Source organism: Somniosus microcephalus, chromosome 22 (genome assembly GCF_052327205.1).
Source record: "Somniosus microcephalus isolate GS21.2 chromosome 22, FLI_Smic_1.0, whole genome shotgun sequence".
In the NCBI taxonomy this organism is placed as follows: Eukaryota; Metazoa; Chordata; class Chondrichthyes; order Squaliformes; family Somniosidae; genus Somniosus; species Somniosus microcephalus.
The window spans coordinates 21,537,618-22,591,276 of NC_141008.1; the positions used below are offsets into that span (position 1 = coordinate 21,537,618).

The following is a 1,053,659-nucleotide window of genomic DNA, read 5'->3' on the forward strand; positions in this document are numbered from 1 at the left end:
CATTCAGCCCTTCGAGCCTGCTCCGCCATTCAATGAGATCATGGCTGATCATCCAAATTCAGTACCCTATCCCTGCCTTCTCCCCATATCCCTTGATCCCTTTAGCCTCAAGAAATATATCCAACTCTTTCTTGAATATATTTAATGAACTGGCCTCCACCGCCCTCTGTGGCAGAGAATTCCACAGGTTCACCACTCTCTGGGTGACGAAATTCCTCCTCATTTCAGTCCTAAATGGCTTACCCCTTATCCTTAGACTATGACCGCTGGTTCTGGACTCCCCGGCCATCAGAAACATCCTTCCTGCATCTAGTCTGTCCAGACCTGACAGAATTTTATAGGTTTCGATGAGATCCCCTCTCAATCTTCTAAACTCCAGTGAGTATAAGCCCAATCAACACAATCTCTCCTCATACGTCATTCCTGCCATCCCAGGTAGCAGCCTGGTGAATCTTCACTGCACTCCCTCCATGGCAAGAACGTTCTTCCTCAGGTAAGGTGACCAAAACTGCACACAATACTCAAGGTGCGGTCTCACCAAGGCCCTGTACAACTGTAGCAAGACATCCTTGCTCCTGTACTCGAACCCTCTTGCTACGAAGGCCAACATACCATTTGCCTTCTTAACCGCCTGCTGCACCTGCATGCTTACCTTCAGCGACTGGTGCACAAGAACACCTAGGTCTCTTTGCACTTCCCCTTCTCCCAATCTATTGCCATTCAAATAATAATCTGCCTTCCTGTTTTTGCCACCAAAGTGGATAACCTCACATTTATCCACATTATAGTGCATTTGCCATGTTTCTGCCCAATCACCCAACCTGTCCAAATTGTACTGGAGTTTCACGACATCCTCCTCACAGCTTACCCTCCCACCCAGCTTTGTGTCGTCTGCAAATTTGGAGATATTACATCCAATTCCCTCGTCCAGATCATTAATATATATTGTGAACAGCTGGGGTCCTAGGACCGATCCTTGCGGTACCCCACTAGTCACTGCCTGCCGCTCGGAAAACGACCCATTTATTCCAACTCTTTGCTTTCTGTCCGCCAACCAGTTCTCTATCCAAGTCAATACCTTGCCCCCAATCCCATGTGCCTTAATTTTGCACGCTAATCTCTTATGTTGGACCTTATCGAAAGCCTTCTGAAAGTCCAAATACACCACATCCACTGGTTCTCCCTTATCTATTTTACCAGTTACATCCTCAAAAAATGAACCTACAAAGTGCTGCTCAGTACCCAAAGCTCCTTCACACAGCGTTGAATCTCTCCAGAAGTCTCTCTCTCTCTCTCAGAATGGGTGGTGCAAAAATGTCACCAACAAAAAAGGCAGGAAGTTGTCGCCTTTACATAGCGCTCCCCCAGTCCCTTCCCGACTGCAAAACGCTCCCCTCAACCTGTCGTTGCTAGCGGCAGGCGGTAAGGCAGGGAGCGCCACTCAATATCCGGTCCGGGGCGCTACCGGGGCGTTGCACACTCGACTGACTTCACAATCTGCCGGCGCAGGAGATCGTGGTGGTAGTGTTTAGCGCCGCCGCAAAATGTCTAGTTAATTTCGTGAGCGGCGCAAACGCCGCCGCACCCGAGCGCTAGTTGCTTTGCGCCCCATTAGCGCCCTCTTAAGGCAGTAGCGGGAGGCGCAAACCAACTGAATTTTTCCCTCTATGACTCTATGGGCTGGATTTTGTCAGTGTGGGCGGGCTGGGGTGGGTCAGGTGGAAATCGTGTCAGGTGGAAATCGTGTCAGGACCCCGACTCCTAAGTGATGTGTTGATAAAGTGCGATTTTCCTCTAATTGGCCAATTGATTTCCTGCATGTGGGAACTGTGGTGTATGTAACCTGTTCCACCTTAAGAGAACTTAAGCCTGTTCCACCTTAAGAGATGTACTACTTTCTCTGGCTGCTGTATACGTAATACCGGTGGTGACCACCGGTATATAAGCACTGTGTAGTAATATTGTATAGTATAGTCCTGACCTCCAACTAGTAAAGACCTGTTGAACTTTATTCTTGTAGTCTGTGTCAGTAATTAATCTTAATACAACTGGAACACACAGACTTAACAGGAACCACTGGCACAATGAGTCTTTTCATACAGAATGTCTCCTCCGATGACGTCATCAATGCTGTTGGATTTAAGGCCTGCAAGCAGCCTTTATTCTGCTGGAGACTGCAAAGGCTCTGCAATTTATATGAAGGAGTTGAATTGTGGAAAATGTCAACGATTAAGCAAAAGTTTGCTCCTCGGTTTGATGAGCCCTCCCTCCAAGCTCTGGTGCACGGAGCCAGCTGTAATAAGGAGGTGCTGTTCCCTTCCTCAGGGAGAAAAAAGCCACCCCAGCAGACCAAAACTGTGTGGTTACAAGTGACACAGGAGGTCAACTCCATTTTGCTGAGCCACAGAACCTGGCTGCAATGCAGGAAGAGGTTTCATGATCTTCTCCGCACCGGAAAAGTGAGTATGACTTTCCCATTACCCTCAATCCGATCCCCATCGCCTCTCCTCACCAGCACTCTGCTATGCCAACCTCTTCCACCACATCCCACTTGACACTTACATCCCTGCACTCTTACCCATTCCCTCTCTCTCTATGGTCACATTCACTTACTTATTCGACCATGCAGCCCTCACACTCCCTATAACTGTGCTGCCATGACAACAACAATTTTCAACACACAGGGAGGGCCCTTTGTATCCTTCTAAGCATCTACGCTATGGATTCTCTACACTCACTCATTCATTCTCACTCAAACTCCACTTGTGTCCCTCATTGCATAAAAAGAGAGCCCACAATAAGAGGGAAAGAACGAGGACAGGATGAGGGCCACCCTCAGTAGCCCAGCTCACTCCCTGGGAGGAGGCGACCCTGGAAATTGCTGGAATCGAGGAGGATACCCAAGTGGGGGATGGACAGATGGGCGCATCACAGCAAGCTGGTGACAGAATAGTTTGGAATCTCTCTCATTGACATAGCATGAGTCACTGATAATGATTCTGATGCTCTAACAGATTGACTTATGATCATCTGCAATATTCAATGTGCATGTAACCTTGGCCTCACATCTCTGACTCTTTCCTTTACTCCCCCAACAGGACCATCGAAAGCCCCTGTCCCCACTATCCAGGAGGAACAGCCTGAGCCTCCAGACTCCTCAGAGGAAGCTGCAACCTCTGAGGGCACAGCGTCAGCAGAATTCAGCACACACAGCACCAGCGGAGAGGATGGCTACGTCCATGGAGGAGCTTAGTCGCCAGGGTATTGAAAATATGGTCATTGTTCAGAATAGAATGACATCTCTTGAGGAGCGATGGTCAGCTATTGAGCAAACAAACCAGACCTTCATGCAAGTCCTCTGGAGTAGGACTTCCAGTGCAGAAACGTGTCCTCATGGCCCTCCTGCAGTGCAGCAAGGTGCTGTCAAGCCACTTGCTAGCTCTGAAGTGGGGCTGACCCATGAGAGGGATGTTGGTGGCAGACAACAAGGAAGTGAGGGCTCCTCTCCAAGCGCTCACATGATCATGCCACATCAAAGCCCTCGGTCAGAGCCCCACCAGAGTCCTCACCCAACTGAGATGGGCGTCTCAGCCCCTGCACAGCCGCAGGAGCAGCAGACTGTTGGTGAGCCCACACAGGTTCGCCACCCCAGAGGACGCCTGCCAAAGGCGTCAAGATAGGAGCAGCAAGCGAGTGAGCAAGGGGCCTCCACATCTGCTGAAGCCACAGGGGAAGCACCATGTAGGAGCATGTGTAAGAGGAAGATAAAGCACAAGTAGTCACAAGGGTAGTCACTTGGGTGCTGTGTTGTTTTGTTTTTGGACCAGCCATCATTGTGATTGTATTATAAAGCGTTTTGATGGCAAACTGTTGAAGTTGTGGCCTGTGTCATTTCGCAAATGGGACTTTCACATAGAGGGCTATGGGTGCCTTGCGATTATCAGAATGGTGGTCAGAGTGATAGGATTCCACAGATTCTTGTCCATTGTCGATGCACTGGTAAGAAGGAGCGAGACTAAAGTGTTTGATTGTGCAGGCTAAGCAAATCTGGCCAGGATGAGTGCGTCCCTTGCATCCCGGGCAGCAATGTTGTCGTGCGCTGGTGCCTTCTGGCCTGTGCATCTTCAGGTGGGTTGCCGCTCCTGTTGATGTTCCTGCTGTTGGTGCTGCTGTTGCTCATGGTTCTGCTGCTGCCATGGCTGGCCTGCATCCGAATCTGATGTCCAGGAGGAAAGGAATTAAATGTTTGCCATGCTTGTGCAATATGCCTTAGTTGAAGAAGCGCTTAGTCAAGGTGTAAATCCTTTGTGAAGAACAGAACCAAAGTAGGTATTTAATTGGTCTGCCATTTCTTTGTTCCCCATTATAACTTCCCCTGATTCTGACTGCAAGGGACCTACGCTTGACTTCACCAATCTTTTTCTCTTCACATATCTATAGAAGCTTTTACAGTCAGTCAATTTTTATGTTCCCTGCGAGCTTACTCTCAAAATCTATTTTACCCCTCTTAATTAATCCCTTTGTCCTCCTTTGCTGAATCCTAAACTGCTCCCAATCCTCAGGTTTGCTGCTTTTTCTGGCCAAATTATATGTCCTCTCCTTGGCTCTTATGATATCCCTAATTTCCCTTGTTAGCCACAGTTGAGTCACCTTTTTTGTTTTATTTTTATGCCAAACAGGGATGAACAAATTTTGTAGTTCATCCATGCGATCTTTAAATGTTTGCCATGGCCTATCCACCGTTAACCTTTTAAGTAACATTCCTCAATCCATCCTAGCCAACTCGTGCCTCATACCATCGTAGTTTCCTTTATTTAAATTCAGGACCCTAGTCTCTGAGTCAACTACTTCACTCTCCATTTTAATGAAGAATTCTATCATATTATGATTGCTCTGACCCAAAGGGCCTCGCACAACAAGATTGCTAATTAATCCTTTCTCATTACATAATACCCAGTCTAAGATGGCCTGATCTCTAGTTGGTTCCTCAACATATTGGTCCAGGAAACCATCCCGTATACACTCCAGGAATTCCTCCTCCACAGTATTGTTACTAATTTGGTTAGCCCAATCTATATGTAGATTAAAGTCACCCATGATAACTGCTGTGCCCTTATTGCACGTGTCTCTAATTTCCCATTTAATGCCATCCCCAACCTCCGCATTACTGTTTGGGGGTCTGTATACAACTCCCACTAATGTTTTCTGCCCCTTGGTATTTCTCAGCTCTGCCCATACAGATTCCACATCATCAGAGCTAATATCCTTCCTTACTATTGTGTTAATCTCCTCTTTAACCAGCAATGCTACCCCACCTCCTTTTCCTTTTTTCCTGTCCTTCCTGAATATTGAATACCCCTGAATGTTGAATTCCCAGTCTTGGTCACCCTGGAGCCATGTCTCCTTAATCCCAATTATATCATATCCGTCTGTTTGCGCAGCTAATTCATCCACCTTATTACGAATGCTCCTCACATTATGACACAAAGCCCTCAGGCTTGATTTTTTAACACTCTTAGTCCTTTTAGAATTCTTATTTACTGTGGCCCTGTTTGATTTACACCCTTGATTTCGCTGCCTTCCACTTTTGCTTTTCTCCTTCCTGTCTTTTGTTTCTCTCCTTGCTTCCCTTTCCTCTGTCTCCCTGCACAGGTTCCCAACCCCCTGCCATTTTAGTTTAAACCCTCCCCAACAGCACTAGTAAACACTCCTCCTAGGACATCGGTTCCAGCCCTGCCCAGGTGCAAACCGTCCAGTTTGTACTGGTCCCACCTCTCCCAGAACCGGTTCCAATGTCCCAGGAATTTGAATCCCTCCCCCTTGCACCATTCCTCTAGCCACGTATTCATCTGAAATATCCTTCTATTTCTACTCTGACTAGCACGTGGCACTGGTAGCAATCCTGAGATTACTACCTTTGAGGTCCTATTTTTTAATTTACCTCCTAACTCCCTATATTCAGCTTTTAGGACCTCATCCCATTTTTTACCTATATCGTTGGCACCTATATGCACCACGACAACTGGCTGTTCACCCTCCCCCTCCAGAATGCCCTGCAGCCGCCCCTCCAAGGCCAATATATCCTTCCTGAGGTGTGGTGCCTGGAACTGAACACAGTGCTCCAGATGGGGTCTAACCAGAGCTTTATACAATTATAACATAACATCTACCTCTTTGTATTTCAGCACCCGAGAGATGAAGGCTTTTAAATTATTTTTTGTACCTGTCCACTAGTTTTTAGTGATTTCTGTATATGGACCGCTAAATCTTTCTGCTCCTCCACAGTTCCCAACTTCTCATCATTTATAAAATACACTGATCTATTTTTATTACAAAGTGGATGACCACCCACTTCCCCACGTTGAACTTCACCTGTCAAAGTTTTGCCCACTCACTTAATGTATCAATGTCCTTTTGAAACTTTCTGCTCCCATCTACACTACTTACTGTGCTACCTAACTTAGTGTCATCAGCAAACTTGGATATATGGCTCTCATCTAAGTCATTGATAAATGGCTTCATCTAAGTCATTGATAAATATAGTGAAAAGCTGAGGCCCAGTATAGATCCCTGGGGGACACCACTCACCACATCCTGCCAATTGGAATACCTACTCATTGGAATACCTACCTATTATCCCTACTCTCTGTCTCATACCTCCTAACCAATTCCCTACCCATGTCCAATTCAACGCGCTTTCTTTTTTGCTAACAGTCTCTTGTGTGGAGCCTTATCGAATGCCTTCTGGAAGTCCATATAAATAACATCCATAGACACTCCCTTATCTACCACGTTAGTGACCACCTCAAAAAATTCAACTAGATTAATTAATTAGCCATGACTTACCCTTTACAAATCCACGCTGGCTCTCTCTGATCCACCTGCCCTTGCTCCTGTGATAATTGTGCTTGGTGAATTTCCCAGTGCAGAATTCTCTAGTCTCAAAACTATGTGGGGTGCCAGTCTCTGAGCTGGTGCTTGCTTGGGTAAGATTGAGTGATGCTGGATGTACAGAGGAGATTTACGAGGATGTTGCCAGGACTTTAACTATGAGGAAAGTTTGGAAATGCTGGCTTTGTTTTCTTTGGAACAGCGGAGGCTGAGGGGAGACCTTATTGAGGTGTATAAAATTATGAGGGGCCTAGATAGAGTGGATAGGAAGGATCGATTTCCCTTAGCAGAGAGTTCAATAACCAGGGGGCATAGATTTAAAGTAATTAGTAGAAGGATTAGGGGGGAGTTAAGAACTTTTTTCACCTAGAGGGTGGTGGGTGTCTGGAACTCACTGCCTGATAGGGTGGTAGAGGCAGAAACCCTCATCACATTTAAAAAGTACTTGGATATGCACTTGAAGTGTTATAACCTACAAGGCTGGAAAGTAGGACTAGGCTGGATAGCTCTTTTTCGGCTGGCACAGACACAATGGGCCAAATGGCCTTCTTCTGTGCCGTAAATTTCTATGATCTTCTGGAGAGAGGTCCTTTTCTTCCTCCGGTCCTGCTGTGCCTTCTAGAGTTTCAGGATCTGAAAAGGAAGAGAGGGGCAAGAGTTAGCAGTTAGTGGCAAGTGAAAACAGAGACAGATAAGTGACTGCTGAAAGCAGCAGCCCTTTGTCATGCATGGTGTGTGAGGGTGAGATCTCAGTGAGAAGGGAAAGGAGGGTGAGATTGTTCAAAACCCTGCGGGACTTCCCCTCCAGCCTCTCCAGTATTTACACTCCTGCCCACAATGTCCATGATGGTCTCTGCCAGAGGGGACGGAAAAAGTCTAGATGCCTGGTCTCCTCCTATGGCAGCCTGCTCCCTGTTATTGTGTGCCAACTTCTCCTGCAAGAAAGAAGGGACTGTGTTAGTGTTAGCCTAGTGAAATGTTACCCAAGGTAGGCTCAAAGAGCTGGACCTCTACACTTTAGAGAAGCATAGACTTAGGGGTGATTTGATCGCGGTTTATAAGGTGATGAAGGGTTTAGACTGTGTTTGTGTAGACAGTTTGCTTCAACTAAATAGGTTAGGGAGGACCAGGGGTCACCATCTCAAGCTATGTAAGGCTAGAAGTAGGTTAGATGTTATGAAGCAGTTCTTTTCCCGGAGAATAGTGGACCTCTGGAACAGGTTGCTGGCTCACGTGGGGAATGCTGAATTCTATCAAGTGAGAGCTGGACCTGTTTCTAGCTGGGGCAGAGATCACCTCGTACGAAAGGTAGGTACCGTATACCATTAATCGGGGCCAGGGTGGTGTCCTGGACTAGTTTTGATTGCTTAAGGAGATCAGAAAGGAATTTTCCAGATTGTTTTCCTCTAATTAGCCTGGGTTTTTATCGCCACTCCCAGAAGATTTTGTGCTTGTTGCTACAGGTACCTTGTGGCGAAGGGTTGGGAATGTATGTACTGTGACACACAAGACAGCAAAATGATATGGGACAGGCTGGATGGACCAGTAGGCTTTTCCTGTCTGCCATTTCTCGTATGTTCGTATTCACGTCAGGATAGAATAGTGTGCTGGTATGTGAAAGATGGCACAGCTGTGAGAAGGTGAGGGAAGTGATAATAAGGAACGTAGCAGGTGCAGAGTGCTACAGTAGCAGCAGAAGGAGGTGGAGTGGTGCACTGCAGTGTTTGGAGAAGCGTGGTAGAAGGCGTGGAGGGAAGGGTTGTGTGTGCTGAGGCTACAGGTAATGCAGGGCAAAGAAAAGAGTAACAAGAGTTGCACCTTAGTAGCCTTCTAAGGTCATTCAAATCTTTTCTGCATTGCTCCTTGCAGCAATGCTTCTGACCCTGACCTGCTCTGTCACCTCCGCCCACTGTTGCCGCGAAGCTAACCAGGGTGCTGGGTGGAAAGATGAGGACCCTCTTCCTAATGACCTCCTCCACCAACATCTCCAAAGCTGCATCTGAAAAGTGGGCGCCCTTCTAGCATCTCTTCTGCCAGCCATGCCACTGGTGCACAGAATGAAGCTGATTGCAGCCCAGTGTGCCTCCTCTGGGTGCTGGCTGCCTTTAACTGGCACCATTGATGCCTGATCCTTTCCCTGCCCACCCCCGCTAGGCGAACTGCCAATGAAGAGCGTGAGTAGTGCTGGCAGCTCACTTATTTCATGCTAAGCAGGCACAGGTGACCAATTTAGCGCAGTCTCTGACCCCATGGTCGCCGACCATTTCACCCAATTACGAACTTAGACCCTTATTGACCCTTGTTGGTGACAGTCATTTCTGTCCTAATATGACTGTTCCACTGATAATGTCTGTGGCTGAACCGCATTCAATATGCTTCAGCTTCTTTATTATCCTTTAGTGAGGAAGCACACTTCTTGGTGAGAATGTTTAGGGCGAGAATTCTATATTTTGAAATAAGGAACTCATCATGTAGGAATTGGTTAAAGGGTTTATAAAATTTATCTGTGTTTTATTTACTGCTGCCCCTTTCCTTACTCTTCGGGATCACCTACTGCTTTCACATTTGCCCCTTACCCAGGAGGATTGAACAGTCTGGCCAGTAGACATCTCCTGGTCCCATGAACCACTTGACATACTGTATGTTGAACAGGAGATGACCCTCTGCAGGGCGTGACCAGTTTGGGCTGTTTCTCTTCCCCTATGCAATGACACACTTGCCACACCCAGCCACCCAAAATGGTGAAACCTCACCCAGTGAGAGCAGGCAAGCTTTAAATATCAGTCAAGGCTGGGATTTGAACTTGTGACCTCTTGAGTTGGGAGCCAAGTGCATTTATCTAAGGTAGAAATGATAATATACAACTGATTCTGCTGTGTAAAATCATAAATGCTCGGGATCAATTGAAAAGAAAGAAATTGGAATTGGAAAAAATTGGGGGGGAAAATCTTGTTCGTATTGCACGTATTCTGTAACTGAGGTGGCTTTTATCAGCCTGAGAACATCTGTGGACATTTGAGCTACTTGGTTGAGCTGCCAGTAACAGTGAGACCTTTTCTTGCCCCATCCCAGCTGTGTTTTTCTTTTCTTACCAAGGTGACACTGATAGGTTTGCACCCTTGCTTGAGGCCTGGGTGTTGGCTAGGATTCGTACGTCCTAGTTGAGAGTCTAACGTACTAGCAGGTCTCTGTACCTTTGGCCATTTCCAAAAGTTGCATCTTGTTTTGATTATCAAGGTTGATATGCAAAATATTCAATACAATGACCATTATTACCTCAGCACAAAGGGTTGAACCCAATGATGTCAATTGAGGAAAAATGTGACAGTCTCCAACAGCCAAATGAACAGAACAGTTGGTTACAAATGTAAAATACTGCAGATGCTGGAAATCTGAAATAAAAACATAAACTGCTGGGAATACTCAGCGGGTCAGGCAGCATCTGTGGAGAGAGAAACAGAGCTAATGTTTCAGGCCGATGACCTTTCGTCAGAACTGGAAAAAAATTGAGATGTAACAGGTTTTAAGCAAGTACAAAGGCAAGGTAAGGGGGAGGGCAGGAAAGAACAAAAGGGAAGGTCTGTGATAGGGTGGAAGGCAGGAGAGATTAAATGACAAAAGAGATGATGGTGCGAGGCAAAATGAGATGGTAATGGGACAAGTAAAGAAATAAAAGATGGGTCTAGAGGAGGTGTAAATGGGAATATCAGAATCATCAGCAACAGCTGCCGTCCGAAAAAATTGGGGGCAGAGGTTATGATCTGAAATTGTTGAACTCAACATTGAGTCCGAAAGGCTGTAAAGTGCCTAATCAAAAGATGAGGTGCCGTTCCTTGAGCTTACATTAAGCTTCATTGGAACAGTGTAGGAGGCCGAGGACAGAGAGTTTAGAACATAAGAACATAAGAACATAAGAAATAGCTGCAGGAGTAGGCCAATCGGCCCCTCGAGCCTGCTCCACCATTCAATAAGATCATGGCTGATCTGATCCTAACCTCAAATCTTCTATCACTCTGCATCCACCCGAACCCATGTGATCTCCCGGGAGAGGCGAAAAACCAGATAAAGACCCAATGGCCAATTTGGGAGAAAAAAATCTGGGAAATTCTTCTCCGACCCATCTAGGCGATCGAAATTCTTCCAGGAGATCACTCTGTCCCTATATTTTCTACAGTACTTACCTTCTGTAAAGGCGATCTCCACCCCAGCCAGGAACAGGAATAAAACCATCTCCTGAAATCTAACACAGAATTAGAACACAGTAGGAGCAGAACCAGGCTACACGGCCCCTGGGCCCACTCCACTACCCACAGGGCCATGACCATTCCGAACCTAGACTCATGTCCAATTTCCTGCCCGCTCCCCGTAACCCTTAATTCCCTTTACTTCTAGGAAACTATCTATTTCTGTTTTAAATTTATTTAATGATGTAGCTTCCACAGCTTTCTGGGGCAGCAAATTCCACAAACCTACCACCCTCTGAGTGAAGAAGTTTCTCCTCATCTCAGTTTTGAAAGAGCAGCCCCTTATTTTAAGATTATGCCCCCTAGTTCTAGTTTCACCCATCATTGGGAACATCCTCACCGCATCCACCCGATCAAGCCCCTTCACAATCTTATATGTTTCAATAAGATCGCCTCTCATTCTTCTGAACTCCAATGAGTAGAGTCCCAATCTACTCAACCTCTCCTCATATGACCACCCCCTCATCCCCGGGATTAACCGAGTGAACCTTCTTTGTACTGACTCGAGAGCAAGTATGTCTTTTCTTAAGTATGGACACCAAAACTGTATGCAGTATTCCAGGTGCGGTCTCACCAATACCTTGTACAACTGCAGCAATACCTCCCTGTTTTTATATTCCATCCCCCTAGCAATAAAAGCCAACATTCCATTGGCCTTCTTGATCACTTGCTGCACCTGCATACTAACTTTTTGAGTTTCGTGCACCAGGACCCCCAGATCCCTTTGTACTACAGTACTTTCCAGTTTCTTGCCATTAAGATAATAACTTGCTCTATGATTTTTCCTGCCAAAGTGCATAACCTCACACTTTCCAGTATTGTATTCCATCTGCCAAATCTCTGCCCACTTACTTAGCCTGTCTATGTCCCTTTGCAGGTTTTTTATGTCCTCCTCACTCACCACTTTCCGTCCCATCTTTGTATCATCTGCAAACTTTGATATGTTACACTCGGTCCCCTCCTCCAAATCGTTAATATAGATTGTAAAGAGTTGGGGACCCAGCACTGACCCCTGCGGAACACCACTAGTTACTGGTTGCCAATCTGAGAACGAACCATTTATCCCAACTCTCTGCTTTCTGTTAGAGAGCCAATCCTCCACCCACGCCAGAATATTACCCCCAATCCCGTGATTTTTTATCTTGAGCAATAATCTTTTGTGTGGCACCTTGTCAAATGCCTTTTGGAAGTCTAAATACACTACGTCCACTGGTTCCCCTTTATCCACCCTGTATGTTACTTCCTCAAAAAACTCCAGCAAATTTCTCAAACATGACTTCCCCTTCATGAAACCATGCTGAGTTTGTCCTATTAAATTATGTTTATCCAAATGTCCCGTTACTGTCTCCTTAATAATGGACTCTAACATTTTACCAACCACAGATGTTAGGCTAACAGGTCTATAGTTTCCAGCCTTCTGCCTACTACCCTTTATAAATAAGGGTGTTACATTAGCAGTTTTCCAATCTGCCGGGACCTTTGCTGAGTCCAGTGAGTTTTGGAAAATTATTACCAATGCATCCACAATCCCTACCGCTACTTCCCTCAAGACCCTAGGATGCAAGCCATCGGGTCCAGGGGATTTATCCGCCTTGAGTCCCATTATTTTACCAAGTACCACTTCCTTAGTGATTTTAATCGTATTTAGTTCCTCCCCCGCTAGAGCCCCCTGTTTGTCCAGTGTTGGGATATTCTTAGTGTCCTCTACTGTAAAGACTGATACAAAATAATTGTTCAGTGTTTTTGCCATCTCCATGTTTCCCACCATTAATTTCCCGGTCTCATCCTCTAAGGGACCAACATTTACTTTAGCCACCCTTTTTCTTTTTATATAACTATAGAAACTTTTGCTGTCTGTTTTTATATTTTTTGCTAATTTACTTTCATAATCTATCTTCCCTTTCTTAATCAATCTTTTAGTTATTTTTTGCTGTCTTTTAAAGACTTCCCAATCATCCATCCTCCCACTAGATTTGGCTACCTTATATGCCCTTGTTTTTAGTTGGATACTATCCTTAATTACTTTATTTAGCCACGGATGGCTATCTTTTCTTTTACACCCTTTTTTCCTCAGTGGAATATATATTTTTTGGAAGTTGTAAGATAACTCCTTAAATGTACACCACTGATCATATACCGTCTTACCCTTTAATCTATTTTCCCAGTCCACTCTAATTAATTCCGCTCTCATACCTTCATAGTCTCCTTTATTCAAGCTCAGCACGCTTGTTTGAGATCCAACCTTCTCACCCTCTAATTGAATATGGAACTCAACCATGTTATGGTCACTCATTCCAAGGGGATCCTTTACTAGGACATTTTTAATTAATCCTGTCTCATTACACAGGACCAAATCTAAGGTTGCTTGCCCCCTGGTCGGTTCAGTTACATACTGCTCAAGAAACCTATCCCTAATACACTCAATGAACTCATCCTCAAGGCTGCTCTGCCCAATTTGATTTATCCAGTTAATATGATAATTGAAATCCCCCATAATTATAGCTGTTCCCTTATTACAAGCCTCAACTATTTCCTGATTAATACTCCGTCCAACAGAGTTGCAACTGTTCGGAGGCCTATAGACTACACCCACTAGTGTTTTTTTCCCCTTATTATTCCTTATCTCCACCCAAACTGTTTCACTATCCTGCTCCTTTGACCCAATATCATTTCTCTGTATTATAGTGATTCCTTCCTTTATTAACATAGCCACCCCACCTCCTCTCCCTTCCTGCCTGTCCTTCCTGATTGTTAAATAACCTGGTATGTTTAATTCCCAGTCATGGTCACCCTGCAGCCATGTTTCTGTAATGGCCACAAGATCATACCCATATGTCGTTATTTGTGCCGTTAACTCATTCATTTTGTTACGAATGCTACGTGCATTCAGATAAAGAACTTTCAAATATGTTTTGTAACACTTAGTTCCTGTTTTTTCCCTTTTTAGTACTTTACTTTTTGCTCCATACCTTCTGTCCCTTCCTGACACATTCTGTTTTTTAATTCCCCCACTGCTACCTAAGTCTATGACCTTCTCTGTTGTCATTTCTATTATTTGCTCTCTAGAAACCTCCCCCCCACTAATTAGTTTAAAGCCCTCTCTACAGCCCTAGTTATATGATTCGCCAGGACTCTAGTCCCAGCACTGGCCAAGTGGAGTCCGTCCCAACGGAACAGCTCCCTCCTGTCCCAGTATTGGTGCCAGTGTCCCAAGAAGCAAAACCCATTTCTCCCACACCAGTCTTTGAGCCACGCATTTAACTCTTTAATTTTATTTATCCTAGCCATATTCGCTTGTGGCTCAGGTAATAACCCACAGATTATTACCCTTGAGGTTCTGTTTTTTAATTTGACCCCTAGCTGCTCATACTCCTTTAACAGAACCGTCTTCCTTGTCCTATCTACGTCGTTTGTACCAACATGGACCACGACAACTGGATCCTCCCCCTCCCACTCCAAGTTTCTTTCCAGCCCAGAAGAGATGTCCTTAACCCTCGCACCGGGCAGGCAACACAGCCTTCGGGACTCCCGCTCTTGACTGCAGAGAACCCTATCTATCTCCCTAATGATACTATCCCCTACCACTACAACATTTCTTTTTACTCCCTCCAGTTGAATGGCCCCCTGTACCACAGTGCTGTGGCCAGGTTGCTCATCCTCCCTGCAGTCCCCGCTCCCGCCCTCACAGGGAGTAAGAACCTTGATCCTGCTGGACAAGAACAAGGGCTGCATCTCCTTCAACACTACATCCTGGATCCCTGTACCTTCCTCACTCGTAGTCACACCGTCCTGTCCCTGACCACGGACTACATCTGCAGTAATTAACTTCATAGGTGTGACCATCTCCTGAAACATAGGGCTAGATTTTCAGTTGCTTGCGCCAGCAGTTAGCGCCTTAAGAGAAGTGATTTCCGGGCGCTATGCGTGTAGCGCCCGGGCGCAGCGCAGTTTGCGCCCCGCCCCAAATTAAGTTGCCCGTTAGCGCCGGCGCAAAGTTTAGCGCCCGCCCGGATGCGCGCGCAGAAAATGACGTCACATCCTCGTGCAACGCCCTTTGGCCGCCCCGATTGCAAACTTCAGTCGGACCGCCCCATTGTGCGGCGGGCGGCCGGAGCGTTTGGAAAAAGGAACGCAACACAACCAGCGCGGGCCCCGGGGGGCGCTAATTAAAGGGAACGTCCTCTCCAGTATAAAGGCCATCCATTATTTCAGAAAACAGTCTTGTGCAACGCATTTCTGGAGACACAACAAGGAGGATAGCTAACTGGTTTCAAGCAGCAAGAGCCAGGTATTTTTGGACTCAGGCAACAGCGCTGCAAGTGGCCATTTGGAAATTAGAGTGTTTGCCAGGATTTGATGGGGGTTGCATGGGGTGCCAACGCGGAGCTGCAGCTCCATGTCCGTAGGGCTCGCAGACGTATTGTGAGAGGGGCAGCCCTGGCTAGAGGCAGAGGGGGCTACAGGCGTCGGCCACGTAGGCCTTACCCAGTCAGGCTATACCGCCAGCAGCGCTCCTACCTAAACATGAGTGCCGCGCGATGTGTTAAAAGGCTCCGATTCCGGAAGGGGGTGATTGCAGAGATCTGCCACCTGCTTCGCCGAGATCTGCGGCCAAAGCTCAGGTGCAGGACGTCTCTGTCGGTGGAAGTGAAGGTGACAGTGGCATTGAACTTCTATGCCACCGGCTCCTTCCAATACGCTGCTGGGGACATAGCAAACATCTCCCAGTACGGCGTGCATCGCTGCATCCGCCAGGTGACCGAAGCACTGTTCAGAAGGAGAAGCCAATTCATCTCCTTCCCCATGGCCCTGGAGAGCCAGCATCAGCGCGCATTGGGATTTTCCAGACTCGGGGAATTCCCCTTGGTGCAGGGCGCCATTGACTGTACGCATGTGGCTTTGCGGGCCCCTCTGGAGCATGGCGAGCAGTATCGCAACAGGAAGGGCTACCATTCTCTGAATGTGCAGCTGGTCTGTGACCACAAGCAGCGCATCATGGCAGTCAATGCCAGCTTCCCAGGCAGCAGCCACGATGCCTTTATCCTGCGGCAGAGTACTGTGCATGACATGTTCCAGGCACAGCCTCCCCCAAGAGGATGGCTACTCGGGGACAAAGGCTATCCTTTGTGCACCTGGCTCATGACCCCGCTCCGCGCGCCCAGGACCGCTGCTGAAGAGGCCTACAACGAGAGCCATCAAACCACCCGCAACATCATCGAGCTAACTATTGGGGTCCTCAAGCAGCGGTTCCGCTGCCTTGATCGCTCCGGAGGAGCTCTCCAGTATTCGCCGGACCGGGTCTCCCAATTTGTGGTGGTTTGCTGCATGCTACACAACCTGGCTATCCGCAGGACTCAGGCACTGCCACCTGACGTTGGACCAGCACCTCAGGAGGAGGAGCAGGAGGAGCATGAGGAGGAGGAGGAGGAGGAGGAGGAGGAGCAGGAGTACGTTCCCAGGAGGGAGCGACCAGGGCCAAGGGCCGCACGACGCCACCTTATTACACGGTACTTCTAAGCCCCCTGTCAGGGAATGGCCAGGGGCCATGAGGGAAGATGAATGCAGCCGCTCCGCAAGCCCTCAGCCGGCGAAGCCAACAAACACTAAGAAGAACAACCATGGAGACTGCATGAATAAAGATAATTTTTTATTAAACAAAAATGAAAAGCCCTTCCCACATGAATCCCCAAAAACAATAAACGGGCCCCACAAAAAGCCCAACAAACGACTCACTCCCACAAACTGGGGAGGAGCCACTCCACCTTTATTGAAACCGGGCCTCAACGTCGGCCTAACGCAAAAAAAAAGCGCTCCAAAAGCACAACCATGGGCAAAATAAAGATGGCCACCGCCATATTAAAGGAAAGCTGGCCACACCCTCTACTGAGTGGCCCGCGAGGGCGAGACCTTGCCCAGCATTTTGCCTCCCCTGCCCTGCCTGCTGCTCCTTCGCAAGCTCTGCCCAGTGGCTGCTGCGAGGCTGGGGGAAGGCGCCTGAGGCTCAGATGCCCTTCCGCCAGATGCCACTGGGGGGCGGCCTACACGGCGTTTGGGCCTCGAGGGGCCGTCTCCTGAGTGGCGCGCCTGAGCCTGGCCACCATCAGCTGCAGCCGCTTGCCCTTGACGCCCCAGAGGGGGAATGGCGGCGACGGATGGTGCAATGTGGGCCAGCTGGCGTCTGGGATGCGCTGGCTGGTGCTGTGGCGCGGTGGCACTCGGCCGGGCCCGCACTGCAGGATCCGCAGCAATCAGCCGACGGCCGGCTTGCTGGGATGGTCCAGCGCGGCGCCTGCCCTGGCGATGCCTGCCTGAGACAGCGCGTGTGGCAGCAGTGAGTGGCCCTCTGGTCCTGGTGTGCGCGCGCATCACATCCGCCAGGGTCTTGACGGCATCAGTTAGCATGCGGCCAGTCGCGGCAGTTGCTGCCCCGAACTCGCGCACACTGGTCGCCAGCGACTCGATGGCCTCAGGCATGCGCCCCACCACGCTCATGAGCTCCGTGTGGCGCCGGTCCGAGTCGTCGGCCATCTGATCGAGCTTCCGCACCTCCTCCGAAGTGAAGGTGTCCGGACTGGAGTCGCGACTCTCCCGCTGGGGAGGAGGGGGCCGAACTAGGGGACCCTTGCCGCGTTGGTGACGGCGAGTTTGCCGAGCAGCAGCACTCCCCTCTGATCCTTCCCCCCTTTGGGGGGAAGGCCGCGGGCCACGCGCACGGCTGCTGGGTGGCTGGACGCCACTGGTCCCAGAAGCTGCATTGCCCTGCGACAGTTCCTCCAGGCACTCGTCCAGTGAGGAGGTGTCGAGCATTTCCTCCTCTCCTGCGGGACGTGACTGTTCCCCCGAAGGTCCGGCTTGCTCCTCCTCCTCCTCCTGGTTGGAGGTGCTGTCACTGGCAGCCTCAGGGTCCTGGTCGTCACCAGCTGAAAGCAGGAATGCACAAGAGTAGCTTCAGAGTGAGGAGACGGCGTCAGCGAGGGAGTTAGGACTGGTGGGATTCAGCGCATTGGTGGGACAGTGGCAAAGGAGATAGCTCGGATGGGCCAGTGCGACGCGAGAGGGCCAAAAGGCGAGGTCCTTACCATTGCCGGGCAGTGGAGGGTCGGATACACCGCACGCTGTGGGGACAATCACACGTGCTCCCATGAGCACACACACGCGCTCCTCCAGCCGAGTGAGCTCCTGCAGCTTGGCGCGGCCACCCCTGGCACGGGCCTGGCGATTAAACGCTACTTTAGCCTGCAAGAGAAAGGACGGGCTGTAAGGGCGCAGTGAAGCCCTGATGTAGTGTGCACTGCCTCCCATGGTGGAATAGCTTGGACAGAGTGAAGCCCTGATGTAGTGTGCACTGCCTCCCATGGTGGAATAGCTTGGACAGAGTGAAGCCCTGATGTAGTGTGCACTGCCTCCCATGGTGGAATAGCTTGGACAGAGTGAAGCCCTGATGTAGTGTGCACTGCCTCCCATGGTGGAATAGCTTGGACAGAGTGAAGCCCTGATGTAGTGTGCACTGCCTCCCATGGTGGAATAGCTTGGACAGAGTGAAGCCCTGATGTAGTGTGCACTGCCTCCCATGGTGGAATAGCTTGGCCAAAGTGTAGAGTGCCGAATGGCCATTTGATGCTCATGACTGTCCCAATGCTGCTGGCTGAGGGCTGGCCAAAAGGACTTTCAGGTCCCTTTGCCCATCATGTCAGGTGTACATGCAAGAATGAGGAGGAGACTGGAAAGGCTACTCACCCTCACAATCCTGGTCAGATCGTTGTACTTCTTACGGCATTGTGTGTGGGTCCTGGGGGCCTCGCCGGTGAATGTCACCCTCTGGGCGATCTGCTTCCAGGCTTTGGTGTAGTCGTGGTGGGTTGGATTCCTCCCACTGTCTGGAAACAAGATCTTGCGCCTCACCTCCAGAGCTGTGAGCATGATGTCCAGATCACCCTCTGAGAAGCGCAGGGCACGCTGACGGGCCTTCTCTGGCGTTGCCATGACTCCCTGGGGCTGAGCAGTAGTGTTGAGGCCTCTTTGCAAGGCTGCAGTGTGCAGGGCGTGGCAGCAGACTAATTCGTCCCTTCCCCCTTTAAGAGCTGGTCGGCACCACGGGGTCTGCTGTCAGTGCAAAAATGACCGCACCCGTGCTGCGCCCCGCCTGGGCGCTATCCCTCTGGACCGCCGGCTTAGCGCCTAAAGAGAGTAGTGGAACGCCTCTTTTAGCGCTCCACCAACCTCTTAGGGCGAAGCCACTGAATTCCCGGCAACGGGGCGCTACTTTGGGGCGGGCGCTAACTTCGGGCGGGCGCTAAAGCTAGCGCCCCAAAACTGCCTAAACTGAAAATCTAGCCCATAGAGTCCAGGAACTTCTCCCCCTCCCTGATGTGTCGCAGTGTCTGAAGCTCGGTCTCAAGCTCCATAACATGGAACTTGAGTTCCTCTAGCAGCAAACACTTGTCGCAGATGTAATCACCGTGAGCCTCAATGGGGACCACCGGCTCCCACATCTCGCAACAGTAACACATCACCTGCTCCATTCTATATAATTAATTAAATTTCTTATTATTAGTTATAAAGACCCTGCCTGGATATAGATGATAATGTCACACCACTATTCAAAGGACTTACCAACTTAAAGGTATAAAAGAGTAGAGAAGGAAGAAAACCAACCAACCAGCTGATCACCAACCTCCTCCTTGAATACTGTCTGTGGGGCCTGTTTGGTTGACTCGTCTCGCTGCTCCGCCTCCGCAGTGTTGTCCAAGCCTGGGAGTGGGGAACAAAACAGAGCAAACAACACACTAACCTCCCACTTATCCGAACTCTCCCACTTAGCAAAACTCCAGCACCACTCAATGCACAAGGCACTCCGTGCACTGCACTAGCCCCTCCCCTTTTATACCCAGATTCTACTTCCGGTTTAAACTGCCCAAGAGTTAAAAAAACCCTTAAAAAATTAAACTTACTTCAAATAATTGACTTCTTAACACACTAAAATTCACAAAATACACTTAAATGATTTTTCTCCCACTTAGCAAAACTCCAGCACCACTCAATGCACAAGGAGTTAAGGGTTAAGTCATGGCAGTAGAGCTCGGACCTGTGTCATGCTCCTCCTGTAACATGTGGGAAATCAGGGACGCTTCCTGTGTCCCTGACGACTATGTGTGCGGGAAGTGTGTCCAGCTGCAGCTCATGTGGGACCGCATGACGGCCCTTGAGCTGCAGGTGGACTCACTTTGGAGCATCCACGATTCTGAGAGGGGTGTGGATAGCACATTTAGTGAGTTGGTCACACCGCAGGTTAAGGCCAGCGTAGACAGTACATGGGTGACCAAAAGGCAGAGCAAGGGCAGGAAGGTAGTGCAGAAATCCCCTGGGGTTGTCTCCCTTAGCAACAGGTTCACCGTCTTAGGTACTGTTGTCGGGGGGGGTGACGCATCGGGGGAAGGCACCAGCAGCCAGGCTCATGGCACCATGACTGGCTCTGTTGCAAAGAAGGGAGGGAAAAAGAGTGGCAGGGCTATAGTAATAGGGGATTCGATTGTAAGGGGAATAGATAGGGGTTTCTGTGGTCGCGACCGAGACTCCAGGATGGTATGTTGCCTCCCTGGTGCAAGGGTCAAGGATGTCTCGGCGCGGGTGCAGAACATTCTGGAGGGGGAGGGGGAACAGCCAGTTGTCGTGATACATGTTGGTACCAACGACGTAGCTAAAAAAAGGGAAGAGGTCCTACAAGTAGAATTTAGGGAGTTAGGAGCCAAGCTAAAAAGTAGGACCTCGAAGGTAGTAATCTCTGGATTACTACCAGTGCCACGTGCTAGTAAGAGTACAGAGAACAGGATAGTTAGGCTAAATACGTGGCTTGAGCAGTGGTGTAAGAGGGAGGGTTTTAAATTTTTGAGGCATTGGAACCAGTTTTGTGGTAGGTGTGACCTATACAAAAGGGACGGTCTACACCTGTGCAGAGATGGAACTGATGTTCTCGGGGTAATTTTTGATAAAGCAGTTCGGGAGCATTTAAACTAGTATGGCAGGGGGCTAGAAACCTATGTAGTGAAATAGAGGAAAGTGAAAGGCAGACAGAAATAAATGGTAAAAGGGTGAGGAACAAAAAACAAAGGGCCAAACTAATTCATAAAAAATGTGAGCATAAAAAAAGCCTGAGGGTTTTATACCTTAATGCGAGAAGCATCAGGAACAAGGTAGATGAATTAGCTGTGGAAATAGAGGTTAATAATTATGATCTAATTGGGATTACGGAAACATGGTTGCAGGGTGAGCAGGGCTGGGAGCTTAACATACAGGGGTATTCAGTATTTAGGAAGGATCGACAAAAAAGAAAGGGAGGAGGGGTAGCATTGCTAGTAAAAGAGGGGATAAATGCAATTGAAAGGAAGGATATTAACTCAGTTAATACAGAATCTATATGGGTGGAGCTAAGAAATAGCGAGGGGCGAAAAACATTAATAGGAGTGGTATATAGGCCTCCAAATAGTAAAATAGAGGTTAGGGAGGGCATCACGAGGGAAATTAGAGAAGCGTGCAATAAGAGCACAGCTGTCATCATAGGTGACTTTAACTTACATATAGATTGGACTAGCCTAATCAGTAAAAATAATGAGGAGGAGGAATTCCTTGAGTGTTTAAGGGATGGTTATCTGGATCAATATGTCGAGGAACCAACTCGGGAACAGGCTATATTGGACTGGGTACTGTGCAATGAGAAGGGACTAATCAGTAATCTTGTTGTACGGGGACCCTTGGGTCAGAGCGATCATAACATGATCGATTTCTCACTCGAAATGGAGAGCGAAGAAATTGACTCGGAGACTAAGGTCCTGAATTTAAACAAGGGGAATTATGATGCCATGAGACGGGAACTGAGTAGGTCTGATTGGACAACGTTCCTGAGAGGACTGGAGGTAGATAAACAATGGCAAACATTTAAAGATAGAATGACAAAATTGCAAAAATTGTTTATACCAATCTGGCATAAAAGGAAATCTAAAAAGGTGACTCAACCGTGGATAACAGGGGAAATTAGAGACAGCATAAAATCCAAAGATAGGGCGTATAAAATAGCCAAAAAAAGCGCCAGAGCGGAAGATTGGGAACAGTTTAAGATAGAGCAAAGGAGGGCAAAGGGCATGATCAAGAGGGGCAAAATAGCTTACGAAAACAAGCTGGCGGAAAATATAAAAACTAACTCCAAAAGCTTTTATAAATATATCAAAAGGAAAAGACTGGTGAAAACCAAAGTTGGTCCATTGCAGTTAGATACGGGGGAATATATAATGGGAAATAAGGAAATGGCAGATCAACTAAATGCATACTTTGGGTCAGTCTTTACGAAGGAAGACACAAAAAACCTCCCTGGGATATCGGGAAAAATAGGGACATTGGCAAAGGAGGAACTGACGCAAATCAATATCTCTAAGGATATGGTGTTAAGGAAGCTAAAGGGATTGAAGGTGGACAAATCCCCAGGGCCTGATAACATGCATCCTAGGGTACTGAAGGAGGTGGCCCTAGAGATAGCGGATGCACTAAGGATGATTTTTCAGAATTCATTAGACTCGGGAACAGTGCCGATGGATTGGAGGGTAGCTAACGTTACCCCACTATTCAAAAAGGGGGGTAGGGAAAAAGCAGGTAATTACAGACCTGTAAGCCTTACATCAGTTGTGGGCAAAATGCTGGAGTCCATCATTAAGGATGAAATAGCGGAGCACTTAGCAAATGGGGACAGGATAGGACAGAGTCAACATGGATTTACAAAGGGTAAATCGTGCTTGACTAATCTATTGGAATTTTTTGAGGGAGTAACTGGTAGAATAGATGGGGGAGAGCCAGTAGATGTGGTGTACCTGGACTTCCAAAAGGCCTTCGATAAGGTCCCACATAAAAGATTAGCATGGAAAATTGAGGCTCATGGGATAAAGGGGAAAGTTTTGGCGTGGATAGGGAACTGGCTGTCAGATAGAAAACAGAGAGTTGGAATAAACGGCTCATTTTCTGAATGGCAGGCAGTAACAAGTGGGGTACCACAGGGATCTGTCCTGGGCCCCCAGCTGTTCACAATTTACATTAATGACCTGGATCAGGGAGTCGGATGCAGCATTTCCAAATTTGCAGACGACACTAAACTAGGAGGTGGGGTGGGCTCAGAGGAAGAGACCAGGAAGCTCCAGAGCGATTTGGACAGACTGGGCGATTGGGCGGATAAATGGCAGATGCACTATAATGTGGACAAGTGCGAAGTTATCCACCTTGGGTGCAGGAACGGGAGGGCAAATTATTATTTAAATGGCAATAGATTGGGAGAGGGGGAAGTACAGAGAGACCTGGGTGTTCTTGTACACCAGTCACTGAAGGCGAGCATGCAGGTGCAACAGGCGGTCAAGAAGGCAAACGGTATGCTGGCCTTCATAGCAAAAGGGTTAGAATACAGGAACAGGGATACCTTGCTGCAGCTGTACAGGGCACTGGTGAGACCACACCTCGAGTACTGTGTACAGTTTTGGTCGCCTCATCTGAGGAAGGATGTTCTTGCCATGGAGGGGGTGCAGCGGCGATTCACCAGGCTGATACCAGGAATGGCGGGAATGACCTATGAGGAGAGACTATGTAGTTTAGGGATGTACACACTGGAGTTTAGAAGATTGAGAGGGGACCTCATAGAAGTGTATAAAATTCTGACAGGTCTAGACAGACTGGATGCAGAAGGAATGTTTCCCTTGGCGGGTGAGAACAGAACTAGAGGACATAATTTAAGGATAAGGGCTAAACCATTTAGGACAGAGATGAGGGGGAATTTCTTCACTCAGAGAGTGGTGAACCTGTGGAACTCATTGCCACAGAGGGCAGTGTACGCCAGCTCATTAAATATATTTAAGAGGGAATTAGATATATTTCTACGGGCAAAAGGGGTTAAGGGTTACGGAGAGAAGGCGGGGACGGGATACTGAATTAAAGGATCAGCCATGATCTCATTAAATGGCGGAGCAGGCACGAAGGGCCGAATGGCCTACTCCTGCTCCTATCTTCTATGTATCTATGTATCTATGAGTGGGAGTGGAGCTGAGAATTAAAGTGACAGGCGACCGGAAGCTCGGGGTCACGCTTGCGAACTGAACGGAGGTGTTCTCCAAAGCAGTCACCCAATCTGCGTTTGGGCTCCCCAATATAGAGGAGGCCGCATCGTGAGCAGGATGATCCGTTGAATGTGGAGGCTGGTGGGGTGAAAGGTGAGGACAAGGGGAACCCTATCGTGGTTCTGGGAGCCAGGGGAAGGGGCGAGAGCAGAAGTGCGGGCAATGGAACGGACATGGCCGAGGGCCCTGTAAACCATGGTGGTGGGGAATCCTCGGTTGAGGAAAAAGGAAGGCATATAGGAAGCACAGATATGAGAGGTGGCATCATCAGAACAGATGCGACGGACACTGAGAAACTAGGAGATGGAATAGAGTCCTTACAGGAAGTGGGGTGGGAGAAAGTATATTCAAAGTATCTGTGGGAGTCAGTGGGCTTGTAGTGGCTATTGGTTGATAGCCTATCCCTAGAAATGGAGACAGAGAAGTCGAGGAAGGGAAGGGAAGAGTCGGAGATGGACTATGTAAAGATGAGGGAAGGGTGGAAATTGGAAGCAAAGTTGATGAAATTTTCTAGTTCAGGGCGAGAGTAGGAAACGGCACCGATACAGTCATCAACGTACTGGAAAAAGATGAGGGAGGGAACATGAATAGGATTAGAACAATGAATGATCCACATATCCCACAAAAAGGCAGGCATAGCTAGGATTCCCATAGCAACACCTTTTATTTGGAGGAAGTGATTGGAGTCAAAGGAGAAATAGTTATCTCCATCAGCTCCATTCTAATAAATCCATTTCATTCCAACCACGGTCAGTGCCTCTCCAACCAGCCATCAACTCCTACATCGCACCCTACTGCTGCAGTCCACCCACACTATTAGCTCCATTCGCCTTGACCTCTGCACTCGCAGTTCCATTCTGACCTCCAATCAATTCCAATCAGCCTGCTCCACCAGCTCTATCCTTCACACCAGTTGCATTTTGCCTACCATAGGGAATAACTACATGTTTAGCAATAAAAATGGATACACGATTACATGTGACAACGCACAAAAACGCTAGTTTGTAGCAGCAGGATTTTCATCCGACAGTTTCCGAAGATAACCGGAAGTTTTTTAATCCATTTATGTTTGCCAGAAACTGCGATTTACATGTTGCTGGTCTTCACGTTTAATTAAAGGTGCAGACCCCTGTAAATGTGTTGGTGCTGCTGTGCCATGGCTGGGCTGGCACCAGCACCCCAACCAACAGTCTGGGCTCCCCTGCAGTCCGACCCTAGAGCAAGTTGGTAAAGGCACAAGCAGTAGCTGGTGGAATGGTGCGGGTATGAAGAATGATGGCGCACGCCTAGGAGGAGAGTACTGGTTGGGCTGTGAGCTGAGGTGATGGAACAAAGCGCACCATCAGTACCATCAGATGGCACATTCAGGGTGAGGGGCAATTTTTGTTTTGTCCTATGGAAATATTTGTTAGTGGCTCTGGAGAATTTCTTCAGTTGCTGTCCAAGGGGTTTGTGGTTGTTTCCCCTTTTCTGGCCCCAAATAATCCATGTCTCGAAAGGTAGGGGATGGGGGTGCACAGTACAGAATATGCCTCCATCACTAAGCAGAAAAGACTGACTGCGTTCTTGAACAAGTACTTGAACAAGCAGCTTACTCTTGTTGACAATACCAGCATGTCCCTTAAGACATAAAGGGGGTAATTTTGACTTTGGGTAATATTGATTCAACCATCAAATCTGTTAGACATCTCTTCCAATATTTTATCCATTGACTTCATCCAAAGTCAAAATTACCCCCATAGCGCTTGAACAGCACGCTCTGAAAACAACAGTGCCAAGTTTTAATGGGGGTAGTTCGTCCCTGATCTATGCCTTTCATTATTAGAGGATATTTATGTATGGTGCAATAGCCGAGGGGTTATGGTACCAGACTAGCAACTAGGGGTTGTGAGTTCAACATTCCACCAGGAGCAACTTGTGAAGGTGAATTCTGTAATGTATATACCTTTAAGGGGGGAACTATCTTTTACAGCTCATGTATACTGCAGTACCGGCAGTGACCACACCTGTATATAGCACTGAGTAGTAACCTGTACAGATCAGTTCCCGTGTGAGCCACGTTGAGTAAACACCTGTTGTACCGTTCTCCTGCAGGCTGTGTCTTATTATACACAGACACAACATATTCTATAAATCCGATCATGTGTGGGTTGGTACCAGAATGACCATGAAACCTGCTGGATTGTTGTAAAGAAACCCGACTGGTTCACTAATATTATTTCATGAAAGGAACCTGCCATCCCTACCTGCTCCGGGCCTGTATGTGACTCCAGTCCCACAGTATGTAGTTGACTCTTACTGCCCTCGGGGTATTAGTACTGCCTCGCCAGTGTTGCCCATGTTCCAAGAATGAATGAAAAAAATGAATGTGCTAAACCATCTGACATTCAGTTCCATGTAATTTACATTGCTATGCCCGCTTCAGATGCAGTCAGGTACAGCCACCAGAAATGTCATACAGGAAGCTTGGGCGCAATGCTGTTCAGGTACAGAATGGGGGAAAAAAGGAATTAACACCCAATTTTGCTGTTTTTGAGATACTATTGGGTGCTAAATCCATAATAATCCACCGTTATAAACACAAATCGAACTGAGTTACCTGAGCTAGGCGAGCCAGACATGGCCCACGGATGGTGTTGGGATACCGCTGCTCTGAACTCAAGTCAACATGATTCCGAACCCAGAAGAGTTTATTATTCTGCAGGTGTCGATTTGAAGTAAGCAGCCTGGCAGGGTTTCAATTCCAAGTGCATTGGCCATGTTTTATTCACGGCAGATTCACTGCAGCACAAACCTGGGAGTACAGTGGATTTGGGCTGCTCCCTAAATGATCACTATAACGGAATGATCACTAAATCAGCATTTCCTATTCCAACAGAAGCACTCAGCAGGCCAGTCAGCATCCGTGGAGAGAGAAACAGAGTTAGCGTTTCAGGTCTGGGACCCTTCATCAGAACTGGAAAAAGCTGGAGATGTAACAGATATTAAACAGGTGCAGAGACGGTGGCGGGGGGGTGGGGGGGCGGCGGGGGGTGGGGGGCGTTGGGTGGAAGGAATTGAAGGAACAGTTTGTGCTAAGGTAAGGGGCAGGAAAGATAAAATGTTGCAAATGGGGATAGCAAAATCATACAGCTTGAAAAGGGAGCAGGGGTTAATAGTCTGAAATTGTTGAATTCAATGTTGAGTCCAGAAGGCTGTAAAGTGCCTAATCAAAAGATGAGGTGCTGTTCCTCGAGCTTCATTGGAACAATGTAAGAGGCCGAGGACAGAGAGATCAGAGTGGGAGTGAAGCGGAGAATTAAAGTGACAGGCGACCGGAAGCTCAGGGTCACCCTTACGGACTGAACAGAGGTGTTCTGCAAAGCGGTCGCCCAATCTGCGTTTGGTCTCCCCAATGTAGAGGAGACCGCATCGTGAGCAGTGAATACAGTATACTAGATTGCAAGAAGTACAAGTAAATCGCTGTTTCACCTGGAAGGGGTGTTTGGGGCCCTGGACAGTGGGAAGGGGGGAGGTAAAAGGGCAGGTGTTGCATCTCCGCTTGCACGGGAAGGTGCTGGGCAAAGGGGAAGGGGTGTTAGGGATGACTGAGGAGTGGACCAGGGTGTCGCAGAGGGAGCAGTCCCTTCGGAATGCTGAAAGGGGAGGTGAGGGGAAGATGCATTTGCTGGTGGAATCACGTTGGAGGTGGCGGAAATGGCGGAGGATGATCCGTTGAATGTGGAGGCTGGTGGGGTGAAAGGTGAGGACAAGGGGAACCCTATCGTGGTTCTGGGAGGGAGGGGAAGGGGTGAGAGTTGAAGTGCGGGAAATGGAACGGACACGGTCAAGGGCCGTGTCAACCACAGTAGACAAATGTAAGAAGTCACACAACACCAGGTTATAGTCCAACAGTTTTATTTGAAATCACAAGCTTTCGGAGCGCTGCTCCTTCGTCAGGTGAAGTGGAGAGATGCATAAAGACATGGCGAAGAATCACTGAAAAGACTACACGATAACATCAACAAGTTCCATCCCACCATCAAACTCACCATGGACTACTCCTCAGAATCGGTTTCATTCTTGGACACACGAATCTCCATCAAAGACGGACACCTCAGCACTTCACTCTACCGCAAGCCCACGGACAACCTCAGGATGCTCCACTTCTCCAGCTTCCACCCTAACCACGTTAAAGAAGCCATCCCCTATGGACAAGCCCTGCGAATACACAGGATCTGCTCAGACGAGGAGGAACGCGATGGACACCTACAGACGCTGAAAGACGCCCTCGTAAGAACGGGATATGACGCTCGACTCGTCGATCGACAGTTCCGACGGGTCACAGCAAAACATCGCATAGACCTCCTCAGAAGACAAACACGGGACACAACCAACAGAGTACCCTTCGTCATCCAGTACTTCCCCGGAGCGGAGAAACTACGCCATGTTCTTCGCAGCCTTCAACATGTCATCGATGACGACGAACACCTCGCTAAGGCCATCCCCACGCCTCCACTACTCGCCTTCAAACAGCCGCCTAACCTCAAACAGACCATCGTTCGCAGCAAATTACCCAGCTTTCAGGAGAACAGCGACCACGACACCACACAACCCTGCCACGACAACGTCTGCAAGACATGCCAGATCATCAACACAGATACCATCATCACACATGAGGACACCACCCACCAGGTACATGGTACATACTCATGTGACTCAGCCAACGTTGTCTACCTCATACGTTGCAGGAAAGGAAGCCCCGGAGCATGGTACATCGGCGAGACCATGCAGACACTGCGACAACGGATGAACGGACACTGCGCAACAATCGCCAGGCAGGAGTGTTCCCTCCCAGTCAGGGAACACTTCAGCAGTCAAGGACATTCAGCCTCCGATCTTCGGGTAAGCATTCTCCAAGGCGACCTTCGAGACACACGACAACGCAAAATCGTAGAGCAGAAACTGATAGCCAAGTTCTGTACTCATGAGGACGGCCTCAACCGGGATCTTGGGTTCATGTCACGCTACATGTAACCCCACCTGAGATAGGGTCATCCAGACTCGAGTCGTTGTTGGCTTGTTCTCTCTATACAGATGCGGCCGGACCTGCTGTGATTTCCAGCAAAAAAAAATGTTTTTTTGTGTTTTTTGTTTTTCATACAGACCCCAGCATCTGCAACATTTGACCCCTTGTGACCCCACCTCATTGTTCTTTGATGTAATGTTTTCCTGACTAACCTATTTGGACACCATTCACACCTTTGATTGCTGTGATTATCTCTCTGCCGAGGTGTGATAAATGGCAGTTAGAAAGATTACCTGTAATCATCTGGCATTATTCTCTGACTATATAAGCTGTGTCTTTATGCATCTCTCCACTTCACCTGACGAAGGAGCAGCGCTCCGAAAGCTTGTGATTTCAAATAAAACTGTTGGACTATAACCTGGTGTTGTGTGACTTCTTACATTTGTCCACCCCAGTCCAACACTGGCATCTCCACACCATAACCACAGTAGAGGGGAATCCTCGGTTGAGGGAAAAGGAAGACATGTCGGAAGCACTGGTATGGAAGGTGGCATCGTCAGAACAGATGCGGCAGAGACGGAGAAACTGGGAGAATGGAATAGAGTCCTTACAGGAAGCAGGGTGGGAGACAGTGTAGTCCAGGTAGCTGTGGGAGTCAGTGGGCTTAGCACAGACTGTTCCTTCAATTCCTTCCTCCCCTCCCCCCCACCCCCCCCCCGTCTCTGCACCTGCTTAATATCCGTTACATCTCCAGCTTTTTCCAGTTCTGATGAAGTATCCCAGACCTGAAACGTTAACTCTGTTTTTCTCTCCACGGATGCTGCCTGGCCTGCTGAGTGTTTCCAAAATTTTCTGTTGTTATTTCCGATTTCCAGCATCCGCAGTATTTTGCTATTGTATCCTATTCCAAAGATGCCCTGATGGCCCAAAGGATTTCTATTCTCTGATATATTTTCGGACTGTCCGTCGATAACAGCCTTGTTGAACAGCTCAGCATCACTCACCAGCAACAACAACAACAACTTGAATGTATATTACATCATTAACATAGTAAAAACATCCCAAGGCACTTCACAGGAGTGATTATCAAAGAAAATCTGGCACCGAGCCACATAAAGAGATATTAGGACAGGTGACCAAAAGCTTGGCCAAAGAGGTAGGTTTTAAGGAGCACCTTAAAGGGAGGCAGAGAGGTTTAGGCAGGGAATTCCAGACCTTAGAGCCCAGGCAGCTGAAGGCACGGCCACCAATGGTGGAACGATTAAACATAGAAACATAGAAGATAGGAGCAGGAGCAGGAGTAGGCCATTCGGTCCCTCGAGCCTGCTCCGCCATTTAATGAGATCATGGCTGATCATCCAAATTAAGTACCCGGTCCCTGCTTTCTCCCCATATCCCTTGATCCCTTTAGCCTTAAGAAATATATCTAACTCCTTCTTGAATATATTTAATGATTGGCCTCAACTGCCTTCTGTGGTAGAGAATTCCACAGGTTCACCACTCTCTGGGTGAAGAAATTCCTCCTCATCTCTGTCCTAAATGGCTTACCCCTTATCTTTAGACTGTGACCCCTGGTTCTGGACTCCCCCGCCATCGGGAACATCCTTCCTTCATCTAGTCTGTCTAGTCCTGTTAGAATTTGGGGATGTGCAAGAGGGCAGAATTATCTGGGATTTGTAGGGCTGGAGGAGGTTAGAGATAGAGAGGGGCGAGGCCATGGAGGGATTTGAACAAAAGGTTAACAATTTTTAAATCGAGGCGTTGCCAGACCAGGAACTAATGTAGGTCATCAGTGTGGGAGTGGGGGAAAAAAAGCATTTGCAGGAGATTCTCTGGCTATGACTGGATAGATAGGAATGGGACTAGGCGAGGCCAGTCTCACTCAGCTTGACAACGGAGGAGAGGCATTGGAGGAAGATGGTGTGGTGAATGAACTGTGTCAATGGCTGCAGATGGTCTCAGTCACATGAAATGTCATTTGTGACTTTGATAAGGGCTGTTTCAGTGCTGTAGCAGGGGTGGAAACCTGATTGGAGAGGTTCAAACATGAATTTGCTACAAAGTTGGGCATGGATTTGGGAGGTGACAATACGTTCTAGAACTTTGGAGAGAAAGGGAGGTGGGAGATGGGTGGTAGTTTGCAAGGACAGAGGAGCAATGCTCCCTTTAATTTATTTTTGGGTGCGCGGCCACTTTAAGGGGCCATTCTAAATAACGCACATGCGCGGTTTTTACTATTTAAGAGCCAGTGAGCCGGCTGTGCAGGAGCTTAAAGGGAACATTGCAGAAGAGTCCTTTAAAAGAAAGAGAGAAAAACTTGCATTTATATAGCGCTTTTCACAACCACCAGTTGGCCCAAAGAGCTTTACAGGGAGGGATGAATATCAGCCAGGTATAACTCCCCTGCTCCTCTTCGAAATAGTGCCATGGGATCTTTTACATCCACCTGAGAGCAGATGGGACCTCGGTTTAACATCTCATCCAAAAGACAGCACCTCCAACAGTGCCGCACACCCTCAGTACTGCACTGGAGTGTCAGGCTAGATTTTTGTGCTCAAGTGTCTGGAGTGAGACTTGAACCCACAACCTTCTGACTCAGAGGGAAGAGTGCTACCCACTGAGCCACGGCTGACACTTAATCAGCACTTTAAATAACTCAGGACCCATCACCGACACTTAATATGTATCATGATTATTATGCTTAACAGTAATAGGATTATTTATGTGATTCCTCTGCAGTTTCTCTTGTAATGAAGATTTTGAGTCTTCAATCACAATTACTTTGCGATGCGTATGGAGGAACATTGGATTTATTAGTGACTATCTTATATTTAAGATAAATATCTTACGTATACGCCCTCTAGTTTTGGACTCCCCACAAGTGGAAACATTTTATTTACATCTACCCTATCAAACTCTTTCATAATCTTAAAGACCTTTATCAGGTCACCCCTTGGCCTTCTCTTTTCCAGAGAAAAGAGCCCCAACCTGATTAGTATATCCCCTCATTTCTGGTATTATCCTTGTGAATCTGTTTTGCACCCTCCCCAGTGCCTCTATATCCTTTTTATAATATGGAGACCAGAACTGTGCACAGTACTCCAAGTGAGGTCTAACCATGGTTCTGTGCAAGTTTAATATAACTTCTCTACTTTTCAATTCTATCCCTCTAGAAATGAATGGCAGTGCTTGGTTTGCTTTTTTTTAATGATCTTATTAACCTGCTTTGCTACTTTTTAGTGATTTGTGCATCTGTACCCCAGACCCCTTTGCTCCTCCCCATTTAGACTCTTATTATCCAAGCAGTATGAGGCCTTCTTATACTTCCTACCAAAATGCACCACCTCACGCCTATCTATATTGAAATTAATTTACCAATTACATGCCCAATCTGCAAGTTTATTAATGTCTTCTTGATTTTGTTGCAGTTGGCCTCAGTATTAACTATACCCCTAATTTGGTGTCATCCACAAATTTTGAAATTGTACTTCGGATTCCTGAGTCCAAATCGTTAATATCAATTGTGAACAACAGTCGTCCCAGCACCGATCCTTGTGGAACACCACTTCCCACCTTTTGCCAGTCTGAGTAGCTACCCTTAACCCCTACTCTCTCTGTTGTGTTTTGTAGCCAGCTTGCTATCCATTCTGCTACATGTCCTCTGATTCCACATGGTGTGACCTTAGTTATGAGTCTACTATGCAGTACCTTATTGAAGTCCTTTTGAATATCAAAATATATTACATCTACTGCATTACCCTTGTCTACTCTTTCTGTTACTTCTTAAAAGAATTCAATAAGGTTGGTCAAGCATGACTTTTTCTTTTGAAATCCATGCTGACCATTCTTTATGATATTTTCAGTTTCAAGATGTTTTTCTGTAAGTCTTCGAAACATAGAAACATAGAAAAATAGGAGCAGGAGTAGGCCATTCGGCCCTTCGAGCCTGCTCCGCCATTCAATATGATCATGGCTGATCCTCTATCTCAATACCATATTCCCACTCTCTCCCCATACCCCTTGATGCCTTTTATGTCTAGAAATCTATCTATCTCCTTCTTAAATATATTCAGTGACTTGGCATCCACAGCCTTCTGTGGTAAAGAATTCCACAGGTTCACCACCCTCTGAGTGAAGAAATTTCTCCTCATCTCAGTCCTAAATGTCCTACCCCGTATCCTGAGACTGTGACCCCTCGTTCTAGACCCCCCAGCCAGGGGAAACATCCTCCCTGCATCCAGTCTGTCTAGCCCTGTCAGAATTTTATGTGTTTCAATGAGATCCCCTCTCATTCTTCTAAACTCTATACAGGCCTAGTTGACCCAATCTCTCCTCATACGACAGTCCTGCCATCCCAGGAATCAGTCTGGTGAACCTTCGCTGCACTCCCTCTATGGCAAGTATATCCTTTCTTAGGTAAGGAGACCAAAACTGCACACAGTACTCCAGGTGTGGTCTCACCAAGGCCCTGTATAACTGTAGTAAGACATCCTTGCTTCTGTACTCAAATCCTCTTGCAACGAAGGCAAACATACCTTTTACCTTCCTAACTGCTTGCTGCACCTGCATGTTTGCTTTCAGTGACTGGTGTACAAGGACACCCAGGTCCTTCTGTACATCAACATTTCCCAATCTATCACCATTTAAAAAATAGTCTGCCTTTCTGTTTTTCCTACCGAAGTGGATAACTTCACATTTATCCACGTTATACTGCATCTGCCATGTATTTGCCCACTCACTCAACTTGTCTAAATCGCCTTGAAGCCTCTTTACATCCTCCTCACAACTCCCAAACCACCTAGTTTTGTATCGTCAGCAAACTTGGAAATATTATATTTGGTTCCCTCATCCAAATCATTGATATATATTGTGAATAGCTGGGGCCCAAGCACTGATCCCTGCGGTACCCCACTAGTCACCACCTGCCACCCCAAAAAAGATCCATTTATTCCTACTCTCTGTTTCCTGTCTGTTAACCAATTTTCAATCCATGCCAGTATATTACCCCCAATCCCATGTGCTTTAATTTTGCACACTAACTTCTTATGTGGGATTTTATCAAAGGACTTCTGAAAATCCAAATACACCAAATCCACTGGTTCTCCCTTATCTATTCTACCAGTTACATCCTCAAAAAACTCCAGTAGGTTTGTCAAACACAATTTCCCTTTCATAAATCCATGCTGACTTTGGCTAATCCCGTTGATATTTTCTAAGTGTCCTGTTATCACATCCTTTATAATAGACTCTAGCATTTTCCCTACTACTGATGTTAGGCTAGCCGGTCTGTAGTTCCCTGTTTTCTCTCTCCCTCCTTTTTTAAATAGTGGGGTTACATTTGCTACCCTCCAATCTGCAGGAACTGTTCCATAATCTATAGAATTTTGGAAGATGACAACCAATGCATCCACTATTTCCATGGCTACCTCTTTTAGTACTCTGGGATGCAGAGGTAACAACAGCATGTTTCAGTAGGAATGAGGATGAAGTAGGGGCATAATATTGTGGAAGTGGAAGCAAATGATCTTGGTGATAGATGGGATATTGGGTTTAAAATTCTGCTCTGGCTCGAACGGGACAACTTCTGGTTCAGTCTGAGTGAGCAGCGGGAGAGGAGATGAAGTTGAGGGCAGGGGTACAAAGTGTTTTTGGTGGGTGCAGGATAAGATGGTGAAAGATTTGACTCTTCCATGGCAATGCTGGCTAGGTAATGGCAGAAGGACAAAGCCACCTGTCAACAGCAAACATGTGGAAACTGACCCCATGCCTGCTCTAAGGGGCAGCATGTAAATGAGCAAAAGGTGGGGCCAGAGATGGAACCTTTGTGCACTCCAGACCTGCAGGAGAAGGAGGAGAAGCCATTGCAGGACTTTTGCTGGCTATGTTGGGACAGGTAACATAGAAACATAGAAGATAGGAGCAGGGGTAGGCCATTCGGCCCCTCGAGCCTACTCCGCCATTCAATGCGATCATGGCTGATCATCCAAATTAAGTACCCTGTCCCTGCTTTCTCCCCATATCCCTTGATCCATTTAGCCTTAAGAAATATATCCAACTCCTTCTTGAATATATTTAATGAATTGGCCTCTACTGCCTTCTGTGGTAGAGAATTCCACAGGTTCACCACTCTCTGGGTGAAGAAATTCCTCCTCATTTCTGTCCTAAATGGCTTACCCCTTATCCTTAGACTGTGACCCCTGGTTCTGGACTCCCCGACCCTCGGGAACATCCTTCCTGCATCTAGTCTGTCCAGTCCTGTCAGAATTTTATAAGTTTCAATGAGATCCCCTCTCATTCTTCTAAACTCCAGCGAGTATAAGCCCAATCGACCCAATCTCTCCTCATACGTCATTCCTGCCATCGCAGGTATCAGCCTGGTGAATCTCCGCTGAACTCCTTCCATGGCAAGAACATCCTTCCTCAGATAAGGCGACCAAAACTGCACACAATACTCAAGATGTGGACTCACCAAGGCCCTGTACAACTGCAGCAAGACATCCTTGTTCCTGTACTCAAACCCTCTTGCTACGAAGGCCAACATACCATTTGCCTTCTTAACCACCTGGTGCACCTGCATGCTTACCTGCAGCGACTGGTGCACAAGGACACCCAGGTCTCATTGCACTTCCCCTTCTCCCAATCTATTGCCATTCAGATAATAATCTGCCTCCCTGTTTTTGACACCAAAGTGGATAACCTCGCATTTATCCACGTTATATTGCATCTGCCATGCTTCTGCCCAATCACCCAACCTGTCCAAATCATCCTGGAGTTTCTCGGCATCCTCCTCACAGGTAGGAGTGGAAACCAGTGAGGGTGGTCCCCTAGGAGTTGGGCTATGGCGGAGAGATGGTAGAGGGCAGCTGGCCCTTTGCTAACTTGAAGATGCAAAATGATGTATAAAAGTTTTCCACGGGATCTGTGGTAAGCCACTTGGGAACCTTTTGAATGTTACCTTGCACTTCACCTGCACTCAGCCCAATACCACGTGCGATTAGCTCCTGGGGCCTAAATTCCATTTGACTGATTTACATAATTCCCAGCCAAATGTGGGTATTGCTGAGGGACTGGTTAATGATTAAAATGCATCGAAAGAAATGTAGGAGGAAAGGATAGAGAATGGTGGAATCTAAATGTAGATTCCATGTCGAGTAATCTAATTGTAAATGCCCTTTTCAATTTTAATGAGGAACTGTTTTGGTTGTGAGATGGTTTAAAATTAATACAAAATAACAACAGAGAATGCTGGAAAAACTCAGCAGGTCAGGCAACATCCGTGGAGAGAAATTTGAGTTGACGTTTCGGGTTGAAACCCTTCTTCAAAACTGGAAAGAAAATAAAAAGATCGAAGGCAAAGCTGCGATCGAACAAAAGAAGAAAAGGAGACAATAAAAGGTATTAGAAGCCAGATGAGATGGTTATGGGCCCATGGAGACAAAAGGCAGCTGAGATTAGGTGTGAAGTGTACTGGCAGGATAAGGACAGCTGCCAGGTGAGAGAGAGAAACAAAAGGAAAGGAGGGGGGGTGGGGGGGGGGGGGGAAGGAGGACCCAAAACAAAGGGGTGGAAAAAATTAAAAGGAAAAAAGTAATAGAGGCCGAGGTTATGCTCTGAAATTATTGAACTCGATATTGAGTCCGGAAGGCTGCAAAGTGCCTAATCGGAAGATGAGGTGCTGTTCCTCGAGTTTACGTTGAGCTTCCGTGGAACAATACAAGAGGCCAAGGACGGTGAGGTCCAAGTGGGAATGGAGCGGTGAATTAAAATGACAGGCGACCGGAAGCTCTGGGTCACCCTTACGGATTAAACGGAGGTGTTCCGCAAAGCGGTCACCCAATCTGCGTTTGGTCTCCCCAATGTAGAGGAGACCGCATCGTGAGCAGCGAATACAGTATACTAGATTGCAAGAAGTACAAGTGAATCGCTGTTTCACCTGGAAGGGGTGTTTGGGGCCCTGGACAGTGGGAAGGGGGGAGGTATAGGGGCAGGTGTTACATCTCCTGCGCTTGCACGGGAAGGTGCCAGGCGAAGGGGAAGGGCTGTTGGGGGTGATAGAGGAGTGGACTAGGGTATCTCGGAGGGAGCGGTCCCTACGGAATGCTGAAAGGGGAGGGGAGGGGAAGATGTGTTTGGTGGTGGGATCACTTTGGAGGTAGTGGAAATGGCGGAGGATGATCCGTTGAATGTGGAGGCTGGTGGGGTGAAAGGTGAGGACAAGGGGAACCCTATCGTGGTTCCGGGAGGGAGGGGCAGGGGTGAGGGCAGAAGTGCGTGAGATAGAACGGACACGGTCGAGGGCCGTGTCGACCACGGTAGAGGGGAATCCTCGGTTGCGGAAAAAGGAAGACATGTCGGAAGCACTGGTGTGGAAGGTGGCATCGTTGGAGCAGATACGGCGGAGGCGGAGAAACTGGGAGAATGGAATAGAGTCCTTACAGGAGGCGGGGTGGGAGGAAGTGTAGTCCAGGTAGCTGTGGGAAGTCAGTGGGCTTGTAGTGAATATTGGTCGATAACCGATCCCCAGAGATGGAGACGGAGAAGTCGAGGAAGGGAAGGGAGGAGTCAGAGATGGACCATGTGAAGGTGAGGGAAGGGTGGAAATTGGAGGCAAAGTGAATGAAATTGTCTAGTTCGGGGCGAGAGCAGGAAACGGCACCGATACAGTCATCAATGTATCGGAAAAAGAGGTGAGGGAGGGGACCTGAGTAGGACTGGAACAAAGATTGTTCCACATAGCCCATGAAAAGACAGGCATAGCTAGGACCCATGCGGTACCCATAGCAATACCTTTAATTTGGAGGAAATGAGTGGAGTTAAAGGAGAAGTTGTTCAATGTGAGAACAAGCTCAGCCAGGCGGAGGAGGGTGGTGGTGGATGGGGACTGGTTGGGCCTCTGTTCAAGGAAGAAGCGGAGCGCCCTCAGGCCATCCTGGTGGGGGATGGAGGTGTAGAGGGATTGTACGTCCATGGTGAAAAGGAAGCGGTTGGGGCCAGGAAACTGGAAACTGTTAAAGTGGCGGAGGGCGTCCAAAGAGTCGCGGATGTAGGTGGGAAGAGACTGGACAAGGGGAGAAAAGATAGAGTCGAGATAGGAAGAGATGAGTTCCTTGGGGCAAGAACAGGCTCATAACATGTAACGCAGAGGTCTAAATAAATGGATAAACGAGGGAAGAACGTGAAGCTCGAGTGTCACAGGTAACACGATAGCAAAATACTGCAGATGCTGGAAATCCGAAATAACAACAGAATACATGTCTAAACTGGACTTTCCGTTGGGGGAGGGGCGTAACTTGCTGTCATTGAAGAAAGACTGGCGTTATTGGCAGCAAGATTGCATTTTTTCGGTCAGCTTCAACAGGTTGGAAAACAATCGATAAATAACTTACAACAGCATTCAAACGAAAAGTTGGTTGACTTTGAATTCCTGAAATTGCCAAATACAGTCTAACACTGGGACAGGAAGACTGGAATTGGGTTTTAAACGCGCCTTCAAGTCCCGAGAAGAGGTTGGTTTCGTGTGTGTGTGACCTTTGTTTTGGTTGATAATCCACACCTTTGGGAAGAGACACACAAGCTCACACACAAAAAAAAACAGGTCCAACCCGTTTGGCCACTATCTGCCGGGGGGTGGGGAGGACTGTCAAGTCAAAAGAACCTGACCGAGCCACGCTGGGGCAGAAGGAGTCACTCGGTCTCAGCGAGAGTCGAGTCAGTTCGCCAGATGCAGGAGATGAAATCGCTTGTCCAGGTGCTGCTCCTGTGCGCTTTGTGCGGCGCTGGTTATGCAGGTAAGAGGAACCCAATTTTCTCGACCAATTTTAGGGCATGTTTCTCTGAAGTATAACCGGGCTCGGCCACCTGGTTTCAGCCAGTCTGTTGTTAGATAGAAAATAACTTCTGTCTGAGATTCTCCCCGTGAGAAATTGAGTCTTGGGTTTTTTGGCGGGTGGGTGATGTTTGTCTTTCGAGTCATTTTTTTCTGATGCGGTTGGGTGATTTATCGAACAATAGGATGACTGTTTTCTTGAAAGTTTCTGAGACCTGATAAAATTGTTTTCAAGTTTTTCCGTTTTATTTCTAAACACAGCCATGCGTTTCTCGAATGTCTGTGGAGGGGTCAGGGAGGGGTGGTGGAAAGTAAAGCTGCCAGCTCCATAACCTCCAAACTGTTACCTACCTACCTCTTCTACCTGTGGGTCTTGACAAAGGGCTTTGACCCGAAACGTTGACTCTATTTCTCTCTCCACGGATGTTGCCTGGCCTGCTGAGTTTTTCCAGCATTTTCTGTTGTTATTTCAGATTTCCAGCATCTGCAGTATTTTGCTATCGTGTTACCTGTGACACTCGAGCTTCACGTTCTTCCCTCGTTTATCCATTTATTTAGACCTCTGCGTTACATGTTATATTTTTACGTGTTTTCCCCCTGATTTATTGTTGGCTTTAGTTATGTTGCTGTTTAAGGGCGCATTTACATTTAACAATTTAATATAATTGGAAAGCAGTTTCCATTTTTCAGTACAAATTGGACCAAATTGCCTCCGGAGTGAATTGGGAGCAAGCCACCCTCCTCCAGAATGCCTCACTGCGGCAAAGTCAGGAGTGTGCTAAGATTTTTTTTTACATTTGCCGTTCATTCACTTTTAGATTCCACCGAACAGTGTCCATGGAGCCAGCTGCCAGGATTTGCACCACTAAATCCGCCTCCCTCTCCCAGCGGCACCATCGTTCTCCATGGGGCTGTGAGTCGTTGCTGGGATAAGGAAGGCCGGTTTAGCGATATTAAAAAACAGGGGAGCTGGCGGCCATCATACGTTGCGAGGAACCAGACATAGTAGGGATTACTGAGACATGGCTACAGAAAAATCAGGACTGGGAATTAAACATTGTAGGGTATAACATATTTAGAAAAGATAGGGAGGGAAAAAGGGGACTTGGAGTAGCTGTACTTGTTAGGGATAACATAATGGTAGTAGAAAAAAGTGACACAGATATGAGCAAGACAAAAATTGAATCCATATGGATGGAGCTCAATCACACTAATATGAGTAGTCTACAGACTACCAGTGGAAGGGAGGCAAAGGAAGAAATATGCAGACAAATTAGGGAAATGAGTAAAAAAAAGAATAATAATCATGGGAGATTTCAACTACCCCAATATTAATTGGACAGAAGAGGTAGGTAAAGGGGATAAGGGAATGGAGTTCCTACAATGTGTACAGGACTAATTTCTAACCCAATATGTAAAAAGCCCAACAAGGGAGGATTCGATATTGGATCTAGTAATGGGGAATGAACCAGGGCAGATAAGAGAAGTAAAGGTAGGGGAACATATAGGCAATAGTGACCATAATATACGCTTTAAGATGATAATTGAGAAGGACATAAGTATGACGAAAACCAGGTTAATAGATTGGAGAAAAGCTGATTTTGAGGGGCTGAGAATAGAACTTGGGAAACAAAAATGGGCAACAATATTGGCAAATAATGATGTAGAACAGCAATGGGAAACATTTAAAATGGTGTTCAACAGAGTGCAGGAAAAATATATTCCACTAAAAGGAAAGAACAAACTAAACAATAATGAGACTCTATGGATGAATAAAGCCATAACGGCACAATTGAGGGTAAGGAAAGAGGCAGACATTAAGTACACAGGCAGCAGGGGAGTGCATGAGAAGAGAGAATATGAAAAGATTAGGAGAGAAGTCAAAAAAACAATTAGAGAGGCAAAGAGGAATTATGAAATTAAATTATCAAGGAACATAAAACAAAATAGTAAAATATGTTATAGGTTGGGATGGGAATAGGGCCATTAAGGAACAGTCAGGACAATACCACAGGTAACGATAGAGAGTTGGCAGAAATATTAAATCATTATTTTGCTTCAGCATTTATCAGGGAGATAGAACAGGTGGACATGACATTGGATGATGAGATTAGTAATGAGATAAGTGCATTTAAAATAAAAAAGGGCATATATTAAATAAATTAATCAATCTCAAAGAGGATAAAACCCTGGTCCGAATGTATTGCATCCATGCATTTTGAAAGAATCTAGGGAAGATAGCAGAGGCATTACTAGGCATATTTAATAATTCATTAGAAAAAGGTGTAGTGCCAGAGGACTGGCGGATAGCTAACGTAATACCGATATTTAAGAAGGGGGATAGAACATGTCCAGGGAATTATAGACCAGTCAGCTTAACATCGGTGGTAGGAAAAATAATGGAATTTCTACTAAAGGAGAAAATAGAAGAACATCTAGAAACCAAAAATATAATAATGAATAGTCAACATGGATTTCAAAAGGGAAAGTCTTGCTTGACCAACCTTATTGAATTTTTTGAAGAGGTAACAGAGAGAGTAGACAATGGTAATGCAGTAGCTGTAATTTATCTGGATTTTCAAAAGTCCTTCGATAAGGTACCCCATAATAGACTGATGAACAAGATCAGAGAATGCGGAGTCAGGGGACATAGCAGAATGGATTGCTGGCTGGTTTCAGGACAGAAAGCAGAGAGTAGGGGTAAAGGGTACCTATTCACAGTGGCAGAAGGTGGGTAGTGGTGTTCCACAAGGATCAGTGCTGGGACCACTGTTGTTCACAATTCACATTAACGATTTAGACTTAGGAATCAATAACACAATTTCTAAATTTGCGGATAACACCAATTTGGGGGGGGATAGTCAACACTGAGGAGGACTGCAACAAGTTACAGGAGGACATTAATAAACTTGCAGAATGGGCATATAATTGGCAAATGAAGTTCAGCACAGATCAATGTGAGGTATTGGCCCAGAAATTCGGGTCGGAGGCTTCCCCCGGGTGCAAGCCTCCGACCTGCACTTACCTAGCGTGCCGGCCATTGTGCTGTGGGCCCGCGTGGGATTCCGATCCTGGGCCTGCTCCAACTGCCGGCGCGCAGTGCTTGCGTATCCCAGGGGCGCAGTTAGTTCGAAGCGTCCCCTGGGATCATGTGGGCCATGGAGAGCCAATGGTAGCAGGGAATCTGTATTCATAGATTTGACAGGAAGACCTGGAGGATGCGAGTCTAGGTGGGGTAGAGGAACAAAGGGATCTAGGAATACAAATACACAAATCACAAAAAGTTGTGACGCAGGTTAGCAAGGCCATAAAAAAAGCAAACCAAACACTAGGGTTTATATCTAGTGGGATAGAATTGAAAAGTAGGGAAGTTATGCTAAACCTGTATCGAACCTTGGTTAGACCACGCTTAGAGTACTGCGTACAGTACTGGTCGCCATATAAAAAGGATATAGAGGGTGCGGAGAAGATTTACAAGGATGATACCAGAAATGCGAGGGTATACATATCAGGAAAGGATGAACAGGAAAGGTATCTTTTCTCTTGAAAAGAGAAGGCTGAGGGGTGACTTAATAGAGGTCTTTCAAATTATGAAAAATTTTGATAGAGTGGATACAGAGAGAATGTTTCCACTTATGGGGAGAGCATAACTAGAGGCTATCAATATAAGATAGTCACCAAGAAATCCAATAGGGAATTCAGAAGAAACTTCTTTACCCAGAGAGTGTTGAGAGAATGTGGAACTCACTACCACAGGGAGTGGTTGAAGCGAATAGTATAGATGCATTTAAGGGGAGACTAGACAAGCATATGAGGGAGAAGGGAATAGAGGGTTATGCTGATAGAGTTAGATGAGGAAAGACGATGGAGGCTCATGTGGAGCATAAATGCTGGCATGGACTGGTTGGACCGAATGGCCTGTTTCTGTGCCGTATATCCTATGTAATCCTATGTAAAACGCATACTTGCTTATACTCCCTTAATCAAATGAAACAAACACCAATATAAATCTAGCTTAAAATGCCATTAATTTCTATTGGGCCCACAACTTGTTTTCTCTAGTGGGACCCACTTGTATTTCATTTGTACAGGGACTAGACTCATGGAATCTCATACAGAAGAAGGCCATTCGGCCCATCATGCCCGTACCAGCTCTTTGAAAGAGCTGTCCACGTTCTCCCACTCCCAGTAGCCCTGCATGTTTTCCCCTTTTCGAGTATTTATCCAATTCCCTTTTGAAAGTTACTATTGAATCTGCTTCCACCGCCCTGTCAGGCAGTGCATTCCAGATCACAACAAATCACTGCGTAAAAAACATTCTCCTCATCTCCCCTCTGGTTCTTTTGCCAATTATCTTCAATCTGTGTCCTCTGGTTACCGACCCTCCTGCCAGTGGAAAGTTTCTCCTTATTTACTCTATCAAAACCCCTCATAATTTTGAATCCATCTATTAAATTTCCTTTTGGTTGCCTAGGTCCTAAGCTCTGGAATTCCCTGCCTAAACCACGCCACCTCTCTTTCCTCCTTGAAGACGCTCCTTAAAACCTACCTCTTTGACCAAGCTTTTGGCCACTTGCCCTAATTTCTCCTTATGCGGCTCGGTGTCAAATTTTTTGTCTTATAATTATCCTGTGAAGCGCCTTGGGACGTTTTACTACATTGATGGCACTATATAAATACAAGGGGCTAGAAATTTGGTCTTACCCCGTTTGGGGGCGGTAACTTTTGAAAGCTGATTCCCAGCTTTTTAAAAATTAGGTTTTGCGCTCCAGGAAGGAAGTGGAGTGCTAAATCAAGAACTCCACTTCCTTCCTGGAGCGCAGCAGGCAGGCAGTAGGTGTGCAGCGCTGCACAATGGGCCGTGCAGCGCTGCCACGTTAGAAGGCTCCTTCCCTCCCTTAAAGGGAAGGGCCATCGCTGCAGGTTCTGCAAGAGGAAAACTCACTTGGTCCCCGACGGCAGCCGCGATCCGGCCCGATCAGCCTGATGCACTGCAGCAGAGTGCCGGGCTGATCGATCACTGGCGAAGACAAAGGAAAAAAAGAGAATTTTTTTTACTTACCTCAGCCACCTTTAAGTATCGCCCCCAAAGCGTCCGGCCTCCCGATGAACGCCTCCTGCAGCTGCCGGTGTTTTCGCTCGGCGATGCTGCAGGGGGTGGAACCGAAGTTCGGGTCTGGGGCACTACTGGAGAGATATGCACGCCAATGACGTCACGATCTCCGGGCGCAGGAAATCGTGGCACTAAGAGTTACTGCTGCCGCAAACCGGTAACATTGTCGCGCCTGGGTGTTAAGTCGTTAGTGCCCCGTTATCGCCCCCCGGAGGTGATAACAGGAGGTGCTAAGGAGGCCAATTTCTCGCCTTGTTGTTGTTGTTCCCCTTAACCTTCTCTGCTCTAAGGAGAACAATCCCAGCTTCCCTAATCTCTCCACATAACTAAAGTCCCTCATCCCTGGTATCATTCTGGCAAAACTCCTCTGCACCCTCTCCAAGACTAATTGGCATTAATTGTTGAATTTGGAAATATGCTGTTAAAAATTAATGAAAAGTAAGTAAGTGGCAGACCCTTTTGCTTCTCCAGGGTGTCACATAGGAATATTGTGTGTGTGGTGACTCAGTTCATAGATCAGTGCCTGTGCTTGGGTCCGTGTGGTATGTGGACATTTTAGGGGCTGTTAGTTTGTTATTTCTGTGTTACTTTTATCTGAAATTTCCACCTTATTGAAGTGTGACTGGGTCAGTACAGTTGGGGTTGTAACTTTATAAATAGGTCTAAGGCCGGGAATGTCCTCGGGGCCGCTCCAAGTGTACTGAAACGACCGAGTGTACTGTTACCAAATTTGCTCACGGTACAAAGCTAGGTGGGTAAGCAAGTTGTGAGGAGGACACAGAGTCTGCAAAGGGATATAGACAGGTTCAGTGAGTGGGCAAAAAATTGGCAGATGGAGTATAATGTGGGAAAATGTGAGGTTATTCACTTTGTTAGGAAGAATAGAAAAGCAAAATATTATTTAAATGGAGAGAGACTACAGAATGCTGTGGCACAGAGGGATCTGGGTGTCCTCGTACATGAAACACAAAAAGTTAGCATGAGGTACAGCAAGTAATTAGGAAGGCAGATGGCCTTTATTGCTAGGGGGATGGAGTATAAAAATAGGGAAGTCTGGCTCCAACTGTACAGGGTGTTGGTGAGACCACAGCTGGAGTACTGCGTACAGTTTTGCTCACCTTATTTAAGGAGGGATATACTTGCATTGGAGGCAGTTCAGCGAAGGTTCACTAGGTTGATTCCTGGGATGAAGGGGTTGTCTTATGGGGAAAGGTTGAGCAGGTTGGGCCTATACTCATTAGAGTTTAGAAGAACGAGAGGTGATCTTATTGAAACATATAACATTCTGAGGGGGGCTTGACAAGGTAGAGGCAGGGAGGATGTTTCCCCTCGTGGGGGAATCTAGAACTAGGGGGCATAGTTTCAGAATAAGGAGTCGCCCATTTAAAACAGAGATGAGGAGGAATTTCTTCTCTGAGGGTCGTAAATCTTTGGGAGGCTGAGTCAGTGAATATATTCAAGGCCGAGATAGACAGATATTTGAGCTACAGGGGAGTCAAGGGTTATGGGGAAGTGGAGTTGAGGCCAAGATCAGATCAGCCATGATCTTATTGAATGGCGGAGTAGGCTCGAGGGGCCGAAAGGCCTATTCCTGCTCCTATTTCTTATGTTCTTATGTCCTGCTCCACTGCCGTAACTTCACCGTTAGTGCGGCACAAAGCTTGTTTCCGCCGCACTTCCGGTGAAGTTAACAACAACAGAGTGGAAGCAGCTCTGAAGAAATTCCTAGCCTAAACATTCTCCCCATCTCTCCTGGGTTACCCGGGTACAGCTGCAAGGGTCGACTCGCCACCCTCCATAACTTCGCCCATGTGCCATGTGGCCATTCTTTGTGTGTGAACTTAGACAGTTAGCGGCAGAATACTATTCAACTCTAAAGGGCATCACGGCTATGTCTGGTCGTCACACACATGCACATTCCAGGAATCCTGGCTGATTTTTTCCTTGCTCACTAACCAGTGTTTCCACGCTTGTTGAGGTTTGTTAGCTCTGCACCGAATGAGGATCGAACCTTGTTATTACAGACTGGTGAGGACCAACAAGGCTGTTATTCCAGTCGGAGAAGCATTCTGTTGAGGTGTGAGTTTATTTACCAGAATTAATGGCAATTTACCTCAGACCAGAGAAAATGATATATACGGGGAAGGGGAGGGTGGGTAGTTTGTTATATAGAGATTTGGAACAATAGAAGAGTTTGTTGTACAGGAGGCATGTAACAGTTGGAGTTTGATATAAAGAGATTTGTAACAGTGAGGGGTGTCAGTGTTGGGGAATCACCGTTTGGTACTCAATATCAGGACATTAGCCTCAAAAGAACATTCCCTATCACCACAAAGCAACAGTTGGGCTTCCCAAGTTAGGCGTACCCCACTAGTTTTCATGGTTCCAGCTTCCCATAGTCACATTATCCTAGAGTACTACTAGGTTAGAGAAACTTGGACTCTTCAACCTTGAAAGGAGGCGAATGAGAGGACATCTTGTAGGGTTATGTAAAATATTGGAACAGAAAAGGTTCGCTCAGAGCACCATTTCAAGTTAAACTATGACCACAGGACAAGGAGGTATAGGTACAAACTGGTAATAGGCAAGTTCAAGGAGTCACTTTCCAGCATGGGTCACCAGATAGTGCTCAGGGGCAGGAATCCTGAGCTCACAGACCAAATAGTGCTCAGGCCAAGTTTCAGGTATGTCTTCCCTCAAAGACTGATTGCTACCTGGAATGGACTCTGGGCGTGGTAACAGAGGCAAAAACTCTTGGAATCATTCAAGAAACAGTTAGATGCTATGATGGTGGACTGTAGAGTCCCATGGATAAATGAAGCTTGATGTGCTGAATGGCCTCCCTCACTGGTAGTCACCTTTGTGACCATATCTCTTTGATACTAGATCTTACCTGAGTTTGGTAGGAAAAGTGTAAAATAATCAGGACCAGGGATCATGGCAATGTGGGCAGATACTTGTAATAGATTAGCAAATTGGGTGAGCTGACTGGTGGGGTGAGATACAAAAAGGTTGTGGGGACTGGTGAATCAAACTCCAGGGTTAATTGCCACCTTTCCTAACATTATTTGCAGCCACAGACATTAAGAATGTGATTGAAATTTAAATTCTGCCAAAATTCAGAGATATTTTGCCTTAACCAACCGGAAGTTTAAATCTAGAGCTCGTAAAAGTGCCTTGTGTTGTTAGCAGCCTGTTGAAGGTCAAATAAAACCAGACAGATCACATACTTTCCCTTTCTCTATCCTGTTACTAAGCTCTGAACTAACCTGTCATAGAAACATAGAAGATAGGAGCAGGAGTAGGCCATTCGGCCCTTCGAGCCTGCTCCGCCATTCAATGAGATCATGGCTGATCATCCAAAGTCAGTACCCTGTCCCTGCCTTCTCCCCATATCCCTTGATCCCTTTAGCCTCAAGAAATATATCCAACTCTTTCTTGAATATATTTAATGAACTGGCCTCCACCGCCCTCTGTGGCAGAGAATTCCACAGGTTCACCACTCTCTGGGTGAAGAAATTCCTCCTCATTTCAGTCCTAAATGGCTTACCCCTTATCCTTAGACTATGACCCCTGGTTCTGGACTCCCCGGCCATCAGAAACATCCTTTCTGCATCTAGTCTGTCCAGACCTGACAGAATTTTATAGGTTTCGATGAGATCCCCTCTCAATCTTCTGAACTCCAGTGAGTATAAGCCCAATTGACACAATCTCTCCTCGTACGTCATTCCTGCCATCCCAGGTATCAGCCTGGTGAATCTTCGCTGCACTCCCTCCATGGCAAGAACGTCCTTCCTCAGGTAAGGTGACCAAAACTGCACACAATACTCAAGGTGCGGTCTCACCAAGGCCCTGTACAACTGCAGCAAGACATCCTTGTTCTTGTACTCGAACCCTCTTGCTACGAAGGCCAACATAGCATTTGCCTTCTTAACTGCCTGCTGCACCTGCATGCTTACCTTCAGCGACTGGTGCACAAGAACACCTAGGTCTCTTTGCACTTCCCCTTCTCCCAATCTATTGCCATTCAAATAATAATCTGCCTTCCTGTTTTTGCCACCAAAGTGGATAACCTCACATTTATCCACATTATAGTGCATTTGCCATGTTTCTGCCCAATCACCCAATCTGTCCAAATCGTACTGGAGTTTCATGACATCCTCCTCACAGCATACCCTCCCACCCAGCTTTGTGTCGTCTGCAAATTTGGAGATATTACATCCAATTCCCTCGTCCAGATCATTAATATATATTGTGAACAGCTGGGGTCCTAGGACCGATCCTTGCGGTACCCCACTAGTCACTGCCTGCCACTCGGAAAACGACCCGTTTATTACAACTCTTTGCTTTCTGTCCGCCAACCAGTTCTCTATCCAAGTCAATACCTTGCCCCCAATCGCATGTGCCTTAATTTTGCACGCTAATCTGTTATGCGGGACCTTATCGAAAGCCTTCTGAAAGTCCAAATACACCACATCCACTGGTCCTCCCTTATCTATTTTACCAGTTACATCCTCAAAAAATTCCAGTAGATTAGTCAAGCATGATTTACCTTTTGTAAATCCATGTTGACTTTGTCCGATCCTGTCACTGCTTTCCAAGTGCTCTGCTATTACATCTTTTATAATGGACTCTAGCATTTTCCCCACTACCGATGTTAGGCTTACCGGTCTATAATTCCCTGCTTTTTCTCTGCCACCTTTTTTGAATAGTGGGGTAACATTAGCTACCCTCCAATCCATGGGTACTGTTCCAGAGTCTATTGAGTTCTGGAAGATGACCAGCAATGCATCTACTATTTCTAGGGCCACTTCCTTAAGTACCCTGGGATGTAGATTATCAGGCCCTGGGGATTTATCGGCCTTCAGTCCCATCAATTTTCCTAACACCATTTCCCTACAAATACTGATATCTTTCAGTTCCACCCTTTCATCAGACCCTATGTTCCGCGGTATTTCTGGGAGGTTATTTATGTCCTCCTTTGTGAAGACAGAACCAAAATATGTATTTAGTTGGTCTGCCATTTCTTTGCTCCCCATTATAAATTACCCCGATTCTGACTGCAAGGGACCTACGCTTGACTTCACCAATCTTTTCCTCTTTACATATCTATAAAAGCTTTTACAGTCAGTTTTTATGTTCCCTGCAAGCTTACTCTCATATTCTATTTTCCTTTTCTTAATTAATCCCTTTGTCCTCCTTTGTTGAATCCTAAACTGCTCCCAATCCTCAGGATTATTGCTTTTTCTGGCCAATTTGTATGTCCTCTCCTTGGATCTTATGCTATCCCTAATTTCCCTTGTTAGCCATGGTTGAGTCACCTTTTTTGTTTTATTTTTATGCCAAACTGGGATGAACAAATTCTGTAGTTCATCCATTCGGTCTTTGAATGTTTGCCATTGCCTATCCACCGTCAACCCTTTGAGTGCCATTCCCCAATCAATCCTACCCAACTCGCTCCCCAGACCATCGTAATTTCCTTTATTTAAATTGAGGACCCTAGTTTCTGAGTCAACTACTTCATTCTCCATCTTAATGAAGAATTCGATCATATTATGACCGCTCCGACCCAAGGGGCCTCATACAACAAGATTGCTAATTAATCCTTTCTCGTTACATAATACCCAGTCTAAGATGGCCTGATCTCTGGTTGGTTCCTCGACATATTGGTCCAGGAAACCATCCCGTAAACACTCCAGGAATTCCTCCTCCACAGTATTGTTACTAATTTGGTTAGCCGAATCTATATGTAGATTAAAGTCACCCATGATGACTGCTGTGCCCTTATTGCACGCTTCTTTAATTTCCCTTTTAATGCCATCCCCAACCTCCGCCTTACTGTTTGGAGGTCTATATACCACTCCCACTAATGTTTTTTTCCCCTTAGTATTTCTCAATTCTACCCATACAGATTCCACCTCATCAGAGCTAATATCCTTCCTTACAATTGTGTTAATCCCTTCTTTAACCAGCAATGCTACCCCTCCTCCCTTTCCTTTTTGCCTATCTTTCCTGAATATCGAATACCCCTGGATGTTGAGTTCCCAGTCTTGGCCGTCCTTGAGCCACGTTTCCGTAATCCCAACCAAATCATATTCGTTTACCTCTATTTGCGCAGCCAATTCATCCACCTTATTACAAATGCTCCTCGCATTAAGACACAAAGCCTTCAGGCTTGTTTTTTTAACGCTCTTAGACCTATTAGAATTATTATTTACTGTGGCCACGTTTGATTTAAACCGTTGATTTCTCTGACTGCCACTTTTGTTTATCTCCTTCCTATCTTTTGCTTTTATCCTTGTTTTCCTTTCCTCTGTCTCCCTGCTCAGGTTCCCAACCCCCTTCCATTTTAGTTTAAACCCTCCCCCACAGCACTAGCAAACACTCCCCCTAGGACATCGGTTCCAGCCCTGCCCAGGTGCAGACCGTCCGGTTTGAACTGGTCCCACCTCCCCCAGAACCGGTTCCAATGTCCCAGGAATTTGAATCCCTCCCCCTTGCACCATTCCTCTAGCCATGTATTCATCTGAAGTATCCTTCTATTTCTACTCTGACTAGCACGTGGCACTGGTAGCAATCCTGAGATTACTACCTTTGAGGTCCTGTTTTTTAATTTACCTCCTAACTCCCTATATTCCGCTTTTAGGACCTCATCCCGCTTTTTACCTATATCGTTGGTGCCTATATGCACCACGACAACTGGCTGTTCACCCTCCCCTTCCAAGATGTTCTGCAGCTGCTCGGAGACATCCTTGACCCTTGCACCAGAGAGGCAACATACCATCCTGGAGTCTCGTTTGCGGCCGCAGAAACGCCTATCTATTCCCCTTACAATTGAATCCCCTATTACTATAGCTCTACCACACTTTTTCCTTCCATTCTGTGCAGCAGAGCCACCCCTGGTGCCAGGAAGTTGGCTGCTGCTGCCTTCCTCTGATAAGCCATCCCCCCCAACAGTACTCAAAGTGGTATATCTGTTGGAGAGGGGGATGGCCACAGGGGACCCCTGCACTACCTGCCTGCGCCTAGTACTCTGCCTGTTGGTCACCCGTTCCCTTTCTTCCTGTCCAACCTCTACCTGCGGTGTGTCCAACTCCATAAACGTGCTGTTCATGATGTCCTGAGCATCGTGAACGCTCCAGTATGCATCCAATCGCAGTTCCAGCGCCGCAATGCGGTCTGTCAGTAGCTGCAGCTGGGTGCACTTCCTGCACATGTAGTTGTCAGGGACACAGGAAGTGTCCCTGAGTTCCCACATCTCGCAGGAGGAGCAGACCACGGGGCCCGGCTTTCCTGCCATGACTTACCCTTTAATTAATTGAGTTTAAATTAAATCAATCAATCCCACTAATTACACTACAGTTAAATAGTTTACCAACAGTCCCCGCTACACCAGAGAGACCTTAGAAACTATAAAACAGAGTTAAAGTTTAAAGTTTAAAAAAGAGAGAAATACTCACCAATAACGTATGGAAATATGCTACAGCTGCCTATCAGGCCAAATGTCATTTTTAGAACTTGTTGAGCAAGGAGAATTTGCTCCCCAATTAGCCATATAATGGGCTACAAAGGCCTGGAAAAAGTAGGGAAACACGGCAGCCAATGTGCACACAGGAAGGCCCCACAAATAGCAGTGAGATTAATGACCAGATAATTTGTTTTAGTGATTTTGATTGAGAGGTGAATGTTAGCCAGGACCAATATTCCTGTTAATTTTTTTGGGTCCGCGTCCCCTTTAACGGGCTGTGCGGCCCATTCAATTTCTCACGCATGCGCGGTTATTTCAATTGTACATCCGTTGATCAGCATGTGCAGGACCTCCAGATTTCTGCACCGATGTGCAGCCACGCAGCTTAATGGGAACATTGGCCGGGACGCCAAGAGAACTCCCCTGCTCTTCTTCAAAATAGTGCATTTGGAACTTTTATGCTCATCTGAGAGGGCAGACAGGCAATGTTCCCTCTCGTTTTTTTTTGCAGCGCGGTCCCTTTAAATTTGCTGCGCGGTCCCTTTAAATTTGCTGCGCGGTACCTTTTCCAGCGGCTGCAGCTGATGAGCGGCCTCTGCAGGATGTCGAAGTCTCAACTCCCGAGTAAGACTCTTAAACACAAAGTATCGTTAAAGACAGGCTTTATTTGCTTGCAAGGGAAGAGTTGTGTAGTCAAGGGCTACATCAGACCTCTTCAAAGTAATACAGAATTTGTAACATATTTATACAGTACAGAAACAAAACAGGCTTTCTATGCCACATGACATAGTATTGAATCATACCTGATTACAAAGGCACAGACCTTGCGAATTATTGGAACAACGTATTCCAGGCTTCGTTAGAATAACGAACAGAAATACCTTGAGATAAGATTAATTAATCCTTTATTATGGGATCCTTCTGTTCTCCCACTGTACCAACTGAGCCTGTGGGCCGATGTTTACCTTATCCTGTCCTTGGCTATTTGTTTGGTAAACGAGACTCCTTGTTAAGCTTGTCACAGATAAGGAGTATGTATGTAGCATTCCTTTTATTGTCTCATCCCCTTGAAACTGATTAGTGAATCATGCTGTCAGCCATTTGAGTTTTTATTCTATGCCTAGGAAGCCATTTTATGTCTAAGTGAAAAACTGTACTTGCACAGGGACCTCGGGCGACCGCGCACCTTCGGGGGAACTTTGCAGACGGGGCCTCGGTTTAACGTCTCATCTGAAAGTCGGCACCTCCAACAGTGCAGCACTCCCTCAGCACTGCATTTTTTGACGGTGAGCGTTGGCTGGATATTGATCATAGCCAAGCCTGATTCTGCTCTCGCCCAATGTCCACACAGGAGTGGTCACTGGTCATTTCTAGACCACAGTGCTGAGGTCAGTTGCTGCGCCCAAATGATTGTCTAACAGTCGGGTCTGGGAATCAGTCTCAGTATTACACCAATGTGGTAAACCACTGTTATACCTGTCTGTAAGTGTATGTGTATTCCACTAGGTACAGGTCTGGACATGCCTCGGCTGACTCCTCCCACTATTCCAGGTATATAAGTGACTACCTCCCAGTCCCTTAGTATTCTGGACGGGCCGACCACTCGAGACAAGACCTTCATTCTTTAGTTAATAAAAGCCTGGTTGTTACTCGCTTAACCTCAGTCTTTTGAGTAATTGATGGCGCATCAATTTTATTAACTAAATTTTTTATAATGGAGAAGATCCTCACACCAGCATGCCTGGACCTGGACAGTCGGGAAGCGGACGCTTCCACCAAGTTTGCTCACTGGCTCATGTGCTTCGAGACATTCCTGACTGCCTCCACTGCGGTCGTAACGGATGCGAACAAACTGTCTGTCCTGATCTCCAAGGTGAACCACCAAGTGTACTCAGTCATCTGGGATGCGACCTCGTACACAGCCGCCCTCCAGCTCCTCAAGACCAAGTACACGCGCCCTGTGAACGAAGTATACGCCAGGCACCTACTGGGGAGTCGCAAGCAACAACCTGGGGAATCGACTGAGGAATACCTCCAAGCTCTGTCCGTGCTTGGCCGGGCCTGTGGGTGTAAGGCGGTAACGCCCACTACGTACACGGAGGAACTGATCCGGGATGCCTTCGTAGCGGGCCACAGGTCCAACTACACCCGACAGTGACTGCTGGAGCAGAGTGACCTCACCCTCGACAAAGCCTCCGAAATTGCACTAACGCTGGACGCAGCCTACCGGGGCATGGATGCCTACTCCTCTGCACCGTGGACGCTGCGGGGAACGACAACCTGGGACACGGTAGGACAGCCCCATAGCACCGTGCCACCCCAGCCACAGCCCAACGACGGCCCAACTACCGCAGCAGTGTCCCAAAGCCAGACAGCAGTATCCCAAGGCCAGAAATGCTACTTCTGTGGCCAGGCCAAACACCCCAGAGCGCGCTGCCCGGCGAAGAATGCGACCTGCTCGGGCTGCGGGAAAAAGGGACACTACGCCAGCGTCTACAAGGCCAAAGCCACCCCGGACGCCAGCAGCGCCGCGTGTGGGCCGCGCGAGCCGCCATCTTGGGCCCCCAACAGCGCCGCGTGTGGGCCGTGAGGGCCGCCATCTTGGGCCTCCCCAGCCATGTGCGAACCACCGCAGCAGCAGCCATCTTGGACGACTCCAGCCACATGGGAATCATGGACGCCGCCATCTTGGACACCAGCCGGGACGCAGCAGGCCGCCAACCCCCCCCCCCCCCATCTGATACCCGCAGCGACACACCGACCCCTACGCTGGCCTCTGTTACGCTGGACCAAATGAGACCGCACCAACTAGCTCGGTCCAAAATGGACGTTAAGGTAAACGGCCATGCAATAAACTGCCTTTTTGACTCCGGGAGCACAGAGAGCTTCATCCACCCCGACACGGTGCGGCGTTGCTCTCTCCCAGTCCTGCCTGCGCACCAGCGGATTTCTATGGCCTCCGAGTCCCAGTCAGCGGACATTGGCGGCTACTGCGTGGTGACACTAGTAGTAGACGGGACTGTGTTCAATAATTTTAAACTCCTGGTCCTGCCCGACCTCTGCGCTGCCGTTCTACTGGGGTTGGATTTCCAGTGCCACCTCAAAAGCGTTACGATGGCGTATGGTGGCCCCCTCCCCCCACTCACAGTCCGCAGCCAGCAGCCTCCAAATTGCCCGCCGTGCACCAGATGCAACCTCTCCACACTCATAGTCCCACCCCCCCCCCCCCCCACTGTTTGCTAACCTCACCCCCGACTGTAAGTCCATCGGCACAAAGAGCAGGCGATACAGTGCCGGGGACAGGGTTTTCATCAAAACCGAAGTGGAGCGGCTTCTGAAGGAGGGGATTATTGAGGGCAGCTCCAGCCCCTGGCGAGCCCAGGTTGTGGTCGTTAAGACCGGCGAAAAACAACGCCTAGTCATCGACTACAGCCAAACAATAAACCGCTACACCCTGCTGGACGCCTACCCACTCCCCCGCATAGCTGACATGGTCAACCTGATCGCGCAGTACCGCGTCTTTTCGACCATTGACCTGAAATCAGCGTACCACCAGCTCCCCATCCGCCCTGAAGACCGCCAGTATACTGCTTTTGAGGCAAACGGCTGCCTCTATCACTTCCTTAGGGTTCCCTTTGGCGTTACCAACGGGGTCTCCGTCTTCCAAAGAGAGATGGACCGGATGGTCGATCAAAACGCGCTGCAGGCCACTTTCCCTTACCTAGACAATGTGACCATCTGCGGCCATGACCTGCAGGACCATGACGCAAACCTCGAGAAATTCCTCCACACCGCCCAACTCCTGAACCTGACATATAACAAGGAGAAGTGCATAATCCGCACAGACCGCCTCGCCATCCTTGGCTGTGTTGTGGAACACGGGGTCATCGGTCCCGACCCGGACCGGATGCGTCCCCTTATGGAACTCCCACTGCCTAAAAGCTCTGAAGAGGTGCCTAGGGTTTTTTTCCTACTACGCTCAGTGGGTCCCCTACTATGCAGACAAAGCCCGTCCGCTGATCAAGTCCACCTCTTTTCCCCTGACGGCAGAGGCCCGCTTGGCCTTCCACCGTATCAAGGAGGACATTGCCAAAGCCACCATGCACGCAGTGGACGAATCCATCCCCTTCCAGGTGGAAAGCGACGCGTCCGACTTTGCCCTGGCCGCCACCCTTAATCAGGCGGGGAGACCTGTGGCCTTCTTCTCACGAACCCTCCAGGGCCCGGAGACCAGACACTCCGCGGTCGAGAAGGAGGCCCAGGCCATTGTGGAGGCTGTGCACCATTGGAGGCACTACCTGGCCGGAAAACGATTTACCCTGCTCACTGACCAGCGTTCAGTTGCTTTTATGTTCAACAACAAGCAGAGGGGCAAAATCAAAAATGACAAGATCTTGAGGTGGAGAATCGAACTTTCCACCTACAATTACGAGACCTTGTACCGGCCTGGGAAGCTCAATGAACCCCCAGATGCCCTATTGCGTGGCACCTGCGCCAGCGCGCAGATCGATAGGCTGAGGGCCCTCCACAATGACCTCTGCCACCCGGGGGTCACCAGGTTCTTCCACTTCATCAAGGCCCGCAACCTGCCTTACTCCATCGAGGAGGTCAGGACCATGACCAAGAACTGCCAAGTCTGCGCTGAGTGCAAACCGCACTTTTATAGACCAGACAGAGACCACCTGATAAAAGCCACTCGCCCTTTCGAACGCCTGAGCGTCGATTTTAAAGGGCCTCTCCCCTCCTCCGACCGCAATGTGTACTTCCTCAACATCATTGACGAGTACTCCTGTTTCCCGTTCGCTATCCCCTGCCCTGCCCTTCGCTATGACCAGTGCCACGGTCATTAAATGTCTGAACAGCCTCTTCACCCTGTTCGGTTTCCCCAGCTATATCCATAGCGACCGGGGCTCATCGTTTATGAGCGACGAACTCCGCCAGTACCTGCTCGCTAGGGGTATAGCCACAAGCAGGACCACCAGTTAACCCCCGGGGGAACGGACAGGTGGAAAGAGAGAATGCAACAGTTTGGAAGGCCGCCCTACTAGCCTTAAAGTCTAGGGGCCTTCCGACCTCCCGCTGGCAGGAGGTGCTCCCCGATGCGCTCCACTCGATTCGGTCACTGCTCTGTACTGCCACCAATGCCACCCCTCACGAGAAAATGTTTGTCTTCCCAAGGAAGTCCACATCGGGGACATCGTTACCGCCATGGCTGACGTCCCCAGGGCCGGTACTACTGAGAAGACACGTGAGGACCAATAAAACGGACCCCCTGGTCGAGAGGGTCGACCTCCTCCACGCCAACCCCCAGTACGCTTACATTGCGTACCCGGACGGGCGGGAGGACACAGTCTCCATACGAGACCTCGCACCCTCGGGGACCGCTGTAACCCACTACCCATTACCACCCCCCCCCACGACCCGATATCCAACCCCAGCAGCCGGCACGCCTGAGCCCGTCACCCACGAGGACTACACTCCAGTGCACCAGCCTACACGGGACGCGACGCCGGAAGCTCCACCACCCCTGCCGTCGCCACGTCGATCACAGCGGCAGATAAGACCTCCGGAGAGACTCCAATACACGAACTTTTAAATTCACTTCACCCCGCCGGACTCATTTTTAAACAAGGGGTGAATGTGGTAAACCACTGTTATACCTGTCTGTATGTGTATGTGTATTCCACTAGGTACAGGTCTGGACATGCCTCGGCTGACTCCTCCCACTATTCCAGGTATATAAGTGACTACCTCCCAGTCCCTTAGTATTCTGGACGGGTCGACCACTCGAGACAAGACCTTCATTCTTTAGTTAATAAAAGCCTGGTTGTTACTCGCTTAACCTCAGTCTTTTGAGTAATTGATGGCGCATCAATCATGCAGTGCATTTATCCAATAAACCACTAGGGGGAGCTGGTCACATGTTCCCCTCACTCTCCTTACATCTCTTCTCTGGCCCTAACCCCTGATGTTCTATCATTTACATCTCCAATTAAAATCCCCAGACTGACCCTGGTCATTTTGTTCATTTCATTCCTTTTTAAGTTGGTGATGCCACTCTGCAGTAAATGAGGAAGGGCTGGTGGTCCTGCAAACATATGGGGCCTGGGCTAGGTCCTAGGATTGCCAGCCGAGGCTAGGCCCTGGGATCTGAGTCAGGAGGTCGACTTTAGTTTCTTTTATATTGAGTTCTGTGGTGCGCTAGTGCGGCCAGCTTCTGATGTTCGGGCCTTGTGCAGCCAGCAGCAACCCTAGAGCAAACACTCTGTGGATTTGTTAGGGCCGATGGTGTCCTTGGAGCCACACTCCGGGATGAGTCAGTGTCTTTGGGTAAAGAGAGGACCAAAGGAGAGAAATTGGAGAAGTTGAGGTCCAGATGCCAAAACACCGTCTTTAAAATCAGATCATTTCTATTTTTTCAATCTGAAGGCATGTTCCCATTTGAATTAGTGGTCCTGGAAGAATGGTATTCACACAGGCATCCATGCATCCCTCTCCCATTGGAGACCAGAAACCTGTGATTCATGGCTTGGAGCCAATAACTTAAGTGAAGACCACATGGCTCTCCAATGCAGTTGGATCTCTGGAGATCTCTGGTTTAGTAGAGAGCGCAGTCGATGGCAGGTGTATGACGTCTTGCTGTTGATGGCACACCGTTAACATGGTCAACCAGCTTCTCTCTTACACCTATATCTCAAAGTTTACTTGTTGGGGCAACGAAAGAGTCTATTTATTTAATTAAATAATGTCCGCTCATCCTTTTCCAGACATCTGATTGGTTAGTGGGAACCACACGACTGCTAAATCTTACATTTGATTTGTTTGTGCTAATCATGTGACCATCAATATAGCAGTCACTTGAGTACCAGGAATTAATCACCGTGCTACTGACCTGACTCTCATTTTGCAATCTACTCCTGGAATGCACTGCTCCCTCCTGAGCCAACTTGGACCCTCACTCTTTCCTGGTCACTGGTGTGCCTTGCCTACTCCATCACCTCCTCCAGGTCCTGGTCTCTTCACACAAGCACTTCCTCCTGGCCCCATCTAGGTCATGACCTCCCTGCTTAACCCTTGTGGCCTACCTGCTTGCTGGGATGGACCATGGGTTGGGTTGGATAGGTGAAATGCTCTGGCCTGCAGATCCTGGGAGATATTGGCCCTGAAATTAGGACCGGGAGCTTGCCGCGCGTGCAAGCCCCCGATCTGCACTCACTCTGCGCTCCGACATCTGAAGCCCGGGCCTACTCGCATTTCCTGTCACTGGCCCGGTTCAGATGTCGGCGCGATGTTCTAACCTGATCCAGCGGCGTAGTTAGTGCGATGTGCCGGCTGGGATCAGGTGAGCACTGTGCAGCCAATCAGGGGAGGGGAAACTCATTCATGAGTTTGACAGTAAGAGCTGTCAAACTCATGAAAAGTATGGGCTGCCAAAACACTACTTTAACTTTAAATAAAATTTTAAAAAACATCCCACTGATTATATTAACTATAAATAAGTTTTAAAAAATGTTTTAAACAATTCATCAATTTTTTGTAAAAAATAAATTTTTTAAAAATAGGGTCTAAAACTAAACTTGCCTTACTGTAAATTCTTTAAAAATAACAAACCTGTGGAAAAAAAAATTCTACATTGTACTAAAAGCCCACTTACCTGTAAAACTAAATACTTACGTCTGGTTTTTCCACGCGTAAAGACCGGAGGTCTTTACACGCGCGCAACTCTGAAAAAAAAAAGGAATTTCACTGCGCACGCGCTGCCTGTGCAGTCGCGCGCGCTCTGCCTCTTAACCCCTTGGGTCAGAGGACAGGAAATGCCGGTTTTCAGCGCATGCGCTGTGCATGCTGAAAACCGGCAATTCCTCCGGGCACACGCGTGAGTACCCCGTCCTTACTCACGCGTTGGGCCCGGAATTACTGGGCCAATAGATAATTTCTCCTCTTCCTATGCATTACAGGCCAGGTGCCCTGTTTGGCTCCAGGTCTCCATGGCAGACGAGGAAAAGGAAAGAGTGAGTGATATAGAGAAAGAAAAAGAGGGGAGACATATAGCTAGAAAGGAAGAGGTGTATGAGAGGTGTAATTAAACTGAGAGGTATTGATAAGAGAAAGAAGTTAGAGGGAAGGGGACACTTATAGAAAGGGAGTGTGACAGAGACAAAACAGAGATAGAGATGATGATGAAAATGTATGAGAAGCATAGAGACATACAGACAGAAGAGAGATGTTCATCGAAAGAATTGGAGAGCAAGAGAAATAGAGAGGCAAAAACAGGAATAGAAGACTTGTGGGAGGAGTCAGCCGAGGCATGTCCAGGCATGTACACAGTGGAATACAAACAGTGGTTTACCACAAAAAGTCAATTAAAAAAATAATTTGTCCATGACACAGGAGACCAACTTCTGTTTTATGGGGGAAAATTCTGCATTGGAGAATTAACTTGAAATTACATCGGTTGCTACTTTGATATAAGTTGTGTGGTTTTGCCAAGGTGAGGCAACAGGGCCAATGTCCAAGTATATGCTGGTGAAGAGCCTCCTGCCAGCTGTTCATATCACAAAATCAGGCTGGAGTACAGGGCTGCCTGCTGGAGTACAGGGCTGCCTGCTGGAGTACAAGGCTGCCTGCTGGATTAGGAGGCTGCCTGCTGGATTAGGAGGCTGCCTGCTGGATTAGGAGGCTGCCTGCTGGATTAGGGGGCTGCCTGCTGGAGTAGGGGGCTGCCTGCTGGAGTAGGGGGCTGCCTGCTGGAGTAGGGGGCTGCCTGCTGGAGTAGGGGGCTGCCTGCTGGAGTAGGAGGCTGCCTGCTGGATTAGGAGGCTGCCTGCTGGATTAGGAGGCTGCCTGCTGGAGTACGGGGCTGCCTGCTGGAGTACGGGGCTGCCTGCTGGAGTACGGGGCTGCCTGCTGGAGTAGGAGGCTGCCTGCTGGAGTAGGAGGCTGCCTGCTGGAGTACGGGGCTGCCTGCTGGAGTACGGGGCTGCCTGCTGGATTAGGAAGCTGCCTGCTGGAGTACAGGGCTGCCTGCTGGATTAGGAGGCTGCCTGCTGGAGTACAGGGCTGCCTGCTGGAGTACAGGGCTGCCTGCTGGATTAGGAGGCTGCCTGCTGGAGTACAGGGCTGCCTGCTGCCTAGCACAAATATCGCATTGAAATGTCCACTAGTTGTTTGCTCCCCTCCTCTACTGAAGGTGTTGACTCGTGCTTGGCTACATTCACTTTGAGGGTTCCTGCCCTCTTGTACCTCAGCCAGGTGCCCATTCTTCATGGGTGAGCTCAAGCAGTGAGTGTCTTCATTCCAGAGCCTTGAACTACGCGTATCTCAGAAGAATTAGCATAATTCCAAGAGTTATGCAAATTACTAAATGTATGAAGCCTTGAAGATACTGAGATCTTAGCTACTGGCACTGTGGTTTCAGCCGGCATTCTCTTGATGGCATTTTGATTTCAAGTGGCATTGACCTGGCATTGGGCATGCTGCTTTCAACTGAGATTGGTCTGTCGACCTTGGCAATGTGACATTTCGGTCTCAACTGGGATTGGCTTAATGACTTGGTTGAACTTTACTCCCAGTATCAATCATTACCATCAGGAGAGGAAGGGAAAAAAGCAGAGAAAACAGGGCAAAATAGGAAATAAAGATAACACATCTTGTTTAATAATGGGAATATTTAGGTGTTTAATTTGGGAAAAGGGACAGGCAGAACCTGTTTTGTTGGTGAGATGCATAAGCTATAGAGAAGCCTCATAATTGCACCTTCACCAATGACAATGGGAGTGCCAGTGTACATTTGAATACAGTATAGCCCTGGCCAGAGAGTGAGTTACTTTTCCAGCAAGTGTGGGAGGCGTGTGTCTTAATGAACTTTAATTTGGTTCCGATGGAGTGAGTTACTGAGCATCTTCGACCTGCTGGTTCCGACTGGAACGCTCCTGAACACTCAGTATTCATTTGGGGTTTTCTCTTTTTTTTCAGTTCCAGCCGAAGTCAGTTATGTTCCTGAAATTGTGCCGGGCAGAATACTGGGGAGAATCACTCAAACAACGGTTGCACTTCAACAGCCCCTCTGCGTGTTCGACATCGAGTCGAACTGCGCCAGCTGTGATGTTTGGTTGGTCGTGGCTAATGCAACTGGTGAGTATCTTGCTATTAAGTCTTGCGTGGCTTTTCCTCGGAAATGACCATACACAGTAGCTGGCTTCGCCACCTCCTGCCAAGTTGGGGTGGGTGGTGAGATCACAGCCTGGTTTCTGGAATTAGCTTTATTTATGGCTGGTGAAAACTGACTGTAAACTTTAATAACTAACGAATGTCTCCGCCTCACAAGGCACCCGGGTAAGGGGATACGTGGAATTTCTGTTTTAAAAAAGGCAGAGGGGCACATTTCAATCTTCCGTGTCACAGCCTCCGATGCACAGTTCTGTGTGCCGGGAGCGTGTATCAGAAATTTGGGAGACTGCCCGAGATCCCAGTCCTGCTGTGCAGTGTTTCACTCCTGGAGCGCTGGAGGCTGAAATTTCTAGGGCCGTTTTTCCGAGTGCATTCTGCTGGCAGCACTTGGTACTGGCGGCTGCACACGTCGGGAACTCGCAGCATCCCAATAAGTCCAGTGGGCGGACCCGGCCAATTACCGTCCCATCAGTCTACTCTCAATCATCAGCAAAGTGATGGAAGGTGTCGTCGACAGTGCTATCAAGCGGCACTTACTCAGCAATAACCTGCTAACTGACGCCCAGTTTGGGTTCCGCCAGGGCCACTCAGCTCCTGAGCTCATTACAGCCTTGGTCCAAACATGGACAAAAGAGCTGAACTCAAGAGGTGAGGTGAGAGTGACTGCCCTTGACATCAAGGCAGCATTTGATCGAGTGTGGCATCAAGGAGCCCTAGCAAAACTGAAGTCAATGGGAATCAAGGGGAAAACTCTCCATTGGTTGGAATCATACCTAGCACAAAGGAAGTTGGCTGTGGTTGTTGGAGGTCACTCATCTCAATCACATGACATCACTGCAGGAGTTCCTCAGGGCAGTGTCCTAGGCCCAACCATCTTCAGCTGTTTCATCAATGACCTTCCCTCCATCATAAGGTCAGAAGTGGGGATGTTCGCTGATGATTGCACACTGTTCAGCACCATTCGAGACTCGTCAGATACTGACGCAGTCCGTGTCCATATGCAGCAAGACCTGGACAACATTCAGACTTGGGCTGACAAGTGGCAAGTAACATTCGCACCACACAAGTGCCAGGCAATGACCATCTCCAACAAGCGAGACTCTAACCATCTCCCCTTGAGATTCAATGGCATTACCATCGCTGAATCCCCCACTATCAACATCCTGGGGGTTACCATTGATCAGAAACTGAACTGGACCAGCCATATAAATACTGTGGCTACAAGAGCAGGCCAGAGGCTGGGAATTCTGCGGCGAGTGTCTCACCTCCTGACTCCCCAAAGCCTTTCCACCATCTACAAGGCACAAGTCAGGAGTGTGATGGAATACTCTCCACTTGCCTGGATGAGTGCAGCTCCAACAACACTCAAGAAGCTCGACACCATTCAGGATAAAGCAGCCCGCTTGATTGGCACTCCATCCACCTTCAACATTCACTCCCTCCACCACTGGCGCACTGTGGCTGCAGTGTGTACCATCTACAAGATGCACTGCAGCAACTCGCCAAAGCTCCTTCAACAGCACCTTCCAAACCCGCGACCTCTACCACTTAGAAGGACAAGGGCAGCAGACGCATGGGAACATCACCACCTACAAGTTCCCCTCCAAGCCACACACCATCCTGACTTGGACCTGTATTGCCGTTCCTTCACTGTCACTGGGCCAAAATCCTGGAACTCCCTTCCTAACAGCATTGTGGGTGTACCTACACCATATGGACTGCAGCGGTTCAAGAAGGCGGCTCACCACCATCTTCTCAAGGGCAATTAGGGATGGGCACTAACTGCAGGCCTAGCCAGCCAGCGATGCCCACATCCCATCAATGAATAAAAAAAAAGGTTCCCTGTCAGTAGTGTGAGCTCGGAGAATCACCACAATGGCATCCGCTTTTCATTAAGAAATTTCCACACAGCTCGCATGGGAAAAACAGAGTCGGATGCACAACTAGTTAGGTGGCAAATTAAACGTTGGCAGGCTTTAAGCACTGCTTGGCCACATATCAGAATGTGGGAGGGAGGGCATATTTTATTCTGGGGGGGGCGTAGGGGCTATTAATACAGCCATTATTTATCTAATTTATAAGTGTTCCGACAATCTTACACAACGATAGCACAGTATAATGATAGAAGCCAGGCTCTGTGCGATATGGAAAGGTTAAGAAATACAAGGGATGATTTTCCTCCCCAGGCCCCTGCTGGGTGCCAGAGACATGCAACATCACAGAGGTGCGCTGTGCCTGTATAGTGGGAGGGGGGGGGGGGCAGGGGAGAGTGGACTCTATTCTCCTGGGTGCATGCCCTCTTGGTTGCATAGGCCTACCCCCCCTGGACAGGCCTTGCACTGGGAACGGGTACCCAGGGTGTGGGGGGAATGAGGAGCTGGATGAGACCTGCAGCTGTGCTTCTGGCTGCTGGCATTAGGGCCTTCTGGCCTCTGCTGGGGAGAAAGCCTTTAGGCCCAGAGTTTGTTCTGGGAGGGGTTACAAATTCAATATTGCTGGTATCTTTGGGATGCCATTCTCCCCACGCCCCCAAGAACAACACAGAGCCGCCAGTCTGAAGAGGGTTCCCACACACGGCTTTTTCAAGCGGGTACAGCAGAATGCGAGCCGGGTGAGGCTGGGAACCCTCCCTCCCACCTGATTTCCATCCTTGTCTTGGGCCTGTGTCTACTACCGGTGATGGCTCAGTTTGGGGAAGTAGGGCTGTGGGGATCTGATACCTGAAGCAACGGGTCTCTGCCCTCAAATTCTTCCTCACTACACCTGAGCACTGCCAGAATAGGATATTCTTCCCAATCGTGTGTCTCTGTCCATACAATGTGACATCGTCTTTTGTTCCCAATTGCAGAAGGGACCAGGATGAGAAGCTTCATGAGCAACTCAGTGTTGACGATGCGAAATACAAGCCATTATCTCTTGTCAACAGTACTCTGCAATGTTGTCACTAGGTGTATTCACTATGGTGATACCAATATGTTATAGGAAAAATCACACTTAAATCAATACACTTGTGTGACACTTTTAATTCATCATCTCAAATTGCTCCTACCACTACCAAGGCTATAACTGGTATTTCCCTGTAGTGTTAGCAGAGCTGAAGATGCTATCTCTAGACTCACACATGTTTGGAAGGACAGAATCTAATTGTGCTGCTGGCTGCTTGCACAGTTGAAACGGACAAGGCACAGAGATTCTACATGCCCAGCAGCATGTTCCACTGAAACCCTAATTACAACACTGCGCTGTTTTGATAGCTACTTCCAGTTGTGCAAAAATTACATAGAATTTACAGCACAGAAACAGGCCATTCAGCCCAACTAGTCCATGCCGGTATTTATGCTCCACACAAGCCTCTGCCCACTCTACTTCATCGAACCCTATCTGCATATCCTTCTATTATTCCTCCCTCATGTACTTATCTAGCTTGCCCTTAAAGGCATCTAAACCATTCGCCTCAACTACTCCTTGTGATAGCGAGTTCCACATTCTAACCACTCTTTGGGTAAAGAAGTTGCTCCTGGATTCTTTATAGGATTTATTAGTGACAATCTTATATTTATGGCCCCTAGTTTTTGATCCCCCCACAAGTGGAGACACCTTCTCTACGTCTACCCTATCAAACCCCTTCATAATTTTAAAGACCTCTATTAGTTCACCCTCAGTCTTCTCTTTTCTACAGAAAAGAGCCCCAGCCTGTTCAGTCTTTACTGATAGCTATAACCTCTTAGTTATGGTATAATTCTTGTAAAACATTTTTGCAACATCTCCAGTACCTCTATATCCTTTTTGTAGTGAGACCAGAACTGTAGACAGTACTCTAAGTGCGGTCTTAACCAAGGTTCGATACAGGTTTAACATAACCTCGTTGCTTTTCAATTTTATTCCTCTAGAAATGAACCCCAGTGCTTTGTCTGCACTTTTTGGGGCCTCGTTAACTTGTGTTGCTACTTTTAATGTTTTGTGAATGTGTACCCCTAGATACCTTTGCTCCTCTATCCCATTTAGACTCTTGAATGAACTGCGAATGATTGAAGTGAACGGAAGCATGAAATGGATGGTGAACATAACCTGTTTTCTGAAGTGTTTTATACCATGGCACATATTTGATTCAACTCAATCTCATGGATCCTGCATTTACAAAGGGATGAATTGACTGATTGACAGTTTTATTCCTTCTCAAACCTAGGAGTTTCGAACTTTGACAGCAGGAAAAACAAATTTGTGGATCCTAAGCCACTCTCCTTCCAAAACGCTTCCATGAAAACAAATGGTTTTTACCTCACTGTTAAAACAGAAAGAGGCAATTACAGTTGTCCACCAATCATTGCCCCTGGTCAGATCTCCACACTGCGAGTCGGGTCAGAAGTGCCCTGTAGAACTCCAAATTGCAATGGACCGTTAGCTACTGGTGGGACATTCAGGTAAGAAGAGCCACAAGTGATGTTCATCGGTCAGGTTTCTTTTTATAGACAGTAGTGAATGCTAAGGTGTATGTTTTATTCAAGTTGCAATAGATATGAACACACAGTGTGGTTAAGAGAGAATAGTGCCGTGGGATCTTTTACGTCCATCCGAGAGGGCAGACGGGGCCTCGGTTTTAACATCCCATCCAAGAGATTCCCTCAGTACTGCACTGAAGTGTCAGCCTGGATTATGTGCTTAATTCTCTGGAGTGGGACTTGAACCCACGACCTTCAGAGGTGAGCGTGCTACCAATGAAACACGGCTGACGGTTACGAGCCATTCACGTGCAATAAAAATGTGGGCCTCGAGGGATAGCAGAAATGCAAACATGGATTATTTTTCTCCTTCTCTTTTTTCTTTCTCTTTCTCGCCTCACGTTCTGCCTTGTGTTGCAGAGTGAAAGAAAACAGAAAAAGCACTATGGAGGTGAGGCTATCCCAGCACCCCTAGCGAGTGAACAGTCCCCCATTAAAAGTTATGGGGCCTGCAGGTTTTAATAGAGGGCATTGACTGATGCAGCGGATTCCGGGATGGTCTCAACTCCACTGTCTTCCTTTCCCCTTGTTCTGTAGCATGAGAAACTAAGAGAAATCTCATGATTTTTCAACATACGCACTCAAAAGACTGCGATCCAGAGGCAGATCTTAATCTCACACGTGAGTCTCCTGCTGGATGTGAAAGGGTTAGTAGACCCATTGAAGCAAATACTTCAAGCTGTGGGGCAAGTCGATGGGTATGCTGCCAGGTCACTGATGTCCAGTTAAAGCACTCTATGGTTGGGGCCCATTTTCTTTCCCCATCAGTTTTCTCTCAGGAAGGTGCTGACCAGGATTGTCATTTTTGATGGACCCAAAAACCAAAAAAAGCGGTGGGGCTTGGGACAGATGGTCCTTGACCGTGATCTGCCTTGAGATGATCTTCCACAACCACAACGAGGGGTGAAGTGACGCTGCAGTGACAGGAAATGGGCAGGGTGGTGGCGGGGGCCAGTTGCTGCTGCCGGCTGTGCTGAGCTTTGAGCCCAGCAGCACAGTATTCAGCCCTTTGCCCCCAAGTCACGGCTGGCGTGAGAGGGGCGCCCGGCAGAACGAAGCTCTGACCAAGATCAGCTAAATCCGCACAGGCCAGCGATCGAGCCTGGGGCCCCTGTGTGCTCGGTGTGGGTCTGCACAGCCACCCACTGAGCCTTCACATCCCTCTATTTGATGGGCCCAATCATTTGGCCAAATTGGACATCCCCATCTAGGGGCGGTGCGCACGGGAAATGGCGGCCGGAAGCTCCGGCCCTGCGGTTTCCCTGCGAGCACTGTTCCGTGCCAGGCCATCTGCTCCACTAAAGTAACTTGTGATGGTGGGGGGGATATCTCAGTATTAACCTTTTATTTTTGTTTTTATTTTTAGAATGAAGTATATTTTGCTTAATCCTGATATAACTCTTCCCAATATTGTCAGGGAAACAGAATGGTCAAAGGAGATCAAGCTGTTAAACGGTAAGTGTTGATGGTGTTATAGAGGCCGATGATCCTTATTCTACAGTAAATAGAAAGTGGAGCCGTGACTGTGTTGGGAGGGGCGGGGAGGGTGAAATGAAATGAGCTAATTAGGTAGAGCTCACTCATGTTGCTACAAGCACCAGGGTTGGCAGCTCTGGTTGGAGACATTCCTGGGGCTTTGACCACGTGCTGCCTGACCGCTTGACATCTGTATACGTTACTTCATGTACCTTTTATAAAGGTTGGGCCTCCTGCAGTTGAGTATCTTTGCTCGTGGCATCATGCCAGCAGCTGTTGTGGAGAGGAGGAGAAACCGAGGGCGGAGAGGAGGGGAAACCGAGGGCGGGGAGGAGGGGATGCCGAGGGCGGAGAGGAGGGGATGCCGAGGGCGGAGAGGAGGGGATGCCGAGGGCGGAGGGGAGGGGAAGCCGAGGGCGGAGAGGAGGGGATGCCGAGGGCGGAGAGGAGGGATACCGAGGGCGGAGAGGAGGGGAGACAGAGGGTGGAGAGGAGGGGAGACCGAGGGCGGAGAGGAGGGATACCGATGTCGGAGAGGAGGGGATAGCGAGGGCGGAGAGGAGGGGATAGCGAGGGCGGAGAGGAGGGGATAGCGAGGGCGGAGAGGAGGGGATGCCGAGGGTGGAGAGGAGGGGATGCCGAGGGTGGAGAGGAGGGGATAGCAAGGGCGGAGAGGAGGGGATAGCGAGGGCGGAGAGGAGGGGATAGCGAGGGCGGAGAGGAGGGGATAGCGAGGGCGGAGAGGAGGGGATAGCGAGGGCGGAGAGGAGGGGATAGCGAGGGCGGAGAGGAGGGGATAGCGAGGGCGGAGAGGAGGGGATAGCGAGGGCGGAGAGGAGGGGATAGCGAGGGCGGAGAGGAGGGGATAGCGAGGGCGGAGAGGAGGGGATAGCGAGGGCGGAGAGGAGGGGATAGCGAGGGCGGAGAGGAGGGGATGCCGAGGGCGGAGAGGAGGGGATGCCGAGGGCGGAGAGGAGGGGATGCCGAGGGCGGAGAGGAGGGGATGCCGAGGGCGGAGAGGAGGGGATGCCGAGGGCGGAGAGGAGGGGAGGCCGAGGGCGGAGAGGAGGGGATGCCGAGGGCAGAGAGGAGGGGATGCCGAGGGCGGAGAGGAGGGGATGCCGAGGGCGGAGAGGAGGGGATAGCGAGGGCGGAGAGGAGGGGATGCCGAGGGCGGAGAGGAGGGGAGGCCGAGGGCGGAGAGGAGGGGATGCCGAGGGCGGAGAGGAGGGGATGCCGAGGGCGGAGAGGAGGGGATAGCGAGGGCGGAGAGGAGGGGATGCCGAGGGCGGAGAGGAGGGGATGCCGAGGGCGGAGAGGAGGGGATGCCGAGGGCGGAGAGGAGGGGATGCCGAGGGCGGAGAGGAGGGGAGGCCGAGGGCGGAGAGGAGGGGAGACCGAGGGCGGAGAGGAGGGGAGACCGAGGGCGGAGAGGAGGGGAGACCGAGGGCGGAGAGGAGGGGATACCGAGGGCGGAGAGGAGGGGATACCGAGGGCGGAGAGGAGGGGATACCGAGGGCGGAGGAGCAATTCGCAGGGGGGGATCCAGCGGTGGGACGAAACTTGATTCCATCAGTAACTAATAGTAACTCACTAAAATTGCACCATTAACTAATGGTAATACTGGAAACACTCAGATTCCCCTCATAATCAACAGTAATACAATAACTCAGTGATAGTCTGGTTATATGTAACTGGTGATAGGCAAAAGTCCCCAACATCCCACCTGTAACTAGTAGTAATCCTTTAATGCACAGACATTCACCCTGAAACTACAACCTGAATCCCCCTGCACTTCATAAAGTGCAGTCGGGCTCCACAGTCGGCCACTTTTAACAGGCCCGCTCTCTCTCCCTATCTCCTTGGACTCCGGTTCTGTGTGAAGGTGACAGCTCCGACCTGGGAGCCTCAGTCAGAACCAGTCTGTACTTGGACGTCACAGGTCAAAACAGGCCAGCACAGACCAACCAGAGCCAAACTGAGAGATCGCACAAAGGGACAGTTGGGCCTCGTGTTTTGAGCATTTCTCACAGGGCACATCACCCTAAACTCAGCTCAGCACCAACATTTCTCAACCACTCGATAAAGGAGACATTTTGTAGAATGATAAGAAATTACAGCACAGGAGGAGGCCATTCGGGCCCCGGTGCTGATGTTCTCCCCTGTAACCCCATTACCCCCCAAAGATCTTTTTATATTTCTCCTTTCCAAATATTTATCCTGTTCCCTTTTAAATGATGTTTTAGTCTCTAGCTCAAGAGCCACTTGTGTTGAAACCAATTTAAAAGTGGCCGAAGTGATAGCTTAATTTTCTGTAAAGGATATGAAAGGAACAAGCTGGGAACGTTGGCAATCTGGAATAAAAACAGAAAAGATCCATCAGCATCTGGAAAAGAGAACCGATGGCTTCTCGCTTTCGGATCTAACTACTTTGTCAGTTTGGTTGGGTATTTCCAGAATCTTCTGCGGGGGGCGGGGGGTTGCGGGAGTGGATCTCTGTGGTATGTTTTAAAACATTATCACTGCTGCTTTTATCTCCAGCTGTGGATCCCAGTGGCCTTGACACCTCACCTGGACGTCGCACCGGGGGGATGGTTGTCATAACGACAATACTCGCCGTTCTGCTCTTCCTGCTGTTGGCACTGTTTGCGGCCATGCTCGCCCTGGTTTGGTAAGTTAAACACTGTGAAGCTCCCATCCCGTTCTGTCCACGGGAGGCGGTGTCAGCTGTCAGATGCTGAATAATGTCAAGTTATCCGGGGTAATTTCCCAATGGCAGATCGTGGTTTTCCCCCCTTCCCGAATCCTGTGTCCTTTTCTTTTCCCAGGACGAACTCAGTTTCTTTCATCTCGCGAATGTTGCATGGGGTGTCTCACTCCTCCAGGAGATTGAATAAACAGAGGGGAGTCGGCGTAGGTTAGCTAACCCTGGCGGTTTCATTACATGAAGTCCCACCTCCCACTGCCCGACCGCCACACTCCCACCATTGGCTGCCTAACACGCCCATCCTCATGGTGCACCATCTTCCCACGCCAAACGGAAAGCAAACAGACCCTTTGACATGAATCAGTCATTCATGAAAGAAAGACTTATGAAATAATACTGAGCGGCCTACGGGTGGCGCAGTCCAGGGAGAGTATAAATACTCGGGCACGGGCCCAGCTCGCGCAGGACATTCTTAACAAAAACTAGTGAAGGACACAACTAGACATCCATGTTGTAAAACAGTTGATTAAAGCTTTGTTTAACGCTTAGACCAAGTGCCTAGTAGTTTTCTTATGTCACTCTTCATGACTCAATGGATGATTCTTGACTGTCAAACAGCCTTTTCTCCCCAACTCTTATATTTTTATAACTAATAAACAAAACCCACACAATTTGTTTAATGCTCCTATGATTTACTCCTGGGTTGCTCTCCGCAGTGTCCAGGAGATTAATCTTCAATTCCAGGTGACTCCAGGCCAATCCAGGAGGGTTGGCAACCCTAAGTCAGTGAGAGTGAAAAACATACATGGCCCACTAGAAGCAGTGACTTCAAGGAGATTGTGTCCCATTTCCTGGTCCCATACAGGGCTGAGCTGCTCATTGAACAGAATAGTTTTCTTGCAAATGCCCCCATGGGTTGGTCAGCAAGTGCAGTGCCAAGTGTGGAACTGAACCACAGCAACCAGAAGAGCTCCAGGCTCCATCCTGCTGCTCTCAGTTGGGGTGGCGATGGAGCCCCCTATGAAATCCCTCACTGCTGCTAAGCGAGAGAGAGGAAAAAGAAACAGCCAAGGGTCCTGCTTTTGGCTGCTATCTTGGTGATCAGTGTATGGATGTCAAGATAGGTCATAGGTGAGCATGGCTGTGATGAACTTCAAAATAGCTCGCCAATACTCACTGTCTAGACTCCCACACAAAGAGTGGTCGTTTGGCTAAGATACATGAGTGTAACTGAGATCTGTAACACTGGTGTGAGTTAGCATCTTTAGGAAAAAATTAGAAAGTATAAACATTAAAAAAACAATGTTTTTCTCAGATGCCAGACTTTTTCAGATTTGATGTTCTGTTATTCATTGATTCAGTGAAATGGATCCATTCCACACAATGTATAAACAGAAACTGACTCTCACGTATGTTTCTTTTCATTACAGTTGCAAAAAGTCTGGCATGTCCAATTTCCCAGAACCTCTAACTATATCTGGCTCCCTCCGCAAATACTACACTCACACCATGCGGAACAAACAGGACGTCGTCACTCAGAGAAAGTTCTAAGGCAATCCGCACGGTGCAGCCATGGACTGTACAGGAATCCAACAGCCTCCTTCCTCCCTGTGAACCTCACCTACTATCTGGTTTCACATTGACAGTGAACCAGCCGTGTAACTTCGATGTGTTAGTGTTTGGAAAGATGAAGTGTCCTTATGCTGATGATCCAGACATTGAGTGGAACCCCTAGGATTAACTTAGCCACCTTTAAAATAGTGCTGGTGTTCTTTCTGAACATAAATACAATGCAAAGTGACAGAAAATCTTCATTTGCAGTGGAGGAGCAATTGTTTTAAGCCTCTCTCCCCCACTCCAGCACTCGCTGCCATTGTGGCTTCAGGCCCCATTTTAACTCTTACTCCAAGAGGAAACCAACGTCCTGATTAACGGATTGTTTCTTCCTCCCATTGGTTTAGATTCCAAATGAAACAATGATTAATGTAACCGAGAGGTTAGAAGAATTTGATTTATTCTCACTTTCTTTTCTTCCCGTGTCCTTGACTGGACTAATGTTTTGCACTGCCTAACCAAGTATAAAGGGGTTGTTTTACGAGACACGAAAGCTGCTGCCCAATTCTTGCCGTTTCTGCGTATCTGAGACGCTGCCTTAGCAGTAGGGCAGGTAAATGGGCCAATACATTGCTTGCTGATCTAGAGCAAGTCTTTCACTTCCTCCAGTGCCTGGAGCCCAGATGAAGTCCCTTTTGTATCTGGGCCGTTGTGCCAAGGTAAGGGTTCAGTTCAGTTTTCCTTGAAGCCTTGTGAACTAAAGACACACGGTACTGCATGTATAAAACATTTAAATGCTTCTCCGCCCCATTGACACCCCGTTCCCTCCCAGCTTTACTTACTTTGTGATTTTTGGTTTTATTTCTTCCGCTTGAAATATTTTCTGGACAGTTAAAGTGATCTTTAGCTGTTAGAATTTTTTAAACATTATGCTGCTGGGTCAGAGGTTAATCTCAAACGTTGCTGGCACAGAGCTTCATGTGACCAGAGAACACATTGGGAGTTTGGGACGGAAATCCCAGCAGGCTGTGAATCAGGCCTGGTGACCTCCACGATGTACTCCGATTATATATACAGGAAACTTTTTTTTATCCGGCACCGACGGGACCGACGTGGTGCCGGTTCATCAAAAATTCCGGATAACTGAAAGCTATAGTAAAAGATACGGAGAGATGAGAGCTCCGTATAAAGCAACAAACCCTGTCGCTTAGCAACAGGTTCAGAACAATGGCCACAAGTTCCAAGCGTCTCTGTAGCTTAGCAACAGCTGCAGCCACACCCTTGCACAGCAACAGATCGAGGAAGGCAAGGACAATATGAAGTAAAACTTACCTGAACCTACTCCTGAATTTTGCCGGTTAACCGAGATTTCCGGTTATTTAGGTGCCGGTAAATCAAAAGTTTCCTGTAGCTCTGTGCTGGGGAATGCTAGATTGTAAAATTGACCATTACTTTAAATTCAGATCAAATGGCTCTAGATGCTGAGGCTGTTCTCCAGTTTTCCAATGCCTTGGAGAAAGCTGCAAATTGGGGAGTTTTGAACGTATATGTCTTTGCATCTCAAGCAAGGCAATAGGTCAAGGATGAATAAAGAAGGATCTAAGACCAAATGGATATTGTGGAGATTTGGTTGAGACTCAGTGGGTTGGGCAGAGACTATGATAGAGTGGATTGTGTATGGTCTGTGGAAGGCAAGAACTATTTCTCATTTCATGTTTCCATTTTGTTTTTCAACCTTTTGCAAGTGATCTCAGATAAACCCTTGCTTAATGCTGTAAAGTGAAAATACATTTGAACGTCCAACTACATTTTGATCGAAGTTTTCAAGATATTAAGGGGAACTGATAGGGTAGCTGGAGAGAAACTATTTCCGCTGGTTGGGGAGTCTCGGACTGGGGCAGAGTCTAAAAATTAGAGCCAGGCCTTTCAGGAGTGAAGTTCGGAAACACTTCTACACGCAAAAGGTGGTAGAAGTTTGGAGCTCTCTTCCACAAATGGCAATTGATCAATTGTTAATTTTAAATCTGAGATTGATAGCTTTTTGTTAAACAAAGGTATTAAGTGATATGGGGGAAACGAGGGTATATGGAGTTAGGTCACAGATCAGCCATGATCTCATTGAAAGGCGGAACAGTGTCGAGGGGCTAAATGAACAACTCCTGTTCCTGTGTTCCTATATATGTTTTGGCATTAGCACAATATTAGCATGGCAGCATCTCTATCTGAGCTTTTATAGTTAGACATTGGAAGCTCTTGAATTCAGGAGTCCACATTATCGTAATTTCATGTGTAAATTCTGATTGAATTTCCAAAGAGTTCTGTATCTAACACGCCCAGCTTTATATTCATGCTATTCTTAAGAATTTCTGTGTCATTGATAAGGAGGGGCCTTGGTATTCTAACACACTGTCTGACAGTGGTAGAACGTGAGTTAGCACCCACACCTTTCCCACAAGGTAAATTTAGTCAGCTGTGTCAGCCAAAGCAGATAGCTCGCCCAGGCCAGCCTCCAGCCCCACAGCGAAGGAGGAAATATCTGAGGTAGAGTCACCCTGGGCTGTTCCTTGATTTGGCACTAGGAGAGGTCAAGGAGCAGGCAGCTGGCCTGACTTGTCCAGGGAATGTATGCATAGTCAACTGTTGGGAACCTAGAGAGGGAGAAAATAGATTATAAATGTACAGGAAACTCTCGATTTACCGGCACCCAAACAACTGGAAATCTCGGTTAACCGGCAAAATTCAGGAGTAGGTTCAGTTAAGTTTTTCTTCATATTAGTGGCCGTTTCTTGATTCTTGGCTGTGTAATCGGGGGCTCCTGCACTTGTTGCTAAGCAACAGGGATGCTTGGTCTGTGGCCGGGCTTCTTGCACCTGTTAAGGGAAGCAACAGGGAAGCCTGGATTTGTTGCTGTGTACGGAGCTCTCGTACCTTTTAACTATAACTCTCTGTAATCCTGACTTTTTGATAAACCGGCACCACACCGGTCCCGTCGGTGCCGGATAAAAAAGAGTTTCCTGTAGCAAAAACTGAAGAGGTGTACCCAGGAATCACAGAATCACAGAAACCCCACAGTGCAGATAGAGGCCATTTCGGCCCATCGAGCCTGCACCGACACATATCCCACCCGATCCCCGTAACCCCTACACCAACACCAACACATATCCCACCCTATCCCTGGAACCCCACGTATTTAATCCCCCTAACACTAAGGGTCAATTTATCATAGCCAATCAACCTAACCCGCACATCTTTGGACTGTGGGAGGAAACCGGAGCACCCGGAGAAAACCCACGCAAACACGGGGAGAATGTGCAAACTCCACACAGACAGTCGCCCGAGGCCGGATTCGAACCCGGGTCTCTGATGCTGTGAGGCAACAGTGCTAACCACTATGCCACCGTGCTGATAAAATGAATAAAACCAGAAAATATCAGAAAAGCTCAACCGGTTGATCTGCATCAAGAGAAGGACAGGTCAACGTGTCGGGTGTATTGGGGACTCCAGGGGGTGTCGGGTGTATTGCGGACTCCAGGGGGTGTCGGGTGTATTGCGGACTCCAGGGGGTGTCGGGTGTATTGCGGACTCCAGGGGGTGTCGGGTGTATTGCGGACTCCAGGGGGTGTCGGGTGTATTGCGGACTCCACGGGGTGTCGGGTGTATTGCGGACTCCAGGGGGTGTCGGGTGTATTGCGGACTCCAGGGGGTGTCGGGTGTATTGCGGACTCTAGGGGGTGTCGGGTGTATTGCGGACTCCAGGGGGTGTCGGGTGTATTGGGGACTCCAGGGGGTGTCGGGTGTATTGCGGACTCCAGGGGGTGTCGGGTGTATTGCGGACTCCAGGGGATTATCCAACATGTCTTTCAAGGAAGCCCACCCTCAAGAAGCTTTGTGAATAGTATTACCATCCAAACACCATCCTTTCGTAAAGAGCAAAAAAAATCCAAAACACCACAGATGCTAGAAAGCCAGCTGTCAACGATTCAAACTGTTTGCCCCTTCAAGACAGGGAAATATTACAGATGAGCAGCATTTAAAACAGAACAGGAGACGGGGAAGTGGGGTGTGGGGGGAACAAAATACAGACGCAGGAAATGGAATGACCTGTGAAGTGCTAGGCCGGAGGACAGGAGGTGATTTGAATGACAGACATGATGTTAGCAGCAGATAAAAGGAGGACTAATGAGAGAAATCAAAGGCATTTACGAGTCACCAGAGCGCGCGTGAATAGCGAAGGGGAGCTACAGGAAACTTTGGTTTATCCGGAGGTTAAAAGTCCGGAAAGCTCTATCCACCGGCAAAATTCAGGAGCCGTTTCCTATAAGTATTTTTACTTCTCGTTGCTTTTTTTTCACCAGTCAGGCTCTGCAAGGTCTGTAGCTAAGCAACAGTTTCAGCTAGAGACGCTTTTAAGCTGCAGCCGACTGTTTTGAAGCTGACAGGGTTTGTTGATTCTCACGGAGCTGAAAATCTCTGTATGTTTCAACATGTCCGGCAGTTTTGATCTAACGGCAACAGCTCAGTCCCGTCGGTGCCGGATATCACAAAGTTTCCTGTAGTTTGAAAGGGAAATAGGAAAAATAGGAAAAGCAGAGCAAGCTGCAGTGGCCCAGGAGTCTGGCGGAGGAGCGTGTTGTCACGTGACATTGTTCGAGAAAGCCCTTTACACCATATGTATATTGTGCTTTGAGAGCTCATTGAACACAGAAGTGCTGCAGTTCTCATGTGAGAGTGCTCAGTGCTTCCCGGTGGCATTAACCCATTTAAAATAAACATGTTAAACCAACCTGTATAATACATCGCCAGTGGAAAATACTAGCTTCGGGTGTGTGGCAGATTGAGGTGCCAGTAGAACTGCCCTGTTCTAACAGATCTTACTTCTTCAGAATAATATTTTATCTATTAATTTTGTATATTATTGTTCTATTATCATGACTTTTGGCCAATATGAATGCTGTGGGGATTATAGCATGTGAAGAATGTAAGTTTATTCCTAAAATAAAATATGAAAAAGCAGTTCAAACTGGTTTGTCAATTTATCTTTTAACTATGAACAGGTGGATGAGTGGAAAACAGTCGCTCACACTTGCCTTGACGGTTATAATCCTTCCCATTCTCCTGCAGGCTTTTATGTAACAAGCTGTGCACATTCCGCGGAGGGGAGTGGAGGAAACCTGCTTTCCATCAGAACATTCTAGTTCGCATTGGCCCTTTCCCAGTTTTCTTCCTCATCTGAATCTTCATAAGAACTTAAGGCGTAGGAGCAGGAGTAGGCCATTTGGCCCCTCGAGCCTGCTCCACCATTCAATAAGATCATGGCTGATCTGATCTTGACCTCAACTCCACTTTCCCGCCCACTCCCCATAACCCTTGACTCCCTTATCGTTCAAAAATCTGTCTATCTCCGCCTTGAATATATTCAATGATTCCGCCTCCACAGCTCTCTGGGGAAGAGAATTCCAAAGATTCACGACCCTCTGAGAGAAATTCCTCCTCATTTCCTTTTTAAATGGGCGACCCCTTATTCTGAAACTATGTCCCCTAGTTCTAGATTCCCCCACGAGGGGAAACATCCTCTCTGCATCCACCCTGTCAGTCCCCCTCAGAATCTTATATGTTTCAATAAGATCCCCTCTCATTCTTCTAAACTCCAATGAGTATAGGCCCAACCTGCTCAACCTTTCCTCATAAGACAACACCTTTCGTCTCAGGAATCAACTGCGTGAACCTTCTCTGAACTGCCTCTAATGCAAGTATATCCTTCCTTAAATAAGGAGACCAAACTCTACGCAGTACTCCAGATGTGGTCTCACCAGCGACTTGGATGGCGCTGGACGGTCAGTCTATCAGCCTTCTTTCCAGCATAACTCATAAACAAAAGTGTTCAAAGACTTTTTTTTTTTTAAACACCATTTTTTTTTATTGCCCCAATGATTTTTCTCCCGGTTTGCTCGAAGCGGTGTCCTGGAGATTGCTCTTCCAATTCCTGGAGACTCCAGGACAGTCCTGGAGGGTTGTCAACTCTGGGGTGGGAGGTAGATGTTTACCTTGCTGCCGGGCGTACAACTGGGATTGCAGATTGCTCACCCGTTCTAGAAACTGCCCGATTGTTCATGTCCTTTCAATGGAAATAAAAATCAGTCGGCTCCATTTCCTCAAGATCAGCAGTGCAATCAGGAAAGGAAAAAAATGACCTTGAGGAACGTAACAATACAGAAGCAAAAGAATATGATCATTGTGAGGTGTTTAAAATGTTCAAAGATTCGATAGGGTAGATACGGAGAAGCTATTTCCTCTGGTGGGGGAATCAAGAACCAGAGGTCATAATAAAATTAGAGTCAGACCATTTAGGAGGGAAATCAGGAAGCAGTTTTTCGCACAATATTTGATAGGTAATGGTGTCAAGGGATATGGAGCTAGAGTGGATAAATGGAGTTGTGATACAGATCAACCATGATCTAATTAGGAACAGGAGGAGGCCATTCAGCATTTCAAACCTGTTCTGCCATTCAGTGAGATCTTGGCTGATCTGTATCTTCGCTCCATCTACCCGCCTTGATTCCGTAACCCTTAATACGACCTTAGTTTTTAAATTTTCAATTGATAGCTTTTTTGGCGGGGAAGGGGGGGGAAGGGTTCCAGTTTTCCACTACCCTAAACAGCCTAGCACTAATTTTAAGGTTATGCCCCTAGTTCTGGACTCCCCCCACCAGAGAAAATAGTTTCTCTCTACCCTATCAAATCGTTTAATCATCTTAAACAACAACAGAGGCTGGGTATTCTCTGGCGAGTATCTCGCCTCCTGACTCCCCAAACCCTTTCCACCATCTACAAGGCACAAGCCAGGAGTGTGACGGAATACTCTCCACTTGCCTGGATGAGTGCAGCTCCAACAACACTCAAGAAGCTCGACACCATCCAGGACGAAGCAGCCCGAGTGATTGGCACCCCATCCACCACCTTAAACATTCATTCCTTCCATCACCGGCGTACCGTGGCTGCAGTGTGTACCATCTACAAGATGCACTGCAGCAACTCGCCAAGGCTTCTTCAGCAGCACCTCCCAAACCCATGACCTCTTCCAGTTAGAAGGACAAGGGCAGCAGGCACATGGGAACACCACCACCACTACAACAACTTGTATTTATATAGCACCTTTAACGTAAAATGTCTCAAGACGCTTCACAAGAGTGTTGGAAAACAAAATTTCATGCTGAGCCAAATAAGGAGATATTAGGGCAGATGACCAAAAGCTTGGTCAAAGAGGTAGGTTTTAAGGAGCATCTTAAAGGAGGAAAGAGAGGGAGCGAGGCGGAGAGGTTTAGGCAGGGTATTCCAGAGTTTAGGGCCTAGGCAACAGAAGGGTGAGCGATTATAATCAGGGATGCTCAAGAGGGCAGAATTAGAGGAGCGCAGATATCTCGGGGGTGGGGGGGGGTTGTGGAGCTGGAGGAGATTATAGAAATAGGGAGGGGCGAGCCCATGGAGGGATTTGAAAACCAGGATGAGAATTTTAAAATCGAAGCGTTACTTAACCGGGAGCCAATGTAGGTCAGCGAGCACAGGGGTGCTGGGTGAACAGGACTTGGTGTGAGTTAGGACATGGGCAGCCGAGTTTTGGATGACCTCATAGGGTAGAATGTGGGAGGCCAGCCAGGAGTGTGTTGGAATAGTCAAGTCTAGAGGTAACAAAGGCATGGATGAGGGTTTCTGCAGCAGATGAGCTGAGGCAGGGGTGGAGACGGGCGATGTTACGTCGGCGGGTGTTTCAGCGGCAGCAGCGGGGCTATAAAAGCCCCAGAGACCAGGTAAGGCCTCTGCGTCGGCGGGTGTTTCAGCGGCAGCAGCGGGGATATAAAAGTCCCAGTGACCAGGTAAGGCCTCACAGCATCGGCGGGAACTCAGCAGCAGCAGCGGGGCTATAAAAGTCCCAGAGACCAGGTAAGGCCTCAGTGCGTTGGCGGGTGTTTCAGCGGCAGCAGCGGGGCTATAAAAGTCCCAGAGACCAGGTAAGGTCTCAGTGCGTCGGCGGGTGTTTCAGCGGCAGCAGCGGGGCTATAAAAGTCCCAGAGACCAGGTAAGGCCTCAGTGCGTCGGCGGGTGTTTCAGCGGCAGCAGCGGGGCTATAAAAGTCCCAGAGACCAGGTAAGGCCTCAGTGCGTCGGCGGGTGTTTCAGCGGCAGCAGCGGGGCTATAAAAGTCCCAGAGACCAGGTAAGGTCTCAGTGCGTCGGCGGGTGTTTCAGCGGCAGCAGCGGGGCTATAAAAGTCCCAGAGACCAGGTAAGGTGTACCAATCTCCAGTCTGGGAACTCGGAGGGAAGGAGAGAGGTAAAAAGTAATCCAAGTGTGACGTCACCAGAAAGCGGGTAAGTGATTGGTTGGTAAGTATTTCTCCCTTTTTAAGCTTAAATCTGTTTGGTTTATAGTTTCTAAGGTGTGATATTCACCATCTAGAATCGGATAAGAGGGTATTTAAGAATAATATTAATAAATTTAATTAATTACATAGAATGGGAGATCAGGTGATGTGTTACTGCTGCAATATGTGGGAGCTGGTGGACACCATTGATGCTCACGGTGATCACATTTGCAGTAAGTGTTGGCTGCTCGAGGAACTCCGGCTCCGTGTTGAAGAGCTGGAGTCCGAGCTTCAAACACTGAGACACATCAGGGAGGGGGAGATTTACCTGGACTCTGTGTATCATGAGGTATTCACACCAATTAGATTAATTAATTCAGATGTAGTCTGTGGCCAGGGTCAGGATGGTGTGACTAGAAGTGAGGCAGGTACAGGGATCCAGGAGGTAGTGTTGGAGGAGCCGCAGCCCTTGCACTTGTCCAACAGGTTCGAGGCTCTTACTCCCTGTGAGGATGGGAACAGGGACAGCGGGGAGGATGAGCAACCTGGCCACAGCACCGTGGAGCGGGGGGCCATTCAAGTGGGGGGAGTTAAAAGAAATGTTGTAGTGGTAGGGGATAGTATCGTTAGGGGGATAGATAGAGTTCTTTGCAGCCGAGAGCGAGAGTCCCGAAGGCTGTGTTGCCTGCCCGGTGCCAGGGTTAAGGACATCTCCTCTGGACTGGAGAGAAACTTGGAGTGGGAGGGGGAGGATCCAGTTGTCGTGGTCCATGTTGGTACCAACGACATAGATAGGACAAGGAAGGAGGTTCTGCTGAGGGAGTTTGAGCAGCTAGGGGTCAAATTAAAAAGCAGAGCCACAAGGGTAATAATCTATGGATTATTACCTGAGCCACGAGCGAATTTGGCTAGGACAAATAAAATTAGAGAGTTAAATGCGTGGCTCAAAGACTGGTGTGGGAGAAATTAGTTTTGCTTCCTGGGACACTGGCACCAGTACTGGGGCAGGAGGGAGCTGTTCCGTTGGGACGGGCTTCACTTGGCCAGTGCTGGGACTAGAGTCCTGGCGGATCATATAACTAGGGCTGTAGAGAGGGCTTTAAACTAACTAGTGGGGGGGAGGTTCCTAGAGAGCAAATAATAAAAATGACAACAGAGAAGGTCATAGACTTAGGTAGCAGTGGGGAAATTAAAAACCAGAGCGTGTCAGGAAGGGGCAGAAGGTATGGAGTAAAAGGTAAAGTAATAAAAAGGGCAAAAGCAGGAACTAAGTGTCACAAAACATCTTTGAAAGTTCTCTAGCTGAATGCATGTAGCATTCGTAACAAAATAGACGAGTTAATGGCACAAATAACTACATATGGGTATGATCTTGTGGCCATTACAGAAACATGGCTGCAAGGTGACAATGCCTGGGAATTAAACATACCAGGTTATTTAACGATCAGGAAGGACAGGCAGGAAGGAAGGGGAGGTGGGGTGGCTATGTTAATAAAGGAAGGAATCACTGTAATACAGAGAAATGATATTGGGTCAAAAGATCAGGATAATGAAACAGTTTGGGTGGAGGTAAGGAATAATAAGGGGAAAAAAACACTAGTGGGCGTAGTCTATAGGCCTCCGAACAGTGGCAACTCTGTTGGACGGAGTATCAATCAGGAAATAGTTGAGGCTTGTAATAAGGGAACATCTATAATTATGGGGGATTTTAACTATCATATTAATTGGACAAATCAAATTGGGCAGGGCTGCCTTGAGGATGAGTTCATTGAGTGTATTAGGGATGGGTTTCTTGAGCAGTATGTAACTGAACCGACCAGGGGGCAAGCAACCTTTGATCTGGTCCTGTGTAACGAGACAGGATTAATTAAAAATGTCCTAGTAAAGGATCCCCTTGGAATGAGTGACCATAACCTGGTTGAATTCCATATTCAATTGGAGGGTGAGAAGGTTGGATCTCAAACAAGCGTGCTAAGCTTGAATAAAGGAGACTATGAAGGTATGAGAGCGGAATTGAGTAGAGTGGATTGGGAAAATAGATTAAAGGGTAAGACGATACATGATCAGTGGTGTACATTTAAGGAGTTATTTTACAACTTCCAAAAGAAATATATTCCACTGAGAAGAAAAGGGTGTAAAAGAAAAGACAGCCATCCGTGGCTAAGTAAAGAAATTAAGGATAGTATTCGACTAAAAACAAGGGCATATAAGGTAGCCAAATCTAGTGGGAGGATAGAGGATTGGGAAAACTTTAAAAGACAGCAAAAAATAACAAAAAGATTGATTAAGAAAGGGAAGATAGATTATGAAAGTAAATTAGCAAAAAATATAAAAACAGATAGTAAGAGTTTTTATAGTTATATAAAAAGAAAAAGGGTGGCTAAAGTAAATGTTGGTCCCTTAGAGGATGAGACTGGGAAATTAATGGTGGGAAATATGGAGATGGCAAAAACACTGAATGAATATTTTATATCAGTCTTTACAGTAGAAGACACTAAGAATATCCCAACACTGGACAAACAGGGGGCTAGAGGGGGGGAGGAGCTAAACACGATCAAAATCACTAAGGAAGTGGTACTCGGTAAAATAATGGGACTCAAGGCGGATAAATCACCTGGACCTGATGACTTACATCCTAGGGTCTTGAGGGAAGTGGCGCTAGGGATTGTGGATGCATTGGTAATAATTTTCCAAAACTCCCTGGACTTGGCAAAGGTCCCGGCAAACTGGAAAACTGCTAATGTAACACCCTTATTTAAAAAGGGCAGTAGACAGAAGGCTGGAAACTATAGACCGGCTAGCCTAACATCTGTGGTAGGTAAAATTTTGGAGTCCATTATTAAGGAGACAGTAACAGGACATTTGGATAATCATGATTTAATAGGACAAAGTCAGCATGGTTTTATGAAGGGGAAGTCATGTTTGACAAATTTGCTGGAGTTCTTTGAGGAAGTAACATATAGGGTGGATAAAGGGGAACCAGTGGACATAGTGTATTTAGACTTCCAAAAGGCATTTGACAAGGTGCCACACAAAAGATTATTGCTTAAGATAAAAAATCACGGGATTGGGGGTAATATTCTGGCATGGATAGAGGATTGGCTATCTAACAGAAGGCAGAGAGTTGGGATAAATGGTTCATTCTCAGACTGGCAATCAGTAACTAGTGGTGTTCCGCAGGGGTCAGTGCTGGGTCCCCAACTCTTTACAATCTATATTAACGATTTGGAGGAGGGGACCGAGTGTAACATATCAAAGTTTGCAGATGATACTAAGATGGGGGGGAAAGTAGTGAGTGAGGAGGACATAAAAAACCTGCAAGGGGACATAGACAGGCTAAGTGGGCAGAGATTTGGCAGATGGAATACAATACTGGAAAGTGTGAGGTTATGCACTTTGGCAGGAAAAATCGTAGAGCAAGTTATTGGCCTAGAAATTCAGTTGGCGCCGCGCCAGGGCTTTAGCGCCGGAAAGTTAGCGCCGGCGCTAAGTCCCCCTGCGCGCGCCAAAAATTCAGTAGCGCCGCGCCCAAACGGCTGCCGGCGCTACTGAAGGGTGTTTGCGCCTGAAAATGGGCGCTACCTGCCGCATTGCGGCGCTATTCCGGCGCTGCGGCGCCCGATGCGGTGTGGCAGGCTCGGGAAGTGCAGGCCTCCTCCTTCAGTTAAGGAGGAGCTGCCTGCACCCGCCCGCTGGCCGGTAAAATCTTCACAAAAATGAGCCCGGCACCTCGGGGAAGTGCCGGGCTCGCAGCCCAGAAGCTTCTGTTCCGCGGTGGGGGGGGTGGAGGAGTCCGGGGAGGGAGGTGCGGGCAGGCGGCCGGCGGGAAAGCGGCCGGCCGCCGCGCGACCTTAATGCGCCGGCGCAAACTCCTGTAAGACTCGGTTGCCAGAGTCTTAGTTGCGGCTGCCACGGGCGAGGCGGCCGCAACTCAATTTCGGCGCTGGGGCCCGTCACCACGGCAACCGGGACGCTGCGCACACCGATGACGTCATCGGTGCCGGCGCAGCGCAACCGGTCTACCGCCGATGGTAGGGCCCCAGGGAATTTCTGAACCGGCTGTAAGTCCAGCGCAATGACCTCTAGTGCCGCAAAATGGGCGCAAAGCCCACTCAATTTCTAGGCCATTATCTTAATGGCAAGAAACTGGAAAGTACTGAAGTACAAAGGGATCAAAAGGTTAGTATGCAGGTGCAGCAAGTGATTAAGAAGGCCAATGGAATGTTGGCTTTCATTGCTAGGGGCATAGAATATAAAAATAGGGAGGTATTGCTTCAGTTGTACAAGGTATTTGTGAGACCGCACCTGGAATACTGCGTACAGTTTTGGTGTCCATACTTAAGAAAGGACATACTTGCTCTCGAGTCAGCACAAAGAAGGTTCACTCGGTTAATCCCGGGGATGAGGGGATGGACATATGAGGAGAGGTTGAGTAGATTGGGACTCTACTCATTGGAGTTCAGAAGAATGAGAGGCGATCTTATTGAAACACATAAGATTGTGAAGGGGTTGGATTGGGTGGATGCGGGGAAGATGTTCCCAATGATGGGTGAAACTAGAACTAGGGGGCATAGTCTTAGAATAAGGGGCTGCTCTTTCAAAACTGAGATGAGGAGGAACTACTTCATTCAGAGGGTGGTAGGTCCATGGAATATGCTGCCCCAAAAAGCTGTAGAAGCTACATCATTACATAAATTTAAAACAGAAATAGACAGTTTCCTAGAAGTAAAGGGGATTAAGGGTTACGGGGAGCGGGCAGGAATTTGGACATGAGTCTAGGTTCGGATCGGTCATGGCCCTGTGGGTAGCGGAGCGGGCCCAGGGGCCGTGTAGCCTGATCCTGCTCCTATTTTGTGTGTCTAATTCTGTTAGATTCAGGAGCTGGTTCTGTGATAGTGGATTGGCGGTTAGGATCAGATCAGCCATGATCTTATTGAATGGCGGAGCAGGCTCGAGGGGCCGATTGGCCTACTCCTGCTCCTATTTCTTATGTTCTTATGTAGGTGGAAATAGGCGGTCTTAGTTATAGCGTGGATATGTAGTCAGAAGCTCATTTCAGAGTCAAATATGACACCAAGGTTGCAAACAGTCTGGTTCAGCCTCAGACAGATACTGGGGAGAGGGATGGAGTCGATGGATAGGGAACGGAGATTGTGGAGGGGACCGAAGACAATGGCAATATTTAATTGGAGAAAATTTCTGTAAGTTCCCCTCCAAGTCACACACCATCCTGACTTGGAAATATATCGGCCGTTCCTTTGTCGTCGCTGCATCAAAATCCTGGAACTCCCTCCCTAACAGCTCTGTGGGAGTATCTTCACCACACGGACTGCAGCGGTTCAAGAAGGCGGCTCACCACCACCTTCTCAAGCAATTAGAGATGGGCTATAAATGCTGGCCTTGCCAGCGACGCCCACATCCCGAGAATGAGTAAATAAAAAAAGACCGAAGGAGATCACTAAAAACCAGTGCACAGGTACAAAAAATAATTTTAGAAGGCCAATGGAATGTTGGCCTTTATCTCAAGCAGGCTGGACTATAAAGATGTGGAAGTTATGTTACAGCTGTACAGAGCTCCGGTTAGACCCATCTGGAGCACTGCGTTCAGTTCTGGGCCCCACACCTCAGGAAGGATATATTGGCCTTGCAGGGGGTGCAGCGCAGATTCACCAGAATTATACCGGGGCTAAAAGGGTTAAGTTTTGAGGAAAGGTTATATAGACTAGGCTTGTATTCCCTTGAATATAGAAGATTAATGGGTGATCTAATTGAGGTGTTTGTCACCTCGCTTGTCTGACATCCAGTACCGGATGAGTAGAAATTTCCTCCAGATAAATCTTGGGAAGACCAAAGCCATTGTCTTCAGTCCCCACCACAAACTCCGTTCCCTAGCCGCCAGCTGCATCCCTCACTCTGGGTACTGAGGCTGAACCAGACTGTTCGAAACCATGGCCTGCTATTTGACCCTGAGATGAGCTTCCGACCCCACATCTGCTCCATCACCAAGACCGCTTACTTCCACCTCCGTAACATCGCTCGTCTCCGCCCCTGCCTCAGCTCATCTGCTGCTGAATCCACCTTTGTTACCTCTAGACTCAACTATGTTAAAGCTCTCCTGGCCGACATCCCATCTTGCACCCTCCGTACTGCCTGCATCCTAACTCGCACCAAGTCACGTTCACCCATCACCCCATGCTCGCTGACCTACACTGGCTACTGGTCCGGCAATGCCTTGATTTTAAAAATTCTCATCCATGTTTGCAAATCCCTCTATGGCCTCACCGCACCCCCCTCCCCCCACCCACCATCTCTGTAACCTCCTCCAGCCCCACAACCCTCTGAAATCTCTGCGCTCCTCTAATTCTGGCCTCTTGCGTTTCCATGATTTTCATCGCTCCACCATTGGCGGCCGTGCCTTCAGCTGCCTAGGCCCTAAGCTCTAGAAGTCCCTCCCTAAATCTTTCCCCCTCCTTTAAGACACTCCTTAAAACCTACCTCTTTGACCAAGTATCTCCTTATATGGCTCTATGTCAAATTTTGTTTGATAACACTCGTGTGAATCACCTTGGGACATTTTAGTATGTTAAAGGTGCTATATAATTTTTTTTTTAATTCATTCTGGGGACGTGGGTGTTGCTGGCAAGGCCAACATTTATTGCACATCCCTAATTGCCCTTGAGAAGGTGGTGGTGAGCCGCCTTCTTGAACCGCTGCAACCTGTGTGGTGAAGGTACTCCCACAGTGCTGTTAGGGAGGAAGCTCCAGGATTTCGCCCACTGCTGATGAAGGAATGGCGATATATTTCCAAGTCAGGATGGTGTGTGACTTGGAGGGGAACTTGGAGGTGATGGTGTTCCCATGCACCTGCTGCCCTTGTCCTTCTAGGTGGTAGAGGTTGCGGGTTTGGGAGGTGCTGCCGAAGAAGCCTTGGCGAGTTGCTGCAGTGCATCTTGTAGATGGTACACACTGCAGCCACGGTACACCGGTGGTGGAGGGAGTGAATGTTTAAGGTGCTGGATGGGGTGCCAATCAGGCGGGTGGCTTTGTCCTGGATGGTGTTGAGCTTCCTGAGTGTTGTTGGAGCTGCACTCATCCAGGCAAGTGGAGAGTATTCCATCACACTCCTTATTTGTGCCTTGTAGATGATGGAAAGGCTTTGTGGAGCTAGGAGGTGAGACACTCGCCGCAGAATACCCAGCCTCTGCTTGTCACAATATTTATGTTTCTGGTCCAGTTAATTTTCTGGTCAATGGTGACCCCCAGGATTTTGATGGTGGGGGATTTAACGATGGTAATGTCGTTGAATGTCAAGGAAAGTGGTTACACTCTATTTGGATATGGTTATTGCTTGACACTTGTGTTGCATGAATGTTACCTGCCACTTATCAGCTCAAACCTGGATGTTGTCCAGGTTTTGCTGCATGTGGGCACGGACTGCTTCATTATCTGAGGAATTACGAATGGGACTGAACCCTGTGCAATCATCAGCAAACATCCCGACTTCTGACCTTATGATGGAGGGAAGGTCATTGATGAAGCAGCTGAAGATGGTTGGGCCTAGGACACTGTCCTGAGGAACTCCTGCAGCGATGTCCTGGGGCTGTGATGATTGACCTTCAACAATCACAACCATCTTCCTTTGTGCTAGGTATGACTCCAGCCAGTGGAGAGTTTTCCCCCGATTCCCATTGGCTTCATTTTTACTAGGGCTCCTTGCTGCCACACTTGATCAAATGCTGTCTTGACATCAAGGGCAGTTACTCTCTCCTCATCTCTGGAATTAAGCTCTGTTGTCTATGTTTGGACCAAGGCTGTATTTGGGTCTGGAGCCGAGTGATCCTGACGGAACCCAAACTGAGCATTGGTGAGCAGGTTATTGGTGAGTAAGTGCCGCTTGATAGCACTGTGGATGAAACCTTCCATCACTTTGCTGATGATTGAGAGTAAGCTGATGGGATGGTAATTGGATGGATTGAGTTTGTTCTGCTTTTTGTGGACAGGACGTACCTGGGCAGTTTTCCACTTTGTCAGGTAGATGCCAGTGTTGTAGCTGTACTGGAACAGCTTGGCTAGAGGCACGACTAGTTCTAGAGCACAAGCCTTCAGCACTACAGCCGGGATGTTGTCGGGGTTCATAGCCTTTGCTGTATCCAGTGCACTCAGCTGTTTCTTGATATCACGAGAATTGGCTGAAGACTGGCACCTGTGATGGTGGTGACCTCAGGAGGAGGCCGATATGGATCATCCACTCGGCACTTCTGGCTGAAGATGCGACTGCTTCAGCCTTGTCTTTTTCACTCACGTGCTGGGCACCGCCATTGTTGAGGATTGGGATGTTCATGGAGCCTCCTCCTCCCGTTAGTTGTTTAATTGTCCACCACCATTCACGACTGGATGTGGCAGGACTGCAGAGCTTTGATCTGATCCGTTGGATGTGGGATCGCTTAGCTCTGTCTATAGCATGCTGCTTCCACTGTTTAGCATGCATGTAGTCCTGTGTTGCAGCTTCCCCAGGTTGGCACTGCATTTTTAGGTACACCTGGTGCTGCTCCTGGCATGGTCTTTTACACTCCTCATTGAACCAGAGTTGGTCCCCTGGCTTGATGGTAATGGTGGAGTGAGGGATATGCTGGGCCATGAGGTTAGAATTGTAGGAGAATACAGTTTGCTGCTGTTGATGGCCCACAGCACCTCATCAAAGCCCACTTTTGAGTTGCTAGATCTGTTCTGCCACACAGCACGTCTCGGTGTGAAGATGGTACCTCATCTCCACAAAGGTTGTGCAGTGGTCATTCCTACCAGTACGGCCATGGACAGATGCATCTGCAACAGGTAGGTTGGTGAGGATGAGGTCAAGTATGTTTTTCCCTCATGTTGGTTCTCTCCCCACCTACCGTAGGCCCAATCTGTCAGCTATGCCCTTCAGGACTTGTTTAGTGGCGGTGTTGCTGAGCCACTCTTGGTGATGGACACTGAAGTCCTCTATCCAGAGTAGATTCTGTCCTGTGCTACCCTCAGTGCTTCTTCCAAGTGGTATTCAAACATGGAGGAGTACTGATTCATCAGCTGAGGGAGGGTGGTAGGTGGTAATCAGCAGGAGGGTTCCTTGCCCATGTTTGACCTGATGCCATGAGACTTCATAGGATCTGGCATCAATGTTGAGGACTCCAAGGGCCACTCCCTCCCGACTGTGCCGCCACCTCTGGTGGGTCTGTCCTGCTGGTGAGAAAGGACATACCCAGGGATGGTGATGGAGGAGTCTGGGACGTTAGCTGAAAGGTACGATTCTGTGAGTATGACTATGTCAGGCTATTGCTTGACTAGTCTGAGGGACAGCTCTCCCAATTTTAGCACAAGTCCCAAGGGCCGACTGGGCTTGGCGTCCCTTTGTCGTGTCCGAATCCGATGCCTAGGTCGGTCAGTCCGGTTATTCGTATTATACCTTTTTCTAGCAGTTTGATGCAACTTGTCTTGCTGGGCCATTTCAGAGGACAGTTAAGAGTCAATTACATTGCCGTGGCTCTGGAGTCGCATATAGGCCATGCCGGGTAAGGACAGCAGATTTCCTTCCATAAAGGACATTAATGAACTAGTTGGGTTTTTACAATAACCCGATATTATCATAGTCACCATTACTGATACTAGCTTTTTATATTGGGTGGAAGAGACCATCTGGTTGAAGTCAAATTCCAAGAGAAAACTGACCCGTGAACTTACCCGCCCATCACTGATGCTGGCTACTATTGATCGTGGTGAAGCCAGTTCATGGATGATGCTGCATTTCAGGAGAACACCAGATATAAGGCACTAAACATTTTATTTTAAATGAATGAATGTCTCCATTAACATGGCAATGAGTAGATTTTGATAAAAACACATAAAGTTAACAGTAAATTCTCAAGCTGCAGAAAATGAAATGTTCCTGCTTCTGACTCCTACGCCTGGTAACAGGCATACTTTATCCTGTGAATTTTCTCAGGCTGTTGTCCCTCTGCTAGTTGGGTAACGCACTGGCTGTTGTCCCTCTGCTAGTTGGGTAACGCACTGGCTGTTGTTCCTCTGCTAGTTGGGTAACACACTGGCTGTTGTTCCTCTGCTAGTTGGGTAATGCACTGGCTGTTGTCCCTCTGCTAGTTGGGTAACGCACTGGCTGTTGTTCCTCTGCTAGTTGGGTAACACACTGGCTGTTGTTCCTCTGCTAGTTGGGTAATGCACTGGCTGTTGTCCCTCTGCTAGTTGGGTAATGCACTGGCTGTTGTCCCTCTGCGAGTTGGGTAATGCACTGGCTGTTGTCCCTCTGCTAGTTGGGTAATGCACTGGCTGTTGTCCCTCTGCGAGTTGGGTAACGCACTGGCTGTTGTCCCTCTGTGAGTTGGGTAACACACTGGCTGTTGTCCCTCTGCTAGTTGGGTAACGCACTGGCTGTTGTCCCTCTGCTAGTTGGGTAACGCACTGGCTGTTGTCCCTCTGCTAGTTGGGTAATGCACTGGCTGTTGTCCCTCTGCTAGTTGGGCAATGCACTGGCTGTTGTCCCTCTGCTAGTTGGGTAATGCGCTGGCTGTTGTCCCTCTGCTAGTTGGGCAATGCACTGGCTGTTGTCCCTCTGCTAGTTGTGTAACGCACTGGCTGTTGTCCCTCTGCTAGTTGGGTAATGCACTGGCTGTTGTCCCTCTGCTAGTTGGGCAATGCACTGGCTGTTGTCCCTCTGCTAGTTGGGTAATGCACTGGCTGTTGTCCCTCTGCTAGTTGGGTAACACACTGGCTGTTGTCCCTCTGCTGGTTGGGCAATGCACTGGCTGTTGTCCCTCTGCTAGTTGGGCAATGCACTGGCTGTTGTCCCTCTGCTAGTTGGGTAATGCACTGGCTGTTGTCCCTCTGCTAGTTGGGCAATGCGCTGGCTGTTGTCCCTCTGCTAGTTGGGTAATGCACTGGCTGTTGTCCCTCTGCTAGTTGGGCAATGCGCTGGCTGTTGTCCCTCTGCTAGTTGGGTAATGCACTGGCTGTTGTCCCTCTGCTAGTTGGGTAATGCACTGGCTGTTGTTCCTCTGCTAGTTGGGTAATGCACTGGCTGTTGTTCCTCTGCTAGTTGGGCAATGCACTGGCTGTTGTCCCTCTGCCAGTTGGGCAATGCATTGGCTGTTGTCCCTCTGCTAGTTGGGCAATGCACTGGTTGTTGCCCCTCTGCTAGTTGGGCAATGCACTGGCTGTTGTCCCTCTGCTAGTTGGGCAATGCACTGGTTGTTGTCCCTCTGCTAGTTGGGTAATGCACTGGCTGTTGTTCCTCTGCTAGTTGGGTAATGCACTGGCTGTTGTCCCTCTGCTAGTTGGGTAATGCACTGGCTGTTGTTCCTCTGCTAGTTGGGTAATGCACTGGCTGTTGTCCCTCTGCTAGTTGGGCAATGCACTGGCTGTTGTCCCTCTGCTAGTTGGGCAATGCACTGGCTGTTGTCCCTCTGCTAGTTGGGCAATGCACTGGCTGTTGTCCCTCTGCTAGTTGGGCAATGCACTGGTTGTTGTCCCTCTGCTAGTTGGGTAATGCACTGGCTGTTGTCCCTCTGCTAGTTGGGTAATGCACTGGCTGTTGTCCCTCTGCGAGTTGGGTAACGCACTGGCTGTTGTCCCTCTGCTAGTTGGGTAATGCACTGGCTGTTGTCCCTCTGCTAGTTGGGTAACACACTGGCTGTTGTTCCTCTGCTAGTTGGGCAATGCACTGGCTGTTGTTCCTCTGCTAGTTGGGTAATGCACTGGCTGTTGTCCCTCTGCTAGTTGGGTAATGCGCTGGCTGTTGTCCCTCTGCTAGTTGGGTAATGCACTGGCTGTTGTTCCTCTGCTAGTTGGGTAACGCACTGGCTGTTGTCACTCTGCTAGTTGGGTAATGCACTGGCTGTTGTCCCTCTGCTAGTTGGGTAATGCACTGGCTGTTGTCCCTCTGCTAGTTGGGTAATGCACTGGCTGTTGTCCCTCTGCTAGTTGGGCAATGCACTGGCTGTTGTTCCTCTGCTAGTTGGGCAATGCACTGGCTGTTGTCCCTCTGCTAGTTGGGCAATGCACTGGCTGTTGTTCCTCTGCTAGTTGGGTAATGCACTGGCTGTTGTGGTAGATTCTGGCTGGGTGATTACTGATTATCCTGGAACGTGTGATTAGATTGAAAAACAGAATCGTGAGCAAACCAATAGAAATCAAGAGAATGCATTTAAATTCTGAACCAGCAAATGAGTGTTGACTTTAATTGGGGATCATGGATAATGGAAAGATTGTTTGACATCTAGTAAATAGCAATTGTAAGTTTTATATGTATGTGTTTTAAATGACAAGCTGTCACACCTGATGTCACCTACCTCTCGGCTTTGGTGGAGCTGCAGAAAGGTTGGGAGGTTCTTCTTGTTGTTCCTCGGGCTGTTGAAATGCACCTGATGATTATCTCAGACTTAATTTGTCCTGATTCCTCGGGCTGTTAAAATGCATCTGATGATTATCTCAGACCTAATTTGTCCTGATTCCTCGGGCTGTTGAAATGCATTTGATGGTTACCTAATTGGTCCTGATAATGACAATAATCCCTTCCTGTGAGGGCCATAGGGTTCATAGAATCTTGCAGCACAGAAGGAAGGATCGTCGGCCCATTGTGCTTGTGCCGGTTTCTAGAAAGAGCTATCCAATTAGTCTCACTCGCCTGTTTTCCCCCCATCATTCTGCAAATTTCTCCTTTTATTCAATCCCCTTTTGAAAGTTACTATTGAATCTGCTTCCACTGCCCTTTCAGGCAGTGCATTCCAGATCACAACATCTCGCTGTGCAAAAAAAATTCTCCTCATCTTCCCACTGGTTCTTTGGTCAATTATCTTAAATCTGTGTCTCCTGGTTGTCAACCTTTCTGCCAGTGGAAATAGTTTCTCTCTATAAACTCTATCGGGTTGGATGGATTCTCGATTTTATGCCAAATCTTTAGTGACTTCCATTTTACAGCACTCACCATCAGCATTAATACTTCAACTTCCACAAAGGTCAGCTCGTAAAGGTCATGGGCAACTTAGCTGTACAGAGCAGTAGGTCCCAAATTTGATTCCCATTTTTCTATCATTGGCCTCAGTGCCACTAGGACAATCAGGCCGGCTTCCCACTCCTGTTTACAATTCAGTGACACTCTGGTGGTGAGGTTTATCGGTAACATGTCTTCAGTTTCAAACCAGCACTAAAGTGATACGCTCACTCTGAGAGGCTATAAAGATGTTGGTTGTAGAAAAGTAAAATGTCACATTAGTGCAGGAGGAGATACTGAGGCTTTGGAGGCAGTGTAAAAGGAGCTTTACCTTGCATCTGAGAATGCAAAACTTAGAAAAGGACATCCAGGGTTTAGCCCATCCAAGAGCCCATCTGATCTGTCTTGTATCGGAGAGACTCAATGACACCGTGGGCAGCACGGTGGCATAGTGGTTAGCACTGTTGCCTCACAGCGCCAGGGACCCGGGTTCGAATCCGGCCTCGGGTGACTGTCTGTGTGGAGTTTGCACATTCTCCCCGTGTTTGCGTGGGTTTCCTCCGGGTGCTCCGGTTTCCTCCCACAGTCCAAAGATGTGCGGGTTAGGTTGATTGGCTATGATAAAAATTGACCCTTAGTGTTAGGGGGATTAAATACGTGGGGTTACAGGGATAGGGTGGGATATGTGTCGGTGCAGGCTCGATGGGCCGAAATGGCCTCTATCTGCACTGTGAGGTTTCTGTGATCTTTCTGTGATCTGTGAAATCTGGGCTAGGGGAGAAAAAGTCAGTCAGGGTTTCTACTCCTTATCTAGTGTCAGCTTGGCTCAGTAGATCGTACCCTTGCTTCTGAGTCCAAAGGTTCATGGTTCAAGGCCCACTCCTAGAACTTGAGAATATAATCCAAGCTGCCACTTCAGTGCACTGCTGAGGGAGTGCTGTATTGTCAGAAAGGTTGTCTTTTGGATGAGATGTGAAACCAAGGTCCCCTCTGCTTGCTCAGGTGTCCATAACGGATTCTACACCCTCTTCAAAAAATGAACTTGCATTAATATAGCATCTTTCACGTACTTGGGACTTCCCAAAGTACTTCACAGCCAATTACGTACTTTTGAAGTGTAGTCACAGTTGTAATGTAGGAAATGCAGCAGCCAATTTGCACACAGCAAGCTCCCACAAACAGCAATGAGAGAATGACAATTTAAATTGTTTTAGTAATATTAGTTGAGGAATAAATGTTGGCCAGGGCATTGGGAGAATGCCCCTGCTCATCTTTAATAATGCCATGGATTTTTTAAACGTTCAACTGAGAGGGTAGATAGTCTTTGGGTTTAACATCTCATCTGAGAGATAGCCCTCAACAGTGAACAGTCCATCAATGCTGCATTGAAATGTCAGCCTACATTATGTGCTTAAGTCTCTGGAATGAGGCTTGAACCCACAACCTTCTGCTTCAGAGAGCAGAGTGCCAACACTGACAGCTTTAAACCAGAGCAGGGAACTCTCCTGGTCTTGTGGCCAACATTTCTCCCTCAGTCACTACCACCAAAATCAGATCATCTCATCTGCTGTTCGTGGGACCTTGCAGTGTGCTACATAACAACAGCACATTGCGGGAGCACCATCACCGCAAGGACTGGAGTGATCCTAGAAGATGCCCGTCACCACCCTCACAGTGTAACTAGGGATGGACAATAAAAGCACCTAACAGCATTGCCCACATCCCGTGAACAAATTAAAAAAAAGACGGTGATTACATCGAAATACTGAGAGTATCTCTTTAAATGTTCAGTAGAGGTGCCTGGGGCTGTTGATTGATGAAAGACAGTGAGGCACCACCAATCCTGTTTTTCAAAGGTTGTTGCAAATTCCATTCGCCCTCGGCAGAAAACATTTCAATATCGTCAGGGAGTGGCACAACAAATCACATAACATTCACCACACCTTAGAAACTCAGGTATTTCCTCAGTGACTTTGCAGTTCTGATGTAGAAAAGCGTTAGTATGTTCAGAATTTTCCAAGTGCCTCAGAAGACGCGCCCCGCCCCTTCCAGCCTTCTGTTGCCAAGGCCCTAAGCTCTGGAACTCCCTCCCTAAACCTCTCCGCCTCTCTTCCCTCCTTGAAGACGCTCCTTAAAACCTACCTCTTTGACCAAGCTTTTGGTCACCTGCCTTAATTTCTCCTTATGCGGCTCGGTGTCAAATTTTTTTTGTGTCTTATAATTCTCCTGTGCAGCGCCTTGGGATGTTTTACCACATTAAAGGCGCTATATAAATACAAGTTGTTGTTGTTCTTTCAGGGGGACCTCAGGCAGTAGATCTGCTATTTGTTTTGTAACTTGTTTATATTTTAAGTCTGGCCGGCCATACGTCATACTCTGGACCAAAGGTTACCCAGGCAACTTGCCCTCAAGTCCTCACCAGTCATGGTCTATTACCAACTGCTGGTCAATAGGCAAGTGGCGCACTCCATATGGCCTCCTCTGACGGCACAGCACCAGAGAGTAGTAAGTGCATCAATGGGCAACATTGATTAAAATAAAACTGCAAATGCGAGATTCTTGAGACAAACAGAAAATGTTGGAAATACAGAGCAGGTCCATTGGCATCCATAAAAAGAGGTTAACATTATCGGCTATAACCTTACCTCAGGACTGAAAACTGAAAGGTGAGCAAGCTCCTTAGCGGGGTTTAAGAATGAGGGGAGAGAATTGTCCAATCGCAGAAGAAGCTGCAAACTGCGCAATAGAAAAGCAGGGAGCTGTTAGCCGCTGGAAAAGATCGTGCGAATGAGACAATAACCAACAGATCATGTAGTTATGGGGAGGCAGTGGCGTAGTGGTTATGTCACTGGACTAGTAAGCCAGAGGCTCAGTCAAATGCTTTGAGGATATGGGTTCAAATCCCACCACAGCAGCTGGTGGAATTTAAATTCAATTCAATTTAATTCTGGAATTAAATGTTAGTCTTAGTAATGGCGACCATGATACCATTGTCGATTGTTGCAAAAACCCATCTGGTTCACTAATGTCTTTTAGGGAAGGAAATCTGCCGTCCTTACCTGGTCTGGCCTCCATGTGACTCCAGACCCACAGCAATGTAGTTGACTCTTAATGGCCTAGCAAGCCACTCAGTTGTAAACAACTGCTACGAAAAACAATACGAATAAAACTGGAACGACAACGGCAAACCCAGCCCTGTCGACCCTGCAAAGTCCTCCTTACCAACATCTGGGGGCTTGTGCCAAAATTGGGAGAGCTGTCCCACAGACTAGTCAAGCAACAGCCTGACATAGTCATAATTACCGAATCATACCTTACAACCAATGTCCCAGACACCACCATCACCATCCCTGGGTATGTCCTGTCCCACCGGCAGGACAGACCCACCAGAGGTGGTGGCACCGTGGTATACAGTCTGGAGGGAGTAGCCCTGGGAGTCCTCAACATTGACTCAGGACCCCATGAGGTCTCATGGCATCAAATCAAACATGGGCAAGGAAACCTCCTGCTAATGTACCACCTACCGCCCTCCCTCAGCTGATGAATCAGTACTCCTTCATGTTGAACACCAATTGGAAGAAGCACTGAGAGTAGCAAGGGCACAAAATGTCCTCTGGGTGGGGGACTTCAATGTCCATCACTAAGAGTGGCTCGGTAGCACCACAACTGGCCGAGTCCTAAAGGACATAGCTGCCAGACTGGGTCTGCGACAGGTGGTGAGGGAAAAACCTACTTGATCTCGTCCTCACCAATCTACCTGTTGCAGATGCATCTGTCCATGACAGCATTAGTGGAAGTGACCACAGTCCTTGTGGAGACGAAGTCCCGTCCTCATGTTGAGGATACCCTCCACCGTGTTGTGTGGCACTACCACCGTGCTAAATGGGACAGATTTCGAACAGATCTGGCAACTCAAAACTGGGCATCCATGAGGCGCTGTGGGGCAGCAGCAACAGAATTGTATTCAACCACAATCTGTAACCTCATGGCCCGGCATATCCCTCACTCTACCATTACCATCAAGCCGGGAGATCAACCCTGGTTTAACGAAGAGTGCAGGAGAGCATGCCGGGAACAGCACCAGGCATACCGAAAAATGAGGTGTCAACCTGGTGAGGCTACAACACAGGACTACTTGCATGCCAAGCAACGGAAGCAACATGCGATAGACAGAGCTAAGCGACTCACAACCATCGGATCAAATCAAAGCTCTGCAGTCCTGCCACACCCAGTCATGAGTGGTGGTGGACAATTAAACAGTTAACAGGAGGAGGAGGCTCCAAAAATTATCCCCATCCTCAATGATGGTGGAGCCCAGCACGTGAGTGCAAAAGACAAGGCTGAAGAATTTGCAACTATCTTCAGCCAGAAGTGCCGAGTGGATGATCCATCTCGGCCTCCTCCTGAGGTCCCCAGCATCACAGATTCCAGTCTTCAGCCCATTCAATTCACTCCACGTGATGTCAAGAAACGGCTGAAGACACTGGATACTGCAAAGGCTATGGGCCCTGACAACATTCCGGCAATAGTACTGAAGACTTGTGCTCCAGAACTAGCTGTGCCCCTAGCCAAGCTGTTCCAGTACAGCTACAACACTGGCATCTACCCGGCAATGTGGAAAATTGCCCAAGTATGTCCTGTCTACAAAAAGCAGGACAAATCCGACCCGGCCAATTACCGTCCCATCAGTCTACTCTCAATCATCAGCAAAGTGATGGAAGGTGTCGTCGACAGTGCTATCAAGTGGCACTTACTCAGCAATAACCTGCTAACTGACGCCCAGTTTGGGTTCCGCCAGGGCCACTCAGCTCCTGACCTCATTACAGCCTTGGTCCAAACATGGACAAAAGAGCTGAACTCAAGAGGTGAGGTGAGAGTGACTGCCCTTGACATCAAGGCAGCATTTGATCGAATGTGGCATCAAGGAGCCCTAGCAAAACTGAAGTCAATGGGAATCAAGGGGAAAACTCTCCATTGGTTGGAATCATACCTAGCACAAAGGAAGTTGGCTGTGGTTGTTGGAGGTCATTCATCTCAATCACGTGACATTACTGCAGGAGTTCCTCAGGGCAGTGTCCTAGGCCCAACCATCTTCAGCTGTTTCATCAATGACCTTCCCTCCATCATAAGGTCAGAAGTGGGGATGTTCGCTGATGATTGCACACTGTTCTGCACCATTCGAGACTCATCAGATACTGACGCAGTCTGTGTCCATATGCAGCAAGACCTGGACAACATTCAGACTTGGGCTGACAAGTGGCAAGTAACATTCGCACCACACAAGTGCCAGGCAATGACCATCTCCAACAAGCGAGACTCTAACCATCTCCCCTTGAGATTCAATGGCATTACCATCGCTGAATCCCCCACTATCAACATCCTGGGGGTTACCATTGATCAGAAACTGAACTGGACCAGCCATATAAATACTGTGGCTACAAGAGCATGCCAGAGGCTGGGAATTCTGCGGCGAGTGTCTCACCTCCTGACTCCCCAAAGCCTTTCCACCGTCTACAAGGCACAAGTCAGGAGTGTGATGGAATACTCTCCACTTGCCTGGATGAGTGCAGCTCCAACAACACTCAAGAAGCTCGACACCATTCAGGATAAAGCAGCCCGCTTGATTGGCACTCCATCCACCACCTTCAACATTCACTCCCTCCACCACCAGCGCACTGTGGCTGCAGTGAGTACCATCTACAAGATGCACTGCAGCAACTCGCCAAAGCTCCTTCAACAGCACCTTCCAAACCCGCGACCTCTACCACTTAGAAGGACAAGGGCAGCAGACGCATGGGAACATCACCACCTACAAGTTCCCCTCCAAGCCACACACCATCCTGACTTGGACCTGTATCGCCGTTCCTTCACTGTCGCTGGGCCAAAATCCTGGAACTCTCTTCCTAACAGCATTGTGGGTGTACCTACACCATACGGACTGCAGCGGTTCAAGAAGGCGGCTCACCACCATCTTCTCAAGGGCAATTAGGGATGGGCACTAAATGCAGGCCTAGCCAGCCAGCGACGCCCACATCCCATCAATGAATTAAAAAAAACAGCAAAGATGGTGCAAAGACATAGGGGAAGGATACACAAGCAAAATGTGAAGGAAATGGGGGAGAAAATGGAAAACAAAAAAAACCTGCAGATGCAGGAGAGCTGAAATATGAACAGAAAATGCTGGCAACACACAAAGGTAAAGAACAGGGCAACACCTGGCACATCGACCCACCTCCCCGTCTCTCGTACACTCTTCCGAAGCTGTTGAAGTCCTGCTTGAGAGAGTTTTTAGGGTAAATTCCACAAATTCTCCCTTTGCTTCACTAATGGAAAGTCTTACACCCGAGCTCCTGATATGTGCTCAGAGTGGCCAAGACCCACACCAGCAGCTCAAATTCATACAATTTACCCCTTTACTCCTTCCCCGAATGTTGACTATCTGACCAGTCTCCACGAGGAAAGGGTCATTGGCATCACCTAGTGGCTGCTGTGAGGATGGCAAGGCAGTGATTTTAGATGGGTTGCTTCAGAAACTGATCAGTAAGATGCAACTATATTAAAGGTATCGGATAGATTAGAGCAGATCGAGCAGCTCCGAACTGGGCATCTGTGAAGGGCAGTGAGCCACCAGCAAAGATAGAAAGACTTGCATTTCTATAGCACCTTTCACAATCACCGGACGTCCCAAAGCGCTTTACAGCCAATGAAGTACTTTTGAAGTGTAGTCACTGTTGTAATGTGGGAAACACGGCAGCCAATTTGCGCACAGCAAGCTCCCACAAACAGCAATGTGGTAATGACCGGATAATCTGTTTTTGTTATGTTGGTTGAGGGAGAAATATTGGCCCCAGGACACCAGGGAGAACTCCCCTGCTCTTCTTCGAAATAGTACCTTGGAATCTTTTACATCCACCTGAGAGAGCAGACGGGGCCTCAGTTTAATGTCTCATCCGAAAGACGGCACCTCCGACAGTGCAGCACTCCCTCAGTACTAGATTTTTTGTGCTCAAGTCTCTGGAGTGGGGCTTGAACCCACAACCTTCTGACTCAATGGCGAGGGTGCTACCAACATGAGCCGCAGAATTGCATACCACCCACAATCTAACTGAAATATAAACAGAAAATGCTCAAAATACTCAACAGCCTCTGTGCAGAGAGAATCCGAGTTAATGCTTCAGATCTGTGGCCTTTCAGGGCTTATAGGTGTAACAGGTTTTAAGCCAGTACAGAGGGAGGAAAAGGGGGGGGGGGGCGGTAGTGGAGCAAAGAACAAAGGGGAAGGTCTGCGATAGGGTAGAAGGCAGGGGTGATGGGGAGCATGCAAGCGCAGGAGATGCAACACCTGTGCTGTTACCTCCTCCCTTCCCACCGTCCAGGACCCCAAACACTCCTTCCAGATAAAACAGCGATTTACTTGTACTTCTTTCAATTTGTATTAGCTGCTCACGATGCGGTCTCCTCTACAACGGGGAGACCAAACGCAGATTAAATGATCGCTTTGCTGAACACCTCCGTTCAATCCGCAGGCGCGACCCCGAGCTTCCGGTCGCTTGCCATTTTAATTCTCCGTCCAACTCCCAACTCTGACCTCGGCCTCCTACACAGTTCCAAGATCAACGGAAGCTCGAGGAACAGCACCTCATCTTTCGATTCGGCACTTTACAGCCTTCTGGGCTCAACATCGAGTTCAACAATTTCAGATCCGAACCTTTGCCCCCATTTTTTCGGACAGCAGGTGCTGGTAATGATTCTGCTGTTCATTTAATCTCTCCTGCCTTCCGCCCTGTCACAGACCTTCCCTTCTGTTCTTTCCTCCCTTCCCCCCTTTCCCTGCCCCTGCACCTGGTTAAAACCTGTTATAGCTCAAACTTTTTCCAGTTCTGACGAAGGGTCATTGACCTGAAACATTAACTCTGTTTCTCTCTCCACAGATGCTGCCTGACCTGCTGAGTATTTCTGGCATTTTCTGTTTATATTTCAGATTTCCAGCATCCGCAGTATTTTGCCTTTTACAATCTGAAACTATACAGTGCAGCACTTGCGTCACTGCTCGAGTACCATTTGGACCAAGGCTGTAATGAGGTTAGGAGCCGAGTGATCTTGGCAGAACCCAAACTGGGCATCAGTGAGCAGGTTATTGGTGAATAAGTGCCGCTTGATAGCACTGTTGATGACACCTTCCATCACTTTGCTGACGATTGAGAGTAGACTGATGGGGCAGTAATTGGCCGGATTGGATTTGTCCTGCTTTTTGTGGACATGACTTACCTGGGCAGTTTTCCACATTGTCGGACAGATGCCAGTGTTGTAGCTGTACTGGAACAGCTTGACTAGAGGTGCAGCTACTTCTGGAGCACAAGTCTTCAGCACGATAGCCGGGATGTTGTCAGGGACCATCCAGTGCGCTCAGCTGTTTCTTGATATCATGTGGAGTGAATCGAATTGGCTGAAGACTGGCTTCTGTGATGATGGGGACCTCAGGAGTGGGCCGATATGGATCATCCATTCGGCACATTTGGCTGAAGATGGTTGCAAACGCTTCAGCCTTGTCTTTTGTACTCACGTGCTGAGCTCCACCATCATTGAAGATGGGGATATTCATGGAGCCTCCTCCTTCCATTAGTTGTTTAATGCTCCACCACCTATCATGACTGGATGTGGCAGAGCTTTGATCTGATCCATTGATTGTGGGATCACTTAGCCCTGTCTATAGCATGCTGCTTTTGCTTTTTAGCATGTATGTAGTCCTATGTTGCAGTTTCCCCAGGTTGACACCTCATTTTTAGGTACGCCTGGTGCTGCTCCTGGCATGCTCTTCTACACTCCTTATTGAACCAGGGTTGGTCCTCTGGCTTGATGGTAATGGTAGAGTGAGGGATATGCCTGGCCATGAGGTTACAGATTGTGGTGGAATACAATTCTGCTGCTGCTGATGGCTCACAGCACCTCATGGATGCCCAGTTTTGAGCTGCTAGATCTGTTCTGAAGCTATCCCATTTAGCACGGCGGTAGTGCCACACAACACGATGGAGGCTGTCCTCAGTGTGAAGACGGGACTTCGTCTCCACAATGACTGTGCGGTGGTCACTGCTACCAATACTGTCATGGACAGATGCATTTGCGACAGGTAGATTGGTGAGGACGAGGTCAAGTATTTTCCCCTCGTGTTGGTTCTCTCACCACCTGTCGCAGGCCCAGACTGGCAGCTATGTACTTCAGGACTCGGCCAGCTCGGTTAGTAGTGGTGCTACTGAGCCACTCTTGGTGATGGACATTGAAGTCCCCCACCCAGAGTGCATTCTGTGCCCTTGCTACTCTCAGTGCTTCTTCCAAGTGGTGTTCAACATGAAGGAGTACTGATTCATCAGCTGAGGGAGGTCGGTAGGTGGTAATCAGCAGGAGGTTTCCATGCCCATGCTTGAGCTGAAGCCACGAGACTTCATGGGGTCCAGAGTCAATGTTGAGGACTCCCAGGGCCACTCCTTCCTGACTGTATACCACTGTGCCACCACCCCTGGTGGGTCTGTCCTGCCGGTGGGACAGGACATACCCAGGGATGGTGATGGAGGAATCTGGGACATTGGCTGAAAGATCCGATTCTGTGAGTATGACTATGTCAGGCTGTTGCTTTACTAGTCTGTGGGACAGCTCTCCCAAATTTGGCACAAGTCCCCAGATGCTGGTGAGGAGGACTTTGCAGGGTCGACTGGCTGGGTGTGCCATTTTCGTGTCCGTAGCTGGTGCTGAGGTCGATGCCGGGTGGTCCGTCTGGTTTCATTCTTATTATTGTGTTTCGTAGTGATTTGTTAGAACTCCTGGATGAGTCGCAATTTGCTCCAATTAAACATTGGGAAAACCAAACTCATTATCTTCAGTCCCTATTCCCTTGCGACTGATTCTATCCCTCTCCCTGGCCACTGTCTCAGGCTGAACCAGACTGTTTGCAACCTTGAGCTGAGTTCCGACTCCATATCCTCTCTCCCCGCCTCAGCTTATCTGCTACTGAGCCTCATCTATTGTTACCTCCAGACTCGACTATTCCAATACACTCCTGGCCGGCCTCCTAACTTCCACCCTCATAAACTTCCATGACCTTGTCCCTCCCTATCTCCGTAGCCTCCTCCAGCTCTACAACCCTCCAGGAACTCTGTGTTCCTCCAACTCTGGACTCTTGTGCGTCCTCCACTCTCTTAGTCCCACTATTGGTGGCGGCTGTGCTTTTAGCTACCTAGGCCCTATGCTGGGAAACTCCCTCCCGAAAGCTCTTTGTCTCACCATCTCTCCCTTCTCCTTTAAGTCGCTCCTTAAAATTTACCTCTATGACCAAGCATTTACATGTCACATGTTCCAACATCTCCTTCTTTGCTTCGGAGTCAATTTTTGTCTTATTACGATCCTGTGAAGCGCCTTGTGACGTTTTCCTACGTTAGAGGTGCTGTATAAATGCAAGTGGTTGTTGTTGTAACGGCTCCTCTGTTATACTTTTAACCAACCTTCGAAGGGTTCAGCAACGTTTATGCTGCAATATGACTGGTATATAACATGATGCTCGTCCATAAATCCTGAGCGGTGGTTGGATCTCAAGTCATTTTCCCTCATAACTGAAGCAATAATAGCTGTTTGGCTCTGATCCCAGAGAAGCTAGAAGTCACACGCCTCTTATCTCACTCGAGGATGTAGCAGGTTGCCTCTATTCAAACCTGTTGATGGAATGAGTTTATTGTGTCTGTCACCAGGATAGCTAGATTTATGCTGCAGGATTATCATTAAACACAAGCCCTAGCACCAATGCCCATTTCCTGTTGATGAGGATGATGATACCATTGTCCATTTGATGGATTGTTGCGTTGGAACACAGTGCTGATTACATTTGCTGAAAAGGTAAGAATTACAATGTGATTTAGGGCAGCACAAAACTTTATTTATCTGTCTTAGTGAATGGGCTAATGACCCACTAGGCTGCAGAGTGTGTGATGTAAAGGGCACATGGTAGCTGGGCAACCAACGATAAGGAGACACATGAAGCTGGAGACAGACTTGTATGAGTTCATATCCATGTCAGACAGTCTGACACGTGAAGGCTTGTCAGATGGCAATAATAGCCTGTAACTGGCCACTCAACTCACTGAAAGTTCAAAGAGCCCCCTCCCCAATATTAAAAGAAGCTCTCCAAAGTATAAGTAAAGTCAAAAAAGTTTTAGATACCAAAACAGCACTTCCCCGTGTTGGCGACGAGTGATTAAATATTGGACATGCTCCTTGAATGAAAGATGAAACAAGAGTCTATAGACAGTTCTTCACAAGATGTTTTTACCGAACTCAGTGAGGCAGATGATCACCTGAAGGCCTCGACTCACCCTGAGATACTGATCCACAGGCACCAGCGGCCTCTTAGGGGCTTGTTCAAATGGCCATTCTCCTTGGGTGATTGCAGACAGGGAGTGTCAGAGGGTTTGTCATCATGGGAAAGGCGGTGGGGGGGTGGGGGGGGAGTGGGTCGTCACAGATGAGCTAGATCCTGTACCTTGCTGACTTCCAGCCAAGTGCATTTCTATCAGGATTGACTGGACAGCAATCGGGAGTGGGAACTCTTGCTGGTTTTCTTTCCCTCCTCACCCCTGGTGTCCTGAGGAATCTGCAGTGGTCCTGCTCGGTGGAGGTCAGCTATCTCACCACAGACCCGCGCTGGAACAGGATCTCTCGATGTTTGGGTTAATTCCACACTGGGCAGGGTCTTTACCAACTGAACCTGAGAACTTAGTTTACAGGAGGTAGATTCAAATCCAAAAGAAGGTAAAGCAGCAACCAGGACTTGTAATTTATTTACACTTTATAATTTCACTTCAAACCATCTGTTTCAATAAATTCTGTCACTGTACCAGACAATCATTGTAAGTCTGTAGCAATGGACCCCACTCCCTCATTTATTGTACTTTAGTGCATAATACTGTTAATTGGAGGGAGTATGATCCAGTGTCACAGAGTAGAACAGGTTACTGCTCCTGGCTCATGCGATGAACTGGTGATCTAGCCCATCCTTCCACAGAAACCTATAATCCCCCATCGCAGCACCTAACTACTTTTTGAATGACTCCAGAGTTTTTAACCATTACCCTAACAAGATAAGTGCTTCCTGACATCAGTCCTGAACTTGCCTTTTATTAACTTGTACAGGTGGCTCAGTGGGCAGCACCCTCGCCTCTGAGTCACGAAGGTTGTGGGTTCAAGTCCCACTCCATAGACTTGAGCACAAAATCTAGGCTGACACTCCAGTGTAGTGCTGAGGGAGTGCTGCACTGTCGGAGGTGCCATCTTTCGGATGAGATGTTAAACTGAGGCACCATTTGCCCTTTCAGGTAAAAGATCCCATGGCATTCTTTGAAGAAGAGCAGGGGTGTTCTCCCCAGTGTACTAGCCAACATTAATCCCTCAACCAACATTATCTGGCCATTATCACATTGCTATTTGTGGGACCTTGCTGTGTGCAAAATGGCTGCCGCATTTCCTACATTACAGCAGTGAGTACACTTAAAAATTACTTCATTGGCTATAAAGTGCTTTTGGACATCCTGACTTTGTGAAAGGCTCTACATAAATACAAGTCTTTCTTTCTTTATCCACGCCCCCTTGTCTTGCAGTCTTCAATTAGCTTGAAATAGTGCTCAAGAGTAACCTTTTCTATTCCACTTAGTATATAATATATCTCTATAGCATCCCTTCTCATTCACCTCCATTCACGGCTGAAAAGCCTGCCTTTTTCTAAGCTCTCCCCATAACCCAGTCCCTTGACACTGGGATCAGCCGCCTGGCCTCCTCTGCCCATGTCAATAGCTGGAATGTTTCCCTGGTGCCATGGCCTTCCCTGCCCATGTCAATAGCTGGAATGTTCCCCTGGTGCCATAGCCTTCCCTGTCCATGTCCATAGCGGGAATGTTTCCCTGGTGCCATGGCCTTCCCTGTCCATGTCCATAGCGGGAATGTTTCCCTGGTGCCATGGCCTTCCCTGTCCATGTCCATAGCGGGAATGTTCCCCTGGTGCCATGGCCTTCCCTGTCCATGTCCGTAGCGGGAATGTTCCCCTGGTGCCATGGCCTTCCCTGTCCATGTCCGTAGCGGGAATGTTCCCCTGGTGCCATGGCCTTCCCTGCCTGATGCACTATCAATTGCTACAAAAGACTGGAAGTTGAGAAAGTAATAAACAGGCTTTTATTACCAAAGAACAGAGCATGCCTCTTGTGGTTGCCTGGTATCCAAAAGGGCCGGGGGCTGCCGAGCAGCGACCTTTATACCCAGCCATGAGGGTGGAGCCAGGGGCAGAGTCAGCTGAGGCATGCACAGACAAGTACAACAATATGCAAGAGTGAACAACAGTACTAACAGTGAACAACAATACTAACAACAGTGGTGAACAACAATACTAACAACAGTGGTTTACCACATTCACCCCTTGTTTAGAATTGAGTCCGGCGGGGTGAAGTGCACTAAAGATTCGTGTACTGAAGTCTATCAGGAGGCCTTGTAAGCCGTCCTGAGCGTCGCAGCAGCGGCGGTGATGGTGCAGCATCCAACGTTGAACCCGGTGTCTCGTTCAGAGGAGGTGTAGCAGGTGGCGGACCCTGGGGCTGCTGCATGCCGTCTACAGGGGTCAGAGCATGGGTAATGGGAGGTAGCGATGGTGGTCTCTCAGAGGCACCCGAAGGTGCGAGGTCTCGTGCGGGGACTGTGTCCTGGGGGTAGGCAGGAGTAGCGGTGGGTGGCGAAGAGGGTGTTTCAGGAGCACCCGCAGGTGCGAGGTCTCGAATGGAGACTGTGTCCTCCCGCCCGTCCGGGTACACCACGTAAGCATACTGCGGGTTGGCGTGGAGGAGGCTCACCCTCTCGACCAGGGGGTCCGCCTTATGGGTCCTCACGTGCTTCCGCAGTAGGACGGGTCCTGGAGAAGTCAGCCATGTTGGTAGCGAAATCCCCGACGTGGACTTCCTGGGGAAGGAGAACATTCTCTCGTGAGGAGTGGCATTGGTGGGTGTACAGAGCAGCGACCAAATGGAATGGAGCGCCGCAGGGAGGACCTCCTGCCAGCGGGAGGTCGGAAGGCCCTTAGATTTTAAGTTTAAAAGGACTGCCTTCCAGACTGTCGCATTCTCCCTTTCCACCTGGCCGTTACCCCGGGGGTTGTAGCTGGTGGTCCTGCTTGTAACAATGCCTCTCGCGAGCAGGTACTGCCGAAGTTCGTCGCTCATAAAAGATGAGCCCCTGCCGCTATGGATATAGCTAGGGAAACCGAACAATGCGAAGAGGTCATTCAGACATTTAATGACCGTGGTACTGGTCATGTCCGAGCAAGGGATGGCAAACGGGAAACGGGAGTACTCATCAATTATATTGAGGAAGTACACATTGCGGTCAGAGGAGGGGAGGGGCCCTTTAAAATCGATGCTCAGCCGCTCGAAGGGGTGCGTGGCTTTGATCAGGCTCGCTCTGTCTGGCCTATAAAAATGCGGCTTGCACTCGGCACAGATCTGGCAGTTCCTGGTCATGGTCCTGACCTCCTCGATGGAGTAGGGCAGGTTACGGGATTTGATAAAATGGAAGAACCTGGTGACCCCCGGGTGGCAGAGGTCATTGTGGAGGGTCTGTAATCTATCAACCTGCGCGTTGGCGCACGTACCACGTGATAGGGCATCTGGGGGCTCATTGAGTTTCCCGGGCCGGTACAAGATATCGTAATTGTAGGTGGAGAGTTCGATTCTCCACCTTAATATCTTGTCATTCTTGATTTTGCCCCACTGCTTATTATGAAACATAAAAGCTACTGAACGCTGGTCAGTGAGCAGGGTAAATCGTTTTCCGGCCAGGTAATGCCGCCAATGTCGCACGGCTTCCACAATGGCCTGGGCCTCCTTTTCGACAGAGGAGTGTCGAATCTCGGGGCCCTGGAGGGTCCTTGAGAAAAAGGCCACGGGTCTCCCCGCCTGGTTAAGGGTTGCAGCTAGGGCAAAGTCGGATGCGTCGCTCTCCACTTGAAAAGGGAGGGACTCATCCACAGCGTGCATTGTGGCCTTCGCAATATCGCTTTTTATGAGAGTGAAGGCTGCACAGGCCTCTGCTGTCAGGGGGAAGGAGGCGGACTTGATGAGGGGTCGGGCTTTATCCGCATAGTTGGGCACCCACTGAGCATAGTAAGAGAAAAACCCCAGGCATCTCTTCAGTGCTTTCTGGCAGTGGGGGAGGGGGAGCTCCATAAGAGGGCGCATTCTATCGGGGTCTGGGCCGATGACTCCGTTCTCCACTACGCAGCCAAGAATAGCAAGGCGCTTAGTACGAAACATACATTTGTCTTTGTTGTATGTGAGATTCAGCCGCTGGGCCGTCCAGAGGAATTTCTCTAGATTAACGTCGTGGTCCTGCTGGTCGTGGCCGCAGATGGTGACGTTGTCTAGATATGGGAAAGTGGCCTGGAGCGCGTTCTGGTCAACCATCCGGTCCATCTCCCGTTGGAAGACAGAAACTCCGTTGGTGATGCCGAAGGGAACTCTGAGAAAGTGGTAGAGCCGACCGTCAGCTTCAAAAGCTGTGTACTGACGGTCCTCAGCCCTGATGGGGAGCTGGTGGTATGCCGACTTCAGATCAATCGTCGAGAACACCTGGTATTGTGCTATCTGATTGACCATGTCAGATATGCGGGGGAGTGGGTATGCATCCAACTGGGTGTAGCGATTGATCGTCTGGCTGTAGTCAATAACTAGGCGCTGTTTTCCGCCAGTCTTCACCACCACCACTTGTGCTCGCCATGGGCTATTGCTGCTCTCGATAATCCCTTCCTTCAGGAGTCTCGCTACCTCGGATTTAATGAAACTCCTATCCCCGGCACTGTAACGCCTACTTTTGGTAGCGATGGGCTTACAGTCGCGGGTGAGGTTAGCGAACAAGGAGGGGGGGGAGACTTTAAGGGTGGAGAGGCTGCAAATGGCGCGCGGTGGGCGATTTAAAAACTGCTGGCTGCAGACCGTGAGAGGGGGGAGGGGTCCACCGTACGCTAAAGTGACACTCTTAAGGTGGCACTGAAAATCCAACCCCAGTAGGACGGCAGCGCAGAGATCGGGCAGGACCAGAAGTTTAAAATTTTTGTATTCAGTACCCCGCACTGAAAGCGTCACCATACAGTAGCCACCGACTTCCGCTGACTGGGCTTTGGAAGCCATAGAGATGCGATGACGCGTCGGCAGGACCGGGAGAGAGTAACTGCGCACCGTGTCGGGGTGTATAAAACTCTCCGTGCTCCCGCTGTCAAAAAGGCAGGTAGTGGCGCGGCCATTTACCGTAATGTCCATCATGGACCTGGACAGCTGATGCGGGAGAGATTGATCCAGCGTCACGGAAGCCAGCGTATGTTCAAGCGCGTCGATGCGGTCGTCCGATGAGGCGCTGGTGGAGTCCGGGTCCCCCGTAACCGAAGTCGGAGGCGTCCAAGATGGCGGACAAAATGGCGGCGCCCACGGTCCCGATCCCCACGTGGCTGGGGGAGCCCAAGATGGCGGGCAAGATGGCTGCGCCCACGGTTCGCACGCGGCGCTGCTGGCGTTAGCAGTCTTCCCTTTGCAGGCGCTAACGTAGTGACCTTTCTTCCCGCAGCCGGAGCAGGTAGCATTCTTCACGGGGCAGCGTGCTCTAGGGTGTTTAGCTTGGCCACAAAAATAGCATTTTTGTGCCTTGGACATCGCTGCAGCAGTCGGAGGTGGCAGTCCCATGGCCCAAGATTGCGGCGTCCACGGCGCGGGGCGATTAGGGGAGAAAGCGTCCATATTTCTGTGGGCCGCGTCGAGCGAGAGCGCGAGGGACACTGCCTTTGTCAGGTCTATTTCACCCTTCTCCAGCAGCCTCTGCCGGGAGTAGTCGGACCTTAGACCCGCAACGAAAGCGTCTCGTATCAGTCCCTCCGCATGTGCCGCGGCCGATACTTCCTTGCAGTCGCAGCCGCGTCCGAGTACCCGCAGTGCCCGTAGGAAGGCCTCCACCGATTCCCCGGGCTGCTGTCTGCGAGATCTTAAAAGGTGCCTGGCATAGACCGTGTTAACCGGGCGTGCATACTGCCCTTTCAGTAGGTCGATAGCCGCCGCGTAGGTCGTCGCATCTTGGATTAAAGTATAGACTTGGTGGCTCACCTTCGAGGCCAGGATTTTCAGTTTATTTTCATCAAGAGTCACGGTCGAGGCTTCCAGATACGCCTCAAAGCAACGCAGCCATTGTGCGAATTTAGTCGACGAACCCGCTTCTTGGGGGTCTAGGTCCAGGCATGTTGGTCTGAGGGCTCGCAGCAGTGCCTGCTGCTCAGCGTTTTGCGCCATCGGTTGATCAGCATCCGCAGCCAACATTTAACTTTGGTAATAAAATTGATGCACTATCAATTGCTACAAAAGACTGGAAGTTGAGAAAGTAATAAACAGGCTTTTATTACCAAAGAACAGAGCATGCCTCTTGTGGTTGCCTGGTATCCAAAAGGGCCGGGGGCTGCCGAGCAGCGACCTTTATACCCAGCCATGAGGGTGGAGCCAGGGGCGGAGTCAGCTGAGGCATGCACAGACAAGTACAACAATATGCAAGAGTGAACAACAGTACTAACAGTGAACAACAGTACTAACAACAGTGGTGAACAACAATACTAACAACAGAGGTTTACCACACGGCCCATGTCCATAGTGGGAATGTTTCCCTGGTGCCATGGCCTCCTCTGCCCATGTCCATAGCGGGAATGTTTCCCTGGTGCCATGGCCTTCCCTGCCCATGTCCATAGCGGGAATGTTTCCCTGGTGCCATGGCCTTCCCTGTCCATGTCCGTAGCGGGAATGTTCCCCTGGTGCCATGGCCTTCCCTGCCCATGTCTGTAGCTGGAATGTTCCCCTGGTGCCATGGCCTTCCCTGCCCATGTCCATAGCGGGAATGTTTCCCTGGTGCCATGGCCTCCTCTGCCCATGTCCGTAGCTGGAATGTTTCCCTGGTGCCATGGCCTCCTCTGCCCATGTCAATAGCGGGAATGTTCCCCTGGTGCCATGGCCTTCCCTGTCCATGTCCATAGCGGGAATGTTTCCCTGGTGCCATGGCCTTCCCTGCCCATGTCAATAGCTGGAATGTTCCCCTGGTGCCATGGCCTTCCCTGTCCATGTCCATAGCGGGAATGTTTCCCTGGTGCCATGGCCTTCCCTGTCCATGTCCGTAGCTGGAATGTTTCCCTGGTGCCGTGGCCTTCCCTGTCCATGTCCATAGCGGGAATGTTTCCCTGGTGCCATGGCCTTCCCTGCCCATGTCCATAGCGGGAATGTTTCCCTGGTGCCATGGCCTTCCCTGCCCATGTCGGTAGCTGGAATGTTCCCCTGGTGCCATGGCCTTCCCTGCCCATGTCCGTAGCTGGAATGTTCCCCTGGTGCCATGGCCTTCTCTGCCCATGTCCGTAGCTGGAATGTTTCCCTGGTGCCATGGCCTTCCCTGCCCATGTCCGTAGCTGGAATGTTTCCCTGGTGCCATGGCCTCCTCTGCCCATGTCCGTAGCTGGAATGTTTCCCTGGTGCCATGGCCTCCTCTGCCCATGTCCGTAGCGGGAATGTTTCCCTGGTGCCATGGCCTCCTCTGCCCATGTCCGTAGCGGGAATGTTTCCCTGGTGCCATGGCCTCCTCTGTCCATGTCCGTAGCGGGAATGTTTCCCTGGTGCCATGGCCTCCTCTGCCCATGTCCGTAGCGGGAATGTTTCCCTGGTGCCATGGCCTTCTCTGCCCATGTCCGTAGCGGGAATGTTTCCCTGGTGCCATGGCCTTCTCTGCCCATGTCCATAGCGGGAATGTTTCCCTGGTGCCATGGCCTTCTCTGCCCATGTCCATAGCGGGAATGTTTCCCTGGTGCCATGGCCTTCTCTGCCCATGTCCGTAGCGGGAATGTTTCCCTGGTGCCATGGCCTTCTCTGCCCATGTCCGTAGCGGGAATGTTTCCCTGGTGCCATGGCCTTCCCTGCCCATGTCCATAGCGGGAATGTTTCCCTGGTGCCATGGCCTTCTCTGCCCATGTCCGTAGCGGGAATGTTTCCCTGGTGCCATGGCCTTCCCTGCCCATGTCCATAGCGGGAATGTTTCCCTGGTGCCATGGCCTTCCCTGCCCATGTCCATAGCGGGAATGTTTCCCTGGTGCCATGGCATTCCCTGCCCATGTCCATAGCGGGAATGTTCCCCTGGTGCCTCAGTGAACAGACTGAATGCTGCAGTCAAGGTGCGGATTGACCAGAGCGCTGTACAGCTTCAGCATGGTGGCCTCAGACTTATGCTCTACTGACTTGACAATATAGCCCAGCGTCCATGTTTGCTTTGCTAATTGCTGCACCACCGTGATTGGACCTGGTCACTGTTGAGTCAACTATCACACTCAGATCTCTCTCACTGGAGGTCATTTTAAGTTATGGCGATAGCGTAAATGGGGCAATATCAGATCGGTCACCCTCTAAGAGGTTTATTACTCCACTGTCTCCTTAGTTAGTCCAACATTGCCCCTCCCGATCTTCCCAATGTATAACACCTGGATTACATTTCCAGGTGTGCTGACAACACTAAGTTAGGTGGCACAATAAGTTATGTAGATGGGAGCAGAAAGTTGAGAGGAGTCATTGCTAGGTTAAAGCGAGTGGGCAAAACTGTGGTAGATGGAGTTTATTGTGGGAATGTGTGACCTAAGAAAGATGGATCAGAGAATTCTCTAAATGGTGAGCAGCTGGGAACTGTGGAGGAGCAGAGAGAATTAGGGGTCCATGTACATAAATCACTAAAAGCTAGTGGACAGGTTCAAAAATAATTAAAAAGGCTAATGGAATGTTAGCCTTTATTTCAAGGGGGCTGGAAGACAAAGGGGAGGAAGTGATGCTACAGTTGTATAAAGCTCTAGTTAGACTGCACCTGGAGCACTGTGTTCAGTTCTGGGCACCACACCTCAGGGAGGATATATTGCCCTTGGAGGGGGTGCAGCCAGCGCAGGTTCACCAGAATGATGCCAGGGTTAAAAGGGTTAAATTATGAGGACAGGTTGTATAGACTAGGCTTGTAGTCCCTTGAGTATAGAAGATTACGGAGTGATCCAATTGAGGTGTTTAAGAGGATTAAAAGATTTGCAAGAGCAGATAGAGAGAAATTATTTCCTCTGGTGGGAGAGTCCAGAACAAAGGGGACAGAACCTGAACATTAGAGCTGGGCCGTTCAGGAGTGATGTCAGGAAGCACTCCTTTACATAAAGGGTAGGGGAAACCTGGAACTCTCGCCCTCAAATAAGTTGAGGCTGGGTCAACTGAAAATGTTAAAACTGAGTGATAGATTTTTGTTAGGTAAGGGTATTAAGGGATGTGGTGGATAAGGTGGGTAGATGAAGTTAAGATACAGTTCAGCCAAGCTCTAATTGAATTGGTTGAACAGGCTCGAGAGGCTGAATGGCCCACTCCTGTTCCTACATTCCTAATTCCATCTGCAGTATTTCTGCCCCTTTGTAATTATTAGCCAGATATTTGGCTGTTTCATCAGACTCTGCTGCCTTAGGCCCGTTTAGTATTATCTGCAAATCTGACCGTCGTGAGTTGAGTTTCCCAATCCGGATCATTTACATTGATTGGAAACAGCAGCGGCCCCAGCACACCCCAGCCTGGCATCACGTCCCTAACCAGTTCCTGCTACTTCCTCTCTTTCAGCCAAATCTTTATCCAGTTTTTCTTGGGGGTTGGATAGATTAACAAGTGCTTCAGCAGCCTTATCGCAGGTTTTTTCCCCCCTGATTGTACTCATTTTTGAGTTGTACTTCCAAGAATGTGAATGAGTAAATCTGTGTGTCCCCTGTGAGTCTATTGTGTGGAGCGATTCGCAGAGGGGGAACCAGAGGTAGGAGAAACTTTGATTCCACCAGTAACCAATGGTAACTCACTATAATTGCACTGATAACTAATAGTTATACTGGTAACACTCAGATTCCCCGCATAACCAACAGCAATAATAACTCACTGATTGTCTATAGTAACTGGTAGTAATAGGTGTAACAGCGGTAATCCTATCTGAAATCAGTAGTAATCTGATAGGGAGATAGAGCAGGTGGCCATGGCATTGGCTCATGACATGAGTAATGAAATAAATGCATTTAAAATAAAAAGAGGAGATATATTAAATAAACTAATCAAACTCAAAGAGGAAAAAAAAACCTGGTCCGGATGGATTACATCTGCGCATTTGAAAAGAATCTAGGGAAGAGATAGCAGAGGCATTACTACACATATTTAATAATTCGTTAAAAAGGTGTAGTGCCAGAAGACTGGTGGATAGCTAACGTAATACCGATATTTAAGAAGGGGGATAGAACATGTTCAGGGAATTATAGACCAGTCAGCTTAACATCGGTGGTAGGAAAAATAATAGAATCCCTACTAAAGGAGAAAATAGAAGAACATCTAGAAGCCAAAAATATAATAATGAATAGTCAGCATGGATTTCAAAAGGGAAAGTCTTGCTTGACCAACCTCACTGAATTTTTTGAAACGGTAACAGAGAGAGTAGACAAGGGTAATGCAGTAGATGTAATTTATCTAGATTTTCAAAAGGCCTTTGATAAGGTACCACATAATAGACTAATGAATAAGGTCAGAGAATGTGGAATCAGGAGGCAAGTAGCAGAATGGATAGCTAGCTGGCTTCAAGACAGAAAGCAGAGAGTAGGGGTAAAGGGTAGCTATTCACAGTGGCAGAAGGTGGGTAGTGGTGCTCCACAAGGATCAGTGCTGGGACCACTGGTGTTCACAATTTATATGAACGATTTAGACTTTGGAATCAAAAACACAATTTCTAAATTTGCAGTCAATACTGAGGAGGACTGCAACAAATTACAAGAGAACATTAATAAACTTGTAGAATGGGCATATAATTGACAAATGAATTTCAACACAGATAAATGTGAGGTATTACATTTTGGTAGGAAGAATAGGGAGGTCACTTATTACTTGGAGGGGGTGAGTCTGGGTGGGGTAGAGGGGCAAAAGAATCTCGGAGTACAAATACACAAATCACTAAAAGTAGCAACACAGGTTAACAAGGCCATAAAAAAGGCAAGCCAAGCACTCGGGTTATTTCTAGATGGATAGAATTAAAAAGTAGGGAAGTTATGCTAAACCTGTATTGAACCTTGGTTAGACCACGCTTAGAGTACTGTGTGCAATTCTGTTCGCCATATTATAAAAAGGATATAGAGGCACTGGAGAGGGTGCAGAGAAGGTTTATAAGGATGATACCAGAAATGCGAGGGTACACCTATCAGGAAAGGATGAACAGGCTGGGTCTCTTTTCGCTTGAAAAAAGAAGGCTGAGGGGTGACCTAATAGAGGTCTTTAAAATTATGAAAGGTTTTGATAGAGTGGATACAGAGAGAATGTTTCCACTTGTGGGGAAGAGAATAACTAGAGGCCATCAATATAAAATAGTCAACAAGAAATCCAATAGGGAATTCAGAAGGAACTTTTTTACCCAGAGGGTGGTAAGAATGTGGAACTCGCTACCACAGGGAGGGGTTGAAGCAAATAGTATAGATGCATTTAAGGGGAGGCTAGACAAGCATATGAGGGAGAAGGGAATAGAGGGTTATGCTGATAGATTTAGATGAGGAAAGATGGGAGGAGGCTCGAGTGGAGCATAAACGCCGGCATGGACTGGTTGGGCCGAATGGCCTGTTACTGTGTTGTGTATCCTATGTTATCCTATGTTATCCAATGTTAATCCTATAACCTGCTGATATTCACCCTAAAACAACAACCATAATCCCCTGCACTGTACAATGTGCGGTGAGGCTCCACAGTCGATGCCACTTATAACGAGCCTGATTCCCCCTCCCCATTTTGTTGGACTCTGGTTTGGACTCCGGTTCTGTTTGAAAATGACAACTCTGCACTGGGAGCCTCAGTCAGAGATGATCTGTACTTGGACTTCACACATCAAAACCGGGCGGCATAGACCAACCTGAACCAAACCGAGAGATCGCACAAAGGGCTCAGTGTTTGGGGCATTTCTCACAAGGCACGTTGCCCTAAATACAGCTCAGCAGCAACATTTCTAAATCACTCAATAAAATAGAAAGATAAAAATTACAGAACCCCAACCCTGGTCTCCCTCTCTCCCCGACCCCCCCTCTCTCCCCGAGCCCATTCCCCCTCTCTCCTTGGTCCCATTCCCAGTCTCCCTCTCTCCCCGACCCCCATTCCCAGTCTCCCTCTCCCCCGACCCCCATTCCCAGTCTCCCTCTCTCCCCGACCCCCATTCCCAGTCTCCCTCTCCCCCGACCCCCATTCCCAGTCTCCCTCTCTCCCCGACCCCCATTCCCAGTCTCCCTCTCCCCCGACCCCCATTCCCAGTCTCCCTCTCTCCCCGACCCCCATTCCCAGTCTCCCTCTCCCCCGACCCCCATTCCCAGTCTCCCTCTCCCCCGACCCCCATTTCCCAGTCTCCCTCTCTCCCTGACCCCCATGCGCCTGTGCCCGGGAGGAGTGACAACCCTACCTGAGACCGGTGGTTATCAGAGACACGCTCCCTGGGGGTGGAGTTGCCCCTGAAACAGAGGAGGGCAGGTTGGAGGGGCTTTACTCTTCATCTAACTCAGAGTGCTCGGTGCCCATATAGAGAGACAATGTGACAAGATGTTACCCAGTACTGACACCCTCAAACATTGATCTAAAGCTAATCCTTTCATTAGTTATGTTTATGTCAGCTCTTGATGGGAAAGGAGGCTGAGACGCAAATCTGCAATGTTTGCAATGATGTCAAAGCGACGGTGAACGATGCAAAACTCATTTATTAAACTCATAAAAGGAATGGGTGACTTTATTTATGAGATGGATATAAATCAGAGGAAGGCAGCTGCGCTCTGGGCAGGGATTGGTGGCTCCACAATACGCACCAGACTCAAAGAGGACAGACTGAGAGAGGCACCGGGATAGAGCCCGGGACTGAGAGAGGCACCGGGATAGAGCCCGGGACAGAGTCTGGGACAGACAGAGGTTCCGGAATAGAGTCTGGGACTGAGAGAGGCACTGGGACAGAGCCCAGGACAGACAGAGGCACCGGGATAGAGCCTGGGACAGGCAGAGGCACCGGGACAGAGCCTCACAGCCGCTTGCAAACTGGCCCCGCAGAACATGTAAGATGTTTTATTTAAATACTTCTTGTTAATCAGAAAATGCACAATGGCTCAATTTCAATTAAGTAAGTTGTAACCATACTGAGAAACATTCAAATAATGTTTGACTTTCTAAAAATGTTACCTGACCCGATTGTTGTAGTTAATGTTTCACAGGCGGGGTTGGATTATTGAAACTGCTCTTGCCATTTCTCGAGTGTTTAAACTGGGAGGGGTGACTCCGGGATCCGCTGCTCTAGGCACCTCCCGGGAAATTGTGGGCTCACAGCGCCTGATTGCCCATCTATTAAGGTTCAGGGATTTCTCAAGAGGTGCTGCTCACCGGGAGATGCGGTTCTCCCCTGGCACTATAGATTATAGAAGTCATTTTTTTGACTCTACAATTCACAGTGGATTGAAGGTATTTCAAAAAGGTAACTGGAAGTTTGATTGAACATGTTTTGAGGGATTTGTAACCGAGGTAAGCATCGCATGTCACCCCCATCTCTCGGGAATAAACTCCCCAAAATAGCTGCAAAAAATTATTCAATTTTCTGCCCACGCCACGATGATGATGACAATTGGCTTGGAGAAGTTCCTGGTGCAGAGGAGCTGAGGTAACCTCAGCTCAACACCCATTAAACATGGAATTCTTTACATATTTTAGAACCGTTATTTTTCCCTCTGCTGGTTTTCTGCTCTGTCTTGAAGGCACTGACTTGGGATCGGGCACAGTAACGTGGGTGCCAGTTGTTCTCTGGGACCTTAACCCAAAGTTCCCCAGTGAGCCTGGACAGTAAAGTGTCGACAGACTATCGGACATGGAGGGCACCATAACCAGACTCAATCCTGTCCCCGTCTGATGTCCACGACTCATCAGGTTGTGATCAAGATCAGGAGCCTTGTCTGTGTTTCCTCTTCTTGGTCTTTAGAGCTCAGTTCCACACTGGGCAGCACAGTGTTAATGGAATCAAAGGCGGGGGGTCAAACAATGCCTGGGGGGATGGGGGGGTCATTTTTAACTTTGGGGTAAATTTAGGTCTTCAGTTCCTGGGCGACAATCTGTCTGAGCGGTTTGCATGACCTTTGTGTAGTAGGGGTCGCCAACCCTCCAGGATTTTCCTGGAGTCTCCAGGAATTGTAGATTAATCTCCAGGGCACCCCCAGGAGATAAACCGTATTCAACAAAATTGTGTTTTTTTTTTTCATTTTCTCTGAACACTTTTCATTTCTTAGTTATAAAAGTATTGGAGACGGGGTGGGGGAGAGGCTGTTTCACTAACAGTCAATATTAATCCAATTGGGCAACAAAGAGTCTGTTCCCTTTCCAATTGGCATGGGAAGGCTGTGCGTCCGGAGGATGGAGCAATGGCGGGAGTGTGGGGGGACGGGAGTGCGGGGGTCGGGAGTGCGGGGGGCGGGAGTGCGGGGGGCGGGAGTGTGGGGGGGCGGGAGTGTGGGGGGCGGGAGTGTGGGGACGGGAGTGTGGGGGGCGGGAGTGTGGGTGGCGGGAGTGTGGGGGGCGGGAGTTTGGGGGGCGGGAGTGTGGGGGCGGGAGTGTGGGGGGCGGGAGTGTGGGGGCGGGAGTGTGTGGGGGGCGGGAGTGTGGGTGGCGGGAGTGTGGGGGGCGTGAGTGTGGGGGCGCGAGTGTGGGGGGCGGGAGTGTGGGGGCGGGAGGCCATGTGAAGAAACCTCCAGCAATTTGCACCAGAGGGGGTACAGAGGAGATTTACGAGGATGTCGCCTGGGCTGGGGAATTTTAGCTGTGAGGAAAGATCGGATCGGCTGGGATTGTTTTCTTTGGAACAGAGGAGGCTGAGGGGAGATTTAATTGTGGTGTATAAAATTATGAGGGGCCTGGATAGAGTGGATAGGAAGGACCTATTTCCCTTAGCAGAGGGGTCAATAGCCAGGGGGGGGCATAGATTTAAAGTAATTGGTAGAAGGATTAGAGAGGGGTTGAGGAGAACTTATTTCACCCAGAGGGTGGTGGGGGTCTGGAACTCACTGCCTGAAAGGGTGGTAGAGGCAGAAACGCTCACCGCATTTAAAAAGTACTTGGATATGCACTTGAAGTGCTGTAACCTACGAAGCTACGGACCAAGAGCTGGAAAGTGGGATTAGACGGGATAGCTCGTTTTCGGCTGGCACAGACACAATGGGCTGAATGGCTTCTTTCTGTGCTGTAAATTTCTATGATTCTATGAATATAACCAACCAGAGTTGGCAACCCTATTGTAAAACCTGCTCTATTTTCATCCCATTGAATGAAAATCAGGAGGGTTCTACAACGGGCCGGCGATCCGCACCGCCAGGTCATCGCCCATGAAGTGAAGATCAAGGTTTATCTGTCCATGTCTTCATTCTCCTCTCCCATCATTGATTCCCATTCCTACAATTACGTCACTATTTAAAAAAAGATTAGAAGGAACCTGAAGATCAGGTAGAAATATCTTAAAAGATACAAGGAATCAAAAAATAGGGTAGATTGGAACTGACACAAAAGGCAACTGACAACAGCAAAGGAAAGTATTAAAATAAAGAATGTGCATTTCTATAGCGCCCTTCACGGCCTCAGGATGCCCAAAAGCACTTAACAAGCAATGAAGTACTTTTGAAGTGGAGTCACTGTTGTAGCGTAGGAAACAGGTCAGCCAATTTGCGCACAGCAAGCTCCCACAAACAGCAATGTGATAATGACCAGATAATCTGTTTTAGTGATCTTGGTTGAGGGATAACTATTGGCCAGGACACCGGGGATAACTCCCCCTGCTTTTCTTCGAATAGTGCCATGGGATCCTCTACGTCCACCTGAGAGGGCAGACGGGGCCTCGGTTGAATGTCTCCTCTGAAAGACAGCAACTCTGACGGTGCAGCACCCCCTCAGCACTGCACGGGAGTGTCAGCCTAGATTATGTGCTCAAGTCTGTGGAGTGGGACTTTGAACCCACGAACCTGTGATTCAGAGGCGAGTGTGCTGCCCATTGAACCACGACTGACACTTGAGAGTGACCAGGATTGTTGTGTCTGTGTATAATAAGACACAGACTGCAGGAGAACAGTACAACAGGGCCTAGAAATTCATTATGGGGCGCCCAGCTCGCCTGGGCACCGGAATTACCGCTGCGCGTGGAGCCACTTGCGCAAGCGGGATATTCAGTGTCAGCACACCAAGTGGAAGGCGGCCGCTAAACAGGGGTTTCGGCGCCCTGCTTGGGCGCTGAAACTGATTATCGGCGCGCTAGTGGCCGCAGCGCCACCCGCAGCGGAGCGGCAGGCTGTGGTACTGCAGGCCTTCCTCCCTCTCTTAAGGGGGAGGTGCCTGCAGCAGCCGGAGCCCCGATCGCGAGTGCCGGCAAAAGAGCCCGGCAGAACGGAGAAGTGCCGGGCTCCCGGAAACCAGCCGGCAATGCCGCGGGGGGGGGGGGGGTGGAGGAGGCCGGGGAAGGAGGTGCGGGCAGGCAGCCGCCAAAAAAGCGGCCGGCCGCACCTCCACTTTAATTACCGCCACTACCGCCACAGGTAGGCCCTGTGTACCGGTCGCTGTTTGCGGCCGGCGCTGAAGAGGCGGGCGCGACTTAATATGGCATTCTTCGCGGAAACGGGGCGCTGCACACACCGATGACGTCATCGGTGGCGGCGCAGCGCTACAGCCTAACGCCGCCATTAGCGCCCCGCTGAATTTCGCCTGAAGTTTGCAGACTGGCGCAAAAGCCCTCTTTGGGCGCAAACTGGTGGCGCAGGCCACTGAATTTCTAGGCCCAGGTGTTTACTCAACGTGGCTCACACTGGAACTGATCTGTACAGATTACTACTCAGTGCTATATACAGGTGTGGTCACTGCCGGTACTGCAGTATACATGAGCTGTAAAAGATAGTTCCCCCCTTAAAGGTATATACATTACAATTCCTCCCCTTTTAGATTAACAGTACCATAACATTCATTTAACAATTAAATATCAAACTAATTACAATTAACACTTTTAACATGCAACATTAGCTGAAAATAGTCTATTTATATATTCAGTCTTTGGGGAGGCTTCCTGATCCTTTCTGGATAGCGCCTTTCCCGAGTGTCTTGCTCTTGGTGCGGAGGCGATTCTGGCGCCCTGTCGTCAGTTGGTTCATCAGCTTCCGATGCTACTGTTTCTGGGGTAGATGCGACCTGTACGTCGGGTTCATCACCAGGTACGTATGGGCGAGGCATGGGGTTGACTTGTTCCTGTGACTCTAGGATCTGGTCAGCATGGCGTCTCACGATGCTCTCCCCAACGTCCACTGTGTACATTAGTGGGCCCTGCCGTGTGCATATCGTTCCTGGCTGCCATCTTTCTGTTCGGTAGTCGCGGGCCAAGACTGGTTGCCCTACATTGAAGCTCCTTGTTGGCTTCTCATGGATGTGCTGGAATTGCTTACTCTCAACATCTTTTCGTACGTTTGGTCTGAGCAAATCCAGGCGAGATCTTAACCTTCGGTTAAAGAACATCATGGCTGGGGCCTGGTTGGTGACTGCATGTGTCGCATTCCGGTAGGCGAACAGGAAATTGTCCACCTTGTGCTGCAGTGGAATGTTGTCATTGTACATAGCCTTTATTGCCTTCTTAAAGGTTTGTACGAACCTCTCAGCCAATCCATTTGTGGCTGGATGATACGGGGCGGATGTATAATGCCTTACCCCATTCTTTTTCAAGAACCTCCGGAACTCTTCGGACACAAACTGTGGTCCGTTGTCGGAGCAAATCTGTTCTGGCAAGCCATTCCTGGCAAAAATGGTCTGTAGGACTGCAATAGTTTTCTCCGTGGTGGTGGAGGACATTTTGATGACCTCAGGCCATTTCGAGTGCGCATCCACGGCTATTAAAAACATTGAGTCCATGAATGGACCAGCAAAATCAATATGCACCCGTTGCCATGGAGATGAGGGCCACTCCCATGGGTGTAGAGGGGCATGTGGTGGTGCATTTTGGACCTCCTGGCATCCTGAGCAGCTCTTGGTCAGGTCCTCGATTTGTTTATCGATTCCCGGCCACCACAGATAAGCCCTGGCTAGGCTTTTCATTTTTACCCCTCCCAGATGACCCTCATGAAGCTTATTGAGCACTCTATCCCTTAACTTGGGTGGAATTACCACTCGGGATCCACACATCAAGGTCCCCCGGCACACTGACAGCTGTTCTCTCCTTGTCGAGAATGCTGGCAACAGTGAGTCGCCATGTGCTGGCCATCCCTTCACCGTCAAATCATATACCCGAGACAGTGTCGGGTCATTTCGGGTTTTCTTTTCGATACAAGCGTTAGTTACCAGTAGGTATTCAACTATAGTCGAATGGAATATTTCGACAGGATCCACTGCTGGTGCTTCCTCCGCAGTAGGCAGTGGCAGGCGTGATAGCCCATCAGCATTGCCATGCTGTTTCGTGCCCTTATATTCAATCCCATAGTGGTGCGCCCCTAGAAAAAGTGACCATCTTTGTAGTCGTTGCGCAGTCATCACTGGAACGCCCGTCTTCGGATTAAAAATGGAGACAAGAGGCTGGTGGTCAGTCAGCAAGGTGAATTTCTGCCCGTGCAGATAGTGATTGAACTTTTTCACTCCCCACACTAGGCTGAGGGCCTCCCTGTCAATCTGGGCGTGGTTACACTCGGCTGAGGTTAGTGATCGTGACGCAAAGGCTATTGGCCTCTCTGAGCCGTCCGAGAATTTGTGCGACAGCACCGCTCCAATGCCGCAGGGTGACGCATCACATGCCAACCGAATTGGTAATGCCGGGTTGTAATGGGCCAATACCTCTTTTGATGTGATAAGTGTTTTGCTCTTCTGGAAAGCTCGTCACTCCACTTCCATGGCACCCCAGTTTGCAGTAGGGTGTTCAGTGGGTGTAGTATTGTAGACAAATTTGGCAAGAACTTATGGTAGTAGTTTACCAGCCCGAGGAACGACCTCAGTTGTGACACATTTTCCAGTGCTGGAGCCTTGACTACTGTCTCAATCTTCTCTGGGGACTTATGTAATCCCTCTTTATCGATCACGTGGCCACAATACGAGATCTGTTTTCTAAAAAACTCGCATTTGGGGTGGTTAGCTCGGAGCCCATATTCCTGCAATCTAGTGAGCACCTGCTCCAGGTTGGCAAGGTGATCACTGTCATTTTCGCCCGTGACCAGGATGTCGTCCAAATAACACTGGGTCCCTGGGATCCCTTGCAGGACTTGTTCCATTGCCCTCTGCCAAATAGCCGGAGCTGATGCTACCCCGAATACCAGCCGGTTGTATTGGTAGAGACCTTTATGGGTGTTGATTGTGAGGTATTTTTTTGATGCTTCTTCTACCTCCATTTACAGATACGCCTGGGCCAGATCAATCTTAGTGAAGCGTTTCCCTCCAGATAGCGAGGCGAAAATATCTTCAATCTGCGGAAGTGGATATTGTACGGTGTGAAGGACCGGGTTCACTGTTACCTTAAAGTCCCCACAGATGCGAACCTTCCTTGGTTCCCCAGGCGTGCTGCTCAACGACTTTTTCATCACAGGGACGATGGGTGTAGCCCACTCGCTCCAGTCTACCTTGGACAGTACACCTGAACATTCCAGACTCTCCAGCTCTGCTTCGATGGCTGGGCGGATCGCATAAGGTACCGGTCTGGCCTTAAAAAATTTTGGGCTTGCGTTTTCTTCAATTTTAATCATCGCTGTCATGCCTTTTAGTGTTCCAAGTCCTTGCTGGAACACTTCTTTCGCATCAGTTAGGATCTTTGACAGTCGCCCAGGTGTGACGTCGTCATCCTTTTTGTCAGCCACAGTCAGTGCCTGTATGGAATGCCAATCCAGTTGTATTTTCCGGATCCATTCACGTCCCAGTAATGGTGGTCCTCCATCTTGCAATACATACAGGTCTAGTTTTGGTGTTTCCTTACCGTTATATATAACGGTCACCCTTATTTTTCCTTTGGGGTAGACTTTTTGCCCCGTGTACGTCTTCAAAATAATTTTTGTGTCTCTCAAGGGTATGTGTGAGAATAGCCGCTCGTAGTCCCGTCGGTTTATGACTGTTAGGGCTGATCCTGTGTCCAATTCCATCTTTACCTGGACTCCTGCTATCTTGAGAGTGACCCAAATGGTTCGGTGATCCTCCATTGTGATCACATTATGTAGTTTCAGACAACTCAGTTCCCTGCTTTCGGAGTCGTTATCACTCTTTTGTTCATCTGAACTATTCTCCGTCATCTTATGTACCTTCTTGTACTTTTCTTTGGTAGGTTTCTTATTGCTGGTTTTCTTTCCCGACCTGCAGACTCGTGCTATGTGTCCTACTTTTCCACACTGCACACTTTGTCTTTGAACCAGCAATCATTCTGGTCGTGTGTTGTTCTGCCGCAGCGATAGCACTTCTCTGTTCCATATGACATTTTGCTTGTGCCATATTCTTGCGGTCTCTGTTGTATCTCTGCAGCGCCCCGTGCTGCTGCTTCATATGATACCGCAATGCTGAAAGCCTTTTCCAGCGTAAGGTCCTTTTCAGATAAAAGCCGTTTCTGGGTTCCTTCACTTTGAAGCCCACACACAAACTTGTCCCTTAAGGTATCTGCCAGTCCCGCTCCAAACTGGCAGTGTTTCGATAGTTTGCGCAGTTCTGTTAAATAATCAGCATTGCTTTCATCCTTATGCTGGTTCCGTTTGTGAAACTTGAATCTTTCTGCTATCAGCAGCGGTGTGGGGTTTAAATGTTCCTGTAGTATCGTTACTATGTCTTCAACACTCTTTTCCATTGGCTTCGTTGGGTTACTAGATTTCGTAATAAACCATACGTCTTTGCACCCATTAAATTTAACAATGCCGACGCTTTCTTGTCATCTGACACCTCATTTGCCTTGCAGTATACCTCTATTCGTTCGACATATGTCGTTCAATCTTCGACTTCATTGTCAAACGCGGTAATACTGCCACTCTTCGGCATTTTGGGTGTGGTTTAAAATGGCGTCTCCCAATGGCTTAAAATGGCGTCTCCCGCGCTTTCCTTCCTCCCCCGCTGCTGCCAACGCCGCTCCCGGCGGTTCTCGTGGCAATGGCGGCGCCCTGTAGGTTTCGCACGCTTCTCCTGCGCTGCTGCCAACACCGCTCTCAGCGGTCCTCATGGCAATGGCGGCGCCTCGCGGGTTTCTGCGCATCTCTCTCTCCCTCTCTTGGACGCTGCTCGGCCCCTGAACACCGGCTGCGCCCTGTGCGCTCTGCCCTCGCTCTCTCTCCCCCGTCGACGCTGCTCGGCCCTTTGCTGTGCCGCTCGGTCGGGCTCTAGCCCGCCGCTGTCCGGGAAGGGTCTGCGTACTACCTGTTGCCAGCCCGTTTCGCTGGACCACCTCGACTGGAAAGCCAAGCCTGGCTCTCGACAGCCTCCCCCGCAATTCTCGAGTCTCTGCTGGATGACTGGGTGGTTGCCCGTGGTCGACACCCGAATCTCTGGCCTTGACCTCCAATCCACTGATCTCCAGGAACGAATCCCCGGGAGGTGATGCAGAGTTGCAGGTAGGTTCGAACTTGCCTTGTCGCCAATGTTGTGTCTGTGTATAATAAGACACAGACTGCAGGAGAACGGTACAACAGGTGTTTACTCAATGTGGCTCACACTGGAACTGATCTGTACAGATTACTACAGGCGTGGTCACTGCCGGTACTGCAGTATACATGAGCTGTAAAAGATAGTTCCCCCCTTAAAGGTATATACATTACAAGGATGATTTCAGGTCTTGGGGTGGGATGTGAGCCTACCTGCTCTAGCTCAGGGATCGATCTCGTAGCCAGTTCACGCCAGCAGGCCGGTACGAACCAATTTCTAGGCCACCTGGTGCAGCAGCACAAAAGATCTGCTGCATCTTAAAGGACCGAGAGAGAACGGTTCCCTTTTACATAGGATTCCATAGGATATACGGCACAGAAACAGGCCATTCGGCCCAACCAGTCCATGCCGGCGTTTATGCTCCACTCAAGCCTCCTCCCACCTTTCTTCATCTAAATCTATCAGCATAACCCTCTATTCCCTTCTCCCTCATTTGCTTGTCTAGCCCCCCCTTAAATGCATCTATACTATTCGCCTCAACCACTCCCTGTGGTAGCGAGTTCTACATTCTCACCACTCTTTGGATAAAGAAATTTTTTCTGAATTCCCAATTGGATTTCTTGGTGACTATCTTATATTGATGGCCTCTAGTTATGCTCTTCCCCACAAGTGGAAACATTCTCTCTGTATCCACTCTATCAAAATTTTTCATAATTTTAAAGACATCTATCAAGAGAAAAGAGACCCAGCCTATTCATCCTTTCCTGATATGTATACCCTCGCATTTCTGGTATCATCCTTGTAAATCTTCTCTGCACCCTCTCCAGTGCCTCTATATCATTTGTATAATATGGGGACCAGAACTGTACGCAGTACTCTAAGTGTGGTCTAACCAAGGTTCGATACAGGTTTAGCATAACTTCCCTTCTTTTCAATTCTATCCCTCTAAAAATAAACCCTAGTGCTTGGTTTGCTTTTAGTGATTTGTGTATTTGTACTCCTAGATCCCTTTGTTCCTCTACCCCACCTAGACTCGCACCCTCCAAGTGATAAGTGACTTCCCTATTCTTCCTACCAAAATGTAATACAACAACAACAATTTGTATTTATATAGTGCCTTTAACGTAGTAAAATGTCCCAAGGCGCTACATAGGTGTATTGTAAGACAAAAAAATTTGACACCGAGCCACATAAGGAGAAATTAGGGCAGGTGACCAAAAGCTTGATCAGAGAGGTAGGTTTTAAGGAGCATCTTAAAGGAGGAAAGAGAGGTAGCGAGGTGGAGAGGTTTAGGCAGGGAATTTCAGAGCTTAGGGCCCAGGCAACAGAAGGCAGGGCCACCAAAGGTTGAGTGATTATAATCAGGGATACTCAAGAGGACTGAATTAGAGGAGCGCAGATATCTCGAAGGGTTGTGGGGCTGAAGGAGATTACAGAGATAGGAAGGGGCGAGGACATGGAGGGATTTGAAAACAAGGATGAAAATTTTGAAATCGAGGTGCTGCTTAACCGGGAGCCAATGTAGGTCAGCAAGCACAGGGGAGATGGGTGAATGGGACTTGGTGCAAGTTAGGACACGGGCAGCTGAGTTTTGGGTGACCTCAAGTGTACGTAGGGTGGAATGTGGGAGGACAGCCAGGAGTGCATTAGAATAGTCAAGTCTAGAGGTAACAAAGGTATGGATGAGGGTTTCAGAGCAAGGGTGGAGACGGGCGATGTTACGGAGGTGGAAGTAGGAGGTCTTTGTTGTGCAGCGGCTATGTGGTCGGAAGCTCATTTCAGGGTCAAATATGACACCAAAGGTTGCGAACAGTGTGGTTCAGCCTCAGACAGATGTTAGGGAGAGGGATGGAGTCAGTGGCTAGGGAACGGAGTTTGTGGCGGGGACCGAAGACAATGGCTTCGGTCTTCCCAATATTTAATTGGAGAAAATATTTGCTCATCCAGAACTGTATGTCGGACAAGCAGTCTGACAATTTAGAGACCATGGAGGGGTCGAGAGAAGTGGTGGTGAGGTAGAGCTGGGTGTTGTCAGCATACATGTGGAAACTGATGCTGTGTTTTCGGATGATGTCGCCAAGGGGCAACATGTAGATGAGAAAAAGGAGGGGCCAAGGATAGATCCTTGGGGGACACCAGAGTACCTCACATTTATCTGTGTTGAACTTCATTTGTCAATTATATGCCCATTCTGCAAGTTTATTAATGTCCTCATGTAACTTGTTGCAGTCCTCCTCAGTATTAACTATCCCCCCAATTTGGTGCCATCCGCAAATTTAGAAATTGTATTTTTGATTCCTAAGTCTAAATCGTTAATGTAAATTGTGAACAGCAGTGGTCCCAGCACTGATCCTTGTGGAACACCACTACCCACCTTCTGCCACTGTGAATAGGTACCCGTTACTCCCACTCTCTGCTTTTTGTCCTGAAGCCAGCTAGCTATCCATTCTGCTACTTGTCTCCTGACTCCACATTCTCTGATCTTGTTCATCAGTCTGTTATGGGATACCTTATCGAAAGACTTTTGAAAATCCAGATAAATTACATCTACTACATTACCATTGTCTACTCTCTCTGTTACCTCTTCAAAAAATTCAGTAAGGTTGGTCAAGCAAGACTTTCCCTTTTGAAATTCATGTTCACTATTCATTATTATATTTTTGGTTTCTGGATGTTCTATTTTCTCCTTTAGTAGGGATTCCATTATTTTTCCTACTACCGATGTTAAGCTGACTGGTCTATAATTCCCTGGACATGTTCTATCCCCCTTCTTAAATATCGGTATTACGTTAGCTATCCACCAGTCCTCTGGCACTATACCTTTTTCTAATTAATTATTAAATTTGCGTAGTAACGCTATCTCTTTCCTGGATTATTTTAAAATGCATGGATGCAATCCATCCGGCCTAGGGGTTTTATCCTCTTTGAGTTTGATTAATTTATTTAATATATCCCCTTTTTTTATTTTAATTGCACTTATCTCATTACTAATCTCATCATCCAATGTCATGTCCACCTGTTCTATCTCCCTGGTAAATGCTGAAGCAAAATAATTATTTAATATTTCTGCCATCTCTCTATCGTTACCTGTGGTATTGTCTTGGCTATCCCTTAATGGCCCTATTCCCTCCCAACCTTCCTTTTTTTTATTGATGTGCCTATAAAATATTTTACAATTTTGTTTTATGTTCCTTGATAATTTAATTTCATAGTTCCTCTTTGCCTCCCTAATTGATTTTTTGACTTCTCTCCTAATCTTTTCGTATTCTCTCTTATCACGTACTCCCCTGCTGCCTGTGTACTTAATGTCTGCCTCTTTCCTAACCCTCAATTGTTCCCTATGACTTTATTCATCCATGGAGTCTCATTATTGTTTAGTTTGTTCTTTCCTTTTAGTGGAATATATTTTTCCTGCACTCTGTTGAACGTCGTTTTAAATGTTTCCCAATGCTGTTCTACATCGTTGTTTGCCAATATTGTTGCCCATTTTTGTTTCCCAAGTTCTATTCTCAGCCCTCAAAATAAACTTTTCTCCAATCTATTAACCTGGTTTTCGTCATACTTATGTCCTTCTCAATTATCATCTTAAAGCGTATTATATTATGGTCACTATTGCCTATATGTCCCCCTACCTTTACTTCTCTTATCAGCTCTGGTTCATTCCCCATTATTAGATCCAGTATCGAATCCTCCCTTGTTGGGCTTTTTACATATTGGGTTAGAAAGGAGTCCTGTACACATTTTAGGAACGCCATTCCCTTATCCCCTTTACCTACCTCTTCTGTCCAATTAATATCGGGGTAGTTGAAGTCCCCCATGTTTATTATTCTGTGTTCTTTACTCATTTCCCTAATTTGTCTGCATATTTCTTCCTCCACCTCCCTTCCACTATTTGGTGGTCTGTAGACTACGCCTATTAGTGTGATTGATCCTTTATTATCTTTTATCTCTATCCATATGAATTCTATTTTTGCATCATTTTTTTCTACTGCCATTATGTTACCCCTAATAATTACCCCTCCACCTCCCCCTTTTCCCTCCCTATCTTTTCTAAATATGATGTGGAGATGCCGGCGTTGGACTGGGGTGGACAAATGTAAGAAGTCACACAACACCAGGTTATAGTCCAACAGCTTTATTTGAAATCACAAGCTTTCGGAGCGCTGCTCCTTCGTCAGGTGATTATCGTCAATTATTAGGGGTAACATAATGGCAGTAGAAAAAAATGACGCAAAAATAGAATTCATATGGATAGAGATAAAAGATAATAAAGGATCAATCACACTAATAGGCGTAGTCTACAGACCACCTAATAGTGGAAGGGAGGTGCAGGAAGAAATATGCAGACAAATTAGGGACGAAGGAGCAGCGCTCCGAAAGCTTGTGATTTCAAATAAAGCTGTTGGACTATAACCTGGTGTTGTGTGACTTACATAAGAACATAAGAAATAGGAGCAGGAGTAGGCCAATCGGCTCCTCGAGCCTGCTCTGCCATTCAATAAGATCATGGCTGATCTGATCCTAACCGCCAATCTACTATCACAGAATCATCTCCTGAATCTAACAGAATTAGACACACGAAATAGGAGCAGGATCAGGCTACACGGCCCCTGGGCCCGCTCCGCTACCCACAGGGCCATGACCGATCCAAACCTAGGCTCATGTCCAAATTCCTGCCCGCTCCCCATAACCCTTTATTCCCTTTACTTCTAGGAAACTGTCTATTTCTGTTTTAAATTTATGTAATGATGTAGCTTCTACAGCTTTTTGGGGCAGCATATTCCATGGACCTACCACTCTCTGAATGAAGTAGTTCCTCCTCATCTCAGTTTTGAAAGAGCAGCCCCTTATTCTAAGACTATGCTCCCTAGTTCTAGTTTCACCCATCATCGGGAACATCCTCCCCGCATCCACCCGATCCAACCCCTTCACAATCTTATATATTTCAATAAGATCGCCTCTCATTCTTCTGAACTCCAATGAGTAGAGTCCCAATCTACTCAACCTCTCCTCATATGTCCATCCCCTCATCCCCGGGATTAACCGAGTGAACCTTCTTTGTACTGACTCGAGAGCAAGTATGTCTTTTCTTAAGTATGGACACCAAAACTGTATGCAGTATTCCAGGTGCGGTCTCACCAATACCTTGTACAACTGAAGCAATACCTCCCTATTTTTATATTCTATCCCCCTAGCAATGAAAGCCAACATTCCATTGGCCTTCTTAATCACTTGCTGCACCTGCATACTAACCTTTTGAGTTTCGTGCACCAGGACCCCCAGATCCCTTTGTACTTCAGTACTTTCCAGTTTCTTGCCATTAAGATAATAACTTGCTCTACGATTTTTCCTGCCAAAGTGCATAACCTCACACTTTCCAGTATTGTATTCCATCTGCCAAATCTCTGCCCACTTACTTAGCCTGTCTATGTCCCCTTGCAGGTTTTTTATGTCCTCCTCACTCATTACTTTCCCCCCCATCTTAGTATCATCTGCAAACTTTGATATGTTACACTTGGTCCCCTCCTCCAAATCGTTAATATAGATTGTAAAGAGTTGGGGACCCAGCACTGACCCCTGTGGAACACCACTAGTTACTGATTGCCAGTCCGAGAATGAACCATTTATCCCAACTCTCTGCCTTCTGTTAGATAGCCAATCCTCTATCCATGCCAGAATATTACCCCCAATCCTGTGATTTTTTATCTTAAGCAATAATCTTTTGTGTGGCACCTTGTCAAATGCCTTTTGGAAGTCTAAATACACTACGTCCACTGGTTCCCCTTTATCCACCCTATATGTTACTTCCTCAAAGAACTCCAGCAAATTTGTCAAACATGACTTCCCCTTCATAAAACCATGCTGACTTTGTCCTATTAAATTATGATTATCCAAATGTCCTGTTACTGTCTCCTTAATAATGGACTCCAATATTTTACCTACCACAGATGTTAGGCTATAGTTTCCAGCCTTCTGTCTACTGCCCTTTTTAAATAAGGGCGTTACATTAGCAGTTTTCCAGTCTGCCGGGACCTTTGCTGAGTCCAGGGAGTTTTGGAAAATGATTACCAATGCATCCACAATCCCTACCGCCACTTCCCTCAAGACCCTAGGATGTAAGCCATCAGGTCCAGGTGATTTATCCGCCTTGAGTCCCATTATTTTACCGAGTACCACTTCCTTAGTGATTTTGATCGTGTTTAGCTCCTCCCCCCCCTATAGCCCCCTGTTTGTCCAGTGTTGGGATATTTTTAGTGTCTTCTACTGTAAAGACTGATACAAAATATTCAGTGTTTTTGCCATCTCCATATTTCCCACCATTAATTTCCCGGTCTCATCCTCTAAGGGACCAACATTTACTTTAGCCACCCTTTTTCTTTTTATATAACTATAAAAACTCTTACTATCTGTTTTTATATTTTTTGCTAATTTACTTTCATAATCTATCTTCCCTTTCTTAATCAATCTTTTTGTTATTTTTTGCTGTCTTTTAAAGTTTTCCCAATCCTCTATCCTCCCACTAGATTTGGCTACCTTATATGCCCTTGTTTTTAGTCGAATACTATCCTTAATTTCTTTACTTAGCCACGGATGGCTGTCTTTTCTTTTACACCCTTTTCTTCTCAGTGGAATATATTTTTTTTGGAAGTTGTAAAATAACTCCTAAAATAACTTCTTACATTTTTCTAAATATGTTATACCCTGGAATGTTTAATTCCCAGTCCTGATTTTTCTGTAGCCATATCTCAGTAATCCCTACTATGTCTGGTTCCTCACAATGTATGATTGCCTCCAGCTCCCCTGTTTTATTATGGACACTGTGTGCATTGCTGTACAGACAGTTTAACTCATTTTTAATAGGATTTCCTCTCACTTTATGAAGTGAAGGATCCTCTTGGGAAGAGTGATCATAGCATGGTAGAATTTCAAATTTAGTTTGAGGGTGAGAAAGCTAGGTCTCAAACTAGTGTCCTGAACTTAAATAAAGGTAATTGCAAAGGTATGAAGGCAGACTTGATTAAAGTGGACTGGGAAAATATATTACAGGGTAAGGCTGTAGAAAAGCAGTGGCAAACATTTAAGGAGATATTTCATAACTTTCAGCAAATATATATTCCAGTGAGAAAGAAAGACTCTAAGAGAAGGATGAACCATCCGTGGCTAACTAAGGAAGTAAAGGATGGTATCAAATTTTTGCAAGATAAGGGAGTGAAGGGTTATGGGGAGCGGGCGGGGAAGTGGCTTTGGGCCCAAGATCAGCCATGATCTTATTGAATGGCAGAGCAGGCTCGAGGGGCCAAGTGGCCTATTCCTGCTCCTATTTCTTATGTTCTTAAATTGAAAACAAAGACATACAATGTTGTGAAGAATAGTGAAAGGCCAGAGGATTGGGAAATGTTTAAAAACCAGCAAAGGGTGACTAAAAAAATGATAAAGAGAAGATAGCTTATGAAAGTAAGCTGGCAAGAAATATAAAAATAGACAGTAAGAGCTTCTACAGGTGTATAAAAAGAAAGAGAGTAGCTAAAGTAAACGTTGGTCCCCTAGAGGAAGAGTCTGGGGAATTAATAATGGGAAACAGGGAAATGGCAGAGACTTTGAACAAATATTTTGTATCAGTCTTCACGGTAGAAGACACTAAAAGCATCCCAATAATGGATAATCAAGGGGCCATTGGGGTGGGAGGGAACTTAAAACAATCACTATCACTAGAGAGAAAGTACTAGGCAAACTAACGGGACTAAAGGTGGACAAATCCCCTGGACCCGATGGCGTGCATCCTAGAGTCTTAAAAGAGATGGCTGCACAGATAGTGGATGCGTTGGTTGTAATCTACCAAAATTCCCTGGATTCTGGAGAGGCCCCAGTGGACTGGAAAACCACAAATGTAATGCTCCTATTTAAGAAAGGAGGGAGACAGAAAGCAGGCAACTATTGACCAGTTAGCCTAACATCTGTCATTGTGAAAATGCTGGAGTCCATTATTAAGGAAGTGGGAGCAGGACATTTAGAAAATCATAATATAGTCAAGCAGAGTTAGCATGGTTTTATGAAAGGGAAATCATGTTTGACAAATTTGCCGGAGTTCTTTGAGGATGTAACAAGCAGGGTGGATAAAGGGGAACCAGTAGATGTGGTGTATTTGGATATCCAGAAGGCATTCAATAAGGTGCCACATAAAAGGTTACTGCACAAGATAAGAGCTCACAGTGTTGGGGGTAATATATTAGCATAGATAGAGGATTGGCTAACTAACAGAAAACAGAGAGTCGGGATAAATGGGTCATTTTCAGGTTGGCCAACACTAACTAGTGGGGTGCCACAGGGATCAGTGCTGGGGTCTCAACTATTTACAATCTATATTAATGGCTTGGATGAAGGGACCGAGTGTAATGTAGCCAAATTTGCTGATGATACAAAGATAGGTGGGAAAGCAAATTGTGTGGAGGACGCAAAGAATCTCCAAATGGATATAGATAGGCTAAGTGAGTGGGCAAAAATCTGGCAGATGGAGTTTAATGTCAGAAAATGCGAGGTTTTCCACTTTGGTAGGAAAAATAAAAAAGCAAATTATTATTTAAATAAGGAGAGATTACAAAATGCTGAGGTACAGAGGGATCTGGGGGTCCTAGTACATGAATCACAAAAAGCATGCAGGTACAGCAAGTAATTAGGAAGGCAAATTAAATGTTGGCCTTTATTGCAAAGGGAATGGAGTATAAAAGTAGGGAAGTCCTGTTACAACTGTACAGGACGTTGATGAGACCACACCTGGAGTACTGCATACAGTTTGGTCTCCTTATTTAAGGAAGGATATACTTGCATTGGAGGCAGTTCAGAGAAGGTTCACGAGGTTGTTTCCGGAGATGAAGGGGTTGTCTTATGAGGAAAGGTTGAGCAGGTTGGGCCTATACTCATTGGAGTTTAGAAGAATGAGAGGGGATCTTATTGAAACATATAAGATTCTGAAGGGGCTTGACAGGGTAGATGCAGAGAGGATGTTCCCCCTCGTGGGGGAATCTAGAACTAGGGGGCATAATTTCAGTATAAGGGGGCACCCATTTAAAACAGAAATGAGGAGGAATTTCTTCTCTCAGAGGGTCGTGAATCTTTGGAATTCTCTTCCCCAGAGAGCTGTGGAGGCTGGGTCATTGAATATATTTAAGGTGGAGATAGACAGATTTATGAAAGGTAAGGGAGTCGAGGGTTATGGGGAGCGGGCAGGGAAGTGGAGCTGAGGCCAAGATCAGATCAGCCATGATCTTATTGAATGGTGGAGCAGGCTCGAGGGGCCGAATGGCCGACTCCTGCTCCTATGTTCTTTATGTTTAACCATCCTTTTAGATTTCTGTTCTATAACTCTATTTATTCCCTTGCCATGAAAGTTCTCATTTACTTTATACTTTCTTGTGCTCTCTTTTTCTGTTTTGTTTATATTTAGGCCGGTTATGTTTCTTGTAGATCCCTCCCCCCACCTTACTAGTTTAAAGCCTTTGCCACTTCCCTATTTATCCTTTCCGCTAGGACGCGGGTCCCATCCCGGTTCAGGTGGAGCCCGTCCCATCGGTACAGCTCCTTCCTGTCCCAGTATTGGTGCCAGTGTCCCATGAAAAGGACCCCCTCTTTCCCACACCAGCCCTTTAGCCACGTGTTAATTCTTCTGATCTGTCGGCTTCTGTGCCAGTTTGCATGTGGCTCGGGCAACAATCCAGAGATTATTACCCTTGAGGTCCTGCTTTTTAATTTAGATCCTAACCCCTGATACCCTTTCAGCAGGACCTCCACCCTGTTCCTACCTATGTCATTTGTTCCAACATGGACCATGACAACTGGATTTACCTCCTCCCTTTCCAAGTTCCTCTCCAGCCACCTCGAGATATCCTTTACCCTGGCACCAGGTAGGCAACACACCCTTCAGGATTATCATTCGTGGCTGCAGAGGATGCAATCTATCCAGCTAATTATAGAGTCCCCTATCACTACCACATTTCTATTCTGCTCTTCCCCCTTTGAACAGCCTTCTGAGCCACGGTACCTCGGTCTGCATTGTGGCTGTCCTCCCTGCAGTCTTTCTCCTTGTCCTCACAGGTAGCGAGTACATCGTACCTGTTGGACAGGACCAGTGTCTGCGGGGCCTCCATCTCAACCTCTCCTAAATCGCCACTACCTGTCTCCCTAACAGTCACACCCTCCCTTTCCTGAACTGTGCTATCCTCTGGGGTGTGAATGTATTCTGGATAAAACTATCCAGCAATTCCTCCCCCTCCAACTTGTCTCCAACTTGCACTGCATCTCAATGACTCTGAGCCGGAGAGATTCGAGATGGAGACATCTCCTGCAGACGTGTTCGCTCGGGACAGATTCACTGTCCACAAACTCCCACATACTGCATTCCAGACACACAACCTGCTCTGCCATATCTTCGTCTAACCTTATTTTATTTCTTTAATTAGTTAAAGTCTTTAATCAATGATTATTTATAGTTATATTCATTAGTTTTAACTAGTTAAGCTATAAGCGTAACACAGTTTGTTATAGTTTCCCGGTCCTAGTTTAAACCACTGTCCCAGGTTAGAGAGAAAAAAAACCTTAATACTCACCAACCAATCATCTGCTGTCCTGTGATGTCACACCTTGTTTTTTTTGGAAATCGTGGATGGTTCTGCCGCCGCTGCCACCGATTAGCTCCGCGCTGTTCCTCCGCTCTCTCCTTTATGACCCACCAGACCGCTGCCACCGATTAGGTCAGAGAAGTCATGCACAGGGAGATGAAGCAAAGAGTTGCTCTCTTTGTGTTGAAATCAATGGAATTGAAAATCGTGCGGTTCCTGTAACGGGCGGCCGATCTACAATGTCGGTCTTCGGCCCGGGCGGAAAGTTGAAAATCGACCCCAATGGTGTAGAAACTCAGCAGGGGTTCTTCCGATTGCCCACTGTGACTCCGGAGCAAACCTCGGAGAAACGGAGCACACGGCTGCTTACTCCAGGGTTTCCATTGATCTTTCACCGGAGTTAAGGCTGGAAATTGGTAGAACCTCTTGCAGACTCTCCACCCAATGAGATCAAACCACAAGAGTCATAGGGGGAGAAATTCGGTATCGCCCCATTTGGGGCGCAATTATGGGCCAGGCGCAAAGTTTAGCACCTGGCGCTAACTCCGACTGCAAACTTGGCTTCTATCGCCCCTGGATGTGATTGGAGTGCTAAATCAGGCGCTACACACCTCTCTTAAGGCGCTAACACTGAGCAGCGAGATGCTACCTCAGAGCGCTGGCGAAGCTCATGTGATGTCAGCCAGCAATGGAACACAGACACACTGGCGCCGGCCAGTTCTTAAAGGGGATTGGGTCTCCATCCACACCCTGCTCATTGCAGCCTTGAATCTCGGCCTGGAGAGACCTGTACATCAAATCTGCTGGAAAGAACAATGGAGAGGCCCAGGGAAAGAGCTCAGAGTGCAGCCCCCACAGTCTCTTCTAAATCGATACAAGGAAGGTCAAATCAAAATGAACCGGCAAAGTGCTGCACAGTACCCAAAACTCCCTTCACACAGTGTTGAATCTCTCCAGAAGTCTCTCTCTCTCAGAATGCGTGCTGCAAAAATGTTGCCGACAGAAAAAGGCAGGAAGCGGTCGCCTTTAATTAGCGCTCCCCCAGTCCCTTCCCGACTGCAAAACGTTCCCCTCAACCTGTCGTTGCTAGCGGCAGGCGGTAAGGCAGGGGGTGCAGGAGATCGTGGCGGTAGTGTTTAGTGCCGCCGCAAAATGTCTAGTCAATTTCGCGAGCGGTGCAAACATCGCCACGCCCGGGCGCTAGTTGCTTTGCACCCCGTTAGGCGCTAACGGGAGGCGCCAATCAACCAAATTTTCCCCCTTATAATCTCACCTGTGGTGCAGCACCACCCTGTAGAGAGTTGAGGTTTAGCGCCTTTTCAATGGAAAATGATTGGATTTGTAGCACTCAGACTGTAACACAAGATTTAGGCCTAGAAATTCAGTTGGGCGCGCCAGCCGTTAGCGCCTTAGGAGGAGTAGATCTCGAGCGCTAGGCGCTTAGCGCCCGGGCGCAGCGCGATCTGTGCCTCGCCCGAACTTCAGTACACATTTAGCGCCGGCGCAAAGTCTTAACGTGCGCCCTGCTGCGCGCGCAGATCATGACGTCATTTGCTAGTGCAACGCCCTTTGTGCGCCCCGAACCGGAACTTCACTCGCGCCGGCCCATTGTGCGCCGGGCGGCCCTAACGACTGTGAAGTGGAACGGTACACAGCCGAGGCGGGCCGCGGGGAGCGCTAATTAAAGGGCACTTACCCTGCACTATAAAGGCCAGCCATTTTGCAGCATTCACTCTTGTGCAACGGTTTTTTGGAGAGAGACCAAGGAGGAGAGCTTACTGGTTTGGACCAACACTAAGACAGGTATTTTTGGCTCAGGCCAGAGCTTAGCAATTATCTTTGCCTTCATTGAGAGCTCAGTGTTTGCCAGCATATAATGGGGGCTGCATTGGGTGCCAACGCTGACTTTCAGCCTTATGCCAGAAGGGCTTACAGACGCCGTGAGAGAGTGGCAGCCCTGGCTAGACGCAGAGGGGGCAACAGGCGTCGCCAACTGAGGCCTTACCCACCCAGGGTATACCGCCAGCAGTCCTCCTATCTGACCATGTCTGCCGCGAAGTGTGTTAGGAGGCTGCAATTCAGAAGGGAGGTGGTTGCAGACATCTGCCAGCTGCTTCACAGAGATCTGCAGCCACAGCTGATGCGCAGGACGTCTCTGTCGGTGGCAGTGAAGGTGACGGTGGCTCTCAACTTCTATGCCACCAGCTCCTTCCAATCCGCTGCTGGGGACATCGCTAACATCTCCCAGTTCGCCGTGCATTGCTGCATCCGCCAGGTGACCGATGCCCTTTTCAGAAGGAGACATCAATTCATCTCCTTCCCCATGACCCTGGACAAGCAGCAGCAGCGTGCAGTGGGATTTGCAAGAATAGCGGGCTTCCCCATGGTGCAGGGCGCCATTGACTGCACGCATGTGGCTTTGCGGGCACCTCTGGAGCATGCCGAGGATTACCGCAACCGGAAGGGCTACCATTCCCTCAACGTACAGCTGGTGTGTGACCACAGGCAGCGCATCCTAGCTGTCAATGCCCACTTTCCAGGCAGCAGCCACGATGCCTTTATCCTGCGACAGACAACTGTGGCTGACATGTTCCAGGCACAGCCTCACCCAAGAGGATGGCTTATCGGAGACAAAGGCTATCCTTTGTGTACCTGGCTCATGACCCTGCTCCGCACGCCCACGACCCCTGCTGAAGAGGCATACAACGAGAGCCATCAAGCGACTAGGAACATCATAGAACAAACAAGCGGCGTCCTCAAGCAATGGTTCCGCTGTCTTGATCGCTCCGGGGGAGCCCTCCAGTATTCGCAGGAGCGAGTCTCCCAATTCGTCGTCGTTTGCTGCATGCTGCACAACCTGGCTATCCGCAGGACTCAGGCACTGCCACCTCACGTTGGACCACCACCTCAGGAGGAGGAGCATGAGGAGGAGGAGGACGAGGAGTACCAGCCCAGGAGGGAGGCAGAAGGTCCAAGGGCCGCCCGTCGGCGGCTTATTGAACGTCACTTCTAGGCCCCCTGTCAGGGAATGGCTTGTGCCAATGAAAGAACATGATTGCAGCCGCTCCGCAAGCCCTCAGCCGGTTGAGGCAACAAACACTTCAAAGATCAAACATGGACAATGTTAATAAATAAAATGCTTTATTGTACAAACTCAGGGCCCTTCCCACATGAAAACCAAAAACAGACGAAACCCCCAAAAAACACTCAAACACATTACTCGCTCCCACAACCTGGAGAGGATTAACAAAACAGTGCAACTAAAATGGCTGTCATCCTCGGCCTTCGTAAAAAACAAACATCACATCCTCGGCCTTCAAAATACAAACATCCAATTCTCAGCCTTCAAAAAACAAACATCCAATTCTCGGCCTCAAAAAACAAACATCCAATTCTCGGCCTCAAAAAACAAACACAACTGGCCACACATTCGACTTTTTGGCCCGCTAGGGCGATGCCTTGGCCATCTTTGTGTGGCCCCTGCCCGCCCTGCTGCTCCTCCTCAAAGTAAGGCCATTGGCTGCTGCAAGGCTGGGGGCAGGCTCCTGAGGGGCACATGTCGTGACGGCAGATGCCCTTGGGGGTCGGCCTAGTCGAGGTCTGGCCGTCGAGCGGGCGGCTGTTGAATGCTGCAGCTGTGGCTGGCCAGCATCAGTCGCTGCAGCAGCTCCTGGCAGCTCCACTGGGGGAGTGGCAGTGGCGGCTGGAGGAATGGGGGCAAGCTGGCGGATGGCAGGCGCTCGCTGGTCACCTGAGACACTGGCACTCGCCCGGGCCAGCACTGCAGCATGCGCACCAATCTGCCGAGGGACAGACCGCTGTGCTGCTGCAGCGCGCCAGGTGCCCTGGCGATGCCTGGCTGACACAGCGAGTGTGGCAGCAGTGAGTGCCCGTGTTGCCCTGTTCAGTGACCTCATCAGAGCACCCAGTGACTGCACGGCACCACTGATCAGCTGCCCACTCGCTGCCTGAGCTGCCCCGAATGCCGCCCGACTCGCTGCCTGATCTGCCCCGAATGCCGCCAAACTGATGGCCTGTGAGGCCCCGACGTCGGTCACACTCCGAGAGAGGGACTCGATGGCCTCAGGCAACCGTGCCACTACCCCCATGAGCTCCGTGTGCCGGCGCTCCAAGTCCGTGGACAAGTCCTCGAGGTGTTCCATCTCCTCGGCGAAGACCATCTCCGGACTGGAGGCCGGATTCTCCCTCTGGGGAGAAGGCCGCCGAGCTGGCCGACCCTTCCTGCGTTGCTGGACACCGCTGGGCCCAGCAATTGGACTCCCCTCCGACCCTTCCCCCCTCTGGGGAGAAGGCCGCCGAGCTGGCCGGCCCTTCCTGCGTTACTGGACGCCGCTGGGCCCAGCAATTGGACTCCCCTCTGACCCTTCCCCCCTCTGGGGAGAAGGCCGCCGAGCTGGCCGACCCTTCCTGCGTTGCTGGACGCCGCTGGGCCCAGCAATTGGACTCCCCTCCGACCCTTCCCCCCTCTGGGCAGAAGGCCGCTGAGCTTCCACCCCCCTCCCGCGTTTCTGCAGGCCGCAGGTCCCATGAGCTCCCCTCCCCTCCGACACTTCCGCCACACTCCCCTCCAGGGAAGACGTGTCCCCTACATTCGCATGGGTTGCCGCGGCTGAGGGTTCCCCTGATGGGCCGCCTTCCTCTTGCTCCTCCCTCTCCTCCTCTTCTGAGGGGCTGTCACTGGCAAGTTCAGGGACCTCCTCCTCACCATCTGAAAGCAGGAAGGCACAAGAGTAGCTTTAGAGTGAGGAGAGGGCGTCAGCGAGGGATGCATGAGTGGTGGCATTCAGCGCATTGGTCGGACAGTGGCAAAGGATGTAGATCTGATGCGCAAGTGGGGCGAGAGAGGTCCAAAAGCTGATGTCCTTACCATTGGTGCCCAGAACAGGGTCGGCATCTCCACATGCAACGGGCCCAATCACCCGGCCACCCATGATGCGCTCCACGTGATGTTGCAGCTCGGTGAGCGGCTGGATCTGGGGTCGGCCTCCCCCGGTCGCAGTCCGGCTCTTCTTCTTATTGGCCAGCTTGGCCTGCAAGAGAAAGGACGGCCTCTAAGTACAGTGTGTAGCCCTGATCTTGTGTGCACTGCCTCCCATGGTGGAATAGCCTGGCCAGTGTGTTAAGTGCAGAATGTGCAATTGATGTTCATGCCTGTCCCATAGCTGCTGCATGAGGGCTGGCCATTAGGGCTTTCAGGTCCCTTTGCCCATAATTTGAGGTGCACATGCAAGGATGAGGAGGACACTGGAAAGGGTACTCACCCTGACAATCCGAGTGAGGTCATTAAACTTTTTGCGGCATTGGACACCACTCCTGGGGACCTCGCTGTTGGCTGACACCTTGCTGGCGACATGCCTCCAGGCTCTCCGGTAGACGCGGCCCGGCGCCTTCCTGCCATTGTCCGGGTACAAAATATGGCGCCTCTTCTCCACAGCACCAACCAGCACACTCAGATCAAGCTCTGAGAAGCGCTGCGCTCGTTCACGGGCCTTCTGCATGGCTTCAGGCGCTATTTGGGTCCAGCAGCAGTGTTCAGGCCTAGCTGGAGGGCTCCACTATCCAGGGCGTGGCAGCAGACCAAGTCGACCCTTCCCCCTTAAGAGCTGGCCGGCGCCAGGGTGTCTGCTGTCAATCACGAGATGGCCGCACCTGCGCTGCGCCCGGCCTCGGCGCTCTCGCTCAGCACCTCCGGCTTAGCGCCTAAAGAGAGGCGTGCAGCGCCAGTTTTAGTGCTCGAGCAAACTCTTAGGGCGAAGCTAATGAATATCGGAGAAGTGGCCTCGATTTTGCGCCGGGCGCAAACTTTAGCGGCCGCCCAACTTTACCGCCCCAAAAGTGGCTACAATGAATTTCTAGGCCTTAGGATGTTAGGACTGCAGATGATATTATATGATACTCCTGTCTGTATTCTCCAATAGAGGTACAGGCATGTGAGGGAATACATTAGAAGACCAGAAGAGGACTCGAACAACAGAGTGAGCTGAATAATTGCAAAGCTTTCAATTCATAATCCTCATCCTTTGTCTTAGTTTTTAATTCTCCCCTCCCCATTGTTCTCCAGCTTCTGGTATCTATGGGCAAAGCGTAACCTGTGGGCAATAGGTCGTGGGTGTCCTGTCCCCAAAGCCACTGCCCAGTTGCTGGGAGGTCAGAGGTGACTTTCCTTCAGAGGCTTCCGGCCCTCTGAATGTGGAGGCCTGTGAGTGGCTGAGATTGGTGACTGAGAAGAGTGGGGACGGTTGAGCCAGTGCCCCGACACTCTCTACAGCTCTGAGCTACTGTTCCAATGCTCGACAGCGCCATCAGCCTTGTTCCTACAACCATCTGTTCCTAAGACAGTGAGTCAGATCGGGTTTTCAAGTTATGGACAATGATTAAGGAGTTTTCATGAGTGTAGCGATTCCTCAGCGAGTGGTTATGATCTGGAATACGCTGCCTGAAAGGGTGGTGGAAGCAGATTCAATAGTAACTTTCATATACTTGAAAAGGAAAAATCTGCGGGGTTATGGAGAGAGAGCGGTGGTGGAGTGGGCAATGTTTCCGTTAAGCTGCACGGTTGGAGGCCCCGCGCAGGCCCCCAACGGCTTTACTATTGAAATAACCGCGCGTGCATGAGAAACTGAATGGCCGCGCCCCCAAAGAAAATTAGCGGGAACATTGGGAGTGGGAATGATTGGAGAGCTCTCTCAAAGAGCCGGCACAGGCACCATGGGCCGAATGGCCTCCCTTCTGTGATTCATTGAGCTGCTGGATATCGAACAGAGTCATACTGGCCAGGTAGGTCCCAGGCTTGATCCCTAAACTGTGCATTATTAATGTAGGGTTTTCCGGGGACAGTCCCGGGATGAGGTACTGTGTCCCGTGGTAAACAATGTCCTTGGAAGAGTCCCTGGTTCACAAAACTCGTCCCCGAATAGACTAGGGCCATATTCATTGGAATATATGCATATCACACCATTAGACATACTCACAGCTTCAGCTCAATGGACTGAGCAGTATTGTTGTATTATTTATAAATGATGTCTGAACGGGCTTCAATAGTGTGATGTAATTGTATGCACGTTTCTTTTGCACTTTTACGGTATATGCGCTGCTAAAAATTTTTGCCTCACTACGCTGCGCAACCTACATGTTCCGTCCTGGCTACTTTGCTGTGCTCTGACCCTGTGTGTCCTCGGATTTGGTTTAGAAAAGATGGTCACCCCATATTAATGGCTCTAGACCAGGGCATGGGAGAGGGAATGCTGCAATTAGCTACAGCAACCCTGGGCAAGAGGGGGAGTCCGATGGGATTCCTGCTCCTGTTTGCTATCCACTGGTCCCTGGATGTTAACGATCGCCGGCACAGGCAGGCCGGGTGCCTGATACCTGTGGCGGGAGGCTCGGTCCCGTTTGAGGCCTGGGCCTCATTAACATACATCCGGCGAGCTGCCATCATTGAGCGGGCTCCGGGCCGGCGCAATATCGGGGGCCAAGGAGCCGACCCAGTCGCAGAAAGGTCGGTTGGGGGGCGGGATATGATCGCAGAGGTGGGGTATGGGGTGGGGGGAATCCCAGCCCACATTATTCTCGTGAAGCCTGGAGGATCACCCTGCCCTCCTGACCCCACACAAATATTTTAACGCTTACCCCATTTAAGCCTCTTCCTCTTGCCCGACAGATATAATGAGCGTCCATGGCGCACGCTCCACCCAATAGGATGTTAAAGTTGCACAAGGCTGCTATGTATTTTATCAGTTCCCGATTGGCATGGATCCATGAGGCTCCTGCCTGATTTCGGTGGACACTCAGCAGAAGGCCCCGAGTTAAAATGGTGGCGGAGCGGGAACGAGGCAGTTGGTTAACTACCTCCATTTTAACTCCGATCCCAAACCTGCGTCTTTGTAGCGAAGGGTTAAAACTGAAGGTGACCGTTAGGACCCCCCAAATGTTCTCCTTTCTCTTTCCGCCTCTCCTGAAGGCGCTGGATTCTGTTTGATGGGCACCGCCATTCTTCTGGTACCTCAGCGCCACAGCTAGTCATCATTTATTGCTCAGAGAGTTGGCAGGATATTCAACCATAGAGGGCATTAGACCAGAGCTCAGTCCTGTCCTCACCCAATGTCTACACGCACACACTTTCCAATAGTCACTAGGTAGCAGTCACAGACAGAAACCCTGGGTGATATACGTTCCCTCCCTAAATCAAGGGCACTGAGTCCAATTGTATTGTCCCAACTATTGTCAGCTACAGAGTGAGGGATTGAACCTGCCACCTCCTAGTCTGTGCACTGTCGCCCGTCAAAGCCTGGTCTGCCGATGATGGTCCACAGGGCACACGGTCTGGGTCCGAGATTATTGGAGTTCTTCCCCACACCATCCAGAGCGCATGTAGCACGCAGAAAACAAATAAGGAAAGTGAGAAAGAGCCAATACATTCCCCTGCTGTTGGAGCAGGAGAGAATGATCTAAGTGTGAGGAGATTGGAAAACACGCACTGTCAGATGTCACAGGAAGCAGAGATTTCTTGTGGGTGTACATCGTATATGGTTATTATATCCATGTGTGTTTATGTAGAGATAATGGCCCAGAATTTGCGGTGAGTAATAACAGCAAACGAACAGGATTCGCCGTTATTACCCCTTTGAAACTGACCGCAACTTCAGGATGCAGCGCCTGCGCATCCTAACACGTAAATCCTGAAGTTGTGGTCAGTCATTCACTGCTCCATCACTGGCTGCACTGTGCTTCGCCGCTGATCGCATTTAACGGGCCATTATGTTTATGTAACTCAGGGCTTGTTTTATATATAGGGTTAGTACAGCTATGTAACTTAGGGTGTGTTATATTTAAGAAACTCCTGCTGAGTGAAGCTCTGCTCTAGGAGGGCAGCCTCCCAGGATTTACCTTGTGGTACATGATATAATTACAAACTATAACAGGTTCTCCTCACTTCCCACCAATCTAGTCTGCTTTCCTTAATTCGCCAACCCGTGCTGGCTTATAGCTCCATTGCCGGGCTCAGTCCTCTGTTACCTCTCGACTGGCCATTGTTGATTTCGGAGGCTGTGGAGTGAGTGTCAGCTGCCTGTTGGAGAATGGGGGACACACAGAGGGCTGGATTTTACTCACCGAGACGAGTTGGGGGCGGGACTGCTGTCTTCTGGGTTCTAGTCCCGCCCCCAGCGACGTCCGATGCACAGACGCTATTTTCCCCGGATTGTCCTTGTTAAGCCCGCCCTGCGGGCTTGCTGCCAATTAAGGGAAAACCAGTGTCAGATGACGTCAGTTGATGACGCTTCATCTGCCGGTTTTCTTAAAGGGACATGTACCATTTCTTCTTGACAGATGGGTTGACAGTGTTTGACAGCATTGAGGTGCTGTCAAACACTGACAATCACTGTACAAAAGTGAGCCCTTGAACCTAGGCTCTCCAATGACTCTCTCCTTAGGATAAAACAGATGGCAGCTGCAGGTGAGGGTACAGAAGCAATCTGTCACTTCTCCCAATGAGGTGAGGCCACACAAACACTTCAAAGTTTGTCACCTACAGAAACATTTCCTTACCTCTGATACTCACCAGTGTCCCATTGCATCATTCACACCACTTCTGCAGCTGTCATCTATGCACAAACATTACAACAGACCCACAGTACGCCTCACTTACCCTGGCGGGGTTCCCTGACGTCGGGAAGCTCGCATCAGAAGTCTCAAAATGGGAAAAAGCCTCTTAAATGCCTGTTAACTACCTGTTAACAGGCAGTTAAGTGGCTATAATCCTCTTCCCGCCGTTAGGAGTCGGGTCCATGCTCCCATTCTTTTTGATTTTCCCAGCAGTCCCGCCTCCAAACCCGCCTCCTCAGGGCTGGTAAAATCCAGCCCAGTGTGTCTGTAACCTTCAATTTTTCTGTCTGTTTAATACATTGTCACTTACAGCATTTTTAAATTCATTCATGGGATGTGGGCATCACTGGCAACGCCAGCGTTTATTGCCCATCCCTAATTGCTCTTGAGAAGGTGGCGGTGAGCCGCCTTCTTGAACCGCTGCAGTCCGTGTGATGAAGGTACTCCCACAGTGCTGTTAGGGAGGGAGTTCCAGGATTTTGACCCAGTGACGATGAAGGATCGGCGATATACTTCCAAGTCAGGATGGTGTGTAACTTGGAGGGGAACTTGGAGGTGGTGGTGTTCCCATGAGCCTGCTGCCCTTGTCCTTCTAGCTGGTAGAGGTCGCGAGTCCATCAATTTCCAACTTTAATCCTTCCAAACCGGATTTTCAAATCCTATGGGAGAGGGGAAAACATTAGTCAAAGCCATGGAGAATTTCCAACTTAAAATAGACTAAATTAAAACTGATATAAAAGGCAACATACTGCGGATGCTGGAAATCAGAAATATAAACAGAAAATGCTGGAAATACTCAGTAGGTCAGATGCTGCTTGACCCGCTGAATATTTTCTATTTATAAATTAAAAAACAGATATCGGGAATCAATAGAATTGTGATTTATATTACACTTGTCCTCCAAAAAATATGCATTTATTGAGTTTTGGAAATCTTGCGCAATTTAAAAAAAAATGTCAACGGGGGCCAGTCGGTTTTTGAAATGTTAAATAAAACAAAGTAAAAATCTGAGTAAGCGCCATGTGGAACAATGGTGCTATGAATATAGATCTCTGTCCATAGTGAAGTTATATCACGGGTTTTCAGGATATTGGTGGGGGAGAGCAAGGAACGAGTGCCTAAGTGGTGTTATCACCAGGCTGGCTCGGTGCTTTTGTGGCTAAGAATCTTTCAGTGTAAGAGCCGGACAGAGGCACAGCCTCAGACAAGAAGGAGAGCTTCTCTGCTGTCGAGCCGAGTGAAACCCAGCCTGGAAAGGAATTTGCTGGGAATTGTAATGTTGCACTTGTACAGTAGAGGGTGCTGTTGAGATATGTGGGTCCCCATCACTGGCCATTACATCTCCTCTGGGCCACACTGCCCCTGACTAATGCAAAACAAAACAAACTACCTATTCGGAGCATGTCTGTACTTACTTTGATGAGCAGTATACAAGAGTCAGCATAAGTTACAGGCCAAGCACCAATCCCTTCTGCAAACCCAAATTGTGTTGCAATAGCTGATTATTTTGTGTAAATGAAAGAAAGAACAAACAAACTTACATTTATATAACTTACATTTCTACAGCACCTTTCATGACCTCAGGACGTCCTAAAGCGCTTCACAGCCAATGAAGTACTTTTTGAAGTGGAGTCACTGTTGTAATGTAGGAAACGCGGCAGCCAATTTGCGCACAGCAAGGTCCCACAAACAGCAATGTGATGATGACCAGATAATCTGTTTTAGTGATGTTGGTTGAGGGACAAATATTGGGCAGGACGCCAGGGATAACTCCCCTGCTCTTCTTTAAAATAGTGCCATGGGATCTTTCACGTTCACCTGAGAGAGCAGACAGGGCCTCGGTTTAACGTCTCATCGAAAGACGACACCTCTGACAGTGCAGCGCTCCCTCGGTGCTGCACTGGAGTGTCAGCCTAGAATTTTGTGCTCAAGTCTCTGGAGTGGGACTTCAACCCACAACCTTCTGACTCAGAGGCAAGTGTGCTGCCCACTGAGCCACAGCTGACAGTGCAGGTAACTTGAAATATTTTTGAAACTTTTAAAAGTTCATTTGTCAGGATAAATGCATTCACGCATATATTTTATGAAGCCATTGTACATCTTAATTACACGGTGCTGGTAGGAGGGGGTTGTTGATCCATCCAGGTTTCTTGCTGTGACTTGGCTTGCACTGGGGACAACAACAACAACAACAACAACAACTTGTATTTATATAACGCCTTTAACATAGTAAAATGTCCCAATGGGGCCAAGGGGTCGGGGCAGCTGGTTGGCTGCTTGGTCTTGGTTTGGGAGGTAGGCTTGAAATTCTCAAAATCCACCCTGGTTTGGGCAGCAAACTTTCATTTCAAAATGATCAGCCATGATCTCATTAAATGGCGGAACAGGCTCGAGGGGCCGAATGGCCTACTCCTGCTCCTATCTTCTATGTTTCCAAGCCAACATTGTGAGGAAATTAAATGTTCTTGTATATTAGAACAAAATACTGCAGGAGCTGGAAATCCGAACTAAAAGTCGCAAATGCTGGAAAACACATCAGCTTCTGCGGAGAGAGGAAGGTGGGATTAACCGTTCAGGTCGTGGCAACCCGGGATTTCTCCACAGATTCTGCCTGACCTGCTGAATGTGGCCAGCAGTTTCTGTTTTCATTCGAAAATATTCTTGCGTTGCTTCTATTCCAAGCTGTGTGCTGGTTTGGGAGCTTTGGTTTGGATAAGTTAAAAATTAAATATGATGATGCGTTGGCCGCAAGCTCCCAATCTAGATCAGGCCGTTGGGACAGTGCATTAACCAGAAAGAAAGACTTGCATTTATATAGCGCCTTTCACGACCACTGGAAGTCTACAAAGCGCTTTACAGCCAATGAAGTATTAAGAACATAAGAACATAAGAAGTAGGAGCAGGAGTAGGCCATACGGCCCCTCGGGCCTGCTCCGCCATTCAATAGGATCATGGCTGATCCGAATCTAGACTCACGTCCACTTCCCTGCCCTCTCCCCGTAACCCCTAATTCCCTTATCAGCTAGGAAGCTGTCTATCTCCAGTTTAAATTTATTCAATGTTGCAGCTTCCACAGCTCTCTGGGGTAGCAAATTCCATAGATTTACTACCCTCTGAGTGAGGAAGTTTCTCCTCATCTCAGTTTTGAAAGGGCAGCCCCTTATTCTAAGATTATGCCCCCTAGTTCTAGTCTCACCCATCAGTGGAAACATCCTCACCGCATCCACCCGATCAAGCCCCCTCACAATCTTATATGTTTCGATAAGATCGCCTCTCATTCTTCTGAACTCCAATGAGTAGAGGCCCAACCTACTCAACCTTTCCTCATACGTCAACCCCCTCATCTCCGGAATCAACCAAGTGAACCTTCTCTGAACCGCCTCGAGAGCAAGTATATCTTTTCTTAAATATGGAAACCAAAACTGCGCGCAGTATTCCAGGTGTGGCCTCACCAATACCCTGTATAACTGCAGCAAGACTTCCCTGTTTTTATACTCCATCCCCCTTGCAATAAAAGCCAAGATTCCATTGGCCTTCCTGATCACCTGCTGCACCTGCATACTAACTTTTTGTGTTTCATGCACCAGGACCCCCAGATCCCTTTGTACTGTAGCACTTTGCAGTTTCTCTCCATTTAGATAATAACTTGCTCTTTGATTTTTTCTGCCAAAATGCATAACCTCACACTTTCCAATATTATATTTCATCTGCCAAATCTCTGCCCACTCACTTAGCCTGCCTATGTCCTTTTGCAGGTTTTTTATGTCCTCCTCACTCACTGCTTTCCCTCCCATCTTTGTATCGTCGGCAAACTTGGATATGTTGCACTCGGTCCCTTCCTCCATATCGTTAATATAGATTGTAAAGAGTTGGGGTCCCAGCACTGACCCCTGTGGAACACCACTAGTTACTGATTGCCAGCCCGAGAACGAACCATTTATCCCAACTCTTTGTTTTCTGTTAGATAGCCAATCTTCCACCCATGCCAGTATATTACCCCCAATCCCGTGATTTTTTATCTTGATCAGTAATCTTTTGTGCGGAACCTTGTCAAATGCCTTTTGGAAGTCCAAATACACTACATCCACTGGTTCCCCTTTATCCACCCTGTATGTTACGTCCTCAAAGAATTCGAACAAATTTGTCAAACATGACTTCCCCTTCATAAAACCATGCTGACTCTGTCCTATTAAATTATGTTTATCCAAATGCTCTGTTACTGTTTCCTTAATAATGGGCTCCAACATTTTGCCAACCACAGATGTTAGGCTAACTGGTCTATAGTTTCCAGCTTTTTGTCTACTTCCCTTCTTAAATAAGGGTGTTACATTAGCAGTTTTCCAATCTGCCGGGACCTTTCCTGAGTCCAGGGGGTTTTGGAAAATAATCACCAATGCATCCACAATCCCAACCGCCACTTCTCTCAAGACCCTAGGATGTAGGCCATCAGGTCCGGGGGATTTATCCGCCTTAAGTCCCATTATTTTACCGAGAACCATCTCCTTAGTGATTTTAATCGTGTTTAGCTCCTCCCCCCCCCCCATAGCCCCCTGTTTGTCCAGTGTTGGGATATTTTTAGTGTCCTCTACTGTAAAGACTGATACAAAATATTTGTTCAGCGTCTTTGCCATCTCCATGTTCCCCACCGCTAATTTCCCAGTCTCATCCTCTAAGGGACCAACATTCACTTTAGCCACCCTTTTTCTTTTTATATAGCTGTAGAAACTCTTGCTATCTGTTTTTATATTTTTTGCTAGTTTACTTTCATAATCTATCTTCCCTTTCTTAATTAATCTTTTAGTTATTGTTTGCTGGCTTTTAAATGCTTCCCAATCTTCTATCCTCCCACTAGATTTGGCTACTTTATATGCCCTTGTTTTCAGTCGGATACTATCCTTAATTTCTTTACTAAGCCACGGATGGCTGTCCTTTCTTTTACGCCCCTTTTTCCTCAGTGGAATATATTTATCTTGAAAGATGTGAAATATCTCCTTGAATGTAGACCACTGCTCTTGTACCGTCTTACACTTTAATCTTTTTTCCCAGTCCACTTTAGTCAATTCTACTCTCATACCTTCATAGTCTCCTTTATTTAAGCTCAGTATGCTGGTTTGAGATCCAACTCTCTCACCCTCCAACTGAATTTGGAATTCAACCATGTTATGGTCACTCATTCCAAGGGGATCCTTTACTAGGACATTTTTTATTAATCCTGTCTCATTACACAGGACCAGATCTAAGATTGCCTGCCCCCTGGTTGGTTCAGTTACATACTGCTCAAGGAACCCGTCCCTAATACACTCTATAAACTCTTCCTCGAGGCTGCCATGCCCAATTTGATTAGTCCAGTCAATATGAAAGTTAAAATCCCCCATGATTATAGCTGTTCCCTTATTACAAGCCCCAACTATTTCCTGATTTATACTCCGACCAACAGAGTTGCAACTGTTAGGAGGCCTATAGACTATGCCCACTAGTGACTTTTTCCCCTTATTATTCCTTATCTCCACCCAAATTGTTTCACTATCCTGATCCTTTGACCCAGTATCATTTCTGACTATTGCAGTGATTCCATCCTTGATTAACATAGCAACCCCACCTCCCTTTCCTTCCTGTCTGTCCTTCCTAATTGTCAAATACCCTTGTATGTTTAGTTCCCAGTCATGATCATCTTGCAGCCATGTTTCCATAATGGCCACCAGATCATACCCATGTGTAGTTATTTGTACCGTCAACTCGTCTATTTTGTTACGAATGCTGCGTGCATTCAGATAAAGAACATTCAAATATGTTTTCTGACAATTTATTCCTGCTTTTACCCCTTTTACTACTTTACCTTTATCATTATACATTCTGTCCCTTCCTGACACACTCTAGTTTTTAATTTCCCCACTGCTACCTTGCTCTATTGCCTTCTCCGCTGTCATTTTTATTTTTCGCTCTCTTAAAACCTCCCCCCCACTAATTAGTTTAAAGCCCTCTCTAAAGCCCTAGTTATTCGATTCACCAGGATTCTAGTCCCAGCACTGGCCAAGTGAAGTCCGTCCCAACGGAACAGCTCCCTCTTGTCCCAGTACTGATGCCAGTGTCCCAAGAAGCAAAACCCATTTCTCCCACACCAGTCTTTCAGCCATGCATTTAACTCTCTAATTTTATTTACCCTAGCCAAATTTGCATGTGGCTCAGGTAGTAATCCAGAGATTATTACCCTTGAGGTTCTGCTTTTTAATTTGGCCCCTAGCTGCTCAAACTCCCTCAGCAGAACCTCTTTCCTTGTCTTATCTATGTCGTTGGTACCAACACGGATCACGATAACTGGATCCTTCCCCTCCCACTCCAAGTTTCTCTCCAGCCCAGAGGAGATGTCCTGAACCCTGGCACCGGGCAGGCAACACAGCCTTCGGGACTTTCGCTCTCGGCTGCAAATAACCCTATCTATCCCCCTAACGATACTATCCCCTACCACTACAACATTTCTTTTAACTCCCCCCACTTGAATGGCCCCCCGCTCCACGGTGCTGTGGCCAGGTTGCTCATCCTCCCCGCAGTCCCCGCTCCCATCCTCACAGGGAGTAAGAGCCTCAAACCTGTGGGACAAGAGCAAGGGCTGTGGCTCCTCCAACACTACCTCCTGGATCCCCGTACCTGCCTCACTTCTAATCACACCATCCTGTCCCTGGCCACGGACTACATCTGAATTAATTAATCTAATTGGTGTGACTACCTCCTGAAACACAGAGTCCAGGTAACTCTCCCCCTCCCTGATGTGTCGCAGTGTTTGAAGCTCGGACTCCAGCTCATCAACACGGAGCCGGAGTTCCTCGAGCAGCCAACACTTACTGCAAATGTGATCACCGTTTACATCAATGGTGTCCACCAGCTCCCACATATTGCAGCAGAAACACATCACCTGCTCTCCCATTCTATGTAATTAATTAAATTTATTATTATTATTTTTAAATGATATATTTAAGGGCCCTGGTTTACAAACTGTCCCGCTACACCATAGAGACCTTATAAAAACTATAAACCACAGAGTTAAAGTTTTTTAAAAAGAGAGAAATACTCCCAACCAATCACTTACCTGCTTTGTGGTGACGTCACAACTCAATTACTTTTTACTTCTCTCCCTCTGAGATTGGAGATTGGTGAGGCCTACCCACGCCTCGGGCTTACCTTTTGTCGGTCGCTGCCGCTTGGACTCCTCCCACCGCCGCTCTGAGGCCTACCCGCGCCTCGGGCTTACCTTTTGTCGGTCGCTGCCGCTCGAACTCCTCCCGCCGCCGCTCTGAGGCCTACCCGCGCCTCGGGCTTACCTTTTGTAGGTCGCTGCCGCTCGGACTACTCCCGCTGCCGCTCTGAGGCCTACCTGCGCCTCGGGCTTACCTTTTGTAGGTCGCTGCCGCTTGGACTCCTCCCACCGCCGCTCTGAGGCCTACCCGCGCCTCGGGCTTACCTTTTGTCGGTCGCTGCTGCTCGAACTCCTCCCGCCGCCGCTCTGAGGCCTACCCGCGCCTCGGGCTTACCTTTTGTAGGTCGCTGCCGCTCGGACTACTCCCGCTGCCGCTCTGAGGCCTACCTGCGCCTCGGGCTTACCTTTTGTAGGTCGCTGCCGCTTGGACTCCTCCCACCGCCGCTCTGAGGCCTACCCGCGCCTCGGGCTTACCTTTTGTCGGTCGCTGCCGCTCGAACTCCTCCCGCCGCCGCTCTGAGGCCTACCCGCGCCTCGGGCTTACCTTTTGTAGGTCGCTGCCGCTCTGACTCCTCCCGCCTGTGGAGTCACTGTTGTAATGTGGGAAACGCGGCAGCCAACTTGCGCACAGCAAGCTCCCACAAACAGCAATGTGATAATGACCAGATAATCTGTTTTTTGTTATGTTGGTTGAGGAATAAATATTGGCCAGGACACTAGGAATATCTCCCCTGCTCCTCTTCGAAATAGTGCCTTGGGATCTTTTACGTCTACCTGAGAGAGCAGACAGGGCCTCGGTGTAACGTTACATCTGAAAGGCAGCATCTCCGACAGTGCAGCACTCCCTCAGCACTGCACTGGAGTGTCAGCCTAGCTTTTTGTGCTCAAAGTCCCTGGAGTGGGACTATGAACCCACAACCTGCCGACTCAGAGGCGAGTGTGCTACCCACTGAGCCACAGCTGACACCTGAACCCAAGGCACCTTCCCCTCAAGGAGCCAGCCATCTGCTGACCGTGTCATTGAGAAACTGGGAGCAGCCCCACTGCCTGACCTCTTGGTTGAGGAATGATGCAAGGTGAGGAGGAGGAAAGTATGACAATGGAGAGAAGGAAATTAGGACAATTGAATAACTGAAATCAAAACTTTTCACAATGTTTACTGTACAGTCTTTTGAGTGAATTAACCTATAGGCTGAGACAAGGCACGTTGTTTTGTTAATTGATAAAGCAGCCCATTTGTTTACAGACTCACAAAGGCCTTTCACCAATTAATCCCCGTTACAGTTAATATGCATACAGATAATTGCTTAACGATCCCATCTGTGTCTGAGAGTCATTGAATTAGGAAAGCACATTTCCTGTAATTATATTTGTACCGCATTTTCAGCCGAGCAATTATGGAGCAGTAGGAGAAGTCACTTGGAGAGCGACGAGACAGCTGAGTGCTTCGGGCAATGAGTTTCCCTGTCTGATACTCACACAAAGTATGTTTTATACTGCTTGACATCCATAAAAATTACCCTTACCCGTTTAGCTGCAGCACTCGAACGGTAGATTGGACCATGTTTCGAGATCTGCGCTGGCACAATTAGGCTTCACGTGGGCGTACTGTACAATGAAGCTCTCAGAGGCAGGTTTCCATAACACACTTTGATGGGGGAGGTGGTTTGTTGTTCACCCTGAACACCTACACAATTTGAAGAGGCGTTGTCTTGATAAAAGTGTCATTTTGACGCATGCTTTGCGGGTGATAAGATCATCAAGGATCTTAAAAGTCGCTTTCACAGCCATATCTCTTTCCTCAGCAACTGTCTCCGGCTTTGACTTATTCCACATGGTTTCCAACTGCAATTCCACCCTTCACGGTTCGGATCCACCCAGGATTACAGATATCTCCATGAAATTCAGCGTTCCTCGAACCACTGCTCTCACTGCTTCCTGAGATCCACGCTCAACGCCATGCGCTGCCACATGCACACTCTCGACCTCTCCCTTCAGCAGCACCGACTCACTCTATCTCAGAGCTGTCCGGGTCCGCAGTTCCATTCTTCATCCTTCGACTCATCTGGCACTTTAACAAAACCTTTTTTCTTCCTTTCAGGTGTCAAGGATCGCAAGCGTCAACAACTCTTGGATACCAACATCCCTCTGGATCCTTCTTCCCCATCACTTTCCTCTGACCCTATCCCTTCTTCCAATCTCACCCCTTGCCATGCTTTCATTATCCCCTCTGACCGTCGCCCTCTGACCCCGAATAATCAGTCTGCAGCAAAGGAGCTTGACACGATGCTGGGTTCTTCTCCTGTCGCCTTGGTCTCCAAGCCCACTTCTTTGGCCAGGAGTCTTCCCACTGCATAGCGACCCTTTCTTCCGTCTTCAGAATTCTCATTCCACTGGGACTTTTCCCTCTGCCCTCTTATTCTCTCTTGATCTTTTCATTAGGAACTGCCGGAGTGACACCAGCTGTCTCAATTTCTCACTCACTCTAACCTACCTCATTCTGAACTTGCAGCACTCCGTTCTCTCAGATCCATAACATTGTCATTAAACCAGCTGACAAGGGCGGCACAGTTGTTGTTTGGCGAACAGACCTCTACGTTGTGGAGGCTGAATGCCACCTCCTCCTACCACCCCCTTGACCATGAACCAACCACCGAACATCAAGCCATTGTTTCCCAGACTGTCAGTGACCTCATCTCCTCTGGAGATCTTTTTCCCCCACAACCTCCAACCTCATAGTCCCCTAACCCCACACAGCCCGCTTCTACCTCCTTCCCAAGACCCATAAACAGGACTGCCCTGGAAGACCCATTGTTTCAGCCTGTTCTTCCGCACGGTACTTATTTCTTCCTATCTCGACTCCTTTTTTCTCCTCTTGTCCAGTCTCTTCCACCCTACATCTGCCACTTTAACAGTTTCCAGTTTCCTAGCCCCAACTGTCTCCTTTTCACTATGGACGTCCAATCCCTCTACACCTCCATCCCCCACCAGGACGGCCTGAGGGCGCTCTGCTTCTTCCTTGAACAGAGGCCCAACCAGTCCCCATCCACCACCACCTTCCTCCGCCTGGCTGAACTTGTTCTCACATTGAACACCTTCTCCTTTGACTCTACTCACTTCCTCCAAATTAAAGGTGTTGCTATGGGAATCCACATGGGTCCTAACTATGCCTGCCTTTTCGTGGGATAGGTGGAACATTCTTTGTTGCAGTCCTACTCAGGTCCCCTCCCTCACCTCTTTTTCCAGTACATTAATGACTGTATCAGTGCCGCTTCCTGCTCTCACCCCGAGCTGGAAGATTTCATTAACTTTGATTCCAATTTCCACCCCTCCCTCACCTTCACATGGCCCATCTCCGACTCTTCCCTTCCCTTCCCCGACTTCTCTTCTAGGGATTGGCTGTCTACCAATAAGCCCACTTAATCCCACATCCACCTTGACTACACTTCCTCCCACCCTGCTTCATGTAAGCACTCTATTCCATTCTCCCAGTCGCATCTGCTCTGACGATGCCACCTTCCAGATCAGTGCTTCCGACATGCCTTCCTTTTTCCTCATTCAAGGATTTGCCTCCACTGTGGTTGACATGGCCCTCGACCGTGTCCTTCCCATTTCCTGCACTTCTGCCCTCACCCCTTCAATCCTCTGCCAGAACCACAATAGAGGCCCCTTGTCCTCACCTTCCACCCCACCAGCCTTCACATTCAATGGCTCATCCTCCGCCATTTCTGCCACCTCCAGTGCGAAGCCACCGCCAAACACACCATTCCCTCCGCGACACTCTGGTCCATTCTTCCATCGCCCCCAACACCCACTCCCCTTACCATGGCACCTTCCCATTAAAGTGTACGAGATACAACACCTGACCTTTCACCTCCTCCCTTCCCATTGTCCAGAGCCCCAAACACTCCTTCCAGGTGAAACAGCGATTTACATGTACGTCTTTAAATTTAGTATATTGTATTCGCTGCTCACAATGCGGTCTCCTCTACATTGGTGAGACCTAACGCAGATTGGGTGGTCACTTTGCTGAACAGCCCAGTCTGCAAGCATGACCCTGAGCTTCCAGCCGCTTGCCATTTTAATTTTAAGTCCCACTCTCATTCGCTGTCCTCAGCCTCCTACACAGTTCTAATAAAGCCCAACGTAAGCTCGAGGAACAGCACCTCATCTTCCGATTAGACACTTTACAACGTTCCGGACTCAAAATTGAGTTCAACAATTTCAGATCATAACCACTGCGCCCAATTTTCCAGACAGCAGGTGCTTGTAATGATCCTGCTTTTGCCATTTCCAGTTCTGACAAAAGGTCATTGACCTGAAACGTTAACTCTGTTTCCCTCTTCACAGATGTTGCCTGGCCTGCTGAGTGTTTCCAGCATTTTCTGTTTTTAGATCATCAAGGATACAGCGGTGTAATCAGGACAGCTGAAGTGGTCTAGACTGCAGCTTATGTTTACATATTAAAAAAATCTCGTGTCCCTAAACAGGATATAAGAACATTCTTGGCCCCTACAGGCAATTGGTATACAATTGTACAGGGCCTTGGTGAGACCACGCCTGGCCCCTACAGGCAATTGGTATACAATTGTACAGGGCCTTGGTGAGACCACGCCTGGCCCCTACAGGCAATTGGTATACAACTGTACAGGGCCTTGGTGAGATCACGCCTGGCCCCTACAGGCAATCGGTATACAATTGTACAGGGCCTTGGTGAGATCACACCTGGCCCCTACAGGCAATCGGTATACAATTGTACAGGGCCTTGGTGAGACCACACCTGGCCCCTACAGGCAATTGGTATACAACTGTACAGGGCCTTGGTGAGACCACGCCTGGCCCCTACAGGCAATTGGTATACAACTGTACAGGGCCTTGGTGAGATCACGCCTGGCCCCTACAGGCAATCGGTATACAACTGTACAGGGCCTTGGTGAGACCACGCCTGGCCCCTACAGGCAATCGGTATACAATTGTACAGGGCCTTGGTGAGATCACGCCTGGCCCCTACAGGCAATCGGTATACAATTGTACAGGGCCTTGGTGAGACCACGCCTGGCCCCTACAGGCAATCGGTATACAATTGTACAGGGCCTTGGTGAGATCACGCCTGGCCCCTACAGGCAATCGGTATACAATTGTACAGGGCCTTGGTGAGATCACGCCTGGCCCCTACAGGCAATCGGTATACAATTGTACAGGGCCTTGGTGAGACCACGCCTGGCCCCTACAGGCAATTGGTATACAATTGTACAGGGCCTTGGTGAGATCACGCCTGGCCCCTACAGGCAATCGGTATACAATTGTACAGGGCCTTGGTGAGACCACGCCTGGCCCCTACAGGCAATTGGTATACAATTGTACAGGGCCTCGGTGAGATCACGCCTGGCCCCTACAGGCAATCGGTATACAATTGTACAGGGCCTCGGTGAGATCACGCCTGGCCCCTACAGGCAATCGGTATACAATTGTACAGGGCCTTGGTGAGATCACGCCTGGCCCCTACAGGCAATCAGTATACAATTGTACAGGGCCTTGGTGAGACCACGCCTGGCCCCTACAGGCAATTGGTATACAATTGTACAGGGCCTTGGTGAGACCACGCCTGGCCCCTACAGGCAATCAGTATACAACTGTACAGGGCCTTGGTGAGACCACGCCTGGCCCCTACAGGCAATTGGTATACAATTGTACAGGGCCTTGGTGAGATCACGCCTGGCCCCTACAGGCAATCGGTATACAATTGTACAGGGCCTTGGTGAGATCACGCCTGGCCCCTACAGGCAATTGGTATACAACTGTACAGGGCCTTGGTGAGATCACGCCTGGCCCCTACAGGCAATCGGTATACAATTGTACAGGGCCTTGGTGAGATCACGCCTGGCCCCTACAGGCAATCGGTATACAATTGTACAGGACCTTGGTGAGACCACGCCTGGCCCCTATAGGCAATCGGTATACAATTGTACAGGGCCTTGGTGAGATCACGCCTGGCCCCTACAGGCAATCGGTATACAATTGTACAGGACCTTGGTGAGACCACGCCTGGCCCCTATAGGCAATCGGTATACAATTGTACAGGGCCTTGGTGAGACCACGCCTGGCCCCTATAGGCAATCGGTATACAATTGTACAGGGCCTTGGTGAGACCACACCTGGCCCCTACAGGCAATCGGTATACAATTGTACAGGGCCTTGGTGAGATCACGCCTGGCCCCTACAGGCAATCGGTATACAACTGTACAGGGCCTTGGTGAGACCACGCCTGGCCCCTATAGGCAATCGGTATACAATTGTACAGGGCCTTGGTGAGACCACGCCTGGCCCCTATAGGCAATCGGTATACAATTGTACAGGGCCTTGGTGAGACCACGCCTGGCCCCTACAGGCAATTGGTATACAATTGTACAGGGCCTTGGTGAGACCACGCCTGGCCCCTACAGGCAATTGGTATACAATTGTACAGGGCCTTGGTGAGATCACGCCTGGCCCCTACAGGCAATCGGTATACAATTGTACAGGGCCTTGGTGAGATCACACCTGGCCCCTACAGGCAATTGGTATACAATTGTACAGGGCCTTGGTGAGACCACGCCTGGCCCCTACAGGCAATTGGTATACAATTGTACAGGGCCTTGGTGAGATCACGCCTGGAGTACTGCGCACAGTTTTGGTCTCCTTACCTAAAGGAAGGATATACTTGCCTTGGAGTGGGTGCGACAAAAGTTCACTAGATTCCTGGGATGAGAGGGCTGTCCTATTATGAGCGATTGAGTAGAATGGGCCGATACTCTCTGCAGTTTAGAAGAATGAGAGGTGATCTCATTGAGACATATAAAATTCTTTAGCGGCTTGACAGGGTAGATGCTGAGAGGCTGTTTCCCCTGGCTGTGGAGTCTAGAACTAGGGGTCATAGTCTCGGGATAAGAGGTCGGCCATTTAGGACTGAGATGAGGAGAAATGTCTTCACTCAGAGGGTGGTGAATCTTTGGAATTTCCTACCCCAGAGGGCTGTGGAGGCTCAGGCCTAGAAATTCAGTGGGCTTTGCGCCCAGTTACCGCCCAAATAGGGTTTCTGCGCCAGTGTAAGAGGGTGCGCTGATATTCAGCGCTGCGTTAATGGCGGCGGTAGCCGGTAGCGCTGCGCCGACACCGATGACGTCATCGGTGTGCGCAGTGCCCCGGTTCCGCCCCGCTTCCGGCCCAAACCCCATATTTAGTTGCGGCCACCTCTTCTGCAGCGGCCGCAAACAGCGCTGGAAAAACGGGGCCGTACTGCTGCGCTACTGGGGCGCTTTAAAGGGGAAGGTGCGGCCGGCCGCTTTTTCGGCGGCCGCCTGCCCGTACCTCCTTCCCCGGCCTCCTCCACCACCCCCCCGCGGCATTGCCGGCTGCTTTCCGCGAGCCCGGCACTTCTCCGTGGTGCCGGGCTCATTTGCCGGCACAATCCAGCGGCGATCTCGCTGTTGCAGGCACCTCCCCCTTAAGAGAAGGAGGAGGCCTGCAGTACCGCAGCCTGCCGCTCCGCAGCGGGTGGCGCTGCGGCACCTAGCGCGCCGATATTCAGTTTCAGCGCCCCAAGCGGGGGCGCCGAAACCCTTGAATAGCGGCCGCCTTCGAGTTGGGGCGCTGAAACTGAATTTCCGGCGGGCGCAAGTGGCTCCGCACGCAGCACTAACTTTTGGGCGTTAGCCTGCTGGCGGGCCTTAACTGAATTTCTAGGCCTCAGTCTTTGAGTATATTCAAGACAGAGATCGATAGATTATTGGACACTAAGGGAATCGAGGGTTATGTGGATAGGGCGGGAAAGTGGAGTTGAGGTCGAAGTTTATCTATGATCTTATTGAATGGCGGAGCAGGCTCGAGGAGCCGTATGGCCTACTCCTGCTCCTAGTTCATATGTTCTTACTTCCATGGGCTATGTTTGGGAGTCAGTGCTGCCTGTCGGGAGCCTTGTCTGCCAGCAGTACCTATTGGAACATAGGAACAGGAGTTTAGGAACAGGAGTAGACCATTTAGCCTCTTGAGCCTGTTCTGCCATTCGGTGAGATCATGGCTGACCTGTGACCTAACTCCACTTAACCGCCTTTGCTCCATATCTCTTAATACTATTGGTTAACAAAAATCTATCAATCTCAGATTTAAAATTAATAATTGATCTAGCAGCAACTACCATTTGCAGAAGAGAGTTTCAAACTTCTACCACCCTTTTGCGTGTAGAAGTGATTCCGAACTTCACCCCTGAAAGGCCTGGCTCTAATTTTTGACTACACCCCCAGTCCGAGACTCCCCAACCAGCGGAAATAGTTTCTCTCCAGCTACCCGATCAGTTTCCCCCTAATATCTTGAAAACTGCCATCAAATCACCCCTTAACCGTCTAAATTCCAGGGAATACAACCCTAGTTTGTGTAATAGTTTGAAATGGCAAGGCTCACGATTTTCTGAATAGTTGGGAATCACAGGCAGTGGAGCTCGCATTTATGGTACGCTGCAAAGCTGAGTCATCAGTGTGAGCGCGTCGAACTACCCCCATAGTCTCCAACCAGCTCTCCAACTACCCATGTCTCTCTCTTCCTCTTTTTTGTCTCCCTTTCTTTTCTCTATCTCTGTTTCTATCCCTCTCTTTGTCATTCTTTCTCTGTCTATTTTTCTCTGTGTCTCTGTCCCTCCATCTCCCTCTCTGGCTCTCTCCTTCTCTCTCTCTCTGTCTCTCTCGTTCCCTTTTCTCTCTCTCTGTTAGAACCCAATTATCTTTTCCCTATTTCCTGAATTTTTTTAATGTTCAGAGTGGCTCTGCGCTTTCCTCTCTTCTCCCTCCTAAGCTGTTCTTCCTGCACACTCGCAATGTTGGTTAAGACTTGCCACACCATCTCCTCCTCCTTGAGGTTAATGTTTCCCAGGAGCTTAGAACTGGTATAACTCCTTGGGGCGATTTCTCTCTGCACTGGAACCCCGGGTGTGCCTGTCACTGGGGCGCAATGCAGGGCAAAAAGGCCTGGAGAAGTGTTACACCGGCTCGCTCTCCCTTTGCAGAGCACACATACTTCCGGTCAGAGTTTGGGCGGGGACCACTCCATTGCTTTAAAAAACAGGCGTTTCTAAATAAATGAGATTTAACAGTTCTTAAGTAGCGTCATGGTGAGCTATGAGCCGGTTTCTGCTGGTCACAGTTATGTGCAGGCTGCCCCTGTATCAACTGGCTGTTCAGTTTCTTAACGCTGTGCTCGAAATGCCGACAGACAACAGCTGCAATAGAAAGTGAGGAACTGATCTGCGTCCATTGGGTTGAGAAAACTTTTAAGGTCTGCCGCTTCGGCCGGGCTGCTCTGTTGGCAGAAACTTCCAAGGCCGGCTGGGGATTCCCGAGCTCCCACCATCCCCCAGGGATGTCCCATTTGCAGTCCCAATGTGTCAGCCGTGGCTCAGTGGGTAGCACTCTTGCCTCAGGGTCAGAAGGTTGTGGGTTCATAGTCCCGCTCCAGAGACTTGAGCAAAAGAATCAAGACTGACAGTGCAGTACTGAGGGAGCCTATTTTAAAATGGTGCCCCCCCTCCCCTCCCCCCACCCCACCCAGCTCTGGATTCATAAACATGCCTTTTGGTGAATTTTTGTCCAGGACTTCAGACAACGTATCTGGCATTAATCTCTGTTGCACAGTCTTACACACCATATGGCCAACTCCAGGAAATATGTCGGCCCTTCCGAGCTGCACTTCCTGAAGCTTCAGCAACTTCCTCAAGGCAGGATACCCCTGCTTAGAAATATAGAATCATACAGCATAGGAGGAGGCCATTCGGCCCATTGTGCCTGTGCCGGCTCTTTGGTAGAGCTACCAGTTAGTCCCACTCTGCTGGTCCTTTGCCATAACCCTGCAAATTTTTCCCTTTCAAATATTTATCCAATTCCCTTTTGAATGTTGCTATTGAATCTGCTTCCGCCGCCCTTTCAGGCAGCGCATTCCACAACTCGCGGTGTAAAAAAATGTTGCCTCTGGTTCTTTTGCCAATCACTGTAAATCTGTGTCCTCTGGTTACCGACTCTTCTGCCACTGGAAACAGTTCCTCCTTATTTACTCTTATCAAAACTCTTCATTATTTGAACACCTCTATCAAATCTCCTCTTAACCTTCTCTGCTCTAAGGAGAACAACCCCAGCTTCTTCAGTCTCTCCATGTAACTGAAGTCTCGCATCTCTGGTACCATTCTAGTAAATCTCTTCTGCACCCTCTCTAAGGCCTTCACATCTTTCCTAAAGTGTGGGACCCAAACTTGGCCACAATACTCCAGCTGAGCCCTAATCAGGTTTAGTATATCTTCCTTGTTTTTGTACTCTATGCCTCTATTAATAAAGTCAATGATCCCATATGCTTTTTTAACAGTCTTTTCAACTTGTCCTGCCACCTTCAAAAATGTGTGTACGTACACCCCCAGGTCCCTCTGTTCCTCCCCCACCTTTAAAATTGTACCATTTAGTTTATATTATCTCTCCTTATTCTTCCTACCAAAATGCTTCTTCCAACACTGCAGCCAGGCACTTTCCCAAGGACCAATGCTACCTTAAAACAGAAGCAGTCAACCTCCCAAAAGGGTGGTTTGAAACAAGGCAGCGAGACGCGTGGAAGAAACAATGTGCCTTGAGATCCGTCGGATTTTAATCCAATTGTGAGGCTTTGATTCAGAATTCCATTTCGCTGGGCGAGGGGGTCTAAAGGCAATCTTTGGATTCTTGCACCTTCTTTCTACAGAACACCTTCAATTAGTTTACAATCACAGAATGTTACAGCACAGAAATAAGCCTGTCCCAGTTTTTCTCTACGAATCGCAGTCTTATCCTAGTCTCCTGCTCACTTCCCATACCTTTTAATATTCCTGTTTTTCAAGAAAATATCTAATCTTAAGGAATTTATGGACTCTATGTCACAATGTTTTGTAGCAGAGAATTTCACATTCTAACCACCCTCTGTGTAAAGATTTTTATTTCTTACCTCCTCTTTAATTCTTTGGCGTCATCCAATCTTCATTCATGGAAGCTGAGTTTAAGATTCGTTCCACTGTTTTGGTGAGAAAAATTCTCATTTTGGAACTGGCTCTGAAACTCATCCACGAGGATGAATGCTCAGATCCACTTCCAGGCACTGTTCAGATCCAGACTTCTACTTTGCCTTTAAATTAATACAGTCCAATCGAGAACATCTAGTCAGAGAAGTGATGAAAGTAGATGAGGCACCCTTATGTCCAAACCTAGGTACGGCAGATTAAAGAGTGTGTGAATAAAAGGAATGGGCAATGCACCACTGAGGGACAATTTTGTCCATATTCAATTACAGAGAAGAATATTAATGCTGAATGCTGCCAAAACACACCAACAAAATAATGCCTATTTGTCACGGCATTGGCATCTCCACAAGTTGACTAAACTTCTTTAGTTACCATTTTATTTTCCTGGGATAGGGTTGTTGGGTTTGGTGCTTCCAACTTGACTCTCTCTGACACTGTTCCACATATCTTCATTGCCCTGTGTGAGCTACTAGCCAAAGTTATATGAAACCCTTATACACTAGAGTGTACATTTCTGGAACAATCAACACAAATTAGGACAGCTGGTGGGCAATTTCTCAGACCACCCTATTAGAGAGACTGTATTGGACGTGTACTGAGAGAAGGTGGCCTCCTCATTGCTGCAAACTGAACACTTTTGTCACTGGCTTCTGCCGCAATGGCGTAACTGAAGTGCTATTTCTATACTGTGTTCATTACTCGGCACTACATTCCTGGCTCTTAGTCGTGAAGCTGAATTTAACACCTTTTTTTGCTCTCTCTCCTTAGAAAGCCAATTACTTTTCTCTTCCAGCCACAACTGGTGCGGCAGATCTTCTGATTCGTCCCAACATGGTCAAGGCGACCTCTGAAGTGACGATGGCTATGTTTCTCAGCGTGGTCCAGGAGCTCCTTGGCTTCCTGTTGGTGGCCTACACATTACTTCTGTTTGGGTTGTTGTCTGCAGGCTGGATCATGCAATATCTGACTATGGACTGACCAACTCTGATAGCGTTCCATCTACACTTCCCTCCTCCTACCCGCTTCCTGTTGTGACTATATGTAAAAACAGTTGTATCCATAAATCTGTGTGTTGAGCAATGATTGGCCTGCGAGGCTTGGTGTCTAATCTTTCCCTGTTAGATCCAAACTGCTACTAATTTCCATTCGCAAAAGGACCAAATGTGATTGTATAGATGACCCGGTTGTTACAAATATGCTGCCAATTGATCAATATTGTTATTGAAAGACAACGCTTAAAGCTGTACTTCTGTCTTATGAAATGTCAGTTCTAGCCCAGTTTACTCAGAAAACACCTCCTACTGGCAAAGCATTTGTCCGTAGGGGCAGGGCGGGGCAGGGCAGGGCGGGGGAAACCCATCACCTTGTCCAAAGGAAACTGCACTCACTGCAGACTGATCCATAATCCATTGGCTGGAGCCCAACTGGACTGTCATAAATGGATTGAAAATTCAATACATTTACTTTTGGAGCTAATCATGATTTGGTCGGACCTTCCAGGGGTACGTTCCTGGAGGTTTTCCACCCTTTCTCGGCAGTGATTAGAGATGAGAATTTTATTGACACCTCACCATGAGTCAGTGTAAACTTAAGAAAAAGTGTTTTCAGGTTAGGGCTGGTGGGCTCATCTTTTACTGACTCAAGGCCACTTTAGCAAACCCAACTGCCTCTTAACAAGGTAAATGGCGATTGGAGTTGTCACCAGCTCTTTGGCCTCAGGTTGTCCAACTGAGAACATTGGTTGAATCTGTAAACAAGTTTAAGTTTCCCCGTCATCCCTGCTAACAAAGACTGTGTGAGAACGTGAAGAAAGGTGGATTAAAGAGTGTGCGAATAAAAGGAATGGCCATTGAATCCCTAAGGGAAACATTTCTCCATAATCAATTATAGAGAAGAATGTTAATGCTGAATGCTGGCAAAATGCACCTCTCAACAAAACAATATCTATTCGTCATGGAATTGGCCTTTGCATAACAATATTAGCAGGCTGTGCTGCACAATCGTTAGGTGCACTAGGGGAAGACTCAAATGTTCAGTGACAGAAGGTAACAGGACAAATCCAGGTGTACCTGGAACTACTGCCATTAAGGACAGCCATTCTCCCTTCTTGTCCCTGTTTATAGAACCATAGAAATTAGAGCGCAGGCTGAGACCATTTGGCCTATTATATGTGTGTCAGTATCAGCTCTCCAACTGGAGCTATCCACTTGAATACTGTTTCCCTGACTTTTCCCTGTATCCTTATTATTCCAAATATTTATCCAATTCCATTTTAAATAGTGTTATAGTCTCTGCCTCTCTAGCCAATTGTGGTCAAGCTTTCCGTATTCTAATATAATAACAATTGTGGGAGAACCTTCACCACACGGACTGCAGCGGTCAAAGAAGAAGGCCTACCACCCTCTCAAGGACAGCTCGAATGGACAATAAATGCTGGCCTTGCCAACAATGCCCATTTCCCAAGAATGAATAAATAAAACGTTCTGTGGGAAAACATTTCTTCTAATTTACCCCATACGATGTGCTGTAGGGTTGATATAAGAAATAGTTTTCAAACTCGCCTGAGGCAGTGTAAGAAATGGAATAGTCTCAGAGATGGTGCATTGATGTATTTCTGTGTTCACCGACAATGCTGTAATAACTGTCGGTTCACATCTGTATAACTCAGTGGGGTTATTTTAAAAGTAATCAGAAATCAATGTTTGCAACAAGATCAAATTAATGGATTGATTGCATTGTGGCGATGATGATGCTGGGAAGCTATTTTGCTGCCCACTTATATTGTGAAGGATCCATGATGATTGTGGCTATAGGGAGATATTTTCCCCCTTTCGTAAATAAATCCCTGACTGTCTTTATTTCATTGGTTATAACAGACGGAAGTCAAACTAACGGGCTGTTACTTATTCAGACTTTTTCTGTGCATGAATTCACGGCACAGGAATCTGTCAGTGGGAACGGCAGAAAACTGGCCAATCACAGTGCTCCTGCAATAATACTCCTTCACACTTCTCAAGTAGCTAAATAGCCAGTGACAGAACTGACAACTGCTCAAAGACATGAACTCATGAGATAGATTACAGCCATAAGATTAAACTTTGCAAGGCAATCAGAATCTTTTTAATTAAACCATGATATTCATGAAAAGCTAAGAATCACAAATTCTGCTTTTAGTGTTTAACAGTATTTAATGTTAGTTCATTACTAGTGCCAGCCTGTCATGTTAGCTTATCACAATAACTTGCATTTATATCGCACTTTTAACAAAGTAAAACATCCCAAGGCGCTTCACAGGAGCAATTGTCAAACAAAATTTGACACCGAGCCACATAAGGAGATATTAGGGCAGATGACCAAAAATTTGATCAAAGAGGTAGGTTTTAAGAAGCATCTTAAAGGAGGAAAGAGAGGTAGCGAATCGGAGAGGTTTAGGGAGGGAGTTCCAGAGCTTAGGGCCTAGGCGGCTGAAGGCACGGCCGCCAATGGTGGAGTGATTAAAATCGGGGACGCACAAGAGGCTAGAATTGGAGGAGCGCAAAGATTTCGGAGGGTTGTAGGGCTGGAGGAGGTTACAAAGATGTGGAGGGGCGAGGCCATGGAGGGATTTGAAAACAAGGATGAGAATTTTAAAATCGAGGCGTTACCAGACCAGTAGCCAATGAAGGTCAGCGAGCACAGGAGTGCTGGGTGAACGGGACCTTGTGCGAGTTAGAATATGGGCAGCAGATTTCTGGATGAGCTGAAGTTTATGGCCTAGGAGATGGGAGGCCGGCCAGGAGAGCATTGGAATAGTTCATTCTAGAGGTAACAAAGGCATGGATGAGGGTTTCAGCAGCAGATGAGCTGAGGCAGGGGCGGAGTCGGGCGATGTTACGGAGGTAGAAGTCGGTCTTAGTGATGATGCAGATATGTGGTCGGAAGCTCATCCCTGGGTCAAATACAACACCAAGGTTGCGAACAGTCTGGTTGAGCCTCAGACAGTTGCCAGAGAGAGGGATGGAGTCAGTGGCTAGGGAACGGAGTTTGTGGCAGGGACCGAAAACAATCGCCCATATTTTCCAAGCACCACGGGTGCGTATGAGGTGTGTATGCGCCCGTAGGGGCTGCACAAGTTCCGGGTTTAGGCAGGCGAAGTGCACGCGCTGAAACCCGGAACTTGCGATCTGTCAAGAATTCTCTTGACCAATCCAACGCATGCCTGGGAGAAGGGCCTCTGCAGGTGGAGAGTTGTGCTTTTTGTTCAACCTCTGCCCTCTGAAAGATCATGGAATTCTTATGCCTGGTAAAAGGCATAAGGCCTGCTTTTACCAGTATAAGAGTTAAAAAAATAGAAAAATAAGATTTTCTCACTCACTTATAAATTAAAAACCCTGTTCAATAAGATAAGTTTATATTAAGGCCTGTTAAAACATGTTAAAACTGTTTTCAAAAAATTAAATTTTTGATAAAACATATTTAATTAAATGCCATTTCAATTAATTTTTTCAATGTAATGGGTTTTCTTTATTTATTTCAGTGTGTTGGTGCATTTTTGTAGTCATTCCCATTCATACTTTTGACAGTTCTGTGCGAACGGAACTGTCAAAAGTATGAAGGGGGATTCCCTTCTTCCATTGGTTGAGCTGGTCCACGTGATCCCAGGGGTGCTTGTGAACCGCCTGCGCCCCTGGGATACCCGGGCCTCTGCGCATTTCCAAGAGGAGAGGCCCAGGATCGGAAGCTACCCTATCTCCGGGACCAGCAGGCAGGTTCGTAGATTTTTTTGCTGATCAGAGGCATCCACCCGCAGGAAGCCTCCAATTGAAAATTCAGGGCCTATGGCTTCAGTCTCCCCAATATTCAGTTGGAGGAAATTCTTGCTCATCCAGTTCTGGATGTTGGACAAACAGTCTGACAAATCAGAGACAGTGGAGGGGTCGACTAGTGCCAGCCTGTCCTATGGCACGGGCACTCATTAAATAACTGAGAATCAGGCAGAGCACAAGTTTGAGCAGCTGAACTGAAGCAATGCAACACTCTTCAACTGCGAGGAACCTGTCAGTTTGGTATTTTACTAAATACCTGGGTAGATTTAATATATTAGCCCTGCCCTAGTGCAGATCTTTACACAACTGCAGCACATATTGGAAATTTGGGTGAGGTCTTTGGATTTCCACTCCGTTCACTTTAAAGGAAGAAAATCCTTGCAACATTAAAATAGTAAACAATGAGCACCAATCCCCCGAGTTAGAACAGGCCAGTGAGTGAGGATACTGACCAACAATCCCTGAGTTAGAACAGCTCAGGGAAGACCGAATCCACAGCGGCAAGAATCCAAACCACAGCATACAGCACAAAAATGTGTTGAACGGTAAAGCCATCAAAAGAATCAACCAGGTACAAAGAATGCAGCATATATAGCAGGCAGCCAACAAAGAGCCTACACTACAAAGAGCTAGCCAACAACCAACCAACTGCTGCTATCCTTCCCTGGAAGCAGTGGCGCCCTGATACTCACTGATGATTTCTCTATCACAACCCCTTCGACGGTGAATGATTGCATCAGGATGTTGAGGTGCCTTTAACGATGCCAGATTTGACAACCAAATCCCTTCAGTTTTCACCAGGGAGACAGGGCTTCTTTAACAGTGGTGCGTTACACCTGGATGACAAGGACCCTTTACCTGTGGTGAACCAGGATCAGTGGGTTTAACGTGTGTTGAGATATTTCTAACTGAGTAACAGCATGCTGTTTCTGAGGTGCCTGGGTACTTGTGTAAACATATTCCACGTTTGTGCTCCAGCATTATACATCATCTGCTCTCCACACAAACCACCCTTATTAGGATAATCTTCCATGTCAGGACATCGCAAAACAACTTACAAGTGCATTCATTGTTGTGAAGTAGGCGAATGCGGCAGCCAAATTGCACACAGCAGGACCGACAAACAGCAAATGAATTAATTAATGACTAGATAATCTTCTTGGTGGGGCCGGTTGAGGAGTGAATGTTGGCTCGGACACTGGGAGAACTCCCTGCTCTTCAAAAGTGTCCTGGGATCTATTATGTGCACCTGAAAAAGGAAGACTGGGCCTTGGTTTAACATCTCATTGGAAAAAGTACATCTCCACCAATGCGTCACTCCCTCAGTGCTGCTTTGAAGTGTCAGCCCCTAGACTAAGGAGTTTAAGCGCTGAAGTCAGACTTGAAAAGCCCATTTTTTGTTGTAGAGGTGAGAGTGCTACCACTGAGTCATAGAAACATAGAAACATAGAAGATAGGAGCAGGAGTAGGCCATTCGGCCCTTCGAGCCTGCTCCGCCATTCAACGAGATCATGGCTGATCATCCAAACCCTAGCACCCGGTCCCTACACCGACAGTCATCCCACCCAAGCCCTATCCCCGTAACCCCGTAACCCCACGTATTTAATCCCCCCTAACACTTGAGGGTCAATTTTTTATCATGGCCAATCAACCTAACCCGCACATCTTTGGAGTCAAGCTGATATGGATATGACAGGGAATGACCAACATAGGGGTACGGTAGCATAGTGGTTATGTTACTGGACTAGTAATCCAGAGTCCTAGACTGATAATAGAGACGTGAGTTCAAATAATGTCCTTAAGGGAAACTAATGACCTTTAATGAAGGAAATCTGCCGTCCTTACCTAGTCTGGCCTATATGTGATTCCAGACCCACAGCAATGTGGTTGACTCTTAACTGCCCTCTGAAATGGCCAAGCAAGCCTCTCAGTTGTACCAAACCACTACGACAAAGTCAGCACTGTGGGAGAACCTTCACCACACGGACTGCAGCAGTTCAAGAAGGCGGCTCACCACCACCTTCTCAAGGGCAATTAGGGATGGGCAAGAAATGCTGGGCTTGTCAGCGACGCCCACATCCCAGGAACGAATAAATTAAAGAAACATTAATTAGTGACTTTTCTACCTCACTCACCTCTCTCTATCACCCGGCCTCGCTCCTTGTCTGCCTGTCTCTGTCAGTCTGCGGTTCTGTGCAGACATCAGCTTCTCCAGCCCCACTCATACTCTTTCAGCTGATTTGGAGCCGACTGAAGTCCAGTTGGTCGTCCTGTGAAACAGACACGTTTATGCCCTAGGAGTGAAAGCTGGAGAGTGATCGAGCTGCAGTGGAAAGAGCTGAGAAACACAGTGGCCAATGAGGAGTCACACGTTTCAGAAGAGCAGATAAGCGCTTGGGGTCAGCATGTGTTGCAAGAACAAGGGGAGGGGGTGGGGGAGGGAAGGTGTTTCAGTGTAGGATCTACACAGGAGGTGCCCAGTGGGAGAGCTGGAACCTTTCTGGGTGTGTGGGAGACTCCTGGGTCCTGCAGACTCGGTGGGGTGGACTGAGTGGCTCTTTATATGAAGTTTAAAGAAAAAACATTTGCTGGAGACTGAGGTATACTGTTCTCTACACAGTGTTTAGTTTAAATTAGTGGTGCATGCCTAGATTATACAAGCACATTTCATGATAACCTGACATCTGAACTCCCAGCTGTGAGCTGAAGTTTGACACGTTAACACACAGACTTAGTGTACAGTGTCCCTTTATGGAGCAGGCATTATAAATAACAAAAGAATCTTTCTACTGGAGTATGGTATGTTGCAGTGGTGGTGATGTAAGTACATGCGCTGCAAAATTCAGCACCTTAGCGCTGGCTGTTATGGCCGGTTTGAAGGAAAAAATGGCGCTCGCCATGCTGCCGCCGACTTTTTTAAAAATTTGTTCCTGGGATGTGGGTGTCGCTGGCAAGGCCGGCATTCATTGCCCATCACTAGTTGCCCTTGAGAAGGTGGTGGTGAGCTGCCTTCTTGAACCGCTGCAGTCCGTGTGGTGAAGGTACTCCCACAGTGCTGTTAGGGAGGGAGTGTGATGAAATATTCCATTCATCACTCATCAGTATTTCTCTGCCTGTGACTGTGGTTGGTTTCAGTTTCATTTCCATTGTATTGTACTGTGTGTAGGGCTCCGCCCATACCTGTAAGCTGGCCCAGCCTGCAGCACATCCAGTACGGCAGACCTCTGGATGGAAGATACATTCTCCTCTGTGTGTTACCTTCTAAGTCAATAAAAGCCTTGTTTTGTTTTGCTAACATCGAGTCTCGGATTTATTGAGGCACATCAGGGAGTTCCAGGATTTTGACTCAGTAACGATGAAGAAACGGCGATATACTTCCAAGTCAGGATGGTGTGTAACTGTAATGAAATCTGTTTGCCTTGATCCTGTATTCGTTTTGCACTCATGTATATTACCCTCCCCCACTGTGTATAGTTTCACTTCCTCTTTCCCGACTAACCTGGGAAGTTCCAGGTCTTGGCTCTTGGCTCCGCCCCTGACTTCTCTTACATAAAGATCCCAGGATCTGTATGACTCATTCCTGTGAACCAGTCGGCGTGTTGAGATGTTAGCTCTGATCTTAGTGATTAAAAGCCAACTTGTTTAAGTCTATAACTTCTAGTTTTGTGGTTATTGAAGGCCCATCAATTTTAATCACTAAAGAATACTAGGATGGATCGACTCCTAAAACCAGAGCGTCTGGACTTGGATCCACATTCTGCTGAAGCGTCAAATCAATTTGGACACTGGCTCAAATGCTTCGAACTCTTCGCGGGGGCCTCATCCGCTAGCGAGGTAGATAAACTGAGTCTACTGACTACTCGCATAAGTCATCGGATTTATTCGTTCATCCGGGACGCCACCTCTTACACGGAGGCCATCACTATCCTGAAGGCCCAATACCAGAGGCCGGTAAACGAAGTGTACGCCAGACATCTGCTGGCTACACGCAGGCAGTGACCAGAGGAATCAATGGACGATTTCTTACAGGGCCTAAAGGACCTGGTCCGGGACTGTAACTGCAAGGCCGTGACAGCCAATGCGTACTCTGACGAATTGGTCCACGATTCCTTCATCACGGGCCTCAAATCGAATTATATCCGGCAGAGACTGCTGGAGAAGGAGGTCCTGGACTTAAAAAAGGCAGTGGTCACTGCGCGATCGCTGGACGTGGCCCAGAGAAACTCTGACTCTTATTCTTCCGGCCATGCGGCCCTCACCGCCTCGTGCGCGCCGAGGGGGCCGCCATCTTGGAATCAGCCATCTTCCCCATCCAGGTCTCAGACCAGCTCTACGCCGCTGGAGTCCCCACACAGAAGTTCACCCAGGAGTCCTACTACAGCGGCAATGTCTCGAGGCCCGAAATGCTACTTCTGCGGCCAGGCCAAGCACCCCAGACAACGATGCCCAGCGAAGGACGCTACCTGCTTCAAATGTAAGAAAAAGGGGCATTTTAGCAAAGTCTGCAGGGGGAATCCGATTTCCAACTCCGTCACCGCCTCGTGCGTGCTGTGCGGGCCGCCATCTTGGGATCCGCCATCTTTTCCCGACTCAACGGCCGCCCAGGGCCCAACAGTGGCTTCGATCACGGTGGATCAATCCAGGCCACACCCGTTGACAAAATCCATGATGGACATACAGGTAAACGGGAATTTAACGAAATGTTTAATTGACTGTGGGAGTACCGAGAGTTTTATCCACCCTAGCCTGGTACGGCGGCACTCATTAACGGTAACCCCTACACGGAGCAGAATTGCTATGGCTGCTAAGCCCCACACTTCGGACATTTTGGGCTACTGTGTGGTAACACTGACTGTAGAAGGCACGGACTACAAGGATTTAAAACTCCTCGTGATGCCAGAACTCTGTGTTAATGTAATCTTGGGCCTGGACTTCCAGTGCCACCACGAAAGTGTCACGCTAGCATATGGCGGGTCCCAGCCGCCACTCACAGTCTGTGGCCTATCAACCTTAAAAATCAGCCCGCCCTCTTTATTCGCTAATCTCGCTCCGAACTGTAGGCCCATAGCGACCAAAAGTAGACGGTACAGTCTGGAAGACAGGCACTTTATCAAGGCGGAAGTGGACAGACTCCTGTGGGAAGGCATTATTGAATGCAGTACCAGCCCGTGGCGTGCCCAAGTAGTCATAGTTAAAAATAGCGAAAAGAAATGGATGGTAATTGACTACAGCCAGACTGTTAATATTTATACCCAGCTGGACGCCTACCCTTTACCCCGCATATCAGAAATGGTCAACCAGATTGCGCAATACCGAGTCTTCTCGACTATCGACCTCAAATCTGCGTATCACCAGCTCCCCATTAGAACAGAGGACCGCCCATACACCGCCTTCGAGGCGAACGGGCACCTCTACCATTTTCTCAGAGTGCCCTTCGGGGTAACAAATGGGGTCTCGGTCTTCCAACGTGAGATGGACTGCATGGTTGACGAGAATAAACTACAAGCTACCTACCCCTGTCTGGACAATGTCACTATCTGCAGGCACAACCAGCAAGACCACGATCTAAATCTTGCGAGATTTTTAAAAACTGCCCTAAAGCTGAATCTAACCTGCAACGAAGACAAATGTGTCTTCAACACAACCCGTCTCTGTATCCTTGGCTGTGTGGTGGAAGATGGGGTAATTGGACCGGACCCTGACCGATTACGCCCCCTAAAGGAACTGCCCCTGCCACACAATCCCAAAGCTTTAAAAAGGTGCCTGGGATTTTTTTCGTATTATGCCCAATGGGTGCCCAATTACTCTGATAAGGCCCGACCCCTCATTAAATCGACGTCCTTCCCACTACCAGCTGAAGCTCGGGAGGCTTTCACCAGTATTAAACAGGACATTGAAAGGGCTGCAGTGTGTGCAGTGGACGAATGCATTCCCTTTCAAGTCGAAAGCGATGCGTCAGACTTTGCCTTAGCTGCGACCCTCAATCAGGCTGGGAGACCTGTGGCCTTCTTCTCCTGAACCCTTCAGGGACCTGAAATCAGGCACTCTTCTGTCGAGAAGGAGGCACAGGCTATAGTGGAGGCAGTGCAGCACTGGAGACACTACCTAGCCGGCAAACGTTTCACCCTGCTCACCGACCAGCGGTCGGTGGCTTTCATGTTTAATAACAAAGGGGGAAAATCAAGAATGACAAAATACTCAGGTGGAGGATCGAACTATCCACGTTCGACTATGATATTATGTACAGGCCGGGAGCCCTTAATGAACCCCCAGATGCCCTATTGCGGGGAATGTGTGCCAGCATTCATACGGACAAATTACAGGGTCTCCACAACGACCTCTGTCACCCAGGGGTCACCCGACTATACCATTTTATAAAGTCCCGCAATCTGCCCCACTCCATCGAGGAGGTCAGGGCAATGACCAGAGCCTGCCGCATCTGTGCGGAATGCAAGCCTCGTTTCTACAGGCCTGACCGTGCACACCTTATCAAAGCCACACGGCCATTCGAGCGCCTAAGTCTGGACTTCAAGGGACCCCTTCCCTCTGCCGACTGTAACGTATACTTCCTCAATATCATTGATGAATATTCCCGCTTCCCCTTCGCCATTCCCTGCCCAGACATGACCAGTGCCACGGTCATCAAGTGTCTCTGTAATCTATTCTGCATGTTTGGCATGCCGAACTACATACACAGCGATAGGGGGACGTCATTCATGAGTGACGAGCTGCGCCAGTTCTTGCTCTCGAAGGGGATAGCCACTAGCAGAACCACTAGCTACAACCCCCGGGGTAATGGGCAAGTGGAAAGGGAGAATGCTACTGTTTGGAAGGCTGTCACATTAGCCTTAAAGTCAAAAGGCCTTCCGACCTCCCACTGGCAGGAAGTCCTCCCAGACGTGCTCCACTGCATAAGGTCTCTGTTATGTACTGCCACTAACGCTACCCCTCATGAAAAGATGTTCGTTTTCCCCCGGAAATCCACCTCGGGCATATCTCGACCCGCGTGGCTGATGTCTCCGGGGACAGTACTATTGCGGAAGCACGTGAGAGGCCGTAAAACGGACCCCCTTGTGGAAAAGGTACAGCTCCTCCATGCAAAACCTCCTGACAGTCTCACTTATACCAACTTTTAAGAAACATCACCCTGATGGACTAAATCTATAGAAGGGGTGAATGTAATGAAATCTGTTTGTCTTGATCCTGTATTCGTTTTGCACTCATGTATATTACCCTCCCCCACTGTGTATAGTTTCACTTCCTCTTTCCCGACTAACCTGGGAGGTTCCAGGTCTTGGCTCTTGGCTCCGCCCCTGACTTCTCTTACATAAAGATCCCAGGATCTGTATGACTCATTCCTGTGAACCAGTCGGCGTGTTGAGATGTTAGCTCTGATCTTAGTGATTAAAAGCCAACTTCTTTAAGTCTATAACTTCTAGTTTTGTGGTTATTGAAGGCCCATCAGTAACTTAGAGGGGAACTTAGATGGTTGCGTTCCCATGCACCTGCTGCCCTTGTCCTTCTAGGTGGTAGAGGTTGCGGGTTTGGGAGGTGCTGCCGAAGAAGCCTTGGCGAGTTGCTGCAGTGCCATCTTGTAGATGATACACACTGCAGCCACGGTACGCCGGTGGGGAAGGAGTGAATGTTTAAGGTGGTGGATGGGGTGCCAATCAAGCGGGCTGCTTTGTTCTGGATGGTGTCGAGCTTCTTGAGTGTTGTTGGAGCTGCACTCATCCAGGCAAGTGGAGAGTATTCCATCACACTCCTTACTTGTGCCTTGTAGATAGTGGAAAGGCTTTGGGGAGTCAGGAAGTGAGACACTCACCGCAGAATACCCAGCCTCTGACCTGCCCTTGTAGCCAGTGGTTGGTCCAGTTAAGTTTCTGGTCAATGGTGACCCCAGGATATTGATGGTGGGGGATTCAGCGATGGTAATGCCGTTGAATGTCAAGGGGCAGTGGTTAGACTCTCGCTTGTTGGAGATAGTCATTGCCTGGCACTTCTGTGGCGCAAATGTTACCTGCCACTTATCAGCCCAGGCCTGAACATCATCCAGGTCTTATTGCATACCTTATGTTGGAGGGAAGGTCATTGATGAAGCAGCTGAAGATGGTTGGGCCTAGGACACTGCCCTGAGGAACTCCTGCAGCGATGTCCTGGGGCTGTGATGATTGACCTTCAACCACCACAACCATCTTCCTTTGCGCTAGGTATGACTCCAGCCAGTGGAGAGTTTTCCCCTCGATTCCCATTGACGTCAGTTTTACTAGGGCTCCTTGATGCCACACTCAGTCAAATGCTGCCTTGATGTCAAGGGCAGTCACTCTCACCTCACCTCTGGAATTCAGCTCCTTTGTCCATGTTTGGACCAAGGCTGTAATGAGGTCGGAATCCGAGTGGCCTTGGCGGAACCCAAACTGAGCTTCAGTGAGCAGGTTGTTGGTGAGTAAGTGCCGCTTGATAGCATTGTTGGTGACACCTTCCATCACTTTGCTGATGATTGAGAGTAGACTGATGGGGCGGTAATTGGCTGGATTGGATTTGTCCTGCTTTTTGTGGACAGGGCATACCTGGGCAGTTTTCCACATTGTTGGATAGGTGCCTGTGCTGTAGCTGTACTGGAACAGCTTGGCTAGAGGCGTGGCTAGTTCTGGAGCGCAAGTCTTCAGCATGATAGCCGGGATGTTGTCAGGGCCCATCCAGTGCGTTCAGCTGCTTCTTGATATCATGTGGAGTGAATCGAATTGGCTGAAGACTGGCTTCTGTGATGGTGGGGACCTCACGAGTAGGCCGTCATGGATCATCCACTCGTCACTTCTGGCTGAAGATGGTTGCAAACGCTTCAGCCTTGTCTTTTGCACTCACGTGCTGGGCTCCACCATCATTGAGCATGGGGATATTCATGGAGCCTCCTCCTCCTCCTGTTAGTTGTTTAATGGTCTACCACCATTCACGACTGGATGTGGCAGGACTTTGATCGGATCCGTTGATTGTGGGATCGCTTAGCCCTGTCTATAGCATGCTGATTCCGCTTTTTAGCATGCATGTAGTCCTGTGTTGCAGCTTCCCCAGGTTGGCACCTCATTTTTAGGTACACCTGGTGCTGCTCCTGGCATGCTCTTCTACACTCCTTATTGAACCAGGGTTGGTCCCCTGGCTTGATAGTAATGGTAGAGTGAGGGATATGCCGGGCCATGAGTTTACAGATTGTGGTGGAATACAATTCTGCTGCTGGTGATGGTTCACAGCGCCACATGGATGCCCAGTTTTGAGTTGCTAGATCTGTTCTGAATCTATCCCATAGATACAGACGCATGGCACACAACACGATAGAGGGTGTCCTCAGTTTGAAGATGGGACTTCGTCTCCACAAGGTCTGTGCGGTGGTCACTGCTACCAATGCTGTCATGGACAGATGCATCTGCACCAGGTAGATTGGTGAGGACAAGGTGAAGTAGGTTTTTCCCCTCGTGTTGGTTCTCTCACCACCTGGCCCAGTCAAGCAGCTATGTCCTTCAGGACTCAGCCAGCTCGATCAATAATGGTGCTACCGAGCCACTCTTGGTGATGGACATTGAAATACATAGAGTACATTCTGTGCCCTTGCTACCCTCAGTGCTTCTTCCAAGTGGTGTTCAACATGGAGGAGTACTGATTCATCAGCTGAGGGAGGGTGGTAGGTGGCAATCAGCAGGAGGTTTCCTTGCCCATTTTGACCTGAAGCCATGAGACTTCATGGGACCCAGAGTCAAAGTTGAGGACTACCAGGGCCGCTCCCTCCCTCCAAACTGTATACCACTGTGCTGCCACCTCTGGTGGGTTTGTCCTGCCGGTGGGACAGGACATACCCAGGGATGGTGATGGAGGAATCTGGGACATTGGCTGAAAGGTATGATTCTGTGAGTATGACTATGTCAGGCTGTTGCTTGACTAGTCTGTGGGACAGCTCTCCCAATTTTGGCACAAGCCCCCAGATGTTAGTGAGGAGGACTTTGCAGGGTTGACTGAGCTGGGTGTGCCGTTGTTGTATCCGAAGCCGATGCCTAGGTCGATGCCGGGTGGTCCGACCAGTTTTGTTTCTCGTAGCTGTTTGTTACAACTGAGTGGCTTGCTAGGCTAGACTATCTCAGAGGGAAGTTAAGAGTCAACCACATTGCTGTGGGTCTGGAGTCACATTACAGGTAAGAACGGCAGATTTCCTTCCCTAAAAGGGACATTAGTGAACTACAGTAGATGGGTTTTTACGACAATCCGATAATTTCATGGTCACCATTACTGAAACGAACTTTTTATTCCAGATTTAGCACAGTGGCATAGTGGTTAGCACTGTTGCCTCACAGCGCCAGGGACCCGGGGTCGAATCTGGCCTCGGGTGACTGTCTGTGTGGAGTTTGCACATTCTCCCCGTGTTTGCGTGGGTTTCCTCCGGGTGCTCCGGTTTCCTCCCACAGTCCAAAGATGTGCGGGTTAGGTTGATTGGCTATGATAAATTGACCCTTAGTGTTAGGGGGGATTAAATACGTGGGGTGAGTGGGATATGTGTTGGTGTAGGGGTTACGGGGATCGGGTGGGATATGTGTCGGTGCAGGCTCGATGGGCCGAAATGGCCTCTATCTGCATTGTGGGGTTTCTGAGATCTGTGATTTATTTAATTAACTGAATTTAAATTCCCCAGCTGCCGTGGTGGGATTTTGAACTTATGTTTATCTGGATCATTAGTCCAGGCCTCTGGATTACTAGTGCAGTAACATAACCACTATGCTACCGTTGCTATAATGCTATAATACCACTTCCCATCAATTTAAACCAATCTGACTTGCTCTATCCTGCAGTGCCTTACTGCTCTGTCAAAATATTGAACAAAACTTTGATCTGATGGTGATTTCCCCATCTTGTGTAATATTTGGACAGTTTTATTTCAAATATTGGAACAGCTTATAAAAGGCCTCATTGCCCATGTTGTAAAGTACTTCCCTACTGACAGTAATGTATGGTAATGATTGTTTTGCACACTGTTGATAATGTGAAGCTTGGATTACTGTCCCTGTCAGTAATGTACAATACTGCCCCTGTCAGCAATGCACAGTAAAGGCTATTAACTGCGTCCTTGTGCTAAGATTTCTGAGTGTTGTTATCAGTATTTCTAACTGATTAATTTATATGCTTTTCCCACTTTTCTCATTTTACTGACACAGGGAATTCCACAGTGAATGATCCACTCTTGATTGCAGCAGTTGATCGCTGGAGAGTCCGTCAATTGCCGATGTCTCCAGATCTGATTCATACACTGATCAGTGGGGAGTAGGAATTGCCTGGAAACCGCGGAAGCCTGTCTATTTTCTACATAATAATGGAGAGCTGAGAGTGCATATAAAAGGCTATAAATCTCATGGAGGAGTTCGGACCACATCATACATTCCCACAATGAGATTACTGACCTCAAATCACTCCAAATGGACATAGGAATCCTGGTCCATTTTTCCTCTACTTAGCCCAGGTTGCTGAGGCGAGTTAGAATATATTCCAACTACTGCTCCAGTTGTGATCTCAGAGCGCAGACTGGAACCTGAACCTAGTGCTGATGGTTTACCGCAGTGGTTCTCAAACATACTTGGGCTGGTCACCCACCCAAAAACAAAATTCTCACATCTCACCCCAACTCACTACAGATACGGTAGCATAGTGGTTAGCACTGTTGCCTCACAGCGCCAGGGACCTGGGTTCAAATCCGGCCTTGGGTGACTGTCTGTGTGGAGTTTGCACATTCTCCCCGTGTTTGCGTGGGTTTCCTCCGGGTGCTCCGGTTTCCTCCCACAGTCCAAAGATGTGCGGGTTAGGTTGATTGGCCATGATAAAAAAAAATTGGCCCTTAGTGTTAGGGGGGATTAAATATGTGGGGTTAGGGCTTGGGTGGGATGGCTGTCGGTGTAGGGACTGGGTGCTAGGGTTTGGATGATCAGCCATGATCTTGTTGAATGGCGGAGCAGGGCCGAATGGCCTACTCCTGCTCTATGTTTCTATACTGGCACTAGTAAAACATATCTGCAAAGCTTTCATTATTGTCAATCTTGCTCTTCTCTATTTCTGTTTCTCCTTCTCTCACTTTCGTCACAGCTGTGCTGTCTTTCTCCTCCTTCACATCTGTTTCTCTCTCTTCCTCCATTTCGGGTTCTCCCTCATCATTTATTTCCATTTCACTTTCCCTTTTTCTCCTTTGCTTTCTTACTCTTTTGTTTTTTTTTACCTCCGTCTCCTGGCATCAATTGTTCCCGTTAGTTCGAATCCGGCCTCGGGCGACTGTCTGTGTGGGGTTTGTACATTCTCCCCGTGTTTGCGTGGGTTTTCTCCGGGTGCTCCGGTTTCCTCCCACAGTCCAAAGATGTGCAGGTTAGGTTGATTGGCCATGATAAAAAAATTGGCCCTTAGTGTTAGGGGGGGATTAAATACGTGGGGTTACGGGGTTAGGGCTTGGGAGGGATGGCTGTCGGTGTAGGGACCGGGTGCTAGGGTTTGGATGATCAGCCATGATCTCGTTGAATGGTGGGATTTTACTAAACAACAGAATCTTAACAAGATAATTTTCTCATACACCCATGTGCATATACCCTTGTGCAACCACAAAGCTTTAATCTTCCTTTTCGTACCGCTCCTGCATGGTGCAACCCCTGTGGCTAGAGCAGAGGTAGAGGCAGGCTGCTCAGGTCCCTGCTCTGACTGCTGAGATGCTCTTGGCCGACGACCTCTGGCTATTGGTGCACGTGAGGGTTCCGCCAAAGACTGCTCCACCTGCACCTGTGCAGGGGTAGACTTGGCCATCGGGAGAGGAAGCAGAATGTCGGGAACTGGCTGAGGGGAGGAGGGGGGAGTGCAATGGGTGAGAAGTGGAAACCCTTTGAGTGGAGTCCCCACTTCCATGTCCCCTTTTACCATCATCCTTCTCATGGGCCAAATGCATTTCCCTGCTACCACTCTGCTGGACAGCAGCTTGCTGCAGATCAGTGACAAATTGTAAGGCCAAGGCTAAGGTATCTGTCCTTCTGTTTAAGGCGCCAAACATGTTGGCATCCAGAGTCTGCATGCCCGTGGTCAAGGCCTGCATGGACTCATTTGACTGCTGTGATTGATGTTCCACGGAATTGGCCACTCTATCCATGGAAGAAGACATCCTTACAATGCCCTGCAACATTAGCTCACTCATGCTCGAGGTGGACTTCTCCTTTCTCTCCTGCAATCGTGGACGGTGTGCGTGGAAGGCCTGTCAGTACATCTCAGATTTTCTGCTGCCCCTCAATGATTATCTTTTCATCGATGGCTCCCGGGGTACAGCATCTGTGTCCAGGTTGAGCAGAGCTTGGAGAGGGCTGTGCCCTCCGATGCAGACTCCCCACTCCTGTCACCTGCCACTATCTGCTCTTGCTCACTTGTGAAATGTGAGTCACCAGGTGAAAACCCAACTATCTATCTAACTGGTCCCACCATAGTGCGAGTATCTGAGCTGGTGCATGGTGTGCATGAGTCCTGTGATGGTGCAACTTCAGAACGAATCAGCTCCTCTGATGATTCGTCGTCCGTGAGGTCCATGGACTCCTGCTGCATGCGCGAAGGCCTTGGCAGAGAGAAAAGATATGAATTAGTACTGGCAAAGTAAGAATGTTGCAACTTATCATTATGAAGATGATCAAATTTCACTCGCTGTTGAAATCAAGTCACCATGACTGAATGTTGTACGACATGGGGGGTCACTGATATTTAATTCTGTCACCAGGTAGCTGGAAGGTTCCAATCTCCCTATCTCCGACAGCCAGGATGCCGAAACACCACTGATCTCCAGCACCTTCTCCTCTGCAGCTGTCAACTGTGGAGGACCACCTCCGGTTCTCTCCCTCTCCCTCGTGTTCGGTGCTCTCTTCTCCAAGAACAGACCTATGAGTGGCTGTAATGGCATGTGTTCGCCCGATGGATGCGGTGCATTTGGTGAGGGTGACAATCAGGGAGAGGCATCAAGTTGCACAAGGATCAGGATGAGTGGCAGTGCTGGATGGATCAATAGGGGTGTGAGGAAGTGCTGGGTGTGCGTGCAAGGTAAGTGGGTGTGAGGAGTGATGTGATGGAGTAGTCTTGACAAGGCAGCGTGAGGGGGGGGGTGGGGTGATGTGCACAGGATGTAGGTGAATGTGCAACTGTACTCAACCTTTCCTGACCCAGTTAGGTCATTAAAGCGCTTCCTGCACTGAACCCAGGAGCGTGGTACTACGCTCCTGCTGATGACCTCCCGGGCCACCTCCAGCCACGCCTTCCTTGTGACGGCAGCAGCTTTCTTCCTTCCGTTGCTAGGGAAGAGTATCTGTCTCTGGCTCCTCACTGCCCCCAGCAGTACATCAAGTGAGGCGTTGTTGAAGCAGGATGCAGCTTTTCAGCGTCCGGAGTCCATCTTCTGCAATTGCTGTCGCTGTGCCAAACCTCACAACTCCTCCAATTTCCATCTTTGGATTGGCCCTTTAAATACGGGAGTTGAGATCGTGTCATGCAGGTCCGCAACACACCCGCTGCTGCGCATTCATTGCCAAACCCAGAGGTAAAATTATAATGAGGTGGTTGTGTTAAAATGCCACAGGCGGACATGTTGAAAGTTCTTCCAGGTTTCCCACCCGATATCACACCAAACTGCCCCCCTCTCCTCCCTCGCCTGCCCCCGCCACCTCCGTCCCAAACCGGCTTCTGAGTTATTATCGGGGGCCAATAGATCTTTATCAGTTCCAACTTAGACTTAGACTTCCTATAGCTAATTATATTCAGAATTTACCGCATGGTTTGCTCAAAAAAACACTTGCATTTTTTTATCTTGTGCAACCAGTTTGTGTTTTCTCCTGTTTGATGTTTGCAGTATTAAATTTCATTGACTGACATTTCCGTATCATGTTAAAAGCAGAACAAACAGCTAGTGAAAGGTCAACAGGATTTACAGCTTGCCAACCCAGGCTTCCTTGATGGTTCAACTGATGTGCTGCCCAATGTCGAACTATGCTCCACCAACTAGGAAGGTCCCTCCTTGCGCTGTGCTGAGTTACCTGAGCTTAGCCAGTTGGCAGTAGGGCTGCTACACCTGGTGAAGACAAGATTGAAGAAGACCAACAACTTGCATTTATATAGCACCTTTAACATAGTTAAATATCCCAAGGCGGGTCACAGGAGCGTAATCAGACACAATTTTACACCGAGCCACATAAGGAGATATTAGGACAGGTGACCAAAAGCTTGGTCAAAGAAGAAGGTTTTAAGGAGTGTCTTAAGGGACGATAGACAGGTAGAGAGGTGGAGAGGTTTAGGGGTGGAATTCCAGAGCTTAGGGCCTAGACAGCTGAAAGCACGACCGCCAATGGTGGAGCGATTAAAATCGGGGACGCTCAAGAGGCCAGAATTGTAGGAGCGCAGAGATCTCGGAGGGCAGTAGGGCTCGAGGAGGCTACAGAGATAGGGAGGGGGGGGTGGGTGGGGGGCGAGGCCATGGAGGGACCCGAAAATAAGGATGACCATTTTAAAATCATAGCGTTGCTGGACTGGGAGCCGTTGTAGGTCAGCGAGTACAGGGCTGACGGGTGAATGGAACTTGGTGCGAGTTAGGATACGGGCAGCAGAGTTTTGGATAAGCTCAAGTTTACGAGGGTGCGCGGTAGGCGGCCAGCCAGGAAATCATTGGTATAGTCGAGTCTGGAGGTAACAAAGACAAGGATGAGGGATTCAGCAGCAGGTGGGCTGAGGCAGGGGCGGAGATTGGTGAAAGTAGGCTGCCTTGGTGATGGAGAGGATATGGAAAGAATATGGGGCTGGAAGATCATCTCAGGGTCAAATAGGATGCCAATGCTGCAAACGGTCTGGTTCAGCATCAGATAGTGGCCAGGGGGAGCGATGCAGTTGGTGTTGGGGACCAAAGACAATGGCTTTGGTCTTCCCAATATTTAATTGGAGGAAATTTCTGCTCATCCGATACTGGATGTTAGACAAGCAGTCTGACAATTTTGAGACAGTGGAGGGGTCGCGAGAGGTGGTGGTGAGGCAGAGCTGGGTGTTGTCAGCGTACATGTGGAAACTGATTTGTTTTCCGAGGAGGAGGCCAACGATAGGTCCTTAGGGGGCTCCAGAGGTAACGGTGCGGGAGCGGGAAGAGAAGCCATTGCCGGTGATTCTCTGGCTACAACTGGATAGATAGGAATGGAACCAGGCGAGGGCAGTCTTAACCAGCTGAATGACGGAGGAGAGGCGTTGGAGGAGGATGGTGTGGTCAACCGTGTCAAAGACTGCCAGCACGTCGAGAAGGATGAGGAGGGATAGTTTACCATAGTCACAGTTGCATAGAATGTCATTTGTGACGTTGATAAAGGGCCATTTCAGTGCTGTGGCAGGGCTGGAAACCTGTTTGGTGGGGTTCAAAGATGGAGTTGCGGGAAAGCTGGGCATGGATTTGGGCGGCGACAACACATTCTAGGACTTGGGAGAGGAAAGGGAGGTTGAAGATGGGGCGGTAGTTTGCAAGGACAGAAGGGTCAAGGGTGGGTTTTTTGAGGCGGTGGGGTGAGGGCGACAGTACCTAAGGAGAGGGAACCGTTAACAATATCAGCTAACATGGGTGCCAGGAAGGGAAGTTGGGTGGTTATCAGTTTGGTGGGAATAGGGTCGAGGGAGCAGGAGGTGGGTCTCATGGACAAGATGAGCTCAGAGAGGCCATGAGGAGAGATTGGAGAAAAACTAGGGAAAGATGCAACTTCAGGGCTAGGGCAGGGGGGAACCTTAGGTGAAGCTTGGCTAGGGCATGCTGCACACCACAGTTGAATAGTTTGCCAACATCCATTTTTTATTCTCGCTAATGATGGATGGTTACTTGAAGCCCTAGTCACATGTGGGAGCATTATCTCAGCTTGAATCAGTCCCTTCAAGGAGAGGGATGGAAAAAATAATGGAGCCTACTATCGCTGAAACCATCACTTTGAACAATTTTCAGGTCAGATTGGTATCCTAGAGTTGGAATGTTTGGACAGGCAAATATAATACTGCTACGCACACCGCAGTGTTTAACCAAATTCTAACACAGGGATCTGTCAAACTAGAACCGTTTTTCTGACTCACTCCCACTCCACCTTGCTATTAGATGGTGAGTCAGAAGTCAGCCCACCTGCACATCCTTGCTGTATAAAAGGGCAGTCGGCTGATATGTGGGCAGCCACTCGCATCCTGATTAGTGAGATGCAAATTTACTGTCCGGACTTCCGCAATCAGTGAAAGGAAAACTGGGATGGGGGTGGAAAATATCGAGGCCAATTTTCATGTAGTGGAATCGGGGCGAGCGAGTCGGGGGCTCGGAGTGACCTCACTACCCGTCCAATGGGCTTGGAGTGACCTCACTGCCGTCCAATGGGCTCGGCGTGATCGCACTGCCGTCCAATGGGCTCGGAGTGACCACACTGCCCGTCCAATGGGCTCGGAGTGATCTCACTGCCGTCCAATGGGCTCAGAGTGACCTCACTGTCTGTCCAATGGGCTCGGAGTGACCTCACTGCCTGTCCATTGCGCTCAGAGTGACCTCACTGCCTGTCCAATGGGCTCGGAGTGACCTCACTGTCCGTCCAATGGGCTCGGAGTGATCTCACTGCCGTCCAATGGGCTCAGAGTGACCACACTGCCCGTCCAATGGGCTCGGAGTGATCTCACTGCCATCCAATGGGCTCAGAGTGACCTCACTGTCTGTCCAATGGGCTCGGAGTGACCTCACTGCCCGTCCGATGGGCTCGGAGTGACCTCACTGCCCATCCAATGGGCTCGGAGTGACCTCACTGCCTGTCCAATGGGCTCAGAGTGACCTCACTGCCCGTCCAATGTGCTCGGAGTGACCTCATACCCGTCCAATGGGCTCGGAGTGACCACACTGCCCCTCCAATGGGCTCAGAGTGATCTCACTGCCTGTCCAATGGGCTCGGAGTGACCTCACTGCCTGTCCAATGGGCTCAGAGTGACCTCCCCACCCATCCAATAGGCTCAGAGTGACCTCACCGCCTGGCCAATGGGCTCGGAGTGACCTCACTGCCCGTCCACTGGGCTCGGAGTGACCTCACTGCCTGGCCAATGGGCTCAGAGTGACCTCATCACCTGGCCAATGGGCTCGGAGTGACTCACTGCCTGGCCAATGGGCTCAGAGTGACCTCACTGCCTGGCCAATGGGCTCGGAGTGACCTCACTGCCTGGCCAATGGGCTCAGAGTGACCTCACTGCCTGTCTAATGGGCTCGGAGTGACCTCACTGCCTGGCCAATGGGCTCGGAGTGACCTCACTGCCCATCCACTGGGCTCGGAGTGACCTCACTGCCCGTCCAATGGGCTCGGAGTGACCTCACTGCCCGTCCAATGGGCTCAGAGTGACCTCACTGCCTGTCCAATGGGCTCGGAGTGACCTCACTGCCTGTCCAATGGGCTCGGAGTGACCTCACTGCCTGTCCAATGGGCTCAGAGTGACCTCACTGCCTGTCCAATGGGCTCGGAGCGACCTCATTGCCCATCCAATAGAACTAGCGAGACACCCAGACTTGAACCCACAACTTTCTGGCTCAGAGGCAAGAGTGCTACCAACTGAGCCCTGGCTTATATAGCAACAGATGGCCAGATAATCTGTTTTTGTTATGTTGATTGAGGGATAAATATTGGCCAGGAAACCGGGGATAACTCTCCTGCTCTTCAAAATAGTGCCATGGGATCGTTTACGTCCACCTGAGAGAGCAGACGAGGCCTCGGTTTAATGTCTCATCCGAAAGACGGCAGGGTTTAAAGTGTAAAGTCCACAGCATTCACGCTGTGGTCTCCCTCTGCGTGCCTCTTGGTCTTGTTCTCTCTTCGCCATATTAAACTTCACCTGATCGGCAGCTTCATCATGGCAATGGGAAGCAGCATGAAAAACACATGAACGAACAAGAAAAGCTTGATACTATGCACATTCCTTCTTTCCCCTATCATGAATTATTATGGTGCAATGTTCTACAAGGGCAGCATGGTGGCATAGTGGTTAGCACTGTTGCCTCACAGCGCCAGGGACCCGGGTTCGAATCCGGCCTCGGGTGACTGTCTGCGTGGAGTTTGTGTGGGTTTCCTCCGGGTGCTCCGGTTTCCTCCCACAGTCCAAAGATGTGCAGGTTAGGTTGATTGGCTATGATAAATTGACCCTTAGTGTTAGGGGGATTAAATACGTGGGGTTACGGGGATAGGGTGGGATATGTGTTGGTGTAGGGGTTACGGGGATCGGGTGGGATATGTGTCGGTGCAGGCTCGATGGGCCGAAATGGCCTCTATCTGCACTGTGGGGTTTCTGTGATTTCTGTGAGATATGGGAAGCGATTGAAAGTAGAGTCAATAGTGAAGGCTTCCATATCAGTATTATTTATGCCTTCAGTCTTTCCAGGCTGACGACGTCCCTCCTTCACTATCTGAAAGTTATAGACTGTTTCTATAGTCTGCTAATTCTTCTTGGTGCTGGAGAATATGTTCAGCCATCTTGCAACCTGCTCCCAGCCCTCCCATCCCCCTTGGAGGGTGATGAATTCATACCAGGTCTGAACAATAAAGACCTTGAATTCCTCCATGATCAGGACAACCTCAAGTTCTGTGAATCTGGCCTTCTCACTTCTTTGTGAGATGGTTGTCATTTTCCACCAGCTTTGGTAGCATTTTTCCTGCCTGGTAACTTACAGGGATCGGGAACCTCATCTTGTGCTTCTTTAAGGGTTAACTGCGATTATTGCAGTTGTGTCATGTTTCAGTGTGCGTGCTGACCTGGAAAATGGAACATTGAAATTGCTTTCCTGCTTGTTCTATATGATAGGAGAGTTTTATGGGCTCCCACAATCCATATGCTGAAGGTGGGTGGGGCGCGGGGAGGGTGGACACTCACACCCACCAGAGGCCAGTATCTGTGGTGGTTAGAGACTGTCATCCATTTAACTACAAGTGGTTATGGAGGACTTTAGGGCTGATGGCCAGGAAATGAGCAGGGCAACATTAGCTAGATTGTGAGGGGGTGGGAGAGAGCTTCACTTGCAGTGCTTAGCACTAGTGTAGAAAAATTAAATTGCACGTACCCTACAAGACAATGGCACTTCCGGTGGCATCAATGCATCCCCTCATCGCCTGTCCTTTCCTATTGTATCTTTCTTTTCAATTATTTTCATTCCCCTGTCAGGGTTCCCAGGGTCATGCCAGCCACTGGAGACCAATCTGCTCCCAATCTGTGCACAACACAGCCAGCAATCACCAATGTTTTCTCCCTTTGGTCTCTACTCTGCGTGGCTGGGATTGGCACCTGAGATGAGTCAAATCCTTTTGGAATTGGGCATCATCGTAGATCAATCAAGGCAAATATATATTATATTATATTATATATGTCATATATTTGTAATGGCTGCATAACCCCTTTGGCCTCTGGTATTATAACTGACGGACTCCAAATTTGATGTTGGCTTCAGAGTCCCCTGTTGAAGTCTCTGCTTGACAACAATTCCTACTGTGCACCTTTCAAATCATTTACGCCTCACTGATTTTCAAAATATCTTTATTCCCTCCAGAGGAAACTTTTACAGAGGTTAGCCCATTGTTTCAGCTAATTTCACAGCTGAAACCATCTCAATCTAATCAGGTATATAGAAACATAGAAGATAGGAGCAGGAGTAGGCCATTCGGCCCCTCGAGCCTGCTCCCCCATTCAATGAGATCATGGCTGATCATCCAAATTCAGTACCCTGTCCCTGCCTTCTCCCCATATCCCTTGATCCCTTTAGCCTTAAGAAATATATCTAACTCCTTCTTGAATATATTTAATGAATTGGCCTCAACTGCCATCTGTGGTAGAGAATTCCACAGGTTCACCACTCTCTGGGTGGAGAAATTCCTCCTCATCTCTGTCCTAAATGGTTTACCCCTTATCCTTAGACTGTGACCCCTGGTTCTGGACTCCCCGGCCATCGGGAACATCCTTCCTGCATCTAGTCTGTCTACTCCTGTTAGAATTTTATAAGTTTCAATGAGATCCCCTCTCATTCTTCTAAACTCCAGCGAGTATAAGCCCAATCGACCCAATCTCTCCTCATATGTCATTCCTGCCATCCCAGGTATCAGCCTGGTGAATCGTCACTGCACTCCCTCCATGGTAAGAACTCTCTGCTTGACAACAATTCCTACTGTGCACCTTTCAAATCATTTACGCCTCACTGATTTTCAAAATATCTTTATTCCCTCCAGAGGAAACTTTTAGAGGTTAGCCCATTGTTTCAGCTAATTTCACAGCTGAAACCATCTCAATCTAATCAGGTATATCAATGAGCTTAAAGCCAAATGGGATTTTACAATAGGTTTATGAACATGGAATGCTCTTATATACAATGATGGAACACTCTTATATTCATATTTGTTTCCTCCACTCCCATTGTAAACTATTCCAATGGGCCACATCATTACTGGAAATACATTAAATGCTGTAAATCTGAATTGAACATTGTAAGAAAAGTACCCTAAAATTGCAGGAGGTGTCCTTACAATGGAGCCTCCAGCAATCCTGCTGAATTCTGGGAAAACTGAAGAGTTGATGGGAAGAACCACGGGCACTTCCCGATGGCGGACAAAATGGGGGCGATTTTCCTGGCCGTGGCCCAGCGGGAATGCACTGGTCGCGGGTGGAACGTGACAGTGCAGCACTTGCCACCCCGTTCCCGCTCCCAGTATGGCCGTCGACATTTTCATTTGGGGGCTCTCACATGGGCGACCCAGGTAGGGTTACCATTACCAACCCACCAGGATTGTCCAGGAATTAAAGATTGATCTCCAGGGCACTGCTGCCAGCAATCCTGGAGAAAAATCATCGGGACATTAAAATAAAAAATTGTGCGCTTTTAAAAAAAAATGTTCCTTGCACACTTTTGCTTATTAGTTATAAAAAAAAATATTGGAGATGGGGAACAAGGCAGTTTGACTGAAGTTGAGAATCATCCAGTCTGTTCACCTCTCAATAGGTGTGGGAAGGCGGTGCGCTGTATTAATGGTGGAGGTGCGGCAGTGGGAGGTGGGAGGTCAAGTAATGAAGCCTCCAGGAATAGGCCCAACCAGAGTTGGGAACTCTAGACCCAGGCAATCTCCTGTTTTAAGCGGATATCTACTTTGCACATTGTAATTGGAGTCCTAACGACAGACGTAGGATCCCGCTGCAATTTTAAGGTACCAATGTGCGGAGTGAGAGACGCACACTCTGCCCGTTGGTACCAGGCGTAGAGCCGCCTAACCAGAGCTCCTTAAAGGTTCTGCTTCTGGCTGCTTAGAAAATGGTAAGTATGTTTGGTGCAGAGATTTTTGTGGGGCCAGGAGGAGGATGAATGCATGATTGTCTCCCCCCCCCCGACACTTTCATTTATTACTTCCAGCTAGGCTCCACGGAGAGGTTGCCGGATTTCCTGCCATTTTTCTTTGCACGTCATTCTTTTATTCTCACCAATGTTGTCCTTTCGTCCACTTATAAAATCAGGAGTAGATTTTTAATTTGCCACCCAGGGGTAAAACTGGTGTTGCGGATCGGTCGCCCGTTATAGAAACCGCCCGATTATCATCTCAATTGAAATCAACAGGAATTAAAATCGGGCGATACTCCAGTTTTACACCTGGACAGCAAGTTGCCAATCTATCCCCATTCACTCATTGTTGGGATTCGGTCGCACAGGAACCAGTTAGACCCTTGACAGTCAGTGTGTTATTCAACCGAGGGGGGAAATGAGGTTTGATAAGCAGACTTGATTTAGTCCTAACCTTGCATCCACACAAGTGTGCTTTCAGCAGTGGTCACTGAAAGAAAGACTTGCCTTTCTATAGCGGCTTTCACTACCTCAGGACATCCCAAAGTGCGTTACAGACAATGAGGTACTTTTCAAGCGTAATCACTGTTGTAATGTAAGAAACACGGCAGCCAATTTGCACAAAAATCCAAACAGTCCCACAAACCACAATGTGATAATGACCAAGTAATCTGTTTTTAGTGATGTTGGCCATGACAACAGGGAGAACTCCCCTACTCTTCTTCAAAATAGAGCCATGGGATCTCTTATAGCCACCTGAGAGAACAGTCAGAGCCTTGCTTTAATGTCTCATCTGAGAGACGTCAGCTCCGTCAGCCTAGATTTTGTGCTCAAGTCTCTGGAGTGGGAACTTGAACCCACAACATTCTCATTCAGAAGTGACAGTGCTACCACTGAGCTACACTGGACAGCAATAGGCAGTGTTAACTCTGGCTCATTTCCTCTCCCAAGCCCGAGGCCACCAGCTCACCTTGTCCCAGTACTCCATCTGAGGTCAGATAACTGAGAACAAAAAGGGTGGTGGGGGTGAGGAGCTAAAACTTGGAACCTGTTTTGCTCAGCTCCTAACTGAGTCATGAGTCACAGGGGAACCTAGGTGCCTGATGTATAAGAACATAAGAAATAGGAACAGGAATAGGCCTACTCCGCCATTCAATAAGATCATGCTGAACTTCTACATCAACTCCATCTACCCGCCCTATCTCCATATCCCTTGATTCCCTTAGTATCTAAAAATCTATCGATCTCAGTCTTAAAGATACTCAATGACTGAGCATCCACAGCCCTCTGGGGTAGAGAATTCCAAAGATTCACCACCTGTATCTTTGTTGAGACAATTTCATAGGCAAATATTCCCATTAGGAAGCCCTCCATATGATTTTCACATTACTGTGGGCCAGTAATTTAATGCTGCACCCTTTTTATTTTCTACAATTGGATTTGTTTAGTTCCAAAGTTCCTTTTGAATAAAAAAAAGTAAAAGGAGGAACCTAGGCTGTTTAAAAAAAAAACTGACCCTATAAACCATCTGGCCTGTGAAGTCATAGAATCATAAGATATAGGAGCAGGTGTAGGCCATTCGGCCCTTCGAGCCCACTCCGCCATTCAGTAAGATCATGGCTGATCTTCCACCTCAACTCCACATAAGAACATAAGAAATAAAATCATAGCATGGTTACAGCATGGAAGAAGGCCATTCGGCCCATCGAGCCCGTGCCGGCTCTCTGTAAGAACACTTCAGCTAGTCCCACTCCCCCGCCCTTTCCCCACAGCCCTGCAAATTTCTTTCCTTCAGGTACTTTTCCAATTCCCTTTTGAAAGCTGATTGAATCTGCCTCCCCCACCCTTTCAGGCAGTGCATTCCAGATCCTAACCACTCGCTGCATAAAAAAGTTTTTTCTTACGTCGCCTTTGGTTCTTTTGCCAATCACCTTAAATCTGTGTCCTCTGGTTCTCGACCCTTCTGCCAATGGGAACAGTTTCTCTCTATCTACTCTGTCCAGACCCCTCATGATTTGAACACCTCTATCAAATCTCTTCTTAATCTGCTCTGCTCCAAGGAGAACAACCCCCGCTTCTCCAGTCTATCAACGTAACTGAAGTCCCTCGTTCCTGGAATCATTCTCGTAAATCTTTTCTGCACCCTCTCTAAGGGCTTCACATCCTTCCTAAAGTGCGGTGCCCAGAATTGGACACAATACTCCAGTTGGGGCCGAACCAGTGTTTTATACAGGTTTATCATAATTTCCACAATTTTGTACTCTATACCTCTATTTATGAAGCCCAGGATCCTGTAAGCCATTTTAACTGCTTTCTCAACCTGCCCTGCCACCTTCAACGATTTGTGCACACATAACCCCAGGTCTCTCTGTTCATTCACCCCCTTCAGGATTGTACCCTTTAGTTTAATATGTCCTCGCCTTATTCTTTCTACCAAAATGTATCACTTCGCACGTTATCCAACTAACTTGGGACTGGTCTCCATTATTGACATAAAGGTTATTATTTTCTTTAAAAAGACGTCACTTGTTCCTGTTATAATTCCCAGAGACGTTCTGTGACCAATCACAGTTCCTTCACCTACCCCGTGGCGCCGCCCAAGCCTCGATGAAAGCAGCGGGCTTGAGCTGCACATGGTGACTCCCAGTGAGAGTTTGACAAGGCAGGAGGGGTCCCGGCCACAGCTCGGGGCCAGCCAGGGCTGTGACAGAGACGGAGGGAGCTGTCCATTCCGCGGGATCAGAGCCTCTCCCCGGCCACGCAGCGCTCGGAGCCGGCCAGCGTCTCACCAGTAACTTTTAGTTTGTTCGGAACTCGACATGGCAAAGCGCAGCTCCTTATTCCTTCGGATCATCGAAGGGAAAAAATTACCAGCCAAAGATCTGTGAGTATGAGGCAGCCTGTGGATTTCCTTCACTCATTGTCTCCCATCAGTTTGAGCCGCTGTGCAGAGGTTAGTCCGTAACGTGAGGTTCAGAGCGGGGTGGCGGGATTTGATTTCAGAATTGTTCCACAAGAAGGTAAAAACTGCTGTTTCCCTTTCACAGACCCCATGTAGCTGAAAAAAACCCAGAGTACAGGTGGAGGGAAATACTAAAGTTTATTGGACAGAATTTGGGATTTATTCCAGGATGAATTTGGTTCAGTTCGGTATATCACTGGCATTTAGTTCGGTTCTGTACATTACTGTCAAGATTGAGTTCGGGTTGGTTCGGTGCATTACTATTCGATTTAGTTCGGGTTGGTCCATCACTCGGGATGAGCCCGGTTGGACTCGGTCCATCACTGGGGATGAGCCCGGTTAGACTCGGTCCATCGCTCGGGATTAGCCCGGTTAGACTCGGTCCATCACTCGGGATTAGCCTGGTTGGGCTCGGTCCATCACTGGGGATTAGCCCGGTTAGACTCGGTCCATCACTCGGGATTAGCCCGGTTAGACTCGGTCCATCACTCGGGATTAGCCTGGTTGGGCTCGGTCCATCACTCGGGATTAGCCCGGTTAGACTCGGTCCATCACTCGGGATTAGCCTGGTTGGGCTCGGTCCATCACTCGGGATTAGCCTGGTTGGGCTCGGTCCATCACTCGGGATTAGCCTGGTTGGGCTCGCTCCATCACTCGGGATTAGCCCGGTTAGACTTCGTCCATCATTGAGGATTAGCCCGGTTAGACTAGGTCCATCACTCAGGATTAGCCCGGTTAGACTCGGTCCATCACTCGGGATTAGCCTGGTTGGGCTCGGTCCATCACTCGGGATTAGCCTGGTTGGGCTCGGTCCATCACTCGGGATTAGCCCGGTTAGCCTTGGTCCATCACTCGGGATGAGCCTGGTTAGACTCGGTCCATCAATCGGGATTAGCCTGGTTGGGCTCGCTCCATCACTCGGGATTAGCCCGGTTAGACTCGGTCCATCACTCGGGATGAGCCCGGTTAGACTTCGTCCATCATTGAGGATTAGCCCGGTTAGACTCAGTGCATCACTCGGGATTAGCCCGGTTAGACTCAGTGCATCACTCGGGATTAGCCCGGTTAGACTCAGTGCATCACTCGGGATTAGCCCGGTTAGACTCGGTCCATCACTCGGGATGAGCCCGGTTAGACTCGGTCCATGCCCATGGAATTTCTCCCCGAGGGATTGCACATTTCAAGGGGACGCTGTGTGCTTTCCTGCAATAATCTGTAACATTCGGTACATTCCCATTAAACCAGCGAAGAGGAGCCCGGAGCCCAGGGCAGCGGCTGCTGCCTGTGGTGATGTGACATGTACCTGGTGCTCCATCAGTAATGGGCTGGTTGAGAGACCCTGTCCATCCACCCTGACCGCCCTCTCTTGTAGTACCTTTGATCCGGATCTTGGTTAATTGTCCCAGTATTAGACCAGGACGCCAGCGATGTGCAGGGGCTTTGTGCCGCGCTCATGTTCAGTGCGACGCTGCTCCTGCACAGGGCTGTGTCCCCGGTACAGTTCTGCCATAAAACTCATTCCTGATCGCACTCACCGGGGTCCTGTGCTCACTGTCTTCCCCAGCCCTATACACAGCAAACATGGGACCTTTCACAGTTATCCATTCAAAACTTAGATTCTGATGCCTACACTTTGAGGTTTGCCGGGACCATTCTCCTACTTTCTGTCTTTTTCTCCCTCCCACTCTTTTTTATTTTTCTAATTATTTATTTCACTCCCTTTTGCTCTGTCTCTCTCTTTTATCTCTCCCTTTTTCTTTCTGCCCCATTTCTCTCCCTCCTCCCTCTCCCCTCTCTTTCCCCATTCCCTCTCTCCCCCTTTTTTCTTTGCCCCTTTTCTCTGCCTCTCCCAAATTCTCTCTTTCTCTCTCCTCTCTCTGCCCCTTTCCATTTTCTCCGCCTGTCCCTTTTCTCTCTCTGTCCATTTTCTCTGCGCTTCACAGGAGCGTTATCAAAAAAAAATTGACACCGAGCCACATAGATAGGTGACCAAAAACTTCGTCAAAGGGGTAGGTTTTCAGGAGGGTTTAAAGGAGGCGAGAGAGCTGGTATAATATAATAAACAATCATGCGGTCCATTCAAACTAAAAGATGCCAAAATAAGCAACAAAGTCCCAACAAAACCAAATGGAATCTTACCAACTAAATCATGATGCTGTCATCAGTGTCAATAAGACACTATTCCCTGCAGATTGGGTGACCGCTTTGCGGAACACCTCCGTTCAGTCCGTAAGGGTGCCCCTGAGCTTCTGGTCGCCTGTCATTTTTCACCGCTCCATTCCCACTCGGACCTCACCATCCTTGGCCTCTTGTATTGTTCTACGGAAGCTCAACGTAAACTCGAGGAACAGCACCTCATCTTCCGATTAGGCACTCTGCAGCCTTCCGGACTCAATATCGAGTTCAACAATTTCAGATCATAGCCTCGGCCCCATTACACATTTTTTCTCGTAATTTTTCCACTCCTTTCCCCCCCCACCGCCTTTCCTTTTGTTTCTCTCTCTCACCTGGCAGCTATCTCTTGCCCTGCCAGTACACTTCACACCTAATCTCAGCCTATTACCATCTCGTCTAGCTTCGAATACCTTTTATTGTCTCTTTTACTTCTTTTGTTTCTTTTAATTCTTTTGTCCGATCGCAGCCCTGCCTTCGACCTATTTTCTTTTCTTTCCAGTTTTGAAGAAGGGTTTCGACCCGAAACGTCAACTCAAATTTCTCTCCACGGATGTTGATTGACCTGCTGAGTTTTTCCAGCATTTTCTGTTACTATTCCCTGCGGTGCCCACTGGGTTTGGATGCAAAGGGCTAGACTTATTTTTCTTCTTAGTGTCTGATTTTTCAGTTGGTGCTGGAGCACTTAAAGCAGTGGAGTTGAGATTCCATGTGGGTTCCACCAGGCTCTGTCACTATTCGAAGAAGAGCAGGGGAGTTCGCCCCGGTGTCCTGGCCAATATTAATCCCTCAGCCAACATCACTAAAACAGATTATCTGGTCATTATCACATTGCTGATTGTGGGAGCTTGCTGTGCGCAAATTGGCTTCTGTGTTTCTTACATTCCAACAGTGACTACACTTCAAAAGTACTTTATTGGCTGTAAAGCACTTTGGGACAGCCTGAGGCAGTGAAAGGCGCTATATAAATGCAAGTCTTTCTTTTACTTCATATTCACTCCTGTGTTTAGTAATCATACCCCAACTAAATTTAAATTAAATAATAAATAGCACTAGTAGGAGAGCATTTCTGTTTTTATTTGCTGTGTCTTTGGAGGGAGTACGAAGAAGGACAACTAAACTGATAAATAGGATTGGGCACCTGTACCATGAGGAAAAACATCTCATCCATGAGAGATGTTTACATTGGAAATGGTGGCTGAAAGGCGAACTTCTTGAGCTATTTAAGATCTTAAAAGGGAATCGATACACTGGATCCCAGTATGATAAAATGTTCAATATTAATACAAGCTTTGGGACAGGGGTGCATGGGTTCAAGCTTAGTTGAGAGAAGATAACTACACCGTTAACAACTTGCATTGCTATAGCCCCTTTAACATGGAATATGGTTCAAGGTGCTTTGTAGCAGGAGGGTAGGAAAAGACATAAAAGAAAGAAAGACTTGCATTTATATAGCGCTTTTCACGACCGCAGGACGTCCCAAAGTGCTTTACAGCCAATGAAGTACTTTTGAAGTGTAGTCACTTTTGTAATGTAGGAAACGCGGCAGCCAATTTGTGCACAGCAAGCTCCCACAAGCAGCAATGTGATAATGACCAGATAATCTGTTTTAGTGATGTTGATTGAGGGATAAATATTGGCCAGGGCACTGGGGATAATCCGGGGATAATTTCCCTGCTCTTTTTTGAAATAGTGCCATAGGATCTTTTACGTCCACCTGAGAAGGCAGACAGGGCCTCGGTTTAATGTCTCATCTGAAAGACGGCACCTCCGACAGTGCAGCACCCCCTCAGCACTGCACTGGGAGTGTCAGCCTAGATTGTTGTGCTCAAGTCCCTGGAGTGGGACATAGATAAAAAGAATAGAGGAATGGGAAATGAGCCAAGGGTTGGAGAGTTAATGAGAGGTGACTGAAAGCTTGGCCCAAAAAAATGGGAATTGAAAAGGTTTTAAAGGAAGAGAGAAAATGCAGAAGAGGAACGGTTTAGGGAAGAGTTCTAGAGAGCAGGGCCTGGCCAGCTGAAGGCTCTGCCACTGATGGTATAACTCTTTCATGCTGAAGATGGTGAATATGTGGAATAGCTTACCCAGGAGGTCAAGGAAGCAGATGGTTTTAGGAATTTGAAGGGAGTGATGGGTGCATTATTGATGGACTGGGCTCTTGGAGGGTACAAGAGATGCCTGATGGATGTAAATGGTCCCGTACAATCCCATGAATATTTTGGACTTACAAGGGGAGGGTGAAAAGGAGTTAGTTAAGGCTGTCTAGTGATGCATCGTGGGTAACCATGGTCCCCGAGAGCTTGCTGAGGGATTCGGGGAAGAATTTTCCAGTATTTTTGCTGAAATTGGCCAATTTCTTTTCTATGTAATTTTGTCTCCCCGGGAGTTTGCATGACCAATGGTTGAGGAAGGGCAGTGTATGAGCCTGTAGTATCTTACAGAGAGGCTGAGCATTAATGAAGCTAATGGTCTTTTTTCCTCACCATTTTAATATGCTTATGTTTCATGCATGTAGTTATTTTATATGCTTCAAAAGGATTGTGTAAAGAGCAGGAAAAAAAACCCTCCTAATGTAAAATAGACGGAGCGTTGACTTTGTAAGGCAGCAGTTCCTGAAAATGATGTGACCAGGGCATGTACTTCTGCTAGTTGTGGTTTGCTCTCACCACCAAACTGCGTGCAGTAGTTGACATTTTAACATACATGAGATATTTTCACTTGGTCCTTACGTGCACGAGAAAGCTGTAAAAGATTGTTCCTGCTGCACTGCTTCCCACAGGTCACACGTCAGGTGAAGCAGTCAGACCCTGTGCTCATTCACCTTGGTGAGGGAGGGGAACAGACACCTTTTACAACCACAACAACAACTTGCATTTATATAGTGCCTTTAACATTGCAAAACATCCCAAGGCACTGGTTATCAGGCAGAATTGGACACCGAGTCACAGCAGGAGATATCAGGACAGGTGACTAAAAGCTTGGTCAAAGAAACAGGTTTTAAGCAGCCTCTTAAAGGATGCATAAACTTTTTGAAGAACCACATTGCTGTGGGTCTGGAGTCACATATAGGCCAGACCAGGTAAGGATGTCAGATTTCCTTCCCTAAAGGACATTAGTGAACCAGATGGGTTTTTACAACAATCCTTTAATTTCATGATCACTATTACTGACACTAGCTTTTGATTCCAGATTTATTTAATTAGTTGAATTTAAATTCCTCAGCAGCTGTGGTAGGATTTGAACTCACACCTTGGGATCATTAATCCTGCTGGATTATCTAGTCCAGCAACATAACCACTATGCTACCGTACCCCTACTTCCTGAGGTGAGGCTGTGAATAATATGTGAAGGCCCACAGCTTCTCCTTTCACAGGCACGTGACTGTGTTTCTGCTACATTTGTTTTCTTAGAACTGCCTCAGCCCTATTCTCTAGAATTCCTTCCCGAAGGCTCTCAGCCTCCACTCTCTCTCTCTCTCTCTCTCTCGCTCTCTCTCTCTCTCTCTCTCTCTCTCTCTCTCTCTCTCTCCCTTTGCGCTCTCTTTAAAATTCCTTCTCAAAGCCCATCTTTCCAACCAAACCATTGGTCACTTCTCCTAACTCTTGCACCAGGGCTCATTGTTGGTTGCTTTATGCCTTTTATCTGTTTTTATTTTTTTCTCTCTATGTAAATCATAGAAGAAGAAGGAGGCCATTCGGCCCATCGTGTCTGTGCTGGCTGAAAACGAGCTCTCCAGCCTAATCCCTCTTTCCAGCTCTTGGTCCGTAGCCTTGTAGGTTACGGCTCTTCAAGTGCATATATCCAAGTACTGTTTAAATGCGATGAGGGTTTCTTCCTCTACCACCCCTTCAGGCAGTGAGTTCCAGACCCCACTTTTCTACTTTCTTTCTAATCCTTTTACCAATTACTTTAAATCTATGCCCCCTGGTTATTGACCTCTCTGCGAAGGGAAACAGTTCCTTACCCTCCACTCTGTCTCGGCCCCTCATAATTTTATACATAGCGCCTTGGGATGTTTTCATAGATTCATAGAATAGTACAGCACAGTAGGAGGCCATTCGGCCCCTTGAGTCTGAGCCGGCTCTTTCGAAGAGCAATCCAGTTAGTCCCACTCTCCCGCTCTTTCCTCATATCCCTTACATATTTTCTACATTAAAGTCGCTACTTAAATATAAGTTGTTGTAAAGCAAATGACTGTACTCCCCAGTCCCTCCCCACCACTAAATCATCAACTCTCTCTACATGGGTCAATAAAACTGCTGCATGCATTCAGCATGTATGTTTTAATTAACAGCATAAACTCCATTAAGTACATCTGCATCTGAGCAGCAGAATAATACAGTGCATTATACGGCTGTAAACTCTTGCCCTTATATAAATCATCTGATTCACTGCAGACAATGCCCAGGAGCTGTGGTCGTTCTTTAAATAGTTTCAGTAGGCTGAATGTAAAGCAGAAATTTAAGTGCCTTTAAATAAGGAAAGCTTCACTACAAACCTGGGCACCGTCATGAGTAACTTCCACCCAAACAATGGATCGAGCAAATTACTGCTCGTTTTCACAAGAATCATGTGGAGAGGTCTTCAAATTAAATGTGGATTTTATTATATTTCAAAGTATCTGCCCCAGGCCGGTGATTGTGCTGTTGGGCCCTCACACTGAGCATCCTCTGCTGCACCACACTTCCTATATTACAAAGCTGTTCGATTGCTGACACTTCTCAGCTTGGCTTGGTGGAAGCACTCTTGCCTCTGAGCCAGAAGGTTGTGGTTTTACGCTCAACTCCAGTGCTTGAGCACATAATCCAGCTGACACTCCAACGCAGTATTGTCGAGGGTGCCGACTTCTAGATGAGATGGCAAACTGAGACCCTGGGCTGGATTTTGGGACTGCTGGGAAAATGGGAAAAATTGGGAGTGGGTCCCAACCCGCCTCCAAACCATCTTCCTGGGAGGCGGGTCCCTGACTCGCACAGGGACCCGTCTCCTCGAGGCGGAAAGGGGATTAGAGCCAATTAACTGCCTGTTAACAGGTAGTTAACAGGCAGCTAAGAGGCTTTTCACTATTTTACGCCTGCTAATGCAGGCTTCCCGACAGGGTCAGCGAGGTGAGCAGTGGGTCTGCGGGAGTGAGGGGGTCAAAATGTCAGCTGTAGAGGTGAGTGATGGGTGCAAGTGTGGACAGGTAAGTATGAGAGGTGAGTGTAAAGTGTTGGAAAAAGTTTCCTTACCTTTGCTTCTTTCTACAAGCTTCAACCTTTGAGGATCCGGAGGTGCCTTACCTCAACGGCAGAGATGACAGAATGGCTGCTGCATTCTCAGATGCAGCAGCCATCTGCTTTCTGCTGAGGAGAGAGGTCTTGGTGAGCCTGTGTGCAAGGGCTCACCTTAGAACAGAGATTGTCAGTGTTTGGCAGCACGGTGGCATAGTGGTTAGCACTGTTGCCTCACAGCGCCAGGGACCCGGGTTCAAATCCGGCCTCGGGTGACTGTGTGGAGTTTGCACATTCTCCCCGTGTTTGCGTGGGTTTCCTCCGGGTGCTCCGGTTTCCTCCCACATTCCAAAGATGTGTTGATTGACCATGATAAAAATTGACCCTTAGTGTTAGGGGGGATTAAATACGTGGGGTTACGGGGATAGGGCTTGGGTTGGATGGCTGTCAGTGTAGGGACCGGGTGCTAGGGTTTGGATGATCAGCCATGATCTCGTTGAATGGCGGAGCAGGCTCGAAGGGCCGAATGGCCTACTCCTGCTCCTATCTTCTATGTTTCTCAAAGCTATCAAACGCTGACAATTCATCTGTCAAAAATTGTTTGACAGATGAAGCTTCATACGCTGACATCACCTGTCACCGGCTTTCCCTTAATTGGCCGCAGGGCGGGCTTAACAAGGCCAATCAAGGGAAAATAGCGTGGGTTGGTCAGACGTCGCAAGGGGCGGGACTGAAACCCGGAAACCAGAAGTCCTGCCTCGAGCACCGCTCCATTGAGAAAATCCAGCCATCTGTCTTTGGGTGGATGCTAAAGATCACATGGCCCTATTGGAAGAAGAGTAAGGAGTTCACTTGGTGTCTTGATTTAAATTCTTCCTTCAGCCGACACCAGCAAAAATGATTTAACTGGTCATTCGCCCAATTGCAGTTTGTGGGATCTTACTGTGTGCAAAACGACTCCCACTTTGACCCACATAATAATGGCATGGTATAATTCAATCTCTGAAATTCTTCTGAAATGTTTGAGGTGCAATGAGGTGCTATATGAATACAAGTCATTTTTTCTACTAGCAACTTGTGATAAAAAGAACATACTTATTTCACCTGTTAGCATCGTACTAAATAGCCAGCCTCCTTGTAGATAGAGAAGGTGCTGCAGACAAGAAATATTCAGATCTGTTCTCCCTTTGTTTTCAGAACGGGAAGCAGCGATCCATACTGCATCGTAAGAATCGACAACGAGACAATTATCAGGTAAGGGACTCATTTTTGTTTTACAGAATGGCTAAATAGAGAGATACATCCATTTTATTGTCCTGCTGCCTCCTTTGTTCTGGCAGTTCCCTTCTCCTCCTCTCTGACCAGTATTGGCGCCACGGTGGGGTATGGTTCTATGGGCAGCGCATGTGCGTGAGGTACTCTGTGTGTTAGCCCAGATAGCACTACTGGGTTATCGGGTCAAGGGGAGTAGTCATCATGTCTGAGCCCAATACTGTCTCAACAAAAACAACAACTTGTATTTATATAGCGCCTTTAATGTGGTAAAACGTCCCAAGGTACTTCACAGGAGAATTAGAAGAGAAAAAAAATTGACACTGAGCCATATAAGGAGAAATTGGGCAGATGACCAAAAGCTTGGTCAAAGATGTAGGTTTTAAGGAGTGTCTTAAAGGAGGAAAGAGAGGTGGAGAGGTTTAGGCAGGGAATTTCAGAGCTTAGGGACTAGGCAGCTGAAGGCACGGCCACCAATGGTTGAGCGATTATAATCGGGGATGCTCAAGAGGGCAGAATTAGGGGAGTGCAGATATCTTGGGGGGTTGTGGGGCTGGAGGAGTTTATAGAGATGGGGGGGGGGGCGAGACAAGGATGAGGATTTTGAAATTGAGGCATTGTTTACCTGGGAGCCAACGTAGGTCAGTGAGCACAGCAGTGATGGGCGAACGGGACTTGGTGCGAGTTAGGACACGAGCAGCCAAGTTTTGGATGACCTCAAGTTTACGTAGGGTAGAAAGTGGGAGGCCAGCCAGGAGTGTGTTTGAATAGTCAAGTCTAGAGGTAACAAAGGCATGGATGAGGGTTTCAGCAGCGGATGAGCTGAGGCAAGGGCAGAGATGGGCGATGTTACGGTGGTAGAAATAGGCGGTCTTAGTTATGCTGCGGATATGTGGGCGGAAGCTCATTTCAGGGTCAAATATGACACCAAAGTTGCGAACAGTGTGGTTCAGCCTCAGACAGATGTTAGGGAGAGGGATGGAGTCAGTGGCTAGGGAACAGAGTTTGTGGCGGGGACTGAAAACAATGGCTTCAGTCTCCTCAATATTTAATTGGAGAAAATTTCTGCTCATCCAGAACTGGATGTCGGACAAGCAGTCTGACAATTTGGAGACCTTGGAGGGGTCGAGAGAAGTGGTAGTGAGGTAGAGCCGGGTGTCGTCAGCGTACATGTGGAAACTGACGCTGTGTTTTTGGATGATGTCGCCGAGGGGCAGCATGTAGATGAGAAATAGGGGGGGGCCAAGGATAGGTCCTTGGGGGACACCAGCGGTAATGGTGCGGGAGCAGGAAGTGAAGCCATTGCAGGTGATTCTTTGGCTACGATTAGATAGATAAGAATGGAACCAGGCGAGTGCAGTCCCACCCAGCTGGACGACGGTGGAGAGACGTTGGAGGAAGATGGAGTGGTCAACCATGTCAAAGGCTGCAGACAAGTCCAGAAGGACGAGGAGGGATAGTTTACCTTTGTCACAGTCACAAAGGATGCAATTTCTCTCCACCCAACGTCCATACACAGGCACTTCCAGCAGGAGTCCCCGGGCAGGAATCAGCGGTGGGACCCCTGGCTGATTTTCTCTCTTCGCCACCCTTCCCTACACCAGCAGCACTGATGGTCAGTGTAATACCCCTGTCACTGCCCCTGCTTCACGCAGACTAGACATGGAACCTGGGATCGGCTGCTCACTGTCTTAAACAGCTGATCGATCCTCACGTTTTCTTTATTAAATCTGGAGTCTTTTGCAACAACATGAGGTAGAAACTCAAATAAACACAGAAGAAAGAACCAAAGGCGACAGAAGAAAAAACTTTTTAATGCAGCGAGTGGTTAGGATCTGGAATACACTTCCTGAAAGGGTGGTGGAGGCAGGCGCAATCTTATCTTTCAAAAGGGAGTTGGATAAGTATCTGAAGGAAAAAAAATTGCAGGGCTACGGGGAAAGGGTGGGGGAGTGGGACTAGCTGAGGTGCTTTTGCAGAGAGCCGGCATGGGCTCGATGGGCTGAATGGTCTTCCATGTTGTAACCATTCTATGATCCTAAGGCTCAAGTAATTTGTAACCATCTCTGAAGCTTCGAGTTCAGCCTTGAAACTGTTCCTGGCCTGCGATATTTTTTATGATATTTGATTCCAATCTGATTTATGTAAAAGAAAAACTCACAGCTGCCTTGGGTTGTGTGTTTACACAGTGCTAGCACAATCTGCCCATTATACAATCTGGAGGTCACGATGTCTCTTGGTGAATTTAATAGTTCCCCCTTTGAAGCTCACTGGCATCAGCTGACCTTTTCAAAATGGTCATTGTATCTGCTGTAAAAATGTTTCAACAAACTTGAAAAACCAGCTGAGATTATGATCTGCACCTAATCAGCTGCAACAATGCTACGAATTTAAGTTTGGAAGCAGATATAACATCAAAACTGATGTTGCAAGTACAGAACCTGTACAATGGAACCTGTTCCTAGCGACATTCTCAGATGACGGCCAACCGTACCACGTGGGGCCTGGTGTTTGCGCATCTTCTGGGTTCGCGTGGATTCAGGATTGTGTGCATCTTCGGGGTCCACGTAGGGGCCTGGTGTTTGTGCATCTTCTGGGTTCGCGTGGATTCAGGATTGTGTGCATTTTTGGGGTCCACGTGGGGCCTGGTGTTTGCGCATCTTCTGGGTTTGTGTGGATTCAGGATTGTGTGCATCTTCGGGGTCCACGTTGGGCCTGGTGTGCGCATCTTCTGGGTTCGCGTGGGGTCGGGTGCATGCGCATCTTCTGGCGTGCATTGTCAACAAGGTTGCTTTTGGAAGCAGGGACAGCAGCTGCAGGATTGATTCAAACCCTGATACCGGCAGGGACTTAAAAGGAATCCAGTAACAATGCATCGGTCATCACGTTCTTCAGAGTCAGATACAGCACGTATTTGAGCATTTTAAAGTGTGACGTGTCCCGTGTTTTAAAGTGTAAAAGGGCTTGGTGCATTGAAGGCTGTTGTGTATGTACCTTTAAGGGAATAACTGGTCTCGGACTGCAGTACCGGCAGTGACCACCCCTGTATAAAAGGCCCTAGCAGGCTTCTGTAGTTTCAGTTTCCAGGTTGTCTCCATTCAGTAAAGACTTGTTATAATCAACTCCTGCAGTCCGTGTCTCAATTATACACGGACATAATACTGGCGACGAGTAAGAAACGAACTTACCTGCAACTCGGCAGCACCTCAGACGACGTTATTGAAGGTCGAAGCCAGAAGAAAGAAAAAAAATAATCCAAAGAAACTTGAGAAACGGGCGTCGACCGTGGGCAACCGCCCTCCAAATCATCGAATTGAAAAGTGCAGGAGAGACTGTCGAGAGCCAGGCTTGGTTCTCCAGTCTGTGGTTTCCCAGCTAATCGGGCTGGTGGCAGGTAGTGCACTGATCCTTCCTGGGCTGCGGCGGGCTAGAGCTCGATCGGGTGGCTCTGCAACGGGGCCGGGCAGCGAGTCGGGAAGCAAAGAGAGAGAGAGGGTGGAGCACACAGGGCGCGGCCGGTGCTTCGAAGCCGGGCAGCGTTCGGACCTAAGAAGAGGGAGGGAAGTGTCCCAGAGGGTCCGCTCCACGACTGGAACGGTTCTTCAATTAACGGAGCAAATATTGAAGCGCGATAGAAAAATAAAAATACCGCGGAGAGCGGCGTTGGCAGCAGCGATCGGGGAGGCGCGAAGACCATAGGGCGTCGCCATTACAGGATAGTAAAATAAATATAATCGCCAGCAACAGCGTTGGCAGCAGCGGCAGCGGCGGGAAAGCGCGGGAGGCGCCATCTTAACTCGGCGGGGAAGAAGGAAAAGCGCGGGAGGCGCCATTTTGATCCATCGGGGACGAAGGCAAAGCGCGGGAGGCGCCATCTTAGATTTTCAAGATGCCAAAGACTGGCGATATCACTGCCTTCGATAATGCAATAGAAGACTGGACCACGTATGTGGAAAGAGTCGAGGTATATTGCGAGGCAAACGAAATAGCCGATGAGAAAAAGGCATCGGTATTGCTAAATTTAATGGGCGCAAGAACGTACGGCCTATTGCGGGACCTGATTACTCCAGCCAAACCGAAGGCGAAGAGTTTTAACGAAATTGTTGCTATCCTACAGGAACACCTAAATCCTACACCGCTGCTGATAGCAGAAAGATTTAAATTCCACAGGAGAAATCAGCATAAAAATGAGAGCAATGCTGATTACCTTACGGAACTACGCAAGCTATCAAAGCACTGCCAGTTTGGAGCAGGACTGGCAGATACCTTACGGGACAAATTTGTCTGTGGACTCCTGAGTGAAGGAACCCAGAAGAGGTTACTCTCAGAGAAAGAGCTGACACGAGATAAGGCTTTCAGCGTGGCAGTATCGTACGAAGCAGCAGCAAGGCGAGCTGCGGAAATACAACAAAAGCCACAGGAATACGGCACCCACGAAATGACACGGGGATTTGCAAAATGTTATCGCTGCGACAGAACAAACCATGACCAGAAGGACTGCTGGTCCAAGGACAAAATATGCAGGCAATGCGGAAAGATGGGACACATTGCACGAGTTTGCAGGTCTGGGAAGAAGACCAACGACAACAAAAAGGCTACTAAGGAACCGTACCGGAAAGTACAAAAGATGACGGACAGCAGTTCCGAAGACCAGATGAGCGATAGTGAATCCGGGAACAAGAGACTAAGCTGTCTCAAACTTCACAACGTAATCGCAAAAGAGGATCACCGAAGCATTTGCGTCACCCTCACGATAGCAGGGTCCCAAGTCAAAATGGAATTGGATACAGGATCAGCTCTAACCGTCATGAATCGACGAGACTACGAGCGGCTATTTTCACACATACCCTTGAGAGAGACATCCATTGTCTTGAGGACGTATACGGGGCTAAAAGTATACCCCAGAGGAAAAATAAGGGTGCCTGTCGAATACAACGGCAAGAAAATACGGAAATTGTATCTCTACATTCTGCAAGATGGTGGACCACCGTTATTGGGACGTGAATGGATCAGAAAGATAAGTTTAGACTGGCACTCCATTCAGGCACTGACGGTGGCTGGTAAAAAGGATGACGACATCACTCCTGGACGATTGTCAACAATCTTAGCTGACGCCAAAGAGGTATTTCAACAAGAACTGGGCACTCTTAAAGGCGTAACCGCCTCGATAAAAATAGAGGAGAATGCAATTCCCAAGTTTTTCAAAGCAAGACCGGTACCATATGCAATTCGCCCAGCCATCAAGGCAGAGCTGGAGAATCTGGAGAATGCAGGCATGTTATCTAAGGTAGACTGGAGCGAGTGGGCGACACCCATCGTTCCTGTCATGAAGAAAACGTTAAACAAAAGTCTGAGGAGCCAAGGAAGGTTCGCATCTGTGGGGACTTCAAGGTGACGGTGAACCCAGTCCTTCACACAGTACAATATCCTCTTCCAAGGATAGAAGATATCTTCGCCTCACTATCTGGAGGGAAGCGTTTTACAAAAATTGACCTAGCACAAGCATATTTGCAGATGGAGGTTGAAGAATCCTCTAGGAAGTATCTCACGATAAACACTCACAAAGGTCTTTACCAGTATAATCGACTGGTATTCGGAGTAGCATCAGCTCTGGCGATATGGCAAAGAGCGATGGAACAAGTCCTGCAAGGGATTCCGGGGACTCAGTGTTACTTGGACGACATCCTAGTGACAGGTGAAGATGACAGTGAACACCTTGCCAACCTAGAGCAGGTGCTCACTAGACTACGTGAACATGGGCTACGAGCCAATCGCCCCAAGTGCGAGTTTTTTAAGAAACAGATATCGTATTGTGGCCACGTGATTGATGAAGAGGGGTTGCATAAGTCCCCTGACAAAATTGAAGCGGTAGTTAAGGCTCCAGCGCCTGAAAATGTGGCGCAACTGAGGTCATTCCTCGGATTGGTGAATTACTATCATAAGTTTTTGCCGAATTTGTCCACTATTCTGCATCCACTGAATGCCCTACTACGAACGGGAGTAGCATGGAAATGGAGCGATGAATGTAAGCGGGCCTTTCAGAAGAGTAAGGACCTAATCACTTCAAGAGAAGTATTGGCTCACTACAACCCATCACTACCGATAAAACTGGCGTGTGATGCGTCTTCCTACGGCATTGGGGCGGTACTGTCACATAAATTCCTTGATGGTTCAGAGAGGCCAATAGCTTTTGCGTCATGCTTGTTAACTTCAGCCGAGCGTAACTACGCCCAGATTGACAGAGAGGCCCTCAGCCTGGTGTGGGGGGTGAAGAAGTTCAATCACTACCTGCACGGTCAGAAATTTACTCTACTAATTGATCATCAACCTCTCGTCTCCATTTTCAACCCTCAGAAGGGCGTACCGATAATGACGGCACAACGGCTACAGAGGTGGTCCCTTTTCCTAGGGGCACACCAATATGACATCGAGTACAAAGGAACTAAACAGCATGGGAATGCTGATGGATTGTCGCGCCTACTGTTGCCGACGGTGGAAGAAGCACCTGCAGTGGATCCAGTGGAGTTATTCCACTCGACTATAGTCGAATGTCTCCCTGTGACGAATGCAAACATAGAAAAGGAAACACGAAATGACCCGACACTCTCCTGGGTCTATGATTTAACGGTGAAGGGGTGGCCAGCACATGGCGAACCACTGCTGCCAGCATTCTCGCCGAGAAGAGAACAGCTGTCAGTGTGCAGAGGAACCTTGATGCGTGGATCCAGAGTAGTAATTCCACCCAAATTGAAGGATAGAGTGCTCCAATGAGCTTCATGAGGGTCATCTGGGAGGGGTAAAAATGAAGAACTTAGCCAGAGCGTTTGTGCCGGGAATCGATAGAGAAATCGAAGAGATGACCAAGAGCTGTACAGGATGCCAGTAGGTCCAAAACGCCCCACCACAAGCCCCTCTACATCCATGGGAGTGGCCCTCATCTCCATGGCAAAGGGTGCACATTGATATTGCTGGTCCCTTTATGGACTCAATGTTTTTAATTGCGGTGGATGCACATTCAAAGTGGCCAGAGGTAATAAAAATGTCCTCAACCACCACAGAAAAAACTATCACAGTCTTACGAACCATATTCGTCAGGAATGGGCTGCCTGAACAGATTTGCTCTGACAATGGACCACAGTTTGTGTCTGAAGAGTTCCGGAGGTTCTTAAAGAACAATGGTGTTAAGCATTACACATCCGCCCCATATCATCCAGCCACTAATGGATTGGCCGAGAGGTTTGTTCAAACATTCAAGAAGGCTATCAAGGCAATGTGTAATGAAGATATACCCCTACAACACAAGGTGGATAACTTCTTGTTTGCCTACCGGAATGCGACACATGCGGTTACCAACCAAACTCCAGCCATGATGTTCTTCAATCGAAGACTACGATGCCGCTTGGATTTGGTTAAGCCAAACGTCAGAAGAGATGTGGAGAACAGGCAGTTTCAGAATATGAATGAAAGGCCGACCAGGAGTTTTAAGATAGGTCAACCAGTTTTGGCCCGGGACTACCGCACAGAGAAATGGCAGCCAGGAACGATCTGTACACGGCAAGGACCTCTAATGTATACCATGGACGTTGGAGAGAGCATTGTAAGACGCCATGCTGACCAGATTCTAGAGTCACTGGTAAACGCCAACTCCACACCACGATCTGATACACCTGGCGATGAAACCGAAGTACCAATTGCATCTACTGCAGAATCGGTGATATTGGAAGCAGACGAACCAAACAACGACATTGATCCTGACTCCACCTTGCCAGATGAACCTGACATCCCAAAGAGGCGTTATCCAGACAGAATCAGGAAGCCTCCTCAAAGACTGAACTTATAATTGCTTAACTTCAACCAATGTATCTAGCAACCGTAATTGTAATTGTAATTAGTTATTATTTAGTTGTTAAATGAATGTTATGTACTGTTTATCTAAAAGGGGAGGAATTGTTGTGTATGTACCTTAAAGGGAATAACTGGTCTCAGACTGCAGTACCGGCAGTGACCACCCCTGTATAAAAGGCCCTAGCAGGCTTCTGTAGTTTCAGTTTCCAGGTTGTCTCCATTCAGTAAAGACTTGTTATAATCAACTCCTGCAGTCCGTGTCTCAATTATACACGGACATAATAAAGGCTGTCCTAGTTTGTAAGTTGAGAGTGTCAGTGGTTTCAGAGCGCCTCTTGTATATGTTACAATGTAAGTGCTTTGGGTCTGTCAATCATTTTTTTGCAGGTGTCTGTTTTTTGGGAGTGTCCATTTAGATCGGTTTCACTGCACTCATGATAATTCTGTTCGGGAGAAATAATATAGAATAAAGAGTAAATCAAGAGCATGTAGAATACAGCGCCTGGTGGAGAATTGATGTACACTGCCCTGCAGCGGCGGGTTGCAACTTTGACAGATGCATCTGTGACAGGTAGATTTGCAAGGACCAGGTCAAGTAGGCTTCTCCCTCGTGTTCGTTCTTTCACCACCTGTTGCAGGCCCAGTCTGCCAGCTATGTCCTTCAGAACTCGGCCAGTTCGGTCAGTAATGGAGCTACCAAGCTACTCTTGGCGATGGACATTGAAGTGCCCCACTCAGAGTAGGAGAATAGGAACAGAAGTAGGCCATTTAGCCCCTTGAGCCTGTTCCGCCATTCAATGAGATCATGGCTGATCTACGACCTAACTCCATATACCCGCCTTTGCCCCATATCCCTTAATACCTTTGGTTAACAAAAATCTATCAATCTCAGATTTAAAATTAACAATTGATCTAGCATCAATTGCCGTTTGCGGAAGAGTTCTAAACTTCTACCACCCTTTGTGTGTAGAAGTGTTTCCTAATTTCACTTCTGAAAGATCTGGCTCTAATTTTTAGACTATGCCCCCTAGTCTTAGACTCCCCAATCAGTGGAAATAGTTTCTCTCTATCTACCCTATCTGTTCCCCTTAATATCCTGAAAACGTCAATCAAATAACCCCTTAATCTTCTAAATTCTAGGGAATACAACCCTAATTTGTGTAATCGCTCCTTGTAATTTAATCCCTGGAGTCTGGGTATCATCCTGGTAAACCTACACTGCACTCCCTCCAAGGCCAATATATCCTTCCTAAAGTGTGGTGCCCAGAACTGCTCACAGTACTCCAGGTGTGGTGCCCAGAACTGCCCACAGTACTCCAGGTGTGGTGCCCAGAACTGCTCACAGTGCTCCAGGTGTGGTGCCCAGAACTGCTCACAGTACTCCAGGTGTGGTGCCCAGAACTGCTCACAGTGCTCCAGGTGTGGTGCCCAGATCTGCTCACAGTACTCCAGGTGTGGTGCCCAGAACTGCCCACAGTACTCCAGGTGTGGTGCCCAGATCTGCTCACAGTACTCCAGGTGTGGTGCCCAGAACTGCTCACAGTACTCCAGGTGTGGTGCCCAGATCTGCTCACAGTGCTCCAGGTGTGGTGCCCAGAACTGCTCACAGTGCTCCAGGTGTGGTGCCCAGATCTGCTCACAGTACTCCAGGTGTGGTGCCCAGATCTGCTCACAGTACTCCAGGTGTGGTGCCCAGAACTGCCCACAGTACTCCAGGTGTGGTGCCCAGATCTGCTCACAGTACTCCAGGTGTGGTGCCCAGATCTGCTCACAGTACTCCAGGTGTGGTGCCCAGAACTGCTCACAGTACTCCAGGTGTGGTGCCCAGAACTGCCCACAGTACTCCAGGTGTGGTGCCCAGATCTGCTCACAGTTCTCCAGGTGTGGTGCCCAGAACTGCTCACAGTGCTCCAGGTGTGGTGCCCAGATCTGCTCACAGTACTCCAGGTGTGGTGCCCAGATCTGCTCACAGTACTCCAGGTGTGGTGCCCAGATCTGCTCACAGTACTCCAGGTGTGGTGCCCAGAACTGCTCACAGTACTCCAGGTGTGGTGCCCAGATCTGCTCACAGTACTCCAGGTGTGGTGCCCAGATCTGCTCACAGTACTCCAGGTGTGGTGCCCAGAACTGCTCACAGTGCTCCAGGTGTGGTGCCCAGAACTGCTCACAGTGCTCCAGGTGTGGTGCCCAGAACTGCCTACAGTACTCCAGATGTGGTGCCCAGAACTGCCCACAGTACTCCAGGTGTGGTGCCCAGAACTGCTCACAGTACTCCAGGTGTGGTGCCCAGATCTGCTCACAGTACTCCAGGTGTGGTGCCCAGAACTGCTCACAGTGCTCCAGGTGTGGTGCCCAGAACTGCTCACAGTGCTCCAGGTGTGGTGCCCAGAACTGCCTACAGTACTCCAGATGTGGTGCCCAGAACTGCCCACAGTACTCCAGGTGTGGTGCCCAGAACTGCTCACAGTACTCCGGGTGTGGTGCCCAGATCTGCTCACAGTACTCCAGGTGTGGTGCCCAGAACTGCCCACAGTACTCCAGGTGTGGTGCCCAGATCTGCTCACAGTACTCCAGGTGTGGTGCCCAGATCTGCTCACAGTACTCCAGGTGTGGTCTATCACAGAATCCCCACAGTGCAGATAGAGGCCATTTTGGCCCATCGAGCCTGCACCGACACATATCCCACCCTATCCCCGTAACCCCACGTATTTAATCCCCTAACACTAAGGGTCAATTTATCATAGCCAAATCAACCTAACCTGCACATCTTTGGACTGTGGGAGGAAACCGGAGCACCTGGAGGAAACCCACGCAGACACAGGGAGAATGTGCAAACTCCACACAGACAGTCTCCCGAGACCAGATTTGAACCCGGGTCCCTGGTGCTGTGAGGCAACAGTGCTAACCACTATGCCACCGTGCCCCCCAAAACAGGGTTTTGTATAGCTGTAGCATAACTTCTACCCCCTTGTATTCTAGTCCTCTAGATATAAAGACCAGCATTCCATTAGCCTTTTTGATTATTTTCTGTACCTGTTCATGATATTTTAATGATCTATATACTTGGACCCCCAAGTCTCTTTGGACCTCCACTGTTTTTAGCTTTTCACCATTTAGAAAGTACCCTGTTCTATCCTTTTTAGATCCAAAGTGGATGACCTCACATTTGCCTACATTGAAATCCATTTGCCACAGTTTTTCCCACTCACTTAATCTATCAGTATCTCTTTGTAATTTTATGCTTTCATCTACACTGCCCACAATGCTGCCTATCTTTGCGTCATCGAAAAATTTGGATATATGGCTTTCTATCCCATCATCCAAGTCGTTAATAAATACAGTGAATAGTTGAGACACAGATCCTTGCGGGATGCCACTAGTCACATCTTGCCAATGAGTGTACCTGCCCATTATCTCTACTCTCTGTCTCCTGCCGCTCAGCCAATTTCCTAACCAGGTCAATAATTTTCCTTCAATTCCATGGGCTTCAACCTTAGTTAACAGTCTCTTATGCAGGACTTTATCAAATGATTTCTGGAAATCCTTATAAATAACATTCGTAGCCATTCCCCTGGTCACTACTTTAGCCACCTCTTCAAAAAATTCAATCAGGTTTGTCAGACATGACCTACCTTTCACAAATCCATGCTGGCTCTCTCTGATCAGCTGAAACTTTTCAAGGTGTTTAGTCACTCTACCCTTAATTATAGACTCTAGCAATTTCCCAATAACAGACTGTTGTGTCTCCTTGTGTTCTTATTACTATGTAATACAGACACTTTTAACTCATTTTAGTTTACGACTTTCACTCAGCTGTATTCTTGCTTTTATGATGTTGCTGCCGCATGGTGCGGAGTGATACAAGATGTCTGACCTTGCACTGCGCACTCGCTTTCACAGTGTGCCACATAGCAATATAAATACACTAACCAAAGTAGTTCCATATAACGATGTAACAAGTAGTTCCATTTAATGATATAATATAATGATGTAACACAGACGTTAGGCTAACTGGTCTATAATTCCCTGGTTTCCCTCTCTCACCATTCTTAAATAGCGGAGTGACATGCGCAATTTTCCAATCTAAAGGAACAGTTCCTGAATCAAGAGAACTTTGGAAGATTATATTTAAGGCATCTGCAATGTGCTCACCTACTTCCTTTAAAACCCTGGGATGGAAACCATCTGGTCCTGGGAATTTATCACTATTTAGTGCCATTATTTTCTTCATTACTATTATTCTTCATTACTGTACATTCTGTGCCCTTGCTAACATCAGTGCTTCTTCCAAATGACTGACACATTCTGCAGAGATGTGGAGCTGAGACCTGATGCCACACTCCAGTGAGAGAGCAATGGGAGATTGGGTGGATAATTCCTCTTGCAGTGGATAGCCCACTGGCTATCAGCTGAGGCCTAGAAGCAGGCTGCCACCCAGTCTTTCACCCATTGGGTGCATAGCCTGACGAATCTGTAACCAGGGAGACAAACAGGAAGACCTATCCTAAAAAAACCGAGGCTACTGAGTGAGCTAAGGATCAGTAAAATAGATCAGGTGCACAAATATGGAAGAAAGAAAGAACTTGCATTTATATAGCACCTTTCACAATCTCCAGATATCCAAAAGCACTTTACAACCAATGAAGTATTTCTGAAGTGTAATCAGTGTTGTAGGAAATGGAGCAGCCAATTTGTGCACAACAAGGTCCCTTAAACAGCAATGTGATAACGATCAGATCATCTGTTTTAGTGATGCTGGCTGAGGGATAAATATTGACGAGAATTGGGGAGAACTCCCCATCTCTACTTCAAATAGAGATCATGGGATCTTTTACATCCACCTGAGAAGGCAGACATGGTTTAACGTCTCATCTGAAAGACGGCACCTCCGACAGTACAGCACTACCTCAGCACTGCACTGGAGTGTCAGCCTAGATTTTGTGCTCAAGTGGGACTATGAACCCAGGACCTTCTGACTCAGAGACAAGAGTGCTACCAACTGAGCCACAGTTGACACTGTTTTTGATTTATTTAATTGACCATGAAAAAGAGGGGTAGAGCTATAGTAATAGGGGATTCTATTGTAAGGGGAATAGATAGGTGTTTCTGCGGCCGCAAACGAGACTCCAGGATGGTGTGTTGCCTCCCTGGTGCAAGGCTCAAGGATGTCTCAGAGCGGCTGCAGAACATCTTGGAAGGGGAGGGTGAACAGCCAGTTGTCGTGGTGCATATAGGTACCAACGATATAGGTAAAAACCAGGATGAGGTCCTAAAAGCTGAATATAGGGAGTTAGGAGGTAAATTAAAAAATAGGACCTCAAAGGTAGTAATCTCAGGATTGCTGCCAGTGCCACGTGCTAGTCAGAGTAGAAATAGAAGGATATTTCAGATGAATACGTGGCTAGAGGAATGGTGCAACGGGGAGGGATTCAAGTTCCTGGGACATTGGAACCGATTCTGGGGGAGGTGGGACCAGTTCAAACCGGACGGTTTGCACCTGGGCAGAGCTGGAACCGATGTCCTAGGGGGAGTGTTTCCTAGTGCTCTGGGGAAGGGTTTAAACTAAAATGGCAGGAGGTTGGGAACCTGTGCAGGGAGACAGAGGAAAGGGAATCAAGGATAAAAGCAAAAGATAGGAAGGAGAAAAACAAAAGTGGCAGTCAGAGAAATCAACGGTTTAAATCAAACGTGGCCACAGTAAATAATAATTCTAATAGGTCTAAGAGCGTTAAAAAAACAAGCCTGAATGCTTTGGCCTAGAAATTCACTGGCGCCCCATTTGGGGCGCCAGCCTCGCCAGGGTGCCGGAAGTAGCGCCCCGGAAGAAGTCGCGGCCGCCCGCCGCAAATTCAGTTTGCGCGCCCGAGGGAAGCGCGGTGCTACTCGAGGCGCCCTGCATCCCTCTTGGGGCGCTGCAACTGAAGTTCGCAGCGCAACGTGCCGCAGCGCTACATGCTACGGCACGGCGCGCTGCGGTACTGCAGGCCTTCTTCCCCTTCTTAAAGGGGAGGGGCCTGCCGCAGCGCGCTCAAAGAGCGCGAGTGCTGGCAAAAGAGCCCGGCATCAAGGAGAAGTGCTGGGCTCTTGGGACACAGCCAGCACTCGGGGGGGGGGGGGGGGGGGGGTGGAGTTGCTCAGGAGGCCGGGGACGGCGGCGCGGAGAGGTGCTGGCAGGCGGCCAGCAAAAAAAATGGTCGCCCCACACCTCAGCGCCTCTACCGCTGCAGGTAGGCCCCCCTGAACCGGTCGCAAATTGCGACCGGCGTTAAAGCAGGGGGCGCTACCAAATTTGGCGATCAGGGCGGTAGCGAGGCACTGCGCACACCGATGACGTCATCGGTGGCGGTGCAGCGCTAACAGCTAGCGTCGCCATTAGCGTCCCGCTAAATTTAGTGGGCGGCGTGGCCAGTGGCGCAAAACCCACTAAGTGCCCTCTTTGGGCGCTAACAGGTGGTGCAGCCCACTGAATTTCTAGGCCTTGTGTCTTAATGCGAGGAGCATTCGTAATAAGGTGGATGAATTGGCTGCGCAAATAGAGGTGAACGAATATGATTTGGTTGGGATTACGGAAACGTGGCTCAAGGATGGCCAAGGCTGGGAACTCAACATCCAGGGGTATTCGATATTCAGGAAAGATAGGCAAAAAGGAAAGGGAGGTGGGGTAGCATTACTGGTTAAAGAAGGAATTAAAACAATTGTAAGGAAGGATATTAGCTCTGATGATGTGGAATCTGTATGGGTAGAATTGAGAAATACCAAGGGGCAGAAAACGTTAGTGGGAGTGGTATATAGACCTCCAAACAGTAAGGCGGAGGTTGGGGATGGCATTAAAAGGGAAATTAAAGAAGCGTGCAATAAGGGCACAGCAGTCATCATGGGTGACTTTAATCTACATATAGATTGGGCTAACCAAATTAGTAATAATACTGTGGAGGAGGAATTCCTGGAGTGTTTACAGGATGGTTTTCTGGACCAATATGTCGAGGAACCAACCAGAGATCAGGCCATCTTAGACTGGGTATTATGTAACGAGAAAGGATTAATTAGCAATCTTGTTGTACGAGGCCCCTTGGGTCGGAGCGATCATAATATAATCGAATTCTTCATTAAGATGGAGAATGAAGTAGGTGACTCAGAGACTAGGGTCCTAAATTTAAATAAAGGAAACTACGATGGTCTGAGGCGCGAGTTGGGTAGGATTGATTGGGGAATGTCACTCAAAGGGTTGACGGTGGATAGGCAATGGCAATCATTCAAAGACCGCATGGATGAACTACAGAATTTGTTCATCCCAGTTTGGCATAAAAATAAAACAAAAAAGGTGACTCAACCATGGCTAACAAGGGAAATTAGGGATAGCATAAGATCCAAGGAGAGGACATATAAATTGGCCAGAAAAAGCAATAATCCTGAGGATTGGGAGCAGTTTAGGATTCAATAAAGGAGGACAAAGGGATTAATTAAGAAGGGGAAAATAGAATATGAGAGTAAGCTTGCAGGGAACATAAAAACTGACTGTAAAAGCTTTTATAGATAAGTGAAGAGAAAAAGATTGGTGAAGTCAAGCGTAGGTCCCTTGCAGACAGAATCAGTGGAATTTATAATGGGGAACAAAGAAATGGCAGACCAACTAAATACATATTTTGGTTCTGTCTTCACAAAGGAGGACACAAATAACCCCCCAGAGATGCCGGGGAACATAGGGTCTGATGAAAGGGTGGAACTGAAAGAAATCAGTATTTGTAGGGAAATGGTGTTAGGGAAATTTATGGGACTGAAGGCCGATAAATCCCCAGGGCCTGATAATCTACATCCTAGGGTACTTAAGGAAGTGGCCCTAGAAATAGTAGATGCATTGCTGATCATCTTCCAACATTCGATGGAATCTGGAACACTACCCATGGATTGAAGGGTAGCTAATGTTACCCCACTATTCAAAAAAGGTGGTAGAGAGAAAACGGGGAATTACAGACCGGTAAGCCTGACATCGGTAGTGGGGAAAATGCTAGAGTCCATTATAAAAGATGTAATAGCAGAGCATTTGGAAATCAGTGACAGGATCGGACAAAGTCAACCTGGATTCACAAAAGGTAAATCGTGCTTGACTAATCTACTGTAATTTTTTGAGGATGTAACTGGTAAAATAGATAAGGGAGAACCAGTGGATGTGGTGTATCTGGACTTTCAGAAGGCCTTCGATAAGGTCCCGCATAAGAGATTAGCGTGTAAAGTTGAGGCACATGGGATTGGGGGCATGGTATTGACTTGGATAGAGAACTGGTTGGCAGACAGAAAGCAAAGAGTTGGAATAAACGGGTCTTTTTCCGAATGGCAGGCAGTGACTAGTGGGGTACCGCAGGGATCGGTCCTTGGACCCCAGCTATTCACAAAATATATGTAAATGATCTGGACAAGGGAACTAGATGTAATATCTCCAAATTTGCAGATGACACAAAGCTGGGTGGACGTGTGTGCTGTGAGGAGGATATCGAGAAACTCCAGGATGATTTGGACATGTTGGGTGATTGGGCAGAAAAATGGCAGATGCAATATAACGTGGATAAATGTGAGGTTATCCACTTTGGTGGCAAAAACAGGAAGGCAGATTATAGACATAGACATAGAAGATAGGAGCAGGAGTAGGCCATTCGGCCCTTCGAGCCTGCTCCGCCATTCAACGAGATCATGGCTGATCATCCAAACCCTAGCACCCGGTCCCTACACCGACAGCCATCCCACCCAAGCCCTATCCCCGTAACCCCGTAACCCCACGTATTTAATCACCCCTAACACTAAGGGCCAATTTTTATCATGGCCAATCAACCTAACCCGCACATCTTTGGACTGTGGGAGGAAACCGGAGCACCCGGAGGAAACCCACGCAAACACGGGGAGAATGTGCAAACTCCACACAGACAGTCACCCGGGGCCGGATTTGAACCCGGGTCCCTGGCGCTGTGAGGCAACAGTGCTAACCACTATGCCACCGTGCTGCCCGGCAATAGATTGGGAGAAGGGGAAGTGCAACGAGACCTGGGTGTCCTTGTGCACCAGTCGCTGAAGGTAAGCATGCAGGTGCAGCAGGCGGTTAAGAAGGCAAATGGTATGTTGGCCTTCGTAGCGAGAGGGTTTGAGTACAGGAACAAGGATGTCTTGCTGCAGTTGTGCAGGGCCTTGGTGAGACCACATCTTGAGTATTGTGTGCAGCTTTGGTCGCCTTATCTGAGGAAGGATGTTCTTGCCATGGAAGGAGTTCAGCGAATATTCACCAGACTGATACCTGGGATGGCAGGAATGACGTATGAGGAGAGATTGGGTCGATTGGACTCATTGAAACAGACTAGATGCAGGAAGGATGTTCCCGATGGTCGGGGAGTCCAGAACCAGGGGACACAGTCTACGGATAAAGGGTAGGCCATTTAGGACAGAGATGAGGAGGAATTTCTTCACCCAGAGAGTGGTGAACCTGTGGAACTCTCTACCACAGAAGGCGGTGGAGGCCAGTTCATTAAATATATTCAAGAAGGAGTTGGATATATTTCTGAAGTCTAAAGGGATCAAGGGGTATGGGGAGAAGGCAGGAACAAGGTACTGAATTTGGATGATCAGCCAAGATCGCATTGAACGGCGGAGCAGGCTCGAGGGGCCGAATGGCCTACTCCTGCTCCTATCTTCTATGTTTCTATGTTTTTCCTGCACCACTTAGTTCATCTATCACAATTCTAGTGGATCTGAGGTAGAATGTGCATATTCTTGGGAAATTGAAATTAAGCAAAACGGTTTGAGTTGATTCCACTGGGCCCCAGTGAGGATGAAGATTAAGGTACTGCAATCACGTCCACTAGGACTGGTTCTGCAAAGGAAATAAGATCAAACTGCATCTCACAACCTTTTGGAATTGATACCTTGAAGCAATATCTGACGTGCCAGTGACTCATCTCTGGGCACCCAACTAACCTAAGTCAGCTCAGGAACTGCATCCAATGAATTCTTGTTCCGCTCAGCCGATACTGGGGGCAAATATCGTCTGTCATCACAGAAAGCATGATGCCTCTAACATTTTAAAAATGTGCGTCACTGGTGGTGCAGCCAGAGGCGTTGCGTGCATGACATGCACCATGAAAATGTGCCCCTGGCCTGTGAGTGATGTGGATGGCGTCAGTTGGTTTACAGAGTCACTTGTGGAATACAGGTATGCCACAGGGTTGGTATGTCTATCTAACTGATTGGACTCAGTTGGGTAGCTTTTCATCTTTGGTGGAGGTAGGTACCCACAGAAACGTGATGCCGAAAAATCAAAATTAATACAGGCTGGATATTGCTGTTGATATAAGTGACTGAGCATTTAACATCTCCTCGGTCTGCTATTTAACACAGGCGTTCACTCGTTTCAAATCAGATTTAATGCCTTTTCCAAAAAAAATAGAGGAATGTCCTGCAAATTCACTTTACTAGAGAATGGTTACACTCCCCAGATACACACCTGTATTCTACTAGAGAATGGCATCATTCTCCAAACACACACCTGTACTCTACGAAAGAATGGTTACCACTCCCTAGACGCACACAGCCACAGGCGCTCTTAGGCGGAGTTCACGCACTCACTCAGTCTGATTTCATGCACACACTCATTGGGCTGGATTTTGCCAGGCCCGAGGAGGCGAGATTGGAGGCGTGTGAGTTGTTAAAATTGTACAAAATGGCGGTCGGGCCTGATCCCGCCTCCATCCCGCCTCCGAGCAATTTTCCCACATGCGAGTTTTCTGACCCCGTTTCCATCCCGCCTCCAAGAGGCGGGATAGGCCCTTAAGGCCCTTAACAACCACTTAATTGGCTCTATAATCCCATTTTGAGAGGCCTTTCCGATTTTAACCCTTTTCCCACGTTCTGCATGCCTCCTCTGGAACACGCCAGTGAATCCTGGCGGCTTCACAAGTGGACTGCTTACTAACAGTTGCAGCTCCTTCATTGTAAAGGAGGTTTCACCAATCATCATTTGCAGGTGGCAGAACTTTGTTGTCTCATGTTTGGGGGAACTTTTAGCAGGCATACTTATTGTTCTGGAAGTTTGGAGCCTGACACCCATCTCCAGTGTAACCTCCTGGGAAACCCATCTCCCCACCTTGACTGAGCGCTTCCTCAACTGAAGTATTTACCAGAAGAATGGGAATTATTTATTTCCTTTCCCCCTGGACATCAGATTCGGACGAAGACCAGCCGCGGCGGCTGCAGAACCACGAACAACAGCAGCACCAACTGCAGGAGCTCCAAGCTGCTGCTCACCCACCTGAAGCTGCACAGGCCAGAAGGGGCCAGCGCATGGAAGCACGTTGGCACAGGAGATACCCCCAAAACAGGGTTTACAGACAGAGGATCAGCTACCTCAACATGACTGAGCAGCAGTGCCAAAGGAGGCTCAGACTTTCGCGAGAGGTAGTGGGTGACATCTGCACAATGCTGCAGCAAAACCTGGAGCCCAGAGAAGCAGGTGGACACCCCTTACCAGTGGCCATCAAAGTCACCACCGCACTCAAACTTTTAGCTTCGGGCTCATTCCAGGGATCAGCAGCAGACATCAGCGGCGTCTCCCAGACGGCCGCACACACTTGCATCACGCAGGTAACCGATGCCCTTTTTGCCATCGCGCACAATCACATCAATTTCTCCAAGGATCAAGCCAGTGTAACTGCGCGTGCGGTTGGGTTTGACAATTTGGCAGGCTTTCCAAGGGTGCAGGGTGTCATTGACTGCACACATGTGGCCCTAAAGGTACCCCATCACAATCCAGGCATTTTTGTCAACCGCAAGGGATTCCACTCCCTCAACGTTCAGCTGGTGTGTGACCACAAGAAGGAAACTTTGAATGTTTGTGCCAAGTACCCTGGCAGTTGCCATGACACCTTCATCCTGCGCCAGTCTAGTGTGCCTCCGCTCTTCAGTCCGCCAGACCAACTTTGCGGATGGCTACTTGGAGACGAGGGCTATCCCCTGAAGACGTGGCTAATGACGCCGTTGAGGAGCCCTTCCAACGAAGCAGAGGAGCGCTACAACTCCAGCCACATTTCCACCAGATCCATAATCAAGCAAACCATCGGCTTGCTGAAGATGCGCTTCAGATGCCTGGATAGATCAGGTGGAGCCCTGCAGTACTCAGCAGCCAGGGTCTCCAGAATGGTCGTGGTTTGCTATGCACTTCACAACATGGCACAGCATCGTGGCTTGCAGATGCCTGAGGAACAAGTGGCTCATCACATAGCCTCCTCAGATGAGGAGGAGGAGGAGGAGAGCGACAATGAACGGCTTGCAGAGGCGCATCAACCAGTGCCAGCAGCATGCGAACATATTGCAAGGCACGCACTCATCTTGGCCAGATTTGCTTAGCCTGCACAATCAAACACTTTTGCCTCGCACCTTCTTATCAGACCCTCGACAATGGCCAGGAACCTGCGGATTCCTATCACTCTGACCACCATACTGACAATTGCAAGTAATCCTAAGTCCTCAGTGTGGAAGTTCCATTAGCGACATGACACACGCCACAACTGCAAGTTTGCCATCAGAATTTTTAATGGCAATAAGCATCTGATGGCTTTTCAACATTAAATATAACATTACACCCAAGTGACTACCCTTGTGACTACTTGTGCATTATCTTCCTCTTACGCGTGCTCCTACGTGGTGCTTCCCCCTGTGGCTTCAGCAGATGTGGAGGCCCCTTGCTCACTTTCCTGCTGCTCATGTCTCGACACCTTTGGCGGGTGTCCTCTGGGGTTGCGAACCTGTGAGGGCTTGGCAACAGTCTGCTGCTCCTGTGGCTCCAGGTAGCCATCCTTTCCACGGAGGTTGCCATCCTTTCCGTGGTGATGCGTTCATGCGCCAACGCCTCCACAAAGGCTCTGCTCATGTTAGCGATGCCAGAGACTCCTGCACCTGTTCCTGGAGTTCCAACACCGCTGTCCTTCTGGATGGACCCGGAGGCACAGGGTCGACATGCAGCGGAACCGAGCTGGGAGCACCCTGCGCCCTCCGACGAGGACTCTCCACTGCTGTCCCTATCTCCACCATCTGCTGATGCTCACTTGTGAGCTGTGATACACCAGGTGACAACTCTACTCTATGTCCCGAAGGTCCCACGCTGGTGATGTGTGCGCTTAATTCTGCTGACGCAGCGCCCTCAGAGTTTGCAGCTTCCTCTGAGGAGTCTGGAAGCTCAGGCTCTTCCTCCTGGACAGTGGGGATGGGGGCTGTTAATGGTCCTGTGGGGGAGTAAAGGAAAGAGTTAGAGATGTGAGGTCAAGGTTACATGCACATTGAATAGTGCAGATGATCATAAGTCAATCTGTTAGAGCATCAGATTCATTATCAGTGACTCATGCAATGTCAATGAGAGAGATGCCAAACTATTCTGTCACCAGCTTGCTGTGATGCGCCTGCCTGTCCGTTCCCCACTTGGGAATCCTCCTCGATTCCGGCAATTTCCAGGGCCGCCTCCTCCGAGGTGGTGAGCTGGGCTACTGAGGGTGGCCCTCCTCCTGTCCTTGCTCTTTCCCTCTTATTGTGGGCTCTCTTTTCCTGCAATGAGGGACACAAGTGGAATTTGAGTGAGAATGAAGGAGTGAGTGTAGAGATTCCATAGCATAGATGCTTAGAAGGAGACAAAGGGCCCTCCCTGTGTGTTGTATGATGTTGTTGTTGTTGCATCACAGTGATAGAGAGTTTGAGGGCTGCATGGTTGAATAGTAAAATTAATGTGACCATAGAGTGAGAGGGAATGGGTAAGGGTGCAGGAATGTAAGTGTCAAGTGGAGGAAGAGGTTGGCCAAGCAGAGTGCTGGTGAGGAGAGGCGATGGGGATCAGATTGAGGGTGAAGGGAAAGTCATACTCACTTTTCCAGTGCGCAGAAGGTCATGAAACCTCTTCCTGCACTGCAGCCAGGTTCTGCGGAACATAGAGATGGCATTGACCTCCTGGGCCATTTGCAGCCACACAGTTTTAGTTTGTTGTGGTGGCTTTTTTCTCCCTGAGGAAGGGAAGAGCACCTCCTTATTAGATCTTGCTCCCTCCACCAGAGCTTGGAGGGCGGGCTCATCAAATTGAGTTGCACACTTTTGCTTGCTGGTGGACATGGTCGGTAAATGAAGTCCTTCATACAATGTCCAAAGCCTTTCCAGTCTCCAGAAGAAGCAAGGCTGCTTGCAGGCTGATACGCTTATCAATTACTTCATAAAAGGTGATGAGTCGAAGAAGAGATGATGAGTCGAAAGAAGAGATGAATAAGGCTTTTATTAGCTAAGAAGAGACCATGCTTCTTCGTGAGTGACTGAACAAGTCTGAACGAAACCCACAGTGGTGGGTGGAGTCAGCTGAGGCATGCCTCCATACACAGCGCCACCCAGAGGTGGCAATATACAATACAGTGGTTTACCACATTCACCCCTTGTTTAATGTGAAGTCCGGCGGGGTGAAGGGTACTACAAGTTAAGTCTATCAGGAGGCCTTGTCTGACGTCCTGATCGTCGTGGTGGCGGCGGTGGTGTTACAGCATCCGACGTCGGGTCTGGTGTCTGGGTGGTTGGCGAAGATTCCTGGGGCTTTGGCATGCCGTCTGCAAGGGTTGGGTTGGGAGGGGTGGTGGGGGATAACAGTGGTAAGGGGGATAACGGTGGTAAGGGGGATAACGGTGGTAATTCAGGGGTACCCGAGGGTGCGAGATCTCGTATGGAGACCGTGTCCTCCCGCCCGTCTGGGTATGTCACCCAGGCATACTGGGGGTTGGCGTGTAGGAGGTGCACCCGCTCGACCAGGGGGTCCGTTTTATGCGTCCTCACGTGCCTCCGCAGTAGGACGGGCCCAGGAGAAGTCAACCATGCCGGTAGCGAGGTTCCCGATGTAGACTTCCGGGGGAAAACGAACATTTTCTCATGAGGGGTCGCATTAGTGGCAGTACAAAGCAGTGACCGAATGGAGTGGAGCGCTGCAGGGAGGACCTCCTGCCAGCGGGAGGTCGGAAGGCCCTTAGATTTTAGTGCTAAGAGGACTGCCTTCCAAACCGTCGCGTTCTCCCTTTCCACCTGGCCGTTCCCCCGGGGGTTGTAACTGGTGGTCCTGCTCGTGGCGATACCTCTTGTTAGCAGGTACTGCCGAAGTTCGTCGCTCATGAACGATGAGCCCCTGTCGCTATGTATATAGCTGGGGAACCCGAACAGAGCGAAGATGTCATTCAGACACTTGATGACCGTGGTACTGGTCATGTCTGGGCAAGGGATGGCAAAGGGGAAACGGGAGTACTCATCAACTATGTTGAGGAAGTACACATTGCGGTCAGCGGAGGGGAGGGGCCCTTTAAAATCGACGCTCAGGCGTTCGAAGGGGCGGGTGGCCTTGATCAGGCTTGCTCTGTCCGGCCTATAGAAGTGCGGTTTGCACTCGGCGCAGATTTGGCAGCTCTTGGTCATGGTCCTGACCTCCTCGATGGAGTAGGGCAGGTTACGGGATTTGATAAAATGGAAAAACCTGGTGACCCCCGGGTGGCAGAGGTCATTGTGGAGGGACTGCAGCCTATCACTCTGCGCGTTGGCGCATGTACCACGTGATAGGGCATCTGGGGGCTCATTGAGTTTCCCTGGCCGATACAAGATATCATAATTGTAGGTGGAGAGTTCGATTCTCCACCTCAAGATCTTGTCGTTCTTGATTTTACCCCTCTGCTTATTATTAAACATAAAAGCTACTGAACGCTGGTCAGTGAGCAGGGTAAATCGTTTCCCGGCCAGGTAATGCCTCCAGTGACGCACCGCTTCTACAATAGCCTGGGCCTCCTTTTCGACGGAGGAGTGTCTCGTCTCGGGGCCCTGGAGGGTCCTTGAGAAAAAGGCCACGGGTCTGCCCGCCTGGTTAAGGGTCGCGGCTAGGGCGAAGTCGGAGGCATCGCTCTCCACTTGGAAGGGGATGGACTCATCCACCGCGTGCATTGCGGCCTTCGCGATATCGTTCTTGATAAGAGTGAAGGCTGCACACGCCTCTGGTGTCAGGGGGAAGGAGGTGGCTTTGATGAGGGGCCTGGCTTTGTCTGCATAGAGGGGCACCCACTGGGCGTAGTAGGAGAAAAACCCCAGGCATCTCTTCAGTGCTTTTTGGCAGTGGGGAAGGGGTAGCTCCATTAGGGGGCGCATTCTGTCGGGGTCGGGCCCGATGACTCCGTTCTCCACCACGCAGCCGAGGATGGCCAGGCGCTTGGTGTGAAACATACATTTTTCCTTATTGTACGTTAGGTTCAGCCGTTGGGCCGTACGGAGGAAATTTGCTAGATTAACGTCGTGGTCCTGCTGGTCGTGGCCGCAGATGGTGACGTTATCCAAATAGGGGAAGGTTGCCCGCAGCGCGTTCTGGTCAACCATTCGGTCCATCTCCCTTTGGAAGACCGAAACCCCGTTGGTGACGCCGAAGGGGACCCTAAGGAAGTGGTAGAGGCGGCCGTTTGCCTCGAAGGCAGTATACTGGCGGTCCTCATGGCGGATGGGCAGCTGGTGGTACGCTGACTTAAGGTCGATGGTGGAGAATACTTTGTATTGCGCAATCTGATTGACCATATCAGATATGCGAGGGAGGGGGTACGCGTCCAGCTGGGTGTACCGGTTTATGGTTTGGCTGTAGTCGATTACCATGCGGCGTTTTGCAGTGGTTTTAACGACTACAACCTGGGCTCGCCAGGGGCTAGTGCTACCTTCGATAATGCCCTCCTTCAAGAGCCGCTCCACCTCAGAGCTGATAAAAGCTCTGTCCCCGGCACTGTACCGCCTGCTTTTGGTAGCGATGGGTTTACAGTCGCGGGTGAGGTTAGCGAACAGGGGAGGGGGGGGGACTTTTAATGTGGAAAGGCTGCAGGTGGTTTGCAGCGGGCGATTTAAAAGTTGTTGGTTGCAGACTGTGAGTGGGGGGAGGGGTCCACCGTATGCTAGTGTGACACTCTTAAGGTGGCACTGAAAATCCAACCCTAGCAGGACGGCAGCGCAAAGACGGGGCAGGACTAGCAGTTTAAATTTTTTATATTCAGTGCCCCCTACTGACAGGGTCACCACACAGTAGCCGCTGATGTCCATTGACTGGGACTTGGACGCCATAGAAATGCGATGGTGCGTTGGCAGAATCGTGAGGGAGTGGCTACGTACCGTGTCGGGGTGGACGAAACTCTCTGTGCTCCCGCTGTCGATCAGGCAACTGGTGGCGCGGCCGTTTACCGCGATATCCATCATGGAGCTGGATAGATGGTGAGGGAGGGCTTGATCCAGCGTCACGGAGGCCAGTATGTGGCTTAGTGAGTCACTATAGTCATCCGCCGAGACGGTGGTCGGTTCCGGTGACGAAATGGCGGTTGAGTGCGTTGGATACGATGGCGGCGGATGCCATGCGGCCGGGGGTACACAAAATGGCGGATAAGATGGCTGCTCCCACGGCCCGCACGCTGCGCTGCTGGCTGGCTTCCCCTTGCAGGCGTTAGCGTAATGGCCTTTCTTCCCGCAGCCCGAGCAGGTAGCTGTCTTAGCTGGGCAGTGCGCTCTGGGATGTTTTAACTGGCCACAGAAATAGCATTTTTGGGCCTGGTTACTGGGCATCGAAGCAGTTCTTACCGGAGGCTGCTGTCTCGGTTGGGTCGCTGCAGCGGTTGGTGCCGGGGGCGGCGGTCCCGTGTCCCACGGTTTCGATTGCCATGTCTCGGCGCCATTACGGGGGTATGCCTCGAGGTTTCGGTGGGCCTCCTCTAACGAGAGCGCAAGGGCAATGGCCGTCTTCAGGTCGGGTTCCTTGCTTTCTAGCAGTCTCTGCCGGGTGTGGTCTGACTGGAGGCCCCTGACGAAGGCATCACAGGCGAGTCCCTGCGCGTGCTCCACAGCCGTTACCGCTTTACAATCGCAGTCTCTGCAGAGTGCCAGTAGCGCCCGTGCAAATGCCCCTACCGATTCTCCCGGTTGCTGCCTGCGGGATCCCAAGAGGTGTCGGGCGTAAATTGTGTTCACTGGGCGCGTATATTGCCCTTTTAGTAGCTCGAGGGCCGCCACGTACGTATTAGAGTCCCGGATTAGCATATATACTTGATGGCTCACCTGGGCGGTCAAAATTTTCAGTTTGTGATCCTCCTCTGTAACCTGTGAGATTGCGAGGAAGGATTCAAAGCAGCTCAGCCAGTGTTCAAACTTGGCTGATGCACCCACATCTTGAGGGTCGAGGTCCAGGCGTGGTGGTCTGAGGGCTCTCAGCAATGTCTGCTGTATCCGTTGCTGTTGTTGCTCCTCAGGTGTCGCCATTTAACTTTTAGCTAATAAAATTGATACGCTTATCAATTACTTCATAAAAGGTGATGAGTCGAAGAAGAGATGATGAGTCGAAAGAAGAGATGAATAAGGCTTTTATTAGCTAAGAAGAGACCATGCTTCTTCGTGAGTGACTGAACAAGTCTGAACGAAACCCACAGTGGTGGGTGGAGTCAGCTGAGGCATGCCTCCATACACAGCGCCACCCAGAGGTGGCAATATACAATACAGTGGTTTACCACACAGGCCTTAAATCCAGCAGCACCGATGACATCATCGGAGGCGAGTTTCAGGATGGAAAGACTAATTGGGCCAGGGGTTCCCACACGCTGGAAATCAATTGCCCAATTAGGGGGAAATCGCTCTTTTTCCCCACATCACACTGGAGTCGGGTTCAGGACTCTAAAAACACCTGACACGCCCCAGCCCGTCCACACTGGCAAAATCGAGCCCTTTAAGCCTGATCATGTAATACTCCCACCACTAGATCTTCTGCTTTCTAGAGACCTGATAATATGGGGGAATTTTTCGGGGGTCAGGGGGCGCGTTTGGTGGCGGGTGGAGTGGGAATTGTTTTTTGACAGCGGCTAGGGAACCCGCTGTCAACCCGCCTCCACGCTAGTCTCCCAGATGTTGGGTCTGTCATCGCTGAACAGGCCCGACACCCAGCGGTGGGGGAGGCAGTTTACATCATTAAGAGATTGTTAAGAGGCACTGAAATAGTATTTTAAGCTCACCTTTAGATTTTATGAGTTCGCCAACGGCTTCCCCGCTGCTCGGGGATCACGTCAGGTAAGGAGGGCGGGTGTTGTGTCAGCATGGGATGGTTTCTTAACAGCTGCAAATGATCCATAAAACCTCCCATTTCATAGGTGTTCACTTTCCAAGGTTAAAGGCTGTTGCTTACTGCATTTGGAAGACAGATTGAGCTTTATGCAGCTTGCAAGTGTTTGGAGCAAACTCTCTATCCAGTGTCACCTCATTGGAACAACCTCTCTCACCATTGACAGATCGCTTCTGTCATCTCAACCTCGCCTGTCATCTATTTCATCAGCATCTGTGCCATTGAAAAAATCTCACCTTGGTCCTCAGAATCCCACCACGATCAGCCCCAACACCAGCACCACCAGGCACATCAGCAGCACCAACAACAACATCAACTTTCTCTGCAAGCACCTGATGATGCTGCACAGGACAGAGGGCATCAGCACCTGACCACATTGCGACCCACGACACCAGGAATGGCCTCACCATAGCCAGATTGACTTCACTTGACGCATGATGCGCCAGGTTGGCACCACCCCACACCAACACCATAAAGCATCCCTACAATGCCCAAGCCATTCCTTTCACACTCATCGCCATTGCGGGGGTTACTGTTATGTCTCACCATTCACTGCAACTCACTAAGCCACTTCCAAAGGTACACACAAATCTGTCCAATAATGCAAAGTGTTGAAAATAAAGATTTCAGTGTTTGACAGCACGTTAACAGAAACTTCCCATGAACATTGTTAAAAACACCCAAGTGCCTACCCTTGTGTGTTGTTAGTTGGTATGATTGGACTAGGATGAGGGTGAGTGTGAGGGGTGGCTAGTGAGATGGGGATGTGATAATGTAGATAGAGTGGGATGGGTGGAGGTGCAAGGTACGTTGGTGTGAGTAAGGATGTGTAGGAGTAGGGTAGGGAAGGCAGAGTGATGGGGATGTGATGAGTGGCACAGCAGGATGAGGTTGAATGTGGTTTTGCAGTAACGTTTCGTGATCTACTGGGATCATTGAAAGGTTTGCACCACTGCAGCCTGGTCCTCCTGATGACATCCCTGCTTGTGTCCTCCTGTGCAATGTGTAACCAGGCTGCGTTGATCTCCTGGGGAGGTCTCTTCCGCCCATGGGAAGAGAAGAGAACCTCCCTGCGTGCTGTGACTCCCTCCATAAGCATATGGAGGGAGTTATGGGAGAGCCTGGGTGCAGCTATGCACCTCTGTGCAGTGCTTGTCAGTGTTTACTGCACCTCAATGCTGTAGAACACTGACAGCAGAACTGTCAAAAAATTAATTTGCGCATGGTCCCTCTAAGGAAACCGGCTGATGACGCGTCATCGAATGATATCATCAGACCCGCTTCCTTCAATTGGCTGGCAAATGCGCTGGACAGGCTTAACAAGCCCAATCATTGTAAAATTCATTTCACAGAGCGAGCTGGAGCCAGCAGCGGAGTCGGGACCCGCCACCGACCCCAGCCGCACTGGACCTGCCTCGGTAGGCGAAATTACGGCCTATGAGTGGAACTAAATTCCTAAATCAAACAAGATGGGGCTTTATCATTTTAAAATCACCTACCACATCTTCAAAACATTTGAGGGGCGAGCCAAACCTGAAGTGTTGGCAGAACTTCAAGCTCTTTCATAACATTCAGCTTCTAATATGTACAACATTTCAAAACATTTACTGATCCAAATAGATCGGAATCTGTACTTCTAAAGACCTTTCTGTTGAAATGGAAAATAGGAGTCATAAACTAACATGACCTAAGCTTTAACAATTGTGTTTATGTTTTGAATATGACAGTCTGACTATTAGCTGTACATGACCCAAACTTTGCTTCTGAAAAACTTTCTTTGCGCAACAAGCCTCCCTAAAATAGTGTCACCGCTCTGTCCAGCTCAAAATAGCAAGGGTTGTTGCTGTGCACCCAAGTCGGTATTTCCCCCTCTGTGGTTAGCTGCTGCAGCTGATTTACATTTCAGTGATAACACCTTCAGGGAGAGTCCCTCAGGACCAGACAGGCTACACAGCAATGACCCCTCAAGCTGACGGTCCCATCAAATGATATTTCTGATTGGGCTTGAAAACAGCTGGATTCAGTTTACTGCCAGGTAGTGGAGGCAACCCTGGGCTTTTCACTGAACAGGCTGTCTTCTGGGCTGTACAGAGGAAGTCTTTATGTACGGATTTATTAATCACACTTAAAAGGGAACAAATGTCTCAGAGGGGGAGAGTACTTTGGGGCTGGGAGGGAGTGGGGTTAGGGCAAGGTTTGAGAGTGAAGTGAATGGTCTGGTGCCTGACAACACAAAGAGGCACTTGGGAGAAGCACAGCCTCAGCATTTCTAGGAGGAACTGGGGCCTAGGACCACTTGGGGAAGAGGGTGCTTGTCAGTGCTTGGAGATGTGGCAGTATATGGAGATGGCAAAAACGCTGAACAAATATTTTGTATCAGTCTTTACAGTAGAGGACACTAAAAATATCCCAACACTGGACAAACAGGGGGCTATAGGGGGGGAGGAGCTAAACACGATTAAAATCACTAAGGAGGTGGTACTCAGTAAGATAATGGGACTAGAGGCGGATAAATCCCCTGGACCTGATGGCTTACATCCTAGGGTCTTGAGAGAAGTAGCGGTAGGGATTGTGGATGCATTGATGGTAATTTTCCAAAACTCCCTGGATTCAGGAAAGGTCCCAGCAGATTGGAAAAATGCTAATGTAACGCCCTTATTTAAAAAGGGAGGCAGACAAAAGGCTGGAAACTATAGACCAGTTAGCCTAGCATCTGTGGTTGGTAAAATGTTGGAGTCCATTATTAAGGAAGCAGTAACAGGACATTTGGATAAGCATAATTTAATCGGACAGAGTCAGCATGGTTTTACGAAGGGGAAGTCATGTTTGACAAATTTGCTTGAATTATTTGAGGACGTAACAAATAGGGTGGATAAAGGGGAGCCAGTGGATGTGGTGTATTTGGACTTCTAAAAGGCATTTGATAAGGTGCCACACAAAAGATTACTGCACAAGATAAAAAATCACAGGATTGGGGGCAATATACTGGCATGGGTGGAAGATTGGCTATCTAACAGAAAACAGAGAGTTGGGATAAATGGTTTATTCTCGGGTTGGCAATCAGTAACTAGTGGTGTTCCGCAGGGGTCAGTGCTGGGACCCCAACTCTTTACAATCTATATTAACGATTTGGAGGAAGGGACTGAGTGCAATGTATCCATGTTTGCCGACGATACAAAGATGGGAGGGAAAGCAGTGAGTGAGGAGGACATAAAAAACCTGCAAAAGGACATAGGCTAAGTGAGTGGGCAAAAATTTGGCAGATGGAGTATAATGTTGGAAAGTGTGAGGTTATGCACTTTGGCAGAAAAAATCAAAGAGCAAGTTATTATCTAAATGGAGAGAAACTGCAAAGTGTTACAGTACAAAGGGATTTGGGGGTCCTGGTGCATGAAACACAGAAGGTTAGTATGCAGGTACAGCAGGTGATCAGGAAGGCCAATGGAATCTTGGCTTTTATTGCAAGGGGGATGGAGTATAAAAGCAGGGAAGTCTTGCTGCAGTTATACAGGGTACTGGTGAGGCCACACCTGGAATACTGCGTACAGTTTTGGTTTCCATATTTAAGAAAAGATATACTTGCTCTCGAGGCAGTTCAGAGAAGGTTCACTCGGTTGATTCCGGAGATGAGGGGGTTGACTTATGAGGAAAGGTTGAGTAGGTTGGGCCTCTACTCATTGGAATTCAGAAGAATGAGAGGCGATCTTATCAAAACATATAAGATTGTGAGGGGGCTTGATCGGGTGGATGCGGTGAGGATGTTTCCACTGATGGGTGAGACTAGAACTAGGGGGCATAATCTTAGAATAAGGGGCTGCCCTTTCAAAACTGAGATGAGGAGAAACTTCTTCACTCAGAGGGTAGTAAATCTATGGAATTTGCTACCTCAGAGTTGTGGAAGCTGCGACATTAAATAAACTTAAAACGGAGATAGACAGTTTCCTAGCTGATAAGGGAATAAGGGGTTACGGGGAGAGGGCAGGGAAGTGGATGTGAGTCTAAGTTCGGATCAGCCATGATCCTATTGAATGGCGGAGCAGGCCCGAGGGGCCGTATGGCCTACTCCTGCTCCTACTTCTTATGTTCTTATTGGGAGGGCTGGATCCTTGGAGCAATCGAAAAAGGCTCAGAGATGATCACAAGATCGGTTCAGCCCATTTTGTCCCCATTACAGCATCATGTTGTTAAATGCTTTGGGTCCTGCCCTTCACCACTTTTCCTAATAACCTGTTGATCACCCTTTGTGTAAAGAAATATTTCTTGCTAAATTTGCCCTGACCCTGTGCCCTCTTGTCCACATGTCCTGGTGTATCTGAATGTATTGTATCCTGTTTACTTCTTCAATCTCATGAAGTACCTCATATCTCTATAAAGCCCCCTCTGAGTTGCCTTTTTGTCTGAGACTGAAGTGACCTTGTTCCTCAATTTGCTCCTCATAGCTCTTCCCACTGACATTGGGGATCAGCCTCACGGCACTGCCTTTAGAGCCTAGATGGTTCCATTGTCACGGCGATGAGTACGGCCTGGATCAGGATACTGCCCAGCTTCGGCACGGTCTCTGAGGATTTCAACTCAGCTGATTTGGCACCGGAACCCAGCATCCTGCTTGTTTTTTGGCCATTGCTATCTGAGTGACACAGCCAATTGAATACTAAATTATGGGCCATTTCTATGCTGTGGCACTGGCTAATTTTGATTCTACTATCAGACGACTAGACTCAGTGAGGACATCATTTTGTCCCCCCTTCCACCATCAATCGCACCCCCCCACCCCCATACCCCACTCCAATCCTGTCACCAGCACAAAATAAAATAGCTTAAAAAAATAATTAGAGAGAGAGAGAGAAAAGCTGCTCTCCCTGGATGGCTCAGCAGGTAAAGCCAGTGATTGGCTGAGCCTCATAGACCAGATTGGCCTTGTGTTCAATTGCCAGTCTGAGCCTAGTTAGCTGATCTGCTGCCAACACTCAGGGTCCAGACTGGCATGCAAGTGGGTGAGGTACTGGAGGGCATCAGGTGAATAGGGAATCATACCCCAGCAGGGAGGGGAAAAGAGCAGCGACGGCTTTACCCTAATTGTCAGTAGGGACTTGCTTTTTTATTTATGAGGCTGAGTCGTACACCAGGGAGTGAGCAAAGCCGTAAGGTTTGCAATGGCAGCATTCTGTAAACGGTATTCATATAATATTTCTTTCCACAGAACTGCAACAATATGGAAGACACTGTCTCCGTTCTGGGGCGAGGAATACAATGTCAACCTTCCCAGCACCTTTCACTCCATTTCCTTTTATGTGATGGATGAGGATGCGATCAGGTAATTTTAACAGCAATTTCCAACTTAATGCTGATTCTTGCAGTCTCAATAAATATCAAAACCCACGCTTGAACCTGCAGCGGCCTCGCTAACTATGAATCTTTATCGTTTACATTTAGCCGCGATGATGTCATTGGAAAAGTTTCTGTAGCTAAGGACATTCTTACTGCCAACCCAAAAGGTAAGCACATTTCAGATATATCTGCATGCCCATGGACATCAGGGAGAAACAGAAAAAAGTCAAAGCTAAAGGCACTACATCTGAGTGCGCAAAGCATTCGCAACAAAATAGACGAATTAATAATGCAGATAGAAATTAACAGGTTTGATCTAATAGCCATTACAGAGACATGGTTGCAAAGTGACCACGGTTAGGAAATAAATATTCCAGGATGCTTAACTGTTAGAAGAGATAGGCAAAATGGAAAAGGAGGAGGGGTAGCCCTGATAATAAAGGATGGGACATAGACAGTAGAGAGAAAGGATCTTAGCTCTGAAAATCAAGAAATAGAATCAGTTTGGGTGGAGCTAAGAAACAGCAAGGGGCAGAAGACATTGGTGGGAGTTGTTTATAGGCTCCCAAACAGTGGTTGTAATGCATGGCAGAGTATAAATCAGGAAATTAGAAGTGCATGTAACAGGGGTAGATACAGTAATCATGGGGGACTTTAATCTACATATAGACTGGGCAAACCAAATTTGCAGTACTAGTGTGGAGGATGAATTCATGGAAGATAGTTTTCTAGATCAGTATGTTGAGGAACCAACTAGGGAACAGGCTATTTTAGATCTAGTATTGTGCAACAAGAAAGGGTTAATTAATAACCTTGTAGCAAAGAGGCCCTTAGGGAAGAGTGACCGTAATATGATAGAATTTTATATTAATTTTGAAAGTTAAATCCGAAACTAGGGTCTTAAATCTAAACAAAGCAAACTATGTAGGTATGAGGGGCGAGTTGGCTAAGGCAGATTGGGAAACTACATTAAAAGGTATGACGGTAGACAAGTAATGGCTAGCATTTAAAGAATTAATGCATAATTTACAACAAATATACATTCTTTAAAGGCACTAAACCCCACAGTAAAAGTGGTCCAACCGTGGCTAACAAGAGAAGTTAAAGATAGTATTAGATCAAAGCAAGAGGCTTCTAGTGTTGCAAAAAATAGTAGTAAGCTGGAGGATTGGGAGGATTTTAGAATTCAGCAAAGGAAGACCAAGAAATTGATAAAGAAAAGGAAAATAGAATATGAGAGTAAACTAGCAAGAGACATAAAAAACAGATTGTAAAAGCTCTATAGGTATGTAAAAAGGAAAAGATTAGCGAAAGTAAATGTGGGTCCCTTACAGGCTGAGACAGGAGAAATTATAATGGGGAATAAGGAAATGGCAGAGAAATTAAACAAATACTTTGGGCAGGATTTTCATTGGGCCATGGAGGCGGGATTGGAGGCGTGTGTGGGGTTAAAATCCCGAAATCGGGGGGGCACGAACCCATCCCGCCCCCAACTCGCCTCCATGCCAGTTTCAAAGGAGGCGGGTACCCGACCCGCACTGGGACCCGCCTCCCTGAGGCGGGAAGGGGATTAGTGCCAATTAATTGCGTGTTAACAGGTAGTTAACATGCAGTTTTTAGCCGAATCCCTATTTTCATTCTTGAAGTGTGGGACTCCCGACGGCTCCAAACCACGCCAAGTTAGCTAGGCGGGCCGTCGGGCTGAAGGGCTTGGAGGGGTCGAGATGTCCGGTGTTCAGGTGAGTGATGGGTGCATGAGTGCAGAGGTAAGCGTGTTTGGTGTGTTTAAAGTGTTTAAAGAAGTTTTACTTACCTTTACAGCCTTCCTTCTGTAGAAGTGCCTTTTTTCTTAGCTCTGGGTAATGACTCAATACACTCTTGGATTCGTCAGACGGACAGGCCTTTTATTTCTCTTGCAAGGGGAATCAGCACCTCTACTCAAGGGGTGAGGCTACTATTCCAATGGTACAGCGTAAGCGTTCCATATTTATACAGTGTAACAAACAAGTTTGATTGACATTCCTTTGTTCCTCTATCAGGATACATTTTAGATTAATCATCAGGTCTTATGACATATTGACAGAAGGATCCTGGACACATAAGTCAACCGTTAATCTATAACAGGGCATGAATCGTGTAACCGGATGTCCTCTTTAATCTTAATCATGTATTGGGAGGCTAGGTTTGCTTACGGTCGCAAGTTATCAGGTCACTGGGTAAATCAAACGGAACCCATTGTTTCACTTCTACATTCTTATTAGGTGGGCAGACATCTGTTCTTGGCTGTAATCCAGGTTCGTGCAATAGCTCTAGTTACACATCGACTCTTTACCTGTGTCAAGTCTGAAAACTTTTACCCAGCAAGCACTTGAAATTAACCCCTTATATCATGTCGATTTCCTCACTTCCTTCAGGTCTCGGGAGTCCCTCATCTCACCGACACAGAAAGCAGAATGGCTGCAATCTGTCAAAAATTGCAGCATTCAGCTTTCTGTTCCGGAGAGATCTCTAAATCATCCTGAAAGGAAGGAATTAACTTGGAGTACAGATTGTCAGTGTTTGACAGCTTCAAACAGCTGTCAAACGCTGATATTACATCTGTCAAGAGGTCTTGACAGACGAAATATCAATCTGTGACGTCACCTGTTGCCGGTTGGCCCTTAATTGGCCTGCTGAGCCCGTCGGGCGGGCTCAACAAGGTCAATCAAGTCAAAATCGCGTGGGTTGGCTACAACTAGATGGAGATGGGACTACAACCCCGAAAGTTGTAGTCCCGCCTCCTCAATGAAAATCCAGCCCTTTGTATCTGTCTTCACAGTAGAAGACGCAAAAACCTCCCGGAAATAGTGGAGAACCAAGGGTCTAGTGAGAATGAGGAACTGAAAGAAATTAGTATTAGTAAAAAAATAGTACTGGAGAAATTAATGGGACTGAAAGCCGATAAATCCCCTGGACTTGATGGCCTATATCCTGGGGTTTTGAAAGAGGTGGCTACAGAGATAGATGCATTGGTTGTTATCTTCAAAAGTTCCATTGATTCTAGAACGGTTCACGTAGATTGGTTGGTAGCAAGTGTAACCCCACTATTTAAGAAAGGAGGGAGAGAGAATACGGTGAACTACAGACCAGTTAGTCTGACATCAGTAGTAGGGAAAATGCTAGAATCTACTCTTAAGGACGTGGTACCAGGGCACTTAGAAAATAATAATAGGATTGGGCAGAGTCAACACGGATTTATGAAAGGGAAATCATGTTTGAGGAATCTGTTAGAGTTTTTTGAGGTTGTAACTAGCAGAATAGATAAGGGGGAACCAGTGGATGTGGTGTATTTGGATTTTCAGAAGGCATTCGATAAGGTGCCACACAAGAGGTTGTTAAACAAAATTAGGGCTCATGGAATTGGGGGTAATATACTAGCATGGATTGAGGATTGGTTAACGGACAGAAAACAGAGAGTAGGAATAAACTGGTCATTTTCGGGATGGCAGGCTGTAACTAGTGGGGTACCGCAAGGATCAGTGCTTGGGCCTCAGCTATTCACAATCTATGATGTGGAGATGCCGGTGTTGGACTGGAGTGGACAAATGTGAGAAGTCACACAACACCAGGTTATAGTCCAACAGCTTTAGTTGAAATCACAATCTATATCAATGATTTGGATGAGGGGACCAAATGCAATATATCCAGGTTTGTTGCTGATACAAAGCTAGGTGGGACTGTAAGTTGTGAGGAGGATGCAAAGAGGCTTCAAGGGGATATAGACAGGTTAAGTGAGTGGGCAAGAACATGGCAAATGGAATATAATGTGGAGAAATGTGAAGTTATCCACTTTGGTGGGAAAAATAGAAAAGCAGAGTATTTTTTAAATGGTGAGAGATTGGGAAATGTTGGTGTTCAGAGGGACCTGGGTGTCCTTGTACCTGAATCACTGAAAGTTAACATGCAGGTACAGCAAGCAATTAGGAAAGCAAATGGTATGTTGGCCTTTATTACAAGAGGATTTGAGTATAAGACTAAAGGGCCTAGAAATTCGGTGGAGGCCCAAACGGGGCGCCAAGCTCGCCTGGGCGCCGGAATTACCGCTGCAATCGGAGCAGTTGCGCACGCCGGAAATTCAGCTTGTGCGCCCCAAGAGGGACTCGGGGCGCTGCTCGAGGTGCCCCGTGTCCCTCTTAGGGCGCTGAAACTGAATATCGCAGCGCAAAGTGCCGTAGCGCCACACGCTGCGGCACGACGCGCTGCGGCACTGCAGGCCTTCCTCCGCTTCTTAAGGGGGAGGGGCCTGCACCAGCGCGATGAGCGATCGCGAGTGCCGGCAAAAGAGCCCGGCACCGAGGAGAAGTGCCGGGCTCTCGGGACACAGCCGGCACTGCCCGGAGGGGGGGGGGGGATCAGGAGGCCGGGGACGAAGGTGCTGGCAGGCGGCCAGCAGAAAAAATGGCCGCCTTGCGCCACTGCCGCCACAGGTAGGCCCCATGAACCAGGCGCAATTTGCGAACGGCGCTGCAGAGGCGGGCGGTACCAAATATCGCGATCGGGGCGGTAGCGGGGCGCTGCGCACACCGATGACGTCATCGGTGGCGGCACAGCGCAACAGGCTAACGCCGCCATTAGCGCCCCGCTAAATATCGCGGGAGGCGTGGCCAGTGGTGCTAAAGCCACTGAGTGCCCTCTTTAGGTGCTAACTGGTGGCGCAGCCCACCAAATTTCTAGGCCAAGATGTCTTGCTGCAATTATATAGGGCCATGGTGAGACCACACCTGGAGTATTGTGTACAGTTTTGGTCTCCTTACCTAAGAAAGGATATACTTGCCATAGAGGGAGTGCAATGAACGTTCACCAGACTGGTTCCTGGGATGGGGGGATTGAGTAGGCTAGACCTATATTCTCTAGAGTTTAGAAGAATGAGAGGTGATCTCATTGAAACATACAAAATTCTTACAGGGCTTGACAGGGTAGATGCGGGGAGGATGTTTCCCCTGGCTGGGGAGTCTAGAACCAGGGGTCACAGTCTCAGAATAAGGGGTCGGCCATTTAGGACTGAGATTAGGAGAAATTTCTTCACTCAGAGGGTGGTGAACCTTTGGAATTCTCCACCCCAGAGGGCTGTGGAGGCTCAGTCATTGAGTATATTCAAGACAGAGATCGATAGATTTTTGAATATTAAGGGAATCGAGGGATATGAGGATAGTGCAGGAAAGTGGAGTTGAGGTCGATGATCAGCCATGATCTTATTGAATGGCGGAGCAGGCTCTGGGGGCCAAATGGCCGACTCCTGCTCCTATTTCTTATGTTCTTATGACTGCTGTTTTATCTAAATGTAGAAGCATTTGTCACCGAATAAGGAGTATTAACCCAACCAGAGGCAGCTCAGTAAAGAGGTTTGCAGTATGTACTGGAATTAAAACCCACAACATCGATGATGAAGAATTGGGCCCCATTTCCTGAAATTAACCACGATCTATACCTCTGCTGTTCTGTTTTCTGCATTGTACCGTATTTCCTCTCTCTCGCTTCTGTGTGCATATCTCTCTCTTGTGTGTGTCTCTCTTTCTTTGTCTGTGTGTCTCTCTCTGTTTGTCCCTCTCTCTCTCTGTCGCTGTGTGTGTGTGTCCCTCTCCCTCGCTCTGTTTGTGTGTGTGTCCCTCTCCCTCGCTCTGTTTGTGTGTGTGTCCCTCTCCCTCGCTCTGTTTGTGTGTGTGTCCCTCTCCCTCGCTCTGTTTGTGTGTGTGTCCCTCTCCTTCACTGTGTTTGTGTGTGTCTCTCTCTCGCTGTGTGTGTCTCTCTCTGTGTGTCTCTCTCTGTCGCTCTGTTTGTGTGTGTGTCCCTCTCTCCCTCGCTGTGTTTGTGTGTGTGTGTGTCCCTCTCCCTCGCTCTGTTTGTGTGTGTGTCCCTCTCTCGCTGTGTGTCTCTCTCTGTTTATCTCTCCATCTGTTGCTGTGTTTGTGTGTGTGTCCCTCTCCCTTGCTATGTTTGTCTCTCTCTCTTAGTATTGCTGCTAGTGCAGGAATGCTTAAAGCGTTTGCATGACATTCATCCATGCACGATTCAATGGAGGTGATAGCCCATTTAAAATCAATGGGACACTGCTTGTGCTAAAATAGCAGACAGCAGAATGTCATATAAACACATTAAACATTGGTCTCTATTATCACCAACATTCATTTCAGGGCCACTGGCTCTTCCCCATTCCTTTTCCTACCTTTTCTTTATTTTTCTTCTTTTCATTGTGTTTTTTCCTTTACCTTCCATTCTTTATTGCTAGCTTTTTCCCATTATGTAGCTCCATTCTTCAGCTTTGTGATTTGTTTTCTGCAGTGTAACCCCTATGGGAGCAGATAAGATGCAAGTAAAATGACAGGACAGATGTTTCTCTGGCCCAGACACTGGTCTTCCATGGGTTTGAATCTAGCTCAGGGGGATGAGATAAAAGTCATCTATCTATTGACTGTGAGGGTACTATTTGGAATGAGATTTAGCAGTCCCAACACATGCCTAGTGGCTCTGGGGCAATGGGCCAAAACTGGCACTCTCGCTCAGAGAGTCCAAAAGATGGTTGTTGTGGCAAATGGAAAAGTGATAGTGGTGCAGTAGTGGGTGTTTCATTGAGGTTGGGGTTGAGTAGAGGGAGCTTTGCTCTGCATTTAACTGTGCTGTGCTGGACTCAAAAGGGCTGGATTTTGATTGAGGAGGCGTGTAGGAGGCAGGACTATAACTTTCGAGTTGTAGTTCCGCCTCCATCGAGTTGTGGCCAACCCACACGATTTTCACTTGATTGACCTTGTTGAACCCGCCCAGCAGGCTCAGCAGGCCAATTAAGGGCCACCCGGCAACAGGTGATGTCACAGATTGACATTTCATCTGTCAAAAGCTTTTGACAGATGAAATATCAGCGTTTGACAGCTGTTTGAAGCTGTCAAACACTGACAATCTGTACTCCAAGTTAATTCCTTCCTCTCAGGCTGATTTAGAGATCTCTCCAGAACAGAAAGCTGAATGCTGCAACTTTTGACAGCTCGCGGCCATTCTGCTTTCTGTGCCGGTGAGATGAGGGACTCCTGAGACCTGAAGGAAGGAAGGCTGTAAAAGTAAGTAAATGTAAGTAAAACTTCTTTAAACACTTTACACACACCAAACACACTTACCTCTGAACTCATGCACCCATCACTCACCTGAACACCGGACATCTCGAACCCTCCAAGCGCTTCAGCCCGACGGCCCACCTCGCTAACTTGGCGTGGTTTGGAGCTGTCGGGAATCCCACACTTCAGCAATAAAAATAGGGATTAGGCTAAAAACTGCCTGTTACCTACCTGTTAATTGGCACTAATCCCCTTCCCACCTCGGGGAGGCGGGTCCCAGTGTGGGGCGGGTACCCGCCTCCTTTGAAACTGGCACGGAGGCAGGTTGGGGGTGGGATGGGTTTGTGCCCCCCGATTTCGAGATTTTAACCCCCCACACGCCTCCAATCCCGCCTCCACGGCCCAATGAAAATCCTGCCCAAAGTGCCTGATGCTGACAATGGGGGCTAGCAGCGTTAACTCACCATGATGAACACCATCTTTCCCAAATGTAGAAATGCTAAAGGAAGATCAGACATTACTCTAATTTTCATTGTTAAATGTTATTGTTTTGTGTTGAACGTTGTGCTGGTTTCACCTCAAACTGGGAATGGTGCAGCCCAAGTATCCTCACTTTCATCAACATCCTGAACTAAGCATGATTAGATGGCCAGGAGCTTATCGTTGTCAAGTCAAAATATATAATATATTACTAATCTGATACTGATGTAATGATGCAGGTCTTAGAAGGATCAAGCCAGCTCCAGGTTAATGGGACTGGGATCAGGCTGATTAAAAGTCTGTGTGCTCCTATCTTAGTATTCCAGTGTAACACAGGCATTCAACTCTAGTTCATGTATACCTGGGGCTTGGGTTCAAGTGAATGTGGTTGACAGAAATTAAGTACAGGAAGTAACATTCAAATGAGAGTTCAGAACATCTGTTGCTGATTTTGAACAGAGATTCACCCATGGCTGGAAAACCAAGCCCTTCTTTTTTTATTTGTTCATGGGATGTGGGCGAAGCTGGCAGGGCCACATTTTATTGTTCATACCCAGTTGCCCTGAGATGGTGGTAGCGGGCATTCTTGAACCTCTGTAGTCCTTCTGCTGATGGGGTTCCCACGATGGTGTTGGATAGGGAATTCCAGGATACTGACCCCAGTGACAATGAAGGGACATCATTATATGTGCAAGTCAGGCTGCTGTGTGACCTGGAGGGGAACTTGGAGGTGATGGTGCTCCCATGTTCTTGCTGCCTCTTGCTCTTCGCGGCATAGAAACATAGAAGATAGGAGCAGGAGTCGGCCATTCGGCCCCTCGAGCCTGCTCCGCCATTCAATGCGATCATGGCTGATCATCCAAATTCAGTACACTGTCCCTGCTTTCTCCCCATATCCCTTGATCCCTTTAGCCTTAAGAAATATATCCAACTCCTTCTTGAATATATTTAATGAATTGGCCTCTACTGCCTTGTGTGGTAGAGAATTCCACAGGTTCACCACTCTCTGGGTGAAGAAATTCCTCCTCATCTCTGTCCTAAATGGCCTACCCCTTATCCTTAGATAAGGGTAGAGATAGTGGGGCTGGGAGAATTCAGGCATCTAGTATCCACATTAAACACTTCTAGGACAGACCTATCACTGTTAGAGGCAGAATAAAACTCTCTACTCTGCTGCAACAACATGTTTTAATACTAACCTCAGAGGAACACCACTTACCAATTTCCACACCTCCTGTGGCCTGACTAAAATTGCCAGTTAATCTTAGTTTTGTATTATGGGCGCCAACCGACTGAACTGAGGTTATCTAAACTCCTTTCACATAGCATCTTAACCCAACAGACTGGGGAAACATTCATCCCATCAGTCTGACTGGGATTCAAATCCACGTCGTAGAGGTGAAAGTGTATTGGTCAACCCCCTGAGCCATCAACTTCCCCACACTACTTTAGGATCTGAAGTAGCAGTAGGGTTTGAGGAGTTGTGTGGATTTTTTTTTAAGGGGGTCGATAGGGCTAAGAAAGATATATGACGCTTCAGATAGTTACATAGAGATTTAAATATTAAGCCAATCAAATGGACAGCATGTACCAGGAGGCCACGATGGAGGATGGGGAGTGGAGGAGGCAGAGGTAGACCTCAAACAAGCAGTTATGGCTCAAAACCATTGATTTCTCCCGTGGTCCCAATTAGGTGTAAAAATGACTTACAGCCTCATTATGACATGGTTATGATACATGTATGGTTCAGGTCACGGTGTAAGATTTACACAGTGCATGCTGCACAATAGAAAGAAAAGTGTTCAATAAGTACAATGCCGGTTATATTTGTGAATACTGCCCGTTCAGTAAGTGTAATGTTCTGCATTCTATGCTCATACTGTCACTGAAAACCCTGGGTGATAAATTAGTTACAAAAGAGACTCAAGCATTTGCTGATCCCGAAATGCCTGAAATTCTAGCCTTCAGATTTTCTTTGGACGCTTTTGTTTCCCAGAAGAACAGTGATTAGTTGTTGACAGCAGTTTCTTCCTGTCTTACTGTAAGACGAGCTGACATATACTTAGAAACAGCACTGGACTAACCGGAAAAATAACACTGTCCCATGCCTGGGGTTGAAGTTGCAAAACAGGATGTGAGTTATATGCTTTGGCTCAAAATGATGCACTGTCTCCACAAAGTAAAGTTACTCGACAGATACACTTGATTGCAGTAGCGACACTATCTCAGCTTGGCTCCGTTGGTGGCACTCCCACCTCCTGAGTCAGAAGGCTGCGGTGCGTTCCAATTCCATTCCAGGAGCTGTGCACACAATCTAGGCTGACGCTTTAGTGCCACACGGAGGGAGGGCTGCATTGTTGAAGGTGCTGTCCCTTCAGATGAGGCGTTAAACTGAGGATTTGTCTGTTACACTGGATGTCAAAAGATCCCTTTGCACTGAACAACATTCCTCCCTCAACCAAACCCACTGCAGGTATTATTTGTTCATCCATCTCGTTGCTGTTTGTGGGATCTTGCTATGTGCAAAGCGGCAGTCCATCCTACCTAGATAACCAGTTGCTGCACTTCAAATGAATCCATTGCATGTGAGCCACTTTAAGAAGTTGCAAGCTGCGATTAGGTGCTATATAAATGGGTCATCCAAAAATAATAATAAAATTAACAAAATAACAATAGAATATGTTAAATATCCTACATGTTAGTCATACATGAAAACAGTCAGAGACAAGAAAAAACCTTCAGTTCATTGAAGTCCATTCCTCTAGTACCTGAACTCTCCCATCACAGCATTTACTGTATTTTGAAACACCCCAGTGTTTTTCACCGATGAGCCTGTCAGATTATTCCAAGTATTTCACACTCTGAGTATAGACATTCTTCCCAACAAATCTGCTTCATATTTACTTTTCTCTAATCTCTACTTTTGTTCTCTGCTCCTACTGTCCTGGTTTTAAAGTAATTATACAGGTTTACTCTATCTATGCTATTTAACATCTCATATACTTCAATAAGATCTTCCATTAACCACCTAATTTCTAGACTGTAAAATTTAAGCTTATCGAATCTTTCATCATAATTCTTCCCTTTATACTTGGATTGGTCTTGTTCTTCTCTGTGCCCTGCACAGTGGAGCCTTGAATCTCAATTTATCCGTGTTTTGTGTGGTCTTAGTCACGTTGAATGAGATTTAATGGAATAATGTGGAATTCTCTACCAAAGAAGGCAGTAGAGGCCAATTCATTAAATATATTCACGAAGGAGTTAGATATATTTCTTAAGGCTAAAGGGATCAAGGGATATGGGGAGAAGGCAGGGACAGGGTACTGAATTTGGATGATCAGCCATGATCTCATTGAATGGCGGAGCAGGCTCGAGGGGCCGAATGGCCTACTCCTGCTCCTATCTTCTATGTTTCAATGTTTCTATGTTTAATTGCAACATATTTAGGTACTTTAGTGGCTCTCCTCTCTCTTGTCTTTTGTGCTCTCGGTCTTTCTTGAGTTTGCTATACGTAGTATCTGTTTTCCTAAACTTGGTCCGACTTGACCAGTTATCAGTGCTGAGGTTCTTCCCCCGGAACTTCCAATCACTCTCCTTGGCTCCAACTCCCAATGGCGTGACACCAGCAGCCAGGACAGCCGATCATTTGGGTCATCCAGCAGCATAGGAAAAGGCTATTCACAACTCCACTCCCTCATTTTTGGATAAAGGCCACGCAACCAGGAAAAGCAATGGCAAAGTTAACTAGCAGATAGTTCGTGCTATGGGTTGGCTGAAATACAAACATCCGAGCCATGACAGACAGGAAAAGACCCTCTGGACCATCCAGCCTGTCCCACACAGCTGCGATGTCTTGTGCATCACGATATTATACGCTCCCCACCGGACCTCGCCCCACCCCACCCGAAAGCCATGTGATCTCCTGGGAGAGGCGAAAAACCAGATTGGAACCCAGGCCAATTTGGGGGGGAAAAAAAATCGTGAAACTTCCTCTCCGACCCCTTAGCCGATCAAAATGAGTCCAAACCTAAATTTCAAATCTAGGTGAACTGGCATTTGCATGTCCCCGTGCGACTCCATTATTTCAAAAGGAGATGAGGTTGCTGGGATGACTGGGAAAAAATCTCCAGTAGTGACAGATTTTGGGGGCTGTGCAAGAGGGGCATGGCACTGCTCAGATTAGCAATCTGCCAGCCACTGGTGTTGGCCGAAATTGCCTGAGTGCTGCCAGGTCCTCACTAAAGCTGCTCTCGTCCAGCTGCTGCTTTAACTCGTATACTCAGAGACTGGTGCCTCGTGTTGACCCTGCTAAATCTGGCTCTCTTATCCTCGTGGCAGGCTCATAGAGCCATGAAAAACTGGGTCTGGGAGTTAGCTTCTGGGATCAGGGCACCGGTTTTAGCAGTGAAAACATCAGGAGTTGTCTCACGGACAGTCTTCGGAATCCAAATTAAAAGGAGCTTATTGCTCTATAGAGGGGCAATATTACACTCTATGACTTAACACCTGCCTTTTTCTATACAGTATGACATTCTTTTTCCCTTCTGTTCATTTCATTTGCTGCATCATATTGTGATCACATTTTTGATAGAAGAAGGCCTACCACAGTCTTCTCAAGGGCGACTAGAGATGGACAATAAATGCCGCCCATGCCAGCAACGCCCACATCCCAAGAAATAATTTAAAAATCTCATCAATTTTTGCTCTACTCCATCACCAGCAGTTACATCCATCACTGAGAATTCATATTTACTGTTGCCGACACCTAGATACATAACTTTACAATTATCAATACTGAAAATCATTTTCTACTTATGTTGTAGTTGATGGTTCGGGTATTCAGGGGTTCCCTGGGGCTCTGTTCTATCTTGGACACTGTTCCTGCTCTATAATAGAAATCCGCCTCCACTCATCATCCAACTCTATTCCCGGTGATTGCACTTAATATTCAGCGTTCCTTCAGATTACACTCCCTTTGTGCACCAAGTCTTCATTCCTCTTCATCTGCATCTCCATGGATAATTCAAATCCTGGTCCTTTCAATCCTAGGCTCAGTGGGCCGCACTCTTACCTCTGAGTCAGTAGGTTGTGGGTTCAAGCCACACCTTAGCGACTTTAGACTGATGCTTCAGTGCTGTACTGAAGTAGAGCTCCAATGATGCCGTATTTCAGTTGAGACATTAAACTGAGCACCATCTGCCCTCTCAGGTGAATGTGAAAGATTCTATGGCACTATTTGAAGAAGATCAGGGAGGTGTCCTGGTTAACATTTATCCCTGACTGTTCCAACGCACTCCTGGCTGGCCTCTCACATTCTACCTTACATAAACTTGAGGTCATACAAAACTCTGCTGCCCATGTCCTAACTCACACCAAGTCCCGTTCACCCATCACCCCTGTGCTCGCTGACCTCCATTGGCTGACCTCCCGGTTAAACAATGCCTCGATTTCAAAATTCTCATCCTTGTTTTCAAATCCCTCCATGGCCTCGCCCCTGTCTAACTCTGTAATCTCCTTCAGCCCCACAACCCCCCCAAGATATCTGCGCTCCTCAAATTCTGCCCTCCTGAGCATCCCTGATTATAATCGCTCAACCATCGGTGGCCATGCCTTCAGCTGCCTAGGCCCTAAGCTCTGGAACTCCTTCCCTAAATCTCTCTGCCTCTCCACCTCGCCTTACCCCTTTAAGACGCTCCTTAAAACCTACTTCTTTGACCAAGCTTTTGGCCATCTGCCCTAATTTCTTCTTATGTGGCTCAGTGTCAAATTTTTGTCTCAAATACTCCTGTGACGCGCCTTGGATTGTTTTATTACGTTAAAGGCGCTATATAAATACAGGTTGTTGTTGTTGTTGTTGAAACAACGGGCTGGCTTTCCCCTACCTCGGCGGGTCCATGGCGGGCGATGTCGGTGGGGGGTCTTGACCTCGCTGCTAGCTCCAGCCTGCTGTCCAAAATGATTTTCCCCTGATTGGGCTTGTTAAGCCCGCCCAGCACGTTTGCCGGCCAATTGAAGGAAGCGGGTATGATGACGTCATTAGATGACGCGTCATCAGCCAGTTTCCTTAAAGGGCGCATGCGCAAATTAATTTTGATATTTGTGTTGTCAGTGTTCTACAGCACTGCACAGGAGGACCAGGCTGCAGTGTTGCAAACCTTTCAATGATCTCAGTAGATAACAAAATGTTACTGCAAAGCCACACTCAACTTCATCCTGCTGTGTCACTCATCACATCCCCATCACTCTGCCTTCCCTACCCTGCGCATCCTTACTCACACCAACTTACCTTGCACCTCCACCCATCCCTCTCTATCTACATTATCACTTTCCCATCTCACTAGCCACTCCTCACATCACCCTCATCCTAGTGCAATCATACCAACTAACAACACACAAGGGTAGGCACTTGTGTATCTTAGCCAATGTTCATGTAAAGTTTCTGTTAATGTGCTGTCAAACATTGAAATCTTTATTTTCAACACTTTGCATTCTTGAACAGATTGGTGTGCATCTTTGGAAGTGGCTTAGTGAGTTGCAGTGAATGGTGAGACATAACGTTACTCCCCGCAATCGTCATGAGTGTGAAATGAATGGCTTGGGCATTGTAGGGATGCTGGCAGTCAGGATGTACAGCGTCAAGTGAAGTAAATCTGGCCATGGTGAGGCCATCCCTGGCGTCCCGGGCAGCAATATGGTCGGGTGCTGATGCCCTCTGTCCTGTGCAGCATCAGGTGATTGCGGAGAAATTTGGTGGTGTTGTTGGTGCTGCTGGTGTGCCTGGTGCTGCTGGTGTTGGGGCTGATCGTGGTGGGATTCTGAGGACCAAGGTGAGATAAATTCAAGGGCTGATGTAATAGATGACAGGTGAAGTTGAGATAACAGAAGCGATCTGTCAATGGCGAGAGAGGTTGTTCCAATGAGGTGACACTGGATAGAGAGTTTACTCCAAACACTTGCAACCTGCATAAAGCTCAATCTGTCTTCCAAATGCAGTAAGCAACAGCTTCTGAGCTTGGAAAGTGAACAGATGTGAGGTGGGAGCTTTTATAGCACATTTGCAGCTGTCAATGAGATGATCCCATGGTCATACAACTCCCGACCTGCTTACCTGATGTGATCCCCGAGCAGTGTGGACCCCATGGGTGACTTCGTAAAATGGTACGGTGAGCTCAAAATACTTCTTAATGGGCTGTTAAAAAGGTCATAATGACCTGAATTGCCTCCCCCGCCGCTGCGTGTCGGGTCTGTTCAGCCCTGACAGACCTGACATCTGGGAAAGTCGTGTGGCGGTGGGTTGACAGCGGGGCCCTGACCCGCTGTCAAAAAAAAATTGTTCCCACCCGACCCGCCACCAAACACGTCTGCTGACCCCCCGAGAAATTCCCCCCAACATCACTAAAACAAATTATCCGGTAATTTATTTTCATTACTGTTTATTTCCTGATTCATTTTGAAACTAAGGAAACTAAGGAGATTTTCAATAGTGAAGGACGAGCTAGAGGCTAGACGTGAAAGAGTAGGATATTCAGCTATGTTAGAGGGGGTGTAACAGCCCGTCAATCATGTCTACACACACGTGATTTTCCCAATGGAAACGAGTTGGAGGCGGGTCTGCTGCTTGTCGGGTCAATGTCCAGCCTCCATCATCTTCTGGCCAACCAGAGGGATTTTCCCCTGATTGACCTTGTTAAGCCCGCCCTGCGGGCTCAGCAGGCCAATTAGGGGGGAAGTCACTGACAGAGTACATCAACGTCAGATGTGCTATCTGTCAAGATTTCTTGAAAGAAGAAATGTCAGCATTTGACAGCTCTGTGAAGCTGTCAAACACTGACATTCTCTGTAGTTTGATGAGCCCTTGCGTTCAGGACTCATCAAACCTTTCAACTTTGTAGATTTCAGATGGCTGTTGGGTCGGAGGATCCAACAGCCAGTCTGTGAAATCGACAAGGAAGATGTCGGGTCTCCCGGTCCAGGGTGGATGAAGGCTGTAGGCAGAAAACAAAGCAAGTGAACATTTTTTAACAGCACTCACCTTCCATACTTACCACTCCACACTGGCACCCATCACGCACCTAAACATCTTTCATCTGACCCCCGTGATGTGCCTCAATAAATCCGAGACTCGATGTTAGCGAAACAAAACAAGGCTTTTATTGACTTAGAAGGTAACACACAGAGGAGAATGTATCTTCCATCCAGAGGTCTGCCGTACTGGATGTGCTGCAGGCTGGGCCAGCTTACATAGGAGCCAGGTATGGGCGGAGCCCTACACACAGTACAATACAATGGAAATGAAACTGAAACCAACCACAGTCACAGGCAGAGAAATACTGATGAGTGATGAATGGAATATTTCATCACACCCCGCAGACCTCCTTCACATCTCTGCCAACCCGGTGGGGTTCTCCGAGGTCAGGAAGCCTTCACCTGTGAAGGTAAAATGGCACTAATCCTTTTTTCTGCCTGTTAACAGGCAGTTAAAAGGACTTAATCCCTTTCCCGCCTCCAGCAGACGGGACCCGAAGCAGCACATCTTCCCGCCTCCTGGCAAAAGGGCACGGAGGCGGGATGGGGGCGGGTTTGCCATCCGCCCCCACTTTCTGCTACTTTACCGGCAATCCCACCTCCATGCCCACCTCCTCGGGGCTGAGAAAATCCAGCCCATTGAGTTTACCAGGGAAGCTCTGATAACTGCCTGGTGTTGGTATCACTGGAAAATCCTAGTCTGTATGTTTAGGGATGGATGACAACTTCTGAGATGTTCCCTTAAAGATTCTGCTTTCATTACCATTGTAGTGAAATTCCAAGCAGTGAAAGTCACAGAACTTACCCTGCTCCCATCAACTGAGCCTGAAGAGCACTTATTTGTGATTCCTATCTGCTTATTGTTGTTAATTTTTTGTCCAATTTGTCAGTTCAGTCTTGATGCCACAAGCTATAAGTCTCCTGTGAGGGATTACGTCACGTGTCTTCTGAGAGTTGAGATACACAATCTTCACCGCGTTTCATTTATCCATTAGCTCAGTCATATCCCTATAAAACCCCAACAGATTTGTTCAGCACGACCTCCATTTCACCAGTCCAATCTGCTTCTGGTTTATTACCTCCAATCCCCTCCCAAGATAACCACAAATTTCTTCTTTTCCAGCAGACTCCAGTATCTTGCCCAAAATCTATGTCAAGCTAATGGGCCTCTAATTCTGTAAGCATGGCAGCTGGGGAATTTAAATTCAGTTAATTAACTAAATCTGGAATAAAAAGCTAGCATTAGTAATGGTGACCATGAAACTATCAGATTGTCGTAAAAACTCCTCTGGTTCACTAATGTCCTTTAGGGAAGGAAATCTGCCGTCCTTACCTGGTCTGGCCTATATGTGACTCCAGACCCACAGCAATGTGGTTGACTCTTAACTGCCCTCTGAAATGGCCTAGCAAGTCACTCAGTTGTAACAAACGGCTAAGAAAAACGTTGGGCCAGAAATTAGGATCGAGGGCTTGCCGCGCGTGCAAGCCCCCGATGTGCACTCACCCGGCGCGCCGACATCTGAAGCCTGGGCCAGCTTGGAATTCCTGTCACTGGCCCAGTTCAGATGTCGGCGCAATGTGCTTGCCTGATCCAGCGGCGTAGTTAGTGCAATCTGCTGGCTGGGATCAGGTGAACACTGTGCAGCCAATCAGGGGAGGGGAAACTTCATTCATGAGTTTGATAGTAAGAACTGTCAAACTCATGAAAAGTACGGGCGCCCAAAAGACTAGTTTAACTTTAAATAAAATTTTTAAAATCATCCCAATAATTAAATAAACTATAAATAACTTTAAAAAACTATTTTAAACAATTAATCAAATTTTTGAAAAAAATAATTTTTTAAGAAATCGGGTCTAAAAATAAACTTACCTTACTGTAAAGTCCTTAAAAACAATAAAGCTGTGGAAAAAATGTTATTTTAAATAATAGACCACTTACCTTCAAGAATCAAGTCCTTACGCCACCTTTTTATATGTCTAAAAAGTTCAGGCCCTTACACACGGGCAAACCTGTCAAAAAGAAGGAAGTTCAATGCGTGCGTGCAGAGTCCTGCGCGCACGTGTTGGACCTCTGAACCCCTTGGAGGAAATGACGGTTTCCCACACATGTGCTGTGCATGCTGAAATCCGGCACTTCCAACGGGCCCACGCGTGAGTACACCGTCCGTACTCACGCGTTGGGACCGGAATTACTGGCCCAATAAGAATAAAACTGGAGGGACTACCCGGCATCGACCTCGACACCGGCTACGGACATGACAGCGGCACACCCAGCCCAGTCGACCCTGCAAAATCCTCCTCACCAACATCACAGAACTGGGGACTTGTGCCAAAATTGGGAGAGCTGTCCCACAGACTAGTCAAGCAACAGCCTGACATAGTCATACTCTCAGAATCATACCTTTCAGCCAATGTCCCAAACCCCTCCATCACCATCCCTGGGTATGTCCTGTCTCCAGGGCAGGACAGATCCATCAGAGGTGGTGGCACAGTGGTATACAGTCGGGAAGGAGTGGCCCTGGGAGTCCTCAACATTGACTCCGGACCCCATGAAGTCTCATGGCTTCAGGTCAAGCATGGGCATGGAAACCTCCTGCTGATTACCACCTACTGCCCTCCTTCAGCTGATGAATCAGTACCCCTCCTTGTTGAACACCACTTGGAAGAAGCACTGAGAGTAGCAAGGGCACAGAATGTACTCTGGATGGGGGACTTCAATGTCTAACACCAAGAGTGGCTCAGTAGCACCACTATTCACCGAACTGGCCGAGTCCTGAAGGACCTAACTGCCAGTCTGGGCCTGGTGAGAGAACCAACACGAGGGAAAATCCTACCTGACCTCATCCTCGCCAATCTACCTGTCGCGATAGGTGGTGAGAGAACCAACACGAGGGAAAGCCTACTTGACCTCATCCTCACCAATCTACCTGTCGCAGATGCATCTGTCCATGACAGCATTGGTAGCAGTGACCACCGCACAGTCATTGTGGAGACGAAGTCCCGTCTTTACACTGAGGGAACCCTCCATCGTGTTGTGTGGCACGACCACTGTGCTAAATGGGATAGATTCAGAACAGATCTAGCAGCTCAAAACTGGGCATCCGTGAGGCGCTGTGGGCCATCGGCAGCAGCAGAATTGTAATCCACCACAATCTGTAACCTCATGGCCCGATATATCCCTCAGTCTACCATTACCATCAAGCCAGGGGACCAACCCTGGTTCAATAAGGAGTGTAGAAGAGCATGCCAGGAGCAGCACCAGGCGTACCTAAAAATGCAGTGCCAACCTGGGGAAGCTGCAACACAGGACTACATGCATGCTAAAAAGCGGAAGCAGCATGCTATAGACAGAGCTAAGCGATCCCACAATCAACGGATAAGACCAAAGCCCTGCAGTCCTGCCGCATCCAGTCATGAATGGTGGTGGACCATTAAACAACTAACAGGAGGAGGAGGCTCCATGAATATCCCCATCCTCAATGATGGTGGAGCCCAGCACATGAGTGCAAAAGACAAAGCTGAAGCCTTTACAAGCATCTTCAGCCAGAAGTGCCGAATAGATGATTCATATCCTCCTGAGGTCCCCACCACCACTGAAGCTAGTCTTCAGCCAATTCAATTCACTCCACGTGATATCAAGAAACGGCTGAGCGCACTGAATACAGCAAAGGCTGTAGGCACCGACAACCTCCCGGCGGTCGTGCTGAAGACTTGTGCTCCAGAACTAGCCATGCCTCTAGTCAAGCTGTTCCAGTACAGCTATAATACTGACAATGTGGAAAAAACAGGACAAATCCAATCCGGCCAATTACCGCCCCATCAGTCTACTCTCAATCATCAGCAAAATGATGGAAGGTGTCATCGACAGTGCTATCAAGCAGCACTTACTCACCAATAACCTGCTCACCAACGCCCAGTTTGGGTTCCGCCAGGACCACTTGGCTCCAGACCTTCAGCCTTGGTCCAAACATGGACAAAAGAGCTGAATTCCAGAGGTGTGGTGAGAATGATTGTCCTTGACATCAAGGCAGCATTTGACCGAGTGTGACATCAAGGAGCCCTAGTAAAACTGAAGTCAATGGGAATCGGGGGGGGAAAACCCTCCACTGGCTGGAGTCATACCTAGCACAAAGGAAGATGGTTGTGGTGGTTGGAGGTCAATCATCACAGCCCCAGGACATCGCTGCAGGAGTTCCTCAGGACAGCTGCTTCATCAATGACCTTCCCTCCATCATAAGGTCAGAAGTGGGGATGTTCGCTGATGACTGCACAGTGTTCAGCGCCATTCGCAACTCCTCAGATAATGAAGCAGTCCATGCCCGCATACAGCAAGACCTGGATGACATTCAGGCTTGGGCTGATACGTGGCAGGTAACATTCGCGCCACACAAGTGCCAGGGAATGATTATCTCCAACAAACGAGCATCTAACCACCGCCCCTTGACATTCAACGGCATTACCTTTGCCGAATCCCTCACCATCAACATCCTGAGGGTCACCATTGACCAGAAATTTAACTGGACCAGCCACATAAATACTGTGGCTACAAGAGCAGGTCAGAGGCTGGGTATTCTGTGGCGAGTGTCTCACCCCCTGTCTCCCCAAAGCCTTTCCACCATCTACAAGGCACAAGTCAGGAGTGGGATGGATTACTCTCCACTTGCTGGGATGAGTGCAGCTCAAACAACACTCAAGAAGCTCGACACCATCCAGGACAAAGCAGCCCGCTTGATTGGCATCCCATCCACCACCTTAAACATTCACTCCCTCCACCACCGGCGTACCGTGGCTGCAGTGTGTACCATCTACAAGATGCACTGCAGCAACTCGCCAAGGCTTCTTCGGCAGCACCTCCCAAATGCGCGACCTCTACCACCTAGAAGGACAAGGGCAGCAGGTGCATGGGAACACCACCACCTCCAAGTTGCCCTCCAAGCCACACACCATCCTGACTTAGAAGTATATCGCCGTTCCTTCATCGTCGCTGGGTCAAAATCCTGGAACTCCCTCCCTAACAGCACTGTGGGAGTATCTTCACCACACGGACTGCAGCGGTTCAAGAAGGCGTCTCACCACCACCTTCTCAAGGGCAATTAGGGATGGGCAATAAATGCTGGCCTTGCCAGCGACGTCCACATCCCATCAACAAATTTTTAAAAACTTGAGCACTCCTTCAGGCTTCTGGTTTTACTCTATCCCGGTCAGATGGCCCAGTATTTAATTAAAAGTAAAGACAAAGGACATTTCTCCATAGTGTTCCACATTATAGCGGCATTGGTAGTCAACAAGTGTCAGCTTTGCGCAGTGGTACCTCTCTCGCCTCTGAGTCAGGAGATTGTGGGTTCAAGTCAGCTTGAGCACACAATCCAGGCTGACACTTCGGTGCAGTACTGAGGGAGTGCTGCACTTTCAGAGGTGCCGTCTTTTGGATGAGACGTTACCTCTCAGGTGGATGCAAAATAACCCATGGCACTATTTCGAAGAAGATCGGGGGAGTCCTCCCTGGTGTCCTGGCCAACATTTATCCCTAAATCAACAATATTAAAACAGATTGGCCTAGAAATTAGGTTTGCCTCCGCCAGGGCTTTTGCGCCCGAAATTTTGCGCCCGCGATAATTGCCGCTGCGCCCGCCAAAAATTCAGCTGCCCCGCGCCCAGACGGCTGCGGGCGCTAATGGAGGGTTTCAGCGCCTCGCTATGGGCGCTGAATGCAGGTTTGCGGCGCTAATCCCCCGCTGCGGCACCCGATGCGGTGCGGCAGGCTGGGGTACTGCAGGCCTCCTCCTTCTGTTAAGGAGGAGCTGCCTGCAGCCGACCGCTGACCGGTCGATTCGCCCGACAAATGAGCCCGGCACCTCGGAGAAGTGCCGGGCTCACGGGCCACACACATCAGTGCCGCGGGGGGGTGGTGGAGGAGTCCGGGGAGGGAGCTGCGGGCAGGCGGCCGCCGGGAAAGCGGCCGGCCGCCGCTCCACCTTAATGCGCCGGCGCTACGTGCTGCAACATCCCGTTGAACAATCGTTGGTTGCGGCTGCCACGGGCGAGGCGGCCGCAACTGAATTTGGGCGTCCGGCCGCGTTACCACGGCAACCGGGACGCTGCGCACACCGATGACGTCATCGGTGCCGGCGCAGCGCTACCGGCTAACGCCGATGGTAGGGCCCAACGCAATTTCGATCGCGGCTATAATTCCGGCGCAAGGCCCTCTAACGCCTCTAATTGGGCGCTAACCCCACCGAATTTCTAGGCCATTATCTAGTCATTATCACATTTCTGTTTGTGGGATCTTGTTGTGTACAAATTGGCTGGCGCATATCCCTACATTACAACAGTATTTTATTGGCCGTGAAACGCTTTGGGCCGTGATACGCTTTGGGCTGTGATACGCTTTGGGATGTCCTGAGGTTGTGAAAGGTCTTTCTTCTATAAATGCTTTCTTCTTTTGTAGCAATAGAAAGGGGATTCCTCATAAGTTATGGAGAATTGCAAATGTTACACGCTTGTTCAAAACAGGGTGTAAGGATAAACCCAGCAACTACAGGCCAGTCACTTTAACCTCGGTAGTGGGAAAGCTTTTAGAAACGATAATCCGGGACAAAATTAACAGTCATTTGGACAAGTGTGGATTAATTAAGGAAAGTCAGCACGGATTTGTGAAAGGCAAATCATGTTTAACTAACTTGATTGAGCTTTTTGCCGAGGTAACAGAGAGGGTTGATGAAGGCAATGCGGTTGACGTGGTGGACATGGACTTCCAAAAGGTGTTTGACAAAGTGCCACATAATAGGCTTGCCAGCAAAATTGAAGCCCATGGAATAAAAGGGACAGTGGCAGCATGGATATGAAATTGGCTAAGTGACAGGAAACAGAGAGTAGTGGTGAACGGTTGTTTTTCGGACTGGAGGAAGGTATACAGTGGTGTTCCCCAGGGGTCAGCACTAGGACCATTGCTTTTTTGATATATATTAATGACTTGGACTCGAGAGTACAGGGCACAATTTCAAAATTTGCAGATGGCACAAAACTTGGAAGTATAGTGAACAGTGAGGAGGATAGTGATAGACTTCAACAGGACATAGACAGGCTGGTGAAATGGGCGGACACGTGGCAGATGAAATTTAACGCAGAAAAGTGCGAAGTGATACATTTTGGTAGGAAGAATGAGGAGAGGCAATATAAACTAAAGGGTACAATTCTAAAGGGGGTGCATGAACAGAGACCTGGGGGTATATGTGCACAAATCGTTGAAGGCGGCAGGGCAGGTTGAGAAAGCGGTTAAAAAAGCTTACGGGATCCTGGGCTTCATGAATAGAGGTATAGAGTACAAAAGCGTGGAAATTATGATGAACGTGTATAAAACACAGGCTTGGCCTCAACTGGATTATTGTGTCCAATTCTGGGCACTGCACTTTAGGAAGGATATGAAGCCCTTAGAGAGGGTGCAAAAATTTTTTACGAAAATGATCCCAGGGATGAGGGACTTCAGTTACGTGGATAGACTAGAGAAGCTGGGGTTGTTCTCCTTAGAGCAGAGAAGATTGAGAGAAGATTTGATAGAGGTGTTCAAACTGATGAGCGGTCTGGACAGAGTAAATAGAGGGAAACTGTTCCCATTGGCGGAAGGGTCAAGAACCAGAGGACACAGATTTAAGGTGATTGGCAAAAGAACCAAAGATGACATGAGGAAAAACTTTTTTACGCAGCGAGTGGTTATGATCTGGAATGCACTGCCTGAAAGGGTGGTGGAGGCAGACTCAATCACGGCTTTCAAAAGGGAGTTGGATAAGTACCTGAAGGAAAGAAATTTGCAGGGCTATGGGGAAAGGGCGGGGGAGTGGGACTGGCTGAAGTGCTCTTGCAGAGAGCCGGCACGGGCTCGACGGGCCGAATGGCCTCCTTCTGTGCTGTAACCATTCTATGATTCTATGAATCTATGATTCTATGATTTTAATCAAAACATGTTTTTGGTATAAGAAATAAATCTAATATATATGAGCAAACATATAATTTCACAGAGTAATGTCAATGCAGATGTAACTCTTTATGCTTTAAGCAGTGATTCTAAAGGCCTATAAGACAATGCATAAAATATAGCGAGGCTCTTACCAGTCCTCAGTCAGTCAGGATGGAAGACTCCTTATTTTCAATTTTTTTTTTAATTGGACTCTCAAGAAAGTACATTTGCACTTATATTATTTTATAAAGCCATTGTACATTGTACACGGTGTACATCCACACATCTGCATGCAAATTGGTTTCATAAGATGGAGATTCTCACACATGTATATTATGAGGTCATTGTACAATAACTGTAAATTCATATATATTTTATGAAATATGCATTTTATGAAGTAGTTGTACCTATTGATTGTATAGGATATTTTTAATAAGTTTTCTCAAACATATATTTAATAGGTAAAAAGAGATGACTGTCAGTTTCTTGCTATTTCTGTGTTTGAAAGAGAGTGCTGTTTCAAAATACAGATTTGGCAAACAGAAAATGTAATGTGTTACATATTAAAAGTCTTGTGTATGCGCACACTTCCTGTAAGTGTCGTACTTATTGCCCTTTCCTGTCACGCCTATTCCAGAACATCACCCAACTCCGCCCCTGCCTCAGCTCATCCGCTGCTGAAACCCTCATCCATGCCTTTGTTACCTTTAGACTTGACTATTCCAATGCGCCCCTGGCCGGCCTCCCACGTTCTACCCTCCATAAACTTGAGCTCATCCAAAACTCTGCTGCCCGTGTCCTAACTCGCACCAAGTCCCGTTCACCCATCACCCCTGAGCTCGCTGACCCGTGTCCTAACTCGCACCAAGTCCCATTCACCCATCACCCCTGTGCTCGCTGACCTACATTAGCTCCCAGTCTGACAACGATTCAACTTTAAAATTCTCATCCTTGTTTTCAAATCACTCTATGGTCTCGCCCCTCCCTATCTCTGTAACCTCCTCCAGCCCTAAAACTCTCCGAGATCTTTGCACTCCTCCAATTCTGGCCTCTTGTGCATCCCCTATTTTAATAGCTCAACCGTTGACGGTTGTGCTTTCATCTGCCTAGGCCCTAAGCTCTGGAATTCCCTCCCTGAACCTCTCCGCCTCTCTACCTCCCTCTCCTCATAACCAACATAACAAAAGCAGATTATCTGGTCATTTATCACATTGCTGTTTGTGGGAGCTTGCTGTGCGCAAATTGGCTGCCGCGTTTCCTACATTACAACAGTGACTCCACTTCAAAAGTACTTCATTGGCTGTAAAAGCGCTTTGAGACGTCCGGTGGTCATGAAAGGTGCTATATAAATGCAAGTCTTTCTTCTTTCTTTTCCTCCTTTGATGCTCCTTAAAACCAACCTCTTTGACCAAGCTTTTGGTCATCTGCCCTAATATCTCCTTATGTGACTAGGTGTCAAATTTTGTTTGATAACGCTCCTGTTAAGTGCTTTGGGATGTTTTACTACATTAAAGGCGCTATATAGATGCAAATTGTTGCTGTGGTTATCTTGCTTTTCTGTCTAGTTTAAATTTACCTGTTGATTTTACTTACCGTTCTTGCTCTCCAAGGTAGGGGGCACTGTTGCGTACTTATCTCTAGGAGCTCCCAGCTCCGTCTCCGCTGTTGTCCACAGCCCCACCTGTCTTGCAGTTGCTGTGATCAGATCTATTGCCCGGTGAAACCTGTCCCCTGCCCGCTGCTGCCTTTCACGGCTGCAGTTTCTCTTCCCGCTCCCCCCCACCCAACCATGACCGACCCTGACCATGAGTCCCAAGGCTCTCATCAACTACCCTGTGTCGTGAACCCCAGCCATTACTACAAACGGCCATATAAACTAATAGAAGCATTGAAAAGGTTTAACGGTTCCCAGCAACACAGCTCTTGGGACTGGACGCGAAGGCCTCGAGGCTTCAGATCAGGGCTTGGGGTCCAGTTTGTGGCAGGAGGGTAACTTGTCGAAAAGATTCCCCCAGCAGTGGCCTGGATAAACTTGTATTATTTGAAGTATATACTCAGAAGTCTCTATTTACATAATGCAGGATTTTCCAGGTTACCACTGTAAAACTCCTTTAAAGAAATCTTCCCTAGACATTCCCGTCCTACGCACTTTTACATTTCCCCCTCCCAACCCCATCCCATAATTTTCTGCCAACCTGCCTCCAAGAAAGCCACTAGCACCAAGCTTTCGACAGTGACACCCAACAATCTCCTGCCCAGTGATCTCTCACGCTAAGACCCCTCTCCTGTTCTACCAAACCCCAGTATCCTTCTCGGTAATCCCAAACATCATAACCACCCATCCCTGTGCCCTCACAACCTTGACCCCTGCTTCCAAACCCAAGGGCCACCCACTATGGAATTTGAAAGTGAGGAAGTGCTGCTTCAGTTGAGCAGAGACTTGTCTAGACCCCACCTGGAGTACTGCGTTCAGTTTTGAGCACCAAGCCTCAGGGAGGATACCAGAGCTTTAAAGGGTTAAATTATGATGATAGATTGTATTAACTATTCTTGTATTCCTTTGAGTTGGTTGAGGGGTGATCTAATCGAGGCGTTTAAAATGATAAAGGGATTCAATAGGATAGGCACAGCGAAACTATTTCTTCTGGTGGGGAACCCAGAACAAGAGGGCATAGCCTTAAAATCAGAGCTGGGCCAGTCAGGAGTGAAATCAGGAAGCACTTCTTTCCACAAAGGGTAGTAGAACTCTGGAACTTGCTTCCCCAAAGGGCTGTGGATGCTGGGACAATTGAAATTTGCAAGAATTATATTGATAGATTTTTATTGGTTGTGGGCATCAAGGGATATGAAACAAAGGCGGGCAAAATGGATTTAAGATATACAGTAGATCAGCCATGATCTAATTGAGTGGTAAAACAGCCTTGAGGGGCTGAATGGCCAACACCTGTTCCTATGGGGGTGATTTTGTGACTGGGGGCGCGTTGGAAGCGGGACTGCTGCTTGTCGGGTCGATGTCCCGCCTCCATCGATTTGCGGCCAACCCACGCTATTTTCCCTTGATTGACCTGGTTAAGCCCGCCCGGCGGGTTTAGCAGGCCAATTAAGGGAAAGCCGGTTGCAGAGCACGTCAACGTATGACGTTTCATCTGTCAAACATTTTTGATAGATGAATTGTCATCGTTTGACAGATGAATTGTCATCGTTTGACAGATGAATTGTCATCGTTTGACAGCTCTGTGAAGCTGTCAAACAGTGACATTCTCTGCAGTTTGATGAGGTCTTGCATACAAGACCGCATCAACCTTCTTTCTTTTACAGAATTGAGATGGTTGTTGCATATGAGAATGCAAAGGCCATCTCTCATCTGCAACACGGAGGTGCGAGACTCTCCGCATACAAACCGACTGAAGCCTGCGGGAAGAAACAAAGGTAAGTACACTTTTAAAAACACTTTGCACTTACCTCAGATACTCACCTCTCCACTCTTGCACCCATCACTTACCTTCACACCACACTTCTGCAACCCCCCGACCCCCGCAGACCCAGTACTTGCCTCGCTGACCTGGCGGGTTTTGGAGCCTTCGGGAAGCCCGCACTTGTGAGGGCAAAAAGGGGATCATCCTATTTTCTGCCTGTTAACTACCTGTTAACAGGCAGTTAATAGGCTTTAACCCCTTCCCGCCTCCAAGGAGACGGGACCCGGCGCAGGACGGCTACCCGCCTCCTGGGAAGATGGCATGGAGGCGGGTTCGCCCCCAGATTCTGCCATTTTCCCGCCAGTCCCGCCTCCATACCCACCTCCCCAGGGCTGGCAAAATCGCCCCCGATGATTTCAATCCACGCGGCCCTCTCCACTCCTCACTGTTGCTACATGCAATTCATACAACTTACCTCCTATCTAGCCATCTCCACAGGCATTTTCTTTTATACCTTGAGTTTTTAAAAGGTAAGAGATTATATTAACTACATGGTGAAATGAATATTTAACAGTAATCGAGGCTACTGATTTACAGTTTCCAAGGAAATATGCACGTAACCATAGAATTCGAGCCAGAAAATATATCACTCCTACAATACTCTGAATAATTGTGTTTCATTATGGTCATCAAAAATCAATGGCTCTGACACTGCTGTGTTATGTAGCAGGAAGTAGCACTCCCTCTAACTCACCACAAGCAATGGCCTAGGAGATTCACTAGTGTCTGACGCATGTGCGTGTTTGCTTTAGATCTCAACCTGACCTACTTGTCTTCCTATCATATCCTAGTTCAGAACTCTGCAGTCCTGACCCTGACTCTGGCCCTGACCCTGACCCCGGCCCTAACCCTGACCCTCGCCCTGACCCTGGGCCTGATCCTGACCCTGGGCCTGGCCCTGATCTTGACCCTGACCTCGTCCTCTCCTGGCGTGCCCATTGCCGTCGCTCATCGCCACGTCTCCCCACTTCGCCCCACTTCTTGCCCATCGTCATTGGCTCCCTGTACCACAGAGAAATTACTTCAGGATCCTCATCCTCATTTTCAAATCCACCCCCCTCCCTCACCCACTGTACACGGGAATCTTTTTTAATTGTACATCCCAGCCTCCACCAACTGCTCCTTTGCCTCCAGATTGCTATTTCTCTCTCCCCAATTCATCATCAGACGCTGATCTTTCAACTATTTCCGTCTCTCTCTCTCGTTATTGCGTGCGTGCTCTCTCATGTCTCTGTCTCAAACTTAGTTTGCCTTTTAAAAGCTGATCTCCTTGCCTTTGGTCTCTCCCTTAAATTCCTTTATTTCATGCTGACGGTTTGTATCTTGCCTTGTAAAGTACTCTGAGGTGTTCTTTTATGTGAGGTGTTCTGTATAAATGGTGGTGATTTATCGTGTCCCTCAATCTCTCAGAAACTTTATCGTTTTGTCTGGAGCCTGTTTTGCTGTCCAGGTAAAAATCCTCCCTTATTGCACAAGTTTATTGCCCCTTGAAAATAACAACAATTGGCATTTATATAGCGCCTTTAACTTGGAAAAAAAAGTCCCAAGGCGCTTCACGGAGGTGTATTTGGGGAAACAAAGTGAATGTCAAGCCAAATATTAGGAGGGGGTGACCAAAGGCTTGGTCAAAGATGGGAGGGCCTTAAAGGAGGAGGAGGAGATGGGGAGGTCGAGGCACGGAGGGGTTTAGGGAGGGAATTCCAGAGCATGGGGCCTAAATGGCAGAAAGCACGGCCAGCAGTGGTGGGGCGAAGGGAGGGGGCAATGCATGAGGCCAAAGTCAGTAACAAGAGAGTTCTCAAGGTGGGATTGTAAAGCTTGTAGAGGTTATAGAGATAGTGAGTGGTAAAGCTATGAAAAAGTTCAGCCTTGCTTCCCTTCTTACTCCTAATTTCCTAATTCTTGTGTCCCGTGATAGACAACAAATATTACAGTACATTCTCTATTCCCCTCTGTCAGCTAGCCTTTGCTGGGGTAGAGTCCAACAGGTGTCAGTCTACCCTCTGTTAGCCAGCCTGTTGCTGGGTACAGTTCCACATGGGCCAGTCTCCGACCGTTGCCTCACTCAAGTGGCCACATTTGATGTGTGAGTTTTAAGAGTGAATGTTGGCACGCTATTTAGTGGAGGGCTTTATAGACAGGTTGCATCCTCTCCATTTCTCCAACTCCATACTGGCACCTGTTCCAACAGGGGTCAGGAATAGAAACATAGAAACATAGAAGATAGGATCAGGAGTAGGCCATTCGGCCCCTCGAACCTGCTCCGCCGTTCAATGCGATCATGGCTGATCATCCAAATTCAGTACCCTGTCCCTGCTTTCTCCCCTTATCCCTTGATCCCCTTAGCCTTAAGAAATATATCTAACTCCTTCTTGAATATATTTAATGAATTGGCCTCAACTGTCTTCTGGGGTAGAGAATTCCACAGGTTCACCACTCTCTGGGTGAAGAAATTCCTCCTCATCTCTGTCCTAAATGGCTTAACCCTTATCCTTAGACTGTGACCCCTGGTTCTGGACTCCCCTGCCATTGGGAACATCCTTCCAGCATCTAGTCTGTCTAGTCCTGTTAGAATTTTATAAGTTTCAATGAGATCCCCTCTCATTCTTCCAAACTCTAGTGAACTTAATCGACCCAATCTCTCTTCATACGTAATTCCTGCCATCCCAGGTATCAGTCTGGTGAATCTTCGCTGCAATCTCTCCATGGCAAGAACATCCTTCCTCAGATAAGGCGACCAAAACTGCATACAATACTCAAGGTGTGGTCTCACCAAGGCCCTGTACAACTGCAGCAAGACATCCTTGCTCCTGTACTCGAATCCTCTCGCTATGAAGGCCAACATACCATTTGCCTTCTTAACCGCCTGCTGCACCTGCATGTTTACCTTCAGCGACTGGTGCATAAGGACACCCAGGTCTCGTTGCACTTCCCCTTTTCCCAATCTATTGCCGTTCAGATAATAATCTGCCTTCCTGTTTTTGCCACCGAAGTGGATAACCTCACATTTATTCACATTATACTGCATCTGCCATGCATCTGCCCAATCGCCCAACCTGTCCAAATCATACTGGAGTTTCTCTGCATCCTCCTCACAGCACACACGCCCACCCAGCTTTGTGTCGTCTGCAAACTTTGAGATATTACATCTAGTTCCCTCGTCTAGATCATTAATATATATTGTGAATAACTGGGGTCCTAGCACCGATCCCTGCGGTACCACACTAGTCACTGCCTTCCACTTGGAAAAAGACCCGTTTATTCCAACTCTTTGCTTCCTGTCTGCCAACCAGTTTTCTATCCAAGTCAGTACCTTACCCCCAATCCCATGTGCTTTAACTTTGCACGCTAATCTCTTATGTGGGACCTTATCGAAAGCCTTCTGAAAGTCCAAATACACCACATCCACTGGTTCTCCCTTATCTATTCTACCAGTTACATCCTCAAAAAATTCCGATAGATTAGTCAAGCATGATTTACCTTTTGTAAATCCATGTTGACTTTGTCTGATCCTGTCACTGTTTTCCAAGTGCTCTGCTATTACTTCTTTTATAATGGACTCTAGCATTTTCCCCACTACCGATGTCAGCCTTATTATTCCCCGTTTTTTCTCTACCACCTTTTTTAAATAGTGGGGTTACATTAGCTACCCTCCAATCCATGGGAACTGTTCCAGAGTCTATAGAATTTTGGAAGACGACCAGCAATGCATCTACTATTTCTAGGGCCACTTCCTTAAGTACCCTAGGATGTAGGTTATCAGGCCCTGGGGATTTATTGGCCTTCAATGCCGTCAATTTCCCTAACACCATTTCCCTTTCATTCAGTTCCTCCCTCTCATTAGACCCTATGTTCCCCGACATCTCTGGGAGTTTATTTGTGTCCTCCTTTGTGAAGGCAGAACCAACCAAAGTATGTATTTAATTGGTCTGCCATGCCTTTGTTCCCCTTTATAAATTCCCCTGATTCTGACTGCAAGGGACCTACACTTGACTTCACCAATCTTTTTCTCTTCACATATCTATAGAAGCTTTTACAGTCACTTTTTATGTCCCTTGCAAGCTTACTCTCATACTCTATTTTCCCCATCTTAATTAATCCCTTTGTCCTCCTTTGCTGAATCCTAAACTGCTCCCAATCCTCAGGTTTGCTGCTTTTTCTGGCCAATTTATATGTCCTCTCCTTGGATCTTATGCTATCCCTAATTTCCCTTGTTAGCCAATGTTGAGTCACCTTTTTTGTTTTATTTTTATCCCAAACAGGGATGAGCAAATTCTGTAGTTCATCCATGCAATCTTTAAATGTTTGCCATTGCCTATTCACCGTCAACCCTTTAAGTAACATTCCCCAATCCATCCTAGCCAACTCGCGCCTCATACCATCGTAGTTTCCTTTATTTAAATTCAGTACCCAAGTCTCTGAATCAGCTACTTCACTCTCCATCTTAATGAAGAATTCTCTCATATTATGATCGCTCCTCCCCAAGGGGCCTCGCACAACAAGATTGCTAATTAATCCTTTCTCGGGGAGCCTTGGCTAATGTTCATTTTTATCATCCTCTCTTAGCTGGGGGCGTTGACTGTAGCTCCCTAATCTGGAATCAGCTAACTCAACACAGGCTGGAGATCAAAGCTGCATCCATCTTGTTGTGTAGCTTAGTATTATGGGGGGCAGCACCCTTACCCACTAGGTCATCGAGGACCTACTTCCAGGATACTTAATTTGTTACTGAGTTAATGAAAATGCCAGCGTTTAGAGTGAGTACACCAGCACTCTTGAGTTGTCATTGTTCAAATGAATAATTCCCGGCCTTTGCAATGTATTACACCGGTGATAAATATGCCCATGTGAACTATTATTCTTGGACACATTCAATGGAAAACAGGCTTGTTTTGGTAGAGATTCATGGAAAAAGTGCTGAGCTGCTATTTAAACATGCACAGGATAGAGACAGAGCTGGGTTTGTGATTTATGGGCAGGAATAACAGTGCAACATGCACTCAGCATAGAGTGAGAGAGAATCTCAGGGGAGTGAATTACTATTAAACATGGAGATGGCCACAGAATGAGTCTGACACCCTCACATAAACAGTTCCTGAGCACTCAAGCAGCTGTCAAACATAATGTCGATTTATTCGGATACATGTGCCATCTGGGACTTTTCCCCAAACGCAACCAATATTTCACAGGGCTTCTTTTCCCATACCTTTGGATACCGGCCATGTCCTTTACTCGCCTGTGAAACACTGGGTCAAAAAGATGCAGTGTGAGAAGAAGTTAGACACATAAGTATTTTCCCATTACAGTCACGAGGCTTTTGTTGGAATCATCGTCCGATTATTGGCTCTGCCCGTTATTCAGCGCTGATTTTAGGCAATGTTGCTAAGGAGGGGCAGTGCAGCTCTGACACTGGCCGATTCCCACATTCCCAGCCACCCTTCCAGAACTGGCTTCCCACACCGACATTGGTTGTTCTCCATACACAAGAACCTACAAAACATCGGAAAAGCTGACAACTCATAAAAGAAGATAGAGTGGAAAACCAGCCCCTGAATAAAGGCTTACGACCACGGCCACAGCTTCAAAGCGATTGACTTGAGTTACATTCCACCTTTTATTACATTGTACTTCAGGATTTATTTCTCAATATCTTTGTGCCTGACGTGCAGTTGACTCTTGGCCTTGGTGACTCACTTGGCAGGCTGAGGAACAGATGCTCAAGAAGTATGGGGCGGGGGTGGGAGGTATTCACCAGCCCCGACTAGCGGAACTATGCTGGTGCAGCACCCCTAAAACCGCGGGGAAAACTTAGCACTCTGTGTCTGCTCCCGATTAACATGTTAACACACCACACCTATTTCAGGCGGTAGGCCCTTTTATAATGCAAATAGGGGTCCCATGAAGTACACAGGATCCCGATTGCCAGCTGAGCAGAGCGTTGGCCGTACTGCGCTGTCGGAGGTGCCGTCCTTCGAATGAGACGTTAAACCGAGGCCCCGCCTGCCCTCTCGGATGGATGTAAAAGATCCCACTATTCAAAGAAGAGCAGGGGAGTTCTCCTCGGTGTCCTGGCCAATATTAATCCCTCAACCAACATCACTAAAACAGATGATCTGGTCATCATCACATTGCTGTTTGTGGGAGCTTGCTGTGCGCAAATTGGCTGCCGCCTTTCCTACATTACAACAGAGACTGCACCTCAAAAGTACTTCACTGGCTGTAAAGCGCTTTGGGACGTCCTGAGGTTGTGGAAGGCGCTATAGAAATGCAAACTCTTTGTTTCTTTTTTTCATGAAAAATGATTAGCAATTATAACCATTATGTAGCAAAAAAATGAACATCATTTCTATCAGAGGGACTGAAAGGACAGTCTTTGTTAACAAAATATAAACGATAAAGTGATGAGTTATTAAAAGAAATATGAAAGCAAACAAAAGCACTTTTATAACTGAAACTGGGGTAAGTATTTTTAAATGATGCTCAATTGAAATGTAGAGGGAAATGCAGTATTATCCTTTAGTGACATTTTAGTGTGTATTAATAGGTCTAAAAAACAGATAGGCCTTTAAGTTTCTCTAGACAGGCTAGTCGATGTCAAGATGAGTCAGTGTGGGACCCGCAACTGTGGCAAGCAATGCTCCAAAAAGCACACACGTGAAAAAGTCAGTGCCTGCTCGCAAACAGCTTTCACAGCGTTCTGGGATGGGTTTTAGCGAGGGAAGCTGGGGGGGCGGGGGGGGCATGAAAAAAAAAAAACAGACTTTAAGGGAGAAACACTGGCACCTGACCAGCACTTGAAAATCACTGGTCATGTAGCCCTATCAGATCTGGCTTCCCATGTTCCAGCAGCCCTAATGGAGCTGGGTTCCTATGCTCCCGACAGCCCACCCAGAACTGGACTCACACAATTCCAGCAGTCCTGATGGAGCTGGGTTCTCACACTCCTGACAGTCCTATCAGAACTGGGTTCCCACATTCCCAGCAGCCCAAGCAGAACTGGGCTCCCACATTCCCAGCAGCCCAAGCAGAACTGGGTTCCCACATTCCCAGCAGCCCAAGCAGAACTGGGTTCCCACATTCCCAGCAGCCCAAGCAGAACTGGGTTCCCACATCTCTTAGTAGTTGTTTAGGAACCAGGTTCTCGCATTCCCACCAGCTCCATCCGTAACAGTTGTCCCAGCCCTAGGTAGCAAGAAATATTTTTAGCACTGCCTGTCTCTGGAGCAAATATTTTAGGAACTTAGGAATAGGAGTAGGCCATTCAGCCCCTCGAGCCTGCTCCAACATTCAGTTAGACCATTGCTGATCTGTATCTCAACTCTATTTACCCACCTTAGCTCCATATCCCTAGATACCCTTAACCAACAAAAATCTATTGATCTCAGTCGTAAAGGTTCCAATTGTCCCCCAACATCCATAGCCTTTTGAGGGAAAGAATTCCAGATTTCTACTACTACTACTTTTGTCCTGTTTTCCAGTGGGCATTTTCATTCACTAAATGGGTCATACTGGCCGGCAGGTGGGTGGAAGCAGGTCACTGGTTGTAGTTTGGTTTTTGGCAGCTTGTGATGGTGTTGCCGTTAGCACTGGTGCGGGTCGTCATTCCATCATAACTTTCCCAATAACACTACGGCACACTTTAAACAGTGCAGGGCTCACATCCAGCATGAACATGACACTATTTAAACAAACTGGGAGAAATTGCCAGGTGTTTGGATACTACCAAACAAAGAGACGGATTGTTTATATCAGGAATTTCTGCCGTGCCAGCCAGAAATTCTTGAGGTTGTGCTTCAATAAATGTTCTTCCTGGTATTTACCCATAATACGTATCAACCAGATAATCACTCATCTCATCCAACAGCACCAAGACATTCTGGAATACCCACTCTAAGACGATAGTTAAACTATGTCCTGAAATTTGTGTCAGCTATGGCAAGTGGGTAGCACTCTCGCCTCTCAGTCAGAAGGTTGTGAGTTGAAGTCCCACTCCACAAAAATCTAGGCTGACACTCCAGTGCAGTCGTGAGGGTGTGCGGCACTATCGGAGGTGTCGCATTTTGGATGAGATATTGAACCTAGTCTTCCCTCTCAGGTGGACATAAAAGATGCCACGGCACTATTCGAAGAAGAGCAGGGGAGTTCTCTCCGGTGTCCTGGCCAATATTTATCCCTCAACCAACATCACTAAAAAAACAGATGATCTAGCCATTAATCGCATTGCTGTTTGTGGGAGCTTGCTGTGTGCAAATTGGCTGTCGTGTTTCCTACATTACAGCAATGACTACACTTCAAAAAGTACTTCATTGGCGGCAAAGCGATTTGGGACGTCCTGATGTTGTGTAAGACGCTATATAAATGCAAGTCTTTCTTCTTGATGCCATTGTGCAGCAATGTATTTTAATCTGTTTGCTGAACACTCAATGGATTGTATCTGCAAGCCGGAACAGGGAGATTCCCAACACCTGTGACCTCCGTCACACTGCAGGAATTTTTCCCACAGAATTAAACTGGTCATGTGCAATTGGACTCCCAAGCGTGATGTGTTCCAGGTCATGATAATGGTGTGGTAGGGACTGTACTAACCACAGACGTCTCCCGGCTCGGGGTTTGAACATTGGCATAGGCTGGCGTACCAGCTGCTCAGCCAGGTGGGTGCGTTTCACCAGCTGGCTAGCTGGTGTGACTCCACAGTCCGCTGGTCGCAGGGGAGGAACGTTTCGGGAAATCACATGCGTGCAGCCCACCATTTTCAAGCTGGATAATCGGCGTTGGCTCACCTGACGCTTCCTGAGACGTGCTCCCTCCTGGCTGTGCCGGATTATGGAATCGCCCCATTATGTCCGATGGCGCGGGAAATTGATTTGAAACGTGAAACTGAACGGATCTAATGAAACTGCTTTGACGTTGCAGCCTAGATCCTGGGAGACAGACCTAACTGAGGTGCTCCTAAAAAAAAGAAAGAATTTCCTTTGATTAATTCAAATTATTAGGTAATTTCTTGTGACTTTACATTTACAGGAGTTTGTTTCCCCATTTTTGCCCATCTCCACTCCCTGCCCCCCTCCTCCCCCAACATGCTCTGCTGACTTATGTTTTCCAAAAGTGTGTTTGGTTTGGGTGGGTTCCAATGGGGAATGTCTCCACAGGGCCTGGTAAAATCCAGCATCTTAGTGCCTCAGTTCATAATCACAATTGAAGACAACTCACATGATCAGACCAGTGCCTGTCAGCTCCCAGTACTCTTTCACTGCACTCACTCTCCTCAATGGGAGTGCCTGAAGAGACAGGTTAAACCCAGGATAGATCAGAAAAAAGAGCTTGCTTTTATATAGTGCCTTTCACAGCCTTCGGATGTCCCAAAGTGCTTTACAGCCACCAAAGTACTTTCGAAGTGTAGTCACTGTTGTAATGTAGGAAACGTGGCCGCCAATTGCACACTGCAAGGTCCCACAAACAGCTAAGAGATAATGGCCTAGAAATTGACTATAGCCCCGTTTGGGGCGCCAGCCTCGCCAGGGCGTCCGGAAGCATTCGCGGCCGCCCACCGGAAATTCAGTTGGAGTGCCCCAAAGGGAAGTGCGACGCTACTGGAGGCGCCCCGCATCCCTCTTGGGGCGCTGCGACTGAATATCATTGCGCAACGTGCTCTATGACTCCCTTGAGGAGGCCAAGCAATGAGGCCGAGGAGCGTTATAATGATAGCCACATGTCCACCAGATGTGTCATAGAGCAAGCAAACGGCATGATGAAGATGCGCTTCAGATACCTTGACAGATCTGGAGGAGCCCTTCAGTAAACACCAGCCAGGGTTTCCAGAATCATCGTCGTATGCTGCACGCTGCACAACATAGTGCAGCAGAGAGGATTGGAGCTGTAGGAGGAGCAAGGCGCAGAGCGCACAGCCTCTTCTGAGGAGGAGGAGGAATAGATGGAACATGAGGAGGAGGTGGAACAGCTGGTACACGAGGAGGAAGAGTTGGAACCTGAGGTGGAGATGGCACCAGCAGCGGCGTACATTACTGCCCGAGAGGCCCGGGGTGGTCTTATAATGGCCGGATTTACTTAACTTGCATCAGTGCACCCATATGGCTGCCAGATGCTATACTAACTTCCTCCCTCAACAACACTACAGAGCAGTCCAACAATGATCAAGCCATTCTTTTCACCCAAACCCTCATTGCTTGAGGTTAAGTAATGCCTCACCATTCACTGCAAGTGAAAAAGCCACTTCCCAGGCAGCAGGCAAAAATGGACAAGACAAGAAAGTTGCGCAAAGAAATATCATAAATATAACTGAAACTTAACATTAACATTTTTTCACACACCCATGAGCATATCCTTGTGTATCTAAGACTGTGTCTTTTTCGTTTACGCATGCTTCTACGAGGTGCTACCCCTGTAACTTCAGCAGAGGTAGAGGCAGGCTGCTCACGTCCCTACTGCGAGTGCTTAGACACTTTTGGCGAATGTCCTCTGAGTTTTGGAGCCTGTGAGGGCCCTGACAAAGACGACAGCTCCTGCAACTGTGCAAGGGCAGCCTCGGCCATCGTGATCTGAGGCAGTGTTTGGGGCTCTGACTGAGGGGGAGGCAAGGGCGGGGAGAAAAGGGAGGAACTGAAAGAAATCAGTATTTGTAGGGAAATGGTGTTAGGGAAATTGATGGGATTGAAGGCCGATAAATCCCCAGGGCCTGATAATCTACATCCTAGGGTACTTAAGGAAGTGGCCCCAGAAATAGTAGATGCATTGCTGATCATCTTCCAACATTCGATGGAATCTGGAACAGTACCCATGGATTGGAGGGTAGCTAATGTAACCCCACTATTTAAAAAAGGTGGTAGAGTGAAAACGGGGAATTATAGACCGATAAGCCTGACATTGGTAGTGGGGAAAATGCTAGAGTCCATTATAAAAGATGTAATAGCAGAGCACTTGGAAAACAGTGACAGGATCGGACAAAGTCAACATGGATTTACAAAAGGTAAATCGTGCTTGACTAATCTACTGGAATTTTTTGAGGATGTAACTGGTAAAATAGATAAGGGAGAACCAGTGGATATGGTGTATTTGGACTTTCAGAAGGCTTTCGATAAGGTCCCGCATAAGAGATTAGCGTGTAAAGTTAAAGCACATGGGATTGGGGGCAAGGTATTGACTTGGATAGAGAACTGGCTGGCAGACAGAAAGTAAAGAGTTGGAATAAACGGGTCTTTTTCTGAGTGGCTGGCAGTGAGGTACCGCAGGGATCGGTCCTTGGACCCCAGCTATTCACAATATATATTAATAATCTAGACGAGGGAACTAGATGTAATAGCTCCAAGTTTGCAGATGACACAAAGCTGGGTGGGCGTGTGTGCTGTGAGGAGGATGCTGAGAAACTCCAGGATGATTTGGACAGGTTGGGTGATTGGGCAGAAGCATGGCAGATGCTATATAATGTGGATAAATGCGAGGTCATCCACTTTGGTGGCAAAAACAGGAAGGCAGATTATTATCTGAATGGCAATAGATTGGCAGAAGGGGAAGTGCAACGAGACCTGGGTGTCCTTTTGCACCAGTCGCTGAAGGTAAGCATGCAGGTGCAGCAGGCGGTTAAGAAGGCAAATGGTATGTTGGCCTTTGTAGTGAGAGGGTTTGAGTACAGGAACAAGGATGTCTTGCTGCAGTTGTACAGGGCCTTGGTGAGACCACATCTTGAGTATTGTGTGCAGTTTTGGTCGCCTTATCTGAGGAAGGGTGTTCTTGCCATGGAAAGAGTTCAGCGAAGATTCACCAGGCTGACACCTGGGATGGCAGGAATGACGTATGAGGAGAGATTGGGTCGATTAGGCTTATACTCGCTGGAGTTTAGAAGAATGAGAGGGTATCTCATTGAAACTTATAAAATTCTGACAGGACTGGACAGACTAGATGCAGGAAGGATGTTCCCGATGGTCGGGGAGTCCAGAACCAGGGGCCACAGTCTAAGGATAAGGGGTAGGCCATTTAGGACAGAAATGAGGAGGAATTTCTTCACCCAGAGAGTGGTGAACCTGTGGAATTCTCTACCACAGAAGGCAGTAGAGGCCAATTCATTAAATATATTCAAGAAGGAGTTGGATATATTTCTTAAGGCTAAAGGGATCAAGGGGTATGGGGAGAAAGCAGGGACAGGGTACTGAATTTGGATGATCAGCCATGATTGCATTGAATGGCGGAGCAGGCTCGAGGGGCCGAATGGCCTACTCCTGCTCCTATCTTCTATGTTTCTATGTAAGTGGGAGCACTTTGGGAAGAGCCCCCACTTCCATGTCCCCACTCACCAGCATTTCTTTCATGGGCCACCCATCTTCCCTGCTAGCAAGGAGCTGGAGAGCACCTTGCTGCACATCAGTGGGGCGATGAAGGCCCAAGTCTATGTTGGTATCCCTCCTTGAGATGAGGTCAATGAGTGTCTGCAATCTGTTGTTCACAGCTAGAATGTTCTCGTTGGACTGGCGCATTTGCTGCTCCATGCAGGTGGCCATCCTTTCCATGGAGCAGCACATTGTCGCCATCGCCTGCGAGATGGTGGCGCTCATGTCGGAGATGGATTCCTCCATTCTCTGTACAGTTGCACCCATCGAGGTTGCAAAAGCTGCCAGGGCCTCGCGCAATTGCTGCTGCACAGTAGAGAGAAAGGATCTTCGCTGCAAAAATAAAGAAGTAGAATCAGTTTGGGTGGAGCTAAGAAACAGCAAGGCGCAGAAAACATTGGTGGGAGTTGTTTATAGGCTTCCAAACAGTGGTTGTAATGTAGAGCAGTGTATAAATCAGGAAATTAGTGGTGCATGTAACAAGGGTAGATACAGTAACCATAGGGGACTTTAATCTACATATAGATTGGGCAAAGCAAATTTGCAGTAATAGTGTGGAGGACGAATTCATGGAATGTATGCAAGATAGTTTTCTAGATCAGTATGTTGAGGAATCAACTAGGGAGCAGGCTATTTTAGATCTAATATTGTGCAACGAGAAAGGGTTAATTAATAACCTTGTAGTAAAGGGGTCTTTAGGGAAGAGTGAGTATAATATGATAGAATTTTATATTAATTTTGAAAGTTAAATCAGAAACTAGGGTCTTAAATCTAAACAAAGCAAACTATGTTGGTATGAGGGGCGAGTTGGCTAAGGTAGATTGGGAAACTACATTAAAAGGTATGACGGTAGACAAGCAATGGCTAGCATTTGAAGAATTAATACATAATTTAAAACAAACATACATTCCTTGAAGGCACAAAACCCCACAGGAAAAGTGGTCCAACCGTGGCTAACAAGAGAAGTTAAAGATAGTATTAGATCAAAGCAAGAGGCTTATAGTATTACCAAAAATAGTAGTAAGCTAGAGGATTGGGAGGATTTTAGAATTCAGCAAAGGAGGACCAAGAAATTGATGAAAAAAAAGGGAAAATAGAATATGAGAGTAAACTAGCGAGAGACATAAAAACAGATTGTAAAAGCTTCTATAGGTATGTAAAAAGGAAAAGATTAGCGAAAGTAAATGTGGGTCCCTTACAGGCTGAGACAGGAGAAATTATAATGGGGAATAAGGAAATGGCAGAGAAATTAAACAAATACTTTGTGTCTCTCTTCACGGAAGAAGACGCAAGAAACTTCCTGGAAATAGTGGAGAACCAAGGGTCTAGCGAGAATGAGGAACTGAAAGGAATTAGTATTAGTAAAAAAATAGTACTGGAGAAATTAATGGGACTGAAAGCCGATAAATCCCCTGGACCTGATGGCTTACATCCGAGGGTTTTGAAAGCGGTGGCTACAGAGATAGTGGATGCATTGGTTGTCATTTTCCAAAATTCCATAGATTCTAGAATGGTTCCCGCAGATTGTAAGGTAGCAAATGTAACCCCACTATTTAAGAAAGGAGGGAGAGAGAAAACGGGGAACTACAGACCAGTTAGCCTGACATCAGTAGTAGGGAAAATGCTAGAATTTATTATTAAGGACGTGGTAACAGGGCACTTAGAAAATAATAATAGGATTGGGCAGAGTCAACACAGATTTATGAAAGGGAAATCATGTTTGAGGAATCTGTTAGAGTTTTTGAGGTTGTAACTAGCAGAATAGATAAGGGGGAACCAGTGGATGTGGTGTATTTGGATTTTCAGAAGGCATTCGATAAGATGCCACAAAAGAGGTTATTAAATAAAATTAGGGCTCATGGGATTGGGGTAATATACTAGCATGGATTGAGGGTTGGTTAACGGACAGAAAACAGAGAGTAGGAATAAACGGGTCATTTTCAGGTTGACAGGATGCAACTAGTGGGGTACCGCAAGGATCAGTGCTGGGGCCTCAGCTATTCACAATCTATATCAATGATTTGGATGAGGGGACCAAATGCAATATATCCAAGTTTGCTGATGATACAAAGCTGGGTGGGAATGTAAGTTGTGAGGAGGATGCAAAGAGGCTTTAAGTGGATATAGAACAAGTTAAGAGAGTGGGCAAGAACATGGCAAATGGAATATAATGTGGAGAAATGTGAAGTTATCCACTTTGGTAAGAAAAATAGAAAAGCAGAGTATTTTTTAAATGGTGAGAGACTGGGAAATGTTGGTGTTCAGAGGGACCTGGGTGACCTTGTACCTGAATCACTGACAGTTAACATGCAGGTACAGCAAGCAATTAGGAAAGCAAATGGTATGTTGGCCTTTATTACAAGAGTATTTGAGTATAAGAGTAAAGATGTCTTACTGCAATTATATAGAGCCCTGGTGAGACCGCACTTGGAGTATTGTGTACAGTTTTGGTCTCCTTACCTAGGGAAGGATATACTTGCCATAATGGGAGTGCAACGAAGGTTCGCCAGACTGGTTCTTGGGATGGGGGGATTGTCCTATGAGGAGAGATTGAGTAGACTAGGCCTATATTCTCTAGAGTTTAGAAGAAAGAGTGGTGATCTCATTGAAACATACAAAATTTCTACAGGGCTTGACAGGGTAGATGCGGGGAGGATGTTTCCCCTGGCTGGGGAGTCTAGAACCAGGGGTCACAGTCTCAGAATAAGGGTTCAGCCATTTAGGACTGAGATGAGGAGAAATTTCTTCACTCGGATGGTGGTGAATCTTTGGAATTCTCTACCCCAGAGGGCTGTGGAGGCTCAGTCGTCGAGTATCTTCAAGACAGAGATTGATAGATTTTTGGATATTAAGGAAATCAAGGGATATGGGGATAGTGCAGGAAAGTGGAGTTGAGGTAGAAGATCAGCCATTATCTTATTGAATGGCAGAGCAGGCTCGAGGGGCCGAATGGCCGACTCCTGCTCCTATTTCTTATGTTCTTATGTATGTCCTCCTCCAAAGTCACCCACTTTCAGGATGGCCCTCGAGGATCAGCATCTGCATGCAGCTCAGCACAGCTTGGGGCGTCCTGCGCCCTCCACAGAGGACTCTCCACTGTTGTCCCTGTCTCCACCATCTAGTCTTGCTCACTTGTGATGTGTGAGACAGTAGGTGACAACACTACTCTATCTCACACAGGACCCACCGAGGTGTGCATATCTGCACTGCGGCTGGGTGCGCAAGGGTCTGCTGACAGTGCACCCTCAGAGACTGGAGCTTTCTCTGAGGAATCGTCTTCCTCCTTCGGCTGGACAGTGGAGTGGGTGGCACTTGATGCACCTGTGGGAGAGTAAAGAGATGAATTAGAAGTCTTATGATAAGAATGGGTAACATTACCATTATGCACATGATGACATTCCACTGGCTGCTGACATCAGTCACCATGAGTGACTGCTGTATGCCATGTGGCTGTATGAGATTTAATTCTGTCACCAGGTTGCTGGGAGGTCCCCCTCTCTCCGTCTCCCACCGCCAGCAGCTCCACAACTCCAGAGATTTCTAGGGGCTCCTGCTATGCTGGAGTCAAGTTTGCGAATATTGGAGGGCTACCCCTGGTTCTCTGCCTCTCCCTGTTGTTGTGGGCTCTCTTCTCCTGCAAGGAAGGAAAGAAGAGAAATTTGAGTGAGAGTGATGGAATGAGTGTAAGGAATGGATGGGCTAATTCTGTAGAGGGTGACTATGAGGGAGTGGCGTGACATTGCCAAATGGCCTCCTTCTGTGGTTTTACTTGCTATGATTGCATTAGGATGAGGGTGAGTGTCAGTGGTGGTTAGTCAGATGGGGATGTGAGTAGATGCATAGACAGAGAGGGATAGGTGCACCTGCAGGGTATGTTGGTGTGAGGAGTGATGTGCAGGAGTAGGCTTGGGACAGTAGAGTGATGGGGTTGGGGTGACACACACATCAGGATTGGGTGAATGAGATCATTGAATCTTTTAAACCACTGGATCCACGTCCTCCTCACTATCCCGGCTGCTGACCTCCTCTGCGATCTCTATCCATGCCCTCTTAGTGTCTCTGGCTAGTCTATTTCGGCCATCTGCAGGGAAGAGGACCTCCCTGTGTGCTGTGACTCCCTGGACCAGCACTTCCAGGGCGGCATCAGGGAATCTTGGCGCAGCCTTCTGTCTGTGTATCTCCATGACCCACAGAAATCTCAACATAGTGCAGCAATTTGTAGCTCTCCCAAACACCTTGATCTCTCCTACAGCAACCTTCAAATGAGATGTGTGCAAGGCTGCTTTAAATATCCGCGCTGAAAACGAGCCATCGTGATGTCATCAGACCCGCTCCATTTAATTGGCCTGGGAAAGCCACATGACTCATTCCATTGATGCGATTGAGTTAATGCGCAGTGCAGAACGCACTGTTGAAAAGTTCGGGATGGCGACCCACTACGCGGCCCGCTTGCACCCGCTCTGGCGCTCAGGTAAAGATTCCAGTATGTGAAGGTGAAACAGAAAAAGGCAGCCAGGACGAACAGAGGGTATGGGAGACGTACAGAGAAGAGGAGATGGAACAAAAGAGAAATTGCAAAGCAAAAAGGAATTGAGAAGATACCGGGTACAATGGGAGAAAATGTATGAGAGCCATAGATAGAGAGAAGCTTGTAAATAATTAAAGCAAAGGTTAAAAGCCAGAAGAAGAAGCTGTGTACTGACAGAGCCACAAGTTTCAAGTATAGCCCACTGGCACCTCACTGGCACCCCCATTGGCACCCTCACTGGCACCCCCACTGGTCCCTCACAGGCACTCCCACTGGCACTCCCACTGGCACTCCAGCTGGCACCCCCACTGCCACTCCCACTGCCACTCCCATTGACACCTCACTGGCACCCCCACTGCCACTCCCACTGGCAACCCCACTGGCACCTCCACTGGTACTTCCACTGCCACTCCCACTGCCACTCCCACTGGCACTCCCAATGCCACCCCCACTGCCACTCCCACTGGTACTCCCACTGGTGCTCCCACTGGCACTTCCACTGGCACCCCCACTGGCACCCCACTGGCACTCCCACTGTCACTGGCACTCCCCCTGGCACCCCACTGGCACTCCCACTGCCACTGGCACTCCCACTGGCACCCCCACTGGCACTCACACTGCCACCCCCACTGCCACCCCCACTGGCACTCACTGCCACCCCCACTGGCACCCCACTGCCACTCCCACTGCCACTCCCATTGGCATTCCCACTGGAACTCCCACTGGCACCCCCACTGGCATTCCCACTGCCACTCCCACTGGCACTCCCACTGGCACCCCCAGTCGCACTCCCACTGCCACTCACACTGCCACTCCCACTGGCACTCCCATTAGCACTCCCACTGGCAACCCCACTGGCACCCCCAGTCACACTCCCACTGCCACTCCCACTGCCACTCCCACTGGCACTCCCATTAGCACGCCCACTGGCAACCCCACTGGCACTGCCACTGGCACTCTCACTGGCACCCTGACTGGTACCCCCCCACCCCGCTGCAACCACAACCAGTACAAGCACAGGAAACTCCAAGACCCAACCCACTGATGTAAGCCTTGACGTATTTTGTTGCCAACCCCATCCCTGACACCATAACACTTCTTATACAGCCCTCTTGTGAGGAATACAATGCTGGAGAACAGGACATCTTTCATATTTTGCACCTGAGGTACTTTTATGGCTCTGATTTTCCTCCCCGCCCCCTCCCCCACCTCCGCCAGGACAGGTGGAACCAGGCGGAAGTGCACTCTGTCTGTCCAGCCTGCTATGCCCCCGATATTGTTTTCTTGGCCTGAGTGCACTGGGAATCAGAAGTGGAATCGTCGGCACAACCATGGGCCTGGAGAACAGCAGCCAGGAGGGCTCCAGGGCCCAAAGAGCCACTGGCTCACTGTTTTTAAAATTAATATTGGATGTGATTTACAATGTGGTTACACGCAGTGAACATGGAGCCGGAACACGTCGATTAATCCAGTAGGTCCATCATCATCCCTCTGGCATGAGCCCATCCCTAAATAGACTTGCCTTTACTTGGTAGAATAGTGTTAAATTGAAGCTTTGAAACAGGAATTGTTTGGAGAAGGGTTTGGATGCCGTCCGTGGGATCTGAGGCCCGTGGGCAAGTGTGACTTTGAACCCAAGAAACAAAAATTGGATTATTTTTTAAATGGTGAGAAACTGGGAACTGTAGAGGAGCAAAGAGATTTGGGATTCCAGGTACACACATCATTAAAAGCTAGTAGGCAGGTACAAAAAGCAATCAAAAGCTAAAGGGATCAAGGGGTATGGGGAGAAAGCAGGGACCAGGTACTGAATTTGGATGATCAGCCATGATCGCATTCAATTCAATTCAATTCCGTTCAATTTTATTAGTCATATATGCAGCAGACATATTTACTGCATAATGAAATGTTGATTTTTACGAGTCCTCCCAACATTGGAATAAATATGGCATAGCAATGATAAAAATACTAATAGAAATACAGTAATAATAAATAAGACAACAGTAATAAATAATAATAAATTATTTGTTCATGAGTCTTATGGCCTGGGGGTAGAAGCTGTTTCGAAACTGTAATGTATATACCTTTAAGGGGGGGAACTATGTTTTACAGCTCAGGTACACTGCAGTACCGGCAGTGACCACACCTGTATATAACACTGAGTAGTAATCTGTACAGATCAGTTGCAGTGTGAGCCACGTTGAGTAAACACCTGTTGTACCGTTCTCCGCAGTCTGTGTCTTATTATACACAGACGTAACATTGGTGAGGAGGCAGGTTCGAACCTACCTGCAACTCTGCATCACCTCCCAGGGATTCGTTCCTGGAGATCAGTGGATTGGAGGTCAAGGCCAGAGACTCGGGCATCGACCACGGGCAACCGCCCAGTCATCCAGCAGAGACTCGAGAATTGCGGGGGAGGCTGTCGAGAGCCAGGCTTGGCTTTCCAGTCGAGGTGGTCCAGCGAAACGGGCTGGCAACAGGTAGTGCGCAGACCCTTCCCGGACAGCGGCGGGCTAGAGCCCGACCGAGCGGCACAGCAAAGGGCCGAGCAGCGTCGACGGGGGAGAGAGAGAGGGCAGAGTGCACAGGGCACAGCCGGTGTTTAGGGGCCGAGCAGCGTCGGAGAGAGGGAGAGAGAAACGCGCAGAAACCCGCGAGGCGCCGCCATTGCCACGAGGACCGCCGAGAGCGGCGTTGGCAGCAGTGCAGGAGAAGCGCGCGAAACCTACAGGGCGCCGCCATTGCCACGAGAACTGCCGGGAGCGGCGTCGGCAGCAGCGGGGGAGGAAGGAAAGCGCGGGAGACGCCATTTTAAGCCATTGGGAGACGCCATTTTAAACCACACCCAAAATGCCGAAGAGTGGCAGTATCACCGCATTTGACAATGAAGTCGAAGATTGGACTACATATGTCGAACGAATAGAGGTGTACTGCAAGGCAAATGGGGTGTCAGATGACAAGAAAGCGTCAGTACTGTTAAATTTAATGGGTGCAAAGACGTATGGTTTATTATGAAATCTAGTAACCCCAACGAAGCCAATGGAAAAGAGTTTTGAAGATATAGTAACGATACTAAAGGAACATTTAAACTCCACACCGCTGCTGATAGCAGAAAGATTCAAGTTTCACAAACGGAACCAGGATAAGGGTGAAAGCAATGCTGATTATTTAACAGAACTGCGCAATCTATTGAAACACTGCCAGTTTGGAGCAGGACTGGCAGATACCTTAAGGGACAAGTTTGTGTGTGGGCTTCAAAGTGAAGGAACCCAGAAACGGCTTTTATCTGAAAAGGACCTTACGCTGGAAAAGGCTTTCAGCATTGCGGTATCATATGAAGCAGCAGCACGGGGCGCTGCAGAGATACAACAGAGACCACAACAATATGGCACAAACGAAATGTCATATGGAACAGAGAAGTGCTATCGCTGCGGCAGAACAACACACGACCAGAATGATTGCTGGTTCAAAGACAAAGTGTGCAGACAGTGTGGAAAAGTAGGACACATAGCACGAGTCTGCAGGTCGGGAAAGAAAACCAGCAATAAGAAACCGACCAAAGGAAAGTACAAGAAGGTACATAAGATAACGGAGAATAGTTCAGACGAACAAAAGAGTGATAACGACTCCGAAAGCAGGGAACTGAGTTGTCTGAAACTACATAATGTGATCACAACGGAGGATCACCGAACCATTTGGGTCACTCTCAAGATAGCAGGAGTCCAGGTAAAGATGGAATTGGACACAGGATCAGCCCTAACAGTCATAAACCGACAGGACTACGAGCGGCTATTCTCACGCATACCCTTGAGAGACACAAAAATTATTTTGAAGACGTACGCGGGGCAAAAAGTCTACCCCAAAGGAAAAATAAGGGTGACCGTTATATATAACGGTAAGGAAACACCAAAACTAGACCTGTATGTATTGCAAGATGGAGGACCACCATTACTGGGATGTGAATGGATCTGGAAAATACAACTGGATTGGCATTCCATACAGGCACTGACTGTGGCTGACAAAAAGGATGACAACGTCACACCTGGGCGACTGTCAAAGATCCTAACTGACGCGAAAGAAGTGTTCCAGCAAGGACTCGGAACACTAAAAGGCATGACAGCGACGATTAAAATTGAAGAAAACGCAAGCCCAAAATTTTTTAAGGCCAGACCGGTACCTTATGCGATCCGCCCAGCCGTCGAAGCAGAGCTGGAGAGTCTGGAACGTTCAGGTGTACTGTCCAAGGTAGACTGGAGCGAGTGGGCTACACCCATCGTCCCTGTGATGAAAAAGTCGTTGAGCAGCACACCTGGGGAACGAAGGAAGGTTCGCATCTGTGGGGACTTTAAGGTAACAGTGAACCCGGCCCTTCACACCGTACAATATCCACTTCCGCGGATTGAAGATATTTTCGCCTCGCTATCTGGAGGGAAACGCTTCACTAAGATTGATCTGGCCCAGGCGCATCTGCAAATGGAGGTAGAAGAAGCATCAAAAAAATACCTCACAATCAACACCCATAAAGGTCTCTACCAATACAACCGGCTGGTATTCGGGGTAGCATCAGCTCCGGCTATTTGGCAGAGGGCAAGGGAACAAGTCCTGCAAGGGATCCCAGGGACCCAGTGTTATTTGGACGACATCCTGGTCACGGGCGAAAATGACAGTGATCACCTTGCCAACCTGGAGCAGGTGCTCACTAGATTGCAGGAATATGGGCTCCGAGCTAACCGCCCCAAATGCGAGTTTTTTAGAAAACAGATCTCGTATTGTGGCCACGTTATCGATAAAGAGGGGTTACATAAGTCCCCAGAGAAGATTGAGGCAGTAGTCAAGGCTCCAGCACTGGAAAATGTGTCATAACTGAGGTCGTTCCTCGGGCTGGTAAACTACTACCATAAGTTCTTGCCAAATTTGTCTACAATACTACACCCACTGAACACCTTACTGCAAACTGGGGTGCCATGGAAGTGGAGTGATGAATGTAGATGAGCTTTCCAGAAGAGCAAAACACTAATCACATCGAAAGAGGTATTGGCCCATTACAACCCAGCATTACCAATTCGGTTGGCATGTGATGCGTCACCCTACGGCATTGGAGCGGTGCTGTCGCATAAATTCTTGGACGGCTCAGAGAGGCCAATAGCCTTTGCGTCACGATCACTAACCTCAGCCGAGCGTAACTACCCCCAGATTGACAGGGAGGCCCTCAGCCTAGTGTGGGGAGTGAAAAAGTTCAATCACTATCTGCACGGGCAGAAATTCACCTTGCTGACTGACCACCAGCCTCTTGTCTCCATTTTTAATCCGAAGAAGGGCGTTCCGGTGATGACTGTGCAACGACTACAAAGATGGTCACTTTTTCTAGGGGCGCACCACTATGAGATTGAATATAAGGGCACGAAACAGCATGGAAATGCTGATGGGCTATCACGCCTGCCACTGCCTACTGCGGAGGAAGCACCAGCAGTGGATCCTGTCGAAATATTCCATTCGACTATAGTTGAATACCTACCGGTAACTAACGCTTGTATCGAAAAGGAAACCCGAAATGACCTGACACTGTCTCGGGTATATGATTTGACGGTGAAGGGATGGCCAGCACATGGCGACTCACTGTTGCCAGCATTCTCGACAAGGAGAGAACAGCTGTCAGTGTGCCGGGGGACCTTGATGTGTGGATCCCGAGTGGTAATTCCACCCAAGTTAAGGGATAGAGTGCTCAATAAGCTTCATGAGGGTCTTCTGGGAAGGGTAAAAATGAAAAGCCTAGCCAGGGCTTATGTGTGGTGGCCGGGAATCGATAAACAAATTGAGGACCTGACCAAGAGCTGCTCAGGATGCCAGAAAGTCCAAAATGCACCACCACAGGCCCCTCTACACCCATGGGAGTGGCCCTCATCTCCATGGCAACGGGTGCATATTGATTTTGCTGGTCCATTCATGGACTCAATGTTTTTAATAGCCGTGGATGCGCAGTCGAAATGGCCTGAGGTCATCAAAATGTCCTCCACCATCACGGAGAAAACTATTGCAGTCCTACGGACCATTTTTGCCAGGAATGGCTTGCCAGAACAGATTTGCTCCGACAGTGGACCACAGTTTGTGTCCGAAGAGTTCCGGAGGTTCTTGAAAAAGAATGGGGTAAGGCATTACACATCCGCCCCGTATCATCCAGCCACAAATGGATTGGCTGAGAGGTTCGTACAAACCTTTAAGAAGGCAATAAAGGCTATGTACAATGACAACATTCCGCTGCAGCACAAGGTGGACAAATTCCTGTTCGCCTACCGGAATGCGACACATGCAGTCACCAACCAGGCCCCAGCCATGATGTTCTTTAACCAAAGGTTAAGATCTCGCCTGGATTTGCTCAGACCAAACATACAAAGAGATGTTGAGAGTAAGCAATTCCAGCACATCCATGAGAAGCCAACAAGGAGCTTCAATGTAGGGCAACCAGTCTTGGCCTGCGACTACCGAACAGAAAAATGGCAGCCAGGAACGATATGCACACGGCAGGGGCCACTAATGTACACAGTGGACGTTGGGGAGAACATTGTGAGACGCCATGTCGACCAGATCGTAGCGTCACAGGAACAAGTCAACCCCATGCCTCGCCCATACGTACCTGGTGATGAACCCGACGTACAGGTCGCATCTACCCCAGAAACAGTAGCATCGGAAACTGATGAACCAACCGACGACAGGGGGCCAGAATCGCCTCCGCACCAAGAGCAAGACACTCGGGATAGGCGCTATCCAGAAAGGATCAGGAAGCCTCCCCAAAGACTGAATATATAAATAGACTATTTTCAGCTAATGTTGCATGTTAAAAGTGTTAATTGTAATTAGTTTGATGTTTAATTGTTAAATGAGTGTTATGGTACTGTTAATCTAAAAGGGGAGGAATTGTAATGTATACACCTTTAAGGGGGGAACTATGTTTTACAGCTCATGTATACTGCAGTACCGGCAGTGACCACACTTGTATATAACACTGAGTAGTAATCTGTACAGATCAGTTGCAGTGTGAGCCACGTTGAGTAAACACCTGTTGTACCGTTCTCCGCAGTCTGTGTCTTATTATACACGGACGTAACAGAAACCTGCTGGTACGAGACCGTATACTTCGGTATCTCTTACCGGACGGGAGCTGGGCGAAGAGGTTGTGGCTGGGGTGGCTCGCGTCCTTGAATGGCGGAGCAGGCTCGAGGGGCCGAATGGCCTACTGCTGCTCCTATCTTCTATGTTTCTATGTTTCAGTTAACAAGGCGAATGGAATGTTGGCCTTTATCTCAAGGTAGCTGGAATACAAAGGAGAGGAGGTGATGCTCCAGTTGTGTAGTTGTATAGAGCCATGGTCAGGCCTCATCCAGAGTACTGCGTTCAGTTCTGGGCACCACACATCAGGATGGATATATTGGCCTTGAAGGGGGTGCAGCAAAGATTCACAAGAATGACACTGAGGCTTAGAAGGTTAAATGATGTGGACAGGTTACATAGACTTGGTTAGTATTCCCTTGAGTATAGAAGATTGGGGTGATCTGATTGAGGTGTTAAAAGGATTCGATAAGGTAGATACAGAGAAACGATTTCCTTTAGTTTGGTAATCAAAGACGAGGGTGTGGCGGTACCACCGGTTGTACCTTACATAAAGACACATAATTCCCTTTAACTTACCTTTTGGGGCCATTGCCCTTTTAACTTATCTGTTGGGGCCATTGCCCCTTTAATACGCGCCCTAGCGCGCTGACGTCGCGTCACGTACGATGTGATGTGCGTGCGCCGGCACAGCCCGGCCTAGCGTCTTCGGCCTCAACGGACAGCCGACGGGAGCGATGCGATCTTCCGCTCCCGTGGCAAGCACCGGCACAGCCCGGCCTCCCGACTTCGGCCTCAACGGCCAGCGACGCAACGACGCTCATCACGCGATGCCCTAAGCACGGGAAATGCGAACAACGTGATGACGTCACAACACAAACGCGATGACGTCATCACGCTCCGCACAGGACTGCGAACTCAGTCCTCGTGGAGTCCCCGCTGGGACAAGACCTACACCACGGTGCTCCTACAGTCAGCCATCTTACCTGCCATCTTACCTGATGTAATTAGTCTGTTCCTGTAAATAAACAACTTGTTAATAGTTCGTCGAAGTCAAACTCTCTTATTTAGTGGCGATCTACACGAACCGCTACAAGGGGACATAATCTTGAAATTAGAGCTAGGCCAATTTAGGAGGGAAATCAGGCAGCACTTTTCCACACAAAGGGTAGTAGAAATCTGGAACTCTCTCCCTAAAAGGCTGTGGATGCTGGGACATTTGTAACATTCAAGACTGAGATCGATAGTTTTTTGTTAGGTTAGTGTATCAAGGGATATGGCGTTAAGGCGGATAAATGGAGTTGAGGTACAGATCAGCCATGATCGAATTGAGGGGCTGACAGGCCTGCTCCTGTTTCTTTGAGCTGTGCACCTTATTTTTCCTAACTTGTGAGCCCTCTGAAGTACTTCTCTTTGTTGTCTAGGTGTGGACAGCTGGATGTGCCTGAGTGAAATTGACCCAGATGAGGAAGTCCAAGGGGAGATCCATCTTCAGATCGAGATCTGCGGCGATAGCTCGGCGCGAAAGCTGCGTTGCCACGTCTTTGAGGCAAGGTAAGGAGCGTGAATTAAAGGAAGTGCCTGTGGGCTGACCCGTCAAACTCTTGTGCAGTTGGAATACACATTTGAGAGTGCCTCCTGTAAACACTGTCCATGAGTAGGACTTCCTATGGGCCAGCTGACTTTGAAGTACTGATGCATAAAAACTTTGAAGTGCAGGAGGCGGTGGGGGTGGTGCGGCATCAGCTTTGTGTCAAATAAGGGCTGAAGACAACTTGTGCTTGCAATCAAAAAAATTGGAGTGTGTGTGTGTGTGTTGTGTGTGTGTCTGTGTGTTGTGTGTGTGTTGTGTGGTGTGTGTCTGTGTGTTGTGTGTGTGTTGTGTGTGTGGTGTTTGTGTGTTGTGTGTGGTGTTTGTGTGTTGTGCTTTGTATGTGTGTGTTGTGTGGGTTGTGTGTGTGTGTGTTGTGTGTGGTGTGTGTTTGTGTGTGTGTTTGTGGTGTGTGTGTTGTGTGTGGTGTGTGTGGTGTTTGTGTGTTGTGCTTTGTATGTGTGTGTTGTGTGTTGTGTGTTGTGTGGGTTGTGTGTGTGTGTGTTTTGTGTGTGTTGTGGGTTGTGTGTTGTGTGTTGTGTGTGTGGTGTGTGTTGTGTGTGTTGTGTGTGGTGTGTGTGTGTGTTTGTGTGTGTGGTGTTTGTGTGTTGTGCTTTGTATGTGTGTGTTGTGTGTGTGTGTGTGGTGTGTGTTTGTGTGTGTGTGTGGTGTGTGTGTGTGTGTTGTGTGTGGTGTGTGTGTGGTGTTTGTGTGTTGTGCTTTGTATGTGTGTGTGGTGTGTGTGTGTGTGTGTGTGTGGTGTGTGGTGTGTGTGTGTGTGTTGTGTGTGTGTTGTGTGTGTGTGTTGTGTGTGTTTTGTGTGTGTGTGTGTGTGTGTGTGTTTTGTGTGTTGTGTGTGTGTGGGTTGTGTGTGTGTTGTGGGTTGTGTGTTGTGTGTGCGGTGTGTGTGTGTTGTATGAGTGTACAAATGAGTTTCCTGAATTAAAGGCAGAAAGCTTTTATTTTGCTTGTAACCAGGAAACTGCTACTTATTCATATGGGAAGCAGCGGTGTATTTATTTTGGACAAGTGTTATAAAGTGCCACCTTCATTGTAGAGACTTGGATATGAAAATTCTGTTTTTCAACTCTTCCAAAATCCCGTAATGTTCACCACACTTTGGCCACTCTAAGGCCGCGATTTTGCGCCTGGAGGCGGGCTGGTGGCAGGTCCGCTGTTCGGCGGGTTCCGGATCCGCTCTCGGCTCCCGCCGCCCTGCGGTTGAAATTTTCCGTTGATTGGCCTCGTTAAGGCCGACGTGCGGGTTCTCCAAGGCAATTGGAGCTGCTTGCGTCCGATGAAGCGATGTTGGACTGATTATTTAAAGGGGCCATGTCCCCTCTGCAGATTCATTTTCATTGTGTTCCCTGAAGTGCTGGATGCTGCAGGTATGGCAGCGCACAAACCGAAGGCTGCTCCCTGCTTCGATGAGGTTACAGTGGATCTATCGTGCACAACACATACTTGCAGCCTAAACACACAATATGCCCCCCAGATTATTCAATCAGCAACATAACAGATTTCTAAATGACAAGATTTGAGAGTGTAGCTTTTACACTGCCGTTGCAGCTGTGAAGTCTCCAGCTCGCTGGTATTCACGCCTCACTTACCTGGCGTGTTGTCGGAACATCGTGAAACCTGACCCAGAAGCTGGAAAATCCAAAAACCCTGTGAAAATAGCTGTAAACTACCACTTAATAGGCAGTTAAGTGCCTTTAATCCCTTTCCTGCCGCTTGGTGTCGGGTCCGTTTGCAAATCGGAGACCCGACACTCGGGAAAGATGCGCGGAGGCGGGATCACGGCGGGCTCAGAACCCGCCGTCAATCATTGCAAATTTAACCTCTGACCCCTCTCCAGTCCCGCCCTCTGAGCCCCGGCAAAATTCCGGCCTCAATTCTTACAGTAATTATTTAACCCTATTGTGAGCTGTTACCCCAGCTTCCCCCCCGCCACACCGCTCCCCACCCATTAAGTAGCAACGTCCTCCCTTTGTAACAAATCTTACTTGATTTTAATCCTTTTCTATGCAGATGTTTTAGGACTTTCAATTGTATCACTGGCAATTTAAGGGTGAATTTTCCGATTACCAGTTTCTGATGCGGAGTCTTGCCTGGCAGGAAGCAACAATTGGAAAATTTGCCATAAAATTATTTTTGAAAGCTTTGGCTTATTAATGTTTGATCCAGGATCACCGCAGTAGAAAAGTAAGTGCCCCGCGCCAAGTGAGGTGCAGGGTGTTTATTACTAGCTCTGTGTTGCTGTCTTTCTGTGGATTTATCCAGAATTTGTATTTTAATTTTAAATAGTGTTTTAAACTGCATTAGAAAGTAGTCAGGCCAGTTGTTTCTTGACCTGGACAAGATAAAAGGGTAGAAATTCTGATCTAAATGTATGTGGGGACAGTTGCATTCCTGTATGTGCTGTCTTTACATAGACATTAACCTGCTTAAGCATAAAGGCCTGTATATAGAAGTAGCACGCACAAGAAGGCAACACAAGTGCACTTTAGCTTTGCCAATTGGAATTTTTACTCTGAAATACACACCATCCTGACTTGGACATATATCTCCCATTCCTTCCTCATTGCTGGGGCAATATCCTGGAATTCCCTACCTAATTCCATTGTGAGAGCAGCACATGGACTGCAGCGGTTCAAAGAGAAGGCCCAGCACCACCTTCCCAGGGCAGCTAGGGATGGGCAATAAATGCCGGCCTTGCCAGCATCACCCACCACCCGAGAATGAATATATAAAGAGAACGGAGTGATTACCTGCACCGCGTTTTTGACTCCCTTCGCATGCTCGCCCATTTGGTGTTGCACATGCGCACTCGATCTGGCCGCACATGCGCAGTACTCAACGGTGCGGCGGCTGTGGCCTGCACCGCCACGCTTCACTCGGGTCCGTGCAGAGAAGGTCAAGGATTCTGTGGTGGCTGGGGTCGGGGGGGGGTGGGGTGGCGGAGGGAAGAGAAGATCGAAGGGGGGAAGAGAGGATCGGGGGGGGTGGCGGAGGGGAGAGAGGATCGAAGGGGGGGGAGAGAGGATCGGGGGGGAGAGAGGATCGGGGGGGATGGGGATCGAAAGGAGAAGAGAGAGGATCGAAGGGGGGAGAGAGGATCGAAGGGGGGAGAGAGGATCAAGGGTGGAAGATAGGGATCGAAGGGGGAAGAGAGAGGATCGAGGGTGGAAGAGAGGGATCAAAGGGGGGAAGAGAGGATCGAAGGGGGGGAGAGAGGATCAAGGGTGGAAGAGTGAGGATCGAAGGGCGGAGAGAGGATCGGGGGGAGGGGTATCGAAAGGGGGAAGAGTGAGGATCGAAGGGCGGAGAGAGGAGAGTGGATCAAATGGGGGGAAGAGAGGAGAGCGGAATGAAGAGGGGGAGAGGAGGTCAAGAGCTCGGGAGAGAGAAGATCAGGAACTTACGAGGGGTGTGGGGGAAGAGCACGGAGAGAACAGTGGGAATGGGGGGAGGACGTGTTCCAGGTCTAAAGGGGGGGTGGGGATGAGAGCGAGAGGGTGATCCAGATGGGAAGACGGATCACATTCTCCACCCTCTGTTAGAAGTGGATCATGTTCTTCCAACCCCACCCCCACCCCCTTAACACCTGCACCACATTCTCCCTCTCCTCCCCCTAGACCTGGCTGATTTCTCGGAACGCCAGGCGCGCGTGTGGCAAGTGACATCATTGGACTGGACGAAATCCTGAAGTCATGACACTGTCACTATTCACTTCATACCCACTAAACATGTTAACAATCCGTAACCCACAAACAATTCCCCATCTATGGGGGGAGGGGGAAGGTCAGGAACTTGTTGGGGGAGAGAAGGTCAGGAACTTGGGCAGGGGGAGAAGGTCAGGAACTTGTTGGGAGGGGGTCAGGAACTTGGGAGAGGAGGGGGAGGAGGTCAGGAACCCAGGGTGGGATTTGGGAGGGCGTTGGGGGGAGAAGGTCAGGAACTTGTTGGAGAGGGTAACGGTCAGGAACTTGTTGCGGGGGTGGGAGAAGGTCCTAACCCGCGAGGGTGAGCCCTGTCTGTTCTCTGAAACCAGTACTGTGAGTTCTGTCTGGAACCTGGCAGCCATAATGAATAGATCAAATTACACATTGCAAAGTACTTGATTACTCAGGCATGCAGGATCTAATTACACATTCCAGACAAACTGTTGGGTGTGTCTTGTCCTCTAAGGGGACCAATCAGAAATCTGGTCTTGTCATCCAAGAGGACCAATCAGAACCTTGGTGTTGCAAATACACACTGCCTAAAGAAAATCCTTCTGGGCCTGAGTTCAAGATGGAGACTAATGGATACACGATAAAATACAATTCAAATCCTATTCGTTTGTGAGTCTAGGGATTCAATACTCTGGGTCATTACAGTCTGTTCTGACCTTTCACACCAGGCTTCCCCTAGATGGTAAGCTTCAGCTACCTTAGTTGAGTCACTGCAGTGGGAGACAGTTGAAAGGGCAGATCTAGTCCAGTATATTTCTCGCTATTTTAGAAGAACTACTTTAGGCTTAACAAATCTTGTAGTGATGACCTGTTAATTGTAATTCACCACTGATGGCACAAGACACTTAACTTACCGTGAAATGAAATAGAGATTCGATTCTACAAATCATGCATGAGTGATGCCCATTCTGATAGGCATCAGGCTGACTGGGAAAAAATCCAGAGATTAATCAGCACGACTTTATTCAGTTAAAATTCAAAAGTCAAGTGGTTGGTTCCTTAATTACAATAAAGTTCAGCATCGTTCATATTTTCTGTAAGGTTTGAAGGTATAAAAGGGGAGATTGAAAACTAAGACAATTTGATATTTAGTGGCAGTGATGTTTCCCCAATTAGAAGTATTAAAGCACATTTTGAAAAATAAAGCCTGCTTAAATGATTTGCATCAGGTATTTTTGCTTATAAATCAGCCTCGAGTGGGCTGATTTTCACAAAGCAGGTTTGGATTTGATGTTCCGATTGTTAGACCTTTGGATTGTGATTTCTTAGTAGAACTGTCAGCTTAAAAAATAATTTCATGTGTGATCTGTCAAAGTACAGCTACTGCCAAATTTCAGGCTATATTTTGCTCTTTTTCATGAATCAAGTGTTAGTTACCCATCTATCTATATATTCAAAATTTTACATATGGAGCATACTCGCACTGCACACACCTTACTTCCTGCATCATGCTTTTATAAGAGAATGTTTTGCAATCGAAAATCCTAGATAAAGATTAATAATGGGTAAAACCCTATCTAAATATGTTGACATTTTGCCATAGCAAGTTGTTGTCACACTGTTTTGATCAACTGAATGCTTTTTGAAAAAAAAAGAGCATTTGTCATTTTTTATTCAGTAACAAATGTCGAATGTCCAAAATAAGGTTTTAAACAAAATTTAAAACATTCAAAAAAATTACATATTTCTCAATAACATGATGAAGTTTACCCATTAAACCGTCTTTCTGTGCCTTTTAATATATCTATTAAAGTTTAACTTCAAGGCTTCAGCCTCTCTGAAAAGCTGAGGCTTTGACTGGATGTCTGTACATCCATTAGACAGCGCTTTCAACCACTTCTGAGCAGGTGCAGTTTGCTGAATTTTCCAGCGTGCAATCTGTGAAGCAGATTGAGTTGAAGGGGAGAAGGGTCCTTTCATACTCTGAATATTTTGAGCATTTTTTTCCTTTGTTTCCAAAAGACTTTCAAGCAAACTGGAGACTGAATTCTGCAAGCTTTTCTACAGTCCGTCGCCTCTTTATTGCTGTTGAAAATTCAGTTCAGAATCTCTCTCTCATCTGAACCATTTTTTGAGGAACTTCTTTATATTAAGAACTTGACAACTGCATAAACAATAAACTTTTGAGAATTTTATGAGGTAATGTTTCTTTGTTTATAGAAATTTATGTTAATTAAATCAGTAAACTTACAGCAAGTGCACTAAAGGGTAAGATTTGCCCCTCTGCTCTCCTGGAGCAGTCCAGAATAGACATTCAGCAAGATACGAACCCTCAGCCTGTGATTTTTCATCAATTCATTTTAAGAAGCCAAAAATTTACCTTTAAATGCTTTAAAACAGGAACTTAAAGACAGGCACTGATTGACAACGGGGAATGTGAACCTAAGAGCACAAAAGGATCTGCGGACAGGCGGGAGGCTGGTGGGTGGGAACGCAATGGGGGTTTGGAGCCTAATGGTTTGAAAGAGGCCGAGGGCAGTTTGGGCCTCCTCTCACCACAAGGTTGCTGGATACTGCTCTTCCCCAACATTGCCAGATCCTCACACCTCTTACTATAGAGCCATGTCATTCCTATCGAGCCTTCATCTTCATCACCATCTACCCATTTCATGGCAGGCCTTTACCTCTGACACCAACCACCCGAACCCAACTGGTGACCCACATCTGCTGCTTTTGATCACCTCCACCACCTTCGTATTGGGCCTTGCGCTTCTGGCCTCTATCCCATTCCCATCCTTCCCCCATCCCAGTGCTTGCCTCATTCATTGCTAGGAAACTGCAGTTTCTTTTGCTAATAGCGTTATATTTCCCTTCCATCCCCATTTGGTCTATAGTTAAGTCTTGAAGACATCGTCCCCATCCTGTTCTGCACTATCCCCTTCGTGTTCCCCTTTCCAATCCCAGTGCCTTCCTCATTTTTCACAGGAAAACTGGTCATTTGAGTTTTTAAAGCACTTGTACCCGAGTCTCAGGATTTTATAATTTCATGTTCCAGCTGCTTTAATTTATTCTCAATTCTGATATTAAATATATTATCTAGTGTCCCTGATAAAATTTCATTTACACATTATGATTGAAGCCGATATTGCCACACAATGCAATTGTTCAGCTGTGAACCGAGATTATTTCTGTGCCTTGCTACTTCACAATATATCAACAATAGTCAGTGCTCTCGGGTAAAGGTGACATCGCCTGATTTCTGTCAGCAGCACGATGGGTGAAACATTCGTATAGTGTAGAAATTAATTAAAATCAAGATGACGGGTTTGATTGGTTTTTCTCAAGGTTTTGTACAATCCAAATCTTTTAGTTTTAATGAATGCAGATCGGCCCAACAGGACCCACCTGCAGTGACACTGCGTTCACCATTCCGAAACACTTACGTTGCCACATCAGTAGGCAAACTGTGGGAAATTTCTTTTCGTCCTGGAGTGCTCAAAGCTTAGTTGAAATGGCCCAACCAAAATTTCAGAGACCCCCCAATCCAACCTTTTAAAGAATTAATTCTCGGGATGTGGGCAATGCTGGCAAGGCTGACATTTATTGCCCATTCCTAGTTGCCCCGAGAAAGTGGCCCTTCATCTTGAATCGTTGCATTGTAGCGGTTTAACACAACTGAGTGGCTCACTAGACTACTTCAGAGAGCAGCTAAGAGTCAACCACGCTGGTGTGGGACTGGACTCACATATAGGCCAGACCGTATGGCCTACTCCTGCTCCTAATTCTTATGTTCTTATGCTTCCTTCCCTAAAGGATATTAGTGAACTGGTTGGGTTTTTATGACAATCCGACAGCTTCATGGTCGCTTTTACTGATCCCAGGTTTTTATTTCCAGACTTTTGAAAAACTGAATTCAAATTCTCAAACTACCGTGGTGGGATTTGAACTCGTGGGGGGTCATTTTAAACTAACTCACTGGGCGGGGAACCCACGGGGTTGGGTGGAACACTGCATTTACACCCCGACAAGTATTACTGTTCACTGACTTCAATGGGCAAGATGTAAAACCAGGGTTGCACCCAACCCGCCAGTGTCCCAATGGGCGGGTTTGGTTAAAATTGTCCCCACGTTCTCTCGATGATTTAATTATTTTACCCTTTTCCATGCTGTCTTCTTTTACCGTTTTATTCATTTAAGTGTGTATTTTGTTTATTTAATTCATATCTTAAAAAGTACTGACACTTATAACTTCAACTTGCACATATATTGATCCTCATCATGTTAAGAGTGACAGACTTGCCATATGTAAGTCAGTTCGTTTGAGTGTTAACGTTGCCACTGGGAATTGGGTCAAGTGAGGGCTGCCAATGGAAAGCAGGTCAGGGCAGGGCAGAGCAGTTTTGGTCAAGTTATTAAGGGAGATGTGACTGCATCTCGTTCCCCCACCCACCCCCCCTCCCCCAAAAAACCCTCAGTGCTTCTGTTAAACTTTGACATCTTCACCCTTCTTTGCGAAACTAAGCCCCAGTATGACTGAGTAACAACCTCAGTCCTTCCTACTATTCCAGCCTGAGCAAAACTGCACAACTTCCTTTTGATTGCTCATTGAGGCCCATTACATTCTTGTTAAAGGGCAATTTTTTTTTCTGGTGGGCTAACACATTTCAGCAAGGGAGCAAAGTGCCGATAGAGAAAATAACTTTCTACTATGCACGGTGGCATAGTGGTTAGCACTGTTGCCTCACAGCGCCAGGGACCCGGGTTCGAATCCGGCCTCGGGTGACTGTCTGTGTGGAGTTTGCACATTCTCCCCGTGTTTGCGTGGGTTTCCTCCGGGTGCTCCGGTTTCCTCCCACAGTCCAAAGATGTGCGGGTTAGGTTGATTGGCCATGATAAAAATTGGCCCTTAGTGTTAGGGGGGATTAAATACGTGGGGTTACGGGGTTACGGGGATAGGGCTTGGGTGGGATGGCTGTCGGTGTAGGGACCGGGTGCTAGGGTTTGGATGATCGAAGGGCCGAATGGCCTACTCCTGCTCCTATCTTCTATGTTTCTATGTCTTCATCGCCCATTTATTCATATCTATATTTTTTTATACTTTACCCACAAAGGAGGATATAGTGATTAGAAGTAGATGGAGCCTGTTGTCTAATTCGGATGGATCCAAATTGGATTAAAATAAATACTTGAAAGGCTTTCACGTCCTCAGGATATCCCAAAGTACGTCACAGCCAGTGAACTGCAGAGAAATCTGAATAGGTCTGAAATGGATGAATTCAGATATGGGAAGTGCATCCCCATTCACCTCTACAAGGGAAATTCCACTTACGTGCTCAATTTCGCAGTGCGTGCGGGCAAGGCTCTGTGACAGAAGTGGAAAATATTAAGTGACATTTTGTAACAATGCTTGGTGGCAGTGAGTAAAGCAAATGAGATGTTGGGATGTATTAAAAGGTCAATATTGAGCCGAAATCGTGAGGTAATCTTGCCGCTTTAAAAATCATTGGTGCTACTGTACTTAGAATGCTGTGTACAGTTCAGGTTGCCGCAGTACAGAGAGGATATAGTGGTTAGCACTGTTGCCTCACAGCGCCAGGGACCCGGGTTCGAATCCGGCCTCGGGTGACTGTCTGTGTGGAGTTTGCACATTCTCCCCGTGTTTGCGTGGGTTTTCTCCGGGTGCTCCGGTTTCCTCCCACAGTCCAAAGATGTGCGGGTTAGGTTGATTGGCTATGATAAATTGACCTTAGTGTTAGGGGGATTAAATACGTGGGGTTACAGGGATAGGGTGGGATATGTGTTGGTGTAGGGGTTACGGGGATTGGGTGGGATATGTGTCGGTGCAGGCTCGATGGGCCGAAATGGCCTCTATCTGCACTGTGGGGTTTCTGTGATTCTGTGATATTGCAGCTATTGAGAGGATACAGAAGAGACCAACCAGAATGATTGAGGAGGTGGTAGGATTGGTTTATGAGGAGTAATTATGTAAATTGGGCAGGTTCTCGCTGGAAAAGAGATGGTTGAGAGGTGATATGATTGCTGTTTTTTTTAGGATTCTAACGGGACTAGATAATGTAGACCATGACAAGCTATTTCACCGTGTTCAGAACAGTAGAACCAGGGGACATGGCCTGTGCGCGAGGGCGGGTAAATTCAAAACCAATCTGCGGAAACAATATTTCAGTGAGCGAGTGTTCAATCTATGGAACAGGGTCCTGAGGGAGATGGTGGAAGTAAAATAGTATTGATTAATTCATGCAAATTTAATAGATTTCTTTCAGAAAATATTTTGGGATACAGTATATGAGTAATTTGAGACATGACCTATGGTAAGTGTGGCGTACTTGAGAGCAACAGGTGACTTTGGACCTATGATTCCCAAAGTTTTCCGCCACTGGGGGTTTCTTCGCCTCATGTCTGAGTCTGCTGTGCACTAATTGGGGTAGGTCTTGACTTTGTGTGTTAGTGTAAAATGGGCGTTAGTGAATTGGCAGCTCCTCTGGGAGAGATGGAGAACTGGCTGCCGACTCACTGTCACCCGTTTTACACTAATGCACAAAGTGAAGATCCACCCCATCGATAGACATTGATTGCCAAGATTAGTCAGCAACTCCATTATCGTTTTATCATGTGTCTACCAGGCTGGTAGAAGGTGAACGAGATGGACCTTAGTCTTTTTCAGTCTATGGAATTCCTATGTTCCTATTCCTGGGAAAACTTGGAATTCAGATACTCCTCTACAGGACTCAGAAATCCAAGTCCCAATTGCTTGAGGATGCATTCAGCTTTATCAACATCTTGTGGCGTTTATCTGCCACAGCCGCCGCTACCCTTGGACAAGTGATGGTGGCTTTCAAATGCCCGATTGAAGTGAGTTAATTCAGGAAAAAGATATTTGAGGAGCAAGAAGGAGGCAGATGAAACAGGAGAGAGAGAGAAGGGAGGCAGGTTGGGTGGGAAAGGACATTTTTTTTTCTATTCATTTTTTTCTGGGATGTGGGGGTTGCTGGCAAGGCCAGCATTTATTGCCCATCCCTAATTGCCCTTGAGAAGGTGGTGGTGAGCCGCCTTCTTGAACCGCTGCAGTCCATGTGGTGAAGGTACTCCCACAGTGCTGTTAGGGAGGGAGTTCCAGGATTTTGACCCAGCGACGATAAAGGATCGGCGATATACTTCTAAGTCAGGATGGTGTGTGACTTGGAGGGGAACTTGGAGGTGGTGGTGTTCCCATGCGCCTGCTGCCCTTGTCCTTCTAGGTGGAAGAGGTCGTGGGTTTGGGAGTTGCTGCCGAAGAAGCCTTGGCGAGTTGCTGCAGTGCATCTTGTAGATGGTACACACTGCAGCCACGGTGCACTGGTGGTGGAGGGAGTGAATGTTTAAGGTGGTGGATGGGTTGCCAATCAAGCGGGCTGCTTTGTCCTGGATGGTGTTGAGCTTCTTCAGTGTTGTTGGAGCTGCACTCATCCAGGCAAGTGGAGAGTATTCCATCACACTCCTTATTTGTGCCTTGTAAATGGTGGAAAGGCTTTGGGGAGTTAGAAGGTGAGACACTCGCCGCAGAATACCTAGCCTCTGACCTGCTCTTGTTGCCACAGTATTTATGTGGCTGGTCCAGTTAAGTTTCATGAAGAGATAAATGAGGCAGGAGAGGGAAAGAAGGGAGGTAGGTTGGATGGGACAAGGACAAGAAGAGGCAGTTTGAAGCAATAACATTTGGTGCAACAACAGCAGTTGTTTAGAACAGTAAAAACTGAAGCTCTGTCGCCTGCATCGCCCTACCCTAAATTTGCTGTATTGAGTAAGAACGTCCCGTACAAAGTTTCCTTTTTTCCCCCTAATGTAACATACATTTACTTGTACGATAGCAAAATACTGCAGATGCTGGAAATCTGAAATAACAACAGAAAATGCTGGAAAAACTCAGCAGGCCAGGCAAAATCCGTGGAGAGAAAATAGAGTCAACGTTTCGGGTCGAAACCCTTTGTCAAAGTGTTTCGACCTGAAACGTTGACTCTCTTTTCTCTGTCCACGGATGTTGCCTGGCCTGGTGAGTTTTTCCAGCATTTTCTGTTGTTATTATCCATTTACTTGTGTCTTTTTAAAATGGGAAACATACAGTAGGAGGGTTGCGAACTGGAGAGTATGTCTCCCAGAGCATCATCCTCCTTTAAGTGACTTGTCACCCTGAACATACACTGACATTATTGAGTGTGTGATGCTGTCATTTTGCCCTGGGCCTGGATTGTAAATTTTGTAAAGAGAGTATCAGGAGAAATTGAGCAATAATTTGCAAAACTGCAAGGGAAAGGTTCTCCTGGTGGCAGATTGCAAAACAGATGTTTCTCAGCAGTTGTCATGGTAGCTGCAGAGGCCATAATGTGTGTGTTCATAATTCTGTTCGAGAAAGTAAACCCTTTTGTCTTTTGTTCGATTTGATTTTTTTTTTTCTTTTCAGCTTTTAAACTGCCGGGCTTTGCATTGTGGAGAATTTGTGAATTAATGAGTTGCCTCTTTTTTTCAGTTAACTATTTTTCTCGTCCGAATGTAGCGAGACTTCTGTGGTGAGAGGGAAAGGGATTAATTTATCCCTATGCCCATGACTTAATAGGTCAGCATCTGCTGCACTGGTGAACTCTGTATTGAGACGGAGTGTTCAACCTGCTAGACTCTTCGGTGTGCCGATCCCTGCTGTTCAGCTTGCCGCACTTCATCTATTCATATTTATATGAGTCACACAAGAAGCTCCCCAAACAATGATAGGTGCCACTGTTGCATCAGTCATTAACACTGATTGTGTCCTTATGTGATTTCACTTGATCTTATTGTAGAGGTTAAAAGGGTGAACCATCTGGAGATAAAGTCATTTACTGGTTGCTCATCAGAAATGTCAGCAGTTACATGAGGCAAAAATGGCTAGTCTTTATTGATGGTTCTTTTTTGCTCTGCTGCAGCACCGCAGGTGGCTTTTTAGTTCAGCCTTGCGTGAGGAGATCATTAGTTACACTCCTGCCTGGACGGAGAGATGTAAGAGGGAATGGACGCTAATCCAGGGACACGTATAATCTCTTGAGGGCAAGTTACACATAAATCCTCCCTGATTCCCCAAGGTAATTGAAGGAAAACAGCAGGATGTTCACCGAGTCTGCACCTTGTACCTTGCAAAGGTGACTCTCCCCCTGCCTCCCCCCCCCCTCCCCACTCCACAATCTCCAGCAGCGTAGAGAGATGAACTGATAGATATCACTTCATGGGAAGGCAAGCCCTTCAAATATTACACCGCAAATATTTGCTTTTTGCGCAACTTTTAAATATTTCACTGGAGGAGTCGGAAATCAGAGAATATGGAATAGATTTTCTGTGGGTTGGAAAACTCCCTGCATTAAAAATGCCGCATTATACGGACATAAACAGAAGGGATCTGGATCCATGGCTGTACATTATAGTCATTTATGTGTGATAACTGCATTATGGCTTCATCTGCCTGTAGTGTTAGCTTAAGTGGAAAAAGGATGGGATTTCTGCACCCCCCCCACCCCGCCTCCGCCCTTCTTCTTCCCTCCCCCCATCCCTGATATTCATCTGAAGGGCTTGTTCTGTACCCAGCCTTTGTGTGATAATAAGCAAGGTTTATCATTGGAAGAAGACGCTCAGCTTCTATTTGGAGGTGCAAGCCAATTTCCTTGTGGCACAGCCCTGATCCAAGAGTGACGTGCCAACCTATGGTGAATGGGTAGAATTGGCTGCTGAATCTATGGTGCACATGTTCCTGAATGCATTACTGAAAATCCTCTCTGATCTGCAGCAGCTTGTGAGCTGTCTGGGAGCTAATTAAAAAAACATGTACTGGGAGAGACTATTTCTGATATGACCACAGGCTCATTTATTGACAGTGCAGATTCTCAAATCTTGATGAGAGAAATTATTTCATAAGCCTCCAGTTGGCAAACCAGTGTGCTACAGGCAATCAATTTAAATTAATCGGAAAAGGAATTTATTGAAGTAAAGCACCAGTAGAGTACAATGGCCCTACTCTTTCTGCAGCAGCAAAGCAGGGCTTACTAAAAACATAACAAAAATATACATCTCAGGAGTGCACCACATGACAAGAATGGCTCCAACTCTATGTTTTTCAAGCACTGTCCAATTATACTCACAAATGATTCTGCATTGAGTGAAGGGATAAGAAGGCCAAGGAGCAAAAGGGAAAGATGTGAAGGTCATTATACATTCCTTAAAATTCATTCTTGAGATGTGGGTATTGCTGGCAAGGCTGGCATTTATTGTCCATCCCTGGTAGCCTCGAAAAAGTGGTGGTGGGCCTTCTGGAGGTCACGGATTTGAGAGTTTTTCCAATCATTCATTTCAATTATCACTTTACAAACCCGCCTTATTTTTTTAATTTAATTCAGCAAATCAGTAAATCAGATGAAGGATGTTGCAACTTTACCAGATTCCTCACAGCCTGTACTTTGTTAATACTTCATGAACTTTGTGATTGACTCCTCTAAAACCATGTCTCTTGTTATCTGTTGGCAGTTGCAAGAGCTGATGACTGATTTATTGTCCCATAGAGAACAACAACAACTTGTATTTATATAGCACCTTTAACGTAGTAAAACGCCCCAAGGCCCTTCACAGGAATATTATAAGACAAAAATTTGACACTGAGCCAGATAAGAAGAAATTAGGGCAGATGGCCCAAAGCTTTGTCAAAGAGGCAGGTTTTAAGGAGCGTCTTAAAGGAGGAAAGAGCGATAGCGAGGCGGAGAGGTTTAGGGCCCAGGCAACAGTAGGCACGGCCACCAATGGTTGAGCGACTATAATCAGGGATGCTCAAGAGGGCAGAATTTGAGGAGCGCAGATATCTCGGTGGGTGGGGTGGGGGTGGGGCTGAAGGAGATTACAGAGATAGGGAGGGGCGAGGCCATGGAGGGATTTGAAAACAAGGATGAGAATTTTGATAGCGAGACGTTGCTTAACCAGGAGACAATGGCCCAGAAATTCGGGTCTCCACGGGTGAGTACGCATGGGGTACTCACCCGTAGGCCCAATGGAAGTGCCGGTTTCCTGCATGCGCTGCGCATGCGCGGGAAACCAGCACTTCCGTTCCTCTGAACGAAGGGGTTCAGATGTCGAACGCATGCGCATCGAGCTTCGTTTTTTTTTTACAGGTTTTCCCGCGAGGGTAAGCCTGCAGAAGTTAGAAATGTAAAAAGCAGGTGTAAGGCCTGCTTTTTACAAGGTAAGTGGTGAATTAATTAAAATTAAAACATTTTTTCCACAGGTTTATTATTTTTAAATACTTTAAAGCAAGGTAAGTTTATTTTTAGCCCTGTTAGAAAATAAAATTATTTTTTTCAAAAATTTAAATTATTGTTTAAAATAGTTATTTCATGTAATTTATAGTTTATTTTAAAAATGTGATTTAAAAAAAAATGTATTTGAAGATTTAGTGTTATTTTGGGGCCGTAGTATTTATAAGTCTTGACAGCACTTCCTGTCAGACTTATGAATGGAGCATTCCCTGCTCCGATTGGCTCCCCATGGCCCACATGATCCCAGGGGACGCATCGAACTAACTGCGCCCCTGGGATACGCAAGCACTGCGCGCCGGCAGCTGGACCAGGCCCCGGATCGGAATTCCACGCAGGCCCAGAGCTCAACGGCCGGCGCGCAAGGTAAGTGCAGGTCAGGGGCTTACACCCGCGGGAAGCCCCCGACCCGAATTTCTGGGCCAATGTAGGTCAGGGAGCACAGGGGTGATGGGTGAACGGGACTTGGTGCGAGTTAGGACACGGGGCAGCAGAGTTTTGGATAGAGAAGGACCAACAGTGAGGTGTTTGGGTTTTTCTGAGAGACTCATCAATGACTTTCAACTTTTGTAGCAAAAGATAGTTTAGTCACATTTATTGTCAAGGCTACTATGTTGCAACAAACGAGCAATGAACAATGACGAGCTTAAAACATTAAAACAGTTTGCTCTAGGGCCTATGGTTGCGCCACTCCTCTTGGGAGGTTTGGAAAGGGCTGTTTTTAGCTGTATTGCCTCATTGGTGGAGAAATGCTAAATCAGGACTCCAAGGTTTGTTTGTATCAACAACTTAAAGATGTATGCAAATTAATGGGAACAGGGATTTAAACATTAAGGCCTATAAATTCGGTGACGCCCCGCCAGCACGTTTGCGCCGGAAATTTCGCGCCCGCCGCCGAGCCAGTTGTGCCCGCCCCAAATTCACTTTCAGCGCCCCAAAGCGGAAGCGGGCGCTGGTACAGGGTGTGCCCGCCCCGCTTGGGGCGCTGAAAGTGAATTTCAGCGCTGCCGGTCCCGCTGCGCCACCCGATGCGGAGCGGCAGGCTGCTGTACTGCAGGCCTCCCCCTTCTCTTAAGGGGGAGGTGCCTGCAACGGCCGGAGTCCCGTTGAAAGTGCCGGCAAAAGAGCCCGGCACAACGGCGAAGTGCCGGGCTCCACGGAAACCAGCCGGCAATGCCGCAGGGGGGGGGGTGGAGGAGGCCGGGGAAGGAGGTGCGGGCAGGCGGCCGCCGAAAAAGCGGCCGGCCGCACCTCCGCTTTAAATAGCGCCTCTAAGGCTGCAGCACGGCCAGGTTTTCAAAACGTTGTTAGCGGCCGCCAGGGAAGAGGCGGCCGCTACTGAAGATGGGGATCGGCGTGGTTTCGGGCGGTACCGGGGCGCTGCGCACACCGATGACGTCATCGGTGCCGGCGCAGCGCTACCGGCTTACGCCGATTTAAAGGCCCACCTAATTTCAGCGGCGACGCAACTTCCGGCGCAACCCACTCTTGCGCCCCTAAATGGGCGCAAACCCAAGGGAATTTCTAGGCCCTAATGTGGCCCATACTAAGCCTTTATGCAGGCCACAAAGACAAAGGCTTGGACACCTAGAGAACCAAATTAATTTGGCTTTTGTCTGTTTGAATTATCCCATTAGGGAAGTAAATCTGCCGTCCTTACCCAGTCTGGGTTAAATGTGACTCCAGTCCCACACCATTGCCCTCTGAAGTGGCCTAGCAAGCCGCTCAGGTTTATCAAAGCGCTTTGGACAACTAGGGATCGGCAACAAACGCCAGCAATGCCAACATTCCTAGAATGAATTTTTAAAAATTGCCTGAGTTTTGCTATAGTGAAATAAAATCTGGAAGGAAATGAAGGATAGAGAAATCTGGGAAATGCAAGGATTGTATTTGGATTGGGAATGCCGAGGTGGCTGTGAGGAAAACTCCTGCACACCTACCACCCACTCTGGTCTCAGACCTCCATCTGAGTAAATAATTTGTGTATCCTGTCCCCTTGCTCAGTCACAGGCTCTCAATGGCTGTGTGTGAAGCCTGTTAATTATGAAGGGTTGTTCACTGCAAAAATCTCACTCTTCATAACTCTGAGACCATCACCGAGAGGAACTATTAGATCTTTGTCAGCACACTTGAAATTTCTCCGCTTCAACTTGCAGCAGGGGCTGCCTGAAACTTCTTTGAAGTGCTGGGCTTTGTTCCAGACCTGTGAATCAGTAGATAATATGGACAGCTAGTGGTCTCATTAAAATGCTCATGTAAATCATCCACGTATAATACTAGTGGGTGCATATCATAAATGGCACTCATGGAACTAACAGCTTGGTTACTGCAGCAACTGAGGATCTCAGTGTTTGCCTAGTCCAACAACATAACCACTGTGCTACCATAGCACTGGATATGTTACTGGAGAGAAGCTTGGACTAATAATCCAGAGTTCAAATACCATTATGGCAGTTTGAGAATTTTGAATTCAGTTTAAAAACAAACCTGGAAATAAAAAGCTGGTATCAGCAAAAGTGAGCACAAAACTGTCGGCTTGTTGTAAAAACCCAACTGGTTCACTAATGTCCTTTAGGGAAGGACACCTGCCGTCCTTACCCGGTCTGGCCTATATGTGACTCCAGTCCCACACGTATGAGGAGAGATTGGGTCGATTAGGCTTATATTCGCTAGAGTTTAGAAGAATGAGAGGGGATCTCATTGAAACTTATAAAATTCTAACAGGACTAGACAGACTAGATGCAGGAAGGATGTTCCCGATGGTCGGGGAGTCCAGAACCAGGGGCCACAGTCTAAGGATAAGGGGTAAGCCATTTAGGACAGAGATGAGGAGGAATTTCTTCACCCAGAGAGTGGTGAACCTGTGGAATTCTCTACCACACAAGGCAATTGAGGCCAATTCATTAAATATATTCAAGAAGGAGTTAGATATATTTCTTAAGGCTAAAGGGATCAAGGGATATGGGGAGAAAGCAGGGACAGGGTAATGAATTTGGATGATCAGCCGTGATCTCATTAAATGGCGGAACAGGCTCGAGGGGCCGAATGGCCTACTCCTGCTCCTATCTTCTATGTCTATGTCACACCAAAGTGGTTAACTATTAACTGCCCTCTGAAGTGACCTAGCAACTCAGTTATATTAAACTTTCTCAGAGCAACTAGGAATGGGCAATAAATGCCAGCCTTGCCAGCGTCACCCAATAAACAAACAATCTACCTTTCGATTGCCTGTGTGAAGAGGTTGGTACTTGGTATCAGTGAAGTTTGTCAATGTACCTGTGGAGTAGGTTTAATGCTAGCACCATTTGAAAGCCAGCACAGTATAAACAGTCACTGGATTTCGTAGTGCTTTCTCTCCACTTCTGCCCACCAGATGGAATGAACGAGTGAAGAGAAATTGTCCGAGAATTCAGAGTCTAGATTCCGATTCGGATCTGGTATCTGACAGCACGGTCTTGGGTACACTCAGCTGCTCCTCCAGTGCTTATCAAACAAAAAATACATATCAGTGCGCCATTTAATTTGTGTAGAATACCAATTAACATTCAATTCCTTTCTCTTGAGGTTTTTGAATATTGTTGTTCAAACAGTGAGTGCTGATGATCTCACTGAGGGCAAATGGCTGGCAGGAGCTCCTGGTGCTGGCAGCATGAGGGAGCTTAAATTCACATACACACAGGGACACTGAAGCACTGCTAGGCTAATGACTCTATCGCAGATCATAATGCAGCTTCCTCATTATGTGGCTGTGTACCTAATCCAAGGCAGCGCCTCTAGACTTAATTTAGAAAATAACCTGTCTTGCGACACATGATAAAGAAGCGTAGCTGTGAAAAATATCTGTCCCTTTTTAAGTTTTCAGGGTGACTGATGTCAGCGTTAGGGAGTGCCCACATCAAACCGCCCAGGTCTGGACCAGCTGAGAGTGAAGCTCTTTACTCTGCACCCCCTTGCATAGAATTACAGCACAGAAACAGGCCATTCGGTCCAATGCCGGTCTATGCCGGTGTTTATGCTCCACGCGAGCCTCCTTTCACCCTACTTAGAACATAAGAACATAAGAAATAGGAGCAGGAGTAGGCCAATCGGCCCCTCGAGCCTGCTCCGCCATTCAATAAGATCATGGCTGACCTGATCCTAACTGCCAATCCACTATCACAGAACCATCTCCTGCATCTAACAGAATTAGACACACGAAATAGGAGCAGGATCAGGCTACACGGCCCCTGGGCCCGCTCCGCTACCCACAGGGCCATGACCGATCCGAACCTAGACTCATGTCCAAATTCCTGCCCGCTCCCCGTAACCCTTAATTCCCTTTACTTCTAGGAAACTGTCTATTTCTGTTTTAAATTTATGTAATGATGTAGCTTCTACAGTTTTTTGGGGCAGCATATTCCATGGACCTACCACCCTCTGAGTGAAGTAGTTCCTCCTCATCTCAGTTTTGAAAGAGCAGCCCCTTATTCTAAGACTATGCCCCCTAGTTCTAGTTTCACCCATCATCGGGAACATCTTCCCTGCATTCACCCGATCCAACCCCTTCACAATCTTATATGTTTCAATAAGATCGCCTCTCATTCTTCTGAACTCCAATGAGTAGAGTCCCAATCTACTCAACCTCTCCTCATATGTCCATCCCCTCATCCCCGGGATTAACCGAGTGAACCTTCTTTGTACTGACTCGAGAGCAAGTATGTCCTTTCTTAAGTATGGACACCAAAACTGTACGCAGTATTCCAGGTGCGGTCTCACCAATACCTTGTACAACTGAAGCAATACCTCCCTATTTTTATATTCTATCCCCCTAGCAATGAAAGCCAACATTCCATTGGCCTTCTTAATCACTTGCTGCACCTGCATACTAACCTTTTGAGTTTCGTGCACCAGGACCCCCAGATCCCTTTGTACTTCAGTACTTTCCAGTTTCTTGCCATTAAGATAATAACTTGCTCTACGATTTTTCCTGCCAAAGTGCATAACCTCACACTTTCCAGTATTGTATTCCATCTGCCAAATCTCTGCCCACTTACTTAGCCTGTCTATGTCCCCTTGAAGGTTTTTTATGTCCTCCTCACTCACTACTTTCCCCCCCATCTTAGTATCATCTGCAAACTTTGATATGTTACACTCGGTCCCCTCCTCCAAATCGTTAATATAGATTGTAAAGAGTTGGGGACCCAGCACTGACCCCTGCGGAACACCACTAGTTACTGATTGCCAGTCTGAGAATGAACCATTTATCCCAACTCTCTGCCTTCTGTTAGATAGCCAATCCTCTATCCATGCCAGAATATTACCCCCAATCCCGTGATTTTTTATCTTAAGCAATAATCTTTTGTGTGGCACCTTGTCAAATGCCTTTTGGAAGTCTAAATACACTACGTCCACTGGTTCCCCTTTATCCACCCTATGTGTTACTTCCTCAAAGAACTCCAGCAAATGTGTCAAACATGACTTCCCCTTCATAAAACCATGCTGACTTTGTCCTATTAAATTATGATTATCCAAATGTCCTGTTACTGTCTCCTTAATAATGGACTCCAAAATTTTACCTACCACAGATGTTAGGCTAACCGGTCTATAGTTTCCAGCCTTCTGTCTACTGCCCTTTTTAAATAAGGGTGTTACATTAGCAGTTTTCCAGTCTGCCGGGACCATTGCCGAGTTCAGGGAGTTTTGGAAAATTATTACCAATGCATCCACAATCCCTACCGCCACTTCCCTCAAGACCCTAGGATGTAAGCCATCAGGTCCAGGTGATTTATCCGCCTTGAGTCCCATTATTTTACCGAGTACCACTTCCTTAGTGATTTTGATCGTGTTTAGCTCCTCCCCCCCTTTAGCCCCCTGTTTGTCCAGTGTTGGGATATTCTTAGTGTCTTCTACTGTAAAGACTGATGTAAAATATTCATTCAGTGTTTTTGCCATCTCCATATTTCCCACCATTAATTTCCCGGTCTCATCCGCTAAGGGACCAACATTTACTTTAGCCAGCCTTTTCCTTTTTATATAACTATAAAAACTCTTACTATCTGTTTTTATATTTTTTGCTAATTTACTTTCATAATCTATCTTCCCTTTCTTAATCAATCTTTTTGTTATTTTTTGCTGTCTTTTAAAGTTTTCCCAATCCTCTATCCTCCCACTAGATTTGGCTACCTTATATGCCCTTGTTTTTAGTCGAATACTATCCTTAATTTCTTTACTTAGCCACGGATGGCTGTCTTTTCTTTTACACCCTTTTCTTCTCAGTGGAATATATATTTTTTGGAAGTTGTAAAATAACTTCTTAAATGTACACCACTGATCATGTATCGTCTTACCCTTTAATCTATTTTCCCAATCCACTCTACTCAATTCCGCTCTCATACCTTCATAGTCTCCTTTATTCAAGCTTAGCACGCTTGTTTGAGATCCAACCTTCTCACCCTCTAATTGAATATGGAATTCAACCATGTTATGGTCACTCATTCCAAGGGGATCCTTTACTAGGACATTTTTAATTAATCCTGTCTCGTTACACAGGACCAGATCTAAGGTTGCCTGCCCCCTGGTCGGTTCAGTTACATACTGCTCAAGAAACCCATCCCTAATACACTCAATGAACTCATCCTCAAGGCAGCCCTGCCCAATTTGATTTGTCCAATTAATATGATAGTTAAAATCCCCCATAATTATAGATGTTCCCTTATTACAAGCCTCAACTATTTCCTGACTGATACTCCGTCCAACAGAGTTGCCACAGTTCGGAGGCCTATAGACTACGCCCACTAGTGTTTTTTCCCCCTTAATCTAACCCTAACCACATATCCTTCTATTTCTTTCTCCCTCTTGTGTTTATCTAGCTTCCTCTTAAATGCCTCTCTGCTATTTACCTCAACCACTCCTTGTGGTAGCGAGTTCCACATTTTAACCACTCGCTAGGTAAAGTAGTTTCTCCTGAATTCCTCATTGGATTTAGTAATGACTATCTTATATTTATGACCTCTAATTTTGGAAATACATAGAATTACAGCATCAACTGGCGATAGCACCCACCTCAGAAGAGCAGCACCACTGCACCAGTGTGTCTGATGTTTTCCCCCCGTGAGGCATCCTTATCGCCTCTCTGAGGGAGACCGCCAACTAGGGGCACTGCTTTACCGCGGGTTTGTACCTATAACTGGGTCACAACTGTCATGTAGGACCCTAAGTGGCAATGGGTAAATGAGACTTCCGTCTTATGAGTGTGAGCTGAGAGGTGGGAAGGTAGTGGGTCAAATCATGGTCCACATCTACATGTCCCAACCATTGTGTGAGCTGCATATGATTTTAAAAAAGGAAAATCCCACCCCTCAAGCTAAAATTCTTAACCCCTTCCACATACTAAAAATCCCAGCCCATTCATGCTAAAAATCCCAGCCCATTTATTCTAAAAATCCCAGCCCATTCATACTAAAAATCCCAGCCCATTCATACTAAAAACCCCAGTCCATTCATACTAAAAACCCCAGCCCATTCATACTAAAAATCCCAGTCCATTCATACTAAAAATCCCAGCCCATTCATACTAAAATTCCCAGTCCATTCATACTAAAAAATCCCAGTCCATTCATACTAAAAATCCCAGTCCATTCATACTAAAAATCCCAGCCCATTCATACTAAAAATCCCAGCCCATTCATACTAAAAATCCCAGCCCATTCATACTAAAAATCCCAGCCCATTCATACTAAAAATCCCAGTCCATTCATACTAAAAATCCCAGTCCATTCATACTAAAAATCCCAGTCCATTCATACTAAAAATCCCAGTCCATTCATACGAAAAATCCCAGTCCATTCATACTAAAAATCCCAGCCCATTCATACTAAAAATCCCAGTCCATTCATACTAAAAATCCCAGTCCATTCATACTAAAAATCCCAGTCCATTCATACTAAAAATCCCAGTCCATTCATACTAAAAATCCCAGCCCATTCTTACTAAAAATCCCAGTCCATTCATACTAAAAATCCCAGTCCATTCATACTAAAAATCCCAGTCCATTCATACTAAAAATCCCAGTCCATTCCTACTAAAAATCCCAGTCCATTCATACTAAAAATCCCAGCCCATTCATACTAAAAATCCCAGCCCATTCATACTAAAAATCCCAGCCCATTCATACTAAAAATCCCAGCCCATTCATGCTAAAAATCCCAGTCCATTCATACTAAAAATCCCAGTCCATTCATACTAAAAATCCCAGCCCATTCACACTAAAAATCCCAGTCCATTCATACTAAAAATCCCAGTCCATTCCTACTAAAAATCCCAGTCCATTCATACTAAAAATCCCAGCCCATTCATGCTAAAAATCCCAGCCCATTCATACTAAAAATCCCAGTCCATTCATACTAAAAATCCTAGCCCATTCATACTAAAAATCCCAGTCCATTCATACTAAAAATCCCAGTCCATTCATACTAAAAATCCCAGCCCATTCATGCTAAAAATCCCAGTCCATTCATACTAAAAATCCTAGCCCTTGCAAACAAAAGCTAAACCCTCCCATGATAAATTTGACACCCCAATGAAAATAACCTATGCCTTGCCCCCAATTACAGGTTTGCTCTTCTACAGCCTGGCCTTCTCCCTCAGGTCCTCGTCTACAGCTTGGCCTGGGCCTCCACTGTCTCCTCCCCACTGAGCGATCCTGCTGCCCCTCAGTTCAACAGATGGAGACTCTTTCAGCCTCTTTCAGCTCCCCAGGTCTTGAAGCTGCCTCTTGATTGATGCAAAAATACTAAGCGCACCAGTTAGGCAGGGTCATGGGGAATATGACTTTTTCAGTGGGAAACCAGAAGAAAAGTACTGCAGGCCGGTTTGAAGGTGATTGCGGGTCGTGCCTTGGGAACTGTCAGGCTAATGCAATGCACCTACAAGGGGTTGCTATGATTAACATTGGGTTTCTGTATTGACACCATTGACTGTGTCTCTGCCCCCTGCCCATCTTGTGTTCATAGAATTACATAGAATAAACAGCACAGAAACAGGCCTTTTGGTCCAATTAGTCTGTGCTGGTGTTTATACGCCACAGGAGACTCCTTCCACTCCATCTACCTCATCTCAGCCTTTCAGCATATCTTTCTATTCCATTTTCTCTCATGTACTCATCTAACTTACTTTTGAAAGCATCTAAGCTATTTGCCTCAACCACTTCCTGTGATAATGACTTCCACATTCTAACCACTCTCTGAGTAAAGAAATTTCTCCTGATTTCCCTATTGGATTTATTAGTAGCTATCTTGTAATTGACCTGCGATGCTGCTTTTAATGATTTGTTCGCCTGTATCCTAGATTCCTTCGCTCTTCTACCCCATTCAGTTTCTTATTTTCTAAGGTGTAGGTGGTGTTTCTATGTTTCCTATCAAAGTGCATCACCTCGCTTTAAGCTATGTTAAAGTTCATTTGTCACTTAACTGTCTTCTTATGTTATGTTGCAATCTTCCTCAGTGTTAGCTATACCCCCCATTCTGGTATCATCTGCAAATTTTGATATTGAGTGACTTGTTCCTAAATCCAAATCATTAATGTAAATGATCAATAATAGTGGTCCCACCACTTTCTACCTTCCTCCAATCTGAATAACTACCCTTTACCCCTACTTTCTGCTTTCTATTTTTTAGCCAATTTGCTATCCAATCAGCTATTTGACCCCTGACTCCACATGCCTTCACCTTTATCATGAGCCCACCGTGTGGTACCTTATCAAAGGCCTTTTGAAAATATGTTCCTGCACGTGATGGAAATATAGTCCAGGGGTGAAGAGCAGAAAGCAATGGCAGAAATACTTGGGGCTAGATTTTCAGTTGCTTGCGCCAGCAGTTAGCGCCTTAAGAGAAGTGATTTCCGGGCGCTATGCGTGTAGCGCCCGGGCGCAGCGCAGTTTGCGCCCCGCCCCAAATTAAGTTGCCCGTTAGCGCCGGCGCAAAGTTTAGCGCCCGCCCGGCTGCGCGCGCAGAAAATGACGTCACATCCTCGTGCAACGCCCTTTGGCCGCCCCGATTGCAAACTTCAGTCGGACTGCCCCATTGTGCGGCGGGCGGCCGGAGCGTTTGGAAAAAGGAACGCAACACAACCAGCGCGGGCCCCGGGGGGCGCTAATTAAAGGGAACGTCCTCTCCAGTATAAAGGCCATCCATTATTTCAGAAAACAGTCTTGTGCAACGCATTTCTGGAGACACAACAAGGAGGATAGCTAACTGGTTTCAAGCAGCAAGAGCCAGGTATTTTTGGACTCAGGCAACAGCGCTGCAAGTGGCCATTTGGAAATTAGAGTGTTTGCCAGGATTTGATGGGGGTTGCATGGGGTGCCAACGCGGAGCTGCAGCTCCATGTCCGTAGGGCTCGCAGACGCATTGTGAGAGGGGCAGCCCTGGCTAGAGGCAGAGGGGGCTACAGGCGTCGGCCACGTAGGCCTTACCCAGTCAGGCTATACCGCCAGCAGCGCTCCTACCTAAACATGAGTGCCGCGCGATGTGTTAAAAGGCTCCGATTCCGAAAGGAGGTGATTGCAGAGGTCTGCCACCTGCTTCGCCGAGATCTGCGGCCAAAGCTCAGGTGCAGGACGTCTCTGTCGGTGGAAGTGAAGGTGACAGTGGCATTGAACTTCTATGCCACCGGCTCCTTCCAATACGCTGCTGGGGACATAGCAAACATCTCCCAGTACGGCGCGCATCGCTGCATCCGCCAGGTGACAGAAGCACTGTTCAGAAGGAGAAGCCAATTCATCTCCTTCCCCATGGCCCTGGAGAGCCAGCATCAGCGCGCATTGGGATTTTCCAGACTCGGGGAATTCCCCTTGGTGCAGGGCGCCATTGACTGTACGCATGTGGCTTTGCGGGCCCCTCTGGAGCATGGCGAGCAGTATCGCAACAGGAAGGGCTACCATTCTCTGAATGTGCAGCTGGTCTGTGACCACAAGCAGCGCATCATGGCAGTCAATGCCAGCTTCCCAGGCAGCAGCCACGATGCCTTTATCCTGCGGCAGAGTACTGTGCATGACATGTTCCAGGCACAGCCTCCCCCAAGAGGATGGCTACTCGGGGACAAAGGCTATCCTTTGTGCACCTGGCTCATGACCCCGCTCCGCGCGCCCAGGACCGCTGCTGAAGAGGCCTACAACGAGAGCCATCAAACCACCCGCAACATCATCGAGCTAACTATTGGGGTCCTCAAGCAGCGGTTCCGCTGCCTTGATCGCTCCGGAGGAGCTCTCCAGTATTCGCCGGACCGGGTCTCCCAATTTGTGGTGGTTTGCTGCATGCTACACAACCTGGCTATCCGCAGGACTCAGGCACTGCCACCTGACGTTGGACCAGCACCTCAGGAGGAGGAGCAGGAGGAGCATGAGGAGGAGGAGGAGGAGGAGGAGGAGGAGCAGGAGTACGTTCCCAGGAGGGAGCGACCAGGGCCAAGGGCCGCACGACGCCACCTTATTACACGGTACTTCTAAGCCCCCTGTCAGGGAATGGCCAGGGGCCATGAGGGAAGATGAATGCAGCCGCTCCGCAAGCCCTCAGCCGGCGAAGCCAACAAACACTAAGAAGAACAACCATGGAGACTGCATGAATAAAGATAATTTTTTATTAAACAAAAATGGAAAGCCCTTCCCACATGAATCCCCAAAAACAATAAACGGGCCCCACAAAAAGCCCAACAAACGACTCACTCCCACAAACTGGGGAGGAGCCACTCCACCTTTATTGAAACCGGGCCTCAACGTCGGCCTAACGCAAAAAAAAAGCCCTCCAAAAGCACAACCATGGGCAAAATAAAGATGGCCACCGCCATATTAAAGGAAAGCTGGCCACACCCTCTACTGAGTGGCCCGCGAGGGCGAGACCTTGGCCAGCATTTTGCCTCCCCTGCCCTGCCTGCTGCTCCTTCGCAAGCTCTGCCCAGTGGCTGCTGCGAGGCTGGGGGAAGGCGCCTGAGGCTCAGATGCCCTTCCGCCAGATGCCGCTGGGGGGCGGCCTACACGGCGTTTGGGCCTCGAGGGGCCGTCTCCTGAGTGGCGCGCCTGAGCCTGGCCACCATCAGCTGCAGCCGCTTGCCCTTGACGCCCCAGAGGGGGAATGGCGGCGACGGATGGTGCAATGTGGGCCAGCTGGCGTCTGGGATGCGCTGGCTGGTGCTGTGGCGCGGTGGCACTCGGCCGGGCCCGCACTGCAGGATCCGCAGCAATCAGCCGACGGCCGGCTTGCTGGGATGGTCCAGCGCGGCGCCTGCCCTGGCGATGCCTGCCTGAGACAGCGCGTGTGGCAGCAGTGAGTGGCCCTGTGGTCCTGGTGTGCGCGCGCATCACATCCGCCAGGGTCTTGACGGCATCAGTTAGCATGCGGCCAGTCGCGGCAGTTGCTGCCCCGAACTCGCGCACACTGGTCGCCAGCGACTCGATGGCCTCAGGCATGCGCCCCACCACGCTCATGAGCTCCGTGTGGCGCCGGTCCGAGTCGTCGGCCATCTGATCGAGCTTCCGCACCTCCTCCGAAGTGAAGGTGTCCGGACTGGAGTCGCGACTCTCCCGCTGGGGAGGAGGGGGCCGAACTAGGGGACCCTTGCCGCGTTGGTGACGGCGAGTGTGCCGAGCAGCAGCACTCCCCTCTGATCCTTCCCCCCTTTGGGGGGAAGGCCGCGGGCCACGCGCACGGCTGCTGGGTGGCTGGACGCCACTGGTCCCAGAAGCTGCATTGCCCTGCGACAGTTCCTCCAGGCACTCGTCCAGTGAGGAGGTGTCGAGCATTTCCTCCTCTCCTGCGGGACGTGACTGTTCCCCCGAAGGTCCGGCTTGCTCCTCCTCCTCCTCCTGGTTGGAGGTGCTGTCACTGGCAGCCTCAGGGTCCTGGTCGTCACCAGCTGAAAGCAGGAATGCACAAGAGTAGCTTCAGAGTGAGGAGACGGCGTCAGCGAGGGAGTTAGGACTGGTGGGATTCAGCGCATTGGTGGGACAGTGGCAAAGGAGGTAGCTCGGATGGGCCAGTGCGACGCGAGAGGGCCAAAAGGCGAGGTCCTTACCATTGCCGGGCAGTGGAGGGTCGGATACACCGCACGCTGTGGGGACAATCACACGTGCTCCCATGAGCACACACACGCGCTCCTCCAGCCGAGTGAGCTTCTGCAGCTTGGCGCGGCCACCCCTGGCACGGGCCTGGCGATTAAACGCTACTTTAGCCTGCAAGAGAAAGGACGGGCTGTAAGTGCGCAGTGAAGCCCTGATGTAGTGTGCACTGCCTCCCATGGTGGAATAGCTTGGACAGAGTGAAGCCCTGATGTAGTGTGCACTGCCTCCCATGGTGGAATAGCTTGGACAGAGTGAAGCCCTGATGTAGTGTGCACTGCCTCCCATGGTGGAATAGCTTGGACAGAGTGAAGCCCTGATGTAGTGTGCACTGCCTCCCATGGTGGAATAGCTTGGACAGAGTGAAGCCCTGATGTAGTGTGCACTGCCTCCCATGGTGGAATAGCTTGGCCAAAGTGTAGAGTGCCGAATGGCCATTTGATGCTCATGACTGTCCCAATGCTGCTGGCTGAGGGCTGGCCAAAAGGACTTTCAGGTCCCTTTGCCCATCATGTCAGGTGTACATGCAAGAATGAGGAGGAGACTGGAAAGGCTACTCACCCTCACAATCCTGGTCAGATCGTTGTACTTCTTACGACATTGTGTGTGGGTCCTGGGGGCCTCGCCGGTGAACGTCACCCTCTGGGCGATCTGCTTCCAGGCTTTGGTGTAGTCGTGGTGGGTTGGATTCCTCCCACTGTCTGGAAACAAGATCTTGCGCCTCACCTCCAGAGCTGTGAGCATGATGTCCAGATCACCCTCTGAGAAGCGCAGGGCACGCTGACGGGCCTTCTCTGGCGTTGCCATGACTCCCTGGGGCTGAGCAGTAGTGTTGAGGCCTCTTTGCAAGGCTGCAGTGTGCAGGGCGTGGCAGCAGACCAATTCGTCCCTTCCCCCTTTAAGAGCTGGTCGGCACCACGGGGTCTGCTGTCAGTGCAAAAATGACCGCACCCGTGCTGCGCCCCGCCTGGGCGCTATCCCTCTGGACCGCCGGCTTAGCGCCTAAAGAGAGTAGTGGAACGCCTCTTTTAGCGCTCCACCAACCTCTTAGGGCGAAGCCACTGAATTCCCGGCAACGGGGCGCTACTTTGGGGCGGGCGCTAACTTCGGGCGGGCGCTAAAGCTAGCGCCCCAAAACTGCCTAAACTGAAAATCTAGCCCTTAAAGTTGGAGTCACCGATCCTCTATCTCTGTTGTAAAAAGTTAATGAGGAATACAGGGGTATGCCCAAGGATATGTGTACTCACCCCACATGTGCATTTAATCTAGGGGTAGATATGAGGAATAATGTGTATTTATCCTTACTATAATCCTTTAGTATAGAAATTGATACAACCTCAGGAAGTCCAAAACACTTCACAACCAATGAATTACTTTTGAAGTACCGGCACCGTTATTTTGTAGACAAATGCAGCAGCCATTTTGTGCACAGCAATGTCCCACAAACAGCAAAGGATGAATGACCAGCGCACCTGTTTTCTTTTTTTGGTGATGTTAGTTGTGGGTTGTAACCTTCTCCAGCCCCACAACCCTCTGAGTATTTTACATTCCTCCAACTCTGTCCTCTTGTGCATTCCCCACTTCCTTCGCCCCACCATTGGAGGCCGTGCCTTCAGCTGTCTAGTCACTAAGCTCTGGAATTCCCTCCCCAAACCCCTTCGCCTCTCCACCTCCTTCTCCTCCTTTAAAGACTCTGCTTAAAACCTACCTCTTTGACCAAGCGTTTGGTCTCCTTCTTTAGTCGTGTCAATTTTTGTCTGAATACGCTCCTGTGAAGCGCATTGGGATGTTTTACTCCGTTAAAAGTGCTATATAAATGCAAGTTGTTGTTGTTGAATGTTGGCCAGGGGAACCCTTTCTTCCATTTCTGGGACTTACCCGGATAGGTAGAAGGAGCCAAATCTTCAACACGTATCATTCTCTCAGTTACTGCACTGATGGCTGCCAAAATTGCGTGCTCAAGTCCTTTAGTAGATTGAACCCACAACTTTTCTGACTGAGCAGCAAGAATGCCATCACTGAGACAAGCAGGCAGTATGAGGTGTTTAGCCCTAAGTGGAATACCAGAAATTATGGGTATTTATTTGGATTATCCTTTGGTGTAGTCGTAACTATGGAAATGATGTATTTATCATTATACTGAAGAATAGACGTGGGGTAAATGCATATAATCTGAGGTACTTACTCCCTAAAGTCTCCACTTGGCACAGTGGTAATGCTCTCACCTCTGAGTCAGAAGATTGTCTGCCTTAGTCCTCCTAAAGGACGTGTGTAGCAGTAAATACATGCGCATGGGGTGTCTCTCTCCTGTCACAATCCTTAAGTGCTAGAGTAACTACAGGATTTACCAATGTCCACCACATGTCAGTAGATTTTTTTCATGAACATATTCCTAGGCTCCACAGGTGGTTATCCACTTAAATAGTACAAATGTACTGCAATTAGGTTGGATCTGGGGATTCTGTGGCTGTGTGTCTGCTGTGCAGCACTGAGTATAGTGTGACTAGTATGTTTGTAGTCTCTTTTACAGACCATTCTTCGCAGGCCTGGCTGCCAGGACATGCTGAGTATTTACTGTTCCATTTTTATTTTGCCTGATGCTCCACTGATTTCATAATGAACCTCAAAAGTTGTTCATTTTTCTTTGCCACAGTGTAAGGACAAAGATCAACTGCATGCAATTTAATTGTGTGCCCCCTTAACTGATAACTTAAGCTTTGACTTGTCCTTTCATATTTCCCCCCTCGTCCCTGATTGATCTGTGTACAGTCTTAGTAGAAATTACTCCTTGAGGATGGGATGGATCAGCCTAGTAAGGAAACCCAGGAAAGATCAGAAGAAAGGACTTGCATTTATATAGCACCTTTCACAATCTCAGGACATCCCCAAGTGAGGTACTTTTCGTAGTGTAGTCACTGTTGTAATATAGGAAGCATGATAGCCAATTTGCACAGAGCAAGATCCCACAAACAGCAGTGAGATAACTGACCAGAAAACCTGTTTTGATGGTGTTGGTTGAGGGATAAATATTGACCAGGACACTGGGATAACTCCATGGTGCCATGGGATTTTTTACATCCATCTGAGAGCAGATGGGGCCTCGGTTTAACGTCTCATCCATGCAGCACTCCCTCAATATGTATACAGTATTTGCCAATGCTCGAGTGCTTTCAGCAGGAAGTATTCATGCCACCCCTCCTCTCGCCAAGCTTTGTTTTCCATTGAATAATGGGGTCCTGTACTGCAGCTTTAGTTCGATAGACACAACTTGTAGGAATTCTCAATGTGCTTCTGCTGATGGCTGACCCTCACTGGAAATGTGAAATTGCAGCTGAATAATGCAGTTTGATGACAGATTAAACCACACAGGTCAACAAAATGTCACAATGCAGCATTGAAGATCTAAATGTAAAGTTAAGGTTTGCATAAACATGTAATGAGTGATAGTTAATGGCCCAGTGCAACAGGTGAACAGTTCCTAGGCAACCTGCTGTAAATGTCACTAAATATTGCTAATCGCTGTCAAGTCCAGGACTTGCGTTGACACTTTCTCTCTCAAATGTTCCCTTGTGATTAAGTTCATCCACCCAGTGAGTTGACGAAGGGCATTGAGTCACTTGACCCTCTTTCTACCATGGTGCAAGCACAAAGTCCATGGATATGGACCGCATCCCAACCTTGGGCACCAGCCGCAATCAGGAAAGCAAATCATTCTCGTCTGTAAACACTTGAAGGAAGATGGAGGGCTGGATATCCCTCCGTATTTCCACCCCTTTTGGAAAGCTTTCCCGGTGACTGTGAGTGGGAATTGTGACGGGAAGCCATTCCGCACTGGGCAACACGCGAGATGTAAAATTAATGGTGCAAGGAAATGATTTTTGACTGGCCGGTATTGCCAGCCATGCTATGGGGCCATAGGGCCCACAGCTGTTTTCCTCTCTCTTCTCTCTCTGCCCCTTCCTCAGCCCAAAGTGATATAAATGTTGGGAGCCCGCCATGAATATTTTAATCTGCCTGACCCCAGTAAATGTACTGGGGTCAGTGTGGGGTCATGCTGCCAGGTGGGTCCACATGAACTTCCAGCAGTAACTCCTCCACAGAGGAAAACCCAGCCCTCAATGTCTAAAAGAGTGATTCTCACATTTCCACAGCACAAAGAATTCTCCTAGCTTCCTGTTCAAATTGCATGTTGCAAGAGATAGAATTTAGAGTGAGGGACACACTATCCAAAAACAAAACAAGTGATTTAAATCAGGGGTCTCCAAACTATATCCTGGCAATCCAGCCCTCGACGCCAAAGCAACTTAGGTCAATTTATTTCTCTTTCCTACTTGCTGGCTTCTCTAGCTCGAATTTTGTGCGATTTGGAAGTTTGGAAGGGCTGTTTCTAATTCTACTACCTCGCTGGTGGATAAATCCTAAATCAGAATACCAAGATCCATCAGTGTCAGCAATTGAAGTTATCTTCAAATCAGTGGGACTAGATATGTGGCCAGCGATGCTCCACAATCTGCTTCTAAGTGGCCCACGAAGACTTCTGATTTAAGCTGCTGGAGGTCGGAGAGGAATTTCACAGTTTTGGTTTCCTAAATTGGCCTACGGATATTTTTTCTTTTCTTGCCTAGCCCAGGAGATTGCATGGTTGGTGCGTGGAGGCTGATGATGGGTGGGGTGGGGTGATTGTGTGTAGAGGTCACAGTATGATAGGTTTGATGGACCAGCTGGTCTCTTTTTGTCGTTCATTTTCATACCGCTTGTGTTTACCAGAGTCGTTCTGAAAGCTGAACCTTCTGCTGCCCGTATCTCAAGTCGAAGCGTGTCTACCGACCCACAAGAGAGCCTCTGATCTCCCCAGCTGAACATCAGCTCCCTCTCGCCGAACAAACTTCTCTTTTAAAGCTAGTCGAGGCAATGCTGAACTCCTCCACTTTCCTTCAATACCACAAGATGATCAACACATATTAATCCTCTGGTGATTTTTTAAGTTAAAATTTTAACAAACACAAGACAGAAAGGAAACACAAAGCATTAATTCCCATAGAAGAAAAAAAAATGGAGAAATTTGCATGCTGACGCCTACCTACTTTTAAAAATTATTTCTCTGGATGTGGGTGTCGCTGGCAAGGCCGGCGTTTATTGCCCATCCCTGGTTGCCTTTGAGAAGGTGGTGGTGAGCCGCCGCCTTGAACCACTGAGTGGCTTGCTACACCACTTCATTGGGAAGTTAAGTGTCAACCACTTTGGTGTGGGACTGGAGTCACATATAGGCCAGACCGGGTAAGGACGACAGGTTTCCTTCTCTGAAGGACATTGGTGAACCAGTTGGGTTTTTACAACGTTCCAACAGCTTCTTGGTCACTTTTTACTGATACCAGCTTTTTATTTCCAGGATTTTAAAAAAATGTAATGTTTTAAACACTATTTAAAAAATTAGCATAAATCTGATTTTTTTTTTCCGCTTGCTTCCCACATGGTGACACATCAGCCTGCCAGGTCTCTCCCACACAAAGAACACATTTACATATCTACAGAGTGATTTTTCAATCTAAACAAACACTAGGGTTGTCAACTCTGGTTAGAAGTATTCCTGGCAGTTTGATCATGTGACATTTGATCATGTGACATTTGATCGCGTGACATATGATCGCATGACATTTGATCATGTGACATATGATCGCCTGACATTTGATCATGTGATATATGATCGCGTGACATTTGATCACGTGACATTTGATCACGTGACATTTGATCGCCAGACATTTGATTGTGTGACATATGATCGTGTGACATTTGATCGCCTGACATTTGTCCACAGTTTGCAGATGTTTTTGCATTTACGTTATAACAGTTATGTCCCCTGTAGTTGAGTATATTTGCTTGTGCATAACTGTTTTTAGGAAAAATTACAAGAATAGCTACATATTTTGCGTGGAATTCAACTGTCGTGTAATCTGTCTTTTTTTTGTAGCCATCCTATCTACTGCAATGTCAGGATTTGTAAGACGCATCTACATTGTTGGGATTGTTCTTAAAAGTTGCATCAGTCCAAGTCATTTCCTTAAATGTAGAAGATATAAGTTATGTACTAGGTTTTATAGCAGTTTATTTAGCAAAGAAAATCATTAAGTGGCCCAGATTTATCTCCCATGTCCTTTAATTCACTTTTGTACATGTTGTTATTTGTACAGTTATTGAAATACAAAGGAGTCATGTCGACTGAATTTTATTTCATATGGAGCCTTTTTAATTGCTCCACCATTGGTGGCTGTGCCTTCAGCTGCCAAGGCACTAAGCTCCCTCCCTAAACATCTCCGCCTCTCTACCTCTCTCTCCTCCTTTAAGACCCTTCTTAAAACCTACCTCTTTCATCTGCCCTAATATCTCCTTATGTGGCTCAGTGCCAAATTTTGTTTGATAACGCTCTTGTGAAGTGCCTTGGAATATTTTACTACATTAAAGGCACTATATAAATACAAGTTGTTTTTAAGATACTTGTTGAAGATGCCTAGTTTTATCAAGTGCTTTAAATGGAAAACAAAATAGAACAGTGCAGTCCAGTGGTTATGCATGTGTTTTTTTGTGTTCTATTTGTACAACATATCTTTGTTAAGAAATATAGTTTGAAGTTAATTCTGTTTTTAAAATTTGTTTAAACCTTTATTTGTGGCTTTGTGGCAGAGCCACTGAGGGACTCTGAACAACTGTACATAATTCCCTTTAACGATGTGTTAGCTACAGACTATCTGTACCATTGTATATACTGTTTGCATGTACAGTGCGTGGCCCCTTTAAGAGCGCGGGCAAACGCGATGACGTCATGCCGCTAATCACGTGATCACCCAAACGCGGGAAAAACGTGATGACATCATAACGCCATCCACAGGACCGCCCTGGCAGTCCTCGTGGAGCCTCCGACCTGTTAAGACCTGTATTCATAGTTCTCTTGCATCAATCTGTTTAAACTCGTTAGTTTGACATTAAAAACCTTTTTGATTGATTGCCTGCGTCGAACTCAATCTCTAGATAGGAATTTGACCATTCCTACATTGGTGACCTCGACTTTTGTGAACAGATTTCGCAAAAGGAACACAGCATGGAGGCAAACGCTGTTTCGTTGAAGCTGCCGCAGTTCTGGGAGCAACAAGCGACCTCGTGGTTCATCCAAGTTGAAGCCCAGTTCGCCCTGAGCGGCATCGTTGAGGATCAGACCCGATACTTATACATGGTCTCCGCACTCGATGGCTCTACCGCCTCACGGATCGTCAGTCTTCTCGGGAACCCCCCCAGCGGACCGCAAGTATGAGACCCTCAAGGCGCGGTTGCTACAGGTTTTCAGGCTCACGAAATCAGAGCGCACCCGTCGGCTGCTCGCTATGCCCGGGATCGGGGACTCCAAACCTTCCGAGATGATGAGCCAAATGCTCACACTCCTCGGCTCCGAACCGGAATGCTTTCTCTTCAGAGAGTTATTCCTCAGCCAATTACCGGAGCAAGTGCAAGCGACCTTGGCGAGATCCGAGGTCGAAGACTGCGCGGCGCTCACTGCCGAGGCAGACAAAATATTCGCTGCTACGCAACAGTACTGCGCTGCCACGAGGCGCCCATCCCCCACAGACGTCGCCCCAGCTCCTCAGCTCGCGGGGCTGTGCTTCTACCACGCCCAGTTTGGCGTGAAGGCGAGATGTTGCCGCCCTCCCTGCAGCTTCTCTCATAAAAAAACGACAACTCCGTCCAATGAAGAACGGGTCTAACGGGTGCCCCACAGCCACGATGGCATTCGGCAATGCAGGCAAACTGCTCTTCATCACAGATACCCTCCCCGATCGTCGGTTCCTGTGCGACACCGGAGCGCAGTGCAGCATTCTACCCGCATCAGCTCTTGATGTACAGGCTGGGAGGCACGGCCTCCCCCTCGAAGCGGCTAATGGCGGAGCTGTTCGGACCTTCGACAGACGGCGGGTCCAGGTGTGCTTCGGCGGCCAGCGGTTTTTCTGGGAATTCGTTACGGCCAAGGTTTCGCAACCCATTCTCGGTGCAGATTTCCTGTGCGCCAATGGCCTCCTGGCCGATGTAAGGAACCGACGGCTGATCAACGAGGCCACGTTTCACTCTATCCCTTGCCATCGTAGTAACACCATGTCGCGCACCGTCTCCTGCGCTTTCCCGACTCCGAATGAGTTCGCTCGCCTGCTAGGTGACTTTCCAGACCTGACCAGGCCCACGTTCTCCTCCACGGCCACGAAACATGGTGTGGAACACCACATCACCACCACCGGCCCCCCAGTCCACGCGCGGGCCCGGCGCCTCGAACCTGGCAAGCTAGCGGTCGCGAAGGCGGAGTTCGCAACAATGGAACGCTTAGGGATTATTCGCAGGTCGAATAGTCCCTGGTCTTCGCCTCGTCACATCGTACCGAAACCTGGCGGCGGATGGCAGCCCTGCGGCGACTATCGGCGCCTAAACAACGCCACCACTCCTGATCGATACCCGATCCCCCACATTCAGGATTTCTCTGCCCATTTGGCAGGAAACACCGTTTTTTCCAAGGTTGACCTTGTCCGAGGCTACCACCAGGTCCCGGTGCACCCGCAAGATGTCCAGAAGACCGCAGTCATCACCCCTTTCGGTCTTTTCGAATTTTTAAGGATGCCGTTTGGGTTGAAGAACGCCGCCCAGGCTTTCCAGCGCCTCATGGACTCCGTGCTGCGGGACCTCAAGTTCCTTTTCGTCTACTTAGACGATATTCTCATCGCCAGTCCTAATAAGGAGGAACATATCTCTCATTTACGCACCCTCTTTTGACGCCTCAGCCAACACGGCCTGATTATCAACCCAGCCAAGTGTCAGTTTGGCCTGCATCAAATTGATTTCCTGGGACATCGCATTACCGCAGAGGGAGCGGTTCCTTTGCAAGCGAAGGTGGAGGCGGTGACATCCTTTCCACGCCCGCAGAACATAAAGGCCCTGCAGGAATTCCTCGGCATGGTAAACTTTTACCACCGTTTCGTGCCTAAGACAGCACTGCTCATGCAGCCCCTGTACGAGACCCTCAAGGGCAAGTCTGGCAAGGATCCGGTAGGCTGGACGGGTGACATGAACCGGGCATTCACCGACACCAAGAGCGCCTTAGCCAACGCGACCATGCTGGCGCACCCACTACCAGGAGCCACCATCGCCCTCACCACCGACGCGTCAGATTACGCAATCGGCGCCATTCAGGAGCAGTGGGTGAACGGGACGTGGCAGCCATTGGCATTCTTCAGCCGTCAACTGCGGCGTAATGAGCGGGCGTACAGTACTTTCGATAGGGAGTTACTAGCCCTTTTTCTGGCCATCTGCCATTTCCGGTTCTTGTTGGAAGGACGTCCTTTCACCGCCTTCGTCGACCATAAGCCACTGACCTTTGCCATGGCCAAGACCGCCGAACCGTGGTCATCTCGACAACAACGTCAGCTGACATACATCTCCGAATTTACCACAGATATTCAGCACGTGGCTGGTAAAGACAACCTGGTGGCAGATTGCCTCGACCGTGCATGTGGTCCAGCTGGGCATCGACTACGCCCTCATGGCATCAGACCAAGTCTCAGACCCAGAAGTGCAGACTTACCGCATCAACACCACTAGCCTCCAGTTGGTCGACGTCAGGTTTCATTTGGCCGGTACCACGTTGCTGTGTGACGTCTCCGTTCGGGACCCTCGCCCTATTGTGCCGGTCGCTTGGCGCCGCAAGGTGTTTGACGCCATACCTGGGTTGTCACACCCAGGAATGAGGGCTTCTCAGAAGCTAATGTTATCTAAGTTCGTTTGGCGGGGCATGCATAAAGATGTCCGCGACTGGGCCAACACTTGCGTGGTCTGCCAAAAGGCCAAGGTACAGCGCCACGTCAAGGCTCCATTGGCCACCTTTGCAGTTCCTGAGCGACGATTTGACCACGTTAATGTGGACCTGGTAGGACCACTTCCACCTTCCCATGGTTTTACGCACATCCTGACCATCGTAGGTCGCACCACCAGATGGCCGGAGGCGGTTTCCCTGTCATCTACTGCTTCGGCGGACGTGGCCAGGGCATTCAACTCTTCATGGGTTGCCCGTTTTGGAGTGCCTGCTGACATCTCTTCGGACCGGGCACCGCAGTTTTCCTCCGAACTCTGGAATGCGGTGGCTCAACGACTCGGTGTCAAATTACACCGCACCACAGCCTATCACCCACAAGTGAACGGTCTGTGCAAACGTTTTCACAGATCGCTTAAGGCCGCACTGAGGGCCAGCCTCCAAGACGCTGGATGGGCAGACAAGCTGCCATGGGTCATGTTGGGCCTTCGCACGGCCCCCAAGGAAGATCTTCACTCTTCCGCGGCAGAGCTCGTTTATGGTCAGCCGCTGCAAGTGCCAGGGGATTTCCTGCCAACACCTCACGCCAGCTTATCAGCCACCAGGAAGCAGCCAGATGTTTCGCGCCGGTTCCCACATCGCATCACGGGTTTCAGGGCTCTCACGTTCCAGCGGAGCTGAAACAAGCCGACTACGTGTTCATCTGCCGCGATGCTCACCGGGATCCGCTCAAGGCCCCATACAGTGGTCCTTTCCGCGTGTTAGAGGCAGGAGACAAAACCTTCAAGGTGGATGTCAGTGGTAAAGTGGACCACATTTCGGTTGACCGTTTGAAGCCAGCACACCTGGACCTTGACCGTCCTGTCGAGACCGCACAGCCACGGAGACGAGGTCAGCCGACCACCGTCGTCACGCCAGAACAAGTGCAACCGCCCGCCGTCCAACAGCTTCCGCTTCGGGAATACAGGAGTCGTTCTGACAGGCTTGTCAGACCCCCTCACCGTTTGACTTTTTCCGTTAATGACAATTCTGGGGGGGCGCATGTGGCAGAGCCACTGAGGGACTCTGAACAACTGTACATAATTCCCTTTAACGATGTGTTAGCTACAGACTAAATCTGTACCATTGTATATACTGTTTGCATGTACAGTGCGCGGTCCCTTTAAGAGCGCGGGCAAACGCGATGACGTCATGCCGCTAATCACGTGATCACCCAAACGCGGGAAAAACGTGATGACGTCATGACGCCATCCACGGGACCGCCCTGGCAGTCCTCGTGGAGCCTCCGACCTGTTAAGACCTGTATTCATAGTTCTCTTGCATCAATCTGTTTAAACTTGTTAGTTTGACATTAAAAACCTTTTTGATTGATTGCCTGCGTCAAACTCAATCTCTAGATAGGAATTTGACCATTCCTACAGCTTAATATATTTTGTGAATCCATCTCGCCTCTTGTCCTGTTTTGGACTTGATCCAAACTTGGCGACCCCACTCGTGCCAGTCGACTGTGATAACTCCGCTACACCGCGGACCGTAGACTTTCGTGATTTCCCCTTTGCGGCACTAGGGGCAGGAAGGGTTTGGCGCCAGAACTTGAAACTGTCGCTTTTTCTCCCAAGAGATCAGTAGTTAATTCCAGGAGACTCCCGGACAGTAAAGGATGATTGGTCATGCTAACAAAAATTCCTCTGATCTTCTGAAGGAGAAAAAAATTGCAGAAGTAGAAAAAAATTGCAGAACTGAAAAGGACTTTATTTTATTATTAATAGTATTGCTATCCTAGCCTATTCATTTTAGATCTAAAATCATGCCCCTTGTCCCTCAAATTTTCAGAACCACTGGACTAGAGATCAAGGAGAGGTAATTAATAGTTGAGAAGAAAAAGAAAGAATATTTGCAACACCAAAGTACTGATTGGTTCCCTTGGAGGGCAAGTCCAGATTTATGATTGGTCCCCTTGGAGGATAAGACTCACCCAGCAGTTTGTCTGGAATGTGTAATTAGATCCTGCCTGCCTGAGTAATCAAGTACTTTGCAATGTGTAATTTGATCCATTCATTATGACTGCCAGGCTCCAGAGCTCACAGTACTGCTTTCAGCGAACAGACAGGGCTCACCTTTGTGGGTTAGGACCTTCTCCCCCCACATCAAGTTACTGACCTTCCCCCCCACCACCCGAGTTCCTGACCTTCTCCCCCACCCCAAACAGGTGCCTGACCTTTTCCCTCCCCAAAGAGTTGCTGCCCTTCTCACCCCGGGCTCCTGCCCTTCCCCCGCCCGGGTTCCTGACCTTCCCCCCACCCCCCAAGTTCCTGACCTTCTGCCCCCCACAACAAGTTCCTGACCTTTTCCCTCCCCAACAAGTTCCTGACTTTCTCAACCCCCCCCCCACCCCCCCCGCCCGAGTTCCTGATCTTTCCCCCCACCAGGTTCCTGACCTCCCCCTCAACAAGTTCCTGACCGCCTCCCTCCCTCCCCCCCGGATTCCTGACCTTTTCCCCCAGCCCCCCAACAAGTTCCTGATCTTCTCCCCCACCCCCCCCAGAGTTCCTGACCTTTCCCCCCACCGGGTTCCTGACGTTCTCCCCCCAAACAAGTTATTGACCATCACCCCCACTCCCCACGGATGGGGCATTGTTTGTGGGTCACAGATTGTTAACAGGTTTATTGGATATGAAGTGAATAGTGACAGTGTCATGACTTCCGGATTTCGTCCAGTCCAATGATATCACTTGCCATACATGCGCCGTGCTTTCCAATAAATCAACCAGGTCTAGGGGGAGGAGAGGGAGAACGTGATCCACGTCTAACAGAGGGGGAAGAACGTGATCTGTCTTCACATCTGGATCACGTTCTCACTCTCAATACCCCCCCTTTAGACTTGGATCACGTTCTTCCCCATCCTCACTGTGCTCTCCATGCCCTTCACCACCCACCCCACCCACCCCGAGCTCCTGACCTCTTCTCCCCCTCCGAGCTCCTCTCACCCTTCTTCGATCCTCTCTCCTCCCTCTTCAATCCTCTCGCCTCCCTCTTCAATCCTCTCTCCCCCCTTCGATCCTCTCTGCCCCCTTCGATCCTCTCTCCCCCCTTCGATCCCCTCTCCCCTTCGATCCTCTCCCCCCTTCGATTCTCTCTCCCACTTCGATCCTCTCTCTCCCCTTCGATCCTCTCCCCCCTTCGATCCTCTCCCCCCTTCGATCCTCTCTCCCCCCTTCGATCCTCTCCCCCCTTCGATCCTCTCTCCCCCTTCGATCCTCTCTCCCCCCATCGATCCTGTCTCCCCTTCACTCCTCTCTCCCCCCTTCGATCCTCTCTCCTCCCCTTCGATCCTCTCCCCCCTTCGATCCTCACTCCCCCTTCGATCCTCTCTCCCTCTTCGATCCTCTCCTCCCCTTCGATCCTCTCCTGCCCTTCGATCCTCCCCCCCTTCGATCCTCTCTCCCCCCTTCGATCCTCTCCTGCCCTTCGATCCTCCCCCCCTTCGATCCTCTCTCCCCCCTTCGATCCTCTCCCCCTTCGATCCTCTCCCCCCTTCGATCCTCTCTCTCCCCTTCGATCCTCTCCCCCCTTCGATCCTCTCTCCCCCTTCGATCCTCTCTCCCCCCATCGATCCTGTCTCCCCTTCGATCCTCTCTCCCCCCATCGATCCTCTCTCCCCTTCGATCCTCTCTCCCCTTCACTCCACTTCCCCCTTCGATCCTCTCCCCTTCGATCCTCTCTCTCCCCTTCGATCCTCTCTCCCCTTCGATCCTCTCTCCACCTTCGATCCTCTCCTCCCCTTCGAACCTCTCCTCCCCCTTCGATCCTCTCTCCCCTTCGATCCTCTCTCCCCTTCGATCCTCTCCTCCCCTTCGAACCTCTCTCTCCCCTTCGATCCTCTCTCCCCTTCGATCCTCTCTCTGCCCTTCGAACCTCTCCTCCCCCTTCGATCCTCTCTCCCCTTCGATCCTCTCTCCCCCTTCGATCCTCTCCCCCCTTCGATCCTCTCTCCCCCCTTCGATCCTCTCTCCCCCCTTCGATCCTCTCTCCACCTTCGATCCTCTCCTCCCCTTCGAACCTCTCCTCCCCCTTCGATCCTCTCTCTCCCCTTCGATCCTCTCTCCCCTTCGATCCTCTCTCCCCCCTTCGATTCTCTCTCCACCTTCGATCCTCTCCTCCCCTTCGAACCTCTCCTCCCCCTTCGATCCTCTCTCTCCCCTTCGATCCTCTCTCCACCTTCGATCCTCTCCTCCCCCTTCAATCCTCTCTACCCCCTTTGATCCTCTATCCCCCATTTGATCCTCTTCCCCACTTCGATCCTCTCTGCCCCCTTCGATCCCCTTCCCTCCACCCCCCAGCCACCAACAGATCCCTTGACCTTCTCCACACGGAGCCGAGTGAAGCGTGGCGGTGCAGGCCGCAGTGCGGCACTGTTGGGTACTGCGCATGTGCGGCCAGATCATGTGCGCATGCTCAGCACCAAATGGGCGTGCATGCGAAGAGAGTCAAAATCGCGGTGCAAATAATCACTCCAAGAAAGAAAGGCTTGCATTTCTATAGCGCCTTTCATGACCTCAGGACGTCCCAAAGTGTTTTACAACTAATTAAATACTTTTGAAATGTAGTCACGGTTGTAATGTAGGTGCCCATTCAAGTAAATAAAATATCAGTGCACAAATCCTTCTTAATGCCCACGTTACCCAGATTGCTAACTGAGTTCCAGAGCCCATTTAAGTGAATTAAAAGGAGTTTAGCTGCAGTTATGATTAGCCTATTCAAAATGACTAAGGTGTACTTTAGTAACTGCACATGGGTCATTAAACCTGATTGCATGCAATTCATATGCAAATAAGGCCCTTTAACAAGCCTAGATTTTTGGATTAGAGTTACGTAAAATAAAATGGACCACTGCCATTGTTATAAAAATGTTGATCAGAAAATCAAAGCTGTACAGTCTGCTCATAATTCAGATCATCTGATAATTCAATTTAGAGTACAAAAATCCCACTTTGCTGCATCATCTACATTGCTTAATTCAATTTTTTAAATTCATTTTTGGGATGTGGGCGTCTCTGATAAAGCCAGCATTTATTTCCCATTCCTAGTTGCCCTTGAAAAGGTGGTGGTGAACCGCCTTCTTGAACCGCTGCATTTTATGTGGTGAAGGTACTCCCACAGTGCTGTTAGATAGTTTCAGGATTTTGACCCAGCGACGAAGATGGACGGCGATCTAGTTCCAAGTCAGGATGGTGTGTGACTTGGAGGGGAACTTGGAGGTGGTGGTGTTCCCATGCGCCTGCTGCCCTTGTCCTTCTAGGTGGTGGAGGTCACAGGTTTGGGAGGTGCTGCCGATGAAGCCTTGGCGAGTTGCTGCAGTGCATCCTATAGATAGTATACACTGCAGCCATAGTGCACTGGTGTTGGAGGGAGTGAATGTTTAAGGTATAAAAATTATTGGATAATCCATTTTTAATGCAAAAATGACTTGTATTACCAGGAGTAGACTGCAGTCTAAAGCCTCAAATCCTTCTGTTCTGTCAGCCCTCGGATGAAAACTAAGCATGGCCAATCAATCAGAGAACCAAGGCTGCAACTTCATTGCTTACTAAGCACCTGCTCTGAAGTTCCATCCACAGCCATTAGTTCTGCCTTGACAGCTTGTGTCAGTTTAGAGAACTTGTCTCTTAGTTTGTATTTCTGATTGAACAACGGGTTTGATCCGCTGCGATACTGTCATCTGGAATTCAGTGTCACTACGTAAACTTAGTGCTCTGGATAGAACCATGAAGAAAGAATAAACTTGCATTTTCGAAGTGTAGCCACTGTTGTCTGTAGGTACATGAATCGAGGTCTCACAAGAAGCAATGAGATGAATGACCAGTTAATCTGTTTTACTGCTGTTAGTTGCGGGATGAATGTTGGCCAGAACTCCCTGCTCTTCTTTGAATAGTGCCATGGGATCTTTTACATCCATCTGAACATGCAAACAGGGCCAATTTAAAGTCTTAAACAAAAGACAGCGCCTCCTTAGTACGGCACTGAAATGTCAGCCTAGCTTATGTGCTCAATTCTGTTGTGGGGCTTGAACCTACAATCTTCTGTCCCGGAGGCAAGTGATACCACTGAGCAAAGCCAACATGTAGTGAGCAAGTTCTTTAAGCAGAAACAATGGGTGCGGGATAGAGTATCGCATTTGGCTGGCCAGCTGTTGATTCATCTAGAGTGGCGCGATCTTCAAGCTCTTGCACTGGTCATAGACTCATAGAATGGTTACAGCACGGAAGGAGGCCATTTGGCCCGTCGAGCCTGTGCCGGCTCTCTGCAAGAGCACTTCAGCTAGTCCCACTCCCCCGCCCTTTCCCCGTAGCCCTGCAAATTTATTTCCTTCAGGTACTTATCCAACTCCCTTTTGAAAGCTGTGATTGAGTCTGCCTCCACCACTCTTTCAACAACAACTACTACAACAACAACCTGTATTTATATAGCACCTTTAACATAGTAAAACATCCCATTTTGCCAATTTTTTGCTTAAATCTATGTCCTCTGGTTCTCGACCCTTCTGCCAATGGGAACAGTTTCCCTCTATCTACTCTGTCCAGACTCCTCATGATTTTGAACACCTCTATCAAATCTCCTCTCAATCTTCTCTGCTCTAAGGAGAACAACCCCAGCTTCTCCAGTCTTACCACGTAACTGAAGTCCCTGATCCCTGGAATCATTCTCGTAAATCTTTTCTGCACCCTCTCTAAGGCCTTCACATCCTTCCTAAAGTGTGGTGCCCAGAATTGGACACAATACTCCAGCTGAGGCCGAACCAGTGATTTATGCAGGTTCATAAATTCCTCGCTTTTGTACTCTATACCTCTATGCATGAAGCCCAGGATCCTGTAAGCTTTTTTAACTGCTTTCTCAACCTGCCCTGCCACCTTCAACAATTTGTGCACATATACCCCCAGGTCTCTCTGTTCATGCACCCCATTTAGGATTATAACCTTTAGTTTACATTTCCTCTCCTCAATCTTTCTACCAAAATGTATCACTTCGCTCTTTTCTGCGTTAATTTTCATCTGCCACGTGTCCGCCCATTCCACCAACCTGTCTATGTCCTCTTGAAATCTATCACTATCCTCCTCACTGTTCACTATACTTCCAAGTTTTATGTCATCTGCAAATTTTCAAATTGTGCCCTATACACCCACATCCAAGTCATTAATATATATCAAGAAAAGCAGTAGTCCTCGAACCTACCCTTGGGGAACCCCACTGTATATCTTCACCCAGTCTGAAAAACAACTGTTCACCACTACTCTCTGTTTCCTGTCACTTAGCCAATTCCATATCCATGCTGCCACTGTCCCTTTTATTTCATGGGCTTCAACTTTGCTGGCGAGCCTATTATGTGGCATTTTATCAAACGCCTTTTGGAAATCCATGTACAGCACGTCAACCGCATTGCCCTCATCAACCCTCTCTGTTACCTCATCAAAGAACTCGATCAAATTGGTTAAACGCGATTTGCCTTTAACAAATCAGTGCTGGCTTTCCTTAATTAATCCACACTTGTCCAAGTGACTGTTAATTTTGTCCCTGATTATTGTTTCTAAAAGCATCCCCACTACCGAGGTTAAACTGACTGGCCTGTAGTTGCTGGGTTTATCTTTACACCCTTTCTTGAACAAGGGTGTAACATTTTCAATTCTCCAGTCCTCTGGCACCACCCCCATTTCTAAGGAGGATTGGAAGATTATGGCCAGCACCTCCGCAATTTCTTCCTTCACTTCATTCAGCGTCCTAGGATGCATCCCATCTGGTCCTGGTGACATCTACTTTAAGTACAGCTAGCCAGCCTCCTCTGGAGATCTTACCCCCGCTGCCACCAACCTCATAGTTCCCCAACCCCGCACAGCCCGCTTCTACCTCCTTCCCAAGATCCACAAACAGGACTGCCCTGGTAGACCCATCGTTTCAGCCTGTTCTTGCCCCACGGAACTTATCTCTTCCTATCTTGACTCCATCTTTTCTCCCCTTGTCCAGTCTCTTCCCACCTACATCCGCGACTCTTCGGACGCCCTCCGCCACTTTAACAGTTTCCAGTTTCCTGGCCCCAACCGCTTCCTTTTCACCATGGACGTACAATCCCTCTACACCTCCATCCCCCACCCGGATGGCCTGAGGGCGCTCCGCTTCTTCCTTGAACAGAGGCCCGACCAGTCCCCATCCACCACCACCCTCCTCCGCCTGGCTGAACTTGTTCTCACATTGAACAACTTCTCCTTTAACTCCACTCATTTCCTCCAAATCAAAGGTGTTGCCATGGGTACCCGCATGGGTCCTAGCTATGCCTGCCTTTTCGTGGGCTATGTGGAACAACCTTTGTTCCAGTCCTACTTGGGTCCCCTCCCTCACCTCTTTTTCCGATACATTGATGACTGTATCGGTGCCGTTTCCTGCTCTCGTCCCGAACTTGACAATTTCATTCACTTTGCCTCCAATTTCCACCCTTCCCTCACCTTCACATGGTCCATCTCTGACTCTTCCCTTCCCTTCCTCGACTTCTCTGTCTCCATCTCTGGGGATAGGTTATCGACCAATATTCACTACAAGCCCACTGACTCCCACAGCTAGCTGGACTACACTTCCTCCCACCCCGCTTCCTGTAAGGACTCTATTCCATTCTCCCAGTTTCTCCGTCTCCGCCGTATCTGCTCCGACGATGCCACCTTCCACACTAGTGCTTCAGCCATGTCTTCCTTTTTCCGCAACTGAGGATTCCCCTCTACCGTGGTCGACACGGCCCTCGACCGTGTCCGTTCTGTCTCCCGCACTTCTGCCCTCACCCCTGCCCCTCCCTCCCGGAACCACGATAGGGTTCCCCTTGTCCTCACCTTTCACCCCACCAGCCTCCACATTCAACGGATCATCCTCCGGCATTTCCGCTACCTCCAAAGTGATCCCACCACCAAACGTATCTTCCCCTCCCCTCCCCTTTCAGCATTCCGCAGGGACCGCTCCCTCCGAGACACCCTAGTCCACTCCTCTATCACCCCAAACAGCCCTTCCCCTTCGCCTGGCACCTTCCCGTGCAAGCGGAGGAGATGTAACACCTGCCCCTATACCTCCCCCCTTCCCACTGTCCAGGGCCCCAAACACCCCTTCCAGGTGAAACAGCGATTTACTTGTACTTCTCGCAATCTAGTATACTGTATTCACTGCTCACGATGCGGTCTCCTCTACATTGGGGAGACCAAACGCAGATTGGGTGACCGCTTTGCGGAACACCTCCGTTCAGTCCGTAAGGGTGACCCCGAGCTTCCGGTCGCCTGTCATTTTAATTCAACGCTCCATTCCCACTCGGACCTCACCGTCCTTGGCCTCTTGTATTGTTCCACGGAAGCTCAACGTAAACTCGAGGAACAGCACCTCATCTTCCGATTAGGCACTCTGCAGTCTTCCGGACTCAATATCGAGTTCAACAATTTCAGATCATAACCTCGGCCCCAATTTCATTTTTTCTTGTAATTTTTCCACTCCTTCCCCCCCCCCCCTTTCCTTTTGTTTTGCTCTCACACCTGGCAGCTATCCCTTGCCCTGCCAGTACACTTTACACACAATCTCAGCCTATTACCATCTCGTCTAGCTTCTAACACCTTTTATTGTCTCTTTTTTACTTCTTTTGTTTCTTTTATTCTTTTGTCCGATCGCAGCCCTGCCTCTGATCTATCTTTTCTTTCCAGTTTTGAAGAAGGGTTCGACCCGAAACGTCAACTCAAATCTCTGTCCACGGATGTTGCCTGACCTGCTGAGTTTTTCCAGCATTTTCTGTTGTTATTTCGGATTTCCAACATCCGCAGTATTTTGCTATCAGCCTTTCTAGTACCTCCTCTATCAATTTTTATCCCATCCAGTATCTCCTCTACTTCCTCCTTCACTATGTCTATGGCAGCATCTTCTTCCTTGGTGAAGACAGATGCAAAGTACTCATTTAGCACGTCGGGCTTTTTGGTGCCTAATCGGCCCCACAACTCCTCTTACTACCCGTTTACTATTTATATGCCTGTAGAAGACTTTTGGATTACTTTTTACGTTAGCTACCATTCTATTCTCATACCCTCTCTTTGCCCTCTTATTTTCTTTTTCATTTTTCCTCTGAAGTTTTTATATTTAGCCTGATTCTCAGATGTATTCTCGACCTGACATGTGTCAGACATGCTCTTTTTCTGCTTCATCTTACTCTCTATCTCTTTTGTCACCCAGAGAGCTATGGCTTTAGTTGCCCTGCCTTTCCCCCTAGTGGGAATGTACCTCGACTGTACCCGAACTTTTTCCTCTTTAAAGGCAGCCCATTGTTCCATTACAGTTTTGCCTGCCAATCTTTGATTCCAATTTACCCAGGCCAGATCCATTCTCATCCCACTGAAATTTGCCTCCTTCCAATTAAGTATTTTTACTCTAGATTGCTCCCTGTCCTTTTCCATAGCTAATCTAAACCTTATGATACTATGATCACTGTTCCCTAAATGTTCCCCTACTGACACTTGCTCCACTTGACCCACCTCATTCCCCAGAACCAGATCCAGCAATGCCTCCTCCCTCGTTGGGCCAGAAACATACTGATCAAGAAAGTTTTCTTGAACACACTTCATAAATTCTTCCCCCTCTCTGCCCTTTACACTATTACTATCCCAGTCTACATTAGGATAGTTGAAGTCCCCCATTATCACTACTCTATGGTTCTTACATCTCTCTGCAATTTCTCTGCAAATTTGCTCCTCCATATTTTTCCCACTAGTTGGTGGCCTATAAATACACCTAGTAGTGTAATGGCATCTCTATTATTTCTTAGCTCTATCCATATAGATTCTGTCCTTGACCCCTCCAGGAGATCCTCTCTCTCTAGCACTGTAACATTCTCCTTAACCAATACTACCACCCCACCTGGTCTGTTTGCTGTGGAGATTTGAAGCAACCTCATTTTATGAAAATATTTATTTCAAGCAATGAAAAAATGGAAAGATCATTTAGGAGATAGTCTGGATAAGTGAATACATTTTGCTGACAAATGGGCTATTTAATTAAGTGGGCTGCATTATTCAATATTTCATCAATTAACACCAATGAAAATTTCTTTTGTATTTTAGTCTGTTCATTTAGAAATGGGAATTATTATGGATGAGGTATATTGGAGTAGAAAAGTGTGCCAAGACTAGTAAATAATGTTTTGGTGATTTGAAAGACAAGAGAGAAATTTTCATCTTATTTTTCTTTTAACTGAGTACTGCAAAGCTTTGCATCATATATTACTTTCTTAAAGGTGGGCGTATATATACTGCACTCTCATTACAACGTAATCCTCAGGAGGCCAGCGTTTTGCATATTATAATGAGATGTAGGCTGTAATGACTTTCTCAGAATCCAACATAAAATGTAACATGAAAAGATTAGTAAGCTGGATCACGTTTCTTTATAACAGAGATAGTGTGGTACCTCTAATTTGTGAATCATCAATCAAGCAATCAGAGGACAGAGTAACGCTCCATAGTCGGGCTAGAGATTTGCTCACACCTCGTCAGCACGGCACCATGAAAACTACCGGACCCCCACACCAGCCCGCCATTTTCAATTGTGCTCCAGTTGGGCAAGATCCAATGATGCAGCTGAAACATCGACAAGAGACTAAGCTTCGACGCTGCTGACGATGAGAAGGATGCTGAGATGGTGGGAAATCCTGAGAAATCAAATCTTCCTTATCGTGTCTGGGCTCGGTAAAAGTTACCATGAAGCGGTTGGATTGTTATAAAAACCCAAATGTCCTTTAGGTAAGGAAACCTGCCATCCTTACCCAGTGTGGCCTATATGCGACTCTTAACTGTCACTTAGTTTTACTAGGGATGGGCGATGGGCCTTGTCAGTGACGCCCAGCTCCTGAGAATGAATTTTTATAAAATACATAGGCCTAGAAATTCGGTAGGCTTAGCGCCGCTTTTGAGGCGCTAGAGGGCCTAGCGCTGGAGTTATGGCCAGTTTGGAAATTGAGTGGGTCCCTAAATCGGCGTTAGGCCGTTAGCGCTGCGCCGGCACCGATGACGTCATCGGTGTGCGCAGCGTCCCGGTTGCCATGGTAACCCGCCCGAACTCCGAAATTGACTTGTGGCCGCCTCGCCCGTGGCAGCCGCAAGCAACGTTCTGGCAGAGGTGCCTTACTGGACTTTGCGCCGGCGCATTAAAGGCCCCGCGGCGGCCGGCCGCTTTCCCGCCGGCCGCCTGGCCACAGCTCCCTCCCCGGACTTCTCCCCCCCCCCCCCCCCCCCGGGACAGATGCAAGCCCGGCACTTGTCCGAGGTGCCGGGCTCATTTTTACAATGATTTTCGCGGGCCGCGGCCGGGTGCAGGCAGCTCCTCCTTAAGGGAAGGAGGAGGCCTGCACTTCCCGAACCTGCTGCACCGCAGCGGGCGCCGCAGCGCTGGAATAGCGCCGCAATTCAGCGCGTAGCGCCAGTTTTCAGGCGCAAACAGCTTTCAGCAGCGCCGGCAGCCGTTTGGGCGCAGAACTAGTGAATTTTTGGCCCGCCCAGCACGACTTAGCTCCGGCACTAACTTCCGGCGCTAAAGCTGTCGCTGCGCCAAAACCCAATTTCTAGGCCACAATATTTCACCATTATACAGGCAAAAAGACCAGAAAAGACTCTACGGCGCATCTGGCCAGGCCCAAAAATGAATCTCTCCCACACACAAACTTCCTCAACTATCCATCCAATTCACCCTCAGATTCTCCACATCACCTGCCTCACTGCCTCCCAGGCATTACTTCACACGTTTACCATCCTTCTGCGCAAAGTAGTTATATCTAATCTGTCTGTGCGTCTTCTGTCTTCTAAGCTTGAGCCTGTGTCTCGTGGAGTTTATTGCAATCTCAAACATATAGGTGTCATGTGTGGCTCAATGGTAGTATTTGCGTCTCTGAGTCAGACAGTTGTGGGTTCAGGTCCCACGCCAGAGTCTTGAACACAAAGTCTAGGCTGACACCCCAGTGCAGTACTGAGGGAGTGCTGCACTGTCGGAGGTGCCGTCTTTTGGATGAGACATTAAACAGAGGCCTCTTAGGCAGATGTTAAAGATACCGTGGCAGTATTTTAAAGAAGAACAGGGGAGTTCTCCCCAGTGTCCTGGCCATTAACCAGCATCACTAAAACAGATTATCTGGTCATTATAACATTGCTGTTTGTGGGATCTTGCTATGCACAAATTGGCTGTCGCTTTTTCTACATTCAACAATTCAGAAGTACTTAATTCACTTCAAAACTACTAAATTGCCTGTAAAGCACTTCAGGACATCCTGAGGTCACGAAAGGCATTATATTAATGCAACTAACTAACTTATCTATCTATCTATCTTGCTTTCAGCCCCACAACCCCCCAAGATATCTGCGCTGCTCTAATTCTGCCCTCTTGAGCATCCCTGATTATAATCGCTCAATCTTTGGTGGCCGTACCTTCTGTTGCCTGGGCCCTAAGCTCTGGAATTCCCTGCCTAAATCTGTCCGCCTCGCTACCTCTCTTTCCTCCTTTAAGACGCTTCTTAAAACCTACCTCTTTGACCAAGCTTTTGGTCACCTGCCCTAATTTATCCTTATGTGGATCGGTGTCAATTTTTTTTTGTCTTCCAATACTCCTTGGGACGTTTTACTACGTTAAAGGCACTATATAAATACAAGTTGTTGTTGTTGTTCTTTCTCACTTTCTCACATCTTTCTTCAAATGTAAATTGGAGACATCAGAGAAGAAAATAAACCCACATTACATGATGTGAATATTCAGACTCAGAGGGGCTTCTGTCAAACAAGTTTGTTAAATGAGCAGTGCCCGGAGCCGACAGCACTCTACGGCACTGTAAGAGTTAATTGTCTTTAATAAGATTTTAATAGCTGCTTGCATTTCGATTAACAAATTGCAAAGAGAATGATTTATTCTGACAGTGACCTTGCCACTTGATAAGACAGATTGCATTGATTCAACGCCACAGCAAGCAGACTAATGTCGTGCACAAAGGAAAGCCAAAGAATAGCCCCAGCAATTGAAGATTACTTAACAAAACACGATGAAGATTCCTTCTGATGTGGCAATACTGTACCATCCAAAAATATCTCCATGTATCTCACTAATAAAAACCTGCAGAATGACACTGCATCAGGAAGTTGAGGTTAAGGCGACGTGAGGAACAAAATTTACGCAGCGGGTGGTTATGATCTGGAATGCACTGCCTGAAAGGGTGGTGGAGGCAGATTCAATCGTGTCCTTCAAAAGGGAGTTGGATAAATACATGAAGGAAAAAAATTTGCAGGGCTACGGGGAAAGGGCGGGGGAGTGGGACTAGCTGAAGTGCTCTTGCAGAGAGCCTGCATGGAAGGGAAGTTAAGGAGAAAAGGTACTGGCCATAATCTTCCAATCCTCATTAGATATGGGAGTGGTGCCAGAGAACTGGAGAATTGCAAATGTTACACCCTTGTTCAAAAAAGGGTGCAAGGATAAACCCAGCAACTACAGGCCAGTCAGTTTAAACTCGGTAGTGGGGAAGATTTTAGAAACGATAATCAGGGACAAAGTTAACAGTCACTTGGACAAGTGTGGATTAATTAAGGAAAGCCAGCACTGATTTGTTAAAGGCAAATTGTGTTTAACTAACTTAATCGAGTTTTTTGATAAGGTAACAGAGAGGGTTGATGAGGGCAATGCGGTTGATGTGGTGTACATGGACTTCCAAAAGGCGTTTGACAAAGTGCCACATAATAGGCTTGCCAGCAAAGTTGAAGCCCATGGAATAAAAGGGACAGTGGCAGCATGGATATGAAATTGGCTGAGTGACAGGAAACAGAGAGTAGTGATGAAAGGTTGTTTTTTGGACTGGAGGAAGGTATACAGTGGTGTTCCCCAGGGGTCGGTACTAGGACCGCTGCTTTTCTTGATATATATTAATGACTTGGACTTGGGTGTAAAGGGTACAATTTAAAAATTTGCAGATGAAACAAAACTTGGAAGTATAGTGAACAGTGAGGAGGATGGTGATAGACTTCAAGAGGACATAGACAGGCTGGTGGAATGGGCGGACACATGGCAGATGAAATTTTAAAGTGATACATTTTGGTAGGAAGAATGAGGGGAGGCAATATAAACTAAAGGGTACAGTCCTAAAGGGGGTGCATGAACAGAGAGACCATGGGGTAAAAGTGCACAAATTGGTGAAGGTGGCAGGGCAGGTCGAGAAAGAGGTTAAAAAAGCTTACGGAATCCTGGGCTTCGTAAATAGAGGCATAGAGTATAAAAGCAACAAAATTATGATGAACCTTTATAAAACACTGGTTTGGCCTCAACTGGAGTATTGTGTCCAATTCTGGGCACTGCACTTTAGGAAGGATGTGAAGGCCTTAGAGAGGGTGCAGAAAAGATTTATGAGAATGATTCCAGGAATGAGGGACTTCAGTTACGTGGATAGACTGGGGAAGCTGGGGTTGTTCTCCTTAGAGCAGAGAAGATTGAGGAGATTTGATAGAGGGGTTCAAAATCATGAGGAGTCTGGACAGAGTAGATGGAGAGAAACTGTTCCCATTGGCGGAAGGGTCGAGAACCAGAGGACACAGATTATAGGTGATTGGCAAAAGAACCAAAGGTGACATGAGGAAAAACTTTTTTACTCCATGAGTGGTTAGGATCTGGAATGCACTGCCCGTGTCCTAACTCGCAACATGTCCCGTTCACCCATCACCCCTGTGCTCGCTGACCTACATTGGCTCCCAGTTAAGCAATGCCTCAATTTCAAAACTCTCATCCTTGTTTTCAAATCTCTCCATGGCCTCACCCCTCCTTATCTCTGTAATCTCCTCCAGCCCCACAACCTCCCGAGATATCTGCACTCCTCTAATTCTGCCTTCTTGAGCATCCCCGATTATAATCGCTCAACCATTGGTGGCTGTGCCTTCTGTTGCCTAGGTCCTAAGCTCTGGAATTCCCTGCCTAAACCTCTCCGCCTCGCTACCTCTCTTTCCTCCTTTAAGATGCTCCTTAAAACCTACCTCTTTGACCAAGCTTTTGGTCACCTGCCCTAATTTCTCCTTATGTGTCTCGGTATCAAATTATTTGTCTTTTAACACTCCTGTAAAGCACCTTGGGATGTTTTATTGTGTTAAAGGTGTTCTATAAATACAAGTTGTTGTTGTTGTAGTTGTTGTTGAAAGGTGGTGGAGGCAGACTCAATAGTGGCTTTCTAAAGGGAATTGGATAAATACCTGAAGGAAAATTTTTTGCAGGGCTACGGGGAAAGGGCGGGGGAGTGGGACTAGCTGAAGTGCTCTTGCAGAGAGCCGGCACGGGCTCGACAGGCTGAATTGCCTCCTTCTGTGCTGTAACCATTCTATGATTCTATGTGAGACTAAAGGGCCTTGATGCCATAACGAAGCTGTGTGTGACAGTGACGTTCTTAAACTTAAGCTCATCCAAAACTCCACTACCCATATCCTAACTCGCACCAAGCCCCGTTCACCCATCACCCCTGTGCTCACTGACCTACATTGGCTCCTGGATGTTTTACTCTGTTAAAGGCACTATATAAATGCAAATTGTTGATAAAGCAATTATTGCTGTGTCAATTAATATTTTAACAACCACCAGAGCCTTTGGCTCCTTGGTCGAGGATATGTAAAGTATGATGTAACTTTAGATGGCTATTTCCCAGTTTACTTGATTAATCTTTGGAGAAACTTTGCAGCGTTTCCTCAGGAGGCTGAAATGTTTGGGTGAAGTCCATGGTAATAGTGAATTGTATATGATCAGTGGAAGGAATAGGTTTGATGGGCTGATTGGCCTTTTCTCGGTCCTTGCTTTATACATGTTTTTGTTGACCATCACATGATAAGTAGGGGGTAATTGCGGGTTTACCCGCTGAGCAAGAGGAAGGAGGGCCACCTCATATAATTAGCATTGAGGCAGAGGATGAAATTTCAGACTGAAACATACGCGGTCCAATATCTCCCTTAACACAATGATGCAAAAGCTGTTCTAACATAGGAGCATAGGAACTGGAGTAGGCCAATCAGCCCCTCGAGCCTGCTCCACCATTCAGTTAGATCATGCCGGGTCTGTACCTCAACTCCATTTACCTGCCTTAGCGCCATATCCCTTGACATCCTTACTGAACAAAAATAACACTATTAGGCCCATTGCATCAAAATCTTTACTCCACAAGTCAGACTGGCAGAATTTCACATGGGTGCCATTTTGTTTACAAGGGATGCATCACGGGACGCATTCCTGTGTGTCCGCTACGTCACACATGGTCCTGCTGCAGATTCCAATGTGTCACATGAGCTAGAGGCTCAAAATGGAGGCATTTTGTAATGTGAAGCCCCCAGCTCCACTCATAGGGGGCTTCAGCTATCGCCCACCCTGATTAAAGTGCGCCGTGCCGAGATGAGTCACAAAGCGGGGGAGTGAGCGAGCGCGACCAAAATTGTAAATAGAGTGCTGATATTTATGGTACTCATAAGTTTGAAATACTGTATTATTATTTAATATGTGTCCTTTGTGGGTGAAGATTGTTTTCTTGTGATTCATATAGCAAATGCTTCTCCATTGCAGACTGACTAACAATCTATTGCAAAGGGTGACCTTTAAATGGCTAGCTATTTCTGATGGATTATCTGATTTTAGAAATTCAGAAACATTTAATCAGAAAACTGGTGGTCTGGGTAATACAATTATAATGCATTAGTTTGTCCTCTAACTATAAATCATATTTTTAATAATAACTGGTACAAATATTTCTCTCAGAACTTCATTTCTCTGGATCCCATTAATTCGTTTGTGCTCATCAAGGTCCAGGCTGGGGAACGAAATGCCTCAGAGCCAATTTAGCGGCAAATTCTCGGTAGCTCCATGCCAGGAAACCCTGGTGTTGGTGATGAGCACTTCTGGGCTTGATGTAGCACTGCCAGCCACTGAGCCAAGCTCCCGGCACTCTGCTCCTACTTACCCCACGTGCGAGACCAGCACCTCCTACTGAACTCGGGTGGCTTTTCCGTTTCTCGCCCCATCTGAGTGCAATTGCTGATTTAATGCCGGTTTTCCCTGACAGGCCAATGTCCATCAGAAGCTGGGTTCTAAACTTTTCACCATATACATTAATCATTTTTATGAAGTAATAGAGAGTTATACATCCAAGTTTGCAGATAATACAGGAGGCACAGTAAGTTGTGTGGATGGGAGCAGGAAATTATAAAGGGACTAAGAAAGTTACAAAGGGACTAAGACAGATTAAGTGAGCGGGCAAAACTATGAGTTCAATGTGGGGAAGTGCGAGGTCATCCACTCTGGATCTCAGAAAGATAAATCGGAATACTTTCTTAATGGGGAGAGACGAGGAGCGAGGAGCAAAGGGATTTAGGTGTCCATGTACACGAATCAATAAAAGCTAGTGCACAGGAACAAAAAGCAATCAAAAAGGCTAATGGAATATTGGCTTTTATCTCGAACGGGCTGGAATTCAAAAGTGAGGATGCTTCAGTTGTACAGAGCCTTGGTCAGACTCCATCTGGAGTATAGTATTCAGATTTGGCACAGAACCTCAGGAGGATTATATTGGCCTTGGAGGGGGTGCAGCGCAGATTCACCAGAACGAAACCAGGACTTAAAGGCTTAAATTACGAGAACAGGTTCCATAAACTTGTCTTGTATTCCCTCGAGTTTAGAAGGTGGAGGAATGACCTAATGGAGGTGTTTAAAATGAAAAACGGATTTAATAAGGTAGATATGGAGAAACTATTCCCTCTGGTGGGGGAATCCAGAACAAGAGGGCATTACCAGAACATTAGCGTTAGGCCATTCGGGAGAGAAATCGGAAGCTTATTTCTCACAAATGGTAGCGGAAATCTGGAACTGTCTCCCCCAAAAGGCTGTGGATGCCGGGGGACAAGTGAGGCTTTCAAGACTGAGATTGATAGGGCCTACTCCTGTTTCGATGCTTCTTTCAGTCTCCTTTTAAACTGCCTCCTTCCCAATTTCTCTGATTCTCTGGCACTTGGCTGAGTTTAGTTTCGATGTATTGAGACTGAAATCATTGGGAAAGAAAATCAGGTGGAGTGCAGAATGGGTTACCGATTAGCTACCACCCAGGGCGAATTTATACCTCACTGCATTCCAGCCACTGTTTCGGTATCACAACACCTACCACTTCCTTCACTGTTACGGGAGTATTTACCCCATTCATGTTTTTTTGGGGGGGGAGGGATGTGGACAAGGTATTTTTTCGTGCTCAACAATACAAGTGATATCAGTGAGGGAAAATGGAATGTTCTAGTGTGATCTTGTGCAAAATGATGGGTAATTTTGTGTTGCGGACATATGGCTTGCAGGCTCATTTCATCTAGGGATCTCTTTCTTCATCAATTATTCGCTTTTTCCTTCATGTACCTTTGATTCCCTGATAGGGTACAGTTCCACGGACTCTAGTCTCCCTCTGGCCCCTCACCCAAGTGGTCATTATTCATGAGAGCATCAACAGGCTATTTGTTGATGGAGCCCAATACTGTCCATGCAGGAGCAGTTGAAGCAGAGAAGCAAAGTGATCAGAGAGACCTGAACCCTGGCTAATTTCCTCCACTCCAATACAGGGCACAGAGACCAATCGTAGCTTTTTCACCACACTGACTGAGATCAGCATAGGCCAGGAATCGAACCTGCCGTCTTCCTGGTCTGTATGGCTTAGCTATTTACCCAATAAATTTACTGGGCTGTGGTGGAGCAGCAAGACTCAGAAATGAGAACTCCCCCAACGGCCCAGCTCTCCGAGTCCGACTCATGGCTACTTGGGTCCAGAGATCCAGCCTAACAGCTTTACATGTGTGTCTCAGGACCACTTTGGCCCAGAGATGTTCCTTGGCAATCCTGCATTTCTGGCCCCTAACAGCTAGACTTTTATTTCGCGACCTCAGGAAATCCCAAAGCGCTTTACAGCCAATGAAGAACTTTTGAAGTTTAGTTACTGTTGTAATGTAGGAAACGCGGCAGCCAATTTGTGCACAGCAAGGTCCCACAAATAGCAATGACCAGATAATCTGTTTTAGTGATGTTGATTGAGGGATAAATATTGGCCAGGACATCGGGGAGAACTCCCCTGCTCGTCTTCAAAATAGTGCCATGGAATCTTTTATGTCCACCTCAGGGGGCAGACGGGGCCTCAGTTTAACGTTTCATCTGAAAGACGGCACCTTTTCCAACCTATCATTCTGGGCAGGATTGAAAATCTGATTCCAGAGTTGAAAGTTTCCTCTTTACAAAATATTCTTTAAACTGTGACTGCGATACACAAATGGGAGCTATTTAATAATGGGTTCTAAAAATATAAATATTTCTGAGTCACTTTGAAAAAGGTATTCGATTTCCTTGTTGTGGAGCAGTAGGAACAGCAGTACTTTAACTCCACATTAGGAGTGCTTCGTTCTAAGACGGATTGCCAAATTATTTTTCTAAGTTTAAAAATCAGGAAATGAAACAGCTTTGTTGGCGAAAACCAGCCTTGGCAGCTTATGGTTTTACTCAAAGCTAGATTAATTCTGTTGCTTCCTGAATAGAAGATGGGATTTTCAGTTTTACAGCCCGGCCCTGATTAAAGTGGTCATCCTCTGTTCACCTAATCAGTTACTAAGCTTGTTCGATGTATAAATGTTGTTACTCCAGTCACTTCCTGGATGTCCTTGCGATGGATTGCTGTTGGATGATTCAGTGCTGATGCACCCTATTCATGGTGTCAGCAAAGTCATTAAGGGATTTTGCAAGCGGACTTTAATTTTATTCTCCTAGGTTAAGGGGGGGCGGGGTCACACTACTACTATGTCAGCCAAAAATTAGTAGTCCCAATGGGGTGTGGGGGGAATTCCACTTTAAATGGGGGTCCTGATGCATGAAACACAGAAGGTTAGTATGCAGGTACAGCAGGTGATCAGGAAGGCCAATGGAATCTTGGCTTTTATTGCAAGGGGGATGGAGTATAAAAGCAGGGAAGTCTTGCTGCAGTTATACAGGGTACTGGTGAGGCCACACCTGGAATACTGCATACAGTTTTGGTTTCCATATTTAAGAAAAGATATACAGGAAACTTTCGTTTAACCGGAGGTTAAATGTCTGGAAAGCTCTATCTACCAGCAAAATTCAGGAGCCGTTTCCTATAAGTTTTTTTTACTTCTCGTTGCTTTTTTTTCCCAGTCAGGCTCTGCAAGGTCTAGCTGAAGCTGTTGCTTAGCTACAGAGACGCTTTTTAGCTGCGGCCGACTGTTTTGAAGCTGTTGCTAAGCAACAGGGTTTGTTGATTCACACGGAGCTCAAAAGCTCCATATGTTTTAACATTAGCGCTGGTTTCTACGGCAGTTTTGATGGTACGGCACCAGCTCGGTCCCGTCAGTGCCGGATACCAGAAAGTTTCCTGTACTTGCTCTCGAGGCAGTTCAGAGAAGGTTCACTCAGTTGATTCCGGAGATGAGGGGGTTGACTTATGAGGAAAGGTTGAGTAGGTTGGGACTCTACTCATTGGAATTCAGAAGAATGAGAGGCGTTCTTATCGAAACATATAAGATTGTGAGGGGGCTTGATCGGGTGGATGCGGTGAGGATGTTTCCACTGATGGGTGAGACTAGAACTAGGGGGCATAATCTTAGAATAAGGGGCTGCCCTTTCAAAACTGAGATGAGGAGAAACTTCTTCACTCAGAGGGTAGTAAATCTATGGAATTTGCTACCTCAGAGAGCTGTGGAAGCTGCGACATTAAATACATTTAAAACGGAAATAGACAGTTTCCTAGCTGATAAGGGAATAAGGGGTTACGGGGAGCGGGCAGGGAAGTGGACGTGAGTCTAGGTTCGGATCAGCCATGATCCTATTGAATGGCGGAGCAGGCCCGAGGGGCCGTATGGCCGACTCCTGCTCCTACTTCTTATGTTCTTATGTTCTTATGTTCTTAAATCCCGTGGCTCAGTTGGTAGCACCCTCGCCTCTGAGTCAGGAGGTTGTGGGTTCAAGCTCCCACTAGAGAGACTTGAGCACAAACCTAGGCTGACACTCCAGTGCTGCACTGTCGGAGGTGCCATCTTTCAGTTTAGATGTTAAACCGAGGCCCTGCCCGCCCTCGCAAGTGGTTGTAAAAGATCCCGTGGCACTAGTCGAAGAAGAGCAGGGGAATTTTCCCAGTGTCCTGGCCAACATCTGACTCAGAGGATCTGTTGATTTATCTCATTGCTGTTTGCAGGACCCTGCTGTGCGCAAATTGGCTGCATTACAACAGTGACTACGCTTCATTGGCTGTGAAGCATTTTGGGATGTCCTGAGGGAATGAAAGGTGTTCTACAAATGAAAGTCCTTTCCGCTCTTCTTAGTCTTGGAGTGTTTTATTGCCACACCACTGGTAATCATATGGCTGTGGGTTACTGTGAAATCTGAGCTCACAGCACCCAGAGGAGGTGCAGAATTGGCACTACACACCGTAGGGGTAACTTCCAGCATCACGCTCCTGCCAGGAATATCGCCTGCCGAGAACACATACAATTTTGGGGATGTGTGCACCCAGAGAGGCGCTATAGCAGCTCTCCGTGTCCAACTCAGGACCGCTCGGGCCCAGAGATCCAGCATAGCAGCTTTACACGATAGCAAAATACTGCGGATGCTGGAAATCCGAAATAACAACAGAAAACGCTGGAAAAACTCAGCAGGCCCGGCAACATCCATGGAGAGAGAAACAGAGTCAACGTTTCAGGTCGAAACCCTTCGTCAGAACTGAGAAAAAAGCAGGAAATGAAACGGATGAAAAAGCAAGTTTGGGGGCTGGGAAATGGGGGAGGGGATGAAAGAACAAAAGGGAAGGTCTGTGAGAGGTGAAGAGACATTAAGAGATATTCAAGGCGAGACGAGATGGTAATAGGGCAGGTTAAGAAACAAAGGATGGCTCTAGATGAAGTGTGAAATGCGCTGGCAGAGTGAGAGACAGCTGCCATGTGGGAAAGAGAAAAAAAAGAGAAAAGGCTCAAACCAAAAGTGTGGATAAAAAATATATGAAAATATAATAGGGGCCGAGGTTATGATCTGAAATTGTTGAACTCGATATTGAGTCCAGACCTCAACCTCAGATCACAACCTCGGCCCCTGTCATATTTTTATATATTTTTTATCCACACTTTTGGTTTGTGCCTTTTCCTTTTTTTCTCTCTCCCACATGGCAGCTGTCTCTCATTCTGCCAGCGTATTTCACACTTCATCTAGAGCCATCTTTTGTCTCTTTACCTGCCCTATTACCATCTCGTCTCGCCTTGAATATCTCTTAATGTCTCTTCACCTCTCACAGACCTTCCCTTTTGATCTTTCATCCCCTCCCCCATTTCCCAGCCCCCAAACTTGCTTTTTCATCCGTTACATTTCCTGCTTTTTTCCAGTTCTGACGACGGGTCTTCGACCTGAAACGTTAACTCTGTTTCTCTCTCCACGGACGTTGCCTGGCCTGCTGAGTTTTCCCAGCATTTTCTGTTGTTATTAGCAGCTTTACACGCCTGGTTCAGGGTCACTTTTGCCCAGAAATGTTCCACAGCAATTCTGCATTTCTGACCCCTGACCAAAAACAGCTGTCTGAAAGAGGCAGGAAACGCCTTCGAGAAGAAAATGGGGATGAATTGCAATAATGAACCTGAAAAAATTAAACTGACCGTGGAGATTTGCAAATTAAACAATAAACCCAATAACCAAGGATCCTGCATGCTTTTTTCAACAGCCTTCTCAACTTCTCCTCCCACCATCAAAGATTTGTGTGCATAGACCCGCAGTTCTCTCTGTTCCTGCACCACCTTTAAAATTATAGCATTTAGTTCATATTGCCTCTCCTCATTCTTCCTACCAAGATGTATCACTTCACACTTATCTACATTAAATTTCATCTGCCATGTGTCTGCTCACTTCGCCAGTCTGTCTATGTTCTCCTGAAGTCTGTTACTATCCTCCTCACGGTTTATTACATTTCCAAGTTTTGTGTCATCTGCAGACTTTGAAATTATGGCCTGTACCCAAGTCCAGGTCATCAATATATATCGAAAAGAGCAGTGGTCCCAACACTGACTCCTGGGGAACAGCACTGTACACTTCCCTCCAGTCTTAAAATCAACCGCTCACCGCTACTCTCTGCTTTCTGTCTATTCGCCAATTTCGTAGTCATGCAACCATTGCCCCTTTAATCCCATGGACTTCAGTTTTACTAACAAGTTTATTCTGTGGTACTTTATAACATGCCTTTTGAAAGTCCCAACATCAACTGCACTACCCTCATCAACCCTCTCTGTTACTTCATCAAAAAACTCAATCAAGTTAGTCAAACACAATTTGCCTTTAACAAATCCATGCTGGCTATCATTTATTAACCCATATTTTTCCAAGTGCCAATTAATTTTGTTCTGGATTATTGGGTGCGAAATTTGGTAGTGCCCCATTTCGAGGCAGTAACACTGGCGAGGCGGGACATCCTGCGCCCGGCGAGGAAGTCCCGCGCCGGCCGTGAAATTCGCCTTACCGCCCTGCCCAGGAAGTGGAGCATAATGTCAGGCACTTCACTTCCTGGTGGGGCAGTAACTGAGGCGATGTTGGGGTGCGATCGGTAGCGCTCCGCAACACCCCTCCCCTTCAGTTAAAGGGGAGGTCCGCTACGCACTCTGCAGGGCCTCTGATGGCTCCAACTAAGCCATCGGGGCAGCGTGGTGCCGCGACCGCAGCCCGGTGCCAAGACCCGATGCCGAGCTGCGTGATGGCGGCCAGGATCACACCATGGCACACCACGGAGGGCCGAACTGGAGGTCGGCCAAAAAAAGAAAATGGCGGCGCGGGTCATGGCCGCACCTCCCCTTTAACTACCGCTCCGCGAGCGGAGGTCAGCCCGGCTTGCGACCCGCGAGGCTGGTACTGACACTGCCCGCAGCAGCCTCGCGGGGCGCTGCTGAATTTCTGCCGCGGGAGGGTAAGGGGACGCGACGGGGTGCTAAGGGGTCGGCGCGCATGGTGATGACGTCATCGCCGGAGGCGCAGGGAACTACCGGCGGGGACATGGTGCTATCGGGTAGCGCCTCAGCAACTTCCACCCTTACTTCCCTCAGCAACCTAGATTGCATTCCATCCAGACCGGGTGACTTTTCTACTTTGAGAGCTGCCAATTTTTGAAACATAGAAACATAGAAGATAGGAGCAGGAGTAGGCCATTCGGCCCGTCGAGCCTGCTCCGCCATTCAATGAGATCATGGCTGATCATCCAAATTCAGTACCCTGTCCCTGCATTCTCCCCATATCCCTTGATCCCTTTAGCCTCAAGAAATATATCCAACTCTTTCTTGAATATATTTAATGAACTGGCCTCCACCGCCCTCTGTGGTAGAGAATTCCACAGGTTCACCACTCTCTGGGTGAAGAAATTCCTCCTCATTTCAGTCCTAAATGGCTTACCCCTTATCCTTAGACTATGACCCCTAGTTCTGGACTCCCCGGCCATCAGAAACATCCTTTCTGCATCTAGTCTGTCCAGACCTGACAGAATTTTATAGGTTTCGATGAGATCCCCTCTCAATCTTCTAAACTCCAGTGAGTATAAGCCCAATCGACACAATCTCTCCTCATACGTCATTCCTGCCATCCCAGGTATCAGCCTGGTGAATCTTCGCTGCACTCCCTCCATGACAAGAACGTCCTTCCTCAGGTAAGGTGACCAAAACTGTACACAATACTCAAGGCGCGGTCTCACCAAGGCCCTGTACAACTGCAGCAAGACATCCTTGTTCTTGTACTCGAACCCTCTTGCTACGAAGGCCAACATACCATTTGCCTTCTTAACCGCCTGCTGCACCTGCATGCTTACCTTCAGCGACTGGTGCACAAGAACACCCAGGTCTCTTTGCACTTCCCCTTCTCCCAATCTATTGCCATTCAAATAATAATCTGCCTTCCTGTTTTTGCCACAAAAGTGGATAACCTCGCATTTATCCACATTATAGTGCATTTGCCATGTTTCTGCCCAATCACCCAATCTGTCCAAATCGTACTGGAGTTTCATGACATCCTCCTCACAGCATACCCTCCCACCCAGCTTTGTGTCGTCTGCAAATTTGGAGATATTACATCCAATTCCCTCGTCCAGATCATTAATATATATTGTGAACAGCTGGGGTCCTAGGACCGATCCTTGCGGTACCCCACTAGTCACTGCCTGCCACTCGGAAAACGACCCGTTTATTCCAACTCTTTGCTTTCTGTCCGCCAACCAGTTCTCTATCCAAGTCAATACCTTGCCCCCAATCCCATTGAAATAAAAAATAGATTGGCCTTCCAAAACTAGGCTTTATTAACTTTAAAATCAGCAGCATATCTTTCCATATCCAGTCCCAACTAAGGCTAGAAAAGGACTGAATTTAAGGTAGCCACAACACATCATGTGATCATCAACTACCAATGAGATTACAACACATATCCCAAGGCAGTTAACAAACAACGAATCACAATACTTTTACTAATCAAGGAATAATCACCACATTCACCCCTCCTTTTAAAATATACTCCAACCTAATAACTTTTAAAATTTACGACTAAACTATGCACGAGAATAAAACTATTTACATAACACAATACTAAATGAACAACAACAACTAATAACATTACGCATAAGTATTAAGTATCTCTCAACTAAAACAATATACTATAATATTTCAACAATTTTTAAAACATTACTATCAATTTAAAAGTCCATTTTCAATCGGTCGACCGGATATCTTGCTCGTGTCGACCTTCTTAACCTTGGTGAAATTCCTTGCCCTCCCACGCCAGAAGGCACAGAAGTATCTTCAACAGGAAGGCTATCCATATCCCGATTCTCAACGGTTTCCGGATTAGAAATCCCATCAGAAGATGAACTGGGACGGTCATAAACATCTATCAAAGGCTGACTAATAGAAGTATGATTATCTGCAATCGGATTGGAAATATTCGTAGTATCTGTAACAGCATCCACATTATCCGAATCATGACCATTATTAATATCCTCAGAAGAGGGCTGGCCCCCACAAGGAGCCAAGTCTTTAATTGAAACAGTACTTTCTTTCCCATCTTGGAATCGAATATGAGCATATTGGGAATTTGCCTCCAACAGCTCCACCTCCTCCACCAAGGGGTCATATTTTGACAATCTAACATGGCGTCGAAGCAACACAGGTCCCTGCATAGTAAGCCATGAAGGTACCGAATATCCCGTAGTAGATCTCCGCGGATAGTTAAAGAGCCTTTCATGGGGGGTCACATTAGTAGCCGTTGAAAGCAATGATCTAATGGAATGCAGGGCATCAGGCAGCACCATTTCCCACTGTGTATTCTTAAGGTTCCGGGATGTCAACGCCAACATAACTGCCTTCCAGATCACCCCATTGTATCGTTCACACTGTCCATTACCCTGGGGATTATACGGGGTAGTTCTACTAGTAGAAATTCCCCGACTCTGAAGGTATTCCTTCAACTGGGAAGACATAAAAGAACTTCCCTGATCCGAATGGATATACGCAGGCATCCCAAAGATGACAAAAAGTTGAGTCAAACATTTAATAACTGTAGCAGCTGATACATCTGCACAAGGAAAAGCAAAGGGGAACCTTGAAAACTCGTCCACAACAGTAAATATATATCGGTTTTGAGTAGTTGAAGGAAGAGGTCCCTTAAAATCAACACTCAAACGTTCAAAAGGAGAAGTAGCCTTTATAAGATGAGCTCGTTGAGGCTTAAAGAAATTCGGTTTACACCGAGCACAGATAGAACATGATGAAGTCATCCGCTTGACGTCTTCAACTGAAAAAGGCAAGTTCTTACTGCGTACAAAGTGTATCATCCTCGTAACCCCAGGATGACATAAGGCATTGTGAAGATTAATAAGCGTATCTCCGTGAATCACAGAACAATAAGCCCTCGACAGTGCATCAGCAGCAACATTATCCTTCCCCGGACGATAAACTATGTCAAAATGGTAACATGCCAACTCAATCCTCCATCTCATTATTTTATCATTTTTAATCTTTCCAAAATGTTTAACATCAAACATAAAGGACACAGATTTTTGATCAGTTACCAACGTGAAATGTCGCCCCGATAAATAATGTCTCCATTTACGCAATGCTTCTACTATTGCGTATGCCTCTTTTTCTATTGAGGAATGTCTTTTTTCACTATTATTCAAAGTACGTGAGAAAAAGGCCACAGGTCTTCCATTTTGGTTCAAAGTAGCCCCAATTGCAAAATCCGAAGCATCCGTCTCAATCACAAAGGGAACCTGCTCATCAATGGAATGCACAACTGCTCCTAAAATATCCTTTTTAAAATTCTCAAAACATGTCCTGGCCTCCCATGATAGAGGATATGTCGTAACCCGAATAAGAGGCCGGATCTTCCGTGAAAAATTTGCAATCCAATTAGAATAATAAGAAAACAGTCCAACAACTCGTTGCAAAGCCTTAGAATTAGTAGGACAAGGTAAATCGATCAATGGTCGCAGACGTTCTGGATCTGGTTTAATCTTATTTCCCAAAATAATATACCCCAATAGATTTACCTCAGTAGTCGAAAAGATACATTTCTCTTTGTTAAAAGTTAAACCAACTTTTTCCGCAGCTTGAAGGAATCTTTTAAAATTAGAATCATGCTCCACCCTTGATTTGCCACACACTGTGATGTCATCTAAGTATGAAAAGGTGTCAGAGAGGGAGTTATCACTTATAAAAGCATCCATTGCCCGTTGAAAACAAGCAACACCATTAGTAACACCAAATGGTATTCGGCAAAACTGATACAGTTTTCCACCAGCCTCAAAGGCCGTATATGGTTGATCCTTCTTAACAATAGGAATCTGATGATAAGCACTCTTTAAATCAATAGTGCTAAAAACTTTATACTGAGATACTTTATTGATAAGCTCATCAATCTTAGGCAAAGGGTACGCGTCTAATTGAGTAGGCGCGGAGAGATTAGGCAAAACAGATAGGCGTATATCAGTATACGTATTACCCAGAAGAACCATTTTCACAAAGCAACAACCAGCTATTTGTGAAGTAAGGGTCGTCTGAGCCATACACACCTGACACGTAACAGGCGAAATTTTCAAATGCTTCTCCTTCGCAAACTGAAGACTTATAAAACTCTCAGTACTGCCCGTATCTATAAGGGCCTTCACTTCCAACCCATTAACTTGAGCCGTAACTATAGCTTTGTTTAGGCCATGAGCAAATGCAGCAGAAATTGATGCAATAAACGCCCTATCTAAAGGCTGAATAGTCACAGAAGAGGTAGTGGAGGAAGACCCTCCCACACCAGGAGAAGGGAAGGTAATTGAACCTGATGATTTGCACACACGTGCATAATGACCTCTCTTGCCGCATTTACTACACACAGCCTCCCGAGCAGAACACTTCAGACGAGGGTGCCGGATATTCCCACAAAAATAACACTTCTGAATCCTAGAGGCAACGGCCGCCGAAGTAGAAACTGTTTCAAAATCTAGTAAACCACTCCCATTAAGTCCACATAATTCCTTTTCATCCGAAACTGCCGAAACCATAGTCGCAGGCCGATTAAAAAGAGCATAAGAATCCGAACTTCTCTGAGCCACATCCAATGTAGAAGCTTGCTCAAAAGCACTTTTAAGATCCAGAGTCTTATTTTCTAACAACCGCTGACGAATTGATCTAAACAGTAATCCATTAATAAAAGCATCCCGTACCGATTCGTTCTTATATTCTTCAGCCGTCACAGCCTTATAATTACAGTCAACACTAAGGCACCGAAGTGCTTGTAAATAAGTATCCAAAGATTCTCCCACCTGCTGCCTACGGGCAGATAGAAGATGACGTGCAAATACCTCATTCTTTGGTTTAACAAAAATCTTTTCCAATGTAGAAATAGCCTCTTCATAAGTTTTACAGTGCAAAATATATTTATATACATCCGGGTCAATGTAGTTGATCAGCATATTCAGCTTATTTAGAGCCTCTTGATCCAACACGCCCAAAAAGTTTTTAAATGTACAATACCAATGTTTCCATTTATCATCCACTCAAGCAGAATTGGGGTCAGCCTTGAATCGTTCTGGTTGAAGATATCGCTCCATTCTAACATAAAGTTAATAAATTGAAATAAAAAATAGATTGGCCTTCCAAAACTAGGCTTTATTAACTTTAAAATCAGCAGCATATCTTTCCATACCCAGTCCCAACTAAGGCTAGAAAAGGACTGAATTTAAGGTAGCCACAACACATCATGTGATCATCAACTACCAATGAGATTACAACACATATGCCAAGGCAGTTAACAAACAACGAATCACAATACTTTTACTAATCAAGGAATAATCACCACACCCATGTGCCTTAATTTTGCACGCTAACCTCTTATGCGGGACCTTATCGAAAGCCTTCTGAAAGTCCAAATACACCACATCCACTGGTTCTCCCTTATCTATTTTACCAGTTACATCCTCAAAAAATTCCAGTAGATTAGTCAAGCATGATTTACCTTTTGTAAATCCATGTTGACTTTGTCCGATCCTGTCACTGCTTTCCAAGTGCTCTGCTATTACATCTTTTATAATGGACTCTAGCATTTTCCCCACTACCGATGTCAGGCTTACCGGTCTATAGTACCTCCTCTTTATCTATTGTTATCCTATCCAATTTCTCTACTACCTCCTCCTTTGCTGTGACATTGGCAGCATCTTCTTCTTTAGTGAAGATGGATGCAATGTTCTGATTTAGTACCTAAGCCATGCCCTCTGCCTCCACAAGAAGATCTCTTTTTTAGTCCCTAATCATCCCCACCCTTCCTTTGATTGCCCTTTTACTATTTACGTATATGTTTATAAAGGGCTTTTAGGTTCTTTTTTATGTTAACCGCTAATATCTCTAAGGGGGTGATTTTCATTCAGAAGTCGGGAAGGAGGCGGGACTACAACTTTCGGGTTTTAGCCCCGCCTCCATCGACGTCCGGCCAATGCACGCGATTTTAACTTGATTGACCTTGTTGAGCCCACCCAGCGGGCTCAGCAGGCCAATTAAGGGCCACCCGGCAACAGGGGACGTGTCTAATCTGTACCCGAGCTGTCTCCTCTTTGAAGGCCTCCCATTGCTCATTCACTGTTTTACCTGCCAATCTTTGATTCCAACCCAGCTGGGCCAGATCCCCTTTCAACTCACTGAAATTATCCCTCCTGCAGTTGAATATTTTCACATTTAATTTTTCCTCGTCCTTTTCCATAACTACTTTAAGCCTGCTTGTGGGATTTTGCGGTGTGCAAATTGGCTGCTGCATTTGCCCACATAACACCAGTGACTGCGCTTCAAAAGTAATCCATTGGTTGTCAAGCGCTTTGGGAGGCCCTGAAAATGTGATAAGGCGCTACATGAATTTTTTTTTTGCGGGGCTACAGGGAAAGGGCGGGGGAACGGGACTAGCTGAGGTCCTCTTGCAGAGAGCCGGCACGGGCTCGACAGGCCGAATGGCCTCCTTCCGTGCTGTAACGATTCTAGGATTGTATGAATTCAAATTGTTCTGTCTAATATCATTTTAAATTAAACTAGCAGGTGTCCCATGGTGTTGCTCGTGGATAGCCTGTGGAGCACAGTTGTGATGTTTAGTTGCTAAGATGGAGCTGTGTTGAAGTTGGACTGTCCCTTTAAGGCATCTGTTCCGGTTCTCCCTTGAAACCGATTCCAAAGAACTATAAGAAAGGGCTTGTCCTAGATGCAGGCCACAATTACATTTTCACACAAATTATCTTAATAACATTGTTATTTTCTAAATGCTATTGTGGATATTTAGTGTTGTTATAGTGTTACAGCACTGGCTTTATTCAAACAGTGCCAGTGTTAATAATTTAGAGAAAATTGCTGTAGCCGAAACTGAGGAGCTTTTTGAAAGCTGTGTGGTAATTGGGTATCATGTGGAGAGGTTTGATGGTGCTACTGCTAGGAGGAATGCTGCTGGTATAATAGCACCCTGCTCCTTCAGAGGCGTGACCTTCAACTGCCTACAACTCATTACCGGGAGCAAACTGTAACCTCTCGCCTCCGTTCCCTCCAGCCTCGCTGTGTCTCCTTTGCAAGGCCATTTGTCAGTTCCAAACACTTTCTGTTTGAGATAGGACCTTTCTCTCAAAAGCCGCTGGCATTATTTTAGAAATATACTAGACTGGCATTTCTGGTGATGGCACAGCCCTCAGACACAGATGGATAAGGACATCCTACCCCCGGTACTCAGCCAGCATAGATATGAGCTGCAACACCGCAAACCTCCAGGTCCCGCATTAATTATGAGGAGCCTGCTGTTGTTGCACCTATGTCCCTGTAACATGGCAGCAGTGGCTCAGAGGTAGCATCTGTGCCTCGGAGTCAGAAGATTGTAAGTTCCAAGCCCCACTCCAGAGAGCTGAACACATAATGAAGGCTGATACTCCAGTGCATTACTGAGGGAGTGCTGCACTGTCGGAGGTGCTGTCTTTCGGATGAGACGTTAAACCGAGGCCCCGTCTGCTCTCTCAGGTGGATGTAAAAGATCCCATGGCACTATTTCGAAGAAGAGCAGGGGGAGTTATCCCCGGTGTCCTGGCCAATATTTATCCCTCAAACAACATGACTAAAACAGATTATCTGGTGATTGCCTCATTGCTGTTGTGGGAGCTTGCTGTGCGCAAATTGGCTGCCGCGTTTCCTATATTACAACAGTGACCACACTTCAAACAGTACTTCATTGGCTGTAAAGCGCTTTGAGACGTCCTGAGGATGTGAAAGGCGCTATAGAAATGCAAATCTGTCTTTTTTCCCTTTCTTTATTTTTCTATCTCTCTTGGGTCGATTTTAACCCGATCAGTCCAGATCGGTCGACAGTTAGAATTGACCGAGTGACTTACCCGCCAATGTCCTGCCTGGATCCAACGTCTTCAATTTTCAACTGTCCTTCTAAGCAGGCAGCACAGGCACCCGCCTGAAGCCCGCGAGGTCTTTTTTAAATATGCAGGTTGGGCCCGATCACACTTTAACTCCGACCTGAGCGTTTCGGTTTTACTTTCCTTTGTGGGGCCAGGAGGAGCAGGAGTGCTCTTCCGACCCTCACAAGGAAAGTTTAGAACTCCCTTGCCCTGGACTGCCCCCCCACTTCCATCCAGCGAGATTCAATCCCCCATCCCCCCATCAGAACCCCGGCCTGAGTGCCGGCAGATGGCCCTTAGCTTCCTGGATTTTCACAGCGCCTTCCTGCCAGTTCCGAGTGGGAAGTTGGCCGGGAGCAGGTTAATGAGGCCCGACGGTTAAAATTGACCATTTCCCCATTCTGCCACAGGCAGGCGGGAATCTGACCCGCTGGCAGTTAAAATCCCCCCTCTCTTTCTGCCTCTCTTTCTGTCTCTCTCTCTTCCTGCCTCTCTCTTGTTCCCTCTTTATTTAGAAACATAGAAAAATAGGAGCAGGAGTCGGCCATTCGGCCCTTCGAGCCTGCTCCGCCATTCAATATGATCATGGCTGATCCTCTATCTCAATACCATATTCCCGCTCTCTCCTCATACCCCTTGATGCCTTTTGTGTCTAGAAATCTATCTATCTCCTTCTTAAACATATTCAGCGACTTGGCCTCCACAGCCTTCTGTGGTAGAGAATTCCACAGGTTCACCCCACTCTGAGTGAAGAAATTTCACCTCATCTCAGGACTAAATGTCCTACCCCGTATCCTGAGACTGTGACCCCTCGTTCTAGACCCCCCATTTCTCTCCCTGTCACATCAGACTAACTAATGGACTTCCTCTGGAAGCAAAGTGCTGCCTTTGAATTTACATTTGAGAAAAACTAACATGTTTACACAAAAGTTATTTAACACAACAAAAGAGGAAGTATTTTCCCCTGCAATAATGGTGAACAGTTGCTGCTGGTGCATCTGTATTCTGTATAACCCGTGGAGCCAGCCCTGTATGGCAGACATGTTATGCACCGAGTCACGTTCCTTATATAAGTGATGTATCAGGCTGTTAATGGAGGGGTATCCTCTGTTTCTGAATTCACAGCACAGTGATGAGAAGTTATAACTTTCAAAATTTCCCACCTGCCCATGACAGAGTTTTCTGTCAGGATAGCCTGTGGGAGAATTGGAGAATCTATAGAATCATCAAACTTTCATTTTTCATTTGAAGACTATGCACTCAAAACTAAGTATCTTCTTCTCTTGGGGCCTCCTGCGTTACGCCCGATCTCAGGGAGCGCGCCGACCGATTTCTAAAAACCTTGCTCCTGAGCCGGCTGCTGGGAGGTGACTCATTCTCTGAGCTTTCATCTGTTGCTGTGGAAATCTATCCGGCATGTTAATGAGGCCTGGCGGTTAAAATTGCCCGTGACCCGTTCTGCCACGGCCAGACGGGAATCTAACTGAAGTCAGCGGTTCCTCTCCAGTCACCCGCCGGCAGATAAACCCCCCTCCCCTCCCCTCCCTCCACAATTCTTTCTGTACGTTTGATGATTCTATATGTTCTGCAATTCTCCCTCAGGCCGTCCTGACAGAAACCTCATCTCCAAATTGGACCGATCAGTAAGATTGGAAATTTTGAAAGCTGTAACAAATACAAGGAGGTTCAGAGTGCTGCTGTCATCACTTCTCATCACCAGGCAGAAACAGAGCACACCCCTCCGTTAACACTCTGATGCAGCATTTATGCAATGAATGTTACATAACATGTCTGCCATACAAGGTTGGCTCCACGAGTTATACAGAATCGGACTGTTCACCACTTATTCCTCTTCCTGCCCCCTAACCCGAGGGCATGACCAGTAGTGGGATATCACCGATCACCAATGCAAGAGTTGACATAATGGGTCAAATGGTCTCCTTCTGTGTTGAATGTTCTTTGATTCTACCATGCCCTACAGCAAAGCACAGTGGAACCCTGGACAACTAAGCCACCCAGAAAAGGCCTAGTAATTCACAGCAGAGATGAGGGTTGCACTTCAAAGCTGGCTTCAGATCAATTGAATTTCACTGCTGAATAGCTGAAGAGTCAAATACTGAGCTTTAGTTCACAGTATTGTGGTCCAGAATTCCCTGGAGACTTGCGCCGTTGTATCGCCGCATCTACGGCGTTGGGATCGTTTTCCAGCGCAAAAAAATCCCAGGCAGGAAATTATGGTGTAAGTGAGTTACACCATTATTCATGCCACACCATCATTTCCTGGGAGGTTTGCACCGCTCCATCAATAACCTCACTGAAACCATGCAGAACTGATTATCGTAGTTCTGCCACCCAGGTCAACTCAACGATGATTGTGAATTCCCTGGATTAACCCTATTTCCTCACCGCAGCCATTTAGACTGAAAAGTAACGGCGTAGGTAAATTTAATCAAATTCCTGAGTTCAAAATAATTGATGAATTCCCTGCTCTTTCTTGATATAGTTAATTCTTAGCTAAAAGCCATCAAAACACATCTTCTTCATCACTGCGTGTGAGGTTTAGTATATACTGTGTGCACGGTGTGGGGCATTGAGATGCTAGTAGGTGCCGCTGATGCAAGTGAGAGTGGTCCCGTTTGGGCGGCCAAAATGCTTGCCGCGTGCCAGAAGGCCCGAGGTACATAGAAAACTAGGCCTCGGACCTCATCTGATTAATTCTGTCTGTCAGGCCTACTGAGATAGCTTCGCACCAATTTGGGCCGGCAGCAGGCCCTCAGGTGGGTTTTGGGTGGGGGGGGAGGTGAACGGGAAGGAACCCGCTGTAGTGCTATGGAGCCAGAGGGGGCACTCTTGCTCCTCCTGGCTCCACGTCAAGGTAAGTTAAAAAGAAAATAACTTACTTTACTGTTGGCGACCTGCAGCGGTCCCTTTACGTACAGCTGGTTAGGCCGCAGAAGGAACCGGAAAAACTGAGTGGAGCAGGCCCAGACCAGGCTCCCCTCAGTTGCTCGCCAATTTCAGAGAGGGGTCCTTAAACAGGTGACAGGCTGCTCATTAGCATATGCAAAGGGCCTAACGCCTGTGTAAGGTGGCTGTTTGAGATGCCTGAATATTGCCTGAGCCAACATGGCGTCAGACGTATCTGAGGTGTCCTCGGGGCACGGGACATGGCCTGGAGAAATTGGAATTTTTTTCCCTCCATTTCACACCCGACTAAATGGGTGAAGCATGGGCCAATTTTGCTCCCGCCCCCCGCCGCCCATTTGTTTAATCTGAGACTTTTTTGGTATCTTCTAAATAAAAGGTCAAAAAAAATCTGTAACTTAGATTGTTCCTGAAAACTGAATACGGCAGCTGAGTGAGCCCATAACTCAAACAATGTTCTGCAAGTGATCAAGTTCCGTATTGTGAAAGGATTTGAGATTCAGTATTCTATGACTTGGGCCATGGCAATATTGACCTGGTCATTGATACAGACGGGCTGAGCCATTGGCTGTGCTGTTTCGGAGGTCCCTGATTCGCCATTATACTTGCTGCAGCGTATTCAAATGACTTTGCCGGGAAATCTTGGAGTAAGTACGCAACGGGAAGATCAGGGCACGAAACGGCGTAATTAATGGCTATTCCAGGAAATTCCGGGCCAATGTGCCCCTGTGATTGCTGCTACTCTCAGTCTTCCAGATTTCACCCAGCAGGAAAATAAGGACAACAGAGCTTAAAACACTGCGTTTTCTCTCACAGAAACGTTCAAGAGGGAGGATTTTGCTTGAAATGCGATTGTCATTTTTTGGCGGTGAGTGCAGCTGCAGATTCATGGAGGTTGTGGGCGTCCTCACCATTTAGAAGAGGCCCTGTCAATGCTGCAATCAGGCTGCCACCTCTGTGATAGGAAAATGGAAGAAAAACACAGAGCGCAACTTCTTAAGATTCAACAAAAAGTCACCTCGGGCTTTGTTTGTGTGAGCCAGAGCTCACAGGTGGGGGGGGTGAGGAGTTGGGGAGGGCGCCCCCTTGGCTGTTGAAAGGATTTGGGAAAGAAGTTTGTGATCAATGGGCTCAGAGACAGTGAAGAAACTGTTGCCCAGAAAGTAAGCAGTGTCTTTTTGCATGATGGACATTGATAATGGAACAGCGTTAAATGCAAGATATATATGCTAGCAACATAGGAACAGGAGGAGGCCATTCAGCCCCTCGCGCCTGCTCTGCCATTCAATTAGACCATGGCAGATCTGTACCTCAATCCCGTTTACCTGCCTTCGCTCCATATCCCTTGATATCCTTACATAACAAATATAGGTAAAGGTAGTCAATCTTCTATGGTGTTGATATATGGCGGTGGTGGGGGGCGGGGCAGGGGAGGGGGATCAAAATCAAGTCTAATCTTTAGACAAAGTAGATTAGTTTGGGGATAATTGGACCAGAGCACACAGATATACTGGAATTTGTTCCCTGTTTTGAGGTCATACGTTTCGCACCTATTTTTTACATAAAACTTTGACAAAATCTGTAGACTTTTAGAAATCAGAAGCTGTGTTGGTTGGAGCAGAGCAGTTTATTTGCAGTCCAGGCCCTGTCTTCCCTCTCAGGTGGACATAAAAGATCCATGGCACTACTTGAAGAAGAGCAGGGGAGTTCTTCCAGTGTCCTGGCCAACATTATCTGCTCCTTTATCCCGTTGATGATTGTGAAACCTGTTGTACACAAATATTGCTGCTGCATTTCATGATATTAAAACAGTGACTGCACTTCAAAAGTGGCGGTGAAGCACTTTGGAGTATCCTGAGGAATGAAAGGTACACTATAAATATAAGTTGATTTGTTTATCACAGGATTGTGCACAGGAGACCACATGGGATGCCAACAATGTGCTCCTGTCTACCCTGAAGAAAAGCTCCTCCCCTCCCCCTCTCCCCTTTTCCCCTCCCCTCCGCCCTTACCCCTTCCACACTCCCTCCTCCCCCCTCCCCTCCCCCTCCATACTTCCCCTCCTCCTCCACACTCCCTCCTCCTTCTCCCCCTCCCCTCCATACTCCCTCCTCCTCCTCCCCTCCCCTTACCCCCTCCACACCCCCTCCTCCTCCTCCCCTCCCCTTCCACACTCCCTCCTCCCCTCCCCTCACCTTCCACACTCCCTCCTCCCCTCCCCTCCCCTTACACACTCCCTCCTCCCCTCCCCTCCCCTCCACACTCCCTCCTCCCCTCCCCTCCCCCTCCACACTCCCTCCTCCCCTCCCCTCCCCCTCCCCCTCCACACTCCCTCCTCCCCTCCCCTCCCCTCCACACTCCCTCCTCCGCTCCCCTCCCCTTCCACACTCCCTCCTCCCCTCCCCTCCCCTCCCCTCCACACTCCCTCCTCCGCTCCCCTCCCCTTCCAAACTCCCTCCTCCACACTCGTCCCTCCCCCACACCTCCCCCTCCACACTCGCTCCTCCCCTCCTCCCCTCCCTCCCCCTCCACACTCCCTCCTCCACACTCCCTCCATCCTCCCCTCCCCTTCCACACTCCCTCCTTCACACTCCCTCCTCCCCCTCCCCTCCCCTTACACACTCCCTCCTCCGCTCCCCTCCCCTTCCACACTCCCTCCTCCACACTCCCTCCATCCTCCCCTCCCCTTCCACACTCCCCCTCCACACTCCCTCCTCCCCTCCCCTCCCCCTCCCCTCCCCTCCACACTTCCTCCTCCACAGTCCCCCACCCCCCTCCACACTCCCTCCTCCACACTCCACCCCTCCACACTCCCTCCTCCCCTTCCCCTCCCCCTCCACACTACCTCCTCCCCCTCCCCCATCGTGCCAAGCTGCAGCCCTGAATTGAAAATAGAATTTATGCAGCACAGACAAATGTTAAATTTAAGAATGGAACCAGCCAGGAACTGGAAGATCTTGTAAAGATTTCATGAACAAAACATGTAGCAAGTATTATTCACTAAAAAGAGAAATATTTAGATATCTGTCTCCTTTCACACAAATCTGCTAAAACCAGCACTCCATCATTTCAGACTAGCACCAGTCCCCAGGCTCATCTCAGCAGGTCTCACTTACACTCCTGGCTATTGTTTATTCTCTCTATGTACACAACGGGCTACGAGATTAATACCTAATTTATACAACTTGCACACTTGGCCCCATTTCCCATGTGTTGTAGGGTTGGCTCCAATTGTATAAATGCGATATAGCGGCACATTTGATGTACCACTGCATCTTCAGGTCCCATCTTGCTGGTTTTTTGCTTGAAGGCTCTGTTGGACTGTCACAATTCACAATTCACAATTCAAATCGCTTTATTGGCATGATAAGTTACATCTTATGTTGCCAAAGCATCAAAATACATTTATGGTTTAGCACATAAACGCAGTTCTATTCATACAGTGTATAAACAGGTATTTCCCTGAGTGTATAAATATACATTCGCATTGTTTATATATATTATTTTCTTAGTTTACTGGTTGTCCCTCTGTTCATGGCAAGCTGTAACATAGTGTGCCGCCATTGTTATACAGCTTCTCTCCTCCCAGTAGGAATGGGAGTTTTTGGTTGTCATTCAGATTTCTGAAATCAGGGCATATTTGTGAGAATTTTTGGTAGAAATTCTCCCTGATGCCCTGATATTTTCCGCAGGCTGTGAGGAAGTGCATCTCTGTCTCCACTACTCCCTGACTGCAGTGAGAGCATATCCTGTCTTCTCTTGGTAGCCTGGTCTGCCTGTGTCTGCCTTTTTCGATCGCTAGGCTGTGTTCGCTAAGTCTGTACCTTGTCAAGGTTCTTCTCAGTTTGTTATCCTTTACCATGGTCAGGTAATCAGCTATGTTGTATTGTCTGTTTAGGCCAAGTAGCAATTGAGTTTGCTTTGGGTTTTTGTTGTTTCTGCCCAATATGTCAGATATTTTTCCTTTTGCTTAGCGACGATTGTGTTGGGTCGAATTCTTTGTGTTACCCTGTCACTGTCCTGGGGCTGGTTATTGTTAGTATTGTTTGTAGTTACTTCACTGAGTCCCAGGACTAGTTGACTGAGGGTATTCTTCTTTATGGTCAGCTCTTGGCATTTCAGGGCGTCATAGTGATAGCATTGGGGATTGCTCATTTGTAGGTGATTCCAAAATTTGGTGGCTCTTTTTTGGATAGTGATTATTAATGGATATTGGCCTAGTTCCGCCCTGCATGCATTGTTTACTGTTTTCCTTTGAGTCCGGAGGATACTTTTACAGAATTCTGCATGTAGGATCTCAATTGGGTGTTTGTCCCATTTTGCAAATTCTTGTTGAGTTAGCGGTCCCCATACCTCACTGCCATAGAGTGCGATTGGTTCAATTATTGATTTGAAAATTTTGAGCCAAATGCTAATTGGGATTTCTATTTGGATTGATTTTTTGATGGCATAGAAAGCCCTTCTTGCTTTCTCTTTCAGTTCATTCACAGCCAGTTTGAAGTTTCCCGTAGAACTGATTTTTAAGCCCAAGTATGTGTAGTTAGTGGTTTGTTCAAGTTTGGTTGTTCCTACTGTGAAATTTATTTTGGGTCCCTGATGTTTGGATCTTTGCTGGAACACAAGGACTTTGGTTTTTTGGGGATTTATTGTCAGGGCCAAGTCTGGCAGTACGACTCCAGCAGGTCCAGGTTCTGCTGTAGACCCTCTTTAGTTGGTGACAGCAGAACCAGGTCGTCTGCATAGAGGAGGAATTTAACCTTGGATTCATATAGGGTGAGGCCGGGTGCTGTAGATTGTTCAAGTAGTTTTGCCAATCCATTTATGTAAATATTAAAGAGTGTCGGTGAGATTGGCGAGCCCTGCGTCACCCCCCGCCCCTGTGGGAAGTATTTTGTTTGTTTGTCTCCAATTTTAACTGCACATTTGTTGTTTGTATACATTGATTTAATTACATCATATGTTTTCCCTCCTACCCCGCTTTCGATAAGTTTCAGGAATAAACCGTCATGCCAGATGGAGTCGAAAGCCTGTCACTGGTGACACCATGCACTGTCCCCCTTCATGATGTCAAGGCAGGGAAAATTCTATACAAAATGTGCACTGCCTGCCACTGACCGGCTGACTAATAAAGGTCAAACCTAGCAACCAGAGGCGACTGAGAGACAGCAATAATTGTACAGGCATCTCCCATTCTAAGGTTCAGGATAAGGGAGCTCTTTATAATGAAAAGAGAGACTTGCATTTATATAGCACCTTTCACAATCTCAGGATGTCGCAATGCGCTTTATAACCTACTAGCTGGGGGTGCCCGGCGGTGCCGAGGCTTTTTTGAGGGCATGTTGTTGTTGGAAGAGAGAGAGAGAGCGAGAGACTGGGGGGAAGAGAGAGAGCGAGAGACTGGGGGTAAGAGAGAGAGCGAGAGACTGGGGGTAAGAGAGAGAGCGAGAGACTGCGGGGAAGAGAGAGAGCGAGAGACTGGGGGGAAGAGAGAGAGCGAGAGACTGGGGGGAAGAGAGAGAGCGAGAGACTGGGGGGAAGAGAGAGAGCGAGAGACTGGGCGGAAGAGAGAGAGCGAGAGACTGGGGTTAAGAGAGAGAGCGACGGGGGGGAAGGGGGAGGAAGGGGAAGGGGGAGGAAGGGGGCAGGAGGGGGGAGGGGGAAGGGAGGGGAAGGGGGAGGAAGGGGGCAGGAGTGGGGGGGAGGGAAGGGGGGAAGCCCGGCGTTGCCAAGGCTTTTTTGTAAAACGGCAGTTTACAGGGCCGCGCGGTTTACGGCCGGCCGCTGCCGCTCCCCCGCTCTGTGTCTCGGGCCGAGCAGTTGTGAGGCCCAGCCCGAGTGACCCCAACTCACCTCCCGCTCCGGCGGGCCGGGAGCGGGATACTTTGCAAACCTATGACGAAGTACTTTTGAAGTGTAGGAAATGTGACAGCCAATTTCCACACAGCAAGCTCCCACAAACAGCAATGAAATAAATGACATAGAATTACATAGAATGTACAGTACAGAAACAGGCCATTCAGCCCTACTGACCCAGGCTGGTGTTTATGCTCCACACGAGCTTCCTCCCACCCTACTTCATCTCACTCCATCAGCATAACTGTCTATTCCTCTCTCCCTCATGTGTTTACCTAGCTTCCCCTTAAATGCATCTATGCTATTCACCTCAACTACTCCCTGTGGTAGCGAGATCCACACTCTAACCACTCTCTGGGTAAAGAACTTTCTCCTGAATTCCCTATTGAATTTATTAGTGACTATCTTATATTTAGGGTCCCTAGCTTTGATCTCCCCCACAAGTGGAAATATCTTCTTTACGTCTGCCCTATCAAACCCTTTCATAATCTTAAAGATCTCTATCAGGTCACCCCTCAGTCTTCTCTTTTCTAGAGAAAAGAGCCCCAGCCTGTTCAGTCTTTCCAGATCATCTGTTTTAGGTGTTGGTTGAGGGTAGATGTTGGCCAATACACTGGGGAGAACTCCTTTGCTCTTTGTCGAATAATGTCCTTACATCCACCTGAGAGAGCAGACCAGGCTTCGGTGCAGCACTCCCTCACTACTGCACTGGGGTGTCAGCCTAGACGATGTTCTCAGGTCTCTGGTGTGGGAATGTGAACCCACAAGTCCAGAACATTTTGATTCAGAGGTGAGAGTGCTACCAACTGAGCCAAGGTTGACACGTCCTCTTTGAAGCGTTTCCATATTGGGAAGTTTTTGGGTAAAGTTAGTCACCAGATTGAACAAATCCAAACTCTCTAAAAAATAACTTGGCTATGATGCCAGAATGTTGGATATTCTGGGAGCTTTCCACTGCATCAGATGTTGCAAGTCAGAATGTTTAAAATGCATTTTCGTCACTTTTATCAAAACTGATTTATGAAAATAATTTTTCCTGTGATTCCTTAGTACTTTTCCTATGGTTTCTTTTAATGTCTAGGAAAGAGTGGAAGCAATGACAATGGCCCAGAAATTCGGGTCGGGGGCTTCCCGCGGGTGTAAGCTTCCGACCTGCACTTACCTAGCGCGCCGGCCGTTGAGCTGTGGGCCCCCGTGGAATTCCAATCCTGGGCCTCCTCCAGCTGCCGGCGTGCAGTGCTTGCGTATCCCAGGGGCGCAGTTAGTTCGATGCGTCCCCTGGGATCACGTGGGCCATGGGGAGCCAATCAGAGCAGGGAATGCTTCATTCATAAGTTTGACAGGAAGGGCTGTCAAACTTATAAATACTATAAGCCCCAAAACATCACTAAATATTCAAATACATTTTTTTTAAATCACATTTTTAAAATCTATATATATAAACGGATCGATCTGTCTGTCTGTCTGTCTGTCCTTCTGTCCTCGGGTGTGCGTCTGTCCGGCTATGCGCTCGAAAGTTATAGAGCGTACCTACGCGCGCGTTACCTCCGAAGAAAGCTTACGCTTCCGGGACGGTTGTAAGCGTATTTACTTTTCGGTCGGACGAAAATTGTTCGCACCTTATGCAAAAAACCTTCAAAATTAAACTCATTATCTGCTACTTAGCATTGATTGACTGACGTCAAGGTTCCACCAATCCTGTGCCGTCACGATTGACCAATCCTACAGTACGGTCCCCTGATGGTTGGCCAATCGGTGTGTGTGTGTGTGGGCGGGACTAATCGTTTTCATCTCAGGGATCTGGCAGCCATTGTTTCACCGCCATTACTTCAGCTTCCAGCTCAAACTACTTTGATCATCCAGCTTTGAAAAAGTTAGTATCTCTTTTAAAAATAACATAAGATTTACCAAAAACGTTTTATAAGTACTTTCACTTTCATCTTTCAAGGTATTAAAAGGTAGAAATGTTGCCCGGCAGCAGATTCACAAAGGGACACAGACAGGGCCCAAAAGCCTGGGACTCGATTTAAAATGTTGCCCGGCACCAGATTCACAGAGGGACACAGAGAGGCCCCAAAGTCTGGCACTCCATTTAAACCGCCCGGCCCAAAACAGCCCTGGCAACGCCGGACTCCCCCCAGCTAGTATCTATATATATAAACGGATACTTCTTTCTGTCTGTCTATCTGTCTGTCCTTCTGTCTGTCCTCACGTGTGCGTCTGTCCGGCTATGCGCTCGAAAGTTATAGAGCGTACCTACGCGCGCGTTACCTCCGAAGAAAGCTTACGCTTCCGGGACGCTCGTAAGCATATTTACTTTTCGGTCGGACGAAAATTGTTCGCGCCTTATGCAGAAAACCTTCAAAATTAAACTCATTATCTGCTACTTAGCATTGATTGACTGACGTCAAGGTTCGACCAATCCTGTGCCGTCACGATTGACCAATCCTACAGTACAGTCCCCTGATGGTTGGCCAAACGGTGTGTGTGTGTGTGGGCGGGACTAATTGTTTTCATCTCCGGGATGTGGCAGCCATTGTTTCACTGCCATGCCTTCAGCTTCCAGCTCAAACTACTTTGAAAGTTAGTATCTCTTTTAAAAATAACATAAGATTTACCAAAAACGTTTTATAAGTACTTTCACTTTCATCTTTCAAGATATTAAGTGTGTGTGTGGGCGGGACTAATTGTTTTCATCTCAGGGCTCTGCCAGCCATTGTTTCACTGCTTGCAGCTCAAACTACTCTCCTTATCCAGCTTTGAAAAAGTTAGTATCTCTTAAAAAATAACATAAGATTTACCAAAAACGTTTTATAAGTACTTTCACTTTCATCTTTCAAGGTATTAAACGGTAGAAATGTTGCCCGGCACCAGATTCACACAGGGAGAGAGAGACAGGGCCTGAAAGCCTGGGACTCGATTTAAAAGGTTGCCCGGCACCAGATTCACAGAGGGACACAGAGATGCCCCAAAGCCTGGCACTCGATTTAAACCGCCCGGCCCAAAACAGCCCTGGCAAAGCCGGGCTCCCCCCAGCTAGTAAACTATAAATTACACGAAATAACTATTTTAAACAATAATTTAAATTTTGAAAAAATAATTTTATTTTCTAACAGGGCTAAAAATAAACTTACCTTTCTTTAAAGTATTTAAAAATAATAAACCTGTGGGAAAAATGTTTTAATTTTAATTAATTCACCACTTACCTTGTAAAAAGCAGGCCTTGCGACTGCTTTTTACATGTCTAACTTCTGGAGACTTACATTCCCGGAAAAACCTGCAAAAAAAACGTAAGTTCGATGCCTCTCCTGCACACGCATTCGACCTCTGAACCCCTTCTTTCAGGGGAATGGAAATGCCGGTTTCCCGCGCATGCGCAGTGCATGCAGGAAACCGGCACTTCCATTGGGCTTACGGGTGAGTACCCAGTGCGTACTCACCCGTGGAGACCCGAATTTCTGGGCCATTATTTCACTTGTTCCACTCCTGCCCTCTTCCAGCTCACTCCCACTACCCTGAGTTTGCAGTTTCTCCTCTACTTCCCCCTCTGAACTCTCAAGCTCATTTCCTCTTTAGACCCCACTACCTCTTTCCTTTAAACCTTTCATATCACCTCTGAAAACCCAATGCCAGTGTCTTGCTCTTTCTATACTTTGGCACTGTCAAAACTATTGCCGTCAGCTCCCCTTCTAAGCATGGAATGGAAGTCTACCCTTGATCCCTCCACCCTATCCAACTACCACCCTATCTGCAATCTGCCCTTTATCTTCAAGGTCCTTGAATACATCGTACCATTGAGCTCTGTGGTCTCCTCTACCAGCAGCACTGTTCTTGAATTCCTCCAGCCTGTTTCCTGACATGCCCACAACACAGGTTATCTTGACCAGGCCACCCTGGTCAAGATAACCTGTGACACACTGTGTGACTATAACCGTGGCTCATTTTGCTGCTTGCCACCCTGAATCTCTCCACCACAGTCACTACTGTTGACCAATGTTCCCTGTAAGCTGCATGGCCGTGCTCCAGGGATCCCGCGCAGCCAGCTTTCAAATAGAAAAACCACGCCTGCACGGTATTTTGTATGGGCCGCCTGGCCCGAAAAAAAATGACAGGGAACATTGCTGTTGACCACTCTATTTACTCTCCTCTATCGATCTTCGCAGTGCCACTTTCTCCTGTTTGATTTCCTATTCAACACACTACCTTTCCTTGAATGATTTCTCATGCAGAGCCTCTATGTCTTCTCTGGTATACCTCAGGGCTCCATTCTTAGTCCCCCCTCCCCCAACCGTCACAAACGCTACAGCTTAAGTCCTCTCACGCATCCTTGTCAAGCTCCATTGGTTCCATATCCCACAGTGTACCACATTCAAGATCTTCATCCTCATTTGCCGCAGCACGGTGGCATAGTGGTTAGCACTGTTGCCTCACAGCGCCAGAGACCCGGGTTCGAATCCGGCCTGGGGCGACTGTCTGTGTGGAGTTTGCACATTCTCCCCGTGTTTGCGTGGGTTTTCTCCGGGTGCTCCGGTTTCCTCCCACAGTCCAAAGATGTGCGGGTTAGGTTGATTGGCTATGATAAATTGACCCTTAGTGTTAGGGGGATTAAATACGTGGGGTTACAGGGATAGGGTGGGATATGTGTTGGTGTAGGGGTTACGGGGATCGGGTGGGATATGTGTCGGTGCAGGCTCGATGGGCCGAAATGGCCTCTATCTGCACTGTGGGGTTTCTGTGATTCTGTGATTCTGTGATTTTCAAATCCTTCACGCTTTCTCCCATCTTCACTGGATGATCCTTTCCAGCTGCATCGCTCAGGCCAAGTCCTATGCTCCTCTGTCTCTCAATCATTGTGCATTCCTCATTCCTTGTGCTCCACCATCAGCATCTAGTCTTCCAGTCATTACACCCCAGCTCATTGCAACTCTGCTAAAACCGCTTTGCCCTGCTACCTCAAAAGCAAAGTACTGGAGATGCTGGAAATCTTGGAATAAAAACGGGAATGCTGGAGACACTCAGCAGGATAGGCAGCATCTGTAGACCCCAGCCTGACCTGCTGAGTGTTTCCAGCATTTTGGGATTACCTTTGCCTTGCTACCTCTCTTGCTTCCTTGAAAAGCCTCTTAGAACCCGCTCGCTTTGACTGTGCTTTCAGTCACCGCCCTTCTCCTTTCCCAACTCTTAACTCGATGCCCTTCTGTCCCACTTGTAAAGCACTCAGAGATGTATTCTGTGTGAGGGGCTCTTTGTAAATGTGTGTGTTTTGGTGTTTATGCTACAGAAGTATTGCAGCAGCACATGAAACAGTGTCTTGTTTAGCCGCCCAGAGCCTGTTACTGGATAATTCGGCACCTTGCATAATCCCACTGGGCTAAACAGAAAGAGATGTTGTCTTTCTTTGATGGTGACAGTGGACTGTTTCCCTGATGGTGTTTGCTCGCGTTCCTTCTGTTCAAGGTCGCTAGATAACGGCATTCAGGGCAACGATTTGCACGCATTTTCCTGAAAATTGCTTTTTGCCGTGAAAGAACAAAATAAATGCAGATCTGAACAGCTCTCTACCCACTCTCCTGTCGCCTCGCATCCGAATGACTCATCCCATTCAATCAGGCAAAGTACTTTGAATAGCTCTGAATAGAACACAGAGCAGTTAAATGGTGAATGCATTACTTTCAAGGGCATTAATGTTATTTTGTTTTAACAAGGCTTAGCTAAATTGCCAGCTCCTGGGTTTCTTTTTTCCGTTGTAAATGAATCGCCCAGCTTTATCCCCGAGCAAGAGCATGCGATCGATAGATCTGAGGATATCTTCACTTTTTGTGTTCAAATTAAAACAGCTGTTCTCAAGCCAAACAGCAACAGTTGCAAACAGGGAAGAATTGGGGGGGAATTTTAACCTCCAAGGATGGGTGGGTTAGGAGGCGGGTGGGAAGTAAAAAATGTTAAAAATCGTAACCCCCCGACCCCAAACCCCCATGCACTTCCAGTTTTAACGGAGGCGGGTTGGGGGGCGGGCGACCAATCCGCTGTCAGGAGGCGGGTCGGGGGGCGGGCGACCAATCCGCTGTCAGGAGGCGAGTCGGGGTCGGGCGACCAATCTGTTGTCAGGAGGCGGGTCGGGGGGCGGGCGACCAATCCGCTGTCAGGAGGCGGGTCGGTCAGTATAAGCTTTTAAGGAGGTTGCGTGCCTCCATTTTAACAGAATTGTAATTTTTCTCCCGGGGCTCGGGAATCACGACAGGTAAAAGGAGATGAGAAGGGTTGCTCCATAAGGTACAATAGCAAAATACTGCGGATGCTGGAAATCCGAAATAACAACAGAAAACGCTGGAAAAACTCAGCAGGCCAGGCAACATCCGTGGAGAGAGAAACGGAGTTAACGTTTCAGGTCAAAGTCCCTTTGTCAGAACTGAGAAAAAAGCAGGAAATGAAACGGATGAAAAAGCAAGTTTGGGGGCTGGGAAATGGGGGAGGGGATGAAAGAACAAAAGGGAAGGTCTGTGAGAGGTGAAGAGACATTAAGAGATATTCAAGGCGAGACGAGATGGTAATAGGACAGGTTAAGAAACAAAGGATGGCTCTAGATGAAGTGTGAAATGCGCTGGCAGAATGAAAGACAGCTGCCATGTGGGAGAGAAAAAAACAGCTGTCCGGGTCCACAGTTCCATTTCATCCTTTGACTCATCCGACGCTTCAACACAAAACTTTTTTTCTTCCTTTCCGATGTCAAGGATCGCAAGCTTCATCAACTCTTGAACACCAATGCCCCTCCGGAACCTTCTTCCCCTTCACTTTCCTCTTCCCCGCCTTCTCCCAATCACACCCCCTGCCGCGTTTTCACTATCCCCTCTGACCTTCCACTCTCTGACCCTGAATGATCAGTCCTCAGCAAAGGCCTGAGCTTCATCCCCTTACGGCCCCACCTCAATGAATTTCGAGCTCGGCACAATGCTGAGCTCTTTTTACGCCGCCTTCGTCTCCATGCCCACTTCTTTGGCCAGGAGTCTTCCCCCCGCACGGCTGACACTTTCTCCCACTTTCAGAATTCTCGTGCTACCTGGACCCCTCCCTCTGGCCTCTTACGCTCTCTAGATCTTTTCATTGCTAACTGCCGCTGTGACCTGGGCCGTCTCCATTTCTCTGCTCCCCTCACTCACTCCAACCTACCTCCCTCTGAACTAGCAGCACTCCATTCTCTCAGATCCAACCCCGACATTGTTATTAAACCTGCTGACAAGGGTGGCGCTGTTGTTGTTTGGCGAACCGACCTCTACCTAGCGGAAGCTGAACGCAAACTCTCCGACACCTCCTCCTACCTCCACCTGGACCATGACCCCACTACTGAAAATCAAGCCATCGTTTCCAAGACTGTCACTGACCTCATCTCCTCTGGAGATCTTCCCCCCGCGGCCAACCTCATAGTTCCCCAACCCTGCACAGCCCGCTTTTACCTCCTTCCCAAAATCCACAAACAGGACTGCCCTGGTAGACCCATCGTTTCAGCCTGTTCTTGCCCCACCGAACTTATCTCTTTCTATCTCGACTCTATTTTTTCTCCCCTTGTCCAGTCTCGCCCCACCTACATCTGCGACTCTTCTGACGCTCTCCGCCACTTTAACAGTTTCCAGTTTCCTGGCCCAAACCGCCTCCTTTTCACCATGGACGTACAATCCCTCTACAGCTCCATCCCCCACCAGGATGGCCTGAGGTCGCTCCGCTTCTTCCTTGAACAGAGGCCCAACCAGTCCCCATCCACCACCACCCTCCTCCGCCTGGCTGAACTTGTTCTCACATTGAACAACTGCTCCTTTGACTCCACTCATTTCCTCCAAATAAAAGGTGTTGCTATGGGTACCTGCATGGGTCCTAGCTATGCCTGCCTTTTCGTGGGATACGTGGAACACTATTTGTTCCAGTCCTACTCGGGACCCCTCCCTCACCTCTTTTTCCGGTACATTGATGACTGTATCGGTGCCGTTTCCTGCTCTCGCCCTGAACTAGATAATTTCATTCACTTTGCCTCCAATTTCCACCCTTCCCTCACCTTCACATGGTCCATCTCCGACTCTTCCCTTCCCTTCCTCGACTTCTCCGTCTCCATCTCTGGGATAGGTTGTTGACCAACATTCACTACAAGCCCACATAGAAACATAGAAGATAGGAGCAGGAGTAGGCCAATCGAGCCCTCAAACCTGCTCTGCCATTCAATGCGATCATGGCTGATCATCCAAATTCAGCACCCTGTCCCTGCTTTCTCCCCATATCCCTTGATCCCCTTAGCCTTAAGAAATATAACTAACTCCTTCTTGAATATATTTAATGAATTGGCCTCAACTGTCTTCTGTGGTAGAGAATTCCACAGGTTCACCGCTCTCTGGGTGAAGAAATTCCTCCTCATCGCTGTCCTAAATGGCTTGACTGTGACCCTGGTTCTGGACTCCCCTGCCATCGGGAACAGACTTCCTGCATCTAGTCTGTCTAGCCCTGTTAAAATTTTATAAGTTTCAATGAGATCTCCTCTCATTCTTCTAAACTCTAGCGAATATAAGCCTAATCGACCCAATCTCTCTTCATACGTCATTCCTGCCATCCCAGGTATCAGTCTGGTGAATCTTCGCTGCACTCCCTCCATGGCAAGAACATCCTTCCTCAGATAAGGCGACCAAAACTGCACACAATACTCAAGGTGTGGTCTCACCAAGGCCCTGTACAACTGCAGCAAGACATCCTTGCTCCTGTACTCGAATCCTCTCGCTATGAAGGCCAGCATACCATTTGCCTTCTTAACTGCCTGCTGCACCTGCATGCTTACCTTCATCGACTGGTGCACAAGGACACCCAGGTCTCGTTGCACTTCCCTTTTCCCAATCTATTGTCGTTCAGATAATAATCTGCCTTCCTGTTTTTGCCACCAAAGTGGATAACCTCGCATTTATCCACATTATACTGCATCTGCCATGCATCTGCCCAATCGCCCAATCTGTCCAAATCGTACTGGAGTTTCTCTGCATCCTCCTCACAGCACACACGCCCACCCAGCTTTGTGTCATCTGCAAACTTGGAGATATTACATCTAGTTCCCTCGTCTAGATCATTAATATATATTGTGAATAACTGGGGTCCTAGCACCGATCCCTACGATACCCCACTAGTCACTGCCTTCCACTCAGAAAAAGACCCGTTGATTCCAACTCTTTGCTTCCTGTCTGCCAACCAGTTTTCTATCCAAGTCAGTATCTTACCCCCAATCCCATGTGCTTTAACTTTACATGCTAGTCTCTTATGTGGGACCTTATCGAAAGCCTTCTGAAAGTCCAAATACACCACATCCACTGGTTCTCCCTTATCTATTCTACCAGTTACATCCTCAAAAAATTCCAGTAGATTAGTCAAGCATGATTTACCTTTTGTAAATCCATGTTGACTTTGTCCGATCCTGTCACTGTTTTCCAAGTGCTCTGCTATTACATCTTTTATAATGGACTCTAGCATTTTCCCCACTACCAATGTTAGGCTTACCGGTCTATAATTCCCCGTTTTTTCTCTACCACCTTTTTTAAATAGTGGGGTTACATTAGCTACCCTCCAATCCATGGGAACTGTTCCAGAGTCTATAGAATTTTGGAAGATGACCAGCAATGCATCTACCATTTCTAGGGCCACTCCCTTAAGTACCCTAGGATGTAGATTATTAAGCCCTGGGGATTTATCGGCCTTCAATCCCGTCAATTTCCCTAACACCATTTCCCTACAAATACTGATTTCATTCATTTCCTCCCTCTCATTAGAACCTATGTTCCCTGACATCTCTGGGAGTTTATTTGTGTCCTCCTTTGTGAAGACAGAACAAAAGTATGTATTTAATTGGTCTTCCATGTCTTTGTTCCCCATTATAAATTCCCCTGATTCTGACTGCAAGGGACCTACACTTGACTTCACCAATCTTTTTCTCTTCACATATCTATAGAAGCTTTTACAGTCAGTTTTTATGTTCCCTGCAAGCTTACTCTCATACTCTATTTTCCCCATCTTAATTAATCCCTTTGTCCTCCTTTGCTGAATCTTAAACTGTTCCCAATCCTCAGGTTTGCTGCTTTTTCTGGCCAATTTATATGTCCTCTCCTTGGATCTTATGCTATCAGTAATTTCCCTTGTTAGCCAATGTTGAGTCACCTTTTTTGTTTTATTTTTATGCCAAACAGGGATGAACAAATTCTGTAGTTCATCCTTGTGATCTTTAAATGTTTGCCATTGCCAATCCACCGTCAACCCTTTAAGTAACATTCCCCAATCCATCCTAGCCAACTCGCGCCTCATACCATTGTAGTTTCCTTTATTTAAATCCAGTACCCAAGTCTCTGAATCAACTACTTCGCTCTCCATCTTAAAGAAGAATTCTATCATATTATGATCGCTCCTCCCCAAGGGGCCTCGCACAAGATTGCTAATTAATCCTTTCTCATTACATAATACCCAGTCTAAGATGGCCTGATCTCTAGTTGGTTCCTCGACATATTGATCCAGGAAACCATCCCGTATACACTCTAGGAATTCCTCTTCCACAGTATTGTTACTAATTTGGTTAGCCCAATCTATATGTAGATTAAAGTCACCCATGATAACTGCTGTGCCCTTATTGCACGCATCTCTAGTTTCCCATTTAATGCCATCCCCAACCTCAGCATTACTGTTTGGGGGTCTGTATACAACTCCCACTAACGTTTTCTGCCCCTTGGTATTTCTCAGCTCTACCCATACAGATTCTACATCATCAGAGCTAATACCCTTCCTTACTATTGTGTTAATCTCCTCTTTAAGCAGCAATGCTACCCCACCGCCTTCTCCTTTTTGCCTGTCCTTCCTGAATATTGAATACCCCTGGATGTTGAATTCCCAGCCTTGGTCACCCTGGAGCCATGTCTCTGTAATCCCAATTATATCATATCCGTTTACATCTATTTGCGCAGCTAATTCATCCACCTTATTACGAATGCTCCTCGCATTAAGACACAAAGCCTTCAGGCTTGTTTTTTTAACACTCTTAGACCTTTTAGAATTATTGTTTACTGCGGCCATGTTTGATTTACACCCTTGATTTCTCTGACTTCCATTTTTGCTTTTCTCCTTCCTGTCTTTTGCTTCTATCCTTGCCTCCCTTTCTTCTGTCTCCCTGCACAGGTTCCCAAACCCCTGCCATTTTAGTTTAAACCCTCCCCAACAGCACTAGCAAGCACTCCCCCTAGGACATCGGTCCCAGTCCTGCCCAGGTGCAAACCGTCCAGTTTGTACTGGTCCCACCTCCCCCAGAATCAGTTCCAGTGTCCCAGGAATTTGAATCCCTCCCCCTTGCACCATTCCTCTAGCCACGTATTCATCTGAAATATCCTTCTATTTCTACTCTGACTAGCACGTGGCACTGGTAGCAATCCTGAGATTACTACCTTTGAGGTCCTATTTTTAAATTTACCTCCTAACTCCCTATATTCCGCTTTTAGGACCTCATCCCGTTTTTTACCTATATGCACCACTGACTCCCACAGCTACCTGGACTACACTTCCTCCCAACCCGCCTCCTGTGAGGACTCTATTCCATTCTCCCAGTTTCTCCATCTCCGCCGCATCTGCTCCGACGATGCCACCTTCCACACCAGTGCTTCCGACATGTCTTCCTTTTTTCTCAACCGACAATTCCCCTCTACTGTGGTTGACACGGCCCTCGACCGTGTCTGTTCTGTCGCCCGCACTTCTGCCCTCATCCCTACCCCTCCCTCCCAGAACCACGATAGGGCTCCCCTTGTCCTCACCTTTCACCCCACCAGCCTCCACATTCAACGGATCATCCTCCGCCATTTCCGGCACCGCCAACGTGATCCCACCACCAAACGCATCTTCCCCTCCCCTCCCCTCCCCTTTCAGCATTCCGTAGGGACCGCTCCCTCTGAGACTCCCTAGTCCACTCCTCTATCACCCCCAGCACCCCTTCCCCTTCGCCCGGCACCTTCCCGTGCAAGTGCAGGAGTTGCAACACCTGCCATTATACCTCCCCCCTTCCCAATGTCCAGGGCCCCAAACACCCCTTCCAGGTGAAACAGCGATTTACTTGTACTTCTTGCAATCTAGTATACTGTATTCACTGCTCACAGACGCAGATTGGGTGACTGCTTTGCGGAACACTTCCATTCAGTCCGTAAGGGTGACCCTGAGCTTCCGGTCGCCTGTCATTTCAATTCACCGCTCCATTCCCACTCAGACCTCACTGTCCTCGGCCTCTTGCATTGTTCCACGGAAGCTTAGCGTAAGCTCGAGGAACAGCACCTCATCTTCTGATTAGGCACTTTACAGCCTTCCGGACTCAATATCGAGTTCAACAATTTCAGATCATAACCTCGGCCCCTGTCATATTTTAATATATTTTTTATCCACTTTTGGTTTGTGCCTTTTCTCTTTTTTTTCTCTCCCACATGGCAGCTGTTTCTCACTCTGCCAGCGCATTTCACACTTCATCTAGAGCCATTGTTTATTTCTTTACCTGTCCTATTACCATCTCGTCTCGCCTTGAATATCTCTTAATGTCTCTTCACCTCTCACTGACCTTCCCTTTTGTTCTTTCATCCCCTCCCCCATTTCCCAGCCCCCAAACTTGCTTTTTCATCCGTTTCATTTCCTGCTTTTTTCCAGTTCTGACGAAGGGTTTCGACCTGAAACGTTGACTCTATTTCTCTCTCCACAGATGTTGCCTGGCCTGCTGAGTTTTTCAAGTGTTTTCTGTTGCTCCATAAGAGAAGTGCCTTCACAGCATTGGTTGTGGACCAGGACGAGTAGGAGTGTTTCCCTAAGGCCCACCAAGAAAAGATCCTTACATACCGCCCGATTGGCCAACTCCCCTCCCCCACTCCGATCTCCAACTCCCCTCCCCACCTCGATCTCCAACTCCCCTCCCCCACGCCGATCTCCAACTCCCTCCCCACCCCGATCTCCAACTCCCCTCCCCCACTCCGATCTCAAACTCCCTCCCCACCTCGATCTCCAACTCCCCTCCCCCACGCCGATCTCCAACTCCCCTCCCCCACGCCGATCTCCAACTCCCTCCCCACCCCGATCTCCAACTCCCCTCCCCCACTCCGATCTCCAACTCCCCTCCCCCACCTCGATCTCCAACTCCCTCCCCCACCCCGATCTCCAACTCCCCTCCCCCACCCCGATCTCCAACTCCCCTCCCCCACTCCGATCTCCAACTCCCCTCCCCACCTCGATCTCCAACTCCCCTTCCCCACGCCGATCTCCAACTCCCTCCCCACCCCGATCTCCAACTCCCCTCCCCCTCCCCGATCTCCAACTCCCCTCCCCCACCTCGATCTCCAACTCCCTCCCCCACCCCGATCGACCAACTCCCCTCCCCCACCCCGATCTCCAACTCCCCTCCCCCTCCCCGATCTCCAACTCCCCTCCCCCACCTCGATCTCCAACTCCCTCCCCCACCCCGATCTCCAACTCCCCTCCCCACCCCGATCTCCAACTCCCCTCCCCACCTCGATCTCCAACTCCCCTCCCCCTCCCCGATCTCCAACTCCCCTCCCCCACCTCGATCTCCAACTCACTCCCCCACCCCGATCTCCAACTCCCCTCCCCACCTCGATCTCCAACTCCCCTCCCCCTCCCCGATCTCCAACTCCCCTCCCCCACCTCGATCTCCAACTCCCTCCCCCACCCCGATCTCCAACTCCCCTCCCCACCTCGATCTCCAACTCCCCTCCCCCTCCCCGATCTCCAACTCCCCTCCCCCACCTCGATCTCCAACTCCCTCCCCCACCCCGATCTCCAACTCCCTCCCCCACCCCGATCTCCAACTCCCTCCCCCACCCCGATCTCCAACTCCCTCCCCCACCCCGATCGACCAACTCCCCTCCCCCACTCCGATCTCCAACCCCCTCCCCCACCCCGATCTCCAACTCCCTCCCCCACCCCGATCTCCAACTCCCTCCCCCACCCCGATCTCCAACTCCCTCCCCCACCCCGATCTCCAACTCCCCTCCCCACCCCGATCTCCAACTCCCCTCCCCCACCCCGATCTCCAACTCCAACTCCCCTCCCCCACCCCGATCTCCAACTCCCCTCCCCACCCCGATCGACCAACTCCCCTCCCCCACTCCAATCTCCAACTCCCCTCCCCACCCCGATCTCCATCCCCCCCCACCTCAATCTCCAACTCCCCTCCCCCACCCCGATCTCCAACCCCCTCCCCCACCCCGATCTCCAACTCCCCTCCCCCACCCCGATCGATCACCTCCCCTCCCCACCCCGATCTCCAACTCCCCTCCCCCACCCCGATCGATCAACTCCCCCCCACCCCGATCTCCAACCCCCCTCCCCCACCCCGATCTCCAGCCCCCTCCCCCACTCCGATCTCCAACCTCCCTCCCCACCCCGATCTCCAACTCCCCTCCCCCACCCCGACCCCCACAATCCCCCAACCCCCGACCTCCACAATCCCCCCGACCCCCGACCTCCACAATCTCCCCCGACCTCCACAATCCCCCCGACACCCGACCTCCACAATTCCCCCTTGACCTCCACAATTCCCCCTTGACCTCCACAATCGACCCCCGACCTCCACAATTTCCTCCCGACCTCCACAATCCCCCTGACCTCCAAAATCCCCCCCGACCTCCACAATCCCACCGATACCCGACCTCCACAATCCCCCCCAACCCCCGACCTCCACAATCTCCCCCGACCTCCACAATCCCCCCGACCTCCACAATCCCCCCGACCTCCAAAATCCCCCCCGACCGCCGACCTCCACAATCTCCTCCTGACCTCCACAATCCCCCCGACCTCCAAAATCCCCCCCGACCCCCGACCTCCACAATCCCACCGACACCCGACCTCCACAATCCACCCCAACCCCCGACCTCCACAATCTCCCCCAACCTCCACAATCCCCCCGACCTCCAAAATCCCCCCCGACCGCCGACCTCCACAATCCCCCCGACCCCCAACCTCCACAATCTCCCCCCGACCTCCACAATCCCCCCCCTGACTCCCGACCTCCACAATCTACCGCTGACCTCCACAATCCCCCCGACCCCCGACCTCCACAATCCCCCCGACCCCCGACCTCCACAATCCCCCCCGGCCTCCACAATCCCCCCAACCCCCGACCTCCACAATCCCCCCGACCTCCACAATCCCCCCCGGCCTCCACAATCCCCCCGAGCCCCGACCTCCACAATCCCCCCGACCCCTGACCTCCACAACCCCCCCCGACCTCCACAATCCCCCCAACCCCCGACCTCCATAATTCCCCCGACCTCCATAATCCCCCCGACCGCCACAATCCCTCCGACCCCCGACCTCCACAATTCCCCCTTGACCTCCACAATTGACCCCCGACCTCCACAATTTTCCCCGACCTCCACAATGCCCCTGACCTCCACAGTCCCCCCGACCTCCACAATCCCCACGACCCCCGACCTCCAGAATCCCCCCTGACCCCCGACCTCCACAATTCCGCCTTGACCTCCACAATCGACCCCCGACATCCACAATTCCCCCCCGACCTCCACAATCGACCCCCGACCTCCACAACCGACCCCCGACCTCCACAACCGACCCCCGACGTCCACAATCCCCCCGACTTCCACATTCTCCCCCCAACCTCCACAATCCCCCCGACCTTCACAATCCCCCCCGACCCCCAACCTCCACAATCCCCCCTGACCCCCGACCTCCACAATCCCCCCCGACCCCCAACCTCCACAATCCCCCCGACCCCCAACCTCCACAATCCCCCCTGACCCCCGACCTCCACAGTCTTCCCCTGACCTCCACAATTCCCCCCCCGCCCTCCACAATCCCCCCGACCCCCAACCTCCACAATCCCCCCTGACCCCCGACCTCCACAGTCTTCCCCCGACCTCCACAATTCCCCCCCGCCCTCCACAATCCCCCCAACCCCCGACCTCCACAATCCCCCCCAACCTGCACAATTCCCCCCCGACCCCGACCTCCACAATTCCCCCCCGCCCTCCACAATCCCCCCGACCCCCGACCTCCACAAACCTCCCCTCCCACAACTCGCGATCTCTCCCTCCCTCCTCGCCGCTCCCCGGCTGCGGCCTTGTGCCACAGGTATTCTAGCCCGTCAGGCAGGCAGGAAACCTGCTGGAAAAATTTAAACGATGTCCTGCTGTTAATTTCCGGGGAATTGCGTGCGTGATACCTAGAAGAAAAGTTAGTGGGTTGGGATGTCCGATTTCAAGTTGATTGCCCAATTAAACTTTTCCTTCCGGGTTTCGCGTCTCTGAGCTGTGCAGTGGGCGGGATGCGCACTCACATGATATGGCTTCAAGTCAACTATTTAAAGGGCCAATGCAGCAATGGAATTTGGAGGAGCTAGGAGGCTCTGGAAGGAGACGGTGGGCGTTAGTGAACATGGATTCAGGTTGAGCAAGGCCAGCACCCAGAGTTAACGATGCTTCCCTTGATTTACTGCTGGGTGCACTCAGGAGCAAAAGCAATACTTTCCCCCAGCAATGGAAGGAAGCAGTCTGCTGTTGTCACCAAGACGGCTTGGTTGGAGGTGGCTAAGGGGCTGAACAGCAGGAGCGTTGTACCCTGGTCTTGGATGCAGTGCAGGAAGCAGTTTAATGACCTAACCAGGTCAGGAAAAGTGAGTACATTTGCTGATTCACCTACATCCTATGGTGTACAAACCACCACCCCAACCTCCACCCCAATCGCTCTGTCTTGCCAAGCGTACTCCATCACATCATATCTCACACCCACTCAACTTTCAGCAAAACCCAGCCTTCACTTTCTATGCACCGCCTCACCTCCCCATTTATCCATCCACCGCTGCCACTCACCACAATCCGTATGCAATGTTGCGTCTGTCTTCATAGTCACCCTCACCGAATGCACTGCATCCATCAGGTGAAGACCTCCCCTTCACTCACTCATAGGTCTGTTCTTTCGCCCCTTGTAGGAGAAGAGGGCGCAAAACACAAGGGAGAGGGACAGGACTGGAGGTGGACTGCCTCAAATAGTCCAGCTCACAGATGCAGAGGAGGACGCCCTGGAAATAAGTGGCACATCCATGTCCCTTTCAATTGAAGATGGAGGGACAAGGAACTCGTAAATAGCTGGTGACAGAATTCCAAATATCTCTCACACACATATGCTGACTTTATTTCATCAATGACTGAACTATGAGAAACCTGAGTATGGTGATTGTTACTTTGCCAGGTCTAACTAAAATCCTATTTCTTTTGTCTTCCAGGGCCTTCATGTGTACAACAACAATCTGTGGACACACCTGACGATGATTCCTCAGAGAATCTCATTCCTTTCTGAGGGTGCACCGTCACAGGACGTACAGCCATGCACCAGCGCAGATACTCACATTTCGGTGGGTCCAGTTAGTCAGTTAGTCGGGTTTTCACCTGGTGATTCGTACCTCACAACTGCGTACGAGCTGACACTGGTGGCAGGGACAGCTGTGGAGAGTCCGCGTCGGAGGGGACTCTTCTCAGCTGGCCATAGATACTGAACCTTGGGGGCAATCATTGAGAAAGAGATGCTAGAGGTGCTTCAGCAACTTAGCCAGGTACTGACAGATAAGCCACGCACAGTCTCCACAGTAGCGGAGAGAATGGAGGAGTCCAACTCGATTGCTAGTGGATTGGTGGCACAGGGAATAGCGAGAATGTCTGCCATGGAGAGAGTGGCTGCCTCCATGGAGCTTCAAGCATGGCTCTGAAATGAGACCCTGTAGACCATGACCACGAACGTGCAGGAGATGTCTGCTGCTCCAACAGGATGACAGATACCGTATCCGTGGCCTTACAAGGTGTCACTAATCTTCACCAAACTGGTCTGCAGCAGAGTGTAAGAATGATGTGGCGCTGGCCCAGGAGAGGGAAGATGGCAAAAGGGTGCATGGAAGTGGGAACTCCACTCAAAGTGCCTCCACTTCTCACCCGTTGCCCTCCACCCCACCCCCCTTGCCCCCAGTCAGTACCTGACATGCTGCCTCCTTTCCTGATGGCTGTCTTGCCCTGGAGGTACAGGTAGCGCAGTTTTTGGCGGGGCCCCTTGGGGCTCCAAGACCCAGAGGTCACCAGCCAAAAGCATCTCAGCAGTCAGGGCAGGGATTGAAAACCTCCAAACTTCTGAGACATGTTTATTATCACAAGAACTCTCTCCAAAACATTTGCCAGAGGGAACTGAGATAGCAGCATTGAGCCTTTATTCAGATCGGCCAATCACCCCACGGTGACGCTCGGTGTCGCCTCCTTTTCACTGGCCAGTTTCCCGAGCCCTAGGAAACCAGTGTTGGAGGTGTTAAATTCAAATCCCTGCTGAATGCACCTCATTAGCTGGTGATAATGATCCACCCACTGTGACCCATCCTTGTGATAATGATCCACCCACTGTGACCCACCCTTGTGATAATGATCCACCCACTGTGACCCACCCTTGTGATAATTATCCACCCTGTGACCCACCCTTGTGATAATGATCGACCCTGTAACCCACCCTTGTGATAATGATTGACCCTGTGACCCACCCTTGTGATAATGATTCACCCACTGTGACCCACCCTTGTGATAATGATCGACCCTGTAACCCACCCTTGTGATAATTATCCACCCTGTGACCCACCCTTGTGATAATGATCGACCCTGTGACCCACCCTTGTGATGATTCACCCACTGTGACCCACCCTTGTGATAATGATCCACCCTGTGACCCACCCTTGTGATAACGAGCCACCCTGTGACCCACCCTTGTGATAATGATCCACCCACTGTGACCCACCCTTGTGATAATGATCCACCCACTGTGACCCACCCTTGTGATAATGATCGACCCTGTGACCCACCCTTGTGATAATGATTCACCCACTGTGACCCACCCTTGTGATAATGATCCACCCTGTGACCCACCCTTGTGATAATGATCCACCCTGTGACCCACCCTTGTGATAATGATCCACCCTGTGACCCACCCTTGTGATAATGATCGACCCTGTAACCCACCCTTGTGATAATGATCCACCCTGTGACACACCCTTGTGATAATGATCCACCCTGTAACCCACCCTTGTGATAATGATCCACCCTGTGACACACCCTTGTGATATTGATCCACCCTGTGACACACCCTTGTGATAATGATTCACCCACTGTGACCCACCCTTGTGATAATTATCCACCGTGACCCACCCTTGTGATAATGATCGACCCTGTGACCCACCCTTGTGATAATTATCCACCCTGTGACCCACCCTTGTGATAATGGTCGACCCTGTGACCCACCCTTGTGATAATTATCCACCGTGACCCACCCTTGTGATAGTGATCAACCCTGTGACACACCCTTGTGATAATTATCCACCCTGTAACCCACCCTTGTGATAATGATCAACCCTGTGACACACCCTTGTGATAATGATCCACCCACTGTGACCCACCCTTGTGATAATTATCCACCCTGTGACCCACCCTTGTGATAATTATCCACCCTGTAACCCACCCTTGTGATAATGATCCACCCTGTGACCCACCCTTGTGATAATGATCGACCCTGTGACACACCCTTGTGATAATGATTCACCCACTGTGACCCACCCTTGTGATAATTATCCACCCTGTGACCCACCCTTGTGATAATTATCCACCCTGTAACCCACCCTTGTGATAATGATCCACCCTGTGACACACCCTTGTGATAATGATCATCCCTGTGACCCACCCTTGTGATAATGATCGACCCTGTAACCCACCCTTGTGATAATGATCGACCCTGTGACCCACCCTTGTGATAATGATTCATCCTGTGACACACCCTTGTGATAATGATTCACCCTGTGACACACCCTTGTGATAATGATTCACCCTGTGACACACCCTTGTGATAATGATCGACCTGCCTCCGGCGAGCAGATTACTGGCACGGAGCCTAACGTGCCTCTGTTATACTCAGAAGTGGGGTCAGGTTATAGAATTTTACAATCTTTACCTTCCCCCGCCCCCATCCCACCTGTCCTTGGGGGTCACAGAAGGAGGTCATTCGGCCCAGCGTGCCTGTGCCGGCTCTTTGAACGAGCTGTCCAATTTGTCCCACTCCCTTCCTCTTTCCCCATCGCCCACTCACTCACGAGTCTGGAGCTATCGGGATTTCCTGAATGAGAAAGAGGGAAGTGCTACCATGGTGGTTATGTGATAATTGCTCGGCACGTTGCTCCACCATGTAACTGCACCAGGCGATCTCGTTGATGTCTGAGCAGGGCCAAGACCGGTTGAAGCAAGAGACATGGGACGTGAGGTCGCCGTAGGAACATCCAGCTGCATGACCATGCCAACCCTGACTTCTCCACTGTGCGAAACAATTTCTGACTGCCGGAGAGCGGTAACGCTCGCGAGAGGGTCCTGTATATGCTGGAGAGGCATTGGGTCTGAATGAAACATAGAAAATTAGGAGCAGGAGTAGGCCATTCGGCCCTTTGCGCCTGCTCCGCCATTCAATATGATCATGGCTGAACGTCTATCTCAATATCATATTCTTGCTCTCTCCCCATAAGCCTTTTATGTCTAGAAATCCATCTATCTCCTTCTTAAATATATTCAGTGACTTGGCCTCCACAGCCTTCTGTGCTAGAGAATTCCACAGGTTCACCTGAGTGAAGAAATTTCTCCTCATCTCAGTCCTAAATGTCCTACCCCGTATCCTGAGACTGTGACCCCTCGTTCTAGACCCCCCAGCCAGGGGAAACATCCTCCCTGTATCCAGTCTGTCTAGCCCTGTCAGAATTTTATACGTTTGAATGAGATCCCCTCATTTTTCTAAACTCTAGTGAATACAGGCCTAGTCGACCCAATCTCTCCTCATACGACAGTCCTGCCATCCCAGGAATCAGTCTGGTGAACCTTCGCTGGCAAGTATATCCTTTCTTAGGTAAGGAGACCAAAACTGCACACAGTACTCCAGGTGTGGTCTCACCAAGGCCCTGTACAACTGTAGTAAGACATCCTTGCTCCTGTTCTCAAATCCTCTTGCAATGAAGGCCAACATACCATTCGCTTTCCTAACTGCTTGCTGCACCTGCATGTTTGCTTTCAGTGACTGGTGTACAAGGACACCCAGGTCCCTTTGTACATCAATATTTCCCAATCTAGCACCATTTAAATAACACTCTGCCTTTCTGTTTTTCTTACCAAAGTGGATAACTTCACATTTATCCACGTTATACTGCATCTGCCGTGTATTTGCCCACTCACTCAACTTGCCTAAATTGCCTTGAAGCCTCTTTGCATCCTCCTCACAGCTCACAATCCCACCTAGTTTCATGCCGTCAGCAAACTTGGAAATAGTACGTTTGGTTCCCTCATCCAAATCGTTGATATATATTGTGGATAGCTGGGGCCCAAGCACGGATCCCTGCGGTACCCCACTAGTCACCGCCTGCCACCCCGAATGATGGCTCCCTCACAATCCTGAAGGTCTATTACGCGACCTCACCTCAACTCCTCCAGAAGCCCCATGCTTCGCCACGCCTAGTTCCACTTTTCTCCGAAAGAAATTACAGAAACTTTTTAACTCACTGATAAAAAACACTTACCCATAGGCATTGCTAAGTGGATGTAAGATTAACTTATCAAATATCTTTGCCAGCCTTATTACATCATAACCTACCCAGAATAGAATTCCAAGGAATGCAGTGAACGCAGCTAACACATTCATAATAAGAACTGAAACATTTCAAAAACAAAATTGAATGGTTTCATATTTTCAAACATGGTAAAGTACCCTCTTGGTTTATTAAAGGTCATAGGCAATGTCAGTTCCTGTTAGCTTGCACTGGCTTCGTACTGTAATTATTATTCAAAAGGTGCTCTGTAGGAAAGCTCGTGACTTGCTGAGCAAAGAGTGGGGATCTGAGCTGCAAATGTTAGTTTTAGAAAATACTGGAAGAGGCCAGTGCCTGATAAAGTGATCTGCAGCTGTAATTGTTGGGAGAGGGAGGAGGAAGAGGAGATGGCTCCCTATTGATTGATTGTCCAGAGCCATTGACAGTAAGTGGCACAGACAGACTCATTGTCCCAGCTCTGACAGAGCAAAAGAATGGCAGGGCGGGGGGGGGTGATCAATAAAGAAAATTGAAACACAATAATTATTGGCAAATACTCATAATTCCTTTATTATTCCTGGAAATGTAATCAACTTATTCCAGTGTTTATCTATCTATCAGAACCCTTGCGCATAATGAGCATCACACAACAAACATTTGGGTTGGCAAATTAACTATGTCTGTAGTCTGGAGATGTTCTCTGAAAAGTCAGTCTTGCTGTCAACCATTTAAAAAATAATTCTGATGTGTTCCCCACCCCCCCTCTGCACCACTCCTCCCCCCTCCTCCACTCTGCTCCACCCCTCCCCCCTCCCCCACTCTGCTCCCCTCCTCCCCCTCCCCCACTCTGCTACACTCCTCCCCCCTCCTCCACTCTGCTCCACTCCTCCCCCCTCTTCCACTCTGCTCCCCTCCTCCCCCTCTGCTCCCCTCCTCCCCCTCCCCCACTCTGCTCCACTCCTCCCCCTCCTCCACTCTGCTCCACCCCTTCCCCCTCCCCCACTCTGCTCCCCTCCTCCACTCTGCTCCACTCCTCCCCCCTCCTCCACTCTGCTCCCCTCCTCCCCCTCTGCTCCCCTCCTCCCCCTCCCCCACTCTGCTCCACTCCTCCCCCCTCCTCCACTCTGCTCTCCTCCTCCCCCTCTGCTCCCCTCCTCCCCCTCCCCCACTCTGCTCCACTCCTCCCCCCTCCTCCACTCTGCTCCCCTCCTCCCCCTCTGCTCCCCTCCTCCCACTCCTCCCCCCTCCTCCACTCTGCTCTCCTCCCCCCCACTCTGCTCCTCCCCTCCCCCACTCTGCTCCCCTCCTCCCCCTCCCCCACTCTGCCCTCCTCCTCCCCCTCCCCCATGCTGCTCCTCTCCTCCCCCTCCTCCACTCTACTCCTCTCCTCCCCCTCCCCCACTCTGCTCCCCTCCTCCCCCTCCCCCCCTCTGCTCTCCTCCTCCCCCTCCCCCACTCTGCTCTCCTCCTCACCCCTCCCCCACTCTACTCCCCTCCTCCCCCTCCCCCACTCTGCTCCCCTCCTCCCCCTCCCCCACTCTGCTCCCCTCCACCCCTCCCCCACTTTGCTCCCCTCCTCCCCCTCCCCCACTCTGCTCCTCTCCTCCCCCTCCCCCACTCTGCTCCTCTCCTCCCCCTCCCCACTCTGCTCCCCTCCTCCCCCTCCCCCACTCTACTCCCCCTCCCCCACGCTGCTCCTCTCCTCCCCTCTCCCACTCTGCTCCCCTCCTCCCCCTCCCCCACTCTGCTCCCCTCCTCCCCCTCCCCCACTCTGCTCCCCTCCTCCCCCTCCCCCACTCTGCTCCTCTCCTCCCCCTCCCCCACTCTGCTCCCCTCCTCCCCCTCCCCCACTCTGCTCCTCTCCTCCCCCTCCCCCACTCTGCTCCTCTCCTCCCCCTCCCCCACTCTGCTCCTCTCCTCCCCCTCCCCCACTCTGCTCCCCTCCTCCCCCTCCCCCACTCTGCTCCCCTCCTCCCCCTCCCCCACTCTGCTCCCCTCCTCCCCTCCCCCACTCTGCTCCCCTCCTCCCCCTCCCCCACTCTGCTCCTCTCCTCCCCCTCCCCCACTCTGCTCCCCTCCCCCACTCTGCTCCTCTCCTCCCCCCTCCCCCACGCTGCTCCTCTCCTCCCCCTCCCCCACGCTGCTCCTCTCCTCCCCCTCCCCCACACTGCTCCTCTCCTCCCCCCTCCCCCACGCTGCTCCTCTCCTCCCCCTCCCCCACTCTGCTCCCCTCCCCCACTCTGCTCCCCTCCCCCACTCTGCTCCCCTCCCCACTCTGCTCCTCTCCTCCCCCTCCCCCACACTGCTCCTCTCCTCCCCCTCCCCCACTCTGCTCCCCTCCCCCACGCTGCTCCTCTCCTCCCCCTCCCCCACGCTGCTCCTCTCCTCCCCCTCCCCCACTCTGCTCCTCTCCTCCCCCTCCCCCACTCTTCTCCCCTCCTCCCCCCTCCCCCACTCTGCTCCTCTCCTCCCCCTCCCCCACTCTGCTCCCCTCCACCCCTCCCCCACTCTGCTCCCCTCCTCCCCCCTCCCCCACTCTGCTCCCCCTCCCCCACTCTGCTCCTCTCCTCCCCCTCCCCCACCCTGCTCCCCTCCTCCCCCACTCTGCTCCACCCCTCCCCCTCCCCCACTCTGCTCCACCCCTCCCCCCTCCCCCACTCTGCTCCACCCCACCCCACCCCCTCAATGTGCTCCTGATTCCCCCAATCCCCTAAATTTGTTTCCCTATATTTTCCACAAGCTACAAGAGTAACAATTCATACTTGTATCAAAAGTATTTTAAACAGTATGGGGAATGGGAAGAAGCTCATAGCCCTTGCAGAGAGTGATAGGCTGAATGCCCTCCTCCTGTAAAACGCTGTGAGAGCTACACAATTTGTCGTATCCTAGAAAGGTAACAACAACAACAACTTGTATTTATATAGCGCCTTTAATGTAGTAAAAGTCCCACGGCGCTGCACAGGAGTATTATATGACAACAAATTTGACACCGAGCCACATAAGGAGAAATTAGGGCAGATGACAAAAAGCTTGGTCAAAGAGGTAGGTTTTAAGGAGCGTCTTAAAGGAGGAAAGAGAGGTAGCGAGGCGGAGAGGTTTAGGCAGGGAATTCCAGAGCTTAGGGCCGAGGCAACAGAAGGCACGGCCACCAATGATTGAGCGATTATACTCAGGGATGCTCAAGAGGGCAGAATTGGAGGAGCGCAGATATCTCGGGGGGGGGGGTGGCGGGGTTGTGGGGCTGAAGGAGATTACAGAGATAGGGAGGGGCGAGGACATGGCGGGATCTGAAAACAAGGATGAGAATTTTGAAATCGAGGCGCTGCTTAACCAGGAGCCAATGTAGGTCAGCGAGCAAAGGGGTGATGGGTGAACGGGACGTGGTGCGAGTTAGGACACGGGCAGCCGAGTTTTGGATGACCTCAAGTTTACGTAGGGTGGAATGTGGGAGGCCAGCCAGGAGTGCGTTGGAATAGTCAAGTCTAGAGGTAACAAAGGCATGGATGAGGGTTTCAGCAGCGGATGAGCTGAGGCAAGGGCAGAGACGGGCGATGTTACGGAGGTGGAAATAGGCGGTCTTAGTTATGCTGCAGATATGTGGTCGGAAGCTCATTTCAGGGTCAAATAAGACACCAAGGTTGCGAACACTGTTGTTCAGCCTCAGACAGATGTTCGGGAGAGGGATGGAGTCAGTGGCTGGGGAACGGAGTTTGTGGCGGGGACTGAAAACAATGGCTTCGGTCTTCCCAATATTTAATTGGAGAAAATTTCTGCTCATCCAGAACTGGATGTCGGTCATGCAGTCTAACAATTTAGAGATCGTGGCGGGGTTGAGAGAAGTGGTGGTGAGGTAGAGCTGGGTGTCATTAGTGTACATGTGCAAACTGACGCTGTGTTTTCGGATTATGTTGCAAGGGGTAACATGTTGATGAAAAGGGGCAAGGATAGATCCTTGGGGGACACCAGAGGTAATGATGTGGGAGTTGAAAGAGAAGCCGTTGCAGGTGATTCACTGTCTACGATTAGGTAGATAAGAATGGAACCAGTAAGTCAGCATTAATTGGAGTTTTGTTCCATGGAATTAGTTATCGAATCCTCCTTTTGAAATTCGTAGACAATTTATCCTTGTGCTTTGCTAAATGTAGATCTGCTTATATTCTTCCCACTTAGCCCTCTCCTATCAACGTTATCTGCAGCAAAGATATTTTTGTGCCTCTGGTCCGGTCCTCCCGCAAGAAAAAAATAGAAATATTTTAATTGCCAATATAAACAGTTGTACGGTACCTCACACTGAGTTGCGGAAAAGACAGAGAAAATATGTGGATGGGAACTAATTGGATGTTTAGCTCCTCAAATGCGGCACATGGGCTGACAGACTGTGCATGCAAAGGCTGTGCTGTTAATTAAGGACACCTGATGGTGCATGATAAATCTTGGGCTTCCTGACACATTGCACAAAGAATGGATCACAAAGACACAGCCACAACACACAGCTTAATAGGTCAGGGATGTCTGCTTTCCCCGACATCATTCACACAGGTTTCGTTAATCGTGAACCAGTCAAAAACAATTAACGAACATCTACAAACCATTCTAGCCCCACATATTCTGCCAAGGAGACGGGACATGTCGGAAACTACACAGGGAAAACCCCCAGACATTTACCCAGAGAGAGATGAATTAACCCCGTGGATGAGTGTATTGGTCAGTATTAACTCTGTGAACATAAGAAATAGGAGCAGGAATAGGCTATACAGCTCTCCCAGCCTGCTCCGTCATTCAATAAGATCATGGCCAATCTTCTACATCGAAGCCACTTTCCTGCACTATCCCTCGATTCCCTTCGTGCCCAAAGTTCTGTCAATCTCTGTCTTGAATATACTCAATGACTGAGCATCCGCAGCTCTCTGGGGTAGAGAATTCTAAAGATTCACCACACTCTGAGTGAAGAAATTTATCCTCATCTTAGTCCTAGATGACCAAGCCCTTAACCTGAGGCTATGACCCCTAGTTCTAGACACTCCAGCCAGGGGAAACAGCATCTACCCTGTCAAGCCCTTTAAGAATTTTATGCATTTCAATGAGATCACCTCTCATTCTTCTAACTCCAGAGAATATAGGCCCATTCTACTCAATCTCTCCTCATAGGACAACCCTCTCATCCCAGGAATCAATCGAGTGAACCTTCATTGCACCCCCTCTAAGGCAAGTGTATCCTTCCTTAGGTAAGGAGACCAAAACTGTACACAGTACTCCAGGTCTCACCAAGGCCCTATATAATTGCAGCAAGACTTCCTGACTCATACTCCAACCCCCTTGCAATAAAGGTTAACATACTATTTGCCTTCCTAATTGCTTGCTGTACCTGCATGTTAACTTTCCGTGATTTGTGTACAAAGACACCCAGGTCCCTTTGAATACCAACATTTACTAGTCTCTCAGCTTTGAAAAAATATTCAGCTTTTCTATTCTTCTATTAACCAAAGTGGATAATTTCACATTTCCCCACGTTATACTCCATCTGCCACTTTCTTGCCCAATCACTTAACCGGTCTCTATCCCTTTGCAGCCTCTTTGCATCCTCCTCACAACTTACTTTCCCACCTAGCTTTGCATCGTTAGCAAACTTGGATACAATACACTCGGTCCCCTCATCTAAATCATTGTGGGTGAGTGGGTGAATTGGTCAGTATTAACCCTGTGAGTGATTTGGTCAGTATTAACCCTGTGAGTGAATTGGTCAGTATTAACCCTGTGAGTGAATTGGTCAGTATTAACCCTGTGAGTGAATTGGTCAGTATTAACCCTGTGAGTGAGTGATTTGGTCAGTAGTAACCCTGTGAGTGAGTGATTTGGTCAGTATTAACCCTGTGAGTGAGTGAATTGGTCAGTATTAACCCTGTGAGTGAGTGATTTGGTCAGTATTAACCCTGTGAGTGAGTGATATGGTCAGTATTAACCCTGTGAGTGAGTGATTTGGTCAGTATTAACCCTGTGAGTGAGTGATTTGGTCAGTATTAACCCTGTGAGTGAGTGAATTGGTCAGTATTAACCCTGTGAGTGAGTGATATGGTCAGTATTAACCCTGTGAGTGAGTGATTTAGTCAGTATTAACCCTGTGAGTGAGTGATTTAGTCAGTATTAACCCTGTGAGTGAGTGATATGGTCAGTATTAACCCTGTGAGTGAGTGATATGGTCAGTATTAACCCTGTGAGTGAGTGATTTGGTCAGTATTAACCCTGTGAGTGAGTGATTTGGTCAGTATTAACCCTGTGAGTGAGTGAATTGGTCAGTATTAACCCTGTGAGTGAGTGATATGGTCAGTATTAACCCTGTGAGTGAGTGATTTAGTCAGTAATAACCCTGTGAGTGAGTGATTTAGTCAGCATTAACTGATGAATACATTAACTGGGTAATTAGGCGACCTGGTAAGTATTACTCCAGTGAATGGCTATTATCCCTCAGCCTGAGGTTTATGTCTGTATTCTCCATTATTGGAACCTATCCTAATCTGATAACAGGAGATATTTTATAGTAACAGATGGCACTCAGATGCCCCTTCTGTGTTTTACAGCGAAAGTCTTCAAACTGAGATGCACAGACTCTAGGAGGTCCACAGCTGTATCCCAGGGGTTGACCTTTTCTCTCTGCCCAGGCTCTGATGAGCTCAGCATTCTTCTGTATTTGTTGACTCTAGCAAATTATACCTGTTGCTGTGTGGGCCAGAACTTGCTGGAGCGGGACATCTCGCAGCGTGTGCCGTTAGTTAAACTTTTTCCAGCACCCTTCAGCGCAAATACTTTTTGCACCGTAACTTGTTGGAAGTGCGAGCTGATAACCGTGCGGCGAGAACAGGGCAACTGGGACCTTAGTGAACAGTGGGAGCAACAATCTCTCACCTTAACTAATGATGTTTAAGGATGGAAAAGGAAACAGAGGAACAGCAGAGAAGGAATTTGGGTGAATTAGAGTCAAGTCAGGTACAGAAAGAGAAATAAAGAGAGGGAAAGAAAGATTGGATTAAGAGCGAGAGAGATAAAAAAGACAGAAAAGAAAAGTATTTTGACATTTTTAAAATCTCCCAACAACAATTCACTACTTGAAAGAATGAGACTCCACAGTTTAAATTGTTTGCTTTCTGGGCCAGAGAGGTTGATTGGCAGTCATTAACAATTATCACATTGTTAAAAGGGTACTTACACTATTAGTTACTAGACTTAACTTTATGTGGTGAGTTTAACGGGCAATTAATGTGCAAATCCAGCAAGTTCTTAAAAAATAACAGGGAGGCTAAGGACGAGATGCCGTTTGTGCAAAGCAAACAGCGGAGCGACGTAAATCGACCAACAAGTTCTGGAGCTTCACAACTCACAGCCCCTGAACTTTCTGGCCTATTTACAGATGAATAACAGTGTGCATTGTTCACACTCCTTTATTTTTTCAGCAAGTTGCGGCCATTGTTTCAGAACAGACTCTGCTCACTTTTCTAAACTCTTAACGGTCACGTCAAGAGTTAATCAGCTATTCAAATAGCTATTCAAGAGCCTTGAACCCTACAAGTTAATACATTTCAGCAGCAGCTTTCACTCTAGCAGCCAAGTCTTCAGCTCCATATTGCTTCATTAGTTGCCTCAGAGAAGAAACCTATTAAAGAGACAGTCCAGAGAACCGAATGCACAGGTAAATATGGGCTGCATTGTCCCAGGTGTGGTCTGTGTGACTGCCACAATTTCAGCTGCTTGATCGAATGGGAAAAAATGCATCAGCCCACCTCTACTGAGTTTGGATCAGGTGCTGATTATGAGTCAGTTTGTAAAAGGTCTCCTATAACAAATCATTCAGAAAAGTCCCTGTGGAAATTCCCTCACTGTTACAGCAACAAATTACATAGAGCTATTTTTAAATCAGGAGGAGGTGGAATACTCAGAGAAGTTGTGTTGCTCACCTTTCTTTTTTTTTCCAGCCTAGTCCTCTGTCACCCTCTGAACAAACCCCTTTCACTTCTCCATGTCACAGTTGCAAAGGACATGTTCCACACAAGGGGCAAATTAGGAAAGAGAATAACAGAAATGTACACTCGGGCCTCACGCTCTCAGTGTGTTGTGAGGAATTCTGATCTTGTCATTGTGTTTGTCTTGCTACTGAAATACCCCAGTAATCCTCTCTGAGTCAGGTACATGTTTTAAACCCGAGAGAGCCACAGTTGACATTTCATTTTGTGTCTTGTACAAAGTAAGACATTTCTAGATGGTGCTCTTGTAGTCGATGAAGTTTTTAAAGCATCATGGGGTTTTAAAAAAGTTTTTAAACCATTTAAATAAAGGAATTTTTATTAGCTTCGCTTCCATTTATTGGACACCAGCCCTTGCCAAAAAAACACTGGTCCTGTCACCTTCCCCCAGGCTTCCAGCAATGGCACTCTGTTCACTGTAACTTGTAAACATAAGTGTTAGATCCGTGTACTTTTGATGTTGTGTGTCCTTCAATAACTAGACACGAGACTGCAGGAACAATCAACAGGTATTTACTGGATGAGGGTTACTCTAAAACTAAATGTACAGATCCCTACTCAGGGTTTATATACAGGTGTGGTCACTGCCGGTACTACAGTATACAGGAGCTGTAAAAAGTAGTTCTCCCCTTAAAGGTACATACACTACAATTCCTCCCCTTTTAGATTGACAGTACCATAACATTCATTTAACAATTAACACTTTTAACATGCACATTAACTGAAAATAGTCCATTTATAATTCAGTCTTTGGGGCGGCTTCCTGATCCTTTCTGGATAGCACCTTTCCTGAGTGTCTTGTTCTTGGTGCGGAGGCCCCCTGTCGTCAGTTGGTTCATCAGCTTCCGATGCTACTGTTTCTGGGGTAGATGCTACCTGTATGTCGGGTTCATCACCAGGTGCGCGAGACATGGGGTTGACTCGTTCCTGTGACTCTAGGATCTGGTCAACATGGCGTCTCACAATGTTCTCCCCAACATCCACTGTGTACATTAGTGGCCCCTGCTGTGTGCATATCGTTCCTGGTTGCCATTTCTCTGTTCGGTAGTCGCAGGCCAAGACTGGTTGCCCTACATTGAAGCTCCTTGTCGGCTTCTCATTGATGTGCCGGAATTGCTTATTCTCAACATCTCTTCGTACATTTGGTCTGAGCAAATCCAGACGAGATCTCAACCTTCGGTTAAAGAACATCATGGCCAGGGTCTGGTTGGTGACTGCATGTGTCGCATTTCTGTAGGCTAACAGGAAATTGTCCACCTTATGCTGCAGTGGAATGTCGTCATCGCACATGGCCCTTACTGCTTTTTTAAAGGTTTGTACGAACCTCTCAGCCAATCCATTTGTGGCTGGATGATATGGGGCGGATGTGTTATGCCTTACCCCATTCTTTTTCATGAATCTTCGAAACTCTTCGGACACAAACTGTGGTCCGTTATCAGAGCAAATCTGCTCTGGCAAGCCGTTCCTGGCAAATATGGTCCGTAGGACTGCAATAGTTTTCTCCGTGGTGGTGGACGACATTTTGATCACCTCAGGCCATTTCGATTGCGCATCCACGGCTATTAGAAACATTGAGTCCATGAATGGACCAGCAAAATCAATATGCACCCGTTGCCATGGAGATGAGGGCCACTCCCATGGGTGTAGAGGGGCATGTGGTGGTGCATTTTGGACCTTCTGGCATCCTGAGCAACCTCTTTGTCAGGTCCTCGATTTGCTGATTGATCCCCGGCCACCACACATAAGCCCTAGCAAGGCTTTTCATTTTCACCCCTCCCAGATGGCCTTCGTGAAGCTCATTGAGCACTCTCTCCCTTAACTTGGGTGGAATTACCACTTGGGATCCACACATCAAGGTCCCCTGGCATACTGACAGCTGTTCTCTTCTGGATGAGAATGCTGGCAACGGTGAGTTGCCATGTGTTGGCCATCCCTTCACCGTCAAGTCATATACCCGAGACAGTGTCGGGTCATTTCGGGTCTCCTTCTCTATATCCGCGTTCGTTACTGGCAAGCGTTCAATTGTAGTCGAATGAAATATTTTGACAGGGTCCACTGCTGGTGCTTCCTCCGCAGTAGGCAGTGACAGGCGTGATAGCCCATCAGCGTTTCCATGCTGTTTCGTGCCCTTATACTCGATTTCATATTGGTTCGCCTCTAGAAAAAGCGACTATCTTTGTAGCCGTTGCGCAGTCATCACCGGCACGCCCTTCTTTGGATTAAAGATGGAGACAAGTGGTTGGTGGTCAGTCAGCAAGGTGAACTTCTGCCCGTGCAGATAGTGGTTGAACTTTTTCACTCCCCACACTAGGCTGAGTGCCTCCCTGTCAATCTGGGCGTAGTTACGCTCAGCTGAGGTTAGTGACCGAGACGCAAAGGCTACCGGCCTCTCCGAGCCGTCCGGGAACTTGTGCGACAGCACCGCTCCAATGCCATAGGGTGATGCATCACACGCCAACCGAATTGGTAGTGCTGGGTTGAAATGAGCCAACACCTCTTTTGATGTGATCAATTCTTTGCGCTTCTGGAAAGCTCGTTTACATTCGTCATTCCACTTCCATGGTACCCCCGTTTGCAGTAGGGTGTTCAGTGGGTGTAGTACTGTAGACAAATTCGGCAAGAACTTATGGTAGTAGTTCACCAGCCCGAGGAACGACCTCAGTTGTGACACATTTTCCGGTGCTGGAGCCTTGACTACTGCCTCAATCTTTTCAGGGGACTTATGTAACCCCTCTTCATCAATAACGTGGCCACAATACGAGATCTGCTTCTGGAAAAACTCGCATTTGTGGCGATTTGCTCGGAGCCCATATTCCTTCAATCTAGTGAGCACCTGCTCCAGGTTGGCAAGGTGAGCACTGTCATTTTCGCCCGTGACCAGGATGTCGTCCAAATAACACTGGGTCCCTGGAATCCCTTGCAGGACTTGATCCATTGCCCTTTGCCAAATAGCCGGAGCTGATGCTACCCCGAACACCAGCCGGTTGTATTGAGCTGATGCTACCCCGAACACCAGCCGGTTGTATTGGTAGAGACCTTTATGAGTGTTGATCGTGAGGTACTGTTTCGAGGCTTCTTCTACCTCCATTTGCAGGTACGCCTGGGCCAGATCAATCTTAGTGAAGCGTTTCCCTCCAGATAGCGAGGCGAAAATATCTTCAATCCGCGGAAGCGGATATTGTACCATGTGAAGGACTGGGTTCACTGTCACCTTAAAGTCCCCACAGATGCGAACTTTCTTTGGTTCCCCAGGCATATTACTCAATGACCTCTTCATTACAGGAATGATGGGTGTGGCCCACTCGCTCCAGTCCACTTTGGACAGTACTCCTGAACGTTCCAAACCTTCCAGCTCTGCTTCGACGGCTGGGCGGATCACATAAGGCACCGGTCTGGCCTTAAAAAACTTTGGGCTTGCATTTTCCTCTATTTTGATCGTCGCTGTTATGCCTTTTAGTGTTCCAAGTCCCTCCTGGAACACTTCTTGTGCATCAGTTAGCATTTTTGACAGTTGTCCAGGTGTGGCGTCGTCATCCTTTTTGGCATCTACAGTCAGTGCTTGTATGGAATGCCAATCTAGCTGTATCTTCCGGATCCATTCACGTCCTAGTAGTGGTGGTCCTCCATCTGGCAATACATATATGTCAATTTTTGGTGTTTCTTTACCGTTATATACAACGTTCACCCTTATTTTTCCTTTGGGGTAGACTTTTTGCCCCGTGTACGTCTTCAAGACAATCTCTGTATCTCTCAAGGGTATATGTGAGAATAGCCGCTTGTAGTCCCTTCGGTTTATGACTGTTAGGGCTGATCCTGTGTCCAATTCCATTTTCACTTGGACTCCAGCTATCTTGAGTGTGACCCAGATAGTTTGATGATCCTCCGTTTGGATCACCTTATGTAGTTTCAGACAACCCAGCTCCTTGCTTCCGGAGTCTGTATCACTTTTCTGTTCGTCTGAACTACTCTCCGTCACCTTCTGTACCTTCTTGTACTTCTCCTGTGGAGATTTCTTGCTGCTGGTTTTCTTTCCCGACCTGCAGACTCTTGCTATGTGTCCTACTTTTCCACACTGTCTGCACACTTTGTCCTTAAACCAGCAATCATTATGGTCGTGTGTTGTTCTGCTGCAGCGATAGCACTTCACTGTTCCGTATGACATTTCATTTGTGCCATATTCTTGCGGTCTCCGTTGTATCTCTGCAGCGCCCCGTGTGGCTGCTTCGTGTGATACTGCCATGCTGAAAGCCTTGTCCAGCGTAAGATCCTTTTCTGATAGAAGCCGTTTCTGGGTTCCTTCACTTTGAAGCCCACACACAAACTTGTCCCTTAAAGTATCTGCTAGTCCCGTTCCAAACTGGCAGTGTTTCGATAGCTTGCGCAGTTCCGTTAAATACTCAGCATTACTTTCATCTTTATGCTGGTTCCTTTTGTGAAACTTAAATCTTTCTGCTATCAGCAGCGGTGTGGGGTTTAAGTGGTTCTGTAGGATTGACACTATGTTTCCAAAATCCTTGTCCACTGGCTTCTCTGGGGTTACTAGGTTTTGCAGTAAGCCATAGTTTTTGCACCCATGGAATTCAACAATACCAGCGCTTTCCTCTCATCTGGCACTTCATTTGCCTTGCAGTACACTTCTATGCGTTCGACATATGTCGTCCAATCTTCGACTTCATTGTCGAACGCTGTGATCTGTGATACTGCCACTCTTTGGCATCCCTGGGTGTGGTTAGACTGGCTCAAAATGGCGTTTTCCCGTGCTTTCCCTTCTTCTTGCAGCTCAAAATGGCATTTTCCCGCGCTCTCCCTTCTTCTCTGCTGCGGCTCAAAATGGCATTTTCCTGCGCTCTCCCTTCTTCTCTGCTGCGGCTCAAAATGGCGTTTCCCGCGCTCTCCCTTCTTCTCCGCTGCGGCTGCTCGGCCCTTGAACACCGGCTGCGCTCTGCGCGTTTCCCCTTCTTCCCCGCTGACGCTGCTCATCCCTTGAACACCGGCTGCGCTCTGCGCGTTTTCCTTCGCGACTCTCTCTCTTCTCCCGTCGACGCCGTTCGGTCCTGAACACCGGCTGCGCCCTGTGCGCTCTACCCTCTCTCTTCTCCCGTCGATGCTGCTCGGCCTTTTCTGTGCCGTCGGTCGGCTCTAGCCGCCGCTGTCCGGGAAGGGTCTGCGCCGTACCTGTTGCCAGCCCGTTTCGCTGGACCACCGTGACTGGAGAACCAAGCCCAGCCCTCAACAGCCTCCCCTGCGATGCTCAAATCTCTGCTGGATGACTGGGCGGTTGCTCGTGGTCGACGCCCGTGCTTCTGGCCTCAACTTTCTTCCACTGTTCTCCAGGAGCGAATCCCTGGGAGGTAATGCAGAGTTGCAGGTAGGTTCGAATCTGCCTCATCGCCACTGTTAGATCCGTGTACTTTTGATGTTGTGTGTCCTTCAATAACTAGACACGAGACTGCAGGAACAATCAACAGGTATTTACTGGATGAGGGTTACTCTAAAACTAAACGTACAGATCCCTACTCAGGGTTTATATACCGGTGTGGTCACTGCCGGTACTACAGTATACAGGAGCTGTAAAAAGTAGTTCTCCCCTTAAAGGTACATACACTACAATAAGAACATAATAAGACGTAGGAGTAGGCATAGATCATTTGGCCCCTCGAGCCTGCTCCACCATTCAATAGGATCATGGCTGATCTGATCTTGGCCTCAGCTCCACTTCCCTGCCCGCTCCCCGTAACCCTTGACTCCCTTACCTTTAAAAAATCTGTCTATCTGCACCTTAAATATATTCAATGACCCAGCCTCCACAACTCTCTGGGAAAGAGAATTCCAAAGATTCACGACCCTCTGAGAGAAGAAATTCCTCCTAATTTCCGATTTAAGAGGGTGCCCCCTTATTCTGAAATTATGCCCCCTAATTCTAGATTCCCCCATGAGAGGAAACATCCTCTCTGCATCTACCCTATCAACCCCCTTCAGAATCAATGGCCTAGAAATTGAGTGGGGTTAGCGCCCAATTAGCGGCGCTGGAGGGCATTGCGCTGGAATTATAGCCGTTTCTGAAATTGACTTGGGCCTTACCATCGGCGTTAGCCGGTAGCGCTGCGCCGGCACCGATGACGTCATCGGTGTGCGCAGCATCCCGGTTGCCGTGGTAACCCGGCCCCAAGCCCAAATTCAGTTGCGCCCGCCTCGCCCGTGGCAGGCGCAACCAACGATTGTGGAAAGGGTTCTTACACGCCTTTGCGCCGGCGCATAAAGGTGGAGCGGCGGCCGGCCGCGTTCCCGGCGGCCGCCTGCCCGCACCTCCCTTCCCGGACTCCTGCATCACCCCCCCCCCGCGGCCCTGATGTGTGTGTGCTGCGAGCCCGGCACTTCCCCGAGGTGCCGGGCTCAGATGTCGGGGGAATCCGCCGGTCAGTTGTCGGCTGCAGGCAGCTCCTCCTTAACAGAAGGAGGAGGCCTGCAGTTCCCCAGCCTGCCGCACCACATCGGGTGCCGCAGCGGGGGATTAGCGCCGGAAAACCCAATTGAACGCCCATTTTGAGGCACTAAAACCCTCCTTTAGCGCCCGCCGCCGTCTGGGCCCGGCGCAACCGAATTTTCGTCTGGCGCTGCCGCATTAACGCTGGCGCAAAATTTCTGGCGCTACAGCCCTGGCGAACCCACAACCCAATTTCTAGGCCAATATGTTTCAATAATTCTCATTCTTCTAAACTCCAATGAGTATAGGCCCAACCTGCCCACCTTTTTTCATAAGACAACCCCTTCATCTCCGGAATCAACCTCGTGAACCTTCTCTGAACTGCCTCCAATGCAAGTATATCCTTCTTTAAATAAGGAGACCAAAACTGTACGCAGTACTCCAGGTGTGGTCTCACCAGCGCCCTGTACAGTTGTAACAATGCTTCCCTACTTTTATTCTCCATTCCCTTTGCAATAAAGGCCAACATTCCATTTGCTTTCCTAATTACTTGCTGTACCTGCATGCTAACTTTTTGTGATTCATGTACAAGAACCCCCAGATCCCTCTGTACCTCAGCATTTTGTAATCTCTTCCCACTTAAATAATAATTTGCTTTTTTATTTTTCCTACCAAAGTGGATAACCTCACATTTTACCAATTAAACTCCATCTGCCAGATTTTTGCCCACTCACTTAGCCTATCTATATCCCTTTGGAAATTATTTGCGTCCTCCACACAATTTGCTTTCCCACCTATCTTTGTATCATCAGCAAATTTGGCTACATTACACTCAGTCTCTTCATCCAAGTCATTAATATAGATTGTAAATAGTTGAGACCCCAGCACTGATCCCTGTGGCACCCCACTAGTTAGTGTTGGCCAACCTGAAAATGACCCATTTATCCTGACTCTCTGTTCTCTGTTAGTTAGCCAATCCTCTATCCATGCTAATATATTACCCCCAACACTGTGAGCTCTTATCTTGTGTAGTAACCTTTTGCGTGGCACCTTATCGAATGCCTTCTGGAAATCCAAATACACGACATCTACTGGTTCCCCTTTATTCACCCTGCTCGTTACATCCTCAAAGAATTCCAGCAAATTTGTCAAACATGATTTCCCTTTCATAAAACCATGCTGACTCTGGTTGACTATATTATGATTTTCTAAAAGTCCTGCTCCCACTTCCTTAATGATGGACTCCAGCATTTTCCCAATGACAGATGATAGGCTAACTGGTCAATAGTTGCCTGCTTTCTGTCTCCCTCCTTTCTTAAATAGGGGCATTACATTTCTGGTTTTCCAGTCCACTGGGACCTCTCCAGAATCCAGGGAATTTTGGTAGATTACAACCAATGCATCCACTATCTCTGCAGCCACCTATTTTAAGACTCTGGGATGCAGGCCATCGGGTCCAGGGGACTTGTCCACCTTTAGTCCCATTAGCTTGCCTAGTACTTTCTCTCTAGTGATAGTGATTGTTTTAAGTTCCCCCCCCACCCCAATAGCCCCTTGATTATCCATTATTGGGATGCTTTTAGTGTCTTCAACCGTGAAGACCGATACAAAATGTTTGTTCAGCGCATAGGAAAGGTCCTGAGGTCACGAAAGGTGCTATATAAATGCAAGTCTTTTTTTCTTTTCAGAGACCTGGCTCGGAAAGATCTAAATGGAGCTTCGGATCCCTTTGTGAGAGTGCAATACAACGGGAAGACCCAAGAAAGCTCTGTGAGTCCAGCCATTTCTTTCTGCGCCAGTGGTGCAATAATGGTGATGAGAGAGCTATTCAGAATTGACCAGCTCCTGTTGAAGGTGTTAATAACTTGCAGTTTAATGTCCTCATTCTGGATATTGGGTGTGAGGTCGTGAGTTGTTCTGCTGCGAATCTAATCACTGCTACATAACCAGCAGGCTAATTTAAACACACTGCACTAAAGGATACTATATTCCATTAACTTATTAAAAAAAAACATATCTTCACCAATTTTCACTTCCACTGGTTTCCCCTTTCTCGGCAGCGATGGCTTGTCCTTCTGCTCCACTCCTAGAGCACCCGTTGTCCTCGGTCTTCCCTCTCGCCCCAGCTCTGCGCCCCTTCACGTTGCCTCTAGCAACGTAGCACATGACCCTCAGTGCCTTTTGGGGACTCTCCAAGCATGCACAACCTTTCAGCCCTCTGCTATGTCCTGTCCTGCCCTCTGCCTGGCTTCACAGGAACCGCAGTGTGCCATTCGGATCCAGACGTCTGCCATTGCAACTTCATCTCGAGCAGCAAGATACCAGATGCACAGGAATCTCTTGGGGATTAATAGTAATTAAACTGAAGTACAAGAACGAAACCTCATATTTTTATTCTTCTGTTCGAGGATTTTTAAAAAAATGATAAAATGTTCTCTCTCTTCCTCAAAATCAATAAGGTTCTTGAAACGTTGAGGTCAAGCATTCATAGATTTATTAAATATATATTACATGCAATAGTACTTAAGCATACACTTAGAATAGTACTTACCACACACCGGGCGATGTAGGTTCTGGAAAGTTTATCATTTATTCCAAGGTTACGGGGCCCCTTCCCACTTCTGATCTCCCAATTTCTTTCCATAATATATCCTGAAGTTAGTAGCCCCAATTTTAACCTATCCTGCTTCGTGGGAACAGGACAGGTTCGGATGGGACCCCGGTTTTACACCTCGCCCATATTTATGCTGCATTGACATCAATGAGTAAATATTCGGGCGGGGTATAAAACGGGCATCTGGTCTGAAGCGGTGGGTTAGGTTAAAGTGGGGTCTAGTGTATCCTCTGACTCGTTGGGGCGATTTTCCCACTGGAGACGAGATAGAGGCGGGTTTCGGTTTGCGTGGGTTTGAAACCTGCCTCCACTGATAGTTTTAAAAAAATTGAGATTTTCCCCTGATTGGCCACTTGATTTCAGAGGTGTGGGATGCCCTTGGTCAATTAGTGTTTTGGGACTGAAACCCGCCTCTGTTGACAGCACTTTTCCAGTCTGATTTTATGGCTTCTTGCTCCCTTGGCTCATTCCACAAGATTTCTGCCTATGCTGCACCACCTGCAACATTTTTGAGAAACCACTATGTCCAATTCCAAGGCAAGGGCCTCCCTGAGGTTCTCGGATGAGGCGCTGAAAATGTTGTTTGAGGGGATGACAGTTAGCAGCGAGGTGCTCTTCCACTCATCTTGGAGGAAGAGGCCTGCCAAAGAAATCTCTGTGGGTACAGCTGGCAAGGGATATAACCTCCAGATCTGTGTGGAGATTGGGAGAATGTTTGTGTATTGATGAAATGCCATCCCTGTTGGAAAGCATTAAAATGATTTGAAGGCAAAATGTTGGCATTATGGCATCTGTTCTTTCGCCTTAGGCAGCTCCACATTGCAGGCACCACCACACTTGCGTTGTCAGGTTGGTGGCCTGAGTGAAAGGAGACCAGAGAGTCATGTCCATTGTCAATGATGTCCTAGGATGGAGCCAAGGACATGTGCCAACTTGGCCAACCTATGCAAATCTGGCCAGGATAAGTTCATCCCGGGCAGCCATGTGCTTGCGTGCTGCCGCTGCTGCTGGTCCTCTGAGCTCCTCCTGCTCCTTCTCCTCCTCCTCCTGCTGCTCCTCCTCCTCCTGCTCCAGCTCCTCCTCCTCCAGATCCCCCTCCTCCTCAGCCTCCTCCTCCTCATCCGAGGAGGGCTAGAACTGAGCCACTTGCTCATCAGGAAGCTGCAAGCCAAGAAGCTGTGCGATGTTGTGCAGTGCGCAGCAGACCACGACCACCCTGGAGACCCTGTATGGTGTGTACTGCAGGGCTCCACCTGATCGGTCAAGGCAACGGAAGCGCATCTTCAACAACCCAATGGTTTGCTCGATGATGGACCTGGTTGAAGTGTGGCTAGCGTTGTAGCGTTCTTCAGCCTCGTTAGCTGGCCTCCTGATTGGCATCATTGGCCACTTCTTCAGGGGGGTAGCCTTTGTCACCAAGGAGCCATCTGTTAAGTTGGTTTGGCGGATTGAAAAGTGGAGGAACACTAGAGTGCTGCAGAATGAGAGTCATGGCAACTACCACAAAATTTGGCGCAAACATGCAAGAACTCCTTCTTGTGGTTACACACCAGCTGTACGTTGAGGGAGTGGAAGCCCTTTCGGTTGACAAAGATAGCTGGGTTGTAAGGGCCACATATGTGCAGTCTATGATGCCCTGCACCATTGGCGTGCCTGCCATATTTGCAAAGCCAACCAAACGGGCGGTTATACTTGCTTGATCCCATGAGAACTGGATGTAATTGTGGGCCTTAGCAAAAAGGACATCGGTAACCTGCGTGATGCAACTGTGGGCGGCCGACTGGGAGATGCCACTGATGTCTGCTGATGATCCCTGGAAGGAGCCTGAGGCAAAAAAGTTGAGTGCGGTGGTGACTTTGACAGCCACTGGTAAGGAGTGTCCACCCGTTCCTCTGGGCACCAGGTCTTGCTGCAACAGGCCGCAGATCTCTCGGACAACCTCTCGCGAAAGTCTCAGCCTCCTTTGGCACTGCTGCTCACTCATGTTGAGGTAGCTCATCCTTTGTCTGTAAACCCTCTGTGGGGGGTATCTCCTGCGGCGAGGTGCCTCGATGCGCTGGTGCCTTCTGCCCTGTGCAGTATCAGGTGACTGAGCAGGAGGTTAGGGCTCCTGCTGCTGTTGCTCCTGAGCTGCCTGGTTCTGCTGCTGCCCTGGATGGTCCTCATCCTCATCTGAGTTCCATGCAGAAAGAAAACGAATGGTTCCGAAGCTGCTTGCAGATGCCTCCTTTAGGGAAGCTCTCAGTCCTAGCGGGGAGAAAGTCTTCCAAGGAGGTCCCACAGTTGATTGATTCACAGTTGCAGCACCTCCGAATTTGGAAGGCCTTCTAAAAGTGTTCAGAGACCTTTTAAAGCAAAGGTCTGGCACCTGCAAGTAATCCTTGATGCAATAAACGATGTCTTGTTAGACCTGCAGCAGTGAGGAGGCTACCCACGAGTCAACCTGCCAGGTTTACCTGGCGTGGTTTAGGAGGTGCGTGGAGCATGCTGAAATGCTCAAAAAATCACGAGGGCCTCTCAAACTAGGCTTAGAAAGGCCCTTAACGAGCACTTAGTGATCACAAGCATCAATGGCCAGCTGGAGGCGGTAGCATTTCCCGACCTCCAAAACCGGCACCGGCAAAATCCGGCGGAGGCGGGTTGGAAGCAGGTTCTGAACCCGACCTCATTGAATCTGATTTTCCCGCCTTTTCCGCCTCCAAGCCTGCCTCCTCCGATGGCAGAAAATTGACCCCACTGTGACCAATGCCAGGGGAGATTCAACATTTATACAGCACCTTTAATGTAGAAAAGTATCAGAAGGCACTTCACAGAAGTGTATTCAGATAAAAATGGATGCCGATTACCCCTCAATCTTCTATAATCAAGGGAATACAAGCCAATTTTATGCAAACTGTCCTCATAACTTAACCCTTTTAGCCTCGGTATCATTCTGGTGAATCTGTGCTGAACGCCCCCCCCACCCCCCAAGGCCAATATAGCCTTCCTGAGGTGTAGTGGCCAAAACTAAAGGTAGTTCTCCAGATGGGGTCTGACCAAGACTCTGTACAACAGAAGCATAACTTCCTCAGTTTTCTATCCCAGCCTCCTTGAGATAAAGGCCAACATCCCATTAGCCTTGAGACTTTTTTTCTACATCCCATAACTCTGCGCTGCAGCCTACGTTCAAGAATGTGCCCCCAAGTTTCAGGCCGCAGCTGACCGTTACTGTCCCTGCCCATGTGCCAGCTCTGTGCTGCATGGCAGCTGCAGGTGACCCTCGCAGAGCTTGGCATCTGCCCTGCTGCTGATTCAGACCCTGAGAAGGCAGCTTCCCACGGTCCTGCTGTGATTGGGGTGCTTCTGAAGAACCTTCCAGCATAAGCAGATGTGGGTGCTGGCAGGAGGGCGGGCACACCGCACCGCAAGGGCAGTTTGACCTGCTTGGCATCTCTCTGCTGGACCTCACCCTTCCCTTCCTCTAAACACGGAGTCACCTTGGTGCCAGTAAAGGGAGCTCAGGGCAAATAAATAAATAACAGCACCTCATCTTTCGATTAGGCACTTTACAGCCTTCTGGACTCAACATAGAGTTCAACAATTTCAGATCATAACCTCGGCCCCGATCATATATATATTTTTCATCCACACTTTTTGTCTGTGTCTTTTTTTCTTCTCTCCCACATGGCAGCTGTCTTCCATTCTGCCAGTGCAATTCACACTTCATCTCGAGCCATCCTTTGTTTCTTAACCTGTCCCATTACCATCTCCTCTTGCCTTGAATATCTCTCAATGTCTCTTAATCTCTCCTGCCTTCTATCCTATCACAGGCCTTCCCTTTTGTTCTTTCATCACTTCCCCCCCTTTCCCACTTGCTTAAAAATCTGTTCCATTTCCTGCTTTTTCCAGTTCTGATGAAAGGTCATCGACCTGAAACGTTAACTCTGTTTCTCTCTTCACAGACGCTGCCTGACCTGCTGAGTATCTCCAGCATTTTCTGTTTTTATTTCAGATTTCCAGCATCTGCAGTATTTTCTTTTTGAAATAAATAACAGCAATTGGCACAAAGGCGCATGCGAGCTGGAATAAAAAAAGTGACAAGGGCCTGTGAAAGGCCTAACATTTAAAATCTGCCTGCAGGACTGCCCCAGGACTCCTTCCCACTGGGTTTAGGTTGCCATGGTCCTACTGGGGACTCAGCATCTAGTATGCTCGGAGGCCGGAAAATGGCACTCCCCTTCCCCCGCCCCTCTTACACACACAACGGACGCTCCCGCCTGCTTCAGATACTTGGACCAGGCCCAACCGAAGGATTTAGCGGATCCAAATCTAGCAGGAATTAGGGATGCCAACTCTGGCTGGACATATTCCTGGAGGTGACCTCCCGCCTCCGACCGCCCCGCCCAGTCACGCACACTTTTGTCCCCATCGCCAATGTTTTTATAACTAATAAACTAAAATGTTCAGAGAAAATGAAAAAACCCACGATTTTTTCAGTGCCCCAATGATTTAACTTCAGGGGGTTGCTCGCAGCTGCATCGATGAGACGAATCTTTAATTCCTGGAGACTCCAGGCCAATCCTGGGGGGTTGGCAACCCCAGCAGGAATCTGCCAGAACTGACTCCCGCTGAATATCCAAACTTCTACTGCCCTTTAGTGCACCAAATCAGGGTGCTAAGAAGACATAATGGGGCCCCAAGATTTGTAACACAAGAAAAATGAAAGGTTAAATATTTCACAATAATATTATGAAGCTTACCGAGACGGCAGATTTTTGTGTGTTTGAAATTTCCTGATGAACATTGTTATTTGGAGCTCTGAGCCTGTGTTACAAGTGTGTGCCGTGAGGTTTGTTGCATCCTCCCAGGTTTCTGAGTGAAGACGTTTAACCAAGTAGCCCACTCCCGCAATGTACCAGAATCCCTCTGTGCACCAGTTCCCAAAATGCACTGTGCTAATAGAGTACAACTCCCAGAATGCAGTTAGAGGCTGCCACCTTCTCCCCATTCCAACATAGGACTAGGCAGGGAACGTGGCGCTTAACAAAAAGGAAGCTGTATTCTGCTCTCTGACTGGCCAGTCCTGCTGTCAATCATAAAATGACATTTGATGCTTTTAGAGACACACCCCAATTTTGCAGATGTGTTCCAACTTTTCTGATTGTAAATCAGATCAGAAAAGAAATATTCCCAAAACAGCCACCATGACAGTTCACCATGTTCCCAGTGATATTAAACAGGTAAGACCATGCTTTGCTTGAGGTACAGTGGTTTTAATGATAAAACGCTGTACATTGCTCGAATCCCACTGCCCCCCCTCCCTCCCATTCCCCACCTCCTCCCAACTCCTGGGACTGTGCTCTGCACCCTGAACCACTGCCATACCCTATACTCCAGCTCAGAATAAACAAATCATAGACTGATTACAGCACAGAAGGAGGCCATTCGGCCTGTCGAGCCTGTGCCGGATCTCTGCAAGAGCACTTCAGCTAGTCCCACTCCTCCGCCCTTTCCCTGTAGCCCTGCAATTTTTTTCCCTTTAGGTACTTATCAAAAATGCCAAAGATCTATAAACTGCACCTCAGGCCCCAGACTACCAGCATCACAATTTGATGCATGTAAATTTCAGTGTCGCACTTGGGGAAGGGTTGGGGGAAGTATAGAAGAGAAAGCCATTCAGTTCTTACTGGTTTCTATTGATCTTGGGAACGAGCTTCCGATTAATATGCACCTACCAATCCACAGAGAAACTTCCTCAGCAACAGAATATACCCTCCAATTGATCTCAGGATTTACCTAAGAGCAATTGGCCTCCATTTGAACCTAAGGATGTGTCTATACCACAATTGGACCTTGTTGCCTCAAAGGGACATACTAATTGCACAGTTTCACCTTAGCAGCAGAATAATACTTTATGCGTTACGCAGTAATCCAACATCATCCAACTTACCATGAGCATCACCTCGCTAACTTTCTGCAATGATAACACTTGTTTTTCTTTTTGGATTGCTGTCCCTCAGAAGTTGCGACAGGAAGCCCCAGGAGTGTGTCAATATTGTGGGTCCCCAGGGTTGTGTCAACAATTCCAGGCGCCCCCTACCCAACCAATGGGGAAAGGTTTGAAATCCACTGCTGCAGTGTATTTTAGTCGAGTATGCATGTTACTCACGAGATGGCTGCTGCAGAACTACTTTCAAGCTGTTCATTGCACAATGAGACTTATATTCATGTGTGTTGCAATTTAGCACTGAATGTAATATAATTCAAGGACTGAGTGAGGATTCTTGGGCCATCACAGTGAGCTCCTTTTGTGATCCATGTGAGCCTGCATATGGACTGTTGGGGGGAAAAATTCAGTTGTTTGCGCCTCCCGTTAGCGCCTTAAGAGGGCGCTAATGCGGCGCAAAGCAACTAGTGCCCAGGTGCGGTGATGTTTGCGCCGCTCGCGAAATTACCTAGACATTTTGTGGTGGCGCTAAACACTACCTCCACGATCTCCTGCGCTGGCAGATCGTAACGTCAGTCGAGTGCGCAACGCCCCGGTAGCGCCGCGGACCAGACATTGAGTGGCGCCCCCTGCCTTACTGCCTGCTGCTAGCAACGACAGGTTGAGTGGAGCGTTCTGCAGTCAGGAAGGGACTGGGTGAGTGCTATTTAAAGGCGACCACTTCCTGCCTTTTTTTGTTGGTGACATTTTTGCACCACGCATTCTGAGAGAGAGAGAGAGACTTCTGGAGAGGTTCAACGCTGTGTGAAGGAGTTTTGCATACTGAGCAGCACTTTGCAGGTTCATTTTGATTTGACCTTCCTTGTATCTATTTAGAAGAGACTGTGGGGGCTGCACTCTGAGCTCTTTCCCTGGGCCTCTCCATTGTTCTTTCCAGCAGATTTGATGTACAGGTCTCTCCAGGCCAAGATTCAAGGCTGCAATGAGCAGGATGTGGATGGAATGCAAAATCAACCCTCCCCTTTAAGATAAAAACAAAAAAATGCTGGAGAAACTCAGCAGGTCAAGCAGCATCTGTGAAGAGAGAAACAGAGTTAACGTTTCAGGTCGCTGACCTTTCATCAGACCTCCCCTTTAAGAATTGGCCGGTGCCAGTGTGTCTGTGTTCCATTGCTGACTGACATCACATGAGCTTCGCCAGCGCTCTGAGGTAGTGCCTCGCTCCTCGGCCTTTGCACCTTAAGACAGGTGTGAAGCATCTGATTTAGCGCTCCAATCACCTCCAGGGGTGATAAAAGCCAAGTTTGCTGTCGGAGGCGATAATTAGCGCCAGGCGCTAAACTTTGCACACAGCCGCTAATGGCGCTCCAAACAGGGCGATACTGAATTTTTCCCCCTATGATTCTATGTCATTATTGTTGTGTATGTACCTTTAAGGGAAGAACTGGTTTTAGACTGCAGTACCGGCAGTGACCACCCCTGTATAAAAGGCCCTAGCAGGCTTCTGTATTTCAGTCTGACGTTACCCTCCTGTTCAGTAAAGTACCTGTTAAACTGTTCTCCCGAAGTCCATGTATTATTGAGACGCGGACTTTACAGTGGCGACGAGTAAGTTCGAACTCACCTGCAGTGTTGCATCATCTCACGGGGATCTCACCCTGAGAGGAGGTTTCTTGGAGGTCGTAGTCTGAGCAACGGGCGTCGACCGCGGGCAACCGCCCAAAGGATTCATTGGTGTTCGGAGAATTGTGGGAGAGGCTGTGGAGAGCTGAGCTTGGCTCCCCAGTTAAGGTGTTCCAGCAAATCATGCTGGTAGCAGGTAGTGCGCTGACCCTTCCGGACTGCGGCGGGCTCAAGCTCGATCGAGCGGCTCTACAAAACGGGCCGCGCAGCGTCGCCGGGAAAAGAAAACAAAAGAGAGAGAGAGGGTGGAGCGCACAGGGCGCGGTCGGTGCTCAAGAACTGGGCAGCGGAGAGAAAATAAACGGGGGGAAGGAAAGTGAGACGCGCCGAAGCCGCGGGTCGCCGCCATTACCCTGTAGAACGCTAGGAGCAGCGTGGCAGCAAGGGGAAGAAGGAAAAGCACGGGAGGCGCCATTTTATTCCATTGGGGAAGAAGAAAAAGCGCGGGAGGCGCCATTTTAAATCACCCAAAATGCCGAAAAGTGGCAGTATCACTGCTATCGACAACGAGGTAGAAGACTGGACCACGTATGTGGAAAGAATTGAAGTGTACTGCAAGGCAAATGAGGTGGCCGATGGAAAGAGGGCATCGGTATTATTGAATTTGATGGGCGCGAGTACGTACGGCCTATTGCGGAATTTAATTACCCCAGCTAAACCAATGGAGAAAAGTTTTGAGGAGATTGTTAATATCTTACAGGAACACCTAAACCCTACATCGCTGCTGATAGCAGAAAGATTCAAGTTCCATAAAAGAAACCAGCACAAAGATGAGAGCAATGCTGACTATCTTACGGAACTACGCAAGTTATCGAAGCACTGCCAGTTCGGAGCAGGACTGGCAGACACCTTACGGGATAAGTTTGTCTGCGGGCTCCAGAGTGAAGGAACCCAGAAACAACTACTTTCGAAAAAGGACCTGACGCTAGAACAGGCTTTCAGCGTGGCAGTATCCTACGAAGCAGCAGCACGGGGAGCTGCGGAAATACAACAGAAACCACAAGAATACAGCGCTAATGAAATGGCGTGTGGAGCAGAAAAGTGCTATCGCTGCGGCAGAACAACCCATGAGCAAAAGGACTGCTGGTTTAAGGACAAAGTATCAGGCAATGCGGAAAAATGGGACATATAGCAAGAGTCTACAGGTCGGGAAAGAAAACCAACAGGACAAGAACTACTAAGGAACAGTACAAGAAAGTAAAGAAACTGACAGTAGTTCGGAAGATCAGGAGAGTGATAAGGACTCTGGGTGCAGGAGACTAAGTTGTCTAAAGTTACACAACGTGATCGCAAAGGAGGATCACCGATCCATTTGGGTCACCCTCATGATAGCAGGGTCCCCAGTAAAGATGGAATTGGACACAGGATCAGCCCTAACTGTTATGAATCGACGAGACTATGAGCGGCTATTCTCACATATACCCTTAAAGGACACGTCCATTGTATTGAAGACATACACGGGGCAAAAGGTCTACCCCAGAGGAAAAATAAGGGTGCCAGTTAAATATAACGGCAAGGAAACACAGAAACTATATATGTATATACTACGAGATGGAGGACCACCATTATTGGGACGTGAATGGATCCGAAAAATACAATTGGATTGGCATTCCATTCAGGCGCTAACTGTGACTGACAAAAAGGATGATGACGTCGCACCTGGACGTCTGTCACAAATTCTATCTGACGCGGAAGAGGTGTTCCAACAAGGACTTGGGACTCTAAAAGGAGTAAAGGCAACCATAAAGATTGAAGATAACGCAAAGCCAAATTTTTTTTAAGGCCAGACCGGTGCCATACGCGATCCGCCCAGCCGTTGAAGCTGAACTGGAGAGTCTGGAGCGTTCGGGTGTGCTGTCCAAGGTGGACTGGAGCGAGTGGGCCACACCCATCGTTCCTGTAATGAAGAAAGCATTGAGCAGCACGCCTGGGGAGCCGAAGAAGGTTCGCATCTGTGGGGACTTCAAGGTGACTGTGAACCCAGTCCTGCACACAGTACAATATCCACTTCCGCGGATAGAAGATATTTTCGCCTCACTATCTGGAGGGAAACGTTTTACAAAGATTGATCTGGCCCAAGCGTATCTACAAATGGAGGTGGAAGAAGCATCTAGAAAATACCTCACGATAAACACTCACAAAGGCCTTTACCAGTACAATCGACTGGCATTCGGGGTAGCATCAGCCCCGGTTATTTGGCAGAGGGCGATGGAACAAGTCCTGCAAGGGATCCCGGGGACCCAGTGTTATTTGGACGACATCCTGGTTACGGGCGAAAATGACAGTGAACACCTTGCCAACCTGGAGCAGGTGCTCACGAGATTACAGGAATATGGGCTACGAGCCAACCGCCCCAAATGCGAGTTCTTCAGGAGACAAATCTCGTATTGTGGCCACATGATTGATGAGGAAGGGCTGCATAAGACGCCGGACAAGATTGAGGCTGTAGTCAAGGCTCCAGCACCGGAAAATGTGTCGCAACTGAGGTCGTTCCTCGGGTTGGTGAACTACTACCATAAGTTCTTGCCGAATTTATCTACAATTCTGCACCCACTGAACGCCCTGCTGCAAACTGGAGTAACATGGAAATGGAGTGATGAGTGTAAGCATGCCTTTCAGGAATGTAAATGCCTAATCACTTCAAAAGAAGTATTGGCCCACTACAACCCAACACTACCAATTCGGTTGGCATGTGATGCGTCACCCTACGGCATTGGAGCGGTGCTGTCACACAAATTCCTTGACGGTTCAGAGAGGCCAATAGCCTTTGCGTCGCGCTCGCTAACCGCAGCCGAGCGTAACTACGCCCAGATTGACAGGGCGGCCCTCAGCCTGGTGTGGGGGTTGAAGAAGTTCAATCACTATCTGCACGGGCAGAAATTCACCCTACTGACTGATCATCAGCCCCTGGTCTCCATTTTTAACCCAAAGAAGGGCGTTCCGGTGATGACGGCGCAACGGCTGCAAAGATGGTCACTTTTTCTAGGGGCGCATCAGTACGACAGAGCACAAGGGTACGAAACAGCATGGAAACGCTGATGGGCTGTCGCGCCTACCGTTGCCTACGGTAGAAGAAGCGCCTGCAGTGGACCCTGTTGAGATATTCCATGCGACCATAGTCGAATGTTTGCCTGTTACAAACTGAAGTATAGAGAAGGAAACCCAAAATGACCCGACACTCTCTCGGGTCTATGATTTGACGGTGAAGGGATGGCCAGCATATGGCGACTCACTGTTGCCAGCATTCTCGCCAAGGAGAGAACAGCTGTCAGTGTGCCGGGGGACCTTGATGTGTGGATCCCGAGTGGTAATTCCACCTAAGTTGAGAGATAGAGTGCTCAATGAGCTTCATGAGGGTCATCTGGGAGGGGTAAAAATGAAGAGCCTAGCCAGGGCGTTTGTGTGGTGGCCGGGAATCGATAAAGAAATCGAGGATATGACCAAGAGATGCACAGGATGCCAGAAGGTCCAAAACGCTCCACCACAGGCCCTGCTACATCCATGGGAGTGGCCCTCATCTCCATGGCAATGGGTACACATTGATTTTGCTGGTCCATTTATGGACTCAATGTTTCTAATCGCTGTGGACGCCCATTCGAAATGGCCAGAGGTCATTAAAATGTCCTCCACCACCACGGAGAAAACTATTGCAGTCTTAAGGACCATCTTTGCCAGGAATGGGTTGCCAGAACAGATTTGCTCCGACAATGGGCCACAGTTTGTGTCTGAGGATTTCCGGAGGTTTCTGAGGAATAATGGGGTGAAACATTACACATCTGCCCCATATCATCCAGCCACAAATGGATTGGCTGAGAGGTTTGTTCAGACCTTTAAAAAGGCCATAAAGGCAATGTATAATGACGACATACCACTACAACACAAGGTGGATAATTTCTTGTTTGCTTACCGGAATGCGACACATGCAGTCACCAACCAAGCTCCAGCCGTACTGTTTTTCAACCGAAGGCTAAGATGTCGCCTGGATTTGCTCAAACCAAACATAAGATGAGATGTTGAGGATAAGCAATTCCAGCACATAAATGAGAAGCCAACCAGGAGCTTCAAGATAGGGCAACCAGTCTTGGCCCGCGGCTACCGAACAGAAAAATGGCAGCCAGGAACAATATGCACACAGCAGGGACCACTAATGTACACAGTGGACATTGGAGAGAGCATCGTGAGACGCCATGCTGACCAGAATCTAGAGTCACAGGAACAAGCCAAACCCATACCATGAGCAGGTGCACCTGGTAATCAACCCGAAGTACAGGTTGCGTCTACCTCAGAAGCAGTGGTATTGGAAGCTGACGAACCAACCAATGACAATGAACCAGAATCAACTCCGCCGCAAGAACAGGATACTCGAGAAAGGCGCTATCCAGTCAGGATCAGGAAGCCTCCTCAAAGACTGAACTTATAAATGATTATTTCAGTTGATGTATATAGTACCCAGAAAATTGTAATTCGTTATTATTTAGTTGTTAAATGAATGTTACGTACTGTTTATCTAAAAGGGGAGGAATTGTTGTGTATGTACCTTTAAGGGAAGAACTGGTTTTAGACTGCAGTACCAGCAGTGACCACCCCTGTGTAAAAGGCCCTAGCAGGCTTCTGTATTTCAGTCTGACGTTACCCTCCTGTTCAGTAAAGTACCTGTTAAACTGTTCTCCCGAAGTCCGTGTATTATTGAAGCGCGGACTTTACAATTATTGCTTGTGTACTTTGCTGCCATTCAGCACCTTTAATACTTGGATTAACTGCAGTGGATGGTCCACATTTTATGGCTGTTGTTAAAATCTAATGGAAGCTCCTCATACTGAGTTTTCTTGATGTAGGTTGTGAAAAAGTCCCGTTACCCCCGGTGGAATGAGGTATTTGAGTTTGTCCTGGATGACACCGTGACGGAGAATACGTTGCACGTGGAGGTGTGGGACTGGGACCTGGTCAGCAAAAATGACTTCCTGGGAAAGGTAGGTAGCACCTCAAGTGATACCTGGCATGCAGCTTTCGGTTGTTTTTACTGATGCTGCAGCTAATGCAATACCTTTTCACACTTAAGAAAAGATTTACATTTATATAACATCTTTCACATTCTCAGGATGTCCCAAAGCTCTTCACAGTCAGTGGATTACTGTTGTTTTTTCAGCCAATTTGCGCACCGCAATGTCCTGCAAATAGCAATGAGATAATGACCAGATAATCAGTTAAGAACATAAGAAACATATGAACATAAGAAATAGGAGCAGGAGTAGGCCATTCGATCTTGGCCTCAACTCCACTTTCCTTCCTGTTCCCCATAACCCTTGACTCCCCTGTAGCTCAAATATCTGTCAATCTCCGCCTTGAATATATTCACTGACTCCGCCTCCACAGCTCTCTAGGGGAGAGAATTCCAAAGATTCACGCCCCTCTGAGAGAAGAAATTCCTCCTCGTCTTCGTCTTAAATGGGCGACCCCTTATCCTGAAACTGTACCCCCTAGTTCTAGATTCCCCCGTGATGTTGGTTGAGGGATAAATGTTGGCCGGGATGCCGGGGAGAACTCCCCTGCTCTCCTTCAAAATAGTGCCATGGGATCTTTTATGTCCACCTGAGTTTAACGTCTCATCCGAAAGTGCAGCACTCTCTCAGTGCTGCACTGGAGTGTCGGCCTGGATTATGTGCTCAAATCTTTGGACTAGGGCTTGAATCCATGACCTCCTGACTCCGAGGTGAGAGTGCTACCACTGAGCCAAGGCTGACGTTTGAATATTAATTGACCTCAAGATATAAGTAATGAGTGCAGCTTGAGTGAAGACACAAATAACAATGAAGATGCTTTGGCCTAAACATTCGGTTGCTTTGCGCCTCCCGTTAGCGCCCGGCGAAGTTAGCGCCCCAAAGGGGGCGCGACCCAATTTTTCCCCCTTTTACTCTTGAACTTTTAAATCGACTTCTGACTCCCTGTTTTAGGGAGAATAACTTCCATCGGTGTCAGGAGATGGTCTCTATAGGCCTCCTGGGCTGTGCTGTGGAACGCAGCGTCCCAGAGATCGGCACTCCACCTTGACTTCACACAGCCACCGCCTTTAACCCAGTGGTGCGTTCCTCTAGGTCTAGGATCCTGTTGGTTCCCCAAACCTCAGTTCATTTATATTTCGAGAGGTCAACCAAGTATCTCCATGTCTGGCTGTACTCCCTATGGTGAAAATGCGCCTTAAGGAACTGCAAAAACCTATTCAGCCCATCAAGAATGTTCCTTCCGCAAATGAGTTGTAATTTCCATATCATGGGTTTAATCTGCTGAGGGAAAGTTGTGTTTAAATCCCCAAAATAAATAAAACTCCAGGACATTCAGTCGTTTTCACATCTCCCTCCTTCCAAATTTTATTGCCTCCCCAACAATTGCCTCAGACCTTCCCCGGGCCCCAACATCAGCGGACCATCATGTTCCATTGAGTATTTGACCTTTTTTGGTCTGTATTAACAGTCAAGATATAAAGTTACAAAGACAAAGTAAGGGTGAGGCGGGGGAAGCACAAGGAAACAATAAGAGTGAAAGGAATATAAGGCTGCACTTAGGACTCTCGTGCTCTCAGTGAGGAGCTGGGCTCTGAGGGAATACAGGTCGGAGAATCCGGACTGCAACCTGACCTCTGAACCATGCACTCTGAATGTGGCTCCCCCATTGGGACTGTAGCAACCCTGAAGCTACCCAAAGGGAGGAAAAAGGAGACGACGATAGAATAAAGAAACAAAATGAATGGAAGGAGAGAGAAATAAATGAAATAGGATTTGTAATAAAATGTTTTTTGGTTGTTTAAAGGCAGCTGCTTCGGGTGAATTCAGTGATGTTGCACTCCTGGAGCGGAGCCTCATTGGTCGGGAGCGTGGGCCGCAGAATTGACCCTCTAACTGTGAGGGGCCTATCTGCAACCCACGGTCCTGGTGTTCGAGACTCCGTACCGGGACTTTAATTTGGGAACAGAAGCTTCGTTTTCAACCCCTTTGACCCAGGAGAGCATGTAAAAGAAAAAAATGGAAAGGCCTGCATTTATACAGCACCTTTCACAACCTCGGGATGCCCCAAAGCGCTTTACATTCAATGAAGCACTTTTGAAGTGTAGTCACTGTTGTAATGCAATTATCCAGATAGCATCTGAATTTAAATTTAGAGCAATAGTTACGTAGTACAAATAAAATGCAAAGATTAACAAAAAAAACCCCACAAATTCTGGAAATCTGAAACAAAATGATAGAAATGCACAACGGACCCATCAGCATCTGAAGGAGATAAATAGATTAATGGTTTGGATGTGACCCGTCATCAGCATTTATCTGACGCAGATAATTGAATGCTATCAATCGCTCATAAACTTAGCATCTGGTGACTCATAATGGTGTGATTGGCAGAACTTATAATGTTTATGGTTTATCGAGAGAATAGTGCGTACCTGGGTGTGACTACAGGCTGTACTGTAATCGAGAGGGTCAGACAAAGTTCATAAATATTATGGTAACCCAATCCCATGATTAGATTACTGAATCGTTTGGTGCTATTCTTAAAATAATATTTTCCAATATATTTTTCATATTAAATTTTTTTTCCAATTTGTTCTAATTTACAGTAGGCAGAAATTGGTTTATGATCCTGTCCGAGTCTGTGAAGTAAAACAAATGCAGAAAATAGTCACGTTTGTATTGAGTATATCTTTAAAGTGACCGAGAGATGAGAGTCTCTACTCCACAGAGACATCAGCAGTAAAAAAAAAACATGTATTTCTCTTCATTCTTGGGATGCGGGCATCGCTGGCAAGGCCGGCATTTCTTCCCCATTCCGAATTTACCTTATATCCCAGTGGCTTGCTAGGGCAGTTAAGGGTCAACCACGTTGATGTGTCACATATAGGCTAAACTGGGTAAGGATGGCCAGTCTTCTTCCCTAAAGGACATTCGTGAACCAATTGGGTTTTTACGACAATCTGACAACTTTTTTTTATTCATTTATGGAATGTGGGTGTCGCTGTCAAGTCCAGCATTTATGTCCATCCCTAATTGCCTTTGAGAAGGTGGTGGTGAGCCGCCTTCTTGAATCGCTGCAGTCCGTATGGTGAAGGTACTCCCACAGTGCTGTTAGGGAGGGAGTTCCAGGATTTTGACCCAGCGATGATGAGGGATCGTCGATATACTTCTAAGTCAGGATGGTGTGTGACTTGGAGGCGAACTTGGAGGAGGTGGTGTTCCCATGCGCCTGCTGCCCTTGTCCTTCTAGGTGGTAGAGGTCGCAGGTTTGGGTGGTGCTGCCGAAGAAGTCTTGGCGAGTTGCTGCAGTGCATCTTGTAGATGGTACACACTGCAGCCACGGTACGCCAGTGGTGGAGGGACTGAATGTTTAAGGTGGTGGATGGGGTGCAAATCAAGCGGGCTGCTTTGTCCCGGATGGTGTCGAGCTTCTTGAGTGTTGTTGGAGCTGCACTCATCCAGGCAAGTGGAGAGTATTCCATCACACTCCTTACTTGTACCTTGTAGATGGTAGAAAGGCTTTGGGGAGTCAGGAGGTGAGACACTCGCCGCAGAATACCCAGCCTCTGACTTGCTCCTTGTAGTGTATGTGCTTTAAGTCAGAACCACTTTTTACAGCTCCTGTATACTGTAGTACCGGCAGTAACCACACCGGTATATAAGCTGTGCGCATGCCTCTGTACTCCAGTCTAGAGATGACCCTCCTCCAGTAAAGACCTGTTGTTTGTTTATGTACAGCATCCGTGTAATTCTTTATCCACTGAACCACGGATCTAACAGTGGCGACGAGTGTTGATGCGAATCTACCTGCAACATTAAACAAAGAAAAAAAAATAAGAAAAAAAATAGTCGAGTCCAGGAACACGGGCGTCTACCGCGAGCAACCGCCCAGCAGTCAGGCAGAGATCCAACTTCGCTGGGGAGGCTGTGGAGAGCCGGGCTTGGTTCCCCAGCCACAACGAGCAGTAAGAGACCGACGACAGGTCCAGAGCAGACCCTTCCCGAGCAGCGGCGGCTGGAGCCGACCGATGGCAGAGAGAGAGAGAGCCGGGCAGCGTCAACGGGGTAAGAAAGAGGGTGAAGAGAGCAGGGCGCAGCCGGGGATTGATCACCGAGCGGCGTCGAGGAAAAATACTGCAAACCAGAGAGAGAGAGGGTAAGAAACAGCCGGGTTCTAGACTGAGGGCGTCGACAAATATCAAGAGAAGAACGCGCAGAGCACAGCCAGGGATCACGGGCTGATCAGGGTCCGCGGGGCGAAGCAAGGGGAGACGCCATTGAGCTGCGGAGAAGCAGGGAGAGCGCGGGAGGCGCCATTGAGCCGCGGAGAAGAAGGAAGAGCGCGGGAGACGCCATTTTGCGAAGCCGCAGCGGAGAAGACGGGCGAGCGCGGGAAGGAAGGAAAGCGCGGGCGACGCCATTTTGTGCCAGCGGAGAAGAAGGGGAAGCGCGGGAGGCGCCATTGGGGACAGTTAACGCACAACCAAGGATGCCGAAGAGTGTCAGTATCTCTACATTCGACAATGAAGTCGAAGATTGGGCGACATATGTGGAACGTATTGAGGTGTACTGCAGGGCAAATGAAGTGCCAGATGCTAATAAAGCACTGGTTCTGTTAAATTCCATGGGTGCAAAAACTTATGGGTTACTGCGAAATCTAATAACCCCAGAGAAGCCGGTAAACAAGGATTTTGGAAGCATAGTAGAAATCCTACAGGACCACTTAAGCCCCACACCGCTGCTGATAGCAGAACGATTTAAGTTCCATAAAAGGAACCAACACAAAGGCGAAAGCAATGCTGAGTACCTAACGGAACTGCGCAAGCTATCGAAATACTGCCAGTTTGGAGCGGGACTAGCAGACACGTTAAGGGACAAGTTTGTGTGTGGGCTACAAAGTGAAGGAACCCAGAAACGGCTTCTATCAGAAAAGGACCTTACGCTGGACAAAGCTTTCAATATGGCAGTATCACACGAAGCAGCCGCAAGGGGCGCTGCAGAGATACAACGGAGACCGCAAGAATACGGCACCAACGAAATGACCTATGGAACAGGGAAGTGCTATCGCTGCGGCAGAACAACACATGACCAGAAAGATTGTTGGTTCAAGGACCAAGTGTGCAGACAGTGTGGGAAAGCAGAACACATAGCAAGAGTCTGCAGGTCTGGGAAGAAAACCAACAGTAAGAAATCTCCACAGGAGAAGTACAAAAAGGTACACCAGGTGATGGACAGTGGTTCAGACGAACAGAAAAGTGACACAGACTCCGGAAGCAAGGAGCTGGGTTGTCTGAAACTACATAATGTAACCGAAATAGAGGATCACCAAACTATCTGGGTTACACTCAAGATAGACGGAGTCCAAGTGGAAATGGAATTGGACACAGGGTCAGCTCTAACAATCATAAATCAAAGAGACTACAAGCGGCTATTTTCACACATACCCTTGAAAGCTACAGAGATTGTCTTGAAGACGCATACGGGGCAAAAAGTCTACCCCAAAGGAAAAATAAGGGTGAAAGTGACATATAAAGGTCAGGAAATACCTAAAATGGATATATATGTATTGCCAAATGGAGGACCACCACTGCTAGGACGTGAGTGGATCCAGAAGATACATTTAGATTGGCATTCCATACAGGCACTGAAGGTTGAGGCCAAAAAGGATGACGACGTCACACCTGGACGACTGTCAAAAATGCTAACTGACGCAAAAGAAGTGTTCCAGGAGGGACTAGGAACACTAAAAGGAATAACAGCAACAATTAAAATAGAGGATAATGCAAGCCCAAAGTTTCTTAAGGCCAGACCAGTGCTTTATGCGATCAGACCAGCGGTTGAAGCAGAGCTGGAAGGGTTGGAACGTTCAGGAGTACTGTCCAAAGTGGACTGGAGCGAGTGGGCTACACCCATCGTCCCTGTAATGAAGAGGTCGTTGAGTAATACGCCTGGGGAACCAAAGAAGGTCCGCATCTGTGGGGATTTTAAGGTGACAGTGAACCCAGTCCTTCACACGGTGCAATATCCACTTCCACGAATTGAGGATATTTTCGCCTCGTTATCTGGTGGTAAACGCTTCACCAAAATTGATCTAGCCCAGGCGTACTTGCAAATGGAGGTAGAAGAAGCTTCGAAACATTACCTTACGATCAACACCCATAAAGGTCTCTATCAATACAACCGGCTGGTGTTTGGAGTAGCCTCGGCTCCGGCTATCTGGCAAAGGGCGATGGATCAGGTCCTGCAAGGGATTCCAGGGACCCAGTGTTATTTGGACGACATCTTGGTCACGGGCAAAAATGACGGTGATCACCTCGCTAACTTGGAGAAGGTGCTCGCCAGATTAAAGGAATATGGGCTACAAGCCAATCGCCACAAGTGCGAGTTTTTCCAGAAACAGATCTCGTTTTGCGGCCACGTCATCGATGAAGAGGGGTTACATAAGTCCCCTGACAAGATTGAAGCAGTAGTCAAGGCTCCAGCACCGGAAAATGTGTCACAACTGAGGTCGTTCCTCGGGCTGGTAAACTATTACCACAAGTTCTTACCAAATTTGTCTACGGTACTACACCCGCTGAACACCCTACTGCAAACAGGGGTACCATGGGAGTGGGATGACGAACGTAGATGAGATTTCCAGAAGTGTAAAGAATTGATCACATCAAAAGAGGTGTTGGCCCATTTCAACCCAGCACTACCAATTCGTTTGGCATGTGATGCATCACCCTACGGCATTGGAGCGGTGCTGTCGCACAAATTCCCAGACGGGTTGGAGAGGCCAGTGGCCTTTGCATCTCAGTCACTAACCTCAGCCGAGTGCAACTACGCCCAGATTGACAGGGAGGCCCTCAGCCTAGTATGGGGAGTAAAAAAATTCAACCATTATCTGCATGGGCAGAAGTTCACCTTGCTGACTGACCACCAACCACTTGTCTCCATCTTTAATCCTAAGAAGGGCGTGCCAGTAATGACTGCACAGCGGTTACAAAGATGGTCCCTGTTTCTAGGGGTGAATCAGTATGAAATAGAATATAAAGGCACGAAACAGCATGGGAACGCTGATGGGCTATTGCGCCTGCCACTGCCTACGGTGGAGGAAGCACCAGCAGTGGACCCTATCGAGATATTTTATTCGTCGATAATTGAACGATTGCCAGTAACAAACGCGGATATAGAGAAGGAGACCCGCAATGATCCGATGCTTTCACGGGTATATGAATTGACGGTGAGGGGATGGCCAACATATGGCGACTCACTGTTGCCAGCATTCTCATCCAGAAGAGAACAGCTGTCAGTATGCCAGGGGACAGTGATGTGTGGATCCAGAGTGGTGATTCCACCCAAGTTAAGGGAGAGAGTGCTAAAGGAGCTACATGAAGGCCATCTGGGGGGAGTGAAAATGAAAAGCCTTGCTAGGGCTTATGTGTGGTGGCCGGGAATCGATCAACAAATCAAAGACCTAACTAAGAGCTGCTTAGGATGCCAGAAGGTCCAAAATGCACCACCACATGCCCCTCTACACCCATGGGAGTGGCCCTCCTCTCCATGGCAACGGGTGCACATTGATTTCGCTGGTCCATTCATGGACTCAATGTTCTTAATAGCAGTGGATGCTCATTCAAAGTGGCCTGAGGTGATAAAGATGTCTTCAACCACTACAGAGAAAACGATTGCAGTCCTACGGACCATATTTGTCAGAAATGGTTTGCCAGAGCAGATCTGCTCTGATAATGGACCACAGTTTGTGTCCGACGAGTTCCAAAAATTCGTGAAAAGGAATGGGGTAAGGCATTACACATCCGCCCCGTATCATCCAGCCACCAATGGATTGGCTGAGAGGTTCGTACAAACCTTTAAGAAGGCGATAAAGGCCATGTGCGACGAGGAAATTCCACTACAGCATAAGATGGACAATTTCTTATTAGCCTACCGAAACGCGACACATGCAGTTACCAACTAGACCCCGGCCATGATGTTCTTTAACCGAAGGTTGAGATCTCGTCCGGACTTGCTCAGACCAAATGTGCGAAGAAATGTTGAGGACAAACAATTCCAGCACATCAACGAGAAGCCGACAAGGAGCTTCAATGTAGGGCAACCAGTCTTGGCCCGTGACTATCGAACAGAGAAGTGGCAACCCGGAACGATATGTACAAGGCAGGGGCCATTAATGTACACAGTGGATGTCGGGGAGAACATTGTGAGACGCCACGTCGATCAGATCTTAGCGTCACAGGAAGGCGTCAACCCCATGTCTCGAGTACCTGGGGATGAACCCGACATACCGGTAGCATCTACTTCAGACCCAGTAGCAGTGGAACCCGATGAAAAGGGGTCAGAATCGCCTCTGCACCAAGAACAAGAACCTCCGGGAAGGCACTATCCCGAAAGGGTCAGGAAGCCGCCCCAAAAACTGAATCTATAAATGGACTTTTTGTTATTGAATGTACATGTAAAAATGTAATTGTTATTTGAATATTAAGGGGTTATTATTAATCTAAAAAGGGAGGAATTGTAGTGTATGTGCTTTAAGTCAGAACTACTTTTTACAGCTCCTGTATACTGTAGTACCGGCAGTAACCACACCGGTGTATAAGCTGTGCGCATGCCTCTGTACTCCAGTCTAGAGATGACCCTCCTCCAGTAAAGACCTGTTGTTTGTTTATGTACAGCATCCGTGTAATTCTTTATCCACTGAACCACGGATCTAACACTCCTGTTGCTACAGTATTTATGTGGCTGGTCAGGTTAAGTTTCTGGTTAATGGTGACCCCCCAGGATGTTAATAGCGGGCGATTCGGCGATGGTAATGCCATTGAATGTCAAGGGGAGGTGGTTAGACTCTCGCTTGTTGGAGATAGTCATTGCCCGGCACTTCCGAGGCGTGAATGTTACCTGCCACTTCAGGGTCAGTTCCAGATGTTTTAAGCTGAATTGAAATTGTCAAGCTGCCATGGTGGGATCTGCCCTGTCACTTAGGGACATAGGCAGGTGCAGGCCACCACAGTCCTTCTGGCTGGTCGAAATGGAAGAGCTGTAGCTTAAGGATCACTGAGGACTACGACTGGGGTTTCATCGCCTGTTGTTTCTTCTTCTCTCCAGGTAGCATTCAACATTAACAAGCTCCTGGCGATTCAGCAGAAAGAAGGCTGGTTCTTCCTGCTCCCTGATAAGGCACGAAGAAGTGAGACTGAGTAAGTTATCTTTTCTGAACAACTTGCCTCCTTTACTGCAAGATAGAAAGAAAGAACTTGCATTTCTATAGCGCCTTTCACAACCTCAGGACGTCCCAAAGCGCTTTACAGCCAATTAAGTACTTTTGAAGAGTAGCCGCTGTTGTAATTTAGGAAACGCGACAGCAAATTTGCGCACAGCAAGCTCCCACAAACAGCAATGTGCCATTGACCAGATAATCTGTTTTAGTGATGTTGGTTGAGGGATAAATTTTGGTCAGGACACCGGGGAGAACTCCCCTGCTCTTCTTTGAATAGTGTCATGGGATCTTTTACGTTCACCTGAGAAGTTTAACGTCTCATCCGAAAGACGGTACCTCTGACAGTGCAGCACCCCCTCAGTACTGCACTGGAGTGTCAACCTAGATTTTGTGCCCAAGTCTCTGGTGCAGGACCTGAACCCACAACCTTCTGACTCAGAGACGAGAGTGCAGCCCACTGAGATTTAGCAGTTCCTTGCTGTAAGGCACTCTGATATAACATGATAAACCGTACAAATCTGGGAAACACGTAGTGACACATAAATGCAATCATATATAGCCAGGCACACCACACAGAGAGACTCTCACAGACACACGTGCACACAGTGATTTATCTAGGCTGCCAAATTAATGCTGATGGTGCGGATTTAAGACCATACCCAAGAGACTGCAGCAAAGCTCCAAATAGCTGCCGGAATCAGGCCGTTGTGAATAGTGAGACTGAAAGAGGAAGAAAACAGCAGGATTGCTGGAAAACCCAGTGATGGGAACAGAGTGGAGCTTCTCTTTCCTTTCACTCGGTGAGTCACACCAAAATTGGTGATTTTTATTTTGAAAGCCTCTCGAGACATGGGCGTAGATTTTAACTATCGTGTGTCCGATCAGCGGGTCGCGCAGGCTGGCCGCCCGATAGCACGAGCGGGAGGCCCGGTCCATATGGAGGGCTGGGTCTCATTAACATACGGGCATCTCACTGGAGCCAGGTCGGTGCAATATCGGGTGGCTTGGAGGCCGAGCGAGCCTGGGAAAAGCAGGTCGGGGAGGGGGGGGGACCCGGGAGGGGGGGTGGAGGTCGGGGAGGGGGGGGGGACCTGGGGGAGGTCGGGGAGGGGTGGAGGGACCAGGGAGGGGGGGGACCTGGGAGGAGGGGGGGGAACCTGGAGATTGGGGGGGGACCTGGGAAGAGGCGGGGGAGACCCAGGGATTGGGGGGGTGAGGACCCGGGAGGAGTGGGGAGGACCCGGGGATTGGGGGGGGACCTGGGGAGGGGGGGAGGTTGGGGGGGGACCCGGGGAGGGGGGGGGGGAAGGTTGGGGAGGGGGGTGACCCGGGGGGGGGGGGGGGAAGGTTGGGGAGGGGGGTGACCCGGGGAGGGGGGGAAGGTTGGGGAGGGGGGTGACCCGGGGAGGGGGGGGGAGGTTGGGGAGGGGGGTGAGGTTGGGGAGGGGGGGGGTGAGGTTGGGGAGGGGGGTGACCTGGGGAGGGGGGGGAGGTTGGGGAGGGGGTTGAGCCGGGGGGGGGGGGAAGGTTGGGGAGGGGGGTGACCCGGGGAGGGGGGGGGAAGGTTGGGGAGGGGGGTGACTCAGGGAGGGGGTGGGAGGTTGGGGAGGGGGGTGACCTGGGGACGGGGGGGGGGGAGGTTGGGGAGGGGGTTGACCCGGGGGGGTGGGGGGGGGAAGGTTGGGGAGGGGGTTGACCTGGGGGGTGGGGGGGGAAGGTTGGGGAGGTTGGGGAGGGGGTTGACCCGGGGGGGGTGGTGGGGGGGAAGGTTGGGGAGGGGTGACCCGGGGGGGGGGAAGGTTGGGGAGGGGGTGACCCGGGGGGAAGGTTGGGGAGGGGGTGACCCGGGGAGGGGGGACCCGGGGTGCCTGCGACTCTCATTATTCTTGCGGAATCTGGAGGAACATTCCTGCTTCTCCTGGCCTCACACTGGTAATTTTAGCTCTTACCTTCTGCTGTACTGCCAGGTTTTACTGAGTGTCGTGTCCACGGCTCATGTTCTGCCCAGTAGGCAGTTAAAATGACAGGTACAGGATCCTGATTTGCCACATAAATGAGTCTCCCACCTGATTCAGGCAGGCGCCTCGGTCACCCCACGGAAGGCCCCAGGGAAAATGACGGTAAGTTCAACACCTCCATTTTAACTCCACTTCAGCCCTATTTCCAACGGGCGGATGGTGTTAAAATCTCTCCCCTTGATGTAGTAACTATAGGTACAAGCACATACACAGGGAGAAGGGAATAGAGGGATCTGGGGACAGGGTGGGAGGAGGTAATCAGAGTGAGAGGAGGCTCGTGTGGAGCATAGATTCCAGCAGAGACCAATTGAGCAAATAGCCTGTCTCTGTGCTGTAGATTCTATATACAGTGCTTTAAGAAGGGAGGAGACAGTTAAGTTTGCCTGGTCACAGGTAATACGGTCTCCTGGAACTTGCTTGATTGCCTTTTGTGGGGAATTTTTTAAATGGACAACCATAAAATCCAATGACAGGAAGTCTTCAGTGACAGATTCTTGTAGAGATCCTAATACCAGAATTTGGTATAAGGGACTGTCCTCAGTACACAGGAGCAGGAGTGGGCCATTCAGCCCCTCGAGCTTGTTCCACCATTCAATTAGATCATAGCTGATCTGTATCTCAACTCTATTTACCTGCCTTGGTTCCGTATCCTTTAATGCCCTTAGCTAACAAAAATCTATCAAATCCTTTAATCATCTTAAACACCTCAATTTGATCACCCCTTAATCTTCTAAATTCAAGGGAATACAAGTCTAGTCTGTGCAAACTGTTCTCAGAATTTAATCCTTTTAGCCCCGGTATCATTCTGGTGAATCTGCGCTGCCCTCCCTGCAAGGCCAATGTATCCTTCCTGAGGTACGGGGCCCAGAACTGAACACAATTCAATTCAATTTTATTTGTCATATATGCAGCAGACGTGTGTACTGCACAATGAAATGTTGATTTTTATGAGTCCTCCCAACATTGGAATAAATATGGCATAACAATGATAAAAATACTAATAGAAATACAGTAATAATAAATAAAACAACAGTAATAAATAATAATAAATTATACGTTCATGAGTCTTATGGCCTGGGGGTAGAAGCTGTTTCGAAACCTGCTGGTACGAGACCGTATGCTTCGGTATCTCTTACCGGACGGGAGCAGGGCGAAGAGGTTGTGGCTGGGGTGGCTCGCGTCTTTAATGATTCTCAGGGCCTTCCCCCGGCACCTCTCGGGGTAGATATCCTGCACAGCAGGTAGTTTAATTCCTATAGTGTGTTGTGCAGCTTTCACCACCATCTGTAGAGTCTTGCGGTCTGTGGCGGTGCAGTTGCCATACCAGGTAGTGATGCAGTCGGACAGGATACTCTCGATGGTGCACCGGTAGAAGTTGGTGAGAATTTGGGGGGCCATTCCAAATTTCTTCAGTCTCCTGAGGAAGAACAGGCGTTGGCATGCCTTCTTCGTTACGATGTCGATGTGACGTGACCACGTTAAGTCCTCCGTAATGAATACACCCAGGAATTTGAAGCTGCTGACCCTCTCCACCTCAGCCCCTTCGATGTAGATTGGGGTGTGTCCCTCCCCCTGCCACTTCCTGTAGTCCACGATCATCTCCTTTGTTTTGCTGATGTTGAGGGAGAGGTTGTTGTACTTGCACCATTCTGCTAGAGCTCTTACCTCCTCCCTGTAGCCTGTCTTGTCGCCATCTGTGATCAGGCCTACAACGGTAGTGTCATCAGCAAACTTGATGATGGAGTTGGAGTTGTGCGTGGCCACGCAATCGTGAGTAAACAGGGAGTACAGAAGGGGGCTGAGCACACAACCCTGGGGAGCTCCCGTGTTCAGGATCAGTGTTGAGGAGGTGTTACTGCCTATTTTCACCACCTGGGGTCTGCCCGTCAGGAAGCCCAGGATCCAGTCGCATAGGGAGGTGTTAAGTCCTAGCTCACACTGCTCCAGATGTGGTTTAACCAGAGCTTTATCTAACTGTACAGTAACAGAGGTTGCTCAAACAAGAGGTTTTCAATTACAGATTATAACAGAATGTGTTAGGAGATTTAAATGCTGTTGTTGAGTGTATATCAGAGTCAAATCTCTGTGCCATCAACGGTTTTTTTAAATGTGTGTTTTTTTTTTATATTCCCACCGTTAACATGGCTGCATATGTGTTGTGCATTTTAATTTAATTTAGTACAATGATAATAGTGAAATGGAAGCTTACAGAAGATAGTGAGAGAAAGAAGTTGTAGAATTTCAGCCTGTAATGGTGCGATTACGCCTGTTAAATGACTGCTTCACGATAAACGAAATATTTAATTTTTACTCTGACCAAATCAAATCCAGCCTTCGCACAGCACTGACGTGTTCAAGTCTTTGATTATCAGCCATTGCCTCACACGGTTGTTGCGTGGGTCATATAGATGACACATATTATACAAAGCTTCAGTGACAGTCATCAAATGGTGAGTCATCTCACTTCAGCTACCAGAGCCATCTACCCAAATTACACTACAGAGCAGGCTTCAAAGTGTGGCTCTGATGGACCATCTGTGGGATTTGCCCGCAATACAAAAGAAAGAGCACATTTAATCTCTTAGTCATACCTGCATGTTGACTGGTGTCATTTTAAGGTTTTCTATGTTTAAATTTAATATGATATTTTTCGCAGTTATAAAGGCCTGCTTGCTTTCTTGTCTGGTGACTGTGTACTAGGAAAGATGTAAGAGAGCAGACTGGCTGTCCCTTCCCGTAGGAAGGGAAGCATCATCAATACTTCGCAAATGTGTGCTCATCGAGGTGAGCGACTGCACTTGGAAACAGAACATTTCAACCACCCAGTCTCCGCACCAAGTTTGGGTATAGATGGTTAGATGCAAAGTAAAGCGTCTTCTACTCAGTCCCAATTTAAAAAAAATCATATCAAAAGACCTCTTGCAGCCTTGGTCCAAATATGGAGACAACAGCTGAATTCCAGAGGGACTGACATCGGGGCAACATTCAACCGAATGTGACCAAGGAGCCCTAAAAAGAAAAAGAAAAGACCTGCATTTATATAGCGCCTTTCACAGCCACCGGACATCCCAAAGTGTTTTACACTGTTGTAATGTAGGAAACGTGGCACACAACAAGCTCCCACAAACAGCAATGTGATAATGATCAGATAATCTGTTTTAGTGATGTTGATTGAGGGATAAATATTGGCCCCAGGACACCAGGGATAACTCCCCTGCTCTTCTTTGAAATAGTGCCATAGGATTTTTTACATTCACCTGTGAGAGCAGACGGTGCCTCGGTTTTACGTCTCATCAGAAAGACAGCACCTCCAATAGTGCAGCACTCATTGGAGTGTTAGACTAGATTTTTGTGCTCAAGTTCCATGGAGTGAGACTTGAACCCACAACCTTTTGACTCAGAGGCAAGGGTGCTACCCACTGAGGCATGGCTGACACTGACACTGCAGTAGTAAAACTGAAGTCAATGGGAATCGGGGGGAAAACTCTCCAATGGCTGGAGTCATACCTAGCACAAAGGAAGATGGTTGTGGTTGTTGGAGGCCAATCATCTCAGCCCCAGGACATTGCTGCAGGAGTTCCTCAGGGCAGTGTCCTAGGCCCAACTTTCTTCACGCTGATCCACAACTCCATCCAGGACAAAGCAGTCTGCTTGAACGGTACCCCATCCACTGGATTAAACATTCACTCCCTCCACCACCAGTGCACCATAGCTGCATGCAGTCTATACTCTCTGCAGGATCTACAACTCGCCAAGGCTTCTTCGACAGCACCTCCCAAACCCACGACCTTTACCACCCAGAAGGACAAGGGCAGCAGGTGCATGGGAACACCACCACCTCCAAGTTCCCCTCCAAGTCACACACCATCCTGACTTACATATAGCACCGTTCTTTCATCATCGCTGGGTCAAAGTCCTGGAACTCCTTCCCTAACAGCACCGTGGGAGTGCCTTCACCACACGGACTGCAGCGGTTCAAGGCGGCGGCTCACCACCACCTTCTCAAGGGCAATTAGGGATGGGCAATAAATGCTGGCCTTGCCAACGATGCCTAAATCCAGCCATCCCGAGGCCTACAAGTGAGCTGCCAGTTAGTGCTAAAGTTAGGAGCAGTTTTTTAGGGCCATGCCCATTAGGCACTGAGTGGACACTGTCCTAACCTCATTCACATAGAACCCTTGCTGTCAATACAGAGTAGGCTTCCATACTTTCATTTTGGCCTTAATTTGAACCTAGGTGCCAGAGATGAAAGGTTTGTGTGCTTCTTGATGTTGCTGCAGCAGGTTCCCAAGGCTTACAGTATCAAGGCTCCACCTAGCCTGGCGCAACATCCTTGACAGAGACCTGGGAGCTCGGCTCCCCGCATACAGGTAATCCGGGACCAGAAATATTGCTGGGGTCATGAGGGCACTTCCCGGACCAGTGGGTACCTCAACCTCCCAATGCACCCTATCGGAAAATCCATGCCCCTGATTCTAAAGTGAATGGTGGGACTCTGCAGGCAGTCAAACGGATAAATAAAAGTATTTTAAAAGGAAGAAAAGTTATAGAGGAGTATATATTAGATAAGAAGCAAATAAAAGTAGAGTTAAACAAACACAAAAAGGACAGAGAGAGAATGGGGATGGAAAGACTGGTTGAACAGGGTTAAAGTTAATAAAATCAAGTATTTATTTCAGTTGTGTAGTGTTAATATTAAAGCCGTCGCTCAGTGGCAGCACTCTCACCTCTGAGTTAAAAGGTCGTAGGTTCAACTCCCACTCTAGAGACTTGAGCACATAATTCTGGCTGGCACGTCAATACAGTACTGAGGGAGTGCTGCACTGTTGGAGGTGCCATCTTTTGGATGAGATATTGAATCGAGGCCCCTTCTGCCCTCTCAGGTGGACATAAAGTATCCCAAGGCACTTCTTCAAGGAAGAGCAGGGGAGTTATCCCAGGTGTCCTGGCCAACATTTATGCCTCAACCAACATCACTAAAGCAGATTATCCGGTCATTATCTCATTGCTGTTTGTGGGAGCTTGCTGTGCACAAATTGGCTGCTGTGTTTCCTACATTACAACAGTGACTACACTCCAAAAGTATTTCATTGGCTGTAATGCGCTTTGGGACGTCCTGAGGTTGTGAAAGGCGCTATAGAAATGCAAATGGTTTCTTCTTTCTTTTTTTAAATAAAATTACTCCTGACATCTGGATAACGTTCTTACTGTAATAATAATGTAGAAATTACTGTTGATTTTAGCGGACCAACGCAAAGCATTTGAAAGACAATTCTCTGTCATCCTCTAAAAATCTTTTCAAAGCCTACCCTTTGACCTCTGGGTCTTCAGCCACCTCTCTTAACTCTCCATCACTGCTCGGTGACTGGTCGTTTTCACCTCTTGAGAAGCACTTTGGAATGCTTAATTATGTTTATTATCATGTTAAAAGGCACCTAACAAGTACAAGTGACTGTTGCCATTTTAATCGAGGCACTTCCATTAAAATAGTAAACAATGGCAAGCCGCACGAATGTGTTAAACATTTGTTCACCAATATCGCCAACAGGAATTATTAGACGGTGCTATCATGGTGTGCAAGCTGACAACTGACGGCCAGAAATTTCTTGAATGCGCCAGTGCTCATTGTTGACTAGGTTGCTCTTGGGTAAATATTTTGAATTTGTCACTGGAATATCTAGTTCACATGTATCTGATATTTTGATCAGGCATTTTTTGTCCCTGTTAGATTTGTCCCTGAATTCATAGTATTTCAGTTTTCTAAACCATCAATGCAATCTCCTGGTATGCAAGTCCTAAACCTAAAGGCTGATTACTTCAATCACTGTAATTTTTTACCTGCACCTCCTGGGCAGTAATCTGATTGAGCAGATCACCCACCCGTTGTGGAATCCGTCTAGTTTTCATCCCATTGATTTCACTGGGATGAGGATCGGGTGGATTCTACAATAGGTGGATAATGCTCTCCGCCAGGTTACCATGCAGGTGGTGCAGATAGATACCAATCCCAATATTTTTAGCACCGTCTCACTGGGCGCATGCTCCTATTAACCACTCAGCCTGAATTGATCTTTTTGCCTGTAAATAAAGTCTCAAAAGCAAATATTTCTATTTTCAGATTGGAGTGCAGTTGGCTCTTTTCATATCATTTCGAAATCTCTGGTGCTGAAATAATAAGCCGTACTGCCTTCAGGTGTTCGAAGCTATCAGAGATGACGATCAGGTCTCAGCGCCTGTTCTAATCGAGAAAGAGCAGCCATTTCTGCAGCTAACCCACAAGATGATTTTATTTTAGTTGTAACAGTGACGCATTGAAATGTGTAGTCAATTGAGTCACTTCCTCAATTTCTAAATGTAGCTATTTTCTGCCGCGCCAGATTCCAGGGATTCCCTCTGACCTCCCAAACCGCCAGCCCTTGGCTTTATTTGTGTGAAAATGTCCTGCAAACATTTCCTGGCAGCAGGAGAAACAAGAGGCCAGTGTTCGTCCCCCTGGAGTTGCAGGCGTTTTTCAGTTGGTGCTTGCCTGGTTCGGATCTCCGGAGACCCAGGGCAGTGCGCCAGTTCTTGGCATTTACACTGCTACACGGTCTCTGGTGCACCTTTCACAGGAACAGGAGGTGGCCATTCAGCCCCTCTATTCGAATAGATCATGGCTGATCTGTATCTTAAGTCCACTTACCTGCCTTGGTTCCATATCCCGTAATACCCTTGCCTCACAAAAATCTAGCGATCTCAGCCTTGAAGTTTTCAATTGGCCCAGTTTTTTGTGGAATCTTGCTGTGCGCCACGTTTCCCTACACTACAGCAGTGAGTACAATTCACAAGTACTTCATTGGCTGTGAAGCACTTTTGGAACACACCGAGGACATGAAAGGAGTGATATAAATGCAAGTTCTTTATTTTCTGTTGCCTGTTGCCAGAAAAGGCCCATCTACTCTGATTAATGTTGAGACGTGATTCCCTTTGAAAAGTCGATGGGGGCGATTTTCCCCGGATACTTTAGGCACTAAGGAGCATCTGAGGTGGCCAAAATGGGGTCTCAAGCTGAAACGCTGGTTTAGCCTGTGTTTAGTGCAAGACGCCATCTTGGTAAAGGAGTTGAAGTGTGCAAGGAACGACCACCCCGAGGATCGTTAAGCAGCTGATTGCCACTTACATTGCCTGCTAGCGCTCATTAACGAGGCTGCACGGGATTTTGCCGGCTAGCGCTTGACCTAACGCCCTCTCCTAACAGCGACCAGCTGACTGGGAGTAAACTAGTCGTCGCTGAGGATTTTGAGAGCTACTTAAAGGTAGATCACCTTTCACTGTTAACTTGCTGCTGGAGGTTTGAAGAGGGCTTTTGAAACACATCGGGAGACTTTCTGGGACAGTTTGTCAAGACTTCACCAACGCTCTATCAAAGTTTATTTTGGAAATTCTCTGAGGACTTCACCTAAAAGAGTGCATGCTGTGATACTCCACCCTTATTGGACACCTTATAGGAGTCACCAGGAGAAAGGGAGTGCTGGGTCATCGGTATCTTGCTAGGGGTCCCCCTTTGTCTGCAGGAGGAATGGGAGGAGGAGATGAGGCCGGGCAGAGCAACACCAGCTGCTGCAGGAGAGAGGGACAGGAGGGCGAGGTGGACTCCTTCCTCCCTGAGGTTACAGGACATCTCTCCTTCTCTGGACCTCCTCCACAGGACCTCCAGTGCCTCGTCCGAGAACCTGTGCGCGCTCTCCCTCGGTCCCTGAGCCATCCTGAAACCTGCCCTTGTGTGTCAGCCGGAGCAGCCAGCACCTTCAGTGGAAGTGGCTGCATGAAAATTGCATCTAATCAGCGCTGGAGTGATAAACCTACAGGCGTCTGCTTTAGCGCCTCCGGGCAATTTCAACTTATGGTCATCAGCAATTAGGCCCAAAATTGCGTGTTTAAAACCAGACTTTCAAACAGGCGTGTCTTATTAGCACAGCACCCATTTAGCGCCTGCTTTCACCCTTTCACCAAAATAACCCCCTATTACCTATTCCCTTCTATTCCTCTCCGAGCCTCCTCCCCACAACTAGTGGGACATCTGCTGTTGACAGTGCTCCCCCTGCTGGTCTGGTTAAGAAAGCACAGCACTCAGTCAAATAACATCAACGAGTAACACAGGAATTGGTTGAGTTCTTCATGGCTGTTTATTGACGGAGCAATTGAGACTGGCATTCTCGTTCAGCTAGTGTTATGGGTCTCACCTTTTAATCTGGTGCCGACCACACTTTATCATAGCGGCCAGTGAAGGAAAAATAGAAAAGACACTGACTGATCCTTGCCTGCTCGGTAAAGCATAAAAATGAGTATAGAACCTCTTGTGGAGTTTGCTAGAAAAATAAAGCACTTGAATTGATCAGTTTGTCAATTTTATGTACATTGTTAAAGGAGAACATTACTGTAGGAGAAATACTCTTTTTCCTCGCATCATCATCCCTTTTGTCTTTTGTCATTTAACCACTTCTGCCTTCTACCCTATCACAGACCTTCCCTTTTGTTCTTTCCTCCCCTCCCCCCTTTCCCTGCCTCTGCACCTGCTTAAAATCTGTCACAACTCTAACTTTTTCCAGTTCTGACGAAAGGTCATCGACCTGAAACGTTAACTCTGTTTCCCGCTCCACAGATGCTGCCTGACCTGCTGAGTATTTCCAGCATTTTGTGTTTTTATTTCAAAAAGTCCTTCTTTGTCTGTAAAGCGCTTTGGGATGTCGCCAATGTTGTGTCCGTCAGTAGTAAGACACAGACTGCAGGAGAACGGTACAACAGGTGTTTACTCAACGTGGCTCACTCTGGAACTGACTGTACAGATTACTACTCAGTGCTATATACAGGTGTGGTCACTGCCGGTACTACAGTATACATGAGCTGTAAAAAGTAGTTCCCCCCTTAAAGGTATATACATTACACTAAGGACATGAAGGGCGCTATAGAAATGCAAGTCCTTTCTTCATTCATTCTCCCCTGCTCCCTACTGTATGTACTCTAAAGCTCCTAGCTCTACTCTGCGTAGCGCACTGAAGACTGACCTTTCTTAAAATGGGTGATTCTCGTTTGGCACCAGGCAGTGGGGGATTCGTGGAGAACATTTTCTCGGTGTCACCCGGTGCCACGTTAGGTGCTCAGCAACGAACGCAAGGGTTTCTGTAAAAAGAAAAAGATGGTGTCCAATCAATCTCTGAGAAGACCTGAGCATGGCAGCGGTCTCTCAGCTAATGAGTGCTGTTAAAAAAGAGGAGTCAGCTCAATACTTACCCTGTGGGAGAATGAGAGGTAGGGCAGCAGAGAGGTAGGGCAGTAGAGAGGTAGGGCAGCAGCGAGGTAGGGCAGTAGAGAGGTAGGGCAGTAGAGAGGTAGGGCAGCAGAGAGGTAGGGCAGCAGAGAGGTAGGGCAGTAGAGAGGTAGGGCAGCAGAGAGGTAGGGCAGTAGAGAGGTAGGGCAGTAGAGAGGTAGGGCAGTAGAGAGGTAGGGCAGCAGCGAGGTAGGGCAGCAGAGAGGTAGGGCAGCAGAGAGGTAGGGCAGCAGAGAGGTAGGGCAGTAGAGAGGTAGGGCAGTAGAGAGGTAGGGCAGCAGAGAGGCAGGGCAGCAGCGAGGTAGGGCAGCAGAGAGGCAGGGCAGCAGAGAGGTAGGGCAGTAGAGAAGTAGGGCAGTAGAGAGGTAGGGCAGCAGAGCGGTAGGGCAGCAGAGAGGTGGGGAGCAGAGAGGCAGGGCAGTAGAGAGGTAGGGCAGCAGAGAGGTAGGGCAGCAGAGAGGCAGGGCAGCAGCGAGGTAGGGCAGCAGAGAGGCAGGGCAGCAGAGAGGTAGGGCAGTAGAGAAGTAGGGCAGTAGAGAGGTAGGGCAGCAGAGCGGTAGGGCAGCAGAGAGGTGGGGAGCAGAGAGGCAGGGCAGCAGCGAGGCAGGGCAGCAGAGAGGCAGGGCAGCAGCGAGGCAGGGCAGCAGCGAGGCAGGGCAGTAGAGAAGTAGGGCAGCAGAGAGGTAGGGCAGCAGAGAGGCAGGGCAGTAGAGAGGTAGGGCAGCAGAGAGGTAGGGCAGCAGAGAGGTAGGGCAGCAGAGAGGTAGGGCAGCAGAGAGGTAGGGCAGTAGAGAGGTAGGGCAGCAGAGAGGTAGGGCAGCAGAGAGGTAGGGCAGCAGAGAGGTAGGGCAGTAGAGAGGTAGGGCAGTAGAGAGGTAGGGCAGCAGCGAGGTAGGGCAGCAGCGAGGTAGGGCAGCAGAGAAGTAGGGCAGTAGAGAGGTAGGGCAGCAGAGAGGTAGGGCAGCAGAGAGGTAGGGCAGCAGAGAGGTAGGGCAGCAGAGAGGTAGGGCAGCAGAGAGGCAGGGCAGTAGAGAGGTAGGGCAGCAGAGAGGTAGGGCAGCAGAGAGGTAGGGCAGCAGAGAGGTAGGGCAGCAGAGAGGTAGGGCAGCAGAGAGGTAGGGCAGCAGAGAGGCAGGGCAGTAGAGAGGTAGGGCAGCAGAGAGGTAGGGCAGCAGAGAGGTAGGGCAGCAGAGAGGTAGGGCAGCAGAGAGGTAGGGCAGCAGAGAGGTAGGGCAGTAGAGAGGTAGGGCAGTAGAGAGGTAGGGCAGTAGAGAGGTAGGGCAGTAGAGAGGTAGGGCAGTAGAGAGGTAGGGCAGTAGAGAGGTAGGGCAGTAGAGAGGTAGGGCAGCAGAGAGGCAGGGCAGCAGAGAGGTAGGGCAGTAGAGAAGTAGGGCAGTAGAGAGGTAGGGCAGCAGAGCGGTAGGGCAGCAGAGAGGTGGGGAGCAGAGAGGCAGGGCAGCAGCGAGGCAGGGCAGCAGCGAGGCAGGGCAGCAGAGAGGCAGGGCAGTAGAGAGGCAGGGCAGCAGAGAGGCAGGGCAGTAGAGAAGTAGGGCAGCAGAGAGGTAGGGCAGCAGAGAGGCAGGGCAGTAGAGAGGTAGGGCAGCAGAGAGGTAGGGCAGTAGAGAGGTAGGGCAGCAGAGAGGTAGGGCAGCAGAGAGGTAGGGCAGCAGAGAGGTAGGGCAGTAGAGAGGTAGGGCAGCAGAGAGGTAGGGCAGCAGAGAGGTAGGGCAGCAGAGAGGTAGGGCAGTAGAGAGGTAGGGCAGCAGAGAGGTAGGGCAGTAGAGAGGTAGGGCAGCAGAGAGGTAGGGCAGTAGAGAGGTAGGGCAGTAGAGAGGTAGGGCAGCAGCGAGGTAGGGCAGCAGCGAGGTAGGGCAGCAGAGAAGTAGGGCAGTAGAGAGGTAGGGCAGCAGAGAGGTAGGGCAGCAGAGAGGTAGGGCAGCAGGCAGCCTCGTCGCGGATGACCAATCATATGTGAAATATGGAAATGAAGGAGAATTCAGATAACAAAAAACCACCGGAGATTGCTTGTTGCAACAACAACATCTTGCACTTATATAGCGCCTTTAACATAGTGTAACGTCCCAAGACGCTTCACAGAAATGTTATCAAACAAAATTTTGACACCTAGCCACATGAGATATTAGGACAGGTGACCAAAAGCTTGGTCAAAGAGGTAGGTTTTAAGGAGCGTCTTAAAGAAGGAGAGAGGGGTAGAGAGGTGGAGAGGATTAGGGAGGAAATTCCAGAGTTTAGGGCCCAGACAGCTGAAGGCACAGCCGCCAATGGTGGAGCAATGAAAATCGGGGATGCACAAGAGGCCAGAATTGGAGTAGCATAGAGATCTTGGAGAGCTATTGGGCTGGAGGAGGTTACAGAGATAGGGAGTGTGATGAAATATTCCATTCATCACTCATCAGTATTTCTCTGCCTGTGACTGTGGTTGGTTTCAGTTTCATTTCCATTGTATTGTACTGTGTGTAGGGCTCTGCCCATACCTGGCTCCTATGTAAGCTGGCCCAGCCTGCAGCACATCCAGTACGGCAGACCTCTGGATGGAAGATACATTCTCCTCTGTGTGTTACCTTCTAAGTCAATAAAAGCCTTGTTTTGTTTCGCTAACATCGAGTCTCGGATTTATTGAGGCACATCAGGGAGTGGGTGAGGCCATGGAGGGATTTGAAAACAAGGATGAGAATTTAAAAATTGAGCCATAGCTGGACCGGGAGCCAATGTAGGTCAGCGAGCACAGGGATAATGGGGTAATGGGACATGCAGCTGCCCTCTGCCTCAGCATCCTTCAACGTTAGTTTAGTCCTGAGTAGAAAGTGATTTTTTTATTGTGAAGTGTTACTGACAGATGGTGAGTGCCAGATAATCAGTCCAACAGAACGCTGAAAATCAGGGGTCGCTGAAGGGTTAGGATTACGTGAAAGAGGATTAACTAGAAAAATCATATTCTGCACTGATAATCTTGTGGCACATTCAGACAACCCACTGAGGTAAGATACACTGTGTGCACTCAGGAGCTGGAGTATCGAGAGTTCAATTATTGAAAAGCTCAAGGTGTTTACAGCAATTCTTCTGTAGGAATCCAGCTAGTTCCCCCAGCCCTCCTCCCCCCCCCCCCACCCCTCCCACACACCTGACAGCAGCATCAAACATCATTGGGCAATGGGAGCCAATACTGACATACAAGGGAGGATCTGTGGGCATCTTCATGGTATCAGTCTGCTCACAGGTGGTATTGGCAGACTGGGGCAGCGCATTGGGCGCATTCAGGAACTGTGCCATGGCAACTGGGGTTCAATCTACTTCCGAATTTCAGCTGTGATGTTGTGGGGAGGGGCAACGCGATGGACAAGGGAAAGCTGGAAGGAGAGTCATTGCCAGGTAGTTATTGCCCACCTTCTGCGGGGCAGCTCAATTGTGGCATAGTTGAAGGGCTGGGAGCAGCTCGCCCACGTATTATCTGTACTGCAGGAGATAAGGGGGCTGAATGAGAGCACAGCAGGGGAGAAAACAAGGGGAAACGCCTAGAGGGTAACAAAGCTTTTAAAAAATATATATGTATGAACCTGCTGGGATGCTCAAAGAATTTGTGAGATTCTCGGGTTATAATGGCCAATCTCTGATAAGATTACTGTTCTCATGCCCTGTAGTAAGGTGACATTTTACAGGAAATATACTAAATGTATTTAACACATCCAATTTGTAGTTAAACCCAAACTAAAAGGGGGAAAAGTTCGGTACCTTAGCGCCTCCTGTTAGCGGTAGCAGATGGCACTAACAGGGCGCTACAGCATTATCGCCAGGGCGAGGCAAATTCAGCGCTGCGCACAAAATACTGCGATTCCCCCCCACCGCCCCCCCCCCCCCACCGCAGTGCCACCACTAACAGCTATCGCCAGGAGCCTCAACGACAGGTGGATCGTGACGTCGATGAGTGTGCAACGCTCACGGACCGCCCGATCTGCAAAATTGATTGTCGCTACCTACCTTAGCGCCTGGAGGAAACAGCGACAGGAAGAGCTGGCGTGAAGCACCAGGAAGCCGGCTCCAGGGACATTATTTAAAGGGATCATCAGTAATGAGTCGCATCTGGACGTTAGTGGAGTTTCAGTGCTTTCTTGTCAGTTTCACATAGTGCAACAGTCTCATTCTGTGATTTCAAGGTTATTTAGTATCAGGAGTGTTGTGGCAACTAAACTAGCTACATTTATTCTTTAAAAAATCAAAATGCTACACTTGGTTACATTAATGGGGGCTGTACTGGCAGTCGACCTCGCCCTCCAGGATCTACAGCGGAGGGAGCAGGGGCGGCAAGAAAGACTGGAACATGTGGCCAGAGGGAGGAGGAGGGCCATCAGGGCACTCAACAGGAGAACCTAACCCTAAGCCTAACCCTAACCCTCCGAGGGTATTCCAAGAGCACTTCTCCGACCTCCAATTAAGCGAGGAGCAGTGTATTAGAAGGGACCGCTTCACCAAGGAGGTGGTCACAGAACTCTGCCGCCTCCTGCAACCAGACCTCCAGCCTCAGATCAGGGTGACCACAGCTCTCTCAGTGGCAGTCAAGGTCACCGTCGCCCTCAATTTCTTCACCAGCGGATCGTCCCAGTCAGCAACAGGAGACATATCTAACATCTCTCAGTTCGCCGTCCATCGCTGCATCCGGGAAGTCACAGAGACTCTCTACAGTAGGAGAAGGGATTACATTTCCTTCACCATCACCAGAGAGAAGCAGGACAAGCGTGCATGTGGCTTTGCCAGGATAGCCGGATTTCCCCATGGCGTAGGGCGCCATTGACAGCACCCACATGAGCACCGCATAACAATCCTGAGATCTTCCGCAAAGGCTACCAATCACTTAATGTGCAGTTGGTGTGCGACCACAGACAACTAATCCTCAATGTCAATGCCCGCTATCCTGGCAGCAGGCACGATGCCTTCATCCTGAGCCAGACCGGTGTGCCAGCACTCTTCCAGCCACCATGTCAAGCTCGCGGATGGCTGGTCGGAGACAAGGGCTATCGCTCTCCACCTGGCTCATGACTCCCCTCCGCAACCCCAACACTCTTGCCTAGCACTCATATAATGAGAGCCATGCTGCCACCAGCAACATCATTGAGCAAACCATCGGCCGGCTAAAGCAATGATTCCACTGCCTTGACCGCTTGGGAGGAGCCCTCCAGTACTCGGCTGAGTGGGTGTCCCATTTCGTGGTGGTCTGCTGCATGCTCCACAACTTGGCCATCATGACAGCCCAGCCCTTGCCACCAGGGATTGTGGGACCACCTCAGGAGGAGGAAGAGAGAGAGGAGGACGAGGAGGAGGAGGAAGACGAGGAGGAGGAGGAACAGGAGCGAGGGAGGAGGCAACCACTCAATCGGCCTTCTGGAAGGACGGTCCGTGGTCGCCTCATCAGACTGTGGTTCAAATGAATTAAACCCCAGATCCCCGTTGCTCGCCACATTCCCATCATTCCATCAAAGTCGCAGGCCCTATCAAAGTGCAAAGCTGAAATGAGACACACCACAAAAGAACCCAAACTGAATTAATAAATTTATCAATAATCAGTGAACACATAATTGCAACAAAAATATTAACTATTCACCCTTGTGCAGTCCCTTAGTGCCTGTCGTTACTGTGCCTTTGCCTACTCTAGTGCTCCTATGAAGTATTGGCCCAGTGGCTGCAGCAGGGCTGGTGGAAGGCTGCTGAGTGTCCATGCGGGAGACTTCAGATGGCCTTGCAGGACGCCCTCGACCAACTCTGGGCCTGAAAGGCCTGGCTGTAGACTGCATCACCTCAGCATGGGCGGCAGCAGTCTGGGCTGGCTGGATGACAGGCAGCGACAAGGGCAATGGCGGAATGGCAGTGGTGGGAACAGGAATACTGTCATCCTGAGAGAGGACAGCAGGTTCCAACTCCACTGATCCACTGCCACTCCCCCGGGGCAGCACCCCAGCATCACTACCAATCACCTGCAGCACACATTGCTGGCCTGATGCAACACCGTGAAAGCCCTGGTGGATGGTGGTCGACCCAGCCACAATGGTAGTAGTCAGAGCTTGCGTGGCATCAAGCTGAGACTGCATGAGAGCAGTCTGAGATTGGATGCCACCAAGCATAGACTGCATTACAGCACTAAGACGTTGCGTCGCTTCCACCTGTGCTGCAATGGAAGCTGCCAGATTGCCGATCACACGCGGCATCAGATCTGGGTCGCCACGGTCTCTCTGGGAATATACCATCCTTTGCAGACTGGAAATGATGGGCTCCATGGTGTGCGCAGAGCCTTGTGCAATGTTGGAGGCGGACTCCTCCAAGCTCCTTACCATTGCTGAGCTGTTCTTGGGCACCCTTGCCATTGCACCTATCATCTCTGTGCGCATGCCCATCACTCTTCTTCTAAACGCCTCCCCATCGAGGTCCTCATCTGAGTCCTTTGCAGCAGAACCCACGTGTGAACTCGCCCTCTGGCGAGCTGGCCCCAGAGCTACCCTTTCCCCCCGGCCTTGCTGCAGCCCGCATGTTCCCGGTGCATCACCCTGTGTAGATCCCGCTACTACACTAGCCTCTAAACAACGCGTCGTGCCAGTATCTGAGCTGGTGCCTGCGGGTGAGACATGCAGTGACACGGTGTGTTCTTCCTCCTCCTCTTCTCCCGCCTCGCTCTCTACGGTGTCCTCCGGGACAGACTGCTCAGGTGCTTCCTCATTATCTGAAAGAATAAAGGCACAAGAGTCGGGTTAAGGTGAGTGGAGGGGGGCAGGAAGGGGGAAATGCATGCATACAGCATGATTAGCTGGAAAGTGGGAAAGGCTTGTGGGGTGAGGGGAAGTGGCATGAGAACAAGGAGTAGGGAACAACATACCGTTGTTGTCCCCAAGGGGGTCAATGTCACCGGTGGCCACAGCGCCCACCACCTGGCGCCCAATAATCTGCAGCGTTCTATTCACCAGCACAGACAGTGGTTGGGTGTCGGCCTGTGCAATCCTGCTCCCTCCTGTTGTATGCCACCTTGACCTGCAAGAAAGGAAAGTGTGTGAGTGAGTGTGGAGCAATGTGTTTGGGTGATGTGCCTGCCATAATTGAATAGCTGTCATTGTGTGCAAGGTGTGAGATGTGGGTGTTGGTAGGTAGAGATTGTTGGTGGGTGACTGCTGGGAGTGTGGTGCATTGAGCAGTGTGTGAAGCTTGTGGTTCAGATGGTGGTATGTAGTATTTGTTGAAGCATTGACTCACCCTGACCACCCAAGTGAGGTCGTTAAATTTCTTCCTGCACTGTGTGTGGATCCTGGGGACCAGAGCGCTGCCCGAGACATGCTGCATTACCTCCCTCCACATGGTGTGGAAGACTTATGGCGAGGGCCTCCTGCCACTTGCCGGGTAGAGCACCGCTCTCCGTCTCTCCACGGCGAACACCAATGTCTCCAATGTCTGATTGCAGAACCTGCGGGCTTTCTCCCTGGAGCGTGGATCAGCCGTGAGTACAGCTGCTTCAGTCCGCTGGCTCCTTCTCCTTGACCTGCTGCTGCTTGCTGAGGCAGATGCACAGCCAGCAATGCTGAGAACGAGGTTCTGCAGCATCAATGAACCTCCCCTTTAAGAACTGGAAAAAGCCTGTGGCAATCATGACTTGCGATTAAACTACACCTGTTATTGCTCCACCCTTTGAGTGTAACGCCAATGAGCTTGGGCTTCAAGACTTGAATTAGCACTCCAATCATTTCTTTGTGCAGTGAGCACGAATTTTGCGTGCAGTCTAAAGCATTAGCGCCTGGCGCTAATTCTCCAACTTTTCTAATTATACCGCCCATTCCTGGGCTATAATGAATTTCTAGCCCATAGAGTTGCAGTTAACCCCAACACTGCACCAAAGCTTATGGATCAATACATTATATTTCAGGCGGTTACAATCAATCTGATTTTGGACATTTCAGTGAGATTACTAGAACAGCCCAAAACTGGAAGACACACAAAAACCAGTACGACTTGGGACATCCGTTAAAAAACAAATCCATCTTATTTATAGACCAACTATCCCAACTTGCTCATAACTAACCTGATGTTAAAATCTGGGACATTTTGACACTTTAGGCAGGGAAAGAAGCTACCAATGGTTATAGGCCACGTTTAAGGTGGGGGTTTCAGGGAAAAACTGACCTTCAATGGCTGGCCCTCTCACTCCCATTGCATTCTCTACCCCTTCACCATTGAACTCCCTGCTCAACCCCTTTATCCTCCCCTTCCTCTTGCCCTGCTGTCATTCAGGTCACCCTAACCCTCAATCTGCTCCCCCCCATCCTACTCAGTTCCTTCAAAGTCAGGCAGCAAGAGATCAAACTGGACCCCAACCCGCCTCCAAATTCCGGTTTTAATGGAGGCAGGTTGGGGGGCGACTTGCCTGCTCTCCAGAGGCGGGTCATTAATTAATAAGTTAATGAGGCTGCGTGCCTCAAACTTTAACAGCCTTTTAGATTTAACATCTGCAAGTTGGGTTTCCCAGTGCAAAACCCGGCAGATGAATGGAGGCGAGAATGGCCGGATCCACCATGTCAGTGCCTTTCCAGCAATGCTTGTGGGCCAGAAGGAGCAGGAGTGCTCCCCCCGACCACCCAAACTTACCTGCTTCCCGACCCACGATCCCCCCCAACGACCCGCACTCCGATCCCCCCCTGGCCCACGCTCCGATCTACCCCCGACCCGCACTACGATCACCCCCACCCTGACCCACGCTCTGATCTCCCCCTGCCCCATGCTCCGATCTCCCCCCGACCCACGCTCCAATCTCCCCCCGACCCACGCTCCGATCTCCCCCCGACCCACGCTCCAATCTCCCCCCGACCCACGCTCCGATCTCCCCCCGACCCACGCTCCAATCTCCCCCCGACCCACGCTCCAATCTCCCCCCGACCCACGCTCCGATCTCCCCCCGACCCACGCTCCAATCTCCCCCCGACCCACACTCCGATCTCCCCCCGACCCACGCTCCGATCTCCCCCCGACCCACACTCCGATCTCCCCCCGACCCACACTCCGATCTCCCCCCGACCCACGCTCCGATCTCCCCCCGACCCGCACTACGATCTCCCCCACCCTGACCCACGCTCTGATCTCCCCCTGCCCCATGCTCCGATCTCCCCCCGACCCACGCTCCAATCTCCCCCCGACCCGCACTCCGATCTCCCCCCGACCCACACTCCGATCTCCCCCCGACCCACGTCCGATCTCCCCCCGACCCGCACTACGATCTCCCCCACCCTGACCCACGCTCTGATCTCCCCCTGCCCCATGCTCCGATCTCCCCCCGACCCACGCTCCAATCTCCCCCCGACCCACACTCCGATCTCCCCCCGACCCACACTCCGATCTCCCCCCGACCCACGCTCCGATCTCCCCCTGACCCGCACTACGATCTCCCCCACCCTGACCCACGCTCTGATCTCCCCCTGCCCCATGCTCCGATCTCCCCCCGACCCACGCTCCAATCTCCCCCCGACCCGCACTCCGATCTCCCCCCGACCCGCACTCCGATCTCACCCCGACCTGCAATCCGATCTCACCCCCACCGGCCCACACTCCGATCTCCCCCCCCACCGACCCACACTCCGATCTCCCCCCGACCCACACTCCGATCTCCCCCCCCACCGACCCACACTCCGATCTCCCCCCGACCCACAATCCGATCTCCCCCCCACCGACCCACACTCCGATCTCCCACCGACCCACACTCCGATCTCCACCTGACCCACACTCCGATCTCCTCCTGACCCACACTCCGATCTCCCCCGCACCGACCCACACTCCGATCTCCCCCACGACCCACACTCCGATCTCCCACCGACCCGCACTCCGATCTCCCCCGACCTGCAATCCGATCTCCCCCCGACCTGCAATCCTGTCCCCCCCACCCTGACCCACGCGCTGATCTCCCCCTGACCCATGCTCCGATCTCCCCCCCGACCCAGGCTCCAATCTCCCCCCGACCCACGCTCTGATCTCCCCCCGACCCACGCTCTGATCTCCCCCCGACCCGCACTCTGATCTCCCCCCGACCCACGCTCCGATCTCCCCCCGACCCACACTCCGATCTCCCCCCGACCCACGCTCCGATCTCCCCCCGACCCCGACCCACACTCCGATCTCCCCCCGACCCACGCTCCGATCTCCCCCTGACCCACGCTCCGATCTCCCCCCGACCCCGACCCACACTCCGATCTCCCCCCGACCCACGCTCCGATCTCCCCCGACCCCGACCCACACTCCGATCTCCCCCGACCCACGCTCCGATTCCCCCGACCCACGCTCCGATCTCCCCCTGACCCACGCTCCGATCTCCCCCCAACCCACGCTCCGATCTCCCCCAACCCGCACTCCGATTTCCCCCCGACCCACGCTCCGATCTCCCCCCGACCTGCAATCCGATCTCCCCCCGACCCATGCTCCGATCACCCCCCGACCCCGACCCACACTCCGATCTCCCCCCGACCCGCGCTCCGATCTCCCCCCGACCCACGCTCCGATCTCCCCCCGACCCCGACCCACACTCCGATCTCCCCCCAACCCGCGCTCCGATCTCCCCCCGACCCACGCTCCGATCTCCCCCCGACCCGCGCTCTGATCTCCCCCCGACCCACGCTCCGATCTCCCCCCGAGCCGCACTCCAATTTCCCCCCGACCTGCAGTCCGATCTCCTCCCGGACCTACACTCCGATCTCCCCTCCACCGACCTGCACTCTGATCTCCCCCCGACCTGCAATCCGATCCCCCCCACCCTGACCCACGCTCTGATCTCCCCCCGACCCACACTCCGTTCTCCCCCCGACCCACGCTCCAAAATCCCCCCGACCCACGCTCCGATCTCCCCCCGACTCGTACTCTGATCTCCCCCACCCTGACCCACGCTCTGATCTCCCCCCGACCCGTGCTCCGATCTCCCCCCGACCCGCGCACCGATCTCCCCCCGACCCACGCACCAATCTCCCCCCGACCCACGCTCCGATCTCCGCCCGACCCGCACTCCGATCTCCGCCCGACCCGCACTCCGATCTCCCCCCGACCTGCAATCCGATCCCTCCCACCCTGACCCACGCGCTGATCTCCCCCCGACCCATTCTCCGATCTACCCCCCGACCCACGCACCAATCTCCCCTCGACCCACGCTCTGATCTCCCCCCGACCCACGCTCTGATCTCACCCCGACCCGCACTCCGATCTCCCCCCGACCCCGACCCACACTCCGATCTCCCCCCGACCCACGCTCCGATCTCCCCCCGACCCACGCTCCGATCTCCCCCCGACCCCGACCCACACTCCGATCTCCCCCCAACCCGCGCTCCGATCTCCCCCCGACCCCGACCCACGCTCCGATCTCCCCCCGACCCCGACCCACACTCCGATCTCCCCCCGACCCACGCTCCGATCTCCCCCCGACCCCGACCCACGCTCCGATCTCCCCCCGACCCACGCTCCGATCTCCCCCCGACCCCGACCCACGCTCCGATCTCCCCCCGACCCACGCTCCGATCTCCCCCCGACCCCGACCCGCACTCCGATCTCCCCCTGACCCGCGCTCCGATCTCCCCCCGACCCCGACCCACGCTCCGATCTCCCCCCGACCCCGACCCACACTCCGATCTCCCCCCGACCCACACTCCGATCTCCCCCCGACCCCGACCCACGCTCCGATCTCCCCCTGACCCGCACTCCGATTTCCCCCCGACCCACGCTCCGATCTCCCCCGACCCACGCTCCGATCACCCCCCGACCCCGACCCACACTCCGATCTCCCCCCGACCCCGACCCACACTCCGATCTCCCCCCGACCCGCGCTCCGATCTCCCCCCGACCCACGCTCCGATCTCCCCCCGACCCCGACCCGCACTCCGATCTCCCCCCGACCCCGACCCACACTCCGATCTCCCCCTGACCCGCACTCCGATTTCCCCCCGACCCACGCTCCGATCTCCCCCTGACCCACGCTCCGATCTCCCCCCGACCCACGCTCCGATCTCCCCCCGACCTGCAATCCGATCTCCACCCGACCCGCACTCCGATCTCCCCCCGACCCACGCTCCGATCTCCCCCCGACCCTAACCCACACTCCGATCTCCCCCCGACCCACGCTCCGATCTCCCCCCAACCCGCACTCCGATTTCCCCCCGACCCACGCTCCGATCTCCCCCGACCCACGCTCCGATCTCCCCACAACCCAAGCTCCGATCTCCCCCGACCCACGCTCCGATTTCCCCCCGACCCACGCTCCGATCTCCCCCAACCCACGCTCCGATCTCCCCACAACCCACGCTCCGATCTCCCCCCGACCTGCAATCCGATCTCCCCCCGACCCACGCTCCGATCTCCCCCCGACCCACGCTCCGATCTCCCCCCGACCCACGCTCCGATCTCCCCCCGACCCACGCTCCGATCTCCCCCTGACCCGCACTCCGATCTCCCCCCGACCCACGCTCCGATCACACCCCGACCCACGCTCCGATCTCCCCCGACCCACGCTCCGATCTCCCCCCGACCCACGCTCCGATCTCCCCCCGACCCACGCTCCGATCACCCCCCGACCCCGACCCACACTCCGATCTCCCCCCGACCCACGCTCCGATCTCCCCCCGACCCACGCTCCGATCTCCCCCCGACCCCGACCCACACTCCGATCTCCCCCCGACCCGCGCTCTGATCTCCCCCCGACCCACGCTCCGATCTCCCCCCGAGCCGCACTCCAATTTCCCCCCGACCTGCAGTCCGATCTCCTCCCCGACCTACACTCCGATCTCCCCCCCACCGACCTGCACTCTGATCTCCCCCCGACCTGCAATCCGATCCCCCCCACCCTGACCCACGCTCTGATCTCCCCCCGACCCACACTCCGATCTCCCCCCGACCCATGCTCCAAAATCCCCCCGACCCACGCTCCGATCTCCCCCCGACCCGTACTCCGATCTCCCCCACCCTGAGCCATGCTCTGATCTCCCCCCGACCCATGCTCCGATCTCCCCCCGACCCACGCTCCGATCTCCCCCCGACCCACGCTCCGATCTCCCCCCGACCCGTACTCCGATCTCCCCCACCCTGAGCCATGCTCTGATCTCCCCCCGACCCATGCTCCGATCTCCCCCCGACCCACGCTCCAATCTCCCCCCGACCCACGCTCCGATCTCCACCCGACCCGCACTCCGATCTCCCCCCGACCCACACTCTGATCTCCCCCCGACCCGCAGTCCGATCTCCCCCCGACCTGCAATCCGATCCCCCCCACCCTGACCCACGCACTGATCTCCCCCCGACCCATGCTCCGATCTCCCCCCCGACCCACGCTCCAATCTCCCCCCGACCCACGCTCTCATCTCCCCCCGACCCACGCTCTGATCTCCCCCCGACCCGCACTCCGATCTCCCCCCGACCTACGCTCCGATCTCCCCCCGACCCCGACCCACACTCCGATCTCCCCCCGACCCACGCTCCGACCTCCCCCCGACCCACGCTCCGATCTCCCTCCGACCCCGACCCACACTCCGATCTCCCCCCGACCCACGCTCCGACCTCCCCCCGACCCACGCTCCGATCTCCCTCCGACCCCGACCCACGCTCCGATCTCCCCCTGACCCACGCTCCGATCTCCCCCCAACCCACGCTCCGATCTCCCCCTGACCCGCACTCCGATCTCCCCCTGACCCACGCTCCGATCTCCCCCTGACCCGCACTCCGATCTCCCCCCGACCCACGCTCCGATCACCCCCCGACCCCAACCCACACTCCGATCTCCCCCCGACCTGCAATCCGATCTCCACCCGACCCGCACTCCGATCTCCCCCCGACCCACGCTCCGATCACCCCCCGACCCCAACCCACACTCCGATCTCCCCCCGACCCGCGCTCCGATCTCCCCCCGCCCCACGCTCCGATCTCCCCCCGACCCCGACCCACACTCCGATCTCCCCCCGACCCACGCTCCGATCTCCCCCCGAGCCGCACTCCAATTTCCCCCCGACCTGCAGTCCGATCTCCTCCCCGACCTACACTCCGATCTCCCCCCCACCGACCTGCACTCTGATCTCCCCCCGACCTGCAATCTGATCCCCCCCACCCTGACCCACGCTCTGATCTCCCCCTGACCCACACTCCGATCTCCCCCCGACCCACGCTTCAAAATCCCCCCGACCCACGCTCCGATCTCCCCCCGACCCGTACTCCGATCTCCCCCACCCTGACCCACGCTCTGATCTCCCCCCGACCCATGCTCCAATCTCCCCCCGACCCACGCTCCAATCTCCCCCCGACCCACGCTCCAATCTCCCCCCGACCCACGCTCCGATCTCCACCCGATCTGCACTCCGATCTCCCCCCGACCCGCACTCCGATCTCCCCCCAACCTGCAATCCGATCTTCCCCCACCGACCCACACTCCGATCTCCCCCCGACCTGCAATCCGATCTCCCCCCACCGACCCACAGTCCGATCTCCCCCCGACCTGCAATCCGATCTCCCCCCCACCGACCCGCACTCCAATCTCCCCCCGACCCGCACTCCAATCTCCCCCCGACCCACGCTCCGATCTCCCCCCGACCCACGCTCCGATCTCCCCCTGACCCACGCTCCGATCTCCCTCTCCAACCCACGATCTCTCCCTCCCTCTCCCTCTCTGCTCCCCAGCTGCGGCCTTCTAGCGCAGGCCTTCCTGCCCGACAACCAGCCTTTTAAATTTAGCAGGACCTCACCTCCACGTTACCCGCATTTCCTCATTTCCCAGCCGCCACAACACCCCACACCCCATCCCTCCAGCATCCCAGTAAATATGAGGGCCAGCGTCACAGCTCTGAACAAAAATATCAAATCCAAGCCTAGGCTTTTCGGATAAGCTGAGGCCTCCAAGTAAAATCTTTCCAATTCCGTTGCTAAATTTAATTGTGTTATTGTGCAAGATTTTTTAAATGTTTATTGAGTTTAAATCCTTATTTTGGGCAGTAGAAATTTCAGTTACTGGGGAAAAAGTTCCGGATTAAAGAATTTTCAGAAAGCATCTTGCGTGATTTGCAGGGAAACAATATGGTGGCCATATGTGCAGCTACAGGGTGATAGGCTTAAATAAGTGATTTCCGTTGTAAATGTGAAAGTTGGAATTTATAATGGAAAAAGTCGTCACAAAAGTGTGACGAGAAGAGTGACAATATGAAATACAGTTTCATAGACATGAAGTGAGCACGGACGTAAGATTTTTAGTCAGGCTATGGATACATGTTGAGAGAGTGGCTAGCAAAGCATATGGGATCTTGGGCTTCATAAATAGAGGTATTGAGTATAAAAGTAGAGAAGTTATGCTGAACCTTTATAAAGCGCTGGTTAGGCTACAACTGGAGTATTGCGTCCAGTTCTGGTCACCACACTTTAGGAAGGATGTGAAGGCCCTTGAGAGGGTGCAGAGGAGATTTACCAGAGTGGTTCCGGGAATGGGAGATCTTAGCTACAAGTAGTAGGGGACACAGATTTAAGGTTTTGGGCAAAAGATACAGGGGGGAAGTGAGGAAAAACCTTTTTTTACATCGAGTGGTGAGGACCTGGAATTCGCTGCTGACGGAAGTGGTGGAAGCGGAGACACTCAGGCCCCGATTTTCCCCCTGCCGTCGGGCAGGGTTTCAGGCGTGTGGGGGCTGAAAATCCCGAATTTGGGGGTCCCGACACCATCCCGCCCAAAACCCCGCCCCACTTAAGTTTCAGGGGCGGCGGGTACCCGCCCCGCACTGGGACCCGCCGAAACCAGGCGGGAAGGGATTAGTGCCAATTAACTGCCTGTTAACAGGTAGTTAACAGGCAGTTTTTAGCCTAATCCCTATTTTGAGGGGTTTCGTGTGGGTTTCCCGACGGCTCCAAATCATGCCAGGTTGGAGCAGGCGGGTCGTCGGGTTGAAGGAGTTGGAGGGGTCGCGATGTCGGTGCTCAGGTGAGTGATGGGTGCATGAGTGTAAAGGTAAGTGTGTTTGGTGTGTCTAAAGTGTGTAAAGAACTTTTACTTACCTGTACTTACCTTCACAGCCTTTCTCCCTGTAGCCGTCGGGAGTCCATCACTCAGCCGGAACTGAAAGCTGAACGCTGCGATCTGTCAAAAGTGACAGCCTTCAGCTTTGAGTGCCGGTAAGAGTTCTAACTGAGTCTGTGCAGAATGACTCATGTCAGAACTCAGACTGTCAGTGTTTGACAGCCTCAAACAGCTGTGAAACACTGATATTTCATCTGTCAAAAACTCTTGACAGATGAAATTTCAGTCTGTGACGTCACCTGTTGCCGGGTGGCCCTTAATTGACCTGCTGAGCCCGCTGGGCAGGCTCAACAAGGTTAATCAAGGGAAAATCGCGCGGATTGGCCGGACGTCGAAGTAGGCGGGCCAAAAACCCGAAAGGGGAAGTCCCGCCTTCTTCCCGATAGGTTTGGCAAAATCTACCCCTCAATGTTTTCAAGGGGAGACTGGATAGGCACTTGAGGGAAATAAACTTGCAGGGCTATGGGGATAGAGCGGGGGAATGGGACTGACTGGATCGCTCCACAGAGAGCCGGCACGGACTCGATGGGCCGAAAGGCCTTCTTCTGTGCCGTTATGTCTCTATAACTCTATGAGTCTATGACAGCTAAAGAGCAGCTAATAAATAGGCTGTGGTATATTATGATTGTATCCAAATGGGATCAGTATATGACAAGAATATTACATGTCCAGGTATTCTTAAAGAAAAATTGACAAAGATGAAATATTGATCCAACAGAACCCCAGGGACCAAGATCAAGTGAATCGCTTCGACTCTTTAAAATGTATTGCTGCTATGGCAGGTAACCTAATGTACTACTGGTGTACCGTCCGTCCCGCGCACACCATGCAGAACGCACAATGGTTTGTATCATGTTACGCGATCTAACAAATGTGCTGTCTTTCAGGGGAAACCTAGGGTCACTGAGGCTGCAGCTGCGACTACGGGATGAGAGTGTTCTTCCATCCAGTTACTACCAGCCCCTCACTGAGTTACTGCTCGAGTCAGTCAAAACAACCAGCAATGTGAGTAACGTAATTTGTTCCCTACTTGTGAAGAAACTTTTCCCCTTTGCTTATCGTCCCTCATATGATGCACTCAGCGACCCCCAGGCCTTTGTTGATGCTGCGCTGTGACCATCTCCTAGGACGTGTGGGACAGCAGCCCAGTGTGTACTGGTGTAGTGTCTGCCCTTCCTGTCAAGGGGTGCCTTTGGACCTCCTCCTAATGCCCCAGCTAGACCCAGCAACCCACCGCGTAGGAAGTTCCAGGCACAAGCCCGTGTCCTGCATTTCATGACGCACTGCGTAACTACAGCAACACTGCTGTGCTGCACCACTCAAATCCACAAACTTGCTATGACTGTTTTGAGTAAAACATTCATTTCCTCTCTTAAGGTAAAAAGGGCTGTGGCTTTTCCTATTCGGCGTGCATGGATGCAGTGTGAATATGAACACTGATACCCGGTATCACACTGGCCATAACTCTAGCATCTTTAAACTACTCTGCAACAGATCAAATTGTGACTAATTGTGCATGCGACCACTAAATACACATCATACCACGTAAGCATTGAACAGACATCAGTGACCTCCCACATCCACATCGTCCGCATGCCCGATATGAGACTCCCAAAACAAGCGCTCTACTCGGAGCTCCGACACGGCAAGAGAGCCCCAGGTGGGCAGAGGAAACGCTTCAAGGACACCCTTAAAGCCTCCTTGAAAAAGTGCAACATCCCCACCGACACCTGGGAATCCCTGGCCCAAGACCGCACAAAGTGGAGGAGAAGCATCCTGGAAGGCGTCGAACACCTCGAGTCTCTTCGCCGGGAGCAAGCGGAAGCCAAGCGCAAGCAGCGCAAGGGGCACACGTCAACCCAAGCACGCCACCCACCCGCCCCTTCAACCACCGTCTGCCCCACCTGTGACAGAGACTGTGGCCTAGAAATTGAGTGCCCTTAGCGCCGATTTTGCGGCGCTAGAGGGCCTAGCGCTGCAATTGGCGCCGGCGCCGAAATTGCCTGGGGCCCTTCCGCCGCGGTAGACCGGTAGCGCTGCGCCGGCACCGATGACGTCATCGGTGTGCGCAGCGTCCCGGTTGCCATGCCGACGGGCCCCAGCGCCGAAATTCAGTTGCAGCCGCCTCGCCCGTGGCAGCCGCAACTAAGACTCTGGCAACAGAGTCTTACAAGTCTTTGCGCCGGCGCATTAAAGGCCCCGCGGCGGCCGGCCGCTTTCCCGCCGGCCGCCTGGCCGCAGCTCCCTCCCCGGACTTCACCCCCCCCCCCCGGAACAGAAGCAAGCCCGGCACTTGTCCGAGGTGCCGGGCTCATTTTTAAAAAGATTTTCGCGGGCCGCGGCCGGGTGCAGGCAGCTCCTCCTTAAGGGAAGGAGGAGGCCTGCACTTCCCGAGCCTGCCGCACCGCATCGGGTGCCGCAGCGCCGGAATTGCGGCGCGAAACGGCAGTTAGCGCCGATTTACCGCCGCAAAGACCCTTCAGTAGCGCCGGCAGCCGTTTGGGCGCGGCCCTGCTGAATTTTTGGCGCGCGCAGGGGGACTTAGCGCCGGCACTAACTTCCGGCGCTAAAGCCCTGGCTAAGCCAAAACTCAATTTCTAGGCCTGTAGGTCCTGCATTGGACTCATCAGTCACCTGAGAATTCATTTTTAATGTGGAAGCAAGTCATCCTCGGTTCCGAGGGACTGCCTGAGAAGAAGAAGACATCCACAAGGGCTGGTGGGATTGGTTCCACAGTAGCCGAGTGACTAGACGAGCACTGGCAATATCAACAGCCAGCAACTGTGTGCTTCCTTCACGGTTTCATTATCCCAGAAGGAATTATGAACTTTTGATCAAAGAGGCTGGAATTTCCGCCTGGGAGGGGAGGGCGGGGCAGCCTGCGGTGGAAGGCTGCAGCTGGGGACCGTTGGGCAATCGGGCAAGATCGCCGGTTGATGGGGGGTCAGCAAAGATCGCGGGGCATAAAGTGGCGGGGGGTGGGGGGGGAGGTCAGACCGGCAATCGGGAGGGAAGGATCACAGGGAAGAAGGCTCGGGATCGTGTGTTTGTTGGGAGGGGTGGTCAGCCGATCACACCAGAAGATTTCTTTGAGAGGTCTCGTGTTCAGTGCCTCAGACCACTCTTGTAGATAAGCCCTCGCTCCCTAGAGCTGGAGTATGACTTTCCTTGCCCAATATTTAGATAACTTGTAGAGAGCCTCGAACAGAACACCTTCATTACTGTCATTTGGTTTGCAGGTTATATCGTATGATTTGCCTCGCTGTAGGAAGCAGGTAGAATAAGCATTTCACTAGACTGTAGTTTAGGCTGCACCTGCCAAACAGATTTATTACACAGTAAATGTATAAGTGAACAGGATCAATGAGACAGTGTAAATTATACGGTGATTGTAAGCTTATCTTTCCTTCAGTTTCTAGAAAATAACAATTGCATCTCCTGTTGCTAAATTGCAATATAAATATTAAACCTCATGTGGTTTTTTTGCAAATGTTCCACATAGATTTTGTATCCTGTATAAAACAGGCTGAATTTTTTTTTTAAACAACCAGGACAAACCAAATTTAAATACATGTCTGTTATGGAGCCACTAATCATTTTATCAGACAAAAACCGCAGGAATTTTTAAAATATATTCGTTCATGGGATGTGGGCATCACTGGCAAGGCCAGCATTTATTGCCCATCCCTAGTTGCCCTTGAGAAGGTGGTGGTGAGCCGCCTTCTTGAACCACTGCAGTCCGTGTGGTGAAGGTACTCCCACAGTGCTGTTAGGGAGGGAGTTCCAGGATTTTGACCCAGCGACGATGAAAGATCGGGAATATACTTTAAGTCAGGATGGTGTGTGACTTGGAGGGGAACTTGGAGGTGGTGGGGTTCCCATGTGCCTGCTGCCCTTGTCCTTCTAGGTGGTAGAGGTCGCGGGTTTGAGAGGTGCTGCTGAAGAAGCCTTGGCGAGTTGCTGCAGTGCATCTTGTAGATGGTACTCACTGCAGCCATGGTGTGCCGGTGGTGGAGCGACTGAGGCCTAGAAATTCGGTGGTGCCCCGTTTGGGGCACCAAGCTCGCCTGGGCGCCGGAATTTCTGCTCCGGACAGAGCCGCTTGCGCCAGCGCGATTTTCAGTTTCAGCGCCCCAAACGGAAGCGGGGCGCTGCTCAAGGCGCCCCGTGTCCCTCTTGAGGCACTGAAACTGAATATCGCAGCGCAATGTGCCGCGGTACTGCAGGCCTTCCTCCCCTTCTTAAAGGGGAGGGGCCTGCACCAGCGCGATCTCTGATCGCGAGTGCCGGCAAAAGAGCCTGGCACTGAGGAGAAGTGCCGGGCTCTTGGGACACAGCCGGCACTGCCCGGGGGGGGGGGATCAGGAGGCCGGGGACGGCGGCACGAGGAGGTGCTGGCAGGTGGCCAGCGAAAAAAATGGCTGCCCCGCACCTCCCCTTTAATTAGCGCCACTACCGCCACAGGTAGGCCCCCCTGAACTGGTCGCGAATTGCGACCGGTGCTACGGGGGGGGGGGGGGGGGGTGGCGCGACCCAATATTGCGTTCGGGGTGCTGCGCACACCGATGACGTCATCGGTGGCGGCGCAGCGCTACAGACTAACGCCGCCATTAGCGCCCTGCTAAATTTCACGGGAGGCGTGGCCAGTGGCGCTAAAACCACTAAGTGCCCTCTTTAGGCGCTAACTGGTGGCGCAGCCCACCGAATTTCTAGGCCTGAATGTTTAAGGTGGTGGATGGGGTGCCAATCAAGCGAGCTGTTTTGTCTTGTATGGTGTTGAGCTTCTTGAGTGTTGTTGGAGCTGCACTCATCCAGGCAAGTGGAGAGTATTCCATCAAACTCCTGACTTGTGTCTTGTAGATGGTGGAAAGGCTTTGGGGAGTCAGGAGGTGAGACACTTGCCGCAGAATACCCAGCCTCTGACCTGTTCTTGCGGCCACATTATTTATGTGGCTGGTCCAGTTAAGTTTCTGGTCAATGGTGACCCCCAGGATATTGATGGTGGGGGATTCGGCGATGGTAATGCCGTTGAATGTCAAGGGGAGGTGGTTAGACGCTCGCTTGTTGGAGATAATCATTGCCTGGCACTTGTGAGGCGCGAATGTTACCCGCCACTTATCAACCCAAGCCTGAATGTCGTCCAGGTCTTGCTGCATGCGGGCATGGACTGCTTCATTATCTGAGGAGTTCCGAATGGTGCTGAACACTATGCAGTCATCAGCGAACATCCCCACTTCTGACTTTATGATGGAGGGAAGGTCATTGATGAAGCAGCTGAAGCGATGTCCTAGGGCTGTGATGATTGACCTCCAAACATCACAACCATTTTCCTTTGTGTTAACTATGACCCCAGCCAGTGGAGGGTTTTCCCCACGCTTCTCATTGACTTCAGTTTTACTCAGGCTCCTTGATGCCAGACTCGGTCAAATGCTGCCTTGATATCAAGGGCAGTGACTTTCACTTCACCTCTGGAATTCAGTTCTTTTGTCCATATTTGGACCAAGGCTGTAATGAGGTCTGGAACCAAGTGGTCCTGGTGGAACCCAAACTGGGCATCAGTGAGCAGGTTTTTGGAGAGAGTAAGTGCTGCTTGATAGCACTGTCGACGACACCTTCCATCACTTTGCTAATGATTGAGAGTAGACTGATGGGGTGGTAATTGGCTGGATTGGATTTGTCCTGTTTTTTGTGGACAGGGCATACCTGGGCAGTTTTCCACATTGTCGGATAGATGCCAGCGCTGTAGCTGTACTGGAACAGCTTAGCTAGAGGCGCGGCTAGTTCAGGAGCACAAGTCTTCAGCACAACTGCCGGGATGTTGTCGGAGCCCATAGCCTTTGCTGTATCCAGTGCACTCAGCCGTTTCTTGATATCACATGGAGTGAATCAAATTGGCTGAAGACTGGCTTCTGTGATGATGGGGACCTCAGAAGGAGACCGATATGGAACATCCACTCGGCACTTCTGGCTGAAGATGGTTGCAAACGCTTCTGCTTTGCCTTTTGCACTCATGTGCTGGGCTCCACCATCATTGAGCATGGGGATATTCATGGAGCCTACTCCTCACGTTAGTTGTTTAATGGTCCACCACCATTCACGACTGGATGTGGCAGGACTTCAGATCTTTGATCTGATCCATTGATTGTGGGATTGCTTAGCCCTGTCTATGGCATGCTGCTTCCACTTTTAAGCATGCATGTAGTCCTGTGTTGCAGCTTCCCCAGGTTGGCACCTCATTTTAAGGTACGCCTGGTGCTGCTCCTGGCATGCTCTTCTGCACTCCTTATTTGGCTTGATGTTAATGGTAGAGTGAGGGATATACCCGGCCATGAGGTTACAGATTGTGGTGGAATACAATTCTGCTGCTGATGGCCCATAGTGCCTCATCGATGCCCTGTTTTGAGCTACTAGATCTGTTCTGAATCTATCCCATTTAGCACAGTGGTAGTGCCACACAGCACAATAGAGGGTGTCCTCTGTGTGAAGATGGGACTTCGTCTCCACAATGACTGTGTGGTGGTCATGGACAGATGCATTTGCGACCGGTAGATTGGTGAGGACAAGGCATTTCCCTCGTGTTGGTTCTCTCACCACCTGTCGCAGGCCCAGACTGGCAGTATGTCCTTGAGGACTCGGCCAGCTCAGTCAGTAGTGGTGCTTGGAGATGGGCATTGAAGTTCCCCACCCAGAGTACATTCTGTGCTCTTGCTACTCTCAGTGCTTCTTCCAAGTGGTGTTCAACATGGAGGAGTACTGATTCATCAGCTGAGGGAGGGCGGTAGGTGGTAATCAGCAGGAGGTTTCCTTGCCCATGCTTGACCTGAAGCCGTGAGATTTCATGGGGTCCATAGTCAATGTTGAGATTGTATACCACTGTGCCGCCACCCCTGGGATGGTGATGGAAGAGTTTGGGACATTGGCTGAAAGGCATGATTGTGTGAGTATGACTATGTCAAGCTGTTGCTCTTCCCAGGAGGACTTTGCAGGGTCGACTGGGCTGGGTCGACAGGGTTGGGTCGACTGGGCTGGGTCGACAGGGCCAGGTCGACTGGGCTGGGTGTGCCGTGTCCATAGCCAGTACCGGGTGGTCTTCGTAGCTGTTTTTTACAACTGAGTGGCTTGCTGGGCCATTTCAGAGTCAACCACATTGCTGTGGGTCTGGAGCCACATATAGGCCAGACCAGGTAAGGACGGCAGATTTCCTTCCCTAAAGGGCATTAGTGAACCAGTTCTGATAGTTTCATGGTCACCATTACTGATACTAGCTTTTTATTCCAGATTTATTTAATTAACTGAATTTAAATTCCCCAGCTGCCGTGGTGGGATTTGAACTCACGTCTCCGGATCATTAGTCCCGGCCTCTGGATCACTAGTCCAGTAACATAACCATTATGGTACTGTTCCCGTATGTTTGTATTTGAATTGAATGACTTGGCCTCTTTGTCTGGCTATGTATCAAAATAAGCTGGGCTCTTTCTGTGGAGGAACCTGGTTTTTAACCCTATATGCACTGTAACAGAAAGAAAGAAGCAATACCGTGATACATCACAGACAAAATGCCTAATGTTTCTTACCGGGGCCTTGGTTTAACATTTCATCCGAAATACAGCTCCTACGACATTGCTGCCGTCCCCCAGCCCTGCGCTGCGCTGAAGTCCTGAGTGGACGTTGAATCTTCTGAATCAGAAGTGAGTGATGTCAACTGAGCCAAGCTATTAATTGTGTACCACACCACCCTCTCTTAAAAAGAAAAATGCCTGTAGAGAATGTTAAGCATTGGCTGAATATTTAGACCCATATTTTAATATACGTTCATTTTTCTGTAGCAGCAATAAATTCCTCTGCGGTGCTGGGAAACGAAGCCAACTAAGCTCACTGCTTATGAGTGGAAATGACTCGTACAATTAACTGTTTGCCATCCGCTGTAGGCCCTCATCACCCAGCTACAGGAGACCCCAGGCCACACTGGAGGTCTTCATGAATCGTGCCATGTTGACTATGTGCATTAATTGAATTTCCTCTCATTGTTAGGCTTTAGTAACTCCTTTGCATCTTCTACAAAGATCCTTTCATTTCATGAACGGTCTTTCCCCAGCACTGCTTGGGACATTATTACTGCTACAGAAACGTGAAAGAGTGTTTTTGTGACCGGAAAGCTGTTTCCAGTGCGGTTCCGCAGGACTCAGTATTAGGTCCCTTGATTTTTGTGGTATACATCAATGATTTAGATTTCAATGTAGGGGGCATGATTAAGAAGTTTGCAGATGATACAAAAATTGGCCGTGTGGTTGATAGTGAGGAAGAAAGCCGTAGACTGCAGGAAGATATCAATGGACTGGTCAGGTAGGCAGAACAGTGGCAAATGGAATTTAATCCAGAGAAGTGTGAGGTAATGCATTTGGGGAGGGCTAACAAGGCAAGGGAATACACAATAAATGGTAGGATACCAAGAAGTGTAGAGGAACAGAGGAATCTTGGAGTGCATGTCCACAGATCCCTGAAGGCAGCAGGACAGGTAGATAAGGTGGTTAAGAAGGCATACGGGATACTTGCCTTTATTAGCCGAGGCGTAGAATATAAGAGCAGGAAGGTTATGCTTGAACTGTATAAAACACTAGTTAGGCCACAGCTAGAGTACTGCGTACTGCTCTGGTCACCACATTACAGGAAGGATGTGATTGCACATGAGAGGATGCAAAGGAGATTTACGAGGATATTGCCAGGACTGGAGAATATTAGCTATGAGGAAAGATTGGATAGGCTGGGGTTGTTTTCTTTGGAACAGAGGAGGCTGAGGGGAGTCTTAATTGAGGTGTATAAAATTATGAGGGGCCTCGATGGAGTGGATAGGAAGGACCTATTTCCCCTAGCAGAGATGTCAATAATGAGGGGGCATAGATTTAAAGTAATTGGTAGGAGGTTTAGCGGGGAGTTGAGAAGAAATGTTTTCACCCAGAGGGTGGTGGGAGTCTGGAACTCACTGCCTGAAAGGGTGGTAGAGGCAGAAATGCTCATCACATTTAAAAAGTACTTAGATATCCATTTGAAGTGCCGTAACCTACAAGGCTACGGACCAAGAGCTGGAAAGTGAGATTAGGCTGGATAGCTCTTTTTTGGCTAGCACAGACAAGATGGGTCAAATGGCCTCCTTCTGTGCCGTAAATTTCTATGATTTTATGGCCGCAATTTTGCCGGCGCTCAGCGGACGGGATGGGTGGCAGGTCAGCTGTGAAGTTTAAAATGATTGACAGCGAGCCTGGAACCCGCTGTCAAAACACGCACACCTGCATTTCCCGATGTCGAGTCTGCCAGCGCTGAGCAGACCTGACAGGCAGCGGCGGGGGACCCAATTCAAATCATTAGTGGCTTGTTTACAGCCACTTAACAATGCTTTTTTTCCCCAGCTTTTTGAATTTGACAGGTCACCCACCGGTTTCCTGCTGTGTCTAGATCTTGTCTGTGAAGCTGAGGCGGGAGGTCAGTGGCCATTGAATCAGCTGATGAGTTGACAGCTTCAGATGTCAAATCAAAGCTCCCAGCTGATTGAGAAATGTTCCCTTAACCAGTAGCTTCTCTAAACTGACCTCATTACCTCTCCCAGGTCGCTTCTCTCATCACTACTTCACCTGCCATCTATTCCATCAGCATGGGTGCCTTTTATACTCTCACACATTGGTCCTCAAAATCCCACCACGATCAGCCCTAACACCAGCATCACCAGGCACACCAGCAGCAGAAACAACCATACCAACCTTCTCCGCAATCACCTGATGCTGCACAGGACAGAGGGCATCAGCACCCGACCACATTGCTGCCTGGGAGGTCAGGGATGGCCTCACCATGGCCAGATTTACTTCACTTGATGCTGCACACCCTGGCTGCTACATGATGCGCAGGTTGGCACCACCCCACACCAACACCATAAAGCATTCCTACAATGCCCAAGCCATTCCCTTCACACTCATCAACATTGCGGGGGGTTACCGTTATGTCTCACCATTCACTGCAACTCACTAAGCCACTTCTAAAGGTGCACACAAATCTGTCCAAGAATGCAAAGTGTTGAAAATAAAGATTTCAATGTTTGACAGCACATTAACAGAAACATCACATGAACATTGGCTAAAACACCCAAGTGCCTAACCTTGTGTGTTGTTAGTTGGTATGATTGGGTTAGGACGAGGGGGAGTGAGGGGTGGATAGTGAGATGGGGAAGTGATAATGTAGAGAGAGAGGGATGGGTGCAGGTGCAAGGTAAGTTGGTGTGAGTAAGGATGTGCAGGAGTAGGGTAGGGAAGGCAGAGTGATGGGGATGTGATGAGTGGCACAGCAGGATGAGGTTGAATGTGGTTTTGCAGTAATGTTTCGTGATCTACTGGGATCATTGAAAGGTTTGCACCACTGCAGCCTGGTCCTCCTGACAACATCCCTGCTTGTGTCCTCCTGTGCAATGTGCAACCAGGCTGCGTTGATCTCCTGGGGAGGTGTCTTCCACCCATGGGACGGGAAGAGAACCTCCCTGCATGCTGTGACTCCCTCCATAAGCAGATGGAGGGAGTCATGGGAGAGCCTGGGTGCAGCCGTGCACCTCCGTGCAGTGCTTGTCAGTGTTTGCAGCACCTCAATGCTGCAGAACACTGACAGCACAAATGTCAAAGTAAATTTGCACATGGTCCCTTTAAGGAAATCAGCTGATGACGCGTCATCAAATGATGTCATCAGACCCGCTTCCTTCAACTGGCCGGGAAACTCACGGGGCAGGCTTAACAAGCCCAATCAGGGGAAAGTCATGTCAGAGGCAGGGATGAAGGCAGCAACAAGGCCACGACCCGCCACTGACATCGCCCGCCACAGACCTGCTGAGGTAGGGAATTATATTTAAATATGGGTCTAAATATTCAGCCACTGCTTAACATTCTTTAAAGACATTTTTCTTTTTTAGCGGGGGGTGGGCGGAAGGGGGGTTGTGGTGTGGCATACAATTAATAGCAATATTAGCCCAAACTTTGCAGCATATTTTGAGAATCCATGACAGGCTGTAACAGAATGCCAGAATTGAGATGGCTGTACAATTTGAATGAGCTTCCGTATATAAGAGCCCCTCAATTGTGTTGCTGCCCTGTGGAATATTCTCCAGTGAGCTGTTGTTAGAATCATAGAAATTTATGCCACAAAAGGAGGCCATTCGGCCCATCATGTCTGTGCCAGCCAAAAAAGTGCTTTCCAGCCTAATCCCACTTTCCAGCTCTTGGTCCGTGGCCTTGTAGGCACTTTGTACATATCCAAGTACTTTTTAAATGCGATGAGGGTTTCTGCCTCTACCACCCTTTCCAGACCCCCACCACTCTCTGGGTGAAAAAAGTTCTCCTCACCTCCCCTCTACCCCTTCTACCAGTAAGTGAGTTGTGAGTCCCTGTCTCCATCCCCTTAGAGTCATGGTCATAGAGACATAACGGCACAGGAGTCCATTCGGCCCATTGAGTCCGTGCCGGCTCTCTGTGGAGCGATCCAGTCAGTCCCATTCCCCCACTCTATCCCCGTAGCCCTGCAAGTTTATTCCCCTCAAGTGTCTATCCAGTTTCCTCTTGAAAACTTTGAGTGTCTCCGCTTCCACCACTTCCGTCAGCAGCGAGTTCCAGGTCCTCACCACTCACTGCGTAAAAAAGTTTTTCCTCACGTTCCCCCTGTATCTCTTGCCCAAAACCTTCAATCTGTGTCCCCTAGTCCTTGTACCATGAACTAGTGGGAACAGCCTTTCCCCGTCTAGCCTATCCAAACCCGTCACAATCTTGTACACCTCTATCAAATCACCCCGCAACCTCCTTTGCTCTAATGAAAACAAATCCAGCTTCTCCAACCTGTCCTTGTAACTAAGATCCCCCATCCCCGGAACCATTCTGGTAAATCTCCTCTGCACCCTCTCAAGGGCCTTCACATCCTTTCTAAAGTGTGGTGACCAGAACTGGATGCAAAACTCCAGTTGTGGCCTAACCAGCACTTTATAAAGGTTCAGCATAACTTCTCTACTTTTGTACTCAATACCTCTATTTATGAAGCCCGAGATCCCATATGCTTTGTTAACCACTCTCTCAATATGTCCTGCCACCTTCAGGGACCTATGCACATTAACTCCCAGGTCCCTCTGTTCCTGCACACTCTTTAAAACAGTGCCGTTAAGTGTATATTGTCTCTCCCTGTTCCTTCTGCCAAAATGCATCACTTTTAGACTTTTGAAGGAAGCTCTTACCCTGCTAAATGGTAATATATTCTGTGTAAAAGGGAAGTCCCTTTAAAGCATGCAGGCTCCCGGTGTCTCATTGATGAGCGGAGTTTGTGTCTGCATGGGGTGCTTCAGTAATAAGTTGATATCTGACTGCAAAGCTTCTCCACAGAGTTAAGGATGCTGGGGGAGTGAGCAATGAGGCTGTAATTTATTCTAGGAAAATGAGATGACACCATAAGCTGTGAGAACAAAACTTGAGTGCTTTGTGGATATCATCCAGATCCTGAGATTGAATTACAACCTTTTACTCACTCGAGCAGACATAATTTGTTTTGTTTGTAAAACTAAAATGAGAACAATTCTTGGGATAAGTTCAGAGTGGTGCTGAAATGACTCTGATTAAAGATCGAGCAGTAATGCTGTGATCGCTGCAGAATGATATTGTCAGATGATTGATGGTGGGGCACAAGAAGGAAATTAGAAAGGAGCAAGCAAGACGTGCAGTGTATCCGAGTGGACAGAAAGGGAAAAGATCTGGGTGGCATTGGCAGCAGTCTGGGATCAGGTCCGGGATCAGGTCTTGTACCTCCCGCTCTGGGCTACAGAAGCAACAGACTAGGTGGACAAAGAAAGGGATGAAAGGAACAGAAAATACAAAGGGAGAATTGACATAAAAATAAAGAGAATGGGGGAAAAATTCAGTATCGCCCCGTTTGGGGTGCCATTATCGGCCGTGCGCAAAGTTTAGCGCCTGGCGCTAATTATCGCCTCCGACGGCAAACTTGGCTTTTATTGCCCCTGGAGGTGATTGGAGCGCTAAATCAGGCGCTTCACACCTGTCTTAAGGCACAAAGTCCGAGGAGCGAGGTGGTACCTCAGAGCGCTGGCGAAGCAAGGAAGGGCAAATCAAAATGAACCTGCAAAGTGCTGCTCAGTACCCAAAACTCCTTCACACAGCGTTGAATCTCTCCAGAAGTCTCTCTCTCTCTCTCTCTCTCAGAATGCGTGGTGCACAAATGTCACCAACAAAAAAAGGCAGGAAGCGGTCGCCTTTAAATAGCGCTCCCCCAGTCCCTTCCCGACTGCAAAACGCTCCCCTCAACCTGTCGCTGCTAGCGGCAGGCGTTAAGGCAGGGGGCGCCACTCAATATTCTGTCCGGGGCGTTGCGCACTTGACTGACGTCACGATCTGCCGGCGCAGAAGATCGTGGCGGTAGAGTTTAGCGCCGCCGCAAAATGTCTAGTTAATGTTGCGAGCGGCGCAAACATCGCCGCGCCCGGGCGCTAGTTGCTTTACGCCCCATTATCGCCCTCTTAAGGCGCTAGCGGGAGGCACAAACCAACTGAATTTTTCTCCCAATATACCATATAAATAATAATGGGCGCTATGTGTAAGATACAATGCTGTAATTTAGATTATGGCATAGACTATGACAATGAAATTTGAACAGTTTACACAGTCTTCCAAACCCCAAGGGGGAAAAATTCAGTTGATTTGCGCCTCCTGTTAGCGCCCTAAGAGGGTGCTAAGGGGGCGCAAAGCAACTAGCGCCCGGGCGCTGCGCCACTAACGCCTCCCGCGAAATTCAGCAGGAGGTTAGCGCCGGCGGTAACCGTTAGCGCCCCGCGGCACTGCGCCTCCGTCGATGGCATCATCACCGTGCGTAGCGCCCTGCTCGCGCCCTGGCCGTGATCTTCGGTAGCGCCCCCTGACTTACTATCGTACAATATGTACGACAGGGTCAGGGGGGTCTACCTGCGGCCGGGGCGGCGCAAATTAAAGGGGAGGTGCCGGGCACCCATTTTTGTTGCTGGCCGCCTGCCAGCACCTGCCCCCATTGCCGTCCCCGGCCTCCTGTGAAGTCCCCCCGCAGAGTGCCGGCTGCGCTCCGTGAGCCCGGCACTTCTCTTGAGAGCCGGGCTCCTTTGCCAGCACTCCGATCCCTGGTGGTCCAGTTGTGCCCCGGGTTGCGCTGCACTAGGCCCCTCCCTTTTAATAAGGGGTGGAAGGCCTGTAGTACCGCAGTACGGTACGCCACCATATTCACTTGCAGCGCCCCAAGAGGGAGGCGGGACGCTTCCTGTAGTGCCCCGCCTCCCTCTGGGGTTGCTACCAGTGGATTTTGGGCGCGGGAGTGGCAACTTTTTCAGGGCACTAAAAGTAGATCCTTGGCGAAGTTAGCGCCCCAAAGGGGGCGCGACCCAATTTTGCCCCCCAAGGGTTTAAAGGAGAAAGAAAGCCTAGGCTTTTGAATAAATCTGATTTTTTTAATGTCAATTTTCTAACCCAGGTAAATGCCACTAGGTTGGGTCCCCCTCATTGCCAGGCCACCGTAGTTGCAGTGCCGATAGGGAGTGAGCCAAGGGTTGCAGTGATGGCCGGTTTGACCACAACTTCAGCCCACCCAACTACAGGAATGCATGCTACTGGCTGGGTGTACCAATCTGCATTATATCAGAGGCTGTGGCATATCAGAAACCTTATCAGGGCAGGTGTAGCGTATCTTCAATTCTTTTGCTTCACTGTAGCAAATAATGGCATAGTAACCGACTTGGAAACCAACGGAGCCCAAGCAGTTTAAAAGGAGCTGTGACTATGCCCATTCCAAGGAGCCCACGCCAATAGATTTGATTGTGTTACTATCTTCTTACAACAAACTTTGAGACCTTTTAGTTTTCTCTTAAGGATGAGGACTTTCCAGTCAGGAGGAAGGACGCTAATGGAGTCAGCGTCAGAGAAAGGGGATTCCGAGGAGAGGAGCCGCTCTGATCACACTGTGTCATGATGATGTAAACCGTGCGTGCTTTCTCCAAGCAGAGTGATCACAACAATTCTCGACCTTGAATGAACAAAGTCACGAGAATACTATTCAGCTTTTCAGCAACATTATCTGTTTGCACCAACATAATTGCATGGAATCTTTTTGACTCGATATATTTATCCTCAGGATATGGGCGTCGCTGGCAAGGCCAGCATTTATTGCCCATCCCTAGTTGCCCTTGAGAAGGTGGTGGTGAGCTGCCTTCTTGAACCGCTGCAGTCCGTGAGGAGAAGGTACTCCCATAGTGCTGTGAGGTAGGGAGTTCCAGGATTTTGACCCAGTGACGACGAAGGAACAGCGATATACTTCCAAGTCAGGTTGGTGTGTGACTTGGAGGGGAAATTGGAGGTTTCCATGCGCCTTCTGCCCTTGTCCATCTAGGTGGTAGAGGTCACGAGTTTGGGAGGTGCTGCCGAAGAAGCCTTGGCGAGTTTCTGCTGTGCATCCTGTAGATGGTACGCACTGCAGACACGGTGTGCCGGTGGTGGATGGAGTGAATGTGCCGATCAAGCAGATAACATGTAAAAGGCGTATATACAGAAAATTATTACAAAGTTTATCTTAAAGACGTGGTTACCTCCATGGTCGGAGTGCCTCACTAAGCTTCTCTGGTGATTGAGATCTTAAAAAACACAGGAAAATTGAATGAGAATGGACCATTCCCTCCATCAAGCCCATTTATCCACTTGTTATTCAACCTGTTTAATCTCCTGAGTAAAGGTTCTGCTAACATTTTCCCTGCCAGCCAGAGGCAAATTGAGCCTGTCTAGCGTATCAATCCAACTCTTTATCCCACATTCTTCACCATTGACTAGTTGCCTGCCTCCTCATGTCAAGGGGCCTTAGACCCCCCACCCATCTTAACCATGGACAAGTATTTAGAAATTGTGAATGATTAATTGCGCTCATTAACCGAGCTGTAGGAACTCTGCACTCACTCTACAAGCTGGGATAGGTAATGACCGTACCCTCTTTCCATATAGGGTGAAAAGGGGAACCTGCTGGCACTGATCGACGAGGTCACCACCGCTGAAAGCAGACAAGAGGTCGCAACCAATCTGGTTAAGCTATTCCTGGGGCAAGGGCTGGCGAAAGAGTTCTTAGACGTTGTCATTAAATTGGAACTGGACAGAACAAGTAAGAAATGTCATTATTGAACGTATATGCACAAAACAGAAGGTTTAAAGGCTCTCTGGCCAGGGGGGTTTGCGGAATGGGTTCAGTTCCTGGAGTTGTGGAATGGGTTCAGTTCCTACAAGATCCGGCACTAAAACATGTTTATAATGAATGGCTGCTCGTGTACAAGGTCAATACAACATCATGTGTGTTTTGTCAGACCTGGTAAAATGGCTTGTAAGGCACTTTACAACATTGTGCCTTTAAATGCCCATCAATATTAGAATGCTGTTCCAGTGTTTGAATATTCAGAGCAGTTGCTACTGTACAAAAAGAAAATACTGCAGATGCTGGAAATCTGAAATAAAAACAGAAAATGCTGGAGATACTCAGCAGGTCAGGCAGCGTCTGTGAAGAGAGAAACAGAGTTAACGTTTCAGGTCGATGACCTTTTGTCAGAACTGGGAAAAAGCAGGAAATGGAACAGATTTTTAAGTAAGTGGGAAAGGGGGGGAAGTGATGAAAGAACAAAAGGGAAGGTCTGTGATAGGATAGAAGGCAGGAGAGATTAAGAGACATTAAGAGATATTCAAGGCAAAAGGAGATGGTAATGGGACAGGTTAAGAAACAAAGGATGGCTCGAGATGAAGTGTGAATTGCGCTGGCAGAATGAAAGACAGCTGCCATGTGGGGGAGAAGAAAAAAAGACACAAACAAAAAGTGTGGATAAAAAATATATATATGATAGGGGCTGAGGTTATGGTCTGAAATTGTTGAACTCTATGTTGAGTCCAGAAGGCTGTAAAGTGCCTAATCGAAAGATGAGGTGCTGTTCCTCGAGCAGCACCTGTTACTGTACATCCTGATATTTTTGGATACACCATATATTTATGTCACTTCCACTTGAATTCCGTAAGAGAATTGGAACCAGGACGAGATAGCACAGGAGTAAGAGCGCTCATTACACAATCCTCGCTCTGAAGATTTGGACATCAGTACAGCTCGACACTTCAATCTGCCTCCGGTCTCCACTAATAGTCAGTGTTAGCAGTTGTCAGCCAGTGGAGTGACTGGTGATCGCTGAATTCCTGTGCGAGTGCGGGAGTTTATCTAGTCCTTTATCACATCCTCATGACATCCCAAAACAGTTTGCATCCAAAGAACGTTGTTTGAGGCGCAGTCGCTGCTGTTGTGTCGGTGAATGCAGCGCCAGCTTTCCAGGTCTAACCAATAGCAAACACGCTGGGCTGGATTTTGCCATTGGGGCGGGCTGGGGGCATGTCAGGTGGTTTTCGTGTCAGGAACCCGACTCCGATGTGAAGTGGGAAAAAAGTGCGATTTTCCCCTAATTGGGCACTTGATTCCCAGCGTGTGGAAACCCCTGGCCCAATGAGTCTTTTCATACGAAAGTCGCCTCCGATGACGTCATCAATGCTACTGGATTTAAGGCCTGCAAGCAGCCTTGCTTCTTCTGGAGACTGGAAACTTTATGCCCATTGTTGTGATCGCTTCATTCAGCAACTATGTCCAGCAGTAGGCCAAAGTGTGCTCCAAGATTCGATGACGCCGCCCTGCAAGCTCTGGTGGAGGGAGCAAGATCAAATAAGGAGGTGCTCTTCCCTTCCTCAGGGAGGAAAAAGCCTCCCCAGCAGACTAAAGCTGTGTGGATGCAAGTGGCCCAGGAGGTCAACTCAATGTCTATGTGCCGCAAAACCTGGCTACAGTGCAGAAAGAGGTTTCATGACCTTCTGCGCACACGAAAAGTGAGTATGACTTTTCCATCACCCTCAATCTGATCCCCATCGCCTCTCCTCACCAGCACTCGGCTTTGCCAACCTCTTCCTCCACATCCCACTTGACACTGACATCCATGCACCCTTACCCATTCCCTCTCTCTGTATGTTCACATTCACTTAACTATTCGACTATGCAGCCCTCACACTGTGATGCTATGAAAACAACTTAAAACACACAGGGAGGGCCCTTGGTCTTGTCACCTCACTCCATCTGTGTGTCCTTCTAAGCATCTATGCTATGGATTCTCTACACTCACTCCTTCATTCTCACTCAAACTCCACTTGTGTCCCTCATTGCAGGAAAAGAGAGTCCACAATAAGAGGGAAAGAGCGAGGACAGGAGGAGGGCCACCCTCAGTAGCCCAGCTCACCACCTCGGAGGAGGCGGCCCTGGAAATTGCCGGTGTCGAGGAAGATTCGCAAGTGGGGGACGGACAGGCGGGTGCATCACAGCAAGCTGGTGACAGAATAGTTTGGCATCTCTCTCATTGACATTGGATGAGTAACTGATAATGATTCTGATGTTCTAACAGATTGACTTATGATCACCTGCACAATTCAATGTGCATGCAAACTTTACCTCACATCTCCAACTCTTTCCTTTACTCCCCACAGGACCATCAACAGCCCCCATCCCCACTGTCCAGGAGGAACAGCCTGAGCTTCAAGACTCCTCCGAGGAAGCTGCAACCTTTGAAGGCGTAGCGTCAGCAGAATTCAGCGCACCCAACACCAGCGCGGACACTCACACCTCGGTGGGAACTTCGCAAGATAGTGTAGTGTTGTCACCTGGTGTATCACAGCTCACAAGTGAGCATCAGCAGATGGTGGAGACAGGGACAGCAGTGGAGAGTCCTCATTGGAGGGCGCAGGACTCTGCCAGCTCGGCTCAGCTGCATGTCGGCCCTGTGCCTCCGGGTCCATCCAGAAGAAGAGCGGTGCTGGAACTCCAGGAACAGGTGCAGGAGTCTCTGGCAGATTTTGTCTCCAGGATCGCTGTGAGTGTGGAGCGAATGGAGGAGTCCATCACTAACATGAGCAGAGCCTTTGTGGAGGTGTTGGCGCATGAGCGCATCACCACGGAAAGGATGGCAACCTCCATAGAAAGGATGGCTACCATAGAGGAGAGGATGGCTATTGCCATGAGGAGCTTAATCGTCAGGGTCGTGAAAACATGGTCATTGTTCAGAATAGACTGACATCTCTTGAGGAGCGATGGTCAGCTATTGAGCAAACAAACCAGACCTTCATGCAGGTCCTCTGGAGTAGGACTTCCAGCGCAGAAACGGGTCCTCATGGCCCCCCTGAAGAGCAGCAAGGTGCTGTCCAGTCACTTGCTAGCTCTGAAGTGGGGCTGACCCATGAGAGGGATGTTGGTGGCAGACAACAAGGAAGTGGGGGCTCCTCTCCAAGCGCTCACACGACCATGCCACTGCAGAGCCCTCGGTCAGAGCCCCACCAGAGTCCCCACCCAACTGAGATCGGCGTCTCAACCCCTGCACAGCCGCAGGAGCAGCAGACTGTTGCCGAGCCCTCACAGGCCCACAACCCCAGAGGACATCCGCCAAAGGTGTCGAGGCAGGAGCAGCAAGAAAGCGAGCAAGGGGCCTCCACATCTGCTGAAGCCACAGGGGAAGCACCACGTAGGAGCACGCGTAAGAGGAAGATAATGCACAAGTAGTCACAAGGGTAGTCACTTGGGTGTAATGTGTTTATTTTTGAAATGCCATCAGTTGCTTGTGATAAAAAATTCTGCTGGCAAACTGTTGAAGTTGTGACGTGTGTCATTTCACAAATGGGACTTCCACATTGAGGGCTTAGGGCGACTTGCAATTGTCAGTATGGTGGTCAGAGTGATAGGAATCCGCAGGTTCTTGGCCATTGTCGATGTTCTAGTAAGAAGCTGCAAGGCAAAAGTGCTTGATTGGCTAGGCTAAGCAAATCTGGCCAAAATGAGTGCGTCCCTTGCATCCCGGGCAGCAATGTACTCGCATGCTGCTGCCGCTGGTTGATGTGATTCTGCAAGCTGTTCGTTGTTGCTCTCCTCCTCCTCCTCCTCCTCATCTGAGGAGGCTATGTGATAAGCCACTTGTCCCTCAGGCATCTGCAAGCCACGAGGCTGAGCCATGTTGTGAAGTGCACAGCAGACCACGACCATTCTGGAGACCCTGGCTGCTGAGCGAGCTGACCTCTCTTGAGGAGCGATGGTCAGCTATTGAGCAAACAAACCAGACCTTCATGCAAGTCCTCTGGAGTAGGACCTCCAGCGCAGAAATGGGTCCTCATGGCCCCCCTGAAGTGCAGCAAGGTGCTGTCCAGTCACTTGCTAGCTCTGAAGTGGGGCTGACCCATGAGAGGTCACAACCGGAGTGAAGTGTTTGGCGAGTCGGGTGGAGGCAGCGCAGCGCAACGAGCAGCAGCAGCAGCCACGACGACCCGCTAGAGCATGTCGGCCGGCAGCTCCTCGGCGGGAAGGCATTCCGACTGGGAGGAGGGGAGCTGAGCATGGCGGCCAGAGGCCGGACCGTGAGCGGGAGAAGCAGGCCCTTGGCCGTCGGACCGTGGAGCCGGCGACCAGAGCATTTACATCCAGACGATGTGTTCGGCGAGTCGGGCGGAGGCAGCGCAGCGCAACGAGCAGCAGCAGCAGCCACGACGACCCGTTACAGCACGTCGGCCGGCAGCTCCTTGGCGGGAAGCTCGCAGTCCGACTGGGAGGAGGGGAGCCGGGCATGGCGGCCAGAGGTCGGATCGTGAGCGGGAGAAGCAGACCACCACATGTGGAGCTGGCAACAGTGAGGAGGAGGCCGCGGTGATGAGGAGGACGGAGCGGCTGAGGGACATCGTGCTCCCACTGCCACTGGTTGCCATCGAATTGACTTTCTGAACACGGCGCTGTAAGAATAGCTGACGTGTCCCTACGGGGAGTAAGCATTCCATTGTACTTGTACTAGTACTAGTTACATATGGCAAATAAAATTGAATTGAATTGAATTGAGTACTGCAGGGCTCCACCTGATCTATCAAGGCATCTGAAGCACATCTTCAGCAAGCCGATGGTTTGCTCGATTATGGATCTGGTGGAAATGTGGCTGGAGTTGTAGTGCTCCTCAGCTTCGTTGGATGGCCTCCTCAACGGCGTCATTAGCCACGCCTTCAGGGGATAGCCCTTGTCTCCAAGTAGCCATCTGAAAAGTTGGTCTGGTGGACTGAAGAGCGGAGGCACACTAGACTGGCGCATGATGAAGGAGTCATGGCAACTACCAGAGTACTTGGTGCAAACATGCAAAATTTCCTTCTTGTGGTCACACACCAGCTGTACGTTGAGGGAGTGGAAGCCCTCGCGGTTGACAAAAATACCTGGATTGCGATGGGGTGCCTTATGGGCCACATGTGTGCAGTCAACGACGCTCTGCACCCTTGGAAAGCCTGCCAGATTGTCAAACCCAACCGCACGCGCAGTTACACTGGCTTGATCTTTGGAGAAATTGATGTAATTGTGCACGATGGCAAAGAGGGCATCGGTTACCTGCGTGATGCAAGTGTGTGCGGCCGCCTAGGAGACACCGCTGATGTCTGCTGCTGATCCCTGGAATGAGCCTGAAGCAAAAAAGTTGAGTGTGGTGGTGACTTTGACGGCCACTGGTAAGGGGTGTCCACCTGCTCCTCTGGGCTCCAGGTCTTGCTGCAGCATTGCGCAGATGTCACCCACTACCTCTCGCGAAAGTCGGAGCCTCCTTTGGCACTGCTGCTCAGTCATGTTGAGGTATCTGATCCTCTGTCTGTAGACCCTGTTTTGGGGGTATCTCCTGCGCCGACGTGCTTCCATGCGCTGGCGCCTTCTGGCCTGTGCAGCTTCAGGTGGCTGAGCAGCAGCTTGGAGCTCCTGTTGTTGCTCCTGCAGTTGGTGCTGCTGTTGTTCAGGGTTCTGCTGCTGCCGCGGCTGGTCTTCGTCCGAATCTGATGTCCAGGGGGAAAGGAAATAAATGGTTCCCATTGTTCTGGTATATACCTCAGTTGAGGAAGTGCTCAGTCAAGGTGGGGAGAGGGGTTTCCCAGGAGGTCACACTGGAGATGGGTGTCAGGCTCCAAACTTCCAGAACAATGAGTAGGCCTGCTAAAAGATCCCCCAGACCTGAGACAACAAAGTTGTGCCACCTGCAAATGAAGATTGCTGAAAACTCCTTTTTAATGGTGGAGCTGCAGCTGTTAGTAAGCAATCCACTTGTGATGCCGCCAGGATTCACTGGCGTGTTCCAGAGGAGACATACAGCACGTGGGAAAAGTGTTAAAATCAGAAAGGCCTCTCAAAATGGGATTATAGAGGCAATTAAGTGGTTGTTAAGGGCCTATCCCGCCTCCTGGAGGTGGGATGGAAATGGGGTCAAAAAACACGCATGTGGGAAAATTGCTCGGAGGCGGGATGGAGGCGGGATCGGGCCCACCCGCCATTTTTGGCAATTTTACCACCTCACACGCCTCCAATCACGCCTCCTCAAACCTGGCAAAATCGAGCCCAGCTGTATCCAAAAAAGCAGTTGAGATTTAACAAGTTGGGAAGAACATATCTTGTCAACATTTAGATGTAGATTTTAATACAGTTTGGGAAAGGCCAGAATTTTCCACTCATTCTGAAATTCTGCTTTTCTATTTTTTGTGTCTTTTTCAGCTGAACCAAATACTTTGTTCCGAAATAATTCCTTAGCTTCCAAATCCATGGAATGCTTCTTAAAGGTAAGAAGCAAACTGGGAAGAAATCTCTTTGATTGTAGAGCAGTGTTGTAGTTTATAGGGTATCCCATAGTGGCAGATTAGACAGTTCACAATACCTGCTCGAACCTCTATGATTAGATAGCTGCATGCATCAGGGTACAGGTATAGCCGGGTACAGGTATAGCCGGGTACAGGTACAGTGGGTACAGGTACAGCCTGGTACAAGTATAGCCGGGCACAAGTTTAGCCGGGTACAGATACAGCCTGGTAAAGGATTAGCTGGGCACAGATACAGTGGGTACAGAAACAGTGGGTACAGGTATAACTGGGCACAGATACAGTGGGTACAGGTATAGCCGAATGCAGGTATAACCGGGTACAGATACAGTGGGTACAGGTATAGCCGGATGCAGGTATAGCCGGGTACAGATACAGTGGGTACAGGTATAGCCAGGTACAGAAACAGTGGGTAGTTATAGATGGGTACAGGTAAAGTCGGGCACAGATACAGCCTGGTACAGGTATAGCCAGGTACAGAAACAGTGGGTACAAGTATAGCTGGGTACAGGTAGAGCTGGGCACAGATACAGTGGGTACAGGTATAGCTGGGTACAGGTGTAGCCAGGTACAGAAACAGTGGGTACAGGTATAGCCGGGTACAGGTGTAGCCAGGCACAGATACAGTGGGTACAGGTATAGCTGGGTACAAGTGTAGCTGGGTACAGATATAGCCGGGCACAAGAGCAGTGGGTACAGGTATAGCCAGGTACAGGTGTAGCCGGGCACAGATACAGTGGGTGCAGGTATAGCTGGGTACAGAAACAGTGGGTACAGGTATAGACGGGTACAGAAACAGTGGGTACAGGTATAGACGGGTACAGAAACAGTGGGTACAGGTACAGCCTGGTACAGAAACAGTGGGTACAGGTATAGCTGGGTACAAAAACAGTGGGTACAGGTATAGCTTGGTACAGGTATAGCCGGGCACAAGAACAGAGCATACAGGAATAGCCGGGTACAGGTATAGCCGGGTACAGAAACAGTGGGTACAGGTATAGCCAGGTACAGGTATAGCCGGGTACAGAAACAGTGGGTACAGGTATAGCCAGGCTCAGATACAGTGGGTACAGGTATAGCTGGGTACAGGTATAGCCGGGTACAGAAACAGTGGGTACAGGTACAGCCTGGTACAGAAACAGTGGGTACAGGTATAGCCTGGTACAGAAACAGTGGGTACAGGTATAGCCTGGTACAGAAACAGTGGGTACAGGTATAGCCAGGCAGAGATACAGTGGGTACAGGTATAGCTGCGTACAGGTATAGCCGGGCACAAGAACAGTGGGTACAGGTATAGCCGGGTTCAGGTATAGCCGGGTACAGATACAATGGGTACAGGTACAGCCTGGTACAAGTATAGCTGGGTACAGGTAGAGCCGGGCACAGAAACAGTGGGTACAGGTGTAGCCGAAAGCAGGTATAGCTGTGTACAGATACAGCCTGGTACAAGTATAGCCAGGTGTGCCATTGATCGGTGTGTCAATGATCGGTGTGATCACCTCCCCCCCTCCCCTGTCTTTGATTGCCAACCAGTTTAGCATGGGAGCCGACCGAGTTCCCTCCCTCCCACAACTGCCGAGCTGCAGGGATGGGGGTGGGGTGGGGGTGGCGAGGGAGGGCCACCTGGTGCCCATAGTTCACTGCCAGCACGTAACTGAAGCCCGGCCTTCAAAATGGCTCAAGCCTCACGGCGGCAACAACGAGCGGGCAGCGGGCAAGATTCACCCGCCTGAAGTTAGAATCGGCCCTAATCTGTTTCTGGTGATGTTAGTTGGGGCATGAATATTGGCCAGGATGCTGGGAGGTCTCCCCTGATCTTCTTTGAATAGTGCCATGGGATCTTTTACACCCAGAGAGATAACTTCCATTCCATCCGACTGGGTCAGGTTCAAATGCAAGTGGCAGAGGTGAAGGAATGATTTTGTATCTGCACATAATCCCATGCCTATGCATTCTTAATTGGATACATGGCAGCATTTAGAAAACCTTTGGATACCCAGTACTGGTAACGGCAACAGAGCTGTTGATGATGGGTATATCTGTACCTATTCACATTAATTAGGCAGTGTTCTCCAAAGTTCCATACGAAGGCCAGATACAGTTCAGGGGCTCTTCACTATAACGCAATAAGGAAGGCAAATGGCGTGTTGGCATTTATTGCAAGGGGGTTGGAGTTTCACAGTAAGGAAGTCTTGCTACAATTGTGCAGGGCCTTGGTGAGACCACGCCTGGAGTACTGGGCACAGTTTTGGTCTCCTTATCTAAGGAAGGATATACTTGCCTTGGAGGCAGTGCAACAAAGGTTCACTAGATTGATTCCTGGGATGAGAGGGCTGTCCTATGATGAGAGATTGTGTAGAATGGGCCTATACTCTCTGGAGTTTAGAAGAATGAGGGGTGATCTCATTGAAACATACAAGATTCTGAAGGGGATTGACAGGGTAGATGCTGAGAGTTTGTATCCCCTGGCTGGAGTGTCTAGAACTAGGGGGCATAGTCTCAGGATAAGGGGTCGGCCATTTAAGACCGAGATGAGGAGGAATTTCTTCACTCGGAGGGTTGTGAATCTTTGGAATTCTCTGCCCCAGAGGGCTGTGGATGCTGAAGGCTGAAAATTCAGTAGCCTTAGCGCCTCATTTGAGGCGCTAGAGGGCCTTGCGCCGGAGTTATGGCCAGTAGTGAAATTCCCTGGGGCCCTAAATCGGCGTTGCTCCGGTAGCGCTGCGCCGGCACCGATGACGTCATCGGTGTGCGCAGCGTCCCGGTTGCCGTGGTAACCCGCCCGAACTCCGAAATTGAGTTGCGGCCGCCTCGCCCGTGGCAGCCGCAACCAGCGTTTTGTCAGAGGTGCCTTACTGCAGTTAGCGCCGGCGCATTAAAGGCCCCGCGGCGGCCGGCCGCTTTCCCGCCGGCCGCCTGCCCGCAGCTCCCTCCCCAGACATCTCTCTCCCCCCCCCCGGAACAGATGCAAGCCCGGCACTTGTCCGAGGTGCCGGGCTCATTTTTAAGCAGATTTGCGCGGGCCGCGGCTGGGTGCAGGCAGCTCCTCCTTAACGGAAGGAGGAGGCCTGCACTTCCCCAGCCTGCCGCACCGCATCGGGTGCCGCAGCGCCGGAATTGTGGCGCGAAACGGCAGTTAGCGCCCTTTTCCAGGCGCTAAGACCCTTCAGTAGCGCCGGCAGCCGTTTGGGCGCGGCGCCACTGAATTTTTGGCGCGCGCAGGGGACTTAGCGCCGGCACTAATTTCCGGCGCTAAAGCCCTGGCTAAGCCAAAACCCAATTTCTAGGCCTGAGTCTTTGAGTGTATTAAGGGCTGAGATAGATTTTTGGATTCTCAGGGAATCAAGCGATATGGAGATTGGGCGGAAAAGTGGAGTTGAGGTTGATGGTCAGCCATGAATTGCGGAGCAGGCTCGAGGGGCCGTAGGGCCTATTCCTGCTCCTATTTCTTATGTTCTTATGTACTCCCTGACGTAAGAAAACTACTAGGCACTTGGTCTAAGTATTAAACAAGGCTTTAATCAACTGTTTTTCAACATGGAGATCTAGTTGTGTCCTTCACTAGATCCTGTTAAAGAATGTCCTGAGCAAGCTGGGCCCATGGCCGAGTATTTATACTCTCCCTGGACAGCGCCACCAGCAGGCCGCCCAGTATCATTTCATAAGCCATTTCCACATGAATGACAAGATTCATGTCACTCCCTAACACACTCACTACAATCTCAGATTCTGTGGTTCCATCATTAACAGAGAAACCTGCCACGCCTGGAATTCCCGCTGGGTTCTTGAGTGGAAGATCAGTGGAACCCCCAGAGAATTGACATTAAATTGCTAAAAATGGCAGTTTACACTGTTTCCCCGGGGCTTCCACCAAAGTTACAGTGGGGGATTAAGAGAACCCAGTGTAAATTCTACAAAAATCTCTCCAGTACAACATGCCTTTTGCACAGCAGTCAGATTATGTCGGCTATAGAATGACATAGAGAGCGGGGGATATTCGAAGGGGCAAATCCATCGCAAAGTTCCTGCAAAAAGGAACATTTCAATTAAAGGAAATAATTATACAAATTCACAGGAAGACAATATCAATTTTTATCGTTTTCAAAATTGATCCATCGAAGGAAAGAGATGCCACAGTGAGCCACACCAGCGCCATTTTAACTCTAGGTTCATGGGTTTGAATCTGACTGAGAGCAGGGATGACAATATCCCCTCTGGACCCTGCAAGTCAATATTGATCCCTCAACTTAGTCAGTTTACCTCAATAATATCATCAGTGTGGTGTATGTAACCTGTTCCACCTTAAGAGAACTTAAGCCTGTTCCACCTTAAGAGATGTACTACTTTCTCTGGCTGCTGTATACGTAATACCGGTGGTGACCACCGGTATATAAGCACTGTGTAGTAATATTGTATAGTATAGTCCTGACCTCCAACCAGTAAAGACCTGTTGAACTTTAATCTTGTAGTCTGTGTTAGTAATTACAACTAGAACACACAGACTTAACAGTGGCGACGAGTCCGATTCTTACCCTGCGGCAGTTTATATCCACGGCGGCTTCGTCCATAGAACAGACGTCGAAGAGAGGCTTCCACCCTCATCACCCTGCTGGAAGACACATCGCGTGGCAGACATCGAGAAACCAGAGTGCAGAAGACATCCTGAACTCGAAGCCTCCATCAGCAGCTGTCAGCTATCTTCTTTCTACCTCGGTGGTGGGTAAGCCGGGCAGTGACGCGACCAGAAAGTCGGCCGCGTTGGCTGTACAGACGGGGAGGGAAGATGGAGGAATAAGGGCGGTGAGATCGATCGCGACCGGAGATAAGGGCCGGGCCGCATTCGGGCCAAAAGGCGCAGCGCGGGGACATCGATCGCGGCTGGTGATAAGGGCCGGGCCTCATTCGGGCTAAAAAGGCGCAGCGTCTGGGGCAACTGAAGGCGCGAGAGCCGCGGTGAAGCGGAGACAGCGTCGGGGGACGGGTGAAGACCGCCAAGCGTGGGAAAACCGCCATTTTGTAGGCGGAGGACGAAGACAAGAGCGGGAAGCCGCCATCTTGGATAAAAATTAAAATAAATTAAATTGCAACGATGCCTAAACATGGGAACATTAATACCTTTGATAGCGACATCGAAGATTGGGCCATGTATGTAGAACGCATACAAAATTATTGTAAAGCAAATAAAATCCCAGATGAAGAGAAAGCACTAACATTATTAAACTTAATGGGTGCGAAGACATACGGGCAATTGAAACACCTTTTATCACCAGATGAACCGGCGGATAAGACGTTCGAGGAGATTGTTACTGTCCTGAAAAATCATCTAAACCCCACGCCGCTGATGCTAGCGGAACGATTTAAATTTTACAGCAGAAGGCAGCTGAAGGATGAAAGCAATGCTGAATATTTAATGGAATTGCGTAAGCTAGCAAAGTACTGTCAGTTTGGAACGAGACTGACAGAGGCGCTACAAGATAAATTTGTGTGTGGTTTATTAAAAGAAGATACACAAAAGCGACTGCTCGAGGAGAATGAGCTGACGCTTGAGAAAGCGGTCACTATGGCAGCAGCACACGAAGCCGCAGCGAGAGGCACGGCAGTAATGCAGCTACGGTCACCGGAACTCAGTACAAATAAATTGGGTTTGAGTACTGTAAAATGTTATCGTTGTGGAAAGACAACGCACGATCAGAACCAGTGTTGGTTTAAAAACCAAGAATGCAGAACGTGTGGCAGGCTTGGCCACATAGCTAAAGTATGCCGGTCAGGAAAGAAGACCAGCAACAAAAAGTCACCGCAAGGAAAATACATAAAGGTACACAAGGTGACAAAGAACAGTTCGACCGAACAGAAGTCAGATTCAGACGCTAGCAGTAATGAACTGGGTAGCTTAAAAGTACACAACGTTGGTAAGGATGCAGATCTCCAGACAATTTGGGTCACCCTTCAGATAGCAGGAGTCCAAGTAAAGATGGAATTGGACACTGGATCGGCATTGACGGTCATGAATAAGAAAGATTACAAAAGGTTATTCCAACATATTCCCCTACGGGATACGGAGATTATATTGAAAACATACACGGGGCAAAGAGTGTACCCCATCGGAAAGATAGAGGTAAAAGCGGTCCACAAGGGCGAAGAAAGCCAAGTAATGGACTTATATGTGCTACCTGAAGGAGGTCCACCACTACTGGGACGGGAGTGGATTAGGAAAATGAATATGGACTGGCACTCCTTGAAGGCACTAACGGTAGATTCCGGGGAAACAGATGTCAAACCTAAACGATTGTCCAAAATATTGGATGATGCTAAAGAGGTGTTCCAGCAGGGACTGGGAACACTGAGAGGAATTACGGCAAACATCAAGATTGATGAACATGCACACCCAAAATTTTTTAAAGCCAGACCGGTACCCTATGCAATACGACCTACTGTAGAAGCGGAACTGGAAGCGCTAGAACGTTCAGGTGTACTGTCTAAGGTAGATTGGAGTGAGTGGGCTACGCCCATTGTTCCCGTTATGAAACGTCCTTCGAGCAACAAGCCAGGAGAACCAGGGAAGGTTCGCATCTGTGGAGATTTCAAAATCACCGTTAATCCGGTGCTTCACACGGTGCAGTATCCGCTTCCGCGGATTGAGGATATTTTTGCTTCGTTGTCTGGTGGGAAACACTTCACCAAGATAGACCTGGCGCAGGCGTACTTGCAGATGGAGGTTGAAGAAGAGTCACGCCAATACCTCACGATCAACACGCATAGAGGTTTGTACCGGTACAATAGGCTGGTTTTTGGAGTGGCATCGGCTCCAGCAATTTGGCAGAGGGCCATGGAGCAGGTATTACAGGGAATTCCAGGCACACAATGTTACCTGGACGATATTCTGATTACAGGTGATGGTGATGAAGAACACCTCGCAAACTTGGAACTGGTGCTCAACAGACTGAAAGAGTATGGACTTAGAGTTAATCGGCAGAAATGTGAGTTCTTCCAGAAGCGGATCTCGTACTGTGGTCATGTCATTGACCGGGAGGGGCTTCATAAGTCTCCTGACAAGATAGAGGCAGTTGTAAAGGCTCCCGCTCCGGATAATGTCTCTCAGTTGAGGTCGTTTCTTGGATTGATTAACTATTACCATAAATTTCTACCAAATCTATCCACGGTACTGCACCCGCTAAACGCTCTTTTACAGAAGAGGGTACCATGGGAATGGAGCGAAAACTGTAAGAAGGCATTTCGCAAAAGCAAAGAATTGATCACCTCAGAGGAAGTGTTGGCTCACTTCAACCTGACACTGCCTATTCGGTTGGCTTGTGATGCTTCTCCATATGGTATTGGGGCAGTACTCTCACACAAGTTGCCAAATGGCACGGAAAGGCCAGTCGCGTTTGCATCCAGATCATTGACCTCCGCTGAGCGTAACTATGCGCAGATCGATAGGGAGGCTCTCAGCCTTGTATGGGGAGTGCAGAAGTTTAATCATTACCTGCAGGGCCAAAAATTCACACTTCTGACAGACCATCAGCTGTTGGTATCCATTTTTAACCCTAAAAAGGGTGTTTCAGTGATGACAGCACAGCGTCTCCAGAGATGGTCCCTTTTCCTAGGGGCACATCAATATCAAATAGAATTGAAAGGTACGAAGCAGCATGGCAATGCTGATGGGCTGTCGCGCCTGCCACTACCTGAAGAAGAAGAAACGACGAAAGTTGACCCTGTTGAGTTATTTCATTCGACCATCATCGAGTGTTTACCAGTCACCAATGCAAGTATTGAAAGAGAAACCAGGAACAACCCGACACTGTCCAGAGTCTACGAGGTGACAGTGAAAGGATGGCCAACAAGTGGTGAACCTCTGTTACTGGCATTCTCGGCAAGGCAAGACCAGCTGTCCGTCTGCCATGGTACTTTGATGTACGGGACAAGAGTGATTATTCCTCCCAAGTTAAGGGAAAGAGTTCTAAAAGAACTGCATGAAGGTCATCTGGGGGGAGTTAAGATGAAAAGTCTTGCTAGGGCTTATGTATGGTGGCCGGGTATTGACCAACAGATAGAGGAGTTGACGAAAAGCTGCGCTGGGTGCCAAAAAGTGCAAAATGCACCTCCAATCGCACCACTACACCCATGGGAATGGCCTTCAGCCCCATGGCAACGCGTACATATTGACTTTGCTGGTCCATTCATGGACTCCATGTTCCTAATTGCGGTGGACGCACATTCCAAATGGCCAGAAGTGATCAAGATGAATACCACTACTTCAGAAAAGACAATTGCGGTGTTAAGAACAATATTCGCAAGGAACGGATTGCCAGAACAGATCTGTTCGGACAACGGACCACAGTTCGTGTCGGAAGAATTCCAAAAATTCTTAAAGAAGAATGGGGTGAAACACTATATCTCTGCCCCATATCATCCGGCGACAAACGGGTTGGCCGAGAGATTTGTCCAAACATTCAAAAAGGCAATAAAGGCCATGAACGATGATCAGATTCCGCTACAGCACAAGGTGGACAATTTCCTAATGGCATATCGAAACGCCGCTCATGCAGTGACTAACCAAAGTCCTGCCATGATGTTTTATAACAGGAGGTTGCGGTCCAGGTTGGACTTGTTAAAACCAAATGTGCGGAGGGAAGTGGAAAACAAACAGTTCCGGCATATTAATAACAAGACCACTCGAAGTTTCGACGTAGGACAACCAGTGTTGGCAAGGGGCTATGGAAACGAAAAATGGCAGTCCGGAACAATTCAGGCCAGACAAGGACCTCTGATGTACACAGTAGATATTGGTAACAATGTGATAAGGCGTCATGCGGATCAACTGGTAGAATCGAGAGCAAGGGTCGAACCCATGGTTGCGACAGAGACAACTGTGGAAGACGTTAATGAACCTGAAGCATCTACCTCGGCAGGGAATGTACCTGATGATGATAACACCCAATGCATGGGAGACCAACTAGAGGAGTCACCTCAGCAACAGGAATCAGAGACCACTGAAAGGCGTTATCCAAACCGAATCAGAAGGCCTCCTGAGAGACTGAACCTTTGAACTGTTTATACCTGAAGTTATATATGTTATTATGTTATGTTAAATGGGGATATGACTGTTAAGCTAAAAAGGGAGGATTGTGGTGTATGTAACCTGTTCCACCTTAAGAGAACTTAAGCCTGTTCCACCTTAAGAGATGTACTACTTTCTCTGGCTGCTGTATACGTAATACCGGTGGTGACCACCGGTATATAAGCACTGTGTAGTAATATTGTGTTTAGTATAGTCCTGACCTCCAACCAGTAAAGACCTGTTGAACTTTAATCTTGTAGTCTGTGTTAGTAATTACAACTAGAACACACAGACTTAACAACCAGCACTCATTGTTTAAACAAAAATATTCCAATTAATTAACAAAAAGATGGAAAAGAGCAAAATGGGGACCACAAGACTTTGTGACTGATTTTTAAAGTGAGGTACAATCTCTGAATGATACCTTTAAGTAATTCAGCCACACTTAATGTGCTCGGACCAGTGCTTTCAGTCGTAGCACTCTCAGGGTCTCTACAATTTGCAAACAAGAAATGTTAGAACATAAGAAATAGGAGCAGGAGTAGGCCATTTGGCCCCTCGAGCCTGCTCTGCCATTCAATAAGATCATGGCTGATCTTCAACCTCAACTCCACTTTCCTGCCCTATCCCAAAATCCCTTGATTCCCTTACTGTCCAAAAAATTCCCTTAGTGTCCAAGGATACTAAGGCAGAGACTAGGAATACCAACTACTGGTTGCAGGTAGAGTAACCTTTCAAATAATCCAGGCTTCAACTTGAACTTACTCTGTGAGTAAGGAGCCCAGTAATATACCACCAAGGGCTACTGAGTCACCCTCAGAATTGTATTTGAACCCATTGGCTCTTCTGTATCTGACACTATTCATCTCACCCCATGGAGGTGGTCCTCAGGACACAGTGTTCACTAGCAGTCAGGCAGAGTTCTGTAACTGATCTGCTTGTTCTCTCACCTAATGGATGATTCCATGGGAATGGGTAAACTAATGGTAACCCCCACCCACTCCTTTACATTTTATTAGGTGAGAGCCTAGATAGCTGCAAGGTACGTTATTACAATTTGGAGATTGTTCCTTTGGTAGGAGTGCCTGTTATGTAACTTACATGCAAAAACTTGCTACCTCCTATGTATTTTTTTTAACCATATGCAGGTAAGAGAACCTTCTAATGCACAGTATTGTCATGTAAAAGTACTCCATACATAGCAGCAGTCAGAGAAGCCACAGCTATTAACCGTTGTTGTGAACTTAGGCTACAAACAAGTTTCAGTGGCCACTTTGATGTGGTATAAAAACAGAAACCTTTGGAAATACACAGGTCCACCCGCATCTGAAAAGAAGAAAGATGGGTTGACGTACCCTGGAATCAGGAGGGAGAGGCTATCCGGGGAAGGAGTGGTTGGGGGGTTGGGTGTGTGGTGTGGGGGGGGGGTGGGGGGGAGGACCAAAAGCTTGGTCAGAGAGATGAATTTTGAGGAGAATTTTAAAGGAGGAGAGAGCGGTGGAGAGGTTTTGGGAGAGGATTCCAGAGAGTAGGACTCAGTTGGCTGAAGGCCGCTACTAAAGGCGAGACAAAGGGAGGGGCCAGAATCAAAGGAATCGAGAATCCTTGAAAAATATAGGGCTGGTGGAGATTGCAGAGATCGGCTAGGGAGATGCCGTGGTGGAACTTAGATATTAGCTTGAGAATTTTAGACTTGAGGCATTGGGGGGAGGCGAGGCAATGCAGGTCAGGCTAGGGTAGGATGAGGGGTATGCAGGACTTAATATGGGATCGGTTATGTGCAGCAGAGCTGTCACCAGAAAGGGAAATTATTTTGTACTGAGGGTCTCAACCAGTATAAATCATTGGTTAGGCCTCAGCTGGAGTGTTGTGTCCTATTCTAGGTACCTCAATTTAGGAAGGATGGAGAAGGTGCGAGGAGATTTACTAGAATGATACCAGGGATGAGGGACTTCAGTCATGTGGCGAGACTAGAGAAGCTGGGGTTGTTCTCCTTAGAGCAGAGAAGAGGTGTTCAAATATATGAACAATTTTGATAGAGTAAGTAAGGAGAAAATGTTTCCACTGGCAGGAGGGTTGGTAACCAGTGGATATAGATTTAAGATAATTGACAAAAGAACCATTGGGGAGATGAGGAGAATTTCTTTTACGCAGCGAGTTGTTATGATCTGGAATGCACTGCCTGAAAGGGCGGTGGAAGCAGATTCAATAATAATTTTCAAAAGGGAATTGGATAAATACTTGAAAAGGAAAATTTGCAGGGCTATGGGGAAAGAGCAGGGGGGAGTGGGACTAATTGGATAGCTCGTTCAAAGAGCCGGCACAGGCACGATGGGCCGAATGACCTCCTTCTGTGCTGGGTGATTCTATGAATGGGGAGATGGGAAATCTGGGAAAACGAGGAGCTAAATAATCATTATTACTAGTATTTTGTTGACTTTGTCATGCAATCATTTGTTTGTGTGTTAAATGCCGCAGGTGGCTGGAATGCAATATCTGCACAATATCCTCGGACCGACCATAAACCGGGTTTTCGAAGAGAGAAAGTACGTGGAGCTGGACCCAAATAAAGTGGAATTCAAGGAAGCAGGGTAATGGTCAACCACTTGTCTTCACACCCCGTCAGCCTACTCAGACCCCACCATAAATATATGAAAGATTTGCCAAGACTGTATTTGTCTGAGGAGAACAATGGGACTCTGCAGGCAAGATGGATTTGGATTTGGTGCTTGGATCCGGTATGGGTTCACTGAGAGCTGACAGCAGTGTTTCAAAAACTTCTACTGCTCTTTGTAAAGCCAATCCTTGCTCAAAGGTGCTGTTTTTGATATTTTACTCCTGGGTGCCGTCTCAGATTCCAAACTAAGCTGAATTCCTTTTAAAAAAAAGTAACAAGTCCTAAATTTGGGACAATCCATTACTGCAGGATATGAGTCTTTTTTCCCCATTACCTGTACCAGCTATCATTATTATGACCTCTCTAAAGAAGGATGTTAAATTGATACCAATTTGTGCCAAACTATAGATAGTTACTCCTGGGAATGGCAATGATGCCACCCAATTCATTTCTTGTAGTACCCTTATTAACTGGCAGAGGGAGACTCATTCTATCACTCATGGATGTCCAAACCCAGGTCATGCGATGAAAGCACAGCAGGCTAGCCCACTATGCCACACATTCTCATTTTATACTCCTTCTAATTAATTAGCCTTCTGCACCCTGTCTGATGAGTCAGCGTTCGATGTGCTTTTAAATGAATCACCTCCCTTTGGCAGAAAGATGTGTGCACCATTTTGGATGCAACTCACTGATGTAATCTTCTCTTCTTCTTAGGCAGTCCCTCGGAAGCGAGGATGACTTGCTTCCACGTTAAAAATGAGTTCGCAGGTGACTGATGAGTCCAATGCTGGACCTACAGTCTCTGTCACAGGTGGGGCAGACGGTGGTTGAAGGGACAGGTAGGTGGGGTGCTTGGGTTGACGTGCGCTCCTTCCGCTGTTTGCGCTTGGCTTCCGCTTGCTCCCGGCGAAGAGACTCGAGGTGTTTGGCGCCTTCCCGGATGCTTCTCCTCCACTTTGTGCGGTCTTGGGCCAGGGATTCCCAGGTGTCGGTGGGGATGTTACACTTTTTCAAGGAGGCTTTGAGGGTGTCCTTGAAGCGTTTCCTCTGCCCACCTGGGGCTCTCTTGCCGTGCCGGAGCTCCGAGTAGAGCGCTTGTTTTGGGAGTCTCGTATCAGGCATGCGGACGATGTGACCCGTCCATCTTACTGATGTAATATAACAGGTATGACTATATCTTCCATTCTCTGGGAAATGCCTACAGAACAATAGGTGTTAAAACCAAATCAAAGCAGGGATAGTTTCCAATTTAAGAACGTGTTAGTGCCATCAGGTCCCAAATGAGAAGCAATTTATGGAAACCAAGCCTATAAATAACACTGAGGTATTTGTAACTCTGACTATGTTTATTTCCTGTGTGTAATATTTTTCACTTGTCTGCATTAATATTTATTCTGCTGCCCACTTGCATATTTTATCCAACATACTTTGTAACTAATTTTCTCTCGTTCTCTCTCTCCCTTGTGTTCTTTATTTCATGTTTTCTCTCTGTTTTTCACTTTCTATCTCTCTGTGCCATGTATGACCGTAGTGTATAATAACACACTGCAAGGGAGCAAAAGATATATATGAATCACATCTTTCTTTCAGTTGTTCAGGGCTCCATCGGTGCCAGACAGACGTGGATATAATTCAGCAGAGCGCACAGTGTCTGCAGTCCTATCTGACAGAGCTGATTGAAGCCATTGTGAACTCGGTGGAACAGTGCCCTTCCCTGATCAGAGCCACCTTCAGAGAGCTCTTTAAAAGTGTGGAGGAGAGATTCCCTCAAGATCACTACAAGGTGTGTACTGCAGCAGCTGCCTTGAGTTTAGCAGCTTTCTCAAGAGTCTTGTCTCTCAGCAGGTCTCTCGCTCTCTAGATCTCCTTGTGCACTGATGTGAAGAAGACTGGAATCTGAAATAAATACAAAAAATGCAGTTTCCCAACAGTATCGGACAGAGAAAAGCAGCTCAGTGGTTCAGATGTGACCATTCATCTAAACTAGTTAATGCTGATTGACCTACTGTGTGTTTGAATTCTTTTCTGTTTATATCATATGCACCAATGTATTTGAATGAATTCCAGTCTCTTTCACCTCTTCTCTTACTCAATTCTGTGCCTCTATAGTGTCAGCTGTGGCTCAGTCGGTAGCACACTTGCCTCTGAATTAGAAGGTTGTGGGTTCAAGTCCCACTCCAGGGACTTGAGCCCATAAAGCTATGCTGACACTCTAGTGCAGTGGAGTGCTGCACTGTCAGAGGTGCCGTCTTTCGGATGAGATGTTAAACCGAGGCCCCGTCTGCTCTCGCGGGTGGATTTAAAAGATTCCATGGCACTATTTCGACAGAAGAGCAGGGGAGTTATCCCTGGTGTCCTGGCCAATATTCAACCAACATAACAAAAACAGATGATCTGGTCATTATCACATTGCTGTTTGTGGGAGCTTGCTGTGCGCAAATTGGCTGCTGCGTTTCCCACATTACAACATTGGCTGTAAAGTGCTTTGAGCCTATTCTCATTCATACACCACAGCCTCATTGGAGAAGGTGATCTTTGACTTATTCATCATAGTGGACAGACACGGGATACATACATATACCATTTCGCTCCAATCCCACAGCCATCAGTACTAACAAAGTCTGTTTAACATCTAGTTTCTCATATAAAAACAGGTGCAGGCTATAAATTAACATCAATTATGTGCTGGTACAGGAATTTCAACATGTGAGATTCAGATTTAAGTCCCCTCCTCTGAGTTCCCTATCTCCACTGTGCTGCCCTCAGAAAGCATTAGGCATGGCCATGCACAGCCCTACAGTAAGGAAAGAAAAATCAGAGGGACAGTCCATCACCAGGCAGATAGTTTCAGAGTGGAATTGGTAAACAGTTGGGGATGGCTCATTTACCCACATTAGGACCAACAATGAAAAACAGAATGAGGGGATGAACTAGAGGATAACACATCTTTAAAACAAAATGGCCATCAATTCACCTTCTTGTTTATATTTTTGAATAATAATGTATTCTGTATTTGAATAATGTAATTGGCTGAGTTCCCACTCCTCCCGCCAATGACTGAGTTCATCATGAAACCAGACATTGTCCCTGCTCATCCATCCATTGCTCCTTGTGATGAACTCAAAACAGAGCAGAAGAAGGCTGGATGACAAATATATCACAATATGTTTCACATGCCTGAAGGACATTCCTTACTATTTAAAAAAAAATTAAAAATACCTCAGTCAAGCTGGTTGAAATATCAGCATTCAAGTGATCTCTTGGAACTGTCAAGGCCCACACTGTGAGTGAAAGGGCAGGAAGAACACATCATCAATCAGGTTGGGGTTTTTTGCTCCAGAACACAGTTAAATAGTGAAATATACACAGCATTTTTGAATCTTTACGGTGGGTTATGTGTGTGTTAAAAGAACTACAAAGCTCTGAGTTTAATTTTAAATGGAAAAAGAAATCCAGACCATGGGGCTTTAGAAAAATGACTCATTGCTCAAGTGACCGTGGAGCTCGGTGGATCTGTTAGTCTCGAGTCTGGACTGGTCTTGCACGCCCGCCCGACAGGTTCCAGACAGCTCACGGCAGAGGCTTCCAATTCTTGGGGCTCGAGTTTTCACCCATTGGCTACGAATGGGTGGAATTCTAGTCCATATCACGTGTACACAAACATGAGTATTACACCAGCAGTTCTACTCAAAAAACCCTCATTCAGCCATTCGCTGTCACACATGGTTATGCTTAGGAAGTCCTTCGCCAAACCAGTAGCTGGTTAGAACATAAGAACATAAGAAATAGGAGCAGGAGTAGGCCATTCGGCCCTTCGAACCTGCTCCGCCATTCAATGAGATCATGGCTGATCTTCTGCCTCAATTCCATTCACCGGCCTTATCGCCATATCCCTTGATGCCCTCACTAGTCAGAAATCTATCGACTTCTGTTTTGAATATACCCAATGACTGAGCCTCCACAGCCCTCTGGGGTAGAGAATTCCAAAGATTCACCACCCTCTGTGTGAAGAAATTTCTTCTCATCTCAGTCCTGAATGGTCTACCCTTTATCCTGAGGCTGTGGCCCCTGGTTCTAGACTCCCCAGCCAAGGGAAACATTCTCCCAGCATCCACCCTATCAAGCCCTGTAATAATTTTGTATGCTTCAATGAGATCCCCTCTCATTCTTCTGAATTCAAGAGAATACAGGCCTAGTTCACTCAATTATTTGGTTATTTGGACTGCCAGGGTGACGATAGCTGGAACATTCTTTTGCCTCCTTTCTCTATTTCTTTCCCCAGTGTAACTAAAATGCTTGATTCTGATGAAGCATGTATACCCGAAAAAATAATTGCCTGCTTTTTATTCTCCTTTCAGATGTTTACTGGCCTGCTCTGTGTATTTCCAGCTGGTTTTATTTCAGAACTTTAGCATTTACGGGGTTTCTTTTAAACGCTGTGTTACTGACTCTTCCAGTGGTTAAACACAGTGCCGTGCTTTATGCAGCGAGCTATGATCTGGAATGCGCTGCCTGAAAGGGCGGTGGAAGCAGATTCAATAGTAACTTTCGAAAGGGAGTTGGATATAGACTTGAAAAGAAGAGATTCCCAGGACTATGGAGAAAGAGCAGGGGTGTGGGACGAATTGGAAAGTTCGACCGTAGTGCCAGTGGGCCCAAAGATGTTGCGCTCCTATTAATCCTCCTGTTGCTTTCCGTACAGAACATCAAGTACGTCGCAGTCACCAGCTTTCTGTGCTTACGTTTCTTCTCACCGGCCATCATGTCTCCCAAGCTCTTCTACCTACGCCCTAAACATGCAGACGCACGGACCAGCAGGACGTTGCTGCTTCTGGCCAAGGTGAGGTGTCCTGGGACTCGGTGACTTGACGAAATCTAGTATGAATTAGCCACTTTCAGTTTTTTTTATTCCAATTATTACCGCGTCCTTGCCTGAGTTCATTCTCCTTTTCTTTTCTTCCATTTCCCTGCGCGCCCTCGAGATGATGTAGGTATACGTGTATGAGAATAATTTAGTGGATGGAAAATCGCAATGCGTTCCCGGTGAATGTCACTCCCCGCCAGGAGCAGGGGTCCCGCCCCTGAAAGTCCTGTGTAAGGCCTGGAGTTTCCGCATGATTTCTGTCCAGATAACAGCTTAATCTGGGCAGATCCAAGTCAAATAGCACAAAGGATCGAATTTAGGCATAAATGAGTTAGGCCCATAACTACATTATGCCCAAATGGCTGCGATCTTTTAAGTCAATGAATGATTCATGGAAGACTTCACATTTGGGCTTATGATAATGAGTTTGTTCGGAAAGGTGGGCGCAGTTTCATCTTGGCCAAACGGGCACAGTGTCGGGCACATTTTGGGCGCAATGTGTTAATTGCAGCCCTAATGGAAACTCAAGGCCTTGATCTTGAAACCTGTAGCGTTTGTCAACATTCAAGCACTCTCTGATTTCCCAGGAAATTTCCTTATGCCTGGCACCACATGCAATAAGTCAATCAAAAAGAAATGGCGTAAGTATTAGCTGTCAGGCAGCCATTGCAGGTTACTCATTACAGACCTGAGCTCAGCAAATGGTTGGCATAAAAGACCAGCAAGAACCATAGTGCATGCACTGGAGCTGCATTCGTTTTTATCAGTTTAAAGATGGAAATGTAAATTCGCTTATTCTATCAGGAAGGATTGTGAATCAGAGATAGGCCCACAAAAACAACAACTTGCATTTATATAGCGCCTTTCACATAGTAAAACGTCCCAAGGTGCTTCACACGAGTGTAATCAGACAAAAAAAATTGACAACGAGCCAAAGAACATAAGAAATAGGAGCAGGAGTAGGCCAATCGGCCACTCGAGCCTGCTCCGCCATTCAATAAGATCATGGCTGATCTGATCCTAACCGCCAATCTACTATCACAGAACCATCTCCTGAATCTAACAGAATTAGACACACAAAATAGGAGCAGGATCAGGCTACACGGCCCCTGGGCCCGCTCCGCTACCCACAGGGCCATGACCGATCCGAACCTAGACTCATGTCCAAATTCCTGCCCGCTCCCCATAACCCTTTATTCCCTTTACTTCTAGGAAACTGTCTATTTCTGTTTTAAATTTATGTAATGATGTAGCTTCCACAGCTTTTTGTGGCAGCATATTCCATGGACCTACCACCCTCTGAGTGAAGTAGTTCCTCCTCATCTCAGTTTTGAAAGAGCAGCCCCTAGTTCTAGTTTCACCCATCATCGGGAACATCCTCCCCGCATCCACCCGATCCAACCCCTTCACAATCTTATATGTTTCAATAAGATCGCCTCTCATTCTTCTGAACTCCGATGAGTAGAGTCCCAATCTACTCAACCTCTCCTCATATGTCCATCCCCTCATCCCCGGGATTAACCGAGTGAACCTTCTTTGTACTGACTCGAGAGCAAGTATGTCTTTTCTTAAGTATGGACACCAAAACTGTATGCAGTATTCCAGGTGCGGTCTCACCAATACCTTGTACAACTGAAGCAATACCTCCCTATTTTTATATTCTATCCCCCTAGCAATGAAAGCCAATATTCCATTGGCCTTCTTAATCACTTGCTGCACCTGCATACTAACCTTTTGAGTTTCGTGCACCAGGACCCCCAGATCCCTTTGTACTTCAGTACTTTCCAGTTTCTTGCCATTAAGATAATAACTTGCTCTACGATTTTTCCTGCCAAAGTGCATAACCTCACACTTTCCAGTATTGTATTCCATCTGCCAAATCTCTGCCCACTTACTTAGCCTGTCTATGTCCCCTTGCAGGTTTTTTATGTCCTTCTCACTCACTACTTTCCCTCCCATCTTAGTATCATCTGCAAACTTTGATATGTTACACTCGGTCCCCTCCTCCAAATCGTTAATATAGATTGTAAAGAGTTGGGGACCCAGCACTGACCCCTGTGGAACACCACTAGTTACTGATTGCCAGTCCGAGAATGAACCATTTATCCCAACTCTCTGCCTTCCGTTAGATAGCCAATCCTCTATCCATGCCAGAATATTACCCCCAATCCCGTGATTTTTTATCTTAAGCAATAATCTTTTGTGTGGCACCTTGTCAAATGCCTTTTGGAAGTCTAAATACACTACGTCCACTGGTTCCCCTTTATCCACCCTATATGTTACTTCCTCAAAGAACTCCAGCAAATTTGTCAAACATGACTTCCCCTTCATAAAACCATGCTGACTTTGTCCTATTAAATTATGATTATCCAAATGTCCTGTTACTGTCTCCTTAATAATGGACTCCAATATTTTACCTACCACAGATGTTAGGCTAACCGGTCTATAGTTTCCAGCCTTCTGTCTACTGCCCTTTTTAAATAAGGGCGTTACATTAGCAGTTTTCCAGTCTGCCGGGACCTTTGCTGAGTCCAGGGAGTTTTGGAAAATTATTACCAATGCATCCACAATCCCTACCGCCACTTCCCTCAAGACCCTAGGATGTAAGCCATCAGGTCCAGGTGATTTATCCGCCTTGAGTCCCATTATTTTACCGAGTACCACTTCCTTAGTGATTTTGATCGTGTTTAGCTCCTCCCCCCCTATAACCCCCTGTTTGTCCAGTGTTGGGATATTCTTAGTGTCTTCTACTGTAAAGACTGATACAAAATATTCATTCAGTGTTTTTGCCATCTCCATATTTCCCACCATTAATTTCCCGGTCTCATCCTCTAAGGGACCAACATTTACTTTAGCCACCCTTTTTCTTTTTATATAACTATAAAAACTCTTACTATCTGTTTTTATATTTTTTGCTAATTTACTTTCATAATCTATCTTCCCTTTCTTAATCAATCTTTTTGTTATTTTTTGCTGTCTTTTAAAGTTTCCCCAATCCTCTATCCTCCCACTAGATTTGGCTACCTTATATGCCCTTGTTTTTAGTCGAATACTATCCTTAATTTCTTTACTTAGCCACGGATGGCTGTCTTTTCTTTTACACCCTTTTCTTCTCAGTGGAATATATATTTTTTGGAAGTTGTAAAATAACTCCTTAAATGTATCGTCTTACCCTTTAATCTATTTTCCCAATCCGCTCTACTCAATTCCGCTCTCATACCTTCATAGTCTCCTTTATTCAAGCTTAGCACGCTTGTTTGAGATCCAACCTTCTCACCCTCTAATTGAATATGGAATTCAACCATGTTATGGTCACTCATTCCAAGGGGATCCTTTACTAGGACATTTTTAATTAATCCTGTCTCGTTACACAGGACCAGATCTAAGGTTGCTTGCCCCCTGGTCAGTTCAGTTACATACTGCTCAAGAAACCCATCCCTAATACACTCAATGAACTCATCCTCAAGGCAGCCCTGCCCAATTTGATTTGTCCAATTAATATGATAGTTAAAATTCCCCATAATTATAGATGCTCCCTTATTACAAGCCTCAACTATTTCCTGATTGATACTCCGTCCAACAGAGTTGCAACTGTTCAGAAGCCTATAGACTACGCCCACTAGTGTTTTTTTCCCCTTATTATTCCTTACCTCCACCCAAACTGTTTCATTATCCTGATCTTTTGACCCAATATCATTTCTCTGTATTACAGTGATTCCTTCCTTTATTAACATAGCCACCCCACCTCCCCTTCCTTCCTGCCTGTCCTTCCTGATCGTTAAACAACCTGGTATGTTTAATTCCCAGGCATTGTCACCCTGCAGCCATGTTTCTGTAATGGCCACAAGATCATACCCATATGTAGTTATTTGTGCCATTAACTCGTCTATTTTCTTACAAATGCTACGTGCATTCAGATAGACAACTTTCAAATATGTTTTGTGACACTTAGTTCCTGCTTTTGCCCTTTTTATTACTTTACCTTTTACTCCATACCTTCTGCCCCTTCCTGACATGCTCTGGTATTTAATTTCCCCACTGCTACCTAAGTCTATGACCTTCTCTGTTGTCATTTTTATTATTTGCTCTCGAGGAACCTCCCCCCCACTAGTTAGTTTAAAGCCCTCTCTACAGCCCTAGCTATATGATCCGCCAGGACTCTAGTCCCAGCACTGGCCAAGTGAAGCCCGTCCCAACGGAACAGCTCCCTCCTGCCCCAGTACTGGTGCCAGTGTCCCAGGAAGCAAAACCCATTTCTCCCACACCAGTCTTTGAGCCACGCATTTAACTCTCTAATTTTATTTGTCCTAGCCAAATTCGCTCGTGGCTCAGTACCCTTGAGGTTCTGTTTTTTAATTTGACCCCGAGCTGCTCATACTCCTTTAACAGAACCGGCTTCCTAGTCCTATCTACGTCGTTTGTACCAACATGGACCACGACAACTGGATCCACCCCGTCCCACTGCAAGTTTCTTTCCAGCCCAGAGGAGATGTCCTTAACCCTGGCACCGGGTAGGCAACACAGCCTTCGGGACTCTCGCTCTCGGCTGCAGAGAACTCTATCTATCCCCCTAATAATACTATCCCCTACCACTACAACATTTCTATTTACTCCCCCCTCTTGAATGGCCCCCCGTTCCACGGTGCTGTGGCCAGGTTGCTCATCCTCCCTGCAGTCCCTGCTCCTGTCCCCACAGTGAGTAAGAACCTCGAACCTGTTGGTCAAGAGCAAGGGCTGCGGCTCCTCCAGCTCTACCTCCTGGATCCCCGTACCTGCCTCACTCGTAGTCACACCGTCCTGTCCCTGACCATGGGCTACATCTGAATTACTTAACTTCATAGGTGTGACCACCTCCTGATACAGAGAGTCCAGGTACTTCTCCCCCTCCCTGATGTGTCGCAGTGTCTGAAGCTCAGACTCCAGCTCATCAACACGGAGCTGGAGTTCCTGTAGCAGCAGACACTTGTCACAGACGTAATCACCGTGAGCCTCAATGGGGTTCACCGGCTCCCACATCTCGCAACAGTAACACATCACCTGCTCCATTCTATGTAATTAATTAAATTTTTTATTGTTAGTTATGGACACCCTCTGCCCGATTTTAGATGCTAGTATCCCCTTTAATTAATTGGATTTAAATTAAATCAACCTCTCTAGTTACACCAGTTAAATGGTTTACCAACAGTCACTCTGCACCAGAAAGGCCTTGGTACACCACAGCAACCTGAAAAACTATAAACCACAGACTTAAAGTTTTAAAACAAGAGAAATACTCCAACCAATCACCTACCTGTTTTGTGGTGACGTCACACCTTGAATACTTTTTACCTCTCTCCTTGCCTGAGATTGGAGATTGGTACGCCTACCTGAGCCTCTGGGGCCTCTTGTAGTCGCTCTGCCGCGCTGCTCCGCCTCCACCCGCTGCCGATGCCGCAGAGGCCTACCTGAGCCTCTTGGGGCCTCTTGTAGTCGCTCTGCCGCGCTGCTCCACCCCCACCCGCTGCCGATGCCACACTGAGGCCTACCTGAGCCTCTGGGGCCTCTTGTAGTCGCTCTGCCGCACTGCTCCGCCTCCACTCGCTGCCGATGCCGCACTGAGGCCTACTTGAGCCTCTGGGGCCTCTTGTAGTCGCTCTGCCACGCTGCTCTGCCTCCATCCGCTGCCGATGCCGCACTGAGGCCTACCTGAGCCTCTGGGGCCTCTTGTAGTCGCTCTGCCGCGCTGCTCCGCCTCCAAGGAGACATTAGGACAGATGACCAAAAACTTGGTCAAAGAGGTAGGTTTTAAGGAGGGTCAAAGGAGGAGGGCGAGGCGGAGAGGCTTATGGAGGGAATTCCAGAGTTTAAGGCCTAGGCAACTGAAGGCACGGCCGCCAAATGGTGAAGCGATGAAAATCGGGGATGTGCAAGAGGCCAGAATTGGAGGAGCACAGAGATCGCGGAGGGTTGTAGGGCTGGAGGAGGTTACAGAGATAGGGAGGGGCGAGACCGTGGAGAGATTTGAACAGAAGGATGCCAATTTTTAAATCGAGGCAGTTGAGTACCAGGAGCCAATGAAGGTCAGCGAGCACAGGGGTGATGGGTGAACGGGACTTGGTGCGAGTTAGGATATGTCAATACAAAAGGAGAGAAATGTGGAACAGACTACCAGCTTGGAACAAGAACCTGTGATGGGACTGAAAAAAAGGTTGCGCTAAAGTTCCTTTCAGTAAAGAGGATTCAGGGTTATTGTCAGAAATGCGTCACGATAATCTTGTGCGAAGTTGGAGGGTTGGGCCGATGAACCAATGATCTTCTGCCTAAATGTGTAACTAGGTAACACTGTAGCCCTGTCTCTAACCCAGGATCAATGGATTGACCCTGCAAGCTTGCCACCAGGACACACTTAACAAGGAGAGGCATTTTTTCCATTAGAGTTTGTTTCATCACTCTGGTCAGATCCAGACCCTGCTCGCCCTCTTTATAATTATGGGAGGAATCAACATATCGAGAGCCAGTTCAACGTCATGCTGCAGGAGCCATGAAAGATGGTTGACTCTCTTCAATTAAATGGGCCAAAATTACTGGGTATTTTCTAGGAGTGAGAGGCCTGGTACCCCGGTTTTTGTGTTGTAGTCTCAGTCCTGGCACATAAGCATAAAGCTCTGCACTGCACAGCAACTGAAGGAGTTGCAGGTAAATTGGAATGTGGGGAGGTTGGAGAAGCTGGGGTTGTTCTCCTTAGAGCAGAGAAGGTTAAGGGGAGATTTAATAGAGGTGTTCAGAATTATGAGGGGTTTTGATAGAGTAAATAAGGAGAAACTGTTTCTACTGGTGGTTGGGTTGTGTTATGTATTGTGTGTTCTATTGTGTGTTCTCCTCCCACCTGTGGTGGCGCTGTCACAGGAGATAAATGGTTAGGTGTTCTGTTAAGTTTAGCTCTCTTTGTTCGGAACTTTCCAGAACTTTCTTTCCTTCCAATAAAGCACTTCATGTTTGAATCTCTGAGTTCTGAGTCCTAAATTGTGTCTAGGTAGAAAGGTACTGACACAACAAGTGGCAACGAGGAGCGGATGAATCTGCGTACGTTACGGGTGCAGTGAGTAAACAGAAAATTTAATTTGAAACATGAGATGGCTACTATATTAGGAAACATCGGTGATTTTGATGAAAATGTGGAGCAATGGAGCGCTTATACAGAACGTTTTGACTATTTTGTATTGGCGAATACGGTGGCAAATGAAAAGGTCGTGCCTACCTTTTTGAGTGTAATCGGGCCGAAGACATTCAATTTACTTCGCAGCCTCGTGCAACCAGATAAGCCAGGAACTAAAACATATAAGCAACTAGTAGAAATTCTTGGAGCACATTTTTCACCAAAACCTCTGGTTATTGCTGAGAGATTTAGATTTCATAAACGGAATCAAGAGGAGGGGGAATCAGTGACGATGTTTATTGCTGCTTTAAAAAGGTTGTCGGAACACTGCCAGTTCAAGGAGGTGCTGAATGACACCATTAGAGACAGACTTGTGTGTGGTCTGCAAAATGCAGCCACACAGAAGCGCCTTCTTACTGAGGACAACCTTACTCTTGAAAAGGCCATTGAAGTTAGTGTCTCCATGGAGATGGCAGAAAAGGAGGCTCACCAGTTGAGTTCAACAGGGAGAGTTCACAAGGTGTCGTCTGAGCCTAAAGGTGCGCGGAACGGCACATGTTACCGTTGTGGGAAAACGGGCCATCACGCTAATGACTGCTGGTGTACGGAGCTGGAATGCCGAAATTGTGGCAAAAAGGGTCACATTGAACGCGCCTGTAGAGGTAAAAAAAGAACAGACAGAGCTGGGAAGCATGGAAGCAAAATGTCTGTATTTGGACAAGAGAGGAAAAAGAGTGTTCATTCAGTGCAGTATGATGGAACAAGCAAAACAGAGGGGAGCGACACCTCTGAGGAGGAAGAGGTGCACATACTGACGGTTGCAGGTGATTTAAATGGCTACTGGGTGTCACCACTGGTGGAGGGACAATCAGTGCGGATGGAGGTGGACACAGGCGCGGCTGTGTCCCTTGTTTCAGACACTGTCTACAACAAAATGCTAAAGCATCTTACCCTTCAGCCAAAAAACATTGTGCTAAAGACGTATACCGGCGAACCTGTGGCCATGAGAGGCGTCATTGAAGTGACAGTTAAATTGAACGGACAGACTGCAAAACTGCCACTATATGTGGTAAAGGGAAATTACCCATCACTACTGGGACGTGCGTGGCTAGAGAAAATCACGCTGGACTGGCCTGCAGTCCGCATGATGTCAAAAGGGGAGTCAGGTCTGACTGCAGTGTTAAACAAACATGCAGAACTCTTCAATGGGGAACTTGGGAGCATGAAAAAGATCAGCGTGAGACTGGACATTAAACCTGACAGCAAGCCAAAGTTTCACAAAGCCCGACCTGTACCCTATGCAATTAGGCCAAAAGTTGAGGCTAACTTGGAGGCCTTAATCGAGAATGGAGTCCTGGAGCCTGTGAGCGTGAGCAAATGGGCCACACCCATTGTTCCTGTCCTGAAAAAGGATGGATCTGTTCGAATCTGCGGGGATTTTAAAGTGACTATTAACCCGGTGCTGCCTGCGGAACAGTACCCAATTCCCCTCATTGATGATGTTTTTACGGGCCTGGCCGGAGGGCAAAAGTTCAGCAAAATAGACTTATGCCAGGCTTATCTACAAATGCATGTCGATGACAAATCAAAGGAGCTGCTGACAATTGTGACACACAAGGGGCTATACAGGTACTGCCGCCTTCCGTTTGGAATGACGTCGGCCCCTGCTCTATTCCAAAGGGCAATGGATCAGATTTTGAGTGGACTGCCAGGAGTCCAGTGCTACCTGGACGACATCCTTGTCACTGGGACAAATGAGGAGGATCATCTTCTGAACGTGGATGCGACACTACAACGACTGAAAGAGTACGGACTCAGAGTTCGTAAAGACAAATGTGAATTCTTTCAGTCTTCAGTTGAGTACCTGGGGCATGTGATTGACGCTACTGGCCTGCATAAGGCGCCGTCAAAGGTCAAGGCGATCGTGGAGGCCCCAGCACCCCAGAATGTGAGCCAGTTACGTTCATTTCTGGGGCTACCTAACTACTATGGGAAGTTTATTCCAGATTTAGCAACATTGCTGAAGCCGTTACATCAGTTGCTATGTCAAGGCAAAACATGGAAATGGACTGAACTGTGCAACGAAGCTTTCGCCCAAGCAAAGAAAGCATTGCTGAAATCGGAGGTCCTGACACACTTCGACCCAAAGCTACCCGTGCAGCTAGCATGTGATGCATCACCATATGGTGTGGGAGCAGTCATATCCCACATCATGCCTTCGGGTGAAGAGAAACCTATCGCCTTCGCATCACGCACCTTGAACAAGGCCGAGAGTAACTATGCGCAGATCGAGCGCGAGGCCTTGGGAATCGTTTTTGGAATTCGAAAATTTCATCAGTACCTGTTTGGGAGAAGGTTCACACTCCTGACGGACCACCGTCCATTGACTTCAATCTTCGGGCCCCACACCGGAATTCCGTCTCTCGCTGCAAGCAGGGTGCAAAGGTGGGCTTTACTATTGTCAGGACACACATACGACATCAAATATCGCAAATCAGACTTGCACGGCAACGCAGACGGTCTCTCGAGGCTACCCTTGCCTGTTACTCCCCCAGAGCCTCGTCAGATAGACATCTTCTACTTTAGACAAGTGGAGGGAGCACCTGTCACTGCAGTTCAGGTGCGAAGGTACACCCGCAACGATCCAGTCCTGTCTGAGGTGATGGACGATGTCATTCGAGGGAGAGCTATAGGAGATTCTCCTAGTTTGAAACCTTACGTTTCAAAAAGAAATGAGCTCTCCGTCCAGGCAGGTTGTCTTCTTTGGGGACGCCGTGTCATCATTATGCCACCTCTGAGGGAACCTATACTGCAACAACTTCATACAGGCCACAGTGGGATGGTTCGGATGAAGGAAATGGCAAGAAGCTACTTCTGGTGGCCAGGTCTCGATGGGAATATTGAGGAGAAAGCCAAAACATGTTCCCCATGTCAAAGGGTCCGGAATGTTCCACAGCTGGCAACCCTACACCCCTGGGATTGGCCTGCAGAAGTGTGGCAACGAGTACATGTGGACTTCGCCGGTCCTTTCGAAGAGAAGATGTTTATGGTGGTTGTGGACGCTCGTAGCAAGTGGCCAGAGGTCGCTGTGATGAGGTCTACCACGGCAGAGAAAACAATTGAGAAACTTGGTGAGATGTTCAGCCGTTATGGCTCACCGGAACAACTCATAAGTGACAACGGTCCACAATTTGTATCACAGGAGTTTGCAACCTTCCTGCATGTGAATGGTGTCCAACACATCAGGTCTGCGCCCTATCATCCCTCTACTAACGGCCAGGCAGAAAGGTTTGTGCAAACTTTGAAGCACGCCTTGAAGGCATCGCAAGGTCAGGGCTTAATCCACCAACGTCTGAACAGCTTCCTGTTGTCCTACAGGAACGAGCCGTATGCCACAACCAAAACTTCCCCCGCTTCGCTCATGATGAAGAGGCAGTTGCGGACAAGTTTTGACTTACTCAAACCTCCAAGGGCAGAACAGGTTGTCCATTGTCAACAACAAGCTCAAGTTGAAAAGAGAGGGAAAAGAGCCAAGGAGAGATGGTTTCACCCTGGAGAGCACGTCCTAGCTCGAAACTACAACACTGGACCGAAATGGGTTCCTGCTACGGTGATCGCGCAGACGGGCCCTGTGTCTTACACGGTTGAGACTGCTGAGGACATCGTCTGGAGAAGACACACAGATCAACTGTTGCTAGGAGCAGAGACAGCCACAGAGGCTCCAACGGCTGGTTAGCCTGAACTGTTTCCGGATGATACCACAAACCAGCATCCTTTGCCACAGTGCTCTTCTCCAACACAGGAAGTCAAAGAGACTGTTCCACCTGTGCAAACTCCTGACTTTCAACTGACACAGGCACCTTCTCCATCCAGGCCTGTGTCAATGCCTACTGCTGTGGAAGCCAGCGATGACCGCCGGTATCCTGTCAGAGAGCGGCGGCCTCCAAGACGCTTGGATCTGTAGGCTTAGCAACTTACCCACAAGACTGGGGCAGAATAAACCCCAGGGTAAAGTCTACCTCTACCCTAGGTTCGTTGAGTGCATTGAAAGTAACTTACCTGTTGAGGAATAATGTGGACCTTCCATTTAAGAGGGGAGGAAATGTTATGTATTGTGCGTTCTATTGTGTGTTCTCCTCCCACCTGTGGTGGCGCTGTCACAGGAGATAAATGGTTGGGTGTTCTCTGTTAAGTTTAGCTCTCTTTGTTCGGAACTTTCCAGAACTTCCTTTCTTTCCAATAAAGCACTTCATGTTTGAATCTCTGAGTTTTGAGTCCTAAATTGTGTCTAGGTAGAAAGGTACCGACACAACAGGTTGGTAAATAGAGGACACAGATTTAAGATAAGTGGCAAGTGAACCAGAGGGGTGGTGAGGAGATGTTATTTACGCAGCAAGTTGTTGTGATCTGGAATGCACTGCCTGAAAGTGTAGTGGAAGCAGATTCCATAGTAACTTTCAAAGGGAGTTGGATATATACTTGAAAAAGAAAAGTATGTAGGGCTATAGGGAAAGAGAGGGGGAGTGGGACTAATTGGGTAACTCTTTCAAAGAGCCGGCACAGGCATGATGGGCTGAATGGCCTCCTTCTGTGCTGCATCATTTTATGATTCTATAGGCAGCCCACAATCAGAACATGTGCCACACTCCAAAGAAAAAACAAGGCTGAGACAGACAACATAAATGCACCAAACATCCCATGATAACATCAAAAACACACACATCATTTGACATTTACAGAATTGACTGGCTCAGTAAGTATTTATAGAATGAAGATGATTCTATAACATTGTGTTTATGTTTAAATAGAAAATGATGTGCAACATGACCGTGCACACATTAAACTGACTTAAAGAGTAATGAACTATTAAAAGGTCAGACATTTTAGGTGAATCAGTCAAAGACGAGCATAATTAGTGCCTCTTGTGCCAAGAGTACAGAGCACAAAAGCACAACAAGCACAAACATGGTGAGAAGAATCAAACAGTGGGAGAAGCTTGTATAGTAATGAACAGGAACATCAGAACCAGATCATCAGGAAGCACAGACCACGTAACAGCACCAACAAAATGTGGCTTTGTTGAAAGGGAATATTTGACCCTTTACCAACATCACTAAAAACAGATGGGCCCAGAAATTCGGGTCGGGGGCTTCCCGCGGGTGCAAGCCTCCGACCTGCACTTACCTAGCGCGCCGGCCGTTGTGCTGTGGGCCCCCGTGGGATTCCGATCCTGGGCCGCCTCCAACTGCCGGCGCGCAGTGCTTGCGTATCCCAGGGGCGCAGTTAGTTCGAAGCGTCCCCTGGGATCACATGGGCCAAGGAGAGCCAATGGTAGCAGGGAATGCCTATTCATAAATTTGACAGGAAGAGCTGTCAAAACTATAAATACAATTCAGCCCCAAAACATAACTAAAACTTCAAATACATTTTTTTTTAAAATCACATTTTTAAAATAACTATAAATTACATAAAATAACTATTTTAAACAATAATTTAAATTTTTGAAAAAATTAATTACAGTTTCTAACGGGGCTAAAAATAAACTTACCTTGCTTTAAAGTATTTAAAAATAATAAACCTGTGGAAAAAATGTTTTAATTTTACTTAATTCACCACTTACCTTGTTAAAAGCAGGCCTTGCGACTGCTTTTTAAAAGCGTAACTGCTGGAGACTTACCCTCCCGGAGAAACCTGCAAAAACAACGTAAGTTCCAGGCGCACGCGCTGCCTCTCCGGCGCACGCGTTCCACCTGTGAACCCCTTCCTTTAAGGGAACGGAAGTTCTGGTTTCCCGCGCATGCGCAGTGCATGCACGAAACCGGCACTTTCGTTGGGCCTATGCGTGAGTACCCAGCACGTACTCACCCGTGGGGACCCGAATTTCTGGGCCATGATCTGGTCCTCATCACATTGCTGTTTGTGGGAGCTTGCTGTGTGCAAATTGGCTGCCACGTTTCCTACATTACAACAGTGACTACACTTCAAAAGTACTTCATTGGCTGTAAAGCGTTTTGGGATGTCCTGAGGTCATGAAAGGTGCTACAGAAAGGCAGGTTCTTTTTTTCCTTTTTACATCATTCTTTGACAACGAATGGCATAAAGAGCAGACTGTACAACCTTCTGTCTTGTAGGCAATCCAAAGTATTGGCAACATGGATGCCAACGTAGCCCGGGGGAAGGAAATCTGGATGGCACCACTGCAGCCCCATATTCTCCAAGGAGCCACGCTCTTTAAAGACTTCATCATCAAGCTAATTGACATTGAGGAGGATGAAGGTGAATACATTCAGAACTCTGTAAAGATGCATTTCACTGAAACAATGCATTAATCAATCTTCAGGTACTGGCGTTGACTAATCAACTACCTATTGTCTTCATTGATAGATCCATTGGATAATGTGGGATGTATGGATATAGGCCCATTCTTTTGATCTTCCTGCCTATTCAACAAGAAACGGCGTCTGATTAATTTTCCATTCAGAGCAAGAATTATAACTAATCACAACTTAAGCAATCAAACAGTATAACAGTGTGATTGGTAGGGTCGCTCAGAATCTTAGCAACTTACCATGGCAACAGTGCGCATCATACTTCCCCTTCCCCCCCACATTGAAAATTGCCATCTTAAGGGAAAAAAAAAATTCGCTAAGAGAGGAAAACTGTGCAAACCACGAATCAGGCTTCAGCGCCCAAATTCCCGATATATCCTCCTGCTTGGTGAAGCTCTGTGTTGGGAGTGCTAAATAATTTTTTTTTTAAATTGACCCCATAGTCTGTTAGCAATCCTAGCCTGATGGGCAGGTGACGATGCAGGGTATGGAGGATGCCACATGGTCCCTTGTGGGATCTCATGTTGAAACAGATCGTGGGATCTAACCAGACGATGGCTGATTAATCTTGTCAACATTTCGCAGTGTTTGAAGCAGATGATGACGAACGGGCCGTACGTTATATTTACACCCGGCTCTGTGCTGTGATTCTGCTGGAACCCTGGCAGTCGTGGCTGAATCCTTGCAGTAGATGAGGTCGAACAGGATTTAAATTCAAGTTTTCATTTTTTTAAATCAAAATGGGAGAGAGAGAAAACAGGTAAAAGGGGCGATTGAGCAAGCAGAATTAAATTATTCATAATTTTGAACTGAAGTTGTGGTTTCAAGTGTTGCAGTTCTGCAATTTTGTAGTTCTGGTTTGTCACGCTGCTTGTCCGACATCCAGTATTGGATAAGCAGAAATTTCTTCCAACTAAATTTTGGGAAGTCTTCGCCACAAACTCCTTTCCCTGGCCATTGACTGAGGCTGAACCAGACTGTTCCCAACCGTGGAGTCCTATTTGACCCCGAGATGAGCTTCTAACCACATATCCACTCTATCACCAAGCCTGCCTACCTCTACCTCCATAACATCGCCCGACTCTGCCCCTGCCTCAGCTCATCTGCTGCTGAAACCCTCATCCATACCTTTGTTACCTCCAGACTCGACTATTCCAGCACTCCCCTGGCCGATCTCCCACCTTGCACCCTCCGTAAACTTGAGCTCATTCAAAACTCGGCTGCCTGTGTCCTAACTCGCACCAAGTCCCGCTCACCCATCACACCTGTGCTCGCTGACCTACACTGGCTCCCGGTCCTCAAGTGCCTCGATTTTTAAATTATCATCCTGGTGTTCAAATCCTTCTGTGGCCTCGCCCCTCCCTATCTCTGTAACCTCCTCCAGCCCCACAACCCTACAAGATTTCTGCACTCCTCCAAATCTGGCCTCTTGCACAGCTCTGATTTTCATCGCTCCAGCATTGGTGGCCGTGTCTTCAGCTGCCTAGGCCCCAAGTTCTGAATTCCCTCCCGAAACCTCTCCACCTCTCTATCCTCCGTTAAAACCCTCCTTAAAACCTACCTCTTTGACCAAGTTTTTGGTCATCTGTCCTAATATCTTCTTATGTGGCTCGGTGTCAACTTTTGTTTGATAACGCTCCTGCGAAGCCTCTTAGGAAATTTTACTACATTAAGGCGCTATATAAATGCAAGTTGTTATTGTTATTGGAATGCTGCAGTGATAGGAGGAATTGCAAAATTATTCATCCCAGTGTGACAAGCAGGGACCTGGGTCTGTTGGGGGTCACTGACACTTCCCCCCGCCCTCCCCCCCCCCCCCCCGTCCCCTCTCCCCTTTAATCTGCTAATTTCTCCTGAAGGCATTGAGTCGTGATGTCACAGTTCCACAGGCGCTGATCCTTCTCTGGTAACTCCTTGAGTGGTCATTCTTCATGTTTGAGCCTAGGCAGCGTTCGTTGCCTGGCTATTCAAGCGTGGGAAGCATCACAACCTGATACAAACATGGTTCCAGTAAAGGCCTCTATAGCGATCAATAAGATGGACCCCGGGTGGACTTTGCCCTCCCTCATCGAAGGCAGCTGAGGCCAGTTGCAGTGTCACTACTGGCAGGTGTTTGGGCCATAGTATTTTGCTGGAGGGGGAAGCCAGTAGGAGAGGCTCTCTGGCACGCCCCCTGCTGAAGGGTTAATACAACAGCGCTGGCAAAGGCTGGGAGAAGGTCACCCATCTGGCCTCTCAGTTTGGGAGGGTCCACAATGCAGAAGGGTAAAGAGTGGAAAGGGGCTTCTCTGCAGTTGGTGAATCAAAATCCACCAGTCAGTCCTTTTGGTGCCTGCTTCTTTTCAGAACTGGAATCCCAGAAACGAGTGACGCTGCAAACAACATCCACCATTAAAGAAGGATATTTATTAATGCACAGAGCCAAGGAGAGGGGAATCTTAACATCGTCTCACTTCAAAAAGCATTATTTTTGCTTAAATTATGATGTACTCTCTTATGCCAAAATGTCTAATGCAAAGGTATGTGATTTTTTCCAAGAGTTTTAATATTGTATTGAAGCTAATGTAGGAGCCACTGTCTGACTTAAGACCTCACCCTCTGTCTAACACAACCCTTGGTTATAAGTTCTTCAATAAACCAGGCTACACATAATACACGGCTTACCACAATATTCACCTCCGGGTATCAGGTCATACCCTCTCCATAACACTAACATTCTCCAATACCCCACTGAACATCCAATACTATTGACTTCCTCACTACTGGAGAACCCTGAAAAGATGTCCTCTTCCTAACATGCCCCTCCGCATGGTTCCTCTCTGAGATGAAGGCATATCCTTGAGACTGTCCAAAACAGGCTCCCAAACCTACGACCCCCACCACCTAGAAGGACGCGGGCAGCAGGCACAGGGAACACCACCAATGTTCCCTTTAAGCCGTGCGGACACGCAGCGCTGCAGGGGTCCCGTACAGCCGGCTTGCAGGCTCTTAAATAGAAAAAAACCGCGCATGCACGGTATTCTGAAAGGGTCGTGCGGTCCCCCCAAACATTACAGGGAGCATTGAGCACCACCACCTCCAAGTTCCCCTTCAAATCACACACCATCTTGACTAGAAAATATATCGCCGTCCCTTCATCGCCAGCGGGTCAAAATCCTAGAATTCACTGCCTAACAACCTTCACCACACGGACTGCAGCGGTTCAAAATGGCTCACCGCCACCTTCTCAAGGGCAACTAGGGCTGGGCAATAAATGCCGGCCAACGCCCATATTCAGAGAATTAGGGGGAAAAATTCGGTATCGTCCCGTGCGGTGTGCAAAGTTTAACGCCAGGCGCAAATTATCACCACCTCCAGCGATATTGGGTACCTGCGCCCCTGAAGGCGATTGCGGCGCTAAATCAGGCGCTGCACAACAGTCTTAAGGCGCTAACCCGGCGGCGCGACGCAATATCTCCGCGGGCGGGCGCAGCGCAGGTGCTGTCAATAATCGAGTGCAGCCAGACACGCTGGCCCCGGACAGCTCTTAAAGGGACAGATCGATCATCATCTCCAGCCACACCCTGCACATCGGAGGCCTCAAACTCGGCGGTAACCTACCTGTGGCGTCAACAACTGCCTGAACATGGAGAGGGCCAGGGAGAGAGCGCAGCGCTTCAGCGAGGGGGCATTGGATGCTCTGGTTGGCGCGGTGGCGCGCAGGCGATCTGTACTCTACCCAGAGAATGGCAGGAGGCCTCAGCACAGCGACTATCGCAGAGCTTGGAGGGAGGTTTCCAACAGAGTCACCTCCAGCAGCATGGTTCCCAGGACTCCTGTGCAATGCAGGAAGAAGTTCAACGACCTCACTCGGGTCGTCAGGGTGAGTGCCTTTTTCAGAATCATCTCCATCCCTCCATCTGGACCTCACTTTATGGCCAGAGGGTGTGCAAAGCCCCAATGGCCAGCTGTCATCCAGCACCCATGGCCCTTTCTGGAAACACACACGCACATTCAGCTCTGTGCATAATGTAAGGGCTCCTGGACCATGGGAGGCATGTCATCCCAGATCAGGGCAGCATAATGTAAGGGCTAATCGACCATGGGAGGCATGTCATCCCAGATCAGGGCTGCAGGTTTCCTCACACCCCGTCCTTTCTCTTGCAGGCCAAGCTAGCCCATAATAGAAGGCAACAGCATCGGACCGGAGGAGGCCGGCCTCACCTGCAGACCCTCACAGACCTGGAGGAGCGAGTCCATCAGATTGTGGCAAGCCGGATGATTGGCCCCGTCGCCTCTGGAGATGCCGACCCCATTGTGGACAGCAATGGTAAGGTCATCACCTTTTTGACCTCTCTCCTTCCACTTGTTCCCCACACCAACATGCTTTTTCACTCTCGAGCCAACTCAGAGCATTGCAGCACTCATGCATCCCTTGCTGCCACCCTGTCCTTTCGCTAAAGCCACTCTTGAACCTCCCTGCTTTCAGATGCTGCATCACCAGCTCGGGAGGCGGGCCCTCAAGCTGCCAGTGCGAGTGACTCTGGAGGCGACGAGGAGGAGGAAGCCAGACCATCCGTGCCACCCTCAGGCGAGCCAGCCCATGTCCAGACTGGGGAGACGCTTTCCCTGGAGGGGAGCGGGGGGGAATGGTCTGAGGAGGATGCAGCTCCAGGACCCAGCGGCCTGCAGAAACGCAAGGGGTGTAAGGAATCTCGTGGGCACCATCTCCCCGGAGGGCGAGTCGGGCCGCGAGTGCTGCTGCACAGAACGCAGAAGAGGTGCGTGCCCTCGCAGAAATGAGCGCCCAGGCTGGGCAGAGGCACACTGAGCTCATGGCTGCAGTGGCAAGGATGCCCGATTCCATTGAGACACTGGCAAGTAGTGTCCAAGACTTCGGCGCAGCACAGGCAAGGAGTGTGCAGGACTTCGGCGCAGCACAGGCAAGGAGTGTGCAGGACTTCGGCGCAGCACTGGCATGGATTGTCCAGGACTTCGGCGAAGCACTGGCACCTGCCACGCAAATGCTGAGTGCTGCCACGCAGTCAGTGGCTGGTCTCATGCAGACGCAGATTGAGGCCACGCGAGCACTGACTGCTGCCACCCTCGCTGGATCGGGCAGGATTCCCCGGGGCCCTCACCGCGCCACAGCAGGCCAGCAATCTGTGCACCAGCCGATTGCTGCGCATGCTGCAGTGCTGCCCCGTCAGAGTGCCAGTGTGTCGGCCGACCAGGGAGCTGCTGTCCGCTCTCAGGATGACAGCATTCCTGATGCCACCATGGCACTTCTCCACTGCAGCTGCCACCACCTGTAGGACAGACTGCTGCCGCCCATGCAGAGTTGGAGCAGTCAGCAGCCGGGCCCTCCAGGCCCAGAGCTGGTCCAGGCTGTCCCTCAAGGGCATCTGCGGTCTCAGTTTCTGACAGTCAGCAGGCCTCCCCCAACCTTGCTGCAGCCACTGGGATCCCATTACGGAGGAGCTGCAGGGCGGGAAGGGGGCAATTCTGCAAGGGAAGCAGCTCACCATCGAGGGGCAAAAAGTAGGAGGTGTTGCTAAATTATGTTATTTCTTTCATTCAAGGCCGAGGATGCTGGTCTGAATGTTAGTTATGTTTTGGACATTGTCTCCCGGGTGTGAGAGCCAGTTATGTTTTGGACATTGTCTCCAGGGTGTGAGAGTCAGTTATGTTTTGGACATTGTCTCCAGGGTGTGAGAGCCAGTTATGTGGCAGTCTGTTTGTTTTGGTGTTTGTTTCCATTGCTTTGTCATGCAGGAAGGATACACAGTTTGTTAAATAAAGAAGTTTATTTATTCACAATGTCCATGTCTGTTCTTTGCACAAATTGTTGTCTTGACCGGCTTAGGGGTAGCAGAACGGTTCCATTCATGTTCTTGGAATGGCAGAAAGCATTTCCTCAGAGGGGCCTAGAAGCGACTTGCTATAAGCCTCTGATGGACAGCCCTTGCAGTTTGTGCCTCCCTCCCGTCTTGGTGCTGCTCCTCCTCCTCCTCCTCTGCTGGTGCTTCAATGTCTGGTGGCATTGGCTGGGTCCTGAGGATTGCCAGGTTATGCAGCATGCAACACACAACCACGAAGTGGGAGACTCGCTCAGGTGAGTACTGAAGGGCTCCTCCGGAATGGTCCAGACAGCGGAACCATTGCTTCAGCACGCCGATTGTGTGCTCCACGATGTTCCTGGTCGCTTGATGGCTCTCGTTGTATCGTTCTTCAGCAGGGGTGCTGGGTGAACGGAGCAGGGTCAGCAGCCAGGGGCACAGAGGATAGCCCTTGTCCCCAAGAAGCCAGCCTCCTGGGTGAACCGGGGCCTCGAAAAGGTCTGCCACAGAAGTCTGGCGCAGGATGAAGGCATCGTGGCTGCTGCCTGGAAAGTGGGCACTGACAGCGAGTATCAGCTGTCGGTGGTCACAGACCAGCTGCACATTCAAAGAATGGAACCCCTTTCGGTTGTGGAAATCCTCCACATTCTCTAGAGGCGCCTGCAAAGCCACATGCGTGCAGTCAATGGCGCCCTGCACCATGGGGAAGCCCGCTATCCTTGCGAAGCCCTCTGCGCGCTCTCACTGCTTGTCCGGGGTCATTGGGAAGGAGATGTACTGCCGTCTCCTTTTAAAGAGGGCATTAGTCACTTGACGGATGCAGCAATGCACCGCGAACTGTGAGATGTTGGCAATGTCCCCAGCAACGGCCTGAAAGAAGCCGCTGACATAGAAGTTTAGAGCCACAGTGATCTTCACAGCCACCGACAGAGATGTCCTGCACCTTAGTTGAGGCTGCAGATCTGGCTGAAGCAGGTGGCAGAGTTCAGTGACCACCTCCTTACTGAAGCGCAGCCTTCGGAAACACTGCTCCTCCAACATGTTGGCCCTGAAATTAGGATCGGGAGCTTGCCGCGCGTGCAAGCCCCCGATGTGCACTCACCCTGCACGCCGACCTCTGAAGCCCGGGCCTGCTTGCATTTCCTGTCACAGGCCCGGTTCAGATGTCGGCGCGATGTGCTTACCTGATCCAGCGGCGTAGTTAGTGCGATGTGCCGGCTGGGATCAGGTGAGCACTGTGCAGCCAATCAGGGGAGGGGAAGCTTCATTCATGAGTTTGAGCGTAAGAACTGTCAAACTCATGAAAAGTATGGGCTGCCAAAACATTACTTAAAGTTTAAATAAAATTTTAAAAAACATCCCACTGATTATATTAACTATAAATAAGTTAAAAAAAATATTTTAAACAATTAATCAAATTTTTGAAAAAAATAAAAATTTTTAAAATAGGGTCTAAAACTAAACTTACCTTACTGTAAATTCTTTAAAAATAATAAACCTGTGGAAAAAAAATTCTAAATTGTACTAAAAGACCACTTACCTGTAAAACTAAATACTTACGTCTGGTTTTTCCACGCGTAAAAACCGGAGGCCTTTACACTCGGGCAACCCTGGAAAAAAAAGGAATTTCAGCGCGCACGCGCTGCATCACAAGTTGCACGCGTTCTGCCTCTTAACCCCTTGGGTCAGAGGACAGGAAATGCCGGTTTTCAGCGCATGCGCTGTGCATGCTGAAAACCGGCAATTCCTCCGGGCACACGCGTGAGTACCCCGTCCGTACTCACGCGTTGTGACAGGAATTACTGGGCCCTTGATATATGAAAACTGTTGGCGGAAAACCCTGGCAGCGTAAGGTCTTGTGTGCCGACGTCTGTTGGCCCTCCTCCGTCTGGCCATGCCTGCCACTCTATCCCTGCATCTCTGTGCCCTGTCAATATGATTGAGAAGCACGACGTTCCCATCCAATGCAGCCCCCATAGTAAGTGCGCACTGAAAGTTATGCCGGTTGAGAAGCTTACCAACTGCAAAGTTATGTTCAGAAGGCTAAAGTTCCTCAGGCAGCGCTGGTCACTGCAGAAATGGCTCTCCGTTTGTCTCTGAGCAACTCTCTCTCTCTCTCTCACAGAAGGTGTGGTCCAAAAATGGCTACCACTAATAATCCAGGAAGAGTCCCCTTTAAATAGCGCCCCCCCAGCCCGACAGCGACTGGGAAACGTTCCAGGTAACCTGTCGTTGGTAGCGACAGGCGGAACGGAGGGGGGCGCCACTGAATTTCCGGTCCGGGACGCCCCAAGGACGTTGCACACTGAAATTACGTCATGATCTGCGTGCGCCGGTGAGCGGGCGCTACGGTTTAGCGCCGGCGCTAAATGTCCGCTCAATTTGGGAAGAGGCGCAGGGTTTGCTGCGCCCAGGCGCAAGTTGGTTAGCGTCCCACTTCTCGACCTCTTTAGGCGCTAATGGGTGGCGCAACCAACCGAATTTTTCCCCCTTAATATTTTTTAAAAGGCCAAGGGTAAATGAGTGCTGAATGGCAACAGGTTCTATGGCCCACTCTCTATTGGATGCCCCCCGCGCCCCCCACTCTAGCTGACCCTGCGCAGATTCTCTATTGAAGGGCTTTTCCCAATTAAATGCAGCAAACCTCAGCCTCATAGCTCAAACAAGGTGACTTGTTTTGAACGGACTGTTTGATCCATGTTACAGAAGAGTGCGTTCATTCCACTGTCCAAGATCAGAGCAATAGAGAAAGTCGACGAGAAGTGTTTTGGCAGCTCGTACGTCATGCAGATCATTTCAACCGATGGCAGAGGGCAATTTGAGATAATGTACTTACAGAGCAAGGTATGTGGAACTCCGCCTGTCCCTTTAAGGAACACTTCCTGCACGTGGAACTGACTGTCCCAAGCCTACCTCCTGCATATGAAACTCCCATCTGGTCAGTAAAATCTGTTTTCTAATGATACGTAATGTTTATCTGGCCAAGTATCACAAAAAATCATGGGTACAACCGAATCAGATTTTTTAAATATTTGGTGATACACTGTCAGCCATTTAATAAGACAGCTCAAGTGTGTAAACAGCAACCTGCATTTATATAGCGCCTTTAACATAGTAAAGTGTCCCAAGGTGCTTCACAGGAGCGTAATCAGACAAAAGAATTTGACAGCGAACCAAAGAGGAGACATTAAGACAGGTGACCAAAAGCTTGGTCAAAGGGGTAGGTATTAAAGAGAGAGGTGGAGAGGTTTAGGGAGGGAATACTGGAGCGTAGGGCCGAGACAGCTGAAGACACGTCTGCCAAATGGTGAGGTGAAGTCCCGTGTGCCCTTTAAGGAAAGCCTACACAGAATGTCAAACACTCCCTAATCCTTAAGCAAACTCATATCGGAACTAGTACGATAGCAAAATACTGCAGATGTTAGAAATCCGAAATAACAACAGAAAATGCTGGAAAAACTCAGGAGGTCAGGCAACATCCGTGGAGAGAAATTTGAGTTGACGTTTCGGGTCGAACCCTTCTTCAAAAAGGGTTCGACCCGAAACGTCAACTCAAATTTCTCTCCACGGATGTTGCCTGACCTGCTGAGTTTTTCCAGCATTTTCTGTTGTTATTTCATATCGGAACTGTTTGCTGATTAGTCAGTCTATCTCTCTGTTATTGTCTTTCATGTAACTTATACCAGTAAAAGCTGACCAACAGTTGCAGAAAGGCAGACCTCACCCAGAGAGCAGGCACTTCAAAACTAGCCCCGACATGTGAAAACAAGTATTACACAGGCTTCGGAACTTAAAGGATAAGATATACACAACACTCCTTCACTTGTATTAGAGGGGAAAAAAACGCACAGGGGCCATTTTAACCCTGCCCGCCTGGCAGAAACTGGGCAGGGTTACAAAGGGCCGACAGACGTATCCTCCGACCTCCCGCTCCCTTCCCGCAGTCTTCAGTTTTAACCTGCTCTTCTAAGCAGGCGGGAAGGACACCTGCTGGGATCTGCCAGAGTCCTTCTATGAATATGTCGATCGGGCTGCGCTGATGTCACCGGGGCCCGAGTGCGATTTTAACCGGATGCCTGAGCGGGGAAGATTAACGTGGTGAAGCCGGTGGGAAAAAGAGTCAGGGCCAGAAGAGACCTAAAGAGACAAGTTTTTGTAGTCATTTTTTTTTTAAATTTCCATGTGGGGCAAGGTGGAAAAGGAGTTCTCCTCCAGGCTCCACAAAGAAGGTTTAGGCCTCCCCTGCTTCGGGCTCCCCACTACCCGAACTCGATACTCACCCAACTGCCACCCCCCCCACCCTGCAGATGAGACATTAAACCGAGGCCCCGTCTGCCCTCTCAGGTGGATGTAAAAGATCCCACGGTACTTTATCGAAGGAGGACAGGGGAGTTCTCCCAGTATCCTGGCCAATATAGATCCCTCAATCAACATCACTAAAACAGATTATCTGGTCATTATCACATTGCTGTTTGTGGGAGCTTGCTGTGCGCAAATTGGCTGCCGCATTTCCTACATCACAACAGTGACTACACTCCAAAAATACTTCATTGGCTGTAAAGCGCTCTGGGGCGTTCTGAGGTGGCGAAAGATGCTATAGAAATGCAAGTCTTTCTTACCCAAGATCTGGTCGGCTGCCTTCTGCTGCTACCTGTCAGTTTGAGTGGGCAGCAGAGCGGGGACATGCAGATGGGACCCTGGACTCAAAATCACCCAGGCCTCAAGCGACCGAGGTCAGCGGGGTTTCGTGCTCACCCCATCCCACGCCCGTTCAATTCCAGCTCCCAGTTAAAATCAGGCCTATAAAGGCATGAAAGCCTGAAGGGGAAATGTAAACGCTGAAAATACATTTTTTTTCTGGGGGATGTGGGGGCAAGCTCCCCTGGGGAATTTAGAATTTTTGCAACTAAATATGGTGCATTCTGGTTCATTTTAAGCTTTCACACTTCACAATTAATAGAATTTCAGTCTTATAAAAGGGAAAAACAAAGTGACATTTGGATTTTCAACAGATCTGCCAGACCATCACTTCCCTAAAAGCTACCTGAACAATCACTCTCCTACATCCAGTCCCGCACCGGCCCAGTTCACACAGGCACTCTACCCCCGCCAGAGCCAGGTCACAGAGATGCTGTACCCTATCCAAATTCCCACCTGTTCACAGAGACACTCTCCTCTCCTCTCCTCTCCTCCAACACTTCCAGTTTGTACTGACACTCCTTCCTCTCCTAATAATTTAACCTGGTGCACTTAACACCCTCCAATTCACTCAGCAAGGGTCCTACTCCCCCTCCAATCCAATGAAAAGGCACTGTGCCCCTCCCCCGATTGATAATATCACTCTGCCCTCCCCAATTGACGCCGCGGGGACTGGAGTGCATAATTGGTTTAAACGACCAAATTTTAATTTGATTTGTTAAGTTTTATTTAAAGATTTATTAGAGTTTTAGTTACAGTTTATTTGTTTAATTTATTTTGGTCTTACAAAAAGAGGGCCCTCCCCAATTGATGATGACACTTCTCCTCCCCTAATTGATGCTGTCATTCTTCCCTCCCCATATTGATGATGTCACTCTCCCCTTCCCATATTGATGATGTCACTCTCCCCTTCCCAATAGATGCTGTCACTTCCCCTCCCCTAATTGAGGATGTCACTCTCCCCTCCCCGATTGATGCTGTCACTCTCCCCTCCCCCAATTGATGATGTCACTCTCCCCTCCCTATTTGATGATGTCACTCTTCCTCCCCGATTGATGGTGTTATGCTCCCTCCCCGATTGATGATGTCACTCTCCTTCCCCGATTGATGATGTCACTCTCCCATCCTGATTGATGATGTCACTCTCCCCTCCCCAATTGATGATGTCACTCTCCCCTCCCCCAGATGTGTCAGCTGTGGCTCAGGTCGTAGCACTCTCGCCTCTGAGGCAGGAGGTCATGGGTTCAAGTCCCACTTCAGAGACTTGAGCACAAAAATCTAGACTGACAATCCAGCGCAGTACTGAGGCAGTGCTGCACAGTTGGAGGTGCTATCTTTCGGATGAAACATTAAACCGAGGCCCCATCTGCTCTCTCAGGTGGACGTAAAAGATCCCATGACACTATTTCGAAGAAGAGCAGGGGAGTTTCCCCCGGTGTCCTGCCCAATATTTATCCCTCAACCAACATAACAAAAGCAGATTATCTGGTCATTATCACATTGCTGTTTGTGGGAGCTTGCTGTGCGCAAATTGGCTGCCGCGTTTCGTACATTACAACAGTGACTACACTTCAAAAGTACTTCATTGGCTGTAAAGTGCTTTGGGACGACCGGTGGTCGTAAAAGACGTTATATAAATGCAAGAATTTCTTTCTTTCAATTGATGATGTCACTCTCCCCATCCCAATTGATGATGTCACTCTCCCCCCCAATTAATGATGTCACTCTCCCCATCCTAATTGATGACGTCACTATTTCCCCCTCCCCAACTGATGATGCCACTCTTCCCTCTTCCCAATTGGTAATGTCACTATTTCCCCCTCCCCAATTGATGATGTCACTCTCCCCAACTGATGCTGTCACTCTCCACTCCCAATTTAATGATGTCACTCTCCCCTTCCCATTGATGATGTCACTCTCCCCTCCCCAACTGACGCTGTCACACTCCCCTCCCCAATTTATGATGTCACTCTCCTCTCCCCAATTTATGATGTCACTCTCCTCTCCCCAATTGATGCTGTCACACTCCCCTTCCCAATTTATGATGTCACTCTCCTCTCCCCAATTGATGATGTCACTCTTCCTCCTCCCCAACTGATGCTGTCACTCTCCCCTCCCCATTTGATGATGTCACTTTCCCCTCCCCAATTGATGCTGTCACTCTTCCCCCTCCCTGATTGATGATGTCACTCTCCCCATCCCAATTTATGATGTCACTTCCCCCTCCCTGATTGATGATGTCACTCTCCCCATCCCAATTAATGATGTCACTCTCCCCATCCCAATTAATGATGTCACTCTCCCCTCCCCAATTGATGATGTCACTCTCCCCTCCCCAATTGATAATGTCACTCTCCCCTCCCCATTGATGATGTCACTCTCCCCTCCCCATTGATGATGTCACTCTCCCCTCCCCATTGATGATGCCACTATTTCCCCTCCCAATTTATGATGTCACTCTTCCCCCTCCCTGATTGATGATGTCACTCTCCCCATCCCAATTAATGATGTCACTCTCCCCATCCCAATTAATGATGTCACTCTCCCCTCCCCAATTGATGATGTCACTCTCCCCTCCCCAATTGATAATGTCACTCTCCCCTCCCCATTGATGATGCCACTCTCCCCTCCCCATTGATGATGCCACTCTCCCCTCCCCATTGATGATGTCACTCTCCCCTCCCCATTGATGATGCCACTATTTCCCCTCCCAATTGATGATGTCACTCTTCCCCCTCTCCAATTGGTGATGCCACTCTCCCCTCCCCCATTGATGATGTCACTCTCCCCATCCCAAATTGATGCTGTCACTCTCCCCTCCCCCATTGATGATGTCACTCTTCCCTTCCCCATTGATGATGTCACTCTCCCCTTCCCCATTGATGCGGTCACTCTTTCCCACCACTCCCTCGCTAGGGCAGAAACCCTCTAATCCCCATCCTCGGGGACGTGCTATTGTTTACTCTTATCCTGGTGTGTTTGAAGGGGAGAAGTGGAGCTGCTGCCACCTAAAGGAAAAGCCAAGCACTGCAGTTACTTGTGAAAGGTTTGTCCTGGGTTCCCATCCACTGCAGAGAGTTTCATGAGCAATTAGAGTCATTCTAAATAAATGAGATGCCCATTTCCTAAGTCTGTTCACAATGAATGTACATGATTTGGAAGTGTGGAGAAAAACAGCCAAGATTGCTGATATAGAATTGAGAGGGAAAGCTGCAAGTACAGAGAGATTGGGGGGGTTGGGTTAACATTGAACCAATGCAAGGTCTGAGATTGGGGAAGATGAATAAGGAGATTATGGGACACAACACAGGAAGGGGAAATCTAGAGATAGGTTATTGAAGCCATCGCTGCAATCAGCAACATCAGTAAAGAAGGCAAAGAAGATCTTGGGGTGTACAGCCAGAGTGATGAAACACTCTGTTCCAGGGGTACTAGTGAGCTTGTATAGAGCACTGCCTCAGCCCCAGTTGGAGCACTGTATATAACTCTGGTCAGTGTGCTACAGTGGGGACATCCTGTGTTAGAGGGGGTACAGAGGAGGCAACTAAACTGATAACAGTGATTCGGCCCCTGAGGTATGAAGGGAGACTAAGGAAGCTGGGAATGTTTATACCAGGGAAAGAAAGGTTCAGCGAGACCTTTCAAGATTCTCAGAGCTAAGAAATCTCATTCCTCGTGTTGGCCCAATGTTGACAGGTCTGTAGCAGGCAGATTATTATACAAATGAATATGGTAATTGTTATTATAGAACTCTTATTGGAGATTATAAGATAAACCGAACCCTGATGAGAATCCAGTTTAACTACTTCACACCGAGGGCGGTGAAGGTGGAACAGGCTGCCCAGAGAGACAGTGGAGACGCAAGGAATTAGATTGTTTTTGGTGAAAGGAACACATTAGAGTCAGAATATGGTATTTTGCTGAACTCTAGGACTAGCAGATAGCCTGCTTGAGTTGTGTAAATTCTTACATTCCTGATCGTGATCAAAGGCCAAGTATTATTACTCAGACCAACCAAGTCTCACTCCTGGCCAATATTTATCCCTCAATCAACATAACAAAAACAGATGATCACATTGCTGTTTGTGGGAGCTTGCTGTGCGCAAATTGGCTGCTGCGTTTCCCACATTACAAAAGTACTTTATTGGCTGTAAAGCTCTTTGAGACGTCCGGTGGTCGTGAAAGGCACTATATAAATGCAAGTCTTTCTTTCATTTAGAGTGAAAATCACTCATTTTGGTTTTAAAATGTAACCTGATTTAATGTCTCACTCTGTGTGGGACCTGTCTCTGCCTCAGTCATCGATCATAAATCTCACTCTGTGGAACATAGGAATTGCTAGACGAGAAAAGACCCGGGTCCGTCTAGCTCATCTTCTACCATCCCGGTAGTCGCATGATACGGTGATAATGAAGTTGTTGACTAATCGCAGCAATCAACCTCTGTCAATGAGTCTACACCAGACCCAGACATGAGGCGAGGAAAACCTGTGGCGGAGAGCTTAGAGAACCAAGCTCATGTGTTCTACCTGAATATGCTACACTTACCACATGTCACGTCCCTAATTACTCATATACTGCATCCCAAAATGTTATTTTCTGAAAGTAACCTATCTAATTCTTGGTGTCTCCCCATCATTGGCAGGTCTGTAATAAGTGTATGATGATGTAAAGGAATATGGTAATTGTTATTGTGGCACCCTTATTGGGGGATTATGAGATAAACCTTTGTAATAATTGGTGGGTTTTATATTAACCTGTACAATAAGAGGCTTATGTGATACAAACAACTGGGCTTCATTGCATCTCCTTCCCTTGAAAATTAAAATAGATGCTGACAGATTATTTTACTTCATTCTTAGAATGTGAACGAACTAAATCAGTGGCTGTCATCGTTAAGGAAATACTGTGTCAGCAATGAGCAAATGCTGAACTCCTACCATCCTGGCGTCTTTAAAGGGGAGAAGTGGAGCTGCTGCCACCAAAAGGAGAAAGCGGGTACTGCCGTTACTTACACCGTTTTTCCAGGGTCCCCCTTCCGCTGCACTGATTGCTTCCTGAGCAAAGAGACTCATTCAAAATGAATGAGCTGCCCATCTGACATGTTTCTAAATAACATAAAAGTTTTTTTGTGATGCAAATTGATTAAATTCCCCCATTTCAGTGTATGCAGTCTCCGACTACCATGTAAACTGTTCACATAAATCACTCCTGTTGCAGGCCTTTTAGTGATGTGTTAAAAATGTCAGGCACACAAGAGAATGACTCAAACCTATTTTATTCAGACAGGAACTCCGTGCGATTAGTTTTTTTTTCTAAATTAAGCATGTGTTTTGATAGTGCAGTGCTCTGTCAGTGTGCTGATCCATTTGACGCCTTGTCCTTTTTCAGCTGTACTTGCCATAATACACATGTTGTGACTGAGACTAGGAAAGAGCAACTTAGGAGAAAGAAAGAATGAGAGTGAGACAGTAGTGAGATAGAAACATAGAAACATAGAAGATAGGAGCAGGAGTAGGCCATTCGGCCCTTCGAGCCTGCTCCGCCATTCAACTAGATCATGGCTGATCAACCAAATTCAGTACCCTGTCCCTGCCTTCTCCCCATATCCCTTGATCCCTTTAGCCTCAAGAAATATATCCAACTCTTTCTTGAATATATTTAATGAACTGGCCTCCACCACCCTCTGTGGTAGAGAATTCCACAGGTTCACCACTCTCTGGGTGAAGAAATTCCTCCTCATTTCAGTCCTAAATGGCTTACCCCTTATCCTTAGACTATGACCCCTAGTTCTGGACTCCCCGGCCATCAGAAACATCCTTCCTGCATCTAGTCTGTCCAGACCTGACAGAATTTTATAGGTTTCGATGAGATCCCCTCTCAATCTTCTAAACTCCAGTGAGTACAAGCCCAATCGACACAATCTCTCCTCGTACATCATTCCTGCCATCCCAGGTATCAGCCTGGTGAATCTTCGCTGCACTCCCTCCATGGCAAGAACGTCCTTCCTCAGGTAAGGTGACCAAAACTGCACACAATACTCAAGGTGTGGTCTCACCAAGGCCCTGTACAACTGTAGCAAGACATCCTTGTTCCTGTACTCGAACCCTCTCACTACGAAGGCCAACATACCATTTGCCTTCTTAACCGCCTGCTGCACCTGCATGCTTACCTTCAGCGACTGGTGCACCAGGACACCCAGGTCTCTTTGCACTTCCCCTTCTCCCAATCTATTGCCATTCAAATAATAATCTGCCTTCCTGTTTATATAGGAGAGGAATGAGTTGGGGAGAGAGGCAGGAGTGGGGCCTTGGAGAGAAGGAAATGGGAATGGGCAGTAGCTGCCTGGGCTGGGCCTAGGCTTGGAGGTCACTCACTGGCTGATGTTCCCTCTCCTCCTGCGAAGAAGCGCCGAGCCTCTACCCAACAACAATTGGCAGGATTGGGAAACTGGCATGTGGGGACTGACTGGCACATGTCCATGTCCCACTGCTTGATGGTAAATGGGCTGGATCACCAGTACTGCAGAAATACTGAGGTTACATAGTGTGGTGCAACTGAGACAAGAGGGAGCAAATCCCCAAAGTGTCGTTCTCTTCCGTACACAATTGCTGATTCTCTCTATCCCACAATCAGTCTCTTCCTACTCACTTGCTCTCATACCACCTTCACTAAACCAGATTATCTGGTCATTATCACATTGCTGTTTGTGGGAGCTTGCTGTGCACAAATTGGCTGCTGCGTTTCCCACATTACAACAGTGACTCCGCTTCAAAAAGTACTTCATTGGCTGTAAAGCGCTTTGGGACGTCCAGTGATCGTGAAAGGTGCTATATAAATGCAAGTCTTTCTTTCTTCATTCTTCTTTCATAAACTCTCATTCATTCACACACTCATTCCCTCACTCTCACGTGCTCTTACTCATTTGCGCACACTCTCTCACACACATTCCTTCACTCACTCAGTCACTCTGTCTCATTCTCCCATCTGCTCACTGATGAACTCACTCTATTTTCCAAACACTCACTGTAAAAAGAGATTAAATATTCCACACCAAAGCAGCGGCCTCACCATTGCATTCCCTCCCGTTAATGGAATTATCTTAGCTATACACTACGGTTGGTGACTACCCCAGCTCACAGCACTAAGCTGTATCAGTTGCTGCATCACCTCTCTGGTCTTAACATCTACCAGTAACTGATTTTTAAAAATGACCCCCCAGAAAGCCTTCCATTATTATCAGAAGTATAATGATAATGTAGAGCAGAAAATTCTCACCATAATTTCACTGAATTTCTGTAAGTGAAATGATTCAGAGTCGGAGCAGTTGCTGAGCAGGAGGTGACTCTGCCCATGTGTTTACTGTTTGACAGCTCCGGGATGTGACAAAACCCACTTTGGTGTGACACTCCAGGAGTGGAACGATCCACTTAATCCCGATCTGGAATGCCATCTGATTTACCGGCAGCTGCTTGCAGCCAGGGATTCATTAACGTGAGTATCTGATGAAAGAGGGAATGTGATGGATTCGCACCTTTTAGTGCACCTGAATCGACGGCCTTCTGTTGCGCCTTCCGGTGCCACGTGGCATCCTTCACCCAAGGGAGTGATTGGACAACTTCTTGCCAGGCCTACGCCAAGGTCGCTCGAGCCAGCCACTTGGAAATAGGCGGTAGCTGCCCGGGCTGGGCCTGGGGTTGGAGGTCACTCACTGGCTGATGCGCCCTCTCCTGCTGTACCCAACAACAATTGGCAGGATCACCAGTCAGTGTGGACCACACTGCAGAAACACTGAGGTTACAATACTGACTGGCTCGCCCCAATCTGTACATTATGTGACTGTGGTGAGCGGATCGTGGGTAGCAGGAGTTCCTCTATGTTACATGGATTGCCCAAAGAGCATTATTAAGCCCATTTAGTTTCAGCAAGAGCAACGTACCTGCACCGTCAAGTTGCTCTGAGAAGGTGGTAGTTGGCCATCTTCATGGACCGCTGGGAGTGGCTCGCGCCTCGCTTCACAGGGCTGTTAAGAGTCAACCACATTGGTGTGGGACTGGATTCACATATAGGCCAGACCGGGTAAGGACGGAAGGATTCCCTCCCTAAAGGGCTCCAGTGAACCAGTTGGGCTTTTATAACAACCTGACAGCTTCATGGTCACTGTTACTGATCCCAGGTTTTTATTTCCAGATTTTTAACCTGAATCCGAATTCGCAAACTGCCATGGTGGGATTTGAACTCAAATTATTATTAAATATTATTATGGATTATCAGTTCAGTAACACAACCGCAACACTACCATTCCCGGTAGCGAATTGTAGTACATAATATTTTATATAAAAATGTAATGAATGTGTCTGTCTGTTGAATGGTCTAATGTGACAGTCTGTTTATTATTTAATGTAGCACTTTGTTTAATGTAATGCTTTATTTAATATAACACTTTATTTAATGTAAAAGTTTTCTTATTTGTTCATAGAGAAAAATACTTGGAATGCAAAGGGAAGAGTGATGTCACCACCAGTGCACGTGAAGGTAATATGTCAGACTGAGAACCCATTCCCCCATTGGAGCAGCGTGTGAGGTGAAGAACCTACAAAGGGATAACCAAAATAAATGACAAGCATTTAACGGGATGGTGTTGTGCTACTTGTGCAGTGTAGAATGTGGATGCTAAGTTTGGTTTCTTACGCTTCTATTTTAAACATTTATTTATTAATAATTGGCCTTTTACACGTTCCCCATTTCCTTCATCCATTGGCAACTGCGCCTTCAGCCGTCTAGATCCTAAGCTCTGGAATTCCCTCCCTAAACCTCTCTGCCTCCCTTCGTCCCTGCCGTCCTTTGAGACTCTCCTTAAAACCCACCTCTTTGACCCTGGATTTAGTCACCCTGCTAATATCTCCTTTGGCTCCGTGTCACTTTTTTACCAAATTAAACTTTTGTAAATGCCTTGGGATGGTTTCCTATGTTAAAAGCGCTGTATAAATGCAAGTTGTTGTTATTATACCTTGTAACCCTTTGGATATTAGTTCATCTGGTTAGCTAGTTCAGACTGGGACAAATAGGGAGAGCCAGAATATTGGAGATAGAGACCGGGATTTTACTAACCTCGGCGGGTCCGTGGCGGGCGATGTCGGTGGTGGTTCCCGACCCCACTGCTGGCTCCAGCCCGCTCTGTGAAATGAATTTCCCCTGATTGGGCTTGTTAAGCTCACCCAGTGCGTTTCCCAGCCAATTAGAGGAAGCGGGTCTGGTGACATCATTTTTTTTAAATTTCATTCACGGGATGTGGGCGTTGCTGGCAAGGCCAGCATTTATTGCCCATCCCTAGTTGCCCTTGAGAAGGTGGTGGTGAGCCGCCTTCTTGAACTGCTGCAGTCTGTGTGGTGAAGGTACTCCCACAGTGCTGTTAGGGAGGGAGTTCCAGGAGTTTGACCCAGCGACGATGAAGGATCGGCGATATATTTCCAAGTCGGGATGGTGTGTGACTTGGAGGGGAACTTGGAGGAGGTGGTGTTCCCATGCACCTGCTGTCCTTGCCCTTCTAGGTAGTAGAGGTCGCGGGTTTGGGAGGTGCTGCCGAAGAAGCCTTGGCGAGTTGCTGCAGTGCATCTTGTAGATGGTACACACTGCAAACACGGTACACCGGTGGTGGAGGGAGTGAATGTTTAAGGTGGTGGATGGGGTGCCAATAAAGTGGGCTGCTTTGATCTGGATGGTGTCGAGCTTCTTGAGTGTTGCTAGAGCTGCACTCATCCAGGCAAGTGGAGAGTTTTCCATTACACTCCTTACTTGATGATGCATCATCAGCCGGTTTCCTTAAATGGACCATAGCCAACTTTATTTTGACATTTGTGCTGTTAGTGTTCTACAACATTGAGGTGCAGCAGACACTGACAATGACAGCACAAAGGCACAGGGCTGCACCCAGGCCCTCCCATGACTCCCTCCATATGCTTATGGAGGGAGTCACAGCACGCAGGGAGGTCCTCTTCCCTTCCCATGGGTGGGAGAGACCTCCCGAGGAGATCAACACAGCCTAGTTGCACATTGCAGAGGAGGACACAAGCAGGGATGTGGTCAGGAGAACCTGGGTGCAGTGTCGGAAACGTTTCAATGATCTCAGTAGATCACGAAACGTTAGTACAAAGCCACACTCATAGAATCATAGAATGGTTACAGCACAGAAGAAGGCCATTCGGCCCATCAAGCCCATGCCGGCTCTCTGCAAGAGCACCTCAGCATTCTGTTAATGTGGTGTCAAACATTGAAACCTTTATTTTCAACACTTTACGTTCGTGGACAGATTTTGTGCACCTTTGGAAGTGGCTTAGTGAGTTGCAGTGAATGGTGAGACATAACGGTACTCCCCGCAATGGTCATAAGTGTGAAAGGAATGGCTTGGACATTGTAGGAATGCTTTATGGTGTTGGTGTGGGGTGGTGCCAACCTGGTGCATCATGTGGCAGCCAGGGTGTACAGCATCAAGTGAAGTAAATCTGGCCATGGTGAGGCCATCCCTGGCCTCCCGGGCAGCAATATGGTTGGGTGCTGATGCCCTCTGTCCTGTGCAGCATCAGTTGATTGCGGAGAAGGTCGGAGTTGTTGTTAGTGCTGCTGGTGTGGCTGGTGCTGCTGGTATTGGGGCTGATTGTGGTGGGATTCTGAGGACCAACTGAGAGAATATAAAGGGCACCCATGCTGATGGAATAGATGGCAGGTGAAGTAGAGATGACAGAAGCGATCTGTCAATGGTGAGAGAGGTAATGAGGTCAGACTGGATGGAGACTTGTATAAAGACTTGCAGCATGGTGAATCTGTAGTGGAAATGCAGTGAGGAAGAGCTTGTGGCTGAGGGAAGATATCTCTGTAAGGTGGGAGCTTTTACTTTACATTTGAAGCTGTCAACTCAACAGCTGATTCAATGGCCACTGAACTCCCGCCTCAGCTTGATAGACGTGGTCCATGACCAGCGTGGACACCATGGGCGAGCTGTCAAATGCAAAAGGTAAGTTGAAAATCATTCTTAAGTGGCTCTAAACAAGCCACAAAGTACCTGAATTGGGTCCCCCGCCGCTGCATGTCGGGCCTGCTCAGCGCTGACAGACCCGTCATTGGGAAAGGCATGTGGCGGCGGGTTCACAGCGGTGTCCTGGCCCACTGTGTAAAACAAAACACTTTGCCACCCGACCCGCCACCGATCATGCCCCGCTGACCTCGGCCTCCCCCCCCCTGCAAAATTCTGGCCAGAATTATTCACTGGCTAGCTTAGATTTGGATATACAATGAAATATGGAAACTTTTGTATCACAAACCCTGGTCATTGGTCAAAGGAAATCATGGTTTTTAAAAGCCTGTAGAGTATAGAAAGGAAGGATGGAGGGACACAAGGACTTTCACAGTTTTGAAGTCTTAGGAAAGGATGAGGTACAGACAAAATGACGGGGTATAAATTGGCATGTGTTGCGCGCATTTTTCGGTTGCAACGATGACAAATTTAGCAATGGGACGGCCTGCTCCTAATCTTCACGTGCGTTCGGACCACTGCTAAATTCATCGGGCCCATTTCTTTTAGGCGTCCCAGGTGGAAGCCTAAAACGGGCGTCAGGCCCCTTGCATACGTTAATGATGGGCCTAATGCCTGTGTAAGGACCCCTCTGGGAACTGATGGTTTACGATGAGCGGAACAGGTGCCAGGCCTCTCCCGTTCAGGGTGAGCATGACTCCCTCGCTGGGCACACCCCATCGCAGAGTTGGCCTTCCTAAGCCGTCTTTCCTTTGCAGGGATCGATAAGACGGACGTCCCAAACAAACTGTTCCAAATCATCCAGGATCTGGAGAGGGCTCACCGGAACTTTGAACGTTGGGAAACATCAAAGGACAGAAACTTCTCTCTGGAACTGCTGACATAACTTCATCAGAAAGAGCGAATGTGTTTGAGGTGGATATAACGAATGGTTCAATTTCAAAAGCTAATTTTTATTATTAAATGCCAGTAGTAATTATATCTCCTGCATCCACATTTGGCCCAGCCATTCTTATCTGTTTTGAATTATGCAAAACATAGTCCTTGGCAAAAAAAAAATGTAAATGTGTATTTTCTGTAATTATCTGGTTGAATTGTTTGTAAATGTATTTGCATCTCATTGCATGGTGACAGATTGACTGATGCTAGTGCTTCCCATCTAGCTGCAGTCTACAGAGACTGGCTGCTCCTAATTCCAGCCTCTCCCAGCCTGCAGCTCATCAATGTGGGATGTTCCAGGTCCTGCAATAGGCAGTAAGAGTTACAGGACCATACAACTCGCATCAAGCTGATACTAGGTGCCTCATCCTGAGGGAGAAATATCATCCCATTGAGAGGACACAGAGTGTGATTGGCCATATCAAAGGATCCTAGACCAAACTTTACACTTGAATTTGGATATCTTTATTTACGTTTTTAAACAAATATAGATTTTTTTTAGGTCTTCTTGATGCAACAAACCAAAGGGTAAAAAGAGGGACCTCCTGATCCCAGGACAGAGGGACCTCCTGCTCTCGGGGACAGAGGGACCTCCTGCTCTCGGGGACAGAGGGACCTCCTGCTCTCGGGGACAGAGGGACCTCCTGATCCCGGGGACAGAGGGACCTCCTACTCTCGGGGACAGAGGGACCTCCTGCTCTCGGGGACAGAGGGACCTCCTGATCCCGGGGACAGAGGGATCTCCTGCTCTCGGGACAGAGGGACCTCCTGCTCTCGGGGACAGAGGGACCTCCTACTCTCGGGGACAGAGGGACCTCCTGATCCCGGGACAGAGGGACCTCCTACTCTCGGGGACAGAGGGACCTCCTGCTCTCGGGGACAGAGGGACCTCCTGCTCTCGGGGACAGAGGGACCTCCTGATCCCGGGGACAGAGGGATCTCCTGCTCTCGGGACAGAGGGACCTCCTGCTCTCGGGGACAGAGGGACCTCCTACTCTCGGGGACAGAGGGACCTCCTGATCCCGGGACAGAGGGACCTCCTACTCTCGGGGACAGAGGGACCTCCTGCTCTCGGGGACAGAGGGACCTCCTGCTCTCGGGACAGAGGGACCTCCTGCTCTCGGGGACAGAGGGACCTCCTGCTCTCGGGACAGAGGGACCTCCTACTCTCGGGACAGAGGGACCTCCTGATCTCGGGGACAGAGGGACCTCCTGCTCTCGGGGACAGAGGGACCTCCTGCTCTCGGGGACAGAGGGACCGCCTGATCCCAGGACAGAGGGACCTCCTGCTCTCGGGGACAGAGGGACCTCCTGCTCTCGGGGACAGAGGGACCTCCTGCTCTCGGGGACAGAGGGACCTCCTGCTCTCGGGGACAGAGGGACCTCCTGCTCTTGGGGACCGAGGGACCTCCTGCTCTCGGGACAGAGGGACCTCCTGCTCTCGGGGACAGAGGGACCTCCTACTCTCGGGGACAGAGGGAGCTCCTACTCTCGGGACAGAGGGACCTCCTGCTCTCGGGGACAGAGGGACCTCCTGCTCTCGGGACAGAGGGACCTCCGGCTCTCGGGACAGAGGGACCTCCTGCTCTCGGGGACAGAGGGACCGCCTGCTCTCGGGGACAGAGGGACCTCCTGCTCTCGGGGACAGAGGGACCTCCTGCTCTCGGGACAGAGGGACCTCCTGCTCTCGGGACAGAGGGACCTCCTGCTCTCGGGGACAGAGGGACCTCCTGATACCAGGACAGAGGGACCTCCTGATCCCGGGACAGAGGGACCTCCTGCTCTCGGGGACAGAGGGACCTCCTGCTCTCGGGGACAGAGGGACCTCCTGCTCTCGGGGACAGAGGGACCTCCTGATACCAGGACAGAGGGACCTCCTGCTCTCGGGGACAGAGGGACCTCCTGCTCTCGGGACAGAGGGACCTCCGGCTCTCGGGACAGAGGGACCTCCTGCTCTCGGGGACAGAGGGACCTCCTGCTCTCGGGGACAGAGGGACCTCCTGCTCTCGGGGACAGAGGGACCTCCTGCTCTCGGGACAGAGGGACCTCCTGCTCTCAGGGACAGAGGGACCTCCTGCTCTCGGGGACAGAGGGACCTCCTGCTCTCGGGGACAGAGGGACCTCCTGCTCTCGGGGACAGAGGGACCTCCTGATACCAGGACAGAGGGACCTCCTGATCCCGGGACAGAGGGACCTCCTGCTCTCGGGGACAGAGGGTCCTCCTACTCTCAGGCCCTGGCAATTCTGGTCTTAATGATCCCACTAGGAGATGTGCTAAAAGTGACTAGGGCTTGGTTTGTTGCTTTTTTTCCCGTTTTCCCAGTTCTCTAAGGGATGCTCCTCATTCCCTCATTGCCTTCCTTGTAGTTTTGGAACTTGCCCCAGGAGGATTCACAGGTGTAAATCACCACGCTGACAGCTTTGGCCATTCTCTGCTTAAACAACTGTATCTATGGCTTCCCTGACCACTGAGATGCTAAAGGCAGTGCGTAACCAGTAGGTTCAATTCCTGGTTCGCACTGAGTTAAATTAGCTCCTTTGAGGTGAAGTTAGAAGTGCTAGAAGTGGTCTCAGTGCCCTGGGCTAGGGAAAGGACAGGATAATTAGCTCGGGTTTCTCTCCTGATTGCGATTCAATGACCCTGTGATGGAAATTGCCCATGGACGCTGTGAGGACACATTGAGCCGGATATTCCGATCCCTACGGGTGTGTACGCGCTGTGTACCCACCCGTAGGGACATCAGAAATGCTGGTTTCAGGCATGCAAAGTGCATGCGCTGAAAACTGGCATTTCTGATCTGTCAAGAATGCTCTTGACAGATCGGACACCTGCCCTAGAGAAGGGCCTCTGCGGGGGGGAGTGTTCCGCTTTCTGGAGAACCTCCGCCCGCAAAAAACCCCTAGAAATCTTACGACTGGTAAAAGCAGACGTAAAGAGTTGAAAAAAGTAAAAAATAAATAAATTTCACTCATCATTTAAAAATACTTTTAAAAAAGATAAGTTTATTTTGAGCCCCGTAAAATATTTGCCATTTGTTTAAAATATTTAATTTATTGTAATTTGAAGTCATTTTTAAAAAGTGTTTTTTTTAAATTTATTTAATGTTTTACAGTGTTTTTGGGGTGATCTCCATTGATATATTTGACAGGTCTATCTGTCAAGTGTATGAAGGGAGATTCCCTTCTTTGATTGGCTCCCCATGGCCCACGTGATCCCAGGGACGCTTGCGAACCGCATGCGCCTCTGGGATACGTGGGCCCTGCACATTTCCAGTTGGAGAGGCCCAGGATCGGAAGTGTCCGGACCTCGGGAGCCCTCAGGTGAGTCCGTAGATTTTCCAAGATCGGAAGCCTCCGCACGCGGGAAGCCTCCGATCGGAAAATACGGGCCCATGTGACTTGGCAGCAACGTCCTCTGGTGGAGTAGCCGAATGCCACTCACTGCTGAGGATCATGGATGGAGAGTGACCATTTGGGTGAAGTACCAGAGTGGGCTGAGCACCCATCGAACCAGGTTACAGCGAGGAATGGAGAAATAGAGGGGAGGGCGGGGGGGGAGCTGATTGTCTAAGGCTATTATACCGACATTATACATCGCCACTATAATTATGTGGATTATAATACCCCACTGTATCCTTCAGTATCCCACCATTCTATATCCAGTTTACTCTTCAGTACAATACAAAAAACCTACAGTGCAGCTTTCACTACCCATCAGTACAAGCTACTAGGTATTATATTAAGATCATACAATCACCAGGTATTATATGTGAATGCATATATTATGTTGCATATTATATAGCATTCTCACAGCCGCAATATATAGTGCAGAAGTTACTCACTCCCTTAAAATATTAGATTTATATATACACATATACCATATCTCATACAATTACACATGCCGTTTGTATTCATGTAAAAGAGTATATTATAGTATTCTCTTAGTCCCTACAGTACCCTAGAATAGGTACCTTAACCTATAATACCCTACCATATCCTTGAGGATCCATGGCGACCTTACTGTTACCTACTGAAGCGCTCTACCATGACATTTAGTACTTTATTGCACCCGGGTTTGCTGTCCAGCACCCTACAGAGCGTTTCATTATCTGCTGTACTCAACAGTGCTATCTGGTGCCCCTACAATAATCTTCAGGACCAAGCAATACTCCGCTAAAATGCACCACACTTCTGTTTTAATTTTCTACCATAGCCTTCAATATCCTGCAGTAGACTACAATACCCAACGGTGGCCTCAGGGACCCAAACCGTCCCCCAGTATCTGATCACACACTGCTCTACCCAAACATCTAGACCAGTATCCTTTGATACCTATAAAACCCTTCCAGTGCCCTACCATGCACTTCGGGGTTGTACTGTACCCTTTGGCACCCACAGTATCTGATTATATCCTACAATACGCAGCAGTGTCGACTGTGTTTTTCAGGACCCAACACTCCCTGACCTTACCCTTCATTACCCAACACTCCCTGACCCTACCCTTCATTACCCAACATTCCCTGACCTTACCCTCCATTACCCAACAATCCCTGACCTTATCCTTCATTACCCAACAATCTCTGATCTCACCCTCCATTACCCAACAATCTCTGACCTTACCGAGGGAACTAGATGTAATATCTCCAAATTTGCAGATGACACAAAGCTGGGTGGGCATGTGTGCTGTGAGGAGGATGCCGAGAAACTCCAGAATGATTTGGACAGGTTGGGTGATTGGGCAGAAGCATGGCAGATGCAATATAACGTGGATAAATGTGAGGTTATCCACTTTGGTGGCAAAAACAGGAAGGCAGATTATTATCTGAATGGCAATAGATTGGGAGAAGGGGAAGTGCAACGAGACCTGGGTGTCCTTGTGCACCAGTTGCTGAAGGTAAGCATGCAGGTGCAGCAGGCGGTTAAGAAGGCAAATGGTATGTTGGCCTTCGTAGCGAGAGGGTTTGAGTACAGGAACAAGGATATCTTGCTGCAGTTGTACAGGGCCTAGGTGAGACCACATCTTGAGTATTATGTGCAGTTTTGGTCGCCTTATCTGAGGAAGGATGTTCTTGCCATGGAAGGAGTTCAGCGAAGATTCACCAGGCTGATACCTGGGATGGCAGGAATGGCGTATGAGGAGAGATTGGGTCGATTGGGCTTGTACTCGCTGGAGTTTAGAAGAATGAGAGGGGATCTCATTGAAACTTATAAAATTCTGACAGGACTATACAGACTAGATGCAGGAAGGATGTTCCCGATGGTCGGGGAGTCCAGAACCAGGGGTCACAGTCTAAGGATAAGGGGTAGGCCATTTAGGACAGAAATGAGGAGGAATTTCTTCACCCAGAGAGTGGTGAACCTGTGGAATTCTCTGCCACAGAAGGCAGTTGAGGCCAATTCATTAAATATATTCAAGAAAGAGTTGGATATATTTCTTAAGGCTAAAGGGATCAAGGGGTATGGGGAGAAAGCAGGGACCGGGTACTGAATTTGGGTGATCAGCCATTATCGCATTGAATGGTGGAGCAGGCTCGAGGGGCCGAATGGCCTACTCCTGCTCCTATCTTCTATGTTTCTATGTTTCTACCCTTCACTACCCAACAACCCCTGACCTTACCCTTCATTACCCAACAACCTCTGATCTTACCCTTCACTACCCAACAATCTCTGACCTTACCCTTCATTACCCAACAACCCCTGACCTTCCCCTTCACTACCCAACAATCTCTGACCTTACCCTTCACTACCCAACAATCTCTGACCTTACCCTTCACTACCCAACAATCTCTGACCTTACCCTTCACTACCCAACAATCTCTGACCTTACCCTTCACTACCCAACAATCTCTGACCTTACCCTTCACTACCCAACAACCCCTGACCTTACCCTTCACTACCCAACAACCCCTGACCTTACCCTTCACTACCCAACAACCCCTGACCTTACCCTTCACTACCCAACAATCTCTGACCTCACCCTTCACTACCCAACAATCTCTGACCTTACCCTTCATTACCCAACAACCCCTGACCTTACCCTTCACTACCCAACCGCCCCTGACCTTACCCTTCACTACCAAACAATCTCTGACCTTACCCTTCACTACCCAACAACCCCTGACCTTACCCTTCACTACCCAACAACCCCTGACCTTACCCTTCACTACCCAACAACCCCTGACCTTACCCTTCACTACCCAACAATCTCTGACCTTACCCTTCACTACCCAACAACCCCTGACCTTACCCTTCACTACCCAACAATCTCCGATCTTACCCTTCACTACCCAACAATCTCTGACCTTACCCTTCACTGCCCAACAACCCCTGACCTTACCCTTCACTACCCAACAATCTCTGACCTTACCCTTCATTACCCAACAATCTCTGACCTTACCCTTCACTACCCAACAATCTCTGATCTTACCCTTCACTACCCAACAATCTCTGACCTTACCCTTCACTACCCAACAACCCCTGACCTTTCCCTTCACTACCCAACAACCCCTGACCTTACCCTTCACTACCCAACAACCCCTGACCTTAGCCTTCACTACCCAACAACCCCTGACCTTACCCTTCACTACCCAACAACCCCTGACCTTACCCTTCACTACCCAACAATCTCTGACCTTACCCTTCACTACCCAACAACCCCTGACCTTATCCTTCACTACCCAACAATCTCTGATCTTACCCTTCACTACCCAACAATCTCTGACCTTACCCTTCACTACCCAACAACCCCTGACCTTACCCTTCATTACCCAACAATCTCTGACCTTACCCTTCACTACCCAACAATCTCTGACCTTACCCTTCACTACCCAACAATCTCTGACCTTACCCTTCACTACCCAACAATCTCTGACATTACCCTTCATTACCCAACAACCCCTGACCTTACCCTGCACTACCCAACCGCCCCTGACCTTACCCTTCACTACCCAACAATCTCTGACCTTACCCTTCATTACCCAACAACCCTTGACCTTACTCTTCATTACCCAACAATCTCTGACCTTACCCTTCACTACCCAACAATCTCTGACCTTACCCTTCATTACCCAACAACCCCTGACCTTACCCTTCACTACCCAACAATCTCTGACCTTACCCTTCACTACCCAACAATCTCTGACCTTACCCTTCATTATCCAACAACCCCTGACCTTACCCTTCATTATCCAACACTCTCTGACCTTACCCTTCATTATCCAACAATCTCTGGCCTTACCCTTCATTATCCAACAATCTCTGACCTTACCCTTCATTACCCAACAATCTCTGATCTTACCCTTCACTACCCAACAATCTCTGACCTTACGCTTCATTACCCAACAATCTCTGACCTTACCCTTCATTACCCAACAATCTCTGACCTTACCCTTCATTACCCAACAACCCCTGACCTTACCCTTCACTACCCAACAAACTCTGACCTTACCCTTCACTACCCAACAATCTCTGACCTTACCCTTCAGTACCCAACAATCTCTGACCTTACCCTTCACTACCCAACAACCCCTGACCTTACCCTTCATTACCCAACACTCTCTGACCTTACCCTTCAGTACCCAACAATCTCTGACCTTACCCTTCACTACCCAACAATCTCTGACCTTACCCTTCACTACCCAACAACCCCTGACATTACCCTTCACAACCCAACAATCTCTGACCTTACCCTTCATTACCCAACAACCCCTGACCTTACTCTTCACTACCCAACAATCTCTGTCCTTACCCTTCACTACCCAAAATCTCTGACCTTACCCTTCACAACCCAACAATCTCTGACCTTACTCTTCACTACCCAACAATCTCTGACCTTACCCTTCATTACCCAACAATCTCTGACCTTACCCTTCACTACCCAACAATCTCTGACCTTACCCTTCATTACCCAACAACCCCTGACCTTACCCTTCATTACCCAACAATCTCTGATCTTACCCTTCATTACCCAACAGTCTCTGATCTTACCCTTCATTACCCAACAATCTCTGACCTTACCCTTCACAACTCAACAATCTCTGACCTTACTCTTCATTACCCAACAATCTCTGACCTTACCCTTCACAACCCAACAATCTCTGACCTTACTCTTCATTACCCAACAATTTCTGACCTTACCCTTCACTACCCAACAATCTCTGACGTTACTCTTCATTACCCAACAATCTCTGATCTTACCCTTCATTACCCAACAATCTCTGACCTTACCCTTCATTACCCCACAACCCCGACCTTACCCTTCATTACCCAACAATCTCTGACCTTACTCTTCATTACCCAACAATCTCTGATCTTACCCTTCATTACCCAACAATCTCTGACCTTACCCTTCTTTACCCAACAATCTCTGACCTTACCCTTCATTTCCCAACAACCCCTGACCTTACCCTTCATTACCCAACAATCTCTGACCTTACCCTTCACTACCCAACAATCTCTGACCTTACCCTTCACTACCCAACAATCTCTGACCTTACCCTTCATTACCCAACAATCTCTGACCTTACCCTTCACTACCCAACAATCTCTGACCTTACCCTTCATTACCCAACAATCTCTGACCTTACCCCTCATTACCCAACAATCTCTGACCTTACCCTTCATTACCCAACAATCTCTGACCTTACCCTTCATTACCCAACAATCTCTGACCTTACCCTTCATTACCCAACAATCTCTGACCTTACCCTTCACTACCCAACAATCTCTGACCTTACCCTTCATTACCCAACAACCCCTGACCTTACACTTCATTACCCAACAATCTCTGACCTTACCCTTCATTACCCAACAATCTCTGACCTTACCCTTCATTACCCAACAATCTCTGACCTTACCCTTCATTACCCAACAATCTCTGACCTTACCCTTCACTACCCAACAATCTCTGACCTTACCCTTCATTACCCAACAACCGCTGACCTTACACTTCATTACCCAACAATCTCTGACCTTACCCTTCATTACCCAACAACCCCTGACCTTACACTTCACTACCCAACAATCTCTGACCTTACCCTTCACTACCCAACACTCTCTGACCTTACCCTTCATTACCCAACACTCTCTGACCTTACCCTTCACTACCCAACAATCTCTGATCTTACCCTTCATTACCCAACAACCCCTGACCTTACCCTTCACTACCCAACAATCTCTGACCTTACCCTTCATTACCCAACAACCCCTGACCTTACCCTTCACTACCCAACAATCTCTGATCTTACCCTTCATTACCCAACAATCTCTGACCTTACCCTTCATTACCCCACAACCCCGACCTTACCCTTCACGACCCAACAACCTCTGACCTTACCCTTCATTACCCAACAATCTCTGACCTTACCCTTCACTACCCAACAATCTCTGACCTTACCCTTTTGTACCCAATAATAAGTGAAGATACCTTTTGGTACCCAACAAACCTGACCATACCTTTTCATTAGCGAACAATTTGCTTCGGATAGAGACAAAAGAGAATGAATACACCTGCTGGTTGTGCATGGCCAGTGGACGCTGATATGTTATCCCAAACATTCACATTACAAAGACCATCACTCAACAGGTAAATGTAACTGGATAACAGCAGACTGGAACTTTCGTGTCTGACATTACTGAATGTTCTAATGAGATGCTTGAGCACTGGGGGCATTACTTGTGGAATTACCGTGATACCTGTATAAACAAACACTCCCAAAAAACAGACAGCTGCAAATAGTGGACACTTATTGAGAGACCCAAACAACTTGCATGGTTAAATATGCAAGAGGTGCTCTGCAACCACGGGCACTTGCAAATTACGAACTGCCGACAGTCTTCAATGCGCCACGCCTCTTTACAACTTAAAACACGGGACACAGCCTGTTACAAAGCTGCTTTATCTGGAACTTTCACTGAGTTGGGATCACTGGCGCATCCCCTTGCAGCCTAGTTCCTTTCTGCCCACAAATCCTCATGAGGTCAGTGTATACCGGTCACCACGATGCGGCAGCAGATTTTGTGAAAGAAATGGCTTTTGTGGAATAGAGAGCTTTTTACCCAGCATCCATAGCGGCAGAGAACCCGCTCTATCTCTGGGACTGAATACTCGCACGGTTCTATCCCGGGGATAGAGCGGTTTCTCTGCCGCTATGGATGCTGGGTAAAGAATTTGTACAATGACCATTTTGCAAATAAGAACACCTGCTAAAAAGGGCAGCTGATGCCAGTCGCTAAGGTGCCCGACATTTACAGGTTTCACTGAACAATAGGCTCGTTATCCAATCTGGGAAATTTGCTGTATAATGCTCATCTGGGCATTTCATTTTTTGAATGAGAACTTTTTCCTGCCTTCTCTCCCACACACTGGGTGCAGAGCAAGTGGTCAACCTCCTTGGTCTGAGCAGCTTTGAGACTTCAACAACTTTTTTTTAAAGATTGTACATTATTACACCCTTAGATGTCAAGATGTAGGTTACAGACCATCTTCAGAGATGCAGAAATCTCCCACATATGTTTTTGACATGGAAGTGGAGGGAGGGCTGGAACATTGAGGGAAAAAAACATTTTTAAACGAGATGTATTAATTCCAGGTTAGGTGGATTTGGAGTGGAATTATTCTTTGTTTCTTCTTCAGAGTTGTGCCAGGAATCTTTTTTACTTAATTTCTTTATGCCAATCCAATACTGCTAAAAGATCTTTAACTTTCTGTTCTCTTGAGTGGTACTTTTATTAATCAGGTACCATATCAGCTCATTCCATGATATTGATTGACGACAATGTAATTGATATGTATGAGTCTCTGTCTTAGACTTGCGTCTATTAAATGTAAGATAGTGTTCTAGATGCATGTAAATTTCTCTTTTATAATCTATTGAAGACAATAAAGTAATTTGTTGATTGTGTTATTGGTCTTTTTTTAATTTATGTGTGTCTGTCTATTCTGGCTTCCCACCTGGTTCTGTGTAAGTTCTTTTTTCACTCAAGAAAGAGCCATTTATTGGAAATTCAAAAATAAAGGCTGGATAACTCCAGGGACATATTTACTGCCTGGTTTTGAATGGTTTTGCCTGCTGCTCACTGTGTCTTTGTCTTCCGTCCTATGTTCTTTGCTCGGGTGGGAAGTGATTGGTGGCAGGGAAAGGAGCCACCGAGGGCTGCAGGCTGCAATTTCTGTCTCCTTTTCCATCCCTCCGCAACACTAATTCGGTCCTCCACCCCCTTACTCCCATTGCGTCCCTGCCCCCTTCGCCTTCCCACTACCTCTCCCCTTCCCACTATCCCCTCTCCCACTGATACCCCTATTCCTGACCCCATCATCTTCCCCTTCCAACTACCCACTCAGCCCATGTATCTTCTCCATCCCCTCTCACTGCTGTCACTCTGCTGTTACTCATGCACATTATCCAAGCTAAAGAGCCTCCTTAGTTCAATATTTGATCATATATTCCTTTCATTATTTCGAAGACCTGTGACATGTCTCACTTCAGTCTTCTTTACTCCATCAAAAATTTAGTTTACTCTCTTGAGGCTTTCTGCATCTGACTTAGTCTCATCCTGGACACACTTTTCTGACCAAGTGAGGGAATTAAGGGAAACAGAAGTGGAGGCGGGACAGGAGGAATGAAGAGTCAAGGCACTGTTATCCTTATTTCCAGCGGGCGGCGCTGTACTCGGAGTATCCAGGGGCAGCGCTGTTCCCGGAGTATCCAGGGGCGGCGCTGTTCCCGGAGTATCCAGGGGCGGTGCTGTGTTCGGACTATCCGGGGCGACGCTGTTCTCGGAGCATCAGGGACAGCGCTGTGCTCGGAGTAGCCAGGGGCGGCGCTGTTCCCGGAGTATCAGGGACGGCGCTGTGCTCGGAGTATCCAGGGGCGGCACTGTTCGGAGTATCCAGGCAACAGCGCTGTTCCCGGAGTATAGAAACATAGAAGATAGGAGCAGGGGTAGGCCATTCGGCCCCTCGAGCCTGCTCTGCCATTCAATGAGATCATGGCTGATCATCCAAATTCAGTACCCTGTCCCTGCCTTCTCCCCATATCCCTTTAGCCTTAAGAAATATATCTAACTACTTCTTGAATATATTTAATGAATTGGCCTCAACTGCCTTCTGTGGTAGAGAATTCCACAGGTTCACCACTCTCTGGGTGAAGAAATTCCTCCTCATCTCTGTCCTAAATGGCTTACCCCTTTATCCTTAGACTGTGACCCCTGGTTCTGGACTCCCCGGTCATCGGGAACATCCTTCCTGCATCTAGTCTGTCCAGTCCTGTTAGACTTTTATAAGTTTTAATGAGATCCCCTCGCATTCTTCTAAACTCCAGCGAGTATAAGCCCAATCGACCCAATCTCTCCTCATACGTCATTCCTGCCATCCCAGGTATCAGCCTGGTGAATCTTCGCTGCACTCCCTCCATGGCAAGAACATCCTTCCTCAGATAAGGCGACCAAAACTGCACACAATACTCAAGGTGTGGTCTCACCAAGGCCCTGTACAACTGCAGCAAGACATCCTTGTTCCTGTACTCGAAACCTCTCGCTATGAAGGCCAACATACCATTTGCCTTCTTAACTGCCTGCTGCACCTGCATACTTACCTTCAGCGACTGGTGCACAAGGACGCCCAGGTCTCGTTGCACTTCCCCTTCTCCCAATCTATTGCCGTTCAGATAATAATCTGCCTTCCTGTTTTTGCCACCAAAGTGGATAACCTCGCATTTATCCACATTATACTGCATCTGCCATGCTTCTGCCCAATCACCCAACCTGTCCAAATCATCCTGGAGTTTCTTGGCATCCTCCTCACAGCACACACGCCCATCCAGGCGGCGGCGCAGTGCTCAGAGTATCCAGGCGGCGGCGCAGTACTCGGAGTATCCAGGCAGCGGCGCAGGACCCGGAGTATCCAGGAGCTGTGCAGTACCCGGAATATCCAGGCAGCGGCGCAGTGCTCGGAGTATCCAGGAGCTGCGCAGTGCTCAGTATCCAGGAGCTGCGCAGTACTCGGAGTATTCAGGCGGCGTTGCAGTACTCGGAGTATCCAGGGGTGGCGCAGTACTCGGAGTATCCAGGGGCGGCGCAGTACTCGGAGTATCCAGGGGGCGGCGCAGTACTCGGAGTATCCAGGTGGCGGCGCTGTGCTCGGAGTATCCGGGGTGGCGCAGTACTCGGAGTATCCGGGGGCGGCCCAGTAATCGGAGTATCCAGGGGGCGGCGCAGTAATCGGAGTATCCAGGGGGCGGCGCAGTAGGAGTATCCAGGCGGCGGCGCAGTACTCGGAGTATCCAGGGGCGGCGCAGTACTCGGAGTATCCAGGGGGCGGCGCAGTAGGAGTATCCAGGCGGCGGCGCTGTACATGGAGTATCCAGGGGCGGCGCAGTACTCGGAGTATCGAGGCGGCGCAGTACTCGGAGTATCCAGGCGGTGGCGCAGTACTCAGAGTATCGGGGCGGCGCAGTGCTCGGAGTATCCAGGCGGTGGCGCAGTACTCGGAGTATCCAGGCGGCGGCGTTATGCTCGGAGTATCCAGGGGGCGGCGCAGTACTCGGAGTATCCAGGCGGCGGCGCAGTGCTCGGAGTATCCAGGGGTGGCGCAGTACTCGGAGTATCCAGGGGGGTGACGCAGTGCTCGGAGTATCCAGGCGGTGGCGCAGTACTCGGAGTATCCAGGCGGCGGCGTTATGCTCGGAGTATCCAGGGGGCGGCGCAGTACTCGGAGTATCCAGGCGGCGGCGCAGTGCTCGGAGTATCCAGGGGTGGCGCAGTACTCGGAGTATCCAGGGGGGTGACGCAGTGCTCGGAGTATCCAGGCGGCGACGATGTTCTCGGAGTATTCAGGCGGTGACGCAGTACTCGGAGTATCCAGGGGCGGTGCTGTGACCACTTCTGATGAGGTTGCCGGGGTCTTAGGGGCTCCTCTTGCCCCTGCTGCGGTTGGCACGTCTGTTGTGAAGAGATGAACGCGCCGCCGGCCTTCGAGAGTTTCCTGCTGTTCGAGGGAGAGAAAAAGTGAGCGAGGCCGGGGGTGAGCGAGGCCCGTGGGGAGCGGGAAGCCGGGGTCTGTGGTTGTCCGCAGGCTGTGCCGGGCTCCTCCCGCCGCCCGAGCCCCACTGACGGCGGCAGCTCACTGGCGTCGGGACCCCGGGGGTTTGGCAGCGGCTCCAGGCTCCTGGCCCGGGGGCCGGCAATGGGTAAACGAGGAGGCCCCGGGCCACAGTGAGACAGCGCTCGGGGGGGACGGCCGGCGGGAGCTCCCCGTCACTCCGGCCGCTTTCCCTCTCATTGATCTCATTTTTTTCTTTTCTATTCTTTCACTTATTCATGTTTTCTCGAAGCTCCTGTGCTGTCTGCCCCCCCTCTCTGTATTCTTGCTGGCGGACCGCTGGGTCATTGTGTGATGGTGTGTGTGTGTGCAAGCTGGGAAACGTCACTTGTCCAGGTAACGGAGCTGGGAAAGTAAATCTGCAATGTTCTCACTTTTTGAGGGACACCGAAGCAGCAGGGGGGGACATTGAGCTTTCAGATCGTACATGCCCAGAAATGCAATTCCGATTCCAGCCCAAGCAAGACTTTGGGAATGGAGCAGAGGGCGAGCCCAAGACACCTGAGAGAGGAGGAATTGTTAAGTCACAAATGTCATCCTGTGTGACCATGACAAAGGTAAACTAGCCCTCCTCGTCCTTCTCTACCTGTCCGCAGCCTTTGGCACAGTTGACCTCTCCACCGTCGTCCAGCTGGGTGGGACTGCACTCGCCTGGTTCCATTCTTATCTAATTATTATAGCCAGAGAATCACCTGCAACGGCTTCGCTTCTTGCTCCCACATCGTTACCTCGAGACCCCCAAGGATCTATCCTTGGCCCCCTCCTATTTCTCATCTACATGCTGCCCCTTGGCGACAATATACAAAAACATAGCATCAGTTTCCACATGTACACTGACGACACCCAGCTCTACCTCCGCACCACTTCTCTCGACCTCTCCACGGTCTCTAAATTGTCAGATTGCTTGTCCGACATCCAGTACTGGATGAACAGCAATTTCCTCCAACTAAATATTGGGAAGACCGAAGCCATTGTCTTCAGTCCCTGCCACAAATTCCGCTCCCTAGCCACTGACTCCTCCCTCTCCCTGGCCACTGTCTGAGGCTGAACTACACTGTTCGCAACCTTGGTGTCATATTTGACCCCGAGATGAATTTCCGACCACATATCCACACCATCACTAAGACCGCCTATTTCCACCTCCGTAACATCACCAGACTCCGCTCCTGCCTCAGCTGATGATCTGCTGAAACCCTCATCCATGCCTTTGTTACCTCTAGACTTCACTATTCCAGTGCACTCCTGTCCAGCCTCCCACGTTCTACCCTCCATAAACTTGAGGTCATCTAAAACTCTGCTGCCCGTGTCCTAACTCGCACCAAGTTCCATTCACCTATCGCCCCTGTGGTTGCTGACCTACATTGGCTCCCAGTTAAGCAATGCCTTGATTTTAAAAATTCTATCATTGTTTTCAAATCTCTCCATGGTCTCTCCCCCTCCCTATCTCTCAAATCTCCTCCAGCCCCACAACCCTCTGGGATATCTGCGCTCCTCTATTTCTGGCCTCTTGAGCATCTCGATTTTAATCGTTCAACTATTGGTGGCCGTGCCTTCCGCTGCCAAGGTTCTAAGCTCTGGAATTCCCTCCCTAAACCCCTCCACCTCTCTACCTCTCGCTCCTCCTTTAAGACGCTCTTTAAAGCCTACCTCTTTATCTGCGCTAACATCTCCTTATGTGGCTCGGTGACAAATTTTGTTTGATTACTCTCCTGTGAAGCACCTTGGGACGTTTTACTATGTTAAAGGTGCTATATAAATACAAGTTGTTGTTTTATTTAAAACTTAGATGACTGCTCAAAGGACTTCAGAAAATACATTTTTGTGAAAGGGAATTTTTCAAGATAGTATTTGTCTGTTTTTTGATTGAATAGACATGTGGCTGATGAGGTGGTTTCGTACTATCACCATTTCTCTTTCTCTTTAGGATAACAATAACAAAAGACACGAAAGTGCCAAATGCCTGCCTGTTCACCATTAACAAGGAGGACCACACCTTGGGTAACACCATCAGATCGTAAGTGTACAGCTTCCGTACTCAAGGCTGTTCCATTCTAACTCAGTTTAGTGATGGTGGGTTCCTGACGATGCGCTGGCCTTTTTCCCATCCACCCACTTACCTAAATTCCTCCCCCCAAGGGCAGTGACTCTTGCTCCGATATGGTTGATCTTCCTGGCTTGGTTATTACACTGTGACGGGCCTTTCCATCTTCCCAGAAACCATCCGTGCCTACTTTCAGCCGCTCTTCTTGCTCAGTTATTACTGCTCACGGTGCAAACTTGTATCTTGTTGATATGGTGAAACCGCCCCCTTCAAACGTGAACAGGTAACTGTGAGGTACTGGCTGGTGATGCTGCAGCTGTGCTTGGTTGGGACATATACCATGAGATGTGGGCTCATCCTCACCCACCCCCCCACCCCCCCCCCCCCCCACCACCAGCACCACACCAACCAAAAAGGGACATCGATCTAGACAGCAAACCCCACTCATCGAATTCACAGACAACCCCTGACCCACCACCTCCCCTGCCGCAGGGCTGCCTCAGTCAAGGAAAGAGCTTGATCCTGTCGACTCTGAACAAAATGTACTAAACTCTTAGGACCCTCAGTGTACCATGCATTGTAAGATGTAATGTGTTATAACCCAAGAAAGCCCACAAGTCTACTGAATATTGCAAAACAAAATGTCTTCAGGTTCTAAAATATCTACTGTGCAGAACAAGTCTGTGACATGGGCAGTTTATTCACAAATGTTTGCTGCTCAGTATACATGTAGTAGCTAGTGAATGTTCTAATACACTGATCACATTTAGTTGTAATCTAGAATACCAAAGCTGCAATACCTGAAGTTACTTCATGTAAGGATTTAAATTTTTCATACAAGGGTTATAATTTATTGTTAGGTAGATATACCACTACTGAGGTTTGAAGCCTCTGACATCTTTTGTCCTGTATCCCTGACCAAAACTGGATAGTGACTCCTTTGCTAGACTGTATGGAGCTGCTTGCTGACTGAGCTGAAAACTGATGCACAGCAATCTCCCACTGGAATGCTCCGTAGAACAAATGAAAAATATGGTACATGAGTGTATGAGATACCTATCTGTAGAGACCTTCCGGTGTCGGAGAGTGACTTATACCAGTGTGGTTTGTGTAATGCACTAAAGTCATATCATTAACTTGGGTAGCATGTTTGATTCTCTAAATGAGCAGCCTGAAAAATGTACGTTTTTCTCTCGCCCGTTTACAGGCCAGCAGTGCTGCACTCATGGTCAACAGAAAGTGTTGAAATTTGTAAGGAAGGGTGCAGAAAAGATTTACAAGAATGGTTCCAGGGACAAGGGACTTGTTACATGGATAGACTGGAGAAGCTGGGGTTGTTCTCCTTAAAGCAGAGAAGGTTGGGAGGAGATTTGATGGAGGTGTTTTTTTTAAATTTGTTCATGGGATGTGGGCGTCGCTGGCCAGGCCAGCATTTATTGCCCATCCCTAATTGCCCTTGAGAAGATGGTGGTGAGCCACCTTCTTGAACCGCTGCAGTCCGTGTGGTGAAGGTACTCCCACAGTGCTGTCAGTGAGGGAGTTCCAGGATTTTGACCCAGCGACGATGAAGGAACAGCGATATACTTCCAAGTCAGGATGGTGTGAGACTTGGAGGGGAACTTGGAGGTGGTGGTGTTCCCATGCGCCTGCTGCCCTTGTCCTTCTAGGTGGAAGAGGTTGTGGGTTTGGGAGGTGCTGCCGAAGAAGCCTTGGAGAGTTGCTGCAATGCATCTTGTAGATTGTACACACTGCAGCCACAGTACGCCGGGGTGGAGGGAGTGAATGTTTAAGGTGGTGGATGGGGTGCCAATCAAGCGGGCTGCTTTGTCCTGTATGGTGTCGAGCTTCTTGAGTGTTGTTGGAGCTGCACTCATCCAGGCAAGTGGAGAATATTCAATCACATTCCTGACTTCTGCCTTGTACATGGTGGAAAGGCTTTGGGAAGTCAGGAGGTGAGATACTCGCCTCAGAATACCCAACCTCTGACCTGATCTTGTTGCCACAGTATTTATGTGGCTGGTCCAGTTAGGTTTCTGGTTAATGGTGACCCCCCAGGATATTGATGGTGGGGGATTTGGCAATGGTAATGCCATTGAATGTCAAGGGACGGTGGTTAGACTCTCGCTTGTTAGAGATAGTCATTGCCTGGCACTTGTGTGGCGCGAATGTTACCTGCCACTTATCAGTCCAAGCCTGAACATCGTCCAGGTCTTGTGACATGGACTGCTTCATTATCTGAGGAGTTGTGAATAGCACTGAACACTGTGCAGTCATTAGCAAACATCCCCATTTCTGATCTTATGTTGGAGGGAAAGTCATTGATGAAGCAGCTGAAGATGGTTGGGCCTAGGACACTGCCCTGAGGAACTCCTGCATCGATGTCCTGGGGCTGTGATGATTGACCTCCAACCACCACAACCATCTTCCTTTGTGCTAGCTCTGACTCCAGCCAGTGGAGAGTTTCCCCCTGATTCCCATTGACTTCAGTTTTACTAGGCTCCTTGATGCCACACTCGATCAAATGCTACCTTGATGTCAAGGGCAGTCACTCTCACCTCACCTCTGGAATTCAGCTCTTTTGTCCATGTGAGTAAGTGCTGCTTGATAGCACTGTCGAAGACACCTTCCATCACTTTGCTGATGATTGAGAGTAGACTGATGGGGTGGTAATTGGCCAGATTGGATTTGTCCTGCTTTTTGTGGACAGGACATACCTGGGCAGTTTTCCACATTGTCAGATAGATGCCAGTGTTGTAGCTGTACTGGAACAGCTTGGCTAGAGGCGCGGCTAGTTCTGGAGCACATAGCCGGGATGTTGTCGGGGCCCACAACCTTTGCTGTATCCAGTCGTTTCATGGTATCACGTGGAGTGAATCGAATTGGCTGAATTCTGTGGTGTTGAGGACCTTGGGAGGAGGCCGATATGGATCATCCACTCGGCACTTCTGGATGTTCAAACTCATGAGGGGTCTGGACAGAGTAGATAGAGAGAAACTGTTCCCATTGGCGAAAGGGTCGAGAACCAGAGGACACAGATTTAAGGTGATTGGCAGAAGAACCAAAGCTGACATGAGGAAAAGCATTATTACGCAGCGAGTGGTTAGGATCTGGAATACACTGCCTGAAAGGGTGGTGGATGCAGATTCAATCATGGCTTTCAATAGGGAATTGGATAAGTACCTGAAGGAAAAAACAAGGAAATGGCGGGGGAGTGGGACTAGCTGAAGTGCGCTTGCAAAGAGCCGGCACGGACTCGATGGGCCGAATGGCCTCCTTCTGTGCTGTAACCATTCTATGAAAGTTACCTTTGATTACGAGACAACATGTGTTTGACATCGTGTTTTGTTTTACAGGCAGTTGCTGAAAGACCCTCAGGTGTTATTTGCAGGTTACAAGGTCCCCCATCCTCTGGAACATAAAATTGTTATCCGTGTGCAGACCACCCCCGACTACAGTCCGCAGGAAGCCTTTACAAACGCCATCACTGATCTGATCAGTGAGCTATCGCTGCTGGAGGAACGGTTCCGGGTAAGTTCCTGTATGGAGATTTTGAGGCACTGGTGCTGGAAAAAAAAACTATTAATCTCGGTGGAAATTAAAGCAAGCTGTTTTGGATGTGTTTCAGTAAATTGGAAATCTATCATTATGCAGCTGAGGCAATGCATTAGTTTAGAGCACTGTCCTTTCATCCCAGCCTGTCCTGTCTGGGTGAGTTTGAAGTGTCGTGTGAATGTGCTTTTTTTTTTTACAAGGGCAAAAATCTATACAGATTGATAGTCAGTCTCACTTGGACACCACAGGACTGGCTGTTGTGAGAATTGAAATGTCACACAGATGTTGTACTAGATGTGCTCTTCAAAGTTTAGGGATAATGCATATTATTGGAACAGTATAAAGGGAGTTTACTGTTTAACCAACTCATGTACGGGCCTGAGAGTGCCATGGCCACCCCCTTGAACATGCCATCTCCTGTGGCCTCGACCTCTGAAGAGGTTATCCCTTACCGCTCACATCCCCCCTACTCCTCCGAACCTCACTTCCTTCTGCATCGGCCATGGAAATAACTCCCAACTCACTTAACAACTACACTTTTAAACTCCTAACTTTAGTCTTCAATTTGTCACAATGCATAAGAACAGGAGTGGGCCAGTCAACCCCTCGAGCCTGTCTGGCATTCAATTAGATCATGACTGATCTGTACCTCAACTTCATTCAACTGCATTTGCTCCATACCTTACCTAACAAAAATCAATCTCTGTCTTAAAAATGTCACTGACCCAGAATCCAGTCATCTTCCAGATTTCTACTACCCATTGTGTGAAACATGCTGCCTGATTTCACTCCTAAATGGCAAGCTTTAATTTTAAGGTTATACCCTCTTGTTATCTGAGGAAATTTTTTATTTGTATCTACCCTATCAAATCCCTTTATCATTTTACAGACCTCGATTAGATCTCCCTGTAATCTTCTAAACTTAAGCAAATACAAGCTAAGTTTATCTAACCTGCCCTCATAATTTAATCCTTTATCATTCTGGTAAATCTGTGCTGTAGCCACTCCCAGGCCAATATATCCTTCCTTGGATGCGATGTGCAGAACTGAACGCAGCACTTCAGAGAGGGCCCGACCATGGCTCTGTACAACTTTTTTTTAAATTTGTTTATGGAATGTGGGTGTTGCTGGCAAAGCCAGCATTTATTGCCCATCCCTAGTTGCCCTCGAGAAGGTGGTGGTGAGCCGCCTTCTTGAACCACTGCAGTCCGCGTGGTGAAGGTACTTCCACAGTGTTGTTAGGGAGGGAGCTCCAGGATTTTGACCCAGTGGCGATGAAGGATCGGCGATATTCTTCTAAGCCAGGATGATGTGTGACTTGGAGGGGAACTTGGAGGTGGTGGTGTTCCCATGCGCCTGCTGCCTTTGTCCTTATAGGTGGTAGAGGCCACGGGTTTGGGAGGTGCTGCCATAGAAGCCTTGGCGAGTTGCTGCAGTGCATCTTGTAGATGGTACACACTGCAGCCACGGTACGCCGGTGGTGGAGGGAGTGAATGTTTAAGGTGGTGGATGGGGTGCCAATCAAGCAGGCTGCTTTGTCCTGGATGGTGTCGAGCTTCTCGAGTGTTGTTGGAGCTGCACTCATCCAGGCAAGTGGAGAGTATTCCATCATACTCCTTACTTGTGCCTTGTCGATGGTGGAAAGGCTTTGGATAGACACTCGCCGCAGAATACCCAGCCTCTGGCCTGCTCTTGTTGCCGCAGTACTTATGTGAAGCGTAACTTCGTCCCCCTTGTATTCCAGCTCCCGTGACATAAAAGCCACCATTTCATTAGCCTTTTTGTTTGCTTTTTGTACCTGTGCACTAGCTTTTTAGTGATTTATGTGCATGGACACCCAAATCTCTTTGTTCCTCCACAGTTCATAGTCTCTCACCATTTTAGAAAATATTTTGATTTGTCTTGCTCAGATCCAAAGTGGATCACCTCATATTCCCCCACATTAAACTGCATCTGCCACAGTTTTGCCCAGTCTATGTCCCTTTGAAACATCCTACTCCCATCTGCACAAAGTGTCATCTGAAAATGTGGATATACAACTCTCTACCTTCATCCAAGTATTTAATATATATGGTGAAAAGCTAAGGCTCCAGTACAGATCCTTGGGTAACACAACTTGTCACTTCCTGCCAATCAGAGTATGTTCCCATTATCCCTACTCTCTGTCTCCTACCTCTCAACCAATTGCCAATCCATGTAACAAGAATACTTCTGCAGTTGTCAATTTGCTCAAGCACTCTCACCACCTTTGATGCCCTTGTACCCAGAGAAACCGTTACACTCCCATTCTCGTTGTTTCCCTGGTGTGACCCCTATCTTCACGCAGACTTGGGTGTATCTGGAGCACAATTGGTTTAGCCATATGTCATCAGATCTGGCTGGCCCACCGCCAGTCTTACTGGGCCTCGCTCTCCTCTGCTAAAACCGCCCCACAATTCCAAGATCACCCTGGAGAGCGTAGATAACCCCTGGTTTCTTTTCTCCACTACCAATCGTCTCTTTAAACCCCTCCCGCTTCCAGAAACAAATGTGAATTTCGTGGACATTGTCACTAAGATGGAGACCATTTGTTCAGGTGCCTTATTGTCTGTCCACCAAGCCAAATCTCCCCGCAGGCTTCCTAGCCTTAACCCTAGCCCTGAACCCGTGTCTCCAGTTTCTCTTCCATCTCCCCTCTCAAAGCTCACTCGTCCATGAGATGTAACTCCTACTCCCATGACCCCATTCCCATTAAACTGTTGACCACCCAAATTCTCTTCCTGGCCCCCATACTAACGTAAATGGTTCTGTCTCCTTTGGTTCCATCCCTCTCCATTACAAAATTGCTATTATCAACTCCTTCCTCAAATAACCCACCCTCGACCCTCTGTCTTTGCAAACTACAGCTCCATCTCCAACCTCCCTTCCCTTTCCAATGTGTTGTCATCTCTGAAATCTACGCCTGTTTCCTGCAACTCCTTGTCTTAATTTCATCAATCAGGTTTCCACCCCTACCACAGCTCTGAAATGGCCGCAGTCACAAATGACTGTGATGGCGCATTATCTCTCCTTGTCCTCAACCTCTTTGCAGCCTTTGACAAGGTCCCACACCAATTCCTCTGCTTCGTTGCCCAGCTCAGGACTGCCCTCGTTTGGTTCCGCTCTTATTTATCCAATCGTAGCCTAGAACATTTCCAGCAATGGCTTCTCTTCCTGTTGCCTTCTCTTTCAGTACCCCACTCAGGCGAGTTCTTGAAGTAGCCATGTTGCTGAGATGTCAGGCAGAAGATATGTACCTCCCCTCGGAGGTAGAGGGTGTGTCAGTCCTTGCTATCTCCTGCTGATTGGCTATGAGTGGCATTGTCAGAGGGCTTGGGGCAAGTTGTGATGTTGGCTCAGAATCAATGTTCCCTGCAAAAAAAAATTGTACTGAGCGGGCCACGAACTCCTTTGAGCGCGACCTTTTTGTCCGTGAGCAAATTTTAAAAACAACAACAACTACTATTAATTAATAAGTAGTAGGAGCTTGCAAAAAAGATAATGCAATAATCGTGGGGGATTTTAATCTTCAGATAGACTGGACAAATCAAATTGGCAAAGGTATTCAAGGAATGCATTCGGGACAGTTTCCCAGAACAATACATCATGGAACCAACCAGGGAGACCTTGTATTGTGTAATGAGACAGGGTTTATTAGCAGTCTCATAGTAAAGGATCCTCTGGGGCAGAGTGATCATAATATGATAGGCAAGTCACTCTCAAACTTAATGTGAAATTCTAAGTCCAAAACTAGAGTCTTAAACTTAAAGCCAATTACATAGGTATGAGGGGCGAGTTGGCTAAGGTAGATTGGAAAAATAGATTAAAAGGTATGGCGGTAGATAAGCAGTAGCTAGCATTTAAAGAAATATTTCTTAATTCTCAACAAAAATACATTCCATTGAGAAACAAAAATTCCACAGGAAAAGTGATCCAACTGTGGCTAACTAAAGAAGTTAAGGATAGCATTAGATTGAAAGAAGAAGCTTATAATGTTGCAAAGAATAATAGTAAGCCTGAGGATTGGGAGAGTTTCAGAAACCAGCAAAGGTTGACCAAAAAATTGATGATAAGGGAAAAATAGAAGAGAGAAAACTAGCAAGAAATATAAAAGCAGATTGTAAGAGTTTCTACAAGTATGTAAAAAGGAAGAGAGTAGCAAAAGTAAACGTTGGTCCCTTAGAGGCTGAGACAGGAGAAATTATTATGGGGAATAAGGAAATGGCAGAAACGTTAAACAAATATTTTGTATCTGTCTTCACAGTAGAAGACACAAAAAGCATACCAAAAATAGTGGGGAACCAAGGGTCTAATGAGGATGAGGAACTTAACATAATTAATATAAGTAGAGAAAAAGTACTAGAGAAACTAATGGGACTAAAAGCCAACAAATCCCCTGGACCTGACGGCCTACATCCTAGGGTTCTAAAAGAGGTGGCTGAAGAGATAGTGGATGCATTGGTTTTGATCTTCCAAAATGTCCTAGATTCTAGAACGGTCCCAGTGGATTGAAAGGTCCCAAAATGTAACACCGCTATTCAAGAAAGGAGGGAGAGAAAATACAGGGAACTACAGGCCAGTTAGCCTGACATCCGTCGTCGGGAAAATGCTGGAATCCATTGTTAAGGAAGTGGTATCAGTGCACTTAGAAAATCATAACATGATTAGGCAGAGTCAACATGGTGTTATAAAAGGGAAATCGTGTTTGATTTATTAAGAGTTTTTTGAGGATGTAACTAGCAGGGTAGATAAAGGGGAACCAGTGGATGTAGTATATTTGGATTTCCAAAAGGCATTCGATAAGGTGCCAGATAAAAGATTATTACACAAGATTAGGGCTCATGGGGTTGGGGGTAATGTAGTACCATTGATAGAGGATTGCTTAACAGACAAAAAAGAGAGGGATAAACGGATCTTTTTCAGGTTGGGGTGCCGCAAGGATCAGTGTTGGGGCCTCAGCTATTTACAATCTATATTAATGACCTAGATGAAGGGACCGAGTGTATTGTATCCAAGTTTGCTGACGATACAAAGCTAGGTGGGACAGTAAGCGGTGAGGAGAACACAGAGTCTGCAAAGAGATATCGATAGACTGAGTGAGTGGGCAGTAAGGTGGCAGATGGAGTATAATGTAGGGAAATGTGAGGTTATTCACTTTGGTAGGAAGAGTAGAAAAACAATATTTTTTAAATGGTGAAAAGCTTTTAAATGTTGGTGTTGAGAGAGATTTGGGTGTCCTCGTGCAAGAAACACAGAAAGCTAGCATGCAGGTACAGCAAGCAATAAGGAAGGCAAATGGCATGTTGGCCTTTATTGCAAGGGGGTTGGAGTATAAGAGTAAGGGAGTCTTGCTACAATTGTACAGGGCCTTGGTGAGACCACACCTGGAGTACTGTGCACAGTTCTGGTCTCCTTATCTAAGGAAGGATATACTTGCCTTGGAGGCGGTGCAACGAAGGTTCACTAGATTGATTTCTGGGATGAGAGGGCTGGTTTATGATGAGAGATTGTGTAGAATGGGCCTATACTCTCTGGAGTTTAGAAGAATGAGAGGTGATCTCATTGAAACATACAAGATTCTGAAGGGGATTGACAGGGTAGATGCCGAGAGGCTGTTTCCCCTCGTGGGGGAATCTAGAACTAGGGGGCATAGTCTCAGGATAAGGGGTAGGCCATTTAAGACCGAGATGAGGAGGAATTTCTTCACTCGGAGGGTTGTGAATCTTTGGAATTCTCTGCCCCAGAGGGCTGTAGATGCTGAGTCGTTGAGTATATTCAAGGCTGAGACAGATAGATTTTTGGACTCTAGGGGAATCAAGGGATATGGAGATTGGGCGGGAAAGTGAAGTTGAGGTCAATGATCAGCCATGATCTTATTGAATGGCAGAGCAGGCTCGAGGGGCCATATGGCCTACTCCTGCTCCTATTTCTTATGTTCTTTTACAACAACAGCAGCAACCACGAGACAATCAGACAAGGTTCTATACAAGTTTACAATCCCTGCTTTTGAATTCTATTCCTCTAGAAATGAGCCCCAGTGCTTTATTTGCACTTTTATGGCTTTTTTAACCTGCGTTACTACTTTTAATGATTTGTGAATCTCTACCCCTAGATCCCTGTGCACCTCTACTCCATTTAGCCTCTTATTTTCCAAGGAGTAGGTAGCCTCCTTATTCCTTCTACCAAAATGCACCACCTCACACACATCTATATTGAAATTCATGTCATTTACCTGCCCATTCTGCAAGTTTGTTTATGGTAGAATTAATTAAAAGCTTTTAGTTCATCATATACAAACTCTATTTAATAAAAAATTACTTGTCACAAATGACTGGGATATAAAAGAACTGCATAATAATGCATTAACACTTCAGAAACCTCACTGTTACATGGTTATGCATCGACAAACAATCCAAAAGCCCACAGTGAGCTGAAAGAGGCATATCTATTCATGCAATTTGTATTCATTTTAAAGTTTTCAACATATTAGCCCATCCCTCATGTCACTATAGCAGTGGCTGCACAAGCAGCGTCTTTCCTATGGCGCTGACATGCTGTACGTCCACATAAGTGATTAGAATATTAATTACAATGCAACCAGACAACCAACAAATATAAAGTGCTTTAGTTTGCTGTAGTTCTTTAGTTCACAGTATTAAAAAGAATTGAACAAAAACAGGTATCTGTATTTCCAACTTCAATCACTTCCATTAATAAACGTTGCCTTCTTGAACCAGCAGCCACCCCCACCCACCTAATGTTACATGTCAGAAATGTAGCACGTAATCACTAGTGCAGAAAAACACATACACAATTTGTGTTACTGAATTAAAATCAAAGAGCAGGAAAGCTATGATTTAACAGAAATAAACATTCATCTTTCTTCCTGGACAGGAGACCCAACCAGACTAACTTGGAAATATTTACCAATATGTTGACATAAAATGTTAATTTACGAATTTCGCTTCTAATGTTTTTCTCAAACATTTTCCACAATATTAATCCCGGCTCGTATCGTGAAAAGTGTTGAATTATTTTAGGTACTTCCCAATTAAATAGTGGGAAACAAACTTCATTGTACTCTCAATTTTTAATCTCCTATTTCAAACATTTATACCAAAGCAAAATTGTACATTATCAGTTTAATTGAAATATTTTCTGTCTTTCTTAATAAATAAATAGTAGTTTCTTCTAAAGTAGCTTCCTGCAATATTTATACATCATTACATAACTCATGTTTCTATGAATACTCTACTAAACGTTTGAGGAAATCTATATTTACATTATTCCTGGGACTTAGGACTATGGAACGACAGACAAAATAAAATGGTTTGTGTTTTTCCCCTTTTTTTTGGTTCTCTTCCTAGACGTCTTAATGAATTTTATAAAAAGTCATATATAACTCTTACAAATCCTCCTCAGCCTCCCCCTCCTCAACAGCATGGTTGCATGTTTGTGTAAAGCTACTCACTTCAGTCGATCATTCAAAATCAAATATTGAGAAATTTAAATTTTAAAATGTTTTAAGCATTTCAGAACCTCTTTAAAAGTGTTAGAACTTCAAGACCTGGTTGATACTTGTTTAGATGAGGGGAAAATTGATTTTTGTTTCGGTTTCTTCCAAAATCATATTCGAAACTTAGCCCCCCTATCCCCAGTACCCCACTTGCTCTGCCCTCTCCCCCCAGTCAGTCTCTTTCCGCCCCCTCCGCTTTCCTCCCTCTCACCTATCAATCCTCAATCTTCCCCCCACTGGCCACCAATGGATCCCCTGACCTCCTGCATAGAGCTGACGAAAGCGTGGGCCAACTGGATACTGCACATGCGCGGCCCCTGTATACCGCGCGCAGACACAGAAGGCTGAAAGGCAAGTAATCAGAGCGTGGGGGAATTCTCCCGCTGTCCAGCTGAAAGGGCAAAGGTCAAGGGAGAAAACCAAACCCCTCCCGGCGTTACACAGCAACCCATCGACCATCGGGGGACACACTTCAAGAACTGCAATTGGGATCGGCTCTGAGGTCGCAAGATTCATTGTGTATTCGGTCCCTCCCCAGCTACTGTCCAGCTCTCTGTGTGGCATTTAATGTGAAGTGTGCGCGAACTCTGGAACATGTGCGCGGCCACGCACCTTAGAGGGAACAGTGCTCAGAATATAAAGGGATTCATACCCTCTTGCTACTGGGATTCTATCATTTTTAGTGGCTTCAACAAAGTGAATGTGGAGTCTTTTGATAGCAATTTGACATGACTTATACGGCCGGTGACCAAACAAGAGTCTTGTGACTGATTTATTAAGTCTAATAATCTGGACAGAATGTCTGGGAATAACTCATTTGTGACTAGCTGAATTTTTTTTTGTTCTGTCTAGACTCCATTTACTGTAACTTGCATTAAGTGTTGTGGACTGTGCCAGAGTCTATTGAGCTGTACGGTCCTCTTTGAGTTGAATTTTTTTTAAGTTTATTATTCTCACCAGTTTGTTTCTAAAACTCATCCATTTTCCATGTACATTGGATATTTTTAGCTACACTCTCAATGGTTGAGTGGGTCATTGTACCATGTGATGAAAATTAATTTGGTCCCAGGCTAAATCTCTGGTCTGTTGTGAGGTCATGATCTCGTGGCAGTAGAGGGGGCTAGTTGTCCTCAACCTCCAAAGAAGGGAGCAAAAAAATCAGCCCGTGTACCTGTGGTTGACCCTGGCTGGAAGAATGTGGGAGTGGTGCCCACATCAACAGTCTAGGGTGACTCCAGAGCCTGATGTTGCACACCACCTTCAGAAGAAACTAGAATGTTTTTGCCTTTGATCTGGTTCTATATGGACCTCTTACTCTTGTTCAGAACGAGAGGAGGATTATTGAAACTTTGGGAAGTGTTATTTCCCTCCTCCCCAGCCTGCTGCTGTTGCATTGAGCAAAATGGCTTGAGCAAAAAACACTTGATGAACCATTATATTTAATATTCTATTCCAGGTTGCCATTAAAGATAAACAAGAAGGAATTGAATGAGAAGTTGCCATCTCATGAATGCCACGGTAGAAGGTTTCTATTTATAGGTCAGGGACCTCCTGTATGTATTTGAATTATTTAAAAAAAAATGTAGAATCATTGTTTCACTGTCTTGCTGTATACAGTATTGATGACAAAATAAAGCTGTGTCTCAAAACTTGTTAGTGATTTATTTGGAAGCAGTTCTCAAAGTGACTGTTCTGGGGGTTTTGTGCACAGGGATATTGAAAGAAAGACTTGTATTATATAGCACCTTTCATGGCCGCAGGACATTCTAGCATGCTTTACAACCATACTTTAAGTGTAATCACTGGTAATGTATGGAAATACAACAGCCAATTTGCACACACAGCAATTAAATAAATGACCAGATACTGTTTTAGGGGTAAAAGTTGACCAGGACACCAGTACAACTCTCTTGCTTATTCCCTGGACCACATAAAGCATTATCTGGTCCTGCTCTCTTTCATCTGCCAAAATTGCTCACCATTCCAGAATCATTCTGGAATGGAAAGATAAAAACCCCAGCTTCTTCTTAAACCCCTCTCCCATCTCCTCCACCCTCACCTCCGACAACAAGGATGAGGAGCTCTTGGACTTCTTTGTCTCTAAGATCGAGACCATCCGATCAGCTGCCTCTGCCACTTCCTTTCCTTCCCCTAGCGCACCAGGCCAAACTTCCTCTAAGGTTCCCCCCTGCCCTAGCCTTGAACTCGCATCTTTCTCCAGTTTATCTCCAATCTCCCCATATGACCACTCGACGCTCATCTTGTCCATGAGACCCACTTCCTGCTCCCTCGACCCTATTCCCACCAAACTTCCTTTCTGGCAACCATGTTAGCTGACATTGTTAACGGTTCTCCCTCCCTCAAATCTGCTGCCATCACCCCTCTCCTCAAAAAACCAACCCTTGACCCCTCCATCCTTGCAAACTACCACCCCATCTCCAACCTCCCTTACCTCTCAAATCCTTGAATATGTTGTTGCCTCCCAAATCTGCCCATCTTTCCCACAACTCCATGTTTAAATCCCTCCAATCAGGTTTCCACCCTTGCCACAGTACCAAAACAGCTCTGTAAACTATCCCTCCTTGTTCTTGACTTGTCTGCAGCCTTTGACACGGTTGACCACTCCATCCTTCTCCAACGCCTCTCCACCGTCATCCAGCTCGGTGGGACTGCACGCGCCTGGTTCCATTCTTTATCTAATCGTAACCAGAGAATCTCTTGCAACGGCTTCTCTTCCCACTCCTGCAGTTACCTCTGGTGTCCCCCAAGGATCTATCCTTGGCCCCTCGTGACATCATCTGAAAACACCGTCAGTTTCTAAATGTACACTGACGACACCCAGCTCTACCTCATCACATCTTTCGACCCCTCCATGGTCTCTAAATTGGAAGACTGCTTGTCAGACATCCAGTTCTGGATGAGCAGAAATTTTCTCCAAATAAATATTAGGAAGACCGAAGCCATTGTTTTTGGTCTCCGCCACAAACTCTGTTCCCTAGCCACTGACTCTATCCCTCTCCTAACATCTGTCTGAGGCTGAACCAGTGTTTGCAACCTTGGTGTTATAGGACACTGAAATGAGCTTCCAACCACATATCTGCAGCATAACTAAGACCGCCTATTTCCACCTCTAACATCGCCCGTCTCCGCCATTACCTCAGCTCATCCACTGCTGAAACCCTCATCCACGCTTTTGTTACCTCTAGACTTGACTATTCCAACGCACTCCTGGCTGGCCTCCCACATTCCACCCTAAGTAAACTTGTGATCAAAAACTCAGCTGCCCGTGTCCTAACTTGCACCAAGTCCCATTCGCCCATCACCCCTGTGCTCGCTGATCTACATTGACTCCCGGTTAAGCAACGCCTCGATTTCAAAATTCTCATCCTTGTTTTCAAATCCATCTGTGGCCTCGCCCCCTCCCTATCTCTCTAATCTCCTCTCTAATTCTGCCCTCGAGCATCCCTGATTATAATCGCTCAACCATTTGTGGCCTTGCCTAGGCCCTAAGCTCTGGAATTCCTTGTCTAAACCTCCACTTTTTTTTTTTTTTAACTCTTAAGATGCTCCTTAAAACCTACCTCTGACCAAGCTTTTGGTCACCTGCCCTACATTCTCCTTGTGGCTCGGTGTCATGTTTTTGTCTTATAACACCTGTGAGGCGCCTTGGGACGTTTTACTACGTTAAAGGTGCTATATAAATAAATGTTGTATTCTAATAACCAAGAGGATAGGATTTTCAATTTTTTTTAATTTTTTTTTAAAAACAACCTGCATGAGAGACTGTACCTTGATACACTGCAATAGTCTTTACTCCCTCGGGTCCAAGGGACACAGACTTGAGTGTAGCTGGTGCAAAACTGGTTTAGCCATTCAGCACCAGATCTGGCTGAACCACCTCATCTGCCGAAAGTGTTGTAGTTGAGGGTGATTCTGGTGAGCAAAGCTAACAGGAACCAGAGTAAATTATTTGCAGATAACTATACAAATGAGCTTCTGTGCTTACTAAAGGCAGAACATTAATATTTTAATTGAGAAGGGGAGAGATTTGAAGAGAATAAATAAATGTGACTATGTACAGGAGCTAGCCCTGGGGAAATAAGGCAGCAACTCTACATGCAAACATTTTGCCCTATTATGGGTGAAAAAGAAAGCAAGAAATTTGCTAGTGTTTGATTGGTTTCTGGCAAATGTAGGATGTGCAACAGATACATGGTAGATCACCCTTGTGAAATTCCAAGCTACACCTTTACCCCAAAACACCTCCCACTAGTACGGTGTTCTGACCTTTAACCAAATTTGTATCCAGGATAAATGTAGACCATGACCAACCTTTAAGTGCTTTGAATGCTATGTCATACATACTACTATTCTATAACCTAACCACTTTTTTTCCCCAATCTTTGGCAGAGACATCAAACACAAAGTGAAGAACTTTTAGCCAGTGCAGAATATATACATTCTAGTTTAACTTCCCAGTACGTTTGTTCCTCAGAACACAAAAGTAGGCTATGATTTGTGGAGAATCCAGAATGAAAAAGTCAAATTATTTCATCATCGGACAAGAGCATGCTCCCTCACCAAATGAAATGAAACGTTCAGTATATAGTCTCAAAATTCCAACTCGCCTCCAATGGATGACCACAATTTCAGCTAAAACTGGTATCTGAAGTAACTCCATTTAAAAATCTGGGCATCATTTGAATATAAATGGATGGGGTTTTGAATATATTATCAGCATTGATATATGTCAGTAACCCTTTCTGTATTTTATCCCTTCCTTGGCAATCAGCACCAAGCCTCAAACTGTTACACCAATTCAGAATGGACTCCATTAGAATGGATAGCACAAGCGCCCTTCCAGTTGCATTGAATAACCTGACTCCTCACTTCCTCCAAATAAAAGTTGTTGCTATGGGAATCCATATGGGTCCTAGCTATACCTGCCTTTTCAAGGGATACATAGAACATGCTTTGTTCTAGTTCTACAGGGGTCCCTTTCTGCACCTCTTTTTTCAGTACATTGATGACCATCGGCACAGCTTCCGGCTCTTGCCCCGAATTGGAAATATGAACTTTGCTTCCACTTTCTACCTCTCCTTCACGTGGTCTATCTCCGACTCTTGCCTTCCTCAACTTCTCTATCTCTGGGGATAGGCTGTCGACCAATATACACTAAGCTGACCAACTCCCACAGCTACCTTGCTTACACTTCCTCCCACCTTGCTTCTGTAATGACTTTATTCCATTCTCCCAGTTTTTCTGTTGCATCTTTTCTGACAATGCCACCCTCCACACCAGTGCTTCAGATATGTCTCCCTTTTCTTCAACTGACGATTCCCCTCCAGTGTGGCTGATAGTGCCCTCGAATGCATCTGTCCCGTTGCCCTCACTCCTTCCTCCCAGAACCACGATAGGGTTCCCCTTGTCCTCTCCTTCCACCTCACCAACCTTCACATTCAACGGATCATCCTGCACCATCTCCAGGGTCATGCCGCCGCCAAACACATCTTCCCCTATCTTAACTTTCAGCATTCTGAAGGGACGGTTTCCTCTGTGACACCCCCAACACCTGCTCCCCTTCCCATACAAGCGCAGGAGATGCAACACCTGTCCTTGCACCTCCTCCCCACTGTCCAGGCCCCCAAGCACTTCTTCCAGCGACTTACTTGTACTTTCAGTTTGGTATAATGTATTCTCTACTCACGATGCAGTCTTCTCTACAGACCAAACCCAGATTGGGTGATCACTTTGCTGAACACCTCCATTCAGTCTGCAAGTGTGAGCTTCCTCGCACTTGCCATTTTAATTCTCTGTCCCACTAAACCGGTCTTTGATCTTTCAATGAAGCTCGAGGAACAGCATCTCATCTTTCGATTAGGCACAACCTTATAGACTCAGCACCAAGTTCAACAATTTCAGATCATAATCGCTGTTCCCATTTTATTCCAGATAGCAGGTGCTGGTAATGGTTCTGCTGTTGCTATCTGCAGCTCCTCTAGACCCAGCTTTTGTTTCTTTACTTGTCCCATGACCACCTTCTTTAGCCTTGCACCATCGTCCCTTTTGTCATTTAAAGACTCCTGCCTTCCACCCCAACACAGGCCTTCCAATTTGTTCCTCCCTCCCCTCCCACCCTTTCTCGGCCTCTGTACTTGCTTAAAAACAGTTCAAAAAAAGTCATTGACCTGAAGCACTAACTCGGTTTCCCTTTCCACAGATGCTGCCTGACCTGTTGAGTATTTCCAACATTTTGTTTTTAATCCCTTCAAGTGGTGTTTGAACATTTATTTAATTGGAGTAACAGTTTGAAGACCAAGTGACACGTGACATCATTTTGTATTATATATCTAATTTTTATGTATTTAATTTTAATGTCATCCAAACAGGAGAAAAACATTGGGACACAATCCCTTTCAGAGTTTGTGACACTAAATTGGGGCCACAATTAATGTGATCAATATAAAGTGCACAATCTCTCTCTCTCTCTCTCTCTCTCTCTAGGGGCAGATCCCATTTACCCAAGTCCAGAAGCTTAGATGCAAGTTGTTTAGAGAGCCCCATGTATCAGACATACAGCTGGTGTTTAACCAGCTAAGTCCAATACTTACAGCACAAAATGGCTACCCACTCAAGACCAAGTTACATATTAGGGCATTAGCTTACAGGGTTATCTGGAGTCGAGCAAAGAATCCTAGCTCTCATTGATGCGCTACCCTTCCAGATTTCATTAATGAGCCAGGCTGACTGTCTCATTAGTCAGTACTTTATAATGATGTCATTTATTTTGGGAGATGGAATAAACATCATTCTCACCATGCACTGGGAAACATGTATTCAAACCCAAGTCTCATCTTCCAAATTTCCCCCGACAGTGAGTTACTTAACTGGAGAGAGGATCATCCCTCTTCATCTACTGAGTACAACAGGACATGTAGAGACTAATCTAAGAATAAGGGGCTGCCCTTTCAAAACTGAGATGAGGAGAAACTTCTTCACTCAGAGGGTAGTAAATCTATGGAATTTGCTACCCCAGAGAGCTGCGGAAGCTGCAACATTAAATAAATTTAAAATGAAGATAGATAGTTTCCTAGCAGATAAGGGAATTAGGGGTTACGGGGAGAGGGCAGGGAAGTGGACTCAGCCATGATCCTATTGAATGGCGGAGCAGGCCTGAGGGGCCATATGGCCTACTCCTGCTCTTACTTCTTATGTTCTTATTGCTACAATTAGATTTTCGACATCTTCCTCCCACTATCTCCCAAAGAATTACACAGTTCACAGAACCCTGGAAATAACAAGGGGAGAAAATATTGAAACTGTCCATAAGTTGGGTTAAGTTCTCATTTTCATTGTTTCTAGGTTCACCATTTCTAGCTCTTGGGGGCAACAATTCAATATAATCAGTTACAATAATCGAGTATTGCCTGTAGCATTGAAGAGTGTCCTAAGAGACAGATCGTCCGTATTACTGAACCAAACATTCAATACAAATGGTGCCACCAATACAAACAGAGTATTTTTTTCTTCACTTTAATAAAGGTATGCTGGTTGACAAGTCAGATGTACAGAACACTCCCTCAACCAACAAAGAGACAAAATTTGCTGAATTTCACAGAAGCAATTTATCTTGTGCTGATAAAAAAGAAAAAATTCTTTCCAATGGTACAAAAAGGTCTGGATATAAGCAAACATTTTTCCTATGTTGTACAGTTATAATACACAGCTGATGTCCAAGCTTTCTGAAGCTCACACCTCCACACTGGATGATTCTGGAGGCTGGGATTTCTCATGCAGACTGACATCACATCCTGCAATTTTGAGAGAAAAAAATAATTAGTAATGCTGTACTCAAGACAGGGGTGAGGAAACTTCCACATCGGTACAGTTCATATCAAGGCTTACATTTTAGAAATTTAAACAAAATAAAGATGGACTCCAAACCACCAAAATTGCCAAGATCAGTGAAGTAGTAATAGTAGAAGCAGAGCAAAAGGGAAGGCGAGAAGCAAGCGGTCACCGAGGGGGAAATAATCACCATCTCCTACTGCCCCATCAGTCATGTGCATAATCAATATTCTCTTTCACTCAGAAATTGTATCTCACTGAAGGAAGCAAGCAAGCTTAAAATTTAAATTCTCCAATTATATAATTCAAGAATGGTAACCTGAAAGCTTTGGAACGGGTAAGTAGTTTTAATTCTTAAATTGAATTTTGTCTCATTTAAAAAAAAATCAAGATGATGATGGGGCCTTCAATTTCAACTAGCTAATTTGGGGCCTCAAATAATTTCTTAGCCAATTCCCACCAGTAAGTTCTCAGGTTTTTTTCCAGGTGGCGAGTCAGTAAAAATAGATTCCCTCTCGAATTTGAGGGAAAAAAATCCCCACAACATTTCCCATTTTTTTCTTACAAAAGTCACCTTTGAAGTTAGCACCATGGTGCATGCTGTAGATGGCTCTGCTGAGGTCTCTGATATGCATGCCATATACATCCAATTTTTGTCAGGGAGAGAAACAAATGCTGTGTAATTTAGGTTTTTTTTAAAAATAAAGAGGGCCTGGATAATCTTTAGGTACTGTTGTGAGGACTATTCTTCATACTACAGCAAACGTCAGTCTTTCCCTTTTCATTAAGTATGGAGTAAGGACAGTAGTGCACTGACAGTTACCATACTCACATACAGGAAACTTTGTGCTATCCGGAGGTGAGCTATCCGGCAATCTGGAGCCACCGGCAAAAATCAGCAGCCGTTTTTTATTCTTTTTGTTTTTTTTTGCTTTGAACAGTCAAGCTGTGCAAGGTCTGTAGCTATAGCAACAGCTTCAGCTACAGAGCTTCAGGGCCACACCCGAGTGTTTAGAAGCTGTTGCTAAGCAACAGTGTTTGTTGTCAAATACGGAGATAAGAATCTCCATATCTCTCAACATTAACTCTGGAGAGTAGGGCAGTTTTGAGGCAATGGCAGCAGCTCGGTCCCGTGGGTGCCGGATAGCACAAAGTTTCCTGTACTAACCCTTTAAGACTGAGGACATCAAATTCTGACTCAGGTCACACATTTATTAAAAGCAAGATCACAATGTTCCCCTGTGCATAATCTCCACTTTTAATGTCAATGTTTAATATCCCATCATCATAGTGACAGGTAAGCAGGTGGAGCCACAAGCAAAAGTTCTTCAATCTTTTAAAACACTCTCCACAGGTGTTTGATGGTGAGCCCCATAAAAGTGATATTTGCGAACTGTGTAAATAATTGTGTGTTGTCATTTAGTTTGACTATACTTTAAGTTCATCATTTTTGAGTTTTAACAATGTTCAAAATAAAAAGCATTTTTAAAATAACTTATTTTCTCTGAATTTACCCGGGATTTTTGGCGCCTAATTTTTCCCCGACTGATTTTCTCCTGTTTTTCTTCCCTATTGGGAAAAATAATTGAGAAAAAAACTGGGGAAAAAAACACAGGATTTTTAAATTGGGGGGGGGGGGGGGGGGGGGGGAACGACTGACTAATAGCCCTTCAAGATAACGAAGGGAGCAGGTTATACGAGTACTGCTATTGGACACTTTGCAATTCAAGTTTATTGAAACCTACACATTATTTTTCATATGTGATTAGTTTTACACTTTACTGCTAAAATGCAAACTGCAACTTTTTTAGTTCTGCTGTACATGTTGTAATAAAAATAGTTAATTTAGTATAATGAAAATCAGAGCATGCAGAGTTTAAGTGGAATAAATTAAGTGCACCTTAAGAAAAGAACAGGCCATTTTACACAGAGGTGACAGTGATAAATATATCACACAGGGTAATCCTAGCAAAGACATTGATGGCAGAGAGGAACCACTAGGTGTTTAATGAGCTGGCTGCAGAAGCCCACAAAGCTAAACTTACTGCACTCTTATGAGTTCCTACTACCATGTTGAGTTTGGTTCTTCTTTTATATTAGGCAGTTCTTGTGTTTGAGGTGTATCTGGTAGAACAGAAACCAAACAAATTCAATGAATCACAGTAATAAAATCAGGTTGGTTTGATCAGAAAAGATAGTGTGATGCAGGAGCTAGTGATTTCTGCCTGCATCGACTTCCTAGTGGAGACCTGGTTCTTTAATAAACACTGTAGATCAGATCTTACCCCAATCACATCAATCTCGAACACAACTGACCAACTGAGCCATTTATATAAACATATACATGTGTCCAAGCACATGTGCTGTGATATACCGAGAAGAAAGCAAATGGAATTTGAACTGGGCCTTTAAAAAAATTAACAGGATATGATTTCACTTCAGAGCCCGTTTGAAACCAGGGCCAGGAGATAAAATGAGTCACTCCTCCGTTCACTAAACTTAGCAAAGCAAAGTCAGTACAAGTGTAAAACAATTTTCTTGCTTTACATTCAAAACAATTTTTTTTGCTAAAATGGCAAAAAGGAAAATACAAAGTTTGTATTTCACTGACAGCTGCGGAAGTTAATAAGCACAATTTACGCCCAGTTTTGCTTAGATTCGAAACCAGGCAACAGACAGATAATGACTACAAACAGCCAGTGGAACCATCCATTCTCTGGCTTCTCACAAACAGCTGCATTTTGGATTTAATCAGCTTCAAATCAATGTGATGTAAATAGGACATCAGGACTTCTGGTAGAGCTGTGTCACCACAGTTCATTTAAGTTACTTCCAAGCCCACAGACATTTGCAAAAAAGGACTCTGTATTACTGATTGTGAAGCAAGCCTCAAGTACTGTATTATGACACTTTCGGATACTGCTGCCCTTCACTTTATGTGTGAAGCCAAGTGGAGTGGCTCCAGAAAGTGATTTCTGATTCAAAACAATGTGCTGAACGGTATACTCACCTCGTGCTGCTGGTGCAAGTGGTATCTGTGATGCAGCTGGTAGCACTGGTGTTGGTACCACTGCCGCAGGTGGTACCAATGGGGCAGTCGGTACCACCAATGCAGGTGTTGTTGCTGGTGCTGCAGATGGCGCTGCTGGTTCAGCCGGGGCTTCTGTTCCACTTTGTTCAGCTAGCTCTGCAAAGTTAAGAAAATGAGAATGATTCAGTTAAGCACTGGTTTTTGAGGCGCTAATGATTAAGCATTAAAATCTACTTATACACATACACACATGTACTGTATTATTATACACATTGAAATCTCATTCCAGTGGTACTTTTCCACTTACGGTTATTAATCAGGAGTCCTGGAAAAGGTCTGTGGGAGGGGAAAAAAAGCAATGTAAATTTTTTTTAATTACACACAAAAAAACTTGAAACATCTCCCCATCTCATTTTAAGTTATTTTCTCCTCTAAATTACTACCTCCAAGCTACATTCTTGGCCTGCTCCCAAATTGCTGTCAAAACTACTCAGAGTAACCTAGTTTCCTGCTGGACAAAAGCTTTGCTTCTATATTCCCCGCAGCCCCCCACTATAAACCTGAACCAAGATCACAAATTCATATCAAGACTATAGAACAGAACTCATGTCCTACTGCTTTATGGTACAGTGCATCAGTGTACTATTGTTCAGCACCATCCAGTTCTCCAGTTCTCCTTACACTGTAGTGTTAACCATCAGTGCTGGCCGCTCTTTATAAGCTTTATACATAGCATAAGCATTTAACATTCCATAATGCTGGGCAGCACGGTGGCATAGTGGTTAGCACTGTTGCCTCACAGCGCCAGGGACCCGGGTTCGAATCCGGCCTCAGGCGACTGTCTGTGTGGAGTTTGCACATTCTCCCCGTGTTTGCGTGGGTTTTCTCCGGGTGCTCCGGTTTCCTCCCACAGTCCAAAGATGTGCGGGTTAGGTTGATTGGCTATGATAAAAAATTGACCCTTAGTGTTAGGGGGATTAAATACGTGGGGTTACGGGGATAGGGTGGGATATGTGTTGGTGTAGGGGTTACGGGGATCGGGTGGGATATGTGTTGGTGCAGGCTCGATGGGCCGAAATGGCCTCTATCTGCACTGTGGGGTTTCTGTGATTCTGAATGCTCTACAATGTCAGATTTCAGATTAGACATTCCACTGAAAAGCCTTCGACACCTTACCTTATGACTGTAAATTTGATAAAGTTTGCAGATTCCAGGATTTTTTTCATGGCACTTATTTCAAGGTAACTGGGTGCTTTAAATGGAACTCCTGGGGGCATACCATCAACTATAACACATCCAGGGTTGGTGGTTATCTTTCTGTAAGGAACCTTCACTGGGAAATTCATTCCAATTGCTTCGCCTGCAATAAAGGTTACATTTAAACGTCTGCTTCCATCTCTTGTGTAAATAGAAGCATCTAATCCAAATTTAACAAAAACAATCACATAATACTAACTTTTAAACATTTATATCAAAACATTACCAAATTTCTTGCTGAACAGGTCATTTACTTGTTCTCTCAGTTGTCTGGCTTTTTCCACCTTGGACAATTTTTCACTTTCACCTTCTGAAAGAGAACAAGCATTCTCACTCAGATATAAAGTATACATTTTTCAAATTACAGGGGCAGAATAACTAGTTGCCCACCATTGGTATGAACTTCATTCTTCACCTGAAGTACAACCTTTACCCAGCAAGATATTTTGCCCATATCTATCAGGAACACATGCTTAATTCCCTCCTTTACAGTCAGGGGGCCATTTTCCTCCTTCTACATAGAATCTCGCAGTGAAATTTTCTTTTAATTCTGGTATCAGAACCAAGAACGAGATCCACTATCCCACTCACCTGGTCACCGCCCCAAGTGGAGAGACTATATTCTGTTGTGCGTGGAGTATTTAGCATTTCGTACAAATGGAAAGTTATCAACATTTCAATTAAAAACGAAAAAGGGTAGAAATTCTGATTAGCAAAGTTTGCGCTTGAATATTTAATGCGGCAGTACTGCATTCTTTGGTGTTATTTTTACACAGGCATTAACCAATTTATTTTAAACGAGTTAATGCCTGCGTAAGATTTGGACATTCAGGAACATAGTACGAATGCGTAAAACATTCATATTTAATCTTTGCTGATTGGAGGTTCTCTCTTAAAACCAGGTTTTAGAATAAACAGAAATTGGGAGAAAAATCTTTAATAATGCGGCAGGTATAATGAGACAGCTCAAGTCCCACAGAGTACCACAGATCTAATAAACATAAAATTGCACCCTACCTGGGACTGTAACTTGAATGATGTTAAGGTCTTCAACACCCTCTGCAGTGGGTAACACAGCAGCTCGATTTCCTAAACCTGCATTATGAGAAATTTGAAGAGACTGTCTCACCACCAGAGCCCCCATTTAAACAGAAAGATCAAATGAAATAGATACAACGAAATGATATATAAAAAGAGTAATCCCCTTGTGGTAGTAGAAAGCAAAATAAATCTTGTGTGGTGTCATGCAGTGCACAAGCAGGAGCCAAAATGTCCATCACCATTTACCATAGCACCTCATCCACACCTAAAAGAAGCCAAAATGTAGAAGAAAACACACTCGAGTGTGTTCCAAGAAAGAACATATTCCAGGGTTCAAATGTCAATTAACTATTCAAGTTTTATTCTTATAGTATGTCAACTCTGCAATAATAACTTGTAACACACTCTACTTGATTAAATACAGGGCAATACAGTCTAATGTGTTCTCTAAGAGAATTGATTATTAATAGTCTAGTCATTAACCCAGGGTGGAGTGAGTCATTTCAGCCATATGTCAGTGTTAGCCACCATATGCTACTGGGCTTTAACTTCTCCCAGCTCCTTCACCAGTGCCATCTACACCATTTAAATCATACTCCACCTGAAGAAAGGTAAATGTTAATGGTTGCTATTTGTGACAGTTTGACTTTTAAAAAGAGGTACTGATGGTGGTATATTCTTTAAAAGGAATTGTATACATAAACTTGGCATTGCTAATGGTACATCAATAACAGAAATTCTTCCATTTCCCAATTTCTTTTTTGTTTTACAAGTTGAAGATCTGATTTCAGTGCAATAACTTAATAATCTAACTCTTGAATCCATCAATCCAGATGGCCCAGAAACAGGTAGAGTGACTAATATAAAGAACACTCATTGTTTAACTTTAGCCAAATATGCTTTTAAATCAATTCTAGCATATTGATAAGTTGTTACTCTGCTATTCCACTCGGACCTCACCGTCCTTGGCCTCTTGCATTGTTCCACGGAAGCTCAACGTAAACTCGAGGAACAGCACCTCATCTTCCGATTAGGCACTTTGCAGCCTTCCGGACTCAATATCGAGTTCAACAATTTCAGATCATAACCTCGGCCCCTATTACTTTTTTACTTATATTTTTTTTCCACCCCTTTGTTTTCGGTTTTACCGCCCCCCCCCCCCCCCCACCACTTTCCTTTTTTTTCTCTCTCCCACATGGCAGCTGTCTCTCATCCTGCCAGTACACTTCACACCTAATCTGAGCCGTCTTTTGTCTCCACTGTCCTATTACCATCTCGTCTGGTTTTGAATACCTCTTAATGTCTCTTTACTTCTTTTGTTCTATCGCAGCCTGCCTTCGATCTATTTCATTTCCTTTCCAGTTTTGAAAAAGGGTTTCGACCCGAAACGTCGACTCAAATTTCTCTCCACAGAAGTTGCCTGGCCTGCTGAGTTTTTCCAGCATTTTCTGTTGCTATTTCGGATTTCCAGCATCTGCAGTATTTTGCTATCATTCCACTTATGTATCCTCACTGGGCAGATACTCCCTTTCCATGTTTGTATTTTACCTGTTGCTTTACCCTGTGAACAAGACTTTCACTCTATGATGCTATATAATGAAAGTATATTTATATTTACAGGAATGGCTGTATACGGGAAAGATTGCACGTACACAATGTTAAAAAAAGTTTAGAAGCTCATCAAAAGGCAGACTGCATATTCAGAGGTTAGATGCTGAAATATGTGCTTTAGTTATCACTGTCAGCACGTTCAATTTGACCCCCTAACCCCCAGTGAGGGAGTAAGTTAAGCAAAGATGTATTATTCAGACCTAGTCTCTCAAATGCAGCAATAATACCATTTTGAGAGGCCAGCCCAAAATTGGCTACTGGGTGAACAGCATAAAAGCACATGCAAGAATTAGCAAACCTCCAATTATTTCAGGCCACTCCTTCTACATAGGATTCTTCAGCAGTAAACTTAGCTATGTGCCCTTAATAGGTGGAAATGATATACCAAAAAAACAGCTGGAAATGTTAATGGCAAGAGGAAATGGGACAGCTTCTTTCACCATTAATGTTCAGAGTACTAATGCCAACTGAAATAAACAATTAAAAATCTCAAGCGTCTCAAAGACCAAACTGGTCAGCAAATTCAGAGGTTCTATACTATAAACTAATTTCCACTTGAGTAAATGTCATGTTTACTTTAAGAATTTAAGAAAAGTCAAGGGATGATTACCTTGTTCCCCCCCAGCAACTTGTATTTATATAGCGCCTTTAATGTAGTAAAATGTTCCAAGGCACTTACCAAGAGTATTATCAGGAAATAGTTTTGACACCAAGCCACAGGAGGAGACATCAGGACAGCTAACTAAAAGCTTGGTCAAAGAGGGAGGTTTTAAAGGAGCATCTTAAAAGGAGGAAAGAGAGGCAGAGGGGGGTTTAGGGAGGGAATTCCAGAGTTTAGGGCCTAGGCAGCCGAAAGCACACCTGCCAATGGTGTAAATTTGCCGATGACACCAAACTTGGGGGTGTGGCAGTGAGGATGATACCAATCGACTGCAGCAGGACATAGAAAGGCTAGCAGAATGAGCAGATGGATTTTAATACAGAGAAGTGAGAGGTGGTGCATTTTGGCAGAAGGAACAGGGAGAGGCAATATACACTTAATGGCACAGTGGGACCTGGGAGTTAATGTGCATTGGTCCCTGAAGGTGGCAGGACATATTGAAAGAATGGTTATCTTGGGGTTCATAACAGAGGTATTGAGTACAAAAGTAGAGAAGTTATGCTGAACCTTTATAAAGCGCTGGTTGGGCCACAACTTGAGTATTGCGTCCAGTTCTGGTCACCACACTTTAGGAAGGATGTGAAGGCCCTTGAGAGGGTGCAGAGGAGATTTACCAGAATGGTTCCGGGGATGGGAGAATCTTAGCTACAAGGACAGGTTGGAGAAGCTGGATTTGTTTTCATTAGAGAAAAGGAGGTTGAGGGGTGATTTGATAGCAGTGTACAAGATTATGGTGGGTTTGGATAGGCTAGACGGGGAAAGGCTGTTCCCACTAGTTGATGGTACAAGGACTAGGGGACACAGATTGAAGGTTTTGGGCAAGAGATACCGGGGGGGGGGGGGGGGGGGGGAAAGTGAGGAAAAACATTTTTACGCAGCGAGTGGTGAGGACCTGGAATTCGCTGCTAACGGAAGTGGTGGAAGCGGAGACACTCAATGTTTTAAAGGGGAGACTGGATAGGCACTTGAGAGAAATAAACTTGCAGGGCTACGGGGATGGAGTGGGGGAATGGGACTGACTGGATCCCTCCACAGAGAGCCGGCACGGACTCGGTGGGCCGAATGGCCTCCTTCTGTGCCGTTATGACTCTATGACTGGTGGAGTGGTTAAAATCAGGGATGCGCAAGACGCCAGAATTGGAGGAGCGCTGGGTCATGGGCAATGTTTCCTCTCATTTTTATTTTAGGTGTGCAGCCCCTTTGAATTTGCTGCATAGCAGCCGTGCATGTGCGGCATCTTTTCCAGCAGAACAGCTGGTGAGCGGCCTGCGCGGGACCTCCCAATTGCTGCGTGCCCGCACAGCTTAGGGGAACATTGGTCATGAGGCTGGAGGAGGTTACAGAGATAGGGAGGGGCAAGGTCAAGGATGAGAATTTTAAAATTGAGGCATTGCTTAACCGGGAGCCAAGGGAGCCAATGTAGGTCAGCAGCTCAGGGCTCATGGGTGAACTGGACTTGGTGCGAGTTAGGAAACAAGTCCGGCAACGGGCAGCAGAGTTTTGGATGACCTTAAGTATACGGAGGATGGAAGATGGGAGGTCAGCCAGGAGTGCGTTGGAATAGTCAAGTCTCGAGGTAACAAAGGCATGGATGAGGGTATCAGCAGCAGATGAGCTGAGGCAGGGGTGGAGATGGGTAAAGTTATGGAGGTGAAAATAGGTGGGTCTTAGTGATGATGCAGATGTGTGGTCGGAAGGTCATCTCAGGGTCAAATACGACACCAAGGTTTCTAACCGTCTGGTTCAGCTTTAAACAGTTACTAGGGAGAGGGATAGAGTTAGTGGCTAGGGAACAGAGTTTATAGCAGGGACCGAAGACAATGGCTTCAGTCTTCCCAATATTTAGTTGGAGGGAATTTTTGCTCATCCAGTACTGGATGTCGAACAAGCAGTCAGACAATTTAGAGAGAGTGGAGGGTCGAAAGAGTTGTTGATGAGGTAGAGCTGGGTGTCCAGTGTACATGTGGAACCTGGCACTGTGTTTTCAGATGAGGTCACCAAGGGGCCAAGGATAGATCCTTGGAGGACACCAGAGGGAACGGTGCGGGAGCGGGAAGAGAAGCCATTGCAGGTTCTCTGGCTACGACTGGATAAATTAGAATGGAACCAAGCAAGTGCAGTCCCACCCAGCTGGACAACAGTGGAGAGGCATTGGAGGAAATGTGGTCAACCATGTCAAAGGCTGCAGACAGGTCGGGTTGGACGAGGAGAGATAGTTTACCATGGTCAGTCACATAGGATGTTATTTGTGACTTTGATAAGAGCCGTTTCGATACTGTGGCCGGGGTGGAATCCTGATTGGCGGGATTCAAACATGGAGCTCCTGGAAAGATGAGCACGGATTTGGGAGGAGATAGCACATTCAAGGACTTGAGAGGAAAGGAAGGTTGGAGATGGGCGGTAGTTTGCAAGGACAGAGGGGTCGAAGGTTGGATTTTTGAGGAGAGGGGTGATGACGGCAGATTTAAAGGAGAGGGGAACAGTACCTGGAGGAGAGAGAACCATTGATATCAGCTTACATGGGGGCCAGGAAGGGAAATGAGATGGTCAGCAATTTAGTGGGAATAGAGTCGATAGAGCAGAAGGTGGGTCTCATGGACAAGCTCAGAGAGGGCATGAGGGAGACAGGAGATAAACTAGAGAAGATGCGAGTCAGGGCTAGGGCAGGAGGGAACCGTAGAGGAAGTTTGGCCCAGTGGGCATGGGGAAGAGAGAGAAGCGGCAGAGGCAGCTGAATGGATGGTCTCAATCTTAATGACAAAGAAGTCCATGAGATCCAGTTGGCACCCTAATAGCATCAAGCTGTATTTTGAATGTACCTCTACTATCTACCCCACATTTCATTCCATCACTGAAAAAGGTATCCCATAGGGTGTTCTGCTATCTACTTCATCTGTAATCTCAAAAAAGTCAACCATGTTTGCCAGGCAGATATTTCCCATCTAAATTTGTACTGGGCATTTATTAAATTGTTATACATGTAATCCTTGAGCCTACACCTTAGAACGGTTTCTATTATTGTATCCAATAGTGGGCCTATAGTTGCTTGGCTCAAATATGAAACCCCCTTGAATATAAGCACTATGTTTGCATCTTACCAGCCCTGTGGAAGCTCACTACTGTACAATTATTTTATGAAACTAGCCAGTGCCAATGTTCCCTTTAATCTCTTGGGGGGGCTGCACGACCCATTCAAAATGTCACGCACGCGTGATTTTTCTATTTAGAAGCCGGCAGTAACATTGGCCAGTGCTCTGCAAATTTCTTAAGTGTTCACAAACCTAGTGTTAAACTAACAAATCCCTAGAGCAGAATATGCCATCTGTTCCAGGGGATTAGTAAGTCTTAATGCTGACTTAAAAATCCTGTTCTATTGGGTTTTCTACAAAATATATGGATTATTTTGCTAGCATACCACATCATCACCACAAATACTTTGGGGAGACTTATACTCTCAGGACTGCACACTTTCTCCCAGATTTCTGCCGTACAGGCAATATACATAGTAAAATTTATAATTTCATGTTTCTGGTAAATAAATGTTATCCAGCAGAAACTCAGCCTAGCTAGTTACAACCAACTGGTTTCACTTACCAGACACCATCAACTACTGATTTGTATTGAAAAACCCTTTTAGGTACATGCCTTAGCCTCTTGCCTATATTCAGAAGCATGTGCTAATGACAACATTCATTGTAAATTGTTTAGACAATTCTGGAAATGCAAATACAATACTATAAATGAATGTTAAGATAATCAATGGTGAAAATAAGTATTTAATGCAAGTGAAGAGACAATCTAACTGCATTTTAGATTCAATATACAGGATGGAGTAGGGAGGGTACTTCTGTTTACCTGCAGCAGCAGCAGTAGCAGTAGTAGTAGTAATAGTTGTTGTCTTTTTTACCTCTTGGGTTTTCTCTTCTGAGGACGTTTGCGACCTTGCTGTTTTAAAAAAGAAACATAACTGAAGACTTATAAACAAAATTAACTGCATTTGTACTGATTATGTCCCAGTGATCCTACACTCAACTGCAACTATTCCAGAAAATCCAATATTTGCCAATCAAAAAGCACATCATGACCAAAAGGGAGATCAAAAATACTTTTCTTGTCATGGCAATGTTTATCAACAGTGTTGTTGCTCTCTTTCCAGCAGCACTGCCAGCCATTCATCGGGGTGGTTTGAATCCTCATTCCATCTAATGGAAAGACTGGAAATCCAGTACTCTTCAACAAAACTCAAGGCAACCGCAGGGTCTGGACAGAACATGATACTGCATAGTCATTTGACCTAACAGGCCATGGTATGAGCTACGTGCCCTGGAAATCGCCAGGAGTGTGCTGTTCAGATAGAAAAGCCTTAATGAACCAGTTTGCTAAGACAAAATAGACTCTACGCCACATTATCCCAAGCTAATGGAAGGTATTGAAGGTATTCCTACCAAATTCCTGAAAGTTACTCTGGGCGAAAGAGGGAAGAATGGCAATGGTCTTGGGAGATCTGACCAAGAACCACTTTGGAGCCACCTTTGAGTCTGGGGACAGAAGTCTGTTTTGAGGCATGCTAACTGGGTTTGCAGCAATTGTGGTTTCTATACAAAAACAGTTACTGTAGTTAGACAAAAACTACTGAAGAACTGCACTGATATCCGTAACTATTCAGGTGACTCCAGTTTATAGCAGCATGTCTTTTTGAAGCCGGAAGAGTATTCGGAATACAACAGGCTGGATTTAGCTCACGAGGAATATGTAGGGAGGTTGTGGTTTATCAGAGAACGGATCACCATAAGACTCGGGAAAACCACTTACATTGCTTTCATTGGCTTTGGCAACTCTTTAAACCTAGTGCTTCACTCAGCCCTCAAAGAAGCTGGCACCATTGGCAGTATGTGGTCGAATCACATTTTATCCCAGACGTGTACTCCAGCTCCAAGATCCATGCAATGGTAGATGGAAAACTCACCTCTCTAACGAAAGCAAGGATTCCCACTTTCATCCATTTTATTCAATATCTTCACTAATGGCATTCTCAGAGACAGTCTCATGGAGTTTTTGTTCTGCTCGGGGCATTTCTGAAATGATTGTGGTGCTCTTTTCTATAGATACGCAGCTGTTGGTGGACTTACCTAGGGTTCTAGTGCACTCTTCTCACTATATTAAACAATGGGCTAACTAATGGAATATGGTAATAGGTATCCCCAGTTCAGTATTATAGCTTTGCACTAATGCTGAAGGTACTGACTGGAAGCCAGAAGGGGCATGTGTCCCAATTGTTGCTTCAAATTGACACCTGGTGGAGGTTATCTTTAGCCAGAATACTATCCTTCGGAATTGCAGAAAAGGGGTGAAGGACTCTGGTCTTTCTCATTCTTCTTCAATGACTAACATTCCAATGCAGGCTAAACTTGTGGGATATAAGGTACGTGTCCAAATAGGTCTCACTTATGCTTCATAACGCCTAGGCATACAACGCAAGAATTTCACAAACCCAGTTGCAAGATCCAGAATCAAAATACGAGGTGGATATGCGGCAAACAGGGAAAATATTTGCAGGAAGTTTCCAGCTCACACTGACTTACTACGGAGCATCCTGGAGGTGGTAAGTCAGCTTTACAGCAGCCATGTCTCTTTGCCAAAACCCTTCACATGGACCTGGATAATGCAGTGAGTGATGAATAAATCTGCTACATGGCATTCGATTTGGACATCGGGACATTGACATCAAGATATCAAGGTGGCCAGTACATCACAAGCTGCCCACTGTATCCTGTATGCCCTTCTACAATGCTGAAAACAGGCTGCTGTTGTATAGTTCTGGAGGAAACAGACATGGACTGACAGCTGCAGGAAGTTGGGTTGGAGAACACGCACTCACATCCAGGATTTGACCTACATCATTGGGTTGCAAAGCAAGCAGCCGCTGCTGAGACACCGCAGCTCCAAGTGACAGAACCATAGTTCAATAGGTAATAACATCTGTCTATCTTGTGGTCAACAGGATGGTGGTAATGCACTCTCACATTTTATCAAGTTATTGATGGGGCAGGTGGGGAGGACTTAAGTCGTGATGGCTCCAAGATGGCACACTGGGTGATTGGGACCAAGATGTCCGAGCCAAGCAAATCTACAGTACTCCACAACACTATTTGCAGCTATCTGAGCAAAGCAATACTACAGATTACTCTAGGGCATGGTTGACGACTGACCAGCCAGCCTAGCTTATTAATAGTAACTAGAGAATTAGATCAGTAACTGGGGCTGGGATTCTTCCCATCCAGCTCTAGATAACCCTGCAATCCAATGATTTAATCAGGTTGGGTAGTACTTGGTAGACATGCAGCAAGAAGCTTACTAGTGCTTTATTCCATGAAGCCGCATGGTATTAGCTGGTTAAATGCCAGCAGTACTGCCCAAAGCCTTGGCTCTTGCTGACTTGTACCTATACTCTGGAATAAAACCAGAAAATGCTGCAAATACACAGGTCAGTCAACATCTGTAAACAGAAGGTCAGTCAACATCTGTAAACAGAAGATAGTCTGGTGTAGACCCTTGGTCAGAATTGAAAATTGAAAGATAAGCTAGCGTTTTAGCAAGATTTAGTGTGTGTGGGGGGGGGGGGGGCGGGCAATAGAAAAAGCAAAAATGGAGAAACTCCCTCCAATCATAGAGGGAGTTAATGGACTGAATGACCTGCAAACTGCTCAATAGAAAACTGCAGGATAATAGAAAAGATCAGTGAGGAAATGAAAAGCAATTTGAAGAACAAAGGAATGTGCAAATAGTTAAAAGGGTGAAAAGATGTGGGAGATGCCGACAAAAATGAAAGAGATAAGGAAATGGGGGAAACTGGGAAAAATTTCTGAGAAAGGAAAGAAACCTACAAACACAGGCCTTAAATGCTAAAACACATGGATCGACAAAAGAAAACAGTTCGACACCATGGACAAAGATTCTCCCCTCCACAACCAACACTGTGTTCTGAAGTAGTGTTTACACTCGAAACAAGTAAAACCGTCTCTTCTCCCCTGGACAGACAGATCGAACCCACATTTCCTGATGTAAAGAAAATGGAGGATATAGCAAAAGTCTCTGGACTTAGACGAGTGGGGCGTGCCCCTATAGGAACAGAATTTCTACCCGCATGGATTTCTCAGTAGCTGGGTTTGGAGACTGAAGCCAGGCTTTCGGGACATTTTATGAATGCAGCTGACCAAAAAGAAAATTCCACCTGAAAGCTGCTATACTTTCTGAAGTAGAAATTGGGCTTCTGATGGGGCATCTACAGGGAACCACCTGAGCAGAGATAATTTGAGTCTAGTCATTCCAGCTTTTTTCCCTCTTGCAGTCCTGGTTATGACTCAGCTTGTACTCTTCTGCTTGGGCCCGAAATTCCTGAAGCCCTACTCCATCACTGGAAGTGAGGCAGGCCAGGATTTCTGCCCGCCAGTCTGTCCCAGCCCTGAGATTGGGTCATTCGCACAAAGGGGGCAGAATACACCACTTCTGGCATTCCTTAGGTGTCTGCCGTGCAAGCCGCCAGGAATTTTAGAGCAGAGGAGAAAGCTGGCTGTTGTGGCCAAATATTTCCAACTTTATTCTTAAAAGAAATGATCCATTTTGGCCCACTTCCCCCAGGAGGTTATCCTTACGTGCAAATACCCCTACATCAAGCAAACTCAGCCAAAACTGGCGGGATTTCTGTTGAGTGATGACATCCCACCAGTCCCACCTCCTTTTCCTGGTGTCAGCACAGGACGGACATGCATGCACACACAAAAAGCAAGCAGCCTCCGCTCCTATAACTATTGGAATTTTTGTGTCATGAAAAAAAGCGGTAGCGCCCCGGTGGAACTGGACCGCTCCCCAAATTTCAGCCCGTTGTTCATCTTACACAAAAAGCTCACCTAGGCCCTGGAATTTTGGACCTTTTATCTTTTTTTAAATCTAAAGTAAGTGAGACCGTGGACACTGTTTTTTGAATCTTTAAGAGTGCTTCACTGCAAGCTAGTTCAGCCTTCAAATAACCATAACCTTCTGCCTCCGAATCAAGGCAACTTTCTCCATAGCAAGCAATTCAGCACAGTACAGCAGAGAGCCATAAAGCAGAATGAGGAGTGTGCCTTACACAGCATTTTCATTCTTTAAAAAAGGATGTCGTATTTGTGCTCAGGGTCAGCATGTCAGGTGGGCACATCTGCAGCAATCAACTCTGATTGCCTCCTGTTGAAAGATGGTAAGTATTTTGTCCACTCAGGTAAGTCACCAATGAAATGAGAATTTGTGCACTTAGGTGAGTGGTGAAAATCTATGCACCTAAGTAGGATGTGCTTTAATCTAGTGTCTAACCAAAATATTTAACATTAAGTTAATGGCAAAAGAATCATCATTCTGAATAAAAGTACTTATTTAACTAACATGCACCTAAAAGAGCTTAATTTAAGTGTAAATTGGTTAACTAAACCAGTTTGTATAGTGCAATTATTTCTTCAGATTATTTTTAATGTAATACTAGGTCATAAATTAAGCATTTAATGTCATTTCCCCCATTTATTAATAGCAAGCTTTAAATTAAGCAGTGATAAATTATTAAAGAGGTCATTGATCAACAAGCATCAGTTCTGGATGCTTTAATTACAGGTCCTGAAACTTCACAACAGTTACTTTGAATGCCTGTTTCAACAGAGTTTGGTGAATTCCTTTGTAATTCACCATTCAAAAGAATCTGATATTCCATGGAGTGCCATCCCATTTTCTGTCACCACCCTACAGCAGTGGTGCAGCTAGCTGAGGCTAAAAGAATTCCATTTATTAAAAACGCTGGATTAATATCAAAGCAACAATGTTAGTACTCATACAGAAAACAGCAAACCCCTTAAACTTTGTTCTTGTGATCATATGAACCCCTCAACTAGATTACTGTGTGGTGAGCCTCTCCCATCCACCAGTGGTACTACCCTGTATATATAATTTAACTAATATTTTAGCACTCACTCTGGGGGCGTTTTGCAGCTTCCTGTAAAGCAGTCTGAAAAACATCTGGTCTGTTGAGAAAACAAATTAAAAGTTTAACTTTTACGGTAAAATAGTATAGTACAGTTTCAGCCAAGCATCTGTCTTAAGAATTGTCAACTGTTATGCGTTGTCATTGAGGTTGCATAATCTGGCGTGGAGACTAGAACATAAAATCTAGAGCAAGACAAGATCATATCAGCCATTAACCCTGCTCCAACCAGAGTCCATGTAATTCCATCATCCTTCCCCTCACCACCCACCAATCTTATACTCCATGGACAAGTTCCTTCTACTACCTGCCCAGAAAAAATGTCAAACAATGCTATTAATATCTCTACAATCCTCTTTTCAGATATCAACTCTCCATTTTAAAGCAGTCAAATAAACTATAGGTAACTTTTGATTTACCGGCACCTAAATAACCGGAAATCTCGGTTAACTGGCAAAATTCAGGAGTAGGTTCAGGTAACTTTTATTACTTGCCTTCCTCCATCTGTTGCTGTGCAAGGGTGTGGCTGCAGCTGTTGCTAAGCTACAGAGACGCTTGCAACTTGTGGCCATTGTTTTGAACCTGTTGCTAAGCAACAGGGTTTGTTGCTTTATACGGAGCTCTGAGCTCCGTCTCTTTTACTATAGCGTTCGGTTATCCGGAATTTTTGATGAACCGGCACCACGTCGGTCCCATCCGTGCCGGATAAAAAAAAGTTTCCTGTAGTCAATTATCCCCAAATAAACTATCTTTTCTGCTCTACATGATCACAATTCTGTAAGGTGAAAAACATTTTTATTCTAATCTCTAACTTTATAAATGTTATACTTGCGTCCTCTAGTCTCACACTCATTGGCCAAGTTAGATAGTCTGCTTATTTTAAATACCTATGTCATACATATCCAGTCTTTTCTCCAGCAAAAATCAACTTTTCTTCATAACTTAGTCTCTTAAGACCTACAATCAGTCTGATCTCACTTCTCCGAATTCTTTCTTTCTAATACTCTATAGCCTTTTGAGATAGGCTGATCAAAATTACAAGCCATACACCAGAATTGTTTGCCTTCAGCATCGAGTTGTGCAATGTAGGTATAACTTGTTCCAACTTGTAATCCTAGGCTCGCCACATAAAATTCATTTGCTATATCTCAAACCGTTACATAACTGGTTCAAATCTCTCTGAAGATAATCAATCTCCTTTCGTTTCTACCCCACGATATCAGTAAATTTCATGTTACAACAAAAGGCATATGTTTCACATCATTCACAAACGGTAGAAAAGCCTTCAGCAAGAGTAAAATCTCAGTATAAATTATGAAAAAAATGGGCTGATTGAATTTTTCCTATAGGCACAACCAACAGTAGGAACTTTTGCTAATGACAAGAAGCAGCAATGAGGAAAATCACCTGACCAAAATGGCACCTGCGTGTTATCACTGAACTCTTATGGCATTCTTACTCTAACGACCAGTACAACAGAGGTGCATTACTGAACCGTATGTTAATCAGGTTAAATTGTTCTTCTCTTTCCTACAAATCAAGAGTGCAGGCATATAGGTGTTGTATCATCATACACATTCTGACACCTGTGAGCTTAAGAGAAATCCAGACCACTCAAGCGGTGTCAATGTCCATGATACTGTATTATCACAGTGCACGCTCTCTGGCACAACATTATTCCAGCTGTTAAATGAGGAGCAACAATAGTACTCTCCAACACCAAGCTATTTTGTGGCAGTGGCCTGATTATATATCAGGAAATAACGCCATATCTTACTTTTTAACCCAATTATTTTGAGTTACATTGTAAAATAAAAACAGGGCTGCCATAATTATAATATTGCTCTTCTAATGTAATACACCAGACTGATCCACATGTGAAAATCTACATTATGAAATACTCTTCATTTCAATTCATCTTGGATAATAGTAAAAGCAGATTTACTTTTTAATTATAAATTTGATCTTGGATTTTGCTCGGAGAATCTTTTCCAATCTAGGAATTCCAAAGGTTGATGGCCTCCTGAAAGGCACACCATCAGGCAAACCTTCAATGTAGAAATCATCCGGATGTGATTCAAACAGTGCGTAAGGTACTCTCACTGGCTCTGAAACGCCTAAAGCTTCACCTGCAACAAATGAGCAAGCTTATAAACCCTAAAATAGCAATACTGTACATGCAAGCAGAAACAAAAGGCTTAATAATTAGACCAACTATGAAGTTTTCAATAAGCACCATCAATATTAATATAGGTTGTTGTGGACCATGGTAGGGTTATCAGGAACACTGACTAAAGCTACAAAATAGCTGTTGGCCCTGCTGTGGCCTGCAGACAGGATTATTTGACTCACATTGAACATTAACTTTGGGTTTCATACCTAAAACACTAGGAGCCTTGGTAATTGAAGCCCTCCAGCAGTTCCTTGGCCAACTTGCTGAAGAGGTCCTTTCTATCAAAGGGCATCTGCAGACATGTGGCTTCGAGCTCCTGTGGGAAGCCCGACACAGATGGCAAAATTGTATTCACTGGGTCCCAGATTATGCATCTAGGTCTAGGATATCAACTGCAGTCTGTTGTTTTAATGAAGAAATTTGAAGGAGGTCACCTATTAATAGTAGCAAAGCTCTTCAACCAAACCATGTGAGCTTATAACTACAGCAAAGAGTTGCGTATGCTCACTGCCGGGTGACATCAGACAAGTGAATTTGATACCAGGTTATATAGATGAGAACACTAGTGTACAGATCTAGACAAAGATTTCAACCAATTTAATTCATGGTCTAGAGTAACGAACAAGATTCAGTTTTTGGGTGGAAGACTTGTCATATCTGTACAGCATAATACACTACTGCCAAATGAGCAGCACAAGTGATTATAGGGTTTCAGCCGAGACATGCTGGACTCAATGCATGCAGTCTATCCTGGCTGGAATTGGGGAGATGCTGTCACTAAAGGAAGAAAGGGAACCTGCAATGGCCAAAACTACATTCATGTGCTGGATCACCCTGGCATTGAGCATACCAAATAACATGGCAAAAGTAATTGAAATGGATTTCTGTAAGCTGAAACAGAAAGCAAGAGCAAGAGATGCTTGATCTAACCCCAAAACCTGATTGCTTTCCAGCATTTGAAAAGTGGACCAATCAGGCTTCGCCATCATAAAGGCTGGAAGGCATAAGGGCAGCAAGACTTGAAGCAAGCGCATAAATCAGAACACTGGGGCATCATACCCTTGGAGCAGTTAGTCTTGCCAATTAGTAAATGGGACCAAAGTAGCACCACCATCCTCCCTGCTGCTGGCTGCTCACAACACACAGCTAATTCTTCTAAATGTCAGCGTGCAGCTGCAGGGGACTCCAGTATAGCTATGGAAGAAAGGAACCTTAACTAATACACAGCCAAGGATCCTCTACGCCCCTGGTCACCAGAGGTTCACTCTCAGATGCTGAGTAGTGCTTGGTAGTGTAGTATACCCTGCACAATGCAGAATGAGAATTATATTCCACGCCCAGATTTCACAAAATTACAGATTTCAATTAACAAAAAATATTTCCAGCTGCAATAATCTGCAACTGAAATGCATCAAGTAGAAGTTGTACAATTTTTACCAAGATTAAATCATCTTGAAATATTACTGTAACATAGGGGTACTATGTTTTCTAAACCAAACCCGGGGGAGACACAGGATGGAAAATGTAGGTTGCACAGCACGGCGTAGCGAGGCAAATTTTTTTAGCAGCCTATTTTGTAACCGTTGCATATATACATTATAAATGCAGAACAAATGTGCATGTAATTACCGCGGATGTGACGTCACACTATTGAAGCGCAGTCACCTGACCCCGCCCCCGCCCCGCCACTGAGGACACACCTGACCCTGACCTCGCCGCCCTCCCCCTCTCCTGGTGACTGACCAGGCCCCCCCCCCGCGGACTCTCCCTCACCCCTCCGCGCTCCCAGTGCTGACAATCCAGCAGCACGAGCCCAGCCGGAAACTCAAAGAACAACCGTCACATGCGCAGAAAGACCGCCCAGTCTCGCATGCGCAGTGAGTCACTCTGGCCATTGTAAAAGTTGTTGTTTAATTTAACCTTCGAGCCACAAAGTTACAGCTCAGGGGGGGGTTACACTTTGGGGACACGGTACCTCATTCGGGGACTGTCCCTGGAAAACGGGGACATATGGTCACCCTACTGTAACACTGATAGCTATACATTCGCTTTCAAAAGTGTACAGTTTCTTTCCAGTAAAACACTTACTGCATTTTTCATTGAATAATGTCTCCACCTCCTGTTTCAGCTCAGTAATTTTGGCATTCCACTGTTCTGTGATGACAAATAACATTATGTTCTTATGTTCTTATCAAGCTCACTATACATTAGATTTTATACATACACCTCTATACATACATATACACCAAAGATAATTGAATTTTATAGAATTCCACTTCCACACATTAAAAAACATAATTGGAAAATATTAAGAAAGTCTGTAGGGTGTAATTTTAGATCAAATAAATCCAAGACGAGGCTCTTTCCCCTCCCCCCTCAGAAATACTATTTGATAACCAATATGGAGGGTTGAGTGGCTCCAAACTGACTTGACGTTGCAGCCTATGCAGTAAACAACGGATCTATTTGGGACACATGGGGATGTTCCCCATAATTGTAACCACAGCGGCCTACTCTATTTTTGGCAAGAAATTTGATGTTTTTCAGAACAAAGACATACAAGCTAGAACTATATATATATATTTTTTTTTTTTATATAAACACAAGGGGAGTACTTTAAACAAAAGGGACTCAACAACAACTTACACTTGTATAGCAATATGCTTCACAAAGGGTCTGAGAACAGGGAGCTGGAAATTGGGGGGTGGGGAGGGGGAGTTAATGGAAGTAACTGAAGGCGAACCTCCAGACTTCCCTTTCCTTTCAAGGAAGAATCCTCAGCAGTCAACTAGAAGCAGCAGCACACGAAAAAATCTCTGAACAATGAAACTCAAATACATCAGTTGGACAGACAGCTGGCTTGGAGGGGGGTACATAACTGTTAATACACTAACAGCAGGTTGAAAGACACCGAGCTAGCGCTACTCCTGTATCACAAAATCTGAAACATGTTGAACAGTCAACTAGAAACAGCAGTACACAAAATTACATGGAGCAAATAAGCTGTGGCACTAAGATTTGTACATTTGTACATGAGATAGGAAAAATAAACATTGGAGCAAATTTTAGGCAAACTGGAGCTATTCTTAATTTAAAGTTCAGAGAAGACGTGGCGTAACAAGAGTGTCTCTCATTTGAATCAGGTGGGTTGTTTTCAAGCAACTATTAACCAAAGCAACACATCATACAATTGCAACAGTGGAACAACTCCACAAAAGTAAATGTCAGAGTAAATCAAATGCACTATACAGACAGTTGGCTTGGAGTGTGTTGCATCAGAATTCTGAACTATGCATTAATGACTCGAGTTTCACGTGCAATTATTGGTTTCAGAATTACTCATCGTTACAAACTAGTTATATGTGCAATATACTATATACACTCAGTCTCCAATCAGCTAATCTGATCAAGGCGGCGTTGCCTGCACACAACGCGAAGCAACGCCACTCACCAAAATGGAAGTTTAGTATTTTGTACTCGACAAGGACACTGTGCGACGGCACTTGAACTAGGGAATGTTAACTTTGATTTTGGTACTGCTCTGTATTCTACTAGTACTACCTTTTCTTGCCCAGGCACGTGCAGATCAGCAGTCAGGTTGGTTTAAAGGGATGCCTCCATCCCAGTGATTGGAACCCCTCCAGGATGCACCGATAGCAAAATTCTTCAGAGCAGTTCCAAGAATTAGCAAACAATTGTAAAAGGCAGATATGGGAGATGTGTGCTCCTTTATAGTAAAATTCTAAGTGTTTTTGTTTTCCTTTAACAACAGAATGTTAGAACCCATTATATACAGCTTGATGATCTTAAACATATGGTTTGCAAGATTTTGAGTACAATAAAAAGAGAACAGGTGACACTATATTTTTCATACAGACTTTCAAGGCAAATTTTGAGATGTAAAAGTATTTAGAAGAGATCAAGATGGTTCCAGGGATGAGGGATTACAGTTACGTGGATAGACTAGGGAAGCTGGGGTTGTTATCCTTAGAGCAGAGAAGGCCAAGAAAAGATTTGATAGAGGTGTTTATAATCATGAAAGGTTTAAATAGAGTAAATAAAGAGAAACTGTTTCTAATGGCTGAAGGGTCGATAACCAGAGGGCACAGGTTTAAGGTGATTGGCAAAAGAACCAGAGGCGACATGAGGAAAACCTTTTTAATGCAACAAGTGGTTAGGATTTGGAATGCACTGTAGCTTTCAAAAGGGAATTGGATAAATACTTGGAGAAAAAATTGTATGGATATGGGGAATGAGCAGGGGAGTGGGATTAACTGGATTGCTCTTCGAAAGAGCCGGTGCAGACTCGATGGGCCGAATGGCCTCCTTTTGTGCTGTACTATTCTATGATTCTATGAACAAGCGATATCCAGTAGGGACAGGTTTGATGCCACACTTGTCCAATGACTGGATTGATTGCATTCATGTAGGAGTAAAGTCACAAGAGTTCACAACATGGGATAGAACAGGTTACAGTTGTATTTTACAGACAATATAATGTTTTTTGAATATTAAAAGTTGCCTCTTGGTGACATTATCCAAAAACACAATGTCAGGTTCCATATGTACACTGACAACACCCAGCTTTACCTCACTTCTCTCAACCTCCTCTACTGTCTGATTTGTCACACTGCTTGTCCGACATCCAGTGCTGGATGAGCAGCAATTTCCTCCAACTAAATATTGGGAAGACTGAAGCCATTGTCTTTGGTTCCTGCCACAAACTCCGTTCCCTATCCACTGACTCCAGCCCTCTCCCTGGCAACTGTCTGAGTTTGAATCAGGCCATTCGCAGCCTTGGTGTTGTATTTGACCCCGAGGTGAGCTTCCAATCAAGTATCTGCTCCATCACCAAGACTACCCATTTCCACCTCCGTAACACTGCCCGACTCCGCCCATGCCTCAGCTCATCTGCTGCTGATCCATGCCTTTGTTACCTCGAGACTTGACTATTCCAACACTCTCCTGGCTAGCCTCCCACCCTCCATAAACCTGAACATCAAAGCTCGGATCCTAACTCACACCAAGTCCCTTTCACCCATCGTCCCTGTGCTCGCTGATCTACACTGCCTCCCTGTCCAGCAACACCTCAAGTTTAAAATTCTCATCCTTGTTTTCAAATCACTCCATGGCCTTGCCCCTCCCTATCTGTAACCTCCTCCAGCCCTACAACCCTCTCTACGCTCCTCCAATTCAGGCCCTCTTGCACATCCCTGATTTTAACTGCTCCACCATTGGTGGTCGTGCCTTCAGCTGCCTAGGCCCCAAGCTCTGGAATTCCCTCCCTATACCTCTGTGTCTCTCTTTCCTCCTTTAAGGCACGCCTTAAAACTTATCTCTTCTGTCATAATCTCTCATGTGGCTAGGTGTTAACTTTTGTTTGTTCACATTCCTGTGAAGTGCTTTGAGACGTTTTTCTATGTTAAAGGCACTATATAAATGCAAGTTGTTGTTTAGATACGAATTTAGCTTCTCAGCTGCGCAGCGCTCCAGGGTTACCGCGCAGTCGACTTTTCAATACAAAAACCATGCATGTGCGGAATTATGAATGGCCCACACAACAGCATAAAAGATTAGAGGGAACATTGCTTGCAACCAATTTCGGTGATGTGCCATGTAATATGAGCAGGGCCTGTGATTTATGGCGACTGAATAAGACAAATTCTATTATGTTGGATTCTGGGAATTCTACCCACTTACAATTAGGGCCACTGTTCATCATTATCGAATAAGTGAAATTGAGTTTTTATTACTCGGGACTTCACAATTTTGAATTGGTTTTGTGGATCAAATTCCATGATTTTATCCATTTTCCATGAGAACCACTAATCAGTGGCGTTGACTTTGACATTCTCCATGCAGCAAAAATAAACATTAGTTGTGTTACAATTGTAATTACACAGACTTCTGCTCGCACAGGTTTTACACTAGTTTACTTATTGGTGTAGTTGTACCTTAGTGGGAGTTTGGCAAAGTCAGATATGCTGGCATACTAATGTTACATGCTTCAAGATCAGGACTGTTTGCAAGCAGGACAGGTGGTACAGGGTACCTTGTCTGTCAGAGTTTGCATTGGGTCATGTTTTAATTAGTTAACTCTGTTCACTGGTGCACTGTGGTTGCTACAGCATCATATTTAGCACAGAACTTTCCATAGGACATAGGAGAAAAGGTGGCATCTGGTAAGAGTTCAACAAGAAGCACCCGCGGTTAGGATTCAACCAAGTATATTTTGCTAATATATGGAAGATAATTCTGTGGTGGTCATAACTTATGGGTTGAAAACAAAATCCAATAAAAGACAATATCTAACTTTCACTGGGATGGCAACTAGGCTTGTAAAGTTTAATTAAAGCTCTTTAAATGGATACAGTGACAATGACTTCAAATTACAGTCTTATACCAAATATTATGATACATCAAGTATAACCACAGGATGCGAGTTCCAGAATACAATATTTTTATACAAATATTTTCAGCACAAAGACGGAAATGTATTTAGATATGCACAACAAAAAAAGCCCCAAAATTTCAATACTCCCCATCATGCTAGATGGGGTTTTAAATAAAAAATAATATTTTGTGGGATCTTGGTTATGTGAGGACAGAGTGGTGCAGCTGACACACCTGGTTGCCCAAATTTTTTTTGATGTGCCCAACTAGGCAGATCACAGGATCACTTTCACGGTCAGATTGTTTTTATGTTTTGTTCCCTTCCACTACCCCAAATCCACTATTCAAAACTTTAACAAGGTTCGCAATATTCCATAACTACAACTGCTATCATATATCCACATGATGATTCCAAAGTACGTGAATTGCATTCCATCTGCTTAACTGCTTTTCTTACCAAAAGAGAATTCCCTGCCTCTTGGTTTGAATGTAGCATTTGCGGCAACATTTGAACCATTTGCTTGTGTGTTATTTCCAACAGGTGGCATTTCATCAGAAGCTGTCAATAAAAACATAGAATAATTCAGTTTTGTCCGTGTAGTTGCTATGCAATGGTCATCAGCTTGCATGTTTTCTAACAAACGGTCTTCAAAAATCTGCAGAACATCAAGTCTGTCGCTTTCTTAAAGCTGAACTGTGAATCAGCAACCTGTTCATTTTTTTTTTTAATGCTAGATTGCCGACTGTACATTGGCCAGCCAGGTGTCTGACACATGCAGAAACCATTCAGCAAGCTGAAGAGTTTCTAATCCTTATACACACACCACTTACCCAAAGCCAAAGAATTTAGAGGCAGATTTGCAAGATATATCTTTTGGAAACCCCAAGTATGCACAATTCTACTGCTACAGCTTAACCAGCTAAAACACTGCAGCATACCAACAAAAACCACCAGTAAGATTCCAGCTGTTTGCCAGTAGGGTAATAGCTTCCAAGCTTATCAGGAACAGACTGAAGAATTCCACCCCAAAATAACAGGTCTACACTTCCAGGACTCATTAATAAGCCACTCAATAATCAAAACTGCCCTGAAGTACAGCAAACTTGCCTTGTCCAGGTATTGGATTACCAAGTTTGTCACGTACACTTAACTCTGGTAGAATCTTTCATCAGCAAGTATGCCATCTTGTAGCCAACTCTGCCCCAAAGAGACCCCCCCCTATACTGCTTCTCAGGGAGGACAGGTTAATTAATTGATCCGTGGACAACTGACAAGCATGGATTGTAGGCATCAGGATCATATCATGAGTAGCACGGTGAGCAGAAAATCTGCAGTAAAAGGCAATCCTCCTGTTCACAGCACAGACACACATCAATATCAGGTGGCTGCAGCACTAGTTGGTGGTGGAGAAATTCAAGCAGCAATTGCTTACCCTTCTGCAACCCAAAACACTGAATATACGATGGGCTCAGATCTGCCCTTCAGGTAATGCTTTCCAGAAAATATCACAAGTCTCAGAGACCCTCATTAGACTAACATCCGCCTTCAGTGTGGCGGAAGGACCTATGCACGAGAGCTTGCAATGTGCCAGTCGCTTTTCTGTTCTAAACATCCAATGTCAATGCTATGCAACATGCTTACTCATCACTAACTGCTTAATCAAGGAAATGACGTGCCTACTGTCAGACTGACTCCCCTTCCCGGATGCCGATGCAACAAGCTGGTGTCAGGTTGGGTCCTCGCTCCCTGCAACTGTAAGTGACTTTCTCATCCTTTGAAAGTAATTCAACTGCCATATGCAAATGAATGGTTTCTAAATCAACATTTTTACCTCCCTTCTTTCCAGTGGCTCAGTTGGTAGCGCTCTCGCCTGAGTCAGAAGGTTGTGGGTTCAAGTCTCACCCCAGAGACTCGAGCACAAAAATCTAGGCTGACACTCCAGTGCAGTGCTGAACGAGTGCTGCACTGTCGGAGGTGCTGTCTTTCGGATGAGACATTAAACGTCCGCTCTCTCAGGTGGACGTAAAAGATCCCATGGCACTATTTCGAAGAGCGGGGAGTTATCCCTGGTGTCCTGGCCAATATTTATCCCTCAATCAACATACCAAAACAGAGTAGCCAGTTCTAACGAAGGGTCATCGACCTGAAACGTTAACTCTGTTTCTCTCTCCACAGATGCTGCCTGACCTGCTGAGTATTTCCAGCATTTTCTGTTTTTATTTCAGATTTCCAGCATCTGCAGTATTTTGCTTTTGTACCAAAACAGAGTATCTGGTCATTATCACATTGCTGTTTGTGGGAGCTTGCTGTGAGCAAATTGGCTGCCGCGTTTCCTACAACAGTGATGACACCTCAAAAAAATAGCACTTCATTGGCTGTAAAGTGTTTTGGGTTGTCCGGTCGTGAAAGGCGCTGTATAAATGCAAGTCTTTCTTCCTTTCATGACTGGGTGCATATTTCAGTTCTAAGCCCAAGCTCCTAGCATCTGCTATCATTTCATTAAATGTAGCAAGCATCTGTGAATGCTGGTCACATTGGCTGAATACTGAAAAATCATCTCTCTCAGTAGCCAGCTTTGGAAAGGGAGCAAAGATGGTGATCCCAACGTTGGGAGGAGGGGGTGGGGGGGAGAAATTAGAGCAACAGCCATATGAAGGCAACATCCTTAAAACTCTTCCAAATAAAAAAAAAAATTAAGATAGAGTTGTATTTTCTACCGCACTTGAAGGCCAAAGCCGGAAAATCCTTTCAATCCATAAAGCCAGAAGGAATAAAAGTTCCACGCTGTACAAACAGAAAAATACCTTCTATGATAACTTCTATCTCTGGGCTGCTTGGAGTCGTCAATACTTGTGGAGTCGGCAATACTTGTGGAGTCTTCTCTGGTGCAGAACTGCTGGAGTCTAACAAACGACAGAAACAGGCACATTAGAAAATCAATTATTATGGGAAATTAAATATTTCAGGAGCGATATTTTAACATATATATTCCCCAGTATTAGTGTTTCCTTTTAGCTCTAAATGCTGTACATCTCATAATTACCTCAGTATATATTTAGTGAATTACAACAGTTTGTGTGTGGTAAAGAATTAAGAGGGTGAATTTTAAAAAAACCCATTAGGAATGCACCTTGAGCACAAATTACAAATGGTCTAATCCCAAAAACAAAAATTCCACATGCAACTAATTAAAGTACAGATTAGATAATGTAATATGTTCGGAATATGATCCCTTCACCTTTGACAGTTCGGGTCAAATGCGGCTCAGCTGGACGGATTGTACGTCTCCTCCCTCTGTTGGTGGCCGGGGTTCCTAAGTGAATTAAGTTGGACAGTCTAATTCCAATTTCAAGCACATAAAATGCCTTTAAAATTTTAAATTAATGCAACACTTCAGAACGTAAGGAAATATATTACAGTACAAAACAATTTTTCAGTTAGAGTTCTCTCTGAACGTATGACAATACCACACCCTGCCTTGTAAAATTGACTCTTTTCATTATAATATGGATTAACTCCAATACTACTAGTTTGCTATAGCAATGGCAGAAAAAAAAACTAGTGGCCAACAATGAATAGGATGAGAAAAAGAATCTAGTGTAGATTTGTATTAACAAAAATTCTATACCGAGCAGAGATGATTATAAAATAGCAACAGAAAACGCTGGAAACACTCAACAGGCCAGGCAGCATCCATGGAGAGAGAAAGAGTTAACGTTTCAGGTCTGGGACCCTTCATCAGAACTGGAAAAGGCTGGAGATGTAACAGATATTAAGCAAGTGCAGAGACAGGGTTGGGGGGGGGGGGGGGGGGGGAGGGAGGAATTGAAAGAACATACTGTGCTTATGTAAGAGGCAGGAAAGAGAAAATGTTGCAAATGGGAATGTCAAAATCATACAGCATGAAAAATGGGGGCAGGGGTTAACATTTTATCTTTCCTGCCTCTTACATAAGCACAGTATATTCCTTCAACTCCTTTCTCCCCCCCACCTGCTTATTATCTGTTACATCTCCAGCTTTTTCCAGTTCTGATGAATGGTCCCAGACCTGAAACGTTGACTGTTTCTCTCCACGGATGCTGCCTGGCCTGCTGAGTGTTTCCAGCATTTTCTGTTGTTATTTCAGATTTCCAGCATCCACAGTATTTTGCTATTGTAGAGATGATTATAAATTGCTCTTAATGTCATCGTGTAAAATGGGATATAAATTCCTCACTTCTTTGCTATAAGCATTTATGAAAATTAAGTAACAACTTCCCTGTAGCCCTGGAAGTCATGTTTGTACAAAGATATCCAGATCCTTACCATCAGTGCTTTTCCCTTTTTTCAATCCATCAGGGAGGTGAGGGTCCACTAGTTCTGGCCTAGTTGATAAGCATTAAAATCAGTATTACCAGTAGTTACAATAATTCCCGATTACAAAAATGATTTGCATTTACATAGTGCCTTTAAAGTAGCTGAAGGAGATATTAGGAGGGGCGAATAAAAGCTTAAAATTCAAGTCTTACTTTTTCACAATAAATTTAACTTTTGCACTCCCTCGAATGATCCTTTCCAGTCTAGGTATTCCAAACCATGTCGGGCTTCTGAAAGGAATTCCATCTGGTAACCCTTCTACATAGAGATGCTGTGGATTGGACTCAAATAATGGATATGGCACCTTCACTGGTTGCGGAAGGTCCAGAGCTTCAGCTGCAGGCAATAGTATTTTGTTAGACTTGAGTAAACTATTGTGCCAAACAAAGTTTTGCAATCTTAATTTCAAAAGCCAACACTACAAAGTGAGAAAGCAACTTACCAAATTTTGTGTTAAATATCTCCTCAACCTGTTTTCTTAGTTTGGTAATTCTGATATTCCAATCTTCTTTCCCTGAAACAATTTAACATGGCACATAAACTTTTTTTGCCCCCTCTTAAATGCTTTCAGCTACCTATAAAATTATTGGAAAGGTCACTAATTTAAAAACTACAAAGACACAAGTGCATTTAATGTTAACACATCAACCTCTACAAAGTCAAACATCTTTGGATTGGTATTCAATACAGCAAATAACACGTAACAACAGACATTGTTCTTTTACAGAATATACAAAGTGTAACAATTATAGCTGTGTTAATGCGTGCAAAGGGGCCAAATAATGTTGGGCTTTATCAGTGTTAGAGCACAGGGTGCACTTTAGTAATCAACTGTCGCCAGAGTTAATACTACAAGACTTGGAGCTGATTAAACACACTTGAAGATTAACTGTTAGTATTAGAAATAATTTTTTTTTTTTTTATAAAGTGGCAAACGTCTACTTTATTAACGCAAGCTGTCTTTGACAATTTGTGGACTCTGTCGATACTTTAAGAACATTTCTGTAAAGTGCTTAATGTGACAGACATCAACAAGTAGTACAGCACCACATGCCTCATAAGTTTTACCATTCACAACAGAAACAAACTATATCTAAACATTTTCTGCATCGAACAAAGCCTCAAAAGGCATCATTCTCATGGTAAATGCTCACTTTATGGTGCGTAATCCAAATGTTCAGTTAAAATGAGTACCATCAGTCTGTCTCAATACTTTATGAATGTTCAACACAACCCAGTGTAGTTATGCTTTGTGATTGTGCTCACAAATTTCCTGTATAGTCAATTATATTTAAGTGTATGTGTATTTGAAAGATCATGAGCTCCCCAATATTGGCAACAGCTATTCGTAGTGCCCGACAGCTTCTTCAATGAGAAGACTGAACTTTAGATGCTGGATTAAATGTTATGGAGGATAGGAATTCAATGTATTTAAACTTCTCAGTGGATGCATTCACTTGGGAAATTTGACATGCGGATAACATTGGTCCCACTATATTCAAGTTGCTCTCTTCCTCCCCAAATTTTGTGGCTTTTCTCAACCAAAATAGATCAGAAAAGTCCATGCATCTCATTTATTGCTTTCCAGCTCAACGTGTACCACCTGCTTCTGTTGCCATGCACCTGTTATGACAACACTATCATGACCAACTACAAATTTAAAAAAATGTCATATTCCAATTTTAGGCTGCTAACTATTATACAATGGGCCTGAATCTCCGTGCGGGCAGATGCCTCCGATTGGGAAAAATCTACGAACTTACCTGCTGGCTCCGTCGGCCCGAGGCTTGCGATCCTGGGCCTCTGCTCGACGAAATACGCAGAGGCCCAGGTATCCCAAGGGCGCATGCGGTTTGCAAGCGCCCCTGGGATCACGTGGGCCATGGGGAACCAATCAAAGAAAGGAATCCCCCTTCAGACTTTTGACAGGTCTCTAAACACAGATCTGTCAAAAGTATGAATGGGGATCACTTAAAAAACACATTAAATTAAAAAAATGTAAATCACATTTAAAATTAATTAAAATTACATTAAATGAAAAAAATTAAATGGGGCTAAAAATAAATTTACCTTTTTTAAAAAGTATTTTAAAATTATAAATTAGTGAAAATGTGTTATTTTTTTAAACTCTTATGCCAGGCATAAGATACTGAAAGGTTTTCAGCGGGCAGAAGTTGTGCAGAAAGCAGAACTCTCTGCCCGCGGAGGCCCATCTCCCGGACATGCCTGCGATCTGTCAAGCAAGTGCCGGGTTTTAGCGCACATGCTTTGCATGCCTAAACTCGGCACTTGCGCTCCTTTGGGTACGTACACACCCTTGGGGGTCGGAAAATCCGGCCCGATAGCTTCTTGATACACAGGAGTGTCATTTTTGAGTTACAGTTATACTTTTTTCAAAAACTTAAAAACTAAGACTAGCAAAGGCTTGCTTCTTTCAAATAAGCAGCTGATGTATTTATACTTCATTTCAGAAATGAAGTGATTTTTAAAAAAATGTAAACTTTCTCTTCGGTTTCTGGGGACTAGCAGTCATCAATGTCATCTGAACCAGCTTCAAGACAATTTGCTCGAGCCAAATTGGAATCAAACTGAATCCATCGCAGTTACAAAATGGCTCGATTGAGGTTCAAGTATTTTCGAATGCTAAAGACAGACCTAACACAGTTGAGCAGGATGCACTGAAGGCAGCCTTTCAATTACTATGGTAGTGGGGGAGCGAGGGGGGAGAAAGATAGTTAGTTTCTATTCCAATAATTCTTTTTTTTTTTTTATAAATTGAGAGAAAATATATAGAACTTGCAAAAATGCAGACCAGTTTGATCGCTGCATAAATGTCAATAGTAAAGAGGGGTCAATCATTTCTCAGGTATTGTTGCTCATTATTTTCCCCCTTTAAATGTCATGTTAATTTTAACGGCATTCGTTTTTGACGCTCAGGTTGCTCCATGTGACCGAAATCCAAAACTGATCAGTGAATTCACATTTGACAGAGCCTTCTGTAAACCGCAAGTTTTCTTTCCAGCAAGGATTCATTCCACCTACAGCAGAGCTAAGCTATGACACAAAAACTATGCAGATGAGCTGTATTGTTGTCCTTGGCTGGTACCAAACTTACTACAAGCTACTTAAAACAAAATTATCATTTTTAAAGCACATATTTTCATCTAAAATTTAAGAGTCACGTTTGATCATACATTTCTTTACAATTAAAAAAAAACTTCGTTCCTTCAAACTTTTCCACTTCAGCTACTTTGGCTCATGTATTTATATAACTTTTATTTAAAAGTTTCTTAGCTGCAGGTCCAGGGAAAGCATCATATGAAGAACATATCCTGAGCCAATCAAGTTTGACTCCTTAAATGAAGTTTAGCGATTATGGTCTAGAGACTGAGCAAGAGAGGAAAGAAAGTGTTCGTTAACAAATGAACCAAATTGTTTTGTAAATTAGAAAATAGCGACCAGGGATAGCCTTTGCTTCTCACCAAATTTCTTGCTCCAAAGCTCAGAATAAAATATGATCTTTACTGATTGTTCATATAATTCAGTAAGAACACATGGGTTGGTTCTAACCAGGATTGTTGCAATGGGTGTTCTGGTAACAAGAACAGAAGACAGATTTTACCCAGCCAGTCTACTGCAGGTACTCTTTTTCTTCACATACTCTTGGGAGCAAAGGAATTTATGAAACTTACTCATTTCAGAATAAGTTTGTCTCACACTGGTATAACCAATACTGGATGACTTGTGATCAGAGCTATGGTCATCAATTGGCAATGGTCGACTCGCCGTGTTTTTCTCCCGTTATTGTTTTAATTTGGTCTCAAATTTACTTTATGCATTTTCCATCAAGCAAGGGATAACTCATTCCTACACGGTGTAGGAAAAATGTTGTTGCCAACCCAAAAAATATTTCTGATGTAAGGCCATCGACCTGACACGTTAACTTTGTTTCTCTCCACAGATGCTGCCCGACCTGCTGAGTATTTTCAGCATTTTCTGTTTTTATTTCAGATTTCCAGCATCTGCAGTATTTTGCTTCCCCCTCCCCCCCCACACAAATATTTTGCTGATAAGGCCTGTCCGCCTAGAAAGACCTTGATAAGCAAGAGCTCATCAAGTAAGAATCCTATAAAAAGGGTTTTTTGTTTTTTTAATACAGAGTTCTTGACTAGAAGATGCTAGATTATAACAAGTAGAAGCTCCATTACCAGTGAAACTTCAATGGGTCAGATTTCTGATGTAATATTTTGAATCTTGATGAGTAAAGACATTCTTGCGCAGATGTTAGATTTCAGTTTTAATTCATAAGTCAGAAAAGAAGTGAGGAAATCCAGAAGAATCCAGTTCAGTTAAGGAAGAGGTTCAATGTTTATAATAAATTGAAAGTATAGCATAACATTACAAAGTTAGAGGAGGACTGCTGATGAATCCAGAGGAAAGACTACAGATGGTTTGCTGAAGGCGTATCCAGAGAGCAGATTCTGTGCATTGCGGAGAATGATAGAACTGTTTTTATATAATGTTGAACTGTTACCAATTCAAAGAAGTGGTACACTTTATTATAGTTATAATAACAAAGTAGGACGAGCACGACTGCTATCTGCTGCTTCTCAATATAAACTGAAAGTTGAACACTTTGCCAAGCACATACTCCTCTTCAAAGCAGTGGCTGTGTTATAGAAGTTAAGCCCAATAAAGGCTACGTAGGATAGTTTCTGCCAAATCAGATCATAGGATTCGTTTCCTTACATAATTTTGGTACTTAAATTGAACAACAAATCCCGCACAGGAAAAAGCAGGTGTATCCATAAGAAAGGAAAATTCTACAAAAGTCAAACATTGAGACAACCCAGATACGATGAGATTTTCTCTTCTTTGGTCTGATGGCCAATAGCATGGTGTCTCAAGACAAAATCATCAGTAAAAACAAAGCCATCCACTAATAGTCCCTCATACTGAAGGTGCAAGGAACACAGTAAAGAGAAGTTAACCTGACGATTACAATTTCCAAGGAAACATTAGGTTCAGGGCCCTTCAATCAGGACCATATCAGGTACTTTGTATTTGTGGTGAATGTTTTCATTAGAATTCTAGTTCCAGCAAAACTGATTGATGGTCAGACTGCTGCTGATGTTTTTATTCAAGAAAGAAAGAATATTTAAGCTTGAATGTCATTTATATATTAAGTTTTGCAAAGTTGAGTGAAGGTTTTGGAGTATTATGAAGTTTCAGAAAGGTTAAATTGAAGCATAGGAAATACAGTGTATATTCAAGGTGCCATCTATAAACCAAGAAATGAAAAATAAGACGACGACTATGGACAATAACCTGCTGCAGGCATACCCCAGAGAAGGAACAAGCACTGCAGTGGTAAACAGATTTATCCGATACATCAATTAACCTGGTACCTGAGGAAAGATGTCATAATTTTGACCCTTGGGTAAAAAAATACTGGGAGCTTACTACTGATAACTTGAACTATAGACTACAAAAGGTTTACGTGTCAAGCGTCTATGTAATTTTGGCATTGAGCGTTATTCTGCTATTCTGTGTAACCCAACCAACAACTGTCACAAAACAGAAATTAAGTTTGTTATACTTGTATTCAATTTGATTCTGCTGATCTATGATAAATATTAGTTAGCTTTTTAGAACTACATCACTAATTATTGATACTGAACATTACAATGGTACTAACTGTAGTGTGGTAAATGTAGTTAAATAATATAGCTGTTAGCAACACACTTCTAGGACCTATTTAGTCTTTGATACCTCTGACAAGTTAAAAGTTCAGTAGTAATACAGCCTTCCTGGGGAGAGAATGGGAATGAAATTAAAAAATAAATAAATTAGACAATATTAAACCCTAGTTACAAACATAAATCCCAAACAATTTTCCCATGTATATTGTTGGATAGCAGGGGCATCCCCGAGGCCTTCCAGCTAACTTATGTAACATATTGGGACTGTGCCATTGAACTTTCCTACAACTGTCATGCCCTAACATGAACTCAGCGGTCATATTAAATTATTTTGTAACTCCCAAGTTATTGTATTCTTGGCAAATAGTATAATAGCGTGGTTATTGTCTGTTCAGCGAACTATATTATGTTTTATTGTATGAAGTAGTTTGTAACTTTGGAATGCCCAAGTTGAATGATTTCTTGTAATTGAGGCGAGTTATGCAGGACAACTGAAGAGCAAACCAGGTATCACTAAAACCTTGGACACAAACATAAATTCCTACAAGTGCATTCCACATGGAATGATAAAAACATGGTTGTCCCTTACTTTGCAACAGCGCTAAGTTTCCAGAGTTTCAGCTTACACGGACAGATAGAAGTCAAAATTATATGGAAATACAAAGTACAAGCTTACTATAGTGATACAATACAATTCACTAACAAAACATAATTGAGTTTATGCTGCCCCTCCAAATTGTGCATCTGGATTTTTCACAACAGCAGCAGAGTATAAATAAATCCATATATAGTAAAATAATGTGGGAATGAGTACAAGCTGCTCATTTGAGAGGTGAAGGATATGAGAAGTTATAACACAACGAGTGAAGGAAAACAAGACTTTGAATGCTGCCTTGTGCCACTTAGAAATACATACACTATGGCCTAGGTAATGCTGAAGCAGACCAGGTTTGAATCCTGAAACTTAACTGGGGAAAATGTTAAATATTTGGACAGATGAGTTAAGTCTTTGGCTGTCAAACCTACTGAATGTTTTAAATATAATAAATACATATAGAACTGTCGGGTAAAATGAAAAGGTTTTCCAAGTGCCATTATAAATTATTTAAATAAATCCTTTAATGCAACAACTGCTCCTAAAAGATGTATAAAAGAACAAACATTTTCCCTTCAGCTCAAAGATAATGAGCTTTTGCAAAAAGAAAACTGATCTACAGTGGCAGATTAGTTGAATTGGACCAATGTAATTTAGTTATGCTTTAATATCAGCATAATTAATGGGCTCCTTATTACAACTCAGTTTTGAAATGCCAACAATGATATGCTTTAACATGGGATCTTTTAGTTACTGGAATAAAAAATAAGCATCTTAGATGAGATTTACTTTAAACTAAATTCTGAAACAAACCTACTCTGCTGTACTGAAAGCCACAGCTGAGTGATTATTTTACCAGAGTCAATCGGTCACGTGAATCTGTACGAAAAGTTTACAAGAGATTTTAAGCTGAGAAGTTATGAAAATATCAAGAACTAAAAGGGACAGTGAACTTGCATGTAGAGTTTAGCTTTAGTTCTGCTGGATCACTTAGTTCAGCTACATTTTATTCCAGGGCATATAGGCTTAGATTCCAGCCTATGTTAACTTTAGATATGTTTTTCTTCTTCCTGAGGAGGAATGAATAATCATCATCATGGTGCTATCAAAAATTGTGTAGCTTATAAAAATATATGCACGCAGTCCATTTCACATATATGTGTTTAGTATATTAGAGACAGACTGATACCACATGCTGTTGAGTTCTTCATCTCATTATTCTAAACACTCCTTTGTGCGCGATGGTCATTAGTTGCACACAATTAAAGCATTTTTATATTGCACTGCCTTTCCAGTTGCACTAGAAAAAAAGTATGACAAGGTTCAGGTAATTACATTTCTGTACTGAAACATGAAAGTGCCGTCGATAAAAACAGTGTGTGGTACCTGAGGCATCAGCAAAAGGTGGCATCAGTCTATCCCTAAAATGATCACTGTTATGGACTGAACCTGCATAAATCAGAAAGTAAAATGCAGTAAGGAAAATACAAGAATAAAAAGTGACACACATTTAGCCTGCAAATATAAACATGAACCAGCATGGAATATAAAGCTGATACAGACACAATAGTATGTTTTTCTGGGCCATATCAAATGTCAACCTGAAAGATTTTTCAATTGTAAGTGCAAATAATGAGTACCTGAAGCAGTTAACAGAACCATTGACCTGTTTTCAAAACTCAACTTCTAGACTCGTCAGTGTTGCTATGGTAGAGACATGGCACCATAATAATACAGTAATAATTACCATCCAAAAATAATTTCAAGAAAGCCTGAAATATAACAGCATTATTTTTATTACTTTTCATCAACTAGGATGAAGCAAATGATGACAATGTTGAGTGATTCAAGTTTTTAAATCATTGTAAGCACAACTCCATTGATCTGTTGAGAAAGATATGGGCCATTAAAGTTAAGTTTCTTTTATCAACATGAAATAGAACATTTGGTAAAGAGCAAACTAGAATCAGTTTTCCCATAGGAGGGAGGGTAGGGATGGGGAAGAGTTAAATAAACTTTAATTTCCCCTACACTACTCCAAGTGTATAGTCCATCATTTCCTTAAACCTACATTTAGATGAATAAATTAAACATGTTGGGATATGCAACCTTTTGTAGTTCTATCTTACCAATATATACATCCACTTATCCAGCATGTTCAAGATCTGAACAAGTTTTACTAAAATGCAATATGTACGTGATAATTTAAGCAATTTTTGCAGCATTGTACTTTAACAATTGTACATCGTTTCCTTATATTTGACATGTAAGAAGAATGTTTCTTTAAATTCTCAAGTTCAAAATTAAGTCTGCAATACAGAATCTCAGAATGTATAACACAAGCAATTAAGTTAGCAAGTTTACAATGAGAGCTAGATTGAGTATCTATGTTGAAATGGGAAGCCTAGCTGGAGAAGCAAAACTGAGCTGTGTTATAGTGAGAGGGAATAATGGAAAAACAGGTTATATTCAGAGTTTGCCTTTATAAATTTCCAGCACTCGTGCATGACAGCCAATGACTGTCAAAAATTTTAAATAGTCCAAAGTAAACAGTAAGAAAAGTAACTCACCATGTCCCCCCAACACACAAAAAAAAATCTTCCATACACTTGACCTATTCAATCACAATTCCAGGTAAAGTACAAGGCCATGGCTTTCTAAAGTCTTTTATTTTTCAAAGTTATTCCACTGAATGTCCCTCTGTTGACGCAGACTTTGCATAATCCAACAGCAATATAATAAAAGGTCGTCACCATGGTTGTTCATTCTGTTCAACTTTCTTTCCACTGACTAACAATGGACTTTGTAGAGTAAAATGGCACATGATTCACTAAAATTCTCACGCAAAGTCTCTGCCCAACAAGGATGATCTTAGCCACCTCAATTTTCAAAAATATTACTAAATTACACCTTATTGATCATCCATGACCTAGTTAAGCACTGTGGAACCTCAATAATAAAACGATCAGGGGACTGCCGCATAGCTACAGCTGCATCTGGATTTGCTCAACAGTCCAAGTTCAGACAGCAAACAAATGACGCATCACCCCTGCTGAGAAAATAATACGGATGAGGGAGAAAATATTACGGATGAGGGAGAAAATATCAGTGCAACAACATAAATAGTTAATCAATAGCAACAAAAATTAACAAGTTACGAAAGTCAAAGGACACTGCACATGTTTCTAAGAGGGACTAAAGAAACCCACTGCTGGAAAACAATGTCGGTGTGCTTCATCATGTAATTAATGTAGTGAGAGATCAGGTGGACTTAGTACCACATGGTTCATACCAGTGTTATTTATACCGACGTCAGGTAATCAGGGAACTAAAGCATTGATACCTTAAGCCACTGCTCTGATTTAGTCACAAAATAACAGAAGGAAAAACAGACAGAGTGAAGGGACTTGCATTAATATAGTGCTTTTCACATCCTCAGCATATCCCAATGTACTTCACAGCGAAATGAATTATTGTTGAAGTGTGGTCACTGTTATGTAGACAAACGTGGCAGCCAATTTGCATACAAGGTGCAAAACAGCAGCCGGTCATTTACCACTCAATAAAATTCATGTGTCAGTATAAATACAACTATGATACAGGGGTGCAAAAATTATAATGAATTACTATAATAGTTATTTTGGTTTTACCAACCCTGCTGGCCTACTGCTGTCTCCCATCTGACATAAAAAACATTTTAAATTTAGCAATATGCATCGACAAACTTGTAAGAATTTGAACAAATTAAATCTTTAAGATATCTATAAGGCAATGGCAAAACCAGTGTAGAATGTGCTAAAACTTTTGATCCATAGCAGGCTACTGCTAAAGCAGATGATAGATGACAAAAAGGTGAGCATAAGCCCCAAGGAAAGATTTACAAATGATACAGAAAGGACATATTTCTGACACAGTATGTAAATACAACTGAAAAACCTTTTTTTTCCTCCGCCATTCCCCATTAGGAAAGCTGGTTTTCACCCATTTATGATGGATAACAAAATGAGGAAATGCGATTGGGGTCCACTGATTTAATAGGACCCCGATATACATAAATTCATGAGGCTCCAGTCTGCAGGGGCTCAGTCACCTAAGTGTAGTGAACAGTTAAAATGGTGGCCAGCATGATAAACAGGAAGAGGGCAAAAATGCTTAATTTTAAAGGCCTCCCTGCTGGTGGAATGGGTGTAACTATGTTCAACTCTCTGGAATGGGACTTGAATCCACAACCTTCTGACTTAGAAGCAAGAGTGCTACCATTGAGCTATGGCTGATGAGTAATGTCACAAATGTAGCAGATATATTGCATATCACTTAATACAAAGTGGTGATTAACCTCTCCCACAAACATCTGCATTTATTAATTTATACCAAGAGAGTATGGAGGGGGAAATGGCTCTTACCTGGTGGGTCTGATCTCTGTATACTGGATTCACTTTGCTCATTAACCAGTAGTTCTGATCTAGGAGAATAAAAATTGATTACATCAGACAGACAAAAAAAATGAACGTTGAATCATATTTTATTGAATAAAAAGGAAATTAATTTTCCATCAGTCTTAACTAAGAGTAAATTTTAGGTTTAAATTTACTATCAACTGACTAAAACCTTCAATTTGCATCAACTTCAAAAGGGTTTACTTTGTTTAGCTCAATTGTGTACAGTATACAAAGTCAACTCCCCCAAACACGAGTTTATTGATCAAGACTTACTACTGCTAACATTAACAATGCAATGGAAATTCTAATCAGTCAACTCGTCGGCAACAGCAAGTTGGGATGTACATCCAAGACTGCTCTAACAATCTAAACATTTTTAAGACTCTCTTGAAGCATAAATCTGCTGCTTGATAGATACCATCTTTCACATTTAGTATGGAGTAGTAGCTACTCTAAAACTAACCAATTAAGAATGCCCACCCACTCTGAAGCACAAAATTTAGTGGTATGTAGCTCTTGCCCAAAGCTCACCCTGATCGATTACACCACACTCTATTTTGATGGTACGTAGCTTAAAGTAGGTTTGATCTGAAATGCTCCATGTTTTCATCTCCCCCACCAATTCTCAGTCAGACAGAAACTTAAAAAATGAAGTTCAACTTAAACTCGCAACTAACTCAAAGTCTGAACTTAATTGGTTGCATCTTAAAAGTGCTGCAATAAAAAATAAAATATAAACCAAACCAACCTTTTAATAATAAACTTAACCCGATTACTTGCTTGTAGGATCTTCTCTAGCCTAGGAATTCCATACCAAGAAGGGCTTCTGAATGGAATGTTGTCAGGTAAACCCTCCACATAGAGGTCTTTAGGGTGAGATTCAAATTTACGATAGGGCACAATCATTGCTTGTGTCTGTCCCATGGCTTCAGCTGTAAACAACGGCAACATCAGAATTAATATAAGTGAACAACTCAATGTTAAAGACCTTTGTTGCAGAAAGTGTTAACCCTGCACAGCAAATATTACGGTAAATTTGCCGAAACTGCACTTCCAGTGAGGCGACTCACTCAACTGGAGCATAGAATAGGCTCTACAATGCTAAGAGACCTGTGATTTATGCTCTGTTCAAGCAAGGCTCCATGCCAGGAGCATGGGGTTGCTGAACTTACCTTATTGCACTGTATGGACTCCAAAATTTCCCATCTCCAAAATGTTAATTCACCTAAACTGCAGGTGTTACATTTGTACAACTATAAACCATAATCACACTAGGTGCTGTTTTCGCACTAGCACCAATTCAGACTCATTGTTATAACCTTACAGCTGACTCAAAAACATACTACCTTGCTCTGATGTTGCATACATTGACTACAGAAAGTATCAAGTACCTTAAACTTTCACTCCCTCCACTACCGGCGTACCGTGGCTGCAGTGTATACCATCTACAAGGTGCACTGCAGCAACTAGTCAAGGCTTCTTTGACAGCACCTCCCAACCTTGCGACCTCTACCACCTAGAAGGACAAGGGCAGCAGGCGCATGGGAACATCACCACCTCCAAGTTCCCCTCCAAGTCACTCACCATCCTGACTTGGAAATATATCACCATTCCTTCATCGTCGCTGGGTCAAAATCCTGGAACTCCCGCCTTAACAACACTGTGGGAGTACCTTCACCACAATGATTGCAGCGGTTCAAGGCGGCAGCTCACCACCACCTTCTCAAGGGCAATTAGAGATGGGCAATAAATGCTGGTCTTGCCAGCAACATCCACATCCCATGAACGAATAAAAAAAAAAAGTACAACCATGAGTGAACTGAAGAGTCTACGCCTTTATAATCTTTTGTTCGGGTTATGTAAATGCCATAAAATGCAAAACACCCAGTTTCTTTTTCTATTTTATACAAAATAGTGTCTCTCCTGTGGCACTGCACATAGTATCGCTCTTCCATGTCTGCCATTGTGTTGCTATTTCCTTGTCTCCCTTCTGTCCTACTTCTTTTCCCTTCAGACTGGAAGATGATAGGTGGCATGGTGCTGCAGGCAAGGGAGTTGCCAAGGTTCACAGGCCACATTTTCTTGTGGGAGGTGCAGGTAAAATGCAGCCTGCAACCCTTAGCGCCTCCTTGCATATACCCTCCCCAAACTTCTTGCTTCACCTCCCCACCTCACTGCCCTGCCAAACTGGTCTCCATTTCCCCTACCCTTACCACCACTGCTTCATTAGTGTCACCCCTAACTTTTTTGAAATATCTCTTATCCCCTGTATCTGCCCCTTCCTATAACCACTCTATCCACTCCCTCCTCACCACTCCATCCTCCCAAGAGTAGGTAACCAGAGCCCCGTTACCCAGCATGAAGCTGGGAAACCAGTAATTTAAAAAAAACTGCTTATAACACTATGGCCTAGAAATTGGGTATAGCCCCGCTTGAGGAGTTAGAACTGGCGATGCGCTAAGTTTATAGCCAGACGAGAGCTATCCGCGCCTGGGGCGATATTGGGTTGCATCGCCCCCAAAGGGGATTCAGGCGCTAAATCAGCCGTTGCACGGTGCTCTGAAGGCGCAAAAGGTCAGGCGCTACTCAATTTCGACGCGGACGGGCGCAGCGCAGGTGAACTCAATTACGGCAAAGCATGAGACCTACAGGCGCCGGCCGGCTCTTAAAGGGGTGGGTCAGTCAGACGGAGCTTCAACACCCAACGCCCTGTAGGCCTCAGATTCGGCGCTCGCCCTTGTCTGGCGGTACAAAGTTAATCATTATGGAGAAGGTTAGTCAGAGAGCAGAGCGCTTCAGCACTGAGGCTCTGGACCAATTGGTGGCTGCAGTTGAACACCGTCGACAGGTGCTGTACCCGGATAATGGCAAGAGGCCAAATCAGAAGGCTTACCGACGATCTTGGAGGGAGGTTGCTGTGAGGGTCAACTTCAGCAGCATGGCGACCAGGACCCCTGTTCAGTGCAGGAAGAAATTCAACGACCTGACACGGATCGTTAGGGTGAGTGATGGTTTACCAAACTTGTGCTTCCCTCCATCTGCAGCTGACTTCGGGCACCCTGCTGCAATGATGCGCCAATGGCCATCTGTCAGTATGCACCCATGGCCCTTTCTGGGCAGACACATGGACAGATGTCTCAAGGCCTCATGTAAGGGCTCTTGCACCATGGGGGGCATGCGATGATGTCTCAAGGCCTCATGTAACAGAACCTCCCCTTCTTGCCCCTGCAGTCGAAGATGGCGCAGATTAGAAAAGAACAGCGTCGAACCGGTGGCGGACCTGCACAAGTGGTCACTCTCACGGATCTGGAGGAGAGAGTGCACCAGATACTTGGAGGACGTCTGTCTGGTCCAGTGACCACTGCATCTGCCGACCCCATTACCGACAGCGAGGGTAAGACTCTCACCTTTTCCACCTGTTGCCTTCCACTTGGTCCCCCCGCCAGCATGCATCCTCAGTGTGCAGCCATGTCAGAGCCATGCCGCAATCTGGCATGCCTTTCAGCAAACCTGTCCTTTTGCTAAAGCCACTCTTCCACCTCCCACTTTCAGATGAAGCAGCACCAACTCGGGCTCAACGCGCTGAAGCTGCCAGTGCCAGTGCCACTGGAGGAGAGGACCAGGAGGAATCCGGACCAGCCGTTGCAGAATCCGGGGAGCTGAGACATCTGCAGACTGGGGATAGTAGTCCCCTGGAGGGGAGGGGGGGGTGGCTCTGAGGATGAACCAGTTGCCGGACCAAGCGGCATGGAGCAACGCAGTGGGGATAGGCAAGTTCGGCCACCGTCTCCCCGCAGGGCAAGGCAGGTCGTCATGACTGCTGCACAGAGTGCAGATGAGGTCCGGCGCCTGGCAGAGATGAGCAAACAGGCCCGGGTCAGACACACGGAGCTGATGGCTGCAGTGGAGAAGATGCCTGAGTCAATAGATTCATTGGCTAGGAGTATGTTGGACTTCGGGGCAATGGAGAGGTCTCTCCAGGGCTTCAGGGCCACAATGGACAGGACTATCCAGGGCTTCGGCCCAACAATGGAGAGGACTGTCCACGGCTTTGAGTCGGCAATGGAAAGGACTGTTCAGGGCTTCGGACAATCCCTGGAAAGGTCTGTGCAGGGCTTGTCCGAGGCAGTGGAGCAGTCGGCTCCTGCCTTGTCCGAAGCCATGGGAAGAACTGTCCAGGCCTTCTCCGAAGCGCTGGCACCTGGCACACAGGTCCTCACTGTTGCCACGCATTCACTTGCTGGGCTCCTCCACAGCCAGATTGACGCAACGCGATGTCTCACTGCAGCCACCCTCTCTGCATCAGATAGGATCACCCCGGGCTTCCACTCCCGTACAAGGTCAGGAATCCGTGGAGCCTGCGATTGTGGCGGATGAGCCGAGCCGCTCCCCTCAGATAGCCAGTGTGTCGTCCGACCATGGTGCAGGTGTCCTCTCTCGGCAGGAGACCATTGCACATGCCAGCGCTGGGCCGCCTGCATTGCAGCTGCCACCACCTGCAGGCCACACTGCTCCCAGCCATGCTCAAAGCAAGCATCCCGCGTCCGCACCCTCCAAGCCCAGAGGTCGGCCAGGCCGTACCTCAGGGGCTTCTGCGCTTCCAGACAGTCGGCAAGCGTCCCCCAGCTTTGAGGCCGCCACTGGGGTGCAATTACGTAGGAGCAGCAGGGAGGGAAGGGGCCGGGCGCGAACGAGAAGTCGTTCTCCCTCAAGGGGCCAGTTGTAGAGGGAGGTGCTGAGACGTTTGTTTGTCCAAATTCACAGACACCCTCACCTGCTGTTATAGGTGCAGATTTTTGTTGGGTTTTGCTGCTTTGCCAAACAGGTCACTTTTATTTTGGCAGTGATGGTTTCTGCTCACTTTACGTTGTTTAGCTATAATGAAAGACTTTTGTGTCAATAAACAGAAGTTTAAATGTTGCTTGGTGCATGTGACTACTTTCAGTGATGCTGGCATGCAGAGGCCCTCAAACATCCAAAGTGCCCATGAGGTAAGACTCTCATCATTCCGCCACAGGGGTGTCGAGACGAGTCCAGAGGAGCCTCTGACGAATGGACCTTCCACTTTCAGCAGCCCTTCCATCTACCTCCTCTTCCTCTTCCTCCTCCTCCTCCTCCTCCACCTGCTCTTCCTCCTCCTCCGCCTGCTTGTGCAGGGTCCGAGGGAAGGTAATGAATGGACTCGTTCGCCTATAAAAGGGCATCTGTCACTTGCCGGATGCAACAGCGGACTGCAGCCTGAGCGACAGTCGCATTGTCCCCAATGGCTGACTGAAAGGAGCCGTTGGCATAAAAATGGAGGCCTTCAGTCAGTGTAGCCATCACGGACAGAGAGGTTCTGCACCGTTCACGCGGCTGCAGATCCTGACCAAGCAGGTGGCACAGATCAGTAACAATGTCCCTCCAGAGTCGGAGCCTTCGCAAACACTGCTCCTCGGACATGTCAAGGCTTGTCACCTGCTGCCTAAAGACCCTCGCAGCCTCCTGTCGGATTGGCCGACCTCCATTGCCCCTCCTCCTTCTGGCCAATCCCGGCCCTCTCTCCCGCCGTCTCTCTGCCCCTTCAGTGTTGGGCAATGAGGCCGTCGCCCTCCAAACAAACTCCCATTCCAATGCCAGTTGGTCAAAAGGCTTTTAGGTGTAGTGCTGCAAGTGCTTCGGACAGGGTTTAAGGTCCCAAGTACTGTAAAGCTAAATTCCCAGAACTCCACTCCACATTAGCTCGCCCACTCTCTCCAGCAGCGGTCGCAATGAGCAGGCCAAGTGGCAGAAGATTCTGCACTAGAGCTGTCCCCTTTAAATAGCGCCGCCCTACTCCGAGAAGGGCCTGTTAGCCCTCCTTCGAACTGTCACTAATAGCGCTGGGCGCTAAGGCTCCGGGCGCCACCCAATATGCGCTCAGGCGCTCCTAAAAGGCGTTGCACACTGAAATGACGTCATGAGCTGCTTGCGCTCGCGCGCAAACACTTAGCGCAGGAGCTAAATGTGTAGTCAATTTCTGAGTTGGCGCTATCCTCATAGCACTCGCCCCAACATAGGGCTTCGCCCCAATTCTAGGTCTCTTTAGGCGCGCAGCGCCGGCGCTACCAACCCAATTTCTAGGCCTATAAATAGAATATAGCACTCAATATCGTACAACTTGTGTCTACTATTTTTCTAGCTTGCTGCTGGGAATTCAGCCAAGCATGACAAGCCAGGCAGCAAGGCCCCAGTGCAAGGTGGCACACGAGGGAGGAGACAGGCCCGAGCCTGGGGTCAAGCAGGTAGGCAAACAGTCAGAGGTACAGCGGGAGGTGGCTGAGGCAGTCAGTCAGAGGGAAGGCCAGCATCGGTTACAGGTAAGGAAGACAGAAAGCGATCCAAACTGAGAGGCCACGCAACAGGCAGGTCTGGGGAGGTCTGGGAAAAAGAAGTAGGACGGGAAAGGAGAAGTCTTGAGGCCTTTGGAGGCAGCAGACAAGTAAATTTAAAATTAAATTAAAATTACACTGAAATAAAACTTATCTAGCAACAGTGGGAAATTAATGTTAAATAAATTAAAAATAAAAAACAAACAAACATTCAGAAGGAAACTAGTGTCAGAAGTTAAAGGTAAAGAAAAACACTTAGCTGCTGTGGTACCTAGAGGAATGGACCTGGGAGACGAAGCTTGGAGGAGCGGCAGCACCACCTAGCGTTGGGAGCATTGAAAGGTAAGTATACATACCTTAGAGATAAACCTTACTACCCAGGCACTGCACCCATGCATGACAGAAGCATGACACAGAAAGCAAGTCTGACAAAGAGGAAGTGCAGACTAGACTTTTGATATATTAGTGTACCTTCAATATTGTGCCTAAAGAACTTATGCTCAAATAGATTGGTTGTATCCATTGCAAGAAATTGTTGCAATCCAACCTATCAAAACTGGACAAAGATAGATTACCTACCTTGTAAAGTTATCTTCATTCTTAAATGAAATTAATTCACCAAATACCATAGGAGTTAAATTAGGTCATATTCGTTCTGAGGAAAACACGTGCTATGAACTCTCAAATATATAGCAACATCAGACTTTTTAGGTAGTGTTACATATGGCATTCTGCTCCAGAATCCTAGTCTTAGTCACGCACTAGAATGCTGGTTCAATTTGTCCTACAGCTAGTCTCTAAGGATTCAAAATCCTAAAACACAAAATTATTACCTAAAAGGTGCGAGTGAATGGTCACAAAAGAACATGGAGTGTGGAACATGCATATCAAAGAATTAAATTCATTTGACAAGGTGGATCATTCATTTTCTTCATTCTGCAAGCCCTATATGACTTGGGAAATGGAGGCACTTCCATGGGCCATTAACCTCCATCACAGGACATAACTGTCAAATGCACCATCATTGACAGTTGTCAATCGCAGACAACATAGTGGTTTCCTCCAAGTAGCAGCTTTTGAGAGATGATCAATTGGGGTCCTATTTAGTAATTGGTCGGGAGGTAGGAGACAGAGAGTAGGGATAAAGGGATTGTTCTGATTGGCGGGATGTGACAAGTGGTGTGCCCCAGGGATCTGTACGAGAGCTCCAGTTTTTTCATATATTAATGACTTGGATGAAGGAAGCGAGCAGGGGTACCAAACTCATTTTATATATTCAAAAGCAAAATACTGCAGATGCTGGAAATCTGAAATAAAAACAGAAAATGCTGGTAATACTCAGCAGGTCAGGCAGCATCTGTGGAGAGAGAAACAGAGTTAACGTTTCAGGTCGATGACCTGTTAGAACTGGAAAAAGCTGGAGACGGAGCAGGTTTTTACACACTGTTCTAACACTTCCAATGAAGCTCAACGTAAGCTCGAGAAACAGCACCTCATCTTTCGATTAGGCACTTTACAGCCTTCTGGACTCAACTTAAGAGTTCAACAATTTCAGACCATAACCTCCACCCCATCCTTTTTTTTCCTCCATTTTTTTTTCTCTCCCACGTGGCAGTTGTCTTTCATTCTGCCAGTGCCATTTACACTTCATCTAGAGTCATCTTTTGTTTCTTAACTTGTCTCATTACCATCTCCTTTTGCCTTGCACCATCTCTTAATCTCTCCTGCCTTCCATCCTATCACAGACCTTCCCTTTTGTTCTTTCCTCCCCTCCCCCCTTTCCCTGCCCCTGCACTTGCTTAAAAACCTGTTCCATCTCCAGCTTTTTCCAGTTCTGACTCTCCACAGATGCTGCCTGACCTGCTGAGTATTTTCAGCATTTTCTGTTTTTATTTCATTTTATATATTAATTAGCTGTGTTTCCACCATGCATCATCGCCCTTCTGTTCTAGGACTTCTGATCTGCATCCATTAGTTCAACCTGCTGCTGCTATTCCACATTAACTATTGCTGGCTTCTCTCCAGCAACTACAGCTCTACTCTGACTGATGAACTCTAAATGCTCTGCTTTTTACATCTGCTCGTCTACCCCACTGGTAAAGTTACCAATTCTTTTCTCCAATTGAGTGCACCGGCTCAAAAGTCAGCCTCATCTTTCCAGGGGATTTTCCCTGGGCACATGCAACGCGAACATTCATGGGAAGTCTGCAGGCCGGATGAAACAACTTTAGGGAGAACCCAGAGCAGCACTCAGTGCCAGATCAACTAGAGTTAAATCTGACAAAGAGCTTGTAACTCACTACCCCTGAAACCAAAGTCACATTAAAAAGGCACAATGGGAAGACAACACTGTTTGTATTCTGAAAGGATGAGATCAAACAGTTGCTTTAAGATTGCAGCACCCTGGAAATCAGGCATGAAAATGCAATCCAAGTGCATCCAGTGGGACTCATCCTAATCCTCGAGTAGAAACAATGGCGCTAGTGATTTCCCAGTGAAGGAAGTCAGTCAGTCTCTGGGTATCCTCACATCCCGAATATATCCTAGACAATCCAGGTGTGGTTCTTCAACCAGTGATCAACAGTCAAATGATCACGAGCGCCTGCTACCATATTGTCTACCCTGGTCAAAAATATTCAACCAAGAGCTGGTTCACGCACCAACAACCAAGCTGGACTGCTTCTTGACAGGTGGTCAGGCAATGGGTCCTGCCTTGTTTATTCACAGATCAAACTACTGTCATAGATTGGGAGCAGCAGAGAGCGGACCGACCTGTGAAGGAACAGGCAAAGGAGGAGCGAGGAAATAAAGCCCGAGGCTCGAGGCCCAGACCGAGCTATTGGGAGCAGCAGCGAGAACGGACCTCAACAGGCAACATTCGAAAGTGACGTCAGAGATTTAAAGTGACGTCGACACAAGGGAAGCAGCTGATTGGTAAGTAGGACCTGGTGAGTATTTCTACAGTCCAGTCGTTAAAGTAAAAGTAAGGTCTCTAGTTTAGAGTAAGTAGTGTTTAAAGTGAAGTAAGGTCCCTAGTGTATTTAATATTCTTTAATTTAAAGGAAGTAAAGGGAGTAAATTAAGGGTAGGACATGGCAGGGCAGCTCGGCGACGTGAAGTGCTCCTCCTGTGCTACGTGGGAAGTCAGGGGCACTTTCGGTGTCCAGGGCGAACACGTGTGCAGGAAGTGTCTCCAGCAGCAGCTACTCAAAATCCACGTTTCGGAGCTGGAGCTGCGGCTGGAGTCACTGTGGAGCATCCGCGAGGGGGAGATCTTCGTGGATAGCACGTTTAACGAGGTGGTCACACCGCAGGTAAAGAGTGCACAGGCATGGGTGACCGCCAGACAGAGTAAAAGAACTAAGAAGGTAATGCAGGAGTCCCCTGGGTCCATCTCCCTCTCCAACAGATTTTCCGTTTTGGATACTGCTGGGGGAGATGGTTTCTCAAGGGAATGTAGCAAGAGCCAAGTCAGTGGCACTATGAGTGGCTCAGCTGCACAGGAGGGGAGGAAAAAGAGTGGGAGAGCAATAGTGATAGAGGATTCTATCGTAAGGGGAACAGATAGACGTTTCTGTGGCCACAACGTGACTCCAGGATGGTATGTTGCCTCCCTGGTGCCAGGGTCAAGATGTCACTGAGCGGCTGCAAGACATTCTGAAGGGGGAGGGTGAACAGCCAGAGGTCGTGGTCCATATCGGTACCAACGACATAGGTAGAAAGAGGGACGAGGTTCTGCAAGTAGAATATAGGGAGCTAGGAAATAAATTAAAAAGCAGGACCTCAAAAGGTAGTAATCTCAGGATTACTCCCAGTGCCACATGCTAGCGAGAGCAGAAATAGGAGAATAGACCAGATGAATACGTGGCTGGAGAAATGGTGTAGGAGGGAGGGATTTAAATTCCTGAGGCATTGGAACCCATTCTGGGGAAGGTGAGATCTGTACAAGCTGGTTACACCTCGGCAGAAACAGGACCAACATCCTCACAGGGGGGTTTGCTGGTGCTGTTGGGAAGGATTTAAACTAGTTTGTCAGGGGGCTGGGAACCTAAGTGTGGGCCCAGAACGGAGAGAAACAAAGCTGGAAGTGCAAATTAGAAAAGTAGTCAGCAAAACTAGTAGGGAGCAGAAACAAAGGCCAACAGTAAAAAGGGTCAAAGTGCAGAAAAATATTAAACAAGCAAAGTTGAAGGCACTTTATCTAAATACACGCAGCATTCGCAACAAGGTGGATGAATGAATGGCACTAATAGAAGTAAATGGGTATGATGTAATTGCCATTAGAGAGACATGGTTGCAGGGTAACCAAAGCTGCGAACTGAATGTTCCAGGGTACTCAACATTTAGGAAGGACAGACAAAAAAGGTGGCGTAGCACTGTTAATAAGAGATGAGATCGGTACGGTAGAGATAAAAAATCTTGGCTTGGCAGATCGTGATGTAGAACTGGAATCAGTTCGGGTGGAGCTAAGAAACAGCAAGGGCGGAAAACATTGGTGGGAGATATGTATAGGCCAAACAGTAATGGTAATGTAGGGCACAGTATCAATCAAGAGATTAGAAGTGCATGTAACAAGGGCAAAACGGTAATCATGGGGGACTTTAATCTACATATTGACTGGGCAAATCAAATTACCACTAATGGTGTGGAGGACAAATTCTTGGAATGCATGCGAGATGGTTTCCTGGATCAGTATGTGGAGGAACCAACCAGGGGACAGGCTATTCTGGATCTGGTACTGTGTAATGAGAAAGGGCTAATCAATCTCTCTTCCTCCTTCTTCTTAGGCAGTCCCTTAGAACTGAGGATGACTTGCTCCCACATTAAAAATGAGCTCGCAGGTGGCCGATTAGTCCAATGCGGGACCTACAGTCTCCATCACAGGTGGGGCAGACGGTGGTTGAAGGGGCGGGTGGGTGGGGTGCTTGGGTTGACGTGCACTCCTTGCGCTCGCTCCCGGTGAAGAGACTCGAGGTGTTCGGCGCCTTCCTGGATGCTTCTCCTCCACTTTGTGCGGTCTTGGGCCAGGGATTCCCAGGGGTCGGTGGGGATGTTGCACTTTTTCAAGGAGGCTTTGAGGGTGTCCTTGAAGCGTTTCCTCTGCCCACCTGGGGCTCTCTTGCCGTGCCGGAGCTCCGAGTAGAGCGCTTGTTTTTGGAGTCTTGTATCGGGCATGCGGACAATGTGACCCGTCCATCGGAGCTGATTGAGCGTGGTCAAAGCTTCGATGCTGGAGATGTTGGCCTGAGCAAGAACACGGACGTTCGTGCGCCTATCCTTCCAATGGATTTGCAGGATCTTGCGGAGGCAGCGTTGGTGGTACCTCTCCAGTGCTTTGAGGTGCCTGCTGTACATGGTCCATGTCTCTGAGGCATACGGCAGGGCAGGTATCACTGCTGCCCTGTAGACCATGAGCTTAGTGCCGGGTTTGAGGTCCTGGTCTTCAAACACTCTATTCCTCAGGCGACCGAAGGCTGCACTGGCACACTGAAGGCGGTGTTGGACTTTGTCGTCGACATCTGCCCTTGTTGACAGTAGGCTCCCGAGGTATGGAAAGTGGTCCAAGTTGTCCAAGGCCTTGTCGTGGATTTTGATAATCGGGGGGCAGCACTGTGTGACGGGGGTAGGTTGGTAGAGGACCTTTGTCTTACGGATGTTTAGTGTAAGGCCTATGCTCTTGTATGCTTCAGTGAAGGTGTTTACGGTGGTTTGGAGTTCGACCTCCGAGTGAGCGCAGACTCAAGCATCGTCTGCATACTGTTAATTCGACAACAGAGGATGGGACGACGTTGGATCGGGACTGGAGGCGACGGAGGTTGAACAGTTTCTCGTTTGTTCTGTAAATTAGCTCCACTCCAGTGGGGCGCTCACTGAGGGCGAGATGGAGCATTGCAGCAAGGAAAATTGAGAAGAGCGTTGGTGCGATGACACAGCCTTGCTTGACCCCGGTTTGTACGTGAATTGGGTCTGTGGTGGAACCGTTGGTCAGGATCACGGCTTGCATGTCATCGTGAAGCAGGCAGAGGATAGTGACAAACTTTTGAGGGCAGCCGAATTTGAGGAGGACACTCCATAATCCCTCACCGTTGACAGTGTCAAAGGCCTTTGAGATCAAAGGCGGCCATGTACAGTGGTTGGTGCTGTTCCCTGCATTTCTCTTGTAATTGACGTGCGGTGAAGATCATGTCCATTATGCCCCTTAGTGGGCAGAATCCACATTGCGACTCTGGGAGGAGCTCTTCGGCCACTGGGAGAAGGCGATTGAGGAGGATTCTTACGATGACTTTCCCTGTGGCAGGTAGTAGGGAAACTCCTCTGTAATTACCGTAATCGGACTTGTCACCTTTCTTGAAGATGGTCACAATTACGGCGTCTGAGATCCCCTGGCATGCTCTCTTCCTTCCAGATAAGAGAAATGAGTTCATGAATTCGCGCCAGTAGTGCTTCTCCGCCATGCTTTAGTGCCTCGGCGGGGATTCCATCTGCTCCTGAGGCCTTGTTGTTCTTCAGTTGTCGGATGGCCTTTTCAACCTCATGCCGGGCTGGGGTTGTGCCGAGATGGTGGCGGGTAGCATGCTGTGGGATGGAGTTGAGGACACTCACGTCGAAGACAGAGTCGTGGTTAAGGAGATCTTCAAAGTGCTCCTTCCAGCGGGCACTGACTGCTTCCCTGTCCTTGATGAGTACCTCTCCGCTCCTGGCTCGCAGTGGGGAAGGGCCTTGGGTGCTTGGGCCGTAGATGGTCTTGACTGCACTAAAGAATCCACGCACGTCGTGGTTGTCGGCTAGCTGCTGGATCTCCTGCGCGTTCTCCACCCACCATCTGTTCTTTAGGTCGTGAGTTTTTTGTTGGACCTCGGCCTTCAGGCTTCTGTAGAGCTGCTTTCTTGCTCTCGCGTTCTGTTGCTGTTTCCAGATCAGAAATGCCTTGCGCTTGCGGCTTATTAGCTCCTGGATCTCCTGGTCATTCTTGTCGAACCAGTCTTGGCGTTTCCTGGTTGAGTGACCGAGCGTCTCTTCACAGGTGCTGATTATGGAGGCCTTGAGTGCAGACCAGATGCTGTGGGCACTCTGTGTCTCTGCATCTTGTGGTAAAGGGGCCTTTAGGGACAAGTGACCATAATATGATTGAATTTTACATTAAGTTTGAGAGTGATGTAGTCCAATCTGAAACTAAGGCCTTCAATCTAAACAGAGGAAACTACAAGGGTATGAGGGACAAGTTGGCCATGGTAGATTGGGAGACTAAAAAGGTATGAAGGTGGACATGCAATGGCTAACATTCAAGGAAATAATGCATAATTTGCAACAAACATATATTGCTCTAATAAGGCATAAAAACCCAAAAGGAAAAGTGATCCAACCATGGCTAACAAAAGAAACTAAAGCTAGTATTAAGTCAAAGGAGGAAGCTTAAAGTTGCCAGAAAAAGCGGTCAGCCTGAGGATTGGGATCTTTTTAGAAATCAGCAAAGGGGGACCAAGAAAGGGAAAATGGAATATGAGCACAAACTAGCAAAAAATATAAAAACAGATTGTAAAAGCTTCTATAGCTATGTAAAAAGGAAAAGACTGGCGAAGGTAAATGTAGGTCCTTTACAGTCAGATGGGAGAATTTATAATGGGGAATGAGGAAATGGCAGAGAAATTAAATAAATACTTTGTTTGTGTCTTCACGGGGGAAGACATAAAAAGCCTCCCAGAAATACGAGAAAACCAAGGGTGTGACGAAAATGAGGAACTTCAAGAAATTATTAGTAAAAATAACAGTACTGGCAAAATTAATAGGACTAAAAAGTCGATAAATCCCAAGGACCAGATGACCTACATCCTAGGGTTTTGAAAGAGGTGGCCATTGGGATAGTGGATGCATTGGTTGTCATCTTCCAAAATTCTTTAGATTCTGGAACAGTTCCTGCAGATTGGAGGATAGCAAATGTAACCCTGCTATTTAAGAAAGGAGGGAGAGAGAAAACAGGGAACTACAGACCTGTTAGCCTCACATCAGTAGTTGGGAAAATGCTGGAATCGATTATAAAGGATGCAAAACTGGGCACTTAGAAACTAATAGTAAGATTGCTGGGCAAAGTCAACATGGATTTATGAAAGGGAAATCCTGTTTGACAAACCTATTTGAGTTCTTTGAGAATGTAACTAGTGGAGTAGACAAAGGGGAACCAGAAGATGTGGTGTATCTGGATTTTCAGAACTTCGATAAGGTCCCACACAAGAGGTTGGTGAACAAAATTAGGGCACATGGAATTGGGGGTAATATACTAGCATGGATTGAGAATTGGTTAACAGACAGAAAACAAAGTGTAGGGATAAATGGGTCTTTTTCAGGATGGCAGGCTGTGACTAGTGGGGTACCGCAAGGATCGGAGCTTCGGCCCCAGCTATTCACAATCTATATCAATGATTTGGATGAGGGGACTAAATGTAACATTTCCAAATTTGCTGAAGACACAAAGCTAGGTGGCAGTGTCAGTTGCGAAGAGACCATTGCTAGTGCGAGCAAGCACTGAGTGCGAGGTCAGCAGAGAGTGCTGAGAGTTTGGGTAAGTGTGAGAGTTCTTTAATTGTTATTTCTCTTTAAATCATTCTTGATAAGATTACTTAAGCAGTTTAAGTAAAGGGGAAAAGTTAAGTATTTGGGATTCTGTTGGTTTGAGAAGAGTAAAACAAGGTTATACTGCAGTAGGAGTAAATTGGCACAGCAGGCGGTGAAAACCAGTTTTCTAACCAATCAGCAGGGGTGACTCATTTGGCTGTAAACAAACAAACAGTATAAAAAGACCATTGCTAGTGCGAGCAAGCACTGAGTGAGAGGTCAGCAGAGAGTGTTGTGAGTTTGGGTAAGTGTGAGTTAGGGTAAGTGGGGTGTTAGGTGCTCTTTTCAAACTTTAACTCTGTGGGTTGTAGTTAATAAGGCCTTTCTGGTGCAGAGTGACTGTTGGTAAACCATTTAACTGGTGTAACTAGAGGGATTGATTTAATTTAAATCCAATTAATTAAAGGGGATACTAGCATCTAAAATCGGGCTGAGGGTGTCCATAACTAACAGTAAAAAAAATTAATTAATTACATAGAATGGAGCAGGTGATGTGCTACTGTTGCGAGATGTGGGAGCCGGTGAACCCCATTGAGGCTCACGGTGATTACGTCTGTGACAAGTGTCTGCTGCTACAGGAACTCCAGCTCCGTGTTGATGAGCTGGAGTCTGAGCTTCAGACACTGCGACACATCAGGGAGGGGGAGAAGTACCTGGACTTTCTGTATCAGGAGGTGGTCACACCTATGAAGTTAAGTAATTCAGATGTAGCCCATGGTCAGGGACAGGACGGTGTGACTACGAGTGAGGCAGGTACGGGGATCCAGGAGGTAGAGCTGGAGGAGCCGCAGCCCTTGCTCTTGACCAACAGGTTCGAGGTTCTTACTCCCTGTGGGGACAGGAGCAGGGACTGCAGGGAGGATGAGCAACCTGGCCACAGCACCGTAGAACGGGGGGCCATTCAAGAGGGGGGAGTAAATAGAAATGTTGTAGTGGTAGGGGATAGTATTACTAGGGGGATAGATAGAGTTCTCTGCAGCCGAGAGAGAGTCCCGAAGGCTGTGTTGCAGGGTTAAGGACATCGCCTCTGGGCTGGAAAGAAACTTGCAGTGGGAGGGGGTGGATCCAGTTGTCGTGGTCCATGTTGGTACAAACGAAGTAGATAGGACTAGGAAGCCGGTTCTGTTAAAGGAGTATGAGCAGCTAGGGGTCAAATTAAAAAACAGAACCTCAAGGGTAATAATCTCTGGATTATTACCTGAGCCACGAGCGAATTTGGCTAGGACAAATAAAATTAGAGAACTAAATGCGTGGCTCAAAGACTGGTGTGGGAGAAATGGGTTTTGCTTCCTGGGACACTGGCACCAGTACTGGGGCAGGAGGGAGCTGTTCCGTTGGGACGGGCTTCACTTGGCCAGTGCTGGGACTAGAGTCCTGGCAGATCATATAACTAGGGCTGTAGAGAGGGCTTTAAATTAACTAGTGGGGGGGAGGTTCCTAGAGAGCAAATAATAAAAATGACAACAGAGAAGGTCATAGACTTAGGTAGCAGTGGGGAAATTAAAAACCAGAGCATGTCAGGAAGGGGCAGAAGGTATGGAGTAAAAGGTAAAGTAATAAAAAGGGCAAAAGCAGGAACTAAGTGTCACAAAACATATTTGAAAGTTGTCTATCTGAATGCACGTAGCATTCGTAACAAAATAGATGAGTTAATGTCACAAAACTACATATGGGTATGATCTTGTGGCCATTACAGAAACATGGCTGCAGGGTGACAATGCCTGGGAATTAAACATACCAGGTTATTTAACGATCAGGAAGGACAGGCAGGAAGGAAGGGGAGGTGGGGTGGCTATGTTAATAAAGGAAGGAATCACTAATACAGAGAAATGATATTGGGTCAAAAGATCAGGATAATGAAACAGTTTGGGTGGAGATAAGGAATAATAAGGGGAAAAAAACACTAGTGGGCGTAGTCTATAGGCCTCCGAACAGTTGCAACTCTGTTGGACGGAGTATCAATCAGGAAATAGTTGAGGCTTGTAATAAGGGAACATCTATAATTATGGGGGATTTTAACTATCATATTAATTGGACAAATCAAATTGGGCAGGGCTGCCTTGAGGATGAGTTCATTGAGTGTATTAGGGATGGGTTTCTTGAGCAGTATGTAACTGAACCGACCAGGGGGCAAGCAACCTTAGATCTGGTCCTGTGTAACGAGACAGGATTAATTAAAAATGTCCCAGTAAAGGATCCCCTTGGAATGAGTGACCATAACATGGTTGAATTCCATATTCAATTAGAGGGTGAGAAGGTTGGATCTCAAACAAGCGTGCTAAGCTTGAATAAAGGAGACTATGAAGGTATGAGAGCGGAATTGAGTAGAGTGGATTGGGAAAATAGATTAAAGGGTAAGACGATACATGATCAGTGGTGTACATTTAAGGAGTTATTTTACAACTTCCAAAAAATATATATTCCACTGAGAAGAAAAGGGTGTAAAAGAAAAGACAGCCATCCGTGGCTAAGTAAAGAAATTAAGGATAGTATTCGACTAAAAACAAGGGCATATAAGGTAGCCAAATCTAGTGGGAGGATAGAGGATTGGGAAAACTTTAAAAGACAGCAAAAAATAACAAAAAGATTGATTAAGAAAGGGAAGATAGATTATGAAAGTAAATTAGCAAAAAATATAAAAACAGATAGTAAGAGTTTTTATAGTTATATAAAAAGAAAAAGGGTGGCTAAAGTAAATGTTGGTCCCTTAGAGGATGAGACTGGGAAATTAATGGTGGGAAATATGGAGATGGCAAAAACACTGAATGAATATTTTGTATCAGTCTTTACAGTAGAAGACACTAAGAATATCCCAACACTTGACAAACAGGGGGCTATGGGGGGGGGGGGGGGGGGAGAGGAGAGGAGCTAAACACGATCAAAATCACTAAGGAAGTGGTACTCGGTAAAATAATGGGACTCAAGGCGGATAAATCACCTGGCTTACATCCTAGGGTCTTGAGGGAAGTGGCGGTAGGGATTGTGGATGCATTGGTAATAATTTTCCAAAACTCCCTGGACTCGGCAAAGGTCCCGGCAGACTGGAAAACTGCTAATGTAACACCCTTATTTAAAAAGGGCAGTAGACAGAAGGCTGGAAACTATAGCCTAACATCTGTGGTAGGTAAAATTTTGGAGTCTATTATTAAGGAGACAGTAACAGGACATTTGGATAATCATAATTTAATAGGACAATGTCAGCATGGTTTTATGAAGGGGAAGTCATGTTTGACAAATTTGCTGGAGTTCTTTGAGGAAGTAACATATAGGGTGGATAAAGGGGAACCAGTGGACGTAGTGTATTTAGACTTCCAAAAGGCATTTGACAAGGTGCCACACAAAAGATTATTGCTTAAGATAAAAAATCACAGGATTGGGGGTAATATTCTGGCATGGATAGAGGATTGGCTATCTAACAGAAGGCAGAGAGTTGGGATAAATGGTTCATTCTCAGACTGGCAATCAGTAACTAGTGGTGTTCCGCAGGGGTCAGTGCTGGGTCCCCAACTCTTTACAATCTATATTAACGATTTGGAGGAGGGGACCGAGTGTAACATATCAAAGTTTGCAGATGATACTAAGATGGGGGGGAAAGTAGTGAGTGAGGAGGACATAAAAAACCTGCAAGGGGACATAGACAGGCTAAGTAAGTGGGCAGAGATTTGGCAGATGGAATACAATACTGGAAAGTGTGAGGTTATGCACTTTGGCAGGAAAAATCGTAGAGCAAGTTATTATCTTAATGGCAAGAAACTGGAAAGTACTGAAGTACAAAGGGATCTGGGGGTCCTGGTGCACAAAACTCAAAAAGGTTAGTATGCAGGTGCAGCAAGTGATTAAGAAGGCCAATGGAATGTTGGCTTTCATTGCTAGGGGGATAGAATATAAAAATAAGGAGGTATTGGTTCAGTTGTGCAAGGTATTGGTGAGACCGCACCTGGAATACTGCATACAGTTTTGGTGTCCATACTTAAGAAAAGACATACTTGCTCTCGAGTCAGTGCAAAGAAGGTTCACTCGGTTAATCCCGGGGATGAGGGGATGGACGTATGAGGAGAGGTTGAGTAGATTGGGACTCTACTCATTGGAGTTCAGAAGAATGAGAGGCGATCTTATTGAAACATATAAGATTGTGAAGGGGTTGGATCGGGTGGATGCGGGGAGGATGTTCCCGATGATGGGTGAAACTAGAACTAGGGGGGCATAGTCTTAGAATAAGGGGCTGCTCTTTCAAAACTGAGATGAGGAGGAGCTACTTCACTCAGAGGGTGGTAGGTCCATGGAATATGCTGCCCCAAAAAGCTGTAGAAGCTACATCATTACATAAATTTAAAACAGAAATAGACAGTTTCCTAGAAGTAAAGGGAATTAAGGGTTACGGGGAGCTGGCAGGAATTTGGACACGAGTCTAGGTTCGGATCGGTCATGGCCCTGTGGGTAGCGGAGCGGGCCCAGGGGCCGTGTAGCCTGATCCTGCTCCTAGTTCGTGTGTCTAATTCTGTTAGATTCAGGAGATGGTTCTGTGATAGTAGATTGGCGGTTAGGATCAGATCAGCCATGATCTTATTGAATGGCAGAGCAGGCTCGAGGGGCCGATTGGCCTACTCCTGCTCCTATTTCTTATCTCGACAGGCTCAGTCAGTGGGCGAGAACATGGCAGATGGAATATAATGTGGATAAATGTGAAGTTATCCACTTTGGTAGAAAAAACAGAAAGGCAGAGTATTTTCTAAATGGTGAAAGATTGGGGAATGCAGATGCTCAAAGGGAACTGGGTGTCCTTGTACATGAGTCACTGAAAGCAAATGTGCAGGTGCAACAAGCCATTAGGAAGGCAAATGGTATGCTGGCCTTCATTACAAGAGGATTTGAGTGTAGGAGTAAAGAAGTCTTACTCCAATTATATAGGGCCTTGGTGAGACCACGCCTGGGAGTACTGTGTACAATTTTGGTCTCCTTACCTAAGGAAGGATAAACTTGCCATAGAGGGAGTGCAATGAAGGTTCACGAGATTGATTCCTGGGATGGTGGGACTGTCGTATGAGAAGAGATTGAGTAAACTAGGCCTGTATTCTCTTGAATTCAGAAGAATGAGAGGGGATCTCATTGAAACATACAAAATTATTACAGGGCTTGATAGGATGGATGCTCGGAGAATGTTTCCCTTGGCTGGGGAGTCTAGAACCAGGGGCCACAGCCTCAGGATAAAGGGTAGGACATTCAGGATTGAGATGAGAAGCAATTTCTTCACACAGAGGGTGGTGAATATTTGGAATTCTCTACCCCAGAGGGCTCAGTCATTGGGTATATTCAAAACAGAAGTCGATAGATTTCTGACTAGTAAGGGCATCAAGGGATATGGCGATAAGGCCGGTGAATGGAATTGAGGCAGAAGATCAGCCATGATGTCATTGAATGGTGGAGCAGGCTCGAAGGGCTGAATGGCCTACTCCTGCTCCTATTTCTTATGTTCTATATCAGCTGTCCAGTCATGTATTGATTTGCCCTACACCCATTAATGGAAATGTCAACTTAACCATTAAAAACTCCTGGTGATTGATGTGCTAAAACAATTCAGTTACAGTCTAATTGCGTTGAGCCAAATATTCTAAAGAAGCATTCATTAACCAGCCAGATTATGCTGCTATTACCACTCAGCTGGAGACTAGATAGATTCTGACTGTAGGCAGACCCCTTGACAGACAATTCCTTCCAGAGGCCGGCACTCAAGATCCAGAGCGGATTCCTACAGAGCAAATGCTAGATTTTAAAAAGGACTTCAAATTGTGCTTTATTGTAGCAATTGCTGACACTATGTTGCTAGGTAATTGCTTTGTCATCAATAGTTATGTGAAGCAAGTTGGTTTTCTTTTGAACCACAAAGATGTTAAGGAGCATAGAATATTATCCCTGGCTGCAAGGGAAAAAAAGAACTGGTATTCTAGCACGTGACCATAGGTGACACATAATGAGGGAGAGAATGCCACAAATTGCTTCTTTTCCAAACCTTTAACATCAAACGCCCAGGATCAATGCATGCATCAAATCAGTAGAAGCTGGAGATTTCAATTGTATGATGGTCAGTAAATCTAAGAAAGAGGTGAATGCAACTAGAATAAACTTGGGATGTTAAGAAAAAGTACCGTATCTCTTGCTGAAAAGTTCTTCGACCATCCTCCTTAGTTTAGTAATTCTGGTATTCCACTCTTCTTTTGCTGGAAAATAAAAATGAGAATGTTTACAATTCTCTATAAATATCTGAACTCCTTATCCAACAAATAATTTCCAAGTTAATCACTTAAATATACACAAAATAAAAATCAATCACACAGTAACCCTTTCTTTATACAGAGTTGAAGGATGTATGGAAACTGTTTTAGTGAAGCATTTAGCACATTAATCAGGAAGCTGCAAACATAAATGAGTTTACTAATGTTTTCCAATAACTGGATACATCTGTCAGATGATAATAGGGTACAAAATAATTTATTCATTACACTTCTACAAAATATTGTCAATAGGACAGTGGAGTCCAAAACTTTTCTCTACTGGACCACTCAGCTGTATAGCAGGGCACCTGGTGGCCAAATAGAACAAATCACAACACAAAATGCCAAATTAATAGAATACTTTAGCTTTGAAGATAAATCTTCCAACTATTAGAAATTTTTTTTTTTTTTTTTTTTTTAAACTCTACATGAGCATTTTCTTTATTCAATGTCTTTTGCCTTCTTTCACCATCTTGTTAGAAAAATGTCTCAGTAATTTAGATTAACTTGTTTATTTTTGGCATTAAGGATTGCTATTTCAAAAGGTTTATATAAGCAATTTCCATTTTATGAAAATAAGGAATTGATAATGGTTCAATAAGGAGTGAAGAGCATGCCAGGAGTAGCACCAGGTGTACCTAAAAATGCAGTGCCAACCTAGGGAAGCTGCAACACAGGACTACATGCATGCTAAAAAGCAGAAGCAGCATGCTATAGACAGAGCTAAGCGAACCCACAATCAACGGATCAGATCAAAGCTCTGCAGTCCTGCCACATCCAGTCGTTAATGGTGGTGGACCATTAAACAACTAACGGGAGGAATATCCCCATCCTCAATGATGGTGGAGCCCAGCACGCTAATGCAAAAGACAAAGCTGAAGCGTTTGCAACCATCTTCAGCCAAAAGTGCCAAGTGGATGATCCATATCAACCTCCTCCTGAGGTCCCCACCACCACAGAAGTCAGTCTTCAGCCAATTCGATTCACTTCACATGATATCAAGAAACAGCTGAGCGCACTGGATACAGCAAAGGCTGTGGGCCCCGACAACATCCCGGCTGTCGTGCTGAAGACTTGCGTTCCAGAATGAGCCGCGCCTCTAGCCAAGCTGTTCCAGTACAGCTATAACACTGGCATCTATCCAACAATGTGGAAAACTGCCCAGGTATGGCTCACCACCACCTTCTCAAGGGCAACTAAGGATGGGCAATAAAAGCTGGCCTTGCCAGCGACGCCCACATCCCATGAACGAATTTTAAAAAGGCTAACGGAAACATCGCTGTAGACAAGACAGGATTGGCAGTTAAATATTGCAGGGTATAATGGATTTAGAAATGACAAGGTGATCTGTCATAAGACATAAGAACAAGGAGGCTGGTGGTGTGGAAGCTAAGAATGGGGGATCCTGTCACAGTTCCGAGCAAGGAAAGAAAAGGGGCGAGAGTATAAGCACGGGAAATGGGATGAACCCAGGCAAAGGTCCAGTCAATCACCGTTGAAGGGAATCCATCACTAAGGGAAAATGAGGACATTTTGGAAGCTCTGGTGTGGAAGGTGGAATCGGAGCAGATAGGTGGAGACAGAGAAATTGAATGGGGAATGCAGTCTTTACAGCAACTGGGGTCAGTGGGTTTGTAATTGATGTCAGTGGATAGCTTATTCCCAGGAACAAGGGAAAAGTCAGAAATGGACCATGCAAAAGGTAAGGGAGGTGTGGAAATCGGATATAAAGTTAATAAAATTCTCTAGAGCAAGAGCAGAAAACCGCACAGAATCCTCTAGATAATGGAGAGATCAGGGAGGGGACCTCGGTGGGACTGTAACAGTGTTCAACAGATCCTACAAACAGAGACATACGGCAGATGACAAAACTCGGAAACATTGCACACAGTGAGGAGAATAGGAACAGTTTTCAGGAGGACATAGACAGACTGGTGAAATGGGCAGACACATGGCAGATGGAATTTAATGCATAGAAGTATGAAGTGCTGCATTTTGGTAGGAAGAAAGTAGAAAGGCAATATAAACTAAATGGTACAATTTTAAAGGGGGTGCAGGAAGAGAGATACCTGGGGGTGTACATACACAAATCTTTAATAAAGATGGCAGGACAAGTTGAGATGGCTGTTTAAAAAAAAAAAAAATACAGGATCCTTGGCTTTATAAACAGAGGCAGAGTGCAAAAGCAAGTTATCCTAAACCTTGATAAAACACTGGTTAGGCCGCAGTTGAGCTCCACACTTTAGGAAGGATGTCAAAGTCTTAGCGAGGGTGCAGAGAAGATTACTAGAATGGTACCAGAGATGCAAGACTTCAGTTACATGGAGAGACTAGAGAAGCTGGGGGTGTTCTCCTTAGAGCACAGAAGGTTAAGGGTTTTTGATAGAGTAAATAAGGAGAAACTGATTCCAGTGGCAGAAGGGTTGTTAACCAGAGGACACAGATGTAAGGCAATTAACAACAGAACCAGTTGCGAGATGAGATTTTTATTTAAACAGCGAATGCACTACCTGAAAGAATGCTGGAGCAGATTCAAAAATAACTTTCAAAAGGAAATTGGATAAATACTTGAAGGGTTCAAATTTGCAGGGCTATGGGAATAATTAGTTAGCTCTTTCAAAGAGCCGGTACGGGCACGATGGGCCGAATGCTTTCTGTGCTGCATCATTCTATAGGGCTTATCTTTTATCTGGAGGAAATCAGTGGAGTTGAAGGAAAACTTCTTAATTGTGAGAATAAGTTCAACGAGGCAGAAGAGGCTAGTGGTAGATAGGACTGGTTGGAACGCTGTTCAAGGAAGCATCAGAGGGCCCACAGGCCATCGTGGTACGGGATGAAGGTGCATAGCGACTGTACGTCCAGTGAAAAGGAGATGGCTAGGAACAGAAAACTGGAATTTGTTCAAGTGAGACAGCATCAAAAGAGTCGCAGATATAAGTGGGTAGAAAATGGACAAAGGGGATAAAAGTCAAGTTAAAATGAAATACATTTGGTGGGACAGGAGCAGGCTAAAAAGGTAAATCTATCTGGATAATACCACTTGTCGATTTTGGGGAGGAGGTAGAAGCAGAGTGTGCAAGGAAGGAGAATTATAAGTTTGGGAGGAGGGAGTTGGGGTGGAGGAAAATCTCCAGAGGTGATGCGGTAATGGTCTGAGAAATCATGGCTTGCTGTTCAGTAGTGGGGTCGTGGTCCAGGTGGAGGTAGGAGGAGTCGGCATTCAGCCTCAGCATTGTAAACAGAGGTCCTACCGTCATTCAACTGCAGCGCCTTTGTTGGTTTTGTACTAGATGAAGTACATAAAAGCAGTTTGAATTCATACCTCCTGGCACAGTTTTGTCTGGAGTTGTTTCTTCACGTTCAATAGATAACAATTCTGGTCTGGTACAAGAACAAAAACAGTAACAATTATTTCCAATACACCTGTAAAAGGATCAATTGTTAATTGCACCATTACCTGCAGCAACTGGTCATAAAATAACTGAGGACTTTGCAAGTATTTCGTTTTACAGCAAAAAAGTTCAGTCTGGTGATTATCAGTAAGTACCAAACTAAATAAATTGTTAAAAAAAACACTATTACAATTTCTTCGATTTAAATCAGAACTTCTTTGAAAACAGTTTCATTAGGTTAGAATATTTGTTAGCTTAATTATATATTGCATGCATACGTTTGTTTCTAAACAAATCATTTAGTTTAACAGGTCACTGTAAAGGGACAACAAACTGAACTGGAGCAGTAACGTGAGAGGGAAGACAAAGGTCAAGACTACAATTCCCCACATCTGGAGTTTCCAGTCCCAATTAGTCTAGTCTACTGTTGAGGAAGAAAGAAATGGGGCACCAAAACATTTGATCATTTATTGCCTCTTCCCACACAAAAACTGTTTTCCCCCAGCTTACAGTACTAATTCTTGAACATAGAAGGCAAATGGATATATGCATAGTGATAGATCGTGTTCTCTGCAGCCAAGAACAAGAATCCCGAAGGGTGTGTTGCCAGGGTAAGCGATATCGCGAGGCAGCTGGAGAAGAACTTGGAAGGGGAGGGGGTAAATCCAGTTGTTGTGGACATGTCGGAACAAACGACATAGGTAGGAACAGGGAGGAGGTCCTGCTGAAGGAGCATCAGGAGTTAGAAGCTAAATTAAAAAGCAGGACCGAGAGTAATAATCTCTGGCTTATTGCCTGAGCAACATGCAAATTGGTATAGAAGCAGTCAGATCAGGAGAATTAACACGTGGCTAAAGGGCTGGTGTGGGAAAAAGGGGTTTCTTTTTCATGGGACACTGGCACCAGTCCTGGGACAGGAAGGAGCTCTACCGATGGGATGGGCTCCACCTGAACCAGGATGGGACCTGTGTCCTAGCGGAAAGGATAAAAAGGAAAGTGGCAAAAGCTTTAAACTACAGTAAACTCTTTCGTATCCTGCGCCTATGGGACGGGGATGCTGCTGGTTGATGAAAAATTCCGGATAATGGAGAGATAGGCAATTTTTAAACAAAAAAAATAAAAACCACGACTAACTTGGCCACCGCGGGAAACTCGGAAAAACGAAAAATGGATGGATTCGGCAAGATTACCCGTTATCTATTTTGCCGGTTATTAAAGAATTCCAGATGATTAAGTGCCCTTTAAACAAAAGTTTACTGTGGGGGGGGGGGGGGGGGGATTTACAAGAAATGAAACTAGCCTAAAGATAATCAAAACAGGAAAGGAGAGCATAAGAAAGAGTAAAGTAAGGGAGGACATTGATGGCCAGGGAATAAGTAGAGTAACAGAACAGGAGAGTAAAAAGATGGTTAAAAATAAATTGAAAGGAACTGCTATTAAAAATGAGTTAAACTGTCTGTGCAGCAATGCACAGTGTCCGTAATAAAACAGGAGAGCTGGAGGAAATCCGCATTGCGAGGAACCAGACATAGTAGGGATTACTGAGACATGGCTACAGAAAACTCAGGACTGGGAATTAAACATTGCAGGATATAACATAATTAGAAAGGATAGAGGGGGGAAAAGGGGAGGGGGAGTAGCTGTACTTATTAGTGATAACATAATGGCAGTAGAAAAAACTGACGCAGCTATCAGCAAGACAGAAATAGAATCCATGTGGATAGAGATAAAAGATAATAAAGGATCAATCACACCAATAGGAGTAGTCTATAGACCACCGAATAGTGGAAGGGAGGTGGAGGAAGAAATATGAAAACAAAGTAGAGAAATGAGAAAAAACAGAATAATCATCATGGGAGGATTTCAACTAGAGTTATAGCGTCATAATGGCACAGAAGGAGGCCATTTGGCCCATCGAGTCCATGACGGCTTTCTGTGGAGCGATCCAGTCAGTCCCATTCCCCCGCTCTATCCCCGTAGCCCTGCAAGTTTATTTCCCTCAAGTGCCTATCCAGTCTCCCCTTTAAAACATTGAGGGGGGGAAATTCAGTATTGTCCCGTTTGGGATGCAATTATCGGCCGGGCGCAAAGTTTAGCGCCTGGTGCTAATTATCACCTCCGACTGCAAACTTGACTTCTTTCGCCCCTGGAGGTGATTGGAGCGCTAAATCAGGCGCTAACGCCGAGGAGCAAGGCGCTACCTCAGAGCGCTGGCGAAGCTCATGTGATGTCAGTCAGCAATGGAACACAGACACACTGGCGTCGGCCAGTTCTTAAAGGGGAGGGTCGATCTTGCTCTCCATCCACACCCTGCTCATTGCAGCCTTGAATCTCGGCCTGGAGAGACCTGTACATCAAATCTGCTGGAAAGAACAATGGAGACCCCCAGGAAAAGAGCTCAGAGTGCAGCCCCCATAGTCTCTTCTAAATCGATGCAAGGTCAAATCAAAATGAACCTGCAAAGTGCTGCTCAGTACCCAAAACTCCTTCACGCAGCATTGAATCTCTCCAGAAGTCAGTCTGTCTCTCTCTCTCTCTCTCTCTCTCTGTGAATGCGTGGTGCAAAAATGTCACCTACAAAAAAAGGCAGGAAGCGGTCGCCTTTAAATGGCGCTCCCCCAGTCCCTTCCTGACTGCAAAACGTTCCCCTCAACTTGTCGTTGCTAGCGACAGGTGGAAAGGCAAGGGGCGCCACTCAATATCCGGTCCGGGGTGCTACAAACTCGACTGACGTCATGATCTGCGGGCGCAGGAGGTCGTGGCGGTAGTGTTTAGCACCACCGCAAAATGTCTGGTCAATTTCGCGAGCGACGCAAACATCGCTGCACCCCGGCGCTAGTTGCTTTGCACCCCATTAGCACCCTCTTTGAGCGCTAACGGGGAGGCACAAAGCAACCAAATTCTTCCCACAGTATCTCCACTTCCATCGGCAGCGAGTTCCAGGTCCTCACCACTCGCTGCATAAAAAAGTTTTTCCTCACATCCCCCTGTATCTCATGCCCAAAACCTTAAATCTGTGTCCCCTTGTACCATCAACTAGTGTGAATAGCCTTTCCCAGTCTAGCCTATCCAAACCAGTCATAATCTTGTACACCTCTATCAAATCACCCCTCAACCTCCTTTGCTCTAATGAAAACAAATCCAGCTTCTCCAACCTGTCCTTGTAGCTAAGATCCCCCATCCCTGGAACCATTCTGGTAAATCTCCTCTGCACCCTCTCAAGAGCCTTCACATCCTTCCTAAAGTGTGGTGACCAGAGCTGGACGCAATACTCCATTTGTGACCTAACCAGCGCTTTATAAAGGCTCAGCATAACTTCTCTACTGTTGTACTCAATACCTCTATTTATGAAGCCCAAGATCCCATATGCTTTGCTAATCACACTCTCTATGTCCTGCCACTTTCAGGGACCTATACACATTAACTCCCAGGTCCCTCTATCCCTACACACTCTTTAAAACTACGCCATTAAGTGTATATTGTCTCTCCCTGTTCCTTCTGCCAAAATGCATCACCTCACACATCTCGGAATTTCATCTGCCACTTGTCTGCCCATTATGCTAGCCTTTCTATGTCTTGCTGCAGTCGATTGCTATCATCCTCACAGTTTGCCACACCCCAAAGTTTGGAGTCATCGGCAAATTTAGAAATTCTACTCTGTATTCCAATATCCAGGGCATTCACAAAAAGCAGTGGACCCAGCACTGACCCTTGGGGAACACCACTGTCTACCATCCTCTAGTCTGAAAATCTGCCATTTACCACAACTCGCTGTTTTCTATCCTTAAGCCAATTCCTTATCGAAGCTGCCACTGACCCACCTATTCCATGAGCCTCAATTTTGTTAACCAGCCTTCTAGTGGTACTTTGTCAAACGCCTTCCTAAAATTCATGTAGACAACGTCCACTGCATTCCCTTCATCGATCCCCCGTTACTTCGTCAAAAAATTCAATTAGTCAAACACGATCTGCCTTTTACAAATCCGTGTTGGCTCTCCTGAATTAGCTTAAACCTCTCCAAGTGCCCGTTAATTTTTTCCTTGATTATTGTTTCTAAAACTTTACCCACCACTGATGTTAAACTGACCAGCCTGTAGTTACTAGGATTGCCCTTACACCCTTTCTTGAACAATGGTATCACATTTGCCACTTTCCAATCCAAAGGCACCTCCCCCTCATCTAGGGAAGATTGGAAAATTATGGCAAGTGCTTCCGCTATCTCCTCTCCCAATTCCCTTAGCAACGTGGGATGCAAGCCATCTGGACCAGGCGACTTATCCACTCTAAGCATACCCAGCCTTTCTAGTACATCCTGTCTATCAATTTTCACCCCTTCCATTGCTTCTACCTTTTCCACTTCTACCGATATTTTGTCAGCATCTACTATCCCGATATTAATTGGGCAGAAGAGGTAGGTAAAAGGGATAAGGGAATGGAGTTCCTACAATATGTACAGGACTCCTTTCTAACATAGAAACATAGAAGATAGGAGCAGGAGTAGGCCATTCAGCCCCTCGAGCCTGCTCTGCCATTCAATGAGATCATGGCTGATCATCCAAGTTCAGTACCCGGTCCCTGCTTTCTCCCCATACACCTTGATCCCTTTAGCCTTAAGAAATATATCCAACTCCTTCTTGAATATATTTAATGAATTGGCCTCTACTGCCTTCTGTGGTAGAGAATTCCACAGGTTCACCACTCTCTGGGTGAAGAAATTCCTCCTCATTTCTGTCCTAAAAGGCCTATCCCTTATCCTTAGACTGTGACCCCTGGTTCTGGATTCCCCGACCATCGGGAACATCCTCCCTGCATCTAGTCTGTCCAGTCCTGCCAGAATTTTATAAGTTTCAATGAGATCCCCTCTCATTCTTCTAAACTCCAGCGAGTACAAGCCCAATTGACCCAATCTCTCCTCATACGTCATTCCTTCCATCCCAGGTAACAGCCTGGTGAATCTTCGCTGAACTCCTTCCATATCAAGAATATCCTTCCTCAGATAAGGTGACCAAAACTGCACACAATACTCAAGATGTGGTCTCACCAAGGCCCTGTACAACTGCAGCAAGACATCCTTGTTCCTGTACTCAAACCCTCTCGCTATGAAGGCCAACATACCATTTGCCTTCTTAACCGCCTGCTGCACCTGCATGCTTACCTTCAGCGACTGGTGCACAAGGACACCCAGGTCTCGTTGCACTTCCCCTTCTCCCAATCTATTGCCATTCAGATAATAATCTGCCTTCCTGTTTCTAACACCAAAGTGGATAACCCAATATGTAAAAAGCCCAACATGGGAGGATTCGATATTGGATCTAGTGATGGGGAATGAACCAGAGCAGATAAGAGAGGTAAAAGTAGGAGAACAGCTAGGCAATAGTGGCCATAATATAATACGCTTTAAGATAATAATTGAGAAGGACATTAAGTATGAAGACAACCAGGGTGATAGATTGGAGAAAAGTTGATTTTGTGTGGCTGAGATAAGAACTTGGGAAAATAATATTGGCAAACAATGACATAGAACAGCAATGGGAAACATTTAAAATAGTGTTCAACAGAGTGCAGGAAAAATATATTCCGCTAAAAAAAAGCTAAACACTAATGGGACACCATGGATGAATAAAGCCATAAGGGAAAAATTGAGGGTAAGGAAAGAGGCATACATTAAGTACATGGACAGCAAGGGAGAGCATGATAAGAGAGAATACAAAGAGATTAGGAGAGAAGTCAAAAAAATAATTAGGAAGGAAAAAAGAGGAACTATTAAATTAAATTATCAAAGCACATAAGACAATATAGTAAAATATTTTGCAGACACAAAAAAAAGGTCGGGATGGGAATAGGGCCACTAAGGGATGGATAGGATAATACCACAGGCGGCGATAGAGAAAATGGCAAAAATATTAAATAATTACTTTGCTTCAGTATTTAACAGGGAGATAGAACAGGTGGACGTGACACTGGAAGGTGAGATTAGAAATGAAATAAATACATTTAATATAAAAAGGGGAGAAATATTAAATAAACTAATCAAACTCGGAGTAAAAAAACCCTGGTCCGGATGGATTGCATCCACGCATTTAAAAGAATCTAGGGAAGAGACAGAGGCATTACTACACATAATTAATAATTTGTTAAAAAAAAGGTGTAGTGCCAGAGAACTGTTGTATAGCTAACATAATACCTATATTTAAAAAGGGAGATAGAACATGTCCAGGGAACTATAGACCAGTCAGCTTAACATCGGTGGTAGGAAAAATAATGGAATCCCTACTAAAGGAGAAAATAGAAGAACCTCTAGAAGCCAAAAATATAATAATGAATAGTTAACATGGATTTCAAAAGGGAAAGTCTTGCTTGAATTCTTCATTGAATTTTTAGAAGAGGTAACAGAGAGAGTAGACAAGGGTAATGCAGTAGATGTAATTTATCTAGATTTTCAAAAGGCCTTCGATAAGGTACCATATAATAGACTAATGAATAAGGTCAGAGAATGCGGAGTCAGGGGACAAATAGCAGAAATTGATAGCTAGCTGGCTTCAAGACAGAAAGCAGAGAGCAAGGGTAGCTATTCAGAATGGCAGAAGGTGGGAAGTGGTGTCCAACAAGGATTGGTGCTGGGACTATTGCTGTTCACAATTTATATTAACGATTTAGACTTTGGAATCAAAAAGCACAATTTTAAAATTTGCAGATGACACCAAATTTTGGGGGGTGGGGGGGGGGGGAAGAAACAGTCAATACTGAGGAGGACTGCAACAAATTACAGGAGGACATTAATAAACTTGCAGAATTGGCATATAATTGGCAAATGAATTTCAACACAGATAAATGTGAGGTATTACATTTTGGTAGGAAGAACAGGGGGGTCACTTATTACTTGGAGGGTGCGAGTCTGGGTCGGGTAGAGGAGCAAAGGGACCTCGGAGTACAAATAGACAAATCGCTAAAAGTAGCGACACAGGTTAACAAGGCCATTAAAAAAAAGCAAACCAATCACTAGAGTTTATTTCTAGAGGATAGAATTAAATGTTATGCTAAACTTGTATCGAACCTTGGTTAGACCACACTTGGAGTACTGCGTACAATTCTGGTCATATTATAAAAAGGATATAGATGCACTGGAGAGGGTGCAGAGCAGATTTACAAGGATGATACCAGAAATGCGCGGGTATAGCTATCAGGAAAAGGATGAACAGGCTGGGTCTCTTTTCGCTTGAAAAAAGGCGGCTGAGGGGTGACCTAATAAAGGTCTTTAAAATTATGAAAGGTTTTGGTAGAAACAGTGTGTTTCCAGTTGTGGGGAAGAGCATAACTAGAGGCCATCAATATAAGATAGTCACCAAGAAATGAAATAAGGAATTCAGAAGGAACTTCTTTACCCAGAGGGTGGTAAGAATGTGGAACTCACTGCCACAGGGAGTAGTTGAGGCAAATAGTATGGGGAGGCTAGATAAGCATATGAGGGAGAAAGAAATAGGTTATGCTGATAGAGTTAGAGAAGGGGAAGAGGCTCGAGTGGAGCTTAAACATTGGCATGGACTAGTTGGGCCAAATGGCCTGCTTCTGTGCCGTATATCCTATGTAGTCCTACTCGTGCAGTACCTATATTCTTAAAATGGCCTGAATTCAATATCGTTACAGTCCACTACTTGGACTCCAGCAACACACTCCTGGTGTAGAATTCTATCCACCAATGAACCACCAGTGCATTCGGCCCACTAATTTCAAACAGACAAACCTAGCAGCAGAGCAATGGCACTCATCGACTCTTGGTGCACAAAACAGAGAGGAAAGTAGCGGTCCGCACAATGACTTGGAGTGAGAGAACAGCGAGCATGAAACTGTGCACTGGCCAGGAGTCAGAAACGGTAGAGAAGACAACAAGCAGTCGGAGTGCCAATAGGGCGTTAAAGGTGAAAGCAGGAGATTATTACAAAATAGAAGCTAAACTAGGTTTAAGAATGGCGTGTACCTGCAGTAAATGCAGATAGCCTGATAAGAGCAGAAAACTGGCACTGGAAAATCCAGGATAATGAAACTAAGTCAAAATTACATTGATTCTCTATACTGATGTACAATGTAATGCAACTGAACTTTAGGAACCAGGATCTTGCCAATATGTCAACATTATCAGATCTTCAATAGATCAAAATTCAAGATACAAAGATGCTACTGCATGAAAATCATTTTTACATTAAAAAAAACCCCAAAGATGGATGAAAGACAGAAGGATTTTTGATACATGATAGAAAGAGAAAAAAAGGCAAGGACATGCATTTATATAGCATCGTTCACAATCTTGTGTTGTCCCAAAGCACTTTACAGCCAATGAAGTCGTTTTGAAGTGTAGTCACTGCTGTAATGTAGGTAAACGCGGCAGCATATTTGCGCAAAGCAAGACTCCACAAACAGCAATGAGATACATGACCACATATAGGCCTAGAAATTCAGTTGGGCGCTGCAAGCTTTGCGCCCAGTTGGCGCCTAAAGAGGGTTTCTGCGCCAGTATAAGAGGTTGCGCTGATATTCAGCGCTGCGGTAATGGCGGCGGTAGCCGGTAGCGCTGCGCCGACACCGATGACGTCATCAGTGTGCGCAGTGCCCCGGTACCGCCCCGCTTCCGGCCCAAACCCCATATTTAGTTGCGGCCGCCTCTTCTGCAGCGGCCGCAAACAACGTTCGTGAAACGGGGCCGTACTGCTGCGCTACTGGGGCGCTTTAAGGTGGAGGTGCGGCCGGCCGCTTTTTCGGCGGCCGCCTGCCCGCACCTCCCTCCCCGGCCTCCTCCACCACCCCCCCCGCGGCATTGGTGGCTGATTCCCGTGAGTCCGGCACTTCTCCGTGGTGCCGGGCTCATTTGCTGGCAGAATCCAGCGGCGATCTCGCGGCTGCAGGCAGCTCTTCCTTAAGAGAAGGAGGAGGCCTGCAGTACCCCAGCCTGCCGCACCGCATCGGGTGGCGCAGCGGCAGCTGGAGCGCTGAAATTCACTTTCAGCGCCCCAAGCGGAGGCGGGCACACCCTGGAACAGCGCCCGGTTCCGAATTGGGGCGCTAAAAGTGAATTTCTGGCGGTCGCAACGGGCTCCCCGCGCAGCGCTAACTTTTGGGCGTTAGCCTGCTGGCGGGCCTTAACTGAATTTCTAGGCCCATCTGTTTTAGTGGTTGAGGGATAAATACTGGCTAGGACACAGAGAACTCACATGCTCACCTTCAAATAGTCCCATGGGATCTTTTAATTCCACCCAGAGGGCAGTCGGGGCCACAGTTTAACTTCTCATCTGAAAGATGCACCTCAGACCATGCAGCACCCTCTCAGTACTGCACTGGGGGGTCAGCCTAGATTATGCACTCAAGTCTCTGGAGTGGGACTTGAACCCACAACCTTCTAACTCAGAAGCAAGAGCATCAGAACTGAGCCAAATGACACCCAATGAATGCTTTCCTCGAAAGAAAGAAAATGACCGTACACATTAGATGTTATTTCTCCTGCATTTCACATACTGGAGAGCAATCGAACAGTGGTAAGGAGGAGAAATCACTTTTGGTCAAGACAACCTTGTATCCAACATAGACGCATAAAATCTCACAGCTGAGTATCACAATATTTTCGGTTGACCAGAGCACTGTCTTATTTCAAATCACAAAAGACTTTAATAAATGTTGTTCTGGGGATTTTATAGCTTGACATCATTGAAAATTGGAGGTCACTGATGGGACCTTTAACTCTGATTAATGGTGACACTGGCTGCAAGAAGTGGGAAAGTGTTTCTTTCATCATCTACATACCTTGAGTAAAGTTACCAAAATTTTGAAAGTTACAAGCTAAGTACCAAGATTAATCTCTCTACATAGGTTAAAAAATTTACTGCTTTTCATTTGTAGATTTGGAGTTCATTATACTGTAGATAGATGTCACATGACAGATGTACGACTGTAAAACAAAACAGAGCTAGATCTAACATACCACACTTTGTGACCTGATTTAACTATCCAAAATTCCTGTACTAAAAGGACAAGACCATCTAAATGGATGATAAATTCTCAATAAATCCATACCTTTTTATAATAAATTTTATCCTGTCTTTTGCTAGTAGGATCCTCTCCAATCTTGGAATGCCATAGGTAGATGGCCGCCTGAATGGAATGCCTTCAGGTAAACCATCAACACAAAGATCTTCGGAGTTGGACTGGAAGAGTGGGTATGGGATCACAACTGGTCTGGCAGCACGGGTGGCTTCAGCTAAAGGTTTACATGATAATGTTAAACTTCTTGTGATACCTTCAATGACTTACAACAGCTTCACACAATACTCATTCTTCTAATTCCTTAGACTCTACTTTGCAACATACATGTTTAAATAAAGAACATACCGGTTTTGAATGCTGAACAGAAAGATTACCTAAATTATAGAATCTTAATTCTCTGTATGCTACTGGTGCGATGCCACTCTAGAGAACGCTCTGTTGGAGAGACCTCCTTTGATATATGTCTGTCACATCATGAGGCATCCTCACAGAACCCTCCCAATTATCAAGCTGTAGAGAAGAGCCTACTTTGTCCTGGAGTACCTAATACACCGCGTACAGATTTAATTAAGCAAATGCACTCCCAGCAAGTTCTATGATGATGCTGTGTAGAAACAGTATATGGAAGATGCTCTTTAGAACAACAAAGAAAATGTACAATTGTAGCACTCTCTCTTCCACAGTTTGCAATCCCACACATGCTGTAGGCTGATTAAATGGTATTAGAATAAAGGGGGGGTGGGGAAGAGGTTCTAAGGGGGCAGCCTACGCACTCACCATCTCCTTGGGGCAAGGAGGAGGTCTTGGAGACCTAGACATCCTCAGCAGTTAGAATCATAGAATCTTACAGCACAGAAGGAGACCATTCGGCCCATAGTGCAAGTGCCGGCTCTTTTAAAGAGCTATCCATAAGTCCCATTCTCCTTGCAAATATTTCCTTTAAGTATATAGCCAATTTCCTTTTGAAAGATACTATTGAATCTGCTTCCAGCATCCTTTAAGAAAAATTCTCATCTCCCCCTTTGTTCTTTTGCCAATTATCTTAAATCCGTGTCCTCCAGTTATCAATCCTCCTGCCAGTGGAAACCGTTTCTCCCTATCTACTCTATCAAAACCTTTCATAATTTTGAACACTTCTATTAAATCTTCCCATAGCTTTCTCTGTGCTAAAGCAAGCAGTGCACCCCTGGCACATTGGTCAGGTTGAGTGCAACTGCCAGGCAATGTTCCCTTTAAGCTGCGCAGCCCTCTGGAAGTCAAGCGCAGCCAGTTCACTGGCTTTTAAATGGAAAAACGTGCATGTGGAGAATTTTGAATGGGCCACGCAGCCCATTAGAGGGACCGCGCAGCCAAAAAAAATTAGAGGAAACATTGCTGCCAGATCCTGTTCGACCTTGAGCTGAGTTTCAATCTCCATATCCATCATCAAGACTGCAGTATTGCCCACCTCACGTCACCTCCAGATTAAATTTTTCAACTCCCTCCTAGTCGACCCGAATTCTCCATTAGCTTTGTACCTCTCATCCTCTTCCACCTGCGCCCACCCACCCACATCCCAATCTCACTTGCTGGTCATCCCCATCCTCGTGCGTACACTGGCTCCATGTTGCCTCATTCTCATCTACAAATCTATGGCCTCACCCCAACTTACCTCGATAATCTCCTCAAACTTTTGGGGCTTGGCCTATATATGGGGCTTTTCTAATCCACAAGATCTTTTGTTCATGGGGAGATGAAGCAGCTGATTTATAACATCCATATAGACAATAGCTTAGGTGCTCTCAGATTATCAGAGCAAACAGTAACTTTGAAAAGAACAGCTAATCCAATGAGAAATGCAGCTAAGCACTATTGATCGTTTCCATGACCAAAGTGTCCGATATGGAGTCCCTGCTCCCCCGTCCTACTTGTGCACAACGCACCCCCACCCCCCGTCACACACCAGTGTAAAAGATGCCGAGAATAAAGAATATCCATTTAATTTGCACCCTACAAAAATTGGCCAATTCAGTTCTCAAGATGCAGAATTTAAAAAAAAAATTAAATTCGTATAAACAGCAAGGAGCTTTCTAAAGGACATATTTGACACAGATTTAAGTGACTAAGTACATGATGTAAGCAGACACAATATATGTAGTTGCTGACCATCTCTTCGGTATTATACACCGAGCACTAGAGAGAGTAAGTGAACTAATCCATATATTTTTAGATAACTGAAATTTATTAAGGTCGCTTCATTAACAGTTCACAGTCTGCTTAACACTTTACAATATTTAAATAAAACAGTTACCATATTTGCTGTCAAAAAGTTCTTCCACTTGTTTTCTCAACTCAGTAATTCTGGCATTCCATTGCTCTGCATTTAAAAAAAATTCAAATTTATGGAAAAATTCAACAAAATGAAGTAGTACTGACTGCAGTGTTCAGCAACAGCAGTAATGGTCATATGTGTTGGCAAATCTATGGAGTACAATGATCACTACGAAAGGCAATGAATATAAATATATTGAAATCCTTAATCCTGAGTTTGCTGAGTGTTGTCCATTATGAGCAACAGCTGTACTGAAGTAGGGTTAGAATACATCTACAATGAACTATAGTTGACAAAAAGCACTTGTTCAAAAGTCCGATTCTAATGTGAATGCATATGATGGTAAAAACTAACTAATTACACAATGCAAAATAGCAGATTGTTGTAAAACCTAAAATTATACTGTGCAGCATATTGTTGAAGCCTTAAGGTCCAAATGCAATCTTTGCATGATTATTTCTTTCCTCATACTGGCACCATTGAATGTTCTGAACAGAAGTTGTTTATAAACTATCCCACGCAACACAAAATAAATTTTCCTTGGCAAGTTACTACCAACCACTGGAAAACCCAAACTGCCAAGACAGTGAAAAAATGTAAATAATGCACAACCTATATGGACTTTCTCGTCAGTAGCTATTGCACACTCAGTCTGCAAAAATCCACCCATCTTTAATATTTTTTTTTTTTTTTTTAGTGTACACGGCATATATTTTCTTTTAAGAGGGGGTGGGGAAAACCAAATCCACTGGCTATTTATTTACAGGTAACCCACTAAAATGTATAACTTAACTCTGCATTATTTAATGAGGTACGACCACGGGATAAATAGGGTCTAGCGGGTCTCTGGTGACTAGTCTCCTGTTTCTCTTGCAATTGAAACCAACTTTTTCAGATGTAGATGAGCTATCATTAACTCACCAAAGTTGAACTCCCTACTTTTCCGTTTCCCCATGGCCCCAGCATCTGCTGACACTACAGTATTCTTTGGTCGCTTATTTGGTGGGAAATATTCATCATCTGTAAACAGAAAATGTAGTTTTATGAATTTTGCTTTCTAAATCTATCCATGGAGTTCATTAAAAAGAGATCAGCAACTGCCCCTCATACATATCCAAATAGACCAATTTAATATAGAGCATCCTTTAGTTACTTGAAGGCATAATACTGCAATGTTGCCGATACATCCATGACAAATGATTCAGTGCTGGAATCCTATTGGTACTTATCCAAATGTAAAGTCATGATACTGCATCAGCACTTAAAAACCATAATCAAAACTTAAACGAGTCTATATAAATATTTCACTTTATGCAAATATACATGTGTGGTGGAGCAGCTGTTGTATTATACTTCAAGGGGAGGAGAGAAAAATGCCAGAAAAACAAGAGAGAGAGAAAGAGTGAAAAAGACAGAAAGAGAGCGAGCAATAGACAGAGAATGGACAATGGGGAAGAGAAACAAAATTGTATCTGCTTTGGTTCTAGACATTGCAGAAATTTCTTATTTTCTATATATGAACCAGCTTGAAGCAGGAATTTTTTCAAAGCAGTGTAGCTAAACATTTGGGAAAGAAATTGTACACTGGGATCTGTATTATCCAAGTAAGTACTGAATGAAAACTACTAGATCAGATACTGATTTGAGAACCACATAACGGGAACAGGAATTAGATTAAAAAAGCAGTGTATTGAAAGCAAACTTCTGCATCAACAAAAACAAGCCATTTCGTGCCCGTCACAGTTGGGGATTCTTCAACCATTTTTTCATGGAAATAACTGGACATGAGCCATGTTCATTTTGTTCTCCAGCAAAGGCTTGCCTAAAAACAAACATTCTAAGACATGCTGGGCTGAAAATTCAGTAGGGTTAGCGCCCATTTTGCGGCGCTAGAGGGCCTAGCGCCGCAATGATAGCCGTTTCTGAAATTCACTTCGGCGCTGCCATCGGCGTTAGCCGGTTGCGCTGCGCCGGCACCGATGACGTCATCGGTGTGCGCAGCGTCCCGGTTGCCGTGGCAACGCGCCCGAACGCCAAAATTCAGTTGCAGCCGCCTCGCCCGTGGCAGCCGCAACTAAGACTCTGGCAACCGAGTCTGACACAAGTTAGCGCCGGCGCATTAAGGTCGCGCGGCGGCCGGCCGCTTTCCCGCCGGCCGCCTGCCCGCACCTCCCTCCCCGGACTCCTCCACCCCCCCCCCGCGGAACAGATGCGTCTGGCCTGCAAGCCCGGCACTTGTCCAAGGTGCCGGGCTCATTTTTGAAAAAATCAAACGGCCAGCGATCGGGTGAAGGCAGCGCCTCCTTAACGGGAGGAGGAGGCCTGCACTTCCCCAGCCTGCCGCACCGCATCGGGTGCCGCAGCGCCGGATTAGCGCCGCAATGCGGCACTCAGCGCCCATTGGGAGGCACTCACGCCCGCCAGTAGCGCCGGCAGCCGTCTGGGCGCGGCGCTACTGAATTTTTGGCGCGCGCAAGGGAATTAGCGCCGGCGCTAAATTTCCGGCGCTAAAGCCCTGGCGCGGCGTCAACTCAATTTCTAGGCCGCTAAGTTTTAGATTGCTTGGCAGATAAATGGTAATTACAATCTGGATGGCAAGTCCTATCAGAGTCGCAAACAATGGACAACTCATTCTAGTTACAACAGAAAATGCTGGAAAAACTCAGCAGGCCAGGCATTCTAGTTATTCAGAGATACTTCGCATCTTCATGCTAGAAATCTTCTTTGATTTCTGTAGGGGCTGTAAGAGACTCTTAACGACACTGTGTGGGGCAAGCAACAGAAGGCTCCAAAAAGGAACAAACCAGTTTAGGAGTTTGGGCTTTTAAGTAACACATAGCCAGCATTAAACTATTACTGCAGAATTGGACGCAAATGTATATTATAGCACCAAACCGCCCCCATAGTGTGCAATTCTTTTTGGTCATACTTAATTCCAGTGTTGTCTTTTATCACATCTGGGTGTAATGCATGGTAATATAAATATATTTATTTATTTATTTACACACACTTACCATTATTCTTCCGTCAGTCCCCCAGATGCTAGGTGGTGTTGCTGCTCAGGTTCCCAACCATCCCAGAATGACTGCGTGTCTTGGAACTGGGGCAGCCCAAGAGATGAGATATATATTTAAATTTCCCACCCCAGTGCACCGCCCCCCCCGCCACATCACCGGCTGCTGTTCAAGCCTCAAGCTCAATGAAGTCACCCGACTACCACCAAGAAGAGCCGCGACCACGTGGTGCGCAGTAGGCGGGGGGGGGGGGGGGGATTAAGGGGAGACTGTGGAATGGGAATGAGGGGGAAACGGATGGAGAATTGGGATCTGGGGGAGAAAAGATGGAGCCTTGGGAATAGGGGCTCGGTGAGAGATGGGGAATTAGGGGATGGGAGGTCATGGGAGAAAGGGACTAGTGGTCAGGGGATTGGAGCTCAAACGGAGTGGGGGGGGGGGGGGGGGGGGTGGTGGGTGGGGGAGTGGAAATGGGGAGGGGTATGAGAACCAGCATTTCACGCAGAACCAGGAGCAGCAGCAGCAGCAGCAAGGTGGTAAGTGGGAGCGGCACAGAGAGGAGAAGCCAGTAAAGGGGTGAATGAAATCCAGAGATCCTACTGTGGGTAAATGGGGAAAGATTATTTCCACTGGTGGGCAAATGGGGAACAGAAAACAAGAATTCCCACTGGAACAAACAAGAGGGAAGGGAGGAGGAAAGTTCTTGGACTGAAGGCCATTCGATTGTGGGATACTTCACCACATGAGGCTATTGAGGTAGAGACCAAAATCTAATTTCAAAGGGACTGGGATAAATATCTGAAAAGGAGAACTATAAAAAGATTTTTTTTGGGGGGGGGGGGGGGGCAGGCAGGGGAAATGAGGTTACAGGAGAGAGTGCCAGCACTGGGGGTCAAATGGCCTCCTCCTGTTCTGTAATTTCTATAATTCAATGAAAATTCTCCTTTATTGAGTGATTTAGAAATGTTGCTACTGAGCTGTATTTAGGGCAATGTGCCTTGTGAAAAATGCCCCAAACACTGAGCCCCTTTGTGCGATCTCTCGGTTTGGTTCAGGTTGGTCTATGCCGCCCGGTTTTGATGTGTGAAGTCCAAGTACAGATCAGCTCTGACTGAGGCGCCCAGTTCAGAGTTGTCATTTTCAAACAGAACCGGAGTCCAACAAAATGGGGAGGGGGAATCAGGCTTGTTAAAAGTGGTATTGACTGTGGCGCCTGATCGCACATTGTACAGTGCAGGGGATTATGGCTACGGTTTGAGGGTGACTATCACCGGGTTATAGGATTAGTACTGGTTACAGGTATGATATCTGGGCATTACACCTATTACTACCAGTTACATGTAGACTATTAGTGAGTTATTGTATTACTGTTGGTTATGATTACTATGTATCAGTGCAATTTCAGTGAGTTACCATTAGTTACTGGTGGAATCAGTTCCTCCCACCTCTGGTTTCCCCACTGCGAACTGCTGCCCTGCCCTGCCCTGCCCTCGGCTCCCCCTCTGGCCCGCCCCTTTGCCTGCTCATGGGTGGCCTCCTGGTTCATGGAACTTGTCGCACAACAGCGGCTGGCGCAAAACCACAGGCAAAAATACTCAACTGCGGGGGACCCAACCTTTATAAAAGTAAATGTAGTAACATCTGTAGAAGTCATGTGATCAGGCACCATGTGGTCAGATGTCACATGATCAAACCTCCAGGAATGCCTCCATTCAGAGGCAACAACGCTAATTGCTACACCTCTAAACCATGTCTCACAGGCTCATTCCTCCCAACGAGATGACAAACCTACACCACTAGCATCTTACTTATTTACAACCCATTTTTTAACTAAAGTTCTAACTCTTTCTTCAGGCAGCTTTTATTTAATTACTGGGACAAGCCACCCACTCCAGATGCTATTTTACGTTTCTTTAGCTTAAAACCGCTTTTATATTAAAAGTTAGCTGCCATGAAACCAATTTTATTTAATGAATTGCCAACCTAATCCCAAATTGCATTTAATAGTTTATTTTTTAAAGCTCCACTCTGTTCCCTTCTGCTGCCAGTTTTGTTTTAGTAGCCCCAGTTCCCTTTCCCCCTTTCGAGACAGTGTGAGTGGCTCCAGTTGCAATACCCTTTTTTTGTGAAATCAGCTGAGCAGTTTTAAGGATTTAGAGCTCAAATTTCTGCAGTAAAATGTGAAAACTATTTTTGTAATGCTCCTCCTATACTACAAGGCCAAGAGTGGACAATCTTCCAAAACTCCCAAGCTCTGGAAAGAGAAACTGTATAGCAACCAAGAACCACAAAACTTAAAACATAGTGTGCCAATACGCTCAAAGAACAAGGAGGCTATTCAGCCTATCAAGCCTGTTCTGCCATTCTCTTTGGTCATGGCTGATCTGTATCTCAACTCCATTTACCCCTCTTTGCTCCATATCCCTTGACACCCTTATCTAACAAAAATTTCTCGATTTTAGTATTTGATTCAGCCTCCACAGCTCAGTTATAGTCTCACCAAGAACAAGTACTTGCCATTTTAAAACCTAGTTTGAGTGTTTAACATGCTTTGTTTCCAACTATTTATTTGAAATCTGAATTAAACTTTGCCTCTCTCCTATATTCTGTCCTCCTTTCACTTTCCCATATTCTTCTCTTCCCCTATTCTTCTGCTTGTTTGTCTGTCCTCTCCCTCTCATTCTCGTTCTCTCTAGTTATTCCCATTATACATTTTTCTGTTGCTCCTCCATAATCTGCTGTATGTTCTCTTTCCACCATATTAATCTCTACCTATCTACCTCTCAGTGTGTCATATCAGTACTCTTTCCATTAGATACAATTAAAATGTGAGGAATAGCACATACCACAATTTTTAGTTTCTATTATGACCGCTCCAGTTATTAATCCTCCTTCTCGCTCATGGCTTTTTGCGTCGTTTGTCATGAGAATGCAGAGTGATTGGAAAATCCCAATTTTTCAAAGAACCACTATCAATGCCCGACAAGACAGACCCCAATAGTTTTAGTTATCAGTTCCTCCCACCTCTGGTTTCCCCACTGCGAAATTGTTTTAGTTAAAGCTATAGTTTCAAAATTTCGACCAGCGATAGTTTCTCTTCTCCCAAAAATACCACTTTTCAATCAAGCGGTGCCCTCAGACACCTAAAGAAATCATGAAGCTCGTCAATCAGAAGACTAAATAAGTTTTTTTTTTTAAATCACAAGAGCTTCTTGGTTTATGTCATTTTCTAAAGCCGTTCTCAACCAATTTAAGATTTTGGGTTATGACATACACAAAATTATACCGTCAACACATTTTTATAAATATGAGGGAGGAAAAAGGCCAGGTCAGAAATGCTGGAAGAAAAACACATCCAGCTGCATCTATAGCTGGGTCATTCTACAGAAACGGTGGCATTTGGAATTGCAAGATGTCTTGAAATGTATTTCATTTTACGTAATCAAAACTTATTGTACAATATTAATTAACCTCTTAACTTTATCAATCCACAAAAATGAAAGCTTAATGTATTTTAATTATTTTTATACATTCACTCAAAGAATGCTTGTGCCGTCTTTTTGTCATTGGTGTTACTTTTACCTTAAACAAAACTAAAGGCTGATCAGAATGCTATTTCTCAATTCAATCTGCACATATACTGAAAGACAGAGTAGGTTGATAATAATTTAAAGAAAAAGTTTTGATTATTTATTTATTTATTATAATCAGGTATGTGTAAAGTTACATTGAGACATTTTTTTCATTTGCGCCATCATGTTTTTGCTATATCAACAATAACTGAAGGACAGTCATCAAAATTGAATGATACTATCCTTAAACTGCTAACTCATGAATAAAGCAACAATCAACAAACACAAAATTATTATAAAGTCAAAAATGACACCTTTGATATATCACTGAAAAAAAATACAGTAACACCAGTGACACAATACAACACCAATGACTTGACCCCAGACTATTTCAAACAACTCAATAAATTTATTACATTTCATCTAACTAATGTGCCATTTTTTTCAGTTAACTCATTTACAGCACTGAGATTTTCATATAATTTGAGTAATAACATAAAAAAACTTAGGCAAAGCACTTTAAGACCAAAGAGGAGCACATTAAGATCAAGACCACGAATGATTGTGTCTGAACATTGTCATCAACATCGTAGTCAACATCACCATTTTCATAGAAACTCATAAAACATGTAGCCTAGTTCTATCCTGATAGAGCCAGATATAAAACATACTCATTAGAACACAAGTAAACAAAGTAATCTGTCTTTACATCAACTTTAGGCTTCCAGCAACTGGTTTTTGACTTGTGGTCACACATCCAGCTGCCCCTTCAAATGTCCAGATCTTCTGGTCAACCTGAACTGATCGTTTGTTCACAGGGACTAGCTCTGGCATGAAACACATTATCTGGTCGTCCCCATACCAGTTTACGTCATCTCTTGGGCTTGGCCAGAAAAACCTGTTCACGCCATTCCTGTGCATGCACTTGACTTTTATGTTGTGCTCTTCCACCTCCAGTATAATGATGCCAGGGTATGGCTGGTCATCATACCTCACAATACACCACTGCCCGCTATGGTGAGTCTCAATGACATCAGGTCAGTGTGGTTGTTGTGGAGCAGTGGTCACGTTCTGTAGGCGGCACAGCTCCTACAATGATTTCTTGGAGACTGTAACATGGGCAGTCCCACACGCCCGATGCGGGGGTCAAAACTGTCTCTCCTGCTCTATCTTGCCTGTGTCTTGCCTGGTTGACTCGCCATGCCTTGCGCTGACCTCTCTTTGCCCTTTCACTGAGATCATTTACTTTCTTTTTTTTGTTGCTATATCATTGGCATAACCCCGACGCCTTTTTTCTAAGTACTCTGCTCTACGTGTAGGGTCTGCATCCCTGCGCTGTCTGTAAAGCCTCCGCTTCTCAGCTGCACTCAATTTTGCCATACCTGACAAAAGGAACAATAATAGGAAGTTATGAAAATGAAACTGTGTGCTATTTTGCCCTAATAACTTTTGTTGAAGCTTTTATAAAAGCTCATTTACACAAAAACGTCACTGGTATTACTGATTGTCATTGGTGTTACCAGGAGGAGTAGTAACGCCAATGACGGTAACACCAATGACAATTTGCAGAAAAAATGTTTTTTACAAAATGGACGCCACAGTACCTCAGACCACATGTCTTCAATCATATTAAAATCATTCAAATATCTAATTTAATCAATTTCTATGATCAATTTCTCATTTCCCTTCCTATGAAATGACTAACACCAATGACATACTTAAAAGCCTTGCATAAAATTATCAAATAAATCAAATTTATAACAAATGGAGAGACAGCAGACTCACCATGTGCCTCTGTTGATCGCACTTCCTCCAATGACCTCTTGAACCAGGAAGTACTTCCAAAAGTCATTGCATTTTTTCAAAATAGTGTGTTTTGTGAAGCAGTAACACCAATGACATAACATGGGGTTACCGCTATTACCGTTATATTATTTATAATATTTAGTTGGTATTTTAGTTTTTTTAGGTTTTCATTCCATAAATGTGACATTTGTGTTTACTTAATGACATTTAAAGTAGGAGAAAAATATATTTTTAAACTCAGAATATGTCTCTAAACTTCCATACATGATCTGAGTGACAAGCAAATTGCTTGCACTTGGTATTTTATATAAATTATAAAAAACAAGCATTGCTCATTACATGACTCAAATATGTTTTATTATTAAAACAGTGTATATTTATCAAAAATATATATTACGTGATCATTAAGTTCATTTAAAGTATTTTGCTTGCTGCAAAGGTGAGAGACAGGAATGCCACCGTTTCTGTAGAATGACCCAGCTACATAAATGCAAGTTCTTTCTTTTTTTTGCAGATTGCTGTGTTTTAGATTAAAACAGAAACTAGAACTGAATGACAAACTCATTAGTAAACAACTACAATGGATATAGCGTTATCTATGTACATTTCCAAATATGTTAAACATCCAAAAACTCAATGCTTACCTTCAATAGTAACTTCTACTTCTGGGTCTTCACTAGTGTCAGATAACTCCTGCTGAGTCGAATCTAAGAAACACAAATACAGAATATTTACTATTTAAGATGTACAAATTCAACTTACGATGGAAAGCTAGCTTTATATTCAAAACATTTTCCTACAAGTAACTGTCACAATTAATACATTAAGAAAGCAAGAACTTGCATTTATATTGCACTTTTCATGACCTCAGGATATCTCAAAGCATTTCACAGCCAAATGAAATGAATTTTTTTTTATATAAAAAGTGTAGTCATAATTGTAAAGTAGGGAAAACGGCAGCCAATTTTCACACAGCTAGGTGCCAAAAGCATCAGAGATAAATGACTGAATAATCTGTTTTAGCAATATTGGTTGAGGAATAAATGTTGAGTCATGACACCAGGAGCACTCCCCTGCTCTTTTTCAAATAGTGCCATGGGATCTTTTACGTTCACCTGAGGGGGCAGACGGGGCCCCGGTTTAACATTTCATCCGAAAGACGGCACCTCAGAGTGTAGCACTCCCTCAGTACTGTACTGAAGTGTCAGCCTAGATTATGTGTTCAAGGCAAGGGGTGGGGATTGAATCCACAACCTTCTGGCTCAGAAGTGAGACCACTACCATTAAGCCAGGGCTGACCCACAAGGGAAGGGAAGTTCCAGTAAATTATTTTGAAATAGTCATGTGGACAAATCAGCTGCCAATTTGCCCAGAGTAGGGTCCCACGAACAGACACTGAACGAATGACCACCTATTAATTTTAGTAGTGTTGGTTGAGGGAAGAATGTTGTCCAGGACACCAGGAAAACTCCTCCTTCAGATATTATGACCCAATTTTGGAACTAACTAAATTATTTCCCTACTGACTTAAAGCAGCATTCTACAAGCTGAATTTGGCACCAACTTTTCTTGGTTACCACCAAAAGCAACTAATTATAGGCCTATTGATGCAATAATCGTAACCATTAAACTAAATTTTAAAAGTTGTCCCTCTATGCTTGGCTAGGAATCAGGCCACAATATTGTCCCTGAACAGACATATCCACAGATGAAGAGAAGGAGCCACCTTCCCACTAGCATCATCACTGCCAGCATCCCTGGAAAAAAAACCACAGAGATGGGGCACGATTAGTTATGATATGATGTTATTTCTAAAATTCCAGTAGCAAATCCCAGTCACCGGGACTGGGAGAATTTTTGCTTTTAAAATTGGAACATTACATTGAAGGATTTATTGTTCCTATAAAAATCTAGCCCTATGTCTTGAATTCAAAATACAAATGAGTTTAGCAGTCTATAAATAATGATTTTTTTATAAAACATGAACCTGCTGTGAAGCCTTGAAGTCACTCACTTGTTCGCCAGAACAATTCTTGCTCACTTAGCCATGTTCTCCTGCAGAAATGCCCTAGCATCTCATTCTCTGTAACCACAATCACCTTCACGAGTTGTAATCTCTCATCCATGCCATAACTTTAATATGGTTTGGACTCCAGGCACACATCCTCTTGCCTTAAACAAATCAAGTGCCCAAAACTACACCCTAAATGAACCTTAGTGTTGTGGATATACTCTCACATTTGGAAAAAGTTCCAACACCCAAATACAATTTGGTCCCGAGGGGTGGAAGTGGCAAGTGAGTCACATTACTGGGGTCACTATCCCTTTAAGATACTTGGGCCTAGAAATTCAGTTGGCTGCGCCAGTCGTTAGCGCCTTAGGAGGAGTAGATCTCGAGCGCTAGGTGCTTAGCGCCCGGGCGCAGCGCGATCTGCGCCTCGCCCCAACTTCAGTAGACATTTAGCGCCGGCGCAAAGTCATTGCGCGCGCAGATCATGGCGTCATTTCGTGGTGCAACGCCCTTTGTGCACCCGGAACCGGAACTTCACTCGCGCCGCCCCATTGTGCGCCTGGCGGCCCTAGCGACTGTTGAGTCGAACGGTGCTCAGCCGATGTGGGGAGCGCAAATTAAAGGGCACTCCTGCAGTAGAAAAGGCAGCCGTTTTGCAACACTCCTTCTGGAGGAGGAGGAGGAAGAAAACTGATGGAGAGAAGCCCTCCACAAATACACTAGTCTCGGCCTTTCAAAAAAACAAATCCACCCTCCCCCTTTAAGAGTTCACCGGAACCAGAGTGTCTGCCGGCAATCAGCAGCTCGCCGCACCTGCCCTGCGCCCAACTTCCGGTGTTAGCGCCCCGGGCTGCCGGCTTAGCGCCTAATGATAGTCGTGCATCGCCTGTTTTAGCGCAGCAGCAACCTCTTAGGGTGATGCAACTGAATATCGGCGAAGGGGGTTCGACTTTGCGCCGGGCGCAAACTTTAGCGGCCGCCCGACTTTACCGCCCCAAAAGTGGCTATACTGAATTTCTAGGCCTTGTGCTCTTATTGTATAGAAGGACTCATTCTGAACTATCATTTTTTGACTAGAAGAGACAGCAGAGAACAAGAGATAACGCAAGTAATGCAACACAAAAATTTGGTTGCTTCAAGCAGCATTAGAACAGACAGAAAACTGTAGTGCAAGTTGTAAATGAAGGTTGAATTTAATTCCAGAAGATGAAGAAAACCATACCTACACAATATTCACCTTTATTCGTTCAACCTCCACATACAGGATTTAGCAAAGTAATATCAGTAGTAGGGAGTCTGAAGCCCTAAAATATTCAGTAATATTTGGAGCACTCTATTGCCAAAGTGATATGATTATGAGAACTAAATTCTACTAAATATTTTACAGTGTAGAGAAAATAGAAAAGAGCTTTTAAGACTGTTAATGGAGAAAATGTAGGATGCGATTCAAAACAAATGGAATGGGGAGAAACCAAAATGCAAAGTCAAGGATACAATAGTTTCCCTATATGATTTCACTGTGGATGTTAGCTATTCCTAATTACACAGGGAACTTAAGCAACTAAAATAAAATGCTGTAACTGGGATTAGAACTATTGTCATTAGAATGGCAATATGCTGCAATTCATTGGGGCCTCAAAGCACAGTGCCACAGAATACTGGGTCACATCTAAAGTTCCCACATGGAAAGTTCCCAATCACGAGTCAGGCACCAAGGGGAGGGAAAGAGCAGAATGAAAGAGAAAAACTGGTAAGCGCTAATGTTCTTGTGCTGCTCTCATACTTGTAATTGGTTAGTGGGCAATAAGAGCAGAGACCCAAGAATAGGTTTCCAGCCTGTCCTATCAGCTAGGGGTGATGTTTAGCACAGGCTACAAAAAAAGAAAAATTAATGAGCAAAAAACAAAATAAAACCATCTAATAAAATTTTGCAGCAAACCTTCAAGTTTCAGTGTTTATGCCACATCTAAATCAGCATAATTCATTAACACATTTTCTATCTTTCCAAAAAAATATACATGAGTTTAACAAAGATAGGAGTCATAGGCCCCGATCATGACTGGGGCGGGTTTTGAGAGCCGGGGTGGTGGGGTCTGGTCTTTCTCTGCACGCTGTGCTCCCCATCAAGTGGGGAATGCTTCGGAGGAGGCCGCAGGCCAGAAGCAAGTAGGAAGCCTGTAGCTGGTTTAGTGGTAGCCTGGGGGTGGGGGGGTCGCCGCCAATCCCGAGAGTCGGTCCGGTGGCAGGTGGGGAAGCAGGCAAGCTCGGTGGGCTGGGATGAAGCACTCCTGCTCCGCCTGGCCCACAAGCAGCGCTGTAAAGGCACTTAGCTCTTCCACAAAGCAGTCCATGCCTCTCTTTAGCTGCCGGGTTAAACCTGGAAGATCGGTTAAATCGGAGACATGCATCCTCGTTATAATACTTAAAATGACCAACCTGCCTCCCGAGAGCGGGATGGTTTCCCATCCCCGCTCCACCCAATTAAAACTGGAAGTGGGTGGGTTGGGTCAGGTTTTAATTTCCACATCTCACCCGACCCAAACCTACCTTTTTTTGGGTTAAAAATTCCCCCAAAAGTTTCAATTAAAATGTGGAACTTTACATTGCTAATGCCATTTTGCTCTCGTTTTCCTGGACAATACAGCTACTCTATTATACTGTCAACGTGAAAATAAAAATTAATAACTGACATTAAGGCAAAAGTGATGCACCTATTAAACTGTAAAATGAATTTGTAAAAATTGTAAGTGTAAGATTCAGTGAAACAATAAATCTTCGCTTGAATTTTGCAATTTTTATCTCTTGTATTTTTAATAAAAACAGCAAGATTAACTGTGTTTCATAGTTTTATGATAATAATTAGCTCCACCATGTGATGTGCTTTATCGACAGTTCCTAGCCTCTATGAACTTTTTGTACTTCAAGGCAGCTTTGTAAATTAATTTTTGTAGCCAATACTTGTGAATATACAGTTCTTTGATCGTAATAATCATAAAAACATGGAATAAAATAACTAAGTATTTGTCTTGGTCAACTGTGAATAACTGTCAAAACAAAACAACATTACGTAAAACAAACCACTTCAAACAGACTGGTTTATGCATGGATAGTTTATCAGCCATTTGATTTATCCTGCAGTGAGAGTCACTGTACCAGCAGCTTGCAAGACTTACAAAGCCACAATTATGATGACTGAGTTTATAGTAATCTGCTGGTAGAGTCAATATTGAAAGATCTGTTCAGATCAACTCAAATATCAGTTGATCCCTGGCATCAAATTTAAAGTTTGTACTGCTAAAAAAAAAAAAATTGGAATAATTGTAGAGCTGGCCTCTTGCACGCCTGATACAGGCTGTTTAAAACAGCCTTCTATTCCACTGAGTGGAGCACGTGACTCGTTGCTGTATCAGTACAGGAGCATGTATTAGCTGCTTCAGGAGTAGTTCAAGCAGGCTCTGCAACCATTTTAAATTTGCAGAGGACTCTGAACAATGAGGTGTGAATGAAAATTTCTGTCCATTTAATGCAATTCCAACACATTCCTTAAACCCTTTAAGCACAATAGATAAGGTAAAGCAGTCTAGTTTCCCAGCCCCAACCGCCTCCTTTTCACTATGGACGTCCAATCCCTCTACACCTCCATCCCCCACCAGGATGGCCTGAGGGCGCTCCGCTTCTTCCTTGAACAGAGGCCCAACCAGTCCCCATCCACCACCACCCTCCTCCGCCTGGCTGAACCTGTTCACATTGAACAACTTCTCCTTTGACTCTATTCATTTCCTCCAAATTAAAGGTGTTGCTATGGGTACCCGCATGGGCCCTAGCTATGCCTGCCTTTTCATGGGATATGTGGAACAATCTTTGTTCCAGTCCTACTCAGCTCCCCTCCCTCACTTCTTTTTCCGGTACATTGATGACTGTATCGGTGCCGTCTCCTGCTCTCGCCCTGAACTAGAAAATTTCATTCACTTTGCTTCCAATTTCCACCCTTCCCTCACCTTCACATGGTCCATCTCCAACTCTTCCCTTCCTCGACTTCTCCGTCTCCATCTCTGGGGATAGGTTATTGACCAACATTCACTACAAGCCCACTGACTCCCACAGCTACCTGGACTACACTTCCTCCCACCCCGCCTCCTGTAAGGACTCTATTCCATTCTCCCAGTTTCTCCTTCTCCGCCACATCTGCTCAGACGATGCCACCTTCCATACCAGTGCTTCCACCATGTCTTCCTTTTTCCTCAACCGAGGATTCCCCTCTACGGTGGTTGACATGGCCCTCGGCCGTGTCCGTTCTATCTCCTGCACTTCTGCCCTCACCCTTGCCCCTCTCTCCCGGAAGCATGACAGAGTTCCCCTTGTCCTCACCTCTCACCCCACCAGCCTCCACATTCAATGGATCATCCTCCACCATTCCCGCTACCTCCAGTGTGATCCCACCACCAAACGCATCTTCCCCTCACCTCCCCTTTCCAGCATTCCGTAGGGACCACTCCCTCCGCAACACCCTAGTCCACTCCTCTACCACCCCCAGCACCTTCCAGGTGTAACAGCGATTTACTTGTACTTCTTGCAACCAATATACTGTATTCGCTGCTCACGATGTGGTCTCCTCTACATTCGGGAGACCAAACGCAGATTGGGTGACCGCTTTGCGGAACACTTCCATTCAGTCCGTAAGGGGGACCCCGAGCTCCCGGTGGCCTGTCACTTTAATTCACCACCCCATTCCCACTCAGATCTCACCGTCCTCGGCCTCTTGCATTGTTCCACGGAAGCTTAGCGTAAGCTCGAGGAACAGCACCTCATCTTTCGATTAGGCACTCTACAGCCCTCTGGACTCAACATAGAGTTCAACAATTTCAGATCATAACCTCGGCCCCTATCACATATATATTTCTTTTTTTTTAATCCACACTTTTTGTTTGGCCCCTTTTTTTCTTCCCTCCCACATGGCAGCTGTCCTTCATTCTGCCAGCGCAATTCACACCCCATCTAGGGCCATCCTTAGTTCCTTAACCTGTCCCATTACCACCTCCTCTTGCCTTGAATATCTCTTAATATCTCTCAATGTCTCTCTATCTCTCTTGCTTTCTATCCTATCACTGACCTTCCCTTTTGTTCTTTCATCCCCTCCCCCTTTTCCCAGCCCCCAAACTTGCTTTCCATTTCCTGCTTTTTCCAGTTCTGACGAAAGGTCTTCGACCTGAAACGTTAACTCTGTTTCTCTCTCCACGGATGCTGCCTGGCCTGCTGAGTTTTTCCTGCGTTTTCTGTTATTATAGTACTGGACTAGCAACCCAGAGATAGGTTGAATCTCACCATGGCAACTTCAATGAGAGCACAAAAGCTTCTGGATTGTTGTAAAAGCCCAATGCCCTGCCACCTCTACCCAGTCTGGCCTACACTATGTGATTGACTCTTAATGCCACTTTGAAGTAATCTAGCAAGCTACCAAATTGTAAGTAATCACTATGAAGTTCAGTAGTAATAAATTTCTTCTGACTCACAGGCTGGCTGTACTCACACAACTTGCATTTATATAGCACCTTTAATATAGTAAAACGTCCCAAGGCGCTTCACAGGAGCAAGACTTTTATTAAATAATAGAATCGGAGTCCTGCATCACCATCCCTGGGTACCATTACACAGTCCAAAGAGAGTGGCCCCTCGGAGTCCACAACATGGACTCTGGCCACCTTGTCAAGTAAAGCTCCTGCTAATCACCATCTACAACCCCCTCTGTGGCAAATTCATATCCCTCTATGTTGAACATCACAAGGGTACAGAATGTATGCCAGGTGGGGAACTTGTCCACCACGAGTGGCTCGGTAGTACAACAATTGACCAAACTGGCCAAGTCGCGGCAGCAACGTTCGCTCTAAGCTGCGCAGCTATCTGCCAGTCCCGCGCAGCCCGGGACCAGCTTTTCCAATGTAAACTTCTGCGCACGCGCAAAATGTTGAATGGCCCGCGCAGCCCGTTAAAGGGACCAGACACCCAAATTTAAAATTAGGAGGTACATTGCTAGGCAGGCATCAAGTGTTGAGGGATTCAGAATAAAGAAATAACCTACTTAAATCTTGTCCTCACCAACCTACCCGACATGGCTGATCATCCAAATTTAGTACCCTGTCCCTGCTTTCTCCCCATATCCCCTTAGCCTTAAGGAATATATCTAACTCCTTCTTGAATATATTTAATGAATTGGCCTCAACTGTCTTCTGTGGTAGAGAATTCCACAGGTTCACCACTCTGGGTGAAGAAATTCCTCCGCATCTCAGTCCTAAATGGCTTACCCCTTATCCTCAGACTGTGACCCCTGGTTCTGGACTCCCCCGCCATCGGGAACAGCCTTCCTGCATCTAGTCTGTCTAGTCCTATTAGAATTTTATAAGTTTCAATGAGATTCCCCTCTCATTCTTCTAAACTCTAGCAAATATAAGCCTAATCGACCCAATCTCTCTTCATACGTCATTCCTGCCATCCCAGGTATCAGTCTGGTGAATCTTCGCTGCACTCCCTCTATGGCAAGAACATCCTTCCTCAGATAAGGCGACCAAAACTGCACACAATACTCAAGGTGTGGTCTCACCAAGGCCCTGTACAACTGCAGCAAGACATCCTTGCTCCTGTACTCGAATCCTCTCGCTATGAAGGCCAGCATACCATTTGCCTTCTTAACCGCCTGCTGCACCTGCATGCTTACCTTCAGCGACTGGTGCACAAGAATACCCAGGTCTCGTTGCACTTGCCCTTTTCCCAAGCTATTGCCGTTCAGATAATAATCTGCCTTCCTGTTTTTGCTACCAAAGTGGATAACCTCGCATTTATCCACATTATACTGCATCTGCCCAATCGCCCAACCTGTCCAAATCGTACTGGAGTTTCTCTGCATCCTCCTCACAGCACACACGCCCACTCAGCTTTGTGTCATCTGCAAACTTGGAGATATTACATCTAGTTCCCTCGTCTAGATCATTTATATATATTGTGAATAGCTGGGGTCCTAGCACCGATCCCTGCGGTACCCCACTAGTCACTGCCTGCCACTCGGAAAAAGACCCTTTATTCCAACTCTTTGCTTCCTGTCTGCCAACCAGCTTTCTATCCAAGTCAGTACCTTACCCCCAATCCCATGTGCTTTAACCTTGCATGCTAGTCTCTTATGCGGGACCTTATCGAAAGCCTTCGGAAAGTCCAAATACACCACATCCACTGGTTCTCCCTTATCTATTCTACCAGTTACATCCTCAAAAAATTCCAGTAGATTAGTCAAGCATGATTTACCTTTTGTAAATCCATGTTGACTTTGTCCGATCCGGTCACTGTTTTCCAAGTGCTCTGCTATTACATCTTTTATAATGGACTCTAGCATTTTCCCCACTGCCGATGTCAGGCTTACTGGTCTATAATTCCCCGTTTTTTCTCTACCACCTTTTTTGAATAGTGGGGTTACATTAGCTACCCTCCAATCCATGGGAACTGTTCCAGAGTCTATAGAATTTTGGAAGATGACCAGCAATGCATCTACTATTTCTAGGGCCACTTCCTTAAGTACCCTAGGATGTAGATTATCAGGCCCTGGGGATTTAGCGGCCTTCAATCCCGTCAATTTCCCTAACACCATTTCCCTACAAATACTGATTTCATTCAGTTCCTCCCTCTCATTAGACCCTATGTTCCCTGACATCTCGGAGTTTGTGTCCTCCTTTATGAAGACAGAACCAAAGTATGTATTTAATTGGTCTGCCATGTCTTTGTTCCCCATTATAAAATTCCCCTGATTCTGACTGCAAGGGACCTACGCTTGACTTTACCAATCTTTTTCTCTTCACATATCTATAAAAGCTTTTACAGGTCAGTTTTTATGTTCCCTGCGAGCTTACTCTCATACTCTATTTTCCCCCTCTTAATTAAGCCCTTTGTCCTCCTTTGCTGAATCCTAAACTGCTCCCAATCCTCAGGTTTGCTGCTTTTTCTGGCCAATTTATATGTCCTCTCCTTGGATCTTATGCTATCCCTAATTTCCCTTGTTAGCCACGGTTGAGTCACCTTTTTTTGTTTTATTTTTATGCCAAACAGGGATGAACAATTTCTGTAGTTCATCCATGCCATCTTTAAATGTTTGCCATTGCCTATTTACCGTCAACCCTTTAAGTAACATTCCCCAATCCATCCTAGCCAACTCGCGCCTCATACCATCGTAGTTTCCTTTATTTAACCAGTTATGAACCAGTAAAACCCCTACACCTGGTGACCTGCATGCTAAACACCAAAAGTAAGCTACAGCCAAAAGTAGCCCCATAATAAATAGATCAGAACAAAGCTCGGAATCCCTACCCCAGTCAAGGATGGTCATGGACAACCTGGCAACAGTAGGTTGCCTGGGGGGGGGGGGGGGGGGGGGTGAAAAGAGTATGGCTCCATGAACACTCGCATCCTCAACCATGGTGGGAGTACAACATGTGACTGCAAGAGACCAGGTGTTTGCAAGCGCCTTCAGTCATAAATGCAGAATGGATGATTCTACTCATTCTAATCCCAGTAGCCATTACCATCGGCGCCAATGTACAGATAATTTGGATCACTCTACGTAACATTCCATCATCTGGAATTTTTAAACAACCGGCAGCATCCCGGTCCCGTTGGTGCCGGATACCAAAGAGTTTCCTGTATTAGATCCAAAGAGGAGTCATATAAAGTTGCCAGAGAAGGTAGCTGAGGATTGGGAGCAGTTTAGAGTTCAGCAAAAAAGGACCAAGAGATTGATTAAGAGGGGAAAAATATAGAGTATGAGAGTAAGCTTGCAAGGAACATAAAAGCAGATTGTAAAAGCTTCTACAAGTATGCAAAAAGAAAAAGATTAGTGAAGACAAATGTAGGTCCCTTACAGTCAAAAACGGGAGAATTTATAATGGGGATGATGCGCCATCAATTACTCAAAAGTCTGAGGTTAAGCGAGTAACAACCAGGCTTTTATTAACTAAAGAATGAAGGTCTAATCTCGAGTGGTCGACCCGTCCAGAATACTAAGGGACTGGGAGGTAGTCACTTATATACCTGGAATAGTGGGAGGAGTCAGCCGAGGCATGTCCAGACCTGTACCTAGTGGAATACACATACAGACACAGACAGGTATAACAGTGGTTTACCACAGGGGAACAAGGAAATGGCCGAGCAATTAAACAAATATTTGGGTTCTCTCTTCACAGAAGAGGACACAAATAACTTCCCAGAAATGCTAGGGAACCAAGGGTCTAGTGAGAAGGAGGAATTAAAGGAAATTAGTATTAGTAAAAAAGAGAGTGCTGGAGAAATTAATGGGACTGAAAGCTGATAAATCCCCAGGGCCTTATAATCTGCATCCCAGAGTACTAAAAGAGGTAGCCATGGAAATAGTGGATGCATTGGTTGTCATCTTCCAAAATTCTATTGATTATGGAACAGTTCCTGCAGATTGGAGGGTGGCAAATGTAACCCCACTATTTAAAAAAGGAGGGAGAGAAAACAGGGAACTACAGACCAGTTAGCCTATCAGTAGTAGGGAAAATGCTAGAGTCTATTATAAAGGATGTGATCACAGGACACTTAGAACGATGGGTCACAGTCTCAGGGTACGGGGTAGGACATTTAGGAATGAGATGAGGAGAAATTTCTTCACTCAGAGGGTGGTGAACCTGTGGAATTCTCTACCACAGAAAGCTGTGGAGGCCAAGTCACTGAGTATATTTAAGGAGGAGATAGATAGATTTCCAGACACAAAAGGCATCAAGGGGTATGGGGAGAGAGCGGGAATATGGTATTGAGATAGAGGATCATATTGAGTGGCGGAGCAGGCTCGAAGGGCTGAATGGCCTACTCCTGCTCCTATTTTCTATGTTTCTATTAAGAAACGGCCGAGTACACAAAGGCCATGACAACATTTCAGCTGTAATACGGTGTACCACAGCTTAGGTGTTGCATGGTATAAGACACTGCCATTATAACAAAGTCAAAGTGGAGCTGACTAACTTCTTGAACATGAATACAATTTGAAATACTTGCAGCAGCACATATTACTAAATTCAGTTAAATGTAAAAGAAATGCTAATATTTCTTTACCATTATAACAGCTGAACTCATCAAAACCAATCATAGCAGTTACTTGCTTTGAAAGGCTCAAAGTACTTGGTAACTGATCAAGTTGCAGCTTGTGAAATGATTTTGTATTATCACTACCTTGCTAGCAGGAATGCTCAGATTCAGTGAAGGGTCATTCCACACATTCAGGGTTGCCACATGGCCATTCTTGAAGATCCATACAGATTATCCATAAGGCACCCAACAAGGCATAATCCAGATACTTTAACCATACGTTATTCTTTAGATACATTTGGCAAATTTGTCCTGATGGCTGGAGTCTCGTCTCCCACAAATGCCTTCCCGCTTCTTGTCCTTGTTACTACTTGTTCAGTCACAACGGTGCATCAAGAATGTGATCTTCAGAAGATAATCTATTTGATAGGGCCTTCACATTCAAACTGAATTTGGGTAAAAGCAAACTGACGTTGCAAGGCAAGGACAGCCTTTATATGATGTACTAGCTGGGGAGCCCCGCGTTGCGAGGGCAATTTTGGGGCGCGAGGGCAATTTTGGGGCGTTTGGTCTCCCTGCCCCTGTGTCCCCCCCCTCTCCCTGTCATGTCCTCTCCCTGTCCTATCCCTCCCTCCCCTCTCTCCCTCCCCTGTCTCCCTCTCCCCCCCCCACCCCTCCCCTCTGTCCCTCTCTCCGGCCCCTCCCCCTGCCTAGCGAGCCCCGCGTTGCGAGGGCAATTTTGGGGCGCGAGGGCAATTTTGGGGCGTTTGGTCTCCCTGCCCGTATGTCCCCCCTCTCCCTGTCCTATCCCTCCCTCCCCTCTCCTCTCTCCCTCCCCTCTCCCCCCCACTCCCCTCTGTCCCTCTCTCCGGCCCCTCCCCCTGCCTAGCGCCTGAGGTCCGGTGCCGTTGCTGAGGTCCCCCGCGTATCGCGCGGCTGATGGACGGCCGCTGCGGGCGGGCGGGCAGCGCATGCGCGGTGAGTGCGGGCGGCGCATGCGCGGTGAGTGCGGGCGGCGCATGCGCGGTGAGTGCGGGCGGCCCGCGGGAGCCGGCAAGGCCGTTAGCGAGCGGGAAACTTCAGGCGGCGCGCCCGCGACACCTGAGGGGGGAAGTAGAGAGAGAGAGAGAGAGAGAGAGAGAGAGGGGGAAGAGGAGAAGGAGAGAGAGGGAAGAGGAGAGAGGGAAGAGGAGAAGGAGAGAGAGGGAAGAGGAGAAGGAGAGAGAGAGAGGGAAGAAAGAGAGAGAGAGAGAGAGAGAGAGAGAGAGAAATTTTTTCAGCTTCAGGCCCCGAGTCCCCCCTGCGCGAGGGTGAGGAGGAGGAGGGGGGGGGGGGTTGCTAAACACAATATAAAACTCAAATAAATTGTTAATTAATTGCCTAACACATAATTGAAATATTTACCTTAGTTCCCTAACACACAGTGTGGGGGGGAAAATCGTGGAAAATCAAGATGGCGGCCACTCACCTCGGTTCAGAAGGATAAGGCCCGCCCACACACGCACCGATTGGTCGACCGGTCAGGTCACCGAAGCGTAGGATTGGTCAATCGTCGAGTCACTCGACACTCAACTGTAGGAAGACCTCGACGTCACACGGTCGCTAATGAGATGCTAATGAGCGGAACGCTGAACGTTTTTGGGATACCGCGGGCGGGATTTTTGTCCGGCCGAAACGTAAATACGCCGATGACCGGTCCGGAATCGCAAGCTTTCTTTTGAGGCGACGCGCGCGTCGGTACGCTCTGTAACTTCCAAACGTATAGAGACCAGGCGGACAGACAGACAGACGAGCCGCTTTATATATATAGATATGCTGTGATGCCATGACCTCAACCTCTCAAATTGTCTTAATGCCAGCCCACTCCAGCTGAATGTGGAAGATGTTTCTTAAATGAAAGCGTATACTATACATAGATATTTTTTGTTTCTATTGAAAAAGACAGAAAATCACCTCCAAAGCTTACCTGAAAATTCAAAGGGGGAGAAATTCGGTTGGTTAACGCCTCCTGTTAGCACCTGGGGAGGCGCTAACGGGTTAGGGACCGGCCACGGCTAATGCAGAGACGCCCGCGAACTTTAGTGCCGGTTGCCGCCTTACCGCCTTGCAAATCGTGACGTCAAAGTGCGCAGCGCCCCGTTATTACCCCGAATGTGAAATTGCCTCCCGCCCCCTGCCGTATCGCCAGGCGTGAACAACGGCAGGAAGATGCGGCATTGTCAACACAGCTGGCCGCTTGGGGAGCGCTAATTAAAGGGAATGGTTTTCAGGTAGGCCAACCTTTATTATTTGCACGAGTCTGGTGCCTGCTCAAAGTTTTTGATGTTTCATTGCTGCATGATGTCCAAGCCCTTCACTTTGTGTGTGTTTGGAGCTGTAATGGCAGTCGAACAGGTCACCTTGCATCACAGAACTGGCGACAAGTAGGTTGTGCACCATTATTGGCCCTTCCTTTTAAGCAAGGGAAGCAGCCTCTGATGCCGTTAGCAACGCGCTCCCAATCGTTCAGCGCTCTGCCGCTACCGCCCCGCTCTCTGACTTTAACGCCCCAAGAGAAGTGGTTAGCACTTCCCTCTTGGAGCGCTAAAGCTGAATATCCCAGGAGAGAATTAGCGCCTGGCGCTACTTTTTCTACTTTTCAAAAGTTAGCGCCTCAAACGGGGCTATACCGAATTTCTAGTCCATTAATGAATCGGACCAAGCAGCACAGGAAACTAGTTTTCTATTCTTTCATTTATCTAATTACAATCACCAATTAGTAATGTTCCATACTTTATTTTCAATGCAAAGTTTACCAACTCTTTACTACTACTTAGTCTTGCAGTTGGCAGGTATAATTATTTCTAAAAACGGATTTATTCAGAACAATTTTAAAATCAACAGAGTTTCGACAACTACTGCATTAATGTTTCGCTATTGTTCGGACAGCAGTACACAGTTAATATTTTAAGGGGGCTTATCAGAACAGAAAAACACAAGAAAAATGACTCCAATTCTTACCATCTGGTGTATATTCGTCATCAGTCTCATCGCTTGATGCATTGGCTTCATCCTGAGGCCCACTTCCTGTTGGCAGATGAAACTTTGAATTACTTTAGAATATTGTTTTGCATGCCGTAATACAGGACACATTTGAAATGGATGAGTGTAGCTCGGCTGTAAATTATTGTTCATTATGCCCCAACAGAACAGAAATATATCTTCTATTTCCTCTCGGACATCCTTTAAATTGGTGTTGCGCTATTTAAAGTACTACTACGAAGATCACTTTTCTCCTACCCCCTCGCATGATGTGGTTTCAAGCAAATGGAACTTTTGGGGAGGAGCAGGAAGAGGAGGAACAGAAAGGAAAGGAGGGAAATGTTTTATGTAGCACTACTTATTGCAACTAAAGAGCTCTGTAGATTGGAGTAGTCAGGGCACACCAACAATTACCAATAGCACAAAAAAGAATTGCATAAAGCCACAGCTTCATATACAGCTGCTCGTGTCCTAACTCGCACCAAGTCCCGTTCTCCCATCACCCCTGTGCTCGCTGACCTACATTGGCTCCAGGTTAAGCAGCGCCTCGATTTCAAAATTCTCATCCTTGTTTTCAAATCCCCTCCATGGGCTCGCCCCTTCCCATCTCTAATCTCCTTCAGCCCCACAACCCCCCCTCCCCCCACCCAGAGAGATCTGCGCTCCTCTAATTCTGCCCTCTTGAGCACCCGATTATAAATCACTCAACCTTTGGTGGCCGTGCCTTCTGTTGCCCAGACCCTAAGCTCTGGAATTCCCTGCCTAAATCTGTCCGCCTCGCTACCCCTTTCCTCCTTTAAGATGCTCCTTAAAACCTACTTCTTTGACCAAGCTTTTGGTCACCTGCCCTAATTTATCCTTGTGGATCGGTGTCAAATTTTTTGTCTTAAAATACTCCTGTGCAGCACCGTGGGACGTTTTACTACGTTAAAGGCGCTATATAAATACAAGTTGTTGTTGTAATCCCAATATCTTTCAACACAAAATGCCCAATGCCAGTCTTTCACCTGCAACAGGTTCAGTCGTGGAGTGCTAAAAACATACCAAAGTACACTATTGTTTACGTATATATAGATAATTAACTGGCATTTCTTGTTTGATTAGACATGTAAAAATTATTGACAATACATGGCATGCTGAAGTGCTGCATCCTTATGGGGATAAAAATCACATTTCAGCCTACAACCATTCTTATTCATTTGTTTTTGCTGTGAGCTCCACTTGATCATCATCTTGCCTTTTAAAACATAGCAACATTCTTCCAAACTGATCTGCAAGATAGGTAGCGACTACTTCCACTGCTGCTGGTTCATCTTCCCTTTATTCTCCTACATTTCTCGTGCCACCCAGCCATTGCAGAACATGTCCAGGTTAGTCATCACTTCATGTTAAGCAAAAATAATCCCAGTCATACCAAGCATTGGTCTTCCTCTGGAGACTTTCTTCTGATGTTTTCTACTTGGTAATTTTTTTAAACCACAGCCATATCTTAATCTTCCAAATCCACCAATAAAAAAATCAGTTTGATTTTAGCATATAGCACATTGCTTTTTGCATGTCAAATCTACCGGTTTATACTGAGGTTGTGCAAAAGCCAGACTGAGGTTACTTAAAAGCCTTGTGTATGGATACAAAATTAGCTAAGGGACAGAAAGTAGTGACTAGTGGTGAACAGTCTTCAGACTGTCCAGGGATCGGTATTAGGACCACTGCTCTTTTTGATATATATTAATAACCTGGACTTGGGCATACAGGCCATAATTTTAAAGATGACACAAAACTAAAGAATGTAGTTAACAGTGAGGAGGATAGTAGCAGACTGCAGGAGGACATAGGCAGACTGGTGAAATGGGCTGACACATGGCAGATGCAATTTAACAGAGAAGTGTGAACTGATGCCTTTTGGTAGGAAGAATATAAAAATGGTACAATTTTAAGGGGGTGTAGGGAGAGAGACCTGGGAGTGTACATACATAAATCTTTGACGGTGGCATGACAAGTTGAGAAGGCAGTTAAAAAAAAAAAAGCACAGGATCATTTGCTTTATAAACAGAGCAACGAGTACAAAAGCAGGGAAGTTATGCTAAACCTTTATAAATCAATCACTGGTTAGGCCCCAGCTAGAGTACTGTGTCCAATTCTGGGCACCACACTTTAGGAAGGATATCATGGCCGTAGAAAGGGTGTAGAGAAGGTTTAGTAAAATGGTACCAGGGATGCGGGGCTTCCTTGCTTTTGTACTCTATGCCTCTTTTTATAAAGCCAATGGTCCTGTGCTTTTTTAACAGCCTTCTCAACTTGTCCTGCCACCGTCAAAGATTTATGTGGAGAAACTAGAAAAGCTTGGGTTGTTCTCCTTAGAGCAGAGAAGGTTATGGGGAGATTTAAAAGATCATGAAGGGTCTTGATAGAGTAAATGAGAAACTGTTTCCAGTGGCAGAAGGGTCGGTAACCAGAGGACACACATTTAAGGTAATTGGCAAAAGAACCAGAGGCGAGATGAGAAGAAACCTCTTGTCATTGGATATGCAGCACAGGATTACAGTGGATATACAGCACAGAAACAGGCCATTTGGCCCAACCAGTCTATGCCGGAGTTTATGCTCCACACGAGCCTCTTCCTGCCTTTCCTCATCTAACTATCAGCATAACCCTCTATTCCCTTCTCCCTCATATGCTCATCTAGCCTCCCCTTAAATGCTTCTATACTATTCGCTTCAACCAGTTATCCCCAGTGGCCTGGCCAATATTTATCCCTCAATCAACATAATTGAAACAGATTATCTGGTCATATCACTTTACTGTTTGCGGGAACTTGTTGTGAGAAAATTGGCTGCCGTGTTTCCTACATTACAACAGTGGCTACACCTCAAAAGTACTTAATTGTCTGTAAATGCTTTGGGATGTCTGTTGGTCATGAAAGGCACTATATAAATGCAAGTCTTTCTTTATGAAAAGTACCTTACATTACAGATTTCTATAAATAAACAAAATTAGTCTTATATAGTTTGAAGTATGTTCTGTCGTGCTCAAAGGGAAAAAAAAGTGACTGATATAATCTGTCTCATCTCTAAACAGGAAATAGCTTTGAACAATTGCTTTTGAACATAATACTGATGTTTTACTGAAGTAAGCAGAAAAACCTCATGTGTAAGGATCATGTTGATTACTAAACAGACTTTACAATTCAAAATACCAGAAATGTGTGTTATGTAGGGAAAATACCAATGTTATTGCTATATGTTGTACCCTGCCACCTATGGACTATTACAGGGAGCCAGAGTTTTGTTGGGCAGTAGTTTCACAACGGTGCCACTTTATCAATGTTGTTTAGCTGCTCTTGCGTATACCACCTTTTTCTACAATTTTTTTCAGCTCCACAGGAAATTCTATGGCAGCAGCAGCATGGTCTGTAGAGCAATCGGTGGAGCACTATTCTCCATGAATGGCTAGCTGGTTCACCTCATGCCTTTTTCGATTTCTCTAAAGCCATCATCGCTTGCCTTTAAAATACTAGCACTGCCAATCTCTCTGGAAAGTTTGTTTGATTCTTTTATCCACCCACGTAATGTTCCCCCGGAACATCCAAATCAAGGGATACTTCCTTCTACTTGGCTGTGCCCTTCAGTCTTTCCACAGCTTCCAACTTGTCAACTACAGAATAGGTTTTATGTTTTTTCTTTGCAGGCATTATTGAAACAAAGCAAGCTTTAGTGAACAGCACAAGAATTCTACTACAGGAACTGCAGCACCATCTGGTGTGAATAAGCAGTAGATACAGCTGCATTAAAAAAAATCAGGACCACAGCAACATCTAGTGAGGTCAAGCAAGAAATACAAGACACCACAAAACTGGTAAAGGAAGTGGAGGAGAATGAAGGCGATTGTACAAACTATCAAATCCTATTTTTAATTCACAAAGCATGGTCAGCCACTTGAAAGATGTTCAGTTGTAACTAAGTGTGCTACTTGTGAACATTAATCACAAGGACAAACAAAAGTGACGGTGAGAATTGCAAAGAGCGAGCTTGAAGCAGTCACATGCAGTGGTCTCTATATAATCAAAGTTGATGGGGCTAAGCAAAATCTCCAGTTGAGTGGAGCAGCAGAAGTGGGGCCCACAGGAATGCTGCCGACTGGGGATCATGACATGGAGAACCTCTGAAGAGAAATGGTTAACCAAGGGAAATTGGTCCTCCTATTAAAAAAAGGGGATCAATTTCAAATTTCACTGATGTTTTAATCTTGTTTTGTCAAGATGGCAAGCACTGCACTTTGTTTCTTCTGCTAGCAGGCACGCACCTACTTCATGCAAATGACTTGATTCCAGAAACTCTTGTAGTCGGGCTTCTCATTCACCAGCATGATTCGATTCCCACTCTGCCAGTTATCTCGACAAAGCGGGATTGTGGATATTCAATCCAAAGTTACTGCTTTAAACAGTACACAACAGATTAAACAGTTCTACACATTTACAAAATATTTACAGTAAGGCAAAGGTCTTTCTTTCCTGGGGTAGGTCATACTTTGTATTCAGCAGTCTGCAATATATGGCATTGTCATTTAATGTTGCAACAAATCTGGATGAGTGGATGATCAGCTAGTCCATAATGGTCATTATTGTCCTCTTCCGCCACTTTCAACTATTTCTACATTCCCAGCAGATATCATTTCTGCATCTGTTAGGTGGGCACATCATCCATGTTTATATACACGCCAAAGTTAGTGTCTGTTACAATTCAGGTTCTTCAATAGATGCTTTAATGGTGAAACTGCAGTGACAGTTAACAATTTGATGCGCTGCTCAGTCAACCCATTCCATAAACTGCAATCAATCTCCATGGCCTGTAAGAATTGGCCATTACTGTTGCCTCCTTCATTCCATGCATGTGATCACTTTGCTCAGCGGGGACACCAACAAAAGTCCTTGAACTTTCTGTATCACATCTTAATCCGCAGGCTGAATGCAGCCTGTCATACTTGGGGCCAGGTAGACTTTCTGTTGTTCTAAGATCGATTATCTTCCAAGTGAACAGGGTAATGATGCACAATTAGGATCATTTTTTGGTTCTATCTTGCAATGTTCCATGCAAATTTATGACCCATCCTGTAGAAAAATGATGATGTCTCAAGCTTTTTTGTTTTTGCGTCACTGGTAGAATGCACATGTCCCTGAACAATAGCAATCCCGTAGAATAATCAACGCACATTGTCCATGGGTGGCAAGAAAATACCTCCAAACAGAAGCAAGGTGAAGTGCTGTTAGCTGTTTTCCCCCATCTAAGCATCTCTCCCCTTTGAAGCTAAGTGTTTTGTTTGGCGAGAGGCCGTCAGAAAGACCAAATGCATATCAATTTCATCCTCTAGAGCCCAGTGTTGCACTCATCTTCAGTAATGTCCTGACTGACAGAATTAAACTCCGCCGCCTGATCATTCCAAGCAGCGCGCTAAAACTGTGAAGCCAGCCTGTTCTGCTTCTAAAGTCACGGTCACCAATTCAAGCTGTTCGATGATCTTTCTTGACCCTTCTGTGAGAAGAACACTTCAGCTCTTTGCAAGGTATGATTGAACATCATCAATGGCAGCTAACTTTGCTAAATGCCCACATTTTTTGTTGTCCCACTACATGACTGTCTAAGAGGCTTACAGTGATGATGAAGTAAGCCATAATCTGATGAAGTATAACAAACTATATATACACACTATAGCTCAGTTGGAATGGGCATATGCCATAAACTGACTTTAGCTCATAATTGGATTGGATATGACCAGTCACAAGCCTTCCACGTTCAGTTAGTTGCTCTTAATTGTCTTGCAGACATATCCAAAAACAATTAATGTGGTTCATAGTACAATTCACTACAAATATGCCATCAACCCTTGGCTTGGCTTTGTAGTGACAAGTGAGGTGCGACAACAAAATACAATTATCGAGGTTTTACACAGAATCATAAAAATTAAAGTCGAGACATCCACTTAGCCTACTGCAACTGCACCAGGTGGCTCTTCAATTAGAGCCATCAACATACAATTTGATGTCCAGAGCCCAAGACAGTAACAACTTGCATTTATATAGTGCTTTTAACATCTTAAATATAGAAAAAAAAATCCATGGTATTTTGCAGAGCTGTAAGGAATAAATGAATGCCAAACCAAAGGAGGAGATATTACATGGGGTGATCAAAAGTTTGGTTGAAGAGGTGGGTTTTAAGGAGGGTCATGAGGAAGGAGTTGGAGAGGCAGAGGGGTTTAGGGATGGAATTCCAGAGCATGGGTCTAGGTAGCAGAAGACACAACCGCCTATGATGGGCAATGGAGCAAAGGGACGGGGATGCATAAAAGGCCAGAGTCAGAGGAATGGAGAATTTTTGACTCAGGGATTTAAACAAGGCTGAGAATTTTAAATACAAGGCTTTGGGGACAGGTTGGAATGCTCAATTAAATACCATCTGTAGGAACAAAAAATTCTGTTGACAAAAAAAAAAGGAAAGCAACAAAAGCTTATCCCGTATCATGCCAAAGGACAGAGCTCACTACAGCAAGCTCTACTTAAAAGCAGAATAAATAAAACAATGCAGTAATACTAATTTAATCCCCCCCCACCCAACATCTTAACAGATAGAAAGTAATAGCACAAGATATTTAATTGGGAAGAAATACATTGCAACAATTTTGTTCTAGAACACAAAGATTAAATGTACAGGAAACTTTCTGGTATCCGGCACGGACGGGACCGACCTGGTGCCGGTCCATCAACAATGCCGGATAACCGAACGCTATAGTTAAAAGATACAGAGCTCAGAGCTCCGTCTAAAGCAACAAACCCTGTGCTTCAAAACAATCGGCACAACTTGCAAGCGTCTCTGTAGCTTAGCAACAGCTTCAGCTACACGCTTGCACAGCCACAATTGAGTAAAAAAAGTAAAAAAAGTTATCTGAACCGACTCCCGAATTTTGCCGGTGGATAGAGCGTTCCGGTTATTTAGTGGCCGGTTAATCGAAAGTTTCCTGTACATCAAATCAGCTCTTATTGGTGGGTTTTGTATTTCTTGACTTAAAATCACAGAGAAACTACCTTGGGAGGTTACATATTAATATAATGTTCTGAAAAAATAAATTACCTTGGTAAGACTTTGACTGGGAGGCTCCCTCAGTATCACTGGCTTCTGAAGTAGTTACACTAGGGCCTGTTATAAAAGGCATAATATTTTTTTTAACTTCCATTACTAATCTTCATAGCATGTATTGGTTAAGTAATTTAAAAAAACGTATATAACCATATCATATAAACATATGAAAAGACCAGTTAGTCCATTAAGCCTGTCCCATACAGTTATGATGGAATGGAATATCATGAATCCATCGCCCTCAACCCATGCAATCTCCTGGAAGAGGCAAAAACAGATACATATATGCTAGGCCAATTCAGGGGGGGAAATTCTGGGAAATTAATCCCCGACACCCGAAGGCCATCAAAACAAGTTCCGGGAGACCAGAGTGACCATGTGACACACTGCCCAATATCCCACCTACTTTTTGTTTCCTGCGATATCAGCTACATCCAGGTCCCCTTTGAAAGCTTGCAGTGAATTCACACTTAGTCCATGAGCTGGCAACTTATTCCAAAGGTCGATGACTCTCGATGAAAATAATTTTTTCCCCCCAACATCTAACCTATTTCTAAGCTTGCGTAACTTAAATGCATGCTGCTGGTTCTCCCTAACCTCTCTCACATGGATACAGTCTAGTTCCTTCATTATTTCACACAATCAAATCTCCCCAAGGTGTCTGTTTTTCTAGAGTAAAAGACTCAGTTTTCTAAGCCTATAATGGTAACTAAGCACTTCGAAGCGAGGTAACAATCTAGTGACCCTCCATCACCATCACTTTTCTATTCGGTTCATTTGGAATCCCATGTCAGAAACGATTTTCTAACCACGAGACAGGCAGGTTTCAACTTGCAAATCCATTCACAAACTTCTGCCAATGCAAGCTGCAAATTATTCTTTCCTTATGGGGGAAAAGCCTAGAAAGCTCAACTGAAATTAGAACTCCCTAGGAGAATTTTTGAGAATACTAGCAGCATTCCCCTCAGTGATGCAACTAAAGCATCAGTGTAGGTCAACCATGCAACGCTCTAAAACTGGCACGATAATGTAAACTTTTTTTTTTTTAAACTACGAGTAATAATAGGTTACGTGAAGTTCCTTCATGAACAAAAAAACCGATGACATCCATTAACTATTTCTCCCACTTTCTCATTCTTCCCATCTTCCTCTGTCTATCTTCCACTCTCATTCTGTGTGCTCGCTCAGGCACTAACTCTTGTCACCTGTATTTATTCTAATCTTTCCAAACCCCATCCAGTTGCAGCCATTTCTCTCCTTCCCCATCTCCTTCCTCTCCTGCAATGACACCATTATATTGCACTCACTTAAGACACTGTCAGAATCTGCCTTTCTTTAAACTTCGCACTTCCCTTTCGCTACCTATGCTCCTTCTCTGCCCATAACCTCTCTTTGCCTTTGAGCTAAGTTGATGTTGCAGATTTGGAATATGCTCAATTGATGGAATCGGTCACAGACAAATCAGACTGATGGATTGAAACACTGCTTGATCACATGGTGTGCATACAGCAATCAGTAGAAAGTAGAAGCGTTAAAATGTCAATGATTTTAACAACAGAGACAGAGATAAATATATCAATTTTTATTTCATTAAACCATGCTGAGCATATGTTTATCACATGTGCCAGAAGCCAGTTTTACTAAGCAGGATTTCCACAATACCTTGAACACTGTATCGATAATAATCTGGATCTTCTGGTTCGGCTTTGATTGTAACTGGTTCAACAGATGTGCCTGAAACAGTTACAAAAAATTAAAATTCTATACAGCACTAATCCAATTTTCAGAACAATGAAAGCAGAAACTGCAGAAGAAAAGGGAGTTTATTTCCATCTAGTTTTCCCCTTTTCTGAGGGACTGACTCTCTGTTAGGATAGTAGGGATTTTCAACTCCCTTGCCCAAGTGTCCATTATTCACATGCAGTTCTTAACAATGAGTGCCAGTAGGCTATTTAACCACAGCTAAGCCCAATGCTCCTCTCACCAACAGCAACATAGCAACACTGACAATCATAGTCAGAGAACTGCGATCAAAAGTAGCAACACTGGGACCACTTATAGCAGCCCGACTAGCTATTTTGCATCTGCTATTCTTATAAAAATGTCTATCGTCAGGCCTTTCTTTTTTTATATAAAGTCGATCTTGATAACCGGCACAAAACCCTTCATCTTGATTTTTAAAAAGTACAATAGAGCACCTCTTCAACGTGTGGCTCTTTTTTCTCTCTCCACATTAGAAGTGGAGCTTGCATTAAATGTGCAGCAATCAGCCGGTGTTACATTCAACAACACACTGTTCACAGCACTTTAATCATTTAGAAGTCAATTTCAAGAGTTCAAAGTGTGCTGAGTTAAGAATAAGGTTGAATGATTTCAATGGCAGATAATTAAATGTACAAACTGGTTTACTGCATATTTTAACATACCTCACTGCCCTTGCAACCTGATGTACATGGTTATAGACTCATAGCAGAGAAGGAAGCCATTTAGCCCATCACACCACACTGGTTCTCTGAAAGAGCTAGCCACATATTCTCTTGCCCTTTCCCTATCTCTATATTCTTCTCCACTTCCCTTTTAAAAGCGATTATGGAATCTGCTTTAACCACCGTTTCTGGCAGGGCAGTTCATGTTCATGTCCTAGCAGCACGGTGGCATAGTGGTTAGCACTGTTGCCTCACAGCGCCAGGGACCCGGGTTCAAATCCGGCCTCGGGTGACTGTCTGTGTGGAGTTTGCACATTCTCCCCGTGTTTGCGTGGGTTTCCTCCGGGTGCTCCGGTTTCCTCCCACAGTCCAAAGATGTGCGGGTTAGGTTGATTGGCTATGATAAAAATTGACCCTTAGTGCTAGGGGGATTAAATACGTGGGGTTACGGGGATCGGGTGGGATATGTGTTGGTGCAGGCTCGATGGGCCGAAATGGCCTCTATCTGCACTGTGGGGTTTCTGTGAAAATTCTGTGAAATTCTGTGAACAACAATATTTGTAAAAGAAGAATCCGATATCCTCTCCCTTCATTTTATTGGTGATGATCTTTAGCTTATACCCATTATAATTACCAACTCACTTAATGCCCGAAAACACATGACCATAAACCCCTCATAACATTCAACACCTCTATCGGATCTCCTCTTAATCTTCACTGTGCCAATGAAAAAAGTTTCTCTACACTCCCCTCATAATTGAATCATCTCTGGTATAATCTCATGGATTTGAAAAAGGCAAGTCACATCTGACATTTTAACAAGATTCTTTGAGGAAATAATAGTGTATTATTAAAGGAAATACAATGATGTTATATATATGTTGATTTTTAAAAGAGGTTTGATAAGATGCCACACAAAGATTATTGATAATATTAAAGAATATGGTATTAAAGGCAACATGGCAGCAAGATTACAAAGCTGGTTAAAGGACAGAAAATACAGTAGTGGTTAAAAGGATGTTTTTGGACTGGGGAGGGAATGTTTTTGGACTGGGGAGGGATGTAATTGACTAAGAAACAGCAAGGGGCAGAATACATTGGTGGGAGTTGTTTATAGGCCCCCAAACAGTAGTTGTAATGTAGAGCAGAGCATAAATCTGGAAATTAGAGGCGCATGTAACAAGGGTAAGACATTAATCATGAAGGATTTTAATCTACATGTAGACTGGGCAAACTAAATTTGCAGTAATAGTGTAGAGGACAAATTCATGCAATGTATGCAAGATAGCTTTCTAGATCAGTACGTTGAGGAACCAACTAGGGAACAAACTATTTTAGATCTAGTAATGTGCAAGGAGAAAGGGTTAATTAATAACCTTGTAGTAAAGGGGCCTTTATGGAAGAATGACCATATGATAGAATTTTATATTGAGATTGAAAGTGATTTAGTTAAATCCGAAACTAGGGTCTTAAATCTAAACAAAGCAAACTACGTAGGTATAACGGGCGAGTTGGCTAAGGTAGATTGGGAAACTACATTAAAAGGTAAGACAGTAGACAAGCAATGGCTAGCACTTAAAGAACTAATACATAATTTACAACAAGTATACATTCCTTTAAGGCACAAAAGCCCCACAGGAAAAGTGGTCCAACTGTGGCTAACAAGAGAAGTTAAAGATAGTATTAGATTAGGAAGAGGCTTATAGATTAGGAAGAGGCTTATAATGTTGCCAAAAAGATTAGTAAGCCTGAGGATTTTAGAATTCAGCAAAGGAGGACCAAGAAATTGATAAAGGGAAAATAGAACGAGAGTAAACCAGCGAGACACATAAAAACAGACTGTAAAAGGTATGTAAGAAGGAAAAGATTAGCAAAAGTAAATGTGGGTCCCTTACAGGCTGAGACAGGAGAAATTATAATGGGGAATAAGGAAATGGCAGAGAAATTTAACAAATACTTTGTGTATGTGTCTTCATGGAAGAAGATGCAAAAAACTTCCCAGAAATAGTGGAGAACCAAGGGTCTAGCGAGAATGAGGAACTGAAAGAAATTAGTGTTAGTAAAAAAAAAAAATACTGGAGAAATCCATGACCTGATGGCCTGCATCCTAGGGTTTTGAAAGAGGTGGCTATATAGTGTATGCATTGGTTGTCACGTTCCAAAATTCCATAGATTCTAGAATGGTTCCTGCAGATTGGAAGGTAGCAAATGTAACCCCACTATTTAAGAAAGGAGGGAAGAGAGAAAACGGGGAACTACAGATCAGTTAGCCTGACATCAGTAGTGGGGAAAATGCTCGAATCTATTATTAAGGACATGGTAACAGGGCACTTAGAAAATAATAATAGAATTGGGCAGTCAACATGGATTTATGAAAGGGAAATCATGTTTGACGAATCTGTTAGAGCTTTTTGAGGTTGTAACTAGCAGGATAAGGGGGAACCAGTGGATGTGGTGTATTTGGATTTTCAGACGGCATTTGATAAGGTGCCACAAGGGGTTATTAAACAAAATTAGGACTCATGGGATTGGGGGTAATATACTATTATACATGGATTAAGGATTGGTTAACAGACAGAAAACAGGAGTAGGAATAAACAGGTCATTTTCAGGTTGACAGGCTGTAACTAGTGGGGTACCGCAAGGATCAGTGCTTGGGCCTCAGCTATTCACAATCTACATCAATGACTTGGATGAGGGAGCCAAATGTAATATATCCAAGTTTGCTGATGATACAAAGCTGGGTGGGAATGTAAGTTGTGAGGAGGATGCAGGGAGGCTTTAAGGGGATATAGGCAGGCTAACTGAGTGGGCAAGAACATGGCAAATGGAATATAATGTGGTGGAAGGTGAAGTTATCCACTTTGGTAGGAAAAATAGAAAAGCAGACTATTTTTTAAATGGTGAAAGATTGGGAAATGTTGGTGTTCAGATGGACCTGGGTGTCCTTGTACACGAAGCACAAAGTTAATATGCAGGTACAGCAAGCAATTAGGAAAGCAAATGGTATGTTGGCCTTTGTTACAAGAGGATTTGAGTATAAGAGTAAAGACGTCTTACTGCAATTATATAAGGCCCTGGTGAGACCACACCTGGAGTATTGTGTACAGTTTTGGTCTCCTTACTTAAGGAAGGATATACTTGCCATAAAGGGAGTGCAATGAAGATTCACCAGACTGATTCCTGGGATGGGGGGATTGTCCTATGAGGAGAGATTGAGTAGACTAGGCCTATATTATTCTCGAGAGGTCAGAAGAATGAGAGGTGCTCATTGAAACAACAAAATTCTTCGAGCTTGACAGGGTAGATGCAGGGGGGATGTTTTCCCCTGGCTGGGGAGACTAGAATTAGGGCTCAGTCTCAGAATAAGGGGCCAGCCATTTAGGACTGAGATCAGGAGAAATTTCTTCACTCAGAGGGTGGTGAATCTACCCCAGAGGGCTGTGGAGGCTCAGTCATTGAGTATATTCATGACAGAGAGCAATAGGTTTTTGAATATTAAGGAAATCAAGGGATATGGGGATAGTGCAGGAAAGTGGAGGTGAGGTGGAAGATCAGCCATGATCTTATTCAATGGCAGAGCAGGCGCGAAGGGCCAAATGGCCTACTCCTGCTCCTATTTCTTATTTTCTTATGTAAACAGTGGTGTTCCCCAAGGGTAATGGTTAAGGCTATTGCTTAATATATATTTATTAGTATATAAAATTTATGGTTGACAAATAAAGGGAGCATATTTAAGTGCGAAGATGACTATCTGATTGCATGAAGATGTTTGTAGATTGTCAAAACAAAGGTTACTTTATAATCTGGTACAATTAAGCAGCAAAGTTCTGCTGGGGAAAATATTCACTTAACTGTTGCAAATAATGGTTGCAGATAGAAAATACAGGGCTTCAATTTCAAGTCATAAGTATTCAATCAAGTGGAGTAAACTTTATTTTATTATGAATTATATTTCAAAGCAGAAATAAAACAATAGTTTTCTGCAGCATATTTAAGCTCATGTTTTTTTTTTTAAGAATGCTGCCAATGTAATTTTTAAAAACCCCAACTACCTACCTAAAGTCCTGTTTAAACATCTCTCTCGTTGGGTACAATCCTTCAGTTTCCAATTCTCTTTCCTACCACCCCCTCACCGCCCCACCACCACCCAGTGAAATTTAACTCTGGAAAAGTTTACTGCAACCCAAGTTATTAAAATGTAAATAATGTTAGATGAGAAATCTCTCAATACGTAATTCATAATTGATATGAAACAACTTCAGTTATAGATTTACACACAAGGAAAAACAGACTACTTTGGAGTCAATTCACACTGCTATAGTCATGACTTTGGTTTATATAACAACCTTGTGTCTGATTTGCCCCATGTCAGGTACATTCAAGGTGTCTCGAGAGAAACATGTACCCTGGCCAAACCTCAGAGCAGAATTAATGCCACAACAAGGATTGTTTGAATGCATAACCGCTTATTTTTCCACCGTAAGTGATCAATTATTTGAGGAAAGACTTGAGCAACTTGGGGTTTTCAGCTTCAAAAAGATCTCGGAGATGACACAAGTACAAAAGAACAAAAATTGTACATCTGGACTGTTGCCTGAAAATAAATTGAGAGATTAGGAGAAGGGGACAACTTTAAACTATTAAAAGGTAAATTCAAGGCTGAAGTCAGAAAAATCTTCAGAGTGTTCAACATATGGAGTAAACAGCCAGGAAGAGTGGTGACGGCAAACATCCTGGAATTGGAGGACTTTAGGATCTTTCTGAATGGATCAATTAAAATGGGATTATGGTCTTCCTCATCTGAAACTAGCTTGTGATCTTATAGAATCATAGAAGTTTACGGCACAGAAGGAGGCCGCTCGGCCTGTCGTGTCTGCGTCGGCTAAAAGAGAGTCATTCAGCCTAATCCCACTTTCCAGCTCTTGGTCCATAGCCTTGCAGGTTACGGCACTTCAAGTGCATCTCCAGCTACTTTCTAAATGCGATGAGGGTTTCTGCCTCTACCACCCTTTCAGGCCCCACTATCCTCTGGGTGAAAGAATTTCTCCTCAACCCCCCTCTAATCCATCGACCAATTACTTTAAAATCTATGCCCCCCTGGTTATTGACCTCTCTGCTAAGGTCCTTCCTATCCACTCTATGCCCCTCAACTTTATACACCTCAATCAAGTCTCCTCTCAGCCTCCTCTGTTCAAAGAAATCAACCCCAGCCTATCCAATCTTTCCTCATAGCTAAAATTCTACAGTACTGGCATCGTCCTCGGAAATCTCCTCTGTACCCTCTCTAGTGCAATCGCATCTTTCCTGTAATGTGGTGACCAAAACTGCACACAGTACTCTAGCAATGGCCTAACAAGTCTTTCATATAGTTCTAGAATAACCTCACTGTTCTTATATTCTATGTCTCGGCTAATAAGGGAAAGTATCCTGTCTGCCTTCTTAACCACCTTATCTACCTGTCCTGCTACCTTTAGGGATCTGTGGACATGCACTCCAAGGTCCCTCTGTTCCTCTACACTTCTCTGTATCCTACCATTTATTGTGTATTCCCTTGCCTTGTTAGCCCTCCCCAAATGCATTATCTCACACTTCTCCGGATTGAATTCCATTTGCCACTTTTCTGCCCACCTGACCAGTCCATTGATATCTTTCTGCAGCCTACAGCTTTCTTCCTCACTATCAACCACGGCCATTTTTTGTATCATCTTCTTAATCATGCCCCCTACATTGAAGTCTAAATCATTGATGTATACCACAAAAAGCAAGGGGCCTAGTACTGAGCCCTGGGAACCCCACTGGAAACAGCCTTCCAGTCACAAGAACATCCGTCGACCATTACCCTTTGCTTCCTGCTACTGTTCCAATTTTGGATCCAACTTGCCACTTTCCTTTGGATTCCATGGGCTTTTACTTTTCTGACAAGTTTGCCATGTGGGACATTGTCAAAAGCTTTGCTAAAATCCATGTAGACTACATCAAATGCATTACCCTCATCGAGCCTCCATGTTACCGCCTCAAAAAATTCTAACAAATCCATGTTTACTGTCCTCGATTAATCTGTGCCTTTCTAAATGATGATTTATGCTGTCTCTCAGAACTTTTTCCAATAATTTGCCCACCACCGAGTTTAGGCTGACTGGCCTGTAATTACTTAGTCCATCACGTTCTCCCTTTTAAAATAAATGTACAACGTTAGCAGTCCTTCAGCACCACGCCTGTAGCCAGAGAGGATTGGAAAATGATGGGCAGAGCCTCCGCTATTTCCTCCCTTGCTTCTCTCAACAGCCTGGGATACATTTCAACCGGGCCTGGCGATTTATCTACTTTCAAAGATGCTAAACCCCTTAAAATTTCCTCTCTCACTATGTTCATCTCATCTAAAATTTCAAATTTCACATTCCTCCTCAACTACAATGTCTGCTCCGACGATGCCACCTTCCACACCAGTGCTTCCGACATGTCTTCCTTTTTCCTCGAGGATTCCCCTCTACCGTGGTTGACCCGGCCCTCGACCGTGTCCGTTCTATCTCCCACACTTCTGCCCTCACCCCTGCACCCCACCCCCCTTCCCGGAACCACAATAGGGTTCCCCTTGTCCTCACCTTTCACCCCACCAGCCTCCACATTCAACGGATCATCCTCCGCCATTTCCGCCACCTCCAAAGTGATCCCACCACCAAACGCATCTTCCCTTCCCCTCCCCTTTCAGCATTCCGTAGGGACCGCTCCCTCCGAGACACCCTAGTCCACTCCTCTATCACCCCCAGTTCCCCTTCGCCCGGCACCTTCCCGTGCAAGCGCAGGAGATGCAACACCTGCCCTTATACCTCCCCCCTTCCCACTGTCCAGGGCCCCAAACACCCCTTCCAGGTGAAAGTGATTTACTTGTACTTCTTGCAATCTAGTATACTGTATTCGCTGCTCACGATGTGGTCTCCTCTACATTGGGGAGACCAAACGCAGATTGGGTGACCGCTTTGCGGAACACCTCTGTTCAGCCCGTAAGGGTGGCCCCGAACTTCCGGTCGCCTGTCATTTTAATTCACCGCCCCATTCCTACTCAGACCTCACTGTACTCGGTCTCTTGCATTGTTCCACAGAAGCTCAGTGTAAACTCGAGGAACAGCACCTCATCTTCTGATTAGGCACTTTACAGCCTTCCGGACTCAATATCGAGTTCAACAATTTCAGATCATAACCTCAGCCCCTATTACATTTTTACTTATTTTTTTATCCACGCCTTTGTTTTGGCCTTTTCCTTACACACCACCCCCCCACCCCCCAATCCTTTTTTTCCCTCTCCCACATGGCAGCTGTCTCTCATTCTGCCAGCGCATTTCGCACCTAATCTAGAGCCGTCTTTTTTCTCCACTAGTCCTATCACCATCTCATCTTGTTTTGAATACCTCTTAGTGTCTCTTCACTTCTCTTTTGTTCTCTCCCAGCCCAGCCTTTTAATCTATTTCATTTCCTGTGCTTTTCCAGTCTTGACAAAGGGTTTGCCCCGAAACGTTGACTCTTTTTTCTCTCCACGAATGTTGCCTGGCCTGCTGAGTTTTTCCAGCATTTTCTGTTATTTCTGCATTGTCCTTTTTTTGTGAAGGCAGACGCAAAGTATTCATTAACAACTGTCCCCATGTCTTCCACCTTCACACACAGGCTACCTTATTGGTCTCTAATAGGCCCTACTCTTTCCTTGGTTATCCTCTTGTTCTTTGTGTATTTATAAAACATCTTTGGGTTTTCCTTGATTTTATTTGCCAGTATTTCACCCTTGCACTTTCTATATTCCTCTAGGCTTTAAGCAGTATTGAGCCCTCGGTATCTGACAAAAGCTTCTCTTCCCCCCTACCCCACTTATCCTACCCTGTATGCTCAACATCCAGGCTCTAGATTTGGGAATCCCACCCTTTTTCTTTGTGGGAACCAATTTACTCTGAACCCTCACTATCTCCTCCCTGAATGCCTCCCACTGCTCTCATACCGATTTACCTTCAAGTAGCTGGTTTCAGTCCATTTTTGCTAAATCACAACTCATCGTATGCAATTGAGTCCAATTCCAAAAGCTTGCTCAATATTCTATCTTTTACTTTGCTAGGAGTAATCACTGCACTATTTCATAAAATTCCAGCAAAATCTGATGCAAGTAAAAGACACAAGTTACAGTTAAAAATAAAATTTTAAGTGGCTACTGATATCACATCAACATTCTCTAGCTTTTTCTTGAACAAAAAGCATGCAGCACTGATAGAGTTTGAAAAAGTGGCACTTACTAGGTTGGCTGTCATCACATGGCTCTGTTTTCACCTGAACTGGAACAAAGCTAAAAAACAAACAGTATTATTCAAATATATTCACTTTTGTTAAGGCTTGTTAGGTACATTTTTTTTAATTGGTAGGTGGAAGCACAAAATAGCCAAGTTACTTTCCTACTCCTCCATGCACTGTGCTATCCCCACCTGGTATTGTTCAGTCAGCCGACAGGTGCCTACCACCCTCGTTAAAAGTCTCACTACTCCACATCATCTAAAAATAATAGTACCGCTAGTCAATATTTTGGGAGAGAAGGGGAGCGTGAGGCCGACAGAACGGAGAGGAACGAGAACGGGAGCCAGAGGGAGTGAGACAGAGACAACGACGGAGAGGAGAGAAAATAGAGAGAAAAATGACGGCGGTGGGGAAAATAGGGAGTGGGAAACTCGGGCGACAGGCACAGATCACAGGAGTATACATCGCAGAAGAGACACAAAGTGGGAAGAGGGAAAAGCAGATGGAGGGAAGAGGGGCAAGATAGAGACATGCAGGTCAGGGTAACAGGTCAAGATCATAGGATGAGAGGACTTGTCTCGAATAATGCCACAAAAGCTGTGCTAATCTTTATAATGTTTTCCAGAGATATGTAGGGAAATAAGAGAAGTACTTTGAAGAAAATATTCCCCCTTAACGCTTGCTTCCATTTAAAAAAGTCACACCACCTTTCTCACATCCAATACAGCAATAGGTACGGACTAAGAACTTCTGTGGATTAGATTTAATGATAGAGAGATAAACATGACACTCAGTTTAAGGACTGCAAGGACAAGACAAAACAATTTACTTTATTAACTTGAATTTTTCTTCTCACCTGGCAGCTGGCATCTGTGTATTCTCCTTTCCAGTTGGCTGTTTTATTTCCACTATAGAAAAACAGAAATATTGATCTGTAAATGAGGAGTAGCTTGCTAACACAATCACTGCATTTCAAAACATTCATGAGAAAAGCTACTCTATAAATTCAAGTATTATCTCAAAGCAACAAGTAGAACGTATTACAAAGTTTAAAGACTACACATGGACATTTCATTTTGTATTTTGTAATGATTTTTAAAATCTAACATCTCATTAAGTCCAATTGTTAAACTGCTTTGAAAAATGAACAAATCAACAGCAAATTAGTGTTGGCATAAAGGGAATGTGATAACAGTAGTTCACTTTCCTGTGCATTCGGTCATACAGAAAACCAGTAGTTGGAATTCACATCAGCAGATAGAACAGATGTCAAATACAGAATAATTGCCATATAATCAGCAGTGGTGAATACGACAGGATTACTCAAATTGAAGGAGGAATTCTGAACTGGGATGAACTGGTGGTATTAAAAAAGGGACAGAAGAGAATTTTCCTCCCAGCGGCAAACAATGTGCCATAGTTTGCTGTGGCAGGGCATCCAACGGCGTCTCCAGTCAATTAGACTTGCCTTTGCATGTTTTGGATTTTAAATTTTTTTGCACAGCAAGTTGCTATAAAGGGTGAGCTGATATCATAGCGAGGAAAACAGGGCATCTGGAACCTGAGTGAACAGAGCAAGCAACTGTGTATCTCCCTAACCAATCAGATTGAAGGACTGTGAAATTAACAGTGCAAGGACTAAGAAGGAAGTGTAATTAAGGGCTGAATTTTGCCGGCGCTCAGAGTGCAGGTTTGGAGGCGGGTCCGCTGTCAAAATAGCAAAGATTGACAGCGGGTTTCCTACCCGCTGACAACCAGCCACCACGCGAGTCTCCCAGGTGTCAGGTCTGTCTGCACAGAACTGATCCAACACCAAGCGGTGGGGAAGACAATTTATATATCATTAAATGGGCTTGTTAACAGCCAATTTAATGCTATTTTGAGCCTACCTTGTAATTTTGTGTGCTCCCCCACGGGTTACCTGCTGCTCGGGGAGCACGCCAGCTCACCCTGTCGTGAGTTGAGTCTGCTTTGATTTATCTGACAACCTGACAGCTGCAGAAGTGGTATAAAGGATACCATGTTGCAGATGGTCAGTTTCAGAGCTCAGAAACTGTTGATTATTGCATTTGTAAGACAGAGATTTCTTATGTTTGCAAGTGTTTAGAGCCAACTGTATATCCAGTACCACCTCATTGGAACAACCTCTCTCACCACTGACAGATCGCTTCTGTCGGCTCCATCTATTCCAGTAACATCGGCACCCTTGAAAAAAAATCGCACATTGATCCTCTGAAACCTTCCACGATCAGCCCCAACACCAACATCACCAGGCACACCCACATCAACAACCTTCTCCGCCATCACCTGATGCTGCACATGACACAGGGCATCAGCACCTGACAACATTGCTGCCCGGGAGGCCAGCGGTGGCATCACCATGGCCAGATTTGCTTCACTTGACGCTGTAAACCCTGGCTGCCACATGATGCGCCAGGTTGATACCATCCCACACCAGCACCATAAAGCATCCCTATAATATCCAAGCCATTCCTTTCACACTCATCACAATAGCTTGGGGGGGGGATTATGTTTCAACATTCATTGGAACTCACCGAGACATTTCTCAAGGTAAGCACGGATCTGTCCAATAAGGTGAAGTGTTAAAATTGTAGATTTCAATGTTTAACAACACATTAACAGAAACATCGGCTAAACCACTCAAGTGCCTACCCTTGTGTGTTGTTAGTTGGTATGCTTACAGTAGGATGAGGGTGAGTGTGAGGGGTGGCTAGTGAGATGGGGAAGTGATAATGTAGATAGAGAGGGATGGGTGGAGGTGCAAGGTAAGTTGGTGCGAGTAAAGATGTGCAGTAGGAGGGTAGGGAAGGCAGAGTGATGTGGATGTGATGAGTGGCACAGCAGGATGAGGTTGAGTGTGGCTTGGCAGTTATGTTTTATGATCTGCTCAGATCATTGAAAGGTTTGCACCAGTGCTGCCTGGTCCTCCTGACAACATCCCTGCTTTTGCCCTCCTGTGCAATGTGCAACCAGGCTGCATTGATCTCCTGGGGAGGTCACTTCCGCCCATGGGAAGGGAAGAGAACCTCCCTGCATGCTGTGACTCCCTCCATAAGCATATGGAGCAAGAGTCATGCGAGAGCCTGGGTGCAGCCGTGCACCTTTGTGCAGTTTGCAGCACCTCAATGCTGCAGAACACAGACAGCAGAACTGTTAAAATCAATTTGGACATGGCCCCTTTAAGGAAACCGGCTGATGACGCATTATCAAATGATGTCATCAGACCCGCTTCCTTTTAATTGGCTGGGCACCCCGCAGGGCAGGTTTAACAAGCCCTATTAATGGAAAATCCTTTTGACAGAGCGGCTGCAGCCGGGAGCGGGACCGGTACCGCCACGATCCCGCCTCCGCTGGGAAAATCCAGCCCTAAGAATGGTATCTTTGGCTTCATTAATAAAGGAAGAGAGTATAAAAGCAAGGAAGTTGCGCTAAACCTTTATAAAATACTCGTTAAGCCTCAGCTGAAGTACTGTGTTCAATTCTGAGCACGACACTTTAGGAAGGATGTCAAGGCCTTGGAGAGGGTGCAGAAGAGATTTACTAGAATTGTACCAGGGAAGAGCGGGCACAGGCATGATGGAACAAATGGCCTCCTTCTGTGCTGCATCATTCTATGATTCTATGAATTCAATGTCAAATCAAGTACGGAAAGATAAATTAACGGTAAGGAAAGAAAGATTGAATTGAAAGAGAAAAGACAGAAAAGAAAAATTAGAAGATTTAAAAATGTTTTTTTATAAATTAACAATTAAAAACAGAAGGAACAGTTCATTTTCAGTGCCAGAGATGTTGACTGGCAGTATTTAACACTTAGCACATCATTAAAGGGGTACTTAAACTTCACTTTCTGTGGTGGGTATAGTTTGTATCTACTGCACAAATAAAGCAATTTCACACCATTCAATGCATTTCAAGAGTGAGGGAGATAGCGAGATGTCGTTTTCACGAAGCTAACGGAAGAGCGGCACAACTTGGATAGCAACTTGAGGATATTTGAGTTTAACCATGTAGCTGCCATTTCACCTGAAGTTTCTGTACCATTCGCACATAAATAACAGCAAGCACCATTAGCTTTACCATTATTTTGACAACAAATTATGTCCCAGCATAGGAATATAAGAACACAAGAAATAGGAGCAGGAATAGGCCACTTGGCCACTAGAGTCTGCTCCGCCATTCAATAAGATCATGGCTGATCTTGGGCTCAAAGCCACTCCCCGCCCGCTCCCCATAATGCTTCACTCCCTTATCTTGCAAAAATCTGTCTATCTCCACCTTAAATGTATTTAATAACCCAGCCTCCACGGCTCTCCTATTAAATAGTGGTGTGATATTATCATCTATAGTGGGGCAGAGGGTCTTCATAACTAATAATAAGAAATTTAATTAATTATATAGAATGGGTGAGCTGGTGATGTGTTACTGCTGCGAAATGTGGGAGCCGGTGGACCCCATTGAGGCTCACGGTGATTACATTTGCGACAAGTGTTTGCTGCTAGAGGAGCTCCGGCACCGTGTTGATGTGCTTGAGACCAAGCTTGAGACACTGCGACACATCAGGGAGGGGGAGAAGTACCTGGACTCTATGTTTCAGGAGGTAGTCACACCTATGAAATTAATTAATTCAGATGTAGTCCGTGGTCAGGGACAGGACAGTATGACTATGAGTGAGGCAGGTACGGGGATCCAGGAGATAGTGTTGGAGGAGCCGCAGCCCTTGCTCTTGTCAAACAGGTTCGAGGTTCTTACTCCCTGTGGGGGCGGGAGCAGGGACTGCAGGGAGGATGAACAACCAGGCTACAGCACCGTGGAGCAGGGGGCCATTCAAGTGGGGGGGGGGGGGGGGGGGGGGGGGGGGGGGGGGGGGAGTAAAAAGACATGTTGTAGTGGTAGGGGATAGTATCATTAGGGGGATAGATAGGGTTCTTTGCAGCCGAGAGCGGGAGTCCCGAAGGCTGTGTTGCCTGCCCGGTGCCAGGGTTAAGGACATCTCTTCTGGGCTGGAGAGAAACTTGGAGTGGGAGGGGGAGGATCCAGTTGTCGTGGTCCATGTTGGTACGAACGACGTAGATAAGACAAGGAAGAAGGTTCTGTTAAAGGAGTATGAGCAGCTAGGAGTCAAATTAAAAAACAAAACCTCAAGGGTAATAATCTCTGGATTATTACCTGAGCCACAAGCCAATTTGGCTAGGGTAAATAAAATTAGAGAGTTAAATGCGTGGCTCAAAGACTGGTGTGGGAGAAATGGGTTTTGCTTCTTGGGACACTGACCAGTACTGGGACAAGAGAGAGCTGTTCCGTTGGGACGGACTTCACTTGGCCAGTGCTGGGACTAGAATCCTGGTGAATCATATAACTAGGGCTGTAGAGAGGGCTTTAAACTAACTAGTGGGGGGGGGGGGGGGAGGGTCCTAGAGAGCAAATAATAAAAATGACAACGGAGAAGGTCATAGACCTAGGTAGCAGTGGGGGAATTAAAAACCAGAGAGTGTTAGGAAAGGACAGAATGTATGGAGTAAAAGGTAAAGTAGTAAAGGGGAAAAAGCAGGAACTAAGTGTCACAAAACATATTTGAAAGTTCTTTATCTGAATGCACGTAGCATTCTAACAAAATGGACGAGTTGATGGCAGAAATAACTACATATGGGTATGATCTTGTGGCCATTACAGAAACATGGCTGCAGGGTGACCATGACTGTTAAATACCCTCGTATGTTTAATTCCCAATCAGGAAGGACAGGCAGGAAGGAAGGGGAGGTGGGGTGGCTATGTTAATAAAGGAAGGAATCACTGCAATACAGAGAAATGATATTGGGTCAAAGGATCAGGATAATGAAAGAGTTTGGGTGGAGATAAGGAATAATAAGGGGGGAAAAAAACACTGGTGGGCGCAGTCTATAGGCCTCCTAACAGTTGCAACTCTGTTGGACGGAGCATTAATCAGGAAATAGTTGGGGCTTGTAATAAGGGAACAGCTATAATTATGGGGGATTTTAACTTTCATATTAACTGGACAAATCAAATTGGGCAGGGCAGCCTTGAGGAAGAGTTCATTGAGTGTATTAGGGATGGGTTTCTTGAGCAGTATGTATGAGTGACCACAACATGGTTGAATTCCATATTCAATTAGAGGGCGAGAAGGTTGGATCTCAAACAAATGTACTGAGCTTGAATAAAGGAGACTATGAAGGTATGAGAGCAGAACTGATTAGAGTGGACTGGGAAAATAGATTAAAGGGTAAGACGGTACATGATCAGTGGTGTACATTCAAGGAGTTATTTTACAACTTTCAAAAAAAATATTCCACTGAGGAAAAAAGGGTGTAAAAGAAAAGACAGCCATCCATGGCTGAGTAAAGTAATAAAGGATAGTATCCGACTAAAAACAAGGGCATATAAGGTAGCCAAATCTAGTGGGAGGATAGAAGATTGGGAAGTCTTTAAAAGACAGCAAAAAATAACTAAAAGATTGATTAAGAAAGGGAAGATAGATTATGAAAGTAAATTAGCAAAAAATATAAAAACAGATAGCAAGAGTTTCTATAGTTATATAAAAAGAAAAAGGGTAGCTAAAGTAAATGTTGGTCCCTTAGAGGATGAGACAGGGAAATTAATGGTGGGAAACATGGAGGTGGCAAAAACGCTGAACAAATATTTTGTATCAGTCTTTACAGTAGAGGACACTAAGAATATCCCAACACTGGACAAACAGGGGGCTCTGCGGGGGGGGGGGGGGGCGGCGGTGAGGAGCTAAATACGATTAAAATCACTAAGGAAGTGGCACTCGGTAAAATAATAGGATTTAAGGCGGATAAATCCCCTGGACCCGATGGCTTACATCCTAGGGTCTTGAGGGAAGTGGCAGTAGGGATTGTGGATGCATTGGTAATAATTTTCCAAAACTCCCTGGACTCAGCAAAGGTCCCGGCAGATTGGAAAACTGCTAATGTAACACCCTTATTTAAAAAAGGGTAGTAGACAGAAGGCTGGAAACTATAGACCAGTTAGCCCATCATCTGTGGTTGGTAAAATTTTAGAGTCCATTATTAAGGAGACAGTAACGGGACATTTGGATAAACATAATTTAATAGGACAAAGTCAGCATGGTTTTACGAAGGGGAAGTCATGTTTGACAAATTTGCTTGAGTTCTTGGAGGACGTAACATACAGGGTGGATAAAGGGGAACCAGTGGACGTAGTGTATTTAGACTTCCAAAAGGCATTTGACAAGGTGCCACATAAAAGATTATTGCTCAAGATAAAAAATCATGGGATTGGGCGTAATATTCTGGCATGGGTGGAGGATTGGCTACCTAATAGAAAGCAGAGAGTTGGGATAAATGGTTCATTCTCAGATTGGCAATCAGTAACTAGTGGTGTTCCGCAGGGGTCAGTGCTGGGACCCCAACTCTTTACAATCTATATTAACGATTTGGAGGAAGGGACCAAGTGTAGCATATCAAAGTTTGCAGATGATACAAAGATGGGAGGGAAAGTAGTGAGTGAGGAGGACATAAAAAACCTGCAAAGGGACATAGACAGGCTAAGTAAGTGGGCAGAGATTTGGCAGATGGAATATAATACTGGAAAGTGTGAGGTTATGCACTTTGGCAGGAAAAATCATACAGCAAGTTATTATCTTAATGGCAAGAAACTGGAAAGTACTGCAGTACAAAGGGATCTGGGGGTCCTGGTGCATGAAACACAAAAAGTTAGTATGCAGGTGCAGCAGGTGATCAAGAAGGCCAATGGAATGTTGGCTTTTATTGCTAGGGGGATGGAATATAAAAACAGGTACAGGTGCACTATCCCTTATCCGAAACCCTTGGGGCCAGATGTGTTTCGGAATTTTTCAGATTTCAGAACGGATACAATGCTTATAAATGGACAAGAGGCAGCCGTCAGGTTTACCCTACAACTACACCACTAGTGATGGATGCAAACCTGGCTAGGTAACCAGATTACTATAAAGAAATAGTTAACAGCAATGTTTCCTCAAAGTTGCACACGGCCACGCAGTAATCTGCAAACTCCCGTGCAAGCTGCTGAAGCTTTTGCACTGGAAATACCGAGAGACGCTCCACGAAAAAACTTTCAGTTTTCAGAGCTTTTCGAATTTCGGAATTGCAGATAAGGGATAGTTGACCTGTATTGCTGCAGTTGTACAAGGTATTGGTGAGACCACACCTGGAATACTGCATACAGTTTTGGATCCCATACTTAAGACATACTTGCTCTCGAGGCAGTACAAAGAAGGTTCACTCGGTTAATCCCAGGGATGAGGGGGTTGATATATGAGGAGAGGTCGAGTAGATTGGGACTCTACTCATTGGAGTTCAGAAGAATGAGAGGCGATCTTATTGAAACGTAAGATTGTGAAGGGGCTTTGATCGGGTGAATGCGGTGAGGATGTTTCCAATGATGGGTGAAACTAGAAGTAGGGGGCATAATCTTAGAATAAGGGGCTGCTCTTTCAAAACTGAGATGAGGAGAAACTTCTTCACTCAGAGGGTGGTAGGTCTGTGGAATTTGCTGCCCCAGAGAGCTGTGGAAGCTACATCATTAAATAAATTTAACAGAAATAGACAGTTTCCTAGAAGGGGAATTAGGGGTTACGGGTAGGAAATCGGACAGGAGGCTAGGTTCGGATCGGTTATGGCCCTGTGGGTGGCGGAGCGGGCCCAGGGGCCGTGTAGCCTGGTCCTGCTCCTACTACTTGTGTTCTAATTCTGTGTTAGATTTCAGGAGATGGTTCTATTCACAGGGATTAGTGGAGACCTCGGGAACAGGCTGCCAGCTAGGAGTCCTTCAAGAGTAAATTGGGCCTGTTCCTGGCTGGGGTGGAGATCACCTCTTACAGAAGGCAAGTACTGCAGGAAATACAGGGACAGAGTGATCTCCTGGACGAGTTTCGATCGCCTAGATGGGTCGGAGAGGAATGTCCCAGATTTTTTCTCCCAAATTTGCCATTGGGTTTTTTATCTGGTTTTTCGCCTCTCCCAGGAGATCACATAGGTTCGGGTGGGATGGAGAGTGAAAGTAGATTTGAGGTTAGGATCAGATCAGCCATGATCTTATTGAATGGCGGAGCAGGCTCGAGGGGCTGATTGGCCTACTCCTGCTCCTATTTCTTATGTTTATGTTCTTATGTTCTCTCTGGGGCAGAGAATTCCACAGATTTACAACCCTCCGAGAAGAAATTCCTCCACATCTCCGTCCTAAAAGGGCGACCCATTATTTTGAAACTATGCCCCCAAGTTCTAGATTTCCCCATGAGGGGAAACATCCTCTCTGCATTAACCTTGTCGAGCCCCCTCAGTATCTTATATGTTTAAATAAGATCACCTCTCATTCTTCTAAATTCCAATGAGTATAGGCCCAACCTTTCTTCATAAGTCAAGCCCCTCATCTCTGGAATTAACCTAGTGAACCTTCTCAGAACTGCCTCCAATGCAAGTATATCCTTCCTTAAATAAGGAGACCAAAATTGTACGCAGTACTCCAGGTGTGGTCTCACCAATACCATGTACAGTTGTAGCAGGACTTCCCTGCTTTTACACTCCAACCCCCTTGCAATAAAGGCCAACATTCTATTTGCCTTTTTGATTACTTGCTATACCTGCATGCTAACTTTGTGTTTCATGCACAAGGACACCCAGGTCCCTCTGAACTTAAATAGAAACATAGAATATAGGAGCAGGAGTAGGCCATTCGGCTCCTCGAGCCTGTTCCGCCATTTAATGAGATCATGGCTGATCATCCAAATTCAGTATCCTGTCCCTGCTTTCTCCCTATATCCCTTGATCCCTTTAGCCTTAAGAAATATATCTAACTCCTTCTTGAATATATTTAGTAAGTTGGCCTCAACTGCCGTCTGTGGTAGAGAATTCCACAGGTTCACCACTCTCTGGGTGAAGAAATTCCTCCTCATCTCAGTCCTAAATGGCTTACCCCTTATCTTTAGACTGTGACCCCTGGTTCTGGACTCCCCCGCCATCGGGAACATCCTTCCTGCATCTAGTCTGTCTAGTCCTGTTAGAATTTTATGTTTCAATGAGATTCCCCCTCATTCTTCTAAACTCTAGCGAATATAAGCCTAATTGACCCAATCTCTCTTCATACGTCATTCCTGCCATCCCAGGTGTCAGTCTGGTGAATCTTCGCTGCACTCTCTTCATGGCAAGAACATCCTTCCTCAGATAAGGCGACCAAAACTGCACACAATACTCAAGGTGTGGTCTCACCAAGGCCCTGTACAACTGCAGCAAGACATCCTTGCTCCTGTACTCGAATCCTCTCGCTATGAAACATAGAAACATAGAAGATAGGAGCAGGAGTAGGCCATTCGGCCCTTCGAGCCTGCTCCGCCATTCAACGAGATCATGACTGATCATCCAAACCCTAGCACCCGGTCCCTACACCGACAGCCATCCCACCCAAGCCCTATCGCCGTAACTCCACATATTTAATCCCCCCTAACACTAAGGGCCAATATTTTTTTTTTATTTTTTTTTTATCATGGCCAATCAACCTAACCCGCACATCTTTGGACTGTGGGAGGAAACCGGAGCACCCGGAGGAAACCCACGCAAACACAGGGAGAATGTGCAAACTCCACACAGTCACCCGAGGCCGGATTTGAACCCGGGTCCCTGGCGCTGTGAGGCAACAGTGCTAACCACTATGCCACCGTACTATGAAGGTCAACATACCATTTGCCGCCTTAACCGCCTGCTGCACCTGCATGCTTACCTTCAGCGACTGGTGCACAAGGACACCCAGGTCTCGTTGCACTTCCCCTTTTCCCAATCTATTCCCGTTCAGATAATAATCTGTCTTCCTGTTTTTGCCACCAAAATGGATAACCTCGCATTTATCCACATTATACTGCATCTGCCAAGCATCTGCCCAATCACCCAACTTGTCCAAATCATACTGGAGTTTCTCGGCATCCTCCTCACAGCACACACGCTCACCCAGCTTTGTGTCGTCTGCAAACTTGGAGATAATACACCTCGTTCCCTCGTCTAGATCATTAATATATATTGTGAATAGCCGAGGTCCTAGCATCGATCCCTGCGGTACCCCACTAGTCACTGCCTGCCACTCGGAAAAAGACCCTTTATTCCAACATTTTGCTTCCTGTCTGCCAACCAGTTCTCTATCCAAGTCAGTACCTTACCCCCAATCCCATGTGCTTTAACTTTGCACGCCGATCTCTTATGCGGGACCTTATCGAAAGCCTTCTGAAAGTCCAAATACACCACATCCACTGGTTCTCCCTTATCTATTCTACCAGTTACATCCTCAAAAAATTCCAGTAGTCAAGCATGATTTACCTTTTGTAAATCCATGCTGACTTTGTCCGATCCTGTTACTGTTTTTCAAGTGCTCTGCTATTACATCTTTTATAATGGACTCCAGCATTTTCCCCACTACTGATGTCAGGCTTACCGGTCCATAATTCCCCGTTTTCTCTCTACCACCTTTTTGAATAGTGGGGTTACATTAGCTACCCTCCAATCCATGGGAACTATTCCAGAGTCTATAGAATTTTGGAAGATGACCAGCAATGCATCTACTATTTCTAGTGCCACTTCCTTAAGCACCCTAGGAAGTAGATTATCAGACCCTGGGGATTTATCGGCCTTCAATGCCATCAATTTCCCGAACACCATTTCCCTACAAATACTGATTTCATTCAGTTCCTCCCTCTCCTTAGACCCTATGTTCCCCAGCATCTCTGGAAGGTTATTTGTGTCCTCCTTTGTTAAGACAGAACCAAACTATGTATTTAATTGGTCTGCCATTTCTTTGTTCCCCATTATAAATTCCCCTGATTCTGACATTCTACTTTCCCCCTCTTAATGAATCCCTTTGTCCTCCTTTGCTGAATCCTAAACTGCTCCCAATCCTCAGGTTTGCTGCTTTTTCTGGTCAATTTATATGTCCTCTCCTTGGATCTTATGCTATCCCTAATTTCCCTTGTTAGCCATGGTTGAGTCACTTTTGTTTTATTTTTATGCCAAACAGGGATGAACAAATTCTGTAGTTCATCCATGCGATCTTTAAATGTTTGCCATTGCCTATCCACCGTCAACCAATCCATCCTAGCCAACTCGCGCGTCATACCATCGTAGTTTCCTTTATTTAAATTCAGGACCCTAGTCTCTGAGTCAACTACTTCACTCTCCATCTTAATGAAGAATTCTATCATATTATGATCGCTCCTCCCCAAGGGGCCTCGCACAACAACATTGCTAATTAATCCTTTCTCGTTACATAATACCCAGTCTAAGATGGCCTGATCTCTAGTTGGTTCCTCGATATATTGGTCCAGGGAACCTATACACTCTAGGAATTCCTCCTCCACAGCAGTTACTAATTTGGTTAGCCCAATCTATATGTATATTAAAATCACCCATGATAACTGCCGAGTCCTTATTGCACGCATCTCTAATTTCCCGTTTAATGTCATCCCCAACCTCAGCATTACTGTTTGGGGGGGTCTGTATACAACGCCCACTAACTTATTCTGCCCCTTGGTATTTCTCAGCTCTACCCATACAGATTCCACATCATCAGAGCTAATATCCTTCCTTACTATTGTGTTAATCTCCTCTTTAACCAGCAATGCTACCCCACCTCCTTTTCCCTCTCCTTCCTGAATATTGAATACCCCTGGATGTTGAATTCCCAGCCTTGGTCACTAGCATTTTGTAATCTCTCTCCATTTAAATAATAATTTGCTTTTTTTTTCCCTGCCAAAGTGGATAACCTCACACTTTCCCACATTATACTCCATCTGCCAAATATTTGCCCACTCACTTAGCCTGTCTATATCCCTTTGCAGATTCTTGGAGTGCTCTGCACAACTTGCTTTCCCACCCATCTTTGTATCATCTGCAAACTTGGCTACATTACACTCAGTCCCTTCATCCAAGGCGTTAATGTAGATTGTAAATCGTTGAGGCCCCAGCACCGATCCCTGTGGCACCTCACTAGTTACCGTTTGCCAACTGGAAAATGACCCATTTATCCTGACTCTCATATTTCTGTTAGTTAGCCAATTCTCTATCCATGCTAATATATTACCCCCAACTCCGTGAGCTCTTATCTTATGCAGTAACCTTTTATGTGGCACCTTAGCGAATGCCTTCTGGAAATCCAAATACACCACATCCACTGGCTTACCCTTATCCACCCTGCTCATTACATCCTCAAAGAACGCCAGCAAATTTGTTAAACATGATTTCCCTTTCATAAAACCATGCTGACTCTGCTTGACTGCATTATGATTTTCCAAATGCCCTGCTACTGCTTCCTTAATGAAGGACTCCAGCATTTTCCCCAATAACAGATGTTAGGCTAACTGGTCTACAGTTTCCTGCTCTCTGTCTCATTCCTTTCTTAAATAGGGGTGTTACATTTGCAGTTTTCCAATCCGCTAGGACCTCTCCAGAGTCCAGGGAATTTTGGTATATTGCAACCAATGCATCCACTATCTCTGCAGTCACTTCTTTTAAGACCCTGGGATGCAGGCCATCTGGTCCAGGGGACTTGTCGTCCTTTAGTCCCATTATTTTACCAAGTACTTTTTCCTTAGTGATAAGTCTTTAGTTCCCCCCTCCGAGACCCCTTGATTATCCATTATTGGGGTGTTGTTAGTGTCTTCTACCGTGAAGACAGATACAAAATATTTGTTCAGAGTCTCTGCCATTTCCCCGTTCCCCATTATTAATTCCCCATTTTCATCCTCTAAGGGACCAATGTTTACTTTAGCTACGCTCTTCCTTTTTATATACCTGTAGAAGCTCTTACTTTCTGTTTTAATATTTCTTGCCAGTTTACTCTCATAATTCATCTTCCCTCTATTATTTTTTTAGTCATCCTTTGCTGGTTTTAAAAAATTTCCCAATCCTCTGGCCTCCCACCAATCTTGGCAACATTGTATGTCTTTGTTTTCAATTTGATACCATCCTTTACTTCCTTAGTTAGCCACGGATAGTGCTCCCTTCTCTTAAAATCTTTCTCTCTCACTGAATATGAATGATTCTATCAACAATACATGTCCTGGTAATGTTTAATTAACTACAGATGTGGTCCATCTGTAGAGAGGTTAGTCTTAAATTACGCTGGTCTTCGGGACAACTGGAACATAAACTTGTATTTTTTTCTATACAACCATACTCATTAGCACATTATTTCTGTGTACAAAGAAACGCCGTCTTTTGACTTGGGACTGGTCCTCAGGAGCACGTCCGATTTACAGGGACTCCCCCAGACATAGAAATTGGGAACTTTCTGATGTTTTTGTCAATTTAATGTGAAGTCCTAAACCTGCAGAAAGATTAGTCAGACTTTCAGGTAATAGTTTGAACCTGAAAGATAAAAAGTATTTAAAAAAGGGAAAGATTTTTGCCTGAATTCCAGTGTTAATATTTTATCAGATCTATCTGGTTTCAGGTTATAGGAATTTCTATATTTTATCTTTATATTTACATGAATTTGTAGCTTGGAATCTTTGAAGTAGAAACCACAGTTGCTATCACTGAGCAGTTGTCTTAGCCCAAGAGCCAGCAAGCAAAGTGAAATCTTAGGCAGACAATGTGACCCGTCCATCGGAGCTGGTCGAGCATGGTTAAAGCTTCGATGCTGGCCTGAGCGAGAACACGGACGTTGGTGCGCCTATCCTGCCAATGGATTTGCAGGATCTTGCGGAGGCAGCGTTGGTGGTACCTCTCCAGTGCTTTGAGGTGCCTGCTGTACATGGTCCATGACTCTGAGGCATACATCAGGGCGGGTATCACTGCTGCTCTGTAGACTATGAGCTCAGTGCCGGGTTTGAGGTTCTGGTCTTCAAACACTCTCTTCCTCAGGCGACCGAAGGCTGCACTGACACACTGAAGGTGGTGTTGGACTTAGTCATTGACGTCTGCCCTGGTTGACAGTGGGCTCCCGAGATATGGAAAATGGTCCACGTTGTCCAAGGCCTTGTCGTGGATTTTGATAATCGGGGGGGCAGTACTGTGTGGCGGGGGCAGGGTGGCAGAGGACCTTTGTCTTACGGATGTTTAGCGTAAGGCCTATGCTCTCGTACGCGTCGGTGAAGGTGTGGACGATGGTTTGGAGTTCGGCCTCCAAGTGAGCGCAGACGCAAGCGTCGTCTGCATACTGTAATTCGATGACAGAGGATGGGATCACGACTGGACATACACCCATGTCTGGGAACTTGGTATATTAGTACATTGTCAAATTTAAATTGGCTATTCTGGTCTCCATATTATAAAAAGGATATAGATGCACTGGCAAGGGTGCAAAAATGATTTACAAGGATGATACCAGAACTTCAAGGTTATATCCATCAGGAAAGAATGAACAGGCTGGGTCTCTTTTCTCTTGAAAAGATAAGGCTGAGGGGTGACCGAATAGAAGTCTTTAAAATTATGAAAGGTTTTCATACAGTAGACAGAGAAAGTGTTTCCACTTGTGAGAAAGACCATAACTAGAGGCCGCCAATATAAGATAGTCACCAAGAAATCAAATAGGGCATTCAGAAGAAACTTCTTTACCCAGAGTGTTGAGATTGTTGAATACGCTCCTACAGGGAGTAGTTGAGGTGAATAGTATAGATGCATTTAAGGGTTAAGGGGAGGCTAGGTAAGCATACGAGGGAGAAGGGAATAGAGGGTTATGCTGGTAGAGTTAGATGAGGAAGGATAGGAGGCCTGAGTGAAGCATAAACACCGGTATGGACTGGTTCGGCCGGTTTCTGTGCTCTATTTTCTATGTAATTCTATGTAAAATACCTCCAGCAATGGGGCTCTGCTTCCTTTCCAAAGTTTATCAATTATGTGACATCAGCATGGGGTTCACAGCAATCGATCGTGCAGTTGGGAGTAGTTTGGCACATCCTTTACTTTCCACATGGAGTTCAACATTCTTGAGATACTTTAAACCCCTGGTTCATAACCTTCCTCAGGAGGGCATCTCCTAGCAGCCATGGAAAAAGTGATTGGCTCACATTGAATAGTGACTGCCAAGTTAGAGTCACTGATGGACCATTGTGCTTTGAGTGATTAGACTGAAATATTGCTTCAGCGATTTTGGAAAAGGTTTTTTGACATATTTGGCCGAATCTTGAATGTGTACTCCGGCTCCAATATTTGTGTAAAAGGAAATGAAAGACTTACTGAAACCTTTCTCTCTCTCGAGAAGAGTAGGGCAAGGTTATCCACCGCCACCCATCCTCATTTGATATCTTCTTCAATAGGTTGGATGGCAACGGAAGGGTTGGATTAAAGTACTGCAACAATCCTTTTCAGATATTGTGCTGTTGGTGAACTCACCCAAGGATTTAGTGCACTCAACCCTCCATCTTGAGCAATAGGCTAAGCAGTGCGATGTGGTGATGGATAGAATGCACCAAGTCATCTGAAACCTTACAGCTAATATTTGTGATTGTGATTACACATTTCCTACATATTTCATGCTCATAATTTCATTTCTCGTACAGCACTTGTTCTTCAATGTCCTACACCATGAAACCAAAGTGTAAAAAGACATTTCAATTTGTTCATGTGCCAGTTGCAATCCATCAGTGTTTAGGTTCCTTAAATTCCTCATACTACTGCCTTGGAATCACTATTTTCTATGGTCCTCAGAACCCCCTGTCAAAATACTACAAAAGTTCATGGAAAATTTGCTACAAAATTCTCATGCGTTTTTGTGTAGACTGAGTTGCTCAATGGATCATTAAGCTATCCTGTGGAAAGATTTCTTTATAATCATAGTATACTTCGGTCATAATTTTATAAACTGACAACCTAATTCTATATTCATCAGGATTATGTCATATGTTAGTTTTAAAAAAGCTACACATACAGAAATGCTAAATTATATACTGTGAGCAACTTACCAAGTTGAACGGAGGTGTCCAGAAATGGCCTGGATTAAAAGAAAAAGTGATTGCATAGAATTGATAACCATGTACAAACTTCCAACAGTTCAAACATCTTAGTATCACTACTTTATAAATGCATGTAAAGATATCAAGTATAATTAGCATGCTTGACAGAACACATCAATTTTCTATCATCAGGCAACAAAGAGTACTCAGAATACACAAGGAGACATTACGCAGATTATATATCACATGAAAGTCTTGCATGTTAGAAACATTAAAGTTTTCCTCAAAAATGAAATGAATTGGGAGCTTACCCATTAATGGTTAAAATGTTACACACTCATTAAAGTCTTCACTGTCATTTAGAAATCTGTTACAGCCACCAGCTGTTGAAGCAAACTCTGATTCTGATATTACTAGTAATGGTAGTTTTCAACGGTTCTGACTGGGCAGGTTAAATTTGATCCAGAAATATTCATATTACAGGAAACTTTGTGATATCCGGCACCGAGCTGTTGCCGATCTATCAAAACTGCCGGACATACAAAGTTAATGTTGAAGCATACGGAGGTTTTCATCTCCGTATCTGACAACAAACACTGCTGCTTAGCAACAGCTTGTAAACAGTCGGCCCGTACCTTGGAAGCGTCTCTGTAGCTTAGCAACAGCTTGAGAGCGACTTTCCAGAGCCCAACTGTTGAAAACAAAGCCACGAGAAGAAAAAAACCTAACAAAACGGCTCCTGATTTCTGCCGGTAGATCGAGGTTTCCGGACATACAACCTCCGGATAAACCAAAGTTTCCTGTAGTCCTTTCTAACAATCATTTATAATTTACAATGCCAGCAGTTTCTGGAGTTACAAGGGATTACTGTATAGAATCCTCTAGTGGAGTTGCCCTGCACTACCTTATTAACAAAGTTATACCCACCAGCATTCTCTCAGCTGTAGAAAAGTAATCCTTGCCGGATTCCCTGAACCAGCCACTACAGTTTGTGAATTGAGTACACAGAGAAGTAGTTACTTGCAAAAATGAAAAGCAGTTCAGGAAGTAATTCTGCAAATAAGATTTTGTGTATTCTTTCAACTTTGCAATTAACTTGCCCTCATTTTACCACAAAGCACTATCTGGTGGTGGGTGGTCCAAGTACACAGAAAGAATCTTATTCTATTGCATCTACAAATGTACCAACGATCACCAGATAAAAATTCTATTATAAAATAGCTGTGAAGCAGCTTCACTAGACACATTTATTCTCCAGTTTAGTCATAATCTACAGTGTCAACAGTAACTTCCGCAGTTAACTGGCAGGAACTGACAGCAGTACAAATAATTAAATCACTGAAGTACTCAACTCTTAACTAATGCCTGTCAGGAGCCAGGAAGTTAAAGGAGTCATAACAAACTCAGTATATGTATCATTGGTGAGGGAGCCACCCAACTGTATTCCAAAACCCAGTAGTTAAACAAAGTCTTTAAAGTTTAGAAGACAATCGCCAGTATGTCATTATATTTTTAATGTAATATCTGCTTCATATGGAAAAGATTTTTTTTTAAATGTTGCTGGCCTAACAAGTACTGTTTTGCAGCAATACTCATATGAAACTGTAGTCATGTGGTTAAACTTTATAGCTCAACATTTGCACTTGATTCATCATGGGAAGTGAAACTTTTTCTTAAAATTAGGCTTCAGGAGAAAATTTTACCTCTTTATTACAAATATAATCTGTGCCTTTTGCTCCAAAATCTTTTTTAACGTTGTAGTGTCATAATTTGAAGGGTGTTTAAAACGCACGCCATCAGGTAGTCCTTGTATTGCTACAGCAGCTGGGTCCTTCAAGATCTTCTCATAAGGCACAGGGTTTGGAGTGAGTTTCCCAAGAGCTTTACCTGAAATTATGAGAAACAGATAGAATGGAGACAAGTTAACTAACAAACAAACAGCATAAAGAAAACTATTGAGATATGTAGTAATCAGACTGGCACAGTGCTCAATGGTATGGTGCTTTAGGTACCAAAATCCTAGATTAAAGGCATTCTGGGTTCTAAGATACACCAGTCAAAATCCTCATATAATAAAGGAACAGTAATAAAACTAAATGTTACTGGTTTTATAGAATTTCTTCTGGCACCCTAGTTAGGAACAGTTTCTGCATCTTGCCCTCAGCAGATCCCTTGCCGTAACATCCTGAGGAAACTAAACCCTGAACCTGAAAATGGGGCCCATGAGGTGGATAACAAACGACATTGATCAGACACCATGGATGAGTTAACCAGAATAAAACCAACAAAGGTAGACTGATACTCAGGCATTAAGTATTGACTGGATAAAGTGTAAAATGAAGCTCCACTAAAGATTTTCCAAGTGAAAAGCTTCCAAAGATATCCCTAAAGTTATGAACTACAAAATTACAGAAACTTAGTGAAATGCAAACTAATGTAATGAATATGGATTTCCAGTGTATGTAGATACCAGTCAAGACCAATATCAACCGGGAAAAGCTTAGGATGTAGTTTGTCCTTTTCCAGATGGGAAAGCAGCACTGAAATGGAGATCCACGACCTACACGTGCTGTTCTGAGTGTGTCACTCCAGTATGCTGCCAGTCCCTGCTGGACCCATTGGAGGCCACCAGGATAGAAACCCACATTTTCCAGATCTAACAGAAAACTCAGGAGTTCCTTTATGCTGTCGAGGGCCTTAAAAAAGCAAAGCACGCTTGCTGCCAACAGCAATTTGTCTACACAACAGGCGAAACAAGATCATGCAATCAAATTGATGAATTTCTTAGAGGCAGTGGTAACTTTCAACCTCTGGGAAATTATAGCAATTCCTCTTTAAATGAACACGGAATTAATGGCAAAGGACTGATTTGAATGAGCGAAAAGTCAATTTATAACTTACTGGAAAGAACATTTTTACTCAGTGACTGGGATAATCCACCAAACAAGGTAGTAGAGGCAAACCCATTAGGCAGAGTCAAAGCACAGAAGCAATTATTAGAGAGCCAGATACTAAAGCAATGAGGTACAATGAACCAAATGGCTTTCTAACTTTTTTTTTTTTTTTTAAAAAGCATTACATTCTTAAAATCTCAGTGTATTCTGAACAAGGAATGGGCAATAGCAGAACTGTGATAATGTAAAACAAAACCAATAAAGAGGGAATTGACCAAACACCATCTCATGGTAATTTTACAATCTTATGGATTTGAATTGTGTACATAATCCTAGTCGATAACAAGCACTGTGTTTTGGGAAAAGGAACATTCTTTTCATTTGCCCAAGAGATATCCTTGGTGTCCAAGAGTACCTGTACCAGATTAAGGATGCTTCTTTGTTCAAAGGTAGCAAACAGAGTTAAGTAGCAAAAGGAAAGCACATCTGCACTTATTTTATGATTGTCCTTTTTCTCTGAACATTCAAAAATGTGTTAATTTTGGGGGATTTTTCTCAGCTGCTAGGAGTTAAATGAGTAGGCCACCTATCCCGCCAAGACATCCCATAACACACAGATGGAGCGCAATCTGCACCAGCTCCATTACAAACACCAGAGCCATGACTTCGAATTAGCCAGAGATCCACAATTGGCTAGGCATGTGGGGTAAATAGCCACCAGTTAGTTTCTCGTGATCTCCCAACTCTCAATTAGCTTGCATGCTCGCCTGAAGTCATGGCCTCTAATATTTGCAATCAAGCTACTCTGGGCTGCTCCCGGTCAGCGATGTCATGAAGCAGACTAAAAATGAAGGGGACCTGGTCCTTTGCACTCTCTTTTAAACTTTGATGAGTACACTATTTCCCTCTATTAACTGGGGGATTCTTTGAATTAATAAAACACCTATTAGATTGCCTTCCCCTTTAAAATAAATTAGTGACTTAATTCAATTGCATAAGTGTCAGCAAACAATAATCACAGTATATCAATACTGATTTTTTTTTTTTTTTTTTTTAAAACACAGGCAAAATTGAAATATAACAGTACCATAGAGCAAACAGAACAACTCCTCAACTGATTTTCTGATTGTTTCGATGTCAGCCTGGTTATCCACAGCAGTCAGCATCACACAAGGAACATCTTTACTTCTTAGCTTTTCTGCTGCCTTTTGCTCCTCAGCCACACCTGAAATTAAACTGTAACTGTTAGGAGAGTAGAGAGCACTGCAGGTCCATGCAGCAAACTAGTGATATATCCATAGTGAATAACTAATCAACATATTAAAAAGTTTAGAAAATAAACCAAAGTTACTCAACCATATTTGGGACTAAAATGCTTCTCCATTGGTATGTATTTTCTTTTTAAGTACAGGAAACTTTGGTTTATCCGGAGGTTGTATGTCCGGAATACTCGATCGAACGGCAAAAATCAGGAGCCGTTTTCTGTAAGTTTTTTTAGTTCTCGTTCTTTTTTTCCCCCCCCCCCAGTCAGGCACTGCAAGGCCTGTAGCTATAGCAACAGCTTCAGCTAGAGACGCTTGCAGCTGCAGCCGACTCTTTAGAAGCTGTTGCTAAGCAACAGTGTTTGTTGTCAGATACGGAGATGAAAACCTCCGTATGCTTCAACATTAACTTTGTATGTCCGGCAGTTTTGATAGATCGGCAACACGCCGGTCCCGTCGGTGCCTGATATCACAAAGTTTCCTGTACTGCAATATAGATTAGCTCAACTTCAAGCATGCTGACCGTCACAAGCCTAAAATAAATATTCGCTACCCACTGGATGAAAAACACTGAAATTTAATAGTAGGATGGGAATTCAGGTCATTATATGGGAACAAATTACTACATGAATGTATTTTGCAGAGGATATTGCACCATGTGTGTAATTAAGTGAGTTAGTGGCAACTGATTAAAAGCAATGTGCATAGTTTAATCCTGACAATTCAACATTTTCTGCACTAAATAATTTAAATTTATCAATAATTCAAACTAAGCAGTTTGGGCTTCTACTGGGTATTTTCATCTCAACAGCTGGACAGAGCTTTCAACATCAGTGTAATAACAATTTCCCAGCGGGCAATCTGCACATCAGTGTGAGCTGATGTGGGGGAGTGTGTAAAAAACAAGACAGACAGACAAGACAAGATGGGGAGGGGAAGAGAGACAAAAGAGGAGAGAGAAAGAGCCAGAAGAGATGGGGCGAGGGAAATGAGGAAAGGAATTATGATTTCACTGAAATCTACAAGAGATTAGCCTCCATTCTGTACCCGCTTCCTAAATTGCACTTTATAAAAAATGTTCTATTATTTTAGGATTCCCAAGCCATTTCTTAACCAGGTGGGTTGCCGCACAATATTCTTTATGATGTCTACCAACGTTACATTTACCAGTTTCACAACTCACTAAACAGCTCAGCATGAATGTTGTGAGAAAAAGATCCACAATTCAGTATCCTACTGGAATCTCAAATTCAAGATATAGCCACAGAGAAACTGAGGCTGCTAGAACTGCTCTTAATCCTTTATGAAATCAAACAAAAATTCCCCTGCAACTTAATACTATCCCTTCATTTTGTAGTTTTAATTAACTTACAGTATTTGACAAAGTCGGTCTGAAAATCCTTTCGGCTTCCAATAAAAGATTTTCCTCGCTCAGTCCCCACCACAAATATCTCTTTTTCATATACAGCAATACAAGCCACTTCAGCTTTTGACTTTGCAATTTCCTGGCACTGAAGAGGAAATAGCAGTTAAGTCAATTCTTCTACAGACAGACAATATAAAAAGATACATATTAAAGAAAATATTTTTTATTAAATACACACTTCAGATGTCACACTAATACAAATTTCTGTGTCACACCTAAAAAAAAAAAGCAGCATACAAAAAGAAGAATTTTTTTTCCCCCCAAACGTGGAATAAATAGATCAGAGCAACAAGGTCTGCAGGCTCTTAATTTGCCTTTTCTCAAGTCCAGGATTCCAATCGCCAGTCTCAATAGTATTGAACCTTTGAAAGAAGGCACTCCACGTTTACTTATTTAATTGTGTAGGCCTAAAAGGGCACAGATGTGCACTTAAGCAGGAGAACATTTTACATGGTATGATCAGTCCTTAGAGAATAGCACGCCTTCCGATATACTGAGCAGCACATCAGATTTGTGTAATGTGCCTTGCATTTGGTGCACACCATATTTTGAATATGCCAGTAGCACAAAAAAATTTCACTTTTCAGATTGGAAAAAAATTCTCTGGAACCAAACATTTATTTTACTGTACAATAGCAAAATACTGCAGATGCTGGAAATCTGAAATAACAGAAAATGCTGGAAACACTCAGCAGGCCAGGCAGCATCCATGGAGAGAGAAACAGAGTTAACGTTTCAGGTCTGTGACACTTCGTCAGAACTGGAAAAAGTTAGAGATGTAACAGGTTTTAAGCAGGTCCCTGCCTCTGCACCTTCTTAAAACCCGTTACTTCTCTAACTTTTTCCAGTTCTGACGAAGGGTCACAGACCTGAAACGTTAACTCTGTTTCTCTCTCCATGGATGCTGCCTGGCCTGCTGAGTGTTTCCAGCATTTTCTGTTATTTATTTTATTGTGTCGGAGTACATCAGCTTTTCACCATATCTATTCACGAGTTGGATGAAGAAATAGATCCAAATTTACAATCGACACTAAATTAGGAGGCACAGTAAAGTTGTGCAGATGGGAGCAGGGAGTTACAAAGTCAAAGACAGACTGAATGAGCAGGCAAAACTACGGCAGATGGAGTTCAATGTGGGGGAAGTGCGACATCATCCACTTTAAATCCAAGACAGACAAAATAGGGTGTCTATGTGCACAGATCACTAAAAGCTAGTGCTCATGTACAAAAAGTAATCAAAAATGCTAATGGAATATTTGCCTACGTCTCAAAAGGGTTGGAATACAAAAGTGAGGAAGTGATGCTTCAGTTGCACAGAACGTGTCAGATCCCATCTGCAGTACTATATTTAGTTTTGGGCACCGCATACCAGAAAATATATATTTGCCTTGGAGAGGGTATACAGGGCAGATTCACCAGGGCTTAAAGAGTTAAATTATGAGGTCAGGTTGCATAAACTTGGTTAGTATTTCCCTTGATGAAGGGATTCAATAGGATAGAGAAAAACTATTTCCTCTGGTAGGGGAATCCAGAACAAGGGGGCGTCATTTTAAAATTAGAGCTAGGCAACTTGGGAGTGAAATTAGAAAGTGCTTTTTCCACACGTATGGTAGAGGAAATCTGGAATTCTCTCCCCCCAAAGAGATTGTGGATGCTGGGTCAACTGGAGTTATTCGAGGCCGAGACCTATGTTTCAAAACAGTCTGCTTCCACCTTTAGGTATAATGTATAATGAACTTTTACTGTATTCTGCAATTCACTTTGAGAAATGACACACAAGAGATCCACCAGTACCTTCAGCAAATGTATGCAGTTCAGGGCTACAAAATTCCACTCCCAACATTTCCCCACTGATTTCAACACGACCAGAAGCCATTAGTACATCAGAATTTATACACAACTGACATCTGTATACAATGAAAGCTCAGTTTGGCTCTTGCATCATTTATTCAATCAATGTTTTAGTATTTTACAAGATGTGTTGTATAATAGCCAATGGGGAAATATATAACATTCAAATTTGAAGATGTTTGTGCTTCACTCGCAATTAATTAACTCGAATTATTTCCTCATTAAATGAATGACAGGACACTCTCGACAGATCCCCACTGAGTAGCCTCGATTTCTGCAAGATTTATTGCATTTTCATATGAACAAAAATACTATGAAGCAAAGCTAATGTAGTAAAAGTAGATCCAAATGGGAGTACACATTAAGGAAAAGTGAAAAATAAAAAGCCAGAAGACAAAATTTTAATTATTTTACAGTCATACCTATTTCTGCATCAATACCTAAGGTTATTCACAGAAATTAATGCTACAAAGATTTTTTTAAACTTGCATTAATTTCCATGTTACAAGAGATCTTACAATCTACTGTTTGCAGACTCTTCCAAACAAACTTGTTAAAATAAACTAAGCATACCCTGCTGTCTAGCCTTTTCCAAGTCATAAATTTAAACACCACAACCATCAAAAAATACAGTAAAGTGAGCATGCTAAGCAATTCCAAAGATTAAGGGAATTACCTAGAGTTACATAGAAATTACAATACGAAAACAGGCCGTTCAGCTCAACCATTCCATGTTGGTATTTAACCTCCACATGAGCAATAGTCCTAATCCCATATGCCAATTGTTTCCATTTTCCGCTTTTCCCTTTCCTTCAACCACCTAACTAAGCTATTTTTAAATGTTGGCATAGTCACTGCTTCAATTATTAACTCCAGTAGTACAATTCACAGCCTTCCATGTAAAGAAGTTTCTCTTGCTCTGTCCTAAATCTCTTAGCATTTAATTTTTGTGGAAGCGAGAGACAGTAACATATCTTGTCAATTAACTACATTTATTATGGAAAGAAAAAAAAAACGACTTGCATTTCTATAGCGCCTTTCATGACCATCAGACATCCCAAAGCACTTTACAGCCAATGACGTACTTTTGAAGTGTAGTCACTGTTGTAATATAGGAAACGCGGCAGCCAATTTGTACACAGCAAGCTCCCACAAACAGCAATGTGGTAATGACCAGATAATGTTTTTCTTTAGATGTTGGTTGAGGGATAAATATTGGCCAGGACACCGGGGATAACTCCCCTGCTCTTCTTCGAAATAGTGCCATAGGATCTTTTACATCCACCCGACAGCGCCGACAGGGCCTCGGTTTAATGTCTCATCCAAAAGATGGCACCTCCAACAATGCAGCACTCCCTCAGTAGTGCACTGGAGTGTCAGCCTAGATTTTTTGTGCTCAAGTCTCTGGGGTGGGACTTGAACCCACAACCTACTGACTCAGAGGCTACCAACTGAGCCACACCCGGCACTGTACTGTATTGTTTCGTTTCAAAACATTCATCTTAAGACTGCACACAGAGCAGTACACACCAGTCCTACACCTAGAAAACCTGCGTGTAAAGAACTCCACGGGAATCGGGAGCGATTGCCTATCCAGGCTGTTCACTGTATCGCTCCTGACTGAGTTTTGCCTTGTATCCCTTTTATACTATTTCAGCAGAATAAAAGCATACATTGTCTTAATTTTTATGACATCTCCCTGTTTCCAATATAATCTTCTTTCCAAAGTTCTCTCAGTAATCTGCTTCTTATCTTTGCTCTTCCTGAACTACGACTTTTCTCAGGAGTGTTATTGTGATCAAAAAATAGGATCTGCAAGCATACAGTTTAAACCAATTCTGCCTACCTTAGCTGTCAGGTCTTTGTTCCATATTAAAAACATATCAATATTCTTACAACCTTATTCTAAACCCTTCAGGCTCTGGAAAAAAAAGCTATTGCTATCTACACTGTCCCACCTTTCATAATTTCAAACAGCTCTTATCAAAGCACGCAGTAATCTCTTTTAAAGAATCAGGTCCCAATTTTAAATGGATAGCAAAATACTGCAGATGTTGGAAATCCGAAATAACAACAGAAAATGCTGGAAAAACTCAACAGGTCAGGCAACATCCGTGGAGAGAAATTTGAGTTGATGTTTCGGGTCGAGCCCTTCTTCAAAACTGGAAAGAAAAGAAAATAGGTCGAAGGCAGGGCTGCGATCGGACAAAAGAAGTAAAAGAAACAAAAGTAGTAAGAGAGACAATAAAAGGTATACGAAGCTAGACGAGATGGTAATAGGCTGAGATTAGGTGTGAAGTGTACTGGCAGGGCAAGAGATAGCTGCCAGGTGTGAGAGAGAAACAAAAAGGGGGGGGGGGGGGGGGGGGGAAGGCATGGAAAAATTACAAGTGAAAATGTAATAGGGGCAGAGGTTATGATCTGAAATTGTTGAACTCAATATTGAGTCCGGAAGGCTGCAAAGTGCCTAATTGGAAGATGAGGTGCTGTTCCTCGAGTTTACGTTGAGCTTCCGTGGAACAATACAAGAGGCCAAGGACGGTGAGGTCTGAGTGGGAATGGAGCGGTGAATTAAAATGACAGGCGGCCAGAAGCTCAGGGTCACCCTTACGGACTGAACGGAGGTGTTCCCTAATCTCAGCCTATTACCATCTCGTCTAGCTTCGTATACCTTTTATTGTCTCTTATTTCTTTTGTTTCTTTTACTTCTTTTGTCCGATCGCAGCCCTGCCTTCGATCTATTTTATTTTCTTTCCAGTTTTGAAGAAGGATTCGACCCGAAACGTCAACTCAAATTTCTCTCTACGGATGTTGCCTGACCTGCTGAGTTTTTCCAGCATTTTCTGTTGTTATTCCCAATTTTAAATGTCTTTGCATTTTTTAATTCCTCATACCATACAGTATCCTAGTGAATCCCACAGGATGCTCTCTATAGATCTGTATCGAGTAGCTTCCATTACTTGCATTTTCATATGAACAAAAACACGATGACGCAAAGATAATGTAATAAAAATAGATCCAAACGGGAATCAGTGCCTCAACATCCTTAGAAACATAGGAACAGGAGCAGGCCATTCAGCCCCTCGAGCCTGTTCTACCATTCAATGAGGCCATGGCTGATCTGCGACCTAACTCCATATACCCTTTGGCCAGTATCCCGGAATACCTTTGGTCAACAAAAAGCTATAAATCTCAGATTTAAAATTAACAATTGATCTAGCATCAATTGCCATTTGCAAAAGAGAGTTCCAAACTTCTACCACCCTTTGTGTGCAGAACAGTTTCCTAATTTCACTTCTAAAAGGTCTAGCTCTAATTTTTAGACTATGCCCCCAGTCCGAGAATCCCCAACCAGCAGAAATAGTTTCTCTCTATCTACCCTATCTGTTCCTCTTAATATCTTGAAAACGTCAATCAGATCACCCCTTAACCCTCTAAATTCTAGGGAATACAACTCTAATTAGTGTCATCTCTCCTCGTAACTTAATCCTTGAAGTCCCGGTATCATTCTGGTAAACCTAGGCTGCACTCCCTCCAAGGCCAATATATCCTTCCAAAGGTGTGCTGCCCAGAACTGCTCTCAGTACTGCAGGTGTGGTCCAATCAGCGTTTTGTATAGCTGCAACATAACTTCTACCCCCTTGTATTCTAATCCCCTAGATATAAAAGCCAGCATTCCATTAGCCGTTTTGATTATTTCTGTACCTGTTCATGACATTTTAATGATCTATGTAACTGTATCCCAAAGTCTCTTTGGACCTCCACTGTTGTTAGTTTTTCACCATTTAGAAAGTACCCTGTTCTATCCTTTTTAGGTCCAAAGTGGATGACCTCACATTTGGAAACATAGAATGGTTACAGCACAAAAGGAGGCCATTCGGCCCATCGAGCCCGTGCCGGCTCTCTGCAAGAGCACTTCAGCTAGTTCCACTCCCCTGTCCTTTCCCCGTAGCCCTGTAAATTCTTTTCCTTCAGGTATTTCTCAAATTCCTTTTAGAAAGCCATGACTAAGTCTGCTACCACCGCCCTTTCAGGCAGTGCATTCCAGATCCTAACCACTTGCTGTGTAAAAATGTTTTTCCTCATGTCGCCTTTGGTTCTTTTGCCAATCACCTTAAATCTATGTTCTCTGGTTCTCAACCCTTCCATCAATGGGAACAGTTTCTCTCTATCTACTCTGTCTAGACCCCTCATGATTTTGAACACCTCTATCAAATCTCCTCTCAACCTTCTCTGCTCTAAGTAGAACAACCCCAGCTTCTCTAGTCTATCCACGTAACTGAAGTCCCTCATCCCTGGAATCATTCTTGCAAATCTTTTCTGCACCCTCTCGAAGGCCTTTACATCCTTCCAGCGGGTTAAACAAGGGTGGTGCTGTTGTTGTTTGGCGCACCGACCTCTACCTAGCGGAAGCTGAACGCCAACTCTCCGACACCTCCTACTACCTCCACCTGGACCATGACCCCACTACCGAACATCAAACCACCGTTTCCAAGCCTGTCACTGACCTCATCTCTTCTGGAGATCTTCCCCCCGCGGCCACCAACCTCAGTTCACCAACCCCGCACAGCCCACTTCTACCTCCTTCCCAAGATCCACAAACAGGACTGCCCTGGTAGACCCATCGTTTCAGCCTGTTCTTGCCCCACCGAACTTATCCCTTCCTATCTCAACACTATCTTTTCTCCCCTTGTCCAGTCTCTTCCCACCTACATCCGCGACTCTTCGGACGCCCTCCGCCACTTTAACAGTTTCCAGTTTCCTGGCCCCAACCGCCTCCTTTTCACCATGGACGTACAATCCCTCTACACCTTCATCCCCCACCAGGATGGCCTGAGGGCACTCCGCTTCTTCCTTGAACAGAGGCCCGACCAGTCCCCATCCACCACGACCCTCCTCCGCCTGGCTGAACTTGTTCTCACATTGAACAACTTCTCCTTTGACTCCACTCATTTCCTCCAAATCAAAGGTGTTGCTATGGGTACCCGCATGGGTCCTAGCTATGCCTGCCTTTTCGTGGGATATGTGGAACACTCTTTGTTCCAGTCCTACTCGGGTCCCCTCCCTTACCTCTTTTTCCGGTACATTGATGACTGTATCGGTGCCGTTTCCTGCTCTCGCCCTGAACTAGACAATTTCATTCACTTTGCCTCCAATTTCCACCCTTCCCTCACCTTCACATGGTCCATCTCCGACTCTTCCCCTTCCCTTCCCTTCCTCGACTTCTCCGTCTCCATCTCTGGGGATAGGTTATTGACCAACATTCACTACAAGCCCACTGACTCCCACAGCTACTTGGACTACACTTCCTCCCACCTCGTCTCCTGTAAGGACTCTATTCCATTCTCCCAGTTTCTCCGTCTCCGCCGCATCTGCTCCGACAATGCCACCTTCCACACCAGTGCTTCCGACATGTCGTCCTTTTTCCTCAACCGAGGATTCCCCTCTACCGTGGTTGACACAGCCCTCGACCGTGTCCGTTCTATCTCCCGCACCTCTGCCCTCACCCCTGCCCCTCCCTCCCGGAACCACGATAGGGTTCCCCTTGTCCTCACCTTTCACACTACCAGCCTCCACATTCAACGGATCATCCTCCGCCATTTCCAAAGTGATCCCACCACCAAACGCATATTTCCCCTCCCCTCCCAGCATTCCATAGGGACCGCTCCCTCCGAGACACCCCAGTCCACTCCTCTATCACCCCTTCCCCCGGCACCTTCCCGTGCAAGCGCAGGAGATGCAACACCTGCCCTCATACCGCCCCCCCTTCCCACTGTCCAGGACCCCAAACACCCCTTCCAGGTGAAACAGCGATTTACTTGTACTTCTTGCAATCTAGTATACTGTATTTGCTGCTCACGATGTGGTCTCCTCTACATTGGGGAGACCAAACGCAGATTGGGTGATCGCTTTGCGGAACACCTCCATTCAGTCCGTAAGGATGACCCCAAGCTTCCGATCGCCTGTCATTTTAATTCACCACCCCATTCCCACTCCGACCTCACTGTACTTGGGCTCTTGCATTGTTCCATGGAAGCTCAGCGTAAGCTCGAGGAACAGCACCTCATCTTCCGATTAGGCACTTTACAGCCTTCCGGACTCAATACCGAGTTCAACAATTTCAGATCATAACCTCGGCCCCCATTACATTTTTACTTATTTTTTATCCATACCTTTGTTTTGGCCCTTCCCCACCCCCCCCTTTTTTTTCCTCTCCCACATGGCAGCTGTCTCCCATTCTCCAGCACGTTTCACACCTAATCTAGAGCCGTCTTTTGTCTCCACTAGTCCTATCACCATCTCGTCTTGTTTTGAATACCTCTTAATGTCTCTTCACTTCTCTTTTGTTCTCTCCCAGCCTGGCCTTTTAATTTATTTCATTTCCTGTGCTTTTCCAGTCTTGACAAAGGGTTTGACCCGAAACGTTGACTCTATTTTCTCTCCATGGATGTTGCCTGGCCTGCTGAGTTTTTCCAGCATTTTCTGTTGTTATTTCGGATTTCCAGCATCTGCAGTATTTTGCTATCGTCCTAGTGCTGACCCTTGGGGAACACCACTGTATACCTTCCTCCAGTCCGAAAAACAACTGTTCACCACTACTCTCTGTTTCCTGTCACAGAGACAATTTCATATCCATGCTGCCACTGTCCCTTTTATTCCATGGGCTTCAACTTTGCTGGAAAGCCTATTATGTGGCACTTTATCAAACGCCTTTTGGAAGTCCATGTACACCATTTCAACTGCACTGCCCTCATCAACCCTCTGTTACCTCATCAAAAAACTCGATCAAGTTAGTTAAACACAATTTGCTTTTAACAAATCCGTGCTGGCTTTCCTTAATTAATCCACACTTGTCCAAGTGACTGTTAATTTTGTCCCCGATTATCGTTTCGAAAAGCGTCCCCACCACTGAGATTAAACTGACTGGCCTGTAGTTGCTGGGTTTATCCTTACACCCTTTTTTGAACAAGGGTGTAACATTTGCAATTCTCCAGTCCTCTGGTGCCACCCCTGTTTCTAAGGAGGATTGGAAGATTATGACCAGTACCTCTGCAATTTCCTCCTTAACTTCTCTCAGCACCCTAGGATGCATCCCATCCGGTCCTGGTGGCTTATCTACTTTAAGTACAGACAGCCTTTCTAGTACCTCCTTTTATCAATTTTTATCTCATCCAGTATCTCCACTACCTCCACTTTCACTATGACTTTGCATCTCTTCACCAAGGAAGAAGATGCTGCCAAAGTACTCATTTATTACCTCAGCCATGCCCTCTGCATCCATGCGTAGGTCTCCTTTTTGGTCCCTAATCGGCCCCACAACTCCTTACTAGCCATTTACTATTTATATGCCTATAGAAGACTTTTGACTTCCCTTTTATGTTAGCTGCCAATCTGTTCTCATACTCTCTATTTGCCCCTCTTATTTTCTTTTTTACTTCCCCTCTGAACTTTCTATATTCAGCCTGATTCTCACTTGTATTCTCAACCTGACTTGCGTCAGACACGCTCTTTTTCTGCTTCATCTTACTCTCCATCTCTTTCGTCACCCAGGGAGCTCTGGCTTTAGTTGCCCTACCTTTCCCCCCTCGTGGGAATGTACCTCAACTGTACCCAAACCATCTCCACTTTAAAAGGTAGCCCATTGTTCCATTACAGTTTTGCCTGCCAATCCTTGATTCCAATATACCCAGGCCAGATCCGTTCTCAACCTACTGAAATTTGCCTTCCTCCAATTAAGTATTTTTACTCTAGATTGCTCCTTGTCCTTTTCCATAGCTAATCTAAACTTTATGATACCATGATCACTCTTCCCTATATGTTCCCCTATTAACACTTGTTCCACTTGACCCACCTCATTCCCCAGAACCAGATCCAGCAATGCCTCCTTCCTCGTTGGGCCGGAAACATACTGATCAAGAAAGTTCATGAACACACTTCAGAAATTCTTCCCTCTCTCTGCCCTTTGCACTATTACTGTCCCAGCCTATATTAGGATAATTGAAGTCCCCCATTATCACTACTCTATAGTTCTTGGACCTCTCTGTAATTTCCCTGCAAATTTGCTCCTCTATCTTTCCAACTACTGTAGTTGGTGGCCTATAGAATACACCTAGTAGTGTAATGGCACCTCTATTATTTCTTAACTAACCAAATAGATTCTGAAATCCATTTGCCAGTTTTCCCAATCACTTAATCGATCAATATCCCTTTGTAATTTTATGCTTTCATCGACACTGTCTACAATGCCGCCTATCTTTGTGTCATCGGCAAATTTGGATATGTGACTTTCTATGTCATCAATAAATACAGTGAATAGTTGAGGCCCCAACACAGATCCCTGTGGGACACCATTAGTCACATCCTGCTAATTAGAATACCTACCCATTATCCCTACTGCCTGTCTTCTGCCACTCAGCCAATTTCCTAACCAGGTCAATAATTTGCCCTCAATTCAATGGGCTTCTAACTTAGTTAACAGTCTCTTTTGTGGGACTTTATCAAACTCCTTCTGGAAGTCCATATGAATAACATCCATCGACATTCCACTCTCCACTACTTTAATCACCTCTTCAAAAAGTTCAATCATGTTTGTCATGCATGACCTACTTTTCACAAATCCATGCTGGCTCTCTCTGATCAACTGAAAATTTGTGGTGTTCAGTCACCCTATCCTTAATTATAGACTAACAATTTCCCGACAACAGATGTTAGGCTAACTGGTTTATAATTCCCTGGTTTCCCTCTCTCGCCATTTTTAAATAGCGGGTTGACGTACGCAATTTCCCATCTAAAAGGAACGGTTCGTGAATCAAGAGAACATTGGAAGATTATAGTTAGGGCATCCTTCCTATAGTGTGGAGCCCAAAACTGTACCCACTATTCCTACTGTGGTCTTAAGGTTTTATATAGATTCACCATCACATCTTGACTTTTATATTCGAACGCATCAATGACCACTGCTGGATTCACGACGGTGCTTCGAACTAAATGAAGCATAGGGTAAAGGCACTTTTACGTTACTGTGATGCAATCACCTTCCGACATTTGGGTCTTGCATAATCGATAGCATTCCCCAGTGTGACTCACATAACCTCCCTTGTTCCAGCAGCAGTGGAGACCCACATTTAAGCTTCTGAATCTGCCTTTAGAATTACCTTCACCATGGATTCAGCTGGCCTGCAGCATACTTGTAATGTAAAATGGAACAGTAATGCAGATGGGTCTTTTGTCATCACTCTCCCAGGACCCACTGCATTGAACCATAATGTAAAAGTGCCTTAAGTAACATACTTAAGATTGTTAATCAAATGACATAATCAAGAAGCTTAAATGACAATTTAATAAACTCGTAATAATTTACCATCGACTCCAGTGCTGACATGAGGAATTTCACTGCCAGAAGATTTTCAGCGCTGGAGGGTTCCTCCTGTATAATTGTTGAAGTTCCAACTTGTGCCATGTTTCCTGAGCGGTGGGGTAGAGGAGAAAAGACAGAAAGAGAGAAATCCATTAAAATAGGTGTGCAGAGAGGAGAGTCTATGTGCCGACTCCCAAATCATAAAATCAGGCAAAATATCAGAATACCTAAAATTATTCAACCTTGATTGGCTGTCCTTTTTTACATAGAAATTACATAGAATATACAGCACAAAAACAGGCCATTTGGCCCAACTAGTCGGTGCTGATATTTATACTCCACATTCGTCTCCTCCCATTCCACAGCCTCATCGCAGCCTTTCAGCAGATCTTCCTATTCTCTTTTTTCTCATGTACTTGTCTAGTTTCCTTCTGAAAGCACCTAAGCTATTTGCCTCAGCCACTTCCTGTGGTAGCACATTCCACATTCCAACCACTCTGGACATTAAGGGGTAATCTCACTGAGGTGCTGTAGATGATTAAAAGGAGTTGCTAGGGTAGATAGAGAGAAACTATTAATCCTGGACATGATATTTCCTAGGACTGATGGTCCTCCACACAGATCCCAAACAGCATTCCATCACCTGTGTTTAGTAATTTTCAAATCTTGCTCCTAGCCAGTTAATTCTATTAACCCATTAAAAATGTCCATATAGTATTAACTGCTTCAACCTGGAGTCTGTTCCACAAATCTGTGCCATGGGGTGGGGGGGGGCAATACCTCTCTAATTTCAGCCTTGCTCAAAACGTGTGTGCTGCCCTCTACTTCTGCATACACAAATTAATTATCCATTCTTCGTACAGGAAACTCTCGTTTAAATGGCACCTAAATATCCAGAATTCTCTATTAACTGGCAAAAATCTCACTCCGAAAACACCTCCATAACCAGCAATGTTGCCGAGTCCGAGTCTCCCGCAGTGGCCGAGTTAGTCAGTGGGGGTAGTTCTCCAAACTGCCACTACTCTGCTTCTTGGTGCTGTCGGAAGTCGGAACACCTCAATAACATGAGTCTGACTCTCCCGCGCTGCCGGTAGTCTCTTCTGATCCGCCATTTTACAGGGGTACTGTGGGTCTCCCACGCTGCTGGTAGTCATTGCATTGCATTACCCTCCACCATCCATTTAACACAACATTCTTGATTTTTTTATTTTTCTTTGTTAAAAATAGCTTCGGTAGATAACCCTCTCCGTCATCCGGAATTTTTGATCAACCAGCCAGCAACACGCCGGTCCCGTCAGTGCCGGATACCAAAGAGTTTCCTGTATTTTAAAGATCTGGATTGTTTCTCCTCCCAATAGCTTTCTCTCTAATGTAAACAAGTTCAGGTCTGTTTTCCTTCAAACCGCTTGTGGCAATTTCCTTGGTACTATCGCCATATAAAAAACGGATGAGACAGAACTCGCTTTGTGTATATAAATATAAATTGGCACATTGTGCTCTGTTTAAAAGTAAACCCAAGGCTGAGGTAGGTCTAAAATGGCCACCCAGCTCCAATGTATCTGACTTCTGGGAAAAGGCTTTCGTTTTCAATTTCTGAACAGTTTTAATGTGTTAATTAGGCTGGGAAGACCACACTTAGATGATGTGAACATTTTGCTCATTGACATTCCCATTTCTGAATCGATCGAACAATCAGTGGAAATATTAACCATTAATATGCACTCCAGGCAGTTCAAGGCTAATGGGATATTTAAGCCTCTAGCCTGCGATAAAGACCTTGAAAGCTTTGGAACCAGAGAGGCCGTGGGTGAAAAGGAATCAAAGAAAGTGAGTGCTGGGTTGTTTCCACACCATTGATTAAAAAAAACGCTCACTACATTTACTGCAGTCAGGGACAGGCTGTAGTTCTAAAAATAGCAGACCGTTTACTTATGTCATACTCATGACTGTGTTGCTCTGTATTTATCGGACTTGCTTAATTTCTGTAAACAAAAAATCTAGTTGGTTAATTCAGAAACTGTATCCAACGCAAAGTGTGGTGTATTAATAATACTGACTTCCAGAGTAGCTTGAGAGAAATAAAGTTCACAGTGCATTACTAGTCTAGGATCGTGAGAGTCCTAAGGATTTGAGGTCAGTGCAGGGGCAGAAATCTGTAAGGGTGCAACTTCTGGTTTGTAGGGAACTCAAGCGCTGCTTATAAAAAGTATTGCAAAATCATTGCAAGAGGAAATATCTCATTATTATACCTTAAAGTTACACTACACTGGTAGTAGCGAGTTGGGAGATATCTATACCATCACCCCTATTTAAGGAGGGAGACAGAAAGCAGGAAACTATAGACCAGTTAGCCTAACATCTATCGTTGGGAAAATGCTACAGTCCTTCATTAAGGAAGCAGTAGCAGGGCATTTGTAAAATCATAATGCAGTCAAGCAGAGTCAGCATGGTTTTATGAAAGGGAAATCACATTTAACAAATTTGCTGGAGTTCTTTGAGGATGTAACGAGCAGGGTGGATAAGGGTAAGCCAGTGGATGTGGTGTATTTGGATTTCCAAAAGGCATTCGATAAGGTGCCACATAAAAGGTTACTGCATAAGATAAGAGCTCACGGAGTTGGGGGTAATATATTAGCATGGATAGTGAATTGGCTAACTAACAGAAAGCAGAGAGTCGGGATAAATGGGTCATTTTCCAGTTGGCAAACGGTATCTAGTGAGGTGCCACAGGGATCGGTGCTGGGGCCTCAACTACTTACAATCTACATTAAGGACTTGGATGAAGGGACCGAGTGTAATGTAGCCAAGTTTGCGGATGATACAAAGATGGATGGGAAAGCAAGTTGTGCAGAGCACTCAAAGAATCTGCAAAGGGATATAGACAGGCTAAGGGAGTGGGCAAACATTTGGCAGATGGAGTATAATGTGGGAAAGTGCGAGGTTATCCACTTTGGCAGGAAAAAAAAACAAATTATTATTTAAACGGAGAGAGATTACAAAATGCTACAGTTCAGAGGGACCTGGGGGTCCTTGTGCATGAAACACAAAAAGTTAGCATGCAGGTACAGCAAGTAATCAAAAAGGCAAATGGAATGTTGGCCTTTATTGCAAGGGGTTGGAGTATAAAAGCAGGGAAGTCCTGCTACAACTGTACACGGTATTGGTGAGGCCACACCTGGAGTTTTGGTCTCCTTATTTAAGAATATACTTGCATTGGAGGGAGTTCAGAGATGATTTACGCAGTTGATTCCTGAGATGAAGGGGTTGACTTATGAAGAAAGGTTGAGCAGGTTGGGCCTATACTCATTGGAATTTAGGAGAACGAGAGGTGATCTTATTGAAACATATAAGATACTGAGGGGGGGCTCGACAAGGTAGATGCAGAGAGGATGTTTCCCCTCGTGGGGAAATCTAGAACTCAGGGGCATAGTTTCAGAATAAAGGGTCGCCCTTTTAGAACTGAGATGAGGAGGAATTTCTTCTCAGAGGGTCATAAATCTGTGGAATTCTCTGCCCCGGAGAGCTGTGGAGGCTGGGTCATTAAATACATTTAAGGTGGAGATAGACAGATTTTTGCAAGATAAGGGACTGAAGGGTTATGGGGAGCAGGCAGGGAAGTGGCTTTGAGCCCAAGATCAGCCATGATCTTATTTAATGGCGGAGCAGGCTCGAGGGGCCAAGTGGCCTACTCCTATTTCTTATGTTCTTAGAATGCCAGATCCCAGAATCGTTTTACCCTTTTCTGCATTCCCCCCCAAAAAAGTCTTCGAAAGTGTTCCAAAACCATACAAAATATTCCAAAAATGGCCTCAGCATGAAAATTAGAATAGCTTGTTTCCATTAGATAAATGCCCTCAAGAAGAATCCCATATTTATGTTTACTTTTGTTAACAGCAGCTTCACAACTGGCTACTTTTCCAGTGGTAAGTCAGTAATTATACCCAAGTCTATTTCCACTTCAACTAGTGGACATTCCTTTATTATGTAACTATTTCATGCTTGCTGTTCTCAGGTGTGCGTGAATATATTTAAATATTATAAATCCACTAAAATACCATTAGATATTCCATGGTATTGCTCACTGGTAGTATGGAATACAGGCCAGGAAATGGAACAATCGGGTGAACAATAGAGCGCATGAAGAGCAGCAGAGTAGTCAAGGTGGGAAATACAACATGGATCCAAGAAATGAAGCAGCTGGTCAAAGGGGGGGGGGGGGTGGAAGAGAATGAAGCACGTGTGGCCAAAGATGGAGCAGGATCAGTTTCTTTTTATCTAGCAACAAGTGGCAATTTCCAAGGCTTGAGGTGTGCCTGAGGCTAAGGCTGGAAGCAGTAGGTTTCAGTTCTGCGTAACATAGCATGTTTGCAGTATCATTACACAATACAAGCTCTTGTACATATGAACATTGCTTTCCCCATTGGTTACCCCTCATAAAATTCAAAGTATTTATTAACCCTAATAATGGCTTTCCTGGATTTCAGTCCTTTTCCATCACTAGTGAGGGAGTAAGGTGGGGCAGGGGTCTTAAAGCAGCAAGTCTCAACAGAGTCTAAATATAGCAAGTCTTGCAGTTATTTAATTTTTGAAAAACATATGCATTACGCACCCTCCCCCCTCCAAAAATCTAGTGGTGTCATCAGACTTAGAAGGGAGGCAATCTTCAATCTGCATTCTGGAAAGTGATTTTACAGTGCTTGCAATAAGTGGGATCAGTCCATTCTGGGAATTGTAGTCTTCTTCCTGATTGCGCCATTTCATTCTGGGTAGCCTACAGTTGACACGGTAATTACATAAAAACAGCACAAAACAGGCCACTCAGTCCAGCTGGTCTATGCTGGTGTTTATGCTCAACACAAGGCTCCTCCCACCCTGTATTCATCTAACACCATCAGGAGATCCTTTAGTCCTTTCTCCCTCATGTACTTATCTAGCAGCCCCTTAAATGCATCTATGCTTTTTGCCTTAACTACTCTAAATGATAGCGAGTTCCACATTCTAACCACTCTCTGGGTAAAGAAGGTTCTCCTGAATTCCCTATTGGATTTATTAGCGACTGTCTTGTATTTATAAGAAACATAGAAGATAGGAGCAGGAGTCAGCCATTCGGCCCCTCGAGCCTGCTCCGCCATTCAATGAGATCATGGCTGATCATCCAAATTCAGTACCCTGTCCCTGCCTTCTCCCCATATCCCTTTAGCATCAAGAAATATATCTAACTCCTTCTTGAATATATTTAATGAATTAGCCTCAACTGCCTTCTGTGGTAGAGAATTCCACAGATTCACCACTCTCTGGGTGAAGAAATTCCTCCTCATCTCTGTCCTAAATGGCTTACCCTTTATCCTTAGACTGTGACCCCTGGTTCTGGACTCCCCCGCCTTCGGGAACATCCTTCCTGCATCTGTCCTCTAGTTTTGGGACTCCCCGCCCTATCAAACCCCTTCATAATTTTAAAGACCTCCATTATGTCACTCAGCCTTCTCCTTTCTAGAGAAAAGAGCCACTGCCTGTTCAGTATTTCCTGTTAGTTATAACCTCTCAGTTCTGGTATTATCATTTTTTTTTTTAACCTTCTCCAGTGCTTTTGTAACATGGAGACCAGAACTTTGCACAGTACTCCAAGCGTGGCTTAACCATTGTTCTATACAAGTTTAATATAACAACCATGCTTTTCAATTCTATCCCTCTAGAAATGAACCCCAGTGCTTTGTTTGATTCTTTTTATGGCCTTGCTAACCAGCTAATGACTGTGGAAAGCCCCATGAACTCAAATCCTAGGTACCTGTAAAAGGGGCAGATCTCCAAAGGGAAACACAGAGACTTCTAAACACAGAAATGGTAACTGTATGGGTAAGTTTTTGCTCCAAACATTTTTAATAATATGGCCCTGGATTACTGACAAAACAACCTGGCAACTGAAAAGCCTGTACTTGATATTTTTGACTCATAACTAAAGACAGATCTTGCAGTCTGTGCATGTGCTGAATTTCCCAGGATCAGTAGCTGCAATTATTTAAAAAGGGAAGTAGACAAAAGGCTGGAAACTATAGACCAGTTAGCCTAACATCTGTGGTTGGTAAAATGTTGGAGTCCATTATTAAGGGAGCAGTAACAGGACATTTGGATAAGCATAATTTAATCGGACAGAGTCAGCATGGTTTTACGAAGGGGAAGTCATGTTTGACAAATTTGCTCGAATTCTTTGAGGATGTAACAGGGTGGATAAAGGGGAGCCAGTGGATGTGGTGTATTTGGACTTCCAAAAGGCATTTGACAACGTGCCACACAAGATTACTGCACAAGATAAAAAAATCACAGGATTGGGGGTAATATACTGGCATGGGTGGAAGATTGGCTATCTAACAGAAAACAGAGAGTTGGGATAAATGATTCATTCTCGGGTTGGCAATCAGTGTCGAGTGGTGTTCCGCAGGGGTCAGTGCTGGGACCCCAACTCTTTACAATCTATATTAACGATTTGGAGGAAGGGACAGAGTACAACATATCCAAGTTTGCCGACGATACAAAGATGGGAGGGAAAGCAGTGAGTGAGGAGGACATAAAAAACCTGCAAAAGGACAGACAGGCTAAGTGAGTGGGCAGAAGTTTGGCAGATGGAATATAATGTTGGAAAGTGTGAGGTTATGCACTTTGGCAGAAAAAAAATCAAAGAGCAAGTTATTATCTAAATGGAGAGAAACTGCAAAGTGCTACAGTACAAAGGGATCTGGGGGTCCTGGTGCATGAAACACAAGGTTAGTATGCAGGTACAGCAGGTGATCAGGAAGGCCAATGGAATCTTGGCTTTTATTGCAAGGGGGATGGAGTATAAAAACAGGGAAGTCTTGCTGCAGTTATACAGGGTACTGGCGAGGCCACACCTGGAATACTGCGTACAGTTTTGGTTTCCATATTTAAGAAAAGATATACAGGAAACTTTCGTTTAACCGGAGGCTAAAAGTCCAGAAAGCTCTATCTACCGGCAAAATTCAGGAGCCGTTTCCTATAAGTTTTATTACTTCTCGTTACTTTTTTTTCCCCCCCCAGTCAGGCTCTGCAAGGTCTAGCTGAAGCTGTTGCTTAGATACAGAGATGCTTTTAAGCTGCGGCCGACTGTTTTGAAGCTGTGGGTTTGTTGATTCACACGGAGCTGAAAAGCATGTATGTTTTAACATTAGCGCTGGTTTATACAGCAGTTTTGATGGGACGGCACCAGCTCGGTCCCGTCAGTGCCGGATACCAGAAAGTTTCCTGTACTTGCTCTCGAGGCAGTTCAAAGAAGGTTCACTCGGTTGATTCCGGAGATGAGGGGGTTGACTTATGAGGAAAGGTTGAGTAGGTTGGGCCTCTACTCATTGGAATTCAGAAGAATGAGAGGCGATCTTATCGAAACATATAAGATTGTGAGGGGGCTTGATTGGGTGGATGCGGTGAGGATGTTTCCACTGATGGGTGAGACTAGAACTAGGGGGCATAATCTTAGAATAAGGGGCTGCCCTTTCAAAACTGAGATGAGGAGAAACTTCTTCACTCAGAGGGTAGTAAATCTATGGAACTTGCTACCTTAGAGAGCTGTGGAAGCTGCGACCTTAAATAAATTTAAAACGGAGATAGACAGTTTCCTAGCTGGTATGGGAATTAGGGGTTACGGAGAGCGGGCAGGGAAGTGGACGTGAGTCTGTGTTCGGATCAGCCATGATCCTATTGAATGGCGGAGCAGGCCTGAGGGGCCGTATGGCCTACTCCTGCTCCTACTTCTTATGTTATGTTCTTATGTAATATTGCTAGAATGTTTTTATTGAGCCTCCTGCAGTTTCTTTCAAATTTTGAAAAATAATTGCATTTTTCATCTAGCTTTTCCTAAAGTCTTTTTTTAAAAAAAAGCAGGTTCAAATAAAATTTTTGCCAGAAATCTCAGTTACAAAACATTACTGCCAGGCCCATACACCCCGACCCTCCTCTTATCAATGTTCCCTCTCCACAGATATCAAACCTAAGGAGTTGCCCCTGATGCAGTCAAACCCCAGCAACTCTATCACAGTGCTGCAAAATTCCAGAAGCCCTGCACCCATCCCCACCACTCCAGCTCTGTAAAACAGGAGGACCATTCCCCAGTACAGCTAAACCCCACTTCCCATCCACACTACTGTTAAATACCATGGGCAGGATTTTCATTGGGCCGTGGAATCAGGATTGGAGGCGTGTGGGGGGTTAAAATCCCGAAATCAGGGGTCCCGACCCCATCCCGCCTCCATGCCAGTTTCAAAGGAGGCGGGTACCCGCCCCACACTGGGACCCGCCTACCCGAGGCGGGAAGGGATTAGTGTCAATTAACTGCCTGTTAACAGGTAGTTAACAGGCAGTTTTTAGTCTAATCCCTATTTTTAATGCTGAAGTGTGGGATTCCCGACGGCTCCAAACCATGTCAAGTTTGCGAGGCAGGCCGTCGGGTTGAAGGACTTGGAGGGGTCGAGATGTCGGTGTTCAGGTGAGTGATGTGTGCAAAGGTAAGTGTGTTTGGTGTGTCTAAAGAAGTTTAAATTACCTTTTCAGCCTTCCTTTCTTTAGGTCTCGCGAGTCCCTCATCTCACCGGCACAGAAAGCAGAATGGCTGCGAACTGTCAAAAGTGACAGCCTTCAGCTTTCTGTGCAGGAGAGATTTGTAACCGAGTCTGTGGAGAAGGGCTCAGGTTAGAAGTAAGACTGTCAGTGTTTGACAGCTTCAAACAGCTGTGAAACGCTGATATTTCATCTGTCAAAACCTCTTGACAGATGAAATTTCAATCTGTGACGTCACCTGTTGCCGGGTGGCCTTTAATTGGCCTGCTGAGCCCGCTGGGCGGGCTTAACAAGGTCAATCAAGTTAAAATTGCGTGGATTGGCCACATCTCCTACCCGACTCCTGAATGAAAATCCAGCCCCATATATCTACCTCCAACTCGTACATCTTGCATATCTTCTGACTATGTATGCTCAGCTTTAAAACTGTTAAGGGAGTTTGCACATTCTCCCTGTGTCTGCGTGGGTTTCCTCCGGGTGCTCCGGTTTCCTCCCACAGTCCAAAGATGTGCGGGTTAGGTTGATTTGGCTATGATAAATTGACCCTTCGGGGATTAAATACGTGGGGTTACGGGGATAGGGTGGGATATGTGTCGGTGCAGGCTTGATGGGCCGAAATGGCCTCTATCTGCACTGTGGGGATTCTGTGATTCTGTGAAATTACAGGGTAGGTAAAAGAATAAGTATTAAATCCTAATTGGTGTATCCACAAACTACAACCAGACCCAGAACGATGCGATGGCACATCTATATAAAACCTGAAAACCACATTTGGAATAGTGGGTACAGTTTTGGGCTCCACACTATAGGAAAGTACTAGATTGTGAGAACCCTGCTGAGATTTACCAATGCAAAACATTACTTTGTAGAATTTAAGATACCACAGAGGGATTGGCAGATAGCCATTCTGATTGCTCCTCAGATACTCAATACTTTACTATGCCAGAAATAACCGGTAATTGGCAGGGAAATAGGCAGTATTTCACCTTTATGGCAATAGTATAATTTGGCCTTGAAGAATTACATGCCATGGGAGGAGAGTCTCCACAATCTCAATGATTATTCCAAATGTAGTCCTGAACCTAGGTAGCAGAATCCCAACCAACACCAGATTTCTTTCTTTTAAAATCACGTGTGTAGCAAAATCAAGGAATAAGGCACAACACTGGAGGCATACTCCAGGATTTCAATGGCAGAGGAATATTTTATCCCTCACTGCAGAATCAGAATCCTAATAGAAGCTAAAAAATTATTCAACTATTCTACTAGAAAAAAATAATTTGGCCAAAACGAATGTTTCCCATGCAAGACAACTGAAGATGCCTGCCTAAGCAACCCTAGGAAGGTAAGGGAAAGAGTTCTCACATTGCACGTAAAGGGAAAGTTATATGCTTCCAGTACCCTAAATAGACCAACATCTTGTAACCAGCTCTGACGAAGGGTCATCTACCTGAAACGTTAACTCTGTTTCTCTCTCTACAGATGCTGCCTGACCTGCTGAGTATCTCCAGCATTTTCTGTTTTTATATCAGATTTCCAGCATCTGCAGTATTTTGCTTTTGTATCCTGTAACTATTGTTGAACTCTCATCCAAAATATATAAACATTTACAATTAATGGAGTCAGACAAGTGAGTACATTCGTCCATCTCCTTACACATCAGTTACTCTTCTCCAAAACATCATGCCATATATATGTACAGAACCAGCATAGAGGGGATAGTATGTAGATCCACTGTGATCATCAGCCTCTATACTTGGTGACCTAGAAGCTGTCTCAGCAGCTACTATTTCTTCTATCAAACTGTTTCTTGATCCTTAATTTGATGTAGTAATGTTACATTCAGAAGCCCTGGAAAAGTTTCCAGTAACATTAAGATAAAATTTGGTCACATCAGGAAAGTGCTTAGTAAAGGTTATACTTCATTGTACCATGTACTGGATGGCTAGAATCAGAAAAAAATGAATAGTGTAGCATTTATTCTCCACTTGAACTAAGTGAATCCAAATTGACTATCTAAAAATGTCTATGTTTCCAATTGGCCTCACTACATTACCTGGCTGCATGCTCACGTAACTTTACTCAAGCTAGTTATCTGCATTTCTGTCAATTTGGGTGGAATATGTTAAAGTAATAACCAAAATGATGTGCTTATCTTGGGCATTTAACAACATGTACCGACTACTTCATACTGCTGTAATCTGATTGGAGATATAAAACAGCCCCAGTTACCACCACTTAGTGATTTGTTTTTTTTAATTTAAAAAACAAGCACTTGCATTTAAACTGTTCTTTTACTGCAGCCTGGGTCAATCCCACAATTACGTGTGGATAGTGCTTCTGCACATGTGTAAATTAGCTGTGACAGTTTGGTCAGTGCATGTGATACTTTTGTTACAACACTGCATCATGACTTCACCACAAGTAAACCTGCTACTTCCTCCAGAACAGCACATTTACTGGTTGCAGGAAGATCAGTAGTAGACAGGGAAACAGTTTTTAAAAAACAGAACTTCTAGGCCACAGGTTTTAAAAAAACTTGACAGGTTTAGTTTTAGGTTGCTGCCAACTGTACATGAACCATGTGGGATCCAGCAGCACAGGAATGTTTATATAGCAGCCCTCAGAGAGCAATGTCTCAGAGCTCTTGCAACAACATGAGAAAAGAAAAGATGGTGAAAAAAAATGATTAGGGAGAGGAGTTTTAAGGAGGGTTTTGAAAGCAGGGAGGGGGATGACAGGGCAGAAGGACTTTGGGAGGGAGTTCTACAGGATGAGGGCATAGTGGCTAAAGGAACAGCTAACAATGGTGAAGGAAAGGGAGCAGGAAACCAAGAGTAAGGGTCCATATACAGTGGAGGAGATCAAAGGAGGCAAGTGGAAAAAGGCAGGGGAATGATTTGAACATAAGGCTGAAGATCCTGCAGAGGATCTGTTGGGGTACAGGAAGCCAGGGGAGTCTGACGAAGAAGTGCAATGGATTTGTGGGCCAATGTGTAGAGAACAAGGGCTGCAGCTTTCTTGACAAGTTGTAGTTTATGGACAGTGGAGGCAGGAAGGCTGGCAAATGGAGCTTTCAAGAAGCCAAGCTTTGAGGTGATGAAAGCATGGACTATGGTTTCTGAGAGAGGAGGTGGGAGAAAATGGTATTAGCAATGCATTACACGAGGAAGAAAATTCAGCTCAGGGTCAAGCACCTCTCTCGGAGTCCAGGAAATGGAGTCCAGAACTGCTGTCAGGAGCAAAAAAAAGAGGGTTGGTTTTACAAACATTAAGCCAGAAGAAATTACAATTCATCCAGAGCTTAATGCTGGAGAGTAAATTGAAGAGGGAGAAAACAAAGATGGAAGCACAGAGGTAAAGCAGGGCATTATCAATATACACATGGAAGCTTGCTAAGGTATGTAAATGATGGAGGTGGGTCAAGGATGGAGCCCTGGCATACACTAGAGAGAGCCATGGGAGGAGAACCCATTGAGAAGCTATAGGGATCGTAGCAACAGGAAGTACTGGAACAGTGGCAGTAGACTGGAGGAGAGAGACTGGAGAAGAGATATAATTGAGTAGAAAAGAGTGCAGCCAAGGTACCCGCAACACTTACACAGATTTAATGTTAAATAACAACAGAACACTCAGCAGGTCAGGCAGCATCGAGGAGAAACAGTCAACGTTGCGAGTCGGGGACCCTTCGTCAGAACTGGAAAGGTTGGAGAAGAGATTTTTTTTTTTTTTTTTTTTTAAAAACAGGGGCAGGGAGGAGTGGAGGAAAGAACAAAGGGAAGGTCGGTGATAGGATGGAAGGCAGGAGAGATTGGCTGACAAAAGGAATGATGATGCAAGGCAAAAGGAGAGGTAATGGGACAAGTTAAGAAACAAAAGATAACTCTAGATGAGGTGTGAATGATGATAGCAGCATTAACAGCTACCATGAGAGAAAACAAGAGAAAAAAATGTTTTAAATGTTACTTTGCTAATCTAATAGTCATTAACTACCAAGACTTTAACATTCATCATAACAATCTAAAGGACTACAGAACACAAGTCTTAACTACAGTATGTTACTACTCCATACAATTAAGAATCATAGCAAGCCAATTAGTCTGCCCTCTCCCAAAAAATAAAGTAACAGGTGAACTTCTGGCTAAGGCAAGCCTTTAACCCTCTGCCACTACAGTCCTAAGCCCAATGAAACGCAGTTAAAGACTCCAACAATTTGCATTTATATAGCACCTTTTACATAATGTCCCAAGGTGCTTCACAGAAGCGTTATCAAACAAAATTTGGCACCGAGCCACATAAGGAGAAATTAGGGCAGAGAGGTAGGTTTTAAGGAACATCTTAAAGGAAGAGGTAGAGAGGCAGAGGGATTTAGGGAGGGAATTAAGAATACACTCAGCTCCATGGAGGAATCCATTGATTCCAATGGTTTCTGGGACAACTTGAATACACTACACAAAAAACACGACGAATTGGCCATTCAAAATGGGGACACATGGGTAAACCACTTTGAAAAATTATACCAGAAAAACACACTAAGGCCAGAGCAACACCAAATATGCAAAAAACTGGAAAAGCTAGAAATGGCCATAAAAGATAACCAAAACCCGCTAGACTCCATAATAACAGAAAAAGAACTTTTTGAAAAACTCAAGGACCTGAAACCAGGAAAAGCTTGCGGGACAGACGGCATACTAAACGAGATGATTAAACACACAGACGACAAAATGAAACTGGCTATCCTAAAACTCTTCAACTTGGTTCTGAGTGTCGGCTATTTCCCTGATATCTGGAACAAAGGACTCATAACGCCCATATACAAAAGTGGGGACAAAGTCGACCCAAACAACTATCGAGGCATCTGTGTAAACAGTAACCTGGGGAAGGTATTCTGTAGCATCATAAACAAAAGACTTTGTGCTCCTCAAGGAAGTTTATATGTCCTGAGTAAAAGCCAAATTGGATTCCTGCCAAACTATAGAACATCAGATCATATCTTCACCCTGCAGACCCTAATTGACAAACACGTTCACAATAACAAAAGCAAAATCTACGCATGCTTTATAGATTTCCAGAAGGCTTTCGACTCCATCTGGCATGACGGTTTATTCTTGAAACTTATCGAAAGCGGGGTAGGGGGAAAAACATATGATGTAATTAAATCAATGTATACAAACAACAAATGTGCAGTTAAAATTGGAGACAAACAAACAAAATACTTCCCACAGGGGCGGGGGGTGACGCAGGGCTCGCCAATCTCACCGACACTCTTTAATATTTACATAAATGAATTGGCAAAACTACTTGAACAATCTACAGCACCCGGCCTCACCCTATATGAATCCAAGGTTAAATTCCTCCTCTATGCAGACGACCTGGTTCTGCTGTCACCAACTAAGGAGGGTCTACAGCAGAACCTGGACCTGCTGGAGTCGTACTGCCAGACTTGGGCCCTGACAATAAATCCCCAAAAAACCAAAGTCCTTGTGTTCCAGCAAAGATCCAAACATCAGGGACCCAAAATAAATTTCACACTAGGAACAACCAAAATTGAACAAACCACTAACTACACATACTTGGGCTTAAAAATCAGTTCTACGGGAAACTTCAAACTGGTTGTGAATGAACTGAAAGAGAAAGCAAGAAGGGCTTTCTATGCCATTAAAAAATCAATCCAAATAGATATCCCAATTAGCATTTGGCTAAAAATTTTCAAATCAGTAATTGAACCAATTGCACTCTATGGCAGTGAGGTATGGGGACCGCTAACACAACAAGAATTTGCAAAATGGGACAAACACCCAATTGAGATCCTACATGCAGAATTCTGTAAAAAAGTATCCTCCGGACTCAAAGGAAAAGAGTAAACAATGCATGCAGGGCGGAACTAGGCCAATATCCATTAATAATCACTATCCAAAAAAGAGCCACCAAATTTTGGAATCACCTACAAATGAGCAACCCCCAACGCTATCACTACGACGCCCTGAAATGCCAAGAGCTGACCATAAAGAAGAATACCCTCAGTCAACTAGTCCTGGGACTCAGTGAAGTAACTACTAACACTACTAACAATAACCAGCCCCAGGACAGTGACAGCGTAACACAAAGAATTCGACCCAACGCAATCGTCGCTAAGCAAAAGGAAAAATATCTGACCTATTGGGCAGAAACAACAAAAACCCAAAGCAAACTCAATTGCTACCTGGCCCTAAACAGACAATACAACATAGCTGATTACCTGACCATGGTAAAGGACAACAAACTGAGAAGAACCTTGACAAGGTACAGACTTAGCGAACATAGCCTAGCGATCGAAAAAGGCAGACACAGGCTGCCAAGAGAGGACAGGATATGCTCTCACTGCAGTCAGGGAGTAGTGGAGACAGAGATGCACTTCCTCACAGCCTGTGGAAAATATCAGGGCATCAGGGAGAATTTCTACCAAAAATTCTCACAAATATGCCCTGAATTCAGAAACCTGAATGACAACCAAAAACTCCCATACCTACTGGGGGAGGAGAGAAGCTGTATAACACTGGCGGCACACTATGTTACAGCCTGCCATGAACAGAGGGACAACCAGTAAAATAAGAAGAGTATATATAAATAATGCAACTGTATATTTATACACTCAGGGATATACCTGTTTATACACTATGAATAGAACTGCGTTTATGTGTTCAACCATAAATGCATTTTGATGCTTTGGCAACATAAGATGTACCTTATCATGCCAATAAAGCGATTTGAATTTGAATTAGAGCTTAGGGCCTTGTCAGCTGAAGGCACGGCCACCAATGGTGGCGCGATTAAAATCAGGGATGCTCAAGAGGCCAGAATTAGCGAAGCGCAGAGATCTCAGTGGGTTGTTGGGCTGGAGGAGATTACAGAGATAGGGAGGGGGGAGAGGCCATGGAGTGATGTTAAAACAAGGATGAGATTTTTTTTTTTTTTTTTTTTTTAAATAAAATCGAGGTATTGCTTAACCAGGAGCCAATGTAGGTCAGTGAGCACAAGGGTAATGGGTGAACGGGACTTGGTGCGAATTAAGATACAGGCAGAGTTTTGGATGACCTCAAGTTTACGCAAGGTAGAACTTGGAGGCCGGCCAGGAGTGCGTTGGAGTAGTCAAGTAACAAAGGCATGGATGAGGGTTTCAGCAGCAGATAAGCTGAGGCAGGGGCGGAGTGGACGATGTTAGAGGTAGAAATAGGCAGCCTTAGTGATGGTGTGGATATGCGGTCGGGAGCTCATCTCGGGGTCAAATATGACACCAAGGATGCGAACAATCTGGTTCAGCCTCAGAGTTGCCAGGGAGAGAGATGGAGTCCGTGGCAAGGGGATGGAGTTTGTGGCGAGGACCGAAGACAATGGCTTTGGTCTGGAGGTAATAACTGCTCATCCAGTACTGGATGTTAGACAACCAGTCTGACAACGTAGACAGTGGAGTGGTTGGGAGAGGTGGTGGTGAGGTAGAGCTAGGTATCGTCGGCATAGACGCGGAAGTGGAAACTGACGCTGTGTTTTCAGATGATGTCGCCAGGGGCAGCATGTAGATGAGAAATAGGAGGGGGGCCAAGGATAGAGGTAACGGTGCGGGAGCAGGAAGAGAAGCCATTGTAGGTGATTCTCTGGCTACGACTGGATAGCTAAGAATGGAACCAGGAGAGTGCAGTTCCACCCAGCTGGACGACGGAGAAGAATTGGAGGGGGATGGTGTGGACAACCATGTCAAAGGCTGCAGACAGGTAGAGAAAGATGAGGAGGCATCGTTTACCATGGTCACAGTCACATAGGATGTCATTTGTGATTTTGATTAAGATCCATTTCACTACTGTGGCGGGACGGAAACCTGATTGAAGAGATTCAAACATGGGAGTTCCGGGAAAGATTGGCACGGATTTGGGACGCCGACAACAGTCAAGGACTTGAGAGGAAAGGGAGGTTGGAGATGGGGCAGTAGTTTGCAAGGACAGAGGGGTCAAAGATGAGGGGGTTGATGATCAACATTCCCTCTAAGCTGCACGACCACGTTCTCAGCCAGTCCCACGCATCCCAGGAACGCATTCTCTAATGTTAGATTTCACGTATGTGCAAAACTGTGAATGGGTCGCGCACGTAAAAAAATTAGGGGGAACATTGGTGATGACAACAGATTTGAAGGAGAGGGGGACAGGACCTGAAGAGAGAGAACCTTTAACAATATCAGCTAACACAGGGGCCAGGAAGGGAAGTTGGTGGTCAGCAGTTTAGTGGGAATAGGGTCGAGGGAGCATGAGGTGGGTCTCATCAACAAGATGAGCTCAGAGAGGACATGACGGTAACTGCAGTAGTGGCAATACCTTCAAAACATTAAAAACATTTCTGTCTCCTCTGCCAACATTTCAAAAAGCAAATAAACCATTACTGTCAGGATGCTACGATTTCTGCAATTGGCAGCTTATGTTCAAAAAGGGATTTAGCAGGACCGGGTGTATCCAGAGGCTTGGTGGGGCAGGGGTATGATCGCACAGTGAAGGGTTGCTAGGATTTTGCAGCACTGGGATAGGGGTGCTTACGGTTTGGCAGAACTGGAGTGAAAAAAAAAAGGCACAGATCTGGAGGTGGCAGTTCTAAGATCTAGCAACACTGGTTTACATATTCATGAGCTATTTCCCCAGAGATGCTGTATGAAGTGGTTCCTGAACAATATTGTTTTCTTTGGTTAAATACTAGAACTAGCATTAGAAGATATTCCACTCTCTCCCCCATCTCAAACAGAAAAACACATGGATGATTTCATTTAATTTTACTTTAAAAAAATTTAGTCTGGAATTTTTGCATCTTTTGAAAAGTGGGTGGAGGGTAGAAGTGGAGTAACTAGTCTTGCTAGGAGACATTTCTAAAATTACCATCAAAAAGATAACAGACAGACAAAATTCCAAAGTTCACAACTTTATGTTGTTTGTAGGATTTAATCAAAAAAGATTCAATTACCTCAATAACAGAAAATGCTGGAAAAACTCGGCAGGCCAGGCAACATCCGTGGAGAGAAAATAGAGTCAACGTTTCAGGTCAAACCCTTTGTTAAGACTGGAAAAGCACAGGAAATGAAATAGATTAAAAGGCCAGGCTGGGAGAGAACAAAAGAGGAGACATGAGGTATTCAAAACGAGACAAGATGGTGATGGGACAGTGGAGACAAAAGACAGCCCTAGATTAGGTGTGAAATGCGCTGGCAGAATGGGAGACAGCTGCCATGTGGGAGAGGAAAAAAAGGGGTAAGGGCCAAAACAAAGGTGTGGATAAAAAATAAGTAAAGATGTAATGGGGCCGAGGTTATGATCTGAAATTGTTGAACTCGATAGAGAGTCCGGAAAGCTGTAATCCACACCTTTGTTTTGGCCCCATCACCATCTCGTCTCATTTTGAATACCTCTTAATGTCTCTTCTCTTTTGTTCTCTCCCAGCCCGGCCTCTTAATCTATTTCATTTCCTGTGCTTTTCCAGTCTTGACAAAGGATTTGACCCGAAATGTTGACTATTTTCTCTCCACAGATGTTGCCTGGCCTGCTGAGTTTTTCCAGCATTTTCTGTTGTTATTTCGGATTTCCAGCATCTGCAGTATTTTGCTATTGTTCAATTACCTCACATGCTTTTGAGTTTTCTCATTCAACTGCAAGGCGGTGGGTTTACAAAGTGCTGCAATGATATTGTACAATCAACTTGAAAGTTCCTAAATTACATTTAGAATCAAACTGAAATTAGGATCTTATTTTAGAAAGAACCAAGGCATTTGGAGAGAAAAACAATAGTAAATCATCTTCAGTTAGGAAAAACAAAACCAAAATGATGGAAGATACATTTAACTTTTCCACTGTCATAACAAAAACTATTCTATGAACAATCTTGATTTGGTTTTGTAACTATAAAATAGAAAACTTCTGTCTGAGGTAAATTATCTTTAAATAACTGATAATAGTTTAAGTAGTGTAAATATACCTGAACTGGTTTGGAAGTTATTTGAAAAAGCAAAAGGAACTCAAACCTTGCTACATAAAACAACAAAATGAAAGGTAAAGTGAGTCTTCCAATTGCAGTGCACCTATTGATACATGATGGGAAAGCATGCACAGGAAACAGGTTCAGACTATGGCATCTACGTATTTCCCTTCAGCTAGCAGAATGTTAGCCATGAAGAAAAATATGAACTTCAAGCCCAGCTTCTGAGAGAAGCCTACGTAAAAATCTAATGAAGTCAAAGATACAATAGAAGTTTATTTTTGTTTTTGTGGTACTGCAAAACAATTAGAAATTTTATTTTAAGCCTGTAGTCAGGTAGCCGAGGGGAAATAAAATGACAAAAACAGAGCGATTTGAATGGCCTTCTCCTTTCCAAAAGAATTGTATAAGTTACATCGTACATCGCCATGTAAGCTAATCCAGTGGAAGACATTTACATTCATCTCCACTGAATTTGCCAATCAAATAATCAACTGCACAAAATTTGCATAAAGTATGCAACTGGAAGAATTGGTAAACATGCAGTTTGCCTGCAAGTAAGTACAGCGTCAAGGTGCCACAAACCGTGCGATGAAACAAAGTTGACGTACTCTCTTATTAGACATTTTTATTGTTCACAGCAAGTAGGATGTGTTGTTTCATTGCAGTTAATACAGAATACATTATTGTGCTAGTAAGGTGAAGCTGTGCACCTGTGGTAATCTTTCCACCATCCACAAGGCACAAGTCAGGAGTGTGATGGAATACTCTCCACTTGCCTGGATGAGTGCAGCTCCAATAACACTCAAAAGCTCAACACCATCCAGGATAAAGCAGCCCGCTTGACTGGCACCCCATCCACCACCTTAAACATTCACTCCCTCCACCACCGGCGCACTGCGGCTGCCGTGTGTACCATCTACAAGGTGCACTGCAGCAACTCGCCAAGGCTTCTTCGGCAGCACCTTCCAAACCCACAACCTCTCCCACCTAGGAGGACAAGGGCAGCTGGCACATGGGAACACCATCACCTCCAAGTCACTCACCATCCTGACTTGAAATATATCGCCTTCCTTCATCGTCACTGGGTCAAAATCCTGGAACTCCCTCCCTAACAGCACTGTGGGAGTACCTTCACCTCACGGACTGCCGCAGTTCAAAAAGACGGCTCACCACCACCTTCTCAAAGGCAATTAGGGATGGGCAATAAATGCTGGCCTTACCAGCGACGCCCACATCCCAGGAACAAAAAAAAAGTGCTCAATCTGCTTCAGACACTATCTTTGATGCACACCACATTTTAAGATTGTTTTGCATTTGTAACAAATTGAAGGCCATGGGATTAAAGGGGCAGTGACTGTGTGGATACAAAATTGGCAAAGGGACAAAAAGCAGAGCGTAGTGCTGAACGGTTGCTTTTCAGACTGGAGGGAAATATGCAGTGGTGTCCCCCAGTGGTCGGTTTTGGGACCACTGCTCTTTGAGATATATTAATGATCTGGACTTGGGTATACAGGGCATAATTTCAAAGTTTGCAGATGACACGACACTTGGAAATGTAGTAAGCAGAGAGGAGAAGACTAACCAGACTTTAAGAGAACATAGAGAGCGTGGTGAAATGTGCAGACAGATGGCAGATGAAATTTAACGCAACAAAGTGTGAAGTGATTCATTTTGGTAGGAAGATTGAGGAGTGGCAATATAAACCAAATAGTACAATTTTAAAGATGGTGCAAGAACAGAGATCTGGGGGTTGTGAAAGACAAGTCTTTCAAGGTGGCAAGATAAGTTGAGGAGGCTAGTAAAATGGCAAATGGGAGCCTTGGCTTTATAAATAGAGGTAGAGCGTACAAAAGCAAGGAAGTTATGCTAAATCTTTAATAAACACTGGTTTGGCCCCAGCTGGAGTAATGTGGCCAATTCTGAGCACTCCACTTTAGGAAGGATGTCAAGGCATTAGAGATAGCGCAGAGGAGATTTACTAGAATGGATTAAAGACTTAAGCTGAGTGGAGAGACTAGAGAAACTGGGGTGGTCCTCCTTAGAGCAGAGATGGTTAAGATAAGATTTGATAGAGGTGTTCAAAATCATGAAGGGTTTTGATAGAGGTAATAGGAGAAATTGTTTCCAGTGGCAGAAGGGTCAGTAACTAAAGGACACAGATTGAAGATAATTGGCAAAAGAACCAGAGGCGAGATGAGGAGAAATGTATTTATTTGTTACGCAGCAAGTTATGATGATCTGGAATGCACTGCTTGAAAGGGCGGTGGAAGCAGATTCAATAATAACTTTCAAAGGGAATTGGATAAATACTTGAAGTAGGAAAATTTGCAGGGCTAGGCGGAATGTGCAGGGGAGTGGGACTAATTGGCTATCTCTTTCAAAGAGATCACTGGCACAATGGGTTGAATGCACTCCTTCTGTGCTGTATGATTCTATGAAGTGTGATGTCTGCACTGTTGTATCTGAACACTCTGACCGACAGTTTGTAAATCTCATGTGGAGTTAATTATAGTCACAGATGATATGCTGTTTTACAACAAGAATATTATACGATGAAATGCAATGTCTTATTCTGCTACTATGGTGGACTTGTATCTAGGTTGGCTTATCCAGTTAGGTCAGAAAGTCTAATTACTATAAGGAAAGAGGGCCCAAGGTTACTCAGCTGAATTGTTATTTGATATGGGAACTTAGCAAATTCGAACATGCTGGTCAATTTCAAGTGTACATGACACACACACACAGATTTTAAAATCATTTTCTACATATAACTATTTTAAATTTATCATTGCTCAAGGTAAATTGGATGATATACTAACAGAAGGACAGAGGCATTACACTATGCAACGCAAAACGCATTATTCTGCGGTCAAGGTGAAACTTTATTATTTAAGGCCTCAAAGACGAATTGATGTTAAGTAAATCTAGTAATTTGTGGGCTAGCACCAGAAGATAAATGGCCATGAAAACGGCTGGATTGCTGTAAAAACATAACTGGTTCAATAATGCTTCGTCTGGCCTACATGTGACTCCAAGTCCCACCACATGGTTAACTCTGCTGCCTTGTCGGCGTCACCCACATCCCAAAATCAAATATACATAAAAAAACTATTACTAGCAAACCTCTAATGATTCTGATCATAAGCCACATCGATTTATAATCACAGGCACATCATACAGTTCAACAGTGCCCTCCTCCAATTCTGGTCTCTTGCGCATCCCCAATTTTCTTCACTCCACCATTGGCGGTTGTGCCTTCAGCTGCCTAGGCCCTATGCTATGGAGTTCCCTCGCTAAACCTCTCCTCCTCTCGCTCTCCTCCTTTAAGACACTCCTTAAAACCCTGTCCTAATACTGTAGCTCCTTATGAAGCTCGGTATTAAATTTTGTTCGATAACACTTCCGTAAAGCACCTTGGGATGTTTTACAACTTTAAAGATATTATATAAATGCCAGTTGTAGCTGTCGTAGTATTATGTTGTTAAAGAGTATGTGTGGCTACGAGGTGTAATTGCTCCGAACTCTTGAAATGAAGAGTCAGGTCAGTTACAGATCTTTCTTTCTCCCTTTTTCTTTTTACTTTTTTTTTTTCCTTAAGAGTGCAACCGAAATTTGAGTATGACATAAAAATGTGAAGGGAGAAATGCATGCTAGATGTACCAATTTGATAGTGGCCCAGAAATTTGGGTCGAGGGCTTCCTGTGGGTGTAAGCCCCCGACCTGCACTTACCTTGCATGCCGGCCGTTGAGCTGTGGGCCCCGTGGAATTCCGATCCGGGGTCTGGTCCAGCTGCCGGCGCGCAGTGCTTGCGTATTCCAGGGGCGCAGTTAGTTCGATGCGTCCCCTGGGATCACGTGGGCCATAGGCAGCCAATAGGAGCAGGGAATGCTCCATTCATAAATATTGACAGGAAGACCTGTCAAGACTTATAAATACTACGGCCCCAAAATAGCAGTAAACCTTCAAATAATTTTTTTTTTTTTTTTTTTTTTTTTTTAAATCACACTTTTTAAATAAACTATAAATTACATTAAATAACTATTTTAAACAATAATTTAAATTTTTGAAAAAAATAATTTTTGGGTACTGTTGGGGGAGATGACTTATCAGGGGAAGGCACCAGCAGCCAGGTTCAGGGCACCATGACTGGCTCTGCTGCACAGAAGGGCGGGAAAAAGAGGGATAGGGCTATAGTGATAGGGGATTCAATTGTAAGGGGGATAGATAGGAGTTTCTGTGGCCGAGACCGAGACTCCAAGATGGTATGTTGCCTCCCTGGTGCAAGGGTCAAGGATGTCTCGGAGCGGGTGCAGAGCATTCTGAAGGGAGAGGGGGATCAGCCAGTTGTCGTGGTACATGTAGGTACCAACGATGTAGGTAAAAAGAGGGAGGAGGTCCTACAAGCTGAATTTAGGGAGTTAGGAGCTAAATTGAAAAGTAGGACCTCAAAGGTAGTAATCTCTGGATTGCTACCAGTGCCACGAGCTAATAAGTTTAGAGAGAGTAAGATAGATAAGCTAAATACGTGGCTTGAGCAGTGGTGCAAGGGAGAGGGATTTAAATTCTTGAGGCATTGGAACCAGTTCTTGGGGAGGAGTGACCTGTACCAAGGGGACGGTCTACACCTGAACTGTGAGGGAGCCGATGTCCTCGGGGTAATATTTTCTAGGGCGGTTCGGGAGGATTTAAACTAATTTGGCAGGGGGATGGGAACCTAGGTAGTGGAAAAGAGGGAAGTCATATGAAGTTAGAAATAGATGGTAGAAAGGTGAGAAGCAATAAGCAAAGGAGAGAAACACAAAGGGCCAAACTAATTCATAATGAGAGTGTGAAAAAAGCAAGCCTGAAGGCTTTGTATCTTAATGCTAGAAGCATTAGGAACAAGGTGGATGAATTAGTTGTGGAAATAGAGGTAAACAAGTATGATTTGATTGGGATTACAGAAACGTGGCTGCAGGGTGGGCAAGGCTGGGAACTTAACATCCAGGGATATACAATATTTAGGAAGGATCGGCAAAAAGGTAGGGGAGGTGGGGTAGCATTGCTGGTAAAGGAGGGGATTAATGCAATGGAAAGGAAGGATATTAACTCGGATGAAACGGAATCTGTATGGGTAGAAATGAGAAATAGCAAGGGGAGGAAAACGTTAGTGGGTGTGATATATAGGCCTCCAAATAGTAATATGGAGGTGAGGGAAGGCATAAAAAGGGAAATTAGAGAAGCGTGCGATAAGAGCACAGCTGTCATCATGGGTGACTTTAATTTACATATTGATTGGACTACCCAAATTAGTAAAAATTCTGAGGAGGAGGAATTCCTGGAATGTTTTCGGGACGGTTATCTGGACCAATATGTCGAGGAGCCGACTCGAGATCAGGCCATTTTAGACTGGGTATTGTGCAATGAGAAGGGACTTATCAGCAATCTTCTTGTACGAGGCCCCTTGGGTCAGAGCGATCATAATATGATCGAGCTCTCAGTCGAGATGGAGAGTGAGGAAATTGAATCAGAGACTAAGGTCCAGAACTTAAATAAAGGGAATTACGAGGGTATGAGACGGGAATTGGGTAAGATTGATTGGGTGGTGTTTCTGGGGGGATTGACAGTGGATAGACAATGGCAAGCATTCAAAGATAGAATGGAAGAATTCCAGAACATGTTTATACCGGTTTGGCATAAAAATAAACCTAAAAAGGTGACTCAACCGTGGATAACAAGGGAAATTAGGGACAGCATAAAATCAAAAAAAAGGGCATATCAACTGGCAAAAAAAAGCACCAGACCGGAAGATTGGGGGCAGTACAGGATACAGCAAAAGAGGACAAAGGGATTAATCAGGAAGGGGAAAATAGAATACGAAAGTAAACTTGCAGCAAACATAAAGACAGACTGCAAAAGCTTTTATCGGTATATCAGGAGGAAAAGACTGGTAAAATCCCAAGTCGGTCCCTTGCAGTCCGATTCGGGAGAATATATAATGGAGAATAAGGAAATGGCAGACCAATTAAACTCATACTTTGGTTCTGTATTCACAAAGGAGGACACAAATAACCTCCCAGGAATATCGACAAACATAGGGACTAATGAGGGAGGAGCTGACAGAAATTAGTATCTCTAGGGATATGGTGTTGGGTAAGTTGAGGGGACTGAAGGCCGACAAATCCCCGGGGCCTGATAAACTACATCCTAGGGTACTTAAGGAGGTGGCCCTGGAGATAGCAGATGCTCTAAGGATCATCTTCCGGAACTCCATTGACTCGGGAACAGTACCCGTGGATTGGAGGGTAGCTAATGTTACCCCAATATTTAAAAAGGGGGGGTAGAGAGAAAGCAGGGAATTATAGACCAGTAAGCCTTACATCGGTTGTGGGCAAAATGCTAGAGTCCATTATTAAGGATAAAATAGCGGAGCACTTGACAAATGGGGAAAGGATCGGACAGAGTCAACATGAATTTACAAAGGGTAAATCGTGTTTGACTAATCTGCTGGAATTTTTTTGAGGAAGTAACTGGTAAAATAGATGGGGGAGAGCCAGTGGATGTGGTGTACCTTGACTTCCAGAAAGCCTTCGATAAGGTTCCACACAAAAGATTATCATGCAAAATTAAGGCTCATGGGATTGGGGGCAAAGTATTAACGTGGATAGAGAACTGGCTGGCGGATAGAAAACAGAGAGTTGGAATAAACGGCTCGTTTTCGGAGTGGCAGGCAGTGACCAGCGGGGTGCCGCAAGGATCTGTCCTGGGACCCCAGCTGTTCACAATATATATATAAATGATCTGGATCAGGGAATTGGATGCAATATTTCCAAATTCGCCGACGACACTAAACTAGGAGGAGGGGTGGGCTCTGATGAGGTCAGGAGGCTAGTGCGATTTGGACAGGTTGGGGGAATGGGCGGATACGTGGCAGATGCACTATAATGTGGATAAATGCGAGGTTATCCACTTTGGGGGTAAAAACAGGAGGGTGGATTATTATCTAAATGGCAATAGATTGGGAGATGGGGAAGTGCAGAGGGACCTGGGTGTTCTTGTGCACCAGTCACTGAAGGAGAGCATGCAGGTGCAACAGGCGATTAAGAAGGCAAATGGTATGTTGGCCTTCATATCAAGGGGGTTCGAGTATAGGAATAGGGATACCTTACTACAGCTGTACAAGGTGCTGGTGAGACCGCATCTGGAGTATTGTGTACAGTTTTGGTCGCCCCATCTGCGGAAGGATGTTCTTGCCATGGAAAGAGTGCAGCGGCGATTCACCAGGCTGATACCTGGAATGGCGGGAATGACCTACGAGGAGAGATTGAATAGTTTGGGCTTGTACTCACTGGAGTTTAGAAGATTGAGAGGGGATCTCATCGAAACATATAAAATTATGGCAGGCCTGGACAGGCTGAATTCAGAGAGAATGTTTCCAATGGCAGGGGAGCACAGAACCAGGGGCCACAGTCTAAAAATAGCGGGCAAATCATTTAAAACAGAGATGAGGAAGAATTTCTTCACTCAAAGAGTGGTGAGCCTGTGGAATTCCCTGCCACAGAGGGCTGTGAAGGCTAATTCAATAAATATTTTCAAGAGAGAATTGGATATATTTCTGAAGGCTAAGGGGATTAAGGGTTACGGAGAAAAGGCGGGGACGGGGTACTGAACTGGTAAGATCAGCTATGATCTCAGACGAAGATCAGCCATGATCTCATTGAATGGCGGAGCAGGCTCGAAGGGCCGAATGGCCTACTCCTGTTCCTATCTCTATGTTTCTATGTTTCTAACGGGGCTAAAAATAAACTTACCTTGCTTTAAAGTATTTAAAAATAATAAACCTGTGGAAAAACTGTTTTAATTTTAATTAATTGACCACTTACCTTGTAAAAAGCAGGCCTTATGCCTGCTTTTTACATTTCTAAATTCTAAAGACTTACCCTCCCGGAGAAACCTGTAAATAAAACGTAAGTTCAACGCGCACGCGCAGACTCCCCCGCGCACGCGTTCGACCTCTGAACCCCTTCGTTCAGAGGAACGGAAGTGCCGGTTTCCCGCGCATGCACAGTGCATGCAGGAAACCAGCACTTCCATCAGGCCCACCGAGTACCCAGCGCGTACTCACCCGTGGAGACCCGAATTTCTGGGCCAATATTGCTAGTGAATCCCTGTGGCACTGTTCATAGTAATTCAGTAGATGTACTGCTTTAGAAGGATAGGACCATTATACAATGTAAAACACAATGTATTATCCTGCTGCTAAAGTACTAAGACAGCTCTGGATGAGTTGTTTCAAAGTCAGGCTGGATATTGGTTGGTTGAAAGGTCAATTAAGACCCTGCAGACATTGGGGCTCGACTCCTGCAGAAGTTTTCTGTCCATTGCAAAAAAACTACCTTTGTACCTTCATATTTTTAAGTGAGACAATAAAAGATCAATCATACTAGACAGAGTATGACATCTGAATTGTATCAGACAAGGACAATTTTTTTTTTACTAACATTAGCTTCAAATGGCACTATTCATGTTAACTCAGAATCTGTGCTGTGCTGAAAGGTGAGGAGTCTTATGCTATGCAAAGTGCAGGAATGTGTTTCTTAAACTATAAAATCTAATAATGGCTGTTAAACAGTAGGTTCATACAAAAGTCTTTAAGGGAGTATGCTGCTGTTAGGGAAACACCTGGTGAGTTCAGTCTATCACTCAGCAGACATCCTGACTCCAGTATTTTGCGTTCCTGGACATTGTTTCTTTATACATTTTTGAAGTGAAATAAAAAAGTTGAGTACAACACAAAATATACTACACAGAGGTTTATTATATTAGATAGATGAATGACTGGCTAAACCTAACTTCTTGTGATAATATATTTTTTCCCTCCAAGCTTCTCCTCTGAAGGCATTGGGCAAGATTTTCATTCAGGAGGCGGGACTACAACTTTCGGGGTTGTAGTCCGCCTCCATCGAGATGCAGCCAATCCACGCGATTTTAACTTGATTGACCTTGTTGAGCCCGCCCAGCGGGCTCAGCAGGCCAATTAAGGGCCACCGGCAACAGGTGACCTCACAGACTGAAATTTCATCTGTCACGAGGTTTTGACAGATGAAATATCAGTGTTTCACAGCTGTTTGAAGCTGTCAAACACTGACAGTCTTACTTCTAACCTGAGTCCTTTGCCACAGACTCAGTTAGAAATCTCTCCTGCACAGTAAGCTGAAGGCTGTCACTTTTGACAGTTTGCAGCCATTCTGCTTTTGTGCCGGTGAGATGAGAGACCTAAACGAAGGAAGGCTGAAAAGGTAAGAAAAGGTAATTTAAACTTCTTTAATCACTTTAGACACACCAAACACACTTATCTTTGCACTCATGCACACATCACTCGCCTGAACACCGACATCTCGACCCCTCCAAGTCCTTCAACCCGACGGCCCGCCTCCTCTAACTTGGCGTGGTTTGGAGCCGTCGGGAATCCCACACTTCAACCTTAAAAATAGGGATTAGGCTAAAAACTGCTTGTTAACTACCGGTTAACAGGCAGTTAATTGGCACTAATCCTTTCCCGCCTCGGGTAGGCGGGTCCCAGTGCGGGGTGGGTACCCGCCTCCTTTGAAATTGGCATGGAGGCGGGTTTGGGTGCGGGATGGGGTCGGGACCCCCGATTTCGGGATTTTAACCCCCCCACACACGCTTCCAATCCCGACTCCACGGCCCAATGAAAATCCTGCCCACTATCTCCCTTACTAAACTACAGATTCCATTTTCCCTCTTTTATTTGGCCTAAGTGGCCATTATTCACCAATGAGCCTGGACTTTAAATATTGGCAGGCCATCAGTCCTGTGGGAGACATCACAGCAGAATTTGATCCTGTTCTCAACCCAGTATTCACACTTGCACTTTCAGATGGAGTCACTATTTAGTGACCAACAGCAACAACTGTGGCCAAAGTTTCTCTTCCCCAACAGAGGCACTGCAGCAAATTGCAGCACCCCTATCATTACCACAGCGGACAGCAGCTATTTGAGAACAGACCAAGGATCAAGATGGGCCTTTCCCAGTCTGTGCAGCTCAGACCTGCCTTCATATTTTTTTTTATTCCCTGGGTGTGGCCGTCATGGCAAAGCCAGCATTTATTGCCCATCCCCATTGATACAACAGAGTAGCTTCAGAGGACAGTTAAGAGTCAATCATGTTACTGTGAAACTAGAGTCGCATTTAGGCCAGACCAGGTAAGGAGGGCAGGTTTTCTTCCCTAAAAAGGAAATTCGTGAACCAGTTGGGTTTTTACAACAGTTCGATTGCTTCATACTATGACACGATACAAAGCTAGGTGGGAAAGTGAGCTGTGAGGAGGACACAAAGAGGCTAAAAGAGGAATATTGACCAGTTAAGTGACTGGGCAAGTAGGTGGCAGATGGAGTATAGTGTGGGGAAGTGTGAAATTATCAACTTTGGTAGGAAGAATGGAAAAGCAGAATTTTTTTTTTTTTTTTTTTTTTTTTTTAAAAAGGTGAGAGACCAGTAAATGTTGGTATTCAGAGGGATTTGAGTGTCCTTGTACATGAAACAGAAAGTTAACATGCAGGTACAGCAATCAATTAGGAAGGCAAATGGTATATTAGCCTTTACTGCAAAAGGGTTGGAGTGGAAGAGTAAGGAAATCTTGCTGCAATTATATATGGCTTTTGTGAGACCACACCTGCAGTACTGTGTACAGTTTTGCCCAAGGAAGATAATACTTGCCTTAGTGGGGGTGCAACAAAGGTTCACTAGATTGATTCCTGGGATGAGAGGGTTGTCCTCGGAGGAGAGATTGTAGAATGGGTCTATATTCTCTGGAGTTAGATCTATATTCTCTGGAGTTAGAATGAGAGGTGGTCTCATTGAAACGTATAACACTCTTAGGGGGCTTGACAGGGTAGATGCTGAGAGGCTGTTTCCACTGGCTGGAGAGAGTGTAGAACTAGGGGCCATGCATGGCTAATGTGTGGGGCAGGGGAGTGGGGTGGTGTACACTATAGTGAGAGGATTTCAAGTTCAAATTTATTGAAAATTTACACGGTAGTTTAACATCAATGTTCTTAATATTTTGGGATGTGTACTTGGGAAAGGAAACATACTATATGTATAAAAGTTATTTATTTTAACAAAACACTTCAGATCAACCCAATGAATGAAAAGGTGTCACGACAAAGAAGGACTTTACCAGAGATGTCCATTTTTTTTTTTAAATGAACACTTCGAATACAAATGAAACAAAAAAGCACACTATTAGCATAAACTTTTTACATTCGATCTACTCCACTACGCTCAACAGAGCCCATTTGAAATCAAAGTAGAAAAGGAATATTGGCTCTTATGTCATTGTTTTTTCCTGGTGGTCCACAAGTTACCACCCCCCTCACCCTCCCACAGAAGAACTATTTTTACAATACAATAAGGAAAATAGATCAAAATATACTAAAACTATCAGAATTCTCAGTACTCCTGGAAAATCCACAATTTTACATTACTAATTTGAACATCCTGCAAGCGAAGTTGAAGCTTCTAACTAGTTTAATATGAAATGTTTGCACCTAGATGGGCTTCGACAATAAAACTGAAGTGCGCACAGTAATTCAGTACAAAACATAACTTAAGAGAGTGCTTAGATTTACAATCAGCACCAACGTCAAAATTTGTATTTGGCAGGGACCAGGAATGCTTTTAATCTGCCCTCCTGAATTATGCATCTTTCAAACAATTAGCAACACTAACACTACCTCCGATACACTTTCCTTTCCTTTTAAAAATTGGCCTCCGCAAAATAAAACGTGTACAGCGGCACCAACAGGAATTGAATCTTAATTCCAGCTACTGTGTTATTTTTAAAATGCCTGTGTTCCATCTGTTGTCGTTCTGAAGAAAATACCAGTTCCACTGCGGTTAGATATTCCCTAGCATGTCTGAGGATGAACCAGACTGTTCTCAACCTTGATCCGGAAATGAGTTTCCAACCACATAGCCACGCCATAACTAAGACCGCCTATTTTCACCTCCGTAACATCGCCCGTCTCCACATTTGCCTCAGTTCATCTGCTGCTGAAACCATCATCCATGCCTTTTACCTCTAGACTTGACTATTCCAATGCACTCCTAGTCGCCTCCCACATTCTACCCTCTGTAAACTTGAGGTCATCCAAAACTCTGCTGCCCGTGTCCTAACTCGCACCAAGTCCGTTCACCCATCACCCCTGTGCTCGCTGACCTACATTGGCTCCCGGTTAAGCAATGCCTCGATTTTAAAATTCTCATCCTTGTTTTCAAATCCCTCCCTATCTCTGTAATCTCCTCCAGCCCTGCAATATCTGCACTCCTCTAATTCTGCCCTCCAGCATCCCTGTTTTTAAATCGCTCAACCATTGGCGGCCGTGCCTTCAGCTGCCTAGGTCTTAAACTGAGACGAGGAGGAATTTCTTCACCCAGAGAGTGGTGAACCTGTGGAATTCTCTACCACAGAAGACAGTTGAGGCCAATTCATTAAATATGTTCAAGAAGGGGTTAGATATATTTCTTAAGGCTAAGGGGATCATGGGATATGGCGTGAAAGCAGGGACAGGGTACTGAATTTGGATGATCAGCCATGATTGCATTGAATGGCGGAGCAGGCTCGAGGGGCCGAATGGCCTACTCCTGCTCCTATCTTCTATGTTTCTATGCTCTGGAATTCCCTCCCTAAACCTCTCCGCCTTGCTTTCCTCCTTTAAGACGCTCCTTAAAACCTACCTTTTTGACCAAGCTTTTGGTCATCTGCCCTAATTTCTCCTTTTATGGCTCGGTGTCAAATTTTTTTTGTCTTTTAACACTCCTGTGAAGCGCCTTGGGACGTTTTACTACATTAAAGGCGCTATATAAATACAAGTTGTTGTTGTCGGTGGTATACTGAGCCAAGAGGGAAGGTAACACAGTTGGGGCTCGTGACTATTTCAGCTTTCTCCCCATTATTTCTCTTGTACACAATCTGGTTTCTCTCCTTCCAGCAGTACAGCCATCCATTAGAGGGCTCAAACTGTATCCCCATGCTGTCAGCAAATGATTTTGCTTTGTCCATAAGAACTGGTCCATTAATAGTACAGGAAACGTTCTGGTATCCAGCATGGACGAGACTGATGTGGTGCCGGTTCATCAACAATTCCAGATAACCGAACGCTATAGTAAAAGATACGGAGCTCAGAGCTCCGTATAAAGCAACAAACCCTGTTGCACAGCTTCAAAACAATCGGCACAAGTTGCAAGCGTCTCTGTAGCTTAGCAACAGCTTCAGCTACACCCTTGCACAGCAACAAATGGAGTAAAAAAAGTACAGGAAAAGTTCTGATATCCGGCACCGAGCTGCTGCCGATCTATCAAAACTTCCGGATAGACCAGCGCTAATGTTGAAGGATAGGTTTTCATCTCCGTATCTGACAACAAACACTGTTGCTTAGCAACAGCTTGTAAACACTCGGCCCGTACCTTGGAAGCGTCTCTAAAGCTGTTGCTAAGCTACAGAGACGCTTTCCAGAGCCTGACTGTTAAAAAAAAAAATACTAGAAGAAAAAAAACCTAACCAAAACGGCTGCTGATTTCTGCCATTAGAGCGAGGTTTCCGGGCATACAACCTCCGGATAAACCAAAGTTTCCTGTAATAAAAGTAAAAAAAGTTACCTGAACCGACTCCTGAATTTTGCCAGTGGGTAGAGCGTTCCGGTTATTTAGAGGCCAGTTAATCGAAAGTTTCCTGTACCAGGTTGCTCTTTGGCAATAGTAAATCAATGCAACAGCACTTGATCTACTTCATGGACTTTTCTTTTGTGTTTTCTTTTTCGTTCAACATTTGCACCCCATTGCCAATCTTCAAGAATTTGATCCTTGTGTTTAATGATAGTTGAGACAGTGGAGATTGCAACACCAAACTCAGCTGCCACATCTTTCAATTATTTTGATGGATTGTTCATCTTATCAATGATCTACACCTTCTGCAACAGTCTCAGGGCTGTTCTCCATACTTTGCCATTCATTTTTCTCCAGTTACCAAACGACGTTTCAGCACACAAGTAGAGCAGACGCTGGAGTTACCACTGAATTTGTGACAGAAGCATTTTGATTTGACGCTGTAAAATCTCATGTTTAGCAGTGCTTTTCTGCACACATGAGGAGGAGCTTGAATGGATGGGTTACTGGGCATAAACTCTGGCATAAAAACAAAGTTCTGAAAATACCTAGCCAGTTTGGACAAAGGATAAAACCCATCTTTCATCTTTTCTGTTGTTCATCAACATTAACAGGTTTACCGCAAATTTTCAGTATTACAGACTCATACAGGGAGGTCCAACTTCAAGAATTTAGATGGGTCCAAGCAGATCATCCAGACTTGGAAATATATCGCCATTCCTTCATCGTCGCTGGGTCAAAATCCTGGAACTCCCTCCCTAACAGCACGGACAGCAGAGGTTCAAGATGGCAGCTCACCACCACCTTCTCAAGGGCAATTACAAATGGGCAATAAATGCTGGCCTTGACAGCAACGCCCATATCCCAGGAATGAATTTTAAAAATAAATCACTGTGATATCTTTGTTTCACTATTAATGGATGACAACTATGCCAGAACAAGAGGTTTAGGTTAAATGGTTGGAAAACAAGTGGAATTCTTTAGAAAATAACATTTTGTTATACATTTAAGAGATCACACTGAAGCTTTCAGAAAATCAGAACAGCTCATAAGAAAGATCTGGTGTTGAATTCCTCCAATATTCAAGTGATAAAAAGGTAATACTCAAAACAGTTCTCTAAAAGCAACGCCCTAATGATCAAATTTTAGCAAGAAATATTACTAGAAATGTATCAAAACTCTCAAAATCTCCATCAAGCCAAATATTGCTCAAAGCTTGAATATTGGGGCCAATTCCGTGGTCCCACAATTGCAAGGAGCACATTGCAACCACAGTCCTGAATTTTTTGCAATCCGCTCTCTGCGAGCAGCCCTCCTCACTGGGAATGTGGAACCAGCCCCATCACTTTTAATCTAGTACCTCTCTCATTGCTGGACAGGATACAACAAAAAGTTTGACATCCGACAGGTAATCTTTCTTCCACTTCTAGTCTTGAACATTTCTTGTTTGTGTTTTAGTTGATACTGTTGTCATTGTGCCTCTGGACTTCTTTCTCGTTTAAGCTCAAAAATCCCATCTTACATGTTCTTCCACTTCCCCAAAAGCTTATGTGAAGATCAATGCTCACTGCACTTCCTGCTCCAATTTATTCTTAAATCTTCACATCTTCCTCAGTCTTCTTCTCCTTCTACATTCCAAGGCTTTTAAAACCTAAACAAGGTGCTGTGGAAGTACAATTTCTTAATTTACTCCATGTCTCCCCTTTTCAACCTTGGTGGTATACTGCATGATTAGGGAAATGGCCATTTCCCTAGTTTCCTCAAAAAAGGGTATGTGGTACAGGGGTGTGTGTATATAGCCACGATGGATCAAAATCTCACGCAAATGAATGCTAATGTTTACTAATACCACCTAATCAACACTGGAAATATCCAAATTTTCTGAAGAAAGGCAACATTTGCCACACAAATCGCTGTCGGAAAACAGACACCTGGGAAGAGACTGCCATCGCTATCAACTCAGCTAGGGAATATGGGGAGATTAAGGAAGATGTATATGGGGAAGACTAAAAGGAATCTAGAGTGCAGCTGAGAAATAAAGACCACTGTCAGAGAAGGAATTTAATTCTTTCACTGCAGTCAAGTATCACTCAGCAATAACACCACCATCTACAGGACAATACAAAGTATAAACTAACTATGTGAAAAAGGGACACTTAACTGTCCATGGTATGTTCTCCTGTATGAAAATAAATGTGGTTTAAGCACTTCTGCACACACTGTCTCACTGGCAGACAAAACCATGGTGCATTATCACTTGAATTTCAAAACTCAGGCCTAGAAATTCGGTGGGCTTTGCGCCCAGTTACAGCCCAAAGAGGGCTTCTGCGCCAGTAGGGGTGGTAGCGCTGATTTTGAGGGCCGCGGTAATGGCGGCGGTAGCCGGTAGCGCTGCGCCGGCACCAATGACGTCATCGGTGTGCGCAGTGCCCCGGTTCCGCCCCGGCCCCCATCTTCAGTAGCGGCCGCCTCTTCCGTGGCGGCCGCTAACAACATCGGGAGACCGGGTCCTTAATGCAGCCTTAGCGGGGCGCTTTAAGGTGGAGGTGCGGCCGGCCGCTTTTTCGGCGGCCGCCTGCCCGCACCTCCTTCCCCGGCCTTCTCCACCCCCCCCCCACCGCGGCATTGCCGGCTGGTTTCCGTGGAGCCCGGCACTTCTCCGTTGTGCCGGGCTCTTTTGCCGGCACTCCGGCCATTGCAGGCACCTCCTCCTTAAGAGGAGGAGGCCTGCAGTACAGCAGCCTGCCGCACCGCATCGGGTGGTGCAGCGGCACCGGGAGCGCCGAAATTCACTTTCAGCGCCCCAAGCAGGGGCGGGCACACCCTGGAACAGCGCCCTGTTCCGCCTTGGGGCGCTAAAAGTGAATATGGGACGGGCGCAACTGGATCCGCGGCCAGCGCAAAATTTTCGGCGCAAACGAGCTGGCGGGGCTATACCCAATTTCTAGGCCACAATATCCACTTCAGTTACACTCAATTAAGCATTCTGGTCATTCTTACTACACAAGAGTTGAAAAGTCAGCTTGGATACACCTCAATCTTGTATTTCAATTATTAAATATTATGTTGGTCTAATCCTACTGCTATCTTAAGCTAACCCAATAAAAAGCACAAACGATAAAGCTGACAAACAATTCCTATCTACACAGCCTTAAAATGGAGAAAACCTGTGTGAAAGGCAATTAGCCCTCTATCTGCTAATTACTGTTAAACGTATGTTGCTGGCAGCTTAAAGTTAATTGCAACAGGAATCTAAGTTATATTTGTGTTTTTTTTTTTAATAAATATTGTAATGCACAGCATATCCAAGATGCAAAAACTTGCAGAATTAATTTTGTACACTCCCTAATTTAGCAACAAATAAATCATTTCAAGGACTGGATTTTGGTCAAGCTACTGAGTGACAGTGCCTGAATATAAAGGCAACGTGTGTTACAATACAACTTTCCTTTATATAGCATCTTTAAAATAGCAAAACATCTCAAAGCGCTTCAGAGACATAATCAAAAATAAAACAGAAGCCAAGCCAAAGGAGAAGCTATTAGGATGGTGACCAAAAACTGGGTTTTAAGTAGGGTCTTAAAAAATGGATAGGGAAGTAGAGAGGCAAAGGGGTTTAAGGAAGGAATTCTATAACATATGTCCTAGGTGGCTAAAGGCACAACCGTCAATGGTGGAGCAATGGGAGAGGTTACAAAAAGGCAAGAGAGAGAAAAACTTGGAGGGGGTGGGGGAAGCAGGGAAAGAGCTTACACAGCAGGAGGAGGTTACAGAGGAATGAGAATTTTTTTTAATGAGGCAGAGTCCAGGAGCCAAGGTAAGTCAGTGAGCACAGGGATGCAGGGCAACTGAGATTTGGTGAAGATCATTATACAGGCAGCAGAGTTTCGGGTGAGCTGAAGTTCAGAGAGCGGAGCATGGAAGGCCGGCCAAGACAGCATTGGAATAATCAAGTCTGGAGGTGACAAAAGCATGGATGAGTTTCAGCAGCAGATGGGCTGAGGTAGGAGCAGAGACAGGCGATGCTGGAGGTGGAATTAGGCAGTATTATGATGCAGAGGACAAGGAGGTCAGATAGGATATTGACGCAGTTGTGGAGTCTGAATCAGCTGGAGACAGTGGCCAGGGATGATGATGTGTAGATGTTGTGAAGCATGTAGACAAGGAAGACAAGGGGCCTAAGAATGGGGGGAGTACAGGGACAATGGTGCAGGGCAGGAAGAGAAGCTATTGCTGGAGATTCTCTGGCTATGATTGGATATATAAAGACTGGAACCAAGTGAGGGCAGTCCCACTAAACCAAGCCTGGTTCAATGGGGAACAGCACCAGGGGTACCTGAACCCTGATGAAGCAACAACACCAGGGATCAGGTCAAATACAGCGAGTACTTAAACTCACTTTCGCGGGCTTTCTTTCAGAGGTCAGTGTCGGGAGGAGCAGAGAGCGGCGGTACACTGAGTACTTAAACTCACTTTCGCGGGCTTCTTTACAGAGGCTTACCAATCTCAGACCGGCGGCGGCATTCCGGAGCCACATCACAATTCAAAAAGTGACGCGGGCAAGAGGAAGCAGCTGATTGGGTGAGTACAGCCAGGTGAGTATTTATACTACTCTATAGTTTGACAGTTAAGATTAATAGTTTATAAAATTTAGACGGTCTTAATTTTTGTGGTTATAGTTTCTACGGTCTCTGTTGTGTATCAGGGAGTGCTAGTAACCAAGGGCCCTTGAGTATATCATATAATTGTAGTGTAATTAGTGGTATTGATTTGATTTAATTTAAATTAAATTAAAGAGTAAGTCATGGCAGGACAGCTCGGACCCGTGGCATGCTCCTCCTGCGCTATGTGGGAAATCAGGGACACTTCCTGTGTCCCCGACGACCATGTGCGCGGGAAGTGTGTCCAGCTGCAGCTACTGACAGACCGCTTTGCAGCACTGGAGCTGCGAATGGATACATACTGGAGCATTCGCGATGCCGAGGACAACGTGGATAGCACATTTAGGGAGTTGGTCACACCGCAGGTAAAGGCTGCACAGGCAGGAAGGGAATGGGTGACCACCAGGCAGAGTAGTAGGCGCAGGTAAGTAGTGCAGGGGTCCCCTGTAGCCATCCCTCTCTCAAACAGATATACCACATTGGATATTGTTCAGGGAGATAGTTTATCGGGGGAAGGCAGCAGAAGTCAACTTCCTGGCACCATGGGTGGCTCTGCTGCACAGGACGGGAGGAAAAAAAGTGGGAGAGCCATAGTGATAGGGGATTCTATTGTAAGGGGAATAGATAGGCGTTTCTGCAGCCGCAAACGAGACTCCAGGTTGGTATGTTGCCTCCCTGATGCAAGGGTCAAGGATGTCTCGGGGCAGCTGCACGGCATTCTGGAGGGGGAGGGTGAACAACCAGTTGTCGTGGTGCATATAGGTACCAACGATATAGGTAAAAAATAGGATGAGGTCCTAAAAGCTGAATATAGGGAGTTAGGAGGTGGGACAAGTACAAACTGGGCGGTTTGCACCTGGGCGGGACCAGGACCGATGTCGTAGGGGGAGTGTTTGCTACTGCTGTTGGGGAGGCTTTAAACTAAAATGGCAGGGGGTTGGGAACCTGTGCAGGGAGACAGAAGAAAGGGAAGCAAGGATAAAAACAAAAGACAGGAAGGAGAAAAGCAAAAGTGGAAGGCAGAGAAATCAAGGGTGTAAATCAAACAGGGCTACAGTAAATAATAATTCTAAAAGGACTAAGTGTTAAAAAAACAAGCCTGAAGGCTTTGTGTCTTAATGCGAGGAGCATTCGTAATAAGGTGGATGAAATAGCTGCACAAATAGATGTAAACGGATATGATGTAATTGGAATTACGGAGACATGGCTCCAGGGTGACCAAGGCTGGGAATTCAACATCCAGGAACGACAGGCAAAAAGGAAAAGGAGGTGGGGTAGCATTGCTGGTTAAAGAGATTAACACAACAGTAAGGAAGGATATTAGCTCTGATGATGTGGAATCTGTATGGGTAGAGCTGAGAAATACCATGGGGCAGAAAACGTTAGTGGGTGTTGTATACAGACCCCCAAACAGTAATGCTCAGGTTGGGGATGGCATTAAATGGGAAATTAGAGACGCGTACAATAAGGGCAGAGCAGTTATCATAGGTGACATTAATCTACATATTGATTGGGCTAACCAAATTAGTAACAATACTGTGGAAGAGGAATTCCTAGAGTGTATACAGGATGGTTTCTTGGACCAATATGTCGAGGAACCAACTCGAGATCAGGCCATCTTAGACTGGGTATTATGTAATGAGAAGGGATTAATTAGCAATGTTGTTGTGCGAGGCCCCTTGGGGAGGAATGATCATAATATGATCGAATTCTTCATTAAGATGGAGAGTGAAGTAGTTGACTCAGAGACTAGGGTCCTGAATTTAAATAAAGGAAACTACGATGGTATGAGGCGAGAGTTGGCTAGGATAGATTGGGGAATGTTACTCAAAGGGTTGACGGTGGATAGGCAATGGCATACATTTAAAGATCGCATGGATGAACTACAGAATTTGTTCATCCCGGTTGGGCATAAAAATAAAAATAAAAAAAGGTGACTCAACTGTGGCAAACAAGGGAAATTAGGGCTAGCATAAGATCCAAGGAGAGGACATATAAATTGGCCAGAAAAAGCAGCAAACCTGAGGCTTGGGAGCAGTTTAGGATTCAGCAAAGGAGGACAAAGGGATTAATTAAGAGGGGGGGGAAATAGAATATGAGTGTAAGCTTGCAGGGAACATAAAAACTGACTGTAAAAGCTTCTATAGATATGTGAAGAGAAAAAGATTGGTGAAGTCAAGCGTAGGTCCCTTGCAGACAGAATCAGGGGAATTTACAATGGGGAACAAAGAAATGGCAGACCAATTAAATACATACTTTGGTTGTGTCTTCACAAAGGAGGACACAAATAACCTTCCAGGGATGTCGGGGAACACAGGATCTAATGAGAGGGAGGAATTGAATGAAATCAGTATTTGTAGGGAAATGGTGTTAGGGAAATTGACGGGATTGAAGACCAATAAATCCCCAGGGCCTGATAATCTACATCCTAGGGTACTTAATGAAGTAGCCCTAGAAATAGTAGATGCATTGCTGGTCATCTTCCAAAATTCGATAGACTCTGGAATAGTTCCCATGGGTTGCAGGGTAGCTAATGTAACCCCACTATTTAAAAAAAGGTGGTAGAGAGAAAACGGGGAATTATAGACCAGTAAGCCGGACATCGGTAGTGGGGAAAATGCTAGAGTCCATTATAAAAGATGTAATAGCAGAGCACTTGAAAAACAGTGACAGGATCGGACAAAGTCAACATGGATTTACAAGGCCCTGTACAACTGCAGCAAGACTTCCTTGTTCCTGTACTCGAACCCTCTCGCTACGAAGGCCAACATGCCATTTGCCTTATTAACCGCCTGCTGCACCTGCATGCCCACCTTCAGCGACTGGTGCACAAGGACACCCAGGTCTCGTTGCACTTCCCCTTTTCCAATCTATTGCCGTTCAGATAAAAATCTGCCTTCCTGTTTTTGCCACCAAAGTGGATAACCTCGCATTTATCCACATTATACTGCTTCTGCCCAATCACCCAACCTATCCAAATCATACTGGAGTTTCTCGGCATCCTCCTCACAGCACACACGTCCACCCAGCTTTCTGTCGTCTGCAAACTTGGAGATATTACATCCAGTTCCCTCGTCTAGGTCATTTATATATATTGTGAATAGCTGGGGTCCTAGGACCGATCCCTGCAGTACCCCACTAGTCACTACCTGCCACTCAGAAAAAGACCCGTTTATTCCAACTCTTTGCTTCCTGTCTGCCAACCAGTTCTCTATCCAAGTCAGTACCTTGCCCCCAATCCATGTGCCTTAACTTTATACGCTAATCTCTTATGCGGGTCTTTATCGAAAGCCTTCTGAAAGTCCAAATACACCACATCCACTGGTTCTCCCTAATCTATTCTACCAGTTACATCCTCAAAAAATTCCAGTAGATTAGTCAAGCATGATTTACCTTTTGTAAATCCATGTTGACTTTGTCCGATCCGGTCAGTTTTCCAAGTGCTCTGCTATTACATCTTTTATAATGGACTCGAGCATTTTCCCCACTACCGATGTCAGGCTTAACGGTCTATAATTCCCCGTTTTCTCTCTCCCACCTTTTTTGAATAGTGGGGTAACATGAGCTACCCTCCAATCCATGGGAACTGTTCCAGAGTCAGAATTTTGGAAGATGACCAGCAATGCATCTACTATTTCTAGGGCCACTTCCTTAAGTACCCTAGGATGTAGATTATCAGGCCCTGGGGATTTAGCGGCCTTCAATCCCGTCAATTTCCCCAACACCATTTCCCTGCAAATACTGATTTCTTTCAGTTTCTCCCTCTCATTAGACCCTACGTTCCCCGACATCTCTGTGAGGTTATTTGTGTCCTCCTTTGTGAAGACAGAAGCAAAGTATGTATTTAATTGGTCTGCCATGTCTTTGTTCCCCATTATAAATTCCCCTGATTCTGACTGCAAGGGACCTACGTTTGACTTCACCAATCTTTTTCTCTTCATATACAGGAAACTTTCGATTTACCGGCACCTAAATAACCGGAAATCTCGGTTAACCGGCAAAATTCAGGAGTAGGTTCAGGTAAGTTTTACTTCATATTACTTGCCTTCCTCGATCTGTTGCTGTGCAATTGGGTGTGGCTGCAGCTGTTGCTAAGCTACAGAGACGCTTGGAACTTGTGGCCATTGTTCTGCACCTGTTGCTAAGCAACAGGGTTTGTTGCTTTATACGGAGCTCTCAGCTCTCTGCATCTTTTACTGTAGCTCTTGGTTATCTGGAATTTTTGATGAACCGGCACCACATCGGTGCCGGATAAAAAGAAGTTTCCTGTATCTATAAAAGCTTTTACAGTCAGTTTTTATGTTCCCTGCAAGCTTACTCTCATACTCTATTTTACCCCTATTAATTAATCCCTTTGTCCTCCTTTGCTGAATCCGAAACTGCTCCCAATCCTCAGGTTTACTGCTTTTTCTGGCCAATTTAGATGTCTTCTCCTTGGATCTTATGCTATCCCTAATTTCCCTAGTTAGCCACGGTTTTATGCTAAGCAGGGATGAACAAATTCTGTAGTTCATCCATGCGATCTTTGAATGTTTGCCATTGCCTATCCACCGTCAACCCTTTGAGTAACATTCCCCAATCAATCCTACCCAACTCGCGCCTCATACCATCGTAGTTTCCTTTATTTAAATTCAGGACCCTAGTCTCTGAGTCAACTACTTCACTCTCCATCTTAATGAAGAATTCTATCATATTATGCGTATTTACTCACCAATAACCTGCTCACCTATGCTCAGTTTGGTTCTTCCAGGACCACTCAGCTCTAGACCTCATTACAGCCTTGGTCCAAACGTGGGTACAAGACCTGAATTCCAGGTGAGGTGAGAATGACTGCCCTTCAGCAAGTGTAGCACCTGGGAACCCTAATGAAACTGGGGATTGGGGTAATGAGGCAAGTAACTCTTGTGCCAGGCAATGACTATCTCCAAGAGAACCCAATCTTGACATACAATGGCATTACCAACGTCAAGCTTGCCATGAACATCCCGAGAGTCATTTTCCAAATTATTTTCCTTCCCCGCTGTGCTACCATGCTGTGACCTTTCCAATGCGGACATGTTTCTATGTATATCTTACATTATAATTTCCAGTTATGTCAAATCTTAAACTCTACCTCTACAGTGCTGTAGAAGTCCTCCCCCAGTGGTCCCAATCCCATCCCCCATTGCTGCCAAATCCCAGAACCTACCCCCATGTTGCCAAACCTCAAGACATTAACCTGAAAAACCAGAGGAACGCCACCACAGTTTTGTTACCTTCCCAAACCATTCATCAGTCCCACCATTCCCAACAATTATCTCCTATTCCCCACTACTGCTAAACATCATGTATCCATCACCAACTTGCTACATCACTCCATAATGTGTTACAGGCTTTAGAAATGGTAGGAGTACTACCAAACACCAGGACTCCTACCAGATTGCTACTAAACCTAAACCAAGTCCCCTCACTTTCGGTGCTGCTAAATCTCAGAAGCAACCTTTAAGTTGCTAAACCCAGTGCTAAAAAAAATTATCCCCCCCCCCACCCGTGCCAAACTCCAGGACCCCCAACCTAGTTCTGGTGAACACCAGGACCACATCTGAGTACTGAAACATAACAGCCTCCTTCTTCCCTCTCCAGGGCCACTGAATACTTGTTTCCTACCTTTGTAGTTACACATTGCCTATCAACTTGCTATACATGCTGGGCTTTTAAAAAGTGGAGAAAAAAAATTGAGTTCCTAGATAAAGGATCATAAGGCCACCAATTTAGTTTTCTGAAAAAAATTCCAGGAATTGAGTACCAGTAAAATCCCAGAGCTCCATGTAACAACACAATTTGATTTATTCAAACAGTGGTAATACATTGTGTTTCACATGGCATACGTGCATATTATGTTCAACAGTACAGGAGAACTTTTTTTTTTTTTTTTTGAATGTTCTGCCTGGCATATGCCTCAGAAACTAAGAAATTAACTGTGAGTAGCTGAACAACTAGGTAGAATATACAGCAAAGGGAAAAAAACACTCCAGTATCCATGCAAGCCAGAAAACAAAACCTTTATGAACTACACCACAGCAGGGTCATCTAACCTGCCGTCCCTTGGCAATCTGTCCTATTTAAATTTTGTGGGCCTCAAGAGTTGGAAATGGCTGTTCTTAGTGCTTTGCCTCACTGGTGGCTAAATTCTAAATCAAGATCTATTTTAGTATCAGCAACTTGAATTAGATGAATAGGAAATGTATTTAATTTAAACATTATATGTATTGCCCAAAACACCATGGTAGGCACTTATGTGGACCATGGAAACAAAAAGCTTTGACATCCCTGCAATACAAGATTACAATCTTTATAACAAAACTCAAGCACAAGGCCAAAACAGAGCCTTATTTTAGCATATTACTTTTAAAACAAAAAGCACCACTCTCCCAACTATATGGCAAACACACAATTTTGCTCCATTATGCGATAGAAATTACAGTGAAAACTGATTTAATAAACTTCAATTAGAACTTCTCTAAAACTGTGCCTCTGCCTCTAGTTTTATTTACAATTGTGAATTGAGCACGCTACCAACGTATGCGACTCCTCTACGCTGGTGTGCTTTTTCTCTCTTTGGCACATAATGTTCGTGAAGAACCAGTGCAGTAGCACTAAGCATACTTAGTGTGACACACCAGTCTAGTAGGTTGTTTACCTACAGTGGAAACTGCACATAGTTTGTGTAAGTGCACTGAAAGGAATAATCCATGTACAGGAAATATTTAGAGGGATTTTAGGCCCAACCCAAAGCCAGTACAAAAAGATATCTATACACACTCCAGGAATAAAAATGTGAAGCATTTTTCCAAGCATGGTAATAATGTTCAACTTAATATTAAATTATATCAAAGCTAAAGTTGAATGCATGCAGTTTTCTAGGTGAAATACAGCTGAATTAACAGAGCTAAACAAGTGAAATTTAACACAAAAGCAATTTTAAAAAGCAGGCACTCAAAAAGCTCTTTAAAACTGACTGCCGTAAAAGCGAAGTTAATCCTCACACACAAAATATTCATTGTAGGAAGATCATTCATTAAATGCATGCTCAATTCAACAGCTTCCATTTTACCCAAGTATGTTTCATTCCTGATTTTTTTTAAAGTTAACTTAAGCATTTTATTTTAGCAAAGGATTGCTACTTCCAAATTACTTTGTTTTCTAACTATCTTCTAAGGTCAGTGCCTCACTAAAGTCATTTTATTTAGCTCAATTAACACTACTATATTGTATAAATTAAATAAACATAGAATTCAAATGCACAAAATAAGACTTCCAGCCGCACATTTTATTAGTAAATTTTCAACACAATCCAAGTAGGTTGCTGGTCACAGGTTCATATCTATCTATGCATTATGAGAAACTTCCGTTGGCACATACCACCTGCCCACAAACTTTACTTCAGGTTGGCACAATTACCATTGTAAACTGCTATGTCAACATATAGAAACATAGAAGATAGTAGCAGGAGTAGGCCATTCGGCCCCTCGAGCCTGCTCCGCCATTCAATGAGATCATGGCTGATCATCCAAACTCAGTACCTTGTCCCTATCTTCTCCCCATATCCCTTAGCCTTAAGAAATATATCTAACTCCTCCTTGAATATATTCATGAATTGGCGTCAACTGCCTTTTGTGGTAGAGAATTCCACAGGTTCACCAATCTCTGGGTGAAGAAATTCCTCCTCACCTCTGTCCTAAATGGCTTACCCCTTATGTTATAAATCTCATCATTCATCAAGAAACTACTCGTGAAATAATGCTGGACGGCCAGCTGGTGGCGCCGTCCAAGGAGTATAAATACTCGGGCGTCGGCCCCAGCTTGCATGTGACATTTTGTAAGACAAGGAACTAGTGAAGTACAACTAGAACTCCACGTTCTGAAACAAGTTGATTAAAGCCTTGCTTTATACTCAAACCAAGTGCGGAGTGAGTTTTATTACGTCACCTTATCCTTAGACTGTGACCCCTGGTTCTGGACTCCCCCGCCATCGGGAACATCCTTCCTGCATCTAGTCCTGTTAGAATTTTATACGTTTCAATGAGATCCCCTCTCATTCTTCTAAATTCCAGCGAGTATAAGCCCAATCGACCCAATCTCTCCTCATACGTCATTCCAGCCATCCCAGGTATCAGTCTGGTGACTCTTCGCTGCACTCCCTCCATGGCAAAAATATCCTTCCTCAAATAGGGCGACCAAAACTGCACACAATACTCAAGGTGTGGTCTCAGCAAGGCCCTGTACAACTGCAGCAAGACATCCTTGTTCCTGTACTCGAATCCTCTCGCTACGAAGGCCAACATACCATTTGCCTTCTTAACCGCCTGCTGCACCTGCATGCTTACCTTCAGCGACAGGTGCACAAGGACACCTAGGTCTCGTTGCACTTCCCCTTCTCCCAATCTATTGCCATTCAGATAATAATCTGCCTTCCTGTTTTTGCCACCAAAGTGGATAACCTCGCATTTATCCACATTATACTGCATCTGTCATGCTTCTGCCCAATCACCCAACCTGTCCAAATCATACTGGAGTTTCTCGGCATCCTCCTCACAGCACACACGCCCACCCAGCTTTGTGTCGTCTGCAAACTTGGAGATATTACATCTAATTCCCTCGTCTAGATCATTTATATATATTGTGAATAGCTGGGGTCCTAGGACCGATCCTTGCGGTACCCCACTAGTCACTGCCTGCCACTCGGAAAAAGACCCGTTTATTCCAGCTCTTTGCTTCCTATCTGCCTACCAGTTCTCTATCCAAGTCAGTACCTTGCTCCCAATCCCATGTGCCTTAACTTTGCACGCTAATCTCTTATGCGGGACCTTATCGAAAGCCTTCTGAAAGTCCAAATAGACCACATCCACTGGTTCGCCCTTATCTATTCTACCAGTTACATCCTCAAAAAATTCCAGTAGATTAGAGGGAGAGAGAGAAGTAAAAAGTAATCGAAGTGTGACGTCACCAGAAAGCAGGTAAGTATTGCTCTCTTTCTCCTTTTTTCCCCAAACTGAAAGTTTGTGGTTTATAGGGTGCCTGTGGTATAGCGGGGACTGCTGGTAAACAAGGGCCCTTCAGTATATCATTTAATTGCAGTGTAATTGGTGGGATTGATTTGATTTAATTTGAATTAATTAATTAAAGGGCAAGTCATGGCAGGAGAGCTCTGTGCCGTGGTATGCTCCTCCTGCACTATGTGGGAAATCAGGGACACTTCCTGTGTCCCTGACGACCACGTGTGCGGGAAGTGTATCCAGCTGCAGCTACTGACAGACCGCATTGCGGCACTGGAGCTGCGAGTGGATACATACTGGAGCATTTGCGATGCTGAGGACGTCGTGGACAACACGTTTAGGGAGTTGGTCACACCGCAGGTAAAGGCTGCACAGGCAGGAAGAGAATGGGTGACCACCAGGCAGAGTAGTAGGCGCAGTGGTCCCCTGTGACCATCCCCCTCTCAAACAGATATACCGCTTTGGATATTGTTGGGGAGGATGGCTTATCAGGGGAAGGCAGCAGCAGCCAACTTCCTGGCACCGTGGGTGGTTCTGCTGCACAGGACAGGAGGAAAAAGAGTGCGAGAGCTATAGTAATAGGGGATTCTATTGTAAGAGGAATAGATAGGCGTTTCTGCGGCCACAAACGTGACTCCAGGATGGTATGTTGCCTCCCTGGTGCAAGGGTCAAGGATGTCTCAGAACGGCTGCAGAACATTTTGGAAGGGGAGGGTGAACAGCCAGTTGTCGTGGTGCATATAGGTACCAACGATATAGGTAAAAAATTAGATGAGGTCCTAAAAGCTGAATATAAGGAGTATAGAGGTAAATTAAAAAATAGGACCTCAAAAAGGTAGTAATCTCAGGATTGCTACCAGTGCCACGTGCTAGTCAGAGTAGAAATAGAAAGATATTTCAGATGAATACGTGGCTAGAGGAATGGTGCAAGGGGGAGGGAAATAGCTACAGGGGACCCCTGCACTGCCTGCCTGTGCCTACTACTCTGCCTGGCGGTCACCCATTCCCTTCCTGCCTGTGCAGCCTTTACCTGCGGTGTGACCAACTCATTAAACATGATATCCCATTCAATTTTCCCATGTCAACTGTCACATTGTAGTTACAGGCTCTGACTACTAGATGGCTCTGTGGAACAGATTCTGGAAGTCTCTCCCAAATCCACCACCATTTTCTACATAAAACAAACTTATATTCATGAATTGACCATGGGTAACACCATAAACAATTCACTAATATACTAGGGAAAGGAGGGGGGAAAAAAAACATATGATGACAGGAAGAGGGATGAAATCTCAAAGCAACCTGAACTCAATTTAGTGATACTCCAGTGCTCAGAATTTCAAAATGGTTTATACAGATTTAACACAAACCAGAGACAAGGTATGACAAAAACAGAACAAATATAATGAGTTTGCTTTCCATGAAATAATTTGTTCAGTTGGCACTTAGAACAAACTAATACTCCAACACAGCACCCTCATTCATAAAAAATACTTTAAAACTTTGGAACACCGATAGGCTAAAAATTATATTTCCCCACCCAATATACACTCCAAGTTTTTAACGTGAAAGAGGTGCCATGCAAATAATGCTGCAACTTGTCATACAACTTGTAATTTGCAGTTAGTGTTCATTACTGTCATGCCTTTAATAGCAAGACAAAAATTAAGCACGAGCAAAAGCAAAACTAACTCAACTGATCGGTCATTTTAAAATAAATTTTAAATAAACATACTTTCTTAACTAAATATGTGTTTAAGTTGTAAATTCGTGTAAGAAACTGATTTGAGCTACTACAGGTCAGAGTTCCATTAAGGAAAACAAATGAAACTCTGAGCCAATGAAACCACTCACTGTTGTTTACTACAATTTTTATCATGTCTCCAAAGCAAACAATTCAGATCAAGCTGGTATGAAAGCTAAAATCTGCAGGAGATAGGCTGAAACCAATCATAGTTATTATTTGTGCCAGGAAGGTGATTTACTGCTATCCAACATTCAAACTGATTCACTGAAGCTCTTCATACAATTAAAGAACAAACCATTCAGTTTAAGCCTCTGGACCCAAACTGAATGCAATGCAATTTTAGACTGAACTATGAATAAAGCACGACTGCCACCCTTTGTTCAACCACATGATCAACTGGGAGCATCTAACCCATTTAATTTTCTTCAACAAGTATGCAGGGCCAAAGATCACTCCATGTCTCTCTTCTCCCTAAAATGTAGACCATATACATATACCAAGTCATGACATAGATTTATCAGCCTACAGGTCATTGAAAACATTTAAAATTCCAGTAGCAATCACATAACAATTGCAAATTAAATGAGATCCCACTGCTGGAGTGCATTTGTTCCATTTTCTTTTGGTTGAGATAGCTATGAACCAGTGCAGTCATCAAACTTAAATGTGACTTTCAACCATCAAAATCTTGGACTGCTTTGTAACTGAATTCAACTTGATATCATCCAAGTTTATGATCAACATCACAAGCTTACTCTTTGTAATTGTTAATAGCTTTTAAGCCAAAATCACCAAATTTCATATGACTAACATCAATACTTTCAAAATTCCCTTTCATAATTAGGCATTATTCAAGGAAACAGCAAATGTTAACCAGTAGCACCAACATTTTAATCAGTATAGTTTTGAAAATGTTCAATTCCTGTTCAACAAACTTTCACAGAATCACAGAATCTACAGTGCAGATAGAGGCCATTTCGGCCCATCGAGCCTGCACCGACACATATCCCACCCTATCCCCATGTATTTAATCCCCTAACACTAAGGGTCAATTTATCATAGCCAAATCAACCTAACCTGCACATCTTTGGACTGTGGGAGGAAACCGGAGCACCCGGAGAAAACCCACGCAGGCACAGGGAGAATGTGCAAACTCCACACAGACAGTCGCCCGAGGCCAGATTTGAACCCGGGTCCCTGGCGCTGTGAGGCAACAGTGCTAACCACTATGCCACCGTGCCCCCCTATATGACTTGGAACCAGAAATAAAATCTCACTCCTTTCAAAACTAACCATAATCAGTTAAATTCAACATGACTGCCAGAATTTCTACTTTCTGGTTACAGTAACTTTGAAACCATTTGGTTAAGAACCAATTTTAAGCTACAAACTTCTACATGTAGAATTTTGCTTCTTTCCAAAACTAGGTACACAACCTGAAAAAATCAATAGGCCAAGAACGGCACTTTAATTTTATTTGATAAATTTGATGACAGTAACTTTGAAGCCATTACCCCAAAGTTTGGGCTGGCTATCAAAATTTCACATCCTTTTGAAAATTCAAGGCGGCCATCAGCACTTCCTCAATTTTCTTGGGAACGCAACTTAATTTTAAAATTTCACAACAAGCACCTCAATAGCCCAAGATTTTCCCTTCAAAAAATACCCGCACTTTCTAAAAACCCTAGGCAGTTCTACCAGCAAGAAATATAGAATTAATGGCCTTTTGAAAAAAGTATCTCTTTTCCCCCGTACAAAATAGAACCTCCCATGCCTCAAAATAGCTAGCTACAAGGTTGTTTCAAGGTTTCCTTTCCTGTGAGGGTAGCAGGCACCCTCTGAACCAGACAGATCCACAGTACTATTCTACCAAAGGCACTGTTGGTGACTTACAGTCATGAATGGAATCTATTGGTGATTGGGAGATGTTGGATCTATCCCTGGGGTTGGGATTCATTCCACTTAGTTCCACATAGCTATGCAAACCAATAGCCTAATGGGTCGAAAGTCCTAATGGACAAGCAAAGTAACTCTGCACACACTTGGGGATTCCAAAGCCTTGGCTGTAAATTTGTGCCGAAGCTCTCTGAACTTAGCTCAGCGGGCTGTGGCCCTATGGGGAGAGAATACGCACTCTGCATTGGGCAAACAGAAATTTTACAGGTGTCGGTTTCTCAGTTGCTTGGTTTGGAGATTCAAAGCATAGTGATGGAGTTCTACCCATGTCAGATACCCGGCTGACCAAAATAGAACAATTGCATAAGCTGTCCAATTTAGCAACCATAACATTCGATAAATAGATGATGTACATCACAAAACTCATTACTCCCTGGTAAAGCATCAACATTACCATTACTTGCCACTTTCTTTTAGTAAAGTTGCATCTACATCAGCCTATGAGATGTGATGTCCTCAATGTTCTGGGGGAGGTGGGACGGTTTGCACCTGGGCAGGACCGGGACCGATGTCCTAGGGGGAGTGTTTGCTAGTGCTCTGGGGGAGGGTTTAAACTAAAATGGCAGGGGGTTGGGAACCTGTGCAGGGAGACAAGAGGAAAACAAGGATAGAAGCAAAAGACAGGAAGGAGAAAAGCAAAGGTGGCAGTCAGAGAAATCAAGGGTTAAATCAAACATGGCCACAGTAAATAATAATTCTAAAAGGTCTAAGAGTGTTAAAAAAACAAGCCTGAAGGCTTTGTGTCTTAATGCGAGGAGCATTCGTAATAACGTGGATGAATTAGCTGCGCAAATAGAAGTAAACGGTTATGATATGATTGGGATTATGGAAACATGGCTCCAGGGGTAACCAAGGCTGGGAACTCAACATCCAGGGGTATTCAATATTCAGGAAAGGCAAAAACGAAAAGGAGGTGGGGTAGCATTGCTGGTTAAAGAGGGGATTAACACAATTGTAAGGATATTAGCTCTGATGATGTGGAATCTGTATGGGTAGAACTGAGAAATACCAAGGGGCAGAAAACGTTAGTGGGAGTGGTATACAGACCTCCAAACAGTAATGCAGAGGTTGGGGATGGCATTAAACAGGAAATTAGAGACGCGTGCAATAAGGGCACAGCACTTATGGGTGACTTTAATCTACATATAGATTGGGCTAACCAAATTAGTAACAATATACTGTGGAGGAGGAATTCCTAGAGTGTATACGGGATGGTTTCCTGGACCAATATGTTGAGGAACCAACTAGAGACCAGGCCATCTTAGACTGGGTATTATGTAATGAGAAAGGATTAATTAGCAATCTTGTTGTGCGAGGCCCCTTGGTATAAGGCGCGAGTTGGGTAGGATTGATTGGGGAATGTTACTCAAAGGGTTGACGGTGGATAGGCAACGGCAAACATTCAAAGATCGCATCGATGAACTACAGAATTTGTTCATCCCAGTTTGGCATAAAAATAAAACAAAAAAGGTGACTCAACCGTGGCTAACAAGGGAAATTAGGGATAGCATAAGATCCAAGGAGAGGACATATAAATTGGCCAGAAAAGGCAGTAAACCTGAGGATTGGGAGCAGTTTAGGATTCAGCAAAGGAGGCCAAAGGGATTAATTAAGAGGGGGAAAATAGAGTAAGAGAGTAAGCTCGCAGGGAACATAAAAACTGACTGTAAAAGCTTTTATAGATATGTGTGAAGAGAAAAAGATTGGTGAAGTCAAGCGTAGATCCCTTGCAATCAGAATCAGAGGAATTTATAATGGGGAACAAAGAAATGGCAGACCAATTAAATACATACTTTGCTTCTGTCTTCACAAAGGAGGACACAAATAACCTCCCAGAGATGTCGGGGAACATAGGGTCTGATGAAAGGGAGGAACTGAAAGAAATCAGTATTTATAGGGAAATGTTGTTAGGGAAATTGATGGGATTGAAGGCCAATAAATCCCCAGGGCCTGATAATCTACATCCTAGGGTACTTAAGGAAGTGGCCCTGGAGATAGTAGATGCATTGCTGGTCATCTTCCAAAATTCTATAGACTTTGGAACATTTCCCATGGATTGGAGGGTAGCTAATGTTACCCCACTGTTCAAAAAAGGTGGTAGAGAGAAAACGGGGAATTATAGACCGGTAAGCCTGACATCGGTAGTGGGGAAAATGCTAGAGTCCATTATAAAAGATGCAATAGCAGAGCACTTGGAAAACAGTGACAAGATCGGACAAAGTCAACATGGATTTACAAAAAGTAAATCGTGCTTGACTAATCTACTAGAATTTTTTGAGGATGTAACTGGTAGAATAGATAAGGGAGAACCAGTGGATGTGGTGTATTTGGACTTTCAGAAAGCTTTCGATAAGGTCCCGCATAAGAGATTAGCGTGTAAAGTTAAGGCACATGGGATTGGGGGCAAGGTACTGACTTGGATAGAGAACTGGTTGGCAGACAGGAAGCAAAGAGTTGGAATAAACAGGTCTTTTTCCAGAGTGGCAGGTAGTGACTAATGGGGTACCGCAGGGATCGGTCCTAGGACCCCAGCTATTCACAACATATATTAATGATCTAGACAAGGGAACTAGATGTAATATCTCCAAGTTTGAAGACGACACAAAGCTGGGTGGGCGTGTGTGCTGTAAGGAGGATGCCGAGAAACTCCAGTATGATTTGGACAGGTTGGGTGATTGGGCAGATGCAGTATAATGTGGATAAATGCGAGGTTATCCACTTTGGTAGCAAAAACAGGAAGGCAGATTATCTGAACGACAATAGATTGGGAAAAGGGGAAGTGCAACGAGACCTGGGTATCCTTGTGCACCAGTCGCTGAAGGTAAGCATGCAGGTGCAGCAGGCGGTTAAGAAGGCAAATGGTATGTTGGCCTTCGTAGCGAGAAGGTTCGAGTACAGGAACAAGGATGTCTTGCTGCAGTTGTACAGGGCCTTGCTGAGACCACAGCTCGAGTATTGTGTGCAGTTTTGGTCGCCTTATCTGAGGAAGGATGTTCTTGCCATGGAGGGAGTGCAGCAAAGATTCGCCAGACTGATACCTGGGATGGCAGGAATGACGTATGAGGGGAGATTGGGTCGATTGAGCTTATACGCTGGTGTTTAGAAGAATGAGAGGGGATCTCATTGAAACTTATAAAACTCTAACAGGACTAGACAGACTAGATGCAGGAAGGATGTTCCCGATGGCAGGGGAGTCCAGATCCAGGGGTCACAGTCAAAGGATAAGGGGTAAGCCATTTAGGACAGAGATGAGGAGGAATTTCTTCACCCAGAGAGTGGTGAACCTGTGGTATTCTCTACCACAGAAGGCAGTTGAGGCCAATTCATTAAATATATTCAAGAAGGAGTTAGATATATTTCTTAAGGCTAAAGGGATCAAGGGATATGGGGAGAAGGCAGGGACAGGGTACTGAGTTTGGATAATCAGCCATGATCGCATTGAATGGCGGAGCAGGCTCGAGTGGCCAAATGGCCTACTCCTGCTCCTATCTTTCTATGTGGTGTATGAACTATTCCATATCTAACATACAGAAAGCTATACAATCAGGAACTGAGCAATGAAGGTATCACCGATAGAGACAATTTACCCAAAGAAACCCAGAGTCTGATAAAAGAAAATCATTTACCAAGCTTGGTAAAAAGCCAATAAAGGTTTGAGCTATTAAGGCAACAAGTTATTATCCACAGGCCATTAGAGGAATAGTGCCATATTAACCATTCCTCCATCATTTGGAGGATAACAATTTTGGAAGTAATACCCATATCCATTCTACTTTTATTTAAAAAGCTTACCTTTTTCCTGCTCCTAATGTTTTGTTCCGTCGTGGTTAATTGGATCTTCCCCCCCCCTCACCAGGTCTGTGAACAAAGTCAAACAGCAGGCATATTTAAACAACCATAACTTTTCAACTTCACAAAGTCTTGGTTGGCAAAAGCAGACTAAAACTTATATCACAATAATAGATACAACAGATATACAGGAAACTTTGGTTTATCCAGAGGTTAACTGTCCGGAATGCTAGAGCCACCAGCAAAATTCAGGAGTCGGTTCAGTAAGTTTTTTTTCTTTTCGTTGCTTTTTTTTTCCCACTAGTCAGGCTCTGCAAGGTCCAGCTAAAGCTGTTGCTTAGCTACAGAGACGCTTGCAAGCTACCGCCGACTGTTTAGAAGCTGTTGCTAAGCAACAGGGTTTGTTGCTAGATATGGAGCTCAAAAGCTTCCGTATGTTTTAACATTAGCGCTGGTTTGTCCGGCAGTTTTGATGGGACGGCAACAGCTCGGTCCCCTCGGTGCCGGATATCACAAAGTTTCCTGTACTTGCTAGCAAAATGCTAAAATCAATCAAAAATACAACTTGTCCCTATATTACCCTCAGAACCATCAGTTAGGTTTCAACTAAGAATTATTTTTTTAAAGAGGCGTTTCTCTATAAACTACATATGGTTTCAGTTTCTCTCCTTCTGGAGAAATAATTTTAGACAACCAAGCATAACCCCTAATGTTATTTATATGGACTTCTAGAAGGAATTCAATAAAGTCCCTCATAAGAGACTGTTAGCTAAAGTTGAAGCTCATGGAATTGAAGGCAAATTATTGACCTGGTTAGGAAATTGGCTGACCAGCAGGAGACAGAGAGTAGGGATAATGGTCAGGTATTTTAATTGGCAGGATGTGACGAGTGGTTTCCCACAGGGAGCTGTGTTGGGGCATCAACTATTCATCGTATTTATTAATGACTTGGCTGATGGGATAGAGAGCCACATATCCAAGTGTGCCGATGACACAGACAGGTGGCACTGTAAGCAGTGTAGATGGAAGCATAAAATTACAAAGAGGTATTAAAGAAAATGGGGTAACGGCAGGTATATGGAGTTAGGTCACTGATCAGCCATGATCTCATTAAATGGCCTACTCCTGTTCCTACAATAGAGAGGATTTCTCAATGGAAAGAAACTAAAGAGTTACAGCTTTACATCCTTCACATTAAAAATGAGTTAATCAGCTCTCAAATACAAACGCAACACTACAGCATTGTCAGAAGTTTGTCACTGTTGGCAAAACAAATGCTGTAAATATACTGTCACTTGTACATTGATGTAAGCGTTTTGGGCACACACAAAAGTAAAAATGGAACTCAGAAGAGTACTAAACACACTAAAGTCTGGAGATCCAAAACACCCAAGACTGGTCTAACTAGTTTGTTTGCAGAGTGCAGTATAATTCCAGTCAAAAACTGCCGTGGCATTCTTAAACCCTGCAATTTCTAAAAACTTAATATCTAAAGAGGATTTGGCTGGTTTTATAGCTATCACAAAACCAAGCGTAACTCCTAATTTTGGTCAAGTGCTTAGGTGTTTTGTTGCACAAGGATAATCTACATAAAAAGTTTAAGACGATCAACTGATTCACATATTAATTAGGTCATTTATAAAGAAGCTGTAAGCACAGATTCTGCAAAATGTTATTAATGTAGTATTTACTGCACTTGATTAGACAGTGTCATAATTGTCTTATAAACAGTGTTTCATACATTTCAATTTTACTGTAACATTTAAATACTCACTGCAACATTTAAATATTCACTGTACTCTCCAATGTCATGTACCCATAACACTGCCAGCTGAAGGATTCAGATAATATAAATTTGCTACTGTATGTGTCACTCGTTTATAATCTATTTCGAATGAATTAAGTTCCTGTGCAACAAGAGACAAAAAAAATAGGTTCACAGCACCATGATTCATGCTTCCATCTTTTTTCCATTAGCCATCGACTTTCTTCTCCCTTTTGCAGGATTTTTTCCCTCAACCTAACTTAGCAAGTGACGTCCCGCCTCCCACGTGGTGATTGGCTATCCCGGAGCTGCGTCCCAGCTGCTGCAATGCCCATTGGACAAAGCAGCTGCCCGTCAATCACGGCAGCGCCCGACAAGTTAGGTTTACACAAAAACCACCACCAACAACACCACCACCATCATCGGCTCGGCGCAATGCAGGCTTCGCCAGCCTGACTTGGCCAAGCCCTTAGCGGCATAACCGCCCTCGCCATCGAAACAATCTTAAAAAACGCCGAAATTCGTCAATTAAAAGACACGATGTTTTAATTCGTCAATTAAAAGACACGATGTTTTAAACAGCGATTGGTGCGTGTATCCCGCCGCCAAACGAGCAGAAAGTAAACCGGTATTAAGCTTACTTAAAAAAAAACTATAGATATATATATATAAATAATATAATCCCGAACCCGACTCGTAACTCTTCCCCACCCACCCAAGTCCCGATTTTAACCCGATGGGGCCTTCACCCACTAAATCGTGTGGCGTGAGAGTGTCGTGTTTGAAACGGGAGAGCGGCAGCGTATCCCTCCGCCCGCTTCGCTGCAGGCCGCCACCAGCAGCAGCAGTGCGGAGAGCCGCCGACTCACTCTCCGCGCCGGCCGGCCGGGAGGGTAAATACAAAACACGCTCGGGCCAACGCCGCCCGCCGTCGTTCAACCGCTTCACTTAAATCGATTAAATATTGCACCGCACGCACATGCAACGAGGAGAGAGACAGACACACACACATACGACGACGACGCCGGTATCTGAGCGAGCGGGCGAGCGCCCCCCCTCCTTAACCCCCCGAGCTGGCAGTGTGGTGAAGAAAGGGCAAGGCAAGTAGACTCACAGGAAAAGTGGCGACGCACACCACACACACGCACACAGTCCGAAAATTTACCAGCAGCCGCCGACGGAAAATTCTAGAAAGGAAAGAAATAATAAAAAAGGGGGAAGAGGAGGGAACCGCAGGTCGAATTATCGGTCACAGGGTCATTGAACGGTTATCATTTACCTCAACTCGGGGTTAAAATTTCGTGGTTGTTTTTTGTTTTTTTTTTAAAAAAATGACTAAAAAATTAAATCCCGTCCGCAACTCCAACTACAGCTCCGCCGACACAAAAAACTGACGGGCGCCTCGTCCCTATTGTTCCCTTCAGCCAGTGCGAAGCTGGAGCGCATGTGCGCGGCTCCCGGTGCACGCCGAGCCGTGTAGTTCTCGCGGGGCGCTGCGCCCGTTGGGCGCCCAGTCCCGGCCGGTGGGTTGCGAACTACAACTCCCAGGGCACCGTGCGCTGAAACCCAGCTTGGCCAGCTACCACCTAGCGCTTGATTGGGGGAAAAGAAATAAGATCAGAAAGGTCTCTCTGTTTAGTTTGTGGAGCATGGTGCTCGGGCGTAAAAATGGCAGCCCTTTGACAAAAAAAAATGCAGCATGTAACAGTATTAGTTCATTACTAAAATAGAAATGTACTAACTTATTTGGGTTTCAACTTTACTTTTTGTAACGTTTTGTGTATAGATCCTTTTAGATCAACAACATACTGCAGCTGCTGGAAATCTGAAATAAAAACAGAAAATGCAGGAAATATTCAGCAGGTCGGGCAGCATCCGTGGAGAGAGAAACCGAGTTAACGTTTCAGGTTCTTTGGTCTAGAGGCTGAAAGTTCTGAATATTAAACATTTCACTCTGCTTTTCTGCAATCACTAAACATTCCTTTTATGGTGTTTAAACCAATGCTGATTATTCATGGAAACTAGACAGGAAGTAATAATCTCAGAAGCCTTGAGAAACATTGCCAGTAGTTCAACATTACTGTTGGACATTCTCTTGGGATCAGCATCACTGGTCATTCCGGGAAGTGGACCTCACATCTCCTACGATTCTGAATGCACCTGTTTCTGCTCAATATCTAGTTACAAAGCTAGCATAAGCCAGGCATCATAAGTGGCTACTGAAATGTTTCATTACAACAACTTGAATTTATATAGTGTTTAATGTAGACAAATTAGCCAAGGCACTTCACAGAGGTTTACGAAAATAACGGATGCTGAGCCAATAAAGGAACGATTAGCAAGGTGGCCAAAAGCATCGTCAAGGATGTGGGTTTCAAAGAAATAGTCTAATAGGAGAAGTGGTAGATGGAAGGGTTTACTAAGGAAAGTCTAGAGCCCAGGTGGCTGGAGGCACAGTTGGGAAAAGTGGGACAGAAAATGAGGCCAGAGTCAGAGGAATGTAGAGTTCAGGGGGAGTGCAGAGAAGGAGGATGCAAGTATAGGTGTACCAGGTAGAATAGCATAGTAAGTTTTTCTACATATTAGTACTCATTCTGCAATGGCTGTGCAAGGTTAGGCCTGGAGCAGCAGATACCTAGGGGGAGTGTTTGCAAGTGCTCTGGGGGAGAGTTTAAACTAAAATAGGGGGTTGGGAACCTGAGCAGGGAGACAGAGGAAAGGGAAACAAGGATAGAAGCAAAAGACAGGAAGGAGAAAAGCAAAGGTGGCAGTCAGAGAAATCAAGGGTTTAAATCAAACATGGCCACAGTAAATAATAATTCTAAAAGGTCTAAGTGTTAAAAAAACAAGCCTGAAGGCCTTGTGTCTTAATGCGAGGAGCATTCGTAATAAGGTGGATGAATTAGCTGCGCAAAGAGGTAAACAGATATGATATGATTGGGATTACAGAAACATGGCTCCAGGGTGACCAAGGCTGGGAACTCAACATCCAGGGGTATACAATCTTCAGGAAAGTTAGGCAAAAAGGAAAAGGAGGTGGGGTAGCATTGCTGGTTAAAGAGGGGATTAACACAATTGAAAGGAAGGATATTAGCTCTGATGATGTGGAATCTGTATGGGTAGAACTGAGAAATACCAAGGGGCAGAAAACGTTAGTGGGAGTTGTATACAGACCTCCAAACAGTAATGCGGAGGTTGGGGATGGCATTAAACGGGAAATTAGAGACGCGTGCAATAAGGGCACAGCAGTTATCATGGGTGACGTTAATCTACATATAGATTGGGCTAACCAAATTAGTAACAATACTGTGGAGGAGGAATTCCTGGAGTGTATACAGGATGGTTTCCTGGACCAATATGTCGAGGAACCAACTGGAGATCAGGCCATCTTAGACTGGGTATTATGTAATGAGAAAGGATTAATTAGCAATCTTGTTCTGCGAGGCCCCTTGGTTCGGAGCGATCATAATATGATAGAATTCTTCATTAAGATGGAGAGTGAAGTAGTTGACTCAGAGACTAGGGACCTGAATTTAAATAAAGGAAACTACGATGGTATGAGGCGTGAGTTGGGTAGGATTGATTGGGGAATGTTACTCAAAGGGTTGACGGTGGATAGGCAATGGCAACCATTCAAAGACCGCATGGATGAACTACAGAATTTGTTCATCCCTGTTTGGCATAAAAATAAAACAAAAATGGTGACTCAACCGTGACTAACAAGGGAAATTAGGGATAGCATAAGATCCAAGGAGAGCACATATAAATTGGCCAGAAAAAGCAGTAAACCTGAGGATTGGGAGCAGTTTAGGATTCAGCAAAGGAGGACAAAGGGATTAATTAAGAGGGGGAAAATAGAGTATGAGAGTAAGCTTGCAGGGAACATAAAAACTGACTGTAAAAGCTTTTATAGATATGTGAAGAGAAAAAGATTGGTGAAGTCAAGCGTAGGTCACTTGCAGTCAGAACCAGGGGAATTTATAATGGGGAACAAAGAAATGGCAGACCAATTAAATACATATAATTGCAAAATACTGCGGATGCTGGAAATCTGAAACAACAACAGAAAATGCTGGAAATACTCAGCAGGCCAGGCAGCATCCATGGAGAGAGAAACAGAGTTAACGTTTCAGGTCTGGGACCCTTCATCAGAACTGGAAAAAGCTGGAGATGTAATAGATATTAAGCAGGTGCAGAGACAGGGGGGGAGGGGGGGTGGTTAGGAGGGGAGGAAGGAATAGAAAGAACATCATGTACTTTTGTAAGAGGCAGGAAAGATAAAATGTTGCAAATGGGAATGGCAAAAATCATACTGCATGAAAATTGGGGGCAGGGATAATTATCTGAAATTGTTGAACTCAATGTTGAGTCCGGCAGGCTGCAAAGTGCCCAATCGAAAGATGAGGTGCTGTTCCTTGAGCTTACGTTGAGCTTCATTGGAACAATGCAATAGCCCGAGGACAGAGAGATCAGAGTGGGAGTGAAGCGGTGAATTAAAGTGACAGGCGACCGGAAGCTCAGGGTCACCCGTACGGACTGAACGGAGGTGTTCCGCAAAGCGGTCGCCCAATCTGCGTTTGGTCTCCCCAATGTAGAGGAGACCGCATCGTGTGCAGCGAATACAGTATATTAAATTGCAAGAAGTACAAGTAAATCACTGTTTCACCTGGAAGGGGTGTTTGGGGCCCTGGACAGTGGGAAGGGAGGAGGTAAAAGGGCATGTGTTGCATCTCCTGCGCTTGCACGGGAAGGTGCCAGGTGAAGGAGCAGGGCTGTTGGGGGTGATTAAGGAGTGGACCAGGGTGTCGCGGAGGGAGCGGTCCCTTCGGAATGCTGAAAGGGGAGGTGAGGAGAAGATGTGTTTGGTGGTGGGATCACGGAAATGGCGGAGGCTGATCCATTGAATGTGGAGGCTGGTGGGGTGAAAGGTGAGGACAAGGGGGACCCTATCGTGGTTCTGGGAGGGAGGGGCAGGGGTGAGAGCAGAAGTGCGGGAAATAGAATGGACACGGTCAAGGGCCGTGTCAACCACGGTAGAGGGGAATCCTCGGTTGAGGAAAAAGGAAGACATGTCAGAAGCACTAGTATGGAAGGTGGCATCGTCAGAACAGACGTGGCGGAGACGGAGAAACTGGGAGAAAGGAATAGAGTCCTTACAGGAAGCGGGGTGGGAGGAAGTGTAGTCCAGGTAGTTGTGGGAGTCGGTGGGCTTGTAGTGGATGTTTGTTGAAAGCCGATCGCCAGAAATGGAGACGGAGAAGTCAAGGAAGGGAAGGGAAGAGTCGGAGATGGACCATGTGAAGGTGAGGGCAGGGTGGAAATTGGAAGTAAAGTGAATGAACTTATCCAGTTCAGGGCGAGAGCAGGAAATGGCACCAATACAGTCATCGATGTACCGGAAAAAGAGGTGAGGGAGGGGACCTGAGTAGGACTGGAACAAAGAATGTTCCGCATGTCCCATGAACAGGCAGGCATAGCTAGGGCCCATGCGGGTTCCCATAGCAACACCTTTAATTTGGAGGAAGTGAGTGGAGTCAAAGGAGAAGTTGTTCAATGTGAGAAAAAGTTCAGCTAGGCGGAGGAGGGTGGTGGTGGATGGGGACTGGTTGAGCCTCTGTTCAAGGTAGAAACAGAGCACCCGAAGGCCGTCCTGGTGGGGGATGGAGGTGTAGAGGGATTGGACGTCCATGGTGAAAAGGAGACGGTTGGGGCCAGGAAACTGGAAACTGTTAAAGTGACGGAGGGTGTCGGAAGAGTCGCGGATGTAGGTGGGAAGAGACTGGACAAGGGGAGAAAAAATAGAGTCGAGATAGGAAGATATAAGTTCCGTGGGGCAAGAACAGGCTGAAACAATGGGTCTACCAGGGCAGTCCTGTTTGTGGATCTTGGGAAGGAGGTAGAAGCGGGCTGTGCGGGGTTGGGGGACTATGAGGTTGGCGGCCATGGAGGGAGATCTCCAGAGGAGATGAGGTCAGTGACACACTTGGAAACAATGGCTTGATGTTTGCTGGTGGGGTCATGGTCCAGGCGGAGGTGTTGGAGAGTTGGGGTTCAGCTTCCGCACGGTAGAGGTCGGTTCGCCAAACAACAACAGCACCACCCTTATCAGCAGGTTTCGCCAAACAACAGCACCACCCTTATCAACGCCTCTTACAAAAGTAACGACACTTCCTCCCACCCCGCTTCCTGTAAGGACTCTATTCCTTTCTCCCAGTTTCTCCGTCTCCGCCGCGTCTGTTCTGACGATGCCACCTTCCATACTAGTGCTTCTGACATGTCTTCCTTTTTCCTCAACCGAGGATTCCCCTCTACCGTGGTTGACACGGCCCTTGACCGTGTCCGTTCTATTTCCCGCACTTCTGCTCTCACCCCTGCCCCTCCCTCCCAGAACCACGATAGGGTTCCCCTTGTCCTCACCTTTCACCCCACCAGCCGCCACATTCAATGAATCATCCTCCGCCATTTCCGCCACCTCCAACGTGATCCCACCACCAAACACATCTTCCCCTCACCTCCCCTTTCAGCATTCCGAAGGGACCGCTCCCTCCGCGACACCCTGGTCCACTCCTCAATCACCCCAACAGCCCTGCTCCTTCACCTGGCACCTTCCCGTGCAAGCGCAGTGATGCGCCATCAATTACTCAAAAGACTGAGGTTAAGCGAGTAACAACCAGGCTTTTATTAACTAAAGAATGAAGGTCTAGTCTCGAGTGGTCGACCCGTCCAGAATACTAAGGGACTGGGAGGTAGTCACTTATATACCTGGAATAGTGGGAGGAGTCAGCCGAGGCATGTCCAGACCTGTACCTAGTGGAATACACATACACATACAGACAGGTATAACAGTGGTTTACCACATTCACCCCTTGTTTAAAAATGAGTCCGGCGGGGTGAAGTGTATTTAAAAGTTCGTGTATTGGTGTCTCTCTGGAGGTCTTGTCTGCCGCTGTGATCGATGTGGCGACGGCAGGGGTGGTGGAGCTTCCAGCGTCGCGTCCTGTGTAGACTGGGGCACTGGAGTGTAGTCCTCGTGGGTGACGGTCCAAGGCGAGCCGGCTGCTGGGGTTGGATATCGGGTCGTGGGGGGGGGGTGGTAATGGGTAGTGGGTTATAGCGGTCCCCGAGGGTGTCGTGGGGGGGGGGTGGTAATGGGTAGTGGGTTACAGCGGTCCCCGAGGGTGCGAGGTCTCGTATGGAGACTGTGTCTTCCCGCCCGTCCGGGTACGCAATGTAAGCGTACTGGGGGTTGGCGTGGAGGAGGTCGACCCTCTCGACCAGGGGGTCCGTTTTATTGGTCCGCACATGTCTTCTCAGTAGTACCGGCCCTGGGGACGTCAGCCATGGCGGTAACGCTGTCCCCGATGTGGACTTCCTTGGGAAGACAAACATTTTCTCGTGAGGGGTGGCATTGGTGGCAGTGCAGAGCAGTGACCGAATCGAGTGGAGCGCATCGGGGAGCACCTCCTGCCAGCGGGAGGTCGGAAGGCCCCTAGACTTTAAGGCTAGTAGGGCGGCCTTCCAAACTGTTGCATTCTCTCTTTCCACCTGTCCGTTCCCCCAGGGGTTGTAACTGGTGGTCCTGCTTGTGGCTATGCCCATAGCGAGCAGGTACTGGCGGAGTTCGTCGCTCATAAACGATGAGCCCCGGTCGCTATGGATATAGCTGGGGAAACCGAACAGGGTGAAGAGGCTGTTCAGACATTTAATGACCGTGGCACTGGTCATGTCCGGGCAGGGGATAGCGAACGGGAAACGGGAGTACTCGTCAATGATGTTGAGGAAGTACACATTGCGGTCGGAGGAGGGGAGAGGCCCTTTAAAATCGACGCTCAGGCGTTCGAAAGGGCGAGTGGCTTTTATCAGGTGGGCTCTGTCTGGTCTATAAAAGTGCGGTTTGCACTCAGCGCAGACTTGGCAGTTCTTGGTCATGGTCCTGACCTCCTCAATGGAGTAAGGCAGGTTGCGGGCCTTGATGAAGTGGAAGAACCTGGTGACCCCCGGGTGGCAGAGGTCATTGTGGAGGGCCCTCAGCCTATCGATCTGTGCGCTGGCGCAGGTGCCACGCGATAGGGCATCTGGGGGTTCATTGAGCTTCCCAGGCTGGTACAAGATCTCGTAATTGTAGGTGGAAAGTTCGATTCTCCACCTCAAGATCTTGTCATTTTTGATTTTGCCCCTCTGCTTGTTGTTGAACATAAAAGCAACTGAATGCTGGTCAGTGAGCAGGGTAAATCGTTTTCCGGCCAGGTAGTGCCTCCATGACGCACAGCCTCCACAATAGCCTGGGCCTCCTTCTCGACCGCGGAGTGTCTGGTCTCCGGGCCCTGGAGGGTTCGTGAGAAGAATGCCACAGGTCTCCCCGCCTGATTACGGGTGGCAGCCAGAGCGAAGTCGGACGCATCGCTTTCCACCTGGAAGGGGATGGATTCGTCCACTGCGTGCATGGTGGCTTTGGCAATGTCCTCCTTGATACGGTGGAAGGCCGAGCGGGCCTCTGCCATCAGGGGAAAAGAGGTGGATTTGATCAGCGGACGGGCTTTGTCTGCATAGTAGGGGACCCACTGGGCGTAGTAGGAAAAAAACCCTAGGCACCTCTTCAGAGCTTTTAGGCAGTGGGGCAGTGGGAGTTCCATAAGGGGACGCATCCGGTCCGGGTCGGGACCGATGACCCCGTGTTCCACAACACAGCCAAGGATGGCGAGGCGGTCTGTGCGGAATATGCACTTCTCCTTGTTATATGTCAGGTTCAGGAGTTGGGCGGTGCGGAGGAATTTCTCGAGGTTTGCGTCATGGTCCTGCAAGTCATGGCCTCAGATGGTCACATTGTCTAGGTAAGGGAAAGTGACCTGCAGCGCGTTTTGATCGACCATCCGGTCCATCTCCCTTTGGAAGACGGAGACCCCGTTGGTAACGCCAAAGGGAACCCTAAGGAAGTGATAGAGGCGGCAGTTTGCCTCAAAAGCAGTATACTGGCGGTCTTCGGGGCGGATGGGGAGCTGGTGGTACGCTGATTTCAGGTCAATGGTCGAAAAGACGCGGTACTGCGTGATCTGGTTGACCATGTCAGCTATGCGGGGGAGTGGGTAGGCATCCAGCAGGGTGTAGCGGTTTATTGTTTGGCTGTAGTCGATGACCAGGCGTTGTTTCTCGCCGGTCTTAACGACCACAACCTGGGCTCGCCAGGGGCTGGAGCTGCCCTCAATAATCCCCTCCTTCAGGAGCCGCTCCACTTCAGTTTTGATGAAAACCCTGTCCCCGGCACTGTATCGCCTGCTCTTTGTGGCGATGGGCTTACAGTCGGGGGTGAGGTTATCAAACAATGGGGGGGGTGGGACTCTGAGTGTGGAGAGGTTGCATCTGGTGCGCGGCGGGCAATTTGGAGGCTGCTGGCTGCGGACTGTGAGTGGGGGGAGGGGGCCACCGTACGCCATCGTAACGCTTTTGAGGTGGCACTGGAAATCCAACCCCAGTAGAACGGCAGCGCAAAGTTGGGGCAGGACCAGGAGTTTAAAATTATTGAACACAGTCCCATCTACTACTAGTGTCACCACGCAGTAGCCGCCAATGTCCGCAGACTGGGACTCGGCGGCCATAGAAATCCGCTGGTGCGCAGGCAGGACTGGGAGAGAGCAACGCCGCACCGTGTCGGGGTGGATGAAGCTCTCTGTGCTCCCGGAGTCAAAAAGGCAGTTTATTGCATAGCCGTTTACCTTAACGTCCATTTTGGACCGAGCTAGTTGGTGCGGTCTCGTTTGGTCCAGCGTAACAGAGGCCAGCGTAGGGGTCGGTGTGTCGCTGCGGGTATCAGATGGGGGGGGGGGGTTGGCGGCCTGCTGCGTCCCGGCTGGTGTCCAAGATGGCGGCGTCCATGATTCCCATGTGGCTGGAGTCGTCCAAGATGGCTGCTTCTGCGGTGGTTCGCACATGGCTGGGGAGGCCCAAGATGGCGGCCCGCACGGCCCACACGCGGCGCTGTTGGGGGCCCAAGACGACGGCTCGCACGGCCCACACGCGGCGCTGCTGGCGTTCGGGGTGGCTTTGGCCTTGCAGACGCTAGCATAGTGTCCCTTTTTCCCACAGCCCGAGCAGGTCGCATTCTTCGCCGGGCAGCGCGCTCTGGGGTGTTTGGCCTGGCCACAGAAGTAGCATTTCTGGCCTTGGGATACTGCTGTCTGGCTTTGGGACACTGCTGCGGTGGTTGGGCCGTTGCTGGGCTGTGGCTGGGGTGGCACGGTGCTATGGGGCTGTCCTACCGTGTCCCAGGTTGTCGTTCCCCGCGGCGTCCACGGTGCAGAGGAGTAGGCATCCATGCCCCGGTAGGCTGCGTCCAGCGTTAGTGCGATTTCGGAGGCTTTGTCGAGGGTGAGGTCACTCTGCTCCAGCAGTCGCTGTCGGGTGTAGTTGGACCTGTGGCCCGCTACGAAGGCATCCCAGATCAGTTCCTCCGTGTACTTAGTGGGCGTTACCGCCTTATACCCACAGGCCCGGCCAAGCACGGACAGTGCTTGGAGGTATTCCTCAGTCGATTCCCCAGGTTGTTGCTTGCGACTCCCCAGGAGGTGCCTGGCGTAAACTTCGTTCACAGGGCGCGTGTACTGGGTCTTGAGGAGCTGGAGGGCGGCTGTGTACGAGGTCGCGTCCTGGATGACTGAGTACACTCGGTGGTTCACCTTGGAGATCAGGACAGACAGTTTGTTCGCATCCATTACGACCGCAGTGGAGGCAGTCAGGAATGCCTCGAAGCACATGAGCCAGTGAGCAAACTTGGTGGAAGCGTCCGCTTCCCGACTGTCCAGGTCCAGGCATGCTGGTGTGAGGATCTTCTCCATTATAAAAATTTAGTTAATAAAATTGATGCGCCATCAATTACTCAAAAGACTGAGGTTAAGCGAGTAACAACCAGGCTTTTATTAACTAAAGAATGAAGGTCTAGTCTCGAGTGGTCGACCCGTCCAGAATACTAAGGGACTGGGAGGTAGTCACTTATATACCTGGAATAGTGGGAGGAGTCAGCCGAGGCATGTCCAGACCTGTACCTAGTGGAATACACATACACATACAGACAGGTATAACAGTGGTTTACCACACGCAGGAGATGCAACACATGCCCTTTTACCTCCTCCCTTCCCACTGTCCAGGGCCCCAAACACCCCTTCCATGTGAAACAGCGATTTACTTGTACTTCTTGCAATTTAATATACTGTATTCGCTGCTCACGATGCGGTCTCCTCTACATTGGGGAGACCAAACGCAGATTGGGCGACCGCTTTGCGGAACACCTCCGTTCAGTCCGTACGGGTGACCCTGAGCTTCCGGTCGCCTGTCACTTTAATTCACCGCTTCACTCCCACTCTGACCTCGGGCTATTGCATTGTTCCAATGAAGCTCAGCGTAAGCTCGAGGAACAGCACCTCATCTTTCGATTGGGCACTTTGCAGCCTGCCGGACTCAACATTGAGTTCAACAATTTCAGATAATTATCCCTGCCCCATTTTTCATGCAGTATGATTTTTGCCATTCCCATTTGCAACATTTTATCTTTCCTGCCTCTTACAAAAGTACATGATATTCTTTCTATTCCTTCCTCCCCTCCTAACCCCCCCCCCCCTCCCCCCCGTCTCTGCACCTGCTTAATATCTATTACATCTCCAGCTTTTTCCAGTTCTGATGAAGGGTCCCAGACCTGAAACGTTAACTCTGTTTCTCTCTCCACGGATGCTGCCTGGCCTGCTGAGTATTTCCAGCATTTTCTGTTGCTGTTTCAATTAAATACATACTTTGGTTCTGTCTTCACAAAGGAGGACACAAATAACCTCCCAGAGATGTCGGGGAACATAGGGTCTAATGAGAGGGAGGAACTGAAAGAAATCAGCATTTGTAGGGAAATGGTGTTAGGGAAATTGACGGGATTGAAGGCCGATAAATCCCCCGGGCCTGATAATCTACATCCTAGGGCATTTAAGGAAGTGGCCCTAGGAATAGTAGATGCATTGCTGGTCATCTTCCAAAATTCGATAGACTCTGGAACAGTTCCCATGGATTGGAGGGTAGCTAATGTTACCTCACTATTCAAAAAAGGTGGTAGAGAGAAAACAGGGAATTATAGACCGGTAAGCCTGACACCGGTAGTGGGGAAAATGCTAGAGTCCATTATAAAGATGTAATAGCAGAGCACTTCGAAAACAGTGACAGGATCGGACAAAGTCAACATGGATTTACAAAAGGTAAATGGTGCTTGACTAATCTACTGGAATTTTTTGAGGATGTAACTGGTAGAATAGATAAGGGAGAACCAGTGGATGTGGTGTATTTGGACTTTCAGAAGGCTTTCGATAAGGTCCCGCAAAAGAGATCAGCGTGTAAAGTTAAGGCACATGGGATTGGGGGCAAGGTGCTGACTTGGATAGAGAACTGGTTGACAGACAGGAAGCAAAGAGTTGGAATAAATGGGTCTTTTTCCGAGTGGCAGGCAGTCACCAGTGGGGTACCGCAGGGATCGGTCCTAGGACCCCAGTTATTCACACTATATATAAATGATCTAGACGAGGGAACTAGATGTAATATCTCCAAGTTTGCAGACGACACAAAGCTGGGTGGGCGTGTGTGCTGTGAGGAGGATGCAGAGAAACTCCAGTATGATTTGGACAGGTTGGGTGATTGGGCAGAAGCATGGCAGATGCAGTATATAATGTGGATAAATGCGAGGTTATCCACTTTGGTGGCAAAAACAGGAAGGCAGATTATTACCGGAACGGCAATAGATTGGGAGAAGGGGAAGTGCAACGCGACCTGGGTGTCCTTGTGTAGGATTCGCAAAATTGGACTTTATATTAATAAGGATCAAATGGCAGAAGAGGCCGTGGTTTTAAAGACTGTTTTAAAAGTAGCCCAGAAAAAGGGGCATACAAAATGGCCACCATACCATGTGACCAGCTTATTGGGACACTTTAAAATGGTTCCTGCGCAACCTCAGACAGCTTTGTGGATTCAACCTACAGCAAGTTCTGGAAGCCGTTTCTGAGAGAATGAAACCAGACCCACACGTATGCATATGGATTAGATGCAGATCCAGTCAAGATCGGCCTGGAGACAGAGGCCATCAAAATGTTGACCCAGACAAAAGGGGACAATTTCATATTCATGAGAACAGCACCCAGGACTAGATAACGAGATCAGCAAGACATTAAAAACAATGAAGGTAATTCCAGACCAGAGATGGGCCTTTACCAGCCGTTTAAGGCATTTTAAAACATCATAACTACCCCGCTGTGCTCCCAGCCCACCAAAATTAAAACAAAGACTAACCTGATTTTGGGCGGGAGACGGAAGTTTCTGGAAGAAAAGTATATCTGGGAGACTTTTCGGCAGTTGGGGCAAGCTGGAACACGGTGGCAAGCTGGAACACGGTGGCAAGCTTGGAGACAGTTGCAACTGGAGAGAGAGTTTGAATCCGGACACTCAGAAGAAGAAGCAGGCACTCGCAGGAGGAAGAAGAAAGCCATCATCGAGAAGGCCGTCTCGAAGCCGGAGTCCGGCCCCGGGGAAACACATCGGGAGATCATCGACCATCCCCAGGCCGTTGCCGGAACGAGAGGCCATCGACCCAACTTGGGAGAAGAGACAAAAAATAAAGGTCCCAAGAGAAGAAACCTTCCAGCCACCCCGGCTCGGGAGAAGAAAAGAAAACTGAAGAAGCGATGGGAGCCAGCCCAAGGCTCCTCTAACCAGGGTCGAGCCGACGATCCTCGACCCCGCCGACATCCAGGCCCGCCGGTGTCCAGCCGCCCCCCACCTCAGGAGAGAGGTGTGGCGCAGCTCGCAGGGGCTCCACGATCCACGTGGAGACGAAACGCCTGAAAGGACCAAACACAGACTCGATTTCAAAACCTTGCACTTCCTAGTGGGATTGGTGGGCATGTTTCTGGCCTTTCACAATCAGATCTAGATAGGTTTAATAAGGGGGTGGATTTAAGGGTACAATTAACATGAGTTGTTGTCCCTCGATGTTCCGTGTGTTTCCTTATTTCATGATGATCTTTGTAGAGTATAAGATGCCTGTATTTGCCTTAGTTAGTACTGTGTCGTTATGATTTGTTTGTGTGTTTTTCCCTCCCATGTACTCTCTTATCTGCTTGCATTTGATTTGATATTTTTCCTTATGCAATAAAATTTCATTTTGTTTCATCAAACTTGGTCTACAAGAGTTTTCTCTACATTGTAGTTCCTGCACCTAAGTCCAGAGTATAGAATCTAAGGGGCGAGTGGGTCGAACCACTCAAGGTTTTACTGTGCAAGAGAGAGAGGCCTCTAGAGAGAGAAACCTCAGGGAAATCTCTCAAAGGAAAACCCCTTACACTTGTGCACCAGTCGCTGAAGGTAAGCATGCAGGTGCAGCAGGCGGTTAAGAAGGCAAATGGTATGTTGGCCTTCGTAGCGAGAGGGTTCGAGTACAGGATCAAGGATGTCTTGCTGCAGTTGTACAGGGCCTTGGTGAGACCACATCTTGAGTATTGTGTGCAGTTTTGGTCGCCTTATCTGAGGAAGGATGTTCTTGCCATGGAGGGAGTGCAGCGAAGATTCACCAGACTGATACCTGGGATGGCAGGAATAACGTATGAGGAGAGATTGGGTCGATTGGGCTTATACTCGCTGAGTTTAGAAGAATGAGAGGGGATCTCATTGAAACTTTTAAAATTCTAACAGGACTAGACAGACTAGATGCAGGAAGGATGTTCCCGATGGCCGGGGAGTCCAGAACCAGGGGTCACAGTCTAAGGATAAGGGGTAAGCCATTTAGGACAGAGATGAGAAGGAATTTCTTCACCCAGGGAGTGGTGAACCTGTGGAATTCTCTACCACAGAAGGCAGTTGAGGCCAATTCATTAAATATATTCAAGAAGCAGTTAGATATATTTCTTAAGGCTAAAGGGATCAAGTGATATGGGGAGAAAGCAGGGACAGGGTACTAAATTTGGATGATCAGCCATGATCTCATTGAATGGCAGAGCAGGCTCGGGGGGCCGAATGGCCTACTCCTGCTCCTATCTTCTATGTTTCTATACATAACTTCATTAACCTTCCATGAGAAGAGATTAAGAAATACAGTAGGTATATAGTACAGCAATCAAGCAGACTGTAGGGAGGCAATCTGGTAAGCACAGGGTTGTGAAAGAAGAAGAAAAGTTTGCATTATGAATGTACTGGAAGGAGATAAGAAGGAAGGCCATAACTGATACCCACGGTCTCTCAATCGTGAGTAAACAGACTCGTAGAAGGGAGACGTAGTTAGAATGCATTGACATAATGGCCTTACGTTAGGAGGACATAATTCAACACATTAAAAAATGCGGACAGTGGAGCTCCTTGGAGACTTCTAATCTAGTCTTGCTGAAGCTAGCATAAGCAGTTAAGACATCACGCTTTCTATCTGAAGAAGGCCCTTGTACGCCTTTACAACCCATAAGGAGACACTGAGTTGCCCCAATGTCATAAAACTTAACAAAAGTGCCCACTTTTTAGAGGGGCACAACTAATTTAAAAAAAACCATAAATAACAAAGGAAACTTAACAGATAATAATGTTATTTGCACTAGCCACTACACACTCCAGTCCTTGTGGTGCCCCCCGATCGCGGAAAGCCTCAAGCCTACCAGCGTGCTTCTTCTGCAGCAAAGCTGCGGAAAAAAGGCAGGCCACCAGAGCGACCAACACCACCGGCCACATCCAACCTCGACCTGTGGATGGCCACCTTGGCCAGGAGCAGACCGAAGAGGAGGTACTCTGGATTGCTCTCCCCCCTCCGCATCGGGTGGGAAAAGATCTGCAGCGTGGGACTGAAGTGGAGCAGCGTGGGACTGAAGTGGAGCCGAAATTGAGGAGCAGCACCTTCAAATAATGGAACAGGGGCTGCAACCACTCACACTCAGTGTAAATGTGACACACGGACTCATCCAGGCCGTAAATGTTACAGGTGGACTGGGAGTTCGTGAAGTGACTCAAACCCTATTAGACGGAACTGCTCTGTGCAACACTCTCCACCCCAGATTCCCAATGGTGCAGGGGAAGACTCCCGCATAGAGAACCCTCCATTGAGCCCCCACCGGACAGCAAGATGGCATGCCAAGGCGTGTCTGTAGTCCCTGGTATGTGATTTATAATAAAAACAGAAAATGCTGGAAATACTCAGCAGGTCAGGCAGCATCTGTGGAGAGAGAAACAGAGATAACATTTATGGTCGTTGACCTTTTGTCAGAACTGAAAAAAGTTAGAGATATTACAGGTTTTAAGCAAGTGCAGGGAAAGGTGGGAGGGGAGGAAAGAACAAAAGGGGAGGTCTGTGATAGGGTGGAAGGCAGGAGTGATTATCTGACAAAAGGTATGATAGTACAAAGCAAAAAAGTGGATGGTAATGGGACAAGTAAAGAAACATGCGGTCTCCTCTACATTGGGGAGACCAAACGCAGATTGGGTGACCGCTTTGCGGAACACCTCCGTTAAGTCCGTAAGGGTGACCCCGAGCTTCCAGTCGCCTGTCATTTTAATTCACCGCTCCATTCCCACTCAGACCTCACCGTCCTTGGCCTCTTGCATTGTTCCACGGAAGCTCAACATAAACTCGAGGAACAGCACCTCATCTTCCGATTAGGCACTTTGCAGCCTTCCGGACTCAATATCGAGTTCAACAATTTCAGATCATAACCTCGGCCCCTATTACATTTTTACTTTTTTTTTCCACCCCTTGTTTTGGATTTTCCCTCCACCCCACCCCCCCCCCCCCGCCTTTCCTTTTTTTTTCTCTCTCCCACATGGCAGCTGTCTCTCATTCTGCCAGTACATTTCACACCTAATCTGAGCCGTCTTTTGTCTCCACTAATCCTATTACCATCTCGTCTGGTTTTGAATACCTCTTTATGTCTCTTTACTTCTTTTGTTCTATCGCAGCCCTGCCTTGCGATCTATTTCATTTCCTTTCCAGTTGTGAAAAAGGGTTCACCCGAAACGTCGACTCTAATTTCTCTCCACGGATGTTGCCTGGCCTGCTGAGTTTTTCCAGCATTTTCTGTTGTTATTAAAGAAACAAAAGATGGGTCTAGAGGAGGTGTAACTGGAAATAGCAGAATCATCAACAGCTGCCATCTGAAAAAATGGGGACAATGGTTATGACCTGAAATTGTTGAACTCAGTGTTGAGTCCAGAAGGCAGTAAAGTGCCTAATCGAAAGATAAGGTGCTGTTCCTCGAGCTTACATTGATCTTAGTTGGAACAATGCAAGAGTGTGATTCATAATGTTATGGAAAACAGGTCGAATCCTACACCAAATATGGTTTGCAACATACTCCTTTTATTGTATTTGACCAAGTCCAGACAAACGCAATGTCTTTGAAGAATACACATACAGAGAAGTAAACAATATTACCCGTGTTTCCCTGGGTAGACAGGTAACCTGCATCGATCCTTTCGATCCTGACTCTCTCTATAAATTGTTAAGGAAAGCTTAAGATCTTTATAGGCCACTTCTAACGAACACTGTCATTGCTGATTCATTATGGCATGACAAGTGTTATTGTGAACAAGACCCCCAGAAATGAGAGATTTCCTCCAAAAACACCAGATGCCAACTTGTTTACCATTTAGGATGTAACTATTAATCCTGAGCTCCATTGTTCTGCTTCCTATCTCAAGATGGCCTTGGCTATCTCGTTTCACAATGTTGCCACAAAAATATGTTAACGGGCACAAATCACACATCCTGCACTTACAGCAGAAGCTAAACAACACAGTCAGCTAAATTGTACCCTGACACATTACACCCTAAAGCATCCTGGGGAAGGACAACTTTACCCATTTCATTATTTCTAGCTACAGTCCAAATCTACAAGTTATCTATAAGTAATATGAAACCAGAAACTTAAATCACATGAGATTAAACCAAATTCTAATCCTACATATATAAGTATATAAGAGATGGGTATCTTCCGGTTCCCCTCTTTGAGGATAAAGAAATCACTTTCTGATCACTCACTTATGATTTAACAACCCCACCATTTTTAATTGTTCATACTGGAGTTTTGAACTTCTCACTACCCTTCGAACCCATCAAACACTAATCAACAATGCTACAATTGTTACCATCTGGACAATGAGGAACATACGAGACAACCACCTCACCCAAGGTGTTTCTCCTGCATTGTATATATTTTGCCACCATGAACGAGTTGCTAACATTTGTATCCCTCTTTCGACCAGCTCATTGTTTTGCATTTTTGTCAGATGTCTTTACCAGAGGTAGCCCTTCTAGCTATTACACTCTGCAGACTGAAAGACAGAGGAGGTAAAGGGTGTCCAATTGCTCTTAAGGCTTTTCCATGAAGGTCACCCTGAAGGGATAATTACTAGTCCAAGCCCTTTTCGGGCTACCCCAGATCAGGCGTATTCCCCAGATGTTCACCTTCAACTAAAGTTAAAGATAGCCGAATTCTATAAGATGCTTAATTGGGTCTAAAGGTTCAGACGATCTCTCCCTAAAGGAAAGGAATGACATGAAGATGTTACTGTCCTCCGGATAGCACTTTTAATAAGTTTAACTAGACTGTAATCTTCCGGATATTATGAGGGTCTGGAAAACCCCCCAGAATTCTGCAACTCCTCACAAAAGAGTGTACAGAAATTGAGTTCATGAGTTTGATACAGAAATACTACTTGAGACAATTCTAAAAATACATAGATTTATTTAAGAGCTGACATACAGTTAACAGCTGTTGTCAATCGCAACTTTAACAATTCAAAAGCAAATAGCTTACATTTCTTTATTCTCAGAGATCCTTATTCTCAAATCTTAACTTTGTTATATTTATACATTTCTAATCCAGAATATCCATCAAAATCAAATTAAAAGTACCTTGATCCCCAAGACTCAGAGTTAAAAACTTAGTGTGCCTCTGAAGTTGAGAGAATCACTTTGCCCATTTCCAGCGACTTCTGACTGTCTATCTGAAAAGCTCTATTTTTATACCTTTTTTAATGGTTTATCCTTTGAAGTTTTCTGCTGATGTAAGCTAATTAGCTCTAGTCATCTTCCTGTTGACTTTTCTCTATATACTTACTGCCAATTCAACTGTTAGCTTGCAGTCTTCTGTCTGTTGTTTAGGTGTTCCAAAAACTTATCATATAAAATTGTTATTACAGATTTATCTCTTTGATGCCATTCTTATCGAAGGTCATCCATTCAATTCTAGTAGTGATCAATAGCATGTCATTCTATAGTGGACACTAGGTGGAGCCGTAGAGCTGTATATAGCTGTATGTATAAGACTACACTACCCAGCTATATATTATATTAAGACTACATTACCCATGAGGCTAGGCTACCCACAAGGCAGCAGTCAAGATGGAAGCCTCTACAAGATGCTGTACAAGTCCACATGTGCTCAATAAAAGTAGCTAGCAAAAGCTAGCTGTGTTCATAATAAGAATGTCTATTTATTAATGAACATAACATGGTACCAGGGTGGTGAAGATCTGCTGAAAATTGTGAAAAGCGACATGGAGAATTTGAAGACACCAAAGCGTTTGAAGCTCACAGAAAAAATTGACTACAATTGGCAGACTTTTAAACAGCAATTCGAACTCTACATTGCAGCCATCGGATTCGGTACGAAGCCAGACGCAAGGAAGATAGCGTTGCTGCTTACGGTTGCAGGCCCACAGGCAATAGAGGTATTTAATACATTTGTATTTAATCCAGCGGAGAACAGAGACAAATTAGACGATGTGCTACAGAAATTTGATGCACATTGTTCTCCCAAAAAGAATGAGACGTATGAAAGATATATCTTCCGTTCTCGGACACAGCAACAAAATGAGACTTTTGATAGCTTTATAACTGATCTGAAACTGAAAGCACAGACATGTAATTTCTCTGAGCTCAAAGCATCCATGATTTGTGACCAGATTGTGTTTGGTATTCATGATAAAAAAAGTCAGGGAACGTCTGTTGAGAGAAACCGAACTAAATTTGGAAAATGCGGTGAAAATATGCCAAGCCAGCGAGCTAGCTCGAAAGCACGCACAGACTTTCAGTGAAATCAATAATGATGCGATTGTAATGAGTGATAATGCTGCTGTCGGTGCTGTGTCCTATAAGGGGAAGAAACATGGGCAGAACAGAAATGAAAAGCAATCGGAGGATGAAATTTTTAATTGTAAACGCTGTGGTTACAAACACCAGTTAAGACAATGCCCAGTGTTTGGAAAAATGTGCACAAAGTGTAATGGAAAGAATCACTTTGCCAAACAATGCTTTTCAAAAGTACAAACTAAGAAAGGGCAACGAGTTAATGTAATTGAGGACACTGATTTAAGTGAGACATTTTTTGTAGGAATGGTGTCATGTGACAATATCAAAAAGGATACAGAAAATGTGCAGCCCTCAGAAATGGACAATGCTGAACATAAAGTTAATGCAGTAAAAGAGGACAAATGGATGATCCCACTGCAGGTAAATGGAGCATTAGTTACCTTGAAACTAGACACTGGGGCAAAAGCAAACTTAATCAGTATGAGTGACATTAACAATATGAAAGAAAAGCCCAAAATACAGAAAAAGTCAGTACTACTGAAGGACTATAATGGACAGAAAATAGATAGCTTAGGTGTATGCAGACTTAAAGTGACAGTCAAAGACAAAGTGCATCATCTCATGTTTTCTGTTGTGGCTGAAAGGCTTGATTCACTACTGGGTGACAAAGCTTGTGAGGACTTAGAACTGGTCAAAAGAGTCTACCGTATAAACTGCGCCATAAGCAGACCAGATGACTCGGTGGATTCTGTAGTGAATAATTTCCAGGATGTGTTCAAAGGATTTGGAGTTCTACCATTCACTTACAAGATCCAGCTAAAGCAGGATGCTCAGCCAGTGGTACATGCTCCACGAAGAGTTCCAGCACCCCTGCGTGACCGGCTCAAGAATGAACTGGACAGAATGACCACACTAGGAGTCATCAGGAAAGTCGAAGAGCCAACAGACTGGGTTAACTCCATGGTATGTGTAAAGAAAAAGAACAATGATCTAAGAATATGCATGGATCCAAAGGACTTAAACGCAAACATAAAACGTGAACACTACCAGATTCCCAAGCGAGAAGAAATCACCAGTGAAATGTCAGGTGCCAGATACTTTACAAAGCTCGATACCTCACAAGGATTTTGGCAACTAAAACTGGATGAAGAGAGCACCAAATACTGTACCTTCAACACACCATTTGGCAGGTATTGTTTCCTCAGAATGCCTTTCGGGATAATATCTGCATCTGAAATCTTTCATAGAGCGATGGAACACATAATTGAAGGTCTGGAAGGAGTTCGGGTCTATGTTGATGACATCATCATCTGGGGCTCCACACTGAAAGAACACAATGAGAGACTGACTAAAGTGCTACAGAGCATACGCCGAAATGGACTGAAGCTCAACAAAGCCAAGTGTCAGTTTGGCGTCCAGGAAGTCACTTTCCTAGGAGATAATCTATCTGGTAAAGGAATAGAGCCAGATATGGAAAAAGTAAACGCCATACTCAAAATGCCCCGACCCACTGACAAAAAAGGAGTGCTACGCATCATGGGGATGATAAACTTCATTGGAAAGTTCATTCCTAACTTGTCAGCCAAGACAGCCTGTCTGCGAGACCTGCTACATAAAACAAATGAGTTCGCATGGACAGAAAGACATGAACAAGGGTGGATGAACCTCAAAACAGTGCTGACAACCACACCTGTACTCACCTTCTTTGACCCAACCAAAAGAATCAAAGTGTCAACGGATGCATCAAAAGATGGCCTAGGTGCGGTCTTGTTACAAGCAGAGGGTGAAGATTGGAAGCCTGTTGCCTATGCCTCCAGGTCTATGACTGATACTGAGTGTCGATACGCCCAGATTGAAAAGGAATGTCTAGGCTTGATAGTTGGACTAGAAAAGTTTCATGGCTACATATATAGACTTCCCACCTTCACAGTTGAGACAGACCACAGCCCTCTGGTTGCCATTATAAAAAAAAACCTGAATGAGATGTCTCCAAGGATTCAACGACTCATGATGAAGCTGCAAAGATATGACTTTGAACTGATCTACACACCAGGCAAATACATAGTGTTAGCAGATGCACTATCCTGAGCACCCACAATGAGTCATGTGAGCTCTACTGAAGAAGACGTGGATGTTCATGTGAGTATGGTCACTGCTGCGCTGCCCGTGTCAGACACAAAATCAAAGCAAACAGCAGAAGAAACAGTAAAAGATACAGTATTACAAACAGTAATAGAGAACATTCATCATGGTTGGCCAAAAGGTTCCTGTCCAAAATATTTTCACATAAGGTCAGAATTGAGTGTCGCAAGTGGACTATTACTAAAACAGAACAGAATAGTCATTCCACAGGCTCTACGTCAAGACATGCTCAAAAGGATTCATGAGGGACACCTCGGAATTGAAAAATGCAAAAGGAGAGCTAGAGACACTGTTTATTGGCCTGGCATAAATAAGGACATTGAGAACATGATAGGCAAATGTGAGACATGTCAGAAACACCAAAACAAACAAGCAAAGGAACCAATGATAGTGGCTGACATACCAACAGCAGCATGGCAAAAGGTTGGTATGGACCTTTTTCATTTAAATGGTAAAGACTATCTAATAGTGATTGACTACTATTCTAACTATCCTGAGATGGCGCTGCTCTCAAGCACCACAGCAAGCAGTGTCATAATGCATGTGAAATCCATCTTCGCCAGACATGGAATTCCCAGGATTGCCGTTAGCGACAATGGTCCGTGCTTCAACTGTAAGGAGTGGCAACAGTTTGCAGCACATTATGACTTTCAGCACATCACATCCAGTCCTTTGTATGCTCAGTCAAATGGTAAGGCAGAGAAAGGTGTTCAAGTTCTCAAGCAGCTACTGAAGAAAGCGACAGAAAGCAAGTCTGATCCTTATCTCGCCCTGCTGAGCTACCGAGCCTCACCTTTAGACTGTGGTTCTTCACCTGCTGAACTACTAATGGGTCGCAAGTTGCGCACCACGCTACCCTGCTGTGCAAAAGAACAGCAAAGTGAGGAACTGAGACAGAGACTTCAACTGTTAAAGCTGAAACAGAAATCATACTGACAAGTCATCCAAAACTCTAAAACCATTGACAAAGGATGATGTTGTCAGGATTGAGGATCCAGATGCATGGAACAGGAAAGCTACAGTTCTTGAGGAAGTAGGACCAAGGTCATACACTGTTAGAACTCAGGAAGGACAGATTCTCAGGAGGAACCGCCGTTCCCTCCTAAAAACACAAGAGACTATTCAAGACCAGATTGATGACAATGCCGCAACTGCATCTTGTCATTCACCGCCAGAGCAATCTCATGAAGACACATCAGACTTACCCGTGTTGAGAAGATCCACACGTGAAGTAAAAGAGCCTGATAGACTTAATCTTTGAGTACAATGTAAAGCTTTGAAAATGTGTTGACTGTTTTGAAAATGTTTATGTTTATAGAGCACTAACAAAAGTGTTACTGATATTATCTTTATTGTTTTCTTGAAAGTTGATTGATATTGATTTTGTTAAACCTCAAAGAAAGGGGGATGTAGTGATCAATAGCATATCATTCTATAGTGGACACTAGGTGGAGCCATAGAGCTGTATATAGCTGTATGTATAAGACTACACTACCCAGCTATATATTATATTAAGTCTACATTACCCATGAGGCTAGGCTACCCACAAGGCAGCAGTCAAGATGGAAGCCTCTACAAGATGCTGTACAAGTCCACATGTGCTCAATAAAAGTAGCTAGCAAAAGCTAGCTGTGTTCATAATAAGAATGTCTATTTATTAATGAACATAACACCACAGACTCCTGTCTCCGTGGTGTTCCAAGTTCATTACAAAAACCATGTGATTGCTTGGTGCGTTTATTGAAGTCATATCTTCAAAGTGTTCTGTTGGTATCATATTTACAACATGTAAATTAAAGACACCTCAACTAGGGTGTTTGTTTTCCTAGCCATCTTAGTTGGTTATATTATATCATGTTTCCTGTTTCATTTGATGTTACTTTTACAAAGGCACATGGTTTTTTAATATTCTGTGTTCCTGTTCGAAGTGTCAGTTTTTAACACGGGTCATTGCATTGTGTTTCTCCCAAACTCCAGACCTTCTGGAAGCACCAAACTGCTATTTCAATAGGGCCATTGTTTTAGTATTTTTAATCAATTCCCATTTCAAAAGCTTGTGTGTTAACACTTCATCTTATCTCAGAAGCCTGTTTGCACAGCTTGTGCCATTGAGCCTTTAGATTTTTAAACCCAGTATATCATGTATTAATAAAATCAGAATTCTGTTCATATGATGGTGTATTTTTCTGAAATATGGCTTATTCCTTCACAACCCCTCACCTGTATTTTGGTAATGTGTTTTGCAACAGGGACCAAAAAAACTTGATGGTTCCCTAACCCAAATGTACAAGAAGGTATAACCCACCCGTTCGGTGTCGGTAGTGGACACTCTCTTCCACCATGATAAAACAATACTTCCCTTTTCCGTTATATGCAATATTCATTCCCTCCCATAAGGAGGTTATCCGCATATCACACAATGGTGATTTATCTGCAAAAGTATATCCACGTGATTGTAATATCCTAGTATGAATAGCTTCACATGCCCAGCTATCCCCTTGTCGTTTACATAAATCCAACCTCACTTCTATCCATTTATCCCCTTTTGTTAAATATGGTGTGGTATAAGGTACTCTTTCAGATTTTTACCCTTCCATAGACTGAATCTTATACAACTGTTGTCCAGTTTGGTTCCCAAACCGTGGTACCTTAATAAGGATCGCAAATGTCCCACTAGTAGATGTACAGTTACAGGGTACTGCTACAATATGGACCTGGGTGAATCGTCGAACCAAACAAAGGTTCTCTTCGAACCGGCACCCATTTTCGCAATTGTTCATCAGATATCCAGTTGGGTAATTTCTCATTTATTAGGTCCTCTAGACCCTGATTTACCATATTCTCCCAATGTGATAAATATAAGGCACACACAGCTGCACGTGAGTGATGTAGGTGAAGAGACCCATGTTGTCTCTACTTGAGTTGTAACAAATATAATCATCGCTTCAAGTTCAATACCTTTATTTCTTTAGAAGTCAATATGCAAAGCACTTTACAAACAGAGTAGATTAAACAGACACGATTACAGAATTGTAGTCATGCACTTCACTATTTCCTCACGGCATTAACTTTTCTAAGCACAAAATGTCTGTTTTTATATGATTCTTGTCCCCCTACTAAACTCAAATCTGCCTCTTCTCCCTTGATTGGATTCCTTCTGTCGCCTGACTTACCATGACACCTCCCCTTTAGTAACCTTCTCATGGTGTCCATGTTGAACCAAGGCCCAAGCCCCATGTCACGTATCATCCCTTATCTCGTCTGCTCCAAAAACCTTATCAGTATGCTTTTCTGTGTGAACAATGGAGTCGTACTTATTAAACTCTCTGCAGCTACATGTCCAATCTGGTTTCCTAGGCAACTGTCATAAAAAAGCTCTTCTTTGGCAAGATTTTTCAAGGTCCAGGCATGGTCTTTCAATTATGTTTCAGTATGCTAAGTTTCTGTATGCTAAGGTAACTTTCAGTCTACCAGCAAAATGTCTGCCAAGTTAGTTCATTTGGCTCACAAGTTGATTGTAATCACCTATGTGAATATATAAAGAAAATACATGTTAATAAACAAATGCACACTATCTGGTAATGTTTGCACCCTATACTATATGCTAAGCTAGCCTTAATATCCCATCAAACTCTCTGCCTCTTCCTTCTCCATGTTTCAACATGTCCCATGTTCCAACAGTGAGGCGTTTGAGGCTATCACATTTTGGTTGTTGATTATTTTATCAACCTTATCCTTAGGTGCACCTTTCCCATTTACAATTTCCCCAAATTAGATTATCCCTTCCATTCCTTCTTTAATTAAGCCCTTATTGATTTTGTTCATACTGGAGAGTAACCCTTTAAACTGATCAGTTAATTTGCCTTGATCATAATATTCTTCTGCTTCCTCCTTTTCTGTGCCTTTTTCTTCCCTCTGCAAGCAGATGCTGTAAATGTAAAATGACAGCATAAAATGCTGGAAGTACTCAGCTGGTCAGCCAGCATCTTGACCTGAGACGTGAACTCTGTTTTTCTCTCCACAGATGTTGTGTGACTGGCTGAGTGTTTGCAGCATGTTCTGTCTTCTCAAAGGCCTTCATTTACCATCCAAGCCCTTGCAAGTGTCCAGCAGCGCTCCCTGCTCACTTAAAAAAACTTTTCACATCTATTGCAGCAAGCCACCCCTTCAATAAAATCAAAAAAACCCAGTCAAAAACCTTAAATCCAAACTTACCTAACGATGTGTGTGTCCCTTTAAGAGGTGCAGACATCGCCACTGTCAGTCTGCTTGCTCGCCAGGTTAACCTGGCATGCTTAGGACCCAACACTGAATTCAATGCTAGGGTTGAAGTTCGCATTGGTGACATTAAATCGGCGTTGCACACCAATTGATGTCACCACATCGTCATTTGTTTTTTCAGGGCGCTACCAGTTACTGGCATTGCAAAGGGGGCGAAGAATATGGCGACAGCCACGAGACCCATCACCATCTGGCAAAAGAGCGGCGGCCACCATTTTATTGCTATTTCAAGGCACTATGGAGTGCCGCTCAACAGATGAATTTCTAGTTCATAATGTCTACTATGGCTTCTGCCGGTGTAGTGGCTGGAAGGTGGATGTTAGGATTAAGAGAGGAATGCAGTCCTTCCTCACAAGCAGCACTAAGCACCATCTTATATTCCCCATCGCTCAATTCCCCATGCACTGGTCGAATGGCTGCACAGCGCCGCGAGACATCTACCGGGTTATCCCTGTCCTTTATGATCCACTGATTTCATTGGCTAGGTCATAAGCTCACGCAAGGTTCCTCTAGCATCTTCGAACCCCTGTTTCAATCTCCTGTTTTCTGTTTGCAAAATATCCTGTTCCTGTATTGCCTGCTGACTCGCTAACCCTTGGGCTGTAGCGATGATAGCTGCCAGTTGTAACTGAGCCAGCAGAACCGATACATCCTGTAATCATTGTCAATGTGTCGCCTCACTCTGTACTTTCTCTTTTAACATATCATTTACTTTATTTTCACTTCTCTGCGTGCAAAAGTGACCTATGTATCTTAAATGCCTCCCTGCTTTTAATTTCATATTTTTCTCACTCACCAACCCCTCTATGTGGGTCATCGCCGTGGCATATGGCTCATCTGTTTTGGTCATTTTGGTCACTATCTAACAGAAAACAGAGAGTTGGAATAAATGGTTCATTCTCGGGTTGGCAATCAGTAACTAGTGGTGTTCCGCAGGGGTCAGTGCTGGGACCCCAACTCTTTACAATCTATATTAACGATTTGGAGGAAGGGACCAAGTGCAACATATCCAAGTTTGCCGACGATACAAAGATGGGAGGGAAAGCATTGAGTGAGGAGGACATAAAAAACCTGCAAAAGGACATAGACAGGCTAAGTGAGTGGGCAGAAATTTGGCAGATGGAATATAATGTTGGAAAGTGTGAGGTTTGGCAGAAAAAAATCAAAGAGCAAGTTATTATCTAAATGGAGAGAAACTGCAAAGTGCTACAGTACAAAGGGATCTGGGGATCCTGGTGCATGAACATAAGAACATAAGAAATAGGAGCAGGAGTAGGCCAATCAGCCCCTCGAGCCTGCTCTGCCATTCAATAAGATCATGGCTGATTTGATCCTAACCGCCAATCCACTATCACAGAACCATCTCCTGAATCTAACAGAATTAGACACACGAAATAGGAGCAGGATCAGGCTACACGGCCCCTGGGCCCGCTCCGCTACCCACAGGGCCATGACCGATCCGAACCTAGACTCATGTCCAAATTCCTGCCCGCTCCCCGTAACCCTTAATTCCCTTTACTTCTAGGAAACTGTCTATTTCTGTTTTAAATTTATGTAATGATGTAGCTTCTACAGCTTTTTGGGGCAGCATATTCCATGGACCTACCACCCTCTGAGTGAAGTAGTTCCTCCTCTGATGTAACTGGTGGTGAGGCATTGAACATAAGAACATAAGAAGCAGGAGTAGGCCATACGGCCCCTCGGGCCTGCTCCGCCATTCAGTAGGATCATGGCTGATCCGAACCTAGACTCACGTCCACTTCCCTGCCCTCTCCCCGTAACCCCTAATTCCCTTATCAGCTAGGAAACTGTCTATCTCCGTTTTAAATTTATTTAATGTCGCAGCTTTCACAGCTCTCTGAGGTAGCAAATTCCATAGATTTACTACCCTCTGAGTGAAGAAGTTTCTCCTCATCTCAGTTTTGAAAGAGCAGCCCCTTATTCTAAGACTATGCCCCCTAGTTCTAGTTTCACCCATCATCGGGAACATCCTCCCCGCATCCACCCGATCCAACCCCTTCACAATCTTATATGTTTCAATAAGATCGCCTCTCATTCTTCTGAACTCCAATGAGCAGAGTCCCAATCTACGCAACCTCTCCTCATATGTCCATCCCCTCATCCCCGGGATTAACCGAGTGAACCTTCTTTGTACTGACTCGAGAGCAAGTATGTCCTTTCTTAAGTATGGACACCAAAACTGTACGCAGTATTCCAGGTGCTGTCTCACCAATACCTTGTACAACTGAAGCAATACCTCCCTATTTTTATATTCTATCCCCCTAGCGATGAAAGCCAACATTCCATTGGCCTTCTTAATCACTTGCTGCACCTGCATACTAACCTTTTGAGTTTCGTGCACCAGGACCTCCAGATCCCTTTGTACTTCAGTACTTTCCAGTTTCTTGCCATTAAGATAATAACTTGCTCTACGATTTTTCCTGCCAAAGTGCATAACCTCACACTTTCCAGTATTGTATCCATCTGTCAAATCTCTGCCCACTTACTTAGCCTGTCTATGTCCCCTTGCAGGTTTTTTATGTCCTCCTCACTCACTACTTTCCCTCCCATCTTAGAAACACAGAAGGTTAGTATGCAGGTACAGCAGGTGATCAGGAAGGCCAATGGAATCTTGGCTTTTATTGCAAGGGGGATGGAGTATAAAAGCAGGAAAGTCTTGCTTCAGTTATACAGGGTACTAGTGAGGCCACACCTGGAATACTGCGCACAGTTTTGGTTTCCATATTTAAGAATAGATATACTTGCTCTCGAGGCAGTTCAGAGAAGGTTCACTCGGTTGATTCCAGAGATGAGGGGGTTGACGTATGAGGAAAAGTTGAGTAGGTTGGGCCTCTACTCATTGGAATTCAGAAGAATGAGAGGCGATCTTATCGAAACATATAAGACTGTGAGGGAGCTTGATCAGGTGGATGCGAGGAGGATGTTTCCACTGATGGGTGAGACTAGAACTAGGGGGCATAATCTTAGAATAAGGGGCTGTAATGATATCAGCAAATAGTGATGATATTTGCCTGTTTGATTATGATGCCTTGCGAGCATGTTTCCATGTATTGATTACTTATGCCTGACCAGCAGAGGGCATGTGACAGAGACAAGCAGTTTAGTTTAGTTTCAGTTTCGTTCTAGATGCATCACTAGCATGGTGTCTCTTGTAATGCTGTTAAAATGAGTTGAACAGACTTTGGATTAAAAGACATTCTCTTTCATAAATGTCTCATTATTGAACCCACAAAGAAATCAATACATGGTGTCAGAAGTGATTGAAAGAGATGAAGAGGAAAAATCTGAAGTTAAATCAGCTCGCCACAAATTAGCAAGCCAAAAGAGAACATCGTTGCTTACCATTGGAGAATAGCTAATGAAGTGAAAAAATGGAAGGTTTACACCCACCAGCGACGCTTCAGTTGACAGGTAATGTGGCTGAAAATTGGAGGAGATTCAAACAACGTTTGGAGTTGTATTTATCAGCAATCGGAGCTGACGAGAAAAGTAATAAAAGGAAATCGTCACTGTTCTTACATGTCGTGGGTGATGAAGCGCTGGAGGTGTATAATAACTTCACATTCGCTGTTGCTGGAGACAAAATGAAGCTAGATAAAATAATGGAACAGTTTGAGGCCTACTGCATACCTAAATGTAACGTGACGTTTGAGAGGCACAGATTTTTCACATGTGTACAGAAAACGGGTGAGACTATTGATCAGTATGTGACTGAACTGAGAAACAGAAGCAAATCGTGTGAATTTGGGGGACTGGCAGACTCGCTGATAAAAGACAGACTGGTGTGTGGTATTCCAGATAATGGTCTAAGGGAAAGACTGCTAAGAGAGCAAGATCTAGACCTGGGAAAAGCCATAGCACTGTGTAGGGCTACAGAGACTGTGAAGTTGCAGGCAAAGGAGCTGTTCAGTGACAATAGCTGCAACGTGGATGCAGTGAGAAAGAACGGATACAAACCGTTTAACAAAAAGAGCGCCAATGTGAAAAAAGAGGCGTGGCCAGCGAACAAAAATGAAAGGGACAATCGAAAGTCATGTAGTCGATGCGGTACACAGCATCCACCAAAAAAGTGTCCAGCATATGGTAAAACATGCAATAGTTGCAACAAAAACAACCATTATGCCCGTTGCTGCAAGAACCAAGTGCAACAAAGCAAGGTCCATGCAGTAGATGAAAGCGACATAGAGGAGTTCTATGCAGATGTTGTGTCTGAAAACAAAAAAGAAGAAAGAGACTGGATGTTGACACTAAAAGTGAATGACATACACATTCCATTTAAATTGGATACTGGAGCACAAGTTAATGTGATATCAGAGACTGATTTTAAGAGAATTAGACCCAGACCAAAGATACATGGAATCAAAGTGAAAGTGACAGGATACTCAGGTACTGAAATACCAGTGAAAGGAAGATGCATTGTCAAAGTAACACACAAGGACAGAGAGCACACGCTAGCATTAATCGTGGTGCCAAAGGATGTGCAAGCCATACTAGGTTTAAAAGCCTGTGAGAGACTGAACCTGGTAAAGAGAGTCCTCGTTGTGGAAAGCGAAGGAGAGACAGTCTATGATGAACTCATGAAAGAGTACAAAGACCTATTTAAGGGTCTAGGCTGCATTCCAGGAGAACACACGATCAGAGTAGATAAAAGTATGACACCGGTCATACATCCATGCAGAAAAGTTCCGTTTGCTCTTCAAAAGCAACTGAAGGCAGAGTTGGACAGGATGGAAAGCCTGAACGTGATTCAAAAGATAGATGAGCCAACTGAGTGGGTGAGTTCCCTCGTCGTAGTGGACAAAAAGAATGGAAAGCTCAGAATTTGCCTGGATCCAAGAGATCTAAACAGAGCAATAAAGAGAGAGCACTTCAAGCTTCCTACACGTGAGGAAATCATGGCACAGTTTGCAAATGCAAAGTATTTCAGCAAGTTAGATGCATCATCAGGATTTTGGCAGGTGAAATTGGATGAAGCAAGTTCAAGACTGTGCACGTTCAACAGTCCATTTGGCAGATACAGATTCCTAAGGTTACCATTTGGCATTGCCTCAGCTCCTGAAGTGTATCACAAGACTATCCATATGATCTATGAGCACCTGGAGGGAGTTGATACATCAATGGATGACATCATAGTATGGGGAACCACGAGAACTGAGCATGACGAGAGACTGAAAAAAGTGCTGGAAGCAACAAGGAAAACAAACCTGAAGCTGAATAGAGAGAAATGCCAGCTCGGGGTGACAGAACTGACATTCGTGGGAGATATCCTTAGCAGTGAGGGCATCAGACCAGATCCCAGAAAGGTGTCCGCCATTGAGAATATGCCAAAGCCACAATGCAAAAAGGACGTGCAGAGGTTTAATGGAATGATCAACTACATGGGTAAATTCATATCCAACCTCTCAGAAAAGATGGCGCCACTGAGAAGACTAACTGAAAAGAACATAGAATGGGAATGGAATCATGAGCATGAGAAGTCATGGAGTGATCTAAAGAAACTGCTCACAGAGGAACCAGTTCTGAGGTTTTATGACCCAGCGAGACCCATCAAGATATCATCAGATGCATCACAGAGTGGGCTCGGTGCCGTTCTTCTGCAAAAATATGACTACTGGCAACCTATTGCATATGCATCGCGCTCAATGACAGACGCGGAGACGCGATATGCTCAAATAGAAAAGGAGCTGCTCAGCATCACATACGCCTGTGAAAGATTTCACCAGTTTGTGGCAGGACAAGCAATCAGTGTAGAGACTGACCATAAGCCCTTGATTGCATTGTTCCAAAAGCCACTAAATAGCTGTCCGCTTAGAATACAAAGAATGATGATCAGGCTGCAACGCTATACACTGAATGTTGCGTACACACCGGGTAAGCTGATGTATACAGCAGACACGTTGTCCAGAGCTGTAGACCCAAGTGAGCCCGCAAACACCACAATGGATGAAAAAGTGAACGCCTACGTGGACATGATCACAAGTGCACTGCCCATAGCAGATGCAAAAATGGAGCTCATAAAGAATGAGACAAACAAAGATGAAACAATGAGACGACTGAGGAAAAGCATCTTGGATGGATGGCCCAACATGAAGCAAGACTGCTCACCTGACATGGCAGAGTACTGGAACTGCAGGGCAGAACTATCAGTGGTCGAAGACATCATCTACAAAGGAAGTAAAATAGTTATCCCAAAGAGTCTGAGAAAAGAGATGTTAAAAAAGATCCATGGAGGACATCTGGGAATCGAAAAGTGTAAGAAAAGAGCACGAGAGGTGATGTACTGGCCACGAATCAACCAAGATGTGACAAATGAGGTGTCAAACTGCACAATATGCCTGAAATATCGAGCAAGCAATCCGGTAGAACCACTAAAGCCACACCCAGCGCCAGACAGACCTTACCAGAAGGTAGGCGCTGACCTATTCGTATGTCAAGGGAAGGACTATCTTGTAGTCACAGACTATTACTCCCTGTATCCAGAGGTTTGTAGACTGCACACCACCACTGCAGATGCTGTGATAACATGTATGAAAGCCATATTCTCCAGACATGGCGTGGCAAGCGAGGTCTTCACAGACAACGGACCTCAGTTTTACAATGCAAGTTTCCGACACTTTGCCAAAGAGTGGGACTTTGTCCACACAACGTCAAGTCCTCACTTTCCACAGTCCAATGGTCTAGTGGAAAAATCGGTCCAGACAGTGAAAAGACTGATGTACAAGGCAAAAGACAGTGGAACTGACTTCTACCAGAGCATGCTTGTATACCGCACAACGCCGCTCGAGTGTGGTAAGTCACCAGCCCAACTCCTTATGGGACGTCGGCTAAGGTCAAACCTACCCATCCCGGAGAACCTCCTGAAAACAAAAGAGGGGGAGAAAGTGAGGAAGTTCAAAGAGCAACAGAAAGAAAAGCAAAAGTACTACTATGACAGAGGAACACAAAACCTACCTGAACTCCACGCTGGTGACCAAGTAAGGTTCAAAGACAAAACAAACACATGGACTCAGAAGGGAACTGTCCTGAGTGAAGTTCAACCAAGATCATACACCATTCAGACAGATGAGGGTGCTGTTCTGAGAAGAAATCGTCGAGATCTTCTCATGGGACCAGCCACAGCAGGTCAAGAGACTGATACTGTTGAACAACCTGATCACACAGCTGAGAAACCATCATCTGAGGCAACAACTCAGATTCAAGGACAATCAATCAGAAAATCCTCAAGACACGTGAAGCCTCCTGAGAGACTCATTGAGCAAATTTAAGGACTATTGTTATAGAAGGAAGTAATGTTATCTTATTCTTTCTTCAAGTTCTAGTGTATTGACATATTTCATGTGAACACACAAAGCAAGGTTAAAAAACCTTGATCATGATAATGATAATGTAAGTTCATTAAGTGTTACATTTAAAATGCAGATTAATACAAAGAAAACATGTTGTTAGTTAAAAGTAAAATACTTTTGTTTTAAGAAAAGGAGATGTAATGATATCAGCAAATAGTGATGATATTTGCCTGTTTGATTATGATGCCTTGCGAGCATGTTTGCATGTATTGATTACTTATGCCTGACCAGCAGAGGGCATGTGCCAGAGACAAGCAGTTTAGTTTAGTTTCAGTTTCGTTCTAGATGCATCACTAGCATGGTGTCTCTTGTAATGCTGTTAAAATGAGTTGAACAGACTTTGGATTAAAAGACATTCTCTTTCATAAATGTCTCATCATTGAACCTACAAAGAAATCAATACAGGGGCTGCCCTTTCAAAACTGAGATGAGGAGAAACTTCTTCACTCAGAGGGTAGTAAATCTATGGAATTTGCTACCTCAGAGAGCTGTGGAAGCTGCGACATTAAATAAATTAAAAACGGAGATAGACAGTTTCCTAGCTGATAAGGGAATTAGGGGTTACGGGGAGAGGGCAGGGAAGTGGACGTGAGTCTAGGTTCGGATCAGCCATGATCCTACTGAATGGCGGAGCAGGCCCGAGGGGCCGTATGGCCTACTCCTGCTCCTACTTCTTATGTTCTTATGTTCAATGCCTCACCACCAGTTACATCAGTAAACTTCTTTTGAAGAGCCTTCCTGAAAGTCACCGTGGTTACTCAAACTACTGGAGGGATAAACCCACACCCCCGCCAAAATGATGTCCTGCCTAAATTAAATTCGGTTTTATACAAGTTCCGATCGTCCTAGGAACGTGATGTCACACAATCAGGAGTGTTGCTAGTCAGATCCTGCCGCCGTCACCAATTTGTAAGACAGTTTGAATCCGATACCAAATATGATATACAGCGTACTCCTTTTATTGTAATTAACCAAGTCCAGACACACACAATGGCTGGAATTTTAACCTAAAAGAACGGGTTGGTTTGGAGCATGGGGGTAGTTAAATTGTTAAAAATGGGATTCCTGACCTGATCTTCCTCCACCCGCCAACTTCTGATTTTAACAGAGGTGGGATGGGAGCGGGCGATCAACCCGCTCCCAGGGGAGGACCATCAATTTAAATATTATAATGAGGTTGGAAGCCTCATTTTTAACCTCCATTTTGTTTTTAACTGCATGTGGACAGGTTTCACACAATTTGTGAAACCCGGCAGTTAAAGCGAGGATGGGACTGCTGGATCCAGGAGGTAAGTGGCTTTATACCTACCTCCTGGATCCAGGGTCCCCACCTAACCCCCCCAACCACCCCCCCCCCCCCGCAATTAGAGACCCCCTCACAAGGCCTCCAATCACCTCCCCAGGCCTCCCCTCCCACCCCCCCCCAACGATCCTCCGGTGTGGCTGGCCCTAAACTACTCTTCACCCACCTCTATCATCCGGCCCCCATCTCTGGCCGACCGTCCGTCGCACCCCCCCCGCCCCACCCCAATCCCTGCCCGACCCACCCAATGCTTCCCCCTGGTCCTCGCTCTCCCCTCCCCTGATCCTTTCCCTGATCCCCAGCCATCTCTCTTGCACCCCCGATCCTTCTCCCGGCCCCCGATCGCCAGTCCTTGCCCCCCCCTGATCATTCCCCTGGCCCCTGATCCCCGGTCCTCGCTCCTTCCCCCGGCCTTCCGATCCCCGGTCCTCGCTCCCCCTCCCCCCAATCCTTCCCCCAGCCCCGATCGCCGGTCCACTTCCCCCCCCCCCCCCGATCCACTGCCCGGCCCCTGATCCTCATTCCTCTCCCGCAACCCCCCCCCCGATCCCCGGTCCTCCCTCCCCCCAATCCTTATTGCAGCCCCTGATCCCCAGTCCTTGCACCCCAGACCCATTTAACGGCCCGGCCCCCACGTGATCCTTACTTCCTTCTCCCATGGGACCGCAGGCCGACCTGCTTGCAGCCAGCCAGCCTCTCAATCTGGCTGGCTGCGGGCTGGAAACTGAGACCTCACATGCAAATCAGGGCCTGTGGGAGGTCAGTTTAACGTCTCATCCGAAAGACGGCACCTCCAACAGTGCAGCACCCCCTCAGCACTGCACTGGAGTGTCAGCCTAGCTTTTTTTTATGTGCTCAAGTCCCTGGAGTGGGACTTGAACCCACAACCTTCTGACTCAGAACAAGTATGAGTTTTAAAAGAGGGTATGAAAGGGAGACTGAACAGGCTGAACTTCTGCCCCCATTTTTTCGGACGGCAGCTGTTGCTGATGATTCTGATATTCCCATTTACACCTCCTCTAGACCTATCTTTTGTTTCTTTACATGTCCCATTACCATCTCCTTTCACCTTGCACCATCATCCCTTTTGTCATTTAATCGCTCCTCCTCTCCACCCTATCACAGACCTTCCCTTTTGTTCTTTCCTCCCCTCCCCCCTTTTGCTGCCTCTGCACTTGCTTAAAATCTGTAACATCTCTAACTTTTTACAGTTCTGACGAAAGATCATCGACCTGAAACCTCTGTTTCTCTCTCCACAGATGCTGCCTGATATGCTGAGTATTTCCAGTATTTTTTGTTTTTATTTCAGATTTCCAGCATCCGCAGTATTTTGCTTTTGTAAGAGTGAGAGGTGACCTGATAGAAGTCTTTAAAATTATGACGGGCTTTAATACGGTAGACATAGAGAGGATATTTCCACTGGTGTCAGCCAGAGTCAGTGGCTCAGTTGGTAGCACCCTCCCCTCTGAGTCAGAAGTTTATGGGTTCAAGTCCCACTCCAGAGACTTAAGCACAAAAATCTAGGCTGATGGTGCAGTGCTGAGGGAGCGCTGCGCTGTCGGGGGTGCCGTTTTTCAGATGAGATGTTAAACCGAGGTCCTGTCTGCTCTTGCAGGTGGACATAAAAGATCCCATGGCACTATTTCGAAGAAGAGCAGGGGAGTAATCCCCGGTGTCCTGGCCAATATTTATCCCTCAATCAACATCACTAAAACAGATTATCTAGTCTTTATCACATTGCTGTTTGTGGGAACTTGCTGTGCGCAAATTAGCTGCCACATTTCCTACATTACAACAGTTGATGACAGTCCAAAAAGTACTTCATTGGCTGTAAAGCACTTTGGGACGTCCAGTGGCCGTGAAAGACGCTATATAAATGCAAGTCTTTCTTTTTGTGGGCGAGTCCAAAACTTGGGGCCATAAATATAAGATAGTTATTAATAAATACAATAAGTAATTCATAAGAAACTTCTTTACTCAGAGAGTGGTTAGAATGTGGAATGCATTACCACATGGAATGGCTGAGGCGAATAGCATAGATGTACTTAAGGGGAAGCTAGGTAAGTACATGAGGGAGAAAGGAATAGAAGGATATGTTGATAGTATGAGATGAAGTATGGTGGGATGAGGCTCATGTGGATCATAAACACCGACAATGACCTGTTGGGCCAAATGGCCTATTACCGTGGTGTAAATTCTATGTTGGGGAAACCAGGAGAGAGCTTCGGTCAGTGAGGACATGAATGATTGGTGAGTGGGACTTGGTGCCGGAAAGATCGAGACAGTACAGTTTTGGATGAGCTGAAGCTGAAGAAGGGAGGGCATGCAGAAGAGCATCTGTCGGTGACAAAAGGAATCTGCACGGGTTTCAGTGGCAAATTGGCTCAACTATGGGGAGAAAGTGGAAGTAGGTGGTCTTTCTGTTGGAAAGTATATGGGTTCAAGCTCAACTCAAGGGCGATTAGGCCTTGAACGTTGCAAACAGTCTGGTTCAGCCAGGGAGGGAGATGGTTTCAGTAGCGAGAGTATGGAGTTTGTAACGGGGGCCAAAGAGGGTAGCTTCAATCTTTCCAATACGATAGCGAAATGCTGCGGATGCTGGAAATCCGAAATAACAACAGAAAACGCTGGAAAAACTCAGCAGGCCAGGGAACATCCGTGGAGAGAGAAATAGAGTCAACGTTTCAGGTCAAAACCCTTCTTCAGACCTGAGAAAAAAAGGCAGGAAATGAAACGGATTAAAAGGCAGTTTGGGGGCTGGGAAATGGGGGAGGGGATGAAAGAAGAGCCATTAAGAGATATTCAAGGTGAGACGAGATGGTAATAGGACAGGTAAAGAAACAAACAATGGCTCTAGATGAAGTGTGAAATGCGCTGGCAGAGTGAAAGACAGCTGCCATGTGGGAGAGAGAAAAAAAGAAAGGGCACAAACCAAAAGTGTGGATAAGAAATATGAAAATATAATAAGGGCCGAGGTTATGATCTGAAATTGTTGAACTCGATATGGAGTCCAGAAGGCTGTAAAGTGCCTAATCGGAAGATGAGGTGCTGTTCCTCCAGCTTACGCTGAGCTTCCGTGGAACAATGCAAGAGGCCGTAGACATGAGGTCTGAGTGGGAATGGGGTGGTGAATTGAAATGACAGGCGACCGGAAGCTCAGGGTTACCCTTACGGACTGAACAGAGGTGTTCCGCAAAGCGGTCACCCAATCTGCGTTTGGTCTCCCCAATGTAGAGGAGACCACATCGTGAGCAGCGAATACAGTATACTAGATTGCAAGAAGTACAAGTAAATCGCTGTTTCACCTGGAAGGGGTGTTTGGGGCCCTGGACAGTGGGAAGGGGGTAGGTATATGGGCAGGTGTTGCATCCCCTGCGCTTCCACGGGAAGGTGCCGGGCGAAGGGGAAGGGGTGCTGGGGGTGATAGAGGAGTGGACTAGGGTGTCTCGGAGGGCGCGGTCCCTACGGAATGCTGAAGGGGGAGGGGAGGGGAAGATGCATTTGGTGGTGGGATCACGTTGGAGCTGGCGGAAATGTGGAGGCTGGTGGGGTGAAAGGTGAGGACAAGGGGAACCCTATCGTGGTTCCGGGAGGGAGGGGCAGGGGTGAGGGCAGAAGTGTGGGAGATAGAACGGACCCGGTCGAGGGCCGTGTCAACAACAGTAGAGGGGAATCCTCGGTTGAGGAAAAAGGAAGACACGTCGGAAGCACTGGTGTGGAAGGTGGCATCGTCGGAGCAGATGCGGCAGAGTCGGAGAAACTGGGAGAATGGAATAGGCACTTTACAGCCTTCCGGACTCAATATTGAGTTCAACAATTTCAGATCATAACCTCGGCCCCTATTATATTTTCATATTTTTTATCCACACTTTTGGTTTGTGCCTTTTTCTTTTTTTCTCTCTCCCACAAGGCAGCTGTCTCTCACTTTGCCAGCGCATTTCACACTTCATCTAGAGCCATTGTTTATTTCTTTACCTGCCCTATTACCATCTCGTCTCGCCTTGAATATCTCTTAATGGCTCTTCTTTCATCCCCTCCCCCATTTTCCAGCCCCCAAACTGCCTTTTAACCTGTTTCATTTCCTGCCTTTTTTTCTCAGTTCCGAAGAAGGGTTTCAACCTGAAACATTAACTCTATTTCTCTCTCCATGGATGTTGCCTGGCCTGCTGAGTTTTTCCAGCATCTTCTGTTATTATTTCAGTCTTTCCAATGTTTAGCCACTACATGAGTCCAAAGATGTGCAGGTTAGGTTGATTGGCTATGATAAATTAACCCTTAGTGTTAGGGGGATTAAACACGTGGGGTTACAAGGATAGGGTGGGATATGTGTTGGTGTAGGGGTTACGGGGATCGGGTGGAATATGTGTCGGTGCAGGCTCGATGGGCCGAAATGGCCTCTATCTGCACTGTGGGGTTTCTGTGATTTCTGTGATCTGTCTGTGATGAGTTCTCCTCATGGACTGGAATAAAACTTTATTGAGATGAGTTGCACTTCAGACCGTCAACTGGTTTGCAGTTATCACAGTAACAATAATCACTCCTTAGTTATGAAAAATAATAAAGACACAGCTTACTAGGTCTCTAATCCTGGACTCACCTTTCCTAGCTTAAGCTTCCAAAATTAAGCTGGTTCAGACATTTAAAGTGCAGACAACTGCTGCAAGAACACAGACTGGATGAGAGACAGAAGCAGCATTCTCTGGGAGCTGCCGCCTTTAAGTCTGAGAGCTGGGGGGGACTCAGCCCAACAAGCTGTCAATCAAAGTTATTATGCTGAGGTGGGAGACTTACACACATCCTTAGCTCAGTCTCTGCTGTGCAAATGGATCAACATCTGGACACCCAAATGCTACAAGGAGCCATCCTCTCACAATGGCCTGAAATGGTTGAGACTGTATATAATGAGCTTCCCTTCGGCCAACTAACATTTCAAATCATCACTGTAGTTGATGTGCCTCAATAATTCCGAGACTCGAAGTTAGCAGAACAAAACAAGGCTTTTATTAACTTAGAACGTAACACGTAAGCGAGAGAGATGTCTTCCTTCTGGAGGCTGAGGCCAGACTGAGCCAGCCTACAAACGGGGCCAGGTATGGGCGGAGCCCTACACACAGCACATTCCAGCACATTCCAGTATACAATACAGCACATTCCAGTACACAATACAATGAGGTCTGGGGGAAGGGAAATGGCACTGAAACTGATCTCAGTCACAGGCAGTGATGATGATGAATATTTCATCACATTCACCCCTTCTATAGATTTAGTCTGTTCGGGGGTTTGATAGTCCTCTGCGACCGACGTGGCTGTTGCGGTGCCGCGGGTGTCGGCTGGGTGTCCCCGGTAGCCTCCTGGGTCTCTGCCGGGGGTGCCGCCAGGGTTGTTGAAGGGGTAGTTGGTGGGGGTGCCGTTGGTCGGTGTTCTTCCGGGGGTGATGAAAGAGTAGTGGGTGGGTAAGAGTTGCTGTGATCGTCGTTGCCGCTATTGCCGTGGTTGTTGTCGATGCCGGCTGGGGCGACGTCTTTTATGGACACGGTGTCCTCCCTTCCGTCGGCGTGCCGGACATATGCGTATTGGGGGTTGGCGTGGAGTAGGTGTACTGGCTCCACGAGAGGGTTCGTCTTGTGGCCCCTCACATGCCTTCGCACGAGTACCGGACCTGGGGTGGAGAGCCATGACGGCATGGATACGCCTGAGGTGGATTTCCGGGGAAAGACAAACATTCGTTCATGAGGCGTGGCATTAGTGGCCGTACACAATAGCGACCGTATCGAATGGAGCACATCCGAGAGGACTTCCTGCCAGCGGGAGATAGGGAGGCCCTTGGTCCTTAGAGCTAGAGTGACTGCTTTCCATACTGTCCCGTTCTCTCGCTCCACTTGGCCGTTACCCTGGGGGTTGTAGCTGGTGGTACGGCTCGTGGCGATCCCCTTGGACAGCATGTACTGGCGTAGCTCTTCACTCATGAAGGACGCCCCCCTATCCGTATGGATGTAGCTCGGCATACCGAACAGGCAGAACAGGCTGTTGAGGCATTTAATGACCGTGGCGCTGGTCATGTCTGGGCAGGGGAAGGCGAATGGGAACCGGGAGTATTCATCCACAATGTTCAGGAAGTAAACATTGCGGTCGACGGACGGGAGGGGGCCCTTGAAATCTAAGCTGAGCCGCTCAAAGGGCCGTGTAGCTTTGATTAAGTGGGCTCTATCTGGGCGGTAGAACTGAGGCTTGCACTCAGCGCAAGTGCGGCAGTTCCTGGTCAGGGACCGAACTTCCTCAATCGAGTAGGGTAAGTTACGGGACTTTATGAAGTGGAACAGCCGCGTGACCCCTGGGTGGCAGAGGTCATTGTGGAGGGTCTGTAGCCGATCCCCGGTGGCGCTGGCACACGTCCCTCGTGAGAGGGCGTCAGGGGATTCGTTAAGGGCCCCTGGCCGGTAAATGATGTCGTACTCGAAGGTGGAGAGCTCGATCCGCCACCTAAGAATCTTATCATTTTTAATCTTCCCCCTCTGTTTATTATTGAACATAAACGCTACCGACCGCTGGTCGGTAAGTAGGGTGAAGCGTTTGCCGGCTAGGTAGTGGCGCCAGTGGCGCACTGCCTCCACGATGGCTTGGGCCTCCTTTTCCACGGAGGAGTGTCTGATCTCGGGCCCTTGGAGGGTCCTCGAGAAGAAAGCTACGGGCCGCCCCGCCTGGTTGAGGGTGGCCGCCAAGGCGAAGTCAGACGCATCACTTTCCACTTGAAATGGAGTGTTCTCGTCCACTGCCTGTAGCGTGGCCCGCTCAATATCCTGCTTAATGCTTTTGAAGGCGGCGTGGGCCTCAGCAGAGAGCGGGAAAGAGGATGCTTTCAAGAGGGGGCGGGCTTTGTCGGAGTAGTTGGGGACCCATTGGGAATAATAAGAAAATAACCCCAGGCACCTTTTCAGGGCTTTGGGAGTGTTGGGCAGGGGCAGCTCCCATAGGGGGCGCAATCGGTCGGGGTCTGGTCCGATTTCCCCATTCTCCACCACGCTGCCTAGTATGCAGAGGCGCGTGGTGTTGTAAACACACTTGTCCTCGTTGTAGGTGAGGTTGAGTTTTTGTGCGGTTTTCAGGAACCTCTCGAGGTTCGAGTCGTGATCCTGCTGATTGTGGCCGCAGATGGTGACGTTGTCGAGGTAGGGGAAGGTTGCCTGCAAGTGGTGGTCATCGACCATGCGGTCCATCTCCCTCTGGAAGACCGAGACCCCATTCGTCATCCCAAAGGGGACTCTGAGGAATTGGTAGAGGCGTCCGTTCGCCTCGAAGGCGGTGTACGGGCGGTCCTCTGGTCTGATAGGGAGCTGGTGGTACGCTGACTTGAGGTCGATGGTGGAGAACACCCGGTATTGGGCGATTTGGTTCACCATTTCTGATATGCGGGGTAGCGGGTAGGCGTCTAGTAGGGTGTACCTGTTGATCGTTTGACTATAGTCGATCACCATCCGTTTCTTCTCGCTACCCCTTACCACTACCACTTGGGCACGCCACGGGCTGTTGCTGCGTTCAATAATGCGCTCTTTCAGGAGCCTGTCTACCTCGGTCGCGATAAACCGCCTGTCCTCCCAGCTGTACCTCCTGCTTTTGGTCGCTATTGGCCGGCAGTTAGGGGTAAGGTTCGCGAATAGCGAAGGCGGCTTTACCTTCAGGGTAGCCAGACCGCACACTGTGAGGGGCGGCTGGGACCCACCGTACTTGAGCGTGATGCTTTGGTGGTTGCACTGGAAATCCAGGCCCAAGATCACGCTCGCACATAGGTTCTTCATGATTAATACTTTAAAATTATCATATACAGTTCCGTTAACGCACAATTGTACCGTGCAGTAACCCAGAATGGTCGATGTCTGGGTTTTGTCAGCCATAGAGATGGTACCCTGAGTAGGGACCACCTTTAGGGAGAGTTGTTGTGCCAGTTCTGGGTGGATAAAGCTCTCCGTGCTTCCACTGTCAATTAAGCATTTAACCCGGCACCCGTTTACCTCGATGTCCACCATTGATCTGGATAGCGGGTGCGGCCTGGTCTGGTCCACTGTGACCGATGCCACTGTAGGGCCCTGATTGATACAAGATGGCGTCCATGCTGTCTGCTCACAAGATGGCGGACCCCACGAGGTCGGGCAAGACGGTGTCCAAGATGGCCGCTCCCACGGCGCACACGCGGCGGTGGCGGGTTTTCCGGCGGTTGGTTTTCCGGCGGGGTTCCCTCTGCACACCTTCCCGAAGTGCCCCTTCTTACCGCACTTAAAGCAGGTGGTGCCTTTCGCCAGGCACAGGTTTCTGGTGTGCTTTGGCTGCCCGCAGAAGTAACAGTTGGGTCCCTGACGCGTTGCGGCTGTCGTAGGGCTTCTGGGGGGAGAGCGGGGCCCAGCCGGTGTCGGGCTGTCGGGCGGGGAAGATGCCTTCCAAGATGGCGGTGCCCTCGGTGCACACGTGGCGGCGTGGACGGCGCGGGCTGAAGAGTAGGCGTCCGAGTTTCTCTGGGCCACATCCAGGGATCGCGCGGTGTCCGCAGCCTGTTTCAGGTCCAACCCCGTTTTTTCCAGCAGTCTTTGCCGGATGTAAGTGGAGCTGAGGCCTGTGATGAAGGCATCGCGAACAAGCTCGTCAGTGTACACTGCAGCTTTTACATCTCGGCACTTGCAGTCTTTGCCAAGCATTTTCAGGGTGCTTAGGAACTCCTCCACCGATTCCCCAGGTCGCTGTGCGCGGGTAGCGAGCAGGTGCCTAGCATACACCTCATTCGTAGGCTGCTGGTAATGCGCCTTTAAGATGTCGCAGGCGGCCAGGTACGTCTCGGCGCCTTGGATGAGGGGGTAAACCCGGTGGCTTACCCAATTCCGCAGAATTCCGAGTCTCATCCTCGCAGCGTCCGTAGCGTCTTTGACGGCTGCGGAATTGTCCAGGAAGAATTCCATACACTCAAACCAGTGTCCGAAGCGTGCTGATGCGTCCGGAGCATGTTGATCCAAATCCAAACGTTCGGGTTTCAGGAGTTGATCCATAGTGTTGAAAAATAAGTTAATAAAATTGATGTGCCTCAATAATTCCGAGACTCGAAGTTAGCAGAACAAAACAAGGCTTTTATTAACTTAGAATGTAACACGTAAGCGAGAGAGATGTCTTCCTTCTGGAGGCTGAGGCCAGACTGAGCCAGCCTACAAACGGGGCCAGGTATGGGCGGAGCCCTACACACAGCACATTCCAGCACATTCCAGTATACAATACAGCACATTCCAGTACACAATACAATGAGGTCTGGGGGAAGGGAAATGGCACTGAAACCGATCTCAGTCACAGGCAGTGATGATGATGAATATTTCATCACAGTAGTCAACTAGGTTCCAGGTGCTTTCTTACAGTTGAGAAATGGTACGGAATCTAACATTGCACAAATAGCTCAGGCAACCCAGGCAAAATCCAATTTGTCACAATTACGCTTTCATAACATCCATAAGTTCAAATCAGGTTATCAGGGGAAACAAAAAAAAAGCAGGCAGGGTTCCTCTGTTGCATGCAGTGGTTTCTAAATGTTTTACTTGGTCAAAGTTTATTGCATGCATTTTTTTCCTTCCTTGTGTAACTTTATTTCATCCAGTATGTGGCATGCACCATTCACTAGCTGAGACGTCAGACAATTAACTTCTTGCACCATGGAAAATGGTGGCTCATTGACCTGATGCAGTAGACCATACAGAGCAGAAGGTCTCAGGTGCAAATTTCAGTCTCTGCTGAATTAGCTTATCACAGCAGGGCTATAATATATATCCTGCAAATCCATTGGCAGGATAGGCGCACTAACGTCAGTGTTCTTGCTCAGGCCAACATCCCCAGCATCGAAGCTCTGACCATGCTCAATCAGCTCCGATGAACGGGTCACATTGTCCGCATGCCCGATATGAGACTCCCAAAACAAGCGCTCTACTCGGAGCTCTGGCACGGCAAGAAAGCCCCAGGTGGGCAGAGGAAACGCTTCAAGGACACCCTCAAAGCCTCCTTGAAAAAGTGAAACATCCCCACCGACACCTGGGAATCCCTGGCCCAAGACCGCACAAAGTGGAGGAGAAGCATCCGGGAAGGCGCCGAACACCTCGAGTCTTTTCGCCGGGAGCAAGCGGAAGCCAAGCGCAAGGAGCGCATGTCAACCCAAGCACCCCACCCAACTGCCCCTTCAACCACCGTCTGCCCCACCTGTGACAGAGACTGTAGGTCCCGCATTGGACTAATCAGTCACCTGAGAACTCATTTTTAATGTGGAAGCAAGTCATCCTCGGTTCCGAGGGACTGCCTAAGAGAGAGAGATAATTGACCTCAGGGAGAGGAAGAATCAGTCAGAATTTTCACTCCTGTTGGTATCTAGTGAGCCAACTGCAAAGAGCATGCTTGTGGATGCTGGGTGAGGACATAATCAGGCTCAGCTGTGTTGCTCTCTACAGTTGAATAGCTAGCCAATACTTACAGTCTAGACTGCATAAAGAATGGTCACTTAAGTGAGCTATTGATGGGCTGCCGGAACCATTGGAATCATTCACTAGTAAGAATCAGGTTTAGGAGAAGAGGAAAGAAAATTGTGAGGGAAAAATGATATGAAGTGGAACAGTTGTTGTTTTCCGTGTGTAATCCAAAGCTGTTGCAGATGACACGAAACTCGGAAATGTAATAAACAGTGAGAAAGATAGTAGGACATAGACAGACTAGTGAAATGGGCAGACACATGGCAGATGAAATTTAATGCAGAGAAGTGTGAAGTGATTCATTTTGGTAGGAAGAATGAGGGGAGACAATATAAACGAAATGGTTCAATCTTAAAGGGGGTGCAGGAACAGCAACCTGGGGGTATATGTACACAAATCTTTGAAAGTGGCAGGACAGGTTGAGAAGGCTGTTAAAAAGGCATATAAGAACTTAAGAACATAAGACGTAGGAGCAGGAATAGGTCATTTGGCCCCTCGAGCCTGCTCCGTCATTCAATAAGATCATGGCTGATCTGATCTTGGGCTCAACTCCACTTCCCTGCCCGCTCCCCATAACCCTTGACTCCCTTACCTTTCAAAAATCTGTCTATCTCCACCTTAAATATATTCAATGACCCAGCCTCCACAGCTCTCTGGGGAAGAGAATTCCAAAGATTCACGACCCTCTGAGAGAAGAAATTCCTCCTCATTTCCGATTTAAATGGGTGCCCCCTTATTCTGAAATTATGCCCCCTAGTTCTAGATTCCCCCACGAGGGAAAACATCCTCTCTGCATCTACCCTGTCGAGCCCCTTCAGAATCTTATGGGGGAGAAATTCGGTATCGCCCCGTTTGGGGCGCAATTATCGGCCAGGCGCAAAGTTTAGCGCCTGGCGCTAATTATCGCCTCCGACTGCAAACTTGGCTTCTATCGCCCCTGGAGGTGATTGGAGCGCTAAATCAGGCGCTGCACACTTCTCTTAAGGCGCTAACGCCGAGGAGCGAGGCGCTACCTCAGAGCGCTGGCGAAGCTCCTGTGATGTCAGTCAGCAATGGAACACAGACACACTGGCCACTTCTTAAAGGGGAGGGCCGATCTTGCTCTCCATCCACACCCTGCTCATCACAACCTTGAATCTTGGCCCGGAGAGACCTGTACATCAAACCTGCTGGAATGAACAATGGAGAGACCAAGGGAAAGAGCTCAGAGTGCAGCCCCCATTGTCCCTTTTAAATCGGTGCAAGGAAGGTCAAATCAAAACCAACCTGCAAAGTGCTGCTCAGTGCCAAAAACTCCTTCATACAGCGTTGAATCTCTCCAGAAGTCTCTCTCTCTTTTTCTCAGAATGCGTGGTGCAAAAATGTCACCAACAAAATAAGGCAGGAAGTGGTTGCCTTTAAATAGCGCTCCACCAGTCCCTACCCGACTGCAAAACGTTCCCCTCAACCTGTCGTTGCTAGCGGCAGACGGAAAGGCAGTGGGTGCCACTCAATATCTGGTCTAGGGCGCTACCGGGGCATTGCACGCTCAATTGACGTCACGATCTGCGTCGCAGGAGATTGCGGCGGTAGTGTTTAGCGCTGCCGCAAAATGTCATCAATTTCGCGAGAGGCGCAAACATCGCCACGCCCGGGCGCTAGTTGCTTTGCACCCCATTACACTAACGGGAGGTGCAAAGCAACCACATTTTCTCCCCTATATGTTTCAATAAGATCCCCTCTCATTCTTCTAAACTCCAATGAGTATAGGCCCAACCTGCTCAACCTTTCTTCATAAGACAACCCCTTCATCTCCGGAATCAACCTCGTGAACCTTCTCTGAACTGCCTCCAATGCAAGTATATCCTTCCTTAAATAAGGAGACCAAAAATGTACGCAGTACTCCAGGTGTGGTCTCACCAGTTGTAACAGGACTTCCCTGCTTTTTTACTCCATTCCCTTTGCAATAAAGGCCAACACTCCATTTGTCTTCCTAATTATTGCTGTACCTGCATGCTAACTTTTTGTGATTCATGTACAAGGGCCCCCAGATCCCTCTGTACCTCAGCATTTTGTAATCTCTCCCCATTTAAATAATAATTTGCTTTTTTATTTTTCCTACCAAAGTGGATAACCTCACATTTTTCCACATTAAACTCCATCTGCCAGATTTTTGCCCACTCACTTAGCCTATCTATATCCCTTGGAGATTCTTTGCGTCCTCCACACAATTTGCTTTCCCATCTATCTTTGTATCGTCAGCAAACTTGGCTACATTACATTCAGTCCCTTCATCCAAGTCATTAATATAGATTGTAAATAGTTGAGGCCCCAGCACTGATCCCTGCGGCACCCCACTAGTTAGTGTTGGCCAACCTGAAAATGACCCATTTATCCTGACTCTCTGTTCTCTGTTAGTTAGCCAATCCTCTATCTATGCTAATATATTACCCCCAACACTGTGAGCTCTTATCTTGTGTAGTAACCTTTTTACATGGCACCTTATTGAATGCCTTCTGGAAATCCAAATACATGCCATCTACTGGTTCCTCTTTATCCACCCTTCTCGTTACATCCTCAAAGACCTCCAGCAAATTTGTCAAACATGACTTCCCTTTCATAAAACCATGCTGACTCTGCTTGACTATATTATGATTTTCTAAATGTCCTGCTACCACTTCCTTAATGATGGACTTCAGCGTTTTCACAATGACAGATGTTAGGCTAACTGGTCTATAGTTGCCTGCTTTCTGTCTCCCTCCTTTCTTAAATAGGGGCATTACATTTCTGGTTTTCCAGTCCGCTGGGACCTCTCCAGAATCCAGGGAATTTTGGTAGATTACAACCAATGCATCCACTATCTCTGCAGCCACCTCTTTTAAAACTCTAGGATGCAGGCCATCGGGTCCAGGGGACTTGTCCACCTTTGGTCCCATTAGTTTGCCTAGTAATTTCTCTCTAGTGATAGTGATTGTTTTAAGTCCCCCCCCCACCCCAATAGCCCCTTGATTATCCATTATTGGGATGCTTTTAGTGTCTTCTACCGTGAAGACTGATACAAAATATTTGTTCAAAGTCGCCGCCATTTCCCTGTATCCCATTATTAATTCCCCAGACTCATCCTCTAGGGGACCAATGTTTACTTTAGCTACTCTCTTCCTTTTTATATACCTGTAGAAGCTCTTACTGTCTGTTTTTATATTTCTAGCTAGCTATCTTCTTTATCATTTTTTTAGACATCCTTTGCTGGTTTTTAAAATTTCCTAATCCTCTGGCCTTCCACTATTCTTCGCAACATTGTATGCTTTTGTTTTCAATTTGATACCATCCTTTACTTCCTTAGTTAGCCATGGATGGTTCATCCTTCTCTTAGAGTCTTTCTTTCTCACTGGAATATATCTCACTGGAATATATCTTTGCTGAGAGTTATGAAATATTTCCTTAAATGTTTGCCACTCCTTTTTTACAGTCTTACCCTGTAATATATTTTCCCAGTCCAGTTTAACCAAGTTCATACCTTTGTAATTACCTTTGTTTAAGTTCAGGACACTAGTTTGAGACCTAGCTTTCTCACCCTCAAACTGAATTTGAAATTCTACCATGCTATGATCACTCTTCCCAAGAGGATCCTTAACTTCGAGATCATTAATTAATCCAGCCTCGTTATACATTACCAGATCAAAAATAGTCTTCTCCCTGTGAAGCACCATGGGACATTTTTCTACGTTAAAGGTGCTATATAAGTACAAGTTGTTGTTGTTGTTAATGTCTTCAGAACATCATGCCCTTACCTACTGAATGCACTTACTATTTACAATTACAATAGATTGCAAGAGGAAGGAAGAAACTTTAACTGCTGCACTTAACTTCTCAAGGGCAATTAGGGGTGGGCAATAAATGCTGGCCTTACCAGCAATGCCCACATCCCAGGAACGAATATAAAAAACATGTCAACTCTCAGAATATCCACAGGGAATCATTAAAAACAGATTGAATAGAGGGTTTTAAAGCTGTGAATAACCTCACTGCTTTCCCCGTTTTGCAGTTAAATGTTTTTTCATTGCGTGGGGGGGAATGTTGCCGTTCAGTTTCAAAGCTGGAGAGTACTTTGTGAAACAGCAGACTTGAATTTGTGGGCCAATGCTAGGAACTGGGAGGGAGGACAGGCAGAAGTTCAGATAGCCTCATAATAGATTTTATTTCCTACACTAGCCATCCTTTTGCTTTTTTCTGAATAAAATTTCTGGCCTGAAATTTTATCAGTGCAATTTGCGTTACCGGCGCAAAAGATCATGGAATTTTAAACATTCAGCACAACTCGAGTTTCTGCGATCTTTTGCGCTAGTTTTAAAAACATCGTGCTAGATGCCGACCCTGCCCACAAAACTGGCCACGCCCAGGGTGAATTCATCACCATTGGGAGCCTAATTGCGCTCAGTTTCAGGCCTTTGAGGAGGCTCCAAAAATTAAGCTGGATCTTTTGGGCGCAAGGACGCTAATAGTTAAGTTTTGAAAGGTTTTGAATGAAATTTTTAAAAAAATACTAAGGAACTCACTAGTGTATCCCAATCTAATTAGAAAATGGTTTTGTATATTTCATAAAAGTCATTTTCAGTCATTTAAAATCAGGTGACTCACAGATCGTGGATTGACACTATGATTTAAAATGCTTATTTTTTTTGTGATAAACCCATTTTCATAGAAACATAGAAGATAGGAGCAGGAGTAGGCCATTCGGCCCCTTGAGCCTGCTCCGCCATTCAATGCGATCATGGCTGATCATCCAAATTCAGTACCCGGTCCCTGCCTTCTCCCCATACCCCTTGATCCCTTTAGCCTTAAGAAATATATCCAACTCCTTCTTGAATATATTTAATGTATTGGCCTCTACTGCCCTCTGTGGTAGAGAATTCCACAGGTTCACCACTCTCTGGGTGAAGAAATTCCTCCTTATTTCTGTCCTAAATGGCCTACCCCTTATCCTTAGACTGTGACCCCTGGTTCTGGACTCCCCGGCCATCGGGAACATCCTTCCTGCATCTAGTCTGTCCAGTCCTGTCAGGATTTTATAAGTTTCAATGAGATCCCCTCTCATTCTTCTAAACTCCAGCGAGTACAAGCCCAATCGACCCAATCTCTCCTCATAAGCTATTCCTGCCATCCCAGGTATCAGTCTGGTGAATCTTCGCTGCTCTCCCTCCATGGCAAGAACATCCTTCCTCAGATAAGGCGACCAAAACTGCACACAATACTCAAGATGTGGTCTCACCAAGGCCCTGTACAACTGCAGCAAGGCATCCTTGTTCCTGTACTCGAACCCTCTCGCTACGAAGGCCAACATAACATTTATCTTCTTAACCGCCTGCTTACCTTCAGTGACTGGTGCACAAGAACACCCAGGTCTCGTTGCACTTCCCCTTCTCCCAATCTATTGCCATTCAGATAATAATCTGCCTTCCTGTTTTTGCCACCAAGTGGATAACCTCGCATTTATCCACATTATACTGCATCTGCCATGCTTCTGCCCAATCACCCAACCTGTCCAAATCATCCTGGAGTTTCTCGGCATCCTCCTCACAGCACACACGCCCACCCAGCTTTGTGTCGTCTGCAAATTTGGAGATATTACATCTAGTTCCCTTGTTTAGATCATTAATATATATTGTGAATAGCCGGGGCCCACGGACCAATCCCTGCGGTACCCCACTAGTCACTGCTTGCCACTCAGAAAAAGACCCGTTTATTCCAACTCTTTGCTTTCTGTCTGCCAACCAGTTCTCTATCCAAGTCAATACCTTGCCCCCAATCCCATGTGCCTTAACTTTACACGCTAATCTCTTTTGCGGGACCTTATCAAAAGCCTTCTGAAAGTCCAAATACACCACATCCACTGGTTCTCCCTTATCTATTTTACCAGTTACATCCTCAAAAAATTCCAGTAGATTAGTCAAGCACGACTTACCTTTTGTAAATCCATGTTGACTTTGTCCGATCCTGTCACTGTTTTCCAAGTGCTCTGCTATTACATCTTTTATAATGGACTCTAGCATTTTCCCCACTACCGATGTCAGGCTTACCGGTCTGTAATTCCCCGTTTCCTCTCTACCACCTTTTTTGAATAGTTGGGTAACATTAGCTACCCTCCAATCCATGGGTACTGTTCCAGATTCCATTGAATGCCGGAAGATGATCAGCAAATCATCAACTATTTCTAGGGCCACTTCCTTAAGTACCCTGGGATGTAGATTATCAGGCCCTGGTGATTTATCGGCCTTCAATCCCATCAATTTCCCTAACACCATTTCCCTACAAATACTGATTTCTTTCAGTTCCTCCCTTTCATCAGACCCTATGTTCCCCGACATCTCTGGGAGGTTATTTGTGTCCTCCTTTGTGAAGACAGAACCAAAGTATGTATTTAATTGGTCAGCCATTTCTTTGTTCCCCATTATAAATTCCCCTGATTCTAACTGCAAGGGACCTACGCTTGACTTCACCAATCTTTTTCTCTTCACACATCTATAAAAGCTTTTACAGTCAGTTTTTATGTTCCCTGAAAGCTTACTCTCATTTTCTATTTTGCCTTTCTTAATTAATCCCTTTGTCCTCCTTTGTTGAATCCTAAACTGCTCCCAATCCTCAGGTTTACTGCTTTTTCTGGCCAATTTATATGTCCTCTCCTTGGATCTTATGCTATCCCTAATTTCCCTTGTTAGCCATGGTTGAGTCACCTTTTTTGTTTTATGTTTATGCCAAACTGGGATGAAGAAATTCTGTAGTTCATCCATGCGGTCTTTGAATGTTTGCCATTGCCTATCCACCGTCAACCCTTTGAGTGACATTCCCCAATCAATCCTACCCAACTCGCGCCTCAGACCATCGTAGTTTCCTTTATTTAAACTTAGGACCCTAGTCTCTGAGTTGACTACTTCATTCTCCATCATAATGAAGAATTCGATCATATTATGATCGCTCCGACCCAAGGGGCCTCGTACAACAAGATTGCTAATGAATCCTTTCTCGTTACATAATCCCCAGTCTAAGATGGCCTGATCTCTGGTTGCTTCCTCGACATATTGGTCCAGGAAACCATCCCTTAAACACTCCAGGAATTCCTCCTCCACAGTATTGTTACTAATTTGGTTAGCCCAATCTATATGTAGATTAAAGTCACCCATGATGACTGCTGTGCCTTTATTGCATGCTTCTCTAATTTCCCTTTTAATGCCGTCCCCAACCTCCACATTACTGTTTGGAGGTCTATATACCACTCCCACTAACGTTTTCTGCCCCTTGGTATTTCTCAGTTCTACCCATACAGATTCCACAACATCAGAGCTAATATCCTTCCTTACAATTGTGTTAATCCCTTCTTTAACCAGCAATGCTACCCCACCTCCCTTTCCTTTTTGCCTATCTTTCCTGAATATTAAATACCCCTGGATGTTGAGTTCCCAGCCTTGGCCACCCTGGAGCCATGTTTCCATAATCCCAACCAAATCATATTCGTTCACCTCTATTTGTGCAGCTAATTCATCCACCTTATTACGAATGCTCCTCGCATTAAGACACAAAGCCTTCAGGCTTGTTTTTTTAACGCTCTTACACCTATTAGAATTATTATTTACTGTGGCCATGTTTGATTTAAACCGTTGATTTCTCTGACTGCCACTTTTGTTTTTCTCCTTCCTATCTTTTGCTTTTATCCTTGTTTCTCTTTCCTCTGTCCCCTTGCTCAGGTTCCCAACCCCCTGCAATTTAATTTAAACCCTCCCCCAGAGCACTAGCAAACACTCCCCCTAGGACATCGGTCCCGGCCCTGCCCAGGTGCAAACAGTCCAGTTTGAACTGGTCCCACCTCCCCCAGAACCGGTTCCAGTGTCCCAGGAATTTGGATCCCTCCCCCTTGCACCATTCCTCTAGCCATGTATTCATCTGAAATATCCTTCTATTTCTACTCTGACTAGCACGTGGCACTGGTAGCAATCCTGAGATTACTACCTTTGAGGTCCTGCTTTTTAATTTACCTCCTAACTCCCTATATTCCGCTTTTAGGACCTCATCCTACTTTTTACCTATATCGTTGGTACCTATATGTACCACGACAACTGGCTGTTCACCCTCCCCTTCCAAGATGTTCTGCAGCCGCTCTGAGACATCCTTGACTCTTGCACCAGGGAGGCAACACACCATCCTGGAGTCTCGTTTGCGGCCGCAGAAATGCCTATCTAGTCCCCTTACAATAGAATCCCCTAATACTATAGCTCTCCCCCTCTTTTTCCTCCCATCCTGTGCAGCAGAGCCACCCCTGGTGCCAGGAAGTTGGCTGCTGCTGCCTTCCTCTGGTAAGCCATCCCCCCCAACAGTACTCAAAGTGGTATATCTGTTGGAGAGGGGGATGGCCACAGGGGACCCCTGCACTACCTGCCTGTGGCTATTACTCTGTCTGTTGGTCACCCATTCCCTTTCTGCCTGTCCAACCTTTGCCTGCGGTGTGACCAACTGATCAAACGTGCTATTCACGACCTCCTCAGCCTCGCGAATGGTCCAGTATGAATCCAATCGCAGCTCCAGCGCCGCAATGCGGTCTGCCAGTAGCTGCAGCTGAACACACTTCCTGCACACATAGTTGTCAGGGACACAGGAAGTGTCCCTGAGTTCCCACATAGCGCGGGATGAGCATACAACGGGGCCGGGCTCTCCTGCCATGACTTACCCTTTAATTAATTGCAATTAAATTAAATCAAATCAATCCCACCAATTACACTACCATTAAATAGTATATTTAAGGGCCCTGGTTTATGAACAGTCCCCGCTACACCACAGAGACTTTAGAAACTATAAACCAGAGTTAAAGTTTATAAAGAGAGAAATACTCACCAACCAATCACTTACCTGCTTTCTGGTGACGTCACACTTCGATCACTTTTTACTTCTTTCCCTCTGAGATTGGAGATTGGTACGTCTACCTGGTCTCTTGGAGCCTTTTGTACTGCCGCCGCTCCACGATTCCCGCCGAGATTTCGCCCGCTGACGCTCTGAGGCCTTCCTGGTCTCTTGGAGCCTTTTGTACTGCCGCCGCTCTGCGATTCCCGCCAAGATTTCGCCCGCTGACGCTCTGAGGCCTACCTGGCCTCTTGGAGCCTTTTGTACTGCCGCCGCTCCGCGATTCCCGCCGAGATTTCGCCAGCTGTATTAATCAAACTGCACCAAGTTACCACTCTTAAATATATCAAGGAATATTTCTTAAAGCAAATTTTTATTTTATATTACGTTTTAAAATGCTGCTCGATTGCACTGGTTCATGGCAGATTTTGTGTTCGGCGATATGCAAATGAGTTTGAGCAAAAACTCGGGCGGGGGGGAAAACACTTTTCAAAACGGGTGCAATTTTGGAGAGAATTTGCACCGTAATCGCCGATTGTGCTCAAAACAGAAACTCAACCCCACCATGTCATGCCAGATTCTCAAACTGAATCTAGACTGCCAGTTTTAGATTTAGTCAGGCGTATTATAGAAGCTCTTTTCTTGCGGTGTTGAATGTATTTCAAAGGCACATAGAATTTAAGTAGATCATGGCTGATCTGTACCTCAACTCCATTTACCTGCCTTGACTCCATATCTTGATACGCTAACCAAACAAAAATCTACGATCTCTGTCTTGAAAGCTCAAATTGTCTCAGAATCCACAGACATTTGGGGAGAGAGTTCCAGATTTCTGCTACCCTTTGTATGATTTCCCTCCTAAATGTCCTTGCTCTAAAAGATTACGTCCCCTCGTTCTTTCCCTGTATCTACCCTATTGAATCCTTTTCACCTGAAATTATGTAACTTCTTTAACTTGTGGGAAATTCCAGGCCTTTACTCTAACTGGTCAAATACAGCATCACCTACCAACCACGGAGGTGATACTTCCTGGTGTAAGGGGTTCTTAGAGATCGCAGAGGTTTCTCTCTCTAGAGGCCTCTCTCTCTTGCACAGTAAAACCACTCGCCCCTTAGGTTCTAGACACTGGACTTTGAGGCAGGAACTACAATGTAAAGAATACTCTATAGGCCAGGTTTAATGGAAACGAAATGAAACTTTATTGCATAAAGGAACAAATCAAACTGCAAACCAATAAGATACCTGGGAGGGAAAAACAAGTCATAATACAGTACTGGCTAAGATATATACAGGCATATTATACTTTACAAAAGTCATCACGAAATGGGGAAACACACGGAACATCGAGGGACAACAACTCATTGTTAAAATTACCCTTTAAATGCCCACCCCCTAAGCCTATCTAGATCAGATTGTGAGGGGCCAGAAACATGCTCACCAATCCAGTTGGAAAGTATAGAGTTTCGAAAGAGGCCTGCGTTTTGATCCTTTCAGGCGTCCTGTCTCCACGTGGTCAGCGCTGCGGGCTGCGACACTCTCTTCTTCCTCGAGGTGAAGGTCACGGACAGGCTGGATGTCAGCAGGCCTGGAAGTCGGTGCGGGGAGAGACCAACTGTTTTACCATTTTCGTATGGGTTTCGTCGCACAGCCCAGATGGTTCACCGTTTTCATATAGGTTTCACCTATACTTGTCAGTGTCCCGGGGTTGGTCGATGATCTCCCGACAGTTACCCCGGGGCTAGATGCTGACTTGACCTCCCATCTCGAACCTCGATCCTCCGTCGTCTCCGCTTGAACACCGTACCGATGTAGAAGCCCAGCTGAAGCCCCGGATCCTGTGAACCTCCTCAGAACTTCGATCGCTACCCCGGGTCTCCCAGATATACTTCTCAAAAAAGGCCTTTATCTCCCGCCAAATCAAGGTTAGTCTTTGTTTAACTTTTGGTGGGCTGGTATCACAACGGGGTAGTTATTATGTTTTAAACTACTTTGGGATGGCTGGTAACGGCCATCTCTGGTCTGGAATTACCCTGTATTGTTTTTAATGTCCTTCTGATGTCTTAAACGGTCCTTGATGTTCCCCCTATGAATATAAAACTGTTTCCCTTTGTCTGGGTAAACATGTAGATGGCCTTTATCTACAGGCCGATCTGACTGGATCTGCATCCAATCCATATGTATGGAGTTCTGTCTGGTTTTGTTTTCTCCGAAACGGCCTTCCAGAACTTACTGTGGGCTGAATCCACAAAGGCTGTCTGGGGACTCCAGGAACCATTTTAAAGTGTCCCAAAAAGCTCGTCACGGGGTCTGGCGGCCATTTTGTATGCCCCTTTTTCTGGGCTTCTTTTAAAACAGTCTTTAAAATTAAGGCCTCTCCTGCCAATAGACCCTTATAGGACAATGTTCAATTTTGCGAATCTTACACTGGGCAGATTTTATCTCCCCTTCCCCTCCTTTTAAGGTCACTGAATAACTCCCTTTTTGTGCGGTGCATTGAGCATATTTCTCTTCCTGGTCTAAAAATTTCCAAAAATATACTGAAGGTTTTAAATCATTTTGAGGTGCATTTTTCTAAAGAAACTAAAAGAAAGTTGGAACCCTGTTTTAATTTTTATTGTTTTCACTGTTCTGGTATTTGTGTCACTTCTGACTGCAGAGATCACAACAGCTTTGTTATAACTAAAGAACTTCAGAGGAAAAGGGAGCTTTCTGGAGCATTCTTCCATTATCACATCTTACTCCTTTTTCTTTCATTCTTATTTGTTTGTATATATTTATTTATATAGTCCTTGTTACTATTTTGCTATGTTAATTTTTATTCATGCCATGCTGTTAAGTAACAATGAGCATCAGTTATGTGCACATAACATCTCTCACTAAGCTGACTGGAGGTCCATAGATGTGAAGGTGGATCTGACGTCTTTTCCTCAAAATCCCTTTAAATCTGAAATAATAACAGAAATACAGGAATGCACGGCATTCAACGTCTTCAGTAGAACGGAGTTCTGGTATTAAGTCACGCCCAAAATATCAACCTATCTTTTCCCTTTCAGATGTTTATGGCCTTGCTGCACATTTGTAGCCTTTTTTTTGTTTTTATACTAAGTTGTCTTTAATACTTAGCAGGTCAGGCAGCATCGAGGAGAGAAGGGTTCGACCTGAAACATTAACTCTGTTTCTCTCTCCTCAATGCTGCCTGACCTGCTGAGTGTTTCCAGCATTTTCTGTTGCCATTTCAGATTTCCAGCATTCGCAGTATTTTGCTATTGTCTTTAATACTTGCTTTGTTGCGGGCAGGGCAAATACTATTTTAGGTTCGACTTTTTTGCAATCTGGTTAAATCCCAAAGTAAAACTGAAGATCTATGTGTAATAACCCCGTCGCAGTGATGGGAGCAACAGCAGCTGGTGTGGTGTAATGACAGGCGTCAGTAATGTACTCGCATCTGTGTCACTGAGCTTGCCTGAGGCCTACAGATTGTGAAGATAGAGCTCATCGAAGGACAAAGCCAGGATACAGACAAAGAAAGCAGGAGATTACAGCTGCAGTGAAACAGCAATGGCAGAGGGAGATCATGGGAAAATGGGAAAGGCAGACAATTTGTTTTCCAGAGGAAAAGAAATAGATAAAAACATGATTCTAAACAAAGAGAAAATATTTTTTAAAAGCTACGATTGAAAAAAGGAAATAAAGTGAAAGACAAGCCGACAGACAAAAAGAAAGATTTTTTTATATATATAGATTTTTATTAAAATATTATGGACCCATTTCTCATTACAAATTGAAACAGAAAATAAATAAGATTTGCATAGACAGGCTGCACGATTGGCCAATGCCAGTAATGTAACACCTCCGAGGCAGTTCCCTGATAAATTCATCCACACTTCCAGTTTAAAACCAACAAGAACAAAGAGACAATTTAAAAAAAAATTAACATTGCAATGATTTTTAACTAGGGGTCCTCCCGTGGCATTGCTCATAGTGAGTCAAAGCACCCCTGAAGTGCAATGTCCAAAGTGTGACAAGAAGTAAGTGTGACACTTAGAGACAATGCACCCTACACACAAGAATGTTGATATATTATTCTTCCTTTATATCTTATTTTTAACAATGCTGATGTTTGTTCTTTATAAATAACTTCAGAAGTTTGTTATGGTTAGGATGAGCTAAGGTGGGTGGTGAACACACAAATAGGAATGCAGCACTTTGTACGGTTAATTGACCTCAGCCATGGAGGCACTGGGAACTCTACGATTGTTGGCATGGGAACCTAATCAGTTCACTCAGCGCTCCCCAACCAGGAAGGAGAAACCAAGTCACTCAGGTTCTCACTCCTTATGGTTATCCAGTGATCCGTGCTGAAAACTGGCATTTGAATGCTTGAAAGCAAAATTGAGTTGGACTGTGATAATAAGCATTGCCAACCCTCCAAGATTGTTCTGGAGTATCCAGGAAATAAGATTCATCTCCTGGACACTGCTACAAGCAACCGGGTGAAGAAAATCATAAGGGCATTAGAAATATTTTTTATTCATTTTCTTTGAACCCATTTGGGATGGGAAAAAAATGGCTGTTTGGTTGGGTTATTGAAGGTGAGAGGTTATGTGATGAAAAGGTGAGGCCGAGAGCGGAGTGGTAGAAAAGGGCAAGGCCAAGAGCAGAGCGGGAGAATAAGGCGAGGCGGTGAGGGGAGCAGGAGAAAATGGCGAGGCCGAGAGCAGAGCACTAGAAAAGGGCTGTGAGTCTGTGAGCAGAGCGGGAGAAAAGTTGCAAAGTGACATCACAGCACAAGGAGGGGCGGCAGAGGTAAGTTACAGGTAAATATTTAATTTAATCTACCTATAAGTTAAAGGAGATAAAGTAATTAGTTAAAAAACTAAAAAAATATAAGCTAAGTTGATTAAATACATAGGGGGGAAAATTCGTCCCCTTAGCGCCTCCTGTTAGCGCCAGTAGATGGTGCTAGACCAGTATCGCTGGGGCGAGGTGAATCCAGCGGCGCATGGCAAATCTGGCCCTCCATAGCACCGCTGGTAAGAGGTATCGCCGGGAACATCAATGGCAGGTAGATCGTGACGCCAGTGCGTGTGCAACGCTCACCAACCACCCGATTTGCAAAATTGATTTTTGCTACTTACCTCACCACCTGGAGTAAACACTGACAGGGAGAGCTGGCGTGCAGCACCAGAAAGCCGGCACCAGGGATGTTATTTGAAAGGATCATCAGTAATCACTTGCAGCTGTCAGGTTAGTTCAGTTTCAGTGTTTTTTTTGTTAGTTTCACCCACTGCAACAGTTTCATACAGTAAGTTCAAGGTTCTTTTGTATCAGGAGTCTTCTGGCAACTAAAAAGTAGCTACAATTATGCTTCAAAGATTCGTGGCTAGAAATTCATTATAGCCAAGGAATGCACGGTGTCAGTAGAAAAGTTGGAGAATTAGCACCAGGTGCTAATGCTTTAGACAGCATACAAAATTTGTGCTCACTGCTCAAAAAAATGATTGGAGTCATAATTCAAGTCTTAAAGGCCAAACTCATTTGCATTAACTTAAAGGGTGATCCAATATCAGGTGCAGTCTAATCACAAGTCATGATTGCAATAGGCTTTTTTCAGTACTTAAAGGGGAATTTCATTGATGCTGCAGAACCTCATTCGAGCGCTGGGGAAAAAAGAATAAAAAACCGAGAATGATCATTTAATTATTTTTTTCTCTACCTCGGCTGCCTCACCTTTAAATATCGCCCCCGAAACACCCAGTCTCCCAATGAACACCTCCTACAGCTGCTGGTGTTGTTGCCCGGCGATGCTGCAGGGGCCGAAACCGGAGTTCGGGTCCAGGGTGCGACCCGGGCGATGCGCACGCCGATGACGTCACACTTTCCATGCGAATGAGATCGGGGCACAACGACATGCCGCCACCGCAAACTTCCCGACGAATTTAGCGGGAGGCGATATATATATATCAGGTAGCGCTGCAGCAGCTGATGTGTAGCGCTGTGATCTTCCAATGGCTAGTACTCTGCATTGTGGCCGCAACAACCACGGTTCGAATCCGAGTTACAGCACATATTTTTGAGCAAGCGAGGCCCGACCAGAGCGGACCTGCGAGCGAGCAGCTGAGGAGATTCAAAAACCGGCGGCAGTTGGGGAGCGGCGGCTGATTCAGCGAACGAGGCCCGACCAGAGCGAACCTGCGAGCGAGCAGCTGAGGAGATTCAAAAACCGGTGGCAGTTGGGGAGTGGTGGCTGATTCAGCGAACGAGGCCCGACCAGAGCGGACCTGCGAGCGAGCAGCTGAGGAGATTCAAAAACCGGCGGCAGTTGGGGAGCGGCGGCTGATTCAGCGAACGAGGCCCGACCAGAGTGGAACTGCGAGCGAGCAGCTGAGGAGATTCAATAACCGGCGGCAGTTGGGGAGTGGCGGCTAATTCAGCGAACGAGGCCCGACCAGAGCAGACCTGCGAGCGAGCAGCTGAGGAGATTCAAAAACCGGCGGCAGTTGGGGAGTGGCAGCTGATTCAGCGAACGAGGCCCGACCAGAGCGGACCTGCGAGCGAGCAGCTGAGGAGATTCAAAAACCGGCGGCAGTTGGGGAGCGGCGGCTGATTCAGCGAACGAGGCCCGACCAGAGCGGACCTGCGAGCGAGCAGCTGAGGAGATTCAAAAACCGGCGGCAGTTGGGGAGCGGCGGCTGATTCAGCGAACGAGGCCCGACCAGAGCGGACCTGCGAGCGAGCAGCTGAGGAGATTCAAAAACCGGCGGCAGTTGGGGAGTGGCAGCTGATTCAGCGAACGAGGCCCGACCAATTCAACAGCAGGGAAGAAAGGTAAAAAGTAATCAAAGTGTGACGTCACCAGGAAGCAGGTAAGTGATTGGTTGGTGAGTATTTCTCTCTTTTTTAAACTTTAACTCTGGTTTATAGTTTCTAAGGTCTCTCTAGTGTAGCAGGGACTGTTGGTAAACCAGTTAACTGTAGTGTAATTAGTGGGATTGATTGATTTAATTTAAATTCAATTAATTAAAGGGTAAGTCATGGCAGGACAGCCGGGCCCCATGATCTGCTCCTCCTGCGATATGTGGGAACTCAGGGACACTTCCTGTGTCCCTGACAACTACATGTGCAGGAAGTGCATCCAGCTGCAGCTACTGACAGACCGCATTGTGGCGCTGGAGCTGCGATTGGATACATACTGGAGCGTTAACGATGCTCAGGACATCGTGAATAGCACATTTACGGAGTTGGACACACCGCAGGTAGAGGTTGGACAGGAAGAAAGGGAACGGGTGATCAACAGGCAGAGTACTAGGCGCAGTCAGGTAGTGCAGGGGTCCCCTGTGGCCATCCCCCTCTCTAACAGATACACCACTTTGAGTACTGTTGGGGGGGATGGCTTATCAGAGGAAGGCAGCAGCAGCCAACTTCCTGGCACCAGGGGTGGCTCTGCTGCACAGAATGGGAGGAAAAAGAGGGGTAGAGCTATAGTAATAGGGGATTCAATTGTAAGGGGAATAGATAGGTGTTTCTGCGGCCGCAAACGAGACTCCAGGATGGTGTGTTGCCTCCCTGGTGTAAGGGTCAAGGATGTCTCCGAGCGGCTGCAGAACATCTTGGAAGGGGAGGGTGAACAGCCAGTTGTCATGGTGCATATAGGCACCAACGATATAGGTAAAAAGCGGGATGAGGTCCTAAAAGCGGAATATAGGGAGTTAGGAGATAAATTAAAAAGCAGGACCTCAAAGGTAGTAATCTTAGGATTGCTACCAGTGCCATGTGCTAGTGAGAGTAGAAATAGAAGGATACTTCAGGTGAATACGTGGCTAGAGGAATGGTGCCAGGGGGAGGGATTCAAGTTCCTGGGACATTGGAACCGGTTCTGGGGGAGGTGGGACCAGTTCAAACCGGACGGTTTGCACCTGGGCAGGGCTGGAACTGATGTCCTAGGGGAAGTGTTTGCTAGTGCTGTGGGGGAGGGTTTAAACTAAAATGGCAGGGGGTTGGGAACCTGAGCAGGGAGACAGAGGAAAGGGAAACAAGGATAAAAGCAAAAGATAGGAAGGAGAAAAACAAAAGTGGCAGTCAGAGAAATCAATGGTTTAAATCAAACATGGCCATAGTAAATAATAATTCTAATAGGTCTAAGAGCGTTAAAAAAACAAGCCTGAAGGCTTTGTGTCTTAATGCGAGTAGCATTTGTAATAAGGTGGATGAATTGGCTGCGCAAATAGAAGTAAACAAATACGATTTGGTTGGGATTACGGAAACGTGGCTCAAGGAAGGCCAGGACTGGGAACTCAACATCCAGGGGTATTCGATATTCAGGAAAGATAGGCAAAAAGGAAAGGGAGGTGGGGTAGCATTACTGGTTAAAGAAGGGATTAACACAATTGTAATGAAGGATATTAGCTCTGATGAGATGGAATCTGTATGGGTAGAATTGAGAAATACTAAGGGGAAAAAAAGTTAGTGGGAGTGATTTATAGACCTCCAAACAGTAAGGCGGAGGTTGGGGATGGCATTAAAAGGGAAATTAAAGAAGCGTGCAATAAGGGCACAGCAGTCATCATGGGTGACTTTAATCTACATATAGATTGGGCCAACCAAATTAGTAACAATACTGTGGAGGAGGAATTCCTGCAGTGTTTACGGGATGGTTTCCTGGACCAATATGTCGAGGAACCAACCAGAGATCAGGCCATCTTAGACTGGGTATTATGTAACGAGAAAGGATTAATTAGCAATCTTGTTGTACGAGGCCCCTTGGGTCGGAGCGATCATAATATGATCAAATTCTTCATTAAGATGGAGAATGAAGTAGTTGACGCGGAGACTCGGGTCCTCAATTTAAATAAAGGAAACTACGATGGTCTGAGGAGCGAGTTGGGTAGGATTGATTGGGGAATGGCACTCAAAGGGTTGACGGTGGATAGGCAATGGCAAACATTCAAAGACCGCATGGATGAACTACAGAATTTGTTCATCCCAGTTTGGCATAAAAATAAAACAAAAAAGGTGACCCAACCGTGGCTAACAAGGAAAATTAGGGATAGCATAAGGTCCAAGCAGAGGGCATATAAATTGGCCAGAAAAAGCAATAATCCTGAGGACTGGGAGCAGTTTAGGATTCAACAAAGGAGGACAAAGGGATTAATTAAGAAAGGGAAAATAGAATATGAGAGTAAGCTTGCAGGGAACATAAAAACTGACTGTAAAAGCTTTTATAGATATGTGAAGAGAAAAAGATTGGTGAAGTCAAGCATAGGTCCCTTGCAGTCAGAATCGGGGGAATTTATAATGGGGAACAAAGAAATGGCAGACCAACTAAATACATATTTTGGTTCTGTCTTCAGAAAGGAGGACACAAATAACTTCCCAGAGATGCCGGGGAACATAGGGTCTGATGAAAGGGTGGAACTGAAAGAAATCAGTATTTGTAGGGAAATGGTGTTAGGAAAATTGATGGGACTGAAGGCCGATAAATCCCCAGGGCCTGATAATCTACATCCCAGGGTACTTAAGGAACTGGCCCTAGAAATAGTAGATGCATTGCTGATCATCTTCCAGAACTCGATAGACTCTGGAACGGTACCCATGGATTGGTGGGTAGCTAATGTTACCCCACTATTCAAAAAAGGTGGTAGAGAAAAGGCGGGGAATTATAGACCGGTAAGCTTGACATCGGTAGTGGGGAAAATGCTAGAGTCCATTATAAAAGATGTAATAGCAGAGCACTTGGAAAGCAGTGACTGGATCGGACAAAGTCAACATGGATTTACAAAAGGTAAATCATGCTTGACTAATCTACTGGAATTTTTTGAGGATGTAACTGGTAAAATAGATAAGGGAGAACCAGTGCATGTGGTGTATTTGCACTTTCAGAAGGCTTTCGATAAGGTCCCGCATAAGAGATTAGCGTGCAAAATTAAGGCACATGGGATTGGGGGCAAGGTATTGACTTGGATAGAGAACTGGTTGGCGGACAGAAAGCAAAGAGTTGGAATAAACGGGTCGTTTTCCGAGTGGCAGGCAGTGACTAGTGGGGTACCGCAAGGATCGGTCCTAGGACCCCAGCTGTTCACAATATATATTAATGATCTGGACGAGGGAATTGGATGTAATATCTTCAAATTTGCAGATGACACAAAGCTGGGTGGGAGGGTATGCTGTGAGGAGGATGTCGTGAAACTCCAGTACGATTTGGACAGGTTGGGTGATTGGGCAGAAACATGGCAAATGCACTATAATGTGGATAAATGTGAGGTTATCCACTTTGGTGGCAAAAGCAGATTATTATTTGAATGGCAATAGATTGGGAGAAGGGGAAGTGCAAAGAGACCTGGGTGTTCTTGTGCACCAGTCGCTGAAGGTAAGCATGCAGGTGTAGCAGGCGGTTAAGAAGGCAAATGGTATGTTGGCCTTCGTAGCAAGAGGGTTCGAGTACAAGAACAAGGATGTCTTGCTGCAGTTGTACAGGGCCTTGGTGAGACCACACCTTGAGTATTGTGTGCAGTTTTGGTCGCCTTACCTGAGGAAGGATGTTCTTGCCATGGAAGGAGTGCAGCGAAGATTCACCAGGCTGATACCTGGGATGGCAGGAATGACATATGAGGAGAGATTGTGTCGATTGGGCTTATACTCACTGGAGTTTAGAAGATTGAGAGGGGATCTCATCGAAACCTATAAAATTCTGTCAGGCCTGGACAGACTAGATGCAGGAAGGATGTTTCTGATGGCCGGGGAGTCCAGAACCAGGGGTCATAGTCTAAGGATAAGTGGTAAGCCATTTAGGACTGAAATGAGGAGGAATTTCTTCACCCAGAGAGTGGTGAACCTATGGAATTCACTGCCACAGAGGGCGGCGGAGGCCAGTTCATTAAGTATATTCAAGAAAGAGTTGGATATATTTCTTAAGGCTAAAGGGATCAACGGATATGGGGAGAAGGCAGGGACAGGGTACTGAATTTGGATGATCAGCCATGATCTCATTGAATGGCGGAGCAGGCTCGAAGGGCCGAATGGCCTACTCCTGCTCCTATCTTCTATGTTTCTATGTTTCTATTCTCGCCACACCCAGGCAGTAAGTGGTTAGCGCCCCGTTATCGCCACCCGGAGGTAATAACAGGAGGCGCAAAAGTACCCAATTTCTCCCCCTTAAAGCCTAAGATCATTGGCGTTACACTCAAAGGATGTACCACTATCAGGTGCAGTCTAATCGCAAGTCATGATTGTCGCAGGCATTTTTCAGTACTTAAAGGGGAAGCTCATTGCTGCTGCAGAACCTCATTCTCAGCATTGCTGGCTGTGCAGCTGCCTCAGCAAGCAGAAGCAGGATAAGGAGCTGGAGGACTGAACCAGGTGTACTCATGGCAGATCCACGCCTCAGGGAGAGAGCCCGCCGATTCTGCGGTGAAGCATTGGAGGCATTGGTTTTCGCAGGAGGCCCTCGCCACAAGTCTTTCACACCATGTGGAGGGAGGTAGCACAGCATGTCTTGGGCAGTACTGTGGTCCCCAGGACCCACACACAGGGCAGGAAGAAATTTGATGACCTCACTCGGGTAGTCAGGGTGAGTGAATGCTTCAACAAATGCTATATACCACCATCTGAGCCACAACTTTACACACTGCCCAAAGCACCACAGCCCCAGCACTCACCCACCAACAATCTCTACCTACCAACACTCACACCCACATCTCACACCTTGCACACAATGACAGCTATTCAACTATGGCAGGCACATCACCCAAACACATTGCTCCACACTCACTCACACACTTTCCTTTCTCTTGCAGGCCAACAGGAGGGAGCAGGAGCACACAGGCAGGGGACAAGCTGACACCCAACCGCTGTCTGTGCTGGAGAATAGAGTGCTGCAGATTATTGGGCACCAAGTGGTGGGCGCCGTGGCCACCGGCGACATTGGCCCCCTTGGGGACAACAACGGTATGTTCATCCCTACTCCTTCTCACATCTCACTTGCCCCTCACCCCACAAGCGTTTTGCACTTTCAAGCTAATCATGCTTTATGCATGCATTTCTCCCTTTCTGCCATCTCTTGTGCCTTTGTGCTTTCAGATAATCAGCAAGCACCTGAGCAGCCTGTCCTCACCTGTCCCTGAGCAGCCTGTCCCTGAGATCAATAGTGGTAGGGGATTCGATAGTTAACTGAGCAGATAGGTGTTTCTGTGGTCGCAGACGTGACTCCAGGATGGTATGTTGCCTCGCTGGTGCCAGGGTTAAGGATGTCTCTGAGTGGCTGCAGATCATTCTGAGAGGGGAAGGTGAACAGCCAGAAGTCGTGGTCCATATTGGTACAACGCCATAGGTAGAAAGAGGGATAAGGCCCTGCAGGCAGATTTTAGGGAGCTAGGAAAGAGATTAAAAAGCAGGACCTCAAAGGTAGTAATCTCCGGATTTCTCCCAGTGCCACGCACAAGTGAGTATAGAAATAGGAGGATAGCGCAGATGAATGCGTGGCTGGAGTGATGGTGCAGGAGGGAGGGCTTCAGATTCCTGGGGCATTGGGACTGGTTCTGGGGGAGGTGGGACCTGTACAGACCGGACGGGTTGCACCTCAACAGGGCCGGAACCAATATCCTCACGGGGAGGTTTACTAATGCTGTTGGGGAGGGTTTAAACTAATTTGGTTGGAGGATGGACACTAGGATGTAGCATTAGAAAGGGGAAATAAGGTGCTCAAAGGATTGGGAGAGGCAGAGAGCACTAAGGTAAGAAATAGTAAGATATTAGGTGGGGTCAAACTAAGAGAGAATACAGGATGGTCTAAGATGGGTTTACAGTGTATGTATGTGAACGCACGAAATGTAGTAAACAAGGTAAGTGAGCTGCAGGCACAAATAGCCACATGGGAATATGATGTTGTGGCAAAAACTGAGACCTGGCTCAAAAAAGGGCAGGATTGGGTATTAAATATTCCTGGTGATAAGGTGTTCAGGAAAAATAGGGTAGGAAAGATAGGAGGTGGTGTGGCAGTATCGGTTAAGGAGAATGTTACAGTGCTGGAGAGGGAGGATGTCCTGGAGGGGACAAGGACAGAATCTATATAGTTAGAGTTAAGATTTAATAGAGGTGCCATTACACTACTAGGTGCATTCTATAGACCACCTGGTTTCCTTTCCAGTTTTGAAAAAGGGTTCACCCGAAACTTCGACTGTAATTTCTCTCCACGGATGTTGCCTGGCCTGCTGAGTTTTTCCAGCATTTTCTGTTGTTATTTCGGATTTCCAGCATCTGCAGTATTTTGCTATCCCCGAGTATTTATACTCTCCCTGGACAGCGCCACCATCAGGCCGCCCAGTATTATTTCATAAGTCATTTCCACATAAATGACAAGATTCATATCATTCTTCCCGCCTGAAAGATTGGAAGTCCGGCAGCTTCCTTCTAGTGAATTAGTCGGACTGAGAATAGACGCAGTCATTTGGATCTCCGTTGGTGGCCGGAAGGCACATCTCCTCGGACTGTGTTTTGGTCCCTGGGTCCCTTGGTTCGTACCGGCAGGCTGGCAGAGTCCGTGTCGCCTTGATCGACCTGAGGGGGACTGGGGAGATCGTGGCTCCGGGTGCGGGCCCCCACAGGCGCAGAGCTGGCTTCACCCTGCTCAGTAGTCGGTGACTGACCGGCGTCCTGGCTTCGGGTGGCCATCCCGTGGGGAGTGCTCTGTTCCCCGGGTTGATCCGGCGGAATAGCTGGCAGATCCCTTGACATCTCGGGTAGGGCGTCATCCTCAGAGGAGTGCAGGGTATCGGCGTCATTAATATGGATCCCACTATCGATTGGGTCCGTGGAACCGGTTGGGCAGGGAGCCAGATCCCGAAGTGACACTGTGGATTCCCGGCCATCAGGGTACCCGCACGTACGCGTACGTGGAATTGACATCCGTCAGTTCCACTTCGTCGACGTGGGGATCACTCTTAGAGGATTGGACAAATCTTCGGAGCAGCATGGGGCCAGGAGCTGCCAACCATGATGGTAGGGACGTCCCATGAGTGGAGCGACACTGGAACCCGAAGAATCGTTCATGAGGAGTAGCGTTGGTGGATGTAGATAGAAGAGACCTGATGGAATGCAATGCGTCAGGGAGCATAATTTCCCACTGCTGGTCTGATAGGTTGTGTGACCTCAGTGCAAGATGAACAGCGTTCCAAACGATGGCGTTGTATCTCTCCACCTGGCCATTTCCAATAGGATGATACGGTGTAATTTTACTTGTGGCGATTCCCCGTTGGGAAAGATAACTTTTGAGTTCGCTTGGCATGAAGGAGGGACCCTGATCAGAGTGGATGAAATTGGCCATACCACAAAGGGTAAAGACCTGATTGAGGCATTTGATCATTGTGGAAGTAAGCATATTGGGACAGGGGAAAGCAAAGGGAAAGCGTGAATATTCGTCCACCATAGTAAGCAAATAGGTGTTCGCGTTGAGGAAGGCAATGGCCCTTTTAAAGTCAATGCTGAGTCGCTGCATAGGCTGTATAGCGCGTATGAGCGAGCCATCCGACGGACGGAAGAATTGCGGTTTTAATTCTGCGCAAATTTTACTAGTGGAGCATGTTCTTTTCACGTCTTCCATAGAAAATGGGAGATTTTTAGATCGCACAAAGTGCAACATACGGGTAACACCAGGATGGCACAAGTCAGTATGAAGATCCGCAAGAGTCGAAGTTGACATGGAAGAGCAGAATGCACGCGTGAGGGTATCTGGGGCCACATTCTCTTTGCCGGGTCGATAATGTATGGTGTAGCCAAAGGCGGCCAATTCCATCCTCCAGAGCTGTATTTTGTTATTCTTGACCCTAGTGCGTTTCCGGTTATCCAGCATAAAGGGCACAGAGCACTGATCACTTATGAGTGTGAAATGGCGACGAGCGAGAAAATGACTCCATTTACGTACTGCTTCGATGATGGCCGTAGCCTCCTTCTCAACAGGAGGATAATGGAGCTCGCTACCCTGCAAAGTTCTGGACAGAAATGCAAATGGGTCGACCGCCTTGATTCAAGGTAGCCGAGATCGCCACCGCCAATGCATCGCACTCGACCACGAAAGGGAGATCTTCATCGATGGAATGAAGCGTGGCTTTTTCCAGTTGTTGTTTGAGGAGGTCGAAAGCTGAAATAGCCATCGCCTCCAACGGAAATGACTTCGTGTGAAGCAGGGGCTGGATCTTGTCGGAAAAGTGGGGTATCCACTTCGCATAATAGGCGAACATGCCGAGGGCCCGACGAAGAGAGCCGAGATTCATAGGAGGAGGGAGCTCCTGAAGTGGACGAAGTCACTCCGGATCCGGTTTGATGACACCATTGCCCACCCAGTAGCCAAGGATGTTGACTGATGGTACTGATTTCACAGATTTGGACTCATTTAAGGTTAAGTTGCGATGATGGAGAACGTCAAGAAATTTCTGGAGGTTGGCATCATGCTCCTTCTGGTCATGACCAGCAATGGTGATATTATCCAGATATGGAAAAGTGTCCGTTAAGTTCTCCTGTTTGACTAGGCTGTCCATTGCCCGTTGAAAGGCAGCCACCCCATTGGTGACCCCCAAATGGAAGGCGACAAAACTGGTAAAGCTGACCATTGGCCTCAAAGGCCATATACTTTTTGTCAGAGTCCTTTAACGGTACTTGATGGTATGCGCTCTTTAAGTCAAAAGTTGAAAATATCCTGTAGTTGGTAAGGTTATTGACCATGTCATCGATGTGTGGTAGTGGGTAGGCATCCAGGTCGGTATACTGGTTAATAGTTTGCGAGTAATCAATGCAAAGACGTTTCTTGTGTTGCTTCAGAGGATTTTTAACAACAACGACTTGAGCCCGCCAGGAAGATGAACATGGCTCAATGATACCGTCAGCTAGAAGGCGAGAGATTTCTGCCTCAAAAAAGGATAGATCATCTTGGCTGAAACGTCATGATTTAGTGACTATGGGCTTACATCGGGGGAAAAGATTGGCAAACAAGGAGGGCTCGTCGAGCGAAGCCGCCGAAAGCACACAAAACAGTACTTTGGAAATAGTAAGCTCCGGCTTTGACCCTCCAAACTCGAAAGTGAGTCTTTTGTGTTGTTTCTGGAAATCCTGTCCCAGGAGCACATCACTGCATTGGTTTTTGAGCACCCCAAGCCGGGTGGAAAAATAAGTGCGGCCATTGAGAATAAGGTCGACAAGACAAAAGCCGGAAGAGTTGGTGGTCAGTGTCATCAGAGCCATTGCAATTTCCCTGTCCGAGGGGTAAATACGCAGTTTTAACTTATTGACAGCCTGCTCACTGATGAAGCTGTCAGAGCTACATGAGTCGATTAATGCACTCAAAATGTGTCCATTTACCGAAACCTACACAGCTGCATGGGACAGGCTTTGGGGAAAAACAGCTGTAACACTAGCAGTGGCTCTTGGGGGAGGAGCAGTTTTATAGATCGCAGCTGTAACACTAGTAGTGGCTCTTGGAGGAGGAACAGTTTTATAGATAGCAGCTGCAACACTAGTAGAGGCTCTTGACCGGCATACTTTAGAAAAGTGACCTTTCTTACTGCAAGGTTGCATTATGAGCCAGACAAAATTTCCTATAATGGAATGCACCTCCACAGAAAAAACACTTATTTTTAGATTGCCAAGATGCCGCTAGGGTAGGGTCATCATCAGTGAGGGCTTCCGCCTGAGGCTTACCGGGGGAGTCACTAAAAGTGGTAGCAGCAGTCTGTGCATATGGTAAAAAATAGGCATCTGAATTTTTTCAAGCTAAGTCCAGAGAATATGCCTGGTTATAGGCAGCTTGTAACCCGAGGGTTTTATTCTCCAACAGACACTGGCGTATGAGGGGAGAAGCAATTCTGTTAATAAAAGAGTCATGAATTAATTCCTCCCGGTACTGCTCAGCTGAGACAGCTTTAAGGTTACAATCTTTGCTGAGCCTGCGAAGCTCTTGAAGGAATTCGTCAAGTGATACCCCGGGTTGTTGTCGAGTTGTGGCCAGTAGGTGCCGAGCAAAAATTTTGTTTGGGGCCTTAACATATAGTTGCTGTAGTGTTTGGATAGCGGAGTCATAGTCTACACAGTCTTCGATATAGTCAAATACATGAGGGGATACATAATTGGCAAGCATTCATAACTTATTAGGAACTTTCTCACCACACTCCTCGAGGAAGTTGCTGAAGGTACGATACCAGTGTTTTCATACCTTAGCAGCTGTAAGTGAATTCAGGTCCAGGTCGAGACGGGCGGGTCTGAGTAGATTCTCCATGATGGATTGATTACTACGTCCGAGTTCCCTTCTACAGTTTGAATTGTAGCTGTCTGTTCCCAAATCACTCAGGGCGTGGAGCGGGTTGCAGTTGATTAAATTGACGTAAGAAAGCTACAAGGCACTTGGTCTGTGTATTAAACAAGGCTTTAATCAACTGTTTTTCAACATGGAGATCTAGTTGTGTCCTTCACTAGTTCCTGTTAAAGAATGTCCTGAGCAAGCTGGGCCCATGTCCGAGTATTTATACTCTCCCTGGACAGCGCCACCAGCAGGCCACTCAGTATTATTTCATAAGTATTTTCCACATGAATGACAAGATTCATGTCAATGGGCATACACACGGAGATGATAGATGCAATGGCAAGGGTGCCCGAGAGCCTCTCGGCAATGGTTAGGAGCGTGGAGGAGTCCGCCTCCAACATTGCACAAGGCTCAGTGGAGCAGGAACCTGCTGTCCTCTCTCAGGATGGCAGCATTCCTGTTCCCACCACTGCCAGTCCGCTATTGCCCTTGTCATCCAGCCAGCCTAGACTGCTGCCACCCATGCTGAGGTGGTGCAGTCTACAGCCGAGCCTTCCAGGTCCAAAGCTGGTCAAGGGCGTCCTGCAAGGCCATCTGAAGTCTCCCACACGGACACTCAGCAGCGTTCCACCAGCCATGCTGCAGCCGCTGGGCCAACACTTTATAGGAGCACTAGAGTAGGCAAAGCCACAGTAACGACAGGCACTAAGGGACTGTACAAGGGTGAATAGTTAATATTTTTGTTGTAAATATGTGTTCACTGATTTTTGATAAATTTAAGAATTCAGTTTGGATTCTTTTGTGGTGTGTTTCATTTCAGCTTTGCGCTGTGAAATGGCCTGCGACAGGGATGGAATGATAGGGATGTGGTGAGCAACGGGGATCTGGGGTTTAAAATCATTCTAACCTTAGTCTGATGAGAAGGCTAATTGAGTGGCTGCCTCCTCCCTCACTCCTGTTTCTCCTCCTCCTCGTCCTCCTTGTCCTCCTCCTCTCCCTCTTCCTCCTCCTGAGATGGTCCCGCAATCCCTTGTGGCAATTTCTGGGCCCTCATGCTGGCCAAGTTGTGGAGCATGCAGCAGACCACCACAAAATGGGACACCCACTCAGCCGTGTACTGGAGAGCTCCTCGCGAGTGGTCAAGGCAGCAGAACCGTTGCTTCAGCAGGCTGATGGTCTGCTTGATGATGTTCCTGGTGGCAGCATAGCTCTCATTATATGAGTGCTGGGCAGGAGTGTTGCGATTGCGGAGGGGAGTCATGAGCCTGGTGGAGAGCGGATAGCCCTTGTTTCTGAGCAGCCAGCCGCGAGCTTGACGTGGTTGCTGGAAGAGTGCTGGCACACCAGTCTGACGCAGGATGAAGGCATCATGGTGGCTGCCAGGATAGCAGGCATTGACATTGAGGATTAGCTGTCCTTGGTCACATACCAACTGCACATTAAGTGAGTGGTAGCCTTTGCGGTTACGAAAGATCTCAGGATTGTTATGCGGTGCCCGCAAAGCTGTGTGGGTGCAGCCAATGGCGCTCTGCACCATGGGGAATTCCATTAGCCTGGCAAAGCCACATGCTCGTCCTGCTTCTTTCTGGTGATGGGGAAGGAAATGTAATCCCTTCTCCTACTGTAGAGCGCCTCTGTGACCTCCCGGGTGCAGTGATGGATGGCGAACTGTGAGATGTTAGCTGTGTCTCCTGTTGCAGACTGGAAGGATCCGCTGGTGAAGAAATTGAGGGCGGCGGTGACCTTGACTGCCACTGGGAGAGCCGTGGTCACCCTAGTCTGAGGCTGGACGTCTGCTTGCAGGAGGTGGCAGAATTCTGTGACCACCTGACATTGATGTTCCCAGCGATAACTCTTACCGGCGGCACTACAGGCGGGTGGGATTTGGCGTGCGGTGCTGGATTCACCTCGCCCCGGCGATACTGCTCTAGTGGTGCTAATGGGAGCCACTAAGGGGACAATTTTCCCCCCTCAAACTGCTACACTTGGTAACATTAATGGGGGGCTGTACTGGCATGCCACCTCGCCCTACAGGACCTATGGTGGAGGGGGCTTGGGAAGCGAGAATGACGGGAACATGTGTGCAAAGAGATGAGGAGGGACATCAGGCTCTCACCAGGAGGCCTTACCCTCCAAGGTTATTCTGAGAGCACCTCTCCTACCTTCAGTTAAGCGAGGACCAGTGTATTAGATGGCTCTGCTTCACCAAGGAGGTGGTCACAGAACTCTACCACCTCCTCCAAACAGACCTCCAGCCTCACACCTGGATGATTAAACCCCAGATCCCCTTTGCTCACCATATCCCCATTATTCCATGCCTCTCGCAGCGCAAAGCTGAAATGAGAGACACCAAAAAATGTTTATTACTCCACTTACCATTCTTATCAAAAAGAAGTGGACACATATTTACACCAAAAATATTTACTTTTCACCGTTGTGCAATCCCTTAGTGCCTGTCATTACTGTGCCTTTTCTTGTCCTAGTGCTCCTACAAAGTGTTGGCCCAGTGGCTGCAGCACAACTGCTGAGTGTCCATGCGAGAGACTTCAGATGGCCTTGCAGGATGTCCTCGACCAGCTCTGGACCTGGAAGGCCCGGCTGTAGTCTGCACCACCTCAGCATGGACGGCAGCAGTCTGGGCTGGCTGAATGACAGTCAGCGACAAGGGTAATGGCGGAGTGGCTCTGGTGGGAGTAGGATTGCTGTCATCCTGAGAGAGGACAGCAGCTCAGCATCCCTAGCAATCTGTTGGAGCACAGATTGCTGGCCTGCTGTGACACCGTGATAGCCCCAGTCGACGGTGGTATACCCAGACATGATGGCAGCAGTTAGAGCTTGCATGGCATCAAGCTGAGACTGCATGAGAGCAGTCAGAGATTGGACACCACCAAGCATAGACTGCATTACAGCACTAAGACGTTGCATTGCTTCTGCCTGTGCTGTAATGGAAGCTGCCAGATCGCCCACCACATGCAGCATCAGGTCTGGGTCGCCACAGTCTCTCCGGGAGTCTACCATCCTTTGCAGAGTGGAAATGATGGGCTCCATGGTGTGCGCAAAGCCTTGTGCAATGTTGGAGGTGGACTCCTCCATGCTCCTTACCATTGTCATTACCTTACTCGGGCACCCTTGTAATTGCACCTATCATCTCCGTGTGCATGCCCATCACCCTTCTTCTAAAGGCCTCCCCATCGATGTCCTCCTTTGAGTCCTGTGCAGCCAAACTCGCGCGTGAACTCGCCCTCCGGGGAGCTGGCCCCCTAGCTACCCTTTCCCCCTGGCCTTGCAGCAGTCCACTCATCCCTGGTGCCTCATCCTGTGCAGATCCAACTACTATGCTAGCCTCTAAAGAAAGCGTAGTGCCAGTATCTGAGCTGGTGTTTGCGAGTGAGACATGCAGTGACATGGTGCATTCTTATTCCTCTTCTGCTGCCTCGCTCTCTATGGTGCCCTCTGGGACAGGCTGCTCAGGTGCTTGCTCATTATCTGAAAGCATAAAGGCGTAAGAGTCGGGTTAAGGTGAGGGGAGGGGATAGGAAGGGAGAAAGGCATGAATACAGCATGATTAGCTGGAATGTGCGAAACGCTTGTGGGGTGAGGGGGAAGTGGGAGGTGAGAGAAGGAGTAGGGATGAACATACCCTCATTGTCCCCAGGGGGTCAACGTCACCGGTGACCATGGCACCCAACACCTGGCACCCAATGATTAAAGCACTCGATTCTCCAGCGCAGACAGTGGTTAGGTGTCAGCTTGTCACCTGCCTGGGCGCTCCTGCACCCTCTTGTTGTGCACCACCTTGGCCTGCAAGAGAAGGGAAAGTGTGTGAGTGAGTGTGAAGCAAACTGTTTAGGTGGTGTGCCTGCCATAGTTGAATAGCTGTCATTGTTTGCAAGGTGTGAGATGTGCGTGTGAGTGTTGGTAGGTAGAGATTGTTAGTTGGTGAGTGCTGGGGTGTGTGGTGCTTTAGGCAGTGTGTGAAGACCGTGGTACAGATGGTGGTATGTAGCATTTGTTGAAGCATTCACTCACCCTGACCACCCGAGTGAGGTTGTTAAATTTCTTCCTGTGCTGTGTGTGAGCCCTGGGGACCACAGTGCTGCCCAAGACATGCTGCGCTACCTCCCTCCACATGGTGTGGAAGACTTGTGGCGACGGCCTCCTGCCACTTGCCGGGTAGAGCACCGCCCTCCATCTCTCCAAAACGAAAACCAATGCCTCCAATGCTTCATTGAAGAATCTGTGGGCTCTGTCCTTGGAGCATGGACCTGCCATGAGCACACCTGGCTCAGTCCTCCAGCACCTTCTCCTTGTTCTGTTTCTGCTTGCTGAGGCAGCTGCACAGCCAGCAATGCTGAGAATGAGATTCTGCAGCATCAATGAACCTCCCCTTTAAGTAGTGAAAAAAGCCTGTGGCAATGATGAGTTGCGATAGAGATAAATGGATTTGATCTAATAGCCACTACAGAGACGTGGTTGCTTGGGGACGAAGGTTGGAACTAAATATTTCAGGGTGCTTGATGTTTCGAAAAAACAGACAAAATGGAGAGGGTTAGCCCTGATAATATAGGATGAGATAAGGACAGTAGTGAGGAAGGATCTTGGCTCAGAAGAGCAGGAAGTAGAATCACTTTGGGTAGAGATAAGAAATAACAAGGGCCAGAACACACTGGTTTTATAGGCCCCCTAACAGTAGCTATACTGTCGGACAGAGTATTAATCAAGAAATAAGAGGAACTTGTAACAAAGGTAATGCAATAATCGTGGGCGACTTTAATCTTCATATAGACTGGACAAATCAAATTGACAAAAGTAGTTTGGAGGACGAGTTCATGGAATGCGTGCAAGACAGTTTCCTAGAACATTGTGGAACCAACCAAGGGAACAGGCTATTTTAGATCTTGTCTTGTGTAATGAGACGGTGTTACTTAGTAATCTCATAGTAAAGGATTCTCTGGGGAAGAGTGGTCATAATATGATAGAATTTCACATTGAGTTTGAGAGTGACATACTTAAATACAAAACTAGAGTCTTAGGGCTAGATTTTCAGTTGCTTGCGCCAGCAGTTAGCGCCTTAAGAGAAGTGATTTCCGGGCGCTATGCGTGTAGCGCCCGGGCGCAGCGCAGTTTGCGCCCCGCCCCAAATTAAGTTGCCCGTTAGCGCCGGCGCAAAGTTTAGCGCCCGCCCGGATGCGCGCGCAGAAAATGACGTCACATCCTCGTGCAACGCCCTTTGGCCGCCCCGATTGCAAACTTCAGTCGGACCGCCCCATTGTGCGGCGGGCGGCCGGAGCGTTTGGAAAAAGGAACGCAACACAACCAGCGCGGGCCCCGGGGGGCGCTAATTAAAGGGAACGTCCTCTCCAGTATAAAGGCCATCCATTATTTCAGAAAACAGTCTTGTGCAACGCATTTCTGGAGACACAACAAGGAGGATAGCTAACTGGTTTCAAGCAGCAAGAGCCAGGTATTTTTGGACTCAGGCAACAGCGCTGCAAGTGGCCATTTGGAAATTAGAGTGTTTTCCAGGATTTGATGGGGGTTGCATGGGGTGCCAACGCGGAGCTGCAGCTCCATGTCCGTAGGGCTCGCAGACGCATTGTGAGAGGGGCAGCCCTGGCTAGAGGCAGAGGGGGCTACAGGCGTCGGCCACGTAGGCCTTACCCAGTCAGGCTATACCGCCAGCAGCGCTCCTACCTAAACATGAGTGCCGCGCGATGTGTTAAAAGGCTCCGATTCCGGAAGGGGGTGATTGCAGAGATCTGCCACCTGCTTCGCCGAGATCTGCGGCCAAAGCTCAGGTGCAGGACGTCTCTGTCGGTGGAAGTGAAGGTGACAGTGGCATTGAACTTCTATGCCACCGGCTCCTTCCAATACGCTGCTGGGGACATAGCAAACATCTCCCAGTACGGCGCGCATCGCTGCATCCGCCAGGTGACCGAAGCACTGTTCAGAAGGAGAAGCCAATTCATCTCCTTCCCCATGGCCCTGGAGAGCCAGCATCAGCGCGCATTGGGATTTTCCAGACTCGGGGAATTCCCCTTGGTGCAGGGCGCCATTGACTGTACGCATGTGGCTTTGCGGGCCCCTCTGGAGCATGGCGAGCAGTATCGCAACAGGAAGGGCTACCATTCTCTGAATGTGCAGCTGGTCTGTGACCACAAGCAGCGCATCATGGCAGTCAATGCCAGCTTCCCAGGCAGCAGCCACGATGCCTTTATCCTGCGGCAGAGTACTGTGCATGACATGTTCCAGGCACAGCCTCCCCCAAGAGGATGGCTACTCGGGGACAAAGGCTATCCTTTGTGCACCTGGCTCATGACCCCGCTCCGCGCGCCCAGGACCGCTGCTGAAGAGGCCTACAACGAGAGCCATCAAACCACCCGCAACATCATCGAGCTAACTATTGGGGTCCTCAAGCAGCGGTTCCGCTGCCTTGATCGCTCCGGAGGAGCTCTCCAGTATTCGCCGGACCGGGTCTCCCAATTTGTGGTGGTTTGCTGCATGCTACACAACCTGGCTATCCGCAGGACTCAGGCACTGCCACCTGACGTTGGACCAGCACCTCAGGAGGAGGAGCAGGAGGAGCATGAGGAGGAGGAGGAGGAGGAGGAGCAGGAGTACGTTCCCAGGAGGGAGCGACCAGGGCCAAGGGCCGCACGACGCCACCTTATTACACGGTACTTCTAAGCCCCCTGTCAGGGAATGGCCAGGGGCCATGAGGGAAGATGAATGCAGCCGCTCCGCAAGCCCTCAGCCGGCGAAGCCAACAAACACTAAGAAGAACAACCATGGAGACTGCATGAATAAAGATAATTTTTTATTACACAAAAATGAAAAGCCCTTCCCACATGAATCCCCAAAAACAATAAACGGGCCCCACAAAAAGCCCAACAAACGACTCACTCCCACAAACTGGGGAGGAGCCACTCCACCTTTATTGAAACCGGGCCTCAACGTCGGCCTAACGCAAAAAAAAAGCCCTCCAAAAGCACAACCATGGGCAAAATAAAGATGGCCACCGCCATATTAAAGGAAAGCTGGCCACACCCTCTACTGAGTGGCCCGCGAGGGCGAGACCTTGGCCAGCATTTTGCCTCCCCTGCCCTGCCTGCTGCTCCTTCGCAAGCTCTGCCCAGTGGCTGCTGCGAGGCTGGGGGAAGGCGCCTGAGGCTCAGATGCCCTTCCGCCAGATGCCGCTGGGGGGCGGCCTACACGGCGTTTGGGCCTCGAGGGGCCGTCTCCTGAGTGGCGCACCTGAGCCTGGCCACCATCAGCTGCAGCCGCTTGCCCTTGACGGCCCAGAGGGGGAATGGCGGCGACGGATGGCGCAATGTGGGCCAGCAGGCGTCTGGGATGCGCTGGCTGGTGCTGTGGCGCGGTGGCACTCGGCCGGGCCCGCACTGCAGGATCCGCAGCAATCAGCCGACGGCCGGCTTGCTGGGATGGTCCAGCGCGGCGCCTGCCCTGGCGATGCCTGCCTGAGACAGCGCGTGTGGCAGCAGTGAGTGGCCCTGTGGTCCTGGTGTGCGCGCGCATCACATCCGCCAGGGTCTTGACGGCATCAGTTAGCATGCGGCCAGTCGCAGCAGTTGCTGCCCCGAACTCGCGCACACTGGTCGCCAGCGACTCGATGGCCTCAGGCATGCGCCCCACCACGCTCATGAGCTCCGTGTGGCGCCGGTCCGAGTCGTCGGCCATCTGATCGAGCTTCCGCACCTCCTCCGAAGTGAAGGTGTCCGGACTGGAGTCGCGACTCTCCCGCTGGGGAGGAGGGGGCCGAACTAGGGGACCCTTGCCGCGTTGGTGACGGCGAGTGTGCCGAGCAGCAGCACTCCCCTCTGATCCTTCCCCCCTTTGGGGGGAAGGCCGCGGGCCACGCGCACGGCTGCTGGGTGGCTGGACGCCACTGGTCCCAGAAGCTGCATTGCCCTGCGACAGTTCCTCCAGGCACTCGTCCAGTGAGGAGGTGTCGAGCATTTCCTCCTCTCCTGCGGGACGTGACTGTTCCCCCGAAGGTCCGGCTTGCTCCTCCTCCTCCTCCTGGTTGGAGGTGCTGTCACTGGCAGCCTCAGGGTCCTGGTCGTCACCAGCTGAAAGCAGGAATGCACAAGAGTAGCTTCAGAGTGAGGAGACGGCGTCAGCGAGGGAGTTAGGACTGGTGGGATTCAGCGCATTGGTGGGACAGTGGCAAAGGAGGTAGCTCGGATGGGCCAGTGCGACGCGAGAGGGCCAAAAGGCGAGGTCCTTACCATTGCCGGGCAGTGGAGGGTCGGATACACCGCACGCTGTGGGGACAATCACACATGCTCCCATGAGCACACACACGCGCTCCTCCAGCCGAGTGAGCTTCTGCAGCTTGGCGCGGCCACCCCTGGCACGGGCCTGGCGATTAAACGCTACTTTAGCCTGCAAGAGAAAGGACGGGCTGTAAGTGCGCAGTGAAGCCCTGATGTAGTGTGCACTGCCTCCCATGGTGGAATAGCTTGGACAGAGTGAAGCCCTGATGTAGTGAGCACTGCCTCCCATGGTGGAATAGCTTGGACAGAGTGAAGCCCTGATGTAGTGTGCACTGCCTCCCATGGTGGAATAGCTTGGACAGAGTGAAGCCCTGATGTAGTGTGCACTGCCTCCCATGGTGGAATAGCTTGGCCAAAGTGTAGAGTGCCGAATGGCCATTTGATGCTCATGACTGTCCCAATGCTGCTGGCTGAGGGCTGGCCAAAAGGACTTTCAGGTCCCTTTGCCCATCATGTCAGGTGTACATGCAAGAATGAGGAGGAGACTGGAAAGGCTACTCACCCTCACAATCCTGGTCAGATCGTTGTACTTCTTACGGCATTGTGTGTGGGTCCTGGGGGCCTCGCCGGTGAACGTCACCCTCTGGGCGATCTGCTTCCAGGCTTTGGTGTAGTCGTGGTGGGTTGGATTCCTCCCACTGTCTGGAAACAAGATCTTGCGCCTCACCTCCAGAGCTGTGAGCATGATGTCCAGATCACCCTCTGAGAAGCGCAGGGCACGCTGACGGGCCTTCTCTGGCGTTGCCATGACTCCCTGGGGCTGAGCAGTAGTGTTGAGGCCTCTTTGCAAGGCTGCAGTGTGCAGGGCGTGGCAGCAGACCAATTCGTCCCTTCCCCCTTTAAGAGCTGGTCGGCACCACGGGGTCTGCTGTCAGTGCAAAAATGACCGCACCCGTGCTGCGCCCCGCCTGGGCGCTATCCCTCTGGACCGCCGGCTTAGCGCCTAAAGAGAGTAGTGGAACGCCTCTTTTAGCGCTCCACCAACCTCTTAGGGCGAAGCCACTGAATTCCCGGCAACGGGGCGCTACTTTGGGGCGGGCGCTAACTTCGGGCGGGCGCTAAGGTTAGCGCCCCAAAACTGCCTATACTGAAAATCTAGCCCTTGAACTTAAATAAAGCCAATTGCATAGATATGAGGGGCGAGTTGGCTAAGGTAGATTGGGAAATTAGATTAAAAGATATGATGGTAGATAAGCAATGGTGAACATTTAAAGAAATATTTAATAATTCTCAATGAATATACATTCCATTGAGAAATAAAAACTCCAGGGAAAAAGTGATCCATCTATGGCTAACTAAAGAGGTTAAGAATAGCATTAGATTGAAAGAAGAAGCTTATAATGTTGCCAAGAATAGTAGTAAGCCTGAGGATTGGTAGAATTTTAGAACCAGCAAAGGGCAAAGGATGACCAAAAAATAGATAAAGAGGTAGAAAATAGAATATGAGGGTAAACTAGCAAGAAATATAAAAACAGATTGTAAGAGCTTCTATAAGTATGTAAAAAGGAAGAAAGTAGTGAATCTAAACATGGATCCCTTAGAGGCTGAGACAGGAGAAATTATAATGCGGACAAGGAAATGGCAGAGACTTTAAACAAATATTTGCATCGGTCTTCACAGTAGAAGACACAAAAAAATACCAGAAATAGTGGTGAGCCAAGGGTCTAATGAGAGTGAGGAAATTAAAGTAATTAACATTAGTAAAGTAAAAGTACTGGAGAAATTAATGGGACTAAAAGCTGAAAAATCCCCATGACCTGATGGCCTACATCCTAGGGTTCTAAAAGAGATGGCTGCAGAGATAGTGGGTGCATTGGTTGTGATCTTCCAAAATCCCCTAGATTCTGGAACAGTCCCAGTGGATTGGAAGGTAGCAAATGTAACACTGCTATTCAAGAAAGGAGGCAGAGAGAAAAAAATAGGGAACTACAGGCCAGTTAACCTGACATTAGTCATCAGGAAAATGCTGCAATCCATTATTAAGGAAGTGGTAACAGGGCACTTAGAGAATCATAATATGATTAGGCAGAGTCAACATGGTTTTATAAAAGGGAAATCATTTTGATGAATCTATTACAGTTTTTTGAGGGTGTAACTAGCAGGGTAGATAAAGGGGAACCAATGAATGTAGCATATTTGGATTTTCAAAAGGGATTTGATAGGGTGCCAACAAAAGGTTATTACAATAGATAAGGGCTCATGGTTCTATATTAACATGGATAGAGGATTGGTTTAAGGACAGAAAACAGAGTAGGAATAAACGGGTCATTTTCAGGTTGGCAGGTTGTTACTAGTGAGGTGCCACAAGGATCAGTGCTGGTGCCTCAGCTATTTACAATCTATATTAATAACTTAGATGAAGGGACCGAGTGTAATGTATCCAAGTTCGTTGACGATACAAAGCTAGGTGGGAAGGTAAGCTGTGAGGAGGACACAAAGAGCCTGCAAAGGGATATAGACAGATTAAGTGAGTGGGCAATAAGATAATGTAGGGAAATTTGAGTTTATTCACTTTGGTAGGAAGAATAGAAAATCAGAATATTTTTTAAATGGTGAGAAACTATTAATTGTTGGTGTTCAGAGAGATTTAGGTGTCCTCGTACAGGAAACACAGAAAGTGAGCATGGAGGTACAGCTTAGGAAGGCAAATGGTATGTTGACCTTTATTGCAAGGGGGTTGGAGTACAAGAATAAGGAAGTCTTACTACAATTGTACAGGGCTTTGGTGAGACCACACCTGGAGTACTGTGCACAGTTTTGGTCTCCTTATCTGAGAAAGGACATACATGCCTAAGAGGCGGTGCAATGAAGGTTCTAGATTGATCCCTGGGATGAGAGGGTTGTCCTATGAGGAGAGATTGAGTATATTGGGCCTATACTCTCAGGAGTTTAGAATAATGAGAGGTGATCTCATTGAAACATATAGGGGGAAAATTCATCCCCTTAGCACCTCCCGTTAGCGCTGGCAGATGGCGCTAACGGGGTGCTGGAGCAGTATCGCTGGGGCGAGGTGATTACAGCGGCACAGGCCAAATGCCGCACCCTCGTAGCACCGCCGGTAAGAGTTATCACTGGGAACGTCAACGCCAGGTGGATCGTGACATCAGTGACTGTGCAACGCTCACTGACTGCCTGAGCTGCAACATTAATTATCACCGCCTACCTTAGCGTCTGGAGTAAACTGACGGGGAGAGCTGGTGTGAAGCACCAGGAAGCCGACTCCAGGACATTATTTAAAGAGAACATCAGTAATGACTCACAGCTGTCAGGTTAGTGCAGTTTCAGTGGTTTCTTGTCAGATTCACATATTCCAACAGTTTCAATCAGTAATTTCAAGGTTCTTTTGTATCAGGAGTGTTGTGGCAGCTAAAAAGTAGCTACGTTTATTCTTTAAAAAATCAAACTGCTACACTTGGTAACATTAATGGGGGCTGTACTGGCAGTCGACCTCGTCCTCCAGGATCTACGGCGGAGGGAGCGGAGGCAGCAAGAAACACTGGAACATGCATCCAGAAGGATGAGTTACATCAGGGCTCTCACACTCCAGGGGTATTCCGAAAGCACTTCTCCTACCTTCAATGAAGCGAGCAGCAGTGTATTAGATGGCTCCGCCTCACCAAGGAGGTGGCCACAGAACTCTGCCACCTCCTCCAAACAGACCTCCAGCCTCACACCAGGATGACTTAAAGCCCACATCCCCTTTGCTTACCAAATCCCCATCATTCCATCCCTCTCGCAGGCCATTTCACACCGCAAAGCTGAAATGACTGACACCACTAAAGAATGGTAAATTAATTAATACATTTATCAAAAATCAGTGAACACATATTTACAACAAAAATATTAACTATTCATCCTTGTGCAATCCCTTAGTGCCTGTCATTACTGTGTCTTTGCCTACTCTAGTGCTCCTACGAAGTGTTGGCCCAGTGGCTGCAGCACGGCGGGTGGAAGGCTGCTGAGTGTCCGTGCGGGAGACTTCAGATGGCCTTGCAGGACGCCCTTGACCAGCTTTGGACCTGGAAGGCTCGGCTGTAGACTGCACCACCTCAGCATGGGCGGCAGCAGTCTGGGCTGGCTGGCTGACAGGCAGCTGCAAGGACAATGGCGGAGTGGCAGTGGTGGGAGCAGGAATGCTGTCATCTTGAGAGAGGACAGCAGGTTCCTGCTCCACTGACCCACTGCCACTCCCCTGGGACAGCACCTCAGCATCCCTAGCAATCTGTTGGAGCAAAGATTGCTGGCCTGCTACGACACCATGAAAGCCCCAGTCGATGGTTGTAGACCCAGCCACAATGGCAGCAGTCAGAGCTTGCGTGGCATCAAACTGAGACTGAATGAGAGCAGTCATGAGATTGAATAGCACCAACTATAGACTGCATTACAGCGCTAAGACATTGCAATGCTTCCACCTGTGCTGCAATGGAAGCTGCCAGATCACCCATCACACACGGCATGAGGTCTGGGTCACCACGGTCTCTCTGGGAGTCTACCATCCTTTCCAGACTGCAAATGATGGGCTCCATGGTGTGCGCAGAGCCTTGTGCAATGTTGGAGGCAGACTCCTCCACGCTCCTTACCATTGCCGATCGGCTCTCAGGCACCCTTGCCATTGCACCTCTCATCACTGTGCGCATGCCCATCACCTTTCTTCTAAAGGCCACCCCATCAAGGTCCTCATCTGAGTCCTGTGCAGCAGAACTCACTCTCCGTGGAGCTGGCACCCGAGCTACCCTGTGCAGATCCCGCTACTATACTAGCCTCTAAAGAACGCGTAGTGCCAGTATCTGAGCTGGTGTCTGCGGGTGAAAGATGCAGTGACGCGGTGTGTTCTTCCTCCTCCTCTTCTCCCACCTCACTCTCATCGGTGCCCTCCAGGACAGGCTGCTCAGGTGCTTGCTGATTAGCTGAAAGCATAAAGGCACAAGAGTTGGGTTAAGGTGAGGGGAGGGGGGCAGGTAGGGAGAAAGGCCTGCATACAGCATGATTAACTGGAAAGTGCAAAACGCTTGTGGGGTGAGGGGGAAGTGGGATGTGAGAAGAAGGAGTAGGGAAGAACATACCGTCGTTGTCCCCAAAGGGGTCAACATCACCGGTGGCCACGGTGCCCACCACCATGTGCCCAACAATCTGCAGCACCCTAGTCTCCAGCACAGACAGTGGTTGGGTGTCAGCTTGTCCCCGCATGTGCGCTCCTGCTCCCTCCTGTTGTGAGTCACCTTGGCCTGCAAGAGAAGGAAAGTGTGTGAGTGAGTGTGGAGCAATGAGCTTGGGTGATATGCCTCCCATAGTTGAATAGCTGACATTGTGTGCAAAGTGTGAGATGTGGGTGTGAATGTTGGTAGGTAGAGATTGTTGGTGGGTGAGTGATGGGGTGTGGTGCTTTGGGCAGTGTGTGAAGATTGTGGTACAGATGGTGGTATATAGCATTTGTTGAAGCATTCACTCACCCTGACCACCTGAGTAAGGTCGTTAAATTTCTTCCTGCACTGTGTGTGGGTCCTGGGAACCACAATGCTGCACAAGACGTGCTGCGCTACCTCCCTCCATATGGTGCAGAAGACTTGTGGCGAGGGCCTCCTGGCACTAGCATTTAAGCTCTGCCCTCCATCTCTCCACAGCGAAAATCAATGCCTCCAATTATTCATCGCAGAATCTGCAGGCTCTCTCCCTGGGGCATGGACCTGCCATGAGTAAACCTGGTTCAGTCGTCCGGCTCCTTCTCCTTGTCCTTGTCCTTGTCCTTGTCCTACTTCTGCTTGCTGAGGCAGCTGCACAGCCAGCAATGCTGAGAATGAGGTCCTGCAGCATCAATGAACCTCCCCTTTAAGTACTGAAAAAAGCCTGTGACAATAATGACTAGCGATTAGACTGCACCTGATATTAATACATCCTTTGATTGTAGCACCAATGATCTTAGGCTTTAAGGGGGAGAAATTGGGTAATTTTGTGCCTCTCATTATTACCTCCGGGTGGCGATAACAGGGCGCTAACCACTTACTGCCTGGGCGTGGCGAGAATATCGCCTCCCGCTAAATTCGGCGGGAGGTTTGCAGTGGCAGCATGTCGTTGTGCCCCGATCTCTTTCGCATGGAAAGTGTGACGTCATCGCCGTGCGCATCGCCCCAGTCGCACCCTGGACCCGAACTTCGGTTTCTCCCCCTGCAGCATCACCAGGCAACAACACTGACAGCTGTAGGAGGTGTTCATTGGGAGACCGGGCACTTCGGGGGTGATACTTAAAGGTGAGGTGCCGAGGTAGGGAAAATAATAATCAAATGATCGTTCTCGGTTTTTTTCTTTTTTTCCCCAGCGCTCGATCAGCCCGGCGCCTTGCTGCAGTGCATCGGGCTGATCGGGCCGGATCGTGGCTGCCGTCGGGGACCAGGTAAGTTGCTTTCCCTTGCAGAGCCTGCAGCGACGCCCCTACCCTTTAAGGGAGGGATGGAGCCTTCCAACGCGGCAGCGCTGCACGGCCCATTGTGCAGCGCTGCACACCTACCGCCTGCCTGCTGCACTCCAGGAAGGAAATGGAGTGCTTGATTTAGCGCTCCACTTCCTTCCTGGAGCGCAAAACCCAATTTTTTAAAAGTTGAAAGAGATTAGCGTCTGGCACTAATTTTTTCAACTTTTAAAAGTTAGTGCCCCAAACAGGGCTATAATGAATTGCTCCCCCTAAGACTTGAATTAGGATTCCAATCATTTTTTTGAGCAGTGAGCACGTATTTTGTGTGCAGTATAAAATGCTAGCACCCGGGCGCTAATTCTCCAACTTTTCCATTGACATCGCCCATTCCTTGGCTATAATGAATTTCTAACCCACAAGATTCTGAGGGGGATTGCAGGGCAGGTGCTAAGAAGTTGTTTCCCCCTGGCTGGAGAGTCTAGAACTAGGGGGCATAGTCTCAGGATAAGGGGTTGGCTATTTAAGACTGAGATGAGGAGGAATTGCTTCACTCAGAGGGTTGCGAATCTTTCGAATTCTCTGGCCCAGTGGTTGAGTATATTCAAGGCTGAGATCAACAGATTTTTGGACTCTAGGGGAATCAAGGGATATGGAAATTGGACGGGAAAGTGGAGTTGAGGTTGAAGATCAGCCATGATCTTATTGAATGGTGGAGCAGGCTCGAGGGGGCGTATGGCCTACTCCTGCTCCTATTTCTTATGTTCCTATGAAACCTCTAGGAATATGTCCTAGGAGAAATGGTAATTCCATGTGATACCTCCACATATTTTCTGTTATACATAAACGCTTAGAATTTCCTCGAGGCTTTTTCTGATTTCCCGCCGTAACTTCATACGCCATAAAGACCAGGAAGGTCCCTGGTTTCTCCTCTGATAACTACTGAGTTACCTGATCTCAGTACAGGTAGTGGTGAAGATGCTGCAGTTGGCCTCAGTACCGTTGGATGAGGGTGAGGAAAATCAGAAATTGTTCCTACTCCTGATCCTTATCCTGTTAACCCTTGCTGGAAGTGCTTATGTGTGGATATTGACAAGGACATGTTTCACCTTGGCTATGATGCACTCCATGGGTGAATAATCCTGTCAACACTCACCAACTAGACTCACACATGAAGAATCACCACGTGGGCAAGGTGCCAGAAGGTGATTTGTGCCTGTGAAACTGCAGCCAGCAAGGCATTGACGCCTTCAGGGAACAAAGGAGGCAACAACATTAGCAGAGAAACAATGGTGTAAAAAATAATTAAAAAGGAAAGGAAAAGTGTAACAATGGAATTGTAGCCCTGATTTTTGTGAGGTTCCGCTGACAGCACAGAGCCTTACTGGGGTCAAGTGAATGTCAGACATTGGATGCGCAGGCTGACGCAGTGCACCATATTTCGCAGAGAGGAAAAATTCTTAGGATCCGGGATGCTGCACTGGCAACCAGAGCAAGCTTCATAGACATGTTCATGGAATGTTGCAGCACAGAAGCAGGCCATTTGGCCCATTTTGTCTGTGTCGGCTCTTTGAAAGAGATATCGGCCTAGAAATTCGATATCGCAAAAAAACGGGCGCAGGCACAGAGATGCGAAATATGCCCGCGCCTGTTCAAAACGTGCAGGCAGCACGCCAATTTCACGCTTCCTACTAATTATCATGATTGCAGCGCACAGCCTCGCGCTGAACGCACTAATGACAGGCTGTGCGCTCAGCATGGCGCTGAAGATAGCATTGCTTGAGCAAGGCTAGCTTTACTTAAATCTAGTTTGCTACTCTTAAAGGCAGTCTGCACCTCTTAAAGGTGAGCTGCCTTTTGCAGATGAAAAAAATTAAAAGTGCTTCAGCACTAGGAAGTCTGCACCTCCGAAAGGTGAGCTGCCTTCTGCTGATGAAAATATTTAAAAGTGCACCAACACTAGGCAGTCTGCACCTCTTAAAGGTAAGCTGGGTTCTGCTGATCAAAAATGGTAAAAGTGCTTCAACACTAACACAAATAACTCAACAGTCCAGGGAAAGGGAACCCAGGGTCTTGGATGCAGCACTCGAGCTTTGTGTAGGGGTGAACACTCGAAGAGAGGGTCTCCTACCCCTAGGAGGCCAGTGGGCCCTCCAGAAAGAAGGATGTGGGACCAGATCACCGAGGTGGTCACTGCCAGAAATGCTGCCCTCAGGACCTGGCTCCCATGCCCAAAGAAGCTTCATGACCTGAGTGGTCAAGGTCAGTGAATGCATCTTCAAAAGCCTTCTCCTGCCAACTGTACCACTAGCCTCACACACTGCTAAATGCATGAGCACCCCCCCCCCCACCATCACTACCAAACATGAGGCACACCTCACATTCCTAGCTCCACCTCACCCCCTTGGAGGAGGCTGGCCATTCTTGGCAGGGACATGTCTGAGCCCTTGGCCAAGAAGCTTGTATCCTCATATGTTATCCTCCTTCTCACACCCCACAATATCTTATGATTTACAAGCTGCACATGGCTTTACCCCCTCCCCTACACTTGTGCCTTCCTCATTTAAGACACTCAAGAAATCCAGCCTGACAAACCAGTTAGGAGAGAGGAAGAAGGAGGAGGAGGAGAAGAAAGAGGAGGAGGGGGAGGAGACCGAGGAGGTGTGAGGAGGAGGAGGCAGAAGAGGAGGAGGAGATGGAGGAGTAGATGGAGGAGGAGATGTCACACTCCCAGCCACCAGCTCCTTGAGGTCATTCAGCAAGGCCATCTACAGTCACCCCACTGAAAGTCAGCAGCCTTCCACCAGCCATGCTGCAGTCACTGGGGTAGCACTGTGTAAGAGCACTAGGGTGGGCAAAAGCACATGCAAAACACTCACTAAGGGAATGCACAAGAGTGATTAGTGCATTTTTTGATGGAATATTGGATGCATATAAGTTGGATTGGAAAGATTGCTTTGTGGTGGTTTTTATTTCAGCATTGTGGCCAAGAGGACACTGTGATAGTCAGTAACAGAGGGAAGGTAAGATGCGGGACAAATGTTGAAAGGGGAATTGGGGTTGTGTTCACTGGTACCGCAGGCGGATGATTCGATCCTGGATATCCCGGGCAGAAAGGGACTGTCTGGGTTACTTCCTTCCTTTCACTTCCTCCTGCTTTTTTCTCTTCTGCTTTCTCCTCTTCCGCTTCTTCCTCCTGCTTCTTCCTCTTCCTCCTACTCCTCCCTCTGTGAGTAGTTTGCCCCCTTTGCTGCTTCTGCTCCATCTCCGTGCCATGCTGCAGCCCATGGGGGAACTGCAACTAGAGCCCCCAGGACTGGGAGCAAGTGGTGTTTTCAGCGGCCTTCCTTTAAGAGCCAAAGCCTAGCAAACGATCAGCAGCACTCCCTTCACAATTTAACAACTTTTTAAATGTCTTACACTAGGCCACTACTCCAATAAAATGTAAAGAAACCAGTACAAAAGCAAAAATCTAAACTTACCTGAAAGTTGCCTGTGTCCCTTTAAGAAGCGTTGGCAGCAGATCCGTCATACAGCTGCATGCACGTTCTGCCATGTGTGCTTTGGAGAGGGCGTTAATAAGAGCAGGGATGTCCAAAATACCAGATCGTGCATCAATTCAGCGCTGCACGCCAATTAACATCACGATCTGGCACATCTAAAAATGTGAAGTGAGCGCAGGCAACGGCAGCGCTGCTGACCTGCCCAAAATGGTGTCCACCACATTCTGTGCTGGAAGTGGGCAGAAACAAGGCAGCCGCCATTTTTTCTTCCAAATCGGCCTTAACGGCCACCACACACGGCTCCAATTTCCTGGCCATCCAATTAGTCCCACTCCCCTGCTCTTTCCCCATTTACTGTTTCAAGTATTTATCCAATTTCCTTTCGACAGTTACTATTGAATCTGCTTCCACCACATTTTCAGGCAGTGCATTCCAGATCACAACAACTCACCGCATTAAAAAAATTCTCCTCATCAACCCCTCTGGTTCTTTTGCCAATTATCTTAAATCTGTGTCCTCTGGTTACCGACCTGCCCGCCAATAGAAATAGTTTCTCCTTTAAACACTATTCCTGTAAGAAAAAGGCATCGGCTCGACAGAGCAGAATTTCCCCGGGTAGCAGGGTTCTTATCAATGCAGAGTATCAGAGATGACACTCATTAACTGTACAGGCCACCACCTCCTTACAGATGTAATGCATTGGCAACCTCTGGGGAGGATGCCCAGGAGTGCCAAACAAGGTTACTATCCTTGCACCAACCTTGTGCAACAGCCTGTTTACCTTTAAGAGGTGCAGACTTCCTAGTGCTGAAGCACTTTAAATTTTTTTCATCTGCAAAAGGCAGCTCACCTTTAAGAGGCACAGACTGCCATCAAGCAGGGGGTCAGGTGCTATACTGTTCCATTTCATGCCTCCACATTGGGTTTCTTTTCAGCCCTATTTCTGCTGTTACTTCTTCCCCTCCTCCCCAGCTCACCCTTGGCGAAGGCCGACAGATGTTTGAATCCATGTTGAATACTTAATATAGCTGAAACAATATTGTGTCCCCCATATGTAGCCACTTACCTTTAACTGGCCAGATCTCTCTAAACTTGAGCTGCAAGCCCAATTTTCCAATTAGGTGAGTTGCTGGCACAAGGCCAAAAGCATGGTGGAGCTCATGTTCATTGCTCAAGTGACTGGGCCTCGCAAAATTGCACACAGTTAGATCAATGTGCTGTGGTCTTGCTTGGCTTTGACAGCCAGCAAACTTCCAGGATATATTTTATAGAAAAAGGTTTACATGACGACATGGATGTCAATGGACAGTTTCGACTGTGACATTAGTACAAATGTCGTGAAATGCAGTTCTATTTATGATTTAATTGAAACAAAGGGATGGTACCTTTCACACAATTATGTAAATGAAATCAGGAACTAAAGGATAAATGTTCTCAATATGTGCCAGAATGTTCTAGAAACTGAAAGAGCTGGGCACCGGGCCCCGACACCATACTCCCAGTAAACATCTTTCGATGAAGTGGAGGTGAAGCTGCACCATTACGTCTATCAGACTGGAGCATCTAATGGAGTTTGTGAGCGGGGCCTTTAGTCTTCCAATGTTTAACTGGAGGAAATTGCGGCTCATCCAAGACTGGGCAAGCAGTCTGACAACGCAGTGGAGGGAGTCAAGAGAGGTGGTGGAGATGTAGAGCTGTTGGCCGTCGGCATACAAGTGGAACCTGACACAATGACTACGGGTCTTGGAAAACTTCAGAGGTAACGGTGTGGGGGAGGGAAAAGACGTCATTGCTGGAGGATAGATAAGAGTGGAAGCAAGCAACAGCAGCCCCATTCACACCCCATCTAGAGCCATCCTTTGTTCCTTAACCTGTCCCATTTCCACCTCCCCTTGCCTTGAATATCTCTTAATGTCTCTCAATGCCTCTTAATCTCTCCTGCTTTCTATCCTATCACTGACCTTCCCTTTTGTTCTTTCATCCCCTCCCCCTTTTCCCAGCCCCCAAACTTGCTTTCCATTTCCTGCTTTTTTTTCCAGTTCTGACGAAAGGTCATTGACCTGAAACGTTAACTCTGTTTCTCTCTCCACCGATGCTGCCTGGCCTGCTGAGTTTTTCCTGCGTTTCCTGTTGTTATTTCGGATTTCCAGCATCCGCAGTATTTTGCTATCGTAACAGCCCCATTGAGCTGGACAATGGAGGAGAGTAACAGGGTGTAAACTACCCTATCCTTATATACATATACTAGCTGGGGGGGAGCCCGGCTTTGCCAGGGCTGTTTTGGGCCGGGCGGTTTAAATCGAGTGCCAGGCTTTGGGCCCTGTCTGTGTCCCTCTGTGAATCTGCTGCCGGGCGGTTTAAATGGAGTCCCAGGCTTTGGGGCCCTGTCTGTGTCCCTTTGTGAATCTGGTGCCGGGCAACATTTTAAATCGAGTCCCAGGCTTTAGGGCTCTGTCTGTGTCCCTTTGTGAATCTGCTGCCGGGCAACATTTCTACCTTTTAATACCTTGAAAGATGAAAGTGAAAGTACTTATAAAACGTTTTTGGTAAATCTTATGTTATTTTTAAAAGAGAAACTAACTTTTTCAAAGCTGGATGATCAAAGGGCTTTCAGGCCCTGTCTCTCTCTCCCTGTGTGAATCTGCTGCCGGGCAACATTTCTACCTTTTAATACCTTGAAAGATGAAAGTGAAAGTACTTATAAAACGTTTTTGGTAAATCTTATGTTATTTTTAAAGAGAAACTAAATTTTTCAAAGCTGGATGATCAAAGGGCTTTCAGGCCCTGTCTCTCTCTCCCTGTGTGAATCTGCTGCCGGGCAACATTTCTACCTTTTAATACCTTGAAAGATGAAAGTGAAAGTACTTATAAAACATTTTTGGTAAATCTTATGTTATTTTTAAAAGAGATACTAACTTTTTCAAAGCTGGATGATCAAAGTAGTTTGAGCTGGAAGCTGAAGTAATGGCAGTGAAACAATGGCTTGCCACATCCCCGAGATGAAAACGATTAGTCCCACCACACACACACACACCGATTGGCCAACCATCAGGGGACCGTACTGTAGGATTGGTCAATCGTGACGGCACAGGATTGGTCGAACCTTGACGTCAGTCAATCAATGCTAAGTAGCAGATAATGGGTTTAATTTTGAAGGTTTTTTGCATAAGGCGCGAACAATTTTCGTCCGACCGAAAAGTAAATACGCTTACGAGCGTCCCGGAAGCGTAAGCTTTCTTCGGAGGTAACGCGCGCGTAGGTACGCTGTATAACTTTCGAGCGCATAGCCGGACAGACGCACACCCGAGGACAGACAGAAAGACAGACAGATCGATTCCTTTATTATATACTAGCTGAAGTGCCCGGCGGTGCCGAGGCTTTTTCGAGGGCATGTTGTTGTTGGAAGAGAGAGAGAGCGAGCAACTGGGGGCAGGGGAGAGAGAGAGCATGACTGGGGGGGAAGAGAGAGAGCGACTGGGGGGTAGAGAGAGAGCGACTGGGGGGAAGAGAGAGAGAGACTGGGGGAAGGGAGGGCGGGGGGGAAGGGAGGGCGGGAGGCGGGGGGAAGGGAGGGGGGTGAAGGGGGGGAAGGGGGTGAAGGGGGGAAGGGGAATGGGGGAAGGGATGGCGGGGCGGAGGGGCGGGGGGAGAGGGCGGGGGGAGGGGCGGGGGGGGAGGATGGGGGGAAGGGAGGGGGAGGGGGAAGGGAGGGGAAGGGGGGGGAAGGGGGGGAGGGGGGAAGGGAGGGGAAGGGGGGGAGGGAGGAAGGGAGGGCTTGAGGCTGAGAGACGGCCACGCCCGGTTGCCGGGGTAACCCTGCCGCGCCGCCCCACCCCGCACTCTCGAGAGCCCCGCTCTCGAAGCCCCAGCCGCCCCGCCCCGCACTCCCAAGAGCCCCGCTCTCCGAGCCCGCCCCGCTCTCCAAGCCCCAGCCGCACCGCACTCCCATTGCCGGGGTAACCCTTCCCACTCACCAAGGCCGAGATCCGCACTCTCGAGAGCCCCGCCCCCCCCCGCCCGAGCCGAGCGCGGAACAGAGTCTCACCTGCTCCTGCTGCGCGCGCACCCTGACCCTCGTGGCTGACGCCGTTGCCCCGGGAAACGTGACATGGCAGGGGGGGGGGATTGAGGAGCTTAGTAGCAGCCCAATTACCAAGCTCGGGCCTGGCTGGGCAAGAAAGGCCCAGGCTTTCAGGCCTAAGAAAAAAATGGGGAAAGGTAGGAAAAAGAATCTTCAGGTTAGATAAAATATTTACAAATGAGTGATTTATTTTAAAACAATTTAATAAATTCAATTTTATTTTGCTGGAAATGTATATTTGAAAAGAAAGACGCAGAAAGCAGGAAAAAGAATGGAAGCAAGATGGCGGCTACTCACCTCGGTTCAGAACGATAAGGCCCGCCCACACACGCACCGATTGGCCCGGCGGCACACGCCAGCAACCCGGCGTACGATTGGTTGAGCTCGAGGTCACTCTGTCGCTAATGAGCGGATAATGAGATGCTAATGAGTGGAACGTTAAGGTTTTTCGGATACCGCGGGCGCGATTTTAGCCTGGCCGAAACGTAAATACGCTTAAAACCGTTTTGGAAAGGTAAGCTTTCTTTCGACGTAACGCACGCGTAGGTACGCCCTGCAACTTTCGAGCGCATAGCCGCCCAGACGCGCACCTGCAGACAGACAGAAGGACAGACAGAAGGACAGACAGAAGGACAGACAGAAGGACCGATTTATATATATAGACTAGCTGAAGTGCCCGGCGGTGCCGAGGCTTTTTCGAGGGCATGTTGTTGTTGGAAGAGAGAGAGAGAGAGCGTGACTGGGGGGGGGGGTGAGAGAGAGAGAGAGAGCGCGACTGGGGGGGGGAAGAGAGCGAGCGACTGGGGGGAAGAGAGAGAGAGCGCGGGTGGGGGGAAGAGAGGGTGGGGGGGAAGAGAGGGCGGGGGGAGGAGAGGGCGGGGGGAAGGCGAGGGGGGAGGGCGGGGGAGGGCGGGGGGGAGGGGGGGAGGGAGGGGGCGGGTGGAGGGTGGGGTGGGGAGGGCGGGGCAGGAGGGAAGGGAGGGGGAAGGGAGGAGGGAGGGGCCGGGGGGGAGAGGGCGGGGGGGGAGAGGGGAGGAGGGGCGGGGGGGCGGAGGGGGGGAGGGGCGGGGGGGGAGCGGCGGGGGGGAGCAGCGGGGGGGGCGGCGGGGAGGGAGGGGAAGGGGGGAGGGAGGAAGGGAGGGCTTGAGGCTGAGAGACGGCCACGCCCGGTTGCCGGGGTAACCCTGCCGCGCCGCCCCGCCCCGCACTCTCGAGAGCCCCGCTCTCGAAGCCCCAGCCGCCCCGCCCCGCCCTCCGAGCCCGCCCCGCACTCCCGAGAGCCCCGCTCTCCAAGCCCCAGCCGCCCCGCACTCCCGTTGCCGGGGTAACCCTTCCCGCTCACCAAGGCCGAGATCCGCACTCTCGAGAGCCCCGCCCCCCCCGCCCGAGCCGAGCGCGGAACAGAGTCTCACCTGCTCCTGCTGCGCGCGCACCCTGACCCTCGTGGCTGACGCCGTTGCCCCGGGTAACATGACACCGGTGGGGGGGGGGGCGTGAGGAGCTTAGCAGCAGCCCAAATACCTAGCTCGGGCCTGGCTGGGCAAGAAAGGCCCAGGCTTTCAGGCCTAAGAAAAAAACGGGGAAAGGTAGGAAAAAGAATCTTCAGGCTAGATAAAATATTTACAAATGAGTGATTTATTTTAAAACAATTTAATAAATTCAATTTTATTTTGCTGGAAATGTATATTTGAAAAGAAAGACGCAGAAAGCAGGAAAAAGAATGGAAGCAAGATGGCGGCGACTCACCTCGGTTCAGAACGATAAGGCCCGCCCACACATGCACCGATTGGCCCGGTGGCACACGCAAGCAACCCGGCGTACGATTGGTCGAGCTCGAGGTCACTCTGTCGCTAATGAGCGGATAATGAGATGCTAATGAGCGGAACGTTAAGGTTTTTCGGATACCGCGGGCGCGATTTTAGCCCAGCCGAAATGTAAATACGCTTAAAACCGTTTTGGAAAGGTAAGCTTTCTTTCGACGTAACGCACGCGTAGGTACGCCCTGTAACTTTCGAGCGCATAGCCGCCCAGACGCGCACCTGCAGACAGACAGAAGGACAGACAGACAGAAGGACAGACAGAAGGACCGATTTATATATATATATATATATATATAAAGCGATGCTTCTGTCCTTCTGTCTGTCCTTCTGTCTGTCCTTCTGTCTGTCTGTCTGTCATCACGTGTGCGTCTGGCGGGCTATGCGCTCGAAAGTTACAGGGCGTACCTACGCGTGCGTTACGTCGAAAGAAAGCTTACCTTTCCAAAACGGTCTTAAGCGTATTTACGTTTCGGCCGGGCTAAAATCGCGCCCGCGGTATCCGAAAAACCTTCAACATTCCGCTCATTAGCATCTCATTATCCACTCATTAGCGACAGAGTGACCTCGAGGTCGACCAATCGTATGGCGGCTTGCTGCCGCGTGCGGCCGGGCCCTCCTACGGTCGAGTGACGGGACGATTGACCAATCCTACGCTTTGGTGACCTGACGGTCGACCAATCGGTGCGTGTGTTGGCGGGCCTTATCGTTCTGAACTGAGGTGAGTAGCCGCCATCTTGCTTCTATTCTTTTTCCTGCTTTCTGCGTCTTTCTTTTCAAATATACATTTCCAGCAAAATAAAATTGAATTTATTAAATTGTTTTAAAATAAATCACTCATTTGTAAATATTTTATCTAACCTGAAGATTCTTTTTCCTACCTTTCCCCGTTTTTTTCTTAGGCCTGAAAGCCTGGGCCTTTCTTGCCCAGCCAGGCCCAAGCTAGGTAATTGGGCTGCTGCTAAGCTCCTCACCTCCCCCCCCCGGTGTCATGTTACCCGGGGCAACGGCGTCAGCCACCAGGGATCTCGGGCGGGGCTTGGAGAGCGTCAAGGGTTACCCCGGCAACCGGGCCCGCCGGCCGTCTCTTAGCCGCAATCGGCGGTCTTCAAGCCAGCTCGGGAGGGCAGGGCTCCGGAAGGCGGGGGGCCGGTGCTCGAAAGATCGGGCCTCCGGAGTTCGGTGCTTGGTTGGTTGGGGACCCGACCCTCGGGGGGGGGGGGCGCAAAACCTCCAGGGGGGCCGCGACCCTCGGAGGGGGGCGCGACCCTCGGGGGGGGGCTCGACCCTCGGGGGGGGCGCGACCCTCGGGGGGGGCGCGACCCTCGGGGGGGGGGGCGCGACCCTCCGGGGGGGGGGCGCGACCCTCGGGGGGGCGCGACCCTCAGGGGGGGGAGCGCCCCCCGCCCCCCCTCGCCCTCCCTCCCCGCCCTCCCTCCCCTCCCTCCCCCCTGCCCTCCCCCCCGCCCTCTCTTCCCCCCCGCCCTCTCTTCCCTCCCCGCCCCCTCTTCCCCCCTCCCCGCCCTCTCTTCCCTCCCCGCCCTCTCTTCCCCCCTCCCCGCCCTCTCTTCCCCCCCTCCCCGCCCTCTCTTCCCCCCCTCCCCGCCCTCTCTTCCCCCACTCCCCGCCCTCTCTTCCCCCCTCCCCGCCCTCTCTTCCCCCCTTCCCCGCCATCTCTTCCCCCCCTCCCCGCCCTCTCTTCCCCCCCGCCCTCTCTTCCCCCCCTCCCCGCCCTCTCTTCCCCCCCCGCCCTCTCTTCCCCCCCTCCCTGCCCTCTCTTCCCCCCCTTCCCGCCCTCTCTTCCCCCCCGCCCTCTCTTCCCCCCCTCCCCGCCCTCTCTTCCCCCCCCTATTCCCCCCAGTCGCTCTGTCTCTTCCCCCCAGTCGCTCTCTCTCTTCCCCCCAGTCGCTCTCTCTCTCTCTCTTCCAACAACAAAATGCCCTCGAAAAAGCCTCGGCACCGCCGGGCACTCTAGCTAGTATAGATATAGATAGATACGTAGAATTAGGATTTGGTTTAACCTCATATGATAAGATTTTTGCTTTCTTTTCTTTTATAATTAGCTTGTAGATTTGTACAATAGTTAAAAATAATAAAATGCTCAAGTAGCTCATTCTTAAAATTCTTCAGGGTATGGATGACATTTAGCAAGAAAAAGCTTTGTCAGCAAGGAGAAGTCTTCTGTTAGCAAGGAATACTGAATAAGGGGTTAATGGTCTCCCAGATAAGAGGATAGCCTCGATTGCAATCAAACAAGACAATGATGACCAGTTAGAAAACTGAAAAACAATTCCTTTTAAGGGATGGTTGTGTGCGACTCGAGCCCTTAAAAGATCTTACGTTTTCCTTCACAATTCATAGAGAGGCAAGAGCAAAAGAATTGATGAAGGTTACGTTCTCTATCCAGAGTGGAAGTGGGTAACATTGTTTATTTCTATAGCAAAATACTGTGGATACTGGAAATCTGAAATAACAATGGAAAACGCTGGAAAAACTCAGCAGGCCAGGGCAGCTTCCATGGAGAGAGAAACAGAGTTAACGTTTCAGGTTGAAGACCCTTCAAGGTCATCGACTTGAAACATTAACTCTGTTTCTCTCTCCATGGATGCTGCCCTGGCCTGCTGAGTTTTTCCAGCATTTTCTGTTATTGTTCATTCCTGTTTGACTGTTGCTTAAGACATGTTGTCAAGGCCTTGGTTGAGCCCAAAAAGGATTTTTGCAACCATAAATTGGTGTCAACTTTACATAGTGGTGACCATGAAGGGACTTGACAAGCAATAATCTGATTTAAGGGAGATTGAGTGTCTATGACGGACAAGGAGCTAAACCCAGTCTGTAAAGGCAGGAAACTGTTCCGGGGGAGGCGGGGGGGGTGCAGTGCGGGTGCATGGGGGTTATCCCTCCAGTACTACGAGTAACTATGCGACGGCAATGACTCAGAAAGGTGGGTTGGTGAATGAGAAAAAGATGAAATTAAAAGCAGCGCGGCGTCTGTTGATGTATGCAACTCAGTTTTGCAGGGATAGAAGCAAAATGCCGGTGGCGGAATTACTGTATGCCAAAGAGGAAATCCAGAAATGTCTGTCTGTGATCAAGGGAATTCAGGAGCTCGTGCCCCTGATGGAGGAAGAAGAGCTGTTTAAAACAGTGAGAGACCAGGTGGATGGTCCGGTAGAGAATAAAGAGTTCTCTGTAGAGAAAGGGCGGAAGCTATTGTGTTACGCTGTGCGGAGAGAACCGCTAATGATGTGGCCAAGGTATGATTACATATGGGAAAATTCTCCTTGGAAAATGAGATAGTCTGGAACGGGTAAAATCCTGTTGGAATGAAGCAGGTCAGATGCAGTCAATGGCTGCTACTGCCTCTGAGGATTTTATAAAAGAGATTGTGCAGGGGAATGTGGAGCTAATATCAGCAGGCCTTTCACAGCAGACAAATGTTGTAAAAGAGTTCCATTAAAAAACCTGTGTTGGACACTTGAGGTGCAACAAAAGGGTTAGGAAAAAGAAAAAGAAGTTAAAAGCCCACGGCAAAAGTTAAAATTGCTGTGAGAAAGAAATAGGATCAGTCTTTTTATTTGTAAAGGAAAAGGCTGCTGGATTTTGTTTGCAGTATCTGCCTATTTAGCAGAAACTGCTGCAGTTTTTGGTTTTGAACTGATTTGGAGTAATTGACTGATTGAGTGTTTGATTAAATTATCAAATTAAGAAACTGGTTTTCTGTGGCTGACCACTACAGACAGCTAGTTATGCAAATTAAGCAAACTATGTGCGCAACTTGGGATTAACATGAAAAATTTGGCATTTTCAGATTTCATAGCTCATTACAGGAATCGCTATTTTTAAGGTGCATGAAAGCGTGAATGGTTGTTGAGTGTACATTTCAATTTGAGATTATGCCCCCAGCATTGGGAGTTAAGGCAGCAATGTTAGGAAAAAAGGGCTAAAAATTCGATAGCCCCGAAAACAGGCGCGATTAACCCGCACCCGTTCAAAGTAATGTGGGCAGCACGCAAACTTCGTGCTGCCTGCTAATTTAAATGATAGTGTCGTGCAGCTGAATGCTAAACGCGCTGCTGAGTGGCTGCATGCTCAACAGGGGGCCCAAGTTCCTGCGAGGCCAACACAAAAGGCCAGAGAGAGGGCTCCAAGGTTCTCGGAGGTAGAACTGGAGGCCTTTATTCAGGAGGGGTAGAAGAGGAGAGAGGTCCTTTTTCCAGACAGACACTGGCAGTGGGAGCAGATAGTCACGGAGGTCAATGCCAACAGTGTTGCCCTGAGGACTTGGATGCCGTGCTGGAAGAAGTTCAATGACCTCACACAAGTGGTCAAGGTCAGTGAATGCATCTTCAAATGCCATATCCCACAAACTACACCACCAGCCTAACACACTGTTCAATTCACCGCACCCCCATTACTCACATACCAACAATCTCTATCAATCACGACTCATACCTCACATTCATAGCTTCACCTCACCCTCACACACTTACCACTGCTGCAAGACCCATACCCACATCTCACAGCTTTCACACACTGCCAGCTATTCAACCATGACAGCCACATCATCCAAACACATTGCACCACACTCCCTGACACACTTCCCTTTCTCTTGCAGGACAAGGTGGCTCATAACCGTAGGCAGCAGGGGGACAGGCGCACCTCCATATCCTGACCCCACGCGAGGAGACGGTGCTCGGCATACTTGGAGTGGCTGTGACTGAGGCCGTGGCCAGTGGTGGCGCTGAAACCATTGCTTGAACATGACGGTATGCTCATAACTAATCCTCCTTCTCACATCCCACTTCCCCCTCATCCCACAATCTCTTTTGACTTACAAGCTGCAGATGGTGTAAGCATGCACCTCTTGCTTCCCACCCGCCCCTCCACTCATCACAACCCTAGCTTTGTGCCTTTCTCATTTCAGAGACCCAAGAAATCCAACCTGGCCAGACAGTGGTGAATGAGGAAGAGGAGAGTGAAGATGAAGAAGAAACACCTTCACTTGATCTGACACTCGCTGCCACCATTTCAGATACTGGCACTGCGTGGACTTTAGAAGGTAGCTTCGAGGTGGGATCTGCACGTGGTGGGCATGAGTGGGCTGCAGCCAGGGCAGGTGCCAGCTCCCCGGAGGGCGAGGTCGCACACGAGTTCTGTTGCACAGGACTCAGATGAGGACTTCGATGGGCCGGCTGATGGGTATGCACAACGCTGATGTACAAAGCTGATGGGTATGCACAACGAAATGCTTGATGCATTGGCAGGCCTGCCAGAAAGCCTGAATGCAATGTCAAGGAGCATGGAGGAGTTCCCCTCCAACCTTGCATAGGGATTTGCGCAGAGCTTGGAGCCCATCCTTTCCAGCGTGGAAGGGGTGGGCAGATCCAATAAGGCACTTGCGGACCCAACCATCATACAGCGTCTGATGGCCGATGCCTCAGCTTCCATTGCAGCACAAGCAGAAGCCATCCAATGTCCGAGTGCTACACTGGAAGCTCAGACTGAAGCCATGCAAGCTAAGATTGCTGCCAAGCAAGCACAGACTGCTGCCATCATGGCTGGGTTTACCAGTGTTTGAAAGGAGCTTGCCGGGTGTCACAGCAGTCCAGCAATCTGTCCTCCAGCAGGTTATAGGATTGCTGAGACTCCACCTCGAGGGAGTGGCAGTGGCTCCATGGAGGGCGAACCTGCTGTCCTCTCTCAGGATGACAGCATTCGTCCTCTCACCACTGCCACTCCGTCAGTGCCATTGCTGTTGCCTGCCTGTCAGCCAGCCAGCCCACACTACTGCCGCCCATGCCGAGGTAGTGCAGTCGAAGCTGGACCTAATAGGCCCAGAGCTGCTCGAGGTCGTCCTCCAAGGCCATCTGCAGTCTCCTCTACTGAAAGTCAGCAGCCTTCCTCCAGCCATGCTGCAGTCTCTGGGGTAGCACTGCATAGGAGCACTAGGACAGGGAAAGGCACACGGAAGAAAGGCACTAAGGGAATACACAAGGGTGATTAGTTTATGTTTGTATGCAATATGGCATGATTTTATTTATAAATTTGATTTGGAATATTTATTTTGTGTTGGGTTTTGTTTTTGTATTGTGGCCCAGAGGACTATGTGATGGTCAGTGACAGAGGGAAGGTAAGGAGTATGGGACTGTTGGTGAATGGAGAATTGGGGTTGCAATTACTGGTATCTCACTCGAATTAGTTCTTCACGTACAGCCTGGGCAGAAAGGGGCTATCTAGGTTGTTGACTCCCTTCCTCTTCCTTCTCTTCCGCCTCCTCCTCCTCTTCCTCTTCCTCTTCCTCCTCATGCTCCTCCTCCTCAGCTTCTTGCCTGATAGCTGGTGGCAAGAGCCGTCCCCTCACGATTGCAAGGTTGTGCAGTATACCACCACAAATCTTGACACCCGCTCAGCCGAGTACTGCAGGGCTCCTCCAGAGAGGTCCAGGCAACGAAATCGTGTCTTCGGCACGCCAATGGTCTGCTCGATCACATTTCTTGTGGCAGCATGACTCTCATTATATACATGCTGCGCACGTGTGCATGGGACGCGAACCAGAGTCATGAGCCTTGTCGTCAGCAGATAGCCCTTGTCGCCCAGTAGCCACCCTTTGGTTTGCCGTGGTAGCTGAAATAAAGCTGGCACAGTTGACTGCAGCAGAATGAAGGCATCATAACTGCTGCCAGGATACCAGGCATTGACCTGCATGATGCACTGCCTATGGACACACCAGCTGGATGTTGAGGGAGTGGAATCCCTTTTGATTCCAATACATGGCCTAGTTGCCATGCAGCAGTCGTAAAGCAATGTGTGTGCAGTCAATGGCACCCTGCACCATGGGGAAGCCTGCAATCCTTTCAAACCCTCGTGCTCGCTCTGCTTGCTTGTCTCTGACAAGATCGAATGAAATGAAGGTAACTCTCTTTGAATAGAGAGTCTTAGTGACTTCCCCTATGCAACAGTGCGTGGCAAACTGCGAGATGTTGTTCACATCTCCAGCACCAGCCTGGAAGGAGCCTGACGCATAAAAGTTCATGGCCACGGTCTCCTTCACAGCCACTGGCAATGTGGTCCTTGTCCTGCTCTGAGGTTGGAGTTGTGGCTGCAGCAGGTGGAAGATTTCAGTGGGGACCACCTTAGTGAAGTGCAGCCGTCTCACACATTGGTCCTCGCTGAGGTTCAGGTAGGAGAATTGTTCCCTGAACACCCTGGGGTATATGGCCTCCTGCTGAGAGCCCTTTTCCCCGTTCTCCTCCTCCTCATTCTTCTAGCAGCTTGTCCTGCTCTACGTGGCCTCTGCTCATTCTCCCAGTTGTGCTCTATTACAAGAGGAAGGCCTACTAGTGCACCCATGTCTGGAAGCAACTATTTTGTGTAAAAGCCTTGAGGTCAGCAGACAAGTACATCAGCACCTGCCACACCACTCCCTGTAGACTTTTGAAACTTGAAACAACTATAGAAAGCACCAAAAACATGCAGAATTCTATCAACAGCCAGAAGAAATCAACCAGCAACTAACCTGTAAGTAGCTGATGATCCTTTAAATAGCACTGGTGATGGGTGGGCGGGGCTCCTTCCTGCTGCTTAACGTGTGTTCAGCCATGCGAGCTGAAGAGAGGGCATCGGCTGGACCACTAAGCTGCAAAATGACAGCGCTGGTGTCAAATCATTGTTGCACGCTGATTGACGGCATGGTCTGCCTGCTCTGCATACGTCTGGTGAATGTTCACTGCGCGCATGCTAACGCCTGCACCAAGATGGTGTCCAGCGTGCTTTGTGTCACAAGTTCACGCGAATGCCATTTTGAAACTCTGAGGGCACTCGTAGTGCCAAAAAAACAGATGCTACTGAGCCCAATTTCTCGTCCTCTGTTTTTAATAAAGGGGCGATAAGATTCAACCTTGAAGAACTACAAGTTGCAGTTGCTATGGTGTCTGGTAGTCATTCATTTTGAACTTTTCAAAGCACTTTGTTTTAAGTAGAATACAGCTAAAAATTGCTATTGCTTCATGCAGTTTAAATTAAAGATGGGTGGTCTTGTTTTAAATCAATTCGAACATTTACAAAGTATTATTTTCTGAATTTGGTTACTGCAAGTCTGAGAACTGCTTCTAAAATCATCCCATGGTCCAGCAAGAACGACAAGGCTGATCAGCTAGCCAAGAAGTTTGAGATTGCCTTAGAAGGATGGGAATCATCTGTAACATTGGCATGGCCTGATAAATAAAGTTCAAAGTGAAACATCCCCTATATTAGGGCTGCAGGATGAAGATTCTTGAATTAAATCAGGGGGCAAAAAGTGCTCAAGGAGCAAAGATTTCTTTAACAGAAAAGAATAGGATAACTTGTTATTTTATCAGAGCAAAAGGGTAGACCCACAGTCACTTCTAATGAGGTGGTCCGTTGGGCTCACACCTCTAATGGGCACCAGAAAGGTGAGACAAATTGTAGATTGATTACATTGGCCTGTTTTAAAGGACTCAGAAGGATAACCAGTACCTCTTGGTTATGATTAAATGTTTTTTTTCCCAAATGGGCCTCTGTTGCAATCATCAGAAATTGTAAATTGGTTTGAGAGAAAAAGCACTAAATATGATGGAATAAAGAAGGACAAAGGGAAAGATTCTGTCCTGTTCCTACTGTCACAAGCTGTAGGAGTTCTTTTGTTTTAGGCGTACTGTCTCTTTAAAAAACTGTGTGACTAACATAGAAACATAGAAGATAGGAGCAGGAGTAGGCCATTTGGCCTCTCGAGCCTGCTCCGCCATTCAATGCGATCATGGCTGATCATCCAAATTCAGTACCCTGTCCCTGCTTTCTCCCCATATCCCTTGATCCCCTTAGCCTTAAGAAATATATCTAACTCCTTCTTGAATATATTTAATGAATTGGCCTCAACGGTCTTCTGTGGTAGAGAATTCTACAGGTTCACCACTCTCTGGGTGAAGAAATTCCTCCTCATCTCAGTCCTAAATGGCTTACCCCTTATCCTTAGACTGTGACCCCGGTTCTGGACTCCCCCACCATCGGGAACAACCATCCTGCATCTAGTCTGTCTAGTCCTGTTAGAATTTTATAAGTTTCAATGAGATCCCCTCTCATTCTTCTAAACTCTAGCGAATATAAGCCTAATCGAGCCAATCTCTCTTCATACGTCATTCCTACCATCCCAGGTATCAGTCTGGTGAATCTTCGCTGCACTCCCTCCATGGCAAGAACATCCTTCCTCAGATAAGGCGACCAAAACTGCACACAATACTCAAGATGTGGTCTCACCAAGGCACTGTACAACTGCAGCAAGACATCCTTGCTCTTGTACTCGAATCCTCTCGCTATGAAGGCCAGCATACCATTTGCCTTCTTAACCGCCTGCTGCACCTGCATGCTTACCTTCAGCGACTGTTACACAAGGACACCCAGGTCTCGTTACACTTCCCCTTTTCCCAATCTGTTGCTGTTCAGATAATAATCTGTCTGCCTGTTTTTGCCACCAAAGTGGATAACCTCGCATTTATCCACATTATACTGCAGCTGCCATGCATCTGCCCAATCGCCCAAACTGTCCAAATCGTACTGGAGTTTCTCTGCACCCTCCTTATAGCACACACGCCCACCCAGCTTTGTGTCATCTGCAAACTTGGAGATATTACATCTAGTTCCCTCGTCTAGATCATTAATATATATTGTGAATAACTGGGGTCCTAGCACCGATCCCTGCAGTACCCCACTAGTCACTGCCTTCCACTCGGAAAAAGACCCGTTTATTCCAACTCTTTGCTTCCTGTCTGCCAACCAGTTCTCTATCCAAGACAGTACCTTACCCCCAATCCCATGTGCTTTAACTTTGCACGCTAGTCTCTTATGTGGGACTTTATCGAAAGCCTTCTGAAAGTCCAAATACACAACATCCACTGGTTCTCCCTTATCTATTCTACCAGTTACATCCTCAAAAATTCCAGTAGATTAGTCAAGCATGATTTACCTTTTGTAAATCCATGTTGACTTTCTCCGATCCTGTCACTGTTTTCCAAGTGCTCTGCTATTACATCTTTTATAATGAACTCTAGCATTTTCCCCACTACCGATGTCAGGCTTACCGGTCTATAATTCCCCATTTTTTCTCTACCACCTTTTTTAAATAGTGGGGTTAAATTAGCTACCCTCCAATCCATGGGAACTGTTCCAGAGTCTATGGAATTTTGGAAGATGACCAGCAATGCATCTACTATTTCTAGGGCCACTTCCTTAAGTACCCTAGGATGTAGATTATCAGGCCCTGGGGATTTATCGGCCTTCAATCCCATCAATTTCCCTAACACTAGTTCCTCCCTCTCATTCGACCCTATGTTCCTCGACATCTCTGGGAGTTTATTTGTGTCCTCCTTTGTGAAGACAGAACCAAAGTATGTATTTAATTGGTCTACCATGTCTTTGTTCCCCATTATAAATTCCCTGATTCTGACTGCAAGGGACCTACACTTGACTTTACCAATCTTTTTCTCTTCACATATCTATAGAATCTTTTACAGTCAGTTTTTATGTTCCTTGCAAGCTTACTCTCATACTCTATTTTCCCCCTCTTAATTAATCCCTTTGTCCTCCTTTGCTGAATCATAAACTGCTCCCAATTCTCAGCTTTGCCGCTTTTTCTGGCCAATTTATATGTCCTCTCCTTGGATCTTATGCTATCCCTAATCTCGCTTGTTAGCCAATGTTGAGCCGCCTTTTTTTGTTTTATTTTTATGCCAAACAGGGATGAACAATTTCTGTAGTTCATCCATGCGATCTTTAAATGTTTGCCATTGCCTATTCACCGTCAACCCTTTAAGTAACATTCCCCAATCCATCCTAGCCAACTCGCGCCTCATACCATCGTAGTTTCCTTTATTTAAATTCAGTACCCAAGTCTCTGAATCAACTACTTCACTCTTCATCTTAAAGAAGAATTCTATCATATTATGATCGCTCCTCCCCAAGGGGCCTCGCACAAGAAGATTGCTAATTAATCCTTTCTCATTACATAATACCCAGTCTAAGATGGCCTGATCTCTAGTTGGTTCTGCGACATATTGGTCCAGGAAACCATCCCATATACACTCTAGGAATTCCTCTTCCACAGTATTGTTACTAATTTGGTTAGACCAATCTATATGTAGATTAAAGTCACCCATGGTAACTGCAGTGCCCTTATTGCATGCATCTCTAATTTCCCGTTTAATGCCATCCCCAACCTCAGCATTACTGTTTGGGGGGTCTGTATACAACTCCCACTAACGTTTTCTGCCCCTTGGTATTTCTCAGCTCTACCCATACAGATTCCACATCATCAGAGCTAATATCCTTCCTTACAATTGTGTTAATCTTCTCTTTCACCAGCATTGCTACCCTACCGCCTTTTCTTTTTTGCCTGTCCTTCCTGAATATTGAATACCCCTGGATGTTGAATTCCCAGCCTTGGTCACCCTGGAGCCATGTCTCCGTAATCCCAATTATATCATATCTGTTTACATCTATTTGCACAGCTAATTCATCCACCTTATTATGAATGCTCCTTGCATTAAGACACAAAGCCTTCAGGCTTGTTTTTTTAACATTCTTAGACCTTTTAGAATTATTGTTTACTGTGGCCATGTTTGATTTAAACCCTTGATTTCTCTGACTTCCACTTTAGCTTTTCTCCTTCCTGTCTTTTGCTTCTATCCTTGTTTCCCTTCCCTCTGTCTCCCTGCACAGGTTCCCAACCCCCTGCCATTTTAGTTTAAACCCTCCCCAACAGCACTAGCAAACACTCCCCCTAGGACATTTCTCCCAGTTCTGCCCAGGTGCAAACTGTTCAGTTTGTACTGGTCCCAACTCCCCCAGAACCGGTTCCAATGTCCCAGGAATTTGAATCCCTCCCCCTTGCACAATTCTTCTAGCCATGTATTCATCTGAAATATCCTTCTATTTCTACCCTGACTAGCACGTGGCACTGGTAGTAATCCTGAGATTACTACCTTTGGGGTCCTATTTTTTAATTTACCTCCTAACTCCCTATATTCAGCTTTTAGGATCTCATCCCATTTTTTACCTATATCGTTGGTACCTATATGCACCATGACAACTGGCTGTTCACCCTCCCCCTCCAAAATGCCCTGCAGCTGCTCCAAGACATCCTTGACCCTTGCATCAGGGAGGCAACATACCACCCTGGAGTCTCGTTTGCGGCCGCAGAAACGCCTATCTATTCCCCTTACAATAGAATCCTCTATCACTATAGCTCTCTCGCTCTTTTTCCTCCCGTCCTGTACAGCAGAACCACCCATGGTGCCAGGAAGTTGGATGCTGCTGCCTTCCCCTGATAAGCCATCCTCCCCAACACTATCCAAAGCAGTATATCTGTTTGAGAGGGGGATGGCCACAGAGGACCCCTGCACTACCTGCCTGCTCCTACTACACTGCCTGGTGGTCACCCATTCCCTTCCTGCCTGTGCAGCCTTTACCTGCGGTGTGACCAACTGATTAAACATGATATCCACGATGTCCTCAGCATCACAAATGCTCCAGTATGTAACCATTCACAGCTCCAGTGACGCAATGTGGTCTGTCAGTAGCTGCAACTGGATACACTTCCCGCACACATGGTCGTCAGGGACACAGGAAGTGTCCCTGATTTCCCACATAGTGCAGGAGGAGCATGCCACAGGGCCAAGCTGTGCTGCCATGACTTACCCCTTAATTAATTTAAATTATATCAATACCACCAATTATACTACAATTAAATGATATACTCAAGGGCCCTTGTTTCCTAGCACTCCCTGCTACACAACAGAGACCTTAGAAACTATAACCACAAAATTAAGACCATCTAAACTTTATAAACTATGAACCTTAACTGTCAAACTATAGAGTAGTATAAATACTCACCCAATCAGCTGCTTCCTCCTGCCCGCATCACATTTTGAATCGTGACGTGGCTCTGGAACGCCGCCGCCGGTGTGTGAGTTTGGTAAGCCTCTGTAAAAAAGCCTGCGAAAGTGAGTTTAAATACTCACTGAGTCTCCGCTCTCACCGCTCCCGCAATGGCCTGTGAAAAAAAATTTCAGTGAAGCTTTACCGTTAACTCTTTTGCGTAGGGTTGTTACAAAGATTTTGTTTAGCTGTTAAGACCAATTTTTTTCTTCATTTATATTCAGTATTTTTACAGTCATTTGGAAAGATGCCGGAAGAAAGAACAAAAAGGAAGATGACATTTTATTGGGTTTTTGTAAGCATGTGCTATTTTGATAATCTATCTGTTCTGTATTGTGTTTAGTTTAAGATATTGGTCTGAATTAAATTGGAACTGTTGAGGTTAAGTAACCCTTTAAATTGTGTAATCCTGACTTTCATTGCTGGCCAAAGTGAAATTTTGGTCATTGTAATTTATGTAGAGATCTCTAATTCCAGACATGAGACTATCTCATATAAATATCACCAGTTTTGAATTTCTTAAATGTTTATTGATTTAAAGTGGAAAATGTTGGAACGTTTGAGATGATTCTGCTTGTTTACTTGTTTTGGTTGTACTGGGAAAATCTTGGGGGTTGGGCACCTCTTTAAAAAAATGCTAAATGCTTTAAAAACAATTGGAGTTTAATTTGGGAAAAAAAATGCTGTCTTTACTGATGAGAATGTTTTTTCAAAAAGCTAATTGCTTCCACAGGCAAGACTGTAATGAAAGGCTTGAGAGGCTTTGCTACAGTATTCCACAGTCAGCAGAGGGCCTGGCCATTGGGGGGAGGGGGATTCGCGATTGGTGGGGAGGGAGATTGGGGGGATCTTGGCCATGTTCGGTAGTGAGAGAGATCGGGGGGATCATAGAGCGGTGGCGATCAAGGTGGCGATTCTTGGTGGAAGTATGCATACGTTTCCTGCCTGCCATTTTGGGGGCTCAGTAGGCCGCATAGCATCTGAAAAATGTACCCTACATGGCCCAATTTAACCCCCATGGAGTCTGGAGCTAACAAAGGCATCAATGTTTTTTCCAGTGGCAGATGAGCTGAGGTGAGATAAGAGCACTGGCAAGCAATGTCACTGAAATGAGGCTGGCTGGCCTTTGAGATGAAGGGAATTGGTGCCACGACCACGAGGCTTCCCTGTCTGATCACCGAACACCGTTGTAATGCTCAGAATACTTGCAGTGGCCAGACGGCAGAATTCCAAAGGTTTTCTCTCTGGGGCAGGGTGTTTCTTGCAGCGTGTTAAAATAGATGTTCAGACTGAGACGGGCAGGTATCTGTTCCTAGAAGAAAATGAGAAAAAGACTCAAACACTAAGGGCTGGATTTTATCAATGGGGACAGGACTGCTGCTTGTTGGGTTTCAGACCCGCCCCCAACGATGTCCGGCCAACCCACGCTATTTTCCCTTGAATGACCTTGTTAAGCCCGCCCTGCGGCCAATTAAGGGGAAGCCGGTGTCAGAGAACATCAGCGTATGACGTTTCATCTGTCAAAAATTTTTGACAGGTGAGTTGTCAGCATTTGACAGCTTTGAGAAGCTGTCAAACACGGACATTCTCTGTTCAAAGGCAAGCCCTTGGACTGAAGACTTACCAAACCTCTCACTTTAGCAGAAATCAGATAGCTCCTGCATCTGAGAACGCAGCAGCCATTCTGTCATCTCTGCTGTTGCGATGAGGCACCTCCGGATCCCCAAGGGTTGAAGCCTGCAGGAAGAAACAAAGTGAAGCAAACTTTTTCTAACACTTTGCACTCACCTCTCATACTTACCTGTCCACACTTTCACCCATCACTCACCTCCACAGTGCACTTTTCGACCCCTCTCACCCCCGCAGACCCACTGCTCACCTTGCTGACCCTGGAGAGGTTCGCAGCCGCCGGGAAGCCTGCACTTGTGTGGGTAAAACGGGGAAAAGCCTCTTAATTGCCTGTTAACTACCTGTTAACAGGCACTTAAGTGGCCATAATCCCCTTCCCGCCTCGAGGAGACGGGTCCCTGCGCGAGTCGGGGGCCCGCCTCCTGGGAAGATGGCACGGAGACGGGTTGGGAGCGGGGTTGGTACCCGCTCCCAGTTTCTGCCATTTTCCCGGCAGTCCCGCCTCCATACCCACCTCCCCAGGGCTGGGAAAATTCCCCCCAAAGTGTAGGTATTGATTTTTGCGCAGATCACAGAAGAATTGCAAATGGTCAGAAAACTTGTACCTCCTCGAGAGCAGACCCTAATTGGGGCTAGAAATTCATATAACCAAGAAATGGGCAGTGTTTAGACTAAAAATGGTTAAGTAGCGCCAGTTGAAAATCATCTAGGAGGCACGCAAAATTAGGCCTCACTCCTCATTAAAATGATTGCAGTCATGATTCTAGTCTAAAAGCTCAAGCTTATTGGCGTTATATTAAAAAGATGTACCAATATCGGGGGCAGTCTAAATGCAAATGATGATTGCTACAGGCATTTTTCACTACTTAAAGCGGAGGCTCATTGATGCTGCAGATCCTCATTCTCAGCATTGTTGGGTGTGCAGCTGCCTCAGCCATCAGGAGCAGGCCAAGGAGAAGGAGAGGAAGGAGAGTACAGTGGTGGTCTCTTTGACCAGGAAGAGGAGGAGACCAGACTGCAGACCACTACTACTACCATCACTACCAACATTACAACTACTACAACTGAGGTGCCTGGAGAGAGGACAGGAGAGGAGAAAGAAAAGAAAGGCCATAAGGATAACATCAGAAGGGAGGCCTTTCCAATACTGCCTCCCCAATTGGCCTCCATTTTAGGAGAGGGAGAGAGGGGAGAAAACATCTTAACAGTAACCAACATCAACTGTTTGGAAGGAGGGAACAGCATCATTTTGAACTTCTACAGGTGGGTGTTATTTTTGGTGCACTCCCAAAGACTTTGTATTGCAGGTGGGGGGAGGAAAGAAGAAAAGAAGGCCGGAACATCAAGGGGGGTGTGTGTGTGTGTGTCTCTTGTAAAAAACTAGGCCACACACACCACTAATAAACACCCCTTCCCATTGCCTGACCTGGGACAGCTGGAGCTGCCTAGGTGAAGTCCACAATTCATTTACTATATTGAACATCGTTAAGACCGGATGCAGGACTGAGTCTGGGCATCTCCAGCTTCCCAGGTGAAGACATCTTTTCACCCACCAGAAGACCACTGACAAAGACTTTGGCCTAGAAATTCAGTTGTTAGCGCCAGCCGCTAGCGCCTTGGGAGGAGGAGAAGTGGGGCGCTAAGCAGCTAGCGCCCGGACGCAGTGCGATCTGCGCCTCTCGCGAACTTCACTTAAGATTTAGTGGTGGCGCAAAACCATAGCGCCCGCTCAGCTGCGCGTGCAGATCCTGACGTCATTTCATGGTGCAACGCCCTTGGTGCGCCCCGAACCGGAACTTCAGTGGTGCCGCCCTTATGTGCGCCTGGCGCCCCCAGCGACTGGTAGAGGAGAACAGTTCCCAGTCGCTGCGGGGCACGGGCGGTGCTAATTAAAGGGGACTCCTCCTGCAGTATAAGTGGCAGCCATTTTGCTCCACTCCTTCTTCGTGAGAGACGGATATTTGGAGAGAGACAAAGGGAGAAAGCTTTCTGGTTTGACTCAACGCTCGCACAGGTACTTGTGGCTTCAGGCCAGAGCTTTGCACTTGGATTTAACTTTCAGTGCCATAGCCTTGATTCGAAACATATAATGGGGGCTGCAATGGGTGGAAATGTTGGCTTACTGCATTGCATTCAAAGGGCTCAGAGACGTCGTGAGAGAGTGCCAGTCATGGCCAGATGGAGAAGGGCCAACAGACGTCGGCACAGGAGGCCTTACCCACCCAGGGTATACTGCCAGCAGTTCTCATATCTGAACATGTCTGAGGAGCAGTGTGTTCGGAGGCTGCGATTCAGAAGGGAGGTGGTCAATGAGATCTGCCACCTGCTTCGCAGAGATCTGCAGCCACAGCTGAGGAGTAGGACGTCTCTGTCGGTGGCAGTGAAGGTGACGGTGGCTCTCAACTTCTATGCCACCGGCTCCTTCCAATCCGCTACTGGGGACATTTCCAACATCTTCCAGTTCACGGTACATTGCTGCATCCGCCAGGTGACCAATGCCCTTTTCAGAAGGAGACGTCAGTTCATCTCCTTCCCCATGACCCTGGACAAGCAGCTAGAGCGTGCAATGGGATTTGCAGCATTAGCGGGCTTCCCCATGGTGCAGGGAGGTATTGACTGCACGCATGTGGCTTTGCGGGTACCTCTAGAGAATGCCGAGGATTACCGCAACCGGAAGGTCTGACATTCGCTCAACGTGCAGTTGGTGTGTGACCACAGGCAGCTCATACTAGCTGTCAATGCCCGCTTTCCAGGCAGCAGCCACGATGCCTTCATCCTGCGCCAGACTTCTGTGGCAGACATTTTCGAAGTCCAGCCTCACCCACGAGGATGGCTTCTCGGGGACAAAGGCTATCCTTTGTGCACCTGGCTGATGACCCCGCTCCGTGCGCCCAGCACCCCTGCTGAAGAGCGATACAATGACAGCCATCAAGCAACCAGGAACATCATTGAGCAAACAATCGGCGTGCTCAAGCAACGGTTCCGCTGTCTGGATCGTTCCGGGGGAGCCCTGCAGTACTCGCCTGAGCGAGTCTCCCATTTCATTGTAGTGTGCTGCATGCTGCACAACCTGGCTATCCGCAGGACTCAGCCACTGCCAGCAGACATTGGAGGACCACCAGAGGAGGAGGAGGAGGAGGAGCACCAGCACGGGAGGGAGGCACAAAGTGCAAGGGCCGTCCATCGGCGGCTTATTGCAAATCGGTTCTAGGCCCCCTCTCAGGGAATGGCTTGTGCCAATGAAAGAAGATGAATGTAGCTACTCTGCAAGCCCTCAGCCGGTCAAGGCACCAAATACTTCCAAAAGCAAACATGGACAGTGCGATTAAAGAATTTTTTTTACTGTGCAAACTCTGTGCCCTTCCCGCATGACAAACTAATTCAGAGAAACCCCCCAAAAAACAGTCAGAGACATAACTGGCTCTCACAACCTTCAGAAAATGCAAAAAGCAGTTAAACAAAAATGACCATGATCCTCGGCCTTCATATATAAAAGAACACAACAGTCTCGGCCTTCATATATAAAAGAACACAACAGTTTCGGCCTCATATATAAAAGAACACAACAGTCTCGGCCTCATATATAAAAGAACACAACAATCTCGGCCTTCATATATAAAAGAACACAACAGTCTCGGCCTCATATATAAAAAAATCATTTGGCCACACTTTTACTTTTTCCCCTGCGAGGGTGATCCGTCTCGCTTCCGCGACTGGCCCCTTCCCGCCCTGCAGCTCCTCCTCAATGGGACCCCAGTGGCTGCAGCAAGGCTGGGGGAAGGCTGCTGAGGGTCAGATGGTGAGACGGCAGATGCCCTTGGGGGTCGGCCTGGAGGGGCCGGCTGCTGACTGCTCCAACTCTGCTTGGGCGGCAGCAGTCTGTCCTACGGGTGGTGGCAGCTGCAGTGGAGGAGTGACAGTGTTGGCTGCAGGAATGCTGCCAACCTGACAGAGCACAGGCACTCCCTGGTCGGCTGATACACTGGCACTCGCACGGGCCAGCACTGCAGCATGCGCAGCAATCTGCTGAAGCACAGACTGCTGGGCTGCTGCGGCGCGGCGAGTGCCCCGGCGATGCCTGGCCGATCCAGCGAGGGTGGCAGCAGTTAGTGCCCGTGTGGCCCTGGTCTGTGTCTGCATGACACCAGCCAGTGAATGCACGGCACGACTGAGTACTTGGCTGCAAGTCGCCTGTGATGCAGCGAAGTCCTGCAGACTCCTAGCCTGTGCTGCCATGAAGTCCTGCAGACTCCTGGGCTGTGCTGCCCCGAATTCCTGTACACTCCTTGCCAGTGACTCTATGGAGTCAGGCATCCTTGCCACTGCAGCCATGAGCTCAGTGTGCCTGCGCTCAGCCTGGGCGCCCATTTCCGCAAGGAGCCGCACCTCCTCTGCGCTCACCGTAGCAGGACTGGAGGCCGCACTCACCCTCCGGGGAGAAGGCCGCCGAGCTTCCCCACCTCTCCCGCGTTGCTGCAGCCCGCTGGGCCCCGGAGCTTCACTTTCCTCCAACCCTTCCCCCCTGCTCCCCTCCAGGGAAGACGTGTCCCCATCATGGCCATGGGCTGCCTCGGCTGAGGGTGTCACTGATGGGCCGGCTTCCTCTTCCTCCTCCTCGATTTCTGATTCAGACACAATGCCAGCTTGAGGGCCCGCCTCCTCATCTGGCGATTCACCATCTGAAAGCAGGGAGGCACAAGAGTTGCTTTAGAGTGAGGACAGGGCGGCAGCAAGGGAGGCATGAGTGCTGCTATGCACTGCATTGGTTCGATAGTGGCAAAGGATGCTGGTGTGAGGCACAAGTGGAAAAAGAGTGGTCAAAAAGGTGATGCTCTTACCATTGGGGCCCAGAACAGGGTCGGCATCTCCACTGGCGACGGGGGCCAATCAGCCGGCCTGACATAATGCGCTCCACACGCTGCTCCAGGTCGCTGAGCTGCTTGAGGTCAGGACGGCCTCCCCCAGTCTGTCGCTGCTGCCTTCGGTTGTGCGCCAGCTTGCCCTGCAAGAGAAAGGATGGCCTCTAAGTACAGTGTCAAGCCCTGATCTTGCCTGCACTGCCTCCCATGGTGGAATAGCCCTGACAGTGTGAAGCCCTGATCTTGCCTGCACTGCCTCCCATGGTGGAATAGCCCTGACAGTGTGAAGCCCTCATCTTGCCTGCACTGCCTCCCATGGTGGAATAGCCCTGACAGTGTGAAGCCCTCATCTTGCCTGCACTGCCTCCCATGGTGGAATAGCCCTGACAGTGTTTAAAGTCCTGAATGTGCAAGTGATTTTCATGACAGTCCCATAGCTGCTGGATGAGGGCTGGGCATTAGGGCTTTCAGGTCCCTTTAGCCATAAAGTGAGGTGCACATGCAGGGATGAGGAGGATACTAGAAAGGGTACTCACCCTGACAAGCCGAGTGAGGTTGTTGAACTTTTTTCTGCATTGAAGTGGAGTCCTGCCAACCACGCTGTTGGAGGTCACCCTGTTTGCCACCTCCCTCCAGGCTTTCCGATACTCGTTGGGCAGCGGCCTCCTGCCACCTTCAGGGAAGAGGACAAGGCGCCTGCGCTCCACTGCGCCAACCAGTACCCTCAGGTCACCCTCGCTGAAGCGCTGCGCTCTCTCCCTGGCCTTCTCCATTGTCCTGGGTGTTGAACAGTTCAAGCAGCAGTGGTCAGGCCTTGCTTCAGGGCTGCAGTGTGCAGGGCGTGGCAGCCAAACAATTCCACCCTCCCCCTTTAAGAGCTGACCGGTGCCAGCGTGTCTGCCTTCAATCAGCAACTCGCCGCACCTGCGCTGCGCCCGCCCCCGGTGGTAGAGCCCTGGCTCGCTGGCTTAGTGCCTTATGATAGTCGTGCATCGCCTGCTTTAGCGCAGCAGCAACCTCTTGGGGCGATGCAACTGAATAACGGCGAAGGTGGCGCTAAGTTGCGCCGGGCGCAAAATTTAGCGAACGCCCGGCTATAGCGCCCCAAACGTGGCTATACTGAATTTCTAGGCCTTTAAATTTCATCGGAGAGAGTGCACCCCTGCCAACACCCACCCACCCACCATCCTGAGTGGCGACCCCGCCCTTGCGGCCTCCCTCCTTTCCAACCCCTCTTTCTCTCTCTCTCTCTCTCTCTGGGCTGGATTTTGATGCTGGGGCGAGCTGGGGTCGTGTAATCCGCATTTCATGTTAGCCACCCGATTCTAAATCGATGTGGGAGAATGATGCGATTTTAACTTAATTGGCCAATTGAGTTCCAACGTGTGGGAACCCATGGCCAATGAGTTTTTCCAATCTGAAAGTCACCTCCGACGACGTCATCATTGCTGCTGCACTTAAGGTCTGCAACAAGCCTTGCTTCTTCTGCAGACTGCCAACCTTTTGGCCTTTGCAGTGAGAGGCACCTGCAGTAAGAATGGCCAGCCAGAGACCTAGGTCTGCACCCCGCTTCGATGACGTTGCCCTGCAGGCTTTAGTAGAGGGAGCAAGAGCACATAAAGGGGTGCTCTTCCCTTCTTCAGGGAGGAAGAGGCCTCCCCAGCAAACCAAGGCTGTGTGGATCCAGGTGGCAGAGGAGGTCAACTCATTGTCAGTAACCTGCAGAATCTGGCTTCAGTGCAGGAAGAGATTTCATGACCTTCTGCACACTGGAAAAGTGAGTATGAATTTCCCATCACCCTCAATCTGATCCCCATTGCCTCTCCTCACCAGCACTCAGCTTTAGCATTCTCTTCCTCCACATCCTACTTGACACTGACATCCATGCAGCCTTACCCATTCCCTCTCTCTCTATGGTCACATTCACCTAACTATTTGACTATGCAGCCCTCACACTCCCTATCACTGTGATGCTATGAAAACGGGTGTGGTAGTGGACCCAAGTGCAGTCAGGCAGCCAGAGACCTGAGATGGAGTTAAACTCAAAAGATGCTTTAGTAGAAGGCTCTTCAAATACAGGACGTACAGAGAATTCTTCAAACAAAAGACCAAAGTAACAATTCAAAGAAACAAAACGCAGGGCAAGGACTAGAAACTAACCTGTGACTTGCAGGCATGAGCACTCAAGACTGAGCGACTGGGGCCGGAAATAGTCAGCTTAAATAACAGGCCTGATCACTCTGATGAGACAATTACTCTAATGAGACACAGCTGAGGAGAGAGGTACAGAGACATGGCAGCAGTGTACTGAGGCCTCCTAAACCGCCCTCTGGCGGCCAGCAGAGGAACGTGTAGCTGGGACCCTGACAAACTGACAACACACAGGGAGGGCCTCACTCCATCTTTGTCTTCTTCTAAGCATCTATGCTATGGATTCCCTACACTCACTCCTTCATTCTCACTCAACCTCCACTTGTCTCCCTCATTGCAGGAAAAGAGAGCTCACAATAAGAGAGAAAGAGCGAGGACAGGAGGAGGGCCTCGGAGGATGCGGTCCTGGAGATCGTGGGAGTGGAGGACGATGCGCAAGTGAGGGACAGACAGACGGGTGCATCACAGCAAGCTGGTGACAGAATAGTTTTCCATCTCTCTCAATGACATTGCATGAGTCACTGATAATGATTCTGAAGCTCTAACAGATGGACTTATGATCATCTGCAATATGCAATGTGCATGTAACCTTGGCATCACATCTCTGACTTTCCTTTACTCCCCCACAGGACCATCGCAAGCACCCGTTCCCACTAGCCAGGAGGAAGAGCCTGAGCATCCAGACTCCTCAGAGGAAGCTGCAATCTCTGAGGGCGCAGCGTCAGCAGAATTCAGCGCTCCCAGCACCAGCGCAGACATTCACACCTCGGTGGGACCATCGCGAGATAGAGTAGTGTTGTGACCTGGTGTATCACAGCTCACAAGTGAGCATCAGCAGAATGTGGAGACAGGGACTGCAGTGGAGAGTCCTAGTTGGAGGGCGCAGGACTCTGCCAGCTCGGCTCAGCTGCATGTCGACCCTCTGCCTCTGGGTCCATCCATAAGATCAGCGGTGCTGGAACTCCAGGAACAGATGCAGGAGTCTCTGGCAGGTTTTGTCTCCAGGGTCGCTGCGAGTGTGGAGTGAATGGAAGAGTCCATTGCGAACATGAGCAGAGTCTTTGTGGAGTCAATGGCACATGAACCCATCACCATGGAAAGGATGGCAACCTCCATGGAGGTGATAAGTCACCCGAGTGCAGAAAACATGGTGAGTGTTCTGAATATAATGACATCTCTGGAGGAGCGATGGTCATCTTTTGAACAGAGAAACCAGACCTTCATGGAAGTCCTTCTGAGTAGGACTGCCAGTGCAGATAGGGTTCCCATGGCCCCCCTGATGTGCAGCAGGGTGCTCTCAAGCCACTTGCAAGCGCTGAGAGGGACCTGACCCAAGAGAGGGAAGTTGGTGGCAGACATCAAGGAAGTGGGGGCTCCTCTCCAAGCGCTCACACTTCCATGCCACTGCAGAGCCCTCGGTCAGAGCCCCACCAGAGTCCACATCCATCTGAGATCGGCGTCTCAACCCCTGCACAGCTGCAGGAGCAGCAGACTGTTGACGAGTCCTCACAGGTTCGCAACCCCAGAGGACGCCCGCCAAAGGTGTCAAGACAGGAGCAGCAAGAAAGTGAGCAAGGGGCCTCCACATCTGCTGAAGCCACAGGGAAAGCACCACGTTGGAGCACGCGTAAGAGAAAGATACTGCACAAATAGTCACAAGGGTAGTCACTTGGGTGTAATTTGATGTTTTATGTTAAAAAGCCATCAGATGATTACTGTAAATAAAAAATCTGATGGCTAGTGCTGTAGCTGTGGCGTGTGTCATTTCGTGAATGGGACTTCCACATTGAGGGTTTAGGATTACTTGGCATATGCCTCAGTTGAGGAAGCGCTCAGTGAAGGTGGTGAGAGGGGTTTCCCAGGAGGTCACACTGGAGATGGGTGTCAGGCTCCAAACTTCCACAGCTGTGGTTATGCCTTCTAAAAGTTCCCCCAGATCTGAGACAACAAAGTCCTGCCACCTGCAAATGGTGACTGATCAAACCTCCTATTTAATGGTGGAGCTGCAGCTAATAGTCAGCAATCCAATTGTGCTCCCGCCAGGTTTCGCCGTCGTGTTTCAGAACAGGCATGCTTCACGTCTGGCGGGATGGAGATGGGAGCAGTAGACACGATTTAATGAAAATTGCTTGGAGGCGGGGTTGGGCCCGCCCACCAGTTTTTGCAATTTTAACCCCCCACACGCCACCAATTCCGCCTCAACGGCCTGATGAAAATCGAGCCCTTTGTCTCTCTGCCTCTCTCTCTAAGAGGCACCTCTGCCTATTTTTATTAATTGCCTATTGAGCAGAGGGGAGAAGGCCCTCTCCTAATTCATTCAATAAGGGGAGAGGTGTGCCTCCAATTTAACAACTCCCTCTGCTCAAGAGAGAGAAAAAAACAACCAAGGCCATAACCAACATCTTTAGGCCTGTGACTTGGGGTGAATGTAGCTTTTAGAAAGAACCACCCAATGATGGCGACCTCATCTTCGCCGGTGGCAGGGTCAGCGAGGACCTACGCTGGTGTGGCAGCCACAGCTGCTCCCGCTGCTTCTACTGCACCGTCACCTTTCAGGTTAATTACAAAAAAACATGGAGTCAAGAGCTACACTCACCCCAACATGATGATAGAGTGTGCGTTAAAGCCATGGCTGGGGTTGTCGGCTCCTCAGCCATCGTCGCCGCCTCTAAAATGTACGGGAGGGCTGTGTTCTTCCTGGGGTCGGAGCGGGCGGTGTCCCTGGCCATCGAAAAGGGGCACACCGTGGGCAGGACCTTCCTGCTGGTGGACCCTCTTGAGGCCACCGCGCAGAGGATATTTGTTTCCAACATTCCGCCCTTTGTTCCCGGTGAGCTCCTCCTCCCCCACCTACGTCAACTTGGGGAGGTGAGGTCAGGGACTACACCCATCCCGCTCGGCTTCCGGGAAGCCAGCCTTCACCATGTCTTCTCCTTCCGGCGTCAGCTTTTCATCCAGCTGGCGCGGGAGGAGGACATCGACGGCGCGTTTATGGTGCGTCACGAGGGGACTGCCTACCGCGTCTTCTGCGGTGCCACACCTGTAAGGAGCTGGGGCATATCAGGAAAAACTGCCCCGCCTCCAAGACCGCCAGATTATCTAGTGCAGCCGAGGCTGGCGCCGCCGCCGCTCCTCCCCCCGAGCCTGTCCGCGCATCAAAACCAACGGATGCGCGGTCGACGTCAGAGGCCAGCGCCATCACGGGATCCGGTGGGGTGGAGGGAGAGCGTCCGGGCGGAAGGAAGGCAAAACACCTTAAGGCGGGTGTGCAGCTGCCTCAACAACCATAAGAAGAAGGATAAGGAGAAGGAGCACTTATTTACAAATCCTGATGGCAGATCTCTGCACCATGGGGAATCCTGCTATCCTGGCAAAGCCACATGCGCGCTTGTCTTGCTTCTCTCTCTGGTGATGGGGAACCCTTCTCCTACTGTAGAGAGCCTCAGTTACCTCCCGGATGCAGCGATGGACGGCGAACTGCGAGATGATAGCTATGTCTCCTGCTGCAGACTGGAAGGATCCGCTGGTGAAGAAATTGAGGGCCACGGTGACCTTGACTGCCACTGGGAGAACCGTGGTCACTCTGGTCTGAGGCTGGAAAGCCGGTTGAAGGAGGTGGCAGAGTTCTGTGACCACCTCCTTGGTGAAGCAGAATCTTCTAATACACTGCTCCTCACTTAATTGAAGGTAGGAGAAGTGCTCTCGGAATACCCTCTGAGGATAAGGCCTCCTGTTGAGAGCCCTGATGGCCCTCCTCCTCCCTCTGGGCACATGTTCCCTCCACCATAGATCCTGGAAGGCGAGGAAGACTGCCAGTACAGCCCCGATTAATCTTAGCAAGTGTTGTTGTAATGATATCAGCAAATAGTGATGATATTTGTCTGTGTTTGATTACTTATGCCTTACAGCATATTTGTCTGTGTTTTTGATTACTTGTGCCTGACCAGCAGAGGTCATGTGAGAGACAAGCAGTCCAGAGGAGTTTTACTTTCAGTTTCATTCTAGCTGCATCACAGCATAGTGTGTTCTGCAAAAAGCTGTAGAAAGTCTTGAACAAGACTTTAGATTAAACAACATTCTCTTTCAGAAATGAGTCTTTATTGAACCCAAAAAGAAAACAAAACAGTTGTAGTTTGAATCTTTCCAGAAATAATTGTGCAGTGTTGTACTTGCCAGAACACACCTGATACCAATGAACCATGAAATTACAAAAGAAAACTGTTGCAGTCGCATGAACTAACACAAAGCCATTCAAACTTCACAACCCGACAGGTGTGAGTGATTGGTGATTATCCATTTAAATAGCGTCACTGGAGCTGGCTTCCTGGTGCTGCACACCACCTCAACCTGTCATTGTTAACTCCAGCCAGTAAGTCCATTGGCTATAAGGAAGTTGGGAGAGTGGGCGTCCAGTGAGCATTTCATACTCACTGATGTCATGATCTCCATGATGGCGAGGTCCCTGGCGAGCGAGTTTACCGACAGCGCTACCGGTAAGACCAATATGGTGTGCGGTGCTGGAACTGGCATCAGCTGTCGTTACAGCTGTCAATGCCGTTTTAGCGCCATCTTGAGTCCACCTCCAACATTGCATGGGCCTCTGCGCAGAGCATGGAGCCCATGATTTCTAGTCTGGAAATGATGGTACACTCCCAGAGAGACCGTGGCAACCCAGACGTGATGACGTGCATGATGAGCGGTGTCGCAGCTTCCATTGCAGCACAGGCGGAAGCGACCCAACGTCTTAGTGCTGCAGCAGAAGCTCAGACTGCTCTCATGCAGTCTCTGCTTGGTGGCATCCAAGATCTGACTGCTCTCATGCAGTCTCAGTGTGATCCACTCAAGCTCGAACTGCTGCCATTGTGGCTGGGTCTACCACCGTCGACCAGGCCTTTCACAGTGCCACAGCAGGCCAGCAATCTGTGCTCCAACAGATTGCTAGGAATGCTGAGGCGCCGTCCCAGGTGAGTGGCAGTGGGTCTGTGGAGCAGGAACCTGCTGTCCTCTCTCAGGATGACAGCATTCCTGCTCCAACCACTGCCACTCTGCCATTGCCCTTGCAGCTGCCTGTCAGCCAGCCAGGCCAGACTGCTGCCGCCCATGCTGAGGTGGTGCAGTCTACAGCTGGACCTTCTAGGTCCACAGCTGGTCAAGGTCGTCCTGCAAGGCCATCTGAAGTGTCCCGCATGGACACTCAGCAGCCTTCCACCAGCCGTGCTGCAGCCACTGGGGGTGCACTGTATAGGAGCACTAGAGTAGGAAAAGGCACATGAATGACAGGTATAAGGGATTGCACAAGCGTGTTTAGTTAATAGTGTTGATGTAATATGTGTGATATGTGTATAGATAAATTTATTAATTGTGTGTGGAATATTTTTTGGTGTCTCTCATTTCAGCTTTGCACTCAGGAGGACGCTGTGATATGGCCTGCGACAGGGATGGTATGATGGGGATGTGGTGAGCTACGGGGATCTGGGGTTTCATTCATGTGAATCGGAGTCTGATGAGCCGGTCACGGACAGTCCGTCCTGAAGGCCAATTGTCTCGCTGCCTCCGCCCTCCCTCCTGTTCCTCCTCCGCCTCCTCTTCGTCCTCCTCATCCTCCTCCGCCTCCTCTTGAGGTGGACCTGCGATCCCTGCTGGCAAGGGCTGCGCTGTCATGATGGCCAAGTTCTGGAGCATGCAGCAGACCACCATGAAATGGGACACCCGCTGAGCTGAGTACTGGAGGGCTCCTCCCGAGCGGTCAAGACAGCGGAACCATTGCTTCAGCAGGCCGATGGTCTGCTTGATGATGTTCCTGGTGGCAGCATGGCTCTCATTATATGAGTGCTGAGCGCGAGTGTTGGGGTTGTGGAGGGGAGTCATGAGCCAGGTGGAGAGCGAATAGCCTTTGGCTCCAAACAGCCACCCTCGAGCTTGATGTGGTGGCTGGAAGAGTGCTGGCACACCGGTCTGGCACCAGATGAAGGCATCGTGGTTGCTGCCAGGATAGCAGGCATTGACATTGAGGATTCACTGTGTGTGGTCGCGCACCAACTGCACATTAAGTGAGTGGTAGCCTTTGCGGTTACGTAAGGTCTCAGGATTGTTATGCGGTGCCCGCAAAGCCACGTGGGTGCAGTCGATGGCGCCCTGCACCATGGGGAAGCCTGCTATCCTGGCAAAGCCACATGCACGCTCATCCTGCTTCCCTCTGGTGATCAGGAAGCCAATGTAGTCCTTTCTCCTGCTGTAGAGAGCCTCAGTAACCTCCTGCATGCAAAGATGGATGGCGAACTGTGAGATGTTAGCTATGTCTCCTGCTGCAGACTGGAAGGATCTGCTGATGAAGAAATTGGGGGCCACGGTGACCTTGCCTGCCACTGGGAGAACTGTGGTTATCCTGGTCTGAGGCTGGAGGACTGATTGCAGGAGGTGGCAGAGTTCTGTGACCAACTCCTTGGTGAAGTGGAGCCTCCTAATACACTGCTCCTCGCTTAATTGAAGGTAGGAGAAGTGATGCCGGAAGACCCTAAGAGGGTAAGGCCCCGTGTTGAGAGCCCTAATGGTCATCCTCCTCCCTCTGTGCACATGTTCCTGTCTTTCCTGCTAACTCTGCTCCCTCCACCATAGATCCCGGAGGGCGAGGTCGACTGCCAGTACAGCCCCCATGACTTTTAGCAAGTGCTGTAAGTTGAAGTATTTCAAAACTAATTATGGAGTTTTGTACTTGCCAGAACACTCCCTGATACCAAAGAACCTTGAAATGACTTAAGAAAACTCTTGCAGTAGCAGGAAGTAGCACACAGCCACTCAAACTTCAAAACCCTGTCAGGTGCGAGTGATTGGTGAGGATCCCTTTAAATATCGTCGCAGGAGCCGGCATCCAGTTGCTGCACGCCACCTCAACCTGTCATCGTTTTCTCCAGCTGGTAAGTTCAATGGCCAAAACAAAGTTGGGAGATTGGGCGTCAAATGAGCGTTGCACATTCACTGACGTCATGATCTCTGCGATTGCGATGTCCCTGGTGATCGAGTTTAGCAGCAGTGCTACCGGCAAGGTGGATATGGTGTGCGGCGCTGGAACCAGCATCAGCTGGCGCTAGAACTCTAAACGGCATTTTTGCGTCATCTCGTGGCGCTAAACACACGCATTTCTTCCACCCCCAAGGATTTTCACTTGCTAAATGGTAAATCTTATTCTAGGTGTGCCAAATAAATGCACAAAGGATAAAAATTGCCCAAGATCCCTGCACCTGAAAGTAACAAAACACAGCTCCCACAGTTGCACTAGAAATGAAATGGATACACCGGGAAAATCACACGGAGGACAACCAATATCCTGCAACAGAAATGGCAAAGGGTTGTCATTTGGACAATGGGGAATACATACATGGGGGGAAGCTCATTGTACAATGACAATGGGGAGCACATGGGCCTCACCAAATGTGCTGCAGCTTTACGAGCACCACCCAAAAGGCACGGGAAGGAATACTTGGAGCAAAGCGCACCAAACAAGATACACTGGCAGTTTCACATGGAGCATAACAAATGCACTGAACACAATATACAGCATATAGTGCACTGTACTCACAGACTTTCACACAGTGAAGATAACCGTACCCATGGACCTTCACAGAATGGAGACCTGAAGGATTCCTCAAGATGAATTTGCATAATAAACTATGCTCAGGAGGGCTAGTACAGCAAAGAACAATGTGAGGCCACATTGGGCAAGCACCAGTCTGACTACTATGATTAATGTAGTCATTGGTGATACTACCACAAAGTACGACTGAGGTTAAGGTACAACTATTAGGAAGCCAGGAATCACTACTGTGATTAAAGCAGCAATCTATCCACAATCGGCTCATATGTAGCACTACAAATTGTAAGCAAGCAACTCACCAACTGTACTAGTAGCTACCATGGATTAATATTGAGGTTAACATGCAACTACTGTGAAGTCACAAGATACTACTGTGATTAAAGCAGCAATCAACAACTACAAAGCAAAGCACAGCCAAAGGTACCATAGATTAATGCTCCAGAGAGCTAAACAGCCAGCAGCAATGTCAGGCCCCAGGCTGCAAACGCACCAAGCAAGGCAGCAAGCAGCTTCAGGCTCCGCCCCTGCCTCAGCTCATCTGCTGCTGAAACCCTCATCCATGCCTTTGTTACCTCCAGACTCGACTATTACAACGCACTCCTGGCTGGCCTCCCACATTCTACCCTCCGTAAATCTGAGCTCACCCAAAACTCTGCTGCCCATGTCCTAACTCGCACCAAGACCCGTTCACCCATCACCCCTGTGCTTGCTGACCTACATTGGCTCCCAGTTAAGCAACGCCTCAATTTTAAAATTCTCATCCTTGTTTTCAAATCCTTCCATGGTCTTGCCTCTCCCTATCTCTGTAATTTCTTCCAGCCCCACAACAACACGCCCCCCCCGCCGCCCCTGCGCAAGATATCTGCGCTCCTCTAATTCTGCCCTCTTGAGCCTCCCTGATTTTCATCATCATCCAGTGTGAAACCATAAGTTAATTGCTCTGCAACATTGTAACAACAACAACTTTTATATATAGCGTCTTTAATGTAGTATTGGTGGCCGTGCCTTCAGCTGCCTCGGCCCTAAGCTCTGGAATTCCCTCCCTATGCCTCTCTGCCTCTCTACCTGTATTTCCTCCTTTAATACGCTCCAGAGCAAACACTAATTTATGGTCTCACACTGGATGAAGAATCCCTAATTGTACTATTCAATTCGAAAAGGATATTATTTATTTGGAGAGAGGAAGTTATTGGCCCCGATTTTCTGCCAGCCGTCGGGTGGCTTTTCAGGTGGCCAGGGGCCGAAAATCACTGAAAAAGCGGGTCGCGACCCCCCCCGCCTGATTCCCCGCCCCGTCCGACTTTCGGACTGCCGTTTCTCCGCGACCTGCTTCAGTCCCGCCCGCCGCTGGCGGGACTGGCCGTCGGAACACTAATGAGCAATTATTACCTTGTTTAAGTCGATTTTCAGGGGCCGTTGTGATTTCGGGGCTTTCCCCACATCAAACACGCCTGCGGGGAACCCTGCTGATGAAACCTGGCGAGAAGCTTGCCGGCTTGCTTGCTGTCAGCTGCAGGTCAATCGGAGAAGCTGCGATTTAAAGGGACAGCACTTGTATGTTGAAGGACCTTGTTGTTGCAGGTTTGGGGCTACTTCTTCAAGGCTTAGGCACAGCTGTGGAAGGTTGGAGCCTCACACACTTCTCCAATGCAATCTCCTGGGAAGCCCCTCTCGCCACCCTCATTCAGCGCTTCCTCAGCGGAGGCATCTACGAGAAGCATGGGACGCCTTTTTTTCCTTCCCTTCTTGCCATTAGAGGATCTCCAGCAGCAGAGGCGGCAGCAGCAGAACCAGGAACAGCATGATGAGCACCAGGAGTACCAGGCTGCTGCTCACTCACCTGAAGCTGCACAGGCCAGAAGGGGCCAGCGTTTGGAAGTGGCTTGAGAGCGCCTTGCTGCACTTTAGGGGGCCATGGGGACCCGTTTCTGCACTGGCAGTCCTACTCAGAAGGACTTCCATGAAGATCTGGTTTCTCTGTTCAATAGATGGCCAACGCTCCTCAAGAGATGTCATTCTCTTATGATGTGGAGATGCCGGTGTTGGACTGGGGTGGACAAATGTAAGAAGTCACACAACACCAGGTTATAGTCCAACAGTTTTATTTGAAATCACAAGCTTTCGGAGCGCTGCTCCTTCGTCAGGTGAAGTGGAGAGATGCATAAAGACACAGCTTATATAGTCAGAGAATAATGTCAGATGATTACAGGTAATCTTTCTAACTGCCATTTATCACACCTTGGCAGAGAGATAATCACAGCAATCAAAGGTGTGAATGGTGTCCAAACAGGTTAGTCAGGAAAACATTACATCAAAGAACAATGAGGTGGGGTCACAAGGGGTCAAATGTTGCAGATGCTGGGGTCTGTATGAAAAACAAAAAACAGACAAAAAAACATTTTTTTGCTGGAAATCACAGCAGACTCGTCGATCGACAGTTCCGATGGGCCACAGCAAAAAATCGCATAGACCTCCTCAGAAGACAAACACGGGACACAACCAACAGAGTACCCTTCGTCGTCCAGTACTTCCCCGGAGCGGAGAAACTACGCCATGTTCTTCGCAGCCTTCAACATGTCATCGATGACGACGAACACCTCGCTAAGGCCATCCCCACGCCTCCACTACTCGCCTTCAAACAGCCACCTAACCTCAAACAGACCATCGTTCGCAGCAAATTACCCAGCTTTCAGGAGAACAGCGACCACAACACCACACAACCCTGCCACGGCAACCTCTGCAAGACATGCCAGATCATCATCACAGATACCATCATCATACGTGAGGACACCACCCACCAGGTACATGGTACATACTCATGTGACTCGGCCAACGTTGTCTACCTCATACGTTGCAGGAAAGGATGCCCCGGAGCATGGTACATCGGCGAGACCATGCAGACACTGCGACAACGGATGAACGGACACTGCGCAACAATCGCCAGGCAGGAGTGTTCCCTCCCAGTCGGGGAACACTTTAGCAGTCAAGGACATTCAGCCTCCGATCTTCGGGTAAGCATTCTCCAAGGTGGCCTTCGAGACACACGACAACGCAAAATCGTAGAGCAGAAATTGATAGCCAAGTTCCGCACTCATGAGGACGGCCTCAACCGGGATCTTGGGTTCATGTCACGCTACATGTAACCCCACCAGACTCGAGTCGTCATTGGCTTGTTCTCTCTACACAGATGCGGCCGGACCTGCTGTGATTTCCAGCAAAAAAATGTTTTTTTGTCTGTTTTTTGTTTCTCATACAGACCCCAGCATCTGCAACATTTGACCCCTTGTGACCCCACCTCATTGTTCTTTGATGTAATGTTTTCCTGACTAACCTGTTTGGACACCATTCACACCTTTGATTGCTGTGATTATCTCTCTGCCGAGGTGTGATAAATGGCAGTTAGAAAGATTACCTGCAATCATCTGGCATTATTCTCTGACTATATAAGCTGTGTCTTTATGCATCTCTCCACTTCACCTGATGAAGGAGCAGCGCTCTGAAAGCTTGTGATTTCAAATAAAACTGTTGGACTATAACCTGGTGTTGTGTGACTTCTTACAATTCTCTTATGAGCACTCACCATGTTTTCCGTACCCTGGCGAGTTATCTCCTCCATGGAGGTTGCCAACCTTTCCATGGTGATGCGTTCATGCGCCAATGACTCCACAAAGGCTCTGCTCATGGTCGCTATGGACTCCTCCATTCGCTCCACACTCGCAGCGACCCTGGAGACAAAACCTGCCAGAGACTCCTGCATCTGTGCATGGAGATCCATCACCTCTTCTCTTGCGGATGGACCCAGAGGCAGAGGGTCGACATGCAGCGCAGCTGAGCTGAGCTGGCAGAGTCCTGCACCCTCCGATGAGGACTCTCCACTGCTGTCCCTGTCTCCAGAATCTGCTGAGGCTCACTTGTGAGCTGTGAAACACCAGGTGACAACACTACTCTATGTCCCGAAGGCCCCCCCGAGGTGTGAGTGTCTGCGCTGGTGTTGGGTGCGCTTACTTCTGCTGACGCTGCGCCCTCAGAGGTTGGAGCTTCCTCTGAGGAGTTTGGCTGCACAGCCTCTTCCTCCTCCACAGTGAGGACGGGGGCTCTGGATGGTACTGTGGGGGAGTAAAGGAAGGAGTTAGAGATGTAATGCCAAGGTTCTTCTGGTGACTCCCAGCGAGTTGGCATCTGTTGACACCTGCATCCATGCAGCATTGGTCTCAGTGGGAGGCCTCTTCCTCCCTGACCTAGGGAAGAGGACCTCCCTGTGGGCCCTAACCCCATCCAATAACGCCTGCAGTGAAGCCTTGACGAATTTGAAGGCAGCTCGGGGTCTGGCACTGGCCACAGCTGCTGCAGGCTCCTCTGCCATCCTGTATGGTTCGCTTGGAAGCCTTCAGAGGATGCAGTGCTTGCTATGGACCTTGAAAGCACCACGAATGATGACATCATACTGTGGGGCTTTCTGACTAGAAATGGACAATTAGCAAGGCTGCCCACATGCTGGGAATTAATTGGCCACTTGAGGGAAAATTGCATGGAGCTGGCTGACATTTTTTTGTGTGTCAGAAACCCCACATTCGGGGGAATCCGAGCATTTCCCACACAAGCCACAAAATCGGGCCCATTGTGTTACAACAAATAAGAAACACTACCTACAAAGTGACACCATGGGCAGGATTTTAGGGGTTGGGGGAGGTGGGAGAAACATAGAAACATAGAAGATAGGAGCAGGAGTAGGCCATTCGGCCCTTCGAGCCTGCTCCGCCATTCAATGAGATCATGGCTGATCATCCAAATTCAATACCCTGTCCCTGCCTTCTCCCCATATCCCTTGATCCCTTTAGCCTCAAGAAATATATCCAACTCTTTCTTGAATATATTTAATGAACTGGCCTCCACCGCCAGGTTCACCACTCTCTGGGTGAAGAAATTCCTCCTCATTTCAGTCCTAAATGACTTACCCCTTATCCTTAGACTATGACCCCCTGGTTCTGGACTCCCCGGCCATCAGAAACATCCTTTCTGCATCTAGTCTGTCCAGACCTGACAGAATTTTATAGGTTTCGATGAGATCCCCTCTCAATCTTCTAAACTCCAGTCGACACAATCTCTCCTCGTACGTCATTCCTGCCATCCCAGGTATCAGCCTGGTGAATCTTCGCTGCACTCCCTCCATGGCAAGAATGTCCTTCCTCAGGTAAGGTGACCAAAACTGTACACAATACTCAAGGTGTGGTCTCACCAAGGCCCTGTACAACTGCAGCAAGACATCCTTGTTCTTGTACTCGAACCCTCTTGCTACGAAGGCCAACATACCATTTGCCTTCTTAACCGCCTGCTGCACCTGCATGCTTACCTTCAGCGACTGGTGCACAATAACACCCAGGTCTCTTTGCACTTCCCCTTCTCCCAATCTATTGCTATTCAAATAATAATCTGCCATCCTGTTTTTGCCACCAAAGTGGATAACCTCACATTTATCCACATTATACTGCATTTGTCATGTTTCTGCCCAATCACCCAACCTGTCCAAATCGTACTGGAGTTTCACGACATCCTCCTCACAGCTTACCCTCCCACCCAGCTTTGTGTTGTCTGCAAATTTGGAGATATTACATCCAATTCCCTCGTCCAGATCACTAATATATATTGTGAACAGCTGGGGTCCTAGGACCGATCCTTGCGGTACCCCACTAGTCACTGCCTGTCACTCGGAAAACAACCCGTTTATTCCAACTCTTTGCTTTCTGTCCGCCAACCAGTTCTCTATCCAAGTCAATACCTTGCCCCCAATCCCATGTGCCTTGATTTTGCATGCTAATCTCTTATGTGGGACCTTATCGAAAGCCTTCTGAAAGTCCAAATACACCAAATCCACTGGTTCTCCCTTATCTATTTTACCAGTTACATCCTCAAAAAATTCTGGATTGCGGTCGGGAACGGGTTTCCCTCAGGTCCTGCAGAATTTAATGGCAGGGCCTGATATAACATTTTTTTTCCCTCTGTTTTTCCCCCCTCCGGAGCCAGCCAGATTGAGAGGCTGTCTGGCTGTCCAGCAGTTAGGCCAGCAGCACCAGGCCGCAGCTGGGGAGCACAGAGAAGGGAGGGAGGAATCGGAGGCTGGGATCGGGGGATGGTGTCGGAACGTTGGGATTGGGGGCGCAGTCGGAAAGCCAGGATCGGAGTGGGGTTCAGGGGCCTGGGATCGCAAGGCCGGAGGGGGGGTTCAGGGGCCTGGGATCGTAAAGCCGGAAGGAGGGTCGTAGGCTGGAAGGGGTGTCATGGGCCAGGGGCCAGGGAGGGGCGTTCAGGGGCCTCGTTGCAGGGAGTAGGGTGTCGGAAAGGTCTCGTGGGGGAGATTGGAGGCTTCGGGGAGAAAGGGGGGGAGATCGAAAGGGTCGGGGGTGTCCGATCACGGGGGGTTGACGAGGCAGGGACGCTGGATCCAGCAGGTAAATTGGTCCAGGAAACCCAGCTGCCCAGAGTTCAATTTAAAATGAAGATTCAAAATGAGGCAAACCGCCTCCTGGGAGCGGGTTGGCCACCCGCCTCCCCCCCACCCTCTGTCCCCCGGCCCGCCTCTGTTAAAACTGGAAGTGGGCGGGTTGGAAGCAGGTTGTGGTCGGGATTCAGATTTCTACCACTTTAACCTCCCACCCGACCCAAACCTGACCCTTTTTTGGGGTTAAATTCCCCCCCATATGTCCGTTTTGGCAGTTAACATTTTGCCTCACACCAATCAGAATGACTAAATTGGGGATAAGATATTGGTGCCTGTTAGGTAAGTAAGCATTACCCTCCAGAAAGAAGCCTATGGGTGGTTGTAAATTTTGGCCACAAGCGAAGTATGTGTACTTAAATGTTTAATTCAGGAAGTAAAGAAGAAATTAGATCACTTGGAACTTGTTAAATTAATTACAAACAATATAATGAGGGATCAGAAAGGGATTTCTTCACCCTCAATGAGGGAAACTGTATGATACCCGATGGTTTTTGCTTTCTTTTCTCTTATAAATAGCTTGTAGACTTGTACAGTAGCTAATAATAATAAAATGCTCAAGTTGCTCGTTCCGAGAATTCTTCAGGGTATGTGTTGGTACATGAGAGAGAGAAAGATACCCTAGCCTCGCAACAGTCGAGAGAGAGAGAGAGAGAGAGGGAAAGAATTACAGATCACCCTAACAACAGCCAGTGTTCAAGATTGAAGTAAGGCCTTGGGATGTTTATAGCAGTGCCATAGTATATCATTGCAACCTGTGCAAAAGGATGTTGATGTACGAGAAATGTAAACTTGTGTGCGTAAGAATCTCTCTCTTGGCTGAAGGACGGTGCATTGACCGGAGACTACCAAATAAAGAGAATAGTGTATAAAAAAGAACCTTTTCTGTTACGTTAGAAAAGAGAGAAACCTACAAGAATTGAGTGCATGCCTACGTTCAAAACTGCAGCCAAAACTCCGCTTATAAACTGCGTTATACTCTGAAGAAATTATACTCCGCTTTTAGATTGTTTTTATGTTAAAGTAGAGAAAAATAAAGTGATTATAACCATAAGGCTAAATTTGTTACTACTCAAATGAACAACAGAAGACTGTTTAAAACAACATTTGGTGAGACGAGCGAAGGACCTGAACTTGTTGCTTTTTGAAAACTGGGGTCATCGAGACCGGAATGAAGTCGATCATCAAGAACTCATCGCGAACGAGCTCTGGGGCAGGAGATAGACTACTTCCATTCTGGGGCAGGAGATAGACTACTTCCATCGTCGACAAACTAAGGCAACACAGCAGGGCTCAGGATAAAGAACACATACACGTATGAGTAGTATCAGTATCCAATTTGATAAGGGAGTACAGCAGATACCAAGTTATATGGGGCTAGATTTTCAGTTGCTTGCGCCAGCAGTTAGCGCCTTAAGAGAAGTGATTTTCGGGCGCTATGCGTGTAGCGCCCGGGCGCAGCGCAGTTTGCGCCCCGCCCCAAATTAAGTTGCCCGTTAGCGCCGGCGCAAAGTTTAGCGGCCGCCCGGATGCGCGCGCAGAAAATGACGTCACATCCTCGTGCAACGCCCTTTGGCCGCCCCGAATCCAAACTTCAGTCGGACCGCCCCATTGTGCGGCTGGCATCCAGAGCGTTTGTAAAATGGAACGCAACACACCCTGGGGAGCGCAAATTAAAGGGCACTCCTCCTGCACTATAAAAGGCAGTCTGCATGTGTTGTGTGGAAGGATCCAGTGTGTTGTTGTGAACGGTGTATTTATGTTTCCGACCACCACCACCACCTCCTCCTCCTCCTCCTCCTCCTCCTCCTCCTCCTCCTGTTTTCCCCCCCAGACTCTGCCTTTGAAAAAAACACATGCACCCTTCCCCTTTAAGAGCTCACTGGCACCAGAGTGTCTGCCGTGCGCCCGAGCTCGGGTGTTGCGCTCTGCACCGCCGGCTTAGCGCCTAAAGATAGTAGTGGAACGCCTCTTTTAGCGCTCCACCAACCTCTTAGGGCGAAGCCACTGAATTTCCGGCAACGGGGCGCTACTTTGGGGCGGGCGCTAACTTCGGGCGGGCGCTAAGGTTAGCGCCCCAAAACTGTCTATACTGAAAATCTAGCCCACGGTGTTTTAACGTGACCATGGCTGGGAGGTCACTGTGCTCATCATATAGTCCTATAGGCAAGATAGAAAAGGGGAGGTTGTTGTAAGTGGGGAAATCGGAGCTGATCACCTCCAATAAAGGCCGAGTCCAGGAAGAAGAGGGCCAAACCGAGAACAGCTGTAAAAATAAACGATAATAAAGGAGTATTATCGTGGATGTTGTGGGCAGAAAGTTATGTCCAACAGCACTCTAGGGAAGGATCTTTTGAGGAGGGTAACTGACCTTTATAGAGACCGAACAATGAAGTGAGTGTGATAATCGAAATGTAAATGAAAAAGATAAAAATGCAAAAAAAGGACAACTGCATAATGGTAATGGTGCAGATAATAAATAGTTTGAATGAAAAATTCACTAAACAGAGTAACCAGGTTCAGACTCTTTAGGCAGAAGTTAAGAGATTAAAAATGAATTGGGTGCTGTACAGGCAGAATGTAGATTAGCCGCCAACCAACAGTTGGAGATGCATCAAGAAATAATTCAATATGTGTCCAGCTGCAGAGTTCTTCAGAAACAGTAGCTAAGATGCAGGGAAATTTTGACGATACCAAAATAGCTTATCGAGAACTACGGAATTTGTCGCAGGAAAACAAGGAAAGAGAGCTGGTAAGAGAGAGGAGAGACGGGGAAGAGCAGAGGACAAGAGAAAGATTAAAGAATTAAAAGTTAGAGTGGCAGCCTTGACCTTCGGCACTCACAAGGAGGAATCCAGTAGTGACGATGACGAGGATGCTCCAGTCATCCCAACAGCGCCCCTACAGTTTAAAAGACCACTTGGGGGAAGTTTCTGATGCTGAGCATTGGGGTAAGTGATACTTCTAGTAACAATAGTAATCCAGGGAGTGTCGCCAATTATACTCGATTTAAAACAGGAGATAGTGCGAGGGTACACAGGTCTGTTAAGATGGCCCCCATAGTTACCAAACATCTGCGCACAGGAGGGATGACAAACAGGGAAGGTCAAGTAGTATATGAATACGGAGATAAAGAAGTAAGTCGAGAGCTGACCTATTCAGAATTGTGCCAACTTAGTGGCCAATTGCCCAAATATGAGGGAATAGGAGATCCAACTCGGTTATTAAATAAAGTTTGATTGCTACAGTAGGCTTGACAGACAAGAATGCTTTTCTACTTCTGCAGGCTGCTTTACCTCCAGACATGACAGAGCCTGATAAGTTTGGAGTGTAAATAGCAGCTAATAAAAAAACCCTGGGTTGAACACTTGAAGTGTAACAAAAGGGTTAGGAAAAGGAGAAAGAAGTTAAAAAGCCCACAGCCAAAGTTAAAGAAATAGGATCGCTGTGAGGAAGAAATAGAATAAGTGTCTTCACAATCATAATCATAATCATAATCATAATCAACTTTATTGTCATTGTTAGTGCACAAGTGCAGTACAACGAAATGTAGGCTTGCGGCTCCCGAGAGTGTACATTTAGATTACATGTTTTGTACATGTTTTGTTTTTTTTTTAAAAAGGAAAAAGTTTCTGAGATTGTGTGTGAATGTTTCTTGGCTCACGACCAGGGAATATCACATAAATTGTGGCACTTTGAGTTCATAACCCATTGCAGGAATCAATGGAGGGAAAATAGGGGCCAAATCCAAAGGAATAAGGGCCAGAGATACAAAATCGTTAGAATCGTTAGCAATTGTATTTCTAAGTTGCAGAAAGTGTGAATATAGTTGATTGGGTATGTTCATTTTAATTAAAAATTGAGCACCCAGAATTGGGGGAAAAACTTTGAACTACATTTTAAGTTAAAAACGCTGGTGTGGATTTATTTTGGCTAACATTTACTTCGGCAACTGTAAAGCAATATATTGTTTTACAAAAGATAAGTTTCAGTCCCAAGCTTCAGCCTTGAAGTTACGGTTGCTGTAGTGTCTGGTAGAGAATTAATTTGAACTTTCCAAAACATTGTTTTAATTGGACTAGAGTTATAAAAAAAATTATTTAAAGAACAATTACAAAGCGCTGTTAGTGCAAGTCTGCCGATGACACAAAGATGTAAGCACTGTAGATGGAAGCATAAGTTTCAAAGAGATATTAGTAGATTAAATGAATGGCCAAAACTGTGATAAATGGACTTTAATGTAGGCAAATGTGAGTTCATCCACTTTGGATCTAACAAGGATAGAATAGGGTACTTTCTAAATGGTGAAAAGCTAGAAACAGTGGAGGTCCAAAGAGACTTGGGGATCCATGTGCATAGATCATTAAAATGTCATGGACAGGTACAGAAATAATCAAAAAGGCTAATGGAATGCTGGCCTTTATATCTAGAAGACTAAAATACAAGGGGGTAGACGTTATGCTACAGCTATACAAAGTCCGGGTTAGACCACACCTTAGGAAGGATATGTTGGCCTTGGAGGGAGTGCAGTGTAGATTTACCAGAATTCAAGGATTAAATTACGAGGAGAGCTAACACAAACTACGGTTGTATTCCCTGGAATTAAAAAAAAATGGGGTGATTTAATTGAAATTTTCAAGATATTAAGGGGAACTGATAGAGTAGATAGAGAGAAACTTTACAGACTGATTACATTGACCCGTTTCAGAGCAATCAGAAGAGTAAACAGTACGTCTTGGTTATAATTGACTGCTTTTCCAAATGAGGTGAAACAGCGAACATCAGAAATTGAAAATTGGTTTGAGGAGAAAAGGATAAGATAGTCTATGATGGAATAAAGAAGGAGAAAAGGAAAGATTCCGTCCCTTTTCTACTGTTAAAAGCTGCAAGATTTTAGTGTAATGTCTCTTTAAAAAGCCATTGTGAAGGTTTTTGGTGCCACTGGTGTGACTTTTTTTCTCTTGTGTGTAAGAGTGCTAAAAGCTTCGTTCCACTGAAAACACTCATTCTTTGCTCAGTTATAGTCAATATTTTTACAGTCATTTGGAAAGACACCTGAAGAAAGAAAAGGAAAGATGTAATTTGCTGTAAGCACGTGGTATTTTGTTTTATTTTACCTGTTCTGTATTGTGTTTAGTCAAAAAAATATTAGTCTGAATTAAATTGAGGTTTAACTAACCTATTAAAGGGTGAAAACCCGACTTTCATTGTGGCCACAGTGAAATTCTGGTTATTTTAAATTGTGTGAGGATCTCTAGTTCTGAACATGAGGCTTTCGCATTGAAAAAAAGGGAAGACACCCTATAGCTGGAACAGAATTGTTTCACAGAATGTTTAAAATTAATAGTGGTGCTGCTAATGATATTTGTTGTTTTTTAACTGATTTTTAATTCATATGGATGGAAAAAAATTGGTAATATTTTTGTGCTTTGTGGCTCACGTTTTGAAAATTGGAACTAAAGGAGAAGCTGAAATTTATTTATGAATTTAATTGCATCAGGACATTTTGCGCAAATTGTAAAAGGTACAAAGACTGAGGAAAAAAGTAAGATGTATTTGGTTCATGGGAAAGTTTTCTTTAAATTTACGTGAAGTGACGCAATGGCGTCTGACAATGTTTCGCTCCGCCTTCTTATAAACCTACAAAGGAGTTAACCCTTTCCGCTGACAGCTGTTTTCTTAATCCACCAAGCAACATAAGAACATAAGAAATAGGAGCAGGAGTGGGCCCTCAAGCCTGCTCCGCCATTCAATAAGATTATGGCTGATCTGATTTTGGCCTCAACTCCAATTTCCCACCCGCTCCCCATAACCCTTGATTGGTGAAGTCAAGCTTAGGTCCCTTGCAGTCAGAAACATGGGACTTTATAAAGGGGAACAAAGAAATGGCAGACAAATTAAATACATACTTTAGTTCTGTCTTCACAAAGGAGGACACAAATAACCTCCCAGAGATGTCGGGGAACATAGGGTCTAATGAGAGGGAGGAACTGAAAGAAATCAGTATTTGTAGGGAAATGGTGTTAGGGAAATTGACGGGATTGAAGGCCGATAAATCCCCAGGGCCATGATAATCTACATCCTAGGGTACTTAAGGAAGTGGCCCTAGAAATAGTAGATGCATTGCTGGTCATCTTCCAAAATTCGATAGACTCTGGAACAGTTCCCATGGATTGGAGGGTAGCTAATGTTACCCCACTATATTCAAAAAAGGTGGTAGAGAGAAAACGGGGAATTATAGACCGGTAAACCTGACATCGGTAGTAGGGAAAATGCTAGAGTCCATTATAAAAGATGTAATAGCAGAGCACTTGGAAAACAGTAACAGGATTGGACAAAGTCAACATGGGTTTACAAAAGGTAAATCGTGCTTGACTAATCTACTGGAATTTTTTGAGGATGTGACTGGTAGAATAGATAAGGGAGAACCAGTGGATGTGGTGTATTTGGACTTTCAGAAGGCTTTCGATAAGGTCCCGCATAAGAGATTAGCGTGTAAACTTAAGGCACATGGGATTGGGGGCAAGGTACTGACTTGGATAGAGAACTGGTTGGCAGACAGGAAGCAAAGAGTTGGAATAAACGGCTCTTTTTCCGAGTGGCAGGCAGTGACTAGTGGGGTACCGCAGGGATCGGTCCTAGGACCCCAGCTATTCACAATATATATTAATGATCTAGACGAGGGAACTAGATGTAATATCTCCAAGTTTGCAGATGACACAAAACTGGGTGGGCGTGTGTGCTGTGAGGAGGATACCGAGAAACTCCAGGATGATTTGGACAGGTTGGGTGATTGGGCAAAAGCATGACAGATGCAGTATAATGTGGATAAATGTGAGGTTATCCACTTTGGTGGCATAAACAGGAAGGCAGATTATTATCTGAACGGCAATAGATTGGGAGAAGGGGAAGTGCAACAAGACCTGGGTGTCCTTGTGCACCAGTCGCTGAAGGTAAGCATGCAGGTGCAGCAGGCGGTTAAGAAGGCAAATGGTATGTTTGCGAGAGGGTTTGAGTACAGGAACAAGGATGTCTTGCTGCAGTTGTACAGGGCCTTGGTGAGACCACACCTTGAGTATTGTGTGCAGTTTTGGTCGCCTTATCTGAGGAAGGATGTTCTTGCCATGGAGGGAGTGCAGCGAAGATTCACCAGACTGATACCTGGGATGGCAGGAATGACGTATGAGGAGAGATTGGGTCGATTGGGCTTATACTCGCTAGAGTTTAGAAGAATGAGAGGGGATCTCATTGAAACTTATAAAATTCTAACAGGACTAGACAGACTAAATGCAGGAGGATTGTTCCCGATGGCCGGGGAGTCCAGAACCAGGGGTCACAGTCTAAGGATAAGGGGTAAGCCATTTAGGACAGAGATGAGGAGGAATTTCTTCACCCAGAGAGTGGTGAACCTGTGGAATTCTCTACCACAGAAGGCAGTTGAGGCCAATTCATTAAATATATTCAAGAAGGAGTTACATATATTTTTTAAGGCTAAAGGGATCGAGGGATATGGGGAGAAGGCAGGGACAGGGTACTGAATTTGGATGATCAGCCATGATCTCATTGCATGGCGGAGGAGGCTCAAGGGGCCGAATGGCCTACCCCTGCTCCTATCTTATATGTATCTATGTATCCCCTGTAGCTCAAATATCTGTCTATCTCCGCCTTGATAATATTCAATGACTCCACCGCCACAGCTCTCTGGGGTAGAGAATTACAAAGATTCATTACCCTCTGAGAGAAGAAATTCCTCCTCATCTCTGTTTTAAATGGGCGACTCCTTATTCCGAAACTATGCCCCCTAGTTCTAGATTCAATAAGATCACCTCTCATTCTTCTAAACTCCAAATGAGTATAGGCCCAACCTGCTCAACCTTTCTTCATAAGACAACCCCTTCTTCTCAGGAATCAACCTAGTGAACCTTCTCTGAACTGCCTGCAATGCAAGTATATCCCTCCTTAAATAAGGAGACCAAAACTACACGCAGTACTCCAGCTGTGGTCTCACCAGCGCCCTGTACAGTTGTAGTAAGACTTCCCTACTTTTATACTCCATCCCCCTTGCAATAAAGGCCAACATTCCATTTGCTTTCCTAATTACCTGCATGCTAACTTTTTGTGTTTCATGTACGAGGACCCGCTGAGCCCTCTGTACCGCAGCATTTTGTAGTCTCTCCATTTAAATAATAATTTGCTTTTTTATTCTTCCTACCAAAGTGGAAAACCTCACATTTTTCTACATTATACTCCATCTGTCAAATTTTTGCCCACTCACTTAACCTATAGCGTGTAAAGTAAAGTTAAGGAACATGGGATTGGGGGCAAGGTACTGACTTGGATAAAGAACTGGTTGGCAAACAGGAAGCAAAGAGTTGGAATAAACGGCTCTTTTTCCGAGAGGCAGGCAGTGACTAGTGGGGTACCACAGGGATCGGTCCTAGGACCCCAGCTATTCACAATATATATAAATGATCTAAATGAGGGAACTAGATGTAATATCTCCAAGTTTGCAGATGACACAAAGCTGGGTGGGCGTGTGTGCTGTGAGGAAGATGCCGAGAAACTCCAGTATGATTTGGACAGGTTGGGTGATTGGGCAGAAGCATGGCAGATGCAGTATAATGTGGATAAATGCGAGGTTATCCACTTTGGTGGCAAAAACAGGAAGGCAGATTATTATCTGAACGGCAATAGATTGGGAGAAGGGGAAGTGCAACGAGACCTGGGTGTCCTTGTGCACCAGTCGCTGAAGGTAAGCATGCAGGTGCGGCAGGCGGTCAAGAAGGCAAATGGTATGTTGGCCTTCGTAGCGAGAGGGTTCGAGTACAAGATAAAGGATGTCTTGCTGCAGTTGTACAGGGCCTTGGTGAGACCACACCTTGAGTATTGTGTGCAGTTTTGGTCGCCTTATCTGAGGAAGGATGTTCTTGCCATGGAGGGAATGCAGCGAAGATTCACCAGACTGATACCTGGGATGGCAGGAATGATGTATGAGGAGAGATTGGGTCGATTGGGCTTATACTCGCTGGAGTTTAGAAGAATGAGAAGGGATATCATTGAAACTTATAAAATTCTAACAGGAATAGACAGACTGGATGCAGGAAGGATGTTCCCGATGGCCGGGGAGTCCAGAACCAGGGGTCACAGTCTAAGGATAAGGGGTAAGCCATTTAGGACAGAGATGAGGAGGAATTTCTTCACCCAGAGAGTGGTGAACCTGTGGAATTCTCTACCACTGAAGGCAGTTGAGGCCAAATCATTAAATATATTCAAGAAGTAGTTGGATATATTTCTTAAGGCTAAAGGGATCAAGGGATATGGGGAGAAGGCAGGGACAGGGTACTGAATTTGGATGATCAGCCATGATCTCATTGAATGGCAGAATAGGCTCGAGGGGCCAAATGGCCTACTCCTGCTCCTATCTTCTATGTATCTATGTATCTATCTATATCCCTTTGCAGACTCTGTACCCTCCTCACAACTTGCTTTCCCACCTATCTTTGTATCATCAGCAAATTTGGCTACAGTACACACGGACCCTTCATCCAAGTCATTAATATAGATTGTAAATAGTTGAAGCCCCAGCACTGATCCCTGTGGCACCCGATTAGTTACAGATTGCCAACCTGAAAATGACCCATTTATTCCAACTCTCTGTTTTCTGTTAGTTAGCCAATCCTCTATCCATGCTAATATATTACCCTCAACCCCATGAGCTCTTATTTTGTGCAGTAACCTTTTATGTGGCACCTTATCGAATGCTTTCTGGAAATCCAAATACACTACATCTACTGGTTCCCCCTTATGCCCTGCTCACTACATCCTCAAAGAACTCTAGTTAATTTGTCAAACACAATTTCCCTTTCATAAAACCATGTTGACTCTGCTTAATTGTATTATGATTTTCTAAATGTATTGCTATTGCTTCCTTAATAATGAATTCCAGCATTTTCCCAATGACAGATGTTAGGCTAAATGGCCTATAGTTTCCTGCTTTCTGTCTCTCTCCTTTCTTGAATAGGGGAGTTACATTTGCGGTTTTCCAATCCATTGGGACCTCTCCAGAATCCAGGGAATTTTGGTAGATTACAACCAACGCATCCACTATCTCTGCAGCTGCTTCTTTTAAGACCCTAGGATGCAAGCCATCAGGTCCAGGGGACTTGTCAGCCTTTAGTCCCATTAGTTTGCCTAGTACTTTTTCTCTAGTGATACTGATTGTTTTAAGTTCCTCCCTCCCTATGGCCCCTTGATTATCAATTATTATTGGGATGCTTTTAGTGTCTTCTACCGTGATGACCGATACAAAATATTTGTTCAAAGTCTCTGCCATTTCCTTGTTTCCCATTATTAATTCCCCAGTCTCATCCTCTAAGGGACCAATGTTTACTTTAGCTACTCTCTTCCTTTTTATATACCTGTAGAAGCTCTTACTGTCTGTTTTTATATTTTTTTGCTAGTTTACTCTCATAATCTATCTTTTCCCACTTTATTATTGTTTTATTTATCCTTTGCAAGTTTCTAAAAATTTCCCAATCTTCTGGCTTACCACTAATTTTCGCAACATTGTATGCCTTTTCTTTCAATTTGATTCCATCCCTACCTTCCTTAGTTAGCCACGGATGGTTCATCTTTCTCACTGGAATAAACCTTTGCTGAGAGTTATGAACTATCTGCTTAAATGTCTGCCACTGCTTATCTACTGTCTTACCCTTTAATCCATTTTCCCAGTCCACTTTAGCTAACTCTCTCTTCATACCTTTGTAATTGCCTTTATTTAAGTTTAGGACACTAGTTTCAGACCCAAGTTTCTCACCCTCAAACTGAATTTGAAATTCTATCATGCTATGATCACTCTTCCCTAGAGGATCCTTTACAATGAGATCATTAATTAATCCTGTCTCATTACACATTACCAGATCTAAAATAGCCTGCTCCCTGGTTGGTTCCACAATGTATTGTTCTAAGAAACCATCCCGAATACACTCTATGAACTCGTCCTCAAGGTTACCCTTGCCAATTTGATTTATCCAATCTATATGAAGATTAAAATCGCCCATGATTATTGCTGAATGAAAATTTATGTGGGGCATTATTAAATTTAAGTTTCTTAATTTAAGTGGATATTTCCCAACGGTGACAGAAGGAAATTATGAATTGACAAGTTAACCCCTTGGGCAGTTAAGCAGAGCCACAATGGATTCTCTGTTTCTTTTTTTCTTATAAACAGGGGACCACAGTTTCCCGGATCATATGGACATTGATGGCATAGCAAGAGAGCCAGCAGTTTTAAGAATTTAAGGGCTAGATTTTCAGTATAGACAGTTTTGGGGCGCTAACCTTAGCGCCCGCCCGAAGTTAGCGCCCGCCCCAAAGTAGCGCCCCGTTGCCGGAAATTCAGTGGCTTCACCCTAAGAGATTGGTGGAGCGCTAAAAGAGGCGTTCCACTTCTATCTTTAGGCGCTAAGCCGGCGGTCCAGAGGGATAGCGGCCAGGCGGGGCGCAGCGCGGGTGCGGTCATTTTTGGACTGACAGCAGACCCCGTGGCGCCGACCAGCTCTTAAAGGGGGAAGGGACGAATTGGTCTGCTGCCACGCCCTGCACACTGCAGCCTTGCAAAGAGGCCTCAACACTGCTGCTCAGCCCCAGGGAGTCATGGCAACGCCAGAGAAGGCCTGTCAGCGTGCCCTGCGCTTCTCAGAGGGTGATCTGGACATAATGATCACAGCTCTGGAGGTGAGGCGCAAGATCTTGTTCCCAGAGAGTGGGAGGAATCCAACCCACCACGACTACACCAAAGCCTGGAAGCAGATCGCCCAGAGGGTGACGTTCACCGGCGATGCCCCCAGGACCCACAAACAATGTCGTAAAAAATACAACGATCTGACCAGGATTGTGAAGGTGAGTAGCCTTTCCAGTCTCCTCCTCATTCTTGCATGTACACCTGACATGATGGGCAAAGGGAGCTGAAAGTCCTATTGGCCAGCCCTCAGCCAGCAGCATTGGGACAGTCATGAGCATCAAATGGCCATTCGGCACTCTACACTTTGTCCAAGCTGTTCCACCATGGGAGGCAGTGCACACTACATCAGGGCTTCACTCTGTCCATGCTATTCCACCATGGGAGGCAGTGCACACTACATCAGGGCTTCACTCTGTCCACGCTATTCCACCATGGGAGGCAGTGCACACTACATCAGGGCTTCACTCTGTCCACGCTATTCCACCATGGGAGGCAGTGCACACTACATCAGGGCTTCACTCTGTCCACGCTATTCCACCATGGGAGGCAGTGCACACTACATCAGGGCTTCACTGCGCACTTACAGCCCGTCCTTTCTCTTGCAGGCTAAAGTAGCGTTTAATCGCCAGGCGCGTGCCAGGGGTGGCCGCGCCAAGCTGCAGAAGCTCACTCGGCTGGAGGAGCGCGTGTGTGTGCTCATGGGAGCCCGTGTGATTGTCCCCACAGCGCGCGGAGTATCCGACCCTCCACTGCCCGGCAATGGTAAGGACCTCGCCTTTTGGCCCTCTCGCGTCGCACTGGCCCATCCGAGCTATCTCCTTTGCCACTGTCCCACCAATGCGCTGAATGCCACCAGTCCTAACTCCCTCGCTGACGCCGTCTCCTCACTCTGAAGCTACTCTTGTGCATTCCTGCTTTCAGCTGGTGACGACCAGGACCCTGAAGCTGCCAGTGACAGCACCTCCGACCAGGAGGAGGAGGAGGAGCAAGCCGGACCTTCGGGGGAACAGTCACGTCCCGCAGGAGAGGAGGAAATGCTTGACACCTCCTCACTGGACGAGTGCCTGGAGGAACTGTCGCAGGGCAATGCAGCTTCTGGGACCAGTGGCGTCCAGCCACCCAGGAGCCGTGCGCGTGGCCCGCGGCCTTCCCCCCAAAGGAGGGAAGGATCAGAGGGGAGTGCTGCTGTTCGGCACACTCGCCGCCACCAACGCGGCAAGGGTCCCCTAGTTCGGCCCCCTCCTCCCCAGCGGGAGAGTCGCGACTCCAGTCCGGACACCTTCACCTCGGAGGAGGTGCGGAAGCTGGATAAGATGGCCGAGGATTCGGACCGGCGCCACACGGAGCTCATGAGCGTGGTGGGGCGCATGCCTGAGGCCATCGAGTCGCTGGCGACCAGTGTGCGCGAGTTCGGGGCAGCAACTGCCGCGAGTGGCCGCATGCTGACTGATGCCGTCAAGACCCTGGCGGCTGTGATGCGCGCGCACAGCAGGACCACAGGGGCACTCACTGCTGCCACACGCGCTGTCTCAGGCAGGCATCGCCAGGGCAGCCGCCGCGCTGGACCATCCCAGCAAGCCGCCCCTCGGCTGATTGTTGCGGATCCTGCAGTGCGGGCCCGGTCGAGTGCCACCGCACCACAGCACCAGCCAGCGCATCCCAGACGCCAGCTGGCCCACATTGCGCCATCCGTCGCCGCCATTCCCCCACTGGGGCGTCAAGGGCAAGCGGCTGCAGCTGATGGTGGCCAGGCTCAGGTGCGCCACTCAGCAGACGGCCCCTCGAGGCCCAAACGCCGTGTAGGCCGCCCCCCAGCGGCATCTGGCGGAAGGGCATCTGAGCCTCAGGCGCCTTCCCCCAGCCTCGCAGCAGCCACTGGGCAGAGCTTGCGAAGGAGCAGCAGGCCGGGCAGGGGAGGCAAAAGGCTGGGCAAGGTCTCGCCCTCGCGGGCCACTCAGTAGAGGGTGTGGGCAGCTTTCCTTTTATATGGCGGTGGCCATCTTTATTTTGCCCATGGTTGTGTTGTTGGAGGGCTTATTTTTTGCGTTAGGCCGACGTTGAGGCCCGGTTTGAAGAAAGGTGGAGTGACTCCTCCCCAGTTTGTGGGAGTGAGTCGTTTGTTGGGCTTTTTGTGGGGCCCGTTTATTGTTTTTGGGGATTCATGTGGGAAGGGCTTTTCATTTTTGTGTAATAAAAAATTATCTTTATTCATGCAGTCTCCATGGTTGTTCTTCTTAGTGTTTGTTGGCTTCGCCGGCTGAGGGGTTGCGGAGCGGCTGCATTCATCTTCCCTCATGGCCCCTGGCCATTCCCTGACAGGGGGCTTAGAAGTACCGTGTAATAAGGTGGCGTCGTGCGGCCCTTGGCCCTGGTCGCTCCCTCCTGGGAACGTACTCCTGCTCCTCCTCCTCCTCCTCCTCATGCTCCTCCTGCTCCTCCTCCTGAGGTGCTGGTCCAACGTCAGGTGGCAGTGCCTGAGTCCTGCGGATAGCCAGGTTGTGTAGCATGCAGCAAACCACCACAAATTGGGAGACCCGGTCCGGCGAATACTGGAGAGCTCCTCCGGAGCGATCAAGGCAGCGGAACCGCTGCTTGAGGACCCCAATAGTTAGCTCGATGATGTTGCGGGTGGTTTGATGGCTCTCGTTGTAGGCCTCTTCAACAGCGCTCCTGGGCGCGCGGAGCGGGGTCATGAGCCAGGTGCACAAAGGATAGCCTTTGTCCCCGAGTAGCCATCCTCTTGGGGGAGGCTGTGCCTGGAACATGTCATGCACAGTACTCTGCCGCAGGATAAAGGCATCGTGGCTGCTGCCTGGGAAGCTGGCATTGACTGCCATGATGCGCTGCTTGTGGTCACAGACCAGCTGCACATTCAGAGAATGGTAGCCCTTCCTGTTGCGATACTGCTCGCCATGCTCCAGAGGGGCCCGCAAAGCCACATGCGTACAGTCAATGGCGCCCTGCACCAAGGGGAATTCCCCGAGTCTGGAAAATCCCAATGCGCGCTGATGCTGGCTCTCCAGGGCCATGGGGAAGGAGATGAATTGGCTTCTCCTTCTGAACAGTGCTTCGGTCACCTGGCGGATGCAGCGATGCGCGCCGTACTGGGAGATGTTTGCTATGTCCCCAGCAGCGTATTGGAAGGAGCCGGTGGCATAGAAGTTCAATGCCACCGTCACCTTCACTTCCACCGACAGAGACGTCCTGCACCTGAGCTTTGGCCGCAGATCTCGGCGAAGCAGGTGGCAGATCTCTGCAATCACCTCCTTTCGGAATCGGAGCCTTCTAACACATCGCGCGGCACTCATGTTTAGGTAGGAGCGCTGCTGGCGGTATTGCCTGACTGGGTAAGGCCTACGTGGCCGACGCCTGTAGCCCCCTCTGCCTCTAGCCAGGGCTGCCCCTCTCACAATGCGTCTGCGAGCCCTACAGACATGGAGCTGCAGCTCCGCGTTGGCACCCCATGCAACCCCCATCAAATCCTGGCAAACACTCTAATTTCCAAAAGGCCACTTGCAGCGCTCTGGCCTGAGTCCAAAAATACCTGGCTCTTGCTGCTTGAAACCAGTTAGCTATCCTCCTTGTTGTGTCTCCAGAAATGCGTTGCACAAGAGTGTTTTCTGAAAAAAGGCTGGCCTTTATACTGGAGAGTACGTCCCCTTTAATTTGCGCCCCCCGGGGCCCGCGCTGGTTGTGTTGCATTCCTTTTCCAAACGCTCCGGCCGCCAGCCGCACAATGGGGCGGTCCGACTGAAGTTTGGAATCGGGGCGCACAAAGGGCGTTGCACGAGGATGTGACGTCATTTTCTGCGCGCGCATCCGGGCGGGCGCTAAACTTTGCGCCGGCGCTAACGGGCAACTTAATTTGGGGCGGGGCGCAAACTGCGCTGCGCCCGGGCGCTACACGCATAGCGCCCGAAAAACACTTCTCTTAAGGCGCTAACTGCTGGCGCAAGCGACTGAAAATCTAGCCCTAAGAGTTTATCTGCAGACATCAAGGGCTAGATTTTCAGTATAGACAGTTTTGGGGCGCTAACCTTAGCGCCCGCCCGAAGTTAGCGCCCGCCCCAAAGTAGCGCCCCGTTGCCGGAAATTCAGTGGCTTCGCCCTAAGAGGTTGGTGGAGCGCTAAAAGAGGCGTTCCACTACTATCTTTAGGCGCTAAGCCGGCGGTGCAGAGCGCTGCGCCCGAGCTCGGGCGCAGCGCACGGCAGACACTCTGGTGCCAGTGAGCTCTTAAAGGGGAAGGGTGCATGTGTTTTTTTTGCAAAGGCAGAGTCTGGGGGGGAAAAGACGAGGAGGAGGAGGAGGAGGAGGAGGAGGAGGAGGAGGAGGAGGAGGCCGGAAACATAAATACACCATTCACAACACACTGGATCCGTCCATTATAGTGCAGGAGGAGGGCCCTTTAATTTGCGCTCCCCAGGGGTGTGTTGCGTTCCATTTTACAAACGCTCTGGACGCCAGCCGCACAATCGGGCGGTCCGACTGAAGTTTGTATTCGGGGCGGCCAAAGGGCGTTGCACGAGGATGTGACGTCATTTTCTGCGCGCGCAGCCGGGCGGCCGCTAAACTTTGCGCCAGCGCTAACAGGCAACTTAATTTGGGGCGGGGCGCAAACTGCGCTGCGCCCGGGCGCTACACGCATAGCGCCCGAAAATCACTTCTCTTAAGGCGCTAACTGCTGGCGCAAGCAACTGAAAATCTAGCCCCAAATGTCACAGCATGGTGATGATTTGGACTTAAGCTTTTGCACTTCAAGGGCTTAACCCATTCAAGGTCATTTGTTATCTTCCGAGACAGAGTGCTCGAGAAGGGGAGATATGGAAGTTACCTCCAAACGAATTGCAAGCACTTCTGTGATGTGATGTGATGTGATGTGAAGGTCGAGAATACATCTGAGAATCAGGCTAAATATAGAAAGTTCAGAGGAGAAGTGAAAAAGAAAATAAGAGGGGCAAAGAGAGGGTATGAGAATAGAATGGCAGCCAACATAAAAGGTAATCCAAAAGTCTTCTATAGGCATATAAATAGTAAAAGGGTAGTAAGAGGAGGGGTGGGGCTGAGTTACTGAGGAGGGACCAAAAAAGAGACCTACGCATGGAGGCAGATGGTATGACTGACGTGCTAAATGAGTACTTTGCATCTGTTTTCACTAAGGAAGAAGATGCTCATAGAGTCATAGAGTCATAGAGTTTTACATCACAGAAAGAGGCCCTTCGGCCCATCGTGTCTGCGCCGTCCATCAATCCCTGTCCAGTCTAATCCCATTTTCCAGCATTTGGTCCATAGCCTTGTATGCAATGGCATTTCAAGTGCTCATCCAAATGCTTCTTGAATGTTGTGAGGGTTCCTGCTTCTACCACCCTTTCAGGCATTGAGTTCCACATTCCAACCACCCTCTGGGTGAAAAAGTTCCTCCTCAAATCCCCTCTAAATCTCCTGCCCCTTACCCTGAATCTATGCCCCCTTGTTATTGACCCCCCCACTAAGGGGAAAAGTTCCTCTTTATCTACCCTATCTATGCCCCTCATCATTTTGTACACCTCAATCAGGTCCCCCCTCAGCCTTCTCTGCTCCAAGGAAAACAACCCCAGCCTGTCCAGCCTCTCTTCATAGCTGAGGCGCTCCATCCCAGGTAACATCCTGGTGAATCTTCTCTGCACCCTCTCCAATGCAATCACATCCTTCCTATAGTGAGGTGACCAGAACTGCACACAGTACTCCAGCTGTGGCCTCACCAACGTTTTGTACAGCTCCATCATAACCTCCCTGCTCTTATATTCTATGCCTCGGCTAATGAAGGCAAGTATCCCATATGCCTTTTTAACCACCTTATCTACCTGCTCCGCTGCCTTCAGGGATCTATGTACATGTACACCAAGGTCCCTCTGACCCTCTGTACTTCCTAGGGTCCTACCACTCATTGTGTATTCCCTTGCCTTATTTGTCTGTCCAAAATGCATCACCTCGCACTTTTCAGGGTTAAATTCCATTTGCCACTTTTCCACCCATCTGACCAACCCGTTTATATCGTCCTGTAGCCGGAGGCTTTCCTCCTCGCAATTTACCACCCCACCAATTTTCGTGTCATCTGCGAACTTACTGATCATACCTTTTACATTCTCATCCAAATCATTTATGTAGATCACGAACAACAAGGGACCCAGCACCGATCCCTGAGGTACCCCACTGGACACAGGCTTCCAGTCACAAAAGCAACCTTCAACCATCACCCTCTGCCTCCTGCCACTCAGCCAGTTTAGGATCCAACGCGCCAAGGCACCCTGGATCCCATGGGCTCTTACCTTCTTAACCAGTCTCCTATGCGGGAGTTTGTCAAAAGCTTTACTGAAGTCCATGTAAACCACATCCACAGCATTTCCCTCATCCACCCCACTAGTCACCCCCTCGAAAAATTCGATCAGATTTGTCAGACATGATTTACCCTTGACAAAGCCATGCTGACTATCCCCGATTAATCCTTGCCTCTCCAAGTGGAGATTAATTTTGTCCCTCAGAATTTTTTCCAATAATTTCCCCACCACAGATGTTAGACTCACTGGCCTGTAATTCCCTGGTTTATCCCTGCTACCCTTCTTGAATAATGGTACTACGTTAGCTGTTCTCCAGTCCTCTGGTACATCCCCTGTGGCCAGAGAGGTTCTGAAAATTAGTGTCAGAGCCCCTGCAATCTCCTCCTTTGCCTCCCACAGCAGCCTGGGATACATCTCGTCCGGGCCTGGGGATTTATCCACTTTTTGGCCTGCTAAAACCGCTAGCACCTCCTCCCTCTCGATGCTAATATGTTCAAGTATGTCACAGTCCCCTTGCCCGATTTCTATGTCTGCATCGTCTTTCTCCATAGTGGACACAGATGCAAAAAATTCATTTAAAACCACGCCTACATCCTCTGGCTCTACACACAGATTGCCACTTTGGTCCCTAATGGGCCCTACCCTTTCCCTGGTTATCCTCTTGCCCTTAATATACTTATAAAACATCTTAGGATTTTCCTTTATTTTGCTCGCCAGTGTTATTTCATGGCCCCTCCTCGCCCTCCTAATTTCTTTTTTAAGTATGCCCCTGCACTTTTTATACTCCTCTAGGGCTTCCTCCGTCTTTAGTCTTTTGTAACTGCCAAAAGCCCCCCTTTTATTTCTAATGCATTTTTGTATATCCCTTGTCATCCACGGTTCCCTTTGCTTGTTGGTCCCACCCTTGACCTTTACAGGAACATGTTGGCGTTGTACTCTCTCAATTTCCCTTCTGAAAGTCTCCCATTGTTTTGATGTGGATTTTCCTATAAGCAGCTGCTCCCAGTCCACTTTGGCCAGATCCTGCCTTATCATATTAAAATCGGCCTTCTCCCAATTTAGAACCCTTATTTCCAGGCCGTCTTTGTCTTTTTCCATGACCACCTTAAATCTCACTGAATTATGGTCACTGTCGCCAAAATGCTCCCCTACTGACACTTCCACCACTTGCCCGGCTACATTCCCCAGAATTAGGTCCAGTACCGCCCCCTCTCTTGTAGGACTTTCTACATGTTGGCTCAAAAAGCTCTCCTGGATGCACTTTAAGAATTCTGCACCCTCTAAGCCTTTCACACTCTGACTGTCCCAATTAATATTGGGGAAGTTGAAATCCCCCACTATTATTACTCTATTATTTTCGCACTTTTCTGAGATTTGCCTACATATCTGTTCCTCTATCTCCCCCTGACTGTTTGGGGGCCTATAGTACACTCCCAGCAAAGTGCTTGCCCCCTTTTTGTTTTTAAGTTCTACCCATATGGCCTCATTAGAGGAACCCGCTAATATATCATCCCTCCTTACAGCAGTAATTGATTCCTTAATTAGTATTGCAACACCCCCTCCCCTTTTACACCCCCCTCTGTCTCGCCTGAAGATTCTATACCCCGGAATATTGAGCTGCCAGTCCTGACCCTCCCTCAACCATGTCTCCGTGATAGCAACAATATCGTACTCCCATGTGTTCAACAACAACTTCAGTTCATCCACCTTATTTGCAAGACTCCTTGCATTAAAATAAATGCCTTCCAGCCCTGCCATATTCTCTTTTGCCTTCACATATTTGCTCTGCCTTCCCAGCTGACTTGTTTTTCCCTCTGTATTTGGCCATAAATCACCCCCTACTATAGCTCCACTCTGTACCCCAACCCCCTGCCAAGTTAGTTTAAACCCTCCCCAGCAGTGCTAGCAAACCTCCCCGTAAGGATATTGGTTCCCCTCTGGTTCAGGTGTAAACCGTCCGACTTGTACAAGTCCCACCTTTCCCAGAAGCAGACCCAGTGATCCAGGAAACTAAAGCCCTCCCCCCTGCACCATCCCTTTAGCCACGCATTCATCTGTTCTATCTTCCTATTCCTATACTTACTAGCACGTGGCACCGGGAGTAATCCAGAGATTACAACCTTTGAGGTCCTGCTCCTTAATCCTTCACCTAGCTCCCTAAATTCTTGCTGCAGGACCTCATCCCTCTTTTTACCTATGTCGTTGGTACCAATGTGGACCACGACCACTGGCTGTTCACCCTCCCCCTCCAGAATGCCCTGCAGCCGCTCAGTGACATCCTTGACCCTGGCACCAGGGAGGCAACAAACCATCCTGGATTCACGTCTACGGCCACAGAAACGCCTATCTGTTCCCCTTACTATAGAATCCCCTACCACTATTGCTCTCCCACTCTTTTTCCCCCCTTCCTGGGCAGCAGGAGCACCCCCAGTGCCAGGAAGTTGGCTGCTGCTGCCTTCCCCTGGTGAGTCATCCCCCTCAACAGTATCCAAAGCGGTATACTTGTTTGAAAGGGGGATGTCCGCAGGGGTTCCCTGCACTACCTGCCTGCCTTTGTTGCTCCGCCTGATGGTCGCCCCCTGTGCTGCCCTACCCTGAGGCGTGCACAACTCGCTAAACGTGTTATCCACGAGCCTTTCAGCATCGCGCACGCTCCAAAATTCATCCACCCGCAGCTCGAGCGCCACAATGCGGTCTACAAGTAGCTGCAGCTGGATGCATTTCCCGCACACATGGTCGCCAGGGACACTGGCAGCATCCCTGACTTCCCACATAGAGCAGGAGGAGCAGAACACGGGTCTGAACTCTCCTGCCATGACTTACTCCTTTAATTACTTAAAAAAATTTATTCAATACCCCAGTTACAGGTATGCTCTAGGGCGCTTTATTTACCAACTATCCCCACTACACCACAGAAATTTAACACCACAGAATTCAAGCTTGTATTGAAAAAAGAGAAATACTCACCAACCAATCACCTACCTGCTCCCTGGTGACGTCACACACTGATTACTTTTTACCTCTCTCCCCGCTGCTGAGTTGGTATGCCTCGCTGCTCTCCGGTTTTTATACCGGTCTCACCACGCTGCTCCCGACTGGTCTTGGGCCTCGCTGCTCTCCGGTTTTTATACCGGTCTCACCACGCTGCTCCTGACTGGTCTCGGGCCTCGCTGGTCGCCGGGTTTTCTCCCGAGCTCCTCCTCGCTGCTCCCGCTGGTCCCGACTGGTCTCGGGCCTCGCTGCTCTCCGGTTTTTATACCGGTCTCACCACGCTGCTCCCGACTGGTCTCGGGCCTCGCTGGTCGCCGGGTTTTCTCCCGAGCTCCTCCTCGCTGCTCCCGCTGGTCCCGACTGGTCTCGGGCCTCGCCTCTCTCCGGTTCTTATACCGGTCTCACCACGCTGCTCCCGACTGGTCTCGGGCCTCGCTGGTCGCCGGGTTTTCTCCCGAGCTCCTCCTCGCTGCTCCCGCTGGTCCCGACTGGTCTCGGGCCTCACCTCTCTCCGGTTTTTATACCCGTCTCACCACGCTGCTCCCGACTGGTCTCGGGCCTCGCTGGTCGCCGGGTTTTCTCCCGAGCTCCTCCTCGCTGCTCCCGCTGGTCCATAGACATAGTGAAGGAGGAGGTAGAGGAGATACTGGATGGGATAAAAATTGATAAAGGTGAGGTACTAGAAAGGCTGGCCGTACTTAAAGTAGATAAGTCACCAGGACCAGATGGGATGCATCCTAGGATGCTGAGGGAAGTGAAGAAAGAAATCACGGAGGTACTGATCATAATCTTCCAAACCTCCTTAGAAATGGGGGTGGTGCCGGAGGACAGGAGAATTGCAAATGTTACACCCTTGTTCAAAAAAGGGTGTAAAGATAAACCCAGCAACTATAGGCCAGTCAGTTTAACCTCAGTAGTGGGGAAGCTTTTAGAAACAATTATAAGGGACAAAATTAACAGTCACTTGGACAAGTGTGGATTAATTAAGGAAAGCCAGCACAGATTTGTTAAAGGCAAATCGTGTTTAACCAACTTGATCAAGTTTTTTGATGAGGTAACAGAAAGAGTTGATGAGGGCAATGCGGTTGACGTGGTGGACATGGATTTCCAAAATGCATTCGACAAAGTGCCACATAATAGGTTTGCCAGCAAAGCTGATGCCAGGGAATAAAAGGGACAGTGGCTGCATCAATATGAAATTGTTAAGTGACAGGAAACAGAGAGTAGTGGTGAATGGTTGTTTTTCAGACTGGAGGAAGGTATACAGTGGAGTTCCCTAGCGGTCAGTTCTAGGACCGCTGCTTTTCTTCATATATATTAATGACTTGGACGTGGGTGTACAGGGCACAATTTCAAAATTTGCAGATGACACAAAACTTGGAAGTATAGTGAATAGTGAGGAGCATAGTGATAGACTTCAAGAGGACATAGATAGGCTGGCCGAATGGGCGGACACATGGCAGATGAAATTTAATGCAGAAAAATGCGAAGTGATACATTTTGGTAGAAAGAATGAGGAGAGGAAATATAAAGTAAAGGGTACGATCCTAAAGGGGGTGCATGAGACCTAAGGGTATGTGTGCACAAATCGTTGAGGTGGCAGGGCAGGTTGAGAAAGCAGTTAAAAATGTTTACGGGATCTTGGGCTCAATAGAGGTATAGAGTACAAAAGCATGGAAGTTATGATGAACCTGTATAAAACACTGGTTCGGTCCCAACTGGAGTATTGTGTCTAATTCTGGGCACCGCACTTTAGGAAGGATGTAAAGGCCTTAGAGAGGGTGCACAAAAGATTTACGAGACTGATTCCAGGGATGAAGGACTTCAGTTACGTGGGTAGACTAAAGAAGCTGGGGTTGTTCTCCTTAGAGCAGAGAAGATTGAGAGGAAATTTGATCGAGGTGTTCAAAATCATGAGGGGTCTGGACAGAGCAGACATAAGAGGAACTGTTCCCATTGGCAGAAGGGTCGAGAACCAGAGGACACAGATTTAAGGTGATTGGCAGAAGAACCAAAGGCGACATGAGGAAAAACTTTTTTACACAGTGAGTGGTTAGGATCTGGAATGCACTGCTTGAAAGGGTGGTGGAGGCAAACTCCATCACGGCTTTCAAAAGGGAGTTGGATAAACACCTGAAAGAAAAAAATTGGCAGGGCTACAGGGAAAGGGCGGGGGAGTGGGACTAGCTCAGGCGCTCTTGCAGAGAGCTGGCATGGGCTCGACGGGCCGTATGGCCTTCTTCCGTGCTGTAACCATTCTATGATTCTATGAATGTGAAACTACCATGTAAAACCACCAAACCTGGGCAGCATTTGTTTCTGAAATTGGAATTGATAAGATAAATTGATATGAGTTTCTGTTTCAAGCACTTAAGACAGGAAAATTTATCTGAAATTTAAGGGGATAATCAAATCTTCATTCAAAGAAAAGAGAGGAGTGCAGTGTAGGTGGTTTCAGTGTATCGAGGAAGAATTTTTTTTCAGGAAATAGAATTGAACTTTGACAAGACGTGTTAGTCCAACAATACAGCATTTTAAAATGGAAAAATAGACTCAGGCACAATATATTGGGTTCTTTTAGAACAATAAAAGATCCAAGAAAAGGTTTGGTTAAATAAACTTAAGGAAACAAAATGTGTTGCAACTTGAACCACAAGGGAATATTTGATCTATATTTTAAAGATATTATGATATTGTATTGGACAGTAGTGTTCCTCCGGGGCTCATGAATGAGATGAAATAATGTGTAAAATTGAATGAGAAGAAGTGAGTGAGGATATAAGATGAAAAATGGAAAATTATACCACCAAATGGGAATTTTTCTAACATAATTTTTCTTACGTGAATGGGAATAAATCACCTGGATGCAATTCACCCAAAAAAAATCAATCTGGAATTAATGTACATTCTTGAGGACGTCAGGAAAGTGTAGTAAAGAATAGTAAATGGATAGCTTTCTCTTGGGGATGTTTGTGTTATTGCCTATATTGAACAATAAGAAAACTGCATTTGATAGCCTGGCCACTACCCAAGACATCGGGACCATGCAGGGGGAGATGAGCAAAGATCTGCAGACTCCCCACGATCTTTTGATAAGATCATCAGAAAGCCCTAGAATGGCTTGCATCAGATCTCACATGTGGCATGATATTGGGATACAGGTGTGTGTGTGCAAGTGTAAATGTGTTACGTGTGAAGTAACTAGTATATGGGAATGCATGTTGAATTTGCACTGAAGAATGGGTCTCAGTCATGCTCAGTTATCAACAACAACACATGAAATGGCTAATGTGGCTCAGGAGAGTGACACTAGGACAACTTTTTAATATCATCAAGGCACTGACAAATACTCCATGGAGAAACCAATTTTGAAATAATCAGGATAGAGTTAAACACACTGCTACCTGTCAGAGGGATTAAAATTAAAAGTAAAAAGAATGCTGTTCAAATTAGGATTTCTTCACAGCTCGAATGGTCGTCAGTTTCAAGGCCTCCACCAACTGCTGAAGAAAGAAAGCTTGTAGGGAGGCCATAAACAAAAAGTAAGGGAGGCCTAGGCCTGCCTCTGTCTGGACAAGGGGGCCATGGTTGTATACAAGTCAGCTACAAGCTGGTGGGAGACAAGGAGGTCATACCTTACAGATTCCATAACAAAATATGGATCCAAGTGAGAAGCCTTGAGAAGGCAGAAGTCCTCAAAGGGGTTAGGTTTGGAATCAGTGATAAATCGAGGTATAGCCTCTCAAAAGCATAATTTTGGTCGTATTGATGAAAGAACCCTAAAGCGGGCTCCTTGGGAAGATTGGGAGTTCCGTATGCAGGAGACCAGGAAGACTCCCCTGAACCAGGTGGGATGGGACACATCCTGACACCAAACACTAAATTGGTCACGGAATTAATAGGATTCAGTTAAAAAATTACTATTACACTAGGACAAAAATTAATTCAAGAACATTGCAAAAGACTTCAATACAAACTTAAAAAGTAATGAGAGCAGGTTATTTTAAAGTAAGAAATGTCTTGTGATAAAAATGATAACTTCCGGGAAGTTATGTCATCACTTCCTGTGAACTATGAACTATGAACTGTGTACATACCTCACTTCCTGTCATATGTCACTTCCTGTTGGACTGGTATAAATACTGGTCTGTTCAGTATTGTAAGAGGCTTCTACCAGAGGCATGGTAAAGACCTCTCTTCTGTATATAGTGTGTTTATAAGTTACTTAAAGCTTACTTTAAAGTTACTTGATGGTAAGTCTCCTTTTTCTTACATCAATTTAAGTAACTTAAATATTTACACTGACAAATACTAGACCTTCAGACAAACTCGGAAGTTAAGGATCCAGGGAACCACCCATCATGGAGACCTATTCGTCTGGACTTGGACCCGAATACACCAGCAGCTGGCAGGGTATGGAAGCATTGGTATCGTACTTTTGAGAATTTTCTGGATGAATGTAAAGCGGATGCTCCTGCTAAATTGAAGATACTTGTCAATTATGTGACCCCAAAAGTGTTCGAATATGTTGATGACTGGGATAATTACGAAGAGGTGATTCGGGCACTTAAGAAACTGTATGCGAAGACCCCAAATGAGGTCTATGCTAGACATCTACTGGCCACAGCCCGACAAGGGCCAGGGGAATCAATTGACGAATTCCTGCAAGAACTTCGCAGGCTCAGCGTAGATTGTAACTTTCAGGCAGCCTCAGCTGAGCTGTACCGCCAAGAAATGATTCGTGATGCTTTCATCTGCGGGATTGCCTCTCCATTTATACGCCAGCGTCTACTAGAAAGTAAAACACTTGAGCTACAAAAAGCTTTTGACCTAGCTTGTTCACTGGATTTGGCAAAGAGAAATGCAGACCTCTATCAGCTGCCCAGATCTCGATCTGCTGCTGTAGCTGCAACCAGACAATTCAAGCGGTCTCAGGTGAACCCTATCATGGGGGAATCTAATTCTGATAATTCTGATGAAGAAGAGGAGGACGACCCCACTTTAGCAGCCTCTTGGCAATCTAGGAAGGAATGCTTCTTTTGTGGAGATGCTTTTCACCCTAGGAAAACCTGCCCTGCTCGCAATGCAATCTGCAGTTATTGCGGGAAAAAAGGACACTTTGCTAAAGTTTGCCTATCAAGGGCCTCTACGAGGGCCAATCCAGCTAAGGCCTACCGAACTGCCCCAATTAGGGCCTATCAAGATGCTCCAGCTAGGACCTATCAAGCTTCCTCTCGAGCTCTCTCCCGAAGAAGCACACCGAGAGTTTTAGCCACTCTCTGTGCAACGACACCAATTACAGCTGCTTGTCCACAGAACCTGTCTCATGCAGCCACAAAAATTTCAATTAAAGGGCATACCTTAGATGCCTTAATTGACTCAGGAAGTACTGATAGTTTCATTAAGGAACAGATTGTTGCGAAATTGAAACTACATGTCTTCCCATCGGACCAGGCAATTGCGATGGCCCAGTCATCACTTAATACCAGAATCTCCGGCTTTTGTGTTGTTGATATGACACTTCATGGTCGTATGTATCCCTCCACCCGACTTTCGGTGCTCAAGGACTTATGTAGTGATCTCCTCTTAGGGCTGGACTTCCAAAAACAGCATAAGAAACTCACCATTGAGTTTGGTGGATCCAAACCCGGACTTACTATTTCTAATATACCGTCTAAATTACCATTTTGTGCATTATCAGCAGCTTCACTTGATGAACCCTCATTATTTGCCAATATTCCGCCTCAATGCCAACCGATAATAACGAAATCGCGGCGCTTTAATCAGGAAGACCAATCTTTTATTGCGGCTGAAATCTCTCGACTTCTAGCAGAGGATATCATTGAACCATGTTCGTCGCCCTGGCGGGCTCAAGTCGTCATTGTCAAGAACCCTCTAAAACCTCACAAACAGCGACTATGCATCGATTATTCGCAAACCATCAATCAATATACCGACTTGGACGCCTACCCATTGCCACGCATTGATGATATGGTTAATAAACTGGCCGAATACAAAGTGTTCTCAACTTACGATTTAAAAAGTGCCTATCATCAGTTACCCTTGAAGGTCTCAGATAAGCAGTACACAGCCTTTGAGGCCAATGGACGGCTGTACCAATTTCGTCGCCTCCCATTCGGGGTTACTAATGGAGTGGCTGTCTTTCAACGGGCAATGGATGGCCTGGTTAAGCAGGAAAACCTAAGGGACACTTTTCCCTATCTTGATAACATTACCATTGCAGGTCACGATCAACAGGAACACGACTCCAACCTCCAAAAATTTCGGGATGCCCTCCATCGCCGTAATTTGACCCTGAATGAATCCAAATCTGTTGAGTCGCAACCGACCATCAACATCCTTGGCTACTGCGTAGGCAATGGTATCATTAAGCCAGACCCAGAAAGACTTCGCCCGCTCCAAGAGCTCCCGTCACCTAAGAATCCGGCTTCTTTACGTCGGGCTCTCGGTCTGTTTGCATACTACGCTAAATGGATTCCTCATTTTTCGGACAAAATCCAACCCTTGCTGCATGCTAGATCATTTCCACTGGGAACAGCGGCTGTTGCAGCCTTTAACCTTCTCAAAAAACAGTTGGAGAAAGCGGCTCTTCACTCCATTGATGAGAATCTCCCTTTCGTGGTTGAATGTGATGCCTCAGAGGTGGCGATCTCGGCTACTCTGAATCAGGAAGGTCGTCCTGTAGCATTTATGTCCAGGACCTTACAAGGTGCCGAGCTACATTATCCTCCGGTTGAGAAAGAAGCCACAGCCATCATAGAGGCAGTACGGAAGTGGAACCATTTTCTAGCTCACCAGCACTTTACATTGATCACGGACCAACGATCAGTCGCCTTCATGCTCGATAATCGAAAACGAACCAAAATTAAGAATAATAAAATACAACTTTGGAGGATGGAACTGGCCTCTTTTGGTTATACCATTCTCTATCGGCCTGGCAAGGAGAATGTGGCCCCGGACACCCTCACACGGGCATTCTGCTCCACTATGTCATCCTCCACTCTCATGGATGTCCACAATGGTTTGTGTCATTCTGGCGTTACGCGCATGCTACATTTCGTACGATCACGGAATCTCCCTTTTTCCACTGGAGATGTAAAGAAAATATGCTCAGAATGCCGGCTTTGTGCGGAATTAAAACCTCAGTTCTTCCGCCCCTCAGATGGTATACTCATACATGCAACCCAACCGATGCAACGACTTAGCATCGATTTTAAGGGCCCAGTGCCCTCTTCAACTCGGAACACATATTTGCTCACCATGATCGACGAATATTCACGTTTTCCGTTTGCCTTCCCCTGCTCCAATATGCTGGCATCCACAGTAATCTGCTGCCTTGAGCAGGTATTTTCTCTCTGTGGCATGCCGGCTTATATTCACTCAGATCGGGGTCCATCCTTTAGGTCAAGGGAACTCAAGGACTACCTCTCAGAATGGGGAATTGCTACAAGCAAAACAACACCATACCATCCCATCGGAAATGGGCAGGTAGAGAGGTATAACGGTATCATCTGGAATTCCGTACGTCTCGCTTTAAGATCTCGGGGCCTACCAGACCAGCAATGGGAAACAGTGCTTCCGGATGCATTGCACTCTATACGGTCCCTGCTTTCTACAGCCACAAATACTACACTTCATGAGCGGTTCTTTGGATTCCAGCGTCGCTCATCTCATGGGACATCACTCCCGTCATGGCTAACTACTCCTGGACCTGTATTACTCCGAAGATACGTTCGGACGTCTAAAAATGACCCTCTTGTAGACGAGGTCGAACTAACCGATGCCAACCCCACCTATGCAAACATACGATATTCCGACGGCCGAGAATCTACCGTATCATTACGGGATCTGGCTCCCTGCCCACCAGGACCTAGTGGGACATCGGGTGATGGCATTTCACCAGGAAACTCTTGGGACCTATCGGGTACCCCTCTCCAGGATCCTGATCGGACACCAACTAGCTTGGTGCCGGTAGAACCCCGTGCTCAAGGTTGCGACCCTCCCAGTACCGCGCATGAAAGTACTGATCCGCCACAGACCAGCTCTGCACCTCCCTCTGAACTGAGGCAGTCCGACTTTGAACCTATTGGGGCTCGTACTCGAAGCCATGATCTCCCCGACCCTTCACAGGGCAATCCAGGCCACACAGACTCTGACCAATGACCAACCGCATGTAAGCGGACCAGCGACCCTCTACGACGGGAATCCAAACGGGTGCGACTCTTCCTTGTTCGGCGGCTGCGGACCAAAAGGTAGACCACAGCCTCCTAATCCTGCAGGAGGGAAGAATGTGATAAAAATGATAACTTCCGGGAAGTTATGTCATCACTTCCTGTGAACTATGAACTGTGTACATACCTCACTTCCTGTCATATGTCACTTCCTGTTGGACTGGTATAAATACTGGTCTGTTCAGTATTGTAAGAGGCTTCTACCAGAGGCATGGTAAAGACCTCTCTTGTGTATATAGTGTGTTTATAAGTTACTTAAAGCTTACTTTAAAGTTACTTGATGGTAAGTCTCCTTTTTCTTACATCATGTCTTATGTTGATAAGTAATATTAACTATTGGTTTGCCAAGTACAAACACTGATGGTGATCATCATAACATTAAAACGGATGTAGGACCAAAAAAAGACATCCATCTCACAGAAAGAACTCTACCTGTCTGATCCAGGAGAAGAACCCAAATGTTAATGGACTAGAAGTAATTGAATTAGGAAATGTATTTGTGGTGATTATTCTTGTTTTATAAGAAGCATTGTAATTGGTTGCCTGTTTTCCTGCCTTGAGATATATGCTGTAAACTTATTGGTTAGTTGATTCCATGTGACCTGTGGTGGCCATCTTAAATTCAGTTCTCTACAGCTTGGTTGAGACTGGGTGCTTAACATGTACTGCTGGTTTTTTAAGGTTAATAAAGCCTAGCTTTTGAAAGGCAAGCTACTCTTTATTTCAATTTATTAACCTTTTGCTATAATGGAACGATATCTTCGACCGGAACAATTTAATGCTGACCCTAATTCTGCAGGAGTGGATGATCAATGGAAACATTGGTATCGTACATTTAAAAACTTTTTGGGCGTGTTGGATCAGCAATCTCTGAATAAGTTGGATATACTAATCAACTACATTGCTCCGGATGTGTATAAGTATATTTTGGACAGTGAAACTTATGAATTGGCTATTGCTACGTTGGAAAAAATTTTGTTAAACCCAAAAATGAGGTATTTGCACATCACCTTTTATCTGCCCGTAGGCAGCAGGCGGGAGAATCCTTGGATGCTTATTTACAAGCGCTCCGGCGCCTTGGTGCTAACTGTAATTATAAGGCTGTGTCTGCAGAAGAACATAAGGAAGAGTCGGTACGGGATGCATTTATTAATGGATTACTGTCTAGATCAATTCGTCAGCGGATATTAGAAAATAAGACCTTGGATCTTAAGAGTGCTTTTGAGCAGCCTCTACATTGGATTTGGCTCAGAGAAGTTCGGATTCTTATGCTCTTTTTGATCGGCCTGCGACCGTGGTTTCGGCAGTTCCGGATGAAAGGGAGTCACGTGGATTTAATGGGAGTGGTTTACCAGATTCCGAAACAGTTTCTACTTCGGCAGCTGTTGCCTCTAGGATTCAGAAGTGTTATTTTTGCGGGAACGCCCGGCACCCCCGTCTGAAGTGCCCTGCCCGGGAGGCTGTGTGTAGTAAATGCGGCAAGGGAGGTCATTGTGCACGTGTTTGCAAATCGGTTGCCTCCTCTGCGACCATTCAGCCTTTAGATAGGGCGTTTATTGCATCAGTTTCTGCCGCCTTTTCCCATGGCCTAAACAAAGCTATAGTTATGGCCCAAGTTAATGGGTTAGAAGTGAAGGCCCTTATAGATACGGGCAGTACTGAGAGCTTTATAAGTCTTCAGTTTGTGAGGGAGAAGCGTTGAAAATTTTGCCTGCTTCCTATCAGGTGTGTATGGCTCAGACGACTCTCACCTCACAAGTAGCTGGTTGTTGCCTTGTGAAATTAATTCTCCTAGGTAATACGTATACTGATATATGCTTATCCGTTCTGCCTAATCTCTGTGCAGACATTTTGATTGGTCATGATGTGCTTCAATTACATGAGTCTCTCAGTCTTTCTTTCGGAGGAACTAAGCCACCTTTGTCTATTTGTGGATTAACTTCTTTATTCATTTCTCCATTATCACTTTTTTCCAATTTGATGCTGGACTGTAAGCCAATTGCTACCAAGTCAAGAAGGTATAGCAGTCAGGATAAAGAATTTATTAATTCTGAAGTTCAACGTCTTTTATCGGAAGGAATCATTGAACCTAGTTTTTCGCCCTGGCGGGCACAGGTAGTTGTCACCACTAATGAGAGACATAAGAAGCGAATGGTGATAGACTACTCTCAAACTATTAACAGGTATACTCAATTAGATGCATACCCCCTGCCTAAGATTGATGAGCTTATCAATAAAATATCTCAATATAAGGTTTTTAGCACTATTGACCTAAAGAGTGCTTATCATCAGATTCCTATCGCTAAGAGGGACAAACCATATATGGCCTTTGAAGCTGGCGGAAAGCTGTACCAGTTTTGCCGAGTACCATTCGGTGTTACTAACGGTGTCGCCTATTTTCAACGGGCAATGGATGCTTTTATAAGTGATAACTCTCTCCCTGACACCTTTTCATATTTAGATGACATCACGGTGTGTGGCAAATCAAGGGTGGAGCACGATTTTAATCTAGAAAGATTCCTTCAAGTTGCGGAAAAAGTTGGCTTAACTTTCAATAAAGAGAAGTGTATCTTTTCGACCACCGAGGTAAATTTACTGGGGTATATTATCTCGGGAAACAAGATTAAACCAGATCCAGAACGGCTGTGACCACTGATTGAGTTACCTTGCCCTACTAATTCTAAGGCCTTGCAACGAGTTGTTGGACTGTTTTCTTATTATTCTAATTGGATTGCAAACTTCTCGCAAAAGATCCGGCCCCTTATTCGGGTTACGACATATCCTCTATCATGGGAGGCCAGGATGTGTTTTGATAATCTTAAAAAGGATATCCTTGGAGCAGTTGTGCATTCTATTGATGAGCAAGTTCCCTTTGTGATTGAGACGGACGCTTCCGATTTTGCAATTGGGGCTACCCTGAACCAAAATGGAAGAGCTGTGGCCTTTTTCTCACGTGCTCTGAGCAATAGCGAGCAGAGACATTCATCAATAGAGAAAGAGGCGTACGCAATAGCAGAAGCACTGCGTAAATGGAGACATTATTTATCTGGGCGACATTTAACGTTAGTAACTGACCAAAAATCTGTGTCCTTCATGTTTGATGTCAAACATTTCGGAAAGATTAAGAATGATAAAATAATGAGGTGGAGGATTGAGTTGGCATGCTATCATTTTGATATAGTCTATCGTCCGGGGAAGGATAATGTTGCCGCTGATGCGCTGTCAAGGGCTTATTGTTCTGTGCTTCACGGAGATACGCTTATTAATCTTCATAATGCTTTGTGCCATCCTGGTGTTACGAGGATGATACACTTCATACGCAGTAAGAATTTGCCCTTTTCAGTTGAAGACGTCAAGCGGATGACTTCGTCATGTTCTGTCTGCGCCCGGTGTAAACCGAATTTCTTTAAGCCTCAACGAACTCATCTTATAAAGGCTACTTCTCCCTTTGAACGCCTGAGCGTTGATTTTAAGGGGCCTCTTCCTTCAACGACTCAGAATCGATATATATTTACTGTTGTAGATGAGTTTTCAAGGTTCCCTTTTGCTTTTCCTTGTGCAGATGTATCAGCTGCTACAGTTATTAAATGTCTGACTCAACTTTTTGTCATCTTTGGGATGCCTGCGTATATCCATTCGGATCAGGGAAGTTCTTTTATGTCTTCCCAGTTGAAGGAATACCTCCAGAGTCGGGGAATTTCTACTAGCAGAACTACCCCGTATAATCCCCAGGGTAATGGACAGTGCAAACGATGCAATGGGGTGATCTGGAAGGCAGTTATGTTGGCTTTGACATCCCGGAACCTTAAGAATACACAGTGGGAAATGGTACTGCCTGATGCCCTGCATTCCATTAGATCATTGCTTTCAGCGGCTACTAATGTGACCCCCCATGAAAGGCTCTTCAACTATCCGCGGAGATCCTCTACGGGATATTCGGTACCTTCATGGCTTACTATGCAGGGACCTGTGCTGCTCCGACGCCATGTTAGACCGTCAAAGTATGATCCTTTAGTGGAGGAGGTGGAGATATTGGAGGCAAATTCCCAATATGCTCATATTCGATTCCAAGATGGGAAAGAAAGTACGGTTTCAGCTAAAGGCTTAGCTCCTTGTGGTGGCCAGCCCTCTCCTGAGGACATTAACAATAGCCATAATTCAGATCATGTTGATGTTGTCACAGATACTACGAACATTTCCAATCCTATTGCAGACACTTACAATTCTCTCAGTCTGCCCCTGATGGATGTTCATGACCCTCCCAGTCTACCTTCTAATGGGACTTCCAATCCGGAAACCGTTGATAATCGGGATATTGATAGCCTCCCTGCAGAAGATATTTCTGTGTCTCCTGGTGTGGGAGGGCAAGGAACTCCACCAAGGCTAAGAAGGTCGACACGAACAAGATATCCGGTCGACCGATTAAAAATGGACTTTTAAAATAATTAATAATTTAATAGTAAAATTTTAAAATTGTTGAAGGCATTATACATGTATTGCTCTAGTCATAAATAACTAATTGTAAACTGTAAAGGCTACCTAGGTTGAAGTATATTTTAAAAGGAGGGGTGAATGTGGTGATTATTCTTGTTTTATAAGAAGCATTGTAATTGGTTGCCTGTTTTCCTGCCTTGAGATATATGCTGTAAACTTATTGGTTAGTTGATTCCATGTGACCTGTGGTGGCCATCTTAAATTCAGTTCTCTACAGCTTGGTTGAGACTGGGTGCTTAACATGTACTGCTGGTTTTTTAAGGTTAATAAAGCCTAGCTTTTGAAAGGCAAGCTACTCTTTATTTCAGTATTATATAACAGTGTGTGTTTTGAAATTGTACCAGTAGTGTTAAACATGAGCTTGAATCTGTCAGCTAGATTATGTAAAGGGAGTTATTCACAATTAATAGACAAAATGGTAGGAGAATTAGTAAAGGGTATGTTAGTAAAGAATAGAAAACAGGAACCAAAGACTGAGGGGAACACAAGGAGAATCAGTTTAAATCGCGAAGAAAGCGAGGGTTGACAGAATGGCTAGAATTAGGAGCCATGGCAGGGTTAGCAGGGGTAAACAGAATGGATATAGAAAGTATGTGGGAACACAATGAGGTAATGAAGAGGTAATTAAAAATATTTTGGTAAACAATGAGGCTAACCAGAATCAAGACCTTACTAGCCTCTATGCGACATTTGTGATGAATGTGGTACAGAAGGCACTGGATAACGTAGAGGGTAATCAAATCCATTTGTTTATTCATGATGTACAACTGAGAAAATGGTTCAAAGGGACCATGGATATAGACTATAATATGATGCCCCAGATGGGAATGGCATTTTTGGCCCTCTGAAATGAGGGTGTGGATGAGGATATATACCGGTGGTACTGGCACTACTCTTGTTAGCAAAGAATGGGAGTCAGTTTTGGGAAGTGTACCTGGTAGAGTCTATTGAAGTGAGTGAAGATTCTGCAATAGGCCCCATACCTAAACAATATGAAGAATACCCACACCATCTGATAAAGAATGCCGGAACTTGGATAGCACTGGACATAGAGTGCTGCACCCTAAAAGGGACCACTTGAGTTTGTAGGTGCAATGTGGTACGAAAACATACCACTCCAGCCTGCGGGTTCATAACTGATGGGGAATCACAAAATTGTAAGATGAATCTAAGACTCTGGAGAGGGGGATGGTCTAATATAGCCTACAAAGGCAAGGGAAGATACTGGGTGACCAACACCGCTGCTTTTATGACTGTTGGATTAACAAGATGGCCCATAACAGAACACGGATTCTGTGTGTTTCCAGCTGGGAAAACATTGGTGCCAGTACACCATCATAATGTGACCGACCTCCAAGTGAAACTGCCTTTGGAGAATGAGACGATTCAAGCAATTTCACACCATTGACATTATATACCCGCCTCTATCCCTCAGCTTGAAATCCATAATCTACAGAACGAGAACCTCGCAAAAACATTCCGTGCATATGCTGCAAGATAATAACCAAATAGAACAGGCAATAAAGAAAATAGGAAATCATGAATGGTGGAGCTACAGCCGTGGGTTAGATTATTTCAGATGGGATTGGTGATAGCGCTAGTACTAGTAATTCTGATCATTGCGTTACACTGTATGAGGAAGTCAATAAGTGATAAAGTAAATATAAGGAAAGGTAAAGAATATAGCAAGGGCACTAAAAGAAAGCCAGGATTATTACTGTAAAGAAGGGTGTAAAACACTCTGTTAAGAGGTAACCGACCAATATAAAAAATAAAAAGCTAAGGCATGTGGGTACTTGAGGGAGAGAAAGATACCCTAGCCTAACAACAGCCGAGAGAGAAGGGGAAAGAATTACAGATCACCCTAGCAACAGCCAGTGTTCAAGATTGAAGTAAGGCCTTGGGATGTTTATAGTAGTGCCATACTATGGACATCCCACTACCTACTATTGCAACCTACGCAAAAGGATGTTGATGTAAGACAAATGTAAACTTGTGTGCGTTAGAATCAGCTGAAGGATGGTGCACTGACTACCAAACAAGGGAGGGCCACTTCCAGTTTAATAAAGAGAATAGTGTATAAAAAAGAAGCTTTTCTGTTAAGTTAGAGAAGAGGGAAACTTACAAGAATTGAATGCATGACTACATTTAAAACTGCTGACAAAACTCCGCTAGTAAACTGCTTTATACTCTGAAGAAATTATACTCCGCTTTTAGATTGTTTTTATGTTAAAGTACAAAAAAAATAAAGTGATTATAACCATAAGGCTAAATTCGTTACTACCCAAGGGAACAAGAGAAGATTGTTTAAAACAACAGTATGGTTGACATTTAGCAAGGAAAAGCTTTGTCAGCAAGGAGAGTTCTTTTGTTAGCAAGGAATGCTGAATAATGGGTCACAGAATCACACAAACCCCACAGTGCAGATAGAGGCCATTTCGGCCCATCGAGCCTGCACCGACACATATCCCACCCGATCCCCGTAACCCCTACACCAACACATATCCCACCCTATCCCTGAAACCCCACGTATTTAATCCCCCTAACAGTCAATTTATCATAGCCAATCAACCTAACCCGCACATCTTTGGACTGTGGGAGGAAACCGGAGCACCCGGAGAAAACCCACGCAAACACGGGGAGAATGTGCAAACTCCACACAGACAGTCGCCCAAGGCCGGATTCGAACCCGGGTCTTTGGCGCTGTGAGGCAACAGTGCTAACCACTAGGCCACCATGCTGTCAATGGTCTTCAGATAAGATGATAGCATATATCTCAAACAAAGAAGACAATGACCAACAGACCAGTTAGGAAACTGAAAAACAACTCCTTTTAAGGGATGGCTGTGTGTGACTCGAGCCCTATAAAGATCTTAAGCTTTCTTGCACAATTCGTAGAGAAACAAGAGTGAAATAATCAATGAAGGTTACGTTCTCTATCCAGAGTGAAAGGGCTAATATAACTTATTTCTCTGTACTACTATAGCTTAAGACATTGAATGTATCAAGACTCGGTCGAGCTTAAGATTATTTGCAAACAAAAATTGATGTCAAGTCTAAGAACCTTACAAGGGTTATGTTTAACTTTCAAGATTACAGTATGACTTAACAAGTTTAAGTTTACAGTTTTGTACAATGTATCCAGCATAAGTTTGAAGCATTCAGGTTATTCCTCTGTGATATGGGTAAGACATACAGAGGCTGAAAACCCATATCAGGGATGGGGGGGGGGTGGGGGGGTGGGGGGAGAGAGCAACATCCTGGTGTAAGTGCTGGGATGTGCTCACCTGAGACCCACTGCTGACTCTGCTAAATGTTGCAGGATCAAGGGATGGTTCCTTAATATGAATGGCAATGGTAGGTGCCTGCACCACTAGGGACATATCCCAGGTGCCCTCCTGCCAAAGAAGCCACAAATTGCAGCGGAGAAGTGAATGGTCAGGACAGTCCCCCCTCTCCCTAGTAAGAAGAATCATTCCTTTTGTAAGAGGGCTGCATTTAAATCATTTAAAAAATAATGGCCCAGAAATTCGGGTCTCCACGGGTGAGTACACATGGGGTACTCACCCGTAAGCCCAATGGAAGTGCCGGTTTCGTGCATGCATTGCGCATGCGCGGGAAACCGGCACTTCCGTTCCCCTGAAAGAAGGGGTTCAGAAGTCGAACGCGTGCGCAGGAGAGGCAGCGCATGCGCATCGAACTTACGTATTTTTTGCAGGTTTTCCCAGGAGGGTAAGTCTCCATAAGTTAGACATGTAAAAAGCAGTCGCAAGGCCTGCTTTTTACAAGGTAAGTGGTGAATTAATTAAAATTAAAACATTTTTTCCACAGGTTTATTATTTTTAAATACTTTAAAGAAAGGTAAGTTTATTTTTTGCCCCATTAGAAAATGTAATTAATTTTTTCAAAAATTTAAATTATTGTTTAAAATAGTTATTTCATGTAATTTATAGTTTATTTTAAAAATGTGATTTGAAGATTTAGTGATGTTTTGGGGCGTATAGTATTTATAGGTTTGACAGGTCTTCCCTGCTACCATTGGCTCTCCATGGCCCACGTGATCCCAGGGGACGCATCGAACTAACTGCGCCCCTGGGATACGCAAGCACTGTGCGCCGGCTGTTGGAGGAGGCCCAGGATCGGAATCCCACGGGGGCCCACAGCTCAACGGCCGGCATGCAAGGTAAGTGCAGGTCGGAGGCATGCACCCGCGGGAAGCCTCCGACCCGAATTTCTGGGCCAATATTGACTTATTCTTCCGGGGTCCAGGCCATGATCCCAGCCAATCCAGGTGGGTCCTACTGCTTTGGTGGGCCAATACTGCCAGAGTTGGGAGTCTCCACCCCTATCCCTGCCCCCTTCAACACCCCTTCCAAGGACCGTGGAATCCCCAGTGTAAGGCCAGAACCAGGAATATCCAGGTCCTGGCCTAATTTCTGTCCCTGTTGTTGCACTCCTACCAGAAGGGCTGCGGATTTTCAGCCCCAAAAACCTCATCCTTTCAATAGGTTGGCTGTAGTAGCATTGGGCTGTCTACCTTACTCTGGGATACTCGGCTTCTCTTCTGGAGATGTCTATAGCGAGCAGCCTTCTATGGTTGCTGTGTTCTTTCTTCAGTCAACTTCTTCTCTTCCTAGCTTAACTAACTTTGCACACAAGTATTTCTTGGTATCATGGTACTGTTACCTTACTCGCTGGGTTCAGAAATGTAAGCTATTGATTAATTACTGTGATACACTTTATACGGCTTTCATTCTTGTTTGATTGAACACATATATTCCAACTTTCATTCTTAACATCTCCTCCACTCTGGATCAAAGCTCTGCAGTCTTGCCACATCCAGTCATGACTGGTGGTGGACAATTAAACAACTAATGGGAGGAGAAAGATCCATGAGTATCCCCATCCTCAATGATGGCAGAGCCCAGCATGCGAGTGCAAAAGATAAGGCTGAAGCATTTGCAACAATCTTCAGCCGGAAGTGCCAAGTAGATGATCCATCTCAGCCTCCTCCTGAGGTTCCCACTGTAAGCTGTTCAGTTCCCTTATGCCTTACAAGGATTCTTGGACTCTGGATTTACAGGAACAAAATATACATGACACAAAGGTTTAGGCTCAACCCAAAAGTGTTAGTTTATTAAAACAGACAAAAATCCCTTAGAAACTTACAGTTACCGATGTTGATCGTAGGCCTTGGATCTGGAGGTGACCGGTCCCCCATCCTTCTTCACCTGACTGCAGCAGTCCATAAGTCGATGTCGCTTCTTCTTATAGTTCTTTAGTCACCTGGCCCCATGGCTGGGCCTCCCCCAACCAGTTTTGGTTGTCGGTTTGCTGAACTGTCCGACATTCACATCGCGTCAACCTGTAAATCAATCACTGGAGGTATACAGAGCTGTGAGATCGAAGATAACTGTTCATGTCAGGAAATCGATCGTGACCCTTATTGTTTCAGTTAAACTCAGAGCATTGTCCAGATGTTAATTTTTCCCATCGAAACCAACCATGATTCAAGGCCTCACAGTGCAATGTCAATGTCCTTTTCAGAGTTAATCATGAGTCAAAGCTTTCATTGTCCTGTATCAATGTGTTCTCCAAGAACTGCAGACTTTGATGACTGGCACCTTTTCTGTGCCTCGAAGTTTAACCGTTTCATGCCCCTTCAGTGCTGGGGCCAAACTGTTCCATGAAACTTACACCACCATCACAGAAGCTAGTCGTCAGTCAATTCGATTCACTCCAAATAATATCACGAAACGGCTTAGCGCACTGGATACAGCAAAGGCTATGGGCCCCCAAACCTTCCCAGCTATCGTGCTGAAGATTTGTGCTCCAGACCTAGCCGCGCTTCCAATCAAGCTGTTTCAGTACAGCTACAATACTGGCATCTACCCAACAATGTGGAAAACTGCCCAGGGATGGGCACTAAATGCAGGCCTAGCCAGCGACGCCCACATCCCATCAATGAATTAAAAAAAAGGTATGTCCTGACCACAAAAAGCAGGACAAATCCACTGCGGCCAATTACCACCCCATCAGTCTACTCTCAATCTTCAGCAAAGTGATGGAAGGTGTTGTCGACAGTGTCATCAAGTGGCACTTACTCACCAATAACCTGCTCACTGATGCCCAGTTTGGGTTCTGCCAGGACCACTGGGCTCTACACCTGATTACAGCCTTGGTCCAAACGTGGACAAAAGAGCTGAATTCCAGAAGTGAGGTGAGAGTGACTGCCCTTGACATCAAGGCAGCATTTGACCGAGTGTGGCAGCGAGGAGCCCTAGTAAAATAGAAATCAATGGGAATCAGGGGAAAAATTCTTCACTGGCTGGAGTCGTACCTAGCACAAAGGAAGATGGTTGTGGTTATTGGAGGTCAATCATCAAAGCCCCAGGACATCACTGCAGGAGTTTCTCAGGGCAGTGTCCTAAGCCCAACCATCTTCAGCTGCTTCACCAATGACCTTCCCTCCATCATAAGGTCAGAAGTGGGGATGTTCGCTGATGATTGCACAGTGTTCAGTTCCATTCGCAACTCCTCAGATAATGAAGCAGTCCATGCCCGCATGCAGCAAGACATGAACAACATTCAGGCTTGGATTGATAAGTGGCAAGTAACATTCACGCCACACAAGTGCCAGGCAATGACTATCTTCAACAAGAGAGAGTCTAACCAGCGCCCCTTGTCATTCAACGGCATTACGATCGCCGAATCCCCCACTGTTAAGTCCGTGAATGATTGAGACACGGACTAGCAGGAGAGAAACAAACAGATGTTTACTGGTGGAAGGCATAAACGAATCTAACCAACAGAGGCTCTCTAGCGCCTTTTATACAGGGGTGGTCACTGCCGGTACTGCAGTCTGAGACCAGTTATTCTCTTAAAGGTACATACACAACAATTCCTCCCCTTTTAGATAAACAGTACATTGATGTAAGAAAAAGGAGACTTACCATCAAGTAACTTTAAAGTAAGCTTTAAGTAACTTATAAACACACTATATACACAAGAGAGGTCTTTACCATGCCTCTGGTAGAAGCCTCTTACAATACTGAACAGACCAGTATTTATACCAGTCCAACAGGAAGTGACATATGACAGGAAGTGAGGTATGTACATAGTTCATAGTTCATAGTTCACAGGAAGTGATGACATAACTTCCCGGAAGTTATCATTTTTATCACATTCTTCCCTCCTGCAGGATTAGGAGGCTGTGGTCACCGCCGAACAAGGAAGAGTCGCACCCGTTTGGATTCCCGTCGTAGAGGGTCGCTGGTCCGCTTACATGCGGTTGGCCATTGGTCAGAGTCTGTGTGGCCTGGATTGCCCTGTGAAGGGTCGGGGAGATCATGGCTTCGAGTACGAGCCCCAATAGGTTCAAAGTCGGACTGCCTCTGTTCAGAGGGAGGTGCAGAGCTGGTCTGTGGCGGATCAGTACTTTCATGCGCGGTACTGGGAGGGTCGCAACCTTGAGCACGGGGTTCTACCGGCACCAAGCTAGTTGGTGTCCGATCAGGATCCTGGAGAGGGGTACCCGATAGGTCCCAAGAGTTTCCTGGTGAAATGCCATCACCCGATGTCCCACTAGGTCCTGGTGGGCAGGGAGCCAGATCCCGTAATGATACGGTAGATTCTCGGCCGTCGGAATATCGTATGTTTGCATAGGTGGGGTTGGCATCGGTTAGTTCGACCTCGTCTACAAGAGGGTCATTTTTAGACGTCCGAACGTATCTTCGGAGTAATACAGGTCCAGGAGTAGTTAGCCATGACGGGAGCGATGTCCCATGAGATGAGCGACGCTGGAATCCAAAGAACCGCTCATGAGGTGTAGTATTTGTGGCTGTAGAAAGCAGGGACCGTATAGAGTGCAATGCATCCGGAAGCACTGTTTCCCATTGCTGGTCTGGTAGGCCCCGAGATCTTAAAGCGAGACGTACGGAATTCCAGATGATACCGTTATACCTCTCTACCTGCCCATTTCCGATGGGATGGTATGGTGTTGTTTTGCTTGTAGCAATTCCCCGTTCTGAGAGGTAGTCCTTGAGTTCCCTTGACATAAAGGATGGACCCCGATCTGAGTGAATATAAGCCGGCATGCCACAGAGAGAAAATACCTGCTCAAGGCAGCAGATTACTGTGGACGCCAGCATATTGGAGCAGGGGAAGGCAAACGGAAAACGTGAATATTCGTCGATCATGGTGAGCAAATATGTATTCCGAGTTGAAGAGGGCACTGGGCCCTTAAAATCGATGCTAAGTCGTTGCATCGGTTGGGTTGCATGTATGAGTATACCATCTGAGGGGCGGAAGAACTGAGGTTTTAATTCCGCACAAAGCCGGCATTCTGAGCATATTTTCTTTACATCTCCAGTGGAAAAAGGGAGATTCCGTGATCGTACGAAATGTAGCATGCGCGTAACGCCAGGATGACACAAACCATTGTGGACATCCATGAGAGTGGAGGATGACATAGTGGAGCAGAATGCCCGTGTGAGGGTGTCCGGGGCCACATTCTCCTTGCCAGGCCGATAGAGAATGGTATAACCAAAAGAGGCCAGTTCCATCCTCCAAAGTTGTATTTTATTATTCTTAATTTTGGTTCGTTTTCGATTATCGAGCATGAAGGCGACTGATCGTTGGTCCGTGATCAATGTAAAGTGCTGGCGAGCTAGAAAATGGTTCCACTTCCGTACTGCCTCTATGATGGCTGTGGCTTCTTTCTCAACCGGAGGATAATGTAGCTCGGCACCTTGTAAGGTCCTGGACATAAATGCTACAGGACGACCTTCCTGATTCAGAGTAGCCGAGATCGCCACCTCCGAGGCATCACATTCAACCACGAAAGGGAGATTCTCATCAATGGAGTGAAGAGCCGCTTTCTCCAACTGTTTTTTGAGAAGGTTAAAGGCTGCAACAGCTGCTGTTCCCAGTGGAAATGATCTAGCATGCAGCAAGGGTTGGATTTTGTCCGAAAAATGAGGAATCCATTTAGCGTAGTATGCAAACAGACCGAGAGCCCGACGTAAAGAAGCCGGATTCTTAGGTGACGGGAGCTCTTGGAGCGGGCGAAGTCTTTCTGGGTCTGGCTTAATGATACCATTGCCTACGCAGTAGCCAAGGATGTTGATGGTCGGTTGCGACTCAACAGATTTGGATTCATTCAGGGTCAAATTACGGCGATGGAGGGCATCCCGAAATTTTTGGAGGTTGGAGTCGTGTTCCTGTTGATCGTGACCTGCAATGGTAATGTTATCAAGATAGGGAAAAGTGTCCCTTAGGTTTTCCTGCTTAACCAGGCCATCCATTGCCCGTTGAAAGACAGCCACTCCATTAGTAACCCCGAATGGGAGGCGACGAAATTGGTACAGCCGTCCATTAGCCTCAAAGGCTGTGTACTGCTTATCTGAGACCTTCAAGGGTAACTGATGATAGGCACTTTTTAAATCGTAAGTTGAGAACACTTTGTATTCGGCCAGTTTATTAACCATATCATCAATGCGTGGCAATGGGTAGGCGTCCAAGTCGGTATATTGATTGATGGTTTGCGAATAATCGATGCATAGTCGCTGTTTGTGAGGTTTTAGAGGGTCCTTGACAATGACGACTTGAGCCCGCCAGGGCGACGAACATGGTTCAATGATATCCTCTGCTAGAAGTCGAGAGATTTCAGCCGCAATAAAAGATTGGTCTTCCTGATTAAAGCGCCGCGATTTCGTTATTATCGGTTGGCATTGAGGCGGAATACTGGCAAATAATGAGGGTTCATCAAGTGAAGCTGCTGATAATGCACAAAATGGTAATTTAGACGGTATATTAGAAATATTAAGTCTGGGTTTGGATCCACCAAACTCAATGGTGAGTTTCTTATGCTGTTTTTGGAAGTCCAGCCCTAAGAGGAGATCACTACATAAGTCCTTGAGCACCGAAAGTCGGGTGGAGGGATACATACGACCATGAAGTGTCATATCAACAACACAAAAGCCGGAGATTCTGGTATTAAGTGATGACTGGGCCATCGCAATTGCCTGGTCCGATGGGAAGACATGTAGTTTCAATTTCGCAACAATCTGTTCCTTAATGAAACTATCAGTACTTCCTGAGTCAATTAAGGCATCTAGGGTATGCCCTTTAATTGAAATTTTTGTGGCTGCATGAGACAGGTTCTGTGGGCAAGCAGCTGTAATTGGTGTCGTTGCACAGAGAGTGGCTAAAACTCTCGGTGTGCTTCTTCGGGAGAGAGCTCGAGAGGAAGCTTGATAGGTCCTAGCTGGAGCATCTTGATAGGCCCTAATTGGGGCAGTTCGGTAGGCCTTAGCTGGATTGGCCCTCGTAGAGGCCCTTGATAGGCAAACTTTAGCAAAGTGTCCTTTTTTCCCGCAATAACTGCAGATTGCATTGCGAGCAGGGCAGGTTTTCCTAGGGTGAAAAGCATCTCCACAAAAGAAGCATTCCTTCCTAGATTGCCAAGAGGCTGCTAAAGTGGGGTCGTCCTCCTCTTCTTCATCAGAATTATCAGAATTAGATTCCCCCATGATAGGGTTCACCTGAGACCGCTTGAATTGTCTGGTTGCAGCTACAGCAGCAGATCGAGATCTGGGCAGCTGATAGAGGTCTGCATTTCTCTTTGCCAAATCCAGTGAACAAGCTAGGTCAAAAGCTCTTTGTAGCTCAAGTGTTTTACTTTCTAGTAGACGCTGGCGTATAAATGGAGAGGCAATCCCGCAGATGAAAGCATCACGAATCATTTCTTGGCGGTACAGCTCAGCTGAGGCTGCCTGAAAGTTACAATCTACGCTGAGCCTGTGAAGTTCTTGCAGGAATTCGTCAATTGATTCCCCTGGCCCTTGTCGGGCTGTGGCCAGTAGATGTCTAGCATAGACCTCATTTGGGGTCTTCGCATACAGTTTCTTAAGTGCCCGAATCACCTCTTCGTAATTATCCCATTCATCAACATATTCGAACACTTTTGGGGTCACATAATTGACAAGTATCTTCAATTTAGCAGGAGCATCCGCTTTACATTCATCCAGAAAATTCTCAAAAGTACGATACCAATGCTTCCATACCCTGCCAGCTGCTGGTGTATTCGGGTCCAAGTCCAGACGAATAGGTCTAAGGATTTTCTCCATGATGGGTGGTTCCCTGGATCCTTAACTTCCGAGTTTGTCTGTAGGTCTAGTATTTGTCAGTGTAAATACTAAGTTACTTAAATTGATGTAAGAAAAAGGAGACTTACCATCAAGTAACTTTAAAGTAAGCTTTAAGTAACTTATAAACACACTATATACACAAGAGAGGTCTTTACCATGCCTCTGGTAGAAGCCTCTTACAATACTGAACAGACCAGTATTTATACCAGTCCAACAGGAAGTGACATATGACAGGAAGTGAGGTATGTACACAGTTCATAGTTCATAGTTCACAGGAAGTGATGACATAACTTCCCGGAAGTTATCATTTTTATCACATACATAACATTCATTTAACAACTAATGATAATGAATTACAATCACAATTACTGTTGCTAGATACATTGGTTAAGTTTAAGCAATTATAAGTTCAGTCTTTGAGGAGGCTTCCTGATTCTGTCTGGATAACGCCTCTTTGGAGTATTAGGTTCTTCTGGCAATGTTGAGTCAGAATCAATGTCGTTGTTTGGTTCATCTGCTTCCAATATTACCGGTTCTGCGGTAGCTGCAATTGGAACGTCGATTTCATTACCAGGTGTATCAGATCGTGGTGTGGAGTTGACGTTTTCCAGTGACTCTAGAATCTGGCCAGCATGGCGTCTTACAATGCTCTCCCCAACGTCCATGGTATACATGAGAGGTCCTTGTCATGTACAAATCGTTCCTGGCTGCCATTTCTCAGTGCGGTAGTCCCGGGCCAAAACTGGTTGACCTATCTTAAAACTCCTGGTCGGCCTTTCATTCATATTCTGAAACTGCCTGTTCTCCCCATCTCTTCGGACGTTTGGCTTAACCAAATCCAAGCGGCATCATAGTCTTCGATTGAAGAACATCATGGCTGGAGTTTGGTTGGTAACCGCATGTGTCGCATTCCGGTAGGCAAACAAGAAGTTGTCCAGTTCTTGTTGAAATACCTCTTTGGCGTTAGCTAAGATTGTTGACAATCGTCCAGGAGTGACGTCTTCATCTTTTTTACCGTCCACCATCATTGCATGAATGGAATGCCAATCTAAGTTTATCTTCCTGATCCATTCCCGTCCCAATAACGGTGGTCCACCATTTGGCAGTATGTAGAGATACAATTTCCGTATTTTCTTGCCATTGTATTCGACAGGCACCCTTATTTTTCCTCTGGGGTATACTTTTTGCCCCGTATACATCGTCAAGACGATGGGTGTCTCTCTCAAGGGTATGTGTGAAAATAGCCGCTCATAGTCTCGTCGATTCATGACGGTTAGCGCTGATCCTGTATCCAATTCCATTTTAACTTGGGACCCTGCTATCGTGAGGGTGACCCAAATGGTTCGGTGATCCTCTTTTGCGATTACATTGTGAAGTTTGAGACAGCTTAATCTCCTGTTCTCGGATTCACTGTCGCTCATCTGGTCTTCGGAACTACTGTCCGTCATCTTTTGTACTTTCTTGTACGGTTCCTTAGTAGCCTTTTTGTTGTCGCTGGTCTTCTTCCCAGACCTACAAACTCGTGCAATGTGTCCAATCTTCCCGCATTGTCTGCATATTTTGTCTTTGGACCAGCAGTCCTTCTGGTCATGGTTAGTTCTGCCACAGCGATAACATTTTGCAAATCCCCGTGTCATTTCGTGGGTGCCGTATTCCTGTGGTTTTTGTTGAATTTCTGCAGCTCCCCTGGCTGCTGCTTCATACGATACTGCCACGCTGAAAGTCTGATCTAGCGTCAGCTCTTTTTCTGCGAGTAACTTCTTCTGTGTTCCTTCACTCAGGAGTCCACAGACAAATTTGTCCCGTAGGGTATCTGCCAGTCCTGCTCCGAACTGGCAGTGCTTTGATAGCTTGCGTAGTTCCGTAAGATACTCAGCATTGCTCTCATCTTTGTGCTGAGTTCTCCTGTGGAATTTAAATCTTTCTGCTATCAACAGCGGTGCAGGGTTTAAGTGTTCCTGTAGGACAGCAACAATTTCGTTAAAACTCTTCGCCTTCGGTTTGGCTGGAGTAATCAGATCCCGCAATAGGCCGTACGTTCTAGCGCCCATTACGTTTAGCAATATTGATGCCTTTTTCCCCTCCGCTATTTCATTTGCCTCGAAATATACCTCGACTCTTTCCACATATGTGGTCCAGTCCTCTAATGTATTATCAAAAGCAGTGATACAGCCAGTCTTCAGCATCTTGCAAATCTAAAATGGTGCCTCCCGCGCTTTGCCTTCTTCTCCGATTTAACAAAATGGCACCTCCCGCGCTTTTCCTTCTTCCCCGCTGTTGTTAGCGCTGCTTTCCACAGTTTCCTGCGCGTTAAATATTCATTTGTTTTCTTTTATTATCTTCCCGTCGTGGAGCGGACCCTCTGGGACACTTCCCTCCCTCTTCTGAGGTCCGAACGCTGCACAGCTTCGAAACACCGGCCGCGCCCTGTATGCTCCACCCTCTCTCTCTCTCCTTGCTTCCCGACTCGCTGCCCGGCCCCGTTGAAAGGCCACCCGATCGAGCTTCAGCCCGCCGCAGCCCAGGAAGGATCAGAGCACTACCTGCCACCAGCCCGATTAGCTGGGAAACCACAGACCGAGGAACCCAGCCTGGCTCTGGACAGTCTCTCCTGCAAGTTTTGAAATCGATGATTGACGGTCGACGCCCGTTTCTCGAGTTTCAATGGCCTATTTTTTTCTTTTTTTTTCTTCTGTCTTCTGGCTCCGACCTTCAACACGTCGTCGGAGCTGCTGCTGAGTTGCAGGTAAGTTCGTTTCTAACTCGTCGCCAGTGTTAAGTCCGTGAATGATTGAGACACGGACTAGCAGGAGAGAAACAAACAGATGTTTACTGGTGGAAGGCATAAACGAATCTAACCAACAGAGGCTCTCTAGCGCCTTTTATACAGGGGTGGTCACTGCCGGTACTGCAGCCTGAGACCAGTTATTCTCTTAAAGGTACATACACAACACCCACCATCAACATCCTGGGGGTCACCATTGACCAGGAACTTAACTGGACCAGCCACATAAATACTGTGGCCACAAGAGCAGGTCAGAGGCTGGGTATTCTGCGGCGAGTGTCTCACCTCCTGACTCCCCAAAGCCTTACTACCATCTACAAGGCACAAGTAAGGAGTGTGATGGAATACTCTTCACTTGCCTGGATGAGTGCAGCTTCAACAACACTCAAGAAGCTCAACACCATCCAGGACAAAACAGCCCGCTTACTTTGCATCCCATCTACTACCATAAACATTCACTCCCTCCACCACCGGCGTACCGTGGCTGCCGTGTGTACCATCTACAAGATGCACTGCAGCAACTCGCCAAGGCTTTTTCGATAGCACCTCCCAAACCTGCGACCTCTTCCGCCTAGAAGGACAAGGGCAGCAGGCGCATGGGATCACCATCACCTCCAAGTTCCCCTCCAAGTTACACACCATCCTGACTTGAAAATATATCACCGTTGCTTCATCGTTGTTGGGTCAAAATCCTGGATCTCCCTCCCTAACAGCACTATGGGAGTACCTTCACCACACGGACTGCAGCGGTTCAAGAAGGCTGCTCACCACCACCTTCTCAAGGGCAATTAGGGATGGGCAATAAATGCTGGCCTTGCCAGTGACGCCCACATCTCAGGAACGAATAAAAAAAAATCTACAACTTCCTTTAACTTTCTACCCTTATTGAATATTTTCTGATTTGGGTGGGCAAAGCACAAACTTAAGCACTTTAAAGTAATCCCACTTAAGTGTTGTAATTGTTAGTAACCAACCAAGATGATTGATTCTGTTACATGGATCTTTTCCAAAGTGTTCTTCAACTGGATAGGCATGTACCAGAAGCAATCATTACTTGAATTTAAGTAGCTTGAATCACAACAACAACAGCATCTTTTCTGCTATCAGGACTTCTTCCCAGCTCCGTTAGTTTTATTTGCTGGAAAACCATAATAGTTTAATCAGTCTACTGGCCTATAGTTTTACTAAGGCCCTAGTTGAAGCTCAAGTTACTGTAATTAGAGATCTCCTGTAATACTAAGATATACGAGTCCACTCTCTGAGTCTCAGATTTTCTAGCAACTTTTGGTTTTCCCAGAATGCCTGCAGTGTGGCTTTGAATGGACCTTCTTTTTCTGAACAACTAATATACTTATTTTCAATTACATATAATATATAAATACAGCAAATTTGGCAAATAAATGCACAAGTGAATATGCAACAAGTATGTCTGTAAGTGGACAATTCCCCTTCGGGCAGAATCTAGAGACTTCACTCCATAATCCAGGCCCACACTCCCAGTGCAGTGCTGAGGGAGTGCCGCACTGTTGGAGGTGCCGTCTTTCGGATGAGACGTTAAACTGACTGCCCTGTCTGCCCTCTCAGGTGGATGTAAAAGATTCCATGGCAATATTTTGAAGAAGAGCAGGGGAGTTGTCCTGGCCAACACTTATCCCTCAACCTACATTATTAAAAAGAAAATAGAGATCTGGTTATTTTCTCGTTGCTGTTTGTGGGAGCTTGCTGTGCGCAAATTGGCTGCCATGTTTCCTACATTACAACAGTAAAGTACCCGGCTGTAAACCATTTTGGGACGTCCTGAGGTCGTGAAATATGTTATATAAATGCAAGTCTTTCTTTCTTTTTAAAAGTTACTGAAAAATGATAAATTCAGTTTCTGAACAAAAAATTCAGTCAGCTATGTCTTCTTGCTGTAATGACACGTCGTATTGTATTGCATTTCTTCTTCTTCTTTGGCAGTCCCTCGGAACCTAGGATGACTTGCTTCCACACTAAAAATTAGTTCTCAGGTGACTGATGAGTCCAATGCGGGACCTACAGTCTGATATACCTATCAATTCATCCAATGAAAAGCGACGAGTTAAGAAAGTAACTATAGGTTTTTATTGGCTAAATAACAGAGCCCACCCTCGTGGGTGATCGGATACAACAAGGAGGAATGCCAGCCAGTCGACTACCTTTATACCTGGGCAGGTAGGTGGAGTCATGGGCGGAGTCAGCAGTGGTCAGCCCAGGTATAACAGCGTGACAAGAGGCGACCTCGTATAGTGATACAACAGTGTGAACAGTGCTAACCATAGAGTAATGATATAACAGTGATAACTATAGTGTAACGATAGTGAACGATAAAAGTGGTTTACCACATTCACCCCTTGTTTAGATTTGAGTCCGGCGGGGTGAAGTGTACTACCAGTTCTGGTATGTCAGTCTGTCCGGAGGCCTCGTAAGCCTTTCTGATCGTCGCAGCGGTGGTGTTGCATTATCCGGTGTTAATGCTGGTGTCTGCGTGGTCGGCGAAGGCTCGTGGGGTTCCGGCATGCCGTCTACCTGGGCTGGAATTGGGGGGGTGGTGGGGGGGGGTGAAGGTGGTGTCTCCGGAGTGCCCGAGGGTGCGAGGTCTCGTAAGGAGACTGTGTCCTCCCGCCCGTCTGGGTATGCCACATAGGCGTACTGGGGGTTGGCGTGCAGGTGGTCCACCCTCTCGACCAGGGGGTCCGTTTTATGGGCCCTCACGTGCTTTCGCAGCAAGACGGGCCCCGGAGAGGTCAGCCAGGTTGGTAGCGTGGTTCCCGTAGTCGACTTCCTGGGGAAAACAAACATTCGTTCATGGGGGGTGGCGTTAATGGCAGTGCAAAGTAGTGACCGGATGGAATGCAGCGCTGCCGGGAGGACCTCCTGCCAGCGGGAGGTTGGGAGGCCCTTAGACTTTAAGGCTAAGAGGACGGCCTTCCATACCGTCGCGTTCTCTCTTTCCACCTGGCCGTTCCCTCGGGGGTTGTAGCTGGTGGTCCTGCTTGCAGCAATACCTCTCGCTAGTAGGAACTGACGGAGTTCCTCGCTCATGAAGGAGGAGCCCCGGTCACTATGTATATAGTTCGGGAACCCGAACAAGGCGAAGAGGTCGTTCAGGCATTTAATGACCGTGGTACTGGTCATGTCTGGGCAGGGGAAGGCAAAGGGGAAACGGGAGTACTCATCAACAATGTTGAGGAAGTACACATTACGGTCAGAGGACGGGAGGGGCCCCTTAAAGTCGATGCTCAGGCGCTCGAAGGGGCGGGTGGCCTTGATCAGGCTTGCTCTGTCCGGCCTAAAGAAGTGCGGTTTGCACTCGGCACAGGTCTGGCAGTTCCTGGTCATGGTCCTGACCTCCTCGATGGATTAGGGCAGGTTGCGGGCCTTAATGAAGTGGTAAAGTCTGGTGACCCCGGGGTGGCAGAGGTCGTTGTGGAGGGTCTGAAGTCTATCACTTTGCGCGCTGGCGCATGTAATTCGTGACAGAGCATCGGGGGGTTCGTTCAGCTTACCTGGCCGGTACAAGATATCATAATCATAGGTGGAGAACTCGATTCTCCACCTCAAGATCTTGTCATTCTTGATTTTGCCCCTCAGCTTGTTATTAAACATAAAAGCGACCGAACGTTGGTCGGTGAGGAGGGTAAATCGTTTGCCTGCCAGGTAATGCCTCCAGCGTCGTACCGCCTCCACAATCGCCTGGGCCTCCTTCTCGACCGACGAGTGTCGGATCTCAGGGCCCTGTAGGGTCCTTGAGAAGAAGGCCATCGGTCTCCCCTCCTGGTTAAGGGTGGCGGCTAGGGCGAAGTCGGATGCATCGCTCTCGACTTGGAAGGGGATGGACTCATCCACTGCGTGCATTGTGGCCTTGGCAATGTCTCCCTTAATGAGGGAGAAGGCTGCGCACGCTTCCTCCGTAAGGGGGAAGGATGTGGACTTCATGAGGGGTCTGGCTTTGTCCACATAATTGGGCACCCATTGGGCATAGTAGGCGAAGAGCCCCAGGGTTCTCTTCAGTGCCTTTGGACAGTGGGGGAGGGGTAGCTCCATGAGGGGGCGCATTCTTTCGGGGTCGGGGCCGATGACTCCGTTCTCTACTACACAGCCAAGGATGGCAAGGCGCGAGGTGTTAAACACACATTTATCCTTATTGTAGGTGAGGTTCAGCCGTTGGGCCGTACGGAGGAATCTCTCCAGATTAACATCGTGGTCCTGCCGGTCGCGGCCGCAGATGGTGACGTTATCTAGATAGGGGAACGTGGCGTGCAGCCCGTTCTGGTCAACCATCCGGTCCATCTCCCTTTGGAAGGCCGAAACCCCATTGGTGACGCCGAAGGGAACCCTAAGGAAGTGGTAGAGGCGGCCGTTCGCCTCGAAGGCTGTATACTGGCGATCCTCAGGGCGGATAGGGAGTTGGTGATAGGCCGACTTAAGGTCGATGGTGGAGAATACCCGGTACTGCGCAATCTGATTGACCATATCAGATATGCGGGGAAGTGGGTATGCGTCCAGCTGGGTGTACCTGTTTATGGTCTGGCTGTAGTCGATGACCAGGCGGTTTTTATTGCCGGTCTTAACGACCACGACCTGGACACGCCAGGGGCTGGTGCTCCCCTCGATGATGCCCTCCTTCAGGAGACGCTGCACCTCAGAGCTAATGAAAGCTCTGTCCCCGGCGCTGTACCGCCTGCTCTTGGTAGCGATGGGTTTGCAGTCGGGGGTGAGGTTAGCGAACAGGGAAGGTGGCGGGACCTTGAGTGTGGATAGGCCGCAGGTGTTGCGCGGTGGGCAGTTTAAAATCTGCTGGTTGTCGATTGTGAGTGGGGGGAGGGGTCCGCCGTATGCTAGCGTGACGCTTTGGAGGTGGGATTGGAAGTCTCGGCCTAGTAGGACGGCAGCGCATAGCTGGGGCAGGACGAGGAGTTTAAAATTTTTATACTCCGTGCCCTTAACCGACAGGGTCACAAAGCAGTAGCCGCTGATGTCCGTGGCGTGGGACCTCGATGCCATCGAGATCCGGTTGCGCGTTGGCCGGACAGTGAGGGAGTAGTGGCTCACCGTGTCTGGGTGGATGAAACTCTCCGTGCTTCCGCTGTCGAACAGGCAGGTCATGGCGTGGCCGTTCACTTTGATGTCCATCATGGACTTGGACAGGTGATGCGGGCAGGCTTGATCCAGTGTGACGGAGGCTAGTGCATAGCTGAGCGAGTCGCTGTAGTCTGCGGGTGAGGCGGTGGTCGGGTCTGGAGTCACGGTGACGGTCGAGCGTGGTGGGTAAAATGGCGGCGCCCACGAGGTAGGACAAAATGGCGGAGAAGATGGCTGCCCCCACAACTCACATGAGGCACTGCTGGTGTCGGTTGCCTGGATCAAAGATGGCCGCCCCATGACTCACATGTGGGGATGCTGGCCTCTGTGGCCTTGATGGAAGATGGCCGCCCCCACAGCTCGCATGAGGCACTGCTGGCCTCCGTTGATCCCCCTCTGCAGGCCTTTGCAAAGTGGCCTTTCTTCATGCATCTCGAGCAGGTCGCGTTTCTGGCTGGGCAGCGCGCCCTCGGGTGTTTCGCCTGGCCGCAGAAGAAGCAGCCGGCGGCCCGATCGCGGGGGTCCGATGTCGCAGCCGGTACCGGGGGTGGCGGTCCCGATCGGGTCCGGGGCGCCGACGCTGAGGTAGGTCCCAGGGGGGGTGCTGCGGGGGGTATTGCGGTCGGGGTCGGTCCCAAGTCCCAGGGTCGCGAGTTACAGTACCTTGAATATGCCTCGAAGTCCCGATGGGCCACTTCTAGGGAGCGAGCGAGGGCTGCAGCTTTGTCCAGGTCGAGGTCCTTTGCTTCAAGTAGTCTTTGCCGTGAGTAGTCGGACCGCAGGCCTTTCACAAAGGCATCGCGGACGTTGTCTTCAGTATTTTCTGCCGCCGTTACTGCTTTAAAGTTACAGTCTCTGCCGAGTGCTTGTAGCACCCGTAAAAATTCATCCACAGGTTCTCCTGGCTGTTGCGGGCGGGATCTTAGGAGGTGTCTGGCATACATGGAATTTACCGGGCTCTGGTACTGTCGTTTCAGCCGGTTGATGGCGTCCTCGTATGTTTTAAGGTCCCGGATGAGTGCGAATACTTTAGGGCTCACTTGGGCGGTCAGAACTCTTAGCTTGGATTTCTGAGGCACGCCGGATTCTCCCAGGTAGGACTCGAAACAGCTCAGCCAGTGTTCGAAGTCGAGGGCTGAGTTTGCTGCCTGTGGGTTTAAATCCAGGTACGGTGGTCGGAGGGCTCGCAGCCAAGCCGGCTGCTGTGGCTGTTGTAGCTCGGCGTCTGACGGCTGCTGTGGCTGTTGTAGCTGGGTGTCTGGCTGGTCTGGCTCGGTAGACATTTTAAAATTTAGCCAATAAAATTGATATACCTATCAATTCATCCAATGAAAAGCGATGAGTTAAGAAAGTAACTATAGGTTTTTATTGGCTAAATAACAGAGCCCACCCTCGTGGGTGATCGGATACAACAAGGAGGAATGCCAGCCAGTCGACTACCTTTATACCTGGGCAGGTAGGTAGAGTCATGGGCGGAGTCAGCAGTGGTCAGCCCAGGTATAACAGCGTGACAAGAGGCGACCTCGTATAGTGATACAACAGTGTGAACAGTGCTAACCATAGAGTAACGATATAACAGTGATAACTATAGTGTAACGATAGTGAACGATAAAAGTGGTTTACCACACAGTCTCTGTCACAGGTGGGGCAGACGGTGGTTGAAGGGGCGGGTGGGTGGGGTGCTTGGGTTGACGTGCGCTCCTTCCGTTGTTTGCGCTTGGCTTCCGCTTGCTCTCAGCGAAGAGACTCAAGGTGTTCGGCGCCTTCCCGGATGCTTCTCCTCCACTTTGTGCGGTCTTGAGCCAGGGATTCCCAGGTGTCGGTGGGGATGTTGCACTTTTTCAAGGAGGCTTTGAGGGTGTCCTTGAAGCGTTTCCTCTGCCCACCTGGGGCTCTCTTGCCGTGTAGAGTACTTGTTTTGGGAGTCTCGTATCAGACATGCGGACGATGTGGCCCATCCATCGGAGATGATCGAGCGTGGTCAAAGCTTCGATGCTGGGGATGTTGGCCTGAGCGAGAACACTGGCGTTGGTGCGCCTATCCTACCAATGGATTCGCAGGATCTTGCGGAGGCAGCGTTGATGGTACCTCTCCAGTGCTTTGAGGTGCCTGCTGTACATGGTCCATGTCTCTGAAGCATACAGGAGGGCAGGTATCACTACTGCTCTGTAGACCATGAGCTTGGTGCTGGGTTTGAGGTCCTGGTCTTCAAACACTCTCTTCCTCAGGCGACCGAAGGCTACACTGGCACACTGAAGGCGGTGTTGGACTTTGTCATCGACACGACTCACACTGTGAGCAGAACAAAGCCCTTCACCAGATCAATCACCAGAATTCAGAAGAGTTTGAATCTTGCTGCTTACTTCTGCTCCTATTGGGTGCAGAACCTCTCACTTCTGCTAAATTCTTTTGAAGTGTAGTTTTCATTCTGTGTAATGGCTTTGAATAATTAAATATTATGTCAATCTGGATTTATGCAGAATTTAGAAAACTGTAACAGAGAACTATGCAAAATACAAACATAATTCTCATGTCCCCATTTCTAAGAAGCCTTTTTTTAAATACATCTCTGAAACAAGCCGCTTTGATAAACAGATTAAAGAAGGGAATCTGATCATTGAATAAATGAAACAAGCAATTTGACAGCCATTTAATCATTTATTTGCTTTCTTCCAGGTGATGTGTTGCAGCTGCACATAGTGGCCCAGAAATTCGGGTCTCCGTGGGTGAGTACGTGCTGGGTACTCACCCGTAGGCCCAATGGAAGTGCTGGTTTCGTGCATGCACTGCGCATGCGCGGGAAACTGGAACTTCCGTTCCCTTAAAGGAAGGGGTTCAGAGGTCGAATGCGTGCACCGGAGAGGCAGCGCGTGCGCATCGAACTTACTTTTTTTTTGCAGGTTTCTCCGGGAGGGTAAGTCTCCAGCAGTTACACTTTTAAAAAGCAGTCGCAAGGCCTGCTTTTAACAAGGTAAGTGATGAATTAATTAAAATTAAAACATTTTTTCCACAGGTTTATTATTTTTAAATACTTTAAAGAAAGGTAAGTTTATTTTTAGCCCTGTTATAAAATGTAATTAATTTTTTCAAAGATTTAAATTATTGTTTAAAATAGTTATTTTATGTAATTTATAGTTATTTTAAAAATGTGATTAAAAAAAATGTATTTGAAGTTTTAGTTATGTTTTGGGGCTGATATAGTATTTATAGTTTTGACAGCTTTTCCTGTCAAATTTATGAATGGGCATTCCCTGCTACCATTGGCTCTCCATGGCCCAAGTGATCCCAGGGGACGCTTCGAACTAACTGCGCCCCTGGGATACGCAAGCACTGCACGCTGGCAGTTGGAGCAGGCCCACAGCACAACGGCCGGCACACTAGGTAAGTGCAGGTCAGAGGCTTTGTGATGAAATAACTCTGTGTTCTGGATTGTCTGTTGTTGTACTTGTTAATGTCTGTAATGTTTTACAGGTGTAACCACTAATGTTCCTCCCTAGCTCTGCCTTTATGGAGCCTCCTGATTGGTGTGAGTCTTATTTATAAGAGCTGGGTTTTACTCATAAGGGCTGGGTCGTTGATGAATGATGGTTGCCCTGTGTTAACTTGATGCCAAGATTCTTACTTAATAAAAGCCCTGTTTGAAGCCTTGACCTGGACAAAGAGTCAAGGCAGGGACTGGACCTGCTCAGCTCATTCTCAGCCTTGCTGTCTAAGGAGAAACAGAGTGGAAAGTGGTGGTCTCCTTCTACCATCAACTTCAACTACTGAGGTGCCTGGAGAGAGAGGACAGAGGGGGAGAGGAGAAAGGGGAAGGCCAACTTCATCATCAACCAGGGGAGAGGCCCTTCCCATCACTGCCTCCCCAAATTGGCCTCCTTTTCAGGAGAGGGAGAGAGGGGAGAAACAACCACCGACTAACCTTTTGGAAGGAGGGAAGAATAAGAACATCTACAGGTGGGTGTTATTAGGTGCACTCTCCTAAAGACTTTGGGCTAGAAATTCAGTAGGCTTTGCGCCCAGTTTTCGGCCAAAGAGGGCTTTTGCGCCACTTGCTGAGCTTTCACCGATATTCAGCGCTGCGGTAATGGCGGCGTTAGCCAGTAGCGCTGCGCCGCCACCGATGACGTCAGCGGTGTGCGCAGTGCCCCGCTACCGGCCCGACCGCCATATTTAGTTGCGGCCGCCTCTTCCGCAGCGGCCGCAAACAGCGATCAGAAAACGGGGCTGTCCTGTAGCGTTAGTGGGGCGAGTTAAGGCGGAGGTGCGGTCGGCCGCTTTTTCAGCGGCTGCATGCCCGCACCTCCTTCCCCGGCCTCCTCCACCCCCCCCCCCGCGGCATTGCCGGCTGTTTTCCGGGAGCCCGGCACTTCTCCGTGGTGCCGGGCTCATTTGCCGGCACTAGCGAGCGGTGATCCCGCTGTTGCAGGAACCTCCCCCTTAAGAGAGGGAGGAAGGCCTGCAGTACCGCAGCCTGCCGCTCCGCAGCGGGTGGCACTGCGGCACCTAGTGCGCTGATATTCAGTTTCAGCGCCCCAAGCGGGGGCGCCGAAACCCTTGAATAGCGGCCGCCTTCGAGTTGGGGCGCTGAAACTGAATTTCCGGCGGGCGCAAGTGGCTCCGCGTGCAACGGTACTTTCTGGGCGCGAGCGAGCTGGCCGCCCCAAACTGAATTTCTAGGCCTTTGTTTTGTAGGTGGGGGGAGGAAAGAAGACAGAAGACAGAAGGCCAGAACACCAAGGGGTGTCTGTGTGTGTGTGTGTGGCTCTTGTAAAACACTAGGCCACACACACCACTATTAAAACACCCCTTCCACTGCCTGACCTGGGACAGCTGGAGCTGCCTAGGCGAAGTCAATCAACCCATTTAAGACCTGGTCTAAAGGACTGAGCCTGGGCATTCTCCAGCTTTCCCGGGTGAAGACATCTTCTCCCCCCACCGGAAGACCAACAACAGACTTTATTTTTCCATCGGAGAGTACACCCCTGCCGACACCCACCCACCATCCTGAGTGGCGACCCTGCCCTTGCGGCCTCCCTCCTTCCCAACCACCCCCCTCTCTCTCTCTCTTTGTCTCTCTTTGCCTCTCTCTCTGAGGCACCTCTATTTTATATACATTAATTGCCACTTAAGCAGAGGGGAGAGGGCCCCTCTCCCAATTTTAGTTAATAAGGGGAGAGGTGTGCCTTCAATTTAACAGCTCCCTCTGCTCAAGAGAAGACACTAATTAACCTGAGGCCATTAACACTTTCAGGCCTGTGACTTGGGGTGAGTGTGGCTCTTTAAAAAAAAACGCCCATAATGGCGACTACTTCATCGCCGGTGACGGGGTCAGCAAGGTCATATGCGGCGGTGGCAGCCACAGCCACGGCTGCTCCCGCTGCTTCTGCTGCCCCGTCACCTTTCACTTTAATAACTAAAAAGCTTGAGGTGAAGAGCTACACTCACCCCCACATGACTATTGAGGCCTGCGTAAAAGCCATGGCTGGGGTTGTCGGCCCCTCAGCCATCGTCACGGCCTCAAAAATGTACGGGAAGGCTGCATTATTCTTGGGGTCGGAGCGGGCGGTGCCACTGGCCGTCGCCAAGGGGCTCACCGTGGGCGGGACCTTCCTGCCGGTGGATCCTCTCGAGGCCACCGTGCAGAGGATCGTTATTTCCAACGTCCCGCCCTATATTCCTGGTGAGCTCCTCCTCCCCCACTTACGCCATCTTGGGGAGGTGAGGTCGGGGATCACGCCTATCCCGCTCGGCTGCCGGGAAGCCAGCCTTCGGCACGTCTTCTCCTTCCGGCGCCAGCTCTTTATTCAGCTGGCGCGGGAGGAGGACACTGACAGGGCTTTCGTCGTCCTCCACGAGGGGACCGCCTATCGCGCCTTTTGGACGGCGGACGGTGTGCAGTGCCACGCCTGCAAGGAGGTGGGGCACATCAGGAAAAACTGCCCCGCCTCCAAGGCCGCCGGATCGTCTGGTGCGGCCAAGGCGGGCGCCGCCGCTGCTCCTCTCCCCGGGTCTGGCCGCGCCCCCCAAACAACCGATGCGCGGTCGTCGTCGGAGGCCGATGTCATCAAGGCCTCCGGCGGGGGGGAGGGAGTGCATCCAGGCGGAAGGAAGGCGCGGAGAAAAGCCAAACACCTTAGGGTGGGTCCCCCCCGGGGAGGGCGCGCCCTTGAACCTGGAGCCCCTGACACCCGCGCGCCTCGCGGAGTTGGTCGGGGCAGACCTCGTGGGAGGGACCTCGTGCCCGAGCCTGTGGTCGCGACCGCCGTGACGGAAATGTCAATACCTGCGGCCGGGCTTGGGCCCGAGGAACCCGACAAACCTGCTCCACCGGAGGGAGCAGAGGAGGAGGCTTCTGGAGACATGGAGGTCTCCCTCGCTCCCTCCGTGCTAAAAAGAAGGCGCGACCCCCTAGAAGAGGAGGAGGACCGGGAGGAGGAAGGTCCCTCCGACCTGGGGGAGTCGTCGCCTGCCGTGGGTACTGCGCCCCCCCCCCGCTGTCATTATCACCGGCGATCGGCAGGGGTCGCCTGTCCCTCGGGAGGCTGAGGCAGATGTGTCTGTCCAGCATGTGCCTCCCGGGGATGGGGATGAGACCCTGCTCGTGGGGGGGGTCGCGGAACAACCCGTGGCAGAAATTGATATTCTTTCGGTGCCATTATCCCTCGCGGGGTTGGGCGGCCTGGGGTCTGGGTTGGGCGAGCTCGAGGAAAATAAGCTCGCCCAATGCGACCCGGACATTCCCCAGAGGCTGCTCGACCTGGTCGGGGTATTAGTCCAGTACACCCCATCCGCTGGGTCGGAGGCTGGTGGCAAGGAGGTGGAAGGCCCCCTGACTGTGTCTCCAGCGCCGGACGTCCTGGAGGAATTTCAATTTGTTTTCTCCCCAATTTCTCCCGGCATTCTGGCGTCTGAGGCGGAGGGGGACTCCGAACCGCCGCCGTCTTCTGGCCTGGCGCCCCCGGAGGAGCCCAGGGAGGAATCCTCTGCCGCCGATCCTGGGGGTGGGATCCGGGCAGAGGCAGGGCCGGCCGATGCGGCCGAGCCGTTCGCTGCGCACTGCGCGACGGACGGGTCAGCCGCTGGTGGCGACCCCCTGGAGGAGGACGGGGACTCGGTGATGGGCGCAGAGGACGAGTTGGATTCCATCGCCGACGAGGCGATGGATGACCTCGTGCCCCTCGTCGAGTCTCCCCTCATTCCCATCAGGGAACTCCAGGATTTTATGGCCGCGTGCCAGGGTCGTCAAAACAAGACCCAGCTGGCCCTCGCCAGGTGGGCGGAGCTGGCGCTGCTCATCGGGTCGGTCCACGCCGCCGTCAAGATCATGGGCGCGGACGCGGACGTGAGCCCGCTCGAGCTGCGTCGGCTCAGGTTGTTCCTCACTGGGCTGCTGAGGGAGTGGCGGTCGACTAGCGGCTGCGCTCCCTCCTCCCGTTAGGTGTAGGTAGAGGTTGCACTATGCTTCTGATATGAAGATAACCATAGCCAGCCTCAACGTCAACGGCAGCAGGGAGGCTCGCCGCAGATTTAATAACCTTTCGGTCCTTCGGGACGGGAAGTATGCGGTGTGCTTCCTGCAAGAAACCCACACTGTTCCGGGAGACGAGGCCACGTGGCTCCTGGAGTGGCAAGGAGGGGTCAGCATGAGTCACCTCTCCAACGTTTCCAGCGGGGTGGCTATATTGCTGGCCCCGCATTTTCAGCCGGAGATCTTGGTCAAGGAGCACGTGCCGGGCCGTTTGCTCCAGGTCACTGTTCGCCTGGGGGGCGTGCCGCTCCATCTAGTGAACGTGTATGCCCCTCAGGCCGGTGCGCAGCAAGTGCGCTTCTTTGAAGAAGTGTCCGCTCTTCTGGGCTCCATCGACGTGGGCGAGCGCGTCATCCTCGGGGGGGGATTTTAACTGCACCCTCGAGGCGAGAGATCGTCCGGGTCCCCCGCGATGCCCGGCGGCGATGGAGAAGTTGAGGGACCTGGTCGGGTCCTTCGACTTGGTGGACGTCTGGCGAAATCTCCATCCTGACTCCAGCGCCTTCACTTACGTGGGGTCTGGAGGAGGAAGGTCCAGAATCGACCGCCTTTACATTTCCCGGGCGTACGTCTCCTGCGTTCCGGCGGCTTCCATGCGGCCAGTGCCGTGCACAGACCACCACCTGGTGTGGGTGGAGCTCGTTCCGCTGCGCGCGTGGGGGGCGTCCGCGTACTGGCATTTGAACAACCTGCTGCTGGAGGACGCGCGGTTCCGGGATTCGTTTCGTCGGTTCTGGGCCGACTGGAGAAGGAAGCAGGGGGGCTTCCCCTCCTTGAGGCTATGGTGGGACGTGGGCAAGGCTCACGTCCGTCTCTTCTGTCAGGAGTACGCGAAGGGGTCGACCAAGAGGCGGGAGGCCCGGGTCGGGCGGTTGGAGAAGGAGGTGCTCGACCTGGAGTCCCGTCTCGGTCAAGTCGTCGAGGACCCGGCCCTGCGGAAGGTGTACGAAGAGAAGAAGGGCGCGCTGAAGGACTGCAGCTCGTCGGGTCCCGAGGCGCGTATGTGAGGTCGCGGATCCAGTTCCTGCGGGACCTGGACCGCGGCTCCCCCTTCTACTCGCTGGAAAAAAGACGGGGGGTCCGTAAGCAGCTCTTGGGGCTGCTGGCCGATGACGGATCTCTGGTCTCGGATCTGGAGGGAATCAGCGCGGAGGCCCGCGCCTATTACAGGGCTCTGTTCTCTCCGGATCCGTCCAGTGAGGATGCGCACAGAGTTTTGTGGGAGGACCTGCCGAAGGTCGGCCTGGAGGGCGCCGAAAAATTGGACGCTCCTCTGAGTCTGGAGGAGCTGACCGGCGCCCTCCGCCAGCTCTCCAGGGGAAAGTCCCCGGGGCTGGATGGGCTGACCGTGGAGTTCCACAGGGCGTTCTGGGACGTCTTGGGGGGCGACTACGCGCGGGTCCTGGGGGAAAGTTTGGCGACCGGGGAGATGCCCCTCTCTTGGCGCAGGGCGGTTATTGTCCTGCTGCCTAAGAAGGGCGATCTCCGCCTCCTTAAGAACTGGCGCCCGGTCTCCCTCCTCAGCACAGACTATAACATTTTTGCCAGGGCCATGTCTGCTCGTCTTGGCGCCGTGCTGGCCCACATGATCCACCCCGACCAGTCCTACACGGTCCCGGGCCGGACTATCCACAATAACATCCATCTGGTCCGGGACCTGATCCACCATTTCCAGAGGGCTGGTCTGTCGGTCGCCTTCCTTTCCCTGGATCAGGAGAAGGCGTTCGACAGGGTGGATCACGAGTATCTCTTCGGGACTCTGCGCGCATTTGGGTTCGGGACGCATTTTGTCGCCCGGATCCGACTTCTGTACGCTGCCGCAGAGTGTCTGATTAAAGTTAACGGGTCCTTGACGGTGCCCCTTCGCTTCAGGAGGGGGGTGTGTCAGGGATGCCCCATGTCCGGTCAGTTATACACCCTTTGTGTAGAGCCTTTCCTGCGCCTCTTGCGGAAGAGGTTGGCGGGACTGGCTCTGCAAGGGCCGGGCATGGAGGTGGTCCTCTCGGCTTACGCCGATGACATGCTCCTCATGGTCACGGATCCCGCTGACTTGCGGAGGATGCGGGAATGCCAGCAGATTTACTCGGACGCATCCTCCGCCAAGATCAACTGGGAGAAATGCTCCGGACTCCTGGTGGGTCAGTGGCGGGTGGACTCCCTGCCGGAGGAATTCAGGCCCTTTGCCTGGAGAACCACACACCTCCTCTACTTGGGAGTCTACCTTAGCCCTGCCGAGGACGCCTGGCCGGCGAACTGGCAAGAGTTGGAGGCCAAAATCACCACTCGCTTAGGACGCTGGACAGGACTGCTCCGAGTGTTGACCTACAGGGGTCGAGCGCTGGTCATAAACCGGCTGGTGGCCGCCATGTTGTGGTACCGGTTGGTCACTTTGATCCCTCCCCCTGCGTTTGTCGCCAAGATGCAGAAGAAGCTCATCGACTTCTTCTGGGGCAAAAGGAAGCACTGGGTCACTGCCACGGTTCTGAGTCTCCTGCTTAGGGAAGGCGGTCAGGCGCTGGTGTGCCTTCGCACCCAGGCTGCGGCTTTCCGTCTTCAGACGCTGCAGAGATACCTGTACGTCGAGAATCCTCTGAGATGGTGTGCGCTGGCGACGTATTTTTTCCGCCAGCTGCACGGCCTCAATTACGACATGCAGCTCCTGTTTGTGAAAGTGGGCGGCACGCGTGCCAGCCTGCGGGAGCTGCCTGTCTTCTACCAGGAACTGCTATGGGTTTGGAACTACGTTGCTTCCAGGCGCGGCTCTCCCCCGTCAGGAATGGCGGCTATCCTTCGGGAGCCGCTGCTCAGGAATCCGCACCTCCACGTCCGCGGGTTCGGGTGGCTGGCGGAGCGCAGGGCTGTGCCTGGCAAGGTGACGAGAGTTGGGGACCTGCTCGATGGCGGAGGAGCGGGCTGGATGGCGCCGGAGGAGTTGGCGCGGCGCATGTCTTGGGCCAACGTCCAGCTCGCGGTCAATGCCATCGAGTCGATGAAAGCGACACTGCGCCCCGGCGCCACAAGGTGTATCGAGGCGGCTCAAGCGCGTGGGGCGATCCCGCCCGAGCTTTCCCCCGTTCGGACGGAATTCCTCATCGGCGCCCGGCCCCGAAACTCCCCTCGGTAGCTGGTGCCTCACAACTTGAGCCGTCTCGAGGAAATACCCTCCGTGCCTTTTCATTCCACACGGAGGTATTTCCTGTACGGGCTGCTCCTGCAAACTCTCCACTTTGCCATCTTCGCCTGCCGTCCGGACGTGCCGTCTTCCCTTCCGGCGGAGGCGGAGGTCCCCAATGGAGGGCTGTCTATGCGGGAGTCTTCCCTTGTTCTAATGGGGACTTGGCCTGGAGGGTGTTGCACGGAGCAGTCCCGTGCAATATATTTTTAAGTAGGTTCACGGACTCCCAGGCCGCCTGTCTTTTCTGCGGCCTGGAGGAGTCCGTGTTTCATATATACACGGAGTGTGAGAGGTTGCAGCCCCTCTTCCATTATTTGAAGGGGCTGCTCCTTGATTTTTGGTTGCACTTCAGTCCCACGCTCTTGATCTACGGTCACCCGGTGCGGAGGGGAGCGGGCAGGTTGGAGGACCTCCTTGTGGGTCTGCTCCTGGGCCTGGCTAAAAAAGCCATCAATTGGTCCAGGCAGCGGGCGGTTGAGGGGGTCGTCCAGCCAGATTGCCTCCCTCTCTTCCGCGGCCATGTTCGCGCCCGGGTGGCCCTGGAGATGGAGCACGCGGTGTCCGCCAGCTCGCTCGAGTACTTCCGCGACCGGTGGGTGCCGGGGGGACTGGAGTGCATAATTGATTTGGACAACCAAATTTTAATTTGATTTGTTATGGTTTATTTAAAGTTTAATTAGTTACAGTCTATTTGTTTATGTTTGGTTCAACCAAAAGAGCGCCTTTATGGAGCCTCCTGATTGTTGTGAGTCTTATTTATAAGAGCTGGGTTTTACTCATAAGGGCTGGGTCGGTGATGAATGATGGTTGCCCTGTGTTAAGTTGATGCCATGATTCTTTACTTAATAAAAGCCTTTAGTTTTAAGTTTTAACCTCATGGATTCAGACAGTTATTTGGCATATCAATTTTATTAAGTAACAACTTTGGAAGATGGATCGATTTTTGAAACCAAAGCGTCTGGATATCGATCCCCATTCAGCAGATGCGTTGAAGAAATTTACGCATTGGCTTCGATGTTTTGAACACTTCATCGCATCGATTGATCCGACGGTTAACAAGTTGGGTCTTTTAACCAACTTGGTAAGTCATCAAACTTACTCTATATTTGAAGATATTACCATGTATGAAGAGACCCTTGCAGCTCTTAAGGCCCAGTACCTTAAGTTGGTTAATGAAGTATACGCCAGGTATCTTTTGTCTACTCGCAGGCAATTACCCGAGGAATCCCTGGATGATTTCCTGCAGGATCTTAAGGCTTTGGCTAAGGATTGCAACTACAAGGCCTCCTCTGCCATATTGTATCAGGAAGAAGCCATCCGCGATTCTTTCATATCTGGCCTTCGATCTAATTATATTAGACAGAGACTCCTCGAGAATGACTCGTTAGTTTTAAAAACAGTCGTTGTTACGGCTCGATCGTTAGATGTAGCCCAGAAGAATTTAGAAGTGTATGCATCAGCCCATGCGTCTCTCTCAGCCTCGTATGTTCCGAGTATGGAGGCATCCATAACGCCAATGGAGCCTCCACTTAATCCTACTGTTGCGGCTGTACCCAATGGGTCTAAGTGTTATTTTTGTGGCCAATCTAAACACTCCAGGCAAAGATGCCCAGCCAGAGAGGCTACTTGTTTTAAATGTAAGAAACGGGGACATTTTAGTAAAGTGTGTAAGGGTAATCCTGTACCCGATGTCTTCTCTGCTGCCGCCTATCGTTTTACTCTAGCCTCGGTTACGTTTCACCAGACCATACCGTGTTCCTTGTCGAAATCTATGATGGACATTAAGATTAATGGTCGTCCTACTGGGTGTTTGATAGACTGTGGCAATACTGAAAGTTTTATACATCCCAACCTTGTTAACTCCTGTTCATTGAAGGTGTATCCTACTAGAAGTGAAATTGTGATGGCGTCCAAGTCCCTTACTTCGGAGGTAACTGGATATTGTAAAGTCACATTGACCGTTAAGGATACGGAGTATAAGGACTTTAAACTCCTTATATTACCTCAGTTGTGTGTGAACTTAATTTTAGGCTTGGACTTCCAGTGTCAGCATGAGAGCGTTACCCTTAAGTATGGTGGGTCTCAGCCTCCACTCACAGTCTGCGGCCTTTCTACTTTAAAAGTAAGTCCGCCTTCTTTGTTCGTGAACCTTGCTCCTAATTGTAGACCTATAGCGACTAAGAGTCGACGGTATAGTTCAGAAGATAAAACATTTATAAAAGAGGAAGTGGAAAGGCTTCAACGGGAGGGAATCATCAAACACAGTAGTAGCCTGTGGCGTGCCCAGGTGGTGGTGGTTAAAACTAATGAAAAGAAAAGACTTGTGATCGATTATAGCCAGACTATAAACTTGTATACCCAATTGGACGCCTATCCTTTGCCTCGTATTTCTGAGATGGTGAACCAGATAGCTCAGTATCGCGTGTTCTCCACCATTGACTTAAAGTCTGCCTACCATCAACTCCCTATCAAAATAGAAGACCAACCTTATACGGCCTTCGAAGCTAATGGGCGCCTGTACCAATTTCTTAGGGTGCCCTTTGGAGTGACGAATGGGGTATCCGTCTTCCAACGGGAGATGGATCGTATGGTGAATGAATACGCGTTGGAAGCAACATTCCCGTACCTGGACAATGTTACTATCTGTGGGCGCAACCAATGGGAACATGATCAAAATCTCGCGAAGTTCCTAGAGACGGCAAAGAGGTTAAACCTGACCTACAACGAAAACAAGTGTACCTTCAATACTACACGTTTGTGTATTCTTGGTTGCATTGTGGAGAATGGGGTAATTGGGCCGGATCCTGAAAGATTACGCCCACTTAAGGAATTACCTTTACCTCACATTGTAAAAGCTTTAAGAAGGTGTCTGGGATTCTTTTTGTACTATGCCCAGTGGGTGGCTAGCTACTCAGATAAAGTCCGACCTCTTATTAAGTCGACGTCTTTTCTGCTATCGGCGGAAGCTCAGGAGGCTTTCTGTAATATCAAACAGGACATTGAGAAGGCAGTGGTATGTGCCGTGGATGAAAAGATCCCTTTTCAAGTGGAAAGTGATGCATCTGATTTTGCATTGGCAGCAACTCTTAACCAAGCTGGTAGACCAGTAGCTTTCTTCTCTCATACATTGCAAGGACCAGGAGTTCAACATTCTTCAGTGGAAAAGGAGGCGCAGGCGATTATCGAAGCAGTCAGATATTGGAGACAGTATCTCGCTGGCCGACGTTTTACGCTTATTACTGACCAGCGATCTGTGGCCTTTATGTTCACTACTAAGCAGAGAGGCAAGATCAAAAATTATAAGATTTTAAGATGGCGAATAGAACTGTCAACATATGACTATGATATTCAGTACAGGCCTGGAGTATTTAATGCGCCATCGGATGCTTTGTCACGAGGAGTATGTGCTAGTCTAGGTATAGATAAGCTTCAAAGTCTCCACGATGCACTCTGCCACCCTGGGGTTACCAGAATGAACCACTTCATTAAGTCCCACAATCTACCCTACTCTATTGAGGAGGTCTGGACAATGACCAGAACCTGTCGTGTTTGTGCTGAATGCAAACCCCGCTTCTATAAGCTGTCCGAGCCAGCTCATCTTAATAAAGCAACTCGACTATTTGAGCGTTTGAGTCTCGATTTTAAAGGTCCCCTTCCATCGAGCGACTGTACTGTCTATTTTCTTAATATTATAGACGAGTACTCTCGGTTCCCTTTTGTTATCCCCTGTCCGGATGTGACCAGTGCTGTTGTAATTAAATGCCTCTGCCAACTGTTTTCTTTGTTTGGCATGCCTAACTATGCATATAGTGATAGGAGTTCTTCCTTTATGAGTGAAGAATTGCGACAGTTTTTGCTATCGAAAGGAATTGCAACAAGTAGAACTACCAGCTATAACCCTCGTGGTAATGGGCAGGTCAAGAAAGAAAATGCGACAGTGTGGAAGGCTATCGTATTGTCTCTGAAGTCGCGAGGCCTGCCGACCTCTCGCTGGCAGGATGTCCTGCCAGATGTGCTGCATTCCATAAGGTCTCTTTTGTGTACAGCGACGAATGCCACCCCTCATGAAAGGATGTTTAGCTTTCCAAGAAAAGCTACTAATGGAGTATCGTTACCCATATGGTTGACGACCACGGGTCCTATGCTGTTGCGCAGACATGTGAGAGGCCACAAGACTGATCCACTGGTGGAGGAAGTACAACTCCATCATGCTAATCCCCAGTATGCGTACATTCAATATCCGGATGGGCGAGAGGATACGGTCTCTATTAAAGATCTTGCACCTGCTGGAGCTCAAAGAATTCGACTCTGAGAGTAGAGTTTTTAATTGTGCTATTGGACCTTCAGAGACACAAACCCTCAGTGTGGAAAACACTGATGATTCTGGGAATTCGGATGAACCGGAGTTGGTACTCCGGGAGGAGCCTCGGCAAGAGTTACGTCATTCCCAGAGGACTATCAGAACTCCTGACAGACTGAATCTATAGCAGGGGGTGAATGTGATGAAATAACTCTGTGTTCTGGATTGTCTGTTGTTGTACTTGTTAATGTCTGTAATGTTTTACAGGTGTAACCACTAATGTTCCTCCCTAGCTCCGCCTTTATGGATCCTCCTGATTGGTGTGAGTCTTATTTATGAGCTGGGTTTTACTCATAAGGGCTGGGTCAGTGATGAATGATGGCTGCCCTGTGTTAACTTGATGCCATGATTCTTACTTAATAAAAGCTTTAAGTTTTAACCTCATGGATTCAGGCAGTTATTTGGCACATCAGGCTTGCACCCGCGGGAAGCCTCCGACCCGAATTTCTGGGCCTTTGTGTCTGGTCATCTGCATGAAGGGTTTGTCCTGTGGGTGGGCACCAGGTACTGAAGGGTTTGTCCTGTGGGTGGGCACTAGGTACTGAAGGGTTTGTCCAGTGGGTGGGCACTAGGTACTGAAGGGTTTGTCCAGTGGGTGGGCACTAGGTACTGAAGGGTTTGTCCTGTGGCTGGGCACCAGGTACTGAAGGGTTTGTCCTGTGGGTGGGCACTAGGTACTGAAGGGTTTGTCCTGTGGGTGGGCACTAGGTACTGAAGGGTTTGTCCTGTGGGTGGGCACTAGGTAATGAAGGGTTTGTGTTGTGGGTGGGCACTAGGTACTGAAGGGTTTGTCCTGTGGGTGGGCACTAGGTACTGAAGGGTTTGTCCAGTGGGTGGGCACTAGGTAATGAAGGGTTTGTGTTGTGGGTGGGCACTAGGTACTGAAGGGTTTGTCCAGTGGGTGGGCACTAGGTACTGAAGGGTTTGTCCAGTGGATGGGCACTAGGTACTGAAGGGTTTGTCCAGTGGGTAGGCACTGGGTAATGAAGGGTTTGTGTTGTGGGTGGGCACTAGGTACTGAAGGGTTTGTCCAGTGAGTGGGCACTAGGTACTGAAGGGTTTGTCCAGTGAGTGGGCACTAGGTACTGAAGGGTGTGTCCTGTGGGTGGGCACTAGGTACTGAAGGGTTTGTGTTGTGGGTGGGCACTAGGTACTGAAGGGTTTGTCCAGTGAGTGGGCACTAGGTACTGAAGGGTGTGTCCAGTGGGTGGGCACTAGGTAATGAAGGGTTTGTCCAGTGAGTGGGCACTAGGTAATGAAGGGTTTGTCCAGTGGGTGGGCACTAGGTAATGAAGGGTTTGTCCAGTGGGTGGGCACTAGGTAATGAAGGGTTTGTGTTGTGGGTGGGCACTAGGTACTGAAGGGTTTGTGTTGTGGGTGGGCACTAGGTACTGACCCGCAGGAAATTGGCGGACTGCTCCAGGCTTCGATGCCCCGCTGCATCTTAACGGAGTGTGCCATTTTTGACCTTTACCACTTTGGCACCAGCGGGAAGTATACAGAGTTGTACCAGGGAGCTTTATGATACCAGAAGTTTTCTCATGCAGCTTTAGAACATTTATTCTTCATTATTGCTCGATGCAATTTTAATTTGTCTGCCCATTTCTGGAAAAGGTGATAATGGCTGCCAACAGTGGCACAAGAATCAGGGATCCTTGCTTTCCTTTCCAGCAAGATTGCAGCGACAGAGCAGGAGCAGATCCAATGAATTTCCCGGCCATAGACAGGGATGGGCAGACAGGTTGTAGATGGAATTTATTGTGGATGAGCGTGAGATAATACAATTTAGAAGAAAAAAGAGAACAAGGAATTGGAATATTTACTTAATGGAAAAACACTGAACAGTGCGAGTGAACACAAAGGCCTAGAAACTGGAATCTTTAGCACCGGCCATTAAGGCCGGTTTTGAAGAAAAATTGGCGGACGCTTCGCTTCCGGCGCTGAATGCTCCGACCGCCATATTGGGCAGGTTGGCAGTGCTGCTGTTGCTTGCGCTCGCCGCAAATATTTTAATGACCAGAAGCGTGACGTCAATCGGCGTGCAATGCCGAATTGACACACGCTCAGCAATTTTGGACATCGCCGCTCCTCTTACCGCCCTCTCCAAAGCATGCCTGTCTGTGCTGCCATTGCCAGCGCGGAGAGCCGGGTGAAAGCAACGGAGATCCATAGATCTCCGCCAAAGTCTTCAATAACTCTGTAGAATATGTCCACTCCAATGAGATGACTCATGACGATTGCTGCAGAAACACATCAGCAGATTGAATGCCTGTTCTGTACACATTAGATGCCAGCACTCAACGGATCAGGTCAGTAAGTTCTGGCACCAATGTGTACAGAACAGCATATGGTTACAAATAGTCTAGGGGACTTATACTGCATCTAAAGGCCTGATCTATTACTGTCACTTGCAGTTGTGTCAGTAAACTGGAAATAAAATGATATTTGGGCTTTGTAAATGTTTACTATTATTGTTCCAAATGCCTGATCCTGTTCCTCTGAAGTAACAGGTGTGTGCTTATTATTTTTCAGTGAAAGGAGCCCTAATGACTTTTTCCTGTTTCTGAAGGAATTTGTACATGTGCATTTACTTGTGTCGATATTCAGGTTTTCAGGATATCCAGTAAACTTTTCACATCTCTTGGTGTATTCAGGGAGGAATCATGGATCACCTATAGCGGCTCTGACATCCAGTATTGCAAACAAATCTCCCAATTCCAGTACACCATTGCCCTTACAAAATACTTATCTGGGTACTTTCTAGAGAGATATACTCCTAAAACGACTTGCAGTAAAAGCCTCTGTAATAACAAAGCTTATTAACTATGTATGTGCATTAAAAGAATAGTTTGCTTTTATTTGTATTCCAGGGAGTAGAATCGGAAATAACAACAGAAAATGCTGGAAAAACTCAGCAGGCCAGGCAACATCCATGGAGAGAAAAAAGAGTCAACGTTTCGAGTCAAACCCTTTGTCAAGACTGGAAAAGCACAGGAAATGAAATAGATTAAAAGGCCGGGCTGGGAGAGAACAAAAGAGAATTGAAGAGACATTAAGAGGTATTCAAAACGAGACGAGATGGTGATCGGACTAGTGGAGACAAAAGACGGCTCTAGATTAGGTGTGAAATGCGCTGGCAGAATGGGAGACAGTTGCCATGTGGGAGAGAAAAAAGGGGGGAGAAAGGGCCAAAACAAAGGTGTGGATAAAAAATAAGTAAAAATGTAATAGGGGCCGAGGTTATGATCTGAAATTGTTGAACTCGATATTGAGTCCGGAAGGCTGTAAAGTGCCTAATCAGAAGATTAGGTGCTGTTCCTCGAGCTTACACTGAGCTTACATGCAACAATGCAAGAGCCCGAATACAATGATGTCTGAGTGTGAATTAAAATGACAGGCGACTGGAAGCTCGGGGTCATCCTTACGGACTGAACGGAGGTGTTCCGCAAAGCGGTCACCCAATCTGCGTTTGGTCTCCCCAATGTAGAGGAGACCACATCGTGAGCAGCGAATACAGTATACTACATTGCAAGAAGTACAAGTAAATCGCTGTTTCACCTGGAAGGGGTGTTTGGGGCCTTGGACAGTGGGAAGGGGGGAGGTATAAGGGCAGGTGTTGCATCTTCTGCGCTTGCATGGGAAGGTGATGGGCGAAGGGGAAGGGGTGCTGGGGGTGATAGAGGAGTGGACTAGGGTGTCTCGGAGGGAGCAGTCGCTACAGAATGCTGAAAGGGGAGGGGAGGGGAAGATGCATTTGGTGGTGGGATCACTTTGGAGGTGGCGGAAATGGCGGAGGATGATCTGTTGAATGTGGAGGCTGGTGGGGTGAAAGGTGAGGACAAGGGGAACCCTATCGTGGTTCCTGTAAAGTCCACGCCTCAATAATACACGGACTTCGGGAGAACAGTTTAACAGGTACTTTACTGAACAAGAGGCAGCTTGAAACTACAGAAGCCTGCTAGGGCCTTTTATACAGGGGTGGTCACTGCCGGTACTGCAGTCTAAGACCAGTTATTCCCTTAAAGGTACATACACAACAATTCCTCCCCTTTTAGATAAACAGTACATAACATTCATTTAACAACTACATAATAACTAATTACAATTACAATTTTCTCAGTAATATATACATCAACTGAAATAGTCATTTATAAGTTCAGTCTTTGAGGAGGCTTCCTGATCCGGACTGGATAGCGCCTTTCTCGAGTATCCTGTTCTGGCGGTGGAGTCAATTCTGGCTCATTGTCATTGGTTGGTTCGTCAGCTTCCAATACCCCTGTTTCTTAGGTAGACGCAATCTGTACTTCGGGCTCATTACCAGGTGCACATGCTTGTGGTACAGGTTTGGCTTGTTCCTGTGACTCTAGAATCTGGTCAGCATGGCGTCTCACGATGCTCTCTCCAATGTCCACTGTGTACATTAGTGGTCCCTGCTGTGTGCATATCGTGCCTGGCTGCCATTTTTCTGTTCGGTAGTCGCGGGCCAAGACTGGTTGCCCTATCTTGAAGCTCCTGGTTGGCTTCTCATTTATGTGCTGGAACTGCTTATCCTCAGCATCTCGTCTTATGTTTGGTTTGAGCAAATCCAAGCGACATCTTAGTCTCCGGTTGAAAAACAGTACGGCTGCAGTTTGGTTGGTTACTGCATGTGTCGCATTCCGGTAAGCAAACAGGAAGTTATCCACCTTGTGTTGCAGTGGTATGTCGTCATTATACATTGCCTTTATGGCCTTTTTAAAGGTCTGAACAAACCTCTCAGCCAATCCATTTGTGGCTGGATGATATGGGGCAGATGTGTAATATTTCACCCCATTATTCTTCAGGAACCTCCGGAAATCCTCAGACACAAACTGTGGGCCATTGTCGGAACAGATCTTTTCTGGCAACCCATTCCTGGCGAAGATGGTCCTTAGGACTGCAATAGTTTTCTCCGTGGTGGTGGAGGACATTTTAATGACCTCTGGCCATTTCGAATGGGCGTCCACAGCGATTAGAAACGTTGAGTCCATAAATGGACCAGCGAAATCAATGTGTACCCGTTGCCATGGCGATGAGGGCCACTCCCATGGATGTAGCGGGGCCTGTGGTGGAGCGTTTTGGACCTTCTGGCATCCTGTGCATCTCTTGGTCATATCCTCGATTTCTTTATCGATTCCCGGCCACCACACAAACGCCCTGGCTAGGCTCTTCATTTTTACCCCTTCCAGATGACCCTCGTGAAGCTCATTGAGTACTCTATCTCTCAACTTGGGTGGAATTACCACTCAGGATCCACACATCAAGGTTCCCCGGCACACTGACAGCTGTTCCCTCCTTGGCGAGAATGCTGGCAACAGTGAGTCGCCATATGCTGGCCATCCCTTCACCGTCAAATCATAGACCCGAGAGAGTGTCGGGTCATTTTGGGTTTCCTTCTCAATACTTGCATTTGTAACAGGCAAACATTCGACTATGGTCGCATGGAATATCTCCACAGGGTTCACTGCAGGTGCTTCTTCTGCCGTAGGCAACGGTAGGCGCGACAGCCCATGAGCGTTTCCATGTTGTTTCGTACCTTTGTACTCTATGCCATACTGATGTGCCCCTAGAAAAAGTGACCATCTTTGCAGCCGTTGCGCCGTCATCACCGGAACGCCCTTCTTTGGGTTAAAAATTGAGACCAGGGGTTGATGATCAGTCAGTAGGGTGAATTTCTGCCCGTGCTGATAGTGATTGAACTTCTTCACCCCCCACACCAGGCTGAGGGCCTCCCTGTCAATCTGGGCGTAGTTACGCTCGGCTGAGGTTAGCGAGCGCGATGCAAAGGCTATTGGCCTCTCTGAACCGTCACGGAATTTGTGTGACAGCACCGCTCCAATGCCGTAAGGTGACGCATCACATGCCAACCGAATCGGTAGTGTTGGGTTGTAGTGGGCCAATACTTCTTTTGAAGTGATTTGGCATTTACATTCCTGAAAGGCATGCTTACACTCATCACTCCATTTCCATGTTACACCAGTTTGAAGGAGGGCGTTCAGTGGGTGCAGAATTGTAGATAAATTCGGCAAGAACTTATGGTAGTAGTTCACCAACCCGAGGAATGACCTCAGTTGCGACACATTTTCTGGTGCTGGAGCCTTGACTACAGCCTCAATCTTGTCCGGCAACTTATGCAACCCTTCCTCATCAATCATGTGGCCACAATATGAGATTTGTCTCCTGAAGAACTCGCATTTGGGATGGTTGGCTCGTAGCCCATATTCCTACAATCTCGTGAGCGCCTGTTCCAGGTTGGCAAGGTGTTCATTGTCATTTTCGCCCGTAACCAGGATGTCGTCCAAATAACACTGGGTCCCCGGGATCCCTTGCAGGACTTGTTCCATTGCCCTCTGCCACATAGCCGGGGCCGATACTACCCCAAATACCAGTCGATTGTACTGGTAAAGGCCTTTGTGAGTGTTTATCGTGAGGTATTTCCTAGATGCTTCTTCCACCTCCATTTGTAGATACGCTTGAGCCAGGTCAATCTTTGTAAAACGTTTCCCTCCAGATAGTGAGGCGAAAATATCTTCTATCCGCGGAAGCGGATACTGTACTGTGTGCAGGACTGGGTTCACAGTCACCTTGAAGTCCCCACAGATGCAAACCTTCCTTGGCTCCCCAGGCGTGCTGCTCAATGCTTTCTTCATTACAGGAACGATGGGTGTGGCCCACTCGCTCCAGTCCACCTTAGACAGCACCCCCGAACGCTCCAGACTCTCCAGTTCAGCTTCCACAGCTGGGCATATCGCGTATGGCACCGGTCTGGCCTTGAAAAATTTTGGGGTTGCGTTATCCTCAATCTTTATGGTTGCCTTTACTCCTTTTAGAGTCCCAAGTCCTTATTGGAACACTTCTTCCGCGTCAGATAGAATTTGTGACAGACGTCCAGGTGCGACGTCATCATCTTTTTTGTCAGTCACAGTTAGTGCCAGAATGGAATGCCAATCCAATTGTAGTTTTCGGATCCATTCACGTCCCAATAATGGTAGTCCTCCATCTTGTAGTACATACATGTATAGTTTCTGTGTTTCCTTTTCCGTTATATTCAACTGGCACCCTTATTTTTCCTCTGGGGTAGACCTTTTGCCCCATGTATGTCTTCAATACAATGGACGTGTCCTTTAAGGGTATGTGTGAGAATAGCCGCTCATAGTCTCGTCGATTCATGACAGTTAGGGCTGATCCTGTGTCCAATTCCATCTTCACTGGGGACCCTGCTATCATGAGGGTGACCCAAATGGTTCGGAGATCTTCTTTTGCGATCACGTTGTGTAACTTTAAACAACTTAGTCGCCTGCTCCCGGAGTCCTTATCACTCTCCTGATCTTCTGAACTACTATCTGTCAGTTTCTTTACTTTCATGTACTGTTCCTTAGTAGTTCTTGTCCTGTTGGTCTTCTTTCCCGACCTGCAGACTCTTGCTATATGTCCCTTTTTCCCGCATTGCCTGCATATTTTGTCTTTAAACCAGCAGTCCTTCTGCTCATGGGTTGTTCTGCCGCAGCGATAGCACTTTTCGGCTCCATACGCCATTTAGTTAGCGCTGTATTCTTATGGTTTCTGTTGTATTTCCGCAGCTCCCCGTGCTGCTGCTTCGTAGGAAACTGCCACGCTGAAAGCCTGTTCTAGCGTCAGGTCCTATTTTGAAAGTAGTCGTTTCTGGGTTCCTTCACTCTGGAGCCCGCAGACAAACTTATCCCGTAAGGTGTCTGCCAGTCCTGCTCCGAACTGGCAGTGCTTCGATAACTTGCGTAGTTCCGTAAGATAGTCAGCATTGCTCTCATCTTTGTGCTGGTTTCTTTTATGGAACTTGAATCTTTCTGCTATCAGCAGTGGTGTAGGGCTTAGGTGTTCCTGTAAGATATGAACAATCTCCTCAAAACTTTTCTCCATTGGTTTAGCTGGGGTAATTAAATTCCGCAATAGGTCATACGTACTCGCACCCATCAGATTTAATAATACCGACGCCCTCTTTCCATCAGCCACCTCATTTGCCTTGCAGTACACTTCAATTCTTTCCACATACGTGGTCCAGTACATAGAAACATAGAAGATAGGAGCAGGAGTAGGCCATTCGGCCCTTCGAGCCTGCTCCGCCATTCAACGAGATCATGGCTGATCATCCAAACCCTAGCACCCGGTCTTCTACCTCGTTGTCGAAAGCAGTGATACTGCCACTTTTCAGCATCTTGGGCGATTTAAAATGGCGCCTCCCGCGCTTTTGTTTCTTCCCCAATGGAATAAAATGGCGCCTCCCGTGCTTTTGCTTCTTCCCCAACGGGATAAAATGGCGCCTCCCGCACTTTTGCTCCTTCCCCTTACTGCCACGCTGCTCCTAGTGTTCTACGGGGTAATGGCGGCGACCCGCAGCTTCGGCGCGTCTCGCTTTCCTTCCCCCCCCCCCCCGTTTAGTTTCTCTCCGCTGTCCTGTTCTCGAGCACCGACCGTGCCCTGTGCGCTCCACCCTCTCTCTCTTGTTTTCTTTTCCCGGCGACGCTGCGCGGCCCGATTTGTAGAGCCGCTCGATCGAGCTTGAGCCCACCGCAGTCCGGAAGCGTCAGCGCGCTACCTGCTACCAGCGCGATTCGCTGGAACCACAGTCTCTCCCGCAATTCTCCGAACACCGATGGATTCTTTGGGCGGTTGCCCTCGGTCGATGCCCCTTGCTCAGCCTACGACCTTCCAGGACCTTCCTTTCAGGCGAGATCCCCATGAGATGATGCCACACTGCAGGTGAGTTCGAACTTACTCGTCGCCACTGTAAAGTCCGCGCCTCAGTAATACACGGACTTCGGGAGAACAGTTTAACAGGTACTTTACTGAACAAGAGGCAGCTTGAAACTACAGAAGCCTGCTAGGGCCTTTTATACAGGGGTGGTCACTGCCGGTACTGCAGTCTAAGACCAGTTATTCCCTTAAAGGTACATACACAACAGTTCTGGGAGGGAGAGGCAGGGTTGAGGGCATAAGTGCGGGAGATAGGACGGACACGGTCGAGGGCCGTGTCAAACACGGTAGAGGGGAATCCTCGGTTGAGGAGAAAGGAAGACATGTCGGAAGCACTGGTGTGGAAGGTGGCATCGTCGGAGCAGATGTGGTGGAGACGGAGAAACTGGGAGAATGGAATAGAGTCCTTACAGGAGGCAGGGTAGGAGGAAGTGTAGTCCAGGTAGCTGTGGGAGTCAGTGGGCTTGTAGTGAATGTTGGTCAATAACCTATCCCCAGGGATGGAGACGGAGAAGTCGAGGAAGGGAAGGGAAGAGTCGGAGATGGACCATGTGAAGGTGAGGGAAGGGTGGAAATTGGAGGCAAAGTGAATGAAATTGTCTAGTTCAGGGCGAGAGCAGGAAACGGCACCGATACAGTCATCAATGTACCGGAAAAAGAGGTGAGGGAGGGGACCCGAGTAGGACTGGAACAAAGAGTTTTCCACATATCCCACGAAAAGACAGGCATAGCTAGTACCCATGTGGGTACCCATAGCAACACCTTTGATTTGGAGGAAATGAGTGGAGTCAAAGGAGAAGTTGTTCAATGTGAGAACAAGTTCAGCCAGGCAGAGGAGGGTAGTGGTGGATGGGGACTGGTCACGGCAGCAGTTAGCGATGAAAAAATCTAGAGAGGGTAAGAGGCCAGAGGAAGGTGTCCAGGTAGAACGGGAATTCTGAAAGCGGGAGAAATGGTCAGCCGTGTGGGGGGAAAACTCCTGGCCAGAGAAGTGGGCACGGAGACGAAGGCGGCGGAAAAAGAGCTCACTAACACACTATCGCTAACTGCCGCCGTGACATCGGCCGTCTCCATTTCTCTGCTCCCCTCACTCACTCCAACCTACCTCCCTCTGAACTTGCAGCACTCCTCTCCCTTAGATCCAACCCTGACATTGTCATTAAACTTGCTGACAAGGGTGGTGCTGTTGTTGTTTGGCGCACCAACCTCTACCTAGCGGAAGCTGAACGCCAACTCTCTGACACATCCTCCTACCTCCACCTGGACCGTGACCCCACTACCGAACATCAAACCACCGTTTCCAAGACTGTCACTGACCTCATCTCCTCTGGAGATCTTCCCCCCGCGGCCACCAACCTAATAGTTCCCCAACCCCGCACAGCCCGCTTCTACCTCCTTCCCAAGATCCACAAACAGGACTGCCCTGGTAGACCCATCGTTTCAGCCTGTTCTTGCCCCACCGAACGTATCTCTTCCTATCTCGACTCTATCTTTTCTCCCCTTGTCCAGTCTCTTCCCACCTACATCCGCGACTCTTCGGACGCCCTCCGCCACTTTAACAGTTTCCAGTTTCTTGGCCCCAACCGCCTCCTTTTCACCATGGACGTACAATCCCTCTACACCTCCACCCCCCACCAGGATGGCCTGAGGGCGCTCCGCTTCTTCCTTGAACAGAGGCCCGACCAGTCCCCATCCACCACTACCCTCCTCCGCCTGGCTGAACTTGTTCTCACATTGAACAACTTCTCCTTTAACTCCACTCATTTCCTCCAAATCAAAGGTGTTGCTATGGGTACCCGCATGGGTCCTAGCTAGGCCTGCCTTTTCGTGGGATATGTGGAACACTCTTTGTTCCAGTCCTACTCGGGTCCCCTCCCTCACCTCTTTTTCCGGTACATTGATGACTGTATCGGTGCCGTTTCCTGCTCTCGCCCTGAACTAGACAATTTCATTCACTTTGCCTCCAATTTCCACCCTTCCCTCACCTTCACATGGTCCATCTCCGACTCTTCCCTTCCCTTCCTCGACTTCTCCGTCTCCATCCCTGGGGATAGGCTATTGACCAACATTCACTACAAGCCCACTGACTCCCACAGCTACCTGGACTACACTTCCTCCTACCCTGCCTCCTGTAAGGACTCTATTCCATTCTCCCAGTTTCTCCGTCTCCGCCGCATCTGCTCCGACGATGCCACCTTCCACACCAGTGCTTCCGACATGTCTTCCTTTTTCCTCAACCGAGGATTCCCCTCTACCGTGTTTGACACGGCCCTCGACCGTGACCGTTCTATCTCCCGCATTTCTGCCCTCACCCCTGCCCCTCCCTCCCAGAACCACGATAGGGTTCCCCTTGTCCTCACCTTTCACCCCACCAGCCTCCACATTCAACGGATCATCCTCCGCCATTTCCGCCACCTCCAAAGTGATCCCACCACCAAACGCATCTTCCCCTCCCCTCCCCTTTCAGCATTCTGTAGGGACCGCTCCCTCCGAGACACCCTAGTCCACTCCTCTATCACCCCCAGCACCCCTTCCCCTTCGCTCGGCAAGCGCAGGAGATGCAACACCTGCCCTTATACCTCTACCCTTCCCACTGTCCAGGGCCCCAAACACCCCTTCCAAGTGAAGCAGCGATTTACTTATACTTCTTGCAATCTAGTATACTGTATTCGCTGCTCACGATGTGGTCTCCTCTACACTGGGGAGACCAAATGCAGATTGGGTGACCGCTTTGCGGAACACCTCCGTTCAGTCCGTAAGGATGACCCCGAGCTTCCGGTCGCCTGTCATTTTAATTCACCGCCCCATTCCCACTCAGACCTCACTGTACTTGGGCTCTTGCATTGTTCCACAGAAGCTCAGCGTAAACTCGAGGAACAGCACCTCATCTTCCGATTAGGCACTTTACAGCCTTCCGGACTCAATATCGAGTTCAACAATTTCAGATCATAACCTCGGCCCCTATTACATTTTTACTTATTTTTTATCCACACCTTTGTTTTGGCCCTTCCCCTCCCCCCTTTTTTTCTCTCCCACATGGCAGCTGTCTCCCATTCTCCAGCACGTTTCACACCTAATCTAGAGCCGTCTTTTGTCTCCACTAGTCCTATCACCATCTCGTCTCGTTTTGAATACCTCTTAATGTCTCTTCACTTCTCTTTTGTTCTCTCCCAGCCTGGCCTTTTAATCTATTTCATTTCCTGTGCTTTTCCAGTCTTGACAAAGGGTTTGACCCGAAACATTGACTTTATTTTCTCTCCACGGATGTTGCCTGGCCTGCTGAGTTTTACCAGCATTTTCTGTTGTTATTTCAGATTTCCAGCATCTGCAGTATTTTGCTATCATCGGTATGAACAGGGCTTGTGTTATGAATGTACCAGGAAGAGATAAAAGGAAAGCCATAACTGATACCCACGGTTTCTCATTAGTGAGTAAACAGGTGCTATTGCTAGGACTTATTGAAGGGAGATTAGGGTTAGGGTTACGGTAAGTTCTTGATTTGCGAGTATAATTATCTCATATATACTGAATATAAGGAATTGTGTTTTATTATCTCATGGACTTGATTTAATAAAGAGTATTAACCAGACGTTTCAATGTTTCCTAGACCTCGAATGTATTGGCGGTAAAGAATGTATGACAATATCCTATATAAACCCAACAGGGGGGCACAGCAGGGGTAAGCACTGTAGGAGAAGACAGTAGTTTGAGGCACATTTCTATTTTGGAGAAATAAATATTTGTAGAAAATTGAATTCATGGTGCATTTTAAGTTTAATTTTTAAAGCTGAGGTCATAAATGTTGTGGTGTAGGAATGTCTAGTTCCTATCAAGAGACTGAGGTCGACTCAGGCGATCAACAAACTGTAGGGGTCTACGTACTCCTAACAAAATATACTGAACTCGGAGAGGTTCAACAGAAAAGGTTTAATTGTTGAGACCACATGTTGAACACAAAAATGGCATCAGAGACTACACCAAGTCCGACTGTCTTTAATCAGTCCACAGCTTCGACCGCCCCTCCCCCGCTCTGGGCTTAACTATGTTGCAGATCGAGTTTCTTAAAGGTGTGATCCTTCTTAAAGGCATGACGCCTGATTTATAGTCTACGGACCGAAAAGCGGATTGTGTCCTTTCTGTGATCGGTACGCCACACAGCTCCCCCCAGAATCCGCTAGTAGGGAGTGTATGAACCGGCGTGGCGGCTTGATGGCACGGCCGGAACGGCTCTTGGCGGTTGGTGTCGGGAGCGGGGCGGTCGGACGCGTCGGGCTCTTAGGCGGTCTGCCCCGTGGTGGGGGTTGGCCCACTTGAACGGGTTCGTCGGGCTCTAGGTGCGCCAGCTTGAGCCGGTCGACCGACACCTTGTCAGTTCTGCCGCCCACTTGGAGGAGGAAGAACTTGTTCCCCGTCTGGAGTACCTTGTAGGGTCCGTCATATGGGGGCCGTAGAGGTCCTCAGTGGGCGTCATGGCGCACGAAAACAAATTTGGCCATGTGCAGGCTAGGTGGTACGCGGGTTGCTGGTTCACCGTGCCGGCCGGTGGGTACCGGAGCGAACTGTTGTGCTCGGTTGGCGAAAGAGCGGCGTTGCTGGTCAGCTGACCAGGGGGTCGCGGCGGTGGGCAGGAACGCTCCGGGTACGCGCAGAGGCTGGCCGTACACGAGTTCCGCTGCCGAGGCTTGCAGGTCTTCCTTGATCGTGGAGCGTAGGCCAAGTAGCACCCACAGGAGGCGGTCGATCCAAGCCTCGTCCTCGAGGCTGGCACGGAGGGACGCCTTCATGGACCTGTGGAATCGCTCGCACAGTCCGTTGGCTTGGGGGTGGTAAGCCGTGGTGCGGTGAACGGCCACCCCGAGGTTTCGGGCGATGGCGGCCCACAGATCAGAGGTGAACTGCGAGCCTCTATCCGACGTCATGTTGGAGGGGACGCCGAACCGAGCGACCCAGGTCCCGATGAACGCCCTCGCGATGTCGGCGATGGTGGTTGACGTCAGTGGAATGGCCTCGGGCCAGCGGGTGGTACGGTCCACGATTGTCAGCAGGTGCGTGTGACCTTGTGATGGCGGCAGGGGGCCGACGAGGCCGATGTGGACGTGGTCAAACCTTCTTTCTGGCACGGTGAACTCCTCGAGTGGGGCTTTGACGTGCTGGTGGATTTTGGCACGCTGGCAAGCTATGCAGGATCTGGACCAGATGCGCACATCTTTGCGCAGGCCGCGCCAGACAAATCGGTTGGCCACCAGTCTAATGGACGCGCGGGTGCCGGGGTGTGAGAGGCCGTGGACGATGTCGAACACCCGTTTTTGCCAGGACGCCGGGACTACGGGGCGGGGTTGCGCCAAGAAGGTGTCGCGTTTGACTGTGACGGCGGACGGGCCGCAGGCGACGTCGGTCAGTCGCAGCCCTGGGAGGGTTGTGGGCGCGGAGAGCAGATCGGGGTCGGTGCATTGCTCCGCTGCCAGTTGAGCATAGTCCACTGCCAGGTGGGCGCCGTGGACAGCGGGGCGGGATAGGCAGTCGGCCACCACGTTGTATCGACCGGAGATGTGCCGGATGTCCGTGGTGAATTCGGACACCGCGGCGAGCTGGCGTTGTTGCCTGGCTGACCACGGGTCCGCAGATTTTGCCATCGCGAATGTCAGGGGTTTGTGGTCGACAAACGCGGTGAAGGGGCAGCCCTCCAGAAGAAATCTAAAATGGCGGACTGCCAGGTACAGTGCAAGGAGCTCGCGGTCAAAGGCACTGTATTTGGCCTCCGGTGGTCGCAGTTGGTGGCTGAAAAAGGCCAGCGGTTGCCAGGCCCCGTCGACCCACTGTTCGTACACGGCGCCGACCGCGTGGTCGGAGGCGTCCGTGGTGAGGGCCACCCTGGCGTTGGGCTGTGGGTGAGCGAGCATGGTGGCGTCGGCGAGCGTCTTTTTGGTTGAGTCGAAAGCGGTCAATATGTCCGCCGACCACTCGATCGCCACTCTGTCTTTCTTACTCCGGAGGGCTTCGTATAGGGGCCGCATGAGGGAGGCCGCTCCGGGAATGAAGCGGTTGTAAAAGTTGATCATCCCCAAGAACTCCTGGAGGCCTTTGATGGTGGTAGGCCGGGGGAACTGCTTGCACCTTGGCGGGCAGGGGAATGGCTCCGTCCTGCGTGATGTGGTGGCCAAGGAATTCGATCCTGCTGAGGCCGAATTGGCACTTGGCTGGGCTGATGATGAGCCCGTGCTCACTGAGCCGCTGGAACAGGGTACAGAGGTGCTCGATTTGTTCCTGCTTGGAGGAACTAGCTACCAGGATGTCATCCAGGTAGACAAAGAGGAACTTCAGGTCCCGGAGGACCGAGTCCATGAGCCGCTGGAAGGCCTGGGCCGCGTTTTTGAGGCCGAAGGGCATTCGGAGGAACTCGAATAGCCCAAAAGGGGTGATTATGGCCGTCTTGGGGACGTCTGTGGGGTGGACTGGCACCTGATGGTAACCGCGCACCAGGTCGACTTTGGAGAAGACTGAGCGGCCGGCCAGTCTAGCCGAGAAGTCTTGAATGTGCGGTATGGGGTACCGATCCGGCGTGGTGGCGTTGTTTAGGCGCTGGTAGTCCCCGCAAGGGTGCCATCCCCCGTCGGGTTTGGTGACAATGTGGAGTGGGGAGGCCCAGGGGCTGTTGGAGCGGCGGATGATGCCGAGCTGTTCCATTGTGGCGAACTCGGCCCGCACGATCTCCAGCTTGGCCGGGTCTAGCCTGCGGGCGTGGGCATACACCGGTGGGCCTGTGGTGGGGATGAAGTGTTCTACCCCGTGCTTAGCAACTTTCGCGGAGAAGGTCGGGTTGGTGAGGGCTGGGAACTCAGCCAGGAGTGCTGAGTAGTCGTCCGTTGAGCGGGCGCGGCACTGCCACGCCATTTTGGCGGGTTGGGGGGGGCCATGGCGCCCGGGATAGGTGACATGGTGTTCATGTCCACGAGGCGGCACCGAGGCATGTCGACCAACAGGCCATGGGCACACAGGAAATCCACACCGAGGAGCGGGGAGAGCACCTTGGCGGTGATAAACTCCCAGTGGTAGCGGCGGCCTGCGAGGTCGATGGTGACGGTGCGGGTGCCGTACGTCCGGATGTCGGTGCCGTTGGCGGCAGCCAGCGCAGGGCTGCGGCCGCCTCGCTGGATCTCGAGGGCGGATGCGGGGATGATGCTGCGCTGCGCGCCCGTGTCGCATAGGAAACGGCGTCCGGAGGCGCTGTCCGTAACGTACAGCAGCGCGCCTGCTTGCCCCACGGCCATCGTGTAGGCCGGTGTGGGGGCAGTTGGAAACGTGCAGGGATGGCTGCAGCGGTGTGCCCGTGCGCCGAACCGGGTATGGAAGTAGCAGTAGCCCTGGGTCGGAGGGCTTGGGGGACGTGGGGGCCTGGGGGGCCTTGTGGCCGAGCTGTGTGGCCGCGCGATAGAGGGTGGAGCGTGCGCCGACGCTGCGGAGGCCAGGTCGGGGGTGACGGCGTGGTTGGAGCCAGCGGACAGGAGCTTATCGGCTTCGTCGGCCAGGTCCTCGAGGTCCGTGAGGCTGGACGCCACGATCGCCGGGCGGATGCTGGGGGGTAGTTGGCGGATAAAGAGCGTGCGGAAGAGGGAGCCGGGCGATTTCTCATCGGTCAGAGCAAGCATGCGTGAGAGCAAGTCTGACGGCGTGGAGTCACCGAGGCCCGGGAGGTCGAGGGGGTGGCAGTTGCGCACGAATTGGGAGGCTGTGAATTTTTTAAGGAGCGCGGCCTTGAGATGTGCGTACTTGCCTTCCTCCGAAGGGTTTTGTAGTGTTGTCCAGACTCTCGTGATTGTGGAGCTGCCCAGGGAGGTGAGGAGGTAGTCGTACATCGTTGCGTCGGTGGTGATGCCGCGGAGTAGGAATTGCGATTCAGCTTGAAGGAACCAGGCGGTGGCTAGGTTCTCCCAGAACTCCGGCAGCTTCACAGGAACTGCGTTTGTGTCAGCCATGGTTACGCTTAGGAGTCGTCCTGAGTGTCGGAGTCACCAATGTAGGAGTCTACGTACTCCTAACAAAATATACTGAACTCGGAGAGGTTCAACAGAAAAGGTTTAATTGTTGAGACCACATGTTGAACACAAAAATGGCGTCAGAGACTACACCAAGTCCGACTGTCTTTAATCAGTCCACAGCTTCGACTGCCCCTCCCCCGCTCTGGGCTTAACTTTGTTGCAGATCGAGTTTCTTAAAGGTGTGATCCTTCTTAAAGGCATGACGCCTGATTTATAGTCAGCGGACCGAAAAGCAGATTGTGTCCTTTCTGTGATCGGTACGCCACACGATATTTAATGTAAAACAAACTGGCCTAGAAATTCGGTAGGCTTAGCGCCGCTTTTGAGGCGATAGAGGGCCTAGCGCCGGAGTTATGGCCAGTTTAGAAATTGAGTGGGTCCCTAAATCGGCGCTAGGCCATTAGCGCTGCGCCGGCACCGATGACGTCATCGGTGTGCGCAGCGTCCCGGTTGCCATGGTAACCCGCCCGAACTCCGAAATTGACTTGCGGCCGCCTCGCCCGTGGCAGCCGCAAGCAACGTTCTGGCAGAGGTGCCTTACTGGACTTTGCGCCGGCGCATTAAAGGCCCCGCGGCGGCCGGCCGCTTTCCCGCCGGCCGCCTGGCCGCAGCTCCCTCCCCGGACTTCTCCCCCCCCCCCCCGGGACAGATGCAAGCCCGGCACTTGTCCGAGGTGCCGGGCTCATTTTTACAATGATTTTCGCGGGCCGCGGCCGGGTGCAGGCAGCTCCTCCTTAAGGGAAGGAGGAGGCCTGCACTACCCGAACCTGCCGCACCGCAGCGGGCGCCGCAGCGCCGGAATAGCACCGCAATTCAGCGCGTAGCGCCAGTTTTCAGGCGCAAACAGCTTTCAGCAGCGCCGGCAGCCGTTTGGGCGCAGAACTAGTGAATTTTTGGCCCGCCCAGCGCGACTTAGCTCCGGCACTAACTTCCGGCGCTAAAGCCGTCGCTGCGCCAAAACCCAATTTCTAGGCCACTGAGTTTAACAAACAAATGCACGAGAACTACGAATACAGGTCTAGTCAGTTCGGTGGCTCCATGAGGACTGCTTGGGCGGTCCCATGGCTGGCGTCATGACGTCATCATGTTTTTCCCGCCGATGGGGATCACGTGATGAACGGCGTGACGTCATCGCGTTTGCCCGCGCTCTTAAAGGGACCGCGCTTTGTACATGCAAACAGTATATACAAAGATACAGACTCAGGCTGTAGTTAACATATTGTTAAAGGGAATTATATACATTTAATCAGAGTCCCTTAGTGGCTCCGCCACATGCGCCCCCCCAGAATTGTCTTTAACACAAAAAGTGAAACGGCGAGGAGGCCTGAAAAGCCTGTCAGAGTGACTTCTGTACAGTTGGAGTGGAAGCTGCTGGACGGCGGGCGGGCTGGTGGGCAGTGGCACTTGATCTGGCATGGCGACTGTGGGCGGTCGGCCACGTTTTGGCGGCTGTGCGGTCTCGACCGGTCAACCGAAATGTGGCCCGGTTTACCTCCGATATCCACCGAGAAAGTTTTGTCTCCCGGCTCTAGCACGCGGAAAGGATCAGTGTAAGGGGCCTTGAGCGGATCCCGATGAGCGTCGTGGCAGATGAACACATATTCGGCATTCTTCAGCTCTGCTGGGACGTGGGAGCTCTGAAAGCCGTGATGCGATGTTGGTACTGGTACAAAACACCTGGCTGCCTCCTGGTGGCTGATGAGTTGATTGGATGCGGACCATGGCTCTGTTGGAGTCGGAAGGAAATCCCCTGGTACGCGTAGCGGTTGGCCATAGACGAGCTCTGCCGAGGACGAGCGAAGATCTTCCTTGGGTGCCGTGCGAAGACCCAACAGGACCCATGGTAGCCTGTCCACCCACCCAGCACCTTGGAGGCTGGCCCTCAGTGCGGCTTTGAGCGACCTGTGAAACCATTCGCACAGGCCGTTCGCCTGTGGATGGTAGGCTGTGGTGTGATGGAGCTTGATGCCGAGCCCCTGAGCCACTGCGTTCCACAGCTCAGAGGAAAATTGCGGTCCACGATCAGAAGAGGTGTCTGCCGGTACCCCGAAACGGGTGACCTAAGAGGAGATGAATGCCCTGGCTACATCTGCCGAAGTGGTGGATGACAAGGGAACTGCCTCTGGCCATCTAGTGGTGTGGTCTACCATCGTAAGGATGCGTGTAAACCCATGAGAAGGTGGAAGTGGCCCCACCAGGTCCACATTCACGTGATCGAACCGTCGCTCCGGAACAGCGAAGGTGGCCAATGGAGCTTTGACTTGACGCTGCACCTTGGCCTTTTGGCAGACCACGCAGGTGTTGGCCCAGTCGCAGACATCCATATGCATGCCCCGCCAAACGAACTTGGACGACGTCAGCCTTTGCCAGGCCTTCATGCCCGGATGTGACAGCCCGTGCATGGTGTCAAACACTTTTCGGCGCCAGGCGACCGGCACGATAGGGCAAGGATCTCCTATGGTGACGTCACAAAGTAGCGTGGTGCCTGCGGCGTGGAATTTGACGTCAGCCGCTTGGAGGCTAGAGGGGCTGGTTCGGTAAGCTTGCACCTCTGGATCCGAGGCTTGATCCGCAGCCATGAGGGCATAGTTGATGTCGAGCTGGACTGCCTGAACGGTCGCGCAGGAGAGGCAATCCGCCACCAGGTTGTCTTTACCGGCCACGTGCTGAATATCAGTAGTGAATTCAGAGATAAACGTCAACTGACGTTGTTGTCGGGCTGACCACGGTTCGGCAGTCTTGGCCATAGCGAACATTAGTGGCTTATGGTCTACAAAAGCAGTGAAAGGACGTCCCTCCAGCAAGAACCGGAAATGGCGGGTGGCCAGAAAAAGAGCCAGCAACTCCCGATCGAAGGTGCTGTACTTCCGCTCGTTTCACAGTAGTTGACGGCTGAAGAATGCCAGCGGTTGCCACGTTCCATTTACCCACTGTTCCTGCACTGCGCTGATGGCGTAGTCTGACGCGTCGGTGGTGAGGGCGATGGTGGCACCTGGCAGCGGGTGCGCCAGCATGGTCGCGTTGGCGAGGGCGCTTTTTGTGTCGACGAACGCCCGGTCCATGTCGACCGTCCAGCTTACCGGATCCTTGCCAGACTTGCCCTTGAGGGCCTCGTACAGGGGCTGCGTGAGCAGAGCTGCCTTAGGCACGAAGCGGTGGTAAAAATTTACCATCCTGAGGAACTCCTGCAGGGCCTTGATGGTCTGCGGGTGTGGAAAAGATGCTACTGCCTCCACCTTCGTTTGCAAAGGAATTGCGCCGTCCGATGTGTTGCGATGGCCCAAGAAATCAATCTGTTGCAGGCCGAACTGGCACTTGGCCGGGTTGATGATCAGGCCGTGTTGGCTGAGGCGTCTAAAGAGGGTGCGTAAATGGCAGATGTGCTCTTCTTTGTTGGAACTGGCGATGGGGATGTCGTAGAGGTAGACGAATATAAACTTGAGGTCCCGAAGTACGGAGTCCATCAGGCGCTGGAAAGCCTGTGCAGCATTCTTCAGTCCAAACGGCATCCGCAGAAATTCGAAAAAGCCGAATGGGGTGATGACTGCAGTTTTCGGGATGTCTTGCGGGTGCACGGGGACCTGGTGGTAGCCACGGACAAGGTCGACTTTGGAAAAAATGGTATTTCCTGCCAAATGGGCAGAGAAATCTTGGATATGAGGGATCGGGTACCGATCAGGAGTAGTGGCGTCGTTTAGGCGTCAGTAGTCGCTGCATGCCCGCCATCTGCCGCCAGGTTTCGGGACAATGTGTAGAGGCAAAGACCAGGGACTATTCGACCGGCGAATAATCCCTAGCCGTTCCATCATGGCGAACTCCGCTTTCGCAGCCGCGAGCTTGCCAGGTTCAAGGCGCAGGGCCCGTGCGTAGACCGGGGAGCCAGTAGTGGTGATGTGATGTTCGACACCATGTTTCGTGGCCGTGGAGGAGAAGGTGGGTCTGGTCAGGTCTGGGAAATCTCCTAGCAGGCGAGCGAACTCATCCAGAGGCGGGAACGCACAGGAGACGGTGTGCGACATGGCGTTACTTCGGTGGCAAGGGATGGAGTGGAACGTGGCCGCATTGATTAAATGTCGGTGCCTTACATCAACCAGGAGGCTGTTGGCGCACAAGAAATCCGCACCGAGGATGGCTTGTGAGACCTTGGCCGTGATGAATTCCCAGCAAAACCGCTGGCCGCCGAAACACACCTGGACCCACCGAATAGCCCCGCCATTAGCCGCCTCGAGGGAGAGGCCGTGCCTCCCAGCCTGTATATCAAGATTTGATGCGGGTAGGATGCTACACTGCGCCCCGGTGTCGCATAGGAAACGTCGACCAGAGAGGGAGTCAGTGATAAACAGAAGCTTTCCAGCATTTCCGATTGCCATCGCAGCCGCGGGGCGCCCGTTAGAGCCGGTCCTCTTTTGCCAGAGTTGATGTTGTTTGTTTTTTTTTGGGTGAGAAGCTTCAGGGAGGGCGGCAACATCTTGCTTTCGCGCCAAAACAGGCGTGGTAGAAGCACAACCCCACAGGTTGAGGAGCTGGGGCGGCGTCTGTGGGGGATGGGCGCCTCGTGGCAGCGCAGTACTGCTGCGTCACCACAAAGATCTTGTCCGCTTCGGCAGCAAGCGCTGCGCAGTCTGCGACTTCGGACCGGGCCAGGGCAGCTTGTACTTGCTCCGGTAACTGACTGAGGAAGAGCTCCCTAAAGAGGAAGCATTCCGGTTCGGAGCCAAGGAGCGTGAGCATTTGGCTCATGAGCTCCGACGGCTTGGAGTCCCCGAGGCCGGGCATAGCGAGCAGTCGGCGGGCACGCTCCGACTTCGTGAGCCCGAAGACCTGTAACAACCGCGCCTTGATTGTTTCATACTTGCGGTCGTCCGGGGGGTTCTCAAGCAGGCTGACGATCCACGAGGCGGTGGAGCTGTCGAGTGTGGAGACCACGTAAAAGTGACGGGTCTGAGCCGCAACGATGTTCCGTAGCACAAACTGGGCTTCGACCTGGACGAACCACGAGGTTGCTTGTTGCTCCCAGACTTGCGGTAGCTTCAATGTGTAAAGTCTGTGTGTTGTATAGCGAATTAATACACAGACTACAAGAGTAAACTTTAACAGGACTTTACTATTCGAAGGTCAGGGCGAATCTGCCCAATCACTCATTACACAGCACTTATATACCGGTGTGGTCACCACCGGTATTACAGTATACAGCAGCCAAAATAAAGTAGTGCAACACCTAAAATAGTTCTCTTAAAGGTGGACGGTTACATACAATAGTTCTCTTAAAGGTAGAACAGTTACATACACAACAATCCTCCCTTTTTAGCTTACAACATACTTATTCCCCATTAAACATAACATATATCCAACTTCATGTAAAACAGTTCACAGATGTAGTCTCTGCGGAAAACAGTTCACAGATTCAGTCTCTGCGGGAAAACAGTTCACAGATTCAGTCTCTGTGGAGGCGTCTCCTGTGCTTCCTGACTTGGTCCGGACAACGCCTCGGTGTTGTAACAGTTCCCTGTGGTGTAGTCGGTTCACGTTGCTGGAGTGACTCATCCAATAGTCCTTCAATGGACTTAACAGCTTGAACTTCCGTCACTTCTGAACCAGCATTGCTGACTTCTAAAAGCTTGAGTACCTTGGAAAGTTTTTCTACTTCCGAATTGATTTGGCTCCGTTCGGAGGGACCACGTGTGTGATCTGGCAGGTGATAATGGTTCAGATGGTCATCTTCTGCTTCGACTTTTCCTTTTCTGCTTCTTGGAGACTCTCTGGGCTCCACTGTCAGCTGCCAGCTGCATGCACATTTCCTCCTTCTCTTCCTCCTTTTTCCGTAGTAGCGCCACCATCTCCCGGTGTTCCTTAGGCTTTTTGTGATTCTTCATGGTTTCTGCACTTTGGGAGTTTTCATCACAAGCTGGGCAGAACAGGTCATCGTAATATTCGGTGTCGTCCAACAGGTCATGGTAATATTCGGTGTCGTCCTGAGCTAGGCCAGCGAGAGGGTCTTCTATTTCCTCCATACCCAGCTGGACGTTAGCCAGCTTTTGTTCCAAATCCAGACATTTTTCCTGAAGAGACTTCTTCATGTGTTCAGCTTCATCCAGCTTTTTCTGGGCTTTCTGCAAGTCTTTTGCTAATGACCTCATTTGTGATTTCAATACTTCAACTTCTTTCGGAGATTGATTGATCGGACTATTCAATCCCTCTACTGGAGCAGCTGTTTCAGCCTTCTGTTGTTCTACATTGAGGTGAGTCAGCGTACTTTTGGCATCCACGGGCTGCTCTGCTGCAGTCTTCTCAGTCTGTGTTGTCACCTCAGCTATTTCAATAACTTTTGAGAGCTCCGAAACCCTTTCCTTTGAAGATTGAAGCTCGTGTTCAAGTTTTTCCCATTTCAGAGTCTTGTCCCTCAGCATATGAAAGAGTTGACTGACCGTTAACCCTTCTGACATCAGACGTTTCCCAGTATCGTCATCCTGTGTTTTTGACGGATAGGCTACAGGGCTGTTGGTAACCTTGCACTGGGGTCCCTTTGCTGCTTCTAATTCTCCATCATCTGCAGCCTCCACCATTTGAATTTCAACAAATGAATCGTTCGGTGGTGCTGCACCCAACTTCAGTAGGAGCTCGGAATTCATGGCAACCAAATCAGCCTTTTCTGCCTGCAACCTGCTAACAAGCGCCTTCAGTTGCTGAACATCTTGCTCCACCAGATTAGGGCACGCCCCTTCAGAACCCGAATCAGCTTTGATTCGTTTGGCCTCCCTGCGCAGACGGTTTGTGTGCTCCTGCTCCATTTTCTCCATCAGCTGCTTCTGTTGTCTTTCCAGATTCTCCCACTCTGTATCAAAGAACTTTTTCGTTGCATTCATCTCTTGCTCAAGACGGCGAATCATTTGTTCTAATTGTTGTTGTAGTTTGAATTGGAGTTGAGTTCGAGCCCGGTGTCCCTCAGAAGTGTGCATGTCTGTAGGCTGGACAGACTCAGAATTCTCTGTCAAACTATGTTGTTGTTGCTCAGTAGAATTCTGTTCTGAAACTTTGTTCTCCTCTAAAGCATAAGCATTTAAGCACTCCTTCGTTTTTCCAACATTAGTCTGCAAGTCCATTTTAGCCTTGTCTTTTGCACATGGGTTGGTCTTACCATCATCAGTTCCAGAGTCTGGGCTGATTATCTTCACCGAGTTCTCACTCTTTATGGTTTTTAGGAAGTGCCAGTCCATATTTATTTTCCTGATCCACTCCCATCCCAGAAGTGGTGGACCCCCCTCAGGCAGTACATATAAGTCCATTCCTTGGTGTTCTTTGCCCTTGTCTCTCACCTTGACTTTTATCTTTCTGATGGGGTATACTCTTCGCCCCGTGTATGTCTGCAATACAATCTTGGTATCTCTCAAGGGAATATGTGAGAATAGCCTCTTGTAGTCCTTTCGGTTTATGACTGTTAGGGCTGATCCTGTGTCCAATTCCATTTTCACTTGGACTCCGGCTATTTTGAGTGTGACCCAGATAATTTGTAGGTCAACTTCCTTACTTGCATTGTGAATTCTCAGACTATCCAGTTCTTGGCTGTTGGAGTCTGAATCCGAATTCTGTTCATCTGAACTCTTCTCAGTCACCTTGTGTACCTTGCTGTGCTTTTCCTGCGGTGACTTTTTTTTGTTGCTGGTCTTCTTTCCTGACCGGCATACTTTAGCTATGTGACCAATCTTGCCACATTTTCTACATTCCTGGTTTTTAAACCAGCATTGGTTCTGGTCGTGTGTTGTCTTCCCACAACGATAACATTTCGTTGTACCCGAAGTCATTTGATCCACGCTGAGTACCGCTGCCTTCAGCTGCATTTCCGCCGTGCCTCTCGCTGCGGCTTTGTGCGATGCTGCAATAAGGACAGCCTTATCAAGTGTAAGATCGTTCTCTTCAAGCAGTCGCTTTTGTGTTCCTTCCTTCGACAACCCGCACACGAACTTGTCTCTCAATGCCGCTGTCAGATTTTCCCCAAACTGACAGTATTTCGCTAGTCTACGTAGTTCAACCAAATATTCCGCGTTGCTTTCCTCTTTCCGTTGCGTTCTCGCATAAAATTTGAATCGTTCCGCCAACATCAGTGGTGTGGGGTTCAAATGATCCTTCAGGACAGCAACAATATTAGCGAACGTCTGATCTGCCGGTTTAGCCGGTGATAGAAGATGCTTCAATAGCCCGTATGTCTTCGCCCCCATTGAGTTTAGTAAGGTTATAGCTTTATCATCATCTTCTATTTTATTGGCCTCACAATATATCTCGATGCGTTCTGCATACGTGGCCCAATCTTCTACCTCGGAATCGAAATCGTTGATGTTACCACGCTTAGGCATCTTCACAATCTTTCTAAGAAACAACAACGAAGTTTTCCTTTAACTTTTTTTTTCTAAAATGGCGGTTTCCCGCGCTGATCTTCTTCCCCGCCCACTTTCAAGATGGCGGTTTCGCGCTTGTCTTCTTCCCCGCCTAACTGGCGGCTTCCCGCGTTTCTTCCTCTGGTGGGAGGGGTAAGCTTTGTCCTCGGGCGACGACCGCTGGTTTACGGGGTTTGCAGCCTGCGCGCCGGCTTCAGTTTATTCTGAAGCGCGCGCGAGAACAGCCGATCGCGTTCCCTTTTTCGGCAGGGGCAACCGGCGCTGGGGACAACCAGTTGGCGTCGGACAGCTCCAGCTCCCGGTCCTTCACGGCAGCCGCTGTAAGCCGCTGGCCGGAACCTCACTCGGCCCCGCTCCCCCTTCGCTCGGGCTCTGTCTCTCCCGCTCGCCGGCATGGTCTCACTCGCTCTCTCTCTCGGGCTCCGTCTCTCCCGCTCGCTCGGCTCTCCCAGACCTCCCGCAGTCCGGTCCTTTCCTCCCCCGGCTGCGGCCGAGTCCCTCGCGGTTTATTTATTTATTTATTGCCTCCGCGCCTTATGATCCCGGTCACAGCGCCTCACGGCCTCGGTAGGTGCCCGGCCTTTTACCCGCTGTGTTCCCGCTTGTAGTCCGGTCTCTCACACCGGCTGTGTTCCCTGCACCGTGGCTGCCGTGCCCTACGCTGCCCCAGTCTCAGCGCCTCTGGCCCCGACTTCTGTCCGGCTCCTTTCCCCTGGCCGTGGTCGAGTTCACCGCCCTTATCCTCCGTTTCTTTTTTTATTTTTCCCCCTACTCACAGTCAACGTGGCCGACTTGCTTCTCGTGGCTGATCGGCTCACTCACTACCGTAACAGAAGGGACGATCACTGCCTGTTGCTGATGGAAGGCCTCGTGTCAGAATTCTTCCTTCTTCCTTGCTCTGCAGACTCGAGTCTTCTCTCAGCAGAACGACGAGGGCGGATGCCTCTTCTCGATGCTTGTTAACTGCTTCGGATGTATCGCTGCCGCAGGGTAAGATCGAACTCGTCGCCACTGTAAAGTCTGTGTGTTGTATAGCGAATTAATACACAGACTACAAGAGTAAACTTTAACAGGACTTTACTATTCGAAGGTCAGGGCGAATCTGTCCAATCACTCATTACACAGCACTTATATACCGGTGTGGTCACCACCGGTATTACAGTATACAGCAGCCAAAATAAAGTAGTGCAACACCTAAAATAGTTCTCTTAAAGGTGGACGGTTACATACAATAGTTCTCTTAAAGGTAGAACGGTTACATACACAACACAATGCAATGGCATTTGTTTCCATGCTTCGTTCCTTCTGCGAAAACCGTTCGCAAAATTCGGGGTCACCAATGTAGGAATGTCTAGTTCCTATCAAGAGACTGAGGTCGACTCAGGCGATCAACAAACGATGTTTAATGTAAAACAAACTGAGTTTAACAAAGAAATGCACGAAAACTACGAATACAGGTCTAGTCAGTTCGGAGGCTCCACGAGGACTGCTTGGGCGGTCCCGTGGCTGGCATCATGACATCATCACGTTTTTCCTGCCGATGGGGGATCACGTGATGAACAGCGTGACGTCATCGCGTTTGCCCGTGCTCTTAAAGGGACCGCGCTCTGTACATGCAAACAGTATATACAAAGATACAGACTCAGGCTGTAGTTAACATATTGTTAAAGAGAATTATATACATTTGATCGGAGTCCCTTAGTGGCTCCGCCACAGTGGGATAATAATGTAGCTGAGGAATGAGGAGGGTGGCTGTGCTCATGGTGTGGATTATTTGAGATTGAATAGAATGATCAAGCCGGTGGGGGATGAGGAACTGGTTAGTATTGTGGCAGAGCTCAGGAAAATGTTTCCTGGCATTACAACTGACTGGGTCTGTACTAGATATCCTTCAGGCTCGACATCTATGGTCGCTCCCGCAGCGGATCCCGTGCTCCTTATGATTATGAACAGCAAATCATCTTCCGATTAGGCACTTTGCAGCCTTCCGGACTCAATATTGAGTTCAATAATTTCAGATCATAACCTCGGCCCCTATTACTTTTTTCCTTTTAATTTTTTCCACCCCTTTGTTTTGGGCCCTTTTTTTCTCCCTCCCCCCCCCCTCCTTTCCTTTTGTTTCTCTCTCTCTCTCACCTGGCAGCTGTCTCTTACCTGTCAGTACACTTCACACCTAATCTCAGCTGCCTTTTGTCTCCACGGGCCCATTACCATCTCATCTGTCTTCGCATACCTTTTATTGTCTCTTTTCTTCTTTTGTTCGATCGCAGCTTTGCCTTCGATCTTTTTATTTTCTTTCCAGTTTTGAAGAAGGGTTTCAACCCGAAACGTCAACTCAAATTTCTCTCCACGGATGTTGCCTGACCTGCTGAGTTTTTCCAGCATTCTCTGTTGTTATTTAGGCGTATATCCTTAACGCTCAATAGCATGACCTTGGGGCTGTAAAAATAAAACCTCTCATTGTGCGTTCTGGCTACTGTGATCTGGCACGTGTCACTACATGCATTGCTCCTATCTGTTGGAAGGCAGAGTGAAAAGCATTTTAATGAGACAAAGCCAAATGTAAATCACATTTACATGTAATATATAAATGAACATCTTTTTAACAGCAAGATTTACCTATTTTCCATTGCCCCTCATAACGTCACAAATAATAAAATAAATCAAACTTTATAATTCAGCATTGCTACTGACTGGTACTGACTTTAGAAAGTGAGACGATTCTGCCTCTCTCCTGAATAAAACATGCTGCAGTTTGTTTCTCCCAGTGTGTGAGGAAGACAAAAGCTTAACCTCAAAAACCTCCCCAGTTCGTGTTGAGCTTTGGCTCACTGAGCTGGCAATCAAAGCTATCACCTTCAATAAAGAATATGCCCCTGCCCGCCCAGTGTGGGAACCATGGCAACAGCATTGCCTGTTTTGCTAAGATCCCTGCAGGTGACTCTGAATGTAAACCAATCCAACATTACAGTGCAAACCTCTTGGGAATGTGCTAACGACCACCTCATTGTCACAAATTGGTATGGTATTATGAGAATTCTAGTAACTACTTTGTCTGGTTGTTTCTGCTATTGACCCTAATCCACATCCTGGATAACATATATTTCTAGGAGTTAACCCCTTGTGAACCAAACTTAACTTCATAGTAACGTCATGATATAAATTAAGTCCAAAATACCTTCCAGGCCAAATAGGTAAAAATCTCTAAATATGCCACCTCTATTAAAGTTTGTTGACTCACAGTGACAGATGGTCACCGCCTAGTTAGTAAATAAAAACAGAAAATGCTGGAAATACTCAGCAGGCCAGGCAGCATCTGTGGAGAGAGAAACAGAGTTCACATTTCAGGTCGACGACCTTTCGTCAGAACTGGAAAAAGTTAGAGATATAATGGGTTTTAAGCAAAGGGGGAGGGAAAGGGGGAAGGAGAGGAAAGACGAAAAGGAAAGATCTGTGATGGAGTGGAAGGCAGAAGTGATTAAATAACAAAAGGGATGATGGTACAAGGCAAAAGGGGGTGGTAATGGGACGAGTAAAGAAACAAAAGATGAGTCTAGAAGAGCTGTAAACGGTAACAGCAGAACCATTACAAGCATCTGCTGTCTGACAAAATAGGAACAGAGGTTATGACCTGAAATTGTTGAACTCAATGTTGAGTCTGGAAAGTCGTAAAGTGCTTAATCGAGAGATGAGATGCTGTTCCTCGAGCTTCCGTTGAGCTTCATTAGAACAGTGTATGAGCCGAGGACAGAGAGGTCAGAGTGGGAGTGGGACGGAGAATTCAAATGGCAAGCCACCGGAAGCTCGGGTCACACTTACAGACTGAATGGAGTTGTTCAGCAAAGCAATCACCCACTCTCTGTTTGGTCTCTCCAATGTGGAGGAGATCCCATTGTGAGCAGCGAATACAATATATCAATTGAAAGAAGTACAAATAAATCGCTGTTTCACCTGAAAGGAGTGTTTGGGGCCCTGGACAGTGGGTAGGGAGGAGATGAAAGGGAAGGTGTTGCATCTCCTGTGCTTGCACAGGAAGGTACCGGGCGTAGGGGAGGGGGTGTTGGGGGTGATTGAGGAGTGGACCAGGGTGTCACGGAGGGAGCGGTCCCTTCGGAATGCTGAAAGGAGAGGGGAGGGGAAGATGTGCTTGGTGGTGACATTGCGCTGGAGGTGGCGGAAATGGCGGAGGATGATCCATTGAATGCGGAGACTGGTGGGCTGGAAGTTGAGGACAAGGGGTGTAATGATATCAGCAAATAGTGATGGTATTTGCCTGTTTGATTATGATGCCTTACCAGCATAGTTGCCTGATTGATTACTTATGCCTGACCAGCAGAGGGCATGTGACAGAGACAAGCAGTTTAGTTTTAGTTTCGTTTTAGATGGATTTCTAGCATGGTGTCTCCTGTAAGGCTGTTAACTTGTTGAACAAGCTTTAGATAAAAAGACATTCTCTTTCATGATTGTGTCGTCATTGAACCCACAAAGAAATCAATACATGGTGTCAGAAGGTGATTGAAAGAGATGAAGAGGAAAAATCTGAAGTTAAATCAGCTCTCCACATATTAGCAAGCCAAAAGAGAACATCGTTACTTACCTTTGAAGAATAGCTAACGAAGTGAAAAATGGAAGGTTTACACCCACCGGCGAAGCTTCAGTTGACAGGTAATGTGGCTGAAAATTGGAGGAGGTTCAAACAACGTTTGGAGTTGTATATAGCGGCAATCGGAGCTGACGAGAAAAGTGATAAAAGGAAAGCGTCAGTGTTCTTACATGTCGTGGGTGATGAAGCGCTGGAGGTGTATAATAACTTCACATTCGCTGTTGATGGAGACAAAATGAAGCTGGATAAAATAATGGAACAGTTTGAGGCCTACTGCATACCTAAACGTAACGTGACGTTTGAGAGGCACAGATTTTTCACATGTGTACCGAAAACGGGTGAGACTATTGATCAGTATGTGACTGAGCTGAGAAACCATCATCTGAGGCAACAACTCAGATTCAAGGACAATCAATCAGAAAATCCTCAAGACACGTGAAGCCTCCTGATAGACTCATTGAGCAAATTTAAGGATTCTTGTTATAGAAGGAAGTAATGTTATCTTATTCTTTCTTCAAGTTCTAGTGTATTTACATATTTCATGTGAACACACAAAGCAAGGTTAAAAAACCTTGATCATGATAATGATAATGTAAGTTCATTAAGTGTTACAGTTAAAATGCAGAGTAATACAAAGAAAACATGTTGTTAGATAAAAGTAAAATATTTTTGTTTTAAGAAAGGGAGATGTAATGATATCAGCAAATAGTGATGGTATTTGCCTGTTTGATTATGATGCCTTACCAGCATAGTTGCCTGATTGATTACTTATGCCTGACCAGCAGAGGGCATGTGACAGAGACAAGCAGTTTAGTTTTAGTTTCGTTTTAGATGGATTTCTAGCATGGTGTCTCCTGTAAGGCTGTTAACTTGTTGAACAAGCTTTAGATAAAAAGACATTCTCTTTCATGATTGTGTCATCATTGAACCCACAAAGAAATCAATACAAGGGGAACCCTATCGTGGCTCTGGGAGGGAGGGGAAGGGGGGAGAGCAGAAGTGTGGGAAATGGGACAGACACGGGTTGAGGGCAATGTTCCCTCCAAGGTGCGCGGCCACACACCAATCACGAGGTCCCGTGCAGGCCGCTCACCAGCTCCTGCCAGTGGCAGAGATACTGCGCATGTGCAGCCGCACAGCAAATTTAAAGGGCCCATGCAGGGAAAAAAAATTAGAGGGAACATTGGTCGAGGGTCCTGTCAACCACAGTGAAGGGGAATCCTCAGTTGAGGAAAAAGGAAGAGTTATCTTATATATAAGACATATAAGAGGCATACAGTGGAGTTCCCCAGTGTTCAGTACCAGGACCACTGCTTTTATGATATACATTAATGACTTGGACTTGGGGGTACAGGGCACAATTTCAAAATTTGCAGATGACATGAAACTTGGAAGTGTAGTAAACAGTGAGGAAAATAGTAATAGACTTCAAGAGGACTTAGACGGGCTGGTGGAATGGGCGAACACATGTCAGATGAAATTCATCGCAGAAAAGTGTGAGGTGATACATTTTGGTAGGAAGAATGAGGAGAGACAATATAAGCTAAATGGTACAATTTTACAGGGAGTGCAAGAACAGAGAGACCTGGGGGTGTTTGTGCACAAATCTTTGAAGGTGGCAGGACAGGTTTACAAAGTAGTTAATAAAGCATATAAGATCCTGGGCTTTATAAATAGAGGGATAAAGTACAAAAGCCAGGAAGTTATGCTAAACCTTATAAAACACTAGTTCGGCCCCAGCTGGAGTATTGTATCCAATTGTGGACACCACACTTTAGGAAGGACGTGAAGGCTTTGGAGAGGGTACAGAAGAAATTTACTAGAATGGTTCCAGGGATGAGGGATTACAGTTACGTGGTAGAGAAGCTGGAGTTGTTCTCCTTAGAGCAGAGAAGGCTAAGAGGAGATTTAATTGAGGTGTTTAAAATCATGAACTGTTTAGACGCAGTTAATAAAGAGAAACTGTTTCCAATGGCTGAAGGGTTGATAATCAGAGGGCACAGATTTAAGGTGATTGGCGACATGAGGAAAAACTTTTTTTACGCAATGAGTGGTTAGAATCTGGAATGCACTGCCTGATAGGGTGGTGGATACAGATTCAAAAGGGAACTGGATAAATACTTGAAGTAGAAATCATTGCAGGGATATGGGGAAAGGGCTGGGGAGTGGGACTAACTGGATTGCTCTGCGAAAGAGCCGGTGCAGACTTGATGGGCAGAATGGCCTCCTTGTGTTGTACTATTCTATGATTCTCTATCAGAAGCACTGGTGTGGAAAGTGACATCATCAGACAGATATGATAGAGACAGAGAAACTGGGAGAATGGAATAGAGTTTTTACAGGAAGCTGGGTGGAAGGAAGTGTAATCAAGATAGCTTTCACACTCATGAAAGAACTTTTTGAATGCCCCAACATTGATGCATTATCTCAAGATTGTTTCCTGAATTGCCTGCTACCTTAAGGTAGCCTAAACAGCAGTGCATTGAAACCCACCAAACTGAGTATCTGTAAAGAGGAACATCTCGTAATTCTATAACACCAGTGTGTCCAACGGTGCATATCAAGGAAGGTTCTTTTTATGACCTCCTTCACCCTGTTGACAGGACACAAAAACTCGTCATTCACTTCTTACCTCTAGTTTCCAACCTCTCTCGATGCAGCACTCCCTCAGTACTGCACTGGAGATTATGTGATCAATCTTCTTGTCACATTAGGTAAGTAAAACAGAAATAATAATAAATATATATGTTTAATTGTATAACTAATTTTTATACAGAAAAAATACTTGTGTTACAGGGGGTCAGTTTAATTTTTATAACATGGGAGGGGGACCTCAGAAGCAAAAAGGTTGAGAAACCCTACCTTAGGGAAAGTTAGGCTCGGTGTGCTCGGGGAAGGCAGGGAAGCAGCAGAAGCTGCTGAACGATGGTCTCAATCTTAGTGACAAAGAAATCCATGAGCTCCTCGCACTTGTTGGAGGTGAGGATGGAGGAGGCAGGGACTGGGGTTTAAGAAGACAGTTTGGAGAAGAGAAGCCGGGGGTTATCTTTGCATTCCAGGATGATCCTGGAATAGTGAGAAAGTTTGGGAGAGGACAAGACACTTGTGCTTTATATGATCCAACCAGATTTGGCGATGAATGGCTAAACCAGTTGTCCACCATAAATGTTCAAATCTGCATTCCTTGCCTTTAAGGGAGCGGAGATGAGGGCTGTCCAAGGGGGAATGAGCAAGGTGAGAGAGAGTATTGGTTTTAATGGGAACAAGGGCATCAAAGATGGAGGTGAGGGCGAGATTGAGCAGGTCGGTAGTGTAGTGTATGTACCCGTCTACCTTTAAGAGAACTATGGTATGTAACCGTTCACCTTTAAGAGAACTATTTTAGGTGTGGCACTACTTTGTTTGGCTTCTGTAAACTGTAATACCGACGGTGACCACACCAGTATATAAGTGTTGTGTCAGGATTTATTGGGCAGATTCGCCCTGACCTTCGAATAGTAAAGTCCTGTTTTAAGTTACTCTGGTAGTCTGTGTATTAATTAACTAAACAACCCACAGACTTTACAGTGGCGACGAGTCCGATCGTACCCTGCGGCAACAATACTTCCGAAGCAGTTAACGAGCGTCGAGAAGAGGCAACCGCCCTCGTCATTCTGCTGGGAGAAAACTCGAGTCTGCAGAGCTGGAGAGGAGGAAGAATTCAGAGACAAAGACTTCCATCAGCAACAGGCACTGACTGTCCCTTCTGCCACGGTGAGGAGTGAGCCGATCAGCACGAGAAGCAAGCCGGCCACGGTGACTGTGAGTAAGGGAAAAGTAAAAAGAATAACCGGAGGATAAGGGCGGTGCACTCGACCACGGTCGAGGGGGAAAGGAGCCGGACAGAAGTCGGGCCCAGAGGCGCTGAGACTGGGGCAGCGTGGAGCAAGGAAGCCGCGGTACAGACAGGCTGGGGATGCAACGGCGTCGTGAGACAGCTAGACCGCGACCGGCGAAAAAGGCCGGGCAGCGACCGAAGCCACGAAGCGCTGCGACCGGGAGCGTAGGCGCGGGAAGATATAAAAACTCAGCCGCAGCCGGGGAGGGAAGCACCGGACTGCGAGAGGGCTGGGAGGCGCGATTGGGAGCCGAGCGAGCGGGAGAGGCAGAGCTGACCAAGGGAGACTGAGCGAGAGCCAGTCCAGCGGCTGAAACTGTTCGCCGTCAACGGGGTGTACCCAGTGCCGGTAGAGCCGAGCGAGCGGGAGAGAGACAGAGCCCGAGCAAGGGGAACTGAGCGAGAGCCAGCCCAGCGGCTGAAACTGTTCGCCGTCAACGGGGTGTACCCAGCGCCGGTTGCCCTGCCGAGAAAAGGGAAAGCACTGAAGCCGACGCACAGGCTGTGAACCTGAAAGCCAGCGGCCGTCGCCCGTGGGGAAAGTGTACCCCTCCCGCTAGGGAAGAAACGCGGGAAGCCGCCATTAGGCGGGGAAGAAGACAGAAGCGGGAAACCGCCATTGAAGTGGGCGGGGAGAGAAGATAAGCGCGGGAAACCGCCATTTTCGCGGGAACCGCCATCTTGGAAAAAAAAAGAAAAGAAAATTTAAAGAAATAATGCGTGGTGTTATCAGGAAGAGAGGAAGATGCCTAAGCGTGGTAACATCAATGATTTTAATTCCGAGGTAGAAGACTGGGCCACGTATGTGGAACGCATTGAGATCTATTGTGAGGCCAATAAAATAGAAGAAGATGACAAAGCTATAACCTTGCTAAACTCGATGGGCGCGAAGACATACGGGCTCTTGAAGCATCTACTAGCACCAGCTAAACCGGCGGATCAGACTTTCGATGATATTGTGACTGTTCTGAAGGATCACTTGAACCCCACACCGTTGATGTTGGCGGAACGATTCAAATTCTATGCGAGAACGCAAAGGAAAGACGAAAGCAACGCAGAATACTTGGTCGAACTGCGTAGACTAGCGAAACACTGCCAGTTTGGAGGGAATCTGACAGAGGCATTGCGAGACAAGTTCATGTGCGGGTTGGCAAAGGAAGGAACGCAAAAGCGACTACTCGAAGAGAACGACCTTACACTTGACAGGGCTGTCCTTATTGCAGCATCGCACGAAGCCGCAGCAAAGGGAACTGCAGAAATGCAGCTAAAGGCAGCGGCACTCAGTGTGGATCAAATTACCTCGAGTACAACAAAATGCTATCGTTGTGGGAAGACAACACACGACCAGAACCAATGCTGGTTTAAGAACCAGGAATGTAGGAAATGTGGCAAACTGGGTCACATAGCTAAGGTATGCCGGTCAGGGAAGAAGACCAACAACCAAAGGACCAACAACCAAAGGAAGCCATCACAGGAAAAGTACAACAAGGTACACAAGGTGGCTGAGAAGAGTTCAGGCGAACAGAATTCGGACTCAGACCCAAACGGCCAGGAGCTGGGTAGTCTGAGAATTCACAATGTGAGTAAGGAAGCTGACCTACAAACTATCTGGGTCATGCTAAAAATAGCTGGAGTCCAAGTGAAAATGGAGTTGGACACTGGATCAGCTCTATCAGTCATAAATCGAAGGGATTACCACCAGCTATTCTCACATATACCCTTAAGAGATACCAAGTTCGTATTGCAGACATACACGGGGCATAAAGTATACCCCATGGGAAAGATAAGAGTCAAGGTGAGAGATAGGGGTAAAGAACACGCAAGAATGAACTTATACGTACTACCTGAGGGAGGACCACCACTTCTAGGACGGGAGTGGATCAAGAAAATAGACATGGAATGGCACTATCTAAAAGCCATAACGAGTGAGGACTCGGTGCAGACAATCAGCTCAGATTCTGAATCGGATGACGATAAGACCAACCCAAATGTGAAAGACAAGGCTAAAATGGACTTGCCGACTAAGGTTGGAAAAACGAAGGCATGCAGAAAGGCTTATGCTCCAGAGAAGAACAAAGTTTCAGAACAGATCTCCACCGAACAACGACAACATAGTTTGACAGAGAATTCTGAGTCTGTTCAGTTTAAGGACATATCCATGACGGAAGAACACCGAGCTCGGACTCAACTTTATTTCAAATTACGACAACAATTAGAACAATTGAGTTACCGTCTCGTACAAGAGATGAAAACAATGAAAAAGTTCTATGACACCGAATGGGAGAATCTGGAAAGACAACAGAAGCAGCTAGCTCAAGCAGAGAGCGACCATAGAGCCATCGTGACCAATCACCGATCACATCTCCCTTATGATGTTCAGGAGTTAGAATATTTGCAGAAAGAAGCAAATGAAGAGGAATCTTCAGGAAGCCAGGATTTTATTCCAGTTCTTCTCTACGACTCCTTACAAGCAGAGTTTGAGAAGTTGAAGGAACAGTATGAACAGGCCCAGGCTACAATCCTGGAGGGGGTTAACTCAGCAACCTCCGAAAAGCTAGTTTCAGTGGAAGCATATGAGCAACTAAAGGTTGAACATGAGCAAGAAGTCCAAAGGCTGCAGGAAATTCTTGATGAGCTCAAGGCCAAGACAGACTCATCGGTAGAAGTTCCATCCATAGATGAGAAATTAGAGGTGAAAGACATGGCAGAACATGAAAGTCAAGATGTCCAAGAACTCATAAAAATATTGAAGGAAACCCAAGACAAATATGAGGCGGCAATGACCGAGGTTCAACAACTTGAAGAACAGATTCAACTGGGAATTCTTTCAGTGAAAGAAAAGGCAACTGTAAGAAACACAGAGACTGTAAGAATGGCCCCTGAACATGAGCTAGAGAGCATCAAGGCGCAACTTCTCCGAGTGCTTAAAGCCAAAGTACAAGAGGAAAAAAAGGTGAAAGCATTGGAGGAAAAGGTGGATGAAATGGAGAAGACTCTGATCCACAGGGTCCCCGTGAAAGAGTTAACAGTCAGCCAACTCCTTCATATGCTGAGAGACAAGACTCTGCAATGGGAACCATTTGAACACGAGCTTCAATCTTCAAAGGGAAGGGGTTCGGAGCTCTCAAAAGTTTGGGGAATAGTTGAGGTTCCAACACAGATTTTACGGGGCTGCCGAAAGTACGCTGAATCACGTCAATGTGAACTACAGAATGTTGAAACAGCTGCTCCAGTAGAAGGATTGAATAGCCTGATCAATCAATCCCCGATGGAAGGGGAAGTATTGGAATCACAAATGAGGTCATTAGTGAAGGATTGGCAGGAAACCCAGGAAGAGCGGGATGAATATGAATGCATGAAGAAGTCTCTTCAGGAAAGATGTCTAGGGAGGGAACAACAGTCGGCTAACGTCCAGTTGGGTAAGGAAGAAGTAGCAGGCCCTCTCGCTAGACTAGCTCAGGACGACACCGAATATTACCATGACCTGTTGAGTGACACGGAATATTACGATGACTTGGTCTGCCCAGCTTGTGATGAAAACTCCCAAAGTGCAGAAATCAGGATGAAGCACTTAAAGTCTAAGGAACATAGGGAGATGGTGGCGCTACAGCTGGCAGCGGATAAGGGAGCCCCGAGAGTCTCCAAGAAGCAGAAAAGAAAAAGACGAAGCAGAAGACGATAACCATCTAAATCATTATCACTTCTATCAGATCATGCACGTGGGCCCTACGAAGGGGGCCAAATCAGTTGGAAAGTAGGAAAAATTACCAAGGCAGTCCAGCTGTTTGTAAAAGTCAGCACTGCTGGTTCAGCAGGACGGAAGTTCAAGCTGTTAAGCCAAGGGAAAGACTATTGGATGAGTCACGCTAGAAATGTGAACCGGCTACACCACAGAGATGTTGTTCGGACCGAGTCAAGACCAGAGACTGAATCTGTGAACTGTTTCCCGCAGAGACTATATCTGTGAATTGTTTTACATGAAGTTGATTATATGTTATGTTTAATGGGGAATAAGTATGTTGTAAGCTAAAAAGGGAGGATTGTAGTGTATGTACCCGTCTACCTTTAAGAGAACTATTGTATGTAACCGTTCACCTTTAAGAGAACTATTTTAGGTGTGGCACTACTTTGTTTGGCTTCTGTATACTGTAATACCGACGGTGACCACACCAGTATATAAGTGTTGCGTCAGGATTTATTGGGCAGATTCGCCCTGACCTTCGAATAGTAAAGTCCTGTTTTAAGTTACTCTGGTAGTCTGTGTATTAATTAACTAAACAACCCACAGACTTTACAGGTAGCTGCAAAAATGTCGAGGTGAATAGAGGGCCAAAGGCTGGACAGTTAGTAATTTGAAAGTGCAGTTGTAAGTGACTTGTAGGAGACTTGTTTCCAGGGGTGGACACAAAAGGAAGTGGGGTTGGGAGGGGGCAGGGGGATGTGAGTGGGGAGGGATACAAGGAAGTGATCAGAGATGACCTTATCTGTGATTGCCACGATGGGAATAGAAAGGAATAGAAAGTCCAAAGATGTGCGGGTTAGGTTGATTGGCTATGATAAATTGACCCTTAGTGTTAGGGGGGTTAAATACGTGGGGTTACGGGGATCGGGTGGGATATGTGTCGGTGCAGGCTCGATGGGCCGAAATGGCCTCTATCTGCACTGTGGGGTTTCTGTGATTCTGTGACACATGAGATGGCAAGGCTTGGAAGCTAAGCAGAGCCAGGCCTGGTTAGTACCTGGTAGGGGTGACCATCAGGGAAGACCAGGTGCAGAAGGTCACCGGAAGGAGCCCCGAGGAGGGGCGGTTGGTGAGAAGGTCACGGAAGGAGCCCCGGGAGGGGTGGCTGGTGAGCAGGCCCGGGCGTTGGGCTGAAGATTGTCAGACAGGAGGAATGGTGGAAATGGAATGGCGGCGCGCACAGACGCAGCGGCTTTGCTTCTCCCAGGACGGTGCTATTTACGTTTAATGTTAATGTTATTTGTACTGGACTCAAGGGAGCTTGCAAGATCACATTTCGTTGTTCATGTACTTGTGCATTGTACAATGACAATAAAGTTGAATTATTATTATGGCCCTTAATATGGTTATGTGAGTTTATATGGAGAGAGGGGCAGTGAACTCAGAGGAGAGAAAGCATGATGAGTTGAGATGGAGGTTGAAATCAGCAAGGATGAGAAGGCGCTCTGTGCAGAAGCTAAGGGAAAAAAGCAGTTAAGATATCTTGGTGAAAAACTTGGCTTGGCACTTGGGTGGGCGGTAGAGAACAGGGATTTTAAAGGAGAGGCGAGAGGGGTGGAACAAGGTGAGATGCGCAAAGGAGGAGAAGGTGCTAGAGGAGTAGGGAGATGGACTAAGGACTGGGATGTGATTTGGTGATAAGGGCCATACCGCCACCGCGGCGGTCTGGGTGGGGCAAGTGGTGGGAGGTATAGCCAGGAGGGGAGGATTCATTAAGGGGGAAGGTGTCATCACCCCTCAGCCAGGTTTCTGGCAAGGCCATGATGTCAATGCAATCATCCACAATAAACTCATGGATGGCAAGGTCTTTGGTCACAAGTGAATGGACATTCTGGAGGGAGATGCCAAGAGGGGCGGTGATAGCAGATCGGCTGGCAGAGTCCATGGGGTCAGAATTGGGAGGGGTGACTGGGATGGGAAGGAGGTTGGCAAGGTTAGCCTCCAGCTGACGCACTGGGCAGGAAGGTTGATGAGAGAGAAGGAGAGGGCAGTTGGATTTGCTGCTCATAAAGAGGCAGCGACGAGTGCCTCCATGGGCCCTTTTGAGGATGCCAAGAGAGGCCCAGAGGGAAGCTGCAGGCTTATGCAAGAGGAGTCAAGCGTGGGACGATGGCAGAAGAGTGGTGAAGGATTGTGGTAGAGATTTGGGGGGGGGAGGGGAGGAAAGAGTAGCTATGAGGGGAGAAATGAAAAGAGGCATAATGACAGGAGAGAGGGGCCTAGGAGGGATAAACAGAAAAGAAGCAAAAATGGGAAATAGAAGTGATAGACTCGGGTTTGGAGCAGTAGACAAAACATGCACACAAGTGGACACGGGGAAACTCAAGGTACATAGGCATGGTTACAAAGCAAGATTAGGATAGATATGTCCTGGTAATTAATGACGAATAGAGAGGAGATCACAGGAGGGAATCCAAAGTTAATGTCAGGGGTCCAGTGTTGGGATGAAGTTGGCATAGATAGGGTGAAATCAGCTTGGAACATTGGCCGACTGTTCAGGTTCGGAGACAGGTGTGGCGGGTGAGTGAGTCCAGAAGCTATTTCGAGGGTAGATTATCGGAAGTGCACTGCTGAATGTATTTCTGTGGCAATGAAGAGCCAGGAAGGGTGCAGATCATGGGGTAGAAAAATGGTGGCCTAGTTAGTGCTGGCTCCTCCCCCTAGTTAGTGCTAGCTCCTCCCCCTAGTTAGTGCTGGCCCCTCCCCCTAGTTGGTGCTGGCTGCTCCCCCTAGTTGGTGCTGGCTCCTCCCCCTAGTTGGTGCTGGCCCCTCCCCCTAGTTGGTGCTGGCCCCTCCCCCTAGTTAGTGCTGGCCCCTCCCCTAGTTAGTGCTGCCCCTCCCCCTAGTTAGTGCTGGCCCCTCCCCCTAGTTAGTGCTGGCCCCACCCCTAGTTCATGCTGGCTCCGCCCCCTAGTTAGTGCTGGCTCCGCCCCCTAGTTCGTGCTGGCTCCGCCCCCTAGTTAGTGCTGGCTCCTCCCCCTAGTTATTGCTGGCTGCTCAGTCTGGGCTGCCGTGTTTCTTATATTACAACAGTGACTACATTTCAAAAGTACTTCATTGGCTGTAAAGAGCTTTGGGACGTCCTGAGGTCATGAAAGGCGCTATAGAAAGGCAAGCATTTCTTTCTTTATTTAGTTAGTGCTGGGTCCTCAGCCTAGTGAGTGCTGACTCTTCAACCTAGTGAGCGCTGGCACCTCAGCCTAGTTAGTGCTGGCTCCTCAGTCTAATTAGTGCTGACTCCTCTGCCTCTTCAACCTACTACAGCCTCTCCTTCTGCTCCTCCTCAGGTGACTTTTGCAGTTGCTCCTCAGGGTGGCTGTTACTCTCAATGACATTGTTGTAGCAGAATACAGCTAGCAACCGTAAGCCTGGAGACTTCTGCAGGACTCCGCAGGAGGACCTCCCCTCATTGGTCTAGGACGTGCAAGTACTGTCTCAGTAGGCTAGTGGTCTGCTTGGTGAATACTCAGTCCGAGGCAATGGGCTTCGCTGTACTTTTGCTCCGCTGATGTTGCTGCGCACTGCAAAGGTGTCTGACCCAATCTCCCAGTAACCACATGGTTCTCACTAAGCATTACACAAAATGGAATTGGCACTTTGCTGCCTTTTGTGTTTTTTTAACAACCATTTGTCAATTAGATGAGGATTTCTTTAAGATCTAGAAACCCAATTTGGAAAATCTTCCTGTACATGGTTTCTTTGAATTAACCCATATGAGGCTGGCATACACTCAAAGGATTTCTAAATGTAATCCAGCATTAACAGAAGAATAATTAGCCTAGTATTATCTTTCCAACAGGTATTAGTTGGCACAGCCCGCTCCTCCTGCTCAGAGACAGCTTGTTTACATCAGATTGCTCTGATAGTTTCTTAATGCGCTTGAGATTTATGACAGATTCTCATAGGGCAATGTTTCTCCTGGGAAGAGGTCACATTTGCAGCTGTTAGTGGATAGGGAGCAGTGGGGAACACAAACTGTTTCAGTTCCTGTTGTCAATCTTTTTTCTTCCTTTCTCTTCGTCAGTCCTGAAGGCAATGACCTTAGCTCAGATACAGTTCTGGGAGCATCGGCCACTTTACTTTCTCCAAGTTGCCATTCTTTTGTGTGTGTGTATTAGCAGGCTATTTAACTGGTCTCTTGCACATCCCCGATTTCCTTTACTCCTCCATTGGTGGCCATGCCTTCAGCTGCCGAGGCCCGAAACTCTGCAATTCCCTCCCCAAACCTCTCTGCCTCTCTCTCCTCCTTTGTCACGCCCTAAAACCTAACTCTTTGATCGAGCTTTAGGTCACCTGTCCTAGTAATATCCTGATAATGCTCCTGTGAAGTGCCTTGGGACGTTTTGCTATGTAAAAGGTGGTATATAAATGCAAGTTGTTACTGTTGTGGTGGGCATCACAGTTGAGCCCTGCCCTGTTGTCACCTGACCGTCACACATGCACTTCCACCAGAAGTCGCTGGATAACGATCAGGAGTGAGAATGTTTGTTGATTTCGCCCCCCGGCCCCTCTGTGCTGTGGCCAATTCCAGTGCCCCTACTGCTGCCCAACTCGGATCAGCTAGCTCAGCACAGACCAGGGGTGAAACCTGGGCCATCTGGTCAGTGGGCATTTACCCACTTAGCTGCCATCAGGGAGCATTCTTGGCATTTTTTTTGGTGTCTGCTTTTTTAAGTCATACTTTTCTGTAATGACTTTAGGGCCTCAATTTTGCCTCTTCTGGGCACAACCTTAAGAGAGGGAACAAAGTCAGAATGAATCATTAAGTAATTTAGACACAGCACTTTTATTCAATTTTGTGGTAAACCAAATATGTAGCCTTATTAGAAATATAAATTGCCTTCTGAAGCACTTAAATTTCAATTCATTTGCTGGTTTCCCCCGCTCTTCTTCCTGTCTAATTTTGTAGTCATTCTGCCTTTAGCATAATTACTGCCAGATCACATTGTCTACACGGGATTAAACCCAGTGATTTGGATTACTAAAAAGAAGTAGGACAAATATTGGGAAAGGGGTGGATCTCATTTTAGAAAACCAGACTGTTGCTTCTTTTACCCTGCTCAGGGGAGCACTTAGTACTAGACCGACATTGGAGTTCCTCCCAAGGCCTGCGCCACATATTGAAACAAGTTAGAATTTTTAATTTTATAGAAATATAGGTTGCATATGTAGCCCACTACATATACACAGATTGGCGTACACGTATACAGAATGGTGAGCTCATACGTTGTGCACGGATACTTAAGAGTGTGCAATGTACATAGAAACATAGAAAAATAGGAGCAGGAGTAGGTCATTCGGCCCTTCGAGCCTGCTCCGCCATTCAACACGATCATGGCTGATCCTCTATCTCAATACCATATTCCCGCTCTCTCCCCATACCCATTGATGCCTTTTGTGTCTAGAAATCTATCTATCTCCTTCTTAAATATATTCAGTGACTTGACCTCCACAGCCTTCTGTGATAGAGAATTCCACAGGTTCACCACCATCTGAGTGAAGAAATTTCTCCTCATCTCAGTCCTAAATGTCCTACCCCGTATCCTGAGACTGTGACCCCTTGTTCTAGACTCCCCCCAGCCAGGGGAAACATCCTCCCTTGCATCCAGTCTGTCTAGCCCTGTCAGAATTTTATATGTTTCAATGAGATCCCCTCTCATTCTTCTAAACTCTAATGAATAAAGGCATAATCGACCCAATCTCTCCTCATACGACAGTCCTGCCATCTCAAGAATCAGTCTGATGAACCTTCGCTGCACTCCCTCTATGGCAAGTATATCCTTTCTTAGGTAAGGAAACCAATACTGCACACAGTACTCTAGGTGTGGTCTCACCAAGGCCCTGTGTAACTGTAGTAAGACATCCTTGCTCCTGTACGCAAATCCTCTTGCAATGAAGGCCAACATACCATTTGCCTTCCTAACTGCTTGCTGCACCTGCATGTTTGCTTTCAGTACGATAGCAAAATACTGCAGATGCTGGAAATCTGAAATAACAACAGAAAATGCTGGAAGAACTCAGCAGGCCAGGCAACATCTGTGGAGAGAAAATAGAGTCAACGTTTCGGGTCAAACCCTTTGTCAAGACTAAAGAAGCACAGGAAATGAAATAGATTAAGAGGCCAGGCTGGGAGAGAACAAAAGAGAAGAAGAGACATTAAGAGGTATTCAAAACGAGACAAGATGGTGATAGGATCTATTTCATTTCCTGTGCTTCTTTAGTCTTGACAAAGGGTTTTCACCCGAAACGTTGACTCTATTTTCTCTCCACAGATGTTGCCTGGCCTGCTGAGTTTTTCCAGCATTTTCTGTTGTTTGCTTTCAGTGACTGGTGTACAAGGACACCCAGGTCCCTCTGTACATCAACATTTCCCAATCTATCACCAGTTAAATAATAGTCTGCCTTTCTGTTTTTCCTACCGAAGTGGATAACTTCACATTTATCCACGTTATACTGCATCTGCCATGTATTTGCCCACTCACTCAACTTGTCTAAATCGCCTTGACGCATCTTTGCATCCTCCTCACAACTCACAATCCCACCTAGTTTTGTGTCGTCGGCAAACTTGGAAATATTACATTTGGTTCCCTCATCCAAATCATTGATATATATTGTGAATAGCTGGGGCCCAAGCACTGATCCCTGTGGTACCCCACTAGTCACTGCCTGCCACCCCAAAAAAGACCCATTTATTCCTACTCTCTGTTTCCTGTCTGTTAACCAATTTTCAATCCATGCCAGTATATTACCCCCAATCCCATGTGCTTTAATTTTGCACACTAACCTCTTATGTGGGACTTTATCAAAGGCCTTCTGAAAATCCAAATACACAACATCCACTGGTTCTCCCTTGTCTATTCTATCAGTTACAACCTCAAAAAACTCCAGTAGGTTTGTCAAACACGATTTCCCTTTCATAAATCCACATGTACAGAAGTGACGTGCACTGACACGGAATGGTGTACACAGATACATGGATCTCTCTATGAGTGTGAACAGGAGAACTCCAGGCTCCCCAATGCTTAATGGACTTAAATTGAGTAGCTGAGTCATAAAGAGCAGGCAAGTTCCAGCACTGATCTCCTGGTCTCTTGTTTGGGTTGTCTCCCACTGCCTTGGGTATTCTCGGTTTCTCTACTGTCTTTAATTCCATTAACTGGTGTAAAGATCTTCTCCACCTTCTAACCATCTCCAGTTTTGAACATACATAGAACATAGAAGATAGGAACAGGAGTAGGCCATTCGGCCCCTCGAGCCTGCTCCACCATTCAATGAGATCATGGCTGATCATCCAAATTCAGTACCCTGTCCCTGCCTTCTCCCCATATCCCTTGATCCCTTTAGCCTTAAGAAATATATCCAACTCCTTCTTGAATATATTTAATGAATTGGCCTCCACTGCCTTCTGTGGTAGAGAATTCCACAGGTTCACCACTCTCTGGGTGAAGAAATTCCTCCTCATTTCTGTCCTAAATGGCTTACCCCTTATCCTTAGACTGTGACCCCTGGTTCTGGACTCCCCGACCATCAGGAACATCCTTCCTGCATCTAGTCTGTCCAGTCCTGTCAGAATTTTATAAGTTTCAATGAGCTCCCCTCTCATTCTTCTAAACTCCAGTGAGTATAAGCCCAATCGACCCAATCTCTCCTCATATGTTATTCCTGCCATCCCAGGTATCAGCCTGGTGAATCTTCGTTGAACTCCCTGCATGGCAAGAACATCCTTTCTCAGATAAGGCGACCAAAACTGCACACAACACTCAAGATATGGTCTCACCAAGGCCCTGTACAACTGCAGCAAGACATCCTTGTTCCTGTACTCAAACCCTCTCGCTACGAAGGCCAACATACCATTTGCCTTCTTAACCGCTTGCTGCACCTGCATGCTTACCTTCAGCGACTGGTGCACAAGGACACCCAGGTCTCGTTGCACTTCCCCTTCTCCCAAGCTATTGCCATTCATAATAAGCGGTTACTGGTCTTTCCACTGATACTTCCTCTTGTGCTATTTTTTCTTCCACCTCCCCTTTGTTCTGATTCTATTAAAATGCTTGTCCACCTTTAATATTTTCAGTTCTCATGAGGCCTGTATGCCTGATACAAGATCATAAGATACTTACAGACGAGGAGGGCCATTTGGCCCACCTTAATTTGTCCATCTGGAACAACAGTTTGCACATTCTCCCCGTGTTTGCGTGGGTTTTCTCCGGGTGCTCCGGTTTCCTCCCACAGTCCAAAGATGTGCAGGTTAGGTTGATTGGCTATGATAAATTGACCCTTAGTGTTAGGGGGATTAAATACGTGGGGTTACGGGGATAGGGTGGGATATGTGTTGGTGTAGGGGTTACGGGGATCGGGTGGGATATGTGTCGGTGCAGGCTCGATGGGCCAAAATGGCCTCTATCTGCACTGTGGGGTTTCTGTGATTTCTGTGGAACCCTACATTCCACCTCCATGATGCATTGAGTTGTTTCTTAAATGATTCCAGGGTTTTCACCTCCATCATTTCAACTGGAGGACCATTCCTACCTACATAAACAGCACCTCATCTTTCGATTAGGCACTTTACAGCCTTCTGGACTCAACATAGAGTTCAACAATTTCAGATCATAACCTCGGCCCCTATCATATATATATTTTTTATCCACACTTTTTGTTTGTGTCTTCTTTTCTTCTCTCCCACATGGCAGCTGTCTTCCATTCTGCCAGCGCAATTTACACTTCATCTAGAGCCATCCTTTGTTTCTTAACCTGTCCCATTACCATCTCCTTTTGCTTTGAATATCTCTTAAAGTCTCTCAATGTCTCTTAATCTCTCCTGCTTTCTATCCTATCACAGGCCTTCTCTTTTGTTCTTTCATCCCCTCCCCCATTTCCCAGCCACTACACTTGCTTAAAAATCTGTTCCATTTCCTGCTTTTTTCCAGTTCTGACGAAAGGTCATCGACCTGAAATGTTAACTCTGTTTCTCTCTTCACAGACGCTGCCTGACCTGCTGAGTTTCTCCAGCATTTTCTGTTTTTATTTCAGATTTCCAGCATCTGCAGTATTTTCTTTTTGTACATAATCTTGAACTCATTGAAAACTCTGCAGCCCGTATCCTAACTCACACTAAGCCACTTTCACCCATGTTTTACTAGTGTGAACCTTTGTCATCTTGTCCTACCATTAACATTTTAAAGTAGTATTCCGGATTAACCTTTTCCATACCATTTACTATCTTGGATACTTCTATAAGATCACCATAAGTGCCTCTTTTCAAGGCTGAAAAGCCCAAGTATGTCCAGTCTATCCTCAACCATAGGAGGGTGCCAAGGATAGCTCCTTGGGGGACTCCAGAGGTAACAGAGCGGGAAGAGAAGCCATTGCATGAGATTCTTCAGGGCTCAGCCTTGTGGCTCTTCTTGGCACTGCCTCCACCTTTTGAATGTCTCTCTTGTATCTTGGCGACCAGAAAATGACTATCTGTTCTCTCCACAGATGTTGACTGACCTGCTGTGAGCTTCTAGAATTTTCTGCAGTTGTTTCAGATTTCCAGCATTTCCAGATTTTTTTTTGCTTCCTGCCCCTTTTTTTCTTAGTAGAAATGAATTGCATAATGGTTTCTCAAAGTACAGCCTTTCATGACAATCTCAAACCTTAGCAGGTGTTAATTAGTCTGCCTCTTTGCCAATTATAGAAAGAAAGACTTACATTTATATAGCGCCTTTCACGACCACCGGACATCTCAAAGCGCTTTACAGCCAATTAAGTACTTTTTTGGAGTGTAGTCCCTGTTGTAATGTGGGAAACGCAGCAGCCAATTTGCACACAGCAAGCTCCCACAAACAGCAATGATATAATGACCAGATAATCTGTTTTTGTTATGTTGATTGAGGAATAAATATTGGCCAGGACATATCCCGTCATCCTCTGAACATTCCTGAGGTACATCTACTCCCAACTGCCTGCCTCTCTTCCGTGGCCACGTTTGCGCCCGGGTGGCCCTGGAAATGGAGCACGCACTGTCCACCGGCACGCTCGAGGCCTTCCGCGACCGGTGGGCACCGCAGGGACTGGAGTGCATCATCGCCCCCGGCAACAACATTTTAATTTAAGTTATTCAGTTTCCTTTAATGTTTTTGTTAAGTTACAGTTTGTTTTTTGGTTGCATCAAAAAGAGCACACCTACTCCTGCTAACCGACCATCATTAGCAAAGAGATCCACTCATATGAGTCAATTGTTCCATCACTTTATACAGGAACAATAGCAACTCAGTCGGCTGATTAACAATTACATTCTTCTCTGAAAAAATTCCTGAGCATGTTCTGCTCTTTTGCTTAGAGCCTGAAAGGCTTTGATAAAGAGCCACATAATAGGCTTACCAGCAAAGTTGAAGCCCATAGAATAAAAGGGACAGTGACAGCATGGATACAAAATTGGCTAAAGAGAGAGTAGTGATGAACGGTTGTTTTTCGGTCTGGAGTGGTGTTCCCCAGGGGTCGGTACTAGGACCACCGCTTTTCTTGATATATATTAATGACTTGGATATGGGTGTACAGGGCACAATTCCAAAATTTGCAGATGACACAAAACTTGGAAATATAGTGAACAGTGAGGAGGATAGTGAGACTTCAAGAGGACATAGTCAGGCTGGTAGAATGGGCGGACACGTGGCAGATGAAATTTAACGCAGAAAAGTGCGAAGTGATACATTTTGGTAAGAAGAACGAGGAGAGGCAATATAAACTAAAGGGTACAATTCTAAAGGGGGTGTATGAACAGAGAGACCATGGGGGTGTATGTGCACAAATTGTTGAAGGTGGCAGGGCAGGTTGAGAAAGTGGTTAAAAAAGCATACAGGATCCTGGGCTTCATAAATAGAGGCAGAGTACAAAAGCAAGGAAGTTATAATGAACCTTTATAAAATATACTGGTCCAGCCTCAACTGGAGTACTGTGTCCAATTCTGGGCACCGCACTTTAGGAAGGATGTGAAGGCCTTAGAGAGGGTGCAGAAAAGATTTACAAGAATGATTCCAGGGATGAGAGACTTCAGTTACATGAATAGACTGGAGAAGCGAGGGTTGTTCTCCTTAGAGCGGAGAAGGTTGAGAGGAGATTTGATAGAGGTGTTCAAAGTCATGAAGGGTCTAGACAGAGTAGATAGAGAGAAACTGTTCCCATTGGCAGAAGGGTCGAGAACCAGAGGACACAGATTTAACGTGATTGGCAAAAGAACCAAAGACGACATGAGGAAAAACTTTTTTACGCAGAGAGTGGTTAGGATCTGGAACGCACTACCTGAAAGGGTGGTGGAGGCAGAGTCAATCATGGCTTTCAACAGGGAATTGGATAAGTACCTGAAGGAAAATTTTGCAGGGCTACGGGGAAAGGGCAGGGGAGTGGGACTAGCTGAAGTGCGCTTGCAGAGAGCCAGCATGGGCTCGCCGGGCTGAATGGCCTCCTTCTGTACTGTAACCATTCTATGATTCTATGATTCTAAATGTTAAAGTATGCCTGTAAGTGATACCAGGAAAGGTTTTAACTTCAAAATGATAGGTTCAATAAGTGAAGTGAAAAAGAGGGGATCCTTACTCCAGAGACTTGAGCTCATAATCCAGGCTGACATCTCAGTGTAGTACTGTTGGAGGTGCCGTCTTTTGGATGAGACGTTAAACCAAAGCCCAGTCTGCCCTCTCAGGTGGACGTGAAAGATCCTACGGCACTATTTGAAGAAGAGCAGGGGAGTTCTCCCAGTATTCTGGCCAATATTTATCCCTAAAAAAACAGATTAACTGGTCATTTATTTCATTGCTGTTCGTGGGATCTTGCTGTGCATAAATTGGCTGCCGCGTTTCCTCCTTTACAACAGTGATTACACTTCAAAAGTATTTTATTGGTTGTAAAGGGCTTTGGGACGTCTTGTTGTTGTGAACGGCACTATATAAATGCAAGTATTTTTAACTGACTCAGTGTATCATCCTCTAACATAAATCCCTTGCATTGAATTCTGTTTTCTGCTACCACAGGCCTATAATAAGCATTTGGGTTGTACAATCATACCACACATGGTTTTGGCTGATTATCTTTATCCGCTCCAAATCTGTAGCTCACCCTTCTCTTCAAATCTTCTGTAGCTGTATTACCACATCTTACCTCCTAAACATTGTGCCTCTATTTTTTTAAATTTTTCCTTCTGTTCTCTTTATTCAAATGACAACCCTTTCCTCTTTGGTAATTTTTCAATTAATTGTTCTGGAAATTTCCTTTAAATTTAGCTTGCATTTTCACCATCGTCTGTGCCACACATTTATTTTTGTCTGAAACCCACTTAATTTTTAACTTTATTTTATCCAATACCATCAAAAGAATAAATGATCCTGTCATTCATTCGCTGTTTGTGAGGCCTTGTGGGAAAGTTGGCTGCCTATGTAACAACAGTGACTACACTTCAAAAGTAATCCATTGGTTTTGAAATGTTTGGGAGGCGTCCTGAGGCTGCGATAAGATGATATATAAATGTGTTCTTTTTTTTAATACAAATTATGTGCGCAAGATCAATCCCAGTCGCTTACAGCAGTGCCGTCTCCAGGCTTGATTGACGGGGGAATTACCCAGTTATTTCCATTCTGGATGGATCTTGTGGTGTCACTGTGTGCAATCATTTATATTTTTCTAAATTGTCCTGTAAGTTCCAGCTGCAGGAAATGGCCTCAGGACCACTTGGAGTGTGTAATCACCCCTACGCTATCTTCTGCAAAATATGCAACCAGTTTCAGGTTAGACAACATAAAGCAACAGAAAATGGGGTTTGTGACTTTTCCTTTTTTGGTCTCTCCCACATGGCAGCTGTCTCTCACTCTGCCAGCGCATTTCACACTTCATCTAGAGCCATTGTCTGTTTCTTTACCTGTCCTATTACTATCTCGTCTCACCTTGAATATCTCTTAATGTCTCTTCTTTCATCCCTTTCCCAGCCCCCAAACAGACTTTTGTTTCATTTCCTGCCTTTTCTCTCAGTTCTGTAGAAGGGTTTCGACCTGAAACGTTGGGCTAGATTTTTGGGGAGCCGTCAGGCGGGGTTTCAGGCGTGTGGGGGGGGGGGGGGGAAATCACGAATTTGGGGGTCCCGACACCATCCCGCCCAAAACCCCGCACCACGTACGTTTCAGGGGCGGCGGGTACCCGCCCCGCACTGGGACCCGCCGAAACCAGGCGGGAAGGGATTAGTGCCAATTAACTGCCTGTTAACAGGTAATTAACAGGCAGTTTTTAGCTTAATCCCTATTTTGAGGGGTTTCGTGTGGGTTTCCTGACGGCTCCAAACCACGCCAGGTTGGAGCGGCGGGCCGTCGGGTTGAAGGAGTTGGAGGGGTCGCGATGTCGGTGTTCAGGTGAGTGATGGGTGCATGAGTGTAAAGGTAAGTGTGTTTGGTGTGTCTAAAGTGTGTAAAGAACTTTTACTTACCTGTACTTACCTTAACAGCCTTTCTTCCTGTAGCCGTCGGGAGCCCATCACTCAGCCGGAACTGAAAGCTGAACAGCTGCGATCTGTCAAAAGTGACAGCCTTCAGCTTTGAGTGCCGGTAAGAGTTCTAACTGAGTCTGTGCAGAATGACTCATGTCAGAACTCAGAGTGTCAGTGTTTCACAGCTTGAAACAGCTGTGAAACATTGATATTTCATCTGTCAAGAACTCTTGACAGATGAAATTTCAGTCTGTGACGTCACCTGTTGCCGGGTGGCCCTTAATTGGCCTGCTGAGCCCGCTGGGCGGGCTCAACAAAGTCAAGCAAGGGAAAATCGCGCGGATTGGCCAGACGTCGAAGTAGGCGGGTCAAAAACCCGAAAGGGGAAGTGTAGTGTATGTACCCGTCTACCTTTAAGAGAACTATTGTATGTAACCGTTCACCTTTAAGAGAACTATTTTAGGTGTGGCACTACTTTGTTTGGCTTCTGTATACGGTAATACCGATGGTGACCACACCAGTATATAAGTGTTGTGCCAGGAGTTATTGGGCAGATTCGCCCTGACCTTCGAATAGTAAAGTCCTGTTTTAAGTTACTCTTGGAGTCTGTGCATTAATTAACTAAACAACCCACAGACTTTACAGTGGCGACGAGTCCGATCGTACCCTGCGGCAACAATACGTCCGAAGCAGTTAACGAGCATCGAGAAGAGGCAACCGCCCTCGTCGTTCTGCTGGGAAAAAACTCGAGGCTGCAGAACTAGAAAGGAGGAAGAATTTAGAGACAAAGACTTCCATCAGCAACAGGCACTGACTGTCCCTTCTGCCACGGTGAGGAGTGAGCCGATCAGCACGAGAAGCAAGGCGGCCACGGTGACTGTGAGTAAGGGAAAGTAAAAAGAATAACCGGAGGATAAGGGCGGTGCACTTGACCACGGTCGAGGGGGAAAGGAGCCGGACAGAAGTCGGGCCCAGAGGCGCTGAGACTGGGGCAGCGTGGAGCAAGGAAGCCGCGGTACAGACAGGCTGGGGGATGCAACGGCGTCGGGAGACAGCTAGACTGCGACCGGCGAAAAAGGCCGGGCAGCGACCGAAGCCACGAAGCGCTGCGACCGGGAACGTAGGCGCGGGAAGAGATAAACTCAGCCGCAGCCGGGGAGGGAAGGACCGGACTGCGAGAGGGCTGGGAGGCGCGATTGGGAGCCGAGCGAGCGGGAGAGGCAGAGCCGACCAAGGGAGACTGAGCGAGAGCCAGTCCAGCGGCTGAAACTGTTCTCCGTCAACGGGGTGTACCCAGCGCCGGTAGAGCCGACCGAGCGGGAGAGAGACAGAGCCCGAGCAAGGGGAACTGAGCGAGAGCCAGCCCAGCGGCTGAAACTGTTCGCCGTCAACGGGGTGTACCCAGCGCCGGTTGCCCTGCCGAGAAAAGGGAAAGCACTGAAGCCGACGCGCAGGCTGTGAACCTGAAAGCCAGCGGCCGTCGCCTGTGGGGGAAAGTGTACCCCTCCCGCTAGGGAAGAAACGCGGGAAGCCGCCATTAGGCGGGGAAGAAGACAGAAGCGGGAAACCGCCATTGAAGTGGGCGGGGAGAGAAGATAAGCTCGGGAAACCGCCATTTTCGCGGGAAAACCACCATCTTAGAGAAAAAAAAATAAGTTAAAGAAATAATTCGGGGTGTTATCAGAAAGAGAGGAAGATGCCCAAGCGTGGTATCATCAACGATTTTAATGCCGAGGTAGAAGACTGGGCCACGTACGTGGAACGCATCGAGATCTATTGTGAGGCCAATAAAATAGAAGAAGATGACAAAGCTATAACCTTGCTAAACTCGATGGGCGCGAAGACATACGGGCTCTTGAAGCATCTACTATCACCAGCTAAACCGGCGGATCAGACTTTCGATGATATTGTGGCTGTTCTGAAGGATCACTTGAACCCCACACCGTTGATGTTGGCGGAACGATTCAAATTCTATGCGAGAACGCAACAGAAAGACGAAAGCAACGCAGAATACTTGGTCGAACTGCGTAGACTAGCGAAATACTGCCAGTTTGGAGGGAATCTGACAGAGGCATTGCGAGACAAGTTCGTGTGCGGGTTGGCAAAGGAAGGAACGCAAAAGCGACTACTCGAAGAGAACGGCCTTACACTTGACAGGGCTGTCCTTATTGCAGCATCGCACGAAGCCGCAGCGAAGGGAACTGCGGAAATGCAGCTAAAGACAGCAGCACTAAGTGTGGATCAAATTACCTCGACAACAACAAAATGCTATCGTTGTGGGAAGACAACACACGAGAGGGGGCGGTACTGGACCTAATTCTAGGGAATGTGGCCGGCCAAGTGGAAAAAGTGCTAGTAGGTGAGCACTTTGGTGATAGTGACCATAATATGGTAAGATTTAAGGTGGCCATGGAAAAGGACAGGGATGGGCCGGAAATAAAGGTTCTAAATTGGGGGAAGGCCGATTTTAATAGGATAAGGCAGGATCTGGCCAAAATGGACTGGGATCAGCTACTTGTAGGAAAATCCGCATCGGAGCAATGGGAGGCTTTCAGAAGGGAGATTGAGATCATACAATGGCAACATGTTCCCGTAAAGGTCAAGGGTGGTTCCAAAAACCACAGGGAACCTTGGATGTCAGGGGATATACGGGAATGGATTAGGAAAAAAAGGAGGGCTTTTGGTAGATACAAAAGGCTAAAGACGGAGGAAGCCCTAGAGGAGTACAAAAAGTGCAGGGGGATACTTAAAAAAGAAATTAGGAGATCAAGGAGGGGCCATGAAATAACACTGGCAAGCAAAATAAAGGAAAATCCGAAGATGTTTTATAAGTATATTAAGGGTAAGAGGATAACTAGGGAAAAAATAGGGCCCATTAGGGACAAAAGTGGCAATCTGTGTGTGGAGCCGGAAGATGTAGGAGGGGTTCTGAATAAATTTTTTGCGTCTGTTTTCACTATGGAGAAGGACGATGTAGACATAGAAATAGGGCGGGGGGACTGTGATATGCTCGAACATATTAACATCGAGCGGGGGGAGGTATTGGCGGTTTTAGCTGGCCTAAAAATGGATAAATCCCCAGGCCCGGATGAAATGTATCCCAGGCTGCTGTGTGAGGCAAAGGAGGAGATTGCGGGGGCTCTAACACATATATTCAGGACCTCTCTGGCCACAGGGGATGTGCCAGAGGACTGGAGAACCGCTAATGTAGTACCATTATTCAAGAAGGGTAGTAGGGAAAAACCGGGGAACTACAGGCCAGTGAGCCTAACATCAGTGGTAGGAAAATTATTGAAAAAAATCCTGAGGGACAAAATTTGTCTCCACTTGGAGAGGCAAGGATTAATCAGGGATAGTCAACATGGCTTTGTCAAGGGAAGATCATGTCTGACTAATTTGATTGAATTTTTTGAGGGGTGACTAGGTGTGTGGATGAGGGTAACGCAGTGGATGTGGTATACATGGATTTCAGTAAGGCCTTCGATAAAGTCCCGCACAGGAGACTGGTCAAGAAGGTAAGAGCCCATGGAATCCAGGGTGCCTTGGCACATTGGATCCAAAACTGGCTTAGTGGCAGAAGGCAGAGGGTGATGGTCGAAGGTTGTTTTTGTGACTGGAAGCCTGTGGCCAGTGGGGTACCACAGGGATCGGTGCTGGGTCCCTTGCTGTTTGTGGTCTACATTAATGACTTGGATATGAATGTAAAGGGTATGATCAGTAAGTTCGCGGATGATACAAAAATTGGTAGGGTGGTAAATAGCGAGGAGGGTAGCCTCAGTCTGCAGGACGATATAGATGGGTTGGTCAGATGGGCGGAACAGTGGCAAATGGAATTTAACCCGGAAAAGTGCGAGGTGATGCACTTTGGGGGGACTAACAAGGCAAAGGAATACACAATGAATGGAAAGACCCTAGGCAAGACGGAGGGTCAGAGGGATCTGGGTGTGCAAGTACACAGATCCCTGAAGGCGGCGGAACAGGTGGATAAGGTGGTAAAAAAGGCATATGGGATACTTGCCTTCATTAGCCGAGGCATTGAATATAAGAGCAAGGAGGTTATGATGGAGCTGTATAAAACACTGGTTAGGCCACAGCTGGAATATTGTGTGCAGTTCTGGTCGCCACACTACAGGAAGGATGTGATCGCGTTAGAGAGGGTGCAGAGGAGGTTCACCAGGATGTTACCAGGGCTGGAGCGCTTCAGCTATGAAGAGAGACTGGGCAGGTTGGGTTTGTTTTCCTTGGAGCTGAGGAGGCTGAGGGGGGACATGATTGAGGTGTACAAAATTATGAGGGGCATAGATAGGATGGATGCTGAGGAGCTTTTTCCCTTAGTAGAGGGGTCGATAACTAGGGGGCATAGATTCAAGGTAAAGGGCGGGAGGTTTAGAGGGGATTTGAGAAAGAACTTTTTCACCCAGAGGGTGGTTGGAGTCTGGAACTCACTGCCTGAAAGGGTTGTGGAGGCAGAAACCCTCACAACATTTAAGAAGCATTTGGATGTACACTTGAAATGCCATAGCATACAAGGCTACGGGCCAAATGCTGGAATATGGGATTAGATTAGACAGGGCTTGATGGCCGACGCGGACACGATGGGCCGAAGGGCCTCTATCCGTGCTGTATTACTCTATGACTCTATGACTCTATGACCAGAACCAATGCTGGTTTAAGAACCAGGAATGTAGGAAATGTGGCAAACTGGGTCACATAGCTAAGGTATGCCGGTCAGGGAAGAAGACCAACAACCAAAGGACCAACAACCAAAGGAAGCCATCACAGGAAAAGTACAACAAGGTACACAAGGTGGCTGAGAAGAGTTCAGACGAACAGAATTCAGACTCAGACCCAAACGGCCAGGAGCTGGGTAGTCTGAGAATTCACAATGTGAGTAAGGAAGCTGACCTACAAACTATCTGGGTCATGCTAAAAATAGCTGGAATCCAAGTGAAAATGGAGTTGGACACTGGATCAGCTCTATCAGTCATAAACCGAAGGGATTACCACCGGCTATTCTCACATATACCCTTAAGAGATACCAAGTTCGTATTGCAGACATACACGGGGCATAAAGTATACCCCATGGGAAAGATAAGAGTCAAAGTGAGAGATAGGGGTAAAGGACACCCAAGAATGAACTTATACGTACTACATGAGGGAGGACCACCACTTCTAGGACGGGAGTGGATCAAGAAAATAGACATGGAATGGCACTATCTAAAAGCCATAACGAGTGAGGACTCGGTGCAGACAATCAGCTCAGATTCTGAAACGGATGACGATAAGACCAACCCAAATATGAAAGACAAGGCTGAAATGGACTTGCCGACGAAGGTTGGAAAAACGAAGGCATGCATAAAGGCTTATGCTCCAGAGAAGAACAAAGTTTCAGAGCAGAACTCCACCGAACAACAACAACCTAGTTTGAAAGAAAATTCTGAGCCTGTTCAAGTTACGGACATATCCATGATGGAAGAACACCGAGCTCGGACTCAAACTTATTTCAAATTACGACAACAATTAGAACAATTGAGTTACCGTCTCGTACAAGAGATGAAAACAATGAAAAAGTTCTATGACACCGAATGGGAGAATCTGGAAAGACAACAGAAGCAGCTAGCTCAAGCAGAGAGCGACCATAGAGCCACCGTGACCAATTACCGATCACATCTCCCTTATGCTGTTCAGGAGTTAGAATATTTGCAGGAAGAAGCAAATGAAGAGGAATCTTCAGGAAGCCAGGATTTTATTCCAGTTCTTCTCTACGACTCCTTACAAGCAGAGTGTGAGAAGTTGAAAGAACAGTATGAACAGGCCCAGGCTACAATTCTGGAAGGGGTTAACTCGGCAACCTCCGAAAAGCTAGTTTCAGTGGAAGCATATGAGCAACTGAAGGTTGAACATGAGCAAGAAGTCCAAAGGCTGCAGGAAATTCTTGATGAGCTCAAGGCCAAGACAGACTCATCGGTAGAAGTTCCATCCATAGATGAGAAATTAGAGGTGAAAGACATGGCAGAACATGAAAGACAAGATGTACAAGAACTCATAAAAATATTAAAGGAAACCCAAGACAAATATAGGGCGGCAATGACCGAGATTCAACAACTTGAAGAACAGATTCAACTGGGAATCCGTTCAGTGGAAGAAAAGGGAACTGTAAGAAACACAGAGACTGTAAGAATGGCCCCTGAACATGAGCTAGGGAGCATCAAGGCGCAACTTCTCCGAGCGCTTAAAGCCAAAGTACAAGAGGAAAAGAAGGTGAAAGCATTGGAGGAAAAGGTGGATGAAATGGAGAAGACTCTGACCCACAGTGTTCCCGTGGAAGAGTTAACGGTCAGCCAACTCCTTCATATGCTGAAGGACAAGACTCTACAATGGGAACAATCTGAACACGAGCTTCAATCTTCAAAGGGAAGGAGTTCGGAGCGCTCAAAAGTTATGGAAATAGCTGAGGTTGCAACACAGATTTTACAGGGATGCCAAAAGTACGCTGAATCACGTCAATGTGAACAGCAGAATGTTGAAACAGCTGCTCCAGTAGAAGGATTGAATAGCCTGATCAATCAATCCCCGAGGGAAGGGGAAGTATTGAAATCACAAACGAGGTCATTAGTGAAGGATTTGCAGGAAACCCAGGAAGAGCGGGATGAATATGAATGCATGAAGAAGTCTCTTCAGGAAAGATGTCTAGGGAGGGAACAACAGTCGGCTAACGTCCAGTTGGGTACGGAAGAAGTAGCAGGCCCTCTCACTAGACTAGCTCAGGACGACACCGAATATTACCATGACCTGTTGAGTGACACGGAATATTACGATGACTTGGTCTGCCCAGCTTGTGATGAAAACTCCCAAAGTGCAGAAATCAGGATGAAGCACTTAAAGTCTAAGGAACATAGGGAGATGGTGGCGCTACAGCTGGCAGTGGATAAGGGAGCCCCGAGAGTCTCCAAGAAGCAGAAAAGAAAAAGACGAAGCAGAAGACGATAACCATCTAAATCATTATCACTTCTATCAGATCATGCACGTGGGCCCCACGAAGGGGGCCAAATCAGTTGGAAAGTAGGAAAAATTACCAAGGCAGTCCAGCTGTTTGTAAAAGTCAGCACTGCTGGTTCAGCAGGACGGAAGTTCAAGCTGTTAAGCCAAGGGAAAGACTATTGGATGAGTCACGCTAGAAATGTGAACCGGCTACACCACAGAGATGTTCTTCGGACCGAGTCAAGACCAGAGACTGAATCTGTGAACTGTTCCCGCAGAGACTGAATCTGTGAACTGTTTCCCGCAGAGACTATATCTGTGAATTGTTTTACATGAAGTTGATTATATGTTATGTTTAATGGGGAATAAGTATGTTGTAAGCTAAAAAGGGAGGATTGTAGTGTATGTACCCGTCTACCTTTAAGAGAACTATTGTATGTAACCGTTCACCTTTAAGAGAACTATTTTAGGTGTGGCACTACTTTGTTTGGCTTCTGTATACGGTAATACCGACGGTGACCACACCAGTATATAAGTGTTGTGCCAGGAGTTATTGGGCAGATTCGCCCTGACCTTCGAATAGTAAAGTCCTGTTTTAAGTTACTCTTGGAGTCTGTGCATTAATTAACTAAACAACCCACAGACTTTACAGGAAGTCCCGCCTTCTTCCCGACAGGTTCGGCAAAATCTACCCCGTTGACTCTATTTCTCTCTCCACGGATGTTGCCTGGCCTGCTGAGTTTTTCCAGCATTTTCTGTTGTTTCAGATTTTCAGCATCCGCATTATTTTGCTATCGTATTCGTATTTGGTTCACTGCCAACCCGCTTCTAGGAATGCCCACCATGAAGAAGTTCTGCTCTTCTCTTCGACGGGATCTCCGTTTGGCTCTTCAACCTTGTTCATCTTCATTGTTTTCAGTTTCCCTTCTCGTGTTTGATCAGGTATCTGCCAAGACTCCTTTTCACAGCCACATCATTTTCCTCAGCAACTGTCTCCGGTTCCGACTTATTCCATGTGGATTCCAACTAAACTTCCAGCCTTCGTGTTTCGAATCCACCCAGGATTACAAATATCTCCAAGCTATTCATCGTTCCTCGAACTACTGCTCTCGCCGCATCCGGAGATCCACGCTCAACCCCATGCGGCGCCACATGAACACGCTCGACCTCTCTCTTCAGCAGCACCGACGCACTCTATCTCAAAGCTGTCCAGGTCCACAGTTCCATTTCATTCTTCGACTCATCCGACGCTTCAACAAAAAACTTTTTTTCTTCCTTTCCGATGTCAAGGATCGCAAGCTTCATCAACACTTGAACACTAACGCCCCGCCGGAACCTTCTTCCCCTTCACTTTCCTCTGATTCCCCTTCTTCCAATCACACCCCCTGCCGCGTTTTCACTATCCCCTCTGACCTTCCCCTCTCTGACCCCGAACGATTAGTCCTCAGCAAAGGCCTGAGCTTCATCCCCACCTCAATGAATTTCGAGCTCGGCACGATGCTGAGCTCTTTTTCCGCTGCCTTCGTCTCCGTGCCCACTTCTTTGGCCAGGAGTCTTCCCCCCGCACGGCTGACCCTTTCTCCCGCTTTCAGAATTCTTGTTCTACCTGGACCCCTCCCCCTGGCCTCTTACCCTCTCTAGATCTTTTCATTGCTAACTGCTGCCGCGACATCGGCCGTCTCCATTTCTCTGCTCCCCTCACTCACTCCAACCTACCTCCCTCTGAACTTGCAGCATTCCATTCTCTTAGGTCCAACCCTGACATTGTCATTAAACCTGCTGACAAGGGTGGTGCTGTTGTTGTTTGGCGAACCGACCTCTACCTAACGGAAGCTGAACGCCAACTCTCCGACACCTCCTCTTACCTCCACCTGGACCATGACCCCACTACCGAACATCAAACCACCGTTTCCAAGACTGTCACTGACCTCATCTCCTCTGGAGATCTTCCCCCCACGGCCACCAACCTCATAGTCCCCCAACCCCGCACAGCCCACTTCTACCTCCTTCCCAAGATCCACAAACAGGACTGCCCTGGTAGACCCATCGTTTCAGCCTGTTCTTGCCCCACGGAACATATCTCTTCCTATCTCGACTCTATCTTTGCTCCCCTTTCCCAGTCTCTTCCCACCTACATCCGCGACTCTTCTGATGCCCTCCGCCACTTTAACAGTTTCCAGTTTCCTGGCCCTTTTCCGCCTCCTTTTCACCATGGACATACAATCCCTCTACAGCTCCATCCCCCACCAGGATGGCCTGAGGGCGCTCCGCTTCTTTCTTGAACAGAGGCCCAACCAGTCCCCATCCACCACCACCCTCCTCCGCCTGGCTGAACTTGTTCTCACATTGAACAACTTCTCCTTTGACCCCACTCATTTCCTCCAAATTAAAGGTGTTGCTATGGGTACCCGCATGGGCCCTAGCTATGCCTGCCTTTTCGTGGGATATGTGGAACACTCTTTGTTCCAGTCCTACTCGGATCCCCTCCCTCTCCTCTTTTTCCGGTACATTGATGACTGTATCGGTGCCGTTTCCTGCTCTCGCCCTGAACTAGACAATTTCATTCACTTTGCCTCCAATTTCCACCCTTCCCTCACCTTCACATGGTCCATCTCCGTCTCCATCTCCGGGGATAGGTTATTGACCAACATTCACTACAAGCCCACTGATTCCCACAGCTACCTGGACTACACTTCCTCCCACCCCACCTCCTGTAAGGACTCTATTCCATTCTCCCAGTTTCTCCGTCTCCACCGCATCTGCTCCGACGATGCCACCTTCCACACCAGTGCTTCCGACATGTCTTCCTTTTTCCTCAACCGAGGATTCCCCTCTAACGTGTTTGACATGGCCCTCGACCGTGTCCGTTATATCTCCCGCACTTCAGCCCTCACCCCTGCCCCTCCCTCCCAGAACCACGATAGGGTTCCCCTTGTCCTCACCTTTCACCCCACCAGCCTCCACATTCAACAGATCATCCTCCGCCATTTCCGCCATCTCCAACGTGATCCCACCACCAAACGCATCTTCCCCTCCCCTCCCCTTTCAGCATTCCGTAGGGACCGCTCCCTCTGAGACACCCTAGTCCACTCCTCTATCACCCCCAGCACCCCTTCCCCTTCGCCCGGCACCTTCCCGTGCAAGCGCAGGAGATGCAACACCTGCCCATACACCTCCCCCCTTCCCACTGTCCAGGGCCCCAAACACCCCTTCCAGATGAAACAGCGATTCACTTATATTTCTTGCAATCTATTATACTGTATTCGCTGCTCACGATGTGGTCTCCTCTACACTGGGGTGACGAAACGCAGATTGGGTGACCGCTTTGCGGAACACCTCCGTTCAGTCCGTAAGGGTGACCCCGAGCTTCCGGTCGCCTGTCATTTCAATTCACCGTTCCATTCCTACTCAGACCTCACCGTCTGCGGCCTCTTGCATTGTTCCACGGAAGCTCACCGTAAACTCGAGGAACAGCACCTCATCTTCCGATTAGGCACTTTACAGCCTTCCGGACTCAATATCGAGTTCAACAATTTCAGATCATAACCTCGGCCCCTATTATATTTTTATATTTTTTATCCACACTTTTGGTTTGTGACTTTTCCTTTTTTCTCTCTCCCACATGGCAGCTGTCTCTCATTCTGTCAGCACATTTCACACTTCATTTAGAGCCATTGTCTGTTTCTTTACCTGTCCTATTACCATCTCGTCTCACCTTGAATATCTCTTAATGTCTCTTCTTTCATCCCCTCCCCCATTTCCCAGCCCCCAAACTGCCTTTTGTTTCATTTCCTGCCTTTTCTCTCAGTTCTGTAGAAGGGTTTCGACCTGAAACGTTGACTCTATTTCTCTCTCCACAGATGTTGCCTGGCCTGCTGAGTTTTTCCAGCATTTTCTGTTGTTATTTCGGATTTCCAGCATCCGCAGTATTTTGCTATCGAGAAAATGGAGTTAATTCAGCAAGTTTACTTACTGGGCACACCTTTCCTGTATTTTCTTTTCCATTGTTGCCTTGTATTGAATGTAGAGTAAATAAAGAAAAGCTTCAATCCACTGCAGTCTCTACTGGAAGTAATGAGCGAGCAAGCAGCAGATGAAAGGAGCTGCTCAAACAGAGATTAAATGCTTGTTTAGTCATCAACTACAACTACAACTCCTAATCCCAAACTTTTGGGGTAGGTGTAGTACTGCTTTGTAATCTGTTTCAAATTAAAACTGGATACAGACAGACAGAAAGAAAAAAAGAAAGACAAAGAAAGAAAGAAATAAGGAAAGACGGAAAGAAGGAAAGACAGAAAGAAAGAAAGAAAATCAGAAAGACTGAGACAGGAAGAAAGAAAGACAAAGAAAGAAAGACAGACAGAAAGAAAGAAAGAAAGAAAGAAATACAAAGAAAGAAAGAAGGAAAGAAAGGAAGACAAAGAAAGAAAGACAGAAAGAAGGAAAGGAAGAAAGAAAAAAAGAAAGACAAAGAAAGAAAGAAATAAGGAAAGACAGAAAGAAGGAAAGACAGAAAGAAAGAAAAACAGAAAGATTGACAGACAAGCTTAAATTCTGCGGTTTATATTTTCTTGGGTCTCTGTGGTGTAGTGGGGACAGTTGGTAAATAAGCGCCCTAGAGTATATCTTTAACTGGTGGTATTGAATTAATTTTAATTAATTAATGGGGTAAGTCATGCCAGGAGAGCCCAGCCCCGTGTTATGCTCCTCTTGCTCTATGTGGGAATTCAGGGACGCTGCCAGTGTCCCTGACGACCACGTGTGCCAGAAATGCATCCAGCTGCAGCTACTAACGGGCCGTATTGAGGCGCTGGAGCTGCGGATGGATGGGTTGTGGAGCATTCACAATGCTGAGAGGGTCGTGGATTACACGTTTGATGAGTTGGTCACGCCGCAGGGTAGGGCTGCACAGGCAGAAGGGAAATGGGTGACCACCAGGCGGAGCAATAGAAGCATGCAGGTAGTGCAGGGGACCCCTGTGGCCATCCTCCTTTCAAACAGGTATACCAATTTGGATACTGTTGAGGGGGATGACTCACCAGGGGAAGGCAGCAGCAACCAACTTCCTGGCACCAGGGGTGCTTCTGCTGCTCAGGAAGGGAGGAAAAAGAGTGGGAGAGCAATAGTGGTAGGGGATTCTAGCGTAAGGGGAACAGGTAGGCGTTTCTGTGGCTGTAGACATGACTCCAGGATGGTTTGTTGCCTCCCTGGTGCCAGGGTCAAGGATGTCACTGAACGGCTGCAGGGCATTCTGAAGGGGGAGGGTGAACAGGCAGAGGTCATGGTTCACATTGGGACCAACGACATAGGTAGGAAGAGGGATGAGGTCCTGCAGCAAGAATTTAGGGAGCTAGGTAGCAGATTAACGAGTAGGACCTCAAAGGTTGTAATCTCTGGATTACTCCCGGTGCCACGTGCTAGTGAGTATAGAAATAGGAGGATAGAGCAGATGAATGCGTGGCTAAAGAGTTGGTGCAGGAGGGAGGGCTTTAGTTTCCTGGATCACTGGGCCTGCTTCTGGGGAAGGTGGGACTTGTACAAGTCGGACGGGTTGCACCTGAACCAGAGCAGGACAAATATCCTTGCGGGGAGGTTTGCTAGCACTGTTCGGGGGGGTTTAAACTAAAATGGCAGGGGGTTGGGAACCTGAGCAGGGAGACAGAGGAAAGGAAAACAGGGATAAAAGCAAAAGATAGGAAGGAGAAAAACAAAAGTGGCAGTCAGAGAAATCAACGGTTTAAATCAAACGTGGCCACAGTAAATAATAATTCTAATAGGTCTAAGAGCGTTAAAAAAACAAGCCTGAAGGCTTTGTGTCTTAATGCGAGGAGCATTTGTAATAAGGTGGATGAATTGGCTGCGCAAATAGAGGTAAACGAATATGATTTGGTTGGGATTACGGAAACGTGGCTCAAGGACGGCCAAGACTGGGAACTCAACATCCAGGGGTATTCGATATTCAGGAAAGATAGGCAAAAAGGAAAGGGAGGTGGGAAAGCATTACTGGTTAAAGAAGGGATTAATACAATTGTAATGAAGGATATTAGCTCTGATGATGTGGAATCTGTATGGGTAGAATTGAGAAATACTAAGGGGAAAAAAACATTAGTGGGAGTGGTATATAGACCTCCAAACAGTAAGGCGGAGGTTGGGGATGGCATTAAAAGGGAAATTAAAGAAGCGTGCAATAAGGGCACAGCTGTCATCATGGGTGACTTTAATCTACATATAGATTGGGCCAACCAAATTAGTAACAATACTGTGGAGGAGGAATTCCCGGAGTGTTTACGGGATGGTTTCCTGGACCAATATGTCAAGGAAGCAACCAGAGATCAGGCCATCTTAGACTGGGTATTATGTAACGAGAAAGGATTAATTAGCAATCTTGTTGTACGAGGCCCCTTGGGTCGGAGCGATCATAATATGATCGAATTCTTCATTAAGATGGAGAATGAAGTAGTTGACTCAGAGACAAGGGTCCTCAATTTAAATAAAGGAAACTACGATGGTCTGAGGGGAGAGTTGGGTAGGATTGATTGGGGAATGGCACTCAAAGGGTTGACGGTGGATAGGCAATGGCAAACATTCAAAGACCAAATGGATGAGCTACAGAAATTGTTCATCCCAGTTTGGCATAAAAATAAAACAAAAAAGGCGACTCAACCGTGGCTAACAAGGGAAATTAGGGATAGCATAAGATCCAAGGAGAGGACATATAAATTGGCTAGAAAAAGCAATAATCCTGAGGATTGGGAGAAGTTTAGGAGTCAACAAAGGAGGACAAAGGGATTAATTAAGAAAGGGAAAATAGAATATGAGAGTAAGCTAGCACGGAACATAAAAATTGACTGTAAAAGCTTTTATAGATATGTGAAGAGAAAAAGATTGGTGAAGTCAAGCGTAGGTCCCTTACAGTCAGAATCAGGGGAATTTATAATGGGAAACAAGGAAATGGCAGACCAACTAAATACATACTTTGGTTCTGTCTTCACAAAGGGGGACACAAATAACCTCTCAGAGATGCCGGGGAACATAGGGTCTGATGAAAGGGAGGAACTGAAAGAAATCAGTATTTGTAGGGAAATGGTGTTAGGAAAATTGATGGGACTGAAGGCCGATAAATCCCCAGGGCCTGATGGTCTACATCCCAGGGTACTTAAGGAAGTGGCCCTAGAGATAGTAGATGCATTGCTGGTCATCTTCCAGAACTCGATAGACTCTGGAACGGTACCCATGGATTGGAGGGTAGCTAATGTTACCCCACTATTCAAAAAAGGTGGTAGAGAAAAAGCGGGGAATTATAGACCGGTAAGCCTGACATCGGTAGTGGGGCAAATGCTAGAGTCTATTATAAAGATGTAATAGCAGAGCACTTGGAAAGCAGTGACAGGATCGGACAAAGTCAACATGGATTTACAAAAGGTAAATCATGCTTGACTAATCTACTGGAATTTTTTGAGGATGTAACTGGTAAAATAGATAAGGGAGAACTAGTGGATGTGGTGTATTTGGACTTTCAGAAGGCTTTCGATAAGGTCCCACATAAGAGATTAGCGTGCAAAATTAAGGCACATGGGATTGGGGGCAAGGTATTGACTTGGATAGAGAACTGGTTGGCGGACAGAAAGCAAAGAGTTGGAATAAACGGGTCGTTTTCCGAGTGGCAGGCAGTGACTAGTGGGGTACCGCAAGGATCGGTCCTAGGACCCCAGCTGTTCACAATATATATTAATGATCTGGACGAGGGAATTGGATGTAATATCTCCAAATTTTCAGACGACAAAAAGCTGGGTGGGAGGGTAAGCTGTGAGGAGGATGTCGTGAAACTCCAGTACGATTTGGACAGGTTGGGTGATTGGGCAGAAACATGGCAAATGCACTATAATGTGGATAAATGTGAGGTTATCCACTTTGGTGGCAAAAACAGGAAGGCAGATTATTATTTGAATGGCAATAGATTGGGAGAAGGGGAAGTGCAAAGAGACCTGGGTGTTTTTGTGCACCAGTCGCTGAAGGTAAGCATGCAGGTGCAGCAGGCGGTTAAGAAGGCAAATGGTATGTTGGCCTTCGTAGCAAGAGGGTTCGAGTACAGGAACAAGGATGCTACAGTTGTACAGGGCCTTGGTGAGACTGCACCTTGAGTATTGTGTGCAGTTTTGGTCACCTTACCTGAGGAAGGACGTTCTTGCCATGGAGGGAGTGCAGCGAAGATTCACCAGGCTGATACCTGGGATGGCAGGAATGACGTATGAGGAGAGATTGTGTCGATTGGGCTTATACTCACTGGAGTTTAGAAGATTGAGAGGGGATCTCATTGAAACCTGTAAAATTCTGTCAGGTCTGGACAGACTAGATGCAGGAAGGATGTTTCGGATGGCCGGGGAGTCCAGAACCAGGGGTCATAGTCTAAGGATAAGGGGTAAGCCATTTAGGACTGAAATGAGGAGGAATTTCTTCACCCAGAGAGTGGTGAACCTGTGGAATTCTCTGCCACAGAGGGCGGTGGAGGCCAACTTACTAAATATATTCAAGAAGGAGTTGGATATATTTCTTGAGGCTAAAGGGATCAAGGGATATGGGGAGAAGGCAGGGACAGGGTACTGAATTTGGATGATCAGCCACGATCTCATTGAATGGCGGAGCATGCTCGAAGGGCCGAATGGCCTACTCCTGCTCCTATCTTCTATGTTTCTATGTTTCTATGAAAGAAGGAAAGACAGAAGGAAAGAAAGAAAAAACAGAAGGAAAGACAGACAGAAAGGAAGACAGAAAGACAGAAAGACAGACAGAAAGGAAGACAGAAGGAAAGAAAGAAAGAAAGACAAAGAAAGAAAGAAGGAAAGAAAGGAAGAAAGAAAGAGATAAAGAAAGAAAGACAAAGAAAAAAAGACAGAAGGAAAGAAAGAAAGAAGGAAGGAAAGGAAGAAAGAAAAAAGAAAGAAAGACAGACAGACAGAAAGAAAGAAAGAAAGACAAAGACAGAAAGAAAGAAAAGAATTTGAATTTATAAAGCATCTTTCATGACTTCAGGATCTCCCAAAGCATTTAACTTTTCCCTTTGTTATTTCATGGCGATAATAATAAACGGATGCCTGCTAATTACTGACTCACCAACCAGTTTTTCCAGATTTACCACAACAAAATAACTTTGAATGCCTCTATTATACTTCCTCTTAATCTGTGTTCTAATGAAAAGGGCCCCAGTCTCTTAGAACTAAAGGTTCTCATCTCTGGTATCATCTTAGTGAACCCTTCTGCACCCTCTCCATGGCCTTGACCTGATAAGGTGCTATCTCAATGCAAATTCTTCTATGTTTGAGTAAATTTCTTTTGTACCATCTCTTTTTGAATAAAACACTGTACTAACAGTTCTCCACCCACACCTGGTGGTTATATAATCCCGATATCCACATCCTCTGTGAAAACTAAGGCAAAGTACTTAGTATTTCTCTCATTCTATCACTCTCCAGTACAAGCTTGCCTCCTTCATTTTTTAACAGCTCTACATCGGCCGTGACTATCATTTTACTATTAAGGTACCTGTAGAAAGCCTTTTTTTATTTTCTTATATTTTTTTTGCTCATTATCTCATATTTTCCTATTGCTCTTATAATCTAACTTCTTGTAATTTTTCTATATATTTTAGGGATCAAGGGGTATGGGGAGAAAGTAGGGACCGGGTACTGAATTTGGATGATCAGCCATGATCGCATTGAATGGCGGAGCAGGCTCGAGGGGCCGAATGGCCTACTCCTGCTCCTATCTTCTATGTTTCTATGTTTCTATATTTGTCCTGGATTTCTTTTTATTGTCTGTTTATGTGCTAAAAGCTTCTTTTCAGTTTCAAAATTTGATCCAGTCTCCCTATTCAACTCCGCCTTCAATACATTCCTTTTTTTCCTTACTGGAATATATTTGTATTCTTCCATTTTCTACTTATATCTAGGCACAGGTCTTATATATCCATCATATATTTTTAAAAGTCTTGCTTTTGTGCGCACATTTCACCGTCACACTTTGTTGATTGGCTCAAAGTTAAACAGCAGAAATCAGATTCTGAGGAAATAGAGAACATATGAATAAAATGTGAAGAAAAAACTATAAAACTACCAATAAGAAACTACTAGGAACTTAAGAAAACAAGAAATCCCAAATCAAGTCAGGAGAACCAATGGATAAAAAAAAGGAGGGGAACTAATTGAATTACTGAAAAATACTTTTGAAAACATTTTCATCCACTATTTTGTTCCTCAACAACTGAAATTTCTAATGTCTGAAATAAAGCTTGCGCCATTTAAAAAGACATTAACAATTATATATTACACAATAGTGGGGTTAAACTTAATTATGAAGTTGTCTTTTGTGTCTTCGAGAACCGTCATGAATATTTTTACTTGAAGGCCGTAGGCTCTCTGAAAAGCCTGGGTTTAAATTTGAAGCTTTTAAAGCAAGCTGTGGCTCTGTAAGTTGAAGGCAGAGCCTGCAGTCTGAGCATGTGCGCAACTGCCCACAATGCACCAGTGGCATTTTACAAACCCAGTCGGAACAATTGCTTGTCGTCTTGTTATCCATTTGGTTATTTTTCAAAATTATTGAAGGAAAGCTAGAAGACAAATGTTAAAAGCTTTACTCAGATAGAGTTTATAGTGTCTTTTAAAAAAGCAAGGCTGTGTGTGTGTGTGTGTGTGAGAGAGAGAGAGAGAATTTTTCAGACATTACTGGTTACACACTTGTAGCAACTTTCTTACATATTGAAAGTCAAAACAATTAATAAATATTTTTTGCTTTGGGAAATTCAAATTGTCTATTTGTGTAATATTTCAGTTTGTGTGTTTTGAAAATCAATTGAACTCAAGCTGAACGATGAATCCGAGAGGTTTTTAACTAAACTTTGAAATAAAAACTACTAACTTAATTTAAAAAAAGAACTTGTATTTATATAGCACACCCTCAGAATGTTCCAAAATCACAGCCGATGAATCACTTTTTGAACCGTAAGTAAGATAAATGACCAGTTAATCTTTTTTTGGTGGTTTGTCGACTAGGATAACCAGAACTCAGCACTGCTTCAAATAGATCCCTGTGATCTTTTACACCCACCTGAATAGGCAGACTGGGCCTTTGTTTAACATCTCATCTGAAAGAAGGCACCTCCGACAGTGCAGCACTCCCTCAGTACTTCCCCTCCGACAGTGCAGCGCTCCCTCAGTACTTCCCCTCCGACAGTGCAGCGCTCCCTGAGTACTTCCCCTCCGACAGTGCAGCACTCTCTCAGTACTTCCCCTCCGACAGTGCAGCACTCTCTCAGTACTTGCCCTCCGACAGTGCAGCACTCTCTCAGTACTTCCCCTCCAACAGTGCAACACTCTCTCAGTACTTCTCCTCCGACAGTGCAGCACTCTCTCAGCACTTCCCCTCCGACAGTGCAGCGCTCCCTCAGTACTGCCCCTCCGACAGTGCAGCGCTCCCTCAGTACTGCCCCTCCGACAGTGCAGCGCTCCCTCAGTACTGCCCCTCCGACAGTGCAGCACTCTCTCAGTACAAAATGTACTAGGTTATGCGCTCAAGGTTGAAGTGACGTTTGAACCCAAAACAACTGTTTCAGAGTTAAGAGTGCTACCAACCGAGCCAAGCTGACAGACAAAAAGAAAAAAGAAAAAACAAGAAAACAAATTTGGTTTCATCTGGTAAGGGGGAATTTTAACACCACCCCACAATGGGCGGTGGGGCGGGGGCGGTGGTTAATAATAGAAATGGAACCCCAACCTGCCGCATAGGCGCTTGCCACCATTTTTACGGTGCTGGGTTGCGTGACGTGTCTGTGTCTCATCTTGGAGAGGCAGGATAGTTCATTATAATATTTAAATCAAGCTCCCACAGTTCAATTGGAAGCCTGTTTTAAAGATAATGTTGCTGGTCGGGTTTCCCAGGGCTCGGGAATCCCGGGAGCTAAAGGGAGACAGGGCAGAATGTGGGGAGGGCAAGCTGCCGGATCAAGCAGGTAAGTTATCATTGCACTGCTTGTGAGCCAGGAGGAGCAGGAGTGCTCCCCCCAGGTCCTCAAGCAAATGCCCTGTGATTTCTCCCCGCCTCTCTCCCTCCTGTTTGCTGTTCCAATCTCGCCATCAACCCATGATCTTTCCCGATTGCTGGGGACCGTCCCAATGGTCCCCGGCTGCAGCCTTCTGCCTTTGGCATTCCCGCCCGGCAGCCAACCAGCCCCTCAATCTGACTGGCTGCCAGGCAGGAAACAGAGTAAAATAATCATAATGAGGCCCTGCCGTTAAATTCGTCCGGACCTCTGGGTTCCCGGGATTTCTGTGTTTCCCCCCCAAACCCATGCTCCCCCGCTTCCTCCCTGCTTCCCCATAAATATCAGGGCCAAAGGCACTGTCCTATTGCTTATATTTACAATTCAAAAATAAACCCATTTACAGAAGATATTTTTATCTAGCTGCTGTTGGTAAGTGCGCTGAGGTTTCTTTCCCCACCTTGTCTCAGCTGCTATGAGTAGCGGCTGAAGAAATGTGATTTTTGTTTTTAAAAAAAGTTTAACAAATAACCTAACATAATCGCTGTTGATTGTAGTCCAATTGCTAACCTCCCCTTTCTCCCTAAATTGTACCCACTTTCTTATTTAAATCCCTCCAGCCTAGCTTCCCTCCTGTCCCTAGCACCATGGCCCACCTGGCTGAGGTCCTCAATGATATCCTGTGTGACTGGGACTGTCCCTCCTTATTCTTCTTGATGTCTTTATGACCTCTGACACAGTTGACCGCTCTATCCTCCACCCACCATCTCTGCTCCATGGTCCACTTCTTCTTGTTAGAGATTAGTTAAGAAATCCATTTTACGTGGAAGAATCACTTACATTGGTTTCATTTTATTAGTGCTGCAGTTAAAATCCTGGAATTAAAAAAAGCTGCAGATGTAGCTGGTAGGCAATATCTGTAACGCCGGAACTGTTGTCGTATAAGGTAACCTTGGATAGTTCTTATCTTCTCATGGATACATCTGTATGTTTATTCTTTTCTGTACAAGTAAATTGATAAGTTTGTTTATGTTGTCCTGAGATCGTGCTGTTTAGCCTTTTTGAGCCTTTGGTATATTGAGCTAATAATACCTACTGTAAAACCAAGACATGGAGAAGGTGATGTAATGGCCTTGTAATGTGAGGTTGGGAAATATCAGGAGGGTTGAGCTCAACCGACTGTAATGTGTCCATCTTCTGCAGCAGAGCATCTTTTGTTATCTCAGTGTTGGCCGTGAGTATGTAACATTTAACTTTTAGTAAACTGCCAGTGTTTGACTCCGTTTTGAATTCATTCTTGGCATACAGACACAGGACTGCAGCCTTTGTCTATAATATTAAAAAAATCACATTCCTACCTCTCTCGTGGTTCCAGTCCTACCTGTCCTAACACAGCCATTACATCTCCAGCAATGGCGTCTCCTCCTGTGCCCATACAGGGACCTTTAGCATGCCATATTTCGCTGGTCGCCTAATATATCTCATATACAAGCTGCCTTTTGGAGAGATCATCCCTAACCATGTGGTCAGCTTCCATATGTATGTCAACAACAGCTAGCTTTACCTCTCCACCACCAACCTTGATTCCATATCTGTTTCTGTGCATAGATTCCCTATCTCATGTCAAGTCATGGATGAGCTAAAACTCTATCCAACTAAACAGTGGCAAGATGGAAGCCATCATGACTAAGATCAGAAGATCAGGTGGCTCACACTCTGCACTCTTCTGGCTCTGCACGGCCATGTGTCCTCCCTCCCCCAGTCCACTGTTGGTGGCAGAGGCTTCAGTGTTCACAGTTCTGCTCTCTGGAACTTCATTTTGCACCACCATCAAAAGATTCCTCAAAACCAACCTAGGCAGGTGTCAGCTGTGGCTCAGTGGGTAGCAGCCTTGCCTCTGAGTCAGATGGTTGTGGGTTCATAGTCTCACTCCAGAGACTTGAACACATAAATCTAGGCTGACACTCCAGTGCAGTGCTGAGGGAGGGCTGCACTGTTGGAGGTGCTGTCTTTCAGATGAGAAGTTAAACCGAGACCCCGTCTGCTCCCACAGGTAGATGTAAACGATCCCATGGCACTATTTCGAAGAAGAGCAGGGGAGTGATCCCTGGTGTCCTGGCCAATATTTATCCCTCAATCAACATCACTAAAACAGATTTTCTGGTCATTATCACATTGCTGTTTGTGGGAGTTTGCTGTGTGCAAATTGGCTGCCGTGTTTCCTACATTGGCCCAGTAATTCCTGTCACAACGCGTGAGTACGGACGGGGTACTCACGCGTGTGCCAGGAGGAATTGCCGGTTTTCAGCATGCACAGCGCATGCGCTGAAAACCGGCATTTCCTGTCCTCTGACCCAAGGGGTTAAGAGGCTGAACGCATGCGCGGTATTGGGCAGCACGTGCGACTTGGATTTCCTGTATTTTTACAGATTTGCGCGTGTGTAAAGGCCTCCGGTTTTTACGCATTGAAAAACCACACGTAAGTACTTAGTTTTACAGGTAAGTGGTCTTTTAGTACAATTTAGAATTTTTTTTTCCACAGGTTTATTATTTTTAAAGAATCTACAGTAAGGTAAGTTTAGTTTTAGACCCTATTTTTTAAAAATTTATTTTTTTCAAAAATTTGATTAATTGTTTAAAATAGTTTTTTTTAAAGTTATTCATAGTTAATTTAATTATTGGGATGCTTTTTAAAATTTTATTTAAAGTTTAAGTAGTGTTTTGGGATGCCGTACTTCTCATGAGTTTGACAGTCTTTACTATCAAACTTATGAATGAAGTTTCCCCCCCCCGATTGGCTGAACAGTGCTCACCTGATCCCAGCCGGCACATCGCACTAACTACGCCGCTGGGTCAGGTTAGCACAGCGCGCCGACATCAGAACCGGGCCACTGACAGGAAATCCACTGCGGGCCAGGTTTCAGATGTCGGCGCGCCGGGCAAGTGCACATCGGGGGCTTGCACGCGCGGCAAGCCCCCGACACCAAGTTCTGGGCCATTACAACAGTGACTACACTTCAAAAAGTACTTAATTGGCTGTAAAGAGCTTTGGTTCGTCCGGTGGTAGTGAAAGGCGCTATAGAAATGCAATTTCTTTCTTTTAGACTTCTGCCAACTCTCCTAATCCCTGGGGTGTTTAAATTCCTTCCACCCCCACCACCCCTCTCTTGTGAAGGATCTTGAGGTGTTTTGCTATATTAAAGTGCTATATGAGCGTGAGGCCATTACAGCCGAGTGCAATTGTGTTCTCACTGAACTTTCACAGTCAGGACGAAGATAGACCAGGTGTAAAAGTTCTTGATTGGGGAAAGGCCAATTTTATTCAGCTGAGAGGTGATTTAGCAAAAGTGGACTAGAAACAGCTACTTGAAGGTAAGTCAGTGTCAGAGCAATGGGAGGCATTCAAGGAGGAGATAGTGAGGGTCCAGAGCAAATATTTTACACAAAGAAAAATGGTGCGATTCCCAATTCTAGAGCCCCCTGGGTGTCAAGGAGCATACAGGGTAGGATAAGGAAAAAAAAGGGAAGCTTATGTCAGATACCGAGAACTCAATGATATAGAAAGCCTAGAGGAGTATCGAAAGTACAGGGTTGAAATTAAAAAGGAAATTAGGAAAGCAAAGAGAGGACATGAAAAAATATTGGCAAGTAAAATCAAGGAAAACCCAAAGATGTTTTATAAATATATAAGGAGCAAGAGAATAACTAAAGAAAGAGTAGGGTCTGTTGGAGACCAAAAAGGTAACCTATGTGTGGAGGCAGAATACATGGGTATGGATCTTAATGAACATAAGAACATAAGAAATAGGAGCAGGAGTCGGCCACTTGGCCCCTCGAGCCTCAGAGAGAAGAAATTCCTCCTCATCTCCATCTTAACTGGGCAAACCCTTATCCTGAAACTATGCCCCCTAGTTCTAGATTCCCCCACGAGGGGAAACATCCTCTCTGCATCTACCCTGTCAAGACTCCTCAGAATCTTATATGTTTCAATAAGATCCCCTCTCATTCTTCTAAACTCCAATGAGTATAGGTCCAACCTGCTCAACCTTTCCTCATAAGTCAACTCCTTCATCTCCGGAATCAACCTCGTGAACCTTCTCTGAACTGCCTCCAATGCAAGTATATCCCTCCTTAAATAAGGAGACCAAAACTGTACGCAGTACTCCAGGTGTGGTCTCACCAACACCCTGTACAGTTGTAGCAAGACTTCCCTACTTTTATACTCCATTCCCTTTGCAATAAGGCCAACATTCCATTTGCCTTCCTAATTACTTGCTGTACCTGCATGCTAACTTTTTGTGTTTCATGTACGAGGACCCCCAGATCCCTCTATACCGCAGCATTCTGTAGCCTCTCTCCATTTAAATAATATTTTGCTTTTCTATTCTTTCTACCAAAGTGAATAACCTCATGTTTTCCCACATTATACTCCATCTGCCAAATGTTTGCCCACTCGCTTAACCTGTCTATATCCCATTGTAGACTCTTTGGCCTAGAAATTCAGTATCGCCACGTTTGGGCCGCTACAGCCGGGCGTTCGCTAAATTTAGCGGCCGGCGCAACTTAGCGCCACCTTCGCCGAAATTGAGCTGCATCGCCCCAAGAGGTTGCTGCTGCGCTAAAGCAGGCGGTGCACGACTATCATAAGGCGCTAAGCCGGCGAGCCGAGGCGCTACCACCGAGGGCGGGCGCAGCGCAGGTGCGGCGAGTTATTGATTGAGGGCAGACACGCTGGCGCCGGTCAGCTCTTAAAGGGGGAGGGTCGATTTGGATTGCACCCACGCCCTGCACACTGCAGCCCTGAATCTAGGCCTAAACAAAGCTGCTTCAAGAACGCTACGCCCACGACTATGGAGAAGGCCAGGGAGCGAGCGCAGCGCTTCAGCGAGGGTGCATTGAAGCTTCTGGTTGGTGCAGTGGAGCGCAGGCGACCTGTCCTCTTCCCTGACAGCGAGTACAGAAAAACCTGGAGGGAGGTGGCGAACAGAGTGACCTCCAGCAGCTTGGTCCCCAGGACACCCACGCAATGCAGAAAAAAGTTCAACGACCTCACTCGGGTTGTCAGGGTGAGTACCCTTTCCAGTATCCTCTTCATCCCTGCATGGGCACCTCACTTTACGGCCAAAGGGTCCTGAAAGCCCCAATGCCCAGCCCTCATCCAACAGCTATGGGCCTCTCATGAAAATCACATGCACATTCACCACTTTACACACTGTCAGGGCTATTCGACCATGGGAGACAGTGCAGGCAAGATGAGGGCTTGACACTGTCAGGGCTATTCGACCATGGGAGACAGTGCAGGCAAGATGAGGGCTTGACACTGTCAGGGCTATTCGACCATGGGAGACAGTGCAGGCAAGATGAGGGCTTGACACTGTCAGGGCTATTTGACCATGGGAGACAGTGCAGGCAAGATGAGGGCTTGACACTGTCAGGGCTATTTGACCATGGGAGACAGTGCAGGCAAGATGAGGCTTGACACTGTCAGGGCTATTCCACCATGGGAGACAGTGCAGGCAAGATCAGGGCTTGACACTACTCAGAGGCCGTCCTTTCTCTTGCAGGGCAAGCTGGCCCACAATCGGAGGCAGCAGCGATGGACCGGGGGAGGCCGTCCTGACATTAAAGACCTGAGCGCCCTGGAGCAGCGAGTGGAGCGGATAATGGGAGGCCGGCTGATTGGCCTCGTCGCCACTGGAGATGCTGACCCTGTTCTGGACAGCAATGGTAAGGTCATCACCTTTTTGACCTCTCTCTTTCCACTTGTGCCTCGCACCAGCATCCTTTGCCACTCTCGAACCAATGCAGTGCATTGCAGCACTCGTGCCTCCCTCGCTGCCACCCTGTCCTCACTCTAAAGCAACTCCTGTGCCTCCCTGCTTTCAGATGATGAATCGCCAGGTGAGGAGGCGGCCCCTCAAGCTGGCACTGCGACTGATTCGGAATTCGAGGAAGAGGAAGCCGGCCCATCAGTGCCACCCTCAGCCGAGGCAGCCCATGGCCATGATGGGGACACGTCTTCCCTGGAGGGGAGCAGGGGGGAAGGGTCTGATGACGGTGAAGCTCCGGGGCCCAGTGGGCTGCAGCAACGCGGGAGGGGTGGGGAAGCTCGGCGGCCTTCTCCTCAGAGGGTGAGTGCAGCCTCCAGTCCTGCTACGGTGAGCGCAGAGGAGGTGCGGCTCCTTGGTGAAATGGGCGCCCAGGCTGAGCGCAGGCACATTGAGCTCATGGCTGCAGTGGCAAGAATGCCTGACTCCGTAGAGTCACTGGCAAGGATTGTTCAGGAATTCGGGGCAGCACAGGCCAGGAGTCTGCAGGACTTCGGGGCAGCACAGGCGGCTTCCAGCCAAGTGCTTAGTCGTGCCATGCAATCACTGGCTGGTCTGATGCAGACACAGATCAGGGCCACACGGGCACTAACTGCTGCCACCCTCGCTGGATCGGCCAGGAATCGCCGGGGCCCTCGCCGCGCCGCAGCAGCCCAGCAGTCTATGCTTCCGCAGATTGCTGCGCATGCTGCAGTGCTGGCCCGTGCGAGTGCCAGTGTATCGGCCGACCAGGGAGTGCCTGTGCTCTGTCAGGTTGGCAGCATTCCTGCTGCCAACACTGTCACTACTCCACTGCAGCTGCCACCACCCGTAGGACAGACTGCTGCCGCCCAAGCAGAGTTGGAGCAGTCAGCAGCCGAGCCCTCCAGGCCCAGAGCTGGTCCAGGCCGTCCCCCACGGGCATCTGCCGACTCACCACCTGACCCTCAGCAGCCTTCCCCCAGCCTTGCTGCAGCCACTGGGGTCCCATTGAGGAGGAGCTGCAGGGCGGGAAGGGGAAAATCGCGCAAGCGAGGCGGATCACCCTCGCAGGCGAAAAAGTAGAAGGTGTGGCAAAGTGTTATTTTTTATATGAAGGCCGAGGATCATGGTCATTTTTGATTAACTGTTTTTCATTTTCTCTCCAGGTTGTGAGAGCCAGTTATGTGTCTGACTGTTTTTTGGGGGGGCTCCATTCATATTCTTTCAGTGTCACAAGCCATTCCCTGAGAGGAGCAATCATCATCATCATCCTCCTCATCCTCCTCCTCTGTAGTGTATGTACTTTGCAGAAGGAACTATATTCTGCAGCCCCTGTATACTGCAGTACCAGTAGTGACCACCCCTGTATATAAGCCTGTGCAGTAACTTTGCATAGTAGTTCCAGTTTTGTCTCCACTCAGTAAACACCTGTTGTAACCAGCTCCTGCAGTCCGTGTCTCAATTACACACGGACATAATACTGGCGACAAGCAGATCCGAACTTACCTACAGTCTGCACCACCTCATGGGGATCCATCCCTGAAGCGAAGTTGTCAGAGGTCGAGGCCAGAAGGAAGAAGGAACGAAAGAAAAAAAAACAAACAAACAGAAGAAACGAGCGTCGACCGTGGGCAACCGCCTCTGATTCATCGGATTTGAAGATTTGCAGGAGAGGCTGTCGAGAGCAGGGCTTGGTTATCCTGTCTATGGTGTTCCAGCTAATCGGGCTGGTGGCAGGTAGTACACTGATCCTTCCTGGGCTGCGGCGGGCTAGAGCTCGATCGGGTGGCTTTTCAACGGGGCCGAGCAGCGTTGTCGGGAAGAGGAGAGAGAGATAGAGGGTGGAGCACACAGGGCGTGGCTGGTGCTACGAAGCTGGGCGGCGTACAGACCCAAGAAGAGGGAGGAAAGTGTCCCGTAGGGGTTGCTCTGACGACGGGAAAATAAAAGAAATTAGAAGCGCAGAAAGCCGCGAGGAGCTGCAGTTTGCCACGGGGACCGTGGAGAGCGGCGTTGGCAGCAGCGCGGGGGGGAAGTGCGCGAAGACCATAGGGCGTCGCCATCAAGGCATAAAAACGCCAGCAACAGCGCTAGCAGCAGCGGAGAAGACAGAAAGCGCGGGAGGCGCCATCTTAATCCAGCGGGGAAGAAGGCAAAGCGTGGGAGGCGCCATCTTAGATTTCCAAGATGCCGAAGACTGGCAATATCACTGCCTTCGATAATGCAATAGAAGACTGGACCACGTATGTGGAAAGAGTCGAAGTATATTGCAAGGCAAACGAAGTAGCCGATGAGAAAAAGGCATCGGTACTACTAAACTTAATGGGCGCAAGAATGTACGGCCTATTGCGGAACCTGATCACTCCAGCCAAACCGATGGCAAAGAGTTTTAACGAAATTGTTGATATCCTACAGGAACACCTAAATCCTACACCGCTGCTGATAGCAGAAAGATTTAAATTCCACAGGAGAAATCAGCACAAAGATGAGAGCAATGCTGATTACCTTACGGAACTACGCAAGCTATCAAAGCACTGCCAGTTCAGAGCAGGACTGACAGACACTCTACGGGACAAATTTGTCTGTGGACTCCTGAGTGAAGGAACCCAGAAGAGGTTACTCTCAGAGAAAGAGCTGACGCTGGATAAGGCTTTCAGCTTGGCAGTATCGTACGAAGCAGCAGCAAGGGGAGCTGCGGAAATACAGCAAAAGCCACAGGAATACGGCACCCATGAAATGACACGGGGATTTGAAAAATGTTATCGCTGCGGCAGAACAACCCATGACCAGAAGGACTGCTGGTCCAAGGACAAAATATGCAGGCAATGCGGAAAGATGGGACACATTGCACGAGTTTGCAGGTCTGGCAAGGAGACTAACAACAACAAAAAGGCTACTAAGGAACAGTACAGGAAAGTACAAAAGATGACGGACAGTAGTTCCGAAGACCATAAGAGCGATAGTGAATCCGGGAACAAGAGACTAAGCTGTCTCAAACTTCACAACGTAATCGCGAAAGAGGATCACCGAACCATTTGGGTCACCCTCACGATAGCAGGGTCCCAAGTCAAAATGGAACTGGATACAGGATCAGCCCTGACCATCATGAATCGACGAGGCTACGAGCGGCTATTCTCACACATACCCTTGAAAGAGACATCCATTGTCTTGAAGTCGTATACGGGGCAGAAAGTATACCCCAGAGGGAAAATAAGGGCACCTGTCAAATACAACGGCAAAGAAATACAGAAATTGTATCTGTACATACTGCAAGATGGTGGACCACCGTTATTGGGACGTGAATGGATCAGAAAGATAAGTTTAGACTGGCACTCCATTCAGGCACTGCCTGTGGCTGGTAAAAAGGATGACGACGTCACACCTGGACGATTGTCAAAAATCTTAGCTAACGCTAAAGAGGTATTTCATCAAGAACTGGGAACTCTTAAAGGCATAACCGCCTCGATAAAAATAGAAGAGAATGCAATCCCCAAGTTTTTCAAAGCAAGACCGGTACCGTATGCAATTCGCCCAGCTGTCGAGGCAGAGCTGGAGAATCTGGAGAATGCAGGCATGTTATCTAAGGTAGACTGGAGCGAGTGGGCGACACCCATCGTTCCTGTCATGAAAAAAACATTAAACAATAGGTCTGAGGAGCCAAGGAAGGTTCGCATCTGTGGGGACTTCAAGGTGACGGTGAACCCAGTCCTTCACACAGTACAGTATCCTCTTCCGAGGATAGAAGATATTTTCGCCTCACTATCTGGAGGGAAGCGTTTTACAAAAATTGACCTAGCACAAGCATATTTGCAGATGGAGGTTGAAGAATCCTCTAGGAAGTATCTCACGATAAACACTCACAAAGGTCTTTACCAGTATAATCGACTGGTATTCGGAGTAGCATCAGCTCCGGCGATATGGCAAAGGGCGATGGACCAAGTCCTGCAAGGGATTCCGGGGACCCAGTGTTACTTGGACGACATCCTAGTGACAGGTGAAAATGACAGTGAACACCTTGCCAACCTAGAGCAGGTGCTCACTAGACTAAGAGAACACGGGCTACGAGCCAATCGCCCCAAGTGCTAGTTTTTTAAGAAACAGATATCGTATTGTGGCCACATGATTGATGAAGAGGGGTTACATAAGTCCCCTGACAAAATTGAAGCGGTAGTTAAGGCTCCAGCACCTGAAAATGTGTCGCAACTGAGGTCATTCCTAGGATTGGTGAATTACTACCATAAGTTTTTGCCAAATTTGTCCACAATTCTGCACCCACTGAACGCCCTACTACAAACTGGAGTAGCTTGGAAATGGAGCGATGAATGTAAGTGGGCCTTTCAGAAGAGTAAAGACCTAATCACTTCAAGAGAAGTATTGGCTCACTACAACCCATCACTACCGATAAGACTGGCGTGTGATGCGTCTCCCTACGGCATTGGAGCGGTACTGTCACATAAACTCCTTGATGGTTCAGAGAGACCGATAGCTTTTGCGTCACGCTCGTTAACTTCAGCCGAGCGTAACTACGCCCAGATTGACAGAGAGGCCCTCAGCCTGGGGTGGGGGGTGAAGAAGTTCAATCACTACCTGCACGGTCAGAAATTTACTCTACTACCTGATCATCAACCTCTCGTCTCCATTTTCAACCCTCAGAAGGGCGTCCCGATAATGACAGCACAACGGCTACAGAGGTGGTCCCTTTTCCGAGGGCACACCAATATGACATCGAGTACAAAGGAACTAAACAGCATGGGAATGCTGATGGATTGTCGTGCCTACCGTTGCCGATGGTGGAAGAAGCACCTGCAGTGGATCCTGTGGAGATATTCCACTCGGCCATAGTCGAATGTCTACCTGTGACGAATGCAAACATAGAAAAGGAAACACGAAATGACCCGACACTCTCCAGTGTCTATGATTTAGCGGTG

At 47.4% G+C, this 1,053,659-nt stretch overlaps 4 protein-coding genes and 1 long non-coding RNA gene across 15 annotated transcripts; 4 read left to right on the forward strand and 1 right to left on the reverse strand.

The window, feature by feature from the left end:
* Positions 1-38,545: 38,545 nt before the first annotated feature.
* On the forward strand, positions 38,546-77,111 carry upk3b (uroplakin 3b). Its single transcript, XM_085964290.1, has 6 exons — positions 38,546-39,073; positions 61,668-61,826; positions 66,049-66,283; positions 67,728-67,816; positions 70,379-70,508; positions 71,975-77,111. Exons 1-6 carry the CDS (start codon positions 39,007-39,009, stop codon positions 72,093-72,095), a joined length of 801 nt encoding a protein of 266 aa, XP_085820416.1. The 5' UTR covers positions 38,546-39,006; the 3' UTR covers positions 72,096-77,111.
* A 117,354-nt stretch (positions 77,112-194,465) lies between these two features.
* rasa4 (RAS p21 protein activator 4) lies at positions 194,466-531,147 on the forward strand. The gene is made up of 21 exons (XM_085964291.1): positions 194,466-194,691; positions 203,355-203,411; positions 235,628-235,741; positions 235,861-235,922; positions 288,170-288,299; positions 405,764-405,845; positions 419,134-419,268; positions 428,401-428,492; positions 456,776-456,893; positions 471,917-472,070; positions 478,515-478,579; positions 490,152-490,264; positions 491,884-492,076; positions 494,996-495,133; positions 508,424-508,568; positions 510,968-511,140; positions 517,147-517,284; positions 524,000-524,135; positions 526,511-526,631; positions 527,617-527,672; positions 530,925-531,147. Exons 1-21 carry the CDS (start codon positions 194,627-194,629, stop codon positions 531,050-531,052), a joined length of 2,415 nt encoding a protein of 804 aa, XP_085820417.1. The 5' UTR covers positions 194,466-194,626; the 3' UTR covers positions 531,053-531,147.
* Positions 531,148-544,951: 13,804 nt separating this feature from the next.
* On the forward strand, positions 544,952-559,979 carry polr2j (RNA polymerase II subunit J). Its single transcript, XM_085964303.1, has 4 exons — positions 544,952-545,109; positions 547,128-547,217; positions 550,598-550,772; positions 559,787-559,979. Exons 1-4 carry the CDS (start codon positions 545,057-545,059, stop codon positions 559,820-559,822), a joined length of 354 nt encoding a protein of 117 aa, XP_085820429.1. The 5' UTR covers positions 544,952-545,056; the 3' UTR covers positions 559,823-559,979.
* A 5,868-nt stretch (positions 559,980-565,847) lies between these two features.
* On the reverse strand, positions 565,848-775,038 carry LOC147102099 (general transcription factor II-I-like). Of its 11 annotated transcripts, XM_085964298.1 has the most exons (39): positions 774,627-774,699; positions 773,628-773,760; positions 771,857-771,922; positions 718,453-718,556; positions 707,187-707,325; positions 705,640-705,777; positions 703,362-703,545; positions 701,668-701,696; positions 685,585-685,636; positions 684,734-684,783; positions 675,694-675,765; positions 674,026-674,091; positions 666,884-666,949; positions 652,440-652,502; positions 644,325-644,423; positions 643,383-643,448; positions 641,123-641,306; positions 630,994-631,052; positions 627,546-627,617; positions 607,191-607,374; positions 606,407-606,465; positions 603,390-603,452; positions 596,149-596,220; positions 595,859-596,042; positions 595,656-595,714; positions 594,589-594,663; positions 594,155-594,253; positions 591,807-591,908; positions 587,045-587,110; positions 584,729-584,912; positions 582,774-582,823; positions 577,635-577,724; positions 571,484-571,561; positions 570,693-570,776; positions 570,386-570,569; positions 569,517-569,545; positions 569,189-569,365; positions 568,224-568,302; positions 565,848-566,141 (listed from the first exon to the last, which is right to left on the reverse strand). In XM_085964298.1, the coding sequence occupies exons 4-38, from the start codon at positions 718,549-718,551 to the stop codon at positions 568,244-568,246; spliced, it is 3,336 nt and encodes a 1,111-aa protein (XP_085820424.1). In that variant the 5' UTR covers positions 718,552-718,556; positions 771,857-771,922; positions 773,628-773,760; positions 774,627-774,699; the 3' UTR covers positions 565,848-566,141; positions 568,224-568,243. The 11 variants fall into 11 exon arrangements, with proteins under 11 accessions (XP_085820424.1, XP_085820420.1, XP_085820422.1 ...); XM_085964294.1 differs by lacking the exons at positions 568,224-568,302; positions 774,627-774,699 and adding an exon at positions 774,898-775,038; XM_085964296.1 differs by lacking the exons at positions 568,224-568,302; positions 773,628-773,760; positions 774,627-774,699 and adding exons at positions 774,733-774,805; positions 774,898-775,038.
* LOC147102100 (uncharacterized) lies at positions 774,628-775,577 on the forward strand. The gene is made up of 2 exons (XR_015073205.1): positions 774,628-774,718; positions 775,405-775,577. It is a non-coding gene; the product is annotated as an uncharacterized LOC147102100 (long non-coding RNA).
* Positions 775,578-1,053,659: the final 278,082 nt, after the last annotated feature.

Coding starts and splice junctions, on each gene's coding strand:
- upk3b (XM_085964290.1), top strand. CDS start 39,007: ATGCAGGAGATGAAATCGCTTGTCCAGGTGCTGCTCCTGTGCGCTTTG. Junction 61,827..66,048: donor GGTCGTGGCTAATGCAACTG/GTGAGTATCTTG, acceptor TCTCAAACCTAG/GAGTTTCGAACTTTGACAGC. Junction 70,509..71,974: donor GCCATGCTCGCCCTGGTTTG/GTAAGTTAAACA, acceptor TTTTCATTACAG/TTGCAAAAAGTCTGGCATGT.
- rasa4 (XM_085964291.1), top strand. CDS start 194,627: ATGGCAAAGCGCAGCTCCTTATTCCTTCGGATCATCGAAGGGAAAAAA. Junction 288,300..405,763: donor TGCCACGTCTTTGAGGCAAG/GTAAGGAGCGTG, acceptor TTTTCTTTTCAG/AGACCTGGCTCGGAAAGATC. Junction 511,141..517,146: donor CCAAAATGTCTAATGCAAAG/GTATGTGATTTT, acceptor TCCATGTTACAG/AAGAGTGCGTTCATTCCACT.
- polr2j (XM_085964303.1), top strand. CDS start 545,057: ATGAACGCGCCGCCGGCCTTCGAGAGTTTCCTGCTGTTCGAGGGAGAG. Junction 545,110..547,127: donor CTGTTCGAGGGAGAGAAAAA/GTGAGCGAGGCC, acceptor CTTTCTCTTTAG/GATAACAATAACAAAAGACA. Junction 547,218..550,597: donor TTGGGTAACACCATCAGATC/GTAAGTGTACAG, acceptor TTTGTTTTACAG/GCAGTTGCTGAAAGACCCTC.
- LOC147102099 (XM_085964295.1), bottom strand. CDS start 718,551: ATGGCACAAGTTGGAACTTCAACAATTATACAGGAGGAACCCTCCAGC. Junction 641,307..643,382: donor ACTTTTTGACAGCAAATATG/GTAACTGTTTTA, acceptor GTAAACCTTTAG/CTGAAGCCACCCGTGCTGCC. Junction 596,043..596,148: donor GATATTTAACACAAAATTTG/GTAAGTTGCTTT, acceptor TATTGCCTGCAG/CTGAAGCTCTGGACCTTCCG.